The 1153433-nt window shown below is 40.1% G+C and overlaps 1 protein-coding gene and 1 long non-coding RNA gene across 5 annotated transcripts; both read left to right on the forward strand.

Moving 5' to 3' along the window:
- The first annotated feature begins 76485 nt into the window (after positions 1-76485).
- Positions 76486-94456, forward strand: LOC129556574 (uncharacterized). 2 transcript variants are annotated; one of them, XR_008686030.2, is made up of 4 exons: positions 76486-76889; positions 77205-77300; positions 83257-83781; positions 94331-94456. It is a non-coding gene; the product is annotated as an uncharacterized LOC129556574 (long non-coding RNA). The 2 variants fall into 2 exon arrangements; XR_016039214.1 differs by lacking the exon at positions 94331-94456 and having other exon boundaries at positions 83257-87417.
- An 859-nt stretch (positions 94457-95315) lies between these two features.
- Positions 95316-956568, forward strand: PLCB1 (phospholipase C beta 1). Of its 3 annotated transcripts, none has more exons than XM_055426800.2 (33): positions 95316-95852; positions 117445-117522; positions 385888-385956; positions 666402-666539; positions 704186-704265; positions 706015-706068; positions 707089-707164; positions 714388-714488; positions 714948-715114; positions 749599-749745; positions 764316-764473; positions 776289-776371; positions 783966-784050; positions 785253-785430; positions 789772-789839; positions 792176-792272; positions 794810-794894; positions 796682-796806; positions 802461-802615; positions 807441-807605; positions 809917-810016; positions 810805-810909; positions 811911-812020; positions 827366-827498; positions 829505-829558; positions 832730-832949; positions 837377-837557; positions 859931-860007; positions 860112-860201; positions 860605-860662; positions 861482-861568; positions 872729-872855; positions 953325-953456. In XM_055426800.2, the coding sequence occupies exons 1-32, from the start codon at positions 95754-95756 to the stop codon at positions 872822-872824; spliced, it is 3519 nt and encodes a 1172-aa protein (XP_055282775.1). In that variant the 5' UTR covers positions 95316-95753; the 3' UTR covers positions 872825-872855; positions 953325-953456. The 3 variants fall into 3 exon arrangements, with proteins under 3 accessions (XP_055282775.1, XP_088700420.1, XP_055282771.1); XM_088844294.1 differs by having other exon boundaries at positions 953331-953452; XM_055426796.2 differs by lacking the exon at positions 872729-872855 and having other exon boundaries at positions 953325-956568.
- Positions 956569-1153433: the final 196865 nt, after the last annotated feature.

Here is a 1153433-nt window from a genome sequence, read left to right on the forward strand (position 1 = left end):
CGATAAGTTTATTAATGTATAATTTACATACATGTAAATTCACTCTTTCTTGATATGCCATTCTATGGTTTTTGACAAATTAAAATATATGATCGCAGTCAGATAACCACTACCACAATTAAGTTGTAGAATAATCCCATCACTTCAAATGATGATCTACTGTGCCTTTATAGTCAGCTCTTTTCATCCATTCCCAGCCTTTGGCAACCACTTATCCCATTTCCCCATAATCTTTCAGAGGAGGTCATATATGTGGAGTCACTTACCATAATGTATTTGAGATTCATCCAGGTTTTATTTGTCCATAGCCCATTTCCCTTCTCTTGCTGTGTAGTATTCTACTGTAAGACTATCAGTTCAGTTTAGTTCAGTTGCTCAGTCGTGTCCGACTCTTTGCGACCCCATGAACTGCAGACTATACCACATTTTGAAAAATCTCTTCACCCAATGAGGAAAACTTGAGCTGATTTCAATACACGACTTTTAAAAAATAGCAGAAAAGAGTAAAAATGTCTCTTGCCAGAGAGTCTTTAATTTCTCAACTGTCTTCATATTTCCAGGTCATTTTGAGTTTTTTACTAACAAAAGTTAGAGATAATCAATCTGATGGAAACCTTGCAAGTTTGGTAGGGAGCAGTGGTCTCTTTCTAATCAATCGTTTTCTCACTGAATTCCTTCTGGTTTAATGCAGTTGCTCTTGCTTCCCAACCAGTGTGTTTATGGAGAACATTGAAAGATGATTATGTTTCAGTGGAGAACAGCTGGCCTCATAGCAACTGGATGACAAAGGGATTATCCAAGTGTATAATTTGTAAAAATTGGGCCAGAAGTCAGATTTGGGGATGGAACACCCTCTCTGGCTGATGTTTAAGGCTCAATCCTTGATGATGCTGTTGATTAGGCAATCATGAGCTTTCTGCAGGACAGATAGTGAACAGGCAAGGGCAGTGGGAGGCCCCTTGGAGAAAGAACATGAATATTTTTGCTTTTTCCATTATCCGGCTCCTTCTCAGCAATAACTCAGTGAGTCATTGCACATGCTGTGCAAGATTTCAGTAGGTTAGAACTGAATTTTAAATCTGTTAAAAACGAGCCTATATCTACATTGTCTCCATGACCCCTTGCCTTTAAAACAACTGAGAACAATGCTGCCTCACTGATTTTCTCCTGCTACTGTACCATTTGCATAAAACAGGGGTAGCACAAACATTTCCCTGTCAACTCCACACAATGTGCTTGCACAATTCTCTGATTTCACTGTCAGTGAAGTTATCATTTCTCCTTTGTTCAAAGGCTCTCCAAATCACAGTAAGTAATGCCAATGCATGCTGAATTTAAGTTAACTCATACCTGTGCCTTTCCCACTAACTTTGAATCTGGTTAAAAAAAAAGACCTAAAAAATTAGAGATGGGTCCTGGAGTGAGTCACTCACTACTCAAGATCTCTGACTTTGTGACAGCCAATATTTCTAAAAAGAAGAAAAATAATAGGAAAAGAAAAATGTTACCCATCATGCTTAAAGCCTCAAGTTAGAGGTTTTTTTAAATTTGATTTTCAGTCCTTTTTATTTTACAATACTTCTTTGCTTTAAGGAGTTTCAATCAAAAACCTAAAATGGGTCTCAACTTAGATTTACCTGTCATCCATCTGTTTTGTTTTTCTCTCCCGACTAGTTCCCACTGATACTGTCTCAGTAACTCACATCAGCTGTGTGCTGGTTATATGTGACTAGACATTCAAAGTTATCCACAGAGACTTCAACCAGGGACCACAAAATATACACTTATTTGTCTACAGTGTTCATTTTTTTAATTGGAATACAATTGCTTTACAACGTTGTGTTAGGTTTTGCTGTACAAGAAAGTGAATCAGCCATATGAATACCCATACCCTCCCTCTTGACCTTCCCTCTCCCTCCCCAGGCCATCCCTTTAGGTCAAAACAGCACTGAGCTGAAGTTCCTGTGCTTTATAGCACCTTCCCACTGACTATTTCACACATCGTATACACTGTTCATTTTTGCACAATGACTGGAAATGAAAGCAGATTCTATTATTTTCATCATCCATTAGACTGGTATTTATAAATAAGTACTTAACCAAATGTATTGCTTCATGGATCACAGCCTTGTCATGATGAAGGGTTTTGCATAACTCAATGAAGATATGAGCCATCCCTTGCAGTGCCACCCAAGACAGACAGGTCATAGTGAAGAGTTCTGACAAAACGTGGTCTACTGGAGGAGGAAAAGGAAAACCACTCCAGTATTCTTGCCACAGAACTCCGTGAAAAGTATGAGAAGACAAAAAGATATGACACCAGAAAATGATCTCCATAGGTTAGAAGGTGTCCAATATGCTACTGAGGAAGAGTAAAGGGCAATTGCAAATAGCTCCAGAAAGATGAAGCAGCTGGGCCAAAGTGGAAATGATGTTCAGTTGTTGATGTGTCTGGTGGTGAAAGTAAAGCCTGATGCTGCAAAGAACAATATTGGATAGGAACTTGGAATATTAGGTCCATGAATCAAGGTAAATTGGACAAGGCCAAGCAGGAGATAGCAAGAGTGAACATCAACATCATAGGAATCAGTAAACTAAAATGGACAGGAATGGGCAAATTTAATTCAGATGACCATTACATCTACTACTGTGGACAAGGATCCCTTGGGAAAAAATGGAGTATCCATTATCATCAACAAAAGATTCCAAAGTGCAGTATTTTGGTGCAATCTCAAAAATGACGGAATGATCTCAGATCCTTTCCAAGGCAAACCATTCATCATCACAGTAATCCAAGTCTATGCCCCAACCACAAATGCCGAAGGCTGATGTTGACTGCTTCTATGAAGATTTACAAGGCCTGCTAGAACTAGCACCAAAATAGATGTCCTTTTCATCACAGGGAATGCGAATTTAAAAGTAGGAAATCAAAAGATACATGGAGTAACAGGCAAGTTTGGCCTAGGAGTAAAAAATGAAGCAAAATGAAGGGCAAAGGCTAACAGTTTTGTCAAGAAAACACACTGGTCAAAGCAAACATCCTTTTTCAACACAAGAAAAGACTACATATGGACATTACCAGATGGTCAATACCAGAATCAGATTGATAATATTCTTTGCCAAAGATGGGAAATCTCTATACAGTCAGCAAAAACAAGGCCTGGAGTTGACGGTATCTCAGATCATGAGCCCCTTATTGAAAAATTCAGGCTTAAGCTGAAGAAAGTAGGGGAAACCACTAGGCAAATCAGATATGACCTAAATCAAAGCCTTTATGATTATATAGTGGAGGTGATGAATAGACTCAAAGGATTAGGTCTGGTAGATAGTGTGCCTAAAGAATTCTGGATGGAGGTTCATTGCACTGTACAGGAGGCAGAGGTCAAAACCATCTCAAAGAAAAAGAAATGCAAGAAGGCAAAGTGGTTGTCTGAGGAAGCCTTGCTGAGAAAAGTGAAGTGAAAGGCAAGGGAGAAAGGGAAAGATAGATGCAACTGAGTGCAGAATTCCAGAGAATAGCAAGGAGAGATAAGAAAACCTTCTTAAATGAACAAAGAAATAGAGGAAAACAATAGAATGGGAAAGACTAGAGATCTTTCCAAGAAAACTAGAGATATCAAGAGAACATTTCATGCAAGGGTGAGCATGATAAAGGACAGAAATTGTAAGGACCTAACAGAAGCAGAAGAGATTAAGAAGAGGTGGCAAAAATACACAGAAGAGCTATTCATAAAAGGTCTTAATGACCTGGATAACCAGGATGGTGTGGTCACTCACCTAGAGCCAGACATACTAGAGTGTGAAGTCAACTGGGACTTAGGAAGCATGACTACCAGCAAAGCTAGTGGAGGTGATGGAATTCCAGTTGAGCTACTTAAAATCCTAAAAGATGATGCTGTTAAACTACTACTAAATATGCCGGCAAATTTGGAAAACTCAGCAGTGGTTACAGGACTCGAAAATGTCAGTTTTCATTCCAACCCCAAAGAAGGGTAATGCCAAAGAATGTTCAAACTACCATACAATTGTTCTATTTTCACATGCTAGTAAAGTTATGCTCAAAATCCTTCAAGCTAGGCTTCCGTAGTACATGAACTGAGAACTTCCAGATGTACCAGCAGGGCTTAGAAAAGGCAGAGGAATCAGAGATCAAACTATTAACATTTGTTGGATCATAGCAAAAGCAAGGGAATGCCAAAAAACTTCTGCTTCATTGACTATGCTAAAGCCTTTGACTGTGTGCATCACAGAAAACTGTGGAAAATTCTTAAAGAGATGGGAATATCAGACCACCATATCTGAAGGTCAAGAAGCAACAGTTAGAACTGGACATGGAACAACTCACTGGTTCCAAACTGGGAAAGAGTACAAGGCTGTATATTGTCATCTGCTTATTTAACTTCTATGAGGAGTACATCATTCATAATGCCAGGCTGAATGAATCACAGTCTAGAACCAAGATTGCCAGGAGAAGTATCAACAATCTCAGATGTGCAGATGATACCACTCTAATGGCAGACAGAAAAAAGGAACTAAAGGGCCTCTTTAGTTGAGGTGAAAGAGGAGAGTGAAATGAGGAGAGGTGATGATGGTGAGAGAGGAGAGTGAAAAAGCTGGCTTAATGCTCAACATTAAGAAAACAAGGATCATGGCATCTGGTCGCATCACTTGATGGCAAACAGGTATGGAAAAAGTACAGGAAAATCAAATCTGTCAATCCTAAAGGAAATCAACCCTGAATATTCACTGGAAGGACTGATGCTGAAGCCGAAACTCTAAAAGTTAGAACACCTGATGGGAAAAGCCTTCTCATTGGAAAAATCAATGATGCTGGGAAAGATTGAGGGCAGGAGGAGGAAGGGTGACAGAGGATGAGATGGTTGGATGGCATCACCGCTCAATGCACAAGAATTTGAGCAATCTGAGAGACAGTGAAAGGCAGAGGAGCCTGTCGAACAATGGGGTCACAAAGAGTCGCACATAACTTAGCAACTGAACAGCAACTACTACTAATTGTGTATAAGTGAAAGTTTTAGTCGCTCAATTTTGTCCACCTCTTTGTGCTCCAGGGACTGTAGGCTGAGAAGCTCCTCTGTTCATGGCATTTTCTAAGCAAGAATACTAGAGTGGGTTGCCATTTTATATTCCAGGGGATCTTCCCGACCAAGGGATCGAACCTGGGTCTCCTGCACTGCAGGCAGATTCTTTACCATCTGAGCCACCTGGAAGCCCAACTGTGAATAATTATATAAATATGTATCTATATTTATGAAATGTTTATCTAATGAATGTACAGACGTACAGGCATACATATGTGTATGTATAACGCATAATGTCTATATAACTTTTGACATGAATGTAAGCTTGTGGGACTCCCATGATGGAACCTTCAGTGACTCATGGCACCTGCAGGTCTCTGACATCGTCCCTTCCTTTCTTTCACTTGCTTACTCCACTTTGACCTGCAGGCCTCTTAGTTTCTTAAACATATCAAACTAACCCCTTCATTCTGGTCTTTGTCCTGGATGTCCTCCACCCCAGTAAACTCTTCCTCTGATGCAAGCGGCACCAACTCCCTCATGTCTTCAATATTTCAGCTGAGCATCACACACTGCAAATGACTTTTCTTTGCCAACTGAACAGAGCTACCCATTCGTTCTAGTTCTTTTTTCTCTTGAATTTTCCTTTCTTCCTAAATGTACTGCCAGTCCTGTGCAGCAGGGGTGGGTCCTCTAATGGCTCCCCCTTTCCATGTCTTCCACTTTGTGGGATTCCCACTCCGAGAACCTGATCTTTTCTATCTGGGTCTTCCTCTGGCTATAAATCATGCTCAGCATGCACAAAGGACCAGACCAGAGTGCCATGTGTTCATGTCCTATGAGCAGCCCTCAACCAATGATGGCTGAAAGCTGATGGGCCATGGGGTGAGACCTCTCTGAGCTGTACTTTGTGACAGAGCCTAGAAAGACAGAGCAGCACTCAGCCCCAGTTGCCCAGAGCACTAATAGCTCTTCAATATACTCTTGCCTGCTTTCCTTCCCACCTAACATCTTTCACATCGGCCATTCACCCTTCACCCTGCCCCATCTCACACTCAAGATAGGTATTTGTTGAATGATAAGGGATTACATTTGTATGCACGTCTATGCAGTAGGACATGATTTGTATATTAAGAGGCTTTGCCATTGACCCTAGGATCTGCCTATCACCCAATATAAAAAAAGTTCTTTATTGCCTGGGGCCTAAGTATTGAAGAGAAAACAAAAGCATGCAGAGGAAATGAAAGAACAGTGGGGAATTTAGGGGATTCTAAAGCATTGGGGGTAGGAGAAGAAGGGGACGACAGAGAATGAGATGGCTGGATGGCATCACCGACTCGACGGACGTGAGTTTGAGTGAACTCCAGGAGTTGGTGATGGACAGGGAGGCCTGGCGTGCTGTGATTCATGGGGTCGCAAAGAGTTGGACACGAGTGAGCGACTGAACTGAACTGGAGTTGATACTTAAAATGTGTCTGAGAAGTTGATTTGATTTTTCAGAGGAGGATTTTTTTGAGAAAGAGGCTATCTGAACATCCACCTTGTAAGAGAGGTCCAGCTATATAGAGGGAATGAGGACCATGGATCAGGGGACGTAGGAACTTCCCATTCCACCATCATCCTGTGGTATTTCTCCACCAAACTTTTTCTGCTTCAACTTAGAGAGGAAAAGGATAATTGGATACCTGGAGATTATCAATGGCTTTAATAAAGTCATTTGTTACTATCATTCACTCAAATATAATTATCATGGACTTCCCTGGTGGTTAAGAATTCACCTGTCAATGCAAGAGACACAGGTTTGATCCCTGGTCCAGGAAGATTCCATATGCCAAGGAGCAACTAAGCCTGTGCTCCACAGCTATGTGCTCTAGATCTGTGCTCTGCAACAAGAGAAGCCACTGCAACGAGAAGCCCATGCATGGCAAATAGAGAGCAGCCCCCACTCACTGCAACTAGAGAAAGCCTGCTCATAGCAATGAAGATCCAGCATAGCCAAAAATAAATATTTTTTAAAAATAAAAAATAGTTATCATACACCTATTGTATATTTCCAGGAAATGTTTTAGGCTCTGAGGTTATTGCCATAAACCAACAGCGTAACACTCTTGGTCTGGTAGAGCTTAGGTTTGAGTGGGCAGAGGCAGTTCAATGAGCAACATTTTAAACAGCATAGATAATAATTTCAGTGATGAAAATAAATGTAAGAGAGTAGGAAGAAATGTTGTGTTTTATATGTGGGGGTGAGGGCAGGTCATTCTGATGAGAAGATATTTGAGCAGAAGCATAGAGGAAGTGAGGAAGCGAGCTCTGCGATACCTTTGAGGGACAGCTCCAGGCAGAAACCATGAAGCTCAGGGCAGAAGTCATGCCTCCTGCTTGGCAAGTTTAAGCAGCTGCCAGAAGACTTGAGTCTGGGGGATGGAGAGTGAGATGCTGGGGGACAAGAGACAGAGAAAAGACCCTCTGGTGTGGAATGAAACTCTCCGTTATTTTCAAGTTATCTTTATTTGACCTCGTCAATTAATTAGACGATCACGCACTAATTGAGGAGTGAATGTATGATAAACTTGCTTCATGGTCACAAGATGGCTTCGCTCCTCCAGCCTCAGGCCACAGACTTAGGAAAAACAGCAAATGTTTACTTTTTTACATAAAATTTCAGTTGTAAAATGACAAGCATGTTGAAAAGTGCAAAGATCATGTTTGCAAATAGATGAATTTTCATGAACTGAACACATCCATGAAATAAACATCCAGTGGTGGTCGTTAGTTGCTTAGTCATGTCCTACTCACTGCAACTTGGACTATAGCACACTAGGCTCCTCTGTCCATGGGATTTCCCAGGCAGGAATATTGGAGTGGTTTGCCATTTCCTTCTCCAAGGAATCTTCCTGACCCAGGGATTGAACCCAGGTCTCCTGCATTGCAGGCAATCTCCTGCATTGCAAGCAGATTCTTTTTATCGACTGAACCACCTGAAGAAATAAAATGTGACTCAACTTCCCAAGGGTATCCATTATTCTAACTTCTAGCATTATCCATTGCTTATCTCTTTTGAACTCTCTATAAATGGGATAAAATAATATGTATTCTTCAGTGTCTGATATGTTTTATTCAACATTATTCTGTAAGATGCTTCTGTGTTGTTATATATAGTTGTATTTTGTTAATTTTGTTTGCTGGGTGTGAATTATTTGAGTTGAATACACTACAATTCATTTATCCATTCTGATATTGGTGGGCATTTGTAGTTTCTATTTTTTTAAATATAAATTTATATATTTTAACTGGAAGCTAATTAGTTTACAATATTATATTGGTTTTGCCATACATTGACATGAATCCTCCACGGGTGTACATGTGTTTCCCATCCTGAACCCCCCTCCCACCTCCCTCCCCATACCATCCCTCTGGGTCATCCCAGTCATGCCTCCTGTATCATGCATCGAACCTGGACTGGTGATTCCTTTCACATATGATAATATACATGTTTCAATGCCGTTCTCCCAAATCATCCCACCCTTGCCCTCTCCCAGAGTCCAAAAGACTGTTCTATACATCTGTGTCTCTTTTGTTGTCTCACATACAGGGTTATTGTTACAATCTTTCTAAATTCCATATATATGCGTTAGTATACTGTATTGGAGGGAGAAGGCAATGGCAACCCACTCCAGTACTCTTGCCTGGAAAATCCCATGGATGGAGGAGCCTGGTGGGCTGCTGTCTATGGGGTTGCACAGAGTCGGACACGACTGAAGCAACTTAGCAGCAGCAGCAGCATACTGTATTGGTGTTTTTCTTTCTTGCTTACTTCACTCTGTATAATAGGCTCCAGTTTCATCCACCTCATTAGAACTGGTTCAAATGTATTCTTTTTAATGGCTGAGTAATACTCCATTGTGTATATATACCACAGCTTTCTTATCCATTCGTCTGCTGATGGACATCTAGGTTGCTTCCATGTCCTGGCTATTATAAACAGTGCTGTGATGAACACTGGGGTACATGCGTCTCTTTCAATTCAGGTTTCCTTGGTGTGTATGCACATAAGTGGGATTGCTGGGTCATATGGCGGTTCTATTTCCAGTTTTTTAAGTAATCTCCACACTGTTCTCCTTAGTGGCTGTACTAGTTTGCATTCCCACCAACAGTGTAAGAGGGTTCCCTTTTCTCCACACCCTCTCCAACATTTATTGCTTGTAGACTTCTGGATAGCAGCCATTCTGACTGGCATGAAATGGTACCTCATTGTGGTTTTGATTTGCATTTCTCTGATTATGAGTGATATTGAGTAACTTTTCATGTGCTTGTTAGCCATCTGTATGTCTTCTTTGGAGAAATGTCTGTTTAGTTCTTTGGCCCATTTTTTGATTGGTTCGTTTATCTTTCTGGAATTGAGCTGAAGGAGTTGCTTGTATATTTTTGAGATTAATTCTTTGTCAGTTGCTTTATTTGCTATTATTTTCTCCCATTCTGAAGGCTGTCTTTTCACCTTGCTTATAGTTTCCTTTGTTGTGCAGAAGCTTTTGATTTTAATTAGGTCCCACTTGTTTATTTTTGCTTTTATTTCCTATATTCTGGGAGGTGGGGCATAGAGGATCCTGCTATGATTATGTCAGAGAGTGTTTTGCCTATGTTCTTCTCTAGGAGTTTTATAGCGTCTGGTCTTATGTTTAGATCTTTAATCCATTTTGAGTTTATTTTTGTGTATATTGTTAGAAAGTGTTCTAGTTTCATTCTTTTACAAGTGGTTGACCAGTTTTCCCAGCACCACTTGTTAAAGAGATTGTCTTTTCTCCATTGTATATTCTTGCCTCCTTTGTCAAAGACAAGGTGTCCATAGGTGCATGGATTTATCGCTGGGCTTTCTATTTTGTTCCATTGATCTATATTTCTGTCTTTGTGCCAGTACCATACTGTCTTGATGACTGTGGTTTTGTAGTAGAGCCTGAAGTCAGGCAGGTTGATTCCCCCAGTTCCATTTTTCTTTCTCAAGATTGCTTGGGTATTCAAGGTTTTTAGTATTTCCATACAAATTTTGAAATCATTTTTTCTAGCTTTGTGAAAAATACCATTGATAACTTGATAGGGATTGCATTGAATCTATAGATTGCTTTGGGTAGTATACTCATTTTCACTATATTGATTCTTCCAATCCATGAACACTGTATATTTCTCCATCTATTAGTGTCCTCTTTGATTTCTTTCACCAGTGATTTATAGTTTTCTATATATAGGTCTTTTGTTTCTTAGGTAGATATATTCCTAAGTATTTTATTCTTTTTCGTTTGTAATTTTTAGTTTGGACTACTACAAATAGTGGTGCTATGAACATCTTTATATCTTTTTGGTACACATCTTTGTGTCTAGTTAACTAGGAGTTGAATTGCTAGGTTAAAGAAAAGGCATTATTTTTTAGCTTTAGTAGATTTTTCCACAGTTTTCCAGAGTGGTGGAGCAATTATTTTTTCTCCCTAAAGCAATGTGTTCGGACAAGGCAATGGCACCCCACTCCAGTACTCTTGCCTGGAAAATCCCATGGATGGAGGAGCCTGGTAGGCTGCAGTCCATGGGGTCGCTAAGAGTTGGACACGACTGAGCGACTTCACTTTGACTTTTCACTTTCATGCTTTGGAGAAGGAAATGGCAACCCACTCCAGTATTCTTGCCTGGAGAATCCCAGGGACGGGGAAGCCTGATGGGCTGCCGTCTCTGGGGTTGCACAGAGTCGGACACGACTGAAGCAACTTAGCAGCAGCAGCAGCAGCAAAACAATGTGTTAGAATTTCTATTGATTCATATCAGACAACTGATAATGTCTTTTTCTTTAATTGGGGAATTGGAGTATAGTTGCTTTACAGTGTTGTGTTAGTTTCAGCTGTTCAAGGAAGTAAATCAGCTATACCTATACCTCCTCCCTCTTAAATCTCATTTTAGCCATTTTATGTCAAAGTATTGAACTGTAGTTTTCATTTCTATTCCCTTGGTGATTAATGAAGTTTGCACTTTATAGTTCCAATGGCAATTAAATGTTTATGTTTTAAAGGCTGCTAATAATTCATCCTTGGACTGCAAGGAGGTCCAGCCAGTCCATTCTAAAGGAGATCAATCCTGGGTGTTCATTGGAAGGACTGATGCTAAAGCTGAAACTCCAATACTTTGGCCACCTCATGTGACGAGTTGGTCACTGGAAAAGAGTCTGATGTTAGGAAGGATTAGGGGTGAGAGGAGATGGGGACAACAGAGAATGAGATGGCTGGATGGCATCACCAACTCTGTGGACATGAGTTTGAGTGAACTCCGGGAGTTGGTGATGGATAGGGAGGCCTGGCGTGCTGTGATTCACGGGGTCACAAAGAGTCAGACACGACTGAGCGACTGAACTGAACTGAACTGAATAATTCACCCTACAAGTAGTTATGGGAATTATAAATGAAGATAATAATAGTATCTATACCATGGAGTGGGCAATAATTGCTTGAAAGGATCCATGTTCAAACACTCAATATGACACCTGGCAAAGAGTAAGAGCACAATTAACATTATATATTAATGACAGTATTTTAATTGATAAACAAAGAATAGCCTAAAAATGTGATGATCTTTGCTACTAAATATTCCATCTGAAGATGAAATCCAGAGTCACTGTTGAGTGAAAAAAAAAGATGAATCACTTTCATGGAGCCAATAAAAATGAATGGGCACTGGAACAGAAATAAACTAATCAAAGTCACTTCAGACGTTGCACTGTTTTTGTTTCAATGATAAATATAATCTTAAATGTCAAAGTGAGGGCCAAAATAATGACATTAAAAGGTTTTATCTTTGACAGCGTATATGTACTACAATTTGATTTTTGACATATTTCATTGACCTAGATATTTTTATCTTTGGTCTGGGAATGAATGAAGACTCTTGAAAGTCCCTTATACTGCAAGGAGATCCAACCAGTCCATTCTAAAGGAGATCAATCCTGGGTGTTCATTGGAAGGACTGATGCTAAAGCTGAAACTGCAATACTTTGGCCACCTCATGCAGCGAGTTGACTCACTGGAAAAGATTCTGATGCTGGGAAAGGTTGGGGGCGGGAGGAGAAGGGGACGACGGAGAATGAGATGGCTGGATGGCATCACCGACTCTGTGGACATGAGTTTGAGTGTACTCCAGGAGTTGGTGATAGACAGGGGGGCCTGGGGTGCTGTGATTCATGGGGTCGCGGAGAGTCGGACACGACTGAGCGACTGTACTGAACTGAACTGAACTGAACTGAACACTGATAATACGCAGCACAGTTAATCTGAGGCTTATTTTCATAATTGTCACCTTTTGATATCAGTAGAACCATTAAGTGGAGTCTGGACTGCACTAACCTACTGCATAGGTAGATGAAACAGAAATCAACATGGAGGAACTTTAATACCGAACTAGCATATGATGTAAACCTTAAAGGATGAGTAGGATTTATTGGAGTTGAAGTCAAGAAGAACATATCAAGTCATTTAAAAGTAACAGTGAAAAAACTGACAAAAATATAGTACATGTAATGTTCAGAGGATCATAAGGTCTGGGAATGCTGGTACACAAAAGGTAGTAGAGGGATTCAGGCTGCAAAGACTATGATGGATCTTGACTGTCTTTCTGGATTTTGCTTTGTAGCCTTTAGGGACTAGGAAAAGATTTTGAATTGAAAAAAAGATATGCATATAATCTGGGAAGGTAACTTTAGAAACCTTGAAAAGAATGGATGAAATCGCATTAAGTTTGGTAGCAAGAAAACCAGAAAGACTTTTGCAAGAGTCAGTATATGATGTGAGCCTGACCATAGGTTCAGTTCAGTTCAGTCGCTCAGTCATGTGCAGCTCTTTGCGACCCCAAGGACTGCACCATGCCAGGGCTCCCTGTCCATCACCAACTCTTGGAGCTTACCCCAACTCATGTCCATTGCATTGGTGATGTCATCCAACCATATCATCCTCTGTCGTCCCCTTCTCCTCCTGCCCTCAATCTTTCCTAGCATCAGAGTCTTTTAAAATGAGTCAGTTCTTCACATCAGGTGGCCAAAGTATTGGAGTTTCAGCTTCAACATCAGTCCTTTCAATGAACACCCAGGACTGATCTCTAAGATAGACTGGTTGGATCCTCTTGCAGTCCAAAGGACTCTCAAGAGTCTTCTCCAACACCACAGTTCAAAAGCATTAATTCTTCCGCACTTAGTTTTCTTTATAGTACAACTCTCACATCCATAAATGACTGCTGGAGAAACCATAGCCTTGACTAGACAGACCTTTGTTGACAAAGTAATGTCTCTGCTTTTTAATATGCTGGTGAGAGAGAAAAGGTGAAAGGGATGATTCATTTGAAGTGTATTATTGAAACAAGCTTGATTAAACTTCATGACCTGTTGAATGAAGAGAATGGAAGAGTGGTCTAAAATAACACTGAGGATTTTAAGTTACTACTAGTACTTTCTAATTTTACAAAATCTTAATAGGACTGGATAGTCCAAATTTGGGAAGAAGACAATGAGTTTACCGTGAGACTTTTAAATCTGATAATTTAATTCCTTTGAATTTATTAATGCAATGAGAATATTGATGAAAAAAATGTAAAACCAAGATCAGAGCATTTGCTGGGGAAATAATAAAATATAGGAAGAAGCAGAAAAGTAAACATAAAATATGGGGTACATTTGTTAGACAAATCTGGACATTGAAACAACAGAGATTCTATATTGATGACATGTTTTATGATAGACATCTAAAACATACTATAGATTTCTCTGTGAATACAAAAATTCTCCTTCACAGTATCTTCACTCCAAAATCCCAATTAAATGGGGAGTCAAAAACACCATAAAAATGAGTAATTAAGGGAAATCATATTAAGTAATTTCCATATTTTTGAATACTCTTATGTGGGAAACTGGAGGGCACAAACAGAACCTTGTGCACCAGGCCCCAGGAGAAAGGAGCAGTGGCCCCACAAGAAACTGACCCAGACTTGCCTGTGAGTGTCCAGGAGTCTCCAGAGGAAGCGTGGGTTGGTGGTGGCCTGCTGCAGGGCTGGGGGCATTGAGTGTAGCAGCACATGCAAGGGATCTTTTGAAGAAGGTCACCATTTTCTTCGTTACCTCCACCACAGTTTGACCCCAGGTATATAGCAGGGATCTGATCACATGGACCACAGCCGAATGTGGTCCACTGGAGAAGGGAATGGCAAACCACTTCAGTATACTTGCCTTGAGAACCCCATGAACAGTAACAAAGGGCAAAATGATAGGATACTGAATGAGGAATTCCCCAGGTCGGTAGGTGCCCAGTATGCTACTGCAGATCAGTGGAGAAGTAACTCTAAAAGGAATGAAGGGATGGAGCAAAAGCAAAACCAATACCCAGTTGTGGATGTGACCAGTGATAAAAGCAAGGTCCGGTGCTGTAAAGACCAATATTGCATAGGAACCTGGAATGTTAGGTCCATGAATCAAGGCAAATTGGAAGTGGTCAAACAGGAGATGGCAAGAGTGAACGTCGACATTCTAGGAATCAGTGAACTAAAATGGACTGGAATGGGTGAATTTAACTCAGATGACCATTATATCTACTACTGTGGGCAGGAATCCCTTAGAAGAAATGGAGTAGCCATCATGGTCAACAAAAGAGTCCAAAATGCAGTACTTGGATGCAGTCTTAAAAATGACAGAATGATTTCTGTTCATTTCCAAGGCAAACCATACAATATTACAATAATCCAGGCCTATGCCCCAACCAGTAATGTTGAAGAAGCCGAAGTTGAACGGTTCTATGAGGACCTACAAGACCTTTTAGAACTAACACCCAAAAAAGATGTCCTTTTCATTATCGGGGACTGGAATGCAAAAGTAGGAAGTCAAGAAACACCTGGAGTAACAGGCAAATTTGGCCTTGGAGCACGGAATGAAGCAGGGCAAAGGCTAATAGAGTTTTGTCAAGAGAATGCACTGGTCATAGCAAACACCCTCTTCCAACAACACAAGAGAAGACTCTACACATGGACATCACCAGATGGTCAACACCGAAATCAGATTGATTATATTCTTTGCAGCCAAAGATGGAGAAGCTCTATACAGTTAGCAAAAACAAGACTGGGAGCTGACTGTGGCTCAGATCATGAACTCCTTATTGCCAAATTCACACTTAAATTAAAGAAAGTAGGGAAAACCACTAGACCATTCAGATATGACCTAAATCAAATTCCTTATGATTATACAGTGGAAGTGAGAAATAGATTTAAGGGACTAGATCATCAGATCTATCAAGATAGAGTGCCTGATGAACTCTGGATGGAGATTCGTGACATTGTACAGGAGACAGGGATCAAGACCATCCCCATGGAAAAGAAATGCAAAAAAGCAAAATGGCTGTCTGAGGAGGCCTTACAAATAGTTGCGAAAAGAAGAGAAGCAAAAAGCAAAGGAGAAAAGGAAAGATATAAGCATCTGAATGCAGAGTTCCAAAGAATAGCAAGGAGAGATAGGAAAGCCTTCCTCAGTGATCAATGCAAAGAAGTAGAGGAAAACAATAGAATAGGAAAAACAAGAAATCTCTTCAAGAAAATTAGAGATTCCAAGGGAACATTTCATGCAAAAATGGGCTCGATAAAGGACAGAAATGGTATGGACCTAACAGAAGCAGAAGATATAAAGCAGAGGTGGCAAGAATACACAGAAGAACTGTACAAAAGAGATCTTCACGACCAAGATAGTCACGATAACATGATCACTGACCTAGAGCCAGACATCTTGGAATGTGAAGTCAAGTGGGCCTTAGAAAGCATCACTACGAACAAAGCTAGTGGAGGTGATGGAATTCCAGTTGAGCTATTTCAAATCTTGAAAGATGACGCTGTGAAAGTGCTGTATTCAATATGCCAGCAAATTTGGAAAACTCAGCAGTGGCTACAGGACTGGAAAAGGTCAGTCTTCATTCCAATCCCAAATAAAGGCAATGCCAAAGAATGCTCAAACTACCGCACAATTGCACTCATCTCACACGCTAGTAAAGACATGCTCAAAATTCTCCAAGCCAGGCTTCAGCAGTATGTAAACTGTGAACTCCCAGATGTTCAAGCAGGTTTTAGAAAAGGCAGAGGCACCAGAGATCAATATCAATAACCTCAGATATGCAGATGGAGAAGGCAATGGCAAGCCACTCCAGTACTCTTGCCTAGAAAATCCCATGGACGGGGGACCCTGGTGGGCTGCGGTCTGTGGGGTCGCTGTGGGTCGGGCGCGACTGGGCGACTTCGCTTTCACTTTTCCCTTTCACACATTGGAGAAGGAAATGGCAACCCACTCCAGTGTTCTTGCCTGGAGAATCCCAGGGATGGGGGAGTCTGGTGGACTGATGTCTATGGGGTCACACAGAGTCGGATACGACTGAAGTGACTTAGCAGCAGCAGCAGCAGATATGCAGATGACACCACCCTTATGGCAGAAAGCGAAGAAGAACTAAAGAGCCTCTTGATGAAAGTGAAAGAGGAGAGTGAAAATGTTGGCTTAAAACTCAACATTCAGAAAACTAAGATCATGGCCTCTGGTCCCATCACTTCATGGCAAATAGATGGAGAAACTGTGGCAGACTTTATTTTGGGGACTCCAAAATCACTGCAGATGGTGACTGTAGCCATGAAATTAGAAGCTGCTTACTTCTTGACAGGAAAATTATGACCAACCTAGATAACATATTAAAAAGCAGAGACATTACTTTATCAACAAAGGTCAGTCTAGTCAAGGCTATGGTTTTTTCAATAGTCATGTATGGATGTGAGAGTTGGACTATCAAGAAAGCTGAGCACCGAAGAATTGATGCTTTTGAACTGTGGTGTTGGAGAAGACTCTTATGAGTCCCTTGGACTGCAACAAGATCCAACCAATCCATCCTAAAGGAAATCAGTCCTGAATATTTATTGGAAGGACTTATGCTGTAGCTGAAGCTCCAATACTTTTGCCACCTGATGCGAAGAACTGATTCATTAGAAAAGACCCTGATGCTGGGAAAGATTGAAGGTAGGAGGAGAAGGGGATGACAGAGGATGAGATGGTTGGATGGCATCACCAACTCAATGGACATGAGTTTGGGTAAACTCTGGGAGTTGGTGATGTACAGGGAGGCCTGGCGTGCTGTATTCCATGGGGTCACAAAGAGTCAGACATGACTGAGTGACTGAACTGAACTGATATGGGAAAAGAGATCTTCCAAATAAGTTGTCTTTTTATTATTTTATCAGTGCTTGTATTACTGCAGTTCTTTCCTCTGAAAGATAATTTTAAATTTCTTAACAGTTTCAGGGATTGTTCTAAGCACTTGGATATAGGAATGCATACAGTCAACCTCAACTCTTAATCTTCCTCAAGAACCTTTGAGTGGTTGATTATCCAAGAAGTGACCCTCCTCCCCCCCAGATTAACATTAATTTCTCTGTTTGTTTATACTCTTCCTCCCATTATCAAAGGTAACCACAGCCAAATATACCCAGGATTATAATGTACAACCCGCAACAGACTCGGCAATCACAATGGGCTGTGTGATATCTAATAGAGATAAGTTGGTATTGAGATTTCAGTACAACTATGTTAACTGTGAAGTGCAAATAAACATTTAAAGTGCCTCCAGTGATTCAGTAAATGAAGTCAGTATTTTGTGAGTATGTGTTAATCTATGTGCATCATTGCTCCAATTTTTCGCATCATGAGAGCTTTAACCTTACACTGTTCATTTTCCCAGAAAGGACAGTGAGTCCTTAAAACAATTATTTTACTAACCTCTGAGTGAACTGGCTCTGCTGTCATTGTGAAAATTTGGATGTTCTCATTGTATTAATAGGCTTTGGCTCATTTCTCTTCTTTACTTCCATCTTTTAAGTCTGGATCTTATTGTAAGTGGTCTCCTTTACAAAAATATAAAAGGCATATTTTGTTTGTTTGAGAGGAGAATAGAATTTATTAGCGTGAGAGTTACTGTTAGAACAGTGGGCCGGCTCAAGGGAAAGCAGACCCGTTTCGAGGGCTAGTAGCCTGTTTCAGTGGTAAAGAATCTGCCAGCCGTGCAGGTGACGTATCCCTGGTTCAGGAAGATACCTGGAGTATAAAATGGCAACCTTCTCCAGTATTCTTGCCTGGAAAATTCCAGGGACAGAGGAGCCTAGCAGGCGACAGTCCATGGGTCACAAAGAGTCAGACTCGACTGAGTGACTGAGCACAGACACACACACAGCCAATTTCATAGCCTTAAGACAGAGAAGAGTCCTACTGGAAGGTTGTCATTAGGTATAGCATCCTAAAGTAGAGGCCAAAAGGTACATGCCTCGATATTTTTCAGCTATTTCAAACACATGAAACCCAGTTGTTTTTGAAGACTATGGAAGCTCTATTCACATGATTGACTTTTGCTCAAAGAAATACCAAAATGTTGAACATCTCCACTGCAGTCTTAGTAGTTAATTTTTTTAAAGATTTGTTTATATCTTGCAGTCTTCAGTAGAGTGACAAATAAATTCAGAACTTCAGTAAGGTGAGAAATAAACTTTGAACTAGATCCGACCAGTCTGTTCTAAAGGAGATCAGTCTTGGGTGTTCATTGGAAGGACTGATGCTAAAGCTGAAACTCCAGTACTCTGGCCACCTCATGGGAAGAGTTGACTCATTGGAAAAGACTCTGATTCTGGGAGGGATTAGGGGCAGGAGGAGAAGGGGATGACAGAGAATGAGATGGCTGGATGGCATCACCAACTTGATGGACATGAGTTTGAATGAACTCCGGGAGTTGGTGATGGACAGGGAGGCCTGGTGTGCTGTGATTCATGGGGTGGCAAAGAGTCAGACATGACTGAGCAACTGAACTGAACTGAATTGTAAGAGAGAGAAACTTGCATGCCATTCCTTTAATCAAAACTGTTCAGTATTTTTCATGCAACAATCACATCTAAGTCTCTAAAGACTATAATTTAAATAAACGGCACTGCTGGTTTTTACTATTATTTCCCCTTTGAATTTGATTCTGGAATTCTACATAGTTAAGTCATAAAATACAAGGCACTGTGGACACTTCATCACTGTGAGAAATCCCCATATATAATGTTGACTCACACTATTAAAACTGGCTGATGCTTTATCTTAGTCCCGGAAAAGTTCCCAGGATTTGAAAGTAAATATATACTTTTTTCAATTGTCACTAAAAATCAAAATATTTACAACCAGGATGTTTGTAAATACTTATTTTAAAATCATATTCACCCCATGAATCACAGCACGCCAGGCCTCCCTGTCCATCACCACCTCCCATAGTTCACTCATACTCATGTCCATCAAGTCGGTGATGCCATCCAGCCATCTCATTTTCTGTCATCCCCTTCTCCTCCTGCCCCCAATCCCTCCCAGCATCAGAGTTTTTTCCAATGAGTCAACTCTTCCCATGAGGTGGCCAAAGTACTGGAGTTTCAGCTTTAGCATCAGTCCTTCCAATGAACACCCAGGATTGATCTCCTTTATTTTTATTTTTTTTTTGTTTTTTATTTATTATTTTATTTATTTGGCCATGCTGTGTGGCTTGCAGGAACTTAGTTCCCTGAGCAAGAATTGAACCCAGGCCCACTGCAGTGGAAGTGCAGAGTCCTAACCACTGAACAACCAGGGAAGTCCCCAAGTAGTTGTTTTTTATTTTTTATTTTTTTTATTTTTGGCCTGAAATAGTCTTTGCATTTATTTATTTATTTATTTTTATTTTATTTTTTTTTTAGGAGGGATGCTTTTTTCATATATTTCACAATCTACTACAATTAGAACAGACTGGTTGAATCTAGTTCAAAGTTTATTTCTCACCTTACTGAAGTTCTGAATTTATTTGTCACTCTACTGAAGACTGCAAGATATAAACAAATCTTAAAAAAAAAATTAACTACCAAGAGTGCAGTAGAGATGTTCAACATTTTGGTATTTCTTTGAGCAAAAGTCAATCACATGAATAGAGCTTCCGTAGTCTTCAAAAACAAGTGGCTTTCATGTGTTTGAAATAGCTGAAAAATACCAAGGCATGTACCTCTTGGCCATGACCTGGGATTTTAGTAGTGAGCTAAAATCATCCTTTTAGCTTCCCTGGTGGCTCAGATGGTAAAGCATCTGTCTGCCTGCAAGGCGGGAGACTCAGGTTCAATCCCTGGGTGGGGAAGATCTCTTGGAGAAGGAAATGGCAAGCCACTCCAATACTCTTGCCTGGAAAACTCCATGGATGGAGGAGCCTGCTAGGCTGTACAGTCCATGGGGTTGCAAAGGGTCAGACATGACTGAGCTACTTCACTTTCACTTTTAAAACTATCCTAGTCTTGTAAACAATCAGATTGGTTGACCAAAGCTTCCAGGAAGGTGTTCCTTAGTTTATGGCTCCTGCAAGACCACCATATTTTGAGGCTGCAGTACCTAGATCAGTAGCAATCCAGTTATTTATTTCCATAGTTTGCATCATTAGAGAAGGTAACAGGCTTTCAGCTGGGCATGGGAGGTGGTGGCAGGGAAAAGTCATTTTTTTTCTGAGAAAACTGAGATGTATAACAATTGACAGAAACTCTCAGACTTGCTTTTTACCAAGGCAAAAGAAACATTTTCAGTTTTTAAATGGCAACATAGGTAAAATTCAGTGACTAGTCATGGATGCATTATTTTAGAAGTTTTTGATAAATATTGCATAGCTCAAAAATACATTTCTGTACTCTTATTTTTTAAAAATAATTGTTTCTAATAGAAAAGTTTATAATGCTACTACTTATTGCTCATTTTATATTGGCTTCCTTCTTATTTTGTAAGGACCCCAACTCTTTTTATTGAAATTAAAGGCAAGTAAATTTGTAATTCTTAGGTGTTAAACTTTGGGAACCATCCATTTCCTTTATTTACAGCAAGATAAGCAAAGTATTTTTGGATGTCCACTAAGTGTTAGGTACTGGGCTGTAGATGTATACATCAAGATGTGAGAAAATGGGTGCATAAATGTATAAATAATATTACAAAGGAGAACATGGTTATTGCTAATAACTGGTACAGACAATAAGGGCTATGTGGATTTAAAAGAGACAGATTTCTTGATGGTAGGCAGTCAGAGAAGGTTTTTTGGAACGAGAGAGAAAGCAGAAACTAAAGAGAAAATAAATAATTAAAATATGTTGTGACAATTTTCTGTGATAGTGGTACATATAAGAGTTTTGGCATCACTGATAAAACGAGGCCTTGTAGGATTAAATCTTTAGTGAATCACATTATTTCTCATTTGAATTTATTCTAGGACATCCTGAGACACACTGGATTGTGGAGTAGATGTCACCAGTACCCTGTTACTTCCTGGATCACCTTCCAAATATACTTCTTGCACTTAAATCTTTGTAATCAAGTCTGCTAATGCAGGAACCCAGATGAAGAGAGATGGGATGGGTTATGTTTAATTGACTTAGTATTAGCTGATGGAGTCATGTTTGAGTAGTGCCAAAAACTATGCATGCATATAGATATAAGTAATAAAAATTGCTAAAGAACAACTTACTGAAATACAATCGCTTTTATTAGTTTTCTCTCTTAAGATGCTAAGTGCTCTGCTCTATCTTCACCAATAAATTTAGAATAATTTTATATTTTGTGGGTCAAGGATATTTCATTTTATCTCATTATCTTAAAATTGAAGCCTACTAAAGTGATTTTAAAATGTAAAAATATGTAATCTGAAAAAACATACAATTCACATTGTATTGCTTTATTTTTTTTTGGTCTAGACATTACAAGCTTAAGGTGGAACACAATGACAGAAGGATAATACTATTGGTGATAATATTTGGTGGTAAGCGAGCCATTAACATGAGGGGAAGGCCGTTTCCCATGTGTATGATTTGTTTCATAGTCTTTATCTTTTAGCCAGTGGATTTCCAGATAATCACAAATTTCATTTTATAAGAATGATCTCAGATTCCACTTAGTAACACTATTAGGTTTATATATATTTGGTGAAATTCTAATAATTCTCTCATCTCATGTTAGAAGAAAGGAAGTAGAATTAAAGACAGAAGCTATTACAGGTGCTGACCTGAGAAGGCATATTCAGTGGTCTTACTTAGTTATAACCCAAGGATTACAGATTACACAATGGGTAGAATATGGACTTTTATCAAATTATAGTCCCAAATTATATTTACTTACCTAGTAAAGCTCATATTCAAGTCACTTTATTACCTGCACTTTGCAGCTCCCTTGACATTAGCACACACAGAAGTAGTATACAGTGAACAGACCAAGTGCTGGCAAACAAATCACTCATTCAAATAACCAAGATGATAAAAAAGTAGAATGTGACTTCTGTGCTCAAAAAAAGAAAGGAGGAGAAGGATGATCCATAAAAAGTGTGATGACTTCATTCTTATCCCTGGAAAATACTCCTGTCAAAAACTGGATTGATTTCCTCCTTATCTGTAAAATGTAATGCCTGCCTCAAATCAAATTGTAAAGAAACAATTTGTAAATATTAGTGACTCTTACATAGCATAACTTAATGAAACAAATTACCTTTAGAAGTAGGTTGATTCTGTCACAGGTCCAATTTTTACAGAAAATGAAATTAAGATACTCTCCCAAAATCTCAAAGCTGATAAATCTGGATCTAGAAACTGCCCTTCACCATTGTGGGATGGCTAAGGAGAAATAGAACCCAGGACAATCGAAAAACTGGAGATTGAGAACTTGAGGTTCTGCCCTCATAAGCAGCTGCAACATTTTTGAACAGAGAAGAAACTAGTGTTAAATTCATTACAATACTCATAATTTAAGTACCATTCTCCAATTTACAAAAAGAATAAAAATTCAAAACAGACACTGCTATTACACTTTGAGAATGTAAGTATTTTTACTTCCTATGCTGTGTCTTTGTTCTGTAGCCAATCACGTATATTTTGTGGGAAACACAAACAAGTGAAGGGAATCTCATTCCAGAGACTCTCTGCTCAGTTCTTTTCAACCTTTCATTACTTAGGTCAATCTTGAAAGCAAAATCTCATCTGATCATATGGCAGTTTCTCTGTTAACGAATTAACTGTGATGACATCTAAATAGTCATCAAAAGGGACCATAGCTCATATTTTTATTTAGTTCCCATTCTTCTTCTGTTTACTTGGCTATGTCTTTGAAATATAAGTAACTGGGAAGGAACAAGCCATGAATGCATTTTTAATCTTTTAGAGATATTACGTAGTTCTTGTGTAAAGCAACAGAAAGTAGTAAAATTGTGCCAAATCTGATTAAGCTGTATCAAAATTTTCATAAGTTCAGGTAACTTTGTCTAGCAGAAGCTACACATATGTCAAAGAAAGAAGCATATTAAAATCATTTAAAGTAGGAACAATTATGTAGGTCTTCTCTCCAGGTAACTTTCTTCCCCCTAGTGACAGGAAGACTAGTCACAAAAATCCTTGTATCTCTACTCAGGAGTATGTCTCAAATTTCCTATGGTATCAACAAATGACAGAAGGCCAAAAACCGAGCCTTGGGATGGAAATGAACTAGGTAATGACACTTGACTTCATGCCTTTGTCACTATGTCACATTAAGAGAAAAAATACACAATCATTTTAAAAGTTGTATAAAATAAGCACCTACAAAATATATGCCCATTCATGATTTTTAAAGAAAACATAAGGATTTGAAAGTTAAGAATTGCATTTTTCACTATTTACATGGGATGTTTGTTTCACTATTTGCATGGGTCACAGAAAATTTACAAACATATTATTAGATGTAATAGGGTTGCAGCTCACCTGGTAAAGAATCCACCTGCAATATAACAGACCCTGGTTCAATTTCAGGTCTCCCGCATTGCAGGCTGATTCTTTACTGTCTGAGCTGTAAGAGAAGCCCTTAAATACCTAGGAAACATAATTAAAGAAAAAGATACTATATACAATAATATCAGAGAATACCAAGGACCTAGGAATAAATCAAACAGAGGATATACATGACCACTACAGAGAAAATTATAAAATTGCATTGTGATAAACCAAAGAAGTTATAAACAAATGAAGAGATTTTTATGATTAAATTGTTGTTATAAATATTCTAATCTGCCCCCCACCCCAATTACCTATAGAGTTAATGCAATTCCAGTTAAGATTTTGACAGAGCTTTTCCTGGAAACAGATAAGATAGAGCTGCAATTTACAGGGAAATGTAATAGGCTGGGAATACTCAGGACTTGTTTGAAAATTCCTTCTGAAACAGAAAGAGCAGGCTTACCGTACCAGGAATCCACATATATTTTGCAGCTATGGAATTTAAAACAAGGAGGTAATGACACAGGAAGAGAAACATTAAATGATGAAATTTAACAAAAATGCAGAAAGAGGCCTCAGTAAGCAGTGAACTTTGGTCTATAACAGGAGAGAAATGGATGGATCATTCAATAATAGAACTCGGTAAAGTGGTTGGTTATTTGGAAAATAATGAAGTTGAATTTCTATCTCATATCATATTTAAAAAATGAACTCCTGCTGGATTAAAGTCTTGAATGTTTTAAAAAGGTTGAAAGTTTGAAAACCATCAGTAACTATGTTTTAAATATTGGGTCAGGGAGAGGAAATCAAAAGAAATTATGAACACAGGATTTGGGATAATAGTTATCTATGGCAATGAGAGGTAATGGTGGGAAGGGAAGGGATCCTATTTAGATAGGTTATGATCAAAAGTTTAGCTTTTGGACTTTCTTGGTGGTCCAGTGGTTAAGAATCTATCTGCCAATGCAGGGGAGATGAGTTCAACCCCAGGTCTGAGATTGAACATACTGCAGGGCAACTAAGCCTGTGTGCCACAGCTACTGAGGTCATGCTCTAGAGCCCACGACCTGCAAATCCTGAGCCCATGGGCAACAACTCCTGAAGCCTGTGTGCTCCAGAACCCGCCCTCTGCAACCAGAGAAGCCACCACAGTGAGAACCCCGGGCACTGCAACTGGAGAGTAGTCCCCGCTCAGCACAACTAGAGAAGGCCTGCACTCAGCAACAAAGGCCCAGCGGAACCAGAAACAAATAAGCAATTTTTTTTTTAAGTTTAGCTTTGGTTTTGGTGTGTGTGTTAATTCCTCAGTCGTGTCCGACTCTTAGTGACCTCATGGCTACCAGACTCCTCTGTCTGTGGAATTCTCCAGACAAGAATACTGGAGTGCGTTGTCATTTCCTTCTCCAGGGACCCAGGGATCCTGTGTTTCAGGCAGATTCTTTACCATCTGAGCCACCAAGGAAACCCCACTTTTTTTGGTAGTTGGTTGATTTATATTAAGTAAACAATATAGCCACAAAGGTAACCTGTACATGAGAGTGTCACAAACCAGGGTTTGTGATTAATTCAATTCTAAATAATCAAGGTCTTAATACAAAAAAGAATACATTGTCATTTTAAATATTTTTATGCTTTATAATTCAGAGTATATGAGCACAGGAATCATTATAATCATACAATGCTTATAAGCATGGACTTCAAAGTCAAGAAGACATTCTGATTTTACCATTTCAACCTAGGATTCTAGTTTGTTACCAATTCTAAAGCCTGTTTCTTCATCTGGAAAACGGGTATCCAAAATTTTGCCTTATGTTAGTCTGAGATTTAAAACAGGAACATGAGATCACTGATGCCACTGATCCCCAAATATTTCATAAAAGTTTTCCAAATAGAAAAGGACAGAGAATGGCTATCTCTGGGTAGAAGTAAAAGCACCTTCCACAAGCATATGTTTTCTTGGTACTGTGGTCTATTACCTCTAAAATTTCATCTGATCTTGACTAATTTAGGTCCTCTTTATGAAATGTTTTAAATTACTTATCATTTGCAATAATAGGGAAAAATGAAATTATGACAGAAGACCCAGCAAGAACTCAGTTTATAAATGTGTGTGTGTGTCTGTGTGTGTGTGTGCATGCAGGGATCAAACCTGCATCTCCTGCATTGGCAGGTGGATTTTTTTTTTACCACTGAGCCACCTGGAAAGTCCCAAGAGGTGGGTACATGCTGCAGGTTGAATCCTTGGAGACCTAACTTAAGAGATCCTAGCATCAGTCTGAACATGGGAAGAATATAGTATGAGATTTTGCAGGACCAAGAGAATCCCAGCACAGCATAACTCAGTGGATTGGTGCATTTTCCACTAAGAACAAACACCAGCAAGAACCAAATTAGGGTTTAAGGTCCCATCATTCCTACCCACACAGGAGAGGAAGTCTGAGCTCCATAGCTCTGTCATGTTCATGAAGCCACAAGGATTTGATTCTATAGCTTCACTGGAGAGGGCCTGATACACAGTCTAATTTAATTTTAAGCAATAAATTAAAATGAGACTCCTTGTACTTACATTTTCATGGAAAAATTCTTATCTGTTTCTGTAATTATGCTGACTCAGTCTTCCCATACCAGAAAACTCGGTCAAACTGAAGAGAGCAGATACCTTATACAGGCAATGTCCTTTTTCCATTTTTGTAAACCAATATTGTGAAAACCCAGATTTACTCAAACAGAAGATTTGGATTATATATGTGTGTGTGTGCATAATCTATGTAAAAGATAATTCAAAATGGTAACAAACATTACTAGGTATCTAAATAAATTTGAATAAATAATCTGAAACAAAAGCTGTATAAGCCCTTTATGGAGAAAAATTGTTTAAAAAAATTAGAAAACCAAAATAAAGACCTTATGAAATGGTGAAATATATCCTGGATGAAATAATCCAATATAAACAGATTTCCATTCTTTTTGTTTCTAGCCATAACAGAGAATATAGTCAATTCCAATAAACAGTAAAAACAATTATCAAATAATTTGACAAACTTATTTTAAAATGTATAGAAAAGAAAAAGTAATGGAATAACTAAGATCATTTTGAAAAAGTAGAAGAAAGATGACTTGCCTACCAGTTATCAAGATACATGATAAAGATACCATAACTAAGATAATGTTTTTAAAAAAGTGTAGCAGTGGTACTTAAATAAATAAATAAACTGAATAAAACAAAAGGAAACAAAATCATGCATGAGACATTGATATGAGAAAAAATAAGGATTTGAAATTCTGAGTGGCAGGATGAATTAGCATATTTGGTTTCCTATATGGAAAATGTAATCCAAAATTCATATCATAAAATATGCTAAGTGGGTCAAGACTAACTTTGAAAAAAGTGAAGCTGTAACAGTATTATCTTTTCTACCTCAGAATATAGAATGATTTTTGAATATAGAGTTAAAGGAAAATTTAAAACCTTAAACAAGTCATACTGAAGGTAATAGATTGACAGGTTGAATTACATCATAATTAAATCTTCTGTACAAAAAAGACACTGAAGTAGGTAATTTCTAGCAGGGTCCCCAAATATTCACTTACCTTGGTATTCATGACTTTAGGTAATCCGCTCCCTTGGAGTAGCTTGCTTCTAACCAACAGTAACCTCCAACATACAGGCAAAAAATTTCTATGATTAGACTACAAAAGTTTCTGACAACTGTCTTGCCGGGACCTTCTCTCCCTTGATTGCTTTGATGAAACAAGTTGCTAAGTTGCCTTTTCAACAGCCAGAAAAGAAGTTAGTCCCTTAGTCCAAAGGGAACTGCATATTGCGCAAAATCATATCAGTGGGCGGAGTCTTCTTCAGCTGGTCCTTCAAATAAGACCCTGACAGTGTGTGACGTCTTGATTGTAGCTTTGTAAGAAGTTCTGCATTAAGGCACATCTAGATTGCTGACCCACGAAAACTGTAAGATAAAACACATGTGTAGGGAGGGTAGATCGGGAGGGGGAACTCATGTACACCCGGGGCGGATTCATGTCAATGTATGGCAAAACCAACCAATATAATGTTGTAAAATAATTAGCCTCCAATAAAAATTAAAAAAAAAAAACACGTATAGTTTTAACCTAAGTCTGTGGTCATTTGTTTTACAGTAACAGATAACTAATACAGATACCATGAACCAACAGACATGAGTCAGAGTGAGACAAGACGTTACAACACACATAACAGTCAAAGATTTAGTATAGTATTCAGAAAGCATAGTACATATGAAAGTTATATCAATTAACATAAAAAGGATCACTCAAAATGGGCACATGAAATGATCAGGTACTTCACAGAATGGAAACCTGCATTGATAGTAAACAAATGAAACAGTGGTTATTTTTGCTAACCTTCAGGGAAATAAATGAAACTTAAAGAACAAGTAATATCTTATACCTATTTGATTGACACAATCTTTACAAGTTTGATAAAGTCAAGTATGGCCTGAGTATGTGAAAATGAGAATCCATATGCACTGTTGGTAAAAGTGTAAATTATCACAACTGCTGTGGAAATCAATTTAGCACCATTTTATAAAAATTAAAAGATGCATAGCTAAGAAGGAGGATTGCCATTTCTAGGTATATTCTCAAGAAGATATGAACAAAGATACATATTTTGGGCTTTTCTGCAATAATGAAAATAGAAAACAGCCCAAATGTCCATCAGTAGCCAAATGTTATAGTTATGCTTTGAAATCATATGTTAAAATACCAAAAATAATGAGATAAATAAAAATATATAATAGTAATTCTTTATTATTATTATTTGAAGAATGACCAAACATACACCAAATTCATGATAACCATCACCTTGGAAAGGAGAGAAGACACTGATTCCTGGAGAAACCAATAAAATTTTTCTTATTTTATTTTTAGGCCTATTTTTATTATTTCTTTAAACAAATTATTATTAATATAAAATATAACCATGCTAAAATGTGGGGTGAATGATATAAACATTTTTGTTATACTTCTATTTTTATATTATTTTTCAAAATTAAAGATAGAACTGATTCTGTGTGGCAGTTGTTTTCTCTATGAATAATGTTTGCCCAAGTGAGTAATTGGGGCTTCCTGGTGGCTCAGTTGATAAAGAATCTGCCTGCAATTCAGGGGACCCAGGTTCCATCCGTGGGTTGGGAAGACCCCCTGAAGAAGGGAATGACAATCCACTCCGGTATTCTTGCCTGGAGAATTCCATGGACAGAGGAGCCTGGAGGGCTACTGTCCCTGGGTTGCAAAGAATCAGACATGACTGAGTGACTAACACTTTCACTTTCTTTCAAGAGAGCAACAAAGATTTTCAGAAAACTGCCTAAATATACATGACAACATTTCTCACTGTTGTCAGCAAAAATGTCTATGATGAAATCTCCTTGCTTTGAAGTCTTATCACATGTCACAGCTCAGGCTGGAAAGCTGATGTGAGTTGGACTATTTGTTGCAAAGAGTTGGACACGATTGAGTGACTGACACTTTCCACTTCTCTTCACATATAAATAAACGAAGAGACTCAAAGACATATAATCCTCATTATCAGCTTTTTTAATTTAACTCATAGCTTTCTAGTTCATTGCTGTAATCTGATCACATGTAATATCACAAATTCCTGGTTAACAAATCACTCCAAATTTTAGCGGTTTAAAACAATAACCACTTGTTACTTTACATGGGTGTAGCTGGCTGTAGTCCGTGGGGTCGCTAAGGGTCGGACATGACTGAGCGACTTCACTTTCACACATTGGAGAAGGAAATGGCAACCCACTCCAGTGTTCTTGCCTGGAGAATCCCAGGGACGGGGGAGCCTGGTAGGCTTCCGTCTATGGGATCACACAGAGTCAGACACGACTGAAGTGACTTAGCAGCAGCAGCACTCATCTTAGTAGGTCTGCTGATCTTGGCCGGGCTCACTCATGTGTCTGATATCAACTTCTGGGTTGGCTGAGTATTAGATGATGCAACATGGCTTCAGTGGGACAGCTCAGGTCTAGCCACATGTCTCATCCTCTGAAGCTTAATCCACACGTGTTCTTGAGGTTGTGCAGGGGTCCAAGAAAGAAAGTGAAATACCCAAGTGCTTTTTCAAAGCTCTGTTTGGGTCAATAATTACCTGTCCAAAGCCACAATCAGTGGAGGCAAGCACTACCACAGATACAAGGAAGTGTGAAAATTTCAGGATATTAGTAAGACTCATCTACCATAGATACTTATAAGTACTCATGGTTTTTCTTGTAGCCTTATAAGAGAATTTACTAAATTGGTCAACTTCAAAAACCATTTTATTATTATTCAGTTTGTGACTCTATGTTATTTGTGGTACAAATATTCTTTATTCAGTCCCCGGACTGTTACGTTTTATTCCCCACTGTTAATAATAAAAGTTCTGAAGTGAGTTTACCCAGCTCCACAATTCCAGGAATCTACTGTTCATAAATATCAAAGAGACAGAGAGAGAGTAGTCTTATCCACTTTGGCCTTACATGTTGGAGGGGTGCTGGCTGTCAGTAGAAGTTCCAACTTCCAATTTTGAAGCAACATGGTTGGTAGGGTTACACTTCCGTGCTACATTTTCCTCAAGATTGAATTGAGCTCATGATGGGAGGATTGGTGTTCTTTTAGCTCCTTATTCAAACATTTTCTCCAGGTGTCACTAGACTCAGAATATTGGAGAGAGACTTGCTGTTGGAAGCTCTTTGATGAAGACCCTAGAAGACCCTACTGAGAGTAAGCACATGGATAATTTATGTGCAACTCACAAATCAAACATGGTTTATAGGCCTGCAAGGATTCTTTAAATAAGAGTTCCAGGACAGAATTTATCAGAAGCAGCCTTATTGCATACTTGGAAGAGATAACCAAGGTTAGTCAATTCCTGGCTTTTACATTTGATATAATTCAGATGACTGTGATTTTGCCAAAGTTATAAATAACCAACAGAACCTTGAAACACATTTTATCATGAAGTGTAAGTTTTATATCTTCTACTTTGGTAAATTTTACAAATGCCAACTAGAAGCAGCCATTAGGGAGAAAACCCATGGACCCAAATAACTTTTTCTTCCTACTCTCTTGAGTGACCCTTTATATATGGAAAAAAATACATTACCATTATTTTAAAGGACTGAAGTGCAGCAGTCAGTCCTTTAAAAGCATACACAAATACTTCTAGAAAACATGAGACATTACACAAGAATGCAACTCAAAGCAGAATCAGTTCCCAATATTTAAGGAATTGATTTCAACAATTTCAACAAAGAATTGTGAACTGGTATAAATTTGTCCCCAGTAATTGATAACACACTTGGCAAACATTATTTTTAAAAAATAAAAAGAGAAAAAGGCTGAGATCAGCCAACGATTGGCAACTTTATATGGTCAGAAAAAGCAGTAACTCTTAGGATGCTTGATAGTGAATTAGGCTTGTGTTTTTAAAAAAATTCTATCAAACAGAATCCAAGAACATATTAAGATCATCCATCATGACCAAGTGAGTTTTGTGCCAGGGATGTAAGGATTCTTTAATATCTGCAAATCAATCAATGTAATATACCACGTTAACAAATTGAAAGATAAGTCCATATGATTATCTCAATAGATGCAGAAAAAGCCTTGACAAAATTCAACATCCATTTATGATAAAAACCCTCCAGAAAGCAGGAATAGAAGGAACATACCTCAACATAGAGCTGCTAAGTCGCTTCAGTTGTGTCCAACTCTGTGCGACCCCACAGACGGCGGTCCATCAGGCTCCCCTGATACTGGGCTTCTCCAGGCAAGAACACTGGAGTGGGTTGCCATTTCCTTCTCCAATGCAAGGAAGTGAAAAGTGAAAGTGAAGTCGCTCAGTCATGTCTGACTCTTCGTGACCCCATGGACTGCAGCCCACCAGGCTCCTCCTCCCATGGGATTTTCCAGGCAAGAGTACTGGAGTGGGTTGCCATTGCCTTCTCCGACATATGACAAACCCACGGCAAACATTATCCTCAATGGTGAAAAATTGAAAGGGTTTCCCCTAAAGTCAGGAACAAGGCAAGGGTGCCCACTCTCAACACTACCATTCAACATAGTTTTAGAAGTTTTGACCACAGCAATCAGAGCAGAAAAAGAAATAAAAGGAATCCACACTGGAAAAGAAGAAATAAAACTCTCACTATTTGCAGATGACATGATCCTCTACATAGAACACCCTAAAGACTCCACCAGAAAATTACTAGAGCTAACCAATGAATATAGTAAAGTTGCAGGATATACAATTAATACACAGAAATCCCTTGCATTCCTATACACTAACAATGAGAAAAGAGAAGGAGAACTTAAGGAAACAATTCCACTCACCATTGCAAGGAAAAGAATAAAATACTTAGGAATATGTCTACCTAATTTTACGTGTTTGTTTACTTTCGGGTGAGCGTCGTCTTGGTTGCTGTGAGGGCTTTTCTCTAGTTGTGGTGAGTGGAGCCTGCAGGAGAGTAGCGGTCTGCAGGCTCCTCATTGTGGCCGCGTCTCCTGCTGTGGAGCACGGGTTTTAGGGGACGCAGGCTTCAGTAGTTGCAGCACCTTGGGTTAAGTTGTTGTGGTTTCCAGAAGCACAGGCTCAATAGTGTGGTGCATGGGTTTAGTTGATCCGAGGCTTGTAGGATCTTTCAGGATCAAGGATGGAACTGTGTCTCCTGCATCGGCAAGCAGATTCTTTACCTCTGAGCTACCAGGGAAGACCTGGCTTGCATTTTTAGATGCATTTTTGAACACATGGTTTGATATTTCATAGTAAAAGTATTTAAAAATGAATATGGCAATTTTCCAGGATGAAAATTTTGTTCTGTTTTGATATGTTTATTCTAGCAGGCAATAGGAAAATTGGGAATTAAATCATTCAGTTCAGTTCAGTTCAGTTGTGTCCGACTCTGCGACCCCATGGACTACAGCATGCCAGGCTTCCCAGTTCTTCACCATCTCCCGGAGCTTGTTCAAACTCATGTCCATTGGGTCAGTGATGCCATCCAACCATCTCACCTTCTGTCATCCCCTTCTACTCCTGACTTCAATCTTTCCCAGGTTCAGAGTCTTTTCTAATGAGTCAGCTCTTTGCATCAGATGGCCAAAGTATTGGAGCTTTGGCTTCAGCAGCAGTCCTTCCAATGTATATTCAGGATTGATTTCCTTTAGAATTGACTGGTTTGATCTCCTTCAGTCCCAGGGACTCTCAAGAGTACTTTGAGTAGTCACCAATACCAGCATACCCACCATATATACCCTCTTGTCTATTTTGTGATGTTTGTATGTGGGCGCATGAGAGTGTGTGGATGTTTGTGAATACATTCAGACACTTATAAAAATATAGAAAACAAGTGCAGTTGAGTATATTTTCCACATACTGGCCATTTGCATTTCCTTATGTATGGATCTCCTATATCCTATGAAATTCAAAGGAAGACCTTATAGAAATTTAAGTATATAGGGATTTTTGATATATGAATAATTTAATATACTTCTATCTCTATCTGGGATACTTAGAAATGCCTCAGAGTTCTTTCCTTGTCAGAACGTAAAGAACTATTAATCTCTTTTTAACCGCCAGGTACAGTTGTTTCGGAGGAGAGATTGGAAATGTTTTTTTTTTTTTAATTTTACAATATTATATTGGTTGGTTTTGCCATACATTGACATGAATTCGCCCCAGGTTTACATAAGTTCCCTCTCCTGAACCCCCCTCCCACCTCCCTACTCCCTTTATCCTCCCTCTGGGAAATGTTTTACTCAATTGTTCCTTTGTATTTTATGAAAGTAGTTTCTTGTCTAATTGTAAAAGTCATTTATATATCCTAAATATCTATTTAATTTGTGTGATATATTATTTCCCCTATTTTCTGACTTTTCTTTTAACTTTAATCATGATATATTTTATAATTATTTTATTAACTTTAAAATTGTATGATTAAAATTCATCAAACTTTCTCTGCATAGCATTTTTAGCACTTTGCCAAAGTCTTAAACATATTCTGTCACTTTTGCTATTTTTGTTTATATATTTAGATGTTAACCCATCTGGAAATAATTTTTGTGAGTAGGAGGTAGGGTTCAAGCTTTATTTTTTCCAGATGAAAAATCTGTTTCCCGATATCTTTTAATGACTACTTCATTTCTTTACTGATGAGAGATACCACCTAATTAATACATGAAATTCTCATAGATGTATACATATTCTTGACTGTCTAGTTTGCATGCGTGCATGCTCAGTCACTTCAGTCATGTCCAACTCTGTGACCCCATGGACTGTAGCCCGTCAGGCTCCTCCGTCCATGGGATTTCCCAGGCAAGAGTACTGGAGTGGGTTGCCATGCCCTCCTCCAGGGATCAAACCCACAGAAGGATTAGGAATTTAATTATGATTGGCAAGGATTAATAATGTTTTCGTCCATTTAACAGAGTTTACTGAGTGCCTATTATTTGCCAGTCACCCTCTCCTAAGCCCTGGGAGTAAGCAGTGACTGAAACAGGCCAAATCCCTGCACTCTGGCTGCAGGGCTCTGTGAGGGCCACGGCGCCCGAAGAAGCCACGCAGCCAATGGCTGATGACACAGCAGACCTGCAAGACGTCAAGCTTAAAAAGTGGTGACCTCCTCTTAGGTGGTGTTTAGCAATATAGACCCATTTACAGCAAAGTCTGTGTAAGACACTTGCTTGCTTGATTGTTGTAATGACCCCACACCTAAACTTCACATCAGGAACACTCAATATGCAAAACTCTAAAACTACAAAAAAAGAAAAAGAAAAAAGAAGCCATGGCAAGTTCTTGGCCCCCAAACAACTTAAACTCTATCTGGAGAAATGAGATATAAACAAGAAAAATGATACAACATAAATAGAAAAAGGTAATAATAAAAGAGGAGCTTCAAGACAGCACAGCACTTCCCTGGTGGCTCAGAGGTTAAAGCTTCTGCCTCCAATGCGGGAGACCCGGGTTCGACCCCTGGGTCGGGAAGATTCCCTGGAGAAGGAAACGGTAACCCACTCCAGTATTCTTGCCTGGAGAATCCCATGGAGGAGAAGCCTGGTAGGCTACAGCCCACGGGGTCGCAAAGAGTCGGACACGACTGAGCGACGGAACGGAACGGAACGGAAAGAGAATAAACCATAAAAACCATGCCTGTTTGGGGAAGCAGATTATTGCGCTGTGGAAAGATTGAGCTAGACTCTGAACTCTAAATGTAGCTGTAGAAAGGCAAGTACGTGGACACAATGGGCATGCGGTTCCCGATAAGGAGGTTCCTCAATCCCTTGAGTCAGTTTATCTGAAACAGAATAAATGAAGGATGTGTTATTAGAGAAAAGACTGAAAAAACAGTGTATATAGATAGAGTTTTAAACAGCTAAGAAAGGACTTTCTTGGTGGTCCAGTGATTAAGACTTCTGTGCTGCCAATCCAGGGGACATGGGTTTGATCCCTATTTAGGGTACTAAGATCCCACATGCCATGTGGTGTGGCCAAAATATTAAAAATAAATAAATATTTAAAAAAATTTAAAAATAAATAGCTAAGAATTTGGTCATATGTTGTATGCATCGAGGGAACCCAAGAGAAAACATTTAAGCAGAAGGAGAACTTGATCCCCTTGCGATTTCATAGACTGACATACCTGGAAATCTTGAAATCAGGACTGCCCAAGACAAAAGACTGTCTTTACTCATCTTTCGTTTGAGAAAGTTGAAATCCTTTCTTCTCCTCAATGTGCTCCATGTTACTGGGCCAACCTTTTCTCCTGCACAGTGGCCTTCCATATTTTGATCCCTCTAGAAATACTAACTATTCTTCTCTGCTTTTCAACCCTAAAAAAAAGCAAAATGGCCTCTGTCACAGGTATAATGAACCTAAAGATGATCTGTCCTCCTGGCTTCTCATGTCTGCTCCTGAAAGTAACTCTCCTGTAAAACACACTGCATTTCACATAATTTGGGAATCAAGAGAAAGAAAACCCTTTCCTAGAAAGTATGTGACAATATCAGCTTCTGGGACCGCCTGGGAGAAGAGATGCTTTTTGTCTTAGGGGAATTTCAGGTCCTGCAGGAACCTTTAACATGGCTCCTGATGACCACTCCCTCTGGAGTTTTATGACTGATGTAATCCTTCTTTTGAGTTTGGGCCAGGCTCAGTGACTTGCTTGCAACTAACTGGATGTGGCAAAAGTGACAGGATATCACTTCTGAGATTAAGCTACAAAAGATTAAGTTTCAACTTGCTTATCCATTCTGGCTTTCTCTTGCTCATTAGCAAGCCAATGCCGCGTTGTCAGCTGCCCTAGAAAGAGGCCTGAGTGAAGAAGAACTCAAGAAGGACTCTGTCCAACAACCTGGGACAGAATCCTATCAGCAACCATACAAGCAATTTCTCCCCCAGTGGAGCTCTGACTCATAACAAGATTGCAACCCTGGGAGAAACCTTAAGATGGAAGACCAATTAAGCCACAGACAGATTCCTGACCCACAGAATTGGTTTATTGCCTAAAGACTTATTACCTAAATTGGGGGTAATTTGTTATGCAGCATAGATAACCAAAACAGGCCACCTCACAATGTAAAATTCTGTAGGTATTCTTAAGTATCCAGAATCTTGGGATAGGAAGATACTTTAAAATCAACTAGCTCCATGCCCCATTAAATGTTTGAGAATCTCTATAAAATTTCTGCTAATGATGGCTAAAGCACACTTGAATACCTCCCCTGTTCTGAACATTTTAGTATGATTTTCAGTTGGGTTTGGAAATTCCCCTGTAATAGCTGCTTGATAATGATAAAATTTCATATCTCTGTGATCAACTGTTTTTGGGATAGAGCAAATTATATTATTGATTAAGGCTGATAGAAAAAGTATGTTATTTAGGAGAAAGTCATGCATATTTGGTCTAATGAGTTTTTCTGTAGTCATGTTTCCTGTGTAAAACATGTCACTTCCAGAAAATGGAAATGAAAAATGGTAATATAAACATGCTCTGAAAAACATGGTAGAGAGTAAAAAATGAATTATCAACAGAATGGTAATAAATACCCACAGCTATTTTTTAAAACAGATAAAACACATGTGATAAGTTTGCCTAGATATGTCAATGATTTGGCTTCTTTAGGATGAAAATTTATATAATAATAATCCAGATCAGACTATTCAATGAACTTGTCCTTGTTAATAACAAGCCTCAGACAGCTGCAATGCATCTTGGAATCCTACAGCTTTTCCCAACTACATTACTAAACAATTGAAGTCATACACCCAAATGTGGTGAAGCAATTCATTCAATAGCAGCTGGAAAAGATTGGTAGCTTAAATAGACTCTAAAGATAATTTAACTGGGAAGGACACTTGAAGGAAGGCCACATTCTTGCTTGATTTATGTAGCTGAGGCTGTTGAGAGCCTGCTTTTTCTCCCATGGGACTCTACACTAGGAAAGCTATTTAGTGCAAACACCTGCTGCTCTCTGCCTGTTAGCTTTCATTCTGGCCCATGCTCTTGGCAAGCCAGAAATGCCAGAGGGAGGATAATGTTCTGGATGCAAAGTCCAACTGACGTTGGCACAGAGATTGGAAGACAGATGCACAATCTCCCTTGCCGCTCTGTTGGCATAATTCTAATATGTATTCTATGCTGTCTCCAAGAGTTCCCCAGCTACACTGAAGAAGCAGTTACCCACAATGGTAACGTATTTGATGATGTAAACTTTATTGCCTGATTTCCCACTCTGTGTCAGTTCCGTATTCCACTATCAGTGTTTCCTGAGATAACACCTGATAACAATCAGTGTTCCCAGGGCCATCAGTATCTGGACTCAACTCCCTGTTTCAGGTTCAGTTGCTGGTTGGATTCAAATCACGTCTCAGGAACCTGGCTTGACACCTTATTTGGCAATTTTGCACATTTAAATCAGATTCTACATTCTGAAAGAATTTGGGGAAGTTGTCAGTTCAGTTCAGTTCAGTTGCTCAGTCGTGTCCGACTCTTTGCGACCCCATGAATCACAGCACGCCAGGTCTCCCTGTCCATCACCAACTCCCAGAGTTCACTCAAACTCATGTCCATCGAGTCTGTGATGCCATCCAGCCATCTCATTCTCTGTCGTCCCCGTCTCCTCCCACCCCCAATCCTTCCCAGCATCAGAGTCTTTTCCAGTGAGTCAACTCGTCGCATGAGGTGGCCAAAGTATTGGAGTTTCAGCTTTAGCATCAGTCCTTCCAACAAACACCCAGGATTGATCTCCTTTAGAATGGACTGGTTGGACCTCCTTGCAGTCCAAGGGACTCTCAAGAGTCTTCTCCAGCACCACAGTTCAAAAGCATCAATTCTTCGGCGATCAGCTTTCTTCACAGTCCAACTCTCACATCCATACATGACCACTGGAAAAACCATAGCCTTGACTAGACGGACCTTGGTTGGCAAAATAATGTCTCCGCTTTTTAATATGCTATCTAGGTTGGTCATAACTTTCCTTCCAAGTTTTAAACCCTTTGAAATGTTTTAAAATAAGGTATACAAAAGGCAGTAAGTTTTCTTCATTTAGGAGCCAAATTCAGACTTGGGATGTCACCTTGATGTATTTATTAATTTTTGGTACATTTTCTCTTTCCTATCTTTAATTTTGAGGTGATCCCAGAAGGCCAACTGTTTTTGCTTCAGCAGAAATTTCCAGCATGGTCTCTAAACTTGCATGAAACTGAGGGTAAATATATGATTCCTCAACCCAAGAAAATTGTGGATTGACAAAGGTTCACAACACACAAAAAAATCTAACTTACTAAAAACTTACATGAGACAGGAAATATGCTAAGTGCTTTACATATGATTACCTATTCTATGGCTAATAAATCTTGAACACTAAATAGTGTTCTTACTGGACTTTTTGCTTTATTTATATATATAAATTCACTGTTTACATGAAAACTGCATGTATTTACAATGTGCAGTATTTTAAGTTTGCATATATCCATGAAACAATCACCACAATCTAGATATCCACACCCCTAGAAGTTTCTTCAAGATTTTTTACAAGGATTACTGAAAAATCCTTTTTTATAAGGATTATTTCCTTCTCCATTCCTTACCTCTTCTCTTCCTCAGAAAACAGTCACTATAGATTAGTTTGCATTTACTAGAATCTTATATAATGAAATACTACAGAATATATTCTTTTACAACATGGTGTCTTTCACTCATGGCTATTTGGGGATGCATTCACAGCATTGTGTATATCTATAATTCATTCCTTTCCACTGCTGAGCTTAATCCATTATGTGAATATCCTACAATATGTTTGTCCAATCATTATTGAAAGATACTTGAGCTCTTTCCAGCTTTAGATATTCAGTTAAGTTCGGTTCAGTCCCTCAGTCATGTCCTACTCTTTGCAACCCTATGGACTGCAGGCCTCCCTGTCCATCACCAACTCCCGGCGTTTACTCAAACTCATGTCCATTGAGTTGATGATGCCATCCAACCATCTCATCCTCTGTCATCCCCTTCTCCTACCACCTTCAATCTTTCCCAGCATCAGGGTATTTTCAAATGAGTCAGTTCTGCTTATCAGGTGGCCAAAGTATTGGAGTTTCAGCTTTATCATCAGTCCTTCCAATGAACACCCAGGACTGATTTCCCTTAGGATTGACTGGTTGGATCTCCTTGAAACCCAAGGTACTCTCAAGAGTCTTCTCCAACACCACAGTTCAAAAGCATCAATTCTTCAGTGCTCAGACTCCTTTATGGTCCAACTCTCTCACCCATACATGACTACAGGAAAAACCATAGCTTTGACTATAGAGACCTTTGTTAGCAAAGTAATGTCTCTGCTTTTTAACATGCTCTCTAGTTTGTCATAGCTTTTCTTCCAAAGAGCAAGCATCTTTTAATTTCATGGTTGCAGTCATCCTCTGCAGTGATTTTGAAGCCCAAGAAAATGAAGCCTCTCACTGTTTCCATTGTTTTCCCATATTTTCCATGAAGTGATGGAACTGAATGCCATGATGTTATTTTATGAATGTTGAGTTTTAAACCAGCTTTTCCACTTTCAGCTTTCACCTTCATCAAGAAGCTCATTAGTTCCCTTTCACTTTCTTCCATAAGAGTAGTGTCATCTGCATATATGAGGTTATTAATATTTCTCCGGGCAATATTGATTGCAGTTTGTGCTTCATCCAGCCCAGTATTTCACATGATGTACTCTGCATATAATTTAAGTAAGCAAGTACAACCTTGATGTACCCATTTCCCAATTTTGAACCAGTTCATCATTTTGTGTCCTGTTCTAACTGTTGCTTCTTCGCCTAAAACAGGTTTCTCAGGAGGCAGGTAAGTGTTCTAGTATTCCCATCTCTTTAAGAATTTTCCACAGTTTGTTGTGATTTACAGAGTTGAAGGCTTTAGTGTAGTCAATGAAGCAGATGTTTTTTCTGGAATCCCTTGCTTTTTCTATGATACAATAGATGTTAGCAATATGATCTCTGCTTCCTCTGTCTTTTCTAAATCCAGCTTATGTATCTGGAAGTTCTTGGTTCACACACTGTTGAAGTCTAGGTTGGAGAAATTGAACATTACCTTGCTAGCATGTGAAATGAACACAATTGTACAGTAGTTTGAACATTCTTTGGCATTGTCCTTCTTTATCATTGGAATGAAAACTGACCTTTTCTAGTCCATTAGCCACCGATGAGTTTTCCAAATTTGCTGGCATATTGAGTGCAGCACTTTAATAGCATCATCTTTTAGAATCTGAAATAGCTCAGCTGGAATTCCATCACCTCCACTAGCTTTGTTGGTAGTGATGCTTCCTAAGGCCCAGATGACTTAACACTCCAGGATGCCTGGCTCTAGGTTAGTGATCACACCACTGTGATTATCTGGGTCATTAGGACCTTTTTTGTACAACTCTTCTGTGTTTTCTTGCCACCTCTTCTTAATCTTTCTGCTTCTGTTAGGTCCTTAACATTTCTATCCTTTATGTGCCCATCATTACATTAAATTTTTTCCATTCTATTGTTTTCCACTATTTCTTTGCACTGTTCACTTAGGAAGGTTTTCTTATCTCTCCTTGCTATTCTTTGAAACTCTGGACTCAGATGGGTATATCTTTCCTTTTCTCCTTTGCCTTTCACTTTTCTTCTTTTCTCAGCTTTCGTAAGACATCCTCAGACAACCATTTTGCCCCTTTACCTTTCTTTTTCTTGGAAATGGTTTTGATCACTACCTCCTGTGCAATGTTGTGAACCTCCGTCCATAGTTCTTCAGGTACTCTATCAGATCTAATCCCTTGAATCTATTTGTCACTTTCACACTATAATTTTGATTTAGGTCATACCTGAGAAACCTATACGCAGGTCAGGAAGCAACAGTTAGAACTGGATATGGAAAAACAGACTGGTTCCAAATAGGAAAAGGAGTATGTCAAGGTTGTATATTGTCACCCTGCTTATTTAACTTATATGCAGAGTACATCATGAGGAATGCTGGGCTGGAAGATGCACAAGCTGGAATCAAGATTGCTGGGAGAAATATCAATAACCTCAGATATGCAGATGACACTACCCTTATGGCAGAAAGTGAAGAGGAACTCAAAAGCCTCTTGATGAAAGTGAAAGAGGAGAGTGGAAAGGTTGGCTTGAAGCTCAACATTCAGAAAACAAAGATCATGGCATCTGGTCCCATCACTTCATGGGAAATAGATGGGGAAACAGTGGAAACAGTGTCAGACTATTTTTGGGGGCTCCAAAATCACTGTGGATGCTGATTGCAGCCATGAAATTAAAAGACGCTTACTCCTTGGAAGGAAAGTTATGACCAACCTAGATAGCATATTAAAAAGCAGAGACATTACTTTGCCAACCAAGGTCCGTCTAGTCAAGGCTATGGTTTTTCCAGTGGTCATGTATGGATGTGAGAGTTGGGCTGTGAAGAAAGCTGATCGCCGAAGAATTGATGCTTTTGAACTGTGGTGCTGGAGAAGACTCTTGAGAGTCCCTTGGCCTGCAAGGAGATCCAACCAGTCCATTCTAGAGGAGATCAATCCTGGGTGTTCATTGGAAGGACTGATGCTAAAGCTGAAACTCCAATACTTTGGCTACCTCATGTGACGAGTTGACTCACTGGAAAAGACTCTGATGCTGGGAGGGATTGGGGGTAGGAGGAGACGGGGACGACAAAGAATGAGATGGCTGGATGGCATCACCGACTCGATGGACATGAGTTTGAGTGAACTCCGAGAGTTGGTGATGGACAGGGAGGCCTGGCGTGCTGTGATTCATGGGATCGCAAGAATCGGACATGACTGAGCGACTGAACTAAACTGAACTGAACTGAGTGGCCTTGTGGTTTTTCCCTTCTTTCTTCAATTTAAGTCTGAATTTGGCAATAAATGGTTCATTATCTAAGCCACAGTCAGCTCCCAGTCTTTATTTTGCTAACTGTATAGAGTTTCTCCATCTTCAACTGCAAAGAATATAATAATTTGGTATTGACCATCTGGTGATGTCCATGTGTAGAGTCTTGTGTTGTTGGAAGAGGGTGCTTGCTATGATTTGTGGCATTCTCTTGGCACAACTCTGTTAGCCTTTGCCCTGCTTCCTTTTGTACTCCAAGGCCAAACTTGCCTCTTACTCCAGTTATCTCTTGACTTCCTACTTTTGCATTCCAGTCCCCTATGATAATAAGGACAACTTTTTTGTTGTTGTCAGTTCTAGATGGTCTTGTATGTCTTCATAGAACTGTTCAGCTTCACCTTCTTCGGTATTAGCAGTTGGGTCATAGACTTGGATTACAGTGATGTTGAATGGTTTGCCTTGGAAGCAAACCGAGATCATTCTGTTGTTTTTGAGATTGCACTTGAGCCCTGCATTTTGGACTCTTTTGTTGACTATGACGGCTACTCCATTTCTTCTATGGGATTCTTGCCCACAGTAGTAGATATAATGGCCATCTGAGTTAAATTCGCCCATTCTGGTCCATTTTGGTTCACTGATTCCTGAAATGTTGATGTTCATTCTTGACATCTCCTGTTTGACCACTTCAAATTTACCTTGATTCATGGACCTGACATTCCAGGTTCCTGTGCAGTATTGTTCTTTATAGCAGTGGACTTTACTTTCACCGCCAGACATATCCACGACTGGGCGTTGTTTATGCTTTGACTCAGCCTCTTCATTCTTTCTGGAGTTATTTCTCCACTCTTCTCCAGTAGCATATTGGGCACCTACCGACCTGGGGAGTTTATCTATCAGTTTCCTATCTTTTTGCCTTTTCATACTGCTCATGGGGTTTTTGAGGCAAGAATACTGAAGTGGTTTGCCATGCCTTTCTCCAGTGGACCACGTTTTGTCAGAATGCTCCACCACCACCCATCCATCTTAGGTGGCCCTACACGGCATGGCTTATAGTTTCATTGAGTTAGACAAGGCTGTGGTCCATGTGATCAGATTGGTTCATTTGCTGTGATTGTGGTTTTCATTCTGTCTGCACTCTGATTCATGAGGGTAAGAGGCTTGTGGAAATCTCCTGATGGGAGGGACTGGCTTTGGGGAAAACTGGGTCTTGCTATGGTAGGCACAGCTATGCTCAGTAGATCTTTAATCCAATTATTTGCCGATGCTTGGGGCTGTGTTTCCTCATAGCTTTTAGTTAAGGCCAAACTATGGTAGGGGTAATGGCTGTAATGGTGACCTCCTTCAAAGGGACTTACACCAGCACACTGAGGCTCCCAGGACTGTTGTAGTCAGTGCCCTGACTCCATGGCAGGCCACTGTTGATCCACACCTCTGCCAGAGACTCCTGGACACTCATCGGTAAGTCTGATTCAGGCTCTTGTGAGGTCATTGCTCCTTTCCCCTGGGTCCTGGTGTGCACGAAATTTTGTTTGTGCCCTCCAAATATCTGTTTCCCCAGTCCTGTATTAGTTCTGTAGTCAAATCCCACTGACCTTCAAAGTCAAATTCCCTGGGGATTCTTAGTCCCTTTGCCAGACTCCCAGGTTGGGAAATCTGTTGTGGGCCCTAGAACTTTTTCCATAGTGTGAGAACTTCTTTGGCGTAATTGTTCTCCAGTTTGTGGGTCATCTGCTCAGAAGCTCTATCATGGAGCTCATGACGACCTGCTGCATCTCCAGCTCTGCTGCAGCCCGAGCCCCTGTCCCCCTGGCAGGCTATTGCTGACCGGTGCCTCTGCAGGAGACACTCAGATACTCAAAGACAGATCTGGCTCAGTCTCTTAGGAAGTCACTGCTCTTTCCGCTGGGTCCTGGTGCACACGAGGGTTTGTTTGCTCCCTCTGAGTGTCTCTGGAGGGTACGAGATTTGATTTTAAATGCAGTTGTGCTCCTCCTACCGTCTTGTTGGGGCTTCTGCTTTGCCCTTGGACCTGGGGTATCTTTCTTTGGTGGGATCCAACAATCTCATGCTCCCGTTGATGGTTATTCAGCAGCTAGTTGCGATTTTTTTTACAGAAGATGAGCGCATGTCCTACTCTGCCATCATCTGAGACACCGTGAACTTTTATGTACAGTATCTTATATGCATTTATTCTTTCATTTCTCTTGGGCAAATAATCAGGATTGGAATAAGTGTATTGTATGACAGATGAATGTGTCATAGTTTAATAAATGGTCATTTTATGTTTTATATCCCACCAGCAATGTGTGAGCTAGAAATTCTAGTTTTTCACATTCTCACCAGTACTTGGTATAATTAGACTTTTTATTTCCAGCAATTCTTGCAGGTGTGCTGTGCTATCCTATTATAGCTTTAATTTGCCTTTCTTGACTCACTGGAAAAGACTCTGATGCTGGGAAAGGTTGGGGGCAGGAGGAGAAGGGGACGACAGAGAATGAGATGGCTGGATGGCATCACTGACTCTGTGGACATGAGTTTGAGTGTACTCCGGGAGTTGGTGAGGGACAGGGAGGCCTGGCGTGCTGTGATTCATGGGGTCGCGGAGAGTCGGACACGACTGAGCGACTGAACTGAACTGAATGGTTAATAATGTTGAGCATCTTTCCATATGCTTATTTCATGTGCCTTCTATGTATCTTCTGTGATGAGGTGTCTGTTCAAATAATCTGCCCACTTTAATTTGGCTGGGTGTTTTATAGTTTGGGTTTCAGGGTCATTTGCTTATTCTAGATACAAATCCTTTATCAGATAGATGATTGGCAAACATTTTCTCACTGCCTGTGGTTTATCTTTTTATTCTCTTAAAACTGTCCTTTGAAGACAACATTTTTTAATTTTGGTAAAGTTCAATTTATTCATTTTTTAAAATAGATTATTCTTTAGGCATATTATTTAAGAAATCATTGCCTACCCTAAAGTCATAAAAATTTCCTCCTATAGTTTCTCTTATAAGTTTAAAATTTTTAAGTTTATCATTGCAGTCTACAGTTCATTTTGTGTTTATTTTTATATGTGGTTTATCAGTGTTTGCATAGCCAATTGAGCCACTACTATTTGTTAAAAAAAAGTTCCTCTAATGATTTGTTTTTTCACTTGTTCCTAAAATCACTTGTCAATATGTGTATGGATGTCTTTATGCACTTTTTATTCCAATGCAATTCTAATTTTATTCCAATTCTAACACAAGACACTGTCAACTACTATAGCTTAATGAGTATTAAAATAGTTAGTCCTTAATTTTGCTCTTGTTTCTCCATTATTTTGACTATTCTATACCTTCTCATATGAATTTTAAAGTCACTTTGTCAATTTCTCCAAAGAAGTCTGCTATATTTTATTGGTACTGCATTGACTCCATTCATCAAGTTAGAAAAAAAAATTATCTTAACAATATTGAGTCTTCTGATCCATTAACACGGAATGTCTGTCTTTCCATATATTTAGGTCTTTCTTATTTCACTTAAGAATATGTTCTAATTAAATCTGTAGTTTTCAGTGATTAGGATTTCTGCATATTTTGTCAGTATTATCCCTAAGAATTTAATATTTTGATGCTATTCTAAATGGTGTTATTTAATTTCAATTTCTGATTATTAATTACTAGTATGTTAGTCTTAGTCTTTTGAACTTAGATGCTTTTGAACTGTGGTGCTGGAGAAGACTCTTGAGAGTCCCTTGAACTGCAAGGAGATCCAACCAGTCCATTCTAAAGGAGATCGATCCTGGGTGTTCATTGGAAGGACTGATGCTAAAACTGAAACTCCAATACTTTGGCCACCTCATGCGAAGAGTTGACTCACTGGAAAAGACTCTGATGCTGGGAAGGGATTGGGGGTGGGAGGAGACAGGGACAACAGAGAATGAGATGGCTGGATGGCATCACCAACTCTGTGGACATGAGTTTGAGTGAACTCCGGGAGTTGGTGATGGACAGGGAGGCCTGGCGTGCTGTGATTCATGTGGTCGCAAAGAGTCGGACATGACTGAGCGACTGAACTGAACTGAACTAGTCTTAGTCACTCAGTAATGTCTGACTCTTTGCCACACAATGGACTGCAGCATGCCAAGCTCCTCTGTCATCACTCACCTAGAGCCAGACTTCCTAGAGTGTGAGGTCACCTGGGCCTTAAGAAGTATTACTACAAACAAAGCTAGTGGAGATGATGGAATTCCAACTGAGTTATTCAAATCCTAAAATATGATGCTCTTAAAGTGCTGAACTCAATATGTCAGCAAATTTGGAAAACTCAGCAGTGGCCACAGGACTGGAAAAGGTCAGTCTTCATTCCAATCCCAAAGAAGGGCAATGCCAAAGGATGTTCAGACCGCTATACACTTGCACTCATTTCACATGTTAGCAAGGTAATGCTCAAAACTCTAGCTCAAGCTAGGCTTCACTAGTATGTGAACTGAGAACTTCCAGATGTTCAAGCTGGATTTAGAAAAATTAGAGGAACCAGAAGTCAAATTGCCAACTCTACAAGATCATACACAAAGCAAGGTAATTCCAGAAATACATCTACCTCTGCTTTATTGACTATGTCAAAGCCTTTGACTGTGTAGATCACAACAAACTGGAAAATTCTGAAAGAGATGGAAATATCAGACCACCTTACCTGCCTCCGGAGAAACCTGTATGCAGGTACGAAGCAACAGAACTGAACATGGAACATTGGACTGGTTCAAATTTGGGAAAAGAGTGCATTAAGGCTGTATATTGTCACCCTGCTTATTTAACTTCTATGCAGAGTACATCATGGGAAATGCCAAGCTGAATGAATCACAAGCTGGAATCAAGATTGCCAGGAGAAATATCAATAACCTCAGCTATGCAGATGACACCACCCTTATGGCAGAAATGAAGAAGAACTAAAGAGCCTCTTGATGAAAGTGAAACAGGAGAGTGAAAAAATGGCTTAAAACTCAACATTGAGAAAACTAAGATCATGGCATCTGGTCCCAACACATATGGCAAATAGTTGGGGAAAAAATGGAAATGGTGGTAGGTTTTATTTTGGAGCTTGGGCTTCAAAAACACTGTAGATAGTAACCGCAGCCATGAAATTAAAAGACTCTTGCTCCTTGGAAGAAAAGCCGTGACAAACATAGACAGTGTAGTAGAAAGCAGAGACATCGCTTTGCTGACAATGTTCCATACAGTCAAAGCTATGGTTTTTCCAGTGGTCACATACTGGAGTTGTGAGAGTTGGATCATAAAGCAGTCTGAGCACTGAAGAATTGATGTTTTTGAACTCTGGTGCTGGTGAAGACTCTTGAGAATCCCTTGGACAACAAGGAGATCAAACCAATGAGTCCTAAAGAAAATCAACCCTGAATAGTCACGGGTAAGACTGATGTTGAATCTGAAGCTCCAATACTCTGGCCACCTGATACAAAGAGCTTACTCATTGGAAAAGACCCTTATGCTAGGAAAGATTTAGGGCAGGAGAAGAAGGGAGCAATAGAGCAAAAGATGGTTTGATGGCATCACTGATCGATGGACATGAGTTTGAGCAAACTCTGGGAGACAGTGAAATACAGGGAAGACTGGCATGCTGCAGTCCATGAGGTCACAAAGAGTCGGACATGACTTAGCGACTAAACAACAATCAAAAGGCTCCTCTGTCCATGGAATTCTCCAGGCAAGAATACTGGAGTGGGTAGTCATTCCCTTTTTCAAGGGTTTCCCAACCCAAGGATCGAGCCCAGGTCTCCTGCATTGCAGCAGATGCTTTACCCTCTGAGACACCAGGGAAGCCCCAATTGCTAGTATATAGAAATATGATTAATTTTTTACCTTGATCTTATATCCTGCAACTTTGTTAAACTCATTTAGTTTGAAAAGTTTTTTTTTTTTATAGACTCCTTTGGATTTTCAGTACAGATTAGCTGATCTCTGAATGAAGGCTGATCTCTGAATTTAGTCATTCCAGTTTGAATGACTTAAACTTGTTTATCTTGCTTTATTCAGTAGGTAGAATCTTCAGTGTTGAATATAAGTGACGAGAGTGTACATCTTTGTCTTGCTCCTAATTTAAGGGAGAAAGAATTCTCTCTTCACCATTAATTATGATGTTAGCTATAGTTTTGTCATGAATATTCTTTACCATGTTAGAAAACTTACCTTTTATTCCTAGTTTCCTGATTTAGACTTTATCTAATACAAATTTGTTGTGGTCCACACAGCCAAAGATTTTGGCATAGTCAATAAAGCAGAAGTAGATGTTTTTCTGGAACTCTCTTGCTTTTTTGATGATCCAACGGATGTTGGCAATTTGATCTCTGGTTCCTCTGCCTTTTCTAAATCTATCTTGAACATCTGGAAGTTCTCGGTTCATGTACTGTTGAGAACTGGCTTGGAGAATTTTGAGCATTACTTTGCAAGCTTGTAAGATGAGTGCAATTATAAGGTAGTTTGAACATTCTTTGGCATTGCCTGTCTTTGGGATTGGAATGAAAACTGACTTTTCCAGTCCTGTGGCCACTGCTGAGTTTTCCAAATTTGCTGGCATATTGAGTTCAGCGCTTTCACAGCATCATCTTTTAGGATTTGAAATAGCTCAGCTGGAATACCATCACCTCCATTAGCTTTGTTTGTAGTGATGCTTCCTAAGGCTCACTTAATTTCACATTCCAGGATTCAGGATGCTGGAAGGATGCTGGGAAAGATTGAAGGCATGGGGAGAAGGGGACAACAGAGGATGAGATGTTTGGATTGCACTACTGACTCAACAGACATGAGTTTGAGTAAACCCCGAGAGTTGACGATGGACGGGGAAGCCTGGCATGCTGCAGTTCATGGGGTTACAAAGAGTCAGACATGACTGAGCGACTGAACTAAACTGAGTACAAATTTACAGAATTTATTAATGCTTTTTCTCCCTCTATAGAGAAGACAATGGAGCTCTTCTTTTTTAGTCTATTAATATTGATCGATTTAAAAAAATTATAAGTTTAATTGGAAGCTAATTACTTTACAATATTGTAGTGGTTTTTGCCATACATTGACATGAATCGGCCATGTGTCCCCCATCCTGAAACCCCTCCCACCTCCCTCCCCATCCCATCCCTCAGGGTTGTCCCAGTGCAGTTCAGTTCAGTTCAGTTCAGTCGCTCAGTCGTGTCCGACTCTCCGCGACCCCATGAATCACAGCACGCCAGGCCTCCCTGTCCATCACCAACTCCCGGAATACATTCAAACTCATGTCCACAGAGTCGGTGATGCCATCCAGCCATCTCATTCTCCGTCGTCCCCTTCTCCTCCCGCCCCCAACCTTTCCCAGCATCAGAGTCTTTTCCAGTGAGTCAACTCGTCGCATGAGGTGGCCAAAGTATTGGAGTTTCAGCTTCAGCATCAGTCCCTCCAATGAACATCCAGGATTGATCTCCTTTAGAATGGACTGGTTGGATCTCCTTGCAGTATAAGGGACTCTCAAGAGTCTTCTCCAACACCACAGTTCAAAAGCATCGATTCTTCGGCGATCAGCCTTCTTCACAGTCCAACTCTCACATCCATACATGACCACGGGAAAAACCATTGCCTTGACTAGACGGACCTTGGTTGGCAAAGTAATGTCTCTGCTTTTTAATATACTATCAAGGTTGGTCATAACTTTCCTTCCAAGGAGTAAGCGTCTTTTAATTTCATGGCTGCAATCAGCATCTGCAGTGATTTTGGAGCCCAAAAAAACAAAGTCTGACACTGTTTCCACTGTTTTTCCATCTATTTCCCATGAAGTGATGGGACCAGATGCCATGATTTTTGTTTTCTGAATGTTGAGCTTCAAACCAACCTTTTCACTCTCCTCTTTCACTTTCATCAAGAGGCTTTTGAGTTCCTCTTCACTTTCTGCCATAAGGGTAGTGTCATCTGCATATCTGAGGTTATTGATATTTCTCCCAGCAATCTTGATTCCAGCTTGTGCTTCTTCCAGCCCAGCGTTCCTCATGATGTACTCTGCATATAAGTTAAATAAGCAGGGTGACAATATACAGCCTTGACGTACTCCTTTTCCTATTTGGAACCAGTCTGTTATTCCATGTCCAGTTCTAACTGTTGCTTCCTGACCTGCATACAGGTTTCTCAAGAGGCAGGTCAGGTGGTCTGGGATTCCCATCTCTTTCAGAATGTTCCACAGTTTATTGTGATCCACACAGTCAAAGAGTTTGGCATAGTCAATGAAGCAGAAATAGATGTTTTTCTGAAACTCTCTTGCTTTCTCCATGATCCAGCGGATGTTGGCAATTTGATCTCTGGTGCCTCTGCCTTTTCTAAAACCTGCTTGAACATCTGGGAGTTCACGGTTTACATATTGCTGAAGCCTGGCTTGGAGAAATTTGAGCATGACTTTGTAGCGTGTGAGATGAGGGCAATTGTCCGGTAGTTTGAGCATTCTTTGGCATTGCCTTTCTTTCGGATTGGAATGAAGACTGACCTCTTCCAGTCCTGTGGCCACTGCTGAGTTTTCCAAATCTGCTGGCATATTGAGTGCAGCACTTTCACAGCATCATCTTTCAAGACTTGAAATAGCTCAACTGGAATTCCATCACCTCCACTAGCTTTGTTAGTAGTGATGCTTTCTAAGGCCCACTTGACTTCACATTCCAGGATGTCTGGCTCTAGGTCAGTGATCACGTTATCGTGACTATCTTGGTCGGGAAGATCTTTTTTGTACAGTTCTTCTGTGTATTCTTGCCACCTCTTCTTAATATCTTCTGCTTCTGTCAGGTCCATACCATTTCTGTCCTTTATCAAGCCCATCTTTGCATGAAATGTTCCCTTGGAATCTCTAATTTTCTTGAAGAGGTCTCTTGTTTTTCCTATTCTGTTGTTTTCCTCTATTTCTTTGCATTGATCACTGAGGAAGTCTTTCTTATCTCTCCTTGCTATTCTTTGGAACTCTGCATTCAGATGCTTATATCTTTCCTTTTCTCCTTTGCTTTTCGCTTTTCTTCTTTTCACAGCTATTTGTAAGGCCTCCTCAGACAGCCATTTCGCTCTTTTGCATTTCTTTTCCATGGGGATGGTCTTGGTCCCTGTCTCCTGTACAATGTCACGAACCTCCGTCCAGAGTTCATCAGGCACTCTATCTATCAGATCTAGTCCCTTAAATCTATTTCTCACTTCTACTGTATAATCATAAGGGATTTGATTGAGGTCATATCTGAATGGTCTAGTGGTTTTCCCTACTTTCTTCAATTTAAGTCTGAACTTCGCAATAAGGAGTTCATGATCTGAGCCACAGTCAGCTCCTGGTCTTGTTTTCGCTAACTGTATACAGCTTCTCCATCTTTGGCTGCAAAGAATATAATCAATCTGATTTCGGTGTTGACCATCTGGTGATGTCCATGTGTAGAGTCTTCTCTTGTGTTGTTGGAAGAGGGTGTTTGCTATGACCAGTGAATTCTCTTGACAAAACTCTATTAGCCTTTGCCCTGCTTCATTCCGTGCTCCAAGGCCAAATTTGCCAGTTACTCCAGGTGTTTCTTGACTTCCTACTTTTGCATTCCAGTCCCCGATAATGAAAAGGACATCTTTTTTGGGTGTTAGTTCTAAAAGGTCTTGTAGGTCTTCATAGAACCGATTAACTTCAGCTTCTTCAGCATTACTGGTTGGGGCATAGGCCTGGATTACTGTAATATTGAATGGTTTGCCTTGGAAACGAACAGAAATCATCCTGTCATTTTTAAGATTGCATCCAAGTACTGCATTTCGGACTCTTTTGTTGACCATGATGGCTACTCCATTTCTTCTAAGGGATTCCTGCCCACAGTAGTAGATATAATGGTCATCTGAGTTAAATTCACCCATTCCAGTCCATTTTAATTCACTGATTCCTAGAATGTCGACGTTCACTCTTGCCATCTCCTGTTTGACCACTTCCAATTTGCCTTGATTCATGGACCTAACATTCCAGGTTCCTATGCAATATTGCTCTTTACAGCACCGGACCTTGCTTCTATCACTGGTCACATCCACAACTGGGTATTGGTTTTGCTTTTGCTCCATCCCTTTATTCCTTCTATAGTTATTTCTCCACTGAGCTCCAGTAGCATACTGGGCACCTACTGACCTGGGGAATTCCTCATTCATTATCCTATCATTTTGCCCTTTGTCACTGTTCATGGGGTTCTCAAGGCAAGTATACTGAAGTGGTTTGCCATTCCCTTCTCCAGTGGACCGCATTCGGCTATGGTCCATGTGATCAGATCGGCTAGTTTCCTGTGATTATGATTTCAGTTTGTCTGCCCTCTGGTGCCCCCTAGCAATACCTACCGTCTTATTTGGGTTTCTCTTACCTTGGTCGTGGAAAATCTCTTCACAGCCGCTCCAGCAAAGTGCAGCTGCTGTACCTTACCTTGGACGAGGGGTATCTCCTCAAGTCCGCCCCTCCTGACCTTGAACGTGGAGTAGCTCCTCTCGGCCCTCCTGCGCCGGCGCAGCCACCGCCTGTTGGACGTGGGGTAGCTCCTCTCGGCCGCCGGCCCTGGCCTCAGGCGTGGGGTAGCTCCTCACAGCCGCACCTCTTTGTGTGGTTCGTTGCGCCGGGGCCGGCGTCTCTCGCGTCGCGTCTGCGCCGCCGGGGCCGGCGTCTCTCGCGTCGCGTCTGCGCCGCCGGGGCCGGCGTCTCTCGCGTCGCGTCTGCGCCGCCGGGGCCGGCGTCTCTCGCGTCGCGTCTGCGCCGCCGGGGCCGGCGTCTCTCGCGTCGCGTCTGCGCCGCCGGGGCCGGCGTCTCTCGCGTCGCGTCTGCGCCGCCGGGGCCGGCGTCTCTCGCGTCGCGTCTGCGCCGCCGGGGCCGGCGTCTCTCGCGTCGCGTCTGCGCCGCCGGGGCCGGCGTCTCTCGCGTCGCGTCTGCGCCGCCGGGGCCGGCGTCTCTCGCGTCGCGTCTGCGCCGCCGGGGCCGGCGTCTCTCGCGTCGCGTCTGCGCCGCCGGGGCCGGCGTCTCTCGCGTCGCGTCTGCGCCGCCGGGGCCGGCGTCTCTCGCGTCGCGTCTGCACCAGCTTTGAATTCCTTGTTCTGTGTATCGAACTTGCACTGGTGATCCATTTCACATATGATAATATACATGTTTCAATGCTATTCTCCCATATCATCCCACCCTTGCCCTCTCCCACATAGTCCAAAAGTCTGTTCTTTACATCTGTATCTTTTTTGCTGTCTCTCATATAGGGTCATCATTACCATCATTCTAAATTCCATATATAAGCATTAATATACTCTAATGGTGTTTTTCTTTCTGACTTACTTCACTCTGTATAATAGGCTCCAGTTTCATCCACCTCATTAAAACTGATTCAAATGCATTCTTTTTAATAGCTGAAGAAAATTTCATTGTGTATATGTACCACAGCTTTCTTATCCATTTGTGTGCAGATGGACATCTAGGTTGCTTCCATGTCCTAGCCACTGTAAACAGTGCTGCAATGAACATTGGGGTACATTGGGGTACATGTGTCTCTTTCAATTCTGGTTTCCTTGGTGTGGATGCCCAGCAGTGGGACTGCTGGGTCATGTGGCAGTTCTTTTTTTTTTTTTTTTTTATTTCTAAAAAAGAATTTTATTAAAAAAGCACAAATGCAAAGAAATGAACAGAGGAAAATTTATGCGTCGAACCTGGACTGGTCTTTTAAGGAATCTCCACACTGTTCTTCATACTGGCTGTACTAGTTTGCATTCCCACTAAAAGTGTAAGAGGGTTCCCTTTTCTCCACACCCTCTCCAGCATTTATTGCTTGTAGACTTTTGGATAGCAGCCATGCTGACTGGCGTGAAATGGTATCTCATTGTGGTTCTGATTTGCATTTCTCTGATAGTGAGTGACATTGAGCAACTTTTCATGTTGTTTGTTAGCCATTTGTATGTCTTCTTTGGAGAAATGTCTATTTAGTTCTTTGGCCATTTTTTGATAGGGTCATTTGTTTTTCTGGTATTGAGCTGTGCAAACTGCTTGCACATTTTTGAGATTAATTCTTTTTCAGTTGCTTCATTTGCTATTGTTTTCCCCCATTTTGAAGAATGTGAAAAAAGAAATTTCATTTACTATTGGTGGGACTGTAAATTGGTACAGCCATTGTAAAAAAACAGTATGGAATTTTCTTCAAAAACTAAAAATAGAACTACCATATGGCCAAGCACTTCTAATCCTGTGTATATATCTGAAAAAAAGAAAAAGAACAAATTTAGAAAGACACATGAAACCCAGTGTTCACAGCAGCATTATTTACAGTTGTCAAGGATGTAAGCAACCTATCTATATCCATCAGTGGATGAATGGATAGAGAAGAAGTGGTGAAATACTATTCAGCCATAAAAAGAAAGAAAAATTTTCCATTTGCAGCAATGTGGGTAGACCTGAAAGGTATTATGCTAAGTGAAATAAGTCAGACAGAGAAACACAAATATTGTATGATATTATTTTTTTGTGTTTTCTAAAAAGCACAGATAACTTAGTTATATAATGAAAAAGAAGCATACTCACAAATACAGAGAACAAGCTAGTGGTTACCAGTAGGGAAAGAAGCACAGTATAGTGGTAGGGGATTAAGAGGTACAAACTATCAGGTATAAAATAAGCTGTAAATATATATTATACAACAGTGTATAGTGTTTTACAGCAACTATAAATGGAGCATAACCTTTAAAAATAGAGAATCACTATATTGTACAGCTGTAACATGTAATTTTGTGCATCAATTATAATTCAATTAAAAATAAAATAAATTTTAAAAGAAAACACAGCAAAAGTTCTTGCTTATAGAAAAGAAAAAAAGGTGTTTAAATAAATAAGAAAGATAAACACCATATATGTAGTTACCATTTCCAGGATGCTTCATTCTTTTCTATAGATTTATATTTCTGTCTGTAGTCATTTTTTATTTGCCTAAAGGAATTTCATTAAGATTTCTTATAGTGTAAATAAGTTACAAGAGATATTTTTCAGTTTTTGTTTATTTGGAAAAAAATCACTATTTTACCTTCATCATTGAAAGATATTTTCCTTATGTACAAAACTCTAGGTTGATAGGATTTTTCTTTCCTTTATTTCCCCTTTTCTGGCATGTGAATTGGGGTGAGTAGGGAGGCTTCAGTATTTTCAAGATGTTGCTCCATTGTCTTCCCTCTTGTGTTGTTTCTGACAAGACATTTGCTAGGTTAATTTAGTTTCCTTACACAAAACATGTTCTTTTTTTTCCTCTTGCTGCTTTTAAGGTTTTTCTTCATTACTGATTTAGAGCAATTTGATTATGCTGTACCGAGGTATACTTTTAAAAATATTTCTTGAACTTGTTCACTGATCTTATTGGATTTGTTTTGTTTAATATTCATCAAGTTGGGAAAAATGTCAACTTTTGTGTCTTTGAATAGCCTCGCCCTCTTTGGAGTCTCTGTTTACACATACAAGTAAGGCAATTGACTCCGTGGCTCACTGATGCTATTTTCAAGTTTGTTTTTCTTCCTCTCTTGGTGTTTCATTGTTGATAATTTCCATTGTTATATCTTTAAGTCTCTAACATTTTATTCTGCCATGTTCAATCTGCTGTTAATCTCATCGAGTGTATTTTTCATACCAGACACTATAGTTTTTATTCCTGGATTTTTAATTTAATCTTTTAAAATCTTTTATTTTTCTACTTACCTTTTCAAATATAGGGGAACTATGTCGATGTCCTTCTCTGCTAATTCTAACAGTTGTATCAGTTCTAGATCCATTTCAATGGATTAATCTTTCTTCTTATGATGTATATTACTTTCCTGATTATTTTCCTACCTAGGAATTTTAATTGGATGCTTCGTACTGATTTCAATTTTACCTTTTTGGGGATGCTAAAATGTTTTATATTACTTGAAATACATTTGAATTCTATTCTGGAAGAAAGTTACTTGAAAACAGCTGGATTTTTTTTTAAGGTCTTGCTTTTATAATTTGGTGCATTCAGGGGATATTTAGTCTAGGGCTAAGTATTCAAGGAAAGTTATGACCAACCTTGATAGTATATTAAAAAGCAAAGACATTACTTTGCCAACAAAGGTCCATCTAGTCAAGGCTATGGTTTTTCCAGTGGTCATGTATGGATGTGAGAGTTGGACTGTGAAGAAAGCTGAGTGCCAAAGAATTGATGCTTTTGAACTGTGGTGTTGGAGAAGACTCTTGAGAGTCCCTTGTACTGCAAGGAGATCCAACCAGTCCATTCTAAAGGAGATCAGTCCTGGGTGTTCACTGGAAGGACTGATGCTAAAGCTGAAACTGCAATACTTTGGCCACCTCATGTGACGAGTTGACTCACTGGAAAAGACTCTGATTCTGGGAAAGGTTGGGGGTGGGAGGAGACGGGGATGACAGAGAATGAGATGGCTGGATGGCATCACCGACTCGATGGACATGAGTTTGAGTGAACTCCGGGAGTTGGTGGTGGACAGGGAGACCTGGCGTGCTGTGATTCATGGGGTCGCGGAGAGTCGGACATGACTGAGTGACTGAACTGAACTGACTGAACCCAACTACTAAGGCCTACTACTGAGTACCTTCTAAGTACTGAATCCAGTATCTTGCCCTGTAAAGCTGGAGGTAGTTGGTATAGCTACTATTGCCAGTCCTGAATGAGCGCCAAACAATGTTGTATTAACCCTTTCATGTGACTCTTTTCCTGACCTTGGGTAATTCCTGTCTATGACATACTGATGGATGCTCTGCTGAATATTCAAAGGAGGTCCTCTACATGTCTCCAGGGCTCTCCTTCTGTTCAGCGCCCCTTCACATGCTCTGCCAAGAGATGTGAAGCCAGCTTATTCTCAGACTCAGCTACATGGCCAGTTCACAGAATCTGTTGGACCCTCCTGGGTTTCTCCTTCCCTGTGCCAGAATATGGAAATTCTCTCAAGGCTGTAAACTGGGCCCATTGTAAGGCTCATCTCTTTTTTTTGTTTCATGTCTCTTGAGGATTCCATTGTTGGGTTTCTGATGCCACTATCTTGAAAAACATTACTTGTCTATTTTTTCCAGTTGTTTTGTTATTTCAGATGGAAAGGTAAATCTAGTCCTTTTATTCCATCTTTGGTAGAAGCAGAATAAGGAATAAGTAATTTCCTATTATAATTTAGCAAATGAATAAACTGAAACAAAGGGAATAATTTCCTCAAGTTGTAAAGCCAGAATGCAAACATAGATTTTCAGACTCCAGAGCATTAATTCTTGACCCCTACTCCCTACAGATTATGTAAATAGTATTCCAGAGCTTGCCACCTAGTTAGCACTCAGCAAGTAGTTCTTATTTTAATATAATAACAAAAACTATTACATTGAAGTAAAAAATTTTAATGGAACCAGAAATATGATTTTAAGGATCAGATTAGTTATACGCAGGCAAGGGATTCTAGGTCTTATAAACAAATTATATGAAATTTGTGAAAAAGTAATTCAAGTGTAGACTTTAAAAATTGTTTTGAAATAGCTAAGTTTGACCAAGAAGAAATAGATCTAAATCCCAGCACAATGGATTCAGATTAAACTTTAAGAAGTTTTTATTTTTGAACATTTAAGAACTCTTGGGTTACTGAAAGTTGTGAATCCAGGATCTCTCTCTATATATATATGTATGTGTATATGCATAGAAAGAGCTCCAAAATGAATTTCTCCAATGAGTTTTCTGCTGAAAGTCACTGTTTTTAATCTTATCAGAACTGATTTATAAGAAATGGGCCAAAATTTCTGATTAGTTCAGTTTTGGGAAATATGTGAATGAGAGGCCCAGGTGATTATCAAAGTTAAGAGGAAAAAAGGTAGATGTCACCAATAATCTGTCACATATGTTTTATTTTTAAAAATGGACATCTTTATCATTTTGTTTCTGAAGCATGTATATAAAAGTTTGTACTGAATTAGTACATACATTTCCCAAACCACAAAAGGCTTATAAACCTAGAAGTGGCAGCTTAAAATCTCTTCTAGCCCTATGCTTCTATCTGATTAGTTCTAACCATTTCTCATGACTTGCTGTAGCTGACAGCTAATACTTTGCATTTGGCAGCTGATAAAGTGATGTTTATTGCAAACCTTGAAGTAGAAAAGTATATGAAATAGCTCTTCTTTTTCATCCCTGTTGCCTCCATATAGCTAGAGAAACTTGCCTCGTGCCTGGTACAGAGTAGATGCCTAATATTTGACCCCTTATGTTTCTATAAATGAACATTTGAGGGGATAAAAGTACTACTGGAGGAGAGTATAACGTGAAATTTGAGAGAAAGGAAAAGAGTAAGGGAGGACAGTGTACCATGGCTCAGAATAATTTAACATTCACTCAGAAACAGGAAAACAAGCAGATGGTATAGATGAAACAGTGGAGAATATAAGGAATCTGTTTTTCTTTTGAATCAAGTTAACAACTTATCCAAAAACCCTAAACGGAAGGAAATATTTAATAAGCATGGTTAGCCACCGTATCAACTGACACAAGGGACAACCTTTATTTTCAAACTACTTTGGAGGCTACTGAATCAAGAAAAAAATACAAGGCTGAAGATTTCAACAGGACTGGGGAGCATGAAGGAGAGATGAAAGTGGAAGTGTAGTCGCTCAGCCATGTCCAGCTCTCTGTGATCCCATGGACCTCCAGATTCCTTTGTCCATGGAATTCTCCAGGCAAGAATACTGGAGTGGGTTGCTATTCCTTTCTCTAGGGGATCTTCCTGACCCAAGGACTGAACCTGGGTCTTCCGCATTGCAGGCAGACTCTTTACTGTCTGAGTTACCAGGGAAGCCCTGAAGGAGAGATATTTATATTTTAAAAGTAGATATTTCTGGATAAATGATAGGTCAGGCTTGGACAACAGATGCCATCCCCATCTTTGGTGATTCTATGTGACTCTAATGTGTGTGTGTGTGTGTGTTTTCTAATTTACTTACTAATGCTTCAAAACTTTTAAAAAAATGTTTTGCATATTTAACATCACTGAAACAGGAATTAAGTATGTAAAATACTCCAAATAGTTAAAGGACTATCTACATATTTTATCAGACAATTTTATGCAGTGAGCATAAACCTTCTATTACTTTTTGCTTTTCTTTTAAAAAAGAACTACTTTCAAATATTTTGTATCAATGTCTCATGATTCTTCAGATGAGATTCGCTCTTTCTTTTGGAATTTATTACTAGTTTTATTTGCAAGCCCACTGTACTGAGTGGATTTTAACTCACATCTGTAGTCCCTTTGTGTTTTTTTCACCTTTTCAGGAAATAGAAATATGATTTTTGCAGGCAATGGTTTTGTTATCTGTTACTCCCAGAAGACACAGTTCCTTAGATATTCTAAGTATTTCATCACAGTCCCAACCAATGCACATTCAGGAGTGAACTCAGTGTCCACTTGAGCAAGATATTTCTGTGGTTGCAAAAATTATTCTGGAGAAATTACATTTTCCTCCTCCTTCTTATCATTTAATAGCATGCTTTGAAGTGCATACACTTTAAGGGGAGATACGCTCTCTGTCCAATGGGGTTATTGCTGAAAGGGCCCGCACTGACCTTTTTACATCAAACCGACATCAACTCTTTTTCTAAACTCATTTTTTTAAAAAAAGAAATCATAGATGTATTTAACTCTGTATTGGAAAATAAATGGTATCCAGGGCTGAGTGATTTAGCAAACAAATGGTGCGTGGAAATTGCAAAGCCATCTACTCTCTTGAATTGTCTCACAAAATTGGTTTAATGGGAACGAGATGACAATTAACTTTTTCCAATGATCATTTCTGTAATTCAGCATTTGGTTGCTGAGTGTCAAAGGGAGCACCACAAATCATTCAGGGGTCAACAATTAAACTCCGTGACTAGAGTTTTAATGATCTCACTTTCTCTTTTTAAAATGAATTTGATAATCTTTTAATGTGCCTACTTCCTTTTTAAAATATCAGGGCTATGGGCAGTGCCTCTCATTTATTCCAAAAACACAAGGGAAAGATAGCTTTAAATCCTAGGGCTTCAAAGAACTCTTGTATCTTTGTTGAGATGAGAAGAACTGCTGTTTGAGAACATGGCATTTGAGATCAAGAAAAACTAGCTCTGACTCTCAGCTCTTTCCATCCTAGCTGTGACATAATAGGCAAGTTGCATAGTCTCTGGTTCCTATCGTGTAATTGGCTATTTTCTAGAGCTGCAATGAGGACTAGATGAACATGTAAAGTGCCTGAGAATGAATAAATTAACACATGTAGTGTCTGAGAATGAATATCAATTCCTTCTGTTTTCATGGTAAAGCACATACTGTGAGTTTGAATCATGTTAACTGTCAATGGTGAAAGAATCAGGGAAGTATCAATACATATCTTTCCAGATTTATGACTTAAATTGATGTATAGGCTAATTTAATATCACAAGGAATACTGTCCTCTCTTAGTAGATGTTTTCCCAAGGAACTTGTATAATTCATCTTAGTATTTCTCACCCATCACAGTCCTAAAAGCAACTAACTGCTGTGGTACATATAGAAAAACTGGAAAAAAAAAAATCTATTCCTTGAGCTAGAGCTTAGTAGATCCTTTGAATCTTGCTAGGCTACCTAGAAGCATGCTCTGATTCAACTCTTGGAGGCCCTAAAACCATATCCTTTCCTCAAAATTTGCAATATCCAACATTTTGATCCCCAAATCAGTAAAACAATTTGTGCATACCATCTTTAAAATAAACTTATTTATAAATAACATATATGCTCTTCCATACTAATGCAGTACACACATTTTAAAGTATAGATAAAAAACAAGTAAAGTGGACGTGTTAGGCAAACATGAACTGAAATCACCCATCCTAGCCAGACACCACAGTAACCATTTGTGTGTTATTTCACAACAGGAGGTCCTGGTTAGGAACACAGAATGACAAGTCAAAACTAACTAGAAGAATTTGGAAAAGATCAAAAGGAGATGCCAGTCCACATTTTCTACCAATTCGTCTTTACTGAGCAGTGCTTGGTCCTTGGAAGAAAAGCTATGACAAACCTAGAGAACATATTAAAAAGCAGAGAATACTTTCCCAACAAAGGTTCATATAGCCAAAGCTATGGTTTTTCCAGTAGTCATGTATGGGTGTGAGAGTTGGACTATAAAAAGGCTGAGTGCTGAATAACTGATGCTTTTGAACTGTGGTGTTGGAGAAGACTCTTGAGAGTCCCTTGGACTTCAAGGAGATCAAACCAGTCAATTGTAAAGGAAATTGCTCCTGAATATTCATTGGAAGGACTGATGCTGGCCAGTACTTTGGCCACCTGACGTGAAGAACTGACTCACTGGAAAAGACCCTGATGCTGGGAAACACTGAAGGCAGGAGGATAGAGGGTGTGACAGAGGATGAGACGGTTGGATGGCATCACTGACTCAATGGACGTGAGTTTGAGTAAGCTCCAGGAGTTGGTGATGGACAGGGAGGCCTGGCGTGCAGCAGTCCATGGGGTCACAAAGAACTGGACACAACTGAGTGACTGAAGTGAACTGAGCTGAGCTTGTATGCTACCAGGAAGAGCCCGGAGTCGGAATGATTGGCCAGAGACAACCTAGAAACTAATCCTGTCACCATAACACCCAAGATGTTGAGCCACATGGCAGAGCAGCCCTCCTGATTTCCCTTACCCTGCTGCCCTCCTCCCAGGTGCCCTTCCCAATAAAGTTTCTTGCTCTGTCAGCACCTGTTTCTCCTCAGACAGTTCATTTCCAAGTGTTAGACAAGAGCCCATTCTCAGGAGCTGGAAGGGGTCCCTCTTCCTGCAACAAGAGTTCAAGTCTTTTCTTGCTAAATTCCAGTTGATCATCCTGTGCTCTCCTTGGTGTGCCTTCCGTGTGGTGTGAGGCCTGTTGCTTTTCTTGTTGAAACTTGCCCCATGGTGGAGCATGCATGAGGCAGGGCAGTGGATGCTGGAGACTAGCGTTGCTTTCTGTCGGCCATACCTGCAGCATGGCAGGCTCTCCTGACTTCATTTTACAGGCAGCTGAGTCAGGTTCCTTTACTTTGTCAACAAAGACTGGAGGAAACTGGACTTTTGGCCCAGGACCAGCCAACTCTTTTGTTGGCTTTGTACTTTTCTAATCAAACATTACATCGTGTCCTTTGAGATTTACAAAACTGGCTTGAATTCCCATTCTGAGTCCTGTGTAAATGTTCTTTCCCTCCCTAAGATTTCCAAAAGTTTCCAGGGAGGGTTGATATCCTCACAGTTAGCTCTCCCGCCGCTTTCTTATTTGAGACATTCTCTGTCTTAGAGTTTACTCTTGTAACTGAGCAGGGCTTCTCTTCACTCACCTTGTGCCCCTCAGGGAGGACAGGGGTCACCAGCATGGGACACAATTGTAACAACTGAAGAAGGCGTTACATCACAGCACAGAAGAGCAGATATTTACAATTAAATATTGCCATCCTGTGACCTTTATTTTTAGATTCCCTTAGTCTTTATCTAAGGACTGAATGTCTTAGATATCCAGAGCTGAATTTCCTCTTAGAGTCCAGCTTTTCACTAAAATGATGTCAGTCTCTCTCAAGATTATCCATCCACCAACCATTATCTTGGGCAAAATTTTCAGAGGTGGATTACAGGATGAGGGGGGGCCAAGATGAGACCTACCTGACAATACTTGATATAACAACTGTTGATCCTTGTGGCTTTGATTGATGCTTATAAACTGTGGTGTTCAAAATTTTGTGGTGTTGAAGAAGACTCTTGAGAGTCCCTTGGACAGCAAGGAGATCCTAAAGGAAATCAGTCCTGAATGCTTATTGGAAGGACTGATGCTGAAGCTGAAACTCCAATACTTTGGCCACCTGATGCGAAGAATTGACTCATTTGAAAAGACCCTGATGCTGGGAAAGATTGAAGGTGGGAGGAGAAGGGGATGACAGAGGATGAGATGGTTGGATGGCATCACCGACTCAATGGACATGAGTTTGAGTAAACTCCAGGAATTGGTGATGGACAGGAAGGCCTGGCATGCTGCAGTCCATGGGGTCACAAAGAGTCGGACACGACTGAGCGACTGAACTGAATTGATCCTTGTGTCACTACGTTGAGGTGTCACAGTCTATTGTGAAGTGAGAGCAATTAATTTCTTACTATTGTACTGTGAATAATATTTATTATCAAGTGAGGATGGATTCAAGACTACTTCTGCAAAAAAATGTCATGCTGACTTCTTTGCATTGTAATATAAATTCTAGAGTGGGAGAGAGAGGGGCAGAGTTGCAACAAGTATTTTGGGAAATATGCATAAAAGTGATACATCCATGACAGTATGCTCCTTATGTGAACATCAGCCTCATTAAGGCTTCAGCAGACAAGTGTTCTCACTTATTTAGACCAATGAATCTCCAAGGTGGGGTCTGTACCCAAAGACATGAGCAAGATGATTCAAGGGGCAAAAAGAAAATATTACAGCTTATGTTGATATTTATTTTTATCTCATGGTTTTTAAATTTGTTTTTTGAGTGTATGTAATGTCACATGCAGAAGGGTTAAAGCAAAACCAGAAGTACTTTGACATTTCTCCTATGAAGAGATGAGTCTTGTCCCCTCCTCTGAATTTGAATTTACTTTACATTAATGGAGTATGGCCCAGGGAAGACTGTGCAACTCCCAGGCTAGGTCACAAAAGGCCGTGCAGCTTATATCTAGTTTGCTGAAACATTTGCCCTGGCATACCTGAGCCACCTTGGAAACCACTACGCTGTGAGGGAGCCCAAGTTATAAAACACCCTGATCTTTCAAAAGTATCAGCTGAGCTCAGACAAGGCACCGGGCATGTGATTAAAGAAGTCTTCTGATGATTCCAGACACAGGCAACTGAATTTCCCAATTGAAACTCCAAACATTACAAAGCAAAGAGAGACCATCATTCCCCATCCAAGTTCCTGATGCATAGGGTACATGAGCATAAAAAAATGTTGTTTTATATTAATAGGTTTTTTGACAGTTTTTAATGCAATAACGTATCTGAATAAAAATGTATAAATATATTAGTACATGGATATGTTGTGATGGTATATGAAAACAAACAAACAATTTTTACTGATGGAGTGCAAGGCCAAAATATTTGAAGATTACCAAAGCTAGACATTAGATAGTGATCACAGAAATACAGACACTAAAGATAAGAAGTTTGCCTAACCAGATAGTTTAGTTTGATCCAACTACAGAGCTGAACAGCAGAGAGAAAATACAGTAAATTGGTCAAGTAAGTGGTCAGAAATCAAACTGGACAAATTTAAGAATCAAAGTCTCCACAGAGATTCAGTTCAGTTCAGTTCAGTTGCTCAGTCATGTCCGACTCTTTGCGACCCCATGAATCACAGCACGCCAGGCCTCCCTGTCCATCACCAACTCCCGGAGTTCACTCAAACTCATGTGCATCGAGTCGGTGATGCCATCTCATCCTCTGTCGTCCCCTTCTCCTCCTGCCCCCAATCCCTCCCAACGTCAGAGTCTTTTCCAGTGAATCAACTCTTCCACAGAGATTAGATAAATGCAATTACGTAGGTGAAGTAGGCAAAATACTTCAGATAATTTGAGGTGACCTGGAGACCTAGAGGAAATTTTCAGTTCCATTAAGAGCTCCCATGGAATGTCTGTTAGGGTAGAAATGTAGAAATAAACATCAGGTCAGCGAGGAAGCGGAAGTCAGTAGCAAATGCACCAAATTGGAAATGAGGACTGAAAGGCAGCACTAAGTCAGGATTTTCTTGATCAGAAGAGAATTGTTACTTTCTCGTCTGACTCTGCACATTTCCTTCAAAGTATTAAGACACTTCACCAACCATAAAGTTTACCCATTAAAAGTGTACAATTCAGTGGTTTTCTGTATATTCACAAGCTATACAATTGTTACCACTATTTGATTCCAGAATATTTTCATCATACCCTGCCCCCAACCCACAAAAAAACCCTTTGAAAATATTAAAGTGGGAGGAATTGGAATTGATCTGCTTGGTTTTACAATTTTTTATGCAGGTACAGTAGTCAAGACTATGGTATTGACAGTAGATAAATAGATCAATGAAACAGAATAGAGATACAATAAGAATTTGATTTTGACAAAGTTCAGTGGAATAAGATAACCCTTTTCAACAAAAGTTGTTGAAGCCATAGGCAAAACATTCATAAATAAAAAAAATAAAATGATATAAGAGCTTTAATTTAAACTTCACATTTTATTATGAAATTGTATCAAAACTGATCACAGATAAATATAAAATGTAAATCTATAAAATTCTAGATAAAAATTATGAGAGAATCTTTAGGATCTAGGGCTAAGCAAAGAGTTATTAGACCAAAAAAAATCATAAATTTGATTTCATTAAACACTGAAAAACAGTGCTAAGAAGATATAAAGTTAAGCTATAGGATGGCAGGAAATATTTGTAAATCATACATCTTAGTCCATTCAGGCTGCTATAATAAGAAAAACACAGATTGTATGGCTTATAAAAAGCTGAAATTTATTGCTCATAATCTTGGAGGCTGAAAGTCTGAGATCAGGGTACCAGTAGAGTACAGTCAGGTCACATATCAAAGGACTAGTTAGTATCTAGAGTATATAAAGACCACTAAAAATTCAAAAATAAAAGACCAAGCAATCCAACTAGAATATAGTCTAAAGATATGAAGAAACATTGGTGCTTTGCAGCCTTGGGAGTTTACTCAGTGAAATTTGAAACTGGCTTCTATTCTAGGAGGTCAAAGACAAGAGACAGACTACTCTAGATTGGTAGGTATCAGGGTTTGGGGATTTTTTTAAAAACATTTTTTTGAATCATAATTCATTTACAATGTTGTGTTAGTTTCAGGGATACAGCAAAGTGATTCAGTTATACATGTATATATACATATGTGTGTGTGCTGGTACACATATATATTCTTTTTTCAGATTCTTTTGCATTATAGGCTACTATAGGATATTCAATATAATTTTGTTTGCTATACAGTTCAGTTCGGTCGCTCAGTCATGTCCGACTCTTTGAGACCCTATGGACTCTAGCACGCCAGGCTTCTCTGTCCATCACCAACTCCCAGAGCTGACTCAAACTCATGTCCATAGCATTGGTGATGCCATCCAACCATCTCATTTCCTCCTTTTTTTTAGGGGATCTTCCCAAACCAGGGATTGAACCAGAGTCTCCTGCATTGGCAGGCAGATTCTTTATTACTGAGCCATCAGGGAAGCCCTATCCAACCATCTCATCCTCTGTCATCCCCTTCTCCTCCTGCCTTCAACCTTTCCCAGCATCAAGGTCTTTTCCAATGAGTCAGTTCTTCACATCAGGTGGCCAAAGTCTTGAAGTTTCAGCTTCAGCATCAGTCCTTCCAATGAATATTCAGGACTGGTCTCTTTTAGGATGGACTGGTTGGATCTCCTTGTAGTCCAAGGGACTCTCAAGATCTTCTCCAACACCACAGGTCAAAAATATCAATTCTTCTGCGCTCAGCTTTCTTTATAATCCAGCTCTCACATCCATACATGACTACTGGAAAAACCATAGCCTTGACTAAACTGATCTTAGTTGGTAATGTCTCTGCTTTTTAATATGCTGTCTAGGTTGGTCATAACTTTCCTTCCAAGGAGTAAGCGTCTTTTAATTTCATGGCTGCAGTCACCATCTGCAGTGATTTTGGAGCCCCTCCTCCCCAAAAAAAAGTCAGCCCCTGTTTCCACTATTTCCCCATCTATTTGCCATGAACTGGTGGGACCAGATGCCATGATCTTAGTTTTCTGAATGTTGAGCTTTAAGCCAACTTTTCACTTTCCTCTTTCACTTTCATCAAGAGGCTCTTTGGTTCTTCTTTGCTTTCTGCCATAAGGGTTGTGTCACATGTGTATCTGAGGTGCTATAGAGTAGGTCCTTATTGTTTATCTATTTTATATATAATAGTGTGTATATGTTAGTCCCAAACCCCTAATTTAGCTCTCCCTCCCTCCTCCAGCTATTCCCTTTGATAACCATAAGATTATTTTCTGTCTTTGAGTTTATTTGTATTTTGTAAATACATTTGTTTGTATCATTTTTAAGATTCCACATATAAGTGATATTTTATGATATTTGTCTTTCTCTGTCTTACTTCATTTAATATGATAATATCCAGATCCATCCATGTTGCTACAAATGGCATTGTTTCATTCATTTTATGGTTGAGTAATATTCCATTGTGTGTGTGTGTATACACACACACACACATATACCACACTCACCTGCTGATGGACATTTAGGTTGCTTCATGTCTTGATATTGTAAATAGTGTTTCAATGAACACTGGGGTGCATGTATCTTTTTGAATTAGACTTTTCACCTTTTCCTGATATACACCCAGGAGTGGGATTGTGTGATCATATGATAGCTCTATTTTTAGATTTCTAAGGAATCTCCATACTGTTTTCCATAGTGGTTGCTGTGTTAATTTACATTCCCACCAACAGTATAAGAGGGTTCCTTTTCCCTCAACACTCTCTCCAAGTAGGTGTTTGTGTTTAATAAGCAAAGAAATTACACATGAAGCTTTTCTTGGGCCGTCACAAGATAAGTAGGTCTGCACCTGCCTGCCAGAATCTTAAGAATTTATGTAGATGCCTTAACCGAGTTCAATCATGTATCCAGCCCAAATGGTCTCAATGACATTTGTCTCTTAAGGTTGTGACCTTGAAGTGGCTTCTAGTGCAGAAATGGTGGGTGAAACTACACTGTAAGCATAAAAGAGGGAGTAAGCTGCCCGGTCTAGTGTGAGTTTGACATAGCAGTCATGTCCTCTCAGCGACCTCCTCCAGCAGGCATTGAATTAAAAAGATATACAGATGGCAAATAGGCACATAAAAAGATGTTCAACATCACTAGCCACTAGGAAAACACAAATTAAAAATCCAATGGACTATCATTGGAGCACTATCATAATGACTAAAATAAAAGATATTTATAACACCAAATGCTGTTAACAGTGGAAAGAAGTTAGATCACTCAGCTGTTGCTGAATGGAAAGTAAAATAGTATATCTACTCCTGGAAAGAGTTTGTTAGTTTTGTAAAAAACCAAACGTGCAACAACTATACAGTCCTGCAATTTTATTCTTTGGTATTTGTCCCAGAGAAGTAAAGACTTATGTGCATATAAAAACCTGTACACAAATGTATATAGCAACTTTGTTCATAATAGCATAACACAAGGCAGATTTTCAACAGGTGAATGGCTATATACTTGGTTATATATCCATACTATGAAATACTGCTCAACAATTAAACTATTGATACATGCAGCCTTCCCAGGTGCCTGCAATGCAGGAGATGTGGGTTTGATCCCTGCTTAGGAAGACCCTTTAGAAAGGAGTGACAACCCACTCCAGTATTCTTTGCTGAGAAATCCTGTGGACAGAGAAGCCTGCCAGGCTATAGTCCACGGGGTTGCAAAGAGTCAGAGACAACTGAGCTCGTAAGCACACATGGATACATGTCACAACCTGGGTGGATCTCCATGATATTATGCTGAAGGGAAACAGCCAATCCCCAAAGGTTTTATATGATATGATTCTACTACATAATATTCTTGAAAAAAATTTCTAGAAATGGAGTACAGATTAGTGGTTGCCAAGGTTAAGGAAATGGTGTTAGGAGTTAGGAGGTAAGCAGGTGTGTCTATAGCAAGACAATACGAGGGATTCTCGTGGTGATAGAAGGGCTCTGTATCTTCCCTGTATCAGTGTCAGTATTCTGGCTGTGATACTGCATTATTGTTTTCTAAGATATTACCTTTGGGGGAAATTGGTAAAATGTACAAAGGGTGTCATTATATTATTCTTAAAACTGGATATAAATCTACAGTGGTGTCAAAATAAAAAGTTAAATTAAAAAAATATAAAGATGGAACTGACACTCTTAGTTGAAGAATTGCAGGACATTATAGCCTGGATTCGATCACGATAGCGTCAGGATGACACGATGCTTGTCAGCTTGTCACTATACAACTCATTAAGCAAAGGAGGAAAAAGAACTAACCTTTCAGCCTCACAGGTGCAAAGCTTTTGTGTGAACAAAACAACTTTTTCCTCTGCTGATGCAACCCACTGGGACACTTAGCTTGGCAAGGCGAAAACAGAGTAGATTTTAGTCCCCAGTACCTAACCACATGGCATCACTGACTCGATGGACATGAGTTTGAGTGAACTCTGGGAGTTGGTGATAGACAGGGAGGCCTGGCGTGCTGTGATTCATGGGGTCGAAAAGAGTCGGACACGACTGAGCGACTGAACTGAACTGAACTGAACTGAGTTAACCACATGAGGACAACAAAAGCCCTTCTGATCTTAAATGACAGGGATTAGATATAGAACAGAAAGAGCAGTCATTTTCAGTCAAAGAGAATGGCCAACCAGAAAAGTGTTGAAAGGAAGCATGAAATTTCAGGGGGGTTCTTTAGGATGCCATTGGTAGAAGACACTTTGCAAGGGCGTTTGAACTAACGTACCTTGTTAAAAGTTCCTTCACTAAGCAGTGCACACAGGCTGTTGGGGCTTTGCTTCTTTGTGACCCCATGGACTGTAGTCTGCCAGGTTCCTCTGTTCATGATTTCAGGGTGGAGCTCAGTGAAAAAAATTAGAAAGTGTTTTTAACAACATTCACACTCCAGATACTCATGTGGTATTCATATCTTGCTTTTGCTATTTTAGTAAATTTATTTCTAAGCCCAGTCTTCCTCATCTGTAAAATGCCTATAAAATATTTGGAAAAATGGAAAACATGAAGAAATTCTCTATGAACAAGGATTTATTCCTGTACTTATACGTTCTTATATATCTACTGCTTATCTTCTCTATTCCTGATCTTATATGTACTCAATGATGCTTAGAGTTATTCTCAATCAGATTATCTTCTACAATTAACTGTGACAAGTATGTGTTGGAGTATTGTGTGTATCTTTCAAACCTGTGTTGTTTTAGTTGCAAACTGATAGACTAATTATAGAATTAAAGTTTTGTTATTAGTTCAAATAACTAGTTATTTCTGCCCTGATTGCCTATTATATTCTATACTGCAACTTGACTTGGGAGAAGTTTAAAAGTTGCCTTTTTCATAGGCAGACTTTTCTATTTGTGTTGCATTATAACAGGTAACATTTTTGGTGGTCATGCATTAGATATTGCACATCACCTGTGAAAGTTCACTTGGATATCTTTTCAAGACATTCTACTTTATTCTTTAAGTTTCAATAAATATGAGAAACAGAAAACCAAAAATTTAAATTTTGTTTATTTCTTATAAAAATAGAAATAAAAGTTTAAATACAATGTTACAGTGAAAATTAAAAGTCATTATTGACAAGAATAACGGAAACAAAAGCAAAAATAAACAAATGGGACTTCCTTAAAACTCAGATGCTTTTGCACAGCAAAGGAAACAATAAACAAAACAAAACAGCTGGGAGAAAATATTTGCAAATGATGTGACTGATAAGGGATCAGTCTCCAAAATTTACAAACAGCTTATGACACTTAATAGCATCAAAACAAAGAAAAACCGGGCAGAAGACCTGAACAGACATTTCTCTATAAAGAGGACACACAGATGGCCGAGAGGCGCGTGAGAAGATGTTCAGTGTCACTAGTTACCAGAGAATGCAGCTCAAAACTACAGTGAGATACCACCTCACCAGAGTGGCCATCGTCAAAAACTCCACAAACAACAAATGCTGGAGAGGGTGTGGAGAGAAGGGAGCTCTGCTGCACTGTTGGCGGGAAGGTAAATTGGTACACTCACTATGCAGAACAGTGTGGAGGTTTCTTAAAACACTAAAAATAGGGCTACCATATGACCCTGCAATCCCAGTCCCAATCCAGAGAAAAACATGGCCCCCAAAGATACTTGCACCCCAGTGTTCACTGCAGCACTGTTTACAATAGCCAAGACATGGAAACAACCTAAATGTACATCGACATGGGAATGGCTAAAGAAGATGTGGCACATATACACAACGGAATATTATTGAGCCATTAAAAGAATGAAATAAGGCTATTTTCAGCAACATTGATGGACCTAGTGAAGTAAATGAAGCAAGTGAAGGAAGTCAGAAGAGGAGGAGGACTATCACATGACATCCTTTATACGTGGAGTCTAGAAAGATACAACTGAACTTACAAAACAGAAAGAGACTCTCAGACTTAGAAAACAAACTCAGAGTTGCTGTGTGGGAAGGGATAGTTACGGACTTTGGGAAGGTCATGTGCACACTACTCTATTTAAAATGGATAACCAACAAGGACCTATTGTATAGCACGTGGAACTCAGCTCAATGTTATGTGCCAGCCTGGCTGGGAGTGGGGTTTGGGGGAGAATGGATACATGAATGTATATGGCTCAGCCCCTTCACTGTTCACCTAAAGCTATCACAACATTGTTAATTGGCTATACCCCAATACAAAATATTTTTGGTGTTTAAAAATTTTTTTTTAAATTCGATTTCAGCTATTGATCTTTTTAATTTATCCAAATCTCCAGGGTGCTTTCAGGTAGAAGACTTGTGTTTTCATTTGTCAATGAGAAGTTTTTGCTATGATTTCTATGATTATTTATTTACCCTGAGGCTCCAACTCTTCATCTTCAATTTCTGTTTTCTTTTTTGGGGGAACGTCCATTATTTAGATGTTATATTTCCTAAACTGAACTTTGATGCTTTTAACTGTGCTTTAAAATAATTTTTCTCCTTTACATTCATGGTTTTAGTATTAGCATTTTACCCACTACAGTAGCCAGAGTGAATTAGGCTTAATATAAGCCAGGTCATGAGGCCAAAGTATTGCAGCCTCAACTTCAGCATCAATCCTTGGAATGAATATTCAGGACTGATTTTCTTTAGGATGGACTGGTTGGATGTCTTTGCAGTCCAAGTGACTCTCAAGAGTCTTCTCCAACACCACAGTTCAAAAGCATCAATTCTTCGGTGATCATCCTTCTTTATGGTCCAACTCTCATGTCCATAGATGACTACTGGAAAAACAATAGTTTTGACTAGAAGGACCTTTGTCGACAAAGTAATGTTTCATGCTCTCTAGGTTGGTCATAGCTTTTCTTCCAAGGAGCAAGTGTCTTTTAATTTCATGATTGCAGTCACCATATGCAGTGTTTTTGGAGTCCAAGAAAATAGTAAGTCATTCTTTCCATTGTTTTCCCATCTATTTGCCATGAAGTGATGGGACTAGATGCCATGATCTTCGGTTTTTGAATGTGTGTTTTAAGCCAGCTTTTTCACTCTCCTCTTTCACTTTCATCATGAGGCTCTTTGGTTCCTTTTCACTTTCTGCCAGAAGGATGGTGTCATCTGCATATCTAAGGTTACTGATATTCCTTCCGGCAATCTTGATTCCAGCTGTACTTCATCCAGTCTGGCCTTTTGCATGATATATTCTGCATATAAGTCAAACAGGGTGACAATATACAGCTTTGACGTACTCCTTTCCCAATTTGGAACCAGTCTGTTGTTCCATGTCCGGTTCTAATTGTTGCTTCTTGAAGTGCATACAGATTTCTCAGGAGGCAGGTCAGGTGGTCTGGTATTCCCATCTCTTGAAGAATTGTTCCCAGTTTGTTGTGATTCACACAGTCAAAGGCTTTGGCATAGTCAATAAAGCAGAAATAGATGTTTTTCTGGAACTCTCTTGCTTTTTCAATCATCCAGTGGATGGTGGCAAGTTCATCTCTGGTTCCTCTGCCTTTTCTAAAACCAGCTTGAACATCTGAAAGTTCACGGTTCACGTATTGCTGAAGCCTGGCTTGGAGAATTTTGAGCATTACTTTACTAGTGTGTGAGATGAGTGCAATTGTGCGGTAGTTTGAGCATTCTTTGGCATTGCCTTTCTTTGGGATTGGAATGAAAACTGACCTTTTCCAGTCCTGTGGCCACTGCTGAGTTTTCCAAATTTGCTGGCATATTGAGTGCAGCACTTTTATAGCATCACCTTCTAGGGTTTGAAATAACTCAACTGGAATTCCATCACCTCCACTAGCTTTGTTTTTAACCTCACATTCCAGGATCTGGCTCTAGGTGAGTGATCACATCATCATGGTTATCTGGATTGTTAAGACCTTTTTTTTTTGTATAGTTCTTCTGTGTATTCTTGCCACCTGTTTTTAATAGCTTCTGCTTCTGTTAGGTCCATACCATTTCTGTCCTTTATTGTGCCCATCTTTGTATGGAATGTTCCCTTGGTATCTCTAATTTTCTTGAAGAGATCTCTAGTCTTTCCCATCCTATTATTTTCCTCTATTTCTTTGCATTTATCACTGAGGAAGGCTTTCTTATCTCTCCTTGCTATTCTTTGGAACTCTGCATTCAGATGGGTATATCTTTCCCTTTCTCCTTTGCCTTTCACGTCTCTTCCAGTCACAGCTATTTGTAAGTCCTCCTCAGACAAACATTTTGCTGTTTTACATTTCTTTTTCTTGGAAATGGTCTTGATCACTGCCTCCTGGATCACTGACAGAGTGTCTGAAAAACTATGCGTGGAGGTTTGTGACATTTGGAAGAGGCGGTGATCAATGCAGTCAATAATAGCCAATAAAATCTTACATGATCTTCCTTTAGTATCTGCTTCACATCTTGCTACTCTCACCTTGTTCATTCTAATCCAGCTGCATAGCCTCTTTGCTCTGTGTCTACCTTCCAAGGCACACTCCTGCCTTAGAGACTGTGCAAGCTCTTCCCTCTGCCTGGAACTCCTGTTTCCCCCAGATACTCACTTGTCCCACTCTCTATACTCTCTATAAAGTCTTTGCTTATATCTTAATTACACAGTAAGCTGTCCCCAGTGGTCCTGTTTAAGTTGTAAAAACTTCCCCCCTCCCACAGTATCCCAAGTTTGTTTTCATGCTCTTCAAAGTGAAAGTCACTCAGTTGTGTCCAACTTCTTGCAACCCCATGGATTGTATAGTCCATGAATTCTCCAGGCCTGAATACTGGAGTGGATAGCCATTCCCTTCTCCAGTAAATCTTCCTGACCCAGGAATTGAACCAGAGTCTCCTGCATAGTAGGTGGATTCTTTACCAGCTGAGCTACCAGGGAAGCCCTTTCATGCTCTTATTTGTTGCCTAACACGCTGATGTTTATTTATTTATTATGTTTATATTTATTGTCTTTCTCCAGCAGCTAGAAGGTCAGTTCTGAAGGACAGTGATCTGTATCTGCTTCCACTAGTATAACTGAAGAACCTAATATATACTATCAGAACAAGGCACATAGTAGATATTTAATTAATAGTCATTGACTGAATGTCTTAGAAAATTAAATGATTTTTTCTTCTAGTTCCTCAATAAAACATTTCATTCAAGTTTTATTTTGAATTTACATGGATCCTTTCTTTTCCTCAAATTATTCATTGATCATAGTTTCCTATGTTTGTTTTACAACTGCAAAATCATCTCATATTGCTTTGAAAATAGTAATTAGAATATTTCAAAGTTCTTTTTTCTTCAAATTTTCTTAAGCAAAATGGTGGATCTTAATTTCCAATTAATTCACTTATTTTCATTTTAAGTTATATGGTGATATGCAATAATCAAGACTTGATTGTCACTGCCAGATATGTAAATCAAATTAGCTTAAGCAAAAAAAGGATTTTTCTCCTCCTCCTGCTGATACAATTGAAAAGTCCATGTGTTTATTTGGCTTAATTTATGGATGAATCATCTATCTCACTCTCCATCTTCTGAACACTCTATTCACAGGAGCAAGATGCCCAGGGTATGTGGGAGTCTTTCCAAGTAATCGCAGCAGAATCGTTTCAGTGAAGATTTGATTGTCTTGCCTCGGGTCACATGACAAATCTTAAGCCAAACTTTGTGGCCAGGTATTTGAGATTCTCTGACTCTTTTAGACCTGGATCATGTGTTCCCAGGTGAAAAAAGGTAAAAGATGAGCACCCTAACCTAAACTATGTGAATAAAGTTCTCTCAAAGAGATACTAATATTGCTTTAAGAAAGGGAAGACAAAAGTTGTGCATCAGACATAACATCTGTGTATTTTGAGGAAAACAACTGATTCTTAAATTTTTGTCAAATAGTTCAGCTAGACGTTTAAAGTTACAGAAGATCATTTATCTTCATGGAAAGCCACCTGAGTACAACCAGCAAACTCTTTTATTACTTTCTAAATTAGTTGAAGCAATGTCTTCAACTCCTATCTGGGCAGATTTATTTGTGGCTCAACAGGATTCCATTTACTTTGTGAGTTAATTTTTATTATCTATCGTAAATACTGCTCGCTGAAAATGAGACTAAATTCATAAGTTAGCTGTTCAAAACGTTTATTCTTACTTCTTTAAATTCAGGCTAGTCGAAATTTTTCCTGGAGAGAAGTAATACCTAAGTTTCTGATAAAGATGGGGAAGAACTAACACTATAATTATTTCGTTTTAAAAGGATAGGGTTTCGCTGGTCGCTCAGCAGTGAAGAATCTGCCTGCAATACAGGAGATACAGCAGAGGTGTGAGTTTGATCCCTGGGTCAGGAAGATCAGGATGAAGTAGGAAATGATGACTCACTCCGGTATTCTTGTCTGGAAAACCTTCTGTACAGAGAAGCCTGGTGGATTACAGTATAGGAGGTCATAAAAAGCCATAAAAGGATAAGGAGTAAAGCAAGTAACATAATGATAACATGATAGTAATACTTCTACTAATAACTTTACTGTTGAATATTCTTAATTCTTTCAAAGTGTTTTCACCCATAGTACCAAATAACTTGTTTTCTCATCTCATGAAATCAACAGGACAGATATCATTGTGTTCGTTTACTGAACAAGGATACTGAAGGTCACGTAGGTAAACATAACACTTACGTAAACCATCACATATTTGCTCATATTGTATTCAAGATCTTTATGTCTCTACCTCACCTGTTTGGATTATGAGCTTCACAGGGGTGGATATCTTGCATTATTTATTTTTGTATTGCCAGATCCTAGCCAGTGCCTGGCATATGTCAGATGACTAGAAAAAAGTTTTCCAAGTAGAATTTAATTGCCTGTGGTCACAAAGCTAAGTCACATAAGACTGGGATGAAAACCAAGTTTTTGTGCTTTTCAGTACAGCATGTGAATGGCTCATTAAATTGCAATCAACGTGTTACACGTTTCCAAATAAATGAACACAATAACCCTGAGTGGGTCTAGCGAGATGCCATCCAACAAAGAGGGAGTCAGGGGTCCCAGCAGGAAGTAGATGACACAGTCAAGCTGAGCAAACAGGGAAGGCTGAGAAAAGGACTATTACGTTATTATTATAAAGGTTGAGGAAGAAGACAAGGGAGAGTGCAGGACACCGGGCCAAGTGATCAGAACTGGGAGCTTCTGCCACACCTAGACCTGGAGAGGTAAAAAGGAGCTTCCGGAACCCATGGCGAGAACATCACATAACTAAGCAGGAGTGGGGTCTTCAGGAGATGGAGCAGCTCACTCACAGAGATCTAGGAGGCAGGGGCCGGGAGAATAAACGCCCTCACTTCACCTTCCTTTCTTCCTCACGTGGCGTCCTGGGTATACCAGGGCAGAAGCCAGAAAACGAAGAGAAAGGTATTTCTGTTGATAAATCCGTCCAGATCAACACCCCGAGGGCCAGGGCGGAGGGCAAGAAGGAGGATGGGGAGGGGGTCCGAGGGGGTCAACAGAAGCCAGCGCGGAGCACCTGTCGCCCCAGGCTCCCGGGACGGAGTGAAGCTGCGTGCGTCCTCAGCCTCCGCCTGCTGGAGACTGGGGAAGCCAGTGTACTCGGAAGGGCGTGCTGTGCTAACGGGGCTGCTGGCACGCTTTGCAAGAGTGGCTCCTTCTTGCTGAGGAGCATAAACAGATGGGGCCCGCGGTTTAACTCACCACTTTCACGGTGTGCAGCTGTCAGCTGTGGCTACAGTCCTGGGTTCCAGAGAGTTGCAGGCCGTAATCTGCATCATAGATCTTCCGAAGAACAACTGGCATACACTTGGCCCAGTAAGTACAGGCACAGTCTAGCCACACTGCTAGTATCAAAGGATATTCTTCATTAATTGAATATGACAGTGCATTTACCCCTCTTTTTTTGAGAGAACAAAATACTTATTCAAAGATTGTTCTGACTATGAACTCCGAACAACACACACCACAGAAGCCAATGAATCAGTTTGGTCTATTGCTTCATGAATAGATTCTTCTGTGTGGTGTGTCCAAATGAGTCCGAGCTTGAAAATTCTCAACACCGCTCATCCAGCAGTAGTCTCCCCTCTAACTTACTTGGCGTGACTTTTCCTTTTGGGCCATGATGATCTCAGCTGTGTTGGTGTGCAACTTGTACACACAGAATATTAAGGAAGTGACCTGAATAAATCTCTTTCAAGCAAAGGGTCAGACCCAAGCTTCTGGTAACAATGTCTAAAAACTGGGATGAAATACATCTGGTTCCACCATGGATGACCCTGTGAACTTGTTACCTCTGCAAAGTTTGGTATTTCCATCTAGGGATAGGAAACATTTATTTTCCCTTCCTGCATCCCCAGGGTTTGGAAGTCTTATGATCTTATTATCAGAAGATAATATAACTGCATAATACATAGTTATTAAATAATCAAACATAAATTTTAAATATTTGAAAGGGTTTACATTTGCCTTTTGTTTTCTCCAGAATAGTGCCTGGGGCTCATGAAGTAGCAATATCTTAATTAAAATAAAGGAAATGTGCTTTTATTTTAACCAGTCATGAAAAGTTGCATGATAAAGGAAAAATTATTTTACTTTTAAGATTTAGACTTTCTTTCTATGTGAGAAATAAGGGTAATCAGAATTTATTTCCTGAATTTTCTCTGGAACCAGAAGTGCTTTTAAAAAAATGAAGTCATAAAAATGAAAATTACTTTTTAGGTTAGTGCAGATGATGAGTCATAATATTTGAAACATCAGTTTATTTTCATGTTGCGTAAATACTGTTGTGTTACTCTTGATCAATATTAGAGTCAGGATTCTAATCTGTGAAAATGGAATCTTTTCAGCATTTCTGAAAAGAAAATATGAAAGTCATGACCTAAGTGACTTTGGTCAAGTGGAAGAAACCTGGATTTGCAAAGAGAAAGAATACTAAAGACTTATATATATATTTCAGTTTTTAATAAGTTTAGCAAAATTTTGGTTTACAAGCTAGGGTTATCTGTACTCATAATTTATCTATTGCTGCTACAATTGTGTGTTATAAACCACTTCAAAACCCAGTGGTCTAAAAAAAGCAGACATTTATGATTGCTTTTGAGTATGGAGTCAGCTGGCTTGACTGGACACACTCATGCAGTCAGCTATGGGTTGGGAGGCAACTGTGTTGACCTTGGCAGGGTTCTAATGCAGTTTGGAGGTGGCTGGCTCTAAGCTGTTTTGGATAGGTTCAGCTGGAATGACTAAGCTTTTCTTCATTGGTTTCTTTTTTTTTTCTTTTTAGGTAATTAATTTATTTTTTATTGGAGGCAAATTATTTTACAATATTATATTGGTTGGTTTTGCCATACATTGATATGAATTTGCCCCGGGTTTACATAAGTTCCCCCTCCTGAACCCTCCTCCCACCTCCCTCCTCCCTTTATCCTTTCTTCCATGCGTCTAGCAGGCTAACTGGGGCTTATTTTCATCATGGCTAGACAGGGTTGAGGCTTGGGCTTAACAGTGGTCTATTGCCACTTCTGCGTATTTTTTTTTTTCTGGGCAAAGCAAGTTACAATGCCAGGCTAGATTTGAGGGGTAGATAAAGACTCTATTGCTGGATGGGAGAAGCTCCAAAATCACATTGCAGTGTACAGACACAGGGCCAGTGAGAGAATTGGAGCCATTTTGGCATTCAGCCTTCCATACTACTCGACCTAAATTGTCTTGTGAGCAATAAGCAAGGGCTTATAAACATCTGGAAGGTTTCAGAATTTGGACATTGCTATGCCAACATGCCACTGCAACAAGCGATCTGCATACAGCCAGCCAAATTTGTACTTAGAGGGATAAGACATGTCATCTATTTTTATGGACGTACAAGTTTGGCTGACTTACATTTTCTAACATCTGGAATATTTCACTTGTGCAACCTAAGCAATCAAATCAGATACAGTAACTGGTGGTGTGACACCTTTCTCTGCCACCTTTATGACAAGATAATTCTTAAGACTATTTATTTTATGTATTGGATTTAATTTTCAGAATAAACATATGTCATTTTCTGAAAACTTCCATCTCATTTGCTTATTTTTTAGAGGGAGGAAAGTTATCTTTATTTAATCATATTTGGAAATGCAGGCCTTTGTACAAAGGGTGGTTATATAGTGCAATCATTCATAACAACACTAAAAGGTGTGTGTGTAGACAGGGAAGCTGGTGGATTATTTATAAGCCTTTGCTTATGCAGTGTAGACACTTTTCTTCATTTAAATACGGAGCTTCGAAGAGGAATTTAGATCAATGGAAATAATACATTTTTGCTTGGCCTTTGTTAATGACAAAGTTTTTTGCTTGTATCTTCATAAATATGGAAACAATAAAATTAACAATATTATTAGGGTTCATCAACAGATGAATGGGTAAAGAAGCTGTGGTACCTGTACACAATGGAATATCACTCAGCCATAAAAGGAAACACATTTGAGTCAGTTCTAATGAGGTGGATGAATCTAGAGCCTATTATACAGAGTGAAGTGAGTCAGAAAGAGAAATATAAATATTGTATACTGATTCACATGTATGGAATCTAAAAAGATGGTATTGACGACTTTATTTGCAGGGCAGCAATGGAGACCTTATGGACATGAGGAGAGGGAAGGAGGGGGAGGGGGAGATGGATGGGGACAGTAACATGGAAACCTACAGTGCCATATGTAGAATAGACAGCCAGTGAGAACTTCCTGCGTGACTCGGGGAACTCACACAGAGGCTCTGTGACAACCTAGAGGGGCGGGATGGGGGGGGTGCTCAGGACGGAGGGGACACGGGTGTACCTGGGGCTGATTCTTGTTGATGTCTGACAGGAAACAACTCAATTCTATAAAGCGACTATCCTTCAATTAAAGTGGCAAAAATAAAAAGTAAAGTAAAACTAGATATTTATAATAAATTCAGTTAAATCAGATATAAACTATTATATATAGGATGGATAAACAACAAAGTCCTATTGTTTTGCAAAGGGATCTATGTCCAACATCTTGTGATAAACCATAATTGGAAAAGAATATGAAAAAACACATATATATATAAAACTGAGTCACTTTGCTCTATAGCAGAAATTAAACGCAACATTGAAAATCAACTATTCTTCAATGAAATTAAAAAAAATGAATCAAAGCAGAAAATTTTAAATTATATAATTGAGAAAACAATGACTATAACCCCACTGATGGTTTTAGATATTTCAAAATACAGCCTGGCCATGGTCATTCCTAAGAGAAAGTTTGAAATTATAATAAAATATACCAGCCATAAAGTAGGAAAAATCTTTCGTGTTATTCTACAACCTACAGCTTTTACTCATTCTAGTCAGGATTAAAAATGTCAGATAGTGTATATAACATATACTTAGTGGGTTATATGAGCAAACTACTGTTACTCTAATATTTCACTGTCCAAAGTTCTAACTAAAATTCTTGTTTCTCTCAAATTTTCCTTCTCTTCAGCTTGTTGAACTGCCTTTGAACTCAAAGACCTGTGACAATCTACAGGCTATGTTTGGGGATTAAAATCTTGTGTAGCCTTCTGTTTCAGAGTTCTGTTTGGCCTTTATTTACTGAACATTAACTGATTGTCTGTTGTAACTTTTTGTTCACTGAATTCATGTATTGAATGAGATATTTATAGCATTTTAATAACGTTTAAGTATGCAGAGGAGAAAGCTGAGTTTAAGAGTTAAGTCCTAGCTCCTATGCTGCTAATTAGATGACACTGATAAGGGGGTGGGCTTCCCCAGTGATTCAGTTGGTAAAGAATCTACCTGCGATGCAGGAAACCTGGGTTTGACCCCAGGGTCAGGGAGAGCCCCTGGAGGAGGGCATGGCAACCCACTCCAGTATTCTTTCCTGGAGAAGCCCATGGACAGAGGAGCCTGGCGGGCTACAGTCCATGGGGTCACAGAGAGTCAGACACCACTAAGTGACTAAGCATGAAAACACAATAAGGCAGTAGTTCATCTTCTAAACCTCATCTTCTCACATCTAAACTGGGGATAGTAATGTTACTTATTTAATATTATTTTTATAATAATACATGAAGTAATATACGTAAAGTCATAGTGAGCTTTCAGTAAATGACGATATCTAGAATTTATGCTTTGTTTAAAATATACTCATAGTAACTTGTGGAGAAATTTTTGCTTAGAAATCTGGCTAACATAAGAAGAAAGACTAAAAATATTGATACTGAAGTTACACAAGGAAATATTCCAGTCTGATCACCCTACAGAGCAAGCCACATTTCCTAAGCTTTGCCCGTGACGTTGGAAGTCTTAATTAGTTTTATTTTTCTTTGCTGCTGTTGCCATTGTTCAGTTGCTAAATCATGTCTGATTCTTCGTGACTCCATGAACTGCAGTAAGCCAGGCTCCTCTATCCTCCACTGTAACCTAGAGTTTGCTCAAATCATGTCCGTGAGTCAGTGATGCCATTCAACCATCTCACCCTCTGTTGCCCGCTTCCGCCTCCTGCCTTGCTCTTTCTCAGCATCAGGGCCTTTTTCAATCAGTCGGCTCTTTGTATCAGGTGGTCCAAGTACTGGAGCTTCAGCATCACCCCTTCCAATGAATATTCAGGGTTGACTTCCTTTAGGATGACTGGTCTGATCTCCTTGCAGTTCAAAGGACTCTAAAGAGTCTTCTCCAGCACCACAATTCAAAAGGATAAATTCTTTGTTATTCAGCCTACTGTAATGGCTCAACTCTCACAGCCATTCACCACTACTGAAAGAAACCATAGGTTTGACTGTACAGACCTTTGTTGGCAAAGTGATGTCTCTGCTTTTTAATACACTGTCTAGGTTTGTCATAGCTTTCTTTCCAAGGAGCAAGCGTCTTTTAACTTCCTGGCTGCAGTCACTATCCACAGTGATTTTGGACCCCAAGAAAATAAAATCTGTCACTGCTTCCACTTTTTGCTCTACTCTTTTAAATAGACCAGCCGCCAGAAAACACCAGATATTTGTGGGAAGTTTCTGTTATGAAAGAAAGACACAAAGCAAGCAGGAGAAATAACCAGGCAGGAACAAAGACCAGCCACCATATGACTTTAAAAATAAAAAGTCAGTTAATACCCTGGAGGGAATTGGAAACAAAACCAAGATGGTATAAAAATGATTATTCAGAGAACAAAAAAAAAATCTTAAAAGTCACAACGTGATAGCAAGAGGAAAAGTGAAACAGAAGAGAGAAGGAAGGTAAAGTTAGAAAATACCACAGAATGTAAAACAAAAAGATAGATCAGGCAGAGAGCGAAAATAAGATAATTACACAAACCGCCCATAAAGTCCAATATTCAAGACAGGAGGTATTTCAGAAGGAGAGAAATTGAGACGTGGAAGTAATAAAAAAATTTAGAACATTTCTCAGAATTACAACACTGTTTTTTAAATTTGAAAGAACTCAATGGATGCCCAGTGTAGTGAATAAAAATAACCCAAACCAAAGTCCAAAATTCCTGTAAATTCAGAACATTGAGGGCAGACAGAAAGTCCAACAAATTTTAAGAAAGAAAAAAAAAATTATTCATAAGAAAAATCAAGAAAGAGAACTAGCTTTTAATGCTGGAAGCTAAAAGGCAAACCCTTCCAAATTCTGAGAGGAAATAATTTCGAAATTAGAATTTTCTGTTCAGCCAAAATATCAATTAAGTTTGAAGGGTGGAATGAAAACATCAATATGTTTATACATATCAGGTCCTAAATAATATATCTCTCTTCCATACTTTCTCAGGAAACTCGCGAAGATAAAATTCTCGAAACCAAAGGGTTAAGCAAAAATGAGGAAGAAAAGAATTGGAAGTTTCAACACAGTAGCAAGGCAAAGGTAATCCACTCTCAACCTTCTGAAGAAAAAGCCTGAGAAGACAGTGGAACAAAGATCTGGACAGAGGATTCAGATTGGAGAGAGTCAGAGTGCCAGGGAAGACATCTTCATGAAAAAGATGGAGACTGTCAACATGTTTCCACATGTCATGAGATGTCAGCAACTAAGGCTGTAACTATTTGGAATTCAGTCAGTTCAGTTCAGTCGCTCAGTCGTGTCCGACTCTCCGCGACCCCATGAATTACAGCACGCCAGGCCTCCCTGTCCATCACCAACTCCCGGAGTACACTCAAACTCATGTCCACAGAGTCGGTGATGCCATCCAGCCATCTCATTCTCCGTCATCCCCTTCTCCTCCTGCCCCCAACCTTTCCCAGCATCAGAGTCTTTTCCAGTGAGTCAACTCGTCGCATGAGGTGGCCAAAGTTAGCAGTAAGTAAAAAAACAATCTGACCAAATGATGAAACAAGGTATAGGGAAAATAATATTGTGCAGGAAATGAAAAGTAATTATGACAGTTGATTGACTCAGCTATAATTATAATATATATATATGCATATATATACATACACATATGTATGATTAGTATTGACAACATAAATATGAAATATAAAGCTAAGCAAAGTTAAGATATACCTACATTTATAGTGGGATAATGAGGGCAGAGGAAAGATGAGGAAAGGATGATGCTAAAAAGCAAATTCCATATCTTCCATATTGAGAAGTCAACAGATAGGGGACAGAGTAAATCAATTAGTCACTATCAAAATGTACTGTTCAATGATACACAGCTAACTGTCAAAATAATCAGATGATATGATTAAAAGTACTTATATTTGAAGAGAGGGAAATTGGGTGGGGTTGGGACAGGAAGTTGCACCTATGAGAAGCTTTATAAATTCATTTGGCACTTAAAAACAGAGTTTGTATAATTTGATGAATATAAAATCTAAATAAAAGCAATGTATCCATGACATTGCTTTTATTGGAAAATAAAGACAAATATTTCCCCAAATAAGCAGGTTTTTGAGTTTCTAAACAAGAACATTCTCTCTCTCACACACAGATATTCATGACTATCACCAAGTAATTACTAATATTTTCTAGTCATGAAACATATATTCCCCCCATGTGTTAGTACTACAGTTCTTTGTCTAACTTTTGTCTGTAGATTTAATCTCACACTCTTGAGTACCCAAACTTGCCAAGCAACTTTATAGCTAACACTAGTCCACAAGAAGCAGTGACCAACTTTCTTCTGCCCTTTCTCTGGAATAAAAAACAATCATGCAAATATAGAACATATTTTATTATTTAAAAAATGCTTCCAAAAATGAAACAAGATAATAATTGATCTCATCAAAATTTATATGTCTTTGCCTAAATGAGGGATCAGAAATTAAATGCACACAAAGGAGACAAATCATTATGTAAACAGAAAATCTCAATATTAAAAAATTCAAATATCAACTCTTAGCACATAGTGCATTTTCTGGAGTAGCACTGGTTATTTTCCTGTCAGGAGAAAATCAATACTCCCAATGCTCAGGGATGAAAAAGAGAGATTGCATCAAGACAAATAATTCTCTGAGTATAGAAATTAAGCAGCATGTTAGCTCTCTCATGTGGTACTACCTTAGTTTTCCATAATAGCACCATTAAACATGTCCTAACATCTGCAACTAGCCAGTTGGTACACTGCCCATGGAGTGTGGCGTCAACATGGATATGTTGCTCAACTTTAACAGTCCATCAAAGTTTAAAGTGTGACATTATATGAAGTTGACTTCAGCTATTCTGTAAAGAACACATGTCTCAGGAAGTGAGGTTAAAGATGTATGCCTGGAAGCCACTATGATTTAATATTTTATGTGTAATAAAATAGATTCTCCTCAATGCCAAGATATTCCTTGGGAAGAAATTGGTTACTTAGGAAGTTGGAATCAGGACTCCAGGATACTGGACAATAACTTGCCTGTGATACTGATACACTACAGAGGCACTTTAGTGCATGCATGCATGTCCCACATGCACACCACTCCCTTGGGCTTTTGGATGAAAGCCCGCTATGATACAGTGGTCTGAGGTGGGGCCCAAGATTCTGTATTTCTAAAAAGTGCCCCAAGACTGTTGCTGGTCTGTAGAATACAAATTGAATAGCTAGGTGCTAAATGATATCAGAAGATTCTCATTGACTAGATAGCTAAGTTTCCTATGTTGCCATAAAAGAGAGAAAAGTAAGTATAGAGTTTAAGAGTTTAACAGATTACCTACCACACAGTAGGAACTCAGTTTACATCTTTTAAGAGACTGTGCTATCCTTGGGTAAGTAGGGAGTTGAAGAGAAACCCCAGAGAATGTATGTTAGCCATATTTAGTGAGAACTGAACTCTGTATCTCTATATGCTTGGTGCAGTTTTATATTTCATTTATTCGAATAACACCGAGAAGTGCTATTGTAACAATTGAATTTCTCACATATTTGCAAGAAGGGTTAATCTGAATAATTACCAATTAGATATACCAAACATTATTTTATGGGCAACACGATTTTGCAAGATGATTTCCTTAGATTTTAATTATTGCAGGTTTTGCTATTGCCAGTCTGTTTTTGTTGGTAGGGATTGTTACAGGCCACATTTTATATTCACTTATATTCACCTAGTTTAGACAGTTGCTTGTCTTCATGTATAGAAGACATGCTATATTATGTGGGCTTACTTCTTTATAGGTTACTAGTAGAATTTATTGGAGCTTCAATAAATTTATTGAATTTATTCCATGTCACAGAGAAGTAAATGGGACATTTATGATGCAATAAATGTTCAATTACTTTCAGGGAAAGGTTCAAGAAGCCTTGAATATTTTTCTTCCTATAGAACAGGAGTTTGCAGACTCCAGCCTATGGGCCAAATCCAGCCTGCCACCTGTTTTGTAAATAAAGTTTTATTGGAACACAACACATCCTTTTATGTACATACTGTCTATAGCTATTTTCAGTCTACAGGGATGGAGTTGAATAGTGGTAAGATCATGTGACCCACAAAGCCGAAAATATTTACTCTCTGACCTTAAAATATTTGCCCATCAATCCTGCCATACAACTAAAGATAAGTCTTCCTAATAAATTAATTTGAATATGTGACAGGAGAGAATATTACTATCTTCAGTTGGTAAGATTAGAATTAGAATACAGGGGGATTGCAAATCTTATGCTGTTTCATCCTTTGGAAGGTGCAGTGGCAACAACATAGCTCAAATAACAAAATACGCATTTTATTAGAAAGGGGGCAGTTTCCTCCATTGTCTATTACAAGTTAATTTTTTTTAACTGTTTTCCCAAACAAAGGTGACTACTTCTTTTTAGGGAATTTTCATTCTTTTTCTCTGTAGTCAAGTAAAGTAGGTGTTTTACATCTTCAGATTTATAATCTGAGTTTTTTTTTTTTACTACAATTTTAAGCAAAACATTTTCCAAGTTATTTTTCTTTTAAAATTTGTGACATAGTCACTGCCATCGGTTCCTTGGCTTAGCTATTCTCTGCTCTTCATACACATTTGTATAAGGGAATCTGCTATTTAATGCGTACCAGTGGAGGTAATCTATATTAGGGAAATGCACATATGTTCATAAAATATCTGTATTTACCCAATAAATACATGTACAATTTGACTCAATTTTTTATCTGCCTTCAAGTGCTAACCTGGTACTCATTTTGTGAATACAAAATTTCAGCTCAACATTATTCTTAATCTATGATTCAGTTTGGCATTACAAAGCTGGATCAACAAAGATGTGGGATTATTTATTTATTTATGTCTTTAAAATTAAAAGGAAGCTGAAATGTATTTCTTTCCTTTCAGTCATGCTATTTAGTATGATAAAGAATGAAACCCTTATTCTGTCAACTCCCTGTATATGTGCTCAGTTGTATCTAACTCTTTGCAACCCTGCGGACTGCAACCCTGCCAGGCTCCTCTGTCCATGGAATTTTCCAGGCAAGAATACTGGAGTGGGTTGTTATGCCCTTCTCCAGGGGATCTTTCCAACCCAGGGATTGAACTTGTGTTTCCTGTGTCTCCTGCATTGCGGGTAGATTCTTTACTGCTGAGCCACCCAGGAAGCCCTGTCAATTCCGTAGCATATTATAATGTCAGTGTTAAAGTAAAAGATGGCATGAAGTTAGAAAAAGCACAAGTTCACAGTCTCTGTAAATCATCATAGCTTGACATACATGGGGACATCCATCTCTAATTATGTAGCTGCTATAGTAGCATTGGGACTTATTTTTAATAAAATGCATCACTATGCCATCTCTCTTATTACCTAACCTCACAAATACTTTGAGTATAATTCTTTTCCACAGAAACCAGTCTTTCTACCCTCATCCTGAATTGGTGGAATGACTGAAAACCAGCAATTTCCTCAGGAACAGAAACCCCGAGAAAATACATGAAAAAGAAAAAGGCATTTTTCATAGCCTGCTGGCACAAGAGCATGGAAAGTCATTTAGAGAACTGACGAGGAACAGAACTACAGCATCAGAAGCCACTAGAGTGTCTGTGCTTGCTTCTGTATCAGTCAGGGCTGGCTGTGGCTGCACAGGCAGAAACCCATGCCCCCACCCCCAAATTGTAAGGATTTAAACAAGATAGAATTTTTTTTTTTCTGAGTTAATATCTTGGTGGTCTTGGTGATGTGATTGTTGGAAGACCCAAGGACTTTTATCTTTTTGATCTACCTATTTTCTGACTTCCATTCTCAAGGTCACCTCACGGCTGCAAGTTCAGCCCTCAAGTAGGCATTCAATGCGGCAAGAATCAGAAAGGAGGGCAGGTGAACAAAGCACACAGCCATCCCTGATTCGATGGGAGTCTGTTGCAGGAGGTCATCAAGATGTGACCTGTTTACCCACAAGCCGAATCTGAGCAATAGGAGACTCTTTACCTGTCCCATCTCCTGTCCCTGAAATGTACATTCTGCCCAACTTTCACAGTGGGAGCACTTGTCAAGAATGCAGCCCTGGAAGGACTGAGTTGTTGAGCCCATTTGTATGCGCCATATGACTGAACCCCACTAAGTATAAAGTTTATACTTTATAAAGTTTATACTTTATACTTAAAGTATGCTTTTATACTTATGTTTTATACTTAACAATTCTGCTGGGCCGGTGGGGCGATCCACTCTTCTTCCAGTGCCAGAGATAAACTGGTATATGTTGGATTGGACAAAAATTTTGTTTAGTTAGTGAATATGTTGTTCAATAAAGTTCTTGGTGAAAAAAATGTCTATTACTTAAAATCAAATGAACTTTTGGCCAATCCAATAGGTTCCCTTGTTTTTTAACCTGCCACCTACCAATCTGGAATGTCCACCTCTTTCTTTGGTCTCTTCCTGCCCTCTGGTTTCAAATCCTAACCCCCAATCCGCCCCCCTTCCCACCGCCGCCTGAAACTTTTGAAGTTTGGAGCCAAAGGAATCCTACTGCTTTCGATTTCTAGGAGAATGGATAGTGGATACGCAACCAGACTCTCTCTAACAGAGACTCCATGAGGAGCATCTTTCCCCACTGTTTTTTTAATGTTTTACATAGTTGTATGATAGATTATAACGGAAAAGTTTGCTCTTAGAACCCTAAGGTGGAGCAGCCACAGCGAAATGAGAGAATGCCAGAAAAGAGAAGTCCAGACGGGAACCAAAGTCATGCTCTTGTTTGTCAAAAGACTGGGAAAATACAGAAAGATGGTTTTCCATATTTTATTTCTGTCAGTGTACCAGTAAATGGTGACTGAAATCTTTCCACAAAGTGGCTCAAAATTAGAGAATTTAACTTCAGTTTAATTAGGTGGAGAATTATTATCTGAAACTAGTCAGTAGGCCAAAATATTTTTTAATGTGAATTCATTCACTCATATATTCAAAAGCTAAAAAGTAACACATTTCCTTTAAATTCTGGTGAGATATCCCTAGGGACCTAAAGATTGGTGGTTATGTTGATATTTGAAGTAAGAGAGGGTTGAGGTGGGGGGCTTCTGACATTACTTTATAGAACAGACAAAATAAAATGATTCATGAAGATTATATCTTGACCTGGGCGTCTCACCACTGAATCGGGGGGTCTGGAGATGGCAGGAGAGAAGCAGGTGAGGTGCAGTGGTCCTTCTTTGATGCTTCCTGTCCTGAGGCATTGCTTCCAAGGGCCATGCACTCTAACACCTGCATCTCCTGTGAAACTGAATTCTTAGACTGTCTCTCTTTAGACATTTTTGGATCTGTGCTGCTAAATTTTTTTCCCCCAAAATGCTGTTTAAGATGATCAGACAGATTTCAGTGAAAGCTTTTACTTTAAATGAAGGATAAAATAGAGTGTAAATGAATATCAGGTCATTTTTCTTGTTTTTCAAGAAGGAAAAAAACCTACCATTTTTGTAACATAACTAAAGCAATCTGAAAGCTTTTTTTCTTTTGTGTGATAGAATTTAGAGAAAATGCATTGTGCTATTAAGAAAGGGTTCAAGCGAGAGCCCCTGGGGAAGGAAAAGCACAGCTTTTCTCCAGGCACTGGTGATAATTTTAAGTTGTCTTTTTTTTTGAGTTCTTGCTCCATCTTAGGGTTTTACTTCATAATAGAACTCATTGAGTCAGAACTTGGCAATTTCATCACAATGCCCATTCTTACTTACCATCTAAGATGTACAAATCTTATCTCATATTGATGTGAAATTTAATAATGGTAATAATGATGGGAATGACATTTACTTCTTAGCTTGAGTACTCTAAAAGTTTAACTCTTGTTTACAGAATTGTACTGTGCAAGTGGTCCTGTGACCTTCGGCCTGCGGTCCTTCAGGGACCCAGGCTGACTGAGGCTCTGTTTCTTTAACACATGGTCCTCAAGGTCATTGTGGGGATCATCTCCATTCCAGACAGTCAGGCAGGGGAAGGGTATGGGGCAGACAGATGGAAGGTTTCATGTACCAAAGACTATTTGATGTAACCCAGATGTGATTATGAGAAAGCTGGTTTTGGCCAGCTTTTCCCTCCATATCTCTGCGTTATTTCCAAAAAGATAGAGGAACCCAATGAAGAACTGACTCATTGGAAAAGACTTTGATGCTGGGAAAGATTGAAGGCAGGAGGAGAAGGGGATGACAGAGGATGAGATGGTTGGATGGCATCACTGACTCAGTGGACATGAGTTTGAGCAAGTTCTGGGAGCTGGTGATGGACAGGGAAGCCTGGCAAGCAGTCCATGGGGTCTCAAAGTTGGAGATGACTTAGCGACTGAACTGAACTGAGAGGAACCCTCATGCTTGGATGCAATTAGAACTCATTTATTGGTAATGGAAAATAATTTTTGAATTCTAGAATGTTAGAGATGAAAATGGATATGATTAAAGTTTATAGAATCGGTGCAGGGAGAAATAAGTTGACTAAATCACAGACCACAGAATTAGGATGCTCTCTTTGAGTAATGCTCATAAAACGTTATTCTAGAGCACACAAAGGCAATACAGTACAATTTTAGGATAATTATAAGAGCATTAACTATTATTGATTAGCACTGTGTGATAGAGACTAGCATACATGATTTCATTTGATATTCACAATAACTCTTCAAGATAGCACAGTGTGGTATTTAAATGTGTCTCCTCCAGGGCCAAGTCACCTGGGATTTATTTATGGTTCTTCCACTTACTAGCTGGAAAAATCTTGTACATGTATTTAACCCTGCTTTAACTCAATTTTCTCTACTATAAAATGGAGACGATAATGATAACCCAGTTCCTGGGGTTAATGTGCATTAAAAGTGGAAAACTTTAGAAGAGTGCCTGGCACATAGTAGGCTTTCATCACCATTATTCAGTTCAGTTCAGTTCAGTCGCTCAGTCGTGTCCGACTCTTTGCGACCCCATGAATCACAGCACGCCAGGCTTTCCTGTCCATCACCAACTCCCGGAGTTCGCTCAAACTCACCTCCATCGAGTCGGTGATGCCATCCAGCCATCTCATTCTCTGTCGTCCCCTTCTCCTCTCACCCCCAATCCCTCCCAGCATCTGAGTCTTTTCCAGTGAGTCAACTCTTTGCATGAGGTGGCCAAATTATTAATTACTATTAATATGTAAGGCTTCTGTATTTCAGAAGGGGGAAGATACTCTCCCATTGTCACAGAGCTAGTCATTGGTAGAGCTGGTCCTTAGAAAGTATGTCTGTTCAAATCAAAATACCCTTCCTTCTCACGGTGGCATGCCTCTAGTGAGTGATGAACTGCTGAGAGACTGGGCTACATACTAGTTTTCTAGAAGAATTGGGATTATTTACACTACACTGTAGTTCAATAGGGGCAAACTACTCAGATCTGAGTTGTTAGTTCTAGAGGTGCCTAGCATGGTGGTTAAGAGTTAAGTTCTCAAGTCAGATATCATAGGTCTCAAACCTGGTTCCAAGTTGGGTAACCTTAAGCAGGTCAATTCACTTCTCCAAGTCTCAATTTTATAACAATAAAATGGTCCCAGGATTAAGCAATAAAGACACTTATTGCCTCATTTATCAGGAATTCTAGAGAGGTTAAGAAGGTTAACAGTCTCATGAAGGACTGATCAGGCTGTTTGCCTGTTTCTAGTTGGCTGTCCTCTTTACAGGGTGATGGAGACAGAAGAGTCAGGGAGGGGAACACACTCTATCTCCCTTAATCCACTGGGCATACCAGGCTCTCCTAATGGCCTTCTAAACCAACCACAGAGAAGGAGAAATGTGATTCTATAATTGGTTTAGACCAACAGACCTATCAAAGTTCATTTCCTGGGAAGAGGAGGAGCCCCCTCCCCTGAACACGTTGCTACCTGACCAAATAGTGGTTTGCTTACCAAGGAAAAGAGGGTGTGAGGCTGCTGTTGCACAGTAAGTGTTACACTGTTGAGTATCTGGGAAGTGCTTAGCCCAGTGCCCTGGCATATGGAGAATACTCAATAATGGTTAGCTTTGCCAACTCCCCAAGGCGAGCATTACCGAGGGCAATTCTGTGCTCTCACATAAAACAGACCTTTCTCTTGTTTTAAAAACAGAACAGAGCACTGAACTTGATGGAGCACAGGCCTGGCTCACACAATTTTGGATGTTCTTGCCGAACCTTTTGCATGGCAAAAATCCCCACCTTTAGAACTACCTCTGTCTTGTATCTTAAGCAGAGTTGAGGAAAATAGGGAGTCGACACAAGTTGCCTCAAGCCTCATCTTACACGTTGAAGAAGGTTATCCCACAGCTCTCCTGGATCAAACTACATCCTGCTGGCAGAAGAAGCTCCCACAGTCCATGTCTGTCTTGAAGCCAAACACTGTGCAGAATTCTACAGCTTTACTCTCCTTACAGTCACAGCAACAAGCAATGGCTGGGAAAGATCAGGAATACTAGCTGGTTGACTCAATCAGCTACGTCCACAGTAACGGTGCATAACAAAGGATCCCATCCTCCCGGCCAGCTCGGTAGACTCAACAATGAGCATGTACTGTCATGCTCACAAGTCTGCAGTGGTTGGGTTCTGACAGAGCTAAGATGGGTTCTGCTGGATTTGCCTCCAGGCTGTAGGTCGGGCCTACATCTGCCCCATATGGCTCCTTGAGGCACATTTATCTCATGGCAATAATCAGAAACCCAAGAGGGCAAGTATACTTCAGCCCATCCTCACGAGTATATTTCAAACCTCTTCTTAGGTCACATCTTCTAACATCTCATTGGCCAATATCAGTGACGTGAATACACAGGTCACTATAAGGTCACATGACAAAACATGTGGATGCAGAGAGGGACAGGGAACACAGAGAGATGATGCGATCGGCCACCACGAAGAGGCTGAGTCTATCTTCTCACTTAGCCTAGAGTCTATTTCTAATCCTCCAAACTCCTCTTCTAGAGGGCATATTTCTGACCTGTCTTACCTTCCTATGTCACGCTGGTGTAAAGCCTAATAGACCACTAATCTTTTCAGTAGATAACTGAGAGTTTGTGGCAGTCAGTGGAGGAATAACAGACAGAAAAGAGAGAACAAGCCTGGTAGGACGAGTTATAAGCACAATTGAGAAGGGCAGGAATGCTGCCAGTGGAGTTGTGTTGCTGTTTTCTAGAGCAGAGAGGAGCAATGTGGGAGTGTGATGGGGCTTTCTGCATGTAGCAAGCCAAGGCCACAGATAGAGGGTCTTTGGACAATATACTCAGGTTTCAGTTTAGGGACATATGATCAAAATGAAACAAGTCAGTCTTTTAAAGAGATTCTTTGTAGCAAGTGGCTTCCAAGGATCAGCCAAAACACCCAAAAGAGAGCAGGAGTCAGGGCGCTTGTTCACCAGGTTATCCTTGGTGATTATCATAGCGTCTAGCATATAGCTGCTAATCCATACATAGTTTTTGAATGCATTGATTTCTTTAATAGCAAACTTCCCCATCATATCTTGGGTAATATTTTGACTGAGTTTGTAAACACTGGGCTTTGGAAGCTTCGGGGCAGAGGCATAAAGAACAGACACTTAAGAGAAAAGACTATTTCTCTCCTTCTTTGTTCATATTCTGCTTCCTGTTTTTAAAATTAACTTTATTGAGATATAAGTTACCTACAATAAAACGTACTCATTTCAGGTGTACAGTTCTACAATTCTGTATTGTGTAGGCACACGATATGGAACATTTCCATCACTCTCAAAAGTCCCCCGGTTTCCCTTCCCTGTCAATCTCTGCCCACGCCTGGCCACAGGCAGCCTCCCTGTGTCAACGCAGACAGAGTGCCTGTTCTGGAATCCTTCAAGTAGAATTGTACTGTATGTAGACTACTGTGTCCAGCTTCTCTCACTAGGCTTAGAGTCTGTGTGATTTGTCTGTGTGGTTGTATGCCCATTCCTTTTTTTAAAATTACTGAATATTATTCCATAGTTGGACATACCACATTTTGTTTATCCACTTACTTGTTGACTGACATTTGTGATTTCCAGTTCTAGGGTATGATGAAGAAAGCTGGGTATGATGAAGAAAGCTACCTATGAGCATTACTAAACAAGTCTGTGTGAAGATACATTTTCATTTATCATGGGCAAGTGCCTAGAAGTGGAACTTCTGGGTTTTGTGATAAGTAAATGTTTAACTTCATAAGAAACTGTTTTTCCAAGTGGATTTACCATTTTATATTCTCTGCAGCAATGGATGAAATCTCCAGTTGCTCCTCACCCTCTCAACCACTGGTATCACATATCTTTTAAATCTGATCTGTTCTGAAGCGGGTATCTCTTTCTTTGTTTTGAAAGAAATCAGCAATGTTTGTTGAATGAGTGCAAAAAGCATCTTTACCCGTGTGTTCCTAAATGAGCAAGTTTCTATCTGTAAGACACCTTTCTTTCCTCCGCTGTCTGTGACACACATACTCACACACACACACCCCACACACACTCAGTCGGGGCCTTCTGTCATCCTGGGAAATAAAAGCATTTTTTCTCGTAGAACGGACTTGCTTTCTCCGGAGCACAACAACAGGATGCCGGGGCTTCAAGACTAGGGCGCTGCAAACTCTCGGGCGCAGCGAGCTTTCCCCAGAGAGCTCTCACTCCAAGCCTCTCAACAGCTCCCTTCTCCACTAATAAATAATAATTGTCTTTTCAAAAAGCTGGTGTGTGGCCAGCGCTGGAGAGCTCCAGCTCGAGAGGAACGCTGGGGGTTGCCTCTCCGCTCCCTCCCCACGGTTCCATTTTCCACCCCGTTTGGACCCAGAGACACCCCGGGCTCTGGCGCCCGCGGGAAGCCGGGCCCCCTGACCCCCGGCAGCGCGGGCGCCGCGCCACCGGGCACCGGGCATGCTCAGAGGGCGGCGGCGCAGGCGGCGGCTGCAGTGGGGCCCGGGCGCCGGGAGGTGCCGCTGCGCCCCTGCTTCCCGGCGCCTGACCCAGCGCGCAAAGTTGGGCTGGGAGCCGCCGGGGGAAGGAGGGACGGAGCGAGTGCGGCGGCGGGGAAGGGGGGCGGGAGGCGGCAGGGGAAGGAGCCGGGCGCGGGGGCGCCGGGCGTGTGTCACTCGCGCGCTCCCTCCGAGTCGGGAGGATGTGCTGAGCGCGGCGCCGGGAGGCGGCGGGGGCCCAGGAGCCGTTCCCGGTGGGGGCCGAGGAGCCGTTCCCGGCGGCGTCTGGCAGCGCGGGCTGCCGCTCGGCGGCTCTCCGCCCTCCTAGGCTCCACATCCCGCGTCCCGCCAGGGCATGGCCGGGCGCCTCGCCCCCGCGCGCCCCGGCTGCTGAGTGTCGCGGGAGGCGGTGCGGAGGCCGGGAGGCCGGCGCGGAGCGGAGGCGAGCGCCCCCGGAGCCGGGCAGGAGCCCGCGCCCCGCGCCCCGTCCCTGCCGCGCGCGCCCGGGTCGCCCGGAGCCCCGATGAGCCCTGATGGCCGGGGCTCAGCCTGGAGTGCACGCGCTGCAACTCAAGCCCGTGTGCGTGTCCGACAGCCTCAAGAAGGGCACCAAATTCGTCAAGTGGGAGGATGTAAGTGGGGGCGCGGGCGGGGGCGCGGGCGGGGGCGGCTCGCTGGGGCGAGTTACGCAACGGGCGGCCGGGCGGGCGCGGGGCCTCGGGGCGCGCGACGGCCGCGCTGGGCACCCGCTCCTGGGCCCTCGGTCGGCGGTGGGCATCCGGGCCGGGTCTGACCGGCGCCCCCTGAGGGTCTGGGGTCTTGGGGACAGTGCAGCAGAAGCGCAGGAGGGGCCGGCGTTGCCGGTGACTGGTCCTGAGAGTTTGGAAAGTGGGGAGGGTGAAGTTGTCACCCGCTGGAAATCGCTGGGGTGTGGACAGAAGCGCCCTTCTCCGCCGGCAGAAGCACACTGCCCCCCCACCCCGCCACCTCCTCCGACCGGCACCTCCTTTGGCCCCTTTGGAGAAGGAGCCGCCCCGGAGTCTGAACTGTTGAGTGGTGGCTCACCTCTTAGCGCTTTTCTGGGTGCCCACGCGGCAGAGGCAAAAGGACACGGCGGCCCAGCCGACAGGTGGCTGGTGATGCCAAACTTCAGCTCTAGGCTCCGCAGGGAAGGGCCCCAGAAGGGCCGGGAGGACGCACCGGGGGAGGGCACAGGGGGTCACTGAGGAGTCAGTGGGGGCGTGCTGGGCCTGCAGGCTAGGGAAAGAGTTTCTGAGAACTGAGCTGGCTGAGTCTTCAGTTCGAAATAGACATAGAACACGAGACATTCCTTCGATGTACCTTCATCTTTTGCCAGGACGGGCAAAAGCCCAGCCCCGGATCTCCAGTGACCCTGGACCCTAGGACTTAAAGTGAATCCCCCCATTGCTTTCAAATATTTAAATTAATAATTTTGTTGTATACGTGGGGATCTTCAGATGGAGGACAATAAGTTCTGAATTTATGTCTTGGGTGTCATTCAAGGTGTCAGTCCTTAGATCCTTGAGCCGCTGGATCTAAGGATAGTTAGGTCCAAATGACTAAGGCATCTCTTAAACAGGAGAAATTATAGGAGAATCTTTTCCTGTTGAAAAGATTTTCCACCTAGTAAATTATAGTCTGTTATTCTCCAGGGTATTTTTCTTTAATCTCCTTAAGACATTTTCCAGTGTCTGAGAACAATTTAAATATCCCAGGTAGAGAATCCAGTTCCTTAGCAGAGCGGGTCTGTGTCTGTATTTTATCCATCTGGAAGTGCCAACGGGACTTAGAGGCTGAGTCCACAGCTTTCCTGAAAGCTCATACCAATTATTAAATGCTGTAGGCAACCTTTTACTATGGACTTTACACCTTTCTCCTCTGTCCTAGTCCAAGGACTGGATGTTTTGTGTAAAAGGAATATAGTAGAATCTAAGCAATAAGTTCCGGAGAAGGCAATGGCAAGCCACTCCAGTACTCTTGCCTAGAAAATCCCATGGATGGAGGAGCCTGGTAGGTTGCAGTCCATGGGGTCGCTATGGGTCGGACATGACTGAGCGACTTCACTTTCACTTTTCACTTTCCACTTTCACACATTGGAGAAGAAAATGGCAACCCACTCCAGTGTTCTTGCCTGGAGAATCCCAGGGACAGGGAAGCCTGGTGGGCTTCCGTCTATGGGGTCACACAGAGTCGGACACGACTGAAGTGACTTAGCAGCAGCAGCAGCAGCAAACAATAAGTTCAGACACAGATGAAAGGCTTTATTTGCATCAAGGAGAAACAAAGACAATGCAGTTCAACAACAAAGAAAACAGTCTTGCCCTTCTCGAGATCCTTAGATAGAGAGCTGATGTGATGATGGGTTTACTGAGAAAAAGAATGAAGAGTAGAAGGAAAAGAGAGAGAGAGACTTTGCAGGGTAGAGAAGGATATTCCAGTATAAGCTCTGGATTTATTCACAGCCATGATTTTAAATTGCTTTTAAAATAATGATCCAGAATGTCTTGTTTGGAAGAAAACATGAGTGTCACCAGAAGTGACAGTCTACCCTAGAAACACATTTTGATACATCCAGGTAGATAATTTTTATTATGTGCATTTATGTCACATGTATTTCTTTCTTACCTACTAATGCCAGGCCCTGGACTAGAGCCTGGTGTGATACAGAAAACAGTAACCCTTCTTCTGTTATAGACCAGAAGGAGAAGGAGAAAAAATGTTTTCGAGAGGACCAGTGATGCAGAGAGTGTGAGGGATGCAGGGAGAGTGTTGGAGAGCCTGCTAGTTGAACACCGCCTGTAGAAGCTAAGAAGGGCTCCCTCTGAGCACTGAACAGTGAGTTTCTGGGACAGCCCTGTAGGAGGACTGTGGGGACTAACGAGAAGGCCAGTGGAATCTCAGATTTTTCAAAGGAGAGAACCCAGGCTGCACCCAGGGGTCAAGTTATCTAGAATGCAATGATGTCTAATCAAGTTATCTAGAATGCAATTCAAGTTCCTTGTTTGCTCTTCTTGGTCTCCATGGTGATCTGTGGAGTGAGAGAACCCTGACTTTCTTAGGATGGTTTTTTCCTTCCCTAGTTGTCACCCTTCTCCTCTTCCCAGTTCATATTTGTTCTTCTGGGATCAAACCAATTTTGATTATCTGGCTAATTATATTCTGTATTCATGAGACTGTGTGTTAAAGACAATGGAGAACTAGATTTTTTAGTCCATATGTACCTTCTGATTCTTTTACCAGTCAGCTATGTGACTTTAGCTTAATCACTTAACCTCTCTAAATCTTTGCTGTGTCTGGCACAGAGAGTGCTACATTTCCTACCTATTTCATCTGAAAGTTGGCAGTAGCTGATAGTGCACTTCTCACACTTGAGCATACTTGAGAAACATCTGAGGAGCTTTATAAGATTCAGACCACTGGGACCCACCCTCAATTTCTGATTCAGAAGGTCTGAAGTGAGGCTGGGAATCTGCATTTCTCATAGGATCTTGAGAATAGGATCATTTCTCACCAGATCGTGAGATCTGGTGCTACTTTTTTGGGGAACCACACTTTGAAACCACTGAGATAAGATTTGTGGAAAAAAAAATAAAGCTTGGAAAGTATGGTAGAGAGCATAATCTTGTTGGCTTGCATATATTTCCACTGGTTTGTTGATTTCATTTTATCTCTGTGTTTGTATTTTGAGAATTCTTCCAACTGTTACCTTTCTGCCTACCTAAGAGGTAGAACAATCTCAATAGCATAATCATGGATAATCTTTTTAGATCTTCTGGGATATTTTAGGAACGGTCTCTGATGCCCAGGTTGACTTAACTCACATTCATGCATTTCTTTTGAATTTCTTATAGTCAATGAAACATTTTCAGCATTTTCACCTGCTTCTAGTGGCAGTGTTAGAAAAGGAAAGGAAGCAGAGAAGCGTTTTGAGAGGCTGTCTAGTCTGACTTCCTGCCTTTGAGCAGGGGAGGCTACTGTGTTTTTCCTTTTGGCTCTGACTTTGGGAAATACCTGCTGCCCCCTTGCCCCAAAGGTGTGCCCCATCTGCTAATGAGGAAAAGTAAATGCTGGAAATAACTTAAAATACCTCAAATATCTGACCTCACTTAAAAATTGTAAACCCTTTTCTCTGATCTTCAAGAGTAAGGATGGGCAACTCAGAACAGATTTTCAATAACCCATTAGAAGGTTTAATGGTACATTTGAAAATGAGGCATTTGGGGCTATTTACAATTGTGAAGAGATTCTCCTTTGTTCCTTGAGTGGCTAAAGCACTGTAGTCACCAGTCCTACTGTCCTGATTCCCATATAGAAAGAAGTTGTCACCCAGAGGGTGCAGTGCCCTGCATAGTCTGTTGGCTACCTACCAATGTCATGGTGAGGCTGTGGACACTCTGAGAGTGGTAGTCAAAAGCTTTGACAGTGGCGCTAACCAATCACAGCAGACAGAAAGTGGGGGTGGAGCTGGAGCGGGGTCCTGGAGATATCCTGTTCCATTAGGGCCAGGTGTTAACCTTTCTTTTGCCCAGTCCTGGGAAGGCCTGGGGGTCCCGGTGTCTCCAGGGGCAAATGGAAATATTTCCATTTTTGAACAACTGTTCTTGTTCAGTCTCTAAGTGTTCGACTCTGCGACCACATGCTGCAGCACACCAGGCTTCCCTGTCCATCATCAACTCCCAGAGCTTGCTCAAACTCATGTGCATTGAGTCGGTGATACCATCCAGCCATCTCATCCTCTGTCATCCCCTTCTCCTCCTGCCTTCAATCAGGGTCTTTTCTAATGAGTTGGCTCTTCACTTCAGGTGGCCAAAGATTTGGAGTTTCAGCTTCAGCATCAGTCCTTCTAATGAATTGGTTCAGTTCAGTTCAGTCACTCAGTCATGTCTGACTCTTTGTGAGCCCATGGACTGCAGCACTCCAGGCCTCCCTGTCCATCACCAACTCCCAGAGCTTACTCAACCTCATATGCATTGAGCCAGTGATGCCATCCAACCATCTCATCCTCTGTTGTCCCCTTCTCCTCCTGCCTTCAATCTTTCTCAGCATCAGGGTCTTTTCCAATGAGTCAGTCCTTTGCATCAGGTGGCCAAAGTATTGGAGTTTCAGCTTCAGCATGAAACTCATGTCTATTGAGTTGGTGATACCATCCAGCCATCTCATCCTCTGTCATCCCCTTCTCCTCCTGCCTTCAATCAGGGTCTTTTCTAATGAGTTGGTGCTTCACTTCAGGTGGCCAAAGTGTTGGAGTTTCCGCTTCAGCATCAGTCCTTCCGATGAATATTCAGGACTGATTTCCTTTAAGATGGACTGGTTGGATCTCCTTGCAGTCCAAGGGACTCTCAAGAGTCTTCTCCAACACCACAGTTCAAAAGCATCAATTCTTCGGCACTCAGCTCTCTTTATAGTCCAACTCTCACATCCATACATTACCACTGGAAAAACCATAGCTTTGAATATATGGACCTTTGTCAGCAAAGTGATGTTACTGTCTAGGTTTGTCATAACTTTTCTTCCAAGAGCAAACGTCTTAATTTCATGGCTGCAGTCACCATCTGCAGTAATTTTGGAGCCCAAGAAAATAAAGTCTTTCACTGTTTCCATTTTTTCCCTATTTGCCATGAAATGGTGGGACCAGATGCCATTATCTTAGTTTTTTGAATGCTGAATTTTAGGCCAGCTTTTTTCACTCTCCTCTTTCACTTTCATCAAGAGGCTCTTCAGTGCCTCTTCACTTTCTGCCATTAGGGTGGTATCATCTGCATATCTGAGGTTCTTGATTTTTCTCCTGGCAATCTTTATTCCAACTTGTGATTCATCCAGCCTGGCACTTCACACTATATACTCTGCATATCAGGTGAATAATCAGGGTGACAGTATACGATCTGGACGTACTCCTTTCCCAACTTTGAACCAGTTTGTTGTTCCATGTCTGGTTCTAACTGTTGCTTCTTGACCTGCATGCAGGTTTCTCAGGAGGCAGGGAAGTTGATCTGGTATTCCCATATCTTAAAGGATTTTCCTCAGTTTTTTGTGATCTACACTGTCAAAGGCTTTAGCATAGTCAGTGAAGCAGAAGTAGATATTTTTCTGGAATTCTCTTGTTTATTTATAATCCAATGGATGTTGGTAATTTGATCCCTGGTTCTTCTGCCTTTTAAAAATCCAGCTTGTACATCTGGAAGTTCTCAGCTCATATACTGTTGAAGCCTAACTTGAAGGATTTTGAGCATTACTTTGCTAACATGCGAAATGAGTGCAGTTGTGCAGTAGTTTGAACATTCTTTGGCATTACTCTTCTTTGAGATTGGAATGAAAACTGACCCGTTCCAGCCCTGAGACCACTGCTGAGTTTTCCAAATTTGCTGGCATATTGACTGCAGCACTTTAACAGCATCATCTTTTAGGATTTTAGATAGCTCAGCTGAACAACGAATAATGGTGTATAGGTATATATAGTTGAACATCAAGGCCAAACCTTGCTGTCCAGAGCTTAGCTAGTAAATAAGGAACTAACCTACGGTGGCGACTTGTTTCATCAACGTTTTGAAAGGATGTACCTTGCTTTTATTTTGCGTTTGTATCTGATCAGACTCTGGTGGTAGGAGGTGTGTGTACAGGACTGGGCATTTGGGAGAGGTCTGTGAGAGATGTGTCACTTTCCCCATCACAGCTAGGGAATTTGGGAGATTATGAGCTTGACCCATCTCATTTCTCCACGTTGGACAGGATGTGGAGGGAAAGACAAAGGTTTCCCAGTCCTGGATTTGCTCCAAATTCATCGTTTTCAAGTGCACAGTTACGCTTTCTGATAGGTCATTGAAAATCTCTTTTCTCAGTTTGCCCGTTCTTCCTCTTAAAGATCTGTGTCTTCGTTCTACAAACTTTGGAGCATGGAGGGCTGCTCATTTGATTGTTTCCTTTTCTCTATTCTCACCCTCGAAATTCAGAGCTCAGCTGTGGATGAATAGCTTAACGCACTGCAACCTCATTTTCCCCATGTGTAATGTGAGGTTTATAGTGTCTCCTGCTGCACAGAGTAACTGGTACCATTAAAAGAGCAAAGGCACATGCCCTGCTGTGTGTGGTGCCTGACACACAACACTCAACAAAGTATGTTTTAATTTTTATTTTATTTTTTATTCATTTTCATTGGAATATAGTTGCTTTACAATTTTGTGTTTTCACTGATGTACGGCAGAGTGAATCAGCTTTATGTTCCATATGTTGTTGTTCAGTCACCCAGTCGTGTCCAACTCTTTGTGACCCCATGTGCTGCAGCACATCAGGCCTCCCTGTCCCTCACCATCTCTTGGAGTTTGCCCAAGTTCACAGTCGTTGCATTGGTGACACCGTCCAGCCATCTTGTCCTCTGAAACCCTCTTCTTCTGCCCTCGATCTTTCCCAGCATCAGGGACTTTTCCAATGATTACCCCTCCTTTTTTGATTTCCTTCACATTTAGGTCACCACAAAGCTTCGAGTACAATTCCCTGTGCTATATAGTAGGTTCTTAAACTATCTTTTTAAAGTGAAGTATACATTCTAAGTCACTTCAGTTGTGTCCAACTTTGTGACCCTGTGGATTGTAGCCCTCCAGGCTTCTCTGTCCATGGAATTCTCCAGGCAAGAATGCTGGAATGGGCTGCCATGTCCTTCTTCAGGGATCTTCCCAACCCAGGGGTCAAACCCACATCTCTGGTGTCTGCTGCATTGGCAGGCAAGTTCTTTACTACTAGCGCCACCTGGGAAAAGTGATGGTCTCCCCATAATTAGAGGGCCATGAACTTTATCAAGGTGGTCAGTATGTGTTGGATGATAGTTTTATTCTCCAAGTGGGAGGAGCTAGACCTTCCTTCCATTCCCTTTAATGTATATTTTGATTCTCATGCTTTATAATTTGAAAAGGAAAAAAAAAATCAATTTTTTACCCCTTTAGAAAATGTAAGTATTTCAGAGAAAGTCTATATAAAAATCAGCACTCTTTCTCTTTAAAGCAAGTCAGTTTCCAAAGTGTTCTAAATTTTTATTTCTACTTAAAAACCTTAATATATACCCCCCTGCCACACCCACACACACAATAAGTACACAGGTTTGATGCCCAGAAGGAGGAGGAAACAGTTAACAAAATTCTTGTGATTTATCAAGAAAAAAGTTATATGCTGATCAGTTCAGTTCAGTTCAGTCGCTTAGTCGTGTCCAACCCTTTGCGACCCTGTGAATCACAGCACGCCAGGCCTCCCTGTCCATCACCAACTCCCGGAGTTCACTCAAACTCATGTCCATCGAGCCGGTGATGCCATCCAGCCATCTCATTCTCTGTCGTCCCCTTCTCCTCCCGCCCCCAATCCTTCCCAGCATCAGAGTCTTTTCCAGTGAGTCAACTCGTCGCATGAGGTGGCCAAAGTATTGGAGTTTCAGCTTTAACATCAGTCCTTCCAATGAACACCCAGGATTGATCTCCTTTAGAATGGACTGGTTGGACCTCCTTGCAGTCCAAGGGACTCTCAAGAGTCTTCTCCAGCACCACAGTTCAAAAGCATCAGTTCTTCGGTGATCAGCTTTCTTCACAGTCCAACTCTCACATCCATACATGACCACGGGAAAAACCATAGCCTTGACTAGATGGACCATTGTTGGCAAAGTAATGTCTCTGCTTTTTAATATGCTATCTAGGTTGGTCATAACTTTCCTTCCAAGGAGTAAGCGCCTTTTAATTTCATGGCTGCAATCAGCATCCGCAGTGATTTTGGAGCCCCGAAAATAAAGTCTGACACTGTTTCCACTGTTTCCTCATATATTTCCCATGAAGTGATGGGACCAGATGCCATGATCTTTGTTTTCTGAATGTTGAGCTTCAAGCCAACCTTTTCACTCTCCTCTTTCACTTTCATCAAGAGGCTTTTGAGTTCCTCTTCACTTTCTGCCATAAGGGTGGTGTCATCTGTGTATACTGATGCTGCTGCTGCTAAGTCACTTCAGTCGTGTCCGACTCTGTGTGACCCCATAGACGGAAGCCCACCAGGCTCCCCCATCCCTGGGATTCTCCAGGCAAGAACACTGGAGTGGGTTGCCATTTCCTTCTCCAATGTGTGAAAGTGAAAAGTGAAAGTGAAGTCGCTCAGTCGTGTCCGACCCTTAGCGACCCCATGGACTGCAGCCTACCAGGCTCCTCCATCCATGGGATTTTCTAGGCAAGAGTACTGGAGTGGCTTGCCATTGCCTTCTCCGGTGTATACTGATAGATGCATGTAAATCTCACACTGCACATTGTATCTCGCAATGTAATCTGACCTTCGGAAGTCATAGTTGCTGGACTGGTACGTTGTTTGGGGAAAAGGCTGAGGGACTGAAACAAGTAACGCCCTCTCCTCTCCGCACGGCTCTGCCCTCTGCACCAGAAATCCCACAGCCTAAACAGGTAATAGTAATAAAACCCGTAGTAATATATTGCGCATTTCCCAGCATCCTACACAAAAGCTCAGTAGGAACTTTCGGATTATGTAGAATCTGCAGTTTGCAGTTTCCAAAGTGGTGACCAGATGACGCTGACGATATTAATGAGGAAGGAGACGGGAAGGCTTCTGAGGTGGGCAGGCAGCAGCATTTACTTTGAGCAAGCTGTGTGAGAGAGAGGGAGAAGCAGTGCTGGTCGGTAGATGGCGGATCCAAAGGGGGCCCCCGGGGGGCTGGCAGGTGCCCTCTCAGGGAAAGTCGATTAGTCGTGTCCACCTCTTTGCGACCCCATGGAAAGTCCATGGAACTCTCCAGGCCAGAACACTGGAGTGGACAGCCTTTCCCTTCTCCAGGGGATCTTCCCAACCCAGGGGTCAAGTCCAGGTCTCCCACATTGTGGGCAGATCCTTTACCAGCTGAACCACAAGGGAAGCCCTCTAAACTGTCACTGAAATATGCCCTGATATGTCCGCTTTTCATTTCCAAAGAGCTTTTGTGAATTTCTCATTGACAGTGATTACTGCAGCCTTAAGTGTAAGAATATCACTTTTCCAAAGTGAGCCAATAAATCTATTTTAAACTGTTGATCAGAGTTTAACGTTCATGAAGTAAAACTTGCAAATCTTGTGTCCAGCTGGATCAGTTTTCACCAAATGAATGCTGTGATCAGCACCAGATCGAGATAAGCTGCTTTGCCAGCCCTCCCCTGAGAGCTCCCGAGCACTCCCTTCCAGTCCCCCTATGCCCGCTCTTCTGACTTATAGCTCTGTAGGTTGGTGTTGCCTCTCTTTGATCTAAGAAAGCTACTTTCTTTTTATTTTCAATGAAAACAAAAACTAAAGCACTTTTATTATTGCTTTAGGACCTTCTTCAGCAATAACAAAAATGACTTATCCTGGGTTTAGATGGAGCTTGATTAGGTCCTTATCTGTCCTAAAGCCTGGGAAGTGAAGCAGGTACCTGCCCCCAAGGAGAAAACAGTTAAACAAAACTCTGGTAATTGAGCAAGGAAATATAATGCCTACAGGCTTTTATTGGCATAGCAAAGCAGAGTAGTAGAGTGCTGTTTCTGGAATGTGTTTTTCTCTAGTAGTTTTTCTCTTATCTTCCCTGACCCAATATTCCCATCTGTAGTACATTAGGATAATTTACTCTGGCTATTAGCATATCTCCAATCCTTCCCAGGAAAATTTTATCCTATCAGTAAATACCTTCAAATGATGTTTACCTGCCATGACTGTTTAAATGGGCCAGCAACAGTTTGCTTTTTTTTATGTCAAGCTTTGTTACCTATGGTTACGTGTTTCTTATCGGGATCATTTCATTTTATCATGAACAAGGAGTGCCGATAGAAAATGGAATGGGGTTGATTGTGAATTGTTAACTAGCACTCTGGGTCTCCACCTAAATGACAAATCTTTTGTAACTGAAGACCTTAGTTTTCCTGTTACTGGAGCTAATAGAAGGTCTATTCAGCCTTTCTGGATCCTGTCATAAATTCCATCTACTCAGAGAGATTCCATAATGCTCCCCTTTCCCCATCTATTCCTTATCAGATCCCACAGTCAGAGCCAGTGCCCCTATATTGCAGTAAGGAAAGGAACTAGGACATGTTTCTGAGATTTACACATGAGACCCTAAGGATGCCATCAATTTCTGTAATAAAAAAAAAAAGTAAATGAAATAGAATATAAAGAAAGCTAGATTCTTGGAGAATTCTTCAGGTTCCCCTCTGACCACTTTGTGCTCTGAGATTTGATTTTATTATTTTCTTCGCATGTTATTTTCAATTTGGGGAAATTTTTATTTATTTATTTTTCTGAAAAAATGCTTAGGTATATGCTGAAATATAATTGATGTTGACTAAATCTATATAGAAAGTGCTTCACTGACTTTTCCAAAGAATCCCCGATTTTACGATTCATACAAATGAGGCTGAGATCCTTGCAAACTCATCCCTCTTTGCTACTGTCTTCATAAACAGCTGCAATATTTTTAGGATGTATACACAAAGTCCATTTTGTTATACAACATAATGACTTGGAAATGTAGGAAAACTTCATTGCTGCTTTGAAATGGCACAAAGACAGTCTAGTCTTCAAATGTTCTACATTAGTCGGTATAAAACATGCTTATGGAAAGCTATTCAAGAATGGTGTTTTAAAGCAAAGGTCATTTTTTTCATTACCTAATAAGTGACACTTTTGTATCTAACAAGACTCGTTACATGTGCTTTTCCATCTTTTTCTCTTCCCAACATACTTGCAAATGTTGTCTTTTGTTGGATTCCCCTAAGACTGATTCCACGGTTTCCTATAAGAAATTTTTGATCTTGGAAGATGGAAGATAGGGGGGCATGAGGGAAGTGTGGAAGTTGCCCCGTGACCCCAGGCAAGAGGCAGAATGACTTGGAATTCAAGGTGGTGTCAACTGAGAGGTCAGATGTAAGCTGCCGGGACAGAAAGGTGCATCCAGAGAGGTGGTGATACCTTAACCGGACCAGGGCTTCTGTGTTATTCATCTTCTTTCCCGAGGACAGAGCAGAGGCTTGGCACTGACTTGGTGCTCAGGGAACGTTTGTAGAATAAAGGAATCATCTAGGGTGTGTCTCTCTCACAGGGCTCATGGGAAGGGAGGCAGGCTGTCTTAGGGAGACGTGGAGGGCAGTCACGCTCCCAGGACCCCTTCATGCCATGTCGCATGTGGTGCTGGGTCCATCCTTCCATTCTCTCTGAAATCTCCTGGAGTCCGAGGGACTCTGCAGCCTTCTTAACTTTGGTTTCCCCATGTGAGTTCCAGAAGCAAAACGCTTATTCTCAGCATATAGATAGTTGTCACAGGCACACATTTCCTGTGAGGGCTAAATACAGCTTAAGGTTGAGCGTGCACTCAATTGTCATTCAATATTGGTTGAAAATTACAATGCTTAGTGTATTTACATTTCTTATTCTGGATGTTACCAGTGGCTTCTGTTTTCTGAAGAAGATATGTATTTACCCAGATTTTGCAAGGAAAATTGCCCTTAAAGAAACTCAGAAGTGTTGGGAGTGATGAACAAAAGACTGACGGTTGTGAAAACATCCTCTCTATCAGGATAATGATTCACAAGGAGAAAAACGAATATGTGAGTTTTATTGCCAAAATGAGAAAAATATCAAGGAAGAGACATATAGTTTTTAAATATTATTTATACTAAAAATTCCACCTACACTGTTTCTTCTGTATAGAGGGAATGGAAGTTACCAGGACAATATTATTGATAAATGCCCTTCCCCACTTCTCGTTCAAGGTACTTGGATCACCTCCGTGGTCCTACCTTCTCTTCTGTTCCTGGGGAAGCAGCATACCTGCTCTGTGTCCAGGGGCCCAAGCCTGCTGGATTCTCTGGATCCTGCATTCATAATTATCTTCCCCTTTGACAGTGTCTGTGAAAGATTCTTGTCTGCTGACGCTCTTCTAAGAACATGGCAATATGCCTTGTAGTCCCACAGATGCCAGCGTGGACTCCAGCACAGAGTCCTCCGCCCACCTTCCTCTGCAGGGAGATGCCGCTCCCCCCCACCCTCTCCTCTTCTCCCACCTGCCCTCCAGAGCCTTGTTCTACCTCTGCCACTGCTTTGAAGTTCCTTTTGCCAATGCTATTGGCAGCTGATATTTTTGAGAATCGACCTTGCTTCTTTTTCTGCAGTTTCCTTCCATCCACCCTTTTGTTCAGAGTTCCTACTTTCAGTGTGTATTGATACCTCTTATAAGCTGGACATTTTGCTAGTGTTGTGGATTGATGATGATAAATGATTTGGTTCCCACCTTCATGGAGTTGATATTCTGCTAGGGGAGATAGATGCTCAGCAAATAGAGGTAAGGGATGTCACTCTAATTGTGCTAAGTACTACAGAAAAAAAGTGCCAAAATACGAATGAGCATAAGAAGCTTGGAAGAAGTCCCTAGAGAAATTCTGTGTGGGGGAAGACCTGAGTTATAAGTAGTTCTTCAGCTAATAAGAGGATGGGAAGTATGTGAGGTCGAAGGAACAGCACTGGTGAGCATCCCAAGGAGGGAAGGCACAGGGGACTTTGAAGGACAGAGAAGAATAAGCAATTGGGGAGTTCAGTGGCTCAGATAATGAGGAGAGAGGGCAACAGGTTGCATATATGCTGCTTAGGCCATTGCAGGATTTTATCATGAAGGCAATGTGACGCCACCAAGTTATGTTTCTCAATCTCAGCACTATTTACATTTGAGGCCAGATGATTATTTAAGAGGTTGGCCTGTGCCCTGTAGGATGTTTAGCGGCATCCCTGGCATCTGTCTACTAGACGCCAGTAAAAAACTGCCAGTGTAACAACCAGGATTGTTTCTGGGCATGGCCAGCATTTCCCTGGAGAGCAAAACTGCCCCGGTTCAGAATCCTTGATTAAAATGTAAACCACTAGTTTAAATCTTAACTGATTAAGTGTTAAGCCAGGACGTTCCTGATACTTCGGTGGTTAAAACTCTGTGCTGCCTTGCAGGACCAGGTTTGATGCCCGGTTGGGGAACCAAGATTCCACATGCTGCATGGCACGGGCAAGAGGGGGAGAGACAGAGAGAGAAAGGGAAAGAGGATATTATCAGACACAAAAAGTATTGGGCCACCGTATGTGTATGTATGCACACGGCTAGTAGGCATGCGGAAAGATGTTCATATTTGTCATTAGTCATCAGAGAAATGCATTCATATGATAAGACCACAGTGAGATGCCACCTTACAGCCCCCAGACCTGTATCTATAGCTTCCTGAAATGATTGGTTTACTCATCTGATGCCCCCACTAAACAATGAGCACTTTGGGTGATGGGGGATCTCAATGTTCATTTGAATCCCTGGCACAGACCTGCAGTACCTTGTATGGTGTTTGAAGGAGCATGCTTTCCACTGTTTGTTGTATTTTGTTAGAAGAGATTTTTATACTTGTCAGTAAACAGCAGTTATTTTAATGGCGTTTCTCTCCACTGTTTGCCTGCTCCATCCTGGACTTTCTTCCGTCCTCCACTTTCCTGTTCGCCGGGAAATTTCAGACTGGACAGACCCAGGGGAAGAGCTTCGCATGCATGCTGTTTCACCCAGAAGGTTTACTTCACTGATCCTAGTCTTATACTCAGACATCTAAGACCACCTTTGTTGTGTGTGTGTGTGTGTGTGTGCGCGCGCGTGTCTCTGTGTGCATGTCTGTGTGCGTGTCTGTGTGCGGTCTGTGTGCGTGTGTGTGTCTGTGTATGCATGTCAGTGTGCGCGTGTCTGTGTGTGTGTGTGTGTCTGTGTGCATGTGTCTGTGTGTGTCTGTGCGTATCTGTGTCTGTGTGTGCATGTCTGTGTGCGTGCGTGTCTGTGTCGGAGTGTCTTGTGTGTGCGTGTGTTTCTGTGTGCACGTGTCTGTGTGCGTGTGTGTGTGTGTGCGTGTCTCTGTGTGCGTCTGTGTGTGCGTGTGTCTGTGTGCGTGCACGTGCATATGCGTGTCTGTGTGCATGACGGTGCACGTGCGCGTGTCTGTGTGCATGTGTCTGTGCGTGTCTCTGTGCACATCTGTGTGTGTGTGTGTGCGTGTTTGTGTGTGCACGTGCACGTGTTTGTGTAAGTGTGTGTGTGTGCCTGTGTGTGTGTCTCTGTGTGTGTGCATGTGTATCCCATAGTCAGGGCTCTGTTGCTGACATTTGTTGGGCATCACCTCTGATTTTCTGTGACCCTAGGAATTCTTTTTCCCTCGCAGGACTCTCCCCGATCTTATATGTATTTTCCATCTTTGGCTCTGCTGCTTGTCTGAAGCACGTCTTGGGTAATCCCTGTAGAGCACTGGTTCTTTTCCTTGTTGCCTCTGGCACACTGATTAGTTGAGAAGCACACATCTCTTGCTGCCGGTGTGCTCTTGTTCTCTAGCACGAGGACGTGGACGCACCGTGGAGTCAGGACCGTGGTCATCCTTGGTCGGTGGGTGGGCCTTCTGACAGTGTGCGCTGTGGGGCTGTGGACTGGCCCTCGACAACAGCCGAAATGGCTTGCAGCCTTCGGGTTACAGCTTATATCAGTTTTCTGAGGTGTCCGTAAAGTAGCGTGGACTGAGAGGCTTCAGCTGCAGAAATGCATTTTCTCTTTGTTTTGAAGGCTGCACATCTGAGATAAGGTGTTGACAGAGTTGGCTCCTCCTGAGGACCCTGAGGGAAGGACTTGTTGCCTCTCTTCTCAGCTTCTAGGTGGCTGACTTCTCCCTGAGTTTCATGTCATTTTCCTTCTGTATGCGTCTGTGTCCAAATTTCTTCTTTTTATAAAGACGCCAATCCTATTGAATTAGGGCCCGCCTTTAATAAATTCTTTGATTGTCTCTAGATAAGGTTGTACTCTGAAGCACTGCATAGCACTTGAACATAGGAATTTGGAGAGGGACAATTCAGTTCATTATGCACCTGGCCTGGTAAAGGAGAGCTCAGTGTATTGGCTCTATTCAGATACTTGAAGAATTGACTCTTGGAGAAGCAACTAGATTTTGGACTACTTAGATGTTAAAAGTAAATGGTAGCTGCATATATAGAAAAAAGTACTGAAACTTTCTAGCTAGAATTATCTGACCAAGTTTACTTATGAAAAAGATTTCCCTATTAAGGAGAATACTTGCTGTGAGCTGCACTGCCCAGTAGAAATATAAAATAAGTCACATTGGAAATTTAAAATTTTCTGGTGCCAAATTAAACCAAGTAGAAAGAAACAGGTGAAATTAATTTTAGCAATATTCTTTATTTAACTCAATATATTGATTTTCATGGGCTTCCCCGGCAGCTCAGACAGTAAAGAATCTGGCTGCAATGCAGGAGACCCAGGTTCAAACCCTGGGTTGAGAAGATCCCCTGGAGAAGGGAATGGCAACCCTCTCCAGTATCCTTGCCTGGAGAATTCCATGGGCATAGGAGCCTGGTGGGCTACAGTCTGTGGGGTCACATGACTGAGTGACTAATGCTTTCCCACTTTCATTGATTTAAATGTATAATCAATATAATAACACATCTTAGCCAAACTTGTCACATTTCAAATGCTCTGTGGTCTCAGGTGAGCCCATATTCAGCAGCATCGGTAGAGCACATGTCTTCTCAATTGGGACCAAATCATCTACAAAGAAATGAAAAATGGTTCTTGAGGGATCAATAACTTAACTCTTTTTATTTTATATAAAGCACAGTATATACACAACATCTAAATAGATGTTCAGAGCATCTGTGATATTAACATTTCATGGAGGATGATTAGAAAACTAAATGTCCAAAAAACCTCTTCAGCTGGTCAGTAATGAAATAGCACTGAGTGTCTGTGGTGTAGAGTCTGTCCTAAAGGTTTAATCCCAGTACCACCCCTACTAGCTTAGCTAGGTTTCCTTGGACAAGTTAGTTAAGTTAAGCCTTAGTCTATTTATCTGTAAAATGGGGATAATAATAGTGTCTACCTCTTAAAGTTTTATAAATACCAAAAGAGAAAATCCATTTAAAGTTTAAACTGCAGCTCAGACAAAAATGTTTAGGATGTGTCTGTCAGGGAGTTTTGTAAAGAATATTCTGGTATCAGGAGGGAGTTTGGACTATTTTGTCACTGCTTACCAGTTTCTTTAGGACATTTTATTTATTTATTATTATAGTTGATTTATTATGTTTCAGGTGTACAGCATATTGATTCAGTATTTATATAGATCATACCCCAGGATATATAATTTATTTTATAGTTATTCATTTTCACATTTCATCATTTTAGTGAGATATAATTGTCATATAACATTGTATTAGCATATATTATTGATTAATATCAGCACTTGCTGTTTAGTTGCTAAGTCATGTCTGACCCTTTTGTGACCATGTGGCCTGTAGCCCACCAGGCTCCTCTGTCCATGGGATTTTCCAGGAAAGAGTGCTAGAGTGGGTTGCCATTTCCTTCTCCAGGAGATCTTCCCAAACCAGGAATTGAACCCATGTCTCTTGCTTTGTCAGGTGGATTCTTTACCACTGAGCCACTTGAGAAGCCCTTATATCAGCACATTGATGAACAAATCATGAGCAAATAAAGATGTCATAGGATTTTGTTGATTTTAATATAGATTCCAGTGACTTTTTCTTGCTGTACTATCTTTCATTTTCCCCCCCCTCTCATACTGAGGTTTTATGGAGACTTTTTACTTTGTTCCTTGACTTTTATTTGACCTAAAATCTTTTTCAGGAACTCATGTAAATAGCAAAATAGCAGCTTCTTATAACATTATAATACATTTGACTTTTGAGGTGATAGGGTTGAGAGTGAAATGGTTTCTATGAAGGAAACAGAGGTACATAGAAGTTTACTGTACATTATCCACAATTACTAACTTAAGACAGTGTGTTTATTAATGTTCTTCTTTTCAAGGTGGAAGTTTATTGGAAAAAATACCTTATAACTTTAAATAAGCAAACTGAAGTTGAATTCCTAGATATAAGCCATTTACTTACAAGAAACAGGGACGTCTACATTTTAAGCTCACTGGTGTTTCTTGGCATTTGCATCATTGTATTCCTGACATCACTGAAAAGTTGAAATGCAGATTCTCAAACCCTATTCCAGTTTGAGAATGTCTCCTAAATGAGAAACTTCAGAGAAAGGGCTCAGGAGTCTGTGTTTTAACAAGTCCCCCCGTAAATCTGATGCACCAGAAGTTTGAAAACCACTGTCCTATGGAATAGACATGTTGTTGATGGAGAGAGAAAGAGTAAAAACTAGACCATATGAGAGTTATCTACATTATTCTGCAGTGAGATGCTGCAGTTACCTTGGAAATGAAGGACGGCCATGTATTTCAAACTTCAAACGAGAGCAGATATTCTGACAATTAAGGATATTTGATCTCTGTGTCTGGTGTCTCTGTTTCTGCTTTGCCATAAGATCATCTATACCGTTTCTTCTAGAGTCCATGTAGATTCTTCTAATATTATATATGCATTAATATACAGTGTTTGTCTTTCTGACTTACGTCACTCTGTCTGTATGACACTCTCCTGGTTCATGCACATCTGTACAAATACGATTTCATTCCATTTCATGGCTGAGTGATATTCCGTTGTATATATGCACCACACTTCTTTATCCATTCCTGTGTTGCTAGACACTTAGGTTGTCTTCCTAAATGTCTAGGTTGCTTCCCAAATGTTTATAGACATTTAGGTTGCTTCCTAAATTGGCTATTGTAAATAGTGCTGTTATGAACATTGGGATGCATGTGTCTTTTTGAATTATGCTTTTCTCTGGGTATAAGCCCAGTAGTGGGATCACTGGGTCATATGATAGTTCTATTTTTAATTTTTAAAGGAACTTCCATACTGTTTTCCCTAGTGGCTGTATCAATTTATACTCCCACCAACAGTGCAGGAGGGTTCCATTTTCTCCATACTCTCTCCAGCACTTATTGTTTGTAGACATTTTGATGATGGCCATTCTGACCAGGGTGAGGTGGTATCTTATTTTAGTTTTGGTTTCCATTTAGCTAATAATGAGCAATGTTGAGCATCTTTTCATGTGTTCATTGGCCATCTATATGTCTTTTTTGGAGAAATGGCTACATACTCCATAGCACAGGGAACTCTATTTAATGTATTGTATTGACCTGAATGGGAAGGAAATCCAAAGGGGAGGGGTTATATGTATACATTGACTTCCCAGGTGACTCAGTGGTAAATAATCTATCTGCAATGCAGAAGATGCTGGAGATGTGGGTTTGATCCCTGGTCGGGAAGATCCCTTGTGGGAGGAAATGGCAACCCACTCCAGTGTTCTTGCCTGGAAAATTACACAGGCAGAGGAGCCTAGAGGGCTACAGTACGTGAGGTTGCAAAGAGTTAAACATGACTGTGGCTGAGCACATGTGTGTATGCATACAGCTGATTCACTTTGCTGCCCAGTAGACACTAACGCAACATTGTAAAGCAACTGTGCGCCAATAAAAATTAATTTTAAAAAGGAATACTTGAGGTCTGGGTTGAGTGGCTACCTCAGTGTGGGGAGAAAATAGACACTTGCTGCTATGTGGGAGGTGGGAAAAAACCAGGTGGAAGTGAAAGTGGATATTCATGTATTTCTGGGTTAGATCCTGCTTTGCATGGCAAGAATGCCAAGTGCCAGCTGATCTTGGAGTGTTAGAGGTGATTATGGAGGAAGCAGGCAGGGAGCTGAGATAAATGATCATTTAGCAGAACTGTGGCAGGAAGAGTAGGGTCAAAAAATATTGAACAAAGGAACTTTAATTTTGGAGGAGGAGAAGGAATAAGCTAGAAAAAGCAATATCAGAAGCACCGAGGCAGCCTAACACAATGTTCCAGCATATAAATTTGAGCAGTTTTACTCTGCTAACTTTAAGTATTTAATTGTCTGGGATTCTGGCAGTGAACTGTCACCAAGGTTTTGATTAGAATCTTATCAGATACTCTTGTCAGACACTCTGATAAGGAAAGGAACTGACATGAGAATGACAAGTTACATCTACAGGTTAATTGCAAATTTACCTGGAAATGGGATTGTGTGTTCTGTGAAGCCTGATGAAAACTTTTATTTTGCCCAACTCTGGAAGAGTAGGTGATATAATGGAACTGAAAATATTGTTATGATTTATTGGAAATATTGCTCTGAACTTTTATGCATGTAATCTCATAGGAGAAGCCTAAAATATTTTAAAAATTATTCTTCCATTATAATATCAAATTTGTTTCCAAATGTCTTTTTTTTTTTACATTTAGAAGTAATTCTGGAATTTTAAAATTCCAGCTCAGGTTCTATGCAACAGCACAAGCCTCGTAAAGGATATTTACAGACTGTGTGTTAAGCACGAATCTTAAGAACATCAGGATAAAACATAACGGCAGTTCCTTAGAAAATTACACATAGAACTATCATATGATCCAGTTATTCCGATTCTGAGTATATATGGAAAAGAATTAAAAGCAGGGACGCAAACAGTTATCTGTGGACCGTTATCGTAGCAGCATAGTTCACAATCACAGAAGGTTGGGAACAACCCCAATGTCCATCGGTGGATGAGTGAATAAACAAAGTGATACATCCATGTAATTGAATATTTTTCAGTCTTAAAAAGGAAGGGCATTTTGACACCTACTGTGACATGGACAAAGCTTGAGCACATTATACTGAATGAAATCGACCAGATACAAAAGGAAGAATACTTGTGTGATTCTACTTATGTGTGTGTGTTAGTTGCTTAGTCGTGTCCGACTCTCTGCAACTCCGTAGATTGTAGCCCACCAGCCTACTTATATGAGTTATCAAAGAGTAGTCTGATTCATAGATACAGAAATGGTGATTGTCAGGGCCTGGGGCAAGGAGGGAATGGTGAGTTAGTGTTTACTGAGTGTGGAGTTTGAGTTTGGGAAGATGAAAATATTCTGGGGATGGGCGGTGGTCATGGTTGCATAGCAGTGTGAAAGTACATTAAGTACTTTGCTTAATGAACTTAATGAACCTTACACTTAAAAATGGTGAATTTTATATTATATATATATTTACCCCAATAAAAAAGAATACTGATAATCATTTAATATTTTAATAATTTAACTTTTAAAAGTTACTACAATAATCTACGACAATAATAATAAATATTTTTATGTGCCAAGAATTGGTCCAGGTTCTTTACCCAAATTACCCTATTTAATTCTAAATAAAACACTCTGAGGGAGGTATGATTATTGTCCTATTTTTTCCCCAGTTGTTGTTGTGTAAACTGAGGCACAGGGAGGCACGGGCAGTGTGAGCCCAAGGGGTTGGCCTCCAGTTACTAGTTGATCTGACTCTCACAGCTCACTATGTGCACGGAGCTTTAGATCCGCTCTACCCATCAGGAAGACAACCCAGATTCCAAAATGATCTCCGCAAGCTCTAAATTTATTACAGATCTTTTTGATCAAGAGGATATGACATACCACAGTTATAATGTATATGAAAATAAACTGGTTATTTATGTCTCTTTTAAAAAAAAGCAAAGACCTCAGTGTTTCAGTATAAAAATCCATATCCAGTGACATGTGTTTTTTTGTGCAGATGGTATGCCTCTCTGAAAATTGCCAAAAGAAAAGAACACATATTTTAGAAATGTTAAATATTGTAATTACAATGCAGGCAGTTTTTGCTTTGTAATATGCATGCTTTAAACTCAGAAGACTGTCTATGATGTTTTATTGTGTGAGATTTAAATTTGAAACATTTTGTGTATAGCTTTCTGAATATGTAGAAGATGGCCTTATTTACTGTTACCTTGGCAATAGCAATACCTAAATGCTGTGTTAACTCTCTTTAATACAATTAAGGTCATTTTATAGAGCAAATATAATTTAAAATAATATCCTCAAGCATGGATATGAATTAATTTTAATCATATAAAGTATGTAATGTTTAGTGTTTTATTTGGAAAACTAAATATAACTTTTTAATAGAAAACATGCCAATGCCTTTAAAAATGTGTCTCAGTCAATAAATACATGCATCACTGACCTTTTCCTTTTTAAATAATATTCTAATTATCAGTAGAGCATCTCCAGTTATGTAATTAAGAATCTTATGATGTTAAAGATATCGTGTTTAGTTTTTTGAAAGTTTTACTAATAATTGATGATCTTGGAGAAACTCTTAATTATTAACTTATTAAGTTATTCCCAGGTAAGACTTTCTACTGTGGCACATGTTGATATACACGTGTTTTCTTACACTTCTAGGACTCCACTATTGTCACTCCGATTATTTTGAGGACTGACCCTCAGGGATTTTTCTTTTACTGGACAGATCAAAACAAGGTAAGAAGTGAGATATGTCTCACTTACATTTTCCAGTGAGTTGTTGATTTGCAAGTATTCAGGTTTCTCTTTCTTTCATGGGTGATTCTTTGTAATTTATTTAAAGATTCTACTTAAAAAGAATGCCTAAAATGGAAATGTCTGGAGAGTTTCCAAGGACTGTAGCCTGAAGAATTAGATGTGCTAAATCCTAGAACATTTGGCACTTTTCAGGACAAGAGCATGGAACTGTGAATTGCATTTGTTGTAGAGGGAAGTTAGCCGGTGTTACTGCTGTAAGTCTCCCCCCAGCTGTTTCCATAGGGAATGAAGAAAATGGATAAGAAAGCCCCTGTGACCCCATGACTGTAACTGTGACTTTCCCTTTCTCTTCCTTCTGCCCTTTGTTGCTTATTGGGGTTCTCCCAGCCTCGGCAGGAATTTGGCCTTGATAATTGGTTCACATTAGAAAATCAGGAATAAAATTCCTTTAGACTATATCTTCCCATTTTCAGGATTTTTTTTTTCCTGTTTTAGCTTTCTGTCCACCATATCATAAATTTAGAATCTCATTTATTTTGGAACCAATTGAGCTGATTCCATATTGAATTATTAAAAAGTAGAATGTCAGCAGATCATAAAATTTATTTGGAGTTTAACAGGCAGTTAGACCAGAATATTCATAGAAAGTGGTTATTATTTCAATAGACAATGCTATGCTTCTGCACTTGAACCTCCAAGGCCACCGACCACAGAATATTTTGGTGCTATAAGTTCTGATATTTGGAAAGATAGGGCAGGTTTTATTGGGATTGCCAAAGTGATACTGAAACGATAAAATGCCTGGGCCAAATTGTGAGGCACTGGTAACCTTTTCACGTCCTGGTGTTATTCCTCTACATCCAGGGCTACTGGTTGTCAGCCTAGCTTTCTGCCTTTGGGGGCAACCTGGGCTTCATCAGTGAGCAATGGTACAGAGACTGCTCTGTACAGAGGCTCATTTGGGGTCTGGGTGGAGGCTGGAAAGTAATATATGGCCCCCAGGATCAGTCCTGAATGTGTCTCTTTAACACATCTTCCAAAGGACAGATTTTACCTTTGTTGTCCTGGAGTTGCTTTCTGAATGTGGGTGCTCTATAGTCACCTCTGGCGATAGACATGGGGCCACAGACATAGACCCCAAGCTAATGTCAAAAACCGCGTTTGAGTAAGATTTCATACTGACTGTTCATGTTTATTACTGGGTGTGTTAATCACTTTGGCTTTGACATTCTGTTTGGTTTCCTGCTGTTATGTATAAAACAATGGCTTGAAAGGGTTCTTTTTTTTTTTTTTCTCCTAAAGGCTATTTTTAGAACTGTTGAAGCTATATTCATGAAAGATATATTTATAATGCCTAGAACATTTTTAAAGTTGGGTATTTGTACAAGAGACTGGACTGTCAGTTTGATTTTTCAGCTTATAAATCAAGCTTCTGTAAAAGCAGCAGAAGATATTTTGGGGATTTTAAATAATTCATAGCAACTCAGTTAAGCTCCCCTTTAAAACCAATCATAAATATTTCTTTGCTTGAGAAAGAAAAAGTGTTTAGGACCAGAGGCTCTTTGATGTACATCTCTTGTTCCATGAACCCAGTATTTTGAATCATGCTTATTTTCAAATGTAGGAAAAAAAAACTCAGTTTTTGAATACAGACCATTTTCTCTTGGTTGTAATGCAGTTTATGATCAGATGAAACAGATGTTGTGGTAGCAATATTTCTGTCTTTTTATTACTTTTCTTTTCATGAGCATCAATCTTTCAGTTCTAGCCAAGAGATGGTAGTTTCATTTTTCACTTTCTAAGTCAACCATCAGTCATATATCAGAGTTTGGAGGTTTGTTTTTTTTAATGATCATATATTAATATCTAAAAGACAAGGTAATTTAAGAAAAAAATGAAACTTTACATGATTCCAAGTTTGTAATCTTCTGGCATTAAGCCCAGTTCTAGAGCCAGAGAGAGTCATGAGTCCACTTCTAAGAGACGGACCCCTGTGAGTGATGTATTAGCAGCTCAAACGCATGTGAGCAGAGACGGTGCTCACGGATGAGGGAGTAAGCTTCGAGTGGCAAGTGAGCATTCAGTCCATGTGTTTTGCATAGCAGAATTTGAAGGGATGGGCTGAGTGCTGCAATCACGATATTGCTTAGAGGACTACTTTGTTTAAAATACTTTAATTGACAGTTAGTCTTGGTGATGAGAGTCTATCACATGTACTACAGAGTTTACATCTCAGAGAAAAAATACGATACTTTTTAAAGTTTATCTCCCGATTCCCTCCTCGCCTCTGCTTGAAAGCTTGCATTGGTGTCTCTGTGATTCACCTCTTCTCTCTGGAGCTGCTTCTTTCGTCTTCGTCCGTGTTTCTCCTTGGTCCATGAAGCCTGTGCCAAAGTCCTTTGTTTTATTTAAATTTTTATTTATTTTTAATTGGAGGATGATTGCTTTACAATGTTGTATTGGTTTCTGCTGCACAACAACGTGCCTCACCTTTCATTATACAGAGACCCCTCCCTCCGGAGCCCCCTCCCACCTCCCCCATCCCCTGTCTAGGTTATCACCAAGCACCAGCTGAGCTCCCTGTTTTATGAAGCTCTTTGATTAGTGATCAGTTGGCCTGGCGTGCTGTGATTCATGAGGTCGCGGAGAGTCGGACACGACTGAGTGACTGAACTGAACTGAACTGAACTGAAGCCTAGTCTGCTCAGAGGTGTGCTGAGTGGCTTGAGAAGTAAAGAATATTGTTACAGGATTTTCTTTTCACAGCCTGGAGGAAAATCCTCACATCTGATGGGTTCTTATCCAGGTCCTCTCTCCCGTCCTGACCACACTGTACCATGGACCACTGATTTGAAGCCACTGGTTTTGCTCTCTGTGAACCTTGACACGTGTTCTGTAACCCCGCCTTTGATTTGCTACCATAGAATTGATAGGTGGCAAAGAAGATTGATAACCCAGATAACAGATTGAAGAACTTAAAAACCAGAGCTGGCAAGGAACTTTTAGGTAGCAGAAATGTGCTTCTGATGAAACATTGAAGGCATGTTTGGGGTTTGGTGGGGAGCAGATAAATAGGAACATCATCTTAAGGGAAATGTTCATACTTGGTACCGGCTCTGGGCTTATTCTAATCATTCTTTCCCTTTTAATGTTGGCTCTGTAAATTTTATTGACTGTAATTAGCAGAAATGAGATTCTGAATATGACTATCTTAAGCATGGGTGTTTTTCTTATGTCAGTGTGTGTCATGTGAAGAAGATCATTTTATTTGTGACAGTGAGTGAGAAGGTGCTCTTGGACAGGCTGAGTATGGAAGAGGTTTCCTGCATTAAATTATGACTTTTCTTTGGAGCTATGCCATGTCAGGACCAGAAACCAAGGTAGGAAGGGTTGTGCATGAAAAACGTGTGAACTACAAGAGGAATCTGTATGGGAGCCAAAGAAGAAAAGAGGGTCCATGTAAAAGGCGAACCTAAACATAGTCTGTTAGAATACGAAACAAAGTAGACCTCTGCCTTGCAACCTGAGGCCCTATTCCTGGGCCAAGATTGGTGTAAAAATAAAACTAGTCACCACCAGTTCAGATACAAGAAGTTCAATATAGTTTAGTAAACTCTTCCTTGTATCCCTAAAACAGGAGCTTGGGGAAGGGAAAAGGGGACCACATAATTAAATTACAAAGGAAGAGGAGGAGAGATACACGTTTTAAAGGAAGAATTCCTACTACTTGATCTTTTGCTGTTACAGATATTTATTTTTGTTTTTGTGGCTAACCCACAAATAATAATTGGTTCTTTTTGTAAGAGAGTGAAGCAGCATTGATGTCCTCGACTCCTCCCCACCTTTGACCACAATCCTAGCCCTCTACAAAGTCAACTGCTGGTGGGACTTGCCTGGTGGTCCAGTGGATAAGACTCTGTGCTCTCACTGCCAAGGACCCGGGTTTGATCCCTGAACAGGCAACTAAAATCCCACCAACTGTGCAGTGCAGCATGAAGTCAACTGCTGGTAACGGCTTCATGGTATCTTTCCAGGTCTCTCTTTAATGAATTTGTGTGTGTATTAACTATGGAAATATTTTGTTTTGTTTATATCCATCTGTATCCTAAATAACATCATTCTATTTTCATTTTTCCACAAACTTGATTTTCACTTTACAGTATGTCTTATGGAACTTTTCATGTAAGTACATGTGTATCCACTTTATTTTTCTTATACCTCTATAATATCCCATGGAATGGCTGTGTGTTTAGTCACTAATCATGTCCAACTTTCTGCAGCCCCATAGACTGTAGCACACCAGGCTCCTCTGTCTAGGGAATGTTCCAGACAACAGAACTGGAGTGGGTTGCCATTTCCTGCTCCAGGGGATATTCCTGACCCAAGGATTGAACCTTAGTCTCTTGCGTCTCCTGCATTGACAGGTGGATTCTTTGCCACTGTGTCACCTTAGAGGCCCAGGGAATGGATGACCAAATTTTATTTAACAATAAAATATTCTCATTGGTGGACTCTTGGTATTTGTTTCTAGTTTGGGGCTACACGAAAACAGTCTTGTACTTTGGAGTAATACTGCGTCTTACGTATCTCTCTCTGAGTATATGGGTCAGGCGTCCCTGAGGTAAATTTTGAGAAGTACAGTTGCTGATTGAAGGCTATATATATCCTAAATTTTAGTTAATGGTTGTGTCATTTTATAGCTTTGCCAGTCCTGTGTGAGAGGAACTGTTTCCTCAATCCCCACCAACACTATTAAGAAACATTTTAATTTTTGTCAACTTGATGCAACCATTGTATCTCTGCTCTAATTAGCTGTTGCTCGATTTGCTAATGAGCTGTGTACATTTTCCAACATTATGGGTAATTTCTGTTTCCTCTTACATCAATAGCCTGCTTAAATTCTTTGCCTTGTGTTGAGAGTTGTCCATTTATTCTGGATGTTAATCCTTTAGCTGTTAGGGATATTTCAAACACTTTCTTCCTGTCTGTGGCTTACTTTGAATTTCTTAACTTTTATGCATGACAAAAGATGACATGACATTTTCAAATTTGATATATTCATAGTCCAACTTTTTTTTTGCTTTTTGCTTTATTCAAGATTTTTCTTATTCATCATACTCTTACCCATCATTATTATTAGTTCAGATTTTTATTTCATGTAAAAATGTCTTAGTCCGTTTGGGCTGCTGTAACGGAACTCTGTAGACTGGGCAGTTCATAAATGACTATTTCTTAGGGTTCAGGAGGCTGGAAGTCCAAGACCAGGGTATCAGCCTGGCCAGAGAGACCCTCTTCTGTGCTGCAGATTTCCCGTGTCCTCATGTGGTGGAAGGGGCTCAGCGTCTCTGTGTTCGTGCTTAGTCGCTCCCGTCCAACTCTTTGCAGCCCCATGGGGTGTAGCCCGCCAGGCTCCTGTGTCCGTGGGATTTCCCAGGCAAGAACACTGGTGTGGGTTGCTATTTCCTCCTCCAGGGGATCTTCCCAACCCAGGGATTGAACCCGGGTCTCCTGCATTGCAGGTGGATTCTTTACCACTGAGCCACCAGGGAAGCCTGAGGATCTCTCTCGAGCTTCTTTTATACGGGTACTAATCCCATCAATACATCATGAGGAACGCTGGGCTGGAAGAAGCACAAGCTGGAATCAGGATTGCTGGGAGAAATATCAATAACCTCAGATATGCAGATGACACTACCCTTATGGCAGAAAATGAAGAGGAACTCAAAAGCCTCTTGATGAAAGTGAAAGAGGAGAGTGAAAAGGTTGGCTTGAAGCTCAGCATCCAGAAAGCAAAGATCATGGCATCTGGTCCCATCACTTCATGGGAAATAGATGGAAAAACAGTGGAAACAGTGTCAGACTTTATTTTTTTGGGCTCCAAAATCACTGTGGATGCTGATTGCAGCCATGAAATTAAAAGACGCTTACTCCTTGGAAGGAGTGTTATGACAAACCTTGATAGTATATTAAAAAGCAGAGACATGACTTTGCCAACAAAGGTCCGTCTAGTCAAGGCTATGGTTTTTCCCATGGTCACGTATGGATGTGAGAGTTGGACTGTGAAGAAAGCTGATCGCCAAAGAATTGATGCTTTTGAACTGCGGTGCTGGAGAAGACTCTTGAGAGTCCCTTGTACTGCAAGGAGATCCAACCAGTCCATTCTAAAGGAGATCAGTCTTGGGTGTTCATTGGAAGGACTGATGCTAAAGCTGAAACTCCGATACTTTGGCCACCTCATGCGACGAGTTGACTCACTGGAAAAGACTCTGATGCTGGGAAAGGTTGGGGGCGGGAGGAGAAGGGGACGACAGAGAATGAGATGGCTGGATGGCATCACCGACTCTGTGGACATGAGTTTGAGTGAACTCCGGGAGTTGGTGATGGACAGGGAGGCCTGACGTGCTGTGATTCATGGGGTCGCAGAGAGTCAGACACGACTGAGCGACTGAACTGAACTGAACTGAATCCCATCAAGGAGGACTCTGCCCTCAGGACCTAATCACCTCCCAAAGGCCCAATCTCCTAATAGCATCCTTGGGTATTAGGTGTTCAACATAAGGATTTGGCATGGAGTGTGGGGACGTAAACATTCAGACCATAGCAATGATATCATGTGTTTTGAGGACTAATGTTCTCAGAAATCTAATTTCTTCAAATTGTTAGTCCTGTCTTTGGGTGGTCCCTGTTTTTTCTGGTTGGAACTGACTCTGGTATCACTATCTGCCATGCAATTTTCTTCTGGCTGGGGTGTGGAGGGTATGGGAAGTGCAAACTATGATGGCAGGTTGTCCTGATTAGATGTTCCCATTTTACTCCCAATGCTGATACCTCCACCACCTGGTTCGGGTGGTCCAGATCTATGCCTGTTTTAATGCCTGTGAGTCTCTGGGGTGTCACCTCCTACTTTATTTTTATTCCATTTATCTTCTGCCTTCCATGCTTTCTGATTCAAGAAGTACAACCCCTTCTGTTTACCCATGATCCTAGATTATAGACATATGTTTACACCTGTGTATTCAGTCATTTCTAGGGAACAGGACATGGGAAGACTCCACCATCTGTTCCATCTGTTGTCTTGTTCTGGCCTATTATTTTGCATGAGACAGTCATTGGGGATCCTTGCAAAGTGGTAAGTTTCTGTTAATGAAAACTATAGAGTGTCTTCTCTTATGGTAACCTTATATTTCTGTACTGAGTTCAAATGCAAAATTCAAAAATTAAATATTTACATATTACACGATGATATTTTTCAGCAAAGAAGTCAAGAGTTTGTAAATATTTAAACTGTTGTATCATAAACCTCTATTAAAAAAGCTAGTAATATCATGTTAAAAAATAGTCTGGGCTCCATAATGAACCACCAGGCATCACAGATTTTATTAATCATTGTTTATCAACAGCACTTCTTTCACACACACTTCTCTAGAATATCCCAGAAACATCAGTTTTGAACTTTCTTGTCTATGGTAATTGGGGTAGGACACTCAACTGTCCATTGAGTGCAACAATGTGATTATAAATTAGAAGATCAACTCTACACGCTTTTATCTGGCAGCTTCCCTGAACCCTGAAACAACAGCTGATTTATCTCAGAAAATAATGCAGAGCATGTGAGTATCACTCCTGGAAGGCTGGCGTCATTACTAGGCCTATAGCAGGATGCCAGTCATTGCCAACAAGCAGCAGCATCTCTGGATTAAGTCTTTCCCTTCACCTTCCCCAGATTTCCTTCACATAAAGAAATTAATAGAAGCAACGCAGCCCCAAATCGAAACCCAAGTCCTTACTGCTCCTGTGGCTGAGAGTTGGACCCCAGTGGCATTTGCATTCCTTTGCTTTTTCTGGCCTCTGGAGCTCATGACACTGCCTGGGAGCTGACACCCATACAAGAGACAACTGCACACATGGATGTCACCAGACGGTCAATACCGAAATCAGATTGATTATATATGCAGCTGAAGAAGGAGAAGCTCTATCCAGTCAGCAAAAACAAGACTGGGAGCTGACTGTGGCTCAGATCATGAACTCCTTATTGCCAAATTCAGACTTAAGTTGAAGAAAGCAGGGAAAACCACTAGACCATCAGGTATGACCGAAATCAAATCCCTTATGATGATACAGTGGAAGTGAAAAATAGATTCAAGGGATTAGATCTGATAGACAAAGTGCCTGAAGAACTATGGATGGAGGTTCATGATGTTGCACAGGAGGCAGTGATCAAGAACACCCCCAAGAAAAAGAAATGCAAAAAGGCATAATGGTTGTCTGAGGAGGCCTTACAAATAGCTGAGAAAAGAAGAGAAGCCAAAGGCAAAGGAAAGATATACTCATTTGAATGCAGAGTTCCAAATAATAGCAAGGACGGGTAAGAAAGCCTTCCTCAGTGATCAGTGCAAAGAAATAGAGGAAAACAATAGAATGGGAGAGACTAGAGATCTCTTCAAGAAAATTAGAGATACCAAGGGAACATTTCATGCAAAGATGGGCTCATTAAAGGACAGAAACAGTATGGACCTAACAGAAGCAGAAGCTATTAGGAAAAGGTGGCAAGAATACACAGAAGAACTATACAAAAAAGATCTTCATGACCCTGATAACTGCAGTGGTATAATCACTCAACTAGAATCAGACATCCTGTAATGTGAAGTCAAGTGGGACTTAGGAAGAATCACTAGAAACAAAGCTAGTGGAGGTGATGGAATTCCAGCTGAGCTATTTCAAATCTTCAAATATGATGCTGTGAAAGTGCTGCAGTCAATATGCCAGCAAATGGAAAACTCAGCAGTGGCCACAGGACTGGAAAAGGTCAGTTTTCATTTCAATCCCAAAGAAAGGCAATGCCAAAGAATGTTCAAACTAGCGCACAGTTGCACTCATCTGAAGCTAGCAAAGTAATGCTCAAAATTTTGAACTTCTTTGTCATTGTTTTTCTGGACCTTTCTTGCTTTTTCTATGATCCAACAGATGTTGGCAGTTTGATCTTTGGTTCAAAAAGCAAGAGAGTTCCAAAAAAACATCTGCTTTATTGATTACACCAAAGCCTTTGACTGTGTGAATCACAACAAACTGTGGGAAATTCTTCAAGAGATGGGAATACCAGAGCACCTTCCCTGCCTCCTGAGAAATCTGTATGCAGGTCAAGAAGCAACAGTTAGAACCGAACATGGAACAATGGACTGGTTCCAAATCAGGAAAAGAGTACATCAAGGCTGTATATTGTCACCATGCTTCTTTAACTTATGTGCAGAGTACATCATGCAAAATGCTGGGCCAGTTGAAGCACAAGCTAGAATCAAGATTGCCGGGAGAAATGTCAAAGACCTCAGACATGCAGATGACACCACCCTTGTGGCAGAAAGCGAAGAGGAACCAAAGAACCTCTTGTTGAAATTGAAAGAGGAGAGTGAAAAGCTGACTTAAAACTCAACGTTCAAAAAACAAAGATCATGGCATCCAGTCCCATTACTTCATGGCAAATAAATGGAGAAGCAGTGGATACAGTGACAAGCTTTATTTTCTTGGGCTCCAAAATCACTACATATAGTGGCTGTAGCCATGAAGTTAAAAGACACTTGCTCCTTGGAAAAAGAGCTATGACCAACCTAGACAGCATACTAAAAAGCAGAGATATTACTTTGCTGACAAAGGTCCGTCTAGTCAAAGCTATGGTTTTTCCAGTAGTCATGCATGGATGTGAGAGCTGGATCATAAAGAAAGCTGAGTGCCAAAGAATTGATGTTTTTGCACTGTGGTGTTGGAGATGATTCTTGAGAGTCCCTTGGACTACAGGGAGTTCAAACCAGTCCATCCTAAAGGAAGTCAGTCCTGAATATTCATTGGAAGGACTGATGATGAAGCTGGAACTCCAATACTTTGGCCACCTGATGTGAAGAGTCAACTCATTAGAAAAGACCCTGTTGCTGGGGAAGATTGAAGGCAGGAGGAGAAGGGGATGACAGAGGATGAGATAGTTGGATGGCATCACCTACTCGATGGACATGAGTTTGAGCAAGCTCTGGGATTTGGTGATGGACAGGGAAGCCTGGTATGCTGCAGTCCATGGTGTTGCAAATAGTCAGACATGACTGAGTAACTGAACTAAGTAACACCCACCTGAGCAAACAAGTTTGATGGGCAAATACCACAAACTTCTGGGTGGCATAACTCGAAGTTGCAAGCTTTCTGTTTTCTTCTAGTGCATTCCAGGGGCAATAGGCCCCTTTACCCTCAGAGGTAACTGGCTTGAGAACACACCCTTCATGGGCTTCCTTCCTTTCCTGTCTCTATTCCACATGTGTCCTGGAGACACCTCTAAAATAAACTCATTTTAGTAGAATCCTCGTTTAGGAACTGCCTAACATGGATCCTTAATGTCTAACAACTTAATGGAGATGCCCCATAATTAAGGGAATTAAAAGGATTCCTTACTGTAACTGGAATCTGTTAGGTAAATATTTTCTTTTAAGCCAGGGAGATTTTTTAGTTGAGTCTTCATCTGGGAAGCCAGAACTTGAAGTCTGACTGACGTGGATTGGAGTTCTAGTTCTAGCTCATGTCCCGTGAGTCATATCTGGTGAATCTCTTCAATCTGAGCCTCCATTTCCTCATCTGTAAGACTGAGTGTTAACTTTCTGAGAGTTGCTGTTAAATATGGAGCTAGGGTAGGACAGCCAGATGCTATGATTGCTTAGCCTATGTAGATGTAACAGAAGAACATGTTAGAATGGAAGCCTTTACCAGGTTGTGATTCATGGTCTTTTAGTAAATGTATTTTAAAATCAAGCTGATTATTATGAAATGGCATCATTGTGCTTTCTTTAGAATCATTTTTAGGGTGTTAGTAAATTAATCTGATTTTCGTGTCTCTATCACAGCACTTCATCAGGCTGATAACAGCAGTGCTCATTTGAATATGTTGTAAGCAGAGTTTAGAAATATATAGCACCCTGGCTTTAATTCAAATTTCATTACCCCTAAGATAATTTAATTACAAAAATTTGCCTCAGTTTTATGTGTTGCTTATATTTTGGAGAAGGCAATGGCAACCCACTCCAGTACTCTCGCTTGGAAAATCCTATGGATGGAGGAGCCTGGTAGGCTGCAGTCCATGGGGTTGCTACGAGTCGGACACGACTGAGCGACTTCACTTTCACTTTTCTCTTTCATGCATTGGAGAAGGCAATGGCAACCCACTCCAGTGTTCTTGCCTGGAGAATCCCAGGGACGGGGGGAGCCTGGTGGGCTGCCGTCTATGGGGTCGTGCAGAGTCTGAAGTGACTTAGCAGCAGCAGCATCAGTCTTGTAGTAGAAATTAAATTTAATGCTTTCCATGCTATGAAGTTATTATGATGGGTAATTGGTACCTTTTGATAAAAAATTAGTTTGAGACACTGGATTAAAGGAATGTGTAGAGGAAATACATCTGTATTGTTCATCATTCTATCTCTTGTTATGTGGAAAACCCATTTGCCCTTATTGTGAATAGAATTCCCAGACACTTGGTATTGACTCAATGTCATGCTTCTTTGCTTGAATTATCGATGTTGTGGATAGAGTGAGCATATTTGGTTGTCCTCTAGTTCATTTTCTTGCCAATGTAAAATTGTTTGATTCTACTGATGGGGTTCTTGTCAGACTCTTTCCATATTTAATCAGCATGACAAGCCTCTTTTTTCCCTCTGGTAAAATAAATAAAGGTAGAAAATTGAGTCACTTAAGTATTTACCAAAAATAGACCAAAATAAAAATTTTCCATTGTTCACATTTTGTCTTTACTTTGTTTAAATAATTTTAAAATGTTAAACAACCGATTATTAGGAACTTGGTGTCACATACATTTCTTTTCATGTGACTAGTTCCATTTGCACACACCTTTTATCTGTTGTTATTACTGTTATCATCATCGCCAATAATAGCAATCGCATATATGGAGTTTTCTGCACACGAGTCACTGTTGTGATATATGTGTGCATGCACATGCTGGTGTGTGTGTGTGCACACATACATATTCAGTCATTTCCACGAGCCTGTGAGGCCAGGCCTCTCATCACTCCCATTTCCAGGTGAGGGCGTTGACATGTACCCAGAGTGATGACCCTTGCTACACAGTTCATGAATAGAGACAGGAATAAAATCCAGGTAGCCTGGCTGTGCGGAGAAGGCAATGGCAAGCCACTCCAGTGTTCTTGCCTGGAGAATCCCAGGGATGGGGGAGCCTGGTGGGCTTCCGTCTATGGGGTCACACAGAGTCAGCCACGACTGAAGTGACTTAGCAGCAGCAGCCTGGCTGTGTGTCCCGACCCTTAACTTCTTGCTTTTTAAAGATCTTGTTTAATTTGTAAAGTTGTTTTTCTCAGATTTTTTCCCCCTTAGATCTGTCTGAAAAGAAATCTCAGTAGGCATATTGCATGTTTAAGGAAAAGGCAAACAATGTGAAGTGGTTCTCAACTCGGGCTGCACAGGGAAACATTAAAATCACTGGGGGAGCTTCAAAAATTGTTGCTGCCTGGGTCCCATCCCCAGAGAATCTGATTTAATTGCTCTGGGGTGTGGTCAGGACCTTGGATTTTTTTTTTTTTTTAATGCTTCTCGTTTGATTCTAACATGCAGCCAAGGTGAACACTGATAGGAAGCAAACTGACTTTGCAAATCAATTCAGTGAAGTTCCTGAGGGGTTGTGCTCACTCTGCTTTTCCTTCTGTGGCCTCATTTCTATCAAAAATCAGACTCAGCTTAAGCACCAGAGGCCCTACAAGACTCTGAATTATTCAGCTACAATTGAATAATATTCCCTATACTGTACTTAGGAAGGCAGGAAATTACTAACATTTTTTAGAAGGAGTCTTAGTATCTAAGATTGAATCAAAATAAATACTTTTGTTATATTCAGTTGATTAAAATTCATTTAATTTTCCATTCCCTGGATGTTCTAAGTACTAGGTATTCGTTTTATTTTTGCTGAACATATCGTCAGCATTCATGCCTGTTTATCAACCTTTATGTTTTTCTAGATCTTCTGTTAAACCAAGTTGCTATTTGAACATACTTAATTAAACTAGCTATACTTTTGACTAAGTAAATGTGGTTTTAAAAATGATTTTATATAATTATATCTTAAACTTGTTTTATGGATACAAAGCAGATATCATCTTGATAAATTATGACATCATGTCATTATTAATTTGTAGAAATTATTTCTTTATTGACACATTAGCCCAGCAGGGAAACTAGAGACAATGAGGTCATATACAGGGGTGATAGGAAGCTGTGATATAATCAGTTCTAAATAATATATTTAAGTGGTAAAAATCCATGTTTCTCCCATAAGAATTTTTGGTTTTTACTTCAGTCTTCATTGTTATGAGAAAGATTTTGCAAGAGATTTCTCTTTGGTGTGTGCATGGTGAGCAGTGCACCTGGTGAAGTGAATGCCTCAGTGAAGAGTTTTATGGGGCAGAACCAGTTGCTATGCCAAGAAACTAAGTGTTGTGCTGATATACATAATGGATTCTATTTTTAGATGAACATATGTTCCTATAGCCTGGCTTCCTTATGCAAGAGGCCAGCAGTTTCAGCCCCACATTGTGAATATTGAGACTTCGATGATCAGAGGAGATGGGACTTTCAGTTCAGTTCAGTTCAGTTCAGTTGCTCAGTCGTGTCCGACTCTTTGTGACCCCATGAATCACAGCACGCCAGGCCTCCCTGTCCAACACCAAGAATTTAGGTTGTGAAATTTTCATCTATTTTAGCCCTAACATATTTCATGACTGGGGGAAAAATTCAAAACAAAACAAACAGATTAACATATACACCCTACTATATATAAAATAGATAACCAACAAGGACTTACTGTATAGCACAGGGAGCTATATTCAGTATTTTCTAATAACCTATAAAGAAGAAGAATCTGTAAAAATATATATGTATAACTTAATCACTTTGCTGTACACCTGAAACTAACACAACATTGTAAATCAACCATACTTCAATAAACAAAACAAAAATCTAAACAAACAAACTTCTAAAACAGTTTCAGCTTTTTGGTGTTTGTGGGGTGAGTTCTTCCAGAAGTTGACCTCAAAACAAAGATTCAAGTTCAAGTAGTTTATTTGAAAGGTGAGCTCCCAAATCATGGACCGAGCAGAGGGGAAGTGAGACAGGCAAAGGAAGGCAGCAATAGAGGATGAATTATCAGATACCCATTAACACTCTGGGCAACTAAATCTCCATCCCACTGGGAGCTCTGGGCACTGAGCACACCCCAGAATTATCTCGATTGAGGTAAGAGAGCTTGATATCTACCACCAGTTCCCACGTGTCTCTGTTTGAAGACAGCTTTGCCCAGGGCTGTTCTGTCCACAGCACCTCTGCCAGCTCTTCTCCATGGCCAAGGAGCCTTCAGACCAGTGGCCCCAGACTTTGAGAAAGCTCTCAGACAAAGTTGCCTTTGGAAGCTGTCAGTGGGCCTGCATGGATACACAAGGCCACCAGCAGCAGCAACTACTCTGAAGGCTTTGATTTTAAGTGAGACTTAAAAAATCTCTATCATGGGTGCAGACAGAAGAGTAAACCAATTCACAGACAGATAGATCTTGCTTTGTTTGCATAACATTAAAATGTAAAAACCAGCATTTAAAAATCTGGAGAGTTCATATGCAAATCTGAATTTCTCAGAAAATCAGAAGGCTTGGCAACATTGGTCTCCCTACCACCATGGCCACATGTGGCTACCTGCATCAGACAGGGCTTGTGGGATCCAGCCTCTTTCATTTTGGCTTTTGGGTGTAGAATATCAGGTGTCTATGGCGATATCCTTTACTGGAAGCTTCAATAAGCTAATGATTATGAAGGCTCCTGTGGAATGCAGTCAGTTCTGCTACAGTGGGCTTGTTGGATTGCTGTGGTGTAAAGACTGATTTTACAGTAGAAAATAGCTGAAGATCAGCAAATCCAGGCCTTACTCATAATTGCCAGAGCAAAGAATTGATGCCCCAAGCCCATTTCTTCTCTATGAGATATGGATTTGAAGTGTGTGAGCTCTGAGGTCACTCTGAGCTTTAAAAGGTTATTATTCTAAAATGGCTTTCACATGGCATTGTGCTGTGTTAGATTTATCAGTATGACTCCTTGGCAAAAGATTTCATGTTGAGTCGGGTCATTAATCTATAGGAAATGAAAAGGGCAGGCTCTAGGACACCAGGCAGAATGACTTTCCTTTGTGGAATGAATGGGGGTTAATTACATCACCAGCTCAAGGCAGTGGGCACTGACTAGCTAAGTCAGCTAAACCCACCCATTCCCCATTGTAGATCTGCACTGTCCCATAAAGTGGCATGTTGAGTTTTACACTTGAATTATAATTAATTAAAATACGAAATGCATTTCCTCAGCCACACTTGGCCACATGCCGAGTGCTCCATAGCCACCTGTGAGCAGGTAAGGTTAAAGAACATTTCCATCACTAACAGAAAGTCCTGTCGGATGTCACTGTGTAGAGACTGGGGCAGGAATAGTCTAGTCAAAGCCAGTGAAAAGTGAAAGTTTCCTTGAATTTATGGGGAAAGACCTTTCTTCTCTTTTGTTGAATCATGTCCTGTAAAGATGTTTAGTGGACATGACTTTCATATTTTGTTCCCTTGGATGAAGATGTTCGGGTGCTTCAGATACCACTTTGGGAGCCTAACAGGTATGCTGATCCCACAGAAGACAAACCAGTGAAGGACCAGATCCTCAGCGATGTCATTTGAGACATAAATCAGACCGTCTCAAATCCATGAGCGAGTGAATCTCCTTCATTGTCTAAGCTGGTTTCAGATGGGACATTGTCCCTTTTCAGTCAAGATTGCTAACTGAATCATAGGAAGGGCATTCATGTATTTGAAGGAAGGCATGGACTCAGATATCTAGGATCCAGCTGCATCTGGCCCATAGATGTGAAAGAGGAAAGAGAAGACAGCACTTCTGCAATCCTCTAAGACATCACTGTATGTTGTTTTGCGCATTCTTCTGTGTGGAGCTGCAGCTCTCAGGAATGGTTGTAGTGCATAATTAGAGAAGAATATATATTGAGAAACAAGGAGAACGTGAAAATTGTGCAGCAAATGGAACTTTGTATATTAGTGTAATGTACAAAGTGGATTTCATAATTGGTCTCAATTGTACCAGAAGGACTTCTAGGGAAGGAAAGGAGGGCTTATTGGTGAACCACTGTATTGCACGCATCATGCCCGTGTGCCTTCTGTAGACTGTGTTGTTAATTACTCGGTTGGTTTTCCCCATTTTGCACTGGGAAGCCGAGGCTGTGGCAGGGTGGCTGCCCCCCAGAAGGCGTCCCGCGCTGCCAGTCCAGAACGGGGCGCTTCCTTGGCCGCCCTGGCGTGCCTCGTGCTCCCCTTCAGCCTAGCTGTCATCACGCTCTGCTGACTGTGTCCCATTCGTTACACTTGCCTAATACGGCAGGAAGTCTTTGAATTTAAGCACTTTATCCAGTACGGTTGGCGTGTCTCGTCCACTGCTGGCATACCACGATTGCTCAGTCACTGCTGATCAAATGAACGAGGTCTAGCAAGGCTGTGCCACTCACCTAGGGTCACAGGGTGCCAGGGCCGGGGGGAAGCCAAGTCTGTCAGGACCCAAAGCCAGTGGTTTTCCTGACTCTCTTGTTTATTAACACCTTCTCCAGCTGCCTCACCGGAGAAGGCAATGGCAAGCCACTCCAGTACTCTTGCCTAGAAAATCCCATGGATGGAGGAGCCTGGTAGGCTGCAGTCCGTGGGGTCGCTAAGGGTCGGACACGACTGAGCGACTTCACTTTCACTTTTCACTTTCACACATTGGAGAAGGAAATGGCAACCCACTCCAGTGTTCTTGCCTGGAGAATCCCAGGGACGGGGGAGCCTGGTGGGCTTCCGTCTATGGGGTCGCACAGAGTCGGACATGACTGAAGTGACTTAGCAGCAGCAGCAGCCAGCTGCCTCACCCCCAGTAGTTTTTGTGACCAGCTTCCTGGAAGAGAGAGGGAGCATGGTGGCAGGGTGTGGGAGGGGGAGTCTCTCTAGCTCCTTCCTGCCGTGAGTCCCCGAAACCCACCTTCACCTTCATCTGCCCTCTCCTCCCATGTCCCTCCTCTTTCCTAGGCAGTTCCTACCTCTTTGGTCCTAGACCCTGACTTCCCAAAGATTTTGAACACACTTTTGTCCCTTTTATTTCATGTGTTATCAATATTCCCTCTTTCACCAGATCCACACAATCAGTCTTAAGCATGACGAGCCTGTCCCACCTCTGAAGAAAGCTTTAGGCACTCTGTTGACCCCAGCTGGCTGCTTTCTTTTCTTTTTCCTTGTCATTCACATAAGCATCTTTAAAGACTTGCCTGTATTCTCTGCTTACCTTTCACTACCTCCTCTGTCCATAGCAACCTGGATTCTATACCCATCACTCCAAACTCCTCCTTCTGAAGCTACCAGTGACCTTTATGTCAGCATATATTGGCCAATTTTTGCTCTTTGTGCTTGAACTTTAACAGAATATTATTAGTATTGTTGATTGCCACATTTCTATGAAACACTTGATTTTCTTGACTTCTTTGCTTTCGTATATTTTCCTCTCCCCCACTCAGTTTTCTTGGTTGGCCTAGGTTGCCATTCTTCTCTACTCGCAGAATCACATCTGTACTTGCAGCTTCATTTACCATCTGGACACTAAGACTTGCAGATTTGTGTCACCATCCAGTATCTTGTCCCATTGAAACCCAGAAGACAGCATTTCTAAGGTGGGTAGTGATCTCTTCCTCCCTTCACACTTGACCTGGTCCTGCTGCCTTACTGAAGGCGCCGCCCCCTTAGACCTGCGCCGTCTGGACCCTGGAGGGCTTCCTCTCGCCTTCCCCTCCACCTTCCAGTCAGGCTCGTGGCCCCTTGCGTTCTGTGCTGCAGTCACACTAGCCATACTGGCGAGGCTGCGCCTTCCCGCTTCCTTCCACCTGGAGCCATCACAGTGCTTCCCCTCTGCTTGCAGGATGTGTTGTTGCTGTTTGCATCACTCCCTGCCTTGCTTTGTCACACTCCTCACAGCTGTCACAAAATATTTTGCACAAAGTTATGCGGTGTCTAGCACCCCTGTTAGAATGTTGACTCAATGAGAGAAGTGTCCAGTGTCATCCTGATAAATATTTTAACAACTGGCTCTCCTGCTGGGAAAAATGATTTGTTGGCATTTGCTGATTTCCGTGGTGTAAATTCTTCCACTTTGTCTGATTTTAAGCTACCATTATATCACCACTGGACGCAAATTTGGGAAGAGAAGAACACAGTTGCCTCTCATAAGCTTAAAAGAAAATTCTAGCGTAGCACTAGGATATGGCCATCCTCTTCACTGCTGTGCATGTCATCATGACTTGGGGCTGTGCTGGGCACCTTGGTGGTAGTGACTCTTAATTGGAGGGTTAAATGCAGTGTGTTTATGACATCATAGAAATGTAGTGGTAAAAATGGTAATATTTCAGACAAAACGGCATGAAATCTTTTATTTTAGAATTGGACCTGGCCTTAATTAAGCTATCGCAGCTAATCCCATCATTTATGTCTCTTGTAATTGAGGGTCAAGGAATGGAATCTGGCACAATCATGTAACTAGCTGGTAAAGTAACCCAAGTTAAAGTGCACATCTCTTAATTACCAGTGCACATTCCTTCCAAAAGAAGTGAAATTTTATAATACAAGTGATTTAATTCAGCTCATGTTATTATATAGTGGTGGAGTTATTTATTTATCATAAGTAAACCTACTTTACAAAAGAAAAGGCACTGTTTGATCATTCTTATTAAATTTTAAGTTGTCTGTTCAGAGAGATTTCCCCTTTATCATTCCCCCCTTAATTATGTCTTGTCGTTATATACAGATTAAATATATTAGTTAGCTTTTGCTGTGCAGTAAACCACTCCAAAATATTTTGGCCTTTATTTCAGTCACTGCTGTGTGGGCTGACAGTGTGGTGTAGGCTCAGGCAGACCCCTTTTCTGGTTTACCCAGGCTTCTCTGGCAACTGCAGGAAGCTGGGGATACGTATGCAACTGTTGATCATGGCTGCCTCACGTCTGAGGCTGCAGCTAGGATGCTGCTGACTTGGATCTGATCCAGGTGATCCCTGATCCTTCATCTTGTTTTTGTGGTGGGTTGGCAGAGTTCTGAGAGAGAATGGAAGTTGTAAGACCCTAGAGTCAAAATTGCTATACAGGTACTTCTGCCCCAACTTATGTGTGAAATAAAATCATTCATAGGGTGAGGAAATAGATGCCAGCTCTTGATATCAAGGTCTGCAAAGCCATAATGCAAAGAGGCCTTGAAACACAGAAGGGGATGAGTTGTAATGTTTTTTGCTATCAAGGACAGAAAAGGAATCTTTTCCTCAAATCATAGGAGACTCTGTAATAGTGAAGTGTCCCAGTGGAGCAGAGCTGACAAATGGCTTCCAAGGCTTCCTGAGATATTGAGACAGTGCTAAATACCCTAGCCAGACTGTTGTGTTGACTGCATGCATGCAGCACTGAATCTTATACTGCTGTGAGGTGGGAGTCTCTCTTCATACCCTAGACTCTGGGTCCGCCATTGATGTTTGGAGATGGAAGGATCCCTGTGAGGTGATGGGGCAGTGGAGCCACATTTCAACCCATGATGACTTGGGCAGCACCCCATTAGTGACAGTTCTCAAAATCTGAAAGAACACTGGGGAAGTGGAAATTAAACCTCAGGGCTCTTTACTGCTGGAAAATGATTGTGGGGAAATTTCCATAGTGGAGAGGTGGAAATCTTTCCAGATCTCTTCTGTCCTAGGCCGCAAATGCATTTATCTGGAATGAGAAACACATGAGTTTGACTGAGGACGAGTTAGTTGGTTTTGTCAATGAAGCATGAGAAGGGATCAGTCCTTACTCTGAGCTCATCTTTTTTTAAGCTGAGTGTGCTCTGGGAAGACGCAGGCATCAGCATATTTGTATCCAACTGAGCCAACAGAGCCTGCAGTGAAAGGCAAGGAAGGCCATTATCCAGTGAGTGTATATTGGGCTGGGAGCCACTGAGGTTAAAACATTCACTTTATTGCCATCTCTTTATCTGTACTTTATAAAATTAGTTCACAATCTCCCTAATTGTTCTTTGGAGTAAGAACTTTGGAATTGTTCTTTGGAAAAGATGCCCTGAGTAAGATAATGGACTCTGAAATCCAACCCCCTGGGTTCGAAACCCATCTCAACATTGTGTGTGTCTCTGAGGAAGCTATTTAACCACTCTGAGTTTCAGTTTCCTCTTCTCCACGAGGAGAATAATATAGCCGCTTCATAAGAATCTGGTGAAGATTAAGTGAGATCACACACCTGAACTGCTTGGTGTAGCACACAGAGTGAACGCTCAATGCTTCAGTTCAGTTCAGTTCAGCTCAGTTCAGTCACTCAGTCATGTCCGATTCTTTGCCACTCCATGGACTGCAGCATGCCAGGCTTCCCTGTTCATCACCAACTCCTGGAGCTTGCTCAAAATCATGTCCATCGAGTCAGTGATGCCATCCAACCATCAAATTCTCTGTCATCCCCTTCTCCTCCTGCCTTCAGTCTTTCCCAGTATCAGGGACTTTTCTAATGAGTCAGTTCTTTGCATTAAGTGGCTAAAGTGTTGAAGCTTCGGCCTCACCATCAGTCCTTGCAGTGAATATTCAGGACTGATTTCCTTTAGGATTGTCTGGCTTGATCGCCTTGCTGTCCAAGGGACTCTCACGAGTCTTCTCCAACACCACAGTTCAAAAGCATCAATTCTTTGGCGCTCAGCTTTATGGTCCAACTCTCATATCCGTAAATGACTACTGCAAAAACCATAGCTTTGACTATACTGACCTTTGTCGGCAAAGTAATGTCTCTGCTTTTTAGTATGCTGTCTAGGTTGCTCATAGCTTTTCTTCCAAGGAGCAAGTGTCTTTTAGTTTCATGGTTGCTGTCACCATCTGCAGAGATTTTGGAACCCAAGAAAATAAAGTCTGTCACTGTTTCCACTGTTTCTCCATCTATTTGCCATGAAGTGATGGGACTGGATGCATGATCTTAGTTTTCTGAACGTTGAGTTTTAAGCTAACCTTTTCACTCTCCTCTTTCACTTTCATCAAGGGTTTCTTTGGTTCCTCTTCACTTTCTGCCACAAGGGTGGTGTCATCTGCATATCTGAGGTCGCTGATATTTCTCCCAGCAATCTTGACTCCAGCTTGTGCTTCATCCAGGCCGGCATTTCGCATGACGTACTCTGCATATAAGTTAAATAAGCAGGGTGACAATATACCGCCTTGACGTACTCCTTTCCTGATTTGGAACCAATCTGTTGTTTCATGTTTGGTTCTAACTGTTGATTCTTGACCTGCATACAGATTTCTCAGGAGGCAGGTCAAGTGGTCTGGTATTCCCATCTTTTGAAGAATTTTCCACAGTTTATTGTGATCCACACAGTCAAAGGCTTTGGCATAGTCAATAAAGCAGAAGTAGATGTTTTTCTGGAACTCTCTTGCTTTTTCTGTGATCAAATGGGTGTTGGCAATTTGATCTCTGGTTCCTCTGCCTTTTCTAAATCCAGCTTGAATATCTGGAAGTTCACGGTTCACGAACTGTTGAAGCCTGGTTTGGAGAATTTTGAGCAGTACTTCACTAGCCTGTGAGATGAGTGCAATTGTGCTGTAGTTCGAACATTCTTTGTTTTTTTTTTTATTGGAGGCTTATTACTTTACAATAATATATTGGTTGGTTTTGCCATACATTGACATGAATCCACCCCGGGTGTACGTGTGTTCCCCTTCTTGAACCCCCCTCCCACCTCCCTCCTCCCCATATCCTCCCTCCAGGTCATCCCCGTGCACCAGCCCCGAGCATCCTGTATCATGCGTCGAACCTGGACTGGTGATTCATTTCACATGTGATAATATATATCCTTCAATGCCATTCTCCCAAATCATCCCACCTTCACCCTCTCCCACAGAGTCCCAAAGACTGTTCTATACACCTATGTCTCTTTTGCTGTCTCATATACGGAGAAGGCAATGGCAAGCCACTCCAGTACTCTTGCCTAGAAAATCCCACGGATGGAGGAGCCTGGTGGGCTGCAGTCTGTGGGGTCGCTAAGGGTTGGACACGACTGAGCGACTTCACTTTCACTTTTCACTTTCACACATTGGAGAAAGAAATGGCAATCCACTCCAGTGTTCTTGCCTGGAGAATCCCCGGGAAGGGGGAGCCTGGTGGGCTTCTGTCTATGGGGTCACACAGAGTCGGACACGACTGAAGTGACTTAGCAGCAGCATACAGGGTTAAGGTTACCATCTTTCTAAATTCCATATATATGCATTAGTGTAATGTATTGATGTTTTTCTTTCTGGCTTACTTCACTCTGTATAATAGGATGAAATTGAACATTCTTTGACATTGTGTTTCCTTGGGATTGGAATGAAAACTGATCTTTTCCAGTCCTGTGGCCACTGCATTTGCTCGCATATTGAGTGTAGCAGTTTAACAGCATTATCTTTTCTGATCTGAAATAGCTCAACTGGAATCCCATCATCTCCACTAGCTTTGTTCGTAGTGATGGTTCCTAAGGCCCTCTTGACTTCGCATTCCAGGATGTCTGACTCTAGGTGAGTGATCACACCATTGTGGTTATCTGGGTCATGAAGATCTTTTTTGTATAGTTCTTCTGTGTATTCTTGCCACCTCTTCTTAATATCTTCTGCTTCTGGAAGGAACAGGGTATTCCTTCCATGGAAGGAATATAGGAATATGAGTGGAATTATTTTATTTATTATGCCTTTCATGTTCAGACTTTCTTATGATGACTTTGTATTACTTTTGAAAACAGAAACTAATACAATAAATAGGGTTTTCTTTTAAAGGAAAATGTCAGAACAAACAGAAATCTAGGATATGGGGGGGAAAAAAGATGAATTTGGGGGTACAACTGGTACACCAAAAAGTGCCTGCACAATAACTCAAAGAAATTTACAGTTTTGCAGTTTACTTAGTTTCCAAGCAGGGCATACAAAGATTCTCAGTGTTGATTAAAGCCAATAGACTGGCCATTTAGAAGATTTATGGTGATCGTAGCTAATAATATAACTGCCATTGGTATGGCAGTTCCATTAACATGGAGAAAAGTGTTTTCTTCAAGTGTGACCCTGTAAAGAAGATCATGCCATCTCTTTTTTAGTGAGTGATACCTGCAGTGAAATCTCTGTAAGACACAGAAGCAGCAGTATTCACAGTGGTATTCACTGACAGTAAATATGAGTATTCACTCATATCTTTCTGAAAGGTAGGTCAAAAACTGCTCAGCACTAGCAGTTCTCTGAGAAATAAAGCGTGTGAACCATGTGTATAACAGCTACACTGTTGTGGAGGATTGTAGCCTCAATTTTCCCTTGTCTTCACACCTCTTTGTAATTTCCCTTTGTTGGTTCTCCCATTAAAAAAGTGGAGATTATTCCCTCACCTCTTAGATTTTGGCTAGCACTGTGACTCTCTTTGTCCAGTGGAATGTGATAGAAGTGATGCAGGATTATATCTGAGCCTAGACTGCAAGAGTTCTTTTGTACTTCTGCTTCTTTGTTTGTCAAGAGAACAAGCTCAGGCCTGCCTGATAGAAGCCAGCAGACCACATGGAGCAGAGGTAAGTCCTGCTGGACTGTTGGCTAACCACGTGACTTGCTAGTTGATTGCATGTGTGTGAGCAAGACAGCTGAGCTCAGCTGAGGCTGGCCCAGATCAGCAGGTCCATTCATCTGACCTATACCCTTATGAACAAAGTTAGATATGTATTCTGTTGCCTTGAGGTTTTATGGTTGTTTCTTATGCAGCATTATTGCAGATAACAGATACAGCTGGCTTTATCCATTACAGACAAAGAAATGGAGTGTATAGCCTTTGGGGTTCTAGTTCTCCATTTAAGTAGATATTTGACTTTCAACAAATATTTTAATATCTCTGATTGGCATATGTAAAATGGGAAAAAAGTTTTATCTAACTCACAAAATTGCTACTGTGAAATGAAGAATTTGTCAAAGAATTTAGTAGCTGTGAATTACAATTCAAATTTAGGTTAACTTGAAACTCTGTACTTCTCACTTATATGTATACCATGTCTAAATTTTCTCCAATGCAGTTGATCTTTCACCTCCTAAATAAAGCAAACAAGCATAAAGAGTATTTTAAGGCCATACCAATCAGTTTTAAACTTATGCAGGTATATTTTGATATCCTGTTATCAAATATGAAGTTAGCTAGAGAAGAAAAATTTTGTAGTTTTTTAAATATGGCTTACAGAAGGGGGCCTTTAAATAAAATAAAACAAAATAAGCTTTGATTTACTTTTTAGTTCAGAATGCGAAATATGACTATCAGGCTCCAGGTAAAATTTTACATTAGGGTAAAATTTGCATACTTTAGTCAGGTAATGGCATGTGCAAAGAATTAATTATAGATTGGCTTTTTAAAAATACATTTTAGTTTTTTTGCTTCATGGTCCACAGATCACTGTATGATTTTGAAGTATGGGAAATAATTTCTCAAATTAAATCTAAACAATATTCAGTTGTTTTATGTGTAGCCACATAGATAAAAGTGACTCTTGGTATCTGATTTATTTATTTTAAATAAAAATTAAATAAAATTTTAAGATAAATTTTTATTCTAATTAATTTATTTATTAGTATAACAAAAAATTACTGTTTTATTCTTATCTTTCCAAGAAAGGAAGATGGTTTTGTTGGTTTGACTGTAAATTACATATTTTGCATATATCATCTTGAAAATTCTGATTACTTCTAGTTTTTAAATAACAGCTTTTTTTGAATAATGGTATGAAATCATTATAAAATTTAAAATAATAATAAAATAATGCAATAAAATAAAGTTTGCTTCAGATACCTTCACCCAGAAACATTAATTTTGGAGAATATAATTCGGATATTGACCTATGCATTTATACATATAGAAAAGTAATACATAAATAGGAATTCTTTTAGGACAAATGGAACATATGATAATTATAATTCAATTAACATGTTAGATTTCATTTTACATAAAATTACCATAAAAATAATCTGAATATAACCTAAAGGGCTAAACTCCAGATAACAATTTCACTGCAAAGTAAGTTGTTTTTAAAGACAGCCTTCAGAATGGAAGAAAATAATAGCAAATGAAACAACTGACAGAGAATTAATCTCCAAAATATACAAGCAGCTCCTGCAGCTCAATTCCAGAAAAATAAATGACCCAATCAAAAAATGAGCTAAAGAACTAAACAGACATTTCTCCAAAGAAGACATACAGATGGCTAAAAAACACATGAAAAAATGCTCAACATCCCTCATAATCAGAGAAATGCAAATCAAAACCACAATGAGATACCATTTCACACCAGTCAGAATGGCTGCTATCCAAAAGTCTACATGCAATAAATGCTGGAGAGAAGGGAACCCTCTTACACTGTTGGTGGGAATGCAAACTAGTACAGCCACTATGGAGAACAGTGTGGAGATTCCTCAAAAAACTGGAAATAGAACTGCCATATGATCCAGCAATCTCACTCCTGGGCGTACACACTGAGGAAACCAGAATTGAAAGAAACACATGTACTCCAATGTTCATTGCAGCACTGTTTATAATAGCCAGGACATGGAAGCAACCTAGATGTCCATCTGCAGATGAATGGATAAGAAATCTTTGGTACATGTACACAATGGAGTATTATTCAGCCATCAAAAAGAATACATTTGAATCAATTCTAATGAGGTAGATGAAATTGGAGCCTATTATACAGAGTGAAGTAAGCCAGAAAGAAAAACATCAATACAGTATACTATCGCATATATATGGAATTTAGAAAGATGGTAACCTTAACCCTGTATACGAGACAGCAAAAGAGACACAGGTGTATAGAACAGTCTTTGGGCCTCTGTCGGAGAGGGTGAGGGTGGGATGATTTGAGAGAAGGCGTTGAAACATGTATATTATCATATGTGAAACGAATCACCAGTCCAGGTTTGACGCATGATACAGGATGCTCGGGGCTGGTGCACAGGGATGACCTGTAGGGAGGATATGAGGAGGAGAGAGGTGGGAGGGGGGTTCAAGAAGGGGAACACATGTACACCCGGGGCAGATTCATGTCAAGGTATGGCAAAACCAGCCAATATATTATTGTAAAGTAATTAGCCTCCAATAAAAAAAATAAAAATAAAATAAATAAATAAACAAAGGATCTCTCTAAAATTAAAGAAAAAATGTTATGAAAGAAATTGAAGTTTAAGTCAGTACTTATGTAACCAAAATTTTGCCCTTTAACTCTGTGTAATTATTGCCATGAACGATTAAGATATTAGATAAATGTTGCATCTTTTTCACTTTACTCTCACAATCCCTAACTGTATTAGTTATAATATTAATTCTTATATTTTTAAAGCTTCTACCATGCCACGGTACTCCATGGTCATTATTCCTGAAATTATTTAATTTAAAGACCAGCAATCAAATTAAAATGGGAAATGCAAAAAGTGCTTAGATATGACAAAGAAAACCCAAACATATTCATAATAGTAGAAATGCAAATTGTAACCACAGTGAATTTCCATTTTTTACCAATTGTCAATAATGGTAATTGTCAGTAATGAAGATTGTCAATAATTGTGAAGTCTGACACAGGCCTTAGAATGTATTGCTGCTGCTAAGTCACTTCAGTCGTGTCCGACTCTGTGCGACCCCATAGACGGAAGCCCACCAGGCTCCCCCATCCCTGGGATTCTCCAGGCAAGAACACTGAAGTGGGTTGCCATCTCCTTCTCCAATGTGAAAGTGAAAAGTGAAAGTGAAGTCGCTCAGTCGTGTCCGACCCTTAGCGACCCCACGGACTGCAGCCTACCAGGCTCCTCCATCCATGGGATTTTCTAGGCAATAGTACTGCTGGGAAAAGTGCAATTAAGTGCCACTCTTATGTACGGTAATTCAGTAATATCTACCAGAACTAGAAGTGCATTTATCTTTCAATCCAGTAATTTCTCTCCTGGGTGTTTACCTTTTTTTGTATATATCTGGTGTGTATGTGTTCTTAGTCATTCAGGCTTGTCCACCTCTTTGAGACCCATGGACTGTAGCCCACCAGGCTCCTCTGTCCATGGGCTTTTCTAGGCAAGAATACTGGAGTGGGTTGCCATTTCCTTCTCCAGGAGATCTTCCTGATCCAGAAATCAAACCTGTGTCTCTTGCTTCTTGTTCATTGGCGGGTGGATTCTTTACCACTGTACCACCTGGGAAGTCATGTATATCTGTACATGTACAAAATGACATATGTACAAGGTTATTCATCTCAGAGTTGCTTAACAAGTCTATCTTAAAACATCCTAAGTGTTCATCCATAAGGGACTAGTTGACATAATTTATTCTTTCATGTTTTGCAGCTAAGGAGGAGATGGGAGGAGGAGGGGAAAGGACCAAGGAGAGCTCTTTGTATTTACATAGAAAGATCTCTGAGATATGCTGATCAGTAAAATGTTCATGTTCAGAAAGTGTGCAATAAACAGATGATAAGAATGTTCCTTGTCTGTATTTGAATGTAGACCGTTATATGACATTAGTGAAAGTATTTGCCTGGTGTGTGAGTGGCTGGGCAGGAGAGGCACTAGTGGACTCTAGCTCTTCAAAATTATCGTGATTTATTGGTCAGTGACCATTAGTTATTCCAAAAAGAAAGTTAAAGCATTAGCTGAATGGATTCAGTTCTCAGCATCACTTCTTTTCTCTCAGACTCTCCTTTCCTGACTTCTTTCATTTGGTTTACTTTTTGGTTAGCTGCGTTTTTGTCATGCAGCTAATTTAAAAGGAGGATTCATGAGGGTTCTAGGTCTAAAATTGCTGCATGAATGAGAATATCTACCCATTACAATTTTGTTTGTGAATCCTTACTTGAAAACACTTAAAATCCTTTGGTCTCACTTGTTTCTACCTCAAAATGTTGTTAGCATCATTTCACTTTCTTCTGGAATGGGATTGTGGTGTCTTTACCGAACGGGATTTTTTTTCCTTTAACCTTCTACTTTTCCTTTGTTGTAGTTTTGGAGACTTTTTTTTAAGATGAATGAATTCACTAAAAATGGCTCATATCCTTTAATTTTACCCAGAAGTTTGGAGTTCTTTTTTAGGGTGTCTAGTATTGTTTCTTTATTTTGTGAATCTTAGTTTTAACTTTTGAGTATGAAATTTATTCACGAAAGAATTTTAGTTCTCAAGTGCTTTAATTAATATATTCTTTGTGAAATTATATATATGTTCTCCATGAGTATGTGAATGAACTATAAGGATAATCTGAGTTTTTGTACTTGTTTGTATTGCATGTATCATGAAACTGATGCTAATATTCTTAACTCTTTACCATATTGTTTAGGTTTTGAATTGTATAAATGCTCTTTAATAGAGAGGTAGGTTACTTAATAACTTTATTCTTTATTGACTATGATATAAGCATTGTGGATAATTTTTTTCCTATGTGCAGAAGGTACAAAATGTCTTGCAAACCTCTTTGCCTGTGTGATGCTAAAACATCTGATTGAAACAACAAGGGGAGGAAAGTCACCTGGGTGCCTCCATGTGCCTGCAGTAGCCCAGATGATCTGAGAAGCAGATGCCAAGATGGGATTAAACCTGACAAGGTTTAATTAGGGGAAACACCTCTGTGAGTAAAACTTCTCAGAGAGCTGGGGAGGTTGGGAGACCCTTCAGCCTGCGGTGTAAGTTTGACCCTGAGTGAAAGAGAGAGGGAGAAGGGGTTGGTTGGAAGTATTCTAGACTGGCATGGTTTTTAAGGAAGGTACAACAAACTTGAAGGAGTCAAAGTCAACTGTCAGAGGCGTTTCCTCTCCTAGGACAGGGTCTGCACCCATCTCTCTCTAGGGTCAGGCATTGGTTGGGAGCACCAGCTGGGGCTGTGGCCTCAGCAGAAGTGTGGATGGCTTTCAGAGGAGCTAAGCAGGCTGAGTCGGATGGCTTTCAGAGGAGCTAAGCAGGCTGAGTCCATCTGTCCCAGGCTTATGCTGGGCCTCTTCCTTTAGTGTTTGTTCTTGGATGACCTCTTCTGTTCCTAGCGCATGGACAGTCATTATTTAGTCTCAGTCTGTAGCTTTGATCACGTGCCAAATTTATTTTCCAGTTGCCTTTTGTATATCTCCACTTTGCTGCCCTGCAGGCCCTCCAAACACAACACCCCACAATGAACTCATATCCCTCCTCCATTCTGTGTGCCTATATCCCTGTTTCAGTTTATTGCATTATCTTATTTTCCTTCCCAAGTTAAAACCTGGGAGTTATCTTCACCTTTTCCTACTCTTCATCTCAACTATCCAGCCAGCTGTCTGGACCTTTTTTGTCATGACCAGAATTCTAGATTTTGATTCCTCCGTCCATTTATTCTGTAACGTGCTGATGTAGTCTACAAGTTTCTCTTTATGGTTAAAAAGATTTAGCTTAATTTAATTTCAGTAATTTGATTCACATTTTGGTAAGCTAGACTTTTGTCATCTAGCTAATTTTAAAGGAGGATTTATGAATGTTTCATTTCCCCAAAAATTGCTTAAGTGAATAGAATTGAATGGATAGGGCTTGCCAGTCCATTTCTTTTATTTATTTGGAATATAATTGTTTTACAATGTTGTGTTAGTTTCTGCTGTACAATAAAGTGAATCAGCTATATACATATATCCCCTTCCTCCCGACTCACCCTCCCACCTTCCCATCCCACCCCTCTAGGTCATCACAGAATATTGAGCTGAGCTCCCTGTTTTATACAGCAGCTTCCAACTAGCTATCCATTTTACATATGGTAATGTATGTTTGTTTTTGTTCAGTTGCTTTGCCCTGTCTGACTCGTTTCAACCCCGTGAACTGCAGCACACCAGGTTTCCCTGTGTTTCATCATCTCCCAGAGCTTGCTTAAACTCATGCCCATCGAATCGGTGATGCCATCCAACCATCTCAGCCACTGTTGTCCCCCCAGCTTTAGGGTCTTCTCCAGTGAGTCAGCTCTTAGCATCAGGTGGACCAAGTATTAGCTCTTCAGCCTCAACATCAGTTCTTCCAATGAAAATTCAGGACTGATTTCCATTAGGATTCACGGGTTTAATCTCCTTGCAGTCCAAGGGACTCTCAAAAGCCTTCTCCAACACCACAGTGCAAAAGCATCAATTCTTTGGCTCTCAGCCTTCTTTATGGTCCAACTATCACATGCATACATGACTATTGGAAAAACCATTGCTTTGACTATACAGACCTTTGTTAGCAAAGTAATGTATCTTCTTTTTAATATGCTGTATCAGAGAAGGCGATGGCAAGCCACTCCAGTACTCTTGCCTAGAAAATCCCATGGACAGAGGAACCTGGTGGGCTACAGTCCATGGGGTCGCTACTAGTTGGACACGACTGAGCGACTTCACTTTCACTTTTCACTTTCATGCATTGGAGAAGGAAATGGCAACCCACTCCAGTGTTCTTGCCTGGAGAATCCCAGGGACAGGGGAGCCTGGTGTTCTGCCGTCTGTGGGGTCGCACAGAGTCAGATACGACTGAAAGGACTTAGCATCAGCAGTAGCAGCAGCAGCTAAACTTGACTTTAAGTCTACTCCTGGGGCTTTCCTGATAGCTCAGCTGGTAAAGAGTCAACCTACAATGCGGGAGACCCTGGTTCGATTCCTGGTCAGGAAGATCTTCTGAAGAAGGGATAGGCTACCCACTCAGTCTTCTTGGCCTTCCCTTGTGGCTCAGCTGGTAAAGAATCCGCCTGCAATGTGGGAGACCTGGGTTCAGTCCCTGGGCTGGGAAGATCCCCTGGAGAAGGGAGAGGCTACCCACTCGAGTATTTTGGCATGGAGAATTCTGTGGACTCTATAGTCCATGGGGTCGTAAGGAGTCAGACACAACTGAGCAATGTTCACACGCACTCACAGCGAGGCTTGACTTCAAGTCCACTCCCAGCTCTGGCTGTGGGTTAGGAATGGTCTTTCCTGCATGTTTTCATTGTGGAGCCCAAGCTCCGGAGCCAAGCCCACAGCCATCTAAAGAAGTCTCTTCTCAGGGTGAAAGCACAACCCACTGAACAAGTACATTTGCAGTCTCTCCTTACGTCATGTCCATGAACATTCCTTTGGCCAAAGCACATTACATGACAAACCCAACCTAGAGGGTCCAATGAGAGGAGCTATAAAGGAAATAGACAGGGAGGGGTGAAGTACAGGAAACAATAATGCAGTCTAACACAATTATAATTATTGCTTTCCATAAAAAGAAAACAGTTATTAAAAAACCTGGACTCTGTTGTGTGTACATGCCTTTCATGCTATACATTTACTCTCATTAGGAGAAGAGATTCATTTTTCTGTGAAAATTAAATTGAAAACTAAAAGAATGTCATTTAGGTTTTTATACAATAGATTTATGGCATTGCTAAGTCACTTCAGTCGTGTCTGACTCTGTGTGACCCCACAGAACACTGGAGTGGGTTGCCATTTCCTTCTCCAATGTGTGAAAAGTGAAAGTGAAGTCGCTCAGTCGAGTCCGACCCTTAGCGACCCCACGGACTGCAGCCTACCAGGCTCCTCCATCCATGGGATTTTCTAGGCAAGAGTACTGGAGTGGCTTGCCATTGCCTTCTCCGGATTTATGGCATTATGTCATGCTAATTCTCTGATAAGAATAACCACCGAATGACAAACTAGCTTCATAGTTCTTGTGGAAACTTCCTGGGAATCATTCATATTCATTCACATTTGTAATCCCAGACCAATTCAAAGATTGAATTGATTGATAATATGATGTTTTTCACTTTTCAAACTAGTCTCAGCCAGTTATGTCAGTGTCTCAGAAAATGAGATAAATAGTCAAACATTAACACATAAGCATTGGATATTGATTCCCAGGAAATGGATTCTCAGAAGGTGAACTCATAATTCTTAAAGTATTATGTGGTTAACAGTTACAGTTAGTATATGACTAGTGTGATTGTGATTTGATTGGTAATTAAAATATTTTGTTAAGTGTTTCAGAGAAAAACTCTGCAAATCAAATGATTTAGAAATTAAAATGAGATGTGTCCCAAGAGGTGAGTCGTTGTAATATTTTAAAATAAGTTTGCCTAAATGAGCACGATTTAAGTTTCCTATTACTAGTATTAGGAAGAATTTTAATTTTCTTTGTAGGCAAAAGACACATTCATTTGCATTTTATATAGAAGGAAAGACATTACACATAGAAAGTGTCTCTTCCTTCTATACCAGAAGTGTTGGCAGGTATACTTTTATCCAGTCATAGGAAGCACGATGAACTTGTGGTTGAATGTGCTAGAATTTCAATTAAGTTATGAAATTCGTCAGAATTGCAGTACATTTTCATCTGTGTCTTCTTATGAAACATGGATATGATAATGCCTTTAATTTTCACTCAGATTTTCTTCAGTCATATTACTCATGGTGAAATTCATTCAATAAACTTATCTTTTTTTAAATGAGAAGGAGTCAAGAAGTGACAACGTCACACCTCTGTGATATTTGTCATTCTCCTCTTCCGTTAGCCTCAGTACGTAACTGTTTCCTGTGCTTTCATGGAATGTTTTATTAGGAAAAGAGTTGTACAGGTGTGGAATAGAAGAAAATATAAACTTTATCCAATATTTAAGAAAGAGTCATGATGTGAAAACCAGGTAGCATGTCCTGAATTAATAATGAAAAAGTGGCTTCACTGATCTTTTCCCCATATATGGATATATAAGTATATGAAAAATATAGACCCCATATCAAGCAGTAAAGTCAGAGTACTTATGTAGATTAGTTTTTTTAAAAACTAAACTCTGAATCGGAGAAGGCAATGGCAAGCCACTCCAGTACTCTTGCCTAGAAAATCCCATGGATGGAGGAGCCTGGTAGGCTGCAGTCCGTGGGGTCGCTAAGGGTCGGACACGACTGAGCGACTTCACTTGCACTTTTCACTTTCCACTTTCACACATTGGAGAAGGAAATGGCAACTCACTCCAGTGTTCTTGCCTGAAGAATCCCAGGGACAGGGGAGCCTGGTGGGCTTCCGTCTATGGGGTCACACAGAGTCGGACACGACTGAAGTGACTTCAGTTCAGTTCAGTTCAGTCGCTCAGTCGTGTCCGACTCTCCGCGACCCCATGAATCACAGCACGCCAGGCCTCCCTGTCCATCACCAACTCCCGGAGTACACTCAAACTCATGTCCACAGAGTCGGTGATGCCATCCAGCCATCTCATTCTCTGTCGTCCCCTTCTCCTCCCGCCCCCAACCTTTCCCAGCATCAGAGTCTTTTCCAGTGAGTCAACTCGTCTCATGAGGTGGCCAAAGTATTGGAGTTTCAGCTTTAGCATCAGTCCCTCCAATGAACATCCAGGATTGATCTCCTTTAGAATGGACTGGTTGGATCTCCTTGCAGTATAAGGGACTCTCAAGAGTCTTCTCCAACACCACAGTTCAAAAGCATCGATTCTTCGGCGATCAGCTTTCTTCACAGTCCAACTCTCACATCCATACATGACCACGGGAAAAACCATTGCCTTGACTAGACGGACCTTGGTCGGCAAAGTAATGTCTCTGCTTTTTAATATACTATCAAGGTTGGTCATAACTTTCCTTCCAAGGAGCAAGTGTCTTTTAATTTCATGGCTGCAATCAGCATCTGCAGTGATTTTGGAGCCCAAAAAAACAAAGTCTGACACTGTTTCCACTGTTTTTCCATCTATTTCCCATGAAGTGATGGGACCAGATGCCATGATCTTTGTTTTCTGAATGTTGAGCTTCAAGCCAACCTTTTCACTCTCCTCTTTCACTTTCATCAAGAGGCTTTTGAGTTCCTCTTCACTTTCTGCCATAAGGGTAGTGTCATCTGCATATCTGAGGTTATTGATATTTCTCCCAGCAATCTTGATTCCAGCTTGTGCTTCTTCCAGCCCAGCGTTCCTCATGATGTACTCTGCATATAAGTTAAATAAGCAAGGTGACAATATACAACCTTGACGCACTCCTTTTCCTATTTGGAACCAGTCTGTTGTTCCATGACCGGTTCTAACTGTTGCTTCCTGACCTGCATACAGGTTTCTCAAGAGGCAGGTCAGGTGGTCTGGGATTCCCATCTCTTTCAGAATGTTCCACAGTTTATTGTGATCCACACAGTCAAAGGCTTTGGCATAGTCAATGAAGCAGAAATAGATGTTTTTCTGAAACTCTCTTGCTTTCTCCATGATCCAGCGGATGTTGGCAATTTGATCTCTGGTGCCTCTGCCTTTTCTAAAACCTGCTTGAACATCTGGGAGTTCACGGTTTACATACTGCTGAAGCCTGGCTTGGAGAATTTTGAGCATGACTTTACTAGCGTGTGAGATGAGTGCAATTGTGCGGTAGTTTGAGCATTCTTTGGCATTGCCTTTCTTTGGGATTGGAATGAAGACTGACCTCTTCCAGTCCTGTGGCTTAGCAGTAGCAAATTCTGAATGGCAACTGACACTAGTACCGCTGTGTTCTTGAAGTGTGGTCTGCATTCCCCATTTCCTTCATAACACATATTCCTAATCCCCTTTTTGTGAAGCCTAGTTAATTATTAAATAGGTCAGAGTGTACACACTACTTGAAATTCTCAGATAAGTCATTTCTTAATATTTATTTTGTATTTACTGTTTAAAAAGTTAGCAGTTGTTTGATTCTGTGAAATTGTTCACTTTTACACTTTCTTTTTGAACTAATTGTTCCTGACTACTAATATAATTTTGAAGTTTGAAACACCCTGGGCCTCCCTGTCACGTATAAATTCTGTGCTCAGTGAGCTCAATACCCACATATAGCTCTGCGTTTATGAAGGCACAGCAAAGTGACGGTTTCAGACAATCATCTTGACTGTAAGGCCCCTGGTCTGACTGGCCACTATGTTTATAGGCAAACCAAACTGGACACTGGGCTACTACAAACAGCCTGGTAAGTATAGAAACTCTGATGGCTTTCTGTTCTCAGTGCCTGAGTCCCCGGCTGGTGGAAGTTGGATATTTAAAGGTGAGCATTAACTCTCCAGGGTCACCACAGAACCATTTAATAAGTAACCAGAGACCTGGAGATGTTCATGTAGTTCTTTAAATACCCAGGTTTTGTTAAGGTGCAGCTCACTGAAGGTCATTCCACAGTTTCAAATATTTAATGTTCTTTCCCAACTGAGTGACCCAGGTCTGGTAGACAAGCTGGTTGATTGCTTATTTGTAGCCGGCCAGTACATAGCCAGCAAATCAAGTTGATGACTATAATAATTTGGCAAGGAAAAGCTGATCATCAGATGAAATAGAAGCTCAGAGAGGCTGAAATAAATCTAAGGTATAATATAGCAAACTCATTAGATCATTGTATATACACACATAAGATTTTTGAACTGAATATCTTTTGAAGGAATACCTTTCAAGCTGAATATCTTTTTGAGCAACTTTTAATTCTGATATATTTCAAACTTACAGAAAATTTGCAAGACTAAAACAAGGAACAGCTCTATATCCTTCATACATATTCAATGATGTTTTATAATTTTTCCCACTGGTTTCATCATTCTATCTACCAAGCTATCAATCCACATATTTTTCTTTTCTGAACCATTTGGAGGTAAGGTGAAGACACAATACCTCTTGACCTCTAAATGATTCCATTTATATATATATACACACACACACACATATATATGTGTGTATATAAATTTACATTACTAGAGTGTATAATTTTCAAAATCAGGAAATTTAATGATGCATATCTAATTGTGTTTTTAAAATAAATTATATATAGAGAAACAAGAAAATGCAAGTGAATGGCTTCAGTTCTGACATTAGTTGCACTGGGGAAAATTGTTAATGCTTCATCACTGTGAAATAAAGTGAACTTAATTATTTAATGGTCATATACTAGGCTAAATTTCAGTTATAAACTTGCTAAGTGGTCCAAAAGCTGATTAGATGAGAGTCACTTACTCAATAACTCCTTAGCTTCTCTTAGTCACTTAGAAGTTTTCTCTTTATTCCCAATGATTTGCCAAGGAAATGATTGTTGGCAGTTATTCAAGCACAGTTTTTATACTGCACTTGTAAAGCAGGTTTGAATTAAAGATGAAGGAAGGTTGACTTTGACCTTAATATCCAGCCATAACTGTTGTACCTCTTTGGAGCTGAATTTTCAGGTGAACTTCATTGCCGGTGTCCTGAAATTTGATTACCATATTGGATTTCTAATTTTAAGTATGGACTTAAGTGCCAATACAATTAAGATACAATAAAAATTTGAAAAAAAATCTATCTAAAATAAAGAACACTCCTAACTTAACAATACAACCTGTGGGAGAGTCAGTGTAGCAATATTAAGTAATATAAACTAACTTTTAGGAAATCAAATTTTTTAAAATGTCACAAATGTATTTAGACTTTCTAATGTAAACAACCTCTGAAACTCCAATACTTCGGCCACCTCATGCGTCGAGTTGACTCACTGGAAAAGAGTCTGATGCTAGGAAGGATTGGGGGTGGGAAGAGACGGGGACGACAGAGAATGAGATGGCTGGATGGCATCACCGACTCGATGGACATGAGTTTGAGTGAACTCCGGGAGTTGGTGATGGACAGGGAGGCCTGGCGTGCTGTGATTCATGGGGTCGCAAAGAGTCGGACACGACTGAGCGACTGAACTGAACTGAACTGAACTGAATGTAAACAAAGATCATGGCATCTGGTCCCATCACTTCATGGGAAATAGATGAGGAAACAGTGGAAACAGTGTCAGACTTAATTTTTTTGGATCCAAAATCACTGCAGATGCTGATTGCAGCCATGAAATTAAAAGACGCTTACTCCTTGGAAGGAAAGTTATGACCAACCTAGATAGCGTATTAAAAAGCAGAGACATTACTTTGCCAACCAAGGTCCGTCTAGTCAAGGCTATGGTTTTTCCCGTGGTTATGTATGGATGTGAGAGTTGGACTGTGAAGAAAGCTGATCACCGAAGAACTGATGCTTTTGAACTGTGGTGCTGGAGAAGACTCTTGAGAGTCCCTTGGACTACAAGGAGATCCAACCAGTCCATTCTAAAGGAGATCAATCCTGATTGTTCATTGGAAGGACTGATGCTAAAGCTGAAACTCCAATACTTTGGCCGCCTCATGCGACGAGTTGACTCACTGGAAAAGACTCTGATGCTGGGAGGGATTGGGGGCAGGAAGAGATGGGGACGACAGAGAATGAGATGGCTGGATGGCATCACCGACTCTGTGGACATGAGTTTGAGTGAACTCCGGGAGTTGGTGATGGACAAGGACGCCTGGCGTGCTGTGATTCATGAGGTCACAAAGAGTCGGACACGACTGAGCGACTGAACTGAACCGAACTGAACTGAATGTAGCACTATTTTAGCAGTAATGGAGAAGGTTAAATCCTTCTACCTGATGATTTTAGGGAAATGCCTGCCCATTAGAATCATCTGTTTCTGCTTGACTCTCTCATGTTCATTTTTTAAGTCTGTGTTTCAAGAAATGGTATTATGCCAAGTGGAGGTCTTTTGCCTTAGAAAGTTATTAAAAAACAAAAACATGTGACTGATTTTGCTAAGTGGTGGGGTTAACATGAACACTGAAGAATCCCATAAAGGGCACGTGTAGCCAGGAGGACTGGTTTGATCCCTGGGTTGGGAAGATCCTCTGGAGGAGGGCATGGCAACCCACTCCAGTATTCTTGCCTGGAGAATCCCCATGGACAGAGGAGCCTGGTGGGCTGCAGTCCGTGGGTCGCAGAGAGTTGGACACGACTGAGCAACTAAGCACAGCACAGCCAGGAATATTACCCACCTGTGAGGATGGGTTAGAAGTGCAGGAGGAGGGCTCACCATCAGGTGTACCTCCAGAAAAGCCTCTTAGTTGGCATTCGGAGTTTTCGAAAAACAAGTGTAGCATCACCTGGATGATCAGGTGGGTTATGGAGATATGACATGCATAAGTACCAAGGCACGTATGAAAGCAGAACTCATATCATGGACTGGTGGAAATGCCACCTGCCTAGCACCAGTTCAGTAACGAAGGGTTCTGGGGGTGAAGAGAGTGTCTTACAGACTAACAGAGATTTGGGAGGAATTCGACATGGACAAAGGTGGGGAGAAAACTTTCTAAAATAAATGATACAGCTATAAAGAAGAAGGTAGCTACTGAGCGTAGCCAAATATGATGGGCACTGGGGATGAATGTGTATGTTGGAGATCTCCAATTTGCTGTCAGTTCTAATGAAAATAGGGTGGTAAAGGAAGTGGTCCCTAACATCCTATAAGTATAATAGATTATCCCTAATGGGTGAGTGACTTCCAAATATCCATTTATAGTACCTTATGTGTATACATTTTATTACATCTGTGATTCTGCTAAGATTTTTGTTCACGCCCGTTACCAAAGTGATGTCCAGCCTTTGGAATTTTTGCCTTTGCATATAGAATTTATGATATAATAACAGGATACAGTAAGATGCTGACAAAAAATATCCAGGATAAAGAGGACTGCTAATTTGACACATATTTTGTAGAAAAGGCTGTGGGAAAACAGACACATTCACATGTTGCTAGTGGGAGTGAATCATAATGAAACATATGGAGAACACACCTTGGTGATCTCCATCAAAATTACAAATATGCCCTTTGTGCTGTAAGTCTAGCTTCTATAATTTTTCTTGCAGATTCACTTATGCTCAGTGTAGAAAAACTGCACTGTAGTCCATTGTAACAGAAAAAGATAGCAGCTCAAACTAAGTTAAAGTTTGATAATGAGGACTGGACAAATCAATCCTGGTAGATCCAGCCATGCAATACTATCGGGTTGTAAAAGAAAAATTTAAAAGGGAAGGAATGAAGACATGTATTATGTACTGATTTTGAAATAACTCCTAGAAGGAAGGCAGGGATAATCTCATTTGCCTGTACTTGCATGAAGAAGCTGGAAGTAAATATAAAAAATGAATAAAAGTGTTGTGTGGTAGGTGGAAACTGGCAGATGGAGCCAGGGGTGGGTGTGAAAGTCTCCACTGTGTAAACCTTTTTATACTTTCAAATATTTGAACTGTGTTCACATACTAGTTATTGAGAAAAAATTAAAAAGAGGACTATTGGATTCTTATAGGAATGGCAGAAACTGCTGATTTTCCATCCAAACATCTATTCTGATTGTTTTGATTTTAAACCAGAACATTGTCCTCTAGGGTTAAAATAATGTTTTCCCAGCTTCCCTTGCAGCTAGGTGTGGTTCTGTGACTAGTAAGATATCATTAGAGTTGCTGTGTACATGTTAGTATTTTTACATGGATCTCTTCGTCCATGAGGGAGGGTCTTTCTCCCTTGCCTTTTTCTTCCTAAGTATAGGTTTGGTGTCCAGAGCCTCAACAGACACCTTGGACAGTGAGATGACCTTGAAATCAGAAACCATTTGCTAAGGCAGCAGAGCAGAAAGATAGAATCATGAACCCCTGTGGGCACTGTGGGGCCAACAGCATATGAGCTGCTTCCTGTTTTATGTTACATGCAAGAGAAAAAACATCAAAACTAAAAACTAGCTTGTATCTTGTGTGCATCACTCTTACTTTGACCATTATGTTGTAGACTATACATAACAATCTAATCCAGTATTCACCCTCAGTGTAGGAAAATCATGTTTTCCTTAAGATCTTTTCTTTTGTGAACTTCACTGGGGCACTCTCAGTCTCTGCCCTTGTTTCTTTTCCAAATCTAGTCCCTCTTTGGGTTGAAATAATATGGTTTGTGATAAATCTTTCCAGAGAATCATGAGATGTGACTTTTTTTTAATTTTTTTTTTTTTATTGAAGGATAATTGCTTTACAGAACTTTGTTGTTTTCTGTCAAACCTCAACATGAATCAGCCATAGGTATACATATGTCCCCTCCCTTTGGAACTTCCATCCCATCTCCCGCCCCATCCCACCCCTCTAGTTTGATACAGAGCCCCTGTTTGAGTTTCCTGAGACATACAGCAAGTTCCTGTTGGCTATCTAGTTTGCATATGGCAATGTAAGTTTCCATGTTACTCTCCCCACACATCTCACCCTCTTCTATCTATCATTGTGTTTTACAGTCTGAAGTGCTGGTCTTGGAAAGATTCCCATAAGTGCATCATGTCATTTTTTAAAATATAAATGTACAGCTACATTTTTAATATTTAATGGCAGTTAAAATAACCATGCTTGCCATGTCAGAATAAATGTTCAGATTCTCAATCATGGATTTATGGATGTGGAAATACATTGATTTTTAGAAAGGGACATGTCTGTGTTATTGCATACCTATAATTCAAACAAAAAGTATAGTGAATGATAAAGAAAAATACATGGAGACAGAGATGAAATTTATTTGTTAGATTCATGGGATATTTGTTTGATGGTGGGAAGGACTGATGTATTTTCACCAAGTCATCTGTTAATGAGACTAAATATCTATTAAGTAAACATTATCTATTAAGTAAACATTAACCTTTTTTTAAAAAAGGTATATTGCTATCTCATTGCTGGAAAGCTCATAGTTTTTTTCATATCAGAAGGGACAGGCAGTTCTATCAGTGATTGCACAGTACCATTTGTCTAAATCAACTTCTATTCACTAAAAAGTGTTGCAGTAACTTCACTAAAGAGAAATCTAATAGATTGAAGAAGTAAACAAATTCAATTGGTATTTCATAATTTTTAATTTTCCTTAGACCTTGAATGACTTCTTCTGGGCCTTTATACTGATTCTATTTTGTACACACAATTTAGAAGCCACTTTCTCTGCTTTAAGTAGAAAAAAATATTCTACAACACATTTTTACATAATTATTCTATATTATGGAGATGGACTTTCCCACATGCTATTAAGTAAAAAATCTTTTAGGAAAGTAGAGAAGAAACTGTGCAGAAAGAAAATAGTTTTTGGGAAAGAAGTTTAGAAGATATAGCCGTCATTTGTCTTTATATCATTGAAGATAAGGCTTCTTCTTATAACACAGTGACTTACACAGAGGTGATATGATCTTTATACCAAGTATATTCTTTATTCATTCATTTATGTGTTCATTATTCTGAAGATACTTACTGATCATCTACTCTGTGCCAGAATCTTGGAGCTGGAGATAACAAAGTTGGTCTCTGATGTCATTCAGTTCAGTTGCTCAGTCGTGTCTGACTCTTTGCGACCCCATGAATCACAGCACGCCAGGCCTCCCTGTCCATCACCAACTCCCAGAGTTCACTCAAACTCATGTCCATCGAGTCAGTGATGCCATCCAGCCATCTCATTCTCTGTCATCCCCTTCTCCTCCGGCCCCCAATCCTTCCCAGCATCAGAGTCTTTTCCAGTGAGTCAACTCTTCGCATGAGGTGGCCAAAGTATTGGAGTTTCAGCTTTAGCATCAGTCCTTCCAATGAACACCCAGGACTGATCTCCTTTAGAATGGACTGGTTGGATCTCCTTGCAGTCCAAGGGACTCTTAAGAGTCTTCTCCAGCACCACAGTTCAAAAGCATCAGTTCTTCGGTGATCAGCTTTCTTCACAGCCCAACTCTCTGGTGTCATTAGAGCTATGTGAAGGAGTCTTTATCTTTCAGTGATAAAGTCATTCATTCAGTGAATGAATTCCTCAATAATACTGGTGGTTATAGACTGAGATAGGTGTTAGGGACTATAGACCATATTGTAAGAGTGCATGACAAAGGACCCTGAGTCCATGGGCTCAGAAAGCATTGAGCAGGTGGGAGCTGAAGTCTAGGTAAAATGTGGCTCGAGGTGGGGTGCACCTCGTGTTCTAGGCAGATGAGTCCTGTGGAGCTTTGCTTTGTAGGGAAGCTTTACTCTTGCCACACGTAGAGCTTACAGTGTGAGGCCAGTGAGGCTAGAACTTAGCAAGAGGAAGAAACAAATGAGATAAAGAGGGGGAGAGAGACTCAGCTTTAAAGACTTCCTTCTTTATCCTACAACCCTATATATTTCATAGCCTTTTCCTTGCACATAGTCTTAGATCTGCATAGATCTAAGTTGCAAAGGCAGTACAACTTGCTCTCATGTTACATCTTACATCATCGTAGTAGAATTTTAAAAGCTAGCAAATTAACATTTATTAAATACTGTTAACTAATCTACCCTTCCCTGGTGGCTCGGAGGTTAAAGCGTCTGCCTCCAATGCAGAAGACCTCGGTTTGATCCCTGGGTTGGGGAGACCCCTGGAGAAGGCAGTGGCAACCCACTCAAGTACTCTTGCCTGGAGAATCCCACGGACGGAGGAGCCTGGTGGGCTACAGTCCACGGGGTCGCAAAGAGTCGGACACGACTGAGCCACTTCACTTCACTTTCACTATTAACTAATCTACAGACCTAATGTGAATGTCACTGTATTTCAGCTGCTTTTTGTCGTTGTTCTTGTTCCAGAATCCAATCCACATTCTGCGTTGCATTTGGTTATCATGTTTCCTTAGCCTCCTGCAGGAGGTGACAGCTCCTCAGGCTTCCCTTGTCTTTCAGGTCCTTGACACTTTTGAAAAGTATGGGTCAGTTATTTTGTAGACTGCATCTCCGTTTGATTTTGGAGATTTGGGATGTTTTCTCATAATTAGATGGAAGTTATGTGTTTTTGACAAGAACATCACAGAAGTGATCACGTGCCCTTCTCATAATCAGGGAGAAAATGATCTTTTGCAATATCATTTGACAAGGGGCTGTTTGACCAATTTTCCTCTAATTCAAGTCTGCGTCATTATTGAGCAAGCTTTTGGTGACCTGTAATTTTAGTTGCCCACTCTCTATTTTACTCACAAATGCATAGAATAAGGGGGGAAAGATGGAATTACAATTTAGCATTTTAGTCTGATATTTTTTCCTATACATGTTGAAATAGGAAATTAAAATTTTATACCCAAATATTGCAAAGTGCTCATATAAGCTGCGGTAAGAGGAGGGGTAGAGACAGTTGCTCTGAAGTGGGCTTGGGGAAGGGGGTGCCTCTCAACTGCACCTACCTTTGCAAACAGCCACCAAGACATTCCTTGTAGTCGTGCTGTAGGTCAGAGCATTTTTCTCCTTTTTCAAGGACTCCTTTATCCATCCTGGGTTGCCAAGACTGTGGCCCCAGGGAGGAAGCAGTGGTAATGGATAAATGGACAGGCACAGACAGACAGATGCACCATGTTTCTGGACAGAAACATGTTAAGTTTTCAGTATATTTTGAGATTTTTTTCTATGTGTCTATGTGATTGTTTATACAATTATATTTACCAAAAGTGAGATAATTATATGTACCCACACTATTTATTTGCTTTTACTAATAGAAATATTTTCCTTGACTATGAATACAGAGCAATAGATCATTTTTCAAGGCTCAGTAATATTCCCTTCTGTATTCTGTATTGCATACTGGTTTGAACTGGTCTTATATTGTTGAAAATTTCACCATTCTCAACATTGTTGCAATTGGCATCCTTGTATGTTGATTTTGTATTCTGCCCATATATTTCCTTTTTGATAAAACTCTAGGGTTGGATTATTTAATGCAAGCATATGCATGTTTGAGTCTTTGGTTGCATATATTTAAATTGGATTCCACAATAAGATTTTCTCAATTTTAACTCCCACCAATAAGAAACTGTCCACTTCTGTGGACATTTGCCATAATAGGAAAATTTCAGCAAAATGAAAATAACTCGTTGCCTCATTTTCTTTCTTTCTTTATTTCTTTTACTTTGAAGTTGAACCTCCTTGTATATATTATACCTTCTATTATCATTTTTGGAGAAGGAAATGGCAACCCACTCCACTGTTCTTGCCTGGAGAATCCCAGGGACGGGGGAACCTGGTGGGCTTCCGTCTGTGGGGTCGCACAGAGTCGGACACGACTGAAGCGACTTAGCAGCAGCAGCAGCATTATCATTTTTAATAAAGTATTGGTTATAGTTTACTAATTTTTAAACTAGGTCATATATCTTATTCTTATAAAGTTTATAGATTTATGTTTTAGTGATATATCAGTTATATTACCAAAAATCTTCTATTTTGTAACTTATCTTTTAACTTCATAATTACTTAAATATTACAGAAAAATTAAAAACATAAATGACAGACATCTTTGTACCTATGACTCATATTTAACATATAATAATGAAGCAATATTTGTGCTCACTATGACAGGTACTTCTCCAAGAATTTATGCATATTAGTTTATTTGATCCTCATAAAACTTTTTTAAGATAGGTCCTGATTTTATTTCCACGTTACAGATCAATATACTCAGGTACAGAGAGACAGAATAAGTTGCCTAAGCTCACGTAGCTACTGAATGGAGACATGGAATTTCAGAGTCAGACAATTGTTTATAAAGTTCATGATTTTACCTTTGTATTCTATTATTAATTTAAAATATGTTCATTTATGGTAGATACTAATTCTTTGTTGAATCATTTGCACTGGGAATATCTTATCCCATTTGGAAGTCTCTTTTTTAATTTTGTTTATGTTATTTTTTGACATGAAGAAGTATGTTTTAACCATTATATGATCATAGTAATTAGATGAGTTTTATGAATCGTTTCCTTTGTGGATTATGCTTTTTTTGTGTGTGAAATGCCTAAGAAATCCATCCCAGCTCTTGTATCATGAAGATAGGTTCCAATACTTTCTTCAGAAAATCTCTAATATTTATTTTTTAACATTCAGAGCCTTAATCAACATGGAATTGATTTTTTGTTTGGTATGAGACAGGAATTTTATCATTTCACTTATGTTATAGAAAGTATAGTTTCAGCAGTATTTGTTAATCTAATTTCTTTATAAAGGTCTTGGACCTCATATTTTATTTACTTCTAAGTGTTTTTAAAGTCTTCTTGTGACAGAAAATGAACTCATTTTGTTTTTTACCTTTCCAAATTGGTTATTCTAGTGTGTGGGAAATGCTATAAAGTCTTAGAATGTTGCTTTACTAATCTTGATCAATTGTCTTTTGCATTCTAATAATTTTTCTGAATATTTTCTTGGATTTTCTATGTAGGAAAGTAATAAGTATATAATCTATACATAGCGACATTTTTCTTTCCAAACCTTTTTACCATATAATTGTTTTCTTGTCTTCTCGACTTGGGTCTCTGGCACAGTACTGAGTAAAGGCAGAGCTGCCTGGATCTGTGTTTTCCTTTGCCGTAGAGGAACCGCTTCTCATGGTTACTGTTAAGCATGATGTCTTCTTTAGATTTTTAGGAGATACTCCTTAATAAGTTAAATAAATTCCCTTTTATATCTGATTTGCTGAGGGCTTTAGAACAGTCATAAACATGTGTTAATTTTTGTCAGAAACTTCTCTGCATATATTAAAATCAATCTTTCTCATATGTTAGGATAAACTGTACTGCTCACTGCTAAAATCTGCTTGCTAATATTTTGCTTCTATATTCACAAGTGAGACAGACATAGAATTATTCTTTCTTGTACTGTCTGTTTCCAATATCAAGATATTATAGCTTCATAAAATGTTTGAAATATTTTCTTATTGGTTTGTTTCTTTATTTATTATTTACTGTTTTTTTAAAAATATTTCCAAATCTTCTCAGTTATTTACTTTTTAGCCCCTGGCTTGAGTGTTATCAAGAAAGAGCTCCCTTGCCAACATAATAAAGAGTCACTTCCCTTTTTCTTATATTTTAGATACTTTATTTTATTGTGTTAACCTTTGAAAGAAAGTAAAAGTTGCTCAGTTGTGTCCAACTCTTTGTGGCCCCATGGACTATACAGTCCTTGGAATTCTCCAGGCCAGAATACTGGAGTGCGTAGCCTTTCACTTCTCCAGGGGATCTTCCCAACCCAGGTATTGAATCCAGGTCTCCCGCATTGCAGGCAGATTCTTTACCAGCAGAGCCACTAGGGAAGCATGTTGACCTTTAAATTTTAAGTAATAAGCTTTGCTTCTTATCTGTTATAAGATTTCCTTCTTTATATACATGATCAAGATGAGGTTATGCAATTTTTATTTTAAAACCAGAGAAAAAGTCCAAAGCCATTTTTAGCAGAAGCCTCAAATATATTCTTCATGGCACCAGCTGGGGTGCCCAAGAGAATTGCTATAGTTTCAGGCTTAAAATAAATCTAGGTGTCTACCTAATTCAACAATACGATTCCATACTTAACACAGAAGTAAGCCTTCATCTCAAAATATGTTAAAAATAGACAAGAACATTTGCTTCAGGAATCTTCCTAACTCATATAGACTATTACTCAGGTAGAGCTAAAGATTTACTTTGCAAGCAGTTAGAATTCCCAAGTATACAGAAGCAAGGAGAATAGCTCAAAAAATGTGATGTTTTGCACATCTAGAGCAGAATTTTCTTTTAAGGATTTGCAATTGATGATACCAATGACATTATTTTAGATTAATGTTGAATAAATTTAAAATTGTAACTTAAAAAGAGTAGATGCATGAGGAACACAGTTTACCTATAGCCTGAATAAAAACTCAGTTTTACCTGTTCTGGGTTTTATAGGTCCTTGTTTTTTTTAAAATTAATTTATTTTTTAATTGAAGGATAATTGCTTTACAGAATTTTGCTGTTTTCTGTCAAACCTCAGCATGAATCAGCCACAGGTATACATCTATCCCCTCCCTTTTGAACCTCCCTCCCGTCTCCCTCCCCATCCCACCCCTCTAGGTTGATACAGAGCCCCTGTTTGAGTTTCCTGAGCCTACAGCAAATTCCCGTTGGTTATCTAGTTTACATGTGGTGATGTAAGTGCCCATGTTTCTCTCTGCACATATCTCACCCTCTCCTCCCCTCCCCCACGTCCATAAGTCTGTGCTCTATGTCTGCTTCTCCACTGCTGCCCTGAAAATAAATTCTTCAGAACCATTTTTCTAGATTCCAAATATGTACATTAGAACACGATATTTATCTTTCTCTTTCTGACTCACTTCACTCTGTATAATAGGTTCTAGGTTCATTCACCTCATTAGAACTCACTCAAATGCATTCCTTTTTATGGCTGAGCAATATTCCGCCGTGTATATGTACCACAACTTCTTTATCCATTCATCTGTCAATGTACATCTAGATTGCTTCCATGTTCTAGCTATTGTTAAGTAGTGCTGCAATGAACAATGGGATACATGTGTCTTTTTCAGTTTTGGTTTCCTCAGGGTGTTTGCCTAGGGGTGGGATTGCTGGGTCATATGGTAGTTGTATTCCTAGTTTTTTAAAGAATCTCCATACCGTCTTCCATAATAGCTGTATCAATTTACATTCCCACCAACAGTGCAAGAGCGTTCCCTTTTCTCCACATCCTCTCCAGCATTTATTGTTTGTAGACTTTTTGATAATGGCCATTCTGGTGTGAGGTGATATCTCATTGTAGTTTTGATTTGCATTTCTCTAATAATGAGTGATGCTTTTGATCTGTGATGTTGGAGAAGACTCTCGAGAGTCCCGTTGAGTGCAAGGAGCTCCAACTAGTCAATCCTAAAGAATATTCATTGGAAAGACTGATGCTGAAGATGAAACTCCAATACTTTGGCTACCTGGTGCGAAGAAGACCCTGGAAAAGACCCTGATGCTGGAAAAAATTAAAGGCAGGAGGAGAAGGGGATAACAGAGGATGAGATGGTTGGATGGCATCACTGATTCGATGGACATGAGTTTGAGTAGGCTCCAGGAGTTGGTGATGGACAGGGAAGCCTGGCTTGCTGTAGTCCATGGGGTCGCAAAGAGTCAGACACGACTGAGTGACAGAACTGAACTGAATAATGAGTGATGTTGAGCGTCTTTTCATGTGTTTGCTAGCCATCTGTATGTCTTCTTTGGAGAAATGTCTGTTTAGGTGTTTTTCCCACTTTTTGATTGGGTTGTTTTTTTGGTATTGGGTTGTATGAGCTGATGTGTATATTTTGGAAATTAATTCTTTGTCAGTTGTTTCATTTGCTATAATTTTCTCCCACTCTGAGGGTTGTCTTTCACCTTGCTTATAGTTTTTTTTGGCTGTGTAAAAGCTTTTAAGTTTAATCAGGTCCCACTTGTTTACTTTTGTCTTTATTTCCATTACTCTAGCAGGTGGGTCATAGAGGATCTTACTTTGATTTATGTCATCGAGTGTTCTGCCTATGTTTTCCTTTAAGAGTTTTATAGTTTCTGGTCTTAAACTTAGGTCGTTAATCCATTTTGAGTTTATCTTTGTGTATGGTGTTAGGAAATGTTCTAATTTCCTTATTTTACATGTGGCTGTCCAGTTTTCCCAGCACCATTTATGGAAGAGGCTTTTTTGCCCCATTGTATATTCTTGCCTCCTTGGCAAAAATAAGGTACCCATAGGTGCATGGGTTTATTTCTGGGCTTTCTCTTTTGTTCTATTGGTCTATATTTCTGTTTTTGTGCCAGTACCATACTCTCTTGATGACTGTAGATTTGCATAATAATCTGAAGTCAGGAAGGTTGATTCCTCCAGCTCTAGTCTTCTTTCTCAAGACTGCTTTGGCTACTCGGATCTTTTGTGTTTCTATATGAATTGTGAAATTTTTTGTTCTAGTTCTGTGAAAAATGCTGTTGGTAATTTGATAGGAATCACATTGAATCTGTAGATTGCATTTGGTAGTATAGTCATTTTCATATTTTCACTCTTCCTACTCAGGAACATGTAATAAATCTCCACCTGTTTATGTCGTCTTTGATTTCTTTCATTTGTGTCTTATAATTTTCTGTGTACAGTTCTTTTGTCTCCTTAGGTAAGTTTATTCCTAGGTATTTAATTCTTTTTGTCACAATGGTGAATGGAATTGATTCCTTAATTTCTCTTTCTGATTTTTCATTGTTCAGTTCAGTTCAGTCGCTGAGTCGTGTCCGACTCTTTGCGACCCCGTGAATCGCAGCACGTCAGGCCTCCCTGTCCATCACCAACTCCCAAAGTTCGCTCAAACTCACATCCATCTAGTTGGTGATGCCATCCAGCCATCTCATTCTCTGTCGTCTCCTTCTCCTGCTGCCCCCAATCCCTCCCAGCATCAGAGTCTTTTCCAGTGAGTCAACTTTTCGCATGAGGTGGCCAAAGTATTGGAGCTTCAGCTTTAGCATCAGTCCTTCTAATGAACACCCAGGACTGATCTCCTTTAGAATGGACTGGTTGGATCTCCTTGCAGTCCAAGGTTAGTGTATAGAAATGCAAGTGATTTCTGTGTATTGATTCTGAATCCTGCAACTTTGCTAAATTCACTAATTAGCTCCAGTAATTTTCTGATACTATCTTTAGGGTTTTCCATGTACAATATCATGTCATCTGCAAACAAGAAGAGCTTTACTTCTTCTTTTCTGATCTGTATTCTGTTTATTTCTTTCTCTTCTCTGATTGCTGTTGCTAGGACTTCCAGAGCTGTGTTGAATCATATTGGTGAAAGTGGACACCCTTGAATTGATCTTAAGGGGAATGCTTTCAGTTTTTCACCATTGAGAATAATGGAAAGTTATTAATAATGGTAAATTATTCTCAGTGGTGAAAAACTGAAATTATTCTATAGGTCCTTCTTGATTCTTCCCAGTATTTAATACATATATTAGAATGAAAGTTTCCAACAGGGTTGATCTTAATTTTATTTCTCAACTAGTATATTCAGAAAGGCAGTATTTTGGAATGTTTTTCTTTATTTCTTGGTATTTGATTAGTTATTTTTTACTCTCGTTAATGTTTAGAATTTCAGCCATTGTGTACTTGCATAATGCTCACATTGTTACAAAATCTATTTCTACAGTGATATGTATCTGTCTGTGGATATTTGAAACATATTTGCAGACATTCAAATGCAGAAGATGTTTAGCTTTCTGGATGAAATTATTTTGATATCATACATAGAAGATTGTCTATTTAATTCAGTAACATATTGAGAGAACATTGTGTGTGAGAAAATGCATTGTGTTCTGAGGTTTCACATACAAATAAAAGGTTTATAATAGAGAGAAGAGATTGTTTACAACAATCACATCAGATAATGATGACTGGCAATCTAGTATCATGAAAAATGTGTTGAAATAGCACAGGAGAGAAATCAGTCAGTTTTTCAAAGGTTTGGTGGTGGATGTCAGAGCAGGGATGAGGAAAGACATACAAAGAAAGCAGAATTTGGTCTAGACCTGGAAAGGACGTATCGAAAGCTTTGAATCATGGATGCTTTTTGCTTCTTTGGGGAATGGCAGATTATATAGGGGTATGTGGAGTGCAGTGAATGTCAATTATGAACCAGAGAAGTTTAGGCTGAAAGGGTTTATCTGTTATGTGTGTGTGTGTGTGTGTGTGTGTGTGTGTGTGTGTGTGTGTGTTTGTATAGCTTGATCTGGTAGTTGTATGAAGAATCATGTACAATCTAGAAAAAGTTGAAACTTACTACCTAGTTGAGAATGCAGTTCATAGTTTGAACAATGGTATTAGTACTAGGAATATGGGAGACAGATGAAATTGATGGCACATTTAATGTGGAGAATAAGGAAGAGAAAAAAGCTGAGATTATCTAGAGGTTTCTGGTTTGAGAAACAGGAGGGAAAATGATGTCATAACTGGAATGGAGAATTGGGGAAAAAAATGTTTATTCTTTTAAGTGATTTCCAATGTGGTGATGAAGAGTAAAAATAATAGTGAATTCGGTTTTGAGTAGGAGCTTGTCTATTTAGGTGAAGATGCCAGTGTGCAATGGGGACAGTGAGTTTGGAGCTCAGAAGAGTGAGCTGTACCTATCAGCAGGACATGGGTGACGACTCTACCAAAGGGAGAACATGACCTTGTCCAGAGAGAGATGTACAAAGAGACTAGCTATCTGATCAACAGAAACTTTTAAAGCTTATAATGAGAAGGAAGCCAGCCAGCCTCTTGCTAAAGAACAGTGAATGAGATGGGGGAGAAAAGTTGGAGAATATTGTCTTGAAAATTGAAGAACAAGTGTTTCCAAGGGGAATAGCCCAGAGGGTTGTGGATGGTAGTTGCTTAATAAATCCCCCAGTTCTTTGCCCTTCCTTTGGCAGCACATAAAACAAATTCCAAGTACTCTCCTGCAAGATTCAGCCCCAGTAAATCCATTGTTCATTAGAACTCACCTTTCGTTACCTTCCTCTCTTCCTTGACTCACTTCTCAACTCCCCTCCCTTGGGTCACCTCCGGATAACAAACTTGCAGTCAAATCCTTGAGTTAGAGTCTTCTTCTGGAGAGGAACAAACCTAAAACAAAATGGAAATAAGGGTTTTTTCTTCCTAAAAGTGAAAGGCTGGAACAAGTCACACTTGAGGTGTGGAGGTGTGATCATTTTTTTTTTTGAGGGGTAGGGCATGCTGCATGTAGCTTGTGGGATCTTAGTTTCTTGGCCAGGGATTGAACCCTAGTGTTGGGCAGTGAAAGCTCAGAGTTCTAATCACTGGACCAGCAGAGAATTCCTGAGGTGTGGTCATTCTTGATCATTTATTCTATTATTTCCTTACACAAAGAGACAGACTTGTTTATTGAGCATACCCCACGATAGTGTATTCACCCTTTGTGTATGATTATTATTCATTCAACAAATACTATTTATAAAGCACATACTTTGTAACACACTTGTGGTTTTCTGGCTTAAGAGACAGGTTCCCTTTCCATCTTTTTTCTTTTCCTTACCATTTATCGGATAGCACTGGTTGCTTCTACTTTTCTGACACTGAACTCAGTTCAACTTTCTCTGCTTTTACCACCTATGATAGTAAAGTATTATCTTAGAAATATTTTTTGCATTTACTTTTTTTCTTGTTTATTTTTTTTTCTAAAATTTTTATTTAATAAATGGTACAAAACACAATGCCAAAAACATTAACAGTTAAAATTACACCAAAAGAAAAAATACTATAGAATACACAGTTGTAAAAAAGCTACATTAAGTTATTTTACAACTGCCTCAGGCTGCAAAAAGAAAAAAACCCCAATGCCATACCTAAGTTATCCCTCTCTCAAAATAATGCCATTTATTTATAAACTATGAGCACCCCACCAAAAGACGAGAACTGCTTTTGTTAATACATATATATATATATATATATATGTGACTGTATCACTTTGCTATACACCTGAAACAAATACAACACTGTAAATGAAATATAGTACAATATAAAATAAAAATAAGTAACAGACCTTTGGGGCTTTACACAGAGTTAGAGTTCCTATCAGAGGGACAACAGCACCACAGCCGCACTGAATCCTCATGAAGGAGGCACACGAATGACTGGGTTACAAGAGTTACAGGAATGAGAGCTGCTCACTTGAATATCCATCTTGGAATTTCCTGTAAATTCTTTGTAGTAAAATCCATTGATCATAATAATCAGGAAAGACAAAACTAAAAAATTAAATTATTTAAAATAGTTGATTTAGGAGTATTGCTGTGAAATATAGCAGGACCATAGATGGTATTAATATTCTAAAATTTGCCAAAATAAAGAAAAATGAATTTTTTTCTTGTCTGATTCTCTTATCTGGTTCTTCTCTGACTTCTAACTTTATTAGCATACACATATTCAGTTCAGTTCAGTTCAGTTCAGTCGCTCAGTCGTGTCCGACTCTCCGCGACCCCATGAATCACAGCACGCCAGGCCTCCCTGTCCATCACCAACTCCCGGAATTCACTCAAACTCATGTCCACAGAGTCGGTGATGCCATCCAGCCATCTCATTCTCCGTCGTCCCCTTCTCCTCCTGCCCCCAACCTTTCCCAGCATCAGAGTCTTTTCCAGTGAGTCAACTCGTCGCATGAGGTGGCCAAAGTATTGCAGTTTCAGCTTTAGCATCAGTCCCTCCAATGAACATCCAGGATTGATCTCCTATAATTAAAAGACTTGTTGAAACACCACCTTTGAAGTAGTCTTGCCAAAAAAAAAAAAAATCAAACCTGACATATATAACACTTCTAGGTCCAACTATTGATTCTTTGGAAATACTAGGAGGAGAAGTATGTGACTAGTCCATGGGGGATACAAAGGCCCAATACATACTACAGAAAATAGGAAACTCTTTAGGACAATCAGCCTGGTTTAATGAACAAATAGATTGCAGGAAGAAAGATGACAGAAAGAGAAATTTTAGGTTAAAGTACTTAAAGGAAAGTAAAGGACAGCGAAGTTGCTCAGTAGTGTCGAACTCTTTGCGAGCCCATGGATTGTAGCCTACTAAGCTCCTCTGTATGCATAGCCTTTATTTAATTATAGTTTAAAAAGAGAATTATGACATTTATGAGGTAATTTGAACATTGAGTACTTGATGGTATATAGGAATTATTGCTAATTTGATGGTGTTTTATTATGTTAAAAGATAGAGTCCATTGCAAGCGTTATCCTCAGTGGTGAAAAACTGAAAGCATTTCCTCTAAAATCAGGAACAAGACAAGGGTGCCCACTCTCTCCACTACTATTCAATATTGGTTTGAAGTCCTAGCCATATCAATCAGAGAAGAAAAAGAAATAGAAGGAATCCAGATTGGAAAATAAGAAGTAAAATGCTCACTGTTTGCAGATGACATGATCCTCTACATAGAAAACCCTAAAGATAAAAACCAGAAAATGACTAGAGCTAATCAATGAATATAGTAAAGTTTCAGGATATAAAATTAATACACAAAAATCCCTTGCATTCCTATACACTAACAATGAAAAAACAGAAATTAAGGAAACAATCCCATTCACCATTACAAGGAAAAGAATAAAATACTTCGGAATAAATTTACCTAAAGAAACAAACAAGATTGCCAGGAGAAATATCAATAACCTCAGATAGGCAGATGACACCACCCTTACGGTAGATAATGAAGAAAACCTCTTGATGAAAGTGAAAGAGGAGAGTGAAAAAGTTGGCTTAAAGCTCAACATTCAGAAAACTAATATCATGGCATCTGGTCCCATCACTTCATGGGGATAGATGGGGAAACAGTGTCAGGCTTTATTTTTGGGAGCTCTAAAATCACTGCAGATGGTGATTGCAGCCATGAAATGAAAAGATGCTTACTCCTTGGAAGGAAAGTTATGGCCAACCTAGATAGCATATTAAAAAGTAGAGACATTACTTTGCCAACCAAGGTCCGTCTAGTCAAGGCTATGGTTTTTCCTGTGGTCATGTATGGATGTGAGAGTTGGACTGTGAAGAAAGCTGATGGCCGAAGAATTGATGCTTTTGAACTGTGGTGTTGGAGAAGACTCTTGAGAGTCCCTTGGACGGCAAGGAGATCCAGCCAGTCCATTCTAAAGGAGATCAGTCCTGGGTGTTCATTGGAAGGACTGCTGCTAAAGCTGAAACTCCAATACTTCGGCCACCTCATGCGAGGATTTGACTCATTGGAAAAGACCCTGATGCTGGGAGGGATTAGGGGCAGGAGGAGAAGGGGACGACAGAGAATGAGATGGCTGGATGGCATCACCGACTCAATGGACATGAGTTTGAGTGAACTCCAGGAGTTGGTGATGGACAGGGAGACCTGGCGAGCTGTGATTCATGGAGTCGCAAAGAGTTGAATATGACTGAGTGACTGAACTGAACTGAACTGAAAGAAACAAAAGACCTATACATAGAAAACTGTAGAACACTGATGAAAGAAATGAAAGATGACACAAATAGATGGAGGAATATACCATGTTCATGAATTGGAAGACTCAATATAGTGAAAATGAGTATGCTACCCAAAGCAATCTATAGATTCAGTGCAATCTCTATCAAGCTACCAATGATATTTTTTGCAGGACTAGAACACATAATTTCACAATTTGTATGGAAACACAAAAAACCTCAAATAACCAAAACCATCTTGAGAAAGAAGAATGGAACTGGAGGAATTAACCTTCCTCACTTCAGACTATGCTACTAAGCTACAGTCATCAGGACAGTATGGTACTGGCACAAAGACAGAAATATAGATCAATGGAACAAAATAGAAGACCCAGAGATAAATCCATGCACCTATGAACACCTTATCTTTGACCAAGGAGGCAAAAATATTCAATGGAGAAAAGACAATCTCTTTAACAAGTGGTGCTGAGAACACTGGTCAACTACCTGTAGAAGAATGAAACTAGAACACTTTCTAACAACATCCACAAAAATAAACTCAAAATGGATTAAAGATCTAAATGTAAGACCAGAAACTATAAAACTCTTAGAGGAAAACACAGGCAGAATGCTCTCTGACATAAATCACAACAAGATACTCTATGATCCACCTCCCAGAGTAATGGAAATAAAAACAAAAATAAATGGGGCTTAATTAAACTTAAAAGCTTTTGCACAATGAATGAAACTATAAGCAAGGTAAAAAGGCAGCCTTCAGAATGGGAGAAAATAATAGCAAATGAAACAATTGACAAATAATCTCCAAAATATGCAAGCAGCTCATGCAGCTCAATACCAGAAAAATGAACCACCCAAACAAAAAGTGGGCCAAGGAACTAAACAGACATTTCTCCAAAGAAGACATACAAATGGCTAATAAACACATGAAAAGATGCTCAACATCACTCATTATTAGAGAAATGCAAATCAAAGCCACAATGAGGTATCAGCTCATGCCAGTCAGAATGACTGCCATCAAAAAGTGTACAAACACAATGGACTATTAGTCAGCTATTAAAAAGAATGCATTTGAGTCAGTTCTAATGAGGTGGACGAAACTGGAGCGTATTATACAGAGTGAAATAAGTCAGAAAGAAAAACACCAACACAGTATACTAACGCATATATATGGAATTTAGAAAGATGGTAATGATAACCCTGTATGCGAGACAGCAAAGAGACACAGATGTATAGAACAGTCTTTTGGACTCTGTGGGAGAGGGCGAGGGTGGGATGATTTGGGAGAATGGCATTGAAACACATAAATTAACATATGTGAAATAGATGACCAGTGTAAGTTCGATGTATGAAACAGGGCACTCAAAGCTGGTGCACTGGGACAATCCTGAGGGATAGGATGGGGAGGGAGGTGGGAGGGGTGTTCAGGATGGGGGACACATGTACACCCATGGCTGATTCATGTCAATGCATGGCGAAAACCACCAAAATATTGTATAATAATTAGCCTGCAATTAAAATAAATAAATATATTTTTTAAAGTGTACAAACAATAAATGCTGGGAAGGGTGTGGAGAAAAGGTAACCCTCTTACACTGTTGGTGGGAATGCAAACTGGTACAGCCACTATGGAGAATAGTGTGGAGATTCCTTATAAAACTGGAAATAGAACTGCCACATGACCCAGAAAGATGGTAACAACAATCCTATGTTCAAGACAGCAAAAGAGACACAGATGTAAAGAACAGACTTTTGGACTCTGTGGGAGAAGGTGAGGGCGGGATGATTTGAGAGAATAGCATTGAAACATGTGTATTACCATATGTAAAACAGATGACCAGTGTAAATGCAATGCATGAATTGGGACCCACAAAGCCGGTGCTCTGGGACAACCCAGAGGGATGGGGTGGGGAGGGAGTTGGGGGTGTTCAGGATTGGGGAGACATGTGCACCTGTGGCTGATTCATGCTGATATATGGCAAACCCCACAATATTGTAAAGTAATTATCGTCCAAGTAAAACACATTAATTAATTTTAAAAAAACTAAAAAAAAGAAGCTGGAGATAAATTATAATTGTGAAAAAAAAAGATAGCGTTCACACCTTTAGAGATGCATCTTAAGTTATTTCAGATAAACGTAGATGATATTTGGGATATAAGTAAATCAGAATAGAGCAGTGGGGGAGAGGACGGTCTGTATATATGGTGCAGATGGGCCATGGTTTGTAATCTGAGAACGGTTTATGGCTATGAGTGTTCCTTATACTATTCTGTGTACTTTGTGTATGTTAAAAATTATAACATGAAAATTAAATTAATTCTATAAGAATAAATCACCTTTGATGTTTGAAAAGAACATGAGTTATATTTCTATGAAAAATGTCTTGTTATATGATACCATTGATTTTTAAATTCATCTGTTTGATAGAAATAATTTAAAGTAGTTCAAGGATCAATTAAAATCATACTACGATGTTTCATTGCAAATCCAGCTTTGACCTTTGTTCACAGAAGAAAAGAATATGAAAAGAACACATTGGTACAAGTTCTTTCCACTACTCATGGCTTGTGTAGATATTAGCACAGTGTTGGTTTTTATTTTTTTTATTTTTTGGCTGAAGGTATTTCATCCCTCTCCCATCTTCCTGTTATCCCTCTTTATATTTTCAGTTCAGTTCAGTTCAGTCGCTCAGTCGTGTCCGACTTTGCGACCCCATGAATCACAGCATGCCAGGCCTCCTTGTCCATCACCAACTCCCGGAGTTCACTCAAACTCATGTCCAGAAAGTCGGTGATGCCATCCAGCCATCTCATTCTCGGTCGTCCCCATCTCTTCCCACCCCCAATCCCTCCTAGCATCAGACTCTTTTCCAGTGAGTCAACTTGTTGCATGAGGTGGCCAAAGTATTGGAGTTTCAGCTTTAGCATCAGTCCTTCCAATGAACACCCAGGACTGATCTCCTCCAGAATGGACTGGTTGGATCTCCTTGCCATCCAAGGGACTCTCAAGAGTCTTCTCCAACACCACAGTTCAAAAGCATCAATTCTTCGGCACTCAGCTTTCTTCACAGTCCAACTCTCACATCCATACATGACCACTGGAAATACCATAGCCTTGACTAGACAGACCTTAGTTGGCAAAGTAATGTCTCTGCTTTTTAATATGCTATCTAGGTTGGTCGTAACTTTCCTTCCAAGAAGTAAGCATCTTTTAATTTCATGGCTGCAATAAGCATCTTTATATTTTAATCATTACTATATATTGCTAGTATTTTGAATAAGATGTTTAAATCTTATGTATTATCCCTCCATTAAATTTGCTTAGTTTTAGAATTGCCGAGTTCAATAAAATGAGGTAGAAATGTTGGATGTTGGATAGTTTAATAATAGAATGTAGAAATCTTTCTTACATTTGTAAAGGAAATGTCCATAGCTTGAGTTGGAAATTGTTACAGTCGCTTGTGTAATAGAGCTATTTGGCAAAATTAATATAATTTATTTTTGGAACTGCATCTAGATTTTGCTTCTACCTAAAATATGAAGTACAAAATAAATAATGCATTGTACTATGTTTCACTAACACACTGTTTTAAATTATATTTAATCCTAAGATTGGTAAGTATGCAAAATTATCAGAATTGCTATGCTGAATCATATAAATGTATCCCAAGAAAATATTTCAAAAAAGAAAAAATGTAAATAAATACACATGAAGATAGTCACTATAGTATTTTCAAGACCAAAATAATCAGATATGAGTTGAACAATAAAAAGTTGCAAAAAGCAAAAGTAATTCATGGTATTTCAGGAAAATTAATTAGTGAACTACTCTGAGAAATATATTTTTAAAATGAAGCAATATGGAAATATTTAGATATGAAATGAGGGGAAAAGACAAGCAGAAGAAGTATTGTGCTTTCACTCTGATAATAAATATGTGAAATATGTTCATTTATAGATAAAGACTGGGAGGGTATATTTACTGGTGAAGCCAGCTTTTGCATTAGAGTTGTGGTATTAATAATGATTTATTTTTTTCTTTAAAATTCCCTTTGGTTGTTATGATGAAAAAAAAGTTGAAGTGAAAAAAATGTACATAAAACAACAAATTCTGCCATGAAAATCTCTAAGTTTTGCAAATAAAGTTCTAAAGGGAAGAAAATGGAAGATTAATTTTAAGTTAACACCAAGATATACAACACATAAATTGCAGTGGACTGGCACAGATTTTAAATCTAGTTTGTATTATAAGAGACAATGCAGGACTTATAATACATGGCTCTGGCCTTAAATAGAAAGGGAAATTCTCTGCAAATTTTGTACTCTCAATGAATCACTGCTGCTGCTGCTGCTGCTAAGTTGCTTCAGTCATGTCCAACTCTGTGCGACGCCATTGATGGCAGCCCACCAGGCTCCCCCGTCCCTGGGATTCTCCAGGCAAGAACACTGGAGTGGGTTGCCATTTCCTTCTCCAATGCATGAAAGTGAAAAGTGAAAGTGAAGTCACCCAGTCGTGTCCGACTCCTAGGGACCCCATGGACTGCAGCCTACCAGGCTCCTCTGTCCATGGGTTTTCCAGGCAAGAGGACTGGAGTGGGGTGCCATTGCCTTCTCTGCATCACTATAAAGATAAACTTGATCCATTTCCCCTTCTGCAGTGACCCAGTGCAACATCTGGCCCCAGGTGGGCACTTGAACACTAGTGGGAAGGCTGAAAGCATGGTTTTGAGGCCTTGCATCTCAGAGTCAGCGCTTCCCAGAAGCAGTATTTTTTTCAACCATATCATATTTTATATCTCTTTAAAATTGCACTCCTTTTTCAACAACAGCCTTCGTTCTCCATCTACATTACAACTTTGGAACTGTAGATAACGTTTCTCAAGTGCTAGCATTTGAGTCCTGCTCTCCCCATAGTCTTGAGCGGTATTTGCATTGCTGATGGATGAAAGAGGTTGGGGCGGGATTTGGCTTTTTGTTGGGGGTTATTGCACTCCTGGCATTTACAGAACATTTGCTGGTTTGTTTCCCATTGTCAGGATCCCAAAGAATAGACAGACATTTGAACCAAACTGTAGAAAACTATTTTTCTTTTTGTCTTTCTTTCTTTTCCCTCTGAGACACTGTAGGTCTGTTCTAAGATCCAGTGGCTTGTTCCATTGACTTAAATAAATTCTTGGATTGTAGGATCATAAGGCAAGATCATGTTTTGGAGTGTTTCTTTAGCTAATACCTTTTTTAAAAAAATTAATTTATTTTTTAATTGAAGGATAATTGCTTTACAGAATTTTGTTGTTTTCTATCAAACCTCAACATGAATCAGCCATAGGTATACATCTATCCCCTCCCTTTTGACCCTCCCTCCCGTCTCCCTCCCCATCCCACCCCTCTAGGTTGATACAGAGCCCCTGTTTGAGTTTCCTGAGCCATGTGGCAAATTTCCTCTTGGCTATCTATTTTACATATGGTAAGGTAAGTTTCCATGTTGCTCTCTCCATATATCTTAGCCTCTCCCCCTACTCCCCATGTCCATTTAGCTAATTCCTTTTTACTGTACAATTAATTTAAAATTAGAAGTTCTTCAAAAACAGCTGTATTTTAAATGAAAATTATAGATACAACCTTTGATAAGGGTTGGCAATGGAAGGGGAAGGGATAGGTGTCATTTTCCCGTATATTAGCAAACGCATGCTTGGTTCATTCTAACACTCACATGTTGCTGCTAGGAAGCAAATATTTCCTTGTCTTTTGTTTATGTAGTGCATTTTAAAAAGTTAATGAAAGGATTTAACAGACATTATTTCACTAATATACAGGAAGGACTTCACAGGTGGCCCAGTGGTAAAGAATCCATCTGCCAATGTAAAAGACACAAGAAACTCTGGTTTAATCCCCGGGTCGAGAAGATCCCTGGAGAAGGAAATAGCAACCCACTCCAGTATTGTTGCCTGGACAAGTCCATGGACAGAGGAGCTTGGTGGGCTACAGTCCACAGGTTCTCAGAGAATCAGACACAACTGAGTGAGCCCACTTACACACATAGAAGTCTTAATAAAACATAAATTTAATATCATTATATCCATTTTAGGGTGTACTTTTCTTCAAGTATAAAGATATGGTCTCTGTTCCAAGGAATACATATGTGTTTTTTGATATGGTGGTTGTATAGATATCAAAAATTAAAAATTTGCAAATCAAATTAGCAATGAGGACTAAAGAAATGTTTTCCATTTATTTCCTGAGATTGTTGAAAATAATAAAAATGAAAATACTGTTTCAGATAAGTTAGTGTACAAAATAAACATTTTTATCCATGAACTTATTTAATCAAATCCACAGATCAATAAGTAAAATAGAGCATGCAAGAGATTTTGGTCCTGCTTGATATGAACATTTTCCTCAGTTTTTCTTGGCTTTTTCAGTGAAGATTATGATCAGGCAGTCAAGATTGAATTTGTGTTTGTTTCTAAAAATGCTTTGCTGGTGGTTATCTTTGGAGGGGATGATTAATACTGGCAGAGATAATATTAAAGTAAAACTGGTTCTATGGACTGTACAGATGGTCTTTGAGGGGCAGCCGCCCTGACCATAGGAACTTTGATTGCTATTTTAATTAAACTTGGAGGGCAGAAGAAAAGAACCTTTAAAAAAAATAGTATTGAGGTTACACAATGTCTTTAACCTTGAGGTTTGTCAACAGTCGTAGAATAAAATGAACAGTTCACAGGAACCACTATGCAGTTTTTCAGTTCAGCAACCAAATGACTTTTCCATTGTAAATAAAAGTAGGAAAGAACTTTCCTTGGCAAATGTAGCATTTGCTCTCAGAGGAGTTAGTTATTGTCTTAAAACAATGGATGTATGTAAAATGTAATTTTTGAAAATAAAAGGGATCTGTCATTTTATGGTAATTTTACTGTGATGTGTTGTATTATTTTACTTCTATAAGCTTAAAAATTTGCTTTTGTCATTTTTTAAAAATTATAAATGTAGTACTTGCTTAATGAAAGTAGTTGATGATAGTCAAACTCCAAAGTCAAAATCTCTATTGGAAAATAAAAATCAAATGTATCAATGTGTGATATAAAAGTATAGTTTGTCTTCATTTCCTGACCTTCCCAGAAGTCATGTTTGGGGTCTGTTTGGTGTGTTGCTATACAGAATATTTTATTCTAAGTAAGAGGAAAATTTAAAAATACATATAATCATTGTATTTAACATTGATGAGTGTTTACTCTAGCTCTGCCTCTACTTGAATGCTTTTGTAAACATTTATCATTTAAATTTTACAACCTTTTATGATATAGGTACCGTTATCAGTTCAGTTCAGTTCAGTCGCTCAGTCATTCTTTGTGACCCCATGAATCACAGCACGCCAGGCCCCCTTGTCCATCACCAACTCCCAGAGTTCACTCAAACTCATGTCCATCGAGTTGTTGATGCCATCCAGCCATCTCATTCTCTGTCGTCCCCTTCTCCTCCTTCCCCTCAACTGTGTTGAGGAACTTCATGGTTAAGAATCTGCCTTGCAGTGTAGGGACATGGGTTGGATTCCTAGTTGGGGAACCAAGATTCCATATGCCACACAACAACTAGGCCTGCGCACCAGAACTAGAGTCAGTGTTCCACAGTGAGAGATCCTGCATGCTGCAGCTAAGACTCGACTCAGCCAAATAAATCAATTATAAAAACCTGTGGTGATTTGAAGTTTGTGAAAGATACTCTAAATATTTTATCAGTTTACACTGTCTCCAAAGGGCAGTTTGTAATAAAGTAGGAAAGACCATCCAAGAGAAATTTAATCATTTATTCAATAAGTTAATTGACTCATATGCCATGCATTCAAAAGTACTGTCAAAGAAGAACAAAACATGATTCTTTCTGCCTGGAAGCTTCTGATTTACACAGAGCAGAAATATAGTGAAACTGACACAGGCAATTTTTTCAGGAAAGCCAGTCCATAGTTAATGATGTTTCACAGTCTCTTAACTTTGACCTACTTTAGAGATAACTGTCATTGATAGCAGAGACTTGAACTCTACTTTGCCTGATCTTTTAGATCCAAGGTGACCAAGTGTTTTAGCTAACATACCCTTGAAACAGGCTTCTTGTTCAGACACTCAGTCATGTCTGACTCTGTGCAACCCCATGGACTGCAGCATGCCAGACTTCCCTGTCCTTCATTGTCTCTTGGAGTTTGCATTGAGTCGATGATGCCATCCAACCATTTCATCCTCTGTTGCCCCTTCTCCCCCTGCCCTCAATCTTTCCCAGCATCAGGGTCTTTTTCAGTCAGCTCTTCACATTAGGTGGCCAAAGTATTGGAGTTTAGCTTCCAATGAATCAGTCCTTCCAGTGAATATTCAGGGTTGATTTCCTCTAGGATTCACTGATTTGATCTTCTGGCTTTCCAAGGGACTCTCAAGAATCTTCTCTAGTTTCATGCCTGACCAGGGATGGATCTTAGTTCCCACACCAGGAATTGAACCTGTGCCCCCTACATTGCAAGGCAGATTCCTAACCACTAGATCATTAGGGAATACCCCAAAAGAGCCTACTCTTTTGGAAAATATCCTGATGCTGTGAAAAATTGAGGGCAAAAGGAGAAAGAGCCAGCAGAGGATAAGATGTTTTGATAGCATCACAGACTCAATGGACATGAATTTAAGCATACTGCAGGAGATGGCGGAGGACAGAGGAGTCTGGCGTGCTGCAGTCCATGGATTGTAAAGAGCTGGATGTGACATAGCAACTGAACAACTACAACCACCCTTGAAAATAATTTTGATAATCTGTTTGTCTCTTTACAAGTGTTTAAGGTAATGTCTACATTTTAAAATCTGAGCTTAAGTAGCTGCAAAAGATGTAAATTCCACCTTTATTATAAATACTAAAAAAATTGATCTCCCAGAAATTGACCCTCCTGCTATCTCCCATGGAATCCAAAAACTTTTTTTTTTTATGCCAACATTATCCAATTAGAAAACACTTAAGCTGGGACTTCTCTGGTGGTCCAGTGGCTAAAACTGTATGCTCCCAGTGCAGAGGGCCCAGGTTCGATCCTTGGTCAGGGAACTATATCCCACCTGCCAACAGTGATGGTCAAAGACCCCATGTGCTTTAACTAAGACCTGGTACAGCCAAATTGATAAATAATAATACTAATTATAGGAAAACATCCAAGTCCCCTTCTAATAAGAGGTCTGTGGTTGGTTTTTGCTTTACCTTGAACTTCTATGCTACTCCTGTAGAATTTTAATCTAAGATATTTATACTTGAAATGCTTGTACTGATTATTTTATTATTTTTTCTGCAGCAAAGGTATATATGTATGTGGGTGTTTATATGTGAATTTAAAAAATTCTGTGAACATAGTCTGTAAATGTTGAAAACATTATACTGGATGGAATAGTTTAATTATTATTAGTTATAATTGACAAACACAGCTATTTCTTGATAAATGATGATTAAATATCTATAATTTATATATTATTATAATAATTCTAAAATAAAAAGTAAAACTTTATTGGAGTTATATCTATTAGTGAGACAAGGCTATCTTTAAAAAATTGATGCATCTGGGGTAAAAATTATGATTGCTAAAATGAAATAAGATTCAGCATCAAGAGTATTCCTTTTATTACCATACATACTGATAAGAATGCTCATAGATGGATGCTAATAGAAATACTTTTCTTATAGCTGCTGCTGCTGCTAAGTCGCTTCAGTCATGTCCGACTCTGTGTGACCCCATAGACAGCAGCCCTCCAGGCTCCCCTGTCCCTGGGATTCTCCAGGCAAGAAGAGTGGGTTGCCATTTCCTTCTCCAGTGCATGAAAGTGAAGTCGCTCAGTCGTGTCTGACTCTTAGCGGCCCCAGGGACTGCAGCCCACCAGCCTCTCTGTCCATGGGATTCTCCAGGCAAGAGTACTGGAGTGGGTTGCCATTTCCTTCTCCATTTCTTATAGCAATGCCCCTCAGTTCTTTGGACTCCTATGCTATATATCAAAAAATATTACTAATATATCACTAAAAGTCATTTTATTATTCTCTTGACTTACAGATTCTTATTAAGACTCTCTAAATTTTGTTAAATTATTGCAAACAATTTTACTTGTAAAATGATTTATTTGCCAATTTTAAGGTCTTTTACTTTCTGAATTTAAGGGAAAGACATCAAGAGATAATTCTCTCTACCAGTTAGTCTTTCACTTAGAGCCAGTAAGTATAACCTTTGCAGGTTTTCGAAAATCAGCTTGTTGGTAATCTCAATACACTTTGAATATATAATATTTTCTGAGAAAAGCTTTTATCATAATTTTATTTCTACCCAAAGCTTTGTACTACAGTCTTAACTCATTCAATTTATGGGAAATGTTCATCATGTAATCTAATTCAGAAACCCGGCCATCATTGTCAGAAAAAGTCTGATTTAATTTTACAATTCAAATAAACATGTTAATACAAACTGCCATGATATGCATCTAATTTTTGAATTCTGAGGGGGAGACAGAGGCGTGAAGCTTTGCTGTGCATTTTTGCCTTGGTGAAGGAGCCCTATGCTGCTGTTTAGACGTATTTTCACTTTGTTTCCGTTTGTTCTCATGGGACGCCCCCTCAGGATGGGTGCATTTATTCTCTCAGGTAGGGGATGGGAGAGACATGTGTGTTAAATGAATATTGTAGCCCTCAAACTGCCTTACTTGACAACATATCTGAGCTTAGAGTGTACTCATGACGGGTGGTCCAAAGCACCGTTACAAGCCTATGAATGATGTCTTGGATGCAGGAGCCTGTTATGATCCCTTTATTTGGGTGCCCATGGGATAATACCTTTTAGTAAGATTCTGACTGGATTAGGGGCAGGCTTTGCTTGGTAAAGAATGCATTTCTCTTGGAAAATGTTGATGTACTCACACATCTCCATTTGAGCAACAACTTTCTAGATCACATGTCAGAAGAGTTGGTTATTAAGAGGAAAATGCCAGTGATGAGCCTTAATATATTTTCTTGAAGTTGAACTTTCAGATTCCCTACACATAATTATATTCACATGAAATTGTCAGGGGTGTGGACTGGTCTATAAAAGTCTTCAAAAAAGGAAAAGATGCAGAACTGTGAATATTAGTGATGAAATAAATTAGGAAAATATTGACCAACTTGTCTTTGCTTGCTGAAATTCTTTAAGTTTTTCTTAAGTTTGTATTTTATAGTGGTGCATATGTTTATTCCAATTCTTACTGAAATCTATTGCAGTTCTTCCATGAATTATGACTGGGAAACATTGAAGAATCTTTTGTATCAATTTTCCTAAAATAAACTATTCAAACAAGTTCATTATCTATAATTCTATCCTGAGTTAAAATAAAAATCTGCTTTCTAGGTCAATCTTCATTAAGCTATTAATATCCTTTTCATATTATAAGACTTTTTGATTTCCTTTATTAGCAACTAAAAGCTGCTGAAATACAAATGTCATTGCTTTGAGCATTAACTGATATTTGAATTCTCTTCAGCAGTTTTGCTCTGATGTTAGCAGCCTTCAGTCTGGTACACACAGGTACAAAATTTTTATTTATTGAACCATTTTTTATTTATTTATTGAACCATGCTTTTAGTTAACTTCTGATGATAGATGTGCCTCTCTTGTATAATTTGCATGACATTAAGATTTAGAATTGTTACAAAGACACTTAATTATGGGTACATTAGAAAAAGCTGCAATTTTATTCTGTTCAGTTCAGTCACTCAGTCGTGTCCGACTCTTTGCGACCCCATGAATCACAGCACGCCAGGCCTCCCTGTCCATCACCAACTCCCGGAGTTCACTCAAACTCATGTCTAGAGTTGGTGATGCCATCCAGCCATCGCATTCTCTGTCGTCCCCTTCTCCTCCAGTCCTCAATCCTTCCCAGCATCAGAGTCTTTTCCAGTGAGTCAACTCTTCGCATGAGGTGGCCAAAGTATTGGAGCTTCAGCTTATTACCCTACTTTATGTTCAAGAACATTAAAATCTTGAGCATAAATAAATGAGAAGCAACTTACAAAGTTTAGAACAGCATCTGATTTTTTGGCTCATTATATTAATTGATATGTAGTTTCTTCAAAAAGAATATCTATACATTTTAAATATATTTTATTCTAAACAAAATTTATATCAAGGAGATATGATTGGTATAAAGAGCACTGGAATGATAGTCCAGCTTCTCTTTCAGTTTTGTGGCCTTTGCCCAACAAATCCATCTCTGTGTCTGTTTGTTGAATCTCTTTGTCTCAATTTATAAAATGAAATGATTGAATGATGGTGATTATTCTTATTCCAAGTTCTGTATTTTAGGACCTCATGGAGTAGCAATTTTAATAATTATTGTGTCTTAGGCTTATAAGTTCAATTCAGTCTCTCAGTCATGTCCGACTCTTTGTGACCCCATGGACTGCAGCACACCAGGCCTCCCTGTCCATCACCAACTCCCAGAGCTTGCTCAAACTGATGTCCATTGAGTCAGTGATGCCATCCAACTATCAAATTCTCTATTGTCCCCTTCTCCTCCCGCCTTCAATCTTTCCCAGCATCAGGGTCTTTTCCAGTGAGTCAGTTCTTTACATCAGATGGCCAAAATACTGGAGTTTCAGCTTCAACATCAGTCCTTCCAATGAACATTCAGGACTGATTTCCCTTAGGATGGACTGGTTGGATCTCCTTACAGTCCAAGAGACTCTCAAGAGTCTTCTCCAACACCATAGTTGAAAAGCATCAATTCTTCAGGCTCAGCTTTCTTTATAGTCCAACTCTCACATCTATACATAGGATTATCTTTAGGATTATAAAAATGATATCAAGTAGAAAACACAAACCATATAGATAATATAACACAAAAGGAAAAATATCTCTGCAGTTTCCAACCTGGGATAAAAGGTTGTTCACTGTTTGCTTATGACGGATAGATGTGTCCTTGGATGAACACACCATTGCTTATTTACCTAAGAAAAGACATTTAGAGCACTTTTAAGTTTCAGTTACACCCCACATGCAGAGATTCCTAAAGAACATTCTTTTATATTGTTTGGAGTTCTTATGTGAATTTTTTTCATCAGAGTGTGTGAGAATTTAATTTTTTACATGTGCTGCCACAAAAGCCATTAGAAAAATCAACATTATGAGCTTTTTATTGTTTGCAAATTTGAAAGCTGTAAAGCAAGTCACTTCTTGTGTCCCTTCCCCTACTCTCTAAAGGCTCTCCAGCTGCCCTTCAGATACCATGTTTCCTGCTGGCACATAAAGAGTCTATATTATCTCAAAGCTGGGTAGTGATCAAAATTATATTCAATAATTCACCCAAGAATTTATTGGGTCCAGAATTGCACTGGAGGCTGAAGCCACAATGGTAAACAAAAACAGCATCTTCCCTAGCTTCCTTTATGAAACTTACAGTCCAGGTGGTCAGGGACACAGATGGAATGGAGATAATTGTAGGAATGCACGTGCATTTCTTACTTGTGGGAAGAGGCCTGGGAGTACAGAAGGAGCTGGCTCAGTCTGATGCTGGTGGCTGGCAGAGCAGGGCTTACTGGGGACAGATCCTACCTCTGAAACTGCCTTAACAGAGAATTGCCCATCACGGTGTGGGTAGTAAGTGGTCTGGGAAGAGCTCTGTAATCCAAGAAGGCTGAATGTGCAAAGGCTTTGTGGCAGGAGGCAGCCAAGTGAGTTTGAGGAGCTGAAAGCATGTTTGGGACTGAGCTCAGAACACCAGGTGAAGGTTGGTGCAAGGTCAAACCAGACTAGGGGCTAGAATAAAGACTGCCAGGTTGGCCAGGTTTATTTCTTCAGTGCAGTAGGAAGCCAGTGAAGAATGTAATCAAAGGTGGAAGTCAAGGTGGGGTTGATGCGTGTCTGTGTGTGTTTTCATAAGCAAGTAATATGATTAGATATATATTAACATATAAATTATAATAAAATATGAAAATAATGCTTAAGGTTTAAAATGTTACTATCTTGCTCACCTTGTCCCAGTTACCCATGTTAGCTGATAGTCCATACTTCTTTTGGAAGTAATTCTTTTCAACAATGCAGTAATTTTCCAGAGTTTAGCAAAGAAATAATACTAACATCAATTTCCTACTGGGCAGAGTGTCCCAGTCCAATTTAGTGTCCACAACTAACAGTGTCAATATAATTTAATCCTTCAGTACTTGACCAAAGCCAGGACATTGGTAACTGTGTTTTTAAAATCCTCCTCATTAAGGCTATTAGAAAGCAAAAGTTAAGCAAAGGTAGTGGGAGGAAAGTACCATTTTGGATGGAATGTTTCAGCTTTGTGAACAATATATAAATAATATTGGTAGAATAGGTCCAATATCTGCTGATGAAAGTAGCTGTGTCTTTATTCATTAAAGGGCTCCTGAAATGTACTTCATTTTGCAGTATTGCTTTCCCCCAATTTAGGACTAAATGTCTTTTGTTTTAAGAACTAAAGTAGCCTCATTCCTATTTTATGTGATAATATTCTCTGATGTGGCCTTTGTGTTGACAATTAAATGATTATGGGGTTTGGATGGTGGTTTAGGGATAATGTGCTATTTAACTCGTCTTTTATTTTCGCAGATACAAAGGGCCCAGGCACTGCACCTGAATTATTTTGAAGACTCTTTGCACTTTCTTGCTTGAGGATTGTGTCTGTGGGGTTGCTAAGCCTCTTAAAAAAAAACTAAGCGAATTTGAAAATGGTGCGGTTATGGATGAAATATGTCTCTCCCCATCTAAGTTATTTGTGTGCTACTGGCTAATAAGGAAAAGGCAATGGCACCCCACTCCAGTGTTCTTGCCTGGAGAATCCCATGGATGGGGGAGCCTGCTGGGCTGCCGTCTATGGGGTCGCACAGAGTCGGACATGACTGAAGTGACTTAGCAGCAGCAGCAGCTAATAAAGTCTTTTGTGTCTCTAACAGCACTTCAACTTCTTCAGGACTGATTTACATCTAATCTACTACGCCTAATGCAGGAGCTAGGGCTTCCCTGGTGGCTCACTGGTAAAGAATCTGCCTGTGATGCAGAAGATACAGGAGACGTGGGTTCAATCCCTGGGTCAGGAAGATCCTCTGGTGGAGGGATGTGGCAACCCACTCCAGTATTCTTGCCTGGGAAATCCCATGGACAGAGGAGCCTGGGAGGCTACAGTCCATAAGGTCACAAAGAGTTGGACATGACTGAAGTGACTGAGCACACACTCAGTGCAGAAGCTGTGTGCTTGCCATGTGCGTTTAAGGCCACTTAAAAGCCTGTTTTGTTTTTGTGATCTCTTGACTCCCAGAAAGCTCCCATCACCATTTTTTCCTCCCACCTACTGCCACCAGATTATGCATAGGAGCCAGCCCATAGACTTTTTACATTTATGAATCTTGTGAATCTCAAAAGGCCATAAAAATCTGAAAACTTCAACAGCTAACAGAAAAAGGAAAGCTAAATTCCTGGATGACTTTGAAGCTAGGATGTTTGGGGAGCATCTTTGTTGTTTGTTGAGGGCTTTAAGGTGACAGGGTCCTGTCACTGAGCAGGGCATACGTTCCCTTTGAATTACAGCCATACTCTGTTTTGTGAGGTGGTGGAGTTCAGTGTTTTTCCCTTCAAATAGCTGACATTTTAGTGCCTCTCTTGCCCTTGGAGCACTAGATTATGCAATCTGTTTGGAATTCTCCTTCAGCAGTCCTGGTTTGAGGCTCAAGCGGGCTTGTGAACGTTGAGAGATCTGGGCCTGTCTTGACAAACTTGAATTTGGTGGATGCTCTGTGACTGTCAGTCTTGTTTTGGTTATATAGACCAAGTGCTCTGGGCACAGATCCAAAACTTGCACAAAATGATCAACCCCGGAAACAAGTTTGAAAATCTTTGAGAAGGACTTAAATGGGGCAAAATATTGAATAGTCTGCCATATTTAAAATTTTATATGTAGTATATGCTTACATAGATATGTTTATATTTATATAAGGGAGTAACACACACACCATGAATATAAGAGAAATGTCTACTTTGTATATGGGTAATGTGATGAAACTGTAAGCACTCAATAATTCAGTGTTGGACTTTCTTTTATTCTTATCATTTAAACAACTATTTACATGATTTTGAAGAGTTTGTTCAAATTAGCTGATATTTTAAGATCCTTTGACATTTTGCATAATTCTAGGACGTGGGGACATAAGTTCAGAGAAACTGGAAGGCTCCCACAGTCACAGAGCTGCCGTATTTGGGAGTTCTTGGCAAAGTGTTATGTAAACTGTATGTTTTTGACCCAGGGAGTCTTTATTATGGCGCTCAGTCCATATTTTGTACATAGACTTCTAGCCAGAAGATGAATATAGAACTATTGAGGAAGATAGAATTTGAGGTTAGAGAAAGAGAACCCTGTACAGCCCTAACTGTGTGGTGTGTCTCAAGCTCAGCATCAGGCTGTAGGACTTTTTCTTGACAGTTGAAACAGATAGGATCCTGGGGCTACACTGGAATGGTGAAATTGTCTTCCAAAGAGCCAAAGCAGAGTTTATTGTGTTCTGTTTTGGTCTCAACAGTTTGAGAGGTATTTCTAAAACTGGGTTAGAGTTCAGAGATGCATCTGAGTTTCAAAATAAAATTTGGAGAAAAGATAGGAAGTGGGTATATTTAAGTAGGAATAGAAATCTGATCAAGATTTACGGTGTCCACTCTGCTCAAGATAGATTTCTGGGAAGTAGAAGATCCTTGCTATCAAGGAGGTCAATGTATACTATAGAACCATGCACTCAGAAGATATAGCATAAAAGAGAGAAATTGAGGTGATTCCCCTCGTTATACATGAACACAAAAATATCTGTTATCTGTTGTGAGTACACACGTACTTGGAGTTCTGTCTGCTAGTGGAACATTCAGAAGCCAGAGAAAATGTAATGGTGTTAAAGTCAACTATTTTCTCTGACCTGGCACGATCAGGAGTGGAACGTCCACATCCTGCTCCCTCCCCAGAGACATTCTTCATGGCGTGTCGCGGGTACTCAGTGCGCCTCCACTGCGGTTTGCCTTGCTCCCTTTCTCTCCATCACCTCTGTATACCATGCCCACGTGGTGAGCGACTGCTGAGCAGCCTTGGTCTACCTCTCCTAAATCTTGTTTTAAATACACTCTACTATACTGAAGGTGACATGATTCCCAGTCATTCCCAGACTACACCCCTTATCCACGTCTCCTTTTTAGTATAGATCAGACTTTTGGACTCTGTGGGAGAGGGCGAGGGCGGGATGTTTTGGGAGAATGGCGTTGAAACATGTATATTATCATATGTGAAACGAAATGAATCGCCAGTCCAGGTTCGATGCATGATACAGGATGCTTGGGGCTGGTGCACTGGGATGAACCAGAGGGATGGGATGGGGAGGGAGGTAGGAGGGGGCTTCAAGATGGGGAACACATGTATACCCGGGGTGGATTCATGTCACTGTATGGCAAAACCAATACAATAATGTAAGGTAATTAGCCTTCAATTAAAATAAATAAATTAAGAAAAAAATAAAGTAGTTGGGACCTTGACCCAAAGGCTATAGTATGTTCTGTGATTCTGAGTAAAGACCCCTTCTGATGCAAGGGGGCTAGGATTAGTATTAGCAGAGGGTCTCCACTGCAAGTGGGGGTGAAGAGACCGGGTCATGGTGTTCAGAGATGGAAAGAGTTGACAAACAGTAAGCTGACTGCTCAGTTGACAGGGAAGAAAGCTCAGAGGAGACTGAAGGGATGTGGTTCTAGAAGGAATTAGGTGGACAGAGGTTGGGTGGAAAGAGAGCAGCACAAGGGACCTGCAGTTGGGGGAGTGGGTGGATCTCCGCGGTAACTTGGAGGCGATGGGAAGGATTTGTGGGCTTTTGATGTCAGTGACCCCAAGCTTCTTGCTAAAGTAAAAGATAAAGACATCTGACCAGAGCATGAGTCATAAAATTGAGGATTCTGAGGAAAGTTGGAAAGAGTTGGATTAATTGTTGAAAGAGATGAACTTCTTCCCGTTTACTCACCCATGCATTCAGCAGTGTTTAGATTGCTCGTTGTATGGCCAAGGTTCAGAGGGGCTCATGTGGTGAACAAGGCAGGTGTGTGTGTAGTCTTTGCTGACATCAGTGGGGAATGTGGTGTGGTACTTTGCTATTCCAAGTCTAATGAACAGATAAGCAGCATCTGCTTCCCTGGGAGGATGTAAAAGATGGTCAATTTAATGACCGTTAGAAGTGGGCAGCATGGTACAGAGCATTGATTCTAGGTTCAAATCTCAGCTTCCGCTTCTTACTAGTTGTGTGGTCTTTGTCAGGTTTCTAAATCTTTGTTTTCCCTTACCTAAACTGGCAAGAACAATAATACTTACTTCATAGAGTTTTGAAGATTAAATGAATTAGTATTGATATTTATAAAAATGTCTTGGCACATAGCAAGCACAATGTAAGTATTGGTAAATAACAATAGGTAGTTAGCTAGACAAAATCTGGAAAATAATAGAGAACACAGAGTGTGACTTAGTGGGTCTGAGATAGTACCACGTTCTAGAATGTGTTTCAGAATTTTGTGGAGGGTGGTTGTTCTATTGCTTGGGGGATATGATGGGAAAGGGCTAGCATATCCTGTACAGTTTTCAAGTTTCCTAGCAGACATGCAAGTAGGTAAAAAAAAAAGCTTAGAATGTTCTGAAGTTACATATAACTCCATCTTACATATAATCGCAAGAGTAAGGTGTTACAGAGTTTTATTATACACTGAGCTTTCCAGGACTGCAACTGCCTTGTGAATTGAGGGATGACCATACTTTATTTGGTTCAGAGCATTACCAAGAATTATTCACCATTTCAGAATGTCACTAATGCAACATCAATCCCAGCATATGAATCCCGACAAAAGGGAGCCCCATCAGCCTGAAGCACTCAGTGTGGGTCTCCTTATTTGTACAAAAATCCAAAGACTTCCCATGTCTTCTGGTGAAGCTGTGCCAAGCACTGATATATTGAAATGCATGTGCTTTCAGAGTAACTCTTTCTTTTTATTTCTTTGTTCTTAAGCCATTTGTAAGTGGGTAGCTAGATAATGGTTACATTCTAAACAAATTTTATTTTATTGCCAATATTTATTAGATGGTGGCAGAACTGGGACTTATATGGGTGGGATCCACTGGTACAAGCAAGTGCCCTAGGGAAGCGTCTTTGAGAGGTGTGGAGCCTGGGCAATTGTTGGAGGTGGGACGGTGGCCTCTGTCCATGAGGAAGGTATTTGTTAAATGGGCACAAATTGTCCCATGAGGGATTTAATGTAGTCTTAACTTGCCAAGCTCTGTTTATTTGAGGATGATGTGGATAATTCTCTCTGAACTTTTGTAAAAAAGGTAGAGGTTAGTGTCTGGTGGAGAATAGGCACTTCACCTAAAGCAGGCTTGAATTTATGTCTAAATCCATTCACACACTCACGCACTTCTGTACTTAAGCTCAGTTGCTAATACAAGACTGTTTCCCTAGATACTTTCCTTCTGCCTATGAGTGTGACATTAGACAGATAAGAATTGGAATCGTTATATGTTAGAAACTTATTCTTTCACAAGTATAATACATTGTTACTTCTAATAGGTATATATGGTCAGCTTAAACTATCTGGATTTCACAATTTTTCTTTTTTTGGTCTAGATTGCAAACTGTTTGCAGACAAGGAGTCAGTTTTGAATATCATTGTGCACCTTGTGATTAAAACAGTGCCAGAGGTAGGATAAGAATGTAGTTTATCTTTGGGGAGTGGATGAACCCTTGCGTGGGGCACTGGTGGGCTTGGGAAGGTAAAATAAGTTGGAGTCACATATTGTAGGTATCACTTCCAGATATGTCACTGAACTGAGTTTTGGACTTTGACTGACTTAAAATTTTGTTTTCATCATCCGAAAGCTGAGGTATATACATTTAAATATATTTCTTGCCCAGTTTATGTATAACATTTTTAAAATCAAAAGAGAGAAATCAGATAAACCATAAAGTCCTAACCTAACTTGAAAACCATAAAGTCCTAGCCAAACCTTCAGTTCAGTTCAGTCACTCAGTCATGTCCGGCTCTTTGTGACCCCATGGACTGCAGCATGCCAGGCCTCCCTGTCCATCACCAGCTCCCAGAATTTACTCAAACTCAAGTCCATCAAGTTGGTGATGCCATCCAACCATCTCATCCTCTGTCATCCCCTTCTCCTCCTGCCTTCAGTCTTTCCCGGCACCAGGCTCTTTTCCAATGAGTCAGTTCTTAGCATCAAGTGGTCAGAGTATTGGAGTTTCAGCTTCAGCATCAGTCTTGCCAATGAAAACTCAGTACTGATTTCCTTTAGGATGGACTGGTTGGATCTCCTTAGAGTCTGAGGAACTCTCAAGAGTCTTCTCCAACACCACAGGTCAAAAACATCAATTCTTCAGTGCTCAGCTTTCTTTATAGTCCAACTCTGACATCCATATGTGACTACTGGAAAAGCCATAGCCTTGACTAGATGGACCTTTGTCGGCAAAGTGATGTCTCTGTTTTTTAATATGCTGTCTAGGTTGGTCATAGCTTGTCTTCCAAAGAGGAAGTCTTTTAATTTCATGGCTGTAGTCACCATCTGCAGTGATTTTGGAGCCCCCCCAAAATAATCTGTCACTGTTTTCATTGTTTCCCCATCTATTTGCCATGAAATAGATGAGACAGGATGCCATGATCTTAGTTTTTTGAATGTTGAGTTTTAAGCCAACTTTTTCACTCTCCTCTTTCACTTTCATCAAGAAGCTCTTTAGTTCCTCTTCACTTTCTGCCATAAAAGTGGTGTCCGCTGAAGTTATTGAGGTGTATTTGAGGTTATTGATATTTCTCCTGGCAATCTTGATTCCAGCTTGTGCTTCATCCAGCCCAGCATTTCGCATGATGTACTCTTCATATAAGTTAAATAAGCAGGATGACAATATACAGCCTTGACATACTCCTTTCCCAATTTGGAACCAGTCTGTTGTTCCATGTCCAGTTCTAACTGCTGCTTCTTAACCTGCATATAGATTTCTCATGAGACAGGTAAGGTGGTCTAACCAAACAAAAGGTTTAGTAATTCTCACAGAAAGCATGGAATTGAATTTGGGTTTATTCACAGGGGAATGGCGCATTCATAAGGGGTGTAGTGAGCTTAATAGTGTACAAAATTCACACATGCCTGTAACCTCAGACTCTAACCTTATATAGAAATGTTATTGTTTTTTGCAGATTAATTAGTTAAGATGCGGTCATCCTGGATTAAGATGGGCTCTATATCCAATGACTGGTGGCCTTATAAAGAGAAGAGAGAGCAAACAGGGAAAAGTCCCATATAAAGACATTATAGAGATTGGCATGATTTAACTACAAGCCAGGGAATGCCACAGTTGTCACTGACCTCCAGAAGCTAGGAGGACTTCCTCTCTAGAGCCTTCAGAGAAACATGGCCCCGCTGACACCTTGACTTTGGGCCACTAGTGTCCAGAATTGTGTAAAGTCACCCAGTGTGGAGTACTTTGTGAAGGCAGGTCTAGGAAACTGATCCAAGGTGTGGTTGTTTTCTCCTCCTGTGAAGAACGGGGCAGGACCAGAGGTGACTTCATGCTTCTGGAAGTTTGCCTAGCGTCTTCAGCACCATTATCATTAACCAGATGTTCGTGGAAAGAGAAGCAGTAAGCATAAGATTTAAAAGCATGAGCGTTTGAGACTGACATAGGTGGGGTCTCGGTTCTACCACTGGCAATGCTTTGGGAGCTTGGGTATATTCCACCTTTCAGCTGTAAAATCCAGGTGGTAATAGCTGTATCCTATTAAATGATCTGAAGATTAAATGAGGCTTGGAAGATATGTGTACATGTCATTTGGATTATTTTTTGAAGATTGCTGGTTATTTGCTATACCAGGTAACTTGAGACAAAAATGAAAGTGAAAGTCACTCAGTGGTGTCCAACTCCAGGCTAGAATACTGGAGTGGGTAACCTTTCCCTTCTCCAGGGGTTCTTCCCAGCCCAGGGATCAAACCCAGGTCTCCCACATTGCAGGCAGATTCTTTACCAGCTGAGCTACCAGGGAAGCCCAATAGTCCAATTCCATATATTTCTTCCCTACCAAGGTATCAAAAAAGAACTTAAACAAATGACATTTTCCATTTTGATTTCAGCGTTCTTGATCACCTTGCCTTCAAAACATCAGAATATGCCTTTGTTGTGAGGATGCAAACTGGTCAATTAAAGTCATTTGACTGACTTCCATTTCAATTCTGGATGTCTTTTTCATTACATTTTTAAAGTAATTGCAATAGCTTTTTGCTATTATTGAATAGGAACCCAGGAATAGAAAGTTAGGAGGAATTTGAAAAAGTCCTTGACCTTGCAGTTGCTTTGAAGTCTGGTTTATGTTTCAAAATAAAAGCAAGATTTTAAATGTCAGCTCCCAGAGTGGTTTTCTCCAGCATTTTTGATCGAGAGAGGAGCAGGCCAGACCCTCCTCACGCACTCTCGCTACCTTCTGTGAGTCAGGCCAGGCTCTCTCGTCCCTCTGTCAATGAATTGTTCTCAAACAGCAATAAAGTCTCAAATAGCTGCTTGAATGCATTTACAAAATAAGTATTATGAGAAACTTGTAGAGGAGATCAAAGTCAAAGTTCAGATTCACAAAAAGTTTCAATATTTTTTTAAAAAAGTTATTTATTTTAATTGGAGGCTAATTACTTTACAATATTGTAGTGGTTTTTGCCATACATTGACATGAATCCATCCCGGGTGTACATATGTTTCCCATCTTGAACCCCCCTCCCGCCTCCCTCCCCATCCCATCCCTCTGGGTCATCCCAGTGCACCAGCCCCGAGCGTCCTGTATCATGCATCTAACCTGGACTGGCGATTCGTTTCACATTTTAAAGAGACCTGAAAATTCCATATTCCACAGTCTTGTATATTTAGCAATACTTCTCAAACATCTATTTGCTTGTTTTGTCAGACTGAAGTGAAAAGATCAAATGTCTGGAAATTTAGACTTAGTTTAAATTTTTTTCATTATTTTAATGTGCCGTGTTGTGTAGATACCATGCAACCCTATAGGCCCATTCATGTGGTTCTTGGTTTCCTAGTATTAATAGTTGTGTGCTAATTACATCTACATACATTCTGATCCCAACAGGATAATGTTATAGTTTTTCTTGAGCAGTATTATATATTTTAAAGAAATTGGGAGGAAAAAATATCTTTAAAAGAATTTACCCCCATATTTACCACTTCCAATGCTCGTTATTCATTTCTGAAGATTCAGGTTTTACATTTGTATCATATCCCTTCACTCTGAAGAGCTTCCTTTAGGATTAGTCCTCAAAACATCAGAATTAGCCTTTGTCATATTGATAATAATGAGAACTGGTCACTTAACCTCATTTGACGACTAACTTTCCATTTCAATTCTAGATGTCTTTTCATTACATTTTTAAAGTAAGATACGAAAAAAAAAATCTTAGTGTTTTGCTTTGGAGTGTCTCTAATTTCCTTTCATTTTTGAATAATACATTTCCTGGATATAGAATTATAGGGTGACATTTTTTTTTCCTTTCAACACTTTAAAGATGTTTGTCCAACTCTTGTTCCCATGATAGTAATTCAAATCATTGTTCATCTGTAGGTAGTATCTTGTTTTACTCTTTTAGCTTCAAAGGTGTTTTTTTTTTTCCCCCTCTAGCTCTGCTTTTAAAAAATGAAGAGTCTAGGTATATCTTTCTTTGTATTAATTCTACTGAGGTTTTGTTGGGTGTCTTTAACTGCAAATTCATAACTTTCACCAAATTTGGCAAATTTTAGCCATTTTTAAAAATTTTGATATTCTTCTTCTCTCTTGCTCCTTTACTTCTGGGGCTCCAATTGAATGTATGTTAGACTCTTTATATATTGCCCCTTACATTACATTATTTTAAGTATATTTTTTAACTTATATCTTCAACATTGTAATCAGATATAAAAAAATGGTCTTTCTCAACCTTGGTTACTCTGGCCTTCTTGGTGAAATAAATTCAGTTCTTTCACTATATCCTTTTCATGTTGGGTTATTATTTGTTTGTTTTAAAAATACTGTTCAACTGTCCAACAAGTATGTGTGACCAGTCATTTATATAAACCAGCTAAATTACCACTTTACTCATGAGCAATATATAACTCAATATTTATTGACTTTCTCAAACAGCTTCACTCAATTACATGATCAAGCTTCCATTAATAGGTAAATGTTCCAATCTTATCGAAACACTGAGCATTGCTTCTTTTAAGTGGAATTCTCTTCAACTCCATCTTCATTAAGCTTTCTTGTTTATGTTCCATATGCAGACTTAGTTGCATTTCTACTGTAGAAAACATAGGGCAGTTCTCAGGAGACTTACCCTTTTAGGATACTTGTCAGTCAGGTAAAATGTCTTCTTTGAACATCTATATTATCTCACAGCTCTATTTAGAAGAAGGCTATAAGACTTCTCTGTCCTGAACAAGACTTAAAGATTCACTCTTACCATCACATTGGCAAATAACCTGGAGGCCAGTCATTTGGAGGAACCCGAGTTGAGCTTTCAAGCCTCAAGGCTTGGTAAAGTCCCGACACTGACCTTTCAGTCTTTCTTTCTTTTTTTAAGGAAATAGAATGACTGCTTACGATTGATTATAATGTGTATCAACTTTAAAATTTTAGTTGAGCATTAAACTTGTTTTACTGTGCACATTTGCTTTTGTTGAATTAGGTCCAGGTCTCTTCATTTCCCAGGGCATAAAATCTTGGTTAAATTCCATGGGAAAGGATTAAGTTCTGGATATATAAACATCCAGTCAGATACTTGTAAAATTCGAAAGAGCATACATTCTTAACAGTGACTCAGTTCAAACACATGCATGTAGATTAAACTTCCTTTTCAAGGAGGCATATTGTGTTAATAGTTTTGAAAGTGACTTTTCCAAGTCTGATTCAAAGAACTCCCATTCTTCAGAATAAAATGCATGTTCCGTTCAGGTGAGGGAATTAGCATCACCCCTTTCTCCTTGCTTGGAGAAAGACAATTAAATTTTAGAAACTGCAAGAGGCATAGAGTCATACATGAATTCAGGAGACTCAGCATGTGTGATTTGCATGTGTGAGGTTGATGGAATTTTTAAAACCAAACTATTGCTTACAGTTTCAAATTGTTTTCATTTTGAGTTATTTTGGTTAAAAACAGAAACCCAAATTTAAACAAACATTCTGCTTAATGTAAAATAAACATGTAACTTAATTTTCACATTTGATGGATGCTTGTTTTGGAAATCATTGTGGTGAAATGGAAATAGTCACATAGTTTTCTGAGCCAGGTAAGTGTGGGTTTGAATTCTGGATGACTAGCTGTGCGGCTTTGATCAAGTAACTTAACCTCTTTGAGTCACAAATTCCTCTTCTGTACATGAAAAATGATGCTCACCTCTTAGGGTGAATTGAGGGGTTAGAAATTCAGCCAGCACCCAGTGGGTCTCCAATAAATGCTATCGTTATTGGGAATAGACAGGACCAGAACATGAAAGCATTTTGTTTATGACTAGTACTTTTTAAGTTATTTTGCTTTCACAGTGATGATGTTAGGTTGACACGACGGAGACTGTACGTTAAAATCTCTTAGTGAAACTTGTGCGTGCTAGGCTGCTTCAGTGTTGTTTGGCTCTGTGGCCCTAGGGACTGTAGCCCTCTGGACTCCTCTGTCCACGGAATTCTCCAGGTAAGTGTACTGGAGTGGGTTGCCATTTCCTCCAGAGGATCTTCCCAACCCAGGGTCGAACCTGCATCTCTTATGTCTCTTGCATTGGCTGGTGGGCTCTTTACATCTAGTGCTACCGGGCAAGCCCACATAAACCAAAAATGTATGCTTATGGATTGAATGGTAGCCAATACTCAATGTTTCAGCTTTTTGAGGAAATTTTAAAACATTTTGATGGAGTTATGCATACAGAAGAGTATGTGGGCAATGAATGCGCAATTCAAGATGATTTTCACAAAATGAACAAGTCCTGTAACTATTGTCCAGATCAAGAAATATGACATTCTCAGAACCAACCAGAGTCCCTGTCTGCTCCCTCCATTCCATCTCCTCACCAAGAGTATTGTGACTTCCCTTACATAAGATTAGTTTTTCTTGTTTTTCAGCTTTATGTGTGTGGAATCATGTCATGTGTGCTCTCTGATGTCTGGCTTCTTTAGCTCGGTATCATACATTTCTGATATTTATTTATTTAAAAATGTATTTTACTGAAGTATAGTTCATTTACAATGTTGTATTAACCTCTGCTGTATAGCAAAGTGATTCAGTTATATATATATTTTTCATTATAGTTTATTGCACAATATTGAATATAGTTCCCTGTGCTGTACCATGTTCACTACCTTTTAAAACCCAAACTTAAATCATGAATACTTTGTTTCATCAGAACAGCCACCTAATTTCTGCTGCCCCAAAGCACTAGATGACTTTATCGAACTACCCTATCATTTCATCCATAAATATTTCAGCATGAGTCACAAGAAGAGGATTCTTTTTGTCACGCCTAAAAATGTAACAGTAATTACATTATATCAGTATCCTGTTAGGAATCAAATATTTCCCCATTGTCTCAGAAGTGATTTTGTTTTTCCAGTTGGATTTTTCACAACAGGGTCTGAATAAACTGTGCATAAACCTTTTTTTAAAATGCCCACTGTAAGGCTGGGAATTGTGTTTTATTTATATACACTGAATATTTTAGTGGTTGTATGGTTCTTTTTGACACGTATGAAGAGAGAAAAATTCATAATCTATTCAGATTAGATCAGTTACTGAGGTTTATAGTAGCTTGGAGTCCTAAAACTTGAGCAGGTCCTTAAGTTCCTGACATCTTATGTCTTTGCATACTTTAGATATCTCTTCAGCTTTGGAGGTTAGCTTTTTGGCAGATCTGGGTTTTTTTTGACTTTGGTATTATAAGAGTCCTTTTTTTTTTCCTGCTGTTTTACTCCTTTGATTTACCTACAAAGTGGTAAGTACAATGGGCTATTTTAGCTCCGCTTGTCTGAAGAGATTCCTCACTGATCCCTGAGAAGGTTCCTTGAAAGGAGCTCTGTAGAGAAAGCCAATGTGTTCTCACCTCAAGTTCTCACTTCTCCAAGTGGGGCTGGAATTTAAAAGTAAACCTGATTAAATTTTATCTTATTTTCAAGCTGTTAATATTCCTGAACACTGAAAACATTTGAAGTTTCCAATTAACTATCTCTCAGTTTTTTTCCAGTTTAAACTTCAGCTCACTCATTGGTCTTTTAAAGTTTCTACTTCATCACCTATAACTCGTGTGAGAATTTGACTTTTTGTCCCTTCCATCACAAGATGGCACTTGGGTGCACAGGAAGGGGCATCTTGTTCTTAACAATACTCACAGGTTGATGGAGGGCTCTCATCTGTTTGATGTGAAGCCAAGTCTTCTGTGGTCACTGAGAATTCAGTGTCTTTTGGAGGTCACCCTGGCTCCCGTTGTTAATGACCTTCTCCATTGCCTCTAGTCCCAAGCTCTCCTCCTACTCTGGTCTTCCCCAACCCTAGTCCTTCATCTGTGCGCTGATCCTTGGAACTTGTGTGCTCTTGGCTGCTGTCTCCTCTCCCTGTGTGGTATGCTGGGCTCTGTGAGGTCACCCTTTGGCCAGTCATCTCTCTCGCCTTTGCATTAGATTGTGCCTGGATCATGCTGAGAACACAGTCATGGGGATGGTTTGTTGCTGTGTTCAGTTACTCAGTCGTGTCTGACTCTTTGCAATGCCATGGACTGCAGCACACCAGGCTTCCCTGTCCATCACCAACTCCCCGAGCTTGCCCAAACTCATGTCCATCGAGTTGGTAATGCCATCCAACCATCTCATCCTCTGTCATCCCCTTCTGCTCCTGCCTTCAATCTTTCCCAGCATCAGGGTCTTTTCCAATGAGTCAGTTCTTTGCATCAGGTGGCCAAAGTATTGGAGCTTCAGCTTCAGCCTCAGTCCTTCCAATGAATATTTAGGATTAATCTCCTTTAGAATTGACTGGTTTGATCTCCTTGCAGTCCTAGGGACTCTCAAGAGTCTTCTCCAACATCGCAGTTTAAAAGCATCAATTCTTCGATGCTCACCCTTCTTTATGACTCCACTGTTGCATCCATGGGTGACCACTGGAAACACCATAGCTTTGATGAAACGGACCTTTGTTGGCAAAGTAATGGCTCTGCTTTTTAATGTGCTGTCAAGATTTATCATAGCTTTTCTTCCAAGAAGCAAGTGTCTTTTAATTTCATGGCTGCAGTCACCATCTGCCAACTCTCTTTTTCCCTCTCCTCTTTTACTTTCATCAAGAGACTCTTTAGTTCCTCTTTGCTTTCTGCCATAAGGGTGGTGTCATCTGCATATCTGAGGTTATTGATATTTCTCCTTGCAGTCTTGATTCTGGCTTGTGCTTCATCCAGCTTGATATTTCCCATGATGTACTCTGCATATAAGTTAAATAAACAAGGTGACAATATACAGCCTTGATGTACTCCTTTCCCAATTTTGAACCAGTCTGTGGTTCCATGTCCAGTTCTAATTTTTTCTTCTTGACCTGCATACAGGTTTCTCAAGAGGCACATAAGGTGGCCTGGTATTCCCGTCTCTTGAAGAATTTTCCAGTTTGTTGTGATCCACAGTGTCAAAGGCTTCAGTGTAGTCAATGAAGCAGTAGATGGGGATGACTAAGCTTAGATTATACACATGTGGAGAAGCAGTGTATATATATAGTGTATACATATATATAGTGTATAGATATAGTGTGTGTGTGTATATATATATATATATTTAACAATGAACCATAATTGAGTGCTTCTCTCACATCTTCTAGGTTATACTTGGAGAAGTTCCCAGGACTCTTTGAGCTTTTTCCTCTTTATCTTCTTTACATTACAGCCCCCTACTTCTTTCTCCAGGGCTTGCTGTTAAACTCTGTGCATTTCAGTCTTTCAGAATTGATTTGGTGCTTTCCTTAAAGTTACATGTGCTTGCTAAGTCACTCCAGTTGTGTCTGACTCTGCTTCCCTGTGGACTGTGGCCCGCCAAGCTCCTCTGTTCATGCGATTCTCCAGGCAAGAATACTGGAGTGGGTTTCCATGCCCTTCTCCAGGGAATCCTGACCCAGGGATTGAACCCACATCTCCTGTGTCTCGTGCATTGGCAAGTGGGTTCTTCACCACTAGTGCCACCAAGTTATATAGGTAATATTAAATATTTTTGTTGCCACATTAAGAAAAAATAAAAGTAAATAAGTGAAACTAATGTAAAAATATTTTTGATTCAACTCCGTATCTAAAGTATTTATAATTTCATCATGTAAATAATATAAAAATGATTGAAGTATTCTACATTTCTTTGAACAGAATCTTTGAATTCCAGTGTGTATGTTTTGCACATATGACATATGTCAATTTGAACCAGCAGCATTCAGGACTAATAGACACCATACTGGACAGCAACGGTTTAGGTGACCCAAGGTCCTCTAGAAAATCTCCAGATAATTTAAAAGAAAAACAAACAATAGATAAACTAAACAATTAGAATAGTGCTGTTTTCACTGCCTAACTTGACTTCTGAATGAGTACATTTTAGTTATTTAACCCTAGATTCCCAATTCTGTTCAGTTCAGTTCAGGTTCATACAACCACACTTGGAAAAGATTTCATTATGCAGCGTTTGGGAGTTAATATAGAGAACTTGAAGTTGTGCAATAAAAGTGGAAATTTTAGGGCTACAGTGAAGAGTGCCTTAAGGATTTAGCAGTCAGAAGCAGTCACTTAACTACATATAAAATAGATAACTAATTAGAACCTACTGTGCAGCACAGGGAACTCTACCCAATGCACCGTGGTGACCTGAATGGGTAGGGAGACCAAAAGGGAGGGATTGTATGTATATGTGTGGCGGCTTCGTTTTGCTGTACAGTAGAAACTAATATAACATTGTAAAGCAACAAAATTCTACTAAAACTTAATTTAAAAAAATAGTCACTAACACAGAAATTCAAGTAAAATATATGGTATTAGCAAACTTTCTTAACTCACTCAAAAAGATGATTTATCAATAAAAGGATGAGACTAAATCTTATCTAAAAATAAGATATGATGATATATGAAAGTGATAATTCTAATTAAGTGCATTTTAATACGACTGAGTTACTTTCACTCCAGTAAGGAAGTCAGCTACATCTGGTGGTGGTGGTTTTGTTGCTAAGTCATGTCTGACTCTTTGCGACCCCATGGACTGTGCCTTTCAGGCTCCTCTGTCCGTGGGATTTTCCAGACAAGAATACTGGAGTTGGTTGCCATTTCCTTCTCTTCCACATTCGGGGATTGAATCTGGGCCTCCTGCATTGCAGGTGGATTCTTTACCGGCTGAGCTAGCAGGGAAGCCCCACGTCTCTTATGAGTGGGGTATTGCTCTAATTACAGAACAGATTCTGCCCCTGTAGAGGATGCTGGCCCAGTGACCATCCAAGCACGTGCCCTCCACACTCATGTACTCAGTCACCGAATCTTGGGGATTATGCCCCTTCCGTTCCTCTTGCAGCTGCACTTGCTTCTCTATCCTCACTGTCCACCAGGATTTCTGGAATGGCTCCTAAAAATCTCTTTGACTTCTGTTTGCATCCCTTCCTCCATGTTTGTCCTCAGGGCTAGTGATTTGCAAATGCTCACTGGAGAAGACCACTCTGTGGAGGAAACTTTGATTGGACAGTGCTGGTCTAGTCTCTAGTTCAGCATCCAGAAGTCAGCATCCCCTAGCCCCTGCCTACCTCTCAAGCTCCAAATCCTGCAGTGCCCCAGGTTGACCTTCTCTCTGACATGAATGATTGTGTATTAATAGTTGAGCTCTCATGTGGCTTCATACTTGCTGATCCTTTGTCTTGAACACAATTGTTTCCTTTACTTCTCTCTACCAAAGTCCCCGTATTCTTCAACTAACCAGTATGTTCATCTCATGGGTAAGCTGCTCCAAAAAGTTTTTCTAGAAGTCATCCATATATTCCCACCCCCCCCCCCCACCACACATGCACAATTTTAGATTTTCCCCTTTCATTTCTTAGGTGTAAGGCTATGTATGCGTATATTGCATTCTTTGTTGTGGTTGATTTATTCTCTCCCTTTAGATCAGTATTTCTCAGTCTTGATACTTTTAACATTTTGGGCCAATACTACTTTGCTGGGAAAGTAGGGAGCCGCTCTGTGCATTGTGCGGTGTTTTAGCAGTGTCTTTGACCTGTCCCCACCATGTGCTGGGTAACACCTCCAGTTGCAGCCACCAAAAATGTCTCCTGAGTGACGAAATTGCCAATGATTGAGAAGCACTACTTAGATCTATAAGCTCTATAAAGGGAGTCTCTCAAGGTGTATGTGGTACTTTGAATCCATAACACTTCAGTTTCTTCACACGACTGGTGCTATGTTGGTACAAATATTGAATGAATGATTCTCTGGAAAATCTATCATCAGGTCTTTCTTTGCTTTCTTCCTCTGTCCCCTTCTTCCTTTTTCTTGTATTCCATTGTTTGCACTGTAGGCAATGTATTCTCATGTCTATAATTTGATATCCTGAGTGAACTCACCGACCCAGAGGGAGGGTCCCACAGAAAGGATAGTCTCTGTCAGATGTGTCTCCCAAAGTCATTTAGTTCGGTTGGCTGATCCACAGTAGAAGGATGGACAATCATCAGCCTCCTAAATTGAAGACATAGCTTGGGAGTGAATCAGAAGTGACAGTCTCCCTGTGATATTCAGTTTTATTGTTTTGACTATGATCCAAAGTTGGCGTATCTGTTAGCTTTTTAAGCAGCTGTTAGCTAAGGAATTTAGAATTTGGAGGAACCACAAAAATCATACATTCCAGTCTTCTCATTGTATCTGTGGATGTATGGATGTTTTGTTAGGTCCTACTCTGGTCACCAATAGCATCCTAGATGAACACAGAGTTTTGTGGCTCCATCATTTATAGCCAACTAATACAAAGTTACAGGACAGTGAAATTCATGATCTGAAAGTCCCAAGCTTTGTATTCGGCTGCTGTTCTGCTCTCCAGGAAGGGCCCTGGCACTGCAGAAGGGTTATGGGATGGTGACCCAGCTTAGCTCTGTGGTACTGCTCCAGTTAAGCAGAAAGGACCCAGGAGTTATATCCCAAGTCTCCACCATTGCTAGGGTCTGCTTTTCTGCTTTGCTCTTCTTTCTAGAATCCTCTGAGAAGACTGAATCAGCCTTTCTCAACATTCTGAAAACCTTTGCTTCATAATGTCTGCCCTTCAGGCTGGGCACTATTTCTCCTCAGAGGTTTCCCATGTCTTTATGCCAGGCTCTGATGGGCAAGACATTGCTGTTCTCTTGTTCTGGACTGTTGGGAAGATGATGAAGTCCTCTTCCCATTTTAGTTCATCACTTTTGCCACTGCCTATCCAGACTTGATCATATTTGATCCCAGAAGACTCTGGGATCACCTTGCAGCAGCTTGTGTTAGCATCTTGCTCTGACATTGCCTTGATGCTCTGGTCAGAGCTCTAAATGGAAATGTGTCAACTTTTCTTTTTCATGTATGGTGGGTAAAATACACATACTGTATAACTTACTATCTTTATCCTTAGTTCAGTGGTATTGTTGTTCAGTCACTGTCTTGTTTGACTCTTTGCAACCCTGTGGACTGCAGCATGCCAGGCTTTCCTTCCCTAATTCCCAGAATTTGCTCAAACTCATGTCCACCGAGTCAGTGATGTGATGCAGCCATTTCATCCTCCGGTGCCCCTTTCTCCTTATGCCCTCAACCTTTCCAGCATCAGGGTCTTTTCCAAAGAGTCAGCTCTCTGCATCACATTGCCAAAGTATTGAAGCTTCAGCTTCAGCATCAGTCCTTCAGGTTTGATTTCCTTTAGGATTGACTGGTTTGATCTCCTTGATGCCCAAGAGGGTCTCAAGAGTTTTCTCCAGCACCACAGTTGAAAGCATCAATTTTGGGGCTCTCATTCTTCTTTATGGTCCAACTCTCAACATCTGAACATGACTACTGGGAAAACCATAACTTTGATTATATGGATTTTTGTTGCCAAAGTGATGTCTCTGCTTTTTAATGTGCTGTCTAGGATTGTCATAGCATTTCTTCCAAGGAGCAAGTGTCTTAATTTCATGGCTTCAGTCTCCATCTACAGTGATTTTGGAGCCCAGGAAAATAAAATCTGCCACTATTTCCAGTTTTTCCCATCTATTTGCATGAAGTGATGGGACCAGATGCTGTGATCTTATTTTCTTTTTTTTTTGAATGTTGAGTTTCAAGCTAGATTTTTAATTCTCTTCTCTCACCTTCATTAAGAGACTCTTTAGTTCCTCTTCACTTTCTGCCATTAAATTGGTGTCATCTGAATATCTGAGGTTGTTGATATTTCTCCTGGCGGTCTTGATTCCAACTTGCAATTCATCCAGCCCAGCATTTTGCATGAAGTTAAATAAGCAGGGTGACAATATACAGCTTTGATGTACTCAGTTCCCAGTTTTGAACCAGTCTGTTGTTCCATGTCCAGTTCTAACTGTTGCTTCTTGACCATACAGGTTTCTCAGGAGACAGATTAGGTGGTCTGGTATTCCCATATTTTAAGAATTTTCCACAGTTTGTTGTGATCCACACAGTGAAAAGCTCTAGCGTAGTCAATGAAGCTTCTGATAAATCACCATTCTACTTTCTGTTTCTTTGTATTTAACTCTATTTTTTTAAAAAATGATTTCACATGTAAGTGAGATCAGGCAGTATTTGTCTCTCTATGTCTGGCTATTTCACTTGGTAGAATATCCTCCCAGTCCATCTCAGTTCAGTTCAGTTCAGTTCAGTTCAGTCGCTCAGTCGTGTCCGACTCTCCGTGACCCCATGAATCACAGCACTCCAGGCCTCCCTGTCCATCACCAACTCCCGGAGTACACTCAAACTCATGTCCACAGAGTCGGTGATGCCATCCAGCCATCTCATTCTCCGTCGTCCCCTTCTCCTCCCGCCCCCAACCTTTCCCAGCATCAGAGTCTTTTCCAGTGAGTCAACTCGTCGCATGAGGTGGCCAAAGTATTGCAGTTTCAGCTTTAGCATCAGTCCCTCCAATGAACATCCAGGATTGATCTCCTCTAGAATGGACTGGTTGGATCTCCTTGCAGTATAAGGGACTCTCAAGAGTCTTCTCCAACACCACAGTTCAAAAGCATCGATTCTTCGGCGATCAGCTTTCTTCACAGTCCAACTCTCACATCCATACATGACCACGGGGAAAACCATTGCCTTGACTAGACGGACCTTGGTTGGCAAAGTAATGTCTCTGCTTTTTAATATACTATCAAGGTTGGTCATAACTTTCCTTCCAAGGAGCAAGCGTCTTTTAATTTCATGGCTGCAATCAGCATCTGCAGTGATTTTGGAGCCCCCCAAAACAAAGTCTGACACTGTTTCCACTGTTTTTCCATCTATTTCCCATGAAGTGATGGGACCAGATGCCATGATCTTTGTTTTCTGAATGTTGAGCTTCAAGCCAACCTTTTCACTTTCCTCTTTCACTTTCATCAAGAGGCTTTTGAGTTCCTCTTCACTTTCTGCCATAAGGGTAGTGTCATCTGCATATCTGAGGTTATTGATATTTCTCCCGGCAATCTTGATTCCAGCTTGTGCTTCTTCCAGCCCAGCGTTCCTCATGATGTACTCTGCATATAAGTTAAATAAGCAAGGTGACAATATACAACCTTGATGTACACCTTTTCCTATTTGGAACCAGTCTGTTGTTCCATGTCCAGTTCTAACTGTTGCTTCCTGACCTGCATACAGGTTTCTCAAGAGGCAGGTCAGGTGGTCTGGGATTCCCATCTCTTTCAGAATGTTCCACAGTTGATTGTGATCGACACAGTCAAAGGCTTTGGCACAGTCAATGAAGCAGAAATAGATGTTTTTCTGAAACTCTCTTGCTTTCTCCATGATCCAGCGGATGTTGGCAATTTGATCTCTGGTGCCTCTGCCTTTTCTAAAACCTGCTTGAACATCTGGGAGTTCACGGTTTACATACTGCTGAAGCCTGGCTTGGAGAATTTTGAGCATGACTTTACTAGCGTGTGAGATGAGTGCAATATCTACATTGTTTTAAATGGCAGAATTTCCTTCTTCTTCTTCTTCTTTTTTTTTAAGACTGAATAATATTCCACTGTGTGTGTGTGTGTGTGTGTGTGTGTGTGTATTCTTTATCCATTAATCTGTCAATGGACATTTAAGTTGTCTCTGTATCTTGGTTTTTGTGAAGATGGCAATGAATATGATAGTGCACATACTGCTTTGAGATCCAAAGGAAATAAAATCACTATTTTGAGGAAATGTGTGTACATTTCTTCATAGCAAAGTGAACTCCCTCTCCAACCCAGGATGTACCTTTCTCAGCCTGAGCACACTCTCATTTCTAGATGGCAGTTTTTGCTTCCTTTGTAACTCAACCACATGGTCAGTTAAATGGACTGAGAAAATAACTCACATGTCCCCTGGAAGCTGCTAAGCAGTCCTGGAGCTTTGTTACAGACTTTCATTCTATCCCATCAAATATTTATCAGATACCCACTCTGTTCTAGCCCCTGTGGGTACAGTTAAGATGTTGTCCTGTGCTTCAAGTTGCTGATCATCTAGTGGGAATGGAAATGAAGTAAAAACATGATTACAGTACAGTGGCAAATAATTATACAAAGTGATATGTAACACAGATAAGGTGCGAGTTAGAGAATGATAAGAATAAATTCACTTTGGAGGGGCAGTCTTTATGCCAGGGTCTGTACTAGTTATTTTATACAATATTTACACTTCTGTTTAAAGTCTCACAACCTTTTGGTAGGTGGACAGGTGTCTGAGATAGGGAAAACCCCCTTGAGAAATTGATATCTGTCTGAGCTTTCTTCTTTCTTTCTTGTATATATTTTATTGAAATATAAAATACAGGTAGAAAAGTACACAGTTCCTGAACTTTTACGTACATCCATGTAATCTGCACCCTGACACCTAGATTAAGAAACAGGACATTCCCAGCATCCCAGAAGTCCTCACTTACTCCCAACCTAACCCTCATTACCCCCGCCCTCCTTACCCTGTTCCCTGCCAGATGCTTCTGCCCCTCCACACATGGGCCACCTCCTGCCTTGAACAGCATAGATTAACTGTGTCTGCTTCATACTTTATATCAATGGAAACATAAGGCAGGGCCTCTTTTGTGCTGGGTTCTTTCACTCAACATACTGTCTGTAAGACTAATCCACATTGTCATATGCAATTGTAATTCTCATTCCTGAAAAGTATTCCATTGTGTGATTGATCCAATATTCATCTGTGCATTGTAAAGTTACGAGCATTTGGCTAGATCTAGTTTGGAGCTGTTGTTAATAATATTACAGTGGATTGCCTAGTGCATATCTATATTGCACATGTGGAGGAAGCATGTCTTCTAGGCATGTCTGTAACTCAGAATGGAATGACTTGAGTTATGAGCGGTCACGTGCTCAGACGTAAGGTGGAGAGGACATGTGTACAGTGCAGTGCTCATGAGCTGGTGGCTGCCAGCCTGCACACCACTAAACAAATAGATGGTGCATGCATACAGTTTCAGTAAATATTAACAGTTTTCCAAAGTGGTTTTACCCAGTGCTCAGTTTCAAGAAGCAAGTAAGAGCCATAGGGTTAAAAAGGAAACAGGAAAGAGTTTTCCAGCAGAGCGCGGTGTATGATTGTCAAAATTGGTTGTTACTGGTTTAGCCATGTGCATGAATTTGAAATCCTGCCATGAGTTTGCCTTGCTTATTCTGGCCTGAAGTTTCCAGCCATAATGGAATGTAACACTTTACCCTTTTTGAACTTCTTCCTTCTCCACATAGTACTACATTAAAGGTCAACTGTAAAATTTCCACATCCTATTAAATCTTGTTCCTGGAGCCTGATATAATGCTTCACAATGCTACTCCATTCAGAGACATACACACACTCATTGTCATGGAAGGATCTAGTGAATGTGAAGTTTTTTGTTTGAAAATCCAGGGTTTTTTTGATCTCTGTTGTTATTGCTTTGACTTTGTGGATCTGGCAACAATTGGTGAAGTTTTTTGGAGTAGCGGTTTATTAGGTTGAAAGCAGTACTTTACTAAAAATAGACCTCTTGGCTGATCCTCAGTGTCTCAAGAGACAGTGAGAGTGATGTGCGTCTCTGTTTACCACCATGTTAAGAATCACCGGGAACGTAATGCTGGTGGCTTAACCCCTTTTTGTCTCTGATATCATGCTTAGAACTTATTTTTCTCTTTGTTAGAATCTGTCTTTGGGAGGTTCAGAATTACCTAGTGAATGTGTCAGATGAATAATGATTTCTGAGGTAGTCATTTAAAAAAGAAGTAATTTCCCCTAAAAGGCAGCACTCCTTTAGTGCTATTTCACCAAGTCCAGTTTGTGTAACTTCTTTTGGGGTTAAAAGACTAGTTGTTGGACATTTCTGAATATGTACTTTATTTATGATTTTCTTGGAAATCATTACCTATGATAATTTTAAAGCCTTTGTTCCAACAATGTTGAAGTATATGTGGAGCATTGAGGAAATGAAAATATTACCTGCATTACTTCCTATTCATTCATATAATGTATTTCATTTATAAACCGTGATGCAGAATTAGTCTATTAGGTGAATAAGATTGAATGTGTCTATACATACAATCTAGCAGGATAAGAAAAATATGACATAATAAAGTAGAGATTGATCCTGAAATGTAAGAATATTCTAATACTGGAAAAGTATCCATATTAGCCCTACCTCAACAGACAAAAGGAGGAAAACAATGAGATCATATGGGGCTGTGCTGTGCTGTGCTTTGTTGCTCAGTCATGTCTGACTCTTTGTGACCCCATGGACTGTAGCCCGCCAGGCTCCTCTGTCCATGGGGATTCTCCAGGCAAGAATACTGGAGTGGGTTGCCATGCCCTCATTGAGGGGATCTTCCTAACTTAGGGATTGAACCCAGGTAATACTGATAAAGTGACAAAAAGATAGAATAAAATTCAACATCTACTCCTGATAATCTTTAAGAGATCTTACGAATTAAGAATGGTAAGATTCTATGTCAAACTAGCAACCAACATCATATGTGATAGTAACATTCTGGAGACATATTCCCATTAAATTGATTAGGAGCCAAGTTTTTCACTATCATTCATATTAGTGAACATTGGCCAATAAAATGAAATTGAAAATTATAAATATTAGAAAAAATCCATTTTATAATTTGCATATAGTATGATTGTCTACTCTAAGAATACAGGAACAACTAAAAAGATTAATGCTAATGAAGAATTCAGTAAAGAGAATATTTCCAAAATAAATTTATGAAATGAGAAGCTTCCTTATGTTTGGTAATGAAAATTTTGTGAAGATGATAGTTAAAACAGCGACCCAACCCAAAAATATAAAATACTTACATTTAAAAAAACTTATGGAAGGAACAAGATGGCGGAGGAATAGGATGGCGAGACCACTCTCTCCCCCACAAATTCATCAAAAGAACATTTGAACGTGGAGTAAAGTCCACAAAACAACTTCTGAATGCTGGCAGAGGACGTCAGGCACCCAGAAAAGCAGCCCATTGTCTTCGAAAGGAGGTAGGAAAAAACATAAAAGATAAAAAGCGAGACAAAAGAAGTAAGGACGGAGCTCCGTCCCGGGAAGAGAGGCTTTAAAAAGAGAGAACTTTCCAAACACCAGGAAACACTCTCACTGGCGAATCTGTGGCGAGCCTTGGAAGCTCAGAGGGCCACATAACCCTCTTTTTTTTAAAGAATTTTTTGAAAAACCCACAGATTACCCGCCAAACGGTAACTCCCAGCGGAGAAGCAGCGCAGACGCCTGCATACGCCATTAGCAAGCGGGGGCTGGGCAGGGAGGAGCCGGCTGAACTGCTTAGAGAGAGGACTGGGCTCGAATGCCGTGAGAACAATTTGAGAGAACTGGGGAGAGCAAAGCAGACTGTGGGATAGCTTCCCCACGAAAAGGCGGAAAGCTCTAACCTACGACTCGGCCAGCTCTGCTCACAGAATAAAGGACTGAGCAGAGTAAGCCGGCTGCGGCTGGCCCATCCCCCATCCCCCGCCGAGACAGGCAGGGAGCGCAGCCAGAGCCGGAGCGGGCAACCGCGGCCCCAGAAAGGCATCTGATACAAACTGCAGACAGGCTTGTTGCTATTCAGGACTTCTTGGGCTCGGGCCAGTCGATATCCCCCTGAGAAGGTGCGCCGGTTGTACACCCAGAAAACTGAGTGGCGGGGACTGGGGAGGTGATAAGTCGCAGAGACCACGCTCGCCAAACACCTGGTCCCCTGAGCTGCTCGGACCGGGGAAGGCACAAAACGCAGGCCCAACCAAGTCTGCGCCTTCGTGGAGTACCTGAGAACCTGAACTTGAGCCGCTCAGACCTGGGAAGTGCATATAACCCGGCGCCGGCCTCAGATAGTTCCCGGCAGAGCAACCTAGAGCCTGTGCAGTATAGACTGGGACAGCATACGTGCTGTGAGCAGGGGCAAACCCAGTGTGGCCGAAACGCTGCGAGCACTCCCCACAGACACCAGAGATATTCGACTGCAGTGTTCCTCCCTTCCCAGAACAGGACTGAACAACTGAGCCTTAAAAAGTTTCCACCCACTCCCTAGTATCAGGACGGAAATTAGACACTGAAGAGACCAGCAAAGAGAAGCTAAAACAGAGGGAACCACCTTGGAAATGACAGATAGAGACGTCTAGAGGCTACTCCAAGAATAAGACCAAAAACCAGAGGCAAGAGGCTTAAGGCCTAATCCTGAGAACACCAGAGAACTCCTGACTCCAGGGAACATTAATCGATAGGAGCTCATCATACGTCTCCATACGTACACTAAAACCAAGCACCACCCAAGGGTCAACAAGTTCCAGAGCAAGACATACCACGCAAATTCTCCAGTAACACAGGAAACTAGCCCTGAGCTTCAATATACAGGCTGCCCAAAGTCACTCCAAACCCACTGACATCTCATAACTCATTACTGGACACTTCATTGCACTCCAGAGAGAACAAATCCAGCTGCACCCACCAGAACACCGACACAAGCTTCCATAACCAGGGAAGTTTGACAAGTCACCTGTCCAACCCCACACACAGAGAGGAAACTACATAATAAAGAGATCTCCACAAACGGCCAGAAGAGGGAAAGGCCACCCCAAGCAAAGCATTATAAGCAAGATGAAGAGGCAGAGAAATACCCAGCAAGTAAAGGAACAAGATAAATGCCCACCAACACAAACAAAAGAGGAAGATATAGGGAATCTACCTGATAAAGAATTTCGAATTTTGGTGGTGAAAATGATTCAAAATCTTGAAAGCAAAATGGAGTTACAGATAAATAACCTGGAGAAAAGGATTGAGAAGATGGAAGAAAGGTTTAAGAAGGACTTAGAGGAAATAAAAAAGAGTCAATATACAATGAATAATGCAATAGATGAAATCAGAAACACTCTGGAGGGAACAAACAGTAGAATAACAGAGGCAGAAGACAGGATAAGCGAACTAGAAGATAGAATTGTAGAAATAAATGAAACAGAGAGGAAAAAAGAAAAACAAATTAAAAGAAATGAGAACAATATTAGAGACCTCTGGGACAATGTTAAACGCTCCAACATTCGAATCATAGGCGTCCCAGAAGAAGAAGACAAAAAGAAGGACCATGAAAGAATACTTGAGGAGATAATAGTTGAAAACTTCCCTAAAATAGGGAAAGAAATAATCACCCAAGTCCAAGAAACCCAGAGAGTCCCCAACAGGATAAACCCAAGGCGAAATACTCCAAGACACATATTAATCAAATTAACAAAGATCAAACACAAAGAACAAATATTAAAAGCAGCAAGGGAAAAACAGCAAATAACACACAAAGGGATTCCCATAAGGATAACAGCCGATCTTTCAACAGAAACTCTTCAGGCCAGGAGGGAATGGCAAGACATACTTAAAGTGATGAAAGAAAATAACCTACAGCCCAGACTACTGTACCCAGCAAGGATCTCATTCAAATATGAAGGAGAAATCAAAAGCTTTACAGACTAGCAAAAGCTGAGAGAATTCTGCATTACCAAACCAGCTCTCCAACAAATGCTAAAGGATCTTTTCTAGACAGGAAACACAGAAAGGGTGTATAAACTCGAACCCAAGGCAATAAAGAAAATGGCTACGGGATCGTACTTATCAATAATTACCTTAAACGTAAATGGGTTGAATGCCCCAACAAAAAGACAAAGGCTGGCTGAATGGATACAAAAACAAAACCCCCATATATTGTTGTCTGCAAGAGACCCACCTCAAAACGAGGGACACATACAGACTGAAAGTAAAGGGCTGGAAAAAGATATTCCATGCAAATAGAGACCAAAAGAAAGCAGGAGTAGCAATACTCATATCAGATAAAATAGACTTTAAAACAAAGGCTGTGAAAAGAGACAAAGAAGGAAACTACATAATGATCAAAGGATCAATCCAAGATGAAGATATAACAATTATAAATATTTATGCACCCAACATAGGAGCACCACAATATGTAAGACAATTACTAACAAGTATGAAAGGGGAAATTAACAATAATGCAATAATAGTGGGAGATTTTAATACCCCACTTACATCTATGGATAGATCAACTAAACAGAAAATTGACAAGGAAACACAAACTTTAAATGATACAATAGACCAGTTAGACCTAATAGATATCTATAGGACATTTCACCCCAAAACAATGAATTTCACCTTTTTCTCAAGTGCACACGGAACCTTTTCCAGGATAGATCACATCCTGGGCCATAAATCTAGCCGTGGTAAATTCAAAAAAGTTGAAATCATTCCATGCATCTTTTCTGACCACAATGCAGTAAGATTAGATCTCAATTACGGGAGAAAAACTATTAAACATGCCAACATATGGAGGCTGAACAACACGCTGCTGAATAATGAACAAATCATAGAAGAAATCAAAAGAGAAATCAAAATATGCATAGAAATGAATGAAAATGAAAACACAACAACCCAAAACCTCTGGGACACTGTAAAAGCAGTGCTAAGGGGGAAGTTCATAGCAATACAGGCACACATCAAGAAACAAGAAAAAAGTCAACTAAATAACCTAACTCTACATCTAAAGCAACTAGAAAAGGAAGAAATGAAGAACCCCAGGGTCAGTAGAAGGAAAGAAATTGTAAAAATTAGGGCAGAGATAAATGCAAAAGAAACAAAAGAGACCATAGCAAAAATCAACAAAGCCAAAAGCTGGTTCTTTGAGAAGGTAAATAAAATTGACAAACCACTAGCCAGACTAATCAAGAAACAAAGGGAGAAGAACCAAATCAATAAAATTAGAAATGAAAATGGAGAGATCACAACTGACAACACAGAAATACAAAGGATTATTAGAGAATACTATCAGCAATTATATGGCAATAAAATGAATAACCTGGAAGAAATGGACAAATTCCTAGAAAAGTACAACTTTCCAAAACTGAACCAGGAAGAAATAGAAAATCTGAACAAACCCATCACAAGCACGGAACTAGAGGCTGTAATCAGGAATCTTCCAGCAAACAAAAGCCCAGGTCCAGACAGCTTCACAGCCGAATTCTACCAAAAATTTAGAGAAGAGCTAACACCTATTCTACTCAAACTCTTCCAGAAAATTGCTGAGGAAGGGAAACTTCCAAACTCATTCTATGAGGCCACCATCACCCTAATCCCAAAACCTGGTAAAGACCCCACAAAAAAAGAAAACTACAGGCCAATATCACTGATGAACATAGATGCAAAAATCCTTAACAAAATTCTAGCAATCAGAATCCAACAACATATTAAGAAGATCATACATCATGACCAAGTGGGCTTTATCCCAGGAATGCAAGGATTCTTCAATATCCGCAAATCAATCAACGTAATACACCACATTAACAAACTGAAAAATAAAAATCATATGATTATCTCAATAGATGCAGAGAAAGCCTTCGACAAAATTCAACATCCATTTATGATAAAAACCCTCCAGAAAGTGGGAATAGAAGGGACATACCTCAACATAATAAAAGCTATATATGACAAACCCACAGCAACATTATCCTCAATGGTGAAAAACTGAAAGCATTTCCCCTAAAGTCAGGAACAAGACAAGTGTGCCCACTCTCACCACTACTATTCAACATAGTTCTGGAAGTTTTGGCCACAGCAATCAGAGCAGAAAAAGACGTAAAAGGAATCCAAATTGGAAAAGAAGAAGTAAAACTTTCACTGTTTGCTGATGACATGATCCTCTACACAGAAAACCCTAGAGACTCTACCAGAAAACTACTAGAGCTAATCAATGATTACAGTAACGTTGCAGGATATAAAATCAACACACAGAAATCCCTTGCATTCCTATACACTAATAATGAGAAAATAGAAAGAGAAGTTAAGGAAACTATTCCATTCACTGTTGCAACGAAAAGAATTAAATACTTAGGAATATATCTACCTAAGGAAACAAAAGACTTGTACATAGAAAACTATAAAACACTACTGAAAGCAATCAAAGAGGACACTAATAGATGGAGAAATATACCATGTTCATGGATTGGAAGAATAAATATTGTAAAAATGAGTATACTACCCAAAGTAATTTATACATTCAATGCAATCCCTATCAAGCTGCCAACGATATTTTTCACAGAACTCGAACAAATAATCTCACAATTTATATGGAAATACAAAAAACCTCGAATAGCCAAAGCAATCTTGAGGAAGAAAAATGGAACTGGGGGAATTAACCTGCTGGACTTCAGGCTCTACTACAAAGCCACAGTCATCAAGACAGTATGGTACTGGCACAAAGACAGAAATATAGATCAATGGAACAAAATAGAAAGCCCAGAGATAAATCCACGCACCTATGGACACCTCATCTTTGACAAAGGAGGCAAGAATATAAAATGGAGAAAAGACAGTCTCTTTAACAAGTGGTGCTGGGAAAACTGGTCAGCCACCTGTAAAAGAATGAAACTAGAACACTTCCTAACACCATACACAAAAATAAATTCAAAATGGATTAGAGAGCTAAATGTAAGACCAGAGACTATAAAACTCCTAGAGGAGAACGTAGGCAAAACACTCTCCGACATAAATCACAGCAGGATCCTCCAAGACCCACCTCCCAGAATATTGGAAATAAAAGCAAAAATAAACAAATGGGACCTAATTAAAATCAAAAGCTTCTGCACAGCAAAGGAAACTATAAGTAAGGTGAAAAGACAGCCTTCAGAATGGGAGAAAATAATAGCAAATGAAGCAACGGATAAAGGATTAATCTCCAAAATATACAAGCAGCTCCTGCAGCTCAATTCCAGAAAAATAAATGACCCAATCAAAAAATGGGCCAAAGAACTAAACAGACATTTCTCCAAAGAAGACATAAAGATGGCTAACAAACACATGAAAAAATGCTCAACATCCCTCATAATCAGAGAGATGCAAATCAAAACCACAATGAGATACCATTTCACACCAGTCAGAATGGCTGCTATCCAAAAGTCTACATGCAATAAATGCTGGAGAGGATGTGGAGAGAAAGGAACCCTCTTACACTGTTGGTGGGAATGCAAACTAGTACAATCACTATGGAGAACAGTGTGGAGATTCCTCAAAAAACTGGAAATAGAACTGCCATATGATCCAGCAATCGCACTCCTGGGCATACACACCGAGGAAACCAGAATTGAAAGAGACACATGTACTCCAATGTTCATTGCAACACTGTTTATAATAGCCAGGACATGGAAGCAACCTAGATGTCCATCTGCAGACGAATGGATAAGAAAGCTTTGGTACATATACACAATGGAGTATTATTCAGCCATTAAAAAGAAATACATTTGAATCAGTTCTAATGAGGTGGATGAAACTGGAGCCTATTATACAGAGTGAAGTAAGCCAGAAAGAAAAACACCAATACAGTATACTAACGCATATATATGGAATTTAGAAAGATGCAAATGATAACCCTGTATACGAGACAGCAAAAGAGACACAGATGTATAGATCAGTCTTTGGGACTCTGTGGGAGAGGGTGAGGGTGGGATGATTTGGGAGAATGGCATTGAAACACGTATGTTGTCATATGTGAAACGAATCACTAGTTCAGGGTCAATGCATGTTATAGGATGCTCGGGGCTGGCATGCGGGGATGATCCAGAGGGAGGATAAAGGGAGGAGGGAGGTGGGAGGGGGGTTCAGGAGGAGGAACTTATGTAAATCTGGGGCGAATTCATGTCAATGTATGGCAAAACCAACCAATATAATATTGTAAAATAATTTGCCTCCAATAAAAAATAAATTAATTACCAAAAAAAAATAAAAAAGAAAAAAAAATAAAATAAATTTGTTTAATCCTCACAAAAAATAAATAAATAAATAAATAAACTTATGGAGTGGATAGAATCTATACATTAAAAAAAGAAACAAAAACTAAAACATTTTCAAAGGAATAAAAAAGTTTTAAATAGAGATACCATATTTATAGATATAATAAAATGTTAAAGATACACACCATTCCCAAATTAAATGAATGCAAATTCAAAGTTAAAAAGTTATTTTATAAATTTGGAAAACAACTCAAGTGAACATGAAATTTTTTGGAGAAGCTACTTGAGAAACACTAAGAGGGAATGTTGCCGATTCAATTTTCAAACACAGTGTTAGACAGCTAATGCAGCATTTTATTGACAATGGAAATGAACACATCAGTAAAACAAAACAGACAGTTCATAAACACACCTAACAACTATACAACAAATAGACAAACAAAAGTAACATGTAATTAAGATACTAAATCAGTTGGTTAATAGTAGATTATTCAATAAAAGGTAGAATCTACAAAAAGAAAGTTAAATTTGACAGCATTGTTAAAAAATACTTCCACATAAAGCAATCCATAAATTAGAAAACAAATGCAAAGCGAATTTTTTTTTTAAAAGCAGACTAGAAATAATTTTTGCGAAATAAATGACATTTAGAAGCTTTAAATCCTTATTAAGTATCTAAAATATAAGAAAAACAGAAAAATGGACAAAGACTACAAATGGGCAATTCATGAAAAAAATAAAGAGGAAGAAGGAAAAATGCAAATATAGATAAGTATAAGAAAATCGTTAGTTTTACTCCTAACCAAAGAAATACAAATTATACAAACAATAATTATTTTCACCTATAGTTTCCTTTTTTCCACAACTAAGAGAGCCAGTGGTTGGCAATGATGAGATTAAATACAACTCTAAGCTATTTGCCGAGAATTTAAGTTGATTCAGCTTTTCTGGGTAGCTTTTGATATATTTATCAAAAGCATAAAAATCCTCAAGTCCTTTGATCCAACAGTTTCACTTTTAATTCATTATTCTAAGGAAATTATCATAAAAGTGGGTAGAAATTATAGAGGTTAGTCATGATATTGATCAATAGCATAATAAATAGGAACATAAGCTATAAATATTCATTAATAGGAAATCAGTTAAATTAGGATGTATGTCTATGATTGAACCTCATGCAGGCATTAAAAATGATGTTGCCAAATTAAATAATACATAAAAATGTTTTGTTCTAATGTCAAGAGAATTTTGCAGACTACAAAGGAAAATGAACAAAAAGATTAATTTTTTGGAAAAGAGAAAATGCCTGATAGCTATATGGATCAGCACCAAAATAACAGTGGTTTTCTCTGGCTGGTGGGATTATGAATGATTTTAATTTATTTATTTGTGCTTGCCTCACATTTGAAACTTTATTTAAAGTTCATAACTTTTACAGTTTATTATAATAATCATACTTACTTTATAAGGGATGTGTTTTGGTTTTACAAAATTGAAACTAGGAGTTTAATGATTAGAGCTAGTTATTAAATTCGGAGTTTGAAAGTAGAATCTTTATTCACTGGTTTCTCCATTAATACATTTTTTGGGGGGATAAATTGGCTCTTTCATTAACTTCAGTGTTGACACAAATAGAAATCAGTATAATCTAGGCACGAACCATAGAATTAATTAACTAACTCGTAAAGTGAATTGAATCCCAATTTCAACAATCATGCTTATGCAAAGTATGTCCTTTTCTTTGCAAAACTAGTGAAATACCAACTTGTAAAATGAAGTCTGTTAACTTGTTATAAAAAGCTTGTGTAATGTCCTGAGGAAAGACTTAGGATGTACAAATTGAAGATGACCTTTGAATAATAAGTAGATTTGAATTCAATATTTACTCCTTCTCTGAGGACATAAAATCTTTCTCAAAAAGAAAGTGAATGGTCCAAAGACTTGACAAAATGCTTTCTGAGTTATGCCCTCAGGATGGCCCTGGTAGGAGTGAGCTGAATGAAGTGAGTAAGTGATGATTTGTGCTCTTGAGAAATTTATTGGAAAGAAAGGTGACTTGGAGTGTGTAGGTGGGACTAAGTGATGTAAGACTGGGATTTCAGTTAAGTTGACTTGAGGAGCTGGCAGACTACCCAGGTGGAAATATCCAGCAGGCATTTGGGATTATGGAATTGGCTTTTGAATCAGAAGTAACAGGGTGATGATCCTGGTGTGGGAGCCAGTTGCCAAAAGTGACAGTGGATGCACTGGGAAAGCAGGGGTTCCACGTGGGTTCAGAGACCCCTGATTGCACAATTCCAAGTCCAAGACAGCTCTTCTCATTTTGTTCTCTGAAGGTAAGCTTGAGGGCAAGCCACTCACATAAGCTATAGTAAGATCAGTGGCCCTTTATGCCTTCATCATGCAAGGTGGCACGTATTAGATGAGTTCTCTAAACAGAGCAAGACAGATGTGTAAGGACTCTCACATTACATGTCAGATGAGAGAGCGGGAGACAGGAGGCAGTGAGCTCCTGGGAGGAAGGAAACAGGGCAAATGTCGGGAGCGTTAGGACCGTGGTGTCAAATGATCCTAGGCAGTGAGGGCTGAGACAGACCACTGGGCCTAAAAGTGTAAAGAAATGGACAGTCTTGGAGTGGAGTCTGCGGAGTAACAGGAAAGAAGCCATCCAGGCACCCGGGAGCAGAATCCAGTCCCTGGGGAGGAAGGAGGAGGCTGTGTTCAGAGGGGAGTATCCTTGATTGAAGGGCCTTCATTGCTATTTAGAGAAGCCTGAGCGTTTCCATGTAGAACAAACGGAATCAGGGGAAAGGGGAAATTGGAGGTGCAAGAGAAGGAAAGGAAGTTTTGTAATTAAAGTCCTGAGGAAAGCGGGATGGGATTGGATTATTATGTCAAGCTCAGTATTGAACCTAGAAGAAAGGAGAGACTCTCCTTTCTCAGGACGGGACTGAGAGGGATAAGGAGTTAACTTCTTCCAGAAGAGAAATCTGTTAGGTCATGGAATCCAACTTAAAATCTAATTGGAATGTGAAATAAAGTCACGAACAAAGTCTCTCACGAGTTCTCAGACCCTTAAATTTCTTATGATAGATGCAGAAATACTTTTAAGCCACTGCTTGCAGTACTAATAATACTCTTTCATAGTGTCACCATCATCGGGTGTAAGACATAGGGGTCCAATTTAGAGAGTTTTGCAAATGGGCCAGTAATGGGCATGGAGACATTGGAGATTGTGCCAAAGGTAATTTGCAAAAGTCTTACATTTTGCCTCCAATAAGTTGTATTTAGTTTTACCAAATAGTGCTTCAATGTTTTCTATAATTGTGTTTCCTCTCTCGAATACTTAGGGAAGAAAGATAAGTCAAGTTAGGTATATTCTGAGATAAATCTTGAGAAAAGAATATTGAATGGGTTATTGAGTTGATTGGTTAACACTTTAGGAAGATATGATGCTTTATAGCAGTCTTTTTTATTTAACACAAAATAGCATTTCATTCTCTGTGTTAGTAATTTGTAATAGAATTAGCAACACCAGTGTACTTTGAGCTCTTTCAGTCCAGAAGAGCCCAACACTGTAGCCACTAATATGTTATAAAGTGGGTCCTTTGTTGATGCTGACTTGGAAACTGTGTTAAAAAATACTGCCCAAGGCTCTAAGAATTTGGTTACAAAAAATCTATAAAACTATTTCACATTTATGTCACTTCCTTTTGAAATGATAAGTAACTATTTGCAACTATTTGCTTATAAATCAGATATGGTTTTACAGAATACTAGTTGGAGAAGACTCTTGAGAGTCCCTTGGACTGCAAGGAGATCCAACCAGTCCATTCTAAAGGAGATCAGTCCTGGGTGTTCATTGGAAGGACTGATGCTAAAGCTGAAGTTCCAATACTTTGGCCACCTCATGCGACGAGTTGATTCACTGGAAGAGACTCTGATGCTGGGAGGGATTGGGGGTGGGAGGAGAAGGGGACGACAGAGAATGAGATGGCTGGATGGCATCACCGACTCGATGGAGGTGGGTTTGAGTGAACTCCAGGAGTTGGTGATGGACAGGGAGGCCTGGTGTGCTACAGTCCATGGTGTTTCAACAAACATGGAACTCAGAAAGAGCTTTGAGATTGTCTAGACTAAGACTTTAATTTAAAAAAAAATTAATTGTAATTATACAGTAGAATCTATGAATGCCTTATTTGTCTAAAAACCAAAAGCAACACAATGAAGTCACTACACTTTGGCACTTCTCAGCTTCCTAAACAAGCACCGGCTATGTGATCAGTCCACTCTGTGACCTTCTGAACTTGTCTTGAACATTGAGATATGAATATGTGTATCTACAGAAAATACGTATTACCATTTAGTGTGTGTGTAATAAACATCTCCGTGTTTTATGTAACTTGCTTTTTATATTTAATGATATGTCTTAGAGACATTAACTCTGCCTATTAACAGACAGAGCTGTTTCACGTGTTTTATCAGATGTGGTGACAACTGTTACCCCATGTTTTAACACCATATTTCATCATGTGGATGCTCCATAGTTTGTTTCATGTCACTCTCTCAGATGAATATTTGGCTTGTTTCAGAATTTCCCCTGTTACGCATAGTGCTGGAATGCACAAGCCTCCTTGCACTGGCTTTTTTAGGACACCAAAGAGAAGGGAGATGCTGGTATTAAAATGTAAGAAGTTTATATGCACTTTACCTTTTAATAGACATTGCCCAGTTACCTTTTAAAGGGCTTCCCTGATTGCTCAGTGGGTAAAGAATCTGCCTGCAACGCAGGAGACCCTGGTTTGGTTCCTGGGCTGGGAAGATCTGCTGGAGAAGGAATAGACTACCCACTCCAGTATTCTTGGGCTTCCCTTGTGGCTCAGCTGGTAAAGAATCCGCCTGCTAATTTTCTCTCCCACCAGCCAATCTTTTAATTTTAGGAATGAGGAAAATGAGGCACAGAAATTATATAACTTGGCAAATATCATAAAAATCTAAGGAATAGGAATCAGGTGTCCTGTCTCCCTGATAGATTTTTAATGCCTGCACCAGTGAAAGAAAGTGAAAGTGAAAGTTGCTCAGTTGTGCTTGTTCTTTGCGACCCCATGGACTGTAGACTTCTAGGATCTTCTGTCCATGGACTAGTCAGGCAAGAATACTGGAATGGGTTGCCATTCCCTTCTCCAGGGGAGCTTCCTGACCCAGGGATTGAACCTGGGTCTCCCACATTGTAGGAAGATTCTTTATGATCTGAACCACTAAGTAAGTGCACCAAACTGCCTCCAAATTTATAAAAGAGGAAATGTATGTATGCAATTATTATAGGAATGTATGTAGGAAATTATTAATGTAAATGTATGTTCAGTTCAGTTCAGTTGCTCAGTTGTGTCCGACTCTTTGTGACTCCATGGACTGCAACACGCCAGCCCTCCCTGTCCATCACCAACTCCCAGAGCTTACTCAGACTCATGTCCATTGAGTCAGTGATGCCACCCAACCACCTCATCCTCTGTTGTCCCTTCTCCTCCTGCCTTCAATCTTTCCCAGCGTCAGAGTCTTTTCCAATGACTCAGTTCTTCGCATCAGGTGGCCAGAGTACTGGAGTTTCAGTTTCAGCATCAGTCCTTCCATTGAATAGTCAGGACTGATTTCCTTTAGGATGGACTGATTGGATCTCCTTGCAGTCCAAGGGACTTTCAGGAGTCTTCTCTGTCACCACAGTTCAAAAGCATTAATTCATCTATAAAAGAGGGAATGTATGTATGAAATTATTATAGGAATGTATGTAGGAAATTATTAGTGTTTATAGGAAATGTGTGTATGAAATTATTAATATGGATTAAGCTGCTGCTGCTGCTAAGTTGCTTCAGTTGTGCCCGACTCTGTGTGACCCTATGGTTAGCAGCCCACCAGGCCCCTCTGTCCACAGGATTCTTTAGGCAAGAACACTGGAGTGGGTTGCCATTTCCTTCTCCAATGTATTAAGCTAGCCTCCTTGAAACTTTGTTCTATATTTGTCTTATTGTTTGCTAACTTGCTAAACCATTTCTGATTAGTCATTTAAATCAACAAGTTGAAGAATAATATAATTATAGTTTTCAATTTAGGAGTTATGGGAAACTATTAAAAAGAAGATTCTTTACTTATTGGTTTTATGTTTTCCAGGTGTGTGATCCTGTAATCTTGTGTCTACTAAAATTTTCATGGTTAGAGTATTTCCTAATGTAATTGAAAGTCTTCTGGTTTAGAAATTTTATTTTCATATACTTATCAACCAAGTCATCTTTATTTTTTCACTTGATGTGTTTCCAAGTGTAAGAAAATCTGCAGAGTGAGTTGATGGGAAAAATACAAACAAGTAATGTACTTGAAAAATGAAATCTTTAGCTTCTAGAAATAAAATCATTTTAATAGAGTGAGGATTTACTCTCTAGAAGTCCTTTCATATCCTGGGGTCAGGATGGGTCGTAGACACCCAGTGATCCAGGGTGGGCATTCAGTCAACCTCACTTGGGTTCTTTTCACTTCTTTATGTGGAAGACCATATCACTTGAACTTTCCAATATTGGAAGAAAATTGGGCCCGCATCATACATATTTCCGAAGAACTGATATGTCTTTGTTGCTGCCTAGTGGCAGCTTGATGTTGAAGCAAAAGTTCTATAAGAACCAAAAAATGCAAGAAATACAATGAACTTTTCAGTAGACCCTGAATAGAACCAGGAAGTGACTAGGCATTTTCATGTATGTTGTCTAATGTAGGCTCACAAGAGACTCATGTAGGGAATTTTATTTTATTCAAGTTCTGTATTAGGAAATAGAGTCTGAGAGAAGGAAGGAATAACAAGTAAATATAAAAGTTTTTAAGCCTTTTCTCCTTCTTTCTACCACCTTGCCTCCCATCTTAACAGAAATCAGTGAAAGCTGGAGCAAAGAGAGCCTCTAGGAAGAAGTGGAGTGGATCTTGAGTTAAGTCTGAAAAGGCGCTGTTAAGAGTCTGATGAAGAGGGGTGGGTAGCAGTTAAGGCGGAGGAGGAGTCTTTACAGAGACACACAATTGCAAGGAGGTATGGTGTCAAATACGGCTTACTCAGATTTATCAACGAGGATCAGAACCCTGTGCACCTGGCTTTGGGCAGCATGATTTTGGAGGACAAAGGACTTTGGCGAGAAACTCAGTGGGGACTGATGAGAAATGGCAGCTAGAAATGCAGAGTGCAGAGCTCAGACGACTACCTGTGTCTCTCGAGGGAAGTTAGTGTCTCTTCCCTCCTTCTTCTGACCTTCCTGCTACTTTCTACTTTGTCTCTGTAGGAGAGCTCATTTGCTTTGCCGTGAGTATGGCTGCCCCACTGCAGGAGAGGTGCACTAGCATCACTGGGCCCCGGTGCCAGATTCCAAGGGCCAGAGATCCACCTCTGGTGCAGTCAGCTGGGGTGAGGGCAATGGCTTCCAGTGCTCACTTCTCTTGGCCTGGGAGCAGGATCTTGTATTACATGGCACAGGCAGCTTCTCTAAGAAGGAACAAGTGGCATTTGAACTACAGGATGCGAGAGATGGGAGGTCAGTGTGGTCACTTATGGAGTGTCTTGAATGCCAGTGAAAACACATGTGCCTGGCTCTCTAACTGAGAGAGGGAAGTGTGCAAGGTGAAGGGGTTTGGTGAAGGGTAAGTTGAACGGATTAGAGACTGGCACCGAGATGAGCTGAGAGATAACAGAATAGGGTGTGGCGACTAGATTTGGAGAGGTGGGAGAGGAGCGGGGATGGCAAAGCGGGCAGAAGCTACTTGGAAAGGACAAGCAGGATTATTGACTAGTTATAAAGAAAAGGCAGCTTTCAGCTCCAAGTATTAGACAAAGTTGTGAGCCTTTGGGAGATAAAGGAGGAGAAGGAATGCAATTTTGAGGAGAGGGAGAACACATCTGTTTAGGGGAATCCGGTCTCAGATCCGTCTGTGGTGGGTGAACTAGCCATAGGCTACAAGTGCAATGGGCAAAGGGAATTTGATGGGGTGGGAAGCCATGGTAATTTGAAGTTAAAGAGATGAGATGGGGGATGGGTTTTGGAGGACAATGAGGAACTGAATCAGTGGCCAATTGCCTTCCATCCAAATTTGTATCATTTTGTGCTCTCTGCGTTTGTTGACTGAGCTTCCAGGTGGACAGGTCAGTCTTGAAACACCTGAAAAATATCATGACCTAATATTGTACTGAAACAGTGGTGATAAATGAGGTCCCTCAAGTAGGGAAAAATCTAGAAGCAAGTCCAATGTTACTGTGAATAAGACCGAGGGGTGGGATGGTGGGGATGTGAGGCAGGCTCAAGAGGGAGGAGGTACATGTACACTTGTAACTGATTCATACTGTTGTAGGACACCAGCCAACACAGTGTGGTAAAGCAGTTACCCTCCGATTACAATACAAAAGACTGATGCTGGAATCTGCTTTCATGCCTGTGCTAACCGTTGATGGCCAATGGTTCCCAAAATGTGTCTTAGACTACAAAGGCAAACAGGAGATGGTTAAATTTCAAATACAAATAAATTTGTATACAAATAATTTCAAATAAACATTTCTTCCACTTCTACTAGTGGGACTTAGCCTGATACAGATAACATTGGTCTCAAAAAATGATTGTGTTTTGGCCAAGACACAAACTCCTTTTTGAGAATCTGCCAGTTCCTGGTGGAAGCCAGGAAATGTATTTTTAGGTCTCTATAACTCGAGCTAAGAGGACTATGTACTGCTTAATGGTTGTCATCCGATGTGTATAAATAGAACCTTTACGGAGACCAGCCATCTGCTTTGTAGTGGTTACCTTATTTAACTACAGATCTGGCTTACAATCAATTTAATTCCTAAAACCACTCAATTTTATTCATTAAGAATATCCATTGCACATAGGAATGCTTTGTAATTTGGCTGTGGAATCAGAAACCAAGAATAGTTTCCTCCCCAAAACTTGTAATAAGGTCAAACACTAAAGGCTTATAATAATTGTTTTTAGCTGTTCTCTTAGAATTGAAAACAAATGTCATCTAGGTTCCAAAGAGTAGTGTATTATTAATCATTTATTTGTATAATATAATTTCAGTTTCTTCAACATTTTTATGCATTACCTCAAAATTAAATGTGGCAAATGCTTTGGTTCTCTAATTTTTGAAGAATCAAAACAGTAGTCTTTTACTGATTCAGATCAGATTTATGCTTTATATCTGAGATTTGTATGGATTTTGTATGGTAAAAATTAATATAGCAAACTAATAATGATATATACTTTTAATCAGTATAAAGATATGCTGCATGACCACCAAAATAACAAAAAAATTGAAAAGACCAACAGTACCAAGTTTTGCAAAGATGTGGATAATTGGAACTCTCATACATTGCTAGTGGGAGTATAAATTGGTTAGGACCACACTGGAAAACTTTTTATTAGTATTTGTTAAAGGAAAGCATGTGTCTACCATATGAATTTAAGATAAATGAACACATGTGTTCTTAAGGAGACAGTTATTAGAATGTTCATAAAATTTTTTATTTGTAATAATCCCAAACTGAAAATACCTAATCATCTATCAGCAAGAGAAAGGATAAACACATTGTTAGAATGAGTTATTAATACATGCTATATTATGAATGAAATCTCATAAATGTCATATTGAATGAAAGAAGCCAGATGCAAAAGATACAGAAGATTCCTTTTGTATGAAGCTCAAGAAGAGGCAAAACTAATCTCTGGTGATACAGATCAGAATAGTGACTTACTTTCCTCCTGGGGAAGATAATGTTGAAAAGTGGCACCTCAGCAATTGGGAGTGACATAGAGATGCTGCAAATCTCGGTTCAGATGGTGTCTCCATGAGTGCAAACATAAGTAAACATTCATCCAGCTGTGCCTCAGAGAACTTCACCACATGCATATTCAGTTCAGTTCAGTTCAGTCGCTCAGTCGTGTCCAACTCTCCGCGACCCCATGAATCACAGCACGCCAGGCCTCCCTGTCCATCACCAACTCCCGGAGTTCACTCAAACTCATGTCCACAGAGTCGGTGATGCCATCCAGTCATCTCATTCTCGGTCGTCCCCTTCTCCTCCCGCCCCCAACTTTTCCCAGCATCAGAGTCTTTTCCAGTGAGTCAACTCGTCGCATGAGGTGGCCAAAGTATTGCAGTTTCAGCTTTAGCATCAGTCCTTCCAATGAACACCCAGGATCAATCTCCCTCAGAATGGACTGGTTGGATCTCCTTGTGGTACAAGGGACTCTCAAGAGTCTTCTCCAACACCACAGTTCAAAAGCATCAATTCTTCGGCGATCAGCTTTCTTCACAGTCCAACTCTCACATCCATACATGACCACGGGAAAAACCATAGCCTTGACTAGACGGACCTTGGTTGGCAAAGTAATGTCTCTGCTTTTTAATATATTATCAAGGTTGGTCATAACTTTCCTTCCAAGGAGTAAGCGTCTTTTAATTTCATGGCTGCAATCAGCATCCGCAGTGATTTTGGAGCCCAAAAAAATAAAGTCTGACACTGTTTCCACTGTTTTTCCATCTATTTCCCATGAAGTGATGGGACCAGATGCCATGATCTTTGTTTTCTGAATGTTGAGCTTCAAGCCAACCTTTTCACTCTCCTCTTTCACTTTCATCAAGAGGCTTTTGAGTTCCTCTTCACTTTCTGCCATAAGGGTAGTGTCATCTGCATATCTGAGATTATTGATATTTCTCCCAGCAATCTTGATTCCAGCTTGTGCTTCTTCCAGCCTAGCATTCCTCATGATGTACTCTGCATATAAGTTAAATAAGCAGGGTGACAATATACAACCTTGACGTACTCCTTTTCCTATTTGGAACCAGTCTGTTGTTCCATGTACCGTTCTGACTGTTGCTTCCTGACCTGCATACAGGTTTCTCAAGAGGCAGGTCAGGTGGTCTGGGATTCCCATCTCTTTCAGAATGTTCCACAGTTTATTGTGATCCACACAGTCAAAGGCTTTGGCATAGTCAATGAAGCAGAAATAGATGTTTTTCTGGAACTCTTTCTTTCTCCGTGATCCAGCGGATGTTGGCAATTTGATCTCTGGTGCCTTATGCCTCAGTAAATGTACGGAATTCATGATGCATTTTCCTCGTTCCAATCCCAGTGAGCATGGACAAGCTAATTCTAATGCAGAAGGTTGCTACTTGGCTAAATTGAGGAGGAGATGGATGCAAATGAAGTATTGAGACAAATATAGGAGGCTTTAACTTCCTTGTATTTATTGCAAAGAAGTACATTGGTTCTACTGGGAAAGTAGCAAAATGATGTGGCTTTGGAGAGATTATAATTTTTTGGGTCTGTAGAACAAGTAATACTATTTTTATATTTTATACCATATTACATATGTTCAATAAAAGAATATTTTCAATTTTCAGTATATTTTACTTAAAAATTTTATATCTATGTATCCATATATATATGTGTATATTATATAAATATGTGTATATTATATATATCCATGTCATGTAAATAGGATCACATGCGTACTTGTAGGGTTTCCTTTAGTGTAGTTTATTTGAAATGGTTCTTCCCCCCAAGTCACTTCCTCATTTGGTGTCACAATCTACTGTGTATCTTACCCAATTTTCTTATGCTCGTATGGTAAGTATATATATATTATATATATATATAGTATTATATATATATTATATATATATAGTATTATATATATATTATATATATAGTATTATATATATATTATATATATATATAGTATTATATATATATATATTTAGATGTGTATATGTATATATATATATATATATGCCCATAGGTATAAATTTCTTTGTCCTTGTGCTGCAAAAATAGTATAATGTCATATACATTTTCTTATATCTTGCTTTAATCCTCCCAATAAAACTCCATGAAAATACCAGCAAATTAAGTGATATGTCATGGTGCCTAATTGTCCATGGGGTGGATATGCCATGATTTACTCAGACAATCCTGTGTGTATGGGCTTTGGTTGGGCAAGGTCTTTTGTACACGGTGGTGAGAAAGTCTTGAACTCAAAAGCGGTGAGTAGGATTATGTTACTTGCATTGTCTGAGCCTGTCTCTTCATCCATCGAAGGGGGATACATTTATATCTGCCCCCCCAACAATACAGGGAAGATAAAGGAACAAAAAACATGATATATAGGAGTATACATGTTTGATGTGAGCACCAAGTGAGGTGCTGTGTGTTATTATTTTTCCCATTTTCCAGATGAAAAAAGTTGGGGTAACTTATACAGGGTCAACAGGAGACATCAGATTAGAATTGTTCATGTCCCATTTTGAGAGACTATGATTTGAGCTACCATGCAACGCTGCCTCTCAAATGTAATGTTCATTAAACATTTTATTTTATACATAAATATCCACAGAAAACATAAAATAGAATGATTCTCAAAAAAACGCTGGAATTACACTGTCAGTTATCAATGTTCATAACAAAAGCAGAGGTTTGTATCAGATAACTATTTATGTGTAGGAAATCATCCAAAATTCAGTGGCTTAAAACAACAGCCATTTATATTGGTTAAGCCTCTTGATGAAAGTGAAAGAGGAGAGTGAAAAGGTTGGCTTGAAGCTCAACATTCAGAAAACAAAGATCATGGCATCTGGTCCCATCACTTCATGGGAAATAGATGGAAAAACAGTGGAAACAGTGTCAGACTTTATTTTTTGGGGCTCTAAAATCACTGCAGATGCTGATAGCAGCCATGAAATGAAAAGACGCTTGCTCCTTGGAAGGAAAGTTATGACCAACCTTGATAGTATATTAAAAAGCAGAGACATTACTGTGCCAACCAAGGTCCGTCTAGTCAAGGCTATGGTTTTTCCCGTGGTCATGTATGGATGTGAGAGTTGGACTGTGCAGAAAGCTGATCGCCGAAGAATCGATGCTTTTGAACTGTGGTGTTGGAGAAGACTCTTGAGAGTCCCTTATACTGCAAGGAGATCCAACCAGTCCATTCTAAAGGAGATCAATCCTGGATGTTCATTGGAAGGACTGATGCTAAAGCTGAAACTGCAATACTTTGGCCACCTCATGTGATGAGTTGACTCACTGGAAAAGACTGATGCTGGGAAAGGTTGGGGGCGGGAGGAGAAGGGGACGACGGAGAATGAGATGGCTGGATGGCATCACTGACTCTGTGGACATGAGTTTGGGTATACTCCGGGAGTTGGTGATGGACAGGGAAGCCTGGCGTTCTGTAGTTCATGGGGTCGCGGAGAGTCGGACACGACTGAGCGACTGAACTGAACTGAACTGAACTGAACTGAATGATTCTGTGAGTCAGCAATCTGGGCTGGGCTTAGTTGGATGGTTCTTCTGGCTTAATCTGGGATCACTCAGAAATCTGTGTTAGCTGCTGGGTCTGCTGAGCAGTGCAGCCTGGAGGTTTCCTGACTGTAACTGGGACTGTGGGGACAACTGGACCATGGGGTGTCAGACTTTGTCAGGCGTATGCAAACAGTTACAGTGTAGTTTCGAGAGGGAGAATGGAAACACAAACAAACTCTTGAGGCCTACACTTAGAACTGATCACCATGGTTTCTTCCACATTCTCTAAATCAGAGCGAGTCACAAGCCTATCCCAGATTCAGCCACTTGATGAGAATTGCCACCAATTCACAGGGCAGGGAGACTAAGATCTAGGATGATGAAAAATTTCTCTCATCCAAAATGGGGAAAAAAAGGAAAAAAATAAGTTTTACTCCTTTTATCCCATAGAACTTGGCACTGATTTATCAGTGCTGTGTTTATGTTTCTGCTGAAAATGAGGTGTGTATTCTTTGGCTTGCAAACAGCTGGTTTTCTTTTGGTTCAGTCTGTATGTCCAAGCTGAATCAAATCTCTCAGGCTTTAGAACTGTCCTCATGTTCTTGATTGAAGTCACTCTGTCTTGAATGATTTTAATCTCTATTTCTCAGGAAGCAGAGGACATGACATTATTTATGGCTTTTCAAAGGAATGTGACTATTTGGCTGCATAATCATTGTATCACAACCAAATTCTCTAATTCATGCGGCTTATAATGTATGTAAGTTGTGCATTTTCCAAACAGCACTGTCATGCTTTCTTTGCAAGACAGGTACCCTTCCTACATCTTCAGCACCCTCTTGTAATACTCTCAGTTCCCAGCATCCTTGCCCCACTGTGCTAAAGAAGGGCATGCATTTAACAGTTAAATAACCTGAGGCATAGGAAAATATGTCAGTTTCATACAGCCTTAATTGACTGAGATGCAAGATTTTCTCACTTCTTGGTTGTTGGCCATATACACTAATTTGATTTTCATGTTGTTTGAGGATTTTCTAGGAACCATCTCTCTTTTTCTTTTGGAGCTTAAAATGAGATATTTGTTAACGCATCCTTTCAACATGATATTTCTACTAGCTGCAGTGAACTGATGGAGGCATAGAAAACCATGTAAAATTTGTTGTTTTAGTAAATGTTCCTTTTTTGTTTTAGTCACATGGCATAGTAGATGAAGGTATGGATTCAGGAATTGACCAGATTGATATTCATATTATAGATTTGCCACTTACAAGATGTGTGACATTAGGCAACACACACATATATTAGTCTGCCACACTGTGGTAAAAAGAAAAAAAATCAGTAAATGTTTATTATTATTGCTCTTTCTTATTGAGGAATAGTTAATGTTATTCATTATAATATATAATACTATGTTATATATATATATATACATATAACATTATATTAGTTTCAGTATACACTATAATGATTAAATATTTGTATGCACTAAGAAATGATCACCATAGTAAGTCCACCCATCACCATATAGTGTTAACAATTTTTTCTTATGGTAAAAACTTTTACAGTTTACTCTGAGCAACTTTCAATTGTGCAGTGGCATTTTAACTATGTTAACCATGATACACGTTACATACTATGACTTTTATAACTGGAAGTTTGTTCCTTTTGTCTCCCTTTGCCCATTTTTCCCACTCCCTGCCCACTGCATCTGGCAAAGAAAAATCTGTTCCCTGTATTTATGAGCTATTTTTGTTTTTCAGAGCAAAAATATGTTAGAGTGTATTGTATTACTTTGTCTGACTTATTCCACTTAGCACAATGGACCTCCAAGGTCCATCCATGTTTTCATAAAGGGCACAATTTCCTTTTTATGGCTGAATAATACTCCATTATATATCAGTGCCATATTTCCTTTATGTGTTCATCCATCAGTCCACACTTAGGCTGTTTCCCATATCTTGTCTATTGCAGATAATGCTGCAGTAAACCTGGGGTGTGTATAGCTATTTGAGTTAGTGGGTTTTTTTGGCTTCAGATAAATACTTAGAAGTGACATTACTGGATCAGATGGTTGTTACATTTTTAATTTTTTGTGAAAGTTCCGTACTGTTTTCCATGGTAGCTACACCAATTTATATTCTTACCAATAGGGCAGGAGGGTTCTCTTCTCTCCACACTGTCACCAACATTTGTTGTCTGTTTGATGATAGCCATTCTAACAGGTATGAAATGATCTGTCATTGTGGTTTTGATTTGCATTTCCCTGATGATTAGTGACTTTGAGCATCTTTTCATGCACCTATTGTCCATCTGTGTATCTTTATTAGTCTTACTCTTGAAAACAAGGAGCAGAATAGATGTATGCCCTTCTTATGTCAGATGTGGAGGCCACAGGACAGTGGATCACTTGTGCAGACTTTCTTGTGCTTCTCTCTCTTAGGTTTAGAGTTTTAAGTGTCTAGATACTCCATGTATCATATTTTGGTAAGATCCAATGAAATAATGCATATGAAGCACCTACTGCAGGGTCTATAAATATTGACTTTGTTTCTCTTTTACTCCCTCTTCTCCTGGCAACTGAACAGCCCTTATATCAGCCTTTTGTATTAGTTTGGGTTCCCCAGATTCAGACTGTGAGATGTGGGTTTTGTGCTGGGGAATATCAGGGAAGGATCCCAGAAAACAATGCAAAAGTGTGGTGGCAACAGGCTAGGGATGGGGAAGAAGCCAAATAAGGGCTTAATTTCAGGGGTAGTTTCATCCTCAGCATGATCTGTGGGGTGCTCTAGAGCCTAAATGTGTCTTGGAATGTGTCCTGCCTTGAGGTGAGAGAGCCTTCTTTTCATTCTCCTGCACCATTCTCTACTGGTCATGGGTCATCCTGGTGTAACTTCTAGGCCCTACCAGCTCTCCATACTGCATGGGCAGCCCTAGTGGCCCTGGGGAAACCCCTGAGGAAGGCTATGGGCGCAAGCATTTAGAAACAGAGCAGGTAGAAGCTGGAGGCAAGTGCATGGAAGTTACAGAAAGGATGGAGGTGGCGGATCTTGGTGGACAGCAGCAGTGTTCACTGCGCCCTCTCTAGGGAACAGGAAGACAGATCTCTGGTTGGATGGTAGCCCTCCGGTGGCAAAGGCAAGGCTATTGCTCAGGCCACAGTCGTGCATTATTCTGGGAGCAGCAACCAAAGCAACATCAATCAGTAGGAACAAGTCCGTCTCTGAACATCAAACACCCAGGGAGTCAGTGTCAAGCTTCAGTCTCCCCTGTTCATCTTCTGGCAGGTGTGATCTGCGTGTGGCTAGGGGTGTTTGATGAGGGGATTAGTGATGAAGGAAGATTGTGTCCAAGAATCAGCTTTCTTACTATTCCTTTTAAGGAAATAACTGGTGATTAGTTTTCAGGTCATATTGGGCTCTTCCCCTTAAAAGAATGGCTAACTTGAGAGATTTACTTCTAAAAGAGTGAACTTTTAACTAGAGTTTTTAGGAATGGGCAGCTTAGAAAGCAAAGAAAGTTTAAGATTGAGAAGGAATTCTAAAATTCCTCTTTTAGAAAGTGAAATACTAAGTTTCATGAATACTTGTTAAAATGAAAAATTCTAGTTGCAGAAATTTTCCGTTTTAGTCTTTTAGTTGAGAAAATTAAATAATAAAAAAATCTGAGGGCTTGATTTAAATATGAGAATTATTAGAAATAGGGAATTTCCAAAAAGTTGTTCATAGTGTTTGAAGTATTTAAAAAGGCACTTATATTTGTGAAAAATGAGCTATTTAAGATATAATTATTTCTAATGTTCCTTATGTTTGGGTCTCATGAGAAATTAGAAATTGCCAATAACCGATTTTGAGAATCTTGGAGATAAGTTAGTAAAACACTTTATCTGTGACTCATGGCTTTTGGTTCATAAAGAAGGCTAAGCACCAAAAAATTGATGCTTGCCAACTGTGGTGCTGGAGAAGACTCTTGAGAGTCTTGGACAGCAAGAGTTCAAACAAGTCCATCCTAAGGGAAATCAACCCTGAATATTCATTAGAAGGACTGTTAATGAAGTTGAAGCTCCAATATTTGGCCGCCTGATGTGAAGAGCTGACTCAATGGAATAGACCTTGATGCTGGGAAAGATGGAAGGCAAAAGCAGAAGTGGGCAGCAGGGGCTGAGATGATTAAGTAGCATCACCGACTCGATGAGTTTGAGCAAACTTCGGGAAAGGGCAGGGAAGACTGGCATGCTGCAGTCCATGCGGTTGCAGAATCAAACATGACTTAGCAACTAAACAACAACAACATGGATTTTATTCCTCATACATTATTCTTTTCTGAATTAAGGACTTGTCTATCATTGGGAGCAGCTGGAAAAAATACTTTGTCTAAAGCTGCTTGAGAACTGGAATCAGAATCTTAAATGGTGAATGGTGGCAAGATTCCAAAATTAATTATGAAGGCTATTGAAATCACGTGGCATTTTCAACCTATTTTGATTGACAAAAGGTATCACAAATGGAGAGCTCATTTTCCACTTCCCCTTGCTTCCTGTGACTTTGGGTCTCACCCACTCTGAAATCTGAGCCTCCATGGAAGCCACATCTTCATGTATGTCAGTTTGAAACAACAGTGATGAGACGGCTTGTCTAAGTATCTGACTCCATCAATTCTTATACTCAGAAGGCATTAAGCTTCAATTTGTTTCTTTTGATTATTGGCAGATTACTGTCTGTGCCATCTCTCTGATGTGACTGCTTGAGTGTATTAGCTATGCCCTCCCTAATTATTCATGCTTCCAGTGTTATCCATTCAAAATTTATGACAGTGAGGACAGTGGATTAGAAGCCTGAGGAACTGAGGCTTAAGTCTGCTGCCAGAGAGCTACTGTCATTGTTTTAGGTGCAGAGTACTAACAGACAGGTCAAATCACTCCAGTTTCTGGCTTGGTATGTTTAGTGTAGAATTATCTAAGAAAGAGTGCATTTTCTCTGATACACCAGAAAATCAAAAAGATCGGAAACTGTTGAAAACTAGGATTTAGGTCTAAGCCTATTTCTCTGTATCTGATGGGCATCACTCTGTATATGTAAGAATCTGAAGCCAGGGATGTCACATACAGGCTTAGACAGATGTTTCAAGGTATGTCTCAAAGGTTGTCTCACTCCTTTGTGTTCCCTATTTAATACTTGGCAATTATTCATTAGTTGATTAAAAAGAAAATTATTGACTATTCATATAGCATCATTTCTGTTCAGTCGCTCAGGCATGTCCAACTCTTTGAGACCCCATGTACTGCAGCACACCAGGCTTCCCTGTCCATCACCAACTCCTGGAGCTTGCTCAAACTCATGTCCATTGAGTCAGGGATGCTGTTCAACCACCTTGTCCTCTGTCGTCCCTTTTTCCTCCTGTCTTCAATCTTTCACAGCATGAAGGTCTTTTCTAAGAGTTGGCTCTTTGCATTATGTGGCCAAAGTATTAGAGCTTCAGCTTCAGAACCACTCCTTCCAATGAATATTCAGGATTGATTTCCTTTAGAACTGACTGGTTTGATCTCCTTGCAGTCCAAGGGACTCTCAAGAATCTTCTCCACTGACACAGTTCAAAAGCATCAATTCTTTGATGCTCAGCTTTCTTCATGGTCCAACTCTCACATCCATACATAACTGCTGGAAAAAACATAGCTTTGACTAGATGGACCTTTGTCAGCAAACTAATGTCTCTGCTTTTTAATATGCTATCTAGCATATAGCATAAATCACCACTCCACCTTCTGTGATACAGTGTTATTTATTTTACTTTATTATTGTATTTATCAAGATTGCTGGGAGAAATATCAACAACCTCACATATGCAGATGACACCACCCTTATGGCAGAAAGTGAAGAAGAAATAAAGAGCCTCTTGATGAAAGTGAAAGAAGAGAGTGAAAAGGAGAGTTGGCATAAAACTCAACATTCAGAAAACTAGGATCATGGCATCCAGTCCCATCACTTCATGGCAAATAGATGGGGAAACAATGGAAACAGTGAGAGACTTTAATTTTTGGGCTCCAAAATCACTGCAGATGGTGACTGCAGCCATGAAATTAAAAGACTCTTGCTCCTTGGAAGAAAAGTTATGACCAACCTAGACAGCATATTAAAAAGCAGAGACATTACTTTACCAGCAAAGGTCCGTCTAGTCAAAGCTGTGGCTTTTCCAGTGATCATGTGTGGATGTGACAGTTGGATTATAAAGAAAGCTGAGCATGAAGAATTGATGCCTTTGAACTGTGGTGTTGGGGAAAACTCTTGAGAGTCCCTTGAACTGCAAGGAGATCCAACCAGTCTATCCTAAAGGAGATCAGTCCTGAATATTCACTGGAAGGACTGATGCTGAAGCTGAAACTCCAATACGTTGACCACCTGATGCAAAGAACCAACTAATTGGAAAAGACCCTGATGCTGGGAAAGATAGAAGGCAGGAGGAGAAGGGAACGACAGAGGATGAGATGGTTGAATGGCATTGCCTACATGATGGACATGAGTTTGGGTAGACTCCAGGAGTTGGTGATAGACAGGGAATCCTGGTGTGCTGCAATCCATGGGGTCGCAAAGAGTCGGACACAACTGAGCAACTGAACAGAACTGATTGTGGTTTGTTGGCTTTTGTGACCTAGTGCTCCAACTGCCTTTGCATTTGTAGCATACTTAGTAATTAGATACTCTTCATTATAGCTTTTGCCATCTTTGATTGGCTTTTTAATCCCTTTTTAATGCAAACTAGGAAAAACTACCAATAAAATACACTTTCACAAGTTCCATTCAAATATTTTTAGTGAACTGATCAGTTTAATCTTCCTTTCTCTGTGTCAGTCAACAAATATTTATTGAACACAACAATATACTGGAGGCATTGCTGGACACTTTTGAGGTTGTCAGTCTTCAAATATTTATTGAGCCCTAACATATGACCAACCTAGACAGCATATTAAAAAGTAGAGACATTACTTTGCCAACAAAGGTCCGTCTAGTCAAGGCTATGGTTTTTCCAGTGGTCATGTATGGATGTGAGAGTTGGACTGTGAAGAAAGCTGATCGCTGAAGAATTGATGCTTTAGAACTGTGGTGTTGGAGAAGACTCTTGAGAGTCCCTTGGACAGCAAGGAGATCAAACCAGTCCATTCTAAAGGAGATCAGTCCTGGGTGTTCATTGAAAGGACTGATGCTAAAGCTGAAACTCCAATACTTTGGCCACCTCATGAGAAGAGTTGACTCATTGGAAAATACTCTGATGCTGGGAGGAATTGGGGACCGGAGGAGAAGGGGACGACAGAGGATGAGATGGCTGGATGGTATCACCGACTCAATGCATATGAGTTTGGGTGAACTCTGGGAGTTGGTGATGGACAGGGAGGCCTGGCATTCTGCGATTCATGGGGTTGCAAAGAGTTGGACATGACTGAGCGACTGAACTGAACTGAACTGAACATATGCTAGGGACTTTGTTAGGTGCTAGGGATTCAGAACTTGAAAGACACAGTTCCCTTTAGTCACTTATAGCAGAGGCAAAAATAAAACAATGTAGACTTAAGTTTACATACTGCTGAAGCCTGGCTTGGAGAATTTTGAGCATGACTTTACTAGCGTGTGAGATAAGCAGGTTTTAGAAAAGGCAGAGGCACCAGAGATCAAATTGCCAACATCCGCTGGATCATGGAGAAAGCAAGAGAGGTTCAGAAAAACATCTATTTCTGCTTCATTGACTATGCCAAAGCCTTTGACTGTGTCAATCACAATAAACTGTGGAACATTCTGAAAGAGATGGGAATCCCAGACCACCTGACTGCCTCTTGAGAAACCTGTATGCAGGTCAGGAAGCAACAGTTAGAACTGGACATGGAACAACAGACGGGTTCCAAATAGGAAAAGGTGTACGTCAAGGTTGTATATTGTTACCCTGCTTATTTAACTTATATGCAGAGTACATCATGAGGAACGCTGGGCTGGAAGAAGCACAAGCTGGAATCAAGATTGCTGGGAGAAATATCAATAACCTCAGATATGCAGATGACACTACCCTTATGGCAGAAAGTGAAGAGGAACTCAAAAGCCTCTTGATGAAAGTGAAAGAGGAGAGTGAAAAGGTTGGCTTGAAGCTCAACATTCAGAAAACAAAGATCATGGCATCTGGTCCCATCACTTCATGGGAAATAGATGGAAAAACAGTGGAAACAGTGTCAGACTTTATTTTTTTGGGCTCCAAAATCACTGCGGATGCTGATTGCAGCCATGAAATTAAAAGACGCTTACTCCTTGGAAGGAAAGTTATGACCAACCTTGATAGTATATTAAAAAGCAGAGACATTACTTTGCCAACCAAGGTCCGTCTAGTCAAGGCAATGGTTTTTCCTGTGGTCATGTATGGATGTGAGAGTTGGACTGTGCAGAAAGCTGATCGCCAAAGAATCGATGCTTTTGAACTGTGGTGTTGGAGAAGACTCTTGAGAGTCCCTTATACTGCAAGGAGATCCAACCAGTCCATTCTAAAGGAGATCAATCCTGGATATTCATTGGAGGGACTGATGCTAAAGCTGAAACTGCAATACTTTGGCCACCTCATGCGACGAGTTGACTCACTGGAAAAGACTCTGATGCTGGGAAAAGTTGGGGGCGGGAGGAGAAGGGGACGACGGAGAATGAGATGGCTGGATGGCATCACCGACTCTGTGGACATGAGTTTGAGTGTACTCTGGGAGTTGGTGATGGACAGGGAGGCCTGGCGTGCTGTGATTCATGGGGTTGCGGAGAGTCAGACACGACTGAGCGACTGAACTGAACTGAACTGACTGAGACTTAAGTTATATATTCTGATGAAGGGCTAGGCCAAGTACAGTGAAATTCTCACGAGGGAAGGTTTATATCTGTCAGGGAGAGTAGGAACACAGGCTTGGAGCTGAGACTTGGCAGATGTAGAGGAGTTCACCAGGTGGATAAGAGCATGGGCGGCATTTAAGGTAGGGAAGCAACACCTTCCCTACCAGGTCAAAAGAACAAAACCCTCCAGAGCCACCATAGCTACCAGTGACTCTGTTTTATTGGAGAATGAAGTGTAAGTCAAGGAGCAGCTCCAAAGGAAAAAAAAAAGAAAAGTTAAGCAAATCTAAAAAAAATAAAATAAAAAGAGTAGATGCAGTAGAGAGTGGGTGGAGCTCAGATCATAAAGAGGTATAAATGCTGTTCAAAGTGGTTCCTATCTTCACTGCCTGGTAGGTATTGGAAGTATGTGTCTCCTTCTGGAAGGCATCTGTTATGGCTCAGACAGGAAAGAGAATGTGCCAGTAGCAGAACTTACATACTTGTGACTTATACTCAAACCCAAACCTTTAGAGGTGGAACAGATTTTGTGATGATGAAGTTTGAGCTCATTTGTTTGTTTCAGTAACAATGATTGGATTTGAGAATGGCCATAAATGAATGGTATTTATTGCCCTAGGCATAGGAATCTTGGTATGAGTGCTTTCTTATGGTTGAGTCAACACTGACAACTGCTCTTTGTAAGCCCTTTGAAAAGGCAGGAAGTTCTGAAGTGCCTGGATGATGTTGCTTGAGGGCTCAATTAGAGATCACAAGGAGATCCAACCAGTCCATTCTAAAGGAGATCAATCCTGGGTTCTCATTGGAAGGACTGATGCTAAAGCTGAAACTCCAATACTTTGGCCACCTCATGGGATGAGTTGACTCACTGGAAAAGACTCTGAGGCTGGGAGGGATTGGGGGCGGGAGGAGAAGGGGACGACAGAGAATGAGATGGCTGGATGGCAACACTGACTCTGTGGACATGAGTTTGAGTGAACTCCAGGAGTTGGTGATGGACAGAGAGGCCTGGCGTGCTGTGATTCATGGGGTCGCAAAGAGTCGGACACGACTGAGCGACTGAACTGAACTGAACTGAAGGAGAACTTGGGGCCTCCCTACACAGCTGCCCAAATAAACATGGAGATGCTGTCTTTGGCCAAGCTTAACTCCCAAGGGGCAAGCAATACTAGGAATCAGGCAACTTGTGGTCCCATGTCCAGTGGGAACACAGTTCTTCTAGTTCGTAAGGAGTGATATCCAGGTCTTGCAGATGGCATGAAATGACTGGCTTCATTTGGGAAAAACTCTGTCTAATTCAACACAGGTGTTCGGGTTACTGACACCACGATCACCTTACATGGCGCATGCAGGCATGCGCGGCTGCTCAATCGTGTCCGACTCTTTGTGACCCCGTGGACTGTAGCCCGCCAGGCTTCTCTGTCCATGGGATTTCCCAGGCAAGAACACTGGAGTGGGTTGCCGTTTCCTCCTCCATCTTGTATGGTACCTCCTTTCTATTATGCCTGAAGAGCGCTGAGGAAAATAGGATGAGAAGTGGGTCTTACAAATCTGTAATGGCTAATTCTGATCAGGTGATCTCATGTATCGATAGAGTAAATATGAGCTTCGTTTTGAAGACATTTCAGATTTATTCAATAGCTGTTTTCATGAGTAAGCAATGCAGCTAGACCACACTATTCCTGAGATTGCTTTAATCATACCTCATTGACACACCAGGCAGATCGAATTCTCACTTGATTAACCCTCCCACCACCCCTATTTAACTATGCAGTACAAAGCTCTTAAGTATAGAATTCCATGAGCCCGTCCACTGAGTATTTGATGGAGAAGCGCATGAAGGGAATGACCTTTGTCTACACCTTGCCTTCTTCTCAAGGCTAAAATTAGTATCAATTCAATAGGTGTGAGATAAAACAGTATCTATGGTGCCATTGTAGTTTTTGTTTGACTTGTTTGTATTTAGGTGACCATATATTTAAATTTACTGGGGACAGTCCCATTTGAATGACTTTGTATGTGTGAGTTTATGCACTCCCTTCTATTATATTGATCTGTGTCTTTTACACTGATATAAGATGACTGTATTTATTCCCACATGACTATAATTTGCCATCCAAGTTAGACAAGTCATGACTGATTGCCTGTGGCAGAATGCATTGCTGATCTAACTGAAATTGGGATTTTATTCACCAAGTAGGGATATTGAATTGACAGATAACAGTGACTGCTACATATATATTTAAATCATAGTTTGTATTTAAGAAACATTTTTTTATGTATCGTGCTTTTATTCGTTTCATAGAACCTCCCCCACCCCCAAATCTTCCCATGACTTTTGGGAACATAACCCTTTATCTTAAGCCACTGGAGCATCTTTTGGAATCCTCTAATTGAGTTTTGAGCTTCCCAGGTGGTTCAGTGGTAAAGAATCCACCTGTCAATGCAGGAGCTGCTGGAGATGCAGGTTCAATCCCTGGGTCAGGAAGATCCCTTGAGTGAGGAAATGGCAACCCACTCCAGTATTCCTGTGAGGGTAACCCTATGGATAGAGAAGCCTGTGGTGCTGCAAAGAGTCAGACACTGAGCGGTTGAGCACACATGCACACAATCAAGTTTTCCAGGGTAAATCTATCCAGTTCTTTTTATATTATTTGAAGTGCAGCAATTTTTGAAACCCCAAATGATACAGCCACTGGAAATTTTAGCCCAAGCCATAAATATCATTTGCAAAAATTAGGATAGATGTTTTTGGCCATTAATCCTGCATATATTAGAGGAGATCTATGAAACTGCTTTATGTGTTTATTTTTAAAATAATCCTGAAAAGGTCCCTTTAAATTATATACAGTATTTGCAACTGTCACATCATGCCCACCTAGGAATAATCCCCTTACTTTCTGTTATACCAGTTCTATTTACAGAAACCTCTAAAGGTATCAAAACTAGGCAATTTTAGGCTAAGTTATCATTCCCATATATTGTACTATTATTCAAATTAAAGTAATTAAGAAACCATGGTAACATTAGTGACTTTATTTAGTTCATTTCAGTTTAGTCACTCAGTTGTGTCCGACACTTTGCAACCTCATGAACCGCAGCACACCAGGCCTCCCTGTCATCACCAACTCTCGGAGTTTACCCAAACTCATGTCCATTGAGTCAGTGATGCCATCCAACCATCTCATCATATGTCATCCCCTTCTCCTGCTGCCCTCAATCATTCACAGCATCAGGGTCTTTTCAAATGAGTCAGATCTCCACATCAGGTGGCCAAAGTATTGGAGTTTCAGCTTCAACTTCAGTCCTTCCAGTGAACACCCAGGACTAATCTCCTTTCGGATGGACTGGTTGGATCTCCTTGCAGTCCAAGGGCCTCTCAAGCATCTTCTCCAACAACACAGTTCAAAAGCATCAATTCTTTGGCGCTCAGCTTTCTTTACAGTCCAACTCTCACATCCATACATGACCACTGGAAAAACCATAGCCTTGACTAGACGGACCTTTGTTGGCAAAGTAATATCTCTGCTTTTTAATATGTTCTCTAGGTTGGTCATCCACTCCAGTACTCTTGCCTGGAGAATCCCATGGACGGAGGAGCCTGGTAGGCTACAGTCCATGGGGTCACTAAGAGTTGGACATGACTGAGCAATTTCACTTTCACTTTTTACTTTCACGCATTGGAGAAGGAAATGGCAACCCACTCCAGTATTCTTGCCTGGAGAATCCCAGGGACAGAGGAGCCTGTTGGGCCGCTGTCTATAGGGTCGCACAGTCAGACATGACTGACACAACTTAGCAGCAGCAGCAGGTTGGTCATAACTTTCCTTCCAAGGAGTAAGCGTCTTTTAATTTCATGGATGCAATCACCATCTGCAGTGATTTTGCAGCCCCCCAAAATAAAATCAGCTACTGTTTCCCCATCTATTTGCCATGAAGTGATGGGAGCAGATGCCATGATATTAGTTTTATGAATGTTGAGCTGTAAGTCAACTTTTTCATTCTCCTCTTTCACTTTCATCAGGAGGCTCTTTAGTTCTTCTTCATTTCCTGCCATAAAGTTGGTGTCATCTGCATGTCTGAGGTTATTGATATTTCTCTCGGCAGTCTTGATTCCAGCTTGTGCTTCTTCCAGCCCAGCATTTCTCATGATGTACTCTGCATATAAGGTAAATAAGCAGGGTGACAATATACAGCCCTGACGTACTCCTTTTCCTATTTGGAACCAGTCTGTTGTTCCATGTCCAGTTCTAACTGTTTCTTCCTGACCTGCATTCAGGTTTCTCAAAAGGCAAGTCAGGTAGTCTGACTTCTCTTTCAGAATTTTCCACAGTTTATTAGGATTTGATTATAAAGCAGGCCCTTTGTTTCTGAGGGACACTTATCAAGAAAAAAGTTGCCACTTATATCTAGGCTTATTAATTGTTTTCTAACTACAGACTTATTTTGTAATTGGAAGATAATTGTGTCACAATGTTATATTGGTTTCTGCTGTACAACAATGTGAATTAGTCATAATTATATATATATATATGTATATGTATATATATATCCCCTCCTTCATGAGCCTCCCCCTTCCTCCGAATGTTCATTACAGATCTTTTAAAAAATCTTTATTGAAATATAGCTGATTTACAGTGTTTTGTTAATTTCTGCTCTATAGCAAAGTGATTCAGTTATGTTCACTGAAAAATAATTTTCTTATTTTTTCTATTATGGTTTATCACAGATTGTTGAATATAGTACCTGTGCTACACAGTAGGATCTTGTTGTTTATATATCCTTTATGTAGTAGTTCACATCTACTAATTCCAAACCTAATCCTTCCCTCCTTTATCCCCTCCACTTTGGTAAACACAGTCTGTGATTATAGGTCTTTTACTTTGAGAATTCTTTTGACCATGGTTCAAAGTAGTAACTTCTAAACAATTTGAAAACTGGAGTCTAACATGGTTGACTCATTTTATATGGCTATGAGTAACAAAACGTGAAAAAGAACTAAAGAGCCTCTTGATGAAAGTGAAAAAGGAGAGTGAAAAAATTGACTTCAAACTCAACATTCAGAAAACGAAGATCATGGGATCTGGTCCTATCACTTCATGGGAAATAGATGGGGAAACAGTGGAAACAGCAGCTGACTTTATTTTGGGGGGCTCCAAAATCACTGCAGATGGTGATTGCAGCCATGAAATTAAAAAACGCTTACTCCTTGGAAGGAAAGTTGTGACCAACCTAGGTAGCATATTAAAAAGCAGAGACATTACTTTGCCAACAACGGTCCATTTAATCAAACTATGGTTTTTCCAGTGGTCATGTATGGATTTGAGAGCTGGACTATAAAGAAAGCTGAGCACTGAAGAACTGATGCTTTTGAACTGTGTTGTTGGAGAAGACTCTTGAGAGTCCCTTGGACTGCAAGGAGATCCAACCAGTCCATCCGAAAGGAGATCAGTCCTGGGTGTTCATTGGAAGGACTGATGTTGAAGCTGAAACTCCAGTACTTTGGCCACCTGATGCAAAGAGCTGATTCATTTGAAAAGACCCTGATGCTGTGAAAGATTGAGGGCAGGAGGAGAAGGGGACGACAGAGCATGAGATGGTTGGATGGCATCAGCGATTCAATGGACATGGTTTTGTGTGGACTCCAGGAGTTGGTGATGGACAGGGAGGCCTGGCATGCTGCGGTTCATGAGGTTGCAAAGAGTCAGACATGACTGAGAGACTGAACTGAACTGATGAGTAGTGTTTTGTTTCAAACACTGTATATTTCTCCTAGAAAATCCCTGTGCATCACACATTCAAATCTAAATTACTATAACTTGTGAAAATGGTATGAGGTATCTTACTTGCTGAAGGTTCACTTTATCTTGAACAATAAAATTACAAATCTACCACAATTAAACTTAATGTCACCATATTGTGTTTCATTTGCCAATTAACCCAATCATGGTTTGAAGTAATATATATGAAAATGCTTTGTAATCTCAAAACCACTAGGCAGTTGTTAATCGTTGTCATTACTGTATTGAAAAAACTGCCCTTGGCCACTCAGAATAGAGAAAAAGTCTTAATTGTGAGCAAAGAACAGCCTAACCCTTAGGCAAGTACTTTATCATGAAAACGTTTTCCAATGACTATGATTCATAGCAGATGGAAACTAACTCCTAAGACAGTGTTTTTCAAACCAGAGGTCTTGAATAGGTTGTAAAATCAGTTTATTGGTTAGAAATCAGCATTAAAAGAAAAAAAAGAACAGTAGAATAGAATACATATATAACAGAGATTGTAAGTATAGATATTGTTTTGATAAATATATACATATTTATATACATATATTTATTTATATCTCAATGAAGAAACTAAATTATCATTTTACATATAGTATATAGGGGGTTTCCCAGGTGTCTCTACTGGTAAAGAACCCGCCTGCCAATGCAGGAGACATAAAAGACAGATTTATATAAATATAGATAGATTGTGTAAATATACACTGGATGAAAATTAAAATATTCTTATTGAAAATCACTGCTAAAAAGCAAAGCAAAACAAACCCAATAACAATGAATACAATTGCCTTAATCTTTGTTTAAAAATTTTTATTTTTAGAGAATTATTTTATTAAATGTAAATTGTGACAAAAAACCTTAAGGTATTTGTATGTCATAAGCCTATTATTTTTGAATCCAGAATAATGGTTATTGTCTTTCTTTTTATAGCTTTTTAAAATTTATTTGTAATTAAAGAGTAATTGCTTTGTAATATTTTGTTGATTTCTGCCATATATCAACATGCTTCCCTGGTGGCTCAGATGTTAAAGCGCCTGTCTGCAGTGTAGGAGACCCAGGTTTGATTCCCGGGTTTGGAAGATCCCCTGGAGAAGGCAATGGCAGCCCACTCCAGTAGTCTTTCCTGGAAAATCCCATGGACGGAGGAGCCTAGTAGGCTATAGTCCATGGGGTCACAAAGAGTCTGACACGACTGAGTGACCCCACTTTAACTTTCACAAATCATTGAGTGATTGACAACCAGATATCCAGTTCAGTTCAACACAGTTATTGAGAATTAAATATATATAAAAGTTATATCAAGCAAATGAAATTGAGATTATATAATTGCTTGCATGCCAGGTCACTTCAGCTGTGTCCTATGGACTGTAGCCTGCCAAGGTCTCTGTCCATGGAATTCTCCAGGCATGAATATTGGAGTGGGTTGCCTTGCCCTCCTCTAGGGGATCTTCCCAACCCAGGGATCAACCCTCCTTCTTTTATGTCTCCTGTATTGGCAGGCAGTTTCTTTACCACTAGTGCCACCTGGGAAGCACCCCTATATACTATATATAAAATGATTATTTAGCTTCTTCTGTGAGATATAAATATCTCATAAATAGATGATATTTAAAAGGCTGTTACAGATTTTGAAATATCATTTGAATGATTTTTACATGTATTTTCCTGCGTCAGTTATTGCTGTGTAACAAACCATCCCAAAACAAGCAACTTAAACAACAGCCATTTATTTAGTACCAGCTCAGCGGGGCCTTGCTTTAACCTCGGCTCTCCTGGGTTGCTCTGGTTTTGGTTGGCTCCCTTGTGTGTGTGGTCAGCCCTGAGCCTGCTAAGCTCTGGTTCTAAGGGTTGGCTCGCTGTTGACGGGGGTGCTTCCGCTCCTACCCACCCCAGTTGCCTCTCATCCTCAAGAGAGTAGTCTGTTCAGAAGTCAGAGACAGGGCTGTGAGTGAGAGAAAAAGAAAGAGGAAGAGAAATAATAGAAAGCATGCTGAGGCTAAACTGGATCTGGAACAGAATTACTTTGACTACATCCTGCTGGCTAAAGCAAGTCACAGTTCAGCCAGTTTTAAGGGGAGAGCACATAGACTCTACCTCCTGATAAGAGAAATGGCAAAGTAGTCACAGGGCAAAGGACAGAGATACAGAACGTCATTAATTGGAACCATCAGTGCAATCAACCTAACCTTATTTTTCTCTTGCTATCCTCTTCTTCAGAGCAAGGTAAATGTGTTTTCAGATAAATGTTCGTAAGGACCATCTTTCCTGCTTCTGTCTGAACTTCTAGTAAAAAAGAAGATAAATGTGGAAATTAATGTAATTGATGCATTAATAAGTAGAATATTTACTTAAACTGGTCAGTTTTTCTCTCAGTTTGATCGCAATAAATACTATGCTTTAAAAGTCTAGTTTCTAATGGAAGGACTGTGTTTATCCTCAGAACACTATAAAGCATGCCTTACTGAATAAATGCTTTCCTAAAAGAGTGTGGGTAAATAGGATTGTAAGTCAAACCAGAGTTTGTATATTGAGGCTAAAATTTAAAGAGATCCTTTTACATATGTTCTCGTTCCATAGATGTCTCTGGAAGTCCTAGTTTTTGCAATGACACATTCTCCAAAGTGACCTTCACTTGTTGAACATAATTGCTATATTTAACCCAAAACTTGGGCCAGAAGGGCTAATGTGTCATTTAAAACTTGCAGATAAAATGAATATAATCTGCTGAGAATAGTTTCATCAACTAAGTCTAGAAATAACTAGGTACTCAAGCGATTTTTACATAATCATTTGTTTCATTTTGAATAAATTAGAAAGAAAATTAGAGGCAACTAGAAGGGAAATTAGAAAGGGTGGTGCTAAATGCCTATTTACATGGCAATAATTTTATAAGGAAAACTTAAACAAAATATGGCATTTGTGTATACCTGTCTTGCCTGTGACTGTTGTATGTAGTCTAATATAATTAGCAAGTTAGTATTATGAAGTCGAGGAAGGTGACTGATTCCAAAGACGGACTGCTTGGATTTGAATTTGAATTCTATCACGTGTTACCTGTGTGTCCCACATTATCTTACACACCTCCCAGTAGAATGGGGATTATACTGATACCTGATTTGTAAGTTATTGTGAAGATTCAATAACGAACAGTGCAGTGGCCATGTGTAGTAAACATTCAATAAATGTTAGTTCTCACTATCAATACTTCTAGTTCATTTTTATTTCAACCTTCATGCATTTTCCCTGATTCACTCCAGACTTGCTTGGACACATGTGTTCTGCCCTGTATCAGGAGTCTGAAAGACAGAAACATAAAGCAAAGGTATCCCCCAAGGAGCTGGACGCATTCGATGAGTGACCCCGCCCCCAACACAGACGCATGCATGGTGTGCCACCCATAAAGGGGGTGTCAGCTTGAAGGTCATTGAGAATGTTCATGAAATTTGTTTCTTTTTTAAAAAAAGCTTTCACACACACAGTTCTCTGAACCAAGGTGTATGCTCTTGGCTGTTAACTAAAGGATATTGAATTAGCTGGATTTACTGAAGTTTACACTCAGCCTCTGTATTTCTCAGAAATATACATGAACTATATTATTATATTATTAAATATTATATTGTTAAGTATCTTAAATCATTATACAGAAATGTCCCAATATTATATAAGGCATGCTTTTTACATAGAGTGTATTAAGCCTTGGACATGTGACTCATTCTTCACCCTTACAGTGTTTAAGGACTTTAATCTTCATTTGGTGGTTTCTAATTATCCCCTGAAAATGACCCCTCCATACCAAATTTAATATTGACTGAACTCTGCCACAAAGAAAAGGAAGTGATTATAATTCTCTTCGTAGATCCTTTGACCCCATAAAATGCATTGGTTGGTTGTGGAGCTAGCCTGGATAACAGGTTATGTAAATACCATAAAATTTTTACTACTGACTTTGCTACTCTTGATTTGGTTCCACCCCCTTCGCTGCTGTGGATTTGTTTTGAGAGTGGTGAGCTATGTGGTAGGAAGAATTGGGAAGCATGACTTTCATTTGCTGTTTGAAGAAATGGGTCTCGAGGTCAGCCTTTTCCTGCCATATGCCCAGTCTCTGAGTCAGTCCCCAGAACGTAGAGCCGACAAAGACCTCCCGTACCCCATGCCTGTGGAGAAATCAAAAGATGCGTTGACTTTGGCTTTTATCTGCGCCTGGTCCATGAGAACAGCAAGCAGTGTCTGAACAACTTCCTTGTCAAAGAGATAAGAGTTAAACAGATATTTAGATGGGATTGACTTTTTGGAGGGCCATTTTAAATGTTTTTTCAATAAATACTCCAACAATCTGATATGCAATGGATTAGGATTAATTAATTATGAAGAAATATTCATTATAAATTAAAAGTAATTTTTGAGGACCCAGCGTTTTGGAATTTCTCTTAGAATTCAAGATTCTGATGCTTACAAATTGAAAATGGGCAGAGATTCTTAAGGCTATAAATAAGTAAATGAAATGTTTTTTACTTTAATTATGTTATTTTTTGCTTATATAACAAAGAATTTATTGGTAAACTGTGCATTATTTTTAAAAATTTAGGTATAATTTGCATAGAGTTAGATTTACGTCTATAAGTCTACATTTCTGTATGTTTTAAAATACTAAATGTTAAGGTCTTGTAACTGTCGCCACAACCAAGATATTGAACAGTTCTGTCATCTGTCTCCCCAAATTCCCATGGACCCTTTCGCAGTTAGCCCTTCCCCCCAGCCCCTGGCAAAAACTGGTCTGTTTTCCTTCCCCATAATTTTACCTTTTCCAAAATTAGTATAAGTGGAATCATGCAGTATGCTGCCTTTTGAATCTGTCTCCTTTCATAAAGCATAAGGCGTTTGAGATTCATCTATATCGTTGCTTTTGTCAGTAACTCATTCCTTTTACTGCTGAGTAGTATTTCAGTGTGAAGAAGGCAATGGCACCCCACTCCAGTACTCTTGCCTGGAGAATCCCATGGACGGAGGAGCCTGGAAGGCTGCAGTCCATGGGGTCGCTGAGGGTCAGACACAACTGAGCGACTTCACTTTCACGCATTGGAGAAGGAAGTGGCAACCCACTCCAGTGTTCTTGCCTGGAGAATCCCAGGGATGGGGGAGCCTGGTGGGCTGCCGCCTATGGGGTCGCACAGAGTTGGACACGACTGAAGTGACTTAGCAGCAGCAGCAGCATTTCAGTGTATGGATCCAGCATGGTTGTTTCATTCATTTTCCCATTTGAGGGACATTTGTTATTTGTTTCTAGTTTCTGCTGATAACAAGTATTCTCAATTATGTTTTTACTCATTTTGGAAACAGTGAAATAAGATGGTGAAAGAAGTGCTAATGCTTTTTGTGTGGGGAGTGAGGGCTGCGGTGAGGAAGTGTTAGTCCAAAGGTGTTATAAGAACAGTATCTGTTGCCAGCTGGTGTCATCAGGCGCATCAACAGTTCTCAAACTGTGCCCGACAATCACCACTGCTCCACTGTTGCTTAAGTTCAAAATTTGCTTCTCTTCTTCTGATTTTCACAACGTAGTTAATATGTTGCATTTTCGAAATCTTAAGTATATTTCTAATGAACTGTGTGAAATACTTTTGTATTTCACAGAACATAAAATGATACCAGGTTTGACACAAAATCATTACATTGATTTTTCTGCAATTGCATCAAGTAACTGCCAGGTGCTCTGTCCCTCAAAAAGAGGATGCCATATGGAAAATATTCTAAATTAGTTTATCAGGATGTTAAAATAGGACTCTTCTTGTGCCCTCTGATGGAGAAGGATAAGAGGCTTATGGAAGCTTCCTGATGGGAGACACTCACTGTGGGGAAGACGGTTTTGTTCTGATAGGCGGGGCTGTGTTCCTGCCCTGTAATTTGACCTGGGGCCAAACTATGGTGGAGGTAATGAAGATAATGGCACCTCTTTCAAAAGGTCCCATGGACACACTGCTACACTCAGTGCCCCTACCCTGCAGAGGCCACCGTTGACCCACCCTCCCCCGGAGACTCCTCCACACTCAGCTGGCAAGTCTGGCTCAGTCTCCTGTGGGGTCACTGCTCCGTTCTCCTGGGTCCTAGTGCACACAAGGTTTTGTCTGTGCCCTCCAAGAGTCTGCTTCCCCAGTCCTGTGGAAGTTCTGGTGGCTCTCTGGTGGGGTTAACAGTGACCATCTCCGAGAGGACTTGTGCCATACCCACGTCTGATGCACCCAGAGCCTCTGCCCTTATGGCAGACCACTGCTGACCCTGAACTCCACAGGAGACACTCAAAGCCTGGTCTGGCTCAGTCTCTGTGGGATCTCCTGGTGTGCACAAGGGTTTGTTTGAGCCCTCTGAGTGCCTCTGGTGGGTATGGGATTTGATTTTAATGCAATTTCACTCCTCCTGGGCCTTAAAAAGCATCACTACGAACAAAGCCAGTGGAGGTGATGAAATTCCAGTTGAGCTATTTCAAATCCTGAAAGATGATGCTGTGAAAGTGCTGCACTCAATATGCCAGCAATTTGGAAAACTTAGTAGCGGCCACAGGACTGGAAAAGGTCAGTTTTCATTCCAATCCCAAAGAAAGGGAATACCAAAGAATGCTCAAACTACCACACAATTGCACTCATCTCACACACTAGTAAAGTCATGCTCAAAATTCTCCAAGCCAGGTTTCAGCAATACATGGACCGTGAACTTCCAGATGTTCAAGCTGGTTTTAGAAAAGGCAGAGGAACCAGAGATCAAATTGTGAACATCCTCTGGATCATCAAAAAAGCAAGAGAGTTTCAGAGAAACATCTATTTTTGCTTTATTGACTATGCCAAAGCCTTTGACTGTGTGGATCACAATAAACTGTGGAAAATTCTGAAAGAGATGGGAATACCAGACCACCTGACCTGCCTCTTGAGAAACCTGTATGCAGATCAGGAAGCAACGGTTAGAGCTGGACATGACACAACAGCCTGGTTCCAAATTGGGAAAGGAGTACGTCAAGGCTGTATATTGTCACCCTGCTTATTTAACTCATATGCAGAGTACATCATGAGAAATGCTGGGCTGGAAGAAGCACAAGCTTGCTGAGAGAAATATCAATAACCTCAGATATGCAGATGATACCACCCTTATGGTAGAAAGTGAAGAGGAACTAAAAAGCCTCTTGATGAAAGTGAAACAGGAGAGTGAAAAAGTTGGCTTAAAGCTCAACATTCAGAAAACGAAGATCATGGCATCTGGTCCCATCACTTCATGGGAAATAGATGGGGAAACAGTGGAAACAGTGTCAGACTTTATTTTTGGGGGCTCGAAAACAACTGCAGATGGTGATTGCAGCCATGAAATTAAAAGACGCTTACTCCTTGGAAGGAAAGCTATGACCAACCTAGACAGCATATTAAAAAGCAGAGATATTACTCTGCCAACAAAGGTCCATCTAGTCAAGGTTATGGTTTTTCCAGTGGTCATGTATGGATGTGAGAGTTGGACTGTGAAGAAAGCTGAGTGCCGAAGAATTGATGCTTCTGAACTGTGGTGTTGAAAACTCTTGCGAGTCCTTTGGACTGCAAGGAGATCCAGCGAGTCCATCCTTAAGGAGTCCTGGGTGTTCATTGGAAGGACTGATGCTGAGGCTGAAACTCCAATACTTTGGCCACCTGATGCAAAGAGCTGACTCATTTGAAAAGACCCTCATGCTGGGAGGAATTGGGGGCAGGAGGAGAAGGGGATGACAGAGGATGAGACAGCTGAATGGTGTCACTGACTCGATGCACATGAGTTTGGGTGAACTCCGGGAGTTGGTGATGAACAGGGAGGCCTGGTGTGCTGAGAATCACGGGGTTGCAAAGAGTCAGACATGACTGAGCGACTGAACTAAACCATCTTACTGGGGTTTCTGCTTTGCCATTGGATGTGGGATATCTTTTTCTGCTGAGATCCAACATTGTCCTGTCAATGGTTGTTCAGCAGCAAGTTGTAATTTTGGAGTTCTAGCAGGAGATGCGGAGAAGGCAACGGCAAGCCACTCCAGTACTCTTGCCTAGAAAATCCCATGGACAGAGGAGCCTGGTAGGCTGCAGTCCATGGGGTCGCTATGAGTCAGACATGACTGAGCGACTTCACTTTCCCTTTTCACTTTCACACATTGGAGAAGGAAATGGCAACCCACTCCAGTGTTCTTGCCTGGAGAATCCCAGGGACAGGGGAGCCTGGTGGTCTTCCGTCTATGGGGTCACACAGAGTCGGACATGACTGAAGTGACTTAGCAGCAGCAGCAGCAGGAGATGAGCAAACATCCTTCTACTCCGTATCTTATAGTCCAGCCTTGTCTAACTCAATGAAACTATGAGCCATGACCTGTAGGGCCACCAAAGACTAACGGGTCTTGGTGGAGAGTTCTGACAAAGCGTGGTCCACTAGAGAAGGGAATGGCAAATCACTTCAGTATTCTTGCCTTGAGAACCCCATGACACTATGAAAAGACAAAACGATAAGACACTGAAAGATGAACTCCCTGGGTCTGTAGGTGCCCAGTATGCTACAGGAGATCATTGGAGAAATAATTTCAGAAAGAATGAAGAGACAGAGCCAAAGCAAACACAACACCCAGTTTCTGATATGACTGATCCAGTGCTGTAAAGGACAATGTTGCATAAGAACCTGGAATGTTAGATCCATGAATCAAGGTAAATTGGAAGTGGTCAAACAGAAGGCAAGAGAGAACATTGACATTTTAGGAATCAGTGAACTAAAATGGACTGGAATGGATGAATTTAACTCAGATAACCACTGTATCTACTACTGTGGGCAAGAATCCCTTAGAAGAAATGAAGTAGGCCTCATAGTCAATAAAGAGTCCAAATTCAGTACTTGGATGCAATCTTAAAAATGACAGAATGATCTCTGTTCATTTCCAAGGCAAGCCATTCTATATCATGGTGATCCAAGTCAATGCCCCAACCAGTAATGCTGAAGAAGCTGAAGTTGAATGGTTCTGTGAAGACCTACAAGACCTTCGAGAACTAACACCCAAAAAAGATGTCCTTTTCATTACAGGGGACTGGAATGCAAAAGCGGGAAGTCAAGCGATACCTGGAATGACAGGCAAATTTTTCATTGGAGTACAGAATGAAGCAGGGCAAAGGCTAACCAAGTTTTGCCAAGAGAATGCATTGGTCATAGCAAACACCCTCTTCCAATAACACAAGAGAAGACTTTACACATGGAAATCAACAGATGGTCAATACTGAAATCAGATTGATTATATTCTTTACAGCCAAAGATGGAGAAGCTCCATACAGTCAGCAAAAACAAGACCAGGAGCTGCCTGTGGCTCAGATGATGAACTCCTTATTCCCAACTTCAGGCTTAAATAGAAGAAAATGTGGAAAACCACTAGACCATTCAGGTATGACCTAAATCAAATCCCTTATGATTATACAGTAGAAGTGACACATAGATTCAAGGGATTGGATCTGATAGACAGAGTTCCTGAAGAACTATGGATGGAGTTTCTTGACATTCTGCAGGAGGCAGTGATCAAGACGATGCCCAAGGAAAATGCAAAAAGGCAAAATGGCTGTCTGAGAAGACCTTGTAAATAGCTGTGAAAAGAAGAGAAGCTAAAGGCAAAAGAGAAAAGGAAAGATATATCCATTTGATTACAGAGTTCCAAAGAATAGCAAGGAGAGAAAAGAAAGCCTTCCTCAGTGATCAGTGCAAAGAAATAGAGGAAAACAATAGAATGGGAAAGACTAGACATCTCTTCAAGAAAATTAGAGATACCAACGGAACATTTCATGCAAAGATGGGCTCAATTAAGGACAGAAACTGTATGTACCTAACAGAAGCAGAAGATATTAAGGAGAGGTGGCAAGAATACACAAAAGAACTATACAAAAAATATCTTCATGACCCAGATAGATAATCATGATGCTGTGATCACCCACCTAGAGCCAGACATCCTGGAATGTGAAGTTAAGTAGGCCTTAAGAAGCATCACTAGGAACAAAGCTAGTGGAGGTGATGGAATTCCAGTTGAGCTATTTCAAATCCTAAAAGATGATGCTGTGAAAGTGCTGCACTCAATATGCCAGCAAATTTTGAAAAATCAGCAGTTGCCACAGGACTAGAAAAGGTTAGTTTTTATTCCAATCCCAAAGAAAGGCAATGTTAAAGAATGTTCAAACTACCGCACAATTATACTCATTTCACACGCTAGCAAAGTAATGTTCAAAATTCTCCAAGCCCAGCTTCAATAGTACATGAACCATGAACTTCCAGATGTTCAAGCTGGATTTAGAAAAGGCAGAGGAACCAGAGATCAAATTGCCAACATCTGCTGGATCATCAAAAAAGCAAGAAAGTTCGAGAAAAACATGTACTTCTGCTTTACTGACCACACCAAAGCCTTTCACTGTGTGGATCACAACAAACTGTAGAAAATGCTTAAAGTGATGGGAATACCAGATTACCTGACTTACTCAAGAAGCAACATTTAGAACTGGACGTGGAACATACTGGTTCCCAATTGGGAAAGGGGTACGTCAAGGCTGTATATTGTTACCCTGCTTATTTAACTTACATGCAGAGTACGTCATGCAAAATGCTGGGCTGGATGAAGCACAAACTCGAATCAAGATGCCAAGAGAAATATAAATACCCTCAGATATGCAAATGAAACCACCCTTTTGGCAGAAAGCGAAGAAGAACTAAAGAGCCTCTTGATGAAAGTCAAAGAGTAGAGTGAACAAGTTGGCTTCAAACTCAGCATTCAGAAAACTAAGATCATGGCATCCGGTCCCATCACTTTATGGCAGAGAGATTGGGAAACAATGGACACAGTGAGAGACTTAATTTTTGGGGTGATAGAATCACTGCAGGTGGTGGCTTCAGCCATGAAATTAAAAGACGCTTGATCCTTGGAAGAAAAAATTAGTAAAGTGAAGTCACTCAGTCGTGTCCGACTCTTTGTGACCTCATGGGCTGTAGCCTGCCAGGCTCCTCCGTCCATGGGACTTTCCAGGCAAGAGTACTGGAGTGGGTTGCCATTTCCTTTTCCAGGGGATCTTCCCAACCCAGTGATTGAACCCAGGTCTCCCGCATTGTAGGCGGATGCTTTACCCTCTGAGCCACCAAGGAAGTCCTTGGAAGAAAAGCTATGACAAACCTAGACAGTATCAAAAGCTGAGACATTACTTTGCCAACAGAGGTCCATCTAGTCAAAGCTATGGTTTTTCCAGTAGTCATGTATGGATGTGACAGTTGAACCATAAAGAAAGCTGAGTGCCAAAGACTTGATGGTTTTGAACTGTGATGTTGGAGAAGACTCTTAGGAGTCCCTTGGACTGCAAGGAGATTCAACCAGTCCATCCTAAAGGAGATCAGTCCTGAATATTCATTGGAAGGACTGATGCTGAAGCTGAAACTCCAAAAATTTGGCTACCTGATTGGAAGAATTGACTCAATGGAAAAGACCCTGATGCTGGGAAAGATTGAAGGCAGGAGGTAAAGGGAAAGACATTTCATTGAGATGGTTGGATGGCATCATGGACTCAATGGACATGAGTTTGAGCAAGCTCCAGGAGTTGGTGATGGACAGGGAAGCCTCCTGTGCTGCAGTCCATGGGGTCTGCAAAGAGTCAGACGTGACTGAGTGACTGACTTCTTGTAAACCAGTCTAAAAACTATGTAAAAAATGTAACAATGTAAAAAACAAGGTGTAAAAACAATAGCTGCTACTTTGCTTCAGGTAGATCACCAGGAACAGTCCAGATGCTTGGAAAGGGTGAGAAAGTAGAGACTAGAGCTTGGAAGAAGATTTGTGTGAGAGCTCTTAATGTTCTCTGATTCCAATCATACATGTCTAGTGTCATGAGACAGGGTTCAGTTGGGCTATTTTCAGAATAACCTGTGGCTAACATGGGGTCTCTATCTTTTCCATGGGGTCTGTAGTAGGGGCAATTGGAGCCTAGCAGAAAAGAGCTAGGATTATCTATGCTTAGGGACTTCCCTGGTGGCTCAGACGGTAACGAATCTGCCTGCAATGCAGGAGACTGGGTTTGATTCCTGGGTTGGGAAGATTCCCTGGAGGAGGGCATAGCAACCCATTCCAGTGTTCTTGCTGAAGAATCCCCATGGACAGAGGAGCCTGGCAGGCTACAGTCCACATGGTAACAAAAAGTCGGACTCGACTGAGGAACCAAGTACAGCAGAGCATGCCTATGCTTAATGTCAAGAAGGGACTAGAAAATGGGCTGCTAGATAATACGTCGTGCCCATCAGCGGAGTTCCAGGTCGAAGGGCTCTGGGCAGGGGAGAGAGTTGAGCTTGTGATGGTGTTCTGGCCTCATCTTTACCTGAGGAGGTGCGTGCATCGGCAGGCGACTGTGGGTGCCCGCTGCTAACAATTCACAGTTGCTCTTATGCTCTGAAGGACCGCCCTGGCTGAGAGGAGCCTCCTTGCCCAGAAGTGCCTTGTGGTTTCTGGCTGCCATCAATCTGGAGGCTGCCCATGGCCATCGACTGAAAAATACAACAGTGTAAAAACTCAGCATCTTTGCCTCAAGGCATTAGAGCCGTGCTCCAGAGCTCTCCAGGGACCAGGCTGATAATAAACTTCAGCTGAAACAAGCTCTTTAGCAACCTCCTTCTGTCTCATCTCACTCTTAGCTGTTTAGAGGTTTCTTTTGAGAGCTCTCCCTCGAAAATCATGTGTGCGAGAATCCCTGTCTCAGGCTCTACATCTAGAGCACCTAGCCTACAATAGGGATCTCTGAAGAATCCGCAAAAGCGTGAGAGAGAAAGTGAGAATCAGAGAGACAGCCAGAGATGTGCATTGTGTGTTTTGAACATGTCCTGAGTTTACAGAAGTTAATTTCAGCTTCCTACAACTAGGGAAGAGCTGTCCTGCCTCCCCCAACTCTTCACTGTTTCTCAGTTGTCAGGAACCATGATGGAAAGGCAAGAAGGCAGTACCTGACCAAGCTGCTCAGGGAAAGAGAGCATTACAAACCTTTCCTTCCTCCAAGATTCCAGTTTTGTCACTGGCCTTGTACCATGAGAGGTGAAGCCTTGACATGAAATCAACATGACATTTTTATGATCCGAGGTACTGACTGGGGGCCCTTGGAAAGTGTAACTGAAAAATCCATGGAGTCTGCCTAAGTTTTCATCTGGGAGTGAGAGAATAACCAACTCACTCTGCTCACTTAAGGAGGTAGTGGGGAAAAGTGAATCCTGACCATTTGGTTACTTGTTACCCTGGAAGGACAAAGTCTAATGAATTGCTGGACCCTGACAGATGAAGACAGACAGCTCGCTCTCCTTCTTAAGCAGAGGGTATGAGTATTCTAATTAGTACTAACGTTAATTCTCAGTGAGATATATTCTGTCAAACACACAAGTGTCTGCCTTGGTCATCCTGGCAGACCCAGAGACCTCTGACAGGGAGCTCTGTGGGTGTGGGGAGAATGCTTGGGATCTGCCCAGTACCCTTCAAGTGTACAATGATGCATTATTAATTACAGGCACTGACAGGGCGCTTCTGGTTGCTCTCTCCTTGATAGCAGCTGGATCTTCTCCTTCCTTTCTTATCAGAAGAAATACCCAGACACCTGGCGTAAAGAAAGAGTGGGGAATGCATAACCATGAGGTCCTTGTTTTATGAAAACCTCAGTGAAGGAAATAGGAAGACAGTTTAGAGCACAGAACTGAGCAGAAGAGAAGCAAATTTAGAATTGCCTTCAATCACTGGAAAACCCTTGGTGTGACTGATGCTCTTAGATACCTGGAAGCCCAGTTTCACTTTGTGAATTTCTTATGTTCCCCTGTATTTCTGGTTCTAATGCAGTATAGAAATAATAGAGTCAGCATTCCAATCACATACACCATACAGTCATAAACTGACTATCTGAGGACCTTGAGCAAGTTAATCTCTCCAAGACTTGATTCCGTCATCTGTTAAATGGGGAAGAATTAGTAAATGTCTACAGCAACTAAAATTGTGTGTGACACGTGCTAAACATTCAATATTATTGTTGTTATTTAGTCACTGAGTTGTATCTGACTCTTTTGTGACCCTATGGACTGTAGCCCTCCAGGCTCCTTTGTCCATGGGATTTCCCAGGCAAGAAAGAATACTGGAGTGGGTTGCCATTTCCTTATCCTGGGGATCTTTCTGACCCAGGGATTGAACCTGCATCTCAAGTGGCTCCTGCATTGGCAGGCAAATTCTTTACCACTGAGCCACCGGGGAAGTCCTATTGTTAGCTTAGATTAAACCCTGGAGTAGTTAACTGAGAAATATTAATAACAGTTATGTCATTTATAAGGAAATGCTGAATATCATATTGTCAACAAAATATTCAGTTGAACTAATATTTCAAATTGTGACATTAAATATCCTGAGATTATTTCCTTAAATATGATGTCAGTTGACTCAATAAATTCAGAAGAAATTTGACTGCCTATACTATGTAACACAAAGTTGAGAATTCAATTCTTGCTTTACATTTATAAATAATAATATGTACATATATATATGTATATTTCTTCAGTTCAGTCTCTCAGTCATGTCTGACTCTTTGCGACCCCATGGACTGCAGCACGCCAAGCCTCCCTGTCCATTACCAACTCCGGAGTTCACTCAAACTCATGTCCATTGAGTCGGTGATGCCATCCAGCCATCTCATTCTCTGTTGTCCCCTTCTCCTCCCACCTTCAGTCTTTCCCAGCATCAGGGTCTTTTCCAGTGAGTCAGTTCTTCACATCATGTGGCCAAAGTATTGGAGTTTCAGCTTCAGCCTCAGTCCTTGCAATGAATATTCAGGATTAATTTCCTTTAGGATGGACTGGTTGGATCTCCTTGCAGTCAAGGGACTCAAGAGTCTTCTCCAACAACACAGTTCGGAAGCATCAATTCTTTGGTGCTCATCTTTCTCTATAGTCCAACTCTCACATCCATACATGACTACTCAAAAAATCCTAGCTTTGACTAGATGGACTTGTATTGGAAAATTTGTGAATTTGTCTTTGCTTTCTAATATGCTTCTAGGTTGGTCATAACTTTTCTTCCAAGGAATAAGTGTCTTTTAACTTCATGGCTGCAGTCTCCATCTGCAGTGATTTTGGAGCCCCCCAAAATAAAGTCTATCACTATCTGCACTGTTTCCCCATCTATTTGCCATGAAGTGATGGGACCAGATGCCATGATCGTAGTTTTCTGAATGTTGAGTTTCAAGCCAATTTTTTCACTCTCTTTAACTTTCGTCAAGAGGCTCTTTAGTTCTTCTTCACTTCCTGCCATAAGGGTGGTGTCATCTGCATATCTGAGGTTATTGATATTTCTCCTGGCAATCTTGATTCCAGCTTGTGCTTCACCCAGCCCATCATTTCTCATGATGTACTCTGCATATAAATTAAATAAGCAGGGTGACAATATACAGCCTTGACGTACTCCTTTCCTGATTTGGAACCAGTCTTTTGTTCCATGTCCAATTCTAGCTGTTACTTTCTGACCTGCATACAGGTTTCTCAAGAGGCAGGTCAGGTGGTCTGGTATTCCCATCTCTTGAAGAATTTTCCACAGTTTGTTGTGATCCACACAGTGAAAGGTTTTGGCATGGTCAGTAAAGCAGAAGCATATGTTTCTCTGGAACTTTCATGCTTTTCCAATGATGCAACGGATGTTGGCAATTTGATCTCTGGTTCCTCTGCCTTTTCTAAATCTACCTTGAACATCTGGAAGTTCACGGTTTACTATTTAGAAGGTTAACATTTATTGGCATCAAAGGATGTTTCATCTTAACAGGAGTCAGATTTGAAGTCTCATTCTAAAGATTTTTGGTACTTCCTTCATATTTCCCTAGGAAAATCTAGCAATTCTGCATAAGTCACCAACATGTATGATTGGGATGCATTATGAGAAATGATTAATAGGGAAACCTTGAAATGTGGATCCAGATTCTCCAATTCCTTGAGCAGAAACTCTTCATAAGGCCAGGACCTGGCCATGTCAAGAATTACCAAAATTTAAAATATGAAAATCATGTCAAGAATTGTCAAAAACTTATCATCTGTTTAACTTTATACATAGTTCTGAATGTTTAAGAGCGAACATACTTGAGTTCAATCCTACCAGTCATTAGCTGTGTGCCATTGGACAGTGTCAGTTTTCTCATCCATAAAATGGGAATAGCAGTGCCTAGCCTATAGGACAGTTGTAAAAATTAAAAGAGTATTGCATACAGAACAATTGGTCCTGAATGTGGCATTTTGTGGGACTAGGGTAGTTATTGCTGGAATTATCTGATTTAAAACATTTTTATTTTAAAAGTGAATGAGGTGGTTGGGGGCTCCCCACCTCAACACTCTGTAGATTTAAGAGGCCGTTCCTTCCGGAAGTGTATAAATTAGCCTGGTATAGAACCTGCACGCTGAATTTACTAATTAAGAAATGAGAAACCAGAACTATAAAGGTGGCATAGAAATACAAGAAACTATTCTTAAGTAATCTTTTAAAACTTTGAACAGAGTTACAGATTTTGCATTTGTTATAAACTGGTATATGTAATTTAACCAGAAACATGAGAAAGTTGGTATTGTGTGAATCTTGAGGCACTTTCGACATGTTGTAGGAGTGATGTGGACTTTCTTGAGTTTTACACATTCATTTCTGGGAAATGAGCAGCTCTCATTCCTGTAACTCTTGTAATCCAGTCATTCGTGTGCCTCCTTCGTGAGGATTCAGTGCGGCTGTGGTGCTGTTATCCCTCTGATAGGAACTCTAACTCAGTGTAAAGCCCCAAAGATCTGTTACTTATTTTTATTTTATATTGTACTATATTTTATTTGCAATGTTGTGTTTGTTTCAGGTGTATAGCAAAGTGATACAGTCATATATATATATATATATATATACATGAATTAACAAAAGCAGTTCCCGTCTTTTGATGGGGAGCTCGTGGTTTATAATATAAATGGCATTATTTTGAGAGAGGGATAACTTAGGTATGGCATTGGGTTTTTTTTTTTTTTTTTCTTTTTGCAGCTTGAGCCAGTTGTAAAATAACTTAATGTAGCTTTTTGCAACTGTGTATTCTATAGTATTTTTTTCATTTGGTGAAATTTTAACTGTTAATGTTTTTGACATTGTGCTTTGTACCATTTATTAAATAAAAAATATAAAAAAAATCAATTGTAAAAAAATAAAATAAAAGGGAATAAGTAAATAACATTTGAGATTTGCCAAAGGGTGGGAGGGCTATTTAATATCCAAGAATTGATGTCACTGATAATTTCTAAGTTGAGGTCCTTCTGTAATTTTTTTTTACTGGGGATCTTTGATGGGATGTAGAGCTAGCTCCTTCATAAGTACTTTCGTCCTTTCATCTACGCTTTCAAAATACTCTCGGAGCACCTACAACTGTTGGTAAGCCCCAGGTTACATCTTAATGTCATCTTGTACTTACACTTCTTTGGTTCTGTACTGCCTGTACTTCAGTAATTTCTAAAATAGAGAGTTGTGGAGCATAAAGACATGTATCCATTTTCAGTTATGCTGGTATGTCATCACAGTATTAACAAAATCATAAACTTTTCACCATAACAGTGACTTAACAGGATGAGCATGTGCCAAGACAGAAGTAACAGGTTTTAGTGATTTTTGAACCATTGTTTTGTTTTTTTCCACAATCACCACTAGGAAATCATGTGAGTGTCATGGTAAAAATAAGTCATTAAGATTAGAGTGGAGAATTCATTTTTTAATTGTATTGACCTGGATGTTTATGTGGAGTTTAAGATTGTCTAACTTTTAAAGTTCCTTACTTTATTGAATGCTGTGTTAACATGCTGCCAAACCTCTGAATTCTCCTTGGTCAGCCAATGCCAATGCTGAGGCTTTGTGTGTTGGCAACCCAGTAATGCTGTGTAACAAGCTACCCCAAAACTCAGGGCTTAAAACAACAGCTACTTGTTGCTTCTTGTAGTCCAAATGTGGTGGTCCTGCTGATTTGAGTATGTCTCAACAGCATACATGCAAGTGTCTGCAGTCAGCTGTAGGTTAGCTCTTAATATGTGGTGTCATTGAACTTGGCTAGGCATTCACATGGCCTAGCCTGACACTTTTCTTGGTACCACATCAGTGATAAAATTTATGTGTATTTTGAGTCATAGTAGGGTTAAATTGAAAATAATCTTTAGGGTTGTGGCCAGAATGACTGGTAAACAATTTACCAAAACCAATAGTTTCTTCTTAATGAAAATCAAATGCTAATGGGGATTTTTCAAAACACTGTGCACCAAATTCACATACTCAGAGTGCCAGTGTCTGCAAGCAGATGTCCTCTTAAAATCACTTTTCTAATCACATTGCATTGACTTATTCATTCTTTCTTTTTCCTCCCTTTTACTTGGTGAAATACACACTGAATGTCCTTTCTTAGATACCTTTTTTGTTCAAAAATATTTTTTTCCGGAATTTGAAAAGTTCAAGAGAAGGGAAAAGTGTTAGCAGAGTTAGATTCCAAAAAAGGTTGACACTGATTATGACATAATGGTGGATATGGTGGCCATGACATAGATGGGCTTGAAAATCTCCAAGATGGTTGATACTGGCTAATATTTGGGGGTCTTTGGACACAATTGTTCACATGTAGTACTGCATCTTCATTTAATGAAGGAAAAATACATGTTTAGATCAAGCAATAGATTGATTAATCTGAGGAAAAACAAGAGAATGGAATTTTGCAAAGAAAACCTTGGATTGAGAATTATTAAGATTAAGATTTTAAAATTCTTTTTCCTTGAATCTGCTCTCTGGTGTATGCTAATCTTGATGTCTATGATTAAAACCCAACATTGCTCTTCTTCTTTTTGAAAGTGAACACTGGTGGAAGATTTTTGTTTCTTTGTCAATAATGTTTGGAATAAGTCATCTGTTTTTGGATGAAATGCCTCAGTCATTTAAAATTTATAGAACTGCTGTTACATAACTGACTGCAGTCTCATCTTGTACCACTTCTGCTGATAGAGCAAAACAAACCTACGCAAATATGGAAGAAATTATCCACAGCGGACACCAACCCCTGTGCCACACAATAGAATGCATTGTTGTACCTAAACTCAAAATGAGAATACTGAACATTCTTCAACCAGGAACATGTGTTACTTGCCATACCATTGTGTTTTGTTTGCTATTTAAATTTTTTTCTTTACAATAAGTTTCACTGAAGGTGGTAGGAATCATTGCCTTTGAAGCTTTGGTTTGCCTAGAAGAAATGTTAGGAAAAAAAAAGAGAGAGAGAGATGGAAATAATAACATTCTGGCTAACTCCCATTTACCCCCTGGGATTTGGTCTAATTTCTTCATCATTTTTTGTTGATTGTATGACATTAACATTTGAGGCATTCAATAGCAGGTTATATGGTTAAAATTTCTGGCCATCTGTTGTATATATCTTGAGCTTTCATGAAGATTTTGCTACATCCCTCCCCAGTATAATCACAAAATTGCATTGTTTTATTGCCACCCTTGAGAGAATTAACCATATTCTAAAATTAATTAAGGCAATGGCAAGCCACTCCAGTGCTATTGCCTAGAAAATCCCATGGATGGAGGAGCCTGGTAGGCTGCAGTCCGTGGGGTCGCTAAGGGTCAGACACGACTGAGCGACTTCACTTTCACTTTTCACTTTCACACATTGGAGAAGGAAATGGCAACCCACTCCAGTGTTCTTGCCTGGAGAATCCCAGGGATGGGGGAGCCTGGTGGGCTTCCGTCTATGGGGTCACACAGAGTTGGACACGACTGAAGTGACTTAGCAGCAGCAAAATTAATTAAAACTTGAAAATTAGGTTAAATTATTTTAAAGAAAACAATGCATGTTGTCTTAAACTATGGTTAGTCCTTGTTTCTTACATTGTTATTACTTTCTGACTCATTTGATCTAAGGCAGAGACATTTCTGCATAAGATTATTTAAGAACGATAGCATATAAAATAGTTGGGGCATAAGAGAGCTTGGCTTATGAATTGTTTGATTAATAGAAAGAGAGGCAGGCAGAGTGTCTTGCATTCAAAAAAAGTTGTCCTTAAAAGTGTAAAATTAGAGCTTGAAAGCCTTGGAATCAAGGACAGAAATAAAACTAATATTAATGTAGGTGTATGGCATCACCGACTCGATGGACATGAGTTTGAGTGAACTCCGGGAGTTGGTGATGGACAGGGAGGAGGCCTGGCGTGCTGTGATTCATGGCATTGCAAAGAGTCGGACATGACTGAGCGACTGAACTGAACTGAACTGAACTGATAGGCTTAAGTAGATTTTCCCTGGTGGCTCAGATGGTAAAGAATCCGCCTGCAATGCAGGAGACCTGAGTTCAATCCCTGGGTTAGGACGATCCTCTGGAGAAGGGAATGGCAATCCACTGCAGTATTCTCGCTTGGAGAATCCCATGGACAGAGGAGCCTAGCAGGCTGTAGTTCGCGGAGTCGGACACGACTGAGCGACTAACACTGTTGCCACTGCTGTGGGCTTACATAGCCTACAACACGATTATAAAACAGGGGGGAAATGAGGTGACTCTGGTATAACATCTTGTTAAAGAAGAAGTGTAGTTATATAATTAGTCTGCATTTATCAAGCAGCCCATTCCACCTCCCTAAGCTCTGAAGATGGAGGAGGTGGACAGGGAAGGATTTCTAAGGAATGATGACTAAGAACAGTTTGTTATGTGCCTTGGTTTCACCCTTTCAAACTTTTTTTTTTTTGGTATCCTGCATAATATCACTCAGTTGCCTGGTGATCTACAGTTTTATTCTTTAAAGTCATTGATCAAGACAGTCTTTGAAACAAACAAAAAAAATGAGCTCAGTAATTTGAGAAGCACCCAATACTTGCCCTTTAAGATCTGAGTCTAAGGAAGAAAAGCAAGAATCTCTACCTAAGAATGTATTTTATTTGGATAGATTGATTTTTGTATTGAAAAGGAGAGGTACTAGGTATATGGAGAACACGTTATTGTGCCTTGGGATGTGTGAGCTAGAAAATTGGACTAATATATTATTAGCACAGTTAAAAATAATGCAGGTAACGGCATTTGTTTTGTTAATCAAATGGCATCTTGGAAAGATAGAGAAGAGAGGAAAAACAGGAAGATGATAATAAGAGGTTTTGTTATAGGAATCAATGGTCCTGGTTCTAAGGGGCAATTGGTACAGCAGAATCATTCCAACTACCATGCTTATAGTTCTCCTGTTCAAAGCAGTCTTAATAAGACTTTTCTCTCTCTTGTGCTATTAAATCGGAAACAACAGTCATTCCTGATGAACATGTGTTTTCTTAGTAGTCCTTGAGTACATTGAAATTGGAAAAATCTAAACCACTTTTTAGATTTTTTTCTGCTATTTTCTCCAAAGTTAGAGTTTGTTGACAGCGATGAACCATCTAGAAATATGTCCCGATACCATTTCTGTCAGATACCAGGAGTTTAGTGCCGTTTGTTTGCCTCAAACTTTGGGTGACAACTTTTAGTTTAAGAAATAAGAAATGAAAGTGTCAGATGAATTCAATGTGATTGCTGAAATTGACAGCATTGATTCATACTTAGCCACCTTCTACACTTGTGCTTCTCTGAGTGCCAAACATCTGGTGAGGGAGATACAAAGCATCTGTGACTTCCCTGTTTTCAAGGGAATTATTCACTCAGTGGCAGAATTTCAAAACTCAAAGGAGAACAAATAAGAGTTAAGCAGTGACAATAAACACGTGAAAACAGTTCCTGAAATCAGCTAAAGAGATAGTAATAAATAGAAAATAAAGATGATCAAACAGGTAAGAAAAATTGCCTCGATTTCTACCCTTTAGAAATTACCATCATTAATGTTGGATGAACTAAATTTTAACAAGGGAGGTTGGCAAATAACCAAATTCATATTTAAAGATATTTGGTGGGTAATATAATCATTTAATAGTATTTATCTTTCATTTTATGACTTGGCTTTTTATTTCATTAATATTAATGAACAGCTACTTACTTTTGGCTCCAATGGACTTCAATCTGAATGTCTCAGAAATTAAAACTGGCAAGAATGAATTGCTCTTTAAACTCATTTCTGATTGTTAATTAGCTCATTTCAAAATGGGGGCTATATTTTCCATATATGCCATTTGGCAACAGTAATTTGCTTCTAAACTTTCACAGTGGAAAATAAATTACCAACTTGGTAGTAATGTAGGGAGGCCCTGCATCAGTGAAATGCTCTCACTTTCCTGCTTCAAAGCATCCAGACTGAGAATGTTTGTTGTTGTTGTTGAGTTGCTAGGTCATGTCCAACTCTTTTCTGAGCCCGTGGACTGTAGCTTGTTAGGCTCCTCTGTCCATGGGATCTCCTTGGCAAGAATACTGGAGTGGGTTGCCATTTCCTTCTCCAGGGGATCTTGCTGACCCAGGGTTCAAACGCTCGTTTCCTGCATTGTCTGGTGGATTCTTTACCACTGAACCACCCGGGAAGCCCTAAGAATGTTTACAAGCAGGCAAACTGCCCGGTGGCTGAGCTGAGGTAGAGAATTGCCTCCCATGTGCTCCCTTCTATATGAATTTTTCAAAGCTTCTTCAAAATATTGGATTTTAGGAATATTAAAATTTTCCATTTATTTCATGAATTTGATTTTCAGTACATTTCAAAGGTGTTAGTTTTCTACACAGATTCATTTTAAAAAAAACAGAGTAAGATAATAAATTGTTTCTAAAATGGTATGGTATAAACACCATGGGCTGAGCCAGATCTGGGTTCTGACATCACCTCTTCTGTAGATGATGTACTTGGACAGACCTGTTTCCTGATCTGTGACATTCAGATAACAACAGTTCAGGGGGTAGCAACACAGAAGATATAAAGATATCTCCATATATAAACACGGTTGAAAGTGATAGAAAAGGAAATATAGGACAAAAATCCTATATTAATAGATGTGATGAGTGAAGACAGGAGAAGCTGATTGAGATTTTTAATATAACAACTAATTTTAGATGATAAAGAGCCAGCATTAACAACTTTCCACAATAACCTCAGATACCCAGATGACATCACCCTTATGGCAGAAAGCGAAGAACTAAAGAGGCCCTTGATGAAAGTGAAAGAGGAGAGTGAAAAAGTTGGCTTCAAACTCAACATTTAGAAAACTAAAATCAAGGCATCTGGTCCCATCTCTTCATGGCAAATAGATGGGGACACAATAGAAATAGTGAGAGGCTTTATTTTTTAGGTTCCAAAATCACTGCAGATGGTGATCTTAGCCGTGAAGTTAAAAGACACTTGCTCCTTGGAAGAAAAGCTATCCAACCTAGACCCATGTGTCCGTTATTTGTTACTTGTGCCATTTTACATTAAAACAATTAGATGTTTTAAAAATCACATTGTCCTAGAAGTATAATTTCCATGTTTGATTAGTTTTAACCCTATATTTCAATGAAATCAATATTCTCAATCCACCATTCACCATAGCTTTGCATTTCTAAACTGTTTACTGTCCTCTCTAAATTGGCTCTGTTTCATGGTCAAAGTCTATGTAAAGATATATTTCAGAAGGGTTCAGAAGTGGATGTGTTTCATGAGGGCTTCCATTTTTGCCAGTGTCACTCTTTTACGTTAAACTACACCTTGATGTGAAATTCTTGGGTCACATTTGTAGCCATTATTCCAGCATCTTCTAGCACTCGATGTTGCCTGGCAAAAAGTCTAAGGAGACCCTGATCTTCCCCGGCAAAAGGATACAGTATTTGTTTTTGATGCCCAGATGTTTTAAACATTCTTTTCTTTATTTACCTCTATCCTGGGATATTTTGCAAAGTTGCTTTGCTCTTTTCTTGATTGAATGGTCCTTTTGAGACATTCTGGTTTTTTCCTAATAAAGTGTTGGTGATGTCTGGACTTCCTTCCTTTATCTGAGACCAGAGTGTTTTCCCTTCACTGGCTATGGTTTGAGAGCTGAGTTCTGAGTTCTTTCTGTTTTTCTTCAAAAAGAAGGCTGGATGGGGTACTGATTGGCCATTGGGTACATTCTTTCTTTGAATTCTAGGGTTTATTTTCCCTTCTGACATTTTGGTAAATGTCCTGTATCAAGGACAAGGGGTGCCTCTCTTTCCTGTAGGCAGGCATCCTCAGTCTTGAGATAGCTTTCTCAATTCATTCTGCAACTCTGGATGGATTCCTCTCTTATTTCAGGGAGAATCATTCTCTATCATGTTCCTCACCAAGAGGCATGTCTGTATTTCTCAGACAAGGGAAACTATAAGGAAATCTTATTCAGCCTGTTTCTTTCTTGATTTGTGGGTATGGACACGAATTCCTAGTAAGTTTGGACTTCCCCGTTGGCTTGTGGGAGGGATTGGTGTTTGAAGTTTAACAGTGACTCACAGCAATGCTCTGCACCAGAAGTTTCTCTTATTTTCTTAGCTGTCTGAGCTGTTGCACTGGGTCAAGCTTCATTTCTTGTTTATTTGCTTTGGTTGTATCTTGTGTTTATCTGTTTTTGCTCTTTTTAAAAAATGTGTTCTGCAAAGCAGCTTTCATCCTTCATCTTAACCTGAAAATCAGTACAGGATTTTGACCTAAGCCCAGAAAACTGCTTCTCTGGCCTTTGAAGGTTGTGTGTTGTCCCTGTGGGGAGGCGGTCTAGAGGAGTAGAGTCTCCTGTGTGAGCTCAGCTTCTGAGAAGGCTATTTAACTGAACAGCCTCTTTCATATTTTTACTCTTAGCTCTTGCCAGTGTCAAGGGTCTCATATTTTTTCCATTTTTTTTTTTATTGTTGTTACCACTAGGAAGCTAGATAAGAAAGAAAATTCACACCTCCTTGACTTTTCTGTGGTTGGAAATTCTTATTTTTTCCTCTTGATTTATTTTTCTTCGCTGTGAGATTTATAAACCTAAAGGGAAATGGCAAGGAGTCAGATAAGACACATTATCAAGATTGTTTAAAACTCCAACATCTTTAATGCTTTGAAAGCAAAACTTTAAAAAAGAAGTAGCTAAAATAAAGTATGTCTAAAATTGGAAGATCTTTTTCTTTCTGAAATATATTCTGCAGGAATTCTCAGTGAAAGGCAGAATGATGTTGGATTAGTATCTCCAGGTGAGGGACTTTCTGTACTTTCAAATGCTAATTGATTTTTTTTTCCTTGAGTGTCCCTCTTGTTCACATGTGAGAATAACAGGGTATAGTTAGATTTTCCTCTCTTCTTTTTACTCTGTGTAGAGCGCTGCTTGAGAAACCTGCCTCATGCTGCAGCGTGAGCGTGAACTGGGCACATACATAGAAAGCACTTGGTAGGTGCTTGATGAGTATTATCTACGGCAGCAACAACTGAAGCGTCCTCATTTGGCTTTGTTATAATAAAAACATTCTCTTTGAAGAGTTTTGGCCTTCAGTGAGATTTTGCATAATATCTAAAGCGTAAACTCTATGGGTTTTCCATTTGAACTTTTGTCTGGAACATGTTGGTTTCACTGGTTAAAACATGATGTGAGTAAAGTCAATGGATTCTGTTGGGGACGGACCTCAGATGCACTTTTTATCAATACAATGGTCCCCAGGAATAGGTTTAGTTTTCTCAACCTGTGTCCAGGCCCAGGGCAGTAAGGAAATCCCATGTATGACCACACACCCATGGCCCTTCCCTGAAAGGTCACTAGAGTTGAGGATTTGGATTGCTACATCCTTGACTTGATCTCAACCTCACTTAAGCATAGCTCACTGTTCATTATGTTGCATTTCTCCAAGAGGTTTATTCCCTTTGCGTACACGGAAATTATACATGGAGTCATTTTTTATGAGGATGCCATCATACTTAGCTACAAAAAATGAGAAGGTATTTTGAATGTTGTCTTCCCTGATTTGGGAAGATCCCCTGCAGAAGGAAATGGCAACACGTTCTAATATTCTTACCTGGGAAATCCCAGGACAGAGGCACCTTGGGGCAGTGGGGGAGGGGGGAGCCACAGTCCCTGGGGTCACAGAAGAATTAGACATGGTTTAGTGACTGAACAACAAAATTTTGAGTGCAGCATCTTAAATCTGGATTGTTTTAACTGAATGACTGTTTTACTTGATTTGCTGTGAATTTCTTCTCTAAGTTGCTTTGAATGTTTTCTACCACCATCCATGCTACTCAGCTGGGCACTTGGATCTGCAGTGTTAGCACTTCCTGAGAGTGGTGTGTCAGGAATACAGAAGCTCACACCCCAGCCTAGATATTCTGAATCAGAATTCTCATTTTTCCAAGATTCACGGGAAATTCACATATTATAGTTCAATATTATAGTTCCCATGTATCTAGACATTCTTTGATAAGGGAAGTCACATCACTTGAAAGAAACCTGGATATAAAAGACTTAAATCTATGACACAGAAGCTCATAATGATATTGGATTGTATACTTAAAATGGTTAAAATAGTCAGTGTTATAGTGTGTATGTTTTTACCATAGGAAAACCCATTACAATATATTCATAAAAGAGAACAGAGATGAAAATAAAGGTGTTACAGCTGCACTCAGTATGATGAATCTCTCAAACCCAATGTTGCATAGAGGGAACTCTACAGGACATAATGCATAACATTAAATGTACATAAGTCCATTTATATCAATGATAAAACGGGCAAAGCTAAACTATAGAGTGTAGAGGTGTGAGTGAAGTGTCGCGTGTCGCGCAGGCTCTGCAGGAATTTCAGCAGCAGCGGGCTGGAGGCTGTCTTTTGTGAGGTGGTTAGGGTTAGGATGACTGAGGGGTCCTCCGAGGTGCTGGCAGTGCTCCGTTTCTCTGGGCACTCACTTTATAAAATGTTAACTGTACATTTTGAATCCAGTTTTCTGTGTGTGTTATGTATCACAATAATTTTTTAAAAAAATAATAAAAGCGGTTATGTGGTTAAGATAGTAGTAGAAGAACTGGATGGAGTGAGTACGATTTTCTTAATTTTATTCCATTCTATTTAATATTTTAGCTATGTGATTATTACATTTAATTTTTAAAAATTTAATTCAGCTATCAATAACCTGAATTAGATAACTGCAAAAAAAATTCTTGATTTTACATATTCAATCTCTATCACTTTCCAGAAAATATAAACACTTGTGCAAATATAAAAAAAATGTATCTCAACTATAAATACTAAATTTTATTTCTCTTCAGAATCCAACTTTTTGTATTAAGTTCCCCTTGGAAATCTTTTTTGACCTAGGCCATTGAACACTAGGCATTTAATTATTACAAGTAAAAAAAAACTGTGAAGGAAGTTGGATTTCTTTGTTTCTTTTTTAGACTGAGCACTGTTTGGCCAGGGCCTGAACCAGAGTAGCAGTTCTCCCCATAGACAGGCCTCACAGCAAGCCAAATTGACTTCTTTGTTTGGATCACACGTTAAATTTCTGAATAAAGTCATTTTCCCCTTTGCAGTGAGATGGCATTGAAAGTTGAATTAAAAAATCAGGGTAAACAATGTTAGCATGTTTCTTTTGAAAATATACATTTAGCTCTGAAAGCAATATCCTGTTGGAAATCTACAGAACAGCTTATCAAGGACAGTCAGTTTAAGAAGAGGTGTGGTACTTTAGGAAGCTCAAGGGTTATATGTAGGCAGCCATTCTTAAAATCACTGGGACTTTTTATTTATGTTTTTAAAAAAGTCATCTAAGTAAACCTAGGACTCTTTTTTTTTTTTTTCTTTTTTACGTGTAGTTGACTTAGGTGTTTCAGGTAAAATGATTCAGTTATATATGTATATTCTTTGTCAGATTCTTTTCCATTATAGATTATTACAAGACATTGAATATCGTTCCCTGTGCTATGCAGCAGGTCCTTGTCTTTTATCTATTATATATTATAGAAGTACATGTCTATTAACCCCAAACTCCTAGTTTAGCCCCTCCCCCTCTTCCTCTTTGGTAACCATACGTTTGTTTTCTCTGTAGGAATCTTTTAAAAGCAGTTTCTTCCTGTTTTTCTCCCTGCTATGTGTTTGATTAAATTATTTTGAAAATCATTTTGTTGTAGACACCATGAATGCTACTCAGTAAATAATTCCGCAGCAAAGATCAGATTTTTAAAAGCACACATGAAGTGACGATGTTTGTTTACTGGGTAACTTTAAACTGTCAGGCTCATTTTACCAATAAATCTTCATACATCCAAAACTAAATATCTACACAGACATTTCAATTAGGTAGCGCTTCTTTTTCCCCCTTAATTCATTTCCAAATTGACTTTGTGTCTTTGACCTTAAAAATTCTCAAAAATATAGGTAGGATTTGGATGAAGATGTTGCCTGCTGTTATTTTCTTTGTTTGAGTTTTTTTTGTATGGTTGTTTTCAATTATTCCCTTTTACTTTTGTCCTAATTTTGTTTTAAATTAACAAATAATAACTGATATGCTTATCTCCATTTAGAATACTCCCTTTTATCCTTTACCATTCTAATTGTGGAAGGTATTGCATATATATTACTGTAACAGGCAGTATTCTAAATGCTGTCTACTTAGTAATTCAGAGTTTAGAGATGTTTGATTTTTCACTTTATTTTTCGTTTTCCTGGTATGTTTGTTGTACAGCCACTAATTATTTTCATTAGAAAAAAAATTTTAGGTAAACTATCATAGTAAAATCTAACCTGGAACTTTTAAAAAGCCATTTAAGAATTTTGTGTTCAAATGTTCAGGTTTTCATTTCATATTTAATACCCTGTAACTGTTATGTACATTGGTTTGCATTTGATGTGGGTTGCTGTGATCTCCTATCAGAATGTATCATTTTTATGCAGCAGTTTCTCCAGCAGCATAGATAATACCTACTGTGGGAATCAGCTGTATGTCAAGCATTAATGTTGTCCTTCCTGCTGTTTTTAGTTATAATAAAAGGGGGAAGAGGATAAAGATGAAACATAAGCAATCTAAAGTGTGTAAATCATGCTTTCTCCCTTATGATCATAATCTTGGTTTTTTATTGCCTCTTTTGGGGACAAGGTTTTATATAGATATCCAGGCTATTTGACTAGGTTAGGTCAGCTAGCCATGTTGGGTAAGAGAGCTCTTTGGCTCTCAGTTTTAAAGTCATCGGATATTTGAAAATTGCATTGAGAGACAATCAAGAAGTATAACTCATATTCTCTTTTCCTTTCTTCATCAGGAAGCTATTTTGTCAACTCTTTGTTCAGATTTTTGGTTATCAATGAAATAACCTTTATTTTCTGCTATATCCAGCAAAGAAAATGACAGCAACGATATGGAGGCAGGATGTAGATAGATTGTATTACTTCAAATCTACTTGTTTAAAAATAAATAAGCAAAGTAAGGGAAAATAATCTATCAAAAGTTTATAATTTGCTCTATTTTTTGACTGTGTGCATCCAAGTTGTCAGACAAGCTGCTTTCAGTTAAACCTCCATTTCTCTTTATTTTGATCCTATTTTTTCTCCCATAAAATTAAGAAGGTTTTATGGTAGAAATTTTGAAAAGTGTGAATATTGGTTAGAATATCATCTAGTTACTGTAACAAAGATTCAAGTTTCTTATGATTAGAGTTTATTTCTGTCCCACATTACTCTGAGATAAACAGTCAAGAGCTGATGTGGTGCCTTGTGGTACTGAGGACCTGGACTCCTTTCATGTATTATGTTGCCCTCATCAAACATTGCTTTTGCCTCATGATCTGATATGGCTGCTTCCACTCCAGCCTTCACAGTTACCTTTCAGCGAGGAGCAGAATAGAGAGAAGAATATTCTTAGAAGTATTATATACATCACTTCCATGTAAATTTCATTAGTATATGCTCAGTCACACAACAGAAACTGGAAAATTTAGTCTTAATTTCAGATAGTTGTATACTTAGATACAGTTAGTGGTTCTATTACTGCAGGAACAGCTGGTGATCTTTGCCACCATACATAAAAGTATAAAGAAGAAAATAAGTATCTCTCATAAACTCACCACCTAAAGATAATCTTGCCCTTAACTTTTGAAACATTTCCTTTCATTACTTTAATGGATTCGATATTGTAAAACAGAATTGTACTACTTGTTAAAATATGCTGTGTTCATTTTTTTTATAATAGCTTACTGTGAACACCTCTCCCAAAATTTAATGAACGTCACTAATTCTCTTAATGACTGCATGATATTTACATACAGATATGATAAATATATATCATATATTTAAATGAAGTCATACTTTTCAATATTTACATTTTTTAAAGTCATCCACATTTATAAATCTTTTCATGCCAAAATCATTAACTTAGAGAGGAAATGACCATTTTAAAATTATTAATAACTTCAGACTTGTGATACAAAGTTAGACTCTCACAGTTTTATCTTAAGAGTACATATTGTACCAAGTGTTTCCTACTCCTAACTAGTATAATTTTTTAAGATTGAAAGTTAATAAGTGATCTCTTATTATTATTTTAATTTCAACTGCCTTGATAGTGAACAACACTGAACCTTTAAAAAATTTTCTTGGTAATTTGAGAATCTAGTTTAAATTTCCTCTTTATGGCCCATATCTCTTTTCATACTTATTAAATTATGAAAGTTCTTTGTATCATAAAGATATTAACATGTCTTTAATTATGATCAAATAATTTCCCAGTTTCAGTTGCTCTTTTGTTTCAAGTGTTTATATTCTTTGAAATGTTTTTTGTTACCATATTTACAGGTCTTTATTCACATTTAGTAAGCAATTGATAAATGTTTACTTAGAAATAATGTCATTTGCAGAAACATGGGGAACCTGAGATTATCATACTAGGCAAACTAAATCAGAAAGAGAAAGATAAATACCATATATCACTTATATGTGAAATCTAAAATACAATGCGAATCATCATATCTATGAAAAAAAAACAACAACAACCAGACTCACAGGTACAGAGAACAGACTTGTGTTTGCCAAAGTGAAGGGGTGGTGGGGAAGGGAAGGTTTAGGAGCTTGGAATTAGCAGACGTAAACTATTATGTATAGGAAGGATAAAAACAAGTTCCTACTCTATAGCTCAGGGAACTATATTCAATATACTATGATAAACCGCAAAGGAAAAGAATATAAGAATATTATATATATATGAATAATATATGTATAATATATATATGTGAAAGTTGCTCAGTTGTGTCTGACTCTTTGCAACCCCGTGGACTATATAGTCCATGGAATTCTCCAGACCAGAATATGAGTGGGTAGCCCTTCCGTTCTCCAGGGGATCAAACTCAGGATTAATCTACCTGTAATGTACAATATCTGGATTCAGTCCTGGGGTCGGGAAGATCTATCAGGGTCCAGCCTCGATATGGCCCAGGGTATCCTCGGGATGAACGGTGTCGGCGTTAGAGAGAGAGAGAAAGAGAGAGAGACAGGGGCTGATGATTCCTTGGTTTACGCTGGAAACCAATAAAACCCCAGCACGGGGCTTGCTCTGTTTACGTAGGCCGCAGGCGCCCTCTCGAATCACTGGAGGCACCCCACAAGGGCACCCCCTCGAGTGGGTCCTAGAAGCCCAGGCAGATAAGTAAACTCAGAGGGCCCAGCGCTCCAAGGATCTCAACCAGAAAAAGGAGAATAGAGAAAAGGATGGAAAAAGAGAAAGAACGACACGGGGAGACCAAGCTTCAGTGAGCAAGGCCCAAAACTTTATTTTCCAGTGCTGCTTTTATACCCTAAGTTATGCGCATAAGAAACAGAGAAAGGGAGGTATAGAGTCACGCCAAAATCAAGTGGGGTCAGCAGTCTTGATCCTTATCAGGATCAGGGCTTATTTTTGTGTGATAAAAGTTTTAGGTGATTTACATCATCTTCTGGCCAGGGGGCCTGCTAACAGTTTTATGGCCCTCTCTCCTAACAATAGGTTAGTTAGCAAGTAAAAGGCTTATATTCTTTTAAGGTGACTTTCCTAAAGTTAGGTGCTAGACACAAAACAAAGTTTCATTCCTATAAGGCACCGGTGTAGTGAGCTGCAAGAAAGGAATTTATTAACTTAAGATCTGATGTGGTTAAATCAAAGGCTACTACTTATATTCTCTATATGTGATTAATATATTTCCAAGGATACAACAGATAGAGGAAACTGCAGCAAGCATTGATTCAACAATGAAATCTTTTTTAGTACTACTCTAATGATTTTAACTTCTTCAACAGATTCCTGTATTTTAGAATATTAGGCTTTCTGTCCTTGCATGGCTGGGAGGCTATAAACAGTCACACTCATAGTTGTAAGAGCCCGGACAAACTTGTCATGCAAGTTAGAAAGCTATCAGAGGGGCTTGGATTGGAACACTCCTATTAAGCCGAGGAGAACTTTTAAACTACAGCTCTGAATTAATGTTTTCAGAGAAAGGTGGTTGGGGGGACGCCCCTGTAAGTATTAGAGGACTTGGTAAGAGGCGTAAGATAGTAAAGCAGTCAGATTCCAGTTTTCTTTGGGGTAGATGCTCAGGTAAGTTCAGGGGGCTCCTCGAGCCCTGATTAGCCTTTGCCCGTCAGGCCTCTTCCCCAATTGACCTTTGCCATAGGTAGGATTTCCCTCGCTGGCTCCCGGCAAAGATCCCCTGGAGAAGGGAAGTATTCTGTCCTGGAGAGTCCCCTGGACAGACGAGCCTGGCGGGCTATAGTCCATGGGGTCGCAGAGAGTCAGACATGACAGAGCAGCTAACACTACTATATATATATATATATATACACACACCTATATACATATATATATGTATGTATGTATGTATGTATAACTGAGTCACTTTGGCAGTAGAATCAAGTAACATAAAATCTGGTAATAAATCTAATTGCTTACTCTTTCAGCCTTTCATTAAATGAACATTTATATTTTAAAATCTTATTCAATATAGTTGATTTACAGTGTTGTGTTAAATTTCTGCTGTACAGCAGTTTTTCATCTTTTTATCACAATTCCCCCATTCTGAAGCTATAATTTTGATTTGTATCTAGTTGACTAGAATATACATGTTAGTGATACTTTTGAGAAATGTTTCATATATGTTAAGCTTGATGTTCTCATGCATATCAAAATATCATTCTATTAATTTTACCCAAGTACTTGGATAATTGTATAGACTCCTTCATTACAGGCATTTCTCTCTGAAACTCTGTTGACCTGGTATGTGATAAAAGAAGTGCAGGCATCCTGATTTTTATTTCTTTGTAAGAAATTCTTGCTACATTTATCTTCCTGAAAGTTATAAGGACTTTTTTTAAATCCCCTTGAAGTATTTTTGTAAAAATCAAGTCATTATCATATGTATTGACATTGATAATATTTTATAACTTTCACTTGGAATCTCAGGAATTATTTTAGATGGACACACTTGGAAACGTTTCCTTCTGCTTTTTCCTTAATTCTTAATCCTGCTGGATTTATCTGGCCTTACCCTCTGGAGTATCAGTTTGCACTATTTGGGTGTACTTTTCATATGGGTTATCTTCTTTCTCATTGATTTTATCTTTTTAAAATAAAAACACTTGAGTTTAAAAGATTTTTTTTCTGTATTAGTGGTTCAATTTTTCTGCTCTGACAATTAGGCACCCTATTTCTAGCAAAGACTAATTTTGCTATGGTATTTTTCTTTCTTGATGTTGTTGTCTGTCTTCTTTGGCTATTCAGCTCTGATATTATTTCTGCCTGTGTCTTCCGTTCCGTTCTGTCGCTCAGTCGTGTCCGACTCTATGCGACCCCGTGGACTGTAGCCTACCAGGCTTCTCCGTCCACGGGATTCTCCAGGCAAGAATACTGGAGTGGGTTACCATTTCCTTCTCCAGGGGATCTTCCCGACCCAGGGATCGAACCCGGGTCTCCCGCATTGGAGGCAGACGCTTTAACCTCTGAGCCAGTCTTAGCTCCTATTTTATCTCATCCTCTGGCCTTGTCTTTTCATTATTTATATGCTTCTTGTTTTAAGGAATTTTATTGATACCATAAAGCAGATGCTTCACTTGTTTTGCTCTGTTAATGTTTCCCTAAATATACGTTACTTCTCTTTGTTTTATATGTATATATGTTATATATATATATATATATATATATATAATGCAGTATCTTTAGGGATCAAACTTTCAAAAAATTATTATTTGTTTTAATATTTCTCCATCTTTGAACAAAGAGTCATCTGGATATAGACCCGACTTTTGTCTGTAATACTGAAATAATGATGGTTGGATCCTTTCCTGTGTTTACAGTAAAAAAAAAAAAAAATTTAAAAAAGGAATCCTTTTCTGGGTGTTATATGAATATATTTATATTGCTAGTTCAGTGACTTAGCTACTTGAAGGTGTATTGCTGATCCTGTTCATGATGCCAGTTGTCTTGCTGTTCCCACTGTCCACACTGTTTGCTGAACCCAGAATAGGCAAGACTTGAGCTAAGAGGCTGGAAAAAGATGCGAGGAGCCATAGGAACTGCCGACACGTTTATTCTCTCCTGGCTGGCATGACGGCCATAATCCAGCCTCTCTCCTGCTGACTCAGCAGCCGTAGCAACAGCCATAACATAGCCATAGCTTAGCCATAACGTAACCTAACAAAACATAACCATGATGCTGCCCCAGTGTAGCCCCAGTGCAGCAGCAAAGCTTTCCCAGACGGTGCCAATATAGGCGAGCTGCAGAGAGTAACCCACGAGCAGGTGAGCACTCGGGGACGTGCTTGTGTAGTGCCATAAGCAATCTCAGCTGTTGCACAGCTGTGCACAGTCATTGCTCATAGAACATGCGGTGAGAGGGTGTGAGAGCCTTGGGTGAGAGGGCCTGACTGACACAGTCTTGTTAATTTCCACACAAAGGACATGGTGGTTTTCTGTATTTAATTTTTCTCTTGGACTAGTCTCCTTGTCAGGCACACAATGGGTCCAGACATGACGTTCTACTTGCTGCATCATTGAAATATACTGCAAGTTAGGAAGATGATCAAAATTTTGTTTGAGTAGACGGTTCATAACACTGGGGACTCCCCACTGGAGTAGGCTGCTCTTGCAGCCTCCTCACTTGTATCCATCATTTCTAGAGGTGTGTTCCTAAGATCCTGCAAGGGTCACTTTTGATTATGTTGTGTTTGTTTCTCAAGATGGAAACATGCAAGGGTAGCCCTTGGTGTTTTCCTTCAATTTCCCTTCCCTTTATGTGTAGTGTACGTTTAATTTTGAATATTGATGGTACTGTTTCAGGGCTAATCTATTATTTCCTGCCTGTTATAGTCCGTTGGTGATTTTAGATGGGATCTGAGATGCATAGCATAAGATAATAAAGTGTGTTTTCTCAGGTTGCCTTCTTATATGTGTCACTAACTTAGACTATAAATATATTTATGATCTACATAGCATACAATGATCATGTGAAAAGTGAAAGTGTTAATCACTCAGTCATGTCCAGCTCTTTGCAACCCCTTGGACTGTAGCCCACCAGGAACCTCTGTCCATGGGATTTCCCAGGCAAGAATACATTTACATACTCTATTTACATACTCCTAAATGGAGTAGGTAGCCATTTCATTCTCCCCGAGATCTTCTTGACCCAGGGATCAATCCAGGGGCTCCCTCATTGCAGGCAGATTCTTTACTGTCAGAGTCACTGGGAAGCTCCATAATGATCATATTTCTATATTATTTGGTATTCTGGCACAAATTATTTGAATGAGTTCTTTCTAGTCTATGAGAGTATCATACACTGTTTTTCTACCTCCTCCTGGTGCCTGGACATCTTCCACCCAAAAGAATCACTGATTAGTTGAGGTTCTGTCGGTTCTTGGTGAGGCAGCTCCCATTTGGTGGAAGTCAATTTTCAGGAAGGGCCACTCGGAGCTGTTAGCAGGCAACACTCAAGAGCTGGGTGATGGGGATCAGCAGGGGCACCCACAGCACCCCATATGTGGATCCTGCACATCGCTTTCCCTGTAAACTGTATGTGTGTGCTCTTTACCCATTTCTCTGTTTGTTAGTTAAGTGTTAATTATTGAAAAAATAAGCATATAATACCTATTATATGTTAGAGATCATGAATATTCCTAAGAGATTTATTTCAGTGCAACTCCAGAGGTCCAGAGCTCTTTATATGGAGAGGATCTCTTCACAATAATAATAATCCTTTTATCTATTAGATTTGTGGTGAAATATCTTTCCAACTTCCTGTTTTCTTTTTAAGACATACGATGGTTTAGCCTAAAGAATTTGAAAAATCTTTTCCTGTTGAAATTATCCTTGGCTTTCTTTATAATTCTTCCATTTGTTTTATGTATGAAAAAAATATTCAAATGACCTATAAGACTGATATATACCCAGATCAGTATTTTTCATCTTTTGTTTTAATAGTTACCTTTAAAAAAATTCTACAGGACTTTATTGAATTTTTGTGATAAGTGAGATTCAGATGAATGTATTTTCTTCAGAAATCAGTAGCCAATGTTTACTGTGCTATTTCCTATTTTTTACCTGTACATGTGTGACTTTATTTATCCTGTACTCCAAAGGATCACACTTCAATATTTTATATATATATATATTTATATTTATGTATGCATATATTTCTGGAGAATTCCATGGACAGAAGAGCCTCATGGGCTACTGTCCAGGGAGTTGCAGAGTTGGACACAACTGAGCAACTAACACTATACACTGTGTGTATATTTGTATATTGTTTGTAATACTGACATATACTTCAATTTCAATATGAACATAAATGTATAAATTTGTGTATATATATTTAGCATTGTGTTGCAGGTGTCAGGAATGTTTAAAAATATAAAATTTGTGATGTGAATAAAGAAGGAGATAGGGTGTCCCCAGCTTATTGACGAGCACTGCCACCCAAAATGCTTCATCTGTCCCGGGAGGCTTGCTGGGCATGTGGGGAGGGCAGGGAGCCGGATGGCGCCCGCGGTTCTGTGCCGCTGATCCCTATGGGGTGGAGAGCAATTCCTCAGCACTGGTCCCCTGGGAAGCTGCCGGCAAGGCGAGCATGTTCCCTGCATGCATCTCCACCAGGTGTAATAAGCCAACAGAATCATAGCATCTGCTTGATTGATGTACAGAAAATCAGCCTGGACCCTCTCGACCTGTTCGTCATCTCGGCATCACCTATACAGACTGGTAATTGAGAAAGGAATTTACCGTATTGACGTGACCACGAGTTTTGCCTTCCAGCTGCCTCAGAAACCTAAGGTACCCTGGACAGTTAAAAACTGGTTAGTGACTAGTGGCGCTTAAGCATTAAGGGTTGAGATCTTCTCATCCTTTGAGAAGAGGGCCATAGGTATGCGCTGCCTTTGGCATTTTGATACATATAATTGGCACCTGCGTGTGTTAAGCACACGTAAGCTAGAGGGTTCCTCTGTTCACACTGTAATCATCAGTCGTGTGTCTCTCCATAACTGAGGCTGGTCACCAGTAAGCTGGACAGCAGGGCACCCTCCCAACCAGGACATCAAGAATTCTTGGCAGACCTTGAGGTCTGTCTTTTAGGTCTGCCCTTTTCCACTCCTGCCTTTCCATCAGGAGGCCAGTGCAAGTGGAAATGGGACCTTTTGCTACCCTGATTCCTCTTCTGGAGAGCCTGGAGGCCATAAGGAAATGAGAGCAGTGGCTGCTCCTTTATGGCTGGGACTCTTGCCCTGGGCTGTGTAGGGAAAGAGAATTCTGGGGAGAAGAGAAGTGGCTGTCTTATGTGGGGTCCCCTGGAAGCAGAGTGGGATTCCCCCGCAAGCTGTGTATTGAGGGGATGCTCTCAGGGGAAAGAGAGTGAGGGAATGTGAACAAAGGAGGACTGGAAGGAAGTGAGGAAGGCTTGAGAAGGGTCCCGCCTCAGCCTGGTCCCTCAGCAAGCTCCAGAGCAGGAGTTGTCCCTCATGAACTGCAGCCCATCCTTGGCTCCCCGCAGCCTCTCTGACCCAGGGGTGGGTTCCAGCTGCCTCCTCCCAGAGTGCTGCTCTTCTGCCAAGGTGGTACTCCTCAGAAAGGGGCCATTCTCCCCAGCAGAGTGTGGGTGGGGCTGGTAGCAAAAACCTGCCGCGTCTGTGGAGTTGGGGCTCCTGTCCAGCAGAGGGGATCCGCATGGGGCGCTGAAGTTCCCACTGCAGTTACCAGCTTCACTTCCTCTCCGGGCCCCAGAAGTCAGTCTATTACTCTGCATATACAATCTTAGCAGGTATCAGTGGCAGGAAGTATCTTGTACATCTGTGTGTTTACTGCTATTATTGTCTGTCTGTTCTCCACTAGATTCCATAAGCCCCATATTTCATCACTACTCTATCACCAGTTTCTAAAACAGTACCTGGCACTTAGTAGATAATCAGAACATAATTTGTTGACTGCATGAATGAGTGCCTGGGGTGGGGCAAGGTAGGCTGTCAAAGGGGCCCATTTGGGATCATCCGACGTCTGGGTAGTGCCTGGCTGTACTGGACCGTGTCGGCTTCGTGCCCAGATGGTCTTGGGTCCCTGCTCCTCGGTCCTGGGTTCCCATGCCCCTCCTTTCACATGCTTCACTCCCAACACCTGCTCCCTTTTCAGAAGACAGCCCTTGACTCCTCTTCCAAGGTGCCCGGGTACCTGGGAGTTTCCTCCTGGGGTTGTTGGCCAGCAATTGACTGGAGTGTGAGGATGAATGTTCAGCTTCCTCGCCTCAAGGCTAGAAGCACTGATATAATCTACACTCTGGAGCTCCCTATAGGATCAGGCAGAGGCAAAGGCTTCTGAAATCGTAACTCAACTTGGCTTCCATATCCTGTATTTCCCCCTTTCCACTATCTGTTTCGCCTTTAAGTCAACAAATCACATGTCTAAGTACCCTCCCCTCAAGGATCTCCTTTAGGGAAACTGGATCTGTGACACCAGCTAATAATGAGAAAGACGTGAATCAAGTAACTATGGAAAATGTGTGAAAGGGTGACTGTAGCATGTGCCATGACAGAATGGTTTCATAGAAGCACTTACATAGTTTTTGGGGATCACTGCAGGCTTTCCTAGGGTAGCTTCTCATTAGCTGAGATAATAATAGTGAAAATTGGGCACTTTTAGCCTGTCGAGCTCTGCTTCAAGCATTGACGTGTGTTAAGTTGGTGCTCCTCAGGCTTTAATGTGTACACAGTCCCCTCATGATTGTAAAAGTCAGCCTCTGGTGTAGACGGCCTGGTGTGGGGCTTGAGGAATTGTATTTCTATCCAACTCTCTACTGCCAGTGCTGCTGGACGTAGCTCAACTCATTAATCTTTATAACAGCTCCACGATATAGATTCTATTATTATTTCCATTTTATAGATGAGAAAAGTGAGGCGTGGAGAGGTTAAGTGATTTGCTCAAAATTACACACCGAAGTGGAACCAGGGTTTGAACTCCTAGATATGCCATCTTAAATGCTATTGAAAGGAAGGTCTCTGCCGAAAGATGGAGTTCTGAGTAGGGTTGATCAGGCCAGTAAGTGAAGCCTCTGTGTCTGATCTCCAGATGAATGAAGCCTTGATGCGGCCCCAGGAAGCTCTGAGTCATTGAGGTGTGTGGCTCAAAGAAAGACTTCCCAGCACTGTACCTTCCAGCCTCCATGACTCGAGCCCGTTAGGTGCTGGGTTCTGACAGTGTTTCCTAGCTGCTTAAATGTAATGATTGAATGAGTGCCAGTGCCTAATAGAGGTGAATGATAACAGTTATACATAAGTTCTCCAAGATCATTTGATTTGTCTTCTGTGATATTTCAACATGTAATGTTAAACACAGGCAACTGGAGATTTATAACCCGATTCATTCTAATTGATTTCTTGGCTTCCTTGTGTCTCATTAACTTTTTCTGTATACCTAAAATGGTGCAGTAGGCTTCCTGAAAGCTGTTAGAAGGCAGCGATATAACAGTTATGAAAAATTGAGACTGACTTTTATTTGATAGGTAAATAGAAATTGATTTTACTGTTGAGGTACAGACAAAAAGGAAGAAAATTGACTCCAAAACCTCCACAGAGCACCTTGGGTCACCCCTATCCTGGTTTGAGTTTCTTCGGAGGGGTGGAGGGGGAGGAGATTCTGAGATAAGGATCTTTGTGCCTGCAGGTTTTTTTGGAAGGCAGTGCCAGGAAACCCCTGTAAGTAAGGGAGGAGAGAAAGGGAAAGAAGACTCTGTAGCACTCATTCATGGTGGGTTCACTGTCAAACTAGTTACCACTGTGGGAGCTCCATCTCTTCTCTGAGAGACAGCATAGGTCTTCCACTTTAGAGTGATTCCAACTAAGGAACAAGTCAGCTAGGATATTCATTCACCCCTCCCACCAGCCATGTGTGGAGGGCTAGGCCTTGGGGGGAAGGCGTGAACTCCCAGCCCTTCTGGGCATAGGCCTGGCAAGCTCAGGCAGTCAGAGAAAACCATCAATTGAAGAGATGGAAGTGCTTTGGTACTTAGGGCAGTGGCCTTGGGCCTACGTGAGAATGGTCAGTGTGGAGGGGGTGTGGGCAGGGCACCTTCAGCATCTGTTAGTGTCCATGTAGCAAGGGCTTTGATCTTATTTTGTGTACCAGCAACACCCCGCCTCCTACCAGTCCCCAGTCTCTTGCACCTAACCTTGCATAGACCCCAAAGTCTGACTGTGTCACTGACTCAGAGACATTTAACTAGGGCTGTTACTTATCTTACATTTTATAACACAACTCTGTCTCCCAGTCTAGAATAACAGAGTTAGACTCCGTCTATGGATGAAATTATACAGACTATAAAGTGCTTTGGGATTTTTTTTCATCAGTTTATTCAGAAAGCCATTGTGATGGCAACCTGGCTTCAAGTGGACCCTTGAAAAAACAAAGTATTTCCAGCCAAACTGAAAATTGAATAGAAGCTTCTATGTTGTAATATTTTAATGGGTTTAAAAATTAATCTTGCAAATGCAACATTTATGTTTAGCACTGTCAGAGGAGAAGGAGGAAGAACAAAGTACATTCCAGGCCAAGGAGAAATAAATTCAGCTCATTCCTAGGGACTGCCAGCTCTGCGGCGTCATTACCGGCTCTCCTGACTGGCACCACGTGGGCAGTCTTGCCACCTCACAGACCCAGCTGCTGTTTGCTCACCTGTGTGCCTTTGTCCTGCCCACAGGGAGAAAATAAAACAGAAGCAGTGTGGTCTGACACAAGACTCAAGGTTCGGGAAAGTCCTTCCCCTCTGACTGTGTTGTCCCCACTGTGAAGGTACTCAGAGAGGCCTGGGAGCGCTCGTTGTTGACCTGTATGCCCAGCCACCCGCTAAGAACACATGCCTGATGGGCCCTACGGACCCAAAGGATTCATGACCTCTCTCTGATTTACTCTGAGATATGGGAAATGTATGTTCATTTTTGTGTGCTTCATTATGTAATTCAGTAACACAATTTCATTTTCATTATATTTTAATCAACAAAGCACAATTGTTCACCATATGCCAGACAAATATCCCAAGCATTTGTCAAATTATCCTCATTTCATCTTCATCACTTTGCCATGAAGTAGGTGTTATTTTTACCCCCGTTTTAGAGTTGTGGAAATTGAAGCACTGAGAAATTAGCACTCTGGTATTCTCATGAAAACAGCATTGTGACTGATGAAATGTATGTTTTAAATAATTCTGATGTTGTTGTTTAGTCTCTAAGTTGAACCCAACTCTGTGGACTGTAGCCCACCAATCTCCTCTGCCCATGGGATTTTCCAGGCAAGAATACTGGAGTGACTTTCCATTTCCTCCTCCAGGGATTTTCCTCACCCAGGGATCAAACCCATGTCTCCTGCACTGGTAAGCAGATTCTTTACCACTGAGCTGCCAGGGAAGCCCTTAACTCATTTTGACTCCTAGGTTAATCCTTCTGTCCCTCCTTGCTGCCACCCTACATGGCTTCAGGAGTGTTTTCTTGCTATAGATATTAGAGGGTTTTTCTGTGTTCTCTCTGGATTATTGTAAGAAAAAAATGTTGCTCTGATTTAGCTACAGTGAAGGATGATTGTAAAGGCGGTCCATAGGGGAGAAAATGCTACATAGTCAAAATTACCCTTGAATATGCTCCCAAATGTCTTCAAGCCATTCCTATGTAATTTTAAGTGCACAACCCTCTGCAGTAATTCTAGGACATGCTGAAGCTCTAAAACAACAGAGCTAGACTAAAGCAAGGAACAAAAAGAAAATCTAGAGAAACTTTTGCTGACTTTTTCAGATCAGCAAATTTTAAGATAACCATCAAATCCCTAAGTATCAATGAAGGTTGGATGAATGAATCAACAAAGGTTTTGCTTGCCTACCAAGTTGATTCCTTTCTGTTTTCACATCAAGCTTCTCAAATCTTAATAACTGATAATTGGTTTGTCATTTCTGAGAATGTGAACCCAAGAACAATTGGACCTTACAAGAAAGTATAACCTAATGGTTAACAAGTCTCTCAAGGGGCAGAAGGAATGAATTTAACGCTCATCTTCTTCTTAGGTATCTAACACTGACAAATTACATACAGTTTTAAACCTCAGTGTCTTCATCTGAGCTGTCAGGGCTTCCCTGATAGCTCAGTTGGTAAGGAATCCATCTGCAGTGCAGGAGTCCCTGGTTCGACTCCTGGGTCAGGAAGATCTGCTGGAGAAGGGATGGGCTACCAACTCCAGTATTCTAGGGCTTCGCTTATGGCTCAGCTGGTAAAGAATCTGCCTGCAAAGCAGGAGACCTGGGTTGGGAAGATCCCCTTTAGAAGGGAAAGGCTACCCACTCCAGTGTTCTGGCCTGGAGAATTCATGGGCTGTATAGTCCAGTTCAGTTCAGTTCAGTCGCTCAGTCGTGTCCGACTCTCCGCGACCCCGTGAATCACAGCACGCCAGGCCTCCCTGTCTATCACCAACTCCCGGAGTTCACTCAAACTCATGTCCACAGAGTCGGTGATGCCATCCAGCCATCTCATTCTCCGTCGTTCCCTTCTCCTCCTGCCCCCAACCTTTCCCAGCATCAGTCGTTTCCAGTGAGTCAACTCGTCGCATGAGGTGGCCAAAGTATTGCAGTTTCAGCTTTAGCATCAGTCCTTCCAATGAACATCCAGGATTGATCTCCTTTAGAATGGATTGGTTGGATCTCCTTGCAGTATAAGGGACTCTCAAGAGTCTTCTCCAACACCACAGTTCAAAAGCATCGATTCTTCGGCGATCAGCTTTCTTCATAGTCCAACTCTCGCATCCATACATGACCACGGGAAAAACCATTGCCTTGACTAGACGGACCTTGGTTGGCAAAGTAATGTCTCTGCTTTTTAATATACTATCAAGGTTGGTCATAACTTTCCTTCCAAGGAGCAAGCGTCTTTTAATTTCATGGCTGCAATCAGCATCTGCAGTGATTTTGGAGCCCAAAAAATAAAGTCTGACACTGTTTCCACTGTTTTTCCATCTATTTCCCATGAAATGATGGGACCAGATGCCATGATCTTTGTTTTCTGAATGTTGAGCTTCAAGCTAACCTTTTCACTCTCCTCTTTCACTTTCATCAAGAGGCTTTTGAGTTCCTCTTCACTTTCTGCCATAAGGGTAGTGTCATCTGCATATCTGAGGTTATTGATATTTCTCCCAGCAATCTTGATTCCAGCTTGTGCTTCTTCCAGCCCAGCGTTCCTCATGATGTACTCTGCATATAAGTTAAATAAGCAAGGTGACAACCTTGACGTACTCCTTTTCCTATTTGGAACCAGTCTATATAGTCCATGGGGTTGCAAAGAGTCGGACACGACTGAGCGACTTTCACTTTTCTCTTTCACTTCTTCATCTGTAAAATGGGCATATAATCTGCACTTAACTTCCTAGGATTAACTTCCATGAAGCTGTTTAAAGCGTGCCTAGAACTTACTAAGGATGCTCTGAATATTTGATGTTATTGTTTTTCTAAAGTCTGAGGGTAATTTAAAGCATTTTTATTATATTGTCCTTCATAATAATACTATGATGAATAGACTTAATAAGCTCTTGTTTCCATTCCTTGCAAGCTTGTGACCTAATCAAGATACTCAACCTCCCTATGGCTCATTTTCCCCAACTGTAAAATGAGGTAATTAATACTGCTTTTCTTGTAACATTATTTTAAGCATTAACTTAATTAATATATACAGAACTTCTCTGAGGTGTCTGGAATTTTTGTCTTTTTGTTATTACTAATCTATACCAGAACCCAGCCCAGAGTAGGTGCTCAATAATGAATGGATGGTCAATAGCCACAGTAGAGGTGAACTTTCCATGTTAAAATATAGTCTTCCATATTAAAGTACAGTATGGTTGTTGCCATAGTTCCCAGGACATATTATTTGGTCTTAATATGAACTGATTTCATATATGAACCCATTCATTAATACTGCCACTGATCTCATCGGATAAGTATATACGCATTGAAAGCTCTGAAGCTCATGGTGGTGAATACAAGTTTTTCAAAATACTTTTTGTTCTAGAAGCTTGCATTTTATCTCTGGCAACAAATGCTGTCAGTTATTTACCTTGAAGTGACAGACTCCATTCGTTTTCAGGAAAATGTCTGCTGTGTCCCAAGTCTGAATAACCATGATTTGCCTGTCAGGCATTTTTTCCAGTAAAAGCAAGGTTTCACATGGGAAGAATAGCTTTATTTTGCAATTTAGTCAACACCATTATGCTTCAATATCCTACAGGAGTAATGCTTCTGCATACTTCCTGTTTGCCACACAAAATTTTTTTTAAAACATACTTTAAAGAGTCAAGTTTTAATAAAATTGATAAGTGTTACTATTTCAAGAAAGACATATTTTCTAACAGTGTGTGAGAAAGAAGAATCCAATGACTTCTGGTACCCTAGAAGCTGGTGCCATCAACTTGATTCATGTGAAGTTACCAGCAGTATTATCCACTGTTGTTTTTGTATAAAAAGTGTGACTGTAAACATATTGAAAAAAAGGAATGACCTCCTGGGATCCTTATGAAATATTTTTGACCTTAGGGATGCTCCAAAAGGGTCTTAGGATAACCCAGTGTCTATGGACCATGCTTTGAGACTCACTGAGCTATAGATGCAGTCAGGAGGTAAAATTGTCAGGATTCTACCTTTAATAAATGGTATAACAGAGTCAGGGTTATATGAAAGGTGCAAGAAAGGTATAACAGAGTCAAGGGTGACTTGGTGTTCCATTCTGAGAGCGCGTGTCGGCACAGACAGCACCGCAGAGGAAGCCAGGCTAGAGGAAGAGACGGCTTGGGGCGGAAGAGACCATTTCCACTTTGGAGCATGAGGTGGTTGGGAGATATGCTTTTTGAGTTGCTCATCTTAGGGCACCTTATGCAACTGTTCATTCATGAAAGATTTCATGATAGAGCAGCCACTGGTGCTGGGGACGATAAGAATGTACTTCATTCTGAACTTTGTTCATGCAGGAGTCATTTTCTTAGTGAGATTGTAAGCTTCCTTAGAGGATGACCTAAATTATATATTTAGAAAAAAAATTATTACCTGATCATGGTGCAAGGCAATGACAAGTTATCCCAGTTTACCAAAGACAACATTCTCCTCCCTACCTCCCCACAGAGATGTAAATTTTTCCTCCCTCCTTTGTCTCTAATCAGAATAATATATAGTCATTCTAATCTCATCATTAGTCAGAGAAATGCAAGTATCCCACAAAATGCTGTCTGCTCAGTAGATTGGTGAAAATGTAAAAGGTGGTCAATCCCAGGATGTTGTGCATTTTCAAGACTGCTTTTAGTCTTCCAGTTGGGTGAGGGGATCACTCTTGTAATTTGGAAAACAGTGCCACAACATTTTGTGAAATTGAACATTATATTCTGCACAATCCACAAAATCCACCAGGGATAGACTACTAAAAGTCTGGCACAGGTTCACCAAGATAACTACAAGAAAATAGATAATAGCATGCTCATGATGGCAACAGAAGAAAAGATGGTAGAAATCTAAATCACCCTCAGTTAGAGATTAGTGATATATTCCTCCACCAGGATACTACACTACAGAGAAAACGAATGAACTGCTAAATGCAATAATATCTGTAAATCGAAGAAATACAAACTTGATAAAAAGAAAATTCTAGAAAACAACATACTGTAGATACGTTTTTTATAAAGTTCAAAGCAAAAAAACCTTAAGTATGCTATTTATGGATATGTACCTATTTGATAGACTTCCCTGGTGGCTCAGACGGTAAAAGCATCTGACTACAATGTGGGAGACCTGGGTTCGATCCCTGGGTTGGGAAGATCCCCTGGAGAAGGAAATGGCAACCCACTCTAGTACTCTTGCCTGGAAAGTCCCATAGACGGAGGAGCCTGGCAGGCTACAGTCCATTGGGTCGCAGAGAGTCGGACATGACTGAGCGACTTCACTTCACTTGACCTATTTGAAAAAATTGTACAAGAAATAACACAGGCCTGCAATCAACTCAGAATTTTAAGGAAATGTTTTCTTCTGGCAGTTGTGTAGACAGAAAGATGTGATATGGAAGGCAAATATAGGTCGTGCAATGGTATTGGTAGTCTACATTTTCAATTGGGGAGGTGGATAAATGGGTGTTGATTTAAATTATTTTGAGTATATGCATATATATAATATATATATTTATAACAAAACATATACAAATTTTATACATATATATTTGTAACACAATATTACATCATATTGGGGAAGGAAATGGCATCCCTCTCTAGTATTCTTGCCTGGAGAATCCCACTGAGAGACGAGCCTGGCAGGCTACAGTCCATGGGGTCGCAAGAGCTGGACTCAACTTAGCAACTAAACCACCATTATATCATATAATATGTCATTTCAAATAAATATATATATAGTAACAAAATAGAATTAGCATGTAAAAAAAGAAAAGTTTCCTTATTAATGTTGTCCCTCACTATTCAGTCATTTTGTGTTTTATGCATTGTATTGTGAATTTGAGTTTATCTGCATGTTTCCTGATAATTTCCAGAGCTTCCAGGGCAAAACTTGACCTTATTTTAGTCGTGTTTATATCCTGCCTTAAAATAAAAAAAATTTTTTTAGGATATATAAGGCAACAAATCTGTTTGTAACCAAAAATAATTAATATAATATATATAAATACATAAATGCATAAATAAATAAATCTAATACATTTTCTGGGTTCATCTGTAAGTATGAAATTCACTGATTTTTCAATTATGTCTTTGACCTAAAGACACTAGCTATCATTTGGCTATATTCAGAATATATATAAAATCCTCAATTATTTTTCCCACATAGGATTTCAGGTAAATATTCTATGGGTTATATTTTACATGCACTCACATAAGAAGGAATGTCTCTTTGTATTTGGTTTAATACTATCAAATAGTTGTTCAACCTACTGAGACGATGAATAAATTTTAACTTTTTTTTTTTAAATAGGAGAAAGATTGCTGAACTGATTTTGACTGTTTACTGAATAAGTTTGCCTTGACCAACTAAGTCAGGGAATTGACATCTATGCTAAGATAGTTACTACAGTTGTTTTTATGTTACGACCATCTGTCAGAACAATGCCATATTTTACAAACAAATATGTGTTACAGTAACCAGCCATTGAATATGTCAATCTAATTGCATCCGCTAAGCCTTCATGTGGCTTGACGTGAGAAATACACAGGTTTATTTAGTGCAATGCTGTATCTTAAATAATGTGTGTATATGTGTAGCATGTCCAGCTATCTGGCAAGATTATCTGCAGTCGTTGCCCGCAGCCCATCAGTGTTGTTCAGGCATCGTAAGGATCATCACTGTCCCCGTTTCTCTGTGTCCTGCCCTCTTAACCTTCATATAGTAAGGATGATGGGGCATAGAAACAAATACATACTCACCAAGAACTAGGAGTTCTCTACACCCTGTCCAGCTGAGGCAATAGCACAAGCTTATTTGCCTAGCAAAGTTCTTCTAGGTCCTTTCCCCCATTAAACTTCGGGTTATAAAGACCAGTCTTGAGGTTAGGAGGAAAGGGGACTTTAGGGAACAAGGGGGAGGATGGAGGGAAGACGTGAATAGTCATTTTCTCCTGAATTACGTCTCCTTGTTTTGTGTTCCTTCCTCTGGGTATTTTGCTAAGTCAGCCAAGGTGTGTCCAGCCTTTATCATCCTGTTCTCCCACCAATCATGGCGTAGATGGAAGGTCTCTGGAGTAGTTAGGGCTCTTCAAAAAGTGTGGGGCAGGTGCAGAGAGAGGCTGTAAGAGAGTGTAGTAACTGCGTGTACTACAGCTTCATCTAGACATGAGCTGTAAGTGATGAAAGTATCATGTGTTTGAGGAGCCATTTATATAGAAAATGAGAGGGCTTAAATGCTTACTTTTTCTGTATAGCAGTTCTCTTGATTTGGGAACCAGTTAGAAGTGTCCTATTCTTCTAATTTTATGATTGTTGTCTCTTGGGTTGACTTCCCCTACCCCCAGATTTACTAAGGTATAATTGACAAGCAAAAATTATGCATATTTAATAAAAATGTGTATATTTAATATTTAATTGTGTATATTTAGTTGTGTGATGATTTAATATGTGTATAAATCATTAAATGATTACCACGATCAAGCTAATTAATATAGCTATCACCTTATTGGTTCCCGTTTGTGGAAACGTTTACTTTTTGATACAAAATAATTTTTATTCAGATATAGCCTGTGTTATATTACTGTACGAACTTTTCCCTTACTTTGAAAGGACATGGGTAACAGTAAGTTTTATTTATCTACATGTAAAATTAAGGATTAGAGGGCCCTGGTATTGAACTATATCACTTGCGGATTTCTTCCTTATATTGAAAACTATAAGCCTTTTTCTTTATCTGCAAGGAAAGATGAAGCTGAATTCAAAAAAGGAGAATAGCCGTGTGAGTGGTAATAATGTCCAGTATACAGAGATCAAATGAGTATACTGATGTTCAAAATTGTCAATACCAAAGTAGTATAGGAAAAAGTATGCTAAATAATGTGTTTCTTTAATTGTTTATTGATAAAAAAATTCCAAAGAGAGATGGGAGAAGATGGGGAGGAGCAATTTAAAGGCACATCATAATAATCATGACCACTGAGGGATGGCTGAGAGAGGATGCTATTGATTGGCTAAAAAAAGCTTTCCTGGGACTCAGGATGTCATTATCATTAGTACATGACCATGGGGAAAGAGTTCTGACATTGTTCAGGAAGGTCTGAGGCATTCTGGTCAGTAAAGAAAGAGCTGTTAATTTCAGTGTATTCTGCAGGTGTTATATGAGCAGCTCCCATATGGGGCCACCTTTGATTTTTAACCTCCACGTGCATTTGCGGTCTCACTACCTAGGGGTGTCCCTTTTCATTTTGTTGCCCAAAGCTTCTCTGTGTGATTTGGCAGGCTCTCACACTCTTCATTTGTCATTTTAAATCACAATCTCACCAAACGCCGGTTTTCTTTAATAAGGTGAAGTAAGAATTTGAATCAAGATTGTAAAGCTGAAAACACAGAAGAGTCACTAATTGCTTCTGTTTTCCTTTCAACAGTCCTTGAAGCTCACAGGTGCTGAGGAAAAAGTACATATTGCTTTCCTGTTCCTCAAAGTGTTCATCATTTTAAGAGATAGGACTCAGTCATAATTATAATATTTGTTGTTTAAACTGATATACTTTAAAGTACTGAGAAAAGGGATTTATTCAGTGACTGAACAGGGACTTCCATTTAGAAGTGTGGAATCTGGGTTTCTTTTTCCCCATCGCAATGTGAATTTTGTTCTTTTTACTCTTTGTATGTGTTATAATTTTTTGCTCAGAAAAATAATTCAGTTCAGTTAAGTCGCTCAGTTATGTCCGACTCTGCGATCCCAAGGACTACAGCACACCAGGCTTCCCTGTCCATCACCAGCTCCAGGAACTTGCTCAAACTCATGCCCATTGAGTCGGTGTTGCCATCCAACCATCTCATCCTCTTTGCATGAAATCTCTTTCCCTTCGTCTCCTGTCTTCCCAGCATCAGGGTCTTTCCCAGCATCAGGGTCTTTTTAAATGAGTCAGTCCTTCACATCAGGTGGTCAAAGTATTGGAGTTTCAATTTCAGCATCAGATGTTCCAATTAATATTCAGGACTGATTCCCTTTAGGATTTGTGGGTTTAATCTTCTTGCAGTCCAAGGGACTCTCAAGAGTCTTCTCCAACACCACAGTTCGAAAGCATAAATTCTTCAGCACTCAGCTTTCTTTATGGTCCAATTCTCACATCCATACATGACTACTGGAACCATAGCTTTGACTCAACGGACGGACCTTTGTTGGCAAAGTAATGTCTCTGCTTTTTAATATGCTGTCTAGGTTGGTCATAGCTTTTCTTCCAAGGAGCAACTGTTTTTTAATTTCATGGCTGCAGTCACCATCTGCAGTGAATTTGGAGCCCAAAAAATGAAGTCTGTTACTGTCCATTTCCCCATCTATTTGCCATGAAGTGATGGGACAGGGTGCCATCATGTCTTAGTTTTTTGAATGTTGAGTTTTAAGCCAGCTTTTTCACTTTTTTCTTTCACATTCATCAAAAGGCTCTTTAGTTCCTCTTCACTTTCTGCCATAAGGGTGGTGTCGCCTGAGTATCTGAGGTTACTGATATTTCTCCCAGCAATCTGGATTCCAGCTTGTGCTTTATCCCGCCCAACATTTCCCATGATGTACTCTGCATATAAGTTAAATAAGCAGGGTGACAACATACAACCTTGACATACTTCTTTCCCAATTTGGAATCAGTCTGTTGTTCCATGTCCAGTTCTAACTGTTGCTTTTTGACCTGCATACAGATTTCTCAGGAGTCAGGGAAGGTGCTCTGGTATTCCCATCTCTTGAAGAATGTTCCAGTTTGTTGTGATTCACACAGTCAAAGGCTTTGGTGTAAGCAATAAAGCAGAAGTCGATGTTTTTTTCTGGAACTCTCTTGGTTTTTCTGTGATCCAACAGATGTTGGGATTTTGATCTCTGATTCCTCTACATTTTCTAAATCCAGTTTGAACATCTGCAAGTTGTCAGTTCATGTACTGTTGAAGTCTGGCTTGGAGGATATTGAGTACTACTTCGCTAGCATGTGAGATGAGTGCAATTGTGCGGTGGTTTGAACATTCTTAGGTATTGCCTTTCTTTGGGATTGGAATGAAAACTGACTTTTTCCAGTCCTGTGGCCACTGCTGAGTTTTCCAAATTAGTGGCATATTGAGTGCAGCACTTTCACTGCATCATCTTTTAGGATTTGAAATGACTGGATCCATCACCTCCACTAGCTTTGTTTATAGTGATGCTTCCTAAGGCCCACTTGACTTTGCATTCCAGGATGTCTGGCTCTAGGTGAGTGATCAAACCATTGTGCTTATCTGTGTCATTGAGATCTTTTGTATAGTTCTTCTGTGTATTCTTGCCACCTCTTCTTAATATCTTCTGCTTCTGTTAAGTCCATACCATTTCTGTCCTTTATTGTGCCCATCTTTGCATGAAGTGTTCTCTTGGTATCTCAATTTTTCTTGAAGAGATCTCTAGTCTTTCCCATTCTGTTGTTTTCCTCTATTTCCTTGCATTGATCACTGAGAAAGGCTTTCTTATCTCTCCTTGTTATTCTTTGGAACTCTGCATTCAAATGGGTATATCTTTCCTTTTCTCCTTTGCTTTTCGCTTCTCTTCTTTTCTCAGCTATTTGTAAGGCCTCCTCAGACAACCGTTTTCCCCTTTGTATTTCTTTTTCTTGGGGAATGGTCTTGATCACTGCCTTCTGTACAGTGTCGTGAACCTCTGTCCATAGTTCTTCAGGCACTCTATCAGAAAAATAAATAATTGCATGTAAAATCATTCCTTCTATAATTTCAGAAGTATTTATTCAGCACTAATTGTATTCCAAGCTTAGATGATATTACACAACACATGGAAATTTAAATTCAGTGGAGCATCCCAAAGGACCCAACAGATGCATGGGGCATATGTTCTGCTAAAAGAAAGAGATATCTGAAGTACCAGTCTAACTATAAACATGCTTCATTACAATTAGAGAAACGCAGGGAGAGAGAAAGAATAAAAAGAGAGAGTGAAGGAGGGAAGGCGAGGGGAGGGTAGACAAACCGCATTTATTCATTAACTTTTTACTGAAGAATTAGCAAAAGAGAGACTGTAAAACTTCCTCAGTTATCTTAGACAAAGTCCCAGTGTTACAGCAGCTGTTCTTCCCCCAATTCCTTCTTCCAGGAGTGTCTCCATGACTTTTCTGAAAGAAATCTGTTTGGACTCTTTTCTTAGACTATGCTTTGCATTATGCTGACCAGCTGTAATGGCCAGGAGCCAAGCAACCGTATAACTGCCTAAGCACGGTTCTTTGAGTTTTTGGTTTTTGTTTCTGATTGAAGTCACAATAAAACATATTCCTCAGTGTACCTCAGTGCACAAATGAACAACAACATTGCATACGCGTGCACGCGCGCACGCGCGCACAGACACACACACACACACACACTTCTTTCAGGCCCAGATGTTCCTTTACTTTCAGCCAGCAGTCTTGCTCAGAGGCATGTCATTCGGTCTCACAGGTGGAGATAAACCTGCTGTCCTCTCGCAACCACACTCGTGGCGCCTTCCTTCTCAGCCTCTCCTGATCCCGAGGCTCCGACACTGGCGCCCCTGTCTGTCACACTCCTGGGCTCCTCATCTACCGCTGAACCCGGAGTCTCCACACACCCCAAATGGCTGCTCCTCGATCCCCCTTCTAGTAAATTCCATACCTGTCTACTGAGTGGCCTACCCTGGACACACAGGGTCATCCCTGGGTGCCTCTTGAACCCTTGTCTTCCACTATCTGATCTGTCACAATGTCCTGCTGATTTTATATCCAGTATTCACCTAGAATCCACACACGGCCCTCCATGTGCACTTTCTCTCAAGGCCGAGGACTTCCGGTGAATTTTCTTGGCTACCCCTTCCTTAGAGCTCAGCACCAGTGTAACCTTGTATGTCAGTGATCTCTTGCCACTAAAGCTGTTTCATAACCTTGAAGCCTCCCTGGCATGCAGTACAACAGTGGGCATTTGTTGTTCACATGTTTTGGGGGTGGTGTTTGCCCTGCTCACTCTGCCAGGCTTAGCTGAGCTCACTTGCCCGTCTGGTGCCTGGCAATGTGTTGATCGATTTAGGATGGCATCAGCTAGGAGGCTGGGATGTCTTGGTCCTAATCCATGTCTCATCCTCCAGCAGCCCAGCTGGAGAATATTCTCCATGTGGAAAGCAGAGCTCAAGTAGAGACCCCAAATCTGTTACTCTGGGTTATCACATCTCGTAGCATCCTATTCAGGAGAAGGCAATGGCAAGCCACTCCAGTACTCTTGCCTGGAAAATCCCATGGATGGAGGAGCCTGGTGGGCTGTAGTCCATGGGGTTGCTAGGGGTCGGACACGACTGAGCAACTTCACTTTCACTTTTCACTTTCACACATTGGAGAAGGAAATGGCAACCCACTCCAGTGTTCTTGCCTGGAGAATCCCAGGGACGGGGGAGCCTGGTGGGCTGCCGTCAGTGGGATCGCACAGAGTCGGACACGACTGAAGTGACTTAGCAGCAGCAGCAGCAGCATCCTATTCCTTAAAGCAGATCACACTTTTGAGTTTGGGATCAAAGGGCAGGGTATCAGACTTTGCTTCCCGTGTAAAAACCTGCATATTCCATGGTGAGAGGCATGGATGGAGGGAGGAGGATGAGATGGACCCATTAATGCAGTAAATCTGCCATACCAAAGTCAGAGATGCCCTTCCCCCCAAATTAGATTCTTACCTCTCTAGGGCACCCTTTCAATTACATGATAGCCATGTTTGGACGTGGTTATTTAAAAATTCCTGTTTCCTACTTGCATTTATTATCCCTGTGATAACAGGGAGGGATGCGCTTCCTTTTGTTTCTTCCATCTCAGAGTCTAGCACAATGCCTAGTTCATGATAAGTGCTTGTTTGTGTGGAATATGTGACAGGACAGAATCAGCAGTGAGCCCCAGAGTCGTGCTGTTACACCCACAGCTAGAGATAAGGACTTCAGGCCCATGGTGGATTGGCCCATCTACCATGAGACCCTTCGTTGTGAGCCTTTGAGAAATGCCCCACTTCCTGTTGCTGTAACTGTGATGTCTTTTCTCCCTGGACCAGAGATGCAGGCAGGAATCAGTACTATAATACTGAACTCAGAGGTGTCTTCCTTATCTATTTCTGCCTGTTACACTCTTAGCTAAAATCACAGGAACCAGTCAAGGGAGCTGGAAAAACCCTACTGTTACCTGGAAATGCAACTCTCCTTCCAGGGAACGTATCCTAAGGAATATACACTCCACTAATGGTGAGTGAGACAGTATCATCTTCCACTGAAAGGGCAACATTTTTGTTAGTAAAACTTTCTTGCAGTTCAAAAGCAAGCCATTTCCAAGAGCTGAGTTTCAGATCAGATCAGATCAGTCGCTCAGTCGTGTCCGACTCCGCGACCCCATGAATCACAGCACGCCAGGCCTCCCTGTCCATCACCAACTCCCGGAGTTCACTCAAACTCGTGTCCACAGAGTCGGTGATGCCATCCAGCCATCTCATTCTCCGTCGTCCCCTTCTCCTCCCGCCCCCAACCTTTCCCAGCATCAGAGTCTTTTCCAGTGAGTCAACTCGTCGCATGAGGTGGCCAAAGTATTGCAGTTTCAGCTTTAGCATCAGTCCCTCCAATGAACATCCAGGATTGATCTCCTTTAGAATGGACTGGTTGGATCTCCTTGCAGTATAAGGGGCTCTCAAGAGTCTTCTCCAACACCACAGTTCAAAAGCATCGATTCTTCGGCGATCGAGTTTAGTAACTCACAATTTAATAGTTAAGTCATCCTCTGTCTATTGTAAAGGGTTTTCAAAAGAATTCATTAAGAACTAAGAAACCCTTGAAAGATCCATAATTCTCTCTCTCTTTTTTTTTTATAACAAATAACCAATGCAAACTTCACAAGTACAATTGAGCAGTTGCATGGCTTCAAGAGGAATCTAAATCCTTTGAGAAAAAAGGCATCGAGAAATGTGGCACTTTAGCCCCATCCACTGCTCTGCCGGCCAGCCACTACGCATCCCATTCCACCCTCCGTACACTGAGCAGATGAAGCGCCTATTGCTGCTGGATCCTGAGCCCCATAATCCTGCTGCTCACGCTGTTTCCGCCATCTGGAATACCCTCTGCCTCCCTTCCTAGTCTGTGCGACAGGAAGCACCAGATATTATGGAAATTTTGTGCATATGCTTTGAGCCAGTGGATTTGTTTTGAAGGATAGAATTGAGTCTGTTGCTTTGAGATTTCATGGTAAGACTCCAGAACATCAGCAGTTTTTCTGTCATTTCCAGAGTGGAAATCTGTCAACCAGGGATGTGACTTTGGCATCAGATTTCCTGGGTTCAAATCCTGGATCTGCTATTGGCTAGCTGTATGATCTTGGGCAAATCACTTAACTTTTTTGCCCCAAATATCTTATACTTAAAATGAAGTTAATATTAGCACCTTCCTCCCAGGAGTAGTTGGGAAGATTTGACGTGTCAGTAAACATGATATACTTTGAATGGTGCCTGGCACACAATAAGAAACTTTGCACATGTGAATACTTACTGTTTTCAGATGTGTTTTCATTATTTGTGTATCTTTCTACTTTTTTTTTCTTGCTGCAGTTGCTACTAGTAACAGAATTACATCCTACTTTTTGTATTCTCTGAAACATTTTACATGGGGCTTTGGCTAATATAGATGTTCCACAAATAATTCTTAATTTGTCAAGAAAAATAATGAAGGTCTAAAATTAAACTAATTTCTTTTAGAGGAATGCATGCCAACTCTCTAATTTGAGGAAACTACTTCTCTTTTTTTTGAATGTTCCTATGAAGACCTACAAGACCTTCTAGAATAACACCAAAAACGATGTCCCTTTCATCATAGGGGACTAGAATGCAAAAGTAGGAAGTCAAGAGATACCTGAGTAATAGGCAAGTTGGGCCTTGGAGTACAAAATGAAGCAGGGCAAGGACTAACAGAATTTTGCGAAGAGAACGCACTGGTCACAGCAAACACCCATTTCCAACAACATAAGAGACGACTCCACACATAGACATCACCAGATGACCAATTTCCAAATCAGACTGGTTATATTCTTTGCAGCCAAAGATACAGAAGCTCTATACAGTCAGCAAAAACAAGACCGGAAGCTGACTGTGGCTCAGATCGTGAACTCCATATTGCCAAATTCAGACTTGAAGAAAGTGGTTTTTCTCTGAAGACAGTAGGTCATTCCCTACAAACCATTCAGGTATAACCTAAATCAAATCTCTTAGGATTATACAGTGGAAGTAACAAATAGATTCAAGGGATTAGATCTGTTAGATAGAGTGCCTGAAGAACTGTGGATGGAGGTTCTTAACATTGTATAGGAGGCAGTGATCAAAATAATCCCAAGAGGAAGAAATGCAAAATGCTTGTCTGAGGAGGTCTTACAAATAGCTGAGAAAGAAGAGAAGCGAAAGGCAAAGGAGAAAAGGGAAAATATACCCATCTGAATGCAGAGTTCCAAAGAATAGCAAGGAGAGATAAGAAAGCCTTCCTCAGTGATCAGTGCAAAGAAATAGAGGAAAACAATAGAATGGGAAAGATGAGAGATCTCTTCAATAAAATTTGAGATACCAAGGGAACATTTCATGCAAAGATGGGCTCAATAAAGGACAGAAATGATATGGACCTAACAGAAGCAGAAGATATTAAGAAAAGGTGGCAAGAATACACAGAAGAACTATACAAGAAAAGATCTTAATGACCCAGATAATCACGATGGTGTGATCACTCACCTAGAGCCAGACATCCTGGAATGCAAAGTTAAGTGGGCCTTAGGAAGCATCACTGCAAACAAAGCTAGTGGAGGTGATGGATCCAGTTGAGCTATTTCAAATCCTAAAAGATGATGTGGTGAAAGTGCTGCACTCAATATACCAACAAATTTGGAAAACTCAGCAGTGGCCACAGGACTGGAAAAAGTCAGTTTTCATTCCAATCCCAAAGAAAGGCAATGCCCAAGAATGTTCAAACCACTGCACAATTGCACTCATCCCACACGCTAGGAAAGTCATGCTCAAAACTCTCCAAGATAGGCTTCTTGGTTCACAACTGTAAGTGAACTGAGAAATTCCAGATGTTCAAGCTGGATTTAGAAAAGACCGAGGAGCCAGATGTCAAACTGCTAACATCTGCTGGAGCATAGAAAAGATAGTTCCAGAAAAACATCTGCTTCTGCTCTATTGACTATGCCAAAGCCTTTAACTGTGTGGATCACAGCAAACTGTGGAAAATTCTTCAAGAGATGGGAATACCAGACCACCTGACCTGCCTTCTGAGAAATCTGTATGCAGGTCAGGAAGCAACAGTTAGAATAGAATATGAAACAATGAACTGGTTATAAACTGGGAAAGGAGTATGTCAAGGTTGTATATTGTCACCTTGCTTATTTAACTTATATGCAGAATACATCGTGAGAAATGCCAGACTGGATGAAGCAAAAGTTGGAAATAAGTTTGCAGAGAGAAATATCAATGACCTCAGATATGTAGATTATACCATTCTCTTCGCAGAAAGCAAAGAAGAACTAAAGAGCCTCTTGATGAAAGTGAAAGAGACTGAAAAAGCTGGCTTAAAACTTAATATTCAAAAAACGAAGATCACAGCATTATGTCCGATACCTTATGGACAATAGATGGGAAAACAATGGAAACGGCAACAGACTTTATTTTCTTGGGTTCCAAAATCACTGCAGGTGGTGACTGCAGCCATGATATTAAAAGATGCTTGGTCTTTGGAAGAAAAGCTATGACCAACCTAGACAGCATATTAAAAAGCAGAAACATTACTTTGCCGACAAAGGTCCATCTAGTCAAAGCTATGGTTTTTCCAGTAGTCATATACGGATGTGAGAGTTGGACCATAGAGAAAGCTGAGTGCTGAAGAATTGATGCTTTGAACTGTGGTGTTGGAGAAGACTCTTGAGAGTCCCTTGGACTGCAAGGAGATCCAACCAGTCCATCCTAAAGGAAATCAGTCCTGAATATTCATTGGAAGGACTGATGCTAAAGCTGAAACTCCAATATTTTGGCTACCTGATGGGAAGAACTGACTCATTTGAAAAGACCCTGATCCTGGGAAAGATTGAGGGCAGGAAGAGAAGGGGACAACAGAGGATGAGATGGTTGGATGGCATCACCAACTTGATGGACATGAGTTTGAACAAGCTCCGGGAGTTGATGATAGACAAGGAGGCCTCAGTTGCTGCAGTCCATGGGGTGGCAAAGAGTTGGACATGACTGAATGACTGAACTGAACTGATCTTCTTTTTTATGATAGCATCTATGACAGTTTTTCAAGGCACTGGTAACTTGAAATTAGGCCCAGATAAGTGGTCAATTTAAATAAGCTATGAGTCCAGTTTAAACAGGCTAGGTTAAGTCAGAATTAGCCTTTTAATTATACTGTATCTAGCATCAGAAGTCAATGTTGCACTTTATATATTTGAAACTTTGGCTTTCCATGAGAAATGTAATAGTAATTCATTGTATATTTTCATTGCATGTGCAAAATGTAGCTTTCTAGTTTTTTTCCTCCTTCCATTAAACAGCATTCAAATCACAGCTGCTGGCAGAAGTTGTTAGTTGCATGCTCTAATGACTCTTTCAATTTTTAACTTTCATTTCATAAACTCTTGTTTATTCATATATTGGATTGGTGCTATATGGGCTATACATATACAGAACGTCTTCCAAAAAAACCCCCAAACTATGGCCAACAAAATATTAACTCTTCAAGACAAATTATTTCTGTCTTCTCTTTCAGGTAAAACCTAGGGTCTTTTTTTTTCCCCCAAGCAACAATTTCATTCATCAAATACCGTATTATGTCATTAATATAGAATCTGGACAAAGGGATAGAGGCTTGAAAGTGGTAGGAGACAGTCCTGGTATCAAAAGATGAAAAGGATAAACAGATGTATAGAATTATAACAGATTGCTTGGATTGCACCGTTATATTGTGAGGTGGATACTTATGGCCTGGTACACGTGGAGAGAGTCAGTGGTCTCTCCTAGGAGAACAGAGAGAGAATATTCTTTCCTGGACCAGGCAGAATTGACCCACCTAAGTATCCTGTATGTATGCCTAAAGTGGCAAGTCTCCTTCCATAGACACCCCCTGAAAGTAGAAGAGTGTCTGGGCTGAAGGAAGGGTTCCTGTTCCCTTTATGTTACATTACTACTTATACAGATCTGGGATTTCAGAGGAAAGATCATGATTTTATTTCCTGGGTTGTTTTGTCTCTTGGTCAGTTTGTCTTTCCAGCAAGGGGAGCTGCTGCTTCCTGACCCTGCCAGGATGGCTGGGCTTCTCCTCCTGAGCAGATGGACATAAATTTTAAAAGGGGTTTGGGAGAGAAATGAGGGAAATTCAAAGCAGATAAATCATTAACTTTTTACTATCCTTCTTATACATGGTACATTACTTCTTTCATAAAAGAACTAGAGAAGCACAATATTAAGAGGGTCATTTTAAAATTTGCAAACGGGATGTTCTCATATTTTGTCCTCCAAATTGGCCTTTTATGTCCAGTCTTAGGTAGATTTTTTTTTTTTTTCTGGCAAAATCAGCAGGAACTTCCAGGTGGCTAAAATCCACCCTGTGCATTGTCGCTGAGAACATTTTTAGCACATTGTTCGGAACAGAATAGCTGAGAGCAACAGGGGGCTCTTGAAATGCCTCTTTGGGCCCTAAATTGGAGACATGTTTTTGTCATTTCAGACTTTCAATGGTGGGGTCTAGTATTCAAAGCAAACACCACTCCTGTGGAACACCAGCTTTAATTAATTTCCAGCAGGAGATGAGCGATTGCCAATAAGCCATGAATTAAAATGGAATGGTGCACCGAAGGCCAGGTTCTCATCTCAAATGAATAGCATTTCTTGCTGTTTTCTTGAAAGATCGTCTCAGACAGAGAGGTGAGCAAGCTTCCACGCCAGCTCCCCGACTCTGAGGGGTGAGCAGCAAGTACCAGCAAACACCCGGAAGCAGGTTCTGGTTCCAGCAGGAAAGGCGGAACAAATCTGACGGGCTCAAAGGCATTTTGTCAGTGTCCCCAACATTAATTGCTGGGGTATTTATGGAGCATCTACGTTCGTGGGCTCATTATTTCTTATATCGTCATAAACCTCAGGCTTGGGAGGATTTGTGAAGGTTGTCTATTCCCATCACTCTGTTGATGCTTGCAGGGACCACTTCTGCCAAAGGCGCATCCAGTGCTGCTTGGATTCTCCTGTGACCTGAAACTCCCCCTCCAGGAGCAGCCTGTTTCATCTCTGAGTGGCTAGGCCAGTTTACCTTTTTTTTTTTTTCTCAAACTGGAGCCCAAATGAATCCCCTGCTGCTTTAATCCACTGAGGCTGATTTATCCCTGAGGACTAAACACAATGAATCAAAACCCTTGTGATGCCCAATAGCTCTTTAATAAAAGGGAAGGCATGTCTCACACTCTCCCTCCTCTATGGGCAAAACATCCCTGAATCTTTCAAAGAGGCTTCATGGGGCAGGATTGTGTGTGTGTGTGTGTGTCCACCTGGTCTTGTGCAAATCATAATAATTATTATTATCATAAATAGTGCATACAGTGGGTCAGGCAGTGTTCTAAGAGCTCGTATAAATCCCTACATCAATCTTCTGAACTGATTACTAGGATTATCCCATTTTACAGATGAGGAAAAATGAGACAAGGAGAGCTTAAGTAACTTGCACCAGGATTTGAATCCGGAATGCACACATTTCAACATTTCCCGTGCTCTTGTCTGTTTCAACCATATCTTTTTGGAAGACAGAAGCCATTTACAATTTCCTGTGGGAAACTCATGTTTCTAAATTTGTTCCACATGAACATGTGCTTGCAACTTGAAATGTGTTGTCCTGATTAAGCCTCTCAACACTCAGCAAACACTATCAGCCCTGTCTGTCCTGCTGAGAAATAGACTCAAAGTGGTTAATAGAAGAACAATTCAGTAAAGTCAAGATTTTAATCAGGCACTTCTGGGTCAAAACCGCGGAGGTTCCGTTCTACTGAGGTTTGCCCTGGGCTCCTACTACCTGTGGTGAATGAATGAGAAGCCCCTCCCTACATTGCAGAGCCAGGCCCCCCATGACTAGTGACCCCTAGCGGTATAAGAATGGGGCAAGGGGCTCTCTGCTTTATGGTTTGTTCTCAGGCATTCAGAGGAAAAATCACCCCCAAAACTGGTTCCCTGAACCTCCTTCAGCCTTGCTATTTATCTTTTCCTTAATCCTGAGGTCCTCAGCTCACATGCACTGCCATGTAGATTCAGCCTTTAGAAGCTGTCCAAATTATTTACCGAAATGCTCATTTCTATACCAGTGCAATGGTTAGCTTTGATTATTATAGAGCTGCATACAAAGAGCAAATCTGAATGTAGGAATCTTGATTTGTGGGTGAAAGTAACTTGGGTCTATGCAAGTGGCCCCCTAATGATGAGGGCCCAGAAGTGGTGGGCAGGGATGTTCCCTGGAGTGAACCCCAGGAGTCTAAGTGAGGACCTATTCTTCCATGTCTACCACCAACAGGCTGGTTAAGGGTTTGTTGAGATTAACACATTTCTCTTTTGAAGTGTAAACACTCTTAGAGGATATAAAGCAAGCGGATAAATCTCATAGAATAAGTTGCTTTATTGGGTTGCAGTTTACAGAGACTGACTGCAGGGAATAAGTGATTTGTTGGAAAAGGAGGAATCAGAAAGGGTGGAAAGATCAAAGGGCAAGTGTCTCAGCCTTCTCTTCTCTTGGCTTTCTCCAGCTCTTTCCTTTCCGTCTTAACTATAAATCATTAGGTCTAGAAGGTGTCACTTGGATTCCTGGACACATTTAGGTCCAGGTCACTAGTCACTGGTCATGCCAACCTGTGGAATCTTGTACACAAAGCAAGTGTAAGAAAGACACTATCTTTTGATCAAATTTACCCAAGTATTGGATTGAACACTATGTCAGTTTCTCACTTTGGGCAAATTCTTCAGTGTGTGCAGTCCACAGTCTTTTCTTCCGAAAGTGAAGCTAATAATACTGACTTTTTGAGACTCGGGAATTGGGCCAATGTCTTACGTTGTCGGAGACAGAGTAATGCTTGACACATGGTAGATGCTCAGTAAAATACAATGCCATTAAAATTATTGTTGTTTGAATATTAGGTTGTGTATTTATTGAAAAGTGAATGAAGAGTTCTCCTTTTACATATATTTCTTTTCAATTTAAATAAATATTTTATTTGGAAACAGAGAATCCTTAAAAATTACGTTGAAATGGTACATCAGAGAACTGCCCCTGCAGTTTACAAGCATTAACCAAATCCTCAGGAATTAAACTAGAACTGAATGGTTTCTTAGCAAGGAAGTTTGGAGTTTTCAGACACATCTTTTTTCTTTTACCTCATTTGCAAATACTTATCTCTGATTTAAATCATTCAAATGACTTCAGAAACACAATGGAAGCAGGGCAGAACTAAGTGTTTCCAACTGTCAGGTCTGGTGAGGGATGATGTAAAAAGGGACATTTAGCTGGCATCCTGCAATGATCTGAAAATAGAATAAACAAAGCATCCACATTTAGTGGTTAAAAATAGTGTTTCTTGTAAATGCAGTGTGCCTGGAGACCTCAGGGTTGACGTGGGTGCCCGTGGGTCTGGGTGAATGTGCTTGCAGGCAGGGGCACTCCGATGGGTCAGGTAAAAGGTTCTTAGTCTCTGGATTCAACTTTAATTGGATAAAATGAAGTAAAACTGGCCTTTCTTCTTTGTCCGATGTCATCTTCAAATGAATTATGGACTGAATCTGCAGAGATAAATCTAGTGGAAGAATTGAACAATCCATTGCTTTACCACCAATTATCAATTGAAATAGTCCACTGAAGACCTGACTACAAAGGCAAGACTGCTCCCCTTCATCCTTCAGACAGTAAATCAGTGTTAATAAGGTTTTGGTTTTCTGGTGTGTGTGTGTGTGTGTTTAGCAGACTCCTCTCACTGTCCTACAGTAGAGCTATTTATTTTCTGTTTTACAGGGAGCTTTAAATATAAAAGCGGTTAATCCAGAAACTTTTGCTTTGATTGAACAAGCAAAATACGTTACTACTTTATGCATGAGACCGTCTTTCAACAAGGGGACAGTGTTTCACAGCCAATAATGAAAAGCCACATGAGATAGGAAGGTCATATCAATTTTTTTTTCCTGAGTAAAACATTTGCTTTTAATTTATTATTCCATGCATGTATATATAGCATGTACCATCTTCCAGGTAATCTCTATTCTTTGCAAATATCATTTAATCTGCATAATGATTGAATGAAGCACTGTAAACTTTCCCATTTTACAGATGGGAGAAGAAAAACACACAGTGAAGCTGAGTAATTTGTCCAAAATTGTATAGGTACCAAGTGGAAGAAGTGGGATTTGAACCCAGGCAGTGTTTATGAGCTCAGTCAGCACTCTATCAGTACCTTTGTTCACACCTCTAAATTTAGTGTAATAAAAGCTATAATAATCACAGTAATAACGCCTGCCAGTGTAAACATTATCACTCTTGTGCCTTTATAGTGCTGTTCATTTTGAATCCCATATATAAATTCTCATCCATGCTTTCTTTTTGATATGAAAATAGCTTTAAATTTTGTGAGTTTAAATAAACATCCAAATAGGAAATTTTGAAAAGGTGGCTCTGAAACAAGTAGTGTTGGGTGTAAACATTGTAGACTTAGAACTGAGTGTTATTGGGAAAAGCTTTATGTTTGGATCTGTAGGGAAAGAACAGATTGGCCAAGATGGCTGTGGTCAGGCTCTCTTGACCCATGATTTGTAAATACATGGTAATATAACAGCTGAGATCACTTATCGCACTGCAATGCACCTCACATGTACCTGCTTGGCCATGGGCCACTTTTACTCTGTAAACATATGTAAGCTCCACCTGAAAAGCCCTTGTGGCTACATTATGGCTGCATTATGGCTGTATTATGGCTATGTGTCCGATGGGTCAACCGTGAGAGAATATAGCATCTCTGCTTCTACTACAGCTACTGTGCCAACTTGGAAAGAATAAACATGTCTGTGGTTCCTATGACTCCCTAGGTTTTCTTTCCGCTTCCCCGCATGCCTTGCCTACCCAGAGTATAAACAGTGAGATACAGCGAGACATGGTCAATAGTGTGGCCCTTGGGATCATCACCTGATGGGGCTGGAGGCTCAGTGTTTTTTTACCTTTATTTTTGCAGATGAAGAACCCAAGGTAGGGAAGGGGGAGTGACTGAACCAGAGTCGTACTTCCCACTAGTGACAGAGCTCCATCTGGACACATGACTTCCAGCTCCTAAACCAGCCTTTCTGTTGGACCATTCTGCTGAAATAGCTTCAGACATCACAGCCCAGAAAACAGGTCAAAGGCATGCTGAAGTCTGAATCCAACAGATGCCCTTGGCCTTTTCTATATTCTCCAGGCAGTTTAACGGTTTTTCCATAGAATCTAGAACAATATATGTGCCAAGTGCACAGGTTGTCTGACTCTTTGGCACGGAGGAGACATCTGTCTTTTGAAAAGATGAATAACTGGTGATTATCATCTGGATTTTTCTTCTGTTAATTGATGATGAGTGTTTTCAGTTTCATTTCAGTCACCCAGTCATGTCTGACTCTTTGTGATCCCATGGACTGCAGCATGCAGGCTTCCCTGTCTTTCACCAACTCCTGGAGCTTGCTCAAACACATGTCTGTTCAGTTGATGATGCCATCCAACCATCTCATTCTGTGTTATCCCCTTCTCCTCCTTCCTTCAATGTTTCCCAGCATCAGGGGCTTTTCCAATGAGTCAGATCTATGCATCAGGTGACTAAACTGTTGGTTGTAGCTTCAGCTTCAGCATCGGTTCTTCCAATGAATATTCAGGACTGATTTCCTTTAGGATTGACTAGTTTGATCTCCTTGCTATCTAGGGGACTCTCAAGCATCTTCTTCAACACCACAGTTCAAAAGCATCAATTCTTCAGTGCTCAGCCTTCTTTATGGTCCAACTCTCACATCCATTCTCATGGGCTTCCCTTGTGGCTCAGCTGGTAAAGACTCTGTCTGCAATGCGGGAGACCTGGGTTTGATCCCTGGGTTGGGAAGATCCCCTGGAGAAGGGGAAGGCTACCCACTCCAATATTCTGCCCTGGAGAATTCCATGGACTGTATAATCCGTGGGAGGTCACAAAGAGTCGGACATGACTGAGTGACTTTTTGCTTCACTCACATCCATACAAGACTACTGGAAAAACTATAGCTTTGATTACACAGACCTTTGTAAAGTAATGTCTCTGCTTTTTAATATACTACCTAAGTTTTGAGAGAGTCAATTCTTAGGTAGACTGATAAGAAGTCTGGGGTCCCCGAGGAGGAGAAAGGGGTCTGGGGCTCTCAGGGAGGAGAACAGGACAAACGATTTTTGCTACATTGCTTTGTCTTAGTCAATATAGCAATGTATCTTGCTCAAGGACATGTTTCTCCTTCTTTACAGGAACCTTCTGACTAATCTTGTTGTTTTAAGACTATGTTGTGAGAATGGGTCTGGTGAAACCTTTCTCTTGCTAATTTTAATCTTGTTAACTTAAGATGCATGTTGTGGGAGTGGGTCAGTAAAAGTGTTTAAGGCCTTGGTAAGACTAGTGAGGGGGCTCTCAGCCCCCCTTCTGTGTCTGTATCAGACGCTTTCTCTGTCCCTTTTTATATTTTAATAAACCTCTGCTATAACAGTGGAAACAGTGTCAGACTTTATTTTTTGGGGCTCCAAAATCACTGCAGATGCTGATTGCAGCCATGAAATTAAAAGACGCTTACTCCTTGGAAGGAAAGTTATGACCAACCTTGATAGTATATTAAAAAGCAGAGACATTACTTTGCCAACAAAGGTCCATCTAGTCAAGGCTATGGTTTTTCCCGTGGTCATGTATGGATATGAGAGTTGGACTGTGAAGAAAGCTGATCGCCGAAGAATTGATGCTTTTGAACTGTGGTGCTGGAGAAGACTCTTGAGAGTCCCTTGGACTGCAAGGAGATCCAACCAGTCCATTCTAAAGGAGATCAATCCTGGGTGTTCGTTGGAAGGACTGATGCTAAAGCTGAAACTGCAATACTTTGGCCACCTCATTTGACGAATTGACTCACGGGAAAAGACTCTGATGCTGGGAAAGGTTGGGGGCGGGAGGAGAAGGGGATGACAGAGAATGAGATGACTGGATGGCATCACCGACTCTGTGGACATGAGTTTGAGTGAACTCCGGGAGTTGGTGATGGACAGGGAGGCCTGGCGTGCTGTGATTCATGGGGTCGCGGAGAGTCGGACACGACTGAGCGACTGAACTGAACTGACACAGAAGGTCTTGAATGATCAAGCCTGATCCCTAGTCCCAAAGCTGAATCTTCTTCAGAGATCGCTAATCCGACACCATTCACTGTAAGCTGTCAGTTTGTCATAGCTTTTCTTCCAAGAAGCAAGCGTCTTTTAATTTCATGGCTGCAGTCACCATCTGTGGTGATTTTGAAGCCCAAGAAAATAAAGTCGGTCACTGTTTCCATTGTTTTCCCATCTATTTGCCATGAAGTAATAGGACTGGATGCCATGATCTTAGTTGTTTGAGTGTTGAGTTTTAAGCTAGCTCTTCCACTCTCACTTTCGTCAAGAGGCTCTTTAGTTCTTCTTTGCTTTCTGCAATAAGGGTGGTGATGAGTTTTTTAAGATGGTTCAATTTCAGTTTCCTCAACTATCAGTGATGATGTCGGGTGAACTTCTAGAGTAAGCCTCACTGGTACTTGATTGAAGACACCCTTTGGTGGAACACAGTTATCAATGTCCCTTACCATTTTCCAGAGGTGGGAAGGTCACTGCAGCACTGGGGGCTCCGCTGCGCCAGGGCTCCGTGTGGGAGTCACGTGCCTTAGCTGGAGGGGTTTCTCTCAATCCTCCGTGGCCTTGCACAGCATCCCAGCACCCGCTCCCTCTGTCTCGGGCAAGGGGTGTGTGGAACACTTGAGTGTGAAGAGCAGCCACGTGGGAGGGCTAACTGGGTAGGGGCCTGGAGAGACTCTGAGCAGGGCTGTGGGTGCTCGCCCTGGGCCACTTATGAGGTCTGGCCTCATTGTGAATGATGGGTGGTGACTCAAGGACCAGTCTGATGCTGATTTGGCTTTCCTGCAGCTCCAAGGCACTGTTGGGAGATCAGGGGTTGTTAACCTCTTCTGAGTTGTTGGCCCCTTTGATGAAGGCCCTGGAATAATATTGTTGTCAGCATTTTATTAAGGTAAAATTTCATATTGTAAAATGAACATATGTTGTGTGCAGTTGTGACAAATGTATGCATAATCACCTCCCTACCCTAGAGGCAATCACTGTTGATTTCTACCACCAAAGATAGTTGTGAACTGCTTGCTATCTGCAGTCTTTTGTGTGTAGCTTTTTTCCCTCCTTATAATGTTTATAATGTTTTAGGTCTTCATGTTATTGTGCATATAGCTGTTTGTTGTTTTTATTACTGCATAATTCAATAAGATTTTTAACTATATAATTTTATATATGAACAGGAAACTATTCTGAAATACAGTTGTCAGCATATTTTTGGAAAATATTAATTATGTAATATTTGGTAATTATGCCTCTTTCCTAATACATTTGGTATGTGTTTGGTAGGTATGCCTCTTTATTAATGCATTAATAGTAAGCTCTAGCCGTGGGTCTAATAGTCGAGTAACTACTGTAGTTGTGAAGTAGCCCTGAGCATATGTGACGGACATCTGGCATATCTGTAATATCATATGAAAACATCTGTCATGGTTTTATTGGTGGCAAAATAACAAATATTACCAATATTAAAGTGGTTTATTATCTGCACCCTTAATTAAAGAAATTGCTTTGTTAGAGGCTAGTAAAAAGAAAGCTGTTTTGCCCTCCTGACCATGGGCCCCCTGACTTCCATGGACAGCATGCTGTAAACCCTGGTGATTCATGGTTGTTACATGAGCGGGTTCTCTTGGCTGCACCGTTCCTGTCACTGTTTTTTTGGCCTTTGAAATCTCTAATATAGTCTTTGGGAGCTGGACAACTGTCTTCAGCAACTCTTCCCTTACGTGTGGAATGGGAGCTTTTAGTCAAACGGTCTGTTCAGGTCTCTGGTTTCATACAGCAGTAAGTTGCCCACGCAGTCTAGGTGAGTGGACTTGGGGAGGCACTGGGGATAAGAGAAATACTTCTGTGAACAAGAGGGTCATATACGGTTTTCTAAGAGAGCAATGATTAGTCCTTGGAAATATCCCTTCATGTGGCAGTAAGAGAGAAATTCTCTCTGCCCCCAGAAGAATGCCCAAGACATTCTTAGACCACAAGGGTCATGCCAGTAGAACCAAAGACAAGGGAATTCCTGTTGCCCACATAACAGCTGACACAGAACAGCATTTATTTTATTGTTTGAATACAAAGCATCACATTAGATTTCTACAAATATATTCCTTAGATCTGGAAATAGTAACTAAAATAATGTCACACTTTGATGTCTATATTCTAAATGACTAAGAATTTTGTCAGCTGAGGCTACAAATGAGAAATAGAGGCCCCATGATAATCTAGTCCACTGAAGTGTCAAGTTTAAGTTTCCTAGTTCAGAATTAAAGGGAGCCACAGGGTGAGAAACAATCTGTGTCCCTAATCCTGTTGACAGCACTTTTCTTCAGGCTCTGACTCAGAGCTCATCTGCTCCCTGCAGATAGCCCTGAGCTCAGCATCACCAGGCTGGTTTCCATGGTGCTGATTTGCATACCAAACCAGGACTTGTATTTTTGTGTTTGCCTCACACATTTCCAGTGCTAAGTGTTCTTCTAAGAAAGGGATTAGCGTGCTAGCCAATTAACAGAGTATGCCAGAAATAAAGCACCCAGGGAATTATTCTTCAAGTTATATTACTGCTGTTATGCCTAAGAAGAGAAAAATGGTCGGTTGGCTTTCTTAGGCCAGCCCTGAGTCTTAAAGATAAAATGTCTCCAGTGAGATCTGGAGTGGTGTTTTTTTCTTACTGTATGTTTTAAGCCGTTTGCAAATGATTAAAGCAGAGAGAGAGAGAGAGAGAGAGAGAGTGTGTGTGTGTGTGTGTGTGTGTGTGTGTGTGTGTGAGATCTTATTGTGGAACAGGAGTGGATTTCTGGAAGGTTAACTTTCAAAATTTTGTTTATTTTTGTGGCTGTGGGTCTCTCTAGTGGAGACATATTGCCCCATTCACTTTGAAATATTTTCTTAAAAGACATCATGCTTTTTAGAAATTTTCTGAATTCTCTGAACCAGCATTTTTAATCAGCTTTAATCATCAGAACTATAGCTGGAAAATGTTTGGTTCTAGAATGTCTCTATTGAATACTACCTAGCAACACAAAAGACTGAAGGTGTGATACAACCACATGGATGAATCTCAAAAGCATGGTGCTGAGTGAAAGAAGCCTTTGACAGAAGAGTATATGGTGTTTGATTCCATTTAATTGAAGTTCTAGAACAAGGAAAATTAATTGATGGTTAAAAAAAAGGAACAGTAGTTGCTTGTCAATGGTGAGGGGAAGGATTGGGGTGATAAATATGTTTTGTATTTTGATGGGGTTTGAGTTACATGTGTGTCCATTCAAAACTCAGGAAGGTATAATTAAGATTTGTATGTTTTACTATATAATGTATATAGATAGATTTTATCTCAAAAGTATGCTTCCCTCATAGCTCAGTTGGTAAAGAATCTGCCTGCAATGCAGGAGACCTGGGTTCCATTCCTGGGTTGGGAAGATCCCCTGGAAAAGGAAATGGCAATCCACTCCAGTGTTCTTGCCTGGGAAATCCCATGGACAGAGGAGCCTGGCAGGCTATAGTCCATGGGGTCGCAAAGAGTCGGACATGACTTAGCGAGTAAACCACCACCATGAATTAATAAAATCTTTTATCGCAAAATCTGGGGTTATTGTGTCAGATATTTAGAAAAACTAAAAGCTCCATGGTGCAGTTAGTTAGCATCTAGTACTTAACACACAAGAACTGGACTTTGAACTAAAGTAGCATAATCAGTCGGAGAAGGCAATGGCATCCTACTCCAGTACTCTTGCCTGGAAAATCCCATGGATGGAGGAGCCTGGTAGGCTGCAGTCCATGGGGTTGCTAAGAGTCGGACACAACTGAGCGACTTCACTTTCACTTTTCACTTTCATGCATTGGAGAAGGAAATGGCAACCCACTCCAGTGTTCTTGCCTAGAGAATCCCAGGGACGGCGGAGCCTGGTGGGCTGCTGTCTGTGGGGTTGCACAGAGTCGGACACGACTGAAGCGATTTAGCAGCAGCAGCAGCAGCAGCAGCATAATCAGTGGCAGTTCAGTCAACAGTAGTTGGAAATCATGTATGGATATGTTCATTCTGTTACTTCAGATATTTACCTGAATCTCTAGATCCCTGTAGAAAGGTGTCTGCTTCCAGAAACACTACCTTGGTGTATAATTTTTATGTGCTCAACCATGATTTGATTGGATTGGAAAGTGGACCATTTGGCCTTCATTTTGATCGCTCTTCCTTTTTAGGTGTGAGAGGAAAGGTATCTGTGACAATGCCTTTGATTGGGTGGCATTTGATAACCCTGTTTCTCAGGGAAAGCTTAGTTTTCAATCTCTGTAAAATGCATCAGTTCTCAGACAGTGAGCTGACTGATGGTTCAGAAAATCTTGGCTTTCTAAAATGCTACTATAACTCTGGAGTGATCTTTTGCTTTTCCCAATGCTTTGGCTTAGAAAAAAGCCACTTGAACTTGGCAAGGAACCCGAGGAAGTGGGACGTGAGGCAGATGGGTCTGATGGAAGTTGGCTCTGAGTTCTTGCCTTGAAGTTACAGTCAGTCCTTATTATAACACAGTTGATAGAAACCTGAATGCACAGATGTGGGCTAGGAAAGTGAGCAGCAGGGTGTGCCTTAAGTAACGTCTGGGTGCGGAGAGAAGGGCTCCTCGCTCTCCATCTCCTTGGCGGATTTTCTTCTCTGCTGAAGCCTCTGTCTCCTCTGACTCCATGCTGCTGGAGAAATCACAGGGTCGCTCACCCACGTTCCCTACAGAAGGCTGTGCGCTTCCATCCCAGCTGTGATGCTTTCTGAGGCTTCCTCCCTCCTTGTCTGATGGAGATGTCTTGTCAGAGAAATTCAGATCCACCCCCAACACGCACACGCACACTCCTCTCCCCTCAGCCAACTGGCCTGTTCAAGTAGTCCAGCTCCAGAATTCCCTTGGGGATCAGGGCAGAGGCTGTGCTCAGACACTTGTCTTCCTGTTTATCTTCCCCATGAGAATGGTGAAGGGCCTCAAAGGAACTCTAAGGGAACTGATACTAACCAGGCTTCTTGGCCTTCTCCAGTCAATATAAATTGATCAGAGGCCAGTCAGGAACTTCAGGCAGGGCTATACTGGGGCTCCTGCACCCATGGGAGGGAGTAAAAATAAGTCAAGTTTCCTTTCCGAGCTACTCAGGGCAGGCGCGGGAGAGCTTCTTACATGGGGTGAGGTAGAGGTGTGTCCAGGGGTCAGATCGGCGAGGGGGTGCTTGGGTGAATTGCCCAGCTCTCTGGTGGTGTTGAGTGCAAGGTGCGTGTGCAGACCCTGCTTTTGCTCCCAGCACCCTGCTTTTGCTCCCAGATCTTCAGAAGTGGTAGTTGGCCTTTTTGGGTCCTTTCGTATCTTATTGTCCATAATTTGTCCCAAATGTGCGCACACACAGTAATTTTTAGTCCCTTATAGTTTATTTGTATTTTGTTGCTTGAGGAGATGTTTTTTCCAGGTGCAGGTACTGCAGCCAAGGGTCCCGGGTCCCAGCCTGTCTCAGGACCAAGGGGCCCACCTTAAGGCAGCAGCGCTGACTGCCTCTAATATGAATTTACATGTGGTACTTAGGTCCGTGTAATTAGGTATTGACCATTTTCATGGTTTCCTGCCCTGAAACCAGCTGCATCTTATGCTTGGGGAGAGTGACTCTTCTTGTATGAAACAGAACCAAGAATAATCACCCTCCCACATATTATTAATAATATGCGAGAGAAAAACAGGAAAAGCATGTTTTCAACCTTTTACTTGTCTTGCTTCCTTACACCATCTGAAAAGGCTTCATTTACACTCATTCCATCTGTAGAACTTTCAACAGGAGGGACACATACAGAAGTATAAGTCCTTGAGTCATTAGCGTATTCATTCCAGACACTTTGTAACTCCTGGGAGCCTCTATGTTTTCTCTCTGGGGAAAAAATGACTTCATCCTTCAGTCACCTCTTCTGTGTCTGAAAGGGCCACCATTTGTTGCAAAGTGACTGTTCTCTTCAAAATAACGGTGATGATAGAGTCATGGAAAAAATTTAACTGTTTACTCTGCTTACTTACTTTACATTGAAAATGATGTTTAGGCTCATTTGTATTTTAATGAAATGTGGAAGGAAGGGAAATCCATTTCTTTGTCTCTAGAGTAAAAGTTGGGGTGCCCTGGAGGGCTTCTCAGCCTACTTGCAGCATGAATTTTATTTAAAGCAGAAAACCCTAGCAGTTTCTTTTTAAGTAAGGAGAATCAACAAGAACAGTAAAAGACCGTTTCAAACAGCTACAGAACAGTGTGGCCTGATGACTCAGGCGTCTGCGTTTCACCCGGAGGGAGGAGGCTCTTCCCGCGGTTCTTCCGGGTCCCGGCGGGCTCACTAGTGTGCCTGATGGTCAGCTGGTTATTGTTTGGAGCCATCGGGATGGGTGAACCCTCTCTCTCTCATTCTCCAGCAGCCAGCCTGATCATGGTCTCCTGAAAAACAACGATGAAAGCAAGCAAGTTATCCACTCTCCGTGCCTCTGCCTGGGTCACATTTGCTGAGACCCACTGGCCAGACTACATAACATGATCAGGCCCAGGGTTACTGTAGGAGAACCTGCAAGATTAGTGGGCAAAGGTGTGAATACTGGGACTAAGAACTATAGGCATTGATGCATCAGGTTTACACAATGCTAGAATTTGCTAGAAGTGAAATGCAAATCTCCCTAGTTAGAACCCTAAAGCTCCAATTTAACTTCATATTTTCTTTCTGCTTTTTTCCTATCCAGACACCTGGCTCCTACTTATTTTGATCTTTTTCATTGAACATAAGAAATTTTGCACAAATCATTTCTCCTCTTGGAATATCTGTTTCCCCTCTTCTGTTTATCTGTCCAAGTCCCAAGTACTTCTCAAAACCCAGCTCAAATTCACACTTTCCTGGAAACCAAATGTCTGTATCATTGCTCAACACTGACATACTACCTGATATTAATGATCATTTTTATGTGTGTAAATGTCTTATAACTTCAATATAAGTTCCAGTAAGTTTCTTAAATTCAGGGTCCATGTCTTATAATTATTTGTGTCCCCAAAATGTGTTTATGTTGTTGTTCAGTCACTCAGTCGTATCCAACTTTTGTGACCCCATAGACTAAAGCACAACAAGCTTCCCTGTCCTTCACCATCTCTGGGAGCTTGCTCAAACTATAGTAAGAGCTTAATAAGTATGTTGATTAACTGGAGGTCTGTTCTTCATATTCAACACCGATTTCCTCTTCCTTGTCTCTGCTGCTGCTGCTGCTGCTGCTAAGTCACTTCAGTCGTGTCTGACTCTGTGTGACCCCATAGATGGCAGCCCACCAGGCTCCCCCATCTCTGGGATTCTCCAGGCAAGAACACTGGAGTGGGTTGCCATTTCCTTCTCCAATTCCTTGTCTCTACCTACATTATATTCCTTCTCTAAGTTAGCTTCTTGAGTATCACCTTCAGTCAGTACCAGCTGCCTTAGCTATGATATTGAGAAAACTCTACAGTATTACGCAGAGTACATCATGTGAAATGCCAGGCTGGGTGAAGCACAAGCTGAAATCAAGATTGCCAGGAGAAATATCAATAAACTCAGATACGCAGATGACACCATGCTTACGGCAGAAAGCGAAGAAGAAATAAAGAGCCTCTTGATGAAAGTGAAAAAGGAGAGTGAAAATGTTGGCTTAAAACTCAACATTCAGAAAACTAAGTTCATGGCATCCAGTCCCATTACTTCATGGCAAATAGACAGGGAAACAATGGAAACTGTGACAGACTTTATTTTGGGGGGCTCCAAAATCACTGCAGATGGTGATTGCAGCCATGAAATTAAAAGACACTTACTCCTTGGAAGGAAAGTTATGACCAACATAGATAGCATATTAAAAAGCAGAGACATTACTTTGCCAACAGAGGCCCGTCTAGTCAAGGCTATGGTTTTTCCAGTTGTCATGAATGGATGTGAGAGTTGGACTGTGAAGAAAGCTGAGCACCTAAGAATTAATGCTTTTGAATTGTGGTGCTGGAGAAGACTCTTGAGAGTCCCTTGGACTGCAAGGAGATCCAACCAGTCCATCCTTAAGGAAATCAGTCCTGAATATTCATTGGATGGACTGATGCTGAGGCTGAAGCTCCAATACTTTGGCCACCTGATGGGAAGAACTGACTCATTGGAAAAAACCCTGATGATGAGAAAGATTGAGGGCAGAAGGAAAAGGGGACGACAGAGGATGAGATGGTTGGATGGCATCATCGACTCAATGGACATTAGTTTGAGCAAGCTCCGGGAGTTGGTGATGGACAGGGCAGCCTGGTGTGCTGCAATCTGTGGGGTTGCAAGGTGTCAGACACAACTGAGTGGCTGAATTGAAGTGAACTACATGCAGAGAAATAGAGGAAAACAACAGAATGGGAAAGACTAGAGATCTCTTCCAGAAAATTAGAGATTCCAAGGGAACATTTCATGCAAAGATGGGCTTGATAAAGGACAGAAATGGTTTGAACCTTACAGAAGAAGAAGATATAAAGAAGAGGTGGCAAGAATACATGGAAGAATTGTACAAAAAAGATCTTCACGACCAAGATAATCACGATGGTGTGATCACTGACCTAGAGCCAGACATCTTGGAATGTGAAGTCAAGTGGGCCTTAGAAAGCATCACTATGAACAAAGCTAGTGGAGGTGATGGAATTCCAGTTGAACTATTTCAAATCCTGAAAGATGATGCTGTGAAAGTGCTGCACTCAATATTCCAGCAAATTTGGAAAACTCAGCAGTGGCCACAGGACTGGAAAAGGTCAGTCTTCATTCCAATCCCAAAGAAAGGCAATGCTGAAGAATGCTCAAACTACCGCACAATTGTACTAATCTCACACGCTAGTAAAGTCATGCTCAAAATTCTCCAGGCCAGGCTTCAGCAAGACATGAACCATGAACTTCCAGATGTTCAAGCTGGTTTTAGAAAAGGCAGAGGAACCAGAGATCAAATTGCCAACATCTGCTGGATCATGGAAAAAGCAAGAGAGTTCCAGAAAAACATCTATTTCTGCTTCATTGACTATGCCAAAGCCTTTGACTATGTGGATCACAACAAACTGTGGAAAATTCTGAAAGAGATGGGAATATAGACCACCTGACCTGCCCTCCTGAGACACCTATATGCAGGTCAGGAAGCAACAGTTAGAACTGGACATGGAACTACAGACTAGTTCCAAATAAGAAAAGGAGTACGTCAAGGTTGTATATTGTCACCCTACTTATTTAACTTATACACAGAGTACATCATGAGGAACGCTAGGCTGGAAGAAGCACAAGCTGGAATCAAGATTGCTGGGAGAAATATATAACCTCATATATGCAGATGATACCACCCTTATGGCAGGAAGTGAAGAGGAACTAAAAAGCCTCTTGATGAAAGTGAAAGAAGAGAGTGAAAAAGTTGGCTTGAAGCTCAGCATTCAGAAAACAAAGATCATGGCATCTGGTCCCATAACTTAATGGGAAATAGATGGGGAAACAGTGGAAACAGTGTTAGACTTTATTTTGGGGGGCTCCAAAATCACTGCAGATGCTGATTGCAGCCAGGAAATTAAAAGACGCTTACTCCTTGGAAGGAAAGTTATGATCAACCTAGACAGCATATTAAAAAGCAGAGACATTACTTTGCCAACCAAGGTCCGTCTAGTCAAGGCTATGGTTTTTCCTGTGGTAATGTATGGATGTGAGAGTTCGACTGTGAAGAAGGCTGATCGCCGAAGAATTGATGCTTTTGCACTGTGGTGTTGGAGAAGACTCTTGAGAGTCCCTTGAACTGCAAGGAGATCCAACCAGTCCATTCTAAAGGATATCGATCCTGGGTGTTCATTGGAAGGACGGATGCTAAAGCTGAAGCTCTAATACTTTGGCCACCTCATGTGAAGAGTTGACTCACTGGAAAAGACTCTGATGCTGGGAGGGATTGGGGGCTGGAGGAGAAGGGACGACAGAGGATGAGATGGCTGGATGGCATCGCCGACTCAATGGAGGTGGGTTTGAGTGAACTCCGGGAGTTGGTGATGGACAGGGAGGCCTGGCGTGCTGTGATTCATGGGGTCGCAAGGAGTCGGACACCATTGAGCGACTGAACTGAACTGAACAGTCCTAACCAGAAAGAGCTGGAATGAGCATCATCACTGATTAGTGATGTCTGTCATGGATGCAAGAAGGTGATGAGCCATTCTTATTTGGAACCAAAACAATTCTTAGTTCTTCTTTGAGTAGCCTTATATTTTCTAAGCTCTGGAAGAAAGTAGTGATGATAATAATTAAAAACAAATTCATTCAAGCAACGTATCTTCATAAGAGGCAGTAAAGTGCTAAGGGTGGGGCCTCAGTTGACCAACCTGACCATAGATTCTGGTTTTGCTGATTTCTAACTCTGTATCCTTGGGAAAACTATATAATCTTAGGTTTCTTGAGTTTCCTCATGTACTAAGAAATTTCACTATATGACACATGATGATTAGGGTTGTTCTTGGTCCCTAGTAAGCACTCAATAAATACTAGCTACTAATTGATTAGTAAGCAGCAGAAAAATTTGCAAATGTGGAAAATATACATTTAAAATGAAAATAAATACAACTTGTAAGTTGGAAGTCTTAGATGATGATAATTGATAAGAAGAATTGAAGATCATTGAGCCTGGGTCTAACGGCATGTAAACCACTTGCAAGATACCAGGAACTACTTTGAGCAATGATTCCATCAGCACCTGATTTCAGTCAAGTTTGATTCCAGATGGAGCATCACCAACTCAGATTTGTTACAGGGATTTGTAGCAATTGTAACTTAGACAGTTGTGGGGGCTACTGAACAGTGTCGGTCTGTCCTTTGCACATCTGGAACTTGAAACCTACACAGAAGGGAAGACAAGTGTAACACGGGCAAGAACAGCACAGGCTGGAACTCATGACCAGGAAGGAGACGGATGCCACCAAATCAGACTGAACCTGCGACAGCTCTCACTTCTTGGTGTCCAGGTGAAGCCTCTTCATTTATCTAGACACATGACTGACCAGGAGGCATAGCATGTAAGAGCAGAAAAAGGCAGAGTCATTGCCTGTCCATTAAGTGATCCATCAAATTAGTGGCAATGGACTTGAACTAGAAAACACGGTGTGTGTGACCTTCTGAGTGTGAGGATCAGTATGGTTGCCGCTCACTTCCTCTTCCAGCTTCTGCACAGCATCTATTGGGACCCACCCTCATCAGACATATGCAGGGAAGGAAACTGGGACTTTTGTTCAGCTCAGCTAAGCTGACGCGTGACAGAGTGGCCACTAGTCACCTTGTCCTACAACAGGAAGAGAACCAGCCTTCAGCTTAGGAGATCTGTCCGTGGGACCTTCCAACCACATAACCTCTGTCTCTCGGTTTTAGGTCTTAATACTCTCATGTGTAATAGGGAATGCAGGGGCGACTTTTTCAACCCTCAAGGCCCGTTCCAGTTCTAAGTCTATACTTTTGTCATCCTGCCTTTGTTCTCTTTCTTGTGTCTGTCAGTCTTGCTTCCACATTTACTGCAATTCTGTGAGCTCAGCCAGAGGGAAAGCCAGACAGGAACAATGGAAGGAGCTGTGTGTTAGTCTAAGCTCTCAGAGTCACAGAGGTAAATGGTGGGGTCAGAGGGCAATTGTGAGTGCTGGAATTAAATATTTACTGCATTAACCATGACCACTCATGGATTTCCGGGGAAAATGACCATATTGACTGAGACGTTTCACTCTGGTTTTTCTAATGATATGCAATCTTGACTCAGCTTGCCAGCTCTTGGGACTGCATGGTATTCATCTCCATTATTTTCTTTGCCTCCCTCCAGTCACAAGCAATGATCATCCTGGCAGTTTTACTCCTTGAGTAAGCACTGGCACACCTCTTGACGTCCGCAGAACTGGTGCCCTCCATGCAGATGCTCACTTAGGTTCTGACATGAACTCAGCAGAGTGCTCCCACCGCAGAACCACACTGGGGGGCGTTCTGGGGGAAGATGCTATCATGGCATACTCTGGAATAGAAGATTCCGGGAAAGCTGAAGGGAACTGTTTTGGGGGCTTTTACTTACATCTTTCCTCTCTCACCCCAAACTGGTGAGCTAAGCAGTCCTAGTTACTGGTTCACAGTCTCCCCCTGGCAGTCCTCTGTCCGGGGATTGGTGTTGTCCAGAGAGAGCTGTCTTGCCCATCGTTACATCCTTTCCTGCTGCAGACATCCAGTCAGTGCTGATTCCGGTACAGGAGGCCCCACCCGCCTCTCCAGTTCAGGTATCTCAGTTCAGAGCTCCAGTAGGGTTGGCTGAGACTTCTTTAGCGACTGCATCCCAGACTAAGTTCTCCTTCCCGGACCTGCTTCCTCCCCTTCCTTCCTACTTTTTCTCCTTTCCCCTCCCTTCTATAGGCGCTGATCCCATACGTACCCCATGATAAATGCTTGTGTAGAAACCTCTGTCTCAGTGTCTGCTTTCCAAGTCAGCAAAGCTGCAACAAGGAGAGACATCAGAGTTTGGGAGGCAGAGACACGTGGGGTGGAAGCTGCCTAGTAACTCCTGGTTCCTGGATGTTGAGTTTCTTTTCCCATTTATCAGTTGACTTTGTTTAGAGGATTAAAGGTCACTTGCTTACTACAGATCTCTAGTTCCTATTTGGAACAGAAACACTCTCCTTTTAGCCCCTCACTACACTTATCACCTTCCAGCCTATCTGATTTGCTCGGGTATTGGACAAGGATCTTTGTTTTGTTTGCTAATGTGTTACAAACACATAGTAGGTGTCGATAAATACTGAATGAAAGAATGAGTAAGTGACTAAAAAGACAGAGGCAGTGAGACTGTGCTAGTAAAACAGGGGAGAGGCCGCCGAGGCTGAGTGACACAGGAGAATGGAAATGAGGAAAGCAGAGTCTCTAAGGGTTTGGGGGATGATGGCACGCCACTCCAGTACCCTTGCCTAGAAAATCCCATGGATGGAGGAGCCTGGTCGGCTGCAGTCCGTGGGGTCCTTACCAGTCGGACAGGACTGAGCGACTTCACTTTCACTTTTCACTTTCACGCATTGGAGAAGGAAATGGCAACCCACTCCAGTGTTCTTGCCTGGAGAATCCCAGGGACGGGGGAGCCTGGTGGGCTGCCATCTATGGGGTCGCACAGAGGTGGACACGACTGAAGTGACTTAGCAGTTAGCAGCACAGTACACAGAGGGCTTCCCAGGCGGCGCTGGTGAAGGAGCCCAGCTGCCAACGCAGGAGGCACAAGAAACATGGGCTCGATCCCTGGTCAGGAAGATCCCCTGGAGGAGGGCATGGCAACCCACTCCAGTATTCCTGGCTGGAGAATCCCGTGGCCAGAGGAGCCTCGTGGGCTACAGTCCATGGGGTCACAAAGAGTCGGACGTGACTGAGCGGCTAAGCGTTCAGCACACACGCAGAGGACACAGAAGAGCTTTAAAAACAACCTCAGTTTCTCAGCCTTAAGGTGCCTCCGGTTCCCCTGGCGGGCTTGCTGGGCCCCACCCCTGAGGGTCTGCTTCTAGCGCTCTGGGTGGAGCCTGATGATGTTCACTGCTGTGCGTTTCCGGGGGAGGTTACCGTGCTGGCTGAGTTCACCCTGGCTGGGGGCTGGCCTCCGGCTTCCCCCGCGGCTTCTGGCCGCGGCCTCTGCTCTCGTCCGCTGCGCCCGCCCTGCTCGCCCACTAACATCTGCTGCCGGCTCCTTGGACGCGTTCTCACTTGGCAGAGGCTGTGTCTCCTAATCTTCCTTTGGCTTTGAGAGCGTCCCGCCTTTGAGATCTCAGCTCACTTGGGGAGTCCTTGGGAAGCCTTATTGAGCCTCTCAGACTAGAATAGACCTTCTGTGAGTCACTGCAATAGGCATTCTGTAATCACGGCCTCTACGGAATGCTTGGTGTAAGTGTTGAATGAGCAATTTTACCACACCTCCCCCCAAACCCATGCAGGTATGTGAAATTAGAGAAATTGCAAATCCTTTGTATCACAAAATTAAAATAACAGTTCCTATACCCCATTTGTTACCAGAATTGATATATAAGAGCTAAAAACCAGCCCAGATTATTGTTAAAGCTGTACAACAGGAGAGGATCCTCAGCCTCCTCTGGTAACTGCTTTTACTGTTAATTGTTTACCCATCTTGATTCAGTTTAATTTTGGTTATTTTGTTCATTGAAGACATAAAGCATAAAATGTTCTATTCACCTCGTAACAATAAAACTACAGTTTTAAAGATAATTATTAATAACTCATAACTCTCATTTCTTATTTCCTCTCAAGCATTATTAGCATTATTTTAATTCCAAAGAGAATACATTAAGAGTTATTTCTTTTGTTTTCTTCTTTTTTTTTTTAATTTAGCATCTCAACTTCTATATCAGAATGCATAGGCCAACAGTGAACTTGGAATTCATAAATAAAATGGCAGTTATATCCAGGCATTATTTCTCTAAAGCCTGAGCTCTATCATGATATGTCCTAGTATTCATTCTAGGACTTAATAAAAAAAATTTTTTGTAATTTTTTGTAAAGTTTATATGACCTTCAGGGTTTTTATAAAATTCTTTAATCACATCAAAGATAAGTATTTGCATTTTACAGTAACTCAAGTTCATTATTAACTCCTCCTTTGATGTTCCTGGGGAAAATTTTTTACTGAATACAGTGCATCTGAATTAAGACCATTTTGACTAGTCAAAAGCAGATCTTCTGAACCTTTCATTTTGGAATATTTTTAAAGTACTAGGCTAGATGTTATTTTTTAGAAACTCCCCATTCTTTTTTTTTTAAAAAGTAACGTCTGTGTTGCTACTCAGTTACACAGAAAAATCAGGAAAGGACTAAGGCTGCTTTATTCTCCCCTGGGTTAGCACAGTGCCTTCCACATGGTAAATGCACGGTGAGTGTTTGACGAGCACCGTTGACAAAGTGTTATTATTATTGCTTTACTCAAGGGCACTGTATTTTCTTATGTGTGTATTTTGTGGGTTTGCATGACAGTATTATGTTCCTTGAAGAGCAGATAAGGAAAAGTTAGGAAAACGATGTTTTTGGTAAACCAGTAAAATGTTTATCTTTGTATATAATTCTGTGGTCTGATTTTCAAATAACACTGAGAGTCAAATAATAAAATCCTTAAACATAATGGTTTATAATCTGTTAAGTATTAAAAGGGAGAGTTATGCTCCCTCATTTTTGAAAAATTGTCACTTATGTTTTGTTTGGCCAAAGTGATATATTTTTATTCTCCTTCCCACAGCTAATCCACCCCACTTAAAGTAGGTTTTGTTTTGTTGTACTGTAGTTTATTTTTGTCTGCATGTGTGTTAAGTTGCTTAGTCGTATCTGACTCTGCGATCCCATGGTCTATATAGCCCGCCAGGCTCCTCTGTCCATGGGATTCTCCAAGAAGGAATACTGCAGTGGGTTGCCATGCCCTCCTCTAGGGGATCTTCCCGACCCAGGCGTCAAACCCATGTCTCCTATGGCTCCTGCATTGCAGGTGGATTCTTTACCCCTGAGCCACTGGGGAAACCATTATCTGTGTCTACTCAATATATACTTTTGTAATGTAATGTATTTTATATATACATACATGTACACATATATTTTAAGTATGCAGTGACTGCTTTTGTTTTTTTTGCTTCAAGGACATAGGTCTTGGAGTTATAAAAGCTACTATTGGAATCTTACCTTCACTATTGCATCAGTTATCTGTTGCCAAATAATGCTGCATGACAAATTATTCCAAACCTTGGTTGCTTTAAACAATAAGCATTTACTTAGCTCCTGTATGTGTGGGTTGGAATGGGCAGAGATCAGCTGGGCAGTTCTGGTTTTCTGGTGTGGCTCACCTGTGTGTCTGGCTGTTGGCATCTGTGTGTCACCAGTTGGTTGACTATAGCGGCAGGGGTGAGTGAGTCACGGGTCTCATCCTTCAGCAGGTTGGCCCAGGAACGTTCACACATTGGCATGGCTGGGCTCTGAGAGAGAGAGACAACAGAGACAGAAGAAAATTGCAGGTCTAGGCTCCGCGTGACACGCTGTCACTTCTGGTGCATTCTCATGACCAAAGAACATCACAAGGCCAGCCAGATTCAAGAACTGTTAGAAAGAGACCCAATTTCTTGCTAGCCGAAGGTGTGGGTACAGAGAGGCTGCCTACCTGGGGCCGTGCGTGCAGTCTTCCAAGCTGTTCATGAACCAGTGTGGAGCAATGACCTCACACCTCTTCTGGTAAGGAGGAATGGTTAATGCTTTTCTTTTCCGTATAGTGGTGCTTTTCCGTCATGGTGATGCGTTGCTTTGATGAAATAAAGACCCTCTCACTCACAACTAAGGCACAGAGTGAGCCCCATGCCCAGGGCCACTGCCCATGCAATGTGATGAGGGGAAGAGCAGCTTACTGAGAGTCTTAGCACCAGGTTTGCAGTGACAGGGTGAGCTGCGTGACTTGGTGCTTTGGCTGCCTGTGTGCACCTGGATTTAGATCAGTGCATGGAACTTTTCTCAGAAGTATACAATGCATGAATGAATGTGCTTCTCTTTATATTATTATTGTATTGTTATTAATAAAGTAAATAAGTTTTCACTTTAGGATCTTTCAGAGGAACATGGACACATATACATGCAAAACTGAGGATTGTAGGAATCAACCACAAATATCTGAAAGTCCATACAGCAGCCTATGCTTATGGAGTATCTGTTATATGCCAGACTCTGTTCTAGGAACCCCTGTATTGGCACATTTGAATTTTAGAAGATACATATCAGGCATCATGAATGTCCCCTTTTTTCTCATAAGGAAATTGAAGTTCATTGACACCGTGTTGTTCCAAGTTACACAGCTCATAAACGGCAGTGGCAAGATACACTCTCAGACAGGATCGTTCCAGGCTCAGAGCCCTAAGCCCTTGCTCCAGGGAGGACTGCCACACGTGGTCCCCTCACCATTCTGGCCGCTTTCCTTTAGGTCACTGCTCAGGGAAACCCAGCCACGACTGCCGGCTGATTCCGTGGGCGCTGTTCACCCACCTCTGACTCTGCCTTGTTGCCACTCAGTACCTCCATTCACATGTTCTCATGAGATGGAAAAGGATTTTAATGAGGAGTAGTTTCTTTCACCTTTCCTGATTTATGAGTGACAAATAGAATTCAATGTCCTTAGTGTACAGCCTGATGTTTTGATAAACAAAGAAGTGTTTACCATAATCAAGCTAATTAATAAATCCTTCACCTCATATGCCTTTTTTATGGCGAAAACACTGGAAATCTACTTTCTTTATAAATCTCACGTATACGTTAGTATTGACTAGAGTCACCATGCAGTAGATCACAAGAATTTAACTGTGTTGGAGCTGAAAGTTTACATCTTTTGATCCACACTTTCTCTTTTTCCCTGCCTCCTAGTTTCTGGTATTCTCCATTAAAAAGAAAGAAAGGAAAGAAATAGGGAAAAAGGAAGAAAATAAAAATAAAAGGACAGAAGGATAGGAAGACATGGAGGGAGAGGAAAAGACAAGAGAAGAAAAGCAAATGAAGTGGATTTCAGCATTTTTCTATTGTCCTCAGTTTGGGGTTCATCCACGTCACTCTGAGCTTCTCTAAAAGCACACATCATTGAAATAAATTATTTGGGTAGTAATCTAGTTTTCCACTTTCAAAAGAAGATGGTATACGATCTTGCAACTTGCAAAAGTATTCTCCTTGGTTTATTTTGTTTTTATGGTTCTATACTTGTTTCATTTTATAACAGAATGTAAACACATGTGAAAAAAATTGCAATTTAAAACAGATTTAAAGTCAGGCAGCCCTTTGCCTGCTCCCAGTTGTTACTCATCAAACCCCTTGTTGTTATTCTCCAAGTACTTCATAAATTTGTTTTTCAGTCCTCTGTTTTCCTCATATAAACTTTCATGTTCTGCTGCCTGTGTGTTTGGCATATTTGTTAGTAAAAATAAACTTTTTCAATAAACAGTTTTGCTGCCCTGGAGGTTAGGAGAGACTTTGAAGCAATTGGAGGGGTGATATGGGTCCTGGGATGGAAACAGTAGGCTTCTGATAATAAGCCAAAAGGGCAAGGGGTCCTTTAAATATTTTTATCAATACCCCATGGTTCTTAGAATATCACATAAAATATACTCCATTGGTACTGGATTAACAATAAAATTAGACTGACTTTGGTAGCAATAGAGCTGTGTTAACCAAGTCATCAAGATATCTCCTTGGAAGTGAAAATTCCTAGTTAATGATCACCACCATACTTCTGGTCTACCTTGCATATGGTGTTGGGGAGGAAATGCGTTGCTGCAGCAGGGGTGTTGGTTCCCCCGCCCATGGTCCCTTGGCAGTGTCTGCTTCTTGCTGTAGGTACTTGTGGCTTCCTAGCTAAGAGATCTCTCTGGCCTCTGGAATGTTCTCAGCATGTGCTGGACAGGCTGAAAGTGTAGAGTTAAAGCGCCTGGAAGCAGCCCCCTGCCAGTTACGGATGGGTTTGGTAGAAGCGCAGGTCCCCAGGCTCTCAGCTGGGCAAACCCATGGTGCTTTCTCCACAGCAGGATGGAAACCCATCACCAGTAACAGTCCCTGCTTAATAAGTACCTGCTTCTGGCTTCCTTCACCTCCCTGCCCCGCAGCCCCACTTTCCTAGACGAACTCCTGGCGCTTCAGCCTTTATATCAGGTGTGTTTCATAGGGAGTCCTACTGAAGACATCTACCATAAGATTCCAACAATTAAATGACTGAACCACCCTAATTTTTCAATTAATTTTTCTATCATTTTTCCCCTCTACCAACCCTTCTCCTTTTCTCCATTTCCCTTGCATTCTAAGGTTACATAGCCTCATCCTGTAAGGTAAAGATCATTGAGATAATGTGTAAGAACACTACCAGTTAATGGATAATGTATAAATTAAGACAGTAGGCAGGTAGAATACAATGCTGTATGTAGAATGTGACATGGAGTCTTAATAATTTCTGTGGATGATGCCCTTAAGAAAAAACATAACTCATTACATTATAAGATGGTTATAAAAATAGAATAAAGAGATAGGAGACATTCTACAAGCATTTCTTAAATTACTTTTAAAGAGCTTTTATGACATCAGACATAAAGTAGAAAAACACTTATACTTAAAATCAACACATGGTATTTCTCAGAAAGTGAAAGTGCCCATAAGTTTACTTCCAGTGTTTTGAATGAAAAATGACAGATGAAGGAGAACATCCGGGCAGGTTTCCTCAGAATTCTCCTACACTGCCCATGGAGGGTGGGCAGCCTCCGTGGTCTGTCACAGGAGAGGGAGTCACTGCTGCTGACCAGACAGAGGTTGAATTGTTTGGGGCTGGACTGCATGTCAAAGTCCCACAGGCCTGACACAAAAAATATACCTTGTGATGTGTCAGCATTGAAAGGAACTGTTTGTGTTCATTAGAGAAGTGAAGCTTTTCTGAAAAACTTCTTGCTGCAGTCTAATGTCCATCCCACTGAGTGAAGAGAGTTTCCAGTCCACACCAGATCACCAATTGCTTCGGAAACTCAGTCCCAAGGTGGACTCAATGCCAGAATTAACTTTGTTACACGCGCGTTTGAAAAATCTGGCCATTCTTTTCTTTCTGATATTTGGCATCCTTTCTAAAGTATAGTCATGGGTACTTTAAAGTAGGACAATTTACTTACAGGAACACAATGTGACTCTTAAAGGAAATAAACCCTGAATAGTCATTGGAAAGACTGATGCTGAAGCTGAAGCTCCAGTACTTTGGCCACCTGATGTGAAGAGCCAACTCATTGCAAAAGACCCTGATGCTGGAAAAGTTTGAAGGCAAAAACAGAAGGAAGCAGCAGACGATGAGGTGGTTAGATAACATCACTGATTCAATAGAAATGAACCTGGGCAAATTCTGGGAGATAATGAAAGACAGAGAAGCCTGGCATGCTACAGTCCATGGGGTCAGAAAGAGTTGGAAACAACTTAGCCGTTGAACAACAGCACATAATGTAACAGTTATCTATGGGTATATAATTGCTGTACTGTATATGGATATATAACATATCATCTCAAATTTAGTAAAACAGCAACAATCATTTGTTACTATTGTTTATTATGATTCCAGGTCCAAGTAGGTAGTCATCATAGGAAATCTCTAAGGAATCCTCACTCAAAAGGTGCCTGGGGCCAGAATTACCTCAAAGGCCTCCTTTTCCATGCATACATTTTTCATGACTCGTTTTTATTTACTTGTTACTGTTTATCTTTAAAAAGTCTTTACTTGTTGTCTGTGCTGTACCGCATGTAGGATCTTAGTTCCCTGTCTAGGTACTGGACCCGTGTGGCCTGCATTGGAAGCTGGGAGTCTTAACCACTGGACTGCCAGAGCAGACCCTCCTCTCAAACAGTGGTTGTCTGGCAGGGAAGATGCCGACAGCTGGGGTGTGGAGCAGCTGGGGCTCCTGGGCGTGAGCATCTCTGTGTCTGTTCTTTCCATGAGGTCTTTGAGCAGCGTGGATTCAGGAGAGCTGGGCTTCTCACCCGGGGCCCCAGTGTTCCAAAGGGGCAATGTCAAGAGAGAAAAAGAGAGAAACCAGGCAACCAGCTGATTTATGACCTCGGCTTTTGTCAGTTAGAAGCAAATAATTAAAGCCCTATGTGTAAGGAAGAGACTCCACTTCTTTTTCAAAAAATAATAATTTATTTATTTTGGGGGGATGCTGGGTCTTCGTTGCTGCTTCAGCTTTCCCTCTAGTTGCCAAGGGTGGGGGCCCCTCTGCAGTTGCCCTGCGGTGGCTTCTCTTGTGCAGAGCACAGGCCCTGGGGCCCTCGGGCTTCAGTGCTTGTGGCACTCAGGTCCAATCGTGGCAGCTCCCAGGCTCCGCAGAGCAAACTCAGTAGCTGTGGCACACAGCTTAGTTGTTCCATGGTATGTGGAATCTTCCAGGATCAGGGATTGAATCTGCATCCCCTGCATTGGCAGGCAGATTCTTTACCCCTGACTCACCAAGGAAGCCTGCGACTCCACATCCTGAGGGAAGGATTATCAAAGAATTTTAAGACTCTCAAAACCATGTGTGCAGTGCTCTTTCGTCATTACAGGGCCTTATCAGTTTTGCAATCCCATTGCCTCTGGCCTAAGACTGTGCTTGGTCATTGATGAAAAAAATGGCTAATTTATCAAAATTATTGTACAGCAATACTTTTGCTAATTTGAATGTGGTGTCTATCTGTTCTTTTAAATATATTTATCTAGAGGGCAGTGTTAAACAGGAAAACTGGAGATTCAGAAGTAAGATGTTGACTTCTAAATCAAGAAGAAACACACAGTCTTGTTCTCCCTTGAATTCAGCTGACATCTACAGTGGCTGCTACAGGCGTAACACTGTGCTAGGCTGCTGTGATGAAGACAGCCATCTAACACTGTTAATCAATACCGAAATAATTTTTTAACTCAAAGAGCATTTATAGAGGAACTAAACACAAAGGAATGTTGGTGAGGACTAAGGAAACAGAAAGAACAAATAAAAATAAAATAAAATTATGAATAGAAGCAGTCCAAGGTCTTTCAGGAGCTCACAGTTGTTTGTCAGCTCATTAACAAAGATTATTTATTCATCACTGCAGAAGTCACATTAACAGAATGTTATAGAAAAATGGGTCTTAATATCCTGTAGAAGCACCAGGGAAAAGTTCCAAACATTCTCCCAAATCCATGGTCAACCCAAAGGATGCTCTAAACAGTAGACTTTGTTAGAGAGGGTATGAAAAAGGCTAATCACGTCGGCCAATAATTACTTGGCTGATATTTTTCTGTCCTGTAAATTATAATTTATATATCACAAATATCATGCAAATGTTTGCTGAATGAGTGAAACTTTGCCTAGTATTCTTGGACAAAACCTGCCATTGACAGGTCTTCTACCTGGGGATCAAGGAGTCCTGAGATCTCTTGAGAGAGAAGTGTTGAAAGAGAATAAGAGCACTGATTTCCTCTCACTTTATTTTATTAAAGTGAAATTGATGTGAAGAGGCATTTTCTCATTGGTCTTCAGTGTTATTTTGGTCTCAAGAGTGGGTAGGCATCAGTATCCCAATCCATTTACGGAATCACTTTCTCGATGAGCAGACACAGGTTGTGTTTATTTCTTAGGTTCTTTCTCCTAATTATTTAAGTTCTTTTCCTTCTGGAGCTTATAAATAGACAGAAGATTGACCAGGCATAGTGGATGCCGTCAGCACTCGCTCAAACCTGTCAGTGTGCTCAGTCCCTTTCCAGCTGCTCGGATCTACAGTGTGTGTCTGAATTCTGCTCCTTTTATTTTTTCTCAAAAATTCTGAATTGCTCTGCTAGAATGTGTAGCAGCTGGATGTGCCATTGAGTGTTGACAACCACAGGAGCAGGCCTCAAACAGGAACTTTTGTAAATCTATGTGCAAGTGCCTGGCTTCCTTCAGCCTTGGGCATGACAATTTGACACATGTTTTACTCTGGCTCTGAGAGTTCTAATGAGATCTTTCCAAAGGTCTGCAGAACCAGTCTTTCTTGATATCACATGTTTATTGGCTTTTAGCCCCCCCTCCCTCCCTCTCTCTCTTCACATTCCAAGAAAAAATGACTGTGCTCAAATCCTTGTCACAATCACTGCTTCTGGAAGAAAATCCAAACTGCGATGCTATGACTGGGGTGCTAGGTATTTGGCAGATACTCATAGGGACTATCTATATAAGAAAAATTTTCTAAATGATTTTCAGAGAGTGAAAATACCAATTTTTTTTATAATATTAGACACTGACACAATAAGGAGACATGCTTTCAGTTACTTTTCTTGTGAAACATTGCCTTTAAACAGAAGTTTTTCATGTAACAATCATGATACGAGCAGTTAGAAGGCACTCACTATTCACTAACTATTCATAGAAGTGGAAGTCATGGGAGTTAACAGCTGAGGTGAAAGAGAAGAGAGATTTCAGACTTTCTCTGTAATAAGTAAATGACTTAAAACTACTACAACTTAATGTCTTGGTTAGATATATTGATGCTTTAAAGATATATTCTTTAAAGCAGTGTTTTAGATTTCAATCACAGGTCTTCAAAGGAAGGACAGACATTCTGAGCTAAGATTTTGCATTTTACACCATCCTTCTGGAATCTACTCTTGAGATAATTTTGTTGGGTTGTGGCCATCCCAGCGTTTCATGGAGTTATGTTTCCATTGGAAAAGTTTTAAATATTTGAACAGCAATACTTGCTTGTAAGATTCATATTAACCCTGAAGCTAGCTTACTATAGTGTTAATCTACTTTTAAGTTGTTTTTAGGCATTTATGAAATCAAGAACTGATTTGAAAAAAACATATGGCACTTACTATGTGCCAGTATTTGTTTGAGAAATTTATTATTAATTCATTTAACCCTCAGACTTGCTTGCCAATTTAATAATGTCACCTGTTTTAGAGATCAGGCTCTGGAAGGTAAGGTAACATACCTAAAGTCACATGCATATGACTTGATGGAGCTAGGATTTGAATACTAGGATTTGTCTTAAAAGTCCATGCTCTTGAACATCTAGAGCTGTTTTCAAGGAGTTCCTAGTTAAACAGGATGGTGGTGGACAAACAAATAATCACACAATTAAGTGGTATAACATAATGTTCAAAAAGAGCTTGAAAATGCAGAGGATGGAAGGCTGACTTTGCCTGGGGATTTGTGAGCTCCAGGAAGGACAGCACCCTTGACCTGAATTGCAAAGGACACACCATCTGCAGTGATTTTGGAGCCCAAAAAAATAGCCTGTCACCGTTTCCATTGTTTCCTCACCAGTTGCCAGGAAGTAATGCATATAAGTTAAATAAGCAGGGTGACAATATGTGTTGGATCACAGAAAAAGGAAGAGAGTTCCAGAAAAAAACAGCTACTGCTTTATTACTACACCAAAGCCTTTGTGTGAATCGCAAAATTCTTAAAGAGATGGGAATACAGACCAGCTCACCTGCCTCCTGAGAAATCTGTATGCAGGTCAAGAAGCAACAGTTAGAACTGGACATGGAAAAACAGACTGGTTTCAAATTGCGAAAGGAGTATGTCAAGGCTGTATACTGTCACCCTGCTTATTTAACTTATATGCACAGTACATCATGCAAAATGCTGGGCTGGATAAAGTACACGCTGGAATCAAGATTGCAGAGAGAAATATCAATAAACTCAGATATGCAGGTGACACCACCCTTATGGCAGAAAGCAAAGAAGAACTAAAGAGCCTCTTGATAAAAGTGAAGAGAATGAAAATGTTGGCTTAAAACTCAACATTCAGAAAACTAAGATCATGGCATCCAGTCCCATCACTTCATGGCAAAGAGATGGGGAAACAATGGAAACAGTGACAGACTTTGGGGGCTCCCAAATCACTGCAAATGGTGACTGTAGCCATGAAATTAAAAGACACTTGCTCCTTGGAAGAAAAGCTATGACCAACATAGACAGGTTATTAAAAAGTAGAGACATTACTTTGCCAACAAAGTCTAGTCAAAGCTATGGTTTTTCCAATAGTCATGTATGGATGTGAGAGTTGGACTAAAAAGAAAGCTGAGTGGCAAAGTATTAATGCTTTTGAATTGTGGTGTTGGAGAAGACTCTTGAGAGTCCCTTGATGCAAGGAGATCCAACCAGCCCATCCCAAAGGAAATCAGTCCTGAATATTCATTGGAAGGACTGATGCTGAAGCTGAAGCTCCAATACTTTGGCCACCTGATGTGAAGAACTGACTCATTGGAAAAGACCCTGATGCTGGGAAAGATTGAAGGCAGGAGGAGAAGGGGACGACAGAGGATGAGATGGTTGGATGGCATCACCTACTCAATGGACATGAGTTTGAGTAAACTCCGGGAGTTGGTGATGGACAGGCAGGCCTGGCGTGCTGCAGTCCATGGGGTCACAAAGAGTCGGATACGACTGAGCGACTGAACTGAACTGAACTGAGCAGTTTATTAAAGAAGCTGTTTTTTTTCCAGGGAACAAATCATTTTAGAATATATTGAAAATCTGTATGAAGCTATAAAGTAGTTCTGCTCACTTTTCTACTATAGTTAAGAGTAATTAAAAGTTAATTCTTTTAAAAGAGATTTACCTTTTGGAATAGTGTAAGTAAATATTTTGCTCTCTGTTTCATGTTCCTACTTGGAAGTGTAAATATCTCTGCATGTGTTTACATGGGCCTCTTTAACTTCAGAAAGTTTCCTAAGGTATTTTCTTAAAACTCGACACTAAGAAATAATTCTCTGGGAAATGCTGGAGTAAATATTGACCTCTATGTAATAGATTTTCAATAGAAAGCAATTTGTGTGGTTTTAATTTTGTATTATTGCTCATTTGTCACCTTATAAATGTTCACCCATGTACCAAGAATAAGACTCCAGTGCTGGAAGATTTGCATTACAGACCAGCTCCTGAAGTGGAGCAGAATGATGGCCAGAGCTGGTAATTTGCAAGTGTTCTAAGGCTTTCTAGGAATGATAGGTTATGGTTTTCCTTGGCCTATGATTTAACCAGTCTTTAAAAATACATTTCTTTCTCATGAATCAGGAAATTTTTCTTGGTATAGGCTGTTTACTTCAAATTTCTACTCTGACTTAATTCAGCTACCAAACAATGACATTTTGAGGCCACAGAGTACCTGTTACTAGACATATCTTCTGTCCAGGTAACCCTCAATGTCTTCTCCTTTTAAAAACAAATTTTAATATGAAATCAAGAACCAGGTCACATCTTGTTTTTATTTGCTTCTGTGCCTTTCCAGAAGTTCCTCAAAAGTATACCGGATTATCAAGCCTGAAACATACACTGAAGCAAAATTTAATATTTGATATTGAGTCAACGTTGAATGTTGCCATGGCTACTTTCATGGGACCCAAACAAAAGATGTAAACAAGATGGAAGGTTCTTTCCCATGTGTGAACCTATGGACCATTGAAGGTGACCCTGCCCCAAGTAGTACGGATATGCTGTGTTCTTTTTCCTGGATTCTGCCCTATGTGCGCTGGAGTAGTTATGTGGCTGAATATGGGTCACAGCACCATATGCTTGTTCCAGCTGTGGGAAGGGAGAAGAAAGTGGAGGACAAGTGGTTGTCTTTTAAAGGCGTGATTTAGAGTGTTAATAGATCATGGTGTTCACATACTATCAGCCAGAATAGAGTCAAATGACCAGGCTTACCTGCAAGGAAAGATGGGAAATGCAGTCTCTAGCTCAGTGGCCAGGAGTCCAACCAGTACTAGATATTGCACTTACTGAAAGGAAGAAAAGCAGCCTGTGTATTGGAGACCAGTTAGCAATCTCCACTGGAGAAAGCTTTCCCATCATAGTTTATGTTGGTGGATAAAAGGGTTTTCCTAATTTGGGTTCATGCACAATTCTGTATTCCAATTTTGAAATGATCTTGTGGAGTACTTAGGCCTCCAGATACTTTTCTGAGGCTTTTCTGTGGGCCTTCTTCTTGGTTCAGTGGTAAAGAATCTGCCTGCCAATGCAGTAGACGTGGGTTCAATCCCTAGGTTGGGAAAATCCCCCGGAGAAGGAAATGGTAACCCACTCCAGCTTTCTTGCCTGGGAAATCTCATGGCCAGAGGCAGGCTACAGTCCATGGGGTTACAAAAGAGTCAGACGTGACTTAGTGGCTAACAACAGCAAATTATTTAATAAATAGTTGAAAAAGTTACTGTGCTCTAGTTTTCACCATATAAAACCAGTTATTTTTAATTCATTTCACTAATGCATATTGTGTATAATACATAGATACTGGTATATATATGCATATGTGGTGATACACTTGCATGCACACATGAACACACACATGAGAACATAACTGCGGGTCATTTTTCTTACATTGTTCACCAAAACCCTGGTCCTCTCATTCCTTTTGCTGAACTTCTTTGTCACAGCTAAGATTTGAATTCTGCTGCTCATGCAGAGTGCTCAAAATGGAAAGAGGAGGCAGATGCAGGAATTGCTGGTGTCTGCAGCCAGCCTTTCTTGCCACGGTGGTGGCTTTTCTTATCTTAATTTTTAAGCATATGACTCGTGTTTCTTTCTTTCTTTCTTTTTTTTTTTGGTGCATTGCTTGACAGTGGTCTAGCCATTCCATTTTAATTTTTGTTGTTCTGCATAATTTCTGTTGGTTTGCTTTGTTTATTATGTCTTTGTTCTAGGAGGACATATATTTTGTGCCCAGTGCCCCATCACCTTCGACTGTTGACCACCCCATGGACTGTAGGGCACCAGGCTCCTCTGTCCATGGGATTTCATAGATGAGAATAGTAGAGCGGGTTACTATTTCCTCTTCCAGAGGATCTTCCTGATCGAGGGATTGAACTTGCACCTCTTGTGTCTTCTACATTGGCAGGCAGATTCTTTACCACTGTGCCACCGAGGAAGATGTATATATTTAGGCATTATTATATAGGAATTATATAATTTATGAAGTAAATAAATACATGTCATGTCATGTCATCACTCAGTCTTGTCCGATTCGTTGTGACCCCATGGACTGTAGCCGACCAGGCTCCTCCGTCCGTGGGATTTTCCAAGCTAGAGTACTGGAGTGGGTTGCTAGTTCCTTTTCCAGGGAATCTTCCTGACCCAGGGATCGAACCCGGGTCCCCCACATTGCAGGCAGACGCTTTACCCTCTAAGTCATCAGGGAAATAAATACATAGACATGTAAAACCATAGCTTACTACAATTCTACTTCTTTGCTACCTTGGGCATGTTAAAGTTGATGCTATTTTGAGTTGTGATATTCTCTGAGGTAGACGTCCCAAAATAAAATATCTCAAGAGAGTTTGTGTTGCTCCAGGGTTCCTAGAAGACTCCCTGGGGAAGGAGCAGGGAAATTGCTTAGAAAGAAAAATGAACCATAAGCATAATATTATAGTATGATATCACCAACTAATAATGGACATCTGTTCAACTAACTGGGCTTCCCAGGTGGCAGTAGTGGTAAAGAACACAACTACCAATGCAGGAGATGTAAGAGAAGTGGGTTCAATCCCTGGGTTGGGAAAATCCCCTGGAGGAGGCCATGGAAACCCCCTCCAGTATCCTTGCTTGGACAACTTCATGAATAGAGCAGCCTGGTGGGCTACAGTCATGAGGTGGCAAAGAGTCAGTCATGATTGAAATTACTTAGCACACAGCATGCATGCAACTAACTAACTAGATACAAATAACTCAGCCTCGAGTGCAAAATCAGGAAATGCATTCAAACTTCAGTTCAGTCTCTCAGTCATGTCTGACTCTTTGCAACCCCATGGACTGCAGCACGCCAGGTCTCCCTGTCCATCACCAACTCCCGGAGTTTACACAAACTCATGTACATTAAGTCGGTGATGCCATCCAACCATCTCATCCTCTGTCACACCCTTCTCCTCCCACCTTCAATCTTCTCCAGGATCAGGGTCTTTTCAAATGAGTCAGTTCTTCATATCAGGTGGCCAAAGTATTGGAGTTTCAACTTGAACATCAGTCCTTCCAGTGAACATTCAGGACTGATTTCCTTTAGGATGGACTGGTTGGATCTCCTTGAAGTCCAAGGGACTCTCAAGAGTCTTTTAAACACCACAGTTCAAAAGCATCAATTCTTTGGCGCTCAACTTTCTTTACTGTCCAACTCTCACATCCATACGTGACCACTGGAAAAACTATAGCCTTGAGTAGACGGACCTTTGTTGGCAAAGTAATGTCTCAGCTTTTTAATGTGCTGTCTAGGTGGTCATAGGAGTAAGCATCTTTTAATTTCATGGCTGCAATCACCATCTGCAGTGATTTTAGAGCCCTCAAAAATAAAGTGTGCCACTGTTTCTACTGTTTCCCCATCTATTTGCCATGAAGTGATGGGATTGGATGCCATGATCTTAATTTTCTGAATGTTGAGCTTTAAGCCAGCTTTTTCACTGTCTTCTTTCACTTTCATCAAGAGGCTCTTCAGTTCCTCTTCACTTTCTGCGATAAGGGTGGTGTCATCTGCATATCTGAGGTTATTGATGTTTCTCCCAGCAATCTTGATTCCAGCTTGTGCTTCTTCCAGCCCAGTGTTTCTCATGATGGCCTCTGCATATAAGTTAAATAAGCACAGTGACAGTATACAACCTTGACATACTCCTTTCCCTATTTGGAACCAGGCTATTGTTCCATGTCCAGTTTTAGCTGTTACTTCCTGAGTTGCATACAGATTTATCAAGAGGCGGGTCAGGTGGTGTGGTATTCCCTTCTCTTTCAGAATTTTCCACAGTTTATTGTGATCCACACAGTCAACCTTGAATGGCTCCAATATTTTCAAAATCCAGAGTCATATAAGAATGTAAGATTCAAGTGATATCCTCACTCAATACTACTTCTCAGTTGGATAACTTTGCTGCTGCTGCTGCTAAGTCACTTCAGTCGTGTCTGACTCTGTGCAACCCCATAGACAGCAGCCCACCAGGTTCCCCTGTCCCTGAGATTCTCCAGGCAAGAACAGTGGAGTGGGTTGCCATTTCCTTCTCCATGGATAGCTTTGCTGCTGCTGCTGCTGCTGCTAAGTCACTTCAGTCGTGTCCGACTCTTTGTGACCCCATAGACGGAAGCCCACCAGGCTCCCCCATCCCTGGGATTCTCCAGGCAAGAACACTGGAGTGGGTTGCCATTTCTTTCTCCAATGTGTGAAAGTGAAAAGTGAAAGTGAAGTCGCTCAGTTGTGTCCGACCTTTAGCGACCCCACGGACTGCAGCCTACCAGGCTCCTCCATCCATGGGATTTTCTAGGCAAGAGTACTGGAGTGGCTTGCCATGGCCTTCTCCGATGGATAGCTTTGGGAGGTCTTAAATAACATTTAATTCTGTGTTCCTGCACTTATAGCCAGTATTCTATAAAGGGAGAAGTTTGGTTTTGCATATATCCCTGATAATCTCAGCCTCTTTCAGAGATGACTTCTAAAATGTTTACTTGCCTTTCTACTAGATGTTTTTGGAAATGATTGAAAGTTTCTCAACTAGAACTGCCAGATCTTTGAGGTCAGGCAGCATTTTGTCCTACCAGCCTAAAATAAAGACTCATTTCTATCAGCCACATTTGCAGTCATTGTTTTCTTTCCACCCTGCATGCAGACAACAGGACCATTCCCTTCTTTCAATTGCAAGAAAAATCTCAGTGACCCAGCTTTCTCTTGAAGCTACCATATTTTGTCCTGTATGCAATGATAAGGCCACCAATGGCAATGACATCTTTCTCTGCTGGTGGAGCCCAAAGCTAGATTTACAGTGAGACTGTTTAGCATCGTTCTTTTGTGAAAATCACCATTTCATTGGGTTGCGGTTCACTCACAGATTTTGCCTCAGCCTTGACCTGTACAATACTCAGAGCTGTGTCCCAGCATATACATTAGGGTTAGATCTCTAACTCTAGACTGGCTCACGATAGTGCCAAGTCATTAGGACCCTACATTATGAATTTCATGAAATCGCTGACAGCAGAATAATAAGCATTACTTCAGTGTTTGTAAAGGAACTGTGTTTCAGATTTCTTTCTTGTCATTAAATGCCTTTTTTGTATTTAAAATAGAAAAATAGCTAGGTGACAAGGTCTTCAGGAGTAATTCTTCTTTGGTTGCAAAACCCACGTAGTTAAAGACCCTCTCTCACTCCTGCTAAAGAAGAATGTAGGATTCAATTTGGGGCCTTAGAATGAATGGAAATAGTGATATTAGATCATTAATAATGGGTATCATTTATCAATTTCTTATCCTGTGCTGGGCTATATTCTTAGAACTTTACACTGTATTAACTCACTTCATCATTGCAGCGACTAGAGGGGGCATACGTTACTCTCATTTTTGATTTTAGATGGGAAACTGGAGAAAGGAGAGATTAAGTAACTTGCACCGAGTCTCATAGCTACAACTATATACAGCTAAAGCTGATATTTGAACCCAGACAGTCTAATCCCTGACCCTATATGCTTAACAAGGACATAGTTCTTTCTTGTTGCATGTAAATATTCAAGAGGATGGATTTTGTACCGTAGAAGAGCCATGCTGCCTTAGTAGAGAAGGTTCATTAGAAGCCTCTCAAGTGTTGCGCTAGGTGACTGGATGGGGTTAACCAAGCTCCTTTCATTGGTTCAGTTGCATCAGACCAGTGCTCATATCTTATATCCACTGATTTGCTCTCAGTTTTGTGATTCTGATGAACATGTCATTGTTGAGAGCTTTCCTGTTTCTGTAGAAGAGACTGGTTCGGATTTCTATTTTCTCAATAGCATTCAAAGTTTCCTGCAGTCAGCAGAGCGTCCTGTAGGCCTACTTTAAGGATAAGCTCATTGTCACATAACAGATTCTGAAAGCCTGTGTCTGGGCATTTTGATGGCATTTGTTATTGGTTGAGTTGGAGGAATATTATCTGGATCTATGATAAAAACCTCTGAGTTCTTTGCTGTGTCTTAAAGAATGGATATAAAATAGAATGAACTATGAAGGAGAGAAGTAGGAAATATGATGTCATATTCTTCTAGGGCATGAAATAGGTTTTCAGTGTACATTGCATTTTTCATTTATATTAGGCATTTCTTGAATATGTGGGGTTGAACCCTAAGAAATAGACATTTTTGTAATTCAAAAACAGTGGACTAGCAGAAACTTCACTCACACACACATGCACACATATACACAGACCCACATGTACATACACATCAAAAGATATTTATACTATAAACTTAGTCAATAAAACAAATAAACAAAGCTCAAATATACCTAGTGGGATTTTGCTTAACTTCCAGATGATATTAAAATCTTGCATAACTGAAATTAGGAGTTGGCCCTGAGAACCAATTCTTAGGGTTTTATCTGAATAGAATGTTTTTGACACTGAGACTTGCTTTTGGAATGTTATGATTGCTATCATATTCTCAAGGCCAGATTTACACCCTAAAAGAATGAGACTCAATACATGTGAAACTGAAAAGCATATTACCCAGAGCTGACATTTTAGATTTTTTTTTTTTTTTTTTGCACTATTCTGCTGAAGACGAATCCTCTTCTCTTGGCAGGCTGATGCTGTTCATGAGGTTTTGTGGTTGGGGGAATGTGTTTGCCAGAGTGATGAGAGCTGTTTTTCATGATCATCTTTTTGACGGAAGTTACTGAGGTGTGACGTCCACATCCACCAAACCATTTCATCTTTTTTTATCAAGCCTCCAGTGTAAAGAGGGGCTTTGGCGTATTTTGATCCTTAACAAAGAAAAGTTGCTGGTTTCTGTTTTGTTTTTATTAAAGAAATAAGGTCAAATGCTCACAGAAGGTGGGGACTCACTGTCAATTTTGGGGAAATATCTCTTAAACTGGAAGAGGTGTTTGTGTATGGGAAAAACTGACAGCTTCTGTAAAGTTACTCTGTAGACTTCTGTATTTGCCTCCTGTGGCTTAATATAACTTCCTTCTATAGAACGTGGAATATAAAGTAAAATAGATATGAACGCAGCATAGATAAGGCAATTGGCCCAAGAATTAGCAAACATGAGTTTGGGATTCTTGTCTCTTATTTAACCACCGCTCTGGCTGGGCCTTGGTTTCCTCATCTGCAAAACAAGATAATTCAAAACCATGAACTGGAAAGCGAGGTTGGGTGTGGGGTTTCTGTTCTTGACCCTAGAGTTTCTGGCCAATGTTGGCAGAAGAACACGCAAAGCATTTGATCTTGCTTGCATCTTTCATAATGCTGAGTGCTGCCCTTGGTATTTAAATGAACATGATCCTACTGCCTTGCCATCAGTGGGGCTTGCACTCTGGGCTGCATTCCAGTGGGGGGAGTGGATTTGCACTGATTCATCTGCACTTTCTTTTCCAGTTGCCTCCTCTCCTGGTTTCTATTGTAACTAGCAAATCTGCCAAGTCAATGAGCCTTTACTTGTTCTTTGTAAATGTGAAAGGGAAAGTCGCTCAGTCATGTCCGACTCTTAGTGACCCCATGGGTGTACAGTCCATGGAATTCTCCAGGCCAGAATACTGCAGTAGGTAGCCTTTCCCTTCTCCAGTGGATCTTACCAACCAGGGATCGAACCCAGGTCTTCCATACTGCAGGTGGATTCTTTACCAGTTGAGCTACCAGGGAAGCCCAAGAATACTGGAGTGGGTAGTCTATCCCTCCTCCATGGGATCTTCCTGACCCAGGAATTAAATTGGGGTCTCCTGTATTGCAGGGGGATTCTTTACCAGCTGAGCTACAGTAGAGAAGCCCTGTGGGCAAACCTAAATAGATTTCCAAAGTCATAGAACTAATGTGTGATGTGTAAATTCTGTAAATTTATACATCATGTATCATTTCTTGTGGCATAAAATCAATAGCCAAAATTTTGGACATTATATTGAGTATTTTCTATATATCATCTCATTTAAAGTTCTTCTCCACCTCTGTGATTATCCCTAGATGTGGAAATGGAAGTCTGAGGGACTAAATTACTTGTCTGATGGCATATGTAGCCGTTAATGGCACAGACAAGTCAGACTTGAGTGACAGTGCTTGTAACACCGTTCCTCTTTGTGGCTAATGTCACTCTCTGTTATTCTTAGTCCACATCACCTGTCCTGAAGTTGGAAACCCTCCACTGAGAGTCAGATTCTGGGATTCTGTCTCTATGATACCACCCTCAAGTCACAGGAACTACCCATGTCTAAACTTCACCATATATAAAATGGAGAAATAAGACATACAGGTGCAATCATATTTGTCTGACTTACAGGGTTCTTATTAGGCTGGAGTATTTATGGAGCTGCCTTTGGAAAATACAGAATTGTGGCACAGATGGCTCGGAAAACACTAAAAATACATATGCCTTTTCACGATGTTGGAAAAAGTTTTCTCAGTGCAGGACTGCCTGACCATTTTTCCCTTAAGGATGTGAGGGCCTATGTGGATGCTTCCTGGTTGATGTGGTTACAGAGGATGTGCCCTCCTCACCGTTCCCCGCTCACTCTCACTGGCCAAGTAGAATGGAGGGGGTTCTAGTCACGCGTTAAAGACGATGGAACCAAAGACATCAGAAGATGGGGGTCCTGAGTGAGCACCTGGAGGAAAGCCATCTGACAGGCACACCTGCACTGGATTATAAGGACGAATCTTGCAATGAGTTAAGATACTGAGATTTTGTCTGTTATAGCAGCTGGAGTCAGTCTATCTTCTATGAAGACCCAGGACAAGGGTGCTGTTGCCTTAATCTAGGTCCAGAGTAAAGAACCAATGATTCTGTTATTGTCCACCCTTTACATTGCTGAGCAAGTCATTGACTTCAGCAATGCCTCATGCCACTCTTTGTAGAGAAGGGGCTTCCCTGGTGGCTCAAATAAATGGTAAAGAATCTGCCCGTAATGCAGAAGACTCAAGTTCGATCCCTGGGTCGAGAAGATCCCTGGAGAAGAAAATGGCAACCCACTCCAGTATTCTTGCCTGGAAAATTCCACGGACAGAGGAGCCTGGTGGGATACAGTCCGAGGGGTCACAAAGAGTCTTACACGACTGAGTGACCAATACTTCCGCTTATGTTACTCTTCAATAAAGAAAATGTTTGTTTTGTGTCTTCAGGGCAGTGTTTCTCAAATCAGAGCAATTTTGCCCTCTCCTTCCCTCTGCAGGGGGCATTTGGCAATGTCTGGAGATGTTTTTTGTTGTCACAGCTTGAGGGAGGGCATGTCACGGGAGCCAGGCTAGTGCCCCACACCCCACAGTGCGTGTGACAGCCCCTTACAGCAGAGAGATCATATGGCCCCAAAGGTCAGGAGTGCTGAGGCTGAGAATTTAAGAAGCATGTTTGGAGCCTCAGCTGTTAACACTGTTACTGTGCTGTCCTGACGTGAAGTTCACAAGAACTGGAGATTCTGACCTGTCTCTCCTCCGTTTTCTAGGTCTGTCCCTCGGGGGATAAACACTGGGTGGGCTGGAAGACTGACTTTAAAGCTAGATCTTTCTGCTGATAACTGTATGATCTTGGGCAGGTTAATAATCCTCCTTAAGCTTCACTTCTTTCATCTGTAAATGTGAATAATCTCATAGTTTATAGGCATTAAATGGAATGATACATAGAAAACATTTGTTATAATCTCTGACATAAAACAAGTATTCAGTGTCAATATTCATTTCCTTCCTTAGACTTTATAAATGTAAGAAAACTAACTTGTTAACAAGATATGAAACCATACAGTGATATAAATCAGAAATGATTTACTGAACAGCAACCCCTATGTTTATATATTGTCACTTTACTGGTTGAATAAACAACTGGTTTCCAAAGAAAAACTAAGAAAAACTAAATTAAACTTAATATTCAACTGCAACTCATATGGTTCCACTTTTCATTCCAAGCCCTTGACAAAGAAGTAGGAAACCTTCTATCAGCAGTGACTTGGAAAAATGTTGCTGTCCTGACCACCCGCTGTGGTCCTTCTCGTTCTGTGTGGGCTCTGGCTTTTTTGTTTCTCGTTCACTTCTGTGCCCATGCATCGCTTTGCTCCATGCTTTTCCATGTTTGGCTGCTCCTGTGCTTATATCATGGGGTAAGCCCATGCAGATTGTGCTTAAGTGCTCTTTGCAGAGGCTCCAAGTTCAGACACTGGGTTAGATTCCTCATCTATTTCCCACAGCCGTTGCTATTTCTTTACCCAGTGGTGTCAGCCCAGATTAACGCAGTACTAGGCCTTAATGAATCTTCCCTGGTGGCTCAGGTGGTAAAGAATCCGTCTGTAATACAGGAGACCCGGGTTTGATCCCTGGGTCAGGAAGATCCCCTGGAGAAGGAAATGCCAACCCACTCCGGTATTCTTGCCTGGAAAATCCCATGGGCAGAGGAGGCTGGCGGGCTACAATCCATGGGGTCGCAAAAAGTCAGACACGACTGAGCGACTAACACAGGCCTTAATGAACAAGAGTCTACCCATCAAGGCTTGCACTATAAATGTGTCTTTCTGTTGCTTGGGGAATATTTTCTTTGCTCCACTGCTATGATATATGTTTTCAAAATAGCCTTGAAAGTTGACAGGAAAAAAAATATCTTTTTATACCAGGCTTTCTGAATAAATATTTTTGTGGGGGGAAGGTGAATCAACATACACAGGAAAAATATAATGTGTCTACAGTTCCCCTGGTGTTAGAGGTGACCAGCTGGGGTCTTCAGCTGACCAGGCCTCACCCAGTTATGCCAAGAGGCGGACCTGTCACAGCCCATCTGTGTCATGCTGACTTGTTCTAGATTTTCTCAACATTGAGTTAAGAAAAGACAGTTTCACACAAAGTTCTACATGCCCACTTCTAACCCTTGGCCCCCTAACTATTTCCTATTAAAGTTATTTTCTTGGTTTATGTTTTCTAGGCTGTTACATCAGTTGTCACCTTATTTGTAGGAACTCATTTAAATGTTCTTGACCGTTCCTGTTGGCTAACCTTGAGTATCTCTGTGTGCATATGACCAGATCTCCCCCATGACACCCCAATTCTTGCTCTCTCCCTGTCTTGAAAATTGCAAGGTGCCCCTATATTGTCTTCCTTCAAGGACTGTACACAGGACAATTATTCTTTTGCTTCCGTTCCATGAAATTAATGTGTTCTAGGGCTCTTCGTAACATTGCCAATACATTTGGACCAACTCAAACGAAAATGACTAATCATTTATGTGATTTAGGACTAATTTCTATCTTGGCTTTTAAAAATGACATTTCCAAATGAAGAAGTTATTAGCTAAGAAGAAAGCACTCCTGGAGATCAGCTGATTGCTAGTGCTTGTCAATGAGACCTGGATTCTGGAGTTGCGTCTAAGAGACCTGTTTTCAGCATGGAAGGATCTAGAATGGGGAGGTAAGGATGTTGCAACAGCAGGAGCCACTGAGAACATTTGTAACCTTTAGCTTGGAGAGAAGAAGTCCAAGGGGAAGCAGGGAGTTATTTCAGCTCTCTGAGGAAGAATTAAATAGAAAACTGATCTTGAATTTTCCAATGGACAAGAACTAAGAGTAAAGGATTAAAAAAAAATGTAGTCACAATCAGAGGTTCAAACAGCATATTTAAAAGTTACTTACTAGCAGCAACAGTTGGGTGATATCTTTCTAGAAGTTTTTTTTTTTTTACATAAACTTAAACCTATATTTACTTAAATATATATATATAATATATTTAACCTAATGTATGGATCTGTGAAATAGGTACTATTATCCCATTTTATAGCAAAATAAAGTGAGGTAGAGAAAAACTAATAATTTGCCCAAGGTCACCCAGCTCTAAGTGGCAGAATTAGGATTTGAATCCAAGAAGGCTAGCTCCACAGTTGGTGATCTCAATCATTATAGCCACATTGGGATATTTCATTAGGATGATCTGAAATAAGATAGTAATTTAAACTTGTATTACAGCGTGGGTTTTCATTTTATTATCAATAGAGTATATATTTTGTGATAACTTAGTCTTTTAAATATAATTTGCTTAGCCTTTGAGAGATCTGTGATGTGTTTTGTAAATTCTTATTTATTGGTGAAAAGGTCTTGAATGCATGGGATCTTTTGGACTAATGGTTCATGAAATAAAACTTAAAATAGCATTTGTAGAATGCCTATGAGACTTTTGTAAATGTATAGACATAATTTTATGACATTTGCTAAAACTAAAGGATATCTGCATCTCAGCATTGGTTTGAGTAATTTAATTTTTTTTTTTGCAAAATTATACATAATGCCTGAAGTATTCCATATCATCTTTAAGAAAGAAGTTAATTCATATATGCAATTTTTTTTTTCCAAAGAGGCTTATTTTCTTAGTAAGTTGCTGCTGCTGCTAAGTCACTTTAGTTGTGTCCAACTCTGTGCAACCCCACAGATGGCAGCCCACCAGGCTCCCCCATCCCTGGGATTCTCCAGGCAAGAACACTGGAGTGGGTTGCCATTTCCTTCTCCGGTGCATGAAAATGAAAAGTGAAAGTGCAGTTGCTCAGTCGTGTCCGACTCTTAGTGACCCCATGGACTGCAGCCTACCAGGCTCCTCCATCCATGGGATTTTCCAGGCAAGAGTACTGGAGTGGGGTGCCATTGCCTTCTCCGCTTAGTAAGTTAACTATGCTTAAAACTTAGTATTCACTCTTTAAGGTTGTTTTTTTTTGTTTGTTTGTTTCCTGTAAGCAAGATGAAAAGGAGTAATTAAATGAGTAAGAGTGAGTTCCTGGTATCATAGGGCTTCCCAGGTGGCTCACTGGTTGAGAATGTGCCTGCCAATACAGGAGACGCAGGTTTGATCCCTGGGTTGGAAAGGTCCCCTGGAGTAGGAAATGACAACCCATTCCAGTATTCTTGCCTGGAAAATTCCATGGACAGTGGAGCCTGGTGGGCTGTAGTCCATGGGGCTGCAAAGTGTAGACATGACTGAGTGACCAAGCACACTCCCCTGGTATCTTAAGCCACAAATGTGTCACTTGCGAGGAAGTATACCCAGTTCAGCACACTGTGGCCCCTGCTAAAAGTTGGAGAGAAAGATGAGGAGTGGAATAAGGCCGATGCCCCAGAGGCGCCCATGACGAAGATTCTTATGCCCAGCAGTGCTGTTGACATGGGGACATCGGTGTTCCTTGTGGAGTGATTCATAGTTCCAGGAATTAGCGGGGGCTATTTGTTTCTATTTTTCAAATACTGAAGTTTATTAAATTTTAATAACAGATAATACATTCCCATGATTCCAAACCCATTTAAGGCAGGATTTTAACAATGAGAGGCGTGTTGATTGTTCATAGAGCTTGGCACATTCTCAGGAAAGCTCACGTACCATCCTGTTTCTCTGCAGGAGGGTAACCCGTCAATGGAGCTCCAACATGATCATTCTTCTGGTAATGTTAATGGTTCAGTTCAGTTCAGTTGCTCAGTCATGTCCAACTCTTTGCGACCCCATGAATCTCAGCACGCCAGGCCTCCCTGTCCATCACCAACTCCCGGAGTTCACGCAAACTCACCTCCATCGAGTCGGTGATGCCATCCAGCCATCTCATTCTCTGTCATCCCCTTCTCCTCCCGCCCCCAATCCCTCCCAGCATCAGAGTCTTTTACAGTGAGTCAGCTCGTCGCATGAGGTGGCCAAAGTATTGGAGTTTCAGCTTTAGCATCAGTCCTTCCAATGAACACCCAGGACTGATCTCCTTTAGAATGGACTGGTTGGGTCTCCTTCCAGTACATATGAGTTTTTAGCAATACCATCATATAGGGAAAAACCGATAAAATGACCCAGTGCAAGATTAGTTGTTGAGTCGTTCTGGTGCAGGTTCTCTGACGCATTGGTTTTCTTTGCATTTTGTGATGTGTGATGATGCTATGAATTTGATTAGCAGACCTGAAAAAGGATTATAAAGTCACCAGGGAAGTCAGTCACTTAAAAGTCACCAGGTAAGAGGTTTTCTTTCCCCAGTTCTCTGAACAAGGACAGTTTTTTACATTTTTATTTTACATGCTAATGGTCTTTCTTTGAGACATAATTTATATATAGTACAATGCGCACATCTCAAATATGTCACTGAATTTTGACAAATGTATACACCTGTGTAACCATAGAGTAGCTCAAAATACAAGTCTATCTTGATCCCGGAAATTTCTATCTTGCCCTTTCCAGGCACTGTCTTTCCTGCTGCTCCCACACATTCCTAACAACCACCCAGCTTCGTTCTACCGATTCTTAACCCTTCTTCTGAATGGAGTCACATGGCATGTTTTTATTTGTCTGGCTTCTTGCACTCCACACATTGTTTTCGAGATTCATCCATGTAGCTGCATGTTCTGTTGCTCATATTTATTGCTATGTCATATTCCTTTGTGTATCTCTACCACAGTTTGTCCATTCTCCAGGGGATGGGTGGATGGTTTGTTTCCAGCTTTTAGCTATTATGAGGAAATTTGCTATAAACCATGTATATATAGTTTTTGTGAAATACGTTTTCACTTCTTTTGGATAGGGGACTTGTGAGTCATAGGGTGGGTGTCTATTTAACTTCATCAGAGACCCCTAGCTTTCCAAAGAGCCTGTGTCACATGTACTCTAACCAGTAGTGTGTGAACATACAAGGATGGTCCTGATCACAGTGATAAGCTCCCTTTGCTCCTGATGTAGGAGAAGGCAATGGCTACCCACTCCAGTACTCTTGCCTGGAAAACCCCATGGACGGAGGAGTCTGGTGGGTGGCAGTCCATGGGGTCGTGCAGAGTCAGACACGACTGAAGCAACTTAGCAGCAGCAGCAGCTCCGAGTGTGGGCAGCTCCTCAGCCTTATGTATCCCTGAGCTGGAAAGAGTATGAAAGAGAGAAGGCTGGGGATGGGAGACATGGAATGAGAGTTGGTGCCCAGGAGAGGTAGCTGCCCTTCCCCATCAGCAGGATGAGCTCGTTGGCTTCTGTAATCTCTTTGCAGCCCGGTGATGCCTGCCAACCTTCCATTAAAAATGACACCATTGGCAGACTGGCTGTGTTACAGAATTAATTCTGGGACTGGTTGTCATCCCATTGCACCTTGACCTCACCTCTGCTTGTTCTGTCTCCACACCCACAGTGCATTCTTTCAGCTTCACAAAACCCCTGTCTTTCTATTTTTGGTGATTAAGTTCATTGGCCCTTTAACCCAGAAGCGCTGGAGTCACACGGTTCAGAGAAGCGTGTAACTTTGGGCGAGTCACTAACCATCTCAGTGGTTCTGTGCCTCACCTGTGAGATGGGGATGAGGATGCTGTGAGTGATGGACAGTGGGTCTGGGGTGCTGGCGGGCTCTGGTGACACAGCCTCTGCTCAGCAAGTGCTGAAGGCGTTGGTCCCTGCCCAACCCCTGCTGCTCTGAGTCTTATGTGTGGCCTCTCCAGTCCCCTGGGTCTCCTTAATGATCATTCCTATCAAAAGCCCTCCTTGGAACTGCTCTATGAATACTTATCCAGGTCCCTGCCCTTTTCAAGCCTCAGCCAGAAACTTACTCTGAGAAATAAGACAAAACAGGAACCATTTCCACTGCAGACTTTCAAGTCCCTGCCTGTTTGATCTGGGGCCCTTCAGATTTCCTCTTCCCTATTTCCCAGGATAAGGATGAAGTTTTAAGCACCTTAGGCTAAATATAGATCTCCCTTTTGCGTTTTCTAGGATTTTAGTACATTGGTTCACTCTGTTCTTGACAGGTAAAGAGTACCTCCACTTTAAAACTTGTTAGCACACGCTGAGTGCATGCACTCGGCTACCCTACATTATCATCATCCTAGGATCACATAAATGCCAAGGCTGCCTTTCAGATGATGACAGAGGGGACTTGGTGAGTCCTGGAGACAGAGAGATCATGGTTTTTATGTTAAACTCTGCCATCTAACAGCTGCTCACTCACCCAAGCTCTTCACTGTACAGTGTTCAGGCACGAGGCCCGTCCCCAGGCTGGCTCACGTGCTCACTCCCTGCTGCCTCCTACTTCAGCTATCCGGAGCCTGCTCGTGGACCTCCCGCCTTCCCCTGTGATCCCCCTGCCCCGGGGACACAGCCCAGCCCTGTGATTCTCATCTCTGTGCCTTAGGTCACCTCACCCCACCTCTGGTTCTTGCTTCCTTCTCACCGTCTTGGGGTCAGCTGACTGGCCGTATCCGTCAAGACAGGACTCTAGGGTGCCCATCTCTCACCATGTCTTCTTGCTCCCCTTCTGTTTCCCTCCCAACTCTGCTGAAAAGGTCCTTTCACAGTCACCCTTTCCTACGCATTGTCACCTGTTTTCATCTCACTTGACGCCTTAACATCACTTGACATGGGACGTGGCTCAGGGACCTACTTCTTCCATGACATTCTATCTTCTTTATCATTTCTGCAGCATCATCCTTACCAGTTTCTCCTCCTGAATTCTCTTCTCCCAGATCGTCATGGCGATGTTACTTCTCGTGCATTTAACCTGCTTGCGGAGGCTTTCTTCGTTCCGGACTGTCATAACCAAAGCAGCTTCTGTTGTTCCTTTGCCTCATTTTCTACCTGTAAAGAAACAGCAGTTATCTGTCCTTGACACTGTCATTGGTTGAAACGCATGCTAACATTTCACGGCACACTGTCTGTCAAATTGCATATCTGGCAATACTGATAGGTGACATTTATGACTTGCTGCGTGCCAGTTACTATTCTTAACACTTTGCATACATTCATCTGTTTCATATTCACAATGACCTTGGGAAGCAGGAACTATTATCTTCATTTTATATGTGTGGAAACTGAGGTACAGAGAAGTTCAGTAACTCGTGCTTGTCAGTAACTGTAGATGTCAGAGCAGAGATTCCCATCTTGTCATTCTGACTCCAGGAGTGGCCGCAGTGAAAATCCCTGTATCTTGCGCTGCTTCCTCGTGCTCTCTGAGAGGATGGGGAAGACTTGGTGGGTCAGAACATGTGTGACAGCAACTGGGGAGAACCAACACTTTATGTTTCCTTGGGAGCGAGCGCTGAGAATGTCAAGGTTTGGCTTTATAGTGACTCAGAAAGGAATATATCAGACACCGAGAGGCACTCATCTCACTTTGCACTGAGCGTGGCCAAGAATCATTACATGATAAGGCAGTGCATTGTAAGTCCTGTAACAAGTCTTCAAGTAAGAATATACATCTGTGAAACTTGTAGCTTATAAATTACAAGATATATATTAGTTTACTTGTTAATGAATCAATAATCTAGGATGAACTGGAACTAGCTTTTAATTGAAACAAAGGAAGATGAGCCGATCTCCGTTTTCTTTCCTCTAACTCTAGTTAATCATGAAATCCATGCTCTCCGTGAATGACTGGCATGGAGCAGCTGGCTGTAAGACACTCTGTGGCAAGAGAGAGCAGGTGTTTCCCCTGTCGGGTTCGGTCTCCCAGGCTGGACTTTGCCTTCTCTACCCAAATCTGCAGCACACTCCCCTGGCTTGTTCGCGCTCCTGTGAACTGTTGACCTGTGGCTGGCAGCGAAGGTAGCTCTGCCTCACGGCTCAGGGCTCTGTGCTGGCACCCAAAAACCTCAAACTGGGGCTCAGCTGATCACAGCAAATGCCATCTCTGCCTCTCTGGTGGCTCCACATGGCACCCTCACCTTTGCCTGCGCCTCCCAAGAGAGAGACGAAAAACTCAGATGTGTTGTATTCATGAATTCACATGTAACTTCCCCCAACCCCAGAATGTTTGCATTTGAGGCAAAGAGGACAATGGGAAAGGCTGATCGTGGAATCCCACAGGAGGAAAAATCGCTGTCATTCAGCTGGGGGACCCTCAAGTCTCAACAGGCCAGCAAACCCAGTCCTCGTGTGTATCTGAGGGGTAGTTTTATATTTGGTATTGGATTAGACTATAAATGAAATGTCACTGCTGTTCACTAACCTCCCAAGGCATTCTTCCAATCTGCATGTCCTCCCCACACCCACAGCGATTCCTTCTTCTAGGATCTTATTTACTACCTGGTCCAGGTTTTCAAACTAATAGACCAACCAAGCACCCGGACTCTGCATAAGACAGAGATGATGACTCAGCAGGTGGGGGGTAGGGCCTGAGATTCCCCATTTCTAGCCATCTTGCTGACTGGAGCCCACACATTGAGAATCACTGCCCTCAATTATTGTAGCAGCCCCTGACTTGTCTCTCAGCCCCCTCTACCTTATCAAATCACCAGAATTCTCCTTAAAATCCTAAAAATGAGGATTCTCTCACCTTGTTTATACAACTGCCAATGAAACTCAGCGGGCCATTGAATGCATTTCTAGACACTTCAGCATGATGTCACAAATGGCTGGAGCCAAGCATTCTGAGATGGGATTTTGTCAGAAGCTTGCCTCTTGGGCTCTCTACTGGCAGCCATAGCCAACGTCTGCCCGGCATTCATGTCTGTATGTATCAGGGCCTCAGGCGATTCTTTATTTCAGCGACTTCTGCAGACAACAGAAGCCTTTGTTGAGAACGAATAAACATACAGTAAAGAATGATGTCTGTAAACTTTTTAGTAATCTGTAATAAAAACATAATACCAATAATGGACTCATCAGACCGTACATCAGAATTTTACTGTCAACCCTGAGTCCAGTGTCTTGGGAAACTGACAAGTGTCAGCAAGAGACACTTCCTCCCTGTCTCCTGACCTGAGCTATTCTATGCTCCGCAGTAGTTTTGTCAGTTCTCTGCTGTGAGACCCCAGCCATTTCTTTTCCAGACTGCTAGATGTGAGGCTTATTTGTTGCTGCTGCTACTGCTTGTTTTGTTGTGGGGATCTTGGTCCTAATTCCTTTTCTTTGAATCTGTAAATACTCCAAGTGCAGCCCATAAAGAGGCTTGACTGGCCTCCAGAATGCACTGCCAGATGCAGGCTTCCAGCTTCCCTGACCTACCGGAGAGCTGGATTTCATGGGTTTGTTTGGTCTTGCAGTCTGTGCCAACTGGGCACCCTGTCCTCGGTCCACCTTCTTCTTTGCACACAAGTAAAAGGGAACATGTTATTCTTTCCTGTGGGTGGAAACAGTCCCTTTATTTATGGAGCCATACTAAAATTTGGTTTCCCGATGGCCTGATGCTCTGGCTTTGTCTGTGTCCAGTGACCTTCTTTCCTATGTTTTCATTTCACGGCCAAGTTCTTCTAGGCTTCTGAGAGCATCTGAGCCCTTGGTGGGCCTGGTCTTCCTCCAGCCCCTGGCACTGGGGTTCTGCTTCCTGGGACCCCAGAGATGTCACAGACTGATACCTCCCTTACCTCTGCTCTGGTTCCCACCCCAACCTGCTGACGCCCGCACGTGCAGGCCTCCTCGGACAGGACGCTGGTCTTTCTGAGCCCATTGGAAATCATGTGGTTTGCCCCAAAAGGCAATAGCCTCTGACATGTCCCCATTTTTCTTTGGTCTGGTTTTCCTAGGTATGTAGGAGGGAGGGAGGAGGTATTCGCTGCAGGCGAATGTCTGATCATCAGCAGACTGAGGGGAGCAGGATATCAGGGTCTGCCACTGTGGGCGCAGCTGATGCAGTCTTGGCACACCGAGAGGAACGTCTGCCCCTTAATGATCTCCACATTCTGTTTGTAAGACCTAAGGCAATTAAAAGCGGAAAACTGCTCTAACCAAACTGACGTTTAATTTTCAGTATATGTGGTACACTGTATAAGCATTCTCCGTATTTTGTAGAGTTTTTGAAAAGTAAAAAAATTGAAAACTGTCAGAGCTGACTCTCCCTTTACTCTACACTGGGCCTTAGAAGGAAAAAGGACGGAGCTGGGCTGTTTGTTCTGGGTTTTTTATGCGTTGACACAGATGCAGTTGAAAGATCTGAAATGAATTGCAGGTTGAAATTTGAGTTTCTTTTCTCTTTACGTTCTTCTGCATTTCCGCCCTTCGGTACCCTTGTTGTCGTACGGTCTCTCAGTTGTGTCTGACTCTGCAGCCCCGTGGACTACTGCGTGTCAGGCTCCTCAGTCTTCCACCGTCTCCCGGAATTTGCTCAGATTCATGTCCATTGAGTCAGTGATGCCATCCAACCATCTCATCCTCTGTCGTCCCCTCCTCCTTTGCCTTCAATCTTTCCCAGCATCAGGGTCTTTTCCAATGAGTCAGTTCTTCTCATCAGGTGGTCAAAGTATCGGAGCTTCAGCTTCAGCATCAGTTCTTCCAATGAATATTCAGGGTTGATTTCCTTTGGGATTGACAGGTTTGATCTCCTTGCAGTCCAAGGAACTCTCAAGAGTCTTCTCCAGCACCACAATTTGAAAGCATCATACCCTTGATTGATATTATATATTGTTCATGTCAGGGAACAGACTACGTGCTTAGGACTTTGTTCTTTTTGGTGAAAAAAGCAGAATGTCCTTACCCCCCAAAGGGAGTTAAAAATCATCACATCTGAAGTTTTGAGATAGTATTTTTTAAATTATGCACATATTAATGAGTAGTATCTTCACTCTTTAGGACTATAAATTTGGAAGCCTTGAGAAGCTGATGACATCAGTCTCCTGACCAGACCCCTTTGGGGTCAGCGCACCAGCCCTCTGCTGGTGCAGGTTCTGGTCAGGGCATTTGAGGAAGGGCAGCATTACCCATTTCCTTTACCCAGAGATGCCAGTAGCATGCTACCACAGTGGCAGCTAAACTGTCTCCGTTCCGTTCCATCGCTCAGTCGTGTCCAACTCTATGCGACCCCGTGGACTGTAGCCTACCAGGCTTCTCCGTCCATGGGATTCTCCAGGCAAGAATACTGGAGTGGGTTACCGTTTCCTTCTCCAGGGGATCTTCCCGACCCAGGGATCGAACCCGGGTCTCCTGCATTGGAGGCAGACGCTTTAACCTCTGAGCCACCAGGGAAGCCCAAACTGTCTCCCGCCGCTGCCGCTAAGTCTCTTCAGTCGTGTCTGACTCTATGTGACCCCATAGACAGCAGCCCACCAGGCTCCCCCATCCCTGGGATTCTCCAAGCAAGAACACTGGAGTGGGTTGCCACAGGCTTTGCTAAATGCTCAGGGCTCGAGGTTAAGGAGCAGTGAGCAGCAAAGCCGTTCCCTGTGGTCAACCACGGGAGAAGGAATTGGCACCACTCCAGTATTCTTGCCTGGAGAATCCCATGGACAGAGGAGTCTGAGAGGCTCTAGTCCACAGGGTAGCACGAGTCAGACATGATTTAGCGACTAAGCCACCACCACCATGGAGAACCACTGGTCTACTGAGAATCTAAAAGTGAGCTGGACAAAAGCCAGGTCTTTCCCTAGATTTTCTCCAAGAATGAAGGACAGCAGGGATAGTCTGCAGTTTCTCTCCTCATCAGTTTTAACCAAACTTTAACAACGTTGACTTCCTCAAACATTCAAAATGACTGGAGAGAGAAGATGAGATGCTTTCTAGTTTGATGAGTGTAAAGAGGTTAAAAATGGTCCTGATATAAAGTAGGGAGGCCAAGGATATTCATGTTTTATGTTAGATTGTGGCAGGGTACAAAATTGTAAAAGAGCTTTAATAGTGTCACAGACTTCTATAATATTTTTTGAAAGAAAAGAACTTACTGAATATAATTGCCTGATGTTATAAAGACGGAGACACACTATTCAGTATGTTACCCCCAAATCATGAGCCTGACTAACTAACCTTAACCTTTTCTTGCTGATAAATTTCACCCTTCTATGTTCTTCCTTAGTTTGTATCTGCCTCTGCAACTAGTCCTTCACCTTTGTCCTGATGGAAGGCCTACACGTGGTAGAGATAATTAATCCAATCTGATTTTCAAGGCTTGAATAATTAATTACTATGAATTTGACATTTTAAGACTGTGATGTTGACCTTGTACTTTGCTCAGTATTGAAGATTAAATGTAAGAGATATGCATCAGAGCATGGGCCTTCGCATAACAAAGATTCAGTTTATATTGTTTCCTGCTGTTCTCTTCTTTTTGGTTTGCACTGCCCACACTGTGCCTTTTCCCAGGGTAATCATTAGGTATTGTTTGAACTGTTAAGCACGTACCTCTGTCATTTTCTATTATGTTGTTACATTAATCAAGGCAGTAACAAGCAAAATTTTGTCCCCAAATCCTAACCTGCTTTAAAATAAAACTGATGTTCACTTTTTACATGAGCCATTAAACATATCCACTGATTTGGGGGGTGAAAAGTATTCTATCTTGGGAGCTCAAATTGCACTTGACAGTTGCCTTTGGAATGTGTTCCTTCTCCCAAAGAGACAAACAACAGTAGGAATTGTGTCCTTGGAACACTTCTTCAGTTCCAAAAGGCAACTTTTGTCCTCTCCAGAGAGAAATCAAAGAGGAAAGGCAAGAATCATCTGGAAGAGAATTCAAAAAAGAAATGCACAGCTTGGTAAAAAGTTGGCCAGTGAAAGAGACAGAGGGAAGATACAGGATTATGAGAGAAAAGGGAATTTTCAAGGTTTTGTGGGGTGGAGGAGAGATAACTATAAACACAGCTAAGACTCTAAATATAGAAACTATGGAAATAAATAGCCTATGCTCCCTGGATAGTCTTAGCTTTGATGTTAAGCAGTAAAACAACTCTGAGTGGGTTCCTGTGTAAAGCTACAAATAGGAACGGTTAAAGAATATGCTGATTAAGAAAAGCAAATATGTCTTACCTTCGAATTTTGCTATTTATTAAATAAAAGTCAAGAATGTCCAAGCAAACTTTTTGTATAATTAAAATTCTGGTGTATGCAGGGGGGAAAGCATACTGTCCATTGTCTTGAAATGTCTATTATGCAATTTGTTGCAAAAGAGTAGGTGTCTTATTTTAATTATCTGTGCTGACCTGGAAAGAAACGATGGCTGTTTCTGAACTCTGAGGAGCAGGACTGAAACCAAACCCGCAGGTAGAGCTGAACTAAAGAGAGAATCTAACTGGAGCTAGATGACAAATCTAAAGTACATGTCATGCTTGCTTTTTTATTGCCTTGGATTCGTTTTCGTGGAAATTTTCATTAGTTCGATGATACTGGGTACATAATGGATACAGGCACTTCTTTATTTGCTGTTAGTTGAGAATGTGGCTATTTTAGGGGAGCTGAAATGATTGAAAAATAAATAGAACAGCTCATCAAAATATTGTTACACTTACTGTTTCCTTTAGAGCTTCTTCCACTGTTTACTCACAGTGTTACTATTACAAGGGACTGACTTAGACATTAGAGTGAAGACAAAGCATAAGGATGATGAATTTTTTTAAAGTTAAATTTCCACTTAATTCTATGATGAGAGGTTTATGAAATCTCAAATTTCCTTTAGTTTCAAGTAGTTCAAAGACAGAAAAGTCATAGGTCCTTAGGAAGCCAGGTGCTAAGATGGTAAATTTTTCCCCCAAGAGAAAAAGATTGAGAGTACTCTTTGGGGAGATGTAGGCACATTGCAAGTTTCTGTTGGAAAAGAGGTGTTTGCAGTCATCTCTGAGAGATCATATTCTTGAGAAGGTCATAGGGCAATCCCAGAGAAAGGGGGGATAGTTCATGCACTGACTGTATTGTCTTTTAGCAAATGCTTATTTCATTACTGTTGAACACACAAGTTGTGTTAATACACACATGTGCAGAAATGTCCTTCTTCCAGAAAGAGGAAATCAGCTAGTAACTGAGCTATATACATTCCCCCTTCACACTTCCTGATGTCCCTAGCAGCTAGTGAGAGTAAATTCTGGCTCAGAGGTGTAAGCAGAAGCCTGTGAGCCTTCGCGGATATTTTCTTAGAAGAAAGGGCATATGCTGTTTAACCCTCCCTCTTTGCTGAAGTGGGAGGGTTGAAAACTCCAACACATATTGGCTGAAGTGTTGCCAGTATAAATTGTGTTTGAGCAGCAATCTCCACCATGAGGTCTGTGTCACACGCTGAGGACTGAGACGCTGTCAGACAGAAAAGGGGGGACAGCAGCCACCTTGCAGTGTAGCCCTCCCAGACGGTGCTCCTGTCTGCAGGGCTTCTTTACCAGAGGAAGAAGGGAGTCTCTAGCCTGTCTAAGCTACTGTTGTTTTCACATTTTTTAACTTATCGCTGAACATCCATTCACTATGATTATAAGTAGGAGTAAAGGACATTTATATTCAGAAATTTACATGATTTTCCCAGTTCATGCTAAAATTAGGGCAGTATCTTTGCTTAGAAACAGATATTAATCAATTAAATGTATTTGTATATGGATTGAAAAGAAGTGTGAAATGGAATTTTGGCCTTTAAGAGATTTTCTTTAAGGTGAAAAAGCACTGAAAAATGTGCGTGCACACACACGCACACACACGCACACACACACACTCACACACAAAGCAATAGAAAACATCCCATTGTGTAACAGTTCAATCCAATAGAACCAGTGGAGCAAAGAGTAAAAGATTAGCACAGGAAATGAAATCCTCAGCCATTCAGAGGAAACAGCTGAAAAGGACTGAAAGAGACCAGGGAGTTTGGGCGGAGAACTAGATTTTGAAGATTAGAAGGAAAGATTAGATAGGTGACAAAAAGAGGAAATGCGATCCAGTGAATATATTGTCAACAGAATGAAGGGATTTTAGATGTTTATCTTAGTATGACATGTTTTCCGCCGACACCCTGGTAAAGGATCTTTTGCTAATGCTCATTTCCTTCAGCTGCTCTTGATGGGGTGTCATGCTGTCAAGAGACCACGCAGTTCCCCTGGTGGTATTTTCAGGAAAACTTTTGCAACTGGTGTCTGGATTCTTTCTATGAACAAACCTTACTGTTTGCATTTCAACTTGCAATTCTGTGGTCAAAGAAATGAGTGGATGATTGCAGTGTGATGACTATATCTCAAAGCAGAAAAGTGAAGCAGGGTGCTTTGGTGGGGGTTGGCGGCATTTCTCATGGAAATTGGAAAGCTGGGGCATTTAAAATGATCAAGTGAGAGGAACAAAGTAAGGTGGAGAAGTGTGACAAGCTGGTTTGAGGGGACCAGGTGGAGAGACAGTACTCTGAAGAGAAATGTGGGGTTGCTGGTCAATGGAAGAAGTACCACTGAAGTTTTGGCAAGCGCTCTCTGATACCAGTGTCTTAATTACTATAGCTTTATAGTAAGACTTGGCAGTCTTACTATAATCTGGAAGTGTGAATTTTGCAAATTTATTCTTTCCTTTTAGTATTGTGTTTGCTAATTCCCAGTTCTTTGCTTTTCCGTAAAAATTTTTAAGTGTGTTGATATCTTTAAAAAAATGGTTTCTGGATTTTTAGTTGGGACTACATTAAATCTGTAGTTTAGCTGGGAAAAGCTATCATCTTTACCATATAGAATTTTCCCATCCATGAGCATGAAATATTTCCCAGTTTATTTACAACTTCTTTGACTTCATTCATCAGTATTTTGTAGTTTTTCACATGTAAGATCCTTGACATAGATTGTTCGACTTAACCTGAAGTGTTTCAATTTTTGGTGTGATTATAAATTATATATATATATATATATCAGTTCAGTTCAGTCACTCAGTTGTGTCCGACTCTTTGTGACCCCATGAATTGCAGCACGCCAGGCCTCCCTGTCCATCACCAACTACTGGAGTTCACCCAAACTCATGTGCATCGAGTCGGTGACGCCATCCAGCCATATTATCCTCTGTCGTCCCCGTCTCCTCCTGCCCCCAATCCCTCCCAGCATCAGGGTCTTTTCCAGTGAGTCAGCTCTTCGCATGAGGTGACCAAAGTATTGGAGTTTCAGCTTTAGCATCAATCCTTCCAATGAGCACCCAGGACTGATCTTTAGAATGGACTGGTTGGATCTCCTTGCAGTCCAAGGGACTCTCAAGAGTCTTCTCCAGCACCACAGTTCAAAAGCATCAATTCTTCTGTACTCAGCTTTCTTTTTAGTCCAACTCTCACATCCATACATGACCATGGGAAAAACCATAGCGTTGACTAGACGGACCTTTGTTGGCAAAGTAATGTCTCTGCTTTTTAATATGCTATCTAGGTTGGTCATAACTTTCCTTCCAAGGAATAAGCCTCTTTTAATTTCATGGCTGCAGTCACCATCTGCAGTGATTTTGGAGCCCCAAAAAATAAAGTCTGACACTGTTTCCACTGTTTTTCCATCTATTTCCCATGAAGTGATGGGACCAGATGCCATGATCTTTGTTTTCTGAATGTTGAGCTTTAAGCCAACCTTTTCACTCTCCTCTTTCACTTTCATCAAGAGGCTCTTCAGTTCCTCTTCACTTTCTGCCATAAGGGTGGTGTCATCTGAGGTTATTGATATTTCTCCCGGCAATCTTGATTCCAGCTTGTGCTTCTTCCAGCCCAGCGTTTCTCATGATGTACTCTGCATATAAGTTAAATAAGCAGGGTGACTATATATATTTTTTAAACTTTCAGTTTTCATTGCTGGGATATAGAAAAGTGATTGACTTCTTAGACATTGACTTTGTATGCTACAATTTTACTGGAGTCCTTATCCAGATGTAGTTTTTTCATAGCTTCTTTGGGAGTTTCTGTGTAAAATATCTTGTCATTTATGAGTAAAGACAATCTGAGTTATTTTTTTTTAATTCACCGATTTCCTTCCTCCTCAGTTGGGCCATCATTGGTACTGTTTCCAGGCCCTTAGAGGAGTCAGTGATGCCCAGGTATGCAGAGAGGGCAATCTTCTTCTCTCAGCCTGTGTGTGTTAGTTGCTCAGTTATGTCCAACTCTTTGCAACACTATGGACTGGGGCCCGCCAGGCTCCTCTGTCCGTGGATGTTCCAGGCAGGAGTACTGGGTGGGTTGCCATTCTCTTCTCTAGGAGATCTTGTTGACCCAGGAATTAAACCAGGGTCTCCCATGTTGCAGACAGACTCTTTATTGTCTGAGCCACTAGGTCAGCCTACTAATTCTAATGCTCATGTCATTCCAGAAATACCCTTACAGACACACCCAGATGTTTGGCCGATATCCAGGTACACCATGGCCTGGTCAGGTTGACAGCACGTACAATTAAAATGACAGTGTGTCTCTGATGTTTTATGATCTGAAATGGTTGGGTTTGTTTTTATTTTTTTTTTGAGATAAAAAAGTTCATATGAACCTTATATGACCTGGAGTATCCTAACTGTTCAGTTCAGTTCAGTTGTTCGGTCATGTCTGACTCGTTGCAACCCACGGACTGCAGTATGCCAGGTTTCCTTGTCCATCACCAACTCCCAGAACTTGCTCAGCTCATCGAGTTGGTGATGCCTTCCAACCATCTCATCCTCTGTCATCTCCTTCTCCTCCCGCCTTTAATCTTTCCCAGCATCAGGGTCTTTTCCAATGAGTCAATTCTTCGCATCAGGTGGTCAAAGTATTGGAGTTTCAGCTTCAGCCTCAGTCCTTCCAGTGACTATTCAGGATTCATTTCCTTTAGGATGGACTGGATGGATCTCCTTGCAGCCCAAGGGACTCTCAAGAGTCTTCGCCAATACCAAAGTTCAAAAGCATCAATTCTTAGTGCTCAGCTTTCATTATAGTCCAGCTCTCACATCCATACTTCACTACTGGAGAAACCATAGCTTTGACTAGATGGACCATTGTTGGAAAAGTAATGTCGCTGCTTTTTAATATGCTTTCTAGGTTGGTCATAGCTTTTCTCCCAAGGAGCAAGCATCTTTTAATTTTATGGCTGTAGTCACCATCTGCAGTGATTTTGGAGCCCCAAAATATAAAGTCTGTCACTGTTGCCCCATCTATTTGCTGTGAGGTGATGGGACTGGATGCCATGATCTTAGTTTTCTGAATGTTGAGTTTTAAGCCAACTTTTTCACTCCCCTCTTTCACTTTCTTCAACAGGCTCTTTAGTTCTTCACTTTCTGCCGTAAGGGTGGTGTCGTCTGTGTATCTAAGGTTATTGATACTTCTTCTGGCAATCTTGATTCCAGTTTGTGCTTCATATGGCCTGGCATTTCTCATGGTGTATTCTGCATAAATAAGCAGGGTGATGATATACATCCTTGATGTACTCCTTTCCCGATTTGGATCCAGTCTGTGGTTCTATGTCCGGTTCTAACTGTTGCTTCTTGACCTGTATACACATTTCTCAGGAGGCAGGTCAGGTGGTCTGGTATTCCCATCTCTTTCAGAATTTTCCACAGTTTGTTGTGATCCACACAGTCAAAGGTTTTGGTGTAGTCAATTAAGCAGAAGTAGATGCTTTTCTGGAATTCTCTTGCTTTTTTGATGATCTAGCGGATATTGGCAATTTGATCTCTGGTTCCTCTGCCTTTTCTAAATCCAGCTTGAACATCTGGAAGTTCACGGTTCATGTACTATTGAAGCCTGGCTTGGAGAATTTTGACCATTACTTGGCTAGCGTGTGAGATGAGTGCCTGGCTTGGAGAATTTTGAGCATTACTTTGCTAGTGTGTGAGATGAGTGCCATTGTGCATTAGTTTGAACATTCTTTGACATTGCCTTTCTTTGGGATTGGAATGAAAACTGACCTTTTCCAGTCCTGTGGCCACTGCTGAATTTTCCAAATTTGCTTGTGTGTTGAGTGCAGCACTTTTACAGCATCATTTTTAGGACTTGAAATAGCTCAACTGGAATTCTGTCACCTCCTCTAGCTTTGTTCGTAGTGATGCTTCCTAAGGCCCACTTGACTTCACACTCCAAGGTGTGTGGCTTTAGGTGAGTGATCACACCATTGTGGTTATCTGGTTATGTCGTTATCTGAAGACCTTTTTTGTATAGTTCTGTGTATTCTTGCCACCTCTTCTTAATATCTTCTGCTGTTAGGTCGATTGTGCTCATATTTGCATGAAATGTCCCCTTGGTATCTCTAATTTTCTTGAAGGTATCTCCCGCCTTTCCCATTCTATTATTTTCCTCTATTTCTTTGCACTGATCATTGTGGAAGGGTTTCTTACCTCTTCTTGCTATTCTTTGAAACTCTGCATTGAAATGGGTATCTTTCCTTTCCTCCTTTGCCTTTAGCTCCTCTTCTCTTCTCAGCTATTTGTAAGACCTCCTCAGACAATCATTTTGCCTTTTTGCATTTCTTTTTCTTGAGAATGGTCTTGATCACTGCCTCTTGTACAGTGTCATGAGCTTCCATCCATAATGTCTATCAGACCTAATCCCTTGAATCTGTTTGTCACTTCCACTGTATATTCATAAGTGATTTGATTTAGGTCATACCTGAACGGTCTAGTGTTTTTCCCTACTTTCTTCAATTTAAGTCTGAATTTGGCAGTGAGGGGTTCATGATCTGAGTCAGCTCCTGGTCTTGTTTTTGCTACTGTATAGAGCTTCTTCACCTTTGGGTGGATGTTTGGGTACTATTGTAAAAGATAAAATCTAGAATGTCAAAGTGTTAACGTAAGTATTCACGTATTTCTCATTCACTTCAGATTTCAGTGTCAGTGTATCTGGTCAAAGATGCCTATTCTCTACCGATGACCAGGGACATAGGCTCTGTTCAGTCTTGTGGTTCCAGTATCTCTTAGGCTTCCTTTGACCTCTGTAACGTAAGCAGGGGGACGAAAGGCTTGGAAATGGTCCCTATCCCTTCCATTTATGTTCTGCTTATGAAAACTTCTCATGTGACCCTCCTTAAATTGGAAGGGTGCTCTGAAATGTGATTTATGATTAGGTGGTGAAATTCCTGCAGTTCTCTGCGGTTTGTAAGGCAGAATGCAGACTTTCAGTGGACAGTTATCCACTCTGCCTTAGACCCTGCACTGCCCATCAATGCTGATCTTCAGGAGCCCACTCACCTGGGTACAGGGAGCAGTCGGCGCTATGAGAACACAGTCCTTCAGAATTGCCAAGTGGCATGGTGCATTAACCCTTTAGTTCTGTGCCCTGTAGATGACTTAATAATAATTCTATCAGAAAGTGTTGTTAAATCTCTTGGGAATGCTTTCATATTACTAAAATAATATTAAGCAAATCACTCATTCCAGTCTCAGCATCAAATGATATTTTATGTAACAAAGAACCTCTTTGTGCTGTATTTTTCTTTTTTAAATACAGACTTGAAGAATGAATATGAGATAAATGAGGACTGTCATGTCTGTAACATACTTCCCTTTATACTTGAACTGGTAGATTTTCTTCCCTCTTTCTCTTACTTCCTCTCTTCCCTGGCATCTCAATTTTCAATTATTCACATATTTCTATTTTAAAATAGCATCTGATCATTATTAACATCAATGATTTTCTTTGAAGAACGTGAGGTACTTTTTCTTTAATTTGTGTGCTTTAATTTGAATATGAGCTTTTATAAGTGAAGCAGTTACAAGCAAGAAAGCCTGTAATATCCACATGCTATTTGTCTCCAAGTTATGTGTGCCCATTTCACAGTGTTTCTAAAACGTGAGAGTATATCAGGGTCATCTGGAGGGTTTGTTAGAACACAGATTTCTGGATCCCACTGCCAGAGTTTCCTCTTCAGTGAGTCTGGGATGGGATCCACAGATTTATTTCTCTAACAAGTTCCCAAGTGATGCTGCTGCTGCTGGCCTAGGGACAGTACTTTGAGAAAAATGATCTTTCTATCAAGTAATACCAAAGAGGGAGGGATAAAGTTATTGAATTTATGCAGTTTCTTGAAGGTTGGAATATTTGATATGTCCCAGCTTTTGTACTAAAAGAAAAATAATAATAATGCCAAAAGACATACAGTGCTTAAGACTCAAGTTAATTTGATTCCATAATCATAAGGTAGAACAGTACCAAATTCGGTACATGGAGACTTCTGTAGTTAATTTTGACTGACCCACATAGAACAAATGTGATTCATCTGACTTAAAATTGAAAACCCAAATAAGCTAGGTTGGAAAACACAATATATTTTTATTATGGGGCCTAAAAGGAGACAAACTGGTTATTAGAATGGTTAAGAGTGATTGGGCCAGAGCTACAGGTGAGTAAGTTGCTCCGACATTAAGCAAAATAATCAGAAAATTATGCAAATTTTATGAACAAGCAAGCTAGAATATTTTCCATAAGCGTGAGTTCAGGGTCTGAGCTATACAGATTTAAGAATTTTCTCCTAGGCATTTACTTTCTTAAGTAATTCTGAAGACAATTTATTTTAAGGCTTACTTTCACCTAAGCAAGAAGAAATCTGTTGTACAATAATGAAAAAAGAAAAAGAGCTCTGTTCTCTGGATGTTCAACAGTTCTGTTAAGGATTCATGTTATTTATTTGGAAAATCGTATACCCAGGGGCACTGAACCCGGTCCAGGCGGTGGTGGTGGGAAAGAATCTGCCTGTCAACGCAGGAGACATGAGGTGGGTTGAATCCCTGGGTCAGGAAGGTCTGCTGGAGGAGGGCACGACATCCCACTCCAGTATTCTTGTCTGGAGAATCCCATGGACAGAGGAGCCTGGCAGGTTATATTCCATGGGGTTGCAAAGAGTTAGATATGACTGACGTGACTTAGCATGCATGCATAGAAGATTATAGTATTCATTGTTCTATACTCTAGAGAATAGAGTAGTTTAATCTAACATGAAAAACTGTGGAATGAAAGAATAAGAATTACATTGGGTTGCTTTTTTAAGTATGGAGCCTTCCTAAAGTCAGCATATAGGACTCGCTTCAAAAGGTGACCAGTGATGACTATCGGGGACCAGCCTCGATATGGCCCAGGGTATCCTCGGGATGAACGGCGTCAGCGTCAGAGAGAGAGAGAGAGAAAGAGAGAGAGAGAGACAGGGCTGATGATTCCTTGGTTTACGCTGGAAACCAATAAAACCCCAGCACGGGGTTTGCTCTGTTTACGTAGGCCGCAGGCGCCCTCTCGAATCACTGGAGGCACCCCACCAGTGCACCCCCTCGAGTGGGTCTTAGAAGCCCAGGCAGATAAGTAAACGCAGAGGGCCCAGCGCTCCAAGGATCTCAACCAGAAAAAGGAGAATAGAGAAAAGGACGGAAAAATAGAAAAAACGACATGGGGAGACCAAGCTTCAGTGAGCAAGGCCCAAAACTATTTTCCAGTGCTGTTTTTATACCCTAAGTTGTGCACATAAGAAACAGAGAAAGGGAGGTATAGAGTCACGCCAAAATCACGCGGGGCTTATTTTTGTGTGTCTTGTGATAAAAGTTTTAGGTGGTTTACATCATCTTCTGGTCAGGGGGCCTGCTAACAGTTTATGGCCCTCTCTCCTAACAATAGGTTAGTTAGCTAGTAAAAGGCTTATATTCTTTTAAGGTGACTTTCCTAAAGTCAGGTGCTAGACACATGACAAAGTTACATTCTTATAAGGCAAAGGTGTAGTGAGCTACAAGAAAGGAATTTATTAACTTAAGATCTGATGTGGTTAAATCAAAGGCTACTACTTATATTCTCTATATGTGATTAATATATTTCCAAGGATACAATAGATAGAGGAAACTTTGCAGCAAGCATTGATTCAACAATGAAATCTTTTTTAGTACTATTCTAATGATTTTAACTTCTTCAACAGATTCCTGTATTTTAGAATATTAGGCTTTCTGTCCTTGCATGGCTGGGAGGCTATAAACAGTCACACTCATAGTTGTAAGAGCCCAGACAAACTTGTCATGCAAGTTAGAAAGCTATCAGAGGGGCTTGGATTGGAACACTCCTATTAAGCCGAGGAGAACTTTTAAACTACAGCTCTGAATTAATGTTTTCAGAGAAAGGTGGTTGGGGGGAAGCCCCTGTAAGTATTAGAGGACTTGGTAAGAGGCGTAAGATAGTAAAGCAGTCAGACTCCGGTTTTCTTTGGGGTAGATGCTCAGGTAAGTCCAGGGGGTTCCTCGAGTCCTGATTAGCCTTTGCCCGTCAGGCCTCTTCCCCAATTGACCTTTGCCACGGGTAGGATTTCCCTCGCTGGCTCCCGGCAGATGACGATGTGATTCTTCAAGGAGATGATCTGGAGCAAAAAGACAATTTACACACCAGCAAGGTAACATTCAAGCAGCCAAGGATAGTCAGAATATTTCTTTGGAATTTTTTCTTTTCATAAAATAATGAAAATTTTTATGTAATTATTTCTCTCAATTATGTTTACAAAAGAGGGATTAGCAAGGAAAATGTCTTGATCTGAAGGAAGGAAAGGATACAAAGAAATTCTGCCCTGCCTTTTGTCAGTTTAGTTTTGGGATCTAATTCATTCTCCCTTGCTTCTTCTTTTATCACCTGATTTAACATTTCAGAAAAGTTATCCCAGGAAGAGTTTTTATGGTTGTTTTTCTTGGCATGACTCTACACTTCCTCTGTGTATTCAGAGTGTTCTGCCTTGAGGAGGTGAAGCTCATGCCTAAGAATGGACAGAAACCCAGGTCCAGTGCCCCTCAGTGCCTCAGAGTCAGTTTTCAGGGAGTCACATTGGCACGCTTGCCATTGACTGTCATCACGCAGCGAGGTTGTCCTGGGCCCCCTGCTTCTTTCCTCCTTCCCGATTTTAGTCTTGGGTTTGCCCATTCTGCTGTGACTCTGTCTGGTAATGGCCAGCCTGGGAGCTGACCCCAGCATGAAATGCCGCATGAATTTCATGTAAAGGTCAAGACAAGGATGGGTTGGAAAAAAACAGTCTCTTCAGTTAATTTTCCTTCTGTCTTGTTTCTACCTGCTGTTCTGAAGCTGTAATTGGAGTAAATATTAGGCCTTGTGAAAGAAATTTTACAAAGTATGATTACCTTTTTTATGTTATGGAGTGCAAATGAGGAGGATATCGGTGTGTTGCTCCAAGCTGAAAAGGTCCAGCAAGTTCATTCACTCAAGCTTCCTTGGAACAAGTAGCCTATTTCCCACCTCCCAGTGCTGTCCACATCTTACTCTGGTAACTTAAAATTCTATAATTCCCCCTTAAAACATTTTCATGTTTAGTGACCTTTTAGAGTTCATTAAACTTTATGTTTAATAGAATTCCCTCTTTCCATGTTAGCCACTAAAGTCTGATTCCTATAAATGTGTAAATCACAATTTTATCTCTCTCTTCTAAATCTGTGCTATCTCCATGTTATCCCCAAATTCCTGTGATAAACTTCATGCAGCCACTTGCCTTCTTGTTGATCTTTATCCTTGTCTGACCCCTTAATGGTAGTTAGGTCTTTTCTTTCCCCTCTTCCTGCAGGGGTCTCCCCTCAAGAGCTGTCAATTTTCAGTTTCATAGGCTTCCCTACATCGTCTTTCAAATCTGTCCCACACTAGGTCTTACTGTGCTTGCTTTTCACTTACTCCTTCACCATTTATAGAGAAGTAGTGGCAACCCACTCCAGTGTTCTTGCCTGGAGAATCCCAGGGATGGGGGAGCCTGGTGGGCTGCCATCTATGGGGTCGCACAGAGTCGGACATGACTGAAGTGACTTAGCAGCAGCAGTAATACCAAAATAATAGGATTTGTGAAAAATACCTAGAAAAATTATGTTATTTATAGAAAGGTTTTTTTTTAAAAAGTCATCTTTATTCATATTTAAAGTTTTGATAAAATTATGAAATGAGTTATTTTTATTCACCTTTGGAGTAAAGTGTGTATGTTCTCCCTAGGGATATATTTGTTTAAAGAAGGGAAACCAGAGTAGGTAGTTGAAAATAGAATAAATCTTTACCAAAAAGAAAATGACCTAAAATATAGTGGGTATGAACATATTTCTTTGCAGCCCTAAATATGACAAAAGGGAACTCTAGTTTGGAAATTAGGTAAGCTGATGTTTTTTATAATCTTTTTCTCACTAGGAAAAAGAGAAAACTATTTACACATTAGATTAGATGATATATACTCATATAACTATTTCCAGGAAATAATCAAAATATTTTAACACTGGATTAAGGATGATACAAGATAAAATACAGTGTACAGTGACCAAGTGTACACTGTCTCAAAAAATGCTCATTTTAGTAGATGTATCATAATGGTTCAGCCTGTTTTCAAAGAAAATTTAAAAATTCCAAAAGTACACAGAATATATCAAAAGTCAAAGACAATAGTAAATATAAAAATGTAATATAAAAATTTGTATGCATTCAAATGTGATTCAGAATTCTTTTGAGTTTAACATTAATTTCTAAGTTGATTATTTGGAATTGATAGCCATCTTGGATCATGTTCTCCAAACAGACCCAAATACAAGTGGTAGTGAGCAAGAGATTTATTGAGGTAGGGCTTCCCCGAGAAGACAAGAAGAGAGAGGGAAACAGAACTGTGAAAGAGCAGACGCCGACCCAAGGGGAGCCTCAGCCTGGGAATGTGCTCGACCCGAGACAAGGTGGCTGGGCTGTGATGCTCCCGTCCCTCCTGAGCTCCTGCCCTCTGCTGCATTGCCCCCCAGGCTCTTCCAAGTCTCTATGCAAATGGGCCAAGTGCTCCAGGAGGCCAACCACATTCAGGGTCAGTGCTTAAGAGAGAATCAGATATTCTAGATACACCATTGCCAATATTTTGAGGGTATTACACTAATAACTCTTCTCTCTCTGAGAGAGGATCAAGCCCATTACATTGATTCTTTCACAGTCTTGATTATCAACACAGAGCTCTAATACTTTAAAGCTGGCATAGGTTTCACACAATTCAGATCCTTGATTGTCCTTTTTGTATGTAGAAAATAGCTCTTGCTTCCAGGAAATCTTATAACCAACTTTATTGGGAGCAGTCTTCATGGGTCAAACACAGCACATGTTTAAGCCTTAATCCTCTGTGCATCCATCCTCTGCAAGGTGACATAATGTCTGGGTCATTTTCCCAAGTGATAAATGTCTCACATATCAGCCTCTATCATCGTAATTTGACTAATGAGTAACACAAGACAAATTTTCAACATAGCATAGATGCATTTCTGAATGGATAAATACATGTTTGGAGAAAGAAATGGCAACCCACTCCAGTGTTCTTGCCTAGAGAATTCCATGGACAGAGGAGCCTGGCAGGCTACAGTCCATGGGGTCACAGAGTCGGACACAACTGAGCAACTAACACACACACAAATACATGTTAAAGGCAGCCTATATCCTTGAACATCCCCCATATGTTTTTTTTAAGAACTTTTTTATTTTATATTGGAATATAGTTGAGTAAAAATGTTGTGTTAGTTTCACGTTATAGCCAAATGATTCAGTTACACATATACATATATCTCTTCTTTTTCAAATTCTTTTCCCATTTAGGTTATTACAGAATATGGAGTAGAGTTCCCTGGGCTATACGGTAGATCCTTGCTGGTTTTCTATTTTAAATACAGCAATGCGTATTGGCAATGGTGTATCTAGAATATTTGATACCTGGAGCAGGCTGGGATTTTTATTCCCTCCTTTGTATACTATGAAATTATTTTGAATAATAATCATGAAATGAAACAAATTATAATAATGACAGAAGACACAATAAAAATTTTCCTTTTTGAACCTGTTATAAATGATCATGTCAGTAAAAAAATTACTTTTGCTTGGTTATGTCTGACTCTTTGAAACCCTATGGACTGTAGCCCACCAGGTTTCTTTGTCCATGGGATTTTCCAATGATTTGAGAGAATAGCACTGAAACATGTATATTACCATATGTGAAACAGATTGCTAGTCCAGGTTCGATGCATGAGACAGAGAGCTCAGAGCCAGTGCACTGGGATGACCCTGAGGGATGGGATGGGAAGGGAGGTGGGAGTGGGGTTCAGGATGAGGGACACATGTCCACCCATGGCTGATTCATGTCAGTTCAGTTCAGTTCAGTCGCTCAGTCATGTCCGACTCTCCGCGACCCCATGAATCACAGCACGCCAGGCCTCCCTGTCCATCACCAACTCCCGGAGTACACTCAAACTCATGTCCACAGAGTCGGTGATGCCATCCAACCATCTCATTCTCTGTCGTACCCTTGTATGGCAAAAACCACCACTATATTGTAAAGTAATTAGCCTCCAATTGAAATAAATAAATTAAAAAGAAAAAGAAAAAAAAAGAATCACCAGGCGCTGGGAATGGTGTCCAGTCAGGAAAGGGAACTGGCAAGCATCAGGGTGGGCATCAATCAAGCTTCCTACAGGAAGTTTACTAGGATTTCCTGGTACATGGGAAATGACCCTGAATTTAGTGAACTTTTTCTGTTATTTATAGTTCTTGATATGAATAGCTGGCTTCTTTATGTGTACTTGCATTAGGTTGATCAACAGTCACATAGAAAGGAGTTTACCTCTGATGAACTTAGAGCACACAGTCAAGACCTTAAAAATGATATGTTCACTGACTCAATGACTATTTGTCTTTTAGGGACAATTCATTAAGCATGTTACTCCTCATTGGACATACCCAGTCCTTATCCCTACACATGAACATTGGACAGAGCTTTGTTGGCTTCCTTTTGTCTTGCCAGAAAATGAAAAGTGATCTTAAGAAGGAAGTCTTCTTTGACAAGAAAATGATGTTATTGTATACTTGTCAACTTCAAATATCTCATTTTAGAAGCTATGTTAACTCCTTGCATGTTCAGGGTGTCACGTGAGATTAAAAGATCACCAAAACCCTAGGGCTGTTGCTTTTCCCACATCCCATACGTCCTGATATGTTGTGTTTTCCTTCTGTTTGTTTTAAGATACTGTCTATCTTCACTTTTGATTTTTCTCTTTGATTAAATTGTTGTTCAAAAGTGTGTTGTTTAATTTCCATGAATCACAGATTTAAAAAGGCTTTAGAATATCCTTCATGAAGCCATAACAATTTTATTAAATCTTAAAAAAACAGATGTGTGGTTGCCAGAACACTGGGAGAGTCATGGCAAGATAAAAGCAAACTTTTGGACAGAAACATTTGTGATAATGTGTTGGAATGAATAGCTGAGGTAGAAAACATGAGACTATCTGATTTGATATTGTTGATGCAGTATGATTACTAGGGAAAGCAAGGACAAATGACGTTTTTGTGTACTTCAGAAAATTTAAAAGTCATCATACTTGCCATGACTGTGTGATTGAAAAGAAAAGGAAATACCTCGGTTACCAACCTGGCTACAGGGCTGAATCACATCTGGCAATAGGCCAAGCATCTTTAGAACCTCCCCTTGACTTTGTCCAGGCTCTAGGGCATGATAAGGAAATCACTGCTTAATCTGTGATGATACTGATGCTACTGATACACTCAGTGGTCTGAAGACTTTCCTCAAACAGTCTAATTATCAGTTCTCTCATTGCTTTTGGGACTCTGATGCAGTTATTTCATATTACATGGATATAGGCAATTTGTCCAGCATTCTACAGAATGTTTTACCAGTTCTAGCCCTGTGAAGTAGCCTTCTCTATGGGCAGCTGTTGTCTCCATTTAATATCTAGGACAGAGGTTCTCAAACTTAAGATTACTTCTGAATCACTCCAAAGCTTAATTAAAACACAGATTTCTGGGCCCCACCCCAGAGGTTCAGTTTCAGTAGATCTAGTGTAAGGCCTGAGAATTTGCATTTTTCATATATTCCAAGGTGATGTTGTTGCTGATCCTACTGGTCCAGGAACCACATTTTAAGAACTACCAGTTTAGGGAAATAAAAGAGGTTAGGTCATGGAAGCAGATAAATGGTATGCTCAAATATTCTATTACAGTAAGATTAAGAGACTAGAAGCAGCTTGAACTACCAGATAAAAAAGCTTGGCTGGCTGTTCAGCCATAGGGAAATAGGTGTAGACCAGAGATAACATTTTAGATGATTTAAGGGGAAAATCTGACTATATTTAAATTATCTGGACTTTTCAAGTGGAAACAGCTTGTTTGCCTGATTAATCTATATCATTTCCGTATTTCTTTTTAAGACATTTTATGGAGATTGGATTTTATGCTCACCTAAATATCCATAAAGATAGTTTTCTACATTTATGAAACTATTTGCCAAATGATAAATGCTGTTTCTAGTTCATCTGATCAGCCTGAAATTAGGATGTTTGCTGAGAAAGGGCATAATAGAAAAATTTAACAATGCAATATTTATCACTGTAATTCAATTTTTAAAAAACCCTGAGTCTTTAGCAAATGCAATATCATTATTTGTCCATAAAAATGCCATGAATCCATCCATGGGGATTCATATCCTGTTAATAGATAAGAGCTAGGAAAATAAAGCATATTTTCATAAACTTTCATTATATTCCTGAATATATCTTTAGTATATGTATAGATTTTCCTTGTTGATTATAGTCTTTTTCTCAGTTTTTAAAATAATGATCCAATAAGTTTAAAGTAAATCCAGTTATTATCCATTTAAGTCTCTCCAGGTTTTCACTCATCATTTTAAAAAATTGCTGAAATGTATTTTCTGGTATTATATGCTGTCGATCTCTTTTCTCACATAGTCTTACATGCATGGAGTCATAAATGTGTCGTTATAAACAGGTATGCTGTTAGAATTAAGTTCTTTAATGTTATATCTTAATAAGGTTTGCTGCTATGGATATAATTTTATGTTCAGTTGCATGAACTTTCAACTTAAGCAGCTTTTTTATTATTATATGAATATATAAAAGTTTTTCAGAGAGTTGAAGAAGGAAGTTAGAAGGAGGTTATTTGGCTGTTGCATAAGGGGCTGAACTATCTTTCTGGTTATGTACACAGGAAAAGTTAAGTAGGCATTTGCCAGTGTACTTTACATATTGTGACCTAGTTTCAGTTCAGTTCAGTTCAGTTCAGTTGCTCAGTTGTGTCTGACTCTCCGCGACCCCATGAATCACAGCACGCCAGGCCTCCCTGTCCATCACCAACTCCCGGAGCTCACTCAAACTCATGTCCACAGAGTCGGCGATGCCATCCAGCCATCTCATTCTCCGTCGTCCCCTTCTCCTCCCGCCCCCAACCTTTCCCAGCATCAGAGTCTTTTCCAGTGAGTCAACTCGTCGTATGAGGTGGCCAAAGTATTGCAGTTTCAGCTTTAGCATCAGTCCTTCCAATGAACACCCAAGATCGATCTCCCTTAGAATGGACTGGTTGGATCTCCTTGCCGTACAAGGGACTCTCAAGAGTCTTCTCCAGCACCACAGTTCAAAAGCATCAATTCTTCGGCGATCAGCCTTCTTCACAGTCCAACTCTCACATCCATACATGACCACGGGAAAAACCATAGCCTTGACTAGACAGACCTTTGTTGGCAAAGTAATGTCTCTGCTTTTTAATATATTATCAAGGTTGGTCATAACTTTCCTTCCAAGGAGTAAACGTCTTTTAATTTCCTGGCTGCAATCAGCATCTGCAGTGATTTTGGAGCCCAAAAAAATAAAGTCTGACACTGTTTCTACTGTTTTTCCATCTATTTCCCATGAAGTGATGGGACCAGATGCCATGATCTTTGTTTTCTGAATGTTGAGCTTCAAGCCAACCTTTTCACTCTCCTCTTTTACTTTCATCAAGAGGCTTTTGAGTTCCTCTTCACTTTCTGCCATAAGGGTAGTGTCATCTGCATATCTGAGATTATTGATATTTCTCCCGGCAATCTTGATTCCAGCTTGTGCTTCTTCCAGCCCAGCATTCCTCATGATGTACTCTGCATATAAGTTAAATAAGCAAGGTGACAATATACAGCCTTGACGCACTCCTTTTCCTTTCACAGCCTCTTTAAACTTCTGTTACATTAAAGACATTTATCATGAGAATCATGATAATGAATCATGATAAATGATTTTTTTTTGTACATGAATAAAGACACATGTTCGCTTTCTACTTGTATTATTCTGTTAATATTCCTGCTATTTTTTAATACTGAAAAAGATTTCTTTAGTGAAAAAAAATAGATCTGGGGGAAAATAAATTCTTTTCCTATCCCGTATTCAGTCTCAGTGATCTTTGGCAATGGGTATATTTTTCTCTTGGAACTCAGTTTCCTCACCTATGATCTCCTCCAGTACCAAAAGTCTATAGTTACATTACAGTCATTGTTTCCTGATGGATGTGTCAAAAAAGATGACAGTTTTGCAGTCATTTTTATGCTGGGGAGAGTGCAAAGATATGTAAAGTCATTTACATTTTAATTAAATGCCTTAGAACGTGGAAACAATGGGATAGTGAATTAGTTATACACTGCTGCATAGCAAATGACCACAAACTTCGTGGCTTGAAGCAACTCACATTTATTAATATTATCTCAGAGTTTCAAGTGGGTCAGGGTCTCATCTGCTTAGGGTCTCACAGGCTGCAATGAAGGCATCTCCTGGGCTGTGTTTCCATTTGGAGCTAGAATTCCTTTACCAAACTCATTCATGTTGTTGCCACAGCTGACAGAGTTCTGTGGTTCTTTGTCACCATAGGACTGAGGCCCTTAGCTCTTAGAGGCCTTCACTTTCCAGAGACAATCCAGGACCGAGCCAGCACGTGAGCATTTCTATGGCTTTGATTCTATCACTGCTGGTCACTTCTGAAGGACTCACCCAGGATGTCTTTGATTTGGTTAAATTTAAGTTATCTGTTCAGAGATTTCATGACACCTGCAAGATTCCTTCACATTTGCCACATAAGGTAACATAATTGTGGGAGGGAAGAATAACCTTTGCTGTATTCTACTGTCTTGAAGCAAGTTGTCGGTCCTGACCACAGTCAGTGGGAAAGGTTTCCACACAGGCATAGATGTCAGGGGCAGGAGTCCTGGTGGTCAGCTTGGAATTCGGCTTGCTACAGGTGGGCAAAAAGTTGAGATTCGTGATGCAGTTATTCAACTGACGAGCAGTAGTCATTGAAGGTCTCCGTTAGTTCTCCCATCTTCAAAGTAGAGGAACATGATGCTGATGTTACAGTGATGCAGTCAAGACTAATGAGATAATATGTACAAATTATCTTACAATACTTGGCACGTTGTCGGTTCTCTATTATTAGTTAAAATTATTATTATTGTTGTCATATTAATTATATTACTTGATTTTCATTCCTTTTGTCTCATTCAATAATTTTTCAGTTTTATTTGATTGGCTGAAAACTATGTCAATATTTATTATACAATTCATAATCATGCTAGTTCATGTGTTTTCCACTTCAAATATTAATCTTATTTTGCATTTAACTTTGACACTGAAAGTGAAACCAACTTCCTTTTGCAAGTTGACTCAACGTTTAATGAAATATCTCAAGTACTAGATTTTCATTTTTGTTTGTTTTCTTGTTTGCTTTCTGTGCTTTTCGTCTAGGTGCTTTACTTAAACGTTACTGGCTTTTCTCCTGGGGTCCTTTCCCTTTCACTTGGCATGGCAACTATTGCCAGCATAAGAATTTATATAGATGCAAGAGTCCCCGCTAGCTAAGTGGAGATTGCAGTTTAATATCTCAGTAGATTAAACAACAGCCCACTGAGAAAGATATTGATAGCATTGGCATCTCTGTTTGACACACAAGGATTCAAGGAACAGGCGTCTGTAGTAACTGACTTAATAGCACACAGATTACAAATGGTAATTCCAAGAGACAGCATAAGTGTTCTGCCTTCTAGTTCTATGAAATTTGCATGATATTAAACCAAGAAATTTTTAAATAAAGAAATCCAGATGTGTCATCTTTCTGTTTCCTCTGCTGTGGCTGGTATTGGTGACCTGGGCATCTCATTTCCTTGTGTGTTTCCTACTGAGGCTCCATTGCAGACTGGGGAGGGAAAGACAACTGAGGCTGGGGAGCAAAGAAAGCAAGAGACCAGGTGAAGGTGGGTGCAGGGCATTTTTTTTTTTTTATGAAGTATGCTAAACAGATTTTCACTCCCTCAGGAGTGAAATCAAGTTGAAGAACACAGAGTCTATTTTATCTGCTTTTCTTTAAATTAAAACACTTCATTAAATGATGCTCAAGTTGTTTTATTTAAACATTGGACATTTTATGGGGTTGGCAGCCACTAAAACATATTAATATCTTCTACTTTTGGTAAATCGAGGTTGAACAACTTAATGACTATAACACACGGGGAAGTATGCATCCCCAGCCATTAATATCTTCCCTGTGTAATGTTTATGACTGTAATTGCCGCTCTGATTGTATATTGTGTGAACTTGAAGCACGTTACTGCATTGGATGACTAATAGAATTTGGTGACAATGCATAGAAATTGGTATTCTGGAAGAAGAATGAGTTTTAAATTGCATTCTTTCCTGAGTTTGCAGTGCCTCTCGTGACTCATCTACCTCACAGTGTGTTGGTGGCTGATGAATTAAAGTCTTTTGTTGAATAGTAAACATCAGAGACGGTTTGGGCTTCTCCTAGCTTTCCTGTCTCGGTTTTCTCATCACTCATTCAAAGTATCAAAAATAAATCATTGATTACGGTTAATTGACTTTTGTCCATTCTGACCTGGAGAGAAGGCACGTTTGTCATTACGGCAGTGTATGTACCGGGGGTGCTAGGAATGTGGTCTCTAAGCTCTGCAGGCGCCATTGTGTGCCTTGGAAATGAAAGGGGGGTCTATTAGTTCATTCTTCATTGACTGTTCCAGGTAGATCACAGGCCTTTGGGCACCCCAACCCTCTTTCCTTGTTGGGTGGGCTTAGAGGTGAGAGAGGACACATTTTCTTCTTTTACTTTGCTAAATGTCTTTAATGTTACAAAGTGTAACACAAAAGTTGTATAATGTAGCAGTTTTCATCAAAAATCAATGATTGCTTGAATTTACAAACAGGGACATTTATTCTATGGAGTAAAATCTAATGGTCAGTGTAAGGTCGGACCTCAGTGGCCATTGCTGGACTTCTCCTCCCCCTCTTCCTTTCCCGCCAGTGGGAAAAAGTCCTGCCGGACTCTGACTATTGTGCTCTATTCCCTCCCCCACTGCTGGAGTGTCCTTGAGGTGTCAGGTCCTGGTTAGAGATCAACCCTCTCCTAACCTCCCCCTCCTAACCTCCTGTCCAGAAACAGCATTCTGCCCAGAAACAGCAAGAACTATTTCGCTGTGTCAGTACAACCTTGAGCAGACCCGGCAACCAACCCAGTCTTGCCCGCCCCACCCCCACCAGCTAACTGACCTATGAGAGACCACCACTCCAAATCTTGCCTAAAGTTATATAAGTTGCCTCTTGCCTTTGTTCGGTGCGGACTTCCCCGACCTCCCTCTGTTAGGTCTGGGAATCCCGCCCGGGGGCGCCTGGAGTTAAAGCCTGTTACATTATCTATTTGGCGTCTGGGTTCTTTTATTTAACATCATTGGGCCGTTTGGACCTTACAGTAAGGACACATCAGAATAAGAGATAGTGGCTTTTGTCATTCAATAGTTTATCTTCAATAAATGAAGTCTGAGCCTAGGTTAGTCACCATTAGTCACACTTTTGCTTTTAATAGGTGTAAATTTTTATTTGCCCATTCCATATATAAAGAAGTGACCATTTTAAATTTTTCATGTAGCATAATATAACTATATAATGCACAGTTTTATCGTTCATGTTCACCTGAAAGCCTTATAATAGCAATTCTGTGAACGAGTACATCAGCGTTTTCCATTATGGTCCATGGAACAGCATCACAGGAGAAAGTGTTAGAGATGTGGACTCTTAGGTGTACCCAAGTCCTGCTGAACTAGAAGTGCTGATGAATGGTGCTCAACTGGTCTATGTGCTAACACGCGTTCTAGGTGACTCCAGTGTAGTTTTTGAGGACCACTAATGCAGAAAGTATCATCATACTCATTGTGTAGAGGATACAGTTGATGCTCACTGGGATGATTGCACAAAGACATGGCCAGTTCATCTTAGGGCCCCACTTCAAACCCAGGTATTAAACATCATGGGACCTTCCTCTCTTAAAGAAAATAATAAAGAGATAGTGAATTCCATAGACCTGGAAAACAGTCACTCTTGAATGACTTGAGAAAGGGGCCATTTCCTTGCTTTCTCATCATGAAAGTGGGTTGTTAAAACTATTAACACTAGAAAATTAACCTAGAAAGAGTTTTAATGACACAAGCAACATTTTTGAAGTCCCTCCATTGTGTTCCTCATTTTCTTTTTAGTGGAGTGCAAATAGGATGTAGTTAAGTCCCAGAGGGGTGGCTGTTATATGTTAATAGAAGTGGGAGACTGATTTAATCACGTCTTCCTAGCCCAATGAGTCTGTGGACAGATTTCCGCCAGGGTCTTTTGCACACCACATTACCCATGCTCAGAGTGCCCTGTGGTGGTTTTCCTGCACGCATGATTTTACACACGCTGCAGAGAAGTTTCTTAGTTGCTGTGGTATCAAAATGAATGTTAACTACCCCTCTGTGACTTGGGAAATGAATGTTTCCTCTTGAGCTGAAAGCAGAAAACAGTGTTCATTATCTGTAATAGAAAAGTCTATGGAATGATGCCTGCTAAGGTCTGTTTCTTTGTGAACTCAATTTGGGCTTTGTGTGTAAAAACAAATAAGTAAAGTTTAAATCTATTGTTTATTCATCTAGGAGGAATTTCCTTGAATAGAAGATGTTAGTGTGCAATTAGGTAAATGTACCGTGTATTTGGGTGTGATTTTTATTTTGCATATATATAAAACATGATGCTATGTTTATGGGAAAAGAAAGCTTGAAAAACATGTCAGTATTTTATGAATAATTACAAAGAGAACATGCAGGAACAAATGCTAAGTTTGGAAGTGATTGGTGACTCTCCACGCACTTCTGCTGTGTGTCCAAAATGACTTGTTTTCTGCTCAGGACTCCTGCTTCTTTGCATTTGCAATTGCTGTTTCCTTTCCGTGGAGCCCTCCCCACAAAACGCAGAATTATAAGGCCGGCGAACTCCTTTCATCCTCATGTGTTGGCTGAAAAGATGCCTTAGCCCTTTGTGGTCCGCGTCTGCAGTGCACTTTGAAATGTCTCCTTTAGAGTGTAATCATTAGCTTTGTGCATGAGTGTCTCTTTATACTTTGAGGTGTCATTCCTCAGTATCTAGTCTGTACCTGACACATTGCAGGATTCAATAAATAATGCTTCCGTGAATTAATGATGGGCATTTCCAAATGGATAAAGTCCTCAAACCAGCATCTCCTCTACGCACTGTCATTTTTGCCCAAACTTCCGAGTCCCAGTGAGGAAGCTGGAATCCCTAGAGCTGTCAATGCCTTCTCTCTTTACTTTAGTCAGTTCTACCTCCCAGCATCAGTTCGGTTCAGTTCAGTCCGTCGGTCGTGTCTGATGACTTTTTGTGACCCCACGGACAGCAGCACGCCAGGCTTCCCTGTCCATCACCAACTCTCAGAGCTTGCTCTAACTCAGGCCCATCGAGTCGGTGACGCATCCAACCATCTCATCCTCCATCGTCTCTCTTCCTGACACCGTGACCTTCATCTGGTCTGTCTCTCAACACTCCACTCAGTTCTTGTCTTTAGATTAAGTTTCCTCAAGCTAGGTTCTCTTCCTGTTTCTCCTCTTTCAGTAAATGTTGGCTGCTCTTGCCATGAAGGTGAAGCAACCTGGGCCAGTTGCCCCACCTCCGATCTCCGGAATCCTCTGTATGCCTTTGCCTGGGTTACGTCTTCAGTCCCACATTTGAGAGCTGTTGGTTCCTAACTCTCACCAGGTGACCTTCGCTACTGTGGACGGTGCATCCTTGGGGGAAGCATGACGCCCGCTACTCCGTCCTGCAAGATTCTTGCTGGTTTTGCTACCTGTCACACATCAGGGTTTGGGAGGGTATCCACAGAGTCATGCACAGTAATGGGTTAAGGGATTCACTAAAATGGGGGAAAGCAAATTGCAAAGGCCAATGTGAGCGAAAGCAGAAAAGGCATTGTGTGCTGTGCTCCCTTCTGCTCGTGGAGAGCAGTGCAGGGCCCGGGGTTCTGTTGGACCTGCTGTGGGGTTTGCACCCCAGTGTAGAGAGCCCATCACATCTTTGACCCTTATTGTCCTGCAATCATGAAATCAACCTTAGACTCAGGAAAATCATCAGACCATTTTGCACCAAACGTTTGGAGTCGGGGGCGGCTGCTTGAAGGGATTGGCTGGGAATCCCAGGTGCTGGGCCTTGTAAAAGCCGGGGCCTATGAGAAATGACCGCCCCTCCTGTGAGGGTGTGGTAGCCCCCGCCGGGAGAAGGGGCGCAGAGGCGCCATCCCGATGGCTCCTGTCCAGCACACAGCTTGATGTCTCTGCTCACTGCACCAGTCTCATCCGGCTGGTGGCAGAGTTCTCTGTGTAACTTGGTGACGTGCCTGTCCCAGACTCCATGGCTCAGTGTCCCTCGCCGGACATTTAGGGTTTCTCTCCGTTCACCCAAATCAATTTTTGGCCTTCTCGCTCCCTTCTCTTCATGTGTTCTGTGCCCGCAGCGGAATTCTGCATGCCGCCAGTGTGCACCCCTTCCTGCACTGCCATTGTGCCTTCCCTCACTCACTTGTTTTGTTTTTCTTTAATTAATTAAATTTTTTTTAACTGAAGGATGATTGCTTTACAGAATTTTGCTGTTTGCTGTCAAACCTCGACACGAATCGGGCGTAGGTGTACACAGATCCCCTCTCATCCCTCTCTTCCTTTGTCTCCCCTCCCACCTGCTTCCCACGCACTGCCCTCCTCCGAGCAACTAAGAGTCAGGAAGACCTCAAGGTTCTGCTCAAACCTCTGGTCTTCTCTTGGCTGGCTGTTTGCCCATGGGGGACCTCCAGATGGGGGAGACCTTTATCTCCTCACTTCTCTTCTCCAGTCTCAATGATGCCTCCACAGAATTTTTTTTCTGAGCCTCTAGGGGAAAAGTAATCTTTTCTTTTTAACCCCTATCCATCTTAGCAGTTAACTTTAAAGTTGTCATTAACACACTCTCCCTTGTCTTATGCGTATATATATTTCTTTACTTTGAAAGTCCATTCAGTGAAGCTGCCGTATCTTATGTGTCTTGTATCCTGGATTAACTTGAATATTATAGACATTCAATAATATGTAATAAATAAATGAAAAGATAGGCCCAAGGGGTGTGTGCAAAAGGCTTGGGGTGCAGGTATGGGAGGCATACCCATCTCTTTAGCTTGACCATGTGGGCTGGGTATGCTGCGAGCTGGGGGTGGCACCTCCTCCAACCCCCACCCTGACCCCTCACCCCACTCACAAATCCTCAAAACACTCAGAGTGACTCTCAGGATTGTATTTCAACAAGGGAACAGGATGGCCTGACTCATCATGACTTACGAATGGCTTATAGAATAGACTGGTGACCCAAACCATTGTACTTTCAAAATGTATTATGATATATGAAGCTGAGAATTAGCAGGTAGCTGTCTTTTCATTTCCACTCCCATTCCATTGACAGACAATGCCTGTAAGAGGAAAAAAATATCCCAACCGCAGGGAAATTTTCAGGCAAGTCTCAAGATAATATTATTTTTAAAGTGATGTCAATGCTATGAAACAAAAGAAAAAAGATCTGTGTGGATGCTTAACAATCTCACACTTTTGCCTTCCAGGAGACGGAGCTGTTAGATCTCAGCCTTGTCAAAGACGCCAGATGTGGGAAACATGCCAAGGCGCCCAAGGTAGGAAGTGGAGCGTGCTATACACACCAGATGCTGCCTTGATTATTTAGCTGTGCCATGGTATCAATTAATTGCCCCAATTAAAAGTTTCTCTGTTGTAGATGTTGTAAAATGCAATAAAACAGCCAGTCCTTCCAGAAGCCAGTATGTCCAAACAGTACCATTTTTGATAAAAGATGAAAACAATGAACAAATACAGAATCAGTGGACATAGGACTTGCTTTATGCCCTTGGATCTTTTTTTTTTTTTTTTGAAAAAAAAAAAATAATGCCAAAGTTACTGGGTAATTCTAAATACTCAAAATGTGCTTTAAAGTATTTGAAAAATTCCCTGAGCCTTATAAGCATACGTGAACCTACCTTTTAGACAGATAAACAGGATCTTTTAGCTCAAATGTTTTGCACTTGGAGTCATTTCATCCCTGAAGCCAGAGTGTCAAATCTTTTTGCAAATGTTCCCAGTGAACACCCACAGACACTGGGATCAGTTACGTGGAATGTCAACTAACTTGGGTTTGAAAAACTTACTGAAGAAACATCTAAAGCAGTGTTTGCAATTTATTTAGTTTTGGAAGATTGTTTTAAAATGTTGAATATAGGACTTCCCTGGTGGTCCAGTGGTTGAGACGCCATGCTTCCACTGAGGAGGGCACAGGCTTGATCCCTGGTCAGGGAACTGAGACTCCACATGTCATGCGGTGTGGCCCAAAAAATGTTGAATAAAGCATTATGTATATTTTAAAAGTTTAGATTATCTGGTAGGGTATAGTAGCAGGATGTATTGACTTGTTATCAAACTGGGAAACTACGCTTTAGTGTATTTAAATTTTAATACTTTAAGGGCTTCTTCTGTAGCACAGGGAGAAAGCTGGCAAATAGGGACGTATAGGTGCCGTTTAGGGACTCACCTCCTTGCATGACTGACATAAAACCAGCGATTTTCCATTTGAGTATCTACTGCAACTTTTGCTTTACTCCTTAAAAGTCAAAACACATACTTTGACATAAAAAATTATCTGTTGCTGTGGAGCTGCAGTGAGGAAAGTCACCTAGAGTGATTGTCTTCAGATACCTAACAGTGTGGTAGTTGCTGGCAAATTTTGTCATAAAGCAAACAGCCAAATACTGCTTTTATTGCTGAAGAGGTTAAAATGACCTACAGGAAAATGTGGTAAATGAAAAGAAAGAAAAAAATCAAAATTATTTTCAGAAAGGTTTCTGTGTTTCACCTGAAAATGGTCCATTATTTGCATCAATCACTTAGAAATATGCCTGCAATGCAGAAGACCTGGGTTTGATCCCTGGGTTGGGAAGATCCTCTGGAGAAGGGAAAGGCTACCACCCACTGCAGTATTCTGGCCTGGAGAATTCCACGGACTGTATAGTCCATGGGATCGCAAAGAGTCGGATAGGATTGAGCGACTTTCACTCTCACTCACTCACTCACTTAGTAATACAATGGTATTTCAATAGTTTGGTCTTTCATTTTTGTATCAAGCTTATTGTCCTTATTGTTTTGTTGCTGATTCAGAATTGTTCAGTTTTCAGGGTAGACATTTTACTCTCCTCCGAAGATTTTAGACAGATTTCACATAAACCTGTTAGTTCCAAGAACTATGTTGATAACAATTACAAATGTTGTCTTTTAATGCAAATTCCTTGGCCTGATTTGAAGTTTCATGGTCATTATTGGCTAAAGTCAGATGCCTACCCTCCATCGGACCCTTTTCGTTTCCAGGCTTTGGGAGTTCAAGTCAGTTCCTCTGGCACACAGAGACCTTCTTTTAGGTTTGACTCTTTTACTGCAGCCCACAGCCTACTTTAGTATTTCATATATGGACACTGTTTGATAAATGTCTACTGAATGTTGAGAAATGAACAGCACTAGGGTATGTATTGTGCTTGGTTGGTAAACCACTATTAGATGCTAAAATGCTACCCTTCAGGATCGATTTCAACCTCAGAGTACTCTGGCTTTTAACGTTTGTTCAACCTAGGCTTGTGTTCTCTCTTTTTTTTATCCACATTCTTGATTTTTCTACTTTATATTCCGTGCTGAGTTCACGCATCTCAATACACTTTAACATTTTTAAAGCCAGTTTCTTTGCATATTGTGGTTGCTCAGTCACTCAGTCGTGTCCGACTCTTTGCGACCACGTGGACTGCACCACTCCAGGCTTCCCTATCCTTTACCATCTCCGGAAGCTTGCTCAAATTCATGTCCAATGAGACAATGATGCCATCCAACCATCTCGTCCCCTGTCATTCCCTTCTCCTCCTGCCTTCAATCTTTCCCACAATCAGAGCCTTTTCTAATGAGTCAGCTCTTTGCATCAGATGCCCAAGTACTGGAGCTTCAGCATCAGCCCTTCCAATGAATATTCAGGACTGATTTCCCTCAGGATTGACTGGTTTATCTCCTTGCAGTCCAAGGGACTCTCAGGAGTCTTATCCAACACCACAGTTCAAAAGCATCAGTTCTTAGGTACTCAGCCTTTATGGTCCAAATCTCACATCCATATATGACTACTGGAAAAACCATAGCTTTGACTATACAGACTTTTGTTGGCAAAGTAATGTCTCTGCTTTTTAATATGTTGTCTAGGCTGGTCATAGCTTTTCTTCCAAGGAGCAAGTGTCTTTTAATTTCATGGCTGCAGTCACCATCTGCAGTGATTTTGGAGCCCAAGAAATAAAGTCTGTCACTGTTTCCATTGTTTCTTCATCTATTTACCAGGAAGTGATGGGGCTAAATACCATAATCTTCATTTTTTGAATGTTGAATTTTAGGCAAATTTTCACTCTCCTCTTTCACTTTCATCAAGAGGCTCTTTAGTTCTTCTTCGCTTTCTGCCATAAGGGTGGTGTCACCTACATATCTGAGGTTATTGATATTTCCCCCAGCAATCTTGATTAAAGCTTGTGCTTCATCCAACCCGGCATTTCACATGATGTACTCTGCATATAAGTTAAATAAGCTGGGTGACAATATACAGCCTTGACATACTCCTTTCCCAATCTTGAAACAGTCCATTGTTGCAACTCTGGTTCTAACACTTGCTTCTTGACCTCCATACAGGTTTCTCAGGATGCAGATAAGGTGGTCTGGTATTCCCATCTCTTGAAGAATTTTCCACAGTTTGTTGTGATCCACACAGTCAAAGGCTTTAGCATAGTCAATGAAGCAGGAGTAGATGTTTTTCTGAAATTCTCTTGCTTTTTCAGTGATACAATTTTATCTCCGGTTCCTCTACCTTTTCTAAGTCCAGCTTAAACATCTGGAATTTCATGGATCACATACTGTTGAAGCCTGACGGAGAATTTTGAGCATTACTTTGCTAGTGTGTGAGATAAGTGCAATTTTGCGGTACTTTGAGCATTCTTTGGCCTTGCCTTTCTTTGGGATTAGAGTGAAAACTAACCTTTTCCAGTCCTGTGGTCACTGTTGAGTTTTCCAAATTTGCTGGCATGTTCAGTGCAGCAACTTAACAGCATCATCTTTTAGGATTTTAAGTAGCTCAGCTGGAATTCCATCACCTCCACTAGCTTTGTTCTTAGTGATGCTTCTTAAGGCCCACTTGACTTCGCCCTCCAGGATGTTGGTCTTTAAGTGAGTGATCACACCGTCATTGTTATCTGGGTCATCAAGATCTTTTAACAATTTTTCAGTTTATTCTTGCCACCACTTCTTAATAGCTTCTGCTTCTGTCAGATCCATACCATTTCTGTCCTTTTTTGTGCCCATCTTTGCATGAAGTGTTCCCTTGGTATCTGTAATTTTCTTGAAATGACCTCTAGTCTTTCCCATCCTTTGTTTTCCCATATTTCTTTGCACTGATCACTGAGGAAGGCTTTCTTACCTCTTCTTGCTATTCTTTGGAACTCTGAATTCACATGGGTATATCTTTCCTTTTTTCCTTTGCCTTTCACTTCTCTTCTCTTCTCAGCTCTTTGTAAGGCCTCTCAGACAACCATCTTGTCTTTTTGCATTTCTTTTTCTTGGGAATGGTTTTGATTACCACCTCCTGTACAATGTTACAAACCTCCATCCATAGTTCTTCAGGCACTCTGTCTATCAGATCTAATCCCTTGAATCTATTTGTCACTTCCACTGTATAATTGTAAGGGATTTGATTTAGGTCAGACCTGATGGTCTAGTGGTTTCCCCTGCTTTCTCCAACTGCAGTCTGAATTTGACAACAAGGAGTTCATGATCTGAGCCACAGTCAGCTCCCAGTCTTGTTTCTGCTGACTGTGCAGTGCTTCCCCATCTTTGGCTATAAAGAACATAATTAATGTGATTTCAGTACTGATCTTCTCGCAACGTGCACATTAGAGTCATCTCCTGTGTTGTTGGAAGAGGGTGTTTTCTGTGACCAGTGCCTTCTCTTGGCAGAACTCTGTTAGCCTCCCCCTGCTTCATTTTGCACTCCAAGGCCAAACTTGCCGCTTACTCCAGGTGTCTCTTGACTTCACACTTTTGCATTCCAGTCCCCTGTGATGAAAAGGACATTTTCATAGCACCGTTCAACTTCAGCTTCTTCAGCATTAGTGGTTGGGGCATAGACTTGGATTACTCTGATATTGAATGGTTTGCCTTGGAAACGAACTGAGATCATTCTGCCATTTTTGAGATTGTACCCAAGTACTGCATGTCAGACTCTTTGTTGACTATGAAGGCTACTCCATTTCTTCTAAAGGATTCTTGCCCACAGTAGTAGATACAATGGTCACCTGAATTAAATTACCCATTCCAGTCCATTTTAGTTTGCTGATCCCTGGAATGTCATTGTTCACTCTTGTCATCTCCTGTTTGACCACTTCTAATTTCCCTTGATTCATGGACCTAACATTCCAGGTTCCTGTGCAATATTGCTCTTTATAGCCTCGGACATTTCCTTCACCACCAGCACATCCACAACTGGGCATTGTTTCTTAGACACTAGGTAATAATAATAATAAAACAAATACTTCATATCATTGTTGTAAGGGTTAAATCAACTAATTCATTAGCAAACCACTAGCAGCAGAGAAGTTCTCAAATTTAAGTGCTTATAGAATTCCTGGGGAGTTTTAAAAAATGCTGATCCTTGTTTTCTACTCCCAGAGATGCTACAAGAATCTAGTTAATATGTGGAGTGTGGACACTGGGTTTTGAAAAATAAATTTGTCACAAAATTTGACCACAACAGCCTGAAGTTATCACTGCTATATAATAAACACTTATTAAATAGTAACCACTATCATTGCTATTATCATCATTATTTTTTTATTTATCATTATTTAAATTTCAAATTTACAGAAATCAGTTTAATTTCATTCAAACTGGAAAAGCTTATGTTGTGAAAACAGTTTGGAGCAGAGGCTTGGCTGACAGGGACTTGGTGGATGGACAGGCAAGAAAGAAGTAGATTATTAATACTAGATTTAAGATCTTTAAATTGCAAAAGAAAATCTTATCTTGAACTGGATAAATGAAAAGTTAATTTATTAAAAATGATTGGAATGTGTTGAACAATTCAATGAAATTTCTGAGTTTGCATCGCGTCTCATTCAGCTGCTCAAGAACTGTTACCAAGGAATAGACGTCTTTTTCTTTCACCGGACTGGCTTCTAAGGTGCTGGAAGGAATTCCTCTTTCATCCTCAGGGTCCTCGTGGTGCTATCTGTGCACACCACCCCTGGCAGCACCCGGCTTCCCACACTGTGGCAATTCTGTGTAGCAGGCACCAAAAGAGAGGTTAGCTTCCTACAGAAGTATTCCAGAAAGACTGAAGCATAGCCGCCTCATTGAAGGAGGCGTCTGGTCCAGGGCAGGAAACCTCAGTAGGAGGGGACCATTGTGTTGGTGAGACTAGACGCAGCAGGGTGATGATTAGTGAGAAAGTTGGGATGCTTTGGACAAGAAGGTGATGCAACCCAGAGACAGTCTGAGTGGAAGACTTCCTGTGGGGACTGTGACCAGAGGAAGGCAGGACATGTGCGGAGCAGGTAGTGTTTATCAGAATATGCCAGCACCCCACAAATGTTTATCCATGTATTCCTTTATTTTTGTTTTTCACAGCATCACATTGTAGAAAAATTCACAATCTAGTTGAAGATGAACTATTTCCTATGCCTGCTGTGATTTGAAATCACATTTATAGGAAATGAAAAACAGTCTATGTGTTAATGAATTTTAAATGTCTACTCCCGACACAATGCATTCAATTCCAGATCTGCTTTGCTGTGTACAGCTTTTGTTCAGGTTAACAGGTCTGTAATTTCGCATTGGAGAGAAATTAGGAAATGTTTATTCAAATAGAAAAGCTGAACTAAAAGTACGTTATTTTTTGAGATATAAAATGTGTTTATGTTTCCCTTTTTGTACTCTCCCTCCCCTCCCTTTTGCCTTCCCTCCCGTCCCCTGCACCCCCAGGTTTATGAAGCGCATGTAAGAGAAAGAGTCTGTGTTACATGCATCTTATCTATGCCGTATATACACACTCACTGGATCTTCATTTCAAAAGGAGCTTTGATTTTTAAAGGAGTGTGTATCACTATGGTTTCTGATCTATTCGTGGTATAGCATTAATTAAATAAAATAGGCCTGACTAGAATGAAAAAGATCAGAGTCTTGTGAGAGCAAATTTTGTGATACTTTTTTTGTGTGTGTGAGTGTATGCTCTGTAACAGAACAAAAAGTAGATTTTTTGCATGGGCTACCCCAAATCCTCATTGCGTGCTTGCTCAGTAGTGTTCGACTCTGCGACCCCATGGATTATAGCCCACCAGGCTCCTCTGTCCCTGGGATTTCCCAGGCAAGAATACTGAAGTGGGATGCCATTTCCTTCTCCAGGGATCTTCCCAACCCAGGGATTGAACCTACATCTGCTGGAGGATTCTTTACTTGTCCCAGAAAGGTTTCAGAAATGCTGCTGCTGCTGCTGCTAAGTTGCTTCAGTCGTGTCCAACTCTGTGCGACCCCATAAATTTGGGCAGCCCACCAGGCTCCCCCATCCCTGGGATTCTCCAGGCAAGAACACTGGAGTGGGTTGCCATTTCCTTCTCCAAAGCATGAAGGTGAAAAGTGAAAGAGAAAGCGCTCAGTCGTGTCCGACTCTTTGTGACCCCATGGACTGCAGCCTACCAGGCTCCTCTGTCCATGGGATTTTCCAGGCGAGAGTACTGGAGTGGGGTGCCATTGCCTTCTCCGTCAGAAATGCTGCTAAAAAGGTAATTCCTTTACCTCTTAGGAAGCATCTCATCTTTAGGAGTGTTGAAAAGTAGATGGGCCTAGGGAAGTGGAGCTGTGGTTTCGGGTGCCTGCCCTGCCATTAACGAATTCAGGTTGTTCCATGCCTCTGCTTTCTCATCGATGAAATCAGTGTCAGGGGAGCACATGATTTTATGCATGTAAGTTTTGTTAGCTGCTTATTCCAACGTTTAAGGGCAGTTAATCAAGCCAAGGCACTCCATCTTACAGATTATAAAACTGAGGTAAAACTTCCTACCCTGGTCATAGCAAATCATGAACTTAAAAACAAGAAAGAGATGTCAAATTTTGCACATGTCTTCTTGAAAGCAGTTCTAAGATTGCTCTGGACTCCAGAAGGAGCACCACCACAGTTAGACGCTCCCGGGTTTATTCAGGTCTCATGATACGTATGCAGCAGTATCACTGACAAGGATTTCTGTGGTTGTACTTTGAAACTGTTTTATGCTTTTTTAAACTGTGTAAACTGCTTCTCTTGCTCGACGGATAATTACCCAGGAGATGCAAGAGACGTGGGATTGATCCCTGGTTGGGAAAGATCCCCTGGAGAAGGAAATGGCAACCCACTCATTTTCTTGCCTGAAAATTCCATGGACAGAGGAGCCTCGCGGACTGCAGTCCATGGGGTTGCAGAGAGTCGGAGACGACTGAGCACAGCACGACGGAACCTTGTATATATCCAGGTCGCAGTTAAATTCGAGGTGGTTCGGGGGTGCCGGTACTGCTGTCAGGAGTAGAGCAGCTCAGTGCAGCGCCGAGCAGGGGCGCAGCAGCAGGGTGCAGGGGTGTAGTGCACAGCACAGCAGGGAAGTGGTGCAGTACAGTGTTACAGTGGCACAGTACCGTACAGCAGTATAGGCACCCCATGCTTTTCCAAAGTTCACTTTACACCACTTCATTTTATGAAAGACCTACATTAGCACCTGCTTTGGCTCGGTGGAAGAAACCTGAAGTGGATTTTCACTTTTACAAAAAAAGAATAAAAGCAAAAAGTGGGAAAATGACACTCAGCACTTGTTGGCAGCAGAGGAGCCCTTACAGAGGCGGTATACTGTGAGCTTTGAGGGGGCACCACCAAGCTCCTTCCCCGGCAACTGTTCTCAGCAACTCAGCAAGCTTTGCACTGCCTCTGTGAGCACCGGTGCTTTATCTCGATTTATTTTGTGCCTGGCTTAGCAAGATGTGTCTGAAGGCAACTGCTTCTCCACTTTGTGCCATTTCAGCTTATGGAAACTTTCACAGGAGTGCTCTACTTCTGGATGATGAGGGAAACCTGTGTATATATCACCACAGTCACATAAGGCAGCTTAGAGCAAAACTAAAAACAAAAAGCTGATCAGGTTTTGTTTTTCTAATCCTTATATCAGAATGATGACTTTTCAATTTCATTGTTGCTTTGACAGATGGCCATTGACTATCTGCTTCTGCCAGGCACTGTTCTGGGCACTAGGCAAAAGCAACTTTGTTCTCATAACTTTCTTTTTAGGAGTAGGAAACATGTGGTGGTGGTAAACTGGCTTTCCGGGAAGAAAAGCAAAAGAAAGGTTGGGAGAGAGAGAGAGAGAAGGAGGGAGGGAGGGAGGAAAAGGAAGGAAAGACGGGAGGAAGGGGGAGGAAATCCCTGATCTGCTGTGTTTCTTCATTTCCTTTGGGTGAATATTCCAAACCTGGGGAATTTCAAACCAGATCCTGCCGTCACCTAGAGCTGGAAAGCAATGTGTGCACGGCCTGGAGCCCTGTGAGCAGGCTCCCTCCAGCACCCCTCTGGGTGGGGAAACAGATGGCAGATAAGTCCCACTGAAGTGAATCAAGCAAGGATAAGGGGCCACAGAACATGAGTGGCAGAGAGGGTTGCTGGTTTTTTTGATCCCTAGCAGAATAGGCTCTCTTGCTGAGTTCAGATGAGCAGAGACATGAATTAAAGGAAGGGGAAGGATTCCAGGCAAAGTGTACAATAAGAGCAAAGACCCTGAAGTAGGGACAAGCTTGGCATGTTTGAGGAACCAACTCTGTGTCCAGTGTGGCTATCGCGAAGTACAGCAAAGAAAAGCAGAAGTCAGATAGGTGGCTGTAGGTGGCTGGGGGCCACATATGTTGGGCTTCATAGGCCATGCTAATGATTTTGGCTTTTCCTCTGAGAGACGTGAGCAAGGATCTGAATATTCTGAGCAGAGAAGTGACAAAGATCTGACCTAGCCTTTAAGAGCATCACTGGCCACAGCCTTGAGAACAGATCGCAGAGGACAAAGGGAGAAGGGCACCAACTGAATGGCTGTTGCCAGTGCCCAGGCAGAGTTGATGGTGATTTTTGACCAAAAGGTGTAGAGAAACACCAGACTCTAATGTGTTTTAAAGACAAAAGGTTTTTGCCATGCCTTGGGTGTGAGGGATGGGGTAAAGAAGGGATTCAAGAACAACTTTTAGTGTTCTGATTTCAGAAAGTGTGGGAATTAGGTTTTCATGCAGATGGGAAGGAAGAAGCTCATTTAAACATAAAAATTCTGTTTGGTTTTTTGGATATTTAAAGCTTGAGATGCTTGTCAGACTTCCACTTGGTATCGTATTTGAGTCTACAAATCTGGAGGTGGAGTTAATAACTTTGATTCTTCAAAACTCAATGTCAAGGGAGACCTTTAAGGAATATAGGTATAAAGGAAACTTCTGATATCTAAACCACGCTGTCTCCAGCATTTAGCTTCAAAGGGATGAGGATGAGCATGAAAGGGACTGAAAGTGGTATATTCCCCAAGGAATGGGAAGCAGGAATGTAAAGTACTTGTATACCAGTGTCCGTGGTGACGTTCCTTACAAAAGGTGGGAAAACCCAAATGTCCATCAGTAGATGAATGGATATACAAAATGCCCTAGATACACACAGGGGAATAGTATTCAGCCTTAAAAAGAAATGGAATTTTAACTGCTGCAGTAAGGATAACCCTAAGGAAAGGTATGCTAATTGTATTAAGCCAAACACAAAATGACAAACATCATGTGATCCCTCTTAGAAGAGGTACCTAGAATAGCTGGATTCATAGAGTCCAGAAGTAGCATTGGCAGTTTCCAGGGGCTGGATTGAGGGAGGTTGGGGAGTTCCTGTTTAATGAGAACAGAGTTTCAGTTTGAGAAGATCAAAGATGCTGCAGATGAATGGTGGAGATAGTGTATACCAATGTAAATTTGTTTAATGCCACTAAACTGCAACACTTGACAATCACTAAAATAATAAATTTTATCGTCTGTGTATTTTGCTACCATAATAAAAATAGGGACTGGGAAGGGAGGAGAATGAGAAGAAGGTGTACCTTGGAAGCCTAAGAGCATTTAAAAGGAGGAAGGAGTCATCGTTTGAATAAAACAGTAGTTTCCTGCTACTCTTTTTCTTTTTAGTTTTGTATACTTGTAACTTTATTGAAGATAAGATTTTATATACACTTTTAATATTTTCCCTATGTGATTAGCATTCCTTGCTAATATTCAGAATAGGCTATTTATTTAAGGGTTGTCAAGTCTTAAATAGCTCATCATAGAATCTGGATGCCAATATATAAAATCTCATAATGAGCTGTTATTTGGATGTTATACAACAGTGGTTTTAATGAATCATCCTTGAGGCCTGGAATTGTGCTTTCTTTATTGTCTCCCTGTGCTGATTACAAGCTATTTCCCTGATTTTCGAAGATTCTACCATTACATGAAACCACAGTCATAATTTGATGTAGATATTTGAGGTTTACTAAAGAATAAGAAACCCCTTTATACAACAAGATAAAGGTTTCTCTCTTTCCACTCAATTGCTGAGGAGGTTTACCTTTGGCCCATAATCTTGGTTCCAACTGTTTCCTAATTTACCCGACATGGTGCCACAGCTGATTTGGGGTAAGAGGGGTACAGGATTTTCTTCTGTCGTTTTATTTACATAAATGTTTATTTACATCTTTACCAAATGGAGGAAAAAAGGGTTAAAAATTCACAGAATTATCAATGTGTGCGTAATCGTTTTGACAGCTAATCACATGTATCTCCAGATGTAAATTATATGGCATAGCTCCTTTTTCATGTTCATTAAATTCCATAGATGTCAGTGGTTTCCTTGGAAACAAAAACCTTTATGTAACTAGTTGGAGATTTAGTAGCAGAAATATCAGGAGCTAAGGAGGTAAGGAGTGGTTCCTTTGGTAGATCTTTGTGTTTAAAACTCTACGGTCTTTTCCACCTGCCTCTCAACCTCACGGACATCCTATAATGAATAAGTGAAGGCTTTTAAAGCTACCATTAAATTATAGAACATCTTCTCTAATGGTTACAAGTTTTTAACTTCTTCATAACCAGTCACAGATAGGCTAAGTCTCTCCTGGGATGTTGGTATAAGTCACTAAATTTGCGAAGGGATTGGTGTGTTTCTTCTCAACAATTAAATTTGAATATTTGAGTGATACCTCCATTATTCGGTGTACATGTGTGTGTGTCCATCTGTAAAACATGGTGAACTGAATACGTGTATGGCTGAGTAAAGATTCTATTTTTAAAAAATAATAGCAAGCCTCTGTCTTAGTATCTACTGCCAAAGAGTTCAAAAGGCCCCTGAAGAGTTGTTGAGGGGCCAGGGAGAGGTCACAGTTCTGGCAAAGGCTAATAGTAGGTGAAAGACTTGACAGTTAGGAGCATTCTCCTTCTGGCCAGGGCAGACCTCCTGTTGAAAGTAGGGTGACAATATTAGTACCATGAGTTAACTAAACTTCAGGTCTTTTTAGAAGGTTCTGACTCATTCCATCATTGCTCCCATCTTGTCTAACTTCAACCTAAATGCAGTCTTTTTTACATTCAATGGTACACAGTTGCGTTTTGGAAACATTTCTCAATTTTAATTCTTTCAAATGCCATAATATGCCACCTTGTGGATATAGCTGATATGACTTTAATTCTACACAGTGAATTTCTCTCTAAACCAGGGTTTTCAAACTTTGGTTCTAATATAGAGATATGAGAAACACAGGGGGAGTTTTAAAAATCTCAATGTCCAGGCCCCACCCAGATAAATTAAATCAGAATATCTTTATGGGGCTCAAGCACTGATCGTTTCTTTAAAGTTCCCCAGAGAGTCCCATGTTTAAATTTCCTTGGTTAAAGTCTGCACTGCTCTCATTGAAAAACAAAAAACAAAAACCGGCTTAAATAGATGTTTCTCTTTTTAAAATAAGGACTTTACACAGTAAGGTACTGAGAACTTTCCTATAATATTCCCTCATAAAAAGTCTGGTTTTCAGTCTAGTCTTCCCTCAACTTTCCCAGCTGTACTTGATAACACAAGAAGCATGCTTCATGTAGGAGTGTTTTCCAGCTGCCTAACAAAGTTCCAAAGATGGGGCGAATTAAACAATGGAAACTTGTATTCTCATTATTCTGGAGGTTTGAAGCCTGAGATCAGGTGTTGGCAGGCATGGTTTCTTCTGAAGTCTCGTCGGCTTATAGATGGCTGGCTGTTCCCTCTGTCTTCACACGGGCCTCTCCCTGTACTTACCTGTGTCCTGATCCTCTTCTTGTAAGGACTCAGTGTATTGGACTAGGGCCCACCCTAATGACCTTATTTTATCATGATTACCTTGAAGGATTAAGGAATTTAATGAAGTGAAGTCGCTCAGTTGTATCCAACTCTTTGCAATCCCATGGACTGTACAGGCTTCTTCATCCATGGAATTTTCCAGGCAAGGATACTGGAGTGGGTTGCTGTTTCCTTCTCCAGGGGATCTTCCCAACCCAGGGATTGAACCTGGGTCTCCTGCACTGCAGGCAGACTCTTTACCATCTACATTCTGGTTAATAGATATCTGTGGTGTGGGTGGTTAGGAATCTAACCTATGAATACAGGGGAAGGGTGGGAGACACAATTCAGCCCATAACAATATTTTCTCACTACATGCAAAGGATTACTTCACAATAGACCTAATATAAATAAGTAGATTTTTTCTATATCATCAGTTTGGTGGTTAAAGTGGATAGAAATGGATAGTTGGAATTATTTTAGAAATACACATTATTTATTGCTTCTGCAGAGGCTCTGTGTTGCAGCCTATAATATTTGTGTATCATCATTTGTGCCCATTCTTCTGTACCTCAGACCCCCAGCATGTGTCTTTGCACATCTAAGTGCCTACTATAGTGTAGTCATTACTTGTACAAACTTTGGGTTAAATGGTCAAGCCTCAAATCCAATTACTAGCTATATATAACCTAGGAAGTGATTCCGCATCTCTGAGATTTAATTGCCCCATATGAATTATGGAAATAATCTCTCTGTTTATCTTATTTGGTTGCTGTAAAGACTCAATGGTAAAATGCATCTAAAGCACTTGACACAGCTCTCATGTCCATTGTGTACGTTAAATACATTTTAACTTTCACCCTTAATGACTTTTAGTAAGTAAAATGTATAATTGATGCTCATGCCATGTATTGTAGCAGGCAAAAGCAAGTTAGTGACCTATTTACAGTAGAATTCAGGTACTGCTATGGCTTACTCCACATGAGAGATTTATACCTTTGTATCTCTACTCCATCTAGTCAAGGCAATGGTTTTTCCCGTGGTCATGTATGGATATGAGAGTTGGACTGTGAAGAAAGCTGATCGCCGAAGAATCGATGCTTTTGAACTGTGGTGTTGGAGAAGACTCTTGAGAGTCCCTTATACTGCAAGGAGATCCAACCAGTCCATTCTAAAGGAGATCAATCCTGGATGTTCATTGGAGGGACTGATGCTGAAGCTGAAACTGCAATACTTTGGCCACCTCATGCGACGAGTTGACTCACTGGAAAAGACTCTGATGCTGGGAAAGGTTGGGGGCGGGAGGAGAAGGGGACGACGGAGAATGAGATGGCTGGATGGCATCACCGACTCTGTGGACATGAGTTTGAGTGAGCTCCGGGAGTTGGTGATGGACAGGGAGGCCTGGCGTGCTGTGATTCATCGGGTCGCGGAGAGTCGGATACAACTGAGCAACTGAACTGAACTGAACTGATCTCTACTTAAACCTATCTGTAAACATCTAGTTTTATATATTAACTGTAGAAAAATGAACTTGAAGCATATTTATCCTTGCAGCCAAACACCTGTCTGTAGTGAAGCATCACAGCAGCTTGTTGTGCTAAGACTTAAAATTCTTATTTAGAAAACTGCCTAGATTTGTAAAGAGTTAAATAGATTTTCTCCACAATCAAAATAATATTCAGTTCAGTTCAGTCACTCAGTCGTGTCTGACTCTGCAACCCCATGGACTGCAGCATGCCAGGCCTCCCGGTCCATCACCAACTCCTGGAGTTTACTCATACTCCTGTCCATTGAGTCGGTGATGCCATCCAACCATCTCATCCTCTGTCAGCCCCTTCTCCTCCTGCCTTCAATCTTTCCCAGCATCAGGGTCTCTTCAAATGAGTCAGTTCTTCACATTAGGTGGCCAAAGTATTGTGGTTTCAGCTTTAACACCAGTCCTTCCAATGAATATTCAGGGATGATTTCCTTTAGGATGGACTGGCTGGATCTCCTTGCAGTCCCAGGGACTCTCAAGAATCTTTAACACCACAGTTCAAAAGCATCAATTCTTTGGTGCTCAGCTTTCTTTATTGTCCAACTCTCACATCCATACATGACTACTGGAAAAACCATAGCCTTGAGTAGACGGACCCTTGTTGGCAAAGTAATGTCTGTACTTTTTGATATGTTGTCTAGGTTGGTCATAAGTTTCCTTCCAAGGAGTAAGTGTCTTTAAATTTCATGGCTGCAGTCATGATATTAGAGCAATTTGCTTTCAGTTAAGGACATGTTTGTATCTTTTTCTGCACTTTGAAACCACTGAAGTAAAATTGGAAGCACTGTTTGGAAAGGGAAGACCAAAGTTATTTAAAGAGACCCAGATTCAAATCCCAGTGCATTATCTTAACTGAGAGATCCTGAGAAGGTTTCTTAGCTTCTCTGTGAGAATAATACCAGTTAGATATAAGGTTGTCTGGTGAGTTGAATATCATTGGTAACAAGACACACATCCTAATGTTGGATACACTCTAGGAGTTCACTCCTTGTGACTTAACTGCCTACCTGCCTTGGGTTCAATGTTGGTTTATTCTTCTTAACTCTCAGTGAATCTGATGGGTAATTAAGCACATATATTACTTGAATTACCTTCTTGTTGGAGATTAGCTTCTGATGTGCTTTTCATGTAATTTAACATGTGCCCAAACAGGGTGAAAAAGTGGAATGTAATTTGACCCATGATGTAAGAGAAGAAAAAGCTGAGGGAGTGAAAGTAATGTTTATGACTACCATGGAGTCATTGTGAGAATTAAATGATGCATCTACCTGAAATGACTTTTCCAGCCACAGTCACAAGCAGCTTGGTATAATGCAAGGAATTTGAAAATATATACAAGATAGATAAACAAGGTCTTATTGTATAGCACAGAAAATTATATTCACTATCCTATGATAAACCATAATGGAAAATTGCTATATTTGAAATTGATGACCAACAAGGAACTCCCTGTGTATAGGATAGGGAACTTTGCTCAGTTGTATAGGTTTCAGTTATAGAAACCTAATGGGGAAATAATTTGAAAAAGAATATATACGTGTATATGTGTAACTGAATTACTTGGCTGTACAACTGCAACTAACACTACATTGTAACCAACTATCCTGCAGTATGAAATAAAAATTTTTAGGAAAGTCATCCCGAAGTTTAAAAAAAGAATGTATATAAATGTATAACTGATCACTTTCCTGCACAGCAGAAATTGACACAACATTGTAAATCTATATTTCAATGAAAATAAATACAAATAAAAAAGAATATATAGTAAAAATTTATTTTTATCACCCTTCATTGCAAAACGACTGAAAATTACTTAATTCCTTTTGTCTACCACAAAAGCATGAAATCCCAGGTTGCAGACATTTTTAATTTATTATTTTAACGGGAGGATAATTATTTTACAATACTGTGATGGATTTCGCCATATATCAGCATGAAGCAGCTGTAGGTATACATTTGTCCTCCCCTTCCTGAGAATGAGATCCTTGACACAAAGGTATTTTCAGGGATGAAAGAATGCTTTCACTGTAGTTTTCTCTTGCTCCTGAATGTGAAGACAATTAACATTCTTGCTGTCTAAAATATAAAATTTCAAGTACCCTAAGGAATAGCCTTGATTTTGTGTAAAAAGTGACATTTAAAAGACAAAATAACATAGCAAACTATTTGCTACTTAACAGATCATTGTTAATGGCAGAAATGAGGTTTTCAGAAGCTACTGAAATAAACATCCATAGAGGTTTATAGAAGATAAAATAGCCTAACTAATGAAGCAAAATATTTATTGTTTATCTGTGAAACAGGTCCCTTGGTCCTAAGAGGTCAAGAAATTACCTTTTTTCTCACACCAGCATAGCTTCTCAGTGCCATGTCATGTGTCAGCATCCAGATATTTCCTGATACTGCTGTTGCACCCAAGCTTCACAGTGGAGCTGGAAGAACTTGTTGATCATTGTTGGCTGTGAATGGATAGATGTAACTTTGTGAAGATGATGTACTTTATTTTTTCTTAGACAGAAATAAAAAAAAAAATAGGACAGTATTTCTCCACATGAGTTCTGGGATACTAGCAGTTGTTATGAGTAAAAATGTCAGATAAAATTCATTGACTATGCCAAAGCCTTTGACTGTGTGGATCACAATAAACTGTGGAACATTCTGAAAGAGATGGGAATACCAGACCACCTGACCTGCCTCTTGAGAAACCTGTATGCAGGTCAGGAAGCAACAGTTAGAACTGGACATGGAACACCAGACTGGTTCCAAATAGGAAAAGGAGTACGTCAAAGTTGTATATTGTCACCCTGTTTATTTAACTTATAGGCAGAGTACATCATGAGGAACGCTGGGCTGGAAGAAGCACAAGCTGGAATCAAGATTGCTGGGAGAAATATCAATAACCTCAGATATGCAGATGACACTACCATTATGGCAGAAAGTGAAGAGGAACTCAAAAGCCTCTTGATGAAAGTGAAAGAGGAGAGTGAAAAGGTTGGCTTGAAGCTCAACATTCAGAAAACGAAGATCATGGCATCTGGTCCCATCACTTCATGGGAAATAGATGGAAAAACAGTGGAAACAGGGTCAGACTTTATTTTTTTGGGCTCCAAAATCACTGCAGATGCTGATTGCAGGCATGGAATTAAAAGACGTTTACTCCTTGGAAGAAAAGTTATGACCAACCTAGATAGCATATTAAAAAGCAGAGACATTACTTTGCCAACCAAGGTCCGTCTAGTCAAGGCTATGGTTTTTCCCGTGGTCATGTATGGATGTGAGAGTTGGACTAAGAAAGCTGATCGCCGAAGAATTGATGCTTTTGAACTGTGGTGCTGGAGAAGACTCTTGAGAGTCCCTTGGACTGCAAGGAGATCCAACCAGTCCATTCTAAGGGAGATCAGTCCTGGGTGTTCATTGGAAGGACTGATGCTAGGGCTGAAACTCCAATACTTTGGCCACCTCATGAGACGAGTTGACTCACTGGAAAAGAGTCTGATGCTGGGAAGAATTGGGGGTGGGAGGAGATGGGGACGACAGAGAATGAGATGGCTGGATGGCATTACCGACTCGATGGACATGAGTTTGAGTGACCTCCGGGGGTTGGTGATGGACAGGGAGGCCCGGCGTGCTGTGATTCATGGGGTCGCAAAGAGTCGGACACGACTGAGTGACTGAACTGAACTGAGCTGAAGCTTCATAAATGTTGAGTTTCTTTATTACAGGACTTCTCAGAGCCTTTGATGTGTTGGACATGGATTGGGGCCATTATCCTTTTTTGTTTTGTCTTGTTTTGACAACAGGCTTCTTTGTAAAATGTATCTCACACGAGTAGTGTTCGTGCTGAATAACCTTTGGTGAATGTTTTGATAATTGGTTTTTATGAAGTTAATCATACTCCATATTGGGGCTGAAACACTAGTTTAAGAGTGGTGTTTATTCCTATTCAGGAATGCAGATACCTAATTAGAGATGTTTAAAGATCAAGTTTTACTTTGGCCACCTCATGCGACGAATTGACTCACTGGAAAAGACTCTGATGCTGGGAGGGATTGGGGGTGGGAGGAGATGGGGACCACAGAGAATGAGATGGCTGGATGGCATCACCGACTCGATGGACATGAGTTTGAGTGAACTCCGGGATTTGGTGATGGACAGGGAGGCCTGGTGTGCTGTGATTCATGGGGTCGCAGAGAGTCGGACGTGACTGAACTGAACTGAAACCAGATAAGTCTTTCTATAGGTAAATATCCCTTGATGATATGCAGTTGAATTTTATCTTGTACTATATCCTGTGTTATTTTTTATTTAAACTTTATTAGCATTATACTCCTCATTTTATAAAAAAATATAGACCTTGGCTTATGATGAAAGGTCATCAGTGGGGCTTCCCTTGTCTCAGTGAAAGAAGCCACCTGCCATTGCAGGAGACACAGAGTCCGAGCCCTGATCCAGGAAGATCCCATGTGCTCCACTAAGCCTGTGTGCCACAATTACCAGGCCTGTTTTCCAGAGCCCAGGAGTTGCAAACACTGCGCCCATGTGCCACAACTCCTGGAGCCTGCATGCTTAGAGCCCCTGCTCCGCAAGAGAGAAGCCATACAGTGAGAAGCCTGTGCTCCATAGCTAGGGTAGCCCCAGGTCGTGCAACTGGAGAGAACCTGAGCACAGCAGCGAAAACCCAGAGCAGCCAAACATAAAATAAAATTAAAGAAAAAAGTCATCAGCGTTGACAGTATTCAGATTGACAAAACAAAAGAATCCATTTATTTCCACGGTATTTGAGGTGTGGTTTGGCATTTAGACAAATGCTTGTGTACTGCTAGCGGGTATTCCAGGTCTACTGATAATTCTGGAAATCAGTCTCCTACAGCTTTATATCTTATCACTTGTTTAAAATTGACACCACTTAGATTTTGGGAAGGATGTGAAGTCAAGATAAAGCTTGAATTGAGGTTAAATTAAAAGTAAGTTAAGAATAACTTGGGGACCAATAATTTTTCAAATTATCTCTTCTTCTGGTTCCCTTATAGGTGTGTGTGTGTGTCTGTCTGTTTATGTGTGAGATGAATATCTAGTCACATAAATTGGCTTTAATGTTTTGAAGTGAAACTTTAATTCTGTTAACCTCCTGTTAAAGGGACAGCAGTGATTCAGAGCCCCAGTCAATGTTATCTTTGGGGCTACAGTCAGAAATCAATTTCTCTGTGTCTTGATCTCCTTATTCATAAAATGAAGTTCATAGTACTATTTTTCAGGGTTGTTGTGAGGATTAAAGAACATGATGTATGTTTCACAGCTGGGACTCTGTAACTGTAGTTATCCTTACTCCAAAAGCTAAAGGTCTTTGGCACATACATTGAATAGAATAGAAGTCAGGGCCATTATTTGACAAATTAGACTCCTTGCTTGATCACCTATAGTTTCAATATGTTCCTTTAGATACTTGCATTTACCATCCACATTACACGGGCTTTCCCCTCTCTAGCAGTTTTTGTTTTAATCATATCTTGAACAACATTTTTAAAAAATAATTTTCGCTCATTATTCAAATTTTATATATTTAATTTTTAAATTAAACCTGACCTTATGAGAAGTTTCTGGAATTTGTAACATCTGGACACACATTGCCAAGCACAGGGCCTTCCCTTGCGGTCCAGGGCTTGGGCCTCTGCTGCTGCGCACGTGTGCTCAGTGGCTCAGCCATGTCCAACCCTTGACTTGGAAACTGTCATACTGAGTGAAGTGGGGTAACAGAGAAGCAGGAGCATTGCATGACATCCCTTATACGTGGAATCTAAAAAGATATGATGCAGAAACCTTATTTACATACAGAAACAGGCTCACATACTTAAAGGACAGACTTAGGACTGTTGTGGGGAAGGATGGCAGAAAGCGATAGTCAGGGAGTTTGGGATGGACAGGTGCACATTGCTATGTTTGAGATGGATAACCAGCAAGGCCTTACTGTATTGCATAGGGCACTGCTCCTGCTATGTGGAAGCCGGGATGGAAGGGAGTGTGGGGGAGAATGGATTCATGATATGTATGGATGCATCCCTTTGCTGTCTACCTGAAACTAAAACAACATTATTAACTGGCTATACTCCAAAACAAACAAAAAAAATGTTTAATAAAAAATAAAAAAAAACAAGCATAAATTTTCTTTTTACAAATATTAACTAAAAATTGAAATGCACCATTTTTAGTAGAAATTGTCATTTTCTCTCTGTGCATGAACTACATTTGCTTTCATTGTTAGAATAGCTTAATGTGAATTTAATAAATATTTCCTGGGTTACGACACATACAATGCTTTGAGAAATTAATTAATTACTGACAATAAGTTTTCAGTGCAGTTCACTTCAGTCACTTGGCTGTGACTCACTCTTTGTGACCGCATGGACTGCAGCACACCAGGCCTCCCTGTCCATCACCAACTCCCAGAGCTTACCCAAATTCATGTCCATTGGGTCAGTGATGCCATCCAACCATCTCATCCTCTGTCGTCCTCTTCTCCTCCGGCCTTCAATCTTTCCCAGCAGCAGGGTCTTTTCAAATGAGTCAGTTCTTCGCATCAGGTAGCCAAAGGATTGGAGTTTCAGCTTCAGCGTCAGTCCTTACAGTGAATATTCAGGACTGATTTCCTTTAGGATGGACTGGTTGGACCTTCCTGCAGTCCGAGGGACTCTCCAAGAGTCTTCTCCATCACCACAGTTCAAAAGCATAAAAAATTCTTCAGCACTCAGCTTTCTTTATAGTCCAACTCTCACATCCATACATGACTACTGGAAAAAAACATAGCTTTGACGAGATAGACCTTTGTTGGCAAAGTAATGTCTCTACTTTTTAATATGCTGACTAGGTTGGTCATAGCTTTTCTTCCTAGGAGCAAGTGTCTTTTAATTTCATGGCTGCATTGAATTTGGAGCCCCCCAAAATAAAGTCTCTCAGTGTTTCCATTGTCTCCCCATCTATTTGCCATGAAGTGATGGGCATAGATGCCATAGTCATAGTTTTCTGAAAGTTTAATTTTAAGCTAACTTTTTCACTCTCCTCTTTCACTTTCATCAAGAGGCTCTTTAGTTCTTCTTTCCTTTCTGTGATAAAGGCGGTGTCATCTGCGAATATGAGGTTATTGATATTTCTCCCAGCAATCTTTATTCCAGCTTGTGATTGACCCAGCTCCGCATTTCACACATTGTACTCTCCATGTAAGTTAAAAAAGCAGGGTGGCAATATACAGTCTTGATGTACCCCTTTCCCAATTTGGAGCCAGTCTGTTGTTCCATGTCCGTTTTTAACTGTTGCCTCCTGACCTGCATACAGATTTCTCAGAAGGCAGATTTCTCAGAAGGTGGTCTCCTATTCCCATCTCTTGAAAAATTTTCCAGTTTGTTGTGATCCACAGAGACAAAGGCTTTGGCGTAGTCAGTAAAGCAGAAGTAGATGATTTTCTGGACCTCTCTTGCTTTTTCAGTGATCCAGAGGATATGGCAATTTGCTCTCTGGTTCCTCTACCTTTTCTAAATCCAGCTTGAACATCTGGAAGTTCACGATTGACATATTGTTGAATCTTGGCTTGGAGAATTTTGAGCATTACTTTGCTAGCATGTGAGATGAGTGCAATTGTGTGGTAGTTTGAGCATTCTTTGGCATTATCTTTCTTTGGGATTAGAATGAAAACTGACCTATTCCAGTCCTGGGGCCATGGCTGAGTTTTCCAAATTTGTTGGCATATTGAGTGCAGCACTTTCACAGCATCATCTTTTAGGATTTGAAGCAGCTCAACTGGAATCCATCACCTCCACTAGCTTTGTTCATAGTGATGCTTCCTAAGGCCCACTTGACTTCATATTTCAGTATGTCTTGCTCAAGGTGAGTGATCACACCATCGTGGTTATCTGGGTCATCAAGATCTTTTTTGTATAGTTCTTCTGTGTGTTCTTGCCACCTCTTCTTAATATCTTCTTCTTCTATTAGGTCCATACCGTTTCTATCCTCTATTGCACCCATCTTTGCATGAAATGTTCCCTTGGTATCTATTATTTTCTTTGAGAGATCTCTAGTCTTTCCCATTCCATTGTTTTTCTCTATTTCTTTGCATTGATCACTGAGGAAGGCTTTCTTATCTCTCCTTACTATTCTTTGGAACTCTTTATTCAAGTGAGTATATCTTTCCTTTTCTCCTTTAACGTTCACTTCTCTTCTGTTCTCAGCTATTTGTAAGGCCTCCTCAGACAACCATTTTGCCCTTTTGCATTTCTTCTTCTTGGGATTATCTTGATCACTGCCTCCTGTACAGTGTCATGAACCTCTGTCCATAGTTTCTCAGGAACTCTGTCAGATCAAATCCCTTAAATCTATTTGTCATTTCCACTGTATCAACATAAGGGATTTGATTTAGATCAAACCTGAATGGTCTAGTGGTTTTCCCTAATTTCTTCAATTATTATGATTATTATTCTTCAATTAAAATAATTATCTTTGCCATAAGCAAATCCCTGCTGTCTAAAATAGGAATTGAAAGAAGTTTATTTTTATTGAAGGCTTTGAAGACACTTCCACTGTATAATCATAAGGGATTTGATTTAGGTCCTACATGAATTGTCTAGTGGTTTTTCCTATTTTCTTCAATTTAAATCTGAATTTGGCAATAAGGAGTTCAATACAAATAGCTTTGGAAAGAAGAGAAGCAAAAAGCAAAGGAGAAAAGGAAAGATACACCAATTTGAATACAGAGTTCTAGGAATAGCAAGGAGAGATAAGAAAGCCTTCTTCAGTGATCAGTGCAAAGAAATAGAGGAATCAGTAGAATGGGAAAGACTAGAGATCTCTTCAAGAAAATTAGATACCAAGGGGACATTTCATGCAAAGATGGGCACAATAAAGGACAAACAGTAGGGACCTAACTGAAGCAGAAGATATTAAGAAGACGTGGCAAGAATACACAAAAGGGCTATACAAAAAAGATCTTCACTACCCAGATAATCACGATGGTGTGATCACTCACCTAGAGCCAGACATCCTGGAATGCAAAGTCCAGTGGCCCTTAGAGAGTATCACTACGAATAAAGCTAGAGGAGGTGATGGAATTCCAGCTGAGCTATTTCAAATCCTAAAAGATGATGCTGTGAAAGTGCTGCACTCAATATGCCAACAAATTTGGAAAACTCAGCCGTGGCTCCAGGGCTGGAAAAGGTCAGTTTTCATTCCAATCTCAAAAAAAGGGAATGCCAAAGAATGCTCAAACTACCGCTTGATCGCACTCATCTCACACGCTAGTAAAGTAATGCTCTAAGTTCCCCAAGCTAAACTTCAATAGTACATGAACCGTGAACTTCCAGATATTCAAGCTGGATTTAGAAAAGGCAGAGGAGCCAGAGAACAAATTTCCAACATCCACTGGATCATCAAAAAAGCAAGAGAATTCCAGAAAAACATCTGCTTTGCTTTACTGACTATGCCAATGTCTTTGACCATGTGAATCACAACAAATTGTGGAAAATTCTTCAAGAGATGAGAATAACCTGACCTGCCTCTTGAGAAACCTCTGTGCAGGTCAGGAAGCCACAGTTAGAATTGGACATGGAACAACAGACTGGTTCCAAATAGGAAAAGGAGTATGTCAAAGCTGTATATTGTCATCCTACTTATTTAACTTATATGCAGAGCACATCATGAGAAATGCTAGGCTGGATAAATCACAAGCTGGAATTAAGATTACCAGGAGAAATATCAATAACCTCAGATATACATATGACACCACCCTTATGACAGAAAGTGAAAAGGAACTAAAGAACTTCTTGATGAAAGTGAAAGAGGAGAATGGAAAAGTTGACTTAAAACTCAACATTCAGAAAACTAAGTTTGTGGCATCTGGTCCCATCACTTCATGGCAAATAGATGGGGAAACAATAGAAACAATGACAGATTTTATTTTGGGGTGCTCCAAAATCAGTGCGGATGGTGCCTGCCGCCATGAAATTAAAACACGCTTGCTGCTTGGAAGGAAAGCTATGACCAACCTAGACAGCGTATTAAAAATAGAGATATTACTTTGCCAACAAAGGTCCATCTAGTCACAGCTATGGTTTTTCCAGTAGTCATGTATGGATGTGAGAGTTGGACTATAAAGAAAGCTGCGTGCCAAAGAATTGATGCTTTACAACTGTTGTGTTGAAGATGACTCTTGAGAGTCCCTTGGACTGCAAGGAGATCCAACCAGTCCATCCTAAAGGAAATCAGGCCTGAATATTCACTGGAAGGACTGATGCTGAAGCTGAAACTCCATTACTTTGGCACCTGATTCGAAGAACTCTCATTTGAACAAACCCTGATGCTGGGGAAGATTGAAGGCAGGAGGAGAAGGGGATGACAGAGGATGAGATGGTTGGATGGCATCACTGACCCGATGGACATGAATTTGAGTAAGCTTCCGTAGTTGGTGATGGACAGGGAGGCCTAGCATGCTGCAGTCCGTGGGGTCACAAATAGTTATACAGGACTGAGCGACTGGAGTGAACTGTACTGAAAACACTGTTCTATATTAATCTAGTTCTACCCATGTAGTTTTATTTGAAGATTAAAGGTTCTTTAGAAGTCATTATCTATATATTTTTGCTTACAAATATGGATGCAAGATGAAAATTAAGTAAAATTAAGATCTCATGTTAGTTTTGTCTCACACATACACCGAAGAGTGTGGAATAGCTGAACAATGAAAGAAAACTTTTTTCTTTACACATTTTAATAGTCAGTGATGCTCTCAAATAAATTATCAGTGTACAATTTTGAAAGAGAAAAAGTTCTTAAAACATCAAGAAAGATGATTGCGTGAGACATTTCATGAATTAATGATTGGAGGATATTTTGAAGAAATAATTGTGTCAATAATAGCAAAGTAGATTGGATATCTAATTTTATGGCTAGCTGCTCCAAATTTCATGTTTCTCGTTGATAATTCTTAGTCACATAATTTGTTTGAAGGATACTGTAGAGCATTTAAAATACTGGAGATGTCCAACAAGAACTCTTATTTTTTTCATGAAAAAAAAAGCAAAATAAATTATTATTCTAGTGCATAAATTACAAGAAATCATATAGATTGATTCTCTGTAAACTTTTTGACTGTGACTTAGCTTTGCTACATTACCCTAAATTATTTAGGTAAATTTTCAGAAATGCTCCAATAACTGAGAAATTTATCAAACTTCTTTTAATTAGATTTTAAAATGTTTTGGTTTTAATTTACCAATGTCTGTGCCCAATTGAGAAACTATGAAGTTGCAAGAGAAAAGTAATACGTTGTGCTGAACCAGGCCTTGCCTTTATAAGATGAGCTAGCTTATCAGGCAACAAGATGTTAGATGATAAATCATGTATCAAAACCATTCAGTCTTGGAGGCAGTGAGGAGCAGAAAGTTCAGGGCTGTTACTTGACTTATGTTGATGGTATCTTTGCCACAATGAATAAAGTGTGTTCTGGTTAACTCAAGGGCAGAAATTCAGACTGTGGTGAATCAAAGTCCATCACAATATTTTCTTTAATCATAACAAAACATATTGCTTTAATAGAATTTGTTGCTATTAGTTGCATGAGGCAAAAAATTCATGCGCCATTAATTCTAGCACTACACTGAAACACTAGAATTATGCTGCCTTGATGCTAAATAAATCCTCTTGGCTCTGAGTGAGGAGAGAAAGCCAATTATTTTAGGGGCCAGTTCTAAATTATTGCCTTAATAAAGACTCAGTCACCAACAATGAGAACTTGCATAAAGAATAGTTTAAGAACAAGCTAGAGAGAGTGATGGAATGAGATTCTGTCTTCAATTTTGGCAACATTGAAGCTATTAAAAAATGCATTAAAAAAAGAAAAAACTTCAGTTACCTTAAAGCTTGAATAATTTCAAATATGTAAAAAGAAAAACCCAATCATGTGTTTATCTTTCAAAAGATCATGCTGTGTTCATCTACGCATTTGCATACCTGACATAGTAGAGTTCTTTTATTTAGCATGACAAGGTAAGTACAGCCATGGTGCTAAATACTTTTTCATACTTAGCACTTTTATGGCTGAATAATAATCCATTGAATTTTGAAATATTTACCATCAATTCACTATGTAATAATTACACAATTTCCATTTTATTTATGTTATAAATAACTCTGAAACAAACATCTATTATTTTGCGTCTTTATGGTTATTTCCTTAAATCGTAGTCCTAGCAATGGAGTTACTTGTCCAAATACATCTGATTACAGCCGTTATCATGGAGCTCTTCATTTTCTCCCCTTCCATGTGCCCGTATCTTTTTTCTCACAGCGGCAATTCTGTTTCCTCAGGGCACCCTGTGGGTACCCACGCCCCTGGTGTACAAGCAAGGAGGGCACTATGTGTTGGTCTTGAGATCTTTCACATTCCTTTATACAACAGTATATTATTCCACTGCGCACTGTAGTTTATTCAACCGGTCTTCTGTGGATGAGCATGAAGGTTGTTTCCAATAGTTTACTGTTCAGTTCAGTTCAGTCGCTCAGTCGTGTCCGACTCTCCGCGACCCCATGAATCACAGCACGCCAGGCCTCCCTGTCCATCACCAACTCCCGGAGTTCACTCAAACTCATGTCCACAGAATCGGTGATGCCATCCAGCCATCTCATTCTCCGTCGTCCCCTTCTCCTCCCGCCCCCAACCTTTCCCAGCATCAGAGTCTTTTCCAGTGAGTCAACTCGTCTCATGAGGTGGCCAAAGTATTGGAGTTTCAGCTTTAGCATCAGTCCTTCCAATGAACACCCAGGATTGATCTCCTTTAGAATGGACTGGTTGGATCTCCTTGCAGTATAAGGGACTCTCAAGAGTCTTCTCCAACACCACAGTTCAAAAGCATCGATTCTTCGGCGATCAGCTTTCTTGTATGAAGCTGCAATTTCAAAAACAAAACCAACAAGAACGCAAAACTTTATGTCTGTCTTGCCATACATATGCAGAGGTTTAGTTTCAGGATAAATTCCTAGGATTGATTATTTTGCTAAGCTCTCCTTCATAGGATTTTTGCTTTGTTTCATTTGCTTTTATTCCCCCTGTAATGTATAAGAATATCTCACCCCCTTACCCTCAGCCTTAACACAAAGTATATTGTTAAGTTTTATATTTTTATCAGTTTGATATGTTATTAATACAGTTTTAACTTGCATTTTTCTTACTCTGCTTGAAACTAAGCATTCTTTCATGTGTTTAAGAACCATATTTATTTTTTCTGTGAACTTCTGTTCATATATTTTGCATTTTTCCACCTGCTCATTTAGCCTCCTTAGTTTTTTTTACAGTTCTTTAAGATAGTTACCTCTATATATCATAAAGCTGCAAAAATGTTCTCCTGCTTCATCTTTTGCCTTTTGAAATTGCTTATGATTTTTTGCCATGTAAGTAAGTCTTCACTTGTTATTTTTGTGTAGTTAGCTTGTTAAATTTCTATTTTATTGCTTTTGGATTTTGAGTCACAGAAAGTCTTTTTCTGTATCTAAAAACATTCACCTGTAGTTTTTTCCCTAGTATGGTTTCGTGTTTTTACGTTTAGATCTTGGATCAGCTAGAAGTCTTTTATGATGTATTTTTTGAGGTATGAATCCGATTTTATCTTCTTCCAACTTGATATCCTTTTGTTAAAACACTATTTTTTAAAAATTTTAAATTAAGTAATTTGTTTTAATTGGAGGCTAATTACTTTACAATATTGTGGTGGGTTTTGCCATGCTTTGACATGAATCAGCCACGGATGCACATGTGTCCCCATCCCGAACCCCCCTCCCACCTCCCTCCCCACCCCATCCCTCGGGGTTGTCCCAGTGCACCAGCTTTGAGTGCCGTTTCTTGCATCGAACATGGACTGGTGATCTATTTCACATATGGTAATATACATCTTTCAATGCTATTCTCGGAACCCTCTTACTCTGTTGGTGGGAATGCAAACTGGTATAGCCACTATGAAGAACAGTATGGAGATTCCTTAAAAAACTGGAAATAGAACTACCATACAACACTATTTTTTAAGTCCATCTTTTGCCTTAATTTGGTGTCAAGGTGTTTCAACACCATTTAAGAATCCAGTTGTATTTTTTTTCAACTTGTTGTACACTTGTGCCAACACCATTTATTGTAAAGTCCATTTTTTACACTATTTAGCTGTCTAACTTTTGTCCTAGTGAGTTGAGGTTCTACTCTTTTCATATATTAATAAAATCTTTTGACATGTGCCTGAGCCTATTTCTGGGCTGTATTCTATTTCACTGTTCAGTTGGACTGTTAATGTATACTGGAGTACTTTAAATTTGGGTTCTACAAGGGAAAAGTGGAATATTAGTCCAAAAGGACAACAAAAAAAAGGAAGTTATAATTTTTTTTATCAACCCATATGTCTGCTGAATTTTGCTCTCAATACTATTCTCTCCTTTACTCTAAACTTCTCATAGAAAAATTATTTTGCCCTAAGGCAATTCTTATTTATTTTATGCATTTTATGTAGTTATGACATGCCTTTGCTAATTTAAAAATGTTTAATTTTTTGTAATTTTATTTTTTTAAATCCCTAGAAATAAAAAACAAAATCATTTTCAGATAAGCAATTGATATTGACATCTTGTAAATTTAACCACAAGATCCAAGAAATAAAAACAAGAGAACATGTGTGGTTTTCTGTCTTACAATTTTGACTTTTAGAAAACTATGCCATCCTCGAGTTGTCCGTTCTGTAATTTTTGAGCACGTTTTATGTAAAAATAACTCCGGTGCATTATTCATGTTGACAGGCCCTTTAAATAGCCATAAAACACATTGGAGCAGATTAATGCTGCATCTGCCCTGTGCTTTTTAAATCTGTCAACTTTATGGAATACAAGTCTTGCATAAACTCTTTTTTACATGCCCTTTTGCTTGTGGTGGCCCAGAGAAGTACTGGAGCTGCATTATGTGGGTGAAAATGTCACATTTTCTGATTGGATTTTCATCTAAGGAAGGTGAGAGCTGTCAGTTTCCCTTTCTAACTGTTAAAATGGTGTTCCAGGTTGACTAAGTTTTCTTTTCAAAGAATAATAGGAGTAGCAAGTGTCTGTGACCTGTCTATTTGAGTCAGAATTTTTCTTAACAGTGATCACCAGGAACATATCCATTCTTACCATTTATAACCTTTGAGACGTGAGCATTCAAATGATATTAGTCATTTGAATAACAGTAGAATTGGTCTAGCTTAACGAATTTAAATTGTTTTCATTTTTGGAAAAAAAAAAGCAATACAAGGATCTAACTAAAAAAATAAATTCTAACAATGTTAAAGGTTATCATTAAAAAGTATACGTTCTACCCTTATTTCTTCTGCTCCCTTCCCAGAAGCAACAGTTTATACTTATTTCCTTTCCACCACCGCCCCCCCACCCCTGACACTGCCCAGGAAATCTGTGCATCTACCAATCCAACTAAAAACATTAAACTCTATATAAATAATGGCATACTATCAAATGTTATTTAACTCCAACAATATGTCTCAGAAATTATGCCATATATCTACTTCATTCATTTTTTAGAAACTCTATTTTATTTTATAGATGCACCAGAATTTAATTTTTGAGTTACTTCTTAATAAGTATTTTATTATTTACAAGGTTTTGCTGCTCCAAATAGTGCTTAAATATGGATTTATTAAATATATTTTGGGATATAATATGGGTACATTTGAATTTCCTACAACTGAAATTTTTTTATCCATATGTATTTTAAATTATAAAATAAATTACCAATTTGCTTTAGAAATTGGATCAATTTATACTTACGTCAATAATATTCAAAATTACCTATTTATTCACAGTGTTAATAGTGTTTCACTAACCTTTTTTGATTTTTGTAAATATGATAGATGAAACATTGATAGCTCTTTATTATTTAAATTTGTGTTTCTCCCATGATGAGTGAAGAACTTTTCTTCTATGCAGTATGTTTGTATTTCTTCTTATAACCTTTGCCCAACTCTATAGACCTGAGTTTGAGTAAGCTCCTGGAGTTGGTGATGGACAGGGAAGCCTGGCGTGCTGCAGTCCATGGGGCTGCAAATAGTTGGACACGACTGAGTGACTGAACTGAACTAAACCTTTGCTCATTTTTCCAATGGATTATTTACTTTTTTAAAATCACTTTATATTTTGATATGTTAAGAGCTATCTGTCATGTGTTATTTCCAACTTTTTAATTTGACTTTGTGAAATTTTTGCTTTCCAGATTTTTTTGGTCATCAGATTTGTTAATCATTTTCTTTATGAGTTTCCAATTTGGAGTGCTACTTGTAAGAGTCATCCATTCAAAAATAGTAAAGATAATTTTGTGATTTCTTCTGATTTTTTTATATTTTAATTTTTTATGATTGTCTCTTTAAGCCATCTTTACCTTATTTTATGACAGTGACAAAGGGCTCTTCATTAGTCAGGATAGGCTAAGGTAGTCCCTGAAAACAAGCAACTGCTTAGTGTCAGTGGAATGGCACATCAGAAATTTCTCACTTCCTCTGTTTGCTGGAGGTCTGAAACTTTCCAAACTACCCTCAGCAATATAGGCTACTTCTGTTTTGAGCTCTGCCATCTCAACAGAAGGCCTTTGCTTTTGCTGGGTAAAGAGATGAGAAGCAGCTGTGGAATCAACGGGGACTTTTCAGTGGGTCAGCCCAGAAGTGACCCATATTCCCTCTACTCACATTTCATTGGCCAGACCTAGTCACATGGTCCAGCTCAACTGCATGGGGACTGGAAAATATAGTTTCCAATATGCCCAGAGAAGAATGGAAGACCAAATACAGTAAGTCCACTATGTACAAACCTTTAAGTGGCTAACTTTCAAAGATCTGACCTTGTGTTTGCATGTCCAGTCACATAAGTTAGTTCATGCGTCTCAGTCAGAACATTGCATGCTTGCATCCTGTACAAATGGTTGTGCTTTCATCTACTTTGCAGTACTGTATACAACACAGTAGTACAGTATCTTTATTTCAAGCCCAGGATGTCCAGAAGCAAGCATAAAAACAGCGGTGATATAACTGGTACTGCTAAGAACTGGTACTGCTAAGCATTATGTGTACCTATGGCTGATTCATGTTGAGGTTTGACAGAAAACAGCAAAATTCTGTAAAGCAATTATCCTTCAATGAAAAAAATAAAAAAGTGAAAATAATTGAGAGATTGAAGTGAGGCAAAAAGATGGTAGACTTTACTTGTTCTCATAACATAAATCTTTCAACCATTGGCATGATTCTAAAGAAAAGGGACAAGATCATGGAACATGTGAAGTTTTCTGTGCTGATTATGTCAGTAATAATACTGAAGAATCATGGAAAATGATGGAGGAGATGGAGAAACTTCTCAGTGTGTGGAGGCAGGATAACTTAATGCTGATTCAAGAGAAAGCTAAAAGCCTTTACAAGACTTGAAGAAGAAACATGGTGAAGAATCAGAGTGTGCATCTTGTAATATGAGCCATGCAGGTTTCATCAGTTCAAGGCTAGAACCAAACTTCGTTATGTAAAAGTAAGTGGCAAGATAGCAGGTGCAGATATGGTAGCTGCCTGGGAATTTCCTGAAATGCTTCAAGAAAGTTTTGATGAAGGCATGCATTTACCCAAGCATATTTTTAATGTTGTCAGACAAGACTGTACTGAAAGAGGATGCCAGACCAAAGTTATTCTATAACAGTAAGGAGGAAAAGTTGATGGGAGGGTATGAAGCAGCAAAGGATAGGCTCAATCCGCTGTTTGGTGGCAGTGCTTCTGGCAATGTAAAACTGAAGCCTGTCTTACTTTATCATTCAGAGAACCCAAGAACCCTTAAAAATATAGCCATGGGCTATTTTCCTATTGTGAGGAAGAGTAACCCTAAAGCCTAGGATACACAGGCCATTTTCCAAGACTGGTTTTTCCACCACTTTGTCCCAGAGATAGAGAAATATTGCTTGGAATAGAGCATCCTATTCAACATTCTTTTGCTGCCTGACAAATGGGCCACACTCCCTACACACAGCCGACTTTCATCCCAATGTCAAAATAGCACATCTAACACCCAATGCTACATTGCTCAGCCAACCTATGGAACAGGGAATCATAGTGAATTTTGAGAAATATTATTTATGTCACACTTTTCATCAGTCAGTAAAGGTGAGTGACAGATCAGGAATAGACTTGCAACAACTTTGGAAGGACTGTAACATCTACAAGGCTATAAGAAACATTGGCTTTGCTTGGTGTGAAGTTATGGCCATCACCATGACTGGAGTTTGTAAGAACCTTTGCCCACAGCTTGTTCAGGGATTTGCAAAGATGGATGAGGAGTCCGAAGAAGTCTTCAGCAGCTTAGTGACCCCCAGTGAGAAGTTGGAGCTAGACCTCCAAGAGGACAACTTCACTGAACTCCTTGTGCAACGTGAGGAGCTTACGAATGAAGACCTGATGGAACTGGACCCCAGAGAAAGGAAGAAGAGAGACAAGAGGGAGGAGTAACTGAAGCACTGAGGAGATTCATGGTACAGGAAATGGCAAGGGGGTTTTCTTTATTTGAGGAGGCGTTGTTAGATTTTGTGGCACAGGACCCAAACTTAGAACAATCCACCAAGGTGGCAGCAGCCATTCAGAATGCAGTCCACTGCTACTGTGTCATCTTTGACAAGAAGAATAAAGAGCTGCTACCTCGACATCACTGGATCGTTGTTTCAAAGGGGTAGGTGCAATTGAATCCAGCAGAACCTGTGTCGTCAGCATCGGGTGTGAGTGTAACCCCGGCTCACTTCACATCCTGTTGCTGCTGCTCTCTCAGCTCCACTGTCTCCCGCCTCCTCCCCCTCCTCTGGGCAGAAACTCTTCCTGCCTGTTCACTCACTGCCAGCCCCTGTGTGCCAGCTCTTGCACCTTGCACGGCACTGTACTGTAAAGTTAAAAATGTTTTCTTTATTCTTGTGTTTGGTTTTTGTGTATTATTTGTGTGAAAATTATTATAAACCTGTTATAGTACAGAACTATATGGACAGTTGTGTTAGTTGGGTACCTAAGCTGACTTTGTTGGACTTACAAGCAAACTGAAACAGAACTCATTTGTATAATCTGCAGGGAACTTACTGTATCACTGACCTTGTAATGTCTACTACACTATCAATATTATTGAACTCTACATGGCTACCTTGTTCTTCAACATTAATTATTGCATAATCTCTCTTTTTCTCACTGGTTTTAAATGCTATCCTGATTATATTCTGAAAGTCTCTCTATATTCTGGTATCTTTGAACTTTCTGTATAGTTTAGACTAATACTGAAGTGTTTTAATTCTTATAGCTTTATAATACATATTATTATTTAATGGAGATAGTCCTACTTCATTAAGTTTTTTTTTTCACTTATTTTTATTTTCATATGAATTTCAAGATCAATTTATGTTATTTTCCTAAAATTCCCATTGATTATTTATTCTGGTCTAGTCTGAATCTGCACTCAGTCATGTCCAACTCTTTTGCGATCCCATGGACTGTAGTCAACCAGACTCCTCTGTTCATGGAACTTTTTAGGCAAGAATGCTGGAGTGGGTTGCCATTTCCTTCTCCAGTGGATCTTCCTGACCCAGAGACTGAACCTGAGTCTCCTGTATTCCAGTCAGATTCTTTATCACTTAAGCCATTAGTAAAGATTATTCAAGATTGCTGGGAGAAATATCAATAACCTCAGATATGCAGATGACACCACCCTTATGGCAGAAAGTGAAGAGGAACTCAAAAGCCTCTTGATGAAAGTGAAAGAGGAGAGTGAAAAGGTTGGCTTGAAGTTCAACATTCAGAAAACAAAGATCATGGCATCTGGTCCCATCACTTCATGGGAAATAGATGGAAAAACAGTGGAAACAGGGTCAGACTTTATTTTTCTGGGCTCCAAAATCACTGCAGATGCTGATTGCAGCCATGAAATTAAAAGACACTTACTCCTTGGAAGGAAAGTTATGACCAACCTAGATAGTACATTAAAAAGCAGAGACATTGCTTTGCTAACAAAGGTCTGTCTAGTCAAGGCTATAGTTTTTCCAGTGGTCATGTATGGATGTGAGAGTTGGACTGTGAAGAAAGCCGAGTGCCGAATAATTGATGCTTTTGAACTATGGTGCTGGAGAAGACTCTTGAGAGTCCCTTGGACTGCAAGGTCCAACCAGTCCATTCTGGAGGAGATCAGTCCTGGGTGTTCATTGGAAGGACTGATGCTAAAGCTGAAACTCCAATACTTCGGCCACCTCATGCAATGAGTTGACTCACTGGAAAAGAGTCTGATGCTGGGAGGGGTTGGGGGTGGGAGGAGAAGGGGACGACAGAGAATGAGATGGCTGGATGGCATCACTGACTCGATGGACATGAGTTTGAGTGAACTCCGGGAGTTGGTGATGGACAGGGAGGCCTGGCGTGCTGTGATTCATGGGGTCGGAAAGAGTCGGACACGACTGAGCGACTGAACTGAACTGAAAGATTATTTATTGGTATTACTTAAATGTTTAGATTAATATAGTAACAGTTTATATATTTAGCATACTGAGTGTTTCCATTCAAGTAGAGCATATCTGTATTTTCATTCAAGTTGTCTTTTACATGCCTTCTTAATGTTTTCAAGGCTTCATTCAGTGGTCTCCAATCTTTCTGGCAGCAGGGACTGGTTCTGTAGAAGACAGTTTTTCTGCAGGTGCGGGGTGGTGGTTTCGGGGACGATTCAGGAGCATTACACTTATTGTATAGTTTATTTCTGTTATTATTACATCAGTTCCACCTCAGATCTTCAGGCATTGGATCCCAGAGGCTGGGGGCCCCATAGAACAGACACATTTAAGTTGTCTTCTTGGATATTCCACCACTTTGAGGCTGTTCTAAGCAGAACTTTCATTCATATTTCTAAGTGCCTTGTATTTAATGAAGAAAAACTGATTTGGGATATATTGTTGTATGTCCAGGAACTTCACCAAACTCTTTGCAATCTTTTTCACATGACACTTTTCTTTCTAACATGTATATAGCCATACCATATGTAGCAAATGATAATGTTATCTCATTTTCAAATTTTATATCTATTTTTCTTTATATTTGGACCTAAGTATGTATTTTGATGATTTGATAAAGTTCTCCTCCCTTTATTGCTGGGAAAATAATTAATCAATGTTGTATCCAATATTTTACTAGATTCTAAACTTTTGGAATTAGAACTGTCTAATTCAATAAAGGGCTTCTCTGGTGGCTCGGGTGGTAAAGAATCTGCCTGCAATGCAAGAGACCTGGGTTGGGTCTCTTGGTCAAGAAGATCTCCAGAAGAAGGGAATGGCTACCCACTCTAGTATTCTTGCTTGGAGAATTCCATAGACAGAGGAGCCTGGTGAGCTACAGTTCATGGGATCACAAAGAGTAGATCATGACTGTGCAACTAACACACACCCACACACACATACACAATTCAATAACAATTTTAAACACCTCCCACTGGAAAACCCCTATGATTTGTCCCAAATGATATAAAAAAGAGAAATGAAGCAAAATCCTTTCTCTCATAGTTCTTATACTTGAAACAAGAAAGCAGCGGGTAGTATGCAAATGTCTGTAATTCAAATTCAGATGTGGAAAATGATAAAATAGGAAGGCAAAGAAAGCATTCAGGGATAACATGATTTTAATTTTGTCGTTTTGGGCTGGGAACTGAGATGGCAGGAGTGGGAGAAATCAGGCAAGGCTGCACTGCAAACATAGCATTTAAGTGGACTCTCAATAGATGTTTGAAAAGGAGACGGGGGTGCGTTGCTCTGGTGGCCAATCTAGGTCCAGAGGTCAATCAGGACTCATTTCTGAAGAATAATTTTATTCAGCACCTAGAAACAGTCTGCCAGTGCACGTTCAAGATCATTTGGAGACTGCATGTCTGTGGGGATGAGACACTAGTAGCTCATTTTTCTTAATTTGGATGTCCATTCTATTGAAAATTAGAATAATTTTTTTTTCATTAATTGAGAGCCAGAGATTGTCGATAGTTTTATTTATTGTTCAGAATCCTTCCTGAACTTTGACTTGTAAATCAGGCTGATTCTGGTCTCATAGATATTTATGTATGAACAGAAGTTTTCTACTTTTTACCTGTTTTCAATAAGTGAAAGGGCAACATTCATTTTGTATGAGTAAAATTGTTGTTTTCCTTGCAGACAAATTTTAGTTTAAGGAATATCGCCAGTCTACCATCATTAAAAGCAATGAGTTTCATGATTTTATGGAAATAATACTCTGTGCTAAGAGTTTATTGACCTAAGTTTTTATTTCAGGAAAGTATCTGTGGGCATGAAACCAGTTGTCATCAGTTTCCTATTGTGTTCCGTCAAGATATGGACTCATAGCATTCCTAGATTTCTTTCCTGAATGGCTTTAACCAACCCTGATTTTGCCTTGTATGTCCAGTGGTTTGTATTTCTCTATGCAGAGAAATATATAGGTTCGGGTGCTGACCTAAATATAAGAGACCGAAAAGCACCTTGTACAAAGGACAAAAAGACGATTCCCAGGATTATTTTTTGTTATCATCCTTCTTTGCTTTTTGCCTTCAGTTCAGTTCAGTCGCTCAGTCGTGTCCGACTCTTTGCGACCTCATGAATCACAGCACGCCAGGCCTCCCTGTCCATCACCAACTCCCAGAGTTCACTCAAGCTCATGTCCATCCTCCCAGAAGCAAGGTATTAAGCTCTTTGGGAAGTTAAAGTGTTTTTACAAATTATTAAACCTCGGTTTATCGTACACACGACAATGTTCTCCACAGCACCTGTATCTCTTAGTTCTTTTTTTTTTTTTAATTGGGTATAGTTGTTTTACAGTGTGTGTTAGTTTCTGTTGTACAATGAAGTGAATTGTTTTTTTTGATATGTGTATGCCCTTCCTCTTGGACTTCCCTTCCACCCCCAGTACCATCTGTTTAAGTCTCTTAGTGTTGTTCGAGACATACTTTGCCTTTCCATAAAAATGTCTTTGCAAGACAATGCATAAGAATCTGCAAAGATCCAATCATAGAAGGGAGCTTGAGTATTCTAAGACTTTGCTGTTAGATATTTGAATTTATTCCGCATCACACTGTTTATTTCAAAGCTTAAGACATCTAATCTTCTTTGTGATCAATTAAAATCACTTGTTACTTATTTCCCTTTCCTTTTGAATACTCTGCATGATAAGAAAATGTGTATTATAGGTAGAAAATCTAAGGGATCTTACTCTTCAAAACTCGTACCACATTAAGAAAGATTGGATGAGGCATTTTCTTGTCATTATGTCATTTTTACTACTAATGAGGGAAATGGTGCATTTTGAGTGAACTTATAACCCAGCATTCATATATCTGGATATATACCCTGAGAAAATCATAATTGAAAAAGAGACATGTGCCCCAGTATTCACTGCAGCCCTGTTTACAATAGCTAGGTCACGTGTGGTGTGTGTGCTCAGTTGTGTCTGACTCTTTGCAACCCCATGGATTGTAGCCCACCAGGCTGCTTTGTCCATGGAATTTTCCAGGCAAGAATACTGGAGTGGGTTGCCATTTCCTTCTCCAGGGGATCTTCCTGACCCAAAGATTGAACCCACATCCTTGTGTCTTCTGCATTGGAGACAGATTCTTTACCACTGAGCGACCTGGGAAGCCCCTAGCCAGGACACAGAAGCAACTATATATATATATATATATATATATACATACACAATAGAATGTTATTCAACCATAAAAGGAATGAAACTGGATCATTTGTAGAAACAAAGGAAATGGCAACCCACTCCATTGTTCTTGCCTGGAGAATCCCAGAGATGGGGGAGCCTGGTGGGCTGCCGTCTATGGGGTCGCACAGAGTCGGACACGACTGAAGTGACTTAGCAGCAGCAGCAGCAGCAGCAGCAGCAGCAGATGTACCTAGAATCGGTCATACGAGTGAAGTGAGTCAGAAAGAGACAAACAAATATGGTATATTAATGCATATATGTGTAATCTAGAAAAATGGTAGAGATGAACCTCTGTAGGGCAAGAACAGAGATGCAGACATAGGAAATGGACAAATGGACATTTGGACATGGGGAGCGGGCATGATGACCTGGGAGATTGGGATTGGTGTGTGTACACTGCCATGTGTAAAACAGCTAGAGGGGGGAACCCGCTGCACAGCACAGGGCGTTCAGTTCAGTGTTCTGTGGCAACCTAGACGGCTGGGGGGAGGGTGGGGCGGGAGGAAGGTCCGAGAAGGAGGGGATATATGTATGCTTAGAGCTCTTTCACTTCATTGTTCAGCAGAAACTAACACACCATTGTAAAGCAGCTATACCCCAATTTAAGAAATGTATATCCTTTTAATTACCCTTCCCCTGAAATACTAGTATTTACTAGTGGTATTTCTTAAAGAGCGAGTCTTAGTTTTCACAAGCTATTAAATTATATCAACTTTAAAGATAATGCATTACCTTGAAAGAAGGTAAATTTACTAAATTAAAAAAAGGTAAAATTACTGAATACCCCTACCATGTCCTGCTTCAGTACAGTTCAGTTCAGGCGCTCAGTTGTGTCCGACTCTTTGCGACCCCATGAATCACAGCACACCAAGCCTCCCTGTCCATCATTATCTATGCTCTCAGTGTTATTTACAATTATAATATCTAAATAGTGGAAATGCTATATAATGGATCACTATTGCATATCACTGCTCAGATCTGTACCATCATGTTGATAGCTTGAAATTGGCCACCAAAGTATTTGCAGTTCTAGAATTGACAGACACTGCTAATCAGGGCCCTTTTTTTTTATATGTGCTTTTTAACATTTATCAACACATCAGTGACTAAGTGTGATGGAGAATTTGGAGGCTTAAGTCAGGTCCTCCCTTTGTATCATGAGTTACAAATTCACCTTATCTATTCTTTTTTTAAATTGAGATATAATTGATATAAACATCTTAGTTTAATATTTGTATGTATTGTGAAATGATCATCGCAATAAGTCTTTTCAACATTCATTGCCACATGTGGCTACAGAATAGTTTTCTTGTTATGAGAACTTTTAAAAGATAATCTCTTAGTAACTTTCAAATGTGCAATACAACACTATTAACTATCCTCTGCAATAGTCCCGTGACTTAGTTATTTTATAACTGGGAGTTTGTGCATCTGATCCCCTTTACCTGTATCATCCACCTCCCAGCACCAGCACCCACCTCTGGTAAGCACACATCTGATCACTTTTTCTAAGTTGGGCTTTTGTTTTGTTGTTGTTGTTTTAGCTTACAAATAAAAATGAGATCATACACAGTGCTTGACTTTCTCTGTTTGATTTACTTTATTTAGCATAATACCTTCAAGGTTCAACCATGTTGCCACAAATTCACCTTATTTATTCTTAAATGTTCTATTGCTTCAATTTAAGAAAGCAAAAATAAAGAGTAATTGCAGAAATTAAATCTCCTAAATGTGCAGTTTAAAATCAGCGAGGACCATAGTGGGAAAAGCTGCTTTTGTCTTTCTTTGGTGAACTCTAATGTTTAGAAATGAAAACATAAATTAATTCAAGTTACTAAGGTACAGGCCTAACATTGAGGTTGTGTGGAGGAATAAGGTGGCATTATTTTGCATGATAGCCACGGTCATAGCATAGGGTATGTATGTACATGCAGGAGAAAATTGCCTTATAGTAAGTGTTTTCACCACATTATTTTAGGATGAGTTTTATGCCTTAAGAAGCAACAAAAAGAAGCAAGTTACTATGTTTTAGCTCCTTGTGAATAGAGACCAGGTCTTATTTATTTTCCCAAGTCAGATGGGTTGACATTTTCCTTCCAGTATTCCTACACGGCAAAAGGTCATTCCATCTACACAAAGCCTGTCAAGCAAGCCTTTTCAGAAAGAAAGCCCACTGAAGAAGCACTAGGAAACAGATAAAATACAAAAAGTAAGGCTACTCTAATCCTGTACTTTGGTTGTATGAACTTCATTGTGAATTCCCAGAAAAAGCAAGAATTGCAACAATTCTGGGTGAGGATCAGCTTTGCTGGGCTAGTCATTCTTTTTAAAATCCTTTTATTAAGAGTGCTTTGATGAATTGTTGGACTATGGTATTGCATGGTGAGAACTTGGGATAAATGATATGATATTTTAGAGTGGGAAAATATAGACTGGTAACTAAGGAATCAAGATTCAGTTTCTAGCCTCTAATAGCTCTTAAGAATGTCATTTTGTTAACTTTAAGTCCATTGCATCGCCTGTGTTTGCTCAGTTGTGTCCGACTCTTTGCAGCCCTGCGGACTGTAGACAACCAGACTCCTCTCTCCATGGATTATCCAGGCAACAATACTGGAGTGGGTTACCATTTCCTTCTCCAGGGGATCTTCCTGACCCAGGGATCGAATTTGGATCTCCTGTGTCCTCTGCATTGCAGGCAGATTCTTTACCGCTGAGCCATTAACTTTGAGTCCATAATCTCCTAATATTTTAATTGTTACAGATAGCCAAGGGGCGAAAGGTGGAATGAATCTTGTGATACTAGAATGAGACATTGGTATGAACCCATGTTTAGCTTAATATACATACACCTGACTAATAGGTAAATAATGCAGATATGTGTACATAAACAAGAGTGTGTGTGTATATATACGTGTTTTATATATATGTAAATTGGGAAGATCCTCTGGAGAAGGAAATGGCAACCCACTCCAGTACTCTTGCCTGAAAAATCCCACGGATGGAGGAGCCTGGTAGGCTACAGTCAATGGGATCACAATGAGTTGGACACAACTGAGTGATTTCACTTTCACACAAGTGTATATATGTGTGTGTGTGTGTGTGTGTGTGTGTGTATGTGTGGTAAAAGAATCCACCTGCCATTGTAGGAGACATGGGTGTGATCCCACGGTTTGGAAGATCCCCTGGAGAAGGAAATGGTAACCCACACCAGTATTCCTGCCTGGGAAAAAGAATGGACTGATGAACCTGGTGGGCTACAGTCCATGTGGTTGCAAAGAGTCAGGTACAACTTAGGGATTAAACAAGCACCACAACAACACATATGTACTTATATGTATACACATACACACATATATTCTCAAGTTCTGCCCACTAACAAAACTTAGGAGCAATAATACCCCCTAGAAGCAGTAAGAACATCAAGTTCTTAGACATTGGTTTCTAATACTATTCTCTAATAAAAAGAACAGGGCTCCTTGGAGAAGTGGCTGATCCTGGAGCTGTGACATAGTATTTACATGATAAGCTTGGCTCATTTCTGGGTCCATCAAGTAAGTAGTCAAAAAATTAAACAATGAGGGTGTATCAAAGAACACCAGAGAAACCTGAAATATCTCCCAAGGGTCATGCTGGAACCATGTGAGCAAGAAGATAAATTATGTAATATTGGCTTATAACCCAATGTGTTAAATAAATTTCCATGAGTATATAACTATATGATTGAATAAAATTTTAAAATGGGAAATAATAGATAATAATAGAAAATTCTCCCATAGAGAAGAGTCCAAATAATTGATGTAAATAATGACCCCTTAATATGGTAGAATATTAAGGCTTTAAGTGTGGGCTTCACATGGTGCCTGCATTACAAAGATAAAACTATGGAAAGGGGGAGGAAGAGAAACTTTCTGTTAGGGCAACCCAGCAACCACTGCCTCAACGTAGTCAGGGTCAGGATATCAGCACTGAACCAGGTTGATGACTGTTGTTCTCCAGTCACTCAGCCGTGTCTGACTCTGAGACCCCCTGGACTGCAGCACGCCAGGTTTCCCTTTCTTCACTGTCTCCCAGAGTTTGCGCAAACTATGTCTTTTTGAGTCAGTGATGCCATCCAACCATCTCGTCCTCTATCCCCTTTCTCCTTCTGCCCTCAAGCTTTCCCAGCATGATGGTCTTTTCTGATGAGTTGGCTGTTCGCATCAGGTGGCCAAAGAAGCATAAGTCCTTCCACTGAATACTCAAGATTTATTTCCTTAAGGATTGACCGGTTTGATCTCCTTGCTGTCCAAGGGACTCTCAAGAGTCTTCTCCAGCACCAGTGTTCAAAAGCATCAATTCTTCGGTGCTCTGGCTGCTTTATGGTCCAAATCTCACATCCATACATGGCTACTGGAAAAACCATAGCTTTGGCTAGACAGACTTTCGTTGGTGAGGTGAAGTCTCTGCTTGTTCATGTGCTGTCTAGGTTGGTCACAGCTTTCCTTCCAAGGAGCGAGTGTTGTCTTTTAATTTCATGGCTGCACTCACTGTCTGTAGTGATTTTGGAGCCCCCCAAATAACATCTGTCACTGTTTCCATTTTTTTCGCCATCTATTTGCCATGAAGTGATGGGACCAAATGCCATGATCTTAGTTTTTTGAATGTTGACCTTTAAGCCGGCTTTTTCACTTTCCTCTTTCACCTTCATCAAGAGGCTCTTTAGTTCCTCTTCACTTTCTGCCATATGTAAACTTTATATGATGTCATAAAGGTGACACTTTAGCTAGTGGTCTTTCTCCTTAAAATTTACAACTTCAGTCCACTCATGAGCAAAACATCAACAAAACATATTTTTCAAAATGCCTGAACAGTACTCTAAACTGTGAAAGTCACCAACAAAAAGGCAAATATAAGGAACAGTCCCAGTGGAGTACACCATGGAGACCTACAGGCTGAAGATAATGTAGTCTCCTGAGTGGAATCCTGGACCAGATTTTAAAAGGTAGATAAAAAGTGAGAAAGTTTTATTGAAGTATGCACATTAGTTAAAGAAATGCATCAGTATTTGTTCTTTGTGTCTCTGTGTGCGTCATTTTGCTCAGTCGTGTCCAGGTCTCTGTGACCCCATGGACTGTAGCTGGCCAGACTCCTCTGTCCGTGGAATTCTCTAGGCAAGTGTACTGGACTGGGTTGCCATTCCCTTCTGCAAGGGGTCTTCCCAACCCAGGGATCAAACACTGATCTCCCACACTGTGGGCAGATTCTTTACCATTTGAGCCACCAGCGAAGCCCATTGGTTCTTTAGTTGTAGCAAATGTATCGTGCACTTATAAGATAATTAACAACTGGGGAAACTTGATGTGGGGTATAGAGAGATTTTTTTCAACCATCTTGGCAACAGTTTTCGTATGTCTCTCGACAGAAATCTAACATAGTTGCTGTAAAAATATACCAAATTGGAAAACTATTATTTTTATTTTATTGATGTATAATTGACATGTAACATGTTATTAGTTTAGGTGTATAGGATAATTATTTGAATTATCTATAAATTATGAAGGAAATTTTATTAAAAAATTACAATGACATATGGGACTTCCATGGTGATTCAGTGGTTGGGCATCCACCGTGCAATGCAGGAGACACAGGTTCAATCCATGGTCAGGGAACTAAGATCCCACATGATGTGGGGCAACTAAGCCTGTGTGCCGCAACTTGGAGAGCCTACGTGCAACAACTGTGACTCAACCAAAGAAAACAAATAAATATTTCTTAAAATTGTAATGATAGAAACGCTAGGATTCCATTACCAAATGTTCTTATATTTTAAAGATGTTTGTATGTATTATCTTGTTCAATTTTAAAGGTAAGTGGAGTGTGAATCTGTAGGTAGTAGATGATAAGACATTCTCAATACAATGATGCTTAATTTGGGGAAGCTTTACACCTTGAAGCATATTAGCACTTTAATGTAAGTAGCTGAAATCACACTGTAAAAAAGACAGCTTTGTTACAGTCTATTTCTAGCTGTGCCACTACCAAGCATGGCAGCTGAGACAAATTTCTTAGTCTCATACTCATCAGCTTTTCTGTCCATGTTGTTGTTTTTCAAGTTGCTCAGTCATGTCCGACTCTTTGTGACCCCATGGACTGCAGCCCACCAGGCTTCCCTGTTCTTTACTAACTTCCGGAGTTTACTCAAACTCATGTCCATTGAGTTGCTGATGCCATCTGGCTATCTCCCCTTCTCCTCCTGCCTTCAATCTTTCCTAGCATCACGGTCTTTACAAATGAGTCAGCTCTTCACATCAGGTGGTCAAACTGTTGGAGTTTCAGCTTCAACATCAGTCCTTCCAATGAACACCCAGGACTGATCTCCTTTAGGATGGACTGGTTGTATCTCCTTACAGTCCAAGGGACTCTCAAGAGTCTTCTCCAACACCACAGTTCAAAAGCATCAATTCTTCGGTGCTCAGCTTTCTTTATGCTCCAACTCTCACATCCGTACATGACCACTGGAAAAACCATAGCCTTGACTAGATGGATCTTTGTTGGTGAAGTGATATCTCTGCTTTTTGATATACTACACTTGTCATAGTTATTTTTCCAAGGAGCAAGCAAGTATCTTTTAATTTTGTGGCTGCAGTCACCATCTGCAGTGATTTTGGAGCCCAAAAAAATAAAGTCTGACACTGTTTCCACTGTTTCTCCATCTGTTTCCCATGAAGTGATGGGACCAGATGCCATGATCTTCATTTTCTGAATGTTGAACTTCAAGCCAACCTTTTCACTCTCCTCTTTCACTTTCATCAAGAGGCTTTTGAGTTCCTCTTCACTTTCTGCCATAAGGGTAGTGTCATCTGCATATCTGAGGTTATTGATATTTCTCCCGGCAATCTTGATTCCAGCTTGTGCTTCTTCCAGCCCAGCGTTCCTCATGATGTACTCTGCATATAAGTTAAATAAGCAGGGTGGCAATATACAACCTTGACGTACTCCTTTTCCTATTTGGAACCAGGCTGTTGTTCCATGTCCAGTTCTAACTGTTGCTTCCTGATCTGCATACAGGTTTCTCAAGAGGCAGGTCAGGTGGTCTGGTATGCCCATCTCTTTCAGAATTTTCCACAGTTTATTGTGATCCACACAGTCAAAGGCTTTGGCATAGTCAATGAAGCAGAAATAGATGTTTTTCTGGAACTCTCTTGCTTTTTCCATGATCCAGCGGATGTTAGCAATTTGATCTCTGGTGCCTCTGCCTTTTCTAAATCCAGCTTGAACATCTGGAAGTTCACTGTTCACATATTGCTGAAGCCTGGATTGGAGAATTAGTTTGCCCTTAATTTAAAATAATGAAATATATGTATATGTTTATAAACTTTTCAAAGAAAATCAATATAGAAGAATGCACTAGCATGTTAATAGTGCCTGTATTTCGGTTTTGGCATAATGATTTTTTTTTATGAATTTAGGTAGTTTAAAAAATTTCCACAGTGATCTATATACATTTTAACAGATAATTTACCCAGTGTATTGAATCACGTGGGGAAATTCCAGCTCCAATATTGTTTATTTCCTAAAGAATTTCACCAAATTATGTAGATAATCATGCAAACATTGAAGCCTGTTTTGTTTTCATATGTTGGATTCTCTAGAAAACTTTTTTTAATGTACATATATATGTGAATTTGATTTCTAATAATTGATTCAAAGTTTATTTTATATTACATCTTTTCAACTCTGTAACCAATAATATCATCCATTTCTTTCTTGCCTTACCCTCTTTTTTAAAATGGTCCAGGATTACTTGGTTTCCTCTCTTTGGCAAAGATGGCTATACTGCCACAGTAAACCTTGACTATAAGCAGATACTCTCAGGTTTATTTTAATTGTTAAAATTTAACAGCAGTAACATAGAACAGTGAACAGCCTGGGTTTTTCTTTGTTTCAAGTTGTCAATATAAATAATTTAGGACCTTTGAAAATATGAGGTTCTGCTTCCACTACCAGTCTTCGTAATTAAGGTGCAGGAAGTTTATCAAATCTTGAAACAGGTGGAGTGTTTTGCTGAATTTGCTCCAGACCTTGGAGTTGAGTTGATGCCTACTTGCTACTTTTCACAGGCTCTTTCAAAGTACTCTAACTAAATATGAAAGGACTAACATTGGGAGGTTCCCATCACTGCTGTTTGACCTTGAAGGTTAAAGACAAGCAGGAGACAGCCCAGTTTTAGATCCTTCTCTATTAGGAGGATAAGAAATATTATGTTCTAAATTTTTTTTTTTTTTTGAAACCCTCCCTGTCTCAAATTTGATTTTAGAACTCAAGAGCTAGAAGGATTGAACTGGTGCCATTTCTAGCACCTTCCACAGAAGAGTTGCCTACAGCATATTCTGCCATCTACTGTAGTTTTCTAAACCTAAGTGCTTTTCATTATAATCAGGCAGTTCATGCTGCATTTGAACTTTGGGTGTATCTTTATCTTCTAGATAAATTGTTATCCAACAGCCAGTCCTAACTTTCTGAGACATTAGCAGATTAACCAAGAAACAAACAAGTATATTTGTGAAGCATTTTCAGCTTAGAGAGATAACTTACAATATGAGTCAATTAGAAGTATCATTTTTAAGAAAAGGTAGTTTGAGAGAGCACTATCAGGACAAAGGCAGAAATCTTTCTTTTTTTATTAGAAGTGCTTTATTTTCTCAGTCTTGACACTAAGACATGAATGACTTGTGCAAATATTGCATTTTGGTTAATAAAACTGCGAAAGATTATTGCTGTGGCTAGTATTCTAAGGGGACATTTAAGCCATATCAAATTTAGTGTGTTTGCCCCAAACTGTCTAACTGAATATGTCATTCACTAAATTTTAAAAAAAAACAGACTAGAAATAGGATAGTTATGGAGGGGCCATTGTTTAGATGGCCTGTGGAGTTTGAACCAATTCTTTGAGAAGAAATGTATTCAGAGAATGCCTGTGAGTCCCCCATTGCAGAATTTTTATGAAAGTGTAAAAAACAAAAACTCCACAGTGTAGAGAACTGGAGGGGAGTAGGGATTGGGGAAGGTGGGAAAGAACGATTAAAAGAGTGATAAACAAAAGATATCTGAGAACATCTTTCCAATGTTTAAAGTAATGTATCCAATGAACTTTTTGCACAGCTGGAAATGTTCTCTGTTTGTGCTGTCTAGTATGGTAGGGCCACTTAGCCTCATGTGGCTATTGAACACTTAAAACATAACTAATGTGGTGGGATGATTTGAGAGAATAGCATTGAAACATGTATATTACCATATGAGAAATAGATTGCCAGTCCAGGTTCAATGCATGAGACAGGGTGCTCAGGGCCCGTGCACTGGGACGACCCCTTGAGGGATGGGATGGGGAGGGAGGTGGGAGGGGGGTTCAAGATGGGGAACACATGGCTGATTCATGTCAATGTACGGCAAAGCCACTACAATATTGTAAAGTAATTAGCCTCCAATTAAAATAAATAAATTAAAAAAAACATAACTAATGTGACTGAGGAAAATGAAATTTTAATTTATTTAATTTCTAATTTAAATAAGCACATGTAACTTTTGGCTGCCTTAGGGGAAGGCACAGGTTCACAGCTTTATAGGTCAACGTGTGGTCTTTGCATCAGAAGCATCAACATCTGGGAACTTATTAGAAATGCAGAATCTTGGCTCCCACTCAGACCTACTGATCCAGAATATGCATTTTAACAACATCCTAAGGCAAGTAGTTTGAAAGCTTGAAAGGCCCTGCCCTGAAGCAGTTTTCACTTTGCTATAATCACCCATTCAGAAAGAAACTCTATTCTCTTTTCTCTATTTTACCACGGGCTGGGACACATTAGGGACACGCTCATTTTACCCACAGAAGAGTGACACAGTGTGGGGAGCTGCAATATTGCGGGAACTGTTTACTTTAAATCTTTTCCAAACGTGAATAAAATGTGCCCCCTTGAATGATGCGTTGATTCATCCATTTATGAGAGAAACACAAAGTCCTTACATAGGAGGTGCTGTCTGATATTTACTGAATATCTTCAGTTAAATCTGAGTGTGCTCTTTATTTCTCCGCAGTGAAGGGAAAGGGGTGTAAGGGAATAAAAGTTTACCAGTTTCATTCTTGGGACTGAGATTTTAAATTTATCATTAAGAAATTCAAAGTAAGAAAATGTCCTAAGAGCTAGAATTGGAGAATGATGTTGGTTAAACAGCTTATGGTGTTTGAGCCCTTACTTTGAGTCTTACTTTGATTTCCCCTAAATCTGACTCTGAGACAAGAACTTGGGGATGTCTGTTTGCCTGTGAACCCGAGAACCACAGTGAGTGCAGCAGTGGGAGCGAAGCAGGGATAGGAAGGAAGGCAGTGCAGGGCACACTGCCGCCTGGGTCACAGATGCGGGCAGCTGGGGTCAGTCCCTCTGGGGGACATCTGAGAGGCTGTGGGTGTTCGAGGGAGGCAGACACCAGCATGTCTGGGAACTGTCTGCCTCAGATTCTGGTGACTTCCTACGTGGTGATGATGGTGGGGAGGGGCCTAGAGTCTTGACCACAGTGGACATTGCTTCTGTAATAGGCTGTGACCCTGCAGAAAGATGATGAGAGCTACTTGGCAGTGAGGACTAAGAACCAGGACAGTTGAATCCCACTTAGGTCTCCTGCTGCTGTTGCTGCTGCTAAGTCGCTTCAGTCGTGTCCAACTCTGTGCGACCCCATAAATGGCAGCCCACCAGGCTCCGCCGTCCCTGGGATTCACCAGGCAAGAACACTGGAGTGGGTTGCCATTTCCTTATCCAATGCATGAAAAGCGAAAGTGAAGTCGCTTCAGTCGTGTCCGACTCTTCTCAACCCCATGGATTGCGGCCTAACAGGCGCCTCCGGCCATGGGATTTTCCAGGCAAGAGTACTGGAGTGGGTTGCCATTGCCTTCTCCGCCTTAGGTCTCCTAGTCTTTAATTATTTGGCTTAGGTACACTGTTCTGGGCCCCAGAGTTCAGCAGGTTTTGTAACCCTAGACAGTATTCCCTGCTCTAATGTCACTATTCTTCTGTACCCGTCCTCATCAATATCTCTGTTATCTGTTATCTGAGATAACCATCAGTTATCTCTGTTTTACTGAGACTAACCCTTTCCAACTCTTTCCTTACTACTCCAGGGAACACAAAACAACCTAGATGCTAATGAATGTCAAAAAGCATAGGCATGATTTGGGTTGAAGTTCCATTAGGCCTGTGTGTGTTTAGCTACTTCTAAGTTCAAGATATTGTATTTGAATTATACTTGCAGAATCAAGAGAATGGACATGCATGGTATGGTAAAGGAGTTCTTTGTTCCTTGGGTGCCTTCATTTATGTTTATCTCAAAAATTACTGAAAACCATTTGCATAAGTTCCTAGTACAATAAGTTCTGGATGGGTAAAAAATAAGGGCAAGTATTTATAGAAAAAAGTCCTTTAGATTTAAAAATATTTAATAAAATCAGATTTAGTTATATATTATCAGGTTGTCTTTCCTACATAAAACACAATTCTGAAGGCTTTACAAGAAAACCCAGGACAAGTAGTCCTACTAATTGCAAAGGATGCAAAGATACATTCATTTCCTTTAAGCAACCTATTGTCCCTTTGGGAGGTAAGATATTAATATATCCCTAAGAAGAAGAAACATAACCTTTGAGCGAATTATTTTACCCACAATCACATGAGTAGGACCAGAAGGAGATTCTGTGGATATTTGGGAGAATGTGTGTGAGAAAGCCCAGGGGAGCACCAAAGCTATCTTTTAGCTTCCTCACTAAGGACTCTTCTGGACATGGGAGTGTTTGAACCAATGCTTGAAGAATTAGAAATAAATATAGAGACTTCCAGGAGGATCATGCAAACTGAGTCAGGTTTGCTTGTGTTGGGTTTAGAGGGCTATGCTTAGATAGCCTGACTGAAGGAGACTATTTGACAGAAAAGGGAAAGTTGAACATGCCAGGGGGAGCATGAGTGCCAGGAGTAGAACTTGAGGGCTGTAATTCTAGGGGTTTCTTCTGCAGCTGAAAGGACCAGATTCGCTATACATATAGTTTTTGCAAGGTGGACTTGATTGTGGCAATAGGACGTTATTGTCCCAGTAGTTCTTTTTTTTTTGTCCTGTATAAGACCAGTGTTTTGGGGTTATTCATTAAGGAGTTCATCCATTTATTTACTTTTGCTGAGTCCTTGAACGAGAACTGCAACACTGAACAGAAGAGCTCACCCTCAGTTCAGTTCAGTCACTCAGTCGCGTCCGACTCTTTGTGGCCCCATGAATCACAGCGCTCCAGGCCTCCCTGTCCATCACCAACTCACGGAGTTCACTCAAACTCATGTCCATCGAGTTGCTGATGCCATCCAGCCATCTCATTCTCTGTCGTCCCCATCTCCTCCCACCCCTAATCCCTCCCAGCATCAGACTCTTTTCCAGTGAGTCAACTCGTCGCATGAGGTGGCCAAAGTATTGGAGTTTCAGCTTTAGCATCAGTCCTTCCAATGAACACCCAGGATTGATCTCCTTTAGAATGGACTGGTTGGATTTCCTTGCAGTCCAAGGGACTCTCAAGAGTCTTCTCCAGCACCACAGTTCAAAAGCATCAATTCTTCGGCGATTAGCTTTCTTCACAGAGCTCACCCTACAGGTTGACAAATGATTTTAGTTCAGTGCAATAAACCTATTGGAGAAGGAAATGGCAACCCACTCCAGTGTTCTTGCCTGGAGAATCCCAGGGACGGGGGACCCTGGTGGGCTTCTGTCTATGGGGTCACACAGAGTCGGACACGACTGAAGTGACACAGCAGCAGCAGCAGCAGCAGCAGCAATAAACCTAAATAAAAAGTGTCCATGAAACTGTATATAATCTAATTAGATTCTCTAACTAATTTGTTATTTAATTTCTATTTTCAGTGGAATCCTGTATACTTTGTAACAAGACAGAATGTCTGAGCAGAAAATCTTACAAAAGCCCATTTTTATTCTTGCATAATAGTTCTTCTAGAAAGATGTTCTGAGGCATGCTTAAATAGCCTGCATACCTATCTCTAGGAAAGCCAAGCTGCCCATGAGCATTATACATGGGTATCACTAGTCCTCAGTTGCCCAGTTGGAGTGGGCAGCAACCTGCCATCCTTGAACTCGGGGTGGATCCTTTTCATCAAGTTCAAGCCTGAAGCTCATGGGCGTTCCCGTGAGGAATGCTGGGGTCTTCTGCAGGTCCGCTGAATGTAAGGTTGAAGGTGCTGGGAGTCAGACATAGATTCCTGGTTGCCCTCACTGTCTCCCACTTCATTCCCATCTGTCTTTCCAAGTTTCCTGATGTATAGCTGTGTGGGTCCCACCAGTAAATGCAAAAGCACCAATCTTCCATAGACCCCTTCACCAGTTCCCACAGTTTTGTGAGATGGACTTGCTCTAGTAACCCTGCTTCCCTGTCACTCTGAGTGGCTCTGCCTCCTGGATCTTGTGCCAGCTGCATTAGCATCTGTTCCCTCCACCCCACTCGTCAGGCCGCCTCCAAGCCTTAAAGCATCATGTGATCAGGGACACTTACAAAGTCCCAGACCAACTCTGGGATTAAATATCTTCAGAACATGTAGATCATGGCTTCTGTTCACATGCCCTTAAAAAGAACTTAGAAATGAGCATATGTAAGTTCTTATTTTGTTGAAATCTGTAGTGAGTGATGAAGGGCAGTCTCTTATCTATCAATGGAACACCTTCTGAAAGCTTTCTTTGTTCTTTATTTTTTTGAAGATGATCTTTGCGTTTTGAAAAAGTAGGCTATAATGAGAAAATAAAAATCTACGTTTTAGAAAAAGGATAACTACTTTGTGACCTTCTTCTCTAATTATAGTCTAATTTTCATACAATGACTAAGTATTTTTGATGTCTGGGTTGACTCAAACACACTGATGACTCTGATTATCTTAACCTAGCCATCCTGGAGAGAGACTGGAAGAAATGGTTTTGGGTTTCCCCAAAAACCCCAAAGCCACCTTACCTACACAGAGAGGAGGGAACAACACTGAGCTTTCTAAGGGTCCCATGAACCTTAAAATCCCCATCAGTATAAAATACTTTTAGGATGTTTCCATTAGCTCCTTAATATAATTTTCACATGATAATTGCACTTAAGCTCATTAGTGTAATTTTCACATGATTATTGCAGCTATTGTTTATGTAAGCATCCCTGATCATGTGGAAAATTAAAAATGTTAAAATACTGACATTGATGATAGTAAGTAGTGGTTGTTTATAAGATGTCTCAGTTTTGGAAGCTTTTTTATATAATCTTTTAAAATCAAAGTTAACGTGTCTGCTGTATAAAATTAAACCTGTGACACTTATTTTGACGTCACACAATGTTGAGCAGCTTCTGTAATACTTTTTTCTTTTGTTTAAAGTTGAACTACAGTTGATTTACAGTGTTGTGTTTATGTATGCAACCCAAGTTATTCAGTTACATATATGTATATATGTACATATACATATATATGTACTTTTTCGGATTCTTTTCCATTATAGATTATTACAAGATATTGAATATATTAAATAGTTCCCTGTGCTGTACAGTAGGTTCTTGTTGTTTATCTATTTTATACATAGTAGTGTGTATCTGTTAATCCCAAACTCCTAATTTATGCCTCCCCCATTCACCCATTTGGTAACTATAAGTTTGCTTTCTATTTCTGTGAATCTGTTTCTGTTTTGTAAGTAATTTGTATCAGTTTTTTGATTCCACATGTAAGAGATATCGTATAGTGTTCATCTTTCTTTGTTTGATTTACTTAGTATGATAATGTCTAGGTTCATCCAGTTCAGTTCAGTTCAGTTCAGTCTGACCCTTTGTGACGCCATGGACTGCAACATGCCAGGCCTCCCCATCTATCACTAACTCGCAAAGTTTACTCAAACTCATGTCCATTGAGTCAGTGATGCCATCCAACCATCTAATCCTCTGTCGTCCCCTTCTCCTCCTGCCCTCAGTCGTTCCCAGCATCAGGGTCTTTTCCAATGAGTCAGTTCTTTGCATCAGGTGGCCAGAGTATTGGAGTTTTAGCTTCAACATCAGTCCTTCCAATGAATATTCAGGACTGATCTCCTTTAGGATGGACTGATTGGATCTCCTTGCAGTCCAAGGGACTCTCAAGGATCTTCTCCAATGCAACATTTCAAAAGCATCAATTCTTTGGTGCTCAGCTTTCTTTATAGTCCAACTCTCACATCCATACATGACTACTGGAAAAACCATAACTTTGACTAGACTTTGTTGTCAAAATAATGTCTCTGTTTTTTAATAACCTGCCTAGGCTGGTGATAACTTTTCTTCCAAGGAGCAAGTGTCTTTTAATTTCATGGCTGAAGTCACCATCTGCAGTGATTTTGGAGCCCCCCAAAATAAAGTCTGTCACTGTTTCCACTGTTTCGTCTTCTATTTGCCATGAAGTGATGGGCCAGATGCCATGATCTTAGTTTTCTGAAAGTCGAATTTTAAGCCAAGTTTTTCACTCTCCTCTTTCACTTTCATCAAGAGACTCTTTGGTTCTTCGCTTTCTGCCATAAGGGTGGTGTCATCTGCATATCTGAGATTATTGATATTTTCCCAGCCTTCTTGATTCCAGCTTGTGCTTCATCCAGTCAGGCATTTATCATGATGTACTCTTCATATAAGTTAAATATGGTGTTAAATAGGTTCATCCATGTAGCTGCAAATGGAACTATTTCATTCTTTTCATGGATGAGTAATATTCCATTGTGGGCTTCCCTGGTAGCTCAGCTGGTAAAGAATCTGCCTGCAGTGCAGGAGACCTGGGTTAGATCCCTAGGTTGGGAAGATACCATGGAGCAGCCCACACTAGATTCTTGCCTGGAGAGTCTCCATGGACAGAGGAGCCTGGCAGGCTATAGTCCATGGGGTCACAAAGAGTCAGACGTGACAGAGCGAGTAAGCGCAGCACAGAACAGTATTCCGTTATCTACATATATCCATACGTCTGCATCTTCTTTATCCATTCCTCTGTTGTTGCACATTTAGGCTGCTTCCTTGTCTTGGCTGTTGTAAATAATGCTGCTATGAAGTTGGGAAGCATGTATCTTTTCAAATTATATTTTTCATCGTTTCCACATATATGCCAGGAGTGGGATTGCTGGATCATATGATAACTCTATTTCAGCTGTTTAAGGAACCTCAATACTGTTTTCCACGGTAGCTTCACCAGTTTATATTCCCACTGGCAGGGTAAGAAGTTTCCCGTTGTTTCACACCCCCACCAGCGTTTACTGTTTGTAAACTTTTCAGTGATGGCCATTCTGACCCGTGTGAGGTGCTGCCTCATTGTAGTTTTGAAGTCTGTTTCTCTAATAGTGATCTTGAGCACCTGTTCATGAGCCTGTTGGTGCTTCTGTAACACCTTTCTGTGGCTTTTGTGTTTGTCATGGGGAATCTTTTTACCAAGTAACCTTGTATTTTCTGAAATGTGACTTAAATAGACCTGGGACAGTGCTTACCTTATAAAAACCATTCAGAAATGTTAGTGATTATTAGGGTAATTTTACAGGGAAGTAATAGTAGGAAATTGGACTATTTGTTCAAAAGTACAGTTTATTTGTAACTCAGATATTTATGTTTCCAGTTTGCTTATAATGTTTGAAAATTCTGAGATAACTATTCTCTTAACACTGTGGTAGGTTTGTCATTGTCTTTGATTTGTAGGCCTTGGGTATCTACATGAGCATCAGTTTGTATCTGAAATTATTATGAATGTATTTGCATATTAGAAATGAGCCTGTCGAAGTTCCATTATTTAATAAGGTCACAGCAGTAATTCTGATTAATGGAGCTGATTCTTGACAGCTCTGAGGATACTGCTAAGACATTTATAAATATACATTTTCATAACAGAAAATGCCCTTCATTTCCTTGCCTGTAAAGAATGGGTAATAACATCTACCTTATGGATAATAATGAAAATGAAAGAGGTTCCTGAATTAGCTCAATGGGAACAAGCAAGCAGAGCTGAGCTGCAGGTACTGGGCCGTCAGATGGTCACTTTCACTGGTCTGAGTGTCCTGTTCCTGCCCCTGATCCTTGCAGAGGCCATGACTCCAGTTTATAATTTTTAAATATTCTGTGAACCCCCAGGTTTGTTTGGGCGTATTTGAAATATAAATATGAAATCTTAGAGTAACCAGAGTTTACTGAATACCTTTAGTGATGTTTTTAATGTTATCTTCAGTAAATACAATTTTGAAAGTCTGTGCATTAAATCAGTGCACCTAGGTAGCTAAAACAAGACTGTCATAAGACAATGCAAGACTGTACTTCAGAAATTCCGGGTGTGTCTGTGATTGTAATGGAAAGATTCCAATCAGAAAGAGAAATTTGCCATCACCATTCTGAATTTCTTAAGCTTACTAGAAGTGCATATTTTAAAAGTCTATTTGTGTTTTAAATACCTCAATAAGATAGATCAGTTTGACACTCTAAAAAGAAATTTGAAAACTCAGCTGTCAGACAGATATCATGTCCCAAGTAAGAGGCATACTGAGGGAAAGTCATTATTTAGAGAAATGGCAGAGGACTTAGTTTCCCAGTTAAGCTAGTGAGAGGAACGACCAGCATTGTTACAATGTGGGAAAAATGAATTCTATAAGCTAACCATTATTTGTGAAGCTCATTGATGCCAATAATTTACTTTCATAGGTTATATGTTACACAGCTTTCTAGGTACCCACTTTTCTTTGTTTTTAGGCATTAAGTTGCCAATAATGTAGAATCTTAGCCTTCTGGCTCTGAAAGTTTGTGGAATATATAATTTCAAAAAGGCAGAAACAGAAATAAGGAATATGAAACAATGGGAAGTTTTGTGTTTTATTTACTTTGTCAAGATAATCAAATCCTTGAGAGAACTTCCTTAGAAATAATAGAAGTTTTGGTTCAGAAGGATCTACAAGGTCCCTTCACCCTGCTAGACAGGCAGTGGACCCATCAGATGCCCTTCAAAACAAGTGCTCCTGGGTCTAATAAACAGGGAAAACTTCATATACCGTAAGTAACACTTTGCATTAGCATCTTATGGGTTCTATGAGTCCTATCTTATAAAACCATTTTAAATTTAACCCAGTAACCCCTAAGTTTATTTTAGCCGAGTCCCTTTTATGCCCTAGAACTTTGGCATATTGGTAAATGTTTATTTAATCTGACCTTAAATTTCTCCTGAGTACTTAACTTGTGGTCTTTGGACTACTAACATCAGCATCACCCAGAACTTTTTAAAAATTCAGTCACAGGCCCAGCCCCATAACCTGCTAAATGATAACTTGCATTTTAACAAGATCCTCAGATAGTCCATAGACATGTTCAAGTTTGAGAAGCACAGGCCTATTTTCATTCTGATTTACCACCTTCACTTCCATGAGCATGGCGTCTGGTCCTATCACTTGATGGGAAATAGATGGTGAAACAGTGGAAACAGTTGCTGACTTTATTTTGGGGGGCTCTAAAATCACTGCAGATGGTGATTGCAGCTGTGAAATTAAAAGACATTTACCCCTTGGAAGGAAAGTTATGAACAACCTAGATATCATATTAAAAAACAGAGACATTACTTTGCCAACAAAAGTCTGTCTACTCAAGGCTATGGTTTTTCCAGTTGTCAAGTATGGATGTGAGAGTTGGACTATAAAGAAAGCTGAGCACCGAATAATTGATGCTTTTGAAATGTAGTATTGGAGAAGAGTCTTGAGAGTCCCTTGGACTGCAAGGAGATCCAACCAGTCCATCCTAAAGGAAATCAGTCCTGAATATTCATTGGAAGGAATGATGCTGAAGCTGAAACTCCAATACTTTGGCCACCTCATGCAAAGAAGTGTCTCATTGGAAAGGACCCTGATGCTGGGAAAGATTGAAGGCAGGAGAACGAGACAACAGAGGATGAGATGGTTGGATGGCCTCACTGACTGTATGGACATGAGTTTAAGTAGGCTCCGGGAGTTGGTGATGGACAGGGATGCCTGGCATGCTGCTGTCCATGGGCTTGCAAAGAGTCAGACATGACTGAGCAGCTGAACTGATTGATATGCACAAAAAAAGGCAAGAAATACAGAATTTCATCTTGCTTTTGAAAATTGCAGTGGATATTGTAACTTTCAAATATGACTATTGGTTTGTACTGGCAGGTGAAACATTGATGAGAAATCTAAACACTGTTTGGATGCAAAACATCAGCAGAAGCAACTAAAATGGATACAATTGATTGAGACGGATCCTAATGGACTTTTCTTGATAGGTGTTCCATGGGTATATGTATTTGTCAGATTTGGTAACTTTTTTCACTTAAGACCTATATATTTTATTATATTTTAATTACTCTTCAATTAAAAAGTAAAAGATTCTGTCGTATGAAATTTAAATACAGTTGATATTAGATGCAGCAATGCATTTTTCCTTGAAAATGGACCTTTGATAATGCTCTTTACTTGGTATAGGGAAAGTATTTCATTGGAGGGCATAGCCACATGGGTTGTATAGGCTGGTTAATGTTAGTGTTATCGGTAGGCCAAGTGGGGTGCCAGATCTCCAGGGAAGCTGTGCCTCGGGGTATGGCAGTGATAAATGTATTTTTGGTAGTCACATTTTCAAGAATGAATGATTTAATATTTTTAAAGTACTTAGAGTAGTCCTTGTTGTTATTCAGTGGCCAAGCTGTGTCCGACTGTCTGCGATCCCGTGAACTCTAGTATGTTAGGCATCCCTGTGCTTTACTATCTCCCTGAGTTTGCTCAAACTCGTGTCCAGTGAATCAGTGATGCCAGCCAACCATCTCATCCTCTGTCACCCTGTCGCCTCTTGCTGTCAATCTCGTCCATCATAAGAATCTTTTCCAGTGAATTGGCTCTTTGCATCAGGTGGTCAAAGTATTGGAGTTTCAGCTTCAGCATCAGTCCTTCCAATGAATTCCAATTCAGGGTTGATTTCCTTTAGGATTGACTGGTTTGATCTCCTTGTTGTCCAAGGGACTCTCAGGAATCTTCTCCAGCACCACAATTCGCAAGCACTGATTCTTTGGTGTTCAGCTATTTTTATGGTCCAACTCTCACATCCATACATGACTACTGGAAAAACTATAGCCTTGACTAGACGAACCTTTGTTGGTAAAGTGATATCTCTGCTTTTTGATACACTGTCTAGGTTTGTTATAGCTTTTCTTCTAAGGAGCTAGAGTAATCCTAGCACATAGCAAAGGTTATATATGTTAGGTAAGTAAAATGGCTCGAATAAAGTAGCTACTATAATCACCATTTCTCTCATCTTCACCAGTTTTATTTTCTTAACAGTACTTTTCACCGTTTAAAATGATCCTTTTTTTTGAGTTTTTTTTGCATGTTTATTGTCAGGTATGCATCCAGCTATTCCATGAGCCTCAGATATAATGAACCAATCTGTACTGTTCATTGCTGTACCTACCACCCCCACCCCTACCACCACAACCCAGCACAGAACAATGCCTGACACATAGTAAATGCTAAATAACATATTGAATGAATGAATATGTGAATAAAGTTTAAACCAAACCAGTTCTTAAAGAAGTTAATTCTGAGATGTAATCTCTTTTTCTTCAATACTGAATAAATTATTATGGACCCATCACATGTATTTAGTGACAGTAGCTTCCTGAAGCTGAGGAGTCTGTTTTGATGGGATTAAGAAAGCGTCATTAATGAAAGAGGCAACATTTGGAAAAGCCCAGAAATGAGCATTTCTGGTAGACGGAAATGCCATTGCCAAGCCCTGAATATCCAGTGGTAGTGGCTCATTCCAGAATCTGAAGAAATTGTGTTTATCAATATTTAGAATAAGATTTTATTTGTCTCACAGAAACAAAAATTTCTGCTTTTCAGAATACATAAAAGCTTAGTCAAGACATTTAGTATAGCATCTAGTTATGCTGCTGCTGCTGCTGCTAAGTCACTTCAGCCGTGACCGACTCTGTGTGACCCCATAGATGGAAGCCCACCAGGCTCCCCCATTCCTGGGATTCTCCAGGCAAGAACACTGGAGTGGGTTGCCATTTCCTTCTCCAATGTGTGAAAGTGAAAAGTGAAAGTGAAGTCGCTCAGTCGTGTCCGACCTTTAGCGACCCCACGGACTGCAGCCCACCAGTCTCCTCCATCCATGGGATTTTCTAGGCAAGAGTACTGGAGTGGCTTGCCATTGCCTTCTCTGCTAGTTATGCTAGATTTACCTTTTTTCCCTTTAGGGTAATACGTCATCTAAGATTAGGTGGTTTACATTATGATTGTCAGTAAAGCCAAACTAACAACAGAGAAGTTTTGACCTTCAAATTTGGCAAGTGCTATACTTCCATTAATCTCTGCACCTGGCTTCAGATTCCAAGGGTCATTCCTCTGTGAACCTTTTAGAAGCTTCCCAAAGTACTTTGTACATCATAAGCACAATTAATATATAATGAACGTATATGAATTGAATTTGAAAATGTAGACCACAGTCGCAAGAGCTTGAGACCCAGCATTTACAAAGAAAGGTTTGGTGTTTTACTAAGATTCTGCCTACTGGGAGGACAGAGGGGTCACCCCACAATCCAGGAATTAGACACACTCCTTATAGCTTACAATTTTCTTATTGACCCTGCTTGGCCTGCGGTTTATCTCCCTACTCTCGAAACACTGACCAAGCATAGTAATGAGCATGAATTTTTTTCCACAACTATGAGTTATAAGATAAGCTACTAGAGGGAAGATTTTACAACATGGCAGAATATGTTGTGAAGATCTATGTTTGAGTCAAAGAACAGGAACTCAAACATTTATTTCCACGGAGCTCAGATAACACCCTCATGTTTGAAAGACAACAAGACATTTGTTTTATAATACATTTATTATTTTGTTGAGATTAACTTAATTTCTCTGATTTTCACTGTGACAGCATCGTTTTAATACAGGAGGTGGAGGGGGGGCTCTTTTCAGCATTTGTGGAATGTTTTATGAAAAAAAGTATTTGATATAAGCCCAGATGAGTGTTTCTCCCTTTTGACTCTCTCCTCTGACCTGAATTTCTGAATATTTTTATGGTACAAATACATTAAGCCTCTACGCTGTCTTCCAGCTTCACTAATATAATTTTTAATAGCCTGAGTTAAGCACAGATGGTTTAGTTTAGCAGAACTCTTCCACCTTACCAACACTCACAGAGACCCAATCTAGTCGGCCAGGACAACTGCAAAGTGTATCCAGCTACTCAAGCTGCAAAATGCATCCAGATCCCCTGGAGAGCGTTTTAAAAGATCCTTCTGCTTCCACAAGTCTGGGCTAGACCTGAGATTCCGCTTCTCTAACAAGGTCCCAGGTGATGCCATGGACCACACTCTGAGTGCAAAGGTCTAGAAGGAAATACATCTGTCACACATCTGGAATGGATCCCTCCCCCCACCCTTTTTTTTTTTCATTTTTTAAAGAAATCTCATCTTCATCCTTGAAACATCATTGCATATCCTTTGCCTTTGAAATGGAAGGATATAAAGCTCCTAAGCAATGTACACAAAAGTCTTACACACCATCAGCAGCTATGTCCAGAAGAGCTGAGTCCTTAATTTCTAGACTTTCCATTCCACTGAGCTGGTGTGTTATGTCTACACTACACAAGTTTAGAGAAAAAAAAAAAGTTTTTGCAAGCTTTTCAAGAGAGAACCCTTCTGTGCTGTTTTTAAACTTCCTTCTCATTTTTCTGGTATCTTCCAGCAAGCAGTGGGGAAACCTGCTTAAGCTCATCCCTCTTTCACTTTGAATTTCATGGTGACACTTTTCTGGCACCACTGTCAGCAGATCCTGCTTTTATGCAAAGTTGAAAAGACCATGGGAAATACTGCTTCTTCTCTGTCTGGAAAAGCAAGAGGCTTTGTGACATTGTGATTTCTTTCCTTGAAATGTGGAAGGATGATTGGAAAAAATGAAGCACAGCATAGAGATCATTTTTCACTGGGGACCAAGGCCATGAGCTATGCACTACTTTAACTTTCAGTAGTTTCTGGACAAGGCTTAAAATAAATCATAATACTAAGGAAGGAAGAGTTCTATTTCTTTCCAGTGGTATTTAAGAAAATAGGAAATCTATGCAATTTCATTTTCACTCTATTCATGAAAACCAAAGAAGTTAACTAGTTTCCTTTGTACACGCACATGCTTGTGTATGTATACACACACACACACCCCCCAAATTTGAAGCTCAAAAAAGAAGTGATAAGGAAAATGGAATTTAAATGTAAGCCCATTTACACTTCTAAGCTTCAGACTGTCATATAGGTTGAGATGTTCAGAACACAGAGGAAAATAATGAGGATGAGAAAGTGCCCAAAGTGGAAAAAAAAAGATTATAATCACAGAGAATAATAAAGACCAGGAACGTGTATACACCCAGATTCCCAGTGTAGACTCATAAAAGTCCAGTCTGTTCCCCCAACTAGAGGGTCTAAAAGGAAACCTGGCATCTGAGGACCTTGAAATCTGATTCGCTAATCATAATTGATCTTCACTGAGTTAGAGAATGAAGGCGGACAGGAGTCAGATGGAGCTTGAGTGGGAGTGAGGGGCTCACAGAGAGCTATCTGAAGAGGGAGACATTTAAAAACTGTTTGAACAAGCAGAAAACTCGATGACATAAATCAAAATAAACATAAAGCAAACTCTTCTATGGCCTACCTCCTAAAATAATGGAAACGAAACCAAAAATAAACTAGTGGGTCCTAATTAAACTTAAAAGCTTTTGGAAAGCAAAGGAAATTACAAACAAGGTGAAAAGACAATCCTCAGAATGGGAGAAAATAATTTCAAATGAAACAACTTACAAAGAGTTAATTTCCAGAATATACAAACAGCTCATACAACTCAGTACCAGAAAAAAAAAAAAAAAAGCCCAATCAAAAAGTGGGGAAAAAACCTAAAAAAAGACATTTCTCCAAAGAAGACATACTGATTCTTGTTGATGTATGACAGAAAACCACAGAGTTCTATAAAGCATTATCCTTCAATTAAAAAAACAAAACAGTGGCAAAAAAAGCAACAAGTTCCAAAAAAAAGAAAAAGAAAAAAACAGCCCAATCAAAAAGTGGGAAAAAGACCTAAAAAAAGACATTTCTCCAAAGAAATTCTTGTTGATTCTTGTTGATGTATGACAGAAAATCACAGAGTTCTGTAAAGCAATTATCCTTCAATTAAAAAAAAATATTAGTGGCAAAAAAAGCAACAAGTCCCCCCCCCCACAAAAAAAAAGAAAAAAGCTGTATGAAATAAAACTGAGGCAAGAAGATAAGACCAGAGGTGAGCCCAGATGGACATACTCAGCTGAAGCTTTCATGGCCTGAGTCTCAAAAAGTAAATCTGAGGTCAATGGTAAAGGTTTTTATGACTATGTCTAAATTTTTTTTAAAAAGAAAGAAATTGCACAATAAAGAAATGTGTAGTGTCAGTAGAATAGGCAGAGGGATTATTCACCTCTGGTTTGTATTCTGTATCCTCCCAAAACACTTAAATTGCAAAGACATACTAAGCATTATGAAGAGGGAAATGTGACACATTAAATACTAAGGATGAGTTCAGAAATCTTAGCGAAGGGGTGACTGTAGACTCAGGAAGTCCACACTGTCTTTGAGAAAGGGTGGAGAATAGGAGTGTGTCAGAAGTTAGGAGCTTCTTTGACTTCCATCTAGAATTTTGCTTGGCATCTTTGTCAAACAGTTCTCAAAAATATTAGAATTAAAGTGGGAAAAGTTTTCATTATGTGCCATGGCAGCTGATAAAGAATTTATCTACTGTGGGTTAGATTTTTGATTCAGTCATTAGTGGCTCCTAAAAGAGAAACATTCATAAAAGCCTCCAGGACATGACACCCAGTAAGAAAAGAGGAGTTCCATGTCTATACAAGCATTGTCTGTGGATCAAAGTTGTAAACAACTTACTCATTTGTGTCCTTTCCTCCTCTGACCTTGGAACATGCTTCAGATAGGAGATGTCTGGTTGTCTTCAACATTTTAGGAGTTTGCTTGGAACATCGAGTAGCTACCCAGTTACTTACTCATTCAATTTTAATTTCCAGAGGAGGAGCAACTGTCTTGGATTTTTTTAAACTTTCTAAACTCTTTAGTAACTACATGAAATAGCTCAAGGTATGAAGACAAGGGGATTTCCTATAGCTTTTCTGAAGTAGCACTCATAGATTTCAGTGCCATCCATCCCTAAGGTGATACAATGAGGTTATCTGTCATTGCTTTTCAGATCCTGACCTATCTATGGGTTATGAATTCAATTGTGAGGGTTGTCTTTTAAGAAATGAAATAGAATACAATGGAGTGTAATATAGTAGAAAACAACACTGTAACACAGCTAATAAGGTTAAGTGCTAGTTTGTGTATGTTTCAGGTACATATATATCTATACATATCAGTGTACTGAGTGCCGACATGCATTTTGAAGGAGGGGGATGATCAGAAAAATGTAAAAGCTCTGACAAACATCAATGTATCTCAGGAAGATTTTTAAATGATGCTCTTTAGAGTAAAAGGAAGGAACACTAAAAATGGGAAGATCTCTTCTATAGTCCTTTTAACCTCTACTCTCTAATCCTCTTAACCGTTGATTGTTAGGTATTATAATACCTGCTGCTGCTGCTAAGTCACTTCAGTCGTGTCCGACTCTGTGTGACCCCATAGACGGAAGCCCACCAGGCTCCCCCGTCCCTGGGATTCTCCAGGCAAGAACACTGGAGTGGGTTGCCATTTCCTTCTCCAATGTGTGAAAGTGAAAAGTGAAAGTGAAGTCGCTCAGTCGTGTCTGACCCTTAGTGACCCCATGGACTGCAGCCTACCAGGCTCCTCCATCCATGGGATTTTCTAGGCAATACTACTGGAGTGGCTTGCCATTGCCTTCTCCGATTATAATACCTAATAAATACTAAATGGACTGGAATGGGTGAAGTTAACTCAGAGAGCCATTATATCTACTGCTGTGGGCAAGAATCACATAGAAGAAATGGAATAGCCATCATATTCAACAAAAGAGTCCTAAATGCAGTACTTGGATGCAGTCTCAAAAATGACAGAAGATCTCTGTTCGTTTCCAAGGCAAACCATTCAATATCACAGTAATCCAAGTCTATGGCCCAATCAGTACTGCTGAAGAAACTGAACTTGAATGGTTCTATGAAGACTTACAAGACCTTCTGTAACAACACCTAAAAAGGATATCCTTTTCATTATAGGGGACTGGAATGTAAAAGTAGGAACTCAAGAGCTACCTGGAGTAATAGGCAAATTTGGCCTTGAATTAAAAAATGAAGCAGGTCAAAGGCTAGTAGAGTTTTGCCAAGAGAGCACACTGGTCATAGCAAACACCCTCTCTGATGAACACAAGAGATGACTCTACACATGGACATCAGCAGATGGTCAGTACCACAATCAGATTGATTATATTCTTTGAGCCAAAGATGGAGAAGCTCTATGCAGTTGGCAAAAAAAAGACCAGGAGCTGACTGTGGCTCACATCATGAACAGCTTTTTGCCAAATTCAGACTTATATTGAAGAAAGTAGAGAAAATCACTAGACCATTCAGATATGACCTAAATCAAATCCCCTAAGATTATGCAGTCAAAGTGACAAATAGATTCAAAGGTTTAGGTCTGATAGACACAGTGCCTGAAGAACTATGGGTATAGGTTCAACATTGTATAGGAGGAAGTGATCAAGACCATCCCCAAGGAAAAGAAATGGAAAAAGGCAAAATGATTGTCTGAGGAGGCCTTGCAAACATCTGAGAAAAGAAGAGAAGCTAAAGGCAAAGGAGAAAAGGAAAGATATACCCATCTGAATGCAGAGTTCCAAAGAACAGCAAGGAGAGATAAGAAAGCCTTCTTCAGTGATAAATGCAAAGAAATAGAGGAAAATAGTAGAATAGGAAAGACTAGATATATGTTCAAGAAAATTAGAGATACAAAGGGAACACTTCATGCAAAGATGGGCACAATAAAAACAGAAATGGTATGGAAAAACAGAAGCAGAAGATATTAAGAAGAGGTGTCAAGAATACACAGAAGAACTATACAAAAAGACCTTCATGACCCAGATAACCACGATGACATGATTACTCACCTAGAGCCAGACATCCTGGAGTGTGAAGTCAAGTGGGCCTTAGGAAGCATCACTATGAACAAAGCTAGTGGAGATGATGGAATTCCAGCAGAGCTATTTCAAATCCTAAAAGATGATGCTGTGAAAGTGCCGCACTCAATATGCCAGCAAATTTGGAAAACTCAGCCGTGGCCTCACGACTGGAAAAGGTCAGTTTTCATTCCAATCCCATAGAAAGGGAATGCCAAAGAATGTTCAAACTACCGCACAATTGCACTCATCTCACATGTTAACAAAGTAATGCTCAAAATTCTCCATGCCAGGTTTCAATAGTACGTGAACCATGAATTTCCAGATGTTCAAGTTGGATTTAGAAAAGGCAGAGGAACCAGAGATCAAATTGCCCATATCTGCTGTATCATCAAAAAAGCAAGAGAATTCCAGAAAAGCATCAACTTCTGCTTTATTGACTATGCCAAAGCCTTTGAGTATGTGGTTCACAACAAACTGTGGAAAATTCTTAACGTGATGGGAATACCAGACCACCTTCCCTGCCTTCTGAGAAATCTGTAGTCATGTCAAGAAGCAAGAGTTAGAACTGGACATGGAACAACAGACTGGTTCCAAATTGAGAAAGGAGTATGTCAAGGCTGTATATTGTCATCCTGTTATTTAACTTATATGCAGAGTACATCATAAGAAACATTGGGCTGGATGAAGCACAAGCTTCATCGGGAGAAATATCAATAACCTCAGATATGCAGATGACACCACTATTATGGTAGAAAGCAAAGAAGAACTAAAGAGCCTCTTGATGAAAGTGAAAGAGGAGAATGAAAAAGTTGGCTTCAAACTCAACATTCAGAAAACTAAGATCATGGCATCTGGTCCCATCACTTCATGGGAAATAGATGGGGAAACAGTGGAAGCAGTGTCAGACTTTAATTTTGGGGATTCCAAAATCACTGCAGATAGTGACTGCAGCCACGAAATTAAAAGTCATTTTCTCCTTGGTAGAAAAGCTATGACCAACCTAGACAGCATATTAAAAAGTAGAGACATTGCTTTGCCAACAAAGATCCGTCTAGTCAAGGCTATGGTTTTTCCCGTGGTCATGTATGGATGTGAGAGTTAGACTGTAAGAAATCTGAGCACCGAAAAATTGATGCTTTTGAACTGTGATGTTGGAGAAGACTCTTGAGAATCCCTTGGACAGCAAGGAGATCCAACCATTCCATCCTAAAGGAAATCAGTCCTGAATATTCTTTGGAACGACTGATATTGAAGCTGAAATTCCAATACTTTGGCCACCTGATGTGAAGAACTGACTCATTGGAAAAGACTCTGATGCTGGCAAAGATTGAGGGCAGGAGGAGAAGGGGATGACAGAGCATGATGAGATGATTGGATGGTATCACCGACTCGATGGACATGAGTTTGAGCAACCTCCAGGAGTTGGTGATGGACAGGGAGGCCTGATGTGCTGCAGTCCATGGGGTCACAAAGAGTCAGACATGACCGAGCGCCGAACTGAACTGAACTGATTAGGCATTATGTTTTACTACATTTATGGGTGAACCCTTAATGGCTTTTAAAGGTGAATTAATGTCTGTGGCTTAAAAAACTAAGTTAACTTTAGTCTCTTTGTTGCTTTTGTCAGAGTCTGAATTCAAACGTGGATCTGCATTAGCTGCAGTAAATAGGTTGTTAGAGTTCAAGATTGGGGAACAGAAGCACAGATAAGACTGAGAAACTGGAAGCATTTGATGAGGGCTGAGAGTCTGAAACCCGGAGCAAAGCCAAGGGCTATGTACTTTGTGATCGGGCAATTAGAAGTGTGAATCTGAAGACAGGTCTAAACTAGAAGGTAAGTCCGTGGGAGAAGCAGAAAATTGTGCAACGTATTTTCAGTTAAATTTGCAAAAGAGCAAAGTCGGGCTCAAGATGGAAGAATTTCTAAAGTAGAGAGGCTATAGGTGATGAGAAAATGTTTAGGTCACTGGAAAGAGGCTGCAGGTGATTTGAAAACCAGACATAGAGGCAAAGGAAATAGGAGGCTCTCCCAGGTCGCTTTTAAGGCTGAGATTATCCTTCTCAGGAAAACTGGGCACATGGCTGGAGCAGGCTGAGCTGGTGCACCTGTGCACAGCAACCTCAGGACCACCTTGCCAGGGAACAGAATGGATGCAGAGGTGGGCTGAGAATGTAAGTTGCAGGTAACATGTTTGATGAAGCTAACTGAGAGCATTAGGGCACCAAGGATGTTACGACTCAAACTGACTCTGATGTAAGAATTTACTTTTCAAAAACTAAGCTAACAGAACTAGAGCAGTGCTGATGAGGGAAATGTCTATTTTACTTTTTCATCAAAAGAAAGATGAGAAAGTGAAAATTAGGGGAAAATATTTTCCCACCATTTCTCATTATTGATTGATTGTTGTTGCGGTTTAGTTGCTCAGTTGTGTCTGACTCCTTGCAACCCCAGGAACTACAGCACACCAGGCTTCCCTGCCCGTCACTATTTCCCTGAGTTTACTTAAATTCACATCCTTTGATTCGGTGATGCCATCCAACCATCTCATCCTCTGTCACACGGCTCTCCTCCTGCCCTCAATCTTTTCCAGCATCAGACTCTTTTAAAATGAGTTGGCTGTTACCATCAGGTGGCCAAAGTATTAGAGCTTCAGCTTCACCGCCAGTCCTTCCAATAATATTCAGGACTGATTTCCTTTAGAATTGACTGGTTGGATCTCCTTGCAGTCCAAGGGACTCTGATGAGTCTCTTCCAAAACCACAGTTTAAAAGTATCAATTTTTTGGTGCTCAGCCTTCTTTATAGTACAACTCTCACATCCATATATGATTATTGGAAAAATTGTATCTTTTACTAGATAGACCTGTGTCAGTAATGTCTCTGCTTTTTAGTGTGCTATCTAGGTTTGTCATAGCTTTTCTTCCAAGAAACTAGTGTCTCAGTTTCATTGCTTCAGTTACCATCTGCAGTGATTTTGGAGCCCACGACAATAAAGTCTGTCACTGTTTCTATTGTTTCCTCATCTATTTGTCATGAAGTGATGGGACTGGATGCCATGATCTTAGTTTTTTGAATGTTGAATTTTAAGTCAGTTTATATAATTGTATATTGATTTAATATGTATTATTTTTATTCAATATGAAGCTTATATATTTTTTAATTTGCTTAATTCTATGTTCCAAATGAGGTAGAAAAGAAAACCAATCAAAAAACCTACTCATTTTGAAGCACTCTTCCAAATGTTTAAGTTCTTTAATGTGAATAACAAAACCTCTAAGATTCTTATCATTAGGCTATTTTCACTGTCATCAGATAGACATGAACACTGGGTTATGATCATCATCAGAATGCTATACTAGAAGAATGTTTCCCTGAGTGGGAATGTCACTTTTTTTTACTTTTGGAAAAAGAAACAGTGGAAAAGCAGATGGGAGAGGGAGGAGAAAAAAGAAAATTTCTTTCCAACCAAATGCCACAGATGTATGGATCCAAGTGTGATTTTAAGTACCATAAATCGTCTTTCATTCTTTCTTGATAAGTTTTGCCACCAAATGAATTTACTGCAAACTCATGGCCATATTTGTAGTTTTCAGGGATTTTAGAATTTCCAAATTTTAAGTGGTGGACTTTAGACCTGTATTTGGTGTGCGCAGACTTGGGTGGGCTTCTTTGTGATGTCTCCCTTTCTGGGTTTTTCTCCGTGTTGGCACATTCTGCACAATGGTATGAACATCTCCTCATAACTTAGTGTCAGTAAAGTTTACTTTGGAGTTCAAATTTTCATGTGAAGGTTTTGCAAAGAACAAATTCTTAGATGAAGTTTAATTTAATAGTTTGATTTGAAAGGGCTTGGATGCTGTAATTAGTCTGCTTGGGCTGCCATAACAAAATACCAGAGGTTGGATGATTTAAAAACAGATTCATTTCTCATATTCTGGAGGCTTGGAAATCCAAATTCAAAGTGCCAGCAAGGTGAGGTTCATTTGCAGGCTCCTTACCTTGACTGGCAGATGGCCGCCATCTCCTGAGTGTGCCTTGTGAGTACAGAGAGAGAAAGAGGGCCTTCTCTGGTGTCTCTTCATGTAGAACCACTAGTCTGACAGCCCGGATACTGCACTCTTATAGTCATTTGATTTTCATTACTTCCCTGTTTATAGTTGGCGGTTAGGCCTTCAGTGTGTGATTTTGGGGAGTCACAAGTCAGTCTGTAGCATATGCTAAAATTCAGAAGTGGCTTTCACTGTTTGTCAGATGATTAAGGGCTGTGGTTAATGGTAGTCTTTTTAAAATCCTATTTTCTTTCAATTCCATGTTTGCTTTTTTTCTAAGAATCTCTTTCCTGCATGATCAAAGAGCCAGGAACCCAGAAGTGTCATTTGAAGTTGCAAACATTAAACCTGTGTTAGATGGTGCCTAGCTCTCAGTAGAAAAAGGAGGAAATGTATCACTCAGTCACCTAAATTCACAGCACAGAGGTACAAAATTTCAGCTGGCATGGACAATATTTCCTGTCCTGAGTTAAATTTAGTACTGAACCCACCATTTCTGACTGATTTCTCCCTAGGGTGTCCATAGGGGTGTGCAGTGGGACTCCCCTTGCCTGTGCCCACCTGCAGGCTTTTCTCATCACTCATGGGATCCGTTCACCAGCCCTGGCTAGAACCAGTTTCCTGGAATGAATGGATTCAACATCATGGGTACAGTCAGCTGAGGTTATCCAAACTTTTAATTAGACCCAGAATGGTTTATTAACACAATTAACTTTGTGGAGGACAGTTAAAATAGGAAGTAAATTCCTTGCAACATACTCTCCTTTTTTTACACAATGTTAGTTGATCAAGAGAGAAAACCTCAGGCCTCAGAATCAGGCGTGCAATTGTTAACATCTGGGAACTTAACTTTCTAATAAATATAAAATTTTAACTATAAACTTTCTAGTAATTGTAAAGGAAAGTCTAACTTTCTAAGAACTGTGGAGCAAGAATGGATTCTAGAAAAATTGCCTGGAAATTAATTGTTAAAGTGTTGATGGTTTTAAATCTGGGGAGAATATGGTTATTTTGATTTGCAACGTGGAAGACATTTTTGCCCATGCTTTCTGAAGGTCTCTCGAAAAGAGAGGACCTATTATATGCAGAGTACATCATGAGGAACGCTGGGCTGGAAGAAGCACGAGCTGGAATCAAGATTGCTGGGAGAAATATCAATAACCTCAGATATGCAGATGACACCACCCTTATGGCAGAAAGTGAAGAGGAACTCAAAGGCCTCTTGATGAAAGTGAAAGAGGAGAGTGAAAAGGTTGGCTTGAAGTTCAACATTCAGAAAACGAAGATCATGGCATCTGGTCCTATCACTTCATGGCAAATAGATGGAGAAACAGTGGAAACAGTGTCAGACTTTATTTTTGGGGGCTCCAAAATCACTGCAGATGCTGATTGCAGCCAGGAAATTAAAAGACGCTTGCTCCTTGGAAGGAAAGTTATGACCAGCCTAGATAGCATATTAAAAAGCAGAGACATTACTTTGCCAACCAAGGTCCGTCTAGTCAAGGTTATGGTTATGGTTATGGTTATGATCACCGAAGAATGGATGCTTTTGAACTGTGGTGCTGGAGAAGACTCTTGAGAGTCCCTTGGTCTGCAAGGAGATTCAACCAGTCCATTCTAAAGGAGATCGATCCTGGGTGTTCATTGAAAGGACTTATGCTAAAACTGAAACTGCAATACTTTGGCCACCTCATGCGACGAGTTGACTCATTGGAAAACACTCTGATGCTGGGAGCGATTGGGGGTAGGAGGAGACGGGGACGACAGAGAATGAGATGGCTGGATGGCATCACCGACTTGATGGACATGAGTTTGAGTGAACTCCGGGAGTTGGTGATGGACAGGGAGGCCTGGTGTGCTGTGATTCATGGGGTCGCTAAGAGTCGGACACGACTGAGCGACTGAACTGACTGAACTGATGAATTGCAAAGTCAAGCACAGGTGGTGTGGAGTGCCTTTGCTGGTGTCATATTCCGTCTGTGTGAACTTTGACAAGTTTTCTAATCACCTGTGCCTCAGTTTCCTAACTTTTCAATGCAAGTAGTAAAAGCAACTGTCTCCCAGGATTGTTGCAAAGATTAAATGGGAAAATATACAAAGAACAAAGAGGAGGAGTTGGCACTAAGTGAGTGTTCAGTAAATGATGAATACACCATCATCAGCATCATCTTATGTATCATCAGCATTATTATAGTGGGTGGGTCTTATCAGATGATAATGGTTGTATCCATCTTGTAATGTTCCACTGCTAATTGTCCGAGGAAATAATGTGAAAGAAGCCTGTATATAGATGCTAAAAGTGTTTAGTTCTAACATTATGAATCTAGGATAGTTGTGGGTGGCACCAGGGGATAAGCTGATTCTCTGGAAGAATAGTAAACTTCCTTCTATTGAAAAAGATGTGTTAGTCAGCCCATCATGCTTTTTGTTCTTGCCCTTATTGCCAGAAAATTGCAAGATGCTCTTCAGTCACATGACTGTTAGTTTCTGTGATTAACATGCTTATTTCTTTTCCTTCTTATGAATTTGATTTTCTATTCATAGACTAAAAAGCACACACATTCTAAAACATGTGTCCCTGGAACAAACAGAAAGTTAGTTGACAATTGTTTAACTCCTGAATTTATTCCAGTTAGTTAGTGTCTGCACTTCCTTCTGAAATTTAAACATTTTGGAAAGCATGGTCTCTATCTTTTTTTTTTTCTCTCATTTTTTCATTCATATGAAACTTGGAAGAATGTGTCCAAAACACTAGACACAAAGGTTGCACAGTAGCTAAGTACCAAGCCTCTGTCTTTAATGGTATGGCATATAACAGAGGACTCAGTTAAAAAATAATAGTAATAATATCTATACTCTCTGTATGAACATGTAGGATCAGGAGAGTGGGCATTTCTTTCTTATTAACTGCTTTATCTTTACTCCTAAAACAGTGCCTTGAATAGATTAGATGCTCAATTAATATTTCTTTAATAAATTGGTATGCCAAACATTTTGCATATATTAAAAATATAAGAGCTAACATTTATTGTGCAGTTCATATCTATACACTGTGCACGTACTTGGCATTTCAGCAATACTATGACTCAGAAGCCATTATTAATGTTATAAAACAGAAGTGAACATCAAGGTCTTGAGAAGTTGTATAGTTCGTGCATGGTCATACAGCTCATAAGAGCCAGAGATCACTGCCTGGTTCCAGAGTCTGTAGCCTTAGCCAGTACTACCACCTTTCACACTGTCTTACCCTAATAGCACAGAGGTGGAGGGACTGTCCCCTCCCCTTTATGGGTAATGCAGCTGAGACTTCCTAAAGCAGGACTGTTTAGTGGAAAGGATGTTCACACTGACAATGTCAGGACTCCAGATGTGCACTCTTTCCACTCTATCTACCTAGCCTCTTAAGCACATGGACAGTATACACACACACATTCTAGTGAAACTGTGTACACATTGTACTGGGACCTTGTCATGTAGTCACAGCTCTTGATCCTATGACATGTGACATGTCTGCCATAGGATACCTGTTGAATTAAGCTACACAGTTAACACATTGGGGATGGAATTTGGCGTGAAACTTACAAGCTACCTGCTGATTTGGATTGGTCACCATTTGCTACTCTGCTTAGTTCTTGCATAGTTATCCTCTAAACAATAAGACAGTTTGTATTCTTATACAAAACTGTAGAACATAGATGTGGTAGGTGGAATTCTAGATGGCCCCCTCGCCCCCCACCCTCTGTTTCCAAATCTTCCATAATTCCTCCCTGTCCCCCGGAGGGTGGGCAGAATTAGGACTTGGTTGTAGAATATGACAAAGGTGAAGGGATTCTGAAGACATAATTAAAGTCCCAAATCAGCTGACGTAGAGTGATTTAAAGTGGAGATCACACTGGGTGGGCTTGACTTAAGTGGAAGCCCTTAAGAAAAAGACTGGGCCATCCCTAAGTTCATAGACTGTCCTTAGAGACTTGATGAAGATTGTGGCCATGTTGGAGGGGGTCCACATGGCGAGGACATTGCAGATTCTAGGAACCATGGGAAGCCTCTGGGATCTATGGAAGCCAGAAAAAATCGAGGGCCTTCAAGCACACAGGTCATGAAATTGAACCTGACCAACAACCTGAATGGTCACAGAACAGAATTACTCCCCAGCCAGGTCTCTTCTTGATAATTCAGCCTGGCTGATACCTTAGTTGTAGCCTTGTGAGCCTCTAACAGAGGATTCTGCAAAGTTTTTTCTCATACTCAGACATGGAAACAGAGAAAATGTGTGTTGTTATAAGCTGCAAGATTTGTGGTAATTTCTTACACAGCAATGGAAAGCTAATACTTGTGCTTTAGTGACACATCAGTTATAATCCTCTGTGGTTAGCCAATATCACCATTATGTCACTGCTTTTATTCCTATGGTTCCATTTCTCACAGGTAAGCTTTTAGATTCAGTAAGAAGTTAATATCCCATTCCCCCCTATCGGACAGACTATAATTCAAACAGTTTTTTTCCAAAGAAGCTGTTTTTCTTTTTAATTAATTAATTTATTTTAATTGGAGGCTAATTACTTTACAGTATTGTAGTGGTTTTTGCCATACATGGACGTGAATCATCCACAGTTATACATCTGTCCCCCATCCTGAACCCCACTCCCACCTCCCACCCAACCCCATCCCTCTCGGTTGTCCCAGAGCACAAGCTTTGAGTGCCCAGCTTCATGCATCAAGTTTGCACTGGTCATCTATTTTACTTATGGTAAAAATACATGTTTGAATGCTATTCTCTCAAATCATCCCACCCTCGCCCTCTCCCACAGAGTCCAACAGTCTGTCCTTTACATCTGTGTCTCTTTTGCTGTCTTGCATATAGGGCCATTGTTACCATCTTTCTAAATTCCATATATATATGTTAATATACTGTATTGGTGTTTCTCTTTCTGACTTACTTCACCTTGTATTATAGGCTTCAGTTTCATCCACCTCATTAGAACTGACTGAAACATGTTCTTTTTTATAGCTGAGTAATATTCCATTGTGTATATGTAACACAGCTTTCTTATCCATTTATCTGCTGATGGACATCTAGGTTGCTTGCATGTCCTAGCTATTGTAAACAGTGCTGCGATGAACACTGGAGTTCACGTGTCTCTTTCAATTCTAGTTTCCTCAGTGTGTATGCCCAGTAGTGGGATTGCTGGGTCATATGTCAGTTCTATTCCCGTATGGCAGTTCTATTCTATTTTTTAAGGTATCTCCACACTGTTCTCCTTAGTGGCTGTACTAGTTTGCATTCCCACCAACAGTGTAAGAGGGTTCCCTTTTTTCCACACCCTCTCCAGCATTTATTGTTTGTAGATCTTTTGATGACAGCCATTCTGACCAATGTGAGATGGTACCTAATTGTGGTTTTGATTTGCATTTCGCTGATAATGCATGATGTTGAGCATCATTTCATGTGTTTGTCAGCCATCTGTATGTCTTCTTTGGGCAAATACCTGTTTAGTTCTTTGGCACATTTTTTGATTGGGGCATTTACTTTTTGGTATTGAGCTGCATAAGATAATTGTATATTTTGGAGAATAATTCTTTGTCAGTTGTTTCATTTGCTATTATTTTCTCCCATTCTGAAGGCTACCTTTTCACCTTGCTTATAGTTTCCTTTGTTGTACAAAAACATTAAAGTTTAATTAGGTCCCATAGGTCCCATGCAGTATGCCAGCAAATTTGGAAAACTCAGCCGTGGCCACAGGACTGAAAAAGGTGAGTTTTCATTCCAATCACAAAGAAAGGCAATGCCAAAGAATGCTCAGCCTACCACACAATTGCACTCATCTCACATGTTAGCAAAGTAATGCTCAAAATTCTCCAAGCCAGGCTTCAACAGTATATGAACTGAGAACTTCCAGATGTTCAAGCTGGATGTATAAAGAGGAACAAGAGATCAAATCGCCAACATCGGTTTGGATTTCCATTGGATAGTGGAAAAAGCAAGAGATCCCAGAAAAACATCTACTTCTGCTTCATTGACTATGTCAAAGCCTTTGACTGTGTGGATCACAACAAACTGTGGAAAATTATTAATGAGATGGGAATACTAGACCATCTTATCTGCCTTCTGAGAAACCTGTGTGCAGGTCAAGAAGCAACAGTTAGAACCAGACATGGAACAATGGACTGGTTCCAAATTGTGAAAGGAGTAGGTCAAGGCTATATATTGTCACCCTGCTTATTTAACTTATATGCAGAGTACATCATGTGGAATGGAGGGCTGGAAGAAGCATAAACTGGAATCAAGATTGCTGGGAGAAATATCAATAACCTCAGATATGCAGATGACACCACCCTTATGGGAGAAAGCAAAGAGCAACTGAAGAGCCTCTTGATGAAAGTGAAAGAGGTGAATGAAAAGCCAGCTTAAAACTCAATATTCAAAAAACTAAGATCATGGCATCTGGTCCTATCACTTCATGGCAAATAGATGGGGGAACATCTATTTGTGGCAGATCTTATTTTCTTGGGCTCTGAAGTCACTAGACGGTGACTGAAGCCATGAAATTAAAAGACATTTGATCCTTGGAAGAAAAACTATGACCAACCTAGACAGCATATTAAAAAGCTTTATACTTTATACATTACTTTGCCAACAACAGTCCATATAGTCAAAGCTATAGTTTTTCCAGTAGTCATATATGGATATAAGAGTTGCCCATAAAGAAAGAATAGATGGTTTTGAACTGTGGTACTGGAGAAGACTCTTGAGTGTCACTTGGACTGCAAGGAGATCCAGCCAGTCAATCCTAAAGGAAATCAGTCCTGAATATTCATTGGAAGGACTAATGCTGAAGCTCTAATACTTTGGCCACCTGATGCGAAGAACTGACTCATTGGAAAGACCCTGATGCTGGAAAAGATTGAAAGTAGGAGGAGAAGGAGAGGACAGAGGATAAGATGGTTGGATGGCAGCACTGACACAATGGAAATGAGTTTGAGCAAGCTCTGGGAGTAGGTGATTGACAGGGAAGCCTGGCATGCTGCCTTCCATGGGGTTGCAAAGAGTTGGACATGACTGAGCGAGTGAACTGAGCTGAACTGAAGTTCCATTTGTTTATTTATTTTATTATTTCCATTACTCTGGGTGGTGGGTCATAGAGGATCTTGCTGTGATTTATGTCAGAGAGTGTTCTACCTATGTTTTTCTCTAAGAGTTTTATAATTTCTGGTCTTACATTTAGATCTTTAATCCATTTTGAGGTTATTTTTGTGTATGTTGTTGGAAAGTGTTCTCATTTCATTCTTTTATAGGTAGTTGACCAATTTTCCCAGCACCATTTGTTAAAGAGAATTTTTTTCTCCATTGTCTATTTTTGCCTTCTTTGTCAAAGATAAGGTGTCCATAGGTATGTGGATTTATCTCTGGGCTTTCTATTTTGTTCCATTGATCTATATTTCTGTCTTTGTGGCTATACCATACTGTCTTGATTACTGTAGCTTTTTAGTGTAGTCTGAAGTCAGCAAGATTGATTCCTCCAGTTCCATTCTTCTTTCTCAAGATTGCTTTGGTTATTTGAGTTTTTTTGTGTTTTCATACAAATTGTGAAATATTTGTTCTAGTTCTGTGAAAAATACTGTTGTAGCTTGATAGAGATTGCATTGAAACTATAGATTGCTTTGGGTAATATACTCATTTTCACTACATTGATTCTTCCAATCCATGAACATAGTATATTTTTCCATCTATTTGTGTCATCTTTGATTTCTTTCATGAGTGTTTTATAGTTTTCTATATATAGGTCTTTTATTTCTTTAGCTAAATTTTTTTCTGAAGTATTTTATTATTTTCATTGCAATGGTGAATGGGATTGTTTCCTTAATTTCTGTTTTCTCATTGTAGTGTATAGGAATGCAAGGGATTTCTGTGTATTAATTTTATATCCTGTAATTTTACTATATTTATTGATTAGCTCTAGTAATTTTCTGGTGGTGTCTTTAGGGTTTTCTTTGTAGAGAATCATGTCATCTGCAAACAATGAGATGTTTGCTTCTTCTTTTCCAATCTGGATTATTTTATTTCTTTTTCTTCCCTGATTGAAGCTGTGCATTTTGAAATACCATTATTGTGGTTGACTAAATCCAGGTGAAAAGATGAACTATAATAAGATATCAAGTATCTCTAAGGATAAGTTAGAAAAATGCTAGATGATCCCTAGATGAGTTGGGTTAAATTTCATTTCCATATGAGAAAGATAATGATGTGTTTCTCTATTTCTTTTGAAAGCTCCTTCTATGTGACTACATATATTAATTTTTTTTGATCAATGCCTATTTCTGCTTCACTAAATCAAGAAACCTAACTTTGTGTTCAGAAAAACAAGCAAGCAAGCACTTCAGGACCATGCTTTTGCTTTGTTAATACATGCGAAGAGGTTTGTAATTTTAAAAACATCTGTTCTCATCTAATATGTTTCTGTTCCTTCTCTCCTTCTTCTCTCTCCCCTCCCCCATCATCTCTCAGATCTTAATATCTGTTAGCTCCCCTCCATGCATCCTCCGCAGTTCTAGACTTACATACTTCTAGCTCCAAATTCAAGAAAGAGCCCTGGTTCCTTTTTATCCAACAAGAACCCTGGTGTACCTTTCCTTGGACCATTTTATATCATGGGCCAACCCTTGACCTAGTCACTCTGGCCATGGGCTTTGATGATCTGGTGGCCTGGCTTGAAATCCAATCCCTTCCTTGTAGCCAGAAGCAAGGTGGTAAATCAAAACCATGTGGACTGGAGTTCTGTTTGCAAATAAAGGGAAATGAATGAAAATTTTCTTTTACTGAAAAGACTTCAAAAAAAATAGTTTTTTCAAGGGGTGGAAGTTGGAAAACATATTTAGAATCATCTGAAGGTTTTGAGGGAGTTAGGGTTAGAAGAAAGAACCTTCCGAAGAACCTATTTGCTAAAATATTAATATCACTTACTAGTATAGGAAGAGAAAACTAGATTAGTGGAGTAGAAGAGATTAGAAACTATCGAGATAGGTGTGACTCATTTAGAATGGCTGCATTGAATACTAATTATTATAAAACTATTGTTTTAGGAACGTTTTTAGTAAACTATATACAGACACAGGAACATACATCTTATTGTCCTTAGTGCATTTAATATATATTTCTCAAATAGCCAGTCACATAGTAGAGTGAAAGCCTATTGAATTCACATCAATTTATTCTCTCTGATGTGCTGTCTATTTCTAGCAGTATTTTGTATTATTATGAACATTTCTGAGCCAAGATGGCTAATAAAACTGTGCATATGTTAGCTGTGGCCATGTGCACAAAAATGGAAAAGAAAAATATGCAATTTGATGTTAAATACCACTTTTACTGGACCTTTGGGTGCTCTCAAGATGATTATCAGGAAATATTAGGTAAAATTACCAATAATATAGTTGTTAGGTATTAAGGAAAATCTTTGAGAACTTAGTAGGTCGTATAAACATTGCTGCAACCCTAGAGGATTGACAGCTGGAGGAAAGGAAATTACCCATAAGTGATACTGAGATCGCATCTCTTTATAGACTATACGAACTATGCAATGTTTGAATGTTGTGCGTTCAAACATAAGCAAATTACATGAATAATTTTATATACTTTATATATTTATAAATATCTTTTATTTCATATATTTATTTATTATTTATATGATTATTTTATTTATGTATTTTATATCTCTGTATTGCATTTTATTTTGTATATATTAGTATTTTATATATATATATGCATGGAGAAGGAAATGGCAACCCATTCCAGTATTCTTGCCTAGAAAATCCCATGGATGGAGGAACCTGGTGGGCTAGCTTCCATGGGGCCATAAAGAGTCGAACACGACTGAGTGACTAACACAACATTTGTGTGCATAGTTTCATATATGTTTCAGTTCAGTCGCTCAGTCGTGTCCGACTCTTTGTGACCCCATGAATCACAGCTTGCCAGGCCTCCCTGTCCATCAACAACTTCCGGAGTTCACTCAAACTCATGTCCATCGAGTCGGTAATGCCATCCAGCCATCTCATTCTCTGTCGTCCCCTTCTCCTCCTGCCCCCAATCCCTCCCAGCATCAGAGTCTTTTCCAGTGAGTCAGTTCTTCGTGTGAGGTGGACAAAGTATTGGAGTTCAGCTTTTGGTTAGATCTCCTTGCAGTCCAAGGACTCTCAAGAGTTTTCTCCAACACCACAGTTCAAAAGCATCATTTCTTCGGCACTCAGCTTTCTTCACAGTCCCACTCTCACATCCATACATGACCACGGGAAAAACCATAGCCTTGACTAGACGGACCTTTGTTGGCAAAGTAATGTCTCTGCTTTTTAATATGCTATCTAGGTTGGTCATAACTTTCCTTCCAAGGAGTAAGCGTCTTTTAATTTCCTGGCTGCAATCAGCATCTGCAGTGATTTTGGAGCCCCCCAAAATAAAGTCTGACCCTGTTTCCACTGTTTCCCCATCTATTTCCCATGAAGCGATGGGACCAGATGCCATGATCTTTGTTTTCTGAATGTTGAGCTTCAAGCCAACCTTTTCACTCTCCTCTTTCACTTTCATCAAGAGGCTTTTTAGTTCCTCTTCAGTTTCTGCCCTAAGGGTGGTGTTTAGTTTTGGTAATTAAGCATGAGACGGTTGGATGGCATCACTGACTCAATGGACACGAGTCTGAGCAAATCTGGGAGACAGTGAAGGGCAGGAAGCCTGGTGCTCTAGTCCATGGGGTTGCAAAGAGCTGGACATAACTGAGCAACTGAACAACAGCAACGTAAGTGACATTTCCAATTACTTGGGAAATTGTATCTTCTCTAAGGGTTTTGGGCACAACCTTTATATTTTGTTATGTTTATATGTAATGCAATTAATTTTGGCACCCTGCCTTTCACTGTGTAAACAAACAAGTTCCAGAAGGAATAAACGTCTAAAACATTGAGGGAAATCCAAAATTACTAGAATATGTAGAAAATATGCTTTATATTTGTGGAGGGGAGAAGACATTTCCAGACATAATATAAAACTCAGAAATCAGAAAGGAAAACACAGGCAGGTTGTCTGTTCAGCGTTGTTGAACGTTTGTTTGGCCAGTCATGCTCAGTTGTGTGCTCAGTTGTGTCCGACTGTTTGTGACCCCGTGGACTGCAGCCCGCCAGACTCCTCTGTCCATGGAATTTTACAAGCAAGGATACAGAAATGGATTGCCATTTCCTATTTCAAGGAATCTTCCTGACCCAGAGATCAAACCCACATGCCAACCCAGAGATCATCTCCTGCAATGACAGGCAGATTGTTTACCAGTGAGCCACCTGGGAAGCCCAAAGATGCAGACAAAGGTAAAAGATAAGTTATAGATTGAAATAAAACCTTATGAGATATATAGGTAGGTACAGATATATATGGCTGAAATCAACATGAAAGGAGCATCTTGGGCATCTCAGTGCAAGCCTCACTCTCTCCAGGCCACAAGGTCTTTCAGGAATCAGTTCCTTCTGCCTCTGGCTGGATGCTCTGAGGTCTGCCTTTCTATGGCTCTGTACAGGAATCCTCGGAGGATCCTTGGGACCCAGCTCATCTCCTTGCTTCTTTTAGCATCCACAAAATTCTCAGTCCTCACCCCAAACCACAAGGAGAGTGCTCACTCTGACCGCTGGCTGTCTCATCCGGCCCTGAGGTGAAGGAAACCACATCCCCTGCTCTTCCTAAGGAACTTGGCACAGCACTCCTGACCTTACATGTGCCCTCCAGACGCTGGCTGTTTGCTCTCTGGTTGTTGACTTCACTCCAGAAAGAAAACTGAGCAGAAAAGTGGGTCAGAACACACTCTCAGAACCCCATGTTCTTCAGATTCCCCTCTCAACAGTAATTTCTGAGCATCTCTTGAGAGCCTATAAGATTCCCTTCAACTACCTTAGCATCCCCAGTGCTTTGCATAGAGCCAACATGCAGTCAGTATTTTGGCAAGACTGAACAAACAATTTAACCTTCAACAGAGAGCAAATTGCCGGCTCCCTCTGGCTTTTCCATCCACAGGATTCGGAGTCAGTGGCTGAAGTAGCTGTGGTAGAGATGTCGGGCTTTGAGGTGGACAGTAGCACACTGGTGTGTTTCTTATGACCAAGGAATTATTTTACTGACCCTTTCCAAACAACACCTAAAACAGAAAGCTCTTCTTGGGAGAGGGTGAGGGTGGGATGTTTTGGGTGAATGGCATTGAAACATGTATATTATCATATGTGAAATGAATCGCCAGTCCAGGTTCAATGCATGATACAGGATGCTCGGGGCTAGTGCACGGGGATGACCCAGAGGGAGGATAAGGAGAGGAGGGAGGTGGGAGGGGGGTTCAAGAAGGGGAACACATGTACACCCGGGGCAGATTCATGTCAATATATGGCAAAACCAACCAATATAATATTGTAAAGTAATTAGCCTCCAATAAAAAAATATATTAAAAAAAAAAAAGCTCTTCTTTTAAAGCCTTCAAGAGATGGCAGGATGTAATTTTTCCCTAAATACATAAATATGATCAACATAAGCTTACTATTTCAGAAGAAAACCTGTGCTACATTAATACTCAGATACTTAACCAAGGAAGCTGGATTTTCTGTCAGAAATATTTTTCACAGGTGTATATGGCTCATACTATTCAGACCACATCCCAAGCGGGCCTTTATTACTCTTTAAAGCCACAACTTGGAATTTGGATATTTAGATGTGTGACATTTAGATATTTAGGTAGATGATATGTGGATAGGAGATCTGTAAATAAAACTTCAAACTTTTCTGTTATTATCCTCGTCTACTATGTTTTCTGAATTCTGCCTTAAATTTGATTTAAATCTTTCCCCACTTCTTTTCACTGGCAAGATTTTTTTCTTTTCTTTTTTACGTATCATGCACCAAAGTTCAAAGTTTTAAAAATTTACTTTGACTAAATCATCCCTTGTTCACTTTTGAAACTATCATGACCTTTTCTATTTTATTTTACAGTATCTTAGAGATTTGCTAGTTTATTTGTAGGGACATATATATTATCTTGTTAAGTGTACAGGACTGATTCATATAAAGGATTATGTTAATTTCAAAGCATGTTGTGCTAACTAACCGATGGGATCGTGAAAAACAGAATTTCACATATTCAGAGCTTTCATTAGAGCATTTGAAATATAAGCTGATCACATCAAGGTCACCATGAAATGGGATGATTTAAATTAGCTGTATTTGGACAGAAATGCCTTGTACTTGAAAGCCAGCAATCAATCAGTGACTGGAAAACATATCTCTAAAACTGGAAAATCATTTTATTGGTGACCAATATTTTGCTGGTAAAAAAGCCTTAAACATTTGAGAATCCCATAGTTAATATTGTTATAGATGATGATAAATAAGGATTTATCATTTTTATTGTTGTTTTCATTCTTCGAAAAACTTTGAACTATTTTGCTCACACAATTATTGTCTAAGAAAACTGTTTAACAGTTACAGCTGGTTCACTGAAAAGAGAAGGAGAACTCAGAGCAAAGACGTCCCCAGAGATTCCTTGTTTTCCGGACTTTCCGCAGGAATTGACTGCTATAGTCGTTTCTTCTCACCCTTTTAACCAGTAAAATACTTGTCTCTTCAGGGCTTCCTCGTATTTCCAAATATCTGGGAAGGCTGTGTATTACAGCTAGCACACAGCTAAAAAATTAACACAGTTGCAATATTTTACAGTAGAGAGACTTTAAACAGAACAAATTCAAAAGTCTTTGCTGTCATTGAATAGTCTTTTCAGAAAAAGCGTCTGATACAAGAAATCTGATTGTATCCCTGCAAATAAATAGCTACATCTCTTGACTACCATGTTCAAATTAATATTATTGTACACAGTTCAGTTCAGTCGCTCAGTCTTGTTCAACTGTTGCAACCCCATGGACTGCAGCATGCCAGGCTTCCCTGTCAATCACCAACTCCTGGAGCTTACTCAAACTCATGTCCATTGAATCAGTGATGCCATCCAACCATCTCATCCTCTGTCATCCCCTTCTCCCCCTACCTTTAGTCTTTTCCAACATCAACGTCTTTTCTAGTGAGTCAGTTCTTCACATCAGGTGGCCAAAGTATTGGAGCCTCAGCTTCAGCATCAGTCCTTCCAATGAATATTCAGGACTGATTTCCTGATTGACTGGTTGGATCTCTTTGCAGTCCAAGAGACTCTCAAGAGTCTTCTCCAACACCACAGTTCAAAAGCATTAATTCTTTGGCACTCGGCTTTCTTTATAGTCCAATTCTCACATCCATAACATGACCACTGGAAAAACCATAGCTTTGACTAGATGGAATTTTGTTGGCAAAGTAATGTCTCTGCATTTTAAGATGGTGTCTAGGTTGGTCACAGCTTTTCTTTCAAGGAGTAAGTGTCTTTTAATTTCATGGCTGCAGTCACCATCTGCAGTGATTGTAGAGCCCAAGAAAATATTTCCCCATCTATTTGCCATGAAGTGATGGGACCAGATGCCATGGTCTTAGTTTTCTGAATGTTGAGTTTTAAGCCAAAGATAAGTCATTGTTTCTAACTGTTGATGATGCAATTAAGGCAGTGTCACCATTTGTTCATTGACTTCGAGCATGGTTAGTTCTGCCAAATTTGAGTGAAAAATTTTACCCATGTGATTCTCTTTAATAAAAAGAATAAATTCAGAATTAGATGGTAGTAGTTGAAATCTATAGGTAAGTATCAATTTCAAGCTTACAGACCATAATAGGATACTTACAGAAGAGCCTGATAATAAAGGCCATCAACCAAAGACTTCCTGAATATGACATAAATTTCTAAAGGGTAGAGAGATTGGCTATAAGAGAGAATTGCTTTGAATCATTTTCCAACTAACACTTTTGATACCTTGCAGTGTACTTGTTGCAAGATAATATGATCACAGAGTAAGGAATTTAATCAGTGTAATTCCAACTCATGTCAATAGGAAATAATAAATACTCCTTAATCTGTAGGTTTGCTGAGTAACTTAACGTTTCTCTAAATATAGATGGTTATGCATGAACACTTGGAAGTATGATTCCTTACTAATGAACCAAGCAGATATGAAACATGAACAATGACCAAACAGGACAGAAGATGGCTCTGAAAACATTCATGTTTCCAGTGGGAGTAAAAATTCCTAAAGGGGAGGTGGGGGATGGGATCGTCTTCAAATTCTGGTTAGGAAGAAGGACCATTCCCCTTGGCTTGCTCAACTATGAAGCTCTTTGTATTGGAACTTTTTATTAAACCAGTTTAATTATCAGTACAGGAGAATTAGCTGAGCAGTAGCAATAAGGTACCTTATCTTTTCCTGTTATATAATTAATATAAGGAAGCACTGTATCAAGATAAATGAGTGTAGAAGAAAAGATTTGGTTTTAAGAAATACACTTTGTTCTAGTTCTGATTTCATGTAGAAGAAAATAAGACACACTGAGTATAACTGAATCTTATTTTGAGAGTTTTCTAAAGAAGTCTGTATGTATCTTAAATACTTAATTTGCCTCTTTATTTTTTAAATAATTTCCTGATTTTTTTTAAAAAATTAAAGTCCAGTTCAACGAATAGCTATGTTAAAAGTTTAGTGAAAGCCCAAATCAAGATTATCTTCTTTTGCAACTAATTCAGTAGATCTTTCTTGACATCAGTTATCACGATATATAATATTATCTATTCAATTCTTCTTGGTTTTATTGATGAAACCCAGGAGATTCAAGTGCTTCTGCCATGATGTAGAAAACCTAGTAAACAGCCAAACATAAAAAACCAAGCATGCTGGGATAATACTGTTTAATTATGAAATAGCTACTGTGTCATCTTTATTTTCTTGAACATTAGTATAACCCAAAACAACTCAGTAAAGCTGTTTTCAAGAGAACAGGAAAAAATTGCATTTGACATTTTTATTCTAAAAGTGCATTGTGAAGTTTAATGCAAATGGCACTTGATGGTGGGTCCTGGCCTTGGCCTCTATTTTTCTCTAAAATTGTTGGCTGGTGTGGAAGAGGCCAGTTGCTGCATCTCAATGGGATGAGACCCCTGATTTTTACCTGGTAATGGACGAGTATGTCATTCAATATCAATTTAAAAATCTCATTTACCAATGTGATAAAGAAATTGGCAAGAAAGTTTTTGACCATTAGCCAAACTGTAGAAGTGACAGATGCTGATTTTTCACTCTTTGCTGCCTCCCACTCATTTCGCCTCCCCTGAGGTCAAGTCTCCACTGTTGTCTTCTTGGCTGCTTCCTCTGGGATGGTGAGTCTTGGGGAAAGTTTGAGTTTGGCCAGGAGGAAACCCATCAGGCTATTGGAGGGCGGGGAGAGGGAAATGCAGGATGTTGATCGTCTGCTGCCCTCTCCTTCAGCACCACGTTTCTGACCCTCACCTTTATCTCCCCAAAGGCAGCCCGTCTTTTACGGCTGCAGCTCTAACTACATACAGTCCCTCCTTTCCCATCATACCTCTCCTTCCACTTCACCCCGTCTGTTCAGATCCAGCTCCTCACAGGGGCTCATCCTGCCTGTACCAGCTTCCCTGATTGGCTTTCCTAACCTGCCTAGAACACTGAGTTCTATACCGTCATTCAAGTTCATTTCATGTATATTCTGATTAAAATCAGGAGGGACGCATGAGTGGGTAGGATCGTGACTGATATGGGGTTTTTAAGTCCCTTGTTTGGGAATACTTAGACAAGAACAAGATGAGCATTAAGAGACTGCAAGAGTAGGTCATTTAGCCAAGTAAATTAGTATCTCTTTGTGTAGTCATCCCCAATGAATGGGTATTTATGATGGCTTATATCTCAGGATTATAACCTTCTTCTGATCAATTATTTTTACCAAGAACGTCTATGAAGCCATCATGGAAGATGTTATTTTCAAATGTCATGTGATACACAATTTTGGAGATGTGGTTAATTCAATGAAGATTCAAAGAGGTCTCAATGATCTAGAATCCTGGATGTGTAGAATTGGAGTTGCATTGAAATTGGACACAAATTACAATGTGCATATATGAATGGCAACATACTGAGTGACTTGTTTTGATCATAAATCCAGTGTGAGGTAACTGTGATTTGGCTGTTTAGAGTATTCATCACATTCTAGGCATCATTAAAAGAAATCAAAAGTGAGCTATACTCAGTACCAACCAGACCACAGCTGGAGACATACTTCTTGTTTGGCTCAGTCCCATGAATAGGCAAACAAACAAGAAAGCTGTACAGCAAATGATTCCAAGCATAGAAATTGAAGGCTGGATTTTAGTGGCCTAGGTTTTACTCTTAGCTCCGTCACTTACTGGCTGTGAAATTTGGGACAGGATACCTCATATTCCTCTTCTCTGAAGATCCCAAGACATAATGATTATTCACTGAGAAAAAAATTACATAAAGCTGTGTTGACCACATACTCTACAAAAACTCTACAAATTATACCTAGAACACTACTGATAATCACTAGGGTGTGAATGGTCTGCAAACCAAGTTACATGAGAAACAGTCCAAGATATTGGGGAGAGTTTTGTTTCTGGTTGAAAAGATATACTGAGGCGTGAAGTTGGCTTTATCAAAAGGTGAAAGATTGTTCAATAGGAAAGATGTTCTACAGAGTCAGAAGGAGACACAGTGGAAATTACAGGGTATGTCATTTTGCCTGTCCTTACAAATACCTTTCTAGTTTCCTGATGTTCAACAAGAAACAGACTAATGAAAGTTTTTTTGTCATTGTCAGTAAAACTGGATAATTACTACGTGGAATATGATTTTAGCAGGAAATCCTGTAATAAAGATAGGACACAGAAAGATGAACACCCCAGGTTGCTAGGTGCCCAATATGCTACTTGAAATCAGTGGAGAAATAACTCCAAAAAGAATGAGGAGATGGAGCCAAAACAAAAACAATACCCAGTTGTGGATGTCACGGGTGATGGAAGTAAACTCTGATGCTGTAAAGAGCAATATTGCGTAGGAACCTGGAATGTTAGGTCCATGAATCAAGGCAAATTGGAACTGGTCAAACAAGAGATGGCAAGAGTGAACATAAATATTTTAAGAATCAACAAACTAAAATGTATTAATGGGTGAATTTAACTCAGATGACCATTATATCTACTACTATGGGCAAGAATCCCTTAGAAGAAATGGAGTAGCCATCTTGGTCAACAAAAGAGTCCAAAATACAGTACTTGGGTGCAATCTCAAAAACAACAGAATGATCTCTGTTTGTTTCTAAGGCAAACCATTCAATATCTCAGTAATCCAAGTCTATGACTCAACCAGTAATACTGAAGTAGCTGAACAGTTCTATGAAGACCTACAAGACCTTCTAGACATAACATCCAAAAAAGATGTCCTATTCATTACAGGGGACCTGAATCCAAAATAGGAGGTCAAGAGCTACCTGGAATAACAGGCAAATTTAGCCTTGGAGTACAGAATGAAGCAAGCAAAGGCTAATAGAGTTCTGCCAAGAGAATGCACTGGTCATAGCAAACACCCTCTTCCAACAACACACGAGAAGATTCTACACATGGACATCACCAGATGGTCAATACCGAAATCAGATTGATTATATTCTTTGCAACCAAACATGGAAAAGTTCTATACAGTCAGCAAAAACAAAACTAGGAGCTGACTGTGGCTCAGATCATGAACTCCTCCTTATTGCCAAATTCAGACTTAATATGAAGAAAGTGGGGAAAACCACTAGACCATTCAGGTATGACCTAAATCAAATCCTTTATGATTATACAGTGGAAGTGGCAACTGGATTCAAGGTATTAGATCTGATAGAATGCCTGAAGATCTATGGACAGAGGTTTGTGACATTGTACAGGAGGCAGTGATTAAGACCATCCCAAAGAAAACAAAATGCAAAAGGAAAAATGGTTGTCTCCTGATGTCTTACAAAAGCTGAGAAAAGAAAAGACATGAAAGGCAAAGGAGAAAAGGAAAGATTTACTCATTTGAATGCAGAGTTCCAAAGAATAGCAATGAGAGATGAGAAAGCCTTTCACAGCGATCAGTGCAAAGAAATAGAAGAAAACAATAGAATGGGAAGCACTAGAGATCTCTTCAAGAAAATTAGAGACACCAAGGGAACATTTCATGAAAAGATGGGCTCAATAAAGGACAGAAATGGTATGGACCTAACAGAAGTGGAAGATATTAAGAAGAGGTGGCAAGAATACACACAGTTCAGTTCCATTCAGTCGCTCAATCATGTCTGACTCTTTGTGAATACACAGAAGAACTATAGAAAAAAGATCTTCATGACCCAGATAACCATGATGGTGTGATCACTCACCTGCAGCCAGACATCCTGGAATGTGAAGTCAAGTGGGCCTTAGGAATCATCACTAGGAACAAAGCTAGTGGAGGTGATGGAATTCCAGCAGAGCTATTTCAAATTCTAAAAGACGATGCTGTGAAAGTGCTGCATCAGTATACCGCCAAATTTGGGAAACTCAGAAGTGGCCACAGGACTAGAAAAGGTCAGTTTTCATTCCAATCCCAAAGAAAGGCAATGCCTAAGAATGTTCAAACTACCACAGAATAGCACTCATCTCACATGCTACCAAAGTATTGCTCAAAATTCTCCCAAGTCAGGCTTCAATACTATGTGAACTGTGAACTTCCAGATGTGCAAGCTGGATTTAGAAAAGGCAGAGGAACCAGAGATCAAATTGCCAACACCCGTTGGATCATCAGAAAAGCAAGGGAGTTCCAGAAAAACATCTACCTCTGATTTATTGATTATTCCAAAGTCTTTAGCTGTGTGGATCACAATGAACTGTGGAAAATTCATTATTTTTAATATAGGCTGGCGTGGGGGAGCGCCCTGACAGAAGGAAAAGGTGACAAGATGACCTTTAATTTCCTCTTGGGACTCTGTGATTTACGAGCCTAGTGTGTAGGACAGAATATCAGGAAAATGGCTGCAGCCTTTGTTTGTATTCATGTTGCCTTCTTCACATCGGCCCTCTGGCAGTTGTCCTGAGACATGGTGTCCCAACAAGGCCTGACAGTCCCAGTTATATTTTCCTGTGAAGAGGATTTTGCTTTTGGTGGCACACAATGGCTTCTGTGTCACCAGCTTCGCAGACTTCTTCAGGAAACTGTATTTGGTGCTAGTATCTCACTGACTTGGAGCAAAGCCCTTTTAAAAAGGGATTTGTGTTCTTGACCAGAATGAAAAATGTATCGTGTGGGAAAAACACCTCACAGTCCTTGCGTTTTCCTTTTGGCCTCACCCGGTATTTTCACCCCGATGGAGCAGCCTCTGGAAACCTGCGGCACACATCAGTCTTGCCTCTGTTTCTGTTTGTACCATTAGGAATGGATCATTACAGCTTTTCAAAGATACTCAGCACACGACATACTTTTTGTGAAAGCAGAGCTTTTGCGTGGAAAAGTGGCTAATATACTTTCAAGCAAATCTGTAGATGTGTTGTATTTAGGAGTCAGCAGAAGAGATCTGAGCTGGCAGAGTGACTGCTGTGCTAGGGCACCGCTGAAGACAAACAGCTCACCCAAGACCGTGACAGCCCTGTCTTACATAAACTTGTTTCATCATCCGGCTGGAAATAGCATGTCTACCATTTCTGATCAAATCTGGAGAAAATGTCAGTGTAATATCTCAAGGGTAATTCATTTTTGAAAAACGAGTGTCCTTTCTACTGACTACTTCTTTTTGGAAGAACATTTTTAGCTTTTCAAACTGTACTTTACTGCCCTGTCTGGATTTTAGCTGTTTGTATGAGTAGTGATGAAAACAAAGTAAAGAAATGGCTCTCACACAAATCAGTCTCAATTACTGAGGTCAACAGGCTTCTAGTTAAGAAAGGAATGTTCATCTCTGGAGAGGCCGGGCACAGGCCTCTGGATGGGGTGGACTTAGAGCTCCCTTTCTTTCCTAATCTTTTCTGATTCCATAGCACAGCAACTTCCAGGGAGTGTGACATTTCATAACCCATCAATAGGCTATTTCAAATGCCAACTAAAGGGAAAAGGAGCATAGAATAGACTTCAGGGAAAATTAAAGTAAAAAGGCTAAAAGAAATTGGATACATTTTCTTGCCGTGGTGAGCATTTCTGGTGATCAGAAAAGATGTTTAGAAATATTTCTTCAGGAAAATGAAAGCAGTTCATTTCCCTTGAATGCTTCCTACAGGCCAGGTCCTCTCTCAGACATTTATGTGCGTTGTAGACTCTATCATTCAGTTCAGTTCAGTTGCTCATTCGTGTCTGACTCTTTGCAACCCCATGAATCACAGCATGCCAGGCATCCCTGTCCACCACCATTTTATTGATGAGGAAAGTGCAGATTATAGATAATATGTAACAGTGTCATGGAACTGACACTGAACAAACACTGTTTCAGCTACTGCTTCACCCTTCATCTCCGTAACTGTGGTAGTGATCCACCATACAGTGCATGTGGGAGGTTAGAGACCAGTCAGTGGGCGGGCGCACCACAGATAACTTTCCTGAGTTAACGTCCTTGAGGGACAGCCTTCAACCAGTGGAATGATAGGGGATAGTTTTTGGGTAAACTCACAGGCGGTCTATCCCCTAAGAGAATACTTCTTAGGCACAGTTTCTGAGAATGTTACCAGTAGGACTGAGCCACCACTTAATGCACAGTGGTAATAAACTCATTCTTGTATCCTTCATCAGTAATTTTTCCTTCCCTGTCTCATTGTCCCCAGCCCTCTTTTCTACTTCTGAGATCACCTCCCAAATAAACTTCCTGCACTCACATCCCAAAGTGAAGATGCTGTTCTGGGTGAAAAACTAACACATACCCTAATTACACGCAATTGCTATATTTGTCACTGCCATAACCCCACTAATGAACTACAATGCCCACTGCACCGTGGCGTCGACTTCACAAAACCTAAGTTAATGGGGGATTATTTCTGTGGCATCGAATCTCTAATTATATAAGTTAATATATTGAGCTTTGCTCTTTGGAATTCAATTATTCAATAAAATAAAAGAGAATCTTTACCCTTTGAAATATTCAAAAAGCCTAATGATTTAGCAGAAATATTTCAAGATCATTTTTCTACGCTTCCTACCGGCCCCCTCCCAAAAGTATCTGCTGTTTATTTCCTTTGTGGTCTTCAATGAGTCAGAGATTATAGGTGAAATTATTGTGTTCTCAATTCTTTTGAAAAATTGCATGCCAAATCTCTTTCCACAAACTTCAAACCTAATATTTAGATCTAATGGATTAAAACAGCTACAAAAAGTTTTATTGAAAGTAGTGAACAAAGTCATCACATATATTTTTCTTTCAATTTCTTGTCAATATCTGAAATTAATGGACAGGTAGAAGCATCCATTGGGACCATTTATTCTCTTTTAAATTTCTGGGCTCTGTGTTATCTTCCACTGCATTGGGACCATTTTTAGATTTTTTTTTTTTCTTACATGAAAAATGTACAGTTCTGGAGTGATAAAGCTTGTCCACAGTTGTCACATTCTACAAATGTACCACTATTTTCATCTTTTCTTTCTTTAGTCTCTGCACCTCTGGTATCTGGTGACTTTGCTTTATGCTTCAAGAAGAGTACTGGATTATGCATACATTTTTCCCTTAGCCTTTAGAAAGCATGCTTCTTTTTAAGGACTCTGTTTTTAGTAAAGCAGCCACCAGAGAGTCTACATTTTGTGCCAACAATGAATCTAGCTGGAAAATTTTCTTTGAGAAATTCTACCATCCTCCACTAATCCTCCACTAATGACTCAGTGAAAGTGAAAGTGTTAGTCGCTCAGTCATGTCCTATTTTTTGCGACCCCATGGACTGTAGCCTGTCAGGCTCCTCTGTCCATGGGATTCTCTGGGCAAGAATACTGGGGTGGGTAAAAATAAGAACTGGTTCCTGGTATCTATGCTACCTCAGACAGTTGACAAACATTCTGTGAAGGAACTGTGGTACTAGAATAAACCCCAACTAGTAGAAGCCCCCACACTAGACTTCATCACTTTGCTGCTAAGTTGTAAAAAGAGAGTTTGTACCTAAAGGAAATACTTTACAGATTCGGATGCGATGCCCGTGGGAGATGTGTACCAAAGGGCAGGGTGAGATAAGGTCCTCATGCTGCCGTGCTCTCGACCTATCCCAGCAGTTGCATGAATACTAAACTTTGCAATAATACAGAAAACCGTAAGCTTGCTTCCCACCAATAATAACACAGTCTTCATTTTTGGTATTCATTCATGGATTCTGTATTCAGCTATATCTTTTTGTGTTCGTGTAAAACGTTATTTTCCTTTTAGTAATGCACTCTAACCTTGTGATAAGAAATAAAAGTTAGTTACAGGAAACAATTGCAATTTGTATTTAGATACAAATTTTAAGTGGACTTGCTTATTTCTGACTCATCCTATAAACCTGCAAGAGCTTGCCTTCTTTAAAAAAAGCATATACTTCTTATGAGCAATTTCTTCCCTTCCTTCTTTTCTTATTTCTTTCCCTCATCTAAAAAACATCCTGTGATATAGATGTTTGGGCGGATTGATATCCTCTGCAAAGTTCCTTGCAACTCAGTTTTAGAGTTCTGTTGTATTTTTAAAATTTCTACCAAGTATAATGAGATCTACTAGGAAAATTTGAAACCATTTCAATGGTGAATTTTTGCTTGTAATATTCATGAAACAACTGTACTTCAGATGGTTATTAATTTGTAAAACATCATTCCATTTAACTTTAACTCTTTTCTTATGCCTCTGCTAGGAAATAAATATTCTCTGGTAGAAAAAGATTATTCTTTTTTAAGTTTTCTTTTCTAGAAACTATTTTCACTTAACTCTTAACCTTCTTTGCCAGAGCCGGAAGTTCAAGCTAAAAGGTGAGTACGGCCCTCCTTGGAATTTGTTAGCCCTGTGAGAACATATGCTGAAATGACTTTAAAAGATGCAATATAGCCTACTGGAGAAACATTGAAATTTTAGGGAGATGAATTAGATTCATATCCCAGCTCTGCTATTAGTTAATTATCTTGGGCAAGTATCAAGATTCTCATTTGGAAATTGAAGTTCAATTTCCAAACATTTATGGTGCTAAGCATATGTTGGCATGCTGAAGATGTGAGTTGAATTAACATATAGGTGGTGTATTTCAGGAATATCACAGAAGGGAGTCTGAGCTAAAACAAATAATGGTTTATGTGCCAGAACAGAGCCAGCTTCTACAGTGGGAAGCTCTGTTAACACAGTTCAGCGAACCCTGGAAGAGAGTAGCATTTGTTTCTGTACAAAGATGAAGAGGCAGAAAAATCCAAAGAGAATAAATATTTCTAAGCCCACAGTGTCCACCTCTGACTGCACTCTGGTTGAAATTATCTCAGACCTGTAACTCTTGGTTCTGGGGTATGTGGTGGGGAAGCAAGCGGTGAGGGAAGTGGCTGTGGGTGGTCTTTGTTCTTGGGCAGCACACCCCCCCCTTCACCACAGTCACCAGATGGATGCTTATGCAGATTGCCTGCTTCCTTCATAGGCACTCATCCTTGTGCTGAGTATTAATTCTCATCTGTGTTCAAGGATTGTAATCAAGACAGGACAGTAATCAAAATGATGTGTACATCAAAATCAAGACTTTTTACATCAAAATCAAAATTGCATGGTAAATTAGAGGAATACATATTATAGTTTAATCAATGACTTTGATCTTGCTTTCACGACTGATGTGGAAAGAACCAAAGATTAGGTTTAAAAGTGGCCAAGAGGAAAGTATTAAGAATTTATCTCATAATCTTAGCTTATTAAGACTTGTTTTTAAGAAAGAAAGATTTTGCTGTATGTCTTACCATACTATCCTTCTCCTTGGAAACATGGGGACCCCCCAAAAAAATCCATAGAACAAAAAACTTTTAGTATCTGCCTTTACTTAGTGTCTTACAGAATGACCTGCACCCCCGGGGCAGAAAAAGTTCTTTACAAGTGAAGTGATATAGGTGTGAGATAAAAATGGCTAATACGCTCATTCACAGTGTTAAGCAGATTCCTGTCTTTGCTGTGCTTTTTGAGCAAAAGATTTGCGGTCAGTTTTTTGCCTCTTTCTGGTTAGTGACGGTGTTGTTGGTTTGGTACCAGTGCCTTATCTTCTCAAGTTGTGTTGTTGACTTTCTTTTTACCTGATCACCCCCTTTGCAGTAGAAGTTAAGGAATAGGTTTTTCTGCTTTTAAAAGCATGTACTTCACACAGGGAAAATTAAGTAAATTCTGAGAATTAACATGCATAGAAGGGAAAGAAAAACATCTTACTATCTTTATATATGGTCCTTTTTATCCAGAATTATCTTTCTTGGACTTGGTAGAGGTCATTGGATTTCTTAACCAATTATTCTTTTATACAAGAACATGTATTTATGTATATATCACCCCCACGAGCAAAGGGAAAGCAAGTTCAGGTGTAGAGCACTGTCCACTGTCATTCAGCATCTAAGTCCGCCTGGGGCGTGGCGTGCTCAGGGGTGATGTGAGCTTTCCAGGCTTCCATCCTCTTGACCTTGTGCCCCACCTCTACCACTTAGCAGATGTTCTTGGTTATTGTTGGGATTTACTTCCTAAGCTTTTATTCTCCGTGAGCACATGGCCTCGAAACCTGGAGTAATTCCCAGTTTTCTCTGGGTCACTCTGCACGTGGCAGTCGTGTGTCTGTAAGTGTCATTTCCATCACTACTGCCAATGTGTAGGTCTTTAGTGTCTGCCATCTGGACCACAGAGATGGTTTCCTAGGCATACTCCCCTCATGGATTCCCTACCATCCGTCCATCCTCCATCCTGTTGCTACAGTAACATTTTATAAATTCAAGTTAAATCCCATTAGTTCCTATTTAAATGTTTTCACTGTTCCTATAATTAGAGGATGGGGTCGATAAAGGACAGAAATGGTATGGACCAAACGGAAGCAGAAGATATTGAGAAGAGGTGGCAAGAATACACAGAAGAACTGTACAAAAAAGATCTTCCTGACCAAGATAATCATGATGGCATGATCATTCACCTGGAGCCAGACCTCTTGGAATGTGAAGTCAAGTGGGCCTTAGAGAGCATCACTACGAACAAAGCTAGTGGAGGTGATGGAATTCCAATTGAGCTATTTCAAATCCTGAAAGATGATGCTGTGAAAGTGCTGCACTCAATATGCCAGCAAATTTGGAAAACTCAGCAGTGGCCACAGGACTGGAAAAGGTCAGTTTTCATTCCAATCCCAAAGAAAGGTAATGCCAAAGAATGCTCAAACTACCGCACAAATGTACTCATCTCACACGCTAGTAAAGTCATGCTCAAAATTCTCCAAGCCAGGCTTCAGCAATATGTGAACCGTGAACTCCCAGATGTTCAAGCAGGTTTTAGAAAAGGCAGAGGCACCAGAGATCAAATTTCCAACAACCTCTGAATCATGCAGAAAGCAAGAGAGTTCCAGAAAAAAATCTATTTCTGCTTCATTGACTATGCCAAAGCCTTTGACTGTGTGGATCACAACAAACTGTGGAAAATTCTGAAAGAGATGGGAATACCAGACCACCTGACCTGCCTCTTGAGAAATCTGTATGCAGGTCAGGAAGCAACAGTTAGAACTGGACATGGAGCAACAGACTGGTTCCAAATAGGAAAAGGAGTACGTCAAGGTTGTATATTGTCACCCTGCTTGTTTAACTTATATGCAGAGTACATCATGAGGAACGCTGGGCTGGAAGAAGCAGAAGCTGGAATCAAGATTGCTGGGAGAAATATCAATAACCTCAGATATGCAGATGACACTACCCTTATGGCAGAAAGTGAAGAGGAACTAAGAAGCCTCTTGATGAAAGTGAAAGAGGAGAGTGAAAAAGTTGGCTTGAAGCTCAACATTCAGAAAACTACGATCATGGCATCTGGTCCCATCACTTCATTTGAAGTAGATGGGGAAACAGTGGAAACAGTGTCAGACTTTATTTTTTGGGTTCCAAAATCACTGCAGATGCTGATTGCAGCCATGAAATTAAAAGACGCTTGCTCCTTGGAAGGAAAGTTATGACCAACCTAGATAGCATATTAAAAAGCAGAGACATTACTTTGCCAACAAAGGTCCGTCTAGTCAAGGCTGTGGTTTTTCCCGTGGTCATGTATGGATGTGAGAGTTGAACTGTGAAGAAAGCTGATCGCTGAAGAATTGATGCTTTTGAACTTTGGTGTTGGAGAAGACTCTTGAGAGTCCCTTGGTCTGCAAGGAGATCCAAACAGTCCATTTTTAAGGAGATCAATCCTGGGTGTTCATTGGAAGGACTGATGCTAAAGCTGAAACTGAAATACTTTGGCCACCTCATGCGTCGAGTTGACTCACTGGAAAATAGTCTGATGCTGGGAGGGATTGGGGGTGGGAGGAGAAGGGGACGACAGAGAATGAGATGGCTGGATGGCATCACCGACTTGTTGGACATGAGTTTGAGTGAACTCCGGGAGTTGGTGATGGACAGGGAGGCCTGGCGTGCTGTGACTCATGGGGTCGCAAAGAGTTGGACACGACTGAGCGACTGAACTGAACTGATAATTAGAGGATAAAGGTATATAGACTTGCAAGTCTGTCATTAAAGTCCTTCGTGATCTTCCTGGCGTCTTTGTTCAAAGCCGTCTCATGCTTATACTCTCAAGCACACACACACACCCCTCTCTACCCTCCAGAGACACTCAGCTATCAGTGCTGTCGTTAGCATGCCATCCTGTGTGCCTTCCCTCTTGGTAAAATCACTCTCTTCTTTCACTTTCAGGATCACTTTTTAAAGTTGTTTTAAATATGTGTTTGTGGAAATAAGTGAAGACCATGCAAATGTGAATCAACAAAACTATTCATTTAGACCTGGCAAGGGTGTCAGCAACAAATACTTGTATTTGGCAGAGACTCCAAGGCAGGCAGAAGAATAGGAAACCTTTACAGTAAAACAAAGAAGTTTTCAGGTAGGGTTCTCTGGAAGGATTTGGGCATGGGGATACTAGAGTTCCGGAGAAGACAATGGCAAGCCACTCCAGTACTATTGCCTAGAAAATCCCATGGATGGAGGAGCCTGGTAGGCTGCAGTCTGTGGGGTCGCTAAGGGTTGGACACAACTGAGCGACTTCACTTTCACTTTTCACTTTCACACATTGGAGAAGGAAATGGCAACCCACTCCAGTGTTCTTTCCTGGAGAATCCCAGGGACAGGGGAGCCTGGTGGGCTTCCGTCTATGGGGTCACACAGAGTCGGACACAAGTGAAGTGACTTAGCAGCAGCAGCAGCAAACTAGAGTTCAGCTGACTAGAAGCGGGCATCTGCTGTGCTTGAGGAAGCATACTTGGCTTTCTCTGGTTGGTCCTGAGTTGGAAAGATGGTGGGGACATAAGTAGGAAAGATGAAAGTCCTTGACCAGATAATGATTGCTTGTAGCCAGTTGTTGCAGAACTTTTGGGTTTGCTTCATGGTCTGGTTACCACAGAGGTCGTGGTCAGAGTTGTCTTGTCTTATATGGTCTGGCCGTTGTCTGTTTGTATGTTCAATTTCTCTGGTCAGTCAATATCTGTTGAATGAACAGATGAACATTTCAGCTTATTAAGTGTTCATTCCCTCCACTTCCAACTTAATGATAAATTCTAGTGTCCCAGCTTCTTTATCTGTCAACAATTATAAGTCCTTTGCTTAATGTGTAGAAAGGGAACCTTCCACATAGGTCTGGACATGCTGATTCCAAGGGGAAGGAGATTTCCTTGTCCAAAGAAATGTCCAAAACTTTTACCCTTAAACACTAGGTGACCCCACCATTCTCAGATGAAACGGGAACTCAAGTTCCACAGCCCATTACTGCCACTTGTCCCTTTTGGTTAGTGATGATCTCACTGACTTCACCTGCCTGAGATGAAAGACATGTAAGATTGTAGTTCTCGATTCTCATGTAACTTCTTCCTTTACAGATAAAGAATCGGACCTTCAAACATAACTTTTCTTAATTAAAAGCCATAATAATAATGTGCCATCCACTCCAGAAAGATCACTCAGATGCATGAAATGTTTGTATAGAGCTTGACATTCTACCAAATATTCTAATAACATGGTGTCTACTCTATGAAATGTTTAGATTCTATTTCAACAGAATTAAAAGTCAGTGTAGCATAAAATGTAAATTGCTTGTCAAGATTTTGCCCAGAGGCATAAGGCTGCATTGATGTTGGTGTTGTTCAGTCGCTAGGTCGTGTCTGACTCTCTGCGACTCCCTGAACCACAGCACACCATATAGAGATAGCCCATCACTATTTCCATGAGTTTCCTTAAACTTGTGTCCATCAAATCAGTGATGTCACCCAACCATCTCATCTTCTGTCACCCCCTTCTCCTCTTGTCCTCAATTTTTTTCCAGCATCAGGGTCTTTTCCAATAGTCAGCTCTTGGCATCAGGTGGTCAAAGTATTGGAGCTTCGGCATTAGACAGTGTCAAAGCTGAGGTCTAGCAGTATCTCTGAAGAATGTGATTGGTTTGAAGGGAAGGAGGTGACAGTGGTATTTATTCATATCCATCTTTGTAGGAAAACAATGGGCTACAATGGAACCAAAAAAAATACCCTTATGCAGCTAAATCACAGAAATCTGTCTGCTTATCTCCAAGGAAAAGTTTTGCTAAGCAAGTTAATTTTATCATAAGGTATTTGCATAGTAATTGTATTGGATCTGAATGTACATCTGTATGGAAGTCATCCTTTGCTTTTCAATCATATTCTTTGGACAGGGATTAATATAGTTCCTAGAGAATCGTTATATAGTAAATTATTGACATTGAGTACTTATTTACTTTTGTGGTTTGGGCTTTTGTAACTTGATGCTTGAGACTCTAGTCTGTTATGTTGCAGCTGCCTTTATTTTTGTTACCAGGTCTGGTCACTTGAATTTTGTGTGCAGACTTGATTTAGGGTCACTAGTAAATGTTCTTATATAGTTTAAGGTTTCAAGTATTAAAAGAATGATAGTTAAGTATGCTTTTATGAAATAGGTGTGTGATATTGTTTAAACTAACATTTTTAATGTGACTGCCATGATGCTCTTGAAAAATGTGACCATGTTAATTATCTATTGAGATTGTTCCAGGAACCTCAGATGACCTCAGATCATTGAAAACATTGCATGCCATGATCTTCCCTGGAGGTCACAACATTTCTACATGCCCCCACTATGTTCAAGGTTATTTCACAAACCACTACTTTGAATGGTACAACTCTTAATCAGGGTTTCTAAATATTACCTTGGAGTGATGAATGAGAGTATATTCACCAATAGGATTTCCTAGAATTAGTGAAAGATGTGTAATCAAGTTATTAAGTAATATCTTTCCCAAATGTAAGGATTGTAAATATCAGACAACTGAATTACATTCATATTGTGCCAATTTCAGTGGTAATTCTTAGTTTAGAAGATGTTTGTGAACTAATGTATGGTGTTCCTAAGTCAGTTTGGTCTCTATGGACAGAAAAGACTTATTTGTGCAGATCTTCTTTGTTAACAGAAAAGTCGTAGAGATTTTCTTCCATACTCAAGATTAGAGTGACGCAATCAGTTCAGTTCAGTTCAGTCGCTCAGTTGTGTCCGACTTTTTGCGACCCCATGAATCACAGCATGCCAGGCCTCCCTGTCCATCCAGCCATCTCATTCTCTGTCGTCCCCTTCTCCTCCCACCCCCAATCCCTCCCAGCATCAGACTCTTTTCCAGTGAGTCAACTCGTCGCATGAGGTGGCCAAAGTATTGGAGTTTCAGCTTTAACATCAGTCCTTCCAATGAACACCCAGGACTGATGTCCTTTAGAATGGACTGGTTGGATCTCCTTGCAGTCCAAGGGACTCTCAAGAGTCTTCTCCAGCACCACAGTTCAAAAGCATCAATTCTTCGGCACTCAGCTTTCTTCACAGTCCAACTCTCACATCCATACATGACCACGGGAAAAACCATAGCCTTGACTAGACGGACCTTGGTTGGCAAAGTAATGTCTTTGCTTTTTAATATGCTATCTAGGTTGGTCATAACTTTCCTCCCAAGGAGTAAGCGTCTTTTAATTTCCTGGCTGCAATCAGCATCTGAAGTGATTTTGCAGCCCCAAAAAATAAAGTCTGACACTGTTTCCACTGTTTCCCCATCTGTTTCCCATGAAGTGATGGGACCAGATGCCATGATCTTTGTTTTCTGAATGTTGAGCTTCAAGCCAACCTTTTCACTCTCCTCTTTCACTTCCATAGCAGAGACATTATCAGTGTGGGTTCTGATTTCCAGTACATCCTTCTTAATCATAGCATTCACAGCATTTTCTAGACTTCTTGACTATAGTCACATGTTGACATCACCCAAGAGCAATCAGAAGGGGCCCCACAACTACTTTCCTGGCCTTCCCTCAGAACTGGGAAGTGATCCTCTTCTTACTCATGGCTTCGAGCATAATTTTTAGATACATGCTTGCTGACCCTGAGTGCACCTGCCTCCAGTACACCCTGCTCAGAGCCCTGTGAACACCTCCTGGAGATGGTTCTGCTTGCTGAGGTTTCATTGAAAACATTCCCTCTTCTCAAACATTTATCAGAACACAAGGTGAATGTACTATTTGCACCAAGCACAGTTCAAACTTCTGTCCACAAGAAGTGACTGCTTTTAACATGTGCAAAGTCTCTGTTTGCTGCTTGGTATGTAGGTTATCCATATTTGATGACCATTACTTTTATGATTGACCTTTTAAAAAATTTATTTATTTGTTTAGCTGAGCTGGATCTTCACTGCTGAGCACGGGCCCCTCCAGTTGCAGTGAGAAGGGGCTGCTCTTCAACTGAGGTGCTCTGGCTTCTCACTGTGGTGGCCTCTCTTGTGGCAGAGTATGGGCATTAGGCATATGGGCTTCAGTAGCTGTGGTGTGTGGGCTCAGCTGTTGCGGCTCACAGGCTCCAGAGCACAGGCTCAGTAATTTTTGCACACAGGCCCAGTTGCTCTGCAGCATGTGGAATCCTGCTGGACCATGTGTCGAACTGCATTGGCAGGTGGATTATCAGCCACTGGACCGCCAGCAAAGTCTGTTATCGACCTTCTAGTGTTTCTTCTGAATCTAAAATCCTCTATAGTCTTCTAAGTATTCCTCACTGTTGCCCTCCTCCAGTCATTCACCATCTCACATATTTTACTTGGTTTGAGTGGGGAAAGCTTTAAACTTTTCTATAAAACACCCCATTTAAGATTTGAACATTCATAGGACTCACTGGGGGCTTTTGCAATTATTCTGATTCAGTAGGTTTGGTTTGGGGCCTGAGATTCTTCATGACTAACCAGTTCCCAGGTGATGAGACGATGCTCAGAGCAACCGTGAGTCCCAACGACCTTGAGCAATGTCTTTTCATAGAACTTTCTGCAGCAGTTAAAATATTCCATATTTGCATTGTCCAAAGCAGTGACCACTGCCCTGTGAAAGTACTAAGCACTTGAAATGTGGCTAGTGTAACTGGGAAACTGAAATTTTATTTTACTGAATTGTAATTAGTCTGTATTTTAATAGCTGCCCACAATATTTGAGTACATCAGAGGACTTACAATAGGGTCTTTATAGTTCATTGGTTTTCCCCAGTCTTGAGAAGGGTGATATCAAGAGTGAGGGCTTTTTACCTAGATAGCATATTAAAAAGCAGAGACATTACTTTGCCAACAAAGGTCCATCTAGTCAAAGCTATGGTTTTTCCAGTGGTCATGTATGGATGTGAGAGTTGGACTGTGAAGAAAGCTGAGTGCCGAAGAATTGATGCTTTTGAACTGTGGTGCTGGAGAAGACTCTTGAGAGTCCCTTGGACTGCAAGGAGATCCAACCAGTCCATTCTAAAGGACATCAGTCCTGGGTGTTCATTGGAAGGACTGATGTTGAAGCTGAAACTCCAATCCTTTGGCCACCTGATGCGAAGAGCTGATTCATTTGAAAAGACCTGGGATTGATTGAGGGCAGGAGGAGAAGGGGACAACAGAGGATAGGATGGTTAGATGGCATCACCGACTCAATGGACATGGGTTTGGGTGAACTCCGGGAGTTGGTGATGGACAGGGATGCCTGGTGTGCTGTGGTTCATGGGGTCGCAAAGAGTCGGACACAACTGAGTGACTGAACTGAATTGATCTCTGAACTTCCAGAATCTTGCATAGGGCTAAGAAAGTTATGTGTCCATATAAACAGCATCCCTAGTGAGAGATCTATCTCCAATTATGAAAGCAGATTCATAGAACTGTCATACAACAAAAAATTATTTTACTTTAAAGCTACATGGCATAGTGTGTAGGTAGTTCTGCCTCCACCAATTACAGGATAATTTCTGACAAGTCACTTAATGCCTCTAAGCATCAATTTACTCATCTCAAAATAGTAATCATGATTATGGTAATACCTATCACATAGGGTTCCTATTCACATGGAATTTTTGCTAAATCACTTTTTCAAGTGATATTTATTCTGGAAATGCTAGTTTTTGTTGTTATATTAGCATGTGTTCTTTCCCTCCCCTAAATATTTTTATTTCTGGTGAACCAATAGAGAAAGATGCCTTATGTGGACAGGATGGCAGTCTTAATTGGGAAGTGAAATGATACCACAAACTCATGGGAAGTTTGTATATTTCTTCATGTGGAGAAAACAGTTCAGATGGTCAAGGAGGAAGGCTTTTGCAAGTTTCTCTCACTGTATGGCATTGCATTGCTTTTTTTTTTGTGGAAATGGATGTAGTATTTTTGCTTGGGAACTGTGTGCTCTTTGATTTAATTTGCTAACAAATATGGGTCATAAATGTCTTGCTAAGTGTAATTGGAATTGTATGAATCCATTTCATCTTACATATACCCGACTCCAACTTGCCAAAAACCTAATGTCCCACTTGTTTATAATGATGAAGTGAACAACAGATGTACTTTCTTGATCAGATTGGCTTTGGAATAGCCTTTTTTTTCCACATCCTTTTTTTGATAAAGCATTGTTTGTTTCATGAGCATAAGAAAAATCACAACAGCTAACATTTAGCAAGTGTAAAGACTATTTTAAACACTTTACATATATAAACACATTGAGTTGCCATTGAGACTGAATAAACTTTTTAAGCTCTCTTTTTTTGTTTGCAAATGTGTTGAGTTCTGAAAATATTGATGGCCTTCTTATTTCTGGTGGTGGCATGGAGCAGCCATCAAGGGACCTTTGTACAAGCATGATTTATAAATGGGTTGAACTGAGAGCTTCATCAGAATGATTTAAGAATGATTGATTAAGACAAATCAAGGCATTTCTGAAATAGGATGGATTGATTTTATGTTTCTCAGTCAAAGTGTTTATGGCTTATAATGCAGCTGTATGATTTTATATATTCTTAAACAAGCTCCATGAACGTGAAAGTGAAAGTTGCTCTTTGTGACCCCATGGACTATACAGTCCATGTAATTTTCTAGTCCAGAATACTGGAGTGGGTAGCCCTTCCCTTCTCCAGGGGTTCTTTCCAATGCAGGGATGAAACCCAGGCCTCCCACACTGCAAGCAGATTCTTTACCAGCTGAGCCACAAGGGAAGCCCATAGACCTTATTAAATAATTTAAGTGTTTTGTTTAAAACTTGATATTGCAAAATTCATCTTCCTCTTTGCATTCATCAGTGTTTCTTTATAGACATTTTACCTTCACTATAGATTACATTTTAAAGTAAATAAGTCAGTCTGGATAAAGTAAAATCCAACATGGTGTGTTAACTGTTAACAATTTCTTAAGACTGAATCAATGCTGTCTTTGGTCTGAGTTTTTATGGCAGGGAAAAGGAACTAAACTCTAACTCTCTCATCACTGTAGTGTGTTTTCTTTCCACCTCCCTCCACAGTAAGACTTGGATGAATAAGACTTTATTTTCCTAATCATGTCTCAAATGTGATAGACCATGAACTACCACTGATCGATAAGCAGAAAACACTATGGAGAACCTCCTTCCGTGAATGAAAAACAAAGAATTCTGAGAACACCTTTCTGTGTTATTCCAATCTCATTCAAATGGAAAATAGGGGTCTGGTAACCATCTTGTGATCATGGAGACAAAATCCACAGTATGAAAATATCAGAGCAGAAAAGCCTAAAGAACCTAGAACCCTAAACAGCTGTAACAGCCCTACAAACCTGCAGACATTGTTATGTAAGAAAAAGAAAACCTTATATGTTTCCTGTTTTTTCTGCGTCAAGCATCCATAATTAGGAGTTCCACTATCAGAGAGGAAACCAGAGAATTGCAGGCTATTGTAGAAATAGCATGTGAAAAATGACCATATGGGTATAAAACACGACTGTAAAAATATAAAACATAGTTCTAGACAACCTCCGAAAGCCTGATATCTGTAAAGCAAGAGAGATGTTTCCATGAAGTATAAAGTGACCCAAAGGGAAATTTTCATATCTGAAGATTGGCTATGCATGCATGCATGCTAAGTTGCTTCAGTTGTTTCCAATTTTTGCAGCTCCATGGACTATAGCCCTCCAGGCTCCTCTGTCCATGGCATTCTCCAGGAAAGAATACTGAAATGGGTTGCCATGCTTTCCTCCAGGAGATCTTCCTGACCCTGGAATCAAGCCCACATTTCTTACATCTCCTGCCTTTGCAGGTGGGTTCTTTACCACTAGTGCCACCTGGGAAGCCCGAACATTGATTATGTGCTCAGTCTCTCAGTCGTGGCTGACACTTTCTGACCCCATGGATTGTAGCCCGCCAGGCTTCTCTGCCCATGGAATTCTCCAGGCAAGAATTGTGGAATGGATTGCCATTTACTTCTCCAAAGACTGGCTATAAGATGTTTCAGAAGTTATCTAACACCAAATCTGTCCTTATGCAAATATTTTAACTCTTCCTGAGTTGCCAGATTTCAGCTCTGGACCATGTCTGAGATAGCAGAATGTCTGCCCTTTAATAAAGCTGAATCTATATGACTTCATAAATTGCTATGGATCAATACTAACTTTTTCCTTGAATCCATCTAACCAGTTGACTATAAAAAGCACCCAAATGCTATAAAAAGCATCCTGAAGCCATTTAACTTCTCCTTTCTTTGATGGAAAAACTGCCCTTGGTTCATGCAATGATATTTCCAATGCCCTCTCATTTCTAGACACCTCCCTGTCATGGTTGCTTTTATTTTTTCAGATTGTGTCCATTTGTCTCCTTAAACTAAGGTTTCTACAAATAACGGCATTTTTCCAGGAGCAGTCTGACATGGCACAGAGCAGCATATTAGTGTGTGTGTCTGTGTGTGTTTGTACTTGCACACACATGCTTTTAATTGTGTATTGAATATATACTGAAATGTTTATAATACATATAAAATATTCAAAGAATAATAGTAAAATGGGGCTTCCCAAGTGGTGCAGTGGTAAAGAACCCACATGCAGCACAGGAGATGCAGGAGACGTGGGTTCAGTCGCTGGGTCAGGAAGATCCCCTGAGGAAGGAAGTGGCAATCCACTCCAGTATATTTCTCTGGAAAATTCCTTGGACAGAGGAAACTGACAGGAACCTGACCCCCATGGGGTCACAGGGTTGGAAAAGACTGAGTGACTAAGCACACACATGGACGCCACCAGCTTGCCCTATCTTGGAAGCTGTCTGTGAATCCCACCCCATCTCCAGCTTTTCTTCCCCAGCAATAACCGCTGTTACGAATTCCGTGCTTACTTTTCCCCTCCTTCTCTTTATAGTTGTACTACAAACCAAAAAGCTCTAAAAATATGTTGTTTCTAAAAATATATGTTTTAGGAGCCTTTGACAAAAAGTCACACTGAGTATAAACGAAATCATATTGTGTACATTCCTGTGAAACTTGATTTTTCACTCAGTATCACTACTTGTTATTCATTTACGTGGATGCAATTAGCTACAATCATTCATTTTTCACTGCTCTTTGTTTGTCTCAGCTTTTCCAGGTTTATTCTTTTTCTTTTCCCTGTTGAGTTAGTTTGAATTTTCATATTGTATTCTTTTCTCTAATCTCTTGGTTATCCTGGAAATTTTAACCTAATACTTAATTCTTATTTAATCAACATCTTTATATTTGTCTTAAATAATAAAAATGTGAAGCATTCAAATTTCAGCTATTACCCAATATTTATATATTTTTTTCTTCTTTAGCCACACAAATAGGTATTTTAATATAATCAATGCTTATTTAAACTCACTTGTGTGTTTACTAGTTTCTTAGTTTGCCTCTCTATGTGTCTCTGACTTTGCATTTGCATTTGGAATTATTTTCCTTCTGCCTGGAGCATTCTGTACAAATTTCTCTAGTTAGGATCTGTTGTTAAACATTTACCTTTTTTTTTATAAGGAAAATAACTTAATTTTATCCTTTATACTGAAAGATTCACTGGGCTCTGGTTCTGGGTTGACACTGGTTACCTCTTGGCACAATGACAAGGATCTCCCCTGGGACCCACTGAAGCTGTTGACAAGTTGACTGTCAGTCCTGTTGCTCTGCCTGAAGTTACCTTTTCTTCTGGTTGCTCCTTAGGAGAAAAGCTATGACAAACCCTAGGCAACATATTAAAAAGCAGAGACATCACTTACCGACAAAGGTCTGTATAGTCAAAGCTATGGCTTTTCCAATAGTCATGAATAGATGTGACAGTTGGACCATAAAAAAGGCTGAGCACTGAAGAATTTATGCTTTTGAACTGTGCTGATGGAGAAGACTCCCTTGGAGAGAAAAGACATCAAACCAGTCAATCCTAAAGGAAATCAATCCTGAATATTTTGGAAGAACTGATACGGAAGCTGAAGCTCCAATGCTTTGGCCACCTGATGCAGCAAGCCAAGTCATTGGAAAAACACTGGTCCTGGGAAAGATTGAGGGAAGGAGGAAAAGGGGGCGACAGAGGATTAGATGGTTGGATAGAATCATTGATCCAATGGACTTGAGTTTGAGCAAACTCCAGGAGATAGCGAAGGACAGGGAAGCCTGGTGTGCTGAGTCCATGGTGTCACAAAGAGCTGGACACAGTGACTGAAAAACAACATTTTTATAGTGTCTGGCTTGTTCTGCAGTTTCACTGTTATGTCTCTAGATGTGGGTTTTCTTTTAGGTATCCCTCAGGATTTGTTCACCTTCCTAAAATGAGGATGAGTCAATCAGTTCTGAGGCAGTTACATCTGTGGTGTCTTTGCTGCCTCTCTTCCATGTCATTTCTCTCTGCTATATACCGAGGAAAGTGTCATATGGTGACTCTGTGTTTAAATTTTAAGGAAGTTCCAGATTGTATACACAAAGAGTTGCATTTTTTATGTTCTTATCAGCAGTCAGTGGGGTCACAAAGAGTCAGACACGACTGAGTGACTACACACACAAACATCAGCAGACCATTACAAATCCAGTTTCTCCCTATCCTCAGCAACACCTGTGATTATTTGTCTTTTTGTTTATAACCGTTATACTAGATATGAGTTGATGTCTCATTTGCATTTACCTAATCTTAGAGATGGTGAGCAACTTTACATGTGCTTGTTGGTCATTTCTGTTTCTCATTTTGGAGAATATTTATTCAGATACTTTTCTCATTTTTTTTTAGAACTGGGTTATGTATCTTTATAATTGCGTTGGAAAAATTGAGTCATGATTTTTGTAGGTTTGTTTACGTTGCTCTGGTTAACCATTTACTTTTGTTGGAAAGTGAATAATTAATGAAATGACCACAGTGAAAGAATAAAGGAAGGGGTAAGGGGAGGGAAGTTTTCCCTTTTAGTTCAGCCAGTAAAGACTCTGCCTGCAAGGCAGGAGACTCGGGTTTTATTCCTGGGTTGCGAAGATCCCCTGGAGAAGGGAATGGCAACCCACTCCAATATTCTTGCCTGCAGAAGTCCATGGACAGAGGAGCCTGGGGGGGCTACAGTCTATGGGGTCGCAAGAGTTGGACACAGCTTAGCAACTAAACCACCACCACCAAAGGGAGAGGAGAGAGAACTAAACAGTGTGGAACAAGTGCCAACAGAACAGCTTTGTTGCTGCTCTGTTGCTGACTCATGTGCAACTGAGACCCCATGGACTGCAGCACGTCAGGCTCCTCGGTCCTCCACTGTCTTCCGGAGTTTCCTCAAATTCATGTCCATTTAGTAAGTGATGCGATCTAACCATCTCATCCTCTGCTACACCATTCTCCTTGTGCCTGCAGTCTTTCCCAGTCAAAATCTTTTCCAGCGATTTGTCTCTTTGCATGAGGTGGCCAAAGTACTGAAGCTTTAGCCTCAGCATGAGTCCTTCCAATGAATATTCAGGACTGATTTCCTTTAGGATTGACGATTTGATCGCCTTGCAGTCCAAGAGACTCTCAAGAGTCTTCTCCAACACCACAGTTCAAAAGCATCGATTCTTCAGCACTCAGCTTTCTTTATAGTCCAACTCTCACACCCATACATGACTACTGGAAAAACCATTGCTTTGACTAGACGGACCTTTGTTGGCAAAGTAATGTCTCTGCTTTTTAATATGATGTCTAGGTTGGTCATAGCTTTTCTTCCAAGGAACAAGCATCTTTTAATTTCATGGCTGCAGTCACCCTCTGAAGTGATTTTGGAGCCCCCCAAAATAAAATCTGTCAGTGCTTCCATTGTTTCTCCATCTGTTTGCAATGAAGTGATGGGACCAGATGCCATGATCTTAGTTTTCTGAATATTGAGTTTTACCAATTTTTTCATTCTCCTCTTTCACTTTCATCAAGAGGCTCTTTCGTTCTTCTTCGCTTTCTGTCATAAGGGTGGTGTCATCTGCATATCTGAGGTTATTGAATTTCTCCTGCAAAGACTTTAGTGTAGTCCCTGAAGCAGAAGTAGATGTTTTTCTGAAATGCCCTTGCTTTTTCCATGATCCAACCAATGTAGGCAATTTGATCTCTGGTTCCTCTGTCATTTCTAAACCCAGCTTGTAAATTTAGAAGTCCTCAGTTCCTGTACTGCTGAGCATAGCTTGAAGGACTTTGGAGCATAACCTTGCTCGCATGTGAAATGAGCACAATTGTATGGTAGTCTGAATATTTTTGGCATTGCTCTTCTTTGGGACTGGACTGAAAACTGATTTTGCAAATCTTGTTGCCACTGCTGAGTTTTCCAAATTTGCTGACACACTGAGTGAAACATTTTAATAGCATCATCTTTTAGGATTTTAAATAGTTCATCTGGGATGCTATCACCTCCACTAGCTTCATTTGTCGTGATGTTTCCTAAGGCCCACTTGACTTCAGACTCCAGGATGTCAGGCTCTAGGTGAATGACCATACCATTGTGGTTATCCAGGTTATTAAGATCTATTATGTATAGTCCTCTGTGTATTCTTGTCACCTCTTCTTAATCACGATAACTAAGATTTGCCAATTAGCAACAATAGGTCAATATTTGGTTTACTGAGTAGGGGAGGAAAGCGTTTTCTTTGACCCGCTTAGAGTCCCTGGCTAGATCTGAAAATCAAAGTGATAGAGACAGATTAACAGGAGAAAAGCATACAAATTTATTTAATGTAAGTTTTACATGACACAAGAACCTGTGTAGGAAAAAAACAAGACACAAATAAATAGCTGATTAGTATTTTATGCTAGATTCGCTGAAGAGTGACCAGTGTAGAGATATATGATAGATCCGGGAGTGCAGGAAAGTATTATGAACTGGGGCAAACTTAGGAAGGTCTGTTTGCTTAGAATCTTCTGGCCATCTCTTTATCTTTGGATATAAGGATACTTCTTTCCTCCAGAAGGAGGGCACTGTGTCTGGATGGTTCTATAACCTGTTTCACGGAAGAAGAGCAGAGGAGAAATCAGAATTACCGTCCTCTTTATGCTATTTTACAAACTCCTTTCATTTAAAATATTTAGAATGTCATGGTCCCATATTTTGGGGTGGTGTGTCCTGAGCCCCAGTATTAATTAGAAAGATATCATGTGCAACCTCCATATTAGTTTTAATGTAATAATTAATATATATCTTCTATCATGTATTTGATATCAACATTTCCCAAATTGTTTAATTGAATGTTGTTGTTGTTCAGTCACTTGGTTGTGTCTGACTCTTTGTGATCCCATGAACTTCAGCACACCAGGCTTCCCTGACCTTCACCAACTCCTGGAGCTTAATCAACCTTATGTCCATTGAGTTAGTGATGCCATCCAACCATCTCGTACTCTGTCAACCCCTTCTCCTCCTTCCCTCAGTCTTTTTTTTTTTTCCTTCTATGCTATATTCAGGACGATGTTAATATGACGTACTGTTTAACACGTGAAAGTTTTTTTCATTTTCATAGTTGTAGTCTTGGAATGCTTAAACTGGGAACTTTTTGTATAGTTACTTTTGCAATGTCTAAACTTCCACTTAGATAATATCACAGTGGCAGTTGCAAGGAAACAGGTTTTACTTAATGTCATTATCTAGAAGGGGAAATAAATATTCCATAGATCTTATTTTTAATCACCCCCAAATAAGAAGCTTGTGATTTTTGTCCAAAACTTCCTTCATGATTCTTTAGAACTTCTGCAAGGTTTTAAATAAAGGGACAACATAGGTAGAAAAATTCCATAATATAGTTTAGATTTTGGTAACTTCTGCTGATGCCTGAAACACTTGATAATGATTCTGGAGCCAGTGGGATTGAATGTTGTTGTTATTCAGTCTCTCAGTTGTGTTGGACTGCTTGCAACACCATGGACTGCAGCACACCAGGCTTCCTGTCCTTCACCATCTCCCAGAGCTTGCTCAGACTCACATCCACTGAGTCAGTGATGCCATCCAACCATCTTATCCTCTGTTGCCCCCTTCCCCTGACTTCAATCTTTCCCAGCATCAAGGTCTTTTCCAGTGAGTCATTTCTTCTCATCAGGTGGCCAAAGTACTGGAGCTTCAGCTTCAGCATCAGTCATTCTAATGCATATTCAGGACTGATTTCCTTTAGGATTGACTGGTTTCATCTCCTTGCATTCCAAGGGACTCTCAAGAGTCTTCTCCATCACCAGAGCTCAACAGCATCAATTCTTCAGTGCCAATTCATAGTTCAAAAGCATCCATTATAAGATTGATAATTGTATGGAAATAGCTATTGTCAGTCTTTCCCAGCATCAGGTCTTGTCTAATGAGCCAGCTCTTTGTATCAGGTGGACACAGTATTGGACTTTCAGCTTCAGGATCTGTCCTTCCAATGAACACTCAGGATGATTTCCTTAGAATTCTCCTTACAATCCAAGGGACTCTCAAGAGTCTTCTCCAACACCACAGTTCAAAAGCATTAATTCTTCAGTGCTCAGATTTCTTTATACTACAACTCTCACATCCATACATGACTACTGGAAAAACCATATCTTTTATTAGATGGACCTTTGTTGGAAAAGTAATGTCTCTGCTTTTTAGTATGCTATCTAGGTTGGTCATAGCTTTTCTTCCAAGGAGGAAGCGTCTTTTAATGACTACAGTCACCAACTGCAGTGATTTTGGAGCCCCCCAAAATAAAATTTCTCACAGTTTCATTGTTTCCCCATCTATTTGCCATGAAGTCATGGGACCGGATTGCAAGATCTTAGTTTTTTGAATGTTGTATTTTAAGCCAGCTTTATCACTCTCCTCTATCACTTTCATCAAGAGGCTCTTTAGTTCCTCTTCAATTTCTGCAATTCAAATGGTATCATCTGCATATCTGAGGTTATTAAATTTCTCCCAGCATTCTTGATTCCAGCATAGGCTTCATCTAGCCTGCATTTCCATGATGTACTCTGTATATAAGTTAAATAAGCAGGGTGACAATATACAGCCTTGAAATACTCCTTTCCCAAATTGGTACCAGTCCATTTTTGCATGTCCAGTTCTAACTGTTGATTTCTGACCTGCAGACAGGTTTCTCAGAAGGCAGGTCAGGTGGTCTGGTATTCCCATCCCTTTAAGCATTTTCCACACTTTGTTGTGATTCACAGAGTCAAAGGCTTTAAAGTAGTCAATAACGCAGAAGTAGATGTTTTTCTTAGAAGAAATAGAAATGCAGTACTTGGAAGAAATCTCAAAAACGACAGAATGATCGCTATTCATTTCCAAGGAAAACCATTCAATAACACGGTAATCCAAGTCTATGCCCCGAACAGTAATGCTGAAGAAGCTGAAGTTGAATGATTCCATGAAGACCTACGAGACCTTCTAGAACTAACACCCCCCAAAAGATGTTCTTTTCATTATAGGAGACTGGAATGCAAAAGTAGGAAGTCAAGAAACACCTGGAGTAACTGGCAAATTTGGCCTTGGAGTACAGAATGAAGCAGGGCAAAGGCTAATAGAGTTCTGCCAAGAGAATGCACTGGTCATAATAAAGACCGTCTTCCAACAACACAAGATTAGACTCTATACTGGGACATCACCAAATGGTCAGCACTGATATCAGACTGATTATATCCTTTGCAGCCAAAGATGGAGAAGCTCTATACAGACACAAGACTAGGAGCTGACTGTGGCTCAAATCATGAACTCCTTATTGCCAAATTCAGATTTAAATTGAAGAAAGTGGGAAAACCACTAGACCATTCAGGTATGACCTAAATCAAATCCCTTATGACTATATAGTGGAAGTAGGAAATAGATTTAAGGGACTAGATCTGATAGAGTGCCTGATGAAGTATGGACGAAGGTTCGTGACATTGTACAGGAGACAGGGACCAAAACCATCCCCAAAAAAAGAAATGCAAAAAGGCAAAATGACTGGCTGAGGAGGGCTTGCAAATAGTTGTGAAAAGAAGGGAAGTGAAAAGCAAAGGAGGAAAGGAAAGATTTAAGCATCTGAATGCAGAGTTCCAAAGAATAGCAAGGAGAGATAAGAAAGCCTTCCTCAGTGATCAATACAAAGAAATAGAGGAAAACAATAGAATGGGAAAGACTAGAGACCTCTTCAAGAAAATTAGAGATACAGAGAGAACATTTGATGCAAAGATGGGCTCAATAAAGGACAGAAATGGTATGAACCTAACAGAAGTGGAAGATATTAAGAAGAGGTGGCAAGAATACACAGAAGAACTGTACAAAGAAATTTCACGATCCAGATAATCATGAAGGTGTGATCACTCACACTCACTTAGACCCGGACATCCTGGAATGTGAAGTCAAGTGGGCCTTAGGAAGCATCACTAAGAACAAAGCTAGTGGAGGTAATGGAATTCCAGTTGAGCTATTTCAAATCCTAAAAGATGATTCTGTGAAAGTGCTGCACTCAATATGTCAGCAAATTTGGAAAACTCAGCAGTGGCCACAGGACTGGAAAAGGTCAGTTTTCATTCCAATCCCAAAGAAAGGTAATGCCAAAGAATGCTCAAACTACCACACAATTGCACTCATCTCACACACTAGTAAAATAATGCTCAAAATTCTCCAAGTCAGGCTTCAGCAATATGTGAATCGTGAAATTCCAGATGTTCAAGCTGGTTTTAGAAAAGGCAGAGGAACCAGAGATTAAATTGCCAACATCCGCTGGATTTTCAAAAAAGGAAGAGAGTTCCAGAAAAACATCTATTTCAGCTTTATTGACTATGCCAAAGCCTTTGACTGTGTGGATTACCATAAACTGTGGAAAATTCTGAAGGAGATGGGCATACCAGACCACCTGACCTGCCTCTTGAGAAGCCTGTATGCAGGTCAGGAAGCAACAGTTAGAACTGGACATGGAGCAACAGACTGGTTCCAAATAGGAAAAGGAGTACGTCAAGGCTGTATATTGTCACCCTGCTTATTTAACTTATATGCAGAGTACATCATGAGAAGCGCTGGACTGGATGAAGCACAAGCTGGAATCAAGATTGCTGGGAGAAATATCAATAACCTCAGGTATGCAGATGATACCACCCTTATGGCAGAAAGTGAAGAAGAACTAAAGAGCCTCTTGATGAAAGTGAAAGAGGCGAGCGAAAAAGTTGACTTAAAGCTCAACATTCAGAAAACTAAGATCATGGCATCTGGTCCCATCAGTTCTTGCGAAATAGATGGGGAAACAGTGGGAACCGTGGCTGACTTTATTTTTCTGGGCTCCAAAATGACTGCAGATGGTGATTGCAGTCATGAAATTAAAAGACACTTACTCCTTGGAAGTAGAGTTATGGCCAACCTAGACAGCATATTAAAAAGTAGAGATATTACTTTGCCAACTAAGGTCCGTCTAGTCTAGGCTATGATTTTTCCGGTAGTCATGTATGGATGTGAGACTTGCACTATAAAGAAATCTGAGAAGAAAAAAAAAAAAATAAAGAAATCTGAGCACCGAAGAATTGGTTCTTTTGAACTGTGGTGTTGGAGAAGACTCTTGAGGGTCCCTTGGACCGCAAGGAAATCCAACCAATCCATCCTAAAGGAGATCAGTCCTGGGTGTTCATTGGAAGGACTGATGTTGACACTGAAACTCCAATACTTAGGCTACCAGATGCAAAGAGCTGACTCATTTGAAAAGACCCTGATGCTGGGAAAGATTGAGGGTGGGAGGAGAAGGGAACAACAGAGGGTGAAATGTTTGGATGGCATCACCAACACAATGGACTTGGTTTGGGTGGACTCTAGGAGTTGGTGATGGACAGGGACCCCTGGCATGCTACGGTTCATAGGGTCGCATAGTCGGACACGACTGAGCGACTGAACTGAACTGAAACATTTTTCTGGAATTCTCTTGCTTTTTCTGTAATCCAATGGATGTTGGTAATTTGATCTCTGGTTCCTCTACTTTTTTAAAACGCAGCTTGTACATATGAAAGCTCTTGGTTCACACACTGTTGAAGCCTGAACTGGAGAATTTGGAGCATTTCTTTATTAGCGTGGAGACGAGTGCTATTGTGTGGTAGTCTGAACATTCTTTGGCATTTCCTTTCTTTGGAATTGGAATGAAAACTGACCTTTTCTAGGTGTGTGGCCATTGCTGAATTTCCAAATTTGCTGGCATACTGAGTGCAGCACTTTCACAGCATCATCTTTTAGGATTTGAAATAGCTCAACTGGAATTCCATCACCTCCTCTAGCTTTGTTCGTAGTGATGATTCCTATCACCCTCTTGACTTCACACTGGAAGATGTCTGACTCTTGGTGAGTGATCACACCATCATGGTTATCTGGTCATTAAGGTCTTTTTTTATAGTTCTTCTTTTATTCTTGTCACCTCTTCTTAAAATCATCTGCTTCTGTTAGGTTCATACCTTTTCTGTCGTTTTTTGTGCTCATCCTTGCATGAAATATTCCCTTGTTAGCTCTAATTTTCTTGAAGAAATCTCTAATCTTTCCCATTCTATTGTTTTCCCCTCTTTCTTTGTATTGTTCGTTTAGGAAGGCTTTTATATCTCTCCTTGCTATTCTTTGGAACTCTGCATTCAGATAGGTATATCACGACTGAGCGACTGAACTGAACTGAACTGAATAGCAACTCTGTAGCTTGAAAGTCTGTAGAACCTTAGATTCAATAAATAGAATGCAGTGTCTCAGCTAAAAAGCTTCCTAGAAACTTTAATATGTGAATGAGCATCATAAGTGTTTTGGGTGGGGGTTGGGCTTCAGTCTACAATAGTCTCCCCTTATCTTGGGGAATATGTTCCAAGACCCCCAAAGATACCTGAAACTTATATATATTCTTTTCTCCTATATATACATATTATAGTTTTTAGTCTCTTATGATGTCTTATTATTTAAATTATACCATAGGTATAATTTACTACTGTAGATCTTAGCAACCGAACCATACATTTTTTTTTCTCTTTCTTTAGGATGTCAAGAATTTTTATTAATACCTTTGCATATAAAGGAATCACTTTACCATATAATTTATATATAAATTATACCACAAATATAAATATACCTATGGTGTAATTTATAAATAATACATTATAAGAGACTAGCAAGAATAACTAATAATAAAATATGACAATTTAAACAATATATTTTAATAAAAGTTATGAGAATGCGGTCTTTCTCACAAAATATCTCATTGTCCAAATTTAATCCCTTTTCTCTTTTAACTATGAACTGACCAAGCACTGTGGCTATTACTTTTGCATTGTTACAGCAAAATTAGCACAGATTTCTTTTTCCTTCTTCATAGTTTCACAGGTAGCAGATATTTTCCTGAAACCTGAAACTGTTAGTCGCTCAGTCGTGTCCAACTCTTTGTGACCCCGTAAACTGTACCCAGCCAGGCTCCTCTGTCCATGAGGTTTCCCAGGCAAGAATACTGGAGTCGGTTGACATTTCCTTCTCCAGGGGATCTTCCCAACCCAGAGATCGAACCCGGGTCTCCTGCATTGTAGTTAGATTCTTTACCATCTGAGCCACCAGGGCAGCCCTTAAAGTTACTAGATTCCATGAAAGAAAGGGACTTGCTATTGGGAGCTCTGATGGTGATCATAGGGCAGGGATGACAGCCAGGTGGAGAAGCAGTAATTGATCAGTTGCCTGTTATATTATTATAATTAATATTGGAAGGAGCCTGAGATTTTACCAAATGAAAGAATATTAATTAAACAGAAAGGAAAACAACTGGGAATTTTTGAGACAAATAGTTTGTGATTCCTCTCTGCTAGTTCCATGTTGATTTTTCACTAAAATTCATGATTGACCTCCTGGTAAGTGAGTTGGAATTTGCTGGCCTTCTTTGTTAGGTATTTCAAAGAGCTTGAAATTCAACACATGCTGATTTTCAAGGTGTGAACTTTGACTAGCCTTCCACTTATAGGCTGTAATCTAGCTGGGAAAGTTTCTCTGTCTCTATTAAATTAGACCAAAAACTTCTTTTTAATGAAGCCAGTGTAATTCTGGGAAATATCATTTACATAATATTTTGGTGAACCTGAAATTTTCTCATAAATGTGTAGGGAATAGAGCTATTTGTGGAAATAGGAATTGAGAGTTTATTTGTTCCTAACTCTTTTATTGCCCAAAGCACAAAAAATAGCTTTGGCCAGTTACTGTTGCTTCGGGTTGAAGATATAAGAGATTTTTAAATGATCCCATGTTCATAATACATGCAAATATAATTCACATGATATTTTGGTGAACCTGAAATTTTCTCATAAATGTGTAGGGAATAGAGCTATTTGTGGAAATAGGAATTGAGAGTTTATTTGTTCCTGACTCTCTTATTGCCCAAACCACAAAAAATAGCTTTTGCCAGTTACTGTTGCTTCGGGTTGAAGATATAAAAGATTTTTAAATGATCCCATGTTCATAATACATGCAAAAATGATCATTTAACAGATTTCCCCTAAGGATACTAGTGATGTGCTCCTTAGGAAATTCGGCTTTTATTTTTTGTCTTTTTTTGGCAAAGTAGTTGAATTTTTGTTTCAAGGCAAATTAACTATAGATAACTTGATTCTAAAGATATTATTGTTTGCAAACCTCTGTGGAATTTATTTTTGGCCAAAATAAACTACTACATATAACTCAGAAAAAAATTTTTTTCTCTTGTTGTTATTTTATTTCATTTAACATTAACATTTTGCTTATTTCATGTATTATTCTTTTTATTTTTGTGCCCATGGTACTAGTGATGGTATACTGGTGATTAGTTTTATTATTAGGTAGAAGGTAGATGTTGTGTAAACCAAGCTCTGGTATAATAGTTAAAGCCATCTCAACCAGCTACACTGTTGCCAGGTATACCATCATTTTGTAGAATGACTCTCTCTGAAATAAAAAGTTATCTTAATCATTGAGATTTGTTGATTGAAAAAAAAAATCACAACTTGAAGTTTGAGAATCATGTTTTATTTGGTGGACTTTCTGAGGACTTTAAGCCCCGGAGACAGCTTCTCAGAATAGCTGTGAGAGACTGCTCCAAAGATGTAAGAAGGGAACCAGAATACGTAGGGGGTTTTGCAACAAATACCAGGTAGCTGAAACATCAAAACATTAAGATTAAAGAAAACCAGACATCTCGAGTTGATGAATTTAGCACTTTTCTGTGTCTGGGAAGATGCAAGAGTGTAGGCTCCTTGAAATTGTTCCTTTGATCTGTGCCTCAGCTGTCTGGGGCTAGGATCTCATTCTTTCCCATTCTGAATCCCCCAGGGTGTACCAGTGGGGGCGGGTGCCCTGGCTGAGGGCTTGGCAGCTGGCAGCCCATTTGTCTCCATCCTGAGTCCCCTCAGGGCTCACTCTAGGGGAAACTGTAGTGACTTGATGGCAGTGACATTCTTTGTTATGGCAGGCAACAGTTTTCATTTACAGATCTTATAGTGATCACTCAATTATTCTGGATGATTAAAGAATGACATCAAAGCACTAGATTATAAAGACAGGATGTAGGTAGAAGAAGGATAAGGAGGGAGTCCATTGTCCTCTCGGATGCCAGATGCTAGAAAACATGGACATCCAAATCTCAGGAACTTGACTCTACATGTGTTGTTTACAAAATGCTCCAGATGGTAAATTATTCTTTTCAGGCCATGACTTAAAGATCCAGTATTCTTACATTTTATAGCTCATCATCTTCAAATAGAGACTTCCAGTTTACCCTGCTAAGCTGCAGCAGGCCAAAAGGGAAAGGAACATGGAGGATCACCAGTGGAAGTTGGTTGTGAGCACACACTTTAGGTTTTATTCCACTAGCTGGAGGTCGGTCACTTGACCACATCTTCCCTCTGGAATATGTACCCGATGTGGATTCCTAAAAGAGGAACTGCAACTGTGTTTGCCACAACTCTCTTTGGATGTTTGCTTTTTTGTATTTTTTCATGGTGTTGAAATTAATTTGAGTCATGAAAAGGAGTTATTTATCTACAAAGGAAATAACACATGCACATAAATTACACATTTAAAATCAGCCTAATAATTAATATATACCCTTTTAAGTAATTTCCTAAATAAGTTCTTTCCAAATTGCTTTAAAGATTTTTTTTTTTTGGCATTCCTGGTAAGGCAGATTTTATTGAGCAAAGGATCTAGTTTCAACTTACAAACAAATGACCGGCTTATTTTTATATCTCTGGAATCCCTTACATCAGACTGAGTAGCACTCCTGGCTAGAGAATGGATTTTGACAGCCCAGCCTTGTTATGATCATTCAAACAGCTACCATTAGCAGGAAGATCCCGCCACCTGCCATATCTCCAGTATGCTAATGGAAGTAAAGACCTACTCAAGCACCCTGGCCTGTTTTCTGAACTAGAAAATGACGTCATGTAATTGGTTTTGTCTGAACTGCCCAGTGGCTGAAAATGTGATTCTGAGGAGTTAAGGCATGATGTCATTATTCCCAAAGCAGATTCTCAGGGAGGCTGGGCACTCAGCAGCCTGATTCTTGGAGCCAGAAGCAGCACATAAACCTGGTGAAGAACTTTAATCTCTTTTGTACAATGTAGTGACTTTTTTTCTCAAGCGGAAATGTTACCGAATCACGGTTTGTCGGCTCGCCACAAGACTGGCCGATAATCAGACGAGGTGTTGAGGCAAGGAATAGAAACTTGACTCAGAAAGTCAGATATCCTAAAAGACGATGGACTGGTGTCGTAGGGCACCGTCTTACTGGGCTCTGGATGACAGTTTGTTTCATAGACAGAGAGGGTGAGGAGGTGAGACTGTTAAGTAAAAAGGCCATTCAGTTCAGTTCAGTTCAGTTCAGTCGCTCAGTTGTGTCCGGCTCTGCAACCCCATGAATCGCAGCACGCTAAGCCTCCCTGTCCATCACCAACTCCCAGAGTTCACTCAAACTCATGTCCATCGAGTCGGTGATGCCATCCAGCCATCTCACTCTCTGTCGTCCCCTTCTCCTCCCGCCCCCAATCCCTCCCAGCATCAGAATCTTTTCCAGTGAGTCAGCTCATCGCATGAGGTGGCCAAAGTATTGGAGTTTCAGCTTTAGCATCAATCCTTCCAATGAACACCCAGGATTGATCTCCTTTAGAATGGACTGGTTGGATCTCCTTGCAGTCCAAGGGACTCTCAAGAGTCTTCTCCAGCACCACAGTTCAAAAGCATCAAGATTTCCGGGAGAAATACCAATAACCTCAGATATGCAGATGGCACCACCCTTATGGCAGAAAGTGAAGAGGAACTCAAAAGCCTCTTGATGAAAGTGAAAGAGGGGAGTGAAAAGTTTGGCTTGAAGCTCAACATTCAGAAAACAAAGATCATGGCATCTGGTCCCATCACTTCATGGGAAATAGATGGGAAAACAGTGGAAAAAGGCCATAAATCTCGCAAAACATCTGGCTTGGCTAGTACTGGGGGAGGGGGTATGCTGATTTCTTCTTTTCTGCAGCCATTCACAGGTGAGCAGGGTCAGAATGTCTCCCTGTAAGCTGGACAAAGGCACTTTAGCTTAACATTCAGGCAGAGGGGCAGGGTTCCTGAGGCATGCCATTATATGCTTACAGCTATAGACAGAATCCTTTTGGTGATTGTATTAATAGAAGCAATGAAAAGCAAAGGTTAAAGTAAAGGAAACAGATCCAACATGTAGTCAGATTTTGTTCCTTCCTATTACAGAAACATGGTGGGTTATTTTTAAACACAGGAAATGTGCTCCAGAGCACCACTGATGCCTCTAAGAGAATTTGTTGGATTGAAAAATTACGTTATGATGCTGACTCTGGTCAGTGTCTCACCTGAGCACATATTGGAGACTGGGTAGGCATATCATGACAGCCTTCCTCTCATTCCAATCCCAAGTGGCAAAGAAGGACAGAATATGGAGATGGTTTTTAGTTACATATTTAGCAATACTTACCACCTGCCATGTGTCTGATAGTAACCTAAGTGCTGGAGATTTAGCAGTGAATAAAATAAAATCTCTCTTCTTATGGATAATAAACAAATAAAGCTATTGTGTAATGCAAGGTCGGAGGTACATGACAGGAAGAAAGATCAGTGGAGTGCTCTCTAGCACTAGTGTGGCATGGGAAAAGTAGTCTGAGAGTATGACATTGAAGCAGAGAGAGAAGCAAGGAAGTGAGGGGAAAACTATGTGGAAATCTAGGGGGAGGAGGTTGCAGGTGGTGGGAACAGCCAGAAGACAACTCCATGGGCTATCAGTGTGCTTAGCAAGTTTATAGATGAGCAACAGGGAAGGAGAGGGGGAGGGGTCGGGAGTCTGCTTGGGTGAGGCGGGACGCAAAAAAGCCTGTAGATGCTGCTGTTGACCTCCGTAAAGACCCAGGTGAGGCGGGACGCAAAAAAGCCTGTAGATGCTGCTGTTGACCTCCGTAAAGACCCACAATGCTGCCTCACTGAGGCTTCTCTTTCATGAGGGAATACTAGGAGTGATGATACCTTGTGCTGACCTGGCTGAGGACTCGGCTGAGGACTGCAGTTTGTCATTTCTAGGCCTTGGATGATTGGAGAAGGTGGAGAGGGCTTGGGTTCAGGCAATAAGGACATACATCGTCCAGGAAGAATTTAAAACAATTGTAAGTAGTCTTAGAGTTGGTCTGCTCTTTATTATCATAATGCTTGAACAATTTCAGGGATAAAATACTCTTCCCCTCAGGGCCAGACCACCGCCATCGCCCCGCATTCTTTGGTATATCACTACTTTCTCCTGAAGATTCCTGTCATAATCAAACATTGACTAAACAAAAGCCTCCAGACATCTAGCAACAATATATAGTTGTTTAAAAAAAGAAGACTATATGCATACACACATACACACACAAACACATACATATATATTCTTTAGCATATGTAGCAAGGACAAATCATGAAGTATTAATATAGAAATTTAAAATGAAATTTAAAATATTTGGAATCAAAAGATCTTACATGGAAAATGTGAAATTATTAAGATAAACTAATATTTACTCAGGACCTAGGATGTGCTAGGCAGGCTTTTTCCTTACATTTTGATTTGTTCAAGAACCATTTTGTGACCTGTGGACACAGGGAGAGGGGAGGAGGGAGAAGGTGCCATGTTTGGAGAGAGTAGTGTGGAAACTTGCCATCCCACTTGTGAAATGGACAGCTGACGGGAACTCGCTGTATGGCTCAGGGAACACATGCAGGGCCTCTGTGACCTTCCAGAAGGTGGGACTGGGAGGCAGGTGAGAAGGAGGTTTGGGAGGGAGGGGACATGGGTGTAACTCTGGCTGATTCTTGCTGATGTTTGACCAAAAACCACAAAATTCTGTAAAGCAATTATTCTTCAATTAAAAAAATGAAGTGGTGAAAAAGGAAACCATTTTGTGGAACTTACCTGAGTTTCTGAAGAAATAAAGAACAAAAGCAAGGTGTTTGTATCACACTGCAAATTATGACTTTACAAACGAGAAACTGAGATTTGGAGGACTTCAATCTGCACTCAATCCACAGAGCTGATAATAAAGAGTTGGAACTCAGATGCCATTTTTCCTACATGTTTTCTTCTGAAAAAAGAAAAAAAAAAAACAGAGTTCAGATACTTGCACTAATTTTAATTTTTTGAGATAATCGGCATTGTGAAATATCACTATCCATATGGAATGGGTGTATATTTGGATGGGTGTATAACATCTAAGAAGATATAATTAATGTCCATTTGGGAGCATTGCTTTTATACAGTATAAAAACTTATAGGATAATCCAACACAAGTAGCATCAGCTCACACAGAATTAATTAATACTGGGATATATGGCAAAGCATACACGATTTTTTCTTTAAGAACAAGTCTTCATCCCCCTGTGATACCTTCGATTAATTCTGTGACTCACAATCACACATATGGCCGCTTCACCACACCTCTACCTGGACAGTATCTAACACCATATCCTGTACCACTGCTTCTCAAGTTTTAAGATATTTATGACTCTCTTAGGGATCTTGTTAAACTGCAGATTCTGATTCACAGGACTAGGCTGGGGCCTGAGATTCTGAATTTCTAACAAGTTCTGAGGTGACACAGACACAATGGTCTGGATACTTTCAGCTTAAGGTGGTTACAATCATTTCTGGCACCAACCAGAATCTGTATCTGGGTCCCCATCTCCACTGGTTACTTTTGCAAGAGTGTTTCCTAGGCAGACTGTCCAGTAGAGCACCTTCTGAAATTTGAAGAGAGTATAGAGTAATGAGAAAGGGTTGAAAGAAATGGTGTAAATGTGCAAAAGGGAGCTGGGCCTCACTCCTGAAGCAACCACACCCCAACCATTTACTCCTTGTTAGGAGAGTCAGCACAGCTGACCTTAAGACATATGCCCTTAGGTAGAAAAGCTGTATAACCTTGAGGGATGAATATTCTTCTCTTTGCTGTCATCTCAGTTTTATTTGGCTGAAGCAAGACAAGAAGAAGCCAACAGTGCATTCCCTCATATTACTCATTCTGGCTGGATGCTGAAGTTAATTTTCTTAAGTGCTTTGGTCCCTATATTAAAATCATCCCATTTGTGAAATGGATTAATGTGAATCATTTGAAAACATGCAAGAGAATTTCTTCATTTGAGCACTGTTTCTGAAATTTTAATGAGCAAACCTGTCACCTTAGAATCTGATTAAAAAATATAAATTTTGATTCACTGGGTTTGAGGTGGAGATTAAAATCTTTCATTTCTTAGAAGCTCCTAGGTAAGGCTAACACCGTAGATCCTTGGGTCACTATGAGTAGAGAGGCCTTGCTTGACCTTGTCTTGCATTAAAATGGCTCATGTATCTATGTATGTGTATATGTGAGGTATTCAAAGTGGTGAGGAAGTTATATACTGACAAACAGTTTGAAATGTTGGAAGGGAGGCATCCTCCTTATCACACAGAGCAGTGATCGAAAGTTTCACAATCACATTATTTTCTTACCATGAAGGACTGTTCAAATACCAGAGTTACAAAAAAAGATTTTTGTTAGTAAGATGAGAGTGCGTTCCAGTTTTTCTCAGTTCAAGATCTTTAGATCACTCAGCATATTCTAAGAGCTTAGATACCCAGAGCCCCTCCGAGACCGCTAACTCAGGATCTTTGGGTCTGGATCTAAGAAGTCATCTCTGGACCTGCAGCAGTGCACCTGCAAGCTTATCACTCACAGAGACTCTCACACCCCATCCAGACCTACTGAACATGAATCTACAGTTGAGACAGTCCCCCAAGCATTCTAATCCACGTTCAATTTCCAGAGACACTACGAGTGGGAGACAAACCTGGATAGTTGCTACAGCAACACAAGTGTAAGTATTAAATACCTCCTTTCCTGTCGGATAGTTTGGGCCTCTGCCTGATACTAAGGCTAAAGAAGACAGACAGACATAATGGTGCTTCCACCTAAGCTGAAGCTTCTAGGATGGTGTAAAATAATAGGAACAGATACGGAAAGTGTACCCAGGTCACTGTAACTAGTGCTTTACACCAGCAATCCATCTCTTTTTAGCTCTTGCTTTTCGTGGTTTGTCCTCAACTTTTTCACAGACATTTTCGTCACTTGCTTTCAGCTTCAAATCTACTGAGTAGAAGGTAATTCGAAAGAAACTGAATAGACAGTTGAAGTCTGGAATTTCTTGGTCGTAAAGACAGCTATGCTAATATTCTTGCTACTTTGCAGGGAGGCAGTTCCTGTCACTGGGCTAAAACCCAGGAGAGGCAAGGAGTGATTTGCTGAGCATTTGCTAAGGAACTGCTTTATGACTGGAATCATGCTAAAGATGATGGAGAAGAATGGGAATAGTCACCTGCTTGAAACTTGGTGAAGTCATGAGTATTTAACTAACAAATGATATGTAAATAGTGCATTATTAAGTTCTGAAGTAGTGAAAAAGCATCAAGGAAAGGCTTAAAAGCAGAGTATAGTATGAGCAAAAAAAATAAATAAATTAGAGAAAGGCAATGTCAGGGTTTTTTTGTTTTTATTTTAAATTTTTTGTCTGCTTTGGGTCTGCTCATTGCAATCACTTCTCTCTTGTTGCCAAGTACAGGCTCCAGAGCGCATGGACTCAGCAGTTGTGGCTCAGCTGTGCATGGTGTGTGTAATCTTCCAGGGGCCCCAGATCAAACCTGTGTCCTCTGTATTGGCAGATGGATTCTTAACCACTGAACCACCAGGGAAGTCCAGGGCGATGTCAGTTTGAGCTGGTGGGCCTTGACTTGAGTAGATACAGGGTGGAGGACATTCCATTTAAGGCAGCAGTTTTAACAAAGGCAAAAGAATTAAGCAGCACATGATGATAGGGAACAAATAGTATGAGAAATTGCTCTTGAACATGTAACATTATTTTATAGCTCACATTTTTAATTGTGGGTGCAGAATTTTACACATATTGGGAAAATTGTAGCTGTTTTTCTAATTCTTATTAAGGAAGGGAGTTAGTTCTGAAATTAAATATATTTTCAATAGTTATCACTTTCATTATTTTTTCCTCAAGGGTGTGGATTATGGTGTTTCCTGGTAATTTTTGGTAACTTCAAAATGGAAAGTATAAAGATTCAATGAAATATTAATTTTTTAAAAAAATTTTCTTCTAGTAATGACCTTAAAAAACTGCAGATGTTAATTTGAGTAGATTCTTTATATAAATTAAAATTGCTCAAGATTGCTTGGATGTTATGAGCTGATATTTCATGAACTTCATTCTATTATACTTGTAAAATCTTCACTATGTGGTTTATAGAGGCAATTTTGCAGTCTGGCAGTTATGCCTAATTCTTTAGATAAATGCTGTTTGGAATCTCTGTTGTCATCAACTCTCCCATGTAGAAAATGAGATTTATAATTCCAATATAAATAAGTGTTCTCTATTTTGTGGTAATAATGTGTTAATAAGAAGTGCATGTATTCAAATTAGTACTGAATGATATGCCAAATAAATTTACGTGTTTATTTCATATCTTTACTTTTTTATTATCAACTGTACTTCTTTTACCTCATCTACTTTAGAATGCTAACAGTAACAAAGTATACTGTTTATAGAGTAGATGTAGGCCGCCAAATTGTGTATTTATATGCAAACACTTTTATTTAGGCTGTAGAAAAATGCAGTGTGGAGAAGGAGATGTCAGCCCACTCCACTATTCTTGCCTGGAGAATCCCACAGACAGAAGAGCCTGGTGGGCTGCAGTCCATAGGGTTGCAACAGGGTCAGACACTACAAACGACTTAGCACTCCCGCAAATGCAGTGTATTCTCAACAATAAGAGTGCTGAAATGTATTTCAGGAGATACAGGATTACTAAAACACACAAGAACTTGTAAAATACTGGCTTACATGAAATAATTTCTATGTTTGATCTTTGATCAAACAGCTTTGATCTTATAAAATCTGTGACTATAAACTGGCAGTGGAAAGTTGTGGGAGGAAAATGGTTGTGTGCTGTATCTCTGCCTCCACTCACAGAAGATGCTACAGAACGCACACAGTGGCTCACTAGACTGCAGGCTTGTTTAGAACAGACCTGCTTCTACGCTTCTTCCTCTCACAGCCTGAACACCCTTGTAAATAGCGTCATGAGTTCGCAACTCTTTTGCTCCCCATCTTTGCTGTGGTTGGGTGGGTGGAATAAATAGTAGCGGATCCCTCCACAGTATAGATCCTGCAGACACTGGTCTGTACCCAAAAAGCACCTGCATGCTGTCATAGTTCTGGGATTTCTGTGAACGGGCAAAGCTGAGCTCTAGCGTGTGATACTGATAGGGAAATAGCCAAATATCGGTTTCTAGAGGTTTTATGCGTAGTGAGACAGTCGCCAAGAAACAGAGGAGAAATTGGCCGGGCCAGCAGCCTTCCCCATCTCTGGGGCTCCTAAGTAGCTCACTGATACAAAGCGAAAACATTGGGGTCAAGCACTTGGTACCGGAAGATTCCACAAGCTGTGAATTGGTGCCTGAGTGGGTAGTAAGTCAGAGTCCCTGTCCAATGCCCAAGCTGGGCCGAAGGTAAAAACTCAGGAATGAGATCAAGCTCATATTCAGCAGTGCAAAATGAACAGAAAAACACCAATATAAGTTTAGCTGACAATTGGTAGTTCAAGGGATAAGGAACAAACTTTAAGAACTGGGAAAAGCTTAGTCCAGAAACTGGAGGTGGAGGAGGTGGAAAGGAGCTGTTCCTAAGGAGATTACTGAGAAAGGCATGTTTATCCTCGAAGGAGTCCTCTGGGGCCTCCCTGCGATTTTACAGTAGTTTTGGTGTGGACAGACTACAGTCTTTGTGTACAACCTCTGTCACAATCAGAAAGGGGAAGGTTCCATATCTACTGATAACCGCTATACAAGGGGGGTTTCCTATCAAGTCCTCCAAGTTCTAACTGGACAGTGATCCCAGGAATGGACAGTGGCTGGGTGGAGGGAAGCTTCTGAAGATGGCTGAGACCCGCAACAGGAACTGTGCTAAGGTCAGCTTTAAAAAGTAAAACCAGGGGACTCTGCTCAATACCATGTAACAACCTAAATGGGAAAAGAATTTGGATGAGATTAGATACTTATGTATGTATAACTGAATCACTTTGCTGTGTACCTGAAACTAACATAACATTGATAATCAACTGTATCCCAATATAAAATAAAAAGTTTAAAAAATTAAATTACAGTGTATTAAGGTTTTGTACATGTTATCACCAGGCAGACAACAAAAATATCCACACATATTGCTTTCAAAGAGTCTTGTGGCATCTTCTGATATTAACTGCTAACAAATTCCTAGTGAAATTTAACTAATTTGAAAATACTAAATACTGTGGATTTTGGGATGACTTCTGATATGTTTATTTTATTTCGAAAGTATTGTTTTCTTTCCTTTTTTAGTGTTAATAATACTAACACTCAGTATTCATCTTATCTTTCATTTGTAGCTGATTACTGCATGCTGTTTGCCTCGTACTTAAAAGGTAATACTTTAGGAAGCCCTAATTAGTTACTGCTAACAGGGGTTGCATTTAGTCTGACCAAACTGAATCCTTAGTAAGCATTTTACGTTGTTCTTTCTTGGCCGTGCAATGAATTTAGTTCATTTTTGTTAATTTTTTCAAATGGAATCATAGACTACCTTATACGTGCATGCATGCTAAGTCTCCACTCGTGTCTGACTCTTTGCAACTCTATGAACTGTAGTCTTCCAGGCTCCCCTGTCCAGAGGATTCTCCAGGCAAGAATACTGGAGTGGTTTGCCATGCCCTCCTCCAGGGATTGAATCCATGTCTCTTACTTCTCTTGCACTGGCGGACACATTCTTTACCACTAGCAACACTGGGAAGCCCACCTTATATGTAATAGTCCTTAATTACTATTTTGGATGGAACTATTTTTTATTCTATTTGTTTTTCCCCCACTAGATTGTGCCTTATTTGTCCTTTTTCCTCCTTTATTTTGATAATATTACTTTGAATATAGTAGGCACTAAACAAATAATTTAAATTGGTTCCTTGATCTGAAACTCACAGATAATAAAAGCAAATGAAAGCCAGTGCTTTTGTGAATAATATTTTACTTTAGTAAAGTAAGAGTTGGTGTCTACTTATATACCCTTCTCTTATGAAAGAAGAAAAATTGAATATCAGGAAATCTTTCTGGCTTAGAATTAAAGGAAAAAAATAAAGCTTAGTAGTGATATGAATTTTCATGAACAGCCACAGCTAAGAAATTATTTAATTATGTCATTTATTCACAGTTCAATAAAAGCTATGTTTTTCTGAAGCTCAATTTATTTTGTGCTTGAAGGAAATGATTTTAAAACTGTCATTCTGTAAGCCTAGGGTAAATATGTGTCTTTTGTTAAGTTTCACAAAGCAGTATGCCCATTAACCTATAGCAGTGAATTTTAAAAGGTTATTTCTCAATATATCTGTATAACATTCTATAAATCTCCCTAATTGAAAGTGATAAGAGCAATATTTTCAAAATTGTTTAGCTCTCTAGTCAACCACATATAGTCTTGATTGTAGAGAAGTGTTTGAGAATACTGCCTGCAGATCTCATTTACACTCAGAAAACCAGAAAGCAATTTAATTACAAAGGACTTGCTTTTATATATTGGGATATATATATATATTTATTGGAATATATATTTCTATATATACGTGTGTGTGTGTGTGTGACTGCATGCCAAATGGGACTGTGGGACTGTACATAATAAAGTGGGTTTTAAAAACTTGTGTTCAAAACATAATCAGAAAGTCACAGAGTGTGAAACTGCTATATATATATATACATAAATGAAATGGCAAATAGATATTTGGCCGATGTAAACAGCGCAGGCAGTTTAACTTTCTTTTTTACCTCTTTTTCTAAAGGTTCTCTACTGAACTGAGTGGAATTATCTAGGGCTGAGGAAATGGTGGTGGAAACAGTGTGGGAGAAGCTTTCTCTCCACTTGTCTGAAGCCTATAACATCACACTATTCATCTACAGAAACAAAGAGAAATGAGACTGGCTAAATCAAACTTTAGTTGATTAACCAGACCAATATTCTTTGACAGCACAATCTTCTGCACCAGCCCTCTTTTTTCATCTAATATACATTAAATTCAACACATAAAAACATGTTTACTCTCCTTCTAGTTCTGCTGTAAGCTCAAGATAAAAAAGTCTTTTACTTTGCCCTCTTGACCAACAGCTGATACAATATTTTACCCATAGAAGATCCTCCAGAAATGCTTTCTGCTGAGATTATTGATCTTACTCTTCCTAAATGTGTAGCTCTGAGCATTTAACCAGCCTCACACCTCAGTCTGTTCAACTGTACAATGAGGACAATAAATTTCACCTGCAGTTAGCATTGTAGATAATTGGTGCAAAGTACCTGGTGTATAGTAGGGCTCCATGACTGATGGACCCTCTGTCTCAGCATAAAGTTTCCTGATTTTTCTTGTTCCATCCTTTTCCACTGTTTCATGTTCCCTGCTCCATAATGTGGCACTCACACAAACATTATATAAATACACATATAATTTATTTTTTGAAATATTGTTGTATCAAAGTATAGTTGATTTGCAATGTTGTATTGATTTCTACTAGACATCAATGTTGTGTTATTTGATGCTTTATTACACAAAGTGATTCAGTTATATATATATATATATATAACATATATTATACACACACACATACATTCTTTTCCATGTTCTTCACCTTTATAGATTATAATGGGATATTGAATATTTAGGACCTTGTTTATCCATCCTATATATAATAGTTTGTATCTGCTAATCCCAAACTCCCAATCCATCCATTCCTCCAACCTTTTCCCTTTGGTAACCATAAGTTTGTTTTCTATATCTCTGTTGGTTTCTGTTTCCAAGATAAGTTCATTTTTGTCATATTTTAGAATCTACATATGAATGATATCATACACATATATTTTTGTAGTTTCATTAATTACATGCCACATGTAATTTAACAATTTAAGCTAATATGCCAGCTTAAATTGTTTCATCAAATTGTTAAAGTTAACATTAGTGATATGAAGTTGGTCCTCAAAAATGTGGAACACCTTTTTCCCAGTGATTTACTGTTCAAGATTATCCTCCTAAATTCCTGCCAAGTGATTCACCTGATCAACCCTTCTATGCTTCTGATCAAAGCACTTGAACAAATAGTTCTTTGAGGTCTTTCTGATTAAAATTATTGGGTTACTACCTTAACTTTATAAGCAACTTTATGCCATTTGATTTGAGTAAGGTTAGAATAATACTTCACTTCATGGGAAATAGATGGGGAAACAGTGGAAACAGTGTCAGAATTTATTTTTGGGGGCTCCAGAATCACTGAAGCTGGTGATTGCAGCCATGAAATTAAAAGCTTACTCCTTGGAAGGAAAGTTATGACCAACCTAGATAACGTATTAAGAAGCAGAGATATTACTTTACCAACAAAGGTTTTTCCAGTGGTCATGTATGGATGTGAGAGTTGGACTGTGAAGAAAGCTGATCGCTGAAGAATTGATGCTTTTGAACTGTGGTGTTGGAGAAGACTCTTGAGAGTCCCTTGGACTTCAAGGAGATCCAACCAGTCCATCCTAAATAAGACCAGTCCTGGGTGTTCATTGGAAGGACTGATGGTGAGGCTGAAACTCCAGTACTTTGGCCACCTCATGTGAAGAGTTGACTCGTTGGAAAAGACCCTGATTCTGGGAGGGATTGGGGGCAGGAGGAGAAGGGGATGACATAGGATGAGATGGCTGGATGACATCACAGACTCAACGCACATGAGTCTGGGTAAACTCCAGGAGTTGGTGATGGACAGGGAGGACTGGCGTGCTGTGATTCATGGCGTTGCAAGGAGTCAGATATGACTGAGTGACTGAACTGAACTGAGGATAATACTGTCCAATAGAAATTCAGTGCCAACCACACAGGCAGTTTAAAATATTCTAGGCAAACAATGTTGCAGAGAATGTACTAGGACTTTGAACAAAGAAATGTGTCTTGCTAAAACCATTTAACTCCTTTAACAGTCTTTCTTCATTCTATAAAAGATCAAAGACAACTGAAGCAAAGTATATTCAATAAAATAACTATAAAACAAGAATTAGAGCCCCTCCAAAAAATAAATTAGGAAACCAAAAGCAAGGCAAACAAAACCCAGATACACAGACCTAACAGCTACGCTGGCTCACCTCTCAGAGACTTTGCTCTTTCCTATTCTTGGACCAGTCAGTTTCCAAGATCTTTTGATCGCTCCTTTAGGTGCTGTGGGTCTCTTGAGATATCAGCTTTTCAGAGATGGTCTCACTGACCGGCTTGTCTGCATAAGCTTTTCGGTCACCTCTGTCACCTCCCTTTGCTTTATGTTCTTTGGAGCAGTCATCAAAATCAAGTAATTTCTTGTTCACATATGTGTTTATGTGCTGTTATCATTCTTCCACAATTGAAATACCAACTCCAGGAGTGCAGGGACCTTGCTCACTCCATCTCTGAAAAATGTGCCCAAGGCAAGAGGACTCTTTATAAATAATGTTATGTGAAGGAATGTTCTTATGAAGCTATCATGTGGCCCTAAGCTTTCTGGAAGTCAAACCTGAGAGAAAGACACTCCCCAGAGCTCCTATCGCATGGGGCCCCATTCAGGGGTAACTTTCTGAGGCAGTTAGATTCCTACAGTAAACATGGCAACAGAAGCCTCCCAGCTATTTCTAAGGTTTCTTCAAATAAAAAATAAAACAAAAGGGACGTGAAAGGCATAACTGTCACATAGAATGTTGCCTTGGAGACAAATTTACATATCTGCATCTGAAACTTTCTGCTAGCTTGGCTTTGTCTGAACGTAGAACTTGGATTAAAGGAGTAAATAATTGCATATTCCTCAGCTGCTGCTGCTACGTCGCTTCAGTTGTGTCCGACTCTGTGCGACTCCATAGATGGCAGCCCACTAGACTCCCCCATCCCTGGGATTCTCCAGGCTTACCCTCCACAAATCTCATTTCTAACTACTGCAATTGTGACAGGAACTGGAGAAAAACAAATAATAACAACTGAAACTAAGGAAAAGCTATTCAGTATTTAACTTTTTGAAGTTTCCATTTCTTCTTGCATTCATGATTCATTTTAATGCCTCAAATAAACTGTAAGCTGATTAAGGGCAGAAACTGTGGCATATTTTATATTTCTTCTTATTCCTAGGACATAAAATAGCCCCTATACTTGACCGGTATTAATTGAGAATCAAAGTTTGCTTTAGCTATTAAATACAGATTCATTAGTCACATAGAAATCTGTTATGTGCATAAGCAAATTTTATCTGTACCTTTTCAAGCCAAGTTCTAAGAAACAACATGAGCCAGAGTGGGGCGCAGAATTTCAGAGTCAGAGGGCTTCAGCCAATGAATTTGGACCTGAACAAGCACAACTAATTATTGACAGAGGCTCATTCTGCTATGCCAGTGTTGAAAGACAAGCTGGAACATATTTAAAAAGTTAAGATTTTATGAGCAAAAATCAATTTGAATCAGCAGCATCAATTGGAAATGGTTAGGAGTAGGGAGCTAGGGCAAGGACTTTTATAGAGAAGACACGGAAGCAAAGCTATGAAATTATTTGATTGGCTGTAGTGTGAGTGGTTGCCTTATTTGGGAAAGTTTATTTGGTATTTGTCATGGGTTGTAATTAGGTTTCAGTTTCCTAACTTTGAGGCATTAGAGGCTTAGGTTTTTGGTTTGCTGCTAAGGCATTAAGGTCACTTCAATCTAATAGCCTTATTGTTTAATTAACTTAATACCAGTGATTCTTCAAAGTTAATGTACATCTAAGTTACAAAAGGAAAGCATTAAAAATGTAGATGTCTGAACTCTACTCCATATTCACAGATGCAGGATGTACAGAGATAGCCTTTAAATTCTCTCCAGATCTTGGAGGAATACACTGCAAAGCAAGGAAAATAGATAAAGTATCTGGGAAAAGTAGAGAAACTTAGATAGAAGGATCTAAATAGCTACTGCACATAAAAAAACTACTCCAAAACTTAAAGACTTGAAACAACTGTTTTGTTATCATTAATGCCATGGCTGTAGGCAGAGTACTGTGGGCAGAGGCTTGTCATAGCTCCACAGTGTCTGTTCCATCCTGAGCCAGAGAGTGGAAACAGCTGGGAATGGTTAGCATCACTGTTTTCCTGGAGAAGGAAATGGCAACCCACTCCAGTATTCTTGCCTGGAGAAGCCTGTGGACAAGGGAGCCTGGTGGGCTGCCATCCATGGGGTCGCACAGAGTCAGACATGACTGAAGCAACTTAGCATGCATGCATGCATTGGAGAAGTAAATGGCAACCCACTCCAGTGTTCTTGCCTGGAGAATCCCAGGGACGGAGGAGCCTGGTGGGCTGCTGTCTATGGGGTCACACAGAGTCAGACACGACTGAAGCAACTTAGCAGCAGTAGCAGCAAGACCTCTCTAGCATGGCAACTTCAGGTAGTCTGACTTCCCTTGGCTCGGGGTGTTCTGAGACAGGAAGAGGAAGCTGTCAGTCTCCTAAAGCTTGTCACTCCCACTGCATTCTGTTGGTCACAGCAGAGCCCACTGAGAGCTGTGAGTGGGAGAGAGAAACAGAAGCATCTCCTCCTTGGGAGAGGCATCAAAGATTTCCTGACCTTCCTTCTACCACAGATATCTTAAACAAGTACAACTTTGGGAAACCTTAGTCCGACTTCACAGTTTTAACAGTACATTTGTTTTTCCACCTCACTGAATCAAGAGCAGGAATTGAAAAGGTTTCTAACAATACAAAATATTGCTTTTACACCATAAACCTTAAAATATGTGGGACTGCAAACACTGTTAAAATTAGACTTAAAACGTTTGTTAAATTTTTTGGAATGTATATAATATAGGATTAGTAGGATGATTAGTCCTGTTTTCATTTATTATAGCTTAGTTTTTTATTTGACTTGGTGACACAGAAAGGAACGTTTAAATGATAGATAAAATGTTTCAGTGTTGTGTTAGGAAATAGAGGTTTTGTTAAAGTAGCTATTTTAGGAGTTTTTTCAGTTGTTGTTCAAGCCCCCAAAATGTTACATTGTTATGAGTAAATAAAATATAGAAATTAAACTTTACTGAATTGAATGCAAATGTCAACACATTCAGTGTTTATAGTATAAGTGTCAAGTGGAAAAATAATCTGGGTGGAGTTAGAAAATTTAATTTCAATGTAGGCATAAAAACTCTGGACTGTTTTATGCTCACAATAAAATGTCAAAACATTTCAAGGCCAATGAAAATGTTAGTGTTGCTTGCCTGTGTTTTCTGTCCTACCCAGTTCCCTCCCTGTACCTTAAACCTATACACTCAAGAGTTTTCACAGGCATGGGTAATCATTTATTGTCTTAAACTTATACAGGATTCTTTTAACTCAGCAAGATGTTTTAGTAGGGGTGGTTTCCCTGGCCATTGCACTCTAGGTAACTAAAAATTAGTCCGCATTCTCACACTTTAATCTCTTATCAGTTAGTCATCTGTAATGGAAGATTTTGTTTTGATTTTTGGTGATGATATTTTACTTCTTTCATTAAGAACATGTTTTAGAACACCGTTAAATTCCCAATTAAGTGCCTGACTCACTGCTTTCATACCTCTCCTGTCTTTAACTATGGGTGACTGTTATGGTGCATGGTTGTTTTGTTTTGAATAATGATGGTTTTGTAACTGGCAGAGGCTCCCTGTACAGTTTTGAGATTAGAAATGAGATTTAAAAAACCCTGAAGTAGATTATTTATGAGTTAGACAAAAACAATCATTGCTTCCACTGGAAATGCAATAGCTGTAGACTTTTATGAGAAGTTTCTGTGTACTGTTTAAAAGTGGCTACACACTGTTTCCAAATTCTCATCATTTGGAAATAAATGATGTGCTACTTGGTAATACAGATGGCCTTTTAAATGAGGACATATGACTTGGATGTAGGAAGAGTCAGTGTGAACTGACTCACTGTGCAGTAGACGCCAAATGCAGTAAGATCTTGATTGTTCCATACTGGAGCTCAAATTATTGCTATTATCTGTAACACATTCGTTTTCTCTAACTGGCTTCCCCATTTTATCCAAAATCTTTTGCATCATGTATTTCTCCGTCAGTTACTTTGTAATAACCAAGTAAACATTTATTATTCACCCTTATGGCATAAACTAAACGTGTTCTTGAAAGATGTACTATTTTCCCAGATGGTAACAGACAGAGATCACATATAATTTGCTGATCAAACCATACCATGAGCACTTAATAGTCAATCAGATTATGATTTATGAGTAAGACTTTCCCTCCGAAACACTGTAGGCTTTTAGTTCTGGAGTTTGTTATTAGTGGCATATTTAGAAGGATCTTTCTTTTGATGAATAATAAAAGATTAATTTCCATAGAAATCAATAAAAGAGAAGGAAATGGCAACCCACTCCAGTGTTCTTGCCTGGAGAATCCCAGGGATGGGGGAGCCTGGTGGGCTTCCATCTATGGGGTCACACAGAGTCGGACACGACTGAAATGACTTAGCAGTTAGCAGCTTGATGTTGTCTGTATACCCGTTACTTTGAGTTTCTGAATATTTTCTGGGAACACAGAAATTTGTTATGAAATTAAATAAATAGTCAAACCTGTTTTGAACAAGCCACTGCACATACATTCCAGAAAAGCAAGATGGCGGGGAGCAGTGGGTTTCCACTGTGGTGTCTGCAGAATCTAAACAGACGCCTAGCATGTAAGTGCCCACTATCTGTTGGATGAATGACACTTAATGTCCTGGCAGTGGCAAAATCTGGATGTTGCTATTCTAACTCCCTAGTTTAACTAGGATATGAGGAAGCACATTAGTTGATCAAGCTGTTCTTGTCCACTAATTTAAAAGAATCTTAATCTGTTCAGGAAAGATAAAACAGGGAAAAGGCAAACTCAAACCGAGTATCTCAGATATCTGTGATTCTAATCCATCCAAATCTATACCTTTGTTCAATGCGATAGTTACTTTCCTAGTTTAGACTTTCAAGGTGAAAAAAAATGAGATTCAGAAAGATAAAATAGCCATATAGCAAATGCATTTTTCAGTTTTTCCTCTCAATTGTTTCTATTCTAAAATCTCCAGAGTTGCTGACACCTGTGAAGGTATATGTTAATAAAAGAGAAATGGTATCTGTTTATGAACATTCTCTTTCAAAGTGCCTTCTAGAGCACTTTAGAAATAGATCATTGCATCCTCATCAGAACTGGATGCAAGTGACATTGGGTTTGCTATTTCATATAATCCTTGCCCTCTAAACTCTACATGGAAAGAAATCTTGTTGCATACACAGCAGTAGACATCTTTACAGAAATGTGAGCATTTCAAATGCTTTATGTTCACAAGTCCTTCCTAACACTTCTCTTTCATATTAGAAAATGAGCCATGTGACTTCATGTGCATGTACATACATTTGCGTGTGCTCACGTGTGTGTGTGTGTGTGAATTCAAAATCTTATCCAGTTACAAGATAGTAATAGAATCAGAAGATGGAGTCCTTGATATTCTCAGGTTTTTTTTTTCTTTGTTCATATATATTTTTAAATTTTAAGTATAAATACTTATGCAATACATGTTAGAGATGTTTTGTGAATAAATCCCCAAAATTGCAAAATAGGTCTAGCATGACATTTTTTTTCCCCCTTTGGGTACTGGTTTGTCCATATCTGATTGGATTTCTGGAAGAAAGAAGTGGAGGATTGCAGTTACACCTTTATCGGTGCTTCCAGAAGACATAGCAAAGACTCCAGATACTCTTGTCCTGGACTTCTCCAGGAGATCAGCACTTGCCCTGCATTGTCTGTGGTGATGACCCAGATTCAGAAGGGTTTGAAGAACTTCTTTGTAACATGAGATTGGCTATCTTCTACTTCCCCTGGGATGACTGGCATTTTTCAACATAGGACAGGCACCAAGTCTTTCTTAATGGGTTTGATCAGATGCAGGGGGCGGTGAGCAGACATATGAAACTTCCAAGCCGGAGCTCTTTTTAAGTTCTGCAGAGAATTTTTACAGCAACCCATGGCCCGTCTGTTTGGACAAAGGAGACACATTGATGAAATTATCTGTTTCAATAGATGACCCATTTCAGAGGTTGGCCTAGAAAGGAGGAGTAGTTTTTAAAGATAATCATTTATTTTTTTACAAGCTTTCTTAAGGTACAATTTAGACACATTTTTATAAAAACATTTGAGGACTGAAGACAAAGGACCTATTCATTATAGAAAATTTGAAAAGTACAAACAAATATAAACTCACAATTCTCAGATAACCCCCTTTTAAAAATTTGATTTATTAATACTACTTTTTTTCCTATCAAATTATGTGTGTGTGTGTGTGTGTGTATACACACACACACATTAAAAGTTATTGGGATAGCATTTTATATAGATTTTTGTAATCTGAATTTTCATTTAAAACATTAGAAGTTTAACAGTTCATCATAAATTCTTCAAAAATGTTGTATTAATGTTTATGATGAAAACATTCAGCTTGACATTTTCTTCAGAATAATCAGAGAAGGGGAGTGAGACCAATGAAACAGGTCTAGAGAAAACAGGCTAGCACTTGGTTGATATTTGTTGAGTGTAAGTACTTATGGGATCTTTATGTGCTTCTTCTGTACACTTGTGGGATTCCCTGGTGACTCAGATGGCAAAGAATTGACCTGCAATTCAGGAGACCTGGTTTCAACTCATGTGTTGGGAAGATACCCTGGAGAAGGTTAATGGCTACCCACTCCAGTATTTTTGCCTGGAGAATCCCATGGGCAGAGGAGCCTGGTGGGCTATGGTCCATGGGGCTGCAAAGAGTTGGACACGACTGAGCAGCTAACACTTTCACCTTTCTGTACACTTGCATAAGTTGGATATTTTCTGTAATAAAACAATGTTAAGCCTTGTTTTGAGTAGCTATGCTATACTTCAATTTGGATGTTTATTAAAGATTTAAATTGTTGATAGTTCCTTACTGTTGAAAACATCACTATCATAAACAGACATGTTTTTTAAAAAGCAGCAAATGTGTTAGTGTCCAGCCCACATCCCTTTCCCTAGGCTGGTGCTCCCAGCTCTCAATTAGACCCCTCAGATCTTTTAAACTTCATAGTTCTGTAAGTAACCAGTGGACATTTTTACAGTTTTTCTGTCTTCTCATCATAACATAGTGTCAAAATTTATTGAACTGCATTTGGTAACTATATTTTTGTTGTTAAACACAGTAAACCTCCAATTAAAGGAATTCAGTGAATCTATGTAAATTTCCTAGATTTAATGACTCTGTTTTAAACAGTGTTGTCATTGATATGAACGTTTAATTGATAGCTCATATAATGAAAAATGCAACACTGCGAAGACTCAAAGTCCTGTTTAATCTCAGCAGTGGCATGTTAAGAAGACAGATGGAGATTAGGAAACATTTTCCTAAATAAAATACCTCATGTTACATGGTTCTGATAAGCAGTGTTTACAATATTAAATAATTTAGTGCTCATATATTTATTGAATACCTTAAAAGTATGTACACTCTGGTAAGGGCTGGGGGAGACCAGAAGAAGTAGAATATGGATCTTACTCCCAAGAAAAAAAAGCACAGTTTGTTGGGGGAGGGGAGGGGGGTGGTTGAGGGTGATCTCAGATCTGTAAATAATTTATAAGTAAACATCTGTACATCAGACCTGTCTATAGCATGGCAAAACAGAGAATCTGAGCAAAGTACAAAAGGAACTCAGAGGAAAGTTCTGCTAGGAACTGAATATTATTTTTCTCAAGATCAGTATTATATAACTAAAATATTTCAGCTGAATGACCTAGAGAGATAAATAGTCATGGGAAATGAAAATGTCTTCATATCTTTATATAGCTGCTCATTTTGTAAAACACATAACTTGGCACACCTTTTTTATTTACCCTCTTCCTCCAATAAATTCTTAGAGTTCAAAAGCTATTTTGATTTAGTAGGTTTTTCAAAATGTCTATATTATTTCAAGTTATGGATTGGATCAGGGAGGTGGTAAAAACCATAACCGTCTCAAAAAATCAGGTGGGCCTGAGCCGTGGACTGGTGGGGTTCTGGGTGAACTGAGCACAGATGCAAGGCCGCGGATCATATTAACAGCACCAGGGTAGCTCCAAAAAGCTCTCGCTTCGGGGAAGTACTGGTTTGAAGAGAATTTTGTAGGGTTATCATGTTTACCCTGGAACCTTCCATATCTGAATCTAAAGAGGAGCCCTTTCTTCTCTGCAGATTTGGGACTCTCAGATGGGGCTGCAGGAATTCCACTGGAGTAATTCAGTTCAGTTCAGTCACTCAGTCGTGTCTGACTCTTTGCAACCCCATGAATCACAGAACGCCAGGCCACCCTGTCCATCACCAATTCCCAGAGTCCACCCAAACCCATGTCCATTAAGTTGGTGATGCCATCCAACCATTTCATTCTCTGTCGTCCCCTTCTCCTCCTGCCCTCCATCTTTCCCAACATCAGGGTCTTTTCAAATGAGTCAGCTCTTTTGAGTCAAATGAGTCAGTTCAAATGAGTCTATCCCAGTGGTGATGCTGCCATTGGGGTAGATATTTGGCTTATTTGATTAAGTGTCTTGCCTCCTTGCTGGCATCTGAATACTTATTCACAATGATCCAGTCACCTCTGGAGGTAAAATAGAAGGAATCCAGGGAGAACACTATAGAAAATTCCTTGAACCAGGCAAGAGAGGATTTCAGTACTGTGGTGAGTTAAATTATTGTCAGATATTTGCTGCTTCTTCCATCTGTCTTCCCTGTTGAGTCCCTCCATTCTAAAGGACTATTCTTCATGCCCCATTGCTGTAAGGATGGGACGCATGTCTTGCTTTGAACTCTGATATGTAGAAGAAGCAGTGTAAACCATTTTCTCACAAAAGATTTAAGAGACAACTGGTGATTGAGCTGTGCAATTCCGTTGGTCATGGATTTTGATTGGAATTGTGCTAACTATATAGATGAATTTAGAGAAAATTTACAATTAAAAAAATATTGAGTTACCTGACCCATGAACATGGTATGTCTTTCCATTTATTTAGTTCTTCTTTTTTTGAAAATTCTCTATTTATTTTTGGCTTTGCTGAAATGTTGCTGCAGTAACTTTTTTCCAGTTGCAGAAAGCGGGGGCTACTCTGGTTGCGGTGTGCAGGCTTCTCGTTGCAGTGGCCTTTCCCATTGCAGGGCACTGACACTCTAGGGCTCTCTGGCCTCAGTAGTTGCGGCCTGTGGGCTCAGTAGTTGCATCTCACAGGCTCCAGACAGAAGCTCAGTAGTTGTGGCGCCGTGGCTTGGTTGCTTTGCAGCATGCGGGATCTTCCCGGATGAGGGATCGAAAGCTAGTCTCTTGCATTGGCAGGTGGATTCTTTGCCATTTTTCCCAAAGTTATCACTGAAAATTCCATGCTTTTGCTTTTTTCATTTCAATTATATGTTCCCATATACAGAAAAAAAAATTATAAAGGTAAAATTGATTTTTGTATTGGTCGTGAGTATTCCAATTATACTAAGCTTATTTATTTGTTATAATAGTTTTTAATAGATTCCAGTAAATTTTCTACAATCTTGTCATTCTTTCTAATCCAATTGCCTTGTCTTATTGTATTGGCTAGAATGTCCAGGACAATGCTGACTAGTAGTGGCAAGAATGGTGATGTTTATCTTGTTCTTGTACTTAAAGGGAGAGTATTTAGATTTTCATGATTAAGTATTGATATTACCTGTAGATGCCCTTTATTTAAGAGATAAAAATCCCTATTTTGCTTAGTTTTTTTTTTTTTTATCAAGAATGTATGTTGGATTTTATCAGCTTTTTTGCATCCATTGAGGTGAGCATATGATTTTTCTTTCTAGTTTGTTTTTATGATTAATTGCATTGATTAATAAGTCCACCTTTGCATTCCTAGAATAAAGCCCTCATTTGATCATTCAGTATTGTTTCTTGCATGTATTATTAGATTCAATTTGCTAATATTTTGCTTCCAAATTGGCATCTGTACTGATAAATCATATTGACTATGATTTTCTTTTCTCATGATTTTGTCTGATTTTGGCACTGGGGTAAAGCTGGCCTCATGAAATGAGTTGGGGTGTTCAATTTTCTTTTAATGTTCTATAAGAGTTTGTAAATAATCAGTGTTATTCATTTTTTGAATGCTTGATAGAATTCACCAGTAAAGCCATCCGGGCTTCAAGTGTCATTTGTAAGAAGATTTTTCATCTCACATAGTGTAATTTTGTTTCCAGAAGTTGGACTGGGTCTTTTTTTTTTTTTTAATTTATATAATTTTAAATTGAAGGATAATTCCTTTATAGAATTTTGTTGTTTTCTGTCAAACCTCAGCATGAGTCATCAATGGGTATACATATATCCTCTCCCTTTTGAACCTCCCTCCCATCTCCAGCCTCATCACACCCCTGTAGGTTGATACAGAGCCCCTGTTTGAGTTTCCTAAGCCACGCAGCAAGTTCCTGTTGGCTATCTAGTTTACATGTGGTAATGTAAGTTTCCGTGTTACTCTCTCCACACATCCCACCCTCTCCTCCCCTCCCCCCATGTCCTTAAGTCTGTTCTCTATGTCTGCTTCTCCACTGCTGGCCTGTTAATAAATTCTTCAGTACCACCTTTCTAAATCCATATATATGCATTAGTATACAATATTTATCTTTCTCTTTCTGGCTTATTTCAGTCTGTATAATAGACTCTAGGTTCATGCACCTCATTATGACTGACTCAAATGCATTAATTTTTTATGGCTGAGTAGTATTCCATTGTGTATATGTACCACAGCTTCTTTATCCATTCATCTGTTGATAGGCATCTAGGTTGCCTCCATGTTCTAGCTATTGTAAATAGTGCTGCAATGAACAATGGGATACATACATGATTTCCAGTTTTGGTTTCCTCAGGGTATATGACTAGGAGTGGGATTGCTGTGTCATATAGTGGTTTTATTCCTAGTTTTTTAAGGAATCTCCATACTGTCTTCCATAGTGGCTGTATCAATTTACATTCCCACCAAGAGTGCAAGAGCCTTCCCTTTTCTCCACACCCTCTCCAGCATTTATTGTTTGTAGAATTTTTGATGATGGCCATTCTGACCTGTGTGAGGTGATATCTCATTGTAGTTTTGATTTGCATTTCTCTAATAATAAGTGATGTTGAGCATCTTTTCATGTGTTTGTTAGCCATCTGTATGTCTTCTTTGAAGAAATGTCTGTTTAGGTCTTTCTCCCACTTTTTGATTGGGTTGTTTGTTTTTCTGTTATTGAGTTGTATGAGCTGTTTGTGTATTTTGGAAATTAATCCTTCATCAATTGTTTCATTTGCTATTATTTTCTCCCATTCTGAGGGTTGTCTTTTTTTTCACCTTGCTTATAGTTTCCTTTGCTGTGCAAAAACTTTTAAGTTTAATCAGGTCCCACTTGTTGACTTTTGCTTTTATTTCCATTACTCTAGGAGATGGGTCATAGAGGATCTTGCTTTGATTTATGTCATTGATTATTCTGCCTCTGTTTTCCTCTAAGAGTTTTATAGTTTCTGGTCTTACATTTATGTCTTTAATCCATTTTGAGTTTATCTGTATGGGTCTTTTTTATATCTTCCATGTCTCCACTTGAGTGGCTCAGTGGTAAGGAATCTACCTGCAAAGCAGGAGACACAGGTTCAATTGCTGGGTCAGAAAGATTCCTTGGAGAAGGAAATGGCAACCCACTCTAATATTATTTTAGAGTGGAAAATCTCATGGACAGAGAAACCTGGCAGGATACAGTTCATGGGGTCGCAATAAAGTTGGACACAACTTAGCAACTCGACAATATGTCTCTACTTAACATTTTGCATATGTGTAATATAGTCATGAACACTGTTTAATATGTCCTTGTATGCTAATTCTAACATTGGTATGTGGTCTGGGTCAGTTGCAGTTGCTTGATTTTTCTCCTCTTTATGGATTTTATATTTTTGCTTATTTGAAAATCTGGCAAGGTTTAATTGGATTTCAGACATTGTGAATTTTACATTGTTAGGTACTGGAAATTTTTCTATTCCAATGGCCATGGCTTTGTTCTAGACAGAATTAAGTTACTAAGAAACTATTTAGTCCTTGCGTGTCTTGCATTTAAGATTTTTTAGACCACAGGGGTATTCATCCAGCCTACTGTTAGATATTTCTTATTATCAAGACAAAAACCTTTTTGCTTTGTTTCTCTCTGCAGCTCTCCTTTCTCCAGTCCTCTTGACTTAACCTGCCTAGTTACTCAGCTCTACGTCCTCAATTCAGAGAATCCCTGGAATCTGTGTAGGTCCCTTCTCCTTGCACCACAAACTGCCATCTCTCTCTAGACAATAGCTGGGTTATAATAAGACTCACCTCATTTGTTTACCGGCACCAAGATACCACTGTTCTTTGATTTTCTGTCTTAAAAAGAGTGGCTTCATGCATTTTGACTGTTGTTGTTTCAGGTAGGAGGGTTATTCTGATCTCTGTTACTCCATTCTGCTTAGAAGTAGAAATAACTAAATTGATTTAGAAATCAGTACATAGTCTTTTATTTTATTTTTTTAACGCCAAAAATATTTTGTATTGGTGTATAGCCAATTAACAATGTTGTGATAGTTTCAGATGAACAGCGAGGGGACTCAGCCATACATATACATGTATGGTGGGCGAAAGATAAGGCCAAAATGTATTATTTATCTTAGCCACACCGTTTACTAGCAAACCTTCTAGTTTTTAATGAATAATTGCTTTGCCAACCATTTTTATCCAACCAGCACCTCTCGGTTTGTTTTTCTTTTAAATGCTTGTTGCCCACTTCCTGTTGACTTACACAGAGCTCCATTATTTAGAATTCTGAAAATAGCCTTTCTATCGTGTAAAGAACGTATTTGACTGCATGTGTGAGTTACTCACTTTTGTGTAGTTTGGATAGTCAAGTGCATCTTCCAAATGGTGATTCCAAATGGAATTCTGGTGATGTTGATAAACTGTTCAAATAAATCTTTTTAAAGTTTGCATCAAAGAAAGTTTTATGGACATGTTTGGCATAACTGTCTTTTCTTGCCTTTTAAAAAATAGCATGGCATAACGGTAAATAATTTAAGCAGGAAATTTTTTTTAGTCAGATTTCCTCCTGTACCAGTGTTAAGGAATAATTTTAGCAGCGTATAGTTTCAGTGTGATTAAAAGGAGGAAAATGATGCATTTCCTCTGGGCTCAAATTATAACATAGACATAAGTCAGGATCTAAGAATATCTGCTTTGGAATACATAATAGGATTACATTTAAGCACAGATATTCCCAGAGGTAGATTTTTTTCATGTAATGACTTAGTCTTAAGTTGGGACTTTGTTTTCATGCCTTAATTTCCATAATACAAAGGTTATTTTATATGTGCTCATTTTTCTGTTTATTTCTTGAATTTCATTTTTGACTACATATGTACATGAGTAATAATAGCATTCTCATTGTAAAAAAGTCAAAAAATTCAGATAAAATAAAATGTATTTTCTTATCTCCAATATCCTTGTATTTTCTTATCTCTGATATCTTTCTTTCCCAGGAAGTCATCACTGAAATGAGATTGAAGTGAATGACTCCCAGTGGTAGTCTGGAAATCCCATTCTTAATCCACACTGCCACCTTCGAGGTGTGAATTCTCATAGGCGTCTCTCTTCTTTTGTAAAAGTCTGTTCCTGCATTATGAGCTTTTGTTTCAGTCACTTCTATATATCATTCATCTTTCACTGATTTCTTGATGTTTCCGATCATCAAGGGCCCTACATGTCCCACTGCTTGGAAGAGAAAGTGGCAAAAACCGAACACAAACTTGGATTATTACAAAAGCAAGGTTTGAATTTAGAATGAAAGTAAATGTATCATTGATTAAATCTTCTCTTTAAGTTGTACAATGAATTTAATTTTTATCTAATCCAAAGATTATGCATCATTAGAGTTTAATTAATGTTTCAATCTTATGGCAGTTTCCAATTGTGGCACAGTTTAGGATAGATGAAGAACTCTGGTTTATTCTGGGTGTCTGGATAAGTTCTTCAATGTCTGTATGATTTTCAGGACCTAGCAAATAGGAAGCTTTTGATAGTTCATTTCTTGTACAGTTTTCAGAGTGCTGCGTGTTTTGGCATGATTAAAAGGTGAACATCAGGTAGTCCTTACCTTGATCTGCCTTTCCACTTTAGAAGATTCTGAAAATGAATTAACAATGTCTTCAGCATTTGATACACTGGAAAATTAATAGCATTTTGTTCTGTTTTCCTTCTACTTTTTAAATGTTTCTATTTTGTTTTCTCTAGGTTTTTCAGTATATGTTCAGAAGTATTTTGGTTTGAATTATTGTATGTTTAAGGAATTCTAAGATGATAATTATCAGGAAATTAACTCAAATTATATAAGAATACATTTGAGACAAGATAGGTCTTGTATTGTTGTAGTGGAGGAAATGCCAGGATCTATCATAACATTTTAAAATTAGTAATGTATTTTAAGTACTTTAACATTTTCTTTCATCTCAGAAGCTAGCTTGCTCTTAAATCAGAAAACAAAGGCCAGCTGCCAGGGTGAAGGAAGTACTTTAGGAACTAAGAGAGGAGGTAAATGGTTCTCAGGCTGTGATTCCGGGTGTTGTTTCGATGTGTCACAATGCTCCTCTTGCTGACTTTTTACGTAAGTTTCTGCTTCTTTCTTTATTAGCCAGCGGTCAATGATGCTTTTCCCCCAGGACCAGTGGCTTCCACCCTTGGGCTTTCTGGCCCTCCCTCCCTCCTGTCTCCCTCCGTCTCTGTCTCTCTTTCTCTCTTTCCTCCCTTCCCGCCCACATTTCTTTCATTCTTTCTCTTGCCTTCCTTCTTGCCTTCCCCCCCTCCTTCCCACCTCCTGTGGTTTACAGACCAGCTCTACTACTAGATTCTTTTGGAGCGTGAACAGTAACTTAACTTTTCACTTTCAGCCTCCTGGTCTGTAAAATGCAGATGATACTCTTCTATGTCAGAAATTTCTTATGATAATGATTGAGCCACAATAAGTGAGAAAGCCCAACATGATATTTAGTACCTAGTACTCAATAAATATTATTCCTTTTCCTTTCTCTCTCTCTCTTTTTTTAAACTCTGAGGTTTTTTTCCCCTCATCTCAGATTTAGGTGAAAATCTTTAAAAAAATGTTATGGAGAAGAAGAGGTATGAAACCATGAACAGAAGGAAAAGAATAGCACCAGCCACTGAGAATTGAACACTGACTCACCATTTTAAGACCTTCACTTGCATAAATTCATTTTATCATTGTCTTTTTATACTGAAGGAAACAAGATCTTAGAGAGGATAAGCCAGTAGTTAGTGGAGTCAAATGTGACATTTTGGTTTCAGACCCTGCAGTCTCAGTTCAGCTGAGCGTGGGTAGAATTGATATCTCTACAATGTGCTCATGCTCTGTTTGGTCAGGCCTTACCTGCCTTTCTTATCAGTCATGCCCCTGACCTGCATTGGCCTCAAAATCCAACTTCTTTCAGAGAAGGAGCTGAGAAAACCTCAGAGCTTTTGTATATATTTGATTCTCACCACAAATTTTCCAGATCTTTGCAGCTCAGCAAAATATTATTTTCCCGAAAAGCCTTCTGTGATCACTCTCTTCAAAGTAACAGAGTCTCTTCCCACCAACCACTCTTATGTTTCCATGGTTTGCTTTATTCAGAATACTTATCACAGTAAGATATTATCGTCTGTATTTACTAGATTTTCTTCCTTGTCTTCTGTCCGCCATCTGAAGGAGGGTGTTGCAGAGTTTGGACATTGCTTTTTTTGCTTCCTGTTTTATTTTCAATGCCAAGTATTATCCCTGGCATATTATAAATGTCTGCTGCTGCTGCTGCTGCTGCTAAGTCGCTTCAGTCGTGTCCGACTCTGAGACCCCATAGATGGCAGCCCGCCAGGCTCCTCTGTCCCTGGGATTCTCCAGGCAAGAACTCTGGAGTGGGTTGCCATTTCCTTCTCCAATGCATGAAAGTGAAAAGTGAAAGTGAAGTAAAAAATGTCTACTGTGAATGAAAAACTGCCATGATGATTTGTGCTAGACTTAAAGCATTTAAGGAGAATTTACTCTTAAAAATATGAGGTCATTTATATGTATCACAACTTTGCCATAATTAATACCTAGAGATTTCCTCAGTTCTGACTGTCTTCTGGGCCTTTTAAAGAGAAGCTGATGAACAGTGTCAACAGACACCTTAAGGCCACTTATAGAAGTAGATTTTCTTCCAGGGTTAATTTTTGGCACAGAGTTGGCTAACGACATTTTTAAATGCTATCTACATTGATGTAACTTGGAAACTGGTCAATGACATCTGGTGGTAGAGTGGACCCTAAGTGAAAGAATGAACCCCAAACGTATTGTCTTTTGTTCATACCAAACTTTCATACTCAAATGTATGCCTCAAAAATTATCCTTCACTTTTGAGAGTAATGCTGAAAGTTAGGCTAGAGATTGAAGAGATTGAAAGCAAAAGGGGAATGGGGCAGCAGAGGAGGAGACGGTTAGATAGAATCACTGACTCATGGACATGAATTTGAAAACACTCCTGGAGATAGTGGAGAACAGAGGAGCCTGGTGTGCTGCAGTCCATGGCTTGCACAGAATCAGGTACAACTTAGAGAGGAAGCAACAATTTAGAGACAAACTGTAGAGAACAGAAGTGTGGACACGGCATGGCGGCAGGGCGGGTGAACTGAGAGACTGAGGTTGACGCATGTTCTCGGCCGGGTGTGAAACGGTATATAGCTCGTGGGAACCTGCTGGAGAGGGCAAGAGGCTCAGCTCAGTGCTCTGTGATGCCCTGGATGGTTGGGATCAGGGGTTTGGGGAGGGAGGTTCACGAGGGAGGGGATAGATGGGTACATATAGCTGATTGACTTTGTTGTACGGCAGACACTAATATAACATTTTAAAGCACCTATACCCTAATTGGAAAAAGAACAGTGCCTGGCACAAAGCAGAAGGTACATAAATGTTAGCTCTTAAAAAAAAAAAATGCTAGCCTGTACGAGATCTCTGTGTACTTGGTCTGAACTATTTTGAAGATATTAGAAGCTTGCTTGACATAAGGTTATAAAGGACCATTCTGTTTCCAGGGATATTATATATGTGTAATATATATGTCTCTGAGGAATCTGATACCTAATTGTACATTAGATGTGCTAATGAATGTAATTGCTTGGAAATGAAGGGAAAGATCTACAAAATTTTTATTTAAGCGCATTCATTTTATGTAGAAAAAACATTTAATTTTGGAAGCAAATAGAAAATCTGCATATTACTTTGTATATACCTGTTGCTCACATGTTAATAGCAAAATATTTTAATTTATTGAATGCATTATCAGATATTTGAAATACCCATATATTTGTTACTGAACTTAAAAATGACAGTAAATACTGTCTGTCCAAAAGTAATTTTGGAAAGTAATTTAGAAGATAATATTTTGAATACAGTTCTGGCAACAGTTATTAAATATGTTTTGAGGAGAAAATTACTATCCAAATTACCCATCTTATCCTTGGCCTTTTCTGAAAAGCAAAGCTTTTTTTTTTTTTTTTTCCATTTTGGAAGGCTGCTCACAGCAATAACAAGCCAATTAATTATAAATGATTCAACCATGCACTTGACCATAAAATGGATTGGTTGTGACTGCTGGATTATACTTTTAGATGATTTATGAAGATCCAAGCATTACTTTGACTTCCTGATGATTATGATGATTATCTGTGCGTGCCTACTCAGTCAATAAGTTTTGTTCAACTCTTTGTGACCCCATGGACTGTAGCCTGCAAGGCTCCTCTGTCCATGGGATTTTTCAGGCAAGGATACTTGAGTGGGCTGCTGTTTCCTTCTCCAGGGTATCTTCCTGACAGAAGGGTCAAACCCATGTTTCCTGAATTGGCAGGCAAATTCCTTACCACTGAGCCACCTGGGAAGCCCAATTATCTGCATGAGTGATCAAAAAAACCCAGGAAGATTAATAAGATATTTTTCCTGGTAAACAAACTATGTTTGAATAAATAAAGTTAAATAAATAAGGCATGGAAAATATCTAAGCTCCTTATGAATTTTTAAAATTAGTTAATAGTAAACAGGTGAGAAGATCATTAACTACAGACATTAGTCTTATTTCTTAGGGAGTGTTTCTCTTTAATCACTGCATTCATTTGTTCATCTGGGGCATTATATTTTTCACAAACATGTAAGTTCTGTCTGCATTTGTCTTTTTATGTGATAGTGACTGTCTTGTGTGTGTGTGTGTGTGTGTTTCCCCTTGGTCACTAGTTATCTTTTAGGAAGATCATGAAGTCTATAACAAAAATCTATTCTTATAGTAAGCTAAATGCCAATAATTGAAATGTTCATTTTATAGGTTTATTTCATTTAACCTTCAAAATAATTGTATGAAACAGATTCATTTTTTTCACTCCACAAATGTTTATTGAACTACTAATAATTATGAACTCTTTTAAGACTTTGGGGCACATGGTAAAATAAGGTTGCCAAAGGCCCCTGCCCTTATAGAAATTACGTTCTGAAGGGAAGAAACATCCAGAAGGAGGATAGTTAGGACATATGACCGTGTAATAGTGACCAATGCAGTTATGCTTTACTGCATCACAAGCTGTCTCAAAATTTAGTGACTTAGGACAACTCTTCATTTAGGCTCATTTTCAGCTGGTTGCAGTGTGGCTAGGCTGAGCTGTCTGGCTCTGCTGATCGAGGCTGGGCTAAATTGATCTCAGTTGGAGAAACTTCTGAAAGTGCTCTCAGCTTCCAGATCAGTTGGAGACTGGCCAAGAGTATCTTCAACTGAAATACCTCATGTCTGCTTCTGATGGTCTCTCCTATTAGATTTTTCACATAATCGTGGTTAATGGGGTTTCACCTGCAGCAGAGATTCTTGGGAAAGATAACATTCTTGCCTCGGTTTCATTCTTCTGAGTGTATGCTGAATAAAAGTGATCAGATTATCCACAAATCTTCCTGTTTCATTTGTCAGGATTGAAAACCCATGAGAAAAATAAGAGTCATTCTGCTGAGGTAGTGGTAGAAGTGAACTTTTGAAATCTACCCTTGTGCCAAGATGTGTATTTGTTGAACTTCAAACCAATTATGTGATTTTCATTTAGAGAAAAACTATTTTACTATGACCACTCTAGTCAGTCAAGTCTATAATAACAGGGACATATGTTATATCCCAGGTAAGGGTTAAAAAAATAATTTGGGGGAAAATACAGATACTGCTTTTTTATAATATTCTCCTACATATTTCTCTTACACTTGTCTCAGTGAGATGCTTTCTCATCTATCCACCTGGCCTGTCAAACACTAATGCAATATTAAAAACACCACGTCGAGCAGGAGTTACATTGGGAAAAGTCAAAAAACTATGCAATTTTTATTATCATAGGAAAGCAAGAAAGATATACAGATATCCTTAGAGATACTTCAGATTTGCTTCCAGACCACCACAATAAAGCAAATTCAAAATAAAGTGAATCACACAAAAATTTTGGTTTACCAGTGCATGTAAAAGTTATGCTTAGATGATACTATAGTCTATTAAGTGTGCAATATCATTATATCCAAAAAACAATCTACATAACTTAATTTTAAAATATTCTACGCCAAAATATGATAACTGTCTTCCTGAGCTTTCAGTGAGTCATAATTATTTTGCAATGGTAACATCAGAGATCACTGACCACAAATCATCATAACAAATATAATCAAAATGAAAAATTTGGAATAACGGTGAGAATTACCAAAGTGCAACACAGAGACATAAGGTGAACAAATGCTGTTGAAAGAGAGTACTGATAGAAATTGCTTGACAGAAGGCCATCACAAACTTTCAATGTGTAAAAAGGCAGTAAATTGAGATACAAGGAGGTGTGCCTGTACAGAATCAGTGCCAGATACTTCATATCAGGTGTTCAGTGAAGAGAAGGTATAGAAGATCATCATATAGGGAAGAATCATATATACACTCTAGAAAATTTAGAGTTATTTTGGTCCTTATTTGAATTCATATAACACATGTAAAATAAAATACTTTATTGTGTGGAAATGATATAATGTGGACAATACTATAATGTTGCGTTGGAATTAGAAGTATCAATATTCACTCATGTACAACAAAATTACTTCTTTGTCCTGTCGAATAATCATTGTATTCCAGCAGCAGCACATGCCTAGCACCCGGATCATGGTTTCTCATATTAGCCACTTGGAAATCTTTCATTGTGAAATGTCTGCTCAAATCTTTTCCCTGTTTTTATTAGATTGTTCCTGTTTCTTGTGATGGAGTTTAAGGACTTCTTTCTGTATTCTAGGTATGGGTTCATTATCACATTTATATTTGGGGAATATTTTCTTGATGAGCACTTCTTAATTATGATGAAGTCCAGTGCACTTTTTAAAGATTTTGTTGTTCAGTTGCTAGCTAATGTCTGACTCTTTGAGACCCCATGAACTGCAGCACCCAGACTTCCCTGTCCTTCACAATCTCCAAGAGCTTGCTCAAACTCATGTCCATCGAGGCAGTGATACCATCCAACCATCTCATACTCTATTGCCCCCTTCTCCTCTTGCCCTCCATCTTTCCCAGAATCAGAGTCTTTTCCAGTGAGCTGACTCTTCACATAAGGTGGTCAAAATATTGGAGCTTCAGCTTCAGCATCACTCCTGCAATGAATATTCAGGGTTGATTTCCTTTAGGATTGACTGGTTTGACCTCCTTGCTGTCCAAGGAACTCTCAAGAGTCTTCTTCAGCACCACAGTTCAAAAGCATTCGTTCTTTGGCATTCAGACTTCTTTATGGTTTAACACTCACATTTGTACGTGACTACTGGAAAAACCATGGCTTTGACTATATGAACTTTTGTCAGCAAAATAATGTCTCTGCTTTTTAATTTGCTGGGTTTGTCATAGTTTTTCTTATAAGGAGCCAGTATCTTTTAATTTTGTGGCTACAGTCACCACCACAGTGATTTTGGAACTCAAGAAAATAAAATTTGCCACTACTTCCACTTTTTCCCCTTCTATTTGTCATGAAGTGATGGGACCAGATGCCATGATCTTAGTTTTCTGAATGCTGAGTTTTAAGCCAGCTTTTTCACTTTCTTCTTTCATCCTCATCAAGAGGCTCTTAGTTCCTCTTCACTTTCTGCATTTAGAGTGTTATCATTTGCATATCTGTGGCTATTGATAATTCTCCCAGCAGTCTTAATTCCAGCTTGTGATTCATTCAGCCTGGCATTTTGCACGATGTACTCTGCATATAAGTTAAATAGGCAGGATGACAATATACAGGCCTGGTGTACTCTTTTCCCAGTTTTGAACCAGTCCATTGTTCTTTGTCTATTTATAACTGTTGCTTATTGAGCTGAATACAGGCTTCTTAGGAGACAGGTAAGGTCTGGTATCAACATCTTTTAAAGAATTTTCCGTAGTTTGTTGTTATCCGCACAGTCAAAGGCTTTAGCATAGTCAATGAAGCAGAAGTAGATAATTTTTCTGGGATTCCTTCACATTTTCTATGACTGATGAATATTGGCCATTTGATTTCTGGTTGCTCTGCCTTTCTAAACCCAGCTTGTATATCTGGAAGTTCTTGGTTCACTACTGCTGATGTCTAGCTTGGAGGATTTTGACCATTACCTTGCTCAATGTGAAGTAAGTGCAGTTGTACCATAGTTTGAGCATTCTTTGCCATTGCCTTTCTTTGAAATTGTAATGATAACTGGATTTTTCAAGTCCTGTGGCCAATGCTGAGTTTTCTAAATTTGTTGGCATACTGATTGCAGCACTTTAACAGCATCATCTTTTAGGATTTGAGATAGATCACCTTGGATGCCATCACCTCCGAGAGCTTTGTTTGTTGTAATGCTTCCTAAGGCCTACTTGACTTCACCCTCCAGGATATCTGGCTTTTGGTCTGTGACCACACTATCATGGCTTTCTGGGTCATTAAGACCTATTTTGTACAGCTCCTCTGTGTATTCTTTCCGCCTCTTCTTAATCTCTTCTGTTCCTATTGGGTCCATACGGTTGCTGTCCTTTATCATGTCCATCCTTGCATGAATCGTTCCTTTCATATCTCCAGTTTTCCTAAGGATATCTCTAGTCTTTCCCATTCTATTGTTTTTCTCTATTTCTTTCCATTGTTCATTTTAAAATGCCTTCTTATCACTCCTTGCTATTCTCTGAAACTCTGCATTCAGTCGAGTATATCTTTTCCTTTCTCACTTGCCTTTTGCAGCTCTTCTTTTTGCAGCTGTTTGTAAAGCCTCTTCAGATAACCACTTTGCCTTCTGGTATTTCTTTTTCTTTGGCTTTATTTTGGCCACTGCCTCTTGTATAGTGTTATGAACTTTAGGCCATAGTTCTTAAGGCACTCAATCTATCAGACGTAATCCCCTGAATCTATTTGTCACCTCCACTGTATAATCATAGGGATTTGCTTTAGATCGTACCTGAATGGTCTAGTGGTTTTCCCTACTTTCTTCAATTTAAGCCTGAATTTGGCAATAAGGAGTTCATCATCTGAGCCACAGTCAGCTCCCAGTCTTGTTTTTGCTAACTGTATAGAGCTTCTTCATCTTCATCTGAAAAGAGTATAATCAATCTGATTTCAGTATTGACCATCTGGTGATGTCCATGTGTAGAGTCTTCTCTTGTGTTGTTGGAAGGGGGTGATTGCTATGACCAGTGCATTCTCTTGGCAAAACTCCATTAGCCTTTGCCCTGCTTCATTCTGTACTCCAAAAGCTGAACTTGCCTGGTTACTCCAGGTATCTCTTGACTTCCTACTTTTGCATTCCAATCCCCTATGATTAAAAAGACATTTTTTAGGTGTTAGTTCTAGAAGGTCTTGTAGGTCTTCGCAAAACTGGTCAACATCAGCTTTGCCCGCTTTCATGGTGGGAGTTCTCGAGGCAAGAATACTGGAGTGGCTTGCCATTTCCTTCTCCAGGGGACTACATTTTGTCAGAACTCTCCACCATGACCCATCCATCTTGAGTAGCCCTGCATGGCATGCCTCATAACTTCATTGAGTTATGCAAGCCCCTTTGCCATGACAAGGCTGTAATCCATGACGGGGTGTCCTTTTATAGTTATTGCCTTTCTATATTCTGCACAAAGATCTTTGCCTACCAGTAAGTTATAGATATTCTTCTTATGTTTTCTTCTAAAAACTTTATAGTTTTTCTTTCATGTATAAGTCTAAAGTCTATCTAAAATAAATTTTGAATGTATTTCTTTTATTGAATCCTAAGTGCTTAATCAAAAACCTAATATATTCATATAATCTTGTATTCTTTGTATGTGTTCCAACATCTGTCCTTTAAAGTCTACTGTACAAAAGTATTTCAAATAATATAGACAACTATCCTATATGTGTAATAACTGAATAGTTATATAAGTTAGCTGTGTTTTCACATATAGAAATGCACATAAAAATAAACATTTGTGGAGATTTTAATGTGATTCACAAAGATTTTCTCTTTACTGATATTTTTCATTAATCCTCTCAACAAATATGTAGCAAATGTCTATTATATGCTTAGCATTGTTTTAGGTGCTAGGGACACATTGATTAATCAGGCAGAAAATGTTCCTGCTCTCCTTAGCTTGCAGTTCAGTTCAGTTAGTTCAGTTCAGTAGCTCAGTCATGTCTGACTCTTTGCAACCCGTGAAGCGCAGCATGTCCATCACCAACTCCCAGAGTCCACCCAAACCCATGTCCATCGAGTCGGTGATGCCATCCAACTATCTCATTCCCTGTCGTCTCCTTCTCCTCCCGCCCTCAAATTTTCCCAGCATCAGGGTCTTTTCAAATGAGTCAGCTCTTCACATCAGGTGGCCAAAGTATTGGAATTTCAGTTCAACATTAGTCCTTCCAATGAAAACCCAGAACTAATCTCCTTTAGAATGGACTGGTTGGATCTCCTTGCAGTCCAATGGACTCTCAAGAGTCTTCTCCAACACCACAGTTCAAAAGCATCAATTCATCTTCACTTAGCTTTCTTTATTGTTCAACTCTCACATCCATACATGACCACTGGAAAAACCATAGCCTTGACTAGACAGACAACTGTTGGCAAAGTAATGTCTTTGCTTTTTAATATGCTGTCTAAGTTGGTCATAACTTTCCTTCCAAGAAGTAAGTGGCTTTTAATTTCATGGCTGCAATCACCATCAGCAGTGATTTTGGAGCCCAAAAGAATAGACTCAGCCACAGTTTCCACTGTTTTCCTATCTATTTGCCATGAGGTGATGGGACCGGATGCCATGATCTTAGTTTTCTGAATGTTGAGCTTTAAGCCAACTTTTTCACTCTCCTCTTTCACTTTCATCAAAAGGCTCTTTAGTTCTTCACTTTCTGCCATAAGGGTGGTGTCATCTGCATATCTGAGGTTATTGATATTTCTCCCAGAAATCTTGATTCCAGCTTGTGCTTCCTCCAGCCCAGCGCTTCTCATGATGTACTCTGCATATAAGTTAAATAAGCAGGGTGACAATATATAGCCTTGACGTACTCCTTTTCCTATTTGGAACCAGTCTGTTGTTCCATGTCCAGTTCTAACTGTTGCTTCCTGACCTACATACAGGTTTCTCAAGAAGCAGGTCAGGTGGTCTGGTATTCCCATCTCTTTCAGAATTTTCCACAGTTTATTGTGATCCACACAGTCAAAGGCTTTGGCGTAGTCAATAAAGCAGAAATAGATGTTTTTCTGGAACTCTCTTGCTTTTTCGATGATACAGCAGACGTTGGCAATTTGATCTCTGGTTCCTCTGCCTTTTCTAAATCCAGCTTGAACAACTGGAAGTTCACAGTTCATGTATTACTGAAGCCTGACGTGGAGAATTTTAAGCATTACTTTACTAGCATGTGAGATGAGTGCAATTGTGAGGTAGTTTGAGCATTCTTTGGCATTGCCTTTCTTTGGGATTGGAATGAAGACTGACCTTTTCTAGTCCTGTGGCCACTGCTGAGTTTTCCAAATTTGCTGGCATATTGAGTGCAGCACTTTCACAGCGTCATCTTTCAGGATTTGACATAGCTCAACTGGAATTCCATCACCTCCACTAGCTTTGTTCATAGTTATGCTTCCTAAGGCCCACTTGACTTCACACTCCAGGATGTCTGGCTCTAGGTGAGTGGTCACAGCATCGTGATTATCTGACCCATGAACATATTTTTTGTATAGTACTTCTGTGTATTCTTGCCACCTCTTTAATATCTTCTGCTTTTATGTCCCTACCATTTCTGTCTTTTGTTGAGCCCATCATTGCATGAAATGTTCTCTTCAGTTCAGTTCAGTCGCTCAGTCTTGTCCAACTCTTTGCGACCCCATGAATCACAGCACGTCAGGCCTCCCTGTCCATCACCAACTCCCGGAGTTCACTCAAATGCATGTCCATCAAGTCGGTGATGCCATCCAGCCATCTCATTCTCTGTCGTCCCCTTCTCCTCCCGCCCCCAATCCTCCCCAGCATCAGACTCTTTTCCAGTGAGTCAGCTCGTCGCATGAGGTGGCCAAAGTATTGGAGTTTCAGCTTTAGCATCAGTCCTTCCAATGAACACCCAGGATTGATCTCCTTTAGAATGGACTGGTTGGATCTCCTTGCAGTCCAAGGGACTCTCAAGAGATTTCTCCAGCACCACAGTTCAAAAGCATCAATTCTTCAGCTCTCAGCTTTCTTCACAGTCCAACTCTCACATCCATACATGACCACTGGAAAAACCATAGCCTTGACTAGACGGACCTTTGTTGGCCAAGTCATGTCTCTGCTTTTTAATATACTATCTAGGTTGGTCATAACTTTCCTTCCAAGGAGTAAGCGTCTTTTAATTTCATGGCTGCAATCAGCATCCGCAGTGATTTTGGAGCCCAAAAGTGTGGATCACAATAAACTGTGGAAAATTCTGAAAGAAATGGGAATACCAGACCACCTGACCTGCCTCTTTAGAAACCTGTATGCAGGTCAGCAAGCAACAGTCAGAACTGTACATGGAACAAGAGACTGGTTCCAAATAGGAAAAGGAGTATGTCAAGGTTGTATATCGTCACCCTGCTTATTTAACTTATATGCAGAGTACATCATCAGGAACTCTGGGCTGGAAGAAGCACGAGCTGGAATCAAGATTGCTGGGAGAAATATCAATAGGTATCTCTAATTTTCTTGAAGAGATCTCTAGTCTTTCCCATTCTGTTGTTTTCCTCCATTTCTTTGCATTGATCACTGAGGAAGGCTTTCTTATAACTCCTTGCTATTCTTTGGAACTCTGCATTCAAATGGGTATATCTTTCCTTTTCTCCTTTTCTTTCCACTTTCCTTCTTTTCACAGCTATTTATAAGTCCTCCTCACACAGCCATTTTATTTTTTGCATTTCTTTTTCTTGGAGATGGTCTTCATTCCTGTCTCCTGTACAGTGTCACTAACCTCCATCCATAGTTCATCAGGCATTCTATCAGATCTAGTCCCTTAAATCTATTTCTCACTTCCACTGTATAGTCATAAGGGATTTGATTTAGGTCATACCTGAATGGTCTAGTGGTTTTCTCCACTTTCTTCAATCTAAGTTTGAATTTGGCAATAAGGAGTTCATGATCTGAGCCACAGTTAGCTCCCAGTCTTGTTTTTGCTGACTGTATAGAGCTTCTCCATCTTTGGCTGCAAAGAATTTCATCAATCTGATGTCGGTGTGACCATCTGGTGATGTCCATGTGAAGAGTCTTCTCTTGTGTTGTTGGAAGAGAGTGTTTGCTATGACCAGTGCATTCTCTTGGCAGAACACTACTAGCCTTTGCCCTTCTTCATTCTGTACTCTAAGGCCAAATTTTCCAGTTACTCCAGGTGTTTCTTGACCTCCTACTTTTGCATTCCAGTCCCCTCTAATGAAAAGGACATCTTTTTTTGGGTGTTAGTTCTAGGATGTCTTGTAGGTCTTCATAGTACTGTTCAGCTTCTTCAGCATTACTGGTTGGGGCATAGACTTGGATTACCATCATATTGAACGGTTTTCCTTGGAAATCAACAGAGATCATTCTGTTGTTTTGAGATTACATCCAAATAGTGCATTTCGGGCACTTTTGTTGACTATGATGGCTACTCCATTTCTTCTAAGCAATTCCTTCCCACAGTAGTAGGTATAATGGTCATCTGAGTTAAATTCACCCATTCCAGTCCATCTTAGTTCACTGATTTCCTAGAATGTTCACTATTGTTATCTCCTATTTGACTGCTTTGAATTTGCCTTGATTCATGGACCTAACATTCCTGGTTCCTATGCAATATTGCTCTTTACAGCATTGAACCTTGCTTCTATCACCAATCCCATTCACAGCTTACAGTTAGTTGGATATTAAGTAGATGACTCAGATTTTCTACTTTTTAAAAACAAGGTACTGATTTTTTTTTTTTTAGCAAAAATCATCATATAAGAAATTTACCAGGGAATTGCATGACAGTTGAGCTGGATCAAGTATTCCAGTGCTTTTTTAAAAGTAGTTTATTAATTTAGGAAAAGGTCACTTTGATCTGAAACATCTATTAATATCAGGCCATGAGCTATAAAGAAGCTAAAGAAAAAGAAGCAGAGTGTAAGCATTTACACAGAACATGTTAGAGATTGCTCAGTTTTCTTTCATACCATACAGATTGTTCTCTTGAGAATTCAGAAATTCAGATATTTTAGCAACCAATACAGCAAATGTTTGAGTATGGGTTCTATATACTCTTCTAGGCTTTAGGATTTAAAGACATTTAAGATATATGAAAGAGCTGTCCTTGCTGACATCTCAAGCTTTGCACAATCCCTTGTCCCATGAGTAGCTATGTGCCAGGTCACTCAGTCGTGTCCGACTCTTTGCAACCCTATGCACTGTAGTCCGCCAGGCTCCTCTGTCCATGGGATTTTCCAAGCAAGAATACTGGAGTGGGTTGCCATGCCCTCCTCCAGAGGATCCAAGGATTGAACCCACGTCTTAGTCTCTTGTGTTGGCAGTCAGGTTCTTTAACACTCGCCCCACCAGGGAAGCCCGAGGAGTGATGGTAGAAATCACAAAATGACAGGGATCATGGAAGTCACAGAATTCACTATGTGCACAAAGAGTTCACAGTCTTTAAGTACTGGTTTTTCTGGCAATTTAGGAAAGTAAACTTTCACCAAATCCTTTATTCCTTTATTATATATCTCTTATTAATCATTACAAGCCCATATGCAGATAAGATATTACTTTTTTTTGCCTGAATCCAAGTCTTGGAGTCACTTTTACTATTAGAACCACCTTGGGCAAGTGGCTTAACCTTCCTAAGACTTAGCTTCCTCCTCTGTAACATGAAATTCATAGGGTTGACTCTAACTTGCTGGTAGAGTGATTTTGAGGCTTAAAGGAGATCATGCCTGAAATAGTTTACAACAGTGCCAGGAGCACCACAAGCTAAAACTAGGACAACGTTGTAAACTAACTATACTTCAATTTTAAAAATTCCAAGATGTCCTAACATTCAGGTCCAGACAACACATTGATACCTAAGGCTGATCCCAGGCCCTCCTCTCTCTCTCCCACTGCCAGCTGCTCTGAGAGAAATGTAACGTGGACCAACCAACAGAGGGCATATTCCCTTCAGGGCCTGGGACACATAATGCCCTTTCCACGGCAAAGACCAAATCACTTGGCACAATTTCCAACTCAAAATTCACTTCTTTACCGATTTGCTCAGGCACTCCCTTCTCGGCAGTCAGACGGCCTGGGAGAGACAGTGAACGTGCCATGCACACAGCAGGTGCCTAGCAGAGGCCCTCGGTGTGCTGCTAGGAAACCAAGACGAAGTGCCCTCTGCAGTTGGATACAGTGTACTCACCCAGGCCGCCTCCACTGTGCCCCCTGCGCGGGCTTCTGGATGCTGCCCACCTTCGGGGCTTGCTCAGCAGAGAAGGCCCTGGCAGCCTGCTGCACAACCCCTCCTACGCTGCGGGACGTCAACCCCAGCCCCACGAGACTTTCAGGCTGAGGCAAGTGGCGTGTCCGTCTGTGGTCATGTCCCTGCTGTGGTCCTAGGCTGCTGCATGAGTCTTCTGTGGAGCTGAACTTCCCCTACACGAGTGGGTTTTGCTTGGTAGTGCCCATGCTTACCGTCTTAACAAGTATTTCCAGACAGTCTCCTTTCTAAAAGACGTTAAAAAGTACAGCAGTGTTCATCATATCTACTATTTGCGGGACACTTTATGTATATGTATATATACATCCTTTGGGTTTCTCTTACTTCTATAATGCCTGCGTTTTACCTCTTCTAAGGTTGGTAGTTTCTTCTAAGGCATGAAAAATACAATTCAAAAATAAATAAATAATCAAACATAAAAGGACATAAAATTTATAGTCAATGACTTCCCTTCCTTTGTTGAATGAATTTAACATTTATCTTTATTACTGATTGCTCTCTATTTATAATATATATAATGACTACTGAATAAAAATACTGCTGTATAAACTAAAATTAACAATGCTTATGCTAAAGATAGCATAACTATGAATATATATGTATATATTTAAAGTATTCCAAAAAGGAAAAATACTTGACATGAACTGTTCTGACATTTAAATCTTTTCTTACTCCTGTCAGCTCTGTCACAGTGAATGACAAAGGTAGTATTAATAGCCATACATTTTTCTGAAAATTAATTTCCTAACGTATTTCTAACATTTTCTAATTTTCTAACATTGACAAGGCAGATGTATATTTTTACACTTTGAAAATCTTTAATTTACAGTTATATATCATATTTTACATGCATATGTGTCCTTATTTAGAGGAAATAAAACGTTTATTTTTTGGCCCACTGATTTGCATTTAATTTAGTATTTCCATATCTAAGTGCATTTATTCATTGAACATTTTCAAGTTCTTGTTATTCTTTGAACAACTTCATTCTCATAGATTATAAAATTTGCAAAGTTTTGGTTAATACTAACTCTATTGTTTCTTGTGAGTAGTTTTTCAAGTGCTACTCTCCAGACCTAGGAGAAAATATTTTGTTCTGTGTGCATTTTGCAAAATTCTTGGACTATTTCTTGGTGAATGTGTACAGATCCCAATCTGAGACAATATTTTTCCATTTTGTTGGTAATTCTTAGAATACGTTCATAAAACTATTTAATTTTATTTTATTACCATGTCTCATGTTTTCCTATTTCCTTTCTCCAAGCCATAGAAAATCCATAAGCCTTGGGCATATTCAATCTCCTCTGCTGCTCAGTTTCAATCAGCCACTATACTTCCACAGTCCTGGGCAGGGCTAAACAGCAAGGAGTGTGTGACCCTCTGCTGACCAACTATGTGCTGGGAAACCTTGGTGCCTGAGTTGACCGTTATCTGAACAATAACAAAATGAGATCCACCTCAGAGCTGAATATGAAGATCAAATTCGTTAATAGAGAAGAGGATACATTGGACACTTAACCATGAAAGCCACCAATAGTAAAGGAATACTAAGAATTAATCTTTCCAGCCTCCAAATGATGAAACGTTTCCTCCAGTTCAGTTCAGTTCAGTTCAGTCGCTCAGTCGTGTCCGACTCTCCGCAACCCCATGAATCACAGCACGCCAGGCCTCCCTGTCCATCACCAGCTCCAACGCACCTCCAATAATACAATGTGTCCAGACTCCTAGGACAACATCCAACTCTCTAACCATGGTGGTAGCTGCTCAGATCAGCTATTTCTTTTATTTCTAAGAGATGCTACCTTTCCCTGGGAAACATGTAATTAAAACTATGCCTTTGAAGTAAAGCTTTAGTTTTACTAAAACTATAGCTTCTTCCTTTTCCTGAGATTCCTGGCAAGATGCTTCTGTCCGACTCCTACATGTAGTTCAATCCCATCCCCTCCTTGACATCACTTCTTCCCTCCAACTCCATTAATCTCTCTCTTACCTGAGTGGTCAGTGGACACTCTACCTGCTCTATGTCCGTGAAAAGTACTGCACAGACCAAACCTTAAGAATATCAGTTTTTGTCCCTTCTCTTTTCTTACCTAATGGACAACTTTTTGGATGAATATCGAGAGAAAAGAAAGTTACTTCATTTCTTATCTCATAAACTTGTAATCAAATTCTATTGGTTTCTTTTCCTTGTTTCCTCATAAATTACAATGATTTAGATTACTTATTTACAAATTGTCTCTCTTAAAAGAGATGTTTAATATGACAGTGTGTGGGGTCTCCTGCATTGCAGGCTGATTCTTTACCTTCTGAGCTCTCAGGGAAGCCCTGATACTAACACAGACATAAAAAGTAAAAGTCTCTGGAAGGAAACGTGTGTATATTTAAAACAAACAAATGAGCGAGGACTTCCCTGGTGGTTAAGACTTCACTTTCTGAGGCGGGAGACGTAGATTTGATCCCTAATTGGGAAACTAAGATCCCACATGCCTCCTGACCAAAAAACCAAAACATAAAACAGAGGCGATAGTGTAACAAATTCAATAACGATTTTAAAAAGAAAAAAAAAAAGGAATTGAGAGTTAGGATTGGGCTGATAGAATCCAAGGCTTGGAGAAACACTTCAGTGTTTACATTTTTAAAATTTTGAATCATGGGAGTATATTTCTCATTTAAATATTAAATAACAAACATTTAACATAAAATTTTAAAGGTCCAAGGGAGTCTAATATGAAACTCATTCATTCAAAAAGCCTGTAAACTCTTACGTTTGCAGGAGAGAAAACAATGTAGCCGGTTTTGTCCCTGTTTCCACCCCTGTCTATTTTTCCTAATTAGGCAGGATGACACTCTGACATCTCTAAAGGGCTGGAGCTGGGACAAGGAGAGAAATAAGGGGCATGAGGCTTTACTTCAAAGGCAGAGTTTTAATTGCGTGTTTGGCAGAAGAGTTTAATCCAAAGCATATTTCCCAGTCGAGCTGCGCTGCAGTCAGGTCCTGCCTGTGGACAGGCAGGCGCGCGCTCTGTGTCATGTTCACTCTGAGGGCCCTGTGACAGGGCAGCCGCCATCTGTTGCATCAGATCACTCTGCCAGTTACTGTAGCAGAAGGAAAGGACCGGTGACAAATCAGGTCGTAGTTCTTGAAAGTGTCCACTCAGAAGTGACCCTGGCCACTCCAGTTGACATACCTTGATCCAAGTGGGTGAAGACTTGCAGTTCTTCCATGTGTCCAGAAATATCAAATTGATGGCAAACACACTGATAACTATTTTCTGAGGAATATCAATCAAAAGTAGAAGTCCTTTTAAGTTTTAATTTAGTTGTTTCCTGAGCCCCAATATTTTGGGTGTTTCATATGAAATTCACATAACTAAAAAATAATATGCCTGTGCCTCAGCCCTTGCTCCAGACTTTCTCTTCTGCCTCTCTTCTTGTTCTTCTTTTGAGTTTCTCTTATCTTTTTCTTTGACCTCACCCTAAAAACAGTTTTTTCCATAAGTCACCATGAAAACAAAACACAGCATGAAATGATACTATCTGGAGGCCCCTAAAGTCTGAATTGTCTAGTATTGCCAGAACAGCATTGAGACCTGAGCAGCTCTGCTCTTTCGTAGCTTTTCTCTCCAGAAGGAGCATACAGGGTAGTTCTTACTACAAAGATGAAACTACAAGCCCTTACTCAAGGAGGACCGGTGGCAATTATTTTTGCCCTATGTTTTCTTCCAGGGTCATTTCTTTTTCTTGTGTCTGTTGCCTCTTCTCTAAGTGAGGAGAGGACACTCTTGAGACTCAGTAACTTGCTCTTTGTCAACCCTCTGTGACTATGAGGAAAACATGGCTGGGATGTATGGAATGGATTATTGGTTTTAGTTATCCCACCAGAGACATTTTGAATTAATGCAGTTGGTGAATAAAATAGCAATTAAATGTTTATGTCCTTTTCCAATTAGTGGAAGAAAGGAGTAGAAAGAATAAAGAAATAGAACCTTGGTGTCTGTTTGGTGTGTTTCAGATAGAAATTTAAAAGCCTATAAAGCCTTTACAATGCCAAATTTCTCATTGCTGGGATATCAAGTGAAATGCTCTGTAAAATATATCCTATTTCGCTAGATTTGATGGAGACAATTTTCTGAAACTGTCAAATTGCTCAGTGATATTAACTCTTCTCCAAGAAACCATGGAAATTTTAGCATCTAAAACAGAGAGGAAAGGAAATACAGTGGGCTCAGTTGAGAAGCAATCTTGGAGCTGGTAATTATGTCACATCTGTTTGGAGATACAAGTTGGCCTTTAAGGGAGTGAATGGGATAACAACTTAATTAAAGATGGGTTAGATTACATGCAAATTACTTGCTATTATTACTGGAGAAATCTGTTAAAACAGACAACTGGGAAAGCACTGTTTTTCATTTTTCTTGAGGGAATAACTCGACACAGCAGGAGAATTTAACTTGCTTTTCTGGATATAAGTTTTAACTCTGGTGTGTGGATGGATACCATCTGCATATCTGATGTTGTTGATATTTCTCCTGGCAATCTTGATTCCAGTTAGTATTTCATTCATTCAGCCTGGCATTTCGCATGATGTACTCTACATGTAAGTTAAATGAACAGGATAATAGCACACAGCTTTGTCGTAATCCTTTCCCAATTTTGAACCAGTCGGTTGTTCCATGAAGGTCTTTAACTGTTGCTTTTTGACCTAGTTACGGTTTCCCAGGAGACAGGTAATGTGGTCTGGTATTCCCATCTCTAAGAATTTTCCACAGTTTATTGTGGTGCACCCAGTCAAAGGCTTTCACATAGTTAATGAAGCAGATGTTTTACTGGAATTCCCTTGCTTTTTCTATGATCCAACAAATATTGGCAATTTGATCTCAGGTTCCTCTGCCTTTTGGGAATCCAGCTTATAAGTCTGGAAGTTCCCAGTTCATGTACTGCTGAAGCCTAGTTTGAAGGATATTCAGCATTACCTTACTAGCCTGTGAAATGAGCTAGTAAGGTAGTTTGAACATTCTTTGTCATTGCTGTTCTTTGGTATTGGAATAAAACTGACCTTTTCCAATACTGTGGTCATTGCTGAGTTTTCCAAATTTGCTGACATGTGAGTGTAGCACTTTAACAGCATCATTTTAAATAGGATGTTATTATTGAAATATTATCTTTAAAATATCTTCAATACAGCTGTTATGTATGGCTATTAATAAAATAAATCCTACTCCTTAGTCAAAATCCTTTTAGTCTCAGAAGTGTCATGGTTTGAACAATAAATTATAAGATCATGGTCATACTAGGTAGAAATTTTTGGACCTCAGTAAATCTGAAGTTACTTCATGGCTGATCTGAGAAAGTAACAGTTGTCAAAATCATAGTAAGTAATACATTGCAAACCCTTTGGGATAGTGAAAATGTTACAGAGTATGTTTTCCCACATGCTGCAATCCATAGTAAGCAATTATTAAAGTCAAGGTAGAATGAGAATATATAGTTAAATAAATATTATGACCATGTTATGGAGCACTATTCACCATCATTTGTGGCTATGATTATAAATTCCGTCCCACAGTTGAGAACTGCATAATGCTTTATTTGATTGACTAATTAATGTAGATCTCATGGCTAACAAGGGGCAAAGAGTCTGAGAAGATTATCTAGGAATGTAAAAGTCATCATTTTGTCACTGTGTTGAGACCCAAATAAATACATACAGTTGTATATATAGAGAGAATTGTATATCATATGCGTCTTATGAAAATTCAGTAGGAAGCTCAGCAGTTGTTTGAGCCAACAGAGTTTTCTTTTGTGGGAAAAGGGAGGAGGTGAGAGGGAAGTTTTTTGTCACTGACTTTGTTAAGAATTGCCAGGAGAGGATGACAGTAATAATTAAAAATCTTGTAGTTATAGATGTTTAGTTCTTTTAGATAATCCATTCCTCTGTTACCTGCTCCTGGGGCAGACAACTTCCTCCCATTCACCCTTGTCTACATGATTTCCTAAATATCTATATTTTAGTATTTTCTTTTAATGTCTATTAAAAATTATAATTAATTGACTACCAAAGTTTTGCACTTTTTCAGTAGTAGCAATTCAGTATTTAAACTTCACTGGTTATTACTAACGTTGGGGGTCTTTGTGCTGTACTGTAGCAGAAACATCATATGAATCCTCTGCCTATGTTTGGGTAGACAATGGCAATGGTACCTTGCTTCAAAATGCCTCCAAACACACATTACAAGAACGAGCACTAATCCTTGTAAGACAACTGGAAATGAAGTCATCACTTTGAGCTGAAAGCAGGGAGGTTATTGAACGCATTTTCCATGTGCTTTGTAAATAAACACAAATTCAAATGAAAAATCCTTCAGTGAGATCTAATCAAAGCAGTTGATGGTTACCATTTTGCTTATATTCTAACAGAAGGCTAGTTAATGTTATTCATTGAACTATATTATTCTTTCTGCTTATATAATAAAAACCATTAAAAATATTAGATGTCAGAAAAAAAAAAATAGTTGTTTTGTCAGTACTTAGACTGTTGAGGTGACTTCAGTCTAGCTTTGCTTCTGAAGACCCAGGAGTAAATGTACATTTTCAGGTGAATGCTTGGTACACCATTGCTCCATTAAGCCACTTAAGGGCTGGAGGCATGAAAAAGCATTGCCATCTGCTTTGTTGCTCATCTTCTTGTTTATATTTCTGCTTTCTTTTGAGGAACTACGTTAGGGAACACTTACTCACCGTCATTTCTGGCAGTGACTATAATTTTATGATCCACAGTGCAGGACTGAATAATGTTTGACTAATTGGTTAATACAGATTTTGTGGCTAACAAGGAACAAAGAGTCTGAGAAGATTTTCTGGGTTTGTAGAAGTCATTATTTTGTCTACTACGTCTGAGCCCTAAAGATTTGGTGATATCAGAGGGAGTTTAGTGTCGAGTATAATGAGGATCTTATTTGTTCTAGTAACCAAATAACTTCAGAACTGGGACAGGTTGCTTCCAAGTGAGAAATTTTCACTAGACAAAATGAATCTCTATATTCATAACAAAATTAATTGTCTGAATTGTATTTTTGGAGATAATACTGATCTTTTCTAATCTGTAATTTTTAAATTTGTACTTCTCACAGAAGAAGCAAATTAATTTTTAATTACTGTTCTGCAGAAGTTAATTAAACCTCAGCTGGACTACTTCTAAAGGAGAGGATTTTTACCATGTTAGCACCTATTTTTTTTTTTTTAGATGGGACAACCATTATTTTAAGTAGAAGCAGAAAAAATGTTTTGTATTATAAAATTTCAGTCCATATGATTTAAATTTTTTGGATTTGTGGGTAAGTGATCGATTATTTTGGAATTAAAAGAATGATGAAGTTCTAATCACAAAACTATAAAGTGTGCAATCATCACTTTAAAAAATATTTCTTATTCATTGAGATAGTGTGAGCATTTACAGAAAAATATGTAAAGAAACTATAAATATGTTACTGTTTCATAACAAAAATCACAATTTAGACATGGGTGATACAGTCGCAGTTTGTTGTTTATTCAGTTGCCGAGTCATGTCCAACTCTTTGTGACTCCACGGACTGCAGCCGGGCCTCCCTGTCCCTCACCATCTCTCAGAATATGCCCAAGTTCATATCCATTACGTCGGTGATGCAATCCAACGATCCCATCCTCTGTCGCCTTCTTCTTCTGCCTTCAATCTCCCAGCATCAGGGTCTTTTTAAGTTCTTTTAATCATTTCATAGAAGTTAGTATTACTAAATAATTTCTTTTCTTTGCTGTGGTTGTGTTTGGGGAAAGTATTGAAGCTGTGTAAATATAAACCTACTACAACTTCTCCAAAATATTCTTTAAATGAATTGTTTTAGATTTTTGAAGAATTTATATCAACTTTTCTCCCCTTTGTTATTTTGTGGCTTCTTTATTTAAATGTTGAAACGAAAGGGTTCAATATATAAATCTGACATAAACAAGTCCATATGTCACAGCTATGGTTTTTCCATTAGTCATGTATAGATGTGAAAGTTGGACCAAAAAGAAGGCTGAGCACTGAAGAATTGATGCAAGAAAATCGCTTGATAAAGTTTTCCTTCCAGCACTAGTTCACTTTTCCCTTAATTATTGAGTTAAAGAATCACTCGCATAGAAATGTCATGTCTCCTCCCTACTAACTTTCCCTTCTCTTTTTTCACTTCTTCTTTTTTCATAGTATCGAGTTACACATTTTGTTATTAGGTGAAGTCAATAAAGCTGAAACTGCAATACTTTGGCCACCTCATGCGACGAGTTGACTCACTGGAAAAGACTCTGATGCTGGGAAAGGTTGGGGGCGGGAGAAGAAGGGGACGACAGAGAATGAGATGGCTGGATGGCATCACTGACTCTGTGGACATGAGTTTGAGTGTACTCCGGGAGTTGGTGATGGACAGGGAGGCCTGGTGTGCTGTGATTCATGGGGTCGCGGAGAGTCGGACACGACTGAGCGACTGAACTGAACTGAACAGAACTGAAGTCAATAAACATCTGATGAGTTAGTTACAAGAACACTGAGCTAAATAGGTTTGGGTTGAAGTGCCCTCAGAACCATCCAAGTGGGGAAAAAACACATCAGCACATCAGAAGCTTTTCAGTGGTGCTCTTGTCAAATGACTAAAGAGCCTGGAAGAGATGTCTCTCTCCAGTGCGTGGCTAGTGACTGTGAGAATTTGCTAAGACTGTGACAACAACGTACCACAGACTCGGGGGCTTAAACAGCAGAAGTTATTTTTCTCAGCATTCTGGAGCCTGGAGGTCCAAGCTCAGGGGGTTGGCAGTTTCTCCCGACATCTCTCTCCTTGGCTGGTGAGCGGCCTTTCTTTCCACGTGTCCTCACGTGGTCTCCCCCGCTGTGTGTCCTCACTGTGTCTTCCCTCGATGTGTGTCTGGGTCCCAGTCTCTGCTCATGAGGACACTAGTCCCGTAGGATTCAGGTCCACTCTCATAATCTCATCTTACCTTCATCAGCTCTTTAAAGACCCTGTCTCTGAATACAGCCACATTCTAAGGTACCAAGGACTGGGACTTCAGCATGTGGATTTCGAGAACACAAGTCAGCCTATGCCTGCGTGCATGCTCAGTCCCTCAGTCGTGTCTGACTCTTCACAGCCCTATTGATGTAGCCCTCCCAGCTCCTCAGTCTGGGATTCTCCAGGTAAGAACACTGAAGTGAGTTGCCATGCCCTCCTCCAGGGCATCTTCCCAACCCAGAGATCAAACCAGCATCTCCTGCAGCTTCTGCATTGCAGGCAGATTCTTTGCCTCTGAGCCACCAGGGGAGCTCGCAATAACAATAATAATGACAATTACTAAATAAGCAGCAAAGATTAGGGGTTCAGATGTTGCCGGGGATGCGCCACAAGGGACTTCTTACAAAATCTCAGATGGATCCCAACACACAAATCTTTCTTTGGTTCTTTTGATGATGAACTGCCTGAAAAATGTATGCTATTTAAATTGTTTGTTATCTTCCAGTTAGATAAGTTCAGTAATTCCTGGTTTATTTTTCTGTCTATGGAATATTGTATCAGATATTCATGTCAAGTTTAAAAGTTCAGATAATCATTGGAATGAACGACTACTTGTGAAAAACAGTAAATAAATAAATTTATGGCAATTTAACTATTTTCATCTTGCCCCTCTCTCCCTTCCTTATTCCTTTGGAATGGGGAGGATCCGTGCTGTGGAGACTATTGAAGTTCAAGGGGCCATGGTATCAGGGAGGTAGATAGTGGTGCTGAGAAGCAGGAGACGTGGACGGAGACCTCTTTATCATGGAGATGGGCCTTAAACTGGGACCCTGAGTGGACCCATAGATCAATAGTTCCAGGTCTACCCCGTTTGGCAACAAGTCCCTTCTCTACTGAGCTTCACGTAGTGTGTCTACACTAGTTCTACAGAGTTCTTGAAGTGTACCACAATTAACTAGAGGGGTAGAATGGGGTGGGGGGTGGAAGGGAAGTTCAAGAGAGAGGGGACATATGCGTAATTATGGCTGATTCATGTTGTTGTATGCCAGAAACCAACACAACATTATAAAATAATTATCCTCCAATTTAAAATTAAAATGAAAACAATTCAGTTTATGGATATCTAGGCTGTTTTCAGTCTTTACTCAAAAGAGCATTGCAGTGAACATTTACTTTGGGAGTTGTATTTTGCCTTTAAGTTCCTTCTCACCTGAATTCTGACTTTTTTGGTGTTACGCTCCCTGAACCAGGGATAGCATTCCTGATTTGCTTCTGCTGCTTAGTCATCAGAACTCATTCTCTCATTCTCTTACAAGACACACAGACACACACCCCAACTACACGTTTCCTCCTCAGGGCACCCAAGACAAAGAAGGAGCAGCCAAAGTACAGACTGATGCATCCATAGATCCTGGAGCCATTCAGGAAGCATCTAGTCTTGGGAAGTAAAGCCTTTGAGATCCTGTTGTGTTGTTGTTGTTCAGTTGCTGTCATGTCCAACTCTTTCTGACCCCATAAAGTACAACGCACTGGGCTCCCCTGTGCTTTACTATCTGCCAGAGCTTGCTCTGATTCATGCTCATCGAGTCAGTGATGCTATCTAACCATCTCGTCCTCTGTCACCCCCTTCTCCTTTTACCTCCAGTCTTTCTCAGCATCAGGGTCTTTTCTAGTGAGTCAGCTCTTCGCATCAGGTGGCCAAAATATTGGAGCTTCAGCATCAGTCCTTCCAGTGAATATTTAGGGTTGATTTCCTTTGGGACTCACTGGTTCAGTCACTCAGGTGTCTAACCCGAGCAGCTGTTACCGCTGTTGGAGAAGACTCTTGAGAGTCCCTTGGACTGCAAGGAGATCAAACCAGTCAATCCTAAAGGAAATCGACCCCGAATATTCATTGGAAAAACTGATGCTGAAGCTGAAGCTCCAATACTTTGGCCACCTGATGAGAAGAGCCAAATCATTGGAAAACACCCTGATGCTGGGAAAGGTTGAAGTCAGGAAGAGAAGGGGACGACAGAGGATGAGATGGTCGGATGATCACTAACTCAAGGGACATGAGTTTGAGCAAACTCCGGGAGATGGTGAAGGACATGGTAGCCTGGCACGCTGCAGTGTCACAGAGCCAAACATGGCTGAGTGACTGAAATGAACTGAACTGTATTATTCTGTGTATGTGACGGACAAGAACAGACAAAATTAATCAAAGAGAAGAGACCAGAGATATTTTTTCATCTAAGAGAAAGTCACATGAGCTATGGATGGGGACAAATGTCTTCAGCCATGAACTCAGTATTAGAGCCTCTGGCAGTAATGAAGGGCATGCATGTATACTCACTCATTTACTGCAGGAAAAGTGATCTATTAAGTGACAGTAGGGTGCAGAATGCATTTCATGTTAAGTTTCAATAAGACAAATTACATTTTATAAATATAAACAGTTATTTTGTTTTAATGCACTAAGTGTGTTAGAATATCCTGAACAATTCAAAATGTTTGAATTGAACTATACTTACAGCAAGTGCTGAAAACAAGACTTACATCCCTCTACTGCCAGTTGCTGTCATTAAATAGGATAGTGTTTCCTAAAACTTATTGTGAGGATAAGGCCAAATTAATAGTTTCAGATGAATGTAAAGGATACAAAAGGTAAAGAAGCAAAATCATTTTAAATTTCATTATTAAAAAGAAAGATAATTTCACTATTAAAAAGAAAGATAAAAATAAGAAATCCCATCCCTAAGCAATATTGTGCCTGTTTTCCCATAATGTTGTTTCTGCACTAACAAAGAAAACTATGGTTAAACATTAAAACAGTAAATTTTAGTTTATTCATGATATAGGCCATAATTCCTATAGTATTATATTTTGCTTCAGATGTAAAGAAATTCTTTAGAAAGGAAACACAGAGCTCAGCTTCTCAAACTGTAATATTCATACAAATCACCTGAATATCTGTTAAAACTGAGATTATTCTACAGTCCTGCAGGGATGGGCTGAAGTGCTGGGTTCCTAACAATTCCCAGGTGATGCTAAAACTGCTGCATAGACCACATTGTTACTACTGACTTTGATTCAATTATATAGAAATAAACCGTGGATTTTGCCATGTAATTTTGGATATTAGATTTTAATACATTTTTGTGATTAGAAGGAGCTATTTGTACAGCAGTTTTGCATATTTTAATGTGCACATGAATCTTGCTGTAGTCTCTGTAGACTTGCTGTAGACTCTGGTTCTGCAGTTCTGGGTTGGGACCTAGAGATCACGTAGCTAGGTCTTAGGTTAAAAGATACTTCAACTTACTGACATGAATTAACTATAAAAGTCAGGGATGGCAGTGAGAGAGAACCAAAGGCAAATGTTAGTCAAGACAGAAAATGCAGTTGACCTTTGAATAACATGAGTTTGAACTACTTGGTGTCCACTTACGTGCAGACTTCTTCAGTGAACGAATAGCCACTACAACTTCACATCCTTGGTTCCTTGAATCTGTGAACCAAGGTGCCACTAACCCCAACATTATTGGAGAAGGAAATGGCAACCCACAAATGGTGCCACTAGCCCCCACATTATTGGAGAAGGAAATGGCAACCCACTCCAGTGTTCTTGCCTGGAGAATCCCAGGAACGGGGGAGCCTGGTGGGCTGCCGTCTATGGGGTCGCACAGAGTTGGACACGACTGAAGTGACTTAGCAGCAGCAGCAGCAGCAGCAACCCCCACATTGGTCAGGTGTTAACTGTATTGCTATGTGAAAAATGGTAGATGTTTAAATATATTCCGCCTTGGAGAAACAATCCCACACTTTTAACAGGACTACTACTTCTTTAATGTTCCTGTTCTAAGGTGATTGTAATAATAGCCCTTCAATTAAAAAACCATTTCAGTACTAGCATATGCTTTATTAGAGCAGAGACTTTATTAAACTAATAACTGTTAGCATTAAGACACCATTACTGTAATTGTTTTTGTAATTATGACAGTAAATATACTCAGGTCGTATGTAATTATTAGAAATGTTACCCTAATCATTTACCTCTCCCACAATTTTCTTCCTGTCATACACTCTGAATTTATGTCGATGTTGGCCAGCTTTCAAATGTAGCTGTTTTCCTGTGTCCCATAGAGTTATGCAAATTGATGCATGCTCTGTCCAGAAACTTATATCACCCCTTTAAAGAGTAGTTGATTAGAACTTCCTTCCCAATTTCTACTTCCCTCAATGTGGATCAGGTCAGTGTTTAGGGCCTCAATCAGAAATAATTTGCTGTCTAGCTGGGCGTGACTTTGGCTTTGAGGGAGGCACAGTATAAAGAAATATCTTTATAGAAAATGCATATATTAAGTGTTAATGTGTAACAAACACCCCTAAGTGCAGAGGTGTTAACCAGAAACATTTATTCTCACTTCCATCAGGTCAGCTGGGCAGCTCGGTGGGGAGATTGGGGGATGGTCTGCTCCTCATGTGCCTCCTCTGAGCCTTGCCCACTTGATGGCTGATGCATAGAAGACACGCATTGCAAGCCTCCTCCGTATCTGCCAGTATTATGACATTGATCAAAGCCAGGGTTGCAGTTCAGCCCAATGTCTAATCCCTCTGCTCCTGATGAGGTTAAACCAAGTCACATGACCAAGCCCAGATTATATGAAGCAGAGAGATGCCATCCTTTCATGGGGTTGAAGGATAATGAGTGCTCCTTTAAGGACAACAATCTAACCCACCAGAGGCAGTTTTCCTTTTACATGTGTGAGTACAGGTCATGTCTAAAGTCTGTGAGTCAGTTAATTTTATAATATGCCAAATATCCATAGCTATATTTAGCCAACTTAGAAACACTAGGATTGCCTTGTTTCTTTAAGAATCTCAGGTTTGTATAGGCAGAGATATTATGGCCCTAACATCCATTTATGCATTAGTTTTTAGTTTAATTTTCTATATTACTAGTTACAAATAAGGGTTTTAAATTTCAAAACTCTGGTGACTAAAGTCTCAGGCAAGATGGATGTAATAGTCAAGTCATAGTCGAGGTGGCAGGTCATTCATTCAACCAAGAAACAATTCCTCAAAGCTTTTCCACGTCCCCTTTATTATGGTCACAGAGAGGAATTCAACACAGTTCCAGGCTTCATAACTCTTACAGATGAATGAAGAACACGTTCCGTAAAAGGTGACAGGTCCTATATGCTGTGTGTATGCCACTTCTCACAGTGAATTGAACCACCTGAGAAGGGTAGGGACTGGATCCGAATCTTGAAGAGGGAGAAAAAATCCATCAGGAGGTTAGAGGAGTTAGGCAATTTGCATATAGAGATAGCATCACACTGCATTCGGGAAACTGCAAGGAATGGATCAGAAGTATTTTGTTAGGACTAACAGTCCCCAGCCTTTTTGGCACCAGGGACAGGTTTCATGGAAGACGATTTTTCCACGGACTAGTGTGCAGTGGGAAGATTGTTTCGGGATGATTCTCATAAGGAGAACGCAGCCTATCCATCGCATGCTCGGTTCACTGTAGGGTTCAGGCTTCTAAGAGAATCTTGTGAACCCACAGAGCTCAGGCGGTGATGTGAGTGATAAAGTGGCTGTAAATGCAGATAAAGCGTCTCTCCCTGACCCACCACTCACCGCTTGCTGTGCGGCCAGGTTCCTAACAGGCCGTGGACCTGTACCGGGGTCTGGGGACCCCTGCGATATCTTCTCCCTGGCCTCTTGTCCTGAGGGTGTCAGACCCTGAAAGGACCTGTGTCGTAAGCCTGGAGCCTAGGATTGCCAGAACACGAGAAGACTTGAAACAGAGGTAGATCCTCTCAGAAGCACTGTGTTTGGAACTGAAACCACAACCAGGCTGATGAGACCGCACGGTCACCGGTCAGAGCCATAGGGTCTGACAACCAGTGAGAGTTCACCTCTCTATGAGTGGTATTAGTCCAGTTCAAGATGGAGAGCAGTGGAGTTAGAGGATCCAGTGAGTCCTGTGTTGCAGAAACAGTTTCAGCAGCTCCAGCAGCACTCACATCCTTCCCTCCTCTTCCCAGGTGCGCATTAGGCTGCGTTTCAGGCCTGCCAAGCAGGTATGGTTGTTGATTAGTCACTATATCCTGTCTATTTGCGACCCCATGGACTGCAGCACGCCAGGCTTCCCTGTCCTTCACTGTCTCCCAGAGTTTGCTCAAACTCATGCCCACTGAGTCGGTGATGCCATCCAAACATCTCATTCTCTGGCTCCCCCTTCTCCTCTTGCCCTCAATCTTTCCCTGCATCAGGGTTTTTTACAAAGAGTCAGCTCTTTGCATCAGGAGGCTGAAGTATTGGAGCTTCAGCTTCAGCATCAGTCCTTCCAACGAATATTCACGGTTGGTTTCCTTTAGGATGAACTGGTTTGATCTCCTTGTTGTTGAAGGGACTCTCAAGAGTCTTCTCCAACACCAAAGTTCAAAAACATCAATTCTCAGTTCAATTTTCTTTATGGGCAACTCTCACATCCATACATGACTACTGGAAAAACTGTAGCTTTGACTAGACGGACCTTTGTTGGCAAAGACACGTCTCTGCTTTTTAATATGCTGTCTAGGTTAGTCATAGCTTTTATTCCAAGAAGCAAGCATCTTTTAATTTCATGGCTGCAGTCACCATCTGCAGTGATTTTGAAGGCCCCCAAAATAAAGTCTGTCACTGTTTCCATTGTTTCTCCATCTAGTTTGCTATGAAGTGATGGGACCAGATGCCATGATCTTCGTTTTTTGAATGTTGTGTTTTAAGCCAGCTTTTTCACTCTCCTCTTTCACTTTCATCAAGAGGCAATTCAGTTCCTCTTTGCTTTCTGCCATAAGGGTGGTGTCATCTGCATATCTGAGGTTATTGATATTTCTCCCGGCAATCTTGATTCCCTGTGCTTCATCCAGCCCAGGATTCCACATGATGTACTCTGCAGATAAGTTAAATAAGCAGGGTGACAATATATAGCTTTGACCTACTTCTTTCCCACTTTGGGACCAGTCTGTTGTTCCATGTGCATTTCTAACTGTTGCTTCTTATCCTTCATACAACTTTTTCAGGAGGCAGATAGAGTGGTCTGGTATTCCCATCTCTTGAAGATTTTTCCAGTTTGTTGTGATCCACATAGTCAAGGACTTTAGCGTAGTCAATAAAGCAGAAATGGATGTTTTTCTGGAACTTTCTTGCTTTGTCTATAATCCAACAGATGTTGGCAATTTGATCTCTGGTTCCTCTGCCTTTTCTAAATATAGTTTGAACATCTGGAAGTTCTCGGTTCACGCACTGTTGAAGCCTGTCTTGGAGAATTTTGAGCATTACTTTGCTAGCGTGTGAGATGAGTGCAATTGTGTGGTAGTTTCAAAATTCTTTGGCATTGTCTTTCTTTGGGATTGGAATGAAAACTGACCTTTTCCAGTCCTGTGGCCACTGCTGAGTTTTCCAAATTTGCTGGCATATTGAGTGCAGCACTTTCACAACATCATTGTTCAGGATTTGAAATAGCTCAGCTAGAATTCCATCACCTCTGCTAGTTTTATTCATAGTGATGCTTCCTGTGGCCTACTAACTTCACACTCCAGGATGTCTGACTCTGGGTTAGTGATCACACGACATGGTTAATCTCAGACTACTGATTTATCCCTCCCTCCTTTCCCCTTTGGTAACCATGTTTGTTTTCTGTGTCTGTGAGTCTGTTTTGCAAATAAGTTCATTTGTATAATTTTTTTTTTAGATTCCACATGTAAGTGATAGCACACAATATTTGTCTTTTATTTAGTATGATAATGTCTAGGTTCATTCATATTGCCGCAAATGTCATTATTTCATTCATTTTTGTTTCTAAGTAGTATTCCATTGTGTGTGTATGTGTCTGTGTGTATACCTCATTTTTGTTATCCATTCATCTGTCAATTAAAGGAATTATTAGAAAAACCAGGTGGGTTCCTGTATTCATTCATATAAATGAAGTTTTACACAGACCTGAAATTTTATTTAAGTATTGGCTGCTTCATTTTAATTGATGATGTCATGTTTTCTAGGTGCATGCATTTTTATCAAATGTATTCTAACATTTTCTCATGTTTTAAAAAACTGGTGCCTTGTTTCTGTAATGCAAAACCTATTGCAATTTCCAATATATTATACAAATTAATATCATCTTACCAGTTGGGATTAGAAAATCTCTTGGTTTAAATGGTGCCCCAATCTTCCAGCTACTTTCACCTGTAAGCCTTAGCTCTGATTTATCTTTGTATCATCCATTCCTGGATAATGAACATCTTTATTGTCCTCCAACATGGTAAAATAGTGTGAGAGTTGTCTTTACTCAAAGTATACTTTTGAATCCATGCTGCTCTTTCAGGCCTGGATACTCAATTCATTACATTCTATATAATTTTGTATACTGATGTCTTGGGGGCAATAATTACATTTTAATGAAAAATGGCCCCAGTTAGCAGTGATATGATAAGCTGTGTTAACATTCACCCAATGTTTCAGTTTTCTAGTAAAGCTTGTAGTGACTGAAGAAAACAGTTGATTCTGAAAATCACACCTGGCAATTACATCTGTCCTTAAATTGGCTTTTGATCCTTCATCTCTGGCACCTTGGCTTTAACTTTTATTGAAGAGTGGAGGAAAGCAGGGCTAGTGCAAGCATCCTCTGATAATTGTTTAGATTTTTACCTGGTGCTCAAGCATTTGCAGTTCTAAAGGACTGGTCTCAGGTAATTGTTAAGCCATGGACAGGGATATTAGAAACAGCTAGATGATGTCAAATACACCTGGGTATGCATTCTTGCTGAGTCACATACTAGCCCTGTGAGATATGCAATCTAGTTTCCACTCAGCCTCAGATTTATTATCAGAAAATGGGCATAACTGTCCCTTTCTTATTGGGTTATTGAAAAGATCAAATGAGATTATGGATGTAAATTTCTTAGATAGCACCTGGTATGCAGCCCTGAGCTCCACAAATGGTGACCATTATTTTTATGAAATACTATGTGGTGATTATATTCTTTGTAGCCAAAGATGGAGAAGCTGTATACAGTTAGCAAAAACAAGACCAGGAGCTGACTGTGGCTCAGATCATGAACTCCTTATTGCGAAGTTCAGACTTAAATTGAAGAAAGTAGGGAAAACCACTAGACCATTCAGATATGACCTCAATCAAATCCCTTATGATTATACAGTGGATGTGAGAAATAGATTTAAGGGACTAGATCTGATAGATAGAGTGCCTGATGAACTCTGGATGGAGGTTTGTGACATTGTACAGGAGACAGGGAACAAGACCATCCCCATGGAAAAGAAATGCAAAAGAGCGAAATGGCTGTCTGAGGAGGCCTTACAAATAGCTGTGAAAAGAAGAGAAGCGAAAAGCAAAGGAGAAAAGGAAAGATATAAGCATCTGAATGAAGAGTTCCAAAGAATAGCAAGGAGAGATAAGAAAGACTTCCTCAGTGATCAATGCAAAGAAATAGAGGAAAACAACAGAATAGGAAAAACAAGAGACCTCTTCAAGAAAATTAGAGATTCCAAGGGAACATTTCATGCAAAGATGGGCTCGATAAAGGACAGAAATGGTATGGACCTAACAGAAGCAGAAGATATTAAGAAGAGGTGGCAAGAATACACAGAAGAACTGTACAAAAAAGATCTTCCCGACCAAGATAGTCACGATAACGTGATCACTGACCTAGAGCCAGACATCTTGGAATGTGAAGTCAAGTGGGCCTTAGAAAGCATCACTACTAACAAAGCTAATGGAGGTGATGGAATTCCAGTTGAGCTATTACAAGTCTTGAAAGATGATGCTGTGAAAGTGCTGCACTCAATATGCCAGCAGATTTGGAAAACTCAGCAGTGGCCACAGGACTGGAAGAGGTCAGTCTTCATTCCAATCCCAAAGAAAGGCAATGCCAAAGAATGCTCAAACTACCGGACAATTGCCCTCATCTCACACGCTAGCAAAGTCATGCTCAAAATTCTCCAAGCCAGGCTTCAGCAATATGTAAACCATGAACTCCCAGATGTTCAAGCAGGTTTTAGAAAAGGCAGAGGCACCAGAGATCAAATTGCCAACATCCGCTGGATCATGGAGAAAGCAAGAGAGTTTCAGAAAAACATCTATTTCTGCTTCATTGACTATGCCAAAGCCTTTGACTGTGTGGATCACAATAAACTGTGGAACATTCTGAAAGAGATGGGAATCCCAGACCACCTGACCTGCCTCTTGAGAAACCTGTATGCAGATCAGGAAGCAACAGTTAGAACTGGACATGGAACAACAGACTGGTTCCAAATAGGAAAAGGTGTACGTCAAGGTTGTATATTGTCACCTTGCTTATTTAACTTATATGCAGAGTACATCATGAGGAACGCTGGGCTGGTAGAAGCAGAAGCTGGAGTCAAGATTGCTGGGAGAAATATCAATAACCTCAGATATGCAGATGACACTACCCTTATGGCAGAAAGTGAAGAGGAACTCAAAGCCTCTTGATGAAAGTGAAAGAGGAGAGTGAAAAGGTTGGTTTGAAGCTCAACATTCAGAAAACAAAGATCATGGCATCTGGTCCCATCACTTCATGGGAAATAGATGGAAAAACAGTGGAAACAGTGTCAGACTTTGTTTTTTTGGGCTCCAAAATCACTGCAGATGCTGATTGCAGCCATGAAATTAAAAGACGCTTGCTCCTTGGAAGGAAAGTTATGACCAACCTTGATAGTATATTAAAAAGCAGAGACATTACTTTGCCAACCAAGGTCCGTCTAGTCAAGGCAATGGTTTTTCCCGTGGTCATCTATGGTTGTGAGAGTTGGACTGTGAAGAAGGCTGATCGCCGAAGAATCGATGCTTTTGAACTGTGGTGTTGGAGAAGACTCTTGAGAGTCCCTTATACTGCAAGGAGATCCAACCAGTCCATTCTAAAGGAGATCAATCCTGGATGTTCATTGGAGGGACTGATGCTAAAGCTGAAACTGCAATACTTTGGCCACCTCATGCGACGAGTTGACTCACTGGAAAAGACTCTGATGCTGGGAAAGGTTGGGGGCGGGAGGAGAAGGGGACGACGGAGAATGAGATGGCTGGATGGCATCACCGACTCTGTGGACATGAGTTTGAGTGTACTCCGGGAGTTGGTGATGGACAGGGAGGCCTGGCGTGCTGTGATTCATGGGGTCGCGGAGAGTCGGACACGACTGAGCGACTGAACTGAACTGATGTGGTAGCTCATTCCAATCAAATTAAAAATTAAGCTCTACTTTGTCTTTTAAACCTTGCCTATGAGCATAAATATGTATAAATGGTATGATTTAACTTATACGAAGTTTAAGCAGAAGCACGGTCATTTTACGGGATCAGTGTCAGAGTAGCAGTTGCCTCTGTGAGCCCTGGTATAGTCTAGGAGAGATGTAGTTTCTAAGGTGCTAAAAATATTCCTTCTTGATCTAGGCCATAGCTAGTAAATTTTATAATTGTAAAAAATTCATTGAGCTGTATACTTAAGCTCTATCCTTGTTAAAACTCATTAAAATAGAAAGAAGTGACTTAATAGATTTCTCAAATTTTGAGGCAGTGTAAATTACTGCAGATTTTTGTAAGGTAAAAAGTCATGATAATACACTAACTCTTCCTCTGTTGTCTCAAATAAATATCCCAACAGCAGAAATATTCCAGCAACAGATAAAAATTGCACGAACACATTAATTGCAACATTTTCTATTTGTTTTAAGAAAACAGTATTGAAAACAATATAAATTAATTGTCCAACAGTATAGATAAATTACATATTTGATGATGCATCAATTCCAGAATTATGCAGTCATCAAAAATAACTGCAAAATAGTGCTGTAGCCATTCTAGAGGACTCCTTAGCAGTGTTTTGTAAACCTAAACATACATTGGCCCTACTGCTGCTACTGCTGCTAAGTCACTTCAGTCGTGTCCGACTCTGTGTGACCCCATAGACGGAAGCCCACCAGGCTCTCCCATCCCTGGGATTCTCCAGGCAAGAACACTGGAGTGGGTTGCCATTTCCTTCTCCAATACATTGGCCCTATAACCTAACAATTCCACTTCTGGATGTTTACCCAATAGATTATGAGTGCACACAAGACTTGTGCATGAATGTTCATAGCAACCTTATTCACAGTAGCACAAAACTGGACACAATCCAAATACCCATCCACAGGAGAATGGATAAAGAAATTCTAGTATATTCATACCACGTGATACTATTCAACAACTACTGTAATGTGACTGAATCTTCAAAAAGTTAAGCCAAATGTAAAAGATTACATACCGTGTGATTCCATTTATATGAGATCAAAAGTTAGTCTATAGTAATAGATACTACAAGAGTGGTTGCCTGTAATTGGAAAGCATGGAATTGCCTGATGATGCAGATAGCCTTTATCTTGTTTGGCAGGATCTGCAGCAGCCATATTGTGACCTTGAGAGTCTGCCCAGTAGAACTGTAAAGATACCAGTCCTGAAATTGTTAACCTGGTAAACCAATGACAGAATCCATATACTTTCATACTTCTCATGTAAAAGAAGATAAATTCCTATTTGTTTAATCATTGTAGCTGATAACATCCTGTAAGAGAAGACTCAAGGACCTGATTTGATTTTATCAAAATGCTGTTTTGATTTGTGTCAGTGTAAAAAGGAGTTATTAATGAGAGTTGCAGGAATTCTAGAAGCCTCTAGCAGTTACTCTGGCATTATAGAGTGATTGGCATAGAAGGGACATTATCATTTACAGAAAATTACACTAAAACCCAGAGAGGTTATGTGTTTTCCTCGTGGACATATATGGCCAAGATTAGATCATATAGTATTCAATTCTCAATCTCCCTAATGAGAAAAAAGATTAAAAACTGTGACAATTCCTATAGAAACTGAAAGGGTATTTCCTATATAACTCTAAAAGATCACAACAGACAAGATAAAAACGTTTGAGGAGATTCTGCTAAAGTTGTGATGGTTTGACAGTGAAAATAGAGCTCCACACACCAACCTCTTAATGATTTATCATTGCGGAGGCACAGGTAGGTCCACGTGTGGATACTTTCATGTCCATTCTCTTCAATAATAGATTTTTATCATATCTCAAGAGCACATCAGTTCAGTTCAGTCACTCAGTCATGTCTGACTCTTTGTGACCCCATGGACTGCACCATACCAAACCTCCCTGTCCATCACCAGCTCCCGGAGTCCACTCAAACCCATGTCCATCAGGCCGGTGATGCCATCCAACCATCTCATTCTCTGTCATCCCCTTCTCCTCCTGCCTTCAATCTTCCCCAGCATCAGGGTCTTTTCAGATGAGTCAGTTCTTCGCATCAGGTGGCCAAATTATTGAAGTTTCAGCTTCAGCATCAGTCCTTCCAATGACTGTTCAGGTCTCTCTCCCATCAGGAAGCTTCCATAAGCCTCTTATCCTTTTCCATCAGAAGGCAAACAGAATGGAAACCACAGTCACAAAAAAACTCACCAAACTGATCACATGGACCACAGCCTTGTCTAACTCAATGAAACTATGAGCCATGCTGTGTAGGGCCACCCACGATGGATGGATCATGGTGGAGAGGTCTGACAAAATGTGGTCCACTGGAGAAGGGAATGGCAAACCACTTCAGTATTCTTGCCTTGAGAACCCCGTGAACAAACTCACATACTTGATATTTTTACTTTTCTCTGATTTATTTTGCCTGTTTGTTCCTGTTCTATTTTAAGAAGTGTTGATGATAAATTTTAAATTGTGTTCTCATCAAGGAATTTATGAAAATCTATCGCACTTTCATGATTGTATTTAATTATGTCTCCATTTATCATTTTCCAAAAGACTAAAATAAACACAAATGTGCCCCTCTGTGTTCTTTTTGGCATTATTAACAGTTTCTTGTATCTTTGAGAAAAAGATAATTTCGATTTTCTCTCCATTTATTTTAAATATATTTTACTCCTCCTCCAAGACACTATGAACAACAACACTTCCGCACAACTTCTCACACGTGCCCAAGGAACATTTGTAGGGGTTTTCAGTAACCCTGTGGCTTCTTGTGATATCTTTTTATAGATCAGGAAAAATTCCATCTTTTAAGGAGGTGCCATTTCTATGGTATTTGGCTAATCATGAACAGAGTTTTTGGTTCAGTCTCTTAACAGAGTCCCAGTGAATGAGAACTGTATGGATTTTTTTTTTTTATTTTTTAGTGGTCTTAAATTTTATCAGTTCATATTAGTGTTGTATTGCAGTCACCAAATTCAAAAGGAACAAACAAATGATGAATGATAAAAAGCATGAGTCTCTCTAGCACTCTTCTCCAGTCCATTCTGTCCTGTTCTCCAGAAATAACATCTTCAAATAGTTCAACGTCCTTTTGTTGTCTACCCAAAGCTATCACAACACTGTTAATAGGCTATATTCCAATATAAAGTGAAATGTTTTTTACAAAAGGAAAAATGTGTAAAATGATGCTGAAGAAAAAGCCCACTCTTAGCTGTTTCCCATTCACCCTGTTACTTTCCCTTCAAACAATGATCTTGACTTTTCACATACATTAAAATAATTTTAAATTTACAAGTGTATATATATATATATATATTTCATCCTATTTTATGCGTATGTTGTTGACATATTATATACAACGCTGTAAATCTTTTGTCAACAGTGCCTTTGAAGTCTTCATGCACTAAGCCATAAGGCGCTTGAGCGATCTTTTCTTTGCCTCCGTTGTATTTCATCGCATGGATCAACCGTAGCTGAGTCAACCAGCCCTCTAGGACACGACTTAGAATGTGTCCAGTATTTTACTGTTACAAACAGTGCCACAGTGAATTACCTTAGATGAACATTATTATATATGTGTGGGGTTATTTTTGGTACTGGTTTTTATAAGAGTATGTGCTTTGGCAATTTTAGTAGATATTAGCTTGCTCTGTGGGTCGGGAAGATCTCCTGGAGGAGGAAATGGCAACCCACTCCAGTATTCTTTCCCAAGAAATCCCATGGACAGAAGAAGCTGGTGGGCTCCAGTCCGTGGGTCACAAAGGGCCGGACATGACTGAGTGAGTGTGCTCAGGCGCCGTGCTCACGGTAGGATGATTCTGTGCTCTCAAAGAACGTCCCTGGCACCCTGCACACTCCCCTCCAAACCCGTCCCGACACTCCTCCCACCTCAGGATACAGAGGCACTGTCCTGAATGTTTATTTATGATCCCCTGTTTTTTCTTTATATTTTTACCACTTCTATATATGTGTATCGGAGAAGGCAATGGCAAGCCACTCCAGTACTATTGCCTAGAAAATCCCATGGATGGAGGAGCCTGGTAGGCTGCAGTCCGTGGGGTCGCTAAGGGTCGGACACGACTGAGCGACTTCACTTTCACTTTTCACTTTCCACTTTCACACATTGGAGAAGGAAATGGCAACCCACTCCAGTGTTCTTGCCTGGAGAATCCCAGGGATGGGGGAGCCTGGTGGGCTTCCGTCTATGGGGTCACACAGAGTCGGACACGACTGAAGTGACTTAGCAGTAGCAGTAGCATATATGTGTATATTTATAAGTAGCATAGTGTAGTGTTAGTCACTCAGTCGTGTTTGACTCTTTGGGACCCCATGGACCGTAGCCCACCAGGCTTCTCTGTCCATGGAATTCTCCAGGCAGGAATACTGGAGTGGTTTGCCATTCCTTCTCCAGAATAAGTAGCATAGGTATATATATATATATACACACACACACACACATTCAGATATATATACATATATAGGCTCCTAAATAATGTATTATTTTAAAATATAGGTACCTAAATGGAGCCATTCTGTATAAGTTCTTCTGCAATTTGCTTCTTCCTCAGAGCATTATATTTTTGAGACCATTCATATTGATCCATGTAAGAGTAGTTCTTTCGTCTTTGCTTATATGATGTTCCATTGTAAGAACACACTGCAGTTCATTTATCCATTCTAGTAGTAGACGTTTCTGTACCAATCAACATTTTTACTATTTCTGTATTGCATGAATATTCTTGTCAACGTCTTCCATTGTACATGTTTTCAAAAATTCTGTAACTTGGAGTATAACTAAGTGAAATTTCTGCATTATGGATTGTGAGCATTTTCAACCCAACTATGTTATTATTAACTTTTCCAAACAGGTGGTCTAATTTATCTTGCCATCAGGAGTGGGTGAGAGTTGTTGTGGAACCATATCCTTGCTAGTACTTAAAGGTTAAGCTTTTCAGCTGAGTGAATGAAATCATATTATTTTTCAGTTATATTTTTTAAATCTGTAAATTGGATGTCAGTTCAGTTCAGTCGCTCAGTTGTGTCCGACTCTGCGACCCCATGAATCACAGCATGCCAGGCCTCCCTGTCCATCACCAATTCCTGGAGTTCACTCAAACTCATATCTATCAAGTCGGTGATGTCATCCAGCCATCTCATTCTCTGTCGTCCCCTTCTCCTCCCGCCCCCAATCCCCCCAGCATCAGAGTCTTTTCCAGTGAGTCAACTCTTCGCATGAGGTGGCCAAAGTATTGGAGTTTCAGCTTTAGCATCAGTCCTTCCAGTGAACACCCAGGACTGATCTCCTTTAGAATGGACTGGTTGGATCTCCTTTCTGTCCAAGGGACTCTCAAGAGTCTTCTCCAACACCACAGTTCAAAAACATCAATTCTTCGGCGGTCAGCATTCTTCACTTCTTAATTTCAAGCCTATTTTATTCTCTAATGTAAATATATGACTAGTTAATTTTTCTTGAACTGTTATTTTGTCTGTCTTACAAACCTTAATGCATAGTACATCTGTAATTCATCTCTTAATAAATATAGTCTAGTTTCCATTAATATTTACGTTTTGACTCATGAACTGTTTAGAAGTGTGTTTTTGTGCCTATAAAAAAGTGGGACATTTCTTGTAATTTATTTAAATTAAATTGCATGTGGTCAGAGAATATGTTCAATATGATACTAATACTTTGAAATTTGATAACATTAGCATTATTGCTAATATGTGATCATTTTTCAAAAATGCCTATATATGCTTGAACACAGTGTATGAAAAGGGCTTCCCTAGTGGCTCAGATGGTAAAGAATCTGCCTGCAACACAGGGCACTCGGGTTCAATCCCTGGGTTGGGAAGATCCCCGGGAGAAGGAAATGACAACCCACTCCAGTATTCTTGCTTGAAGAATACCATGCACAGAGGAACCTGGTGGGCCACAGTCAATGGGGTCACAAAGAGTCAGACATGACTGAGTGACTCACACTCTCAGTTTTATAAACACAATGTATCTTTTCCTCTAAATCAAAATTCAAGATTGTACTTTTAAACTATTCTACATCTTTACTATTAGACCAATCAATTATTAAGAAGTCTTATCTCTCTGTTATTAGCATAACTAATGCTTTCAGGTTTTATATATAAACATATTTGGTTATTTTGGGTTTATTGTGATATAAAGTGTGAGTTTGAGATCCAACTTTTTTCCCAGATCCTAATAATGATAGTAACTTTTATAATATATATATATATATATACACAATAGAAAATATAAATGTATATAAATATATAGTTATTTAATATATTTATGTATAAATATGTATCTAATATAAATATTTTATAAAATATATTTATACAATAGTGGAATAATTCATCATTTTCACTACCTACTTGTTATGTCAACTTTATTATGGACCCAATAATTGTGTTTTTGGTTTGCTTGTGGATTTCTATTCTTTTCTACTGATCTATTAATATAATTATGAATCTTTTTTATTAGATGACAGTCAGCAGTAAAAATTAAACTGAGTTTTGATGGAATGATACACTGAAGGGCTAAGGATGGACAAGTGAAGTAGAGACTTTAGAAAGATAGATAGAAACATAATCTTTTTTGCTTAAAGAGGAGTGAACCTAGAATGGATGAAAATGCAGGCTTCATCAGAGGAAAGTAAACACTGTTAGCAATTCGTTTAAACTGTATAAAAAGGACTCTGCAATGCTTTCCTCTTTAAAAGGCATGATGTTAGGGAGATAAACATCATACTAAATTACCCTTGCAGCACATATTTGTGTCTCCAGAGAAATGGTGAATATGGTTAATGCATGTTTTATACTGTTTTGACTCTAGTCTAAACCAATTAAAGAAATTTACTTTATGAACAAAAATGGCAAGACATAGTAGCTACAATTAGAACGTGATGTTGAAGTTAGTACCTGTATTCCTTATTCCTAGAACACACCCTCCTAGTAAATGAGGCCGACATTCCACATTTGTATTTATAATCTGTTCTCTAGGATGTGTGGAACTCATGTAAAATTAATTCTTACTCATGTAATTTCATCAGTGCTACTTATACCTCTGTTTCTCCCCTCATGCATTAAAGAATTCATTCTGACCACCCTAGTAGGGGCTTCCCTGGTGGCTCAGTTGGTAAAGAATCCACCTGCAATGCGGGAGACCTGGGTTCAATCCCTGGACTGGGAAGAGTCCCTGGAGAAGGTCATGGCATCCCACTCCAGTATCCCTGCCTGGAGAATCCCATGGACAGAGGAGCCTGGTGGGCTACAGTCCCTGGGGCCGCAAAGAGTCGGACAGGACCAAGCGACTGAGCACACACACACAGCACCACCTGGGTATGGCTGAGTCCCTGCATTGTTCACCTGAAACTAGCACAGCGCCCGAGCAGACTGTGGATAGAAGGGAAGATATAGAAAAAGTGGTTCACCAAGATTGTATAAAATTTTCTAGACTAAAAAATATATATCTTGAAAATGTTGTGATGATGTTATATCAAAAACAAAATCATTACCACTTATCCAAGATTTTAGGACCCATGAAACTGTTAAAGCATAAGTCATTTTTTAAAAAAGTTTTAATTTTATTTGACTATATTTTTAAAAACTAGAAATTAAAAATAATATATAAATAAATATATATATAGCAATGTTCAAATAATAGTGGATTTAATGGTAAAGTCTGATCTACTGGGCTCTGCTTAACCTGTAAATTGGGGTATGGAGAGAACTGTTACCTTTTCTGAGACATTATTATTTTGTTTCCTTTCTTATTCTAGAAAGTGCGTTATCTGCCAATCTAATATGTTTTGTGAACCACCTTTACGTTGCCTAAATTTATTTCTATTTAAATAAAACAAAATGAGCATCTAAACTGGAAACAGTGAGTTCTTCTGAGCTATTGGTAATATTAGATTCTTCAGCAAGAAAGCTGTTTTCTCGGTTACTAAATACACAGACACTGTATAATCTTGCCCATTAAAAGGCAGGTAAGGTACACGTTTTGGTTGCCAGGCGTCAGTAGGAGAAGCGGGTCTCCCAGATCCGTGGCTCACAGGCCTGCCCTTCCCCCAGGCTTCCCAAACTGGCCAGAGAGGTCCTGGTGTCCCTCCCTTAATTTGCCATTTCCCTGGCACGGATACACCGTTTGTGTGTCAGCTTTTGTCAAGGACATTCCTGGGTGTATTTACATGGTAAATTTATATTAACTGATTATGACGAATCACAGTGAACAGAAATAGAATAAAGCCATAAAGCCATTTGTGGAATTTGAGAGTTTGGATGAGAATATAATAAGATTTAAAGACAATCTATGTTTCACTTCTATTTTCATGAAATTTGGCAAAAAGTCTTCAGAAGAAAAGGGAAAAATGGGACAGTGAAGGGAAGAGAAGAAAAGAAAAGAGGGATTTGGGGAAAGAAGAAAGGAAATGCCGGAGGGAGGCAGCCTGGGGAGATGAAAGGACAATCGCACCCTGATCAGTCCTGTATGTGAGCGTGAACTGTGAACTGCCGTGGAACGTTGTCACATGCAGACTTTTATGCTGCTTGTCTACCTGTGCTATGTCAATTCCTTTCTTCAAAACACATTAAAAGCCATTGCGTTTTATTAATAAACATACATTAATTTCCCATATAGTTTAAATAAAGTCTTTCACAATCCACTGAATGATCCTCAATCAAAATTCAGATCACAGAATTCAGAATCATTCTTGTTCTTCTGATACAATAGTCTGAGAATTGTGAATTTTATGGTTTACATAACAGAGGCTATTCATTAAGTAAATTTGGAAGTGTATATTAATTTTGTGATCTCTTAGGGAACGACTGGAGAAGGAAATGGCAACCCACTCCAGTGTTCTTGCCTGGAGAATCCCAGGGACGGGGGAGCCTGGTGGGCTATTGTCTATGGGGTCGCACAGAGTCGGACATGACTGAAGCGACTTAGCAGCAGCAGCAGGGAAGGATTACCTACACTTTTCTTGAATATCTGTGAATATGTATTTATTTCAACAATGTTAACTAATATTTATGACTTCTATCTATTGCTTCTATGAGCATTTGTCAGAAATATGATGAACAGTCATCTCTTCATCTTAAAAAATAAATGGCACACTCTTTTAAAATTTAAACCGATCCTCTGTGTGCAGGCTGCAGTCCATAGGGTCACACAGAGTCGGACACAGCTGGTGATTTAGCATGCATGCACGTCCTTACTTTAATGCAGAGACTGATTCCTTGAACTCTTACCTGATATTCACCTATAGGAATGTTTTAGATCAATGACGACATCATCTCCGCTTAGCTTTTCACCTGACAACCCCACCTACCCGGTGGCTGAGGGCTTTGGCCATCACAGCTGAGCAGGAGTGGAAGGGGAGGCAGGACTGTGGGAGGGGCTTCTGGCCTCCTCAGAGACAAACCCCATTGGAGCAGGCAGCCCAGAGGGGCGTGCCCTGCTCCTTAAACACTGGGAAACTTGAGTAGAGCAACAGGAGGTAATGTTTCTAACAGGTGGGAAAGAGAGTCAGGCTTGAGGGCTTTCTGTCAGAGACTGATGTTCACAGCAGGCATCAGAAAGAGCAAAAAGGCCATGTTGTAGATTCTCTTCCTGACACATAAAGAGTGAAATCTTTGTTGATCTGTGGGGTTGGGGGTGCAGGGGGACCCCAGAGCTGCAGTTCATTTCCACCATGAGGTGGAGACCCAGGCTGGGGAGCCTGCTCTGTCTTCCCTGTGCAAGGAGGGAGTCCACCAAGAAGCCTGCAGTGTCCCCAGTCCAGCAGGCCTGTCACACTGAAACAGCTTTCTGAATTCACATACGGGCTTTCCTTGTGAAGGGCTAAACTGGGCAGATAGTGAGGGAAACAACAAACTGGAATGGTGTTTTCAAGTCCCTTCTGGTTGACAGAAATAGAATGATTCTGTTCCAAAATATCATTTTTTACTTTTAAAGTAAGAAAAAGGGAAAGAGTCAATTCAGAATTTCTTTGCTGAGCATTCTATAGGAAGGTAGATTCTGAGACAATAGTTAGAATTTATTAGCAAGATAAGTGACTTAAATATAATCATATAACTATATTGTATAGCTTAAACATAGTATTTGTTATTTTTATAATATATAATTATATGATGAATCTACATATATACTAACTTGCGTTGCCCTATAATTAAGATAATGGGAAGGGAATTTGACACTGTATATCAAAAGCCATATTAGTGCCATCCTCTTTAACATAATAATTCCATTTCTAAGAGTTTAACTTAAAAAGTCAAAACTTGAACAAAATTATATTCATGAAAATGCTTCAATTATAATGGAAAAAAACAAAATAATATAAGTAACCAGAGTAGAAGTTTTGTTAGGGCAGTGGCTCTCAAAAGGAGGGGCAGTTTTGCCCCTGAGGAGACATTTGGTAATGCACAGAACTGTCCACCTCAACAAAGAATTACCCAGTCCCAAATGTAAATATTGGGCTTCCCTGGTGGCTCAGAGGTTAAAGCGTCTGCCTCCAATGCGGGAGACCCGGGTTCAATCCCTGGGTCGGGAAGATCCCCTGGAGAAGGAAACGGTAACCCACTCCAGTATTCTTGCCTGGAGAATCCCATGGACGGAGAAGCCTGGTAGGCTACAGTCCACGGGGTCGCAAAGAGTCGGACACGACTGAGCGATGGAACGGAAATGTAAATATCAATAGTTACAAGGTTCAAAAACTCTACCTCAGGGCAAGTAGAGGACACTACCATAAAAGGAAAATATGCAATCTTTAAAGCTCATATCATAAAGGCTAGGCTTTGACATGGAAAATTATTTTGATATGAGATAAAATAAAATATAAATATATGTATGTATTCATTATGTGCATGCATGCTAAGTCGCTTCAGTCCTGTCCTACTCTTTGCAGCCCAGTGGACCCAGGCTTTTCTGCCCATAGGCTTCTCCAGGCAAGAATAATGGAATGTGTTGGTAAGAATCCACGCATCAATGCAGGAGCCATAGAAGAGGCGGGTTCTATCCCTGGGTCAGGAAGATCCTCTGGAGAAGGAAATGGCCACCCACTGCCGTATTCCTGCTGGGTAATTCCATGGACAGAGGAGCCTGGTGGGCTACTTTTCATGAAGTTGCAAAGAGTCAGATACGACTGAGCCACTGAGCATGTGGCACTAGTGTAGCCTAAGCTATAGGGCCTCTCATTTACATAAGCCCCTCCAAAAGCTCCTAGAGACTTTGTAGCACTGTGTTTCATATGGTTATATATTTTTGGAAATAAAATTTTCAAGTAAAACTATTTAAATTTCCTCTCAAACTAAGATTTTTCCTTCCCTCACCCCGATTACATTATATAAGTTTCAGGTACCACTAACCTAGATACACCCTTGGTTATAATGCTAATATCACAAAATGCACATGATCAAGGGAAAAAAAATACTGATGGTAATTTCCCAAAATAGCTAACTGCAGTGATGTAAGCCTGGTGGGGTTAGGAGAATACTTTTTTCTTCTCCAGTTTTCAAGTGTTTTGCTAAACTGTTGTATTAGTTTATAATGGAAGAAATTATTTTTTTAAAAAGAAAATGTATAGATATACAAAAAGAAAAATGTGGAGGAAAATCACCATTTTAAGCCGCTAATAAATTTTTTAAGGTTTAAATCATGAGCTTCTCATGCTGCCCCTTCTGGCTTATAGTTTACCTTGGTCTCTATAAGTCATACTGCTGCTGCTGCTGCTGCTAAGTCACTTCAGTCGTGTCCGACTCTGTGTGACCCCATAGACAGAAGCCCACCAGGCTCCCCCGTCCCTGGGATTCTCCAGGCAAGAACACTGGAGTGGGTTGCCATTTCCTTCTCCAATGCATGAAAGTGAAAAGTGAAAGTGAAGTCGCTCAGTCGTGTCCAACCCTTAGCGACCCCATGGACTGCAGCCTACCAGGCTCCTCCATCCATGGGATTTTCTAGGCAAGAGTACTGGAGTGGCTTGCCATTGCCTTCTCCGTAAGTCACACTAGTGCTTAGCTATTTCCCTAAAAAGGCATGTGGTTCAAGTTACCTATTGCTATATGGCAAAGCTCCCCACAGTCTATCAGGTTTGACTACTTTGAGCTTCCTTGATGACTCAGACAGTAAGGAATCTGCCTGCAAAGCATGAAACCCAGGTTCAATCCCTGGGTCTGGAAGACCCCCTGGAGAAGGGACTGGTAACCCATCTTTGAGCATCATCTTTGAATGCCGCTTTCTGGAATTGCCACAAATTAGAGGTCTGCAAGCATCTTCCTTACAATAAGGATGTGATGAAAATGCTTATTACCGTATGGTGATATCCTCATGCTCATGAAGTTCAAAACTTTTCTTCCTACATCCAGAAACTTTGCTTAAGAAAAATATTTAGGCTTGGGAATAACCTCAACAGGTATCAGATTCCCTTATTTATCAATAAATTTGGGTGTATTTATTTAAAATTTCATTTACTTGAAATACTTCTCTTGCGAGTCTTTACTGTCTGAGCCACCAGGGAGCCATAGCAATCCTAAGCATATCCACTTCTTTCTCAGAGTCAGGCATCTATATCAGGAGATGACTTCCACAGCTGGGCACTACTTTCCCTTGTACTCATGCCTGTCGCTGGTGGTTCAGCTGGTAAAGAATCTGCCTGCAATGTGGAACACCTGGGTTCGATCCGTGGGTTGGGAAGATCACCTGGAGAAGGGAAAGGCTACCCACTCCAGTATTCTGGCCTGGAGAAGACCATGGACCGTACAGTTCGTGGGGTCACAGAGTCAGACACGACTAAGCAACTTTCACTTTTCATGCCAATCCTAAAGATTCTGTTCTTAAGCTGTGTTATACTGTCATCAAATACGAGAATATCTTTAGAAGTCAATGGATTTATTAGAAGGTAAAATGAGAGTCTGACACTGAAGTTCACAGTTCCCTTCTTCCTCAAGTGTTTGTGTGCAACAGTGTGAGGAATTGTGATTGATGAGTATTGCAGATCCTCCTGGGCATTCAGAGTGAATAATGAATTACATGTAGAACTGAATTGCATTCTCAAAAGAAAAAAAATAGTATCAGGATATGCATGGGAGGGGAGTCTGTGGAGAATGGATACATGTATGTGCGTGGGTGCTAATTCGCTTCAGTTGTGTCCAACTCCTTGTAACCCTATGGACTGTAGCCTGCCAGGTAGCCCACCAGGCTCCTCTGTTGAGATTCTCCAGGCAAGAATACTAGAGTGGATTGCCATGTGCTCTTCCAGGGGATCTTCTCAACCCGGGGATCAAACCCACATCTCGTATGTCTCCTCCTGTTCTTTCAGATGGTAAAGAGTCCGCCTCCTATTCAAGAGACCCAGTTTTGATCCCTGGGTCGGGAAGATCCCCTGGAGAAGAAAATGACAACTGACTCCAGTATTCTTGCCTGGAGAATCCCATGGACAGAGGAGTCTGGTGGGCTGCAGTCCATGGGGTCCCAAAGAATCAGACAGGACTGAGTGACTGAACACACACATACACATAGCCACCTCCTGGCATGGCTGAATCCCTTCATTTTTAACCTGAAACTATCACAGCATTATTAATTGGCTATACTCCAGTACAAAATAAAAAATTTTACAAAAGACATATCCATACTTCAGTTCAGTTCAGTTGCTCAGTCATGTCTGACTCTTTGCGACCTCGTAGACCACAGCACACCAGGCCTCCCTGTCCATCACCAACTCCCAGAGTTTACTCAAACTCATGTCCATCGAGTTGGTGATGCCATCCAGCCATCTCATCCTCTGTTGTCCCCTTCTCCTCCCACCTTCAATCTTTCCCAGCATCAGGGTCTTTTCCAATGAATCTCATCAGGTGGCCAAAGTTTTGTAGTTTCAGCTTCAGCATCAGTCCTTCCAATGAATATTCAGGACTGATTTCCTTTAAGATGGACTTGTTGGATCTCCTTGCTGTCCAAGGGGCTCTCAAGAGTCTTCTCCAACACCACAGTTCAAAAGCATCAATTCTTCAGCGCTCAGCTTTCTTCACAGTCCAACTCTCACATCCATGCATGACCACTGGAAAAAACATAGCCTTGACTAGATGGACCTTTGTCAGCAAAGTAATGTCTCTGCTTTTTAATATTCTGTCTAGGTTGATCATAGCTTTTCTTCCAAGGAGTAAGCATCTTTTGCTGCAGTCACCATCTGCAGTGAGTTTGGAGCACAAGAAAATAAAGCCTCTCACTCTTTCCACTGTTTCCCCATCTATTTCCCATGAAGTGATGGGACCAGATGCCATGAACTTTGTTTTCTGACTGTTGAGCTTTAAGCCAACTTTTTCAGTCTCCTCTTTCACTTTCATCAAGAGGCTCTTTAGTTTCTCTTCTCTTTCTGCCACAAGGGTAGTGTCATCTGCATATCTGAGGTTATTGATATTTCTCCCAGCAATCTTGAGTCTGGCTTGTGCTTCATCCAGCCCAGCATTTCACAGGATGTACTCTGCATATAAGTTAAATAAGCAGGATGACTTAAAGCATACTTAAAACATCCATACTTAAAACACGCAGAGTATCTGACCATCAACTATATAAAGTGAAAACTCTTAAGCAGCATTTTGCCAAGTAGAATGCTCTAATAAAAGGATCTTCCTGGAATCCTTCAGTATAATTTTATATTATGGAAATGAATTACAATAGAGCGATAGCACTTAGCTGAAACTTTTGAATATTTACTTATAATAACACACATATAGTTAAATGGATAGCAAACTGATATTTGGGTTGAAAATTTTTGAAAGCGAAGATACAAATTATTCTCTACTGAAGATAAGTTTCTCAGCCTTAAGAACACTGTCTTTCCATGACTGTGGAGTGCCTGGTAGAGTAAGTTAGGAAGCAGAGCTCGCTAAAGGCCTCCTGCATCAGCACTGACTCAATCAAGACTAGTGACCAGTGTTCCTCTTTTCGGGGTCACTGGAGTTTCGCTATGTTTCTAAATGTATGAGTAAATGATATTTTGTTTGCATTGGGGATTGATATTCCATAGATTCAGTTAGTCTTACTTGTAATTAATGAGCAAATAGTCAATTAGAATCTGTACATGTGGTGGAACAGTTTTCAAGTATCAACACAGAAGGACAAACTCAATCCACTTATTAGAAGCATGCTCAGTTCAGTTCAGTTCAGTCGCCCAGTCGTGTCCGACTCTTTGTGACCCCATGAATCACAGCACGCCAGGCCTCCCTGTCCATCACCAACTCCCGGAGTTCACTCAGATTCCTGTCCATCGAGTCGGTGATGCCATCCAGCCATCTCATTCTCTGTCGTCCCTGTCTTCTCCCACTCCCAATCCTTCCCAGCATCCGAGTCTTTTCCACTGAGTCAACTCGTCTCATGAGGTGGCCAAAGTATTGCAGTTTCAGCTTTAGCATCAGTTCTTCCAATGAATTAACCAGCATTTAGCTGTATTTTCCTTTCTTTGTACCATATTTCATGCTACATTTGACATTTTGTCAAAGCTCTGTAACAATCCTATTTCTTGATATCATAGGACAGTGCCTCAATTCTGGGAATGTAAGATAATAAATATAAAATATCTTACCCTTACCAGTCCCCCATTTCATTTCATGGCTAACTTAACTGCCTCACCCTAAAAAGTCATCAAATATTTTCACCATACTCTTAATTCTCACAGATAAAGCAGAAGTGCCATTTACAAAGACCATACAACCATTTCTTCAGTCAATTTTATGGCAAAAGAAACCATTTAGTAAAGTGCTAGGTCTGATGTCATGAAGACTCTAAAGAAATGCTTCTGGAAAAATAATTTGAAATGATATTTCTCTGATTTTTGATGCATTTCAAATAAACTTGTGAAATAAGTTTTCTCAGCCTGTACCATACCAGTTCATGTTCATTTATTCAGGGACCCAGTGAACACATATTCATTATCTTAGGTGCAATGCTGATGCTGAGGATAGACAGGACTAAAGATAATAAATGACAGTCCCTCCCTTGGAGAACAGGAAAAGACTCGCCTGTCTTGTTTGCTGTTATATTGCCAGGGCCTGAGATTATACTTGGCACAGAGCAGATGGTCACAGTGGTCTTTTCTTCCTTTCTCTCTTCCTTTCTATTGTTCTCTCTTTCCTTCTGTTCATCCTTTTTTCTTTTTGTTGTTTAATTGAGTGACATTTTAAAAACACAAACACCAATGGAAATACACAGAGTTAAGAATATAACAAGCTTATCAGACTGAGAGTTGACCAAATGGCCTTCTGTATCTTAGCAGCCCTGATGGAGTAGAGGTCATGTCAGTCTTATTCCCTGCTGAACCTCTAGTGTTACCCCAGTGCCTTGATAAAGAAGTAATCAGTTAATAATTGATAGTAAAAGGAATGATTCAATATATTTTCCATTTAGGACAGCATACTCATGGATGCTCACAGAATGATATTAGTTTATTTTGTAAAATGTTAAGTGCTCTTTATACTCTACTCAAGGCGGAAAAGAAAAAGGTTTACAGATTTTTTTCATTCATCTGAAAAATTCATTTATACTGAAGTCCTTGTTTAACTTTGGGGTCGAATGAATGAGCGATTCCTTGATATTCTCTTTCTTTGTCAATAACCATCTCATCCAGAGAGCAAGGTTGGATTTTTCATCTCTCTAGCTTTCTTGATGTGGTGAAGCTTCTGTCAAAACATGTTATCTCACTGGGAACACATGCCACAGTTTGCAGAGGCCCACGGGTGGTTGAAACCTAACCTGTTGTAAATCACAACATGGAAACAGTCTTGCATATTTTAGAAGATAGAAAAGGAAATAACTTTTCAGCCAGCAATTAGAAGCACATTGTGTCTCAGAAAGCCTGTGCCTTGTACCTGTCAGGCTAAATGGCTCCTTTCACACAAACCTTCCTCCTGATTCATTTGGAACCTCCAGACAACTCCCTCCCTCAAGTTACCCCTCAAGTCTTAATGACCCCACAAGCCTGTTTTCCTTTAAAATGTTTCCAAACCACTGGAGCACACCTGGTCATAAACCCCCATTGATGAAAAGTGGAGTGGAGGTTGTGTCAGATACACTAATGACTGGAATTATTCCCACCTTCTCCACTTTGTTGACAGACAGTGAATAAAGGCAGCATTGTTACACCTTCAATTGAGCTATTGAAGTTCGTACTTGTTTTTGGCTCATGAAAATACCACTTTTTTCCAGGGCTGTTACAAGCCAATGATTTAGAACCCTGATTCCTCATATTTATTTGTTTTTTTAATAATTCTCCTGCTCATGCAGTGAGGCGCGCTGTTATTATTAGGGCTGCCTAGCCTTGGACAGTGCACGTGTGTCATTTGTGCAAACACATGACAAGAAAGGGCATTACAGACCCTGCGTCCAAATTGAAAAGGAAAGTACACCGACATTGTTTTTGTTCTGTCTCTTCTATTTTAAGTAATGAGGTTCTTGCCTCAGTGTGCAGTCGCTTAGTCGTCTTTGACCCTTTCTGACCCCGTGGACTGTAGCCCGCCAGGCTGTCTGTCTCTGTGGAATTCTTCAGGCAAGAATGCAGGAGTGGGTTGCCATTCCCTTCTCCAGGGGATCTTCCTGACCCAGCGATCAAACCCAGGTCTCACACATTACAGGCAGATTCTTTACCATCTGAGCCACTTTAGTGGATTGCTTATCTCAGTTAAGCACTTCTAGATTAAACATAGATTATATGATAAGCTGTATGATTAGAGATTAGTTGTTAAAGCTTTAGAACCAACCCCATGAGGGATGGTATCTGGGCACCATCATTTAGTAGTGATGTGACTTCTGGCAAACTGTTCTCTTCAAACCTCGAGGGAGGTTTTGAAGGTCATTCCAAGATGTTTAGACTTTCTTGAGAACTGAGCCTTTGGTGGTCATGGGACCGAAGAGTAACATGCTAGGAGGGAAGACTTGCAATGACTTGCAAAGGGGAGATGTCAATGCCAGGGGTCACCAAGCCCCACTCTTCTGGACACACAAGCGTGCTCTATGTCTGGCACTGTTGAGTCTCCTCATTTTATAAACAAACAAATAAAAAGTGCTGTAAATGATTGTGATGATTGAATAATTAATCAGCAAATCCATGTGAAGAAAGAAAGATGATGAAATGGGGGTGTGTGCTGATGAGCATTCAGGACAAGGTCTAGAATCTACTGTTCTTTTGGATGATTTATACTCATTTTTTGAGGAGTAGCTGAGTAAAAACTTAATTTGCTCCATGCCCCATGTAATGGTTTAATGATCCGGTACTGAATCAACACTGACCTTTAAGCAGTGTCTCAAATCCAGAAGCCACAAAGACTTCTGAGATGTAATTTTCCCTTCAAATTTCCCTCCCTTTATATTTGCATAAGATTTTGAAATAGCAGTACAGTTCAGATCAGATAAATAGGAGTGAGGTGGCTTCGACTAGCTGCTGAACACAGATGTGACTTTGTTACCCAGCTGTGAGTAATTTTCCTCTCATTCAGAGGTAGAATTTTAAATAGACTGAAAGCACATTCTGAGGCAGGAGCGCTGCACGCAAGATGCCCTGTCGATTCAGGCACTCGTTTATTTAACTCATATAGTAGTCTCCTGGCCCCCCTTCCTCTTCTTTCTGCCATGCTGAACATGGATATGAATGGCCAGGTCAACATTTCAGAAGTGAATGATCTCCAGGCTTCTATGTTTGCGTGACATTTTCTTTCATAGACAAGAATTTGACCATGTGACCATCCGTTTCTGCCTCAGGTATTCACCTAATCTTTGCCTAAATGGAAAGGGTATACTTCTTAAACCCCAGCAAGTAAAACACAAAAGCAAGTGTCAGTGGGAATACTGACAATGAGCTAGTGAAAGTGACAGCCACTTTTGATTGTTTTGAACACAATAGATGTGTTCTTCCCACATTCTCCACATTAATGGATCACTCTTGTCAAATGTCTCACTGGGTATTATGTAGATTTGCCTAAGTATCCTTGTGGCTGTGAATATGGTCTAGGACCTTTTTCTTTTTATAATCTTCAGTAGACACCTGTTCTGAAATCACATGATGGAAGCTTTTGACCAGAAATGGTGCAGTGCAGGGGAAAGAACAACAGAATAGAAGGACTTCAGTGACATGAGCAAAATTGCCTTTCTTTCTGATTTGATTGGAAAATTATTTTTCAATTTCTAGGGAGTTATTGTTCTCATATCCTTCATATAATAACATACTTTGAACCAAAAAGGTTCTTAGAGGTGATGTTCAGTGTCTCTTGTACAAATCAGGACTTTGAGACCCAAAGCTAATTGACCTGCCCTACAGTTGCAAATGCAAAGCACAGCTTCAAATGTTAGGCAGGCAGAGAGTGGATCAGTGTTGGCCTGGAAATGGGGCACAGGCTACAAAGGGTGATGGAAATAGTCTCTATCTTGACTGTGGAAGAAACACACATATCCGTTTGTCAGAACCCATCTGTGCATCCATAGAATGAATGCATTCTATGAAAATTATCCCCAAAAGTTAAAAATAAAAAAAAATGTCAGGCACATCCTACCAAGGATAAATTTAAATAATGTAAAATGAAGCAGTGAGATAAAACCTTTTACAAAGTGTTATAGTTGAAGCCACACTTCCCTCCAGACTTGGGGAGAAACAGCATGTGTGGCATGTATAAGATTGTATGCTGCAAAAAATCATTCCTGGATCCCCAAAAGCTTAGGAGTTGGCAGAATAAAAGAAGAGAGAATCTAGTGAGATACTGAAATGTAGAAACACCTACTCAGCATCTAGAAGACAGATTCTATTTCTGTTTCCACTTCTACTGTTTCCCAGCTTTGTGACCTTGGGTGAGTCACCTCTCCTTGGGAAGACACTTTCTTCTTTCTCAAGTAGTGATCAGAACCTCTGTTCCCACTTTACTGCTTAAGGGTCAAGTGCAGCATAAGAGCTGGGAAAGTGCTTTGAAAGTTCAAAGTGACCATATCCATGTGAGTGGTTACTAACATTTCCATACCTATTTACATTCATGTCAATGAGACCAAGAAGCTGGAAATGACTCCAAATACAGGGTACTAGTGACACGGACAATTTCAGGCTGTGGTCAGCTTTTATTGATGTTCATGTACATGTGCTAACTCACTTCGAATATATTTTAGGTAGATTCTTCTCATAAAAGAAAAAAATGGTGAAAAGCAAAAACGTGTTTAGTAAAGAAAGGACATGTGTAACAAATTTGAAAGTCATAAAGTAGATTTGAAATAGATGTTTACATTCATGTATTCAATGACATTTTTTGAGAGTCTATCATGAGCAAGGCCTGGAATTATATACAAAGATGAACAAAACACAAAGGAAAAGATAAATAAAACACAGATTCAGTGTCATCTGGAAAGATGGATCATTTATGTCTAAAAGTAATTTGAATGCAAAACCATATGTGGAAAATATCATAAGAAAAAACGTAGTACAATGGAGTTGGGAAAGGGATGAACACTTGTTTCTTGAAAGACTTCATGAGAGAGGTGGTGTTTGAAGTGAGCATTCAGGAGTGAGTAGGGATCCCCTGAGAACAGGAAAGGAAGCTCTGGTGGAAGAGTAGACTGAGCTAGGTCATGGAGTCCAAAAAATACAGAGCATTTTAGAATGATGTTCAGGGCACTAGTGCGGGATACCAGGCTGAAGAAGGGGAATTGAGGACAGGACCCTGGAAGGCTTTATGCGCCAGCCTTTCTTGGCTGGAAATGAGAAACCACTGGAGATTTCTGAGCAGAAGTATGACTTGAAGTGTGCCAGTGGAAAATGAATTTGGCAACTTTGCTGTGTGTGCACTCATGTTGGGAGTGCTAGGGAGGCCAACTAGGAAACTAATGCAATGATCAAGGGGAGAAAAAGTGAAGCTTTGAACTAGTACAGTAGGTAGGGAGAGGAAGGTAAGTGGTGCAGGAAACTGAGGTGCCAGAGGAGGGTCAAGTCCCAGGTCGCAGGTGAGTCCCTGGGATGGGCCACCACATGAGGGGCCTTGGTCTCATGCAGGAAAGAATTCCAGAATGAGTCATAAGAAAGTGAAAGCAAGTTTTTTCAGGAAGATGCATACTCCACAGACAGAGTGGGGGCCATCTCAGCAGGAGAGAATGGTCCCAAGGTGAAGGGTGGTTGGGTTGTATGGGCTGGGTTGTTTCATAGGCTAAAGAGTGGGAGGAATATTCCAAGTGCTATGGGGAAAGGGCGGAGATTTCCAGAGGTTGGACCACCATCCACTTTTTTGGCCTTTATGATTCAGTTCAGTTCAGTTCAGTTCAGTCGCTCAGTCGTGTCTGACTCTCCACGACCCCATGAATCACAGCACACCAGGCCTCCCTGTCCATCACCAACTCCCGGAGTACACTCAAACTCATGTCCACAGAGTCGGTGATGCCATCCAGCCTCAGAATAATCATGGCCCCTGTGGGTGCATCATTTAGATTCTAATGTATTACAGTGAGTATATAATGAGGCCAAGGTCTCCTGGAAATCAAATCTTCTGCCATCTTGGGCCTGCTGCTGCTGCTAAGTCGCTTCAGTCAGGTCCAACTCTGTGTAACCCTATAGACGGCAGCCCACCAGGCTTCCCCATCCCTGGGATTCTCCAGGCAAGAACACTGGAGTGGGTTGCCATTTCCTTCTCCAATGCATGAAAGTGAAAAGCGAAAGTGAGGTCACTCAGTCGTGTCCGACTCAGCAACCCCATGGACTGCAGCCTACCAGGCTCCTCCATCCATGGGATTTTCTAGGCAAGAGTACTGGAGTGGGGTGCCATTGTCTTCTCCAATCTTGGGCCTAGTAGGTTCTAACTGATTTTTGTGGTATTCTGTTTTTCTTAGTGGTTGGGTAATATTTTTTAATGGTTGTGCCCTGCCCATTTCCTGTCTCATAAGCACAAATACAAGTAACATTGATATTAAAAAGGGGCTAGACTTTAAAACTTCCTGGTTGTGGGAGGTAAACAAGAAGTATCAAAGAAGATGCTCAGATTTCCAGCCAAAATGAAAATCCTTGGAGGAATGCATTGGATGAAAGATAGTATATTTATTTTTAACACATACCAAGTTAGTTGTGCCAGTGGAACAGCTAATATAATTGCGTATTTTTTCTATACTGAATACGTATGCATCTGTTATCCTATTTAATATTCAAGATGGCTTTGTGAGAAGAGTAAGGTCGTGTCAGTTTTACAGATAGAGGGATTTAAGCTCAAGAGTTAAAGTAACCTACCTAAGGTGGCAAAATTATCAAAAAAGGAAATCTAAATGTTGCATTATTTGTATATCACCATTGCAGAAAATCTAGCAGACAGCTATTTGTGGAATCCACATGGTGACTTTACTGGAAATTACTGAGAAAATGCAGTTTTCTCCTTCCTAACACAGTGCAGAACACTAGAAAATCTATTCAGTACATCTGTATAGTCTTACACAATCTAGAACATAGAGATGATTTCCTGGTCCAGTGATCACTTTGGATGGATATCAAAGATCATTCCAGTGAATTTCTCAGTTGTATTTTGTTAACATATGATACATTCACAAATTAGTTCCTAAACTGTGTTTTGAGAGAACACTGTGATTCAGAACATTCTTATAATGACAAGAATGCCACTCATTCTAAACACAGACTCACATCATGCACGTAAGCTGTGGGGGAGAGAGAATATGATGCAACCTGTGTACCAAAGCTCAGTCACCCCCTAACCAGACCTTACTACAAAAATAAGTATATTCAGAACACGGATGACAAATCTCAGATCTGTGGCTGATATTAGCAGTTGATGACATTTTAATAAACATCATTACCATTGTTGTGGGCTGCTGCTGCTGCTGCTGCTAAATCACTTGAGTCGTATCCGACTCTGTGTGACCCCATAGGTGGAAGCCCACTAGGCTCCCCCGTATTGTTGTGGGCTAGCTGCTTCTTGTTCAAGTTGTGTGTTTGTAGGAAATAACTAGTACCATAAAGCTTCCTGACAAAAATTACATTTCTATTTTGCAAATAAGAGGTTTTTATTTTTTTAATGCCACAGCAAATGAGTTCTTCTTTGGAATTTGGCTGTGCTTTTCTTAATATTATCTGCTGGCAGCGGCTTTACATACTTGACTGTTTCCACAGAACATATTCTGCCATATGTATCTGAAGCTGTATAATTGTACTTCCTGGTTGTAAATCAGGGGTTGGCATTAACTAACAGTTACTGCTGTAATGCCCCACTGATAAAACAAATGTACCCATTTCTTCTCTGAAGAATCGGAAGTAGCAGGCTGTCACTTCGCAGAACTTTCTCGTTTCCCTAAACTTGTAATAAAGCCAGCTCATTGTCTCTTCAGGCTACTCAGCATCCAGCGGTTTGTGTTCTGTGCTCATCCTGTGTCTACTCTCACTCTTCTGTTTGCTGAAGCGCTGCAGCTGATTTTAGGTTCACTTTTTAAAAATAAACAATTACAGTACTTTCGAATTTGGGGTTTTACCCAGAAGAGGATCTAATTATCCATCACAGATTTAGACCAGACAGTTAATCCTTATGAAGCCTAAGGCTGATTCAAAGGAAGTTATTCCTGCATGGGACATGTGTCAAGTGCATTATAATAGCACTGCCTCCTTGGTTTATATGCTGTCCCCTCCTTCCATCCAGTTTTGTAGGCTGGGGATTTAAGTGTCATTTTTTATACTTTGCCCTTCCAGTCCATTTCCAGACCATTCAGTGTTCTTGAATATTACCTCTGGAATCTGTTCTAGCATGTCCAGGATGCACTCATTTTTCTCTTTTCCAGCCGTCCCCGTTAGTCAGTGTTTCACAGTGACTTCCTAACTGGTCTCCCCACCATTCACTCGTGCCCTTATCTAGCATTTTCTCCACATGATAGTCAAAGTGGTATTTTCAGATTAACCAGTATAGCAAGTGAGCCCCAGATTTAAACCCCTTTATAGCTTTCACTGCTCTAAGTACCAAGACCAAAGTCCTGTTCTAGACCCACTTACTTCTCCAATCTGTTACTACTCTCCTCTCCTCTGAGAGGAGAGCCCCTCCATCAAGACTGCATTTTCTCTCCCATCTCTGCTCTCGGTTCATTCTGTTCCTTCACCTTTATGTCTCAAGTGCCAGTTCCCCAGAGAAGTCTGTGTAACCACCCAGACTCTGCGTCTAGGATCAGTCTTTATCTGTGTGTCTGTCTGTCTGTCTATCTAGCCTATAGGCACATGTTCAGTGGACTGACTCATTGTACTTCAGAGCCTTTATTTCTATTTGTAAATTTATGTTTTTTTTGTGTTTATTTGTGTCCACAATCTCTACCACTAGACTGTAAATTCCATAAGAACACTGGTTGTATCTATTTAACCTTATATATTCAATATCTAATTCAATATCTGGCCCAGGTGGGTTCTCATGAGTATTTGTAGAATAAGTTAAAGTATTTTTCTGTGCTTTGAATGTTGGTCAAGAAGACTTAACCACTGGAAAATTATTGAATTCCAAGAAAGTGAAGTATTTTACCATTTCTCAACAAATAGTCTTCAGTGATGCAGAAAGGAAAAGGAAGATATATTTCTTGAAGATCAAAAGAAATTAAAAGGGATATGAGGAGATAAATTAAGCACATAAAAATGAAACCCTTCCTTCAGCTACTCTTACGTTTGAGAGAAAGTGGAATTGAAGAAGAAAATCTAGGCCCAGTTGTCAGTGGTTGCTTTTATGTATTCTTATTTTTTTAAGCCAATTAGTAATTAAAAACAGTTTCAAAGCAGTTCAGGATGCACTGGAAAATCCAGATGGCAAAGTGACATTTGACTTTTTAAATTTATTTTATTGAAGTGTAATTGATTTACAATGTTGTGTTAATTGTGTAATCTGTGTAAAGCAAAGTGATTCCATTATACATACCATTTAGCTCTGATTACTAAAGTAAGCCCTAGCTGATACTCTTCCCAAACCTCCCTTCTTTCTCTGGACCATCACAGTGCCTTGAGTTATTCTTAGTGTCAAACTTTAAACCATTGTTTTGCTTTTAAGTTTTTTCTATGGTTTCTTGCACACCTTACATGAAATTCATGATGTGTAATTAATTAAAAGAATAACCCTGAGCAGTTAAGGTTTTGGAGAATCCCAGCTTAAAGCTTATCCATTCTCTCTCCCTCTCTTTCTTTCTCTGAGTGATGAAATTTTTACCAGGACCAGACTAAGAGCTATACCAATTTAGATTCTAAAACAGAGAAGTGGAGTGGACAAAGAACAGGCATTTAGACTTTGCATTAAATAAGATCTGGACTAATTAACAGAAATAATTTGAATTGAGTGTAATATCAAAATTGTCTTGAATGTAAAATATTAGTGACTGCATTTCACCACAAATCACTCATAAATTCCTTTCTTGCTAAATTGGGATTGTTTTTAGTTTTGTATTACTGAAGGGTAGAAATTTTACCTTTAAATTAGCTCTAACAAATGCTACCAAAAAATCTTTATATGAGAAGAGATCTACTGTAATATTTTTTTCATGAGTAGATCAGAGCAGTAAATAAATATCTGCTTTAAAGAGAGTATCCTCAGACTTTTATTCTAATTTATGAGAAACATTTTTTGTATTTCTGAACACTTGGTCACTTTTCTTGCTGCCAGCTACACTGTGTACTCAGCTTTCCTCTTCCATGGGCCTCGTGTCTTCTAAAGGCCTGATGGAGCTGTTTGAAGTGGTGGTGACCCTTCCTGTGTGTCCTGCGCTCCCTGCTGTCTGCACACTGTAACTGGATGTTTTGCCCAGGGCTTTCTCTGATGGACGGTCCATTTGGGCGCCGGGGTGAGCACTCCCAGGAGCAGCCTGCAGGCCGTGCTCTGCGGGAGTTAACACTGGGTTCCTCAGCCCCGGCTGGCCACGGCGTCCGCAGAGGGCCCCAGTGACGGAGGCCCGTCCTCCAAGTGCTCACTGCTGCACAGAGCCGCCTCACTGCCCCTCTTCCCTTCTCACTTCCGTTGCCCACCAGTATTTTCTGAATGAATTACTTGTGTTAGAATCCTTGTCTTGGGCTTTAGATTTTTCTGTGAAAGGGAATGACTTTGGATTTCTGTAAAAAGGTCTACTTCTGAAAGAACAATCCAAACTGAGAGAGAGGGCTTGGTATTCTTGAAGAGCTGAGATTCAATTGAGATTTGAGGCTGAAGGTCAGGCTTATCAGACTATTATGTCCAACTAATTGTTAAAATATTGAAGTACTTTTGTATCAGTTAGTAAAGAGCTGCTTCTTCAAAGTCTCTAGAGGCCTTGACCACTGCCCTGGTACCAGTTCCTACCCATCATTCCACAAATGAGGGTCAACAAAGGCCACGACAGGAGATTTCAAGACCCTCGTCTGCTGTTACAGACACCAACTGTTCTAGGTGATCTGTGTGCCTGCTGTGTGGGTTACCAAATATTTTAATGTTATTTGTGATTAATTTGGCACCTGCCCAACCCAGATTCAAAGTACATTTCTTCTGAGGACTTCCCTCATGGTACAGTGGCTCAGACTCCGTGGTGCCAATGCAGGAGTCCCAGGAAACTCAATCCCCACCTGTCACAACTAAGAGTCCTCATGCTGCAACTAAAATATAAATACAGAAGTAAAATCCCACATGCCACAGGGAAGATCCTGTGTGCCACGCCAGAGACCTGGTGCAACAAAATAAGTAAATCATCAATAAAATAACTATTAAAAATGTAAATGCAGTTTAAAAGAAATAAAAGTAGATTTCTTCCTTTGCTAACTATATAGAGAAGACTTTGAAGTTCTATTTCCCTAACTCAGTATTTATTACTTCTCTGAATACACATCCTTGGCTCTTGGTGTTCCACCATACTTGCTAGATTTTTAGGGATGTGGATAGAGGAGAGAAACAGGAGAATGAAAGATGGGGAAAACAATCAATACCTGATTAACTTCTGGGAAATTATGTCAGCATTTCAGGTTGAACTCCCTTACAAAAAATAGGATGCCGACTAGAATACAATGGATTGGACTTTGCTGGGGTTACATTTCTGCCTCTGCTTTGTTTTCTAAGTTAAAAAAGTTCATGAGGAAAGAAATGTAAGGCCAACTCCCCCCCGCACACACACACATACATGTACAATTCCATAGTGAATACTTGCTCTTTGACCAGGTGAGTCTGGTGGACTAAATTCCAGGGGCATAGCCAGATGCCAGAGCCACTCCCCGCATCGCCACCCCCAGGGAGCAGACATTTCACATGTGGCCGAGCACTCCCAGTTCCCCATCCAGGTTGTAAGTTTTATACCTGGAAACGCATTTTCAAGCTGATTTCGTAGTGATTATGTGTTAATCACCTTGGGGAGTTACTAAGAATCCAGGATAATCTTGGGTTGGTAAGCAGGGAGCATGTGTCTAAAGACAGCTCTTCCTGAGCTACACACTCATAGATGCAATGACCCCAAAAAACAGTCCTATTTGCACCCATAACTGCTTTCTGTGGTGTGGGGCTGAAGCTTCAGAAGCTGAGCTTTGTTCCCAATTCCCAAGTGTAGGCCATAGTTATGTCAGATACCAGGACCAGGGTGATTTTATAACCTGTGTACATTCAATAGTTTCTCATGACACACACAGTAATCACCGAACTCAAAAGGCACACTCGTTACAAGTACAAAAATGGCAATGTCGGGGTTCCTTTGGGTTTTTGCTGTTGTAAGGCAGAATGTGGACAGTTTCTCACTGTTTAGATTTGCCATTGAAGTTTTAGTGGAATGCCAAAAATCTCAGTTAGCAAATTTTGGTAAACGATGGCAACACAACTGCAAGTTCAAAGTGAAATAACTTCTTGAAATAAAACAAGAATTTGATGCCTAGAAATCTTGTTTTAAGATCCACAACGTTCTCAATCTTTGAATGCTTTTTATTAAAATAACAAAACAACCGGACTTCCCTAGTGACTCTGCTCTCCCACTGCAGGTAGTTAAGGTTTGATCCCTGGTCTGGGAACTAGGATTTTGCATGCCTGGAGGTACAGCCAAAAAAACCAAAAAGGCCAACCCCCCAGAAAAAACCAAGTGCAGATTCTTACACATATACAGGTATACTTTCTGCCATGTACCTGTTTCTGATATTTGTACACATAAACAATGAAATGTTTGTTTTTCTAATCTTGTGTGCATCAGTTCAGTTCAGTCACTCAGCCATGTCTGACGCTTTGCGACCCCATGAACCACAGCACGCCAGGCCTCCCTGTCCACCACCAACTCCCAGAGTCCACCCAAACCCATGTCCGTTGAGTCAGTGATGCCATCCAACCATCTCATCCTCTGTCGTCCCCTTCTCCTCCTGCCCTCAATCTTTCCCGGAATCAGGGTCTTTTCCAATGAGCCAGCTCTTCACATCAGGTGGCCAAAGTACTGGAGTTTCAGCTTCAACATCAGTCCTTCCAATGAACACCCAGGACTGATCTCCTTTAGGACTGGTTGGATCTCCTTGCAGTCCAAGGGACTCTCAAGAGTCTTCTCCAACACCATGGTTCAAAAGCATCAGTTCTTCGGCGCTCAGCTTTCTTTATAGTCCAACTCTCACATCCATACATGACCACTGGAAAAACCATAGCCTTGACTATACGGACCTTTGTTGGCAAAGTAATGTCTCTGCTTTTTAATATGCTGTCTAAGTTGGTCATAACTTTCCTTCCAGGGAGCAAGCGTCTTTTAATTTCATGGCTGCAATCACCATCTGCAGTGATTTTGGAGCCCAGAAAAATAAAGTCAGTCACTATTTTCACCGTTTCCCCATCTATTTGCCATGAAGTGATGGAACCAGATGCCTTGATCTTAGTTTTCTGAATGTTGAGTTTTAAGCCAACTTTTTCACTCTCCTCTTTCGCTTCCATCAAGAGGCTCTTTAGTTCTTCACTTTCTGCCATAAGGGTGGTGTCATCTGCATATCTGAGGTTATTGATATTTCTCCCAGCAATCTTGATTCCAACTTTTGCTTCCTCCAGCCCAACGTGTCTCATGATGTACTCTGCATATAAGTTAAATAAGCAGGGTGACAATGTACAGTTTTGACATACTCCCTTCCGACTTTGGAACCAGTTCATTGTTCCATGTCTGGTTCTAACTGTTGCTTCTTGACCTGACTATAGAATTCTCAGGAGGCAGGTAAGGTGGTCTGGTATCCCCATCTCTTGAAGAAATTTCCACAGTTTGTTGTGATCTACACAGCACATTTTCTGTATATCAATCACATCTCAATAAAGGACTGCCAACATTAACTAAAGATAGTGCCCACCTACTGAGTTCCCGATTGACAATTTCTGGTTTTTTTCTACTTTAGCTTGGAGGCTAAATTCAAATTCAGCCTATGGTATGATCTAATTAATGTGATATTACTGGGATCAGTACTGTTCCATTTAAGGAGACGCTGCAGAAAATTGAAACTTCCCCTGTCAATGGCCAAGTTTTTTTTAAAAAAATTAATCATTTCCTTGGTAAAATCTGTGATTGCTTTTGTTTTGTTCCCTTTTAAATTAGGGCCTCATATTGAATATCTAAAGTTGCATTGAGAAAAATTTCCCCACATTTTAATATCCTTCAAAGTAGCCAGACAAGAAAGTTCTACACACTAAAACATTTCATACATCAGAAAGATTTTCAATATGTGTAATATACCACAATTCCCTTTACTTGTGTCTTTCTCTAGTCCTGTTGTCCTATTGCTTGATGTTAATGAATAGGCAGAATTATTTGTGATTTGAAAAAAGCAAAATGATTAAACTGGGAGAAGAGAGATGGATGTGATCACAGGGTCAGGTTGAAGGAAGCTGACAGATACCCAAGAGATTATACACATTAACTAAAAGAATTTTTCTTTTTCTTAAAAAAATAAATAAACCTTATTGAAGTATAGTTGATCTATAATGTAGTGTTAATTTCAAGTATACAGCAAAATGATTCACTTATTTACATATATCCACTCATTTTTAGACTCTTCTCCCATATAGGCCATTACAGAGTGTTGAGTAGCGTTCCCTGTGGTGTAATTAGATCCTTATATGTGTGCTATCACTGCAGATGCTGATTGCAGCCAGGAAATTAAAAGACGCTTACTCCTTGGAAGGAAAGTTATGACCAACCTAGATGGTATATTAAAAAGCAGAGACATTACTTTGCCAACAAAGGTCCATCTAGTCAAGGCTATGGTTTTTCCCGTGGTCATGTATGGATGTGAGAGTTGGACTGTGAAGAAAGCTGATCACCGAAGAATTGATGCTTTTGAACTGTGGTGCTGGAGAAGACTCTTGAGAGTCCCTTGGACTGCAAGGAGATCCAACCAGTCCATTCTAAAGGAGATCACTCCTGGGTGTTCATTGGAAGGACTGATGCTAAAGCTGAAACTCCAATACTTTGGCCACCTCATGCAATGAGTTGACTCACTGGAAAAGAGTCTGATGCTAGGAGGGATTGGGGGTGGGAGGAGATGGGGACGACAGAGAATGAGATGGCTGGATGGCATTACCGACTCGATAGACATGAGTTTGAGTGAACTCCAGGAGTTGGTGATGGACAGGGAGGCCTGGTGTGCTGTGGTTCACGGGGTCGCAAAGAGTCGGACACGACTGAGCGACTGAACTGAACTGATGTGTGCCTGCTAACTTCCTTCAGTTATGCCCTACTCTTTGTGACCCTATGGACTGTAGTCCACCAGGCTCCTCTGTCCATGGGAGTCTCCAGGGGAGAATACTGGAGTGGGTTGTCATGCCCTCCTCCAGAGGATTTTTCCAGACTCAGGATCAAACCCGAGTCTCCTGAAAGTCCTGCATTGCAGGCAGATTCTTGAGCAACCAGGGAAGCCCAGCAGATCCTTACTAGTTATCTCTTATATAGAGTAGTGTGTATAAGTCAATCCCAGTCTTCCAGTTTTTCCCTCTCCTGTTTACCGCCTGTAACCATGTTTTCTACATCTGTAACTCTGTTTCTGTTTTGTAGATATGTTCATTTGTACTCTTTCCTTAGATTCCACATATAAGCAATATTATATGATATTTATCTTTCTCTGTCTGACATACTTCACTCAGTATGACAGTCTCTAGGACCACCCATGTTACTACAAATGGCATTACTTTGTTCTTTTTTATGGCTGAGTATACGTGGAGAAGGAAATGGCAACCCACTCCAGTATTCTTGCCTGGAGAATCCCAGGGACGAGGGAGCCTAATGGCTGCTGTCAATGGGGTCGCACAGAGTCGGACACGACTGAAGCGACTTAGCAGCAGCAGTAGCAGCATATGTGTGCCAAATCTTCTTTATCCATCCTTCAGTTGGTGGACATTTGGTTGCTTCATGTCCTGGCTATTGTAAATACAGCTGCAATTAACATTGGGGTGCATGGACCTTTTCCAGTTATACTTTTCTCCAGATACATGCCCAGGATTGGATTTCTGGATCATATGGTAGCTGTATTTTTGGTTTTTTAAGTAACTTCTATAGTGTTCTCCATAGTGGCTGTACCAGTTTACATTCTGAGCAACAATGTAGGAAGGTTCCCTTTTCTCTACACCCTCAGCATTTATTGTTTGTAGATTTTTTGATGATGGCCTTTCTGACCAGTGTGAGGTAAAACCTCGTGCACTTTAGATTTGCATTTCTCTAATAGTATCTTTTCATGTGTTTTTTAGCCATCTGTATGTCTTCTTTGGATAAATGTCTATTTAGATCTGCCCGGTTTTGATTGGTTTGTTTGTTTTTTAATACTGACCTGCATGAGCTATTTATATGAATTGGAAATTAATCCCTTTTTGGATGCTTTGTTTGCAAATATTTTCTCCCATTCAGAGGGTTGTCTTTTTATTTTATGGTTTCCTTTGCTGTGCAAAAGCTTTTATGTTTAATTATGTCCCATTTGTTTATTTTTATTTTCATTAACAGTCTCTTCAATATGTGGTGCTGGGTAAACTAGACAGCTACATGTAAAAGAATGAAATTTACTCCCTAATAACACACACACAAAAGCTCAAAATAGATCAAAGACCTAAATGTAAGGCCAGACACTACAAAACTCTTAGAGGAAAACATAGGCAGAACACTCTTTGACATAAATCACAGCAAGATAATTAATTCAAAGGATTTTTCAATCATAACATAAATCTAGATGTTTTGGTTATTATCAGATAGAGCTTTAATCATGCAAAGATGGGCTGCTCAGCATATCCACAGACACTCATGGTCACTGATTAAATTTCTCTTTATTTAAAATTCATTCTTATGACTGACTCTGTTCTATCATGGAATTTTTGGTCAGGTCTAGAAATTACTCAAAAAATTCTTTTTGAAAATAATATGCTAATTTTGATGGAATAGAAAAAGTTGAATTTATCTTTATTGGTAAGAATTGTCTGAGTTGTCAGTAACTGATTATTTGGGCAGACATGGAAATTATAGTCTATTCCCTCCAATTTAAGCAATTTTCTGATGCTTGTAATGAAGCCCTGACAACCAATAGCTCCTGTAGCAATTATGATGACAGCAGGCGCTATAACCTACCCTTATATACACAGTGGATCCAAACTTACCATTAAAGCAAATTGTTTCCACTTGCTTTTTACTTTTCACATTTGAGAGAAACACTTAAGAATTAAAATACAGCCAGAAATTAATAGAAAATGGAAGTGTGTGACCTTCCCAGAGAAGTCTTAAGACCAACTAGGAAGGAGAAAGTATGTCTTAGAAGTACTTACATCATAAAAACTGCCTCAAACAGCTCAAGCTAAATTCTTACATTCAGTGAGGTGCCACCTTCCAGGTGGTAGTGGATGGTCTTAGACTGTGAGTTGGTGTTTACCTTATGCTTCTGAATTATATGATGTAAGTTGAGAGGAAGTGGGAAAAGGAGGGGATATGTGTCCAGATTGTATCAGAACTGCCTCTTTTACTTCAAAGCTCATACCACTGGCTTGACATCATGATCCTTTGCTTGACCTGCCATGTGAATCCGATTCAACCCTATTAAAAACGTTAAAACTGACTGGAAAAGGTCAGTTTTCATTTCAATCCCAAAGAAAGGCAATGCCAAAGAATGCTCAGACTACCACACAATTACAGTCATCTCACATGGTAGCAAAGCAATGCTCAAAATTCCCCAAGACAGGCTTCAACAGTACATGAACTGTGAACTTCCAGATGTTCAAGCTGGATTTAGAAAAGGCAGAGGAACCAGAGATCAAAATACCAACATCTGCCGTATCATTGAAAAAGCAAGAGAGTTCCAGGAAAACGTCTATTTCTGCTTTATTGACTATGCCAAAGCCTTTGACTGTGTGGATCACAATAAACTGTGGAAAAGTCTGAAAGTGACAGGAATACCAGACCACCTGACCTGCCTCTTGAGAAATCTGTATGCAGGTCAGGAAGCAACAGTTAGAACTGGACATGGAAAAACAGACTGGTTCCAAATAGGAAAAGGAGTCTGTCAAGGCTGTATATTGTCACCCTGCTTATTTAACTTATATGCAGAGTACATCATGAGAAACACTGTGTTGGAAGAAGCACAAGCTGGAATCAAGATTGCCGGGAGAAATATCAATAATCTCAGATATGCAGATGACACCACCCTTATGGCAGAAAGCAAAGAAGAACAAAAGAGCCTTTTGATGAAAGTGAAAGAGGAGAGTGAAAAAGTTGGCTTAAAACTAAGAAAACTAAGGTCTTGGCATCTGTCCCATCACTTCATGGCAAATAGATAGGGAAACAATGGAAAGAGTGACAGACTTTGTTTTCTTGAACTCTAAAATCACTGCAGATGGTGACTGCAGCCATGAAATTAAAAGACGCTTGCTCCTTGGAAGAAAAGCTATGACCAACCTAGACAGAATACTAAAAAGCACAGACATTAATTTGCTAACAAAGGTCCATCTAGTCAAGGCTATGGTTTTTCCAGTAGTCATGTATGGACTTGAGAATTGGACTATAAAGAAAGCTGAGTGCCAAAGCACTGATGCTTTTGAATCGTGGTGTTGGAGAAGACTCTTGAGAGTCCCTTGGACTGCAAGGAGATCCAACTAGTCCATCCTACAGGAAATCAGTCCTGAAAATGCATTGGAAGGACTGATGGTAAAACTGAAGCTCCAAAACTTTCGCCACCTGATGAAAAGAACTGACAAATTTGAAAAGACCCTGATGCTTGGAAAGATTGAAGGCAGGAGGAGAAGGGGACGACAGAGAATGAGATGTTTGGATGGCATCACCAACTCAATGGACATGAGTCTGAGTAAACTCTGGGAGTTGGTGATGGACAGGGAGGTCTGGCGTGCTGCAGTCCATGGGGTCGCAAAGTCAGACACGACTGAGAAACTGAACCGAACTGAATAACCCTATTAAAAGTATTAAGTTATGAATGTGAGGTTTAGTGGTAAGGTCAGCAAAAATAGCAGATTGGGAACTCCAAGGGCCCATTCCCCCACAGAAATACCAATAAAACTAGTAAAGCTTATCATAACCAAATCTGAAAAATGGTCAAAGATTTAAAGGAACCAAGCAAAAGGTAAATCATGGCAAAGGCCACTTAAACATTATATGAGAGCTCTGTGACATTTAACCTAGCCTTGCCCCATGCCCCTCCTCAGTGTGGTGGCAGTGTTAAAGATAGCAGCCCATGTTCTCAATATGAGTTTCTGGTTCTAGAAGGAACAAGTGAATTTTGTTATCAGGGAGTAATCCTTGTCTATTTTGATATGTCTGGAAGTTTCTTGAAGGAATGACACAAAGTGTCTGCCTATTTTTGCTTAATTTGGGGTTCTCTCAGGACAGAAAAGAAGTTATTCAGGGGACATTCTTCAAAAATACTGAAAGGCAAATGAACAAGCTGCTGCCACCAGGGGCAGTTGGGAATTCAGTTGGGGAAAACAGTAGCTATGCCTAAAGCCTGGGAGGAAACCCTGCAGAGAGAGTTACACTGAGAAATAACAGTTTTTAAAATACTCCAATGTAACAAGAAATCTAAAAAGCCATGCAGATACCCAGGGTAGGATGCATGCTCAGAAAAGATTCGAGAACATTCCATAACTTTCACCTCCAACTTATCTTTAGGTTCCATGTCAGCAGGAAGTCATAGCTGAGATAGAATTATAATTACCTATCCAAATATTGAAAAAGTGTCTCAGAGAACTTGAACAGAACTTTCTCAAGAAGAAAATATACAAATGGCCCATAAGCACATAAAAAGATGTTCAACATCACTTATGTGACGGTGCCTCACTTATGTGAGGCAGCATTTACAGCCACAGAATGACTACTATAATCAAACAGAAACAGAAAATAACAAGTGTTGGTAAGGATGTAGAGAAATGGAAACCCTTGCACATTGCTGGTGAGAATGTAAAATATTGTAGTCACTATAAAAATATCATAGCTGTTTCGGATAAAGATAAACATAGAATCACCATATGAGCCAACATTTCACCTTCTGGCATATACCCCAAAGTGTTGAAAGTTGGAACTATAACAGGTATGTGTACAGTCATGTTTATTGCAGCATTATTCACAATAGTCAAAAGGTGGAAGTAACCCAAGTGTCCACTGATGGATGAATGGATACATAAAATGTCATGTGTAAATACAGTGGAATATTATTCAACATAAAAAGGAAGGAAATTTTGACTTGCTACAACATGGATCATTATGGTGTGTGAAAGTCCGTTCAGTTCAGTTCAGTCGCTCAGTCGTGTCCGACTCTCTGCGACCCCATGAATCACAGCACGTCAGGCCTCCCTGTCCATCACCAACTCCCAGAGTTCACTCAAACTCATGTCCATCAAGTTGGTGATGCCATCCATCCATCTCATTCTCTGTCGTCCCCTTCTCCTCCTGCCCCCAATCCCTCCCAGCATCAGAGTCTTTTCCAGTGAGTCAACTCTTCGCATGAGGTGACCAAAGTATTGGAGTTTCAGCTTTAGCATCAGTCCTTCCAATGAACCCCCAGGAGTGATCTCCTTTAGAATGGACTGGTTGGATCTCCTTGCAGTCCAAGGGACTCTCAAGAGTCTTCTCCAGCACCACAGTTCAAAAGCATCGATTCTTCGGCAATCAGCTTTCTTCACAGTCCAACTGTCACAACCATACATGACCACGGGAAAAACCATAGCCTTGACTAGACGGACCTTGGTTGACAAAGTAATGTCTCTGCCTTTCAATATACTATCTAGATTGATCATAACTTTCATTCCGAGGAGTAAGCATCTTTTAATTTCATGGCTGCAATCAGCACCCACAGTGATTTTGGAGCCCAAAAAAATAAAGTCTGACCCTGTTTCCACTGTTTCCCCATCTATTTCCCATGAAGTGATGGGACCAGATGCCATGATCTTTGTTTTCTGAGCCGGACACAAATATAGTCAAATTCATAGAGCCTGTGAACTTAAAAAATATTCACAACCCCAAAGTTGGGAATTACATTTTCTTCAGTGGGAATTTTTAGGACTTCAAGCCTAGAAGACAGCATCTCAAGTAACCCTGAGAGAACTACTCCAAGGAGGCAAGGGGGGAAGCCAGATTTTATAGAACTTTTACAACAAAGGACAGGTAGTCTGAACTTCAAAATGTTATTGTTAATTAAAGAAAACCAGATATCCCAAATTAAGGAATTTAGCACTTTCCTATGTATGGGAAGATGCAAAAGTCTGGGCCCACTGACATCATTCCCTTGATCTGTACCTCTGCTACCTGGGGCCAGTGTCCTGTGCTTCCACATCCTGAGTTTCCCTGAGGCTCACCATGGGGAGTGGCTGCAGTCTCATGGCTGCTGGATGGCAGGTATTCTTTCCTTCTTGAGTTCCCTCAGGGCTCACCAACTCACCATCTGCGATGGCTGCAATTGCTGATGACTGTGCCATTTACTGATATGGCAGGCGATATTCCATTTCTCAAGACAAAAAGTAGAGTGGTAGTTTCCATGGGCAGTTGAGGAGAATGAGTTATTGCTTAATGAGGACAGAGTTTTGGTTTGTGAAAATAAAAAAAAGTTCTGGAGATGATGATAGCACAACGCAACAATATGAGTTCACTTAATGCCACTGGACTATATACTTTAAAATGGTTAAAATGGGAAATTTTGATATGTATATTTTACCACAATACAAATGGTTTATAAAATTCAGTAAACAAAGAAACAATTCCAACCCATAACAAGCAGCAACTGAGAAGGGGAAAGAATCTGATTTTCAGAGTCATCACATAATAATATTCAAAATGTTTAATTTTCGACAAAGTGTTATGAAGGAGGCATGCAAAGAAACAAAAACATCTGACCATTCACAGGAAAAAAAGAAATTATCTGAAATTCTTCCAGAATAAGGGCAGATATTGAACTTATTAGAAAAAGACTTTAAATCAACTCTCAAATATGCTAAAAAATATAAAAGCAACCATGGTCAAAACAAGAGCTAACTAATCATACACTTTTTCCCATCCAATCTTTGGTCATATGCGTATGTTTTATCCATATCATACATGTTGCAGTTTCAAATTCTACAAGAATATCTTTAAGTAAGCCACAGGATGATCTTCTTTTCACCATGTTCATTGAAGAATGACAACAAGAATAAACTCTCATATCAGCAGGATAATTAGGGTTTTTCACTAGAAAGAGCTTAATGGTCAGTAGAGTTAAACTGTCCAAGAGATGAATCTGCTGATTAATCAAGTTGTGGAAGACATGAGCAGAGTCCTGTCTAAGAGTCCAAGTGATGGGGAAATTGCCATGGAGAGATGACCTGGGATTTGTCAAGGATGGTTTCAGGTAGAGTGAACACTATGGGTAGAAATTATTTGCCTATTCATATATCTTTTAGTTAGATATCCTTCTGTGTATACTTTACCATCTTGTTGTGGTGTGTGGCTATATCGTCTAGCCTAAAGTAATGGAACTAGATTTACATTTTCTATTGTAAAATTTGGTATGTTTCACTTAGAACATAATTATGACTCATGTAAATAAGATTTGTAGTTTGAGCAGAGGAATGATGTATAATTCTAGGACCCTCATTCTTAGTCTGTGCTTCTAAGACAGTTGGGAGATAAGCGGTTTGAAAATATGTTTATTAGTTAGCTCAAGTTGGCACCAAGCCCCCAAAACACTGGGGACTTGAAATCTAATAGGTTTGACATTTCAGGTAGATGTCCAAAACCACCTTCTGTTCTGTCATGTTGAAATGAGTGCTAAGGCTTAATTGTCAATAAAAGTAAAGTTGTTTTTTTTTCACTTTTTTCCTCTCCTCATTACCTTTCATCATTTGTGTTCATAAACTTGTTTCAGTGCCTCAATTTGCACAAAGATTAACTTTCATTAACAGATGCAACTAGAGAGTGTAGTTTATAGAGTAAACATGCCTTATATTGTAACCAAATTGACATCAAGATCATCAATGCAACTGATCAGAAATCCCTTAAAGAAAGTCAAATGTACGGTTAATGGAATTTTTTCTATAAAATGAAGAACATTCACTACAATCAACATACATGAACTAATATGTCACCCCCCAACATACGCACGGCATCACTTGAAATTATAGAGCTTGGTCAATTTGATATCCTTGCAGCAAGAAATTCTCCCTGGTATGAGATAAAACCAAAGTCTGCTTCAACATGCTTTCTGATTTCCTTTTAGCAGATTTTCCCCTAGGTGAAGAAAGATGGAGGGGAGAGATCTTTGCTCAGTTAGCTCTTAGCCTGTTTAACCACACCCCATCAGAGCTAAGTAAGGAAGGGCTGCCTGAGTGGGAAGCATAAATTAAACCCACATTCTACTCACATTTTTAACCTTGTCCTTTTATAGCGGTGGTGCTCAACCATGGCTGCACATTGGAATCACCTTGGGTGCCTTAAAAATTTTAATGTCCAGCCCCACTCCAGGATCTTGATGTACTTGAGATGGAGTGAAATCCAGGGACTAGGAATCTGAAAAGTTATTCAGTGATCTAAATGTATGGTCGTGTTTGAGAACTTCTGCTTTATAGAAAGCAGTGCTTTATCTATGGCCTGGTAAAGCAAGAGTATAAGAGTTTGGGAAAGGAAAGGCAGTGGTTTCAATAAGAGCAAAAAAGCAGACTAAGTGTCCCTGCTCATTGAAATTGTTTTCCCCTTTGCCGCGTATTTAAGTAAAGACTGTGCCAAAGCAACCTCGTTTGCTCTGGCTGCATTAATTTGTATGAAGCCAACTCTCCCAACAGAATGGTATGCAGTCTTTTAGCCAAATGGTACACCGACTCCTCTGTGGACAGGAAATAGCTTTTCAAAGAAATGGGTGGCATTTTTAATAAGCGTAGCATGGATTTAAATTAGGCAACACTGGGAGTAATCTTAATATTAGAAATCCCTGAAATGAAGTAATTTCTAAAATATTTCTAATCTCAAATTAACTAAGTTTGGGTGGCACTCTATTTTTATTAACTAGAATAAATTCTAAATCAGGAAAAGTACATCATGGAGATCTGGATTTTTAAAGTAAACATCCTCTCACCTTTATGAGAGACACATTGCTGGCCAATCTGTGGACCATTAATGACATTACCTCTCCCACTTGCCTAAAACTGAACCTTCCTGGTGGCTTATAATGTAGACCTCTGAGGCTGACAGCCAAAGGAAAAAAAAAAAAAAAACAAACAGGAGTGTATATAATATATTAAACCACAAGGTAGGAAAGTGGATAATTTGTAAATGATTTTCAGTTGTAACAGTCCTTCTGTAAATTGGAAAATAAGACTTGCATTCACACAATGAATTGAAAGTTTGCTTAAGAATTAAAAAGCAACTACTTGATTTTCTTAAAATAGTGTGGGGAGGGATAGTATAACTTTATCAAAAGAAGAAGACAAGTCGAGTTAAAAGATCTCATTTGAAGAATAACAAGTTTCCATCTATAAGGGTTTGGACTTAGCTTGAGCAGGAGGAATAAAAGCTCTTTCACTTCCCTCCCCCCACTTTCAGTCTCTCATTGGGGTGTCTCATTGTCCAAACTCAAAGTGAAGCCAGAGATTGAAGGCTGGTGGGTATACTTCAGTGAGGTCTCTCTCCTGGAGCCCATAGCAGGGTGAGGAAGACTGGAAAGTAGCTCTGAATGGGCACACATGTATGCACAAATATACAGCGTATTTGCTTTATCCTTTCCCTCCTTTTCTTTCGGTAATATTCCTGGTGGCAATGTAATCAGCTAAAAGACTGGGTTTGGTTGTGTGACTAATTTATGATCAACGTGATGTAGGCAAAAGCATAAGGTAGGACTTTAAAGTTTTTTTTCCAAGAGGGCGTGTCTACAAAGGCCAGCTTTTGCCCTTTGTCCTCCCGGCCTTTGTTTTTCCTGATACCAGTAGAACAGAGGTAAAGGCTGAAGCTCCAACTGCCATTTTGGACTATGAAGCAACTTTGCAGTCAGAAGTCATTGCCAAGGATGGTAGAGCCAAAATTTACAAGGGATTTGTATGCCTACTGAATGAAGCCACCACATCAGCCTGGATCCCAACTCTGGGTTTGCTTCATAAGAAGGAAAATTAATTCTTAACAAAAGCAAACTCAACAGTTCCAAAGTTTCACCTCATTATTTTTTGCTCTAACTACATAAGTGAAGAATCAGCCTGCAAGGCAGGAGACTCCAGAGACATGTGTTCGATCCCTGGGTTGGAAAGATCCCCTGGAGAAGGTTACAGCAACCCATCCTAGCATTCTTGCTGGGAAAATCCCACAGACAGAGGAGCCTGGCCGGTTACAGTCCATGGGGTTGCAAAAGAGTCAGACACAATTGAAGTGACTTAGCACACACACATGGAGAAGACAATGGCACCCCATTCCAGTACTCTTGCCTGGAAAATCCCATGTATGGAGGAGCCTGGTAGGCTGCAGTCCATGGGGTCGCAAAGGGTCAGACACAACTGAGCCACTTCCCTTTCAATTTTCACTTTCATGGATTGGAGAAGTAAATGGGAACCCACTCCAGTGTTCTTGCCTGGAGAATCCCAGGGACAGGGGAGCCTGGTGGGCTTCCGCCTATGGGGTCAGACACGACTGAAGTGACTTAGCAGCAGCAGCACACACACACACATAATTTAAATATGACATAGATATTTTTAAATAATTCCTTTTTAGTTTTTATATTAGTTTTAAAACTCAAAATTGTTTCTAATTTTACATAGTATATTGACAACCTTAAAATAGCCACTGTCTACTCGTGAGCTATATTTCTTTGAGATGAAGCCTGTACCTCATTAACAGATGGAGACACCATTACAGATAAAGACCATTTGGATTTGGCAGGAGAAGGCGAGGGTGGGATGATTTGAGAGAATAGCATTGAAATATGTATATTACCATATATAAAATAGATGAACAGTGTGAGTTCCCTGCATGATGCAGGACATTCAAAGCTGGTGCTCTGGGACAACCTAGAGGGATAGGGTGGGGAGGAGGGACGTTCAGGACACATGCATACCTATGGCCAATTCATGTTGATGTATGGCAAAAACCATCACAATATTGTAAATTATCCTCCAATTAAAATAAGTAAGTTAAAAAATATATACCAAGTGAATGGGTGAACCCACACTTACACTGTTTTTTTAGTCTATGAATCAAGGGCATACTTCACCTAAAAGTTGCTTTTTACTAATAGACAGGACAACAGATATCCCAGCACCTTCAAAGTCAAACAGGGCTGAGAAATAATGGAATAATGCGTGGTTTATCCTTGGAAATGTGAAACATAATGTTTCTCCAGAATCATGTGACTATGAGTGAGATGATGATCATTATTTAAATATCACCAAATAAATATAACGTTTCTGTTGGACACCTTTTAAGCAGTTGAAGTTCCCATAGAATATATTTTAGCTTTGTTGTGCTTGCTTGACAATCATAGCACGAAATTTAATGAACAGGCATTATTGAGTTTCCTTGGACTATTCCTAGTCATGTAACATAAATTCATGCACAATTGGCTATGATATGTGACTATGTAGCACTTAAGGGTGCTTGAGCCTGTTTTAGAGTTTCTGGACCTCAGGTACCTAGCTTGAGCTATCTTGAGAGTATAAATCACTTCTGATTTTTAAAAACCACACATTCATGAAACATAGCATCTATATAGAAGATCCTTTCTGTGATCCAGTCAGAATACGCTGATACTCCAGTTTTGATAGTATCATTTGTACTTGGGGATTCCTCAGATTACTCTGTAATAGACAGTTTAGATTTGCTGGGAGAGCTGGAGCAGGAACAACAGCACTTGTGACTGACTCTGCATCAGGTAACTTGACCAGACCACATCTAGTTTTTCACAATGAGAGTATTATTGGTATTTGGAACCATTATGTGATATGGACCTAGGAATTTGCCTCATAAACATCGGAAAGGAGTAGACTTTTCAGCCAGCTAAGCTGCTATAGGTTTCCAGGAAGCCTCTTGATTGATGTGTTCTTAATCTTGAGCTCCGATTAGGATGGGCCAAACCTGGGATCAAGTATTGCAGTTACAAGATAAAGAGACGGACTGTTAAAACAGCGACTCTGGTGGAGGTCTGTGGTGATTTCATTCAGTCTCCCGCTCTCTCCTGAACCCTTTCACTCAATTATACTAACAGCTTTTGGCTTAAATTATCCAGACATCCCAATCTTTACAACTCATTTTGGCCTTGTAGAAAGCCCGAGTCCTGAGCACATGATGTTCATAAGTGCAATATTCTACAACAATGTTAAGATCTGGATGGAACATCTCTCTAAATTATAATGGCAAAATCTTCCTTACAGGTTTCATACATTTTGAGTGAGTATTGTGATGTCTATAAACCTGTAACTTCACTAGTATACATCAGAAACTATTTCATTATGCTTTGAAATAAGTTAATCAATAATCATTATTAGTTGGTGGTACATGCTCCTATTCGCCTCAAAGCAACAAGTGCTGAAATGCCCAATGAAGTTGTAGAAATTTCTTTAAAAATATTATTTAGAAGTTGTGGCTTAGCAATCAAAGACATGGCTTTGAAGTAAATGTGTACTTTAAAGGGAATTTATGATCAGTTGAATTATGGATCTCATATTGAAATATCCAAAGAAGTTAGAAGTTCTAAAATGCAGTATTTGGAAAGGATGCTCATGTATAGCTGTGATATTGTCTTAGCAACAAACTATCTTTTGAAAGAAGAATTTCTTTTTGTGTGATGAATCCTTAGAACAGTAGGTCATATATACTTGGATAACAGACTCTTCATAAAATCTGTAAAACACCATCTAAATTACAGATGAACTTCAAATAGCACAGACCAAATATATTCTGGAAAGTGTATTGTGGTTGTTGGAAAACTATAAAAAATGAAAAGTTCCCATTACTCTTGCTATTTTACTTCTGAGAATTTCCAAGCCAAAGCTCTATTTGAACTGAGGTCAAAAATCAGTTACTGTGTGGGCTTTTCTTACAGGATAAATTTAATGAAAGGGCCTAGTTATTGCAACAGATGCTGCCTTCATTTCAAAAGATTTCCTTAAAGCATGATGATTAAAGCCTAGGGAGAAAGAAATTTGTACTTATCAAAAACTCTAAGAACTCCCCCAGAGAGGAAAAAAAGAACTAAACAAACAACTAAATCCCAAAGCTACAATATAACAAATAAATATTCCTTTTAGATTAAAAATCATAACAAATCTTTAGCTATTTTTACTTCTTTTTCTTGAATGTGTTTAAGAATTTTATTTTTTTTCTTTCAAGTTTTTTTTTTAATTTTTATTTAATAAATGGTACAAAGCACAATCCCAAAAACATTAACAGTTAAAATTTCACCAAATGAAAAAATACTATAGAATACACAGTTGTTTTAAGAATTTTAAATAGCCAGTGTACATTATACAAGTGCTTCTGTTTATTTCTAAAGAAAAGTGAACTGCTTCGTTTTGAACTTGTGGAGTTCTAATGTAGAGTAGGGAAGATTTCATTTTCTCTGTGAGTATTAAGTTATTATACTATTAAATCTCACCTGATGTGTGTCTTAAGTTGGATACCCTAGACAGAGATTGGGAGAAGGTTTTGAGCGCAGAATTTATTTGGAAGGTGATGTCAACAAACACCAATATAGGAGTGAGAAATGTCTCAGGAAAGGGAAGGCAGCCAACATAATGTGAATCATCAAGCAAACTAACAATACAGACAACTGGAACTCAGTCCCACTGGGGTGCTCTGAGCCAGAATGTAAAGACTTGGCCTCACTGTTTTCCCCATGAGGGAGAGGAAGCTGGGGTAGTTATATGCCAACTCCTATCAGATTTTGAATGATGGATGCTTCTGCTTTGTGTAAGGGCACTTGAGTCAAGCACTTCATGCTCGTCCCATTCTTGGATCAAGTGAGCACTAGCAACAAATATCTTAGGCAAAGAGCTTCTGTTGTTTTCGGGGAAAGTCATTTATCTGGGTACAAGGGAGTGATGAGAACTCAGAAGATATCACTAGGATACTGATAGCATTGGCCACAGTGAGTCTGAAAAGCTGACTATAAATTCCAATGACAAAGTGACAAATGTTTCCCAAAAGAATAAATATCAATAATAAAATATATATGAGAAATTATCCAAATACTAATTATCAGAGAAAATTCAAAATAAAATATACAAGAAATCAATTATTAAATGCATTTAAATTTTCATAAAAAGTAAAATTGTGACAAAGTCCAATAGCAGAATGCTGATGGTATTAAATATTTAAATCATTTTTAAAAGCAATTTGGCATTGTCTTTCAAGAGGAAAACCAATTTCCATACATTATAACCTAATAATTAAATTTCTGAGAAAAAAAGCATTAAAGAAATTAAATTCAGTTCAGTCGCTCAGTCGTGTGTGACTCTTTGCCACCCCATGGACTGCAGCATGCCAGGCTTCCCTGTCCATTACCAACTCCCGGAGCTTACTCAAACTCAGGTACATCGAGTCAGAGATGCCATCCAACCATCTCATCCCCTGTCATCCCCCTTTCCTCCTGCTTTCAATCTTTCCCAGCATCAGGGTCTTTTCTAATGAGGCAGCTCTTCGCATCAGGTAGCCAAAGTATTGGAGTTTCAGCTTCAGCATCAGTCCTTCCAATGAATAGTCAGGACTGATTTCCTTTAGGAGTGACTGGTTGGATCTCCTTACAGTCCAAGGGATTCTCAAGAGTCTTCTCCAACACCACAGTTCAAAAGCATCAATTCTTCAGCACTCAGCTTTTTTTATAGTTCAACTCTCACATCCGTACATGACTACCAGAAAAACCATAGGCTTGACTAGACGGACCTTTGTTGGCAAAGTAATGTCTCTGCTTTTTAATATGCTATCTAGGTCGCTCATGAGTCTTAGGGAAATCAGTGAATTGTGCATCTTCAAATATTTGGAGAGGAAGAAATTAGCTGTCTTAGACTTTCACGTGAAGCATTCAACGTGGGAACTGCTTAACTTATATTTAGTCCCAACCAGAGGCAGAGGCAGACACGGAGACCTGTGTAGACAGCGTCAGAACCCCGTGGGGAGGTCTCAGTTCTCCTCTTACCATGAAAGCTGGTTATTGTGCCCACAGCATGTATCTGGGGATTAGATAGATTTCCTGTGACTGCCATGTTTTTGTTCTTGACTCTGACATAAATTGGGCAAAGAAAAGTTATAAGAAGTGGGGCTAACATTCCTTTTGTCCTTTGAACTAGACCTGGACCAAGTGGTGACCCCATCTTAGCGCTTTATCTGGAAATAAATTCTCCTGGATTGGTATTTTGGTGGACAGAACTGACTGACCATAAGTGGGGAAACTCTTGGTTGTTTCTCAGGTCACCAGAGTGCTCACAGAGGGGCTCATATTCATCTGCACACGAGGATTTCAGTTTGAAATTTTGAAATTGCAAAGTAAGGCTGGATTTCAGGTGGAATTCCGACCCGTAATCATCTTGGTTTGATTTGCCTTTCCCCAAACTTTGTATAAGAGTTGATAGTCAACCCACCTTCAGAAATGGTCCGTGCTACATTTATCTTTTTATTTTACACCAATAGCAAGTTTAGAGATGTACATCAAACACCATTTGAAACTGATTGATCAAACTGAGTGGGGACCAAATCTTCCTGCTTCATGGGGGATACCCATACTTTAAATATATGTGTATTAACTAGGTCATTAACAGACTAGACTAATTTATACAATACAAATATCATCCAAATATCATCCAAATAAAAATATCATCCCAGTTAAAATCACACATGCTCACATATATTCAGGGGCAGAATGCTTTTTTTAAAAAAAAATTGTTTAGGAAATATAATTAATTTTATAAATGACTTCACAATTGTAATATTTGAAAAACATCTGATTGTTGGTGAGGATTTCTATCTAATTTTCATGAAAGGCAAGTAGCTTAGCTTGTCCTCCTGAAGCACTTAACCTGATTTCATATCTTAATTTTTTAAAATGCTATTTAGGAGTTCAAAGACTGTGCCAGACTGTTAAAGGCATTCCTATGAGCCTATCTTCATTATTGATACAATTCCTCCAGTCTGGGATGAGCAGAGTATAAAGCAATAAATAAGACACCAAGGAGAATAAAAGAACTCTCTCTGCCTAGATATTCTTAATTTTAAAACAGAGATTAAGAATCTCTTTTCTCAGTTTTCACAAAAGGTTGGAAACAACATAACACTGACGTACTTTCAAACAGTATTTCCAGACAATAATTTAAATTTATGATTTCCCAGTTTTTCATGTAAGTACATGTATATTTACTTTCATAACACACTTAAATAATTGAAACTCATTTTAGAAATATTTGTATAACATGGATCTATAAGGCTCAGAAAGAATTCATTACTCATTTTTCCTAGTAATATTTTTAAGCATTCATTCATTTTTCAGTTTATCTAGCCAAACTAAAATTGAATGTGGGATCATGTTTCCTGTCATTTCTTGTTTTAATTTTTTAAGTGGTAGTCATCAATGAACTACATAATATTCTATACATCTCCTAAATTTCTGAGATTTTAAAAGCTATGTGTGATGGTGAATGATGCCTATAGTTGAGATGAAGACCAAACAGAGGTCACTATAGGAAGTAAATAATATTGAGAATTGATCTTAATTCATACGACCACCATGGAAAGAAAGTAGAGAACCCTAACAGAGGAGATGTGGATAAAGAGTGAATGGTAAAATAAATTCTGTTAAGGAAATGCCAGCAATCAAATCATGTATTATCTGTCGATGTATCACAGATAAATATTTTTCAGTCTTGAAGGCAACACATTCAGTCATAAGGCAGTTTCACATATTCTTTGATGACCTTCTAACAAAAGAAAAATTAATTAAAATTATCTTATGATATAGTATCCTGGTTTAGTATCTAAAGAGTCTGATGAGAGCTGGTATTAAAAAAAAAACTTTAAAAATAAATCTAAAAGACTAAAAGTAAATGCATATACAGAAAACCATGCTAATTCTCTTCTCTAAACTAATTTATAGGTTAATAATTAGTTTTGGCTTTTTCCCTGTGTCGTCTTTGTTTGATTTTGTTTTCAAAGTTAAAATACCAAGGAGCTCATTATTGCTAACTGTATTTAACTGCCTTGTGAAAACCACTAGTGCTTTTATTTATACCAGATTCTCATTACAACTGGGTCCATGCAGTGTGGGCTGTGGGGCCTCTGCCTTTGTGATCACTTCTTAAAAGTTTGCTTCAGCAACTAATAAACATGGTCCTTTAGGCCATAGAGAGCTCTTTCATCTCTTTATTCTAATAAAACTTACTAACAACTATAATCTTAACCTTTGTAAGCCTTTGTAATTTACTATGGTGGACTCGTTTCTTTGTCTTCACTGATGAATAGCTTAGTCAGGGCAAGGACAATGCCAACATTGTGCATTTGTGTGCTGTGTTTTCCAGAGGCCAGTCCAGTGCTTGGTATATATTATATTTGCCATTAATATTTCTGCCAAATGAACCAACTTTCTTTGGATGGAGTTGAGACAGTCACTTCTGTATAATACCTTTTTCTGTCCGGGATGATTAAAGCAATATTTCGGTGAAGGTTATACGTGATCATAACTGAACAGTCTTCAGTCTGTTGAAGCACAATGAGTGAAGGGAACAAAGATATTGACCCACAAAAATTAATTAACAAGAAGTAACTTCTCCTAAATAAGCAATGGAAAACAAAGGATGTGTTGACTGGTCAAAAGGACCATGATTAGAAGTTATGATAGAGAACATATCTAAGTTATTTGTAAGAGGAATAAATATATTACAAAGCTCTATGCAAATTTGTTCCAACTAGTATTGTTTAAAGGACTATCAAGAGTGTAGAAATGAGATTAAATTCTTAGGTAAAATAGCCCTTTCTTACTCTTCAGTTTTCTCTAGGTTTTTAAACACTACACTTTTCTTCTATGTCCATTACTAGTCAGGGTCATCAAAAAAAGAACTCAACTGTGACCTGGATTCCTGATAAATAAATCACAATTTCATGCAATGAAGCTCTTGATTCAAACTGTTCTTTAAGCAATGATTCAACCTCTCTTAAAACCTCTCAAATGTAGTCACAAGTGAGTAGATCAATAATAAGATGGAGCAGTCACAACATCTTGATAGGAATAAATATTAGTTCAGTGGAATTAATTTAATAAACATATGTCTGCATTCCCAAGCATTCATGACAGATGGTAGAATATTAATCTAGTTTGTTTTCAGAGCACCGATTTTCCTTTAGATATTCTTGTTGCTGTTTGCTTTGTTGGGAGATCAATTGCTTTTCTGGCCCCAGCTCTTCACTGTCATGCCCTCCCTCCCCCTACAGCCATGCCCTTAGACACGTAACTTTATAATTGCCTTCTGCTCTGACTTCGAACTCAACCAATGTGATTCACAGTGGCAAGTGAAATGCTGGGCTAATGTGAAATTCACAGACATGAATTCATAGTGCAGTCAGGCTTACTCTTAGAGTTGCCCTCGGATCCCATGAGAAGAACTTGCCCAGGCTAACCTGCTCGAAGAGGGAACACGTGGAGCAGAGCTGGTACCCACAGCTGTCTCAGCCAAGACCAGCCTAAGTCAGCTGACAGCACTTCTACCTGCAGGCATGTGAGCATGCTGGGTCGGGACCAGCAGAACCACACAACCCACCACAGAAGTGAGAGCCAAAGAGCCGCCTATTGCTTTAAGCTGTTATTTGTTGGGGCAGTTCGTTCCATGGCATTAATATGATAATTCCTACCTGATGCAGTTTGATTTCTCAATATGCAAATATATAATTAATTGTCACTTGTTAATTATAAGTATAAAAGAACCTGGGCAATGAACAGAGATTCTTCAAATATGCCCATGATTCTATTTTAAGAATATGGTATCAAATTAAAGTAAAAAATGCAATAGATCTTTTTTTTTTTTTAAGTTCTGAGACTGTTCAAACTATGATCTCTTCATTTTTTTCCCATAACAAGAACTGAGCAGCTACAAAGGAATGCACCTGGCCTGCCTCTTGAATTCTCTAGAATTATATGAAGTTTTACCAATTGCTGGTATGACAGTAGACTTTAGTAATGCTCTGGAAGGCAGTCTCCTCAGCTGCATGGAATAGAATGGGACAATAATGCTTATTTTTTCTCACTATTCTACAGGTTGACTAGGCAGATCTAATCTGAGGTAGCATCTTGCCAGTCAGCGATGACCTAACTCACATGTCTAGGCTCTCAGCTAGGATAGCTGAGACCTCTTGCCAAGAAATCTTTTATCTTCCAGTGGGCCAACTTGAGTTTGTTCAGATGGTAGCAGAAGCGTTCCGAGTAGCAAGGGAAGGTATGACCAATGGGCAGAAACTTTTAAAACCTCTGTTAGCATCACGTTCAGTGCTGTCCCATTGGCCAAACCCAGACTTAGTTGTTGGGGGTGGGAGAGACTGGCATGAGGGAAGGGAACCTTGCAAGGTCATTGTTACAGAGAGCAGAATCATGACAGTCATTTTGCAGATCATCTACTTCTTATATCACGCCTGTATCTTCTTGATGGGGGACTGGAACCCACATGCCCTACGTGCCTATAAGTCCTTCCTACATTCTGGCCCATGGAAGATGATCCCACCCCTGTTTTACACTGTAGGTTTTACTATTATTAGTTATGGTGAGACCAACAGATCAGAAGACAGCTGCCACTGGAAAGACAGTTTGCGACTCATAGTGCCTGAAAGGAGGGCACACACCATGGCACAGCGGACCTTATGGAGAGGCAGCAGGATCAGTCAGGAGGAGAAGGCAGAAAAGGGAAAATGTAGACAAGAGCCATTACTGTGGCTTCTGCTGGAAGGAATGGGCAAGGTGGGGTCAGTAGGCCAAGGATTGGCTGGTTTGAATAATTTCAGTGGGAGCTGGGGTGTAAGTGTTGGCCCTGGGTGATCAGGGCAGGGAGTAGAAGGGCCCAACAGAGGAAGTGGGGTGGGCTGGGGGTGTGGCTCTGAATTGGTTGGTTTGTATATGAACCTTCAGCATGAACTGTTTATTCTTCTTGGTAAACTGTCTACTGGCCTGGAAGAGGCCAGGAAATTAGGCTGGGAAGTTAGCCCTGGAAGGGGCACTCCCTTCAGTGTCATCAAGAGCTGAGGAGAATTCAAACATCAGAAAAGTAGAAAATAAAAAGGCATGGTTAATACAACCCCCATTTGAAAATTATATTCCTAAAGCAATAATAATATTACTGTTCTGAGAGAGTTCAGTAAGTCTCAACTTTATTTCATAAAATCATGTAAACTGGCCCTGCTGGTGGTACAATGACCACAGCATTCTCAAAATATTTTTAAAGGATTTCTCAGTCCCATTTGACTTCTGGCTATCCTGTCTTTTTTCTGGAAATTTTTTTTCCAGTGTTCAACATTAACACAGGACCATCTTAGCATTCTGCTAAATTGTGTGAAAAATATATGGCACACTCTCTGAATGGACAAAAATGTTTTCAGGGGAAGCTATCTCAGATAAGTAGAAGGCAATGTCAGCTAAATACACTTTAATGATGATTTATTTAGTACCTGCTATGTGCTAGGCACTATGATAAATGCTGTGGGGTTTTAATCAAATGGCACTTAGACTCTCAAGGCACTCACAATTTACTGAGCACAAATTATAGGAAAACAAATGATTGAACTACAGTTAGAAGTCAACTCTGTTGAAATGATCCACAACTTCAGATAGATCTTCAAGATGGACCTTCACGGATGAATTTGACACTTGGGTGTGGGTAACATCTCAGGCAGTGGGAACTGTATGTTCAAAGACACAGAAGTAGAAATGAGCTAGTCATAAGGAGCTGGAAACACTTCCTGTATGGCCAGAACCTGGGATATCCATGGAAAAGTGGTGAGAAATTAGGCGAAGCAGGAAGTTCATGATCAAGGAGGGTCTTAAATGCTGTACTAAGGAATTTACCCCACCAACAGGAAGGGACAATTTGCGAGTTTTAATCAGAAAAATAATATGAAAAGCTTCATTTTTGAAAGGTTTGGGGGGCTCTACTATAGAGGATCCTATACTCACTTAGGGTGGGGATTCTTTTTCACTTCTGTTCCCCAGCACCTAATGAAGCACCTGGTCCTTAGCACACATTCATGCAGTTGAGACCACTGTGCTAATTACATGTCCCACACGCTTTCCTGCATTTCCCAGTTTTCCTTGCAGTTAAATTGGAGCCTTGTAATGAGCTCTGGCTAATGTTAACAGAAGTGATCTGGTGACCATTTGGATATGGAAGGTGAAGACGAGAGATGAACCTAGAATGACTCTCAAAATCTTGCTTGGATCATTCAGAAATGATTATAAGGAATAAGTTTGGGGATAAAGATAATTGGCTCCATTTTGGATATCTTGAGTTCAAATGACTATGAGATGAACTTTTCATCAGTATAGAGCTAAATGTTGCAATGCATAATATAGACAATTACTGTAGGCAATCAGAAAGAACAATATTAAAACATATAGCACTTTATGGGGAATGCTAGAGTAGCCCACCAGCCAAGGTTGCCTGTCCAGGTTTGAGGAGTTTCCATGAGATGCAAGAGAAAATTTCCATGCCAAAATTGAAATAGACCAGGTAAACAAGGATGGCTGGTCACCCTTAGGTCTGCTTTGCTATACCACCTGAATTCAGAAATCTGGATTAGAGAGATCTAGACTCTTCCAAACTTCTGTATCTCAGCTACCATTCAGTTCCAAAGACCATGAATCTTGATTTGGCAGGATAAGGAATAAAATGTGAATGCTGTAAGCCAGAGTCATGCTGGTACCAACTCACATCAGCTCACAAGAGCTAATCCTGCTCATTTCTTCCCAACTCCATATTTAGGGAGTCAGGCTGATAGGTCAGAATTGGCTATGCTGGTAGAATTCCTATGCTGCTGCTGCTAAGTCGCTTCAGTCGTGTTCGACTCTGTGCGACCCCATAGACATTAGCCCAACAGGCTCCCCCATCCCTGGGATTTTCCAGGCAAGAATACAGGAGTGGGTTGCCATTTCCTTCTCCAATGCATGAAAGTGAAAAGTGAAAGTGAAGTCGCTCAGTTGTGTCCGACTCTTAGCGACCCCATGGACTGCAGCCCACCAGGCTCCTCGGTCCATGGGATTTTCTAGGCAAGAGTACTGGAGTGGGTTGCCATTGCCTTCTCATTCCTATGCTAGAACTGGAAAATAGTACTACAAATTGGGGCCACCCCAGAACTGGGTTTTAAATGTTTATGAGCACATCACTGCCCAAAGCTGAGTTGAAAAAGTGTGGCAGATATTGCGTCATGGGCTCAGTCAATGGAGGTGCAGCTGGTGCGCCACACCATCCCTTTCCTAAGGCAGTGTGTCTGTCCTCCAGATGCTGTGTGTCCTGGCTGCCAACAACTCTTAGCCACCCCTTTCATCTAAGAACTGTCCTCAGCTGACGGGAGCTGCCTTGCCTGGAAATGCATGGATGGTAATATCCTGCACCCAGTGGTGGCCTGTAGCCAAAGACTGACTCATAGGAGTAGCATCCAAGGTCAGCCCTCCTGCCACAAGCTGGGACAATACTGTGTTACCCTGTGTGTGCCAGTACTCCCTCTGGGATCATGCTGAGACTAGTCACAGATGAAATCACATCCTTGCCCACCTGCTTTCCCTTCCCCATCTTGATTCTCTTATTTCCTTATGTGTTTTTTCCCAAGAGTCTCTTTTAAAAAATCACTGGCTTAAGAGTTCCCATCTTGACCTGGAGATTTTCATACTCAGTGAAGTAAGCCAGACTGAGAAAGACAAATATCATATGATATCAGTTCAGTTCAGTTCAGTCGCTCAGTCGTGTCCGACTCTCCGCGACCCAATGAATCACAGCACGCCAGGCCTCCCTGTCCATCACCAACTCCCAGAGTTCACTCAAACTCATGTCCACAGAGTCGGTGATGCCATCCAACCATCTCATTCTCCGTCGTCCCCTTCTCCTCCCGCCCCCAACCTTTCCCAGCATCAGAGTCTTTTCCAGTGAGTCAACTCTTCGCATGAGGTGGCCAAAGTATTGCAGTTTCAGCTTCAGCATCAGTCCCTCCAGTGAACATCCAGGATTGATCTCCTTTAGAATGGACTGGTTGGATCTCCTTGCAGTATAAGGGACTCTCGAGAGTCTTCTCCAACACCACAGTTCAAAAGCATCGATTCTTCGGCGATCAGCTTTCTTCACAGTCCAACTCTCACATCCATACATGACCACGGGAAAAACCATTGCCTTGACTAGACGGACCTTGGTTGGCAAAGTAATGTCTCTGCTTTTTAATATACTATCAAGGTATAAAATCTTTTAAAAAAGGATACAAATGAACCCATTTACAAAACAGAAATAGAGCCACAGACATAGAAAACAAACTTATGGTTACCAAAGGGAAAAGAGGCAAGGAATAAATTAGGAGTCTGGGATTAACATATGTAACTCCTATATATAAAACAGATAACCAACAAGGACCTACTGTATAGCACAGGGAACTCTAATCAATATTTTGTAATAACCTATAAGGGAAAATAATCTGAAAAACAGCATAAGAGACTCCCCATTTTAGGCTCTGTTTTTAGGAAACATGACTTATCATACCCAGTCCAGAAGAACCTCCATTGAATGAACATATGATCCCTGGTATATCTCATGTGCTAACTAATGAATTGTTGAGAGAACTTTTGATCTTCATCCTTCCTTTGAGCAAGAGCATCCCTTTGATTCTTGAGCTTTCTGGAATCTCATTTGTAATTCTCCCTCCTTCCTTTGTACATATCTAGTCGTAACCTCAAAATGTTTTTGAGGGGAGTTTTCAATTTTGCATTTTGAACTTTGTATCCTCCTTTGTTTAACTAAGTTGAGAGAAGGAGAAATGAAACTCCAGTGTATTCTCATGACATTTAACGTAGAGCAATTTAGTGGCAATAGGCAATCACATGGAGCAGCCATTAAGGGCTGAATTATACCATCTGTAGCTACTTAACATGCTGAACCATTCCTCTCCGTCTGGAAAAATCATAAAAAGGGGCCCGTCAGCACTCTGAGTCACTGCTAAGAAGCTTATGCATCCTCACACCTGCATTTAAATGAGTGTTTCCGGGGCAAAATACAAAGACCTTAGAGAAATGAAATGAAGCACGTTAGCAGTGAAAAATAATATTAGTTTCCATCTGCATTTGTAAATTAACTGCAGGAAGAACACTTCTGGAATTAGTTTATTAATAAGAATCATTTTGAATAACTCTTTAAAAATAACACGTATTTTTAAAACATGGATAGATCGTATAAGAAGGATTATAAACAAGTGGCAAAATTTGATGATATCCAAAATATGAAGGAATAGTAAATGGTAGGATGCCTTGCTCCATTCCAAATAGGAATTCTATAAATATGGAAATACATAAATCATATCAGCAGTAGGATTCAGAACCAGAAATTGTGAATATCTCATCTTTAGTTTCCTCTTTCTTAAATTTTGGATGGAGGAACCTTGTAGGCGACAGTCCATGGAGTCACAAAGAGTTGGACATAACTGAGCAACTTCACCTTCTTAAATTTTGTATTTTATTAGGGTATAACTTAAATTAGGGGTATGTCTTGATAAATTTATAGACACACACACACACACACACAATCATTACTTATATAGAGATAGAATATTTCTAGTACTCCAGAAAGCTCCCTCAATTATCTGCCCACCAAAAGTAACCACCTTATACTGTAGATTTTCCTAGAGTGTCATTTATCTGTGGAATAATTGTTTCCCTTAAGACTATGACTAGTAAGCCATAGTAACCTTTCATTGCCTATTTCAAACATCTCTTTCATCCACCATTATCTCAAGACTCATTAGCCTTTTGCTACTTGGAAGAGTTCACCCTCTCATCATCCCCACTGGGCACCCTTACCCATGTGATAATCTCAATGTGATCCTTGGAGATTTTGCCCACTTTCTGGAGCAAAACACATCCCAGACTCTTAGCACTTCTGTTCTGGATACATATCTGCAAATTCTAGGACCCAAATCTAGATCCTGTCAGGATCTCTTAGCTGCCAGAGGTAAGTCACACCTCAAGTCAGTGCCACCATACCATCATATGAGCAAGGGCCATAAGGGATAGACTCCATTGCAACTCCTCAACTTTGCTAACTTAAATACACACACCTCAGAAGACATCACTGTTTGACTCATCCTTAGACCAGCCTCTTGCAGAATTGTTCAGGATGAGATGGAGTGGGTGAAAATTGCAACCTCTTCTCTTTGCACGGTGCTGTATGCACATTTTACTCCGTTACAACCCAACAGTGTCTTATTTCTGGTATACCATGTTGGTTCATGTCTCCACACCCTTAATCATATCGTACATCTTTTTAGAACTACCAAGTTTTTACCTTTCTTGACTTCAGTTCTTTTCCTTTCCCTCAAGTCTTGGGTGAATTGTCACAACCTAGAATGCCAAGTTTTTGCCTTTTCATACTGTTCCTGGGGTTCTCAAGGCAAGAATACTGAAGTGGTTTGCCATTCCCGTCTCCAGTGGACCACGTTTTGTCAGAACTCTCCACCATGACCCATCTGTCTTGGGTGGCCCTACGTGGCATGGCTCATAGTTTTATTGAGTTAGAGAAGGCTGTGGTCCATGTGATCAGATTGCTTAGTTTCCTGTGATTGTGTTTTTCATTCTGTCTGCCCTCTGATGGAGAAGGATAAGAGTCTTCTGGAAGCTTCCTGATGGGAGAGACTGACTGAGGGGGAAACTGGGTGTCGTTCTGATGGGCGGGGCCATTTTCAATAAATCTTTAATCCAATTTTCTGTTGATGGGCAGGGCTGTGTTCCCTCCTTGTTGCTTGACCTGAGGCCAAACTCTGGTGGAGGTGATGTCGATAATGTCGCCCACCTTCAAAAGGTCCCATGCACGCACTGCTGCACTCAGTGCCCCGACCCTGCAGCAGGCCACCGCTGACCCACGCCTCTGCCAGAGACTCCCGGACACTCATGGGCAAGTCTGGGTCAGTGTCTTGTGCGGTCACTGCTCCTTTCTCCTGGGTCCTGGTGTGCACAAGGTTTTGTTTGTGCCCTCCAAGAGTCTATTTCCCCAGTCCTGTGTAAGTTCTGGTGGTTCTATGGTGGGGTTAATAGCAACCTCCTCCAAGAGGGCTTATGCTATACCTATGCAGGTCTGTTGCACCCGGAGCCCCTGTGGCAGGCAACTGCTGACCCGTACCACCACAGGAGGCACTCAGACACACTTCTGGCTCAGTCTCTGTGGGTTGGGCATGCGTTTTGTGCCTTCCCAGCTCTGAGCAGCTCAGGCGACCAGGTGCTTGGTGAGCACACTGTCCCAGGAGGGCCTTGTGTCTTAATCACTTCCCTGGTCCTGGCTGCTGTTTCCCGGTGTGCCGTGAGAGCACCATCTCAGGTGTGCTGCATGTCTCCTCTGGGGAGCTGATCTCAGGCTGCTATCCTCCTGGAGGATATCAACCATCCAGGATCTCAGGAAGACATGGTTAGCAGCTGGGAGCCTGCTCACAGTTTGGTGGAAGATGCTGTTTCTGGGGCTGAGATTGTGCTCACAGTTTGGTGGAAGATGCCATTTCTGGGGCTGAGATTGGAGCAGTCCCTTGCCTTCTGACTCTGGCTGTCGTAAGCCTGCATCTCTGCAGGGAGGGGCCAGTACCCACCTGGCTAGCTCTCCTTTGGTAGTCACTCAGTTCTTTGTTCTGTGAGTTGGCCAGGCAGCGTATTAGGTTGTTAGGTTAGAGTCTTTCACGGGAAAGTTCTCTTTTCTGCAGTTGTGGTTAGCTGTGTATTATGTTGTTTTTTGTTTGTTTGTTTTTTTCTCCCAGTTATGTTGCCTTCTGAGATTCCAGAACTTCCCTCAGACCCGCCTGTTAGAGGGTTTCCTACTGTGTGGAAACTTCTCCTTCACGACTCCCTCCCCAGGACAGGTTTCCATCTCTAATTCTTTTGTCTCTCTTTCTGTCTTTTATATTTTGTCCTACTTCCTTTCAAAGAGAATGCGCTGCCTTTCTGGGTGCCTGGTGTGCTCTGTAAGTATTCAGAAGTTGTTTTGTGGAAGTTGCTCAGCTTTCAAATGATCTTTAGATGAATTTGTGAGGGAGAAAGTAGTAACCCCATCCTATTCCTCCACCATCTTGGTATGAAAAGGTAAAAAGGTATAACACTGAAAGATAAATCCCCCTTGGCCTGTAGAGGCTCAATATACTATTGGAGAAGAGTGGAGAAATAACTTCAAAAAGAATGAAGATAAGGAGCCAAAGCAAAAAACACCCAGTTGTGGGTGTGACAGGTGATGGAAGTAAAGTCCGATGCTGTAAAGAGCAATACTGCATAGGAACCTGGAATGTTTGGTCCATGAATCAAGGCAAATTGGAAGTGGTCAAACAGGAGATGGCAAGAGTGAACATCGACATTTTAAGAATCAGTGAACTAAAATGGACTGGAATGGGTGAATTGAACTCAAATGACCATTATATCTTCTACTGTGGGCAGGAATCCCTTAAAAGAAATGGAGTAGCCATCATGGTCAACAAAAGAGTCCAAAATACAATACTTCGATGAAGTCTCAAAAATGACAGAACGATCTCTGTTCATTCAATATCTCAGTGATCCAAGTCTATGCCCCAACCAGTAATGCTGAAGAAGCTGAAGCTAAATGGTTCTATGAAGAAATAAAAAACCTAGAATGTTCATACTAACACACAATTGCATTCATCTCACACGCTAGTAAAGTAACGTTCAAAATTTTCCAAGCCAGGCTTCAACAGTACGTGAACTGTGAACTTCCAGATGTTCAAGCTGGATTAGAAAAGGTAGAGGAAACAGAGATCAAATTGCCAACATCTGTTGGATCATCAAAAAAAAAAAAGAGAGTTCTAGAAAAATATCCACTTCTGCTTTATTGGCTATGCCAAAGCCTTTGGCTGTGTGGATCACAACAAACTGTGGAAAATTTTTCAAGAGATGGGAATACCAGACCACCTGACCTGCCTCTTGAGAAATCTGTGTGCAGGTCAAGAAGCAACAGTTAGAACTGGACATGGAACAACAGACTGGTTCCAAATCGGGAAAGAAGTACATCAAGGTAGTATACTGTCACGCTGATTATTTAACTTATATACAGAGTACATCATGAGAAAGGCTGGGCTGGAGGAAGCAGTAACTGGTATCAGGACTGCCAGGAGAAATATCAATAACCTCAGATATGCAGATGACACCACCCTTATGGCAGAAAGTGAAGAAGAACTAAAGAGTGTCTTGATAAAAGTGAAAGAAGAGAGTGAAAATGTCGGCTTAAACCTCAACATTGAGAAAACTAAGATCATGGCATCCAGTCCCATCACTTTATGGCAAATAGATGGCGAAACAGTGGAAACAGTGACAGACTTTATTTCCTTGGGCTCCAAAATCACTGCAGTTGGTGACTGCAGTGGTGAAATTAAAAGACGCTTGCTCCTTGGAAGAAAAGCTATGACCAACCTAGAGAGCCTATTAAAAAGCAGAGACATTATTCTATCAACAAAGGTCCATCTAGTCAAAGCTATGGTTTTTCCACTAGTCATGTACGGATGTGAGAGTTGGACTAATAAGAAAGCTGAGCACTGAAGAATTGATGCATTTGAACTTCGTGTTGGAGAAGACTTTTGAAAGTCCCTTGGACTACAAAGATATCCAACCAGTCACTCCTAAAGGAAATCAGTCCTGGATATTCGTTGGAAGGACGGATGCTGTAGCTGAAACTCTAATACTTTTGCCACCTGATGCAAAGAACTGACTCATTGGAAAAGACCCTCATGCTGGGAAAGATTGAAGCTGGGAGGAGAAGGGATGACAGAGGATGAGATTGCTGGATGGCATCACCGACTAGAGGGACCTGAGTTTGAGTAAGCTCCGGGAGTTGGTGATGGACAGGGAGGCCTGTCATGCTGCAGTCTATGGGGTCGCAAAAAGTTGGACACAAATGAGCAAGTGAACCGAACTGACCTAAGAATGCCAAGCTAAGTCCTTATTCTCTGAGTCCTCATGCTGTTTTTTTAAAGTATTACTTCCACTGTTTCCCAAACTTGAGCCAACCCTGCTTCTTAACAGCTCCTGCTCCTTGACAGCTCCATGTGTTCAATATTCTCCATTCTTTAAATTCAAATTTGGGCACTACCTCTTATTTCCACTTCCTATCAAATGAAATTTATTGCTTCCTCTCTATACAAAGTTGACAGTTTGTTAATACCTCTTCATGGTTTTCACATTTTATATTTCCTGCCAAATTGTAAAAACTCCTTGAGAGAAAGAACCATGTCTTATTCAATATTGTATTTCAATCCACTCTAGCACCCAGCTCAGCACCCCCAGATTCAATTAACACCCCATGAATGCATATAGACCTAGTGAATAAACATGCCTCATTGATTAATCACATCAATTAAACTGGGTCAAAGCCATTTTATGATATTGTTTCCACTGTCTGACTTTTGGAAAAGCAGTATGACTTACAGAATTGACTTGTCCTTGATATCACAGAAGATGTGTCTAAAGAGTCAACTTTCTGGATCATTTCACCAATCTCAGTCTTTGACTATTATTCTAGGCACATTTTCACAAAGAAAGCATGTTAAACAACTAAATTTGATGATGGAAGATTTCTTATCAACATGATACAGAGTAGAAAAGGAAATTTGCCTTTAAAAGCAGATGATGAGCCAGTGGCTAATCCAGGCTTGCTAATTTCCCTACGCCCTGATGGCCTTGTATAGTCTAATACTCACCATGACAAATCCCAATGTGCCATAGACCCTAGTGATCACTCTCAGATAGGAAAAACTTGTAATATTAAATTTGCATGTTCAACAGGTCTCCTTTTCACATTTGTTGCAATATTTTTGATAAAAATTAGATTAAAAGCAATTTAAGTTTCCCTCTATACCTTGTAAGCAAACAGCACTCATGAGTCCAGAAATCCAGAACCATGATATTAACTCAAAAGTCTGAGCTATAAAAATGGAGACCCTTATATAAACACACTGTGGAATCTTTGAGACATATGTCTTCAGCATCACATGGTATGTTTTAGTTTAGGAGTTCATAAAAGTGTAGAGGATGAGCTTTCAGGAGTTATATAATGATGATATTTTTATTAAATTTGCTGGCCTAAAAATATCTTTTGGTAGATGAAAGCATTTTTACTTAGCAAAAGCATTATATAGTTTGTAAAACTGTGCCAAAATTTTAAGAACAAAAAGTGATCTGCTTTCTTTGCTATTTTAGAAGACTAATGTCAAAGCTATCAAATATAAAAACTGGGAACTCCAAAAGGGGAATGATGAAAGATCCACTTAGCTCTGAGCATTACCAATAGAGAATTCTCCTAGGACTCATACTAAATGAGTTGGGTTATTATTAATTGGTAGAAACTAAAACAATTATCTGACCAGGCACAGCACTGTTCTTATTGTGTACCCTGCCAGGGACTCTCTGGATAGGGAGTGTGGTAGGTTAGTTCTATTCTTTCTTATATAATAATATCATTATGGTTCAAGTAAGGGGGAATTCCAATAAGAATGTATTCCAGGGACTTCCCTGGAGGTCCAATGGTTAAGACTCCACATTTCCAATATAGGGGGTATGGATTTGATTATTGGTTGGGGAAATAAGTACTGTGTGACTGATAAAATATATATATTCCAGCCCATGCAAGGGAGAACTCCATGGCATTTCAAGGAGTTAGAAAAACAAAACATGAGGTAGCAAAATAAAGCTGAGAGCAGAGACACCCCTTATTGCAGACCTCAGGAGTCTTTTGTTTTTCTGTTTTCTAATTTTTCTTTCTATTTTTGAGAGTGCTTACACTCATCCTGCAAGCTTGCATGGGGGAGAAATAACATAGTTGTACATTTTCACCACTGTGTCCCATGGAGTGCTGCAGTCCATGGGGCTGGGAAGAGCTAGACACAGCTGAGCGACTGAACAACAACGACGTTTGTCACCATTGTGTCCCAGTTAATAACACTCTTACCTGAGGCTGTAAATTTTCAAGTTAGTGGAGTAGTAATACAGAATTGCTTATACTGGCATTTGTGTGTGTAATGTAATAATTAAAACCCAAGAAACAAGTTGCACATGAAGTCAGAGGTCCTGAGTTCTAGTTTTCCCGAGCTAGGTGGCCATGGACTAATTATTAAACATTTCTGATTGTTCCAGTCCATGACCATAAAACAGAAATGTTGAATCAGGTGACTTTTCAAGTCACTTTTGAAATTGTAAGATTTCACATAACCACTTCAATCTCCACCAAAATAATTTCAAAAATAAAGATTGAAATCAAGTTTGCTTGTCCTTTTGGACAAAGTTCCTTCTAGTCAAAGATATGGTTTTTCCAGTAGTCAAGTATGGAGGTGAGAGTTGGACCATAAAGAAGGCTAAGTACCAAAGAATTGATGCTTTTAAACTGTGGTGTTGGAGAAGACTCTTGAGACTCCATTGGAGAGCAAGGAGATCCAACCAGTTGATCCTAAAGGAAATCAATCCTGATATTCATTAGAAGGACTGATGCTGAAGCTGAAGCTCCAATACTATGGCCACTTGATGTGAAGAACTGACTCATTAGAAAAGACCCTGATGCTGTTAAAGATTGAAGGCAGGAGAAGAAGAGGATGACAGAGGTCGAGATGGTTGGATGGCATCACCGACTCAATGGACATGAGTTTGAGCAAGCTCCAGGAGGTGGTGAAGGACAGGGGAGCCTGGTGTGCTGCAGTCCATGGGGTCATAAAGTGTCAGACATGACGGAGCAACTGAACAACAACAATGGGGCAAAGCCAAGCTCACCCAGGGGGTCATTTCTAACCCAGATGACTCTGAGCTAGTTCCCTTTGTATCAGAGTAAAGTGGAGGCATCCATATTTATTGAAAGGCTTTTAGATGTTGATGGAGAGCCAAGTTTGAAATGACAAGTCATGTAACCTCCTTATGTTAACTGGTGTGATCTCCCCTTATTTTGAGACAAGATTTGTTCTGAAAAACTTGTTATTTCCATGGTTCTATTTATGTCTCTCACCCTCCTTCCCTTTTTCCAGCTCTCCCACCATTGCTACTACTAGCTAACCTCCTACAACTGTATGAGTTCAACTTTAAGGAGACCTGAAGTTCTTCTAATTTCACATTCTTAAAAACACATTTTAGGGACTTTCCTGCCAGTCCAGTGGTTAAGACATTCCCTTCTAATGCAAGGTGTGTGTGTTCATTCCCTGATCAAGGAACTAAGATCCCATATACATCTCAGCCAAAACAAATAAACAGAAAAAAATAGAAGCAGTATTGTAACAAATTCAATGAAGATTTAAAAAATGGTCCACATAAAAAAATTTTTTTAAATTATCAACACATTTTCAAGTGCGGCATCTCCTTTTCTAAGATAAGAATTCAACTGGTCTGATGAAACTGGTTTCAGTTTTCTAATATCCATATGGATGTTCTATATAAAGGACAGTGTTTGACACCAAATTTTGAGGCTTTTTTTTTAATTAGACAAAGGCAAGTTTGACTGGCAAATCCCAGAAGAAGGCTTCTTAAAACAGACCTTAAACAGCCTTATTTAAAGCAGATATGTAAACTACAAAATGGCATTTAAAGAGGGTTAGAGATACTAATTAAAATGGGCTTACTGAAATGCCAGGAATATCATCACTTCTGAAAACTGAATTAAACACTGAATGTCAATGGTGAATTAACATGAATAGACTTATCTATCCCTGTCCAAAAGTATTTTATCCACAGAATGTGTAATACACAACCATTAATCAGAGGTCATGGATTCTAGCTGAAACCAAATCAAAATTTTTAGAATTCTAATAGAGGAATGCATTCAGGTCAAAGAATATTAACAGAAAAGCTTCCATTGCTGAAAGGGCAAACAGAGTCTTTAAAGAAGCTTAGAAATTATGCTTAATTGTTCTCTTGATCTATTGTTCTTGATGATTTAGAAAACCTGTATGCTGTGAGTTATACTACATTAATTACAGTAGTGTCAAATATGTAGGCCTTTCTTTTTTAAAAAAGAGCTTAATTTCTATGGCTTCTAAAAGTGAACTGAACAGTTTAAAGCTGGTATCTCAGTTGAGATCTTTCCTTGCTCTTCCCAAGCAGTAGAAGTTTTCTAAAGGCTTGCCTATTGGAGAACCAGGCTCCAAAAACAATTAAATCTGCTGTTAGAGATCCAGCATATAGCTTTTGTTTTGTTTTTTGTCCATAGCACACTTTGGCTTCAAACACCCCAGATATATAAAACTCACTGTTAAAGCACTGCATTGTTTGTATTGTAGGATCATTTGAACTATATTAAGAACTCTGAAACCATAAAGAATGAAAGATTTATTGTCTATGGAAAACAGGATAAGTGCTCTAGCAAGAACCCATTCCAGTGTTCTTTCCTGGAGAATCCCAGGGACGGAGGAGCCTGGTGGGCTGCCATCTATGTGGTTGCACAGAGTCGGACATGACGGAAGAGACAGCAGCAGCAGCTCTAGCAAGAAAGAAATTTTGATTTTCACTTATTTTGAAAAACTTAAATATTCCAGATGCTTTTGTTTATTTTTTATTATTTTTGCTCATTGACTTAACTCACTAAGAAAGGAACTTGTCACTAAAAATACATTTCAAGAATCAAGTGCCCGTTTTTTGGTATACATTCCTCTAAATCTATGATTAAGTCCAATGTTTAAGGTTTTCAAAGTGGCTCTAATCCAAAATCAAGTTAACATTTGCACTTTCCCTGAAATGGAACTCCCAAGATAGCTTTTTGAGCTATCCCTGATGGTGGGTTTTAGCATCACCTCCTGGCTCCAGCTGGGCCATTTGCTCTCTCTACAAAGAAGAGGGAGTCTTAAACACTGAAACAAGAGTCAAAGTTTGTCAGTTCAACTGTTTCTGAATTCATAGATCAGTGGTTATCAAATTTTGGTCCCAAGTCCAGCATCCCCTAGGAATTTCTTAGAAATGGAAGATCTCAGGTCTCACCTTATTGAATGAGCACTCCTGGGATGGGGATCAGCAACGTGTATTAACAAACCCTGTAAGTGATTCTGATGCACATATAAGTTTGAGAGCCACTTTTGCACTAATAGATACTTGTTTCAACTTGATACTAACCAAGAATTCCATTGTTTAGAATTAGCAGCTTTCACTTTTGCTTTTTTTTTCAATTTTAATATTTTATTTAACCTAGCAAATCAAAAATATCATTTCAGCATGTAACTATTTTTTAAATAATTAGTGTGTGTTTTATATTCTTTTTTATATTGTTTTCAAAATCCAGTGTGTATTTTTTTAATTTATTTTTTATTGAAGGATAGTTGCTTTACAGAATTTTGCCGTTTTCTGTCAAACCTCAGCATGAATCAGCCACAAGTATACATCTATCCCCTCCCTTTTGAACCTCCCTCTCATCTCCCTCCCCATCCCACCCCTCTAGGTTGATGCAGAGCCCCTTTAGAGCCTAAAGGCAAATTCCCGTTGGCTATCTAGTTTACATGTGGTGATGTAAGTGCCCATGTTACTCTCTCCACACATCCCACCCTCTTCTCCCCTCTCCCCACGTCCATAGTCTGTTCTGTATGTCTGCTTCTCCATTGCTGCCCTGAAAATAAATTCTTCAGAACCATTTTTCTAGATTCTGTATATATGCATTAGAATACAGTATTTATCTTTCTTTCTGACTTACTTCACTCTGTATAATAGGTTTTAGGTTCATCCCCCTCATTAGAACTGATTCAAATGTGTTCCTTTTTATGGCTGAGTAATATTCCATTGAAAGCTGATTGCCGAAGAATTGATGCTTTTGAAATGTGGTGCTGGAGAAGACTCTTTAGAGTCCCTTGGACTGCAAGGAGATCCAACCAGTCCATTCTAAAGGAGATCAGTTGTGGATGTTCATTGGAAGGATTGATGCTAAAGCTGAAACTCCAATACTTTGGCCACCTCATGCGACGAGTTGACTCACTGGAAAAGACTCTGATGCTGGGAGGGATTAGGGGCGGGAGGAGCAGGGGACGACAGAGAATGAGATGGCTGGATGGCATCACCGACTCTGTGGACATGAGTTTGAGTGAACTCCAGGAGTTGTTGATGGACAGGGAGGCCTGGCGTGCTGTGGTTCATGGGGTTGCAAAGAGTTGGACACGACTGAGCGACTGAACTAAACTGAATATTCCATTGTGTATATGTACCACAACTTCTTTATCCATTCATCTCTTTATGGACATCTAGGTTGCTTTTATGTTCTAGTTATTGCAAATAGTGCTGCAGTGAGCAATGGAATACATGTGTCTCTTTCAGTTTTGGTTTCCTCAGGACCATTTATGTTGGACAAGTAAAAGTGACCAATTTCAACTACTTAGAACACTAGGTTTTATTCTGGGGTGCTGAAAATGTTTTAGAGCTAATTAGTGGTTAACAGTTGCGCAACATTGCAAATGTACTAAATATCACTGGACTCTTCACCTTAAAAAATGGTTAATTTTGTTATGTGAATCTTACCACAGTTTTTAAAAGATACAATATAAATGAAAGCACTTGGAAATGCAACTGCTTAGTTATGCCAATCTAGACCATAAACCTAGAGATTAAAAAATTCGCTAACCCATAATCATTTGATATGGGATATATCATCATTTTAATATTTTTTCTAGACACTTGTGATACAGTTTAACTGCATGATTGCTTAAGTTTTCTGAGTATACAGTAGCACATAGAGTATTCATAAAACTGATTTGAGTGCTGGCCATGGAAATTTTCTTACTAGAATTTCTTCATGAGTCAAACAATATTTTGAACTGTAAACAGAACAAGGGAAATTTTTTGTTGCTTATCATTGTTACCATGAGGATTAGAAAAGAGGCAGAAAGGATAAAAATGAGACTTTAAAAATTAAATTTCAGAAAATGTTCTACAGGACCCCCCTTCTGATACTGTAAAACAATTATATAAACATTTATATATATTCCACGAGTAGAGTTTTATTCCTTATGGAATCTACTTGTTTTAATTTTTAATATTCTTTTCCATAGTGATTTATCACAGCATGATGAATATAGTTCACTCACTGTGCTGTAGAGTAGGACCTTGTTGTTTATTCTCTTTAAGGACTCTAATATAGATGTTATCTTTTATGATATGCTCTCAGAGTGTTCCCTGCAGTTATGCATCATAAAATTCTTGAAGTATTGTCTTTTGTGGGTAAAGGATTTGTTACTGAACATATATCAGTTTCATTAGAAGATTTTTTTCAGTAAATAAAAAAATCGTATGAAGATTCACTTAAAGTGAAAAAGATTAATTAAGGCTTAAATTAACGTTTTATTATATAAACTTCCCAACTGTCTATTTATTTATCTATCTCTAATATAAAATATATTTTATATTAGAAATATTATAATTTATATATTAGAAATATTATAGAGACAAATATAAAAAATAGAAAACAATTTTCCTGAATCTTCACAACTAAGAAATAACATCCGCTGTATCTTGTGAGCACAGAGCACATGTTCACACACAGACTACAGTTAATAATACACAACATATTCCAGTTTGAAACGTGCTTTCCTCTTAGCATATCATATTTCCCTTGACAAGAAGTGTTCTTCCATATTATTGATACCACTTTAAAGGCTGCCTAGTATTCCAGCTCAGAGGTTAAAGTGTCTGCCTCCAATGCGGGAGACCCGGGTTCGATCCCTGGGTCGGGAAGATCCCCTGGAGAAGGAAACGGTAACCCACTCCAGTATTCTTGCCTGGAGAATCCCATGGACGGAGAAGCCTGGTAGGCTACAGTCCACAGGGTCGCATAGAGTCGGACACGACTGAGCGACGGAACGGAACAGTATTCCAGCCTGCAGATTTAATTTACTCGATTAATTGATTAATTCTCCACAAATGAATATAATCATTGAATCACTGTGAACTAATATCCTTAGTTGTCGTTGTTCTGTTGCTAAGTCATTGCCAGCTCTTTGTGACCCTCACAGGCTACAGCATGCCGGTCTCCTTGTCCTCCACTATCTCCCGGAATTTGTTCAAATTCATGTGCATTGAGTCAGTAATATGATCTAACCATCTCTGTCTGCCACCACTTTCTCCTTCTGCCCTCAGTCTATCCCAGCATCAAGGTCTTTTCCAGTGAGTCAGCTCTTCACATCAGGTGGCCAAAGTGGTGGAGCTTCAGCTTCAGCAATAGTTCTTCCAAAGACTATTCAGAGTTGATTTCCTTTAGGACTGACTGGTTTGATCTCCTTGCAGTCCAAGGGACTCTCAAGATTCTTCTCCAGCACCACAGTTTGAAAGCATCAATTCTTTGGCACTCAGCCTTCTTTATGGTCCAGCTCTCACATCCTTACATGACTACTGGAAAAACCATAGCTTTGACTATAAGACCTTTGTAGGCAAAGTGATGTGTCGCTTTTTAACACAGTGTCTAGCTGTCTAGGTTTGTCATAGCATCCTTATACCTATGTTTTTGTGCTTTTACTGATTATTTTTCCACTATATTGATATGTAAGGTCTCTGTTTACACTAAAAATATCAACCTTTCTCTTTATCTGTCAAATATTTTTTCCAATATTCTAATATTGTCTTCCTATCTGAATATTATATTAAAATATGTCTGATGCAGAATAAACACTTGATCAGCATTAGATTACCACTACTGATATGCTGTGAGAAGTAATATTTAATTATTATTGCCCTCTCTAGCTCAAAATGCTACTGTTCTTTTTAAGACATTTATATATATATTCAGAAGTCAGTGGTCTGTTTTTTGTTTATGTTAACTTTGTCAGGCTTTTAAGAAGGAACTTAGTAATTTCATTTTTATTTCTAATTATTAATGTAAAATTGATTTTACATTACATTTGTATTTCACTTACATTACAATTGACAGAATTCCTCTCAAACTTGTATGAGCCCTGAACCTTTCTTTAAGAAGTTGAAAACCATTTCAGAGTTTTCTTTGATTTGGAGATCTGTTAAAATTTTTCTCTTCTTTTAGATCAGCTTTGTTAAGTAAGATTTTTGTCTAGAATGAGTTGCTAGAAACATGTCCAAAGGTAGACATCACTAAGGAAGTTTTTCTAACAGTCTATTCAGACAATATTGGTCCTGTCTCCTAAATTCATCCTTTTTTTGTAATCTCAGTCTCAGTAAATGGCAACACCTTCATCCCTATTAGAAGGCTCCCTGGAAACCTCCCTAACTCCTTCCTTTCTTCAGCACAACCTGCCACTATGACTGTATCCCATCCCTCAATAAGGCCTGTTGCTTCTTGTTCAGATCACATCCAAAATGACTTCACCACCATCCCTATTGATTCCATGTTAATCCAACCACCAGGAAATAGACTGAAATAGCTTCCTAATTGGCCCTCCTGTTTCCAGCTTTTCACATGGCAAAGTAAATTTCCAAAAATGTAAATCAAATCATGTCAACCCCCTGCATTAACCTTAACAGATTTCCTGTGTTCCATACAAATGGACTTCCATTCAAATCCAAACTCCATCCTGACAAGAGCCCACATGATGGCCCAGCCCAATTCACCTCACCACAGGTCACTGTGCCCTTCTCCTGCTATATTCCAGCCTTTTTGATCTTTATGTTCCTTTCATAAGCCAGTGCTTTCCCACCTCAGAGCACTGCCACTGCCTGGAACATCCTTTTCCAGACTTTTGTGTGGCTCCTTCTTCTGCAGTCTGGGCTTTGCTGTGGATCCCTCACTTGTCACTCCATCTAAACTGGCCCTGTAACCCCAATCTACTCGCTATCTCACCTTGTCTCACTTTATTTTCTTAATAGACTTATCTCTTTCAGTAATTTCCTTATTCATTGTAGTTGTTTGTCTATTGCTCTACTATTATATGTGTTGTTTACGTGTCTCTGGCACATGTTTGCCTTCAATAAATATGCACTGAATAAATGAGTGAATGAGTGAATGGGTCAGGATGATAAAACATGAGTGAATTTGAGAGACGGAAGAATGAGAATATTTTTAAAATAGATATAAATGTGACTAGAAAATACGTATATCAAGCTGTACACTTAAAAATAATGCACTCTGTACTCTGTAATGTGCGTAGGTTATCTCTTAAAATAAATTCATTGAATATTTCCTTAAAATAGTTAGAGAAAGCACGAAACATAAGTAACAAGCCTAACTCAGAAGATTCCATTTTCACATACTCTAAGACCTAATAGCCTCCTGTACAATGTCACAAACCTCCTCCCATAGTTCTTCAGGCACTCTGTCTATCACATCTAATCCCTTGAATCTATTTGTCATTTCCACTGTAAGGGATTTGATTTAGGTCATACCTGAATGGTCTGGTGGTTTTCCTTACTTTCTTCAATTTAAGCCTGAATTTGGCAATAAGGAGTTCATGATCTGAGCCACAGTCAGCTCCTGGTCTTGTTTTTGCTGACTGTATAGAGCTTCTCCATCTTTGGCTGCAAAGAATTTCATCAATCAGATTTCGGTATTGACCCTCTGGTGATGTCCATGGTTGAGTCTTCTCTTGTGTTTTGGAAGAGGGTGTTTGCTATGACCAGTGCATTCTCTTGGCAAAATTCTATTAGCCTTTGCCCGACTTCTTTCTGTACTCCAAGGCCAAACTTGCCTGTTATTCCAGGTGTCACTTGATTTCCTACTTATGCATTCCAGTCCCCTATAATGAAAAGCACATCTTTTTTGGGTATTGGTTCTAGAAGGTCTTTTAGGTCCTCATAGAACTGTTCAACTTCAGCTTCTTCAGCATTACTGGTAGAGGCATAGATTTGGATTACTGTGATATTGAATGGTTTGCCTTGGAAATGAACAGAGATCATTCTGTCATTTTTGAGATTGCACCTAAGTACTGCATTTTGGACTTTCTTGTTAACTATGAGGGCTACTCCACTTCTAAGGGATTCGTGCCCACGGTAGTAGATATAATGGTCATCTGAGTTAAATTCACCCATTCCAGTCCATTTTAGTTCACTGATTCCTAAAATGCAAATGTTCACTCTTGCCATCTCCTGGTTTGACCACTTCCAATTTATCTTGATTCATGGACTTAACATCTCAGGTTCCTATGCAATATTGCTCTTTACAGCCTTGGATGTTACTTCCATCACCAGTCACATCAACAACTGGGTGTTGTTTTTACTTTGGCTCTGTCTCTTCATTATCCCTGGATTTTTCAGACCATCCCCAAGGTAAAGAAATGCAAAAGGGCAAAATGGTTGTCCGATGAGGCATTACAAATAGCTGAGGAAAGAAGATAAGCTAAAGGCAAAGGAGAAAAGGAAAGATATACCCATCTGAATGCAGAGTTCCAAATAATAGCAAGGAGAGATAGAAAGCCTTCCTCAGTGATCAGTTCAAAGAAATAGAGAAAAACAATAGGATGGGAAAGACTAGAGGTCTCTTCAAGAAAATTAGAGATACCAAGGGAACATTTCATGCAAAGATGGGCACAATAAAGGACATAAATAGTATGGACCTAACAGAAGCAGAAAATATTAAGAAGAGGTGGCAAGAATACACAAAAGAACTGTACAAAAATGATCTTCATGACACACATAACCATGATGGTGTGATCACGCACCTAGAACTAGAGCCAGACATCCTGGAAAGTGAAGTCAAGTGGGTCTTAGGAAGCATCACTATGAACAAAGCTAGTGGAGGCAATGGAATTCCAGTTGAGCTATTTCAAATCCTAAAGGATGATGCCGTGAAAGTGCTGCAAATTACCGCACAATTGCACTCATCTCACACGCTAGCAAAGTAATGCTCAAAATTCTCCAAGCCAGGCTTCAACAGTACGTGAACCATGAACTTCCAGACATTGAGCCAGATTTATAAAAGGCAGAGGAACCAGAGATCAAATTGCCAGCATCCACTGGATCATTGAAAGAGCAACAGAGTTCCAGAAAAACATCTACTTCTGCTAAAGCCTTTGACTGTGTGTATAACAACAAATGGTGGAAAATTCTTCAAGAGATGGGAATACCAGACCACCTGACCTGCCTCCTGAGAAATCTGTATGCAGGTCAGGAAGCAACAGTTAGAACTGGACATGGAACAACAGACTGGTTCCAAATTGGGAAAGGAGTATGTCAAGGCTGTGTATTGTCACCCTGCTTATTTAACTTATATGCAGAGTACATCATGCGAAATGCTGGGCTGGATGAAACACAAGCTGGAATCAAGATTGCCAGGAGAAATATCAATAACCTCAGATATGCAGATGAGGCCAGCCTTATGGCAGAAAGCGAAGAAGAACTAAAGAACCTCTTGATGAAAGTGAAAGAAGAGAGTGAAAAAGTTGGCTTAAAACTCAATATTCAGAAAACTAAGATCATGGCATCTCTTCCATCACTTCATGTAAAATAGATGGGGAAACATTGGAAACAGTGAGAGACTTTATTTGGGTGGGCTCCAAAATCAGTGCAGATAGTGCCCAATCCATGAAATTAAAAGACGCTTGTTCCTTGGAAGAAAAGCTGGGATCAACCTAGACAGCATATTAAAAAGCAGAGACGTTACTTTGCCAACAAAGGTCCACCTAGTCAAAGCTATGGTCTTTCCAGTAGTCATGTATGAATGTGAGAGTTGGACTATAAAGAAAACTGAGCGCCAAAGAATTGGTGCTTTTGAACTGTGGTGTTGGAGAAGACTCTTGAGAGTCCCTTGGTCTTCAAGGATTTCCAACTAGTCCTTCCAACTGGAAGGACTGATGCTAAAGTTGAAACTCCAATACTTTGGCCACCTGGTACGCAGACTCATTGGAAAAGACCCTGATGCTGGTAAAGATTGAAGGTGAGAGGAGAAGGCGACCAGAGGATGAGATGATTGGATGGCATCACCAACTCAATGGACATGAGTTTGAGTAAGCTCCAGGAGTTGGTGATGGACTGGGAAGACTGACGTGCTGCAGTCCATGGGGTCACAAAGAGTCAGACACAACTGAGTGACTGAACTGTACTGAAGACCTAATAACACATGCAAATTAAATATTTCTTTGAGAATAAACTTGTGGATTTTATGAAGATTTGGGGTTCTGCCATAAGGTTGATAAACAAAATTCCTCACCTTACTCAAGGTAGTAAATGGTCTCAAACTGTAATCATCTCTAAGTTAAAAGGATGTACCCACAGGACAAACTTGTTTCAGCCCCCAAAGGACTTTATCATGCTCACCTTAAATTAGATAGCTCTACATTACCATGTGACATTTGCTAACTATCCAAGTGAAATATTTTCCTGATGTTTAGAAAATGATACTTTGATTAGTAGAGTGGTTTGTTGCATGAGACACTAATGCTTTTCATATGACACTTCAAAAACACATTTTATAAAAACATAAACATGAGTCATTTGGCATAGATAAATGCACACTGTAGAAACTCAAATATTTTCTGAATAAATAAGTAAATGAGGATAAAATTTTTTTTAAAACTAGAGGTAGTTATTTGGGGTTCCAAACAAAGCTTTGTTTTATTTAAAGATTCAAATATTTGAATGAATTCAATTTTCACTTAATCATAATTGGAAGACAGCCCAAATTGTTGATCAATTGTACAAGAGTGGTGAACCGTGTACTTTAGTATGTTTGTTCCTAAAATGTTTTGAAACATAAATAGACACCCTAGTCTTTTAAATATACCCTAAAAAACTGACCTCAGCATTCCTAGGACTTATAAGTTTGCTGCTGCTGCTGCTGCTAAGTCACTCCAGTCGTGTCCGACTCTGTGTGACCCCATAGACGGCAGCCCACCAGGCTCCCCCATCCCTGGGATTCTCCAGGCAAGAACACTGGAGTGGGTTGCCATTTCCTTCTCCAATGTGTGAAAGTGAAAAGTGAAAGTGAAGTCGCTCAGTCATGTCCGACCCTTAGCGACCCCACGGACTGCAGCCTACCAGGCTCCTCCATCCATGGGATTTTCTAGGCAAGAGTACTGGAGTGGCTTGCCATTGCCTTCTCCGAGGACTTATAAGTTTAGGGAAAGTTAAATACATTTCTGTTCCCTTCTCAATGAGAGAAACTTTATTTGTTGGTAAGTGTTCTTTTCCTCCAACTTTTTTGCATTTTTTCACTCATTTACAGAGCAGGCTGGGCAGTAGAACAAAAACAATGTTGGTTACTGGGGATTAGATTCCCAGTAGATAGACATAGGCTCTGACTATATATTTCCCGAAGAAGTTAGTCCTAGTTTGAGCATTTTTATCTGTGGCTTAAGCTTAAGAATGAGGAGACTGACAGTTTAGAAGATCCTCAGCGTTTGGAAAAAGTGGGAATGATGAGGATTAGCCTAAGGGAGTTGTCATTGAGCCAGGCTAACAGTATCCATCAAAAGCTGTGGTTGTTATAAATGCTGACCCTAAGGCATCTTCCTAGTTAGCCTCCATCTTCTTTCCCTTCAATTCACTATTAATCCAAGAAAACTCTTCACTTACTCAGAATAACAATATTTTGATGCCTTCTCCAAAAACACTAAATTCCATATTTACTCATGTCTTCTGTCTGAGACATAGAGCTGATTTTTTCACAGCATCATGGAGGTACACAGATACGTTAGGGGGCACTTGGGTGAACATTTGTATTCTCACATCAATTCATTCACCCCGAGAATATTCTCACCACTATAAAAAGAAATTCTGTGCTCATGAACACCCTTTCTTGTCTCCAACCAGACCCTGATAATTATTAATCTGCTTTCTCTCACTATAGATTTGACTATTCCAGAGATTTAATGTAAATGGAATCATACAATATGTGATGTTTCGTGACCTGATTCTTTAGCTTAGCATAATATTTTGAAGAGTCACCCATGCTGTGGTGTGTAAAATGTTTTGGTGCTGTTCATTGCAGTATACTATTTCACTGTGGAGACAGACCAGGTTTTACCAGCAGATGGACATTTGTTTCTACTTCTGAGCTGTTTTGCATGATGCTACTATGAGCTTTCATGTACAAGATTTTGCTTGGACATGTTTTTATTTCACTTGGATGAGTACATAGTGCTGGATCACATGATCATGTTATCTTTAACACCTTGAGAAACTACAAAGCTATTTTCCACAGTGACTGCAGGATTTTCCATGGCGCCCAGCATTGTATCTATTAAATTTCTTATCATATAGAATTTGCAAATATTTTCTCTCCATCTATCAGTTGTCTTTTTACTTTTATATAGTGTTCTTTGAAGCACAGAGTTTTCAGTTCTGATGAAATCCAAATTATCTTTTTTCTTTTGTTGCTTGTGCTCTCAGTGTCTAAGAAACCAGTGCTGAATCAAGGATCACACAGATTTTTCTTCTAAGATTTTTGTAGCTTTATCTTTTACGTTTCAGTCCAGTTGAGTCACTCAGCCGTGTCCACCTCTTTGTGAACCCATGGACTGCAGCACACCAGGTTTCCTTGTCCCTTACCAACTCCTTCAGCTTACTCAAACTCATGTCCATTGAGTTGGTGATGCCGTCCAACCATCTCATCTTCTGTCCTCCCCTTCTTCTCCTGCCTTCAGTCTTTCCCAGACTCATTGAGTCTTTTCCAGTGAGTCAGTTCTTCACATCAGGTGGCCAAAGTATTGGAGTTTCAGCTACAGCATCAATCCTTCCAATGAATATTCAGGACTGATTTCCTTTAAGATGGACTGGTTGGATCTCCTTGGGACTCTCAAGAGTCTTTTTCAACACCACAGAGTCCTTGGACTCTCCAAGGGACTCTCAAGAGTCTTCTCCAACACCACAGTTCAAAAGCATCAATTCTTTGGCGCTCAGCTTTCTTTATAGTCCAACTCTCACATCCATACATGAATACTGGAAAGACCATAGCTTTTACTAGATGAACTTTTGTTGGCTAAGTAATGTCTCTGCTTTTTAGTATGCTGTCTAGGTTGATCATAGCTTTTTTCCAAGAAGCAAGTGTCTTTTAATTTCATGGCTGCAGTCACCATCTGCAGTGATTTTGGATTTAGTGATTTTACGTTTTGAACTCTGATTTATTTTGAGGTAATATTTTTCATATAGTGGAAGTTTTAGGTACAACTTCATTATGAGCAAGATAAGAAGTTTCATTTTAAAATAATGTATTTTAATTTAAGAAATTTGGCCTCGCGCCCAGGGTTAGTGCGGTGGCCGAGAGGAGCTGTACCACGTTCAGGAGGCGGTGGCTGCGTGGGCACTGGAGGGCCGAGAGGAGCTGATCTACATTCAGAGCAGGAGGCGCGGCCTTGAGGAGATACCCCTCGTCCAAGGTAAGGTACAGCGCTGCACCTTGCTGGAGCAGCTGGGAAGAGATACTCCACGACCAAGTGGAATATAAGAATCCAGTGTTCTGGGGAGGAAGGAACAAGATGGCCGAGGGATAAGATGGCAAGACCACTTTCTCCCCCACAAATTCATCAAAAGAATATTTGAACGCGGAGTAAAGTCCACAAAACAACTTCTGAATACTGGCAGAGGACATCAGGCTCCCAGAAAAGCAGCCCATTGTCTTTGAAAGGAGAGAGAAGAAATCCAGCTCCACCCACCAGAACACCGACACATGCTTCCCTAACCAGGGAACCCGGACAAGTCACCCGTCCAACCCCACACACAGCGAAGAAACTACGTAATAAAGAGAACTCCACAAACTGCAAGAAGAGGGAAAGGCCACCCCAAGCAAAGCAATATAAGCAAGATGAAGAGGCAGAGAAATACCCAGCAAGTAAAGGAACAGGATAATTGCCCACCAACACAAACAAAAGAAGAAGATATAGGGAATTTACCTGATAAAGAATTTCAAATTTTGATGGTGAAAATGATTCAAAATCTTGAAAGTAAAATGGAGTTACAGATAAATAACCTGGAGAAAAGGATTGAGAAGATAGAAGAAAGATTTAATAAGGACTTAGAAGAAATAAAAAAGAGTCAATATACAATGAATAATGCAATAGATGAGATCAGAAACACTCTGGAGGGAACAAACAGTAGAATAACAGAGGCAGAAGACAGGATAAGCGAACTAGAAGATAGAATTGTAGAAATAAATGAAACAAGAGAGGAAAAAAGAAAAACGAATTAAAAGAAATGAGGACAATATTAGAGACCTCTGGGACAATGTTAAACGCTCCAACATTTGAATCATAGGAGTCCCAGAAGAAGAAGACAAAAAGAAAGACCATGAGAGAATACTTGAGGAGATAATAGTTGAAAACTTCCCTAAATTGGGGAAAGAAATAATCACCCAAGTCCAAGAAACCCAGAGAGTCCCCAACAGGATAAACCCAAGGCGAAATACTCCAAGACACATATTAATCAAATTAACAAAGATCAAACACAAAGAACAAATATTAAAAGCAGCAAAGGAAAAGCAGAAAATAACACATAAGGGGATTCCCATAAGGATAACAGCTGATCTTTCAACAGAAACTCTTCAGGCCAGAAGGGAGTGGCAAGACATACTTAAAGTGATGAAAGAAAATACTCTACAGTCCAGATTACTATACCCAGCAAAGATCTCATTCAAATATGAAGGAGAAATCAAAAGCTTTACAGACAAGCAAAAGCTGAGGGAATTCAGCATCACCAAACCAGCTCTCCAACAAATGCTAAAGGATCTTCTATAGACAGGAAACACAGAAAGAGTGTATAAACTTGAACCCAAAGCAATAAAGAAAATGGCTACGGGATCGTACTTATCAATAATTACCTTAAACATAAATGGGTTGAAATTTTCAAAAAGGCTAGGAAACAATTCTCATAGCCATCAATAATTCAGTGTTGAGTTCATGAATAGTTTTTAAAGTTTGGGACAAACTGTAGTATTTGCTATTTGAAGTACTATTTGTAATTGGCATATTACGATGTAACATTGGTCTTCATTTCCAACTTAAAACGCCTAAAAATGCCTAACAGGTTTTTAGATTTGTGAATTTTAGTTGAAATGTATTTTATGATGTTACTAAACCTGCAGAAATATTGAAATATTTCAGAGAACTTATTCACTGTACATTTAATTTATTTTATTTATAAAAGTTATGAATTGTAGAAAGTTTTACTTGTTGGGTCAGTTGCTTGTTGCTTCAAATGCTTGTTGCATTTGAAGTGCTAGTTACAAGAAAATCAAATACCTTCAATGTATAAATGCTATTAAGTTTTTAAAGGACTCTGGAGTATAAGTAAGTTTAACGAAATTTAGTCTGTTCAACTTGAAAAAAATAAATAAATAAAATTGGAAAAAAAAAATAAAAAATAAAAAAATAATAATGGGGCTCCTCCACAGACCACATGGAAGTAGATATGACCTCAAAGAAGATCATGAAGAGACAAGAGAATGAAAAATACTTTGTCTGAGTAGGGACACAGTTAAGATGTGAGGATGAGGCAAAGATGTTCGGAAAGAAGCCAGAAAGGCAGAGCAGAACCAGAAAACAATGTCTCGGGTATCAAGTTTAAAATAATGTTAAGAATACAATGGTAAATATATTAAATAACAAAATGCTGATTTGTGTTATTAGCAAATTGAAGTGTGTTACATTAAACTATTATGATAGCAGGCAAGTGATTGGACTCAACTTTCTGTTATTACTTGGGTCACTATATGATAAACTTGCATTTTAAAAAAAAAAAAAAAAGAAATTTGACAACCAAAAAAGAAAAACCTTAAATGAAAGCTAAACTATAAGCATCTAAGAAATATATTGTATTTTTAAATCTTTATAGAAAAATCAGTCTATGTTCCATATTACTGAGGGAATTTATACTTAAATTTTTACTTTATTTTTATTTTAAATTATAGAGGGTTATAGACTTTATTTTTGGGCTCCAAAATCACTGCAGATGCTGATTGCAGCCATGAAATTAAAAGACGCTTACTCCTTGGAAGGAAAGTTATGACCAACCTAGATAGCACATTAAAAAGCAGAGATATTACTTTGCCTACCAAGGTCGGTCTAGTCAAGGCTATGGTTTTTCCCATGGTCATGTATGGATATGAGAGTTGGACTGTGAAGAAAGCTGATTGCTGAAAAATGGATGCTTTTGAACTGTGGTGCTGGAGAAGACTCTTGAGAGTCCCTTGGACTGCAAGGAGATCCAACCAGTCCATTCTAAAGGAGATCAATCCTGGGTGTTCATTGGAAGGACTGATGCTAAAGCTGAAACTCCAGTACTTTGGCCACCTCATGCGACGAGTTGACTCACTGGAAAAGACTCTGATGCTGGGAGGGATTGGGGGCGGGAGGAGACAGGGATGACAGAGAATGAGATGGCTGGATGGCATCACCGACTCGATGGACATGAGTTTGAGTGAACTCCGGGAGTTGGTGGTGGACAGGGAGGCCTGGCGTGCTGTGATTCATGGGGTCGCAAAGAGTCGGACACGACTGAGCGACTGAACTGAACTGAACTGATGGTAGAATATAGAAGTATATGTACATATGTGTGTGTGTGTGTGAAGCTCTGTGTTAGTGCATAATTTTATTTTAAAGTAAAAGCCCTTGTGTTTTAAAGGTTAGGAGAACATGTATGCAAGATGGCCTCATCAGGCTCTATCTTCTTGAGTTATTAGTTATGAAATAAAGAGTTCCATTGTACTCATTTCATTCACATCAAGTTACCTTCTTGTCTATCTGAAAATGTTAGAAGCCTCTATTAAGGCTTTATTTTAATGATAAATAAAATTATGCGTTCTTCAATTCCTAAAATCATGATCTCCATATGTTTTTCACTTGTAGAAGCTATAAAAACAACTTTTTAATGAGGCCTAGGATTACCATGAGAGCTAATAACATGAACTGCAAGTAATTTTATTGGTCAAATACAGTTTAAGGAGTTTTATTGGCTGAGTGTGCAGAAAGCAGTTATTCTTTGATTCAGCATTCCAAGTATTTCTACTGGTGTTTTCAGAACAGTTACTTCGTATTATTCATGTGTCTGCAAACTCTTAAGAGCTACAGTCTTGAGACAACTTTTTTCTGTTGATAAATCAACCAGCTTTATACATGTGGAATCTAGGAAAAAACGGCATACATGATCTGATTTGCAAAGCACAATTAGAGACACTGATGTAAAGAACAAATATATGGATACCAAGGGAGAAATTGGGGGGGGATGGGAGGAGTTGGGGGGTTGGGATTGACACATATACACTGCTGCTGCTGCTGCTGCTAAGTCACTTCAGTCGTGTCCAACTCTGTGTGACCCCATAGACGGAAGCCCACCAGGCTCCCCCATCCCTGGGATTCTCCAGGCAAGAACACTGGAGTGGGTTGCCATTTCCTTCTCCAATGTGTGAAAGTAAAAAGTGAAAGTGAAGTCGCTCAGTCGTGTCCGACCCTTAGCGACCCCATGGACTATAGCCTACCAGGCTCCTCCATCCATGGGATTTTCTAGGCAATAGTACTGGAGTGGCTTGCCATTGCCTTCTCCGACATATACACTACTATGGATAAAATAGATATGAGAACTGACTGTACAGCAAGGGGACGCTACTCAATGCGCTGTGGTGACCTGAATAGGACAGAAGTCCAAAGGGAGGGGTGTGTAAAATGACCACTATCAAGTATTTTTTTTCAGCATCCCATCTAATACTTAAAAGCTGTGTATGCGCATACATGTATATACTTCAAGTACTCAAGTATTAAGGCATGATCATTGCAGAGCCATTTCAAGGACTTCTAGATGCAATATATTCAACAGTGATAACATTTGGGTACTGATTTCAGGGACATTAGCTGTATTCATTCAGAGAAGGCAACGGCACCCCACTCCAGTACTCTTGCCTGGAAAATCCCATGGATGGAGGAGCCTGGTAGGCTGCAGTCCGTGGGGTCGCTAAGGGTTGGACATGACTGAGCGACTTCACTTTCACTTTTCACTTTCACATTGGAGAAGGAAATGGCAACCCGCTCCAGTGTTCTTGCCTGGAGAATCCCAGGGACAGGGGAGCCTGGTGGGCTGCTGTCTATGGGGTCACACAGAGTCGGACACGACTGAAGTGACTTAGCAGCAGCAGCAGCAGCTGTATTCATTAAGCACCCCTATGGGTACTCCAATAACCTTAAAGGAGAAATTCAGAATGTATATTCACAGACTGCTCCCTTCTATACTAATATGTAACCTTCAGTCAATAGCATAACATTCTCTTATAAAGTCTAACATTTGTAAATCCCCATCTATCAATGGAAAAGAAAATGGTAGTACAAGTTCCCATTTAAAAGAAAATTTCATTTTTAGTTTTTTTAAAAAGTGTGTTCCTCATTATATTTTACTTGTTATTACAGTAACGTATTAAGAATGCATGATTCTTGTAAACATTTTCAAATTACAGAAAGGATAGAGAAAAAATAAATTCTTATAAACTGATTATTTCTTTAATATCAAATTAAGGAAAGCCTTTTCACACATGACAATATATGAGAAAATAAATAAAAAGACTGAGAGATATGGATATCAGAATCAGAAAATTTTCTATCAAAGAAAAATGCATCATGACAAGCATTTATGACAAATGGCACATTTGGAAAAAAATATTGCAACATATATAACAGGCAAAGTGTCAATAAAAGCAAAATCTTCTTATAAATTAATCAGAAAGAGAAATATCCTATTAGAATGAGGAGATAACAGCCTGGACAAATAGTTCATACTATAAAAGACATCTGAATAGTCAATAAATAGATACTTATCCTCACAAATAATTTTTAAAAACAAAACAATAACAATATATTGTCTTTCTTCCAGTAAACTATCAAAGATGAAATTGCCAACAACCCATGTTTGAGACCTCATCAGGCATTTATGGATCTGTAAACTAGTAAAGACTTTAGAGGGCATCTAGCAATTTGCGTCACAGTACAGATCATGTATTGCAGATACCCGTGACCCTACCTCAAGCAGGTCATCCATCAAGTACAAGAAAATGCAGATACAAAGATGTTTGTTAAAGTATTGTTTATAATAGTAAAACCTATCCAGTGATGAAAGATATACTAAATAAATTATGGTATATTTATATAATGGAATATTGTGGGGTCACTTCCGCAGTGGCTCACTGGTAAAGAGACCACCTGCAATGCAGGAATTCTAGAATTCTCCAGGCAAGACTTCTAGAGTGGGTTCCCATACCCTCTTCCTGGGGATTTTTCCAACCCAGAGATCAAACCCAGGTTTCCTGCATTGCAGGCAGATTCTTTACTGACCACCAGGGAAGCCCTAAGTATTCAGTACTTGAATACTAATTGTGGCTAATGGCAACCATTCTGGACAGCACAGGTACAGAACAGTGCCATCAACACAGAAAGTTCTATTAGGCAACACAGATCTAGAAAGGTGCTTTCTGACATATTTTTAGTGGTTCCTTCAGGCTGGTGGAATTTACAGTTAATTTAGTTTCATTACCCTTTTCTGAATTACTTGACTTTTTATGAGTATGCAACATCTTCACATTCAAAAATTATTTTCATCTGAAAAAAATAGCATCTCACAATGTAGGCATGAGCACTGCTAATACTGGGTTTGCCAAAAAGTTCATTCGTTTTTCTGTAACACCTGATGGAAAAGCCCAGACAAACTTCTTGCCCAACCCAATCAGTTCAGTTCACTTCAGTTGATCAGTCGTGTCTGACTCTTTACACCTGCGTGGAATGCAGCACAGCCAGACCTCCCTGTCCATCACTAACTCCCGGAGTTCACCCAAACCCATGTCCATTGTGTCGGTGATGCCATCCAACCATCTTATCCTCTGTCGTCCCCTTCTCCTCCGCCCTCAATCTATCCCAGCATCAGGGTCTTTTCAAATGAGTCAGCTCTTTACATCAGGTGGCCAAAGTATTGGAGTTTCAGCTTTAGCATCAGTCCTTCCAATGAACACCCAGGACTTACCTCCTTTAGGATGGACTGGTTGGATCTCCTTGCAGTCCAAGGGATTCTCAAGAGTTTTCTTCAACACTGCAGTTCAAAAGCATCAATTCTTCTGTGCTCAGCTTTCTTTATAGTCCAACTCTCACATCCACACATGACCACAGGAAAAACCATAGCCTTGATTAGACGGACCTTTCTTGGCAAAGTGCTATCTCTGCTTTTTAATATGCTGTCTTGGTTGGTCATAACTTTCCTTCCAAGGAGTAAGTGTCTTTTAATTTCATGGCTGCGATCATGATCTGCAGTGATTTTGGAGCCCAGAAAAATAAAGTCAGCCACTGTTTCCCCATCTATTTGCCATGAAGTGATGGGACCGGAGAGTCGGACGCGACTGAGTGACTGAACTGAACTGAACTGAACTGAACTGATGGGACCGGATGCAATGATCTTAGTTTTCTGAATGTTGAGCTTTAACCCAACTTCTTCACTCTCCTCTTTCACTTTTATCAAGAACCTCTTTAGTTCTTCTTCACTTTCTGCCTTAAGGGTGGTGTCATCTGCATATCTGAGGTTATTGCTGTTTCTCCCGGGAATCTTGATTCCAGTTTGTGCTTCTTCCAGCCCAGCGTTTCTCATGATGTACTCTGCATACAAGTTAAATAAGCAGGGTGACAATATACAGCCTTGACAGACTCCGTTTCCTATTTGGAACCAGTCTGTTGTTCCATGTCCAGTTCTAACTGTTGCTTCCTGACCTGCATACAGGTTTCTCAAGAGGCAGGTCAGGTGGTCTGGTATTCCCATCTCTTTCAGAATGTTCCACAGTTTATTGTGATCCACACAGTCAAAGGCTTTGGCATAGTCAATGAAGCAGAAATAGATGTTTTTCTGGAACTCTCTGGCTTTTTCAATCATCCAGCAGATGTTGGCAATTTGATCTCTGGTTCCTCTGCCTTTTATAAATCTGGCTTGAACATCTTATAGTTCGGGTTCACATATTATTGAACCATGGCTTGGAGAATTTTAAGCATTACTTTACTAGTATGTGAGATGAGTGCAATTGTGCGGTAATTTGAGCATTCTTTGCCATTACCTTTCTTTGGGATTGCAATGAAAACTGACCTTTTCCAGTCCTGTGGCCACTGCTGAGTTTTCCAAATTTGCTGGTATATTGAGTGCAGCACTTTTGCAGCATCATCTTTCAGGATTTGAAATAGCTCAACTGGAATTCCATCACCTTCACTAGCTTTGTTCGTAGTGATGCCTCCCTAGGCCCACTTGACTTCACATTCCTGGATGTCTGGCTCTATCTGGATCGATGAGTGATCACACCATCGAAATTATCTGGGTTGTGAAGATCTTTTTTGTATAGTTCTTCTCTGTATTCTTGCCACTTCTTCTTAATATCGTCTTTTTCTGTTAGGTCCCTACCATTTCTGTCCTTTATTGAGCCCATCTTTGCATAAAATGTTCCATTGGTGTCTCTAATCTTCTTGAAGAGATCTCTAGTCTTTCCCATATTATTGTTTTCCTTTATTTCTTTTCACTGATCACTGAGGAAGGCTTTCTTATCTCTCCTTGCTATTCTTTGGAACTCTGCATTCAGATGGGTATATCTTTCCTTTTCTCCTTTGCTTTTTGCTTCCCTTCTTTTCACAGCTATTTCTAAGCCCTCCTCAGACAGCCTTTTTGCCTTTTTGCATTTCTTTTTCTTGGGGATGGTCTTTTTCCCTGTCTCCTGTATAATGTCACGAACCTCCATCCATAGTTCATCAGGCACTCTGTCTATCAGATCTAGTCCCCTAAATCTATTTCTCACTTCCACTGTATAGTCATAAGGGATTTGATTTAGATCATACCTGAATGGTTTAGTGGTTTTCTCCACTTTCTTCAATTTAAGTCTGAATTTGGCAATAAGGAGTTCATAATCTGAGCCACAGTCAACTCCCAGTCTTGTTTTTGCTGATGGTATAGAGCGTCTCCATCTTTGGCTGCAAAGAATATAATCAATCTGATTTTGGTGTTGACCATCTGGTGATGTCCATGTGTAGAGTCTTCTCTTGTGTTGTTGGAAGAGGATGTTTTCTATGACCAGTGCGTTCTCTTGGCAGAACTATATTAGCCTTTGCCCTGCTTCATTCTGTACTCCAAGGCCAAATTTGCCTGTTACCCCAGGTGTTTCTTGACTTCCTATTTTTGCATTCCAGTCCCGTATAATGAAAAGGACATCTTTTTAGGGTGTTAGTTCTAGAATGTCTTGTAGGTCTTCATAGTACTGTTCAACTTCAGCTTCTTCAGCATTACTAGTCAGGGCATAGACTTGAATTACTGTGATATTGACTGGTTTGCCTTGCTAATGAACAGAGATCATTATTAATATCATGTGTATAACTTCTTAGAGTTGCTTTTACATATAATATTGAATCATAAATATGACTTTTAAAAGCTGCATATAATTCCATTCTATGTGCTTAAGTGATTTTTGTTTTATATGTTGCCTTGAAATAGCACTAAAATACTTAAGAGTTTTGCAAATCACTTGAATTTTGGAAAATCAATTCATAATAAAGACACTAATTCATAGTTCTTTTGTTATAGTTACATAAATATCTAATATATCACACTTTGACGATGCTTTGTTTATTCTAAATCACTATTCAAAATGACCCTCTTAAAATATAATGGCCTTAGAAATCAGTATGCTTGATGAAGTGCTTTATAATTTAATCATCCACTTCCACTACTAAATGTAGCAATGCACAGAAATCTTTGTTAACATCTATCTTGTGTGGATACCTATTCAAAATGTGTCACCTCTCTTTAAGTCATTTAAAAATTGTTCTTTAAATGTATATACTTCATTTGGCTTCCTTAGGCTACATTTTGATAAATATAAAATGCTTTTAATGATATGAACCAAAGGGAAAAAATATTTGAAGGGTTAAAAAACAGTGACCTGTATCCATGGAAGAGGAGAAAGTGTAACAAATCCATTTGACATCTTGCTCTGCAGGTTGTTTTGCTGTATTTAGAATCTAATCCAGGATAAACCTGAAGTCAGGGGCTTTCTTTCTATAGCCATTCTCTGGTAGAGATGACTCTGGCCATCAGATTCCTTCACAAGGAGAAAAGATGTCCAAGGCACCTCAGACTCGCATACTAAAAACCCGGTTCATGACCATACCATCTACTCCCCCCAGACCTAAATTTATTACTGGTTATTAAACATAGCTATTATCATAAATTCAAACAGATGAATTTACAAGTAAAGAAATTATATTAAAAACAAAGGTAATAAATACTCAAAGCATTGCTTTCTATTTATTTTGTTGTATTTCATGATTATCTGTGATCTCAAGGCTATTTGCAGCCCTTATATCTGTACAGTGAAATATTGTATAATAGTGTGCCGCTGTACATCTCTTTCCACGTCTGACTTCAATGATTTTATTCAGGCAGCTCACATTTGCTGTGGTGAGAGTATTTGCACTATGAAAAGCAGGAAATGCCCCAACTCAGGGCTGTGGGGGCTTTGTTCTTGTTTGCTTACTTGGGTTTTGTTTTTGTTTTGTTTCATTTTACCTTTGAAACCCTTAAACGTGTCCCAGCATACCATGAGAGGCGACTGATTTCTGCATGCATGTGTGTTAAGTTGTTTCTGTCTTGTCCACTCTTTCCGACCGTATGGACTGTAGCCCACCAGGCTCCTCTGTCTGTGGAATTCTCCAGGCAAGAATATTGGAGTGGGTTGCCATGCCCTACTCCAGGGGATCTTCCCAACCTGGGGATTGAACAAGCATCTCTTATGTCTCCTGCATTGGCAAGCAGGTTCTTTACCACTAGCATCACCTGGGAAGCCCAACTTATTCATGGTTCAGTGTAATCCATTTTGTCCTTAATTGTTGATTTGCCAACAATGCTAGGAAATCACTAGACTGAAATGAAACTCTGAAGAAATCTTCCAGTATTGTCTAAACGATATTTTGCACAAAAAATATTGAATAGGAATCATTAAAGAAGAAAAAAGGAAAGTGCATGAATCAGTCCTCTTGATTCTATTTCATATACTGCTCTATTTTTGAGCCCCCAAGTCAGTTTGTTATGAATTAATCATAAAGCAAATATTTGAATGAATTAATTAGAGAACTCAAGAAGTGGAATAATTTGAGCTCATCCTTGACAACAGGATGATTTCTCTTGATATGAAACTGGGTTACTTTAAAATTCATCCTAAAACAGTCCATGCATTAAATGTTAATCTTCTTAAGATGATGTCAAAACATTTAGTTTGCCAGTTTCCAAAGGATTTAAAAAATCCCCCAGGGCCTACTTTGATAGTGAAGAGAAAAGATGACTGAAAAGAGTGGGAAGGAGCAGAAAAGATGAAAAAGAGGGTAAGTGATATTTGAAAACAAAGTTAAAGTTAATTACTTTAAAATTGATCAAGTGGTGTTGGTAAAACTGGTCAACCACCTGTAAAAGAATGAAGTGAACACTTCCTAACACCATACACAAAAATAAACTCAAAATGTATTAAAATTCTAAATGTAAGACCAGAAACTATAAAACTCCTAGAGGAAAACATAGGCAAAACACTCTCTGACATAAATCACAGCAAGATCCTCTATGACCCACCTCCCAGAGTAATGGAAATAAAAGCAAAAATAAGCAAATGGAACCTAATTAAACTTAAACACTTTTGCACAATGAAGGAAACTATAAGCAAGGTGAAAAGACAGCCTTCAGAATGGGAGAAAATAATAGCAAATGAAGCAACCGACAAAGAATTAATCTCACAAATATACAAGCAGCCCATGCAGCTCAATACAAGAAAAATAAATGACACAATCAAAAAGTGGGCCAAAGAACTGAACAGGCATTTCTCCAAAGAAGATATACAGATGGCTAACAAACACATGAAAAGATGCTCAACATCACTCATAATCAGAGAAATGCAAATCAAAACCACAATGAGGTACCATTTCACGCCAGTCAGAATGGCTGCTATCCAAATGTCTACAAGCAATAAATGCTGGAGAGGGTGTGGAGAAAAGGGAACCCTTTTACACTGTTGGTGGGAATGCAAACTAGTACAGCCACTATGGAGAACAGTGTGGAGATTCCTTAAAAAACTGAAAATATATCTGCCATACAACCCAGCAATCCCGCTGCTGGGCATTCACACCAAAGAAACTAGAATTGATAGAGACACATGTACCCAAATGTTCATCGCAGCACTGTTTACAATAGCCAGGACATGGAAGCAACCTAGATGTCCATCAGCAGACAAATGGATAAGAAAGCTGTGGTACATATACACAAAGGACTATTACTCAGCCATTAAAAAGAATGCATTTGAATCAGTTCTAATGAACTGGATGAAACTGGAGCCTATAATACAGAGTGAAGTAAGTCAGAAAGAAAAACACCAATACAGTATACTAATGCATATATATGGACTTTAGAAAGATGGTAATGACGATTCTATATGCGAGACAGCAAAAGAGACACAGATGTAAAGAACAGACTTTTGGACTCTGGGGGAGAAGGCCATGGTGGGATGATTTGATGTGCGTTCAGTTCAGTTCAGTTCAGTCGCTCAGTCGTGTCCAGCTCTTTGAGATCCCATGAATCACAGCACGCCAGGCCTCCCTGTCCATCTATCGCCAGTCCAGGTTCGATGCATGAGACAGGGCACTCAGGGCTGGTGCACTGGGATGACCCTGAGGGATGGGATGGGGAGGGAGGTGGGTGGGGGGTTCAGGATGGGGAACACATGTACACCCGGGGCGGATTGATGTCAATGTATGGCAAAAACCACTACAATATTGTAAAGTAATTAGCCTCCAATTAAAATTAATTAATTAATTCTAAAAAACTGAGTGCAAGTGGACAAGTAAAAAGGAAAGAATTGGCTAAAAATGTCCTGGGAACCTTAATTGCTTTTTTGTACAATTTTTGTAAAGTTTTGAGAGCTTCAAACTCATTGAATTCTCTTTTCATTCCTGTTTAGAAATGTACTAACAATCTTAGTGATATCATAATGGCATGGAGATATTATTGACCTGCTTAATTTTACTGACTAGAAACATTCAAATAACTCTCAAGATAACTGTTTTCTCATTGAAAGTTGCAGTCTTAGAGATGATAACTTTGGGCTTCAGGTAAAATGTTGGATTATTTTGAAAGATGGATAGCAAAGAGCTTTAGAAAACATTTTCTTACTTTCAAAGAGAAGCATGTACATAAAAAGGCATATTTAATACAGAACTTATTTAGATGCTATTATTTATTTCTTGTAAAAATAGGCATCAGACCTCCAGACTTTGAATTATAAAGAGCTTTATAGCTCTATGTTGCTGAATGAATAATACATTATTGATCTTTATTCATTATGGAATATAGTTAATTTATCTAGAATAATGGAAAAGAAAAGAGATATAAATAAAACTAGGATATAAATCTGAAAATTTGAAATATTTTTAGAATCTTTGTGTGTGTGTGTAATAAAGTTTTTTTTTTAATTTATTTTAATTGGAGGCTAATTACTTTACAATATTGTATTGGTTTTGCCATACATTGACATGAATCTGCCCTGGGTATACATGTGTTCCCCATCTTGAAGCCCTCTCCCACTTCCTTCCCCATATCATCCCTCTGGGTCATCCCAGTAGAATCTTTAATAAAAACATATTCGCATCTATTGGATTGGCCAAAAAGTTCATTTGCATTTTTCTATAAGGTGCTATGGAAAATCTGAATAAACATTTTGGCCAACCCAATATATTTGGGTTCTAGATAAATTATCCAATTTACTTCAAACTCCTTAAGTTTCCTATAACAAATTGACAGGAAAATTTCTCTCCTATAAACTTCTATGCGTGCATGCTAAGTTGCTTCAGTCATGTATGACTCTGTGCTACCCTATGAACTGTAGCCTGCCAGGTTCCTCTGTCCATGGGATTCTCCAGGCAAGAATACAGGAGTAGGTTGCCATGCCCTCCTCCAGGGGATCTTCCCAACCCAGGGATCGAACCCGTGTCTCTTATGTCTCCTCCACTAGTGCCACCTGGGGAGCCCCTAAGCTTCCTATTGCTTTAAAATTTTAATAAGGAGAGATAAGGAGATAAGCAGCTTTTCACTACTGTTTTTCATATGATACTTAAAGTAAGTTTTTTATGTCAGTCATCACAAGAAATATGTGAATTATTTCTTTACATGTGACACAGTACAGTTGCAGATTTAATTTTGATCACCACACTAATACTCTAAGGTGAGTAGGCATCATTATCACCCATATTGAGTAAAAACTAAGCTGAAGCTCAGAAAAAAAAAAATCGAAGCTGGTTAAGCATAGGAGTCAGAAACATAATAGTTGTAGAAGTGTCTTTTAGCACTCTTTATGCTTCCTGTGGAAGAACAAGTTAAGGAAAATATAAAAATGTGTGTGTTTAAAATATAGGTAGAAGCTGTAAATATATAAATGTAAATACAAATATATGCCTTTCTTGGTAAGTCACAAAGTAGGTAAATATATATATATATATATAGTAACATGTTCTGGTGCCCTTAAGAGATTAAATTATCCAGTAGATGCCCCCATATTGTATTTCATTTTCAGGCTACTGATTTCTTTTTCAAGTATTAATTTCTTGTTATGTGCTGCCCTGAGCACTTAACATATAATCATTCATTTATTCCTGTAACGAAGAAACAGAATCACAGAAGGGTTAAGAAAACTCAAGAAGTTGCATTACTTTTAATTGGTACACCCAAAACTCAGTCAGTGAAACAGGATACAATTTCCAGTCTCCCTCCAACTGTCAGAAGTCCTTAGCATCTATGCTAAGCACCCAGATTTTCCAGAAATGGCAAAGGGAGCATTGTTTGTGTTTGTCATTAGTAGGGAATTGTTGGACCTTCTTTTTTTATATGCTTGATTTAAACTTACTTTCTGAGGTTTCAGAAACCCCGTGGGTGCCCTCTAACTATGTCAAATACCGTATAAGGAGGCATATCCCACAACAAAATAGGAAAAAAAAGTCTCACCAATAAAGGACTCACGGCCTAGAGACAACTTCGTTTATCTGCATTATTTTAACAAACAGGCCTCATTATTCTAAAACTTGGGCACAGTGATATTGAAACTTACCCAGAAGCAGCTCACACACACAAAGCTGAAGGGGACTGTAATGCATGTCGCCTTTCTAGGGTGGATTTTAAACAGGAAGGAAGATATGAGGGCTAATTGCCCAATTTGCCAGACCACTAACCCTCAGGACATGTGGCTCTTTATGCATTGGAGTGGAAATGACTGTGCATATGAATTTAGCTGACAGTTAGGTGGTGGTTGCATGTGTCAAAGAAGGCCATGGGAACAGTTTAAAGAATGAATGACAAGCTATCTATACTTTAGAAATTTTAAGTTTGACAAATACTGACTAGATGAGGTGGAAGAAACTGACTACTTTTCCCACTGACTTTTCAAAAAAACACAACTGCTATTATTTCATGCACTTTGGCATTCCATAAAGATGATTGTACTAATAATGATTGAACTTGGGTGTTTAGCTTCCATTCTTTCCAAGCAAGACAAGAGGTGCCATTAGACCATATTTCTTTCCTATTTTAATTTCACATGTGTATTATTTTGTATTTTAAGGAGCTGCCTAAAATATCACTACGGAACATTACTTGAATGGATGCCAGTTTATTTAAGTTTATTCTGCCATTTGAACTATTTGCTCAATTTTTATGTCAACTCCATCAAATTGTATTTATATTTATATTTCAACAGTTTGTTAGTTTTTGGCATCTTCAAGGCACTTTATTTTGGATGGAGATGCATAGCTGGGTCAACTAAACCTTCTCTTTACCATTGAAAGATTTCTTTACTCGTACATGGAAGTTTCCCATGTGCAGTGGAGATTGTATGCCACTTCATCACCACTATATCCAAACAAGCATAAGGATTCTTGCTGTGATAATGCCTCTGTAAGATAAGAAGGTCGGTACTGCTCTTTTTCTTTCTAGTATTTGCTGATAGTCACTTTCTTTTGCTATAGTCAGTCTATTCTCATTTGATTCTTCCTTCCATCTAAAAGAATAGCTGAAAATATTCAAGCTCCCCCATTGTCACTTACAGGAAAAAATGGATAAACAGTATCCACCTGGGCTTTCCAGGTGGTACTAGTGGTAAAGAACCCATGTGCCAGTGCAGGAGACATAAGAGATGCAGATTCAATCCCTGGGTCGGGAAGATCCCCTGGAGTAGGGCATGGCAACCCACACCAGTATTCTTGCCTGGAGAATCCTATGGGCAGAGGAGCCTGGGAGTCTACAGTCCATAAGGTTGCAGAGTCAACCACAGTGAAGCAACTTAGCGTGTACGCACAGCTTGCACATATTCCAAGTCTTCTCCTCTGTGTAGGAGAGTGTTCACAGCACTGCATTTCAGTGTTACAGTCCATGTGAGTGGTAAGTGTTTTATCCAAAAAGGCTTGCTGGCTGTGTGAGCTGCCTAAACTACTGGTACATCCTAAAGAAGAGAATGGTATTCCTCATGACATTTGTGAAAAAGAGAGCAAAACCTTACAGTGAGAATAAGTACTGATTCCAAGGGAATTTATTCATCTATTTTTTTATTTTCCAAAAGTCAAAAATTAAATTCAAGACTTTGATGGAAAACCATCCTGGATATAAGTTTAAATCTTTCCTTCAGTTCAGTTCAGTTCAGTTCAGTCGCTCAGTCGTGTCCGACTCTTTGCGACCCCATGAATCACAGCATGCCAGGTCTCCCTGTCCATCACCAACTCCCAGAGTTCAACAGATTTAAATAAAGCATAAACATACTCATGCCACTTTAGTTTAATAACTAATCTATCTCTTTCATTTCCAACTGCTGTACTGAGTTTTAATAGACTTTTACATACCTGGCTTTTATGTAAATGATGGATTAAAGTTACATCCATTTAACTGTAATTCAAATTGAAAACGCTGTATTAAATGATAGGGATGAAATTAACCTAATATGCAAATTGCCTCCGTAAGCCTAACATCCAGTCAAGATGTATTTTATGGGGATAAAAAATGAGTGAGGTATGTTTTCTGCACCAAGAACATTTTCTTTTGTCAAAATGAAATCTAAAGGTATTGAAAAGAATTTTTATTTTGTTAATATCTGAACTACAAATAGTTTTTCTTTAAAAGTCATATAAATCAAAGAATGAATGCTGAAACTGGAATTTGACTCTTTTAAAAGTCATCCTTTGGCTTGTGATGCTCTCTTTTATTAATTTCAACCATGTTGAATAATATAATTACAGTAACACACACTAGTCTCAGGTGTAGACTAATCTTGACTTTTTCAGTTCTTTTACCTGGAAATGGGAATCATTAATCTGAGCAATTTAGCTTTCTTTCCAGTAGAACTGAAGTAATTTAATCATGAATCCTGATGATTGAGAGAAAATGAGTTTATTTAGTCAGACAGTCGCTATTTTATAACTTTTATGGTAATAGATATGACCCAGCACTTAACTTTAAAAGTACACTTAACTGCCAGGAGTCTTTGTTGGTCTGGCTAATTCCAGCTGTGGAGACACATGGGGCTGTTCTCTGAGGAGAGTAGGCCTGAGTGACAGATTCTTGAAACTAGAAATTCCAAGTTCACCTCACCTGATTTTTTTCTGAGCTATACTCTTTCAGGCTCTGCAACAGAGAAATTTAACATTTTTATAGAGTTGTGAAGATAGCTTGTTTTTTTTCTTTGTAAAAATTTCAAAGAATGTTTATCATTTCAGGGACTAAGAAAAACGTTTGAATCTCATAGTAACCCATGTAGGTAAATCCTTTTCTGAAAACTGGTCAGGAGATTCCATCAATGAGAAGCAGATATAAATTTCCTTAGTAGAATAGGTTTAGGGGAGGGGTTTTATGCAAATTGTCTGTAGATTTTTGTTATTGTTACAGCATAGTTTTATTTTGTTTGTTTTTGAAATGCAGCCCCTGATATCCCCAGATCTGAGAAGCAGTCCTCCAGAGACAACCATAGTTTAGACATGCTCATTTTATTTTTTGTTTGTTTTTGTTTATTTGTTTGTTGGCTGTGCTTTGCAGATCTTTGTTCCCAGACCAAGGACTGAAACTGGCCGGGCAGTGAAAACACCAAATTCTAGCCACTGGGCTGCCAGGGAACTCCCTAGATATGTTTACTTTCAATCCCTTCCACTTCCAAGTTTCTGCAAACATTGGGTGCCTTTGCTATTTATCCTTCCAGATAATTTCCCCCTTTTGCCTATTCTCCTAGGTTTTCCTCTGCGGAAAACAACTGAGGGCAACTTTTGGTACTTGAAAGGATCGATATATTTTTCAAGAATACCCTTCACATATCAATCTGCTCAGGAATGAAGAATGAGGCTTGAAGCCACCACATCAGCTTGGGCTGTTGTGTTCAAAATGAAAACTTAGAGTTTAGGGGAAAAGAAAAGTTTCATGTCTTCAGAAAGACATTTCTAATATAACCAAGTTTGGTGTTGATAAAAATGAAATAGATGAAGAAAAGGGTCAGTTTTAAAGAGAAATAAAATGATTAAGGATGGAAAAGAAAAATACAGTTTAAAAATTCTGATCTATCACCAGGAAAGGGTATTAGAAAGAAAGTTGCTTCTTATATATTTAAATGATTTCTCCGTTTACTTTCAGAACTACATAACTCTAAACTAGTGTGGTTTCCCTTGAAAAAATATTTCCAAAATGTCTTGCTTCTCCATTTCATGCTCAATAATCTTTTTTTAATGTATTGTATGATTGTTAACTGGCATCCCTGGTGGCTCAGCTGGTAAGGAATCCGTCTGCAATGTAGGAGACCTGGGTTCTATCCCTGGGTTGGGAAAATCCCCTGGAGAAGGGAATGGCTACCCACTCCAGAATTCTGGCCTGGAGAATTCCATGGACTGTATAGTCCATGGAGTTGCAAAAAGTCATACATGACTGAGCGACTTTCACTTTCATCTCAGATACATAGAGATATAATAATACATCCTCAAATAACTACCCCTCATAATCAGTCATCACTGTCATTTGCCAGCCTACATTATCCTCGCAATCCTAGATATTACTTCTAAATACTTCATTACAAATTTTTAGTTACATAAAACCAATAGATTTTTAAAATATATATGAACAGTCACTAGTGGGAAAACTTATGGAAATTCCACAGAGTCATCTTTCTTATAAATTCTGTACTTAACAGTATTGTTAGGGAGAGTGAGAATTCTAGAAGTCTTTTTCCAGAATTATTTTCTATTCTGGGCACATTCTCTGGATGCTTTCTACTTGCCTATTTCTCAAGGGAAATTCTAATGAATCCATGAATCAATCAACTATTGATTGATTTAATCAATATTCAACTATTGATTTAATAAGTGGCAAAAGTATTTTTAATGGACATGTGAATCAGGCAGGGAAGTGTATAGAAGGAAGAGAAAATACTTGAGAGAGATAAGAACCAAAGGATGGATCACATGGCTCTCACTGGAAGGAAGGAGAGGTACAAAGTCAGAGCTCTTTCATTTCCCCAAATTGTCCCATTCAATGTAGAAATAAGGATATCAGTGAACTCTACAATCACTGATTTAACACTAGAGATTTATAATTACAAGTTTCAGGTGGTTTCTGAGGATTATAATTTTCTTCAAGTACACACAAAAAAATTTAACTACTGATCAATGTGTTTTCTCTCTGAAACTTTGCTCAATGGTGTTCAAAACCTGGGATGCAGTTAATTGTTTCACAGAACAGCTGGTATCATTCTTTAATCAGCCTTCAGAAAAAGTTCATTCTTTCTGAACATTTTTCTTTAATCTTTCATTAATGGTAAAATGATAAAAATTTCCCTTTTTGCTATGATTGTTTGTTTAGTATTTTTTTTTTACTGTATTTCTTTCCTTTTCTAGGTCATGCAAATTATGTTTTTGTGATAGCGTGTGATCTTTCACAGAGGCCTGATGTTCTTGATAAATTATCGTGTTAGTCAAGTTGAAGTTTCTATTATATTGAGTGCAGCTTTGAAATGAGATTTTCTCTCTTTGTAACTTACCTGAAAGGGTTCCTTTTGATGCAGCCAAACAGAGGAGAAAGTTTATTAAGTAGAGAGAAAATTAATGTCACCAAATAACATAACTCAGCTGGAAGAATATTGCTTTCTTCTTTGTTGTTTGTTTGTTTGTTTTTCTAGTTCTCTATTTCTTTACAAGGGTACTGTGTGTAAAAACCTCAGAAGGGAGATCAGAATAACCAGCCTAAATCATTAAGCTGTGTTGGCCCAGCATGTAGCTAAATAAATAAGAATGTAAGTTATTCCTTGCTCAGAAGCTGGCTGCAAATTTGCTAAGTGATTCATTTGAGGCTAATTTTCTACATGACCCTGTCATTTTCTTCAGGACCTATCTTATGAAAGGAAAATAAATTCAGCCAAACCAACAGAGCCCTATGGTAGATTTTAATTCAGAAACTTTGGAAACATCCTTTTCCAAGCAGGTCTAGGTCTCCAAAGATACATGCTTCTGATGTCCTAAAGAACATCTGCTCTGCAAAGACTGCAGAATTTCTCTATGTCCAAATCCCAGTATTTGTGAGGCTAGAATAGAGATACCAAGGGAACATTTCTTGCAAAGATGGGCACAGTAAAGGACAGAAATGGTATGGACCTAACAGAAGCAGAAGATACTAAGAAGAGGTGGCAAGAATACACAGAAGAAATGTACAGAAAAGATCTTCATGACCAATATAACCACGGTGGTCTGATCACTCACCTAAAGCCAGACATCCTAGAGTGTGAAGTCAAGTGGACCTTAGGAAGCATCACTAAGAACAAAGCTAGTGGAGGTGATGAAATTTCAGCTGAGCTATTTCAAATTCTAAAAGATGATACTGTTAAAGTGCTGCACTCAGTATGCCAGCAAATTTGGAAAACTCAGCAGGGGCCACAGGGTTAGAAAATGTCCATTTTCATTTCAACTCCAAAGAAGGGCAATGCCAAAGAATGCTCAAACTGCCGCACAACTGCATTCATCTCATATGCTAGCAAAGTAATGCGCAAAATTCTCCAAGCTACGCTTCAACAGTATGTGAGTCAAGAATTTCCAGTTGTTTGATCTGGATTTAGAAAAAGCAGAGGAACCAGAGATCAAATTGGCAACATCAACATTACCAATTGGACCAGAGAAGAAGCAAGAGAATTCCAGAAAAAACATCTACTTCTGGTTCACTGACTATATACTAAAGCCTTTGACTATGTGGATCACAACAAGCTGTGGAAAATTCTTAAAGAGTTGGGAATATCAGACCACCTCACCTGCCTCCTGAGAAACCTGTATGTAGGTCATGAAGCAACAGTTAGAACTGGACATGGAACAACAGACTGGTTCCAAGTTTGGAAAGGAGTATGTCAAGGCTGTATATTGTCACACTGCTTATTTAATGTATATTCAGAGTACATCATGCAAAATGCCGGGCTGGATATGTACAAGCTGGAATCAAGATTGCCAGGAAAAATATCAATAATCTCAGATATGCAGATGATACTACCCTTATGACAGAAAGCAAAGAGGAACTAAAGAGCCTCTTGATGAAAGTGAAAGAGAAGAGTGAAAAAGCTGGCTTAAAACTCAACATTCAGAAAACTAAGACCATGGCATCCAGTCCCATCACTTCATGGCAAATAGATGGGGAAACAATGGAAACAGTGACAGACTTTATTTTTGGGGGGCTCCCAAATCATTGCAGATGGTGACTGAAGCCATGAAATCAAAAGACGCTTGCTCCTTGGAAGAAAAGCTGTAACAAACCTAGAGAGAGTACTAAAAAGCAGAGACATTACTTTGCCAACAAAGGTCCATCTAGTCACAGCTACAGTTTATGGAAGTGAGAGTTGGACCGTAAAGTAGCTAGAGAACCAAAGAATTGATGCTTTTGAACTGTGGTGTTGGAGAAGACACTAGAAAGTCCCATGGACTGCGAGGAGATCAAACCAGTCAATCCTAAAGGAAATCAATCCTGAATATTCATTGAAAGGACTGATGCTGAAGCTGAAACTCCAATACTTTGGCCACCTGATGTGAAGAACCAACTCACTAGAAAAGACCCTGATGCTTGGAAAGATAGAAGACAGGAGGGAAAGGAGATTACAGAGGATGAGATGGTTGGATGGCATCACCAACTTAATGGACATGAGTTTGAGCAAGCTCCAGGAGATGGTGAAGGACGGGAAGCCTGATGCGCTGCAGTCCGTGGGGTCACAAAATGTCAGGCAAGACTGAATAGCAACAATCGTCTGTGTTGCTATTTTGCTGAATCTAACAGGCTCTCTTTCTCTCATTGCTGAATGTTGGAGACGGCCCATGCTGTACCCTCAGCTAGTTTTCTGCCCCAGCCCTAGATGGCATTGCTGTGCTTTGATTCTGCCAGAACCACCTTTTTCATTTAAAATGTGTTTATGAGGAGAGGGATGAGATTTTTTGCATTTCAATTCATGGGTTGATTGGAGGAAATAGAGGGAGAATTGTGACACATAAAAATATGTTACCAAATGACAGTATGATCTTGACTGAGGACGTCTTTCTTCCAGTTCTTGAGATATAACTGACATAACCTTGTGGAAGTTTAGGTGCACAGCATGTTGGTTTGTTACACTTATATATTGCAAAATGGTTACCAGCAGAGTGTTAGCTAACACCTCCATCACCTCACATAATTATCATTTCTTTTCTTCTGGTAAGAGCATTTAAGATCTACTCTCCTCCTATTTTTCAAGTGTGTAATACATCACCGACTCTGTGGACATGAGTTTGAGTGTACTCCGGGAGTTGGTGATGGACAGGGAGGCCTGGCGTGCTGTAATTCATGGGGTCGCGGAGAGTCGGACACGACTGAGCGACTGAACTGAACTGAACTGAATACATCATCAATATTAACTATAATCACATGCTGGACAATAGATTCTCAGACCTTATATCTGGAAATGTATACCCTTTGACCAACATCTTCCCATTTTTTCCCATCCTCCAGTTCCTGGTAACCACCACTCTATAATGTCTGTTACTATGATTTCAGAACTTTTAGATTACAGGCAAGTGATATCATGTGGTATTTGTCTTTCTCCTTCTGACTTCTTTCACTTACCATGATACCATGAGGATCATAAATCTTGATCCAGAAATCCTTTCTCCACAACCTTTGGGCAAGTTATTTCACCTCTTTGGACTTTTCTGGGGTGAAAGACTTCAAGTCATACAAATTTCTATTAAGAATAAAAGGCAACTTTGTCCTGAGATTATCATACTAAGTGAAGTAAGCCACACAGAGAAAGACAAATATCATATGATATTGCTTATATGTGGGATCTAAGAATATGATACAAATGAACTTATCTACAACACAGTCATAGAAAACAGACATGGTTACCAAAGAAGAAAGGAGGGCAGAAGGATAAATTAGGAGCTTGGGATTAACATATACACACTAGGTATTCTGTAATAATCTATGAGGAAAAAAAATCTGGAAAAGAATATATACATATGAAAAGTGAAAGTGTTAATCGCCTGGTCATGTCTGACTGTTTGCAACCCATGGACTGTATGTAGCCCATCAGGCTCCTCTGTCCATGGAATTCTCCAGGCAAGAATACTGGAGTGGATAGCCGTTTCCTTCTTCAAGGGATCTTCCTGACCCAGGGAATGAACCTGGGTCTTCTGCATTGCAGGCAGATTCTTTACTGTCTGAGCCACCAGGGAAGCTTTATATATATAAACCAAATCACTTTACTGTAATCCAGAAACTAACACAACATTGTCAATCAACTATACTTCAATAAAAATTTTTTAATTAAAAAAAAAATCAAAGAATAAAAGGAAAGTTTGTTTTGAGGGCATTCTAGCTCTAATTCTTCTGAAATTATGCTGCCATGTTGGAATCTCTAGCTGACTAATTTTTTCAATCTTTGTTTATTGTTCAGGACCCTAAATTACGTGAACTTCTGGATGTGGGGAACATTGGGCGCCTGGAACATCGCATGATAACAGTGGTGTATGGGCCCGACTTAGTTAACATCTCCCATTTGAACCTCGTGGCTTTCCAAGAAGAAGTGGCCAAGGTATGGTGGATTTAAACATTTGAAGCTGATCACCTCAATCTGAATTTGTATGATATTATCCTGATTCCTTTGAAAGACTTTGAGTTTTCATTTTTATCTTGTATTAAAATTCCATCTAAAAATCAACTCACTGCCAATTAGAAGTGTGATTCAAACACTTTCAAATAATGGTGTTCACTTAAAATTATGGATTTTTTCCTTAGAAATTAGGCATTTGATATCATTTCTTTTCAAAAGAAAATATAGATGAAACCACACTCCATTTCATCTAAACGTCTTATCCCAACTCATTTTCTCTTAGCCTTACCATCTTCTTTCCATCTGTCTCCTCAAGGCAGACATTTTCAATACCTATCAATTTCTTTTGCAATGGGCAGCACCTAATCCATGATTATGTACATAGTAACTGCTCAATTAATATGAGAAAGAATAAAAAAATTCTTAAAAATTTAAATAAAAATCTTAAATAATAAAAAATATTTATTTAACCATGTACTGGAAAGATGAATTAGATAAGGATTCTTCATTAAAGAATTGCTAATTTACTAAGATAGTGGATCTTTCAGACGAATACAGAAATAATCAGAAGAAAGGCAGGTTATATCAAACAAGAAGCTATGAACTTCTGGGCAACTTGGACTCAAGTAATTTGATGCTTTCTCTAAAACGGTTCAATTGCCATTAAAAGAGCTTGAAATGAACATATTGAAAGGAAAGGTTTCTTTTCCATGATTATAGTTTGTAAAACACTAATGATGGTCCTGGGGCTTCCCTGTAGCTCAGCTGGTAAAGAATCCACCTGCAATGCAGGAGACCCCGTATTGATTCCTGGGTTGGAAAGATCCATTGGGGTAGGCATAGGCTATCCACTCCAGTATTCTTGGATTTCCCTTGTGGCTAAGCTGGTAAAGAATCCGCCTGCAATGCGGGACACCTGGGTTCAATCCATGGGTTGGGAAGATCCCCTGGAGAAGGGAAATGCTACCCACTCCAGTGTTCTGGCCTGGAGAATTCCATGGACCGTATAGTCCATGGGGTCACAAAGAGTTGCACATGAATGAGCGACTTGCACTTTCAGTGTTGATCCTGACCCTACGTACAGTTTCTTTCAAGAGGGGACATGGCTGTACCTATGGCTGATTATTGTTGATGTTTGACAGAAAACAACAAAACTCTGCAAAGCAATTATCCTTCAATTAAAAAATAAAGTGGCAAAAAAGTATATGAATCTAAGAAAGAGTTGAAGTCTGCATGTCATATCTGTGGCCTTATATAGCTTCTCATATCATGGATGACAACTATGGGGTCATGTCAGGCCAGTGTTCATTGTCTGAGCATTATGATCTGTAATTTTTTGACTTTCAGTACACTGACATATTTCTGAACTACATACACCAAATAATATGTCCTGACCTCTAATTTATTAGTGATTATATGTTGTTGTTCAGTCACTCAGTCATGTCTTACTCTTTGTAACCCCAACCCCATGGACTGCAGCACCCCAGGCTTCCCTGTCCCTCACCATCTCCCAGAGTTTGCTCAGGCTAATGTCCATTGAGTCGGTGATGCCATCCAACCATCTCATCCTTGTCATCTTCTTCTCTGCCTTCAATCTTTCCCAGCACCAGGGTCTTTTCCAGTCAGTTGCCTCTTCACATCAAGTGGCCAAAGTATTGGAGCTTCATCTTCAACATCAGTCCTTCCAATGAATATTCAGAGTTGATTTCCTTTAGGTTTGATTGGTTTGATTTCCTTGCAGTCCAAGGGACTCTCAAGAGTCTCTTCCAACACCACAGTTCTAAAGCATCAAATAGTGATTATGGTAGAGGTTTATTTCCAAAAGTTGCATAATAGCAACTTCAATTCTTACAATGGAATGAATAAAATACTATCTAGTTTTGATACTCTGAAGTCTTGAGAAACTACTTTTTAAGGCTGTTTTACAAATTCAATCTATTTTATATCTTCAAGAACTAAGTCACCCTTTTACGTCTATGGTATAATTTGTGCTTGGAGAGACTTCAGTTCAGTGAAACACTGTCTATATGGCCGCATTGTACTTGCTTTGCAATCTTTCTTTTTCCAGTACCAGCTGGTAACTGTTGAGTGCATACACTTCACTTCTCAGTATATGTATGTATGATTGGATGGATGAATGAACATAGACAAATACTAAATATTTCTACAATAATTTTAAAATATCACTACTAGAATAGAATCATTCAGTTCTTAGTAAAATGACCAATTTATAGTATTCATTAACTCGCAATCAGAAGGATTTACTAAATGACAGTAACTTACAGGGAGGCTTTTACTATGAGTGAATATAGATTTCATATTACAAACCAATCTGCATATTTTATGTTCCATTAAACCTTTGTGCACTTGTGTTCTAAACATTTTAATTTTCTCCTCTCTGTGGTCTTCTGCTCATTAATTTCCTTTAGAGATTGTGATTAGCAAGCCCTGTAGTATTCCCTGTCAGAACTGCATCTATAGACATTTTTCCAGCAGCTACTTGCCTGGTATAATTAATGAAGCTACAGAATATGTTTTGCCTTCCCTGATTGTGATATTCTGTAGGGTATTTTTCCCCCATTGAAATTGCTCATCCAGAAGGTTTAGATTTGCAAACACCATGTGCTCTGAAAACTTAATTTCCACCCTTCTAATTGTCAGTACTGTCTCACCTTCTATTTAGTCTCGGGAGCCAACATCCATAGTACCTTGTGTAGTGCCTGTACTGAAGGAGACAGTTCACCTCTTTGTGTAGAATGCCCAACAGGAAGCTGAGCTTCTCTGAAAGTCAAATGTCTCCAGAACAACTTGTTGACAAAGGGATTCGGACTCATTCATTCATTCAGCACACATTTGTCAGGTGCCTTCTCTGTGCCACTGTCAGGGACAGCATTCTGTAGAAAATAGATACACCATGATGATGAAGCACACTGATTATGGGTCGGATGGAGGTCTGTGTGGAGGGATAAAGCAGAAGAAGTGTGTGTGATGGTGGAGGAAGGGGGATTATTTCTTGATGGAGTGCTCAGAGAAGGCAAAAATCTGAAGGAAATTGCTCAACTGCAACAGTATCTTAGATTTCTGAGAAATCTCTTCAGTTAATTAATTTTTTTTTTGTCAGAATCAGGACTTCAACTTTCCTAAATATATTTTTCCAGATTTTCATGCTTGCTTTCTTACATAAATCACTTGAGATTGATTTTTTTATTTATTCTTTTAGACAAGTGACTCCTTTCAAAGATGGATTGGGGAGAAAACTGTGTCTTTCAATTCTTCTTGATATGCAGTACAATTTGCCAACCCTGTGTGTCCTAAGAATCAGATCCCTCTGCTCCCTCAAGGGATACCTCCCGTTAATAGACTTGGAAAATAGGGGGTTTGTTTCACATCTGTCCTCTGAGTCTCACACTTCTTCCTGCATCTTCTACTGCCTTGAGGACCAAGGAGCACATCCGTGTTTGTTGTCCCTGACTTCAGCCCCACTCTCTGGGATGCCCTGATTCCTCCTCAGAGCTACAGAGAGATGGAGGGTATCATCATCCTTCTCTTTACCCTCCAGTGTTAACTCCCAACAGTCCTCCACACACTCCACACACAGGTATTAATACAGGACTCCTAGCAAAGTTGGAGGTACCAGCAAAGGAAATTAGCAAAGGCAATAGAAGTTGATTTCTTGTTTTGTGGTGTAGGCTTTTGAAGGACTTTGGCTTTTATTTTGAGGGATATGGAAGCCACTGGAGGGTTTGAAGCAGGTGATAGACATGATCTGACAACTCTTCAGTCAATGATTGACAGTGAGGGAAGAGGCAATAGTGGAAGCAGGGAAATCAGTTAAGAAGCTATAAAAATATTTTAATTGGATTGTTAGTGTCTTGAAGGAAGAGGGAACTTGTAGAGATAAGAAGGGAATCTGATTATCTATATCTACATCTACTTAGGGGTATCATCGAGAGCATGAACAATTGTGATTGTATGTTGCATGTAAGAGAAAGAGAAGAATCAAGAATGATGTTAGAGTTTTGACCCAACAGACAGAAAGGATGGATGCACCGTGTACTCCATGGGGAGAATTTAAAGTAGAGCACATTTGGTGGTGTACAGCAAGCGTTCAGCTTTGATTATGTTTGGTTTGAGATTATTATTAGGTACCCAAGCAGATATGTTGAGTAGGCAATTAAATATATGAGCCTGGCGTTGAATGCATCAATTTGGAAGTCATCAGGTTATAGATAGTATTTAATGAGCCAGGATGAGATCAGCCAGGAAGCAACTGTAGACGGAGAAAATGTTCAAGGCCTGAGTCATTGATACTCCAACTTGAAGATATTGAGGGGATACGAGAGAATCAGAAGAAGCAGTCTGACAAGGAGTGGTCAGTGGCCTGGTAGTGAGGCAAGTCTGTGAGTTTGGAAGTCAGGGGAAGAGAGCATTTCAAGAAGAGAGTGATCAACAGGGCCAGCTGATGCTCTCAGGTCAAGTAAGATGAAGGCTGACAACTGACTGTCAGATTCAAGGGTATGGAGGTCACTGGTGACCTTGATTAGAGCAACTTCGTGGAATAGTGGGATCAAAAGTCTATTGGAGTGGGCTCTGGAGAAGGAAATGGTAACCCACTCCAGTATTCTTGCCTAGAGAATCCCATGGACAGAGGAGCCTGGTGGGCTGCTGTCCATAGGGTCGCTGAGTTGGAAATGACTGAAGCGACTTAGCATGCATGCATGCCTTGGAGAAGGAAATGGCAACCCACTCCAGTACTCTTGCCTGGAGAATCCCAGGGATGGAGAAGTCTGGTGGGCTGCCGTCTATGGGGTCACACAGAGTTAAACATGACTGAAGTGATTGGCGGCAGCAGCAACAGCTGGGGGATCAGTGGAGAGAAATGAAGAAGACAAAAGAGATAGTTCTTGTGGGAAGTTTTGATGTAAAAGGCAGGGAAAAGATGAGAAGATTGCTGGAAGAGGGAAGCAAGATCAAGAGATAGTTTTAAGATGGGAGAAACCACAACATGCATGTATGCTGGTGGCAATGATCCTGTGGAGGGTAAAGAATACAAGAGAGTTGCAGAACTCCAGCAAGCGTGGCAGGGTCTCATATAGGATTCAGGAAAGTACAGTCTGAGGCCAAGCCTGACCTATCCCATGTTTTTATACAGTTTTATTGAAACAAAACAAACCCATTTATTTACACATTGTCTACGGCTGCTTTCTCTAGACATAGTTGAGTCATTATGACATAAACCATATGGAGTACAAAGCCTAAAATATTTACTCTCTGGTCCTTTGTCAAAAAGAAAATTGTGGAATCTGTCTTAGTTCACAAATGGAGGGACTGGGCTCAGACAGGAGCAAGCACACTTAACAGATAAGAGGAGGAAAAGTGGAGTCCATCAGTAGAGATGCTGGTAGGTGGTCCATGTGGTAGAGGGAATGATAGAGGTTTTCTTGGCTCTGTTTTCTCGGTGACAAAGGGAATAGAAGTCAGTAGCTAGGCATAAGTAAGTAAGTATCCTAAGTAACTTTTAAATCCTCAAGGCTTTTTCTGCACCAGTTGGTGAATTTCTTTAAGTATCTGACTGGTGAGGACTTTGCTCGTAGTCCAGTGGTTAAGACTCCATGCTTCGAGTGCAGAGGATCTGGGTTCAATCCTTGGTCAGAGAACTAAGATCTCACATCCTGCAGAGTAACTAAGCCCATGGGTCACAACTACTGAGCCTGCATGCTGCAACTACAGAAGCCAGGTGCTGCAGTGAAGACCCAGTGCAGCCAAAATAAATAATTGAAATAAAATTATATATATAAATGATCTTACTGGTAAGGTTAACATGGGCTGCAAAAGACAGATCATTTATATCAACCCAAAAATCTATATCATGTGAACAGTTAACCATTTATCCATGCAAATTTTTCCATTGGTCAAAGAGTCTGAAGATAAAATAATTTTCTTCCTGTCCAATTCTAGTGCCTCTTTCTAATATTCTGCTTTCCTTTGAGGTGGGCAGCAACACAAAGGCATCTAATTGTGCTACTTTTTCCTGCAGTCATACAGCCTAAACACCATTGTGTGGGTTGGAAAACAGATTGCTCTGAACCAAGGGCAGGATTCACAGGATTGCAATATGTTGGTGTTTGCTATCAAGTCTCAAGGATCCAGTGGGAAACCTCTCTTCATCAAAAAAATTTCAATAAGAAATGGAATCTGCCTCATGATTAGTGAAGAAAAATCTCTGTGTGCAAAGGCAGCAGAGGTGGAGTCTTCCCTATTTGGATTAAGAAATCTAAAATTATTTTCTTCATGTCTTCCTCTGGGTTCAGGTCCCTTTCCATGGCTGGGTCCCTGGATGTTCATCCACCTGCCCAGTTCCTATCCCAGATCCTTGTTCAATGCATTATAATAGCAAGATATCCCATCACCCCCAAGAGACAGGATTCAGCTTTGGTATGAATACTGGAGTGGGTAACCATTTCCTTCTCCAGGAGATTTTTCTCAACCCAGTGATCAAACCTGGGTCTCCTGCATTGCAGGCAGATTCTTTACCATCTGAGCCACCAGGGAAGCCCAAAGCTTAGATAGATATTGCCAATTTCCCAAACTGTTTGAGTCAGTTTTTTAAATGTTAACTCACTCGTGCAAAAAAGAAAAAAAAAAAAGTTTAATAGAGGATCTCTGTTAAATTGTTAGCTATTGAAGTAGCTGTCACAAAATAAATGAGCTCTCCAAAAATTTTTTTCATATACTGACATCAGCCTTCAGGGGATATTTTAGAATTTGGGGGTAACATCTGTTACTTCAGCAGGTACGACTATCATTGAGAGTCTAGTTCACTCATTTGAGGAGTGTGATCTGGAAGCTTGCCTTAACTTCATCCACACCAGTTGGTTACCCTCCATCCAAATATGTTGCAAGCTCTCTGAATTTCCTAATTAGCTCTCTTTCCTCATCCTGCTACCCTCTCCCACCTTGTTCAAGTCCATGACAGGTCTTCTCTGTAACTAGAATTTTCTAGAATTCTCTCCTTGTTCTCCAACTCTGCATGTCTATCTGCTAGCAGTGATCCTTAAAAAGCCTTGAGGCTGATCAGACTTCAAATCATTTCTGTGGCATTATTACCTACAAAATGAAGTTTTCTATTTCATTGTCATTCATTTAGTGAATAAATATTCTTTGAAGGTCTAGTATGTGTCAAGCACTAGGGAGTTACCATTGGTGAAAACAAACATAGCCTCTGCCCTTAGGAGCTGCTGAATCACCACCTGGACCCCAGCACCATTCCGCCTCAGCAGTTCCTAACCACTTGTGATTCCTCCTGCTTCATGACCTGAGTGCTTTCCTAGATGTCCTTTCTCCAGATTTCCAAGCCTCCTTTAGGGACTCACCGTATACCCAACTCACCTGTCTCCCCTCTGTCCCATGATTTCCATAAATAACTGACAGTTTCTTCCTTTTCTTTGATCATCCCATGCCTATTTTCTATAGCATTTATCACACTATAATTATCTGTCACTATGTCTGACACCCTATCCTGGATTTGTGAGCTGCTCAAAGTCAGAAAATATAGTTTAGTCATTTGTGTTCCCAAGATCTATCTTAGTCTCAACTGATAATAGGTACCCAAAAAATGTGTCTTCTGCGGGGGCAGAGGAGGACGTTTAAAAACGGAAAGAAGCAAGGAAAACAGGACAGAGTGAAGGAACAGAAGGACCAAGAAAGGAAGAAAAAAGCTTATGGGTCCTTGAAAACAGTTAATGCCTCATGGAATATTATAGAGCTCCAGAGACTTTGAACATCATGTGCTCTAATCTCCTTGTTTCTGAGTTGAAAATATTGAGGCCCTTGAGCTAGTTGCTCCAGATTTCTTGCTTTGAACACAGGCCTCTTCCAAGGTCTGCCAGGAGGCCCAGTGGCTCCCACCTTCTTCATCCTTCCAAGCTCAACTCAAAGCCATTGCTACTGTCTTCCTCCTCCCCTACCCATCAGTTACCACATTTTTCTGAAGAAAAGGAAAAATATCTTCAACTGGCCAAATAGTTGAGCTGGTTCAGGGAAAGGCATAAGAGATTGTGCCACCAAAGGGGGGCTTTTTAAGAAAAAGAAATTATAGTCGACTAAATGAAATAGAGAAAGGAAAGGGGGACTAGTGAATGGCCCTGCCTCAGTCCTCTGACCACTCCTGATATAGAATTTGATTCCTCAAAAACTTTCCACTTTTCTTAGACTTCCCTCCAAATTGATAGTATAGATATTTAAAAATAACCTCAAGAGACATGAAGTTCATATATTTCTTTTTATTCTGGGGACATATATGTTGAGATAAGAATTTTCAAACACTAACAGGTTTTCTGTACACAATTATCTCACTTTCTTTTTGAATTTAGCACCAACTTATGGTGGATGAGCAGTGGCTATAAGTTTGACTTTTTAAACAAAAAATGATGAAGAAAAAGAGAATAAAGTACCATATATTCTCTTCGGCAGTATACTTTGGGACATAATGGAAAACTGTGCTGATCTCCTTGGAGGTGGAATATATATGCCAAAAATATTACTGTATTGAATATATATTGCTTTTTACACATGTGAACAGTTAGCCCTCTTGGTTATTGTGTTTCATGAGATCTTCATTCACTGGCATTCTTGGTCTTCTCATATTAATAAGACATACCTATGTCATCTTAGGATATTCCTCCATCCAGTCATGAATAAGGCCCAAGTTCTTACCAGGTCCATATATTGCTCTGTTAGTCTTAGGGTTTGATAGTCACGGGTGTTCTTTTTTGGAAAATGAGATCCACCCCGCGTTCTACACTTGAGTTTCGGATGATTATGGGGCAGATAAAGGATATATATTTTAAACTTTTAAATTGTGAAAATATCACCTGTCTGGAACATCCATATAAAGTTTTAAAAGCTCAAAGTCACCCCCCCCAAAAAAAACATTCATTTTAAAAAAGGAGGGAGAGAAAAAGGCAATTCAGAAGTTAATCTCTTCTTATTAAGAACAACTAATTGCTATTCTGTTGACTGTGGCAGAAATCATACCTACCCACCTTCCCCAAGTGGCTTTCCTGATTCCTTAAAGGAGAGCTTCTTCTGAGCCAGGCAGGGTTCAAGGGTGCCACAAAGAGGAATAAATGTGCAACTTAAGGGAGGATACATATGCCAAGACTCAGAAATAATCATGATTTCAAGCTGTGGGCTACTGTGAGTGCAAGTCTGCTTTTCCCCAGGAAAAAAATCAGAAACTGATTAAGCAGCAGCATCTTCCCTTTCTTTTCAGTCACCCAATAACACAGAAATAAGCTGCTTCCTCCTTATTCCTTTGCCTCTCTGGCAGCTGAGCAAGCCCTGATTGTATTTCCTATGTATCTAACCTTAAAGAAGACACAAAAATACTTTTTAAAAAACTATAACTTTTGGAAAGGAAGAAGAAGTCTAAGAAAATTTGGCTTCCATGCTTAATTACTATGGAAAAATACCTGACATCCTTTGAAAGTAGCAGGTTGATCTGTTTCATCTACTGCCTTAATATCAGTTGTTATGTTTATGTTTCCAATGCATCAAATGCTCCCAAGGAATAAGCTGCCCTTAAGAATAATTTTTTTTTTTGAAAATTACATTTTAATGTATTGGTTGTATAATAATAATCATTCACTCATTCACTCAACAAATACTTCATTGCCTACTCTGTACCAGCCACAGTTTTGAGTGCTGGAGATAAAATAAACAGACAAAAATGATTGTCTTCATGAAGCTTACTTAATGGTGGGGGTAGGGTGATGATAAACAAAATAAATAAGATGGTAATAGAAGCTAGGAAGGAATAAAGCAGAGAATGGAGATAGGAAGCATTTGGGGGAATACATATTCCAATTTTAAATCAGTTGGTCAGATACAGTGACACTAAGATATGATGATCTATGAGGGAGACCTTGCAGATGGTGGAGTGTGTCAAGTGGTCATCACAGAGGAGAGAAGTGCTGAGGCAGGTGTGACCCGGCACACTGGGGGAGGGAGCAATGAACAGGGAGAGAGCAGAGGGAGAGGCTGGGTGTGTCAACAAGTGACCCAAATAGCGGTAGGTGGCCACTGTGAGAATGATTTTATTCTCAATGACACAAGTATCTATTACATTGTTTTGAGCAAGGGATGGATTTGGGGTGGCATATTTTGACAGGATTGTTCTGGGTCCTCTGTTGAAAAGCTGTAAGTAAGGGTATAGAAACAGAGACAGGGAGAGCAGAGTGCCTGGAATAGAGGTGGTGAGAAATGGTTAGGTTCCTGATACATTTTGAATGTGAAGCCAGAAGATTTACTGAATGAACCAGAAACATGACATGAGAGAGCGAGCGAGCTAAGGATGATCTCAGAGGTTCTTTGAATTTAATTTATTGAAATAAAGAACCAGATATTCCTATCTGGGAAGATCAGAAATTTGGTTTTGGACACAAATTTTAAAATAGTATCAGCCCAAAACAGCAAAACAAGTGCAGGTATGACATCTTATCTCTCTTGCGGTACTGTGAAAATCATAATAAAGGAGCATAAATACACGATGATGAAGAGAAGAAGATAGGTCACTAGGACATGGCATATTTCACTGAGTTTGCAGGGGGGTGACGGGGGGAAATGAAGAGATATCATAGTGGAGAAAACCACAGTCTGGGTTATATAGAGAGTAACAGATGAGGAAGTCCCTGACCTGCTCAGAAACAATCAAGAGATGCTCCAGGCTTGAGTGCTACCAGCCCAACAGAACATGGAGTAAGAAGTGGGAATGAAAAAAAAAAAGTCTTTCATGCCCTACTCCTGATCCTCATATGGAATAATCAATAACCAATTACTTTCTGCATCAAAAATTTGAGTGGTGTATCTTTTATGAAATTGAATAAATGATTGAAAAGTATCATTGTGGGTAGCACTGGAGTTCAGGATCCAGAGTAAAGTTCTTCTCATTCTAACATTTGTGGATACCACACCATGGTGGCTGGAACCCACATGCTCACTGGAAAAGAAGTCTGCTAGCTGGTAAACCCCACTCCCATACTCAGAACTCCAAGCCAGCACTTCTATTGCCCCATCTAAGATGGGAACTGACAATAAAATATCCACAAGCTATTGAAAAAAGCTACAATACTGATTGATAAGGGATGCAAAGATGAACAAAATATAAAAGTAATAATAAAGTGAAGTTGCTCAGTCATGTCCGACTCTTTGCAACCCCATGGACTGTAGCCTACTAGACTCCTCAGTTCATGGGATTTTCCAGGCAAGAATACTGGAGTGGGTTGCCATTTCCTTCTCCAAGGGCTCTTTCCAACCCAGGGATCGAACCCAGGACTCCCACATTGCAGGCAGACGCTTTACTGTCTAAGCCACCTGGAAAGCCCCATTAGTATAATGAAGTAAACAGTTTAAAAAAATATTAGGAAGTATCTTCAGAGAGAATTTTACCATTAAGAAAAGAACAAGATGCTATGAAAAACTGGCAACAAAAATAAAGTTCTCTTAGAAATAAAATATGAGATAATGGAACAATAATAAAAATTCTACTGAACTACTAAAAGAGGAGGTGAAGAAAATCTCTCAGAATGTGGAACCAAGCAAAGCAACAACAATGAAGGCAGCAAACAAACAACTAGAAAGTGAAAGATAAATAAAGGGTAAGAAAAGTGAAAATATAAGAAACATAGGTATAATCAGTCTAGCTAGGGTGGTAGCCAATGAAAAGAGAAAGCAGAAGAGAGGAAAATATGAAAAACATAATACAAGAAAATAAGTTAGAGCTGAAGGAAGGTGCTGGTCTCAAAGCTGAAATAGAAAGTGTAGGATTGGCATAGGTTCAGGAAATATGAGTAGGAAGCTAGAAGATATAAATGCAAATGGATTAAGTTTCTTCTTCCTAAAAGAAAATTAAGGTTGAAAAAGAGATAAATGTATAAGAAATGCCTTATTTAAACTCAAACCATGCTGAAAATACACAGGATTTTCAACAAAAGAAGGAGCAGTCAAAAAAGATCCATATTGACTTGGTATTAGGAATGTTCTCTTTTGAAAGTCATGTAGCTCATGGTGGTGTAACTACAGCAAGTAAAATAATCAAAGTCTAATATATGGCCCAACAGAAAAGTATATTTGCTTTTTATATAGTCATGTAAATTTTTATTAGTTTTAAACTTTTAGAACCAATCTATATGCAAAATATTAAAGTCAATTATGGATACTGTATAAGACAAACATATTTCAACTTTGACAAGTTAGAAAGTAAATTTAAACAAGAATCAGAGGTGAAAAGATTTGCAGGTAAATATCCTCCTTTCACAAACAGAGAAACCAAATGATACTATCTTTAGTTGGTGGATTACGAAGTGGTTTGAGTATGTTGCTTGAAGTTATAGTGATGGGGAAAAAGAAAACTAGTGATAACAATTCTATCAGGAGGAAGGAGAAAGGGGAGATGGGAGATATGATAACAGATTTAAAACCTCATCAATCTCATCAGTGCAGAATATGTAAGTCAAAGAGAAAAAGACAAATACTATATATGAACACATACATACGGAATCTAGAAAGGTGATACCAGTGATCCTACATACAGGGCAGCAAAGGAGACATATATGTAAAGAACAGACTTTTGGACTCAGTGAGAGAAGGAGAGAGTGAGAATAGCAATGAAACATATACATTCAGTTCAGTTCAGTTCAGTCGCTCAGTCGTGTCTGAATTTTTGCGACCCCATGAATCACAGCACGCCAGGCCTCCCTGTTCATCACCAACTCCCGGAGTTCACTCACACTCATGTCCATCAAGTTGGTGATGCCATCCAGCCATCTCATTCTCTGTTGTCCCCTTCTCCTCCTGCCCCCAATCCCTCCCAGCATCAGAGTCTTTTCCAATGAGTCAACTCTTTGCATGAGTTGGCCAAAGTATTGGAGTTTCAGCTTTACCATCAGTCCTTCCAATGAACACCCAGGACTGATCTCCTTTAGAATGGACTGGTTGGATCTCCTTGCAGTCCAAGGGACTCTCAAGAGTCTTCTCCAGCACCGCAGTTCAAAAGCATCAATTCTTCAGCAATCAGCTTTCTTAACAGTCCAACTCTCACATCCATACATGACCACTAGAAAAACCATAGCCTTGAGTAGACGGACCTTTGTTGGCAAAGTAATGTCTCTGCTTTTTATTTTATTTTTTTTTAATTTTTTATTGGAGACTAATTATTTTACAATATTATATTGGTTGGTTTTGCCATACATTGACATGAATCCTCCCCGGGTGTACATGAGTTCCCCTTCCTGAACCCCCTCCCACCTCCTTCCTCCCCTTATCCTCCCTCTGGGTCTATCTAGGTTGGTCATAACTTTCCTTCCAAGGAGTAAGCGTCTTTTAATTTCATCCCTGCAATCAGCATCTGCAGTGATTTTGGAGCCCCCAAAAATAAAGTCTGACACTGTTTCCCCATCTATTTCCCATGAAGTGATGGGACCAGGTGCCATGATCTTAGTTTTCTGAATGTTGAGCTTTAAGCCAACTTTTTCACTCTCCTCTTTCACTTTCATCAAGAGGCTTTTTAGTTCCTCTTCACTTTCTGCCATTAGGGTGGTGTCATCTGCATATCTGAGGTTACTGATATTTCTCCCAGCAATCTTGATTCCAGCTTGTGCTTCTTCCAGCCCAGCGTTCCTCATGATGTACTCTGCATATGAGTTAAATAAGCAGGGTGACAGCATACAGCCTTGACGTACTCCTTTTCCCATTTGAAACCAGTCTGTTTTTCCATGTCCAGTTCTCACTGTTGCTTCCTGACCTGCATACAGGTTTCTCAAGAGGAAGGTCAGGTGGTCTGGTATTCCCATCTCTTTCAGAATTTTCCACAGTTTAATGTGATCCATACAGGCTTTGGCATAGTCAATGAAGCAGAAATAGATGTTTTTCTGGAACTCTCTGGCTTTTTCAATGATCCAGCGGATGTTGGCAATTTGATCTCTGGTTCCTCTGCCTTTTCTAAATCCAGCGTGAAGATCTGGAAGTTCATGGTTCACATATTGCTGAAGCCTGGCTTGGAGAATTTTGAGCATGGCTTTACTAGTGTGTGAGATGAGTGCGATTGTGCGGTAGTTGGAGCATTCTTTGGCATTGCCTTTCTTTGGGATTGGAATGAAAACTGACCTTTTCCAGTCCTGTGGCCACTGCTGAGTTTTCCAAATTTGCTGGCATATTGAGTTGCAGTACTTTCACAGCATCATCTTTCAGGATTTGAAATAGCTCAACTGGAATTCCATCACCTCCACTAGCTTTGTTTGTAGTGATGCTTTCTAAGGCCCACTTGACTTCACCATCCAAGATGTCTGGCTCTAGGTGAGTGATCACACCATAGTGATTATCTTGGTCATGAAGATCTTTTTTTTACAGTTCTTCTGTGTATTCTTGCCACCTCTTATTAATATCTTCTGCTTCTGTTAGGTCCCTACCATGTCTGTCCTTTATCGAGCCCATCTTTGCATGAAATGTTCCCTTGGTATCTCTAATTTTCTTGAAGAGATCTCTAGTCTTTCCTATTCTGTGGTTTTCCTCTATTTCTTTGCATTTATCGCTGAGGAAGGCTTTCTTGTCTCTCCTTGCAATTTTTTGGAACTCTGCATTCAGATGCTAGGCTTAGAGTTCATAATAGCAAGTGTTTTTGTAAAAGTGAGATGAGCATTTTGGACAGAACCACTTCAAGAATATGGTGGAGTGACATGAATGCCATGGAAACAAAGCTTTGGAAATTTCTTCTGAGGCGTTTGATGGACATTTCCTCAGTTATACAAATAAACAGTGACTGAGGACCTAGTTGGAGAGAGAGGCAGATGTCTCCTCAACTAATGCTCAAAAGTACACGAGACTCACAGTGACAGCTGAAAACCTCTCACTGTGAAAACATAACCATAGCAAACAGTTTTCTCTTTTTCTACTCTGTACCAAGTATGTTGCTCTTTGGGGTTGTTTTTTCCCCCTTTAAAGAATTCTCTTAAGATTTTTTTCTTCAATTTGCTGTTACCACGTTAAGCTTTTCCTATTGCTCTGGAGAATGTCAAACGTTATAAGAACAGGATTAGGGATATACTAGACTGTTAGCTCTCCAAGTGTGGATTCTTGCATCCATATCTTGAAAACTGCACTTGAACACTGAACTCTTCCTTAGGCCATCAGGGTACCATTTATTACAGCACGCTTCACTTATCCAGGGAAAAATAATTGAGCAACAAGTCTTCAGAAAACAGCCCTAAACAGAACAAAGCATAAAGCGTATCTATGAAGCCAATGTAGAGGCTCTAAGCCCTAAAACTAAAGCTTCTGTACTTTATTAATTGGAAATTGCTACACACAGGACTCTGAGTTCTTATAACCTATTCTAGCACAGTTCAAATTACAATAGGAAATGTGTGAAGCTATTATCCAAAACACCACAGCAAACCATGGCAATTTAATACTTATAGCAAGGGAGACATAAACATTAATTTCACAAAGCATAAATTATACAGCATGGATGTAATTCCCTTTCATTTACACATTCATTCACTCATGCAGTCAACTCAGGTCATCAAGTGCATATCTATTTCTTATGATATACAAAGAATGGTTACAGAACTATGAGATCCCACACAGGTTGTGGGATAACGCATATCCTTTTTTTTCCACCTGCTTTTCCATATACTCCCATGAATGGCTATATGTAGTGTTTTCTATATTCTTCATGCTTCTGCTCACTGCTCCTCCTCCAGGCCCAATGATCTGGTTCTCATGGACGTCCAAATGGATTGTTGTAGAGGTAGAGAAACCATTCAGAGACCTTTCCCAGGATTTTTCATACTGGAAGTAGGAAATCAGTCAGACTCTCTCTAGTAATGAAAGGAGCCATGTGTGACAATTCTTGGTGCAATTGATGACCATGGAGAAGCAGCTGGTCATCGGGGAGGACAGCAATGATATCAGGAAGAGAGAGAAGTGAAAAAGCAATGAAGAAAGTCTTTCTGCCATTCAGGCCCCTGGGTCCTTATGATCTTATAAATACACAATTTTTTGCTGCAGTTTGTCAGATGTTTCCTCCAGTTACAAGAACGATCCAGTGTCCTTGGCAAATTCTCATATTTCCTAGGCTAATTTGAGTTGTGGTTTTGGCAGCTATAGACTAAAGATATTTGAATCACATGGTCTGAAAATAACTATGCACCTTTCCTTGATATTATGTCATTTGAGTAATATGATTTTTCTAGTGTCCCAACTCTGATAATATTGGGTTGTTATATGCTTCCTGGTTTTTCTTTTGTTTTGGTAGTTATATTATATTTGTATGAGGTGAAAATTTTGAATGTAAGATATAAGATCATCACTGCCACGTAAAACAGGGGAACTGTATCAGAAATTTTGCCAAAATTCTAAATATTCAATATAGACCCATAAACTCGGTTACTACTCAGACAGTCTTTTCTGCTTTTAATGAAAGTCTTTGCAGCTCATATATCATCTTTCATGATGAAAACATTCTTTACTGTGCCATTAAGACAAATGCATGGCAAGATGAATTCTGATGCCTGCCAGCAGGTAAGAGAAACATGCTCAGCCAGGCAATGCAGCCCTGAATGAGCCGTGCATTGTTCTTTCTTACTCAAATCCCAACCTGCTGCCTGCTGATGAGCAGAAGTAATGGAAATGACACCATTATCAATGATGGCAATAGGAGTTTGCTAACAAACTAAAAAATAATGGAAAGCTATTAAAATTGTTAGGACTTTCATATATCTCACAAATATTAAAATATTCCATTTTAAATTATTATTTATTCCAAGAATCTTTTATTAAAAAAAAACATAGATTGCGGTTTCCAAATCAGGTACTTTGAAAATACTTGCTTTTAGACTATCATTTGTGACTCCTTTTATTTCATTAGGGTAACCATTGGCTCATAATTGGTTATATTCAATATATACAGAGAGATTGATTCAGCATTCCCTTTAGAATATTTTTATTTCCCCAAAGATCTCACTGAACAAATACATGCTTCTGAGGACAGAGTTCACACTCTGCCTTTTCTTTGTGACTCCAGCTGCTTGGTGTCAGGTCACAGCCGTAAACTGGGTACCTGACATGACTCGATCCTAGGTGGCATTTACAAAATAGTCACTATGTGTCTCTGTTTTTGTCAGTAAGACAGAGACTGATGATCACCCTGTGTTTGAGCACAAACCTCAAACAAACAAAACTTTCCTCTTTTTAAAGACAATAAGCACAAATAGCCAAAAGAAAAATGAATGTTAACAGGAAATTTGCAGAAAAGATAAGGTAGAACCCTCCTGACAGGAATTAAAGAAAGCCAACCAGACAGGTAAATCAGTGATGACAATTAAGGCCAATCTAAGGTCCCACATTGCATCTATCAGATATGCAAACATTTTCTGAAAGGCTGATAATAGCAAGTGTTTTTTAAAATGTAGGAAAATACAAGCTCTCCTACACTGCCAAAAGGAACATAGAAGGTCCTTACTTCTTTGGTGAGCAAGCGGCAGCATCTGGTACTGGTGAAGATGTCGCATCCAAAGAAAATATCATGATAGTAGTTACCTGAGAGAAACTTCTGGATGTGGCTTGAGGCAGCAGGAAGTTGGTTTGTGCAAATAAACCATGTGTGTCCATCAACAAAAGAAAGGATTAATAAATTGTATATTCTTATATATATAAGAATATATAAGAAGCATCCAGGGGGCTTCTCAAGTGGCTCAGTGGGTAAAGAACCTGCCTGCAATGCAGGAGATGCCAGAGATATGGGTTTGATTCCTGGATCAGGAAGATCTCCTGGAGCAGGGCATGGCAACCCACTCCAGTGTTCTTGCCTGGAGAATCCTATAGACAGAGGAGCCTGGCGGGCTACAGTCCATGGGGTTGCAGAATCAGACTTGACTGAAGCGACTGAGCACACATTCTTATAGTGGAATAGTTTAGTAGTTAAAATTAATAACTTTGATCTAAATGAGAAGTAGGGACACACTTTAAAGACATAATGTTGATTGCAAATAGCAGCTGGCTAGAGGATGCATCCAGTTTGATATGATTTTTGTAATACTTTGTATAGCCATATAGGAGTCCATACCAGGACTGGCAAAATTTTTTTCTGTTAAGGGCCAGTCAGTAAATACTTTGCCCTTTGGGAGTCTCTGTTGCAACTATTCAACTTGGCCCCTGTAGAACAAAAGCAGCCATAGATAATATGTAAATAAGTGAGCATGGCCGTGTTGCAGTAAAACTTTATTTACAAAAACAGATGGAAGGCTGGATTTAGCCTTCAGGGGTTTGTTGAACACTGATAAAGACCATTGTTCTCAGAATATCATATGAAAATAGATATGCTTTAATGTCTACTTTTCAAAATAGAGCTTGCTCCTAGGAAAGCAAGAAGAATGGAATCAAGCAGAAGAACAACACAGAATAAGTCTGCACCACAGTGTCTTAAGTATGTAACAGTTAAAAAGCACTAAAGCAAATATCACAAAATGGTACCATTTGTTATATTTGGATAAGTGTTAGTTACACTATGCTCTGCATTTTCAGGTATAACAGAGATATGTGATGCTGAAAAAAAGGAAAGATTAAAAATACATTAAAATATTAAAGATAGCATGCAACAGAATAATGGGAAACAAATATCTGTATTTCAAATAGAAATATCAGCTTGTGTTCATAAGTTGAGCCAAAAAGTTAAAAAGTGTGAATTGCCAATAGGAGAAATGTCTCTCTCTTCTCCAAACTGTAAACACTTGTTGAACAACAGCATGACTGGTAGACACGGCATGACTAAATCTAAAAGTTTGGACTGAATCTCTCTCTTCACATTAGTTCAGTCAAGTTCGAGTTGAATCTGTGACTTCCTCTATCAAAGTTCTCAGGCTTTTGACTGACACTTTGTGATCAACCTCACCCCTCTTATCATGTCCCCTCTACCATTGTTATAACATAGTGGTAAGGTAGTTATAAACTTTGCAGTTTGTTTCATCACGGTAACATAGTGGTAAGGTGCTTAGTCTCCGGAGGCAAACTTCTTGGTTTCAAATCTCACGTGTGCCTGTAACTGGATGTGGGACTTTAAACTTGAACTGAATGCCTCTGTATCTCAGCTCTCTCACTGGTAAAAATGCACTGAGAATAACATTAAATATCTCACTGTGTGACTGTGAGGATTAAATGAGTTAGTTACTTACAAAAATCTTAGAACAGTGCCTAGCCCACAGCAACTAATTCAGTGTTTTAAATACAGTAAAGTGGTCTTATCTTTTTTTATCTTGTTCAACTGTATGTTCAGCCACCGTAAAATTATCTAGGACAAAATGATAAAAAGCATAGTATCTAAGAGTATAGGATCTGGATCCTAAAAAAACAGTGATCTAACCCCAAACTTGTTTTATTAGTTCTGAGGATATAAATTAGTTTTATAAGAGCTTTGAAACCTTAAATTTTCATCTGTAAAATGAGGCTAATATCAGTACCTGCCTACAGGAGAATTACTGTGAGAATTAAGTTGTTGGATGCAAAGTATCTATTAAGAGTAAATAGTAGTAGGGGAGCAAGATGGAGGAGGAATAGCACAGTGAGACCACTCTCTCCCCCACAAATTCATCAAAAGAACATTTGAACGCTGAGTAAATTCCACAAAACAACTTCTGAATGCCGTCAGACGACATCAGGCACCCAGAAAAGCAGCCCATTGTCCTCGAAAGCAGGTAGGAAAAAACATAAAAGATAAAAAGAGAGACAAAAGAGGTAGGGACAGAGCTCCGTCCTGGGAAGGGAGGCTTAAAAAAGAGAGAAGTTTCCAAACACTAGGAAACACTCTCACTGGTGAGTCTGTGGCGAGCCTTGGAACCTCAGAGGGCCACATAACCGGGAGGAAAAATAAATAATTAAAACCCACAGATTACCTGCCAAATGGTAACTCCCAGCAGAGAAGCAGCCCAGATGCCCGCATCCGCCAATAGCAAGAGGGGGCTGGGCAGGGAGGAGCCGGCTGAACTGCTTAGAGAGAGGACCAGGCCTGAATGCCGCGAGGGCAGTCTGGGTAAGCTGACTGGAAATAGCAGAGCAGACTGTGGGGTAGCTACCCTGTGAAAAGGCGAAAAGCCCTAACCTAAGACTCTGCCAGCCCCGCTCACAAAACAAAGGACTGAGCAGAGCTAGCCACCTGCGGACGGCCCATCCCCCGCCGAGACAGGCAGGGGAGGGCAACCAGAGCCAGAAGTGGGCAACCACAGCCCCAGAGAGACATCCGATACCAAACTGCAGGCAGGCTTAGTTGCTAACCAAGACTTCATGGGTTTCTGACCGGTCAACATCCACCTGAGAAGGTGCTCTGGCTGTACACCCAGAAAACCGAGTGGGAGGGACCAGGGAGGTGATAAGTCGCAGCGACTGTGCTCGCCAAACACCTGGTCACCTGAGCTGCTCGGACCAGGGAAGGCACAAAACGCAGGCCCAACCAAGTCTGCGCCTTTGTGGAGTACCTGAGTACCTGAACCTGAGCCGCTCAGACGTGGGAAGTGCATACAACCCAGCGCTGGCCTCGGACAGCTCCCGGCAGAGCAACCTAGAGCCTGTGCAGTGTAGACTGGGACTGCACACGCGCCGTCAGTGGGGGCAAACCCAGTGTGGCCGAGACACTGCAAGCACTCCCCACAGACGCCAGAGATATTTGTCTGCAGCGTTCCTCCCTTCCCAGAACAGGACTGAACAAGTGAGCCTATAAAAGTGTCCACCACCGCTCCCTAGTGTCAGGGCGGAAATTAGACACTGAAGAGACCAGCAAACAGAAGCTAAAACAGAGGGAACCACCTTGGAAATGACAGATAGAGAAGTCTAGAGGCTACTCCAAGAATAAGACCAAAAACCAGAGGCAAGAGCCTTAAGCCCGAATCCTGAGAACACCAGAGAATTCCTGACTCCAGGGAACATTAATCGATAGGAGCTCATCAAACGCCTCCATACCTACACTGAAACCAAGCACCACTCAAGGGTCAGCAAGTTCCAGAGCAAGACATACCACGCAAATTCTCCAGCAACACAGGAAAATAGCCCTGAGCTTCAATATACAGGCTGCCCAAAGTCACTCCAAACCCAGTGACATTTACTGGACACTTCATTGCACTCCAGAGAGAAGAAATCCAGCTCCACCCACCAAAAAACCGACAAAGCTTCCCTAACCAGGGAACCTTGACAAGTCACCCGTCCAACCCCACACACAACAAGGAAACTACATAATAAAGAGAACTCCACAAACTGCCAGAAGACATAAAGGCCCACCCCAAGCACAGCAATATAAGCAAGATGAGAAGGCAGAGAAATACCCAGCAAGTAAAGGAACAGGATAAATGCCCACCAACACCAACAAAAGAGGAAGATATAGGGAATCTACCTGATAAAGAATTTCGAATTTTGATGGTGAAAATGATTCAAAATCTTGAAAGCAAAATGGAGTTACAGATAAATAACCTGGAGAAAAGGATTGAGAAGATGCAAGAAAGGTTTAATAAGGATTTAGAGTAAATAAAAAAAAGTCAATATACAATGAATAATGCAATAGATGAGATCAGAAACACTCTGGAGGGAACAAACAGTAGAATAACAGAGGCAGAAGACAGGATAAGTGAGCTAGAAGATAGAATTGTAGAAATAAATGAAACAGAGAGGAAAAAAGAAAAACGAATTAAAAGAAATGAGGACAATATTAGAGACCTCTGGGACAATGTTAAATGCCACAACATTCGAATCATAGGAATCCCAGAAGAAGAAGACAAAAAGAAAGACCATGAGAGAATACTTGAGAAGATAATAGTTGAAACTTCTCTAAAATGGGGAAGGAAATAATCACCCAAGTCCAAGAAACCCAGAGAGTCCCTAACAGGATAAACCCAAGGTGAAATACTCCAAGACACATATTAATCAAATTAACAAAGATCAAACACAAAGAACAAATATTAAAAGCAGCAAGGGAAAAGCAACAAATAACACACAAGGGGATTCCCATAAGGATAACAGCCGATCTTTCAACAGAAACTCTTCAGGCCAGGAGGGAATGGCAAGACATACTTAAAGTGATGAAAGAAAATAACCTAGAGCCCAGATTACTGTACCCAGAAAGGATCTCATTCAAATATGAAGGAGAAATCAAAAGCTTTACAGACAAGCAAAAGCTGAGAGAATTCAGCATCACCAAACCAGCTCTCCAGCAAATGCTAAAGGATCTTCTCTAGACAGGAAACACAGAAAGGGTGTATAAACTCAAACCCAAAACAATAAAGAAAATGGCAACGGGATCATACTTATCAATAATTACCTTAAACGTAAATGGGTTGAATGCCCCAACCAAAAGACAAAGGCTGGCTGAATGGATACAAAAAGAAGACCCCCATATATGTTGGCTACAAGAGACCCACCTCAAAATAAGGGACACATGCAGACTGAAAGTGAAGGGCTGGAAAAAGATATTCCATGCAGATAGAGACCAAAAGAAAGCAGGAGTAGCAATACTCATATCAGATAAAATAGATTTTAAAACAAAGGCTGTAAAAAGAGACAAGGAAACTACATAATGATCAAAGGCTCAATCCAAGAAGAAGATATAACAATTATGAATATTTATGCACCCAACATAGGAGCACCGCAATATGTAAGAAAATTACTAACAAGTATGAAAGGGGAAATTAACAACAACGCAATAATAGTGGGAGACTTTAATACCACACTTACACCTATGGATAGATCAACTAAACAGAAAATTAACAAGGAAACACAAACTTTAAATGATACAATAGACCAGTTAGACCTAATAGATCTCTGTAGGACATTGAGAGACAACAATGAATTTCACCTTTTTCTCAAGTGCACATGGAACCTTCTCCAGGATAGATCACATCCTGGGCCATAACCTAGCCTTTGTAAATTCAAAAAAATTGAAATCATTCCAAGCATCTTTTCTGACCACAATGCAGTAAGATTAGATCTCAATTACAGGAGAAAAACTATTAAAAATGCCAACATATGGAGGCTGAACAACACGCTGCTGAATAACGAACAAATCATAGAAGAAATCAAAAGAGAAATCAAAATATGCATAGATATGAATGAAAATGAAAACACGACAACCCAAAACCTCTGGGACACTGTAAAAGCAGTGCTAAGGGGAAGGTTCATAGCAATACAGGCACACCTCAAGAAACAAGAAAAAAGTCAACTAAATAACCTAACTCTACACCTAAAGACGGAGAAGGCAATGGCAAGCCACTTCAGTACTCTTGCCTAGAAAATCCCATGGATGGAGGAGCCTGGTAGGCTGCAGTCCATGGGGTCGCTAAGGGTCGGACACGACTGAGCAAATTCACTTTCACTTTTCACTTTCACACATTGGAGAAGGAAATGGCAACCCACTCCAGTGTTCTTGCCTGGAGAATCCCAGGGAAGGGGGAGCCAGGTGGGCTTCCGTCTATGGGGTCACACAGAGTCGGACACAACTGAAGTGACTTAGCAGCAGCAGCACACCTAAAGAAACTAGAAAAGAAAGAAATGAAGAACCCCAGGGTTAGTAGAAGGAAAGAAATCTTGAAAATTAGGGCGAAAATAAATGCAAAAGAAACAAAAGAGACCATAGCAAAAATCAACAAAGTCAAAAGCTGGTTCTTTGAGAAGGTAAATAAAGTTGACAAACCACTAGCCAGACTCATCAAGAAACAAAGGGAGAAGAACCAAATCAATAAAATTAGAAATGAAAATGGAGAGATCACAACTGACAACACAGAAATACAAAGGATCATTAGAGAATACTATCAGCAATTATATGGCAATAAAATGGACAACTTGGAAGAAATGGACAAATTCTTAGAAAAGTACAACTTTCCAAAACTGAACCAGGAAGAAATAGAAAATCTTAACAGACCCATCACAAGCACGGAAATAGAAGCTGTAATCAGAAATCCTTCAGCAAACAAAAGCCCAGGTCCAGATGGCTTCACAGCTAAATTCTACCAAAAATTTAGAGAAGAGCTAACACCTATTCTACTCAAACTCTTCCAGAAAATTGCTGAGGAAGGGAAACTTCCAAACTCATTCTATGAGGCCACCATCACCCTAATCCCAAAACCTGGTAAAGATCCCACAAAAAAAGAAAACTACAGGCCAATATCACTGATGAACATAGATGCAAAAATCCTTAACAAAATCCTAGCAATCAGAATCCAACAACACATTAAGAAGATCTACGTCATGACCAACTGGGCTTTATCCCAGGAATGCAAGGATTCTTCAATATCCACAAATCAATCAATGTAATACACCACATTAACAAACTGAAAAATAAAAGCATATGATTATCTCAATAGATGCAGAGAAAGCCTTCGACAAAATTCAACATCCATTTATGATAAAAACCCTCCAGAAGGTAGGAATAGAAGGAACATACCTCAGCATAATAAAAGCTATATATGACAAACCCACAGCAAACATCCTCAATGGTGAAAAACTGAAAGCATTTCCCCTAAAGTCAGGAACAAGACAAGGGTGCCCACTCTCACCACTACTATTCAACATAGTTCTGGAAGTTTTGGCCACAGCAATCAGAGCGGAAAAAGACATAAAAGGAATCCAATTTGGAAAAGAAGAAGTAAAACTTTCACTGTTTGCCGATGACACGATCCTCTACACAGAAAACCCTAAAGATTCTACCAGAAAACTACTAGAGGTAATCAATGAATACAGTAAAGTTGCAGGATGTAAAATCAACACACAGAAATCCCTTGCATTCCTATACACCTATAATGAGAAAATAGAAAGAAAAATTAAGGAAACTATTCCATTCACTGTTGCAACAAAAAGAATAAAATACTTAGGAATATATCTACCTAAAGAAACAAAAGACCTGTACATAGAGAACTATAAAACACTGGTGAAAGTAATCAAAGAGGACACTCATAGATGGAGAAATATACCGTGTTCGTGGATTGGAAGAATAAATATTGTGAAAATGAGTATACTCCCCAAAGTAATTTATACATTCAATGCAATCCCTATCAAGCTACCAACGATATTTTTCACAGAGCTAGAACAGATAATCTCACAATTTGTATGGAAATACAAAAAACCTTGAATAGCCAAAGCAATCTTGAGGAAGAAGAATGGAACTGGGGGAATCAACCTGCCAGACTTCAGGCTCTACTACAAAGCCACAGTCATCAAGACAGTATGGTACTGGCATAAAGACAGAAATATAGATCAATGGAACAAAATAGAAAGCCCAGAGATAAATCCACGCACTTATGGACACCTTATCTTTGAAAAAGAAGACAAGAATATTAAATGGAGAAAAGACAGTCTCTTTAACAAGTAGTGCTGGGAAAACTGGTCAGCCACTTGTAAAAGAATGAAACTAGAACACTTCCTAACACCATACACAAAAATAAACTCAAAATGGATTAAAGATCTAAATGTAAGACCAGAAACTATAAAACTCCTAGAGGAGAACATAGGCAAAACACTCTCCGGCATAAATCACAGCAGAATCCTCCATGACCCACCTCCTAGAATATTGGAAATAAAAGCAAAAATAAACAAATGGGACCTAATTAAAATCAAAAGCTTCTGCACAGCAAAGGAAACTATAAGCAAGGTGAAAAGACAGCCTTTAGAATGGGAGAAAATAATAGTAAATGAAACAACTGACAAAGAATTAATCTCCAAAATATACAAGCAGCTCCTTCAGCTCAACTCCAGAAAAATAAACGACCCAATCAAAAAATGGGCCAAAGAACTAAACAGACATTTCTCCAAAGAAGACATAAAGATGGCTAACAAACACATAAAAAAATGCTCAACATCCCTCATAATCAGAGAGATGCAAATCAAAACCACAATGAGATACCATCTCACACCAGTCAGAATGGCTGCTATCCAAAAGTCTACATGCAATAAATGCTGGAGAGGGTGTGGAGAGAAGGGAACCCTCTTACACTGTTGGTGGGAATGCAAACTAGTACAGCCACTATGGAGAACAGTGTGGCGATTCCTCAAAAAACTGGAAATAGAACTGCCATATGATCCAGCAATCGCACTCCTGGGCATACACACCGAGGAAACCAGAATTGAAAGAGACACATGTACCCCCAGTGTTCATCGCAGCACTGTTTATAATAGCCAGGACATGGAAGCAACCCAGATGTCCATCTGCAGACGAATGGATAAGGAAGCTTTGGTACATTTACACAATGGAGTATTACTCAGCCATTAAAAAGAATGCATTTGAATCAGTTCTAATGAGGTGGATGAAATTGGAGCCTATTATACAGAGTGAAATAAGCCAGAAAGAAAAACACCAATACAGTATACTAACACATATATATGGAATTTAGAAAGATGGAAATGATAACCTGTATACGAGACAGCAAAAGAGACACAGGTGTATAGAAGTCTTTGGGACTCTGTGGGAGAGGGCGAGGGTGTGATGATTTGGGAGAATGGCATTGAAACATGTATATTATCATATGTGAAATGAATCACCAGTCCAGGTTCGACGCATGATACAGGATGCTCAGGGCTGGTGCACAGGGATGACCCAGAGGGAGGATAAGGGGAGGAGAGAGGTGGGAGGGGGGTATGGAAAGGGGAACTCATGTACACCTGGGGCGGATTCATGTCAATGTATGGGAAAACCAATCAATATAATGTTGTGAAATTTAAAAAAAGGAAAAAATGAGTAAATAGTAGGTGCCTCGGTACTTAGTAAATACTTAAACAATACCAATGAGAGTCACTGAACATTGTGAAACAATTGTTAGTAATATTAAGCAAACACATAAATCCTGTGGCAAGAATGACAGAACTGAAATAACTTTAGAAATAAAAGTATAGTAACTTTGTGACGCAAAAGGCAAGAAAGAAAGGGAAAGGTGTACCAAACTGAATGCAGTTCCACACAATAGCAAGGAGAGATAAGAGAGCCTTCTTAAATAACCACTCCAAAGAAACAGAGGGAAACAATTAAATGAGAAAGAGTAAAAATCCCTTCAAGAAAGCTGGAGCTATCAAGGGAATATTGCATGCAAGGATGGGCACGATAAAGGACAGAGACAGTAAGGAGCTCACAGATGCAGAAGACATTGAGAAGAGGAGTCAGGAATACACAGAAGAATGATGTAGAAAAGGTCTTAATGACCCAGATAACCACAATGATGTGGTCATCCGCCTAGAGCAAGACATCCCAGAGTGTGAAATCAAGTCGCCTTAGGAAGCATGACTACAACTCATTGGAAAAGACCCTGATGCTTAGAAAGATTGAAGGCGAAAGGAGAAAGGCGCAGCAGAGGATGAGATGGTCAGATAACATCACTGATTCAATGGACAGGAATCTGGGTGAACTCTGGGAGACAGTGGAGGACAGAGGAGTCTGGCACACTGCAGTTCATGTGGCAAAGAGTCGGATGTGACTGATCGATTGAACAACAACTTTATGACAGGTTTGGAAAACTTAATAGTGTCAGGACTGGGATCTCAGTAACGACCCCAGGGTGAGGGAATTGCAGAAGTCATCTTACAGAATACATGCCTTTAAACTCCAGATGAAATTCCATGACAGGTGATCTTTACATCTGTTTTCTCTAGCTCAGGCCTCTGTAGTCCTCATCAGGAAAAGAGATTGATCCTAAGGCAGAAAACTTAAAGAGCTTCAGGATTTAGACAGCAGGGGCTGAACCCAGCTTAGTGGTAATCATCAGAACTTTGCCTTTGAAAGTTGAAATACAGATCCTCCAGATTAAATAAGAAGCCATCCTTCAAAAGCTATTCTAACTAGGGCCCAGCACTGGATTTATGAGAACACTGCCAGAGTGGGATCCATCTACCCTGAAGCAAAGACTGTGTCAAAATCTCATGATAAGCCAAGGCTGCTCTAAGCTGCTTTGGCCACACTTCTTAGCCACATTGTTCTTAATACAGCTGGCAGGGCTTTTGGGTTATTCTAAAGCTAATAGCCAAAATAATTTCCTTCTTTGCTTGGGAAGCAAGTAGACAAAGATTAGAGTAATGCTTCCTAAGTCAGGTCCTGGAGCAGGTTGCTCCTCAAAGTGCTGCCTCTGGCCCAGAAGAATGCTTAAACTTTAACATGCATGAAATATATTCAGGTTTCTTGGGAAAATGCAGAGTTTGAATCAGATGATTTGGTGTGGAGCTTAAAGTACAACATTTCTATCAAGTTTTCAGTCAGGGCTTCCAGCATGGCCCTCCCCTGGGATGTGGATTCTCTGCCTCCAGTCCCCAGTATACACATCAGCATCTATCTACACAACAACAAGAATCATTGTTTAAGTGATCTGTATGCACATGAAAGTCTGAGAAGCCTGGTTCCAGAACCTGTGTGAGCCAGTTCTCTGATCCTGTGGTTACCCATCTCCCATTTACACAACGTAGCTACTTCTGGTACACAAGTGTCCTGGAATTTGTTATCCTGCTGCTGCCCATAGAAGTGATCTGCCCAGATCCCCTCCAACCCTTTCACCAATTCACACACAACACCTCTGTGGGGACTGGCTTTAACTTTCAACAATCTGCACCCATGTCTTTTTGTTGGCTGTGCCCTCTGGAGGCCAGAACCCCCTTTGCTATCAAGAAAAGCACGGAAGGCCTGGGTATTGCGATCTCCTTCAGCAGCCCTAACCCAAGACTGACAGGCATAGTACAGTTCAGTCCAGTCGCTCAGCTGTGTCTGACTTTGCGACCGCAAGGACTGTAGCATGCCAGGCTTCCCTGTCCATCACCAACTCCTGAAGCTTGCTCAAACTCATGTCCGTCGAGTCGTTGATGCCATCCAACCACTTCATCCTCTGTCATCCCCTTCTCCTCCTACCTTCAATCTTTCCCAGCATTAGTCTTTTCCAGTGAGTCAGTTCTTCCCATCAGGTGGCCAAAGCATTGGAGTTTCAGCTTCAGCATCAGTCCTTCCAATGAATATTCAGGACTGGTTTCCTTTAGGATGGACTGGTTGGATCACCTTGGTTGAATCACTCACCCTCAGAGAGTCCAGGGGACTCTCAAGAGTCTTCTCCAACATCACAGTTCAAAAGCATCAATTCTTCAGCACTCAGTTTTCTTTATGGTCCAACTCTCACATCCATTCATGACTATTGGAAAAACCATAGCTTTGACTAGATTGACCTTTGCTGACAAACTAATATCTCTGATTTTTGATGTGCGGTCTATGTTGGTCATATCTTTTCTTCCAAGAAGCAAGTGTCTTTTAATTTGATGGCTGCAGTCAACATCTGCAGTGATTTGGAACCCCCCAAAAATAAAGTCTGTCACTGTTTCCATTGTCTCCCCATCTATTTGCCATGAAGTGATGGGACCAGATGCCATGATCTTAGTTTTCTGAATGTTGAGTTTTAGGCAAACTTTTTCACTCTCTTCTTTCACTTTCATAAAGAGGCTCTTTAGTTCTTCTTCACTTTCTGCCATAAGGGTGGTGCTATCTGCATATCTGAGGTTGTTAATATTACTCCCAACAATCTTGATTCCAGCTTGTGCTTCATCCAGCCCAGCATTTCTCATGATGTACTCTGCATATAACTTAAATAAGCAGGGTGACAGTAGACAACCTTGACATATTCCTTTCCTAATGGAGAACCAGTTTGTTGTTCCATGTCCAGTTCTAACTGTTGCTCTTGACCTCCATACAGATTTCTCAGGAGGCAGGACAGGTGGTCTGGTATTCCCATCTCTTTAAGAATTTTCCACAGTTTGTTGTGATCCACACAGTCAAAGTCTTTGGCATAGTCAATAAAGCAGAAGTAGATGTTTTTCTGGAACTCTCTTGCTCTTTCGATGATCCAGTGGATGTTGGCAATTTGATCTCTGGTTCCTCTGCCTTTTCTGAATCCAGCCTGAACATCTGGATGTTCATGGTTCATGTACTCTTGAAGCCTGGCTTGGAGAATTTTGAGCATTACTTTGCTAGCTTTGAGATGAGTGCAATTGTGCGGTAGTTTGAGCATTCTTTGGCATTGCCTTTCTATGGGATTGGAATGAAAACTGACCTTTTCCAGTCTTGTGGACACAGTTGAGCTTTCCAGATTTTCTGGCATATTGAGTGCAGCACTTTCGCAGCATCATCTTTTAAGATTTGAACTAGCTCAATGGGAATTCCATCACCTCCAGTAGCTTTGTTTACAGTGATGCTTCCTAAGGTCTACTTGACTAGACATTCCAGGATATCTGGCTCTAGGTGAGTGATCACACCATCATGATTATCTGGGTTGTGAAGATCTTTTTGTATAGCTCTTCTGTGTATTCTTGCCACCTCTTCTTAATATCTTCTGCTTCTGTTAGGTCCATACCATTTCTGTCCTTTATTGTGCCCATCTTTGCATGAAATTTTCCCTTGGTATCTCTAATTTTCTTGAAGAGACCTCTAGTCTTTCCCATTCTATCGTTTCTTCTATTTCTTTGAATTGATCACTGAAGAAGGTTTTTTTAATCTCTCCTTGCTATTCTTTGGAACTCTGCATTCAAATGGGAATACCTTTCCTTTTCTCCTTTGTCTTTGACTTCTCTTCTTTTTACAGCTATTTGTAAGGCCTCCTTAGACAACCATTTTGCCTTTCTGCGTTTCTTTTCCTTGGGGATGGTCTTGATTACTGCCTCCTGTACAATGTCACAAAACTCTGTTCATAGTTCTTCAGGCACTCTGTCTATCAAATCTAGTCCCTTGAATCTGTCACTTCCACTGTATAATCATAAGGGATTTGATTTAGGTCATACCTGAATGGCCTAGTGGTTTTCCCTACTTTCCTTAATTTGAGCCTGAATTTGGCTCATGATCTGAGCCACAGTCAGCTCCTGGTCTTGTTTTTGCTGACTGTATCGAGCTTCTTCATCTTTGGCTGCAAAGAATATAATCAATATGATTTTGGTGTTAACCGTGTGGTGATGTCCACAGTTGAGTCTTTTCTTGTGTTGTTGGAAGGAGCTGTTTGCTATGACCAGTGCATTCTCTTGGCAAAACTCTATTAGCCTTTGCCCTGCTTCTTTCTGTACTCCAAGGCCAAATTTTCCCATTACTCTAGTATTTCTTGAGTTCCTACTTTTGCTTTCCAGTCCCCTATTATGAAAAGGACATCTTTTTTGGGTATTATTCTAGTAGGTCTTGCAGGTCTTCATAGAACCATTCAGCTGCAGCTTCTTCAGTATTACTGGTCAGGCTATAGACTTGTATTACTGTGATTTTGAATTGTTTTCCTTGGAAATGAACAGAGATCATTTTGTCATTTTTGAGATTGCATCCAAGTACTGCATTTTGGACTCTGGTTGACTATGGTGGCTACTCCATTTCTTCTAAGGGATTTTTGCCCACAGTAGTATATATAAATATCATCTGAGTTAAATTCACCCATTCTAGTCCATTTTAGTTCACTGATTCCTAAAATGTCAATGTTCACTCCTGCCATCTTCTGTTTGACCACTTCCAATTTGCCTTGATTCAGGACCTAACATTCCAGGTTCCTATGCAATATTGCTCTTTTCAACATCAGACTTTGCTTCCATCACCAGTCACATCCACAACTGGGTGTTGTTTTTGCTTTGGCTCCATCTCTTCATTCTTTCTGGTGTTATTTCTCCATTCTTCTCCAGTAGCATTTAGGGCACCTGCCAATCTGGGCAGTTCATCTTTCATCGTCTTATCTTTTTGCCTTTTCATACTGTTCATGGGGTTCTCAAGGCAAGAATACTGAAGTGGTTTGCCGTTCCCTTCTCCAGTGGACCACATTTTTTCAGAACTCTCCACCATGGCCCGTCTGTCTTGGGTGGCCCTATATGTCATGGCTCATAATTTCATTGAGTTAGACAGGGCTGTGGTCCATGTGATCAGATTGGTTAGTTTTCTGTGATTGGGGTCTTCAGGCTGTCTGCCCTCTGATGGAGAAGGATAAGAAGCGTATGAAGACTTCCTGATGGGAGAGACTGACTGAGGGGGAAACTGGGTGTTGTTCTAACGGATGGGGCCGTGCTCAGTAAATCTGTAATCCATCTTTCTGTTGATGGGTAGGGCTGCTTTCACTCCCTGTAATTTGACATGAGGCCAAACTCTGGTGGAGGTAATGTCGATAATGTCGCCCTCCTTCAAAAGGCCCAGGCATGCTCTGCTGCACTCAGTGCCCCTGACCCTGCAGCAGGCCACCACTGACCCACGCCTCCACCGGAGACTTTTAGACACTCCCAGCAAGTCTGGGTCAGTCTCTTGTCCGGTCACTGATCCTTTCTCCTGGGTCCTGGTGTGCACAAAATTTTGTTTGTGCCCTCCAAAAGGATTAGGAACAGGGATCTTTAAACTCCAGCTCTCTTTCTGCTCATCAGAAAGTTCAAGTTTTGATAGTGTTCTGCACAGGGAAGAATTACACCAAAATTACGATCTGCGGAGTTTGCTTGGTACTTCACCCTTCTGCCTCTTCCCTTCCCAGCCGTGCTCACTTCCTGATAATGTTGCCCAAGAACACTTCATAATAAACCCATTTCTCCTAAATCCTGTCTCAGGGTCTGGGGAGCCCAAAGTAAACACGTGCTGTTTTTTTGTTGTGCAGTTGCTAAATCATGTCCCACTCTCTGTGACCCCATGGACTGCAACACACCATGCTGTTTCAGCTCACTATGATATGGACTGACACCAGTGCCTAGCCAAGGATTGTGTTGTTTCTAAAGTTGTCTTGGTCACTGCTTGAGTCCCTGAGTCTTTGATTCAGGCTGGATCAGATCTGCATGCCTCAAAAGGCTACAGGAAATCAGTGGATTTGAGAAATTCCACACTTGGAAATTTAGACGCTCACATTCTGAGAATGTGATGAAATAAATTATGCCTTACTTTCTGAATGAGCTGTGGCTGTTCAGTGAATGTGGTGATGATGCAGTCCTTCAACTGGCTTTATAAAGAACCCATACAAAGAGCAAAGGATCTGGAAGACATGTGCTGACCAATAATGCAGCCACAACCCCCAACTATGTGTGGCTGTTGAACCCTTGAAAGGATGCCAGTGCAAATTAAGATGGGCTGTAAGTGCAGAATGCATACCTCATTTCAAAGATCAAGTGCATAAGAAAAAAAGAAAATAGCACAATAATCTTATGTTGATTATATGGCAAATAATATGTTTGAAATATTGGATTAAATAAAATTTATTATTCAATTTATTTCACCTGTTTTTTTCTACCTTTTAAAAAAGTAGCTACTGGAAATTTAAAATTATTTGTATACTTCCCATTATATTTCTATTGAACTGAATGTAATAGAGATCTTAGCTTTCAACCTTAAATATCAGACCAAATTAAATGTCCCTAGCTCTTCGTAATACCTTCACTGTACCTATTTCTGATGTGCAATCGGCCCCCAGTAAATATACAAAATGTTACACTGCCCTCAATTATAACTAATTTTACCAGTGCATAAGGTTGCATGGACTTCCCTGGTGGTTGAGATGGTGAAAAAGAATCTGCCTGCAATGTGGGAAACCTGGGTTTGATCCCTGTGTTGGGAAGATCCCCTGGAGAAGGAAATGACAACCCACTCTAGTATTCTTACCTGGATGATTGCATGGACAGAGGAATTGACAGGCTACAGCCCATGGGGTTGCAGAGTCAGACATGACTGAGCAACTAACACACGCACACACACAAGGCTGCCTTGACGTTGGAAAAGTCTACAGTTTGATCCCTAACCTGAAAAATATTGAGTATTATACCAGAAACATATTTTGAAAATCAGTGGCAGTGATTATTACTCTTAGTTTAAAATAATCTAATGTGAGGACATTTTATTTTAAAGCTATTAATAGTTATTCCAAAGGTTTTTTCTGTGTCCATCAAGTTTACAGAGCTCTTCTGTACTGTCTTCCCCAAGCCCTCCAGCAATCTGTAGAGTATCAATCCTTCTCACCTGGACTGGGACAGCTTCATAATTGAGCCCCCTCTGCCTCGTTTCTCAGCCTCAAATCCATCTGCATTGGCTGCCACATAACCTCCTTAACCCACTGTCTAACCCTGGCTCTCTCTACCTTCACCCTGAAAGAATGATATTATATTTTTTGCCAAATTCTCTCCAAAACACTAAACAGACATTAAATGCTTTCTATACTCTCATGTCAACTCTATTGTTATTATTATTATTTTAACTGCACCCCACAGCATGCATAATCTTAGTTCCTGGTCCAAGGATAGAACCCACACCTCCTTCAGTAAAAGCATGGAGTCTTAACCAGTGGACGACCCCAGAAGTCCACTTTTTTAATTTTTTTTCCCCCAACTCTACTTTTCTTGTTACAACTTCCCTTCATTTTTTTCTAATTCATTTTAGGCTACTCCCCATTCTCACTAAATTCTGCCAGTAAGTTATAACCCATAGAATAATGTTCTTTTTACAGAACATGTGGTGCTGTTATCTGAGATTTTTCCTTGAAGTCCAAGTTATTTCAGGTGATAATATAAGTGGCTTGATCACACTTATTTGTGCAAAATTGATCTGTGCTTAATGTGAATGTTTTTTGCTTAATTTTATATAACTTTAGAATTTAGAAGGCTTCAGGGAAAATTCAGCTCAGTTCAGTTGCTCAGTCATATCCAACTCTTGGACTGCAGCACACCACACTGTAGTCAATTCTTTTCCAATCAGTCAGTTCTCTTCCAATCAGTCAGTTCTCACATCATGGGGCCAAACTTACTGAATCAGAGCTTCAGATTCAACATCAGTCCTTCCAATGAATATTCAGGATTGATTTCCTTTAGGATTGACTGATTGGATCTCCTTACAGTCCCAGGGAGTCTCAAGAGTCTTCTCCAACACCACAGTTGAAAAGCATCAATTCTTCAGTGCTCAGCTTTCTTTATGGTCAAGGAAAATTCAGTTCAGTTAAGTTCAGTGGCTCAGTTCTTTCAGACTCTTTGTGACCCCATGGACTGCAGCACACCAGGCTTCCCTGTCCATCACCAACTCCCGGAGTTTACTCAAACTTATGTCCATTGATTCGGTGATGTCATCCAACCATCTCATCCTCTGTCATCCCCTTCTCCTCCCACCTTCAATCTTTCCCAGCATCAGGGTCTTTTCCAATGAGTCAGTTCTTCACATCAGGTGGCCCAAGTATTGGAGTTTCAGCTTCAGCATCAGTCCTTCCAATGAATATTCAGGATTGAGTTCCTTTAGGATGGACAGGTTGGATCTCCTTGCAGTCCAGGGGACTTTCAAGAGAATTAAAGATCTTTAATTTAATTTAACATATCTATGCCAACCAAGGTCTGTCTAGTCAAGGCTATGGTTTTTCCCGTGGTCATGTATGGATGTGAGAGTTGGACTGTGAAGAAAGCTGATTGCCGAAGAATTGATGCTTTTGAACTGTGGTGCTGGAGAAGACTCTTGAGAGTCCCTTGGACTGCAAGGAGATCTAACCAGTCCATTCTAAAGGAGATCAATCCTGGGTGTTCATTGGAAGGACTGATGCTAAAGCTGAAAGTCCAATACTTTGGCCACCTCATGCGACGAGTTGACTCACTGGAAAAGACTCTGATGCTGGGAGGGATTGGGGGCAGGAGGAGATAGGGACAACAGAGAATGAGATGGCTGGATGGCATCAGCTACTCGATGGACATGAGTTTGAGTGAACTCTGGGAGTTGGTGGTGGACAGGGAGGCCTGGCGTGCTGTGATTCATGGGGTCGCAGAGTCGGACATGACTGAGCGACCGAACTGAACTGAACTGAACTGATACTTGAATGGGTAGGAGTGTCTGTCATTGATAACTATTTGTGTGGCAGTTTATATTGTGTTGATTTTTTAAAATAAACTCAATATTTTAAAATAAAAACAAACACACAAAACTCTGCTTAGAGTATCCCTTTCACTCCCCCATCACTAGGTAACCCAGGTTTTACATCAATTGTTTCTGTTACATGATGGCATATTATTTGCATATTATCATAAACCAGGAGGCAAAACACAAAATAACAATAAAAACTATAGTAGAAATAACAAAATTAGACAGAAAAGCTGTTGAACATTGAAGAGGGAGCCAAGTCAACTAAAACATCAGATGATTACATTTCTTAGTTCTTATCTCATTTTCTCTTAGAGACTTTTTTCTAGCCCAAAATGTTAAGTGTTCCAAATCATCACCCAGAATGGAATGTCAACATTTTTTGTAGATTTGTTCTTTTGCTTTTTTTTTTTTTTGGATGCCAAGAGAAATCAGAGGTGGATGGTGTAAGGTAGGGATTGGCATTAGGGCAGCAGTAAGGAATGGACTGTGGATGCTGATTGCAGCCATGAAATTAAAAGACGCTTATTCCTTGGAAAGAAAGTTATGACCAACATAGATAGTATATTAAAAAACAGAGACATTACTTTGCCAACAAAGGTCCGTCTAGTCAAGGCTATGGTTTTTTCAGTGCTCATGTATGGATGTGAGAGTTGGACTGTGAAGAAGGCTGATCTCCAAAGAATGGATGGTTTTGAACTGTGGTGCTGGAGAAGACTCTTGAGAGTCCCTTGGCCTGCAAGGAGATCCAACCAGTCCATTCTAAAGGAGATCAATCCTGGGTGTTCATTGGAAGGACTGATGCTGAAGCTGAAACTTCAATACTTTGGCCACTTCATGCGACGAGTTGACTCACTGGAAAAGACTCTGATGCTGGGAGGGACTGGGGGTGGGAGGAGAAGGGGACGACAGAGAATGAGATGGCTGGATGGCATCACCGACTTGATGGACATGAGTTTGAGTGAACTCCGGGAGTTGGTGATGGACAGGGAGGCCTGGCATGCTGTGATTCATGGGGTCGCAAAGAGTCAGACATGACTGAGCGACTGAACTGGACTGAAGAAATGGACAGAGCTGAGGGGAGGGAACTGTACTGAGTATTGTCTGACACTGGGACTGCAGCTAGTCGAGAGACTTCTAGAACTGTAATTATCATTTAAAGATTTCCTGGTGTAGCTGTTTTGACTTGAGTAGTAAAATAGAAAGATCTTATTTGCAGATATGTTGAAAATATGCATATGTGCTAAGTCGCTTCAGTCATATCCAACTCTTTGCTACCCTGTGGACTGTAGCCTGCCAGGCTCCTCTGTCCATGGGATTCTCCAGGCAGGAATACTGGAGTGGGGTGCCATTTCATCCTCCAGGGGAACTTCCCAACCCAGGGATCAAACCTGCATAGGCAGGTGGGTTGTTTACTAATAACGCCACCTGGTAAGCCCTGTTGGAAATATAATTGACTACATTTTAAAATTCTCTATGTGTTTATAATACAAGGAAAAGAGTGAGAGATACTTGGTTATTAAAGGCAATATATCAGTTCTCTTATCTGTAGGTATTTTAAAAAGCAGATAAAATTTTGTTCATGAGTAAAGAACATTTCCTTAGGAAAAGAATAGTCATTCAGGGATTTGAATTTAATTATGTCATTTTAACAGAGAAAAAAAAGGGAAAAAACCCTTGGGCATACAAATTGAACTAATTTGTCTTCCTAGTAGCCTCGCTAAAAACATATGTCTAATGACTGCACAGTATTTAAGCTAATGAAAGTGTGATTCACATTTTTCAGGAATGGACAAATGAGGTTTTCAGTTTGGCAACAAATCTGCTGGCCCAAAACATGTCCAGGGACGCGTTTCTGGAAAAGGCGTAAGTAGCTCTAATTTTATTGCAAAGGGTGTTGCTTCATCTGAGTCAGTTTCCTTTCTCCTTTGTGAGTCTTTTGTTTATGCTGCACTGGCTTCTCACATTGATAAACATAAATTTCCCTCTGGGACTTGTTAGAGAACTGATAGGTTCACTGCTTGGAATTGGACAACTTCCAGCAAGATTGCTCTTTCCTCTGAGCCCTATATCTGTGTTACACTGAGCTCGCCTGAATGTCAATGCCTTTGACACACAGTAAGGAGATACTTCTAAATCCTGGCAACTATGCCCAGCATCAAAAATTATTCATCTCAGAGAGTCTTCAGCTCTACACCTGCCTGCATTGTATCAATTATTAATCTGAGGAAGAGAATGAACAACATATGGGACTCAGTTCTCCAGAGTGTGAGATCTCTGATAGAGGCAACTTAAATCAGTGAGCTGATGTCCTGATTTCTGTCCTTCTAGACAATCACAGCAACTGTTAGAAAGGAGAAAAAGAATGTAAAGGAAAAAGCAAAAGGAAAAGGTAAAGAAAAAAAGCAAATCAGGAGTACCCAATCACTCTTGAATTACATAGTCTTTCTGAAATTTATTTGACCAAGGAAAATGATTATTTCTGCCAGATGAGCAAGTAGGAAAGCTGGTTGTGATCAGTTTGGACACTGGATGTTCAGGAGGTTGGAAAGCCTTGAAACCGAAACCACAAATGGAAACATTACTAGGTGGTCCTCTGTTTTTATTTAATAACTTTCTGTCTTCCCTCTTGTGTAAGACATGCCCGTCATTCCAAACCAAAGACTCCAGTCCACATTTCTCTGATACTCTTCCATGAATTTCTTTTGCTGTTAGCCAGGACTTCACAGGTTTACTCACATGCTCTTTCACGCCATCCTCTCACCTCATTACTTTGTCACCTTCAGGACCCTTCCTACATGCCTTCCCCTCTCCTCCTCCCTTTATTCCGCTTTTTTTGTTGCTGTTTCAATTGTCTTCTTACCGTCTTCATCTAACAGACATTCTGGAAAACCTGCCGTGCCACACAGAATGCTGGTGGAAAGTGACTCATAGACATTGCACGGTACCGCTAGTAAAACAGCTAGTTGGCTCATCATACCTATTGCAGATGTCCACTTCCACCAGGCATCTCCCTATGCATAGCTGCCATGGTCGTTCTAGAGCATGCCTTCTGGGGAACACACTGTAAGCATCTACAGCTAGGAATGGAATGGCTGTGTGCATGAGTAGTTGGTGGTCCCAGTTTATATACTCATCAATAGAGTTTGTAAGCTCTCCTGTGCCTTCTCTTTGTCTACACACCCAGAAGCAGTGAAAGAGATAAGTGCAGTTTTATATTCACACAATGGAATACCATACAGCAAAGAGAGTGAAAGATTCACAGTGAAAAGCAAATATATGGATGGATCTTGAAAACATGATACTGAGTGAAAGAAGCCATAAAAGAGTGTGATTCTATTAAGTGAAGTGCAAAAATTAATCTGAATGTTTAAAGTCAGGATAATGGTTTGCTCTTGGGGGACCAGCTCTGAAAGGGGCATGAGAGGGGCTCCTGGGATTCTATTAAAATAAGAATATTCTTTTTCTTGAGCTGGATGCTGATTGAAGAAACTTGGACAATAGGTGAAAATTCAGCCAACTGTACATATGAAAGAGCCTTTTTCTATGCATTTTATTCTTCAATAAAAAGCCTTTTTAAAAAATATTAAACGCAGTTTTCTCCTTCTCCAACAGGTATACTAAACTTAAGCTGCAAGTCACTCCAGAAGGACGCATTCCTCTCAAAAAGTAAGCTGTGTGAGCGATTCCCGTTATTTTTCATTTCTGTTTCCTCAGAGATCTGAATCTGTGCCGTGACTCTGCTCTGGTCCATGGGAGCCTGGAGCTGGGGGGTCGCCCAGCCCCCACATGCACCGTGTGCGCATCGGTGCTGCTGCTTTCCTCACAGAGGCTTCCTGGGCTTCCTCCTTCCCTGTGGCATCACTTTCAAGGAACACCAAGGCAGGAAGGGGGTGGAGGGGTGGGAGACCTTTGCTGTTAAATCTAAAAGGACATCTGAGACTCAGATCTAGTCTAGGAATGGAAACTAGTCAACCGTGATGCCTCTTTCTTCCAAGATGACACTAGCCTTGAACCAAGGGTTGCAAACTCAAATGTCAACAGAAGTTAGGCAGGGAACATCCATGACAAAGCAGGCCAGGGGCAAGAAGGAAAACTGAAGAATGAAATCTGTCTCAAAGAGACAAGGATAACTCAGCTCTACCAGATTCTCCATGGGGCTGGTGGTTTCCGGGTAATAGATTTCCTAATGTTTCAATAGAACCCATAAACCCAAATTATTAAACTGTCCATTATTTAAGTTATACATTTTAAAGCAAAATCACTGACCAAAAAAAGTGCATTTCTAGACCATATTCAATTAAAGCCTCCAACTTTTGATAGCTACCAGTGAGCTTCTGCTCATAAAAAGTTATTTATTAATAATAATATTAACAATGTACACTTTCAGAGCAGTGGGTAGCAGCAAGGAAACAAAATTGTTAAGATATTTATTTTAAAGCTTAATACTAGAAGCATTTTTAATGCAATGTTTTTTAATCGGGTCATCATTGTCTTAAAATATTAATTTTCTATTAGACACTTTGATTTTGAAAAGCACACACATAGATCTTTCAGAGCACAGATGCTGATGCTGGAGCGAGTGTTATGTTTTAAGTCTTTAAGGATGAGGGATGCCGAGGTTTGAGTGAGTGGGGTGTGCGGCTGGCATCTGCAGCTTCTCTCACCTGGCCTGCTTTCCCTTCACAGCATATACCGCCTGTTCTCAGCAGATCGGAAGCGAGTCGAGACAGCTTTAGAGGCTTGTAGTCTTCCATCTTCAAGGGTGAGCATGACATGTTCCTAAAATTACCACTGCTTAATAGCTCTGGATAATCATACTAAAATATATCATGCCCCAATATTATCCAAACATTTTTAAAGTTAAGAATATGACTTGTTAATATTTACAATATATGGATCTCTATATATCTTTTTCAATCCCGTAATCCCAGTATTTTCAATAAGAAAGCCCCTTGTTCTTTGTAAATTTTTTTTAAAAAACCAACTAATGCCAAAAACGTATTGGCCAAAAAATATTAACCTTATCAAGAATTTAAGCTGCTCATTAATAATAAATCCTTTCTTGATGTTCCTTGAGATATTAACTGATGATTAAGAATTATGATTAGAAGGATTTAAAAATATTAATTTCATTTTACCCTCCTTTTAAAAGTCTAGGTTTAAGACTGATAAGTTAGTAAACAGAATGGCAGTACATTTTTATAAATAAATGTTATTTACATACTACGCAGGGCAGTGCTCAAAAGGCTTTGTCTGGGAAGGGTGCAGGATCAAAACATTTTGGATATTGCCTACTTTGCACCTAAGTGGCAGATGAGAGGCCAAGGATGTGAGATGCTTTTGGTTTTTCGCCTAGTGCATTTCAGGCACTTGGTATACATTAACCTCCTAAAAAAAGGAACTTGCCTTCATTTAAATGCATTTCTACATACCTTGTTCTAAAGCAGTTTACTGTTGTTTCTGGGGTAACTGGGGTATATTGCATAAAACCTTTTTCTTGTTCTCTATGCAGAACACCCCTTTCTGTTACAAATTATTTTTATCCTGGTATCTAAGCAACAAGTAAGCAAAAATAACACTTATACCCAAGGAAGAACCTCTGAGTCTCTCGAAACATACTGGCAACATTGAAGTTGCACTGAATGAAGTTGAGAAAACATTCTTAAATTGTGAATAAGTTAAGAAAAGTGTCGAGAGCTGTTGCATTGGCCAGTTCTTCTTGACAATAATTTTGAAAAATATGAAACGTATTAAAGACTTTTGTAGGTAACAGAAAAGAAAAGAGTGACTGTTTGCTGTCCGTTTCTTGCTGTCTGTGGAAAAAGTTGCTGATGCTGCAAACCCTGGACAGAACTGTGGAAGGGCTCCCCAAACGTTTAAGCTTCACTTTAATAAGCAAAAGAAAATGATCGAGCTTGATATTATTGCTCTCTTATTTCATGCTTTGGAGCCAGAAAGATGTAACAGTTAAGATCCTGTCCTTGACTCAACAAATATTTCTTTTATAAAATTTGACCTGTAGTATATTTCTTATTTTTTTAATTGAAGAATCATTGATTTATGTGTGTTGATTTATGCTCTACAGCAAAATGATTCCACTATGAATATAGTTTTTTCCTATGCTATACAGTAGAACCTTGTTATTTATTTATCCTATATATTAACATAATAGTTACCATCTGCTCATCCCAAACCAATAATCCACCCCTCCCCGCATCTCCCCCTCACCTCACCTTTTCCCTTTGGTAACCCTAAATTTGTTTTCTATGTCTCTGAATCTGTTTCTGTTTCATAGGTAGATTCATTTGTGCCATATTTTATATTCCACATATAAGTAAATTCAATAGTATTCTTTCTCTGTCTTTTTATTTCACTTAGCATGATGCTCTCCAAGTCTATCCATGTTGCTGCAAATAGCATTATTTCATTCTTTTTTGAGGATGAATGGTATTCCACTATATACATATATATATATACCACATATATTCCACTATATTTTTATCCACACCTTCTTTATCCATTCAGACTCAAGGAATATCTCTTGAGCTGTTACTGTGTGCCCTCCATCCCTGAGAATATGGTAGTGAGAAAAATGAAGTTCCAGTTCCAGGATTCAAGGACTATACATTCTCTGGGGGTGCTAGTTAAAATCTTCAACTGACACATGTAAATTGGGGAAAACGCCATGAACAAATGGAATGGAGCATTGCTATTGAGAATAAGAGAAATTCATTCCAGAAAAAGAAAACTGTGTGCAGCACCCTGAGGCTGGAAAAAGTTTACCAGTTTGAGTAACTGTAAAAATATCACTGTATTTAAGCATGAAAAAAAAAAGTGTGAAACATGAATTTAGAAAGATGTGCAAAGAATTTCTTTCCTCTGCAGTTTCTCCTGATTTGACCTTTACCTGATTTGACCCAAAATCTTGTGGTGGGTGGGGGTGGGGGGAGATAAAAAATGTTAACTTGTTACTATAAATCTAGCTAAGGGAAAGAAGGAACAGAAGAAGTTGAAAAGAAAATCAAATCCACCAATTAGTTCTCTGTAAATTACAACTTTCTAAATAATTGGATTCTGAGAATTCAGTCAATAATTACAAATTGAGTCTTTATAATCCACTGTGTCTTTTATTTATAGGTTCACACTTTCAAACCAGTGTCAACTGGAGACATTTTTAAAGGAAAATGAGATTCAAATAGCAGGAGTTGGGTTTAAATTGAAACAATATTTATCGTTAGTAAATTAAATGTTATGACAAGTTTCTGAAAACAAATTGGAGATTTTTTAAAAAATCAACCTCCACCATAAAGTTTTGAAAGCTCATTATTCACAGTAAAGTAAACTCTACTTGGAGGAGTGGTAGAATTAGAATGCTGTAAAAAGATCTATGAACCAAAGTCAGTTTCAGAGCGAGGAAACACGTTTCCTGGAACTGGCTATATATTTTGAATCTTTGCTGTAATTTCACATCTACGGAACAGTGGCTCTAGAAAATATCCACTAATTACCAAAGGTATACTGACAAGAGGTGTTTTAAACACTTCACAGAAGAAAAGGTTACACAAATGGTTGGTCGTATTAATTACACTGCATGTCGGGGAGTCTCATACAGCCAGTGGTTGTGCAAACTCAATTTGAAAGGACCCTAACGCTGGGAAAGGTTGAAGGCAGGAGGAGAAGGGGACGACAGAGATTGAGATGGTGGGATGGCAGCACCGACTCAATGGACATGAGTTTGGGTAAACTCTGGGAGTTGGCAATGGACAGGGAGGCCTAGCGTGCTGCAGTCCATGGGGTCGCAAAGCGTCAGACACGACTGAGTGACTGAACTGAACTGAACTGTTCAACTAGGTTTAATTGTGTTCTGTAAATAGATACATTACCAGAAATACTGTGGACATCCTGTTGTGATTTTTTTAAACATTATCTTTGTGCACATTGTTAGGGATAATTAATGTGCTTGAACTCGTATCCTGACCAACATGATCCATTGAAATAACACACTCCTTAATGGGTACTCCTTTAGCTTTTTCAATTGCTTGTTAAAGTTACCTTAATTGTTAAAAAGTAGTACTGTATGTAAAAATAGAGATAAAACAATTACTGTCTTCTATTAATAATCCAAATATATATTTCAGTGAGGACTTTGAGACCTTTCCATATTCATAAAATTGCTACTTTGCCCACAAGCTTTCTGAGAACAGAAAATAATTTACTTGCACCAAATTCTCTTTGATTTAAGGCTTTTTTAACTTGACAAAAAGCTCAGTGACATTTGGAATCACATTATAATCTTGGCATAGCACTGGCCTTTTAATGAAGAAAATAGGAATAAATGTATGTATTGTTTTAAATAATAAATTTTACTATAGCTATCAACATACATGTAATACTCCCCCCCTAAAAAGTGATTATTTTGGATTTACAAAATTTGATATATTTTAGTAAAGAATAGTATGAATGAAATTTACAAAAGAACTTCTCCCAGGAAAACTACAATATGTTGCCTTTCTCCTATACCTTATAACCAGAATGTAAATCAAAAATATAGTTATTTATTCAGCTGTGAATCTTAAAATCACTAATACACAATTCCATTTTAGAACCACATTTAAGTATTTGCTTCATTATCATTAGCTTACTTGTAATTGTTTCATGTTTTCTCTGTCTATAACTTTTGTTTTATCTCTTTAGAACAAATATGTTAATAGTAGGTTGAAATCCTGAATTTACTGGAAAATGATTCATTTATTAGGCAAGATAAAATCTTCATGTGGACTCTTATTCATTAGAGTCCACTGAAATAAATTAATATGTTTTAGAATAACATTTCTGAATGTTACTTATTTATTACAGTGTTTTTTACAAACAATATCCAAAAACTGGCATGAAATTTAGTTTTCTGGATTACAGCATGAGTTGAAGAATCAAGAAACCTTAATTTAAAACATAGCAAACCTGCCGCCACCAACTTGATAGACAAGTTTTGTTAACTCCCATCTCCTTAGTGTTTGTATTTGTAAAAGGAATCACTAACCTTCCCAGCCTCACAGAGCTGACAAGCAGTTAAAGGAAAGCATTGAAGTAAAGCCCCTGGAACAATATGCTTGGCATATAGTAACTGCTCAATAAATATTTATTCCTACTATCCTCTGAGAATTATTTAAATGCATATACATGACTTTCTGTCTCTCTTTTATGTACATATATTTTTTTTCCAGATTCTATTTTTCCCTTGTAGATCATCGGGAAATATTGAGTATGGTTCCTTGTGCTCTGCAGTAGGTCCTTCCGGTCATCTACTTTACATACAGAAGTGTGTGTGTATTAATCCCAAACTCCTAGTTTACCCCTCCTCGCCTTTCTCCTTTGGTGACCCTAAGTTTGTTTTCTATGCCTCCAGGTCTATTTCCGTTTTGTATATAAGTTCATTTGTATCATTTGTTAAAATTCTACATATAAATGATATAATATTTGTCTGGCTTACTTCACTTTGTTATTTTTAATTTGGCATGTAGACATTTCATAACCTGTTTTTAGAATCTGGAAATGTAACCACCACCAGTCCTACCTTCAAGTTGTACTGAAGGTATATTCTTTGTATTCAACCATAGAACTGAAGCAACTCCATTTTTAATGAAAATACTTTGTAGTTTCTGGAATAAATGGGCCTGATTCAGACTGTATTGGCCTTCTTCATCCTTCCTCCAAAAAAGTTTGATAGTAATGGCAACAAATAATCATTGGTAATCTGTTTTGTGTTGGAGGCAGATGAGGTAAACAAAGTCCTAGACCACAAGACAGATCTAAGGTCTGGTGCCACATCCTGAGTGAATTCAACAGACATTCATTAGGTGTATATTATATGCCAGGCATTATTCTGGAGACACAAAGGAATTAAAGATAGTGCGCTTTATTCAAAAACACACAGTCGAATCGATCAGAAATATAAAAACTAGAGGAAAACTGTGTGGTGGATGCTATAAAGAAGGTATATGAAGGTGGATTGCAGACACACAAAACAAGAACGTGTCATCTCTGCCTGGTTGGTTAAGAAGTGTTCACAGAAGAGTATTTTACTTTTTGGTATGCTCTTGAGCATCGTCCTTGGGTTTCGTCCTGCTCAAATGTGGCACAATGAGTCTGTTCTATCCACTTTACCAAATCATGAGATCCAGGAAAATAAAATATGTGAATGATCTTTGCACATTCCAGCCTTATTTAAAATATGAAGAATTATTAACTGACCATAGATTTTCCCTCAATATCTCCTGCATATTCTTTCACTTTAGCTTTCAGTGATGCTCATATCAACTTATTTTCTCCAAAATGTTTTTCCCTCATTTTTACCCACTGACCCCAAAGGGTATCTTCATCAGTCAAGTTGGGCAAAAGAAAAATGAAACTGTATTGAAACATTTTCCATTTTCTAGGTGCTAACATCCGACTGGTAATAAAAGTAATATTGTGTTTATTCAGATTATTTCATCAATGTGTCCCCTCTAATAAGAAGTTCTAATTTATAGCTGGTAAATTAAAAAATAAGTTTTAGTAAAGCATGTCATTTTATGAATGCTTCTTCTCTGTATCTCTCAGCCAGAGAATATGATAGCAATGCTCATTTTTGGCTATTTTCAAAGCTACTTATAAGAGACATGGGTGTCTAACTCAGAGAGTGTGGCAATTAAAAAAGTGTACATTCTCCAGTCAAAAGGATTTCTCTCACTTTGTAAATTAAATGGAATTTTGGAAACCTGTTCATAGGTTAAATTTTTCCCCATTTTATGAGTGGCAAAACATCATGAAACAATATGTTGGAATTTCCTTCTTGGAACTGGCTGCTTATACTCATGATTTCAAAGTTAGTGTCCAGGTAACTGAGCTTAACCGAAATGATGTGTGTTGTTTGGTTGTCTCAAAATGCTATTTTGCAAAATGGATTTTTTTCCCTGCTCTATTAATCCATTTTATAAAGAAAATGTTATTTTATTTGTTCATTTCTCAAATATAGGACTACTGCTGTTTGCCAAGTGGTGAGCTAAGTTTTCTTATCTGTTAGCAAGCAGTGCAGTCTCAGACCATAATTTTTAGATACTTCTATAAAAGTATATTTACAAAAATATGAATATGGTAAAAGGAAGGATGTTTTCTTTGATTTAAGGGCTTAAAAATAAAAATAATCATAGAAACACATACCCAAAATAGGAAAAGCAGCGTGAAGAGTGTCCTTCCTGTTAGCAGGCACTGGAATGCATGCTTCCGGTCTCCATGGCAGCCGCACTGAAAGAAAGTCAAGTCACAGAAGTCAGTTCTTATATCAGTGACTTTCTTTCTAAACAGTAGGACTGAGAGGAATCAGTAACAAATAATGACTGGTGTCCTACTTATGAAAACTGTTGCAACTTATCAGTTTACTCAAAAAAGAAAGAACACTTTGAAAAACAAAAAGACACAAAATTGAAATCTTATGTTTTCATTTTGAAAATGTCTTTCTGCAGGTTCTTGAAAGAAAAATACATTGATTCAAAAGTCTGCTAAACAGCACATAAACAATGTGAATGCTCTTCATGCCACTGATTTGCACACTTAAAATTGGTGAAAATGATATATTTATGTTCTGTATACTTTATCACAATTAAAAATGAGATTAAGTCACCAGGAAAAGCAAATTAAAAGAAAAAAAATTGCTGAACAGACCATGTTTTCACCAGGTCTAACTTGCTTTAGAAATTGCCTTAACATCCCTTCAGGAGAAAACTCTTAAGCTTAAAATATAATGAGAAAACAGAAAATGAGCTTTTGATACCTCAAAAATTAGTGTCCCTGTAATGCTAGCCCTTTTGATACTTTCTGAATTCTTACCCTGAGCTCTTAAAAGAAAACAAAGAGGAAAGAAGGAGGGAAGGAGGAAAGAGAGAGACAAAACAGGGAGGGAAGATAATGAAGAAAAAGACCATTTACTGACCCTCTTATTTTATTCCCCAGAATGATTCGATACCTCAAGAAGATTTCACTCCTGAAGTGTATAGAGTTTTCCTGAACAACCTTTGTCCTCGACCTGAAATTGATAACATCTTTTCCGAATTGTAAGAGAATACATTTTAACCAATTTGTTCCTGCTTACCATGGTACTCTGTGGCTGTGGCAGAATTTTGGGTGGTAGAGGGAGATGTCAGAATCTCTTTGTACAATGAGTGACAGCAGTGCTTCTGCATCATTTGTTGGAGACAATCACGCATTCCTACCTTAATCACTGCTTGTAATGAGTGAAATTTGCTGTGACTTGTTGCAGGGTATCATTGTCTTAATAGTCTCGGGGTTGTCTGCATGGTTTGAAGACTATGGCTAGAACTGAGTGGCATGTAGGCAAGAGTCTTTGCAGAGATGGAGCAACACAATGTGTTTAGGACAAGATAGGAATTCCAGTATAGCACGCTTTTGCCAGGTATGGCAGGCGTTTATTTCTACAGAGCTGCTAAATGCAAATACATGCATGAGACTTGACAGAAGAACCTACTAATTTCCTGGTGTTTAACTGTTTTTAGTGGTGCCAAAAGCAAACCATACCTTACAGTTGATCAGATGATGGATTTTATCAACCTCAAGCAGCGAGATCCCAGGCTAAATGAAATACTTTACCCACCTTTAAAGCAAGAGCAAGTCCAAGTGTTGATTGAGAAGTATGAACCTAACAACAGCCTCGCCAAAAAAGGTCAGTTCACTTTTTCCCACACCAGAATGAGGCTCGAGTTCTAATTGTGAGTGGGCCACTCTTCATAGTCACAGACATCAAGGGTCGTTTAGGGTTGTTTTGTTTTTTTTCCTAAGTTTGGTATGTGATGTTTATCTGGTTGCTCATTTGGTAAAGAATCTGCCTGCACTACAGAAGACCTGGGTTTGATCCCTGGGTTGGGAAGATCCCGTAGAGAAGGAAATGGCAACCTACTCCAGTATTCTTGCATGGGAAATCCCATGGACAGAGGAACCTGGTAGACTATAGTCCATGGGGTCACAAAGAGTCAGCCATGACTGAGCAACAAAGCCATCACCATCACTATGTGATGTTTGTGTTGTTGTTATGTATACATATGTATGTAACATTATTTGGGGGACTTCCCAGGTGGTGCTCGTGGTGAAGAACCCACCTGCCAATGCAGGAGACTTAAGAGATGAAGGTTCGATCCCTGGGTTGGGAAGATCCCCTGGAGGAAGGCAAGGCAACCAACTCCAATATTTTTACCTGGAGAATCCCCTGGACAGAGGAGCCTGGTGGGCTCCAGTCCATGGGGTAGCAAAGAGTCAGATACGACTGAAGTGACTTAGTGTGCATGCGACATTGTTTTTTAAATGTCTGATCGTTTGTTTTGTTTTCCCCGTGACTGAATGCATCTTTCTTCTGACAGGAAACTCACTCTTAAAAATTACTCTTTTGGTTCTGTTTCTAGTTCCGTGACGTGACCCACAGATATTTCTAAATCACTAAAACTGAAGAGAATATTCAATCCATTAGAACCTTATCTTATTCTAGCTTACGCTATTGAATTTTTCCACTTGAAGAAATATTTTAAACTTTGTCCTTCTGTGCTTAAAAAAATTAGTGTTTGTAGGGGCAGAAAACTGGTATCAGATAGATGAACTAAATTGCCTGAAAGTTATTGAGATATTTATATCTTTGATTCTGGAGAAAAGACTTGCAAAAATAAGATCATGAAAATTCAGTTTTAGGGAGTTTCTAATTGTATTAATATGTGGCATCATTGTCTCTGAACTGATCATCAGTTCTTCCTTTATCACTAGTGACCAAGTCTCATCTGGATTGAAATTCCTTCACTGAGAAAATTAGTATGTTATTACTGATGTTATTGTAAATTGCCTAGATATTGTCCAACTTGGACAATATTCCATAGGGAGTAAAGAAGGTAAACTGCAATTAAATAATTATTAAGAAGAAATAGATTGCCTGTTAATATGTAAGTAATTTATAAGTAACAGACAGCTCTGGCAAGCTTATGATCACTAATAAGAATAGTTATCATAACAGTAGATTAAAAAGTTACTTTAGCATATTGCAGTTTTTCTGGAACTAGTCCTCTAAATGAGAAATGGAAGTATTTATTAATATCAAAGTAATATCATTAATTCTATTCTACGTGTTATTAGTTGGGAATTAAAAATGATTTACTTTAGTTTTTAGTTTTATTATTTTACATATTTTCATTCTAGTCTGTTTCTTTGTCAGGCACTTTGCCTTTGTTGTAGCATCATTCTTATCATTGCTGACATTGAAGGAAACAACTGGCCCAACAGCACATGCTGGTGTTGTCAGGCCAGCCCTCCAACCTCCTCAGATCTGATGCTCTTTCTTCCCTGGTGCCATAGAGTTGGGATTTCTCCTTATCATTAAGCCATAGATTCCTTGGAAATTTCTCATGGATAGCTTGACAGTTCCCTTCTGAAATCCAAACTTCGCCAAAAATAACTAACAGTGTTTTAACAAGTCCGACAAGATTTCTAAAAATAGCCTGTGACACCAGGGAAGCAAAAAGCTTTTGTGAAACCAATGAGGCACTTCAGAATCTAATCTGTGCCCTTTTCTCATCCCCTCACACCACATTGCTGATGGTCCCTACTTCATCTAGTGTGTGACACCTATACATGACTCAAACAAAGTAGAGGATACAAAGGGAAATATTCTGATAGGTTATTGTGAAACTCTGTCATCCTGGAGAAACCAATTTTGATTCTAAGGGAAATTAGGATTAGACTCTTGCAGATGCAAGAGTGTTTACAGTGCCGTTTTATAGCCATACTAGGTATAAATTCCATAATCATGCAGACATATATAATTCAGGTATATTTAATATAGCACCTCTGGGGACTTACCTGATGGTCCAGTGGTTAAGACTCCATGCTTCCACTGCAGGGGGTTTGTGTTCAATCTCTAGTCACGGAATTAAGATCTCACAAAACAAAACCAATAAATAAAGAAATAAAATGTAAGAAATAAAATAGCAATTTAATTTATTTTTCTACAACTTTATTTTTTCTACACCTTAATATGGTAATTGATTGTGAAGTCTCCGTGTCAGCCTTGATATGATTTTTTTTTAACCACAGTATTCATTTCTCAATCCCAGAACTTCAGTAGGAAGATGAACTTGTAATGTCTCACACCAAGTCATTTTGTTTGCTGCTTTGGCTCTATTTATGTGAACAACAAAGATTAGAGAAGATCGTTTTGGTTTTCTAGCAACTGTTTTGTCAAAAGGATAACAATTTTAAAATATGTATTTGTAGGAATAAGAAATAGTTGGATTAGGCCTCAATTTTGTAGTAACCAAGAATTTGGATATTTTTTCCAAATTTTTTCAAAGTTTTAAGTGACTTTGCAGTTCATATTATTTGATGTTTGACTTTTAACATATTTTTAGGAACTCCTTTATATGTCCAACAAAGTAAATTTAATAAAGTATTTATTTTATGGCTTCATTGATTGATATGTAAGGAAATTAGCTTTCATTTATTATGTGACTTTCAAAATATACACTATCATTTCACAGAGAAGGAAGCCAAGTCTTTGAGATCAAAAGACTTATTCAAGATCTCATACCAAGATACTCTTCAAAAAAGCAGTTTTTAATTTTTAGTCAATGAGCTAATATCTTTTTTAATTAATTTATTTTTTATTGAACGATAATTACTTCACAAAATTTGGCTGTTTTCTGTCAAACCTCAACATGAATCATAGGTATAATCATAGCTATAATATAGGTATAATCATAGGTATAATATAGGTATAATCATAAGTATAATATGTCCCCTCCCTTTTGAACCTCCCTCCCATCTCCCGCCCCATCCCACCCCTCTAGGTTGATACAGAGCCCCTGTTTGAGTTTCCTGAGACATACAGCAAATTCCCATTGGCTGTCTATTTTACATATAGCAATGTAAGTTTCCATTATAATCAATAAACTCCTAAGAAAATAAGTAGTGAAGTTTAATATATTTTTTCTATTGTACTTTACATTTTGCCTAGTTCTTCAAATGTGTTCAAGCGTTAATTAAAATGACCCCCCAAACTCATTCTCATTAATCTGATCAAAGCACTTCCATATTGCCTATATTTGATATAAAATCATGGGAATAAGATACATACAGAATATACAATGCATGCATGCTAAGTTGCTTCAGTCGTGTCTGACTCTTTGTGACCCTATGGGCTGCAGCCCATCATGCTCCTCTGTCCATGGATTCTCCAGGCAAGAATACTGGAGTGGGCTGCCATGCCCTTCTCCGGGGGATTTTTCCCACTCAGCGATTGAAGCCACATCTCCTGTGAATCTTGCATTGGCAGGTGGGTTCTCTACCACTAGCACCACTTGAGCAGCCAGAATATGCATACGTAATAACAAAAATACACTTATACTCTCTGATATCGAGAAACATATTTTAAAATTAGGTGTAAAACAAATAGACAACACACAAACTTGGCATATGCTAACGTTTAGTATTATGTGCATTTTATATAGTTTCAACATAGAAGGTAATTTTCATTTAAATGAAAAAATTTTAATGTAGCTAAAAGCCTAACAGCTAAGACTGAGCATAGGTAGGATGACTGATGGCACAGCACCTGGAAGCATGAAACGAAAACCCGGAAGAGCTGACCTTCGGTGATGCTCTGTGCTGCTGTCATCAGTATGTTATCCACATTCCACACTGGAGTTTCGCTCTCTGTGGATATGCACTGGTTATAACTAATTGGAAGGTTTCTGTGCTAAGGCCAAACGTTCATGTGTTTGGGTTGCACACAGTTGGAATCTTGTTGCTGAAGCTACTATTCTCAAGGGAGTTAAATTTATTTTTACAATTTAAAATCACACACTAAAAAATTCATGTGGCCCCAAGTCAGCAAATGTTTCTTCCTTACCATGTTGTTTGCACTTTAGGTCTAACTATGCTTTACATAGGGCTACATAATGACCCCTGCCTCTATTGAACGATCATGAATGTAAATTTGAAGACTAATGTTTCTTAAACTGTTAATTTTTTTTTATCACTTAAACTCTTTAGAAGGAAGGCAGTGAGTAAAATTCACATGAAAAATGAAATATTTGTATTGGTGCCTTAGGTAACAGTCTACAGACCTCCAGATTCAGCAGTTATGTCTATGAAAGAAGACCAAATACTGCTTAAACTGCCAGACCAAAAGAAAACAGTTTAATTTGTTCATACTTTTATTCTTCTGTGAAAAGCAGGTGTTCATAAGTATTTGTAAGCAATTACATTAATATAATAGATTATAATATTAGCAAATGTTTCAAGGTAATTTTCTTTTTTAACGTGTTCTTTCCCTTAAATTTTTACAAAGTGTGGCATATGAAAGCTTCCCTGCTTTGTTGCAATTAAATTATAAAAATACTGTGAGTTAATAGTTTAATAGGTGAACTCAAAATGAATAATAGCAGAGCCTTTTTGTTTTAAACCAAGCAAATATAAGTTCAGATATAGCAAGCATTTTTTTCTCCAAATCCACCTACACTAATAATGATTTGCATCTCCAGAAATAACCCCATTGTATTTTCAATATCATTTTAAGAAACTCTTGCAAGTGAACTATATTGTGTCATTATTATCAGCAGCAAGAAGCACTCAGAGTGTGCTAGTTGGGTTCTGGATTTGGGAGTCTTGCAGCCTGTAGTATTAGGTGAAACTCCTTTAGTTGAAAAATGACAAACTTAACTGAAACTGAAGCACAGAAAGGAATTGATGCATATAAGCATATATGCTTATAATTGGTGCATAAAAGCAAAAAGTGAGTGTGTTAATGACTTGCAGCATAACTATGTCTAGGGGCTCAAATGACATCCTCAAGACCCGTCTTTCATCTCCCAATGACGTTCTCTGTACTGACTGTAATTCTTGGGCAGACTCTCCTGGCAGGAAAGCCAGCAGCAGCTCGAGGCCTGCCAATCTCAGTATGCAGAAACTCCTCTTACTCATAGTTCCGTCAAAATACCAGAAACCAGAGCATGGCTTAAAAGCCACACAGGACCACTCCTGAACTAGGATCCCTGTGGCCTGGAGGGTGGAATATACCAATTGGACAACACTGGTCATATGACTCTCCCTAGAGCCAATAAAGAGTCAGATACCTAAACTGCTTGGACTGAGAGTGGGAGAGAGGTAGTTCCCTGAAATTCAGCCTGGGTGTGCTACCTGGGAAAAAGACTAGTCACCAGGCAGAAAAAACCGCACGTCTCACTAAAACTGGTCAGAAATCAACAACTTATCACCACTGTTTATCCACCTATTATGATACCTTAGGAAGCCATTAAAACCTTTGAGCATTTCCACCCCCTAGTTTGCTCATCTTTGGAAATATTCTGAGAGATTTACTGGAAGAATTAAATAAGTTGCTCATGATAAGAGGGTTGCATATCTTAACTGTTTCCCATTGAACTCTTGTTGATCTGAACTAATGAAAAATAAGAATTAGTATTTATGCCAAATTATTTCAACCCATTTATGAGTCTGATAGTGAGATTCAGAGCACTGGGCAAGACTTTCCTGAGTGCTGCTCTGTCTTGGCTAGCAGGCTTATTTAACTTATTGCAATTAATAATAAATTAGACTCATTTGATGATGAAACCTGAAAAAATATGGCAAGTCGTTTCTGTGCAGAAATGTTCATTTCTGACTCAATAAATATTTTATCTATGTTTTTATTAAAGTTAAATTATAATTATGTTTTGAAGTATAAAGATTTATACTGGAATCTTACTATTTAACACTTAATTTTCCTACTAAAGTTTTAAAAATCATTATTTTCCCAGCACCGTTTCTCTTTACTAGGTAGAAGTTATCAAAATGATGATTATATTTATATTATGATTATTTTTATTTTATTTTATTATGTAGCCTCAAGAAGTCAAACATGCCATAATTTTAAAAAGAAGCTGGTGTTGTGTTATGGTTAAGCCAGTTAGGTGACTTTGACTTGTCTGTGGAACTTCAGGTTCCTCATCTGTAAAATGGGATGATACCAACACTAGTAAACATCAGTGCTTATCCCACATCCCCCGGCATTCACGGTTCCACTTTAGTCAACAGCATCTTCTGCAACTCTTCAGGTCTTTCTCTCAGCCAGACTACAGCCAGCCTACAAGTGCCCAGGACTGCACGTCCCCAGGAGTAAGTTTCCTTCGGGCGGCAGTACCTCTCTTCCTTGCGCATTGTGTGGGACAGTGAATAAGTATTCTCCACATCCTCCCAAAGCTCTCAAGTAGGTTTGAACCCCAGGTGCCACCAACTGTAACCTGCTTTATAGCATTCCCTTTATTAGCTGCCTTTTCTTCCCTTCTCGTTTCTCCACTCCCCTGTTAGTTCCTAGGTTACCTTCCACTGCTGCTAAGTTGCTTCAGTCGTGTCCGACTCTGTGCGACCCCATAGACGGCAGCCCACCAGGCTCCCCCGTCCCTGGGATTCTCCAGGCAAGAACACTGGAGTGGGTTGCCAATTCCTTCTCCAATGCAGGAAAGTGAAAAGTGAAAATGAAGTCGCTCAGTCGTGTCCGACTAGTAGCGACCCCATGGACTGCAGCCTACCAGGCTCCTCCATCCATGGGATTTTCCAAGCAAGAGTACTGGAGTGGGGTGTCATTGCCTTCTCCATACCTTCCACTGCTGCTGCTGCTGCTGCTAAGTCGCTTCAGTCATGTTCAACTCTGTGCAACTCCATAGACGGCAGCCGACCAGGCTCCCCCGTCCCTGGGATTCTCCAGGCAAGAACACTGGAGTGGGTTGCCATTTCCTTCTCCAATGCAGGAAAGTGAAAAGTGAAAGTGAAGTCGTTCAGTCGTGTCTGACTAGTAGCGACCCCATGGACTGCAGCCTACCAAGCTCGTCTGTCCATGCAATTTTCTAGGCAAGAGTACTGGAGTGGCTTGCCATTGCCTTCTCCGTACCTTCTACTATGTGCACTCAAATCCTTATCTCAAAGCCTACTTTTAAAAGAACCTAAACTAAGACAAACACTTTTCTACAAATGGCCTTAACAGAATCTAAAGTGAAAGATGAGTAAAGTCAGTGTGGCTGAACACTGAGAGGAAAAAAATTAAAAAAGGCTGTGCTCATGGCTTATCCTTTCTAACCTGTCACTAAGCTCTTAGCTGTTATCACTGCTGAAGTCCGGGCTGGAAGCCTCAGAATCACGGGCTCTCTTCTCTACAAGCAACTTATCCATTTTGCCCCAACTCACAGGTCGTAGAAGAGGCAGCTAAGGAAGTAACAGTGTTGAGAGTAGAACTGTATTTTCTGTGTCCTCACTCCACGTGGAGCCCTCTGTTAGGACTTGGTCAGAAAAGGCAGTGTCTTCTATTTAGAAGTTAGCAGTTTGCATCCACAGCAGTAGTTTTCAGACCGCCATTGACACCGCATACTTTTATTTGTGTCTGCTTCTTCTAACAATGACTCGCTTATTGGTCAATGTATAAGAAAAACCTTTCAGTTTTTCCAGCCAGTAGAAGCACTATTTGGTTGAACTGGGGACCATGCATTGTAGCTGATGACAGCTGCCCTACTCCTGTTTCCTCTTCTGCTTCATATCTTCTTCTGAAGGCACTTCTGCCAAACCCCAGGAGATTCAAGATGCTCAGTTTAAAACCCCTCATCTGGAGGAGATATTGACTGGCCTAATGATCTGTCTCACCACTTCACATTCACTTAAATATTTTTATATGGATGATCTGTGTATCTATACAAGAAATAAAAGAACAGAAATGAATGAACAGAGTCAACTCAAATAAGATAGGCTTTCTTCCCAAAAGACAAAGACAGATAAAAGCTGTGTGATTAAGTCAGTTCTTTTCATGCCTTAATTAAGTTCCTATGCTGAGAAAGCTGCTGAAAAGCCACTCCAGTATTTTACTGATTATGATCCCATTTAAATCCCACCTGTTGACTTTCTAGCCTCTGTGGAAGGTCATAGAAGAATGACATTAGCTTCTGTGAGTATATTCCAAGCTCCTCTTAACTCTGTGTTTCATCTGTTCATAGACTTCTCTGAAATATTTGAGATTGGCAGAAATGAAAAAAAATATTTTTTTCTAGAGAGCTATTATGAATCCATTGTTTGTTAGTTCACTTGGTAACTTCCTTGGGTTTCCTTTTTTGATTGCATTTCCTCGTTTCCCAGGAGTCAGGAAGTGGGCTTGAGGAAGGCAAATGCCTGGTCCAGGCGTCCTGGTCTTTTTCTCTCAGCAACCTCAGTGTCTGCTAAGAATCACAACTCTAGCCAGAAAGCCACAACTGGGTTCATTCACAGCTGAAATGTCCTCTGTTCAGAAAACAACCAGTCTGGTTGTTTATATGATAAAAGACAAAAACAAATGCAAGTTTTAAGAGGTGGGGAAGGGAATTGGTAGCGTATTCCATGACAGTCTGCCAAGTCTTTTTAAAACCTCTTTCCCTCATCAGATTATGCCTTCCCAAGATGCGTTGCCATTGCGTATGAGAACTATTGGGATAAAGCAGATAATGGCTATTTTCCTCTAGATCTCTAGACCTCCCATCACAAAAAAGCATTAGCAGTCAGTATTACACCTTTTCCCTTCTCAGCAGGGGTAGGGATGGAGGCCAATGTTAGAAGAAGAAACAATGTTAGTTAGAAACTAACAATGTTAGTTAGAAGAAACAGCTTAGCAGTTGCACTGTGCGGTAGAAAAGCCTTGAAGCCACAGGCACTTGGCCCCAAAGTGTGCCAGAGCTGAGTTTGGCTGATAGTTGATTTTATACCAAATAAGTGGGAAGGAAACTGAATGCAAAGGGAATCAACTCCATGGAAAATATACGATGACCACAAGGAAGCCAGATGAAGTGAGGTGTGGGCTGTCTACCCTAATGCTTAACAAAAAAGCCGAAATATATGCCATGGCAAAGGGTGAATTAATGTCAAGAAGCTGAGACTGACCAATAATTTCATTCATTTATTGCAGAGATGGTAGGAGGCCTGTCTCTCTGAACCAGTGCCATCTGTAGGACTCCAGTTACAGAAGCAAAATTACCTACAGAGTAGGGATAGCACAATTTTAAGAAGACAACTGAGTATGTTTGAAAAAACTCAAACTTCTCACCTAACATTCTACCTTAAATGTAGAAAAGGAGCCTAAAATGCTTCTTATTCATGTTGCTATTTCTCTTTGTTTAGATTCTTCCAGAAGTTGACTCTGGGAGAAGAATCGAAAGTTTGAGATGTGATCCCAGATAGACAAATAGAGTAATATAGGAAGTGAGAATGAAGAGAGTAGGGAGCCATTAATATTGCATCATCATCTCAGTCCTGGGCAAAGCCAATGTCCATCTTAACCAAGGAACATGATGTTCTGGTGGAGGATCTAGAACATTTTGGTTTCCTTTGTGTTATTGTCAGTGGGCTTCCCTGGTGGCTCAGATGGTAAAGAATTTGCCTGCAATGCAGGAGACCCAGGCTCGACCCCTGAGTCAGGAAGATCCCCTGGAGAAGGGAACAGCTACCCACTCCAGTATTCTTGCCTGAAGAATCCCATGGACGGAGGAGCACAGCAGACTATAGTCCATGGGGTTGCAAAGAGTTGGACATGACTGAGATTCATTGTGAAGTGTCTTCTCTGATAGAGCAATGTGATGGTGCACTAATAAAATGTGATAGACTGGTTCCCTACCCTCTGTGAACCTCTAGCTTTAAATAGTCAACCAGCCCTTACATAAATATAGTGGGAAAAAAACACTCCAAAACCATGTTTAAGAATGTGGAGTTTTAATCTGGATTTTGTTCTTATCTAATCATGTCAACTTAAAAGAACTATTTAATCTCACTCAAAGTTTATCTGTCCTGTTAAATAATAAAATGTTGTCTTACCTACCAAGTAGAACAGTGAGAGGCAAAGAAATTGCAGATATGAGAATACTTTGAAAAAGGGAAGGTGCTAATTCAAGGTGAGGTGTTATTATTAAGAACTTTCATACAAACCACATTAACAAGTTCAACTGAATGCAGGTAGAACTACGTACAGGGGCACAGAAGCCATGACAGCTGGGTCATGAGGTTGATCTGCAGAACGCATATCCATTTAGTGGATATTATCATTGGTATCTTGGGCTTGTATTTGTATATAGTTAAGGCTACAGAGAGAAGGAAATGACAACCCGCTCCAGCATTCTTGCCTGGAGAATCCCATGGACGAGGAGCTGGCAGGCTACACTCCATGGAATCACAAGAATGGGACATAACTGAGGGACTAGAGAGAGAGTGCAGTTTTTGCCATCAAGACAGATTGAGAATGCATGACACTTTCCAACCTAAGGTAAAATAACGATGCATGAGGATATTTATAGGGTATAGTAACTCCAGGATTGGAAAGAAATGGGTAAAATAGACAAAGAAGCCTGCAAAGTTCGCGTACTGCACAAACACACAGCTAGTTGGCAAACATGATAGGAAAGTTTGTGCCTGAGAAAAGATAATTAAAAAGGGAGCATTTAATAGATTATTTCTGAAATCAGGCAAATGGATTTTGGTGAGCCCTGGGATATTGAACCATCTGCACTTACTTTCTCCTATCTTGGCTAGCAGAACACACATCACAGTCACAGCACTGAGAACCAATATGAGCCAAGGAAATCACTTCTGAAGGCTCTGCTTGGAAGTGGTTTTAGGAGGTGCTAAGCCGTTGGACCAGTAACTTTCCAACATGCTCTGGTATCATTACAGTCAGAGCAGGGATTGAATGATGATGAATGGATTTTCAACTGCCTAATCCCAGTGACATCCAAACATGTGAGTGCCAGATCCTGCCTAATTGGCATTTGACTCAAAAGAGTGAGGCTGGTGGCCATGCTAGCTGGCAGACATATTGTCCAGTTTGCCCATCTCAACTGTGTGATAACTCTGTGAGGATTCTTAGGCCATCTGTCTTCCAAAGCATAATTTGTAGAGATTTCTCTGTGCTTCCAGCCTTGAAAGATAATATTTGCATGCGTTTGGCTATTCCTTTTAAAAGGTAACCTGCTTTTTTATTTCAAAACCCACAAAGCAATATCGCAGCTTCTGTTTAGCACTTCTGCTGTCCTTAACTTGGCACAAAATGTTTTTGTTGTGTTTTATTTTCTTTCAAAGAGTTAGACTCATGAGTGGGAAAATAAAAATGCTAGCGGGTGCCTCTAAATTACTAGCAGAGAATAGAATGTAAATTAAGTCTGGAAAAGAATTTTAGACCTTGATAGACAAAGCCAAATCAAAGAGCTAATCCTTGCTTATGCGTCTGCCAGATGGGTCATTTGTCCTGCCTGCGCCCAGCTTCTTTTAACAGAAAGATTAGAGTCACACGTTTTGGAGAGATAAGTAAATCATGGGAAAAAATGCTTCCTTGGTCACATTCGGGGCTATTTTTAGGACTAATCTGTGGTGCCAGATTGAAGCCAACTGCTCCAGAGGCAGGGTTCTCTCCTTTTCATCATCCTTGTTTCTCTTCCAGGCCAGTGCTGGGAAAGTTATGGAGATTAAACATCGTCAGTCACACTCACTGCCATCTGCCTTTCTGTTGCCCTGGCACTGCCTCCCGCACTCACATTGAGTACCCCTGTGGCCTTAGACAAGTTGCTAACCTCTCTAAGCCTCAGTTGGCTGAACAGAAAATGGGAATTAAAAAGTACCTTTCTTATAGGATTTCTGGGCCTGGCACATGATCACTGCCCAGGTAATGCTAGCCCTTCCTGTTGAAATGATGATGATGGTGATGATTTATTGATGCCTTTTTCCAGTACTAGAGTATGTGCTCTACAGCAGGATAGCATAGTAGTTAATGGCATGGAGCACGAAACCTGGCTTTGCATTCAAATCCCATTTTATTCACTTGTAAGCCATGTGACTTTGAGCAAGCTACTTGCCTGGAGTTTCTCATTCATAATATAAGCATAAAAATAGTACCCACTTCATAGAGTTACTGTGAGGATGGAATTAATATTTCCTTATAGTAAACAGTGTATGGGCTTCCTTTGTAGCTCAGACTGTAAAGAATCTGCTGGAAATGCAGAAGAGCTGGGTTTAGTCCCTGACAGAGGAGCCTAGAAAGGTACAAATCCATGGGGTCACAAGGAGCTGGGCAAGACTAAGCGACTAAGCACACAAACAGTATAGAAAGATTTGTTAAGTAATATACAGGAGATAGACTAAATTCACTAAACTCTTCAAAAGCTGGTTTTCTTTTTCTTTACCATCTTGCTTGCATATATATATATAGTATATTTCCTTTCAAGTCAGAAATACATTCTTTGTTTTAAGCTTTTTTTTTAACATAGACAGCCATATCATCTTTCTTTGGCCCTTCCCAGCATTATCATTGTTTTTTACTTTAGCACTGTGCCACTGTTGTCTTATGTCTGCTTTCAAGATGAACTCAGCAGCAGTCCCATGGCTTTGATGCCATGATGAGGTCATTTGCAAGGTAACCATCCCAGGAAAACATACATTGAACAGGAAAGAGCCTGACTGGGAACTTTCAAAACAAGGCACCTTAGTAATGAATCATGAATTCTGTTTAGAGATTAGCTTGCAGCCATTCCCTGCTGTCCTTTTCCCTCCTGGTCAGAGAGCCATATAAAGTATCATGAGTGAGTCTGGTACGGACTTGCCATCAGCCTCCTCATCAGTTCAAGGAGGACCATCAGCTTTTGTTTTCTAACGTCACTGAAAGTCACTTTTATAAGCTTCTGGGTAGAAGGCAAGGGCCTATGGATTTTTTCAAATAAACTTCTTACTTGTGAATTTCAAAAGAAATTCTAGCAATGCTGAACAAAGAAGTTAGGAGGAGAAAGTATTAATAGAGCAGGTAACTTATGTCAGTGTCAGGCAGGACAGTCAACTCTTCTATTGTTTGAGGATTGACTTACTCTATTGTGAATTATTTTAGTCCCCTGCTTCTATTTTCATGTTTTTAGACATTTAATGCTGTCTGATTAGTGCTTCCCCCAGGGGCTAGGCAGATGGAAAGAATAAAGACAAAACTTTCCCTGTGGCCCAGTGGTTAAGACTCCATCTTAACCAAGATGTTAAGACATCCAATACAGGGGGTGCAGGTTTAATCTCTGCTGTGGGAACTAGGTCACTGCCATGCCAAAGGGCCAAAAAATAAAAATAAAATAAAACTCTTCTGCTTTTCCAGCTGCTGGGGATCATGAGGACTTGGAAATTTCTGGAGCATCTCTGGGGAAAGGAACCATAGGCTTCTCTCTTCAGTACTTGGGATGTCCCCTAGACTTGGGGACAAGGAACCCAATAGAATTTCCTCAGAAACAAATAGAAATGTATTCTTTTGTTTTCCTTCTCCTCTGTCCCTCCATTCCCTGAGACAAAGTTATAATGCTTTGTTGCTGCCTGTATTGGAGAAGGGTAAGAGGCTCTTAGAAGAAAGGAAATATCTCACCTGTTAAATACTCCCACCTGATAAGTACCTAGGAACTCAGGCTGCCTTTGTGACTGACATCCTACCTGGGAAAAGATACAGCATGGAAAATATGACTGACAAATTATCCATGCAGTGCCATCTGTGATGATATGAATCACTGCATAATTTTCACCAAAAATATATGAATTAAAGAAAACCAAGGGGATTCATCATGAACCCCTGGCCAGGCAAAGCAGGTCTATGACAGAAAGCCTTCAGTTTCTTTCATCTGATATCTTTTTGCCTAAAAATAGTAGGATTAAAGAACAAAGCATATGAAATCTAACTTTTTAAACAATTAAAATTTTGCAGTCTGGTGTAGTAGAAAAATCATGGAACATCAGGATAAATAGAATGGTCTAGACATAGTCATATGATTAAATTCTCTCTTAAAACTACATGAAAATTGCATTAAAAGAGATATTTTAAGGCATAATTGAGCAAGGGTGGAAATAATAATAGGATGAGAGACAATAACCTCATAATTTTGGCAGCTACATATAGGTTTCTAGCTATATCATACCTGAGAAAACTGATCATAGGTAACTGTGTAAGACTTTGGGGACCAACCTAAGTTATTCTGTGAAAACCTTAAAAGTCTCTGAAATTGATCATGTTAATTTCCTCTGAAGTGGGTTTAGAGCCACAGTCTAAAATAAGGAGAATCTATTGACAGCTTAAGGAATAATCAGAACTCCCTGAACTTGCCTGAAAAATTCCATGGACAGGGGAACCTGGCGGGCTACAGTCCATGGGGTCGCAAAGAGTCAGATAAAACTGAGCGACAAAACATGCACATGTGTCTGTGCACAGACACACACACACACACATAAAACTCCCACCTGGGAGAAAACTAAAGGTTCACTTACTGGAGACAAGAAAACAGAGGGTCTGGGGAAGACAAAGCCCCAGGTGAAAGCAGAGCTACCTATCATTTGAAAGCAAAGCAATATAAGGATCATAAACATACTGGCTACTTCTTCCCACATTTGGCTCTGGAAGGGTGGCGTCGAGGCTTTTATTCTCCCTGCAAGTAACTAAACAGATTTCTCAGGACTTGATCAGCTCAAGAAGGAAGACCTAAAGGTCTTGACATTAGGGGTTACTCCAAAGAGACAAAGACTGATGAACCCTCTACAATAATGCCTTATTAGCTCTCATACTTTTAAGATTCACATTCAGATATATTGATGATTTGAAAATTCCAATTAACTTTTTAGTCCACCAATTTGAAATATGAACAGACAATTAAAAATCACTAGATATATAAGGAAAACTTCCTTTAAAGGTAGAAATAAGTAGGAATAAAACTACCTTGGGGAAAACAATGAATATGTAGTGAGAAGAAAACTCCAATTATGCATATATCATTAATATTCTTAGAATTATAGTAGAATATATTGAGCCATTGGAAAAAGTAGTATTTTTAAAGGAAATGTCAGAGAACATAAACTGACTTTTAGATATTAAATAGAGGGTAACAGAAACAAAACACTCAAAGAAGAATTGGAAATAAAGTTTTGGAAAGTTCCTAGAGAGTAAAGCAAGGAAATAAAAAGAAAACTTGGAAGGATATGTATAAAAATGTAAAATTTGATCAAATATTCTAGAAGAGAGAGAACAGAAATAAGTACAGAGATAATTTATAAAAATGTTCAAAATAGGAAAATAGCTTTCCAACTCCAAAGGCTCCAAGAATATCCAGCACGGGGTATACCAATAACAAAGTGCATCATTATGAATTTTAAGAAAGTGGGACTGAATAAGATATTTGAAATTTCCAAAGAGACAAAATAAACAAGAAAATAGGGCATATATATTTTCAGGATGATCAATCAATAAGTCTTTAAATCTCTTAATAGCCATACTAGAAGTTAAAAGACAATTAAGCAAATTTTCTGTCAAAAATCTGAAAGAAAATTTTCTCCAACCTACAACCTTATACCCAACTAAACTATCAGTGAAAGAAAGTGAAGTCACTCAGTCGTGTCTGACTCTTTGTGACCCCGTGGACTGTAGCCCATGAGGCTCCTCCATCCATGGGATTCTCCAGGCAAGAATACTGGAGTGGGTTGCCATTTCCTTCTCCAAAACTATCAGTAAAGGATGCAAAAGTCATGAAGTGATTTTTAAATATCCAAGGCTCAAAAAATTTAAAAGCCAGGAAATCTGTCTCAGGAAGCTACTAACAAATGTGCTCACACTAAAATGAAGAGACTAACTATGAAGGAGGAAGAAAAAATGAAAGAGATTCAACAAAGAATAGAAGTGGGAAAAAAAAGTGACTGAAAATGAAACTGGGAGAATACTTATTATGTTTGAACAAATTGCAAAGAGGTTTAGATAACTGTGTATTCTTGATGTAGAGACTTAAGCTGAAATATCTTTTCTTAGATGCCTGGAACAGGAAGTCTAGCTGGAAAGTTCTGTGGGAAGTAGGTTTCTAGAAATTAATAGATAATGAGGGTCAGGACTTGAGAAAAATAAGAAAACAAGTCCACAGAGCTCTTTAGATTGTTCCATTCTGTTCTCCAGAGCTCCCTTTTCTGGATACAGATCCTCCTATTCTTAACTGTTCCCAAGGTCCACAGGATGCTTCCAGGTTTAAAGAAGGCAATGGAATAGCTTGTTCCCCAGTATATATTTAAAGGCCTTGCCATGTACTTGTAAAGATGAAATGCATCCAGCTGAATGTCCTAGATTTACTGTAAGGTATAAAAGCTTCTCTGGTGGTCCAGTGGTTAATAATCTGCCTTCCAATGCAGAGGACATAGGTTTAATCCCTGGTCCAGAAACTAGGATCCCACATACCATGGCTCAACTGAGCTCATGTGCGTGCCACAACTATTGAACCAGCACTTTAGAGTCTGCAAGTCACAACTACTGAGCCCACATACTACACCTACTGAAGCCCGTGCCCTAGAGCCTACGCTCTGCAATGAGAAGCCACTTCCATAAAAAAAGCCCTGCAGCTAGAGAATGGCAGTGCTTGCTGAAACTAGAGAAAGCCCTAGAGCAACAACAAGGAGCCTGTGCACCACAACGAACGCCCAGCAGAGCCAAAAAAAAAAAACCCACGTTTTTTAATTAAAAAAAATAAAAGCATCCCTGGAAGGTCTCCTTTTGTCACAACAGCATTTCAAATTTCTGTCTTCCTGACATGTTCAGGAAGACACCAGTAGAGCCTCAGTCACTGTCTACAAGGGGACAGAGAGAGGTCAGAAGAGGCAGAGGTCCAGTTACTGGCCATGGCATTTGACATTCCGAAGCCACCCGACATTTGCCAGTTTCTCTGCAGTAAAGATATTGCTGAGAAATGACAGGTCATATAAACGGCCATCGGGGACCATCATTTTGTTATTCCACTTTCCTCTCATATCCCTTTATATGATGGTTCCTCCCCATTGAAATCAGATCTTTTCACTTTTGATCACCAGCCTTTTTTCTCAGTATACATGAGAACTTCTTTTGAACAAAAAAAGCTGTGTACAGAATTGTTTCTACATTCTGTGAGAGACATATTTTTCCTACTTTGGTTCTAAGTTCACATAATGTATATGCTTATAAAGATCTTTAGGTGCCATTATATGAGTGACATGTCCATTTGGAAGCATCAGTTCAGTTCAGTCGCTCAGTCATGTCCAACTCTTTGCAACCCCATGAATAGCATATCAATCTTTTATTAAGAAAATATGTAAAGGGCTTTATTTTTAGCTTTTGCCAGCTGGCATTATCCTTCTAAATTTCTTTTCCTGTTGATTTTATTCCAGAAAATAATCACATTGCTTTTAATTTTGGTTTGATGTTTCATAATCTCGTTCTAATACATGACATTTTGTTTTATCTGGTAATTATCCCTAATATATTTAACCACTTGAATTCATAGAATGTTATAACTGAAAGAAACATATGAGCCCATCTAGTTTGTTCTATGGTTGAAAAATTTGTCACTGCTGGCAGGAAAGGAAGCCACATGTTTTGTACTGTTACTAATTTTGACAAATTTGTTTAGAAAAACACTGTTTTTCCCATCTTAATTCGCAAGGCTTTTCTTTTGTCTGCATGCCTCAGTGGACCTGAAAGAAAAAATCATAAGCAGCTTTGCAAAAACAGTAAGACACTGGTGGAAAAGTACTGGAGCATTTAAGTCAACAGCAATATTCCAGCTGTAGGTTATATGCAACAAAAGAACATCCTCTAAGGATGTGTTTTCTTCTGAAAGCCTTTACTAGTCAGAACTTTATTTTTAGGCTAATTCATTATGCCAGTTTGCCTTGATTCATGGACCTAACATTCCAGGTTCCTATGCAATATTGCTCTTTACAGCACCGGACCTTACTTCTATCACTGGTCACATCCACAACTGGGTATCGATTTTGCTTTTGCTCCATCCCTTTATTCCTTCTATAGTTATTTCTCCACTGAGCTCCAGTAGCATACTGGGCACCTACTGACCTGGGGAATTCCTCATTCAGTATCCTATCATTTTGCCCTTTGTTACTGTTCATGGGGTTCTCAAGGCAAGTATACTGAAGTGGTTTGCCATTCCCTTCTCCAGTGGACCACATTCGGCTGTGGTCCATGTGATCAGATTGGCTAGTTTCCTGTGATTATGATTTCAGTTTGTCTGCCCTCTGGTGCCCCCTCTCAATACCTACCGTCTTATTTGGGTTTCTCTTACCTTGGTCATGGAAAATCTCTTCACAGCCGCTCCAGCAAAGTGCAGCCGCTGTACCTTACCTTGGGTGAGGGGTATCTCCTCAAGGCCGCCCCTCCTGACCTTGAACGCAGAGTAGCTCCTCTCGGCCCTCCTGCGCCCACGCAGCCACCGCCTGTTGGACGTGGGGTAGCTCCTCTCGGCCGCCGGCCCTGGCCTCAGGCGTGGGGTAGCTCCTCACGGCCGCACCTCTTTGCGTCGTTCGTTGCGCCGTGGCCGGCGTCTCTCGCGTCGCGTCTGGAAGTGGTCAAACAGGAGATGGCAAGAGTGAACGTCGACATTCTAGGAATCAGTGAATTAAAATGGACTGGAATGGGTGAATTTAACTCGGATGACCATTATATCTACTACTGTGGGCAGGAATCCCTTAGAAGAAATGGAGTAGCCATCATGGTCAACAAAAGAGTCCGAAATGCAGTACTTGGATGCAATCTTAAAAATGACAGGATGATTTCTGTTCATTTCCAAGGCAAACCATTCAATATTACAGTAATCCAGGCCTATGCCCCAACCAGTAATGCTGAAGAAGCCGAAGTTAATTGGTTCTATGAAGATCTACAAGACCTGTTAGAACTAACACCCAAAAAAGATGTCCTTTTCATTATAGGGGACTGGAATGCAAAAGTAGGAAGACAAGAAACACCTGGAGTAACTGGCAAATTTGGCCTTGGAGCACGGAATGAAGCAGGGCAAAGGCTAATAGAGTTTTGTCAAGAGAATGCACTGGTCATAGCAAACACCCTCTTCCAACAACACAAGAGAAGACTCTACACATGGACATCACCAGATGGTCAACACCGAAATCAGATTGATTATATTCTTTGCAACCAAAGATGGAGAAGCTGTATACAGTTAGCGAAAACAAGACCAGGAGCTGACTGTGGCTCAGATCATGAACTCCTTATTGCGAAGTTCAGACTTAAATTGAAGAAAGTAGGGAAAACCACTAGACCATTCAGATATGACCTCAATCAAATCCCTTATGATTATGCAGTGGAAGTGAGAAATAGATTTAAGGGACTAGATCTGATTGATAGAGTGCCTGATGAACTCTGGACGGAGGTTCGTGACATTGTACAGGAGACAGGGACCAAGACCATCCCCATGGAAAAGAAATGCAAAAGAGTGAAATGGCTGTCTGAGGAGGCCTTACAAATAGCTGTGAAAAGAAGAGAGGCGAAAAGCAAAGGAGAAAAGGAAAGATACAAGCATCTGAATGCAGAGTTCCAAAGAATAGCAAGGAGAGATAAGAAAGACTTCCTCAGTGATCAATGCAAAGAAATAGAGGAAAACAACAGAATAGGAAAAACAAGAGACCTCTTCAAGAAAATTAGAGATTCCAAGGGAACATTTCATGCAAAGATGGCTCGATAAAGGACAGAAATGGTATGGACCTAACAGAAGCAGAAGATATTAAGAAGAGGTGGCAGGAATACACAGAACTGTACAAAAAAGATCTTCACGACCAAGATAGTCACTATAACGTGATCACTGACCTAGAGCCAGACATCTTGGAACGTGAAGTCAAGTGGGCCTTAGAAAGCATCACTACGAACAAAGCTAGTGGAGGTGATGGAATTCCAGTTGAGCTATTTCAAGTCTTGAAAGATGATGCTGTGAAAGTGCTGCACTTAATATGCCAGCAGATTTGGAAAACTCAGCAGTGGCCACAGGACTGGAAGAGGCCAGTCTTCATTCCAATCCCAAAGAAAGGCAATGCCAAAGAATGCTCAAACTACCGGACAATTGCACTCATCTCACACGCTAGTAAAGTCATGCTCAAAATTCTCCAAGCCAGGCTTCAGCAGTATATAAACCGTGAACTCCCAGATGTTCAAGCAGGTTTTAGAAAAGGCAGAGGCACCAGAGATCAAATTGCCAACATCCGCTGGATCATGGAGAAAGCAAGAGAGTTTCAGAAAAACATCTATTTCTGCTTCATTAACTATGCCAAAGCCTTTGACTGTGTCGATCACCATAAACTGTGGAACATTCTGAAAGAGATGGGAATCCCAGGCCACCTGACCTGCCTCTTGAGAAACCTGTATGCAGGTCAGGAAGCAACTGTTAGAACTGGACATGGAACAACAGACTGGTTCCAAATAGGAAAAGGTGTACGTCAAGGTTGTATATTGTCACCTTGCTTATTTAACTTATGTGCAGAGTACATCATGAGGAACGCTGGGCTGGAAGAAGCACAAGCTGGAATCAAGATTGCTGGGAGAAATATCAATAACCTCAGATATGCAGATGACACCACCCTTATGGCAGAAAGTGAAGAGGAACTCAAAAGCCTCTTGATGAAAGTGAAAGAGGAGAGTGAAAATGTTGGCTTGAAGCTCAACATTCAGAAAACAAAGATCATGGCATCTGGTCCCATCACTTCATGGGAAATAGATGGAAAAACAGTGGAAACAGTGTCAGACTTTGTTTTTTTGGGCTCCAAAATCACTGCAGATGCTGATTGCAGCCATGAAATTAAAAGACGCTTGCTCCTTGGAAGGAAAGTTATGACCAACCTTGATAGTATATTAAAAAGCAGAGACATTACTTTGCCAACCAAGGTCCGCCTAGTCAAGGCAATGGTTTTTCCCGTGGTCATGTATGGATGTGAGAGTTGGACTGTGAAGAAGGCTGATCGCCAAAGAATCGATGCTTTTGAACTGTGGTGTTGGAGAAGACTCTTGAGAGTCCCTTATACTGCAAGGAGATCCAACCAGTCCATTCTAAAGGAGATCAATCCTGGATGTTCATTGGAGTGACTGATGCTAAAGCTGAAACTGCAATACTTTGGCCACCTCATGCGACGAGTTGACTCACTGGAAAAGACTCTGATGCTGGGAAAGGTTGGGGGCGGGAGGAGAAGGGGACGACGGAGAATGAGATGGCTGGATGGCATCACCGACTCTGTGGACATGAGTTTGAGTGTACTCCGGGAGTTGGTGATGGACAGGGAGGCCTGGCGTGCTGTGATTCATTGGGTCGCGGAGAGTCGGACACGACTGAGCGACTGAACTGAACTGAACTGAACATTATGCCAAACACATCTACATTTTTGCAAATGAACTTTTGACCCCTTTAGCTGATGCCTTGTAACTTACAAACCTCCAGCTCCCTATCTTTTACTTTTTCATTGGCTTTTCTTGATTTCAACAGATACCTATCTAATCATTTGGCACATTAAAAGTCTTGTATATTTGCTCCCTTAGTTAGCAAGACAAAGCTTTGGGGTTGAAAAGCTACTCCCAGGTGTCTGCCTACTTGCAGTCTGTAATCATACTCTGAACTATCCTCCAAACTCACATGTCCTTATTCAATGAAGGCAAATTCCTTCACTGCTGCTGCTGCTGCTAAATTGCTTCAGTTGCATCTGACTCTGTGTGACCCCGTAGACAGCAGCCCACCAGGTTCCCCCGTCCCTGGGATTCTCCAGGCAAGAACATTAAAGTGGGTTGCCATTTCCTTCTCCAATGCATGGAAGTGAAAAGTGAAAGTAAAGTCACTCAGTCGTGTCCGACTCTTAGCGACCCCATGGACTGCAGCCTACCAGGCTCCTCCATCCATTGGATTTTCCAGGCAAGAGTACTGGAGTGGGGTGCCATTGCCTTCTCCAAATTCCTTCACTGGGGATTTTTTAATTATTTGATATAATTAATTGTAAATAATCCTTACAAACACTGACTCACTTAACTCTGTTTTTTACTGATGTCAATCCATGCTAAAAATTATGTTAAATTTTTCAATTTTCAGGAGATTAAATAAAGGTAGAGTAGATAACCCAAAGGTTATATTTAATTAACCTATAGAACTTTAACCAGGTTTATGTTGAATTTAGCAATATTTTTATTTTTGTTTTTGTTGTTGTTTGTTTGAGGGGGGTGCTGACATACATATATGTATGTGCCAATATTTCATAGCCTCTTTTGAAATGGATGTGTCATGTTCCTGATTTCCTCATTAATGAACTAAATAAAATTTTGACACGTGTTCTTTGGCATGTTTCAGAGCACAAATTGACCATAATTTTAATATACTCATTTGGGAATAACTTTTCTATCCTGTACCCATGACAGACATCAAAATTAATCACAAGCATTGTTCAGAACCTTTCTCAACATAAGGTACTAGAGGAAATACATAGAAATTGAGGCTAAAAAGTTAAAATTACTTCACTCTGTATAATTGGCTCCAATTTCATCCACCTCATTAAAACTGATTCAAATGCATTCTTTTTGATGGCTGAGAAATACTCCATTGTGTATATGTACCAAAGCTTTCTTTTTTTTGAAGTAAGCCAGAAAGAAGAACATCAATACCGTATATTAACGCATATATATGGAATTTAGAAAAATGGTAATCTGAACCCTGTATAAGAGACTGCAAAAGAGACATAGGCATTTAGAACAGTCTTTGGGACTCTGTGGGAGAGGGTGAAGGTGGAATGATTGGAGAGAATGGAATTGTAGCATCTATATTATCATAAGTGACCAGTCCAGGTTCGACGCATAAATTTTCCTCTGTTCATTTCTTTGCATTTGTGCTTTTTTAATAAAATTCTTTTTTAGAAATAAAAATAAATAAATAAATAAATAAAAGTTAAAATTAACTTTTTACCCATACCATATTGACATACAGTTTGTTTTAATTGCTTTTACTAGTTGCTGATCAGATCAAAGGATGTTTATTCTCAAGATATCAGACACAAACACAGCTTCAGGGTCCACTGCAGCACCATAAAAAGTGATATTTCTGGCTACACCATGTTTGCATGCCTTTAGAAGGAGTGTACACTTGTGAATTTTCCTTGGGGCACACTTTATTCCGGGAGTCATATTACTTTCCTTCGTTGGTCCTGCATTTACTGTGTGCTTTGAGGAATAGCAGTAGAGATTGAGTTGTATGAAACTGTCATTTACGTAGGTTAAAAATGCCAGATTTTAACAATTTTATATGATTCGACCTAAGTAGATAAAAGAATCAAAATTATGCCATCCTTGGTGATCTTCCAGTTTCAAAACCATTTCTCTTCTATTTTGAATCACTAATCATCAAAGTAAGTGCTGACTTTGTACCAGCTGTGCACAGAGACTCATGGTGATTCCCAAGGATGACAAAGAGACATGCACGTCCTGCTCTGGAGTGGTGCATGCCTGCTGTTCAAGGGGTGAATGGTCTTATTTTCTGTTACATCATGATCTATTTGAAGGCAGAGGCTTTGCTCTGCTTTATATTTCTGTGTATTCATTATATTGCAGAGATTCAATAAATGTTAAGTGAGTGAAAGGTAAGCAGACAGAGGAGAAGGAAGAGATGAGGGAGGGAGGAATGGCAACTTGTTTGAGAAGAAGCTGGCAAAACGTCATTAATCAGAGTGAAATGATTATTGTACACAATGCAGATGAAAGATCACCCCAAACTTCAAATGACAAACTGAAAAGCACTTTACAAAAAAATAAGTAAAAATAACACCCATTTTTTCTATTTTAAAAAGTCCCAGTGAGGCAGAGCATGGAAAGACCCAGGACCTGGCGCCCCAGTAGCCCTGATCCTAGCAAGGCTGTTTCGCCCTGGCTTCTAAAGCTTAATTTAAGCATCGCAGATCTTCATCTTTTGTATTCATGCTATCTGATCTTTGTTGCTACTAATAAAAGGGATGAAATGGAAAACTAGGAAGAAATTCAATATTTTAAAAAATGTTTTACCTCTACATGTTTTAAGTTTCAAAATATTGTTGGAAACTATCTACTGAAATAACTTTGGCCCTAAGTGGCATTGACTTTGGTTTGCTTACAAAAATTGAAACCAGTCTGAAAGAATATAGGCATTCCACTGTAAATGAGTTTCAAAGGAAGGCTGCAAATGTTGTAACCGAAGAGTACTCATCAATCAGCATGAGTGAAATGAGCACCTTGGTAGGTGATGGTTATTTGAAGATATAAACTATTGCCTCTATTAGGAATTGGTCACACAAATATACCAGTGTGAGGAATTTCGTGTCACATTTCTCATTTGTAATGCAAGAGAAACAATCTTATGACTTGTTCCTTTGGTAATTATTGATATTAATCAAGGTTCATGTTAGAGTAGATTTTTAAGCAGTTTGTAGTGCAGATAATTGTTCCTATTTAAGATTTCCATTTAAATAGCTCCACTCATTCAAAGCCAATAATGAGATTTCTTCTTTTCATTTATTTATTAATTCCTAGAAAATATAAAAGACTATTTAACTATAATGTTTCCAGAATTAAGGAATGTACTCATCAGTTATTTTGAGAAATTTATTGGATGTAGAAAAATGTACTCTGTGAGTAAACAGTTTTTCCATTTACAGGTGATGTATCTCTTACCATTCAAGGATAAATAATGCTCAAATCAATAAAAATGAGAATTACTTGCTATCATTTATTTTTTCTAAAAAAATATTTTTAATGAGTGGCATTTGTTTATACTTTTATTAGTCTCTTTAATTTGTATTATTTTATAATCTGGATTCTCACCTCTGCTTCTTTCCTCTTCTTAAAATTAATTTATTTATTTTAATTGGAGGCGAATTACTTTACAATATTGTAGTGGGTTTTGCCATACAGTGACATGAATCATCCATGGGTGTACATGTGTCCCCATCCTGAACCCCCCTCCCACCTCCCTCCCATCCCATCCCTCAGGATCATCCCAGTGCAGCAGCCCTGAGAGCCCTGTCTCATGCATTGAACCTGGACTGGAGATCTATTTCACGTATGGTAATAAACATGTTTCAATGCTATTCTCTCAAATCACCTCACCCTCGTCTTCTCTCACAGAGTCCAAAAGTCTGTTCTTTACATCTGTGTCTGTCTTGCATATAGGGTCATTTTTACCATCTTTCTAAATTCCATATACATGCGTTAATATACTGTATTGGTGTTTTTCTTTCTAACGTACTTCACTGTGTAAAATAGGCTCCAGTTTCATCCAGTTCATTAGAACAGATTCAAATGCATTCTTTTTAATGGCTGAGTAATAGTACATTGTGTATACGTACCACAACTTTCTTATCCGTTTGTCTGCTGATGTACATCTAAGTTGCTTCCATGTCCTGGCTATTATAAACAGTGTTGCGATGAACATTGGGGTTCACATGTCTCTTTCAATTCTGGTTTCCTCAGTGTATATGCCCAGCAGTGGGATTGCTGGGCCATATGCCAGTTCTATTTCCAGTTTTTTAGGGAATCTCCACACTGTTCTCCGTAGTGGCTGTACTAGTTTGCATTCCCAGCAACAGTGTAAGAGGGTTCCCTTTTCTCCACACCCTCTCCAGAATTTATTGCATGTAGACTTTTTGATAGCAGCCATTCTGACTGCCATGAGATGGTGCCTCATTGTGGTTTTGATTTGCATTTTTCTGATAATAAGTGATGTTGAGCATCTTTTCATGTGTTTGTTAGCCATCTGTATATCTTCTTTGGAGAATGTCTGTTTAGTTCTTTGGCCTATTTTTTGACTGGCTTGGTTATTTTTCTGGTGTTGAGCTGCATAAGCTGCTTGTATATTTTTGAGACTAATTCTTTGTCAGTTGCTTCATTTGCTATTATTTTCTCCCACTCTGAAGGCTGTCTTTTCACCTTGCTTATAGTTTCCTTTGTTGTGCAGAAGCTTCTAAGTTTAATTAGGTCCCATTTGTTTATTTTTGCTTTTTTTCCCATTACTCTGGGAGGTGGGTCATAGAGGATCCTGCTGTGATTTATGTCAGAGAGTGTTTTGCCTGTTTTCCTCTAGGAGTTTTATAATTTCTGGTTTTACGTTTAGATCTTTAATCCATTTTGAGTTTATTTTTGTGTATATTGTTAGAAAGTATTCTAGTTTCATTCTTTTGCAAGTGGTTGACCAGTTTTCCCAGGATCACTTGTTAAAGAGATCATCTTTTCCCCACTGTATATTCTTGCCTCCTTGGTCAAAGATAAGGTTTCCATAGGAGAATGGATTTATCTTTGGGCTTTCTATTTTGTTCCATTCATCTATATTTCTGTCTTTGTGCCAGTACCATACTGTCCTAATGACTGTAGGTTTGTAGTATAGTCTGAAGTCAGGAAGGTTGATTCCTCCAGTTCCGTTCTTCTTCCTCAAGGTTGCTTTCGCTATACGATGTTTTTTGTATTTCCATACAAATTGTGAAATTCTTTGTTCTAGTTCTCTGAAAAATACTGATGGTAGCTTGATAAGGATTGCATTGAATCTATGGATTGCTTTGGGTAATATACTCATTTTCACTATATTGATTCTTCCAATCCATGAACACGGTATATTTCACCGTCTATTAGTGTCCTCTCTGATGTCTTTCACCAGTGTTTTATAGTTTTCTATATATAGGTCTTTTGTTTCTTTAGGTAGATTTATTCCTAAGTATTTTATTCTTTTCGTTGCAGTGGTGAGTGGAATTGTTTCCTTAATTTCTCTTTCTGTTTTCTCATTTTTAGTGTATAGGAATGCAAGGAATTTCTGTGTGTTAATTTTATATCATGCAACGTTCCTATATTCATTGATTAGCTCTAGTAATTTTATGCTGGTGTCTTTATGGTTTTCTATGTAGAGGATCCTACATCTGCAAACAGTGAGCGTTTTAGTTCTTCTTTTCCAATCTGGATTCCTTTTATTTCTTTTCCTTCTCTCATTCCTGTGGCTAAAACTTCCAAAACTATGTTGAATAGTAGTGGTGAGAGTGGGCAACCTTTTCTTGTTCCTGACTTTAGGGGAAATGCTTTCAGTTTTTCACCATTTAGGATAATGTTTGCTGTGGGTTTAACATATATGGCTTTTATTATGTTGTGATATATTCCTTCTATGCCTGCTTTCTGGAGGGTTTTTATCATAAATGGATGTTTATTTTGTCAAAGGCTTTCTCTGCATATATTGAGATAATCATATGGTTTTTAATCTTTCAATTTGTTAATGTGATGTATCACATTGATTTATTTACAAATATTGAAGAATCCTTGCATCCCTGGGATGAAGCCCACTTGGTCATGATGTATGATCTTTTTAATATGTTGTTGGATTCTGTTTGCTAGAATTTTGTTAAGGGTTTTTGCATCTATGTTCATTAGTGATATTGGCTTGTAGTTTTCTTTTTTGGTGGCATCTTTGTCTGGTTTTGGTATTAGGGTGATGGTGGCCTCATAGAATGAGTTTGGCAGTTTACCTTCCTCTGCAATTTTATGGAAGAGTTTGAGTAAGGTGTTAACTTTTCTCTAAATTTTTGGTAGAATTCACCTGTGAAGCCATCAGGTCCTGGGCTTTTGTTTGTAGGAAGATTTTTGATTACAGTTTCAATTTCCGTGCTTGTGATGGGTCTGTTAAAATTTTCTATTTCTTCCTGGTTCAGTTTTGTAAGGTTTTTACTTTTCTAAGAATTTGTCCATTTCTTCCAAGTTGTCCATTTTACTGGCATATAGTTGCTGATAGAGAGACTACTGTCTCTTATGATCCTTTGTATTTCTGTGTTGTCTGTTGTGATCTCTCCATTTTCATTTCTAATTTTGTTGATTTGATTCTTCTCCATTATTTACTTGATGAGTCTGACTAATGATTTTTCTATTTTATCTTCTCAAAGAACCAGCTTTCAGTTTCAGATTTTTGCTATTGTCTCCTTTGTTTCTTTTTCAATTATTTCTGCCCTAATTTTTATGATTTCTTTCCTTCTACTAACCCTGGGGTTCTTCATTTCTTCTTTTTCTACTTGCTTTAGGTGTAAAGTTAGGTTATTTATTTGATTTTTCTCTTTTTTCTTGAGGTAAGTTTGTACTGTTATGAACCTTCCCCTTAACACTGCTTTTACATAGGTTTTGGGTTGTTATGTTTTCATTTTCATTCATTTCTATGCATTTTTAAATTTCTTCTGTGATTTGTTGGTTATTCAGAAGCGTGTTTTTTAGCCTCCATATGTATGTATTTTTAATAGATTTTTTCCTGTAGTTGACATCTAATTTTGCTGCATTGTGATCAGAAAAGATGCTTGAAATGATTTCAATATTTTTTAATTCACCAAGGCTAGATTTATGGCCCAGGATGTGATCTATCCTGGAGAATGTTCCATGTGGACTTGAGAAAAAGGTGAAATTCATTGTTTTGGGGTGAAATGTCCTATAGCTATCAATTAGGTCTAACTGGACCATTGCATCATTTAAAGTTTGTGTTTCCTTGCTAATTTTCTGTTTAGTTGATCTATCCATAGATGTTAAGTGAAAGTGAAATCGCTCAGTCGTGTCTGACTCTTTGCGACCCCATGGACTGTGGCCTACCAGGCTCTTCCATCCATGGGATTTTCCAGGCAAGGGTACTGGAGTGGGTTGCCATTTCCTTCTCCAGGAGATCTTCACGACCCAGGGATTGAACCCAGGTCTCCTATATTGCAGGCAGACGCTTTACCATCTGAGCCACCAGGGAAGCTTGTTTATCCATAGGTGTGACTGGGTATTAAAGTCTCCCACTATTATTGTGTTACTGTAAATTTCCCCTTTCATACTTCTTAACATTTGCCTTACATATTTGCAGTGCTCCTATGTTGGGTGCATATATATTTGTAATGGTTATATCTTCTTCTCAGATTGATCCTTTGATCAGTATGTAGTGTCCTTCTTTGGCTCTTTTTACGGCCTTTATTTCAAAGCCTATATTATCTGATATAAGTATTGCTGCTCCTGCTTTCTTTTGGTCTCTATTTGCATGAAATATCTTTTTCCAGCCCTTCACTTTCAGTCTGTGTGTATCCCTTGTTTTGAGGTGGGTCTCTTGTGGACAGCATATATAGGGGTCTTGTTTTTGTATCCATTCAGCCAGTCTTTCTCTTTTGGTTGGGGCATTCAAACCATGTAGGTTTAAGGTAATTATTGATAAGTATGATCCCATTGCCATTTACTTGTTGTTTTTGGCTAGAGTTTATAAACCTTTTTGTTTCCTGTCTAGAGAAGATCCTTTGGCATTTGTTGAACAGCTGCTTTGGTGGTTTTGAATTATCTCAGCTTTTGCTTGTCTGTAAAGCTTTTGATTTCTCCTTCATATTTGAATGAGATCCTTGCTGGGTATAGTAATCTTGGTTGTAGGTTTTTCTCTTTCATCACTTTAAGTATGACCTGCCATTCCCTTCAGGCCTGAAGAGTTTCTATTGAAAGATCAGCTGTTATCCTTATGGAGATCCCCTTGTGTGTTGTTTGTTTCTTTTCCCTTGCTGCTTTTAATATTTTCTCTTTGTGTTTGATCTTCATTAATTTGATTAATATGTGTCTTGGGGTATTTTGCCTTGGGTTCATCCTGTTTGAGACTCTCTGGGTTTCTTGGACTTGGGTGGCTATTTCCTTCCCCATTTTAGGGAAGTTTTCACTATTATCTCCTCGAGTATTTTCTCATGGCCTTTCTTTTTGTCTTCTTCTTCTGGGGCTCCTATGATTCAAATGTTGGGGCATTTAACATTGTCCCAGAGGTCTCTGAGGTTGTCCTCATTTTTTTAATGCTTTTTTCTTTTTTCTTCTGTGCCTTCACTTATTTCCACCATTCTATCTTCCACCTCACTTATCCTGTCTTCTGCCTCAGTTATTCTACTGTTGTTTCCCTCCAGGGTGCTTTTGATTTCAGTTATTGCATTATTCATTATTGATTAATGCTTTTTTATTTCTTCTAAGTCCTTGTTAAACAGTTTTTGCATCTTTTCAATCCTGTCTCCAGTCTATTTATCTGTAACTCCACTTTGTTTTCAAGATTTTGAATCATCTTTACTATCATTATTCTGAATTCCTTTTCAGGTAGACTTGCTATCTCCTCCTCTTTTGTTTGGTTTGGTGGGTATTTATCATGTTTCTTTACCTGCTGAATATTTCTCTGCCTTTTCATTTTGTTTACATTGCTGTGTTTGGGGTGGTGTTTCTGTATGCTGGAAGTTTGTTGTTCCTCTTTATTGTGGAGTTTGTTCCCTGTAGGTGGGGTTGGACTAGTGGCTTGTCAAGGTTTCCTGGTTAGGGAATCCTGCAACAGTGCTCTGGTAGGTGGAACTGGATCTCTTCTCTCTGGAGTGCAATGAAGTGTCCAGTAGTGAGTTTTGAAGTGTCCATAAGTTTGGTGTGACTTTGGACAGCCTGTATTTTAATGCTCAGGGCTATGTTTCTGCGTTGCTAGAGAATTAACGTGGTATGTCTTGCTCTGGAATTTGTTGGCTCTTGGGTGGAGCTTGGTTTCAGTGTAGGTATGGAGGCTTCTGGATGAGCTCTTGTTGATTAATGTTCCCTGGAGTCAGGAGTTTTCTGGTGTTCTCAAGTTTTGGATTTAAGCCTCCTGCCTCTGGTTTTCAGTCTTATTCTTACAGTAGCCTCTAGACTTCTCCATCCATACAGCACAGATGATAAAACATCTAAGTTAATGGAGAAAAGGTTCTCCACAGTGAGGGACACCCAGAGAGGTTCGCAGAGTTACATGGAGAAGAGAAGAGGGAGGAGGGAGAGAGAGGTGACCAGGAGGAGAGGGGGAGTCAAAAGGGGAGAGAGCAATCTAGGTAGTAATCAGTTCCTTATTTGCTCTCCACAGTCTGGAACACCCAGAGAGGTTCACGTATTTACACAGAGAAGAGAGGAGGGAGGCAGGAGATAGAGGCGACCTGTGGGAGAAAAGGGAGAGTCAAAGGGGAGAGAGCAGTCAAGCCAGTAATCACACCCCTGAGTGAAAATGGGTACTGAAGATTAGATTCTTAAAGGTACAAAATTGATGACAAATAACCAACCAGCAAAGATTAAAAATCTAGAGTAAAGGTTAGATTCTCAAAAATGCAATAATGAAAAAACAAAAGAAAATTGCAAAAATTATAATATATATATATATATATATATATATATATATGAATTTGCTTTAAAAAGTAGGGTCTTTTTTTTTGCAAGGTTAATAGTAGGTTATAAAAATGAAAATTAAAGGAGTAATAAATAACTTAAAAATTAAAAAATGATAATATTAAAAATATATCTAGGAATTTCTCTGGAGCTGTTGAGGGCAGTGAGGAGTCCGTTCAAATTCAGATAGTTCCTTGTTCCAGCTTATACTTCTTCTCAAGGTCTATAGGCCAGTTCTAATGTAGTCAGTGCTAACTATAGGGTTTTAATCTGTTATACTTGTCACTTCCAGAGTGGTTCCCTCTTCTTTGTTTATTTTGGCTTCCTCTGTTTGCAAATCTCTTCAGTGTCTAATTTCCGCCCTGACACAAGGGGGCGAAGGTGGTCATTTATTTAGGCTCACTTGTTCAGTTGTGCTGTGGGGAGGGAGGAACAATGGAAACAAATATCACTGGCATGTGTAGGGAGTATTTGCAGTGTCTTGGCCACACTGGGTTTGCCCCTGCTCACAGCGTGTGTGCTTTCCAGGTATACATTGCTCAGGCTCCAGGTTGCTCTGCAGGGGAACTGTCTAAAGCAGGCCCTGGGTTGCGTGCACTTCCCAGGTCTAAGCTGCTCAGGTTCAAGTTCTTGGGTACTCCACAAAGGCACAGACTCGGTTGAGCCTGCGATTTGTGCCCTTCCCAGATCCTAGCAGCTCCAGCGACCAGGTGCTTGGCGAGTGCACTCTCCCAGGTGGTCTGTGCATCTTAATCACCTCCCCGGTGTCAGCTGCTTGGTTTCCCGGGTGCGCTGCAAGAGCGCCGTCTCAGGTGTGCTGTGTGTCTCCTCTACAGAGCTGATCTCTGACTGCGACCCTCCTGGTGGATGTCAACTGTCCAAAATCCCGGGAAGACATGGTTAGCAACTAGGAGCCTGCTTGCAGTTTGGTGGAGGATGCAATTTCTGGGGCTGAGATTGCCCCCTTGCCTTCTGTCTCTGGCTGTTGCCCACCTGACTCCCTGCCTCTGGCAGGGAATGGGCCAGTCTGCAACTGGCTAGCTCTCCTCTGGTGATCGGTCAGTCCTTTGTTCTGTGAACGGGTCAGGCTGTGCCTTAGATTTGAGCTTTTCACGGGAAAATTATCTCTCTTTTTTTTTTCCTCTGGCTATCCCACAGTTTGGGTTGCTGTCACGTTGGCTCCCTCAGACTGCCCTCAGGGCATTCAGGCCCAGTCCTTACCCTAAGCATGCAGCCTGCGCCCCTGCCCTGTTCAGCTCCTGCTCCTTGGAGGTGAACTCTAGCGTCTGGGCTACATCTCCGCTGGGAGTTGTGGTTAGGCGTGTAGTCTGTGGTTTGTTTGTTTGTTTTTTCCCTCCCAGTTATGATTCCCTCTGAGATTCAAAAACTCCCCACAGACCCAGAGAGAGGGTTTCCTGGTGTTTGGAAACTTCTCCTTCATGTCTGCCTCCCCAGGACAGGTCTCCATCCCTACCTCTTTTGTCTCTCTTTTTATCTTTTTATTTTGTCCTACCTCCTTTCAAAGAGAATGAGCTGCAATTCTGGGTGCCTGGTGTCCTCCATCAGTGTTCAGAAGTTGTTTTGTGGAAATTTCTCAGCATTCAAATGATCTTTTGATGAACTTCTGGGGGAGAAAGTGGTCTGCCCGTCCTATTCCTCTGCCGTCTTAGGACCACCCCCTTGCTATCATGTTTTACCTCTGAGTTTGACATCAGGATGAAGAGAAGACAAACCATTGGTGAAAGAGTAAATTGCTAGAACTTTTAACAGAAAGCAAATTGGTTATGTATACTAAAAGTCTGAAAAATATGCAGTCTTGACTAGCAATTCTATTGCAGAGGACTCATTCTGAGGAAAAAGTTTGTACAAAGATTCAACTACGAGAGTATTCAATACAATATTATTTATACTAATGAAAAATGAGAACTCCAAAGATAATGGAATATTAGTTAGTCATGGTATAGCTCTCTATATTTTATAATACATAAAATATAAATATTAATATTAATGATGTTCTTAACATTTTTCAGTTTATATATATATATATGGTTGCATCTTCATAAAAGAACTATACATACACATGCATACACACATTTCTTCCTCTGGAAGTGTGTATACTAAGATTTTAATAGTAATTCTCTCTGCAGGAAGAGTTAGGCATGTTCAGAAAAATTTCAGTTTTCTTCTCTCTCTGCTCATGTCATTTCCTAATTTTTCTTCCATAAACATATACTACTTTTATATTAATACAAAACTTTTTCAACAAGGAAAAAGAAATACTGTCCTCTAACATTTACCAAAAAGATCTTCACTATTCACAAATGCACTGGTGGTTGTATTTGTTTTGTTTCTTTGGTTGGTTGGTTTGTTTTTGAGCCTTTGATTGTTAAGATTGAAGAAACAAACTATGATGATGAACCAAAATCATTAAGATGGCTCTCTCCATGTATTATATAAAAATTACTTTATTAATGATAAAGAATTATCTCAATATTTAGTATTAGTCACCTCAGGAAGATTATAACAAAAGAAAAATTCTAAATAGAATCTGAGTGAACTAGTGTGAGTCATATTTCTTTCATTTGAAGTAAAGTTATTATAAATAAGAAATGTTAAGGACCTTCATTTTTATGAACATTCAGATTTTTATTCCTCAGTTATGGTCGTATTTATTTTCTTTCTCAGAGGAAAAAGATTATTATTTGAAAACATTTTCACTTTATTTTAAATAATAAAACCATGTGTGAATAAGTCTTTTGATTATAAAACTAACATGTTTTTATGAGAGAACATTGGGAAATGTACCCTTAACTTTACTACCCAGAGATAAGCACTAAAAACATTTTGGTATTCATGCATAGGATTGTAACCATTCTTATATTTTAAAAACAGTTGATCCATGTTTAGGTATTTAAATTCTCTGAAAGTCTGTGAGACTCATATAATTACATTTTCCTCTATTATTTCTGGAATTTGGGGATAAATATAGTAAAGTGGCATGACCCTAGACTCCTGTTTATCAATATCAAATTGCAATTGGGGCTAATGTTTTCCATCTTGGATGCTACCAGAGTTTTCTGCAAAATAATAATAATATGATATCAGAAACGCATAAAAATAATACATTCACATTCCTCTTAACTCTTTATTTCCTCTAGGACAGATATCAGTGGATGGATTTATGCGCTATCTGAGTGGAGAAGAAAATGGAGTCGTTTCACCTGAGAAACTGGATTTGAATGAAGATATGTCTCAGCCCCTTTCTCACTATTTCATTAATTCCTCACACAACACCTACCTCACAGGTATGAATTTATAGTTCTTTGACAATTATTGTAGCCAGTCTCACCGAATGTCACTAACCTCTGCTTTCTGTTGTTCAGAAGTACAGGTGGATTTCCTTTCACTTCCTGTGAAAATCTACTGAGAACTAGAGGTTCCATGACTAGAGGCTCTTCCCAAAAGTAACAATATCATTTATTCACATGTCCTTCTTCCCTGGAGATCGCCATGGATAGAGGAGTCTGGCAGGCTACAGTCCATGGGGTCGCAGAGTTAGACACGACTGAACAACTAATTGGAGAAGGCAATGGCAGCCCACCCCAGTACTCTTGCCTGGAGAATCCCAGGGACGGCAGAGCCTGGTGGGATCACACAGAGTTGGCCATGACTGAAGCGACTTAGCAGCAGCAGCAGCGAAGCAACTAATACTGTAACACACTTCCTACTTATCACACCAGGCCCTTCTGTCCACGGAATTTCTCAGGCAAGAATACTGGGGGGGGTTATGGGTTACCATTTCCTTCTCCAGGGGATCCTCCCGATCCAGGATCAAACCCACATCTCCTGCTTGGCAGGCAGATTCTTTACCACTGAGCCACCAGAGAAGGTACAGGGTTTTAGGAATAAACAAATTTCTTGTGAGCAACAACTTATACTTTGTTGTAAATATTATAAAAAAAGGAGGAAAAAGCAGCACTATGTTTCCTAACTTGGCCCTAAATTGAGGATTGTCAATTTAGTACATTGACAATCTAGGTTTTAGTAGATCGTTAAATAGAAAAAATATTAAAACATAGATATATATATATATATATAATCTCTACATAGTTTAGAATTAAAAGTGTAATAAATACCAATTTCTATAAGCTAAAAATGTTTTTATAATCAAAATATATTTCTTGAAGAATACTCTGATTACTAGCTTTGGAAAGACTTCGTAAAAAAAGACCTACTGGGTAAAAAAAAAAAAAAAAAGACTTCTAAAAACCTTATCATGCTCTTGCCTCACACAATCCATTATCCAAATGAATATAAGATAGTCAGACCTTAAGACCCATAATGCAAAGAACGTAAAGTCTGGGGTCTCATTTGGTATCTATAAGTGGTAGCTGTTCGCCATGCCTTAGGGGTGGTTCTGGTACGTTTATGACTTATTGTCTGGGGGCATGTGGTTTGTGTAGCAAGACACACCAGCAATGCCATGCTCATAATGGCAGTGAGATCCAGGCACTAAATATGTGTGGGGTTTTCACAGGGTTCAGCCACCTGACAAATAAGCAGTTCTTTCTTCTAAATTCCTTAAAGGAATCCATTTCTCTAGACACAAATGTATGTTGTGCTGGCATCAAACCCAGCATTGGCCTGGTAGCCCATACTTGGTGAACATAGCTTAGAGTAGAAATGCCTTTTAGACAGATATGTGGCCGCTGGAAAGCTGCAATGGGCACTCTCAGGGTGGTTCTATATGATCATAGACCATCTAGTTGGAATCATACACTGAGTTCTACCATCAATTGAACTGCAACAGCATGATTTTCTTGAAAACTGGATGGCTCTCAGACTATTTTGTGGCCTGTTTTGTTTCAACCACATTGCCTACTAAGAGAGATTCATGGTATAAAACTAATTAGATTCATGTTTCAGTTCAGTTCAGTTCATTTCAGTCGCTCAGTCGTGTCCGACTCTTTGCGACCCCATGAATCACAGCATGCCAGGCCTCCCTGTCCATCACCAAATCCCAGAGTTCACTCAAACTCATGTCCATCAAGTCGGTGATGCCATCCAGCCATCTCAATCTCTGTCGTCCCTTTCACCTCCTGCCCCCAATCCTTCCCAGCATCAGAGTCTTTTCCAGTGAGTCAACTCGTCGCATGAGGTGGCCAAAGTATTGGATTTTCAGCTTTAGCATCAGTCCTTCCAATGAACACCCAGGATTGATCTCCTTTAGAATGGACTGGTTGGATCTCCTTGCAGTCCAGGGGACTCTCAAGAGCCTTCTCTAGCACCACAGTTCAAAAGCATCAATTCTTCAGTGCTCAGCTTTCTTCACAGTCCAACTCTCACATCCATACAGATTCATGTTTGGCTCATCATAAACCCATTCTGGTCATATCTTCTTGTATAACCAATAACATTAAAACTCATAGGCATAAAAGAGCCACCATTTAATTTTGGTCCATATTCTATAGGTCAAGAACTCAGACAAGGCACAGAGCAGATGGTTTTTTTCTGTTCTCTGTCATCTTGGGCTCTACCTTGGTTGTGGTAATCATCTGGAATCTTCTCCATAAGCATGTCTGGCACTTGGGCTAGCGACACAATAGCTGGACTCAGGACTGCTGACCTAATTGCCTGTAAGGCCTCCCCGTGTGGCTGGACTTCCTCAGGTTAGGTGGGCATCTTACATGGCAGCTTATAGCTGCCAAAGCAAGTGTCTCAAAGAACACGGAGGAAAGTTAATTGTCTTTGTGCACTTAGCCTCTGAAGTTCCATAGTGCCACTGCTTTATTTGTCAAAGAAGTCACAACCCTACCCAGTTTCAAGGCAGGGGACATAGATCACAGCCCTCAATGGGAGGAATGTTAGAATATTTTTAGTCTTCTTTTAAAATTACTACAGGTTTCATAGCTTCAAGAAGAGGGTCTCCACTTAGCCCAGTTTCTTGGATTCAGTTTCCTAGGCTTATTACAAAAGTTTTGCAGCTCCCACTCAAATTGTTAAGACTTTGTAAAGGATTTTTTCCCCCCTCTCAATAACCCTTAATCTTATTTGGTGTAATTGATGTATATGGCACTCTGGTGAAGCCTATGAACCCTTCTAAGGATGTTAAATGCATAAAATAATGTACGTAAAATTAAAAAGGAAATAAATTCCATTGAAATACTTTTATCAAATAGTAAAAACAAATTTGTGATACAATTGTGTACATTTTATTAACACAATTTAAATCATATGTATTTTATTAACATAATTTTTAAAAATCATAAAAAATGCATATGAGATTTGTAACAGTTGAAATATGATACAAAATGTCTGTGATTTCTAGTAGTTACAAAGTCACAGTCCCGCTAATACTACAGTGATTTGCAACCTACGTTCATAACTGAAGAGAATGTTAAATTGCACATGGTGGTTTGAGTTGAAGATGTAATCGTTTTTCTCATCTAAGTTTGAGGAGGTCTGAACTGAACTGAACTGATACAAGCTCAAGAATTGGCCTGCAATGCAGGATACCCCAGTTTGATTCCTGGGCCACTGAAGAAGGGATAGGCTACCCACTTCAGTATTCTTGGGCTTCGCTGGTGACTCAAACAGTAAAGCGTCCACCTGCAGTGTGGGAGACCTGGGTTCAATCCCTGGGTTGGGAAGATCCCCTGAAGGAGGGAAAGGCTCTACTCACTCCAGTATTCTGGCCTAGAGAATTCCATGGACTTTTATAGTCCATGGGGTCACAAAGAGTTGGACAAGACTGATCGACTTTCAATTTCATGGAAGCTCAAGTTAAGAGTCTAGGTTTTTGACTTAACAAGATACTAAGAAATGTAACTGTGAAGAATTTGACACATGATTGAATCTTGCATTCATCATATACTTAGGACCACAAAACTCATAAAAATGTATGTTCAGGTGAATTCTAGACATTGTTTCATCTAGAAGTCACAATATGCAGTCATTTTACAAATAGCCCCTTTTAAATCCAAAAATGAACATATTTACATCCATTAGTATCTATATTATTTGCCATATAATAAAAGAGGCAATTGTACCAAAACAATTGAGTTGCAAGATTGACTGGGTGTGTGTGTGTTTATATATATCATTATGGACTTAAAGTTTTCAGAGTTTATGGAGATTCACTCAACCACAGCATCTATTCTCCTTTTGTTGTCGGAGTATCTCAACTGTGGTCAGTGGGAACATTTTTTAGGTTGGCTGCTTTCTCTTCATAACATGACCCATTGATCTTTGAAAATGTCATTATTTTCTGGCACATAGAGATCTTCCAGACTCACCTTGTTCCTTCCTGCACCATGCATGGAATCAGGCTTTTCCCTCAATGAGCCCTTGCTGCTTTTAGTGTGAAAAATATGTGTATGGGTAACAGCAATTTGAACCCTGTGCTATGGAATGTTGTTTCTGGACCATTTCAGTGAACAAAGCAAGAAAAGATACTTTTTGTTTTCTTGTCAAGGCACAAGAGTTCACTTAAGGGTTTCTATTCCTTCCCATTTAAATTCTTGATTCTATAGCTTGCTTCCTTTGTCAGTCTTGATACCTTGCAAATTATGCATAATCACTCATTTGCTTTACTGACAACACAATAATAACAGTAAGAAAATTGTTCGACATCAATGCAAACAACAAAACTACAAAATACTGTTAAATTTTTCTCAGCAACTCTGTTTTTTTAACTGCTTTTTACTAAGTATTGTTAATCCAATTAATTTCTTCATTTGCCCTCCCTCTGATTAACTTGTTTAAGCACATATGAGGTAAAGAACTTGGCTCCTTTGTGTCAGTTGGGTTTCGGATGTTAGCATATTAATGGCCAATAGTTTTTAGAAAGTGGGTCTTTCAGCCACTAAAAAAGTGAAAGGTCCACTCTATTTTTCATTGAAGAAAGAACTCCAATAGCTATCTCCAAATTTCTGAACAATGATTTCATATCACCACCATTTGATATGCATAATTTCTGACCAAGTATACCAACTCTCCCCAATTTTTAAATTTCTAGTAGTATTAGAATTCATATATTTTTAAATATTCAATTCTTAAAACTGTTACCTATGTTAGATCATGTTCTGATCTTTAAGGTTGTCTTTAAACTTCTTCACTTTTCAGAGCCATGTATTGTCATACCAAAGTTTGCATTATGTAAATTTCCATGCTTAAAACATTACTTTGTCCGATACCAGTCAAAATTTTTTATTTTCCTGCTGGGGAATTAAGGAGAATTCCATATTATTAATTTAAAAAATGACATGTAAATTCTAATATAGGATCTTGAGATTTTGTCTGAAATCCTCTTTTGAGGTAAAATTTGGTTTTACTTTATATGAAATTCATATGATATTATTAGTGTTCTTGTTTTAAATATAGGTAAACCTCATGTAGAATTCATCTTTCAGAGATCTTTGGGTAAATATGAACATCTGTAATATAGAAATTCAAACTTCCAAAACCCAATCATGAATATTATAAAATTTCAATAACACCATGCTGCTGCTAAGTCACTTCAGTCGTGTCCGACTCTGTGCGACCCCATAGACGGCAGCCCACCAGGCTCCCCCATCCCTGGGATTCTCCCGGCAAGAACACTGAAATGGGCTGCCATTTCCTTCTCCAATAACACCATAGAATCCAGTTAAATGTTAAAATCAGTATCTAGAAAATGAGTTAGATTTTATACTTTACAAGCAGTTCCAGAACAAGTAGAAACATTTTCTATAGAAACATTATTTCATATTTGGTGGAAAAAGAAAAGTTTTTTCTTTTCAAATGAGCCTTTAAAATGGAGGCACAAAGAAAAGTTGGCACATACTGCAGGTTAAGATCAATCCTCCCCCCCAGTCATGACCACACTACTTATTTCCTTGGAGCATTTTAAGAACTTATCTCCTTGGAGTATTTCCTGAGAAATGCCAGTCTAAATTCAAAGGAGAATTTTAATATTTCAAATGGTTTCTTTTGAGCATTCAAAGGGATTGTAAAAATTAAATATACAGTATAAAAACCAATCCATTTAGCAGTGCATTATTATTATTATATCTGTTTCCCTGCTCATTATTGCCCCTTTGTTGACTATCAAGACACCCCGAAGGAAAAATAAAATCGGATCACTGAGAGAATTACACGCACAGAATAAGTAGATTTTTAATTACAATGGTCATTTTCTAGGGTTTTGGATAGACTTGGCAGTACATCAGGTAGTGACTATGGTTTAAATTATTGTTTTTCCTTAAGGAATCCCTTATGACTCAAAACAAGATTGTCTCAGGACTGAACAGTGTCCATTCATTTCAACCTAAAATTTTTCAGCTCTAAGTAAATCTTTCCATACTCCAAACAGTTTGGGAGATGTTGTTGTTCAGTTGCTAAGTCATATCTGACTTTTTGAGATCCCATGGGCTGCAGCACCCGAGGCTTCCTTGTCCTTCACTATCACCCTGAGTTTGCTCAAACTCATGTCCATTGAGTCGGTGATGCCATCCAACCATCTCATCCTGTCACCCCCTTCTCTTCCTGCCCTCAATCTTTCCCAGCATCAGAGTCATTTTCAGTGAGTCAGCTCTTTGCTCAGTTGGCCAAAGTATTGGAGCTTCAGCTTCAGGATCAGTCCTTTCAATGAACATTCAGGGTTGAATATTCAATGAATATTTATGAATATTCCTAAATTTCCTTTAGCATTGACTGGTTGGATCTCCTTGCAGTCCAAGGGACTCTTGAGTCTTCACCAGCACCACAATTCAAAAACATCAACTTTTTGGTGCTCAGCCTTCTTTATGGTCCAGATCTCACATCTGTACATGACTACTGGAAGAACCATAGCTTTGAGTAGATGGACCACTGTTGGCAACGTGATGTCTCTGCTTTTTAATACACTGTCTATATTTATCATAACTTTACTTCCAAGGAGCAAGCATCTTTTCATTTCATGGCTGCATTCACTGTCCACAGTGATTTTGAAGCCCAAGAAAATAAAATCTGTCACTGTTTCCACTTTATCCCCATCTATTTGCCATAAAGTGATGGGCCAGATGCCATGATCTTAATTTTTGGAATGTTGAATTTCAAGCCAGCTTTTTGACTGTCCTCTTTCACCCTCATCAAGAGGCTCTTTAGTTCTTCTTCACTTTCTACCATTAGAGTGGTATCATCTGCCTATCTGAGGTTATTGATGTTTCTCCCAGTAATCTTGATTCCAGCTTGTGGGAGATAATGGCTCCATATACTCAGGAAAAGCAAAATGACGTTATCTCTGAATAATTAACATTTTTATTCAGTTTAGGAAATAAAGCATTACATTGGAGGTTTTAGCTATCACTCTAATGAATTAAACTATCTGATTATTCAGCTCCTAAGATGTATATTCTTGACTGCAGAAAAGCTCTAAAAATATACCTATACCCTTTAAGGTAGTTTCACTCTTGTCAGAATCAGTCATTCCAACCTCGGTTGGTTGTCAGTCACGACCAACCCTGGCTCACTGTCTCTCCCTCTCGTCATCTTTTCTACTCATTTAGTCCTTGGCATATGCAACCTTTCATAATTTATTTTTTGTTTAAAGAACACATATGTCAGTTGAAAAAATGCACAAGATGGAAGTTGTGAATTAAGTTTTATTGGGGGCAAAATCAGGATAATAGCCTGGGAAACATTTCAGATAGCTCTGAGAAATTGCTCCAAAGAGAGAGGGAAGATAGTATTCTTTATGATTTTAGTGAAGAGGGGTCAGAGGCTTATGGAGGCTTTGACAGAGGCTTGCTGCTAGTCACAAGGAGCTGATGTCACTGTTAGACATTTAAGTGCTTTTCTAGGGATGAGAAGATGCAACAATTGGGCTCCTAAGATCTTCTCCTGAAGATATCTAACTATCTGAAGACCAGTTCTGACAGTTTTTTCCCAGAGCATAGAGTCATCTCCACCCTGAACTCCTTTCAGTGTGTATTGAAGGTCTACAGTGACTAGTAACCTAATTCTTTTAGAGGCAGATGGCAAGTGCCAATTTTTAGTTAGCACACAGACCAATGAAAGTTGGGTGGTAGATGTAAAGAGTTGAGCTTAGCAAATAAACAGACCAAGTTTAATTTTGTCTTTAAGTAAATGAACTCTTCTAAACTTTAACTTCTTCATTTAAAAAAATGAAGGAAGTTGAAACAGCCAGTATGTTTTGGGCTATGGATGTGTGCATGTGTGCTATGGATGTGTGCATGTGTGCCAAGTCGCTTCAGCCATGTCTGACTCTTCATGACCTTATGGAATGAGGCTCACCTGTCCATCCCATGGGACTCTCCAGCCAACATTACTGGAGTGGGTTGCATGCCTCCTCCAGGGGATCTTCCCAACCCAGGGGTGGAACCCATGTCTCTTATGTCTCCTACACTGGCAGGTGGGTTCTTTACCACTGGTGACGCCTGATTACATAAAAGGAAACTATCACTCAGTGGTTTAAACATTAAGGAATTTATTACCTCATGCAACAAGAAATCCAAAAGCAGAGTGATTGAGGGTTGATTAAATCAGGAATTGTTGGTGTCATAAGAGACCCAGATGCTTTCCATCTTTCCGCTCCTCTTACAGTTTGAAGATGGCTATGCACCCGGGGCATTGCCTCCTAAGAAATAAGCTCCACATGTGGCCCAGGGACATCTCTGTCTTGTGGCCCTTTGTGTGAGTGAGGTTCCCCACACCCCACCCAGTAGACTTTCCTTTTTCCCTACTGGGTGTAGACCAGAGTTCCACCATAGAGCAATGACCTACAAATAGCATTAGCAAGGGCCACAGAACGACTATGACTGGCTGAGAAGAATTAAGATTTACCCCAGACCTGGAAAGGAGACCCTAAAGCTTATCAGAACCTAAACAGATTATTCTGTTGGTAAGGAAAGAGAGAAAGAAATGACAACCAAAAGTGTGATAGTGGGCTGAGGGTTTAAATTCCCTGACACATAAGAATGTTCTCCTTTCTTTATACAATACTTACCTCCATGCCTAAATGGTAAGGGTAAGGAAGATGTCTTGTGTCATTTTTGTATCCTAAGCCACCAGTATTTGCCTCCCACGGAGAATGTTTGCGAATGTACATAGACCCTAGTGGTGAGGCTCCTATAATCAATAAGGCATATGCTTAAAGTTGTTTTCCCACTTGCCTAAGCCATCCCATGTCAATTGGATCTATTTCAAAAGAGCTTCATGGTGATAAACCATAATGGAAAAGAATGTAAAAAAGTATATACACACACATTGTGTGTGTGTGTGTGTGTGTATAACTGAATCACTTTGCTGTACCATTAACATGGCATGATAAATCAACTATACTTCAATTTAAGTATAAGTTGGCAGATAGATAATATGGAAAAGAGAGATCAGATCAAACCAATGGTCCTAGAGATGGTCAAGATGAACAACACATCCTCTGTATTTTGAATAGTTTTCTCAAGTGTAGCTGTTGGTTTCACAGAATTTAAAGCAAGGAGAATTGGTTCCATCTCCATTTTCTGAAGGAGACAGTGTTTATTGAAGAAAGCCACTGAATTAACAAATGCATCACATTCTATAACCTTCTTTCCCTGAGGTTGAAGAGAAGACAATAAATAATAGTAAATATAAATATAGACAATCTATCATCACAGTCCACAAGATGAGAAATTTCTCAGAAGACTGTGTTAATGGAGGAATTGTTATTTTCAATTTTCGGGCTCTTCCATCTATGGATGCCTTGGATAATCTGAGACAAAGCTCAAGTGAATGGAACCAGCTGCCCGAAATGAATGCAGTCAAGTGAGAAGTTGCAGAGCTATGACTCCGGGTGGTATTATGAATTAATCTGAGATAGAGTTTCAGCTCCAAAGTTCAATCATAGGCTTGGAATGTACTCCAAAATATGTTCATAGCCAGGCAGAGATGATGTCAGATACTAGTTTCAGAAACAACAAGGGTTGAGTGACTCATGACATATCATTAATCCCAACCCACAGCAATCCCCTGGCCCCAGGAGGTTTATTTATTGAATCTAATCAAATGAAAATATAATGAGTGGATGGAATATAATAATGAGGAGTTAGAAATTTTAGAGAAGAACAATAAACCAGCTTTGAGGTTTATTAAACCAGCTTTAAGCAGAAATGGAGTAGGGGAGAATATCAGTAATAATTCACATACGTGGAAAAAAGCTCCATAAATGAAGGAAAACATGTAGAACCAAATATGCATTCCAAGCAATAAGACAATTATGGATAAATATATGGTTTTTAATGCTTTCTTTGAGAGGTTTTCGTTTCAAATACAGATTATTCATTTTGAGAATGAACCAAATTACCTTAGAGAGATTTTGGGAGTCTTAGATATTGAACAGTAAACACCACACAGACACACACACTCACACACAAACAAACACATATACACTCTCCCCCTGCCCTTTCTTTGTTTTGATTTGTTTTTCTTTTCAGAATCTTTCCATCTCACAAACTCAACTCCATGTCTTACCATGTCTTTCAAAATATTAACTGATCAACATTCAAAAAGTATATCAAATCCCTTCTATTTGAATGATAAAAAATATATATGCAGCAAGCAAATCCAAAAAAAAAAAACTGTTTTGGAAACATGTTGAATCTTTTATGACAAACACTGTGCTGTGGGTTAAGTAATATATACCTTCAGTGTGAAACCATGCAACTCAGGTTGGAATTTGAACCCACAGTCTTTTAACTGAGATCACACACCTGGTCTCAAGACTTAATGAAGTTCCGGTTCTTGATGTCTCATTGTAGAAAGAATTCAGTGAAATACAAAGTGATAGGTAAGAAGTGGACTTATGTAGAGAGAATTACACTCCACAGACAGAGTGTAGACCATCTCAGAAGGCAAGAGCACCCCTAAAATGTAGTGTGGGTAATTTTTATGGGCTGGGGAATTTCATGGGCTAATGAGTGGTAAGATGATTCCAACTCTTTGGGAGAAAGAGCAGAGATTTCCAGAAATTAGGCCACTGCCCAATTTTTTGATGGTTGGCCTTGGATTATGTCATGCAAAATGCTAGGCTGGATGAAGCACAAGCTGGAATCAAGATTGTGGAGAGAAATATCAACAACCTCAAATATGCAGATGACAACATGCCTATGGCAGAAAGGGAAAAGGTACTAAAGAGTCTCTTAACGAAAATGAAAGAAGAGAGTGAAAAAGCTAGCTTAAAGCTCAACGTTCAAAAAAAGAAGATCATGGCATCTGGTCCCATAACATCATGGCAAATAGATGGGGAGGACAGTGGAAACAGTGAGAAACTTTATTTTCTTTGGCTCCAAAATTACTGTGGATGGTTACTGCAGCCATGAAATGTAAAGACACTTGCTCCTTGGAAGAAAAGCTATGACAAACCTGAGACATGGACTTCCCTGGTGGTCCAATGGTTAAGAATTGGCCTGCCAATGCAGGGGACATGGGTTCAATCCTTGGTCCAGGATCCCACATGCCATGGAGCAACTAAACCCCAACTACTGAACTTATTCTCTCGAGCCTGTGCTCTGGAACAAGACAACCAATGAGAAGGCTGTGCACCACAACTAGAGAGTAGCCCCCCCGCCGCCACCACCACTAAAGAAAGCCAACACACAGCACCGAAGACCTGTGCAGCTAAAAATAAATAAATAAAATTAAAAAAGAAAAAGCAGAGACATAACTTTGCTGACAAAGGTCTGTATAGTTCAAGCTATGGTATTTCTAGTAGTCATGTAAGGATGTGAGAGTTAGACCATAAAGAAGGCTGAATGCTGAAGAACTGATGCTTTCAAACTATGGTATTGGAGAAGTCTCTTGAGAGTCCCTTGGACTGCAAGGAGATCCTAAAGAAAATCTATCTTGGATATTCATTGGAAGGACTGATGCTGAAACTCCAATACTTTGGCCACCTGATATAAGGAGCTGACTCATTGGAAAATATGCTGATGCTGGGAAAGGTTGAAGACAGGATGAGAAGGTGACCACAGAGGACAAGATAGTTGGGTGTCGTCACCAACACAAGGGACGAGTTTGAGCAAACTCTGGGAGATGGTGAAGGACAGAGAAACCTGGTGTGCTGCAGTCCATGGAATCGCAAATAGTTGGACATGACTGAGTGACTGAACAACTACTTGGAGCTGTCATGGTGCCTGTGGGTGTGTCATTTAACTTGCTGATATGTTACAATGAGTGTATTCTGAGGTTTGAAGTATAGTGGAAGTGGACTTGACTACCACTTTGGGTGTGAACTGGTTCTAATCAGTCTATGTCATCCTTCTAAAGGTTGTTTCCTACTAACAACTTCCTTACTGAAGTTAGTAACACTTAGCAAAATATTAAAGAAATTGCACATTATGTAACAGTATTGGATATAGTCAGTAATATACTTAAAGAATATCCTAGGTAGTATACAAGAAAATCTGCTCTACTCTTGAATAGCTGTGCAGTTGTCTGCAGGAGCTAGCATTTTTAATGAGTTAACCTGATTAATTATTTGAATTCTTCACTTCTTCAGCTAAAGTAGCCCTTTAAGTTTAACATGCAAATGACCATCATTTCTCCTTCACTCCCACTCTCCCTTTTTTGTTTATGCAGAAACAAACTTTGAAGCTATTATAAATGGCAAATTAATTATCTAGCATCAGAAACTTTCTAGGTTATTTTGTCAGCATTTCTGCTTTTGCAACTATTTGTGTATTTAAAATGCCTTATTTTTTCCAGTAAAGAAAAGTGATTTTGCAAACCTACTTAATCAGCCTTTCTATGCATTTACTAGGGCTCTATAGAACTGAAAAATGTCACCATATTGCTATGCTGATACTGGATGTTGTGAGATGCATATAAAACTAAAATTAAGCCAATAGGTTTAATCCCATTTTCTCTGTCCTCTGTGTCTCCACTGAGCAGATCTTGTCCATTTCAAAATCATTTTGACAGTTTTCATTGATATATCAGTTTTAAATGACTGCTAAAAAAACGGAGGCTTATAGAATATAACACAGTAAATCTTTAATGTAGAAAGCCAAAAACTTCCATTTGTGTGTTGATGATAGTAGGCTTGCCTCAAAACTTATTTATTATTAATCTTTAAAAAAATTATCAAGGAAATTTCCTGGCAATCCAATGGTTAGGACTTGGAGCTGTAACTGCCATGAACCAAGTTCAAGGCCTGGTCAGGGAACAAAGATCCTGCAATCTGCAAGGTGCAATCATAAATAAATAAGTAATTGATCAAGAAATTACAATCTTCCATTGACTTCTTAAGTGAAACAGAAATAGCTGGGCTTCTACTCCTGCCCACAGATTTCTCAAGTGTGTGTTGACTACAATTCATGTCACTTTAAGAGAGAATTTCAGGTCTGCTTCCAAGGGGTTTTAATGTTGGTAAATTTTGTCTATTTTCTTTCTTTGCTATTTGTACTTTTGGTGTCATATCTATGAAACAGTTGCCTAACCTAAGTCACAAAAATTTACCTCTACATTCTCTGTTTAGAGTTTTATAATTTTAGCCCATACAGTTAGGAGCTTGATTGATTGTGTTTGTGTGTGTGTGTTCTCTGTATGATGCAATAGGAATCCAACTTCACTATTTTCCATATGGCAATCCAGCTGTCCTGGCACCATTTCTTAAAAAGATGATTTTCTGCAGTGAATTGTTTTAGAACCCTAGCTGTCAGTCAGTTTAACATAATTGTGAGGCTTATCTCTGGAGTCTCAATTTTACCCCATTGACCTATGCCAGTACCACTCTGCCTTGATCACTGGAGTTTGTAGTTAAGTTTGAAGCTGGGAAGTCTTCCAACTTTGTCCTTATTTTTTACAATCATTTTTGCTATTCTAGGTCCTTTCAATTTCCATATGAATTTTGGGATCAAAAAAGACAGATATGACTTTTATGGGAATTGAATTTGTAAATCAACTTGAGAAGTAGTGCCACCTTAACAATTTTAAGTCTTCTGCTCCATGAACATGGGATGTCTTTCCATTTACCTGGGATTCCCTGGTGGCTCAGACGGTAAAGCGTCTGCCCATAATGTGGGAGACCCGGGTTCGATCCCTGGGTTGGGAAGATCCCCCAGAGAAGGAAATGGCAACCCACTCCAGTATGCTTGCCTAGAAAATTCCATGGGTGAAGGAGCCTGGTGGGCTACAGTCCATGGGGTCGCAAAGAGTCGGACACGACTGAGTGACTAGGTCTTGTTTAATTTTGTTAAAGGGTGTCTTATAGAGTACAAATTTTACACTTCATTTGTCGAATTTAAATTTATTTCTACAAAGTCATTTCCATTTTGCAAAGATAATGTTTAGCTATGCTAAGTATTTGTGCCTTGGACAAAAATGACAGAAGGTTTGACTTGTATAATACAATATCCTGTCAATAATACTTCTTCATAGGGAGGGTCAGAATGACAAGACTGAGTTTTGAAGTTATAATCCTGATCTTTATTATCTGAAAATAGGCATTTAATAACAAAAATAGTTATATTGGGCAGATTTTTGTGAAGATTGAATGTAGTAATATATATAAAGTTCAAAGAATTATAACTGGCACATGGTTCAGTTCAGTTCAGTTCAGTCGCTCAGTCATGTCCGACTCTCTGCAACCCCATGAATTAGCAGTTAATAAACATGAATTGCTGTTATTGTTACATATCCTTCTAGTCTCTCTTCTCTTCTCCAAACCACTGCTAGGGGGCCACAGTTCCATTTAGGATTATGTTACTACCTTCTGGTATGTTGAGACAGAAGAAAGGCTGAGAACTACTTAAGGTCTGGAACTCTTTGTTTTCCCATTGTTGAAGATCTCTTCTAGGAAACCATCAGTGTGTTCCTTGCTTTGTGTGAGTCTGAGGTTCTTTTTGTTGACATTTTACAGCTGGCCAGCTGGCTGGAAACTCCTCTGTTGAGATGTATCGCCAAGTGCTCCTGTCTGGTTGTCGCTGTGTGGAGCTGGACTGCTGGAAGGGACGAACTGCAGAAGAGGAGCCAGTCATCACCCATGGGTTCACCATGACCACAGAAATATCCTTCAAGGTAGAGTGAATGCATATTACTAAGAGAAGAAGCTAGAGAGACCTGACCCCCTTTTTGGGTAAAATCTACTTCAGCAGATTTAGCAATATAAGGATCACAGTTAAGTCCATAGGCTATTAATCATATTTGCAATTTCTGAGGCTAAAATTTAGCAGTTTTTACATGAGTGATTGGCATCAGATGAACTGATCACAAAAATATAAGGAAACTGTCTTTAAAAGGAAATATTGATTTATTTGCCCGTGTAGCACATTCTTTTCTTTTTAATTGTATTTTGTCATTGTGAAATACAACATATGTAAAGAATGTGCTGTGCTAAGTTGCTTCAGCCATGTCTGACTCTTGCAACCCCATGGACTGTAGCCCACCAGGCTTCTCTGTCCATGGGATTCTCCAGGCAAGAATACTAGAGTGGGTTGCCTTCTCCACAGTAGCAAAAAGTTTCCAATTCCCAGCTTTTAGTCCTGGAACACTTGGGATGTGATAAAATGAACATCTATCATCTGAGAGGGCAGCAAAAAGAACCAAGATTTTCAAGGGACAGCCAGGATTCAGTTTAGACAAATGGATTTCCTGGTATTTTACTTGACAGTAAAAAAAAAAAAATGTTCAGAAGGAATATTTACACCTTAAAATGTATTTACTATGTTGTGAAGACTTTTCATGCTTTCTGAAACTTCAGTTCAGTCGCTCAGCTGTGTCTGACTCTGCGACCCCATGGACTGCAGCACACCAAGCTTCCCTGTCCATCACCAACTCCTGGAGCTTGCTCAAACCCATGTCCATTTAGTCGGTGATGCCATCCAACCATCTCATCCTCTGTCATCCCCTTCTCCTGCCTTCAATCTTTCCCAGCATCAGGGTCTTTTCCAATGAGTCAGTTCTTCACATCAAGTGGCCAAAGTGTTCTGAAACTTAGGCTGCTATATAGCAATTACCCACTCCAACATTCTGGCCTGGAGAATTCCATGGACTTTATAGTCCATGGGGTCACAAAGAGTCAGACATGACTGAGCAACTTTCACTTTCAAAATTTTATAGCAGTGTTTAATATGGGGTTGACCTTAATTCTGATGAAAATCTTTAGAAGTTTTATCTGCTCCTGAAGTTGAGCACTCTTTTTTTTTTTTTTTTGGTATTTCACTGCTCAGACTTTATTGAGCTGGTAATCAAAGAAAAGCAATAGAAAACTATTCAATTCTATCTCACTGTGGAGCAATGAATTTGGGCATCAACAGAGCTAATCTTGTCTTTGCTTTTATCAGTTGGGTGTCCTTAGACAAATTATATTAATTGTTCTGTAAGTTAACTTTTCATCTGTAAAATTGATACAATATTACCTTCACCAGGCCATTCATGGGGTGAGCATTCAATGTCTTTTGGTTTTTCTTTAATGGAAAATCCATGTGTTTTGGTTCCATTTCTGTAGTCCCCCACCTTCCCATCTCCTGCCATGGTCCCTTGTTAGCTAAGATACCAGCCCTAACATGTTGGGCTCTTTTTAAAGAGTGGGGGACACACAATCGTTGTGGAGTGGATGCAATTTGGGTTCATCCATCTGTTTTTGGATGGAGAGGATCATGCAATGGGAGACAGCACATCCAGATGGAACCCTTGTGAGCTAGGGGACCAATGGACTTGTGCACCCACTGCCAGGAGGGCCACTCACAGCCCTGCCCACCACCCCCTCATGAGTCCAGGTGAGGAACAGTTATGTTTTCTTAAACATTTATAATCCTCAAGGTTGTTTTAGTTCCTTTAGGGATAAGGGGGGCTACAGGGGGAATATAAACACCAAGCACATTCTAAGGCATATTTATTTTATATGAGGCTTTTGCTTCTTGCCTCAGCCATCAAGTCAGCTTGGAATGACTCTCTCTGTTCACTTGACCTTACAAGTGGTCCTTCAATCATATTTGTGATCCCAGAGTCATGGGCTGGTGAGCATCTATTCCTGGGCTCCAGAAGCACAACTTTTCAACCACATGCACACACTTGTTGACAGATTTAGCACTAAAAAACTAAATCTAGCTCAGAATTCTGCTTCCTCTCTCTGCCTACTACAGTTGAGGGTGAGGTGCGGCCAGAAGAGAGCAGGAAACTCGTCATCGTGGCGGTTGATTGGCACAGCTCTGCTTCCTGCTATTGTGCATTTGCAGGATAGATAATTCTGTTAGAGATGTGAGTGTGTGGTGGTGGTGCTGGGTGGGGATGAGTGCAAGAAATAGAAATGCCAGCCTGTTTTGCAGAAACAGAGCAGGAATTCTCTGTATCAGGATTCAGACTAGAGGGAGGTGAGTGAAGTGTCTTGCATGCAAAACTTACAGAGGTGTTTATTCTCACTGGTGTGTAAATGCAGAGGTGGCACCTGAGATTGAGCATCTCTTTAAATTTTGCACTTAGGCACCTCATCTGCCTCACCCAAGTCCCAGCCCCGCTCTGCCTGATTATCAGCATGCAGCCTGCTTTTCCAGAACCCACTGTGTACAGTGACTTTTTCATAAAGGGTAAGAAGAAAAACGGGGCCACGGCCCTGTGCTCTCTCACCCTCAGTACGCCTGGCCGTGACTCTCTGGCTGCAGCTCCACGGGCCTCTGTGCCATTTCCTGACCAAGCTAGGCAGGGATACCTCACAGCCTTTGCCAGTTTGCGCCTCTGCCTGAGACAGTTATCTGCATGGCTCACCGCTTAACTCCTTGAAAGTGTTAGTCACTCAGTCATGTCCGACTCTTTGCCAGGCTCCTCTGTCCTTGGAATTCGCCAGGCAAGAATATTAGAGTGGGTTGCCATTCCCTCCTCCAGGGGATTTTCCTGGCCCAGGAATCAAACCTGAGTTTCGTGCATTACAAACAGGTTGTTTACCATCTGAGCCACCAGGGAACTCCTTGAAGCCTTTCTCAAATGCCACCTTCTCAAGGAGGCCTCCTGGGACTTATCTAATACTGTGACCAGCCCTCACACCCACTCCCACCTTCCTGGTCTGCTCCCCATCACTTTATTTCTTCCATTTACCAAGTGGAACCTTCTAACACTCTGCTTAATTTACTCAATTATTTATTGAGTTCCTTCTTTATTGGCTGTGTGTGTGTGTGTGTTCACTCAGTCATGTCCAGCTCTTTGTGAACCATGGACTGTAGCCCACCAGGCTCCTCTGTCCTTGGAATTTTCCAGGCCAGAATACTGGAGTATGTTGCCATTTCCTTCACCAGGGGATCTTCCCGACCCAGAAATCGAAGCTGTGTCTCTTATATCACCTGCATGGGCAGGCAGATATTTTACCATTAGCGCCATTTGCTGTGTCCTTCTAATAGCATTGAGCACTATAAAAATAGGGATCTTTGTTTTGTTCCCTAATCTGTCCCAAGCACTTTAAAAAGAAGCTGGCAAAGGGCCTTCCCTGGCAGTCCAGTGGTGGAGACGACACCTTCCAATTCAGGGGGTGTGGATTCGACCCCTGGTTGGGGAGCTAAGAGACCACGTGCTCAGGGCCAAAACACCATAACATGAATAGGAGCAATATTGTAATAGATTCAATAAAGACTTTTTTAAATGGTCCATAAAAAAATCTTTAAATTTTTTTTAAAAAAGAATTGGCATATAATAGGTGCTGGTGAAGGGAAGCCTGGCATCCTGCAGTGGGGTCACAAAGAGTTGGACATGACTGAGTGACTGAACAACAATACAATTTTTTAATTAATTTATTTTTAATGGAAAGATAATTGCTTTACAGAATTTTGCCACTTTTTCCATCCCTGGTGGCTCAGACTGTGAGGAATATGCTTTTAATGTGGGAGACCTGGGTTTGGGAAGATCCCCTGGAGAAGGAAAAGGCTACCCACTCCAGTATTCTGGCCTGGAGAATGCCATGGACTGAGGAGCTTGGTGGGCTACAGTCCATGAGGTCTCAAAGAATCAGACACAACTGAACAACTAACACTTTCTCACTTTATTTCCATCCCCAAGCAAATAGACAAATTATAGTGGAGACTTCATTTTTAGTCTTTCTTGCCTCTGTTCATCAGGTAGATGAGTTTTGTCTTTCTCCATTTTTGCTGTAAAATTCCATATGTTGATAGGTGGTGAAAAAATTCTCTCAATGTTTACCTGTCTGGGCTATCCTGTATATTTGGACCTGATGTGCCTGGTGTAATTAGACTACATTCTATAGCCACATTGTGTATTGCAGCAGCAAAATAAACCAAGTGCAAAAGTCCATCATTTTTATGTCACACAGTTTATCTGCTCTCAGTCTATGTGATCTGGAAAGCTTTGTGAGGTCTATGATATATTCCCACAGCAAAAGTTCCTATTGACATTTACCACCTATTTATTGTTGGGCCAAAATTAAAAGGTGTGTCCTGGGAAAGTGGACATGCTGTAATTCAGCCTCTTTATGGAGGACTTTTTATTTTGCACTGTGGATTTATTTATTACACGCCCCATATATCTGCCCGCTGGTGTATTTGCCTCACTGCCTTAGTCTCTCCAATGGTCACGACATAGTAATTCGCCGTTTGGTCTGCATTCTCTCTGGTCCCATGCAGTCTCCTTCCTCCCACACTGGATGCCCACCCGCCTCCCCCATCCTCAAGCTGCTCCTGCCCCCGCGCCCCAGGCAGCTCCTTTGTAACCAGCAATTATATAAGATGGAAAACAGAATCAAGTGATAAAGTATATAATGAAAATATATTAAATTTGAGGATGTGGTTAAATGGAGCATTTCTGGAAATAGAGCATCATTCTCTGAGAGAAGTAATAATAATTTAGGGTGCAATTTAACTGCTACATAAATGCTCACATAAAGTGGATATCCAAATACACCCTGCTATTGTCTATCAAGGATAAAGGACTTCAAGGGCAGTTTCTCCCACTGGAAGCTAGTAATTGAGCTATATAATGTATAGATTATTGGATTCAGTATTAGAAATCTATGAAAAAAATGATTTTGGCTTAATAAGGGGCAATCAGGCAGTAAGGTACTTTCAGGCCCATGGTCCGCTAAGGACAGCTTATGTGAAAGAACCAAACTTAAAAATTATGACTAATCTCATCCTCAGCAAAATCCTCATCCTCAGGTGCTTCATGCAAAGTATTCCAAAGGTATGAAAAACCAAAAGCCCTCTAAGGGAACTTTTTTTTTTTAAGTTCTCTCAAGTAAAATTGTTAGGGTTTCCCAGGTGACTCGGGAATGAAGAATCCTTCTGCCATGCAGGAAAGGCGGGTTTGATCCCTGGGTCAAGAAGATCCCCTAGAGAAGGAAATGGCAACCCACTTTCAGAAGGAAAATCCCATGGCCAGAGGAGCCTGTCAGACTACAGTCCGTGGGGTCACAAGACGAGTCAGACACAAATTAACAACTGAATAACAACTAGGAAAATTTTAAGATGAAATTCAGTGAATGTTTAAAGGTTCAAAAAGGTTTCCAAGACTAGAGTTATGGTGGAGATGGGGAGAGGGAGGAGGTCGAGGCCGGGAGGAAGAGAGCCAAGAGACTGATGAGATTCAGAGTGCCCTTCTGGAGCTGCCGGCCGGGGTTCCGGCACTGACTGCCCGCACGACCAGGGGAAGCTCCCTTACAGATGCAGCCTCTTTCTCAGGAGAATGTGGGGGTGATAATAGTGCTTACTTCTTAGAGGTGTGCTGAGCATTCAGTGCTGTGCCTCGTCGTTCAGTTGTATCTGACTCTTTGCAGTCCCATAGACTGTTACCCACCAGGCTCCTCTGTCCATGGGATTCTCCAGACCAGAATACTGGAGTGGGTTGCAATGCCCTCCTCCAGGGGGTCTTCCTAACCCAGGGATTGAACCCAGGTCTCCCGTATCGCAGGCGAGCCACCAGGGAAGAATTCAGTGACCCTACTTAATATATAACATGACTTAGAATGATGCATGGTACATAGTGAGTACTCTATAAATGTTAGCTACTGACATTGTAATTGAAAATTTTAAAGCCACACTTTTAAATAGTAGCAGTATTAAATATGCAAGGAGTTATTAAGTCAGGGTGAAGGTGGGGGTTGAGTGAAGTCATTTGTAAAGCAGTCATGATAGAGGGTGTGGGGAGCGCCCAGACACAATGTTTGGCCTCCACTTCACCTCTAGGAAGAGGCCAGAAGGCAACACCACGTGGCAAATGAAACACAGCCCAGTCTTGGTAAGAGGCCCAGTGGGAGCTGAGAAGGGTGTGACTGGTGAGTTTGGAGGCTTCAATGCCAACATGGGGCCCTCAGTCAAATGCAAAGACCAAATGTATACAATATCAGGGACAGGAAAGGGGGAGGCAGGATACATGAGGGGCTTCCCTGGTGGATCAGACGGTAAAGAATCTACCCCCAATGCAGGGTTCGAGCCCTGTATAGGGAGAAGGGAATGGCTACCCACTTCAGTATTCCTGCCTGGAGAATTCCATGGACAGAAGAGCCTGGTGGGCTACAGTTCAGGGGTCGTAAAGAGTTGGACTTGACTGAGTGACTAACACTTTCACTCGTTTCCGGATAAATAAGTCAAGAAGGTCTAGGAAACCTAGAATGCAGCAACATTTCAGGGCACACCAGAATCTCTACTGTGGGAGTAGAGAGAACGTCACCCAGAGAACGAGAAAGACAGGTGGGGACACGGACTCTCTACAAATGTGTGTGAGAGCGGGCCCAGAAAAGATGCGGGCATTTCATTGGTCAAACACAAAGAGAGATAGGCCCTTGGGCCTATCATTGGCCTAGATGGTGATAGGCAGGTCTGGAATTCAGTTCAGTTCAGTCACTCAGTCGAGTCCGACTCTGCGACCCTACAGACTGCAGCACGCCAGGCCTTCCTGTCCATCACCAACTCCCGGAACTTGCTCAAACTCATGTACATTGAGTCAGTGATGCCATCCAACCACTTCATCCTCTGTCATCCCCTTCTCCTCCCACCTTCAATCTTTCCCAGCATCAGGGTCTTTTCAAATGAGTCAGTTCTTTGCATCAGGTGGTCAAAGTATTTGACTTTCAGCTTCAGCATCAGTCCTTCCAATGAATATTCGGGACTGATTTCCTTTAGGAGGGACTGGTTGGATCTTCTTGCAGTCCAGGGGACTCTCAAGAGTCTTCTTCAACACCACAGTTCAAAAGCTTCAGTTCTTTGGCTTTCAGCTTTCTTTATAGTCCAACTCTCACATCCATACAAAACTACCGGAAAACCACAACTTTGACTAGATGAAACTTTGTTGACAAAGTAATAATGTCTCTGCTTTTTCACATGCTATCTAGGTTGATCATAGCTTTTCCTCCAAGGAGTAAGCGTCTTTTCATTTCATGCTTGCAGCCACAATCTACAATGATTTTGGAGCCCCCAAAAATAAAGCCTTTCACTGTTTCCATTGTTTCCCCATCTATTTGCCATGAAGTGATGCAACCAGATGCCATGATCTTAGTTTTCTGAATGTTGAGTTTTAAGCCAATTTTTTCACTCTCCTCTTTCACTTTCATCAGGAGACTCTTCAGTTCTTCTTCGTTTTCTGCCATAAAGGTGGTATCATCTGTGTATCTGAGGTTATTGATGTTTCTCCTGGCAATCTTGATTCCAGCTTGTGCTTCTTCCAGCCCAGCGTTCCTCATGATGTACTGTGCATATAAGTTAAATAAGCAGGGTGATGATATGCAGCCTTGATGTGCCCCTTTCCTGTTTTGGAACCAGTCTGTTGTTCCATGTACAGTTCTAACTGTTGCTTCTTGACCTGCATACAGATTTCTCAGGAGGCAGGCCAGATGGTCTGATATTCCCATCTCTTCAAGAATTTTCCACATTTTCTTGTGATCCACACAGTCAAAGGCTTTGGTGTAGTCAATAAAGCAGAAGTAGATGTTTTTCTGGACTCTCTTGCTTTTGCTGATCCAACAGATGTTGGCAATTTGATCTCTGGTTCCTCTGCCTTTTATAAATCCAGCTTGAACAAATGGAAGTTCATGGTTCATGTACTGCTGAAGTCTGGCTTGGAGAATTTTGAACATTACTTTGCTAGCCTGTGAGATGAATGCAATTGTGCAGTAGTTTGAACATTCTTTGGCATTGCCTTTCTTTGGGATTGGAATGAAAACTAACCTTTTCCAGTCCTGTGGCCACTGCTGAGTTTTCCACATTTGCTGGCATATTGAGTGCAGCACTTTCACAGCATCATCTTTTAGGATTTGAAATAGCTCAACTGGAATTCCATCACCTCCACTAGCTTTGTTCATAGTGATGCTTCCTAAGGTCCACTTGACTTCACATTCCAGGATGTCTGGCTCTAGGTGAGTGATCACACCATCGTGGTTATCTGGGTCATGAAGATCTTTTTTGTATAGTTCTTCTGTGTATTTTTTCCAGGTCTTCTTACTATATTCTACTTCTGTTAGGTCCATACCATATCTGTCCTTTATTGTGCCCATCTTTGCATGAAATTTTCCCTTGGTATCTGTAATTTTCTTGAAGAGGTCTCTAGTCTTTCCTATTCTGTTGTTTTCCTCTATTTCTTTGCATTGATCACTGAGGAAGGCTTTCTTATCTCTCCTTGCTATATTATCTGTAATCCATACAGAAAAAGCAGCTCCAATCTGAGATATCACCAGGATCATTGCAATCAGAAAAGAAAAATGGCAAAAACCAAGATGGCTCTTTAAGACCCTGTTCAACAAAACCCTGTGTCATTTTCACATGCATTTCAGCAACCAAAACAAAACACAAGGCCATGCCCACTGTCAACAGATATCACAGGAAGGGGAGTGAATATGTGGGGATGATGACAAAATCTATCCCAGCAGTTATTACAAGGATTTTTTGACCGGAATGATAGAGGTGGAGGTGCTAATATTTGGTTATATTCCAAATATATATTTGGACAGGATTACAAATGAATTAAAAGATGTGATAGAGGAATCAAGACTGGCTCTCATGTGCTTTGCCTGTAGCCAATAAAACAGTGTCAAATTTAGGAAATAAAATCTAGCCCCCTTTTACCCCATATTTGCTACCCACTTCCATTATGATATCTATTTGCAATTCTTTGTTTTTAATTGAAGTATAGTTGATTTACAATGTTTTGCCAAACTCTGCCATACAATATGACTCAGTAATATGCATATATACATTCTTTTTTTATATTCTTTTCCATTATGGCATATCACAGCAGATTAGATATAGTTCCTGTGCTATACAGTAGGATCTTGTTTATCCATTCTATAAGTAATAGTTTGCATCGACCAAGCCCAAATTCTCAATCCACCCCTCTCTCTCTCCTCCCCTTTGCAACCACAAGTTTCATCTGTATGAGTCTGTTTCTGTTTCAGAGATAGGTTCATTTGTGCCATATTTTAGACTCCATATGTAAGTGATATCATATGGTATTTGTCTTTTTCTGATTTACTTAGTATGATAACCTGTAGTTGCATCCATGTTGCTGCAGAAGGCATTATTTTGTTCTTTTTATGGCTGAGTAATATTTCGTTGTATATATATACCACATCTTTATTCATTCATCTGTCAACAGACATTTAGGTTTTTTCCATGTCTTGGCTGTTGTGACGAGTGCTGTGCAATTCTTTCGAGGCCTTTGATCTTAGGTGGCTAAGGTCATTAGCTGCATGCTGCTGCTGCTAAGTCACTTGAGTCATGTCCAACTCTTTGCAACCCATAGACGGAAGCCCACCAGGCTCCCCCGACCCTGGGACTCTCCAGGCAAGAACATTGGAGTGGGTTGCCATTGCCCTCTCCGATTAGCTGCATGGGGGTTAGCAAGATAGTTAAGAGCACAAACTCTCGAGTCAGACAGACTTTCCTGGGGTTTCTTGGACTCTCTTCTCTGTGACCTCGGGCATATTAGTTAATATCTCCGAGTTTTCATTTTATAATCTGTAAGATGATGTATAGTATTTTCCATAGGCAATGTTTATGGCATGAGATAAAATCTTTGTCTGGAATGTAAACGCTCATCTAATGGCAGCTATGTTTGTATTAGTTGGGTTTAGGGTGAACGGAGAGGGAGCCATCAGCAAGGTGAGTAACCTTTGTTCCCTTGAGACTATCTGCCCATCACAAGTCGTGTCCTTTACCTCCTCTGTCTGCATCCTCACAACAAGCTTGTGGAACGAGGCTTATTACTCCTACTTTGCAGGCCAGCAAGCTAAGTGTACAGAGGTATTAAGTGATTTTTCTCAAGGTCACACAGCTTGTAAGGCTAAGAAGGACGATTCAAATACAAGCCTGTTTGAATCCAAAGGACACACTCAAATAAATCAAATAAAGAGTTTAAAATCTGATCATTGCTTGCTATTTATAGCACACTTATTTTTGATGGTATCGACTAAAATAATGTATGAAAGGCAATCTGTGAATTCACTCTTGAGAAACAGTGAGTGATTCTTTTGCTCCATGCAGTCAATTCCTTCTTAGCGGATATATGCAAATGCAGTCCAGAATTAGAAAGCCTTATTTATACTCTGCAGCCAGAGAAATAGCTTTCTGGCATGGACAGAAAGCAAGCTACGAATTCTTCAAGGAAGGTAGAGAAGATAATGGAAAGGCTTCAGGCATAAGGAATCAGAGTAAAAATTCCTACTTGGAAGGACAAGATGTAAAGAATAAATGCAAACAAAATAAAAAAAAAAAAAGGATGTGAAGCCACAAGAGTATTGACAGTGATATAATTAAAAATAAATGAGATCCATCCTTTAATACCAGCTCAATAAGGAAAACATTTTGAAAAACTAATGTCCGAAGTTCGTAAATATGTATCGAAAGCTGGTCTATTATTCTAGGCAGTCTAAGATTAAAAGTAATTTGGAGAAACACAGGAGACTAGAAAAATATTCTTATTTTTAATTTGATAATTCCCCTTCTGAGAATTCATTCCTTAAAAATAATTCAAAATTTAAGGGAAAGAATGAAGAGGTTCTTTGGAGAATTATTTGAATGATAGCTCTTAAAATATGTCTGTCCAACAATTGGATAGTGGTTAAATAAATTATGATACTGCCACTCCCTAAAATTGTATACAGACATTAAAGCTGTGACCTATACATTAAAAAAAATAGATTGACAAATTAAGTACTGACACATATTACAGAATGGATGAACTCTGAAAGTAGGCTCAAACATAAAAGGCCACGTGTTGTATGATTCATTTACTTGAGATGTTAGGAGTAGGTGAGTCTATGGAGACAGAACATGGATTAGTGGTTGCCTATGTCTGAGTGTGTGGAATGGGGCTGGGGAAATGTAGAGTGACTACTAATGGGGACATAGCTTTGTGGGGGGTAATTAAAATGTCTTAGGTTGGGGAGGTGATTAGGTGATTGCAAAGTGTGAATATTAAAAATTTTCAGCTGTATACTTCGGATGAATTATATCTCATAACAACATTAAAATGCAAATAAAATATTTACTAAGTTATGCAAATACACGAGAAACAAATGTAGAAATAAATATAACAAAATGCCTGCAGTGGTTTGATTCAACAGGTGAATTTATGGATGAAAAGTTTTGCCTTCGCTTTGTCCAAAATTCTTATAATGAGATTAGAATTCTTTCATTATTTAAAAAAAAAAATACATGTAACTACCAAACAGGAGAAACATTCCCCTTCACAATTATGACTCCCCTCCACCGAAATCCAGTTTTCTTTCTTTTATCTTGCTAAGAGTAATAAAATTTACAATCCAGCAGTCTGCAAACCCCCTCGAGCCATTTTAGGCCACTTGATACAATTCTATGAATGAAAAAGACAATGGTATTAAAGGGTTTAACTTAAAAAAATAGACACATTAAACTTCTGGCTTATTGAATATATATGTTCTCATTTTTAGGAAGTGATCGAAGCCATTGCTGAATGTGCATTTAAGACTTCACCTTTTCCAATTCTGCTTTCATTTGAGAACCATGTGGACTCGTAAGTATTCAGCACATTCAGTAGGGAGTCTTTTCTCCAGATAGAGCATTTTTAATCATTGTTCCTCAGATTTAAGATATTTGACATTATTAATGGTGTTCCTCAATTAAGCTGTATATTAAGCGTCACATGTTCATCTGTATATGATGGGATTCATTGGTTTAAATTTCATTAACATTAGAATGATCCATTGGACTTGTGGAATCTGCTCTTTTGCCATGGTAGGGTTTTAATTTAAGGACTCCTCTTTTTACAGTGAAATGAAACCCATTTCCTTATATAGTACATGTCTCTATTTCAGTGGCTGCTCTTATAATCCTCCTTCATTAGCTGTTTCTACTGTGTGCAAACTTATAGTCAGTTTTGCCACCCTAAAATGGCCAATTCTCTACACACTAGAGCTGATGGAGGGTGAGTTAAATATATTAATTTTATTTTGCCACTTTGTGCTTTCACAGAACTCAGACCACCAAATTCTCCCTCCTTCCTATTTTTGTTGGTTTCCCATTTGTTAATATTTGTAAATATTTTATTTCAAAACAACGTGAGTTTTTTGCTGAGCCACATAAATAATAGGTAATTTTTACTTAGCTCTTTCATTCATTTTAAGGCAAAGGATCAGAGTTAGGCACATTTACATCACATATGTATATATTAGTTTATCATACAGATACTCAATCTAAAGAGCTTCAACAGGAATGATTCTCATCTACATTGAATCGAAATTCAAGAAACTAAAATTCTAGTCTCTGGAATTAATGTCTGAAGACTAGTCAGACACTATGGTCACTAGTACTGACCATCACTGCTCAGAAGAGCGTTATTTCATTCAACCACCTAAGTTACCACGTAAGCCAGTTTTCTCCACTAAAAGCCTACAACACCTATCCCAAGTTGGCCCACAGATTTCTTAGATCCCTTTTTATCCTCCTTTCAGTAGGATATCTTTTCCAGGCCACTGATTCCCTTTGTCCAACTAATTTGCAACACAGGCTTCAATTCACTAATTCTTAAAGAATTCACTAAACCTTAAAGAACCAGTTAGGTAGTGACCAAATTTCAGCTTGAGCAATTTCAAAATAGTTAAATCATTTGTTTATATATACATGGAGAGAGACCTTATTTAGAAGTAACCAAATTATAATTATTTGTATTTCTAGTTTGCCCTCGGGAAATCCATACTACATTTACCAGCTCATGACTCTATTTCATTAGGAAACAACCATCCAGTGAATAATGTAATCATTTGGCACATAGTTTTTCTAGCACTCCTGCACTCCTGAGGGGCAACTGAAGAGAAAAGCATTTATTCTGTTTCATTGCAATTTATTTTCTAATGAAAGGAGAACCTCTTTAGTTGCTGTATTTAGTACTTCACTTGCTGTGACAACTGATGTGCATGTGACTTTCCTCACCTCGGCCCATCTATTTGTAATTGGGCTCTATCAATGCCTTAGCACCTTTTTTTTTCAAGAACCGTACTTCCTGGAAAGATTGATGTGTCATTTCCTTTTTCCAGAAATATCTCCAAGTCTGGTGCACTCATTTTCTTCAAGAAATGTTTCTGTATAAATTAGACAAAATGAAAAATTCTGGTACCATCCTTGAGTGTACACCCTTGAGTGCCATTGGACTTTGCCATGTAGCCAGAGAGGCATCAATAACCACCAGCGCCACAAACTAAACGAAAGCTAATATTTATAGATTATATATTATGTGCCAAGCAAGGTTACAAGCATTATTTCCTGTAATCTCACCACAAACCCAGGTGCTCCTAGAAATAAATATTTTTATCATTATCCATATTTTACAAGTGATGAAACTGAATCCCAAAGAGGGTGAGTACCTTGCCCAAGGCCATGCAGCTAAAATGTGAGAGTGGGGATTTAAATTTGGCTAATGTCCTTCAAAACTCATCTGTTTAAGCAACACCACTCCCAAGCCTAAACCAAAGGATCAGGAGCATTCCAAACATGGATAAAGACAAGCAGAGCATCCCACAAGGCAACAGCCTGCAAGTGATCACGATTTTGTGGCTCATGACCTGAACCACAGCATATTTTTTAGTCTTCAACCCCAATCATACGAAGAGCCAAACTGAGCATGAAAACTAAATCTACAGTGGACATAAAAAAGATTGTCCCCTAATACAGCCCTTTCAGGTTGGAAAAAAGTGAGAAATTGAGCTGCTAAAAGTTCATTAATAATGCATGAATAACAAAAGAAATCAGGAAAACAGCCTTGCTAGGATACTATGATATTGATCCCAAACCACTGAGATGATGGAATGGCAGTGAAATCCTGAGATGCTGAATTCTATTGTGGGAGGAAGTTTTTTGCTTCCTATTTCCATTGTCCTTGAGCCTCACACACGTATCAACATCATTCAGCTACAGTTCTTTCCTGGGAGGACTGTTACATACTCAAAAAAAAATTGACAAGCTTCCCCTTTGCCGGTAAAATCTGATGATTGACTCATGGGCCATCCCACCTAATTGCTGAACAAACCGGTGGTGATATTCATCAGTGATAGCACTCTTTTCCACTGAACTAGATACACCATCAGAATCTTACTCAACATAGAACAGTTCAGTTCAGTTCAGTTCAGTCGCTCAGTCGTGTCCGACTCTCCGTGACCCCATGAATCACAGCACGCCAGGCCTCCCTGTCCATCACCAACTCCCGGAGTTCACTCAAACTCATGTCCATCGAGTCAGTGATGCCATCCAGCCATCTCATTCTCTGTCATCCCCTTCTCCTCCCGCCCCCAACCTTTCCCAGCATCAGAGTCTTTTCCAGTGAGTCAACTCATCGCATGAGGTGGCCAAAGTATTGCAGTTTCAGCTTTAGCATCAGTCCTTCCAATGAACACCCAGGATTGATCTCCTTTGGAATGGACTGGTTGGATCTCCTTGCAGTATAAGGGACTCTCAAGAGTCTTCTCCAGCACCACAGTTCAAAAGCATCGATTCTTTGGCAATCAGCTTTCTTCACAGTCCAACTCTCACATCCATACATATGGAACTTGGTTGGCAAAGTAATGTCTCTGCTTTTTAATATACTATCAAGGTTGGTCATAACTTTCCTTCCAAGAAGCAAGCGTCTTTTAATTTCATGGCTGCAATCAGCATCTGCAGTGATTTTGGAGCCCCAAAAAATAAAGTCTGACACTGTTTCCACTGTTTTTCCATCTATTTCCCATGAAGTGATGGGACCAGATGCCATGATCTTTGTTTTCTGAATGTTGAACTTCAAGCCAGCCTTTTCACTCTCCTCTTTCACTTTCATCAAGAGGCTTTTGAGTTCCTCTTCACTTTCTGCCATAAGGGTAGTGTCATCTGCATATCTGAGGTTATTGCTACTTCTCCCGGCAATCTTGATTCCAGCTTGTGCTTCTTCCAGCCCAGCATTCCTCATGATGTACTCTGCATATAAGTTAAATAAGCAGGGTGACAATATACAACCTTGACGTACTCCTTTTCCTATTTGGAACCAGTCTGTTGTTCCATGTACAGTTCTGACTGTTGCTTCCTGACCTGCATACAGGTTTCTCAAGAGGCAAGTCAGGTGGTCTGGGATTCCCATCTCTTTCAGAATGTTCCACAGTTTATTGTGATCCACACAGTCAAAGGCTTTGGCATAGTCAATGAAGCAGAAATAGATGCTTTTCTGGAACTCTCTTGCTTTCTCCATGATCCAGCGGATGTTGGCATTTGATCTCTGGTGCCTCTGCCTTTTCTAAAACCTGCTTGAACATCTGGGAGTTCACATAGAACACACACACCCAAAACATCTGAAACCTATATGCCATCTCTAGCAACAGTTATTTTTTTCTCCTTTGTGCTGTGTATACAAAATGCCAGAATCAGAACCCTAGTCCCAGCCTACTTGAGCCATGCCTTCAAAACAAACCCACATTGGAAAAAAGAAGGAAACCTCAGAATTTTTTTGGTTTTCTCTCCTAGTATTTGAAACTACCTATCAATGATCAACAAGGAGATATCTGCCGTGAGCAGCTGACAACTTTTCTTCCATCTGCTATATCACAGCCTCATAAAATGCAGAATTCCTGAGCTTTACCTCCACACCTGTATTTGAATTTTTATAAGTGAGACTTTGAATCATAATTTTTTTACAAGTCCCAGTTAACTGATGGGCCACCTACTTTGTAATTTGTAAACTAGCATTTTCACTAAAAGAATTCTCCACTACACTCAAGTGAAGAAACCACCACATCTGGTTCAGCCACAGAGAATGTGAGATTTTGGATTTAATGTGAGATTTAATTGCCAGCAGTTGTAAATCCTTCATATATAGGAAGGATTTGTAAATCCTTCATATATATTTCATATATAGAGAAGGAGGTTGGTTTAGTTCACCTTGGATGATGTGGACTTGCTCCTTGGTCAGAAAACTGATCACCTTGCCAATGTTTTAACATGTCCGTATAGGTCTGGTGTGGCCTGAAGTTCAAAATGTATTTGTGAATATTTTCCTCTCACTTTATCTCCATGGTAGCCAATGTTGATGTTCTAAATGCTTTAGGAATTTTTTTTTTTTTTTTTTTGCTCTCTCATGGCAAATGTAATGTCTTGTTTCCGCAATTATAACCCACAATTAAAGTTGCTTTGCTCTCCTCCGACTTGTGCTCAGTTTGCTTTCTGCTCTGGTTAGGTCCCCTCCAGATGGGCATGTGTGTTTGATCTTCAGACACATTTTCCTTTATCCATGGACACTGCCTGTTCTCCCCATCTTGGCTCATGGTGAAGCAGGTTTTAGAGTTTAGGTCAGACACAGATCTTTGCTCTCCAAAGTGTGATTGATTCATGGATCAGCAGCATCTACATAATCAGGGAGCTTGTTAGGAATGCAGAATCTCAGGACCCACCCCAGTTTTTGCCTTGGAATCTTCATTTTCTTAAGACCCCAGGTGATTTGGTGAAGTGTTAGAGCACCGCTCTAAACACTGAGGTTCATTAACCAGCTGTTTATTACCTGCAGGCTTATTACAAATGCAGGTTCCAAGGCTCCACTGCCAGCTCAGTGATTCTGGGGCCTGGGGACAGGGCTCTGGCACCTGCAGCATTAAAAGCCCAGGTGATTCTTTAGTGTAGTCGAGTAAGATTTTGGTTTAGCAAAATCCTCCCCAGGGTCTGATTTGGGGACCGCATGACAGAGGACAGAGTCTACCTGCCACCTGTTTAGGGACACCTGGAACATCACCCTAAAGTTCCTCTAAGAGTGATAATACAGCTCCACTAGAAATCCCAAAAGCAGGGTGTTAGGGAATGAATCCTTCCTTTTCACTCCAGGCTTCTGCACAAAGAAACTTGGGGCTCTCAAGTTCCAACCCTCAAGGAAAATGACATCCTTGAGGAACCTGGTGAGTTAGTTCACCCATCACAGTGATTCCCCAACTTGAGTGTATATCAGAATCCTCCAGAGGGGGCCTCTTGAGACCCCTGAGCCCTGCTCCCTTCTTTCCTTCCTTTCTGACTCAGAACCTGAGATTCCAACATGGAACTTGCCTGTCTTCCCAGGAGGCCTTGAATCTGCTTTTCTAACCAGCTCCAAGCCCTGTTGATGCTGCTAATCTGTGGCCCACACTGGGAACAGCAAAACTCCATTTAATAGCACCGTTCCATGAAAGTGAAGTGGAAGGGTTGGACAGTTTCTTTTGTGCACATTGTTGTTGTTGTTCACGGACCACAGCCTTGCCGTGGTGAAGGGCTCGTGTAAGTCACTGAAGCTAGGAGCCACGCAGCGCAGGGCCACCCAAGATGGACAAGTCATCGTGAAAAGTTCTAAGAAACTGTGGTTCACTGAAGGAGGGGATGGCAACCCACTCCACTCGCCTGGAGAACCCCGGGGCAGCATGGATCATGTAGGCCCAGACTCAATGGGCTTGTCTAATCTACAGCTGTAGAGCCCGCTGGCTTGGTGGAGCCTTGGGCCCAGCTGTCTTTGGGCAAAGGTGTCTGAACTGTGAATGCCCAGGGATGCTCTGCCAAATCAGCCACTTTTCTGCTTGTCCCTCAGCTATAACACGTTATCCTTTAACAACCACTCCCAGTGCTTTTAGGATCAGTTCTTCAGTTGGCAGGGTTTCCTCCATTGGTGATACTGCTGGGAGAACTTCAGGATATTCCAAAGACTTCATGAGTCGCACAGGATAATCCCCAACTGATCAAAACAGGTGTGATGAGAATTTGGGAGTTGTCGTGTGGAGTTTTACAAGTTCTGTGAAACTCTGCTTTGCCTCCCCTTGCAGTCCAAGAAGGTAGTGAACTTGGGCTTGAATGTGAAGCCCAGAGAACTCATTTGACACCTCCTCTAAATATATGCTGTTAGGGGGATATGAAGAGTGCTTTCCCTATGGATCCATTGCAATATGATTTGAACCCCCAAAACATTCCCCTTCCCAGGAAAAAGCACGGTCCATGATCCAGGTATAATAGGGTAAAAGGAATGAAAATTAGAGTTACATTTGTTAATCAATTTGAACTGTAGTAAAGAAGTTTTATCACTTACTTATTCTTACTACATCCCCAGTTCTGCTAAAATGTATTAACATTGCAGCATGTAGAGACAACTATTGGAAATCGAGTCCAACAGCCTGTAGATCAGAATCACAGTCCATAAAACCTGATGGAATTGGATACCTTTGTAATGATATTTAACATCCTACAGAATGAGAATGGCTTTTTAAAAGGTCAAGGGAAGCAGTTTTTAAAGATTATGGCTGTTTCCTCGTATCAACTCTGTTTATACATGAGGCTCTTATTCCTCCGGTATAGCTTGCAGAGGCTGCCTTGCAGCACTGGGATCATCTTCCACTTCAAAGGTGTTTGCATCCATTACTTCACTTCATCTCCTCAGCATCCTCTGCCCCTTTCCAAGAACAATCATTTTCCTCTACTTTTTATAGATCCTGAGAGGTTGAGAGCCTGGAACTCAGCTCAACCAATTCAACAGCTCCAGCCTTTTCCCATCAGACCGAGTTCCCCCTGGCACCTCATCAGGCTGACACCACTTGTGCTCCCCTCTTGTGCACAAAAGGGCTGCAGACAGCCTTCCCCAAGGTGCTTCACTTGTCTTTGCTTCAGTGCCCTTTCCCAAGTGGACACACTTCTGCCTGTCAGCCTTTTCAGATTCTTTTTCTCTGCCCACCTTCCTTCCTCTCCTCTGTTTCTTCACATCCTTGTAAATACTTCTTTGCAGTGCAGCTCTGTTAGATCTCACCCAAAAATTCACAGTCATCGATGAGTTCTACCCCCAAGTATCTGGCATTTGACTTAGAATTGGGAAATTAACCAAAAGGGACCGAGTCTCTAACCCTGGGACATTCAAGCATCCAGGGATAGGAAGGTGACCAGCTGTCCCCTCCATCTGTGTCCTCGGTGGAAGAGCCTCCTGCCTCCACCTGCCTGTGGTGTTCACATCCACACAAGTGGGAACTGCAAGCAGGGATTTAGAAAGATGACAGCAGTCCCGGCGGTCAGGGGAGGAAAGGCTCCTGTCTGTGCCCGGCGCGGTGCAGCCCTGCGGAGGCGCCTCTCTGCATCGCCCGCCCGCTTCGCCTCTCTCCCCTCAGGCCGAAGCAGCAGGCCAAGATGGCGGAGTACTGCAGGCTCATCTTCGGCGACGCCCTCCTCATGGAGCCGCTGGACAAGTACCCGGTAAGCGTTCTGAGCCACCCCGCAGGAGCGCACGCCTCTGTGGCCGCGCTAGGGGGCCCTCTCGGCCCGCTCCGCGCGTGCGTCTCCTGGTGTGAGTCTCGCAGTTGCCTCCGACCCGGAGGCTGGCGGGGAGCCCCCGTCGGACTCCTCCTCTGCCCTCGCCCTCCTCCGCTCCCTGCCCCTCGAGAGCCAGCCGGGGCTGCAGAATCCCCGCCACAGCGTCCGCCCACAGAGGGAGCCCCGGGGCGCGCCCGTCCGGGAACCTGGCCGTGCCCCTCTGACAGACGCGGGCCAGCCTGCCCCTGCTGGCCACGCTTCTCTTTCCTGCGTGTGCCCTGCAACATCCAGGCCGCCCCGTTGCTGTGGTCGGAAAGCAGCAGAAAGGTGGTCTCCTGGCCTCTTCCCTCCTCAGCCCCTTCCCCAGCCTCCACCCGCCTCCACCCGACTCTCCTGTTTTCACACCAGTCCCCAAACTGGTTGCAAATGAAGAATCGAGGACCCGCTTACAGGAGCCCGTAGACTTTCTAAAAATAACCTGTCTTGAGACTTGCACACATGCTCTCTGATATATAATAACCTTCTCATGGGAAATTGATTTTTCCCATTAGATGTACAAGCTGAATACACTAGAAAGAAGGCTTGCAAACAGCTTGAATCTCAGGGCGGTGGGTAAATTTGAAGCCACTTCTGCTGAGGCCAAGAAGGTGTGCCACTTAAACAGTCTCACGTCAGGATGGGGACTTTGCTGCTTTTAAACTGCATCATCTGAAAAGTGGATTCTGAGGACTTTCCCAGAAGCTCCTGCCTGTCTTTGCCATCTTCCTGGCAGGAGTCACGCTGTGACAGGTTTCCATCCTTTGATAATCCAAGCCAAGGCTCTAAATCAAGACGGTTGGATTCATAGGGTCCAACAGAAAACTCATGAAACTTTAGGTTAGCAGGCCAAATCACCCAATACATGTCTGTGGCTGTATTCATGTTGATTTCTGGTGGAAAAATAAAGGGTACAGTATTTAAAATATACCTTTCATGTGAAAAAAGAGCTATGAAGCAGCCCCTACATGAGATACTTTAATGAGCTGTGTTGAAGGTAGTAAAGAACAGTCTAGAAGCTTGTGCTATCTAATGCAGTCCTTGGGTTTGGGGATAGAATCTGAAAGGAAGGTCAGTGTTTTTAAAAAATGTGTTTTTCTTTCTGTTAGTTGGAATCTGGAGTTCCCCTTCCAAGTCCTATGGATTTAATGTACAAAATTTTGGTGAAAAATAAGAAGAAATCACACAAGTCGTCAGAAGGAAGTGGCAAGAAGAAGCTCTCAGAACAAGCTTCCAACACATACAGCGACTCCTCCAGTGTGTTTGAGCCCTCGTCTCCAGGAACCGGTGAGGGGCTGGTAGACTCTCATTTCTCTGTTATGTGTGGGTTTAAGAATGGCTGCTCTGGAAGTAACTGAGGACTTTTAACATTTCTACCTGGGCACAGTAAACTGTGTTGGTTTTCTGTATCTGTTTTAAAGCTGGTGGTTTAAAATTGCACAAACATATGAGCCCCCAATTCTGCGAGGCAGAGGCCCAGGTCACCTCACCAGGCTAAACTCCAGGCATCAACAGGGCTGCTTCTCTTTCTGGAACTTGAGGGAATCTTATTCCTTGCACTTTCAGCTCCTAGAGGCCACCCACATCCATTGGTTCATGGCCCCCTTCCTCCAGGTTCAAAGCCAGCAAGGTCCCATCTCACTTCTTCTGTCACCGTGTCTCCCTAGGACCACAGTTGGAAAAGGTCCTCTGCTTTTAAGAACTCACATCATTACATTGAACCTATCCAGATAATCCAAAATAATCTCTCCCGCTTCAAGATCCTTAACTTACTCTCATCTGCAAAGTCCCCTGTGCCATGTATTCACAGGACACAGGAGATGTTCACAGGACATGGGCATTTTGGGGAGGTCACCATATAAGCCAAATAATCTCTGGAGAAGCCAGGTGATTTTAAGCTTCTCAAGACAGTGATCCCTTGACATTAACTACAGATCTGGACCCAAGATGTTCACCAAATGCATTCTCATTGTTGAAGAGTTCTGAGTCATTCAGTTCATCCATATTTTCCAGAACTCTTTTAAAATGTAAATGGTAAGGTTACTTGAATTATCTACCAGAGCTACTAGATGATGTTTAGTATCATTTATTTTCATATTAGATTTAAGTTGAAATAGACTTTTGTGACTGATGAAAAAAGAATTCAAAGTGGTCACCCATTTCCTTTGAATTATTTGTCATTTAGTCTAAGTTCTTTTCCAGTTCTAGTCAGAATCTTGGCAGTCTGAAAAGATCTGAAGTGATGGCATTGTGAAGATCTCCTCATTGGAGGCTGAATATGTGAAGCAAACTTTAAGCTTGAATCTAGAAAGTTCTTCAATAAAAACTTAGCTGACATTGGGACAATGGCTTTGGAAAAGTGTTTGGCAGCATCTACAGAAGCTAAACTGAACAGAGGCATATGAAGCCCCTGTGCCCCAGAGAATTCTATTCCTAGGTATATAGCCAACAGAAGTGCATGTAGATGTTCTCCAAGAAGTATGGACAAGAACTGCTTAAAGCAGCACTGTTCAGAATAGCACAGCAACAGATAAACACACGGTGCAGTATTCACCTGATAGAATGATGTGTGGCAGCCTGCAGTGGACACAACAGCACAGATGACTCTCGTTTAGAAATACAGTGTTGAAGGAAAGAAGGCAAATGCAGAAGTACATGTCCACTGTCTGATCCTGTTTATATAAAGTACAAAAATGCCACAACTAACCAGGACTTTTAGAGGTCAAGAGAGAGTTATTCCTGGTGAAGAGGTGACTGGAAGGGACCCAAGGAGGCTTCTGAATACTGGTTATATTTTGTTTACTGATCTGCATACCATTTCTGTATACATGTGGTATGCGTACTTCTCTGTGTATCTATCATATGTCAATTAAAAGATTAAAAAACAAATTTTAAAAATTAAACTATAAACTCTAGGTAAATTAGAAAACAAAAAGATTGATCAAGAGCCCGATTTATCTTTTCTTCTGTTTTTCCATCATAGTTACCAATTACTTTTATTGTTTACATTAACATCCTTGTCCACAGACACTATGTAATTCCTAGAAAGATTTTTTTTGGTAGTTTTTAAAAGAGTGTTTAAAACATAACTACAAAATTCTGATTCTTTTTTCAAAAATAACTTCTATCTCAGTGAGAATGTTCTTTTGGAAGTTTTGGAAAGCAAGTCTCTAGCAGGCCACCAATTTCCCAGCACGAGTCTATCCCCTGAGTAAACCAAGTCTTCCCTTGTGTGTGCACAGAGCTTGTTTTACCATCTGCCTTCGCCAGTTCTCTCCCTCTGGATGCATAACACAAATGACGATTTTTACAGGCAGTGAACATTATTGCTTAATTCAGAGAAAGAGCCACAATCTGTTAGTAATTCAGTGGATTTCCTAAACTAGCCCATACTCTGTTGTGCAATCTTTATTTACTGTGATGGAAATTTTTTGACATTTATATATGTAAGTAGCCCCTGAATAAAGACCACTACTAATTTGCCATTTGGCTTGTAGATGTGCTCAGTATTGGGAACTCAAGTAACTTGAAAAACTTGAAATATTTCTTATACCAAAGCTAATCTACTTTTCTTAGCACCTATTGGCGAGATCTTCCCCCAAGAGATCCAGCCCTTTGCCTGTACACTTGTCTTAAAGAACTAGGATAATTTATTATTGTTACTATTGTGCAACAGGATTCCTTCCAGTTCCCTCCAAAATCTAAGGGAGAAACCAAGTCCCTGCTCATAGAGTGAAGGGTGACAAATTCTTTCTTTCCCCCGTAAAACAGAGAATGGCATGATTATTTGAAACTCTGGTGTGTTGTACCGTGAAGCACACTTAAATTACTCAATAAAAAGAACCTCCTCTTTAATTTAAAAAAAAAAAGTGGTTACCAAAACTTGAGACAATAAATTTGACTGTAAGAAATTTTGCGTCAACCTCTTAAAAGAATGTGTCCCTATAGAATAAGCAATGTTTTCTATTCAAAGTGGAATTGATTCACTCTTATTAACTAACACAGTATTAGCTTCATAAAACAGTTATATGTGGCTTTCTTTAACAAACAAGCTGTAAATAATAAACCATGTTGGTCCCAGACAACTTTTTCCTCTAAAGATTATTTCATGAATACTTTGCCCACTGCTCTTGTTGTCAGCCAAATGAAAACATTAATAAGCTTCTTGGAGGCAGTGGCAGTGCCTTTTACAGAGCAGGAGCAGGGGAGTTAATTTATAGAAGGCAGGAAGGGGAGGTACTGGCCCATGTAAGCTGCCTCGTTGTCAAGCCAAGATTGCCATCTACTGGGTTTATTATGCTATTGCACTGTCTGAACACGGAAATCAAAGAATTTAGAAGTATGCTTTCGTTACTTTTTACTTGAAAATCTTGTTATGTAACTGATATCACTGGGTCTAACTGAATCGCAGAGCTGAAGAACATACTGCATGCCAATATGACTCTTCAAGTATGTAATGATGATTAAGGATGTAAACATCCACCTAAGCTTTGGAGAGAAAAACAATCTACTGAAATGCCAGGATATTGGCTAAATACGAAACTGCATGAGATCTGATTGAGGGAGATTACCATGCATAATTATTTTAAGAGTTCACCCATTTTATTCTGCCCTTTTAAATAGAATGTGCCATTTGTAAAGATACATGCACTGTTTAGACAACAGTTCATGCCTGTGTGCCTGCTAAGTTGCTTCCGTCGTGTCTGACTCTTTGCAACTCCATGGACTGTAGCCTGCCAGGCTCCTCTGGCCGCGGGATCCTCCAGGCAAGAATACTGGAGTGGGTTGTCATGCCCTCCTCCAGGGATCTTCCCAACCAAGGGATCGAACCTGCATCTCACATCTCCTGCATTTGGCAGGCAGGTTCTTTACCACTAGTGCCTCCTGGGAAGCCCTTAGACAACAATGCCTCCATCAAATAAACCTGCAGGCAAATCACAGGATACAGTCAGTACCTTACAGTTCTGGAGAACCGGCTTGCTGCTATGGCCCCCGTTCCTGTCCCAGCTCTTGTCCTCTACTTCCATTTCTGTGAGGTCCTCTCTGGCCAAGAATCGCATGAAGAGTTAGGGCTGAGAAGAAGAGGGAAAGATGGAAAAGTGATCGTTTATCTGTTTTAGGTCATAGAGACCCTGAAAGATGACGTATACATCAAGATAGGATATGTGTACCAGAGAGAGCTAACTGTAAAAGATGCCATATGCTTTGCAAAACATAGATACAAATGCTAAGACAAGCATCTTTTATAGAGTTTGGAAATTTCACACATCAAATTTAGAAAAAAAAATTCAAACCCAGTATGCTGCTGCTGCTGCTAAGTCGCTTCAGTCGTGTCCGACTCTGTGCGACCCCGTAGATGGCAGCCCACCAGGCTCCCCCGTCCCTGGGATTCTCCAGGCAAGAACACTGGAGTGGGTTGCCATTTCCTTCTCCAGTGCATCAAGGTGAAAAATGAAAGTGAAGTCACTCAGTCATAACCATTTATAATTAATAAAATTTAAATATCCGAAAGGATAATTTTATTGAAAGGCCAACTTTCAAAGAAATGTTTGGTAAATATACATGTCACGTGTGCTTCAAACCTGTAATTGCTTGTTTACTTCATGATCTGTTATTAAAATTTGACAGGAGAAGCTGATACAGAGAGTGATGATGATGACGATGATGATGACTGTAAAAAGTCTTCAATGGATGAGGTAGGTTTCTAGGGCTTGACTTCTGGTCAGTGACTTTCCAACTTGCCATTCCAGTCCGCTCGCTCTGAATGTAGTTCCTGGTCACCTTCTGCCATCTAGTGGGAAAAATAGTTTAAAACTGAAAATGCAAAATGGATCACTAAACCAAGGATTGTGTTAAGCAAAGTTCTCTCTAAGGAACAGTTTGCTGAGGCTGTCTTTCATCAAATGTAGTACCTTGAGGGTGAATTCAAAATTTGTGATCTCCATCTTCCCACTTCAGTTTTTGAGGCAGTTAGATGGATGTCATGGTCCAAAGTCCACAGAAGACATGAGGTTTGGAGAAATGTTTGTAAACTTGACATTAATTTCCTTGAGGTGATTTTGACCTTTGTTTGGCTGCCTGGCTTGTAGGATCTTAGATTCCTTACCAGGGATTGAATCCAAGCCCCAACAGTAGAAGCCTGGGGTCTAATCACTGAACCTTCATGGAATTCCCCATTCTTATAATTTTGGAACCACTAGAGATTTCTACTGAATATTTAGGTATATTTAATATTTAGAAGTTCAAGATTCCCCAAATAACTCAGAAATATTAATTGCACAGACTCTAGAAGCAAATCAAGGATAGGCCAATTGACATTTTAAAACTTTTAGCAGGAGTCCTGTTCAAAAAATTTATACTGAATCTGCTTTCAAATATATTGAAAAGTATGTCTGAGTAGTTGTATCTTTACAATTAATTAATAAAGATAAATAACAAATAATAAGCTGTTTTGACATGATATTCTTCCTCTTATAATTATTTCCTTTAATGTAGTCTAAATTCTTAATTATATTTTCCCCACTAAATTTCAACTTAATACCCGGAAGGAAAACTATTACAAAGTAGCTTTTCCTGATAATTATTTCAATTGTGTAAACTTTTTATCAGTAACTTTTGATCATTTTAAAACTATCTTACTAATTGGATGACCATTTACAATGGATATTTCCTAATTAGCATTTAATCTTAATCTTGCTACAGAAGTTTTCAAAAGAAACCTTTTCTCCCTTGTATTCTGCCTTCTAAAAGTGGGAGAAAATGTTAAATCAGCCTACAGAGGTCTGCCCATATCAGTACTGCAGTGTAGACTTTCTTTATTAAAAGCTTTATCAAAGCGGTATTTATATAATAGCTAATATTACCTAAAAGTAAAATGAGGCTTTAATATGCCAGGCACTGTTCTGAGCTCTTTCACATAAATTAACACACTTAATAATCACAAGGACTCTGTTTGTTTTTGAGACTAATTTTTTCCTGACTTTATGGGTGAGCAAACTGAGACACAGAGCAGTTAAGTAACTTGCCCCAGACTGGCTCTATAACCTGAGCTCCCGACCTTTTATGTATTGTTGTGTAGTCGCTAAGTCATGTCTGACTCTTTGTGGCCCCATGGACTGTAGCCCACCAGGCTCTTCGGTCCATGGGATTTCCCAGGCAAGAATACTGCAGTGGGTTGCCATTTCCTTCTCCAGGGGATCTTCCCAATCCAGGGATCGAACCTGTCTTCTCCCACACTGCAGCCAGATTCTTTACCACTGAGCCAGGAGGAAAGATGCATTGTGCTGCTTGCTTAATCGGCACCCAGGAGCTAGGAAGGGAGGCCAAGCGGAAAGGTTCTAAAGAAAAGCAATATTTGCTTGTCCACCCCAACCCACTTTCACTGGCGACCCTTTTCAATAGCAATTTTCCATTCATCCAGTGGTCACCTACATACTCATTTCATATTGTATGATGACTTCTTTTTTAACCATTTTATTGATTTATCTGGCTGTCAGGTCTCAGTTGTGGCCTGCAGGGTCTTGGTTGTGTCAGAGGGACTCTTTCCTGGCTGCACACAGACTTTCTAGTTGCAATCCAGGAGCTCCAGGGTGAGCGGGCTTCAGTAGTTGCGGGGCACAGGCACAGTGACCCCCTGGCCTGTCTTGTACAATGAATTCTTGATATGTTAACTTCAAACATCACCTGCAGACTCCCTGCTTTGACAGATGGCACATAGCTTGAGGCTTCTTCGACTTGGCTGTGCGTTGGATCACCTTAGTACCTTACAGATCCTGATTCTGGAAGGTTGAGAAGCTGCTATCCCGCAAGCTTTCTGGTGGTCCCGATGCTGCTGGCACTGGGTGCTCTGGGAGACGCCCAGAGGCCTTCCTCCTCCTTTCTCCTCTGATCCATTTTCTGTTGGCAATAACTGTTTTCAGAAAAGGAGTGATCCTTTTCTGCCCTCATGGGTCATTTGATCAGTGCCCTGGGAAAACAACCCTCACTAACATAATGCTGACTCTGGGAACATTGCTTTTACTCCTGCTTCCAGGGGACCGCAGGGAGCGAGGCCATGGCCACAGAAGAGATGTCTAATCTGGTGAACTATATCCAGCCAGTCAAGTTCGAGTCATTTGAAATTTCAAAAAGTAAGTTTGCCCTGGAGAAAAACCCCTTGTATAGTATATAATGAGTATATTATACCCACAAGATAATTAGACCAAAAAAATATTACCCTTATTAGAACTATTCTATGACGTTTTAATATATGCATGTCTTTACTATCTGATTTTTATATATCTAAATGAACATACATGGTAAGTAGCTTCATTGTGTCCAACTCTTTGAGACCTTATGGACTATAGCCCACCAGGCTCTTTTGTCCATGAGATTCTGCAGGCAAGAATACTGGAATGGGTTGCCATGCCCTTCTCCAGGGGATCTTTCTGACCCAGGGATCAAACCAGAGTCTCTTAAGTCTCCTGCATTGGCAGGCAGGTTCTGTACCACTAGGGCCACCTGGGAAGCCCCAGATATATGTAAGTATATATTTATATGTATTGTATGCATCTATATAACCATATGAGAACATAGCCCATGATATTTTCCCAAAATTCTGAATAGACCTACAGGCTATACATGATTATCCAAAAGATACCTGACCAGAGTATAGTTCAGTTCAGTTCAGTTGCTCAGTCGTGACTGACTCTTTGCAACCCCATGAATCACAGCACGCCAGGCCTCCCTGTCCATCACCAACTCCCGGAGTTCACTCAAACTCATGTCCATCGAGTTGGTGATGCCATCCAGCCATCTCATTCTCTGTCGTCCCCTTCTCCTCCCGCCCCCAATCCTTCCCAGCATCAGAGTCTTTTCCAGTGAGTCAACTCTTCGCATGAGGTGGCCAAAGTATTGGAGTTTCAGCTTTAGCATCAGTCCTTCCAATGAACACCCAGGATCGATCTCCTTTAGAATGGACTGGTTGGATCTCCTTGCAGGGTTTTACATTGTTTTTCATTCCTGACCACACACTGCAATTATATAAATGACAGCGGTGAAATAAACTATTTAGCCATCCTTTAAAAGGAAGCAGAGACTTGATTGATCCTGATAAATAGAAATGGAACCAAATCAATTGACCCACTTTTCATTTGTTCAGCCTATGTTTTATATACTTAGGGGAATATATAATTAACTTCACATCACGTGATGTTTTACTTCATCCGACAACCCATCCATACTGGATGCAAGAGACAGGAGCCCTTTTATCAAAGTGCTCAGTCGTGTCTGACTCTTTTTGCGACCCCATGGACTGTAGTCCCCCGGGCTCCTCTGTTCATTGAGTTCTCCAGGCAAGAATAGTGAAGTGGGTAGCCATTCCCTTCCCCAGGGATCGAACTGGGGTCTCTTGCATTGCTGGCAGATTATTTACTGTCTGACTCACCAGGGAAGCCTAACTTTCAATAAGGTTTAGACATAAAAATTTCAGCAGTTTGTTTGATGTTATAATTACTAGTCTTCTTACCACAAGCTGTGAAACATCCTATAAAGTAGTAATTTTTATATGGTACATTTAGGCCCTTAAGAACCTGATAACAACAGCACCAGCCAAAGATTTACAAACAAGTACTTTCTCCTTATATTTTATACCAGTTTCTCACTTTTTTCAAAAGAACACTGCACATAGTTTACAAAGAACCTATTAAAACGACTTAATTTTAATTAACAGCTGTGCTTAAAATAGTCATATGAAAGTAGAATTTTGATGGACCAAAATAAGAGAAGCAAGGGTTTCCTTTAGAGTTGATTAAATAGGGGAAGGTGAAGAGGTGGATGAAGGAGGAATGTGGGAATGACTAGGAAGAAAAATGAGGCTTTAATTATGGAAAATGGGCATCAAAGAGGGAACAGTGCCTGATGGTAACTCGGTTTAAATCACCGAGCTCCGAGTGACATGTCTTTATATGTAGCAGTGTGATTTTTAGTTGGAAAGAGGTCAGAGAAGCTGTTTGGCTCTTTGCCCTGCTAAACTAAGATAACTTCTTTTGGTTTCCCTCACTCTAATTGGAAGCTTGACTTTCGCTTTCAAGATGTTGCTCTGTGTCCAAGAATATTGAGACCTTCTAGGACATTCACCTCTGTGGCCCCCAACGTGTAATCTGAAAATGAGGCCATCCGCCTGGAAAATGTTCAAGGATCCTTCTGCTTTAAAATAACAAAATTCTAAGGTCACATTAGTTCTTTCAAGCAAAAGGGTGCCTACAAGTTTGAGGTGATGACAGTGTGGGCATAGTCGAGTAGAGATGGTCAGCATCTGGCAGGAATGTACATGTGGTCGTGGTCTGTATTGTTAATTCTCAGTGATGGCTTCAAGAAACCAATCTGAATGGAGTTAGAACAGAAGGTCCTCTTTTGACAGATCAGCTTACCTGGCCACGCTCTCCACGTCTAAAATTCATCTTCCAGCACTGAGGCCACCGTGTCCCTAACTTGCACAACACCTAACCAGGTGGCAAATATTAGAAGACACAACTAAGACTGAAAATTAAAATTAAAAGAAAATTAAATATAATGGTTATTTGAGGGTCTTTGCCCTCAGTGTCATGGGACATTTGCCTGCTGCATATGTGCTATTATTTATAACACTGAAGTTTATTTCTCACTTTTTTTGCTGTCGTTAACACAGAAAGAAATAGAAGCTTCGAGATGTCTTCCTTTGTGGAAACCAAAGGTCTTGAGCAACTTACAAAGTCTCCAGTGGAATTTGTAGAGTATCCTTGATTTGACGGACGTGTGCTGAATTGACATTAATGAAGTCTTGTGCTATTGGTTTAATTTTTGTCTTTAATAAGGAAAAGGTGCATGAAGTGGCTAAAGTCTGTCACTTGGGAGTGATAAATAGTTCCAGGTTTCATATGCAGTGGTGGGAGGGATAGTCTGGCGCAGGAAGAGTACTGGCCTTGGAGTAAAGGAAGATTTCAAGGTTACCTTCACACTATCAAACTCTTTATCCCTTGGCAATTCCAAGTTTTCTCACCTGTAAAACAGAAATGATGATAACAGCTTTGTGGCTTGCTATTTAGTTTAGGAATCACATATGTAAAATGTGTGTGTGTACTTTATACATATGTAAAATATGATGTGGGTAAAGTGTATATTATATATATAATAGAAACACCTTGCTGGTGTCTCACATGCTTACATGTAATAGATGTCCAATCAAAAAATAGTTGGGATGATGATGAGAATATAAATATATATTACTAATAATATATAATAAATATATATTATTAATAATGGCTTTGTTGAGACTCCTGATGACAATTTTTAAATTTTATTCCTGAATTAAAATGGCACAAACATTTGAAATTTTTTCATAAAATTTATATTAAATGTCCTAGTTATATAAAAGAAAAAAAATCATCTTTAAAGTTTATTAACAATAGGAAAGGAAACAGATATAAATTCCATAAACAAAGTGATGATAGACATAATCTTTAGTAATCAATAAGTACTAACTACATGGTAGACCTTTGTCATGTCTTAATGTAATCCTCACAACAGCCGTGTGATGTAGGAATCATATATCTTTTATAGATGAAGAAACTGAGGCACAGAAAAGGGAAATAACTTGTCCTGGATCATACAGCTAACAAGTTTCAAAATTAAAATTTCAAACCCTCTTTGGCCTAAGTCCCCTGTCAAGCCCAGAACCTGAGTCAACCAAACTTGAGTGTGTGTGTGTGTGTGTGTGTGTGTGCGCGCGCGCGCTCAGTCACTCAGTTGTGTCTGACTCTTTGCAATCCCACGGACTGTAGCCTGTCAGGCTCCTCTGTCCATGGGATTTTCCAGGCAAGAATACTGGAGCATTTTGCATTTCCTACTGCAGGAGATCTCCCCAAGCCAGGGATCTAACCCATGCTTCTTGCATTTTCTGCATTGGCAGGAGGATTCTTTAAAGCTTGGTAATAGCAATTGTATTTGAAAGACATAGCATCATTCAATAACTAAAAGGTTCTCAGGATGGAAAACTGATGATGGTAGGAATCAAAATATGTGTCAAAATCTTCTGTGCTATATTAACCTTGTTATCAATCATAAAGAGTACCATAGTTTTGGCAAAGAGCATTCCCTGAGAAGGTTAAGAAAATGAGCAGAGAGCATTTCAAAAATAGCTGTACAGTTCATGTTATCTGCTTCTGCCAAGCACAATATCATCCTGTCCCGTGATTTGCTACATTCAGATTTCCTTTTATGTCCTTAATCACTCAGCCAGTCCTTAATAATCTCCAAAAAATTGCATTCACGCAACCATTTTTGCTCCTTCATTAGTTTCTACCCACAAGGCTCTGCAAAGATGATGCTCAATTTGTATTATAAAAGCACATTTATTCTGTTTGTTCAGAAAGTTTTTTATATATTTCACTCACTAGCTCAATGAGATCATCCATCTTTAATTCATTTCCCTCTCAGAGAAAGATGGGAAGCAGCTTCTCAGTTGGTATTATTGGCTAATTCTTTTTTGTAGTTGTATTCACTACTTAACATGATGGTCCAGATATAACAAAATGCAGCTTAGCAGGATATATCCAAAGGGAACACGTGTGGATTCATCCAACTATATGCCTCAGCTCTTCTGGAATGCAGGCTGCCAAATGGTTGCCCTTAATTTCCAAACAGTGGGTAAGTCGCACAGTTAGTATTCATTTCCATCCTATAAAAGTCACATTTCCAAGTGCCTGAAGATCATCCCAAGGAAGAGAAAGACTGCCAGACTGGATTGAAAAACAAAACACATTTTCATAAAGAAAATATTACAAAAAAGACAAATTTTGAATATTGAGGAATTTAATTTATAGATAGTTTATAGATGTTTATAGATATATAAATGTTTATATATACATATAGATGTTTATAGATATATAGTATATAGATGTTTATAGATATATAGTATATAGATATATAAAAAAAGATGTGTTTAGTTTATAGAGAGTTTATAGATGTCTTTATTTCAATTTGTTTTACTTATTTTCAAACAAATTTTTATACTTTTAAAAGTAATACACATTTATTCTAAAAAATATTATAAATTCAAAATAAGTATATAAAGAAAATAATAAAACTTCCAGAAATGTTACCACTCAGAGATTCTCTCAACATTGTTAACTTCTGGCTTTGTGATCTATAAGATTTTTGGCTATGCATATACATGCTTTTTCACTTAATACCCAGTTAAAATATATATCTTCATATATATATTTTTTAAATTTTTTATTAGAAAACTGAAATTTACAATGTGTTTATATCACTCACTGTGTACATGCATTTAAAAACAACATCATTAAAGAAAGATAACAAAAATACAGTCTTAAAACTTACGGGATATGGAAAACATTATCCACTGAGGCCTTAAATGTAGTAGACTTAAATATATATCTTCATATATATTTAAATATTATATAGAAACATGAATTTTAATAGCTGTATAGTAAGTACATCTCAGAATTAACTGAAGCACATTGCCTATCTCTGAACTTTAGGACATTTTTTTTTCTGCTATAAATAATGCTCTGAGAACAGGCTGAAATATAAATTGTCAAGTTTATCTCCTCATGTTCTTTTTGAAAAGTTCCTAAAATAGAATTAAAAGAAGTGAAAGTTTTAAGGGCCTTTGTACAATGCCAAATTGTACATCAAAAATGTGGCATGAGATTTCTTCTCAATCAGAAATGTATGATATGTTTTTCCCTCACATTTGTGTTTTTGGTTAAGTATTATTATTAAATAATAGTAATAATTCAGACAAATATCTCCTTGTTCTTTTTCGCTTCATTTCTTTGAGTGTTGAAGTCGAACACTGTAAGTTTGTGTTTTTATTTTTGCTGTTGTTAAGTCACTAAGTCTGTGCAACTCTTTGCAACTCCATGGACTGCAGTACCCCAGGATGTCCTCCACTCCCCTCACTGCCCACTGTCCTCCGTTATCTCCTGGAGTTTGCTCAAATTCAAATTCATCATAGTCAGTGATGCTATCTAACCATCTCCTCCTCTGCTCCCCTTCTCCTTTTGCCTTCAGTCTTCCCCAGCATCAGGGTCTTTTGCATTGAGTCAGCTCCTCCATCAGGTGGCCAAAGTATTGGAGCCTCAGCTTCAGCATCAGTCCTTCCAATGAATATTCAGGACTGATATCCTTTAGGATGGACTGATTTGGTGTCCTTGCAGTCCAAAGGACTCTCAATTCTTTGGCCCTCAGCCTTCTTTATGGTCCAACTCTCACATCCATACATGACTACTGGAAAAACCATAACTTTGACTATAGGACCTTTGTCAGCAAAGTCATGTCTCTGCTTTTTAATATGCTGTCTAGGTTTGTCATAGATTTCCTTCCAAGGAGGAAGGAAATCTTTTAATTTCATGGCTGCAGTCATGATCTGTAGTGATTTTGGAGCCCAAGAAAAGCAAATCTGTCACTGCTTCCACTTTTTCCCCTTCTATTTGCCATGAACTGGTGGGACTGGATGCCATGATCTTAGTTTTTGAATGTTGAGCTTCAAGCCAGCCTTTTCAGTCTTCTCTTTCACTTTCATCAAGAGGCTCTTTAGTTCCTCTTCACTTTTTACCAGTAAAGTGTTATCATTTGCATATCTGAGGCTGTTGATATTTCTCCCAGCAATTTTGACTCCAGCTTGTGATTTATCCAGCCTGATATTTCACATGATGTACTCTGTATACACTTTAAATAAGCAGGATGACAATATACAGCTTTGTCATACTTCTTTCCCAAATTTGAACCAGTGAGTTTCCATGACTGGTTCTAACTGTTGCTTTTGACCTACATACAGGTTTCTCAAGAGATAAGATAGTCTGGTATTGCCATCTTTTTAAGAATTTTCCACAGTTTGTTGTGATCCACACAGTCTAAGGCTTCAGCATAGTCAATGAAGCAGAAGTAGGTGTTCTTCTGGAATTCTCTTGTTTTCTCTATGATCCGATGAATGTTGACACTTTGATCTCTGGTTCCTCTGCCTTTTCTAAACCCAGCTGGTACATCTGAAAGTCTCAGTTCACATACTGCTGAAGCCTAGCTGAAGGATTTGAGCATAAACTGACTAGCATGTGAAATGAGCACAGTAGTGCAGTAGTTTGAACATGCTTTGGCATTGCCCTTCTTTGGGATTGGAATGAAAACTGACCTTTTCTAGTGCCCTGGCCACTGCTTAGTTTTCCATATTTGTTGACATATTGAGTGCAGCACTTTTAATAGCATCCTCTTTTAGGGTTTGAAATAGCTTACCTGGGATGCCATTACCACCACTAGCTTTGTTCATAGTAATGCTTCCTAAGGCCCACTTGACTTCACACTCTAGTATGTCTGGCTCTAGGTGAGTGATCACACCATCGTGGTTTTCTGGGTCATTAAGACCTGTTTTCTATAGTTCTTCTGTGTATTCTTGCCACCTCTTCTTAATCTCTTCTGCTTCTCTTAGGTCCTTACCATTTCTGTCCTTTATTGTGCCCATCCTTGCATGAAATATTCCCTTGATATTTCCAGTTTTTTGAAGAGATCTCTAGTCTTCCTCATTCTATTGTTTTCCTCTGTTTTTTGCATACTTCATTTAAGAAGGCCTTCTTATCTCTCCTTGCCATTGTCTGGAACTCTCCTTGCACTGGGTATATCTTTCCCTTTCTCCTTTGTCTTTTGCTTCACTTCTTTCCTTAGCTATTTATAAAGCCTGCTAGACAACCACTTTGCCTTCTTGCATTTCTTTTTCTTTGGGATGGTTTTGGTCACTGCCTCCTGAATAGTGTTATGAACTACTGTCCTTAGTTCTTCAAGCACTCTGTCTACGAGATCTAATCCCTTGAATCTATTCATCCCCTCCACTGTATAACCATAAGGGATTTGATTTAGGTCATACCTGAATGGCCTCATGGTTTTCCCTACAATTTTAAATTTAAGCCTGAATTTTGCAATAAGGAACTGATGATCTGAGCCACAGTCAGCTCCTGGTCTTGTTTTTGCTGACTATATAGAGCTTCTCCATCTTTGGCTGCAAAGTATACCATCAATCTGATTTCTGTATTGACCATCTGGTGATGTCCATGTGTAGAATCCTCTTGTGTTGTTGGAAGAGAGTGTTTGCTATGACCAGTGTATTCTCCTGGCAAAACTCTTTTAGCCTTTGCCCTTTTCCTTTTTTACTCCAAAGCCAAACTTGCCTGTTACTCCAGGTATCTCTTGACTTCCTACTTCTGCCCTTCCCTATGATGGAATGGTATGATTTTTATTTTTGCATTTCTGCTTTTATTCAGGACTGCTGTCGATTTTTCTGTTCATTTATAACAGTATTTTTTATATAAAAGTCATGTCTTATTTTGTGGAACAGATGAGATTGGATTGATTAATGTTTTATTTTATGGAATCTTAGTTTGCTCTCACAATTATAAACTCCACGTTGAGGATCAATCCATGCTTACTCCTATTTCTTTCATAGTTTCTTTTTCACATGTAATTTAACCCTTTCATCCACACAGATTTAATTTTCATGTATAATCTTGGTAAGAGATCAGTCTTTTATACTAGAGGTTGCCTTTTTCATTGTTAATTTGGGTCCATTTTTTCAATTTATAAGTCTTCTCCATTAATAAATTTTTCACCTTCCTGGAGCCAATAATTTTGTTATTATTATAATGTTTAATAATACGGTTTAATATGTGGAAGAGACAATTCTCCTTTTCTATTACCATTCAGTGTTTCTCTGCCTTGGACTGACTGTTCTGAAATAATATTAACTAACAGTAGTATTAAGAATGGACACTTCAGGAGGGGGAACTTATGTAAACCTGGGGCGAATTCATGTCAATATATGACAAAACCAACCAATATAATGTTGTAAAATAATTTGCCTCCAATAAAAATAAATTAATTACTTAAAAAAAAAAAAGAATGGACACTTCATCTTGACACTAGTGAGAATTTCACATCATGATGCCAATGAATGGATGCTGGCTGTGACTTTGAGATGGACAGTCTTTTACACACTAAAGGAATCTACACTTGGCCTAAATGACACACTGGTTTTAGGAATTTATGTTAAATATTATTAAATGGCATCTATCAGGATGATCATATGTTCATTTCTCCTTTGTGAGAAATGTGATACATTTTATTAATATATCTCCTAATATGTAAGTATCCTTTTATTCCTGAGAAAAATTCTACTTGCTTATGTATTGATTTTTAGAAAATATGACTTAACAATTAATTTTTAGGCTTTTGAAGTTAATTTTTTTCAAGCTTAATTTTGGTAGTTTATCCAGTTTTGGTATCACAGTCATAATAACTTATAAAATGATAAATAAAAATTCACTTATTTTTCCCTGCTCTAAAAATGATTCGTTAATGAAACTTTGAAATAATTCTATTATCACTTCTTTATTGTCCATCTAAATAGAGATGAGTTGTAACTCAGACAATCTGGAACAAATTGATAGCTTCTCAAATTCATTATCACTTTAAAGCTTGTTTGTTTAGCTCTAGCAATTGCAAATAATGTAGACATTTATTTCATACATTGATCAAGTCTTAGCAAACTTTGACCACGAATCTTCGTCCGTTAGAAACAAGTCAATGAGTGATTACATATTGGTAGTAAGTAATCAAACAAATAAAAACTTTTAAAAGAAAATCTTTTTCCTATAAATTAAAAAAAGAATTATAGTATCTACTATTGGTTAAGTATGAAGAAGTCCATCCTCAAAAACATAGATTGGAGATTTAAACTTTCTGAAGGGCATCTTAGTAAGAATTATCAAAAGGCTTTTCCAATAAACATATTTTCTGACCTAGAAAATTCACTCCTAAGAGCACCATTAATGATGCCTTCAAAGATTTCACCACAACAATGTGGTAAAATCAAAACATTATATGTAATGATAAAAATTGGGAAGAGACATAAATATGTCCAGAGTGGGGCCTGGTATAATCTGTGTATTCAGGTATATCTGTTCAAAAGTATTTTATACAGTTATTAAAATTAAAGCAGATCAATATTTAATGAAATGGAAATACTACATATAATTTATATATTCAAATAAATGAATATGTTTTAAATAGAAAAACAGAATATACACCAACCTATTGGCAATGGTTTACCTCTGAATTTGGAGATGACAGCTTGGGTTTTGTTTGGTTTTTTTTTTGTCTGTTTCCTAAGTTTCTGTAATGATTAAGTCATTCTTCTTAAAGAGGGAGCAGAAGTGTACTGTAATACAATCTTACGTTCTTGCTGCAAATGTAAATACAGTCCTAGTAAGGTTTGTATCTTTTATACACAGACCTGGCTATGCAAATAAACATGGGTATGTATGAATACAATGGGAAGAGTGGCTACAGGCTAAAGCCGGAATTCATGAGGAGACCTGACAAGCACTTTGATCCATTCACAGAAGGCATCGTGGATGGCATAGTGGCCAACACTTTATCTGTTAAGGTATGTTCACCCCAATCACACAACTGCACCCAGCAAAAGTCTTCAACAACACCTATTTTGTGTAAAGTAGTTTCGTCATTTAGCGTTTCCTTCCCAGTAAAGTCTTCACTTCCTTTGTATATTTTTTTTATTTGAAGCCTGAATTCATATTAAAAGTTTTCAGAATCTATATGCACAAGATGCCCCACTTTTTAATGGGCTAAAAATTAGATCCAAGAGCAGTGAAACAAGTTGCTGAGATTCACCATGGCTAGTCCTTTCTTTTGGTGCAGAGATCCTACGGAGGAATGTACCACGAAAACTCAGTGTGTGTGTGTGCGCGCTTAATTACTCAATGGTGTCTACCTCTTTGCAGACCCATGGACTGTAGGCTGCCAGGCTCCTCTGTCCATGGGTTTCTCCAGGCAAGAATATGGAGAGGGGATTCCCTTCTCCAGGGGATCTTCCTGACCCAGGGATCAAACCCAGATCTCCTGCATTGCAGGTGGATTTTTTACTGTCTGAGCCACCAGGAAAGCCAAAACCACAAAAATGAGAGACTCGTATTGGAGAAATCTGGTCTTCCCCTCCCACTGTTAGTTTTAGAAAAATAGCCACACTGAGCAAAATTAGAGAAAATAAAGTTATTCTCTCAATAAATTATTAAATATTGAGTAAAAGTTCTCCAGTTACCATAGCGTGGCTTTTGAAAATCTATCAGAGTATTCAGGAATTTATAACACATAGTAAGTAATGATATTAAGGGCTTCCCCAGTGGCTTAAATACAAGAATCACATCATTAAACATACATCTGACCCTCAAAAAATTAACTGCAAATGATTTCTGCAGTCTTTGAAATTGATTTTACAGGAGATACAAGGTATTTTTTTAGCTGTGAGAAAATATTTTTAATACTATAAATAGGAAATCATTTTTATAGAAAACTTTTTACATAAACCCTATAAGCCATTGGTTGTTGTAGCTAGGTTTCATTTACTTTTTAAAAGTTCCATTTCTTTTCTGTTTAACTGGATAATTGCAGCACTAAGAAACCTTTTTAGTAAAGCATAAATGCAATTTTCCAATTGACCCTAAACGAAAAGCATATAAAAAACTGTAAGAAAAGTACTCTTTATAGTCCATGAGGTCACAAAGAGATATGACTTAGTGACTGAACAATAACAACAACAATTTCACTAATTTATGTCTATTCTAAGCTTGTTGAACCCATTTTTACTTTAAAATTTATGTCATTTACACCAGAGATTAAAAATAAAGTTGCACTGAAATGTCTGTCAATGATATCATTTGAAATTATTTCACCCCATATATCTGCCAAGTGGAGTTGGCAGAATTAGAGCTTCAGGATTACATTTAGTTTAGGAAATTGTTTTCAGCAAAGGATGTTTAATTCCTGTCAAGTTTGATTAAGATAAACTCAAGCATCACTCATGGATAAAATGCTGTTTTAGAATTTTTGTCAACTGTAGTTGTAGTCAGGTCAAACTGATAGTAATATTTTATCAAAATAATCTTTTGTCCTTGTTTGCTGATTCATCTCATTTTATATGTTTGCTTTGCTGTTTATTCTTTCTTGAAAAGTCTACCATGACAGTGTAAGTGATTGTAAACAATCACAAAGAGAAACTGGGGAAAACAGTTGAGTCCCAGACAGGTGTACACTGCTGCCAGAGTCCAGAGTGGAGACTCTGCTCTGGAGATGTCAGTGTCCTCTGAATGTTCAGGCCATCATGCCTCAGAGACCCTGCAGCAGATTCCTGCCTTCACTATGATGGCTGGAGCCAAAATGCAGCTCACACCCACCCAGTACTGCCTTTGTTCTGATCCCCTGACATAGCCTTTATAATGCTGGGGTAGACCTCTGAGCTCTGGGGGTGTTCCATGATCCTATTTTACTGATGAGAACATTGAGGCTCAGTGTTATTAATTTAGTTAAGGACTCTGTTTTAATCAGAATCTTAAGCATATTGGCACTTCCCTGGGGGTCCAGTGGTTAAGACTCCACACTGCCAATGCAGGGGGCGTGGGTTCAGTCACTGGGTGGGGAACTAAGATCCACATGTTGGGCAGATAAAGATTAAAAAAGGAAAAGAAAAAATTTAAAACAATGTACTCATTAAAAAAAAAAATCTTAAGCACACACCGTCTTTAATGCATCTGAATTCCCAGCATGACTCACTTAACTTGGAAGTTTCAAACATGCTATATAATGTCTACAGAGTTGTTCTCATGTAGAACCTCAAAGGAAACAAAGAGATTGTTCCTTGGAGGTCTCATGCACTCAGGCACAGAGAACATTCAGGAGAAATGCGTTTTCCCAGGGTAAATGTGAACAGCCTCCTTCTCATAACTTTCTACTTGTGTTGCATCTCTAACTACATCAGCGTGCATCTGCCTTTGGCCTCCCCATTAGCCATGGCCATCCCCAGGCCGCCATTGTGTCCATTTCCGGCCCAGCCATCATCTTGGTGATTCTGTCTCCTTTCACCGACTGGAGCTCAGAAAGTGAAGCTTTGTCAATCAGATAACACAGATCGCTGAGTCCGTTCCACCAACACTTGCTTTCCACGTTTCCCTCTCTGTTGTTAAAGCAGGAGGACATCGTGTCTGTCTCCATTAACTTTTATAACATCCAAGAACCCCTCAGATTCTGAAAATTATGAACATATAGTTTTAAAATCTCATTTAATTCCACAATATTCATTAGCTTTATAGCTAGGCAGAGGATACCACAATCATGTGGATGGTTAACCAGTGCTGCTGCTGCTGCTGCTAAGTCGCATCAGTCATGTCCGACTCTGTGCGGCCCCATAGACGGCAGCCCACCAGGCTCTGCCATCCCTGGGATTCTCCAGGCAAGAATACTGGAGTGGGTTGCCATTTCCTTCTCCAATGCATGAAAGTGAAAAGTGAAAGTGAAGTCGCTCAGGCGTGTCCAACTCTTCGCAACCCCATGGACTGCAGCCCACCAGGCTCCTCCGTCCTTGGGATTTTCAGGCAAGACTACTGGAGTGGAGTTCCATTGCCTTCTCCAACCACCGTGGTTAGGAGTGATGATAAACTGAGTTCAATAGTTCTTATTTGTTTTTAGTATTTTTATCATTATTGTGGCTTTTTATTAAAGTTTAACAACTTTGAGAATTGGAGTAGCATGGTATTATAACTACTCTTTCAAGTTGAATTTTATGAACAAGATTTTTTTTAATGCTAGGCTTTCTATTATGCTATGTGTTAAATTTGTACTCTTCAGTTCAGTTCAGTCACTCAGTCATGTCTGACTCTTTGTGACCCCATGAATCACAGCACGCCAGGCCTCCCTGTCCATCACCAACTCCCGGAGTTCACTCAAACTCATGTCCATCTTAAGCAACCTTTTAATTTCATCTATAATCATGCCTCAACATCAGTCCTTCCAATGGATATTCAGGACTGATTTCTTTTAGGATGGACTGGTTGAATCTCCTTGCAGTCCAAAGGACTCTCAAGAGTCTTCTCCAACACCATAGTTCAAAAGCATCAATTCTTTGGTGCTCAACTTTCTTTATAGTCCAACTCTCACATCCATACATGACCACTGGAAAAACCATAGCCTTGACTAGAAGGACCTTTGTTGGCAAAGTAATGTCTCTGCTTTTTAATGTGCTGTCTAGGTTGGTCATAACTTTCCTTCCAAGGAGCAAGCATTTTTTAATTTCATTTACTTTTAATTTTCATTTTCATTTTGGAGCCCCCAAAATTAAGTCAGCCACTGTTTCTACTGTTTCCCCATCTATTTGCCATGAAGTGATGGGACCGGATGCCATGATCTTAGTTTTCTGAATGTTGAGTTTAAGGCAACTTTTTCACTCTCCTCTTTCACTTTCATCAAGAGGCTCTTTAGTTCTTCTTCACTTTTTGCCATAAGGATGGTGTCATCTGCATATCTGAGGTTACTGATATTTCTCCCGGCAATCTTGATTCTAGCTTGTGCTTCATCCAGCCCAGCATTTCTCATGATGTACTCTGCATATAAGTTAAATAAGCAGGGTGACAATATACAGCCTTGACGTACTCCTTTTCCTATTTGGAAACAATCTGTTGTTCCATGTCCAGTTCTAACTGTTACTTCCTGACCTGAATACAGATTTTTCAAGAGGCAGGTCAGGTAGTCTGGACTGATGTTGAAGGACTGAGGTTGAAACTGAAACTCCAAAACTTTGGCCACCTGATGCGAAGGGCTGACTCATTTGAAAAGACCCTGATGCTCTGAAAGATTGAAGGTGGGAGAAGAAGGGGACGACAGAGGATGAGATGGTTGGATGGCGTCACCGACTCAGGGGACGTGGGTTTGGGTAAACTCTTTGAGTTGGTGATGGACAGGGAGGCCTGGCGTGCTGCGGTTCATGGGGTCACAGAGTCAGACACGATTGAGCGACTGAACTGAACTGAACTGAACAATCATGCTAAAATGAGAATTTTTTTCTCATAAAGTTTTTAAGTATTAGAAAAATCTTTGTATTCAGTTAAAAATCAACCTTTCACTTTTAATAGACAGTATCTCTCAAATATAAAAGCCATAATCTCATCAAACTTTTCATGCTTGTTCATGTATTTCTCCCTATACAAGTTTGTCTTAATTAACCCCTAACCCTGGCATTATCATTATTCTTCTAACAATTCTTTAACCAGAAAAGAAATAATATTTGTACTGTTGTTTCTGTTTTACTTTGATTATGGCTCAACATTCATCATTAGCAGCTGTCCCTCCCTGAAGTTTTCTCTTGTATAATTGTTATTCATTTTTTAAGAGTTTGTTTTTTTTTTTTAATTTAAAAATCTTTCTAGATTATTTCAGGTCAGTTTCTCTCTGATAAGAAAGTCGGGACTTATGTCGAAGTGGATATGTTTGGTTTGCCTGTGGACACAAGGAGGAAGGCGTTTAAGACCAAAACATCACAAGGAAATGCTGTAAATCCCATCTGGGAAGAAGAACCCATTGTATTCAAAAAGGTTTGTCTTGTGTCCTTCACGTCAGATGTTAATGCATCTTCTAGGTGTTTTATGACTTCCCTGGTGGCTCAGACAGTAAAGCGTCTGCCTACAATGTGGGAGACCTGGGTTCAATCTCTGGGTCAGGAAGATCTCCTGGAGAAGGAAATGGCCACCCACTCCAGTATTCTTGCCTGGAGAATCCCATGAACAGAGGAGCCTGGCAGGCTACAGTCCATGGAGTCACAAAGAGTCATTTTCAGGTGTTTTATACTGGAAAAAATATGAAATGAGCAATTACTTACTGTTTCATTTGGGAATTTACACATTAATAATATAGTAGCATTTTCAAAACTATCCTGAAAAATATTCAAGATTTCTGTGAATTGCTTGTTTGGATTTTTCATAATTGTGAATCAATTAATTCTAGGGTACCTCATTTGGAAGACCAGAATAACATGTAATTTTAACTCACAGGCTCACATAATACAAGTGATAAATGATATGTCTTCACCATAATTCAAATGAAGGAGAGTGGTAAATAGGGAGTAATATGGTAACCAAGTGAAAGGAAGTCCATACTTCCTTTAAAAAGCATAGCAATTAAACTCCCTGGAATCTCCAACCACTGGCGTTGGTCTTTGTAACTTGTCTGGATTCCATCTGATAGAGTTAATACCTTTTACATTCAACTTGTCTTTCCCTCTGCTTTCACCAAAAAACAGATCTTTTTCACACATGATTTACACAAAAAGGAAGACATCAAGTGCAGTAGATAGTAGCTGCTGCTGCTGCTGCTGCTGCTGCTGCTAAGTCACTTCAGTCGTGTCCGACTCTGTTTGACCCCATAGACAGAAGCCCACCAGGCTCCCCCGTCCCTGGGATTCTCCAGGCAAGAACACTGGAGTGGGTTGCCATTTCCTTCTCCAATGTGTGAAAGTGAAAAGTGAAAGTGAAGTCACTCAGTCGTGTCCGACCCTTAGCGACCCCACGGACTGCAGCCTACCAGGCTCCTCCATCCATGGGATTTTCTAGGCAAGAGTACTGGAGTGGCTTGCCATTGCCTTCTCCGAGTAGATAGTAGAGTGCACTCTTATCACTTTGCTTTTGTCTGGCCAAAATATCTTCAAAGGCAGTCTTCTGCAAAGAGGGCATCCTATCCATGGCAAAGAGCTCTGCACTCCAGCTTCCTTTTTTTCTTATGTTAATTGGATTTAGTAATACTGTCTACTTCATAGCATTCTTATATGAGTATTTCCTAATATACTGAAAACATTTAGAAGATATCTAACCCATTGAAAGTAGTCAGTAAATGTTAGTTTTCTTATATTCCAAAGAAATACATATTTAAGGTATAATTGGCCTCATGGTCTTGACATCTTGATATAGTATAGCTGCATATGTACCCCAGATGTTTTACACTGAGAGGAAAAAAAAGTAAGCAGTTCAGTTTAGTTCAGTTCAATCATTCAGTCATGTCCGACTCTCCGCAACCCCATGAATCACAGCACGCCAGGCCTCCCTGTCCATCACCAACTCCCGGAGTTCACTCAAACTCATAGAGTCGGTGATGCCATCCAGCCATCTCACTCTTGGTCGTCCCCGTCTCCTCCTGCCCCCAACCTTTCCCAGCATCAGAGTCTTTTCCAGTGAGTCAACTCGTCGCATGAGGTGGCCAAAGTATTGGAGTTTCAGCTTCAGCATCAGTCCTTCCAATGAACACCCAGGATTGATCTCTTTTAGAATGGACTGGTTGGATCTCCTTGCAGTCCAAGGGACTCTCAAGAGTCTTCTCCAACACCACAGTTCAAAAGCATCAATACTTTGGCGATCAGCTTTCTTCACAGTCCAACTCTCACATCCATACTTATGGCTAATTTGGGAATTTACTAATAAATAAAGCAATCTCATTTTGAAAGCTATCCTGAAAGCTACTTTATAATTTTTGCTTTTGCTCTGAAGTACAAAGGTAGTTTGCTCTGAAAATATAATAGTGAATGCTCAAACTGTGATTAGACCATTAACTCACAGTATTTAAACAGAACTTGTCATTTCTGCCTTGAGAATGTTCATGTCAAAAGAAAATGGTCTGTTTGTTGAACAGATTCCTCATTTTGAAAAGGTGATAAAACACAGATGAAGCCATATCTCTGGTAATCCTTCTCCTTTTGAAAATCTAAATTATAGAGCGGTAACTTAACTTTTTATCAACTTGCTTAGCAGAAACTTCTACTTGGATTTGGAAAAGTAGGGCCTGTTTGAATATTACCTTTCTAATTCTTTCTGGGAGTCACTCCTTCTTGTAACCACATGTATTCTTAATGTCTTATAGGTGGTTCTTCCTTCGCTAGCCTGTCTGAGAATAGCAGTTTATGAAGAAGGAGGTAAATTTATTGGTCACCGAATCTTGCCAGTACAAGCAATTCGGCCAGGTATGGATTGCATCATGGGAAACTTTTTATCTAAGTTGTAAAGAAAATCATCACAGCCTTATAAGAGTATTAAAGAACAATGTAGGAAGCTATTGTTTTTGTGTTTCACTCTGTAAAAAGGATTATAAGATTATATATTTAAATCTGGCAATATTATGTTTGTGTGATGTGCTGTGAATACTAGGCCAGTCAACTCTTGCCAGATATTATGTGTAACAAACCACCTGAAAATTAAAGGCTTATAAAACGTGTTTCAGCTTTGTGCTCACAGGTCTGTGGAGTAGTAGGGCTTGGTGAAGTTTGGCTGAGCAGCTGTGCTTGAGGCTGTGGGCTTCCCACACCTGCTCACTCAGGGGCTCCAGGTGAAGAAGCAGTTGCACTTCCAGGCATCTCACGGCAGCCCAGTGGGATGCACGCCTGTATCTGCAAGTGCATGTGAAGCCTCTGCTTGTACACATCACTAACATCCCATTGTCCAAACAGGCTAACCCCCAAACCAAGAAATCATATACAGGGCACAAATTTGGACAGATAATTCAATCTATGACACATGGTTGCAAATTCTCTCTTGTGGGGAAAAACATGGTTGGAAAGGGGGAAAAAAATCAGAGTCACCATTATTTTCCTGTTTGATGAGAAAAATAATACCCTATCACTCAAGAGCATATGATTAAAATGAGGTAGAAGTAAGCTGTGGTCATCCAGAGTCACCTGAAATAAGTACTCCGATCGAATAGATGTTTCGCGTTATAAGAAACTGTGATTCATGGTATCATGTCACCCCCCAGGCTATCACTACATCTGTCTGAGGAATGAGAGGAACCAGCCTCTGATGCTGCCAGCGCTGTTTGTCTACATAGAGGTGAAGGACTATGTCCCAGACACATATGCAGGTAAACCACCTAACCCGAAAGGATATCTCCATCTGGGGTCATCCATGTTTTTGTGACTCAGTGGAAAGAAAACTGGGCAAAACAAAGGCAAGAGAGTGTGACCTCAGAATCACCTCTATGTTTGTATGCATGTTTAGAAGTAAATTCATCAAACCTTTGTCAATAAATTTTACTTTAAATCTCAGTAAATTATTGTGCATTTTTGTCCATTGGTAATATTATTCTCATAAGCTCAGTACTTTCTAACCAGTGCTACCTGATACTACAAGTCTGTCTAGGTCTGTGCAGTGAATTTGCCTTCAGCCAGTTTTAGAATCCTGACCCTTTCTATGAGTGAAATCTTAAACTATAGAAATTAACTTATGATGATGTCAGCCTGGAATCATACATTTAAATGCTTGTGGTGCCAAGTGACCTGAGTGAAAGATCCTGGGACGTGGTGGAGACTATGCCAGTCTTGGAGCGGGTGTTCAATCTGACGACGGCAGCCATAACTCATTCCAGCTAGACAGCATCATGTTCAAATGATACCCATATTGCCAAATCATTGGGTTGTTTCAGCAGTCTGTAAAGGAGCCTTTTTATGGGAAATGTCTCCTCTGTGAATCAACAGTGTGGGAAACAGGACAAATTTGTGGGCCATTTCTGAATTGGATGAAATGCTCAAATAAAACTTAAAAATTTGGAGCACTGACACATCCTGAGTTGGAGCTTGTCCATTCTGACTCAGGGATGATCTTTGAGTTCTCTCTTTCTGAGATTCAGCCAGTGAACTCTTATCTATTTCCAAAGTGTTAGCTGGATAAGGAGATAGTTATATGGGTAGATGGAAAGACGGAAGATGGATGGTGAATCAGTAAATGGATGGACAGGTAGAGAGATGATGAACAAATACATGGATGGATGGGTGATTGGATGGAGGGATGGATGGATAGATTGATGCATGGTGGATAATCAGTATCTCCAGGACCATCAATCTGAAATGTCTCTTTCCTATTTAGACGTGATTGAAGCTTTGTCAAATCCAATCCGATACGTGAATCTGATGGAGCAGAGAGCTAAACAACTGGCTGCTTTGACACTGGAAGATGAAGAAGAAGTGAAGAAAGAGGTGAGAGGGTTGCTCTAGTCTTGTGCGTGGCGTGAAGCATGACTTCCGGATCTTGTTGCTAGCTTTTCCTACATAACATCACCCTCAGGAAAGGAAAAGAGAACACTGGAAAACCACTCTGGTGGAGTTCAGCCTCATCTCCCAAAGCATTGAGAAGATGCCCTGAATTTTTCATATTTCATTCTCTTTTGGCATTCTGTGGCCACCACCAGCATCTTCTTTTGTGACCACATTAAACAGTAGACATCTTGCTGTTTCAGGGGAAATTTTTTAGATCATTTCATGATGATTAAAGGTGAATAAAACATGTAGAAAGGAAGATGATCATCAAGTCATTTGTTGTTTTCTTTTGTCTTTAAAGTACAGGGTTTTCAGAGTGCTTTTGTGATTTCTTACGGTACACGAGGTACCTGTTGTGTAGTGTAGGCCACAATGAGGCTACTATTATTACTGTATATTTATGTATTATGATACATATTCCCAAAATAATTGTTGTGTTATTCTAAATTAGATGTCACAATGCAAAGGATAGATAAGAAAGGGTCTAGAAATATTAGAAGTGAAGTTTAAAAATATAAAGGTTCCTCAAAATCCTGGTGAATTTGCCTTGTCATCTGATTGATTTAGTCATTAATCAATGAGTTGAATAAAATCTTTGACGTGTTTATTTTAAAAAAATATGAAGTTTCCATGTAGACTGAAATAGAATTTCTTGATTATTGGGGATGACATAAACATTACAAATAGTGATAAAAACTAGCTATTTTCATACTTCATTTGAATATTCAGAGGATAGATTCAGGGAAACAGATGAGAAAATTGGAGAATTATCAATATAGGAAAACACCTTGAAAATTGTTTGGGTGACTTTAATAGCAAGTCCACTCAAGTTGATATTATTAAATCATCTTTTTTTATTCCAAAAGAATAAAGAAACCTAGGCTTGTCATAGAAAATTTTTTAAATGGAAATGAGAAAAGAAAATCCCAAATACATCACCTTTAATCCAGACACCCAAGCCACACAGAGATGACACTCTACAAGCTTGTGTGCATGTGTGCTAAATCACTTCAGTCATGTCTGACTCTTTGTGACCCTATGGACTATAGCCCTGCCAGGTTCCTCTGTCCGTGAGATTCTCCAGACAAGATTACTGGAGTGGGTAGCCATTTCCTCCTCTTAGGGGTCTTCCCGACCCAGGGATTGAATCCACATCTCTTATGTCTCTTGCATTGGCAGGTGGGTTCTTTACCACTAGTGGCACCTGGGACGCCCAACACTGTACATATGGGGTATACATGCAGCTAGTCTTTTTATGCATAATTAGGAGAAGGCAATGGCAACCCACTCAAGTACTCTTGTCTGGAAAATCCCATGGGCAGAGGAGCCTGGTAGGCTGCAGTCCATGGGGTCGCTAAGAGTTGGACACGACTGAGCGACTTCACTTTCACTTTTCACTTTCAAGCACTGGAGAAGGAAATGGCAACCCACTCCAGTGTTCTTGCCTGGAGAATCCCAGGGACGGGGCAGCATGGTGGGCTGCCGTCTCTGGGGTCGCACAGAGTTGGACACGACTGAAGCGACTTAGCAGCAGCAGCAGCAGTACTTTTTCATAAAATGGGATAATATTCACAGTCTGTGTTTTAACCTTTTATTTTCACTTAATGCAAACAGGTCCATGTCATAAAATATTCTATGACATGACTTTTAATAACTTTGTAATCTTCCATTACGTAGCTGCATGTTATCTTTCTAATCTCTATTATTGGATATTTTGAATATTTTAATATTTTAAATAGATCTTCGACTGAGCGACTTCACTTTCACTTTTCACTTTCACACATTGGAGAAGGAAATGGCAACCCACTCCAGTGTTCTTGCCTGGAGAATCCCAGGGAAGGGGGAGCCTGGTGGGCTTCCGTCTATGGGGTCACACAGAGTCGGACAAGACTGAAGTGACTTAGCAGCAGCAGCACAGCAAACATCATATAATTATGTTTTTTATCACATTTATGATTATTTCTTTGTTTTTTTGTATAGAATTTTAGAAATTTGTGATCTAAGATGTTGAGTTAATTGAACGTGAGAGAAAATGAAATGAAAAAATGAAAAATATGGTTTTCCCTGGTAGTCCAGTGGTTGAGAATCTGCCTTGCAATGCAGGGGACACAGGTTTTATCTCTGGTCAGAAAACTAAGATCCCACATGTCTGAGGAGCAATTAAGCCTGTGTGCCACAACTAGAGAGTCCTTGCACTACAGTGAAAGATCTTGCATGTCACAATGAAGATCCTGCATGTCAAATCAATAAATATTCTTTAAAAAAAGAAAAATATCTAATGTCAAAGTAAAATTTTTCAGGCTCTTATTTACACTGCAACCAATAAATATATTGTCCTGTTTGATGAAATTTAAAGTTAGCCTGGAAAGTTTCATAAATAATATTTTTCTTTGTATGCAGAAAATGTAGTTATAGGGAAATTTTACACTCCTGGAAAAGTACACCTAACAGTAGACATGAATTACTTCCAACGTTGTGTCTTTGACACCTATGCTTAGCATATGCTTCTTTTTCATATGTTAAAAGCCACTTAGCTTTTGCTTGTCTGTAAAGCTTTTACTTGTGTACCTATGGCCAATTCATGTTGTTGCTGTGCTGTGCTTAGTCGCTCAGTTGTGTCCAACTCTTTGCAGCCCCATGGACTGTAGCCTGCCAAGCTCCTCTGTGCATGGGGATTCCCCAGGCAGGAATACTGGAGTTGTTGGTTAGGCCCTCCTCCAGGGCATCTTCCCAACCCAGGGATCAAATCCAGGTCTCCCACATTGCAGGTGGATTCTTTACTGTCTGAGCCACCAGGGAAGCCCAAGAATACTGGAGTGGGTTGCCTATCCCTTCTCCAGGGATCTTCATGATCCAGGAATTGAACCAGTGTCTCTTGCTTTGCAGGCAGATTCTTTACCAGCTGAGTTACCAGGGAAGCCCAATTCATGTTGATGTATGGCAAAAACCATCACAATATTGTAAAGTAATTATCCTGCAATTAAATAAATAAATAATTTTTTAAAAGAACTGAATAAAAAAACACCACTTAAAAAAAAAGACACCACCACTTAGGCCTGCTGCTTGAATTTGAGCTGTTAGTTTGAGCATTCACTGCTCGGCTGGTCCAGAGGGCACAGAGAGAGCAAGCATGTCATCCATGCTCTAAGCAGATTTTGCTGGTACCAGCCCAGAGTTCCTTTGCAGGGCTGCTGAAGGGTGGGCTGCAAACAGCTCACAGCTGCACACTTCTCCAGATGACTGGCCTAGGCTGATAAGAACTGCCTTGCTTGGGGCTGTCTAGCAGATTCTTCTTTCAAGGAGGTGACTGTGTCCTGCAACTGTCAGATACAGAATAACAGCCCAGGTCTCTCGCTTCTGGATGGGCACCTTCAATGCTGCAGTTCAATCTCCCATGCCCCACCCCACCCCTCATAGGATCAGGCTGAGGCTAGACTCCAGCTGAAACCACTCTGGGTTTATCTTGTTTCCCTGTCTTAGCCTGTTTTCCTCACTTCCCTACAGTTCTCGCCTGAGAACATCCTCTCAATTTATCACGCAGACAAGAATCCCAAGTACAATTGCTAATAAGGAATCCCACAATGCTAAATAGCTGCTGTTTTAGAATTAAAGATTGAACACCCTTTCTGATTTTTTTTTTTTGTTTGGGAACTAGAATTTAAATGTTTTACAATAGTTAACATCTTTAATCTCAGTGTTTCTTCAAAGATAATAGTGTTTTTTTTTTCTTTGTAATGACCTTTGAAAAGATTAAGACTAGAGATTTCAGTGAATTTCTTGTTTTGCTCATATAAACGCCAATATGAAATTAAAGGCTCTCCTTAGATATCAATGAGTTTCCAAGCTCTGAAACTCTTTTCTCTTCTACTGACTTTAACTTAATAAATATTTCATAAAATGTAATTCATGGTAAAGATAATTTATGGAGATATAATTAGATTACTATTAAGCCTTCTCTAATTAGAAAACAGGAATCTCTTTAATCAACTGGATGCAATTTATTTTCTAAAAAAAAAATAGGTGTTCAAAGAAAGCATTTTCAGATAAAATTATGTTTTGCTACTATTTCAAGACAATACTTTATATATCATCAACTTGTACCTAGATGTTGGCCATCTTCTCCAAGGAGTAAGCTCTGACTTGAAGAGATTTCAAGACACCACCAATTTCAGCTTATATTATATAGCAATAGGGGTAAAAGCCTTGTAATGAAACAGTTAGAGACCGTTTCTCTAATGAGAAAAATGTCACATTACAGAGTAGGAGACCTAAAGCCTTTGAGACTGCAGATCTCTTACATCACTGTCCTTTCAAAGTACCAGATATCACATGTCAAAAAGCTATTTGGATTCACGTATATGTGATATCATGTGATATTTGTTTTTCTCTGTCTTACTTAACTAAAAAGTGAAACAAATTAACTTATTCACAAAACAGAAATAGACCCACAGACATAGAAAACAAACTTACGGTTACCAAAGGGAAAGGGAGGAGGGACAAATTAGGAGTTTAGGATTAACAGATACACACGAATATATATAAAATAGATAAGCAACACACATGGCACACAGAACTGTAACGGCCTGTAATGGAAAAGAATCTGAAATATATATATATATATATATATAATCAAATACTTTACTGAAACCTGAAACTAACACAACATTATAAATCAACTATATTTTTTTGAAAAAATAAAAGCTATTTATGGAGTATGTAACAATAATGGATATAAAAATATAGAAGTAGAATTTTAGGTCAACATTACTTTTGTTTCTCCTCTAAAATGATGGTCATAAGGATTTTCAGTAAATGTATAATGTTGGTCACACTCAAATAATATTTGAACATTTGCAGTTTTAGAAGTAATTTTAGAAGCATTGAATCGCATAAATTTTACATGGTCCTGTGGAGAAAATACATTTATTTTTTCCTTTGAAATGTCTAAACCCTTAACTGACCTCATTTCTAAAGCTCAAGAAGAAAAATTATTTGCCCTTACCATGTAATGCTGGGAGAAAAATGGCATTTCACACCTTTGAACACCAGCATGCCCTTTATCTTGTCTTGTTATAATGTAAGTTTGCTTGAATGAGGCCACTGAAAAGAAGTAACTATGGTTTTCTCAAAAGAAAATTCTATCTAGGACATGGCAGACACTGGAGACACTATTTTAGCAGCAAAGACTTTTTTAGTATAATCCTTTTAACTTGGTAGTTATAAAGGTCATTTCTATTTGAAAATGAAAGACATCATTGAACTACAAAATATTCCCAGAATTGTAATAGTCTAATAAATTATCTTCATAAGTAATTGGCAAACCAAAAAATTAGGAAATTTAAAAATTCCCCCATTGCTTTGAACAATAGACATTTGTTTCAGATCATGTGAAAAATATATATATATAGTTACATATATATATAATTCCAGTATATAATTGGGAATTAAGGAATAATAGATTTGAGTTGCTGAATTTATTTTGTCTCTTTTAAAGTCATAAATCAGGATCGTGGGTTAGTAAAGTCGTAGAAAGTTACCTAATCTGACTCATTACTAAGACTTTGTAATACTTCTCTAAATAAAATGGTGTATAAAAATTTTAAAACATAATAAAGAAAAAGGCCTCTCAGTAATCTTGCAGATCAGGTTAACGTTTTTGGTGGCCATCATTCTAGCATGTTTTCTATGAATGTGTAGTATTCCTTTACAAAAGTTCTTAATTAAAAATAAATTTTCCACAGTTCTACTAGTTTAATGTGGTTATTGCTGCTGCTGCTGCTGCTGCTAAGTCACTTCAGTCATGTCTGACTCTGTGTGACCCCATAGACAGAAGCCCACCAGGCTCCCCCGTAGAGATGACTAATAAGCTCAGACGGTAAAGTGTCTGCCTACAATGCGGAAGACCTGGGTTCAATCCCTAGGTCAGGAAGATCCTCTGGAGAAGGAAATGGCAACCCACTCTAGTACTCTTGCCTGGAAAATCCCATGACCGGAGGAGCATGGTAGACTACAATCCATGGGGTCGCAGACTCAGACATGACTGAGCGACGTCACTAATGAGATATCAGTAGCACTTTTATTTTCTATTTTTCAAAATAAATCTCTAAATAGAATAAAGTAAATATCCAGTGGCTTGACTGCAAAATAGTATGTGATATTCCAAATGCACTATTTGAACATGACTTCTTTTTAGCACATCAAGGAGTGAAGAAATATTTTACTGAGTTTTTACTGTGAAATTGGCACCATTCTGAGCCTTTTCATGTATTAACACACGTTAAGTCCTAAAATATCCATATTTCTTAACGATTATTATTATTCCCATTTAACAGATAAGAAACTGAGGCACTGACCGATTCTTTTCCTTGCCCAGTGCCACACAAATACTAAGGAGCAGAACTGAAATTGAAATCCAAGCAATCTGGCTCCAAAACTCATGTTCTGCATCAACCCTGCTGGAAGTTTATGTGCAGGCCAGGGTATCATGATGACATGCTGACCCTGATTCAGTGTGTCTGGGCTAGGACGTGAGCCTCGGCATCTCTGACAAGCCCCAACTGATGGGATAGCATCGTTGCATGGCTCAACAATGTAGCAAAGGTCAACACTACACCACATCACACTACCTCAATAACAAAACTGTAGTTTTCTACTAACCTTTAATGAGGACTAGCCCTTATTCTGGAGAAGGCAATGGCAACCCAATCCAGTACTCTTGCCTGGAAAGTCCCATGGATGGAGGAGCCTGGTAGGCTGCAGTTCATGGGGCCGCTTCAAGTCAGACACCACTGAGCGACTTCACTGTCACTTTTTACTTTCACACATTGGAGAAGGAAATGGCAACCCACTCCAGTGTTCTTGCCTGGAGAATCCCAGGGATGGGGAAGCCTGGTGGGCTGCCATCTATGGGGTCACACAGAGTTGGACATGACTGAAGTGACTTAGCAGCAGCAGCAGCAGCCCTTATTCATCTTTCTGGCCCCTTTAGCAGGTTACCTGGAAGACTGAGCACAGAATATAAGACATTTACCTTAAATAGTAGTACTTTGAATTCAGTTTTCTGTTGAAACAAATGTCAAGATTTCTTCCTTTAAATCACTGGATATTATTAGCACTTAACTCTTCAAAGAGTTAGGTTTATATATGTGGGATCTGTTAGATTAATTTGTACACTGCCTGCTAGCCCTCTATCATCTATGTGCATGATACAGGTGAAGTGCGTGAGTGGTCTTCATGTCCTTTTAATGTTGAAAGAGAAAGCTATTTGCTAATACTCAAATTTCAGTTATTCCAAGAGGCCTACTTTTTTAGTTTTCTGACCCATGTTCTTATAAGTGAGCTGAAATTTATCTAAAACCATTTACTTCTTAGTTCTGTGTGTGGCACAGTGGGCATCTTCAATGGGTTTAATTTATTCAAGACAAAAAATATCCTATGGTCTGGTGTGAATTTCAGTAGTAAAATAATCCAATAGCAAAAAGTCCAAGGTGGTGCTCTCAAAAAGTTACAGTGTTTAAACTCAATAAGGCATTGGATGTCATTTAAGTTTTCCAAGATGGGAGCTTGACACTTTATCCACTATTTAAGAATTTAGCACTAATTTTTAAAAATGACAGTTTTTCACTCTGCCTTAGAGCAAGACTTCTCAAATTTAAATCTGCATACAGATCTTGCTATCGTGCAAATTGGAGCAGGGCACAAAATTATGCGTTTCTAACAAGCTTTCAGGTGCTGCTGGTGCTGCTGTAGACCATAGTTTGAGTAGTAGAGCTCTCAGACTTTAGTATTATTGTGAATCAGGATCACCTGGATGGCTCCTAGAAACACAGATTACTGGGCCTGCCCCCAGAGTTTCTGGTTCAGCGGATCTGGATGGACCAAGAACTGGCATTCTGACAAGTTTGCAGCAATGCTAATGCTGCCGGTCCAGGGGCCACACACTGAGAACCATTGACTTGGAGCCCTACATCTGTCTCTCAAGCGCGTGGCTCTCCCCACATGAAATCAAAATGAAATTACAAAGTCAAGAATTCTATGCATTCTCAACTGTCATCTGGAAACTGGGAAGGGTGACAGGAAAAACTCCTCTTGGGGAATTGTCCAGAATCTGTTCTTTTTTTTTAATTGGAGGATAATTGTTTCACAATGCTGTGTTGACTTCAGGCATACAACAGTGTGAATCAGCCACAAGCATACACGTGTCTCCCTTCCACACACCCCATCCCACCCTCTATGTCATCACAGAGCCAGAATATGTTCTGTGAGTGATAGGCCATAGTCATTGCCAAATGATTTCGCTTAATTAATATGAAAGACACCAAAAAAATGAATGTGAAGGGTGGTTGGTCCACAACTTCTTTAAAGGAGAAATCCATGATTTCTGCCTGACTCAAAGAGTTTGTTTCTGCTGATTTCTTTGGAGACGATATCAAAATATTTCCAATAAATTAAACTTGGTAAAAATAGTAACATATGCAACACAAAATACTCAGCAGAGCTATGTCCTGTCACCATTCAATCTCCTCTAAATAATTATTGCAACTATGAATTAAATGCAGATTCTCTAACCACAGACAACAAGAACAGCATCTTCATATTTTTCACCCATTCATTCATTCATTCAAAAAATATCTTTTTATCATAACATTTAAGTGGTTCTTTAATTTCAGGGCTCTGTCACTAATACTTCACTTATTGATTATACATGAGGAGGAAACAAACTGGATTTCTTCATGCATTCATTTTAATAAAAGTTGTTTTTTTTTAACACACTGTCAGTTTCCATACTGGGCAATATAGACATATAGTGATTAGAAAAATCAGATGCTTTTATAGTCCTTACAGTCTAGAGAAAGAAACTGACATTAATTAAAATTCACACATATGCATGTAACTTGCAGCTGTCACTAAGCCTTCAACAAAGAGATACCTCGTGAATGCTGATGATTTCTTTGTATGATGATGACACATATGATGACAAAAACTGAAGTGAACAAATGAATTTACTCAGCTCCTTAAAACTGTCTTTTGCTTCTAACTTGCTCTGATGAACTCTTAAAAAGAGTTCATAACGTATTATAAAGATTTTCAAACATGCACTAATGTTGAAAGAATTATACAAAGAACACCCATATATCAATCATCTGGATTCCACAATTCCAATTTTGATGCATTTTCTTTATCACATATATATCCATCTATATGTGGATACATAGATCACATATATAACCCCTCTATTCTTTCATTCAGATAAGGCAACGGCACCCCACTCCAGTACTCTTGCCTGGAAAATCCCAGGATGGAGGAGCCTGGTAGGCTGCAGTCCATGGGGTCGCGAAGAGTCGGACACGACTGAGAGACTTCACTTTCACTTTCATGCATTGGAGAAGGAAATGTCTACCCACTCCAGTGTTCTTTCCTGGAGAATCCCAGGGTCAGGGGAGCCTAGTGGACTGCCGTCTATGGGGTCGAGCAGCATTCTTTCATTATTCCATCTGATTTTTCATGCACTTAAAAGTAGGCTGTAAATATTAGCACATATCATCCCTCAGTGCTTTCGAACACATACATTAGGATACAGGTTTTAGAAATGTTCTGAATTTTTTAGAAATGTGGGGCAGATACATAATCTGATTTCACTCAGTTAATATAAATTTAAGGTACCAATTGTGTAGGTGTTTAAGAAAGCTCTTTGTTAAGGGAAAGGCTGGTTTTGATGTAGCCACTTTCACTGCCTGAATTAATACTGAGTGGATTAGATCTCTACATGGTGAAATTATGAGCCTTGACCTCAATATTCTGGAGACAATAATGACTTTGCCCTTGCCCTCACCCATCTGGCATCCGAGTGAAGATAGTATTATCCTAACAACAACATGGAAGGCACTGTGTTTTGTTTTAATTTTTAAATTAATTGATTTATTTTAATTGGAGGCTATTTATTTTTGTATTTTTAGATGACTCAGGCAGAACACCTACACCACCAATAGCCCAGTCACACATCTGGTATTTGGAAAACCTTTTACTTTACCATATGAACCTCCTCACTAAATTCCCTAAATCCTAGTTCTCTATTGCTTAATAGTCAGACCCAATTTTTAATGTCTGGGACTGAAGTCTTTTTAGCTAGCATTCCACGTAGCCTTTCCTCCTTCTCTAAAACTTGTGAAAATGGTCTTTCTAGTTATATTTTTTACTGATCCACTTATGTTATATTTTAAGGTTTTTCTGTTCATATTGGAAATAGGAAGGATAAAAATATTTTTTATAAAATTTTGGCTTTAAAAACATCTACTATTTCATATTTTGAAAGAAAAATAGTGTAATGCTTCCATTTGGCCACTGGAGAGTGGTGAACTATTTCTGCTGTAGCTCATTTTTCTCTACTCACCTAAGCAGAATTTAGTGCAAGTGATATAAACTTCTGAAACTTCTTTCCTTGAAAATTTGTTTAATTGGATCCCAAGAGTCTTGCCATTAAATTGAGAAAATATTTCTAGTTCTTTTGTTTCTATTGTAATTTCCAGTGCAGTGAGAAAGGATTTCAGGTTTATTTTATTCTAACTCATGAAAAAGAATATTTGGACTGTGGAGAAATAGTCACAAGTATTGTCTTCCACTTATGCTTGTGAGTGGGGCAAGGGATCTGGTTTTTGCATTTCATCTCACGTGAATTATTCAACCTTTCAATGATATTAGAAATTATAGTATTGTATTAGGCTCCCCCCCCATTCTTGTGTTTAGCTGCTTTATCTAACTCATTTTTAATATATGAATGCTTTTTTAGTGCAACAGAGTAAGCTCTTTGAGAATAATGTTTACATTTATACATCTCTGTATCTCATCAATAAAGTAAGTTACTATTGTGGTTGCTTAAGTTGCTCTTATGAGAACAGAGGGTGAATTAATGCAGTAGAAAAACCTAGAGTTTAGGCTGTAACATATATTCAAACATTAATGCCCCTGTTAACAGTGTGGCTTCCAGCAAGTTACTAATGGCTTTTAACAAAGTCTTTACTAAAGACACTTACTAATGCCCCTGATAGCTTGAGCAAGCCCTGGGAGATGGTGAAGGACAGGGAAGCTTGCCTGCTTCAGCCCATGGGATCGCAGAGTCGGACACGGCTGAGCGACTGAACTAATTTCCGCCGTCTGATGGAGTTGGGTGACTGCCTTCCCTGCTGGCTCAGATGAAGCTGGCGTGTGTGACAGTGTCTAGCACACGGTGATCTACAGTCGCTTTTTTGGGCAGCCTTCATCAGGAAGATGCCAATTCAAATCTGTATATACTGCCCTTCGTTAGCAACATATTTTAAGCATCAGTCTGATGGATATGCCACTATAAATTCTCACTAAGCTTATAATCAGATTCCAGGAAATCCTAAGAGGTCCCTGACAAGGGTCAGTCTACACAAGGGGCCCCGAGTCCTTAGCGTTCAGTGCTCCGCCCTGCTTTGCGGGCCCCGGTGAGGAAAGTGGGCGGGGACCGCAGGCAGGTGGCCCCACCCACTCGCTTTCCAGCCGTCGGGTGGGCCCGCCGCTGACCCTGAAATCCTGGCGAGCTCTCTCCTCCGAGCGCGGGGCCCAGGTGCGCAGCTTCTCGGCCAAATGCACTCTGAAGATGAGCTTTGTTTGGCTTCTCAGTGGTTTTAAAATGGGAGACACCTGACAAAAATGCAGTTTTCCAACTTTACTGGTAGCCCGGGCTGAAAGCAGTCGCCGCTCTAAGCGGCTCCTTCTCCAGGTCTGGGCACAGCCTCGCTTCGCCCTGTGGCATTCCATCTCGTCTGCTTTGCTCATTTCCATCATTTCTATCAACTGCCTGTTACAGTGCGAGGGGCCCCACGTGACCCTGGGATCATGTATGCGATGCAGCCTGCCCTGCCTGGAGCAGGACCCCCGGACCAAGCATTTATCCAGAGCTTGCCCCAAATCCAGCTCCAGGCTTTGACGATCTCTTGATCCTCAGTTGTAACTACAAAATTTTTGCCAGTTGTATTTCCTCAACGTTAATCTGCTTTTAAAAAAAATCTGTTTATTTTACAGCAGTGCTGGGTCTTCCTTGCTGCACACGGACTTTCTGTAGTTTCCGGGGGTTGGGGGCTTTGCTTCGTTTGTCCTGTGTCTGCGACCCACTGCGGTGGCTTCCCCAGAGCACCCGCTCCTGGGCGCGTGGGCTCAGTCGTTGCAGTGCACAGGATTAGTTGCTCCAAGCAATATGAAATCTTCCTAGATCAGGGATTCAACCAGTGTCCCTTCCACTGCAAGGTGGATTCTTAAGGGAAAGCCAAAATGTATCTGCTTTTTAAAAAATCTCTTTGAAATCATACATTATATCAATTTCTGGAATGTAAGGGCTTTGTCTTACACACCCTTGATAAGCAGAGGTTTCTATTTCCTGCATCTCAACTAATGATTGAACTTGATTTCCCAAGGGCACACATCTCCATGGAATACCTGCAAACTGGATACAGGTGAAATAACCTTCTGCATTCATTTTGAATATGCCTCCAGCCTGAGTGCCCCTGACACGCCTCCTAATTGCCAAAAAGCAGCCACACATGATTGCCTTCTTAGAAACTTGACTTTCCACCACCTCCATTCTTTGCTCCATCAAAATTGCCCTCTTCCCTGTCCTCCTCCAGACGGCTAGAATCACCCAGCTGTCATACCAGAAAGAATCTAGTTTATCCCCACATGGTTCCAGAAACCTGCCTGGATATAAATGGGTTCCAGATTGCCCATGGAACAGAGCACCTTCTGTCCCTACTTCCCAGGTGGCTGAGTTTGATGACGGTGGAGACCCCCTACAACTGGGAAGTGGAAAAGTTTCCCTCACAGTATTTAAGCCAGACGACAAAGCTGGGGGTAACTTTGCTGATGACCCAGTCCTCTTTCCAGCACTCCCTTTACTTCAGCTCTCTTCTGTGCAATGTAAATACACTTTCTTTAGGAATTTTGTGGTCAAACATCTCTGATAGTTCCTTCTTCTCAAGTGTCACCTGCAAACCCAGTGACTGCAGGACCGAGGCAGGTAAATGAGTAAGATGGAATTGTGCTAAAGGAGCAGAAACCCCTCTGTTCTCATCCAGAGTGAGATTTCAGGTCAGTGGTGCCCTATATGATTTTTCAAGTGAAGCAGGAAATCCATTTTATTAAGGTAAAATCTCCTTCATTTTAAAATCTGGCAACACTTAGTGAGCATTTCCATGCACTCTAGTGGAACCATAAGCCTTCAGGTTGCAGTCTCTTGCTGAACAAAAAATATGCAATCCCCTCCTGGGCATCATGATTCTAAGGAGAATTTTCCTGATGGATGTAACTGAATAACACAAACACACCAGAACTTCCCCATTTGGAGCAGCCATCTTTCAGAAGCCAGAGTTCTGTATCATGAGTTCCACAGGCCTAGGTTCTTGCCTCCCTGCCCCACCACCACCCCTGACCCCAGCTCATCTCTTGCATCTCAGTGTCACAGCTCTGAGCAGAGCAGGCTGTGGTCGGTAAACAGGGATTGTTCGTTGAATTAAAATAAGTTCGCCATCCGTCACCAAAAGCAGTGTTGGAACATGTGTTTTAAAGATGCTTTGGGGGACAGATTAAAAGCCACTTGTATGGCAAAAACTACTACAATATTGCAAAGTAATTAGCCTCCAATTAAATTTTTTAAAAAGCCACTTGTGACAATGAGAATAATTATTTTCATTCTCATCTTACATTTTCTAAAAATGCTATTGTAAGACAACCTGCTTTCTGTAATTATATGACAAAATGTCACAACATTGGGCTCCAAATGACTTCTGGCCATTTCCTAATGTATATTTTTAATGATACCACAAAGTAGAGCACTGGGGTAGCCTCATTGTCAGGAAAATCTGCCCTGAACTCAGAAGGTAATTCTGAGAAAAGAATTGCAGAACCCCAGAAAGCACCACTTAGATGGTATATAATTATGGAGGCAATTGTTTTATTAAGATTAACATTTATTCATCAAACATTAAATGTTTGCTCTGCACAGTGCATAGCAGACTAGCTGCTGTAGGGAATGCAGTAGAGATTTCATAGAAAGTGAAAGTGAAGTCGCTCAGTCGTGTCCGACTCTTTGCGACCCTGTGGACTGTAGCCTACCAGGCTCCTCCATCTATGGGATTCTCCAGGCAAGAATACTGGAGTGGGTTGCCATTGCCTTCTCCAGGAGATCGTCCCCACCTAGAGATTGAAGTGTCTGTAGACAGACACTTTAAAGTCTGAGCCACCAGGAAAGTCTCAAGATTTCATAGGTGTTAATGTATTTGTTACTATTATTCATTGGTAGTGTTATACAAGCTTAAATGTTTTGTCTCTTTAACACACACATATATACTCTGTGCCAGGAATTATTCTAAGCACTTTATGAATAGTAACTTATTTGATTCTCTAAACAACGTTATAATGTAGATAATATTATGATCTCCAGTACATATCGAGTTGGCCAAAAAGTCTGAGTTTTTTTGGTAAGGTTTTTCAAAAAATGCAAATGAACTTTTTGGCCAGTTCAATACATACCATCATCAATAAAGATGAGAAAAATGAGTGGCAGACAGTTAAGTGACTTGCTCAATATCACACCGTTAATAAGTGGCAGGGCTGTATAGCCCAAATAAGTCTGACTCTAAAATCAACACTTATAACCACTGTCAATTGGTTACTGCTGCATAATAAATAGTCCTCCAATTTAGTGGCTTACAACATCAACTGCTTATTATTGTTCCTGAGTCATTTGGTTAGCTGCGCAGTTCTGTTGATCTGGACTAGTCTCAGCTCATCTGAGCTGGATTCACTTAAGTTTCCATGGTCAGCTTGGGGCTGCCTGGTCCAGGATGTCCTTGCCTATTTACTCAGCTCGCCTCCACGTGGATTCTCATGCTCCATGGCTATAGCAGGGGTCAGAGAAAGAGAAGAAACATTTGCACATGGCTTTTCAATCCATTGCTTACATTAAGTTTGCTACTCTTTCATTTGACCAAAGCAAATCACATGCTCAATTCCACTGTCAGTGTGGGAGGACACACTCAAGGGCCAGAACACAGAAAGGCATAGATATTAGGCCTTTAATACAATTAACCTACCACAACCATAGTTCAATACCATGCTGTTTTTACCCTGTTTTTCCACATAGTTTCAAATATGACATTTCAGAGTCCAGATGAGTTGTGGAAATGGCATCAAATGTAACTTTGTGGGTTTCAGAAGGTAACAAAAGAACAGTAAGAAGTGTGGAAAATGAAAGGATGTCTATGATTTTAGGCTGATCCTGGGGAAACACCATCAGAAGCTCCGAGTGAAGCCAGGCCAACTCCAGCAGAAAACGGGGTGAATCACACGACGTCCCTGACACCCAAACCACCCTCCCAGGCTCTGCACAGCCAACCGGCTCCAGGTAAACGTTCTGAGGAAAGAGCTGCACTGCGTAACAGTGTGTCCACACTAAAAGGGGCAGCATGCCTGACTTAGCATCATCAGGCGAAGGAGGCACATGGGCTTGGGAAGCGGTCCAGAAATGTTCGCTGAGGATGAATAACGGAAGGAAGGAAGGGAGGAAAGAAAGAAAGACGCATAAGTCCTTTTTATGAGACTCATAAGTGCTCATCTGGCTCTGCTGATAACTTGTGAAACTAAAACAAAATATTACCCAGATTCCCCATCTCTTTATTTAGTGATGGATGTTGGTCCGTCTGCTGGCAGGGTGTGTGAGGGAGTCTTCAAACACCTTATACACAGCTATGCTTTAGAAGTCCATTCTTAGTTCTGCTTCACCAAGTCTCTACCAGGAATTCCTTCCTGTCTTTCTCCAACTCACTTTTCACTAATTTTAAGTGCCAACCACGTGCTGAGCCTGCTCAGCCCTTAACTTGGATTATCTCATTTCACTCTCAGATCAGGCCTCTGAGGGCCATCGTCCCCACAGTACAGATGAATAAATTGCAGTTTTAAATTGCAGAAATAAGTTACTTCTTGAAGGCCACATTGCTAATGTAGAGTGAAGGCAAAACTGACACCATTCTCCATGATCCTAAAATTCTGCCCTTTAGCTTCTCTGCTCCTACTGAGGCTACTTAAGAAAGGAGATTGTTGAGATTACTAACATTAAAGAGTGACTTAAGTATAAACAAGACGTGACATTTTCAAATGAAGATTTTATGTACCAAATACAAACATTATGTGTGTTTCTGCTGCTGCTAAGTCACTTCAGTCGTGTCCGACTCTGTGTGACCCCATAGACGGCAGCCCACCAGGCTCCCCGTCCCTGGGATTCTCCAGGCAAGAACACTGGATTGGCTTGCCATTGCCTTCATTGTGTGTTTCTAGAATATTAATAAATCATTTAAATAGCAAATAACCTTGTGCTTTTGAGGGTAAGAGAAAACTTAACATTTTAGCATTTGATTTTTTTAACTGGGTGTTTTAGAATCATTTGACTTACAGAATCATTTCTAAAATAACACAGAATACATTACAAAAATGGGTTCCTCTTCTCTGGTATTAACATCTGTCACAGTCAGACCAGGAAATTAACTTTGGCACAATGCCTTGAATTAAACCATAGACTTTGAATTTCACCTGCCTTCCACTAATGTCTTTATTGTTACAGGTTCCAACTCAGGATCCCACACTGTATTAATTGCCATGTGTCCTTAGCCTCTTTGAATCTGCAACAGGCCCTCAGTCTGTTCATTTTTCCATGCCCTGTGCACTTTTAGAGTACTGGTCCGTTATTTTGCAGACGGCCCCTCAATTTAGATTGGCCCGATGTTTTCTCACGGTTAGAGTGGAGGTGTGCATTTGTGACAGGAACATCACAGAAGTGCTGCTGTTCCCAGAGCATCATGTCACGAACACATGATGTTGCTGCACCTCATGTTGGGTCACTTGATTAAGGTGCCACCTGCCTGATTCCTCCACTTAGAGTTGTACTTTTCCCCTTTATAGTTAATAAATATCTTGGGGGAGAGACTTCAAGACCATGAGACTATCCTGTTTCTCCTTAAACTTTTGATCAGTTACTTTGGCACCCAATAGGTCTTGCCTGCAACTTTGTTCCGGCCTGCTGACCTACCAGTGGTCTTTTAAAAGACCACGTGTCACTCCTGATTTTGCCAGAAGGTGGCAGTAGCATTGTCAAAACTGAATTTGTTGACAGAGTTTTGATTCAAAGTGGAGAGATGTCCTTTCTCTCTATAAATGGAGCATATAGGTTCACATTTAATTTGTTTGACCCAAAATTACAAAATGAAGACATTTCTTAGAATGTTTTTAGGATAATTTTCTTCAGGAATTTGTAATCTGTAATAAAGAAACTTAGAGACCAGAGCCAAACGTTGTTTTACAGGAAGAAGATAATTTTAAAAGTTATAGGAGGCTATTTATTTTGTCTTTTTATTTTAGGTTCTGTAAAGGCACCTGCCAAAACAGAAGATCTTATTCAGAGTGTTTTAACAGGTAAATACCATCTTCCCCTCTATGGATTTAGGCACCTGAATATTATGCAGTGTAAGTATTTAGAGGGGAGGAAATTTTATCTTTGAAATATAACATGATTGGTATTTCTTTTCTAAAACCATCTACAGATATATCCTGGTTCAACCCATGTTACATAATGTAATCACAGAGAAGTAACCGTACTTGGCAGATAGGACCTTATTGATATAAAAAATAACATACTTTCATATATTTTGGAATCAAGGAATAGTTTCATGTTGGAAATGTGACCCAATGAACAGGAATGCAGTCTTCCCGAGGTACCCCCAATAAAGCATGTTTTAGAAATGCAGAATATGGACTATTTGTGACCGTAGAATACACGGTGTTTAAGAATGATAATACAGTTTGGAACTACTTTATAGTCAGTAAGTTTCTTAAAGTAATAGGACTAAACTTGGTATGAGCTTTCTTTAGTGAAGTGAGTAGTATATAGCAGCGTGTAGCATGTTGGCCCAGTATACACCAGAAATGTACACCAAAAGCAGAACTATGAGCCAGAAGCCCACACCATAAACAACCCAAACACGCATAACCAGGAAAGTGGATGGATAAACTGTGGTTAGTGACGGAATAAAATAGGGTTCATCTGTAGATGTAAACTGCAGTGACTCAGAACTGCATGGGTAAAATTTACAAGCATGGTGTCAGAGAAAGGAGGACAGGCACGAAAGAGCACAGTCGTTAAAACGCCTCCAGCTGAATAGAGTTCAAACCGGGCAAAAGCGACCTGTGTTCTTAAAAACAGGGGTTTGGGCTCTACGTGGAGGGCGGGTATGAGGGCAGCAGCCACAAAGAGGCCTCTGGAGCTCTGATAACACCCTGATTTTGGTCTAAGTGGTGGCTGTAGAAGCCTGTGCACTTTGTGAACATTGAAAGGAATGTGTATTTATGATTCCACCAAAATAACACATAAAATACGCATCAAAAATTATTTTAGGAATGTATGAAAAGAAAACATGTGTTTACAGACTTCATTCCATGAGAATAAAATGTTCGCACATAAAACAAGACAAAAAAAATAAATCAGGGCATGATTGCAATATTATTTAAAAATACACAAATGCATAGATGAAAAGTGGGTATTTGTAGATACATGAGCAGTGATTATATCAGGGCGGTTTCTTTATGAGTGCTACCTATTTCCTTATATAAATATGGACATTTTCTTTATGTTTAAGGACATATTCAAAAATTAGCCTTTTATCCACCGATTTTTTAAAAAGTAGTACTTTCAGTGGGATTATTTTTAATCGTAAGTTGGAACACCTGGAACCTTGTTCCTAAACTTTCCACAGCTGACACATTGCACATCATTTTTAAAGAAGTGGGGTTTAATATGTCACCAAAATGGCAGTGATTCCTTAGGATTATAAATTTTAACATAATAAGTCATTATGCAACCATGAGTCCACTCAGGCCTGAGGGAAACCGTTAAACAAATGGACCTGTTTCTCTCCCTGGCCTCCTTCTGAAAAGGCATTGAATGTCAGGAGAATAGATCCATTATTAAAATGGAAGCATATTTCAATTGCTTAAAGACCTTAGTATTTAAGAACATAAATTATTACTCTGATATCAATGTTTATCCACTAGACATTCCATTTTCTATTTAGGTCTGTTGTTATTCATGGCATATATTATCTCTGAATCTCTGGACAGTGCTAAATATTTGTAATAACTTATTTTTGTTCCCAGAAGTGGAAAGTTCACATCAAAGGACTGGAAACATGTGAACCGTGACTTAATCCAGGTCTAAATAAATGATAATTCATTGAATTTAAGGCACCGTCCATTTTCAGGTACCCCATTACTCATGGACTGCCAAGAAGGAAAAGCACCAACAAATTGTGACTATCCATTGACTATATGGTGCATCTTAGTCTCAGAAATGTTAACATATTTTTAAGTGCATATTCTAAAATTGATGAAATAAATCAATAAAATGCAGACTGTTTTAAGATCAAGCTCTGTCAGAGTAAGTGTTTTCTTAGCATTAAATAAAACACTATGTAGTCATGTAAGCTACCACTAACCTCATGGTGCCTTTGGGCAAATCAGAGTGAGGACCTTCCTTCATCTTACTGGAGCAATGCTGTGAGAAACATACAAACCTACGATGTCCATACTGTAAACAGTGCCCCTGAGAAATGGTGCTCAAGAACCTGTGCAAACATTTGTTCAGCCAGAAACTGTTAAAAACTGCGTTAATTCTTTCATTTCATCATCACCATAACAACCTTAAGAAATAGAAATTGTGTGATCCTTTAAGTGAATCCTTTGGGTGCCCACCCAAGTTGCCTCTACCATCTGGTGTACCCAGCTCCCAGCTGTAGTAAACTTTGGTTGCTAACAGCTCAGAACTTCCTCTGCTTTTGAAAACTGCCTTCATGGAAGGCACACTGATCCGGAAGAGGGATTTCTCATCTGAGAAATATTTAGCTGCTGTGTCAGGTACTGGATCATGCAGCATATCTTATTATATCCCTTTGAGCTACTTGTTACACAGCTGTGTCTCTGACAGTGCCCTGATGCATTTGATGTTCTAGGCATCAAAGAGTTGTATCAAAGCAGGTGTAGTGCTATTTGCAGACATTAGCAAACCACAGGGAGAGATGAAGATTGTGTAGATCTTTCATTAAAAGAAAGAAAATTGCCCCCAGCTGAAAGGAAGCCCCCTCTCCAGGGAGTTTATGTCTCTCCCACTGACATTGCCAAATATGTTGGCTTCAAGGTGAAACTGACCCTGTTCACAGCTGCAGAGCGCCCCCTGGGGTCGGGCAGAGGCAGACCCCCGCCGAGACCGCATCAGCTGCTGCTGCTTCTGTACCCGCTGCCCTCAATCCCCTCCTGAGGGCCCCGCGGTAAATCACACATGCCTGAATCCCTCCTTTGGGCTGTTTCTAGGGAACCCTAACGTTTAAAAAACTTACCAGTAAAGAAACTGAGTCTGAGAAATTTGGTAACATAGTCACAAAGTTAGCAAGCAATAGCTGCAGCCGGGAGCACCGTCCCGCCTCCAAGCCCTGCCCTCGAGCCGGTGGGCCCGGGTCAGACAGATAACTGCTCAGCAGCCGCGGTCTGCCCGCCCAGCACTCCCGCCCTCTCAGCTCTCATACCCATTTGTTGCAGAAGTAGAAGCGCAGACGATTGAAGAGCTAAAGCAGCAGAAGTCGTTTGTGAAACTTCAAAAGAAGCACTACAAGGAAATGAAAGACCTGGTTAAGAGACACCACAAGAAAACCACCGACCTCATCAAAGAGCACACTACAAAATACAATGAAATCCAGAACGACTACTTGAGAAGGAGAGCAGCTCTGGAAAAGACAGCCAAAAAGGACAATAAGAAAAAGTAAGTTGAATGGGTATGTTTTGCTTTATAGTACAAAGGAAGAGAGTCATTTGTGTGGATTTTCAATGTTTTTTTTTAATGGACAAACTACAATTTATCTAAATGATTTTCTAATGTTGAACATAAAGGTTGTTTTTTATTGCTTGCTATTGCAAGAAATGTAGTGATAAATATGTACGGATAAATCTTTCACATATTCTTAATTATTTTCTTAAAATTCTAGAAATGAGATCCCTAGATCAATTTAAAGACTTTTCTGTTTCAGTTTGTATCTATCAGCAAGATATGAAAGTGCAAATTGTTGGAGGAAAAAATGATGCTTTTAGTATCTTAATCTGCACTTCTTTATTAAGTTGAATTTTTGGCATATTTATTGTCAATTTATATTTCTTCCCTTGCAAATTGTCATATTGTGGTCTTTACTTGATTTTTTTAATTGAAATATAGTTGACGAATTTTCAGTGTTTTGTACCGTGTTTTGGATCTGTACCACTGCAAGAAGGAAAGCCACTCCTCTCTGTACAGCTCTGGTGTTCCCTTAGTTCACTTTTGCTGTGAATTTCTTTATTTGACCAGATTTTGAGACTAGATACACAGGAAGTTCTACCCTTGAGTTCTAGCCTATAGGCCCAAGACCAACTGGTTGACTAGCCATATTGCAGCTGATATACAATTCAGGAGACACAAGTTCGATCCCTGTGTCGGCACGACCCCCTGGAGGAGAGCACAGCAAACCCACTTCAGTATTCTTGCTGGGAGAATCCCATGGACAGAGGAACCTGATGGGTTACACACGGTCCATGGGGTTGCTAAGATTTGAACATGACTGAAGCGAGTGAGTATGCAACTTGCAACCTGGGGGATATGACATTTTGCTGTGGACCAGAACCTCACTGAAGAGGCAGCTGGTCTTACTGAAAAGAGAATCTCTACTACCCTTTGCTGCCCTATCTGAAACCCACAAACCTCTGTCCAGATGATGCCTTTTCAGGGCCTACGCCCCACAGCTCCAGGTACTCAGATAGTTCTGGGGAGGAGTATCTCTCACACATCCATTCAACCAATGGGGACATAGCAATGAACATGACCTGTTCAGTTATCACCCCAGTGTGCCTAAGGTGGTAAAGTGGGAAAATATGAGAGCATAAAAACTGAGGCAGACTGTACCATTCCTTCCTTTTACTTCCTTACTCAGTATTCCAATCCTGATGCCAAGTTAGAGAGAGGCAAGAGGCCTTTTCCAGATGCATCTTGTGACATATGTTTTAACATGTGCTTAACTTTAAAACAAACAAAGTCTAGTACAAGGGCTTTTAAAATCTGCAAAATCATCATTTTTTAGTCCTGGAGCAGCTTTAGAAGCCATCTAGGTGATCTGCTGTCAGTTCTTCAAGGAGGAATCTGAAAACTAAAGGCTTAACATATACCCACAGTTACAAAAAGTTCAGGCAGAGCTTGGCCTAAAACTTCTCCTGAATTTCTGTTTTAGTGCTATGTATTTAGTCATTTGTTTATTCCTGAATTTATTTACTTAAAAGTCATGTCCTGCAAACTTCCAATAGAATACTGAAGTAACTTAAAAAAAAGAAGACATAAAAGAGATCCTGTAAAAGTAAGCAAAAAACCCAAAACATACACACATACACCTGCACACAGACTGTCTACCCGTTGCCAGAACTGCTGTCTAGTGCATGAGTCACTAGCCACAGACAGTGACACACTGTAATTAAAGTGTTTTTCAAGTACAAGATACACACCAGAATTCAAAGACTTCACTAAAAGAACTCATGTTTTTAAATTAACATATATTGATTTTACTTTAATTCTATACTGAAATGATCAGGCTATGCAAAATACATTATTAAAATTTATTTTACTCATTTCTTTTATCTTCTTAAGATAGCTATGTCAAAAAAATCAAATACATGGCCCATATTATATTTCAACCGGATTGCACTAACCATTTAATGTAATTTCTGTCCTTGAACCCTGAAGTTAGTTCTTAGCTTCTGAGAAAAGGAAATATGGGTTAGATAATTCTCCTTATCTGGTTAAAGGAAGCTTGCTTTCTTTTCTAAGAGGAATAAACATTTTCCTGGTATTACTAATAAATTACAAAGGAAAAAATTCAGTGCATCTCTTGGATCATATGCAGGCAACATTAGGCAACAGGGAATAATTCTTCAACCTTGTTTTTGAAGAAGATGCAGAAACATCATCCCTTGGTTATTTTTCTATACTTTCTTTCAACAAACAAAAATTCTTCAGCATCTAACATCAGAAAATACATCAAGAGAAACTTGTTTTCCAAGAGGCAAAGCCACTGAGATCTGATTATGTTTGTCCATCTCCCTATGATACATGTAAAAATCCTGAGAACACCTCAGAGTAATAAATGGGTGTGATGTCCATAAAATCCCACTGACTTTCTTTGTGTTTAGAAAGTATGGTTATTTTTCACAAAATATACTAATGTGTGTGTGTGTGTGCTGTGCTTAGTCACTCAGTCATGTCTGACTCTTTGCGACCCCACCAGGCTCCTCTGTCCATGGGATTCTCCAGGCACGAACACTGTAGTGGGTTGCCATACCCTCCTCCAGGGCATCTCTGCAACCCAGGGGTTGAACCCAGGTCTCCCACAGTGCAGGCAACTCTTTACCATCTGAGCCATCAGGGAAGCTCAGGGAATTAATACATAATTAATGTAATGGGCTTGTTCTTTTCAAATGAATTAATAAATACATTTTAGATATGTTTTTTATTGAGGTAACATTGGTTTGTAAGTTTCGTGTGTGCAATGTTATATTAGATTAGTTTCTTATTCAAATACCCATCATCTCAACTGAGCTTTCACCTAATGCAAAGAGCAAATCATTCAAAGACAGTTTCCGTCAGACACTGTGTTGTTCCCAGAGCATAGACTTTGCAGTTTCTAGATGGCCGCTCCCTCATATAGTGTCCTCAGGAAAATTGCCTCACTGAACCTCAGTTTCAACCACCTCAGAAAACTGGAGGTAGTTGTACCTTCTAGTTGGCTTGTTGTGAAAGCCAGAAGCCAAGCAGAGTATCCCTGTTACCTGCCGAGTGGTCAGGAAATGTTACCCCGGTGCCTCTGCTATGGTGGCTGTCACTCATTCAAGCATCACCTTTCTGTTCTGGCTGCACCAACTTCCTGCTACAGAAGATGACAAGTGTATCTCATGTTTGAGCCAAGACGGAGGTTGCCCCACCAACACTCTGATGCTGATAAATAGACTTATATTCATGCAGAATAGAGGGCCACTTCAATGCTGCCATGCAATGCTGATGTTTAGATCTTTGAGGGAATTCTGAATGCCTTATTTGACAAGTTAGGATCTTAACACTAGCTTCTACCAACTGCTTCTCCATATGGCACCATTGTGTTGGCCTAATTCAAAGAGAAAGCAAGAGGAATCTGTACCAGCTGATCCAAGAAACCTCATCCACTTGATCACAAGTGAAAGCAGAGAGACAGAATCTGATGTTCCGGGTGGTTCTTCCTGCAGAGGTTTCTTTGTAAATGAAAAGAACAGACCTGCTCTTAGTACTGTTTCCAACACTGCCTCTCTTTTTGTTTGACCTAAAGAAGTAAGAGCACAAAATTTGAAGAAACCACACTGTATACCTTAGCACAATAATAAGTTAGTGAGAATTGTTTTGTTTTGTTTCAACATTAGTCCTAAACTTCTAAATATCTGTGTAATTCTCTATGAATAACTTTGCACAGAGTGAGCTCTTGATAAATATATTATAATGAACTCAATGCATCCTCCTTTCTTGTGGAACCAAAGTGCCATTTTGGGTGGAGATATCAATGAAGTTGGTTCAGCTCCCAGGGAAAACTATGATAATGACAAATCTTTGCTATTAAAAGATATCAAGAAACAGAACATGTCAGGTGGGAGTGTTGCCGTGCCATCTGCGTATGTGCTGTGTTGTCAATCTGCATCATCTGGAAGCAAAATTCAGCACCTTTTTAACTTCCCCTGCAGCATTATCAGTGCCGAGTGTATGGGAGAAATGTATAGGAAAGGTAGAGATGTAGCTGGGAATTACCTTATACATTCTATGTTAAAAAATTAAAAGCCTCAAAAAGCCCTTATTAGATGTTGCTTTTCCCAAGGAGGTTTAGCCTCTTCCGCACCACTGTGAGGAACGCTAGCTACCTGGGTTTCCTTTCCAGCCCCTGCCTCTTTGTAGAGCAACACAGATTTCATCTACGTTCCGTGTTTGGGGACCCTCTGTTGCTAAGCTTGTCCTTGGGGTATCAGCCTCTGTCTCAAATGGTTTATTGACTGTTTATTTCCAAACACATTCCTCTTTCTAGGGAGGACTTTGGTTAGCAGCCCTCTCTCTACCTTGCTCTGAACTGCACGTTTTCTGAGCCGAGCTCTTTGTCTCTGCAGATCAGAACCCAGTAGCCCTGACCACGTCTCATCAACAATTGAGCAAGACCTTGCTGCCCTGGATGCCGAAATGACCCAAAAGTTAGTAGATCTGAAGGACAAACAGCAGCAGCAGCTGCTTAATCTTCGACAAGAGCAGTATTATAGCGAAAAATACCAGAAACGAGAACACATTAAACTGGTAAGCCTGAAAAATGTGATTTATGTGTCTATACCCAATCCTTTTTTTCTATAAACAATATTGTTAAAATTAATTTATTTACTTTAATTGAAGGGATAATTACTTTACAATATTGTGATGGTTTTCGCCATACATGGATTGGCCATAGGTATACATGTTTGATGCTCTTGGATAATGTAACAGGAGGCAGCAGCTAGTTTGGATGGCACTTTCATTTTGCTTCCTTATTGAATAATCTTGTTTTGTTGCCAGGTTATAGAGAGAGGTAAGATGCGTTTCTCAGATCCATATTGTGACATGTGATTTAACACATGCTTGACATAAAAGCAAGATCAAAACTCAGGAGCTGGATTTTAAAAAGCAACAAAGTCATCATTTCTTAGAAATGGAAATTACATAAGGCAAATAGCATCCACCATACTAATATTTTGTAAATTCCATTATTCCAACATCTTTTTCGAACTCCTGTCTATTCTCCAATGAGGCTATGTTTTATTTTTATTTTCACTAATTCATTTTTTGTCTATAATCATTTGGGGGGGGTAAAATATAAGATTTGAAAATCTTACAAGGAATTGGAAAACACTTAAGAAAATTAAGAACATACTGCAAATAAAGTTTCACTTTTTATGCAGTAGCATAGCTTTGCAGTGGTACAAAAAGAGCAGAAAAGCTTATACCATCCACTTGCCTAGATTTAGAAAAGACAATATTTAAGTGGCCAGTATGGAATGTTGTCCACTCAATTTCTGAGGCTCCCTATGAAAGGAAATGTCACCATTTCCATGATCAGTTTTGTCCTCCAAAACATTTTCTCAGTAATTATGACACTCCTTTATTTTTTTTTTTTTAATGAAAGTGAAAATGTTAGTTGCTTGGTCATGTTCAACTCTTTGCAACTCCATGGACTGTAGCCTGCCAGGCTCCTCTATGGAAAAATGGACAAGAACAGTGGAGTGGGTTGCCATTCCCTTCTCCAGGGAATCTTCTCAACCCAGGGATGGAACTTGGGTCTCCAGCATTGTGGGCAGATTCTTTACCATCTGAGCCACCAGGGAAGCCCTTTATTGAAATATAGTTGATTTACAATGTTGTATTAATTTCTGCTGTACAGCAAAATGATTCTCTTATATATCAGTTCAGTTCAGTCCAGTTGCTTAATCATGTTTGACTCTTTGCGACCCTATGGACTGCAGCATGCCAGGCCTCCCTGTCCATCACCAACTCCCAGAGCTTGCTCAAGCTCATGTCCATCAAGTCAGTGATGCCATCCAACCATCTCATCCTCTGTCATCCCCTTCTCCTCTTGCCTTCAATCTTTCCCAGCATCAGGGTCTTTTCAAATGAGTCAGTTCTGCACATCAGGTGGCCAAAGTATTGGAGCTTCAGCATCAGTCCTTCCAATGAATTTTCAGGACTGATTTCCTTTAGAATTGAATGGTTTGATTTCCTTGCAGTCCAAGGGACTTTCAAGAGTCTTCTCCAACACCACAGTTCAAAAGCTTCCATTATATATATACATACATGTTTTAAAAATTATTTTCCATTATGTCCTATCACAGGATGTTAAATATAGTTTCCTGTGCTATACAGTAGGACTTTGTTGCTTATCCATCCTCAACATAATACTTTGCATCTACTAATCCTAAACTCACAATCTGTCCCTCTCCCACCTCTTCTTGGCAAACACAAGTCTGTTCTCTGTGTCTGTGAGTCTGTTTCCTAGATAGGTTCATTTGTGTCATATTTTAGATTCCATATGTAAGTGACATCACATGGTATTTGTCTTTCTCTGACTTAACTTCATTTAGTACGATAATCCCTAAGTCCATCCATCTTGCTGCAAACGGCATTAATTCACTTCTTTATGGCCGAGTAACATTCCGTTGTACATCTGTACTGCATCTTCTTTACCTGCTCATCCGCAGACGGGCACTTAGGCTGCTCCCCTGTCTGGGCTGCTGTCAGTAGCCAATGTGCTGCTGCTGTGCTGTGCTCAGTCGTGTCCGACACTTTGCGACCCCCTGGACTGTAGCCCACCAGACTCCTCTGCCCGTGGAATTTTCCAGGCAAGAATATTGGATTTCCTACTCCATGGGGTCATCCTGACTCAGGGATTGAACCCATGTGTCTTGTGTCTCCTGCATTGGCAGGCAGATTCTTTACCACCACACCATCTGAGAAGCCCCAGTAGCCAGTAGCCATTGGCTATGAACACATGGATGCATATATTTTTTTGAATTATAGTTTTGTCCAGATATAGGCCCAGGAGTGGTATTGCTGGATCACATGGCAAGTCTACTTTTATTTTCTGAGCAACTTCCAGGCTGTTTTCCATAGTGACTGCACCAACTTGCATTTCATTGCTGTTGATGGCTTGACACATAATAGGGACATGTTAAATGTTTGGTGACAGATAAATTAAATCAATCAAGCAATAAAGTAGCCTTGAAAATAAGTTTATGCCAAAAACAAAACAAATGAGTAAGCGTAATAGAAATTAGTGTACCTAGGGTAAATGGATTCTAAGAGGTGTTTATATGATTTGTTCATTTCATTGCTGGAGGCCTCTCCATATAAGAGAATTCTGAAGCTTTCTGTGCTGGGAGGTGGTAAACAGTGGATGGTTTAGTCATGACTGCGTGTTAGATGGTTCAGGGTAATGCTCTTGTTCTATTACTGGTCTGGCTTGCAATGATAGTATGCGAAAGAGCAGGTCAAAATCACAACAGGAGCTTGTCAAAAGTCAGATTCCACTTGGTCAGTTAGTGTCGACCTGAGCAGGCATCAGAATCACCTGGAGGGTGGTTAAATCACAGATTGTTGGACCCTACGCTGAATTGTCAGTTCAGCAAGCCTAGTGTGGGGCTGGCAATGCTGATGCTTCTGGTCCCAGGCCCACCTTTTTGAGACCCACTGCTCTAAATCTAAACGCTGGGCTCAAGGATTTATTTTTAAAGGCTCCACATGCTGTTGAGGGGCTGCCTTATTTTTGAACTATTGAAATAAGATCAAGCAGTGAAATTACAGTTGGGTAGAGGTCAGGTTTCCTATAAGCTAGAGATTGCCTTGCCGGACCTGAGAAAGTACAAGTGAGAATGGCTTTGGGAGCTACAGTCTGCTCCCATTGGTCTTCTCAGTCCCCATATTTAGGACTCCAGAAAGAATAACAATCATAAAAATTAAAGTGGCAACTGTGTATTGAACAGTTGGGACCATATGCTGTGCTAAATCATTTACAGAAATTATCCAGTTTAATCTTCACAACACTACCAGTTGGTACTATTGTCAGCCCATTTTGCAGATTAAAAACTTAAGAGAAATGTAGTGACTTTCCCCAGTTTCCACGATGAACTAGTTAGTTTTTGAGCCACAAAGACTAAGCAGTCCAGGCGTAATCATTTGGAGTTTCCTCAGAGCACCAGTCACAGCAGGATCCTTTCCCCCAGGAAAGAAACACGGCTATTCAGAAGAGAGATGGTGGAATTAGAGGGAATCCCAGGATTCATAGCAGATTCCTGAAATAAGAATTAGGGGTGTGAGTGGAAACAGAAACCCGAACGTTCCATAAAGGCCTCCTGGGAACAAGGAGACTTGAGTTTCAGAAATGAGGTGCAGCAATCCCAAGAAACAGCTACACAAGCTCCAAGTCCCAGGGTAATTTTCCGTGAGTGTTGACACCACATCAGATACCACCAGGGGCATAGAAAGCTGCTGGACAGACTTTCCCTTGAAGGAGAAGGTTGGCAGGGAGCTAGAGAAGACCAAGCTGAACTTATAGGTGGGAAAACCCACTGGAAGGGCCACTGGAGCAGGAGAGCTGGTGAAACTCCCAGTGCAGGTGACAATCCCAGAACATGTGCTTCTGCCTCCTTCTCCCCAGGAAGGAATGAGTGAGTCCATAGTTAAAGCTTTAAAGGGTTTTCAGAAAAGCAAATGCGTATGTCCAAGCCAGTCTGCCCTTTCAGGCCGAATGTATGGAACCTACTTGAAATGCTGCCTCTTTCACCAATGTGATTGTGGATCTGGGGTTAGAGAATGCCCCAGTGCCTTTGAACACACTTATGTGGGCCCTTATTAAGAAGGCTAAGATCCAAACATCTTGGATTTAGAACAACACAGTTTATTTTAAAGCCATTTCAGGGCGTCCTCAATTTATATGACATGTCTTTAGCTGACATGTGGATCAGAACTTTCTATTAACCCCATTTGTAATAACTAGAAATTGTTCAACCAGGAAGTCTTTTGATTGAAAGACACCTGGAAGTGTCAATTCTATCTTTGGTTATGGTTCTGAATTAAAAATGGCCTTTTAGGCTAAATGAGACAAATGGAAGTGTAATTAAAAAGCAAGTAGGCCGCAGGTAAAAAGGGCTATTTGGGTGATGAGGAAAATTAAGCAGAAGATATTTTATCTCCTAAAATTGCTTTGGGAATTAAATGCAAATGTAAACCCGCAGTTCAAAGATTGAGAAAGAAACCACATCATATATAAACTCCCTGCCAAATATTCATTACAACTTAATATCTGCCAAACCCTCTGATACAGACACTGGAGATACAGATGAGAAAGGCGTGACCAGCATACACGCAGGGAACGTGTACTCCAGTCATGACACCACATGAGAAATGAAACCACAGAGGTATCAGCAAACCGATACAGACACACAGGTGTGGGAACAATTTGCTTAACCATGAAAATTGATAAACACCAAAAGAATATTTTTGAGGTGACTGTTCATGTTATCACAGGAGGCACACCAAGCTTGATACACTCTGCAACTTCAAAGGACTTGTTCTATTGTTCCAAATAAGAATCATTAGCCTTAAAATTCTGTGTGCAAACAGCTCTGTAGCCTAATTACTCACAGTGCGATCCCCAAATCACCTGAAGCCAGCCTGTCAGACGTGCAGGGTCTCAGGTCCCACCCCAGGCCTGCTAAATCACAATTTGCATTTTAATAAGAAGTCCAGGTGACTTGCTATACATTAAAGTTACAGAAACAGGTTTTAGAGCCTTTGCTCAAAACGCACTTTAGAATAAGCATAAGGTTCTTGGCTGAAATAGAAAATATGTCTCTATTCCTCACACCTTGACCATCAAGCTGAATAGTTATCTCTTGGTCATAAAGGGGCCAGATCCTGTGGAAATCCCCTCTGTGATTTCTTGCCTGTGTTCATGATAGAAGCAAACACTTTCAGCTGGGTGTAAGTGAAAATAAAGATGTCAGTTCCCTGACCCCATTCAAGTGTTTGCACCCCCTGAAAACTCTTCATAAATATCTTGGGGGTTTGTGGAGCCCAGTGAAGGCTCTGTGTTCCAGAAGAGAACTCTTATGTTTGGGGAATCTGCTCTAACCTACCTATTTTTCGTCAGATGCCATAGGCTGACCCTGATACCATTAGGGTAAAGTCTTACTTTTAAATGTGAGTTTGGTAAGTAATAGAAATTCTTAGGAGGTCCCTCTGAGGGTTCTTGATTACTCTCAGAATCAGCCGCAGCATCACATTCAAGGCACAACACCCCTGGCTCATGGAGAAGAGGTTTTACGGTGACTTCCATGGGGTCACTTCTCAGTTGCCACAGGGTTAGACCCACTGGTCCGTCTTCCCTCCTCTTTCTCCCTTTCAGGGCATCCCCTCTCACAGCGCCCTTCTCTTTACCCTCTGCAGAGGCTTAGTGTGCTTTCCTCCCTACCTTGCCTCCTCTTTCTCATACCCTGGGTCCCACGTGTGCCAAGCCGTTCATTTCTCCTTCCTTCACGTGGCTGTCATGGCGGCGTTTTTTCTCATATACCCTCCTGTCTGTCCCATCGGCAAGCAGTCTTGGGCCTCAAACCCACAGTAGCACCTGCTGAGTGTTCACTGAGTGCCCCAGTTCCCTGTCAACTCTGGGGAATGAAAGTTATGTTTCACAGTGAAAGCTCTGGGTGAATACTGACCAGCTGCTAACGGAACGGCCCATCAAGATGTAAGCGGTGATGAGTGAGGGTGTGGGGTCAAATGTCATCATTTCTGGCCACCACTCACCCACCGAGTAGCTGTGTGACCATTCAGGGCTCTGTTTTCTCATCTGTCCAGTGACGATAAATAATCCTCACTTTATTGAACTGTAAGAAAAAATAGTGAGATAATGTGCACAGATCACTGCTTTTAGTAACCCCCCATTTTTTAAACAACGCATGGATTGGCTAGGAATTCTTGAATTCAAATATAAACTTGTATTGCAACTTTTGATGTCCTGTTACTGATTGAGGTAGCTCAGCATCTTCTTTTTTGATGATTTCTATCAGCACTATTTGCTGCTGCGGCCTTTCTAGAAGCCAATCTTTAATTTTCTGCTGTCTCTGGTTCTATGTGTGCCAGGAGTAACTTCAGTGTCAGGAAGTAACTAATCTACTGTGGTTGTGGTGGTGTGATCTGTCTTCTTCCAATATTCTGACTTTAATGTAGGTCATTTTTCTTGAGAAGTAGATGATCTAGCTTTCCTGAAAATTTTACTTTCTCTCCCAAAAAGAAATGACAAATAAATAAAAGGCTTTAGTATTGAAATAAAGAATGAAATAATTGTCAAAATGTGTTCTTATTTGTCAGTCTTCCTGATCATCGTTGCATAACTCATTGAACTGATGTTGTTCTAGATTAGATAGACAGACTGATTGAGTGAGTGAGTGCGTGCATGCTAAGAACACTGGAGTGGGTTGCTGTGCCCTCCTCCAAGGGATTTTCCCAACCCAGGGATTGAACCTGAGTCTCTATGTCTCCTGCATTGGCAAGCAGGTTCTTTAACTCTGGTGCCACCTGTGAATCTCAGATAGATAGACAGATATGGATAAATATATAGAAATGATATTTATTGTCATTTCTGTTGATTTAATTATGATAAAAAATGAACATATTTCCATGTGTGTATTGCCCATTTGTATTCCTTTTTTCTACAAACAGTTTATATCCATTGCTTACTTTTCTGTTGGACTGTCTTATTCTTTTGACCTACAGATTCTATGCTGTGTCTTTTAATTTATTATTTTGGGAGGTTGGGCAAATTAGAGAGTGTAAAATATGCTTATATAATCATATAAGCTATAGTTACTGAAGGCCTACCACGGCTCTTATACTGGTGGGGGGATTCCCGTGGCCCCAGTCCAACTGTAGTCCCTACCCTCAGGGGCTCACCATGGTTAAGAACACAGTTGTGAAGACAGACAAACCTTCTAGAGGTATGCCTATCCGTGTTCGTTAGCTTTGTTGCATAATAAACACCTCAAAACTTAAAACAACAACTATTTACGTAGCCCATGTTTCTTTGTGTAGCAATTTGAACTTGACTCTTCTGGAAGGATCTTCTCATCTTGGCTGAGCTCATTCATGTGTCTGTGGTTCAGTTGCCAGTTACATAGAGGCTCTGCTCCTGAAGTTTGACTGTCAGCTGATCCAGGCAGGTGACTGACACACACCTCTCATCATCCAGCAAGGCTAACCTGGGCTTGTCTGTATGGAAGCTGGAAAGGATTCTAATTGAGAGCAAGCAGAAGGGGGCAAGTTCTTGACAGATCTTATAATTCTTCCTCCAAGCAAGTCGTAAGGTTCACCCAGATACAAGGGGTAGGGAAATAGACTATCTGTTGTTCAGGGGACCTGCAAGTCATGGCAAAGAGTGAATGCAGGGAATAGTGGAGAATTAGGGCCATTTTTCTTTGCAAAAATCAACACATAGCCCTCATAGTTTGGATGTGAGATTCAATAAAATAATCCACGGAAAACTTAACACCATGCCTAGAACATAGTCACCATTCTTTATCAAAGGACAGTTTGCACAAGATTTACAGTGAGAAGACATGGCTTCCATTTTTAGTTATGCAGCTTGAGCTAAATCATTTCACTATTTTAAGTGTCTGTATCCTTGTTTCTAAAAGAAAATGTTTGTACAAGAATGGTGGTTAAGTTTCCCTCTGACGTCTATAGACTGCAGAGACAATTCAACTCTCATATCTATTAAAATGATAATTAGGGATTTCAGTTTAAAGCAATAAGCAAATGTTGTTGTCATTGTTATACTGTGCATACTGTGTGTGCACAGTGTGTCTTAGTGTATTTTTTGTGTTAATTGATAACTATTTAGGTAAGATGAAGGGAAAAGAGTCAGTAAACAGAACCTATCCTCAAAGGCAAAGAAAATAATAGTCTTGTCTTGCACCAACTTAAAGGAGCTTAGAGAACAGAAGAAATTTTGCTGAAAGGATAATTCCAAAATAGAATCCACAAGTCTGATAATTTAGTTTGTGCCCTCTGGAATTACAAGACTCGTTGCACTCCATCTGGTAAGTGAGAAATGTTTGAAATGGTGTATTTTGCATTAAGGAAAAAAGGAACTGACATACTGTGCTGTTTATCTTCATGGGCAGATCTTCTGGGTCTAGCTTTCAAATGGACTACTGAAATATTAAGGGCTTCCCAGGCAGTGCAGTGTTAAAGAATTCTGCTAATTCAAAAGACTCCAGAAACGTGGGTTCAACCCCTGGATCGGGAAGATGCCCTAGAGTAGGAGATGGCAACCTGCTCCAATATTATTGCCTGGAAAATTCCAGAGACAGAGGAGCCTGGCAGGCTACAGTCCATGGGGTCACAGAGTCGGACACAACTGAGTGAATACACACGTTGAAATATTAAGCCCTTGGTTTATTGCATTGTTTCAGTTATGATCCATAGGACAAGTCGTGCCTCTTTTAGCCATGTCTCCTTTGCTAATTATTTGAAAACCTCCAGTTTGAAAGGTTATTGCTGTTTTCCCACATCTGACTGATAGGCAATGTTTGTTTATTTTATTTTTTCTAAGTTAAATGGTCTTGACATCTTTCAGAATTATGAAGCCTTATCCTAAAATTTTGGTGGTTTGGATTTTTGTTTCCAATTGGTTTACCTAGATATAATGATTTCAACTGATTTGATCCTATGCAATCTTTTTCTTTCAATTCAATAAAAAATAGTTGTATCCCCAACTTTTGAAAACTCTTACAAGTAAGTTCATTAGTCTTTTATAATTACAAAGGGATAAATCTTTGCTTGTTAGAAATTTTTACTTAAAGCTATATAAGAATCATTTTTAATGAAACTTATTTTATCATAAAATAAATTCCCTTTATCATTAAAATAAATATTTCATGGCCATAAATACCTAATTTTATTATTTTAGGACATTTTAAAATCATCATTGAATTCTAAAAAAAATATTTATAATGATAGAATACCATACTTTTATAATTTATCAAAGGAATCTTAGAGATCATTTAGATGCCATATTTTACTAATGATGAAACAAGGCTCAAGAGTTAAGACAGCAAAACGCAAGCATCATCTATGGTGATAAAACATCTCAACTTCGTTCAGAGTTTCGTTTACCAAATTTCTTGATTTTTTTAAGTTTTAAAACATTTCCAGTTGATAGCCTTATAAAAGAATACCAGAAATATCACTCAAGGGAGTATGCTACATTGACCCATTTACATTTCCTAGAAAGCTAAGAAACTGACATTAACTTTGATATATTTCAAAAGTGAAAAATAATTTTAAATGTTATAGATTCATTAGGCCAACTTATTGACACTGATTAGGAGTTGCGGTCTGATTTTCATTTTCATTTTTTGCTTCGCCCAGCAAGTAAAAAAGAAAATTTCAAGGATTCTTTAAACCTTTAGATTCAGATAAGCAGCTCCAAATTCTGTTTAGCTATGGAAATGTAAAATGAAATTAATTTCATAGGTATGACAGACCACCTCAGAAATGATCAAGATGGTTGCTCATTTATTCCAAGATTTTATCCTCCTTTGGATAAGAGAAGGGAGCTGATGGGGAAAATGAGCTCCACCTGGACAGGACTTGTCTGCCAGCTCCTCACTGGAGCATCACACAGTATCCAGCGCATCATGGGTGCTCAGAAAATACGAGTGGAATGAATAAATGAATATTTCTCAATTTGAAAAGCCAGTGTACATCCCAGTATAGACATTCCCCTTGTTTTTAAATTATCAATAATGTGTTTAATACATAGATTGTTACTTAGTTTAGAAGCAACATAGATTAATTCTTCATCGAAAAAAAATTATGGTGAAAGTGCAGAATGGATGCTCTGACTAGCACAAAAGAAAATGCTCTCCAGGGAGGTCTGCTCAGTGTTATGTGGTGGCCTATTTTGGAAGGGAGTTTGGGAGAGACTAGATACATGTGTATGTATGGCTGGGTCAGTCTGAAGTGGCCTGAAGCTATCACAACATTGTTAGTCAGCTATACTCCAGTCTAAAATAAAAAGTTTCTAAAAAAGCACCAGTAAGTTCTCTCTTTTCCAGCTGTGAGTGGAAGGAGAAGGGAAATGAGTTTGCCTGAAGGATGAACATTCTATCGGGCTTCCCAGTGGTAAAGAATCCACCTGTGATGCAAGAGATACAAGATGTGGGGTCGATCCCTGGGTTGGGAAAAAACCCTGGAGTAGGAAATGGCAAGATGCTCAAGTATTCTTGTGTTAAATTCCATGGACAGAGGAGCCTGGTGGGCTGCAGTCCATGGACCACAAAGAGTTGGACACAACCGACCGCAATCATGAACATTCTATAGTTGGCTCTTTGCCCACTTCCCAAATTGTCCTTCTTAGAAGAGTTTCCAAACATGGCAATTTCTGTCTACATACTTTTTTTTTTATCCCTTTCAAGTTAGAGTTAAGAAATTATTATTCTCCTTGGAAACCATTCTTTCACCCTCAAATGACTAAACCAAGTGAAATTCAGCATGGAGCTGAGAATAAGCATGAAATTATATTCCCCAGGGCTTTTCTTTTTCATTCCTTAGAAGGTTTGGAATATTTAACTAGGAGAGTTGTCATGACTGGTAAATAAATAAGCAAAATAATTTAAATGTGTCTATTCCTTTGGGTCAGAAAAAAATCATATTAAAAGTTAAAATTAAACGTTATTTACTGCATTTCAGTTTACTGTGTACTCTCCTGATTGTCCTTCCCTAGGAATTCTAAACTAATCTTTTGTTCTTTTCTATCTTTTGTGAGTTTTGTGACTAGTATTTGATGTCACGGCTCTTTGAGTAGAGCCTGTCTGCTTAAAAATACATTGAAATGAGGGTACCCTTAGGTTAGTTGAAAAGCACTTCAATCATTGTGTGAAAAATCCTTCTGGGTTCAGTTTTCATGCCTCATGCAATAGAAATCCTAGGCCCAACACTCAGAGATTCCTTCATCTTATTTAGGATTTAAGAGGTGAAATTTTTATGTATTTATTTATTTTTGTCAAGATTCTCTCAGTTGAAGGTGTTGGAAACCTGTATTGGACTTGGACAAGATGAGTATATACTATAAAATTACCCAGCATAGATCACGTGAGAAAGGACTGATTATTCACAAGGGAGAAGGGACACTTGCCAGAAATCACTCACAGCTCTTTCTTTGTCTGTCTGCCTCTCTGCCTCTCAATCTCCTGACTTTCTCTGTATATTAGTATTAGTGTTGCTGTTGTTTAGTCGCTCAGTTCAGTCCAATTTTTTGCGACCCCATGGATTGTAGCCCGCCAGGCTCCTCTCTTCATGGGATTTCTCTGCAAGAATACTGGAGTGGGTTGCCCTTCCTTCTCCAGAGGGTCTTCCTGATCCAGGAAACTAACTTGCCTCTCCTGCATTACAGGCAGATTCTTTTACTGCTGAGTCACCAGGGAAGCCTGTGTATTAGTATTATTCCTTTCCAAAGCAGCACACAGGCTTCCCCTTACCAGAAAATATATGCATAGATGTAATCTCATTGCGAGTTTAATGTGAGTCTGACAATGTTGTGGTTGTTGAGTAGCTCAGTCATGTCTGAACCTTTGTGACCCCATGGACTGCAGCACGCCAGGCTTCCCTATCTTTCACCAATTCCCGGAGCTTGCTTAAACTCATGACCATTGAGTCAGTGATGCCATCCAACCATCTCATCCTCTGTCGTCCCCTTCTCCTCCTGCCTTCAGTCTTTCCCACTGTCAGGGCCTTTTCTTATGAGTCGGCTCTTTGCATCAGATGGCCAAAGTATTGGAGTTTCAGCTTCAACATCAGTCCTTCCAATGAATATTCAGGATGTATTTCCTTTAGGATTGACTGGTTTGATCTCCTTGCAGTCCAAGGGACTCTCAAGAGTCTTCTCCAACACAGCAATTCAAAAGTATCATTTCTTCAGTGCTCAACTTTCTTTGTAGGCCAACTCTCACATCCATACATGATTACTGGAAAACTAGTATTACTAAAAAATGTATAATATTAATCAGTCTGCCTCCTGGAATTTAAGTAGAAGAAGTTTAAATGAAAACAGTAAATGCTATAAGGGCAGAATTATAGTAAGAGTTTTTAAAAATAGCTGGAAAAAGCAGAATGTTACAGGGAAGGGTCTGTAGTATGGGAGCGTTGGGGAGACACAGGGGAACTGAGCAGAGTGGAAGGACATTTGTCGTATTACACACAGATATTATCCTTTTTAAAACACATTTTTGGGATGCTAGGGAAATACTATTTTCATTAGTTGCATACAAAACCACATTAAAAAAAAAAAACCCACATGCCTGGATTTCACAATAAGGCATTTGTTCCTAAAGGAACAAAGCTTAGCTTGTTAAATATCAAAATTATGTAGTTTTAAAAGTATTTTCAATAAGACCATGGCTTAGACATGATGCACCAGATCTATCACCAATGTCAGGGTCAGTACAGTTCAGTTCAGTCGCTCAGTTGTGTCCAACTCTTTGAGACCCCATGGACTGCAGCATGCCAGGTCTCCCTGGCCATCACCAACTCCCAGAGTTTACTCAAACTCATGTCCATAGAGTCAGTGATGCCATCCAACCATTTCATTCTCTGTCATCCCCTCCTCCTCCTGCCTAAAATCTTTCCCAGCATCAGGGTCTTTTAAATGAGTCAGTTCTTTGCATCAGGTGGCCAAAGTATTAGAGTTTCAGCTTCAGCATCACTCCTTCCAATGAATATTCAGGACTGATTTCCTCTAGCATTGACTGGTTGGATCTCCTTGCAGTCCAAGAGACTCTCAAGAGTCTTCTCCAACACCACAGTTCAAAAGCATCAATTCTTCAGCACTTAGCTTTCTTTGTAGTCCAACTCTTACATCCATACATGACTACTGGAAAAACCATAGCCTTGACTAGACAGACCTTTGTTGGCAAAGTAATGTTTCTGCTTTTTACTATGCTGTCTAGGTTGGTCCTAAATTTTCTTCCAAGGACCAAGCATCTTTTAATTTCATGGCTGCAGTCACCATCGGCAGTGATTTTGGAGCTCAAAAATAAAGTCTGTCATTGTTTCCACTGTTTCCCCGTCTATTTATCTTGAAGTGATGGGACCAGATGCCATGATCTTAGTTTTCTGATTGTTGAGTTTTAACCCAACTTTTTCACTCTCCTCTTTCACTTTCATCAAGAGGCTCTTTAGTTCTTCTTCACATTCTGCCGTAAGGGTGGTGTCATCTGCATATCTGAGGTTATTGATATTTCTCCCAGCAATCTTAATTCCAGCTTGTGCTTCTTCCAGTCCAGTATTTCTCATGATGTACTCTGCATATAAGTTAAATGAGCAGGGTGACAATATACAACCTTGACATATTCCTTTTCTATTTGGAACCAGTCTGTTGTTCCATGTCCAGTTCTAACTGTTGCTTCCTGACCTGCATACAAATTTCTCAAGAGGCAGGTCGGGTGGTCTGCTATTCCCATTTTTTAAAGAGTTTTTCACAGTTTGTTGTGATCCACACAGTCAAAGTCTTTAACATAGTCAATAAAGCAGAAATAAATGCTGTTTTCTGGAACTTGCGTGCTTTTTTGATGATCCAACAGATGTTGGCAATTTGATCTCTGGTTCCTCTGCCTTTTCTAAATTCAGCTTGAACATCTTGAAGTTCACAGTTCATGTACTGTTAAAGCCTGGCTTGGAGAATTTTGAGCATTAATTTTCTACTGTATGAGAAGAGTGCAGTTGTGCGGTAGTTTGAATAATCTCTGGCATTACTTTTCTTTGGGAAAGACAGACTGAAAACCACAATCACAGAAAACTAACCAGTCTGAACACATGGACCACAGCCTTGTCTAACTCAATGAAACTATGAGTCATGCCATGTAAGGCCACCCAAGTTGTGATGGTGGAGAATTCTGACAAAATGTGGTCCACTGGAGAAGGGAATGGCAAACCACTTCAGTATTCTTGCCTTGAGAACCCCATGAACAGCATGAAAAGGCAAAAAGATAGGACGCTGAAAGATGAACTCCTCAGGTCTTAGGTGCCCAATGTATTACTGGAGATCAGTGGAAATAACTCCAGAAAGAATGAAGAGATGGAGCCAAAGCAAAAACAGCTCCCAGTTGTGGATGTGACTGGTGATAGAAGCAAAGTCCGATGCTGTAAAGAGCAAAATTGCATAGGAACCTGGAATGTTAGGTCCATGGATCAAGGCAAATTGGAAATGGTCAAACAGGAGATAGATGACAAGAGTGAACGTCGACAATTTAGGAATCAGGGAACTAAAATGGACTGGAATGGGTGAATTTAATAAAGATGACCATTATGTCTACTTCTGTGGGCAAGAATATCTTAGAAGAAATGGAGTAGCCATCATAGTCAACAAAAGAGTCCGAAATTCAGTACTTGGATGCAATCTCAAAAATGACAGAATGATCTCTGTTCATTTCCAAGGCAAACCATTCAACATCATAGTAATCCAAATCTATGCCCCAACCAGAAATGCTGAAGAATCTGAATTTGAACGGTTCTATGAAGACCTTCAAGACCTTCTAGAACTAACACCCAAAAAAGATGTCCTTTTCATTAAGGGGACTGGAATGCAAAAGTAGGAAGTCAAGAAGCACCTGGAGTAACAGGCAAATTTGGCCTTGGAGTACAGAATTCATTTGCAGGGCAAAGGCTAATAGAGTTCTGCCAGGAGAACGCACTGGTCATAGCAAACACCCTCTTCCAACAACACAAGAGAAGACTCTACACATTGACATCACCAGATGGTCAACATTGAAATCAGATTGATTATATTCTTTGCAGCCAAACATGGAGAAGCTCTATACAGTCAGTAAGAACAAGACTGGGAGCTGACTGTGGCTCAGATCATGAACTCCTTATTGCCAAATTCAGATTTAAATTGAAGAAAGTAGGGAAAACCACAAGACCATTCAGGTATGACATAAATCAAATCCCTTATGATTATACAGTGGAAGTGAGAAGTAGATGCAAGGGATTAGATCCCATAGACAGAGTGCCTGAAGACCTATGGACAGAGGTTCGTGACATTGTACAGGAGTGAAGGATCAAGAACATCCCCAAGAAAAAGAAAAGCAAAAAAGCAAAATGGCTGTCTGAGGAGGGCTTACAAATAGCTGTGTAAAGAAGAGAAGCAAAAAACCAAAGGAGAAAAGGAAAGATATACCCATTTGAATGCAGAGTTCCAAAGAATAGCAAGGAGAGATAACAAAGCCTACCTCAGCGATCAGTGCAAAGAAATAGACAAAAACAGTGGAATGGGAAAGACTAGAGATCTCATCAAGAAAATTAGAGATACCAAGGGAATATTTCATACAAACATGGGCACAATAAAGGACAGAAATGGTATGGACCTAAGAGAAGCAGAAGATATTAAGAAGAGGTGGTGAGAATACACAGAAGAACTATACAAAAAGATCTTTATGACCCAGATAATCACGATGGTGTGATCACTCACCTAGAGCCACACATCCTGGAAGGCAAAGTCAAGTGGGTCTTAGGAAGCATCACTACAAACAAAGCTACTGGTGGTGATGAAATTCCAGTTGAGCTATTTGAAATCCTAAAAGATGATGCTGTGAAAGTGCTGCACTCAATATGCCAGCAAATTTGGAAAACTCAGCAGTGGCCACAGGACTGGATAAGTTCAGCGTCAATATGGTTTTAAACTTAACAAATTTGATTCACAGTAATTTTAGGGGGCCTATGTGTAGAGCTTGGTGTTCAAAAAATTATTAAGAAAGGATGCATTAGTGGCATCCTTTTTGAGAGCAATTATAATATATGTATACACAAAGGCAAATATGTATAAGTGGTATCGAAAAATCCAGTGGAGAGCCAAGAACTGGAATTGTCTGGTAATCAAAAGGGAGGATTACCAGTGGCTAGTTTAAAAAGAAAAAGAGGCATAGACAAGGGGAGATGTTGTCTGGTGCCCACTTCCTTATCAGAAGTTGAGCAGCACAGTCCAGTGGAACTTTCTGCAACCATGGGAATGTCTTCAGTTCAGTTCAGTCGCTTAGTTGTGTCCAACTCTTTGCGACCCCATGAACCACAGCACGCCAGGCCTCCCTGTCCATCACCAACTCAGGGAATGTCTTACATCTGTGCTATCTCTCATTCAAATGAGAATAACATCCAGGTTGTAAAATAACATCAGAAAAAGTTTAGAAGCAGGTGTGTACCCAGACAGTCTGAGAATAAAATACTGCTTAGCTTATTGAATATGCTGAAGATTCTTTGGGATTGGAATGAAAACTGACCTTTTCCAGTCCTGTGGCCACTGCTGAGTTTTTCACATTTCCTGGCATACTGAGTGCAGCACTTTCACAGCATCATCTTTTAGGCTTTGAAATAGCTCAACTGGAATTCCATCACCTCCACTAGCTTTAAGTGATGCTTCCTATGCAGTCTTCATCATGTGAAATGCCGAGCTGTATGAAACACTAGCTGGAATCAAGACTGCCAGGAGAAATATCAATAACCTCTGATATGCAGATGACACCACCCTTATGGCAGAAAGTGAAGAAATAAAGAGCCTCTTATGAAGGTGAAAGAGGAGAGTGAAACAGCTAGCTTGAAACCCAACATTCAAAAAACGGATCACAGCATCCGGTCCCATCACTTCATGGCAAATAGATGTGGAAACAATGGAAACAGTGACAGCCTTTTTGGGGGAGGCTCCAAAATCAATGCAGATGTGACTGCAGCCACAAAATTAAAAAAAATGTTTGCTCCTTGGAAGAAAAGCTATGACAAACCTGGACCACATATTAAAAAGCAGAGATATTACTTTGCCGATAAAGGTCTGTCTAGTAAAACTAGGCTTTTTTCAGTAGTCATGTATGGATGTGAGAGTTGGACCATAAAGCTGAACACTAAAAAATTGTTACTTTGAACTATGGTGTTGGAGAGGATTCTTGAGAGTCCCTTAGACTGCAAGGAGATCAAACTTGTAAATCCTAAAAAAATCAATCCTGAACATTCATTGGAAAGACTGATGCTGAAGTTGAAGCTCCAATATTCTGGCCATCTGATGTGAAGAGCCAAGTCCTTAAAAAGACCCTGATGCTGGGAAATATTGAAGCAGGAGGAGAAGGGGATGACAGAGGATGAAATGGTTGGATGGCATCCATCCAAAAATGGATATGAGTTTGAGGAAGCTCTGGGAGATGGTGAAGGACAGGGAAGGCTGGCCTGCTGCAGTCCATGGGGTCACAAAGAGTCAGATGCTACTAAGCGACTGAACAAGAACAACAAATAATATATTTGAGGATAGATAGCCAGTTAAGGCTCTGGGAGATATGAAAAATGCAATTTAGTATGGAGTAGAGAAATTCAGAAGAGACTGAAGGCCAGGAGGGAATGCTTGCCAAGTTCAGGCAGGATTAATGAGAACCTGCACAGAGTATTGTGAACACAAAGCTAAGAGATACATGATGATGAGGTAAATGAACAAGTTCCCATGACTCACTAGATGGGGAAATCACTCAAGGGGTCAGTCAAATGTGATGTACACTTTTTAAACTGAGTGATGATACCTAATGGGAAAATACGGTGATTCGTCTTCTATGAGAGATGTTGAGATGCTGGGGAGCCGTCCTCAGCTAGAGATGCTTAAAGGCTGTTGACATAGAAATGTACTGAAGCAGTTAAAAGAGTCAGAAAAGATTGATGTGGGAACTGTTGAAGATGCTGTAAATGAAGGGAAGAGAGTTTCTTATGAGAGTGGTTGGCAGCTGACATACTATCAAGAAGATAAAGTTGAAATTCCCAAACCGTGTGCCGTGGCACCATGAGATGCCATGTTGAACTCACAAGGGCTTTGTGGGATGTTTTGCATTTTTAAAGAAACAGAGCAGCATCTATTGGAATCTGTTCAAAGCCCTTCTATTAAGTTATTTGAACCTAATCTTTTGATAAATAAATGGAATTGTTCCTTTGTTTCTTTTGGCTTAGGGGTACTATGAAAAAATTATTGAGATCTTAAGGGTACTGTGAACTAAAAAAAACCTTGTGGATCTCTAGAATAATAAAAAGTTCACTACTGAGACTTGGCCAATGATTTCCGTAACAAAAGAGTTTTTGTAATCTTAAAGTGAAATCAGGTAAATGCTGATGGTTGGAGTGGAAGCAAGATGGTGGTGTTGAAGGGTGTGGGGTGGGGCATTACAGTCGTGGAAGCAGCCGCCGGTCTTCCATTTTAGGCACAGAAAGAAAAGGAAAGTCAAAGATGGAACAAAAGTTCAATGTTCTGGAGGATAAGAAAATAGAAATGTGTTTTTAGGCAAAAGGAGTGAATGTGTCCATCTGAAGAAAGTTTGAGAGAAGAAAGTGCAGTGGTGGTTCTCCTGCAGGAGGGAGAAGATGGGAAGCAATGCGAGGGGAGCCCCCTTTTCAGGGAAGGTGGGGTAAGAAAACCAAGCCAAGACCCCATGACGTGGTGCATACCACCCAAGGAAGAAAGCATTATCCCTGTCTCAGAGGTGAGGAGGCGGAGTTTGGGATAGTGAAGACAATGAAGATAAAGTTTCACAGCTCTTTTGAGACAGAGAAGAGGGAATTGAAAGGGTGCCTTCGAGCCTGGGTGGCTTAAAGAACGCACATTTATTTTTCACAGTTTTGAAGGCTGAGAAGTCCAACATTAAGATGCCAGTAGATTTAGTGTTTGGAGAGAGCCCAGTTCCCATTTCACAGAGAGCTTTATTCTGTGTCCTTACGTGGCGGAAGGGGTATGGGAGCTCTTGGGGTGTTTTATAATTATGGGCACTAATCCATTTATGAAGGCTGTTAATCACCCAAAGTTCCCACCTCTTACATTGAGGGTCAGGATTTCAATATATTTATTGATATTTGGGAGGGACACAACATTCAGTCCATAACAGTTTCTACACTGTTTCCATCTTCTTCAGTAACACACATGAATCTCCTGGGAATGTTATTAAAATGCAGATCTTTATTTAATCCAAGGTGGTAGGGGCTGAGAACTTGCATTTTTTGTTGCATTCTCTGGCAATGCCAATGCTGATGAATCCTGTCCCACACTTCAAGTAGCAGGATCTATAAAGCCAACACATAGCTCAGAGTTTCAAGAATAATGCCAGGTATTAAGTAGGCATTTGACAAATATTTGCTGATTTGGATAGTTTAGATGAATGTGTGTGTTCTGGGATCCCAGGAGGTAGGAACTAGCTCTGAAAAGAAGGAGGGGCAAGGAGGAAGGCCAGGGTGTGCAGCACATGGGAAACTTCTGCGGAACCGTGAGGGAGGTTGGTGCTGGCGCCTGTGGGGGCACTGAACACAGATGGAAGTCAGCCTCAGAACTGAGTGAGCTGAAGGGCTGAGCGATCTCAGGCTCAGTGGCTTCACTGAGAAAGAGGGTAGGAGGGAGCTGTAAATGTGAGCAGGAGCTGGCAAAATCGAGAAATGACCCTGGATGGGGCTGAACATTGGAGATGAGAACATGGAAACAGAAGCACTGCTGAGAGACTTAGCAGCGGCTATAAAATGAAAGACCACTGAGACGACCCCCTATATCTGGCAAAGAATCCAAAATCAATGGAGGAGACTTTGAAAACACTGATTCCCCGGCCCTGTCCCTAAACATGTAGAGGCCATAGGCCTAGGAACAGGCCCTGGAATCTGTTTTCAAGCAGTTGCTCACAAGAGATTCTGATGTTGCCACCAAGGTTGGGGATCCCTGGATCACCCTCTGTAATTCCTTGGGCTGAACTGGGGAGGAGGAAGGTCCCCTGTGGAGGGGAAAGCCCTGTGGGTACCTCTCAGTTAGAATAGAGGTGCTGTGAGAATCCTCAAGGAAATGGCAAGAGTCTTTGCACAGCGGAATTTTACATCTAACTCATTTGATAAATAGCATTAGCAGGATGTAATATTTCTTGATTTCTTTAATTGTGACAATCATGATCAGGTACTGTCTTTTGAATGATCAAATAGGTTTTCTGCTGCCCCAAGCTCCAGTTAATATTTGTTCAGATTTAATATGCCTCACAGATGAGTGCATGAATTTCATGTTAATGTCAAGTTAATGTGGATTCTTTATGGCAATTCTGTAAGAGAATTTCTCCCTCAGCTTCTTTTATTCTCTCAGATAAGAGGGGGTTATTAAAAACAATTTCTAAAATCATAACAAAAAGGCGGCTTGGAAAAGTGGTGATGACCACAAGCTGGGGAGCCTAATTTATCTGGGTTTGTACCAAGTTCTGGTCTTCCCAGGTGGTGGTTCTGGTGGTAAAGAACCTACCTGCCAGGAGAAATAATGAGACACGGGTTTGATCCCTGGGTCTGGAATATCCCCTGCAGGAAGGCCTAGCAACCCACTCCAGTATTCTTGCCTAGAGAATCCCACGGACAGAGGAGCCTGATGGACTACAGTCTATAAGGTCTCAAAGAGTTGGACACAACTGAAGCGACTTAGCATGCATGTACACACACACACACACACCCAGTTCTGCCAAGTACTTCTCTGTGGCCCTGAGCCCCAAATTTGAGTCTCATGTGTTAATATGACCTCATAGGACAACCCTTAGGACTGAATAAGTTAAATGTTATAAGTTAGTACATTTAAAACTTATCAAACTGTGTCTCAGGGATCAAACTTTGTCTCAGGGATCAAACCTGTGTCTCATTATTTCTCCTGGCAGGTAGGTTCTTTACCACCAGAACAACCACCTGGGAAGACCAGAACTTGGTACAAACCCAGATAAATTAGGCTCCCCAGCTTGTGGTCGTCACCACTTTTCCAAGCCGCCTTTTTGTTATGATTTTAGAAATTGTTTTTAATAACCTCTTCTTATCTGAGAGAATAAAAGAACCTGAGGGAGAAATTCTCTTACAGAATTGCCATAAAGAATCCACATTAACTGGTGTGTGTAAATTATCAATGAAAGTTTGCTAGTGTTATGATTATATTGCCTTGGCACTGTTGTAGCTACCACATGTATATAAGTGGCTGCTGTATATGAGAATCTCCATCTCTAGGGTACAGAGTGAACGTTCAATAGGAAGTCCACACCATCTGTTTGCTGCACCAGTAAGAAGGCTTAAGTCCAGTTGCTACTGCTGCCTAAGTAATGGCAGAAGGTTCCGTAGGTTCTTCATGTCGAATAAAGAAAGAGAAGTGCTTGGAAGGCACAGTTACACTCCCATAACTGACATGCTTTTATTGAGCACCTACCGAAAGCTAGACATTGTGTAGAGCTGGGGATTTGAAAGCATAGTCACTGCCCTCTTAAAGCTTAGTCTGGTAAGCAAATAAATGCAAGATAAAATACTTGCTATCATAGTAATGTATTCAAAATTCAAAATGGTAGCACAGAAGAGAATTTCCAGTGCTCTTTGGAAGTTACCCACACAGGATACAAACATCAGTTTCCAAAATGGGTAACTCATGTCTTCCTTGAAGTGATTAAGCAATGAATAATAACTGGAAACCAAGAATTATACATCACAGTTGATTATAACTTACATTTATATCACACTCATTTTTATTTTAAACTTCATAGTACCTCCAAGATAGAAAGGCATTGATAATCTCATTTATAACCAAGAAAATGTAGGTTCAGGAAATGTAGGCTCTATGACCAAAATCGTAGTTTTAGTAAGTCATAGAGTGGGGATTGGTGCCTGGGTCCACACTGTTAGCTATCATTGCACTTGGCAAAAGCAAGCCCAATAATCTAAGAAATCCTGTTTAATTAGAAAGAGAAGGTAAGAATTATGAATTAAAACCTAGATAATATATAGTCTAAAATTATGTCCTTATTACCTATGTATTGTAAAATGTCTGACCATTTTACTCTTGCTAACCTGGAGAAGGAAATGGCAACCCACTCATATTCTTGCCTGGAGAATCCCGTGAACAGAAGAGCTTGTTGAGCTACTGTCCATAGGGTCTCGGAGAGTCAGAAACAACTGAAGCGACTTAGCACACACAGCACACAAACATCAATCACAGATTTCTCTAACCTCAGATACTGTTTGATGTGCGTTGGGGGAGGCAAAGGGGGCTTTGCTTCTGATCACGTAAAATAGCCACCTGGCTTTTTTTTTTTTCCCCCCAGCTTATTCAGAAATTGACTGATGTTGCTGAAGAATGTCAGAATAATCAGTTAAAGAAGCTCAAAGAAATCTGTGAGAAGTAAGCCTCCATTCTCCTATAATGGATTTGTACATGTAAATGTATTAAGTACAAATTGCTATTAGATTGACCAATTTTCCCTTTTGCTTCCATTTTGCCTTCAGAGAAAAGAAGGAATTAAAGAAGAAAATGGATAAAAAGAGGCAGGAGAAGATAACAGAAGCTAAATCCAAAGACAAAAGTCAGATGGAAGAGTAAGTAGAAAGAACCCTTTCCTCCCACCTTTTACCCAGGGATTGTCCTACACAGAATAACAGCGGCTCAACCGTACAAAGACCTATCTACAAAATTTCTCCTCAAATCAACCTGCCAAAGACCCGCTTTGTAAGGGTTTTCAGTGGAGCACTGAGGTGCCCACAGGCCCTAAGGAAAAAGCTCTATCTTCTCTTCTGACATTGTCAGACAGCCTTCCTGCTATTTAGTGAAAACAGAGCTTGTGCCTCGGGTAGAACCTGACCTTTGTCAAGGTTGTATCTTCCTCGCAGCACTAAGAAGAAAGTTGAGAGTTCTGTAAACTTTCATCGGAAAACCTGCAGTTACCATGTTTGTCAATGATGGATGAGTTCATGTAATGATTTCTTTGTCATTTACTTTCAGGGAAAAGACAGAGATGATCCGGTCATATATCCAGGAGGTGGTGCAGTACATCAAGAGGGTATGTCATGTTCCTGAATCCCTCTCTCTTTTGCAAACCATGTTTGATGAGTACTGTGTGAGTCTCTGAAGGGAAATGCCATGCTTCACGGTAATTCTTTATCACCAGCCCCCAGCTGAGCAACTTCCCAGAGCAGCCAGCCTGTAATCAGTGTTTCTGCAAGTCTAATTGCAAACCTCTGTATAAAAAGGTTCATCTAAAGATAGATGTTAAGAATCTTTTCTAGAGTCAGGAACCTAGAAACATGATGTCAAGGGAACCTCCCTGAAAAGAACCTTTTATTGCTGCTGTTGTTAAGTTGCTAAGTTGTGTCCGACTCTTTTGCAACCCCATGAGCTGTAGCCTGCCAGGCTCCTCTGTCCATGGGATTTCCCATGCAAAGATACTGGAATGGATTGCCATTTCCTTCTCCAGAGCATCTTCCCATATCAGGGATCAGACCCGCATCTCCTGCATTGGCAGGCAGATTCTTTACTACTGAGCCAGCAGGGAAGCCCCTAAGAAACTTTAGTTGTCACCAATGGTAGATGACAACTTCTAAAGGTTTTTAATTAATTTTAATTGGTATTATGGGCATTTTCAGACATTGACAAAGCTGTAAGAATGGTATAATCCAGTAGTCATATCACTCCCACCATTGTGTACCCATCGCCCAGCTTCAACACTTACATGTCTCCTATACTTATAAGGACAGTTCTTAACCAGGATATGAAATAGTTAAATGCATGCCATAGATCTGAAAAGTTGTTGTTTTTTTTTTCTGAAAACATTCACTTGAATGTTTAGATGAAAATGACTTTCTCTGTAACTGTCTTACAGTTAGAAGAGGCACAAAGTAAACGGCAAGAAAAACTTGTAGAGAAACACAAAGAAATCCGCCAGCAGATCCTGGATGAAAAGCCCAAGGTAAAATGAACCAAATAATCATGCACAGTAACTTCATTTTCTTTCCATTTAATTAGAATAAAACCTCCCTAGTTAATATCTTTCTCACACAGTCTTAGACCAGTTCTTGCACATGAAAGTCATGTAACTTTCTCAATATGGAAAAAAATCTTGACAGCAATATTCAGTAAGCATTTATCATCACTGGTCAGCTTTAAAAACTGCAAATACATGAAACTCAGATCCTGAAGTTTGATTTTAGTTAGTCTGGGATGTAGCTCAGGCATAGATATTTTTAAAGCACAACTTCCCCCTCCACCCCCTCACCCCCTACTTCCCCTCCAGGAAAGAAATAGAGAATTTAGTTCAACCTCTTTAGCTCTAAACAGATGATGTAATATTGTAATGTCAGGCTCTGTCCAGCAGAGGATGTCTTGTACCAAAATCACCCTGGTATTTAATCTAACAAAATATTCTCATAAGCCAAAAAAAAAAAAAAAAAAAAATCATTTTTTCCCCATAATAATAGTTTACTGGGGCTCTACTTTAAAATTACCTTATGTTTATTTGGTGAAAATCAATTGTTTCATGAATATTAACTTTAAATGAACTGAATATATATAAATCAAATACTCTCAGGTTACCAAAACCTCAGTTTTAGATCATTCCATTAATTTTCATCTGTCATTGAACATTGTTCTCTTTGTGAAAAGTGTGATTTTCAGTTTTCCTGTTCTTCCATCTATGGTTTAAAATTCCTTCTTTAACAGGCTCTGCTATTAAGTACCTGCAAAGATCAAGTGTCACTTTTGTATAGTCCATTCATCAATCTACTTCTTAAAGGTTTCTTGTGGCTTATTTAAAATATTAATGCATTTTTGTGGTTGTTTCTGCTTTTATCCTTTCATACTTGTTGGACAGAACTTTTATTTAATGTTGCTAATTCAGAGTTTTTGCCTTGGGAATATAGATTATCTGTGAGGAAAACCCAAGAATTAATAATTACTGAGGCATGCTGTTAATTTTTATATTTTTATATAAATTCACAATTTAGTACATGTTTCAGACAACAAGGATTGAAAATGTATGTATTTGAATATATCTCTGGGGAATCATTATTGTTAAGGTATTCCTGAAATTTCAGTCAAACCTGGATCTCTTGCTCCAAACATTTGAGCATTTAAAAAATAAAATCAATCCTAAATGGAGAGCATTGCAATGTCTAAAATTATGTTAAAATGTATTCCACCTTACTAATGAATAATCAACTTGAGAGGGTGGCTAAGAATATTTAAATTATGTTTTTGTTCAGTTGCTAAGGTGTGTTAGACTCTTTACAACCCCGTGAACTGCAAGTGTTTGGAACTAGAGATCAAAGTTCGACTGAAATTTCAGAAATGCCTTAACAATAATGAGTCTCCAGTGATATATTCAGATACTTATGTTTTCAATCCATGTTGTCTGAATTCCAATTTGTCATTGCTTTGTACACTGGTATGATATACTTAGCTTAAGACAGATATTTCACTAGCCAATTTTTATATTTCTAAAAAATTTCTCTTGGAAAACATTGTTATTCCCACACAGTTTTGCTTCATTTTCATTTTTGTCCAAAAATGTCAACTACTTTACTTGTAGTGTGTTTGTGTGTGTGTGTGTGTGTGTGTGTGTGTGTGTGTGTGCATGTGCTCAGTCATGTCCAACTCTTTGCACACTTCTGCCCATGGGATTTTCTAGGCAAGAATACTGGAGTGGGTCGCCATTTCATACTCCAGGGGATCTTTCTGATCCAGGGATCAAATTTATGTCTCTTGTGGCTCCTGCATTGGCAGGCAAATTCTTTACCACTAGTACCACCTCGGAAGCCCACTTTACTCATAAATAAAATGCGATCACAAATGTGTTTAAATTACATAAATCTCAGTATAAATAACCCTACAACAGTTTCACATTACTGCTCTGGTTCACCATGATTGAAATCAACTTCAGTAGTCAATGTCTTCATTAATATAACCAAGCATTAGACCAAATAACTGTTGGATAATATATCAGTCAGTGTGCATATACAACTTTACAGAAAACCCAATTAAAACTGGATTAAGCAATAATGTTTAGTAAGTCACATTACTGGGAGTTCAAAGGTAGTGGAAGTTCAATAGTTAATTTAGTGGTTGAATAACCTCATCAAGAATCAGAGTATTTTCAGAATTTTCACTGTTATCTTATATTGTTGTCTTTCATCCCCAGGCTGCAACCCCACAGTTACAAGATAGCTGCCATAGCTCCATGCATTACAACCTTACATAAAACTATTCAAAGGCAAATAGTCTTCATCTTGTAACTAATTATAGGTTTGAGGAAAACTTCCTAAATCTCCTCAATAGACCTCCCCTCGTTGGGTAGAATTGTGTCATATGCCCATTCCTAAACTAATTACAAGCAGGAAAGTGTAATTTTCACGATAGGCTTAAAGTAATTAGGACTTACCCAGAAGAGGAGAGGAAGTTCACTTTCTCCTCAGTTCCACACTCACCAGGCTCCTGAACAAAACTGATGTTTTCTTGTCAAGAGGAGAGACACCAGTTGGGTAAGTAATTAACTGTGTGTGAAATGGCAACCCACTCCAGTGTTCTTGCCTGGAGAATCCCAGGGATGGGGGAGTCTGGTGGGCTTCCGTCTATGGGGTCACACAGAGTCGGACACGACTGAAGTGACTTAGCAGCAGCAGCAGCAGCAGCCCTACCACATGTACAGCAAGTTTCCATTTCTTTGCTGGCCCCTTAGAAAGAGATCTGAAGTGTTTATGAATTTTTAGTCATTCTGTTGTCTTTTTTATTGCAAATAGATACCATATTGGTTTCTCTTCGCTTTTTACTCATGAGGTTGCTCTTTTTGACCATCCTATTGTGTCTGGATTTGAAGGTTGCCCTCGAAGATCATTGGTTCTATGTCAAACTAAAGCATTTATCGAGAAGTGTTCTTCAGGGCCTAAAAGTTTTGTGCTTTGGAACCATGGCATGTGCTTTGGAACCATACTGTAATACGAAACCATCATTGTTAATACTGTAGGACACAGTGACTAATAAAGGGAAATGACCATGACCAGAAAGAAGGAGCACTAATAAGCAGTGGAATAAAACAATAAGATCAAGTGCCTGTCAAATGGAGCACCAAAACACAGGATGGCAAACAGAGCACGTGAAAGGCCAGGCCAGAAGAGCAGTCTTCCTTGCTCGTGTAACTCCTGGATATGGAGCAAAAATAGAATAGCACTGGCTTTGAAATAATCCCTCTTCACATCCAGTATTGGAATGGCCTTTAAAACCTGACATAGATATGAGGGAAACTAACAAAAGTAGAAACAAAATAGAAAGAGGGGCAACTCAAGGAAATGAAACTGACCAACAGTGTCTAAGAGGAAGGTTAATTGAGTGAGTTCCATTCAGTCAGAAAGATGAGAAGACGGTGATTTTAACATGTAGAAATTTATAAACTGTTTCATCACTCAGTGTTGGACAGGGAAATTGAGTTGACAATGGAGTAGGTAATATTAAGATAGCTGCAATTTTATGAATCCAACTCGATGGACATGAGTTTGAGCAAGCTCCAGGAGTTGGTGATGGCCAGGGAAGCCTGGTGTGCTGCAGTCCATGGGGTCTCAAAGAGTCAGACACGACTGAGCGACTGAACTGAACTGAACTGAATTTTATGAAGAGGAAAGATGAAAAACTTTGCCAGAAGTTGCTGAAGAAAATAAAGTTCCTCCTTCAAGTGTTTTTTTCAGGTGGGATAAACAAATTTTAATAAGAAACCAGGAAAGGCTAATCTTTCACTTACAGCAAAAACATACACTACACGGCATCATATTTCTTCCCATTCATTAGTGTCTTTTGCTGTACTGTTGATCATAATCATTTTCTTCTGCTTCATCCACTTATTCTAATGATTATGATCATGTACTTTCTGTTCTTAACCTCCACTTAAACAAGGAAGATGCTCCTTTTCTATTCCTATTTTTCTCTTAGTGTCACTATTTGCAGTTTTCCTGAACCACAACCACTATCTGTGTGATTTTCCAAGTGTTTTGGTAGCTAAACAGTTCCTTTAAAAGTGAACTAACAGGTATAATTTTTTTTTAACCAAAGATATTTGAAAATCCAATTGCTCAAAGACAACCATTCTTCAGAGGCAAGGAATTCTGGCTAGATTTAGATGTAGATTAATTGAAAATATAGCCTTTTATTCAACCATGTACTTACGATCTTGAAGGATCAACTCAAGTTCCAAACATTTTTACCATTGTGAAACAGAACAGAATAAGGTGCCTCAGTCAAAACCAGGTTAAAAATCCATTTCATTTCCACTCATGGGCAAGAACTTTCATGCTGCTGATATGTATTTGGTAGGGGACCAAATTTAGCAAGCTTCCCCCACCCCCACCCAGTGTGAAAGCTTATGTATAGAATCCATTTTTCACATTTGAAAGGAGATTCAATAAGTTTCTTTTGTATATAATTTTTGAGAGAGTTGAGAAACTGGAAGTAGATGATCCCTAGAGGCAACTTATACAATAGGTAAACATTTTGGCCCTCAGTTGGGCATAAAATTACATTGTCCATTCCTGTACGTAAATCCCACGGAAATTTATTAAGTTCTGAAGAGAGAATACTCAGCTCCTTGTCAATAGAGTTCTGAATTCTGGAGAAATGCTCAACTGCATGTTTATTTGCAGCCAGGTATTTGATTCAGTCTTTGAATGTCTACTGTTTTCAGATTTGTTCAAAGTGTTCTCTTTTTGAAATCTATACCTTCAGAATTCTTAAGATGAATGCAATACACCCTAACCAGTCTTTCAACTCAGTGACATAATTGGTTTCCTTGGGATTTCCATACTTGGCTTTGCCAAAGTCAGCAGGAAAGGGCTTATGTATACAAACAGTGTTAGAAACAACTCAAGGACCCAACTACCAGTGCAAAGAAATAACGCCTTTTGTGGTTGTGTGTGACTCAGAATTGATTCATTCTGAAAAACATGTCTGCCTTTTTCCTGAACACTTCAAAGAGATTTAGTTTAACATGTTGAAGCATCATTAATCAGGAGTTGCCCTGAATCTGCTGTGATTCTTCCAATGTCTATTGATCATTTTGCAGCTATGGGCTATCATTATGAGAAGAATCATCTTTTCAGAGGACTTTTTAATGAACCATCTCCATAACCTCATAAAAGTCGATAAATGTGTAATTTACTTTTTCTCTGGCACTTAATTTGTCTTTGATGCTTCTTAGAACACAGGTTTTCTGTTTTAATTTAGCTCATCAGCAAGAGAGAGTTCCAGGAAGCTTTAAGTTCAGTTCAGTTCAGTTCAGTCGCTCAGTCGTGTCCAACTCTCCGCAACCCCATGAATCACAGCACGCCAGGCCTCCCTGTCCATCACCAACTCACGGAGTACACCCAAACTCATGTCCACAGAGTCGGTGATGCCATCCAGCCATCTCATTCTCTGTCGTCCCCTTCTCCTCCCGCCCCCAACCTTTCCCAGCATCAGAGTCTTCTCCAGTGAGTCAACTCGCCTCATGAGGTGGCCAAAGTATTGCAGTTTCAGCTTTAGCATCAGTCCTTCCAATGAACACCCAGGATCGATCTCCCTTAGAATGGACTGGTTGGATCTCCTTGTGGTACAAGGGACTCTCAAGAGTCTTCTCCAACACCACAGTTCAAAAGCATCAATTCTTCGGCGATCAGCTTTCTTCACAGTCCAACTCTCACATCCATACATGAACACGGGAAAAACCATAGCCTTGACTAGACGGACCTTTAGGGCATTTTAATTTCTACCCAAAGAACATTTCATCATGTAGCTACTGTTGTTGGTTTTTTTCCCCCCTTCATCAGGAGAATATAGACTGATTTTGCTCATTTCTCCTCTAACATCTTTGTAACAGGGTGAGTAACTCATCTGTCTGGGTGAAGTTAGTCTTGTCAGACCCACCACTGGGCCCTGAGGTAGAACCCTACACGCAGTTATTTCAGTCTGCCTTCCCAGTGTTCAGAGAGAAACCAATTTAGGGATTTGAAGTAGATGCTCCTATATTCCATGATTTATTTGTGCCTTCTCTGATCCTCTGGAGAAATGTGCATTCTCTCTGCCAGCATTCACTGGGCCCTCTCATAAAAGCCAGACCAAAGAGTGCAAACTGGCTGCTTACCAGTTTTACTTTTTGTCAAGTACTGGTTGATCCATCCATTGGTTTGGTTTTTTTTTTATTTTTCTGGTTGGAAGAAATTTCCTTTTCATTTTTATCAATGTGAAGAATTGCCTTTTAAAAATATATATATTATGCGTTATTTTCTTTGAAGTAAAGCTTAGTCGTGCTTTACTTCCTTTGGGCAATATTCAAACATTAAAAGAGTATTTTAAACTTTATTTGTCTCCTCTTGATTTATTTTTGAAATTTAATTATATAGATTTCTACACCCACAAGACATTATTATTTTGTGTTTTATAGGCAGCCTTCATTTAGGTTTATCTTTATATTCACAAACTTCTTAGCTGGATACTTGTGTCTCAGATCATCCATTTGGGATCATTATCTGCTATATCCTTTAGGAGTTCCTTTCATAGAGTCTACTCATGGTAAACTCCTTGGGTTTTTTTATTTGTTTTCATTTCTGTGTGTAAATGTCTTTATTTTACCTTCATTCTGGAGTTTTCACTGGGTATAAAATTTTAGGTTGGCAGTTAATTTCTTTTAGCACATTGAAAATAAGGTTCCTCCAGTTGCTCCTGTTACTGAGAAGTTAACTATAAATCTTAGTGTAATTCTTTTGGTGATAACCTGTATTTTTCCTCCTTTGCATGCATTTAGATATTTTTTATGTTTTATGTAATTTTATTCATGCTTTATGCACATTCCTTTAATGTATCTATATAAGCATTTGAGGTGACTGGATGGATGGCTTTCACTAGTCCTGTAAAGGCTCAGCTATCATGTCAGTAAAATGATTTCTGATACGTATTTTAAAAAATTCCTTCCATCACATTATTTACATATAAGATAAAATGGACCTTCTTATTCCATCTCCTTTTTTTAACTCTTTCTAGTATTTTCCATCCTTTGTCTCTCTGTGCTGTGGACAATTTTATCTCTGGTCCTTTTTCTAATTCCCTAATTCTTTGTTTATACTGCTATTTCACTCATCCACTCCATTAATTATAGCTTTTGTATTTTATTTAATTCTAGAAATTCTATTTGGTTTATTTTCAAATCTATGATTTGTGTGTCTGGCTTATTGTAGGAAAGGTTTCCTGTGAGATTCCTCATTCCTGCAAGCCACAGGCTTTCTTTGAATTTTGTCCTTATCCTAGAAGGCTGTCAAAAGATGAATTCAAAATTTCCAACATTAGCAAAAGCCCCTTAGGAAAAAAGCCACTTCCCTGCTAATCGCCTGTGTAGGTTTTGACACATCTTGGAGGTTAGGCCTGATCATTCATCAAATTTTTGTGATCCTTAGTTTCTTTAAAGAATATAGTTTTAATCTCAAATTCAGCTTTTCTAGTTGTTTTTCAATGAGAATAATGGTCCAAATAACCTAACCATTGCCGGAAATAGGAATTTTCCACATGGTGTTTCTAAAATGCATCAGGTTTAGTGTCAGTTTGGACATCATGTAAGCATCTGTATCAGTTGGGGTTCCACCAGAGAAGCAGAGCCAGTAGGAGGCTATGTGTATGTGTTACAGGGGATTGGCTCATGTAATTGTGGGGGCTGGCTGTGCAGTCTCCACAAGGCCCTCTCTCAATCTAATGTTGGATCCTGGCTGGCAGGAAGTCTGGAAGAGAAGACCACAGCGGGACTTGGCCACCAGGATAACCTGCAGAAGCTGAAATTCTGTCACAGGATTGAATACACACATGCACACACACACCTAGCTGGCCTAGGAGTCAGAACAACTAGAGCAAGACCCAAGCAAGAGGGAAAGTGGTTACAGGCCCAGTTGCTGCTTCACTCCAGGACAAATCAACAGATCAGCAACATGGCATGTGTGTTGTTAAGTGGCTGTTGCCTTTCTAATCAGCCCTCCAACCCACTCTAACTGGGAACATACAGAAAGGAAACCCTGGCATATGTCCAGCCTAGCCAGGTTGAAGCCAGGATGAAACCATCTCACTATTACTTTTAAATCAGCACTGTTCTTATTCAATGTTTATTTCTTTAAAGATTGGATTATATGATTACAGGGATCCAACATGGAAACACATTTCTAGAACTGAAAGGAAGCTGCTCCTCAGACCTGCAGGGCATTCCCCAGGTTCCTGCGTGCATCTCTGTTATCTGTTGGCCCCTATAAGACAACTGAGTTTGAGATTTAAACAGATTTGGAACTGAGATTCTCCTGGGAACCATTGATTATTCTCCTTTTCCTCAACCCTATTAACTTTCTTTTGCCTTCCTTTGTCCTTATTTTCCTTTCCTAAGGATGAGAAAGTGTGTGGGAGTGTGGTGATGGGTGTAATGGACGGAGGAAAGTGGATCCAAAGACAACACTCAATATCTGCTAGAACAGATAACATTTATATTGGTGGGGTTGAGTCTTCCCAACAAGCACTGAGTTTAGCATCAGGAACAGGATGAGATGGACTTCAACCCCACAGACTTTCATCTACCCACCTGCCATAAACCATAAGTCCAAAACCATGGATGGCCCACAAAACCTTTTGGATTTACTTTTATTTCTACACTGTTTACCTATCACTGTGCGTGATTTATATGAATTTTGCCAACAGTCATTAGATGTTTTGTTCCTAATTTAGCTCGTTTGTTTTTAAAGCCCTGCTCTGATATAACTAGCATAGGAAAAATAATCAAACTATTAAATGTAAATTTTAATTGATCTCAGGACACCAATATCTGATTTTTCTATGACCTTCAACATTTTTAGGAGGAGAATGGCCAAACTCAATCCAAGAGAAATATTTACTTGTAGAAGTTCCAAAAGGAAATGTGTTAGTGCTTTGAAATATTTGATGAAGTAGTATGTGGAAACTAGAGAAAAGGCTAATGCAAAAGGGCATATGCTGAAGAAAGTTTCCATTCAGATAGGAAAGCAGAACAAGAGTCACTCTCTCTATTTTCCATATATTAAGGCCAAATTAATGTAACAAATCTACCTACCACTTCAGTTCAGTTCAGTCTCTCAGTCGTGTCCGACTCTTTGCGACCCCATGAATCACAGCACGCCAGGCCTCCCTGTCCATCACCAACTCCCAGAGTTCACTCAAACTCATGTCCATCGAGTCGGTGATGCCATCCAGCCATCTCGTTCTCTGTCGTCCCCGTCTCCTCCCACCCCCAATTCTTCCTAGCATCAGACTCTTTTCCAGTGAGTCAACTCGACGCATGAGTTGGCCAAAGTCTAACCTACCACTTAGAGTCCTGCTTATACATTTCCTATCAACAATTGACACAAGCTCCTGCATTTATTATAATCATTTGCTGAGAATAATCTTTGTTTTTGTAATTGAAACCAAGATGAATAATATTTTATATTTCAAAGAGTTTTATCAATAGAATTGGTTTTAACTTTTTCTGACTTTATAATAGAATAGTTAAACAGTTTATCATGTTTCTGATAGTTTGGATGGATTTTCCACTATGTACTCTTTATGGCCATTTCTCATACACATATACAACTTGTTGCACTTAGGGGAAAGCTTAGTGTGCCTAATCATTTGGGCATCAAAACAGATTTTGACTTAGCTAATTATGCTAATATATGGCAAAATCATATCTAAGATAGTAATCACAGCATGTAATATATTTGGTGACAAAAAATAAATATGTTGTCTTCTAGCTTTGGTTGAAAAGGATTTCACTAGGTTTGGGGAAATACATAATAAGCTGTTTCGAGTCTTAAATTTTTATGGAGTCTCTGTTTTTGATGGAATGAAAATAACATTAGGACTTGAAAAGTATTATAAAAGCAGTTAGGACATGTTTATAATCATTAAGCTGCCAACTGCAGATCAGTCATCCAGTGCAGTCACTGCCATCTCTCACCAGGATCTCTTAATAACCTCCTAAGGGGTCTCCCCGCTTCCGTGTGTGCCCAATCACAGTCAGTTCCCAGCACAGCAGCCAGAGTCACCCTCTGGGAACATAAACCATACCACCCCTCAAGATCCTCGCACGGCTCCCTTCATCTCTCAGAATCAGTCAACAAGGTGTGACGTGATCTGACCCCACTTAGCTGCAGCCCTGCGTCTCCTCACTGACCTCCTCTCTGCTCAGGCCATCCTGGGCTCCTTGCTGGGCCCCAACAAGCCAGGCCAATTCCACCGTGGACTACTGCACAGGTTCTTTCTGCCAAGAATGTTCATTTCTCACGTGTCTGCTTGGGCAACTGTCTCCTGTCTTTCAAGTCTTGGCTCAAATCTGTCTTTTCAAAGAGGCCTTCTGTGACCACTTTAAGTTTACACTCCCTGTCCACTCTCCCATCCCTGGCATCGCCTCTCTCCTTTACTCTGCTGCTCGTTCTGGGTTTTATAGCATCTATTACCTCTCTTTAGGTCACTGACTTCTTTCTTAAGTGTGTTACTCAGTATGGGTTTCTGTCCATTAGGAAGTCAGCTCCATGATGGCAGGGCTTTGACTCACTGATGCTCTTGAGTTCTAGGCATCTAGGAACAATGCCTGGCTCACAGCTGGTGCTCAATACATAATTTTTTAATTCAACTTATGCTGACGGATACCAAAACTAATTTCATATGTTAAAAAATAGTTCTGTCTTTTCCAGAGGAAAGTGTACTCCCTAAAATATAGCTGTTAAGCTAAGACTCATTGGACTGTATTGTTCAACTACTGTCTGTGACTCAGTGCAGTCTTTTCTCAGGTTTCTCGACAGTAGTGGACTTTCATGGAGAATTTCTCAAAAGCAGTAGTTGTGATCATATTGAATATCTAATTCCTACAAAGGGAGGGAAGAACCAAAGAAAATTCCATTGCCAATTCCATTGCATCTGTGACAGAAGTGTTGAAGCAGATAAAGGCACTGGAGGTTTTAAATCTCCATTCTAGAAGGCACTCCAACAGAGCTCCCAGACGGAGAATTTGAAACAGCAGATGACTCAGAAATCAGTTTCAGTGTCACAAAAATGACAGCCTCGCTTTTTTTCCACACAGGGGGACGGTTCCTCCTCATTCTTGTCGGAAACTTGCCATGAGGATCCCTCTGTTTCCCCCAACTTTACTCCCCCCAACCCTCAAGCTCTCAAGTGATGACCAGTGAGACCGGTGTCCTTCCGGCCAGGTAGGACACGATGGGAGGGGGCGCTTTTAAGAGAAGGATGGCATGTGGCCGTCGGGGTTACAGGCACTGTGCGTGGCCCTGCACCTCTGCTCTGCACTCCCCACACTCTCGCCATTTTCCTGCTGTGGCCGGGTGGGTGATGTGTCTCTCATCTTCACCTGTCTTCCTTGGGTGTTTACTGCTTCCTCACTGTTCTCGCCTCTGTTGGAAATTCCCTTCTTCCTTACTGCTGTCTTCTGTCATATTTTTGTTTTTCTCCTTGCAATACCGGCTTCCCCTTTGTCCTTGATCTTTCCTACACTCACACTATTATTTCCACCTTTGAAGCATGTTTTGAATTCCTCCTTCTCAAAGCACTGGTTTCCAGTCTTATGACCTTAAAATCCAATGGGGTTAAATTAACTCTCAGGAAATCTTCTTGCCTCACTCCACTCAATTCATCACACTTCTCCTTTTAAAACTCCGGTAAAAGTAATTGTATCCCTGCGTGGTACTTTGAGTTAAGGGGATATCTCAGGATTTACTGATTCTTTAGAATCAAGAACTCGTGTAAATATCTCACCAATAGGGAGCTTGGGCCAGGGACTTCTAGCTGGAACAAATTGAAGCTTGAAAATTAAAGAGGACTTTAACTTGCTAAAGGAAATACATAATGATATCTATTTGCTAATAAGAAAATGAACTATGCCATTGCAACGGGTGTGCATTTCAGGGATAAAAGAGGCTTTGTTATGATTACAGAGAAAGCAAGTTTCTATTCTGATGCGTTGAAAATAGATTTGTAGTGAGATTTATAATGGATTTGTCTTCAAGTACTTGTTGATCTGTGAAGCAGTGCAGTTTAGAAACATGTTGAGGAATTAGTGAGAAACAGCTATTTTACTGAGAAAGAGGTATAAGTTTTCTGTCATCCTCTACATCAATTGCCACATACAGTGATGCTGTAGCTCAGAGCATCATTAATTACCTGGAGGTCCTAAAAGAATGCAGATTCTGATTCAGGAGGTCTGGATGGGATCTGAGATCTGTATTTCTGACTCACTCCCATAGGTATCCTGGATGCTACATCTCCAGGGACCACATTTGAATAGCAGGGGTCTAATGCTTCTGGCTGAAGCACCTGGAAGGAAAAGCTTTAAGCTGCCTTCATGATGTTTTATTGTGTTTTAATTTTTTGGCCGAATCAAGAGTCTGACCTTTTGATATCTTTTTATTTTGTACTATTGACTGTGACTGTGTAAATATCAATAACCTCAGATATGCAGATGACACCACCTTTATGGCAGAAAGAGAAGAAGAACTAAAGAGCTTCTTGATGCAAGTGAAAGAGGAGAGTGAAAAAGTTGGCTTAAAGCTCAACTTTCAGAAAACAAAGATCATGGCATCCGGTCCCATCACTTCATGGCAAATAGGTGGAGAAACAATGGCAGACTTTATTTTTGGGGGCTCCAAAATCTGCAGATGATGACTGCAGCCATGAAATTAAAAGACGTTTGCTCCTTGGAAGAAAAGCTGTGATGAACCTAGACAGCCTATTAAAAATCAGAGACATTACTTTGCCAACAAAGGTCCGTCAAGTCAAAGCTATGGTTTTTCCAGTAGTCATGTGTGGGTGTGAGAGTTGGAATATAAAGAAAGCTGAGTGCTGAAGAATTGATGCTTTTGAACTGTGGTGTTGGAGAAGATTGTTGAGAGCCCCTTGGACTGTAAGGAGATCCAACCAGTTCATCTTAAAGGAAATCAGTCCTGAATATTCATTTGAAGGACTGATGTTGAAGCTGAAACTCCAATACTTTGGTCACCTGATGCAAAGAGCTGACTCATTTGAAAAGATCCTGATGCTGGGAAAGATAGAAGGCAGGAGGAGAAGGGGATGACAGGGGATGAGATGATTGGATGGCATCACCGACTCTATGGACATGAGTTTGAGTAAACTCTGGGAGTTGGTGATGGACAGGGAAGCCTGGCCTGCTGCAGTCCATGGAGTTGCAAAGAGTCAGACATGACCGAGCAACTGAACCAATTGACTGTGACGCTAGAGAGGCAGAGAATGTTATTTGAGAGTCAAACCACAGCGTGGCTTGAATTCTGTCCATGTCCTCCCAGTAGTGATGATCTTGTCCCTGTAGTGACCTTGTGATAAAGCTCACATTGGAAGATGGGGTGTAGAAGGGGTGAATAGATTTCCCCAGGAAGGTGTCAGGGAGACCTTGAAGATGTCTTCCTCCTTGGGTTATCGATGTTTAGGCTGCCTTTAAAGTCATTTATTGTAAGCATTGGATTGCTTTTTTGTTGCACTTCCTGGTCCTGGTATTTTTGAGTTACTGTGAAACGTTTAATACCCCAGGTAGAGTATTGAATTCTCTCAGAATGACAGTGAATCACAGACACATGACTTGGGTTTGTCTTTCAAAACGAATGCAATAGAGACTTAAAGGTTACATTTTTGTCACTGTGTTCCGTCAGACTTGTAATCGCTGGTTCACAATTTGATTTCCCTTCAGAATGTAAGTGAGCTTCCTGCTTAGCAACAATAATTATTTTCAAAAGAGAGAGAGATTCCCACAATACCTGGACATTAAAAAATTATCTAATCGCATAGTTAGTCTGATCCCTTTCAGTTCAGTTCAGTTCAGTCGCTCAGTCGTGTCCGACTCTCTGCGACCCCATGAATCACAGCACGCCAGGCCTCCCTGTCCATCACCAACCCCCGGAGTACACTCAAATTCATGTCCACAGAGTCGGTGATGCCATCCAGCCATCTCATTCTCCATCGTCCCCTTCTCCTCCCGCCCCCAACCTTTCCCAGCATCACAGTCTTTTCCAGTGAGTCAACTCGTCGCATGAGGTGGCCAAAGTATTGCAGTTTCAGCTTTAGCATCAGTCCCTCCAATGAACATCCAGGGTTGATCTCCTTTAGAATGGACTGGTTGGATCTCCTTGCAGTATAAGGGACTCTCAAGAGTCTTCTCCAGCACCACAGTTCAAAAGCATCGATTCTTCGGCGATCAGCCTTCTTCACAGTCCAACTTTCACATCCATACATGACCACGGGAAAAACCATTGCCTTGACTAGACGGACCTTGGTTGGCAAAGTAATGTCTCTGCTTTTTAATATACTATCAAGGTTGGTCATAACTTTCCTTCCAAGGAGCAAGCGTCTTTTAATTTCATGGCTGCAATCAGCATCTGCAGTGATTTTGGAGCCCAAAAAAATTCCCACATATAAAAAGGCAACATAAAAATAAGCCAACTTCACACTTTCCATGGAAAAATAGATCTCATTGCTAAAATTTTTTAAAAAATACACTTTTTCTGATTGAAAAAGAGCAAAATTTTCTTCTTTTATAGCAGTATATGGAAAGTATATTTTGTACTGATAGCTTACAGTGAAGGATATCAGATTCATGGTCTCCGAAGAAGATTTAACTTCAGGATCAGGGACCAGGCTTTACCTCTCAGAGTTTTTGTGTGGCAGAAGTATTATTACAGTGAAAGAGAACAGAGGAAGCTTCCGACACAGATGTCAGAGGGGGATGGAGAGTGCCCTGTCACTAGTCTTAGCAAGGGAGTTCTATACGTTTTCTATTAGTTATTAACAATAAATCAAAAGAATGTCTCAAGTTTGCAAGGTCTTACTAGACCTACTCCTACAATTTACATTTTAAGATGACAAGATTAGTCAGAAGGTTCTTAAGAAGGAGAAACATGTCCTCAAGCAGAATACATTGTTATATAATCATTGGTACAGAGTTTAAGGAAAAACATACCCTTGAGCAAGATAAGTTGTTTTGTTGTGTAATCTTTCAGTTCAGTTCAGTTCAGTCCCTGAGCTGAGGGGGCTTGCTTCCCTTGAGAATACCTTTCTTCTCATCTCTTCACACTCTCTTCTCTTAAATCCTTCTCTTTGCCCAGCTCTAGAAGAGCATCCTTGTTAACTTACCTACTTCTCGCAGTTGGAAAGTCATAGCCTGGATTATGAGAAAGGAGTTAGGGTCCACACACAGCTCTGCTCTGTGGTCTATTTGTATTTGTTTATTTTTATGGCTTTCAGTTTTTCATTCAAATAATATTTCTACTCAGTCCTAGTATTTACCCTGAGATTACTAGGAAATGCACAGCAACATCTTGGAAGAGCAGTATCTCCTTTCAGATTGTTTGGGTTGGCTGGAAAGTTCCCAAATGAACTTTTTGATCAGTCCAATGTTTATGTCTGAGTTAAAGCACAGAAAGGGGTTTCTCCAGAGCATGTGACAGGGGGCCCCTGTTTTCCTTTTGCTCTGGAGTTAGAGTAAGGAGAACTGCTTTGGGCTAAATTATGAAAGATTTAAGCAAGAAAGAAAAGTTTCTGAGAGGTAGAATATCTAAATACCCAAAGAGATTGCCAAGGGTTATTCCGTGTCTTTTTGAAGATCTTTAAATGTGGCAGCAAAGAGATTGTCTGAAAGTTGTGTACCAACTGCGTGACTTCTTATGGTCTCCTTTAGTCCATGAAGAATACAGTTAATTAAACTCAGAAGTTTGCCACTAAAATAATAGGTATGAGATCCAGAGAATTCAAGGTGTTGGAGGACTCATTAAATAGGTTTGCATAAATATTGTGCTGAAAGATTTAATGAGTCCATAGGGTCAGTTATAGAACAATGGAGCATAGATGACCTAGAAAAAAGAAATTAGAATTGATATTGGGCTTCTGAGTTAACAGCTATAGATTGCTATATGAATACCTGAGAGAGAAATTCTATAATTATATCTTAATGCTGCATATGGGTGTTCTCATCCCAGGGAAAATGAAATTGCTTAGTGTTCATTTACTTGTCAGTAATAAAAAGAAATGTTTATATGTGGGTTCATTTCTCTGGTCTCTAGGAACCATGAATGCTTAGGGAGCTGCAACTATGTAAATAGGATCAATTTTTTCTTTTAATTCAATTATTTATTGAATGCTACTGCAAAGCAGGCAGTGGGCACGTGCTGGGAAAATAAAATGACGTAATAAGATTGCAGCCTTACCACACACACCCCCACTGGCCCCACCACAGATTGCTTACAGTCTAGGGTAACCCTGTCCCATAGAACTGTCTGCAGTGATGGAAATGTTCCATGTCTCAGAGTTAAGTGCAGTAGCCACAGGTGTTAATTAATGTTTAAAATGTGATTAGTGTAACTGAGAAATTGAATGTTTAATTTTATTTAAATTTAATCATAAACAGCTGCATGCTGCTGGTGGCTAATATATGGACAGCCCAGAAAGGTAACATGCTGAATCTGGATTTCTAATGTACAGTCTACCTTTCTACAAAGGATTTGTGTTGGGACCAAACTCTTATTATCATCATTATAATAGAGCTGTTAATAGCGGAGGAAGGGCTGACTCTTGCTGGGGAAACCTAGGAAAGTTTCCCAGAGCTGGTAATCCCTGACCTACAGAATGAAGTCAGAGTTTATCCAGCAGAGGAGCAGATGGGAAGGAATTCCTCATGACATTATGAAAAAGCCTGTGGTGGAAGGATCATGTAACTACTGTGGATTTGCACATAATTTCATAATTTAATGTTGTGTTAGTTAGCTTAAGCTGCCATTACAAAATATTTCCGACAGGGTTGCCTAAACAAGAGAAAATTATTTTCTCACCGTTCTGCAGTCTGAAGTCCAAGATCAAGGTACCAGTAGGGATGGCTTCTGTGGGGCCTCTTGGCCTCTCGTCTCCTTGTAGGCGGTGGCTTCTTGCTGTGTCCTTACCCAGCCTTTGACCTGCACTTGAGAGAGAGAGAAACTCTGTACATCTTCCTCTTTTTATAACAACACCAGTTCTGTCAGGATAGGGCGCTATCCTTATTACCTCATTTAACCTTCATGGCTTCCCTTGTGGCTCAGACAGTAAAGTGTCTGCCTGTAATGCAGGAGACCCCAGTTTGATTCTTGGGTCGGGAAGACCCCCTAGCACAGGAAATGGCAACCCACTCCAGTATTCTTGCCTGAAAATTCCATGGACCGAGGAGCCTGGTGGGCTACAGTCCATTGGGTCGCAAAGAGTCGGACTCAACTGAGCAACTTTACTTCACTTTCTCAGTGGCTCCATTTCTAAATACAGTCAGTATGTTGGAGGCTTCAGTATATGAATTTTGAGAGGACACAGTTCAGTTCATAAAACACATCATTCAAAAAACAAATATCTTTTTTCTGTTTTTTTTCCCTGAGAGGAGATACATACCTCACACTCAGTTAATATATGTATGCAGAAAACTATCACCTACTGATCTAGCAACCCATGATTTTAATTCCTGTATTTTATTGGTTCTATTAACATATAATAAAGGGTTTTGGAAAATTAACAAGTTAAAAAAAATCTAAAGCAAAGTGTCCACCTCTCATAATTTGAAAGAAATTAAATATTGCTTCAGTTTAGTTCAGTTGCAACCCCATGAACTGCAGCACGCCAGGCCTCCCTGTCCATCATGAACTCCCGGAGTCCACCCAAACCCATGTCCATTGAGTCGGTGATGCCATCCAACCATCTCATCCTCTGTCGTCCCCTTCTCCTCCTGCCCTCAGTCTTTCCCAGCATCAGGATCTTTTCAAATGAGTCAGCCCTTCGCATGAGGTGACCAAAGTATTGGAGTTTCAGCTTCAACATCAGTCCTTCCAATGAACGCCCAGGACTGATCTCCTTTAGGATGGACTGCTTAAGCAATATTGCTTAAACAAATATTAATATTAATTTTCCTTTTTCTCTGAGGACAAACCATCGGTGAGCTACAGTTGATTATACTAGCTCACAGGAACTCATTTAAAATTTTTCCAGGGATTCCGTGAGCTGGTTGTTGAACACAAATACTATTTAAAAGTGAAAAGAAAGTGAAAGTGATGTAGCTCAGTCATGTCTGACTCTTTGTGACCCCATGGACTATAGCCCGCCAGGCTCCTCCGTCTGTGGGGTTCTCCTGGCAAGAGTACTGGAGTGGGTTGCCATTTCCTTCTTCAGGGGATCCTCCCAACCCAGGGATCAAACCCGGGTTTCCCACATTGCAGGCAGACGCTTTACCCTCGGAGTCACCAGGGAAAAAGTAAATGATATAAATTTACAGTTAAACAAATCATACTAAAAACAAAGGGATCTATAAGGGAAAAGATTCTGAAAAAGAATATATATATAAATCACTTTGCTGTACACCTAACATAATATTGTAAACTAGCACAATGTTGCACTTCAATTTATAAAAAATGAGGTAAAAAGGAAAAGGAGAAAAAACAAAAGAAATAAATTTCCCAAAGTCACCATTGCTAATTAGGTAAGACATTTCATTGTCATCTGTGCCTTGGAGGCAAATGACCTCTTTGGTGGCTGTAGCGTCACTACAAAGGATTCCTACCACACACCTCTTCCTAACTTTCAGTTCAGGAGCGTCATGTTGGAAACTTGAAATAGGCTACAAGGGGTATATTTACACCACAGAAATCAACACGTGCTACAAATCAGGCTATTTTTCCCCCAGAAAAATGGCCTATTAATATTTGCCAGCATTCAGTTCAGTTCAGTCGCTCAGTCATGTCCAACTCTTTGTGACCCTATGAATCACAGCACGCCAGGCCTCCCTGTCCATCACCAACTCCTGGAGTTCACTCAAACTCATGTCCATCGAGCTGGTGATGCCATCCAGCCATCTCATTCTCTGTCGTCCCCGTCTCCTCCTGCCCCCAATCCCTCCCAGCATCAGAGTCTTTTCCAGTGAGTCAATTCTTCGCATGAGGTGGCCAAAGTATTGGAGTTTCAGCTTTAGCATCAGTCCTTCCAGTGAACACCCAGGATTGATCTCTTCTAGAATGGACTGGTTGGGTCTCCTTGCAGTCCAAGGGATTCTCAAGAGTCTTCTCCAGCACCACAGTTCAAAAGCATCAATTCTTCAGGGATCAGCTTTCTTCACAGTCCAACTCTCATACCACTGACACAAATCTTAACTGTTTATGGCAGAAGTTTTTGTCAGAATTATGCAGAGTTCCTTTTGCAAACATTCTTACTCATCTTTTGTAAACTAAACTTTCTACTAAAATGTAATATTGATATTGTTTTGCTGTTCAGTTGTTCAGTCATGTCTGACTCTTTGCGACCCCATGGACTGCAGCACACCAGGCCTCCCTGTCCTTCACCATCTCCCAGAGTTTGCTCAAACTCATATCCATTGAGTTGATGATGCCATCCAACCATCTGATCCTCTGTCGTCCCCTTCTCCTCCTGCCTTCAGTCTTTCCCAGCATCAGGGTCTTTTCTGATGAGTCTGCTCTTCTCATTAGGTGGCCAAAGTATTGGAGCTTCAGCTTCAGCATCAGTCCTTCTGATGAATATGCAGGGTTGATTTCCTTTAGGATTGACTGGTTTGGTCTCCTTGCTCTCTAAAGGACTCTGAAGCATCTTCTCCACATCACAGTTTGAAAGCACTCAGCCTTCTTTATGTATATTGATATATTACCTTTAAAACCCTTTTTCTATGTTTCTTCCACCAGAGTCAATGCTGCTTCCTGACCTATGAACTCTCAGGTTCTGCTCATATAAAAAATTTGGAGAGCAACAGAAAAGTCCCCTCAAAACTAAGCCAAGCATTGACAACATTTTTCTAACCCACTTAGCAAGGTCTTCCACTGGAAAACTGCCTCAGCTATAACATAATACTCCCCCCCCCCCACTGCTAATACTACCCCATAGTCAATACTAAGCCAACACTGGCCTCGTTCATTTTAAAGAGGCCATTTTTGTCTCTACTAACAATTTTAAGTAACAATAAATGAAATAAAATAGAAAACTACTGGGGTAAATAACAGTTTTGAGATGAAGTTTTATTTTTTGTAGTACACAGTTCACTCCAATGTTACCCTTTTCTTCCAAGCCAGTAAGAAGTAGCTCAGACTTTGAAAATGAAATATCACTTGGCACAATTCTCATTCAATCTTTTATTAAAACTAAAAATAAGTCACACCTATAGCCTCTAAACTCTGCAGCCCAGGAGGTAAAAGTGGTTTGTCCGAGTCACAGAGGAACAGTACTCACTGCCTACCCACGTCTTTCACTCCAAATTGACATCCCAGTACATCTTGTTTACTGACTACAACCCTGATCATTTACAATTTATTTTATCATCAGCATATTGTATGAGGCTATCATGAGGGTGATGAGAGAAGAAGGCACTCAAGCAGAAAAGATTAAGTGACTTGAAGTTTTCACCCTTTCTCCAGATATAACCTACATGTGCAAACATTTGAGAATTGTGAATCTAAGTTGAACTGAAGAATAGGATGGATAAGATCCTTGGCATAGAGAGGGAAAAGAGAAAATATCCTAGGACTTTGGCTCCAGACAACTCTTCATTTCAAGAAGTTTGGTAGAGGAGAAAAAGCCTGAAAGGGACAGAAAAGGTACATCCTGTGAATTGGGAAGGAAAGCAAGAGAAATAAAAGGCCTCCCTATGAAGGGAGTCACCCATAGTGTTTCCGGAACTGAGTAGATGCTACTTCAGTGACCAGGTGTATCTTGAGTTTAGTGACCAGAAGGTTATTGGTTCCCTGGGTTTGAGTGAGGGATCACAGGGAAGGTGGGAGCGAAGTGAAACAAGAGTGGGATGAGCCGGAGACAAGGAACAGCAGACAGCTTGTCTAACCCCCTTCTCAAAGCCCAGACTTGAAGAAACCCAGAAATCTGGAATAGTAACGAGGGAAGTCAGGAATCAAGGGAAGACACACTTGAGAAGAGATGAGTCAGCACATGTAACCTAGGATCCAGGCTAGTTTATCATGAGATTACTAAATAAATGACTGCCAGGGAAGTGGTTGGCAGGGTTATGTTTTCACTGATGAATCAATATTAATGAGTTTGCAGCATCAATTCAGTTCAATTCTGTTCAGTCTCTCAGTCATGTCTTACTCTTTGCAACCCCATGAACTGCAGCAGGCCAGGCTTCCCTGTCCATCACCAACTTCTGGAGTTTACTCAAACTCATGTCCATCAAGTTGGTGATGCCATCCAATCATCTCATCCTCTGTTGTCTCCTTCTCCTCCCACCTTCAATCTTTCCCAGCATCAGGGTCTTTTCTATTGAGTCAGTTCTTCACATCAGAATTGGATGCAACCTATTTGAGTTTCAGCTTCAGCATCAGTCCTTCCAATGAATATTCAGGACTGATATCCTTTAGGATGAACTGGTTGGATCTTCTTGCAGTCCAAGGGACTCTCAAGAGTCTTCTCCAACACCACAGTTCAAAAGCATCAATTCTTCAGTGCTCAGCTTTCTTTATAGTCCAACACCTACGTCTATACTTGACTACTGGAAAACCAGAGCTTTGACTAGATGGACCTCTGTCAGCAAAGTAATGTCTCTGCTTTTTAATGTGCTGTCTAGATTGGTCATAGCTTTTCTTCCAAGGAGCAAACGTCTTTTAATTTCATGGCTACAGTCAACATCTGCAGTGATTTTGGAGCCCCCCAAAATAAAGTCTGTTACTTTCCATTATTTCCCCATCTATTTGCCATGAAATGATGGGACCTAATGCCAGCAAGGAAGAAGACCGTACATAACAGGGCAGAAATCTTGGCAAAGAGAGATTTCAAGTGAGAAGGGAATTTCTCCAAATTCCTTTAGTCTCTTTTAACTCCAGACCTGAAGGGCTAGAGCCTTACTAACCACCCACCCCAGGACTCAGGATATGACACAGGAAGAGGAGGGCCTGCCTTTTCTAACCCTAGGAATTGTGGGGAAGGAAAGGAAGTGAGGATAGAGCAGGAGGTGAGATGTGTACCTACCTCTCTGATTTCCCCTCTCGGGACCAGCATCCAGAAGATTCTGGGCAAGGCTCCTGGCTCCCATATCAGGTGTGCCTTGGAAGGACTGGGATGTCTCTGAATGCCCCAGTGATGGGAAGTGGCGGTGGTGGGAGTGGCCGGTAGAAGCTTAAGAACAAGACAAAGCAGCTCCCCCAGGTCAGTCGGTCCAGACCATGGACTAAAGAAGCAGCCACCAATCAATCATCCCAAATGGGCAGTAGCCACTAGTCCATGGAAAAACCTAGAGCAGCCCCTTCACAGCAGAGACCTGTGGTGATATAAGGAAAGCCTAGTGGGTCTCAGCCACCACCAACTCTTGCCCCACTTTGAAGACCCATGATCTGCAGAGATTTAGCCACCATCTAGGAGAATTGAAAATAGGAAGAACATCTTGAAAGAATGCACTTTAGCTAAAGCGAGTGATACATGCAAGAAACATAAGATTAACCCTATAGGGAACTGGAATTTTGAAGCAACTCTAAGGAAACTGACATTTCCTTCAATAGAAAGGCTAGCACAGTTCCTCTCACCGTCATTGGAAGAACAGTTCCTACACCTCCAGGGAGAGTGGTTTGGGGAAGTGCCTCCACTGTGACTTAAATGACAGCCACTTCACAGGCAGGGAACTCAGGTAGTGTGCTGGGCAGTGCCAGCTGCTCAGAGGCATTTGAAAAGGAATGGGTCACCTGGGAGTTTTCTAACCTGATTGCAGGTTTCCTGGACACCATGTCCTCTCCTGACCCAGCACTTGCTGTGACACAGAGATGTTTGTAGTGAGGTGAATGACAGACAGTTTCATGAAGGTTAGGTTGCACAGGAACAAAAGGCACCCTTGCCTGGGTGGCACAAGCCTTTCCCTGTTCTCGCCCATCAACTTCTCTACCAAATTGAACCCTGCTCAAATGCTTCAGCAAGATTTTTAGTCAAAACCTTTTAAATGCTTATTTTTAGAAGAAGAAATGCTTACTGTTTTGGGGCTGAAAATTATGCTCAATTCTGCTGAATTTAATTCTGCAGAAATTTATTTTTAATGCCCATTTCATATGTAAGAGCTCAGAATATTTTTCTGTTAAGAGCAGCTCTAAAATTAGATATTCCTAATAGATTAAGATTGGTGCTTGCCAGCCACTTCTCTGCTGTTATTTCAATGGGTTAATCCTGTAGGTGCGTCCATAGGTGAAGGTGTGTCCCAGCAAGGGCACAAAGCCAGCAAAGCTTTCGGTCTGGCCTGCCAGTCTCCTCTCCATGCTGACATAATCCCCAGAAATGTGGCTCAGCTGCAACTTTCAGAAATAATCACTCCTTTTTTTTAAGCTTTGTACCTAAATATACAAAGTGTGTTGGCCAGAGTTTTATCATGATCATTTCCATACTTACAATTCCTGCGTATTTAAATACTATTGGCAAACTAACATGTGTAAAAGCTATTATGTGAGATTTTATAAGAGCCCAAGATGAAGAATAAAGACACTTGGAATGGTCCTCAGTGCTCTTCTGTCATTGCATTACCAGGATTCTGGCTTTCAGGAACATTCTTTCTAAGGATTAGAGCTAATTTAGTTGAAAAACCTAGGAATTGTTTATTGAGAACTGTTTTATCATATAGATTTCTAATCTAGGAATTATAGTACTCACATGTCAAGGAGTAAAATAGAAAATGGGTTTTCTTTTTAACATTTTTTCATCTCTTGAAACTGGAGGGCAGTGGGTTTGAAAGTAGTCCATTTGTCCATCCATCCATGATGCATACTTACACATATATATATATATTTATTTATTTAAATATGTTATATATATTTAAAATATTTTCTCTGCATATATTGCATCTATTAATATATGTAAGCAGAAGCAGAATTACTCATTGTTTGGGTACATATCTCTAATCTAAAGGAGCCTGTGTTGGAACTTAGTAACCTATTATCAGTGAAATTGTATTATAGTACAAAGAGGGTATAAGTGCCCCTAAATAACCTTTTACTCACTTTGAGTTTTGTACCATGTGTATTACCTATCTCTTAAATTGGTTAATCCATTGACTTTTTTAAAACATGTGTAAATGTTATTGTACACAAACTTCCACTATGACGTCAGCAAACATGTTCTAAAACGAGCGCATCTTGCTGTGTCCTGCTACACAGCTGTATCTGCCCTGATTATCCAGGTATAATGCCCACTACTTGAAAAATTCAGCGCCCTTTGATTTCAGATCACGTTTCCCTTCTCTGTTGTGCAGACGTCAGATAAATGTGATTTCTGCTCTATTTTGTTGTTTGTTCCATTCTTCTTCCTCCTGCGTTCTTTTCTTTATTCATTCTCAGCTGCTATTAATTTATACACAGTTAAAAGGACAGAGAAGCATATTGATTGAAAAACTTATTTACATAACCTTGAAGGCTTGCTTGCAGTGTCCAGGAACATAATTTTCCCTGATTGATTTATCTGCCCTGACCTAATAGAGGATTTTCCTACCAACCTGACAACATCTTGTCTTCAGATTCTGGTGTCATGCTCTGCTATTCTCATTATTCATGCAAGCATTTGTTAATGGACTGAGGACAAGTTGAATTTATAATCATTCAAAGGTGGGATAACAGAGCTATTGCTAACTCTGGTGATCCTAAGGTAGAAAATTTTAGAAAATTACATAGATAGCAAGAAGTGCAAGGGGTTTTGAAATAAGCTGAGCTGACACCTTCACTTAGCAGATGTAAAAAGAGGCCCAGAGGGTCCACTTACAGGTAGTGAAGGGACCAGGCCAGAAATCAGCCTCCTGCTTCCTTACTTTGTCTTCCTGAGCCCACTCCTTTCTTCTCCCAATCATGTTGCGCCTTAGAGAGTTACAGTGAGACCCATGGAAAGAAATAAGACCTATACATTTTGAATATTAAATTATCTGTTGATCAGAGGACAGCTGAAAACTTACATAAGAAAAAATATTATTTTCTGCATCCAGACAGACAGACACTGGATGCAATTTAAATACTAAAAGTCAACAACTTTCTTCTGTAGTAGCAATAATCACACACACATATGTACATACATATAGTAATCATGTAAAATATAAAACAGCAGAAGCCATACAATATGGTTTTACACATATATTTATGTAAACTATGTATAGATATTCTTAAGGAGGCTTGTATATTTCTGTGGGACAGATACCTAGAAATGATATTTTAAGTGGTTTCTCATAAAATGATAGTGAAAAAAAAATGAAGAATACAAAGGAGGAGATAATGGTGTTTAGAAGATCAGTATACAGTTGGAAGGTAGAAGGCAAATAGAAGGGAGGTAACTGATTTTGCAGATAAAAAGAGGGAGAAAACTAAGCATCCAGAGCATAGGACCCCCTTGTAAGAGGGAAACCAAAACGAAAACCAAGGGAAGCAAATTATCAAAGAAATATGATAGGAAAAATTTTCACAGTTGAAGGACATTCAGTTCAGTTCAGTCGCTCAGTCGTGTCTGACTCTTTGTGACCCCATGAATCACAGCACGCCAGGCCTCCCTGTCCATCACCAACTCCCGGAGTTCACTCAAACTCATGTCCATCGAGTCGGTGATGCCATCCAGCCATCTCATTCTCTGTTGTCCCTGTCTCCTTCCACCCCCAATCCTTCCTAGCATCAGACTCTTTTCCAGTGAGTCAACTCTTTGCATGAGGTGGCCAAAGTATTGGAGTTTCAGCTTTAGCATCAGTCCTTCCAATGAACACCCAGGATTGATCTCCTTTAGAATGGACTGGTTGGATCTCCTTGCAGTCCAAGGGGGCTCAGCAATAAGAAAGGAAAAATCTACAGCAAGTTCCAAAGCTGGGAAATTTTGGACCACCAAAAGCAGAGAAATTTCTGTTTCCAGAAAGAAAACTGTAGGTCACAAGTTGAAAGTCAGAATGGGATCAGGCTTCTCTAAGAAAATGTGGAAGTTTGGAGGGAGTGAAGCAAAGTCTCCATTAGGTGATTTAATGCAGAATTATATATCTGGACTATTAAGCAAGAGAATAGAATTTTAAAATATGTTCAGACACCACCTATATATTTTTTTAAAAGCAGAACAAACTCTATATTTCTTTCTGTGTATATGTATAGTATGACTATGAAGAATAGATATAGAAGTTCTGGACATTTACACAGCAAACATTTAAACTGTGGTTAACTTGAAGAAGGGGCTGAGATTGGAGAGGGTAGTCAGGGTGCTATACACTCTATATTATGTATTTGCATGTGTTTCTTAAAATAATCTATTTCTATATATTATGTGGGTGATCAAAAATATTCTGAATTTTAGTGTAAAAGACTCCATTACTGGTAAAAGTTAGTTCTAAATAGGAGACTGTTTGAAATTTTAAGCTTTTCTGTAAGTGTTCATCTGGATTCACTTCTTCGTAGTGCCCTCGTTGTCTCATTTTCTAGCTTTAAAAAAGCCAGTTTAGGCTAAAAGGAGCCATTATGGTTTCTGGATATCACTGCATTTCTGATAATAAGCCCTTCAAACTTGATTAGTTTTTCGTAGAATTACAGTGATTCTGAAGCAGTCCTGAAGCCACTGTTTTCCTCTGCCATATAAAAACCTACATCTGCTGTTGATAGGATCTAAAATGTAAAAACGTCACAAAGCAAGTTGGAGAGTCCTGAGTTTCCAATGAAAACAAAGATTCTGTATAACTTTTAAAATATGTTTAAATAAGTCAGTGAATGGAAAAGAAATCAAGGAATGCTCAAAGAAGATGCTGCTAGTGAAAGCAGGTACCCAGAGAGGTAGACAGTAAAGCTGTCTTTCATCTTGAAGTTATCTGCCAGTGACTGAGCTTAGATTTTTCATGATGCATGAGGAATGGGAAAACATGAAATGAAGCCAAAGTGAGAAGTCTAGTAACAGACTCACTGCGTAAACCTGGGACTGCCGGAAGCCACATAATCTCAGGGAAGGCACGAATAAAGAAGCCATCATCTCAAAGAACTGCAAGAAAATTGTTACTCGCACAACTAGGTTTTAAACAGAGGTAGAAAAGATCCTTCCTGAGAATTTGTGATTAAAAGCTCTCCCTCATGTGAACCTGAAGCTTGAATTCAATTCACACCACCTGACAAATTCAGAATTTAGTGTAAATCTGTCTCATCTTGGAAATCCCCTGGTCTCCTGGCATAACTAATCAGTTTGTCTATAAAAGAGGCTGTTTTCAGATCAGACTTTAAGCTATTACTAACTTTAAGGTTCCAAGCAATATCAACTCATCAAAGCAATTACAGTGAATCTAGAGCAAGTCCATGAGTGAGAACCAGGGCAGAAGACTAGAACAAGCCCTACAAAAACGTAGCATTTTGGTGTTATGAGAACAGGATGTTAAACAAGTACTTTTAAGACTGACAATATGAGTGAAGATCAGTCGACTGAAAACAATGATGTATGTTTGAAAACAAGTTGAATTTCTATAATTGAATAGATAATTACATTTAAAATTTAATGCATCATTCCAGCAATAGAGAGAAAAGTAGTAAATTTAAAAAGAGGTCTATAATATTACTCAGGAATATAGAAGAACGTCAAAGAGAAAATAGAGAGATTGAGAGGCATGCAAGACAGAGTGAGAAAAAGAGGTGAGCAAAAATGAGGATGGTAAAATATTCAAAATATGTTGTGGACAGAATTGATGAAAGACCCAAACTCACAGATTCAGAAATCCTAATCAAGAAGCATTTTAAACATTTCTGTATCTAAATACATCACATTGATATTTCAGAAGGGAAAGGAAAAAGTTTAAAATCTTAAAGGAAATATCTTAAAAACAACTAAAGAGAAATGAAAATTAGATAATTGATTTCTTGGCAGTAACAATGGAAGGAAAAAAAACAGTGGGATGATATCATCAATGTGCTGAAGGAAAATATTTGCTAATCTAGCAATTTATATCCAGGGAAAGTATCACTTAGACTGAAAGCAATAAACGCACCTTCAACCCAACTCAGGATGACTGTAGACGTTTAGACGAGAGTGTGTCAGGACGGGCTGAGTGTTTGCCACAAGAGGACCTTCACTAAAGGAAGTCATAAACCTAAATCCTAGTTCAGTTCAGTTCAGTTCAGTCGCTCAGTCGTGTCCACGAGAGGACCTTCACTAAAGGAAATCATAAACCTATATCCTAGTTCAGTTCAGTTCAGTCTCTCAGTCGTGTCCGACTCTGCGACCCCATGAATCACGGAATTAAATAAATATGTCTGCTAAAATTTTTCCATTTATAAACATGAAAGATTTTCAGCTCAGCTTTTTTGTTATGTCACTGTTGTTGTTATTTTTAGTTAGTTATTTTGTTTAATAAAAACATAGCCAAAGAATGAGGGCTAGGAAAGGAAAATAAAAAATATACCTGGAAAACGCTAATCTAAAGAAACCTGCTTGGGCTATGCTTGTATCAAATAAAATGAATTTTAAGGCAAAAAGAAAGAGGGCTGTTATGTCATGGTAAAATTTTCAGTTCTCTAACAGACTATAACAATTTTAAACTTCTGTGCACAAAATAATGTACTCTTATAATGGATAAAGCAAAAATATTGGCAATACTGAATCTACCTCTCTTCATATTTCTGTTAGCAATCAATATTTCAAGCAGACCCCTTCAAAAATATCATTAAAGTATACAAAATTCAGATAAAACAGCACAATTAGAAACTTTAATAATGTTTTTATGTGCATGTACAACAAGACAAAACTCAAATCCAAGGGAAATTTCGTAATTAAAATATTCCTTTTAGATAAAGATGCCCACTGTTATTCCCATCTATCAAAGAAAAAGAAAAAAAAGTGGTATAGCAATTAAACATTATGTGAAGAAAAATATAATTTGCAATTGCTATGACTCTCTATTAAAACGGATTTCCATATAAACTATTTTAATCAATAAGAGTTTAGCAAATTTACTGAGTATAAAATCAGTATACAAAAATCAGTTGCATATCTATAAGTAAGCAATAGACAGCTAGCATAATTTTAAAATTTCTAACACTGTAGCAGATATACAGTACCCAATAATAACTTTAGCAACATGTATTAAAGATCATGGAAAATATATAAAACTCTATTGAAAAACATCAAATAAGACCTATTATAATATGCTAATGAATCAGAAGAGTCAATAGCATAAAAAATGGGTTCTTCCAAATTGATCTATACATTAAACACAATGCCAAAAAAAAGTCCCCTCAACATTTGTAGAATTGGACAAACTGATTCCAAAATTTACATGGAGAAGCAAAAGCCCAGAAGTTGCTGAGACTCTCCTAAAAGGAACAAAGTATGAGTATAAAGACTTATTATACATAGTCATCATGAAAATATAGTAATTAAGATATTGGTGGAATATTGGCAACTTGAACATTGACACAAATAGGTGGTCTATAAACAAATGTACTAAGATGTGAAAATTTGACTTATGATAAAATTGGCGCTCAAAATTTTATCTAAGAAACTAGGGCTTTTTGAGAAATTCTGTCAGGGCTATTGGTTATTGATATGCCAAAAAAAAAAGTTAGATCCTTACCTCACATCATACACAAAAATCAAGTCCAAATGCATTTAAGACTTAAATATGAAATATAAAACTATGAATCTTTAGAAGCTAATGGAGAGTACGTTTGTGAACTGGGGAAAGGGAAGTCTTTTTCTAACAATATCAAGAAAAACAAGACATAAAAGGAAATATTGATAATTTGGTCTAAATTAAAAGATATTTTGTTCATCAAAATACTCTGGAGGGCTTCCCTGGTGACTTGGTGATGGAAAATCCCCCTGCCATTATAGGAGACATGGGCTCTATCCCTGGTCTGTGAAGATCTCACTTGCCACAGAGCAAAACCAAGCCTGTGCACTGCAACCATTGAGCCTGTGCTCCAGAGCCTGGGAGCCACAGGACTGAGACCAGCCCATAGCTCCTGAAGCCCATGGAGCCTAGAGTCCACGCTCCATCGGAGAAGACTGCCCTGAGGAGCCCACGCACCGCAGCTAGGGAGTAGCCCCCACTGTCTGCAGTGAGAGAAAAGTCCACGCAGCAACCAAGACCCAACAAAGCCGAAAATAAGTAAAATTATGTATATGTATACATATATATATAAAACTCTTTAAAGAAAGTGGAAAAATGTAACAGCAACACATATAATATCAAAAATTAATGTCCGTAAGATATATAAGATTTCTATAGGTTAAGAAAAAGTATGTCAATTATACTTCAAAAATAAATAAATTATAAAATTAAAATAAAATTACTATTGACCTGCCTCTTGAGAAACCTGTTTGCAGGTCAGGAAGCAACAGACTAATTCCAAATAGGAAAAGGAGTACGTCAAGGTTGTATATTGTCACCCTGCTTATTTAACTTCTATGCAGAGTACATCATGAGGAACGCTGGGCTGGAAGAAGCACAAGCTGGAATCAAGATTGCTGGGAGAAATATCAATAACCTCAGATATGCAGATGACACCACCCTTATGGCAGAAAGTGAAGAGGAACTCAAAAGCCTCTTGATGAAAGTGAAAGAGGAGAGTGAAAAGGTTGGCTTGAAGCTCAACATTCAGAAAACAAAGATCATGGCATCTGGTCCCATCACTTCATGGGAAATAGATGGGGAAACAGTGGAAACAGTGTCAGACTTTATTTTTTGGGGCTCCAAAATCACTGCGGATGCTGATTGCAGCCATGAAATTAAAAGAGGCTTACTCCTTGGAAGGAAAGTTATGACCAGCCTAGATAGCATATTAAAAAGCAGAGATATTACTTTGCCAACCAAGGTCTGTCTAGTCAAGGCTATGGTTTTTCCCGTGGTCATGTATGGATGTGAGAGTTGGACTGTGAAGAAAGCTGATCGCCGAAGAATTGATGCTTTTGACCTGTGGTGCTGGAGAAGACTCTTGAGAGCCCCTTGGACTGCAAGGAGATCCAGCCAGTCCATTCTAAAGGAGATCAATCCTGGGTGTTCATTGGAAGGACTGATGCTAAAGCTGAAACTCCAATACTTTGGCCACCTCATGTGGTGAGTTGACTCACTGGAAAAGACTCTGATGCTGGGAGCAATTAGGGGTAGGAGGAGACGAGGACGACAGAGAATGAGATGGCTGGATGGCATCACCGACTCGATAGACATGAGTTTGAGTGAACTCCGGGAGTTGGTGATGGACAGGGAGGCCTGGCATGCTGTCGGACACGACTGAGCGACTGAACTGAACTGAACTGATATAATACTTGAAAATTTAAAAATAAAAATATAAGCTTAATTTCTATTAAAAAATGAAAAGGACAAACAATTGAAAAATGTGCAAGAACTTCCATGCTTCTTCTATTGAGAAGCACAAATGGCCAATAACATAAGTAGGCTGAACTTCATTGGTAACTGTGCTGTGCTGAGTCTCTCAGTCGTGTCCGACTTTTGTGACCCTATGGACTGTAGCCCACCAGGCTCCTCTATCCATGTGGATTCTCCAGGCAAGAACATTGGAGTGGGCTGCCACGCCCTCCTCTAGGGGGTCCTCCCAACCCAGGGATCAAACCCAGGTCTCCCACATTGCAGGTGGATTCTTTACCATCCGAGCCACCAGGGAAACCCTCCTTGGTACTTAAGGAAATGCAAATTTAAGCCATAACGTTATATTACTGTACTGTCAGATTGGCAAAAGTTTTATGTCTGCTGATGTCAGGTGATTTTCAAGAAAATGGTGCACCTAGGACAGTTCTGGATTACTATCACTAGCAATATAAACTGGTCCAAATACACTGGAGGACATCTTGACACAATCTAGGAAAGTTGAAGATAATACATTCCCAGGACCAGAAATTCCTCGCCAAGGTAGAAACTCCTTAGAGAAGTTCCCACCCATATGCATCTGGAGAACTGGGCAAGAATTCATAGCAATGCTCTTTATATCAACAAAGCATTGGAAATAACTATTCTTCAAGAATAGAATGAAGAAATTTTAATAGTATGTACACAAGAATATTACCTGGCAACAAGATAAATATGAAGGGCTCCCCGATGGCTCAGTTAGTAAAGAATCTGCTGGCAATGCAGCAGACCACCTGCAATGCAAGAGACAGGGGTTCAATCCCTCGGTCAGGAAGTTCCCCTGGAGAAGGAAATGGCAGCTCATTCCAATATTCTTGCCTGGGAAACCCCATGGACAGAGGAGCCTGGGGGATACAGTCCATGGGGTAGCAACAGTTGGACACAACTAAGCAACTGAACCACCACCAGCAAATAAATTTGACTTAGAGCCACAGACAGCAACCTGGATAAACATCAGCACCACAGTATTTAGTGGAAAGCAAGTGGCCAGAGAATGTGCTTCCACTTTTATGAGTTTAAAACCTGCAAAGCAGATTAGTATGTTGCTTAGGAATGCAAACCAGGTAAAATACTTTTTAAGTGTAGGAATGATAAGCAAACAAACAGCGAAACCCTCGACTGCTTTTCCTTCTGAGTCATCAGAGAGGAGATGGCATCGTGGAGAGGCACAGCAAGAACTTGAAGTCCAATGTTTTATAAACTGGTCAGTAGGTATTTATTAGTAATAAACTGTTCTTGATACCTTATGAGTATTTTACGCACTTTTATATTTATTTAATATTTAAGAAATATCGGTTTTAAATAAAAAGGAAGAAAGAGAGTAGTCATGACGTTTTGGTACACTAAATTCAATTTGAGAGGTGGGATTCTTCATATGCTGCCATCTTTAGTACTTTTCCTAGGATTGAAATGATTTACCTTGATTACATGTAGAAAGTGGAAAATAAACTCACTCAGATCAAGTCGCTACTTTGCTAAACGCCCTGTGGACGTGTCGGAAAGTATTGAATGAAGTCGGTCTTCTCAGCAGGCTTCTCCACAACCTTGTTCCCTCTCCAGTCTGCTCCCCTCCCTCGTGCTGTGCCGCTCGGTCCAGTGTGCCAGCCCTCTCTGTGCCTTCTGCTGTCAGCCACCATACCTCCAGATTTCCCTGTGGCTTGTTCCTTTTTCTTCAGTCCTCAGTTAAAATACCAACTCCAGACAGAGAACTTCTCAGACTGCGTAATAGACTCTTGTTGCCTCTGTTTCCTTTTATTTGTGGCACCATCACCTATCATGCTCATGTGGTTCCGTGTTTGTTAGCGGCCTTACTTCTGTAGAGGGGCCACATCTCTTTTAGTCTTGCCCTAAGTACTTGGCAGATTCCCGAGTACCTCAGAAGGTAAAGAGTCTGCCTTCAATGTGGGAGACTTGGGTTGGGAAGCTCCCAGAGAAGGGCATGGCAACCAACTCCAGTATTCTTGCCTGGAGAATTCCATGGACAGAGGAGCCTGGCAGGCTATATTCCCTGGGGTTGCAAAGAGTTGGACTCCACTGAGCAACTTTCACTTTCACTAAGGTTGGCATATAGATTGTCAATTAAAAATAATGGGGACTTCCCTGGTGGCCCAGTAGCTAAGACTCCATGCTCCCAATGCAGGGAGCCTGGATTCGACCCCTGGCCAGGGAACTGGATCCCACATGCTCCACCTAAAGATTCCCAAGTGTCACAACTGAGAATCAGCACAGCCAGATAAATAAATGAATACTTCAAAAAATAATGGCATTAATTAATATTTTTGCTAAATATTTTGGGCAAAAAAACTTAGCACTTTTTATTTTTATTGGAGTATATTGACTTACAATATTGTGTTAGTTTCTGCTGTACAGCTAAGTTATACAAATATCCACGCTTTCTTAGATTATTTTCCCATATAGGTCATTATAGAATATTGAGTAGAGTTTCCTGTGCTATGCAGTAGGTTCTTATATGTTTTATATATAGCAATGTGTATATATGAATTCCTATCTCCCAATTTATCCTGGCCCCTTCTTCCCTCTTTTGGTAACTGTAAGTTTTTTCTCTACATCTGTGACTCTATTTCTGTCTTGTAAATAAGGTCATTTGTACCATGTTTTTAGATTCTACATATAAGGAATAACATATGATATTCGTCTGTCTCTGGATAATTTTTTTTTAATTTGGGAAGCATTAAATTTCAAAGAGCCATTTCCTTCCTTCATTCATTCAGCAAGTATTTGTCATCTTTAATGTGTTAGGCATTATACTAGATGCCAGGATGTAGGTTGAACAGGAGGGCAGTACCAGGAACCTCATGCTGGGGATGGACAGGGCTCCAGCTGTTAGGTGCGAGGGCTTCTGGAGGTCAGTGTAAAACCAGGAACAGAGTAAATTAGAGGCCAAGATATTGAAGAACTAAGGACAAGATTCTAGGTATTTCTGTTTAAGGGTATTTGTGAGTATTTCCATAGTGACACCTCAAGACATCATGACAATTAAAGGATGAGAATATCGAGATAATGAAAGCTTTAGGATAGAAAGGCCATCATAGCACAAAATGCCAGAGCTTCCACCAGAAAGCAAAAAATAAGAGTCAACAAAACATGAGTCACTGCATCAGTTTCTGAAATAATGGTCCTACATCTCTCTAAACGTTTCCTCATAAATGTCATTGAAAAACCCAGCTAAAAAAACCCTTCTGAATTCCAAGACTGATTAGTGAAATCATGCTTCTACTTTTGGTCTGTTGCAAGAAAGATGAGAAATGACCCAGGGAGAACAGAGAAGTTGCTGCAATATCCCTGATACAATGCTACATTAGCTTCCTAGTCAATACACTCTACCAAGTTTTATATCATGCTAAAATATTACTATTTGATTTAACATATTTGTGTCCAGTTTTGAACAAGGCCATTTCGAACATAACTGGTTCACGGGTTGATGTAGGGATACTCGCCCCAACTGTATCTTTGTTTTTATGGGATGCTCTGATTCCATTCATATTCTTTTTATTTACACCCTTTCCAACAAAGAACATGTTCAAGGCAAGAGGACTCTCTATATAAAGGGTGCAGTTACCCTCTACAATCTCTGTGAGATAGTTCAGAAATTCCTTGAGGAATTTGTGCTTTCTAAGTACCGTAGGACACTAGTGACCATGCCATAACGTTATCACAGTTGTCTGCTAGTGACCTTTTGCTCCTTAGGTGCTGAAATGTGCACTCTTGGTTCTCATTGATATTTGTTACCACCACAGTAGATTGGTAATGACACCTACCAACACATCCCATCACCCATCCTTGCAGAATTAGTTTTGCCTCTTTTCTCCTTGCTTTTTGAAACCGATGCATTCAGCATTCAGACTGTTCATGCTGAGTATAAGATAACCAACAAACCAATCTGCATTTTTAACTCAAAAGCTCAATTCTTTTATTTAACATTAAATCACAGATTGTTCAGCTTCTAAGTGGGTCACACACTGTGTTAAGTGATCCAGCTCTGTCCTCTGCCATCTGGCTACATGAATCAATGTCAGATGGATGCAAATATATCTCTGAGAGGGAACCTTGGGAAAGAGTGCTGATATACCAAGCATAGACCCTAGGACATTTACCCACTCCCAGAAGAATGCATTGAAAGTAAATCCAAAGATCACAGCACAGGTTTAAATACTGGCTTTATGATTTCACTGTTATTTTCATTGGATGCTATGAGTCTGAGTAAGTCCTATCTCTGCTTCATTTACCTTAATTTTGTTGCATGCCCAGACATTCAGGGGCATTCAAGGACAGCAGGGAGCAGATGAGAAAGAGTGTGTGATAAAAACTACAAGTAGCCTCAAGGACAATAATAATAATAATAATACTAAGACAGAGAGGCTTCTGTATCCAACTGGCTACTGGATTTTCCTTTGACCATCAGAACTGGTTCCCAATTTGAACTTCAGAGCTTTACTGGTACAGTAAGGACTGAGATTTATAAGTATAATTATAAATGTTATTTTATAAAAAGGTTCCAATAAGATGGAATATAGATTAAAATAGTGTGTTCAGACTAGAAAGATAAAAATCAATAGAAAATAAATGAGGGAAATAAGATCAAGGGAAAATAAAAAAGGTAATTTAGAGGCAAGAAGGATTGAGTTAGTAAACCATGCACAAGCACACACACCATAATAACCTGTATATTAACTGGTGTTGGGCCAGAGTCCACAGGTCAAAACTAGCTATAGAGAAGAAAACCTCTTCAAGTATTTTGGGCTTGCAAATAAGGTTGATATTATACACTTTCCCATATCCAGAGCCCTCCATGTACTCAATCACAGTACCTCCAGGTCTTCATTGCTGTACTCACTCATCCACTCAAACATTTCGTAAATGTATTGACATGCCAGGACCATGTCAGGTTCTTGGGAAGCCATGGTTTGTAAAAGTAGACATGATCCCTGCTCTAGGGGAGCTTCAGAGAAGTGACAAAGAGACAAAAAGCAGGTGATCACAAAAATGTATGAGACAAAATAATCACAGAAATGAATGAGACACCTCTGTAGGAAAGAAACATGGTTCTAAGAAGAAAAATGCAGAATGATCTAATAGAGAGATAAAGATTAGGGGGAATTTCTTGGAGCAAGTAATGTTTGAACTGAGAGCTGAAGCTCAGTAGGACATAACTGAGTAAATGTTGTAGGGTCCATGGAGCAAGGGGGAGTGTATGCATGGAGGGAGGCCCTTGCTATTGATGTTGTTCAGTGGCTCAGTTGTGTCCGACTCGTTGCGACCCCATGAACTGCAGCACACCAGGCTTCCCTGTTCATCACCATCTCCCAGAGCTTGCTCAAACTCATGTCCATTGAGTCGGTGATACCATCCAACCATCTCATCCTCTGTCGTCCCCTTCTCCTCCTGCCTTCAACCTTTTCCAGCATCAGGGTCTTTTCCAGTGAGTCGGCTCTTCACATCAAGTGGCCATCAAGCTTCAGCTTCAGCGTCAGTCCTTCCAGTGAATATTCAGGATTAATTACCTTTAGGATTTTGATCTCTTTGCAGTCCAAGGGACTCTCAAGAGTCTTCTCCAAAAGTACAATGCAAAAGTGTTAATTCTTTAGTGCTCGGCTTTCTTCATGGTCCAACTCTCACATCCATACATGACCACTGGAAAAACCATAGCCTTGACTCAGTTTAGTTCAGTTCAGTCGCTCAATCGTGTCCAACTCTTTGCAACCCCATGAATCACAGCATGCCAGGCCTCCCAGTCCATCACCAACTCCCGGAGTTCACTCAAACTCACGTCCATTGAGTCGGTGATGCCATCCAGCCACCTCATTCTCTGTCGTCTCCTCCTCCTCCTGCCCCCAATCCCTCCCAGCATCAGAGTCTTTTCCAGTGAGTCAACTCGTCGCATGAGGTGGCCAATATTGGAGCTTCAGCTTCAGCATCAGTCCTTCCAATGAATACCCAGGATTGATCTCCTTTAGAATGGACTGATTGGAACTCCTTGCAGTCCAAGGGACTCTCAAGAGTCTTCTCCAGCACCACAGTTCAAAAGCATCAATTCTTCAGCGATCAGCTTTCTTCACAGTCCAACTCTCACATCCATACATGACCACGGGAAAAACCATAGCCTTGACTAGACAGACCTTTGTTGGCAAAATAATGTCTCTGCTTTTTAATATACTATCTAGGTTGGTCATAACTTTCCTTCCAAGGAGTAAGCGTCTTTTAATTTCATGGCTGCAGTCAGCATCCACAGTGATTTTGGAGCCCCCAAAAATAAAGTCTGACACTGTTTCCACTGTTTTTCCATCTATTTCCCATGAAGTGATGGGACCAGATGCCATGATTTTTGTTTTCTGAATGTTGAGCTTCAAGCCAACCTTTTCACTCTCCTCTTTCACTTTCATCAAGAGGCTTTTGAGTTCCTCTTCACTTTCTGCCATAAGGCTGGTGTCATCTGCATATCTGAGGTTATTGATATTTCTCCCGGCAATCTTGATTCCAGCTTGTGCTTCTTCTAGCCCAGCGTTCCTCATGATGTACTCTGCATATAAGTTAAATAAGCAGGGTGACAATATACAACCTTGACGTACTCCTTTTCCTATTTGGAACCAGTCTGTTGTTCCATGTATAGTTCTGACTGTTGCTTCCTGACCTGCATACAGGTTCCTCAGGAGGCAGGTCAGGTGGTCTGGTATTCCCATCTCTTTCAGAATTTTCCACAGTTTATTGTGATCCACACAAAGGCTTTGGCATAGTCAATGAAGCAGAAATAGATGTTTTTCTGGAACTCTCTTGCTTTCTCCATGATCCAGCGGATGTTGTCAGTTTGATCTGTGGTGCCTCTGCCTTTTCTAAAACCTGCTTGAACATCTGGGAGTTCATGGTTCACATATTGCTGAAGCCTGGCTTGGAGAATTTTGAGCATGACTTTACTAGCGTGTGAGATGAGTGCAATTGTGTGGTAGTTTGAGCATTTAGAGGAAAACAACAGAATAGGAAAAACAGGAGATCTCTTCAAGAAAATTAGAGATTCCAAGGTTACATTTCATGCAAAGATGGGCTCGATAAAGGACAGAAATGGTGTGGACCTAACAGAAGCAGATGATATTAAGAAGAGGTGGCAAGAATATAGAGAAGAACTATACAAAAAAGATCTTCACGACCAAGATAATCACGATAACGTGATCACTGACCTAGAGCCAGACATCTTGGAATGTGAAGTCAAGTGGGCCTTGGAAAGCATCACTATGAACAAAGCTAGTGGAGGTGATGGAATTCCAGTTGAGCTAGTTCAAATCTTGAAAGATGATGCTGTGAAAGTGCTGGACTCAATATGCCAGCAAATTTGGAAAACTCAGCAGTGGCCACAGGACTGGAAAATGTCAGTCTTCATTCCGATCCTAAAGATGCTCCTTGGGTTGGGGTTATTCTGAAAACAACACAAGATTGCAGGGGCACGTCTTTTTCTTTATTTTTTTCTACAACTAACTTACACTTCTTTCTTACTTTGTTTTGTTTTGTGTTGTTTTACCAAGGATAGACAACTATCATCCATCCCTCACTCTAGAATTTCCTTAGTTAACCATGAATTGCCTCTTCCAGGGATGATAGGTGAAGTTTCACCATAAATGGGTTTAATCAAAATAAAGGATATTTTATAATTGGGTTAGAGTTTCATGAATAAGACTTCATATGCTTGCTAAATGATGCTTGTTATCAAACCCATTTAAATGTTAGTGACTTTATGCTTTTGTCTTTTAAGGGTCAGTTACTCTCTCCTTGATCTGTCTCTGAGATCTGCATGAGGTGCTGCCCTGAGATGCTCTGAGATTTTATTTGAGGTGACCTGGAGTTTTCACTCTCATTTACTTAGAAATGATCCCTTTGCATATTTTAGAAGAGGACATCCATTCAGTCAGTTCTGCCGGTTCATTATTGCAAAGTATAGCTAAAGAAAGTATAGAATTTTGTAACAGATAATTGAAGAAAACAACAGAAAAGCTTAAGTTCATGCTATACAATGGTTTTCATTGTCCAATATTGTGTTTCCGTAGTAGGCAGTGCATGAGATCGAAAGATCCTTATTGATAAGCATGGTTTTCTCTCCGTGAGTATTTATTCACTGAACTTGGTAGTAATGTCATGCCAAGAAAGAGCCGCATTGTGTTCATGTGTATATGTGTGCACTGTGGATATTCACATGTTCTCTGTGTGTTTGCCCACATTTACTATGCAATTAAACCAAAACACCAATCTGTGATATCCCCAGAAGGAGCACTAACTGTATAACTTAAGCAGCAAGTAGGATTCCTTTTCTTTTGCTGTTCATTTTAATATAGGTTAAGAGGAAATAATGTTTTTTCAAGATAGTAGGAAAGAATATAATGGAACTGTATGTCCAACATGGAAGCCACTAATCCACAAATAGTGACTTAATTTTAAATGAATTAAAATTAAAAATTAAGTTATTCCATCATACTGGCCACAATTCGATAGTGTCTACGATATTGGACAGTGCCAGTATCCAACTTTTCCACCATCGCAGAAAGTTCTATGAAACAGCTCTGAACTGAAGAAAGAATCAGATCCAGGCTGCTGCCAGTTTTTGTAGAGCCCACAAACTAAGAATGATTTTACATTTTGCAATGATTGAAAAACAATCAAAGGAAGAAACTTTTATTTTTTTTAATATGTATTTTTTTACTGTGGTTGCACTTAGTTAGTTGCAGCAGGGATCTTTGATCTTCACTGTGTGGCCTGCAGGCAGGATCTTTAGTTGTGGCGTGGGAAGGCTTAGTTGTGGCACATGGAATCTAGTTCCCTGACCAGGGATCAAGCCCAGGGCTTCTGCACTGGGAGCAGAGAGTCTTAACCACTCGACCGCAGGGAAAGTCCTTCAAAATTCAAAGTTGAATGTCATCAAATAAAGTTTGTTGAACACAGCTGAACCCCATCCTTTTCATTCTGTTTATGAGTTTCCCCCTGGCAGCAGCCCCATTGAATAGCCATGATAGAGACCTTAAAGCCTGCAACATCTAAAATATTTACTCTGGCTCTTCAGAAAACTTTGCCTACCTTTGAGTTAAAGGAGGGAGGGTAATAGTGTTGTTACCAAATCCAAACTCACTCTGCTCACCACATGACAGGTCAGTTCATTGGAGACGAGGTATTGAGGCAAGGAATAATGACTTTATTTGGAAAGCAGGCTGATGGAAAAGATGGTAGACTAATCATCTCAAAATCACCATTTTATTGGGGTCTGGATGCCAGATTCCTTTATAGAATCGAGTGGAGGAGGAAGTGGGATAGTAAAGTAGAAAGGTCACAAGTCTTGCAAACATCTCCTGGAATGGCCAGCCTGGGGGAAGAGGCATGTTAATTTCTTACTTCCTGTATCCATTCACAGGAGTACAGTGTCAGGATGTTTCCCTGAACAAAGGCATTTTGGTTTAACATTCAGGCAGAGGTGCAGGGTTCCCTGAGACAGGCCATTATGTATAGACAGTGTCCTTGCAGTGAATAGAAGCAATGAGTAGAAACGGTTAAAGGAAAAGAAACAGATCCAAAATGTAGTCAGATTTTGTTCTTCCCCGTAACAGTGTCACAACCCACTTTACTAGAGACTGACCTGTACGGTTTGAAAAAGGACATCAGAGGAAGAGAACAACGTGTGCAGAACCCGTGTCTTGACTTGATTGCTGTAGGACACTGCCCTGCCTTTTAGGATTTGACTGGAGTGTTAAGCCTCCAGAAATACTGGGAGGTCACCTTTAATATGAATCCTAAGGGCTTCATCAAACCCTCAGCTTTCTCAGTGTCTTTCTGTAATTAAAAAAAAAAAATACTGTCTAAAACTCACTTCTCTCTGTGGTCCACTATCCTCCTCATTGTCAAAAGGCAAATTATATTCTCTCAAAGGCTTGACAGTATGAAACAAGGAAATTCACTTGCCCTCTTGACAGCAATGCCAATTATCTTTTTAACCTTCTCTTAGGCTAATGGCTGAGACAATGAAAAATTACTTTGCAGTGGGACCTGAGCCAACTCAGCATCCTTCAGCTCTTCTTCTATCCTCTCTTCCCACCTCTTGAGAATATGTTCACTAAGACAAATTTGTAGTCTCTTATTAGGCCAGGCTTAAGTCCGTACAAGAACTTCATGAAGTCATTCTCTATGACAAATGCCACAAGGCTATCGAGAATTTCTGCAGGAATAGGATTTTATCTTCTATACCTATGCGTTGACCGGTCTGTTACAAAGCACCCTATGGAGACCAGCCTACACATTTGATATGTTGCTGGACAAGATTGTATCTGAGGGGCAGGGGAAATCCTCAGTAAATGTATTTCTTGTTTAAGCCTCTAATTCTTCAGCATTAACTTTAAGCCTAACTGACTTCACAGGAATAAATCTTTCAGAAAAGTCCATGACCCCAAAGATTGCTGTCTAGGTTTGCCTGGGCATGACTCAAATTCAGGCTTGTGTACACGTCTCCCCTTAGAAATGTGTGCCCGCTGACCTCTCATGTCAGTTGACCTCAACCTGTCGTTGGCTGCTGGAGGGAATTCAGATTAAGAACATGAACACTTATACTTCAGTCTCTAAGATTTCAGAGCCTGATTCCTGTATACCTATCTTAGTTTGCACTTTCTTTATATCCTCCAGACAACAGATATATCCAGTGTCCCTGATTCATTAGAATGTTAAGAGGAGCACTCCTGGAAGGATCATTGATCCAACATTTTCATAGTAAAAAGGGAATTTGTAAATATCATCCATTTTGACATTTAAATTTCCCACTGACACACATCTGATTTATTTAATTTGATTTAATATTAAAGAATGGGGAGAGTAGAACAAACTAGAAATGTATAAGCTATTTAGCTTTATTTTAACCATTTGGTTTTTAAATTAAAAAAAAAACAAAGCAAAAACCTTAGTGTAAAACTTTTTATTACTGAAAGCATTTTGAAATTATTATTGAGATCCCTGGAGCACATTATGGACATTACAGGACCTAACAGAAGCAGAAGATATTAAGAAGAGGTGGCAAGAATACACAGAAGAAATATACAAAAAAGATCTTTAGGACCCAGATAACCATGATGGTGTGATCACTCACCTAGAGCCAGACATCCTGGAATGTGAAGTCAAGTGGGCCTTGGGAAGCATCGCTACAAACAAAGCTAGTAGAGGTGATGGAATTCCAGTTGAGCTATTGCAAATCCTAAAAGATGATGCTGTGAAAATGCAGCATTCAATATGCCAGCAAATTTGGAAAACTCAGCAGTGACCACAGGACTGGAAAAGGTCAGTTTTCATTCCAATTCCAAAGAAAGGCAATGCCAAAGAATAATGCTCAAACTACCACACAATTGCACTCATCTCACATGCTAGCAAAATAATGCTCAAAATTTTCCAAGCCAGGCTTCAACAGTACATGAACTCTGAACTTCCAGATGTTCAAGCTGGATTTAGAAAAGGCAGAGGAACCAGGGATCAAATTGCCAACATCTGCTGGATCATCGAAAAAACAAGAGAGTTTCAGAAAAACATCTACTTCTGCTTTATCGACTATGCCAAAGCCTTTGTGGATCACGACAAACTGTGGAAAATTCTTCAAGAGATGGGAATACCATACTACCTGACCTACCTCCTGAGAAATCTATATGCAGGTCAGGAAGCAACAGTTAGAACTGGACATGGAACAATGGACTGGTTCCAAATGGGCAAAGGAGTGGAAGCAACAGTTAGAACTGGACATGGAACAACAGACTGGTTCTAAATGGGCAAAGGAGTACGTCAAGGTTGTATATTGTCACCCTGCTTATTTAACTTCTATGCAGAGTACATCATGAGAAATGCTGGGCTGGAAGAAGCACAAGCTGGAATCAAGATTGCCGGGAGAAATACCAATAACCTCAGATACACAGATGACATCTTCTTATGGCAGAAAGTGAAAAAGAAGTAAAGAGCCTCTTGATGAAAGTGAAAAAGGAGAGTAAAAAACTTGACTTAAAACTTAACATTTAAAAAACGAAGATCATGGCATCTGGTCCCATCACTTCATGGCAAATAGATGGGGAAACAATTAAAACAGTGAGAGACTTTATTTTGTTTTTTGGGGGGCCTCCAAAATCACTGCAGATGGTGACTGCAGCCATGAAATTAAAAGATGCTTGCTCCTTGGAAGAAAAGTTATGACCAACCTAGACAGCATATTAAAAAGCAGAGACATTACTTTGCCAACAAAGGTCCATCTAGTCAAAGCTATGGTTTTTCTAGTAGTCATGTATGGATGTGAGAGTTGGACCATAAAGAAAACTGAGTGCTGAAGAATTAATGCTTTTGAACTGTGCTGTTGGAGAAGACTCTTGAGAGTCCCTTGGACTGCACGGAGATCCAGCCAGTCAAGCCTAAAGGAAATCAGTCCTGAATATTCATTGGAAGGACTGATGCTGAAGCTGAAACTCTGATACTTTAGCCACCTGATGCAAAGAGCTGACTCATTGGAAAAGACCCTGATGCTGGGAAAGATTGAAGGCAGGAGGAGAAGGAGACAACAGAGGATGAAATGGTTGGATGGCATCACTGACTTGAGGTGTCCATCAAACTCCGTGATGAGTTTGAGCAAGCTCTGGGAGAGGCTGATGGACAGGGAATCCTCATGTGCTACAGTCCGTGGGGTTGCAAAGAGTTGGACATGACTGAGCGACTGAACTGAACTGAACTGGAGCACAGAGTGGCAGTTGTGGAAGCACTAGGTCTTTTTTCACCACATACAGTACCTGAGACCAGATAGATTGATGGCTTTGTCAGAAAATATCATGAAGCCAAAGTGTCTTTCATAATTATTTCAAATTGTCTATGTTTATAACCCTAAGTCTCTTTCTAAATGCTTATTGGACCAGTGGTCTTTGATATATAACTGCTATACCAAGAAATAACCTGTTAATATTAATAATAAAACAGAGTCTTAGCTTCACCATGTGTCACTTCTAGAGGATGTGAATGCTGCAGCACTAACGGGTGTGAGTAAGAGTGAGGACTCTAGAAGCTGTGAGAAGAGGTTTCAGGTAGCGGGAGAGCAGGTACGGCTGCCCAGAGGCGAGGAGCCTGCTGGTGGAAATGAAAGAAGTCCACTGGGATAGCAATGAGGCTGAGGAGGAACACGGAGCCAGAACAGGCAGATCGTTGTAAGAAGCCATAAGGGCTTTGGAGTTTTACTCAGAGGACAATAGCAACCATTGAAGATACATGGTCCAATTTCCATTTTAGTAGAAAAGAGAACCAGGAGACTAATTAGAAGGTGTCTATGCCCCTGAGAAGAAAGCAGAAGTAAGGGTCACCCAATATATCTTTTGTAGAATAAGACTATTCCACAGCCAATGATGAAGAAAAATAAAGAACACATTCCGTTCCATTCCATTGCTCAGTCGTGTCCAACTCTTTGCGACCCCGTGGACTGTAGCCCACCAGGCTTCTCCGTCCATGGGATTCTCCAGGCAAGAGTACTGGAGTGGGTTACCGTTTCCTTCTCCAGGGGATCTTCCCGACCCAGGGATCAAACCCGGGTCTCCCCCATTGAAGGCAGACGCTTTAACCTCTGAGCCACCAGGGAAGCCCATTAGGGGACTGCTAATTCATTACTTCAATGTTCCTTTATGTAACAGAACAACCACCCTTTCTAAATGAAACAAAACTGTATAATTGCTTTTTTAAAATATTTGAGTCTCATGGTTACCTCTTAAATGTGAATCTCCATGTGTTATTGCAATCAAATGTATCCAAAGGCTTGCATCAGCATATCTAGGCAGAAGGTATATATTCTAGCCCAGATTTCACAGGGATGACCCTGAGACCAGATGCAACCTTTAGAAGCAATGCAATTCTCTGCAGGTGGGGCCCTCCGTGCTCAGAGTGTATGGCATCTGCTCAAGTTCAGGGCAGCCTGCGCAGGGAGAGGGCGGCCTGGCTTTGTCAATGGCTCACACACCTGTCTGCCATGCGATAAGCCATCCCATCAGGTTTCATCCGGATGTCGACCACAGGCTAACCAGTGACCTTTCCTGTTCTCAAGACTTATTTAGACTCTCCCTGCTGTTTATCCAAATCACTGCACGATTTGACCTTGGCTTCTGGTGCCTTCGGGTTATCAGCATGAAGGTCAGGTCATTATAAAAGAGTGAGGTCCATCACTAATGACCTCAGGACATACCTTAGATATTGGGATGTTGAATAAATCTCACCAGTTCCTTTTATTATATTATGCCTCTTTTTCTTAAAAGCTAAGCCCTGAAATAAAAGAGTTTAAATAGGAATTTATTTTTTGATAAATGAATTTTATGAAGTAAATTTCACAAATACTTCCCCATTCTTCCAGTTAAAATGTAATTTTCATGGGATTTTGAAAGTTAAGTTCAGACTAATGAATTCGCTTGATAGCTATTACTTGCCATTTGTATATGACCTTGTAATAAACATGTTATTGACCTTGGGATGATGGGACTAACACTTAGGTGGTTCCATTTCTAACAGCAAAATAAAAACTATTATTGGCTGCAATAAAATTTAGTGGTCTTAAAATTTAAATAGAACAGCTGTTTATACTTATTCAGAGAAATGGAGGGTTATATATGATACTTAAATAAATTGTGGAACACTTGGTCCTAAAAAGCATCCATTATAATACTTTAAACAAATTAATTTTTATTTAAAAGTTTCAGGTCTCCTGAATGTCAGGGGAAGGTGAAAATGCAGTCAGGAGATATAAAGGCTAGCACCAGGAAATACAGCCAGAAATTCTGAACTTGGATTTCTTTGCATGTCCTTGTACGGTATCATGGCTTGAAAGATGAACTTGATGACTACTGACATTTTATAAACTTGAGTGGAAAGTGCAATGTATTCCTTTTCCATGGACGGAAGCACATGATAGCTCTTGAGCCAGATTATAAGAATCCCTATCATATGATTATGGGAAATGAGTGGAAAGAATCCAGACTGAAAGCCTGACCCACACTTGACTCCTTGTTTTAAGGAAAACGTTTGATACTGCTTTCAACCCATGGCTTTCTGAGCAAAGATCTTCAGTAAGTAGTTGTTTAAAATTTAACCACATGAATTAATCTGAGTCCTTAGGGAAATTTAAGCAGATGTGGACAAAGACTCACATCCCTCAGAAAGCACCCCATATTGGCAGCTGGAAACAAAGAATTGTTGTATAATCATAGCAAACTCCCATTCAAAACTATGGTGGACTGAAGGGTGGTCCTCTAAAAGATATGTCCACATTCTAATTCCCTGAGTCTATGAATATTACCTTATTATGAAAAGGACCCTTGGAAAATGTAATTAAGTGAAGAATTTTGTGATGAAGAGGTCATCCTAGATTTCCCAAGTGGGACCTAAATCCAATAGTACATGTCCTTACAAGAGTGAGACAAGGATAGGCTTGACATGTAGACAAGGGGAGGAGGCAGTGTGACCGCAGAGGCTGACGCTGGAGTGGGGAATGCCCGAGTCAAAGAAAGCTGGCAGCCACAAGAAATTGGAAGAGTCAAGGGGCCAGTTCTCCACAAAAGCCTTTGGAAGGGGTGTGGTCTTCCCAACAACATCTTGATTTCAGACTTCTGGTCTCCAGAACTATAGGAGAATAATCCACTTAATGTAAGGCAATTTGTTATAGTCCCCGCAAGAAACTAATATGCTATCAGGGGATGCTACCCTCCACCTTTTAGGAGGTAGCCTCTCCTAACGTCTGTTTTTCTGGGTGAGATATCTTGAAGGTCTTTCTCCCTTCCTGCGCTTACACATCCTTATCTGGAACATTCTCTGTGGCAGTAGTCTAAACTATTACAACCTCATTTCTTATAAATTGTATGTATGAAATCTCTAGAGCTCAAAAAACAGTATTTGGCAAAAAGCAACTCTTGTACTTTTTTCTCAAGTTCATTCATTCAACAGATATTTGTTGAGCATCTACTGTGTGCCAGGCATAGTTCTAAGCAGTGGGGATACAGCGGGGAAGAAAATGGACAAAAATGTCTGTTTCCATGAAGTTTTCATAAGCAAGTAATAAGTAAAATAATGAAGCAAAATATATAACATGATGAATGGAAACAGAAACTACAGAGAAAATTAAAGGGAAAGACGGGATGGGGAGTGGAAGTTCTCCATTCTTACTAGGATGGTTTATTGTTGCTTTTATTCTCTAAGTTGTGTCCAGTTCTGCAACCCCATGGACTGTAGCCTTCCAGGCTCCTCTGTCCATGGGGTTTTTCAGGCAAGAATACTGGAGTATGCTGCCATTTCTTTCTCCAGGAGATCTTCCTGGAACAAGGATTGAACCTGCGTCTCCTACAGTGACAGGCAGATTCTTTACTGCTGATCCACCTGGGAAGCCTGATGACTAGGATGGTTGGGGAAGGCATAACCAAGAGGGTGACCTGGTGGAGGTGGCTCTCCAGAGAAACTGAACCAATAGTAGATATAAAAGGATTTATTATAAGGAATTGGTTCACATGCTTCTGGAAGCTGGCAAGTCCAAAATCTGCAGAGTAGGTGTCCTAGTTCAAATTCAAAAGCCAGAAGTTGTTGTAGAACCAGGAAGATACTTCAGTTTAAAGACCATTAGACAGGAGAATTCCGTCTTACTTGGAGGAGGGTCAACCTTCAACGGATGATCCGGAGGGGGTCTGGATTTAACATTATGTGTCATGTTCCAGTAAACCCGGGAAATAGATATTATCACAACCACACACACACACACACACCATGAAGAAACAAAGAGCTCAAACCAGCTAAGTGACTGATCTTACAACACACAGGTAGTAGGATAAGGATAAGACATCAAACATGATTATCAGTTTAGTTCATACATGATTATAGCAGGCTCCAAAGCCTACTTTCTTTTCATTATTAGTTGTTGGTTTTTTTTTTTTAAGTACTTCTAAAAGAAACTGCTAGAGCTGTGAACTCCAAAACATTCAAGGCTGATGTTTTTCTTACATACTTTGCCAAGTGTTTTGTTCTCATTTCACTGCTGAGAATTCTTCAGCATTTGTGGTGCTGTCATAGGGCCCAAAAGTATCTCGCAGACTATTCTGAAGCAGCATTAACAGGCCTTCTCCCGTCTGAACCCGTGCACAGCCCTGCACCTCAGCCAATTCCAAAGTAGTGTGAGCATCTAAAGACGAAGGAGCTGGTCTCTGCTTTCAGTTGGCTGGTAATCTCATTATGGTGATATAACAAAGTGAAGTGATGAGAAGAGATAAGGGCCAGGCTGTGTGACTCTGACCTTAGGTAGACAAAAATTTAACAACAGCAAAAGAAAGAGTGATTGGTCTGTGGAAGCTGCACAGGAAAAAGGGCAGCTGAGAAGGATATGGCAAACATCTAGGGGAGGTGGGAAGTCTTCAAAGGCACTGGGAAGTTGAGTGAATTATCTCAGAGCAAAGCATGGACTCTGTCGTTTAAACTTCCAGGCTTTCAAAACTTCCCAATAACTTTGGTCAGTATGCCTTTTTTTTTTTTTTTTTTTTGGAGGTAATAAATTCACAAATGTTGTAAGAGCAAATTGAACATGAAACCCTCCAGTTGATTTCATTTTCTTTTTTAATTTAGTAGAGACCTCTTAGTATGAATCTCATCAAGAATAATGTGACCTGAGCCACCCATTGTACTGAATGACTTCCCCTTCTTTTTAAAATTGAAATCAGTTTTTATTTTATATGCAGGCATAGTGTCCACAATTATAAGTGAAAAAAAAAAAGAAAGCAACTAATAAAAACCTTTCTATCCACATTTCTAGGATTGCAGTCTATATGCAAAAGTAGCCTGTTGTTAACTCATGAGACAGTTTTCTTAAAATAAGTAAGTAGTGGCAATTAAGTCACTATATGGAGTGATTTTCAAACAATACACTCTGTCATGTTACCTTAATTACCTTAATCTGTGGCCGTATTTTAAAGAAAAGAACCTCTTCTCATGACTGTTATAAAAACAGACAAGTTATTTCTCCCCTTGTGGGAATCATGAGGCTAATGTTCTTACCTTTTTCCTTCTAAAACCAATCTTTATTTTTTAAAAATCAGAGCAATCATAGTAACTGGGATCAGCAGTTCTGTCAATTCTGTGTTCAAGTGGATCCTGAGTGTTTTCTGCCTTCATAATTCTGCTCTTCCATAGGACAGATCCTTTTGCTGGCAAGGGCTTTTCAGCAAGCACCTGGGTAAACATGTGCAGGCAACTCCTGATTTGTAATTTCCATTCTTAACACCTGTGCCGGTATATATTAAGACCAGGATTCCAGGGTAAATGTCACTAAAGAAAATAAATCTGAACTATACAGGTCATGATATCTGTTGGTTGTATATATGTATGTGAGAGGCTCTCAGATTCTGCAGTTTCAAATTCAAGTTCTCCACAGACTGAGCTCACGCCCTTGAATGTGTGATTCATGCTTGTTCTAACATCTTGGAGTCATTTTATAGGGATGTTGAACTTGTTTGGAGCAGCTTTGACTGGATTCTTTTGCTTGGTGCCAAGAGCTAGTTATTTGATGTGGTCTCTGTTTTACAGTAACAAGGGGGTAAATGTAAATAAGACATTAGCATTGTCCAGTCTTTCTCATAGCTGGAATGAATACCCTTTGTCAGTAGTTTTAAGCACCTTGGCTTGTGTGGCCACTGTTGCCAATTGTAATAAAATCAGGATAAAACAAGGAAATGATGACATCAGTGTAAAATAGAATGAAATTTGACCACTGGAAATACCATACTTTACAACATCCTCAAAGCTTGAATAAAATGGCCAGGGCCAGCTTCCTCATAGCTGAGTAATATTCCATCATGTATGTGTGTTTACATATATATGTGTGTATATATACAGGTATATATACATAAACTTAATACTCTAAGCATTCATCTCAAGAAAGTAAAAAGGAAAGAGCACCTTAAACCCAGAGAAGATAAAAGGAAGGAAATACAAAAATGAAACTAGGAATCAGCAAAATAGAAAATAAGCAATATTCAAGAAAGTCCACAAGGCTAAAGGGTTGGTTCATTATTCTAACATGCTTAATAAAATTGGTAAACACACCACTCCAAGACTGATATCTCTCTAATGAACTTAATTGCATTTGTTGCCCAGATACCAAGAAGTTTACTTTGAAATTGTAGTTGGCTAAACTTTTATCCAAGTCAGTTCTCTTTCTATTATGCCAGGCTTTTGGAGGCCTGTTTTTCATCAGTGAAGTTGAATCGTAATGATAAGACCATGGTCCGAATAGCAAAGGTGCTGAGGGCGGGAAGAATGCTCGGGAAATAAAGTGAACAACATGCTGCGGGCAGGGAGCGGGACGTTTCAAACAAAGCTTTCTAGGCCCTCCATGCGGAGAAGGCAATGGCAAGCCACTCCAGTACTATTGCCTAGAAAATCCCATGGATGGAGGAGCCTGGTAGGCTGCAGTCCGTGGGGTCGCTAAGGGTCGGACACGACTGAGCGACTTCACTTTCACTTTCCACTTTCACACATTGGAGAAGGAAATGGCAACCCACTCCAGTGTTCTTGCCTGGAGAATCCCAGGGACGGGGGAGCCTGGTGGGCTTCCGTCTATGGGGTCACACAGAGTCGGACACGACTGAAGTGACTTAGCAGCAGCAGCAGCAGCAGGCCTTCCATGGACAGTGCAGGGGAGGAAGAACAGCTAACTGAGAATGTTTTAAAGATGCAAAGGAGCTTCTCTTACATTTCACCTTTCAGAAAAGCAGGAGAGCAGCATGAGCAACATACCACGAGTACTGGCGTTAACAGTGGAGGCAGAGCAGAGCCGTAGGTGCCGTCTGATGCCCAGTCTCCTCCCGGGGCAGGCACTGATTGTTGGAGTCACACAGCAAGCTTCTTCCTGCCTGGCCTCAGTCAGCTGAAGCCAGGTGGAGGCTGCCACTTCAGGGATGCCGTGATTTACCCTCTAAAATAATCCCCAGCTCTGTCACTGAGCCCCTGCCCACTATCCATCTAATCTTACTGACCTCAAGGGCTCTCACCCTTGGCTAAATACTGCAATCACAGGCGAGCTCTGAGAAAGGCTGATGCCTGGGCCACACCCACTAAGAGCCTCATGTCATTGGTGTGGGATAAGGCCTGGCCATTTTGAAAGCTTCCAGGCGATTCTAATGTGCAGCCAAGGTTAAGTACTTCTGTTAAAATCAATTTAGCAACCACTCCAGCAACGTTCTCAGCCACCATCCTTAGACTGTGATTCAGAAGGTCAAGACCACCCATTTCATAATATTGGCAGGACCCAAGACAAAAGGAGACTCTGAACCCATGGCCTTCTCCCTTCCCTTCCAATGCCTCACCACCCACTCAACTCATTTTCTTGTATCCAAGAGGATCTTCTGTCCACAGGAGGGGGCACCCCAGCGCATGTGTCCAAGATCCGTCCTTACTCCCATCAAGCATCCTCCCTTGGTGATGCCCTAGACTTAGGTGTATGCAAAATGGCAGCAAGGTCTGCCCTCAGGAGGACTGACTAAGGGAAGGAGACTGTGTGGGCCTGGAAAGGGCGCCCAGGGCCACTCAGGAAGGAAAGCCTGGTATCCCAGTCATGTGTTTTGTGACACCAGCCAATTTTCTGAGAGCAGCTGAGGTCCTCCCATTCAATTCTGACACTAACTTCTCCAAGTTAGCACAGACTCCACAGCTTAAGGTTTCAGTCCACAAGTCTGCTCCAACTTGAGATGCTCATCACAAGTCTTGAGCTCCCCATACTTCTGACCAATGAGCTATAAATTGGGGGTTTCTTCTTCAGGTTTGACAGTTTGCTAGAATGGCTTATAGAATTCAGATAGGCACGTCACTTTCGTTAACCAGTTTGTTAAAAAGGGTACAGATGAACAATGGATAAAGAGGCACACAGGGGAAGGTCTGGAAGCATCCAGACTATAGGACCTTCTGTCCCCAGGAGCTAGGGTATACCCTCCTCCCAGCAAAGGTTCTCCAACGTGGAAACTTTCTGAACACTGTTGTTCGAAAGTTTTTATAAACCATTCTCAAACTAACTCCTTCCTTCCCTGGTGATTGGTACCAGGGGCTAAGTTTCCAACCCTGTCATCACTTGGTCCTTCTTTTGATTAGTCTTATTCTGAGATTACCCAGGGGCCCTACTCTAAGTTACCTTATTAGCATTAACTCAGATATAAAGACACTCCAATCACTTAGGAAATTCCAAGGGTTTTAAGAGTGCTTTGTAAGAACCAAAGACCCACTATATTTCTTACGACACACCATCTGAGTGTCCCAACATTGAAGAGGCCACACTTGGAATGTCAAACCAGGAATTCATCATTCTTTTTTCCAGATGCATCATGTTTTGGGGCCTTGGTAGCCAAAGAGGTAGAGTTTCCAAACTGTTTATTTGAGGAGAGTGGCCACAGGCTTTGAGAAAATTAGAGATTCAGGCTGGCTGCACCCTCAGCTTATGGGAGCTCTTTCTGCTAGAATGCTGTTATCGTGTGTGACTTAGAAATACAGGAGAAGCCAAACAACCAAGTGGGCACTGCCTTCATCTGGATGTTCCCCTGGAAAGTAAAGCCCACCTTGGCTTCAGGATTTTGAGTAAAGAGAGCTTATTTGAATGAGTTCTTTCTAGGGGCTCAAGCACTGAGACTTCTCCTGAGGCCTTCCACTCTGTCTGTGGGGCTGATTCAGCATCTTCGTGTTATGCACGGAAACTGAGACTGAGACTCAGAGACGGGCCACTGGCCCCAGCTCCTGCAGCTCCTCACTGGCAGAGGTGAGATGTGAATCAAGGCCCCTGGAACCTGGAAGTCCTTTTCCAAACCATTCCCCTCCACAACCTCCCAGAACTCACATGTGCAGTAAATGTGCTGCCGTTTTCAACTGGGAGCTGTGTGACTCCCAGCAGAGTTTCTGTCCCTTGAGACCAAAGGAGGTGACACTGTGAATGTTAATATTTGTCACAGCAAGAGCAGACCCTGTAGCTTCAGGGTGAACCAAGTTGCTCAAAAATACCCACAAGACACATTTTTTCCCTGAGCTTATAGAGCCAAGAAATGTGCTTGGCATTTAAGAGGCTACAGTTGTAGCAATAGCCCTCATGAATCATGGATGAGGCAAATGTTCCTTAGAAACAAGGCTAGGCTCCCTTTGCTTGGTCAGGAAGAGATAAAAGGCTAAACTCCCCAGGACAATTGATTGGTGAGTCTCATCCTAAGTATCTGAAGAAATTACCCAGCCTGCTGTCAAAGTTTGTCTCTGAAAATCCTATTCCAATCAAAATCCATGAGCCAGATGTTGCAGACAGACAACTAGGCTGGAATAAACAGCAGAAACAATTTAGCTGACTCACCGTTGTCAGAGTACTTGTTCTTTACTATAATTTTCTCTTTGAACTGGTTTCTAACTTCTAAAAATCAAGGGATTTCTTATTTTAAAATGTTTTCTGACTTCTTTTGAAATATTGGCAGTCATAGCTGCATTGAGTCAGTGTCACCAGTTGGCAGTGATCGACTGGACCCAAGCAGTGGGTTCCTACTTTAGACGAGCGTATGCGCTCCCTGTAGCCCAAATCACCATCTTTCATTTTTGCCTCACAAACACATACCACCAGCACCATCACCACTGCTTTATACTCCAAACTTTACATCTCCTCCTTCTATAGGTATTCATAGTTAGTAACTGCAAGTTTCCTGGTGTTCAAGTTCCCTTGTCACTTATGAGTATTTCCTTATATATGAACCTTCCTTCAACAGGTCACACTAGCCTGAGAGATAGTCATTGCTTGGCCACTGCTATACTTGGTGGCAAACAACCCCAAGTGCTCATCCAACCTTTAGTCCCCAAGTGTCTTATCCTGATGACATGTTTCTTCTTCCTTGCCACCTCCAACATATCGTGGTAGACATCTGGCACTCTATGTTGATAAGGACTCCATGGCCATGCAGACTCACCCAGAAAGACTGCCACAGTTGATTAGTAATGTCTGCCATGATCACCACAGCTGTGCTATAAGAGCCATCAGCTCTTTGCACTTTTTCTTGATTTTGTGCTTCTTCCCTGCCTCTCACTTATTCTGTCACTTCAGCCACACCTGCGATTACCAAGTGTCATTTCTAAGTAGTAACTACTGACATTGTCATCTTCTTGTTAGGTCTCCCAAAAGAAAGGTTGGTTATTTTTCTAACTGCTAATTGAAGAACTTGAGCAAACTGCCCCACCACAGGCTGTACCTCTTCATCGACAACAGAGCCATCCTCAGGCCAAAACCCGGAAACCCTCACCCCTTCTAACCAGGAAGAGTATGCTGCCGGCTGGCCTGGCTGCTCCCCGAAAGTGACGCCAGCTCTCCTGTCCACTTGTTCCATTGCCCCTTTCCCCTTCCTCTGGAGATGACATCAGGCCGAGAAGTGGGACCCGCACCCACACAGGTGCAGCTGGCTGAATCTCAGCATCCTTAGGGTGGGCCTGTGGGTCCTCACCTTTCCCTTGCTCTCAGAAAGCACATCATCAAAGGGTTGGTCCTAGACAGATAACGAACCCCAAGTTAAGAGGCATTCCTTGTTCTGGGATTGATTGCCTAAGTGTGAAAAGGGTCACTTTTAGACTCTAAGAAGAGAAAGGGCCGTAAGTCCTCACAAACCTGCAGAAGCGTTTTCTTTCTGATTTCTTCCACTCTTTTCTCTCTGTGTAATGTTTTGTTGTTTTCTTATCCTCTTTGCCTGTCATTTCTACCTCCCTAGTACTAGATATCCCAGACCGAGGACGCTTAATATGCCAGCACTACACCCAAGCAGCCCCTGGACCACCCCAGTGTCCGGGAAGTGAGCTTTGGTTTCAGCATGGCCCCTGGGTGGCGACCAGAAGTTACACTGTCGTTCGCAGCGCGACAGTCCGTAGACCAGTGGGGAGATGAGGACTAGGGAGGGGAGATGAGTTTCCCGCAGCAGGTGAGTGGGAAGTAGCCCTCATAATCACCTCCACCAACCGCACGCATTTCAAGATGGCACAAAAATATGTATGCACTTTGAAGTTTCTGAAAAGTAGCTCATCCAGGAAAAAGCATTTCAAATAAATGATGGACATATTAAAACAGATTATTTCCATTTTCCCCTATTTCCATAGGGAATAAACATGGGAAAAAACATTAAATGTCCAGGGCATAAGTGAACAGCTTGACAATTTTTTTAAAAGGTAATGAAATTGCCACATATCAATATACAGAATATTGTCAGTGTCCTAGAAGTCTCTTTTATCCTCAGCTCCAATCAATACTACCTCCATAGTGAAGGAACCATTGCAACTTCAGTCAACTTAGTGATTCATTTTTTTTGAAGTTTTGAAACTCCACATTAGTAGACTCATGCAGTCTGTGAAAGTGATAGTCGCTCAGTTGTGTTTGACTCTTTTATGACCCCATGGACTGTAGCCCATGAGGCTCCTCTGTGCATGGAATTCTCTAGGCAAGAATACTGGAGTGGGTAGCCATTCTTTTCTCCAGAGAATCTTCCCGACTCAGAGATAGAACCTGCGTCTCCTGCACTGCAGTTGTATTCTTTACCATCTGAGCCACCAGGGAGGTCCATGAAGTTTGTAGTTTTCTGCATCTGGCATCATTTATTTGTTGTATGTAGCCACAGTTGGGTGTGTTTGAATACATCACAATTTCTTTACTCATTTCACTCTTGATGGAGTATTATGAGTAGTGCTGCTCTGAACAGTTTACAGCAGAGAAAAATGTAAAGACTTAAGGATACCTGCCTCTACGTTATAAATTCAATACAAGCAAGGGGGTGAAATATCCCTGGAAAAATTATCTTACTTCTGTGTGAATCTCCTAAACAATGACAGCCAGAATGGGATGTTTTCTGTCCCTTCAGCCATCTGCTGTGCTGAGACATAGAATGATTGGGTGGGGTCCAGCCAAAGCACTCTTCTACAGAGAAAATGCTAATATTACTTGTCATAAACTGTTGCTAGGACAGGATCCCCCGCTTTTCCAAAGTTTATTTATGCAACTACACTTATATGAAAGACCTAATTAGGACCCGTTTGGCTAACCTAAAGAAATCCAAAGAGGATTTTTACTTTGAAACAAGGGGAGGATAGTGTCAAGCACCTGTTTTGCAGCAGAACCCAACTCAGGAGAGGGGCTCCAGTGAGCCGCTCCCCGGAGCTGCACTCAGCGTCTAAACGCCAGACGTGTGAGCGGCGTCTGTGAGTGTCTGTGCTCTGCCTCGGCTTACGTTGCGCCTCAGCTAGCAAGACGTGTCCCAGAGTAACTGCTCCTTCCTCCGCTGTGTGCCGTTTCTGCTTGCAAAGATCTCACAGGGTCGCTCTCCTCTGAGGATAGCCGGGAGACCTGCACGTTAAAGTGGTCTTTCACCACTAGAGGGCGAGAACGACTCCGCAGCACTTCCCTTTGCCAAACCTGAAGCCAAAATGATTTATCACAAACCAAGGCGAAAACAAGTCAGAAAGGAAAAGGGAGAGCGCTTGAAGGCAAAATATACACCCATAAACTGAAACTTTTTTGGAGGGGGGGTTGATATGAAAAAATTCACCTGTGAGTCACCTTCTAACTTTCTGTCTTTCCTTCCATCCTCCTTTTTAAAAATCGATGCCATGATTCTCCATTGAAACTACAGCTCAGTAGGGTGGGACTGAGTCGGACAGATCTCAGCGGGCATTTTTCAGCTCAACTTAGAGCCTTGATGAGGGTCAGAGGGAAGTTTATGAAACTCCCAAAGCGCCAGGGGTTTCAACCAGCTATAGGGAATCCTGCCACCTCCTCTTCTTTATAAGTGATATTTCTTCCAATAAAGCCACCGTGTTTACTAAAACCAAGGCACTGATGGGTAAGGCTGCCGGCTGTCACACCTCTCCTCTCTCCATCCTCTTTACCTCCTGCAAAGTTAACCAAGATCACAGCCCAAGATATGTTGTTTTTGCAGTTGGAGGAGAGGTTGGGAAATTCATTATGAAGGCGAGTTGCCTTGAGACTATTTATAATAAATTTCTACTAGAAAAGGACATGTGGCTGACAACCGTTTTCTTCTGCCTTCGCATGACCAAATACAGTAAGAATTCAAAATGCGAACGGTGAAGCAAGGGAGAGGAGTCTACAGCTGGAGCAGTCTGTTTTCACATCTCACGCTGGCGAATGACAAACTGGGAAAGGAGCCCCCTGTGTATTCCCTGTCCCCGTTAGCTCTCTCTGCTCCTCTGAAGGGCTAAGACGCCTTCTCTGTTAGCCAAGACTCCTTTGTGCTGCAGCTTAATTTTCCTGGCATAATTTTAAATACAGATCGTGTCTACAGTGCAGCAATTAGTGGATAGCCTAAAGACTTATTATTTCAAACTAATTGATATGTAGGAAAAGTTTAAATAACCTAACAGGGAGGGGGGGATTTTAAATGATGTGTGCATGGTGAAATTTAGAATTTCTCTCTGCTTTGGAAGTAGCAGAAACATCAGATTAAGAAGGGAATGTGACCGAAGTGTAAAATTGATCTGGAAATCTTTCTCTATTGACATTCTTGAGCTTGTGATTAGAAGAGAGAAAGATTCAGACATTTCAGAAAAGCAGGGATGAGAGGCCTGGTCCTCCCTGAAATCCACCCTGACAAATTCTAGGGGATTGTCTGATAAGAGAAATGAAGGCCAGAGTATACTTTGAGTTGTGCTCTTAAGTAAGCAATAAGTAATGGGAAAACGATGCCAGTTTTCCATTGAAACTCTGTGGTCAAATCTTCTTCTTGATTTAAACTTGAAGAGGGAAGTCTATAAAGGCCAAGTCTGTCCAGCTGCAACAGAACTTACCCCAAATCATCAGTGCTTCCCCAGGCAGGATGGCCTCCAACTTCTAAGAAATGTAAGAAATGTGATGCGGTTAATGACATTACTGGCAAAACAGAGCAAAAAGCCCACTTTTATAATTTCCTCATCCTGCATTCCAGCAAGTTCGATAGGAAAGTTCAGAAAATTTATCTGGAGAAAGAATACACTTCAAATGGAAGAAAGCAGGAATATTTTATTTTAAGAAGCAATTGAGACCTCCGATGCTAGATTATGTTGGCAACATTTTCAACATCAGAACTTGGCATTTGTAAGGAAACAGAATTCATGCCATGCATAAACCATAGAGAAAACCAAACTATCTTTACAATGTTTTTTCACAATGGATTCATGTCATGAAAAATATCTGAATGACTTTGGCCAAGTCATTTAAACTTCATGGTCTTCAATCTTTTCAAATATAAAATTGCCACATAGATTGGTGACTTTTTGGGAGCCTTCTGATCAAACTGTATCCTTCATGTAGGTACCTCTACACATTTTTAAATTGATATTACTTCAGATGTACAGAATTGTGTACCCCTGATAATAATCCTTAGTTCATGACACACCCTTCTCAGTGGTTCATATAAGACCATACTGGTCTATTTGTTGTTTTTGTTTTTAGTTGCCAAGTCATGTCTGACTCTTTTGAGACCACATAGAGATGCAGCCCAACAAACTCCCCTGTCCTGGGATTTCCAAGGCAAGAATACTGGGGTGGGCTGCCATTGCCTTCTCCAGGGGGTCTTCCCGACCCACAGATTGAACCACATCTCCTGCATTGCCAAGCAGGTTCTTTACCACTGAGCAACCAGGGAAGCCCCATTGGTCTGTTTATAATATAATACAATATGATATAATATATGCAGAAATGTGCACATATAGTCACCAGAAGACAAATACAAGAATGTTTATAGTTGTACTGTTTGTAATAGTCCCAAGTTGGAATCAGCCTGATGTCCATCAAGTGTTACACGGATAAACAGAGTGTAATATAGGCACGCCATTGACTCCTGCAGAGTCATGAGACTGGATAGTCTGCAATGGCACACAACATAATGAATGCTTGTTACAAGTGATATATTATGTGAAAGGAGCCAGATACAAAAGCATACACAATGTTATTACATTTAGATGAAGTTAAAAGGATAGTTACTTTGGGTGGGGGAAGGGTGACTAGCAATTGAAAGGTGGTAAAAGGGAAACTTCTCAAATGCTGTTCTTGTTCTCCTGATCTGGGCACTGGTTAGATGAGTGTGCTTACTTTGTGAAAGAAGAAGCACAAATCCAGTAACTTACTGTATTATCTGTGGTTGCATAACAAATACCAGTCAAAAACTCAGTGCCTAAGCAATAAGCATTCAGCATTAGTCACAAGTTTTGGAGTTGGGACTCTTCTGGTCTTTCTCGATGTCGCTCATGTGTCAGCTGAACTCTGCTGAGCGTGGCTGGGCACTCTTTCAGGACTGGGAGTCAGCTGGCTCTAGGCTGGTCTAGGTTGGCTTCAGGGAGCTCAGGGCCTCCCCACCTAGCCTCTCCTCTGACAGCAGGCAAGCCCAAGCTTATTCATACGCTGGTGTTCAAAGAGCAAGAATGGAAGCACGGGTGGCCTTTCGAGAAATAGAACTGTACGGTGTCACTTCTGTCATCTGCTATTGACAAAAAATGAAATGCACAGGTGAGGAATGAAGTGTGGTCTTTTAAAGTATCAATCTGTCACACTTAGGATATACGTACTTTTCTCTGTGCATTCTGTGACATCGCTGGCTCAGTGGACATGAGTTTGAGCAAACTTTGGGAGATGGTGAAGGACAGGGAAGCCTGGTGTGCTTCAGTCCACGGGTCACAAAGAGTTGGACACGACTGAGCAACTGAACAACTATGCATAATAATACGAATTTTTAGTAAAATTAATTAGATCTGCATATGACTGTTAATACTGTTGAATGTGGCTCTAGTTTTGCAGTCTAACATTTTACTCCATGAGTATATTACAGTTTATCCACTCTCCTACTGAGGGGCACTTTAGGGATTTTTCGTTTATTACTGTGATACACAGATCTGCTGTGAACGTTCCTGCACATGTTCCCTAATATAAGTTTATCTTTATATATATATATTTATTTGAGCATGTCAGATTGTAGTTGCAGTATGTAGGGTCCATCATTGCAAATCTCAGGCTCCAGCTGCCACGTGTGGGCTTGGGCTTTGTTGCTCCACAGCATGTGGGATCATAGTTCCTGGAACAGGGATTGAACCCACATCCCCTGCATTGCAAGGCAGACTCTTAATCCCGGGGTCACCAGGGAAGTCCCAAGAGTTTTTCTTGATTGTATAGCAAACTGTGAAATTGCTATGTCATAAGGAATATGAATCTTCAGTTTTACAAGACAAAACCAAATGTCTTCCAAAGTAACTCTATCATTTTACACTTCCCTATGCAATGGCACGCCACTCCAGTACTCTTGCCTGGAAGATCCCATGGATGGAGGAGCCTGGTGGGCTGCAGTCCATGGGGTCGCTAAGAGTCGGACACAACTGAGCGACTTCACTTTCACTTTTCACTTTCACACATTGGAGAAGGAAATGACAACCCACTCCAGTGTTCTTACCTGGAGAATCCCAGGGACGGGGGAGCCTGGTGGGCTGCTGTCTCTGGGGTCGCACAGAGTCGGACACGACTGAAGCGACTTAGCAGCAGCAGCAGCAAGCAGTATATAGGGCTTCCCTGGTGGCTCAGATGGTAAAGAATCTTCCTGCAATGTGGAAGACTCTGGTTCAGTCCCTGGGTCGGGAAGATCCCCTGGAGAAGGAAATGACAACCCACTCCAATACTCTTGCCTGGAAAATTCCATGGACAGAGGAGCCTGGTAGGCTACAGTCCATGGGGTTGCAAAGAGTCAGACACGGCTAAGCAACTTCACTTTCTTTCTTTCTTAAGCAGTATATAAGGAACCCTGATCAAGACACTTGCCAACAGTCAATACTCAAGTCAGATTTCTTAAACGAGTCCCCATTCAGATGGGAACACAATGACATCACATGGAGGTGTTTGCCTTACTCTGACGAGTAAAGAGAATGAGCGTCTTCTCTCTTCTGTTTTTTTGCTGTAACTCTGGTTTTGGCTAAATGTGTTTCTTAAGTAAAATACTTTTCTTACACTCACTTTAAACATTGGTTATTTTTTCTTATCTTATTGCTTTATAGAAATTTTTATATGTTCTCAATACTGCATCTTCGTCAGGTATCTATTGTGAACATCTTTGCCAAATTTATAGCTTGTTTCTTACTTTGTTGACAGTGTCATTTGATTAACATTTCTTAATTTTAAGTGTTAAAATTTTTGTTTTAATGCTTTAGTGTTAGCTATTGAGGCTTGTTTAAGCAATCCTTAACTACCCCCAAGATCTGAATTATATTTATTTAATTGTCTTCTAAAAGACATATTTATGTATCAGTTCCTCTTTTTCCCAATGATCTGTCATGTCACCATGTTCATATACCAAAGTTGCATACATACATGGGCCAGGATCTTAGCTACCTGTCCCATTCCATTGGTTAACTTGTCTATCCGTGTGTCTGCATTGACCTCTTGGTTATGATAACTCCATAACACCCTGTGTCTGGTAAGATACCCCTTCCTATTCCTAATTGGTTCATCCACTTCTAAGGCCAGCACTTAGGAAGAAAGGGTACATCCTTAACTGGCTCAATACCTTGAATTTATCTCAAAGAAGCCCTGTATTTGTAACTTTCTTATAAATAACATCTGTTGAAAAATAGAAAATATTTCAAAACAGCACGACTTAAACATTTTTCAGTTTAACCCTTTATATCCATGTTTTTAAAATAATAACAAATATCTTTAAATCCATGTTTCTCAAACTTTTGTGTACATATTAATTACCTATAGATCTTGTTTAGAATGAAAATTCTGATTCTTTTGGTCTGGGGTAAGCTTGATAAGATGCTTTGAGTACAAGCAAAAAAGTACTTTGAGTAGCAATGCTTTATAAGGTAATTTTATCCCACACAACTGACTTGGAGATCTTTTCCTTCTAGAGATGGCATTCTGGCTATCTTTGGAAACCTCTTGAATTTTTTACCTCAGACCTATATTAATTCAAGAACCTGCTTTTTTTTTTTTTTTTTAATCTTTCTGGTTATCTGCAGAATCTCTAATTCTGAGGCATTTGTCAGCTATTTCTTACTGAAGTTTTCTTTCCAGTGTAGACTCCAAGTTGAACTCTATTAAACCATGTAAAATATTTTCAAAGATTATGGACTGTTCAGCAGAATAAATATCTACTTGAATGTGGTAAGACCTGGATAACACAGTGGGAACAGGAGAGGGAAGAAAAAAGAATATAATGTCCTGTCTCCATTCCACCTACCGTGATAGCATATATCGATTTTGCCTTTGTTCTTCCTTCATTCTATAAAAAAGCTTCTACCAGCTTTCTGCTTTAGTGAATCATTGAGGGAATACACATATATGGCTTCTTGCTAATGCTTAATAGAAGAGAAGGTTATTAGAAACTGTAGTGTAATAATAACAGAGTTTGAATTCTGACTTCATTATTTACCAGCTGTGTGACACAGCTGCTAACTGATAGTAGTATTTACCTCATAGAGTAATGTAAGAATTCAGAGAAGTAATAGATGCAGATAACTCATGTTAGTCATTTAACCAGTACCCAGCATATAATAAAAGCTTCATAAATATTCAGAGTAAGTCACTGTTATTTGACAGTCTTACAGGAAAATTGCTAAAGGCCTAGTGGAAGGAAACTTCTCTGTGCTTAAGACACTGGTGATTAGTTCATTTTCATGGTAACTGGAAGCTTTAATTTCATGGATTAGCTTAGAGGCAGGTCTCCCCACAGTGATTCACAGTTCCCAAATCAATAAAACATACTGAATGGGCAGTTCATCTTGTTGAATAGCTCATGTTATTTCGTAACTTTGCCTTGGCTCACCAATTATATCTTACATTTCTAACCTTTAAGAGACAACTGTGAAGCACTGTTCAGGGTTCCTCAAGCCAGCTACCTCAGAGCCAGCCATGTACATTAGTAGATGCTCAATAAATAGTCATCAGCAGTCCAGTGATAACTGAGACAGTTCATATACCTCAACAGGGACACGAGTGGAAAAAGCGGGAAAAGCATCTGCTGGAATATAATGTACTTCAAGACCAGTTAGATCTGTGTAGATTCAGAAAGGAGTGGCTGTTTCAGTCTAAATCTAGGCATTGTTAGATCTTAAGCTTAAGTAGTTTATAAGCAAGTCAAATAATATCAATGTGCGTTAGACATCGGGACACATCAATCTCAGAATTATAATAACCCCCTGCGATTTTTATATGTTGTTGTTTAGTCACTGAGTCATGTCTGACTCTTTGCAACCCCATGGCCTGTAGCCCATCAGGTTCCTCTGTCCATGGGATTTCCCAGGCAAGAAAACTGGAGTGAGTTGCCATTTCCTTCTCCAGGGGATCTTCCTGACCCAGGGATCTAACTCGCATCTCCTGCATTGACAGGCATATTCTTAACCACTGAGCCACCAAGGAAGCCCACCTAATATATGCCAACTAGTAATTCAAAAGCTAAGCTAATGTCTTAGTTTGGGACCCCCAGAGACAAACCCTGAGGCATGGACTTAAGTACATGCAGTGATTCTGAAAAGTGGTTCCAGGAAACTAGAGGAATGTAGGGAAGGGAGGTGGGAAGAGGAAGGCAGCAGTATAGGGTGTGTGTTTGTTAGCAAGTTAGACATCCTAGACAATGATGGGGCAGCATAATGAAAAGGGTATGGTTCTCTAAGTTTCCATGTGTAAGCATGCTGTCTACCAACCAGAAACACTCAAACGGAATTGTTACATGACAAAGAAATAGAATTCTACCGTATTTTGGTGTAATTTGTTACAGCAGCCAGTGTTATGCTAACTAATACATTCTCACATTTATGTATTTGTGTTGCATGATTTATGTTAAGGTTAAGGGAATATGTGTCAGTTCAGTTCAGTTCAGTCGCTCAGTCGTGTCCGACTCTCCACGACCCCATGAATTATAGCACGCCAGGCCTCCCTGTCCATCACCAACTCCCGGAGTTCACTCAAACTCATGTCCACAGAGTCGGTGATGCCATCCAGCCATCTCATTCTCCGTCATCCCCTTCTCCTCCCGCCCCCAACCTTTCCCAGCATCAGACTCTTTTCCAGTGAGTCAACTCGTCACATGAGGTGGCCAAAGTATTGCAGTTTCAGCTTTAGCATCAGTCCCTCCAATGAACACCCAGGATTGATCTCCTTTAGAATGGACTGGTTGGATCTCCCTGCAGTCCAAGGGACTCTCAAGAGTCTTCTCCAGCACCACAGTTCAAAAGCATCGATTCTTCGGTGATCAGCTTTCTTCACAGTCCAACTCTCACATCCATACATGACCACGGGAAAAACCATTGCCTTGACTAGACGGACCTTGGTTGGCAAAGTAATGTCTCTGCTTTTTAATATACTATCAAGGTTGGTCATAACTTTCCTTCCAAGGAGCAAGCGTCTTTTAATTTCATGGCTGCAATCAGCATCTGCAGTGATTTTGGAGCCCAAAAAAATGTTTCTCCTATTTATGATTCATATTTATTAGGCAATTTTATACTGTAAAGATAGCCTCTTTAAAGCAACTCTTAAAGGTTCTTGGGAAATATTTGGTTATTCTGCATTTAAACTAAAATTAGGGAATAATCCTAAGTGAATCTTGAGTACTTTATATACCTATTTTAACAACTAAAAGAAAGAGCTGATGTTATGAATCCCAAGGGCATTATCACTTTCCATCAATCTTTATTTCTCTTCTACAAGGAAATTATGGGGGTGAAAAAGTCTCTATTTTCTTCCATTGTTATCACTGGATTAAAATGTATACAGAACATACAGTCTATGGCTATCATTAAGCTATGCTTGTAAGGACGGAACTGGGTGACTTCCCAATTAAGTATTATTATTGCAAACCAATGTTAAAATATTATTCCTTTTTTTCTCTTGGAAAACAAGCAGAGCTAATTTACCAAATCTTACTTTCTGCTTCCCCTTTCCCATGAGGTAACCATCTCCTGGTGTGTGTAACCCTTTTGAAAGGCTACTTTCAAAAACCTGGGCAATTTCTTCAAATCACCCAATCGAGGGGATTAAAAGCCCTTCTGATGGGTCATGAGCATCTTTATTTACACAGGAATAAGTGGCTATTTAGGGAAAGCTACTTGGTTCTACCAAACCAGTTCTACCAATTGGTTCTACCAATCCAGTTAGTTGACCTTGCCAGCCAGCGAGCCATCCTAATCCCAAATATGTCGTGCAAAACTCAGAACTGGGGATGAGGTGGGGCCCCGGCCGGCTCAGCCCCCACCCTAGACTGGACTAAGGAGCCGTGGCTTGGACCCGACTGAGAGTCAGGGGCAATCTATTCCAAAGGTTTCTACAGTTATCCATACTTCTGAATAGAATGAGAAGCGTCCCTGCCATCCAAGGATAATGCTACAGCCTCCATAATCCAGAGTCCAGTGGTATTGTATCTGGTACTTTATATCTGACATTGTACCCTGACAACAGTCAAATGTGTTTAGGTTTACAAAATAGTTTCCAAATCTGATTCTACTTTCTTGGCAAGACTTAATCATTAAATATATCAATGATTCTCAGCAATAGTAGACAGCTTGCTTCCACATGGTAATTTAGATAACCATATCCTTTTCATTATGTAGCTCCATTATTATCTAGGACTCTGCTGGAAAAGGGAAAGAGACAGTAGAGATGCCCCTATATGCCTGGAAGAAGCCAATCCTTATATTTCATTTGCAAGAGCAGGTCAAATGCCTCCCCCCATCCCAGGGGCAAAGATGGTGAGGAGGGCCTGTAAGCGCTGTCTCTGTCGAGGCAACTGCCATCCAGGCACAGCAGACACTTTGGAGGGTGACTGTCAATTCAGGGGATGGCTGGTCATTTTCTATGATGTAGACCAAGCTCCACTCTGAATTAACTGCCACTCATGTAAGCGCTTCCCTGGTGGCTCAGGCGGTAAAGAATTTGCCTGTAATAAGGGAGACCCATATTCAATCCCTCGGTCAGGAAGATCCCCTGGAGAAGGAAATGGCTACCCTCTCTAGTATTCTTGTCTGGAGAATTCCATGGACAGAGGAGCCTGGTTGGCTACATACAATCCATGGGGTCGCAAAGAGTCGGACATGACTGAGTGACTGTCACTTTCAGTTTTTGCTTTTCATGTAAGACTCCAAAGGTAAAGTCAGCAGAGTAACCACTTTATGTTCCAAATCACCTCTGTAGATGTCATAAACAAAAAAAAAAAAAAAGAGATCCATCAGAGAAAGAACCTGGCCTTAAAGACTTTAAAAAGAGCATTTCTATAAAAACACCTTGCAATTTGTTTTATCAGATTCCATATTCCAAACCCCATGGGTTTAGTAGTCATATCATCAGCTTTTGATAAAGGAGGAAATAGGAAAATAGACGTCCAATTATTTAACAAGTTCCTTCTGGAGGAGCTCCCTAGAATAGGGTCCAAAGCTTATCTCATATATAAAGATCTTCTTTTTCCCAATGATGAGCATCCTGCCACAGATTCAGTACACCAGCACAATATGGTTATGTAAACATTCATGCAGCAAAGAGGGTGGTAGCCAGTTCCTGAGTGGGGAGGCCTTGGTAGACTTCTGTCCAAAGACATACCCATAGAATGTATTACCCAGATAGTCTAGAAGTTGCAAATTGACCTGCAAGGTGTTTTTTAAATTTCTTATATAGATGCTAACACTGACAAACCAGAAGATTTAACAGGAAGATCCAGATTGCTAGCTTTCTTTGAAAAATTAGATGTGCCAACTTTGAGTAAACATGGAGCAGTCTAGTTGGCAAGATTGGGCGGCTCCACTTTGTAACCAAGGACCCAAGGACCACTGTCTGTGATTGTAGCCTGGCCCCAGTCTCTCATTTACCTTTCTTCCCGGCCTTGTTTCAGTTTGCTGTCTCTAAGAAAATTCATCATAGTTTCCAACTTGACCTTGGGTAGAGAATTCAGGAGTGACAACCAGACTTCTCCAAACCCCTCTGAGGCCAAGAGATCAAATGTCTAGTTTCCTCTCAGATCGAGTTATAAATGGTCAACCTAAAACCACAGCCTTTTAGGCAGAAGACATAAACATCATGTTTAGAAGGCGTGACTGTCGAGAAAATACTCACTCCCTAAACATCAAAATCAATTATCCTGATAAAACCCAAGTACAGCTAACCACTTGTGAAATACACATTTATAAAAAGAAAAACCAAAACTAATTTTAGGTGATCAGGAGAAGAGCATTATCCAGGGACGTGGCTGAGTTCATTCAGGGACGCGCGACACAGTCTGTCTCTTGCTTTTTAAATGCACAGGCTTTAAGTCAAGAGAGAGCATTTTTAGCTGGAGATCAAGTGGGGCTAATTATGAATTAAAAGAAGTTAAGACAGAAGTGTGTACAGGTGAGGACACTGATCCGAAGACAGGCCCATCAGGGCAGGACCTCCTTGAGAAAAAGCCTTGGGAGGCCACTCTTGCAGGTCTTAAGGGCTCCCATCCCAAGACTTTGCCAGGAGGACAAGTCCCTGGGACTCCCACTTATCTGAAACGATTACAGCACCATCTGTACTATAGGCATTTGTTTCTGGTATGACTCAGCATAGGAATTGAAATCATGATGCGAGTACAATTCTTCCCTGCTGGTGGCATTCCACTTGATGGAGAAAATGTACACACTTCATCTAAAAATAATTAGCCCTTGAATGGCCTTATATTTCCATTAATCTGAGGCTTTTTATTGATTCTTTCAGGGTTTCTGTGGTTGAGAGAATGAGATTCTTCTGGTGGTGTCTTCTTAGCATCCCTCCACTAGACAGAAAACACCCTTTGTTGTCATACCCTTGCTCTTTATAGAGCAGCTAAATCAGGAGCCACAAACAGCAGACTAAATTGAGCCTTCTATTGGGCTTTTGGTACATGTTACCATTTTTTAATTTGAGTATTTTACACAGGAAATACAATTCCATTTGGCCACAGGTGTTGGTATTTCTCTATTGCCGTATACCAAACTGCTTTGTGTAGCTTTATGTTGTTTCTGAATTTAGAGATTTTGAAATGAATGTTCCTGTATTAAATCAATTCATACATGAAAAGTCCTAAGAATTGTGCATGACAAACAGTAAACACACAGTAAAATTGCAATTACTACTTTCACTGTGTTACCGTCATTATTTTTGTGGTTCCCTATTTCATTGTGATTTACTAGCTATATATACTGGATAGGTTCTATTCCAAGAGATCTTTATTTTCTCTTTTAAACTAGAATTTTTCATTATTCCAATTTTCCATTTGCTTATCCTTTCTTGGAGTAGCTGACTCTTTACAGAAATAGTCTGATTAAATTAGACTGCACTTAATGGCAAACAGGAAAACAGCCAGCTGACCAAATAAACAGATCCTAAACTGAAAAATTGCATAGGGGGACTGAACAGCCAGTGTCTTCCAAGCATGACAGACACAAACAGAAAAGCTCAGTGAAGGTTTAGAAATAAATCAGGCTAATTGCAGCCAGATTGGAGCCGTTATTATTTTCCATGAGCCCATACCGGCATACCTTGTTTTATTGCACATCACCTTATCACTCTTTGCAGACAGCGATTTTTTATTTTTATTTTACAAATTGAGAGTTTGTGGCAGCCCTGTTTCAAGCAAGTCTATCAGTACCATTTTTCTAACAACATTTGCTCACTTTGTGTTTTTGTGTCACATTTTGTTAATCCTCATAATATTTCAAACACATTACCAGCAAAATGATTCTGATTCAGGGAAGGTTCAGATGATTGCTAGCATTTTTAGCAATAAAGTATTTTTAATTAGGATATGTACATTGTTGTTTAGAAACAATACTTTTGTATACTTAGTAGACCATAGTATTGTATGAATGTAACTTTTATATATACTAGGAAACAAAAAGTTCATGCCACCTGCTTTACTGCAATATTTGCTTCATTGTGGTGTTCAGAAACTGAAACCACAGTATCTCCAAAGTATGCCCATACTCTGTTATTATTATCTTTTTAACTTTTTGTTTTCTATTGGAGTATAGCCAATTAACAGTTGTGGTAGTTTCAGGTGACCAGTGAAGGGACTCAGACATACAGGTACCAGTATCCATTCTCCCCAGTGCACTCTATTATTAAAAGAGCATGTCAGTTAGACCCTATACTGTGAAACCCCTCCTCAGCATCACTTTTCAGTAAAAGACACTTCCCAGTTATTTGTGACAACAACTTTAAAATCCTAGACACATAAGGAAAATATGTGGAAGTTATTTGTTATACTTCTCTCCGCATGCAGAATATTAAAATCTTCACAAACCATGTTTTTATAGAGGGAGGAGGTTGGCCTGGAATGGTAGGCATGGAGCCTAGGTTAGAAGGCAAGAATTTGATGTTTAGACCTTGAATCTGCCCTAGACCACTTGGATGGGAGGGTTCAGTTTCCTTATTTAAAAAATAATGCTTAATAATGTACAGAATGTGTATTCATTCAAGTTGCTTAGCTTCCATAGCCTGGAGCACAGGTCTTCAAAGATTTAGACCATCTTTTGGTATTTTAAGTACAATAGCATCTTTCAGTTTGACAGGGTGTCTCTGGACCATGATTAATCATTTTGTTAAAATCAAAATTGTTTTTCTCTTTCACAGTAACTTTTATTCCCAGCTGTGATAGGCCCCCGTTGAGTCTTCCTACAGAAAGCAGCAAAGTAAAAGCAGAAAATTCTTAGTGTTACCAAGCACACTTGGATCCACTTGCTTGCTAAACAGCAAAGCCAATCTATCAACACTGGGTTGTACTGAAGGAAAGTACAGCATTTATTTGCAGGGCACCAAGCAAGGAGAATGTGCAGCTCAAGCTCAAAAGACCCAAACTTCCCAATGGCTTTCAAGGAAGGGTTTTTTAAGACAGTATTTGAGGTGAGGGCTTCAGGTTAAGTGACTTTCTTGATTGGTTGGTGGTGAGGTAACAGGGATCTTAACAGGAATCTTAACCATGAGCCTTCTAGTTCCAATCAGTCTGGAGTCTCTGTGCCTGTGATTAGCATATAGTCACCATCCTCCACCGGGGTGGGGGTATCTTACTTTTTACAGAACAACTTAGAGGTATGTGTCAAATCGTGTGTATATCTCTTGAGGAGAAACTAGGACTCTGTTTTATCACTGGCTATTGTCTAAATGATCATTTCTTGTTTAAATGTGTTTCCTTCGTTTCTGCATTCCTTCATTTCTGCATTCCTTCATTTCTCTAATTAGTAACTCCCTGTGCCTGCTCTTTAGAACTCTGGAAGATATAGGAAACCAAAGGCTTTTTATGCAAACAAGAAACAGGGGAAAAAGAGGGGCTTTTATACCCAGGAGAGCCCAGCAGGGTCCTGCTCCGTTTCAATCTCCCCTTTTCTTGGGTACTCCTCGGTCTTAAAGGGAACCAGGGTGGACAAGAAATGGAATAAAGTTTTGAATAGAGAAATTAATCATAAACTCAGCAGGGGAACTCTGTTTTAGGAAGAGTCACCTTCACTAGGCTTTAAGAGCAGGCATCCATAAGGCAAGAATACCAAAGAATGTTCAAACTACTGTACACTTGCAGACATTTCACTTGCTAGAAAGGTTATGTTCAAATCCTTCAAACTAGGCTTCAGCAGTACATGAACCAAGAACTTCCAGATGTACAATCTGGGTTTCAAAGAGGCAGAAGAACCAGAGATCAAACTGCCAACATTCGTCACATCATGGAGAAAGCAGAACAGAATTCCAGAAAAACATCTACTTCTGTATCACTGATTCTGCTAAACCATTGGACTCTGTGGATCACAGCAAACTGGAAAATTCTAAAAGAGATGGGGGTACCAGACCACCTTACTTGTCTCCTGAGAAACCTGTATGCAGATCAATAAGCAACAGTTAGAACTGGACATGGAAAAATGACCTGGTCCAAAATTGGGAAAGGAGTACTGTTGTACTTATATGCAGAATATGTCATGTGAAATCCTGGGCAGGATGAATCACAAACTGGAATCAAGATTGCTGGGAGAAATATCAACAACCTCAGATATGCAGATGATACCACTCTAATGGCAGAAAGCAACATGGAACTAAAGAGCCTTTTGATTAAAGTGAAAGAGGAGAGTAAATGAGCTGGCTTAAAACTCAACATTAAAAAATTAAGATCATGGCAGCTGGTCCCATCACATGCAAATAGTCAGGGGAAAAGTGGAGGCAGTGACAGATTTTATTTTCTTGGACTCCAAAATCACTGTGGACAGTGACTACAACAATGAAATTAAAAGATGCTTGCTCCTTGGAAGGAAAGCTATTACAAACCTAAACAGCATATTAAAAAGCAGAGACATCACTTTGCCAACAAAGGTCTATCTAATAAAAGCTATGGCTTTTTCCAGTTGTCATGTACAGACATGAGAGTTCAACCATAAAGAAGGCTGAGCACGGAATAATTGATATTTTCAAGCTGGTGCCAGAGAAGACTCTTGAAAATCCCTTAGACTGCAAGGAGACCAAACTGGCCAATCCTAAAGGAAATCAACCATGAATATTGATTGGAAGGACTGATGCTGAAGCTGAAGCTCCAATACTTTGGCCACCTGATATGAAGAGCCATTTCATTGGAAAAGACACTGATTCTTGGAAAGACTGAAGGCAGGAGGAGATGGCAGGGACAGAGGACAAGATGGTTATATAGCATCACTGACTCAGTGAACATGAGTTTGAGCAAACTCCAGATGCTGCAGGACAGAGAGCCTGGCGTGCTACAGTCCATGGGGTCACTAAGAGTCAGACATGACTTAGAGACTGAACAGCAAAAACAACTCCAATTCTAACACAAAAATTTCAAGGTCTGGTGTGCACAGGTTAGCTGGGATGAAGTGGCTTACCAAATGGCGTAATTATTGCCTTACATTTTTGTATAGTCAACCCTCTATATCCATGCGTTCCATATCTGTGGAGTGAACCAACTTCAAATTGAAAATCTTTGGGAAAATATTCCAGAAATTTCCTAAAAGCAACACTTGAATTTGCCATACGCCGGTGACTATTAGAATTTACATATCATTTACATTGAATTTACAGCTATTTACATTGAATTTACAGCTATTTACATAGAATTGACATTGTATTAAGTGTTCAAAGTAATCTAGAGGTGATCTAAGGGATATGGGAGAATGCTCATATGTTATATGCACCATTTTATATAAGGAACTTAAACATCCTCAGATTTTGGTATCCTTCACCAGAGTTTCATGAACACTTTTGAGAGAAATTATGAGGGTCATGGGGAAATGCTACAATAATCACTGCATAATAAACCACAAATCTTCAGTTCAGTTCAGTTCAGTCACTCAGTCATGTCCGACTCTCCGCGACCCCATGAATCACAGCACGCCAGGCCTCCCTGTCCATCACCAACTCCCGGAGTACACTCAAACTCATGTCCACAGAGTCGGTGATGCCATCCAGCCATCTCATTCTCCATCGTCCCCTTCTTCTCCTGCCCCCAACCTTTCCCAGCATCGGAGTCTTTTCCAGTGAGTCAACTCGTCGCATGAGGTGGCCAAAGTATTGCAGTTTCAGCTTTAGCATCAGTCCCTCCAATGAATATCCAGGATTGATCTCCTTTAGAATGGACTGGTTGGATCTCCTTGCAGTATAAGGGACTCTCAAGAGTCTTCTCCAACACCACAGTTCAAAAGCATTGATTCTTCGGCGATCAGCCTTCTTCACAGTCCAACTCTCACATCCATACATGACCACGGGAAAAACCATTGCCTTGACTAGACAAATCTTCACTGACATGCAATATTTATTTAATTCATGGCTTTGCAGAGTTCAACTGATCTGGGCTGAACATAGCTGATCTTAGTTTGGTATGTTCAACATCTGTGATTAATTAAGTAGGTCATGTAGGTGACTCTACTAATCTCAGACAGACTTGTTCACATCTCCGGGTACCAGTCGGCTGCTCTTTGATCTTTGGGCTGTGTGGCTGGGATAATTGGGGTGACTAAGCTCTATTCCATAGGCCTCATCCTCTACTAGACTAGTCCAGCCATGCTCCCATGCCCATGGCAGAATAATAGGAGTGAAAACTGAAATGTGCACATGCTTTTCCAAGCGTCTGCTTGGGTGGTTTCTGCTAACATCCTATTGGCCAAAAACGGTGTTTGACCACCTCATATTCAGCTGGTAGACAGATAGACTCTATCTCCTTCCTAAGAGAAACTTAGAGTTATAAGGCAAAGACTGTCGGTGGAAACAGGGAGAGGTAAGTATCAGGCCATTAATCCAGTCAGTCTATTGTAGAGGAGAATCAACTAGGTTCTGGTCCTGCTTTTGCTATTAGCAAACTAAGTCCTTGAGAAAACCACTTAACTTCTTTCAGTCACAGGTTTGTACTAAGGGGAAAAAAGGTTTGACTATATAATTTCTAAAATTCCTTTCCAATACTACCTCATCTTAGAAGAGCTGACTATATAACTGCTAATGTCCCTTTCAAAGGTTTCTACAATAATCTCGGCTGCTGCTAAGTCGCTTCAGTTGTGTCTGACTCTGTACGACCCCATAGATGGCAGCCCACAGAGAAATTATGAAATACATTTTAAGAATCAAAAAAGGTATAAATTACAGGTTAAGTTGGGAAATTGCAGCATTTCAAGAGACATTTATTTCAGAAAGGACAGTGAAGAAGAAATGGGGTGGGAGGTAGGAAAAAAGTCAAAGGAATCTGATTTTCTTTGATGTATGAAGAGCCACTTTTCTCGATGGGCAGTTTCATGAAGTATATGTATGTATAGAGGAGTTTACACACAAAAGCGTCACCAACTCAACGGACACCAGTTTGAGCAAACGCCAGGAGACAGTGAAGGACAGGGAACCCTATTGGACATGACTCAGTGACTGAACAACAGCAACATATAAAAGCTATGCATTTGGCTTTTGGTTTGAAATAAAATTTAAAATGCAAATACATGTTAGGAACTATGCTTAGTAAACCATAGGATCTCTAGCTCCTGTCTTTCCTCTTTTATTGATTCAGTGTTTGGATCTACCACTTGATTCAGTTTTGTTGGTGGTGGGTTTTTTGGGGGGTGGGGGGAGCGGGGAGGTGGTTGGCCATGCCACACAGCATGTGAGATCTGGGTTCTCTCACCAGTGATCAAACCCATGCCTCTGGCAGTGGAAGCACAGACTCTTAACCACTGGGCCTTCACTGAACCAGGGAAGCCCCTGATTCAGCACTTGGATCTGTTGCCTACTTTGTCCTTGATCCCTCCATCTTTCCTTTCTATTGACTGGAAAATCCTCATTCAACCTTTACTCAATAGCCACCAACAAATACTTTGAATCCAAATCTGAACACTGGCCAACTTCAGAGATTCAGAGGTATGAAACTTACAAAAAGAGATTCTTTTTTACTATAAATCCAGATCTTGAAATAAAAAATGAAGTCACTCAGTCGTGTCTGACTCTTTGCGACCCTGTGGACTGTAGCCCGCCAGGCTCCTCTGTCCATGGGATTCTCCAGGCAAGAGTACCGGAGTGGGTTGCCATTTCCTTCTCCAGCGGATCTTCCCAACCCAGGGATCGAACCCGGGTCTCCTGCATTGCAGGCAGACGCTTTATCCTCTGAGCTACCAGGGAAGCCCAATATTTGAAGAGGGAAACCCAAAAAGAGCACTTTGTTGGACATCCTTTGTCTAAAGTGGTGCTATTCAAACAATGGTCCTTAGACCAGAAATATCAGCACCACCCCAGAACTCATTAGAAATGCAGAATCTCAATGCCTCCTCCCCAGATCTACTGAATCAGAATCTGCATTTCAACAAAATCATCAGGTGCTTTGTATGTACATTAACTTCTGAGAGGCACTGACCTGAAACTTGCTTATCATGTCGCTCCTAACAGGCAGCCATATTTTTAAACAATGTTCTCAACCACAGACTATGAGGCTCCTCCATTGTAATCTGTGGCTAATTACATACAATAAAGAAATTTGGTAAAGATTTAATTTATATATTAGAGCAGATTCAAAGATATAGATATATATATATAGAGAGAGATCTATATCTACTTACAGATGTATCCATATATAGATAAACTTGTACTAATACAAGAGAAGTTATAGCCAGAGAGCTCCAGCACCCTACCCTGGAAATTTCACCTATTATATGCCCCATGGGGAGAAGTTTGAAAGCTTTTGCCCCAGGATAATGATAATACCAAGTGTATTAGCAGACTCCCACAAAGCCCAACAATTTAAGCCCCACTTCCCTTGTGGCTCAGCTGGTAAAGAATCTTCCTACAATGTGGGAGACCTGGTTCGATCCCTGGGTTGGGAAGATCCCCTGGAGAAGGGAAAGGCTACCCACTCCAGTATTCTGGCATGGAGAATTCCATGGACTCTATAGCCTATGGGGTTACAAAGAGTCGGACACTACTGAGAACTTTCACTTTCACTTCCTTCATAAAGTATTTATCGGGTCACTTCAAGGCTCTGATCCACTCTTCATGTTTAACACCCATAGCACATCTTATCATGGCAGCCATTCAGCCTGACTCATGTTCCCATCCACATCACTTGTCTCTCTGGAAAGATTCTAAGGTTTTCATTCTTCAAAGCATGAAACACAGGACCTTGCACCAATCTAGGTGCTCAAAAATATTATTTGTTGATAGATGCTTCAAAATTAACAGCAACCCAGAACAGAGTCCAAAAAGAGAGATTTAACAAGTACCATAGTTATCGTGCATTGACCAAATAATGACTCAAATGATATAAATGGAAACAACAAAGACCACTTAGTAAGCAGGGTACTGGATGTTTTCATCTATGAGTTCTTTTCTCTCTCTGAAGAGATAAAGTTACACAAAATTAATAACAAGCAAGCACAATATGCTAGTTATTTAACATGCATTATCTTATTTAAACATTCCATAACAGCCTTGTCTATGGAAACTGATATTATTCACATTTTATGTATGAGACTATTTAAATTCCAAGAGATACATCTGTAAGATTCCAGAGGATCTTATCTATCCCTCAATGAAGAATCCACTTGTGTTGATCTATGGCATTAGTTTAATTTGTTGTTGCTTTCCTTGCCCTTTGCAATAGGCTCTGTTGTTTGTTGGCGTTTGTTCAAAAGATGAAAATTCATTTTCAAGAAAATGTAATTATTTAGGAAAAATCTGCCAAAAATATAGGCATGCACCACAGTCCAGCACTTGATTAAAAGCATCAGGAATGTACACCCATTATGAATTAATTGTATTCTTCCACATTAGCGTGAACTATTCCATTTATTTCTATGTTGGTCTGGAGTACTTTCTATTTTGACCCAGAAATAAACTGATCACCATTTACTCATCTTCTTTAGATTTCAGTTGCTGAGAGCAACCTTGAATCACAAGGTTGAACAAATGCTGCATTTTACCTGAGTGGTTTGTAATTTTGAACTTTGAGTTCAAGTTCAGTGGGAATTCTTTATTTACAGGAGTTATTCACATCTTGGGTTTCAGAGAATCCACATAGTCTGAACTTGCTGTGCCTCTGCTCTGAGACTCTTGGGTTTTATCAATTTTTGAACAGTTTTTTTTAAATATTTTATTTATTTATTTGGCTGTGTTGGGTCTTAGTTGCAACATGCAAGGTCTAGTTCCCTGACCAGGGATAGAATCCAGGCCCCTTGAATTGGGAGCTCAGGGTCTTCGCCAATGGACCACCAGAGAAGTCTCAATTTTTGAACAGTTATTTCTTTGCTTATTGACACTGAGTACCCTTGCACGGGGTAATGTGAAATTGGAAACTTCTCTCACTACTGTGCTGGGTTATTGATTCCTTGTTGCTGACATTTTCCGTCCGCTGAGCCCCATGAATCACTAGCTTCTTCAACTTGTCACCAAGATTACAGATTGTGTTTTCTGAGTCCCCATTTCAAGTGTGGAGACTCCAGGCTTTCTGCCGGGACTTCAGTTTCAGCACTTCAACATCCCAAGTTCTTAGGCCTTCTCCCCATTGCCTTAGAACATGAAACCACCCAAAATCTACTTTGCCATCCATGGGCCTTTTGGCTTTGAGTTCCTCTGTATCCCCATGACTTCGGGGTTTCCTTTTCTCATATTAGAAATCAATTACAAATTTAAATAAATGAATATACTCTGTTTCATTTAGCATTTCCCTGTGTTTGGAGCAGAAAAAGGAATTGCTCAGCCATTTTTACTCAAAGTCCCAGTGTAATTTATTCTACAAAAATTTAGAGGAAGACAAATAAACACAAGTGCAAATGATTGGGATAGATAATGTAGTCCCATTTTCTAGCGATCCTTTAATAACCTGGCTGACCTCACTCTGTAATTTTTATGTGAGTCTGTTATCTCTATTCTTGGTCAAAGTACAAATTCATGAGATTATTCTAAAAATAAGACAAAACTTTGCAAGGTTGTTCAGACTGATTTTGAAACCACCCACTCTGGGTATGTACTTTTTTATGCTTTCGTTTTTGATAGCCTCTTAGCTAATTAATTGATGATGTTAAGGTTAAAATACCATAGTCTCTGTAATAATTTTTCATCAGGTTTTCCTGTTTACTCATCCACATTCAGCATTTTGTGTTTTTCTATTTTGTATTTTTAAATATATATTAAATTTTGGTTTTCCTTTATAATGTTATTTTTGTGCTAAAAATAAATAATCACATTATCATAAAATGAGAAGTAAAAAATAAAAATATTCATAATCCCACCACAGTTTATATATCAGGATTTCTTTTCAAAATCATTCTGTGTTCTTAGACTATATTCTCATAACCACAGTACATATAGTCCTGTATGTCAACTTTCTTTTTTTATCACAGTAACATAATTATATATCCCTGTTTTCAGGAAAATTTTCTGGTTTACATTTATTGGATAAATTACATTTAAGTGGAAGCCTTCTGTTGTATTTTACACAGATTCTAAGCTTCCTTGATTTTTATTTGCTTGTTTACTTGTTTTATCATTTTCCTAATTTTTAGCATTAAATTTAAAAATCCTTTGAGGAAGCTAATTATAGTACCATATTACTGTATCTATTTCCTAAAGGCCAGAGATATTTTTAAAAGGTAAAAAGGCTTAGAGCACTAAATGTTTAAAATATAGCAGATGCTCTCAGAGAAAGAAAAAAGTGAAGTAATCTAAAATGTCTAATGAGAAAACAAACTAAAACAATGAACTTATGTATGTACCAAAGCAACATAACTGCAAGAATGTAATTGTTTCAAGTGAATTTAGGAGTAATGTAAATTGTACATTCTTAATGGGATGTATTCTGTGGAAAAAAAAAAACTTCAAAAAAGTCACAAGTTTCACTTGGTCATTTTATTGATAGATCATAATTTTCTAACTATTTCAGTGTATTGCATGCAAATCAAATAAGTAAATAGGTTAATGTTATCATAAAGCCAAATATTCAAATAAAGTACAAAATTGAAAAAACCACAAATAAAAAATCAAAGAAAAAACCCTAGTATGTAACATTTAAATTTGAATTATGTACTAATGATTTTTTCAAAATACACATTCTGTCCACTGAGATGTCCTAAACACAGTGACAATCCAGTTGCAATGAATGTTTTAGCAACCAGAGCTTGGCTTACCTTCTGCACAGGCTCCTTCAAAAAGTGCCTATCAGGTCTGAGGCAAGGAAAATGCATATGATGTCCGAAGTACCTTGTTAAACCTCAAAAATCAAGCAAGTGCTCAAAAACTAAGAGGGGAGGGTGCATGGCAAAAGCACCCAGGAAGCAGCCTGAAAGGAGCCCCCTGACCACATGTGGCAGAATTTGAGCTTCAAAAAGAATGATGGCTGCAACTGATTTGGACAGCAGGAATTAAAAATTAAAATATCATCTCCTATTATTTTCAAAGGAAGGAAAGAAAACTCAATTGCCATCTTTTGAAATAATTATTTTTCCAACTCCTTAACCACAATATATGTAATTAAACAAAAATCATTAAAAGATTGTCCTGCCTCTTGAGGAGGAATTCTAGTTCACCTCCACATCTTCCTTACAGAAAAATGCTAGCTAAATAAGGAAGAGTTTACCTCCAAAGAGATAAGCAAGACTCATTACGTTCATGAAAGGGTTCTAAGGAAGTTTTACATGGATAGAGTTTTACCCCTCAGAATAACTGTTGATTTCAAAAGAAAAATCATTAGACAAAATTGAGGTCTGTTAGTTACCACTTTTATCCAAGTGATCAGTCTTAGAACCAGATAATGCAACCACCTGGTACTTGGTGCCCTGAGGCAATGCGAGATATGTTGGGCTGGCCAAAAAGCTCATCCAGCTGTATATAAAACAGGTAGTTAGTGGAGCCTGCTGTATAACCCAGGGAGCCTGGCCTGGCCCTCTGTGATGACCTGGCCCGGTGGGACAGGGAGGGAGTTGGTGGGAATGTTCAAGAGGGAGGCTCTATGAAGTTGCAACTGATTTGCTTTGTTTTACCCAAGAGGACAACACATTTGTAAAGCAATTACCCTCCAATTAAAAAAAAAATTTTAAATAATTCTTTTAGGCTTTTCTGCCTGAATGAACTTTTTAGCCAACCCCCAAAAGGGTTCCTACTGACTATTCTTGCCCAACCAAATGTTTAATCTCCATCTAACCAAACCTAGATTCTTAACTTCCAGTTTACAGAGAATTTAGGGTTTCTAGGATCAACTTAAATGACACCATAATGAAATAATCAGACAAATTCAGAATGTGGGAATTCCACAAGGAAGTTGAATAGGGTTCTTCAAAGAAATCTAAAGTCATAAAAAATGTAAAACAATGAATAATTCAAGTGTTAAGAATGAGAAAGGCATAACAATCAAATGCAAAAATGAACTTTGAATTTTAGTAAAAAAAAAATGAGAAAAAACTGGGAAGAGTAATAATGAGGAAAATTGAACATGGATGGGTATTAACTAATATTAAGGAATTATTGATTTCTTTAAATGATTAAGATATTGACACTAGGTAGGAAAATTGTCCTTATTTTTAAGGGTGAAGTGCCTTGATGTCTGAAATTTATTTTCAAATGATTCACTCCAAAATATAATGGTAAACAATGACAGTACACAGGTAGCTAAAGATTAAAGTTAATTGAGGGTTTTTCCTGGGTGTTCATTGCTGTTATTTTAGCTGTTACTTTGGCTTTCAGTTTTTTACAGTGCTGCAGTAAGTGTGTTAGTGTTTCCATCCTTACGTATTAGTATTCTTATTTCTCTGGGCCAGATTCCCAAAAATGGAGTGCTGAGTCGAGAGCTATGTACCTTTTCCTTTTTATACATATAATCAGATTATTGTCTAGTGTTTGAAAGTGTCAGTTACCCACTAGATGTTATTGCTTCTCTCAAAAAAAAAAAAGTTTACCAATATAATGCCCTTCCAAAAGGCATTGGGCTTTTGCACGTCCCTGATTGCTAGTGAGAGTGAACGTCTTCTCATATATATATATATATATAGAGAGAGAGAGAGAGAGAGAGAGAATATTTGCTGTTATTCTCCTATGAATTGCTTGGGTTTTGCCCATTTTTTTCACCAGAAAACGCTATTTTCACTTAAATAAATATACCTATAATACTTGTAGCTTATGATTTTTCTCTCTTGCTTAAAATGTCTCTATGTGTGCGTGAGTGCTAAGTTGATTCAGTCATGTCTGACTCTTCGCAGCACTATGGACTGTAGTCCCCCGGTCTCCTCTGTCCATGGGATTCTCCAGGCAAGAATACTGGAGTGGGTTTTCATGCCCTCCTCCAGGGGATTTTCCTGACCCAGGGATTGAACCCGTATCTCCTGTGGCTCTTGATTTGCAGGCAGATTCTTTACTACTGAGCCACCTGTGAAGCCCCGGGGTTATACAGTTATTTCCCTAAGTCTTCTCTGCAAATTCTTATTGCTTTATGTTTTATGTTAAGGTCTTTGATATACTTCATTGGGTAAAATGACTTGAGTTGGACTTGAGGTCAAATTGTGACTATCTTCTTAATATCTGTGAATTGTTTGTAGCATTTTTTAAAGCTTCTTCTATCTTCATTATCCCACTGTAGGTTATTATTCTCTGATTTGATTTGTTTCCTTAAAAAATTTGTTTTGATTATATCACTTTAATAACTCAGTCATCTGGTTTATTTTTTATTTATAACAATTTATGCTATACTGAGTGTTTAAGTTCATTTGTAAACAAATCTTTAAGAGTAACTTTGCTTTCTCCTTGGTTTTCACTTATATTTATGTATCTAAAAACCTTGCTTAACTAGATCAGATCTCTATTTCTTAAGGCAGCTGAAAAAAAATACCAGAGACAGAAGAGCTCCGAGTTAAAAAATGTTGGACAATATAATCAGGGAGCACCGAACACATTTGAACTTGACTGTGTTGCCTTTTCCTGCTTAACTTTCCAGAATTCACAGAAGCAGTGAGTGGGCAGAATCTTTTGAAAATCAAGTTAACTAAGAAATTTAGAAATTGAGTCTGGCTAGTCAAATCGGCGGAGAAGGCAATGGCAAGCCACTCCAGTACTCTTGCCTAGAAAATCCCATGGATGGAGGAGCCTGGTAGGCTGCAGTCCGTGGGGTCGCTAAGGGTCGGGGACACAACTGAGCGACTTCACTTTCACTTTTCACTTTCCACTTTCACACATTGGAGAAGGAAATGGCAACCCACTCCAGTGTTCTTGCCTGGAGAATCCCAGGGAAGGGGGAGCCTGGTGGGCTTCCGTCTATGGGGTCACACAGAGTCGGACACGACTGAAGTGACTTAGCAGCAGCAGCAGCAGCAGTCAAATCGGAGAACTCAGTCTATAAAACAAACTCTGACTATGCCTTTATGTATTAATATCTGAGTATAATGTAACAATTTGCCTTAAAATTGGAGGTTAAATTTGACAGTATTCTTCCATCTTTTTTCCCATTTTCTAAAAAGATCTTACAAACCTAAGGTCAAGGGAGCTCATGTTTACTAATATAGACAAGCTCCAAGGTATATCCTGCAAAATCAACCTTCTCATGACGATGTATCTGTTCTGTGTGTGAATCCTCCCCCAACAATGTGTTTAGAGGTCATAGCAATAAAAAGATAGCACCAACTGAATAAAATTGTGTGTGATTCATGGATTCCCCCCACTACATGTTATTGTCATAATACTGTTGATCTAACAAATAACCATGAAACTTTAAGTGGCATAAAGCAAGCACTTCCTGAGCTCATGAATCTGTGAACTGGCACGGCAGTTCTAATCTGGGCCATGCTCAGCTGATTCCAGTAGCCTGGCTCTAGTCTGTGTTTGGCTGGGGAGTCAGTTAAGGGCTGGTTGGTTTATAATAGCTCCACTTTTATGTCTGGTGTTTGAAGTGATGGAAAAGAGTATAACTGGGCCATGTGTCTCCTCCTCCAGCAGGGTACCTTGCGCTTCTTCACACAACACCTGAATAAGCTTCCAACAGTGAGAGTGGAAACACACAAAACTTTTTGAGGTCTAGGCTCAGAACTGCATACTGTGTCTCTGGCTTATTTTACTGGACAAAGCAAATCACAAAGCCTCCCCAGACTCAGGAAAATGAAATATATGCCCCACTTTTGGTGGGAAGACTGCAAAAGTTATGACTGCAAGGAGGGGTGAAGAATTGCTGCCCATTTGTACAGTCCATCCAGGCAGAACACAAAGTTTGAGTTGCACAGAATTGAAGCTAGGCGTATTTGAGTACATGAACCATAAGGTGGCAATTAGATGGGAGGTCATCCCCTTGGACACGAGCTGGGGGTGATCAAGAGCAAATGGTGATGGTCAGTGGAGCTCACAGTTGTAGGGAGAAAAAATAAAGAGGTATCCAAAGTGAAATTCCACAGTGGGACCCAAACTCTTAGGTCCTCTGATCTCAGTCACATTCAAGTCTGTGAGAAGTTAGAAACTCTCCACAGTAGGACTCATGAGTGTGAACTGAATTGATGGCCAATAATGAAAACTCAGGAGATCTTAACGTGAAAACTTGCATGTAAGACTTCTCTTGAAAATAAGAATCTGGCAAACTTCTATCTGAGCTGAGGGCCTGGCACCCCTGTTAGACCTTTTAGACTGGCGTGCCCTCCCCAACACCCACGTCCTTGCACGCAGCCCATTTCTCTTATTTTCCTGACTTGCCTTTTCCCCCTGAACACCTGACTTTGCAACCCTTGGACCAGAATAGCTCTAGATTCCTAATCAATGGGGCTTTTAGGAAACAGAGCCAGATCTTGCACTGCATAGTTTTCATGATTTCTTACAATGAATAAGTATTCAATTTATAAGAAAAATAAACAAAAAAAGAAAAACTCTAAGCTGAAATTCAATAATAAATGCACTTTTGTAATTCACTAATAAATAAAAAGATTTTTTTAAAGAGTGAAATATATGGCATTTAATGTACATTTAATTTAGCTTATAAATTAATCATTTTAATTTATTACAATAGTTTAGAGCATAATAAAATCTATTACTAACCCATGATAAAAGGAGGAATCTACCAAAATTATAGTTTAGCCACAATTAGATCAGTTTTTAAATTTAAAAAATTATTAAAATTAGATTATTATGGTTATTATCATGATATTGTGATTTATAATAAGGAATATGCATTTGGTCTTCATCCCAGTTCCTGGCACAGAACTCCTGAAATCCTTGGAATTCCTAAGTATTAAGAGCAATAAAGGTGTCTTCTGTTATGTTCAGTTCAGTTCAGTTGCTCAGTCATGACCGACTCCTTGCGACCCCATGAATCACAGCACACCAGGACTCCCTGTCCATCTCCAACTCCCGGAGTTCACTCAAACTCATGTCCATTGAGTCGGTGATGCCATCCAGTCATCTCATTCGCTGTCGTCCCCATCTCCTCCCGCCCCCAATCCCTCCCAGCATCAGAGTCTTTTCCAGTGAGTCAACTCTTTGCATGAGGTGGCCAAAGTATTGGAGTTTCAGCTTTAGCATCAGTCCTTCCAGTGAACACCCAGGACTGATCTCCATTAGAATGGACTGGTTGGATCTCCTTGCAGCCAAGGAGTCAAGACTCTCCAGAGTCTTCTCCAGCCCCACAGTTCAAAAGCATCAGTTCTTCTGAGGTGATTTAGGGGAAGCACCTAAGGATGGGACTGGTTATCAGGGGAACCATTCTAGTGATTGGAGGGTTGATACTTTCAGGTACTTCCTCCTGACCTGTGGAGAGAGAAGAGGGTCTGGAGATGGAGTTCAGTCACCAAAGGCAAGGAGTGACATCAGTCATGACTACATAGGAAACCTCCACAAACCCAAAGGACTGGGTTCAGAGCTCTTCAGGTTGGCGAACAGGTGGAGACTGGGCAGAGGGGCCCACCTGGAAAGGTCATGCAAGTTGTGTGCCTTTTCCCCATACCTTGTTCTGTACATCTGGCTGTTCCTGAGTTATATCATTTTATGATAAACTGATGATCTAGTAAGTAAAGTGTTTCACTAAGTTCTCAAAGAAACTGATCCCAGGGAAGGGCTTCTGGGAGCCTCCAAACTAGAGCAGCTCAGGCAGAAGTACAGGTGGCAACCTGGACTTAAGGTTGGCATTAAAGTTGGGTGGGGGAAGGCAGGGTTCAGTCTTATAGACTGAGCCCCTAAACTGTGTGATTTGATGCTATCTCCAGGTAAATCATGTCAAAATTGAGGACACCCAGCTGGTCATAGAGAATTGCTTGGTGGTGTGGGAAAAATAGCCACATATCTGAATTGGGTGCAAAATCATAATTATTAAAATTAGATTATTAAAATATTATTACAAAATGTTAGTTTAAGTATTTATTTGGCATTTTCTCACATTTCATTTTTTTTTTCATAAATTAAATAAAGTAACAGCCTACCAGGCACCATGGGGTCTTGTCTACCAATCATCTAAGAGAAATTGGTTGCTAGGTCAGGTACAATATATTTATAGCTGAAGGCTGCCCAAACTAACCTAAATGAAATCTGCTATTTCTTAAATACAGGACTCCATGCTTTTCTCCCTTTCCCTACATTCCTTGGAAAGAAAACTTTAATTGTCCATGTTGTTGAACTAAAATTGAGGAAAATCCATGATGAGGTCAGGATGGAGGTAAATGGAAAACATCAGACACCACACCGAGATTTCACTTATGCCTGAGTGTGACCGTGTAAAAACCCCAACCTGGGGAGGAACTGGCCGTGGTCTTCTTGCATCTGATCCTCCCAGGATTTGTCCCCTGACCCGGAGGGTGGAGCTGTGTGTGAAGGTGCTTGATCATCATGGCAATGTGACTCTCAAGGCCCTGTGGGTATCACTGTCATAGCACGTTTCCTTCCTGGCTTATTGGAATTCATATGCCAGCAAAACATATTCATAAATGCCCAACATTTGATATTTGAGGAGAATAGGGAACTTTCAGTACTCAGGCCAAGCAATTTTATTAGGCACTTTTTGATATGAAAAGAAAAAAAAGTCATTTGAACATATCCACAATCCATTATTCAAGACTCTTGGGGCCTCTTGTTTTTCAAAATTCATAAATTTGCTGATTTTAGAAAGAGAATATGATGCATATACCATAAGCATGATATACCCCAAGGGGGCCTGGGTCACCCTCATAATCAAGCAAATTAATGTATCTATAGTACTATGTATGGATATTCACATGAAGTGGGATTAAACAATGATTACAAATAGCCTTATGATTATAAATACCCTTACGATTATAAAGTGGAAGTGACAAATAAAATCAAGAGATTAGATCTGATAGACAGAGTGCCTGAAGAACTATGGATGGTGTTTTGTGACATCGAACAGGAGGCAGTGATCAAAACTATCCCCAAGAAAAGAAATGCAAAAAGGCAAAATGGTTTCTGAGGAGGCCTTATAAATACCTGAGAAAAGAAGGGAAGCAAAAGGCTAAGGAGAAAAGGAAAGATATATCCATCTGAATGCAGAGTTCCAAAGAATAGCAAGGAGAGATAAGAAAGCCTTCCTAAGTGATCAGTGCAAAGAAATAGAGGAAAACAATAGAATGGGAAAGACTAGAGATTTCTTCAAGAAAATTAGAGATACCAAGGGAGCATTTCATACAAAGATGGGCACAATAAAGGACAGAAACGGCTGGACATAACAGAAGCAGAAGATATTAAGAAAAGGTGGCAGAAGAACTATACCAGAAAAGATCTTAATGACCCAAATAACCATGATGGTGTGATCACTTACGTAGAGCCAGACATCCTGGAGTTCGAAGTCAGTGGGCCTTAGGAAGCATCACTACAAACAAAACTACTGGAGGTGATGGAATTCCGGTTGAGCTATTTCAAATCCTAAAAGATGATGCTGTGAAAATGCTGCGCTCAGTTCAGTTCAGTTGAGTTGCTCAGTAGTGTCTAACTTTTTGTGACCTCCTGGACTGCAGCATGCCAGGCTTCCCTGTCCATCGCCGATGTCCAGAGCTTACTCAAACTTATGTCCATCGAGTTGGTGATGCCATCCAACCACCTTATCCTCCGTCATCCCCTTCTCCTCCCTCCTTCAATCTTTCTCAGCCTCAGGGTCTTTTCCAATGAGTCAGTTCTTTGCATCAGGTGGCCAAACTATTAGAGCTTCAGCTTTAGCATCAGTCTTCTCATTGAATATTCAGGACTGATTTCCTTTAGGATTGACTGGTTTGATCTCTTGCAGTCCAAGGGGCTCTCAAAAGTCTCTCCAACAACACAGTTAAAAGCATCAATTCTTTGGCAATCAGCTTTCTTTACAGTCCAAATCTCACATCTATTCATAATTACTGGAAAAACCATAGCTTTGACTAGACAGACCTTTGTCGGCAAAGTAATATCTCTGCTTTTTAATACGCTGTCTAGGTTGGTCACAGCTTTTCTTGCAAGCAGCAAGCATCTTTTAATTTCATGGCTGCAGTTACCATCTGTAGTGCTTTTGGAGCCCCAAAAAAATAAAGTCTGTCACTGTTTCCATTGTTTCTCCAACTATTTGCCATGAAGTGATGGGACCAGATGCCATGATCTTTTTTTTTTTTTTTTGAATGTTGAGTTTTAAATCAGCTTTTTCACTCTCCCCTTCCACTTTCATCAAGAGGCTCTTTAGTTCTTTTTCACTTTCTGCCATAAGGGTGATGATGTATCTGAGGTTATTGATATTTCTCCCTGCAATCTTGATTCCAGCTTGTGCTTCCTCCAGCCTAGCATTTCCCGTGATGTACTCTCCATATAAGTTAAATAAGCAGGGTGACAATATACAGCCTTGACATACTCCTTTCCCGATTTGGAAACAGTCTGTTGTTCCATGTCCAGTCCTAACTGTTGCTTCCGGACCTGCATACAGATTTCTCAAGAGGCAGGTCAGGTGGTCTGGTAGTCCCATCTCTTTAAGAATTTTCCGTAGTTGGTTGTGATCCACACAGTCAAAGGCTTTGGCATAGTCAATAAAGCAGAAGTAGATGTTTTTCTGGAATTCTCTTGCTTTTTCTATGATACAATGGATGTTGGCAATTTGATCTCTGGTTCCTCTACCTTTTCTAAATCCAGTTTGAACATCTGGAAGTTCTTGGTTCATGTACTGTTGAAGCCACACTTGGAGAATTTTGAGAATTACTTTGCTAGCATGTGAAATGAGTGCAATTGTGTGGTAGTTTGAACATTCTTTGGCACTGGCTTTCTATGGGATTGGAATGAAATTGTCCTTTTCCAGTCCTGTGGCCACTGCTGAGTTTTCTAAATTTGCTGGCATTTTGAGTGCAGCACTTTCACAGCATCATCTTTTAGGACTTGAAATAGCTCAAGTGGAATTCCATCACCTCCACTAGCTTTGTTCATAGTGATGCTTCCTAAGGCCCATTTGACCTCAGACTCCAGGAAGTCTGGCTGTAGGTGAGTGATCACACCATCGTGATTATCTGAGTTGTGAAGATCTTTTTTGTACAGTTCTGTGTATGCTTGCCACCTCTTCTTAATATTTTCTGCTTCTTATAGGTCTGTACCGGTTCTGTCCTTTATTGTGCCCATCTTTGCATGAAATGTTCCCTTGGTATCGCTAATTTTCTTGAAGTGATCTCTAGACTTTCCCATTCTATTGTTTTCCTTTATTTCTTTTACAATGATCACCAAAGAAGGCTTTCTGATCTCTCCTTGCTATTCTTTGGAACTCTGAATTCAGATGGATGTATCTTTCCTTTTCTCCTTTGCCTTTAGCTCCTCTTCTCTTCTCAGCTATTTGTAAGGCCTCCTCAGACAACCATTTTGTCTTTTTGCATTTCTTTTCTTGGGGATGGTCTTGTTCACTGCCTCCTGTACGATGCCATGAACTCCATCCATAGTTCTTCAGGCATTCTGTCTATCAGATCTAATCCCTTGAATCTATTTGTCACTTCCACTGTATAATCGTAAGGGATTTGATTTAGGTCATACCTGAATGCATTCAATATTGTGGCAAATTTGAAAAACTCAGCAGTGGCCACAGGACTTGAGAGGTCAGTTTTCATTTCAGTCCCAAAAAAAGGCAGTGCCAAAGAATGTTCAAACAACCACACAATTGCACTAATCTCCCAAGCTGCTGCTGCTGCTGCTAAGTTGCTTCAGTCGTGTCCAACTCTGTGCGACCCCACAGACGGAAGCCCCCAGGCTACCCCGTCCGTGGGATTCTCCAGGCAAGAACACTGGAGTGGGTTGCCATTTCCTTCTCCAAATCTAGAGGTCGCGATAAGTCGAACACAACTAAGCGACTAATACACACTTCACACGTTGGCAAAGTAATGCTCAAAATTCTCCAAGCCAGGCTTCAATAGTACATGAACCATGAACTTCCAGATGTTCAAGCTGGATTTAGAAAAGGCAGAGGAACCAGAGATCAAACTGCCAACATCCGTTGGATCATCAAAAAAGCAAGAGAATTCCAGAAAAATATCTACTTCTGCTTTATTGACTATGCCAAAGCCTTTGACTGTGTGGATCACAACAAACTATGGAAAATTCTAAAAGAGATGTGAATACCAGACCACCTTACCTGCCTCCTGAGAAATCTGTATGCAGACGAAGAAGCAACAATTAGAACTGGACATGGAACAACGGACTGGTTCCAAATTGGGAAAGAAGTATGACAAGGCTGTATATTGTCACCCTGCTTATTTAACTTATATACAGAGTACATCATGCAAAATGCTGGGCTGGATGAAGCATAAGTCAGAATCAAAATTTCTGGGAGAAATATCAGAAACCTCAGATATGCAGATGATAACACTCTTATGGCAGAAAGTGAAGAGGAACTGAAAAGCCTCTTGATGAAAGTGAAAGAGGAGAGTGAAAAAAGCTGGCTTAAAACTCAACGTTCAAAAAATGAAGATCATGGCATCTGCTCCCATCACTTCATGGCAAATGGATGGTGAAACAATGGAAACAGTGACAGACTTTATTTCCCTGAGCTCCAAAATCACTGAAGATGGTGACTGCAGCCATGAAATTAAAAAATGCTTGCTCCTTATAAGAAAAGCTATGACCAACCTAGACAGCATATTAAAAAGCAGAGATATTACTTTGCCAACAAAGGACCAGCTAATCAAGGCTATAGTTTTTCCAGTGGTCATATATGGATGTGAGAGTTGGACTGTGAAGAAAGCTGATCGCTAAAGAATTGATGCTTTTGAACTGTGGTGTTGGAGAAGACTCTTGAGAGTCCCTTGGACTGCAAGGAGATCCAACCAGTCCATTCTAATGAAGATCAGTCCTGGGTGTTCATTGGAAGGACTAAAGCTGAAACTGCAATACTTTGGCCACCTCATGCGAAGAGTTGACTCACTGGAAAAGACTCTGATGCTGGGAAGGATTGGGGGCCAGGGGAGAAGGGGATGACAGAGGATGAGATGGCTGGATGGCATCACCGACTTGATGACCATGAGTTTGAGCAAGCTCTGGGTGTTGGTGATGGACAGGGAAGCCTGGCGTGCTGTAGTCCATGGAGTTGCAAAGAGTCAGACATGCCTGAGTGACTGAACTGAACTGAACTGATAAATTGCCTTATATCAATTAATGTCTCAAAGACTATTTTGTGACAAATTTTTAAGCTTCTTAATTTCAGAACCTTGGAGATTTTAGAACTGCAGATAAGGGATTACTGATCAGTATTAAATAACAAAGTTTAGCCATACTTCCCTGGCATAGAAGCAAGAACAAACAGCAAGTGAGCTAAAGGAAATGTTTTCAAGCTGCTGGCACTGTCCAGAATGTGGGTGGGAAAGGGAAGCAGGACATGGTGGAGCAGGTGACCTGAGGACTGTCTGTACCCTCGGCATTCCAGGGTTCAAACTACCCTGAAGTTTCAGATGGAAGACGTACAGCTAAGTCAAGACCAAACCATAACTGGGAGCTCAGAGTAGAACCAGGACAGGAAGGTCATCAGAGTGTCTGAATGAGGGATCAGTCAGCCACATCCACATTGGAATTAACTGGTTGGATCTCCTTGCAGTCTAAGGAAGGGACTCTCAAGAGTCTTCTCCAACACCACAGTTTGAAAGCATCAGTTCTTCATCGCTCAGCCTTCTTTATGGTCCACCTTTCACATCCATACATGACCACTGGATAAACCATAGCTTTGACTAGACAGACCTTTGTCAGCAAAATGATATATCTGCTTTTCAATACACTATCTAGGTTTGTCATAGCTTTTCTTGCATAGAACAAGCGTCCTTTAATTACATGGCTGCAGTCACCATCTGCAGTGATTTTGGAGCCCAAGAAAATAAAATCTGTTACTGTTCTCACTTTTTCCTCTTCTATTTGCCATGAAGTGATGGGACTGGTTGCCATGATCTTCGTTTTTTGAATATTGAGTTTTAAGCCAGCTTTTTCACCGTCTCCTTGCAACCTCATCAAGAAGCTCTTTAGTTCCTCTTCACTTTCTTCCATTAGAGTGGTATCATCTGCATATCTGAGGTTGTTGGTATTTCTCCCTGGAAATCTTGTTTCCAGCTTGTTATTCATCCAGTGCAGCATTTCACATGCTGTACTCTGCATAGAAGTTAAATAAGCGGGATGACAATACAAAACCGTGACATACTCCTTTCCCAATTTTGAACCAGGCCATTGTTTCATGTCTGGTTCTAACTGTTGCCTCTTGACCTGCATACAGGTTTCTCAGGAGACAGGTAAGGTGGTCTGGTATTTCCATCTCTTGAAGAATTTTCCATAGTAGGGAACCAGTGGATGACATTAAAATTAATTGATTCCTCCCCAGTCTTTTCCATCTCTCAAGGAGCTCCTCCATGGGTGTTCATAGAAACCTAAATGACCTAAAATCACCCTCTCTCTCTTGCTGTCTCCCAGCTACAGGTGGAACTGGAGCAGGAATACCAAGACAAATTCAAAAGGCTGCCCCTGGAGATTTTGGAATTCGTGCAGGAAGCCATGAAAGGGAAAATTAGCGAAGACAGCAATCACAGCTCTGCCCCTCCCCTGATGACCTCAGACTCTGGAAAACTAAACCAGAAGCCTCCTTCCAGTGAAGAATTGGAAGGAGAAAACCCAGGAAAAGAGTTTGATACCCCTCTGTGATCATTCCTGCCAGGTCTTCAGAACACGCATTGTTGCTCCAGCTCCATCAAACTCTCTCTTCTTACAAAGATCACTGCCCAGGACCATCTTCCTGAGAGGCACCCCTTAGATTAAAATCCAGCTGGAGGGAGAGTTCCAGAAGGATCCATGCAGCTTCCCTGTGCCCAAGCTCCATGTGGAAACTACTGCAGATCTGCTAGTAAAGAGTGCATGTATGTGGGCTTCTGGTTTTCTTTCTAATAGTACATTCAAAGCAGGCAACTTCCAGGCTCTATGGAACATTTAATGAAGGATAGTGTCTTCTTTGAAGAAAAGCAAGCTCATGTTTTTATTTGAAGCTCTGGTGTAAAGTGTGTCAAAGTAATAGAAATAGTTGAGAAATGCATAGCATTATTTAACACTATTGCACAGCAAACTTTGAGCATTGCATTTTTTTTCCCCTAACTGCCCCTCAACTACCATCTCTTTGGGTTAACATGTATATTAAATTGTTTCATCCTTTGCTTTGCAAGCACTGGTGGCTTGCTGTTTGCTGAGTTATTTATCATAGAGGCATCAATGTACTTGTTGCTGACACGGCTTTATTGGATACCACAGTGACTTAATAAGCTGGCTTTCTGCCTTGATGGTCAGTGAAGCCATCTCCAGACTGTTTGACAACATGGCTTGTACATTTGGCTGCATGAGCAAGGTGGCCATTCACTTCCAGGCAGTGTGCTGAGTCAACTATTGCACTCAGAGTCTGGGTGTTCATTGGTCCTTGGCCTAAAATCATTAAAAAACTGCAAAGATCTGTTCAACTGAATAAAAATCATTGAGCCAATGTCTGTTGAGCAGAGATTCAATGAGTGAACAGGCTCCAGCAGTTATTTTGCTGTCTGACTTCTTTATGGTTCCTTTATTTTAATACAGAGATAAAGACTGAATATTTATCTAGAGACTACATATAAATGTTACACTTTAATCTCCATGTATATATACATGCACTCAGCCATATAAGTGCATACACAACACACACACACACACACATTCATATGAGTGTGGAGATGAGTTTCTTAATTGGCAATGACCCAAATCTCTTCCACGAGACTTAAAACCAAATTCAACATAGAGAAGAAAATGGTCAAACATATAGATTATGTGGGTATTAAATTATATCAAAATTCTAAGAAACAATTGAGGGAGACTTTGATACAGTTGAGGTAGATTGAACTAGACTGTGATTTTGATGTGTATTTTGCAAGATCAAAAACTGGATTTTAAGTATTTTAAGATTGTTTTAATGGTAAGAATATAAAAAAATATATAGGACAGCAATATGGAAATGTATTAGTATTTTCCATAACTTTTATGTCTGACAGATTTCAATTTTTTCTCACATTAAAAAATCTTTCATTATATATTTGCTATGTACATTTAATTCACTTAACTGTTTTTTAATTAAGTTCCTATGTTAAGTGGTATAAGAGAAACAAATTATATTATAATAAAATGGATCAAAACATTATTGAAAAGTCTTAAGTAAGAGAGAATAATTATATAGAGGAAAATATAATTAAGAGAGTAACACAAGGAACTTTGAAGTTAGAGCCCTGAAGCAAGATGCTCAGTTTTATTTTGCTTTAAAAAAACCTGCCTGATTGTAGCTTAGCAAAACATTTTAAAACACAAAAGCTAGTTGTGTCCTGAAAATTGTGTTTTAAGAATTTCATATTTTTATGAAAATTATTCTATTTAACTTTAAGCAATAACTAGGGATCACAATTAAGTTTTAATCAAAATGAAGGCTTAGTTCAAGCATTAGGAAAGAGTATTTGATTAAAAAAACACATCTAGGGAGACACAAGGGGAAAAAAAATCCCATCCCCTTTGGAGATGATTATATTTTGATCTAAAGGATTTGGGGTGTTAATTAGACACTTAATAAAGCTTCACTTCTACTGAATGAGAACACTTTTGTAAATCATTCAACTTTTGCACTTTGAAAGAAAGGCATCAATCATAAGGAAGCAAGAATGGTCAAAATAGAATGCTGCATTTTTATAAACAAAATTACAGACTGTATAAAATTGCAGAAGAATGAGCAATAGCATTAATAACCAAAACACACAATGGTGATTATTACAGAACGTTGTATCACATTTTAGTCCAGAGATAGACTGAAGTTCTATAACCTTGACTTACACAAAACTGTTTTAGTAGTTGGATTTCATTATCTTAGTGACTGTAATCATTTTGCAATACGTTTGTATTTGGCCATTTCCTGTAATCACATTTTTAAATCTGTACAATAACACTTTTTGCAGTTGTGGGGGTAGTGTGTAACACTGTCCATCTTGCATCATTGAAACTACTATAGTGATTCTATCATTTAATAATATTACTATTACTTGAAATAGAGTAAGATAAAGAAAAAGGGTCTATATGGTGTGCAGTTTGTGCCTTTCTGTATTTGCCTTGTTCCTTGTTGAATGTGTGAAATTCTGTACTGTGGTTTTCCTATAATAGAAAGTAGAACTGTGTATTAAATTAGACTGTGCCCCTCTGATCCTTTACACTACTGAGAATAGCGTGGTTTTGGCAGTGTAAACCAATTTTCAAAGTTCTAATGACATGCCATGTAGTTTTGGTTTTTAACAGTTCATTATAACATTTCAGTATCACCATACATTAATTAATACTCCTGTGATAGGTAAGCAGTCATTACATAATTCCAAAAGAACGGGCCATTGCTTGTATTACTTTGAATTTAATGTTGCGCTTGTGCACTGTATAAATATTGTTTGTGATGGATTGGACATTGTGACTTTTCCCTTTTCAGAAGAAAAAAAAGATAGGACAAAATATTTGAAGCTCTTAAAATGTACATATTTTGGTTCTTCTATCTCAAATTATTTAAAATGCATAATTCACATTTTTGTAATAATTCTATGCAATTTTGTGGCATGATGTTTCTTCCACTTGTAATTTTATGTGCTTTCATCACAAATCAAAAGGAAACAATAAAAATTTCTTAACACAACCCAGCTGTTATTTCATGGTGTTGGGGGCAAGCTTCTTTTGACGGGCAGGAAGGTGGGAGCAGCTCTGATGCCAGTTTTTAGGGCCATAATGCCCACCCTCAAGGGGCGCTTTCGTGCCTGTGCAGGAATCCAGAGGCTGCAATGCCTGTGCTCAAGGGCCCAGTTGTCAGCACTCGTCAGTCCACCCCTCCCCCCGGAGTGGCACTGAACTTGCCGGTTGCTCCTATATTCGGGACTCGCCCTTATTCCCTTCCTTCCTCGACCAAAGGTAAGGAAGGCGAAACTGTCAAAGGATTTTTTGACAAATAATGGATGTGACAGGCACCGACAGGGTATTTGATGTAAGTTTTCTTCTACAAAAGATAAAAAAGAGTCTGCCACATTGATTTTTGAAAAAGAAATATACATATGAGTTATGAGAGTGTCTCATAGACCTCCACATGCTTCCCAGGTGGCTCAGTGGTAAAGAATCCATCTGCCAGTGCAGCAGACGCAAGAGATGTGAATTCAATCCCTGGGTTGGAAAGATCCCCTAGGGGGGAAATGTCAACTTGCTCCAGTATTTAGCCTGGAAAATTCCATGGACAGAGGGGCCTGGCGGGCAACGGTCCAAGGGTCACAAAAAGTCAGACTGAGCACGTGCACGCACTCATGCACACACAAACACACACACACCCATTTCACTTTGGGAGCAATGTCGCTCATATTGAAGTACACGAAAATATATGCACGGCCATCTGTGGAAAATTCAACCTGCCACACACCGTATGCACCAAACCAAGTTTCTTTACACTCAAACCTGCTCTATATCCTTTGTTTTCTACATTAAAGAATAAAATAATTATCAATTCAGTTGCCCAAGACAAAAGGTGGACATCATCCCTGACAGTCCCCTCTCCCTCATCCCCTTTCCAATAATCCACCAACCTGGGTCTTTCTGACCCCGTGAAATAGCCTGTGGATTCATTCTCTTTCTATCCCCTCTGCTAATGCTAGTCTCAGCCTCCATCTCCTCCCACCTGCTAAGGTTATAAATGGTTTGCAGCCTCTAGTTCTAAATCATGCAACCATTTCTACATGTTGGAGCCAGACTGATCACACAAAAACAAAACTGAGATTAACAGCCTCGGAGAAGGCAATGGCAAGCCACTCCAGTACTCTTGCCTGGAAAATCCCAAGGATGGAGGAGCCTGGTAGGCTGCAGTCCATGGGGTCACTAAGGGTCGGACACAACTGAGCGACTTCACTTTCACTTTCACACATTGGAGAAGGAAATGGCAACCCACTCCAGTGTTCTTGCCTGGAGAATCCCAGGGATGGAGGAGCCTGGTGGGCTTCCGTCTATGGGGTCACACAGAGTCGGACACGACTGAAGTGACTTAGCAGCAGCAGCAACAATGAACCCCAGCTGTCTTCAGGATAAAGTCTAAATCCCATAATAAATGTTTAAGATCTTACATGATTTGGTTTGTACGTAACTCTCCACTCCTGCCTTATGAATAATCACCTTCTGGGCTTTTTAAATACTATTCCCTCAACTACTTGGATCCGTACTTTCTGTTTCTCTTTTCCTTGAACCCTCTGAAAACACACTTATACACACCCTCAAGTTCTCTCTTTTCCCTAACTCTAATTCAACTTCAGGTTTATAGAATAAATGTCACTTCCTCTAGGAAGCTTTCTTTGATCTGCCCAAGCTCCCCCTCATCTGTGCTTTATCAGTTATCTCTTGCTGCATAACAAACACCTCCAACACTCAGTGTTATATATTTTTTTAAAAATGTTCTATTGATCGTGAGTCTGCAGATAAGTACCTGGTTCTGCTCACCTGGGCTTGGCTAGGCTGATCTCATCTGGGCTTACCTATAAACCTGCAGTTAACTATAAGTCACCAGGTGGTTGACCCTGGCTGAGCTATTTTGCATGTCTGGAATGTTGGCTGGAATAACTAGACTGATTTGGCTCTTCTCTATGTGATTTTTTTTCACCCTTCGGCAGGCTAGCAATGGGTTTTTCACATGTACAAGAGAGCAACCAGAGAACAAGCAAAAGCCTTCAAGGCTTCTTGAAGTCTAAACTCAGAACTAGCACACCAATACTCCCAACACATTCTGTTGGTGAACATAAGCCACAAGGCCAGTCCTGTTCAAGATTGAAAGGATACTACGGTGCTATAGAGAAAATGATGTGGACACAGGGTGGCCACCAACACAATAAATCCATCAAAACCATGGGATTTCTCTCAAACGTAGAGTATGTACCAACTGCAAAGTACTGGCCCATCCTCCATTGACAACCTTTGATATCAGAAGTCACATCTCATCCCCAAATGCACCGTGGGGATTGGTAAATATTGCATTTATTGTGAATAAATTTGTTTACTTATCCAGTTATTAGTGCTAATGTAGAAAAAATAACAATTTATATATGAAGAATAAGAGTTACTAACGTGAACCGTGAACTCCCAGATGTTCAAGCAGGTTTTAGAAAAGGCAGAGGCACCAGAGATCAAATTGCCAACATCCACTGGATCATGGAGAAAGCAAGAGAGTTCCAGAAAAACATCTATTTCTGCTTCATTGACTATGCCAAAGCCTTTGACTGTGTGGGTCACAATAAAATGCGGAAAATTCTGAAAGAGATGGGAATACCAGACCACCTGACCTGCCTCTTGAGAAACCTGTATGCAGGTCAGGAAGCAACAGTCAGAACTGGACATGGAACAACAGACTGGTTCCAAATAGGAAAAGGAGTACATCAAGGCTATATATTGTCACCCTGCTTATTTAACTTATATGCAGAGTACATCATGAGGAACGCTGGGCTGGAAGAAGCACAAGCTGGAATCAAGATTGCCGGGAGAAATATCAATAACCTCAGATATGCAGATGACACCACCCTTATGGCAGAAAGTGAAGAGGAACTCAAAAGCCTCTTGACGAAAGTGAAAGAGGAGAGTGAAAAAGTTGACTTGAAGCTCAACATTCAGAAAACAAAGATCATGGCATCTGGTCCCATCACTTCATGGGAAATAGATGGGGAAACAGTGGAAACAGTGTCAGACTTTATTTTTTGGGGCTCCAAAATCACTGCAGATGCTGATTGCAGCCATAAAATTAAAAGACGCTTACTCCTTAGAAGGAAAGTTATGACCAACCTAGATAGCATATTAAAAAGCAGAGACATTACTTTGCCAACAAAGGTCCGTCTAGTCAAGGCTACGATTTTTCCCGTGGTCATGTATGGATGTGAGAGTTGGACTGTGAAGAAAGCTGATCGCTGAAGAATTGATGCTTTTGAACTGTGGTGCTGGAGAAGATTCTGGAGAGCCCCTTGGACTGTAAGGAGATCCAACCAGTCCATTCTAAAGGAGATCAATCCTGGGTGTTCATTGGAAGGACTGATGCTAAAGCTGAAACTCCAATACTCTGGCCACCTCATGCAACGAGTTGACTCACTGGAAAAGACTCTGATGCTGGGAGGGATTTGGGGCAGGAGGAGAAGGTGACGACAGAGAATGAGATGGCTGGATGGCATCACCGACTCGATGGACATGAGTTTGAGTGAACTCCGGGAGTTGGTGATGGACAGGGAGGCCTGGCACGCTGTGATTCATGGGGTTGCAAAGAGTCGGACACGACTGAGCGACTGAACTGAACTGAACTGAACTGAAAGCTCCAGTATTATTTATTCACAGCTCTCTGATAATAGGGTTAGACCACACAGAACCACCTTTACTTGCAGCACCAACCCCCAAACCCAACACTGCGAGAGACAGATGAAAGTACATCAGTCACCAAATAGTAAGTTCTGGAACACAGATGGAGAAAGCTACTCTCACTTTGCATTCCAGTGCATATATCAACGGCCCCATTTTGCCCACAACTGTGAACTCAGGAGCCATTCTTTGTCCCCTGGAATTCACATACAGTTCAGTCATTTCTTTGGGCATTCTGCATATATTTTTAATTTCAGTTTTAGTAAGTAGTTTATTCACATACACAAAGTTCATCTTTTGAAAGTACACCTTTCAATAGCTTCACTATAGTCAAAAGTTATTCATCAATCACCACTCTAACTTCAGAACATTTTCATCTCCCCAAAAGGAAACCCCATCTTCATCAGCAGTCACTTTCCACTGTTCCTTTTCCCTGCCTCCTCTTTTTAATCCCCAGAAATCATTAGGCTATCTTCTATCTCTGTGGATTTATCTACTCAGGACATTTTAAATTATCAGAATTATATAATTTGTGGCCTTTCGGGTCTGGATTGTTTCATTTGGCACAGAAACTTTAAGGTTGAATTTACAACATGAATCAGTAGTTCTTTCCTCCTAATAGTTGAATAATACACCATTTTACAGACATTTCATTCCTTCATTCATCACTTGATGGACATTTTAATTGTTTCTACTTTTTGACTATCGTAAATAATGACTGTTATAAATAAACACTCCTGTACACGTTTTTGCATGGAAATATTTTCATTTCTCTTGGGTATATACCTAGGAGTAGAATTGCTCATTTGTGTATTAACTCCGTTTAACTTTTTGAGGAACAGCCAGATAATTTTCCAAAGTGGCTGCACCATTTTACAACCCTGGCAACGTATGAAGATTCCAGTCCCGCCTCATCCTCACCAGTGCATGTTGTTCTCTGTCATTTTGATTATCACCATTCTAGTAGATGTGAAAAGTACGTCAGTGCAGTTTTGATTTCCATCTTCCTGATGACTAATGATGTTGTGTGTCTTGACCATATGCATATATTTTCTGGAGAAATATCTATTCAAAACCTTTGTGAATTTTTAATTGGGTAAATATTTTAAAATCTGGGTCCCCTTTCTCGATTTTTGTCCTCCAGTCCCTTTTGTGCCTGTCTATCCCGAAGCTTTGTCTAAGTAACCTCTCTCAATTATCACTCCTCCCTTGGTTACTGAATACCTGGAGTTAATTTGGAATATGCTCCTGGTTACTTTCTATGTGAAGCCAAAAAGTCATTGATCCGCTTATTTTTTTCACTAAATCTCATGTATTTGTTTATTTTCCAAGATTTGACTCTGCCTTTCAAGAACAAACTAAAAATTAAGTCCCATAAATATGGGTTGAATTCACTGGGATTTAGTGCATTTTTGATGGAAGGAAATTTATTAAGCACAAGTGAATATTGTTAAGGAAATATTTACCACATAATCTTTGAGAATTGAAGCTAACAATTTATGTTATTAAACTTATGCTATCAAAAAACTCAATGTGTCAATAAGAAATATATCAATAATCCAGAAAAATCTTGCCAATAAAACTGTGACTTTTCATCAAACATAAAGGCACACCCCAACTTCAGAAAGTTAAAAGTGTATCCCAGCATACTACTAAAGAAAATCATCAAACTATAGAGGAAGAAATAAAAAGATGAAGAAATGAACAGAGAACAATAAAAACAAAGAGAAAACAATAAAATGCCAAAAGTACATATTTATCAATCCTTTGTCAATGAAATAAACATCCCAATTAAAAGACAAAGGGTGGCTTATTGGTTTTTAAAAAAAACCATCTATATGCTGGCTATAAGAAACTAATTTCAGAGCTAAAGACACACACAGAATTAAAATGAGGAGATGGAAAAATATTTCAAGCAAATGGAATTTATAAGAAAGTAGAGGTAGAACTAAAGAGAATGAAAAATCCTCTTGATGAAAGTGAAAGAGGAGAGTGAGAAAGCTGGCTTAAAACTCAACATACAAAAAATGAAGATCATGGCATCTGGTCCCATCACTTCATGGCAAAAGATGGGGAAACAATGGAAACAGTGTCAGACTTTATTTTCTTGGGCTCCAAAATCACTGCACATGGTGACTGAAGCTATGAAATTAAAAGACCCTGCTCCTTGGAAGAAAAGCTGTGACAAAACTTAACAGCATATTAAAAAGTAGAGACAGTACTTTGCAACAAAGTTCCATTTAGTCAAAACTATGATCTTTCCAGTAGTCATGTATGGATGGGAGAGTTGGACCATAAAGAAGGCTGTGTGCCAAAGAATTAATGCTTTTCAACTGTGGTGTTGGAGAAGACTTTTGAGAATCCCTTGGACTTCAAGGAGATCAAACCAGTCAACCCTAAAGGAAATCAACCCTGAGTATTCACTGAAAGGACTGACACTGAAGCTGAAGCTTCAATACTTTGGCCACCTGTTGGGAAGAGCTGACTCACTGGAAAAGACCCTGATGCTGGGAAAGATTGAAGGCAGGAGGAAAAAGGAATGACAGAGAATGAGATGGTTGATGGCATCTTTGACTCAATGGACATGAATTTGAGCAAACTCTGGGAGGTGGTGAAGGACAGGGAAACTGGCATGCTGCAGTCCATGGGTTTGCAGAGTCAGACACGACTAAGCCACTGAACAACAGCAAGCAAAATTGGCCATATCTTTCTGGGCTTCCCTCATAGCTCAGCTGGTAAAGAATCCACCTGCAATGCAGGAGACCCTAGTTTGATTCCTGGGTCAGGAAGATCTGCTAGAAAAGAGCTAGGCTACCCACTACAGTATGCTTGGGCTTCCCTTGTGGCTCAGCTGGTAAAGAATCCTCTTTCAATGCAGGAGACCTGGGTTCGATCCCTGCGTTGGGAAGATCCCCTGGAGAAGGGAAAGGTTCCAGTATTCTGGCCTGGAGACTTCCATGGACTATACAGTCCATGGGATTGCAAAGAGTCAGACAAGACTGAGCGACTTTCACTTTCTTTTCAAAGAGCAAGTGTCTTTTAATTTCATGGCCACAGTTACCATCTGCGGTGATTTGGAGCCCAAGAAAATAAAACCAGTCACTCTTTCCACTTTTTCCCCTTTCATTTGCCATGAAGTAGGGCAAGATGCCATCATCTTAGTTTTTGGAATGCTGAGTTTTAAGCCTTCTTTTTCACTCTCTTCTTTCACCCTCACCAAGAGGGTCTTTCATATCTGCATTTCTGAGGTTGTTATTTCCTCTGGCAATCTTGATTCCAGCTTGGGATTCATCCAGCCCAGCATTTCATATGATGTCCTCTACATAGAAGTTAAATAAGCAGGGTGACAAAATATAGCCTTGACATACTCCTTTTACAATTTTGAACAAGTCCATTTTTCCAAATTTGCTATCATATTGCAGCATTTTAAAAACATCATCTTTTAAGATTTTATATAGCTCAACTGGAATTCTATCACCTCCACTAGCTTTGTTCACAGTAATGCTTCCTAAGGCCCACTTGATTTCACACTCCACGCTGTCTGGCTCTAGGTGAGAGACCACACCATCATGGTTCTCTGGGTCATTAAGACCTTTTTTGTACAGTTCTATGTATTCTTGACACCTCTTCTTAATCTCTTCTGCTTCTGTTAGGTCCTTGCCATTTCTTCCCTTTGAGTTCAGTCGCTCAGTCGTGTCTAACTCTTTGTGACCCCATGGATAGCAGCACACCTGGCTTCCCTGTCCATCACCAACTCCCGGAGCAAACTCATGTCCATCGAGTCGATGACACCATCCAACCATCTCAACCTCTGTCATCCCCTTCTCCTCATGCCTTCAATATTTCTCAGCATCATGGCATTTTCCAGTGAGTCAGTTCTTCACATCAGGTGGCCAAAATATTGGAGTTTCAACTTCAGTATCAGTCCTTCCAATGAATATTCAGGACTGATTTCCTTTAGGATGGACTGGTTTGATCTTCTTGCAGTGAAAGGGACTCTCAAGAGTCTTCTCCAATGTTGGAGACCTGGGTTTGATCCCTGGGTTGGGAAGATCCCCTGGAGAAAGGAAAGCCTACCCACTCTAGTATTCTGGCCTGGAGAATTACAGTCCATGGAGCCACAGAGTCAGACACGACTGAGTGGCTTTCACTTCTGTCCTTTACTGTGCCCATCTTTGCATGAAATTTTCCCTCAGTATCTCCAATTTTCTTGAAAAAATCTCTAGTCTTCCCCATTCTACTGTTTTCCTCGATTTCTCTGCATTGTTCACTTAAGAAGGCTTTCTTATCTCTCCTTGCTCTTCTCTGGAACTTTGCTTTCTGTTGGGTGTATCTTTCCCTTTCTGCTTTGCCTGTCACTCGTCTTCTTTGCTCAACTGTTTGTAAGGCCCCCTTAGACAACCACTTTGTCTTCTTGCATTTCTTTTTCTTTGGGAGGATTTTGGTTACTTCCTCCTGTACAATGCTACAAACTTCTGTCCAAAGTTCTTCAAGCAATCTGTCTACCAGATCTAATCCCTTGAATCTATTCATCACCTCCAGTGTATAATGTATAATCGTCATACCTGAATGGCCTAGTGGTTGTCCATACTTTCTTCAATTTCAGCCTGAATTTTGCGATAAGGCACTGATGATCTAAGCCACAGGCAGCTCCAGGTCTTGTTTTCGCCTAATGTATAGAGCTTTTCCACCTTATGATCTACAATATGATCTCTATAATACAATCTACCATATGTTCAAGCACTTTTACTCCTGGGTATATAACCAGAACAAAACAAAAAACAGTAATTCAAAAAAAAATACATGCTCTCCAATGTTCATAACATCCTTATTTACAATAGCCAAGACACAGAAGCAACCTAAGTCCTCTCAACAGATGAATGGGAAAAGAAGATGTGGCATATTATTCAATCATACAAAGAATTAAATTCTCCTGCTTGCAACAATGTGGATGGACCTAGAGAACATTATGCCTAGTGAAGTAAGTCAGACAGAGGAAGGCAAATATTCTATGATATCACTTATTCTTGGAATCTAAAAATAAAACAAACAAATGCATATAGCATAAAAGAAACAGACTAAAAGATATTGAAACCAAACTAGTGGTTACCAGTCGGGAGAGGAAAGGGAGGAGGGGCTAGATTGGGCTATGGGACAAGGAGATACAAACGACTATGTATAGAGATAAGTGACCAAGGAGGACATATTGTACACTACAGAGAATTATCTCCATTACTTTGTAATAACTTTTTTAAGAAGTTATTTTTTATTGAAGGATAATTGCTTTACAGAATTTTGTTGTTTTCTGTCAAACCTCAGCATGAATCAGCCACAGGTATACATCTATCCCTTCCCTTTTGAACCTCCCTCCCATCTCCTGCCCCATCCCACCCCTCTAGGTTGATACAGAGCCCCTGTCAAGTTTCCTGAGACATACAGCAAATTCCCATTGGCTCTCTATTTTACATGTGGTGATGTAAGTTTCCATGTTACTCTCTCCATACCTCACCCTCTCCTCCCCTCTCCCCATGTCCATAAATCTATTCTCTATGTCTGTTTCTCCACTGCTGCCCTGTAAATAAATTCTTCAGAACCATTTTTCTAGATTCTGTATATATGCGTTAGAATACAATACAATTGTGTATATGTACCACACCTTCTTTATCCATTCATCTGTCGATGGACATCTAGGTTGCTTCCATGTTATAGCTACTGTAAATAGTGCTGCAGTGAACAATGGGATACATGTGTCTTTTTCAGTTTTGCTTTCTTAGAGTCTATGCCTAGGAATGGGATTGTTATGTCATATGGTAGTTTTATTCCTAGTTTTTTAAGGAATCTCCATACTGTCCTCCATAGTGGCTATTACATTCCCACCAACAGTCAAGAGCATTCCCTTTTCTCCACACCCTCTCCAGCATTTATTGTTTGTAGACATTTTGATGATGGCCATTCTGACCAGTGTGAGGTGATATTTCATTGTAGTTTTGATGTGCACTTCTCTAATAATGAGAAGTGTTGAGCATCTTTTCATGTGTTTGTTAGCCACCTGTATGTCTTCTTTAGAGAAATGCTTATTTAGGTATTTTTCACACCTTTTGATTGGGTTGTTTTTCTGGTATGAGTTGTATGAGCTGCTTGTATAGTTTGGAAGTTAATCCTTTGTTAGTTGCCTCATTTGCTATTACGTTCTCCCATTCTGAGGGTTGTTTTTTCACCTTGCTAATAGTTTCCTTTGCTGTACCAAAGCTTTTAAGTTTAATCAAGCCCCACTTGCTTACTTTTGTTTTTATTTCCGTTCATCTAGGAGGTGGGTCATAGAGGATCTCGTTTTGATTTATGTCATGGACTGTGCTGCCTATGTTTACCTCTAAGAATTTTATAGTTTTCAGTCTTACATTTAGGTCTTTAATCCGTTTTGAGTTTATCTTTGTGTAAGATGTTAGGAAGAGTTCTAATTTCATTCTTTTACATGTAGCAGTCCAGTTTTCCCAGCACCATTTATCAAAGAAGCTGTCTTTGCCCCATTGTATATTCTTGCCTCCTTTGTCAAAAATAAGGTACCCACGGGTGCACAGGTTTATTTCTGGGCTTTCTATCTTGTTCCATTGGTCTATATTTCTGATTTTGTGCCAGTTCCATACTGTCTTGATGACTGCAGTTTTGTAGTATAATCTGAAGTCAGGAAGGTTGTTTCCTCTAGCTCCATTCTTCTTTCTCAAGATTGCTTTGACTATTCAGGGTCTTTTGTGAATCAATATGAATTGTGAAATTTTTTGTTCTAGTTCTATGAAAAATGTCATTGGCAATTTGATACGGATTGCATTGAATCTGTAGATTGCATTTGGTAGTATGGTCATTTTCACCATATTGATTCTTCCTACTAAGGAACACGGGATATCTCTCCATCTGTTTACGTCATCTTTGATTTCTTTCATCAGTGTCTTACAATTTTCTGTGTACAGTTTGCCTCCTTCGGTAAGTTCATTCCTGATATTTAATTCTTTTTGTTAATTTCTCTTTCTGATTTTTCATTGTTAGTATATAGAAATGTAAGTGATTTCTGTGTATTGATTTTGTATCCTACAACTTTGCTAAATTCAATGATTAGCTTTAATAATTTTCTAATATTATTTTTAGGGCTTTCTATGTAGAGTATCATGTCATCTGCAAACCACAAGAGCTTTGCTTCTTCTTTTCTAATGTGGATTCATTTCTTTTTCTTCTCTGATTGCTATGACTAAGACTTCTAGAACTATGTTGAATAATAGTGGTGAAAGTGGACACCCTTGTCTAGTTCCTGATCTTAGGGGGAATGTTTTCACTTTTTCATAGCTGAGAATAATGTTTACTGTAGGCTTATCATATGTGGCCTTTATTATGTTGAGGTAGGTTCCTTCTATGCCCATTTTTTGAAGAGTTTTAATCATAAATGGGTGCTGAATTTTGTCAAAGGCTTTTTCTGCATCTGTTGAGGTTATCATATGGTTTTTATCTTTCAATTTGCGAATATAGTGTATCACATTGATTGATTTGTGTATATTGAAGAATCCTTGCGTCTCTGGAATAAACCCAATTTGATGATGGTGTATGAGATTTTTAATGTGCTGTTGAATTCTGTTTGCTAAAATTTTGTTGAGGATTTTGCATCTGTGTTCATCAGTGATGCTTTCCTGTGGTTTCCTTTTCTGTGCTGTCTTTGTCTGGTTTTGGTGTCAGGGTGATGGTGGCCTCGTAGGATGAGTCTGGAAATGCTCCTTCCGCTGCAATTTTTTGAAAGAGTTTTAGAAGGATAGACATTAGCTCTTTTCTAAATGTTGGATAGAATTCTTCCGTGAAGCCATCTGGTCCTGGGCTTTTGTTTTTTGGGAGATTTTTGATCACAGCTTCAGTTTCAGTGCTTGCAATTGGGTTGCTCATAATTTCTATTTCTTCCTGGTTCTGTCTTGGAAGATTGAACTTTTCTAAGAATCTGTCCATTTCTTTCAGGTTATCCATTTTACTGCCATATAGTTGTTCATAATCGTCTCATAATCCTTTATATTTCTGCATTGTGTGTTGTAACCTCTCCATTTTCACTTTTAATCTTGTTGATTTGATTCTTCTCTCTTTTTTCCTTGATGAGTCTGGCTAAAGTTTCTCAATTTTGTTTATCTTCTCAAAGAACCAGGCTTTAGTTTTATTAATTTATGCTACTGTTACTTTCATTTCTTTTTCATTTATTTGTGCTCTAATTTATTTCCTTCTACTAACTTTGGGGGGTTTTTTTGTTCTTTTTTCAGTTGTTTTAGGTGTAAAATTAGGTTGCGTATTTCATGTTTTTCTTGTTTCTTGAGGTAAGATTGTATTACTATAAACTTCCCTCTTAGAACTGCTTTTGCTGCATCCCATAGACTTTGAGTTGTCATGTTTTCAATGTTGTTCTTTTTCTAGAAAATGTTTTATTTCCCTTTCGATTTCTTCAGTAACCTGTTGGTTATTTGCTGCTGCTGCTGCTGCTAAGTCACTTCAGTCGTGTCCGACTCTGTGTGACTCCATAGACGGAAGCCCACCAGGCTCCCCCGTCCCTGGGATTCTCCAGGCAAGAACACTGGAGTGGGTTGCCAGTTCCTTCTCCAATGTGTTAAAGTGAAAAGTGAAAGTGAAGTCACTCAGTCATGTCCGACTCTGCGACCCCACGGACTGCAGCCTACCAGACTCCTCCATCCATGGGATTTTCTAGGCAATAGTACTGGAGTGGCTTGCCGTTGGTTATTTATAAATGTATTATTTAATCTCCATGTGTTTGTGTTTCTTACAGTTTTTTCCCTTGTAATTGACATCTAGTTCCTAGCATTGTGGTTGGAGAAGATGCTTGATATGATTTCAGTTTTCTTAAATTTACTGAAGTTTGATCTGTGACCCAAGATGTGGTCTATCCTGGAGAATGTTGCATGTGCATTTGAGAAGAAGGTGTGTTCTGCATTTGGATGGAATGTCCTGAAGATATTACTTCCATCCCATCTAATGTATCATGTAAGACTTGTGTTTCCTTATTAATTTTGTTTTGATGATCTGTCCATTGGTGTGAGTGGGGTGTTAGTCTCCTACTATTATTGTGTTACTGTCAATTTCTCCTTTTATGTTTGTTAGTGTTTGTCTTATGTATTGAGGTGCTCCTATGTCGGCTGCATAGATATTTACAATTGTTATGTCTTCCTCTTGGATTGATCCCTTGATCATTATGTGGTGTCCTTCCTTATCATTTGTAATTTTCTTTATTTTAAGGTCCATTTTATTGCTGCACTCAGTATGCCAGGAAATTTGGAAAACTCAGCAGTGGCCACAGGACTGGAAAAGGTCAGTCTTCATTCCAATCCCAAAGAAAGGCAATGCCAAAGAATGCTCAAACTACCGCACAATTGCACTCATCTCACACGCTAGTAAAGTCATGCTCAAAATTCTCGAAACCAGGCTTCAACAATATGTGAACCATGAACTCCCAGATGTTCAAGCAGGTTTTAGAAAAGGCAGAGGCATCAGAGATCAAATTGCCAACATCCACTGGATCATGGAGAAAGCAAGAGAGTTCCAGAAAAACATATATTTCTGCTTCATTGACTATGCCAAAGCCTTTGACTGTGTGGATCACAATAAAATGCGGAAAATTCTGAAAGTGATGGGAATACCAGACCACCTGACCTGCCTCTTGAGAAACCTGTATGCAGGTCAGGAAGCAACAGTCAGAACTGGACATGGAACAACAGACTGGTTCCAAATAGGAAAAGGAGTACATCAAGGCTATATATTGTCACCCTGCTTATTTAACTTATATGCAGAGTACATCATGAGGAACGCTGGGCTGGAAGAAGCACAAGCTGGAATCAAGATTGCCGGGAGAAATATCAATAACCTCAGATATGCAGATGACACTACCCTTATGGCAGAAAGTGAAGAGGAACTCAAAAGCCTCTTGATGAAAGTGAAAGAGGAGAGTGAAAAGGTTGGCTTGAAGCTCAACATTCAGAAAACAAAGATCATGGCATCTGGTCCCATCACTTCATGGGAAATAGATGGAAAAACAGTGGAAACAGTGTCAGACTTTATTTTTGGGGGCTCCAAAATCACTGCAGATGCTGATTGCAGCCATAAAATTAAAAGACGCTTACTCCTTGGAAGGAAAGTTATGAGCAACCTTGATAGTATATTAAAAAGCAGAGACATTACTTTGCCAACCAAGGTCCATCTAGTCAAGGCTATGGTTTTTCCTGTGGTCATGTATGGATGTGAGAGTTGGACTGTGAAGAAAGCTGATCACCGAAGAATTGATGCTTTTGAACTGTGGTGTTGGAGAAGACTCTTGAGAGTCCCTTGGACTGCAAGGAGATCCAACCAGTCCATTCTAAAGGAGATCAATCCTGGGTGTTCATTGGAAGGACTGATGCTAAAGCTGAAACTGCAATACTTTGGCCACCTCATGCGATGAGTCGACTCACTGGAAAAGACTCTGATGCTGGGAAAGGTTGGGGGCGGGGGGAGAAGGGGACGACAGAGAATGAGATGGCTGGATGGCATCACCGACTCTGAGGACATGAGTTTGAGTGAACTCCAGGAGTTGGTGATGGACAGGGAAGCCTGGCGTGCTGTGATTCATGGGGTCGCGAAGAGTCGGACATGATTGAGTGACTGAACTGAACAGAACTGAACTGAACTCCAGCTTTCTTTTGCTTCCATTTGCATGGAATATATTTTCCCATCCTCTCACTTTCAGTCTATATGTGTCTTTAGGTCTAAAGTGAGTTGCTTGTAGACAGCATATATATGGGTCTTGTTTTTGTACCCATTCAGCCAGTCTGTGTCTTTTGGTTGAAACATTTAATCCACTTACATTTAAAGTAATTATTAATAAATATGTTCCTATTGCCATTTTATTAATTGTTTAGGATGGATTTTGTAGATCTTTTTTCTTCTTTTGTGTTTCTTATCTATATAAGTCCCTTTAACATTTCTTGTAAAGTTGGTTTGGTGGTACTGAATTCTCTTAACTTTTGCTTGTCTGAAAAGCTTTTTATTTCTCCATCAATTTTGAATGAGATCCTTGCCGGGTAAGGTAATCTTGGTTGTAGATTTTTCCCTCTCAGTACTTTAAATATATCCTACCATTCCCTTCCAACCTTAATAGTATATTGAAAAGCAGAGACATTACTTTGCCAATGAAGGTCCGTCTAGTCAAGGCTGTGGTTTTTTCCGTGGTCATGTATGGATGTGAGAGTTGGACTGTGAAGAAAGCTGATCGCCGAAGAATTGATGCTTTTGAAGTGTGGTGCTGGAGAAGACTCTTGAGAGTCCCTTGGACTGCAAGGAGATCCAACCAGTCCATTCTAAAGGAGATCAATCCTGGGTGTTCATTGGAAGGACTGATGCTAAAGCTGAAACTCCAATATTTTGGCCACCTCATGCGATGAGTTGACTCACTGGAAAAGACTGATGCTGGGAGGGGTTGGGGGCAGGAGGAGAAGGGGACGACAGAGAATGAGATGGCTGGATGGCATCACCGACTCTATGGACATGAGTTTGAGTGAACTCTGGGAGTTGGTGATGGACAGGGAGGCCTGTTGTGCTGTGATTCATGGGGTCGTGGAAAGTCAGACACGACTGAGCGACTGAACTGAACTGAACCATTCCCTTCTGGCCTGCAGAGTTTCTACTGAAAGATCAGCTGTTAAACGTATGGGGTGTCCTTTGTATGTTACTTGTTGCTTTTCCCTTTCTGCTTTTAATATTCTTTCTTTGTGTTTAGTTTTTGTTAGTTTGATCAGTATGTGTCTTGGCATGTTTCTTCTTGGGTTTATCCTTTATGGGACTCTTTGTGCCTCTTGGACTTGATTGACTCTTTCCTTTTCCATGTTGGGGAAGTTTTAAACTATAATCTCTTCAAAAATTTTCTCATACTCTTTCTTTTTCTCTTCTTTTCCTAGGACCACTATAATTTGAATGTTGCTGCATTTTATATTGCCCCAGAGGTCTCTGAAACTATCCTCAGTTCTTCTCATTCTTTTTACTTTATTCTGCTCTTCAGAAGTTATTTCCACCATTTTATCTCGCAGCTCACTGATTCGTCCTTCTGCTTCAGATATTCTGCTATTGATTCCTTCTAGAGTATTTTTAACTTCAGTAATTGTGTTGTTTGCATGTTTATTCTTTAATTCTTCTAGATCTTTGTTAATTGATTCTTGCACTTTCTCCATTCTGTTTTCAAGGTTTTTGATCATCTTTACTATCATTATTCTGAATTATTTTTCAGTTAGTTTGCCTATTTCCTCTTCATTTATTTGGACTTCTGTGTTTCTAGTTTGTTCCTTCATTTTTGTAGTATTTCTCTGACTTTTCATTGTTTTTTAACTTATTGTGTTTGAGGTCTACTTTTCCCAGGCTTCAAGATTGAATTCTTTCTTCCTTTTGATTTCTGCCCTTCTAAGATTGGTCCAGTGATTTGTGTAAGCTTTGTATAGGGTGAGATTTGTGCTGAGTTTTTGTTTGTTCATTGATTTCTTTGTTTTTCCTCTGATGGGCATGGCTGAGTGAGGTGGTAATCCTATCTCCTGATGATTTGGTTTGTATTTTTGTTTTGCTTGTTCTTTAGAAGAGGTGTCCTGCACAGGGTACTACTTGTCGTTGGGTGATGCTGTATCTTGTCTCTGTGTGAGTTCTCACTATTCAATATTCCCTAAGGTTTGTACTCTGGTTGTCTATGGTCTTGGAGTCAGTGCTCCCACTCCAAAGGCTCAGAGTTTGGCCTCTGGTCAGGAACAAATATTCCACAAGTGGTTTGTTATGACATTAAGTGAGATTAAAACAAATACCCAAAAATGACCAAAGATGAACCCCAGACAAATGGCAGTTACAAAATCAGGCAAATAATAATTAAAATAATGATATATACACATATACATATACACTCATAAGCAAAGTCAAAACAGCCCAACAAAAATAAAGTACAATAGATTGACCTGATGAACAAAGGAAATCAAAAATTATATTTGCCAGTTAAGAACAAAATTCACTAAAGCACAAACTGAAAAAAGAAACTAAAGCAAAGTGCCAAGTGGGGAATATAGCAATGAAAACAAAACTAACAAATATGTTGAGAGGAAAAGAAAGAAAGAATAGATAAGTAAAGTTAAATAGAGGTAGATAAAGAAGGTTTATAAACATTAAAGATTAACTGCAAGGGGAAAAGAGCAGCAGTAAAAGCAAACTAAGGAATAAATGCAGAAAAAATAATTATAGATTTTAAAAATTAAAATTAAAAAAAAAGAGAAAACTCCACAGAACTGCAAAAGCCCAACGTAGAGGCAGAGGTTTATAGCAACAATAAAAAGATGTGACTGAGGAAAGAAAAAAAGCTCAAAATCTTAATTAGATTTCACAGTGCCAATAAAGTTGATAACTACAACGGCGGGGGGAGGAAAAAAATCCAAAAGAATCTACAGAACAAGTCAAAACATCAGAATAATAAATGTTTTTCTTGAGTTACTGTTGTCAGAGTCCCTCTCTGGGAGTCATAGTCCACCTCACCTCCCTAGGATGCCCTCCAACACTGTGCTGATCTCTGGACCTGCTGTGGGGGCAGCTCAGATTCTAATCAGGTCCTACTCCTGTGTGTTCTTGCCTCCAATGTCCACAGCTATCAGAATTAGTGTGTTTTCTTTTGTCTGAACTTTTCTTTTGTCTCAGTGCCCATTTATATATTCCCTAGACACAGAGTCTGCCTAGTTGATCATGTGGTTTCAATCTGCAGCTTGTACAGCTGGTGGGAAGGTTTTGAGTCTTCTTCCTTAGCCACACTGCCCCTGGGTTTCAATTGTGGTTTTGCTCATGAAGCTGCCCTGGAGGACTTGGGTTTGCCCCTGCAACGGCCCAGTGTGGAGGTGGTGCAGCTGCTTGGGTCACAGGGGTTCTGGTAGCACCAGGTACTCAAGAGAGTTGGCAGCTAGGGCAGCAGGAAATATAGTGTTCTAGAAGGATATGACAGCCAGTATTGGTCAATACGCTCCCATATTCTTGCCTGGAGAACCCTCCTGACAGAGAAGCCAGGCAAGTCACAGTCTACAGTGTCACAAAGAGTTGGACATGTCCAAAGTGACCCTGTGCACATAGACACAAGACATTTTTTTGCCTGTGGCAGCTCTGCCCCAATGAGGGTTGAGTGTGAAGGTGGCACAGCTGCTTGGCTTGTGGGGACCCTGGTGGTGCCAACTGTGCAGGGACACGGGCTGCCTCTGCCACAGGAGTTACGGCCCTATCAGGGTCTTTTCCTGAGCCTTTTGTAGCTGGTGATCAGAAGGCGTCTTTGGCTGATCTTTCTCCGCAGCTCTACCAGGCACTTAGAGGGCTCCCTTGCCTGGGGTCCTGCTCTGTAGTTCTGTGCATCAGGCACATAGAGGGGCACCCTGGCTGGGGTCCTGCTCTGTAGGTCAGTGCTTCAGGCATTTGATGGGCCAGCCTCTCTATTGTTCAGCTACTGATGCTGGTGTGTGGGGAGAAAGAGGCTATGGTGATGGCTCCACCCCATACGTGTGACTCAGCAGTATCACCTTGCTTCCATGGCTGCCTGACTTTCCTCCACAGTCATTTCCCATCACAATCTCCTCCCTCACTTCCCCTCAATCCATCTCTCCACAGTCAACAGCAGCCCTCTCCCTGGGATTGCTCCACAATCCCCAAACTCCAGCCCCCAGCCACTGCACCTTCCAGGGGACCAGTGTCCTGTCTGGGGTACATATGGCTGTGGCAAGAACTGTCTCATTTTCATTCCATTTAGGCTGCCACAGATCAGCTGTTTCACTCTCAGCCTTAAATGACTTCTCCTCTGACTTCGACAATTGCCCTGATGTGGGGATCGGACCCCTGCTTAAGTTCCCCACCCCCTCCCCCACCGAGGGTGGGTCCAGTCCTACTAACACTCCTATTTTCCCCCCTAGTTCCTTTATCCTACCAAGTTTTGCACGGTTCTATATATTCTTTTCTGCTGGTCAGGTCCTCCTGTCCACTCTCAGCTGGTGTTTTGCATGCACTTCTGTGTCTAAAGGTGTAATCCTGATGTATCCGTGGAGAGAGATGTACTCCACATCTACCTACTCCTCCACCACCTTATTCTCTGTAATAACTTTTGATGGAGTGTAATCTTTAAAAATACTGGATCACTGTGCTGCATACCTGAAAGCACTATAATACTGTAAATCAATGAGACTTCACTGATTTTAGCAATTTTTAAAAAAGTAAAAGTGTGTTCTAGAATCAATAAGATATCATAATTTCCTTTCTTTCACTTTATTTCAAAGAAATTTCTACTTCATAAGAACCTACAGTTGTACATTTCATTTATTTAAAATTGCTAGAAAGCTCAATCTCCAGAGAGCACTGCATTCAAAGAAGCAACAGTCCAAGATCCAAAAAATAGCTCAAAGGAAATAAATTTGTTCTGAAATATCTATAAAATGTACCAAAATAAGATTTGGTTCATAACATGCTACAGTCTCTTAAAACAGTTTTTCCCATTTCTTTTTGTCTCTCTGTATATGATTGTCAGGTATAAAGGATCTTTGGAAGTTCCCTGGTTGTCCAGCGGTTAGGACTCAGTGTTTTCAATGCTATGGCCAGAGTTCAAACTCTGGTTAGGGAATTAAATCCTGCAGGCAGCATGGCAATTCTTAAAAATTAAATAAATAACTACATGCATACATATATATGTACATAAATTTAAACTGAAAAAGAAAAAGCATTTCTCCCCAAATTTCAAACACCAGTCTGTGAAAGCTCTTGCCTTCTCTCCCCCAGATCTTCATCCCTGGATTTATCCTATTTTCTTTAACCTTCTGAGTAATCCTTTAACCTTCCCAGTGTAAATCATGCTATCCTTCTTGAATGCTCCATTCTTGCTTAATTCAGCCCCCAAAAGACTCATAAGTGTAGTGGGCAAAAATAGAATTATTCTTATACTTGGATAGGCTTTAAATACTCCAGTACCAACATTTTTCATACTTTCAGTTAGCAATTTAATAAACACCTACTATGTTCCCAGGAACCAGTTCTGCCCCAGACTCAATGGATTGGAAGCTCAGCTTTTTTCTTGATTATAAGTCTTCCGAGGAAAGTATATCTTTAAGGTTATCTCCTAAAAATGAATCATATTGTATGGCTGTGCCCCGTACAGATGAAAAGGAAAGGTTTACTTCCCTTTTATTGTGAGAGTGCCTCACATATGCTTATGCACTCACACTCACCCAGACCTGGCGAAGACCAGAGGGTCTTCAGCACCAAATGGCATTTAATGCCTTTTGATCCTCTAAGAGTTGCTTCAGTAAGAGGTTACAGCAAAGGGAAGACCCAGACCTGGGCACACCTGAATTTTCTATTGAATATGCTTGATACCATACTTTGCCTTTTCTATTCCATTAGCTGTAGACTTTGGCAAAATATAAATAATGTGGAAAGCAATTTGTTCTGATTAAGGAATCAAATTTATTGAATTTTATTACTGAAAGTTAAGACAACAGGTGTGAACAGAAATAAAAGATTATATTCTTTTCATAGAAAAATGTCAATATATTGAATTATTCTTATTATGTGCTAAATTCTAATTCTGAGGTTATAAGGTTATGCTTTTTGCTATTTGTCTTATTTGTTACCTCCCTTGGCTCCACATAGTTCAGTTCAGTTGCTCAGTCATGTCTGACTCTTTGCAACCCCATGGACTACAGGAAACCAAGCTCCCCTGTACATCATCAACTCCCGGAGCTTACTCAAACTTATGTCCATCAAGTTGGTGATGCCATCCAATCATCTCATCCTCTGTCATCCCCTTCTCCTGCCTTCAATCTTTTCCAGCATCAGGGTTTTTTCCAATGAGTCAGTTCTTCCCGTCAGGTGGCCAAAGTATTGGAGCCTCAGCTTCAGCATCAGCCCTTCCAATGAATATTCAGGACTGATTTCCTTTAGGATTGACTGGCTTGATCTCCTCGCAGTCACAGGGACTCTTAAGAGTCTTCTCCAACCCCACAGTTCTAAAGCATCAATTCTTCAGCACTCAGCTTTCTTTATAGTCCAACTCTCAGATCCATACATGACTACTGGAAAACCATAGCTTTGACTAGATGGACTTTTGTTGCAAAGTAATGTCTCTGCTTTTTAATATGCTGTCTAGGTTGGTCATAGCTTTTCTTCCAAGGAGAAAGCGTCTTTTAATTTCATGGCTGCAGTCACCATCTGCAGCTATTTTGGAGTCCAAAAAATAAAATCTGTCACTGTTTCCCCATCCATTTGCCATGAAGTTATGGGACTGAATGCCATGATCTTAGTTTTTTGAATGTTGAGTTTTAAGCCAACTTTTTCACTCTCCTCTTTCACTTTCATCAAGAGGCTCTTTAGTTCTTCTTCACTTTCTGCCATAAGAGTGGTGTCCTCTGCATATGTGAGATTATTGGCATTTTCCCCGGCAATCTTGATTCCAGCTTGTGCTTCATCCAGCCTGGCATGTCTCATGATGTATTCTGCATATAAGTTAAATAAGCAGAGTGACAATATACAGCCTTGACATACTCCTTTACAAATTTCTTCATTTCCCAATCTCCTCATTACCTGCAAGCAAATATTTTGGTTTCTACTTTATCTAACATTTTAGTTGTTATCTGCAGGAGAGTTACTCAGTTTCTACTGGGTATATTTTAAAAATCTTAAGCTATTTGCCTAAAGGACATCCTCAGTCCTGCCTAGAGGAGGTCCTACATCTGGATAACATGAAAATATTGCTACCAATAACCAGTTAGTATTAGTCAATCAGAATCTAAAAGTTAAGTGGCTCATTTGTTGTCTCAGATATCTCACCTGAAATAGCTATTACATAGTGAAATATCAAATAGAAATGGCAAAAACTCTCCATATAATCTAAAGACCTTCAGATTGTCAAATGTACCTATGATATCCCTGGAAGCTAAATTTAGCATTTAGGGCTCCAATTTCTCCCTGAGATGTGTAAAAACTCATCTAGCCTGACAGTTCCCTGTTGGCTGAACCTATAAGAAGTCAGTTAGTCTCACTAAAGTCAATTTTAATTTATGCACACTATGTTACTCTTGAATTTTTTGTGTGATTTTTAATAGAAGGTGTAATATCAAATTTAAGGACTAAAGACTTTCAGGACAGTGATTTAAAAACAAACAAACAAAATTGATCCTGAATTACCAAATTACCCAAAAAAAAATGATTTGGTTATATGATATTTTTGACTAAGAAATAAGTAGAAGATTGACTTTATTCTTTATTATATCCCTAATGCTTATTGTAGCACTAGGCCAGACACAACCAATAAAGTATGACAGAAGACAATAAAGTTTGAATGAATTAATTCAGTTATGGTAGATTGATTAAAGGTCTTCCCAGGTGGCTCAGATGGTAAAGAATCTGCCTTCAGTGCAAGAGACACAGGTTCAGTCCCTGGGTGGGGAAGATCCCCTGGAGAAGGGAATGCAACCCACTCCAGCACTCTTGCCTGGAAAATTCCATGGACAGAGGAGACTGGTGGGCTACAGTTCATGGCTCTCAAAGAGTCTGACATGACTGAGTGATACACACACACAAATTGATTGAAAACAAATGGCACTAATTTTTTTCAGCTTCTCTATGTATTTGTATTGTGACTTAGTAGATTCTGCCCTCAAGGGGGTGATGTCTCATCTTCAGCCATGAATCTGGGTAGGCTTTAAGATGGGCTTTGGATCATGGAGAGAGATGATTCCAATAATCCATTTCACAGAGTAGATTCTACCTTTTGGAACCCTGAGATCACCATGAGAAAAGGTCTGTGTAGTCTGCTGGAAAATAGAACCTCATGAAGCAGAGGTGACCTCATTTTCCCAGCTGAAGCACCAGATGTGACATTATATCAGATAATGTGTGATAGAGCCCAACTGAGACTGGCTAAGCCACCGAGCCAACCAACCACTGAATATGGACCTGTAGTGAGCCCAGTTACAGAGGCAGAGAGAGCCCAATGCAACAGAATCACTCAGCCAACCTGCATACTTGTAAACATTAATAAATGATTTTGTTTTCAGCTGCTAAATTTTTAGGTGGTTTGTTACACAGCCATAACTAACTGATACAAAATCTTTGTTACAAACCTTCCTGAGGTTCTTTAGAGGAGAGGATACCACATTGAGAATAAGAAGTCTTCAGTTTCAGTTCAGTCTCTGCCATAGCTTGCTAATCTTGCAAAACACTTCACCCTCTCTATGTCTCAGATCTGTGGTTTCTTTCAGTTCTAATGTTCTGGAATCTAAATTCTATTCTCTGGAATCTCCCAAAATGTTTTATTCTACATTTTGCCTAAATAGCAAGAAAATAGTGAGGAAAGTTGTTTTTTTAAAAAATAGTTGAGTATTTATCACCTCCAAGGAATCTGCTTATGCATCAAGTATTGGAAATTGTAGAAACCTGAGCTGAATGTGGTTCTAAGCCACTCTCACCCCAGAAAGGGTATTTTTAGAACAAATCCTTATTGGAAGCTGTCTGTGATTTTTGTTTTCTTTTGATGCTGCCATTCTGCTCTCAAAGTAAAAGTTAAACAAAAAAATCTATTAAAATAAGCATTCTTGTTAATCAAGGCTTTAGTGAACTTTATATTTTACCATTATCCCACAGGAGGACACAAAACAGGTTTAGCAATAAACAAAAATACCACTCTTGTATCCATCTGGCTTTTACTAATGAATTATGGCATTGGAGAAGAGAGATGTAGAAAACTGAACCTCACAATCTTCAATTCTAAAAAGTATAAAGGATTCATGTACACAAATGGACACAAACACACAGATTTGTATCTCTGCAAGGGAAGTCCATATAACAGTGATTCTTATTAGGTAAGGATTAGGACCCTCTCTGAAGATATCATGAAAACTAGGATACCTTGATTCAGAAAAGTCCATGCATGTACACATTCATATGGTGGACTTTTTTGTGCTTTTTGCCTCCTCAGTACCTTATAAACATTGTTCTTGTGCTTGAGGATTTTTCCACCTTATGAATCTGCATATCCCCAGAAGAGATGCTAGAAATGCACTTCCTGTAGATGCAACCATAGTACAGACATGTGGCCTAGGACCAACCATTCAGGTACAAATTTACGAGGCATATGGAAGCAGGGATGTCTCAGATTCATTCTGGCTAGGACAAAGGCAAAGACGGTGAGCTTTCAGAAATAGCATGGGTAGAGGTCCTGGCACTGTGCTCCGTGGCAGCTGGTGAGGTGTGGTGAGTTCATCCAAGAGCAGAGGCAGGAGTTCTTCCCCAGAGCAGTCTGACAACAACGTTGAAGTTGTTCCTAGCTGTGTAGTTTCCAAGCCTCGTTCTCAGACCCTTTTAGGGATATGATGAGCTATCTAAACCCTTTAATAAAGTCTTAAACTATGTCTGTAACAGAGAGCTATGACTGTTCCACACATGAAAAACAACTTTTGCACATAATTCTAATATTTTGTAAGACCTTTAGAAGACCATTCTTGGCTCACCTCTCTTAGAATACACAGGTGCTCACACATTAATAATATAATACATGTCATAGTGTAATGCAAGTGGAAAAATCAAAAGTGAAATGGAGAATGGATAGGGCTTCTTGGAATGAAAGAATGCACATTGGGTGGAATAACAGACTTGGCTCTGGTCACTAACTGCCTAGTCATTCAGCACTGGGTGGTATCTAAGTCCTACTTCCTGAATCTGGGCGATATCCTGACCAAGAGAATGAGATGATAGTAATTGCACATCACTACCAAGGCCAGTCCCAGCTAGGTGTTACAGCCTCTGCCTTGAGCACCATGTAAGACTGAACAACCAGAGACCATCATGCTGTGAGCAAAAGACTGAATGAACAGGCATGTGAGGTGCATCTGGGGTACTAAAAGCCAGTGTCACCTGCCAGATGGGCCCCCATAGCCTTTCATGCAAATTGATAAACTAACCCAGAACAATGGACATCAACCTGGACCACCTTGGGCAAAACTGATGTAGGGTCACCATACTGAGAGTCTCCTTTGAGCTAAACACAGGGTCTTTCTTCACCTCTGTAGATTTCCTTAAAAGGAAGAGAGGGTTGCTGAGTTAGGAGATGACACAATTCCCAATGCCCGGTCCTTAAGGATGAGACAAGCAGCTGAATCACACTAGACAGCTGAAAACGAGTAACAGAACACAGCAGGGACTTCACAAGCTGAAAAGCATAACTAAGGGGAACGACTCAGCTCTCACATTTGTTATCAGCAAGAAATGTGAGCTCACCATTTTCTGGCATTCTGATTTTTTTTAAGAGATGCTAGAGATTTTAAAGTTTAAATTTTCAACTTAAATTTGACTTAAGTTAAAATTTTCAACTTAAGTTCACACTTTAAACAGTTTTTAAGGTAGTCTGTTTGGGCCAGAGGAGTTCGATGAACTTTTCAGGCTTATGCACCAAACTAACTTAGATGCTCTGACACTGCCTTTCAGTGTCTGCTAACCCTGGCTCCCAGTGGACTCACTTCGGGGCAACTGGTGTTTGTGTTAGAGTGTGCGCCGCTGTGTCACAGGCCTCTGCTTTCTTTGGTCTCAGAATTCTAGATTGAAGCTAACTGAAGCTCCCTTCCATACCTTGTGTGAAAGGAGTTTTAACTCTATCATAGTAGTCTACATAAATGTCCACCCCATGCAGAAAAAAAAAAGATTAACTCCATGTATTAGACATCTATCGTTATCATAGTGCTATGTAATAAACATCCTAACAGATCACAGATCTGGGCTGGGTTCAGCTGGATGGTTCTGCATTAGGCTGAGGGTCCACTAGACTATGCATTGATTTCAAATTTGCTCTTCATAGGAGAGGCAGCTACCCAAAAGAAGCTCTTCTGAGAAATCACCAGAGTGAAAGAGCCACGTTGAACTGCACAAGTTCAGTTAAGACTTCTGTCTGCCTCCTACCTGCAAACATTCTATAAACCAAGTAAGTTACATGGCCAATCCCAAAATTAAAAGAGCAAAAAAGAATCCTCTGCCCACAGCAGAAAGGGGAGAGAAGTGAATACTTACTGAAATAGAATCCAAATTCTAATACCCAAGAGGTCTTTTTCAAAAGCTCATTTTCTTTCTAAATAATTCCCCAAAACAAGCTCTCTCCCAGGCTTTGCTTGCTCCCTGTGGAGCTGACGAACTCTGGGACTTCACCACCAGTGGACTCTGGCCTGCTGCAAAGCACAGCGGTGGGTGGCAGCGGACGCCGGGGGCTTGGAAGCTCCCAGTACAAGTGCTCTAAATTAGGAACAAAGCATTCCTCGGACTACGTCAAACTTTAAAAATAAGACTTTGCTCCATACACAGCTAATGACCTTGGTGAGGACATTCAAATGCCTCATATGAGATGTTCAAGTAATTACTTACAAGCAGTTTCCATAAGGTTTTCCCATCCCATCTGTCCCTGCCTCCAAGGTCTCTCATCCTCCTTTTCTCTTGGTCTCTTTTCCCAGGCAGGCTGTTCTGCACAGAACGTGATCCTTGGCCAGTTTCACAGATGTAATCTGTGAGGGCCAACTTCTTAGACACATCAAGAGATGTCCTCCTAATGGAAGAAATCTGAAAGTAGGTTCTTTGATATGAATGTTGCTTGCTTATTCTACTGTCATGGTGCATTCTGAGAAAAGTCAGCCACTTTTGTGATGTCATTTCTCTCAGGCAGAGTCAAGGGACTAGGGGATAGGACACAAACTCCTTTAAAATATCTTTTTCTGAGGAAATTGTGGAGCAAGTTGAACTTATTGCGAATTCAAGCCTGAGCGGAAGTGCCCAATCCCGCGACATTCCCTAATGTTTCATAATGAACCCTGGAACCAAGCTGCACAATAAAACCAAAGCAAATATTAGTCAGAGTGGATTGACAGACAAGACGGACCTCCTCAGCGACTCTCTAGTCACTGTAGATCCCAGAGGTAACTGGACGACCGTGGCCAGCTATCAATCAATGTACGTGATCACATTCCAAAGAAACACAAGTCCCTAACTTTTTTAGAAAAAGTTAAATGAATTTAAATTTTCCAAGAAGATGCAAAAGGTGTCAGTTCAGTTCAGTTCAGTCTCTCAGTCGTGTCCGACTCTCTGCGACCCCATGAATCACAGCACGCCAGGCCTCCCTGTCCATCACCAACTCCCAGAGATCCAACCAGTCCATTCTAAAGGAGATCAATCCTGGGCGTTCATTGGAAGGACTGATGCTAAAGCTGAAAAGGTGTCAAGGTAGAGGTAAATATTATCGCATGAGACAGTTTTCTCCCCATCATCAGCTTATTGAAGTCCTAAATATCCCAGCAACTATTTAACCATATGTGTTTCTTCCAGTTCTTTCTATTTCTCCAAAAATCACACACACAAGGCCTAGAACCTAAGCGGACAAACAGGAGATTTCTTGGGAGGTACAGAGGCAACGGATAAATTATCGGTGAAATGTATGTCCTGGACACACTTGCTCTAGTCAATTTCTACGTCTCAGACCAGTGTTCTTTTTCACCCTGGGCCCTAAACCCCTTTGGTCAAGCATCATATTTAATGTCATACGGTGCGTTACATGAAATAGATAATCAACAAAGACCTACTACATAGCACAGGGAACTCTACTCAATACTTTATCATAACCTACATGGGAAAAGAACCTGAAAAAGAATATCGTACATATATGTATAACTAAATCACTCTGCTGTATGTACCCCTGAAACTAACACAACAGTGTACATCAACTATACCCCAATATAAAATGTTTAAAAATTTTAAGCCATATTTGTGATTAACAAAATAAAAATGCAACCTGAAGATTTCTGGTCAAAACTCAGTCCCATCACTTAACTAGCTGTTTGAATTTGTACAGGTTCCTTTGTTTTTGTTACCTTGTTTCCTCAACTACAAAACAGGGATAAAAGTTCCTACCTCACAATATCATGGCCGAGATTAAACGATACACGGACTTTCCCAGTGGTCCAGGGGTTAATACTCCATCTTCCAGTGCAGGGGCAAGGGTTCGATCCCCAGTCGGGGAACTAAGATCCCACATGCTGTGGGGTGTGACCAACAATTTTAAATAAGTAAGTAAACAAAAGTGGATCTATCATTAAAAAGTAACAAAAAATTAAATGATATAGTGAACAAGAAATCTGGAGACAAGTGGGCACTCTATAAACTTTTGCTAATCCTGAGACAGTCCAGGTGGGAAATATTACCTAGATAAATCATTTCTTGAACTTGCTCCCTCACACTTAAGAAATATCAAAGTTCTCTGAGAAAAGGGCTTCCCAGTGTCTCAGTGGTAAAGAATCTGCCTGCCAATGCAAAAGACACATGAGACACAGGTTCAGTCTCTGGGCTGGGGAGATCCCCTGGAGGAGCAAGAGGCAACTCACTCCAGTATTCTTGCCTGGAAAATCCCATGGACAGAGGAGCCTGGGGGACTATAATCCATGGAGTCACAAAGAGTCAGATAGGACTTAGCAACTAAGCATGCACACACAACTTCTATATGCAGGACATCCATTGTTGAGAGTTCTTCCCCATGTACGAGGAGTACAGTTACAGTTTAAAAAGATGGTGGGGGATGAGTTAGACTCCCTGGATCATCACTTACAGAAGGACAAATTCCAAGGAGCTGTCTGAATCTCTCCATATACCCGCTCAGTCCTACTCGGAGGTTTGCTCTGTTGGTGGTCCTTGTAAACTTCACTGAGCTTCAGTTTGTCTTTCCCTCCTTAATATGACTATAAAAACCATGCCTGAAATGTCTGGTCCTTGGAGAGCATTAACCAAGATATCTGGATTTTAGACTAGATTGCCATTTATCCAACTTGGTGTCAAACCCAAGAGGAGGTTTTCTGAATTGAGGAAATTGGGACAGCTGCATGAGCATATGGAATCTGTGGACCCAACGAAGGGGTGCTGGAGGATAAAATGAAGCCTTGAGTCATAACCGCAACAGAAGGGATGTCGTTTTCATAACTCGATGCCTGTATTTTTAAATTACTCTCACAGAAGCTCTGTAGGAGCTGGCCACAGTTCTGGAGAGTGTGATAAACCTGGTCACTGATCTGAGAATATTAGAGAAAGGCCAAAACTTAGATCTTCTTAGAGGAAAGAAGTTATTATGTGGTCACGATCCATAATTGTTCTCAGGGCTTTCCCTAGAAGTCATTACCTACCAAGGAGAGAGAAAGCTTAGCTAATGGCCATAGACTAAACTCACATATTGAGTAGAGGGCCTCAAAAAGAGAGAAAATACATCATTTCAAAACAACAAATATTAGTTTTCACTGGAAAATCAATCTGGCAGGTTGTCAAGAATTTGTGATTTTGTTTCATTCATTTAAGCTTCTGACATTTTCTCACTGTTAGACATTTTCCTCTACGAAGAAAACAGTCATCTGTTGGAGCCATATGCTTTCCAGGATAAGAATTCGTTCTCATTTTGCACCTGCTTTGTTGAAAGTTTCAATAACAAGTTTGTAAACAGAAATGGCTTCTCAGACATATGGAGACAGAACTTAAGTGGAGCTATCTGTTATAAAATTACCACACTGCTTAGAAACGGGTATCTGTCTCTTGCACAAGACTCTGAGTCACCATCCCCCGCCCCAAAGGTAAGGACATTATCTTACTTGGCTTCCAATGCTTGAGACACAATAGATACCCATTCCATTCTTGCTGATGTCATAAACGAAGGGACTAAAGTGATGCAATTAGTTTGCATTGTCTTTCTTTTCAAAGCCCACTGTGAAACTTGTTCTACATTAGTTTAACAGGAAAGTATAAATGGCACATTCTTTTTAAAATTTGTGTATTTTTAATTGAAGGATAAATGCTCTACATTATTGCGTTGGTTTCTGCCGAACATCAGCATGATCAGCCATGGGTATACAAACGCCCCCTCCCTCTTGAACCTCCCTCCCCCTCCCCCTCCCACCCCTCTAGGTTGTTACAGAGCCCGGTCTGAGTTCCCTGAGTCACAGGGCAGATTCCCATGGGCTATCTAGTTTACACACGGTGGTGTGTATGCTTCCATGTTACTCTCCCCATGCAGCCCATCCTCTCCCTCCTCCCCTCCCCAGCGTCCATAAGTGTGTTCTCCACGTCTGTGTCTCCACTGCTGCCTGCATAAAGGTTCATCAGGACCGTCTTTCTAGATCCCTAAATGGCACATTCTTGACGGATGAAAAAATTTTATATTTACACATATATGTGTGTTTGCTTTAGTATACTAAATATTATATAGTATATTCTTTATATATATACATGCATGCATAGAGTCAGGCTTTGGCTCAGATTGTAAAGAATCTGCATGCAATGCAGGAGTATATACAGAACCTCTTCAGCTTTTTTTTTTTAATCAGTACTTATAACTAGTAATTAACCTTGTCTAGCCACCAGTAAGTATTAGAAAGTAGATAGAATTTGTCACTGTTTCCAGTTGATGAGCCAGAAATTCCCAAGTACTCCCTTTCTTGTCCAGGTAGTTGTAACCTGGTAAATCAATGCATTCAAACACTCTAAGGATGTCTCTAAACATTTTCTCCCCAAGTGTGGTCTTTGGACATCATCTAGGTGCTTATTATAAATACGGGATGTTGTCTCTACCCTAGACCTACTGAATCAGGATCTCCCTTTTAACAATATTTTGGGCTGGCAGGCCATGGTTGCAGCGAAGTTTATAGGACTCTGTGATGGACTGCCCCACTATACCAGGAGAGGTAGCTTAGGCCTAAGAAAAGGAAGTTGGACTTCTAACAAAGAGGAGACTCCCATAGCCCAGCACAGATCTTGTATCTCTCTTCTTGGATTTGAAATCAATGCAAGGCTGGTCATTCCCAGACCCATTCCTTTCTCTTAGAACTGTTGACTGGGGATATTAAATACTTTGGATAGAATAGATTAAAAAATGTTAATATTCACTCTGAGTTTGGGAAATTATTTCCCCCATGCTTTGTTTTTTGTGACTTGTCAGCCTGGGCTGTTTTTTCTTCAAATGAGGTAATTGTTTACTTCCTCTCTATTTGACCTTGCACGGACCTTATGAACATGCAGGTTTAGGTGTTTAGTGTTTCTAAAGCTGATTACAATGGTGATGATGACAGTGATGGTAATGCCATGCGGAGAGTACTGCAAAAGCTCTCTCCTAATCATTCTCACCCATCTGCTCAGAATTCTAAGGAACCCATGATTTTAAAACCAAGTTCTGTGGAGCCCTGGGTCTTACGGTCACACAGGGGAAGAGGAGACAGACCGTGGGAGAGGAGGCAGCTGGGCAGCTTGGCAAACCCCACAGAGTTAGGCTACTATCCAGAGGACGAGGATGAGTGAGCATCTTTGCAATGATCAGTTTTCTATATTAAAGCCTGTTTCTTTGCAAATAAGTTTTATTTGGACATAGATTCTCCTCTTAAAGTAAGTCTTCGGCCTCAATTATTGTGGTGGCTGTATAGTTAGCAGATCTTGGAATATCTAGTATTCGTCTTGGAGGAAGCACTGAAACCACCCACCCTGGCCGGGCGCCATAGAAACCACCGGCATGAGTTATTTTACAACAGGCGGTCCTGGTAAGGAACATGGGATTAACAAGCCACACCAACTGCAGGAATTCAGAAAACATCAAAAGGAGACACCGCATGTCCTACCAAACTCCCAGAATCCTACTTGCTGGAATCCCTTTTGGCTGAGCAATGCGTGAGCCATCAGGAAGGGCCCTGGGTCAGAAAGATCGGCAGAGACAACCCAGAAACTTAACCCCTCACCGTAAAACCTGAGACTGTGAGCCATGCAGTGGAGCATCCTGCTGCTTTCTGCCCCGGTAGCCCCTTCTCAGTAAAGCCTCTTTGTCAGCATGCATGCCTCCTCAGACAATTCATCCCCAAGCTTTAGACAAGATCCTACTCTCCAGCCCTGGAAGGGGTTCCCCTTCTTGCAACAGTAAGATATTTCTGGAAAGGAAAGAGAAACATTTAAGAGAATGAAAAGCTACATTTTGGTTTAGAGCACATGTTTCACCCCATGGATATTGACAGAATCTGTTTGCATATTTCAGATTCAGACCTAGGTTGCAATGATACCATGAGATGTAATGGTGAGGGAAATATAGACACTGATCGCATTTAAAAAATTTAAAGGTTTCAAATTCTTTAATAAACCTGTGACACACAATCAAAAAATTCTATAGCATCTCCATGTATGGGTGCATTCCAGACAGGGTGATTTTAAACCTCTCCTTGGAATGTGTTACACTTGGTTTTGTCTGGAGTTGAGGGAATGTGCTGCTGCCGCTGCTGCTAAGTCACTTCAGTCGTGTCCGACTCTGTGCGACCCCATAGACCGCAGCCCACCAGGCTCCCCCGTCCCTGGGATTCTCTAGGCAAGAACACTAATGACGTGCTTCCCCTCAGCAGTTTCATCCTTCTGAGTCTACTTTTCTTTTACTGAGGCAGAAAGTTTTATCAGTCCAGAATCTTAGTCTGGTCACATCCTACGGCAACAATTCACACTTCTGATCTCTCCTTTTGTTGTCTATTCATTCTGCCCTCATCCTGGTTCACGTTCTTATCAATTCTTAGAAATACACCAAAAAAAAAAAAAAAAGAAATAGGAATTACCTCCCTTTTTGAACTGTTATTACTGTAGGTGTGTAGCAGATGGAATTTTTCAAAGGTGGCCACCAAATCCCACCCCACGTGTTCTTCTTACAGTGTGATGGTGGCACCCATTCCATCAAGTTATGAGGCTGTTTCCTTTCCCCTTGAACCTGGACAGATGTTTTGTGATTGCCTTTACCAACAGAACAGAAAGGAGTGACACTGTAAGACTTCTGAGACTGAATCATAAGTGAGGCATTCACTTCTGCCTTGGTCTGTTGGGAAATTTGCTTTGGGAACCCAGCCACCAGGCTGTGAGGAAGTCCGTGCCACAAGGGAAGACCATGTGTCAGTGTTTCAGCTGACACTGTCAACTGAGCTCCCAGTCTCTGACCACCAGACATATGCCCAAGGGAGTCTTCAGAGGACACCAGCCTCCCTGGCAACATGACCTGCCCCATGAGCTACCCTGCCAAGCTGAGCCCTCCGAGCCTCAGAATCATGAGAGATAACCAGAAAATCTTTACAGTTGTTTTAAGCCACCAATGTTGGGGTTATATATTACACAGCAATGGATCAAACCCTCAACATCCTATATTTATTAGGACAGAAGAAGCTGTGGTCTGTGCTCAACTGAATTTTCTGTCCTGAATAAGTGATTCATTGTTAGAAATGGATGCTATTAATTTTAGGCTTATGCTTATAAACCAAGCATCACTCTACTCTCATAATTAATTTGACTAATTTCTCCACTTTTATCATGACAACCATTCAGTTGTCAAGGTCTTCAGATACTTGATATTTGCAATGTCTTCCAAATATCCACATGCTAAAATTTCTCCAGCCCCTTACCCTCCTGTCTTCATATTCCCAGTTCAATACACCACTACCAGACCTTTTAAAAATTACATTTATTTTGTCATTCTGGTGCCCCCAAATTCCCCCAAGATACATACACTATTTAAACAAGACTTGCAAACTCAGATAAATTCAGAGATGAAAGACCAAGAGTCCTGACAGTGTTCTCCACTTCAGCCTCTTTCCCGTACCTTAGTTCAGACAAAAAAAAAAAAAAAAAAAATTATTTTTGTTTTTATTTACAGCGGTTCAAGTCGAGTTTCCTTCACTTGCAAGTAGAGAAGTCCTGACAAATACATTAGGAGCATCCCTCAGAATCCAGCATAGTCCTAGGCCCATACCAGGTTAATAGGAAGGAATACAATGTGATACTGTACAACTGAAAAGACTGACTAAATTTTAAATAGACAAATAAGACCAATGTTAGCAAAGATGTGAAGAAACTGAGACTCTCCTACAGTGCCATGAAAATGAAAATTAGCTCAACCATTTTTGAAACCTATTTGACATTATTGAGTAAAACTGAATATGTAGGTATATCCTGGGAACTAGCAATGCCAACTTTAAGTACAGACACAATAGAAATGTAAAGGTTGCTCTTGTTTAGTTGCTAAGTCATATCCAACTATTTGCAGCCTCATGAACTGCAGCATGCCAGGCTCCTTTGTCTTCCATTATCTCCCAGAGTTTGCTCAAATTCATGTCCGTATAGTCAAAGCTACGGATTTTCCAGTAGTCATGTACAGATATAAAAGTTGGACCATAAAAAAAGCTTAGTGTCAAAGAACTGATGCTGTTGAAGTGTGGTATTGGAGAAGACTCTTGAGAGTCCCTTGGACTGCAAGGAGATCAAACCAGTCAATCCTAAAGGAAATCAGCTCTAAATATTCATTGGAAGGACTGTTGCTGGAAGCTGAGGCTACAATATTTTGGCCACCTGATGTGAAGAAAAAGACCCTGATGCTGGGAAAGATTCAAGGCAATAGAAGAAGGGGGTGGCAGAAATGTAAATAGAATTCACAGAAGACATACAAGAAACCACTCTCTTCTTAGCAGGCTCAAGCTGGAAACAACTCAAGTGTCCTATGGTAGAATGGATAAATAACTTGTAGTGTATTCATACAGCAATGAAGATGGATAAACTTCAGTTAATGCAACAACATAGATAAGTCTCACAAATGCAACGTCGAGTATAAGAAGTCAAATACAGAAGTGTACATATTGCATAGTTTTACTTATAAAATACAAAACAGGAGAAACTAATTTTCACTGTTATAATCAAGGAAAAGCATTAGCCTTATGGAGGAGTTTTAATGGGAAGAGGACCTCGGGGCCTAATATATGGACTCCAATGTGTGTAAACTCATGGTCTGTAGCACTTTTACAAACTTTTATGAAAAATGTATTTACAAAATCAGAGTAGAAATGGTATTGTGGTTCCCTGGACAGTGACACGCCAGCCAGCTTCCTCAGTCCCCTCTGGCACATGCTTTCTCTGCAGCAGACAGGGGAGGAGAAGAGAACTGTGAGAAGCACAGCTGTGCCTGTAAAGGAGCAAAGCCATCAAGAGAAAACACTTCTGTGACAAGGGAAGAACACGTTCCCCGAAATTCCCATCTGTCACACCATATGCAGCAGCATCTATCAACACCCAATTTGCTGTATGTATTTAAGGACGCTCCTTCCGTGTAGGAGAATAACTCATCTCAATTAGATCTTAAGATTTACATTTTTGAAGTTCGATGTTCTGTGAGTCAAGTCATTATCATTTCAAGCAGCCTCAAGTCAACAGAATTGGATCCTGGACTTAATCAAACTCAGAACTCCATACCTACAATCTAAAATCCCAGTAACATCATCTCAGTCCACAATCTTTCAACTTTCCTTCCTTTTCATCATTTTTCTACACTTGTTTTTTTTTAGACCTTGACCCACAGGTTGCTCAACTCTCAGGCATTATATGAATACCTTCTATGCATGGTAATTCCCCTGACCCATCCTCAGGGATTTAGTAATTCCTAATAGTCTGATTCCTAACTTTTATTCTTTTGATCTTCAATAACATATACCTAGAAAAGCCTCAGTCCTACTATTCAGGTTGTTTAAAGCCCTATAACTAATCTTCTGAAATCCATAGTGAAAAGTCACAACCATATTCTTACAAAGTCAGATTCTCTGGCAAATGCTGGGCTTTTATCCCTGCCCAGTAACTCTCTTTCAAGTCCATAGTCAGTATGATCTCCAAGTCCCCTCAAAGACAATTCCAAATTTCCACACATTCCCTCATTTCAGCTACTCCATTGGCTTCTCTTTCTTCCCATTTCCATAAGAAAATCCATCCAGTGAGATCTCTCTCCTTCAGTCTGGTTTCAGGGGTGTTCAGCCCATGTAGTCACACAAAGCCCAGGCTTGGTTTAGTACTCTGCTGACACTGTCTTAAAATTCTTAATAACTTTTATACAGGCTCCCACACTTTCATTTTGCCCTGAACCTCACAAATCACATAGCAGGTACTGCTCCCCTTCCATATCTGAACTCTTACTTCCTGTGTGATGGTTTTTGGCAGCAGGGTCTTTAGGAGATGAAGAAGTCACAAGGGTGGAGTCTTCACAAATGGAATAAGTGCCTCTATAAGAACAGGCCACAGAATTAGCTTGCTCTTTTTCAACCATGTGAGGATACAGTGAAAATGAAATAGTTTCTAAAACTCAGAAGAAAGTTCCCACCAGAACTCAACTAAGCTTGCATCCTGATCTCAGACTTCCAGCCTCCAAAACTATAAGAAATGCTTTTCTGTTGTTTATAAGCCATCTAGTGTGGTACTTTGTTATAGCAGCCCAAACTGACTAAAACTAGTACCATGAATGGCATTCAGTACACACTCAACTAATGCCTGATAAATCACTTTCAGAAGTTCCATATGATTCTGTGGTTATTTTAGCTGATTCTTAAGGAATTTTATATAGGAAGCAACAAAACATATCCAGTGGGTTTTATGGAAAGAAACAGAATCATCCTATAAACTTAACTGGTTTTTGGTCATTGATATCTTTAAGAATCTGATTAAATCTGAACTCTGTCCCTAAAGAAATGGTCATACGAATTCAGGGGGCTGAATAAAATTTTGTTAAATTCCCAAAATTCATCCATAGTCTCTAACTTGAATTACACTCTCTCCCATGTATGTCTTGCCCTGAGAAACACAAGCTCTAGCTTGAAGCTGGGCAACAGAGAATTAGGTACCACGGAGTGCCTGATGAACTATGGACAGAGGTTCATGACATTGTACAAGAGACAGGGATCAAGATATCCCCATGGAAAAGAAATGCAAAAAAGCAAATTGGCTCTCTGGGGAGGCCTTACAAATATCTGTGAAAAGAAGAGAAGCAAAAAGCAAAGGAGACAAGGAAAGATATAAGCATCTGAATGCAGAGTTCCAAAGAAGAGCAAGGAGAGATGAGAAAGCCTTCCTCAGCAATCAATGCAAAGACATAGGGGGAAACAACAGAATAGGAAAGACTAGAGATCTCTTCAAGAAAATTAGAGATACCAAGGGAACATTTCATGAAAGATGGGCTCGACAAAGGACAGAAATGGTATGGACCTAACACAAGCAGAAGATTTTAAGAAGAGGTGGCAAGAATACACAGAAGAACTGTACAAAAAAGATCTTCACGACACAGATACTCAGATACTCATGATGGTGTGATCACTCACCTAGAGCCAGACATCTTGGAATGTGAAGTCAAGTGGGCCATAGAAAGCATCTCTAAGAACAAAGCTAGTGGAGGTGATGGAATTCCAGTTGAGCTATTTCAAACCCTGAAAGATGATGCTGTGAAAGTGCTGCACTCAATATGCCAGCAAATTAGGAAAACTCAGCAGTGGCCATTGGACTGGAAAAGGTCAGTTTTCATTCCAATCCCAAAGAAAGGCAATGCCAAAGAATGCTCAAACTACTGCACAGTTGCACTCATCTCCCACGCTAGTAAAGTCATGCTCAAAATTCTCCAAGCCAGACTTCAGCAATATACGAACTGTGACCTTCCAGATGTTCAAGCTGGTTTGAGAAAAGGCAGAGGAACCAGAGATCAAACTGCCAACATCCGCCGGATGATTGAAAAAACAAGAGAGTTCCAGAAAAACATATATTTCTGCTTTATTGACTAGGCCAAAGCCTTTGATTGTGTGGATCACAACAAACTGTGGAAAATTCTTCAAGAGATGGGAATACCAGGCCACCTGACCTGCCTCTTGAGAAACCTATATGCAGGTCAGGAAGCAACAGTTAGAACTGGACATGGCACAACAGACTGGTTCCAAATAGGAAAAAGAGTACGTCAAGGCTGTATATTGTCACCCTGCTTATTTAACTTATATGCAGAGTACATCATGAGGAACGCTGGGCTGGAAGAAGCACAAGCTGGAATCAAGATTGCCGGGAGAACTATCAATAACCTCAGATACGCAGATGACACCACCCTTATGGCAGAAAGTGAAGAGGAACAAGAGCCTCTTGATGAAAGTGAAAGAGGAGAGTGAAAAAGTTGGCTTAAAGTTCAAGATTCAGAAAATAAGATCATGGCATCTGGTCCCATCACTTCATGGGAAATAGATGGGGAAACAGTGGAAACAGTGTCAGACTTTATTTTTCTGGGCTCCAAAATCACTGCAGATGATTTGTAGCCATGAAATTAAAAGACGCTTACTCCTTGGAAGGAAAGTTATGACCAACCTAGATAGCATATTAAAAAGCAGAGACATTACTTTGCCAACCAAGGACCATCTAGTCAAGGCTATGGTTTTTCCAGTGGTCATGTATGGATGTGAGAGTTGGACTGTGAAGAAGGCTGAGCACCAAAGAATTGATTCTTTTGAACTGTGGTGTTGGAGAAGACTCTTGAGAGTCCCTTGGACTGCAAGGAGATCCAACCAGTCCATTCTAAAGGAGATCAGTCCTGGGTGTTCATTGGAAGGACTGATGCTAAAGCTGAAACTCCAATACTTTGGCCACCTCATGCGAAGAACTGACTCACTGGAAAAGACTCTGATCCTGGGAGGGATTGGGGGTAGGAGGAGAAGGGGACGACAGAAGATGAGATGGCTGGATGGCATCACTGACTCGATGGACATGAGGTTGAGTGAAATCCAGGAGTTGGTGATGGACAGGGAGACCTGACGTGCTGTGATTCATGGGGTCGCAAAGAGTCAGACACAACTGAGCGACTGAACTGAACTGAACTGAACATTTCTGTCCCAGATATATGCCAGCTTTGCCAGCAAGGATGGGATCAGCCTTCACTGGAGAAATTCAGTGCACAACCCAGCCCCAACCCTGTTCCTGAATAACCTAGGGAGCCCTCCATGCATCCTGGCCCACCTCTCCAACTCTGGGTTGAACCCAAGGAGCCTCAGTCAGCTTGGCCGAGACCTGCCTACACTGTTTCCCCAGCTGAGAGGTGGACCACTGTCACAGTTGCTATAATACTCTGGAGTCACACTGGGGCTAATATAGAAGCAAAACCCCTCCCCCTCCACCAAATACCCTCCCCTGTAATGACCCAGCAAGAACAGCTTCTGTACTGCAAGCATGTGTCCTCCAGCATAATCTGAATACTGAGATGGCATGAAGGCAGGTTTCTCACAATCAAAGCTATAAGCGTGCAGTGATCCCTGGGCAGACCCTATGGAGGGTGCGGAGCCTTGGAGGAGGAGCCAGGTGGCCACTGGCCTATCTACTAGGGCATTTTGATGTTTGAAGGGAAGGTAGGACATTTTTCTAAAAACAACAAATATTTTCAGTTTTGTGGGCTTTATGATCTCTGTCACAACTGCTCAACTTTCCCTTTGTAGCAGAGAGCAGCTCTAAACCCTCTCTAAAGGCATGGTACAGCTGGGCTTGGCCTCCTGGGTTTACTTTACCAACCCCTGGGAGTGAGCACTGCCTTCTGGGAAACTGCTTCCGGGCACTGCTGTAGGAGCTGGACCACACAGGGACGTTCCAGCCTTCTAGCAATGAAGCCCTGGTCCTGTCCTCAAGGAGACAGTGAAACCATGTACACGGAAGTAAAAGACTAACTCAAGAGTTAATGGCTGGGAAATGTGAAGACGTAGAAACAAAATAGCTCTTGGGCTGGGAAACTGCTAACAGTTTAGATCATAATTCTGCCACATAGCCGAACCACCAAATTCTCAGTTTCCGGAACAATATAGATAAAGGCTGGACACACATTCCTAAGTTGTTTTCACAGGAAGCAGACCTCTGGATGAACATGGCTGACCACAAGAACATTGACCTGAGACTGGTTAGTACCAGGAGGTTGATAATGAATGAAACTTCAGCTTGAAGCCAACTAATCCTAGAATTGTCCACAAGCTGACCACACCCTGCTCCCTGAACACTGTAAAACTCACTTTGTAGAGCAAAGCAAGAAAGCCACTCTTTTCTACTTCACCCAAAACTGTCTCCATGTTTCTATTCAGCACCAGTGAATAGAGGCCAAGTTTCAGCAAAAAAAGATGTTCATATTTCTGTGCCTCTTAAACTAGTAAATTTGGCTATGCTAAGTCCAACCCCAGGTGAGTGGATTCATTTACACTGGAGATCTCACGGTCATTTTAAATTCTCCAAAGTAATGAATACCTCGCAAGTAATTCAATACCTCTGGGGAGTGGCTGGAATTTACTTCTTTGTCAGAAGTGTAGAATTTCCAGTAGTATCTAGTCACCTTCTTGTTAAGGTGTAGAATGTGGAGAGAGGAGGTGAGATAGTAGACTCACCTGATACAGTGCCCAATCTCAGCCCAGTCTCTAAAGTTTTAGGAACCATTTGGTCTATCATCTTCAACCAGGTATTAGGGAATGTGCCCCCAGCACCCCCAGAGCATCGCAAGACTTGAGTAAGAGCCCAGGGGAAATGATCTGCAGAAGGGAGAATCCTGACTCTTAGCACCAAGGGACTCAGGATGCACAACGCCCTCTGCTATTTCATCTTTAACATAGAGAGTGTGTGCTCCCCACTGAGTTGTGATGAGGACTAAACAAGGAAACCACATGAAGGCTGCAACATGGTCTCTGGCACATTCTGAACCCAAGACTAGCTTACAGCCAGTCAACCAGCAACCAGCTGCTTGGTCTGTTCCAGATGAAACCAACACAGCCCCACCCATCAGAGCATTCCCTAGATAAGCTGAATTTAAAAAAACCAAACCAAACCTCTGTACTACCTTCTGAGCCATTTAGGTCAGGAGGCAGGAATTTAGAGTTGTTTCATGGCTTCATTTGGCCTCAAAAAGAACTTTTAATTGTTTGTTATTGCCCGCTATTTCCATGGACCAACAATATCCTCTAAAGCAAAATCTGCTATTTTAGCCTATGGAGGGTCTAAGTGTTATGGGAAGCACACTGATTGAAACCGCCCACCCTGGCCAGGCACCATAGTAACCATTTGCATGAGTTGTTTTATGACAGGAGATCCTGATAAGGAATACAGAACTAATAAGCCACCACCAACCGGAAGAGTTGGGGAAAGATCGAAAGGAGACACCGGGTGTCCATCCACTTCCCAGAATCCCTCTCCCTAGCATCCATCTTGGCTGAGTGATGTGTGCGCCACCAGGAAAGACTCTGAATTAGAATAATTGGCCAAAGACCACCCGGAAAGTAATCCCATCACCAAAAAACCGAGACTGCGAGCCACGCGGCAGAGCCGTTCTCCTGGGTTCCCTTACCCTACTCCTCTCCACCTGGGTGCCCTCTCCCAATAAAATCTCTTGCTTTGTCAGCACGTGTCTCCTCGGACAATTCTTTTCTGAGTGTTAGACAAGAGCCTAGTTTCGGGCCCTGGAGGCGGTCCCCGTCCGGCAACACAAGGATGACCTTTTTTTTTTTTTTTAAATTTTAAATAGAAACTGCCATTTCCTACTTATCTTTAATTCTCACTTCAGTACTTGAGTATCTCCTCCTTCGTTCATTCATTACCTCGTTCACAGTAGCTATCTGAGCACCTACTGTGCGCAGGACCATCCATAGCAGTGAATGGACCTTGTATTACAATGTAGCTGCTGCTACTGCTGCTGCTAAGTCGCTTCAGTCGTGTCCGACTCTGTGCGACCCCATAGACGGTAGCCCACCAGGCTTCGCCGTCCCTGGGATTCTCCTAAGAGATAATAAATAAAAATGTTAAGTGTAAAGTATTCGATGCTGGCAAAGTGCAGTAGAGGAAAGGCAAACAGAGAAAGGGGGACAGGAAAGCTAGGATGGGGGAGTCTGGCTACTTGATGCAAGGTGGCTGAGGAAGGCTGCACCAGAGCTGTGAAAGAACAAGCTGTGCAGATAGAGGCAGGAAAGGTGATTCCAGCAAATGTGAGAAGGGAACTTCAGAGTGGTTTGTTAGTACATTAAAGGGTAAGGAAGTCAGTGTGAATGGAGCAGAGTGAGCAGGAGTAAAGTGTTGAGGTCACAGAGGAGAAAGCAAGGGGCCATTATGCAGTGCCTTGTGGGTTTTGATCTGAGTAGGCTAGGAAACTATGATGATTCTAAGTAGAACAACACCCTGTCTTGATAGGCTGGCTGCTGGTTGGGAGACAAACAGAAGACAGAAGTAGACAAAGAGTCTACTGACAAATACAGAGAGAAGAGATGGAGCTTGAGGATAGAGTGATATCAGTGGGGAAGGTGAAAGAGTATTAGATTCTGAATGTATTTAAACAACAGTTGCCAGAATATGCTGAAGGCTTGGATGCCAGGTATGACAGAAGGAAAGAAGTTTAGGATGACTCTAAGTTATACAAAGTTAAGGTGAGCAAAGTTAAGGAGCAGCACTCCTTCAACATGAATGTGCCCCCAAAGGAGAGAGATGGGCTCCAGGTTGGACATTTACAATCAGTCAGCCTCCTCTTTGCATTTCCTGAGACAAGAGAGAGGCGGGCTCCAGTTGAGGAATTTACAACAAGTCTCCTGTTTGCCCTCTGAAATGGAAGTAACAGCAGAAACAGGGTAAACAGCCCATCTCTGTCTCTTGTAAGCATCTCAAGGAAATAATCATGGCAAGGACAAAGAGAGGCAAAACCCTGTCTGAGCAAAGGATTAAGGGATCTCCACTTCCCCCTTTCTAGGATAAGGGAGACACGACACATATGCAGAAAGTCTCCTTGGAGTCAAAAGTCAGGGGATAATTCCAGGCCATAAGGAGTCTTGCTCCTCCCAGAAGCCTTCACCTCAAGATCCATCTTGGCTAAGGGGGTGTGCACACCCCAGGGGAGGGTCCTAAGGCAAATTAACCGGGGGAGGGGACAAAGCAAGATGATGGACCTGAGGGAAGGCAAGTCCCAGAAAATTGCCCCTTTGAAAGAATTTAAACTTCCCAAAGGTGTGACTCTCTCTCAGCCTGCCCATGTACCTTTCTTCATGCACTTTTCAAAAGCTTACTTTACTCTTTACCTTGTACCTCCTCACCTGAATTCATTCTTGACTAGGCAGGCAAGAACTAGGGACACTAGCCCTAACTGCCGGCCCCTCTGGTCCAGTGGTTAGGACTCCTGGTCTGGGAAAGTGAGACCTTGCTTCTAGTTACTGCTCATTGCTGCTTGCTGCAAACTGCCATTACACGTCCAAAATCAAAGTCATATGGAGTTAAAATGCAGGGTCTGAATCAACAGCTTTTGGAAGGGCCTGCGATTCCTCATCTCTAACAAGCTCCCAGGTCCTACTGGTGATGCAGGTCCATGGATCAAACTTTGCCCACTGTTAAAGGATGCCATTCATCTTAGTCCAGGTAAGAACCTGAACTCTGGAGCCAAAATACTTAGTAGGTCCATGTGCTGGTGACATTCCTAACAACATCACATGGACAAGCTGCTGCCCTGCTCGTGTTCCAGTTTCTTCATCTGTTAAGATAAGAAATCACTGTGAGAATATAATGGGTTAGAAATAGAAAGCATTTAGAACAAGGCCTAGCACATAGTAAAGACATCAGGTGCATTGTCTGTTACTATTGTCATCACTATTATCCTTATTTCCTTTTGGCCAGACAGAGTTTGCCCTCTCCTCGGTCCTTTGGTTTGTACTGTGTTTGTCTTAGAAAAGTTGGGAAGATTCCACTGGGAACCAAGAAGTCTAGAAGACAAATTATCTAGAGATGGCCTGTGTCTTTGGAAGTTCTAATTCAGTAAGATTCTATGAAAGTCTAGAAGGATCTTGACCAGAGTTTATCAAGAGAAAAGGAAACCAAATTCTTCAAAGCACTCTTAATATGGTGGTAACTAAGATCTAGAAATTGGTGAAAGGCAGGTAGGTGTTTAGCTTCATGCCTGGCTGTATTTGGAAAACTTCTAAACCTAAACTCCTTGGCATTGTGGTGATATTTTCTAAGAACATCTAAATAAGTAAAGAGAGATGTGGATGGACCTAGAGACTGTCAAACAGAGTGAAGTAAGTCAGAAAGAAAAACAAATTTTGTATACTAATACACATATGTAGAATCCAGAAAAATGATAGAGATGAGCCTATTTGCAAAGCAGACACAGAGACACAGGTGTAGGAACAAACGTATGAACATCAAGGGGGAAGAGGAGGCAGGATGAATTGGGAGACTGGGACTGACATGTATACACTGCTGTGTACAAAATAGATAACTAACGAGGGCCTACTGTATGATCCACGGGACTCTACTCATGATCCTCCTGACCCAAGGACTGAACCTGCACCGCCTGTGTCTCTTGCATTGCAGGCAGATTCTTTGCCCACTGAGCCACCTGGGAAGCCTATCATAACCCAATAGTGTTCCCCTGAAACTCATGTTGAAGCTCTAATCCCTATGTGATAATATTTGAAGATGGAGACTTTGGGAGATAATTAGAGTCTAATTATATCGTAAGGGTAGTGCCTCATGATAGGATTAGTACCCTTCTAAGAAAAGGGAGAACAAGAGGTGTGTCCATGTGAGGATGCAGAGTTATCATCTCTAAACGAGAAAGAGCACCCTCCCTGAGGAACTGAACCAGCCAGCACCTTGATCTTCAAGTCCCCAGCCTCCAAAACTGTGAAAAAATATACTTCTGTTGTTTAAGAATCTATGATATTCTGTTACAGTAGCTTGAATAGACTAATACATGGGTCATGATATCAGTTTAGTATTTCTCAGTTAGCATTTTTATAAAACAGGAATAGATTTTTAAAAAGTCAGAATGCATTGCATATAGTAAGGTTAAGCATTGTTTCATGAAATTTGGTTTGTGTGTATGTACTGTATATGTAAAATTGTATGCAAAATGTATTTCTTTTTAGGGTCTTGATAAAAATGTTAAAAACCATCTACTATAAACACCAAGGGCTTCCCGGGTGGCGCTAGTGGTAAAAAAAACTCACCTGCCCATGCAGGAAACATAAGAGGTATGGGTTCGATCCTTGGTCAAGAAAATCCCCTGGAGGAGGGCATGGCAACCCACTCCAGTATTCTTGCTTAGAGAATCCCACGGACAGAGGAGTCTGGTGAGCTACAGTTCATAGGATCACAAAGAATCGGACACGACTGAAGCAACTTAGCATGCACATACATGCATAAACACTAAACAAAAGTGATTTTCAGAGACTAACCTGGTGCATAATGCCAGCACCTGTAAGATTGAGACCACCATCCTACATCAGCAGGCAGTGTTCAAGGAGCTGTGTTTAGCAATGACACCGCATGATAGCAGATAAAAGCCTTAAACTGACCAAGTCCTCTGGACCCCTCTCTGCCTGGTCATGGGAAATAATGCTGACCCTTTGACCTGAGCTAGTGACCTGTCTGCACTGGAATTCTAGACAATTTAGGAAGGAGAGAGGAGCTTCAAGAGGTTTCTTACTTGGTGAGTCTGTGGCAAACGTGGTATCCTGTAAGTCCGCTACATACAAACCTTCAGACTGTAAACTTGCCGAGATGTGAGCGGCATGCGCATGTCCGATCACATCAGCTGCAAGTGAAATTGCAGCTCGCCCTCCACCTCCTTCTGCTGACGTTCCTTCAGCTCTGCGTCTCCACCTCCTCTCCCTCCTCAATGCCAGCTGGTACTTTTTAAGGTACTGTAATGTAAGATTAAAAATGTTTTCTTTATCTTTTGTGTTTGTTTGTTGTGTATAGTTTGTGTGAAACATGTTATAAGCCCATTACTGTACAGTACTATATGGCTGATTGTGTTAGCTGGGTACCTAGGCTGACTTCGCTATACTTATTGGACTTACAAACGTGCTCTCAGAACAGAATTTGTTCATATGTAGGGAACATACTGTAATATTAAATACTATCTCTACCCCCAACGAGGTCAAAATGTTATATTAGTAATAAAAGGTTTTCTTAAATAAAAAACTGAACCGTCACAATTTCATTAGAGAATGTCTTATTTCCCAGCAAAGTCCTTCCAGAGTGGCAGGTATCAGGTGGAGGTATCAGGAGAAAGTCTACACTTAGAAACTAAAAAAGGTTATAGGTAGAAATAGATTGAGTCGGTGAATATACCTCAGGGGTATTTTCTGTAATATGACAAGCATATGACACCTGCTGTCCTTAATAACTGTTAAGTTCTCTGCTCTTAATTTCGTACTAGTTCAAAGAGTAAATATGCTCATTTGGGTTTTGATTGGCAAATCTGAACAAGAAAGCTCTTGTTTCAGCAGGGCAAAACTTCCCCTTTTCCAAAATGCTACAAGTATCAGTGCCAGTACTGGTTGTGACAGCTTAGGCTTCTGTCCCAAAATAGCAATTAAGAAGCTTGATATCAAATGGAATAAGTAGAGAAATCATTGCTTCAATTAGTTTTGCAGAAGCTGTAGAGGGAGAGAGAGCGGAGGAGGCTATCTTGGTGTAGATTCAAATTCCAGTCCTATCTGAGTATGGCCTCAGCCTTCTCTGCTGTAATAGGTTCCCTAAATGGTCATATAAACCTTGGGAGACCATTTACCACCTGAAAAATCTCTTTCAGATTATGATTGTGTTGGTTTTAAAACATGACCTGAAATTCTTTGGAACCCTTCCCATCAAAAGGTAAGCTCTATGTCTCCTCCACTTGAATCTGAGTCAACTATGGTGACTTGATTGAAATCAAAAGAATACCGCTTGCAAAGCTGAGTCAGGAGGGATTATCTAGCTTCTGCTACCTCTCTTAGGGCACTTGTTCTGGGAAAGAGAGTTATTATGCAAGAAACACAACTTTTTTGAGACTACCATGCTGGAAAGACCATATGCAGCTGCTCCCATCATCATCCGAGATGAGCTTATGGCTGACAGTCATGTGAGCCCCCATGGACCTCAGACCCACCAGGCATCAAACATCAGTCAGGCCATTGGATGACTCTTGCCCCAGATATTTGACTTCAGCCATATCAGAAGCCCCAGGAGAACCCTTCCGAATTTCTGAGCCACAAGATTGTCAGCAAAAATTAAGTGACTGTTTTAGGCTGCCACATTTTGTGGCAACTTATTCATGAATTATTGAAACAAAATAGTGATTATGGGGAAAGAGTTAATAGTTACTGGAATGACCATCAGCGCTGCAAGCAAATGTTCTGCAAGACTGTACGTTCTCTGAGGGCAAAACCACATCCACTCTGTCCCCCCTTGTCTCCTCAGGGTCAAGCCCACAGCAGATGTCCATAATAAGTTTGGAAAATGCTTTACTGCTCTTGTGCTTTAAAATAAATTAGCTTTAGTTGTCTTTTTAAATTACAGAAATAAATGTTTACTAAGATTCCCTAACTGACTTCAGGTGGTAATTTTTCTGCTTATAGCTGAAATAGGCATTACAAATTAGGGCTTTGCCTAACTGCAGAGACCTTAGAACATAAACCTATATATATAAGAATATATAAGAATAAACTGGGGTTAATTTCTTAAACATTGACCTATTAGTCAGCTTACACTCCAGCTGTAGTCATTTGTTTATTATGAGAGCAGATCCCCTTTGGTATAGATCTAAGGTACCCAGTCAGTGTGTAAATCTTCACATCTCACTCTGGAATACACACACACACACACACACACACACACACACACACACACACACCTGAAATTTGCCTCAACACTTAGAAAGTACCCTGAGGCAGTTTGAAAAATGAAGCAAATTGTCAAATAGCTGAAGCCACTTTAAAGGATCAAAGGCTGAATTTCCTGGATACAGCAGATGGGCTAATCACCATCCTTAGTCAAGGACTTGACCCTGAGGTTACTGGCTATGAGGAAGAAAAATGTGTCCGTTTCATGACCTGATCTCATATTCGCCTCTTCAGGCAAGCTCCTCCCAGGAACCAAACTCTACTTTTGTCTGCATATTTACAGCCAGGACAGTGTCTCCAGCCACAGCTTTGCATAAGCATAGAAATATGTCACTTAGATGAGTCATTCTTGCTCATTTAGAATGACTGAGAGGATAGCCAATGAGCCAGACACCCATGGCAGAGAGGGTATCTTCACAGATGCTGCTGTGATCTTGCCCTGATGGGTTAGTACTCCAAATGCCAACTCCTGGTGGGGCATCCTTGAAGTTGTTTCTAGGGCACAGCTCTGGCAGGAAGAGGCTCTGCTCCCAGGGGAGCTCATCAAATACCCCTTCACCTCCCCATCTCCAGCTCCCACAGTGCACTTCACAATCTCCTTCTGCTGTGGTCCCTCTGCCACCCGAGCATTCAAGGTAATGGAAAGATGGCTCCAGATCAGGCCACTCAAAAACTCAAAACCTTCTCTGTGCCCAAAGTGGAGGCAGGGCTGCTCTACTTGCCCTCCATGTCTTGCCAATTACCTTCACTTGTGCAAAGTGTCAGTGATCAGCACTACACATGCACGGAGCTGTCAGGCACAGCGAGCAAGTCCCTCTTGCGTCCAGGTAACCAGTCTCATAGGCCCTTCTCACCTGGCTGTGGGGAGGAAAGAGTATCTCCTTCCCACATCTCAGGAGAGAGTAGTTTTACACCGAAAACTCAATCCTTGCGTCTCCAACAAAACTAAGACTGTTCAGGCTGGCAATAGGGAAGGGATGAGAAGATGGTTGAAGCAAAGTTGGTCGTGACCCTCTGAGATGTGTCTGGCAGCTCCGAGCATGTGTCTATTAGACTCTTCAGTGTCTATTTAGTACTTACCTCCTACCATCTGCCATTCAAAGACAATAGGAAAAGTCCTGGATACTATTCTGCTTATTGTAAATGCCCTGGTTTACTCTCTGTATGGGTCTAGTTCTTTGTTTCCATTTTTAGACTGTTAACCTCCTTGAAGACAGGCACTGTGTCTTTCTGTCCAGCATCTCACATATTGATAAATATTTCAGTGAACAGACACCAGTTAAGATTGGGGTTTCATTTACCTTGAAACCTTTACTTCCAGCTTTTATTTTAGAAGAGTTTTGGAGAGGGTTGGACAAGATGGCGGAGGAATAGGACGACGAGACCACTCTCTCCTCCACAAATTCATCAAAAGAACTTTTGAACGCGAGTAAAGTCCACAAAACAACTTCTGAATGCTGGCAGAGGACGTCAGGCACCCAGAAAAGCAGCCCATTGTCTTCGAAAGGAGGTAGGAAAAAACATAAAAGATAAAAAGCGAAACAAAAGAAGTAAGGACGGAGCTCCGTCCTGGGAAGGGAGGCTTTAAAAAGAGAGAAGTTTGCAAACACCAGGAAACATTCTCACTGGCGATTCTGTGGCGAGCCTTGGAAGCTCAGAGGGCCACATAACCCTCTTTTTTTTTTAAGATTTTTTTAAAACCCACAGATTACCCGCCAAACGGTAACTCCCAGCGGAGAAGCAGCACAGACGCCTGCATACGCCATTAGCAAGCGGGGGCTGGGCAGGGAGGAGCCGGCTGAACTGCTTAGAGAGAGGACTGGGCTTGAATGCCGTGAGAACAATATGAGAGAACTGGGGAGAGCAAAGCAGACTGTGGGATAGCTTCCCCACGAAAAGGCGGAAAGCTCTAACCTACGACTCGGCCAGCCCTGCTCACAGAATAAAGGACTGAGCAGAGTGAGCCGGCTGCGGTCGCCCCATCCCCCATCCCCCATCCCCCGCCGAGACAGGCAGGGAGCGCAGCCAGAGCCGGAGCGGGCAACCGCGGCCCCAGAAAGGCATCTGATACAAACTGCACACAGGCTTGTTGCTAATCAGGACTTCTTGGGCTCGGGCCGGTTGATATCCCCCTGAGAAGCTGCGCCGGTTGTACACCCAGAAAACTGAGTGGCGGGGACTGGGGAGGCGATAAGTCGCAGAGACCGCACTCGCCAAACACCTGGTCCCCTGAGCTGCTCGGACTGGGGAAGGCACAAAACGCAGGCCCAACCAAGTCTGCGCCTTTGTGGAGTACCTGAGAACCTGAACTTGAGCCGCTCAGACCTGGGAAGTGCATACAACCTGGTGCCAGCCTCGGACAGTTCCCGGCAGAGCAACCTAGAGCCTGTGCAGTGTAGACTGGGACAGCATACGTGCTGTGAGCGGGGGCAAACCCAGTGTGGCCGAGACGCTGCGAGCACTCCCCACAGACGCCAGAGATAATCGACTGCAGCGTTCCTCCCTTCCCAGAACAGGACTGAACAACTGAGCCTCAAAAAGTGTCCACCCACCCCCTAGTATCAGGGCGGAAATTAGACACTGAAGAGACCAGCAGACAGAAGCTAAAACAGAGGGAACCACCTTGGAAATGACAGATAGAGATGTCTAGAGACTACTCCAAGAATAAGACCAAAAACCAGAGGCAAGAGGCTTAAGCCCGAATCCTGAGAACACCAGAGAAGTCCTGACTCCAGGGAACATTAATCGATAGGAGCTCATCAAACGTCTCCATACCTACGCTAAACCCAAGGGTCAACAAGTTCCAGAGCAAGACATACCACGCAAATTCTCCAGTAACACAGGAAACTAGCCCTGAGCTTCAATATACAGGCTGCCCAAAGTCACTCCAAACACACTGACATCTCATAACTCATTACTGGACACTTCATTGCACTCCAGAGAGAACAAATCCAGCACCACCCACCAGAACACCGACACAGGCTTCCATAACCAGGGAACCTTGACAAGTCACCTGTCCAACCCCACACACAGCAAGGAAACTACATAATAAAGAGAACTCCACAAACGGCCAGAAGAGGGAAAGGCCACCCCAAGCAAAGCATTATAAGCAAGATGAAGAAGCAGAGAAATACCCAGCAAGTAAAGGAACAAGATAAATGCCCACCAACACAAACAAAAGAGGAAGATATAGGGAATCTACATGAAAAAGAATTTCGAATTTTGGTGGTGAAAATGATTCAAAATCTTGAAAGCAAAATGGAGTTACAGATAAATAAGCTGGAGAAAAGGATTGAGAAGATGGAAGAAAGGTTTAATAAGGACTTAGAGGAAATAAAAAAGAGTCAATATACAATGAATAATACAATAGATGAGATCAGAAACACTCTGGAGGGAACAAACAGTAGAATAACAGAGGCAGAAGACAGGATAAGCGAGCTAGAAGATAGAATTGTAGAAATAAATGAAACAGAGAGGAAAAAAGAAAAACAAATTAAAAGAAATGAGAACAATATTAGAGACCTCTGGGACAATGTTAAACGCTCCAACATTCGAATCATAGGAATCCCAGAAGAAGAAGACAAAAAGAAAGACCATGAGAGAATACTTGAGGAGATAATAGTTGAAAACTTCCCTAAAATAGGGAAAGAAATAATCACCCAAGTCCAAGAAACCCAGAGAGTCCCCAACAGGATAAACCCAAGGCGAAATACTCCAAGACACATATTAATCAAATTAACAAAGATCAAACACAAAGAACAAATCTTAAAAGCAGCAAAGGAAAAACAGCAAATAACACACAAGGGGATTCCCATAAGGATAACAGCTGATCTTTCAACAGAAACTCTGCAGGCCAGGAGGGAATGGCAAGACATACTTAAAGTGATGAAAGAAAATAACCTACAGCCCAGACTACTGTACCCAGCAAGGATCTCATTCAAATATGAAGGAGAAATCAAAAGCTTTACAGACAAGCAAAAGCTGAGAGAATTCAGCATTACCAAACCAGCTCTCCAACAAATGCTAAAGGATATTTTCTAGACAGGAAACACAGAAAGGGTGTATAAACTCGAACCCAAAGCAATAAAGAAAATGGCTACGGGATCGTACTTATCAATAATTACCTTAAACGTAAATGGGTTGAATGCCCCAACCAAAAGACAAAGGCTGGCTGAATGGATACAAAAACAAGAACCCATATATGTTGTCTGCAAGAGACCCACCTCAAAACGAGGGACACATACAGACTGAAAGTGAAGGGCTGGAAAAAGATACTCCATGCAAATAGAGACCAAAAGAAAGCAGGAGTAGCAATACTCATATCAGATAAAATAGACTTTAAAACAAAGTCTGTGAAAAGAGACAAAGAAGGAAACTACATAATGATCAAAGGATCAATCCAAGATGAAGATATAATAATTATAAATATTTATGCACCCAACATAGGAGCACCGCAATATGTAAGACAATTACTAACAAGTATGAAAGGGGAAATTAACAATAATGCAATAATAGTGGGAGATTTTAATACCCCACTTACATCTATGGATAGATCAGCTAAACAGAAAATTAACAAGGAAACACAATCTTTAAATGATACAATAGACCAGTTAGACCTAATTGATATCTATAGGACATTTCACCCCAAAACAATGAATTTCACCTTTTTCTCAAGCGCACATGGAACCTTTTCCAGGATAGATCACATCCTGGGCCATAAATCTAGCCTTGGTAAATTCAAAAAAGTTGAAATCATTCCATGCATCTTTTCTGACCACAATGCAGTAAAATTAGATCTCAATTATGGGAGAAAAACTATTAAACATGCCAACATATGGAGGCTGAACAACACGCTGCTGAACAACGAACAAATCATAGAGGAAATCAAAAGAGAAATCAAAATATGCATAGAAATGAATGAAAATGAAAACACAACAACCCAAAACCTCTGGGACATTGTAAAAGCAGTGCTAAGGGGGAAGTTCATAGCAATACAGGCACACCTCAAGAAACAAGAAAAAAGTCAACTAAATAACCTAACTCTACATCTAAAGCAACTAGAAAAGGAAGAAATGAAGAACCCCAGGGTCAGTAGAAGGAAAGAAATTGTAAAAATTAGGGCAGAGATAAATGCAAAAGAAACAAAAGAGACTATAGCAAAAATCAACAAAGCCAAAAGCTGGTTCTTTGAGAAGGTAAATAAAATTGACAAACCACTAGCCAGATTTATCAAGAAACAAAGGAGAAGAACCAAATCAATAAAATTAGAAATGAAAATGGAGAGATCACAACTGACAACACAGAAATACAAAGGATTATTAGAGAATACTATCAGCAATTATATGGCAATAAAATGAATAACCTGGAAGAAATGGACAAATTCCTAGAAAAATACAACTTTACAAAACTGAACCAGGAAGAAATAGAAAATCTGAACAGACCCATCACAAGCACGGAAATTGAAACTGTAATCAAAAATCTCCCAGCAAACAAAAGCCCAGGTCCAGATGGCTTCACAGCTGAATTCTACCAAAAATTTAGAGAAGAGATAACACCTATTCTACTCAAACTCTTCCAGAAAATTGCTGAGGAAGGGAAACTTCCAAACTCATTCTATGAGGCCACCATCACCCTAATCCCAAAACCTGGTAAAGACCCCACAAAAAAAGAAAACTACAGGCCAATATCACTGATGAACATAGATGCAAAAATCCTTAACAAAATTCTAGCAATCAGAATCCAACAGCATATTAAGAAGATCATACATCATGACCAAGTGGGCTTTATCCCAGGAATGCAAGGATTCTTCAATATCCGCAAATCAGTCAACGTAATACACCACATTAACAAACTGAAAAATAAAAATCATATGATTATCTCAATAGATGCAGAGAAAGCCTTCGACAAAATTCAACATCCATTTATGATAAAAACCCTCCAGAAAGTGGGAATAGAAGGGACATACCTCAACATAATAAAAGCTATATATGACAAACCCACAGCAAACATTATCCTCAATGATGAAAAACTGAAAGCATTTCCCCTAAAGTCAGGAACAAGACAAGGGTGCCCACTCTCACCACTACTATTCAACATAGTTCTGGAAGTTTTGGCCACAGCAATCAGAGCAGAAAAAGACATAAAAGGAATACAAATTGGAAAAGAAGAAGTAAAACTTTCACTGTTCGCTGATGACATGATCCTCTACACAGAAAACCCTAGAGACTCTACCAGAAAACTACTAGAGCTAATCAATGATTACAGTAACGTTGCAGGATATAAAATCAACACACAGAAATCCCTTGCATTCCTATACACTAATAATGAGAAAATAGAAAGAGAAATTAAGGAAACTATTCCATTCACTGTTGCAACGAAAAGAATTAAATACTTAGGAATATATCTACCTAAGGAAACAAAAGACTTGTACATAGAAAACTATAAAACATTACTGAAAGCAATCAAAGAGGACACTAATAGATGGAGAAATATACCATGTTCATGGATTGGAAGAATAAATATTGTAAAAATGAGTATACTACCCAAAATAATTTATACATTCAATGCAATCCCTATCAAGCTACCAAAGATATTTTTCACAGAACTAGAACAAATAATCTCACAATTTGTATGGAAATACAAAAAACCTCGAATAGCCAAAGCAATCTTGAGGAAGAAGAATGGAACTGGGGGAATTAACCTGCCGGACTTCAGGCTCTACTACAAAGCCACAGTCATCAAGACAGTATGGTACTGGCATAAAGACAGAAATATAGATCAGTGGAACAAAATAGAAAGCCCAGAGATAAATCCACGCATCTATGGTCACCTCATCTTTGACAAAGGAGGCAAGAATATAAAATGGAGAAAAGACAGTCTCTTTAACAAGTGGTGCTGGGAAAACTGGTCAGCCACTTGTAAAAGAATGAAACTAGAACACTTCCTAACACCATACACCAAAATAAACTCAAAATGGATTAGAGAGCTAAATGTAAGACCAGAAACTATAAAACTCCTAGAGGAGAACGTAGGCAAAACACTCTCCGACATAAATCACAGCAGGATCCTCCAAGACCCACCTCCCAGAATACTGGAAATAAAAGCAAAAATAAACAAATGGGGACCTAATTAAAATTAAAAGCTTCTGCACAGCAAAGGAAACTATAAGTAAGGTGAAAAGACAGCCTTCAGAATGGGAGAAAATAATAGCAAATGAAGCAACTGATAAAGGATTAATCTCCAAAATATACAAGCAGCTCCTGCAGCTCAATTCCAGAAAAATAAATGACCCAATCAAAAAATGGGCCAAAGAACTAAACAAACATTTCTCCAAAGAAGGCATAAAGATGGCTAACGAACACATGAAAAAATGCTCAACATCCCTCATAATCAGAGAGATGCAAATCAAAACCACAATGAGAAAGCATTTCACACCAGTCAGAATGGCTGCTATCCAAAAGTCTACATGCAATAAATGCTGGAGAGGGTGTGGAGAGAAGGGAACCCTCTTACACTGTTGGTGGGAATGCAAACTAGTACAGCCACTATGGAGAACAGTGTGAAGATTCCTCAAAAAACTGGAAATAGAACTGCCATATGATCCAGCAATCGCAGTCCTGAGCATACACACCGAGGAAACCAGAATTGAAAGAAACACATATACTCCAATGTTCATTGCAGCACTGTTTATAGTAGCCAGGACATGGAAGCAACCTGGATGTCCATCTGCAGACGAATGGATAAGAAAGCTTTGGTACATATACACAATGGAGTATTATTCAGCCATTGAAAAGAATACATTTGAATCAGTTCTAATGAGGTGGATGAAACTGGAGCCTATTATACAGAGTGAAGTAAGCCAGAAAGAAAAACACCAATACAGTATACTAACACATATATATGGAATTTAGAAAGATGCAAATGATAACCCTGTATACGAGACAGCAAAAGAGACACAGATGTATAGAACAGTCTTTGGGACTCTGTGGGAGAGGGTGAGGGTGGGATGATTTGGGAGAATGGCATTGAAACATGTATGTTGTCATATGTGAAACGAATCACTAGTTCAGGGTCAATGCATGTTATAGGATGCTCGGGGCTGGCATGCGGGGATGACCCAGAGGGAGGATAAAGGGAGGAGGGAGGTGGGAGGGGGGTTCAGGAGGGGGAACTTATGTAAACCCGGGGCAAATTCATATCAATGTATGGCAAAACCAACCAATATAATATTGTAAAATAATTTGCCTCCAATAAAAAATAAATTAACTACAAAAAAAAAAGGAAAAAAAAAATAAAAAAATAAATGAATAAGTGAAAAAAAAAAAAAGAGTTTTGAAGATGCATATTCTAGTTCTACCTACTAAGTCTGTAGGTATTTCTGAACTTGTTTGTATGGAGAAGGAAATGGCAATTCACTCCAGTATTCTTGCCTGGAAAATCCCATGGACAGAAGTGTCTGGTGGGCTAGACTCCTTTTGTCATTTTGAAATGGGATCAATAAAAACCTTAGTGTGAGCAGAGTTGAGTCTATCTGACTGTGGGGATCTGGGTGTATGTGGTCCCATAGTGACCACAAATGTCATCCCTGGGGGTTGGATTGGCCAGACGTAGATCTAGGAAGTACCAAGGAGCTCTGGTCCTTTAGAGACAGGCTCATAAGGGATCCAGGCACCATTTTTAAATTCACATGGAAACATGTGCCAACTGGTTCGTGTTTCTAGAGAAGAATTTGACAACTGGTACACCGAGAACCTGAAAGAGTGCACTTCAGCTCCAGCAGTTTTACTTCTAGGAATCATTCCTAAAGAAATCATCAGGAATAAGACCCAGATGTGTGTAAAACGATGCTCATCAATGTGTATTAATTAAATTACTCTTTTAATTAATAAAGTGGGATATTATGCAGTTGTTAGAAGCCACATTGTAGTTAATAAATCACGGGAATGTTCATGATTCATTAAGTGGAAAAAAGCCAGCATGAAATAGTACTATGGTATGATTTAGTTCTATGGAGGATGTGCAGAAGAAAAGAAAAAAATATTAACAGGCTTTATCTCTCAGGTACAGAGATTTTGGATGGTTTTACTTTATTTCCCATACTTTTCTGTTTCTCATATTTTTTTCAGTAAATGTATTCTGCTTTTACAATCAGAAGAAAACAACAAGTAATATTTTAAACAAGAAGAAATAAAATACACATGAACAATTAATTTATTGTTTATAGCTGAAGGCAATAAGATTGAAGGAGATTTGGCCCAGAAGGGATTTGTAGGGAGGATAGAAGGATTACCAAAAGGGATTACTTTGTTTTGATGATAAGGACATTCTTCTGTGATCTGGAGTTAGCTCAAGCAACATTCCAATTGTGTGTATGTTCGCAGGAGAAATATGAAAAAGAAAAAGAAGATGAAGAAGAGTAATTTGCTGGGATTTAACACGGCAATAATATTGGTAGGTGAGGCTCCAGGCTAACCTCAGGGTAACCCCAAATTATATTTAACAGTCAATATTTATCCATGGATCACAGGGGTTAAAAACTTGATCTCTTAATTGAGTTTGAATTGCAGTTCTTTCACTGTCTGCCATGTGACCTTGGAAAATTGTTTAATCTCTCCCAGTCACTACCTTAGCAAAATGGAAATAATAACAACAACAATAATAACACCTACTACATATGATTGTTTTGAATATTCAGTGAGTTAAAACATATAAAGCATTGAGAACATGGTCTTGCATATAATACAAGTCTAATAAAAGTTACCTGTTACAACAATTATTACTGCAAATAAGTCCCTGTAACACAATGCAGTGGAAAATAGCAGCCTGAGTGTCAAAAGTCTGAGCTCGAGGACAGATCCCATGACTTCTGAGGAGTGTGACTCTGACCAAGCACTCACATCTTCAGAACCCCCTTCTCCAAGATGGCCTAGCAGTATCTGTCTTCCCTCTTCCATGACACCAGTGAGGAGTGGGGCTGAGGCACAATTATTGACAATGCTGATGAATAGAAGGAGGCTGGAGAGTTCCTACCCATCTTTTCCTGTGAATATAGGTTTTCAGACTTCCCTGTGTAAAGGACTTCAGGCTGGCTTCTTTATGATAAATTGAAGCTCTGGGATAATAACCAGTTGTCTGGTTTAATAGCTTTTAAACTCTATCCTCTGCTCAGTGGAAACATTGAATGCAGTGACAATAACTCATCTGTAAGAACTGGTTGCAGAAATATGACATTCAGAACTTTCTCCTTCGTTTATGAACATGACAAACTAGAAAATATCTAAGTGCTCAACAAATGACTTGGTTAAATGAATTTCTGTCCATATGTGCAAAGGGATGTTGTGTTAGAACATAATAGACAGAAATTATTGGAGAGGGAAATTGCTCATTATTATATAGTCAAAAAAGCAGGTTCATAAAAATATAGTTTTATATATAACATGGGTGGAGTATGTATGGGGAAAAAAATGAAGTTAACCTACTGAAATCTTGCTATACAGAAAGGGATTTAGGGAGTGGGTTACTGTTAAAAGAAATTCTCATACATTGACGTATGGTGAAGTCATTTTGGCTTACATACGCGTTGACTGAATTTTATACTGACTGGAACAATCTGTCTGTGGCCTAGCAAACATATATTGTACATCTTTTTTAACTATTAAACAAAAGGGCACATTGACCAGAAGCAAAGCATGTCCATGTTAAAAATAAAGATTAAATGCCTCTCTTCCTGGGAAGAATTTCTGGCACTTTTTTAATAATATTCCCTTCTCAGGTGCCAAGGCCATACTGACTCTCTGTGTATGTGCTAGTCTAGTTTTTCAGTTGTTGTTTTTTTTTTTAATCTTGAAAGAACATATCCTTGACTTATTTAATGTTCTTTGTTCTGTTTGAAAACTAATTTTTATTGGAGTACAGTTGCTTTACAATCTTGAGTTAGTTTCTACTGTACAGCAAAGTGAATCAGGGGTACATATACAAATACCCTCATTTTTGGATTTTCTTCCCATTTAGGTCACGAGAGCACTGAGTTCCCTGAGCTGTACAATAGGTACTCACTAGTTTTCTATTTTATGCATAGTGTCAAAGAAGAGAAAGATGATCAGTCAGTCGTGTCTGGCTTTTTGCAACCCCATAGACTGTAGCCCAACAGTCCTCTGGAGCCCAACAGTCTCCTCTGTCTATGGGATTTCCCAGGCAGGAATATAAGAGTGGGTAACTATTTCCTTTTCCGGGGATATAGATAGATAGATAGATAGATTTTTAAAAAATTATAGAATCATGAATATAAAAATACTTAGGCTATACTGAATAGGATCTAATCATTCCTTGATGATTCTAGATGATCGTATCATCGTGAGTAGCTACAGATTTGTAAGGTACTCTGAAACATCACATCAAATTAATTTCATGTTGTTTATAGATTCCTGGGAAAAGGGGAAATTTTTGCTTATATTCAGTAGAAAAAGCTATTGACAATCTTTCATTAATTATTATTTTTGGATCATAAAGTTCTAAACTACTAAAACCATCCTTCCCATACTAACAGTGTCATTAACACATGTTTATATATATATATATATATATATATATATATATTTTTTTTTTTTTTTCCCCCGCAGTGGTTCAGGTTCAATCCCTGGGTCTCAAGGATCCCCTGGAAGAGGGCATGGCAATCCACTCCAGGATTCTTGACTGGAGAATCCCAAGGATAGAGGAGCCTGGTGGGCTTCAGTACATACAGTCACAAAGGGTTGGACATGACAGAAGCGGCTGAGTACACCCATAAATATGTGTGTGTGTGAGTTCCAATATAATTGATCCCACTCCCTCTTCCTCTCTTGGTTTTCACACATTTGTTCTCCATATCTGTGTCTCTATTTCTGCTCTGCAAATAAGATCATCAATACCATTTTTCTAGATTCCACATATATGCATTAATATAAAATATTTGTTTTTCTCTTTCTGACTTACTTCATTCTGTATGATAGTCTCTGAGTCCATCCACATCTACACAAATGACCCAATTTTGTTCCTTTTTATGGCTACATTGGGCTTCCCTTGTGGCTCAGCTGGTAAACAATGCACCTGCAATGTGGGAGACCTGGGTTCGGTCCCTGGGTTGGGAAGATCCCCTGGGGAAGGGAAAGGCTACCCACTCCAGTATACTGACCTGGAGAATTCCATGGACTGTATAGTCCATGGGGTCACAAAGAGTCATACATAACTGAGCAACTTTCACTTTAATGGCTGCATAATAGTCCATTGTATATATATGTGCCACATCTTCTTTATCCATTTCTCTGTTGATGGATGCTTTGGTTGCTTCCATTGTCCTGGCTATTGTAAATAGTGCTGCTATGAACACTGGTATGCGTGTATCTTTTTGAATTATGGTTTTCTCTGGGTATCAGTAGTGAGGTTGCTAGGTCATGGTAGTTCTATTTTTAATTTTTAAGGAACATCCATACTTGTCTTCACAGCAGCTGCATCAATTTTAATGTTCTTTGTTCTGACAAGATGCAAAACTGTACTGAAAACCATGCTTCTCTGGAGCGGTTTCTCAGAGTAATCTGGGAATAATCTGGCTTCTAGGTTACAGTCCTCAGTTTGGCTCAAATAAAACTCTTTTCTATTATTACTGATTGCTTTTTGATTACTTTTAGCGACACTATAAACCAACACTACTCACCTACAGACCTCAAAACAATTGGGAAAATCAGGTGAAGTGTAACAAAAACTTAACAATAAAGCCCAGAACAGGTAGGAGACAAATGCTCTTTCAGCAAACAGTTCAGTTCAGTTCAGTTCAGTTGCTCAGTCGTGTCCGACTCTTTGCAACCCCATGAATCACAGCATGCCAGGCCTCCCTGTCCATCACCAACTCCCGGAGTTCACTCAAACTCATGTCCACAGAGTCGGTGATGCCATCCAGCCATCTCATTCTCTGTCGTCCCCTTCTCCTCCCGCCCCCAACCTTTCCCAGCATCAGAGTCTTTTCCAGTGAGTCAACTCGTCGCATGAGGTGGCCAAAGTATTGGAGTTTCAGCTTTAGCATCAGTCCTTCCAATGAACACCCAGGATTGATCTCCTTTAGAATGGACTGGTTGGATCTCCTTGCAGTCCAAGGGACTCTCAAGAGTCTTCTCCAGCACCACATTTCAAAAGCATCAATTCTTCGGCGATCAGCTTTCTTCACAGTCCAACTCTCACATCCATACATGACCACAGGAAAAACCACAGCCTTGACTAGACAGACCTTGGTTGGCAAAGTAATGTCTCTGCTTTTTAATATACTATCAAGGTTGGTCATAACTTTCCTTCCAAGGAGTAAGCGTCTTTTAATTTCATGGCTGCAATCAGCATCTGCAGTGATTTTGGAGCCCCCCAAAAATAAAGTCTGACACTGTTTCCACTGTTTTTCCATCTATTTCCCATGAAGTGATGGGACCAGATGCCATGATCTTTGTTTTCTGAATGTTGAGCTTCAAGTCAACCTTTTCACTCTCCTCTTTCACTTTCATCAAGAGGCTTTTGAGTTCCTCTTCACTTTCTGCCATAAGGGTAGTGTCATCTGCATATCTGAGGTTATTGATACTTCTCCCAGCAATCTTGATTCCAGCTTGTGCTTCTTCCAGCCCAGTGTTCCTCATGATGTACTCTGCATATAAGTTAAATAAGCAAGGTGACAATATACAGCCTTGACGTACTCTTTTTCCTATTTGGATCCAGTCTGTTGTTCCATGTACAGTGCTGACTGTTCCTTCCTGACCTGCATACAGGGTTCTCAAGAGGCAGGTCAGGTGGTCTGGTATTCCCATCTCTTTCAGAATGTTCCACAGTTTATTGTGATCCACACAGTCAAAGGCAGAATCAGAGCAATTTGTTCATTGGGGGGGAAAGTCATAGTTATATTGCTAGAAGGATTACAGATAGACCAGATGGAGATTTCAGAAGGAAATCAGTCTTGCAATCTGGGTTGTGTTTTACTTCAGATACTCTGTTAGAGAACAAACAGGAGTCCAGAGTAAAAGTGCCTATTGCTTCTTCCATTATCCCATGATCCTGGAGCTCACCTAACCTCATAATGTCTTCAGAGCCAGCATAATGGAGAAGGGTCAGAAAGTGAGCAGGTCCACTAGAATACCCAGGGCATGCGCACTAGACCCTGAGACAGTATAGGAAGCAGCTTCTTAACTGTCCTAGACACTATACTGATGGAATTTCTGCCTGGCCTTCTGAATATAGAAATGCTTTAAGTTTATTTAGAGACAGAGAGTGCCTTTTCTTTCACTGAGAGAAGTGACAGAGTGAGATAGACTTTGGTAATTTACTCATTGTGAATTTTCTGGCAGTAAGGGACGGTCTCCAGTTAGATGAGTGGGCCTTTCTCCACTGAGAGGTGTCTACCCTCTTTTCCGCTTTTGGAAGGTAGCTAGAAATCCACCCTATGGGATGGAAAAGGAAGAAGCTAAATGAGTTAATGAAACTGATTCCAGAATGACTGTCACACAGATTCCAAGTTTTTTAGTGTGCCCAAATGCCCCTCGGATTGAACTAAACTTTATTGATCACTACAGAAAATGTTGTGTTAATGGCCCAATTGATTTTCCTCTCTACAGACAAGCCCTTGGCCTTGTAAATTGCCATTCTATTCCTTCTGCTAAAGAAACAGAGTCAATATCCCCAGTCTTTAAGCCTGGACTAGGCTGCATGACATGCTTCAGATAGCAGAATGTAGCAGAAGCAATGTTGTGCTACTTCTGAGCCTTGGCTCAAGAGAATTTTCTTGTTTCTGTTACCCTCTGTGACCTTGTTCTCACCATGACATTTTCAGGCTAACCTGCTAGGATGGGATATAAATGGAACAGAACCAAATTACTCAGCCATTCCAGCCAAGGCCAGCCTAGATCAGCTGACAGCCAGCCTAACCCCACATTCATAAATGAGTCCAGTCAAGAGCAGAGCTGCTCACCTGAACCCCAGATGACCCCATATATGTAAACAGTTTATTGTTGTATGCCACTGTGGCTGTGTGGTTGTCTGTGTGGTTGTCACTGTTATATATTGATGAAACCAGACACCTGCCTTAACTCACCACCTGGAAGAGGTAATGGCAACCCCTCCAGTATTCTTGCCTAAAAAATCCCATGAATGGAGGAGCCAGGTGGGCTTCAGTTCATGGGGTCAAAAAGAGTTGGATACAACTGAGCATGCACGCACGTACAACCATTTAAACCTTCCAGTCATCAGTAAGAGATGCATCATTATTTCTAGTCTGCAGATGAGGAAACTGAGACGTAGTAAGACTGAGTGATTTCCCCCAAATCACAAATATACTAAGACAAAGACTTTTCATATTCCAAGTCCAGGAATCTCTCTAAGGCACTGCAGATGAATTGGGAGAAAGAAACACATTGTACATATTTTTAAAATACATGTGAATGCAGATTGACTGTCCAGGTTAAAATTCTGGACCTCTCAGGAGGGAGTAAGAGGCTAGTTTGTGGATGTGTCTGCAAATACCTGAAGACAGAAGCAAGACCAGCTTACTAGAAAGCAGCACTCAGCTAAAACCTCACAAAGCCCAGAACTACAGAAAGAAGGCATTGTGGGTCTCCTGGTTCTCCATTATCATCACACTGGTTCTCGTGGTGGCTGCCTTTATTTTTAAAGTTGGAAGCTAGAAGCAGAAGAAGATGATGGAGGAGTAAGACAAGGAGATCACCAACTTCCCCACAAATATATCAAAAATTCATCAAGATATGGAACAACTCCTGCAAAGCAACCTCTAGGTGACAGCAGAAGACCCCAGGCCTCCAGGGGGACAGGTTAAGCTCCCAGAAATGAGAACATGGGCACAAATCACCCCAACAAGAAATCAACACAAACCATTCAACCAACTGTTCCCTCCAAGGACAAAAATCAAAAGGAAGAAGGAATATAACCCTAAAGCCTGGATAAAGGAGACCTCAAGTGGAGCAAGTTAAAAAAAATGATGAAAAGGCAGAGAAATATAGCACAAATGAAACAACAAGGTAGAAACTCATAAGACCAAATAAGTGAAGAGCAAATAAGCAATCTACCTGAAAGAGAGCTCAGAATAATGATAGTAAAGATGTTCTAAAGACTTGAAAATAGAATGAAGAAAATGCAAGAAAACATTTAAGACAGTTAATACAATCAACAAGGACATAGACGAAACAAAGAATAAGCAAACAGAGATGAATAACACAATTACTGAAATTAGAAATACTCTAGAAGAAACCAATAGCAGAATAACTGAGATAGGGGAATAGATAAGTGAACTGGAGGATAGAACAGTGGAAATAATTGCTGAAGAACAGAATAAAGGGGAAAGAGTGAAAAGAACGGAGGATAGTCTCAGGCATCTTTGGGAAATATATTAAATGCACCAACATTCAAGTTATAGGGGTCCCAGAAGAAGAAGAAAAAAAGAAAGGCACTGAGAAAATTTTTGAAGAAATTATACTTGAAAGCTTCCCCAACATGGGAAAGAAAACAGTCAGTCAAGCCCAAGAAGTGCAGAGTCCCTTATAGGATAAACCCAAGGAAAAACACATCAAGACATATTAATCAAGCTAAGAGAGATTAAGCATAAAGAAAGAATATTAAAAGCAGCAAGGGAAAAGCAACATACAAGGATTAACAGCAGATATTTCAACAGAAACTCTACAGGCCAGAGGGGAATGGCAGGACATAAAAAGTACTGACAGAGAAAAATCTACAACCAAAATGACAATACCCAGCAAAGATCTCATTCAAAATTGTTGGAGAAATCAAAAGTTTTACAGACAAGCAGAAGTTAAGAGAATTTAGCACCACCAATGGAGAAGGCAATGGCAAGCCACTCCAGTACTCTTGCCTAGAAAATCCCACGGATGGAGGAGCCTGGTAGGCTGCAGTCTGTGGGGTCGCTAAGGGTTGGACACGACCGAGCGACTTCACTTTCACTTTTCACTTTCACACATTGGAGAAGGAAATGGCAACCCACTCCAGTGTTCTTGCCTGGAGAATCCCAGGGAAGGGGGAGCCTGGTGGACTTCTGTCTATGGGATTACACAGAGTCGGACACGACTGAAGTGACTTAGCAGCAGCAGCACCACCACCACCACCACCAAACCAGTCTTGAAATAATACTAACAGGACTTATATAGCCAGTAAACACAAAAGAAAGAAAAGACTTACAAAAACAAACCCAAAACAATCTAGAAAATGCCAATAGGAGCATATGTATCAATAAATGTAAATGGATTAAATGCACCAACCAAAAGATACAGACTGACTGAATGGATACAAAAACAAGACCCATATATATACTTCCTACAAGAGACTCACTTCAGATCTAGAGACTCATACAGATGAAAAGTAAAAGGATGGAAAAATATATTCCATGTGAAAGGAAACCAAAAGAAAGCTGGAGAGGCAATCCTTATTTCAGACAAAATAGACTTTAAGATAAAGAATATTATGAGACAAAGGACACTACATAATCAAGGAATCAATCCAAGGAGAAGACATAACAATTGTAAATATTTATGCATGCAACATAGCAGCACATCAATACATAAGGCAAACACTAACAGGCATGAGAGAGGAAACTGACACTAAGACAATAATAGTGGGGGACTGTAACACCCCAGTTACACCAGTGGACAGACCATCAAAATAGAATCAGTAAGGAGACACAAGCCTTAAATGAAACATTAGTGCAAATGGACCTAGTTGATAGTTGATATCTTCAGGACTTCCTATCCAAATGCAGAACACACTTTCCTCTCAAGTGCACATGGAACTTTCTCCAGGATAGGCCATGTCTTGGGCCACAAATCAAGCCTCAGGAAATTTAAGAAAATTGAAACTGTTTCAAGTATCTTCTCTGACCACAAAGCTATGAGACTAGATATCAACTACAGAGAAAAAAAAACTGAAAAAACACTGAGTCATGGAGATTAAACAATACATTACTAAATAACAAAGATGCTACTGAATAAAGAAGAAGGGAAATCAAAAGATTCCTAGAAACAAATGACAATGAAAATACAACAACCAAAAATCTATGGAATTCAGCAAAAGCAGTTCTAAGAGGGAAGTTTATAGTGATATAATCATACCTCAAGAAACAGGAAAAGCATTGAATAGACAACGTAACTACATCTAAAGCAGTTAGAGAAAGAAGAACAAAAAAGTCCCAAAGTCAACAGAAGGAAAGAAATCATAAAGATCAGAGCAGAAATAAGTGAAAAAGAAATGAAGGAGACACTAGCAAAGATTAATACAACTGAAAGCTGGAACTGACAAACCACTAGCCAGACTCATCAAGAAAAAAAGGGAGAAAAATCAAATTAACAAAATTAGATGTATGATCTTCTTAATATGTTGTTGGATTCTGATTGCTAGAATTTTGTTAAGGATTTTTGCATCTATGTTCATCAGTGATATTGGCCTGTAGTTTTCTTTTTTTGTGGGGTCTTTACCAGGTTTTGTGAATAGGGTGATGGTGGCCTCACAGAATGAGTTTGGAAGTTTCCCTTCCTCAGCAATTTTCTGGAAGAGTTTGAGTAGAATAGGTGTTAGCTCTTCTCTAAATTTTTGGTAGAATTCGGCTGTGAAGCCGTCTGGACCTGGGCTTTTGTTTGCTGGAAGATTCCTGATTACAGCCTCTAGTTCTGTGCTTGTGATGGGTCTGTTCAGATTTTCTATTTCTTCCTGGTTCAGTTTTGGAAAGTTGTACTTTTCTAGGAATTTGTCCATTTCTTCCAGGTTATTCATTTTATTGCCATATAATTGCAACCTAGATGTCCATCTGCAGACGAATGGATAAGAAAGCTTTGGTACATATACACAATGAAGTATTATTCAGCCATTAAAAAGAATACATTTGAATCAGTTCTAATGAGGTGGATGAAACTGAAGCCTATTATACAGAGTGAAGTAAGCCAGAAAGAAAAACACCAATACAGTATACTAACGCATATATATGGAATTTAGAAAGATGCAAATGATAACCCTGTATACGAGACAGCAAAAGAGACACAGATGTATAGAACAGTCTTTGGGACTCTGTGGGAGAGGATGAGGGTGGGATGATTTGGGAGAATGGCATTGAAACACATATGTTGTCATATGTGAAATGAATCAGTAGTTCAGGGTCGATGCATGTTATAGGATGCTCGGGGCTGGCATGCGGGGATGACCCAGAGGGAGGATAAAGGGAGGAGGGAGGTGGGAGGGGGGTTCAGGAGGGGGAACTTATGTAAACCCGGGGCAAATTCATGTCAATGTATGGCAAAACCAACCAATATAATATTGTAAAATAATTTGCCTCCAATAAAAAATAAATTAATTACCAAAAAAAAATTAGAAATGAAAAAGGAGAGGTTACAACAGACAACACAGACATTCAAAGGATTATAAAAGAATATTATGAGCAACTATATACTAACAAAATGGACAACCTAGAGGAAATGGACAGATTCTTACAAAAGTTCAACCTCCCAAGACTGAACAGGATGGAATAGAAATCATAAAAAACCCTATTACAAACACCGAAATAGAAACTGTGATCAAAAACCTCCCCAAAAACAAAAGCCCAGGGCCAGATGACTTCACAGGGGAATTCTAGCAAACATTTAGAGAAGAGTTAATGCCTATTTTTCTGAAACTCTTCCAAAAAATTACAGAGGAAGGAAAACTTCCAAACTCATTCTATGAGGCCACAATCATCCTGATACCAACACCAGGCAAAAATACAAAAAGAAAATTACAACTGATGAACATAGATGAAAAAATCCTCAACAAAATTCTAGCAAACAGAATTCATTAAAAAGCTGATCAAGTCAGATTTTTTCCGGGGATGCAAGGATTCTTCAATATACTCAATCAATCAATCAATGTGATATACCATAAAATAAATTGAAAGATTAAAACCGTATGATTATCTCAATAATGCAGAAAAGCCTTTGACAAAATTCAGCACCGATTTATGATAAAAACTCAAAAAATGGGCATATAAGGAACCTACCTCAATATAGTAAAAGCCATATAAATGATAAGCCCACAGCAAACATTATTCTTAACAGTGAAAAATTATAAACATTCCCTCTAAGATCAGGAACAAGACAAGGGTGTCCACTCTCATCACTGTTATTCAACATAGTCTTGGAAGTCCTAGCTATGGCAATTAGAGAAGAAAAAGAAATAAAATAAATTCAGATCAGAAAAGAAGAAGTAAAACTCTCACTGTTTGCAGATGACGTGATACTATACATAGAAAACCCAAAAGAAACTACCAGAAAATTGCTAGAGCTAATCCGTGAATTCAGCAAAGTCACAGGATACAAGGTCAATACACAGAAATAACTTGCATTCATATATAATAACAATGAAAAATCAGAAAGTGAAATTAAGGAATCAATCCCATTCACCATTGCAACAGAAAGAATTAAATATCCTGGAATAAGCCTCAGGAGACAAAAGACCTATATATGGAAAATTATGACACTGATGAAAGAAATCAAAGATGGCATAAAAAAATGGAAAGATATTCCATGTTCCTGGGTAGGAAGAATCAATATTATGAAAATGACTATACTACCAAATGCAATATACAGATTCAATGTGACCTCTATCAAATTACCAAGGGCATTTTTCACAGAACTAGAACAAAAAAATTTCACAATTCATATTGAAACGCAAAAGACCCTGAATAGCCAAAGCAGTATTGAGAAAGAAGAATGGAGCTGAAGGAAACAATCTTCCTGACTTTGGACTACACTATAAAGCTACAGTCATCAAGACAGTAGAGTACCGGCATAAAAACAGAAATATAGACGAATGGAACAAGATAGAGAAACCAGAGATAAACCCACGTGCCTGTGGGTACCTTATTTTTGACAAAGGAAGCAAGAATATACAATGGACAAAGTTAGCCTCTTCAATAAATGGTGCTGGGAAAACTGGACAGCTATGTGCCAAAAAATGAAATTAGAATGAAGTGAAACATTTCCTAATGCCATACACAAAGATAAACTCAAAATGGATTAAAGACCTAAATGTAAGACCAGAAACTATAAAAAGCTTAGAGGAAAGCATAGGCAGAACACTTGATGACATAAATCAAAGTGAGATCTTCCATGACCCACCTCCTAGAGTAATGGAAATAAAAACAAAAATAAAGTGGAACCTAAGCTTTTGCACAGCAAAGGAAACTACAAACAAGGTGAAAAGACAAACCTCAGAATGGGAGAAAATAATAGCAAATGAAACAACTGACAAATAATTAATTTCCAAAATATACAAGCAGCTCATACAGCTCAATACCAGAAAAACAAACAGCCCAACAAACAACCCAATCAAAAAGTGAGAAAAGGACCTAAAAAGACATTTCTCCAAAGAAGACATACAGATGGCTAATAAACACATGAAAAGATGCTCAACATCACTTATTATTATTCAGTTCAGTTCAGTCGCTCAGTCGTGTCCGACTCTTTGCGACCCCATGAATCACAGCACACCAGGCCTCCCTGTCCATCACCAACTCCCGGAGTTCACTCAAACTCATGTCCACTGAGTCGGTGATGCCATCCAGTCATCTCATTCTCTGTTGTCCCTGTCTCCTCCCGCCCCCAATCCCTCCCAGCGTCAGAGTCTTTTACAGTGAGTCAACTCATCGCATGAGGCAGCCAAAGTATTGCAGTTTCAGCTTTAGCATCAGTCCTTCCAATGAACACTCAGGATTGATCTCCTTTAGAATGGACTGGTTGGATATTATTAGAGAAATGCAAATAAAACCACAATGAGATATCACCTCACACTAGTCAGAATGGCCATCATCAAAAAGTCTACAAACAATAAATGCTGGAGAGGTGTGGAGAAAAGGGAAAGGCCTTGCACTGTTGGTGGGAATGTAAATTGATACAGCCACTATGGAAGACAGTATGAAGATTCCTTAAAAAACTAGGAATAAAACCACCATGTGACCCAGCAATCCCACTCCTAGGCATATACCCTGAGGAAATTTCAATTGAAAAAAGACACAGGTATCCCATTGTTCACTGTAGCACTATTTACAATAGCTAGAACATGGAAGCAACCTAGATGTCCATCAACAGATGAATGGATAAAGAAGCTGTGGTACATATACACAATGGAATACTATTCAGCCATAAAAAGGAACACATTTGAGTTAGTTCTAAAGAGGTTGATGAACCTAGAGCCTATTATACAGAGTGAAATAAGTCAGAAAGAGAAAGATAAATATCATATACCTACACACATATATGGAATCTAAAAAGATGACCCGGATGAATTTACTTGCAGGGCAGCAATGGAGAAGCAGACATAGAGAACAGACCTATGGACATGGGGGGAGGGGAGGAGGGAGAGATGTGTGGAGAGAGTAACATGGAAATTTACATCACCATATGCAAAATAGATAGCTAATGGGAATTTTCTATATGATTCAGGTAATCTAACATGGGCTCTGTGACAATCTAGAAGGGTGGACTGGGGAGGGAGATGGGAGGGAGTTTCAGGAGGGAGGAGACACAGTTGCACCTATGGATGATTCTTGTTGATGTATGACAGAAAACCACAAAATTCTGCAAAGCAATTATCCTTCAATTAAAAAAATTCTGGACCTTTAATTTACTAGTTTTAGAATTTATTTTTGCAGGCTTCTTAGCATTATGAAATCATAGAATTTATTTCTGTAAAATGGGAATGGTATGCAGATGACACTACCCTTATGGCAGAAAGTGAAGAGGAACTCAAAAGCCTCTTGATGAAAGTGAAAGAGGAGAGTGAAAAGGTTGGCTTGAAGCTCAACATTCAGAAAACAAAGATCATGGCATCTGGTCCCATCACTTCATGGGAAATAGATGGAAAAACAGTGGAAACAGTGTCAGACTTTATTTTTTGGGGCTCCAAAATCACTGCGGATTGTGATTGCAGCCATGAAATTAAAAGACGCTTGCTCCTTGGAAGGAAAGTTATGACCAACCTTGATAGTGTATTAAAAAGCAGAGACATTACTTTGCCAACCAAGGTCCGTCTAGTCAAGGCAATGGTTTTTCCCGTGGTCATGTATGGATGTGAGAGTTGGACTGTGAAGAAAGCTGATGGCCGAAGAATCGATGCTTTTGAACTGTGGTGTTGGAGAAGACTCTTGAGAGTCCCTTATACTGCAAGGTGATCTAACCAGTCCATTCTAAAGGAGATCAATCCTGGATGCTCATTGGAGGGACTGATGCTAAAGCTGAAACTGCAATACTTTGGCCACCTCATGCGACGAGTTGACTCACTGGAAAAGACTCTGATGCTGGGAAAGGTTGGGGGCGGGAGGAGAAGGGGACGACGGAGAATGAGATGGCTGGATGGCATCACCGACTCTGTGGACATGAGTTTGAGTGTACTCTGGGAGTTGGTGATGGACAGGGAGGCCTGGCGTGCTGTGATTCATGGGGTCGCGGAGAGTCGGACACGACTGAGCGACTGAACTGAACTGAACTGAACTGAATGTTCTGTCTTGAAAGTAATTCATTCCTCATAAATTAATGGCTGATGACTAGGTCCCAAATACTGTTTTTAAGTCCTGGATATCCATTATTGATGGAAAATGCAAAGGTTCAAAGGCAGTAAAAATAGTTGGCAAGTTTGAAGAACAACCTAAATTTCAGGAAGAAAGAGAGGATCTTGGTTTACATAGAACATCTTGGCCAGAAACTTGAAAGAAGAAGGATTTCTCTTGCTAAGATTTCTAACTAAATTCCTCTATTTGGAATTAGGATTAGGAGTTTGGTGCTTGAGAGCATTCTGGGGTCTCAGCAGAAAGAGGAACAGAACTCCATCCCTTCAGTATTTCTTTTCTAAGAGATTCATTTGTGGGAAAATTCCCATGCTCTGAGAAGTGCTAAACGTTCTGCTATGGAGGATATTTCTCAAAGATCTATGTCAACAGATGAATCAATGATAATATTCCTGCCCTGCTACCTGCCCTCTAGAATTCTAGAATGCTAGAATTTTTCCAAATAAATTTTGGAAAAAGAATACCTTGGATAGCTGCCCCCCACCCCAGATTAAATGACTGTGCTATACTAGAGGCACAGAGCTTCAAAATGTAAGTTATTCTGAATTATAAAAGGTAAAATTATATAGTTTTGCACACCCAATTTTTAAAAATTTATTTATTTTTTGATTATAGATAATTGCTTTAAAGAATTTTGTTGTTTTCTGTCAAACCTCAACTTGTACACCCAATTTTGAAGTCTTAGATCTTATACTTTACTAAAAACCCACATTGGCTTTTATAATTTTTCCTTATAAAATAAGGTAAAATGTACTATCCCATCTTTTCCATAGAAGAGATGGGTAGCTCTCCACCAAAATTTGTGCTCCCTACTTAACTGAAAAGCAGATGCCCACAAAGAGACTATATTTCTCTGCATCTCACCAGGGTCAGATGATTAGTTCCCACCTGTGGATGGAAGCGATGTATGTCCTTTCCAGACTCAATTATCTTCTCTATTTTTCTCTCTTTGTTTGCTATCTAAATTGCAAAGTTCTCTAAATGTCTCCCTCTCTGGGGAGGGAGAAGCACAGAATGGGACTCTTGGTTGTCACCTTCAAGGCTATCTGCTGACCAAGGATACTTGCATTATACTACTATGTGGGCAAGAAATAAATGTCTGTTATCTGAACCACTGATATTTGGGGCTTATTTGAAATAGCAGTTAATATTCCCTCAACCCACTCCAGTGTTCTTGCCTGGAGAATCCCAGGGACGGGGGAGCCTGGTGGGCATCTGTCTATGGGGTCACACAGAGTCGGACACGACTGAAGTGACTCAGCAGCAGCAGCAGCAGCAGGTTTTAGGAAACTAACTTTAGGAAAAATGGATTCACATTGTGGCAACATGCAGAATTAATGCTAGACTAATTAGAAGGTGTAGAAGTAGAATCCTTCCTAAAATAGCATTGCATGAAGTTGTGCCTTAAGGAGTCTGAGTAAAGAGAATCTTTAGGTTTGACACAATGTTTCCTAGTTTAATACAAAAGAAGAGTCAACTAGTCAGATAGGGGTCTTTGTTGTAGGGAGACATCACAGCCTGTTTCCGTCCTATACCCTTGTTGATCCCGAAAGATCTCCTTTGTTTATCATAATCATCATTGCTGTTGGAAAGTGTTATTGAGCTTGCTTTTTTCTAACAGGTGTGAATTTCATGGATTCTATTTCCTAATATGAATGTAGTGTCATTTGATATTTTCACGTAAAGAGAGCACGTGAAAATACTGCACAGCATGGCTTCTGAAGCTAACATTAACTTGTTCTTCATGAGTCCACTAACACCGTAAACTGCAATCAGAACTTTGATTTGGTTGCTCCTGTGAAGCCTTCTGAGCTCAATGATTTCCTTAGTTCCATTTTTTTTTCTGCCATAAACTTACCCTCAACAGAAAGCATAAACATTTTTAGAACTGTATGCTAATGGATGCTGGGTCCAAAGGATTTCAGTGACTCAACCGGGATCATTAACATGGGACACAAAGAGCCAGCTCTGCATCTTTTGCCATTAATAAAAAATTATCAAAGACAATGGTTACCATTCAGAAATTCTCCATGGTGGGAGATCAACAATAAGATCACAGTGAGCCCATATTCCAAAAACTATCACATTGGATGTTTACGATCTTCAGTGGACTTACTCCAGCTAAAGCTGAAAATTCTTCATTAAGCTGAATGAAATGTTATAAAGCCATCAATAGAAGAATGGGTAAGTAACTTACAGTATTATAGACGGGGGAGGCTGGTGGGCTTCCGTCATGGGGTCACACAGAGTCGGACACGACTGAAGTGACTTAGCAGCAGCAGCAGCAGCATATTGGCATACTGGTTTTCCAAAGTGCATTGAGAATTAACAAAATTCAGTTGCATCTGACCACACGTGCAAATTTCACAAACATAAAACTGAGTAAAAGAAACCCAGACAAAACAATACATAATTTATGACATTTTTATATGATGTTCAAAAACAAGACAAATTAATTTATTGTGTTAAAGGTTAGAACAATGGTTACCTCTCAAGGTCAGGTAGAAACTGGAGGAAGATACAGATGACTCCTAGGGAAATGGCAATGTTCTGTTTTCATACCTGGGCTCTCATTTCCTAGGAGTGTTGAGCAGTAAAAAAAAAAATCACTGAACCATATTTAGTAAATTTATATATATATAAATGTTATGTTTCAATAAAATGTTTACTTAAAAATCAAACAATGCACTTAATGACCCTTGTAGAGATCTCTCAAAGTTTAGAGATCTCAGGTAATGAATCAGGTCTCAGGTAATGAATGAGCTCTCAGATACTCCCCATATACTTTTGAAAAAAATTGCAGCTTGAGTTTTGTCATATGTCATCTTCACATTCAACCAGGTTAAAACCATTTTACAAAAATGGAGTTTACACAGATGTTTTGGAAATTGGAGTCCTCTTCTTCCTTCACATCTTTTGCAGTTTTCTTTTGTTTTGTAAGCAAACTTCACATTTTAAAGTGGTTTCTAAGGTTCAAATGTGGTCTATGTTTCATAGATAAAGCATGGAAGCAAAACCAGTCCTTGCTTGACAGTATGAAGCAGTCATGACCTTTATAAGCTCAAATAAGTCAATACTGCGATTAAAATATTATCTCTAACACCCTAGTGGGATGGGATGCCACCAAGGCTTGGCTCTCAACCCAGTGCTCTGTCATGCTTTTTGTTTGAGTTTACCCTGGTGACACAACCGAGTCACAATCAGTAAGTGTAAATGTAACATTTTAAAGCTATTTTTATTTCACCATCACTTCCAGCATCTTTACCAACCATCTGGTATGGTTACAGTCATATCCATCTGGTATTGTTACTGCACTTTTGCTATATAACAGGTTACCCCCCTGTTAAAAACGTAGCAGCTTTAGTTTTTTTGCTTTTGGTTTTGTGGATCAGGAATTCAGGAAAAGCTCAGCTGGGCAGTTATTTCTTAGGGTCTCTCAGGCAGTTGCAATCAGGTGATAGCTGGGTTACAGTCATCTGAAAGTTCAGCTGGAGTGGGTATCCAAGATACTTCACTCGAATGGCTGGCCAATAGGACATGGTGTCAGCTAGGCTCAGGTAGGGCTGATAACCAGAGCACTTACACGTGCCTCCTCAGCATGACGGTCTCTGGGTATAGTAAGTCTCCTACATAAAAACCTTCAAGTTGAGAACTTATAAAGATGCGAATGTGTGTTTGCATGTCCAATTACATAAGCTGCAGCTAGATATGCAAGAGGACAACCTCATTGAACTCCTTGCTGTGGAACACGAGGAGCTTACTAATGAAGATCTGATGGAATTGGACCCCAGAGAAAGGACAAAGAGAGACAAGAGGAAGAAGAAGTAACCGAGGAGATTCAAGATGCAGGAAATGGCAATGGTATTTTCTTTATCTGAGGAATCACTGTTGGTTTTTGAGGCTTAGGACCCAAATGTAAAAGGGTACATGAAGTTTGCAGCAGTTGTTCAGAGTGCAACCAGTGCTACCATGTCATCTATGATGAGAGAAAAAGAGCTACTACCCAGACATCACTGGGACATTTTTTCAAGAGAGTAGATAGAATTGAACCCAGCAAGGAACCAGAATCTATGCCATCAATGTCAGGCATTAGTAAAAGGGCAGCTTGCCCTCTGCCTCCTATTGCTGATGGTCTGTTAGCTCTATCATCTCCCACCTTCTCTCCCATCTCCAGTCAGCAACTCTTCTTGCCTGTTCTTGCCACATGTTGTAATGGATTACTGTACTTTCCAAGGTACTGTACTGTAAGATTAAAAATATTATCTTTTTTTTATTTGTTTTTTATACATTTGTATGAAAAGTATTATAAGTCATTACAGTACTATATAGAAAATTGTGTTAGTTGGGTACCTAAGCTAACTTTGTTGGACTCAAGAATGTGCTCTTGGAATTGTAGTCGTTCATATGTAGGGGACTTACTCGGTTTTCTTGATTTTCTTTCTTTTTTTAATTAATTATTTTAATTTGAGGATGATTTCTTTATAATATTATGGTGATTTTTGCCATACATGGACATGAATCACCCATGGGTACACATGTGTCTACCATCCTGAACCCCTCTCGGACCTACCTCCACACCCCATCCACCTGGGTTGTCCCAGAGCACTGGCTTTGACTGCACTGCTTCATGCATTGAACTTACACTGGTCATCTATTTTACATACAGTAATATTCATGATTCAATGCTATTGTCTCAAGTCATCCCACCCTCGCCTTCTCCCACATAGTCCAAAGTCTGTTCTTTACATCTGTGTCTCTTTTGCTGCCTTTCATATAGGATCTTCATTACCATATTTCTAAATTCCATATATATGTGTTAATATACTGCATTGGTGTTTCTCTTTCTGACTTACTTCACTCTGTATAATAGGCTCCAGTTTCATCCACCTCTTTAGAACTGATTCAAATGCATTCCTTTTAATAGCTGAGTAATATTCCATTGTGTATAGGTACCACAGCTTCCTTATCCATTCATCTGCTGATGGACATCTAGGTTGCTTCCATGTCCTAGCTATTGTGAACAGTGCTGTGATGAACACTGGGGTACACATGTCTCTTTCAATTCTGGTTTCCTCAGTGTTTATACACAGCAGTGGGATTGCTGGGACATGCTGCTGCTGCTAAGTCACTTCAGTCATGTCCGACCCTGTGTGACCCCATAGACGGAAGCCCACCAGGCTCCCCCGTCCCTGGGATTCTCCAGGCAAGAACACTGTAGTGGGTTGCCATTTCCTTCTCCATATATGCTGGGACATATGGCCCTTCTATTTCCAGTTTTTTAAGGAATCTCCATCCTGTTCTCCATAGTGGCTATACTAGTTTCCATCCCCACCATCAATGCAAGAGGGTTCCCTTTTCTCCGCAACTTCTCCAGCATTTATTGTTTGTAGACTTTTTGATGGCAGACATTCTGACCAGCATGAGATAATACTTCATGGTGGTTTTGATTTGCATTTCTCTAAAAATGAGTGATGGACAGGGAGGCCTGGTGTGCTGTGATTCATGGGGTCGCAGAGAGTCAGACACGACTGAGCGACTGAACTGAACTGAATAATGAGTGATGTTGAGCATCTTTTCATGTGTTTATTAGCCATCTGTCTGTCTTCTTTGGAGAAATGTCTGTTTAATTCTTTGGCTCACTTTTGATTAGGTTGTTTGTTTTTCTGGTATTGAGCTGCATGAGCTGCTTGTATAGTTTGGAGAATAATTCTTTGTCAGTTGCTTCATTTGCTATTATTTTCTCCCAATCTGAAAGCTGCCTTTTCACCCTGCTTATAGTTTGCTTCATTGTGCAAAGCTTTTAAATTCAGTTACATCCCATTTGTTTTTATTTTCATTACTCTGGGGGGTGGGTCAGAGATGATCTTGCTGTGATTTATGCCAGAGAGGGTTCTGCCTATGTTTTCTTCTAAGAGTTTTATAGTTTCTGGTCTTACATTTAGATCCTTAATCTATTTTGAGTTTATTTTTGTGTGTAATGTTAGAAAGTGTTCTAGTTTCATTCTTTTACAGGTGGTTGACTAGTTTTCCCAGCACCACTTATTTAAGAGATTGTCTTTTTTTATTGTCTATTTTTCCCTCCTTTGTCAAAGATAAGGTGCTCACAAGTGCATGGATTTATCTCTGGGCTTTCTATTTTGTTCCATTGATCTATATTCCTGTCTTTGTGCCAATACCATACTGTCTTGATGACTGGGGCTTTGTAGTAGAGCCTGAAGTCAGGCAGGTTGATTCCTCCAGTTCCATTCTTCTTTCTCAAGATTGCTTTGGCTATTTGAGGTTTTTTGTATTTCCATACAAGTTGTGAAATTATTTGTTGTAGTTCTGTGAAAATTACCATTGGTAGCTTGATAGGGAGTGCGTTGAATCTATAGATAGCTTTGAGTAGTATACTCATTTTCACTATATTGATTCTTCCAATCCACAAACATGGTATATGTCTCCATCTATTTGTGTCATCTTTGATTTTTTCATCAGTGCTTTATAGCTTTCTACATATAGGTCTTTTGTTTTTTTGGTAAATTTATTCCTAAGTATTTTATTCTTCTCATTGCAATGGTGAATGGGACTGTTTCCTTAATTTCTCTTTCTGTTTTTTCATTGTTCATGTATAGGAATGCAAGGGATTTCTGTGTCTTAATGTTATGTTTTGAAACTTTACTATATTCATTGGTTAGCTCCAGTAATTTTATGGTGGTATCTTTAGGGTTTTCTATGTAAAGGATCATGTCATCTAAAAACAGTGAGTATTTTACTTCTTCTTTTCCAATCTGGATTCCTTTTATTTCTTTTTCTTCTGTGATTGCTATGGCTAGGACTTCCAAAACTATGTTGAATAGTAGTGGTGAGAGTGAGCACCTTTGTCTTGTTCCTGATTTTAGAGGAAATGCTTTCAATTTTTCACCATTGAGGATAATGTTTGCTCTGGGTTTGTCATGTATGGCTTTTATTGTGTTGAGGTATGGTCCTTCTATACCTGCTATCTGGAGAGTTTTTATCATAAGTGGGTGTTGAATTTTTTCAAAATCTTTCTCTGCATCTATTGAGATAATCATATGGTTTTTATCTTTCAATTTGTTAATATAGTGTATCAAATTGATTGATTTGAGAATATCGAAGAATCCTTGCATCTCTGGAATAAAGCCCACTTGGTCATGATGAATGATCTTTTTAATATGTTGTTGGATTCTGTTTGCTTAAATTTTGTTGAGGATTTTTCTATCTATGTTCATCAGTGTTATTAGCTGGTAGTTTTCTTTTTCTTTTTTTCTGTGGCATTTTGGTCTGGTTTTGGTATTAGGGTGATGGTGGCCTCATAGAATGAGTTTGGGAGTTTACCTTCCTTGCAATTTTCTGGAAGAGTTTGAGTAGGATAGGCATTAGCTCTTCTCTAAATTTTTGGTAGAATTCACCTGTGAGCCCATCTTGTCCTAGACTTCTGTTTGTTGGAAGATTTTTGATTACAGTTTAAATTTCCATGCTTGTGATGGGTCTGTAAAGATTTTCTATTTCTTCCTGGTTCAGTTTGGAAGGTTATGCTTTTCTAGGAATTTGTCCATTTCTTCCAAATTGTCCATTTTATTTGCATATAATTGCTCATAGTAGTCTCTTATGATCCTTTGTATTTCTGTGCTGTCTGTTGTGATTTCTCCATTTTAATTTCTAATTTTATTGATTTGATTCTTCTCTCTTTTTTTCTTGATGAGTCTGGCTAATGATTTCTCTGTTTTATTTATCTTCTCAAAGAACCAGCTATTAGTTGTGTTGGTCTTTGCTGTAGTCTCCTTTGTTTCTCTTTTCATTTATTTCTGCTCTGATTTTTATGATTTCTTTCCTTCGACTAACTTTGAGCTTCTTCTGTTCTTCTTTTTCTAGTTGCTTTAGGTGTAAAGTTATGTTGTTTATTTGATGTTTGTCTTGTTTCTTGAGGCAGGCTTGCATTGCCATGAATCTCCGTCTTAGCACTACTTTTACTAAATCCCATAGATTTTGGGTTGTGTTTTAATTTTCATTTATTTCTATGTACATGTTTATTTCCTTTTTGATTTATTCTGTGATCTGTTAGTTTTTCAGGAGTGTGCTGTTTAGCTTCCATATGTTTGTGTTGTTTATAGTTTTATTTTCCCTGTTCAGTTCAGTTCAGTTCAGGTCAGTCACTTAGTTGTGTCCGACCCTTTGCGACCCCATGAATCACAGCACGCCAGGCCTCCCTGTCCATCACCAACTCCTGGAGTTCACTCAAACTCATGTCCATTGAGTCGGTGATGCCATCCAGCCGCTCATTCTCTGTTGTCCCCATCTCCTCCTACCCCCAATCCCTCCTAGCATCAGATTCTTTTCTAGTGAGTCAACTCATTGCATGAGGTGGCCTAAGTATTGGAGTTTCAGCTTTAGCATAATAGTTGACACCTAATCTTGCCTCTGTGATCAGAAAAGATGCTTGAAATTATTTCAATTTTTAAAAATTTACCAAGGCTAGATTTATGACCCAGGATATGATCTATCCTGGAGAATGTTCTGTGTGCACTTGAGAAAAAATGTGAAATCCACTGTTTTGGGGTGAAATGCCCTGTAGATATCAATTAGATCTAACTGATCCACTGTATCATTAAAGCTTGTGTTTCCTTGCTAGTTTTCTGTTTGGTTGATCTATCCATAGGTGTGAGTAGGGTATTAAAGTCCCCCACTATTATTGTGTTGCTGTTAGTTTTCCCTTTCATACTAGTTAGCATTTGCCTTATGTATTGTGGTGCTCCTATGTTGGGTGCATATATATTTACAATTGTTATATCTTCTTGGATTGATCCTTTGATTGTCATATAGTATCCTTCTTTGTTTCTTGTCACTGTCTTTATTTTAAAGTCTATTTTATCTGATATGAGTATTGCTACTCCTGCTTTCTTTTGGTCCCCATTTGCATGAAATATCTTTTTCCAGCCCCTCACTTTCAGTCTATATATGTCCCTATGTTTGACGTGGGGCTCTTGTAGACAGCATATATAGGGGTCTTGTTTATGTATCCATTTGGCCAGTCTTTGTCCTTTGGTTGGAGTATTTAACCCATTTACATTTAAGGTAATTATAGATAGGTATGACCCTGTTACCACTTACTTTGTTTTTTGGGGGTTTGTTTTTATAAACCTTTCTATATTTCCCATCTAGAGAAGATCCTTTAGCATTTGTTGAAGAGCTGGTTTGTTGATGTTGAATTTTCTCAGCTTTTGCTCATCTGTAAAGCTTTTAATTTCTCCTTCATATCTGAAAGAGATCCTTGCTGGGTAGAGTAATTTTGGTTGTAGGTGTTTCTCTTTCATGGTATGTCCTGCCATTCTTTTCTGGCCTGAAGAGTTTCTATTGAAAGATCAACTGTTATCCTTATGGGGAATCCCCTTGTGTGTTATTTGTTACTTTCCCTTGCTGCTTTTAATATTTACTCTTTGTGTTTAATTTTTGTCAGTTTGATTAATATGAGTCTTGGAGCTAGTGGTGGTGATGGAATTCCAGTTGAGCTATTTCAAATCTTGAAAGATGATGCTGTGAAAGTGCTGCACTCAATATGCCAGCACATTTGGAAAACTCAGCAGTGGCCACAGGACTGGAAAATGTCAGTCTTCATTCCAATCCCAAAGAAAGGCAATGCCAAAGAATGCTCAAACTACTGCACAATTGCACTCATCCCACATGCTAGTAAGGTCACGCTCAAAATTCTCCAAGCCAGGCTTCAGCAATATGTGAACCGTGAACTTCCAGATGTTCAAGCTGGTTTTAGAAAAGGCAGAGGCACCAGAGATCAAATTGCCAACATCTGCTGGATCATGGAGAAAGCAAGAGAGTTCCAGAAAAACATCTATTTCTGCTTCATTGACTATGCCAAAGCCTTTGACTGTGTGGATCACAGTAAACTGTGGAACATTCTTCAAGAGATGGGAATCCCAGACCACCTGACCTGCCTCTTGAGAAACCTGTATGCAGGTCAGGAAGCAACAGTCAGAACTGTACATGGAACAACAGACTGGTTCCAAATAGGAAAAGGAGTGCATCAAGGTTGTATATTGTCACCTTGCTTATTTAACTTATATGCAGAGTACATCATGAGGAATGCTGAGCTGGAAGAAGCACAAGCTGGAATCAAGATTGCCGGGAGAAATATCAATAATCTCAGATATGCAAATGACACCACCCTTATGGCAGAAAGTGAAGAGGAACTCAAAAGCCTCTTGATGAAAGTGAAAGAGGAGAGTGAAAAGGTTGGCTTGAAGCTCAACATTCAGAAAACTAAGATCATGGCATCTGGTCCCATCATTTCATGGGAAATAGATGGAAAAACAGTGGAAACAGTGTCAGACTTTGTTTTTTTGGGCTCCAAAATCACTGCAGATGCTGATTGCAGCCATGAAATTAAAAGACACTTACTCCTTGGAAGGAAAATTATGATCAACCTTGATAATATATTAAAAAGCAGAGACATTACTTTGCCAACAAAAGTCCGTCTAGTCAAAGCTATGGTTTTTCCAATGGTCACGTATGGATGTGACAGTTGGACCGTGAAGAAAGCTGATCACCGAAGAATTGATGCTTTTGAACTGTGGTGTTGGAGAAAACTCTTGAGAGTCCCTTGTACCGCAGGAGATCCAACCAGTCCATTCTAAAGGAGATCGATCCTGGGTGTTCATTGGAAGGACTGATGCTAAAGCTGAAACTGCAATACTTTGGCCACCTCATGCGACGAGTTGACTCACTGGAAAAGACTCTGATGCTGGGAAGGGTTGGGGGTGGGAGGAGAAGGGGACGACCGAGAATGAGATGGCTTGATGGCATCACCGACTCTGTGGACATGAGTTTGAGTGAACTTCGGGAGTTGGTGATGGACAGGGAGGCCTGGTGTGCTGTGATTCATGGGGTCGCGGAGAGTTGGACACGACTGAGCGACTGAACTGAACTGGGGTGTTTTGCCTTGGGTTTATCCTGTTTGGGACTCTGGGTTTCTTGGACTTGAGTGACTGTTTCCTTCCCCATTTTAGGGAAGTTTTTGACTGTTATCTCAAATATTTTCTCATGCCCTTTCTTTTTGTCTTCTTCAGGGACACCTATGATTAGAATGTTGGGGTATTTAACATTGTCCCAGAGGTCTCTGAGCTTGTCATCATTTCTTGTAATTCTTTTTTCTATTTTCCTCTCTGTGTCAATTATTTCTGCCATTCTATCTTCCACCTCACTTATCGTCTCTTCTGACCCGGTTATTCTAGTGTTGGTTCCCTCCAGAGTGCTTTTAATCTCAGTTATTACATTGCTCATTGTTGACTGACTCTTCTTTATTCTAGGTCCTTGTTAAACATTTCTTGCATCTTCTCAATCCTTATCTCTAGTCTATTTATCTGTAACTCCATTATGTTTTCAAGATTTTGGATCATCTTTAATGTCATTATTTTGAATTCTTTTTCAGGTAGATTCCCTATCTCCTCTTCTTTTATTTGGTTTGGCAGGTTTTTTTTTTTTATCATGTTCCTTCATCTGATGTATATTTCTCTGCCTTTTCATTTTGTTTAGATTGCTGCGTTTGGGGTGCCCTTTCTACAGGCTGGAAGTTCATGGCTCCTCTTAATTGTGGAGTCTGCTCCCTGTGGGCGGGGTTGGACCAGTGGCTTGTCAAGATTTCCTGGTTGGGGGCACCTATGTCTGCATTCTGGTGGGTGGAGCTGGTCTTCTCTCTGGAGTGCAATGAAGTGTCCAGTAGTGTTTTAGGGTGTCTATGGTCTTGGCATGGCTTTGGGCAGCTTGTCTTTTAATGTTCAGAGTTGTGTTCCTGTTTTGCTGGAAAATTAGCATGGTGTTTCTTGCACTGGAACTTGTTGGCTCTTCTGTGTAGCTTGATTTCAGTGTAAGTATGGAGACTTTTGGGTGAGCTCTTGTCTATTAATGTTCTCTGGAGTCAGGAGTTTTCTGATTCTCTAAAGTTTTGGAGTTAAGCCTCCTTGCCTCTGGGTTTCAGTCCTTCTTTTACAGTAACTTCAAGACAAGTGAACACAGCAGCAACACTCCTGCGAGCACAGCACTGGCAGCTTCGGATTTTTCAGCAAACGTTCCATTGTATTCCCAGTGTGGGTGAGTGAAGAAGAGGGGCCATTCCAGCCACTGTGGGACAGGGCAGAAGAAAGGAGCAGTGCCCAGTCCCACTCCAGGTTGTGCTCCGGCAAGAACCCATTTTCTTGGCTTGAGTGTTCCCTGCGAACCCAGGGGAACTGACGCTGACTCAGATGTGCAGCATCACTACTGCTGCACTCTGCTGGTTACACGTGAGACACAACCCCACCCAAGTTAGAGGGAGAGGGGATTAAAGCCCACTTTTTGAGGGGAGGAACAACAATGAATTTCTAACCATTTTGGTCATGCCATGTGACCAAAACAATAACTATGTTAAGTGTGACTGAATGCTTCCTTATACTGATGTTCCCTGGGGTCTTCATCTAGAATGTAACAAGTAGTCACAGAAATGCAAAACAGCTAACAAAATTTCTTCAATATTTATTATCAAAGAAGCAATAAGATGCTCCCCTGTAATGAAAACAGATCCTTGATCTGATAATGTTGTAGAAGAAAAAATGTTGTCTAACTGCTCCATTTGAAGAAACTAAAATCTAGAAGGGCTCACAGTCCCCTAGCTGTTAAGTTGCAGGGTTAAAATTTCAACTCATGTTTTCTGACCCTAAGTCCAATGTTTACAGCTACAATTCTGTGAATTCAGAGTTTACATGAGTATCAGTCATTTCAGTGACCAATTCTGCATTAAGCCCCTAGATGCTTTGAACATGAGGATATCTTACTTCCTTGCACTGTATCCTGGGATATTCTGACCCATTTGCTTAAGCTGGGCATGTACTAGTGCCAACTTAATGAATTATTTGTTGCCTTTCTGAGCAAAGAAAATGGAATAAACAATCCTTAGGTTTTGCACCGGAACTATGCACCCAAGAGGGAAAAATATTTTACTCTGGATGCAGAATATCTTTATCAATTGCCTAGCTGAAGGAATTGAGAATTAATAAGGATTAAAACAGCAAGCAAGTTGAAACTAGATGGAGTTCCAAAAGGCTCATGAGACAAGACTAGAATTCAATATAATCCTGCACAAATTAAAAAGCAGCTGGTTAGAAATGCAATAAACTACAGTGGCATCCGGTCCCATCACTTCATGGCAAATAGATGGGGAAACAGTGGAAACAGTGGCTGACTTTATATTTCTGGGCTCCAAAATCACTGCAGATGCTGATTGCAGCCATGAAATTAAAAGACGCTTACTCCTTGGAAGGAAAGTTATGACCAACATAGATAGCATGTTAAAAAGCAGACATTACTTTGCCAACAAAGGTCCATCTAGTCAAGGTTACGGTTTTTCCAGTGGTCATGTATGGATGTGAGAGTTGAACTATAAAGAAAGCTGAGTGCTGAAGAATTGATGCTTTTGAACTATGGTGTTGGAGAAGACTCTTGAGAGTCCCGTGGACCGCAAGGAGATCCAACCAGTCCATCTTAAAGGAGATCAGTCCTGGGTGTTCATTGGAAGGACTGGTGTTGAAGCTGAAACTCCAATACATTGGCCACCTCATCCAAACAGCTGAATCATTTGAAAAGACCCTGGTGCTGGGAAAGATTGAGGGCAGGAGAAGAAGGGGACGACAGAGGATGAGATGGTTGGATGGCATCACTGACTCAATGGACATGGGTTTGGGTGGACTCTGGGAGTTGGTGATGGACAGGGAGGCCTGGTGTGCTGTGGTTGATGGGGTCGCAAAGAGTCAGACATGACTGAGCAACTGAACTGAACTGAACAGTGGAAACAAATGTAAAGATAACTCATCTCAGTGAAAATCCAAGTAGCTGCAAAGGTGGATAAGACTATCTGGATATAATCGTAGTGAATAAACCATTTGTCCCAGAGACAATGGCAGCATGTGATGGTGAGGGCAGCAGGGTAGAGGAGTTAGCCATGTTAGTTTCAGTTGAGTAGCCCATGCGAGAGGCAAGAAACATTACCTTAAATACATAAGGGCTTTTTCTGACTCCCTTGAATTAGATCACCTACCCTTGTAATACATACTCAAGTTCCTCTGTCTTTTCTTTAGTGGCCTTTATCACCACTGAATTTTTAAAAATTCTGGGATGATTCAGTTCAGTTTCGTTCAGTCACTCAGTCGTATCCGACTCTCCGCGACCCCATGAATCACAGCACACCAGGCCTCCCTCTCCATCACCAACTCCCGGAGTTCACTCAAACTCATGTCCACAGAGTCGGTGATGCCATCCAGCCATCTCATTCTCTGTCGTCCCCTTCTCCTCCTGCCCCCAACCCCTCCCAGCATCAGAGTCTTTTCCAGTGAGTCAACTCGTCGCATGAGGTGGCCAAAGTATTGCAGTTTCAGCTTTAGCATCAGTCCTTCCAATGAACACCCAGGATTGATCTCCTTTAGAATGGACTGGTTGGATCTCCTTGCAGTCCAAGGGACTCTCAAGAATCTTCTCCAACACCACAGTTCAAAAGCATCAATTCTTCAATGATCAGCTTTCTTCACAGTCCAACTCTCACATTCATACATGACCACGGGAAAAACCATAGCCTTGACTAGACGGACCTTTGTTGGCAAAGTAATGTCTCTGCTTTTTAATATACTATCAAGGTTGGTCATAACTTTCTGACTAATAGTGCATTCCCAGTAATGGTGAGTTCCAGAAAAGCAAAGTCTAAATCTATTCTCATCATGTATGCAGTGCCCACCACCATGCCTATTAAATAGCTGATGTCTTCTCAATGTTTATTGTATACATAAACTAATATTAGGATTAGAATAATTTAAACCATGTGTTAGCAAACTATAGCCCACTAACCAAATGTAACCTGCCACCTGTTTTTGTTTGATTTCTGAACTAGGAATAGTTTCTACTTTCTTTAAAAACTCAAAAGAAGAATGGCATCATGTGATGTGACAATTGTATGAAACTCAAATTTTTTGGAACACAGTGATTCCCATGCATCCACATACTGTCTTTGTAACATAAAGCATTTACACTTCAGTGATTTTCTGCTAAAACAATAGTGTTGAGTAGTTGTAATGGAGACCCTATGGCCCACAAATCTAAAATATTTACTACCTGGTCCTTCACAAAAAAGTCTGTGAATCAACTAGAATTTCTGTTGATAGATCCCTTGATAAAATGTTACTTTCATCATTCTTGGGGTTCCATCTGTAGGGAATATATTCCTAACCTTTCAGCTGAACCCTAATAGTTAAAATGATTCTATGACTCCCATATTGAAATACAGAAATAGTCACTCCTTTTTTCTAATAGGATAGAGGTTATTTTAAAAATGTACTGAGCCCTCCAGACTTGAGGGAACAATTATTGAATTAATAGATTAAAGATTGAGAATCATATAGACTAAGGTTTGGCAAGACTATGAGCTTTGGCATCATGGAGAGCTTCATTCGCATCCTCTACACATGTAGTCTTGGCAATTCTCTGAGCCTCAGTGAAACTTTCTGTAAAATGGGAATAAAATTATCTTCCTTGTGAGATGCTAGGGTGATTAAATTAGAGACGAGAAACACGTTCTAGGTGTGCTTGCCGATCCCAAAGTCCTTTCTCTGAGGACTGTCCCCCAGCTCCTGAGGGAGCCGGGGCAGGTCTCTCAACCTTCTCTGCTCTGGCCACAATTGACGGCATAAAGCACAAACACTGAATGCTAAATCTGTCCTGGGCCAACCACACCCTTCCCCCGCAGCTACTGAAAATGGAACAGAAATTCTAGTTGGTTCATTTGAGGCCCTTAGATTGAGCCACCTGTTTGGCCACAGCAAAGATAGAAGAAACTGGTTTGTAGACTGAGAATAATGAACAGACATATAGCAGGATATTGATGTGGAGAGAATGAAAGCAGTCTCTCCCTGCTGGATGGAGCTCTCTTGAACCATTCCCCTTGTCTCCAAGCTGCATACTCATCTCAGTCCCTCAAGCATCCACATCCTCTTATGGATAAGCCATAGAAACCAGGGACACAAAGGGTCCCCTGTGTTTCACTATTTATGCTAAACATTTACTGAAGAGCCCTGCCTTTGGAATCCTCCAGTATTAGAGACATGAAACAGGGAAAGAAAACAACTGTACCCAGAGACAGATGACCCCATAAAACCAGAGCTTTGGAACTTGAGCATCAAGACCGGCGAATCTCAGGAACGGTATAATCAGCAACACATTGTTAAAAACTGGGCTTCAGATTGAAGTTGTTATAACATCTCAAGTTCTGAGGATTGTATAGGAGTAGTGAATACATGCAAAATTTGATAAGACAGAATGAAAGCAGAGGGGCCAGAGATTTCTCTTGCTATAGATTTGTCAGAGAAACACATGACAGCTCTGAGAAACTTCTATTACTGACAACAACTTTGCATTTCCTGCTTTTATGCCTTTGGGTTCAACCTGATACCTTTGCCCTTGGCTCAGGGAGATAATGATGCACAGATGCTGCTTTTAAAATTAGTTCTAAGAAATTCCAGGCTCTTGTCACAAACATGCCCTGACTGAAGCAATACGTAGTTTCTAGATCATAACTATTTAATAATGTAATGGTGGTTATTATTTTTATTATTAGCTGACATTGCTGCTGCTGCTGCTGCTGCTGCTGCTGCTAAGTCACCTCAGTCGTGTCCGACTCTGTGCGACCCCATAGATGGCAGCCGACCAGGTTCCGCCATCCCTGGGATGGAAATCAGTGGTCATAATTTTTATAGATGCATATATATAGTACATAGTACAACAGTTTATACTGCAGTGTGTAGGCACAAAATGACATTTCTGATACTTGCTCCATAATAAATTCATACAAGTACATACAAGTGTTAGTAACTCAGTCATGTCCAATTCTATGTGACCTCATGAACTATATAGCCTGCCAGACTCCATTCTCCATGGAATTCTCCAGGCAAGAATACTGGAATAAATCTATAATAAAACTTGAAAAAAAAAAAAAAAGAAATAGATTAAGCAAGTTTGACAAAATCTTGGTAATCGTTGAATCTGGCGGTGGGTATATGGGAGTTCATTGTACTATGCATTGTACTTTGTGTGTACTAGAAAATTTCATTAGAAAAAGTATCAAAATTATTTTTAGAGTTTAAAACATTAGGTTTTAAATATATTAAGTTGATTAAACAACAGCTCCAAAAAGTCAGTTTGTCATGCTTGTGTTTGTGTTTTGTTTTTTAAAAAATACCGTTAGAACAATTTATTTACCAAAAAAATAAAGAGAGAGAGAGAGAGAGAGAGATCAGTCACAGATGATGTGGACTGGCCCAGAAACACAGAAATGGACCAAAAGATGTTGTAGAATTTCTCCTTCTGCACACCACACACACACACACACACACACACACACACACTTTTCAGCTCCACTGCACTATCTTGGAAATTGAAGTGTTTCTCCCAAAACAAAGGCCAAGGTATTCTCCTGCCTGCGAACACAGAAAACCATCAATAATGCAGCATGTGCCTGAAATCTCTCGGCGGAAAAGGGAAGCACATTACTGATTTTTTCTTTTTCCAATACAGGATGCCAGCGGAAATGAGAGACTTAATGTCTATGTCTTCAAGTGTTCTTGTTGATGGTGGATAAATCAGCCCCTGGAAACTCCCCGTGCTGCCCAGGCCAGCTTCCTTCCACAAGTACAACCACCAATCTCCTTTGAGTATTGGTTAATTAAATCCAATTGCTCAGTCCACTGGAGTTTTCCCAGTTTGATAAAATGGGAGAAATAGAGACCAGATATGGTCTAGCCTTAGTCAGAGAGTATCACTTTTCAGCTCCATATTTGAGGCAAAGAAAGGGAAACTGGAAAGAAAGAGGGAGAAAACCAGGACTGCAGCAGACTGGACCCCGAGACCCCCTCTCAGGCCCTCATGCTCTCCGTGCCAGAGGAGGCCGGAGGGGAAGATGGCTCATCCACCCCCGAGAGGGATGAGGCACGGCGTGAGCAGGCGGAGGCAGGAGGGGACTCGGTGCCTCTGCCACCCCCTTATTCGGCCACTCGTGGCTGTGGCCTGAAACTCAGAACTTCTGCCCATCCAGGCTGGAGAACTGACATGAAAATTTTCTGCTTGAAAAAACAGAGATTCCTGGAGGCAAGTCAACAGAGTGGTTGCTGAAAGCCTTCCTACAGCAAGGAGTGAGGTGACACCCAGGAGAGAACCTGGCCCAAAGGGCGGCTCTCCATAAAGTCATTCATTCCTTAGAGACGATGCTGAGTGGGTGTCCTAGAAGTTCAGCCGCGAATAAAAGGGCATTTCCTGGAACAGATAGTCAGTTAGGGGTGGGGGTGGAGGCGCTGGGGGTCTCACAGATGAGCCCACATTTGCTCAGGGTGGTAAGCAGAACAGCACTGATCTAGAGAAACTCTGGGTCTCTCTCAGTGTTTTGTGCCCAGAGGCTCCCAGTGGCAGAATAACATGGTAACAAGGAGTTCAGAGTCTAGAAGGAGACTCTCTGGGATTAGAATCGCAGTTTCTATCACTGTCTACCTGGATGACTATAGGCCAGTTATTTAACCTGTTTCCCTGTAAAACACTGATGATAACAATAAAATGAATATGAGATCCTGCCTAGCCCAGCTCTGTGCCCCGGGATGCTGATCTGTAAGAACTGTACCATCCAGCTCACTTGGCCCCTGGCTTCCGGTTGGAGTTGCCCAATGGGAAGTCATTCCAGGCGACTGGACAGCCAGGGAAATGCCCCCGTTCTGTCTGGCGGTCCTCTCCGAGGAACTTTAAAACTCCACCTCCTTCAGGCCAGTGAGTGATAAAGGCTATTGCTAGCAGGACAATATCCACCGATACTTTCCCAAAATATTTCCCCTCATTAAACACCTTTCAATCACTACTTTTGAGTGTATGCTGTGCCTTACACCAGGCTCTTGATCAGAGCCTTAAAATATTCCCTGGCCCTAAAAAAGAATTCAATAAACAGAAGATAATATTATCCAAGTAAAACTTTGTTTTAGACCTGTGCTATTTCACAGAAAATATCTATGATCCCCACACTAAAAATACACTCAGGGGAGGTAGCCCAACTTTTCCCAAATTCTCCAGGAACATATCAAAAGAAAATAAGGAAGATAGGACCCCTTGAAAGAAGGGTAAATGCTGGGATTAAGAACTAATGAAAATCATCATTCAATATCTTCTGGAATTCTCCTTTATCTAGTTCATCATTTGTAATGTAATGAAATTTTCTATTTAATAAAAGTTTCAAGTATCTTCTTTAAAAAGAAAGTTAGGACCCTGCAAAACACTAACATCAAGTGGCCAGACTGGTATAAAGCATTAATAATTTTGGCCCCTCACAGCCTTTGCCCTGTGTCCAAAGATCACAGAGTCACTGTAAGAAATTATAATGCTGTGGGCCCTCTGACAATGATGAGAAAAGGGAGATTTTCCAGCAAGGCAGCCCAGTTATTTAAGGCAGTTATTTACCCACTTAAGACAGAAACTGTCCTCTCCTGGCTCCGCATGATCTAATCCCTTAAGCCTCCTGCTGGCACTGGAAACAATGTTAAGCTTTGGGATCAGGCTTTTCGGCTTCTATAATCCGTGGGAATTTGAAGATGATAAACGTGTGGAAAGACTGAAAGTTCCCGACATGTAATTGGGGCCCAAGGGGAAAATAATTAGGACCGAGGCATGTAACTCCACCAGCTCTTCTCCAAAGCTCTGAATTGTGTAAGTCTCTTGCTGCAGCCTCCCTCTGCGTGCCCTATTTTGCCACGGAACAAGGAGAAAGGCAGAGGCAATGAAAGGCAGTGAGAAGATACTACTACTTATTAGCATCTGGGCTGAGGGATCTGATAGGGAATGAATTCCAACTGCTGTCACAAGTATGCAGCAGGCTCAGCATCACCCTGAACTTGCTCAGGTTTTCCCAGCCATTCCCTACCCTTGGTCACCCTCGCCAAGCATAACTGGCGTGTAAGAAAGAGGATGTCTGATCTAGTGAATAAGATTTGTCAGGGCAGGCTAGTTCTCATCATGGTGGCTAAGACTTCGGTACTGAACTTCAGAGTATGAACAATAGGTTCCATTCATTTCAGCAGTAACTGTCACTGTAAATTGTAAACAGGGCATCTGCTAGGAGAACAGGCTTTTGCAGGATGTTCAAGCAGTGGCCATGAAAGGTTAAGCAAAACCTCAGAAGATGAATTCTTATTTCTCTAGTTGTCAGAGACACTAACCTAAATTTGTCATCCAACCCAGGCCCCAAAGAGAGCCTGGAAAGAGCTTGGTGGGTGCTGCCAGGGGGTCTGAAGTTGGGAGTGTTGGCTGGGGTCAGAAAAGAGGGTGATGCCCCACATCTTGCCTGGTGCTTGCATCTATTTCATCTCTCACCTACAGTCTGATGAGACATTATACGACTCATTTTTATTCCATCAGATTTGGTTAGAGCCTACATTGAGCTAGAAAGGAGAGATCTTTGAGAGCCATCCCTGACTTTTAAGCCCAAATAGCTCTGAATAATATCTGGCACAGAGTGTGTACTTTAAAAATGTTTGCCAGATTCAAATGGTGTCCTTATGCAAGACCTGTGTACTGGACCAGCACCTGCTAGTGCATTCTGGTGGGCTTTTAAACCCTGTAAGCAAGGATGGAACCGGTGCATTCAGATAAGGCACAGTCTGAAGAATTGCAAGACCACACTATTTCCAGGCACTTGAACTTCCACTACTGGCAAATCTGTTTGGCTGAAAGATAGGACTCCTCTGGAGAGCAAATCCCATACAATGACATTTTTTCCCCAGCACTTTGGACTTTTCTGTTTTCTCATCCTTTAACTTATTTGATTCCCAAAACTAGGTGGAATCTTTATTGGTAACCTCTGGTTTGGGGTAAAACACCATTTTAGAAATTTGACTTGGGGATTTTAGAACAGGTGGTATTTGGAGTGTACCTGTATTTGGCAGAGCAATTTCTTTCATCATTGGAGATTTTAAATAGTAGGAAGCCTCAGGATCCCTGTGTTGGGAGCCAGAAGCCAAATCCATCAAGGACTGCAAAGGAACTTGGCACTTCTGCCTATGGTACATTCTGAATAATTTAGTAAACTATTCTCAAATTTAAAACAGAGCCTAGGCCACAAAATAATGAACCAGTTTTAAGAACACCTCACCTGGGCACTATGTGTGCACCATTGGAGTGCAACTCTCCTTCCACCTGGCTGGCAGCGAGTGTCCTGCGGTGGCCTCACAGGGGAGATTGATGCTTGTGTCTCTGCTGACCCTGCCACCTGCCCACAGGATTCATCAAGTGGCTTGATTAAATATCCTGATTAGAGTTTCTTGAAAAGTTGCTGTGTAGAGCATGTCTGTATAGCCTCACTTCCTTTTTTAGTTTAACTTTTATTTTATATTGAAGTATAGTTAATTTACAGTATTGTGTTAGTTTCAGGTGTATAGCAAAATGGTTCAGTTATGCATATACATACATCCACTTTTTTGGATTCTTCTCCCAAGTAGGGAATATACTCATATACAGAATATTGAGTACAGTTCCCTGTGATATACAGTAGGTCCCTGTTGATTATCTATTTTATATATAGCAGTGTGTATTTGTTAATCCCAAACTCCTTTTTTATCCATTCCCACTACCTTTCCCCTTTAGTAACAATGTTTGTTTTTGAAGTATGAGTCTGTTTCTGTTTTATAAACAAGTTTATTTGTATCATTTTGTTTTAGATTCCACATAGAAGTGATACAATGTGGTATTCATCTCTGTCTCATTTACTCCACTTAGCATGATAATCTGTAGATGTTACTTTCAAATATTTATGTATAGGTAGACAGAAAGCAGCAGGCTCAGAAGGAAGAAGTGAAAGGATTATTGCCTAATACAGTCTTGAAAAATCAGCTCAATTTAGAGGAAGCAGAATGCCTCCTGTAGCTACAGGAGGCAGCACACAGGTGAGCTCTAGAGACAGTCCTTGGGAAACATTTGCTCAGGAAGAACTCGTCTTTGGATGTGTGCCTTCAGACATCTTGCCCTGCATTTCACCCTTTGGCTTCTGGTTTGGCTTGACCTGAGCTAGCTTAACAGCAGCAGAGCTAGTAATTAGTTGCCTTTGTTAACACTGTGTCTTCAGCTTCCTCCTCTTGGACCTCCTTCCCCATTGTCTTCTTTCTTTTTTTATAATATATGCTTTTTTTCAGTTTTATTGAGAAGTAATTGATGACCACCACTTTATGTAGGATTTACCCTCAACAATTTTTCTTAAGAATCTGTCTTACAGCAGTGTTAGCTACAGTTATCTTGTTGCACACTGCATCCTTAGTACGTTTTTATCTTAAAACTGGAAGTCTGTACCATTTGACCACCTTCCTACAGTTTCCCTTCCCCCACCCTTTGACTCTGGGAGCCACAAATCTGATCTCTTCTACTATGAGTTTGATTTGCTGTTGTTAAATTTCCATGTATAAGTGAAATAAATAGTGTTTGTCTTTCTCTGTCTGACATTTCACATTGCATAATGCTTTCAAAGTCCATCCATGTTGTCACAAATGTTAAAATGCCCTTCATTTTTATGGTTACATAGTATTTAATTTGTATTATTAATTTTAATAATAATTACTAAAATAATTTAATTTTGATTAATATAATTTAGTCATTAATTCATGGCTAAACTGTACTTAATACCATTTCCTTATTCATTCATCCATCAGTCAACACCTGGGTTGTTTTCATGTGTTGCCATTATAATGCTGCAATGAGCATGGGGTTGCAGCATCTTTTTGAGTTAGTGTTTTTATTTCCTTTGAATTTAGTTCCAGAAGTGGAATTGCTGGCTCACATGGTAGTTCTTTTTAATTTTTGAGGACCTTCCATACTGTTTCCCACAGAGGCTGTACCAATTTACAATCCCACCAATACAGTACAAGGGTTCCCTTTTCTCCACACCTATGCTAGCATTTGTTCTCTCTTGATTTTTTGTAAATGGCCATTGTAACAGGCATGATGTGATGTCTCATTATTGTTTTAATCTCATTTCCCTAATGACTGGTGAAGCTAAGTTTCTTTTCATGTTACCTGTTGGTCTTTCTTACATCCTCTTTGAAGAAAACTATTCACATTCTTTAACCTTTTTTTAAATTGAGCTATTTGGGGATTTTGCTATTTAGTATTATGAACTCTTTATGTATTTTAAATGTGAATTCCATATCAGATATACGGTTTGCAAATTTTTCTTCCGATTTTGTAGATTGTCTTTTCACTTCATTGATGGTTTCTTTTGATGTGAAGAAGCTTTTTAATTTAGTTAATGCAGACCCAGTTGTCCATTTTTTAGTTCATTGCTTGTGCATTATGTGTCATATCAAAAAAAAATCAATGCCAGTTCCCTTATCAAGGAGTTTTATACCTGTTTTCTTCCAGGAGTTGTATAGTTTCAGGTTTTACATTTAAGTGTATAATAAACTGTGAGTTAGTTTTTGTTAGTGGTGTATGGTATGGATCTAGTTTTATCCCTTTACATATGAATATTCATTTATCCAAGCACCATTTATTGAAGGGACTGTCTTTCCTTCATTGCGTTCATGGTTCTCTTGTCAAAAGTTCATCGCCCATATATGCTTGGGTTTACATTGGTCTCTTGGTTCCTCAGTCTATTTTTCTGCTTTTATGCCAGTACCATACTGTCTTGATGACTACAGCTTTATAGTATAGCATGAAATCAGGAAGTATAATACCTCCTGATTTGATCTTTCTCAGTATTTGTCTTTAAAGTGGCTTTTGTGGCTCCATATAAATTTTAGAAGTATGCTTCTATTTCTGTAAAAATATATATATATATATACCTTTGGAACAGTGATAGGAATTGTATTGAATCCATAGATGGCTTTTGGTCAAATTGACATTTTAACAATATTAATTCTTCTAATCCATGAATATAGGCTGTCTTTCCATTTATTTGTGTGTCTTCTTTTATTTCTTTCATCAGTGTCTTACAGTGTTCAGAACAGAGATCTTCCACCTCCTTAGTTTTATTCAAAAGTACTTTTGTATGCTATTGTAAATGGGATTGATTTCTTTCTTTTCAGAAAAGTTGACACATCTACAATATTTGTGTTTTTTTTTTTTTTTTTGGTTGAGTCTTTAGGATTTGCTATGTATAAAATTATGTTTTACATAAATAGAGACAATTTTACTTCTTCTTTTCCAATTCTGATATCTTTTATATCTTTTCCCTTCTGGTCCTATGTTGTATAGGATAGGGGAGAGTGGGTGTGCTTGTCTTGTTCCTTATCCTGGAGGGAAAGCTTTCAGCCGTTCATCACTGATGAAATGCTAGCATCACTGATGTCAGCTGTTAACCTGTCATGTGTGGCCCTTGTCATGCATGCATGTCTGCTCTCCTCATGTATAGCCTGTCATGTATGGCTCATGTTGAGAAATGTTCCCTCTATGCCTTAAATTTGTTAAGAGTTCTTATCATGAATGGATGTTGAATTTTTTCAAATGCTTTTCTCCATCTACTGAAATGATCGTATGGTTCTCTTCTTTCATTTTATTAATTTGATGTATTACATTGACTGATTTGTCAGTGTTGAACCATTCTTGCATCCCATGGATAAATCTCATTTCATCATGATGAGCGATCCTTTTAATGCGCTGCTGGATTCAATTTGCTAGTATTTTACCGAGAATTTTTGCACCTTATACAGCAGGGATATTGGCTTATAGTGTTTTTTTTTTATTCCTTTTTTATTCCAGTAGTATCATTTTCATATGTTGATAATGCTGTCCTTGAAACAGTTTGGGAGTATTCCCTCCTCTTTGGTTTTTTGGAAGTTTGAGAAGGATTAGTGCTAATTCTTTAAATGTTTAACTTTTTTTTTTTTTTTCTGTTGGGTGATTTTTTCTTTTTTACTGAAATAATTTCTTTGCCAGTAGTTGATCTATTCAGATTTTCTATTTCTTTCTGATTCAGTCTCAGTAAATGGCATGTTTCTAAGAATTTTTTAAAAATGTCTTCTAGGCTGTCCAATTTGTTGGCTATGATTATTCATACCAATTGTCTTCTTTGTGACATTCACCTGACATAGCAGGGAAATTTCACGTCCCACTTTTACCCAGGTCTATTCCACTGCTTTCTTAATCTGGGGGCCAAGAAAGAGTTCTCAGAGTATCTCTGAATTCTACTGATGGAAAACAGTAAACTCTGCAAAGGAAGCACCATAGAGAGGAAAACTGTTTCCAGAAAGCTTTTGTTTCTTAACACATTACTGACCAGAGATATAATGGGAACACCAGACCACCTGACCTGCCTCTTGAGAAACCTGTATGCAGGTCAGGAAGCAACAATCAGAACTGGACATGGAACAACAGACTGGTTCCAAATAGGGAAAGGAGTACGTCAAGGCCATATATCATCACCCTGCTTATTTAACTTCTATGCAGAGTACATCATGAGAAACGCTGGGCTGGAAGAAGCACGAGCTGGAATCAAGATTGCTGGGAGAAATTTCAATAAGCTCAGATGACACAACCATTAGGACAGAAAGTGAAGAGGAACTAAAAAGCCTCTTGATGAAAGTGAAAGAGGAGAGTGAAAATGTTGGCTTACAGCTCAACATTCAGAAAACTAAAATCATGGCACCTGGTCCCATCACTTCACGGGAAATAGATGGGGAAACAGTGGAAACAGTGTCAGACTTTATTTTTCTGGGTTCCAAAATCACTGCAGATGGTGATTGCAGTCATGAAATTAAAAGATGCTTACTCCTTGGAAGAAAAGTTATGACCAACCTAGATAGCATATTAAAAGGCAGAGACATTATTTTGCCAACAAAGGTCCATCTAGTCAAGGCTATGGTTTTTCCCGTGGTCGTGTATGGATGTGAGAGTTGGACTGTGAAGAAAGCTGAGTGCCAAAGAACTGATGCTTTGAACTGTGGTGCTGGAGAAGACTCTTGAGAGTCCCTTGGACTGCAAGGAAATCCAACCAGTCCATCTTAAAGGAGATCAGTCCTGGATGTTCATTGGAAGGACTGATGCTGAGACTGAAACTCCAATACTTTGGCCACCTCATGGGAAGAAATGACTCACTGGAAAAGACCCTGATGTTGGGAAGGATTGGGGGCAGGAGGAGAAGGGGACAACAGAGGATGAGATGGCTGGATGGCATCACCGATTCGATACACATGAGTTTGGGTGAACTCCAGGATTTGGTGGTGGATAGGGAGGCCTGGCGTGCTGCAATTCATGGGGTTGCAAAGAGTCAGACATGACTGAGCAACTGAACTGAACTGAACTGATATTAATATGTCTTTTGTTACCTGAACATGATTGACTAGAAACATTTCAACATCCACTTACATAACAAATTACTGGCCACAGATGTTAGTTTCAGCAAAAATCCCTGGTCAGTAATCAGCTAACTCTACCACTTGCCTATTATGCAATAGACCATGCAAAACTTCCTGGCTTAAAATGGCAAGCATTTTATCTCCCAATTTTAGGATTTGGCACTTGGGCTGGGCTCAGCTAGGTAGCTCTTCTGAAGTTAAGGCTTGACTCAGGCATCTACAGACTGGCACTAATCAGCTGGCAAATCATGTCTTCAGGGTCTGGCTTATCTAAGATGCTCTCACTCATATGGCTCAGGGTTGGCTAATTATTAGCTGGGTTGAATCGTGTACTCCTCATCCTCCAGCAGGATAACCTGGGCTTGTTCATAAGGCAGCTTGATTCAGCTCTGGAAGATAGCAGACTTGTATAAGACATTTTGAAACATTGGTTGGAACTAGCACATTACTTTCACTGCATGCTATAGGCCAAAGAAAGTCAAAAGACCATCCTAGAATTAAGAGTTGGGAAAGTAAATTTGATGGAAGGGTGTTAGTGCAAAGGCAGATAGATATAGGGAAGAAGGAATTATTGAAGTCAGTTTTGAATGACTCACACATGAGAACAGAGCTACTGGCCTAAGTTGTCTTTTTTTCTGACCCCATAGACCTCACATTCTGCCCTTTGAGCCTCCAGGAGTGGTTCAAATGGCCTACACATGTGGGTCTATTTGTGGACGTTCTTCAGGACACTAGAGCTGCTTTGTCCCCATTTCTCAAGAGTTCTAAGTGCCTCAGAGTCAGTGTGTTCACCTCTCTCCTGACCATCAGTCTGAGACCGAGTTGTATGTGATGTAAAAGCCAACTACCTTCCTTCTGGTGGGGACAAACTCTGAGGTGTGTGTATTTTATGCTCCAGAGCTGCCTCACTGGATCATTCTGAGGCTGGAGCCTCACCAGAAACCACATGCTCTCTGGCTCCTTCCCTGTCATGCACCATTTCTGGTTTCTCCTTGGCAAGCTGCCTTTTGAAGACAAAAAATCACTGCACACAAATCCTTATCTCAGGGTATGCTTGTGGGAAACCCAGCCTAAGGCAAAGAAGAAGCTACATGCATCTATGCAGGTTATGAGAGACCCTCAGGTGGAATTATAACCACCTGCATGCCTTCTAGACAGTTTGGATCAAATGGTCAAAGATGCCCACTTCAAAACCTGTCACTGTGAGTTAGCTTTCTGTATCATCTCCACAGTAAAATAAGTTTCCTCCAAGGATTGTGGGGTGTGTGACTTCAGGGGGGAAATGTCCCCACTGACAGGCTCACAGAGAGGCCTCCTCACCCTGTCTCCCAAGACCATAGCTTATTGCATCCATCCTGATCCAGAGCAGCCCATTGGTTGGTGGAATATCATGATGTGAGCCCAGAGAACCCATATCATTGACTAAAACTCCCATGATGTTTTGATTCTATCCTTCCTGTGTGTGAAGAAATCCAATCAACATTACCCTTCTGCAGTCTTCTCATGGTATTTTTCACAGAACTAGAACAAATAATTTCACAATTTGTATGAAAACACAGAAAACCTCAAATAGCCAAAGCAATATTGAGAAAGAAGAATGGAACTGGAGGAATCAACCTGCCTGACTTCAGACTATACTACAAAGCTACAGTCATCAAAACACTATGGTACTGGCACAAAGATAGAAATATAGATCAGTGGAACAAAATAGAAAGCCCAGAGATAAATCCATGCACCTATGGACACCTTATCTTTGACAAAGGAGGCAAGAATATACAATAGAAAAAAAGAAAATCTCTTAAACAAGTGGTGCTTGGAAAACTGGTCAATGACCTGTAAAACAATGAAACTAGAACACTAACACCATACACAAAAATAAACTCAAAATGGATTAAAGATCTAAATGCAAGATCAGAAACTATAAAACCCTAGAGGAAAACATAGGCAAAACCCTCTGTGACATAAATCACAGCAGGATCCTCTATGACCCACCTCCCAGAGTAATGAAAATAAAAGCAAAAATAAACAAATGGGACCTAATTAAACTTTTTTTGTACAATGAAGGAAACTATAAGCAAGGTGAAAAGACAGCCTTCAGAATGAGATAAAATAATAGCAAACAAAGCAACTGACAAAGTATTAATCTCACAAATATACAAGCAGCTCGTGCAGCTCAATACCAGAAAAATAAATGACCCAATCAAAAAATGGGCCAAAGAACTAAACAGACATTTCTCCAAAGAAGACATACAGATGGCTAACAAACACATGAAAAGATTCTCAACATCACTCATTATCAGAGGAATGCAAATTAAAACTACAATGAGGTACCATTTCACGCCAGTCAGAATCAGTTCAGTTCAGTTCAGTCGCTCAGTCATGTCCAACTCTTTGAGACCCCATGAAACACAGCACGCCAGGCCTCCCTGTCCATCACCAACTCCCGGAGTTCACTCAAACTCATGTCCACAGAGTCGGTGATGCCATCCAGCCATCTCATTCTCTGTAGTCCCCTTCTCCTCCCACCCCCGATCCTTCCCAGCATCAGAGTCTTTTCCAGTGAGTCAACTCGTCGCATGAGGTGGCCAAAGTATTGGAGTTTCAGCTTTAGCATCAGTCCTTCCAATGAACACCCAGGATTGATCTCCTCTAGAATGGACTGGTTGGATCTCCTTGCAGTCCAAGGGACTCTCAAGAGTCTTCTCCAGCACCACAGTTCAAAAGCATCAATTCTTCGGCCATCAGCTTTCTTCACAGTCCAACTCTCATATCCATACATGATCACTGGAAAAACCATAGCCTTGACTAGACGGACCTTGGTTGGCAAAGTAATGTCTCTGCTTTTTAATATGCTGTCTAGTTTGGTCATAACTTTCCTTCCAAGGAGTAAGTGTCTTTTAATTTCATGGCTGCAATCAGCATCTGCAGTGATTTTGGAGTCCCCAAAAATAAAGTCTGACACTGTTTCCACTGTTTTTCCATCTATTTCCCATGAAGTGATGGGACCAGATGCCATGATCTTTGTTTTCTGAATGTTGAGCTTCAAGCCAACTTTTTCACTCTCCTCTTTCACTTTCATCAAGAGGCTTTTGAGTTCCTCTTCACTTTCTGCCATAAGGGTAGTGTCATCTGCATATCTGAGATTATTGATATTTCTCCCAGCAATCTTGATTCCAGCTTGTGCTTCTTCCAGCCCAGCGTTCCTCATGATGTACTCTGCATATAAGTTAAATAAGCAGGGTGACAATATACAGCCTTGACGCACTCCTTTTCCTATTTGGAACCAGTCTGTTGTTCCATGACCAGTTCTAACTGTTGCTTCCTGACCTGCATACAGGTTTCTCAAGAGGCAGGTCAGGTGGTCTGGTATTCCCATCTCTTTCAGAATGTTCCACAGTTTATTGTGATCCACACAGTCAAAGGCTTTGGCATAGTCAATGAAGCAGAAATAGATGTTTTTCTGGAACTCTCTTGCTTTCTCCATGATCCAGTGGATGTTGGCTATTTGATCTCTGGTTCCTTTGCCTTTTCTAAAACCAGCTTGAACATCTGGAAGTTCACAGTTCACATATTGCTGAATGGCTGCGATCAAAAAGTCTACAGACAATAAATGCTGGAGTGGGTGCAAAGAAAAAGGATCCCTCTTACACTGTTGGTGGGAATGCAAACTGGTACAGCCACTATGGAGAACAGTGTGGAGATTCTTAAAAAACTGGAACTAGATCTGCCATACGACCCAACAATCCCACTGCTGGACATATACACTGAGGAAACCAGAATTGAAAGAGACACATGTACCCCAATGTTCATCGCAGCACTGTTTATAATAGCCAGGACATGGAAGCAACCTAGATGTCCATCGGCAAACAAATGGATAAGAAAGTTGTGGTACCTATACACAATGGAATATTACTCAGCTATTTTTTAATGCATTTGAATCAGTTCTAATGAGGAGGATGAAACTGGAGCCTATTTTACAGAATGAAGTAAGTCAGAAAGAAAAACACAATACAGTATATTAACTCATATATATGGAATTTAGAAAGATGGTAATGATGATCCTACATGCAAGACAGCAAAAGAGACACAGCTATAAAGAACAGACTTTTGGACTCCGTGGGAGAAGGTGAGGGTGGGATGATTTGAGAGAATAGCATTGAAACATGTATATTGCCATATGTGAAATAGATTACCAGTCCAAGTTTGATGCATGAAACAGGGCACTCAAAGTCTGTGCACTGGGATGACCCTGAGGGATGGCATAGGGAGGGAAGTGGGAAGGGGGGTTCAGGATGGGGGACACATGTACACCCGTGGCTGATTCATGTCAGTGTATGGCAAAAACCACCACAATTTTGTAAAGTAATTAGCCTCTAATTAAAATAAATAAATAATAATAGTCTAGACAATCTTGTGCCCACTTTCTTGTTTCTCTGGGTACATTGTATTTTTCTGTGGGAAAGATTTTGACAAATATCAACATGTCCAGAGAGCTCTTTCAAGAGAATGTTAAGGCAGCTGCAGATGCTAAGGAACTTTAAAACTGAGAGAGAATAAGACAAAAGTCCACACATTGAACTTCCCTGGCGGTCTAGTGGTTAAGAGTCTACGTGCCAATGCAGGAGACGTGGATTCAGTCCCTGGTCCAGAAAGTCCCCACTTGCTATGGAGCAACTAAGCGCACAGGCCACAACTCCTGAGCCTGTGCTCTAGCGCCCACGCAGTCCGTGTACCCTAGAGCCGCGGGCCGCAAGAGAGGCGCCTCAGCGAGAAACCTGCGCGCTGCACCTAGGAAGCAGCCCGCGCCGCCGCTAGAGAAAGCCCATGGGCAACAATGAAGACTCAGCCCCGCCAAAAAAGCCCATGTACTTCCTGTAAGATAGCATAAATTTGGGCCACCATCAGACAAGACGGATGGCAGGCAGAGTGTGGAAGATGCTCCCAGCCACGCTTCCACTGCGTGGATCTGCACTTGGCATCTTTGTTTGTGATATACAGGAGGGAGAAGTGGGCCGCGGGGATGGAGGGCTGTCATACTGGATTTTTTTTACCGTTCAGTTCTTCATCCCTCTCCCTAGGGGCTTGAGATATCCTTTGCAGGTAGCTGACCATAAAGCCTCAATGTTAATTCATTTGAAACACTGAGCCCAAGAACATTGTCCCTCCTTATACCAATTCTGGGTCTAAGTAAATAATGATCGCAGCAGTTATATGACCCCTACCATGCTCTGCAGCCCACCCCTGAGTCATCTGCAGCTGTGGTGAAGATAGTTCCTGATCGCTCCTCCAGCTCCCAGCCTGAGGCATCTGCTTCTTGCTTTTTCACTGTTAGGGCTTTTGCCAGAGCCTCAGAAGCTGCCTCAGCCTACCTGCAATGCCGCCCAGAAGTTGGGGATTTAATGCCACCAGGAGTACCCCTCAGCTAATGAAAGACAGAAGTCAGTAGAGAAACACCCCAGTTTCTTCATTCTTTGGGGTATATTATTCAGGGTTTTCCAGAGAAACAAATCCAATAAGATAGTACTAATATATAGAGATATGGTTTATACATACTGGGTTACAGTATATATCTAGTGTATGCTGCTGCTAAGTCACTTCAGTCGTGTCTGACTCTGTATGACCCCATAGATGGAAGCCCACCAGGCTCCCCCGTCCCTGGGATTCTCCAGGCAAGAACACTGGAGTGGGTTGCCATTTCCTTCTCCATATGTGTCAAAGTGAAGTTGCTCAGTCGTGTCCGACCCTTAGCGACCCCATGGACTGCAGCCTACCAGGCTCCTCCATCCAAGGGATTTTCTAGGCAAGAGTACTGGAGTGGCATATATATATATATGTATATATATATGACATTACAGAAAACCTAAATGAACTCTTTGGACAACCCAAAATATATATTACAAGGAATTGGCTCACATGATTAGCAAGGTGGAGAGCCAGGAGAGCCAGTGCTTGAACTCCAGCCCAAGTCTCAAGGCTTGAGAACCAGGAGAACTGAATATGTAAGTCCCAAAATGAGGGCAGATGAAGACCAGTGTCCCAGCCCAGCTGTTAGGCAGACAGAACAAATTCGCTTCCTCTACCCTTTTGTTCTTGTCAATGAATTGAATGAGGCTCACCCACACAGGGGAGGGCAATCTGCTTTATTCAGTCTACTTATTTCAGTGCTAGTTTTTCCAGAAACACTCTCATGGGCATGATCAGCAATAGGCCCACCCAGCTGGGCCCCCTGTGCCCATGTGCGTGCATGTGCAGCCACTAGGTTGCGTCTGACTCTTTGTGACCCCATGGACTGTGGCCTAACAGGCTCCTCTGTCCATGGGATGTCTCAGGCAAGAATTCTGCAGTGGGTTGCCATTTCCTTCTCTGGGGGTTCTTTCCAACCTTGGCAGGCGGATTCTTTACCAATAAGTCATATGGGAAAACTATTCAAGCTGAAACATGAAATTAGCCATCACACAAGGCAACCTGAGGCCTAGGTCATGACTGGTTACAGAAGGCCCCCAGGGAACTGAGTCCTGAAGCTACCTTCTCATTGGCTCCTTTAATTGGCTTCTCTCCTTTTTCTGTTTTACTTCCTGACTTCTTTCCTTATATTTTTCTGGAATATCCTTCCAAATCAACTACTTGTTACACTCTGCCCTTGGGGGAAAACCCTAATTAAAACACTGATGGTAAAGTGGAAAAAAATATGATCCTTCCCTCATAGACCATTAACTTTCACCTAATACAATGCACTAAGCACAAGTTGAAATTAGGAACAACGAAACAGTCTGAATAACCCGAGAAAGTCAGTTGATCAAAGAGATCATGAGAGAAATCAAGTTATCAAAACCACTACAGGTGCATATGTGCCTTTTGCAAATTTCAGAAAAGTTTCATTTCCTCAAGACACTTTGCTTTCATTTACTGAAATATTGTATAAGACAAGGCACTTTTAATGTCATCTACCAGAAAATTGTCATGATAAATACAAAACGTGTAATAGACAAGATATGCAAAGATAACCCTGAGTACCCAGCTTTCACAATCAGATGTAGCCACTCTGCTTTTACCTTGGTTTCAGTGTCAATTCTTATTCCCCCACAGATCCGCTAAGCCAGGTTCCTGCCTTTGGATTCTGGTGAGTATCCTCATCACATTCATCCTGTCCTTAAACAGAGTTTGAGTGGGTCTCTGGCCTTAGAGAAGAAACAGAAAAGGTCCTCTGTCACTTCTCTCAATTACTATGAAAGGGCGAGACCCTTAGGACCAATGGTAAAATCAGTTACTAGGTCTCAAATTTGCTAAATGGACATTGATGAATTCTAGATAGGAAAACAGCTAAATAACAAATCAAGTTTAATTAAATGAACTCTTTCAGGAGCATACAATTCTTAACATAGAATATAGCTTTTAATAGTGTTTTTGCTTTATTTAGAAAAAGCATTTGTGTGTATTAGTCAGGTTTCTCTGATGAAAATACTCCATAACAAACAATGTAAACATCTCAGCAGCTTGAAACAACAAATATTTGTTTTACTGTCCCAGGTCTGGTGGGTGACTGTGGTTTAGTCATTTGGGACTGGATTGAGCTGGGCTAGACCCCAAATTGAGTGAAGTTTGAGTCTTCTCTACATTCTCTCCAGGACTTAGGCTAAAGGAACAACAGGTTCGCAGGACACACTTTTCTGAAAGTCAAGAGTGCAAGTGTAAGAAGCCAAGGCAAAACACACAGGCTCATTTAAAACGTTTGGATATTCCATGTCAAGTCTACTCATACTTCATTGGCCAAAGAATATCTTTGGATTGAGGCCAGTATCTGGGGAGTGGGGACATACACTATGCCCAGGAGAGTGGGGGGAACAACACAAATAGAAAAGGGCATGCACGTGTGCACATGTGATTCTGTTACTTAGAGGGAGTGAAGCGCTGGAAATTTACCACAATGTGGAAAATTTTGAACATATCCAAAAGCGGAGAGAATGTCATAACAATTCCCAATGTACCTATCATGTAGCTAAAAAAAAAATCTCACCACTAATCTTGTTTCATTCCCCTCAGTCCCTCATTATTTTGAAGCAAATCCTGGATATCGTGAGTGTCTTTTAATGGAAGAAAGTGAATCTATATTTTTGCAGGACATGGGAGATTACTTAGGCTTCAAAGAGTTTACAAAACAATAAAAGGGATTTACTGGTAAGTTAACTTGATGTGAAATAAAGCATAAGAACAGGCTCCGAACAATATTGAGAATTGATTCCAAGATTCTGTCATGGGCAGTTTACACTGACTATTGATGAATTTTATATTTAACTGCCTGGTCTATTTGGAATAATGAATAGCACACACACATTAAAAAAAAAACACAACTAAAAGTAAATGCCTACTCCTTATCTAGTTCATGAGTCAGTGACAGAAGAGGAGGAAGAAGAAAAGAAAATTTAAAGCAGCAGAATTTTAATCCATTTATCTCTGAACTAGAATTGTATTCGTTTTGGCTAAAACCTCACTTCCTCAAAGGCTTCCCTGGTGGCTCAAATGGTAAAGAATCTGCCTGCAATGCAGGAGACACAATCCCTGGGTAGGGAAGATCCCCTGAGAGGGAAATGGCAGCCCACTCCAGTATTCTTGCCTGGAAAATTCCTTGGACCAGAGGAGCCTGGCAGGCTACAGTTCATGGGATCACAAGGAGTTGGACATGACTGAGCCACTAACTAGCTTCACTTCCTCAAGACACTTAATTTTCATTTATTGGACCATTTTAAAATAAGGGACAGTTACAGAAATGAGCTTAAAATGAATAACAAATGTCAAAGGAGAATAAGACTTTTTTTAGCACAAAAATGAGATATATATCAAAGTGTGTTTAATGAAAGGAATCCCCAAAACAATTTATTAAAATATTATCTTTTGCTCATATTTTAAATATCTCAATTTCTGTAATAGCCAATGGAAATAATTTCTGAAATCATATGTATGATTACTGTATTAGTTTGCAAGAGATTCCATAGCAAAGTGCCTCAGATTAGGTGGCTGAAATAACAGACTTTATTTCCTCACAGATCTGGAGGCTGGAAGCCCAAGACCAAAGTGCCGGTAGGTTTGGTTTCTCTTGAGGCCCCTTTCCTGGGTTTGTAGACGTTCACTCCTTGCCTTGTTCTCACGTGGTCTTTTCTCTTTGTGTACACATCCTCGGTGTTTCTCCCTCTTTTCATAAGGATAAACACAGCAGTCATATTGCATTAGGATCTCATTCTTATGACTTCATTTAACCTTAATTACCTTTTGAAATCCCCTATCTCTATATAGAGTCACAGGAGGTTTTTAGGGATTCAACATGTGAATTTTGAGGGAAAACAATTCAGTTCATAACAATTACATCAGTCAGGACTGTTACAACTACTTATAGCCAATATAACTACTATTAATAGTTAATTAGCAAATGACGTAACTAAACTAATGAGAGTTAATAGGTAGATATATCACACTTACTACATGCCAGGAACTTTTCTATGTGCTTTCAAATATAACTTCTTAAAAAAAAATCCTGTTATGTAAGTACTATCATTTCCCATTTTACAGATGAGGATTTTCATCTCATTACAGACTAAGGCCTTGACAGGTTCAATAAAGAAGTAGAGGCTTCTAATTCAAGATAGCAAAGTAGAAGGACATACGCTCATCTTCTCCTGTGAGAACACTGAAATTGCAACTGGCTGTTGAAGAACCATTGACAGGAGGATGCTGACAGTGAAAGTGAAAGCCACTCGTCTAGTCCATTGAATTCTCCAGGCCAGAATACAGGAGGGAGTGGGTAGCCTTTCCCTTCCCCAGAGGATCTTCCCAACCCAGGGATCAAACCCAGGTCCCCTGCATTGCAGGCAGATTCTTTACCAGCTGAGCCACAAGGAAAGCCAGGAGGATGCTGGAGAGATGGTAGGAGAGGTGCCACCAGGATAAAATCAGATCCCACACCCATCAGGTGGGTGACCCACAGACTGGAGAACAATAATACCAAAAAGTTCTGCCACTGTTGTGAAGGTTCTGAACCCCATGTCAGGTTTCCCAGCCTGGGGATCCAAAGAAGGGACTGGGAACTGTCCCTGGGGACTGTTTCCCTAGGGAAACTGACCTTGAAGGACAGAGGGATTTGATTACAGGACTTCCATATGACTGGGGGAAACAGACTCCAGTCTGGGAGGGCACAAACAAAATCTTGTGCAAACCAAGACTCAGAGGAAAGGAGCAGTGACTCCACAGAGACTGAACTAAAACTTCCTGCTAAGCTAAACTCAGACCCCTGGACTAAAGGGCCTGCTATGGTGGTGTGGACCAGCAGGGCTCAGTGCAGGGACAGGGGCACTGGCAGCATCACGCCAGGAAGCCCCCTCCTTGGTGTAAACTCACTTGGAATTCCCCATTAACCCCACCACTGAGCCCGCAGACCCCAGGGCTGGGTCCCCTCAGGCCGAACAACCACCAGGCGGGAACCCAACCCCACCCCTCAGCAGATCACTGGATTAAAGTTTTACTGAGCAAGGCCTGCCCACCAGAGCAAGACCTAGTTTTTCCCATCACTAGTTCCTCCCATCAGGAAGCTGGCACAAGCCTGTTAGACTCATCCATCAGAGGGCAGACAGAAGCAAGAAGAAGCACAGTCCCACAGCTGCTAAAACAAAAAGCATATTACAGAGGGTTAATCACAATGAAAAAGCAGAAAGTTATGTCCCAGATGAAGGGACAGGATAAAACCCCAGAAAAACAATTAAATGAAGTGGAGACAGGCAACCTTCCAGAAAAACAATTCAAAATAGTGATAATGAAGATGATCCAGGATCTTGGGAAAACAATGGAGACAATCCTAGCAATGTTTACCAATGACTTAGAAGAACTAAAGAACAAACAAACAGATGAATAATACACTAAAAGGAATCCATAGCAGAATAACTGAGGCAGAACAGATAAATAATCTGGAGGACAGAACGGTGGAAATCACTGCCTTGGAACAAAATATAGAAAAAAGAATGAAAAGAAATGAAGACAGCTTAAGAGACCTCTGGGACAACATTAAATGCATCAACATTCACATTATTGGGGTCCCAGAAGGTAAAGGGAGAGAGAAAGGACCTGAGAAAATATTTGAAGAGATAAGAGCTGAAAACTTCCCTAACATAGGAAAGGAAACAGTCAATCAAGTCCAGGAAGCACAGAGAGTCCCAGGCAGCATAAACCCAAGGAGGAATACACCCAGACACATAGTAATCAAAATGACAAAAGTTAAAGACAAAGGTAAAATATTGAAAGCAACAAGGGAGAAACAACAAATAACATACAAAGGAACTCCCATCGTGCTATCAGCTGATTTCTCAACAGAAACTCTACAAGCCAGAAGGGAATGCTTGATAAAGGGAAGAACCTACAACCAAGACTTCTCTACCCAGCAAGACTCTCCTTCAGATTTGATGGAGAAATCAAAAGCTTTCCAGACAAGCAAAAGTTAAGAGAATTCAGCACCACCAAACCAGCTTTACAAAAAATACTAAAGGAACTTCTCTAGGCAGGGAATACAAGAGAAGGAAAAGACCTACAGAAAGTAAACCCAAAACAATTAAGAAAATGATAATAGAATCATACATATAGATAATTATCTTAAATGTAAACGGACTAAATGCACCAACCAAAGACATAGATTGGCTGGGCAGATGAAAACATGTGCATGTATGCATTTCCACTCTACCACATCAGTCTGTTTAACCTGCCAAGTTGTATGTAATTATTTTATATTGTTGAGTTAATCATGTTCCCATTATGGCTTGCAACTGTAATATTTCTTTTATTTTTTGTCTGGCTATTGATTGTAAAAACTGACAAACATCTTTTACTATTTAAATTAAAAGAAGAAGAAGATAAAGCCTTGCTGTTTAATTGCAGGATGTCCAGTTAAATTTGAATTTTAGGTAGACAAATAATTTTTTAGTATATATATGTTCCATATATGGCATATCACATACTTATACTAACAAAAGTGCAACTTGCTGATCTAAAATTCAAGTTTAATTGGACATCTTGTATTTTTATTTGCTGAATTTTATAAACTTAGAGGCCAATGTGTATTTTCTATTACACTGTAGCATTTTAAATTTTAGTCAAGAGATTCCAAAACTTTCCAGAAATATATTTGAAGGTTGCTGAAAGGGCAAAAGAGAAGAGTAATCAGATCTCCCCTTTCAAATAGAGATACTTCTTTTTAATCTCTTTTATATACTGAGATTTTTGATAGATTTTCATTTGAGAAAAATTATTTTTTGACCTAAGAAAAGTTTGCAAACCATCATTTTCCAAGTAAAGCTAACAAACATTTTAGGTAGGTTTTTCTTTTTCTCTTTTTTTGGGGGTGCGGGATTTGGGGGATTTTTTTGCAGAGTGGTATTTTCCAAAATTTTTACCTTTGGCTTCTCCAATCTTGATATTCTCTAACTCACTGTCCTCCATTAAGAAATAACCAAGGTTGGCCACTTGCTTGGAGAACTCTGAAAGACTTTGCAACGATGGTCTAAAGTCTACAGGCCACCCGATTTTTGTAAAGTTGTATTGGAGTAGAGCATCATTCACTCATTTATGTATTATCCACAGCTGTTTTGGGGCTACCAAAGTAGATTTGAGTAGCTGAGAGAGAAATCATACAGCCCAGAAACTTACAATCAGGCTCTTCACCAGAAATTGTTCGCTAACTCCAAATCTGTAAGAACCTGCTTCTGATGGCTGATGACATAGTTTAGAAACAAGTTGTCATGAATGTTGTTCTGAGTTTAGAAGAAGTGAGATTGACTAGATTGATTTTTTTATGATAACTCTTAATTACTTTATGTCACTTGGAAAAATTGTCCCATAAAATAGCACAGCTATCAGACCAAGTGTTTCTATCGAAGATTCAGTCACATGGATTGTTGCTGGTAATGACCTGTAATTCTGTAGAGAAAAAATAGAGATGAAGTGTTTACTGGGACAAAATCTATCAACATTTTCTGCACTACTTGTGTTTCTTTTCAAAAGTGATCTGTGAAGCAGAAACCTTATCATTCCTTCCCTGATTTCAGATCACTCTCTGCATCAAGTCTCTAACAAATTACAATAATCAGCAGCATTAGAATTCCAGACAAGGCATTCAAGGCCACTGGATACTTATGATAACCAAAAAGGATTTAGGTTGACTGTTCCAGGATTAGCACTGAAAATTTTAATAGAGCTTCTGTGTCTTTGAAGTTATATCTTAGCATTTCCTTCATGAAAAATTGTCCATAACTCCGTAAACGCATTATCCACCACTTGAGCCTGGAAAACTTAGTTCATCATTTGCTGCTTGGTGCAGCATTTTAAACAGTTATTCTTGTAGCTTCCCAGATTCTTCCTGAATAATCAGTAATCATAGTTATTTTAGGGCTATGAGGGGAAGTAACACCATATAGAAAAATTTCCTCCCTTTATACTTAATACTATGAAAATCTGATGGTGGTACTAGCTGGTATGTGTATCAGTGACATTAATTTTCTTTCCTTCTACTTATTCATCCTTTCTTGTGATATGGATTATTTGTGTTTTTAAAAAAAGAAAGAAAATATTTTGAAAGAAGGATATTATGATATAATTTTATCTTTTAATTCATGAAAAGATAAAGAGTCATAGTCATTGAAACACAAATTTTGCACTATTATCATGATTTGAATTTCCTTCCCTTTGAAGTCTTTAAAGGAGCTACATTAATAGCAGATTTCAAAAACCTATTCATTATAAATGAAAAGACAAGCCCTTTACACCATTTATGATGTCTACAGAAATGTGTTAGAAATCACCTCCCTGGGAATGAGACTTCCTGGTCAAAACAAGGATCAGTCATTTTAGAGACTTTCTGAATGTGTAAAAAATGGTTTAAACCAGTGGAGTAGTTAGGGAGGCCAATGTCCCCTATCCAGTCCAATCAGTCTTACCTACAGTAACCTCATCTGTGTCTGCCTTGATGTCTCATTTGAGATTGGCATTTATCCAAAGACACCACTTCAGAATGAGGAAAATTGATTTATGTCCAGGGCTTAAAGAATTATTTCCCCCTAGGACCACGGTAAGATTTCCAGGTAGAATTTGAAAAGATATCACCTCAGGAGACCCATCAGGAGGCTGAGTGCTTTCCAGATAGAATGAATCTCCACTTTTTTCCTCTAATAGGAATGGAGATAATCAGCTTGTGAGAGTCCACACTTAAGGCAGAAGAATGAGGGCATTCAAACACCCAGACACAGCCCTAGTCAAGCCAATAACCTTCACTAGATCAATATGTTGTCCTAAGCTGGGACTGTTTACAGCCACTGCACACTGCTGTGTGATTTGTGTACTGCATTCCAGTTAAGAATCTTCCATTTGGACAGTGGTATTACATCTATTTGTGCCTGGGTTATTTATTTTTTAATATTTTTTCTTCTGTTCGTTGTGAAAGAATAACTCATTCATTCATTAAAGAAGATGTGAAATTAGTGTCTTCCATCATGCAGCAAGATACCAAGTCATTGGTGACCTTGACAGGAGCAGTCTCCAAGGAATGCAGGTCAAGCATGGACTGAGTAAGGAGGCTGCGTTCAAGGAGGGGACACAATGAACCACTGTCCACAGGGGGAGCAGAGGCCTTGCATCAGGGCAGGAGGGAGAGAGATGGTAACTTTGGGTTGAAGCATGTTACATTCAAGTCAACTCTTGATTCCTGTGAATGTGAACTTACACGGAAGTAGGGTTTTGCAGATGTAATTAGTTAAGATGAGATCAGACAGGTGTCAGTGAGTCCCTAATTCAGTGTGGCTGTTGTCCTTGGAAGAAAAGGGGAAGAGACGAGGACACACAAGAGGCAGAGTTTGGGGTGATGCTGCCACCGGCCAGCAAACAGTTGAGGCCACCAGACACGTGAAGAAGCAGGGAAGCATTCTCCCTCAGAACCATCAGAGGGACGATAGCCTAGCCAACTCTGATTTCTCACAGGAATCTGAAGAAGGTTCCAGCGAAGCAGGTGGAAAGGTGTGTGTGTTGGGGCTGGGGAAGTAATTGAACGGGAAGCTTGCGGAGAGGCAAGGAGGTATGAATGGGTCCTTAGGGAGACCAGGGCATTGAACATCCTTGGGAAGTATTAAAGGATTTCAGGCCATTTGGTATTTGTGGCCTTAAATTTGAGGTAAGACTAGACAGCATGGTGGTGCGTCTCACAAACATTCTGTGGTTCTGCCACAGAGTGGGCAGATATTTACTTTAACTGTGGTTTTGAGTTGCATGATTTATTTTTTTCTTTTCTTGCCAGGTGACTGTGAAGAAACTGGCTTGCAAAGAGTGATTTTAATAATTCACAAAAATGAGCAATTTATTGGGGATTGATGATTATGCTGAGAGGACAGAGAGCAGACGAGCGGAGCCCATAAGAACCAGCCTCAGGAGAACCATCAGACATGATCTGTGTGTCTCAGGCCCAGGCCAGGCTACAGAGAAACTGCTGGAAGAAAGCAGTCTCATTCCTGGCTTTTGTAAAAGTAAGGGGAAAGTAAGGGATGAGGACACTGAGGCAGATTCCTACGGCTGGGAAAAGGGGAAGAGGTAGATTCCAGAGACAAGCAACAGAGGCAGGGCTGAAGGCCCCCAGGTCTGGGATCTCAGACAAAGCCCTACGTGGGGACAGGCCTCCCCAGCAACTACAAGGGCACCTGATGCCCTGGGGCCTCAACAGCTCCCTCATTGCCTGCAAGCCCAGGGTGCTGAGTTTCCAAGCTCTGGGCCGGCTTAGACAGTGGGCGAGCCATGGACGGAGGAGGCGCGGGGCCCCAGCAGATGCCTGAGACTGCCCGGTCCCCAGCCCAGGTTTGCTGTGAGCCTTAGGGGACGTGCGGGGGAGGGCCTTCCTACTAACTCTGAGGACTCTCCAGCAGCCCGATACCGCAGGGGCTCAAAATCAGGTCATTCGATTTTAAAGATTAAGAAAGGTGCCATCTGAGTCTCAACACATCTACACAGTGGAATATTACTCAGTCATAAAAAGGAACACATTTCAGTCAAGTCTGATAAGGTGGATGAACCTAGAACCTATTACACAGAGTGAAGTGAGTCAGAAAGAGAAAGATAAATATCGTATTCTAATGTACATATTTGGAATCTAGAAAAATGGTTCTGAAGAATTTATTTTCAGGGCAGCAGTGGAGAAGCAGACATAGAGAACAGACTTGTGGACGTGGGGAGAGGGGAGGAGAGGGTGGGATGTGCGGAAAGAGAAACATGGAAACGTACATTACCATATATAAACTAGATAGCCAATGGGAATTTGCTGTATGGCTCAGGAAACTTGACAGGGGCTCTGTGTCAACCAAGAGGGGTGGGATGGGGTGGGAGATGGGAGGGAGGTTCAAAAGGGAGGGGATATATGTATACCTGTGGCTGATTCATGCTGAGGTTTGACAGAAAACAGCAAAATTCTGTAAAGCAACTATCCTTCAATTAAAAAAAAAAAGACCACTATGTTGTAGAAGCCAGATAGTTATACAAAGTTCAAAAGTGGTAAGTGACTGAAAATGGAACCAGGGGTCTCTCTAGGGTGAGGGAGGTGTTCTTCTCTTGACCCAGGTGAAGGTTACACCACCATCAAACTGTTCGTGAAGATCTGTCCACTTCACTGTAGGTACTTTATGTCTCAGTGGAGTACTTACTTGGAGCTCTAATAGAATCTCATGAAGAGGGAAGGAAGAAGGGATGGAGGAAGAAAAGATGGAAACAAAAGTGCCACCAATTGTTTACCCTGAGCTGTCATAATTGAGTCACACTCTGCATAGTTTTTTCTTTTTTAAAAAAATTATTTATTTTAAATGAAAGAAAGATGAATATTTTAATGATAAATGCACAATTCACAAAGAAGATAAATATCATAAACCATTAGACACCCTAACAACAAAGATACATTAAGTAAAAATCAGAAGAAATATAAGAGAGAAGAAAAAATATATAATCATAGTGAGACATATTAACATTTCTCTGAAAGTATTTTATCAAGTGCAGAAAAAATAAGAATAGGAGCATCTTGAATGATGTTTTTAATAATTTAAACATAATAGAATTATATTTAATTAACTTATATTGATCTTATATTCTACACAAGTATATTTAATATTTTGTGTCTCATACATTGTTATTAGATGTTCATAGGACATTTAGAAAAACTAGCAAAAAGATAAACATTACTTAACTTCAAAAAGTAGAATAATTTTTGTGTGCAATTCAGTTATATATATGCACATATATTATTTTTGAAATTATTTTTCATTATAGGTTATTACAAGATACTATATCCTGTGCTATATAGTAAACCTTGCTGCTTGTTGTTTATCTACTTTTTAAAATTAGAAATCTAGCATTCTAGTCATACTAAGTCAAGCAAGTGGAATCAAAATGTCATAAATGACAAAAATTTTTGTCAAAATGACAAAAATTCATGTTTTCTAAAATATATATTGTATATATTATTTATATATATGTATATGAAAGCTTTTCTTCTGAAACACTTGATAAAGGCTTGAGAAAGAACATCAAAAAAAAAAAAAAAGAAGAAGAAATGGAGAAATTGGAAAATATAAACTAAATGAAATGGGAGCACTGAATATGAAATAAAAAAAGTGAAACAAACTAGATAAAAGCAAAAGATCCTCATACAGTCCAATTGCTTTTAAACAAGGCTGCTCATTAGAAATGTATCTGGAACTCTAGCCAAAAAAAAGCAATACCTGGGCATTTATATTTTTCAAAAAAATTCCAATATAATTCTGATATATAACTGGATTTTTAAAAGTGATTACAAGGTTTTCTATTAAATAGTAGTTTTGGTGATAAAGAATTCTATAATTTTTCTGTTGACCAATCATGATACAATGGTATTAAGTGAGTAATAGTTACATAATCACAATAGTAAACCCTTGCACATTTGTGGCCAGTTTACTTCACAAACTTTTATCGAGCACCTGGTCTATGCCACGTAGCCAAAGAGAAAAAGTAGAAGCAGATTGGTAAGTACACAGAGCTCTGACCTGGTGGGGTTACTTCTGCCTGAAAATGAAAGGTCTGAAGAGGAGATGAAGAAGCAGAGGGACTAGAGGGACTGGGGTTTCCTACGACCTGAACCACCTCTGCTCGCACTTCTCTTTCTCCTTCAAGACCTGAACACAAACTCAGGACCATAAAGCCCAGGACTCTCTGGCCAATATCCCCATGAAAGTTGCTCATGATGAATGCAGATGTGAGGTTAGCCTGGGAAAGGACTCACAGAGATGCAGGCTGCTCCAGGGAGACTTGGGAAAGTGACAGTCCCTCAGACTGGAGGGCTTCCTGAGGTGACTTTCCAAAACACTAATTTAAATTCACCTGAAAAAACATGTCCCTCGGGATCTTGGTGTCAATAAAGAGAACGTTTGAGACTATTATCAACATTGATGGACATTTGTTTGGGGTAAGAGGAAACAACAATGCCACACATAGAAAATGGCGACACACAGCCTTCTGTGGAGTCATCTCTGCCCACGAACTTCAAAGCCGAATGATGTCAGCTCCGGCCTCTCAGCATTTTGCTCTCAGAGAAAGACCCCAAGACCATCCTCTCCCGATCATTTAAATGAAAACTTCCCAGGACACCATTCATCAGGTGTTTGGCAGTTAAATTTAAATTTTGTAAGACACAACATTTTGCTGACACCCTATAATCTAGATTGTGATACCATTTTGCCAAGAGGCAGAGGTTTCTTTCTTCCTGTTCAAATGAATTGGAGATGTTCTGAGACAGTGGTTCTCAAAGTGTGGTCCCTGAGCCTGCACCATCAGCATCACCTGGGAACTCATTAAAAGTGTGAATTATCTGACTCCACCTCAGACCTACTTAATCAGAGTCACTAGAGGTATACCCGGAGAAGGCAATGGCAACCCACTCCAGTACTCTTGCCTGGAAAATCTCACAGATGGAAGAGCCTGGTAGGCTGCAGTCCATGGGGTCGTGAAGAGTCAGACACGACTGAGCGACTTGACTTTCACTTTTCACTTTCATGAATTGGAGAAGGAAATGGCAACGCACTCCAGTGTTGTTGCCTGGAGAATCCCAGGGATGGCGGAGCCTGGTGGGCTGATGTCTATGGGGTCGCACAGAGTCGGACATGACTGAAGCAACTCAGCAGCAGCAGCAGCAGCAGAGGTATACCAGTAATCCACATTTTAACAATCTCTCTAATGCAAGCTGATATAAGCATCTGAATGCAGAGTTCCAAAGAATAGCAAGGAGAGATAAGAAAGTCTTCCTCAGTTATCAATGCAAAGAAATAGAGGAAAACAACAGAATAGGAAAAACAAGAGATCTCTTCAAGAAAATTAGAGATTCCAAGGGAATATTTCATGCAAAGATGGGCTCGATAAAGGACAGAAATGGTATAGACTTAACAGAAGCAGAAGATATTAAGAAGAGGTGGCAGGAATACACAGAAGAACTGTACAAAAAAGATCTTCACGACCAAAATAGTCACGATAACATGATCACTGACCTAGAGCCAGACATCTTGGAATGTGAAGTCAAGTGGGCCTTAGAAAGCATCACTATGAACAAAGCTAGCGGAGGTGATGGAATTCCAGTTGAGCTATTTCAAATCTTGAAAGATGATGCTGTGAAAGTACTGCACTCAATATGCCAGCAAATTTGGAAAACTCAGCAGTGGCCACAGGACTGGAAAAGAAAGGCAATGCCAAAGAATGCTCAAACTACCGCACAATTGCACTCATCTCACACGCTAGTAAAGTCATGCTCAAAATTCTCCAAGCCAGGCTTCAGCAATATGTGAACTGTGAACTCCCAGATGTTCAAGCAGGTTTTAGAAAAGGCAGAGGCACCAGAGATCAAATTGCCAACATCCGCTGGATCATGGAGAAAGCAAGAGAGTTCCAGAAAACCATCTATTTCTGCTTCATTGACTATGCCAAAGCCTTTGACTGTGTGGATCACAATAAACTGTGGAATATTCTTCAAGAGATGGGAATCCCAGACCACCTGACCTGCCTCTTGAGAAACCTGTATGCAGGTCAGGAAGCAACAGTCAGAACTGTACATGGAACAACAGACTGGTTCCAAATAGGAAAAGGAGTACGTCAAGGCTGTATATTGTCACCTTGCTTATTCAACTTATATGCAGAGTACATCATGAGGAATGCTGGGCTGGAAGAAGCACAAGCTGGAATCAAGATTGCTGGGAGAAATATCAATAACCTCGATATGCAGATGACACCACCCTTATGGCAGAAAGTGAAGAGGAACTCAAAAGCCTCTTGATGAAAGTGAAAGAGGAGAGTGAAAAGGTTGGCTTAAAACTCAACATTCAGAAAACTAAGATCATGGCATCTGGTCCCATCACTTCATGGGAAATAGATGGAAAAACTGTGGAAACAGTGTCAGGTTTTATTTTTTTTGGGCTCCAAAATCACTGCAGATGCTGATTGCAGTCATGAAATTAGAAGACACTTACTCCTTGGAAGGAAAGTTATGACCAACCTTGATAGTATATTAAAAAGCAGAGACATTACTTTGCCAACAAAGGTCCGTCTAGTCAAGGCAATGGTTTTTCCCATGGTCATGTATGGATGTGACAGTTGGACTGTGAAGAAAGCTGATCGCCGAAGAATTGATGCTTTTGAAATGTGGTGCTGGAGAAGACTCTTGAGAGTCCCTTGGACTGCAAAGAGATCCGACCAGTCCATTCTAAAGGAGATCAATCCTGGGTGTTAATTGGAAGGACTGATGCTAAAGCTGAAAACTGCAATACTTTGGCCACCTCATGCGACGAGATGACTCACTGGAAAAGACTCTGATGTTGGGAAAGGTTGGGGGCAGGAGGAGAAGGGGACGACAGAGAATGAGATGGCTGGATGGCATCACCGACTCTGTGGACATGAGTTTGAGTGAACTCCGGGAGTTGGTGATAGACAGGGAGGTCTGGCGTGCTGTGATTCATGGGGTCTCGGAGAGTCGGACACGGCTGAGTGACTGAACTGAACTGAACTGAATGCATGCTAAAGTTTGAAAAATACTATTCCAAGAAAATCAAAAGCTAGGCTCTCTCTGGTACCAATTCAGTTAATTCAGTTCCTTTAAGGACTTTCAAAATAATATCCCAACATATAATGAAGTTCGGAGGTGGCTATGCTGAGCTAATATGAAGGCTCCATAGTGTCAGGGGAAACCTAGGTTCTTTCTATTTTTTTTTGCTCTCCCGTCCTTAGTATATGTTTTCCAATCTTGAGATGTCTTTATGGTTCAAACTGGCTGCTGGAGCTCCAAATATTTCATCTCCATTCCAGGCAAGGAGCAGGAAGAAGAGGAGAAAAAGAAAGTAGGGTGCAAAAATTTCTAAAGGAATATTTCCAGATCCCACCCAACAGTTCCCACTTATATTTTTTGGCCTTCCATAACTTTTAAGAGAAGGTTGGAAATACAGTCTTTTTCTTGGGTTAAAATTACAGTTATTGATAGGCAACTCACTTTCTCTGCCACCACAGGTCCAGACCCTCTTTTATATAATATGCACAATTCCACATATAAATCAAGGTCTAACTCTTCTATCCCAAAGAAAGATCAAACATGATTATTACTGCATTTTATGAATTTCATGAAAGAATATTTAATCATATAGCCAGAATTTCATAAATTGTCTTATTCAGACTTTTCACTTCACGGATGAACAAACTGTGGCCCCAAGAGCTAGATTTTCACGTTCATAGAGGACAGAGGTGATTGGGATCAGACCTGTGGTACTAGAACCCAAGGGAGATTGGAATAGATGTGTGATGGTTAATTTTATGTGTCAACATGACTAGATCATGGGATGCCCAGATACTAGATCCAACATTATTCGGGATGTGTCTGTTAGGGTGTTTCTGGATGAGATTAGCATTTCAATTGGTAGACTGAGAAAGCTAATTACCCTCCCCAATGTGGGTTGACCTGAATAGAGTAAGACTGGGTTACAAAAATTTCTTTTATCCCTGTCTTCAAGTTGAGAAGTTATTCTCCTGCCTTTGTACTTGAAGTCACATCAAAACCATGGTTTCTCCTGATTCTCAGGCCCTCAGACTCAGACTGGAGCTGTACCTTTAGCCCTCTTGGGCCTATTGCAGACCTTGAAATTTTCAGCCAACATAGTCATAATCAAATTCCATATAGTACCTCCCCAAGTATCTATCTATCATCTGTCATTTCCAATTGGTTTTGTTTTTATGGAGAACCTAGGCCAATGTAAAATATGAGACTTTCCAAAATATATTCTGAAGCAGTAACCTCATGAGTGACTCCACAGGAAAAGAACTCTCTGGTCAAGCGTTATCAGTCAACATAGCAAGGAATCCGGAACACACTATAATTTTTTTTTAAAGACTGCTCTTTCCAGAAAGGATATCTACATACATAACAGACATATTGTTTATTACTTACAGTGCGTTCTTAGAACAATAAGAAATAAAATTGTTGCATTGGGAATCATTTTTATTGCTAGTTCTCAGGAATTATTTCTGAACTCCTGGGGCCTGTTTAGACTACTGCAGGTTCCATTCATGGCCCATGGCCAACCAGTGTCAGTCTAGGGAGAGGGGAGAGGCTGCAGAGAGGAAAACAGGGTGGAAAAGGAGTGCGTAAAGAAAAGGAGGGTGCCTGCTTCCAGATTATTTTGACACAAGAACCCTGATTAATTCATGCCGATTAAACCACTTCCAGATTTTGCATAGCCTGATCCTTGCCTTCTGTGAGTCTCAAGGACACTCAGGGGTGCCTCCCCGCGGGGTGACTGCAGCAACTCGCTCATGTAGACTGACTCGCTTCCTCATAGGGACTCTTGCCAAGGCAGCTGCAGCTCTCTGGCAGCTGTTTAAATAATCAGCTGGAACGATAAGGCCAGGGCTGTCCTTTTGTTATTTCCTTGGGACTCTGTGCTCAGGAAAAATCTCCCCTGAACTAATGGGTGTTACCAGGGCAGGACCACATGGAAATCAAAAGTGGGAAGGAAGGGAGCCACCCCAGGAACTTCACCTGAATGCGATGACAAGTAAGCAAGGCACTGGGTGGGAATAACCAGGATCCACTGGGAATTTTGTTTTCAAGAGAAGAAACCAGCAGTTGCCCACACTAGTGGTATCCAGCAACACTTTGGAAAAGAAAATGGCGTCAGGGTAAATTGAAGGGATTAAATCAAACAGGAAGGAGTCTTTAAGTGAAAGAATGGCATTAGGGGAATACCAGTGTTGAATATTCCCATGTCAGTCGTAGTGAGGGCTGCTTTGCACACCCAGATGTCCTTACTGGCTGCTAAGAGGATTCGCTGCTCACAAAGAAGATTCGTTTCTCCAGTGAATCACCCTGGGATGAACAGGGACCACATCACCCAGAGGTACTAGCCCCTCAGTCATCATTGATGACTGACTGAGCCTTAGGTACAAAATGCTCTTATCTCAAGGTGAGACAGCTCTGTGGCACCACCCGTGCACCTGAGCTCCCTGTGAATCAGGCCAAGACTCTCCCTAAGGACACATCCTTGCTCAGCTCCCAGCCCCGTCCTGCTTCCTTCACTCCCCATCTCCCAAGAGGCCCCTTAATAAATCGTGCGTGTGCGTGTGCTCAGTCACTCAGTCATGTCCAATTCTTTGCATGGACTGTAGCCTGCCAGGCTCCTCTGTCCACCCAAATCCTTATCTCAGGCTCAGCTTCTAGGGAACACAACCTAAGACAGTCACTGAGTCTAGAAGTCTTTTATGGAGCTATTCTAAATCTCTCCTGCTTTAGTTGAATACCTCACATAAATCTTCGTTTCTATTTTGTGGTCACTACACAAAGTTAAAAACTCAAAGTCTAATTGTATATCTGCATCTTTATATTTACCCTAATATAGAGCCTGAAATGGTCAGTGGTTTCCCTGTGGAATCACAAACTTCCTGAGTCACTTTACATTGCTCTGCAGTCTGCAGCATTCACATGATGCTGGGGATACAAAGCCATCATGAATAAAAATATGCTACTTCCTAAAGCCTCAGTTTCATTCAAAGATTTTGTAGGTAAAAAGCAACCAGTTTTCAGTTCAGTTCAGTTCATTTCAGTCATTCAGTCGTGTCTGACTCTTTGAGACCCCATGAATCACAGCACGCCAGGCCTCCCTGTCCATCACCAACTCCCAGAGTTCACTCAAACTCATGTCCATCGAGTCGGTGATGCCATCCAGCCATCTCATTGTTGTCCCCGTCTCCTCCCACCCCCAATACCTCCCAGCATCAGAGTCTTTTCTAGTGAGTCAACTCGTCGCATGAGGTGGCCAAAGTATTGGAGTTTCAGCTTTAGCATCAGTCCTTCCAATGAACACCCAGGACTGATCTCCTTTAGAATGGACTGGCTGGATCTCCTTGCAGTCCAAGGGACTCTCAAGAGTCTTCTCCAACACCACAGTTCAAAAGCATCAATTCTTCAGCAATCAGCTTTCTTCACAGTCCAACTCTCACATCCATACATGACCACGGGAAAAACCATAGCCTTGACTAGACGGACCTTGGTTGGCAAAGTAATGTCTATGCTTTTACCTGAACCTAGTTATGACTCATGCGAAGAGTTGACTCACTGGAAAAGACTCTGATGCTGGGAGGGATTGGGGGCAGAAGGAGAAGGGGACGACAGAGAATGAGATGGCTGGATGGCATCACAGACTCTATGGAGGTGGGTTTGAGTGAACTCTGGGAGTTGGTGATGGACAGGGAGGCCTGGCGTGCTGTGATTCATGGGGTCGCAAAGAGTTGGACACGACTGAGCGACTGAACTGACCTGAAACATCAATATACATGGAATAAAGTGCAACATTCATATGAATTTCTAAGATGAAATAAGAAATTTTAAAGAAAGTATGGGTTTCCTAGAATTGCTTTTGGTTCTGTCCAGAAAATCCCTGGATAGCATCTAAAGAGATATATAGACATGTCCATTCCAAACTATGGCTATAAGAGATCAGCAAGTGCGGGAGACAGAAGCCTAAAATTTGAGACAAAACAGTAAATGACCTAAGGGATTGTTTGCTAAAGCTGAACTTCTGAGATTGTAATGTGCATAGACATCACTCAGGGGTCCTGACTCAGCAGGGTGAGAGTGTATTCCAGGTTTCTGCATTTCTGTCAAGCTCCCAGGTGATACCAAAGTTATTGGTCCCAGAAGCTGTAGAGCCAGCCTCCTGTGTGTGCCTCCACCGGGCTTCAAAGCATGGATTTCACCAGCCTGCAAGCAGAGGTGGGCTCAGGGAGGAGGTTAGCATCCTGCTGCAGAGTGCCTGCCCTTCTGGCATCAGGGACTGGTGGCCACTGGGTGAGGTGCTGGCAGGACCGCTGGTGTGAGCCCCACCCCTTCCCAGACACAGACAGGCTGCAGCCACGCCCTCACTGTGGACCATGGGCAGGAAGAAGGAATTATTCTCAGTACAAAACCCTGCTGGGCTAGAGAATTCATCCTTGTAGCTCATTTTGGACATAATAATTTGTACTTTTTAATTCCCTGTTCCTATATTGCCCCTGCCCCTTCCCTCTCCCCTCTTCCCACTGGTAACCACAGATTTGTTCTCTAAATCTGTGAGTCTGTCTCTTTTTGTTTCTAGTTTGTTACAACTGTTAGATTCCACGTATAGCCAATATTTTATAATAACTTATGGAGTATGACTTTTTAAAATTGTGATTCACTATATTGTACACCTGTAACTTATATGATATTGTACTTCAGCTATACTTCCATTAAAAAAAAAATAAAAGATTCCACTCAGCAAATATAGATGTCAGTCTCTCAATAGTCCCCTGGGAGAAGCGGGCTCAACCAGTGAAACTTAGAACTGTCTAGTTGCTAAGATCTTGAGATACTTCCTACTGAGAAGTGAGTAATCACTGTCCCAAACCCCCGAAGAGCCCCCTGATTTCTCCATAGAAGAAGGCCTGCCTCCCAGGCCTGATCCAGACCGTCCCTCCTGCAGCATGGCTGGTCCACATTAAGGCTGCTAAATAGTCAGAATATGAGCCCAACCTGCAGTAGGACATTACCACTGAGTAATAAAATCTGCAATGCGTACCTTTTTATAATTGAGGGGAAATTCATATAACATAGAATTAATTATTAGCCATCTTAGAGCGTGCAATTCAGTGGCATCTAGTATTAATACAATCACAGTATTATATAATCGTGACCCTCAATCTGTTTCCAAGATGTTTTCATCACCCTAAAAGGAAACCTCATATCCATTAATCAGTCACTCCCCCTGTTTCCACCTCCACCCACCTCCTGGAAGCCACTAATCTGCTTTCTTTCTCTATGGATTTATCTCTTTGGGATGTTTTACACAAATTGAATCATACAGGATGTGACCTTTTGTGTCTGACTTTTTTCCCTTAACTTTTTCAAAGTTCATCCCAGTTGTAGCATGTACCTGTCAGTATCCTTTTTAGGACTGAATAATATTTATTTCTTGTAAGAATAGACCACATTTGTTTATCCATTTGTCACATGGGTGACATTTGGGTTGGCCTTACCTTTATGGCTGGTATGAACTGGATAACACTTCCTCCCCCTGAAAGCCATTTGTGATGCATACAAGGAGAATTCTATCACCTTCTTGAACCAACCTTGCTTTTTTGACTTGGCCAGAATTAACTTCAGGTAGTTTAAAACAATTTTCAAAAAGAAAACACAATTTGCTTCATGTTCAATATGTGAAAATTTGTGCAGTTCTGAATCCACTATTTTGTGGGATCCGAAGGCAATTCAAAATAGCAGCTCCACAAACGTCTGAATGATGGCAGTGTTTGTGGTCCAAGGAGCTGACATCCCAGAGAATCTGCTTGACCCTGAGTTTGCTGCTCAGTGGGCCCCTCTGCCTAAGCTGGGTCCCCCCTCAGTCAAACCCTGAGATAGAATCTTCAGTGCAAAGAGGGTTTTTTTGGAGATGATCTTAACAAGCACAATTTAGGGGGAGGGGGTGACAAAGTAAGACAGGGCAGGAAGGAAAGCTGGTTTAAAAAATGTATTTATGAGCAGATTACCACTTGGACATCTGAGACTCATGCCTTCTGGGAATACACTGCAGAATAATCTCCCTGGGGACTGAAGAAAATGGGCTGTTTATCTACCAACTCCTGTCCTCAATTTATTGCTGACTGTTTCTGGGGCTCGTTAAGGCCCTGGCTGGTCCAAACTGAGCCTAGCCAGGCTGAGCACCCTTCTGAGGTGTAGGAAACACTTCAAGCCCAAGAGCGGAGCAGGTGTTCGAGATGGAAGCTACTCTGAAGGGTAGAAAGCGTCCCAGAGCTGCTGCAGGCTCGGACGGGGCACCGAGCAAACGTGCTGCAGCAAGGGAGGAGCCGATGCGGGAGAGGGGGCGGCCACTCGGCCAGGACAGTGTGGCCGCGGTCATCGAGTTCTGCTCAGAGGAGGCGAGGCCCCGTCTCGGAGCTGCCAGCACAGCCACCATGAAAACAACCCTTTCATTCAGGGCTCAGTGCGGATCCCTAGGAAAGAAGCCACATAAGTCCGCTCTGCCAGTGAAGCGGCAGAAGCAACTCCAAGGGGTGGGGGGAGGCGGGAAAGGAAAGGAAGTCACTGTTTCCTGCCCCTGGGGCTTCCTGAGAAGCAGGGTCTTAACTGGAGAAGTGAAAGGAAACTTGATGCCCCCATCAAAGAGCAACAGATCAAATGGACACCAGGCCCTCGTCCTCTTAAAGTGACCTGGGAGCTTTCCCCTGGTGTTCACATCATCCTGTCAATGGTTTATTTCATAGTGCCAATCCAATTACTTAAATTCACAATAGCTAGCCCTTTTTAGAAACTTTAACTCAGAACGCCCCTACATATTCATCAGGCACAGCCGCAGGCTGGGATTCTGACTTTGCATTCCCAGCAGAATCTGCGGAGGGACCCCACCGGATTCTGCAGAAGCCTGTGATCCCATTCTCAGAATAATGTGCTGTTGCTTTCACAATTCTATTGAGATATAATTTCTGTGCTATAAAGTTCATGTGTTTAAAATGAACAATTCGGTTGTTTCCAATATAATTACAGAGTGCAACCACCACCAGAATCTAATTTTGGAACATTTTTCTTCATCCCCAAATGAAGTCCCCTACTCATCAGCAGTTGCTTCCCATCTCCCTTCCCCTAGCCTCTGGCAAGCAGTGATTTGCTTTCTGTCTCTATGGATTTACCTACTTTGGGGCATTTCATAGAAATGGAATCATACACTACCTGGTTCTCTGTGGCTAGATTCTTTCATTTAATATGATGATTTGGAGGTTTAGTTATATTGCAGCATGTTTCAGTGCTTCATACAGAATATTAAAATAGACAACCAGCAATGACCTACTATATGGCGCAGGGAACTCTTTTCAATATTCTGTAATAACCTAAATGGGAAAAGAATTTGAAAAAGAATAGATTCATGGATATGTATAACTGAATCACTTTACTGTACACTTGAAAATAACACAATATTGTTAATCAAAAATACTCAATATAAAATAAAACTGTAAAAAGGAATGATTTTTAAATGTGTACATTTAAAACAAAGGATTACAAAGATAAACAGTTTCTTTAAACAGTTAAAATATGTTAACATTTGAAAAACAGCATGGAGTGATAGGTGTAATAACTACTGCTACTACTAATTACTAGTGGAGAATGCAAGCAGTGTTTTGAGAGAGCAGCCACAACTGCTATGTAAAAAATATATGTATCTATGATGTGTCCTTGTGACAAAGTTCCAGATTCTGCAAATATGGCTATGGTTTGCAGCCTACATTCACAATTGAACGAAGTGCTACAGTTCAGTTAAAAGTATTAAAAGACAGAATTTTCCCCATTCCTATAAAAGGGCCCCCTTGGATTCTATTCACAGACTCAGGGGTCTGTGGATGCCAGATGAGGAACCCCTGGTAAGATGAACAGCTGGACTCGGAAGCCTGAGGCATTCTGCTTGATTTGAAACCTGTTTTAGCCGTCTCCTGGCTGTTTGACCTCCAGCAAGTTCCTTACCTTCTCTGAGCCTCATTCCTCATTTACAAAAAAACGTATTATAAAATGCTTGAAAAGGTTAAATGAGTTAGTGTAACATTCTGGAAATAGTGTATTTCTGCAGCAAGTGCTCTGTAAATATTATCTATTCTCATTGTTATTTGACTTTCTATACTCCAGGCTGAACTTTGCCCTAAGGAAGTTCATAGTGTATTTTTAGGGGGAGCTATAAAGAAGAAAAACTCCTGGTGATGCATTACAAAGTATGGTGCATCCACCTGAGTCGGGGACAGCTACTACATGATCAAGTAGGTAGTATCTGGTAAGCAAAACATGGAAATAGAGCAACACTAGGCATCTAAGCAGCAAAGACTACTTTCTTATCTGGTAAGGCACTATCAGTGGAGTAAATGTCGGGTATTGTTATCACTGTTGTGTTTTTTGCTGAGTATTTTAGATTATTACTTTTTTCCACCAATTAGATCTATAATCTGAGTGACACAGGTTCTGAGACTATGTTTAAGAACCTTATATTAGTCACCCTTTGCTGTAATTAGGCAGTGTAACAAGCATCCCTAAATCTCAGTGCCCTTCAAAAGCAAACCTTTATATCTTATTCATGGGTTTGCAGTTTGGTCATGCAGGTTCTGCTCCAGACTAAAACTCACATCTGCTCCACCTGTCTTTCCTTCCAGGCATAGGGAGCACTGACTCCCTGGGGCATACTTTTCTCACAACAGAGTCCGGGAGTGCAAGATACAAAGCCATCTCGATTATGGAAGCTCCTTTTGAATGTAAAGGATGTCATGTCTACTTCTATTTCATTGGCCAAAACAAGTCCTTGCTTTGTAAGCAAGTCCAACATCAGTGGAGTGGTAAAGTATACTCTCCCATGGGAGGGGTAGAGGAGAGGGAGTCTTTTCTGAAAAATAACATAATGGAACACACAGAACTCCTACAGAATGAGATGGAGATCAGGGCTCTGTTCTCACCCAGGCTTCAGTCTAAGTAGTTTAGTTTGATCTGTTTTCCATCCTGGGCTTGAGTAATATTTTATGTGAAAGAAGTATTCTATTGCCTTTTTTAAAAAAAGCTTTCAAACTACTAATTTCAAGTCTCTTAATTTGCCCATGAAAAATCTGGGGTCAGAGAATAAATGCCTTACCAATTTGTATCAGTGCCAGGACCTGAGCTATGAGACTTTAAGTCAACCAGATTTGGATTTTTAATCCCAGCTCTACAATTTCCAGCAGAGACACTGTGGACATCCTCCCAGTGTCAAAGGCAAACATCTGTTCAAGGCCCTAAGTCCTAAGGCTCTCCTATCGCTTCCAACACTGAAGGGATAAAATGCATGATGGGGCCCCTGCCTGGCCCGGTGGTGATATGACTCGGATGAAGAAGGCTCTCTGTGCTCAACCGTGTCCCTGGGATGCGGGGGAAATGCACACTGTCTGCAATACCATTAAACTACTGGGTTGCCCTTCTCTCCGACTTTCCCTTGGCAAAGTGAAGGACCTCAGGCATATACTCGTCTCCCCTAGCGGAGCATAGAATTTTTAAGGGTAAGGTTTACTCTTTTCAGGTTTACTTCTACCCTTGCTGACACCTCACACCTCTTTTCCACAACACAACAATGATCTTATCTGCACAGCAGGGACTCTGTAAATGGTTATGAATTAAATAATGCTTTTTCTTCTCATGACTCAGAGGTAGCTTTTTGGAGAAGACCTGACTTCAGCAATGATTTCCCAGAAATTTTGAAGGTCCTTAAAACTAGACAGGAAAGTCAACTGCCATCTGCAAAGTCTCAGTTGCAGATACTGACCCAGCCCAAATATACAGAAACAAAGAAACACTTAGAGTTAGTCAAAACTATTAGGGCCTTTGGCTCTGATTTCAAATAAGCAAAATAAACAAACTCCAGTCCAAGTAGGAACTGGTTCTGCTGTTCTTCCAACTTTTGAAAGCCAAGTATATTTGAATGTTTCCTTCTAATGGATTTCTTTTTATTATATGTTCCAGATGGCCAATGGTAAATAGACATTACCATTTAAAATTCTGGCTTCATTTGTGTAGCACTTTTCTGGCATTACTTGTGCATATTATAGGGGAAAAGTATGGCTCTTCCATTGTTCTATGATAAATCCAGCTGTGTTTTACTCATTTAATTACTCTAAACATTGTGACTTCCAGACTTTTGGTTACACACAGGTTAACCACAAGAGCACACATACCCTCCACCCAACATTCCTGGTAAGTAACCAGATCCACCCTCCACCCTGAAATTCAACAGCCTGGTGGTTAAAATGGATGCTCTGAGACACAATGAAAGATTCATGTCAACCGCTCTGGTTGACATTTCCTTCCGTTTCATACCTGTGAACCCTGCTTGTGCTTCCACTGCAGCGTTAGCCTCATTGTACTGTCATTTTTAAATTTGCACCTCTCTCTCTTCTACTCGCCTCTCATCTCCAGGTCAAGAATCCTTTAGCATCCTATAACATGCATTGACCCTGAACTAGTGATTCATTTCACATATGACAACATACGTGTTTCAATGCCATTCTCCCAAATCATCCCACCCTCACCCTCTCCCATAGAGTCCCAAAGACTGTTCTATACATCTGTGTCTCTTTTGCTGTCTCGTATACAGGGTTATCATTTGCATCTTTCTAAATTCCATATATATGTGTTAGTATACTGTATCGGTGTTTTTCTTTCTGGCTTACTTCACTCTGTATAATAGGCTCCAGTTTCATCCACCTCATTAGAACTGATTCAAATGTATTCTTTTTAATGGCTGAATAATACTCCATAGAAGGATAAAGGGAGGAGGGAGGTGGGAGGGGGGTTCAGGAGGGGGAACTTATGTAAACCCGGGGCAAATTCATATCAATGTATGGCAAAACCAACCAATATAATATTGTAAAATAATTTGCCTCCAATAAAAAATAAATTAATTACCTAAAAAAAAAAAAAAAAAAGAATCGCGCCAAGCTACTCAAAGAACTTTCATGTCAGTTCCTTAGTATACAACTGTGGGGTTTTCAAGTAATTCAAATCACCTAGTGTTAGGAAATTATTTCTTTCCTTTGGAACAGTGAAAACCAGGAATCAGCACCTGAAACCTCTTCTGAGGGTTTAGAATTGAGGAAAAGTAGACACAATTCATCTGGAGAAGGCAATGGCAAGCCACTCCAGTACTCTTGCCTAGAAAATCCCATGGACAGAGGAGCCTGGTGGGCTATAGTCTATGGGGTCTCTACTAGTCGGACAAGACTGAGCGAGTTCACTTTCACTTTTCACTTTCACACATTGGAGAAGGAAATGGCAACCCACTCCAGTGTTCTTGCCTGGAGAATCCCAGGGATGGTGGAGCTTGGTTGGCTGCTGTCTATGGGATCGCACAGAGTTGGACACGACTGAAGCGACTTAGCAGCAGCAGACACAATTCATCAATGCTTGATTCTGTGGAGCTGAGATATTACTTTGCCAGTTCCTTCTTAGCTTAGCCTGACCCCGCCCTCCCCTAACCCCATTGTATAGCCATAGATAAGGGAGCATGCAGGCTCCTAAGAGAACCATATGTGCCCTCCACAGCCACAATTCACTGGACTAGCATGATCATTTAACCCATAAAATAGGGAAACTGGATTAAACGACTGAGGATTTGAATGAAGAAGCCTGGAAGTTAAGAATCACTTGGTAATAATCTCTATATCTAAGGTCCTATAGACTCAAGATAAAGCATCCATTTACTATTTTATGGCCATGTGTGATGAATGATTTCCCAGGAAAGCAGGACAATGAAACAGAGACAGACAGAGACATATAAAGAGAGGTGATTGTCTATAGTTTTATTTTTCCGAGTCCTTTATGCATGGTAAGCCTGCTAGTCTCCAGAATTTGAATTCCATGAACTACCCTTCCACTATTTATTCAATAGTTCTTTTAGCTAACTTGTGTGGTTTTAATCTCTCGTGGGTAATAACGGGTCCTGCAAGAGAATTCAATCTTGGTCCAATATAGCCATTATTGGTTGGTGCCTAGAAATTGGGGCCTGATTAATTACATTCAGAGCAGTGAAAAGATAAATCTCTCTACAGAGTTCACCCATGGAAGTAACTTTAACAGCCAGATATCATTTATCCTGTATCCTATACTTCATACCGTGAAAGTCACAGATTCTTTTCAGTCAAACTAATCTGGGTTCTAATCCCAGGTCATTGGAAGGACTGATGCTAAAGCTGAAAACTGCAATACTTTGGCCACCTCATGCGACGAGTTGACTCACTGGAAAAGACTCTGATGCTGGGAAAGGTTGGGGGCGGGAGGAGAAGGGGACTACTGAGAATGAGATGGCTGGATGGCATCACCGACTCTGTGGACATGAGTTTGAGTGAACTCCGGGAGTTGGTGATGGACAGGGAGGCCTGGTGTGCTGTGATTCATGGGGTTGCGGAGAGTTGGACACGACTGAGCGACTGAACTGAAACAAGTTACGCAACACCCTCCTATCTTAGTTTCTTTTTTTCATTCATGCCTAGTAAAGAAATTTTCAAACATGCCCCAAAGTAGAGAGAACACTATGATGAAATCCTAGATTTACATTCAGGTCAGTTCAGTTCAGTCGCTCAGTCGTGTCCGACTCTTTGCGACCCCATGAATCACAGCACGCCAGGCCTCCCTGTCCATCACCAACTCCCAGAGTTCACTCAAACTCATGTCCATAGAGTCGGTGATGCCATCCAGCCATCTCATTCTCTGTCGTCCCCTTCTCCTCCCACCCCCAATCCATTACCCAGCTTCAATAATTATCAACATAACCTCAATCTAATCATGAGAAAACATCAAGCAAACTGAAACTGAGGAATAGTCTACAAAATAGCTGACTGGTCTCTTCAAGTGTCAACAGCATGAAAAACAGAACAGACTGAAGACTGTCACAGATTCAAGAAAACTAAGGTGATGGGACAACTGAACAGTGTGGGGCTCTGGGTTGGATCCTGCAGCAGAAAAAAGACTTGGCAGGGTGAAAGGGAGACGAAATTAGAATAAAATCTGTAGGTCAGTTAGTAATGTTATATCAATGTTAATTTCTGGATTTTGACCATTGTTGCACAGTTACATCAGAGAAGGCAATGGCACCCCACTCCAGTACTCTTGCCTGGAAAATCCCATGGATGGAGGAGCCTGGTGGGCTGCAATCCATGGGGTCGCTAAGAGTCAGACACGACTGAGCGACTTCACTTTCACTTTTCACTTTCATGCATTTCAGAAGGAAATGGCAACCCACTCCAGTGTTCTTGCCTGGAGAATCCCAGGGACGGGGGAGCCTGGTGGGTTTGCACAGAGTCGGACATGACTGAAGCGACTTAGCAGCAGCAGCAGCACCAGCATAGTTATAAGATGTTTACATTTGGGGAAGTTAAGCAATATATATTCAGGACTCTGTGTTAAAAATAGCACAACTTTTCTTTAAATCTAAAATTGCTTCAAAATAGTTTTAAAAAGTAAAATCAATCAATATGCTGCCACTCGTGATTCTTTCTTTGATTCTTGTTTACACTCGTTTTTATTTTTTAATTTATTATGTTTTTTGGTGGAATATTTTAAAGCACATCCAGACAAGATATAATTTCACCAATCAGCCTCTGATAGCTAAGAGCTCTGTTTAATAACATAATTGTAACAACAGTACCACACCTAATGAATTTCTTAATAGCTAATATTCAGTCCCCAATCCATTTTACCAGTGTCTCAAATATGTCTATTCATAGGTTTTGTGGGGTTTGTTTTGTTTGCTTTTGGTAAAATCAGGTTCCAAACAAAATTTTGACTTTGTTTGCTTTGTCTCTTTTAAGTCTTTATCTGTGACAGTTCCTGCTCCTCCTCCTTTTTTCATGCTATTTTTTTTTAGAGAAATGAGGTCATTTTTCCTGTAGAATTCCCCACATTTTGCTTTGGATGGTTATGAGCTTATGATTTGACTCCTTATTATTATAAAATGGGGACAATAATGCTAACCTCGGAGCATTTTTGGAAGACTTAAATGAGAAAAACGTATGGAAAAAGTCCAAAGGGTAGTGATGAACAGGGGTTGAAGCAGGTTTGTCTCTGTTCCCCATTCATCACCTTCTCCAGTCCTTTCCAAAGATTTCTAACTTATTTGGTTTTGAATAGTCACAATTTACTTAACAATAAGCCTTCATTAGACTCACTCTGAGAACTCACGTGAGTAACAGATGTTTTCACAAATGATGTATAATAAAGACCTGATCCTAGAAAGCAGCAAATGAGAAAATGCTCTCCCGCCTCTAAAGTGACAAGGTAACCGTGATACCAAGTGCGGTCCATGAACCAGCAGGAGTTTGTTAGATGCATACTGTCAGACCCATCCTAGTACCTGCTGAACCATCGAAGGCATCACCTATCGCTGACTTTCTCTGAATCAGAAAAGAAAAATCAAAATATAAAAATGCTATGAGGGCTTCCCTGGTGGCTCTGTGGTGAAGAAGCCGCCTGCCAGTGCAGGAGACGGGGGTTGGATCCCTGAGCCAGGAAGATCCCACATGCCGAGGAGCAGCTGAGCCCTTGAGCCACAGTTTCTGAGCCTGTGCTCTAGAGCTCGGGAGCCCCAACTACTAAGCCCATGCGCTGCAACTGCTGACGCGCACACGCCCTGGAGCCCACGCTCTGTAACAAGACAAGCCACTGCACGGAGAAGCCCACGCACTGCAACTGGAAAAGAGCCCCCGCTCTCCACAGCTAGAGATAGCCTGTGCAGTAATGGAGATCCACCGCAGTTAACAATAAATAAGTATTTTTAAATGCCATGAAATACCAAGACAGCCGTCTTAGTGACAAATGGTGACTTCAAGATATCCATCTGGCCTCTTTCCACATAAGCACACCAAAGACCCCATCTGAAAGTATTTCTTGGTACTAAGAAGAAAATATAAGGAGTGTGTAAATATCAGGAGAGCTTTCAAGAGAAGGGGAGAGAAAGAGCCTTGCCTATTCCAAAGTCCATTTCAACATTCTATGACATTGTTGGACACACCATTTAAGGAGTTGTAATTGGATTTGAGATAAATTTATCAGAAGGCAATGAAAAGTTTTACCAAGATCCCCCTGTGGCAACCATCTCAGGATAAATCGAGTATAAAGAACCTGGATTTATCCTTTGAGAAACACAACACTTCCGGCCCCCCCCACCCTAACCAATGCATTGGTGCCCAAGTAGCTGAAACAAAAATCACATTACTCACAGCCTGGCATGTCCAGAAAATACTCAAGAATAGCTACTATAAGATCTTACAGAAAACCAGAATGAAATTTTTGGCCAACCCAATGCTATAAAAGCTATCCTAGAAAATATGTAAATAAATAAGCATGACTGTGTTCCAGTGAAATTTTACTAAGAAATCAAGGGCTGGCTGGATCTGGACAACATGCTGTAAGTTGCTAATTCTCGTCTTATGCAATTTTCTATAATTTTCTGCCTAATTAAAGCAGAATTTCTTCTTTAATATGTACATTCAAGTTCATAGAAAAAAATAAAACCAAAAAGACAAGCAAAGCTCAATAACATAAATTTGGTTGGTTTGGAATAGCAAATAGCTTGTTAATTATTTTTATATTATTTTATTTGGGGGAATGATAGAAACATGATTTTAAGTGGAATCTAGAGATTTAGCTACATGTTGGAATGGTCAGGACATGTAACGTCCATAATTCTTGATATATTTTGGTGTGAAACATTTCTATTCTGAACATTTGCATTCTGCACTCAACTTTGGATTTGTAACATGAAATAGATTTTCTTCTGAGTTAATCAAATTGAAGTCTGTGCTTTTATTGTAAGCATTTGATAGAATCAATGCATGAGATGACTTTTTTTTGGAGGCATAGCTCTGAAAAAGCAGTCATTGCAATGATGGTTTTGGCTCTAATGTAAATTGATAAAATTTGAGAATATATCATATTTCTGACTTTTATTTCATTGTAATTGTGAACAAACAAGGTTAGGAACCACCATTTTGCAGAAAGATGATATAAATATAATGTGAAGGAGTTGCCTCAATTTGCATTTTATTCTTGTTTCAAAAACCCTGGTAAAAGATATTTGAAATTCATAAAACCAATAAAGCATTCAGATTAAGAGTACATAAAGATACGTAGAAATCAGTAAGAAAAGCAGGCAAAGCCAGGAGTTGAGGGGGATGGGCATCTAGGAAAAAGAATAAACATCTCACAAAAGAGAAGGAAATCCAAATAATCAATAATCATGAAAAGATGCTGTCATTAATAATTAGACAAATTAAAATTAAATCACAATGGCAGCCATTGCATACCGACAGATAACAAAAATTAGAATTCTGAGGATCTTTCTTAGTATTTCTAAGGGTTTAAGAAAATATGAAGCAAATATAAAATTGTGCCATTAATAGAATATAAATTGGTACAATCAATTTGGGAAATAATTTGCTATTATCTATATAGTGCAAGTAAAGGTACAACATGGTGAGTAGAGTTAACAAGATGGTGTTGTCTATTTGAAATTTCTTATGACAATAGATTTTAAAAGTTATCACTACAAAACTGTAACTATCCATATTTTAACTAACATTATTGTGGTAATGATTTTGCAATAAATATATCTGTCAAATCACTGTGTTGTACATGTTAAACAATGTAATATGTCCATTGTATCTCCATGAACTGGAGATAAGTAAATAAATAAAACCCTGTGAAGGAGGATCTCGTTCTGAGTCAATCAAGGGAGATCCACGCATGCTGAGACTAAGTGGTGTTTTGTGTAGAACGGTGGTTTTCCACTTGGCCAAGCCTGACAGACATTATTGAAAGACATTTTTCGTTGCTGCAACTGGGGTGCCACTGGCATCTAGTTGCCCCACAACCAACGATACACAGGATGACTCCACAACACTCATCCGGTCACAGACGTCAATGTAAGTGGGCTGCTGCTCCTAGACTAGGTTCACCAGGCCCCAGTCCTGGCCCCATGCCTCAAGGGGCCTGACGAGTCTTCCTCCAGTTGTTCCGTTCCTTGCGGAGCAAGAAGTCTAAGTCCAGATGGCAGACCCATCCAGAGCTCACGCCTCCTCTTGCACCTCTGGGTGCCCAGAGCTCAGAAGCACCTGCTCAGGGTAGTTACCTGTGGGGTCTCTGCTGCATCTGTCTCTCTTATGGTAGAACTACCTTGCAGAGTTTATACTCCTAAGTGCGGCAAGGAGCAGACTGGCTGTTGTCGGGGTGCGAAGGTTTAAACACCATTATCATAGCCCAGCCGTCAAGTGTCTGAAGTGGTCCTGAGCAGTTTCCCTTCTGGAGAGTCTGTGGCTCCATCGCACACCCCACAGGCAGCAGGGTTCTAAACGCCCTCATGTTTCCATGTTGTGTGTATGTGTACTTGGTGGGTAAGGATAGGATTTGCAGGGTGTGCCAGCCCAAATGTTGTTTAAGGCCAAACTGGACCCATAGCCACCCATTGGGCAAGACCCTGAACACTGCAGAAATCCCCAGGCAGTTCTCAGAGCATCTTTGATCCAAATAACCTGACTTCTCCTGAGATAGTTCTGAGCGTCCTGGAGCAGGCCTGAATTCCAGGACAGAGATTTGCAGAAAGAAACGTGAAGACCCAGCACGGGTAAGCCATAGGCCCAGTTCCCAAGTCCAGTGTTCTGCTGTGGCCCTGTTCTACATATGACTGAAGAGCCCACATTCTCCATCCTTACGATGGATGAGCACTTTTACTACTTGCTAGTGGGGTCGCTAAGGGTCGGACACGACTGAGCGACTTCATTTTCACTTTTCACTTTCACACATTGGAGAAGGAAATGGCAACCCACTCCAGTGTTCTTGCCTGGAGAATCCCAGGGACGGGGGAGCCTGGTGGGCATCCGTCTATGGGGTCACACAGAGTCGGACGACTGAAGTGACTTAGCAGCAGCAGCAGCAGTTTACATTCAAGCGTGCACTTGCCAGTTATGAATGCTAGTTTATAGGTGTGCTTTGCTGAAAGCAACAAAAGTGTTCTGAAAATATGACTTGCAATGAGTTATTGTCAGTGGAATCCTATTCAGGTGCAAGTAAGAAGACTACTATTTCAAGTAAATTACTCACTGAATGTCTTGTGCCCCTGGACTAATTTATCTTGTCTGGGTTGTCATAGGTAATGTTCATTTAAAGTGTGGTTTGATGACATGACTGACTCAATGGACATGAGTTTGAGCAAACTTTAGGAGATAGTAAAAGACAGGGAAGCCTGGCATGCTGAAACCTATGGGGTTGCAGAGAGTCAGACATGACTTAGTAACTGAACAACAAAGTATGATATAACAGAGTTGCATTGAGGATATTTTAAAAATAAACATATATCCCTCTACTGAATCCACCTCAAAGATATTTCTCTTTCTTAAAGAAAAAGTTATTAAATCCACAAACACACACATAAACATGTGCCTTCCACTTGTGCAGGAACATTTTCAAGTCGAAAATTCCTTTTGAGAGCCCCCTGAACTACTTTTACACTATAAAGTGTTACAATATGTTATTTTTTCTTATTATAAAATAGACTCTGAGAGTGACAGGAAATTCATTCAGTATACAAATCATCATCGATCTGCCCAAATTAACTTGTAAAATACAATTTTAATTCTGTCCTGCCCAGATCGTGATCCTTTGGGATCCCATGTGATGCTGGCCACGTGGCCCATAGCCTAACATCTTTGGCACACCTGCAACTCATTAGCAACATCTGGTTGAGGTGTTCTGACCCAGGGGGTCTTAAAGTGCATCAGAATTACCCAGAGGGTTTGTTAAAACACAGATTGTGGGCCATAACTCCAGACAGTTTTATTCCCTAGGTCTGAGATGGGGCTGGAAATTTTACATTCTATCAAATTCCTAGACTCAGTAGATGCTGAGTCTGCTGGTCTGGGACCACCCTTTGGAAAATAACATTTGGCTTTTAGCGGGGGTCAGCTAACGTTTCCTGTAATGGGCCAGAGGATAAAGATTTAAGGCGTGGCTGGCCACATGGTCTCTGTCACTACCACTCAGCTCTGCCATTGTTCCCTGAAAGCACCCATAGATCATATGTAAGTAAATGGGTACAACTATATTCCAATAAACCTTCACTTACAAAAACACCAAGGGCAGGATTTGGCCCATGAAATGTAGCTTGCTGGCCCCTGGCCTGTGGGATAATGGGTCTCCAGATCAGGTCTTTATCCTCATTTTTTATTATTTTCCACTGGGTTTCAGCCACAATAGACTCATCTTGGTCACCAGTGTGTTCTTGTGTGTGTATGTGTGTGTGTGTACTCTCTTTAATGTTGTCAATATACCATCATGTAGCAGGAATGGAAGACAGGAGGGGTTAGTGAGAAAAGAAGAAAGAGAATTAACAAGGAAGAAAGATTTTAACTAACTGAACTGAGCCCCAAACTAAGATACTTCTTAGTTGTAACAGATATTTAAAAGGTTTGAAAACATCTTTTCAATGTTCCCATTGCTCCAACTCTTTTTCCTACTCCTAACTTGGGGATCACACACCCTTTCCAGGATGACGGTCTTCTGGGTTTAATGCATGAACACTTTCCTAAACCTTCAGTTTTCAGCCTGAATGAAAAGCTTATTGTGAGTTATATGCTGCTGCTATAACAGGAGAAAAGTGGCTCCAAAAATAAAACAAGAACATTTCATGGGGGAAAATGGGAGGCTGTGGAGTTTCTGTTATTGATGTTGTCTTTGCAATATATCTAAAACCCTTCAGTGTTTCTGAGTTTCATCTCCTAGCCTCTCAAGAAAAGAAGGCAATTTCAGTTCAACCCTTGTCTTTATCCTTCCATTCAAACAAACCAAAAATATTTTATAGATAACTTGTATTTTTAGTTCTCTCAAAAGCACTAAATCCATTGGATCAAAAGTCATTTTGGTTTCTACAATTTCATTAAAATTGTAAAGGGAAGGCTAGGCGTGAGGTAATCGAATGAATTATTCACTTATGTGACCGCAGTTTCTTACTTTCATGCACTGTCTCTGCAGGTAAGAGTCACAAATTAAAAAAAGTTAAATTGCTGTGAATGTTTTCACTATTTTTCTTTTAAATCAAAAATAGAAAAAGACCGATGCTATCTTCCTAGTAGAGAACCAACTCAACAGTAAAAGAAAGGTAACAAACATTAATAAGAACATCAAGCTGAATACAATTTTATAATTTCTTTTTTGTGATGCTACCTCATGTTAAACTACACACTCTTTATATAACATCTTCATATGGCTTCAGTTCAAATTGAATAATAATATTTCTTGAGAAAGGGCTATGAACAGCAGTTCCCTTCACTCCTTTGATCTGGAATGCAGTTTATTGAGGGAGTTTCTATTTCCCCGAATCCAACAGACACTTGCTTAATTCAGTTGCTGACATTAGTAGAAGCAATTGGAACAAATTCTGAGCCACTCAGTACAGAGCCTTGAGTAACCAATATAGTTTTAAAACAAAGCAGAAATGTTCTGAAGTTAGACATAATTATAATGCAGTTGATATAACGTAATTAAGAGAGTACAGAGTGGTAGAATAGAAAAGTTTAAAATGTTCAAAATCACTGTCTGAAAATTACTTTGGAGGGTGATATGATTCAAAGACAGGACTGAATGAATGCTTGATTCCTTCTAATCACATTATACTATACTTACACAGAACACAGAACAAACCAGGAAACTCCACACTTGGAGGCTTATAGAATCAATATCACTTACCTGTTTCTGCTTGCCAGTCCATTAACCTGTAGGAGTCCAGAGATCAAGCACCACTGGCAGCTCTTTGTCTTTCTTATCCACTTCGGTTTCATATTTGTCTTTCGCTTTGTTAAGAAAGATCAAATTCCTCAAGAGGAAATCCTCTGGCAATTGTTCCTCAAAGGTATCACGAGGACTGAGCTTTGGTTCGACTGAAATGTACCGGTTGGCAAAGCTCGGGGAGCTGGGCTGCTGTGTGGAGATGTAGCTTGTCTTCTGTGCTTGAATGTTGAAATGTCCTTCTAATAAGCAATATCCCTTTTCTTCATCATAACTGGGATTTTAGTTCTAAAGGGAAATCATATAAAAAGTAGGTTACCATATATCATTGTTCGTGTGAACTGTATAGAATCACCAGTCTTATTCTCTAAGTAGACAAGTAAACATTTTTTTTGTTTGTTTTAGTATGCCTTTTCTTGACACAGTCTTAATTTTATACATTACCTTAAGTTTTATTTCCAGATGTGTGACTTAAAGGTTTTCGAGATTGTTGATCTGCCAGATATGTTCAGATCTGTATGTCCTGTGTTTCACAATAAGCCAGTGATTCCTACCACAGCTTTGTGGGACACCACAGCATTGACCCCAATTATGCAGTTATATTAGGGAATGTCTCAAAGCCCTAAGTTCATTTATTTTCTCCTAATTGAAACATGTGTGTGTGTGTGTGTGCGCGCGCGCGTGTGTGTGTCTCCATACAGTACAGTTTAAAGGCAAAAGGATGAGGAACTTTGCAAAATTCAAACCACAGACTGACATATTCTAAAGAAACTACAACTGTGCCTATGGATTTGAAGTACTACTCACTCTCAAATCAACTATTTTTAAAACTATTTTTTAATGTCAGCAGATTATATACAAAATTGACCTGTGTGCTTCAAAAATATCAATGTCTTGAGAGACAAAAAAAGGTTGATGATCTTTTCCAGAATAACAGAGACTAAAAAGATACAACAAGTAAATAAAATACCTGATGCTATAGTAGACACTGTAAGAGGAAAATATTGCTATTAAAGACATCAAGACCATCAGCAAAATTTGAATATATATTCTACATTAGATAATAATCTTATGTCAATGCTGTATTTTCTAATTTTGATCATTGTACAGTGGTTATGAAAGTGAACACACTTGTCTGGGAAAATACTAGCAAAAGTATTTAGGAAAGAAGGTAATGTTACCAACTTACTCTCAAATGGTTCATAAAATATATATATGTATATATGCATATAACCACACATATATATAAACAAACAGAGAAGAGAGAAAGAGGAACAGACAGAAAAAGAGAAAGGAAGGAAAAGTAAATGTGGCAAAAAGTTAACTGGTGAATTTAAGTGTTTAAGTGGAGGATATATGCAAGTTCCTCACATGGTAGGTGCTGGAGCGGTGGCCATGTGGCGCTCGAGTGACTGTGAGGAGATACCCCACGTTCAGAAACAAAGGAGAAGCCCCAGCAAGATGGTAGGAGGGGCACAATCGCCTTTAGAATCAAACCCCGTACCCACCAGAGACGCTCAGAGGGCTCAAATGAACCTTGTGCACACCAGGACCCAAAGACCCCACAGAGACCGAGACAGACCTGTGTTTGAGTGTCTCCTGTGGAGGTCCGGGTCAGCAGTGGCCTGCCGCAGGGGCAGGGGCTCTGGGTGCAGCAGACCTGGTATGGCATAAGCTCGCTAGGAGGAGGTCACCATTAGCCCCACCATAGAGCTGCCAGAGCTTACACAGGACTGGGAAACAAACTCTTGGTGGGCACAAACCTTGTGCACACAACGACCCAGAAGAAAGGAGCAGTGATCCCACAAGACACGGATCCAGACTTGCCCATGAGTGTCCAGGAGTCTCCAGCAGAGGCGTGGGTCAGTGGTGGCCTGATCCAGAGCTGGGGGCATGGACTGCAGCAGTGCACGCATGGGACCTTTTGAAGGAGGTCGCCGTTCTCTTCATTACCTCCACTGTAGTCTGGCCCCAGGTAAATAACAGGGAAGGAACACAGCTCCACCCATCAACAGAAAATTGGATGAAAGATTTATTGAACATGGCCCCGCCCGTCAGAACAAGACCCAATTTCCCTCTCAGTCAGTCTCTCCCATCAGGAAGCTTTCATAAGCATCTTACCCTTCTCCATCAGAGGGAAAACAGACTGAGAACCACAACCACAGGAAACTAACCAGTCTGATCACATGGACCACAGCCTTGTCTAACTCAATGAAACTATGAGTCATGCCATGTAGGGCCACTCAGTATGGACAGGTCATGGTGGAGAGTACTGACAGGATGTGGTCCACTGGAGAAGAGAATTGCAAACTACTTCAGTGTTCTTGCCTTGAGAACCCCATGAACAGTATGAAAAGGCAAAAAGATAGGACACTGAAAGATGAACTCCCCAGGTAAGTAGGTGCCCAATATGCTACTGGAGATCAGTGGAGAAATAACTCCAGAAAGAACGAAATGATGGAGCCAAAGCAAAAACAACACCCAGTTGTGGATGTTATTAGTGATGAAAGTAAAGTGATGCTGTAAAGAGCAACACTGCATAGGAACCTGGAATGCTAGGTCCATAGAATAAAGGCAAAGTGGAAGTGGTCAAACACTTCCACTTCCATGTGAGAGTGAACATGATCAATAATTTAGGAATCAGCGAACTGGACTGGACTGGAATGGGTGAATTTAACTCAGATGACCATTATATCTACTCCTGTGGGTGGGAATCCCTTAGAAGAAATGGAGTAGCCATCATAGTCAACAAAAGACTCTGAAAATCAGTACTTGGATGCAATCTCAAAAATAACAGAATGATCTCTGTTCATTTCCAAGGCAAACCATTCAATATCATAGTAATCCAAGTCTATGCCCCAACCAGTAACGCTGAAGAAGCTGAAGTTAACGGTTCTATGAAGACCTAGAAGACCTTCTAGAACTAACACCCCAAAGAGATGTCCTTTTCATTATAGGGGACTGGAATTCAAAAGTAGGAAGTCAAGAAACACCTGGAGTAACAGGCAAATTTGGTCTTTGAGTACAGAATGAAAGGCTAATAGAGTTTTGTCAAGAGAACACACTGGTCAAAGCAAACACCCTCTTCCAACAACACAAGAGAAGACTCTACACATGGACATCACCAGATGGTCAATACCAAAATCAGACTGATTACATTCTTTGCAGCCAAAGATGGAGAAGCTCTATACAGTTAGCAAAAATAAGACCATGAGCTGACTGTGGCTCAGATCATGAACTCCTTATTGCCAAATTCAGACTTCAAATGAAGAAAGTAGGGAAAACAACTAGACTATTTAGGTATGACCTGAATCAAATCCCTTATGATTATACAGTGCAAGTGACAAGTAGATTCAAAGGATTAGATCTGATAGACAAAGTGCCCAAAGAACTATGGACAAAGGTTGGTGACATTATACAGGAGGCAGGGATCAAGACCATCCCCAAGAGAAGCAAATGCAAAAAGGCAAAACGGTTGTCTGAGGAGGCATTACAAATAGCTGAGAAAAGAGAGAAGCAAAAGGCAAAGTAGAAAAGGAAAGATATAACCATTTGAGAGCAGAGTTTTCCAAAGAATAGCAAGGAGAGATAAGAAAGTCTTCCTCGGTGATCAGTGAAAAGAAATAGAGGAAAACAATAGAATGGGAAAGTCTAGAGATCTCTTCAAGAAAATCAGAGATACCAAGGGAACTTTTCATGCAAAGATGGGCACAATAAAGGACAGAAATGGTATGGACCTAACTGAAGCAGAAGATATTAAGAAGAGGTGGCAAGAATACACAGAAGAACTGTACAAAAAAGATGTTCATGACCCAGATAATCACGAACGTGTGATCATCAACCTAGAGCCAGACATCCCGGAATGCGAAGTCAAGTGGGCCTTAGAAAGCATCACTACGAACAAAGCTAGTGGAGGTGATGGAGTTCCAGCTGAGCTATTTCAAATCCTAAAAGATGATGCTCGGAAAGTGCTGAACTCAATATGCCAGAAAATTTGGAAAGCACAGCAGTTGCCACAGGAGTGGAAAAGGTCAGTTTTCATTCCAACCCCAAAGAAAGGCAATGCCAAAGAATGCTCAGACTACCACACAATTGCATTCATCTCACACACTCAAAGGTATGTGAACTATGAAATCCAGATGTTCAAGGTGCATTTAGAAAAGGCAGAGGAACCATAGATCAAACTGCCAACATCCATTGGATGATCAAGAAAGCAAGAGAGTTCCAGAAAAACATCTACTTCTTCTTTATTGACTATGCCAAAGCCTTTGACTGTGTGAGCCACAATAAACTGTGGAAAATTCTGAAGGAGATGGGAATACCGGACCACCTAACCTGCCTCCTGAGAAATCTGTATGCAGGTCAGGAAGCAACAGTTAGAACTGGACATGGAACAACAAACTGGTTCCAAATGAGAAAAGGAGTACGTCAAGGCTGTATATTGTCACCCTGCTTATTTAACTTATATGCAGAGTATATCATGAGGAACGCTGGGCTGGAAGAAGCACAAGCTGGAATCAAGATTGCCAGGAGAAATATCAATAACCTCAGATATATAGATGACACCATCCTTATGGCAGAAAGTGAAGAAGAACTGAAGAGCCTCTTGATGAAAGTATAAGAGGAGAGTGAAAAAGTTGGCTTAAAGCTCAACATTCAGAAAACTAAGATCATGGTATCCAGTCCCATCACTTCATGGCAAATAGATGGGAAACAGTGGAAACAGTGGCAGACTTAATTATTTTGGGCTCCAAAATCACTGCAGATGGTGACTGCAGCCATGAAATTAAAAGATGCTTGCTCCTTGGAAGAAAAGTTATGACCAACTTAGACAGCATATTAAAAAGCAACAAAGGTCCATCTAATCAAAGCTATAGTTTTTCCTGTAGTCATGTATGGATGTGAGAGTTGGACTATAAAGAAAGCTGAGCACAGAAGAATTGATGCTTTTGAACTTTGGTGTTGGAGAAGACTCTTGAAGAGTCTCTTGAACTGCAAGAGTATCAAACCAGTACATCCTAAAGGAAATCAGTCCTGAATATTCATTGGAAGGACTGATGCTGAGGCTGAAACTCCAATACTTTGGCTACCTGATGTGAAGAACTGACTCATTTGAAAAGACCCTGATGCTGGGAAAGATTGAAGATGGGAGGAGATGCAGACAACAGAGGATGAGATGGTTGGGTGGCATCACTGATGCGATGGACATGAGTTTGAGTAAACTCTGGGAGTTGGCGATGGACAGGGAGGCCTCGCGTGCTGCAATCCATGGGGTTGCAAAGAGTCAGACATGACTGAGCGACTGAACTGAACTGAACTGATATGCAAGTTCACTATTCCTTGAAGATTTGAATTTTCAAAATAAAAAAAGTTCTTAAAATATAAGCACAATCAATAATTAGTTTTGATGCTAGAGAAATGTCACCAAGCTATTTTCATATATATCTAGGTTTCATTTAAACTTTTCTTCCCTCTACCATGATTATAGTAAGTGTGTTACATTTTTCCAGTGGATGAGCTAAGCTCAAAAGAAACAGCCAGCTGTGCAAAACCAGGGCCATTATGCATGGAATCAGAGATGAACACTGTAACTTCCACTTAGAAAATGCTCAATGACTGTTTTGTCCATGGATGAGTCTTGTGAACATTGCTGAGGACATGAAAATTTTTTGTAATCAACGTGGCTGATTCCCCAGTATGAAACAGGAAATGATATAAACATGTATTCAATATGGAGAATGTTGCCTTCTTCCCTCTTTAGATACCAGATGGCAGGAGAGTAGAAGACAGTCTTCAGGGAATATCAGCAGCCCAACAGAAAAGACCCAAAGAACCATACCTAGGAGCTTCCCAAATAAATAGCCAGATTGTCCACCAGCTGTACCTCCTTGTGTGTTGAGTGTTACCATCTTGCTCAAAGGCTGAGCAGCTTCTTGAGGCTTCAGACAAGGTTCCAAAGCAAAGAGCTGAAGTCACAACTTGTTTCAGATGCAGTGTTGTCAGCAAGGTGGCTGAACTCACACAAAACTCTCCACAACAGCTGCAGCTGAAATCAGAGCTGAGCCAAAAGATTGTTGATGTGGGAAACTGAAAGTGTCTTCTACAGGCCATTTTCAGGAGGGGATTTCTGCCAATATTTTCCTCCTCTCCTTTGTTTCTCCCCAAAAGAGAAAGCTGGTTAATCCAATTGCGCATATGTTCATCTTTACTGGGCCCATTTCATTAGTGGGCCAAGTTACTGTGTCCTCAAAGCCTCATCTGCATTTTCTCTCTTTAACAACCTGTTTAAATGCAGACACAGACAGTCCTCTCACTTCTTCATTGCTCAGTTTAGTTATTATAGACACCATGCTTTCCGTCTGCATGTGGCAGGGACATCAGACAAGGTCTGTCTAAGGAGACAGTCCTTTCTCTCCACTCCAGCTTCTTGCTCTTCCTCTGCTGAAGTTTACCAAGTAGATCTGTAAAGCAAGTGAAGAAGTCTTTAATTTATTGGAGGGAGCTTGGATCTTTGGTTTTAATGGATGGATAAAGGACAAAGCAGGATAAGGGGTCACCAGAATGAGATTAACAAACACAACAGATGTTTATTTTAACCAATATGGAATAAGAAAGAACTTTTTATTGTTATTTTTAAAAATCCAAAAGGATATTGAAATAATGACAATGGAACAAGAGATTTTTTATTAGGAAAATCTGGAAAATTACCTGAAATCTAATGGATAGATTAAACATTGAGGCATCAGCTAGATCTAATAAAATTATCTAAAATACAACTCTTAGAACAAAAGATGGAAATTATGAATGAAAGATTAAGAGATATGGGTGGTAGACTGAGAAGTTCCAGCACATGTCTACTGAGTTTCAGAAGGAGAAAAATCAAATGGGTGAGGGCCAGGAGAGGCAAAATGTGACCCATCAAGACATCGTGGCTATCATTTTCCAAAATTGATCAAATTTCGTTAAGTGCAATAAATTCCATACCCTTTGACGTATTTTAGTACGCACAAAATAAAAGATCTTAAAAGCAATCACAAAGGAAAGCCACAATACCAACAAAGGAATAAAATTTAGATAGCCAATTTCTTCTGAAAAATAATGGAAGACAGAAACAAGTGTGATGACAATAACTTCAAAGAAAGAAGATATTGGTCAACCTCGAATTCTATACTCAATTAAAAAATTCTCTCAATAACAAAAGCAAATGTAGACAAACAGAAACTGACAAAGTTTAACCTGGGTGGGTGTTAATTTCAACATTATACTTTAAGCAACACATTTTCATTATATCACTCATGGCATACTTCATGAGAGAGAGAAAGAAAGTCATACACAAATGAGTGGGCTTGCTCACAGCAATTCTGCTCTAAAGATTGCCTAAAGAAGGTGCTCTAAGAAGAAAACAGGTGATTCCAGAAAGGTAGAGCTGAGGTATGAGAGGGAATTGTGAACCAAAAAAAAGAATAAATGACACAAAAGCCAAACAAATATTCACAATGTAAATAATAATAAAAAACACAAATTCAAGACAGACCCAATATCCTGAACAACAAAACATATAACTTGAGTGGATGATTAAAGTGTCTTAAAAGTATTGTATTGTTCAGGAAGCAGATAAATGTACTAACATTCATTTTAGGCTATTATAACGTTAAATGGTGATATTAAAATTTCCAGGGTATTTTCTAAAAAGAAAAAACAAACTATAGGTTTAGGAAAGAGAAAATTAGTACAGAGAAAAGGTTAGAATTAGGTGAACCTTATTTCAAAGCAAAGTAAGAAAAGAAAACCAAAAAAAATAGTTTTAAAAATAGATCAAGTATAAACGGCAAAATAAAACTAAATAAGTGAGTTCAAATATATTAGTAATGACAATAAATGTAAATGAACTAAATCTCCAGACAATAAATATTAGCAGATTAAACATATTTTAAAAGATTAGTAAACTTTGTAATCAAACATTCAAACTGGTCTCACCTGAGTTTGCTTTGGACAAAGAGAAAAAATATGAAATTTGAAATCCTAGAAAGAAAGATATGATAAAGTTAGATCTTGCAAATTACTGAATCTACTCTTTTCTACTTTTGAGAAATTGACTGAATTTTGAACTAGAAAGCCCATTTGAAACAATTTCCTCAGTCTCCACGTTTTGTTTTGTTCTATGCAGTGTGGGTCCTATAGAACTCAAAATCGCTCCAAGTTGGTCAGCTTGAGATAAGCACGTTCATGTGGCTGGTGGTGTTTATTTACTCTCCACAGTGTATTCGTGTGCGTAGTCTCCAGCAAGTGGTCGTTTCACCCACAGCCACTTACTGAGTATGTACAGTAACGTTAATATTGTCAATTGGCTTAATTCCTGGGTTACCCACATTTTATTTGACATGTTTTTTAAGAAACTACCCTCATGAGATTTCTGGTGCATTGGCCCAGTGATTAGATGGGATAGTCAGACGGAGTAGGTGGTCTAAACCCCAGGCACGCTCCACTATACCCCATTACCATCGCTGGCACGACACACAGCCTAAGAGATTTGTGAACCAGTGTGATTATGAAGAGAATAACTTTAACTCTTCCTAGACTGAAACCTCACAGCTAAGAAATAGGCAAGTATTTGAGGTTATTATAAAGGAGGAAAAAACAGAGTTGATGTAGAAGAAAAAGGGTGGAGGAAGGGGACAGTGCTGCAGGAATGAAAGGAAAGTGAAGGAGGCTAAGCCCAGCCTGGCTGAGGTTTCTGTGCCAGGAAACTTGGCCTTTCCTGCTTTTGTCCAAACCTGAAATACTTGGGAATGAGTTGACGTATTTTGTCCCACTTACTACAGCTGGTAAACAGACTCCAGAAACAAAGCAGACGCGGTGGCCAAAGGAGGGATGCAGGAATATATAAACATGCTGGTGGGGGGAGCAAAAACAAGCTTCTGAGTCCTGGGGGAGCCCTCCCTGACCGGGCCCCTGAGCAGAAATCAAGGTTATTAATGTAGACTTGGAGATCGTTATTTCCCTAATAATAATTTTTGTTGTGTGTACATGAACTGGTGCCCCTATGGCATTCCTATATGCACATGGAAGGGGAGAGAACTCATGGTAAAACGGAAATAACCGTGTTTTTTGAGGCCCAAACATCTCTGCTATAGGGGCTTACTCAAAAATGTTTAGGAGAAAGTGTGTCCTGACCAAAAAAACAAAAAGAAGGAGTCTAAGATAAAGTGTGTCCTGAATGATTGCAGAGAGAAAAATACCCAGGATATTCAGCGGCACTGGCATAAAGAAAAGGCGCCTCAAGCATCAAAAATTACTGGGGGGCCAAGGGTAGATCGGTAACACTTCAGGGACCAAGGCTGAGCACTGGTTAGATTGGGGTTAGAGTTGTGTCCAGCTCTGGCAAAGCTAGTAATGTTGCTATGAGTATCAAGCAATGGCTTATATATTAAGTAAAACCATCCTTCTGCTTTTGAGATTCCCATGGAGAGTGAACTGTGTGTGAATAACAAACTCTTGAAGTCGCATTACCTAGAATTGGGTGGGAATACTTAGATGGCGTGTGTACTCTATCCATAGGTGGGTGATTACATAAAAGAATAGAAAATAATTTTCTGGCCTGTGCTGATAAGAGTCCTTTCATTCTCCATTGCAATTATCAGGAAAAGTCAGAGTGTTTTGTTCCTTATGCTCAAGGCATGGGCTGCAAATACTACTTAAAATGCACTGGCTCTTATCTTGCAAAAAGCGAGTGGTTTTTCCCTATTATTACTAACTCTCTGTTGGTATTGGGTCAAGTTCATAGACTCCACAGGGATTCATTTGAGACCTGTTGAGGGTTTGGATTGAACATTGTTAACTGGATGAATGAGTTCTCTGTAATGTCTCAGACTTTCATTGTTGGGACTGGAGATTTCAGGCTGCTTTGCTGTGGCTACTCCAAATCCTCATCTTTTCTCATCATTTAATAGAAAGCTGGGAGGGAAAGCATAGAACTGGATTGTTAGTCAAGAGGGAGACCCATGAAAAGCCTCAGGAATTGTCACAGTCTTATCCCAGAAAAGAACCTGCTAACCTATGACAGAGTGACTTACTCTCTGGCTGTATCTGAATGTCCTGGAGTAAAAGATTTTTAGAACTCCTGCAAAAGTCACTTCAACTCACAGTAATAACCACAGTCCTTTCACAGAACAATGAGACCACCTTGGTTAGATGCTATATTTAGCTAACGCCAGGGCTTCCCTGGTGGCTCCGATGGTAAAGAATCCGCCTGCAATTCGGGAGACCCAGGTTCGATCTCTGGGTTGGGAAGATCCCCTAGAGAAGGGAACGGCTACCCACTCCAATATTCTGGTCTGGAGAATTTCATGGACAGAGGAGCCTGGCAGGCTACAGTCCATAGGGTCACAAAGGGTCAGACACGACTGAGCGACCAGTAACACTGTATGTCTACGTGTGTGGTTTCTCAAAATGTCCTGTCCAATTAGCAGCAGCAGTACCTGAGAACTTCCAAGGCATATTCTTGGGCCTCACCCCAGACCTATTTATCAAGGATCTCTGGGGATGCAGTTCAGCAATTTGTGTTTTAACAAGCCTTCCATATGATTCTGATACACACCAAAGTTTGAGGAAATCTGATCTATGGGGGCCAATTTTAACTGGATTGACGTGCCCAATCCATGCCCCCGCTGGACCAAAACAGTGTTTGCATATCAAAAAGTCCTGAACTACTGAAGAGTTTTGTTGTTTGTTTAGTCACTAAGTCCTGTCTGACATTTTTGTGACTTCACGGACTGTAGGCTGCCAGGCTCCTCTGTCCATGGGATTTCCCAGGGAAGAATACTAGAGTGGGTTGTCATTTCCCTCTCCAGGGGATCTTCCTGCCCCAGGGATCAAACCTGTGTCTCCTGCATTGGCAGGTGGATTATTTACCACTGAACCACCTGGGAAGCCCCACTGAAGACTTTGCCAACTGTAAAATAAGTTTCTCAAAGGAACTTCCTACACTGTTGGTGGGAATGTAAATTGTTATAGCCTCTATGAAAAATAGCAGGGAGGTTCCTTTAAAAACTAAAAATAGAGTTGCCATATGATCCTACAATCCCACTCCTGGGCATATATCTGGACAAAAATATAATTCAAAAAGTTACATGTACCCTGTGTTCACAGCAGCACTGTTTACAATAGCCACGGCATGGGCCCAACCTAAATGTCCATTGACAGATGAATGGATGAAGAAGATGTGGTACATACATACAGTGGAATACTTCTCAGTCATGACAGACATCCTGGAGTGTAAAGTCAAGTGGGCCTTAGGAAGCATTACTATGAACAAAGCTACTGGAGGTGATGGAATTCTGGCTGAGCTATTTCAAATCCTAAAAGATTATGCTGTTAAAGTGCTGCACTCAATATGTTAGCAAATTTGGGAAACTCAGCAGTGGCCACAGGACTTGAAAAGATCAGTTTCCATTCCAATCACAAAGAAGGGCAATGCCAAAGAATGCTCAAACTACTTACCACAAAATTGAATTTATTTCACGTGTTTGCAAAGTAATACTTAAAATCCTTCAAGCTATGCTTCAACAGTATGTGAACTGAGAACTTCCAGATTTACAAGTTGGCTTTGGAAAAATCAGAGGAACCAGAGGTCAAATTGACAACATCCATTGGATCATAGAAAAACTAAGGGAATTCCAGAAAAAACATCTACTTCTCCTTCATTGAATACACTAAAGCCTTAGACTGTATAGATCACAAAAAAATGTGGAAAATTCTTAAAGAAGTGGGACCACCAGACCACCTTACCTACCTCCTGAGAAACTTGTATGCAGGTCAAGAAGCAACAGTTAGAACTGGACATGGAAAAAAAAAGAACTGGACATGGAACAACAGACTGGTTCCAAATTGGGAAAGGAATATGCCAAGGCTGTTTATTGTCAGCCTGCTTATTTAACTTATATGCAGAGTACATCATGAGAAATGCTGGACTGGATGAAGCACAAGCCGGAATCAAGATTCCTGGGAGAAATATCAATAGCCTCAGATATGCAGATGACTCTACCCTCATGGCAGAGACCGAAGAAGAACTAAAGAGCCTCTTGATGAAGGTGAAAGAGGAGAGTTTAAAAGCTGGCTTAAAACTCAACATTCAGAATACTAAAATTATGGTATCTGGTCCCATAACTTCATGGCAAACAGATTGGGGAAAAAATGGAAACAGTGACAGATTTTATTCTCTTGGGCTCCAAAATCACTGCAGATGGTGGATGCCCTCTTGAAATTAAAATATGCTTGCTCCTTGGGAGAAAGCTATGACAAACCTAGATAGTGTATTAAAAAGTAGGGACATTACTTTGCCGACAAAGGTCTATATAGTCAAAGCTATATTTTTTCCAGTAGTCAGGTACAGATGTGAAAGCTGGACCATAATTCTTTCTTCGGCTGAGCACCGAAGAATTGATGCTTTTGAACTGTGGTGTTGGAGAAGACTCAAGAATTCCTTGGAACAGCAAGAAGATCCAACCAGTCTATCCTAAAGGAAATCAACGCTGAATATTCATTCGAAGGACTGATACTGAAGCTGAAGTTCCAATACTTTGGCCACCTGATGCCAAGAGCTGACTCTTTGGGAAAGACTCTGAGGCTGGGAAAGATTGAGGGCAGGAGGAGAAGGGGGTGACAGAGGATGAGATGATTGGATGATATCATCAACTCAATGGACATGAGTTTGAGCAAACTCTGAGAGATGGTGATGGTCAGGGAAGCCTGGCATGTTGCAGTCCATGGGATTGCAAAGAGTCATACATGCGATAACCACATCTCAATCATAAAAAAAAAAAATAGAATAATGCCATTAGCAGCTACATGGATGGACTTAGAGATTATCATACCAAAAGATATAAATCAGAGAAAGACAGATATTGTATGCTATCACTTATATGTGGAATCTAAAACATGATATGAATGAATGTATTTACAAAACAGAAATAGACCCATAGACATAGAAAACAAACTTATGGTTACCAAAAGGGAAAGGTGCGATGAACAAATTAGGAGTTTGATACCATGGGATCACAAAAAGTAGGACACAACTTAGTGACTGAACAACGATGAACCCACACACACTCCTACATATAAAATAGATAACCAACAAGGACCTACTGTGTAGCACAGGAACTATACTCAATATTTTGTAATAACCTATAAGAGAAAAGAATCTGAAACATATATGTATGAATCACTGTGCTGTATACCTGAAACTAAAACAGCGTTGTAAATCAACTATGCTTCAATTTTTTAAATAATTAAATAAAAATCATATATCCCTACTGAAAAATAAAGTTTCTTGGGAGGCCTAACTCTTCTGTAAACTGTTGCCCCAGAGCTGGAGATAGAGCCCTAGACCATTGGCAATAAATAAATAAATAAGCACTGATCCCAGGTTCTACTCCCAGAACATTCTGATATAATTTATTTGGTGTCCTGCCCAGGTATCAGGCACAGACCCAGTTGATTTTAATGTGTAGCTGTAGTGGTCTTATTGCCAAAGATGGCAACTAGTTAAGCACTTCCTATCTGTGTTATTTCCAGTGTGCCTCTGCTATTCCCTGCTTCTCCCATTAAGAGGAGGAATATGACCTTGGGCAGGTAGCAAGCATAACACAAGCAGAGACTTAAAACATGTTTACACATCAGCACTTTCTTTGTTGCTTTGGAACCTGAGACATCATGTAAACCAGGCTGGAGGATGAGAGACCTCAGTGGTCCAGCTGTTAACAACCACAATCATCAAAAATGCAGCTGGTCACAGCCCACTTGCTATCCATAAATGCATGAGTAGAGCCAACCGTAATAAGACAAACTTGAACCAAGAACTGAACTTTTATAATGAGTTAAATAAATAGTGGTTGTTTTAAGTCACCAAGATTTGAGGTTTGTTAAGTAATCATGGGCAGCTAGAAGGTAAAACTTGCAGTCAATGAAATGGCAACTCCTGGAAGGAGAATGATCAAGTAGAAGAGCTCATCCCAGATACCCCTAGCTAAGGGCTGTTTGGCTCAGCTCACTAGGCCACCCTGTGATTCCTCCTTCTCTCCTCTCAGGCAAGAATGGCCACCTATGAGGATTTTCCACAAGTCCCCTCATTTCACTCAGCTATCACTAAAGGCAACAGAAGAACCGGGCCATGAAAGCATAAAGAATTTGGAGAATTTCAAGGAAGATAGAGTACAGATTTGGGTCCAAAACATGTTTTCTTTAAAGGAGAATATTGAATAGAATATTTATTGTTAAACATCTGAGACAAAGCTTGGCTTCTGAATTGCCCCCAGCTAAGATTAAGGAGTAAGTGTCTTTTAATTTCTTGGCTGCAATCAGCATCTGCAGTGATTTTGGAGCCCCAGAAAATAAAGTCTGACACTGTTTCCACTGTTTCCCCATCTATTTCCCATTGCCGAAGAATTGATGCTTTTGAACTGTGGTGCTGGAGAAGACTCTTGAGAGTCCCTTGGACTGCAAGGAGATCCAACCAGTCCATCCTAAAGGAGATCAGTCCTGGGTGTTCATTGGGAGGACTGATGCTAAAGCTGAAACTCCAATACTTTGGCCACCTCATGCGACGAGTTGACTCACTGGAAAAGTCTGATGTTAGGAGGGATTGGGGGTGGGAAGAGATGGGGACGACAGAGAATGAGATGGCTGGATGGCATCACTGACTCGATGGACATGAGTTTGGGTGAACTCCGGGAGTTGGTGATGGACAGGGAGGCCTGGCGTGCTGTGATTCATGGGGTCGCAAAGAGTCGAACACGACTGAGCGACTGAACTGAACTGAACTGAAGATTAAGGAAAGCTTATGAGATTTGTATATTGAATCATCCCCAAATTTTTCAGTACATGTAAGGAGATATGTTTCTTGATGAAAAGGAGACCGGTAGGAAATAAACAATGATTGGACATAATATCTCATCTACAATGCATAATGGTTGCAATACAGTTCTGCCATTCAGCATAGAACAGGTGTGGGTTGGGGCAGGTTTGATCTGATTCACGCCTTGCCCTTGACTCTCTCTTTGTCCTCATCTGGCTTCACTCCTTTCCTCTCTTCTAACTCTACTGTCTTGTTACTATTGCTTGTACTTGTTGCTCTAGACCACTTAACCCTATGTTGTTCAGCCACTCAGTCATGTCCAAGTCTTTGCGACCCCACAGACTGCAGCACGCCAGGCCTCCCTGTTCTTCACCATCTCCCAGAGCTTCTTCAAACTCATGTCCATAGAGTCGGTGATGCCATCCAACCATCTCATCCTCTGTCATCCCCTTCTCCTCCTGCCTTCTTCTTTCCCAGCATCAGAGTCTCTTCTAATGAGTCAGCTCTTCACACCAGGTGGCCAAAGGATTGGAGCTTCAGCTTCAGAATCAGTTCTTTCAGTGAATATTCAGGACCGATTTCCTTTAGGATGGACTGGTTGGATCTCCTTGCAGTCCAACAGACTCTCAAGAGTCTTCTCCAACATCACAGTTCAAAAGTATCAGTTCTTTGGTACTCAGCCTTCTTTACGGTCCAGCTCTCATATCCATACATGACTGCTGGAAAAACCATAGCTTTGACCAAACAGACCTTAGTCAGTAAAGTAATGTCTCTGCTTTTCCAGGCTTTATCCTAGATTTAACTATTCCAAAAAGTTCACCCTTGATTAAACTAGGGCCCATTTTCTATTTGGAGTCTTCCTTTATTTACCTTTATCATAATACTTTTCACTTCTGTTGAGGTCACTCTAGACTATGAGCAACTTCAGAGTAGGAAGCAGATCCACTGTTGTCTGTCATACATCAGGAAAACATCTGACTGCGAGTGACAAAAGGCCTGACTAGCAGCGACTTAATAAATAAGATTTATTGCCCCCACAGAGTAAAAAGGAATCTGGAGGAAGGTACTTGGTGGCTTTGACTCCTATCATTTCAACTGCCAAGAGGAGTTCTGGCTCTTTCTGTCTTCCTGCTTCAACACGCTCAACTCATGATTGATCTCGTCTCACCCTCATTGTTATTAAATGCATGGTGCAGGAAGGCTGCTGTGCTTCAAGGTCCACAATGAAGTCAGGAAAAGAAAGAAATGCCAACCAGGTTTACACTTAAAGCAGAAGTCTTTGCAGAAGTTGTGCAGCAAGTCTGCTTAGGTCTCACAATTTAGAAATGTGTCTTACAAGCATCTCTTGCAGCAAGAGAGCAGGGTAGCAAATGCAGAGTGCTTGTGATGTGTGCGGTATGTGTATTTGCTGAATAAGTATATGAAGGAATCATTTCCAGATAAAAGGAGACAGTACTGAACTTTCCCTTTTAAGGATTCTGGACTCTCAATCATGAGCTCTACAGAGGTATTTAAGATTGACCTAAGATTGTCAAGCTTGACCCATTTGTGGCGATCCTAATGCATTCTGTGGTTTGTGGTTCATACACAGGAGGTGGGATTAGCCGTGTAGGAGGCATAAACTATGGAATCCAGCCATTCTAGGTCCAACTGAAGGGCTGTGTATAGAAGTTGAACTTGAGAAGGTTATCTCAACTTTAGAAAAGCTTCATCTAAGGGAAATTCATGTGCAGATTTAAGGAAACAAGTGTCTTGCACCCATATTTTTACCCACCCAAGCCTGGAGCCAACTGATAGACACAGGCATCAAAGATCACAGGAAAACTTTTATGACTGAAAAAGGCTAGTTCAAGAAAGTACCTTCTTTCTGCTGCCAATATGGCTCCTTTGGAACTTATATATGAGTTACAGGTACTTGGGGAAACACCATCCTCCCTAGTGGGGGATGTTCCTGAAAACCTTGCCTAAGGAACAGATGGGGATGAATACTCTTTGCTGGCAAGTTGATCCTGCGGGGTAGGAACTGAGCCAAGGATTCTCAGCTTCTTTCAGCCTCACTTATTAGTTGAGTCTCTGCTCCTTCAGGGCTAAGGGGGAGGAGACAGAGAGAGGCCAGAGGGCTGCTCTAGCAGAAACCCTTGCCTCCCAGGAGACCACCGTATGAAAAGACTCTTACCACCTTACCTGGGTACATCAGTCAGCTGTTTTCTCTCACACTTGCTGCTAAACCAGTCAGGTGTAAGGGACTTGTATCTACAGGGACTCCATGGAAACAAGGCTAGAGAACTCTGTAGCAGATGGAATATATTTATCTAGAGAGAGTGTTTGCTAGTGGTTCCTTATAAAAAGTAAATAATTAATGATGGTGATGGTGAAAATATTAGCAAGGATTCTACTCTGGAAGCTATTCCAGAAATGAGGAGAAATGGATTTCATTTTGAGTGAAAATGGAAAACAGAAACATCATTAAAGGCTATAAATTAAGAGGAAAATAAATGATGTAAGAGAATATGATGAAAAAAAGTATTGCCCATTACAATTTGGTGCCAACTTCTGCTTAGAACAATGTTTCACAACTTTTTTTTTATCGCCTCCCCTAAGGAGACTTTTTTATACTAGATCATCCCTCTCCTCCCCAAGTCTAATATCATGGATATACTATATATTTATATGCACTAGGGTTTTCTGGAAGGCCACACGCCATTGTAACATCTAAGGTTTTTGCCCCCAAAGAACCAATCTTCTTTCCTTTGGGGGCAATATGGCCCCCACTGAAAATGTACAGCTTAGTATATTAACTCTTATTCCACTCTATATTCTGGGCTCATTTGGATTCCTTATAGAGAAATCTGAAATGTATGGAACAGGGAATTAAAAGTTGTTTTAGTGAAATGACTGGGTATTTTCAAAACAATGCACTATTCATCAAAATGTTAACAGCCAGGTAGGTTTTGTTTAATAATATTCAGTCAGTTGGCCCACCTTGAACACATCTTCAAATTATTTCTATACACAGAAATACACCATCAATCTATCAGATAAGCAAGTGGTCTCGCAACTTCAAAAAATTTTTTTTAAAGTTTTTTATTTGGAAGTCAGATTCCAAATATATTATCTTTAAAAACCAACTGAGTGGTTTGCAGAAACTGTGGTGGTTTGTCTATGTCAGATCTGTACCACTAGTCCCCAAGATAAGGCTTTGCATCATTTAGCTACTGCTCCATAACAACCAACCCCAAAATTCAATATCTTAAAGTAATAAACATTTGTTATTGCTCACAGGTCTCCAGGTTAGCAGAGTGTACTTGTAACCTTGCCTTCTGCAGGCAGTTATAGCTCAAGGAGGCCCCTCTGTTGATCTTGGTCAGGCTCTCTCACATATCTGGGATTGCCTGATGGAAGGCTAGTCTAGGATTGCCTCAGATTAGTACAGATGGGCTCATTAATCTCTCTTCCTCCAGCTAACTAGCCTGGGCTAGTTCACATACTTGCATCAGGGGTTCATGAGAGATGAGGACATGGCACCAATGAAGCTGAGTAGTTAATATGATCCTAAAACACATTAGCAGGTAGCAAATTCGGAGAAAAAGAAACAAATGAAGCAACATTAACTGCCATAAATATTGATTTCTTTATGAGAAACACTGGCACATTTAAAAGGGTATTCAATTAAGGATCAGAGACTGGATTTCTCATCTTAACTTTTACGGGGTATAATTTGGGCAAAATAAGACAAATCCTCTGAGTCTTCATTTGTCCATCTGGAAAGTAGAAATAATATATTTTATCCCCATTTCCTAAGTTTGTTGTGATGAGCAAATGAGATCATTTTAAACTGTGAAGCTTTATATAAATATGATATATTATCACTTTCACCTATATATTTACTACCTGAATTCCTTTTCTTAATGGTTATGAGTGAAGAAGCAGGGGTTTTCTGTTATTTGAATAAAAGACAGAGGAAACCGTTCTACAGAAAGAAGGGAACGCTGAGCTTTAACATTTGGCTGTTCATCAAAAATCAAGACCCTGGGAAACCTGTGTGAACCTGGGAAAGCATGTAAGCTCCAGCCCTTAAATTTTCCCAACGTAGACTTGAACATTCCTAAGAGTGCTTCTATCACCCAGACTCTAAACGAACTGTTCTTTTACTGGAACAAGTTAAAATTTATTATTTATGTTAGCAAAGTTAAAAAGGAAAGGAGATAGAATTTTAACTGACCCAGGAATCCTGGTGGATTAAAGGGAAGAAATAAAGAGAATTTTTCTAGTTAAGAAAGAATCTTTGGAGCTGAGAGGCAGGAGAGGTGAACTAAGAGGGAATCAGAGGACGGTAGGAAGGGAGAGTACTGAGAGCAAACATGACAGGAAAAAGACAAAACGTTCACCAACGGACACTCAGAATGGTTTTGCAAAGTAAACACAATACTTAATTTTTAATTGGGGCAAGCATTCTCTGTCTGGCCACCGTTCCTAACCCCAGTCCAAATGACACCTTCATGTTACCTATTTGGCTTCTTTTGGAATCTGATTGTCAATGAAAAATAAAGCATGAATCCAAAGCCTCAGACAATGCAGACTGCAGCCTCCAACAGCTCTCAGTCCTACTGAGAGTCAGTCAGCCTCTTCTCTGTTTCCTCTAAAGTATCCGTACGTACTAAGGCGCTTCAATCGTGTCTGACTCTTTTGCGACCCCATGGACTGTAGCCCGCCAGGCTTCTCTGTCCATGGAGTTCTCCTGGTAAGAATATTGGAGTGGGTAGCCATTCCCTTCTCCAGGGGATCTTCCCAACCCAGGGATCAAACCTGGGTCTCCTGCATTGGAGGCATATTCTTTACTGTCTGAGCCACCAGAGAAGCCTCTTAAATTATAAGCAGTAACATCTAATGTGTGGGGTTCTGTGAGAATGAATGGGGTTAACGGGTCTGAAGTGAATAGCAAAGTGGCTGGCACGTGGAAGGTACTCATTCTAATTTTAGTTTACTCTTTTCTACTTCCTTCTTTCTCTTCTGACCACCTCTCTTTATTTTTATTCTGTTTATTTCCTCTTTCTTTCTCCATGTTCCTTTCTTCCCTTCGACTTCTGCCTGTAGAGCTCACACTTCCATCTCCTGTAAGCTCAGCTTCTACTCCTTGGAAAGGACCTTGCTTCCTCCAGAATTAGACTGAGCCCTGCCTCATCCCCTCCTGCACCTGAATCTCATTGCAGGCTTTACGTCACAGCACCAAATGGAACAAGAGGGGCTCTCTTTTTGGACCTGCAGCTTTTAGAATCAGTGTCGCATCCACATCCATTATGAAATCCATATTCCATGTAAGCTGGTGCAACCTCTATGGGGAATCCATATTCCATGTAAACTGGTATGACCTCTATGGGAGGTTTCTCAAAAAAATTAAAAATAGAGCTACCATATGATCCAGGGATCCCACTCCTGGGCATTTATCAGGAGAAACTCTAATTCAAAAAGATACGTGCATCCCAATGTTCATTGTAGCACCATTTACAACGGCCAAGACATGGAAGCAACCTAAATGTCCATCAACAGATGAATGCATGAATAAGATGTAGTTTACACATACAAAGGAATACTATTCATAAAATGAATGAAATGATGCCATTTACAGCAGCATGGGTGGACTTGGAGATTATCATACTAAGTGAAGTCAGAAAGGCAAAGACAGATACCATACGATATCACTTTCATGTGATGTCTAGAATAGGACACAAATGAACATTTGAATGCAGAGTTCCAAAAAATAGCAAGGAGAGAAGGAAGTCTTCCTCAGTAATCAGTGCAAAGAAATAGAAGAAAACAATAGAATGGGAAAGTCTAGAGATCTCTTCAAGAAAATTAGAGATACCAAGGGAAATTTTCATGTAAAGATAATAGAAATTAGCATGTTATAAATAAACTAATCTTCAATAATATAATTTTTTAAATATATGTATTACAAATACCAAGAAGTAGAGAGCAAAAAGTAATTTGAAATCACTTTTATTGAAGAAGATGAAAATGTCCAGCAGCTGTACCTGCTTACCCTACAAAAGCAAGGGAAGTTACTTTCCTTTACTGCCTCTTCTTTTGGTTAAAATTGTTGAAATGTCCAAACTGCTAAAGCATCTAGGGTTTTTGTTTTAAGTGGTGATTCTCTGGAATTATCCTGCCCTCGATGCCAGTTGAATTGTTTCATTTATTTCTTGATGCTACTGCTCTTTATGTAAAGTTAATGGTGTGAAGTGCATTAAAGAAACACAGTTTGGATTTTTTTCCTTTTAATAGTTTCTAAAACAATCTAGAAGATTGTTCTAACCATTAATGAAACTCCTTTTAATATTTTATCCAATGAGTTATCTATTCTCTCTTCATGGGTCTTTTCTGGGTAATTGACTGTTTCATTCCACTTTTCAGCTGTGAGACTGATGCTTGTTCACACCATTTGGGAACCATTTTTATCTCAGTTGCTTCCCCATATCATTCTAAATGCCTGTGTGTACCTTTTTTTAAAATAAAGAATCATAGGATTTTCTTTTTATTTATTTATTTTTTTACTCTGGGCTGCACTGGGCTTTCGTTGCTTTGGCAGGGCTTCCTCTGGTTGTGGTGAGTGGCAGCTGTACTTTGTTGTGGCGTGAAGGCTTCTCATTGAAGTGGCTTCTCTTGCTGTGGAGCACAGGCTCCAGGCACACAGTCCTCAGTGGTTGTCATGTGCAGGCTCTAGAGCGTGGGGTCAGGAGCTCCATGGCAGGTGGAATCTTCCAGACCAGGGACTGAAACCATGCCTCCTGCATTGGCAGTTGGATTCTTATCCCCTGCACCACCAGGGAAGTCCCGTGTGTGTGTGTGTGTGTGTGTGTGTGTGTGTGTACACTTCTTAAAGAACAAAATTCAAAATAAAGTTTGCTCAGTTTATAAGGTACTAAGATGTCCTCCCTGCATCCCATGAGATTGGCCTTGAAGCTACAAGCTGACTCTGACACCCTCAGGGGCCAGAGCCTTGCTGTCCAGGCTTGCAACTCCAGCATAAAGCTCCACATACTAGGACTTGGACAGTGAAGAGTGGGCCTCCTGACAGCTAGACCATGACATTCCCCACTGAGCATAAACACTCACAGCACATAAACAGGACATGGTCAAGGCCACTTGGCATCCTCAACAAACAATTAGCCAGGGCCCCCTCCTGACCACCAACAATACATCAAGCCCTGTTTTAACCTTCCCATCTCACACAGGAAAATTATTCAGATAGCCCAGTTTGGACAAAATTCCCCCCAGATTAGTCCCTGTTTCCTTAAACAAACTGTAGAACCATCCACCGTTAACACAAATCCCACAGAAGCTCCCCACAGCACCTCGGGGTAAATTATCTTTTGCTGCAAATTAACTCAGTCTCACTTTGACTCAGGATGTGTTCCAGAAGGGCTTTGGTCAGTGAGCTTTAACAGCAGGTCCTTAATAAATGTTTGATTAATAAATTTTCTTTTAACAAAAAGAAAGCACATTTTTATGAGCAGTCTCCTCTTTTCCAAACTCCCTCTGACTTCATCTCTGCAGCTCCAGCCTCTTCTGACCTTCCTGCTGGCCCCTCTTCTCCTCTGACCCCCTCTGTGTTCCTTTTTCTAAATCTGCCCATTTTAGGTACCAACCTAGGATGACATCCATTTCCCTCTTCTTCTTAAAAAATTAGTTTTTTTTTTGAGTATAGTTTCCTTAAAAGGTGTTAGTTTCTACAGCACAGCAAAGTGAATCAACTACATGTGTATAAATGTATATATATCCCATCTTTTTTGGATATCCTTCCATTTCTCCTTTCTGTCACATTTTCTTCATCTATAAAATGAATGTACATTATTATTTATACTATGGTTGAAATTTCTATTAAAAGTTTCCTGCCAGTATTCATTCTGTCCCACAGATACTGATTCAAATCTTTATTACTGAAAATTTAAAACATATATCAAAAGAAATTAGTATAATGAGCCCTCTGTACCTATCATGTAGTTTTTTAAAAATTTATTTATTTATTTTAATTGGAGGCTAATTACTTTACAATATTGTAGTGGTTTTTGCCATACATTGACATGAATCTGCCCCAGGTGTACATGTGTTCCCCATCCTGAACCCCCCTCCCACCTCCCTCCCCATCCCATCCCTCAGGGTCATCCCAGTGCACCTGCCCTGAGCACCCTGTCTCATGCATCGAACCTGGACTGGCGATTCGTTTCACATATGGTAATATACATGTTTCAATGCTGTTCTCTCAGACCATCACACCCTCGCCTTCTCCCACAGAGTTCAAAAGTCTGTCCTTTACATCTGTGTCTCTTTTGCTGTCTTGCATATAGGGTCATCGCTACCATCTTTCTAAATTCCATATATATGTGTTAGTATACTGTATTGGTGTTTTTCTTTCTGACTTACTTCACTCTGTATAATAGGCTCCAGTTTCACCTCATTAGAACTGATTCAAATGCATTCTTTTTAATGGCTGAGTAATATTCCATTGTGTATATGTACCACAGCTTTCTTATCCATTTGTCTGCTGATGGACATCTAGGTTGCTTCCATGTCCTGGCTATTATAAACAGTGCTGCGATGAACATTGGTGTACATGTGTCTCTTTCAATTCTGGTTTCCTCGGTGTGGATGCCCAGCAGTGGGACTGCTAGGTCATATGGGAGTTCTATTTCCAGTTTTTTAAGGAATCTCCACACTGTTCTCTTAAAGGAGAACATAGGCAAAATAATCTCTGACATAAATCACAGTAGGAACCTCTGTGACCCACCTCCAAAAATAATGTAAATAAAAGCAAAAATAAACAAATGGGACCTAATTAATCTTAAAAGCTTTCACACAACAAAGGAAACTACGAGCAAGGTGAAAAGACAGCCTTCAGAGTGGGAGAAAATAATAGCAAATGAAGCAACTGACAAAGAATTAACCTCAAAAATATATAAGCAACTCCTGCAGCTCAATTCCAGAAAAAATAAATGACCCAATCAAAAAAATGGGCCAAAGAACTAAACAGACATTTCTCCAAAGAAGACATACAGATGGTTAACAAACACATGAAAAGATGCTCAACGTCACTCGTTATCAGAGAAATGCAAATCAAAACCACAATGAGGTACCATTTCACGCCAGTCAGAATGGCTGCTATCCAAAAGTCTACAAGCAATAAATGCTGGACAGGGTGTGGAGAAAAGGGAACCCTATCAAATAGTTTTAACAATTATTGACTCATGACAAATCTGGTTTAATTAGTATCCCTCATCCCAATCTTGACATATTATTTTGAAGCCAATCCCAGAAATATAATCTATTATGTCATTTTATTCAGAAATATACCTGTTCATATAGGTATATTAACCTTTCTGCAATTTTCACACTTAAAAAGTAACAATAGCTCATATCTTCCAAAGTCCATCAGTCTTTGACTTTCCCTCAATGTTTCCTAACTTTCTTTGTTTCAATCAAGATCAAGGTAAAATTTATACATTGTTTACGGTTGACATAACCTACTCCTTGGATTTTTTTTACCCTTGACATTCTTTTATTGAATAAGCTAGATTTTTTTTGTCCTGTTTGGTTTCCCACAGTCTTGAGTCTGAGGACCAGCATCACCTAGATGTTGTTTAACATGTTCCTTCGTTACCTGTATTTCCTATGATTTGGTAGCTAGGTCTAAAGACTACGTGAAAATAGATGCAAGTTTTTAAAAAGAGTTCCTCACATGTGCTGTGTATTTGCCTGGAAAGCACATAATATTTTGCATTTTATGATGCTAGCAGGTGTTGAGGATAGTTGCCTGGATCAACGTGTACATAACGTTTAGGGATTATGAAGCAGCAATATTCTGATTCTAACTTTCCTTCTTCATTTCTTAGCTAGAAACTGTTAGCTATAATTCATTACAAAGATATATCTCCTCTAATCAACTGTGTGGTGACTTGAAATATAACTCAAATTAAGTTGTTTTCAAAATAATCATTTGTTCCCTGGCAATCTTCAGAGATGAGAAAATAATGTTTTATTTTGTTGTTATCTGATTTTGGATTTTGAACTAATTGATATAGCTCAGTCTACTGAGTTAGCAGTTGCTAACCTTATTAATGGTCTGGATTTCCCATTTTTGGCCCACGACTCTTCAAATTCTCTCCCGAGACCTTTGATATGCACTTGGTAGTTTTGTTGGTCTCCTTGTTCCAGGCACGTTGTGAACATTTCCTGCCCTGGATCCAGACTCAGCCATTTTCCTGGGGCCTTCAGTGGTGCAGTGGCATTTATAGAGAACACTCTCACATGAGAGGTATTTATTTAACTGAGTCTGCCATTGTATCCGGGTATTTTCAGTGAAGAGGTCGAAAAAATATTCATGTGTATGTGTTATGTACATCTATTTTTTTAAAAAAAGAAAATGCCATTAAAACTTCTGATCCAAATTCAGAACTACAGACTTTTTTGCTTTAATTTTATTGATTTTTACCTCCCTATGCCTTTTCTTTCTATCTAAAAGTGCTACATTGAGCAAAATTATTCAATGCTTTATTCCACTTTCCACAAACAGAATAACAATATCACCATCAATATATAATTATCAAAAATAATTTTTATTACAATTTTGTTTTTTTCCTTGGGATATAGCCCACTAGGAATGTACTGTCAAATGCCTGTGTTTTAAATTTACTCCAAAATAGGGTGATATGTGACCAAATTAACTTATAATCAGACTTATTTTCTTCATTTGACATTTGGTGTTTAGGAATTAGCTTTTAATTTTCTTGTATAATTATGTCAAGTATTTACAAGGTTCCAAACCAACCTGCAGTCTATTCAGAAAAATTGACTTCCAGCCTCGTCTCTTCCACCCTGTTCCATTCCTCCCTTTATAGAATACTAATTTTTGAATTGTATGGTTCATCTTCCAGTTTCTTCTTAAAAGCAAATGTGTATGTAAATATCTTCCCCTTCTTAGATAAATGGTGTCATGCTCTTCTCTGCTGTGTTTTTCCCCACCCGTCCCAGAGATTCTTCTGTAAGAGTTTATCGAGCTATTTCTCACTCCTTTCCACAGCTTAGTACTCCCTTGTGTAGAAGCACCAGTTCCCTTTCGATGGATGTGTGTGTTGTCTCCAATGTTGTTTTCATAGATAATGCTATAAGGATCCCTCAGAATGAAGACTAGCCTTCCTTGGAGCAATATATTGACATATAGTAAATGCTTAAATAGTCAAAAGTGGAAGTGACATATTCAACTTCCAGTTGTGTCTTTAATGGAATGGATATGTTCTTCTGTTCTCCTCCCCTTTCTCCTGGATGCAGGCATTGGTAGTGAATTTCGGGATAATAGAACCACCAAAGAGAAAGACTCGGGTTCCTCAGATCATGAAACATTAAATTTTCACATGAAAGAAAAATAAATGTGGATCCCTTCTCAAGTGTTGTTTGGCTTCAGTCACACGTGGTGGTACCATGTTTTAACTAATACTTCAACTTACAGAGCTGTTCTGAGCATTGATTAAAATGAAGCTTGTAGCTTGCCTAATAAAAGCAGGACAAGTCCTTCACCATCTATCTAGTCAAATGGTTTTCTCTCCTGCCTGAATGTGAATGTGTTAGTTGCTCAGTCCTGTGTAACTCTTTGCAACCCCATGGAATGCAGCCTGCCTGGCTTTTCTGTCCATGGAGTTCTCCAGGCAAGAATTCTAAGGTGGGTAGCCATTCTGTTCTCCAGGGGATCTTCCCAACCCAGGAATTGAATCTGGGTCTCCTGCATTGCAGGCAGATTCTTTACCATCTGAGGCACTAGGGGAGCCTTCTCCTGTCTATCAGTTGACAAGTCCCAAATCTGTTATCTATTTAAATCTTTCCAGATGCCTATATCCAATTTCTTAGTAACATCTCGACTTCAGACACAAAGGGTCCACAAATTAGCCTCTCTCCGCTCCTCCTCCATTACTTGTATTCGTGGAGAACGGTCACCATCTAGTTCACCTTCATCTCCTCTCCCACAGCCAGCTGGATTCCCTGTGTCATTATTTCATTCCCTAAAAGGCTCAGGTACCCACCCTCTCCTCTAACCCACTCAGCCTTCACTTCCTTATCTATTGTTTTAGTGCAAACCTGTGGTATTTCTCTCTTTGACTCTTGCCATGAACACCTCATGGTTTCCTTGCTTCCAGTCTTAACATGCATCTTATTAAAGCACTACCTGTCATTGTCAGCATGACTGTTTTCCCAACTAGAGGAAAACATTTGAGAATAGTAACATTGTTTTCCTTCTTTGTATTCCTGGTACTTAGCAGAGTCACTGGCACGCAGAAGCTACTCAGTAATTAAAACGAATCCAGAAAACTAGCCACCAAGTACTAGCCACAAGTCTGAGAACATTCTATGAACTAACTTAATTCACCCTCACCGTAACCCTGTAGGCAAATACTGTCATTATCTCTTTATTACAGAAGAGGAAACTGGTGCATAAAGTAATTAAATAATTATCAAATGTAGTCATCTAGGAAGGGATGGAAAAGAATGAGTTTCAGGTGTTTATTGAATAAACAAAAAACAATTTTATGAAAGGGTAAATGACTTAATGAAAGAAATCATTCTCTGTTTTATGATTAGTAAGACCCTTCTATTTGGGTTGGTTTGCAGAACTTGCTCTCCCATGATACCAGAAAGGTTTCTGGAAAAACCCATGGGCCCCAAAATGCATTGTCTGTCTTCTCACTAGACTGGATAGCTCGCCATCAGAACACATGGTCCTATCTTGAAGCTTGACTCTCTTAAGTCATCAAGGCACTTTGAAAGAGAAATGTCTTTGCTCACTGTCATTTGCTCCTGAGTGTGGATGAGTGAAGGCTAGTTTAGAAGGGGTTGGGATGGGAAGGAGCATGAGGGTGGTGGTCTCCTGAGTGTAGTGGAAAAGAAGGAAGCCTTTAGAATTTAACGACCAGCAGCATCAGATTCTATGTCTGCATTCTTTATGAATTTTTATTGCTGTTTATTGACTTTTATGTTTGTTTTGATTTCTTTTTGAGAAAAAGGTCTGTATTGCCAGAACTGGAAATGAAAGGTGATAACATGGAAATCTACTGTGTCCATAAACTCGCCAGGGACGGAGGAAATCTCGGAACACCAGAATTTATGAGACCAGACAAGGCCTGGCTACCCACCAGGAACTTTTCATCCTCATGCCTGGATGATGAATTGCACCATCATTTTCAGGGGCCATTTGTTCTAGAAAAGCAAATTAACCCAGTAATTTTTAAATTACACCTCTGAGGTTTCACAAAGACACATCCAATCTGGTAATGTTTTGGTCCTCAGGCCCTAGCTGCCTGATTTTTCTCTGACTGTACTAACTCCAGTTGTTATTATTTAATTCTGAAGGAAGTTCCATTATTTTTATAGGCTTGAAGCCCATGATGGCAGAAAGCTGGAATTATGAATGTTTTAACTCCTTTTGCCTTTCTCATTTCTGTGTGCTCAGCCTGTCAGTACTGAGTTCCTTAAACTAAGATGATCCTTAGGATGTACATATTTTAAAGGTTTGGGGTATTTGGTTTCATTACCTAAGTTGTATTCATGTCCATGTGAAAGAAAACTTACAGTTTGTATGATTGTATGTTGTATGCTACTAATTGATGACTGTTGATAACGTAGTATCAACACTATATGTTGAATCAATACTATATGTTTTTCTTGTTTTAATTTTTTGGCCAAGCCACAGTGGCATATGGGACCTTGGTTTCCTGCCCGGGGATCAAACTGGTGCCCCCTTCTCTGGAAGCACGGAGTTGTAACTACTGGACCACCAGGGAAATTGCAATACTGTGTGTTTTTTAAATTGTTTCTTTCCAGTTTTGTTGATGTATAATTGACATATAAAGTTGTAAGATATTTAAAATGTGTGTTGTACTGATTTGATATACATAAATTTTGAAAAGTCTTCCCCCATCTAATTAACTAACAGATCCCTCACTTCACATATCATCTGTTTTACAGGGAGGTGGGGGACAGTGGTGAGACATTTAGGTTCGATTCTCTTAGTAAATTTCAATGGCACAGCACAATGCTGTCAACTACAGTCCCGTGTTTTACATCAGATCTTCAGACCTTATTCATTTTACAGCTGAAAGTTTATGATAAGTCTGTGCTCTTTCACTGAATTCTCCATACTTCTCTGCCCTCCAGCCCCTGGCAACCACTTTTCTACTCTCTGTTTCTATGAGTCTGACTTTTTTTTCAGACTTCCTGTGTAAGTGACCCCACACCCTATCCGTCCTCCTTTGTCTGGTTTATTTCACTTAGAATAATGCCTTTAAGGTCTATCCATGTTGTCACAAATGACAGAATTTCCTTCTTTCTCATGCCTGAGTAATACTCCCGTGTGTGTGTGTGTATGAGTGTGTGTGTAAATCTTCTTTAGCCATTCATCTGCTGATGGACACTTATGTTGTTTCCATGTCTTGGCTATTGTGAATAGCACTGCAATGAACATGGGGGTTCAGCTATATCTCTGATATTCTGTTTTCATTCCTTGGGAAATACACCCAGAAGTGGTTTTGCTAGATTGTGTGGCAATTCTAGTTTTAATTTTTTGAGGAAACTCAATATTAATTAAAGTTTTTAAAAAAAATATGAAAATGCTAAAATTTCCCTGACTCCTCAGCTTGGCTGGGCACCGTCCTTCTAGTTAGATAGAGGGGAAAGGGTTTCCTCTGTGTGATTCTTTCTGTTCTCAAAGTCATTCGCTCACTCATCCGTCATCCCTCATTGATCAGATAAATATTCATTGAGCACCAAGTGTGTCCCAGAGTCTGTACCCGGGGAGACAAGAAAGACCTGTCCCTGGCTCGCAGGCCACAGGCGTCAGGCAGCACAAGGCTGCGACGGTAAGCAGAGCGCTCTGTGGAAGGCGAAGGCTCCCTCCCGGTGGCTCGAACCAGGTCTCTCCTCGCCTCGCCCCTCTCCTTCCTCTCCCTGACCCCACAAGGCGTTCGCCTCTCTCAGGGCCGGCCTCACTTGTCTTCAGCCAGGTAAGCGTCTTCAGCACGGCCACCCGCTGCCGTGTGCATCTTCCCCCGCTTCACAACCCTTGTAGAAAGAAAACTGCTTTTTCCTCTGTGCGTGTGTGAATCCAGGAAACACTCTAATTAGCACTTCTTGAGTCATGTGTCCATTTTTTCGCCCCATTGCTGTCACCAGAGCAACTATTTTTGGCCTGGCCAGTGCTATATTATTATCCCTGTGAAGGTGGGTGAGATAATATGGCTGTGAATTCTGAAGAACCACGTGGAATGAAGAACACAAATTTCACCATACCCTTTAATCGCTTCTGAGTACTTATCATGACTCATAACATATTGCTGTGTCTTGGTTGCCTGTTAATTGCCAATTCCTCTAAAACTTAACATTCATGAGAGCAGAAAATGTGGGAAATACTAATGCTGATACCTACCCCTCCTTACTCTGCTTGAATCCAGTCTGTCGATCCATGTATCCCTAGCACCTAGGATTCAGTAGGCATTTAATACATATTTCATAATTGAATGAATACCTGATACTACTGATTCACTCCACTTGTATGGAACAGTCCTCTTTTTTATCCTGAAATTTTGTTTTAATTCTGCTGGAAGCTTCACATCTTTTTGGACTAACGTGTTAGAGTGTGGTAGATGAGAGCATTTAGGAGAGAATAGGGTTGTGTTGTGGATTCAGGCAGACTGAGTTTGAATCTGAGTTCTGTCACTTCCAACCTGAATGTCTGATTCCTCTCCCAATAGGTAATGTCTGCTTTGCACAGATAGTTTGGTAATTAACTAAGGTAATGATGCAAGTGTTTATAATTGTTCCATCGTGGTTTTAAGACATGTCTCTAAACTCTGTCACTTCCTGTCATGAGGTGGAGACTAATCCCCCTTCCTGAGGATGGGCTGACCCTTCTAATAACTTCCCACAGATGACCAGGATGTGGTGGAAGTGTCAGGCTCTACATGCTCTCTCAGGGCACACAACTTTGAAGCCCTGAGCCACGTCTGAGGAGTCTGCCCACCTCAAGCGGCCGTGTTGGAGATGGAGAGAGAGAGAGAGATCCGCACACTCCAGCCCACAGCTGTCTGTATTCTTCTGGCCCAGGCCCTGGCACGTGAGTGGAGGAGTTTGCAAGTTGATTCCACCCTGTCTGCAGCCTGACCACTCAGCCACCGTCAACCTGCAACTCTCTGCAAGGCTGCAATCAGAACAGCCCGGCTGAGCCCAGTCAACCTCCAGAACCAGGGAAAATAATGATCATAAGCAGTTGTTGTTTTATGACTGGAAAGTTGAGTCAGTATGATACAGAGCAATTTAAAATCAGAAGAGAGGCTGGCATCGTAGGTGGTCAGTAAATGGCAACTTTAAAGTATAAATCATAAACCACATTCTACCATCTCAGAACAGAGCATGTAGTAGCAACCAAGCAAAGCAGGCAAATATTAGGTTTAGCTGTCTTTGGGAGTAATTTCCCAATTGTCATAAATAAACAACAGTTTGACTTTGTGCTCTGAATATTTGATTTAAAATAACGGGTGTGTGACAGTGTATCCCAGTGGTTAAGGCCACCACTGGTGGAGATAGACCACTGGTTTCAAAACATACTCTGCTATTTTCTAAGTGCAAGACCCCAAATAAGCTGCTTGTCTTCTGTAATATCAATTTTCTCATTAAACAGGACTTCTCAAAGTATTTCTGTAATAAGCATGAAGTTGAATAATTCACATAAACTTAGCCCACTGCTTGGAAAACGGTACCTGGTAAATGTTAGCTATTAACATCCTGGGAATCTACAACCAAGCAAATGCAAGCCCTGGGCCAAATGGCCATAGACTCCTGAACCATGAGCTATGTGTACCTAGTAGAGAGATATAGAGACCCACCCCCTCCAGCCCTCATTGATTCCAAACTGTCGACTAGGGATGCCAGTCCACAAATAAAATATGTGCTTGATAAAATGGCCTGCAGATGCCATCTGAGGATGCCTAATTTACCCTAAGGTAACAATAAACATCCTTACAGCCTGTTTTTGTTGTTTTTTATCGGATAATATTGTTGTTGCCCACGCTAGCTTTCTCACTGTGTCATGTTCTTCTGGCTGTGAATTTTCTCCCTACACTTTATAAACACTTTGAGAATTATATGAAAATGTTCATTTTCCTGAAACAAAATGTATGTCCATGGTGAAATTCTTTCATTTAAGGTAGTGAAACCAGAGCCATAGAACAATAAGTTTTAGACTTCTGCCCTGTGAAAATAAGTAATAAATCTTTGTTTTACTCAAGTGATGCTTCAGATCAAGGCCAAAGTGGCCAGAAGTGGCCTTCTGTTAGGTATTGTTCTTAAGTTTCCCCATACATCTGTGGAGCACACAAATATCAGTTTGGTGGTTCTTGAATGTGCCCTTAGTGTTTTGATCCTGTGGCTACACTCAGATATTTGGAAATGTTATAGATTCATGTCTCTAAGTAGAATCTGTTTTTAAGTGACTTTTCTCAATGTTCAAGGTTTGCTTCTTACTATGTGGCTCAAGCTCAAGTTTTATTCCTCTTGTAAGACAAAAACAATACTGCTGTTGAAAACTGACAAAGCAGTTGAATAAAGGCAGTGACTCAGCAAAGGGAAGACCCAGGAACGCCCTTCTCTCAACTTTCTTTCCTTAATTCTTCCTGTGATTTTGAAAAAAAAATAACCTTGACTCCGTGTCTTGCTGCCTCTTTCACTTCTTAGTGAACCAAGTGGAAACAGCGACTTCTCTGCAGGGAGTGGATAAACGTTGATTGCTGTTGTTGAGTCACTATGTGGTGTCCAACTCCTTGAAACCCCATGGACTGCACCTTGCCAGGCTTCCCTGTCCTTCACTATGCCCCAGAGTTTGCTCAAATTCCTGTCCATTGAGTCAATGATGCTATCTAACCATTCCATCCTCTGCCGCCTCTTTCTCTTTTATGCCTTCAATCTTTCGCACCAGCAGGGACTTTTCCAGTGAACTGGTTCATTCCATCAGGTGGCCAAAGTATTGGAATTTCAGCATCAGTCCTCCCAATGGATATTTAGGGTTGATTTCTTTTAGTATTGATTGGTTTGATCTCCTTGCCATCCAAGGGATTCTCAAGAGTCTTTAGTACCACAATTCAAAAGCATCAGTTCTTTGGCACACAGCCTTCTTTATGGTCCAACTCTCACATCCGTACATGACTCCTGGAAAAACCATAGCTTTGATTATATAGATCTTTGTCAGCAAAGTAATGTCTTTGCTTTTTAATACACTGCCTAGGTTTGTCATAGCTTTCCTTCCAAGGAGCAAGAGTCTTTTCATTTCATGGCTGCAGTCACCATCTGCAGTGATTTTGGAGCCCAAGAAAATAAATCTGTCACTATTTCCACTTTTTCCCCTTCTATTTACCATGGAGTGATGGGACCGGATACCATGATCTTCATTTTTGAACATTGAATTTTAAGGCAGCCTTTTCACTCTCCTCTTGCACCTTCATCAAGAGGTTCTATAGTTCTTCTTCACTTTCTGCCATTAAAGTGCTATCATTTTTACATCTGAGGTTGTTGATATTTCTCCTGGCAATCTTAATTCCAGCTTGTGAGTCATTCAGCCTGGTATTTTGCATGATGTACTCTGCATATAAGTTGAATAAGCAGGGTGACAATATACAGCTTTGACATACTCCTTTCCCAATTTTGAACCAATCTGTTCTATGTCCAGTTCTAACTGTTGTTTCTTGCCCTGCATACAGGTTTCTTAGGGGACAGGTAAGGAGGTCTGGTATTCTCATCTCTTTAAGAATTTTCCACAGTTTGTTGTGATCTAAACAGTCAAAGACTTTAGTGTAGTCAATGAAGCAGAAGTAGATATTTTTCTGGAATTCTCTTGCTTTCTCTCTTATCTAACAAATGTTGGCAATTTAATCTCTGGTTCCTTTGCCTTTTCCAAATCCAGCTTGCACATCTGGAAGTTCTCGGTTCACTTACTGCTGAAGCCTAGCTTGAAAGGTTTTGACCATTACCTTGGTAGTGTGTGAAATGAGTCAATTGTACAGTAGTTTGAACATTCTTTGGCACTGTCCTTCTTTGGGATTGGAATGCACTGATACCCTGGTATGGAAGCTTTAGGATGGTGGGTGCTTTTACAGTCATTTTACAGGCAGTACACATGGACACATGACATGTTCATCACGGCAGGAGCCGTGTTCCATCTATGACAGGATCCAGAAGAGGTGGCTTTACGTGCTCCTCTATCAGGAGACAGTTTTTTGAGTGCTTGTCAATGGGTGAAATATAAAAACAGAGTAAAGACAATACTGGTGGCTCAGTGTTAAAGAATCTGCCTGCCAATGCAGGAGATGCAGGTTTCATTCCTGGATCAGGAAGATCCCATGGAGGAGGAAATGGCAACATTCTTGCCTGAAGAATTCCATGGACAGAGGAGACAGGCAGGCTATAGTCCATGGGATTGAAGAGTTGGACACACCACTAGAAAAATTCCAGTAATGTGCTTTTAATTTGTTTCAGTTGTAAAAGTGGGTGTTCTATTTTGCAATCAACAAAAGACCACATTAATAGTAAAACTACTGAGAGCATTTTGTGAATCTTTAAAGAATGTTTTTTGAAGTTTTAGCAAAGGCTATCAAAAGCAACTGCGTCTTTGTTTTCTGTTGCAAAATATTTGTACTGGTGAAAACTGAGACACGTTGTGACCGTGCTAGTCATCGGAGCTGAAATCTCTCTCAGAAACCCCCATAGGTGTAAAAGTACAGGCTCTCCCACCCATGCAGAGTAGGCGTTCATTTAACCTGGCTATGGTCTACCTGAGATTAACATGACTATCATAAATTAATGTTACTCTCTTTGACACTGGGGTTTAAGGAGATCCCTTAACCTCTTAAAGCCACTAAGACATCATCTAGCTTTTGAACTACTTGATAATTTAAACATAAAGCACCAAGCAATGCAGCTACTGAATAATGCTCATAGAATTATTTATTTTAATGCATCCTCTGTATTTCTCCATCCTGAAAGACATTTTGGACATCTTGTATTAGTATTTCAGCCCAGCGATGTAGTAGGCAGAGCAACACGCTGTGTGATGTTGGGTCAGTCTACATAACTCATTAAAAAGAAATAAGGAAAATTCAAGAAAGTGAAAGAAAATCAGAGTGTGTGTTTCATGGGCTGAATTCCACTGTGGTTTATAAGAATATTAAATTGAGATTTCATTTTCTTATTCAGTATTATTACAAATAAAAAAATCATGGGTAAAAGCACAAAAGTGTGAAGGGTTAGTGGGAAAGAGAATTTTAGTTTGCAAAAATACCATCAGAACAAAATTAAAAAGTGTTTTGAAGAGAGATGTAGTTATCTTTATGTAACACTGAAAGGTACCTGGTAATGGTGACATGACTGTTTTCATTTTCGGCAAAGAATACTGACTCAAAATAAAGTCCTAGGCACCCCAATACTCGTCTGACTAGCTCCTGTTACCATAGAAGTTTCTGACCATGACTTCAGGGTTACCCTCGGGTATTATTCATGATTTAACTGTATATAAAAGTTCTATGCTCCTCACTCTGGAATCAGGAGACCATTCTCTCAGATTCCTTACAAGCAGAGCTTCAGTCAGGCTGCACGTAAGTTATCCAGGGAGTGCTCTCCGAAGACACCTAGAAGAAAGCTGGAAGTAAACTAGAGTGGGGGAGGGAACCAAGCAAGGATGAGTCTCAAGACCCATAGCCTGGGGACTGCCCTGGTGGTCCGGTGGTTAAGAATCTGCCTTCCAATGCAGGGGACATGGGTTCGATCCCTGGTTGGGAACTAAGATCCCATATGCCGTGGGGCAAATAAGCTCATGCACTGCAACTAGAGGATCCCATGCACCACAGTGAAAATCCAGCAGAGACAAAATAAGAATAAATAAAAAGCCCATAGCGCGAATCTCATCAGTGGGCTCTAAGCACAAATTGCACAGCAGGGTTGTTTGCCTGTGGGGCAAAGGAACCTAACTTTTGTGTTCTCTGATTAATCATTGGCCCCTTGAGTGGGAGGTTTAACCTGCAAGGCTTTACCCAGCAAAGTGGCCTCCATCGGCCAACGGCAATTCTCCAGAGATGGGCGCAGCTGGGAGTCACTATCAGTGGCTCTCACCATCAGGAGGCGGGTACGGGATGGTAAACGCGGTGTAACTTGGGCACCAGTGGACACAGATCACTTTAACTCAGAATTTTCCCCAACAACGTTGAAGTTAGAGGCAAGCAGAGATCCAGAGAGATGTGAGGAGCAGAGGCGCCTGAGTCCTTGCTCATGACAGAAGGAACATGGGTATGTTTAGGACCCAGAAGCAACTCTGGAACACCAGGAACTGACTGCGGGAACACCGGGTCTCCTCTGGGCCTAACAGTGCAGTCCCTCCTCTGCAAAGTCTTCCGAAAGGGCAAGCTTGGCAAACCTGTGGGCCTTCTTTGGGTTTCCTCTCCTGCTACCTTTCAGCTGGCTTCACGTCCTCCAAGTTTGTTTTCTCCTAGGAAATCAAAGAGAACTTCTGTCTTACCACATGACAAACATTTTATTTTCTTGGCACCACCCCAAGAACCAGCCAATGCCAGGCTCCCAGACTTAACTAAATGAAACATTCCAAAACCTAGAAAATCTTTTTCAGGGTTTTTTTTTCCCATGGGGAAAAAAGGAAAGAAAGAAAATTTTAATCTTTTTAACCCAGTGTCTCTAAATTTCAAAGTTTTTCACATTTATTTTCTATACCATGTCCTCCTACTTTTAAACAAATGTATGTAAAATAAAGGAGAATTCATTTTTAAATGGCTTAACAATAGGCAATGCTTTGTCCCCAGGATGTACATATTTTGAAATTACTTTTGCACTAAAATTGGATAATGGTTTCTAGCCTTGGAATGTAAGTACCTTGGGAAGCAAACACAATCTATTCACCACCTCACAATTAAATTATTTTATAAAAGGCAGAACTCGGTTAGTAAGGAGTGAAAGATACTGTCTAGACAGCTTCCTTCAGGCAGAATAAACGGTGAGTGGGCCGGCTGGCCACTTTGCTCTTTGGGAAATGGGCCGTCACACACAGCTGAGGGCACAGGCAGGAGGGTGCGTGGGGAAGCTCCACATCCTGGCAGAGCTGGGACCTTCACGCTTCTCTGGGTTCCCTGAGGTGGACAGTGCTCCTGTCTGCTGTACTCCTGGAACTGGAGATTCAGAAGCACATCCATCCTTCATTCTAGACTGGGACTCAGGAGATGCCTAAGGGAATTCCTCATACACTCTCCAGCCTGTCCCAGCCCTAGAGTCCGGCCCAGTTCGGGGAAGAGCCCTTTCACCAGTCTAGCTGCCCAAACCAAAAGAATTATGGTCATCTTTGCCTTCTGTCTTTTTCTCACAGCCCATCACCAATCTGTTAGCTAATGCTGTTGGCTTTACCCCTAAAACCAGAATATGCTCCTTCATACCACCTTTCCCACTTTTGGGGTCCAAGTCTCTACCCCTTGCTTGGATCACTGTGGTTTCTTCCAACATGGGTCTCTTCCTACCAGAGTATCTCCCTGCATCTGTAGTTGGCCCAAGGCGCTCTTAACAGAGAAACCCTTTGAAAACAAATCAGATCATGTCATAGTCCTCTGCTCAAAACCCTCCAATAATTCCCATCAGTATTTAAAAAACTGCCAGGCCTTACGGGAACCCACCTCCCCACCCCCACAGAGACCACTTTACTGAAAGAGTAAACATTAAGGCACATTGCCCCCTTGCTCGTTCTGGAGCACCACAGACATTATCTCACCTTGGGTTCTTTGCCTAGAATACTCCCTCCCAGATATCTATATGCTGACTTCGATGCCTCAGCAAGTCTTTCCTCAAATATCCCCTTCTTATTATCTGATCTCCCCATTTAAACGGGGTCACAATGAGTCGGACACAACCGAGAGACTTCACTTTCACTTTCCCCATTTAAATAACAACCCCCCTGCCAAATACTCAGCCAGTCACTGCCCTGGGCCCTGAAGTTGAAAGTGTTGGTCACTCATTCATGTCTAACTCTGTGTGACCTCATGGACTATAGCTCACCAGTCTCCTGAAGAATACTAGAGTGGGTAGTCATTCCGTTCTCCAAGGGATCTTCCCAACCCAGGGACTGAACCCTGATCTCCTCATTGCAGGCAGATTCTTTATCATCTGAGCCACCAGGGAAAGCCTGCACTCCAAGTAAATTAATTGGCATGATGTCTGCTTTTATGGAGGGTGATCACTTAGAGTTGAACTGTCTAATACAGTAGTCACTAATTACTTGTGGCTATTAAAATTTAAATTAGTTAAAATTAAGAAGATTTAAGACTGATGCTGAAGCGGAAACTCCAATATTTTGGCCACCTGATGTGAAGGGCTGACTCATTTGAAAAGATTCTGATGCTGGGAAAGATTGAAGGCAGGAGGAGGAGGGGACAACAGAGGCTGAGATGGCTGGATGACATCACTGACTCGATGGAGAAGAATCTGAGCAAGCTCTGGGAGATGGTGAAGGAGAGGGAAGCCTGGCGTGCTGCAGTCCATGGGGTCGCAAAGAGTCGGACGCGACTGAGTGACTGAACAACAAGACTGAAAGGTTCAGAGTTTCAGTCACACCAGCCACACTTCAAATGCTCACGAGTCTCACGTGGCTGGTGGCTTTCAGGCTGGAAAGGCCAGATGTGGAGCAGCATCACAGGCTGATAGGGTCTTTGTCTCTTGACAGATAATCTAGGGCTTGTGGACCCAAATTTCCTCATTTCCAGGAGATGAAACAGTGCTGTGACTAAGGTCACTCAGCTAGTTCACAGCACTTCCAGTACTAAATCCAGTGCTGATTCCTCAGGCCAATGTGCGGATAAGCACAGCATGACATGCAACTCACCTCTTTTGACAAATAAAATTACGAAGCAAAACCCCCTAAATCCCTGCCTTTACCTTTAGCTATGGATATGTTCAATTACAAAGACAGAAAGAAGGACTATTGAGGGCACATTTGTCTCTTCCTTCCTGCTGTTGCCTGAATCCCTTTCCTACTTGGTAGGCATTTCCTCCTTCACGAGACCCAGTGAAACAGCTTTTTAGAAGCCAAAAGAGTCCAGATGTATATTTTTCCCTCCTTTATCAGGAGGCTGGGCAGTAGTTTTGTTAAATCATATGCTCGTATCCAGGACCTTTAAGACACAAAAAGATACAAGGCAGTTCCTTACATGGGCTTTCCAGGTGGCACTCATGGTAAAGAACCCGCCTTTCAATAATCCACCGGAGAAATAAGAGATGCGATTTTGATCCCGGGATTGCAAAGATCTCCTGGAGGAGGGCATGGCAACCCACTCCAGTGCTCTTGCCTGGAGAATCCCATGGACAGAGGAGCCTGGTGGGCTGCAGTCCACAGGGTCATGCAGAGTTGGACAGGACTGAGTGACTGAGCATGCAGCTCCTTATGTGCCCTCAGGCCCTGTAACTGCAGTGTGGTGAACCATCCTCCACCTGGGACTCATGTTGTTCCTATTCATCTCCAAATCCCAACTGCCTGTCCATCCCCCACTCTATGGAACATACCTATTATTCCTAACATTTTTGGCTCAAATCAACCAGAGTTCATATCTTGCAGCTAAAAACCCTGACTAATTCAAATACACCACGTAAACTAAACTTCATTTGATTTTTAAGTGAATGTTTCCTGGTATTTGGAACTTTGAAAATCTGGCCATCTTTCTGGTATCCATGGAAGCTATTACTCATAGCTGAACAGTAGCCATAGAAAATAAACTGCTCGGACACTCGAGCGTCTCATACTTTTAGAAGAATTAGCTGATTCAATTGGTTGTGTATTCAGTAATTAAGAAAAGCAAAATGTAACCATTTCCAGATTCCTGGGTCATTCTAGCTTTGAAAAGCCCTTCAGGGAAATAGGTGGAAAGCTAAGGCTTAAAAGGCTCTGATGCTTCAGCAGTTCTGGTGATAAGTACTTCTGACCTGAAGAAAGTTAGGCATCAATACAGTCAGTCATTCTCATCTACTCAGGAAATGTTTCCAAAGGGAAAGTGAAGTGAGCAATATTGAGGTAGTAAGAGAACTTACCAAATTTGAGAGTTTCCACAGGGTAAAACTCTTCATGAGTACTTAGGAATAAAATAGTCTCATATGTGAATTTACTATATTTAATTTCCATTCCCCAAGTGATTGGGCACTATTTTTTTTTTCTAAAATGAAAGAGTCTGTATCAACCACATTGACATAATTGATATTTATAACCAACTTACCCAATAAATGCAAAATACATTCTTTTCAAATGCAAGATATAGATTCATCAAGATAGACTAAATGCTGGGAATAAAAAAAAAACTATAAATTTCAACTGATTCAAAATCCTACAGAGTATGTTCTATGGCCACAACGGAATTAGATTAATAATATAAGATAGCTAGAAAAATATCAAATATTTGGAAATGCAAATAAATAATTCATATAGATCACTCATAGGTCAAAGAAAAATCACAGTGGATGTTAGAAAAGATTTCTAACTGAATATTAAAAGTAAAAAGGAACTCAAGTGGAGGAATCTTTTAACATTATACTCCAAGATAAGAACGATAATGGAAAACCCATCTAAAGTTTGTGTAGCACTTTACAATTTACATATGTTCTGACATTTCATCTTCACAACCCCTACAGAAAACATGTTCATATACATAGGCAGGATGTCTAACATTGCCATACTTCCATGGCCTCATAAAGAGGCCCGTGGTCTGCTGGCTGACTCATGGAGGGCTCACCTTGGCCCCTTTCCTGGCTTCCGGCCTGGTCTCGTGATCTCCCCTTACCAGCTTCCATTGTCTGCACTTGAGCAGATTCTGTTGCTTCCCTCTCAAAATATCATAACATTCATGAACACTTCTACATGGACTCATGTGTCTACCAATTGACTGGATAGTTTGAAACAAGGTTATCTGGATTTAACTTCAAAACCCAGGAATGGGCCAGCCCACATCAAAAGTCACACATGGCTCATGGCTATCATGTTAGACAAAGAAGAAGCAGAACTTTTCCATCAACACACAGATTTGACTTTGCAGTTAATGACCAATGTTCTTCAATAACTGGTGGCTCTTGCTATTTGAACAGATTTGGTACTGAAAAACTTCATTTCACTTTAGTGACCACATTTCCATTGAAAGTACAGAAGAAAAGGTTCAATATTGATATAAACCTGTGAAATGAAGAGAAAAATCATGAAAATAAATGTATTTCATATATTTTTTAAAACTTAGGCTAAATGATAGTTTTGCAATAGTTTTAGCCCAGACAATGAATAAATCAAATGCTAACTTTAGTGTATATGTAGTTATAAAGATACGTAGTGTATATGTAGTATATGTAGTGTATATGCAGTTATAAAGTTATCAGGGGCTTCCCTGATAGCTCAGTTGGTAAAGAATCCACCTGTAATGCAGGAGATCCTGGTTCAATTCCTGGGCCAGGAAGATCCTCTGGAGAAGGGAAAGGCTACCCACTCCAGCACTCTGGCCTGGAAATTCCATGGACTATCCATGGAGTCACAAAGAGTCAAGACACAACTGAGCGATTTTCACTTTCACTTTCATGGGTGATTCACCATTCAAATCACATTTGACTCTTACAGTTTGATTATAAAAAAACTTTTTTTAAATTGAGGGCTTTACCAAACTTTTGATATTTAAGTTGTTCCCTTCTAAAGTACATATTTGTTCAAAATCATGTTCTCGTTTCTCTTCTTCACTTGCTAATCCTGTGAACTCTCATTTATGAGATTTGGGTAGGAGGTCAAAAATTCATCGACATCACATTTATTGACATCATAAAATTTGGCATTTTTGGCAAGATTTTTAATTTCCTTTGGCAATTGTTTGTAATCTATTTACATAATATTATTGTAGTAATATTGTATATTATTGTATACTGAGAGTACTGTAATAAACCTCTCAATCACAGGGTTGAGAGTAGAAGATAATGTGAAGCCAGGAGAAATGTTTGATTCAGAATTAATTTTATACATAGTCAAAGGCTCTCTTCTAACTGCAGGGAGGTAAGTTATATTCAGAACACAAGGATCTCTCCCTGCTCCTTCTGCAACTACTGCAATACAAGACATTCAAGACGAAAGAAATATGTGATTTAATTAAGCTTTATAGTATTGAATGAGTCTCATTCAGGAGTCATGCATATTATGGGCAAGGCTGCCTGGGCTCCCTGGTCTGTGAATGCTCCTCTTTGTCCTGGGACACTGCTCCCTGCAGCCCCTAGCAGTCAGATGGGTCTGTGTGAGCGGCTCTCACCAGTGGAGCAAGAGCAGAGAAACGGGGGTCCCTTCTGGGCTGAGGCAGAGAAGAACTGATGGATACTGCTGCGCTGTCTTACTTCCCTCATCTGACCGCCAAGTGCAAAGGATCCAGGAGAGGTTTCCAGTACCTCAGGGAATGGTGGTTCTCTTCCTCAAGAAATAAACCTCTTTGGGTTAAGATACTGAGACTTTAGGGTTTTAAATTATAGCTACCGTGAATAAGACCCAGGGTGAGACCATACACCCAACTGATATATTTTTAAAGGATTTATGTTACAAGGAATACATCTGTCCTGGTATTTGGCAGATTTTGAGCAGTTACAGTGGTTCATTTCTCAAGAATGTATTGAGCGACATGACAAGGGGTATCCAGAGAGGAGAAATTCAAAGAGGAAGATAGATATTGAATTCACCTTCACACCAGCTCACCTACTATCATTCCCTTCCTAGTTCATTGTTAGCAGTCACTCACTGCTCTTCTCGAGACCATAATGGCCTAACTTTAACCCAACCTTTTGGAATATATACACATATGTTATTGTTATATGTATAATATTATTATAATATATATGGTATATGTTATTGTTATAATATATAATATATATAGTATATGTTAATGTTATAATATATGTTATATATATTATTTTTATATATGTACTTTTTAGATTATTTTCTATTATAAGTTATCAAAAGATATTGAATATAGTCCCCTGTGCTACACAGTAGGTCCTTGTTGATTATCTATTTTATATATAATAGTTCAGTTCAGTTCAGTCGCTCAGTCGTGTCGACTCTCCGCGACCCCATGAATCACAGGACACCAGGCCTCCCTGTCCATCACCAACTCCCGGAGTTCACTCAAACTCATGTCCACAGAGTTGGTGATGCCATCCAGCCATCTCATTCTCTCTATATATAATAGTATATATCTGTTAATCCCAAACTCCTAATTTATCCCTCTCCCTCACTCACCCTTAGTAATCATAAATTGGTTTTCTATGTCAGTTAGTGTATTTCTGTTTTATAAGAAGTGAAGAATCTGCCTGTCACCGCAGGAGATGTGGATTTGATCCCTGAGTCAGGAAGATCCTCTGGAGAAGGGAATGGCAACCCACTCCAGTGTTCTTGCCTGGGAAATTCCACAGACAGAGGAGCCTGGCAGGCTATGGTCCATAGGGTCACAAAAGAGTCAGACATGACTTAGAAAACAACAAAAACAACAATCCATCCTTTAAATCACACCACAGTGATGTCCCCACAGTGTCAATATGATCACATAATCCTCAATTTAAAATCACTCAGATGCCTCTTCCCTTTGCTTTTATTTTCATCTTTAAAAGTTTTTTATTTCTCTTATGAAATCTACTTTTTATTTAAAATCTTTATTTTATATTGGAATATTACCAATAATAATGTTATAAGAGTTCCAAGTGCACAGCAGAGGAACCTGATCATACATACACATGTATCCATTCTCCTCCAAACTCCTCTCCCATCCCAGCTGCCACATGACCATTACAAGGTTTCCTTGTGCTATAGAGAAGGTCCTTGTTGGTCATCCATTTGGAATAGAGCAGTTGTACAATCCAAACTCCCTAATTATCCCTTCCCTGCCACACATCCCCTCTGGTAACCATAAGTTTGTTCTCTAAGTCTGTGAGCCTGTTTTTGTTTTATAAATAAGTTCATTTGTATTATTTCCTTTTAGTTTCCTCATATACGCCTCCCTTTACTTATGAAATAAAGTCAAAACCTTTATCACAGTTTACAAAGCCCTCCCTTCATGATCCAGCCTCTGCTTGCCTTTTGTTGTTCAGTCACTAAGCTGTGTCTGATTCTATGTGACTTCATGGACTGCAGCATGCCAGGCTCCTTTGTCCTTCACTGTCTCCTGGAGTTTGCTCAAATTCATGTCCATTGAGTCAATAATGCTATCTAACCATCTAATTCTTCAAACTACAGCACAAATACACTCATCTCACATGTTAGTAAAGCAATGCTCAAAATTCTCCAAACCAAAGCTTCAACAGTAAATGAACTGTGAACTTCCAGAAGTTCAAGCTGGATTTAGAAAAGGCAGAAGAACCAGAGATCAAATTGACAATATCCGTTGTATCATGGAAAAAGCAAGAGAGTTCCAGAAAAAAGCTACTTCTGCTTTATTGACTACACCAAAACCTTTGACTGTATGGATCACAACAAACTGTGGAAAATTCTTAAAGAGATGGGAATACAAGACCACCTTACCTGCCTCCTGAGAAATCTGCATGTAGTTCAAGAAGCAACAGTTAGAACCGGACATGGAACAACAGACTGGTTCCAAATTGGGAAAGGAGTACGTCAAGGCTGTATATTATCATCCTGCTTATTTAACTTATATGCAGAGTACATCATGTGAAATGTTAGGCTGCATGAAGCACAAGCTGGAATCAAGTTTGCCAGGAGAAATATCAATAACCTTAGATATGTAGAAGACACCACCCTTATGGCAGAAAGCGAAGAGGAACTAAAGAGCCTCTTCACGAAGGTGAAAGAGGAGAGTGAAAAAACTGGCTTAAAACTCAACATTCAAAAAACAAAGTATTGAAACTCCAATACTTCGGCCACCTGATGCAAAGAACTGACTCACTGGAAAAGACCCTGATGCTGGGAAAGATTGAAGGCGGTAGGAGAAGGGGACGACAGAAGATGAGATGGTTGAATGGAATCTTTGACTCAATGGACATGAGATTGAGCAAGCTCCAGGAGTTGGTGATGGACAGGGAAGCCTGGTGTGCTGCAGTCCATGGGGTCACAAAGGGTCGAACATGACTGAACTGAACTGAGCTGAACCATCTTATCCTCTGCCGCACCCTCCTCCTTTTGCCTCAATCTTTCCCAGCATCAGAGTCTTTTCTCTTTGCATCAAGTGGCCAAAGTATTGGAGCTTCAGCTTCAGCATCAGTCCGTCCAATGAATATTCAGTGTTTATTTCCTTTAGGGCTGACTAGTTTGATCTCCTTGCAGTAAAAGGACTCTCAACAGTCTTTTTCAGCATAACAATTCAAAAGCCTCAATTCTTTGGTGTTCCAACCTTCTTTACAGTCCAACTCTCACATCCATACACGACTACTGGAAAAATTAAAGCTATGGAGACCTATGCAGACATTTGTCTGCAAAGCAATGTCTCTGCTTTTCAATACGCTGTCTGGATTTGTCTGTTTGCCTATCCAGCCTCATTTCTTGTGATTCTCCTGCCCCTTCTCCCTATGCTCTGGTTGGATCAGGGGCCACTTGAAGTTCTTGTGCAAACCATGCTCTTGGAAACCACTGTGTCTTTGCCTCTTCTGTCCGCCCTACCCAAATGCTTCTCCCTCTCATTTCCCAGAGCAGAGCAGTTCTTTCAGGTCTCAGCTGGGTGTCATCTGTGTTAGGAATCTCTCCTGTGTCCCATTACATACTATCCCTGATGGGCACCATGTCATGTTTGCTTAGTCTATCATAGCTGTGTGTATCACCTACAGTTTGATAACTCTTTTAGAATGGTGTGATTGCCCACTCTTTACCCTTATAGTCTTATGATATAGTAGCACAGTCTTGTCATGGACAACATGTTTAATAACTAATTGTTAAATGAATAAATGATTGAATGATATCAGTATTATATACAGTAGAAACGAGCAATAGAGTTCAATACAAAGTGATATATACAATGACATTCTCAAATGAATGAAGTTAGCTCCCAACTTGTATTCTATGAGGAATGTCTACAATAGGCAAAAGAAAAAAAAAGTCTTTGTAGTTGTAATAAAGTCAAGCAATTTGAGATTGGAAGATTACTTTGAGGTAGATCTTACATTCTAAAGAATCTTCATTTACAAGAGGCAGCAGAGGGAGATTATCCACACCTAGAGAAGGTAAAGTGAGGAAAGAGCGGAGGGAGATTTGAAGATGCTGTCCTTGAAGATTGGAGTGATGTAACCACAAATCAAGGGATGCCAGCAGCTTCCAGCTGGTGGAGAGGCAAGGGACAGATTCTCCCTAAGAGCCTCCAGCGGGAGGGCAACCCTACAGACACTCTAATTCTGGTTCAGCAGTACTGATTAGAGAATTCTGTCCTCCCAAACTTGGGGTGGTGGTGGTGGGGAATACACTGTGGGCCACCACACTTGTGTAATTTGTTACAGCAGCCACAGGAAACTAATACAAGGAAGGAAAAAGCCAAGGTCTATGCTCTCTCAGTTATTAGCGAAACATTCAAAAAGAAATGGCATTTGAACTTGACCTTGAGGTAACTGGCTTATTTTGTGAGTTTAGATGTTAAAGGTTCACTCCAGGCAGAGATGGATAGCTTTTTCATCAGCAAAAGTTTACAATTTTGAAGGAAGATAATACAGATATAAATCATAGGAATGCTAGTTGTTGTAACAAATAAACCTAACATTACAATGGCTCAACACAATACAGATTTATTTCTCTCTCACAACATCTAGTGCGGGTGTTCTGGTCACTAGCTAGTGACTCACTCACTCTCTGAGGGTCTCATGCTGATGGCAGCTCTGCCGTTTGCAAGAGGTGGCTTTGAGAGCCGCCCAACATATTAACAAAGAAAAACCCACAAGAGAAATCTTTACACTTCAGGCCTGAAACTTCTGTGAACATTCCATTGTCTGTTGCTATGGGTTGAATGTTGTGTCCTCCCTAAACTCATATATTGAATCTGATTCCCAGTGTGACAGTATTGGGAAGTAGGGTCTCTGAGAGGTGGTTGGGTCATTGAAGGTGTAGCCCTGACAAGTGGGATCAACGCCTTGTAAGAAGAGACGAGAGAACTTGCTCTCTCTCTTCCCAGCTTCTGAGGACACAACAGGAAGTCAGGAGTCTGTCACCCAGAAGAACATTCTTATCAGAATGTGGCCACGCTGGCACCCTGACCTCAGACTTCCAACCTCCAGAACTGCGAGAAATTGTCTGTTTTTTTATAAGCCGCACAGTCGTGGTTCTTTGTTACAAAGGCCTGAACTACTATAGTCAGTCACAGAGCCACACCTCACTTCAAAAGAGACTGGGAGATGTAGGCCATCTGGGAGCCCAGACAGAAAAGAGGAAGCAGATTGGTGAACACATCGTCTTTCTTTTGGTGTTAAATATTTACTTTGATTTTCTTCCCACACAAGAACATATGCCCTTCCCAAGGGAGACAACTCAAAGCTGCATGCTCACTCCATCCACTCCATCCCAGGATCACAGGTGATGGCGGAGACCACTCCACCCAGAGCCGAAGACCTATCATAACTCAATGACCTAGAAAAGACAATTTATCTGCAAACTCCCACAGCACACACTAACCAATGACCCAGCAGAGACCAAATAAATTCCCCTTTCGTGAAAGGGGTACTGGGAGATACACACAGCGAACCTGCAATGAGTACCCTAGGGGTGGGGGGAGCGCTTGACAGACCTTATTCTGTTCTCTGGGAGCAACTTCCATGTCCATGTTCCCATTTCACCAGATCTGCCCTTGAAGAGTTTCTTTCTTTCTTTTAATTAGAGTATACTTCATTTACAATGTTGCATTAGTTTCTACTGTACAGCAAAGTGAATCAGTTATACATATACATATATCTACTCTGTTTTAGAGTCTTTTCTAACATAGGTCATTGCAGAACATTGAGTAGAGATCCCTGTGCTATACAGTAGTCCTTATTAGTTATCTATTTCATATGTACTAGTGTGTATGTGTCAATCCCAATCTCCCAGTTCACCCCTCCCCTTCACTTTTCCAACTGTAATCATGAGTTTGTTTTTTCCATCTGTAAAGAGTCTCTTTCTTATTCATAAACATCATGGCCATACCATACCCAAGGTGCTCAGAGTGTATACACAGCTTTCATAGCCAGATTCTAGCTAGCACAACTTTCAGGTCTCCGAATGACACCTTGCTTCGTTTTGTTTTTCCTAGCACATACTTACTAAGCTTACACTCTGCACAAGGCCCCATGCTAGGCACAGGGACAGTGGTTTAAACACACAGGCAAAAAAAATAAATTAAAATAATAAAAAATAAAAAAAAAAATAAACACACAGGCGAGGTTCCTCTGTTCATGAATCTTACCTCCTAGTGAAGGAGACAGACTGAAGGTTATTTGAAAGTTCAGCCACTCCAAACTTTTCCAGTCTTGGCTCACAGTTTATTTGGCAATGCAATTGCCTAAAAAAATTTAGTACACTCACGTCATTACATAGTTCTGGACCTAAACATAGATCTCAAATCTGTTTTTCGCGAGCTTGCATCTGAGCCCCCATGCCTTTCTCTTTAGCTAATGGCAGCTACTTAATGGCCATATGAAACCCCTGGCTCAAGGTGAGAAGAGGTAAAGCCATTTACCTGGTCTTTATCTCTGTCTGAATTTCTTTATTCAATGATTAAGTCTTCCTGGAACTTCCACAGTCAAAACCTTTTCAGTTTTATTTATCCAAAATCCTCTAACAAGGATTCTTTCTGTTTCCTCTGACACTTGCACTGAAACCAGCTATTACTTGCCTGGTCCTATTGTGATCGTCTTAACACATTGCTAAAATCTGTTTGCATTTGCAACACACAAACATGCTGACTTTTCCACCCACTTTCCTTAGAGAGTCATTCTCAGACTTTGGTCCCCAGACCAGCAGCATCAACACTACCTGAAGGTCTTTTAGAAATGCAACTTCTCAGTCTAGACTTACCAAATGAAACGCTGTAGGTATGGTGTCCAGAAATCTGTGCTTTTACAAGCTCTCTGGGTGAGTCTGATATTCAGCAAAGCTGAGAACAATTGCTGTATGACTACAGGGATGGGTCTTCCATACAGTTGGAAATTTACATGGTTGGAGCAGGAAGTACATGGTGGTGGTGAAAGTGAAAGTATTAGTCACTCAGTCGTGTCCAACTCATTGTGACCCCATGGACTATAGCCCACCAGGCTCCTCTGTCCCTGGGATTCTCCAGGCAAGCATACAGGAGTGGGTTGCCATTCCCTTCTCCAGGGGATCGTCCTGACCCAGGGATCAAATAACACAAAATCATAAGAAGAAAGGCAATCAACCAAGGTGTTAAGGTAATTGTTTTGAGATATTGAGAAATTCAACATGTTTTCTTCAGAACAAAAATGTTTAGGTAAAAATTACAGGCTCTTTGAAGATAATTCTATTCTTCTGTGATCACTGTGCAAACAGTAGATGATGTCATGGCAGCAGCTTCTGTTTCCTCTGGGTATTGGTTTCTTTCGCATCCTCTGTGGCCCAAGGGGTATTGTCAATCATGGGATTCCACGCCTTTAGTCAAAAGGGAAGGTGTCTGACTCAAGGCCCAGCTGAATCTGTAGTCTATCTCTGTGATATTAGCCACTATTACAGGGAAGGATGTGAGACTCAAGCATGATCAGTGAGATTCCACTCAGAGCTAGTAACTAATACTTGGTACTGAAGGCCACAGCTGTTTGCTCACCTTTCCACAGGTCAGCACCAAACTCACCCTTTATGGTGACCTGAGCCAATAACTTCCCTCTTCTTTCTAGCAAGTTTGAATTGAGTCCTAATATACAGTCTTGGTAAAACTGCCTGACTCTCCTAATATAGCTTATCAAGTCCTAGGCCTTCTTCTACAGTATCTCTACTAGAATGGAAAGGGAAGGAAAGGCAGATTTAATTTAGTATGAAGCAAGTAAGTCTTTCTCACTTTCTTTTTTGTATATTGCTTTACAGTTTTAAAACACATATGTTCATTGTAGAGATAAACAAAAACAAAAAATAGACGGAAGTTCCCTGTGGCCCAGTGGTTAGCATTTGGCATCCTCTCAACACTGTGGGCTAGTTCAGTTCCTGGTGGGGAACTAAAGATCCTGCAAACTGCATGACACAGCCAAAAAAAAAAAAAAAAAGAAACATAGAAAGCATAAGGAAACATAATATAGAAGGAAACGTAATATAGAAAGCTCATTAAAAATAATCAGTATCCAGTGTGTCCCTGTTGCTGCTGCTGCTGCTAAGTTGCTTCAGTCTGTGCGACCCCATAGACGGAATCCCACCAGGCTCCCCTGTCCCTGGGATTCTCCAGGCAAGAACACTGGAGTGGGCTGACATTTCCTTCTTCAATGCAGGAAAGTGAAAAGTGAAAGTGAAGTCGCTTAGTCGTGTCCGACTCTTAACGACTCCATGGACTGCAGCCCACCAGGCTCTGCCGTCCATGGGATTTTCCAGGCAAGAGTACTGGAGGGGGTTGCCATGGCCTTCTCCAAGTGTGCCACTAAGTCTTACCAAAGCTCTTGTACTATCGGGAGTTTGGGACTGACACATATACACTACTGATACAGCAGTGGCCACAGGACTGGAAAAGGTCAGTTTTCATTCCAATCCCAAAGAAAGGCAATATCAAAGAATGCTCAAACTACCGCACAATTGCACTCATCTCACACGCTAGTAAAGTAATGCTCAAAATTCTCCAAGTCAGGCTTCAGCAATATGTGAACCGTGAACTTTCTAAGCTGGTTTTAGAAAAGGCAGAAGAACCAGAGATCAAACTGCCAACATCTGTTGGATCACTGGAAAAGCAAGAGAGCTCGAGAAAAACATCTATTTTTGCTTCATTGACTATGCCAAAGCCTTTGACTGTGTGGATAACAATAAACTGTAGAAAATTCTTCAAAAGATGGGAATAGTTCATTGCAGCACTGTTTATAATAGCCAGGACATGGAAGCAACCTAGATGTCCATCTGCAGACGAATGGATAAGAAAGCTGTGGTATATATACACAATGGAGTATTGCTGCTGCTGCTGCTGCTAAGTCACGTCAGTCGTGTCTGACTCTGTGTGACCCCGTAGACGGAAGCCCACCAGGCTCCCCCATCCCTGGGATTCTCCAGACAAGAACACTGGAGTGGGTTGCCATTTCCTTCTCCAATGTGTGAAAGTGAAGTCGCTCAGTCGTGTCCGACCCTTAGCGACCCCACGAACTGCAGCCTACCAGGCTCCTCCATCCATGGGATTTTCTAGGCAAGAGTACTGGAGTGGCTTGCCATTGCCTTCTCCGCAATGGAGTATTACTCAGCCATTAAAAAGAATGCATTTGAATCAGTTCTAATGAGGTGGATGAAACTGGAGCTTATTATACAGAGTGAAGTAAGCCAGAAAGAAAAACACCAATATAGTATACTAACGCATATATATGGAATTTAGAAAGATGCAAATGATAACCCTGTATACGAGACAGCAAAAGAGACACAGATGTATAGAACAGTCTTTGGGACTCTGTGGGAGAGGGTGAGGGTGGGATGATTTGGGAGAATGGCATTGAAACATGTATGTTGTCATATGTGAAACGAATCACCAGTTCAGGGTCGATGCAAGTTACAGGATGCTCGGAGCTGGTGTGCAGGGATGACCCAGAGGGAGAATAAAGGGAGGAGGGAGGTGGGAGGGGGGTTCAGGAGGGGGAACTCATGTACACTCAGGGCGGATTCATGTCAATGTATGGCAAAACCAACTAATATAATATTGTAAAATAATTAGCCTCCAATAAAAATATATATATATTTTAAAAAAAAGAGAGATGGGAATACCAGACCACTTGATCTGCTTCTTGAGAAACCTGTATGCAGGTCAGGAAGTAACAGTTAGAACTGGACATGGAACAACAGATTGGTTCCAAATAAGAAAAAGAGTATATCAAGGCTGTATATTGTCACTCTGCTTATTTAACTTTTATGCAGAGTACATCATGAGAAACGCTGGACTGGACGAAGCACAAGCTGGAATCAAGATTGCCAGGAGAAATATCAATAACCTCATATATGCAGATGACACGACCCTTATGGCAGACAGTAAAGAAGAACTAAAGAACCTCTTGATGAAAGTGAAAGAGGAGAGTGAAAAAGTTGGCTTAAAGTTCAACATTCAGAGAACTAAGATCATGGTATCCGGTCCCACCACTTCATGGCAAATAGATGGGGAAACAGTGGAAACAGTGGCTGACTTTATCTTTTTGGGTTCCAAAATCACTGCAGATGGTGATTGCAGCCATGAAATTAAAAGCTGCTTATTCCTTGGAAGGAAAGTTATGACCAACCTAGCTGCTGCTGCTGCTGCTGCTAAGTTGCTTCAGTCGTGTCCGACTCTGTGTGACCCCATAGACGGAAGCCCACCAGGCTCCCCCGTCCCTGGGATTCTCCAGACAAGAACACTGGAGTGGGTTGCCATTTCCTTCTCCAATGTGTGAAAGTGAAAAGTGAAAGTGAAGTCGCTCAGTCATGTCCAACCCATAGCGACCCCATGGACTGCAGCCTACCAGGCTCCTCCATCCATGGGATTTTCTAGGCAAGAGTACTGGAGTGGCTTGCCATTGCCTTCTCCGGACCAACCTAGAGAGCATATTAAAAAGCAGAGACATTACTTTGCAAGAAACGTCCGTCTAGTCAAGGCTATGGTTTTTCGAGTAGTCATGTATGGATGTGAGAGCTGGGCTATAAAAAAAGTTGAGTGCTGAAGAATTGATGCTTTTAAACTGTGGTATTGGAGAAGACTCTTGAGAGTCCCTTGGTCTGCAAGGAGATCCAAACAGTCCATTCTAAAGGAGATCAGACTTGGGTGTTCACTGGAAGGACTGATGCTAAAGCTGAAACTCAAGTACTTTGGCCACCTCATGCGAAGAGCTGACTCATTTGAAAAGACCCTGATGCTGGGAAAGATTGAGGGCAGGAAGAGGAGGGGACGACAGGATGAGATGGTTGGATGGCATCACCGACTCGATGGACATGGTTTTGGGTGGACTCTGGGAGTTGGTGTTGGACAGGGAGGCCTGGCGTGCTGTGGTTCATGGGGTCACAAAGAGTCGGACATGACTGAGCGATTGAACTGAACTGAATTTTGTATAAGTTAGATAACTGAGGAGAACCTACTTTATAGCACAGGGAACTCTACTCAGTGCTCTTTGGTGACCTAAATGGGGAGGAAATCTAAGAAAAGAGGGGATATATGTATGGATATAGCTGATTCACTTTGCTGTACAGTAGAAATTAACACAACATTGTAAGACAGCTATAGTCCAATAACAACAACAAAAAAAACCTCCTACTGTTCATGAATTTGGTGCTCTACCCAAACATTCAGCTGACATGAGTGATGTTGCTCATAGTTCATAGATATACCATGCCCTGGAGAATCATCCTTGTCCTGTGGAAACCATATTACCTGGAATGGACCGGGAAGCTATGCCTTATCCTGGCAAGACCTTCCAATCACTGGTTGATGAAATGGAAGAGAACCCAGCTCCCTTGCTTTAAAGGAGAACGTTTGCAGTGGAAATGATGCAAGAACTCCAGGGATCCATGGAGGAACAGGGTGAGTGTAGATTTTGGCTGATGATCCTCTAACTTCTTCCCTGGTGCCTTCCTGAAGGTTTCTCCTCAGAATATCTCAGGTTCTGCTTCTGGGGAATCACATCTAAGGCATAATCTTTAATCCCTTCATATTGCATAAAAGTCTCCTCCTTTTCATTTCAGTTGAAACTACGTTCATCCTTTATCTCTCAAGGTGTACCCAACTCAAATCTTTCCTATACAGAATGGTGAATTTTATTGCATTCAGTTCAGTTCAGTTCAGTCGCTCAGTCGTGTCTGACTCTTTAAGGGCAACCCCATGAATCACAGCACGCCAGGCCTCCCTGTCCATCACCAACTCCCGGAGTTCACTCAAACTCATGTCCATCGAGTCGGTGATGCCATCCAGCCATCTCATTCTCTGTCGTCCCCTTCTCCTCCTGTCTTCAATCCCTCCCAGCATCAGAGTCTTTTCCAGAGAGTCAACTCGTCTCATGAGGTGGCCAAAGTATTGGAGTTTCAGCTTTAGCATCAGTCCTTCCAATGAACACCCAGGATTGATCTCCTTTAGAATGGACTGGTTGGATCTCCTTGCAGTCCAAGGGACTCTCAGGAGTCTTCTCCAGCACCACAGTTCAAAAGCATCAATTCTTCGGCCATCAGCTTTCTTCACAGTCCAACTCTCACATCCATACATGACCACTGGGAAAACCATAGCCTTGACTAGACGGACCTTGGTTGGCAAAGTAATGTCTCTGCTTTTTAATATGCTATCTAGGTTGGTCATAAGTTTTCTTCCAAGGAGTAAGCGTCTTTTAATTTCATGGCTGCAATCAGCATCCACAGTGATTCTGGAGCCCCCAAAAATAAAGTCTGACACTGTTTCCACTGATTCTCTATCTATTTCCCATGAAGTGATGTTACACCTCTACGAAAAATGGCTTTGAAGAAACTGGCTCTGTTAAAAGTGTTCTATAAAGCCTATTTGAGTCTTTACTCCCATACCCTATCGGGGACCAGCCTCGATATGACCCAGGGTATCCTCGGGATGAACGGCGTCGGCGTCAGAGAGATAGAGAGAGAGAGAAAGAGAGAGAGACAGGGGCTGATGATTCCTTGGTTTACCCTGGAAACCAATAAAACCCCAGCACGGGGCTTGCTCTGTTTACGTAGGCCACAGGCGCCCTCTCAAATCGCTGGAGGCACCCCACCAGGGCACCCCCTCGAGTGAGTCTTAGAAGCCCAGGCAGATAAGTAAACTCAGAGGGCCCAGCGCTCCAAGAATCTCAACCAGAAAAAGGAGAATAGAGAAAAGGATGGAAAAAGAGAAAGAACGACACGGGGAGACCAAGCTTCAGTGAGCAAGGCCCAAAACTTTATTTTCCAGTGCTGCTTTTATACCCTAAGTTACGCGCATAAGAAACAGAGAAAGGGAGGTATAGAGTCACGCCAAAATCACGTGGGGTCAGCAGTCTTGACCCTTATCAGGATCAGGGCTTATTTTTGTGTGTCTTGTGGTAAAAGTTTTAGGTGGTTTACATCCTCTTCTGGCCAGGGGGCCTGCTAACAGTTTATGGCCCTCTCTCCTAACAATAGGTTAGTTAGCAAGTAAAAGGCTTATATTCTTTTAAGGTGACTTTCCTAAAGTCAGGTGCTAGACACATAACAAAGTTACATTCCTATAAGGCACCGGTGTAGTGAGCTGCAAGAAAGGAATTTATTAACTTAAGATCTGATGTGGTTAAATCAAAGGCTACTACTTATATTCTCTATATGTGATTAATATATTTCCAAGGATACAATAGATAGAGGAAACTTTGCAGCAAGCATTGATTCAACAATGAAATCTTTTTTAGTACTACTCTAATGATTTTAACTTGTTCAACAGATTCCTGTATTTTAGAATATTAGGCTTTCTGTCCTTGCATGGCTGGGAGGCTATAAACAGTCACACTCATAGTTGTAAGAACCCAGACAAACTTGTCATGCAAGTTAGAAAGCTATCAGAGGGGCTTGGATTGGAACACTCCTATTAAGCCGAGGAGAACTTTTAAACTACAGCTCTGAATTAATGTTTTCAGAGATAGGTGGTTGGGGGGAAGCCCCTGTAAGTATTAGAGGACTTGGTAAGAGGCATAAGATAGTAAAGCAGTCAGACTCCAGTTTTCTTTGGGGTAGATGCTCAGGTAAGTCCAGGGGGTTCCTCGAGTCCTGATTAGCCTTTGCCCGTCAGGCCTCTTCCCCAATTGACCTTTGCCACAGGTAGGATTTCCCTCGCTGGCTCCCGGCAATACCCCATTCACATCTAGTTTCTAAAGCATTCTGCTTGGACCTTTAAAGTATTCTGATTTTACTGTATTTAGGCATTTCCATGCTGTCTCTCTTGAGAGGAGAATTTATCTTTCATCTATGTGCCCCTAAAGTGTGTGTCTTAAATGTCCTTTCAGGATGCAAACCAATAATATACACTGGTGGGAGTGCCTTAGCTACATCCTTAAGATCCTTTAAATCCTCCCATAGCAGGGCTGAAACAAGAGCCCAAAGAAGAGTAGAAGCATCAGGTGACCTGAATTCACCCCAAGAAGCTATGGACATTGCAGGGAAAAAAAAGGGGGATAAGGGAGAGGGTAAATTGGCAGAAGATCCTGATTTGCTGTATCACTTCATGGAAAATAGATGGGGAAACAGCGGAAACAGTGTCAGACTTTATTTTTGGGGGCTCCAAAATCGCTGTGGATGCTGATTGCAGCCATGAAATTAAAAGATGCTTACTTCTTGGAAGAAAAGTTATGATCAACCTAGATAGCATATTAAAAAGCAGAGACATTACTTTGCCGACAAAGGTCCGTCTAGTCAGGCTATGGTTTTTCTAGTGGTCATGTATGGATGTGAGAGTTGGACTGTGAAGAAAGCTGATTGCTGAAGATTTGACGCTTTTGAACTGTGGTGTTGGAGAAGACTCCTGAGAGTCCCTTGGACTGTAAGGAGATCCAACCAGTCCATTCTAAAGGAGATCAGTCCTGGGTGTTCATTGGAAGTACTGATGCTAAAGCTGAAACTTCCTCATAGCCATCAATAGTTCAGTGTTGAGTTCATGAATAGTTTTTAAAGTTTGGGACAAACTGTAGTATTTGCTATTTGAAGTACTATTTGTAATTGGCATATTACGATGTAACATTGGTCTTCATTTCCAACTTAAAACGCCTAAAAATGCCTAACAGGTTTTTAGATTTGTGAATTTTAGTTGAAATGTATTTTATGATGTTACTAAACCTGCAGAAATATTGAAATATTTCAGAGAACTTATTCTCTGTACATTTAATTTATTTTATTTATAAAAGTTATGAACTGTAGAAAGTTTTACTTGTTGGGTCAAATGCTTGTTGCTTCAAATGCTTGTTGCATTTGAAGTGCTAGTTACAAGAAAATCAAATACCTTCAATGTATAAATGCTATTAAGTTTTTAAAGGACTCTGGAGTATAAGTAAGTTTGTTTAAAGAAATTTAGTCTATTCAACCTGAATCAGCTCTGTCAAACATTAATTAAAAGCCTCATTTAAAAAATAAATAAATAAATAAATAAATAAATAATGGTGGTGGGAGGGAGGGTTGGGAAGCTGGCTGGAGGTGGAGGTGGTGAAGTTTATAAATCTAATTAAAAATGAATTTGCATTTCCATTTTCCAAAACCACCCATCCACCAGCGTACTGTGTCACTAGACATTTTGTACGATTTTACTTTGCGACAGAAACCATTACATTTAAAAATTCATTACAGCAAGGTTAGTTAGACACATGATGGATGCAGCTTTAATCCTGCCATATATTATTACAGTTAAAATGTAAATGATGAAAAATATTTTGTGCTTATCAGCATTTATGTGGAAATGTGTTTTACAGTGATATATGGTGTTATATTTCTATTATTGTGATGAAAAAGAAAGCAATACAAAAAGACGAAGTGTTTATTAAAACATGAAAAAAAAAGAAATAAATGGTTTTGCAGCACTGAAGAGATTATAGAAAGAAAATAAGCTAGATCAGACCTGTTTTATGTAGTAATTTTATAGTTTATTTTAATTATTTCAGTTGTAAAATATTGTTATACTGTTAATTAGTTCTGATTGTTCATATTA

This window comes from Moschus berezovskii, chromosome 15, assembly GCF_049115385.1.
Source record: "Moschus berezovskii isolate FMDL1 chromosome 15, NW_MosBer_1.0, whole genome shotgun sequence".
Classification (NCBI taxonomy): domain Eukaryota; kingdom Metazoa; phylum Chordata; class Mammalia; order Artiodactyla; family Moschidae; genus Moschus; species Moschus berezovskii.

Excerpts from the sequence above, each read along its gene's own strand:
- PLCB1 (XM_055426796.2), top strand. The coding sequence starts at position 95,754 with ATGGCCGGGGCTCAGCCTGGAGTGCACGCGCTGCAACTCAAGCCCGTG. Across the intron at positions 704,266-706,014 it reads GACGCGTTTCTGGAAAAGGC|GTATACTAAACTTAAGCTGC; the intron begins GTAAGTAGCTCT and ends CTTCTCCAACAG. Across the intron at positions 715,115-749,598 it reads CAACAGCCTCGCCAAAAAAG|GACAGATATCAGTGGATGGA; the intron begins GTCAGTTCACTT and ends TATTTCCTCTAG.